Source organism: Aquila chrysaetos, chromosome 24 (genome assembly GCF_900496995.4).
Source record: "Aquila chrysaetos chrysaetos chromosome 24, bAquChr1.4, whole genome shotgun sequence".
Classification (NCBI taxonomy): domain Eukaryota; kingdom Metazoa; phylum Chordata; class Aves; order Accipitriformes; family Accipitridae; genus Aquila; species Aquila chrysaetos.
This window is the reverse complement of record NC_044027.1, coordinates 9,938,151-11,087,103: the sequence shown is the minus strand read 5'-3', so window position 1 is coordinate 11,087,103 and position 1,148,953 is coordinate 9,938,151. Positions and strand designations below refer to the sequence as shown.

The 1,148,953-nt window shown below is 47.8% G+C and overlaps 15 protein-coding genes and 2 long non-coding RNA genes across 77 annotated transcripts; 8 read left to right on the top strand and 9 right to left on the bottom strand.

Annotated features, from left to right (window-relative positions):
• The first annotated feature begins 82,495 nt into the window (after nt 1-82,495).
• Nucleotides 82,496-157,393, top strand: TNC (tenascin C). 4 transcript variants are annotated; one of them, XM_030000373.1, is made up of 27 exons: nt 82,496-82,720; nt 108,534-109,126; nt 110,092-111,405; nt 113,182-113,445; nt 114,301-114,416; nt 114,509-114,665; nt 115,249-115,518; nt 116,662-116,847; nt 117,592-117,681; nt 118,400-118,663; nt 128,354-128,626; nt 130,670-130,942; nt 132,046-132,318; nt 134,655-134,930; nt 137,220-137,492; nt 138,965-139,237; nt 144,749-144,871; nt 146,123-146,266; nt 147,449-147,568; nt 148,015-148,158; nt 149,002-149,132; nt 150,113-150,245; nt 152,108-152,259; nt 153,169-153,265; nt 153,964-154,125; nt 155,414-155,577; nt 156,091-157,393. In XM_030000373.1, the coding sequence occupies exons 2-27, from the start codon at nt 108,664-108,666 to the stop codon at nt 156,199-156,201; spliced, it is 6,246 nt and encodes a 2,081-aa protein (XP_029856233.1). In that variant the 5' UTR covers nt 82,496-82,720; nt 108,534-108,663; the 3' UTR covers nt 156,202-157,393. The 4 variants fall into 4 exon arrangements, with proteins under 4 accessions (XP_029856233.1, XP_029856230.1, XP_029856232.1 ...); XM_030000370.1 differs by lacking the exons at nt 132,046-132,318; nt 134,655-134,930; nt 137,220-137,492; XM_030000371.1 differs by lacking the exons at nt 82,496-82,720; nt 132,046-132,318; nt 134,655-134,930; nt 137,220-137,492 and adding an exon at nt 84,667-84,685.
• A 29,586-nt stretch (nt 157,394-186,979) lies between these two features.
• LOC115335148 (tumor necrosis factor ligand superfamily member 8-like) lies at nt 186,980-205,052 on the top strand. Its single transcript, XM_030000427.2, has 4 exons — nt 186,980-187,339; nt 194,061-194,106; nt 202,396-202,467; nt 203,023-205,052. Exons 1-4 carry the CDS (start codon nt 187,145-187,147, stop codon nt 203,418-203,420), a joined length of 711 nt encoding a protein of 236 aa, XP_029856287.1. The 5' UTR covers nt 186,980-187,144; the 3' UTR covers nt 203,421-205,052.
• A 33,766-nt stretch (nt 205,053-238,818) lies between these two features.
• Nucleotides 238,819-261,007, top strand: TNFSF15 (TNF superfamily member 15). The gene is made up of 4 exons (XM_030001036.2): nt 238,819-239,256; nt 245,990-246,041; nt 246,658-246,705; nt 252,689-261,007. The coding sequence occupies exons 1-4, from the start codon at nt 239,059-239,061 to the stop codon at nt 253,114-253,116; spliced, it is 726 nt and encodes a 241-aa protein (XP_029856896.1). The 5' UTR covers nt 238,819-239,058; the 3' UTR covers nt 253,117-261,007.
• Nucleotides 261,008-314,022: 53,015 nt separating this feature from the next.
• LOC115335472 lies at nt 314,023-317,456 on the top strand. Its single transcript, XR_003921439.1, has 3 exons — nt 314,023-314,251; nt 314,616-314,717; nt 316,666-317,456. It is a non-coding gene; the product is annotated as an uncharacterized LOC115335472 (long non-coding RNA).
• Nucleotides 317,457-318,928: 1,472 nt separating this feature from the next.
• On the bottom strand, nt 318,929-332,900 carry TMEM268 (transmembrane protein 268). 11 transcript variants are annotated; one of them, XM_030000094.2, is made up of 11 exons: nt 330,912-332,898; nt 330,481-330,639; nt 328,180-328,512; nt 327,288-327,393; nt 326,215-326,324; nt 325,548-325,655; nt 324,171-324,320; nt 322,963-323,073; nt 321,197-321,277; nt 320,099-320,284; nt 318,929-319,269 (listed from the first exon to the last, which is right to left on the bottom strand). In XM_030000094.2, the coding sequence occupies exons 4-11, from the start codon at nt 327,325-327,327 to the stop codon at nt 319,090-319,092; spliced, it is 966 nt and encodes a 321-aa protein (XP_029855954.1). In that variant the 5' UTR covers nt 327,328-327,393; nt 328,180-328,512; nt 330,481-330,639; nt 330,912-332,898; the 3' UTR covers nt 318,929-319,089. The 11 variants fall into 11 exon arrangements, with proteins under 11 accessions (XP_029855954.1, XP_040975718.1, XP_040975719.1 ...); XM_041119784.1 differs by lacking the exon at nt 327,288-327,393 and adding an exon at nt 329,008-329,463 and having other exon boundaries at nt 330,912-332,897; XM_041119785.1 differs by lacking the exon at nt 327,288-327,393 and adding an exon at nt 329,008-329,171 and having other exon boundaries at nt 330,912-332,897.
• Nucleotides 332,901-339,334: 6,434 nt separating this feature from the next.
• ATP6V1G1 (ATPase H+ transporting V1 subunit G1) lies at nt 339,335-343,238 on the bottom strand. Its single transcript, XM_030000098.1, has 3 exons — nt 343,073-343,238; nt 341,542-341,642; nt 339,335-340,109 (listed from the first exon to the last, which is right to left on the bottom strand). Exons 1-3 carry the CDS (start codon nt 343,152-343,154, stop codon nt 339,936-339,938), a joined length of 357 nt encoding a protein of 118 aa, XP_029855958.1. The 5' UTR covers nt 343,155-343,238; the 3' UTR covers nt 339,335-339,935.
• Nucleotides 343,239-369,095: 25,857 nt separating this feature from the next.
• WHRN (whirlin) lies at nt 369,096-427,580 on the top strand. Of its 6 annotated transcripts, none has more exons than XM_030000664.2 (14): nt 369,096-369,139; nt 369,195-369,867; nt 387,402-387,617; nt 399,993-400,118; nt 412,052-412,254; nt 412,654-412,690; nt 414,031-414,243; nt 414,579-414,791; nt 416,656-416,688; nt 422,394-422,465; nt 422,872-423,469; nt 425,102-425,280; nt 425,955-426,077; nt 426,830-427,580. In XM_030000664.2, exons 2-14 carry the CDS (start codon nt 369,268-369,270, stop codon nt 427,010-427,012), a joined length of 2,796 nt encoding a protein of 931 aa, XP_029856524.1. In that variant the 5' UTR covers nt 369,096-369,139; nt 369,195-369,267; the 3' UTR covers nt 427,013-427,580. The 6 variants fall into 6 exon arrangements, with proteins under 6 accessions (XP_029856524.1, XP_029856526.1, XP_029856525.1 ...); XM_030000666.2 differs by having other exon boundaries at nt 369,099-369,218; nt 369,264-369,867; XM_030000665.2 differs by having other exon boundaries at nt 369,106-369,211; nt 369,257-369,867.
• Nucleotides 427,581-431,738: 4,158 nt separating this feature from the next.
• Nucleotides 431,739-444,571, top strand: AKNA (AT-hook transcription factor). Its single transcript, XM_041119927.1, has 22 exons — nt 431,739-433,166; nt 433,972-434,241; nt 434,386-435,359; nt 435,942-436,016; nt 436,582-436,741; nt 436,901-437,058; nt 437,141-437,200; nt 437,315-437,415; nt 437,536-437,698; nt 437,870-437,934; nt 438,022-438,195; nt 438,390-438,597; nt 438,704-438,810; nt 439,040-439,272; nt 439,511-439,697; nt 440,076-440,237; nt 440,483-440,586; nt 440,786-440,890; nt 440,980-441,081; nt 441,626-441,751; nt 442,020-442,182; nt 442,497-444,571. Exons 1-22 carry the CDS (start codon nt 432,947-432,949, stop codon nt 442,777-442,779), a joined length of 4,200 nt encoding a protein of 1,399 aa, XP_040975861.1. The 5' UTR covers nt 431,739-432,946; the 3' UTR covers nt 442,780-444,571.
• Nucleotides 444,572-444,734: 163 nt separating this feature from the next.
• On the bottom strand, nt 444,735-468,374 carry STXBP1 (syntaxin binding protein 1). 2 transcript variants are annotated; one of them, XM_029999598.1, is made up of 20 exons: nt 468,218-468,374; nt 456,408-456,457; nt 456,154-456,235; nt 455,320-455,396; nt 454,976-455,054; nt 454,757-454,860; nt 453,767-453,915; nt 453,268-453,352; nt 452,939-453,069; nt 452,420-452,527; nt 452,246-452,306; nt 451,543-451,608; nt 451,255-451,335; nt 450,983-451,121; nt 450,659-450,768; nt 450,379-450,480; nt 449,216-449,301; nt 448,759-448,913; nt 447,687-447,810; nt 444,735-446,385 (listed from the first exon to the last, which is right to left on the bottom strand). In XM_029999598.1, exons 1-19 carry the CDS (start codon nt 468,252-468,254, stop codon nt 447,701-447,703), a joined length of 1,812 nt encoding a protein of 603 aa, XP_029855458.1. In that variant the 5' UTR covers nt 468,255-468,374; the 3' UTR covers nt 444,735-446,385; nt 447,687-447,700. The 2 variants fall into 2 exon arrangements, with proteins under 2 accessions (XP_029855458.1, XP_040975988.1); XM_041120054.1 differs by lacking the exons at nt 447,687-447,810; nt 468,218-468,374.
• A 10,780-nt stretch (nt 468,375-479,154) lies between these two features.
• Nucleotides 479,155-510,943, top strand: NIBAN2 (niban apoptosis regulator 2). 2 transcript variants are annotated; one of them, XM_041120053.1, is made up of 14 exons: nt 479,155-479,349; nt 495,696-495,826; nt 499,306-499,434; nt 499,553-499,658; nt 500,515-500,682; nt 504,347-504,462; nt 504,542-504,646; nt 505,705-505,867; nt 506,302-506,489; nt 506,690-506,845; nt 507,448-507,564; nt 508,022-508,129; nt 508,248-508,359; nt 508,794-510,943. In XM_041120053.1, the coding sequence occupies exons 1-14, from the start codon at nt 479,295-479,297 to the stop codon at nt 509,666-509,668; spliced, it is 2,529 nt and encodes an 842-aa protein (XP_040975987.1). In that variant the 5' UTR covers nt 479,155-479,294; the 3' UTR covers nt 509,669-510,943. The 2 variants fall into 2 exon arrangements, with proteins under 2 accessions (XP_040975987.1, XP_029855456.1); XM_029999596.2 differs by lacking the exon at nt 479,155-479,349 and adding an exon at nt 487,280-487,453.
• Nucleotides 510,944-511,092: 149 nt separating this feature from the next.
• SLC31A2 (solute carrier family 31 member 2) lies at nt 511,093-516,167 on the bottom strand. Its single transcript, XM_029999600.2, has 4 exons — nt 516,038-516,167; nt 513,464-513,530; nt 512,484-512,652; nt 511,093-511,892 (listed from the first exon to the last, which is right to left on the bottom strand). The coding sequence occupies exons 1-4, from the start codon at nt 516,041-516,043 to the stop codon at nt 511,724-511,726; spliced, it is 411 nt and encodes a 136-aa protein (XP_029855460.1). The 5' UTR covers nt 516,044-516,167; the 3' UTR covers nt 511,093-511,723.
• On the top strand, nt 514,483-515,118 carry LOC115334861. Its single transcript, XR_003921277.1, has 2 exons — nt 514,483-514,538; nt 514,622-515,118. It is a non-coding gene; the product is annotated as an uncharacterized LOC115334861 (long non-coding RNA).
• Nucleotides 516,168-518,904: 2,737 nt separating the features above from the next.
• Nucleotides 518,905-617,176, bottom strand: LOC115335340 (collagen alpha-1(I) chain-like). 4 transcript variants are annotated; one of them, XM_030000835.2, is made up of 69 exons: nt 617,045-617,176; nt 580,690-580,837; nt 579,756-579,914; nt 578,996-579,191; nt 577,181-577,324; nt 575,331-575,372; nt 560,384-560,651; nt 559,890-560,299; nt 555,671-555,715; nt 554,688-554,807; nt 549,801-549,839; nt 549,621-549,674; nt 548,741-548,794; nt 544,823-544,930; nt 544,031-544,084; nt 542,884-542,937; nt 542,710-542,754; nt 542,376-542,429; nt 541,578-541,622; nt 541,139-541,192; nt 541,008-541,052; nt 540,589-540,642; nt 540,128-540,172; nt 539,820-539,873; nt 538,968-539,012; nt 538,303-538,356; nt 537,748-537,855; nt 535,956-536,009; nt 535,570-535,623; nt 535,332-535,376; nt 534,645-534,698; nt 534,348-534,392; nt 533,561-533,614; nt 532,764-532,817; nt 532,503-532,556; nt 532,219-532,272; nt 531,808-531,861; nt 531,577-531,621; nt 531,219-531,263; nt 530,753-530,860; nt 530,420-530,473; nt 530,050-530,103; nt 529,776-529,829; nt 529,389-529,496; nt 528,911-528,964; nt 528,493-528,600; nt 528,105-528,158; nt 527,925-527,978; nt 527,609-527,662; nt 527,132-527,185; nt 526,264-526,371; nt 525,996-526,049; nt 525,792-525,845; nt 525,445-525,498; nt 524,895-524,948; nt 524,640-524,693; nt 524,278-524,331; nt 523,526-523,579; nt 522,362-522,415; nt 522,229-522,282; nt 522,008-522,061; nt 521,869-521,886; nt 521,650-521,703; nt 521,398-521,460; nt 520,937-521,102; nt 520,532-520,638; nt 520,165-520,245; nt 519,707-519,895; nt 518,905-519,284 (listed from the first exon to the last, which is right to left on the bottom strand). In XM_030000835.2, the coding sequence occupies exons 1-69, from the start codon at nt 617,139-617,141 to the stop codon at nt 519,135-519,137; spliced, it is 5,439 nt and encodes a 1,812-aa protein (XP_029856695.1). In that variant the 5' UTR covers nt 617,142-617,176; the 3' UTR covers nt 518,905-519,134. The 4 variants fall into 4 exon arrangements, with proteins under 4 accessions (XP_029856695.1, XP_029856696.1, XP_029856699.1 ...); XM_030000836.2 differs by lacking the exon at nt 531,219-531,263; XM_030000839.2 differs by lacking the exons at nt 575,331-575,372; nt 577,181-577,324; nt 578,996-579,191; ... (1 more) ...; nt 580,690-580,837; nt 617,045-617,176 and adding an exon at nt 574,808-574,885.
• A 1,431-nt stretch (nt 617,177-618,607) lies between these two features.
• Nucleotides 618,608-932,824, bottom strand: CACNA1B (calcium voltage-gated channel subunit alpha1 B). 25 transcript variants are annotated; one of them, XM_030000172.1, is made up of 52 exons: nt 932,131-932,824; nt 929,783-929,888; nt 923,110-923,249; nt 824,003-824,094; nt 821,728-821,880; nt 816,662-816,849; nt 791,072-791,175; nt 776,539-776,654; nt 767,716-767,772; nt 766,903-766,977; nt 764,900-764,989; nt 760,802-761,011; nt 751,414-751,526; nt 747,898-748,010; nt 743,713-743,844; nt 742,716-742,788; nt 737,806-737,923; nt 730,881-730,948; nt 724,995-725,101; nt 721,365-721,392; nt 717,858-717,877; nt 707,199-708,020; nt 705,751-705,965; nt 703,431-703,551; nt 699,834-699,963; nt 697,640-697,699; nt 696,249-696,355; nt 692,475-692,486; nt 687,594-687,690; nt 685,443-685,603; nt 684,146-684,283; nt 683,043-683,244; nt 681,317-681,481; nt 680,342-680,452; nt 680,100-680,183; nt 675,389-675,394; nt 669,852-669,968; nt 665,343-665,408; nt 664,577-664,668; nt 662,528-662,678; nt 658,897-659,024; nt 651,510-651,606; nt 641,755-641,863; nt 639,693-639,800; nt 638,289-638,401; nt 637,245-637,372; nt 635,987-636,113; nt 635,291-635,401; nt 633,420-633,455; nt 630,830-631,037; nt 630,453-630,664; nt 618,608-626,424 (listed from the first exon to the last, which is right to left on the bottom strand). In XM_030000172.1, the coding sequence occupies exons 1-52, from the start codon at nt 932,388-932,390 to the stop codon at nt 625,888-625,890; spliced, it is 7,134 nt and encodes a 2,377-aa protein (XP_029856032.1). In that variant the 5' UTR covers nt 932,391-932,824; the 3' UTR covers nt 618,608-625,887. The 25 variants fall into 25 exon arrangements, with proteins under 25 accessions (XP_029856032.1, XP_029856029.1, XP_029856028.1 ...); XM_030000169.1 differs by lacking the exons at nt 651,510-651,606; nt 721,365-721,392 and adding an exon at nt 654,023-654,119 and having other exon boundaries at nt 717,815-717,877; XM_030000168.1 differs by lacking the exon at nt 721,365-721,392 and having other exon boundaries at nt 717,815-717,877.
• Nucleotides 932,825-958,662: 25,838 nt separating this feature from the next.
• On the bottom strand, nt 958,663-1,082,174 carry EHMT1 (euchromatic histone lysine methyltransferase 1). 14 transcript variants are annotated; one of them, XM_030000060.2, is made up of 28 exons: nt 1,082,104-1,082,174; nt 1,021,792-1,021,879; nt 1,009,473-1,010,029; nt 1,006,772-1,006,813; nt 999,318-999,495; nt 997,766-997,902; nt 996,678-996,866; nt 995,911-995,991; nt 993,746-993,866; nt 991,927-992,058; nt 989,848-989,993; nt 986,993-987,136; nt 985,202-985,428; nt 984,339-984,503; nt 983,746-983,828; nt 982,323-982,429; nt 980,233-980,355; nt 977,736-977,837; nt 976,844-976,948; nt 974,003-974,157; nt 973,024-973,191; nt 972,493-972,637; nt 971,417-971,494; nt 970,131-970,246; nt 967,195-967,281; nt 962,671-962,749; nt 959,560-959,735; nt 958,663-959,272 (listed from the first exon to the last, which is right to left on the bottom strand). In XM_030000060.2, the coding sequence occupies exons 1-28, from the start codon at nt 1,082,122-1,082,124 to the stop codon at nt 959,089-959,091; spliced, it is 3,936 nt and encodes a 1,311-aa protein (XP_029855920.1). In that variant the 5' UTR covers nt 1,082,125-1,082,174; the 3' UTR covers nt 958,663-959,088. The 14 variants fall into 14 exon arrangements, with proteins under 14 accessions (XP_029855920.1, XP_029855929.1, XP_029855926.1 ...); XM_030000069.2 differs by lacking the exon at nt 1,082,104-1,082,174 and adding an exon at nt 1,060,704-1,060,727; XM_030000066.2 differs by lacking the exon at nt 1,082,104-1,082,174 and adding an exon at nt 1,060,446-1,060,555.
• Nucleotides 1,082,175-1,085,598: 3,424 nt separating this feature from the next.
• Nucleotides 1,085,599-1,126,418, bottom strand: ARRDC1 (arrestin domain containing 1). Its single transcript, XM_030000605.2, has 8 exons — nt 1,126,187-1,126,418; nt 1,107,790-1,107,900; nt 1,093,993-1,094,043; nt 1,093,272-1,093,426; nt 1,092,586-1,092,768; nt 1,092,031-1,092,207; nt 1,091,436-1,091,847; nt 1,085,599-1,090,465 (listed from the first exon to the last, which is right to left on the bottom strand). The coding sequence occupies exons 1-8, from the start codon at nt 1,126,302-1,126,304 to the stop codon at nt 1,090,401-1,090,403; spliced, it is 1,272 nt and encodes a 423-aa protein (XP_029856465.1). The 5' UTR covers nt 1,126,305-1,126,418; the 3' UTR covers nt 1,085,599-1,090,400.
• Nucleotides 1,126,419-1,141,455: 15,037 nt separating this feature from the next.
• On the bottom strand, nt 1,141,456-1,147,811 carry LOC115335342 (glutamine synthetase). Its single transcript, XM_030000847.2, has 6 exons — nt 1,147,480-1,147,811; nt 1,146,750-1,146,911; nt 1,144,843-1,144,989; nt 1,143,829-1,143,956; nt 1,142,496-1,142,695; nt 1,141,456-1,142,210 (listed from the first exon to the last, which is right to left on the bottom strand). The coding sequence occupies exons 1-6, from the start codon at nt 1,147,670-1,147,672 to the stop codon at nt 1,141,889-1,141,891; spliced, it is 1,152 nt and encodes a 383-aa protein (XP_029856707.1). The 5' UTR covers nt 1,147,673-1,147,811; the 3' UTR covers nt 1,141,456-1,141,888.
• Between the last annotated feature and the right edge of the window lie 1,142 nt (nt 1,147,812-1,148,953).

Sequence of the window (1,148,953 nt, the reverse complement as noted above, 5' to 3'; positions counted from 1 at the left end):
TGAAGATTGACTCAGCTCTAGGCAGTTTCACTGGCAGTAGGACTTCAGGTTCAGTCACCCACACTTGGAACACTTGCCCAAAGTTTCTGATAGATTCTGGGAATATTTGTTCTTGAAAGAAGAACTTCCATGGTACTGTTACCTCCATGCATGTTTCTGCTGTGCTCTGGGCCTATTTTTTGAAGAAAAATCTGTCTTGTCAACTGCAGTAAGGAAAAGGGTTGTTCTTAAAAACTAAAACCAAATGTAAGATTTCTTCCATGTGCCAGCAGTACTAAGCGTGTCAGAATTCAAGGAGTGTATGGGTGACATTCTTAGTCATATGGCTTAGTTTTACGCAGTCCTGCAAGGAGCAGGCAGTTGGACTTGATGATCCTTATAGGTCCCTTCCAACTCAAGATATTCTATGATTCTGTTCTACGATAATGTCTCCCCTGAGCCAAAGGAGGTCTTTGCAACTACCAGTAATAAAAGGTATGTCTACAGCATGGTCTAAGGTAGAAGTATGCAGTAATTCTAAGTACTGGAATCAGCTGGGCTGTGAAGCTCTGTCCAAGGTAACTTTCTTGCAAGAGAGTACACTAACTGCTCTTATCTGTTGCAGGCATGATTGATGTAAGACTCTGAGATTATGTGTTTCAAGCAAGCTTGAAGAAGTTGTCTCTGCAGCTGTGCTTCATTCTGCCACATATGTTTAGGCCACAGAGGGTAGCCCTTGTCTCTGAGCAGAAAACTGGACTTCTGTTTATTCTCAGAGCAGGTATAGCACAAGTGTCCATGTGCTATTCTGAAATGGAAAAGCCATGTAGTTTTGAGAAGAGAAAGCAAGTCCCGTTGCCCACCTTGAGTGAATGAAGAAGCAACATCTTGTCTATGGGCTGAAAGCGATAAGAGACAAAAGGAAGGAAAAAAGTAATCAAGTAGGTGAATACTAACTGCTAACTAATTTAAAAATGCACATAGAACAACTGTGACTGGGATAGTCTGGCTACACAGGGTTCAAGGGTGGCAGCTCCTGTTCTGAAGCAGATTGAACACGGCGGTAACTTGGCTTGTATTGACAAGTTCTGCCTCTTGTAAATGGTGACAAATCCTGGATTAACAAAGCTACAAGAGGTAAGGCCAGGTGTCCCTTTTTATTCTTGTTAGCTCAGAGTGAGCAGAACTTACAAGACCTGTGCAGACGGTCAAAGGTGTTTGTTATGCAGTGAAGTGTAATGCATAGATGGTTGGTTTAGGTATATTGTGTGGGGCTCTGGAACTGGTGACAATAAAACTCCATCAGCTTTCTGGTGTCACAGAGCTGTGTTGTGTTCCTGAGTGCTATGCAGCTCAGAGGGCTATAGCTAGTATTTCTTTGTTACTCTAGGATGCTCACTCAGAACATCTCAAGATAATTTTAACATCTGAAGTCAAGTTTAGGCACCTGTGTCTATATAACATCTAAATTTGGCTCAAGGGAATGTTATCTTTTTTCATTTTCCTAGGATTTTAGGAGGCCAGACCAAAGAATGCTACATGAATGAACAAACTGTACTATTGTAATTCAGCTTTATTGCTACTCTTCAACTTTGAAGCTGAGCAGTGAACTTCTTTCCTGTCCCTCTGATTTCTCTGGAAACATGCTTGCCATTTGTGGGTATGCTGGAAATTATATGTGGGTGTGGACTTCTGAACCAAACTGATGTGCAGAGTGTGTACAGAACTGTACAGCTGGAAGCCTGGTCAGCAAGGCAAATATGAGAATTGCTGATTGCTGTTGAAATGGAAATGCCAGTGAGAAGGCTATCATTAAGTCATGGCTGGCAAGAGAAATGGCGTCAGACAACTGGGTGGCTTTGGGAGCTGCCCATGGAGAACACACTGATGATTAAGGAAGCATAAAATGGCTAGCAAAGCCCAAGGAGGTGGACTAATGCATAGTCTGGCCTTCCAAAGCTGACCAAATCCTCAAGAAAACCGTAATTGCCACTGAGCACCAAGGAATAGTTCTTTAGATTGGCCAGACTCATGTTTGTTCAAATTAGCAAAACTATGACACTAGTGTAGAGTGACTCTACACTGTTCTTGTCAAGGCTTTTCATTCCAGAGGCAAATGCCTGAGCCTGAAAGGAAGACAGTAGAGAGACTTCACAGAGCTTAAGCTACAGGGAGATCTTGTAAGAGGTCACACAGAGATGGTACATGTTGCAGGCTATACGTTTCCCTGTTTCTCCTGTTTGGAACCACATAACTACTTTTGTTAAAGCATTATTTCTGAAGGCACCCAATCTCTAGATATTGAGGGAGAGATGCTGACCTCACCTGCTAGAGTATTGAGGGGGTGATCCTGCCCCTTGTTTGGATGTTGTATTCTGAAGTTTATTCACCATCTCTGCTAAGAAATTGAGCCCTCTTTTAAACATTTCTTTTTCTGGCTTAATATTTAGCTGTCAGTTCGTAATAAACTTTTGCCTTGTAGTAGCTTAAAAGCCATTTAACACCTGGTAGCTTTAGTTCCTAAAGGTACTGGCTTTCAGTAATTAGAAGGACCCCAGTGCAGAGTCAATGCTATTAGAGAAGAGGTTTATTTCAAAGGCAGGATCTGAGGAAAAATTCTGCTTCTGTATTCAGTTCACGAGTCTCAGTGTTTGGTGCAGGTCTGGGCTTGGGAGGGACAGGGTATGGCAAGAATGCATTTGTGCTATGTTTCTTTGCAAAATTGAGTGGAATAGGTGAAGAATTTGTTCCGAGGAGTTTGGATATTTCCTACTACTCTGAATTGTTGTGGAAAAATACCTACGGCTGCTAAACAGCTACCGCCCTAACAACAGGGGAACAGAGAACTTGTTCTGCATTCAAGCAGTATCATGTAGTGATTTAAAGGGATATGGCCAAATAGTTGTCTTAATGTACTCTTGTTACTTTCCATTTACTTGTTACTGATTTTACATAGTACGTTATTGTTGCATTGAGTCTCTTTTTCCAAGTGTTTTACAATTTACTTTAATGACTATGGTTTAGCAATAGTACTTTAAATTGTGAACATTTTGTGGAAGCACTGGCATTATGCAAGAATTTGCCTTTCAATACTGTATTCCGCTTCATAGTAAGTGGTTGTGTGTGCATAAAGGAAGAGGTGCTTTGGCCTTGATGGTTTTGCTGAGGAGGTGAATATTCAAGTTATTACAAATTAAGCAATGTGCTTGCACCAGGGAAATGCTGATCTACAAAGACAATAGGTGTTTATTACTAGCAATGTGTGCTGCTAAAGCAGAAGGAAGATTTAGCTAGTAAAAATACTGTAAGAAAGTGCTGAAACAGCACTGCAAAAGCATAGAAGAGACTGAGTGGCCTTGTAGTGACAACGAGTTGACCTACTTTGCACTTTTCTTGCATCAGGCTGCACATCTCTCAGTACCCTGACAAGTCACCTGGGTATGCCTTCTTCCCTCTTTGTGCTCTTTTTTGGAGCTCCTATAAGTTGTGATAATCACTAGATCATACTCATGTGTTGCTATGAACTGATCATGCTTGCATGATCATTGGGTGATAATTAATTTGCATTATGTTGTTACACATAGCTCCTTTCTCTCCATGCCTCTCGCTTTCATTTCTTGCTGCAACTCTACTTTTTGAATGTAGATGTGGTGGGTTGACCCTGGCTGGATGCCAGGTGCCCACCAAAGCCGCTCTATCACTCCCCCCTTCTCAGCTGGACAGGGGGGAGAAAATATAACAAAAGGCTCGTGGGTCAAGATAAGGACAGTTTAATAAAGTGAAAGCAAAGGTCGCGCGCGAAAAAAATGAAAAACAAATGATGTTATCCTCTACTTCCCATCAGCAGGCAATGTCTAGCCACTTCCTGGGAAGCAGGGCTTCAGTACGCATAGAGGTTGCTCCGGAAGACAAAAATGCTCCCCTTCCGTCTCCCTTTACTTAGCTTTTATATCTGAGCTGACGTCATATGGTATGGAATATCTGTTTGGTTAGTTTAGGTCAGCTGTCCTGGTTATGTCCCCTCCCAAGATCTTGCCCTGCCCCAGCTTGCCATTGAGGGGGGGACAAAAATGTTGGAGAGACAGCCTTGATGCTGTGCCAGCACTGCTCAGCAGTAGCCAAAACACTGGTGTGTTATCAACACCTTTCTAGCTACTGATGCAGAGCACAGCGCTATGAGGGCTGCTATGGGGAGTATTAACTCCATCTCAGCCAGACCCAATACAGTAGATCAGTGTGCCCTGCACTGTCTGTGAGGTGAGATGAGCCGAAGTTAGGCCTAGTACACCAGTCTAAGAAAGTTATGGGAAGTATTTCCAAATTTGATGAATCTAGGAATTGTAAGACTAGATTTTGTGTGTGTGCATAGAATAGCTGGATCCGAATTTGCCTTAAAGCAGTTTCAATACTTCAGGTTAGAATTGTGGATGGGAGTCTATGAGAGTGGGAAAAAGGATAGATGTGGGTTTGTTGATGCTGTCTGTTAGAGAGCCCTGTGTGGGTTAGTTCCAGAAACTTTCTGCCACTATTTCCTTAATGTTACTTGCTCTGACTTAGGTGACATTTAACATGACTATGTAACACTGAGAACCCTTTTTTCCTGCTTTGCCATCTTTTCAGACCTAGACAGCTTGTCCTAAGAAGAGCTCTAGGGGACGGAGCTTCAGTTCCACTTGTTTGGAACAAACCAGTATTTGGCATTGACAATGACACCCAGTAAAGGTTTTCTTGAGAGCCAGGCCTCTGAGAAACTAGGCTTTTGTGGAATTCACCATTTCTGTTCAGTGCAGGTATCTGTCTGTGCTGTACACACTGATGCAGAGTAGATGCAAACTGCTCCTGCCTGCTACTGAGTACTCAATGCAACAAGAACCAAATCATTATGATAATTCACCAGTACCCTCGTGTTCACAGCCAGTTGTTTTCTTGGAGTGCACATCTTGGAAACTAGCCTGGGTTTCTTTTGGGTTTTGTTTTTTCCTTTTGGGGTGAAAAATGAGGAAGAGGGACCTTGTTTAGGGACAGCAGGCTCTTTAAAATAAGTCCAATAGCTTCTTTTTGGTGCACTTTCACTTCTGTAGTGTTTAAACAGTGTCATTGCATTACATGACTAACAACTCTGAAATGGCTTGCTTTTTCATCTTCTTTCCAGTGATAGCACTATGTACACAGTGGAATGTGTATTTTGGGAGTGTTTCCTGCTCTGTTTGCATTATTTAAATATAAATATGGTGCTAAAAAGAGAAGGCTACAGAAGAAGGTGATGAGGTCTTTGCTTACTTTCTGAGTATGCATAACAGCATCAGGCTAGTCCTGGGGCTAGTAATGTCTTCTGTACAGGACAGTTTTACCCTTCTAGCAAAACTTTAGGTTTGCACTTTGTCATATGCACACATCTGCCATAACAGCAGCCCTATCATTATGCCTAAAGCTTCACCTTTTCCTTCTATCATCTTGCTATCTTCATCTACATTGATTGTAAATCAGAAACTAGTACTATAGTAAGTGGAGTAACATCATAGCCCTCTAGCTTTCTTTAGTGTTCCTACAAAGGAATAAGAAACTAATTTGTTTTGTAAAATTCTGTGGATGTGCTCTTCCTAAGCAGGTTTTCTCTGATCATTACTTAAGTGAGAAATTTGGCAAAATTCAGTCACTGTTTCTTAATTCATGTCTAAAAGCTTGAGATTAGAAACATCAAACCTGATCTATGCAAAACAAGAAGAAATTATAATCTAGTTAGGAGAGCCAGTCAGCAGAAGGGGGACCACTTGTCACTGGTCTTTCATAATTGCTTTGCTTTGTGGCTATGAGTTTGGCTTGAGTTTTTAGCCTTTGCTGTACTGAGAAGAAATTAAAAACTCTGCACCCAGAAATGGAAGAAGTCTTCATGTAAGGTGTGGCTCTGTTCTCTAATGGTGCGCACTTATCTTATGTGAATGGCATGTGGTCAGAGTTAGGACATTGGATTTCATCCCAAAAGACATGCCGTTTCCCCCTCTCTGTGCACGTAACCTCACTGTATGATAGTGCCCCAATGACTGTGGTTCCCATGCTTTGACTAGTTTAAGATTGAAGAGGACTGTTCTCATCTCCTGAAGTCCATTCTGTTGCTACGCTCAGCCTTCCGGTGACCACGGACTCCAGCAGTAAACAAATGCAAAAATAGTACCATCAAGTATAACCAGCTACAGGGCAGAAAATGATTTAATGAAGCACATTCCTATGCAACCCCATCTTAGATACTATAGTATCCTGAAAGAAGGTGAAGTGCTTTAGGAAATGTGCAGCTCCTTGTGAGCCCTGGCCTTTTCAACACAGGTGCACGCTGTTGGTTATGATGTCTCAGAACTAATCTGAAGCGCAATTGTCCCCTAACTGGAGCTGATGTAGGTATATTTTTCAGTTGGAGCTCACAAGTAGTTTGTTCTTGCCTAGCCTCAGATATGGGGAGCTGCTGCATAAGAGTGCCAACAGGGTAAAAATAATTACCTTTTTTGCAGCTCCCCTTTTGCACTGTAAAACTCTTGTATTTTGTGGGGCAAATAAGGCTTTCTTGTTTTTTCCTTTAGGCAAACTCAGATGGTCTGATCTTAAACAGCATCCCATCAAAGAATAACACCTGCATATTACAGTGGCATCGTGGGAGGAGAGGTGGCAAGGCAGAATGAGGGAGAACAGTGTTCAAAGAACATTAGCTTCATTTCAGAGGAGGAAACAACCCATGTAATATGCAAAAGTAATGAGTTTTAATAGCTTTTAATATGTTTTTAAACATTTCCATCACCCCTCTACATTTTCAGACGTGGTTTGGCAATAAATCAAAGTAAAAGCAAACACATGCATCTGAGCTAGCCATTAGGCTGAAATAGAAATTAAACACTGAAGGGGGTGGGGGGGGAAAGTACAGAGTTTACATCAGTGAGGTTAAGGAACAGGCAGACAAAACATTCAGCAGCAGGGGAATACATCCTGCTTTCATTTTGGCCTGATCACAAGTCAGCACTAGAAATGGAAGCTTGTTGATTGCAGTAGCCAGCTTCAGGCAAGTGAGCTGCATAGCTTGGCTGTATTGCTTCATGGGTGAGAGATCTATTGGGGAAGTCATGGTGCTTAGACTAGGTTTTTAATGTCAACCTTCTCAAAGCTACTGCAGAAGCCACTTGCTGACTGAGGCTTACTTCAGCCCCTCATTTGAGGGAGCAAGTATCAGTGCATTTCTCCTTTGCTGTTTCTGCTTATTGCTTTGCTAGACCTCAACTCATGCTAATCAGAGCTTAACACTATAGGGATATTATCTCCTTTGCATTGCTTTAGAGGAGGATTTTAGGCGTACACTTGTCCCCTGTTCTAGTTTAGTGTAGATCATCAGTTGTATATGGCCCTTTAGGATCAGCTACAATACTGCAAGACAGAGAAACCATGAAAATTTAAGTTACCAAGTGCATTCAGAAGGTTGAAATGTCACTCACTGTTAACTTTTTGTGCACTGTCCTTGTGCTGAAAGCCTAGTTTTTCTTTGATAGTCACCTTAAACTCAGCCCATCTTCATGATTTTAATTAATAGCTTCTGGGTCTTCAGTAGCCTAATGGTGCTTTCTGTTCCCGAGAAACTCTTCCCCAAGCATAGATCCATGAATCAGTTGGATGCACTTTCTCTGCTTAGAAAAGCTGGTAAGAGGTAGTGAAGAGGAACAGCCCAATCATTGATACTTTTATGATTTTCTTTCAGCTGTCTTATCAACCCCATGTGATAGTCTCCACTTTTAGAAGCATTTTGAGAACAGTGTAATGAGACAGTCCTGGTCACAATGTCCTTATAACCTAGGCAGGATGTACAGTACAAGAAACTTCAGTGACCTACTAAAGGCAATTCATCAGGCTAAAACTGGCCTAAGCCAGGTCATCAGAGCTCCTGTTCAATATGGTCCTTAATATACGCTGTTAGTTTGAGACTCCACCTTTATATATTCTTATATAGCAGATTGAGCTCTAGTAGGGTCAACAATGTTGTTTTGCTCATGCTTTCTCTAGTCATCCCTTAGCCAAAGGAGGTGTCTTGCCTTTCAAGGGCAGCTGAATGGGATGTCTTTGTCCTTGCTGTCACAGTTAATAGACCAGCATATTCATGCAAAACTGTCTTCAGTAGGCTCAAAAGCCCTTCAGATTCCCTCCTGCTAACAAAGCTGTGGATCTCCTTTAAAGTTTTCATCTGTAAGTGTCTGTGCTGAATCTTTACTGCTCAGCACTACCTGAGGCATTAGTGGTAAGTTAAGTGAAAGGCACTCCCTTGTTTTATTAGAACTGGAGTTTCAGGCTGATGAAAGCTTTATTTCCTAGATTGGAAAAAAAACAAAACCCTAACTCATGGGGTTTTCAGCCACAGCCTCTACTATATTTAGAATGTCTTAAATCACTCTAAGCTCTAGATTTGAAGGGGTTATTATAGAGTGTGTGTATGTATTTATATGTGTGTGTTTGTTTTTTATTGTGGAAGACTAGTCAACAGGGATTTTGTGGTTCTGTTTGGAAATGATGAAGTAATTAAAGTGCATTTTGAGGAATGGTGGGGAAAGAAATGATGAGAGCCAAGAGGGGAAGAAATGGAGGAGGTTAGGGAGTTATTGAGAATAACTTACTAATCCTTCTTCCCCTACTGCTCTTGCAAACCTCAGCCTTTACCTCACAAAGGTGGAAGGCTGCCAAGGGAAAGAGAATCATTAAGATTAGAGCAAACCCTACAGTCCTTACTGAAATACATTAAAAACCAGAAGAATACCCAGACCGCCCTGGAAGGTTCCAAGCAGCTCCTGTAGTGACTCATCCAGAAAGATTCCCCCATTGTCCTATATTTTCCAGCCCGCCAGACAAATAAGTACTCTGCAGGATATAAGTGTGTATATCTACTTATGTATGTATGCCATAGCAACAAAATTCATAATGGTTTAAGGATTTCCATGTCAGGCATCTAGATTAAGTGCAGTACTCCGTAATGACAAAGAAATACCAGAGATATTCACAGCACTGTCAGCTCTCAATATTCAGTTTTAATTCCCACAATTTTGGAAACTTAGTTTCCTTTTCTGAAGTCTTGGAATTTGGCTTCATGTAATTAGGTGAGATGGTGAGAATTTATTTTTCCTTCCAGTCTTACAATTTTTCAGCCAGGTTCCCTCCTTTGGGGATAAGGAGCATGAAGTGACTTCCCCTTCTGCCAGTTCCAGATATTTGAGAGTGTACAATTCCAGATTAGCATATGCTTGTATTGTATGTGTATTTACAGTCTGTCTGATTAACTTGTCAACTGGACGTAAATACACTGCTAATACACATCTGTAAGCAGGCATGCAGTGTCCCTTGCAAGCCCTGCCAAGGGTAGAGTGGAACATCAGGTCACTGAGGAAGAACACGTGCTGCCCTGGAGATTTGCAGTTGTTGGACATGGTGGAGCAGCACGTAGGTGTTTGGGGAAATACGGTTTTCCAGCAACAGGGAGGGTTGTAGGAAAACCGAGCGGAGTTCAAAATTCAGTTTGGATCTGACTCTGTGGTGTGATTAATTTACTACAAAAGTCACTGCTGGGGGTAGAGAGAATGGAGGAATTCTGTGCCAAGCTGTTCCTTTTTCATTTCCATCAGGGAACTGATTTCATTTGAAAGTGCTTCTCTTTGCTTTCTGTTACCAGCCCAGTGCCAGTGCAGGACAGCCAATTTTGAAGAACACCTTCTGTCGGTAGTACATGAGTAATAAGGGCACTTCATGCACTGCTGTGGGTGCAGAAGTTCTGCAGAGAATTTACAGACTGCTCACTATGCAGCTTAAGCTTTGAGCATACTGCAGTAAATATGACTGAGGAGAAGAATGAACATATAATTAAAAGAAAGCTCCTCTTTTGATGTATGGTAGGCAAGGCCTATGTCCAAATATTAGTTTCAGTTTTTGAATTTTTGTGTTCTTGCTTGCAGGTCTTGCTGTAATACCCCAGATATTTCATATGTATTGCTACTGAGCTTGGCTTCTTGCATGGAAAACTGTGATAAACTCTTGCCTCAGACATACATAGTTAGACAATTAGTAGAAAGAAAGAGGGAGGGGAAGGTGGGGAAAGAAATAGGTGTGCTGAGCCCTGGAGCTTTCCCGTACTGTGTGTATAATGTCTCCTTTCCGTAGCAACGGAGGAATTTACACACATACATCCTTTTGAAATCTCCTTGTATTTGTTAAGGTATCACCTCTGTCGAAGGGTTGTTTTTTAAATTAATAATTTGTTACTTTCTGTTTATTCTGTGCATGCCAAGGGTTTGAGTCAGAGCTGTGCAGTCAGGTTCCCCTCAACTGGTTCTGATTAGAGGCTGAGTGATGGAGCAGAGACTCTGGAATGGCTCCAACTGGATTCCATGATGTCTCGACTTTAATGTAGTTAAAAATCCCAGACCTGGTGGTGTAGTTTATTGCAGTGGACTTTCACCTTGGCTTTGGAGCTGTAGAAAGCACAGCTTTCTACATGCTTTTGCTACTATAAGTATATATATATATATACTTATATATACTATACAAGGTAAAAGGTAAAATTTCTATGATTCTTGTCAAAGCTGATTGCATTCTTTATCAGGAATACTATTACTAATTACAGTAGCACCACAGACTACTTCTATTCATAAAGCCATGATTTGTATTAGTTCATTAATGGACACTGTCTACTCTTTCATCCTTAAGATTATCCTTCCTCTAAGATAGCTGGTTTCATATCAGATGTTACCACTATTCCCAGCAGTAAAATGATCTGTTCTAGGAGGAAGTTGGTATGTATTGAATAAACTGATTCCACCTAATTTCTCCTGTAAAATCACATGTTTATTCTTGTGACTCTGCTTTTTATGCAACTCCAGCGTGGCTGCAGACTGAAGTTTATAAAAGGAAAACCAGCAAAAAAAAAGAAAGAAAGTCCTCTGTACTTGTTCTGCCTTGAAGGTTATATCCTCCTATTTGTATGTTTAAACTATATTTAATGTAAGTAAACTCAGGAACCTCTCAAATTCTGAAAAAGCATTTTAGCATAGGGGTTCATTTGTGTAAACAAATCCTTAAGATTCAGATGGACTTCATATTTTTAGGAGTTTAAAACTGTCTCACTGTTGGAGGTAAACCAGAAGCTGTGTTTAAAACAAAACTACAGAGCAGATCATGACAATTTGAGATCAAAATTTTTCTTACTGATACTATTAACCAGTTAAATCTTTTGGTTTTACTGTTCAGCCAGTGCTGGTCTCCTTTTTGGATGTAATTAAGGAAAGCACTTTTGCACATTCCCAGTTTTCAGCCTTTCAGTTGAATTACTTGCATACTTAACTTAGACACTTGTTTAAAAGTCTTGCTGATTTAGGACTCAAATCTTAACTTTTATCTTTTCATACCAAAACTTTTCACTTCTGTGAAAGTTTGTATGCTGGCAAACTTTAGCTTGAAGGAATGGGCTACATGTTAATGCACATGCTGATGACTTGGGAGAATTCATATGTGCCTGCACAGGACCAAAGGCAGTGTGTGGGATGTGCCAGATGTGAATGTCACATAGAGTGAGGCTGTTTGTCTGAAAGTTCTGGACATCTGATTGCTTCAGCTGCCGAAAATCTAGAAGCCTAGAATTCTGTCCAAAGGGTTTAAGTTGGTGAACTTAATTCAAGATTTTACTTCACCTGACTTCAACTCCCTTGGAGGGAATCACTGAGGCTCAATTTTTTTATTTTTTTTAAGTATTGATATGCACAGTTTTTTAAAGTGGAGATGCATGTATTTGTAAAGCTAAGCAAGATCTTAATTTCCATCCCAGGTAGTGTCTTGAAACACAAAAATCTTTGTTTTATAACAAAGATTGCCATGGCAGAACAAATTTGAGTCTTCCTCCATAGGTCCATATAGACATGTGTAAGGGCTGACCAGAAGACTAGGACCTCATAGTATTAAAGACATTTAGCGTTGAAATAACACAGGTGGGTAGCTTATGGTATGTATGTATTCTGATAGTGCTTATGCTGCACGTTTGAATGATTGTATCGATAATGTCTGCTAGATGGATTAGAGAGCCAGTACATTTTGGTGACAGTTTATATATTCCTCAAGAGAACTTTCAGTGCTTGGACATTGGTAATTCACCTTGGCCTGGGTTTCTAGAGAAATATATGGTATAGTTCTTTGTATTTTATTTCTTGGCACACAGCATTGATTTGAGGGCCTTTTTAATGCAGGAAACTGCACAAGGTATTTCAATGACATCTGGGGAGGAGCCATACTTATGTTTTTTAAGCAGTGGTTTTGTTGGTTTTAATATTTCTCCCCATAGTCTCTGTATTTTGGTCCAGCTGTAGGACTTTTCATATGGTATCTGGCCCAAAGCCTCTTGAAGTTGATAAAAAGACTCCTACTTATTTAAGAAGGCTTTGGACAAGCCCCATCTTTTAGGAGAGAGTCTCCTTGTATTGGTTGTCATTCTCTCCTCTTATTTCTCACTGCGTAAATTACAAGGTCATTTGGAGTATCTGTGTTTTGTTGGAGGATGTGCTTAACATATGGAACTCTACTCAGCCAGTTCACTGGCTCCCTTTTCCATGCTAAAACACTTTAGAGAAGTAGTATTCTCTGCTGAACGTTACTGAAAAGGTGACGTGTGTAGGACCCAGTGGTTGATGTCTGATTTCTCTGGGTTTAAAAGTTAGCCAGACTTTGCAGTGGAAACTTTTATACAATCACGAATGGAGGAGCAGTGTACACTACCTTTAATAATCTGCTAATGCTCCAAGGGATTCTCTCCTCTGTAGAGTGAATGACATTGAATTATGTTGAATTGCTATAAAGAAATCTTTCATATATCTCTAAGATGTTGAGATTAAAAGGATGAAATTCTATTGAACTGTATTCAGAATCTTTGCTTGTGACTTTGGGCTAGAATTTCACCTTGAAAATAGACAAATTTCTTTAATCCCTGTATGCTTTGTCTCAACAGTCACAGCATTAAATTTTGATAGGCCAAGTGGTGGCCCTGTTTGGTGTTCTCATATAGATATAGCCTACTCAAACCAGTGAATCACTAGAGATATGCTATCCAGTAAGGGTATGTCTAAGGATTTTAGATATTTAGAAGTTAGATGTATCTGTTTTCCTTCCTGCTTTATGGAAGTGGTTTGGAGCCTGCTTTTCATCAGAAGGTGTGTGGAAAGTAGACATTCTGCTGTAGAAAAGGAAGTACAGATATGCAGTCTTCTGTCACAGAAGTTCATGGTGGTATAAAATGCAGAGATAGCAAGCTTTAGCAATTTAAACCTAAATCATGGGAGCTCAGCACTGCTGAACTCCAGTCTGCAGTCTTGCAAGATCAGGGTTACTGAGTTCTTGATTCTCTTTGTCAGTGAGCTGACAACTAGTGCAGAACTGCATGGAATTTCTTCTATAGTTGGTAAAATTAGTCTCCTTTAATAACTAATAACTCAAAATAGTAGGAGTTAAAATAGACAATAAAATGAATTTTCCCAATTCTGCATGTCCCATTGATATTTTTTTTTTTTTTTTTTAAGAAAAAGGCAGTTTGTTTTAGAACTGAATGTAGTGAATATATCTGAGTATGAAGCTCTTTGCTATTTACAGCCATGAAAATAAGTCCACAGCCTTTTCACTGGAGCAAAAGAAGGTAGAACAAATAATCAGGGTCATTCAACCATTGTGGATTAAAAAAAACAGCTAAAGAATTATCTCCATGAAGTTGCCATTCTCAAAAGTAAAAAGTAGTTCAGAGGCTAGAAGTTAGAGTCAACTTCAGTGAAGTTGATGAATTTCCAAGATTTTCGGCCTATGTAAATATGTGCTGTTGTAATAATGTCAGTGAGTCTATCACTCCCTACCAAGTGCGTGACTGCATTTATGTATATGTTATCACAGTAATACCAGCATTAGTTTCAAAACTTGACTTCTGTAACCTTAAGCTGTGTGGTTTTACTGTCCTGACAAACTGGAAAATGTGTTCTCCAGAGCCTGAATGCATTGACACAATTGCCAACTGCTAAATATTTTGTAACGCTTAAAAATTTGCCCCAGGCAGCAAATATTTGGTGGATTCTTGATTTTTTTTTTTGACCTTTTTTAGGCCAGTCAGGCGTTGTTTGGTTCATCAGGATAAAGTGCCATTTTGCCAAACGATAACAAGTTTTCTCGCTCTACAGAATTTACAGTGTGACTGAAAGCCCTGCATGGAACTTGCTAGGAATTACTTACTAGCCATGACTGTTTCCACTTCTTTTTAATTCCCCTGTCATCTTTTGTGGCTTACATCAGCATACATATCAAGGCCATCAAGCCTGGTCACCATAATGGATCTTTAATTAGGCAGTGTTCTAGTGAGATGCACTTCCAAGAAGCCGGGATGAAAGTCATCATTAACTGGGTTCTGGGAGCTGTGGCCTGTATCTGGCTTCCAAGCAGCCATTGGGTTTAGCAGAAAAATGAACACCAAGTGTTGGTCATACAGAGATGTCTTATCGCAACTAGAGGCAGAGAGATAAAAGTAGAAGTTTGGGAGAGGGAGATGAGGTGGGGAGAAGAGGTCATAAAAAGCTAGGGTTTTTTTTACAATGGGGAGAGATCAGCTTTTTGAATCCCTGTGTAGTTTAGTCTGAAGCTGCTGTTGTATAATAAATACAGATGTGCAGTTTCCAAGGGGAGTTGTGACAGTGGAAGATCTTAGTCTGGAGTTAGATGCTGTGGGGTCTTGCCCTAGATACTACAGGGTTTTTTTTCTCTAGGGAAAACAACAGCAAAAAAGCAAAACACACACACACTCCCAAACAGGAATAGCTATTTATAGCTTTTTCTACCACCAGATTATTTATATGGCCATGTCTTGAGATGTCCTTAAGCTTTGAAGGCCTGTGGAAAGCACACAATATCAAGCTGATCATAGTTTTTAACAGGCAATGTTGTTTGGCTATTTTGTAGCCCTTTTGGCAAATGCAGCTTTTGCTGCCTGAGCAACATAAATACTGCCCAAGTTAGGAGTTATGTTGAGGACACTTATTTAAAGGAAGCCACAAGAACTTTGTATGTGTGAGGTCCCAGGGAGTATGTGGTTATGACCACAAATGTTATCTCTAAAGGATTAATTTTCTCAGTCAAAACTAATTTGGAATAAAGTAAATTGAGTGATTTGTGGTAGTGTAGATAAAGTCCCATAGAACTCCTCACTTCTGGGTGAGAAGCTACTGATGCTTATCAGAAAATAACTGGCTTGGTTTCTAGTTGATATCTTTCCTGTGGAAAAACAATTATTATTGTTGGCTTTCCAGCTTCTCTCTTGCTGTGGGGTAGCACACCCAGGATATAGCCTAGGAATTTGTTTGCCAGATTATCTGCTGAGTAATTAAAGTATTGTGGAAAACTGAACCAACAAGAGGATGAAGGGGTTGATTATTTAGAGAAAATAAACAAATATCTGTGTTTAGGGACAGGGTAACACCTGAGAGGTATTGAAAAGCCTAATCAAAAAAACAAGGTATAGAAACTATTTAGGTGGTGTACAGGGAGGTAGCTACTAGTAGTGCTATGAAGGAAAGTAAACATACACAGGAAAAAAAAATCTGAAACAATAGGATTTCTTTGTGGAAAAGATTCATAGGGCTAATTTTGGAAATCCCATCCATTGCAATGCAGAAAACCAGGCTCAGCCAGTAGTAGCAACTGGCTCTAGTGACCATTTAAGACAGGGCAAAGTGCTGGTTTAAACATGAGTAAGGTCTTAAGTTTTTCTCAAGCAAACGTTTTGGGGTACAGTCAGATGTGCTGCTGAAGATGATCTAAAGTAACCTGGTTAACCACATTGAAAGCAGCTTGTTCATGTTCAGTCTGTTAAGGTGTCTTACTTGTACATGCAGACAAATGACAGAAAATAAAGTGCAATTAGGGACAATAACTTAAGACTACAGCAAAACCTGCAGGTCTTCAGACTATATTCTTAATGAAAAGTCTCATTTCTATTTTACAAATGGGAGACTAAAGCACAGAGATGAAATGACTTGGTATAAAATGTCAGTCAAGTCAGTGGCACACTGGGATAAAAACCATCCTGTTGACTCCATGTACCACACCATCTTCAATGGGGCTTTGTTTCTTTACAACATCTACAGTTCTAACCTCCAAGCCTGAACAGAAATTATTGTCTAACACTATGTATAGCTTTCTGTATCCTTTGCTGCAAGAATTCTCAACCATTCAAAGTGTGTGGGATTGTCTAGGGTCTAGTGAGTTTGGTTACTCTTCTTAAGAACTCTCTTCCTCATCTCTAGGACCCTGATTCTAGTCCTAAAGTTCAAATAAAAAAAAAAATTCTCTACAGATTTAAAAATATGCCACATCACTAGCATGTCTGACGTGCCATAATCACTTGTCATTTATTCTTCTTGATCTGCGTGTATATATATATGACTAGAAATACTGTTTTGCACCCAAGAAGACTTTGCTTTACAAAATGGTGTGTTCTTGGAGAGGGAGAAGAGTGTTTCAATGGCATTTCATAAGGAATTTTTGTATCTTGAAATGCTTCTGGCAAGCTCTGTATGATGCTAGGAAATTTTGTTATTGCCCCTTTTTCATGGCATTGCATGGATTAATTCTGTGGAGACAGGTGTTCAGGTAGTACAGTAATGAGAAGATAAAACTGTTGGAGAAAGAATTTAATAAAAGTAGGTGCAAATGTAGTCTGTCAGATAACAGATGTCTTCATCAGTTCTTAGCAAGTGGTTACCACAGCAGGAGATCAAGCTCCATTCTCTTTGGAGAGGAAAAAATAATTAGAATACCTATTCTGTTTCTTCAGAGATTCAGATTTCAGTGGCTTAAGTCTTTCAAGGAGTTGCTGTCTTCCAAGATCTACTTGTTGTATTTAAAACTCCTGTAAGCAGTGCCAAAGAACCATGAGAACGGGCAAAAGAAAAGGGGATCCTGTTCTGTTAAGTTGATGGAACTATGTGATCATGTCATGGTTAAAGCTCTTCTCAGGTTTCTCTTGCTTGTGGGCTCTTCTGCTATCAGCAGTGTGCATAGGCCGGTATATATACTCAACTGGTTAAGTTAAACCATATTGAAAACAGGCTCTTAGTACTTGTGATATAAGAATATATACAATCCAGCTTAAAAGCAGAGTTCTGAGAAGTTATTTGAACTACAGAGGGTTTGGCTGGCAAACGGTAAAAGAATTAAGAACAAGCTGTTTCTTGCCTTTCTATTTTTATCACTGTTAGCAGATGTGAATTTTCCATGAACAGTTTCAATGAATCTTTTTCTTAAATTACAGCTGCTGCAGTGTCAAGTGCTTGTGCTTTCTCAGCCTCTTGGTGCTTTCACTGTAGTGAATACAAGTACATTTTTAAACTGCATAGTATATCTGTTTGATCTGTTTTTTCCATCCTTATTTTTTGAGTTTTGCTCATGTTTAGTCCAGCAGATGTTCCAACTGTAGAGCAAAACTTTAAATGTTTGTCCCAAGCTGGAATGAAAACAACTTAGGGTTTTAGGCCAATTAATATAAATGCCTTTTTTTTAGTTAAGTCTAGATGCTTGTGATAAGATTCATTAAGACCTTTGGTAAATTGGGTAGCATATCCATGACTTCTACCACTAGTGTTACAGTGTGAACTGTAGTTGAAAAGATGGACTGATTCCTTGGAGTTTCTGCTTTTCTCATGTTAAAGATGTCTCAAGACAAATAGACTGTTTCATTCCTTTACTGATACTCATATGGCCCTTAAAGCTTCATCTCAAGTGTCAACTGTTAAGGCTGACATAGATAACTTTCATACTGAATGTACATTGTGATGTCGTGACTGGTTCTCTGCTCTCAAAAAAGGTGCAGGACTGGGGCAAAATGGGAGTTTCAGACACACCAGACAGTTCAGGATACAGAGGAAGCTTACGATGTGCAGGTGTTTACTTCTGGGGATGATTCACAGGAATCCTTTTCTAGTTACGACAGAAAAAAAAAAAAAAAAAAGGACCTTGTCTCCTCTCAGCAGCTTCCTTTGCAGAAAAGTACATGCTTGCGCTGCAGCTATTTTTAAACCGTGGCGAGTAAACTGGACACCAGGCTCTGGTAACTCGGGAGGTCCCCGTGCGTTGCAGAAGCACCAGGGGAAGCCACCGCTCCCTGACTCTCCGTAGACGGGTTCCCGTCTCACGGCTCCGGCTCCCTCAGCCCCGTCCCGCCCCGGTTTCAGCACCGCGGCGGCGGACAGCGCCCGGGCCCGCCGCCGCGCTCCGGCCCGCCCCCGCGGGGCTCGCTCTCGCCGGCGGCTCTGCAGCCTTTGCTCCAGCCGATTCCGCCAACGAGCTCGAATCCCTGTGCTCTCGGCAAGACTTAGGGATGCTGCGGCCACAGTCGCAACGTGAAGCTCTCGCACGGCTGGCGGAACCCGGTTCTTGTTTCTTCTCCCGGTGAAGCCTTGTCCTTGTCATCAGTTTTGCACTGGAAGCAGACACGCAAGGATAGCAGGTTTCTTTTGGAGTCTTGTGTAACGTAGGTGGAAGGATGGACGTTCTTCAGGGTATAAAATCTTATTTTTAAAAAGTTAACCTGTGGGGACAGTTTATTAAGTACAGTCGGTTAATATATGCATGGACTGACATGCAGAGCTTGTCTTCAATTGAATTAAACTAGGCTACACTAGCTGTTTCAAAGAACTGTGTGTAGGCGGCTGTGGAGTAATTTGAGGTTGTTCCTAACTCAGCATTCGCTGGCTATTTCTGAATTGGTTTATGAGAAATTTAAACTCCTTGTTTAAAAAATGCTGGCCCTCAGGCAAACTCCCTCATTATAGCTCTGAACATTCTTAGTATACACAAGTCCAGCTCTTTCTTTGAAGCTCTTACTTTGAATGGGAAAAATAAAGGACTTCTGTAAGGAAAAAAAAGACGGGGATGTGTAAAACTGTTTTGGTAGGGGGTGGAGGGACTTCAGCTTGCTCTTAAGATAAATCCTTGTAGCATTCTGTGGTAAAATTCTACTGCTCACTGGCCTTGGGTAAAGTTTGATCACCTGTGTTGAAATGCAGACATGTCTGAGGGTTGAGGAAGCAGTGCCTTCCATTAAGCAAGGGATGTTTCCACAATCACCTGGAGTTTGTCGTAATTCTGTTGTTAATTATGCTAACTATGCATTACCTTTTTTTTATGTGCTTCCCAATTTATTAAGGGCCTGATACTACAAATAGGACCATATATTGTTACATTTTGGAGTTCACCGGGCCCAGCTGCAGAGGCAGCGTGGTGTTCAGTATTTTTGTCTCAATGAAAAGTTCCAGCCCTCTTCCATGTCTCACTCTTTCAATGCATCCACTTCCTGCAGCACTGCAGTCCCAGCTTTCATGTGGTTGCTTCATGTGTGGCCTCTTTTGCATAACAACTCAGCCAAAAGGTTGTAATTCACCTTTAGGTATCATCCATGTCCCTATTTTGTACTGAAGTTGTGGGCTTCAGCTTATTTTTCATTAAAGTTGCTATTTTCTTTTTGTCATCTTTGGCAAAAAATGGGAAATACTTGCTGTGAAAATTAATCTTGATTTTAGTTCTAAATTTTCTCTTGCATTCCCAGGACACTCTGTTCCAAAATGATGAGGTTTTGGTTCTCTTTCATTAATGTTAATCCCCAACACATGTCACTTTTTTCATAAAATTACAATAAAACATTGTAATAGGCTTGTTTTCCCATTTGATGGGGAAAGAAAGTAAACACAGCTATTAGTTTCAACTGGCAACCTGATGAAGATAGATACTATATTTCTATTGACTGTTCCCTGTTACTGTAACATCTGCAAACTTCTTAACTCTTAATAATTTTATAGATAAGCTAATGAAGCACACCTCTAAAACAGTATAGGAATAGCCTATAACTCTGTGTCTCAGAGATGTTTCCTGAGCATTACCCTTGGTTTAGCCTCCTAAAGGTTAGGAAGCTGTACGTGAGAAGAGAGAACATTACCTCTTTCTCTGCTTATCTTTTAAGATACTTAGGGTTGTTAGTCTATTCTGTTAGAGACTTTTTTGTATTATGACTCCTGAACATACCATAACTGGTCAAACAGGAGGGTTATGCAGAACTTGGATCTCATTCAAACACAGCCAGAGCATAGGCAGTTAGCAACTCAATACCAAGACTGAAGCGTTTTGGTAATGCACAGAAGTACAGGTAAAGCTAAAGCATATGTAGAATTTTGAAGTGGTAAACTGAGGCATTGACGGGGGATTTCAGCAACAGCCAATGGCGATATTCAAGACTACAGTTTTTCAAAGAGGTCACATAAGGATTTTTTTCCTTAAACTTCTGAATACAAGTTTCTGGATTCCCATTCCTTTCTGCACCTCCGTTGATAGTGCTTATATGCATTGACAATGGTGAATACAGCCTAACTTTTTTGTCTGCTTTGGCCCAAGTCTCACTAGCAACCAGCTCTCTCACCCTTTCTAGTTTGACACATTCCTGTGTTTCATGTCTGCAGTTCTTGGCTCTGCAGATGTGTTGCAAGCCAAATAATGGGTCCAGTGCTAACACAGTGCAGCTGTAGAAAGGCAGCTTTAATTAAAAAGCCTGAAGCAAAAATACTTTGCTCCTGGAGGCTGGCAAGTGGGAAGGGAAGTGAAATTTAGCTTGGGTTCCGTGTGGCTTCTTGTTTTTCGTATATGAAGATACATTCACGCCACTGAGCGGTGCACTGGCATGGGGATTTGCTGCCAGGTAAGATGACCTGTGTCTGTCTAGCTGCATGCCAAGGAAGCCATCTGTGCTGCATTTAGTCACAGCAGCAGAAAATACAGCGTGCTCGAGGCAAAAAAAGGCTGACCAAATATCTTTTGGTGTAAGTTGATTGAAATCACTGGTGTTAGGCACAGGATGAACCTGAGGCAAATTTAGAATACGTGAATTATTTAAGCTAGAACTTTTTGAACACTGAGCAAATGTTAATGTGTCAGCCCAATTCCCTCTTAGGGTAGGCAAGTATTATTTACTGTCTTCATTCCACTGACTGGAAAATTGAAATTTCAAGGGCTTCAACCTCAGTAATCTTGATAGAAGCTGGAACGAATTCTGTTTTTGTGGTGTTACTCCTCATTGGTGCTGATGTAGGTGAAATTTGAAAGCAGCTTTTCCTTTTTGCCAGAGAGAACTGGGACAGCTTACACAAGCAGATGAATCTCCAAGAAACAATGGTCTGCTACCTGTTGATATTGGCAAATGTGCTCAAGTTTCATTGAAAATACGGAGTCTTTTTCATTGTTGCTGTGCTTATTCTGCTGATGCAACCTCTGCCTCGGTGATTACTGTTTGCTGGCTTCAAAAGTTAGCAGGTCTACAAAAGCATCTGTCAGCAAATAAAAAGCTAGGCTCTAAGGAAAGTGTTTTAAAACTACATCTGAAGCTGGCTGGAATTTGCATTAGATTCTTTTTTAGTTGCATCAGCTGGGACTATATTGTGACTGCTTGACACTTACCATTTACTAATGCTGAATGGAATACTAATTGAGAGAGGTTTTAATAGAAATGTCAACTATTCAAAGGACAGCATTTGACAAATGCTGGCAAGTATTTTTACAACAATTATTCTATATGAAGCTCTTCATGTAGACAAATCCCAAGGTGCTTTACATTAATCTTTTTGGGGGAGGGAGAAAACTTTGTGATTTGTTCTTGCCTTTAATCGTTTGAAACCCTCTGACGTTCCGTCTGTCATGATAAAAGTCCACTTATGAGGTCTGCCAGGAGAAAGAAAAGCTCATCTTCTATGTGCAGGGTATTATGGAACAATCACTTATTCCATAATGCAGCCAGTTAGTTTCTGTTGAGTTCTTTTTGCCTCTGTCATTGATTAATATATTCTGTTTGTATTTAGAATTAACAGTGGATAGGGGATACGTGAATTTCTTTCAGAAGGTGTTACATGAAATGACATTTAAGGTACAACACATACTGTCCTGCTTAAATACAGAATGCATCAAACACTAAAATCAATTTAACAAACAGCTAATTGGAAATGGCTATAAAAATAAAACAGGAAACAAAACAACAGCATGCACCACCCCCTGAAATTCAAATGTCACTTCTAATGAGAAACATACTTAGAGCCTTGTAAGTTTGCACTCTTCAACAACAATAAGTTAGCAAGTTTTTCTATATATAGCTGTGACTTGACCCATAAAAACCCCAGTTAACCCAGAGGGAATAGTGGTCTCAGTTGAATAAGGTGTTGCTGAGTCCCTCTCTCTGAACGCAGGTCGAGGACTCTGAAGACATTTAGGGGCTTTAACTTGCTGCTTTGAACGGTAAAAGGGTGCTTAAGAACTCTTTCAGCTTTGGTTGTTGTTGCTTTGGAGGAAAGCTTAGCGGCATTGTGCTGATGAAGACCTCAGTGAAGAAAGGAACAAAGGCTCAGATGTGATCAGAGAGGAGAAACTCAAGTAGTTTTTTACCTGCTTGCTCTAATCTATCCAGTGGTTCTTGCAGATACTTGATGTCCTTTTTACCGTACTTAACATAGTTCTATCAGAGGACTTTAGTAGTAGTAGATCCCTACTTCCTACAGAGACAAGTAGAGAAAAGTAAAACCTACTCTGTGAAATCAGTGTTTTGAAGAAAACCTCACGTTATGAAAATTAATGTTTTATTAGCATTGGCAGGAAGCTGACTGTTTCTATCCTCTCCTGTGGGGAAAGAAAGGGTTAATGCATTGGTACACAGGGGTTTTTTAACACTTTAACTGTTATATGTAAGCAAAGCCTTAATTTTGTAAGGTGCTGTTTATCCAACATGCTCTAAGACATCAAATCATGCCAATTTGTTGGACATAATTACTTTAAACAACAACTCCTCCCCTGTGTGGTGAGCTTTCTCCTATAGTGATAATCCAAAGCTCTTTCAGCACAGAAGAATTGCTAGCTCAACATCTTCTGTGTCTTGCCAGTTGAATACATGTAATACTTTGGTCTTAATTTGTCTCAATTTTAGGATAAGTTTTTTTTCTCAGGTGTACCAAGGAAGTTTGGAAGATGGGTTCCTAAAACTTACATTTTGTGTTTAAATTAGTATTCCAGTGCTTTATAATTAAAGGATTTATTTTGTAGTTGGTGTATATACAACCACTTTGGGCTCACATTTGATGTTTGCACAGTCTCTATTCTCCCAGTGTGTTCAGATCTAGTTGTGTTAAATTAGTGCAAAATCAGCTTAACTGACATGATGTTGCAAGATTAGCTGAGATGATGTGAATCTGTCTTATGATTTCAGTAAGAAAGTGATCTAATAAAGGCAGCTGGAGGGCTGATACAATAAACTACTAGAAACTGTTGTAGCTGATGAGTCTGCTGGCCTCAAACACAAGAAAAGACAGAATGTCACTTAAAAGGAAGCATAGTTAAAACACTAGAAGAGACACTCTAGAGCTGCATCCTCTGTTGGCGGGGAGAGAAGGTCGAGCAAATCTTTTGTCATTAGCATTTGATCCTATAAATATTTAAATGTCAGCCCTCCTGGGAGGAATGCAGTACTAATTTCTGAAATGGAGTTATGCTAGAAAGATGCTATTTAAATTTTTGCTAATGCTGTACTGCAATTTGATCTTTTTATGCCTCACCGATTACATTGACTTTTTCTAAGAAAAATAAAAATTCATCCCACATCACCCAAAGATCAAGTTTTTATGACAACATTAAAAAAAAAATCGAAACTAAATACTAGTGATTGAAAGCTGTGGGTTTTTTTCAGTAGCAACTCCAGTGTCACACAATTACACCATCTTTGCAGCTACAGAACTTTTTTTAGTGTATGGAAAAATGTGTTTTCTGATCATCTTGGCTCCTCATTTCAGTGCTGCTTTATTTTAATGAGCACAGAATCTTCTTTCCCTGCTTATCTGTTCAGATGGGGAGAGTCAAAGATATTCATGTAACTTGTGTTTTAGAAAACACCAGTTGCTTTCAAAATAATGGTTTAAAACTTCATTTTATAATACAGTTTCAAATATAAAACTACACATTCTGAAAGAAAAAACTTATGAGATACTGATGAAACCAAGTCTTTGTAGTTAAATAAATTATTGTGATTTAATACACTCTGTGCATTTTGACCTCTGGACTCCAAAGTCTATCCTCAAAAATGCTTTAGTTGAGAAGACATTTTTTTCCTGCATTCTCTCACTCTGAAAGTTCAGAGGATCAAATAAAAAGTTTACTGAAGTCTGTTTCTCAGGAAGTTGATTGGTATTTTGTTTGTTCAACTTCAGTTCTTTGCCAATTATTGTTGCCCTTTTTTTTTTTTTTTTTTTTTTTTTTATTCTTTCTAGAAATGCAGAGGATATAGTTGTGCTGAAATAGCATCACAATAAAATAAAAGTTGTCTTGGACAACTCCCTCTTCACATGGTTAAAAGTCCTTTTCCTCCTTTCCTTATGGCCATATTTGGCCTGGAAGAACACAATTACTTTTTGTTTTGCTGACTTGGGGGTTTCTTGGATGTTGTGTTTGACCTTGTTTACTCAGAAAGAGGAAGAAGTCCTCAGTAACTCTCCTCATTTCTGATGGACAATAGCTTCTGTGTGTCAGGAATTCCAGCTGAGGAGGACTGGCTGCGTTGCTGACCTTCATACACTGTTGTAATCTTGTGAATTGCTGCCTATACAGCATTGAAGCAACAGGGCTTTTCTTATTCCATTGTTTGAATTTGGGAATGGAGGACTTAAAGGCTTTTATGCCTTCTGCAGAAAAGTTTCCAACCAATTTCATTTTCTCAGTGACGTGGGATATAATATAAGAAGCAAAAGCAAGTCTGAACTGGTTTTAAAAGAACAGAGATGGATACACTAGGGGAAGTGGGGAATGAAGTCATGAGGCTGAGGAAGCTCAAGGACTCCACTATGGAAGAGGCTAGGAATTCATTCATGGTCAAAATGTTAAAACTTCCAGGAATATGCACCATCATAAATGAAGGAGGGAGAGAGATAAAGGGAACTAGTTAAATAAATAAACAATTCCAGAATGTAACTGGCGATGGTAGAGCCATCTTCAATGACTTCAAGTGCGGAGTCCGAAAGGAGTGGAGAAAAGCTGTGGCAGAGGTCAAGAAATGTAACTGGAAAAGGACAAATGTGAAAAAGTGAAGCTTCAACAAAGCTTGAAAGAAAGGAGGGAGGGAAAAAAAAAAAAAAGCAAAATATGAGAACAGAAATTCTGATAATTATGCAATGAAGACTAGGCACATGACCTGAAAATGTGAACTTAATTAGCTTAATATTGAGAAGTAGACCCAAATTGTTGCTAAGGCATCATCAATACTTGTTACTAGCAGGAAATCCCAAGCGCTTTGTAGATGCAGAGGGAGAGTCACAAAGACTATCAATAGAGTATGCTTGTTAAAATACTTATTCCCATTCAAGTTGGGGAAATCTCCTTAGTACTGATTTGCAACATGTCTGTGACTTGCCAATACAGCTGCTGATCTGCAAATACACTAATAATGGAGCTTTAAGAGTATCTTAATTATAAGAGAGCATCCCACTGCTGCTTATGCTATCAGGGATGTCTGATGACTTTACGAAGATGGTGGTTTCCATTCTCTTAATTTATGGACTAGGATGCAGAAGCAAAGGGCAAAGCATTTGCAAAATGATTACTGATTTTTAATGTCTTCAGTTTAGATGTTTATTTTTAAGGTGAGTTTTCAAATTCGGTCATTTCTACTGAAGATGCTAAGCCAAGCAAATAGCCTGAAATTACTTCAGGCAGTGAGAGCTGAAAGGATACAATTCAGACCTCCCGCTTGCTGTACCCTGCTCCAGTGGGGCTTCATGGTGCTATTATATACTGTACTGCTTAAAATGCTTCCCAGGCTTTTAATGTTCCTCAAGAAATACCAATCTGTCTCCAGCACTGCACTTCCCTGGGGCCTCTGGCTGATGGAAGTGTCATATTTAGCAAGAAGTTTAGTGTTTATCTCTGATGTTATTCAGCTAGTTTCCTTTCACTCTTTAACTTGTTTTCTTAACTGCTTTCCAACTACTCCACTTAACCCTTAGAAGGGTTAATACTTCTCAGTGATAGAGCCTTTCTTTCCTTTGGATTGTGTGCAATTAAAAATACACGGTCAAGAGAAAGGGTGGTCTTTATTGCTTAGACTATGGGATTAGGTATTTGAAACAAAAGGTATTGTGTGACAAGTAACTTAGTCCCTTTGTTCCCCATCTATGAATTCTGGATAATTATTCCCCTTCCCAGCCCTTTCTTGGCCTACCTTGTCTGCTTAGACTTTGAGTTCCTGGGAAGAGGTAATCACTTCCAATGTGTTTAAAAGATCTTGAGAGGGACCTGTCATTCCAACAGTACTGGCTACTACTTCTGCAGGAAACATTGAACGCCACTAGCTCTGTGTTTTCTGTCTTTTTTTTTTGTTTGTTTTTTTTGTTCTTTTCCTCTTCCCTTTGCCTTCATATTTAGGGAAACACATAGGTCTTCCCACACACACCTGTTGTGCCTGGCAGATATCAAGCAATTTCAGCATGCCATAAGCCATTTCTCCAAAATGGTTTTCCTTAGCTTTGCTGCATTCATCAATTTGTTACCTCTTCTTTTTTTGAAGTGTTTTCATCATAGGAAAACTGCCTTTCCCACTGTGATTGATATCTTCCTATTTTGGAACAACTTTTCCTTTATGATAATTTTTACAAACTTTGATTACAGCAGGGATTTTTGAGGTGGCAGTGGCTTTTGTCCATTTTTCTCATCAATTTGCACCTTTATTTTAGATGCTTACTCCAATAGATCCAGGCTGAGATTCTGAACCAGGCTTATTTGTTTGGGTTTTTTTGTCAGCACCTTTACCAAAATAGTCACGATTGGATTAGCAATGTTTAATTCTCCACAAGTGCAGGCAAATGTTCTTCGCATGTCTTCTACTCTGTTTGACTTGGCTAAAAGCTGTTCAGCTTTTTGATGGCAAAAGGCATTAAATTGAGTAAGCTTTTATGTGTATTTGAAATACAGAAACTGCAAAGCCATTGTACTGAAAAGGTTATCCAGTACTGTAAGTATTTCACACAGTATTCATGATTGGGGACTACACTGAGAATGCCATATGTTTAAAGTAAAGAGAGTCTCCAGCAGTATGTTAAATTTCTTAGAAGAGCTGTGGAGGTCCTTTTTCCATTACAGCCCAGACGTGAAGGGAATAGATTATACAAGACCTCTAATTACCTTTCCTTAAGCTTCAGAAAGACCTGTAACGCTGCCCTGTGGCAAAAAGCTTTCTCTTTCTCATACTCAATGGGTTATTGTGCTGTTTCCCTCCAGCTGCTTGTCATTCTGGAGAAGTGCTGACTAGAAGGCGGCGGGTTTCCATTTGATAACCGACACTTATTGCTTGAGACAGACAAGGGTATAAATTCTCTCTCCCTTGGGAAAGGTGATGTTTGTGAAAAAACACAGGCCAAGCTCCTGTCTGTCACTGAAAGATGAGCTAATCTTTTCCCTTGACATCGTGTGAAGCTGCAGGCTGTGGCACAACACCCCCGTTCTCTTGCCACCCAAAGTCAGAACAGAACAACTGCAAAGATTGCTTTGGCAACCATCCTCCCATCGTTTGCACTAATTTGCTCTGGTTCTTAGAGTGCTTTGGGCTGGTTTCTGAAGCTATGCTCTGTTTCACTCCGCGGTCTCATGATACTGAGCTAATGGGATTCGTACCCCAGGACAAGCTCAGGGCAAGGGAAAGTTCTTCACTGAACCCTCGGCTGCTGGATGTGGGTTGAAATCACTGCTTAACTTCTTGATGTTCTCCTGCTGACTGGCCTCTGGTTTCCATAGATCTGAAGCAAGCTGAATAGTTGCATGAAGTTTTTTAAAAACAAAACAAAACCCCAAACTTAACTCATGCTGTTTGATTAGTTATGTTTTGCCTGTTTCTTTGGAGCAAGGTTCCTGGCTCCTGATCTAAAACCTGTTACTCAGCCAGTGCTGTACAATGCATATCAATTTATTGTGATACAGGACAACAGGCTTGGGTGTGTTAAGCTTTGTTTTACTTCACTTCAAATGAAATTAACTAAAGATATGAATGGTGCAGGTAATATTAGGCATTGTCTTAAGTCCAAAATGTGGTGGCTGGGAGGTGTTCCCTTGTTCTTGTGATTTTTTTTTTTTTTTAATAGGAAATAAGGCAAGTAAAAACTTATTTTTCAGTGTGTACCCTTAATGAATCTATTCGTGGAATGGTAAGGGTAGACATTAATGAGCAGCTGTCTACAAAACCTCCTGATAAAAGTAAAAAGGGTCTTCAGAGATACTTCTTCCCGTGCATCATCAGCATAGCAACAAGTACTGCTGTCAGATCTCTTGATCTATCTAAAGATAGTATGCTTTCTGTGGGTTTTTTTTGTGCATACATTGCTATTGCATCTGTCACAAGATCATGGTTATAAGGTGCTCTGGATGGCAGATGTGGCATTTTTTTAATGGCAGATTGTGTAATTACTAGCACTAGTCAGATATTTTTTCCACTGAAACTTTTCTCTCAAATAATTGAAAAGCACTGAAAATACTTCTCTAGGAAGACCTGTATATTTTGAGGTAGAACTTAAAATTAAGAATTTTGGTTAAAAGTTTTCAGCTCTCTAATTGAAGTTTCAACTTTTCTGAGGAAAGCAGACACCTTATTTTTAGAGAAAATTATGAACATTTTGTACTCTGAGGTTGGATTAATTGCTGCATTTCTCAAAATGTTTCTGCTAAGTAGTCAAAGCATAAGTACTCATTCTTATTTCTCTGCCTTCTTAATGAGGAATAAGTAATTACTTATTTTGTGTGCCCACAACCCAGGACATAATACATCCCCATGAAACCTCTCGAAGTGACTCAGAACTTAAGGATAATTTCAAATTAATGATTTGCTGCTATAATTCCTCTCATAGGAAAGCTCACGATAAAAACAGTTCCCAGCTCCACACACTGTCACCCTGCTAAATTTGTCCTTACTTATACTGAATAACTTTTTGGGAGCAGAGGTTTTCTAAACTAGGTCAGCAAAACAATGCAGGGGGTGGGGGGGAGCAGGGGGGAAGGGAATTACAAAGAGAAGTGGTATGGATTTATGCACTGGTATGTATATTAGATTAGTTAATTGCAGATCACTTCACAGGCCTAGTTTAAAGTGCTGTCTAATGAAGAATTACATTGCTGCAACTGAAGGTAAAAACCCCAAACTCTGCCCAGGACATTAGAAACAATTTATTGAGGGGGAAAGGGGGCAATCTCAAACTGAATTTGTCAATGAAGAAATTGAATGCAGAGCTGCTCTCAAGGACTTCCTTCTGCTGATGAAAAATAGATGGCCCACGAATAAAATTTGTTAGAACAAAATTATGCATAAGGACTGTACAGTTTCTGATGCGATGATGCTGTGGTGGAGTAGAGACATCGCAGAATGTTTCCTGCTGGGAGAATTTTAGAAATCTGTTTTAGCTCCCAGTGGGGGAAAAATGGCCCAGGAAAAAATGTAGTCCATGTGGATCTCATACTGAGATTTATTTTTACAAAATGGGAGAATTGGCTCATGCAATGTTTTTTCTGTATTTCACAGCAAACTTGGAATTAAAAAGATTTTTCAGGCCAGAGCTTACAGGCATATTTTTCTTGTAAAATATAGGACAAAACTTTAGAAAGCACTCATCTCCTGATAGAAATGCCCTCTAGTGTGGCACTCTTCATTGTAGTTACCTAAAGAGGTTAGCACCATTATCCACACTTTGCATAGGAGACACTGAGACACCCACAGGCTCCTTGATTTGTTTGTTTCCCCTCAACAGGCTGCTGGAAAGCTGGGAAAAGCTGGAAAGCTGCTGGACTGGTGGGAAAGCTGAGGGTAAAGGGAGCTTACAGTTCTAGGTGGACACGCAAACATAATGGGAAGAATTAGAACCATCTAACTTCTTGGGAATGACTTTGACCCTAGCTATGAGTGAAGATGCAGGTGACACCTGCTTTTGGACTCGAAATGTTTCATAACATTCCCATTCCAGAGCTCCAGAAGGTGTGCCCATTCTCATGCCATCCACAGTCAATGTTTAACCCTGCTGGGCTCTTTTCAATTACATGTGATCCACTTGTTGGTAAGTTTTGGGGTTTATGCCATGAAACAGGCTTAAGGATACCTTTTAGAGCAATTTGACAGTCTCTTTTTCCAACTGGAGTGACTGAGGCTAAGAAGAATAAGCCTTTTTATGCAGCACATGGATTAGGCCAACTTGAAGATCTAATTACAAAGCAAAGGAAACAGCTTTTGCTGTTCCCAGAGTACAAATGTTGTCTTTCCAATTGCCACATGTTCAAGCTGACATCAGTCCTGTAAAAAAATACTGTGATGTCTAGTGAAATGGGAGGTTTCTGCTGCTTAAATTCTGCATTGCTTCAAGGAAGCCAGCAGGTCAAGGTTTTGCATGAGTCCAGTAGATCCATGACGGTACCCTGAGTTAACAGCACAGCAATTTGCATCAAAGCGGGGAGGACAGCCCATCGTTGCCAGCTGCAATAGCCTGGCCCAGCTCCCTGGGGAGGAAGCTGAAAGAATGAGGAGATCAGGAGGGAACTGGGAGAAGGGTGTGGAGAAAGAAACTGGGTTGGAAGTAGAAGAAAAAAACAAGATGCTTTAATTGGGAACAAGAAGTATTAAATAGGTGGATTGTCTGAGCAATTGTTTGCTTATTTATTCTTGGCCCAGATTTAGATACCTAGTTGAATCAAATTATATTTTCAATATTTCCCTTTTCTCTCTGGAAACCATCCCTCCAAAAACTTATTTTACTGCATATATTGTTGGGCTTGAGGTCTAAGTAAAGAAAAGCAGAGAGTCATAATGGTGGTATTCCTACCTTTTTTCTAGGCAGGCTATAGGTTGGGGCATTCAGTTACTTGTAAGATTCTGGCTCATTTTTCTCTTTTTCCTGAAAAGATTCAAATCTGTATTTCCTGCATCCAAGCAGGTACTTTAATTGTCAAGCTATAAGTTATTTAAGCAAAAGAACACCATTTCTTCCTGCTGGAACATGGAAGATTTCCAAGTGGAAGATCTGTTAGGCATTTGAGTATAGAGGCATTCCTGGGTGGTTACGACGACTGCCTTAAACACAGGCTTTTGGAACCTGGACAGAGAAGGGTGTTGAACCCCAATTGCTTGCCTTGTGTGTTTGCTTTCCCTTGAGCTGGCTGTGTACAAATATAAAAGGGGAACAGACACTATTATGTCCATGGGGGTATTTGTGTTTTTTCCCCTCAGCTGGTGTTATTTGGTTAAGCTGACTAAATCCTGGGATCATAAAACTGAAGTTTTCAGTAGATCTTATGTTCACTAGGAATACAGCTTGCTATTTTTTACTTGCAGAAAGGAAAGAATAATTAAAGGCAGGTGGTGTCCAAATGGGAGAAAGTCAAAGAAGGCATTTCTGTAAGAAATTGGGACTTGGCATGAAAGGATCTGACTCTAGCTTTAGCAGACTATGCAGCTTTGCTGTTGGCCCAGTACTTGATCCACCTGATCATATAGTACATGCCTGATGGTGCATATTTACTTATAAGAAGCCACAGTACCAGACTATCTTCTGCATGGATTTTGATATATCCTTAGGTACAACTGCTCTCAGGTTTGAGTGTGTGCCATGTAGTACTCACTGGCAGATCAACAGACCAGGCAATTGGCTGTATGTGACAGCTGGGGTCATGGCACCGCACGTCAGACCCTTATGATAGAGCAGCAGGCTGTATCAGCACATGACTGAATCCAAAGTCCACATCTTAAAGCAGCTACAGTATGGGTGGATGCAAGGATATGCATTTAGAACAGTTACCATTATCCAAACTAAGAGGTAAAACTCACAAGCGCAAGACTGAACAAAGAATTGAGGAAGCAAGCAAAGTGTTTTCTAGGTCATCACAGTTTATATGGTTGTGTGCATGTCCTCTACTGGTGTTTGGAAACGGGAGTTGTTTAAAATCAGTGAAACTTCTTTTTGAAGGTGTGACACTTGCAGTGATGCCCTGCTAGAATTACCTTTCGGTTCTCATCTCCAGGAGGGACTGACTGATATCCTGCGATTTAAAAAAAACCAAAACATAAACAAAGCTGTTGATGGTGATTTATTGGTCATGCAAGGGATGGATGTGGAAATTGTGCAACTATTTCCAAATTTTCTTCTTTCAGTTGTTCTGAATGTTTTTCTTTATTTTGAGATGGTAGTTTGGGAGAAGGTATCAGAGAGCATAGATGCCTTAAAGGGAGCAAGAAACTCAGAGTTTAGCTGTTACTATCAAAATGTCTTACAGAATTTATCAAGGATGAAAATAACAGGATCTGAACAGTTGTAAAACCTAAACACAGTAAGGTGTGTATGTGTGTGGTTTCTTGAAAAAAGTCCCAGCAGTCTGCAGCAGGATTATCCATTTCTGTCAAATTCTCCTTAAAGGTGAACACATCTAATAGAGCCTTTACGCTTCTGTTATTCTCCAATTTCACTGAAATAAGATCTGAAAAAAATAAAAGGAATTGAACCGGTGTAGAAGTACAGTTATGTTTTGGGAAATTGGGCTCTGAAATGCTAGGAAAGATAAAACATTTTCTTTGAAGAGGTTGGCAGAGTGATTTACCTGCATACAGCCTTTCTTAGGACAGAGGTGACAGCAGATCAGAAAACAAATGAAAGTTTAGCTTCCTGCCTGGCACAGGCTGAGCCTGTCAGACTGAGAAAATGGAGGGGTGCTCAGGGCCACCGGTTATCCAGGCCCATTCACAGCTACAACTGGAATGTACATAGTCTGAGCTCCTAAATGAAAATGTTGCCTTGCCTTGAATTTAAATCCTCTGTTTCAACCTTCGAAGCCCTTAAACTTCTGGTGTATTTTTTTGCCACTGCAGCCCATGGGGAAATCTATTTTGCTGTTATTCCCTTCTGTCTTTCAGCCCTCTGAAATGTTTCTCCCCTCGTACCCTGCCCTCTGCCTCCTTTCCAGCCTCCGCAAGCAGCCCCGGGAAGAATAGGAGACTATTAAAGAAACCATTACAAAGAGCTTACTGTGCAAACTCCCTCCAACAATGTCCAATTACAAAACACAGCACTGCATCTACAAAGCAAGAATTGCTGCATCTGCTCTGCAGAGCCCCGTCAAAGGTCAGCTTCTAAGTGGGGTGATCTCTTCTTCACTGGCCCTTTTCTTTCTGTGTTTCTAGCATTTCCTTCTGTCACTGTTACCCAACACCTTTTCTTCCACCTCCACTGCCACACACCATAAAATTATTTTGTGCGCAGTCCCAATTCGTTCATCTTCCTATAGGGAATATACTTCCCCATGGATTCTCTGGAAATCTGCAGTAGAGCTTTGGTGTCTTTAAAACACTTTCTCTTCTCCCCCCCCCGCCCTCTTCCTCTCCTCTTAGAGTCCATTGAAAAGAGTTACATATATATTCCAGCCGTTTGAATTAAGTGTATGGCACAGTTTAGTTTTTACTTAATCCAGAATTTATTAAATCATTCGCTGGACCCTTTGTTTTTTGAAAACTGCTTTTGCATTGAAACAGACAAAGAAAAAAAAGGGGCAGAGGAGGGGATCTGAAGGGCTTCCAAGAGAACAAATTCTCTCTCTTGTAGCTGTAGGTGTCAATGGGGATGTTAACTGGTCCTTGCAGAGGTTTTGCAGTACTCCTGAGTCCAAAGACCAGACTCAGGACTGTGTCTGAGGCTGTAACAGGAAGATCTGTGGTGGGCAGGGGAACAGACAAGAGAGGAGTGGGCAGCAGTTAACAGAAGACAGCTTAGACTTCTCTTGCATTTCTCAAAATAATGTTGACCTTGGCTTTGAAACTCTTCTTTCATCTGCCCAGCTTGCATTTCATCTCTTCACTTTGAATCCTTTGGTATAATTTATCTGGATTTTTTTTTTTTTTTTAAAGCCATTGCTCAGGGTCAGATAAATTCAGTGAAAATTGAATAACATGTAATTTGATTGTTCTTCAAATAATAAACAGGAGTTGTGTTTGTTTTGGCAGCAAGAAGGAAAGGTCTTAAATGGGCAAAAAGCCATAAAGAACATTTGTAAACATAGGAATGATATATTTTCTGCTTTTCCCCAAGGGTTTACGAACTGAATTTGAATATGCTGTAGCAAAGCTCTGCTTGTTGTACATACTGTAGCCCATTCAGCATGACAGAATGGCTGAAGGAAGAAGTAGGTATTAGGGTGCCTAGCTTTTTCCTAATCCCCACTGATTAAACTCCAGATGTCACAGAGCAGGTGTTACCTTTAACTTACTCATTATAAAGTTCAAGTTCAATTATAATTTTTGCTCTTCCCTAGCTGCAATAAGGTTCAGTTTGGTGTGTTGACATAATTCAGCTGTACAGCTTAGTACAGTAAGAGATGTGTAGTTGTAGGGACAAAACTGAAATAGTGTTGTAAATCGAAATAGTGTTGTAGGGACAAAACTGAAACAGAGTTGGCTTGTTTATGCAGCTAATGGCCTGGTTTAGTCTCATCTACTATATAAAAACATCAGCTGAATAATATGCTTGCAAATAAAATATCTTTGTAATGTCTGGATATTTAGAGCTTCCCTTGGGTATTTATATCCCTGAGAGAGGACCAGCCTTGAACAGTCAGATGGAAATTACAGAATGCTGCAATGAAGAGGGGGAAAAAAAGTGTTTTCTTGTTGTTTCAGCTTGAACTTTCTGACATGTCCTTATTTAAACATTTGAAAAGAACCCATAAAGCTGTCTTTCAATTTTAGCTAGTCCAACAGAGAGGAGAACCCCCTTTCTTTACAGTGGCAGCCAAATATTTTGGTGGCACTTTAACGACTTACCAGGAAACAAACTTCATCAGAACTTGTTTCAAATGGGATTGTATTGTGTTTATGTATTGTATTTCCAGGCTGGAAACAAAATCCAAACAAGTCTGGAATTTAATCAGTTATGAAGGGCATAACTGAAACCATGTGCTTGGGGCCAGCTAAGAGACACCCAAGTGGTAGCTTCTATCTTTATCCAAATCAGGTAAATTCTACCTCGGGGTGGGGAGGGCACAACGCCTTGCTAAAGAATTAAGGCTCTATTTTGGGACCAAGATTTGTCACTACATCTAGCTTTTAACACCTCCATACAATCCTGATGAATAAAGTTGTGTAAAAATGCATCATTATTTATGTGCTGCCTCATTAACTACTGTTTACATCCAAATGCTCTGCTCCCCTCTGATGGTGCTGTTTTCCTGTAACCTGTCTCAACTGAGAGTGCAAAGCACAGCCTAGTTTTGCTTCTTATAAAGCTATGTCATTTGTACCTTGGCAGCCTCCATATGGATCATATCCTATATGAGCGTATCTGCTGTCTTGTGTGCGGCTGATGTTGTGCTGTTGCAATTGAGGGACCCCCATGGAAAGCCCACTGCAGATGGGCTGGTAGAGACATAGATGTTTCTGATGAGACATGTGATCTTGCAAAGGCTAGCACAGTAGTTTTTTTAGAAGTTGTCAAAAAAGCCAATTTTAAACCATTTTTGCTACTGCCTTTAGCAATAAATTCTGCCTTGCTGACTTTGCTAGCCCTGTTTTGGGTTTTGTCTATACACAGACTTGTGCCCTTTTGTTAAATCTGTAAACAACTTTTGCTAAACTCCCTTGTGGCCATGCCTGATATGCCGTAATTTACTGATGCTGAGTATGACCATGGATGGTTACAGTGCAGCTCTGTAGGATATTTTGGTGTTTTTTTCTGTGCATGCTTTGGCTTAATTCACAGTGGATGTCTTAGGGAAGATTTTCATTTCCACTGAATAGGAGGCATTCTTTCAAAGCCTTTCACTATGTTAAAAATCCTCTAGCTTTAATATTATGTTTAGCTTCAGCTGTTAACAATAAACAATATTTTGATTTGAGAGGACTAGTTGCTCACCTCTAACCACTGATTGCGAGCTGAGGGAAAACGTGCAACTGTTGAATACAGCCACGTTTGCTAAACGCTCAAATGACGTGTGGGATTATAGCCCTTAAAGAGAAAAATTGCAGGGGTCTATATAAGGGCTACTTCCTTTCTCCCCCTTGGTGAGATTTTGAAACAGAGAAATAGATCTGTCTGAAGAAATGCAGAGCCTGGCTCTATGGTTTTATGCATGTATTTAAGTGCCTTCTTAAGCCACCTGTGTATGAATTGGCCTCTGTCTTGAAGCTGTGCAGCCATGCTGATGTGATGACAAGCCTGGGGCTTTGAGGGATGTGTAAAAGGGCCCATATGACTATTAGCTTGAAGTAGGCTCATGTCTAGCCACCCTCAAATACGGCCAGAGACATGTGGCTGCTTGCAAAGAGTGTTTAGATGAGCCTTCAGTGAACACTGGCAAAGAGGATGTCCACTGCTCCCGTACGTGGAGTAAGAGTCACAGTGCCTCTCTGACTGCCTTTGCTGCGCTGTGCTTTACCAGCTGGGGAGAAACAAGACTCAGATAGCTGCTGAAGACACAGCTAAAGAGACCAAAGAAAATCCTTTTGCTGTGCTTTGATTGCAACCCTACTGGGATTAAAAGAGGAAAGAAAGTAGTGGATCCCAGGTTTCAGCTATCCATTAGTGAGGAAGAGTCACAATCTTGGCTTAGGGTTTTAACTCAAGTTTTAACTGCCTGTGTTTTCAGCTCTGGAAGCTGTGGGTTTGCTCTCTGGAGGAATGATTTAGTTGGTGTTTTTTCAAGCAGCTGGTTGTGGGGAACTGACCCCCCCGCAAAGGTGGAAACATGAACATGGCAAATACCAAATACCAGGCCCTGCTGTAAAGAAATCGGGTACCACTGTTTGCCCTCTGTTCCTCCACCCATGGCCCTGTGAGTGAAGGTCCCTGGCTCCCATATTGATAGCTCAGACAGAAATGCCCCTGATTAACAGCTGACTAATGTTTGGCTGATAAAATCATTTAAACATAATCCCAAATGATGAAGCTTATAAATGATGGGTTCACATTTTTGATTCAAGTGTAAAGAGGGGGCGGAAGGGGAGTTGTTTTGATTCCGTTCCTCTCATTTGCTTTTAATCTCAAAAACAGTTGGCATGGAAAAAGAATTCTCCAAAGACTATGAAAATAGCAAACGTGAATAAGCAGAATATTTTGCAAATGAGATAGCAGAAGTACACACGGTATCCCAGCAGTAATGCTTAAAGAGGAGGAACTTCAGCAGTTGCTGAGGAATGAAGGCATTAATCTCAGGAGCAGAAAACAATGAGGAAACATTGAAGCAGACACCTAACCATGAATCATTACACTATTTGTCTCAATTAACATATTGAGACAATGGACTGATTATCTCAGTAACATTGGGTCATGTTATACCCAACAGCATGTGTTGAGGAGGAATTAGGCCCTCATCACGAAGTAATACATAATGCCCTCCTTAGACAGTAGCTGAGTCATCAGTCATGAAAGAAGAAATAAATCCTGAAGAGGAAAAGTGGTTAATTGATTAGAGCAAAGGAGCAAGAGCTCCCAGTCCAACTTCTGGCTTTAGAATGACTCACTGAAGCCCTGGGCAAGACATCTAACCTTTGTGTGCCTCTGTTTCACAAGAAGGGCTGTCTTTTGACTCTTTTGTTACTGAACCCCGTGTCTCATAGTCACTACTAGATATGTATCTCCTCATTCCTATGAGGATCCAAAATTTCTGACTTAAAGCTGCAAAACTGACAGAGAAGTTAGATGACTGCCCTAAGGTGCAAAGAAGGGAGGTGAAAAGAAGGCACAAATGACTTGAACAGGAGAGAGGGGAGGGAGTACTGAAAACAGGGAGGTAATGAGAGTTTTACCATTAGGGGCTTTTTTCTTTTTTTCACAGTGATAGATACAAAGAATGTTAAATGTGTTCTGCATGAGAACAAATGTTTCTTTTAATCAATGAGCCGTTGATGTTGCAATACAATAATTAATGTTTTTGACTTGTGATTTTTATAAGGAAATTTTTCATTTCCAATTCCTGTTCTGTATCCTAGAAACTGTAGGGGCAGGGATTTATGAGCTTTACTGTTTTTGTATGTAGTGGAGATTGATTTTTCTTGATGGAGGAGATTGAAAAGGGGACTTGGCCTTACTTCTTAAGCCGAGAAGTGAGATGAGGCTTCTCTGGCTTGCTCTAATTCTGTATAGCTAGAAAAAAATAGGTAAATGTGTTTCAGCTGAGGCCAACGCTGCTTTGGGAAAGGATTTTATTAGTGAAACAGATTTGCAGAGATAGCAAGGTGGCAGAAAGCATCTTTGTTTTAGTACTTAATGAAGGTGGGGCAGCTGTTTGCAGTGTTGCTTCTCTAGTGTAGACTTTTAAAAAATCTGGTTTATCCTCTTTTTCTGTATCTGTTCTCAGGCTACTTTGGACTGTGTTATCTTCAAGAGCTGGCATAAACTTGCAGACTGACTTATGTTACAGTGGATGGGATGAAGTGTTTTAAATTACAAGTTAGTTACTGGTGTTGGCATCAAAATGATCTCTCCACAAAAGTTTACATTTGTTTGCCGGATGTGTGGTGCAGTTACAGATCTTGATGGGAGTTGCAATGTTGTATGGAGAAGAGGGCCAGCTCTCCTGAAGCCCAGTCCTACCAACACACCAGAAGAAAGGAACTAAGTGTGAATAGAAATGCTAAAAGGTTAATGCAGCATCCCATTTCACATTGCACTGCTTTTTCCCTTTGAGTATTTTTCACATGTAAATTACCTAAGAACAGATTTAAGAGTAAAGATTTGCTGTTGGCCTTTATGCCATCTCTGTGCTTCACCTCTTGAATCATTTTACTTCTGTTTTTCAGTGAGGAATGGTGACTGCCCCTCAGACTCTGCTATGCTGTCTTACTAATGTCTGTTTATAACACCTCAGCTCTCGCTTCTGAATTTCTCCTCTTTCCTTCTATGGTCCAGAATGTTTCCTTTTCCCTTGAAGACTCTCCAGAAACCCTCTGTGACTGCTTGGTTACCTGAGCCTTTGCCAGATGTCCCCTCAAGATGCCAACCTGTCCATTAAGATGCCACCATCTAGAATCAGGCCTGTCAGAAACAGCTCTCCAATTACATTTTCAGACTATGAATGCTCTTATGGAGTCTTACATCAGACCCAGATGTCAGCCTCCTTGTATATTTTACTTACTTCTCGATAAAGCTTGTGTCTCCTCTGTTTCTTCCCTGTCTTTGCCCCAGTCTGTTCCTTCCTCTGTCTTGCCTTCCTTACACCTGAGAATGCTTCTCCTTTACAAAGGCGTAATAGCTTGTCATAGCCTAAATGGCAGAGTAAAAAAATTCTCTATAAGCAGTGTGGAGTCAAGGGCATGTTTTCAATGACAGTGCAGACAGACCTTATTTGCACTTCTTGTGCTCCAAGAAAACCTGACAAGAGCCAGTTCAGATCCATATGCACAGAGAGGCAGGGCATAGTAACTTGTGCTCTGTGTTCTGTTAAAACAGTTGCTACATGTCTGACCCACTCAGAGTATGAGTTGGAAACTGCCTCAGTCCATGCAGATATGACCTAGTTCAACTGTAAGGCAAGATTTTTAAACAGGGTTTGCTACACAGATACTATAAGATCAGTAATGCACTTGCATTTCCCATTTCTGTGGTATATCCATAAAATTCTGGGCAAATGATCGAAAGCAAAAAAATCGAGTGATCTGCCATCTTATTTCTTATAAAAATGGTGAAGTTGGCATATACTGACAAGTACATATGACAAAATAAATTATGTTTGAACATCTGGATGAATGAATATTCATAGAAGCTTTTGGATCCATCTCTGAAGTCTAGTCTGGTTTTTAGAATCTTGCCTACTTCGTTCTGTGTAGGAAACATAATTGAGTCGGTTACAGACTGTGATACTGTTATTGATGTGAAGCTGCATCTTGCTCTGAATATGTTCTCTACCGCTCCCTGCCAAAAAGCAACTTAGGTAAGGAGGGAAAGTAAAACAATGTTGGTAAAGACTGGCTGCACAGGGAACATATGTGAAACACACTGCTGCGATGCTGTACAGGGTTCCACATGTGCTTGCAGGCTTCCTTTGTGGCTTCCTTTGGTTAATGTTTGGATACCACTAACTATTTCTTTTCCTGCTGGGAAGGGGGGAATTTCATTCCTTACGGCACAAACCCAAAGCAGCTTTCTGAATGAAATGGAGATGTTAGCAGGTAATCCAAAGGAATGGGTCACAAAATGCTCTGATTTCCTAGGTAGTTGCCTGAAATGAAGGAGCCCTTTATTCAGTGCTATTTTTAAAAGAAACAAGGCAGTTCTAGTGTGTTTACATTTTCCAGCCTATGCCAGAGGGGGTGTCTCTGTGTGGTCAGTACATGAATAGGGTACCTTGCCTCTATAAACAGGTAATGATCATCCCAGCTTAGGCATAATTTTGAATTTCACTTTTGATAGCAATGTGAACGAAAAGTATGAGGTAGGTAGTGTATGCATGGAAGGTAACGATTTCCTCTGAGACAGTAATGTCTTTAACAGAAGAATATTTCAGGAGGGAGCAGGATCACTGCAGATAGTTGATAGCTTTTGCAGGCGTTAGTGTTGTTAAAGCAAACACCTCAGAGTGTTCCTTGGAAAAGTAACTTCATGGTTGAAATAGTGCATTGTGTACAAACTAATTACGGGTACAACAATGCCGAGCACTTCCAGAAACTCCTGACTAATTTTTCCTTAAGGGGGAGGGAATTGCTTAACATCCAGATGTGACAAAGGGTAGGAAAGCCTAAACACATTTGCAGGGAATGTAATTGTAGCAAAAAGCCAGCATGGCATGGCAAAGCTGAAGAGAAACCCACTGGTTCCTGAGTTTCAGGCCATTGCTCTGGAAAGCAGGTGACGGTGAAACTCTGGTCTCCCTGACTGGATTTGTTAGCTCTCTTCAGATTGTTTTAACCCAGGCACAGCAGGCAGGACAAGGCAAATAGGGAGCTGCTGCCTGGCCATAGCTTTTTCACCATAGTTATAGAGCAAACAGAAAACCAGACAGCTAAGGACTTTCACCATCTGTCACAAGGAGGTAGAAGACACTGTAAAGTTAATTACCCCCTGAGTTTACTAGGAAAAACCTCTCCTATCTAGCAACACCTTAGATTTTGGCATTTAGTAGGAAAGTTGTGGTTTCTTGCCTGTCTGCTCAGAGGGCAAGTGAGCTGTGGGTTAAAGAGCTGCTTTCCTTGAAAGCTGCCCCTTGCATGCCTGGGTTGGTTGCCGCCTTCTTATTGTAAGTGATCAGCTGAAGAGGAGACAGTGCTGAAGACTGTGAGTTCCTGTCTTCTCTGCTCTTCCAGTTCATCCCCACCCAAACCCAGAGCTACAGGTTCTGAAATCAGTCACCACCTGCAACATTGCCTGCCTCAGAGCCTCTTCCCTGGAGTCCTTGATTAACTGTAATGGGGAAATAGCTGAGAAATAATAAGAAAAATACTGTGTGCTGATCAAGTTCCCCTCTCTTCCTCACAAGTCTTCAAACAGCAGCTGCCATGGCCTTTTGAAAAAGGTCAGTAAAGCCTTTAGAAAGGCAATGAGTTTGTGGTTTTCCCAGGGGCGCCTCTGTGAGCATGGTGCATGAGTTGGGCAAGCAAAATTGTGCTTTTGATTGTCACCGCCACTGCAGACCATCTTTAAAAGAAGTAGCAGAAAACCAGCAGCATTAGTGATGAGTGAGATTTGGGAAGACATAATGCTCTACCATATTCTAGGGTATTTTGCAACTTAGTATGCTAAAGCAGTGGATCTTCTAGATAAGTCATCTGTTAAAGGCACCTAGGTAGGGCTTAGCAGTTCTTGTTGTGATAAGGATCAAAGCCTAAAATGTGAACCTTCTCCAATAACATTTGTGCCTACAAGTGTTTGCTGATAGAAATATAAAGGGCAGAGAGCTTAGCTTTGCTGAGTTCCCCTGTTCTTGTTGTTTATCCAGTGAAGCCCAAAGGGTAAATATAGATCTGTTTACATTTTTAGCAGTTTGTTTTGCAGCAGATGAATATGCATTGAAGCATTCATTTCTTCAACTGTAGTGCAGACAACTACAGTCTGAACTTGTTTACAAATCAAAATGTTTGGATAGCAGACTTTCCTGGGGAGACACTCGAAATCCAAGGAGTGAAAAATATTGTGGTCTCAAGTTTCCTCTTTTCATGAAAAATAAGAAAATGAAACAAATCTGATAGCATCCTGTGTCAGAGCTTGTAGCTGGTTTAGACATTTGGATCAACTTTGCTCTTGAGTACAAGATGAGACTCTTATTTCCTTCTCCCCTAGTGAAGAAAAATGGTGATCAATGTAAAATGGTAATTAAGAGCACTGAATTCCCAGGGGAAGATGCTGTACAAATGGCTTTTGATTGCTTGTTGATGTATTTTTTTTATTTTTGTAATGAACTGTTTCACAAAGACTTTAATCCATTTTATATATTTATTATGTGACAAATGAGGCTTGATTCTTTTAAAGACACTAAAATAAAATAAACCTGAAATCATAATAAAAGCAGCTTGATAGTCTTCAGATGTGAAGCTTGCAACAATTACTTTTTGGCCTTCTGAAACTACATTTCTCCAAGTGGTGAGGTTTGCTGGACAGTCTGATCTGCATTGTTGGTGTGACAGCTGCCCATTCTGCAGGCACACACTGAAGACCTTCAGAGGAAAGAGCAGCTGTATTCCAGTAGCTGGTTCTTGATTTTTACAAAGGTATTTTAAAAACAAACACCCCAAACAAAAAAACCCCTCCAAACCACCTCCAAACAAAAAAACCCAAAGCAAAAAAAGGGAAATCATAAGAAAAACAGGGCTTCTATTAATCTTCAGATGTGAAAATGGCCACAGTTCTTCTTTGGCCTCCTGAAATGGGATTTTCCAAGGGGTTTGTTTTGCTTGACAGTTTCTTCCTATTGACAGTAACATCTTCAAAAATTCCCAGTTATCCACTGCTGATGGTGTTTGCAGGAAGTGCCAGTGCTCAGTTTCTCAGAGTCAAGCTGCAAATACTGTGTGGACTTCTCCTCTAACAAGCTGCACGCTCAACTTCATGGAGAGAGTCATTTTACCAACAGAAAAAGGCTGAGTGGATGATTGGGAATTTTTTAAAAACTTGCTGCCAGTAGATTTCCAAAGCTGTTCTTGGAAATCGAACAGTTTTGATTAAACTTATGTGGAAGAGTTCTCTCTCCCTAACTGGAATTGGTGGTGAAAGTCAGAGGAAGGGAAGTGTTTCAGGCTAGCCAGCGGCTAAGTGGATGAAGTCAGATTCAAGTCATCCTCTTTTTGCAGACGTGAACTGTGGTAACTCAGTCCTGTTTAGGAGGCTGACCAGGTCATCAAAACCTGTGTTCGTTTACTTATCTAAAAGTGGTGCAGTTCTGATAGGAAAGACCTAACTGTCTTGCTGATTAAGATGCTTTCCTGAGATGTGACACTTTGAGCAGTAACTTGAACCTACTTTAGCACAATTCTTGGGAGGGCAATGGACACTAATTTCTTAGCTATTTCTTGGGTTTTATATTTTGTTATCTGAATAGAATGAAAATGTTTTGATTTCATCCTGATGTGGCATGAAAAAAACTTTGAAGTTTTACCTTTTCTATAAAATGGATTTTTAATTCTTTTTTCCAGTCAGCTTTTGTAATGAGGTGTTCTGATGTTGCTGCAAGTTGCAGAACATGCTACAGAGCACATGTGAGCATATAAGATACTGTGAATATGGTGACTAGTGTCCTGTTGCCTGAATCAATATCTTCATAACAGTCTGACATTCACTGCATTGACTGCAGTGGTAGTTCTCATCATGTTACCCTTGATTTAGTTACTGGAATGCAAGATCTCATGCTTCATTTTCATCTGTGTTGGGATTGCCTCATATTATTGGTTTGAAAGTAGATGGCAGACATGAGTTACCCTCCTTCTAACGTCCCTCTTGCACTCCCAGAGAAGTTTTAAATGTCAGTGAGATTCATGTCCTAACTGCCATAAGCAGCCTGCTGTCCTATGCAGATGCGGCGCTGCCTTGTTTTGGCCCTGATGCTGTAATATGTTAAGCATCTTCATGTTGGCCTGACTTTAGAACTGAGTAGGACTCTCAGAAATCTGCAGTGACGTATACTGCCACTGCAAATCATTTTTGTATGCCTCATATGGAAGAATGGCCCAAAGCCTTGCTCTGCAATAGAAATGAGCAGAACATTTTGGAGAATAACATTGGACTGATTTGTTTTAAATATTTGTAAGTTTTGAGGTATTTTGCAGAATAATTTTTAAGTGTTGCAACAGTATTGTTGGTTTTATCACCATTATTATGAAACAGGAAAAATTCTCAAGTATCTCACAGAAAGGAAGTCAAAATAAATTGAGGATTTCTGCTCAGAATTTTGCTTCTAGAATACAATCTTAAAAAACACTAGTGAAGAAGGAAAAAATAGGCTGTAAGGAGATGAAAACTCAGAAGGAGCAGGATTCTTCCAGAAGTCAAAACCCCATCAGGTCTGAGGCATGGTTTGAGGTGAAAGATGATCTTTTTGAAAGTATGGATCCAATTAAAATTGAGATGGACTGTGCATCTCTTGCTGGAAAGTTGCATATACCTATTTGACTAATGATAGAAATGAGGGTGAATAGTTAAGGCAAGACTTTTTTTGCTTTGATAACCAAGAACATTCCATTTAGGAGAAGAGGGTATGGTGCACAGGCACGCCAGACCATCCCTGCACTTTCATTCTTGTGTAAAAACAAAATTCAGAGGAGGATTAGCAATCACATGGGACAATATGGGGAAAGATGAAGTAATGCTATCCCTTCTAAAAATATGTGGATAAAAAAGAAAATCTTATTTGAGAAAAGTTTTATGATTGTTCCCCTCATACCAAAACAAGCCCATTATTTACAATCACTATAAATGTAAATAGTCTATGAGTTCTTGAATAGTATCAGCAATGAATAAGAAGAAAGATGAGTTCTGCTTTTCTGAGTTCGAATGGAGCCATTGTATAGGCATGAACCAACACCAGACAGACCTCAGGCTCTTGAAAAGCTGCACTGCAAGTCGTGGTAGGGGCAGCCTTTGCTTAATCTTCACAAAAGTGACTTTGATAACGAGCTCTTTTAAAGTAAAATGTTACTGGAAGTAATTTTTTCCATTTTTGTGAGAACAGAAATCTGGCTTAATGTGCATGCTTGCTACACCACTTGGGCTCAGAGTTTAATTTATGAGTGATAAAGATCACTTTGTCTTTCTGTTTCCTGAAATGCATGTTTTCCTACATGTCTTTTCTCCATTCCCTCCAGTAGTTTGTTCTGCTTAATTACACTGAGTGTCACAGCAGGAGCAGGTGGCAAGTGCTGCAAAGAGGAGTGCTATCCATTTTCCCAACCAGAAGCTGCCTCTAGTGTCACTAAGGTTTCCATAAGGCTTGTTTTGCAACTTGTTCTTTTTTTCAGAGCGAACATTTTCTCCAGAATACTCTGATTTGTCTTTCTGTTGGCCTTTCAGTTCAACTATAATAGAAGTTTACAAGAAACAAAACTAGTTCTCACTGTCCCTCAAGATGTTTTGCTGAGCCTACTACACAATTTGCAGATTCATGTGCTTTACGTTATAAATTACTTGGTTTAGTGCTTCTAACTGCTGAAGGCAGCTAGCTGTATATGCCTCGTTATAGACTTTCACGGTATATCTTGCTTGCATCTTTGAGCAGTTTTCTAGTTCTGCTGCAGCTCAGTCTTTCAGCTATGCATGTTCTTCAGGCAGCAGAGCCAGTACCAATGGAGAAAAAACAGTAGCAGGTTCTGAATAAGTCACTGTTGCTACTTGAAACATAATGCTGTTTTCTCCATGAAATAAGGATTGGTGGCTGACGCTAGGAAAGTGCCTGATCTAGTTGTTACTCATTTTTTCTCTAACTGTGGAAGCAAGCATAAGTCTGTGCAGCTTTCCTTATTTGACTAACATTTGTTGTTCGCGAGTGTGGAACTAGTTTGAGTAACATAACAGGTTCGAAAAGAATCACCTCTTTATAGTTGTCCTAGATTCAAATGAAATCTTGGCTTTTTATTTTTCTGAAGTACATATCGTGTGCATTTTATTTATATGTTCTTGGCACACTTGTCATATGCTGGGGCAAAAAACTCCCCCAACCCTTAGACAAAACAACTTTCTTCTAAATTAAAGAGGATCTCCTCTTCTTGGTAAGCAAGCCACTGTTTAATTTTCTGCATCTGATGTTTGAGTGGCACATAAAAGGAGATTGCACAACAAACTGTGTTCTTAATTTACAAATGAATCAACATCTTATTAAGAAATAAACCTCATAAAAATCCAGCTAGCATACTGATATACACCAGCTTTTATTGTTGCTTTGTTGTTTCTGAGGAGGCGCCCAGACTGAAAACTTAAAGGAAGTTCACTGTCCTTTTCTAGCTATGAGGAGCAACATAAAAGAGGAGGCTTCATGATAGGAGAACTTTTCTGTTCCTTTTTTACCTGCTTTGTCTTGGATGGCATCAAAGACACGCTTTTCACACTTAGATTCTCATGTGAAATAAGAATTAAAAATGTCTACTAGATGGATATTTCTTAGAACCTTGGTATGCTTAAAAGTAGGATAGATCATTCCTCTACTCTTACAACACATGTAATCTTGAGAAAGCTGACTTTGCACATCCAAGAGAACTTGATCTTACATTTCCAGGCAGGCAGGAAAGGAAGATTGACTATAGGACCTTGGGTACCCTGCTGTCCCTCTGAGCATGTAAATCCACTGCATAGGTACTGCAGTTATTCTTTATGCTCTCGCTCAGCTGCCAGCTTGCCCTGGTTTACCCCAAATCTCTGAACCTTAATTTTTACTCCTAAAATCAACAGTAACTGAATTTCTGCTAATTTATGTTGATCCAAACAACACTAATGAAGCTGGCAGGTCTTTCACAGCTAAGCCCTAGTACTTTTCACAACCTAGATATTGCCTTCTCTAGCTTGTGTGTCTGATTCAGCATCTGGACTTAGAGAGTGCTTTGACCTGCTGGGAAAAGACTTCAGGTGAAAGTGTTCCCCATTGTAGCCAGTAGCTCTGTAGTAAATTCTTCTGCCTGGCTTAAAGACTTGGATACAGTCTTCTCTAGCAGCTCATCTGGGGCGAGTTGCTCTCCCACTCCAAATGCTCCACTTGATATGGAATATGATACAAACGTGGGAACAGCTTCCTGTCCTTGCTCCAAGAAATATTTAGCTAGTGACACAAAGCAAAGCAAGTTCATGAGGAGAAGCTGAGAGGCTTCCAGAGTCAGTAATTAGTGACTGCTGTGGGAGCTTTGACTCAAGGGTTCCCATCCTTGCTCCAAATTCAACAAAGCTGGGTCTTGGTCCTAAGTGTCCTTCATCCTAAATGGCTTTGGCTGTTGACTTTGAGTTGGAGAGGATAGTACTATCTGTTGTCTTTTTGGTTTTGTGTGAGATGGGATTCATCTGCATTGGTGCTGTCTAGGAGACTGCTCTGGAGATAAGCATCTCCTTTCAGTCCAGAATGAAACACTGGATTTTCTTCAGATTCCACCAATCTCCTAGTTGTTTTTAATATCTTAGTGAACTGCTGTTTGATATACTGGCTTCTTGCAAAACCTTTTGAGAGACCTCCTTTGTTACTGTGATAAATAATGAAGTGTTTGCATTTCTCAGTAATCCCAAATGGCAGGGCATAGGATCAAGAACCTGTCCTTATTTACCTAGTTCTTTGAAGATTTTTATTCTAAATGTGAAGGTTCTCACCTCAGTTGCAGCTAGAGACTTGAATAGATTAAGGGTAAATGAAGTGTTGACATAAATGGAATTGAAAAAGTATAAATGAGACAGAAGTGGAATTCAAAGTGATATTTTTCAGCTTGCTCAGAAGTTAGCCTGCTTTTCATGCTCTGAATTCAAGGTGTAAATCCCACTGGGTTTGATGTTAAACCAGCATCTCCTAATCTTGAAAGCATTTTGCTTTGTGACACCCCTGTAAGGTAGGATTGATGTTGGGGTTTTCCAGGTGAGGAAGAGTGGCGTGAAAGGACTGTGCATCACCTGAAATCACACAGGATTTCTAGTGGGGCAGAAAGTGTTGAATACACATCTTTAGCTAGTACCTTAATCTCTAACCCCTTCATTTCTCGAGTGAAGTCTCTATATATGGGAGAAAAGTAATAAATGAAGGTTAAGCAAAGCTGAATCCTATGCTGTTAATGTCTTTCTCAGCTAAAGTTTTCCACCATTCCTATAGTCATCTTTAAGTATTTCAAGTTGTTGGGGTTTTTTTGTTTTGTCTTTTTTTTTCACTGTAATATATTTGTTAGCAACTGGGATATCACTGAACTGATGACAAATACAAAGTGTGCTCAGCAAGAAAGACGTGACCAAGGCTGACATTGAAATTCCATCTACCTCTACCCTTGTAAAAGAAGGGTGGGAAAGGTCCCCCTATGTCTTCAAATGTGCTTCATTGCAATGAAGTGAGGTAGTCTTCTCTGACCTTGAGGGAAAACCTCAATCATGTGCATCCGGGCAGTATCCCTGGGTCAGAGCTAGTATATTCGCCCAGGCAGGATTACTCAGAAAGCCTATGTGATTTATGGAGGCACAAGAGATTGCACTATTCCAAAAACCATGTGCCACAAACTTACTACCGGATGCACAGTCACATGAAAACAATTGTTTAAATGCTAAATGTAACCTCGTAACAAGGCCCAAAGCTCCCCATTTGTGGTCTGACTGGAGCCCCAGCTGCATTTGTGAGTGATTTCCCTGACTTCATGGTCCAGAAAGAGAAGCTCCAGCTGTGTTTCTGGGAGAACGGTGTCCCGTGTTGCCCCAGGAGCACCGTGCGGAGGTGGCAGAGGAGGAGGAAGCCAGCCCAGCCTGGAGCACGAGGGACGTGCAGAGGAAGTGACTGCGTACTGTGTTCGAGGGGATAAATTCAGAGGAGGAGTTGGCTAAAGCCCTGCAAATATGATTTGGCCTAGGGCCACGCAGAAGCTAGGAATGACCTTAAATAGTAGTCTAACTTGTGTTAGCATGTGCTGCCTGAACGGCAGCTAGGGACGTCCCGGCCTGCTGACTCACCGGCTGCTGGGGTGAGAGCTGGCGATGCCGCGGCTTGCTCAATGTGGAAGATGAATGCTGTGTTATTCATCACCGTCCGGGATGGGATCTTGTCCATAACTCTTGCAGGAATTGACACGTTCTAATTTCCTTTGCATCAGAGCAGGGAGTTGGTGTTTCTGTGGAATAGATGCCACTGGCTACAAACTTTGGCAAAAGCCAAATTCAGCTGAAATCTGGATCAGACTCTGGATGTGCTGCTCAGGTGTTTGATCTGCAGCATGGATGTTGTCCTGCCATTTTAACGAGGAAGCTTCTTGGGCATTTCTATTTGTGCAGAACGGTTGTGCTGCAGGGGCAAATGCTCATCTGTTAAAAAAAAAAAAAAAAAAAAAGCCTCCCATTTTGAATAAAGTTTATAAAAGTGTGTACTGGGTGTAGGTGGCAAGGTTTTGGCAGCGGGGAGGCTGCGGGGGCCTCTGTGAGGAGAGGCCAGGGCTGCCCCATGCTGGACACAGCAGCTTGCAGCCGGCTCCAGCAGCCTCACTGCAGGGCACAGCTGGGCCTGCTAGCTACACTGGTGGTGCCTCTGTGAAAAACTTATTTTTAAAAGGGGCAAAAAGGCATACAGGAAGTGAAGTTGAGGAAAAAATTGTGAGGAAAAAGCCCTGCGAACACCCAGGTCAGTGAAGGAGGAGAGGGAGCAGGTATTTCCCTGCAGCCTGCAGAGGGGACCACACGGGAGCAGACATCCACACTGTAGCCCCTGGAGGACCCCGTGCTGGAGCAGGGGGATATTTCGTGACAGGAGCCATGGCCTGGGGAGGACCCACGCTGGATCAGGTGAAAAGCGTGAGGAGGAAAGAGTGCTGGAGAGGAGTTGTTATGAACTGACTGTAACCCTCCATTGATTATCTCCCTGCCCTGCTCAGGGCTGGTGGGGAAGTAGAGGAGTCAGGAGTGAAGTTGAGCCTGTGAAGAAGGGGGTGCGGTGGAGGAAAGGTGTTTTAATTTGTTTCTCACTTTCCAAACCTACTTTAATTGGCAATATGTTAAATTACTTGTTAAAAAAAGTCTGTTTTGCCCATGGCTGTAGTTGGTAAGTGATCTCCTTGTCTTTATCTCAGCCCACAAGTTTTCCATCTTGTTTTCTTCCCCTGCCCTGTTGGGGAAGAGGGAGTTTTCTTAGTCTTCTCACATTTAACCAAAATCTTTTCAGGAGGAAGCAATGCCTCAGCATCAGCAGCTCCATCAGAACAGCCACCAGTGCCCACGGCCTTGGCAGCTGCTGCACCTCCCTGAGAGCCTGGGAGGTCTGCAAGAAGTGCAGGAGGTACCGTACAGCTGGAAGCTTGGTAAGCATAATTTACAAACACTTACTAATTCTAGATGGGAATATAATGTTACCTTGGGCTAATCTTTTTAAAATAAATCATCTGAATCAGACACCTGCCTAGGTAATCACCATAGCAATTTCAAAACAAACAATAGTAACCTTAAAATTATCAAGACAGCCTAAGGAAAATGAGGACCTGGGTTGCAGTTTTGGAGAGTATTTAAGATTATGCCTACGTGGTCTTCTGCAGGCAGACATGACCTTGTTTATCACGTGCACTGCACTGACCGAAAGACACGTGTCTGTGTAAGACTCTATGCCTGAATTAGTACATGCCACATCTGTGCAGACCTCATTAACTTGGGCAAAAGTATGCACCTGCAAAAGCTATACCATGCTAGGTTCAAAGGGGCTTCTGGCTGTCTGGACCTGAACATAGGTATAACAAACTCCTGCCTGTCTTCTGGATACTGTGTCAACAAATCCAAAATGAATCAACAGCTAAAGCTTATGGCCTGTCAGTGCATCATCATTGCCTGAGCTGCCCTGGTATCCACACTGTTAAGTGGTTGTTCAGCCCTCAAGCTAGTCAGGGAACATCCTCCTAACTGTGTGTATACTTATCTTTCCCTCAAAAAGTCATGCATACAGCTGACTGAGCTGCTTGAAATCATCGTTTGGACTAAAGAGAAAAATGATAAACATGATTAAATGAGTATTAAAAGGAGTCTGAAGGAAGGAAAAGGGCACAGGCACCCGTATATCTCACTCTGGGGTATCTGCGTCAACATAGCCAGAAAAGCAGCTGTTGGGATTGTTAGCAGAGAGCTCTTAAGTGATGATGTCTTTACATGAAAATGTGCAGTTATCATCCTGCTGTGATAGTATCAGCAGCTGCTTCTAGCTTCAGCCATGCTCTGGAGTTCAGGCTCCACATGCAAACCAGCTGAACTCTGTCTGTCCACATCCAGGGGGGAATACTAGGCAGTTGGACTGGCTTCCCTGCTCTAATCTTGAAGAATCAACGAGTTCACAGTTCAGGAATGCTCCTAAGAAACCACAACAAGGGAATATGAGCAACTGCAGACGTGGAAAGTCTGTGCACCACAGACAGACCCAACTTCCCTGTTGAGAAGGGGAAAAAGGAGAGGGAGGTGGGGATGACCCAAAGAAGGAAAAGCTCTGGGATTTCTGAGTCATCTCCCTTAAGGGCTCTTAAAGCAGCCCATCATGTTGCTTCATATGGAGAACATGGGATTTCCTGGTGGCAGCTGTAATAGGCTGGGGCGTATCTTGCCCCACTAGCCCTCCCCTTGGTACTTGTGAGCTATGCTGAGTGTAATGCACATGTGCCTGCAGCACTGTAACAGCTCTTGTAGCTGCAACTCCTGGAGGAAGAGCATTGAATAAGGAAGTGGCTCTCGGATGACTGGTAATCTTCAAAGACACATGGCAAAAAGGATTGTATGCTGCAGACCTGCAATTTTGCAAAGAACTGGACCTTCATTGTGTGATTTATTTAAAAAAAAAAAAAAAAGAATAGAGAGAAGAGGAAAAAACCTCCATTAGGACTGTTGGATGCTAATATAACCTAGTTTTAATGGCATCTCTCCTTCATCTGTCTTACAAAACAGATGGGTGTTATTTTGCACATGAGAAGATATAAGCTATAAATGGCAATTAGAAGAATGTTTCTGGTTTTACAGATCCTAGAGATGTGCTAGCTCTACATGTTGATTATGGTTTTTCAGTTACTCTAGGTTTTTTTCAAAAATGGCCAGTGACTTTGGACACCCAAAACTGGAATTGTTGTTACATGTGTGTGGGTATATACAGACAAAATGCATACTGTGGGTGTGTTTAAAAAAGAAAAGAAAAGGAAAAAAAAAAACCCAGATGTTTATACATAATGGGAATGGTGTTATTTCTCCAATATGTTAACAGATAAAGGACAGGCCAAACAACAAAAGGAGCACCATAAAAGATTTTAAGAGATTTTTTTTAATACTAGCCTCACTTATGTCTTTGATTATTTTTTTTTTCAGTCAGATGTTCCTAATGGAAAGTTACAACGTAGCATCAAACAACTCAGAGTTAATGAATGTGAACAGTAATTCTGAGGTGACAAACACGTGTCTATAAAGCATGATAATTACTGACAATTGTAAAAATTGTTGTGGAAATACTTTTTACTCTTTTCAGCGTAGTGGTGTAGGTACCTACAAAGGACAAAATCTTTCAGCTGGGTTATGGGGAAAAATTCTCACTTGGGACCAAATACCATTTTGGCTTTGGGTTATAAAATAGCAAAATCTCATTTCATGGACTGTTTTGTTTACATCATAGCTTTTGACAAGGGCTGTCCCAGCTCTCACAATATTCTTTTCATAGCCCTCTTTCCCCAGCGTACTGAACAGCCCTGTATGCTTCCCAGAGCAACTGTATCTGCAAAACTTCTCTGAGACCGATAACCTTGCTGACTTCCTGTCTACAAAATAAAACATGCAGGAGGTTGCTGCTCCTGCTAAAGAAGTCATGTTAGCTTAACAATTTCACGTGGCTGTATATCTAGACACTGATGCCCTAAAAGCCTGATTCTTCTGAAGAAATGCATACTGCACATACTTGATTGTCTGACTCATAACAGTGGTGCCAAGAATTCAGCTTTTCATTTCTATTTATTCACCACAGGAAACCTAAGTACAAATACATTGGATGAAAGCCTGGCTCCAGTGAAGTCAAGGACAAACTTCTCATTGGTTCTGTAGGCAGAGAACTTCACTTCTGTGCTTTTGGTTGTACTTTACTGTTCCTGGCTTAGGGCTAAAGTGACATTTGAAAAGGCTCTGTTACCCATAGTGATGATGAATTCCAGTGGCACTTCCAAACACAGTCCATGTGTACAAGAAGCATCTGTTTCTATCCTGAAGAGCTTGTAGCTTATGAAGTAAGCCAAATTCAAAGGAGAGCACAGTAAAGGTTTTTTCACCGCAACACATACTTGGACCTTGAGTCTGATTGAAGCTCCCTTATGCCAGGCCATAGCGGGGAAAAAAAAGTAAATGTGGCTGACCTAGGTGTTGATTAGCTTTTAGCAGCACGCAGAAGTTTGGTAACAAGCAGTCTTCATGTGATTAAAGTTGTGCCCACTTGAGCCACAAGGAGAGGCCATGTCCAAACAGCCCAGATTTTGAGGTCCTTTCGGTGCTAAAACAGCCCCTTGCTTGTGTAAGCTGCCCAGCACACGTTGCAGCAGCACTACTGCTACTCTAATTTGTGCTGCGTTACCTAGTTTTGCTATTTCTCTACAGAAGTGAAAAGAATTATTTTGGATTATACTGTAGTTAGGGAGCTAGACTTGGCTGTAGCCTTCTTATTAAACACATTGCAAGGGTTCACTGTCTTCTCATGTGCTTTGTCAAGTACAAATTCTGATAAAGAATCTTTAAACAAAAAACCCCCATCCCCACCCCCCAAACCAAATTAAAAAAAAAAACCCAAACCCAAACCAAACCATGCACTTAGGAACATAAAATTTCAAGGAAAAAACCCCAAATATCTTAAAGTGCTTAGCATCTGAGTTGAGAAAAGTCCATTGGTTAAAAAAAAATAGTACTGACAGCTCCCCAGTGCCCAATTAATCATTTGCTTCTAACAACAGTGTCTCACAGGCAGACACAAAAGTGGAACAGGAAAGCAGGAGAAATGAAATGGTCCTTTGTCTTGTGGCTGAACTTGTTGCCCTTGCCGGGACACAAACAGTTCATCTGGGGAGAGAAACCCACTGGCCCACTTGGCATCCTGCAGCTCCTGGCATGTGTTAAACAGGTCGGTAGGTGGTCTGGCACAGACCTCTTGGACGTGCTTTCTCACAAGGTTCCTTGCTTTGCAGGGGGAAAAACAGTTCAACAGAAAGATGTTTTCCATAGGGTACATAAACTGTTTCATGGTACTTAGCTACATATTTAATAGAGTACTCCAAACTTTAAAAATGTAGGTAAATTCTGTAAGACTGTAAAGTTATTTCAGTGCTACCCCATATAATTTTTATGGAAATCTGTTTTGTCTCTATGATCTATACAACCATTTTAGTAGAGAAATTGTAGATAAAACAGAATTTGTGCATTCAGAAATCATTAAAATTATTGGGTGAAATAATCTGGCTGAAACTTTCAGCTAGTCTAATTAAGAATCACAGTGCTGCTGCTTTGCCTTAAAAATCTGTCAGTGTGTTTTGGCTATGAAGGCTGTGACACATTTCACTTGCTTGCTTCAAATCTACTGGGGAGTTGATTAAGCTGGTATTTAAAGTGTCTTTTACTGCTTTATTATTTTTATTATTATATTATTATTGCAGGAGTATATTAATCTTTATATAAAGTATGCCTGATTTACACTAAACTCTTGGAAAACCTTTCAGGTTTTAAGTGGGGAGTCAGATGGAAAAAAGGAGGAAGGATGTGGAAAATTCAGGACATACTAGCCTGATTTGACACACCTATTCACCTATTTTCTATCAGCTTAGTGTCATCTCTTAGTGTGCTTCTTTCTTCAGAGGTTGTTAGTAACAACTGACTGTTACTTGAATGGTAACAATTTTCCTCTATAACCTTTCACTTATGTGCAGTGGTGGGGACCCCAGGCCATGACTTTCTGAGGCTGAGGCTATGAGATATTACTGAAGTTGACATTTACAGCCTCAGCAGTGTTACTGCTTATCAGCTGGATCAGCAAAAAAAATGACCCAAGGTGGAAGATTGTTTGTCTTTCATTGGTGTTTAATCTGGCATGCTTTTGCTCATTTTCTTTCAGCAGCTTAATTTGGTGCATGTTGCATGTAATACAGAGGGATTATGGGTGCTGATGACCTCGTGAGTGGGTTACTTCTTAAGCAGATGCAATTCTATTTCATTTGATAGAATTGTCCAAAATTTTTGTTTTACATATTTGAATTTACTTTAATTACTGTTTAATATAAAGTGCATAAGCTATGTACACCCTTGCTCTGTCAACTCGGTGACTGTTTGATTCTTTTCTATGAACTGGCTTTAGATGGATTGTTCTTCATCAGTGGAAAGGTGGCAAAGTGGCCCATGGTTAAGAAAAGCCCTTCTCAGTAAATGAGCTAACTGAACTATTATGTCAAATGAAGAAACAGGGATTTAGATATCAAGGGAGATTTACTGGGAAAAGTGTCAATAACAACAAAGTTAAGGGGGCTTTTGAAGCTGTTTGAGATGCCCAAATTCTGTCAAGATCCCACTTCAAAATATCTAGACCTTAGTTTTTCTGTGTCTCATATCTTTAGTGAAGGCAATAAGTTGCCTTCTTTCACAAGGACCATTATGAGTCTACACTCTTGGAAGCTGTCAGGCAAGTGGGTAGTGCAGGAAAGGGATTCCTAAAATCTATATGAACAACAGCTTTTCATTCAGAGTCTATTTGTCTTCTAAATCAAGAAATAGAATGCGCTGCAGAGTTGAAAAAATTTAATAAGATACTTTTTTAATAGAAGGGGGTGCAGAGAATCAGCTTTGTGTCCCACTGTCAAGCATAATCATTTCCATGAAATCTGAAGGCCCAGACATTGCCACAGCTACCTTTAAACCATTGAAGATTTCATGAGTTCCACCAGCAGACATGAAGTCAAGTCAGCAGAATATTTTTGGGAGATGTTCCCACTTCCTTTCCAGCCAAATGTACCCACTTTGTTGGTCAGGATTGGCCTCCTGAATCATAAAATATTTGCATCTGCTTCCCATTACTGCCTCCTCCTTCATTGTGAATTCCGTAAAGTCAGCGATGTTTCTGCCTGACTGGTTTTCGTACAAGTAGATAACACACTTTATTCCTTAAGAATCTGTTCGTAGGGAGAAAAGAAGTCACTCTTTTCCAAACAATTGTCAAGAGCTCCTAAGCCTTCTGGAGCATCACACAAAAGCAACTTAATCCTGCTCTCTGCAAATGTCATGTTGCCTTGATCTCTCTTAACAGGAATTTGTTAAGTTGTTGCTACAACATTTGCAACAATCATGCCCTGTGTCATTGCCGCGTGCCACAAATCACATGCAGAGAGCTGTCTGGAGTAACAATAACATATCAAGGATGAAATGGCTTAAGTCCTGTGTGAAAGATACAGTGCCATAATTCCAGATTGTTCATTGGTTTTTCTCTGTGTGCTTCTACTGGATCCTTTGAGACTGAATTAGGTCATGGATCTGTAGGGGGGGTGGAATTTGCTGTGTAGAGCAAAAAAAATATCAAAGTTTAGTGTAGCTGGTGCTTGATGCCTTCATAAGGATTTACTGAAAGTAGTTTTGCAGTGTAACCTAGTCTATAGCTGCAGAGTCAGCACAAGGAAAAGGGACTTTGTTACTGCCTTGCTGTTGGGGCAGAGCAGAGAACAAACTAACTCAAGACTTGTCTATCAGGGGATAACTACTGCCATTAAAGTTCATTCTCTTACTTTTTTTTGCAGTAAATCCTCCTATGGACATTCCTCTGCGTGCCTGCATGCAGTTTCAGCTCATCTGCTTCCAAACTGGATTAAGGTAAGCCTTATAATGGCAACACAGACAGGAGTAGACAATCACATACTTGTACAGCATGACCTCTAAGCTGGCAGATGTACACCAGCTCTGGTTAAGGAACTCCATGTTAAAATGGCATTGAAATCCCAGGTGGTGCTGAGAAGGATGTATGTTTAGTGCTGGGCTCTCATAGCTGTGGATTTGCTGGCTTGTGACCTGCCAGCATGAGTTGCAGGTGGAGGAGGCATGCAATTTGCTTGCACATGCCCTTGTACATGAACGGTTAGTACAGCACAGGCACTTCTTTGGGAGACTAAAAGCAAATTAAGTAGTCCACAGTAGTTTTTGTGAACTTTTTGTTCCTCAAGGCCAGAGGTCCCATCTCTTCCTTTGCTCAAAATGGCTAGCAGCTTACTTCCAAATTCTCTGCAGCAAACCTCCCTTTTCCCCTCTGTGTACTAGCCAGTTAGAAAGAGGAGTGACTGAGAAACCACTTCTGTCCCTGGCACCTGCATATCAATGTGATGATAAACGTGATTTTTCTTGTAGTTAGCTGTAGTGGTGTAGACCTAGCTGAGCAGCTCTGATTAGTAGGTTTATCTGAAGGTTCAGGTACTGTTCAAGTTATTAAAGATATTTTTAGTATAGTTGTACCACACTGCCAAGCTATTTACCTTCCCATGGAAGTTCTAGGTAATGCCTTGTTTCATACAAATCTTAAAATTTCTTTATTGAGCAGACTAAAATAGTACAGCTGAGATTAGCTGTGTTGAAAATAAGCAAACAATAAAGGATTCCAAGCTGCCTCATCTTTTTTATTGATTCTATTTTTAGCATGTTTTCCTAGGGAAATGAGGTTTATACAACATACATATTTGTGAATTTTACCATCAAGCCTGCCTGGCATGTCTCCTCCCCCTGCACTCCACATATGCCTTTAACTTGAACATATTGCAAGAGTCTGATCAGATGTTTGAGGTGTGAAAGTCTTGATGTTAGTAAAACTGTACACATTCACAAAGCCAGTGAATATGCAGACCAGAAGAGCCAAACTGGTGTGCCCACTAATGGAAAGGCAGGAAGAATTCAGCTGTGATGTGGCTTCATCACAGTCGGCTGGCCAGTCAGCACGTATGTACTGACTAGCCAGTTCCAGCTCTGTAGGTCTTAAATAGGAACAGAATATGACGTCTTCTGCTTGGTAGAAGTATTGTGGCAGGGAAGCGCAGAGGGGGAATTTCAGGAGCAAAGGACGCAAATTGACAGGAACTCAGTTTGTTCCGCTGCTTCTGGAACAACTTGTTTTGTAAACAGTGCAGTTGGGAACTGTGTGTACGTATTTGGAAGGGTAAGGTACAAGACAGGATGAAGATTGAAGTTGTGGTTCTAGTTTGAAATAAAGCCTGTTCATACTGAATTGGTGCCGTAAAGAGGCTTTAAGTCATTAATTTCACTTGCTCTCCCTCCAGGGCAGGCAACTCAAGTGGGCAATTGGGAATCTTCAGTTTGTATAGTCATGTTTTATTCTCTTCCTGTGCAAGGGAAGAGATTTGTTTGTATAAATTCAGTGGGTTTTTAATATGCAAAAATAAAGTGAGAAGAACCAAATATTCATCTTTATAGAATGTTAGGGTATTCACAGGTGTGGGATGATGGTAAGAGAGAGCTAGTATGATCCATTGAAGATGACCATCATCTTAAGATTATATGAAAACTTTTACTAATGCATTTTGACACATATTTATCCTTTGTCACCAATAATTTCAAATGGTTTACAATTAAGCATTACACTTGCATCTCTACACCTGCTAAAACTACGTGATATAGGCCCCGGTTCAGCAAAACTCTTAAGAATACACTGAACTTCAAAATTCATTTGATGTCTATGGATTTGAAGATTTTGGATTGCAGTGTTTTTTTGAGTAAATACAAGCACAAACCTGAAGTTCAACATGTCATATGGCAGGGTTTGGTGTACCACAGGGACATTTCCAGCTGTAATTTGTCTGCTTTCCAAATGTCTTTGCATCACCCTTTTGAGGAGAACCACTTTTTTGTCTCTGGTGTATTAGAAGCCACTGATTCTCTCATCATTCAAATGAAGTCTATGATGTATGAGGGGGAGGCTTTTTTTTCCCTTAGCAGATGCTATATGTATTTCTTTTGATTGTGGGTATACTGTTTTTGTGTTCTTATATAGGTGTATGTTTTCTGGTGCCAGTTTGTATTTTAAGTCAGGATTTAAATCTGAGTATTTTTCTAACAAGCACCTGGTAAAGATATGGGTACATCTTGAAACAATACGTTGGTCTAAAGGGTCAGAAACCCTCCCAGAAGTGTTTTCTCTACTTTTACACATAGGCTGTACTCTGTGTCTCAGGTCTTTGTGATAATTTTTCTGCTATAAAACATTTTTATTCTTTCTTCTAACAGTATCTTTGAAGTCCTCACCCATTCCTACTCTAAATGTGGCTATCCCAATGGTCTCCACACAGAAATCTGTTTCAGTTAGAGAAGAAAATCCTCTGGAATTAATTTTCCAAACTGATTTCACCTCCTTTGTAATTTCCAGTAGTAAAATGAGACTTTACAGCTTTTTTTTTTTGGGGGGGGGGGGGGGCAGGAAGTGGGAAGAGGCCGACACCTGAAGCAGGGCCTCTGTTTAGGTTGTGAGCATCAAAATCCTTTATTGGCTCTAACCCTAGAGCCTTGGCCATAGGTAATGAAGTGAAATAATAGGATAAACAGCTTACCCCAGTACTCAACTGAATTTTTGCAGATTTACCCTCCTAGAGTGAGAACACTACTGAATACGTAAGCCTTCGCCCTACAGCTCTTTTATTTAAGAAAGTGTTTTTCATACAGGAATTCCATTCACTTGTCAATGGTGACTCTGTGACACCAGCTGTGTGACAGTACGCATCCTATGGAGGGGACAATTGACAGTGGATGTAGAAGAAAGCACTGGAGTTAGGTAGGCAAGCGGGCTTTGTACATGCACAGTTACAGATCATTAGTTGCTGCTTGGTGAGTTTATTCTGGTGGTCTAACTTCTCCAGTGGAAGATACACAAAAGATGCAAGAAAAGCCTTCATCTCTGTGTCCTGATGAAAGCATTCTTCATTCCTGGAAGAGTAAGTGGTAAAGGAAATGCATACTTATTTTATTATGTTGCTGGGATGAAGTGGGAGAAGATCCAGTTCTTCTAACGGGGCATTGAAAAAATTTGTCAAAGTGATTGCTCTGTCCATCCTGCCCATTGAGGACCTCTGGGATTCACAGAGAACCTGAGTCTTCTGTCAGAGGGGTCTGGACTTCTGCAGAGAATTAATAATATTACTGACTTCCAGATATACCTGCTAGATGCAACAGCCCACCATCACTGTGGAAAAAAGAAATTAAATTCTAGTTTCTAGAGAGGATTAAAAGAAAGCAGTTTCTCCTTTCTCTTATAAAGTAACTGCTAATCAACACTTTAAAGAAAGCTTTGTAGAGAAGGAATTCCCCATCTGGAGGAAAGATGTGTGTGGATTCAGGTTTTCTGTTATAATAACAAAACCGTATAGTCTTCTAGCTGATTTTAGCAGCTGAATCACTGAGCCAACTGGTTTGAACCTGAGCTGTGTGAGGGGAAGGCTGATTAAGAATGGTGCATAATGTTCTTACAAAATTTTCTCAAGGGCTTGCAATTAGACATTATTGTGTCATCACAGAGAAAGGGCAGCCTGGAGGTCATATCTGGTATGGGAAACCCCAGGCAGGTCTTTTAAAATAGCAAGGGCAAATCAAAATGATGAACTAATGAGAGAAGGCCAGCTTGTTACTCAGCATGACTTCACCAAAATCAGCTGTGCTGTATCAGAGTAGAGGTCTGGCCCCAAATACAAATACATTTGCAGCGTACTTGGACTATAGGATGTCATATCCTTATAAAGTATAAATCCAAGCAGAGTTTCTTCTGTAGACCTTCCTCATATAAACAGTCTATAAACACATGACTTGTCAATCTAATTATTCATGTCAGTAAAGATTAAGATCTGCCCCACAATTTCATGCCTCTGCAATTCACAGTAGGGCTATGAGACATGAAAAGAGTAAATCTGCTGATGTGTTTGGAGGCTGGAGTGTCTGTGGCTGAGGCAGCAGCAGATGTTTCTGTGTGGATACCCACACAGTTTGGGAGAATTGTGTGTCCACTCCATTTGTCTCTGTTCTGTGTACAACATCAAACTGACATTAAAGAAATGATTCCTTCATTCTCCATGAGGCCAGAATATGCATCAAGTCAGCAGTGCTAGATTAGCAGCATCTGGCATGCAGGGTGGTGTGTGATGTTTCAAGAAAAGCAGGACAGAAGGACACTTTAAAGCAAACAAAAGGTTGAAACAATCTGGCTCCAGGGAGCTAGAAGAAGGAGGACTTAGGTTCACGGTATGGAAACACAGCCAACACATGCTCTAACCCCAGGCTGCGTGACGTTTCACAGCAGCTATGTAAAACAAGAACTCTTTCACACTTCAGTCCCCCCACAGCTATGGGGTGTTGCACTGGGCTAAGTGTTACCTGACTTTGATGTTCTCCAGACTGACCCCATATTTGTTCATGTTTACACATTTTGACAGGGAAGGAACAGCTCTGCTTAATATCCCCTGGGTTTCCTTGCAGCAGTTTTAAACACCGCAGTGCAAGTAACAAACTCAGCAGGTCCTACAACAACTCGATTCTCACTAGGCAGAGTTTGTGTCTGGCAAGGCAGTGGGCGAGAGTGCAGATTGCTGACGCAGATTTCAGGCCTACAGCCTCTCCTTCATGCAGATATTTGGAAAGATCCCGTTCCTTCCAAATAGGGATAGGAAAGTGATGGAGAAGCTGCAATAGGCCAATCAATTAGCTCCCTCCTCCTCCCTTCCTTTTTAATCCATCTGAGCATGCTTCATAAATACTTTTCACAGTAGCTGGACATTGAGGAGCTATTCCAACATACCAGTTGCAGGAATATACTGGAATCGCATGTTCGGTCAGTAGTATCCTGCCTTTAATATCATATGTGAAGATGTCACTAAATCCCAGGTTTGTGGAAAATTTGGTTTTATGTAGTTGATGCTTTCTTTTTGACACTGAACTTAATTCTGATTTGAGCCTTTATATATAATAACTGGGATGGGGCTAATGTCCTGAACACCCTTGGTCAAATTTTGTCCTCAATTGCATTGATTTTACTCAGTCTTACTGCAGGCCCTGTTTTAATCTGTTGTGTTACATGCAGAGGACCTGGAAAGTAAGGTAGTTCCTGCCCTGAAAAGTTGGAAGAAATAAAGGACTTACACATATCACTGGATTTCTGATGAGGAAACTCAGACACAAAGAATATTAAATGATCTGTCTATGTCTTGGGGGTAATCAGTGCATTTACTGCAAGACTGTCTTTCCTCATCCTTCTGAACTTTGATCATATTTAACATCTTCTTTTTTTGATGATTTTTCAGTTTGAGTTAACAAGGAGAAGCAACAAAGAAACCAAAAGTAAACCTGAAATGCATAAAATCTATATACTGAAGATATAGCATGCCTTCCTCTGAAGTACCTTTCGTCTAAATCCTAGGAAGCTGTATTATCACTACAGGGAATAACAAAGAATTACTGTTACCTGAAAGACAAGATAAAGCAGGAAGGCAGGCAAGGAATATATACACATGAAAATGAGTGGCCCGTATTGGGGTGAAGCTTTCCTCTTTGCAAACAAGCAACAAACAGGCATACTTTGTTCAGTGAATTCCAGCACTGGTCTTCTCTTGATTTTTCAAGAACTTGGGCTTTTCTTGATTTCTCCACACCTCCCCCCCCCCCGCCCCCAACCTGCCGCATATTGTGAATTAGAACATTGTGTCACGGTTTAAACTGGAAGTTGAAACTTTATTTACATTCAGGATCAATGAGGTTAAATGCAGCAAGCCAAAACCTTCATTAAAAGGCAATTTCAGTGTCCAGGGTTCAGGAATGCAAAGAATCAGCAACTAGAAATAATGAATACACTGCAGAGCTGTTGAAATTACATGAGTCTATTTATATCTAATAGCTGTATTCAAAAAAAGGCAACCCAGTCTTACTAGTAATTAGAAATACAGGACAAAACTAAGAAGGGTAAAGCCTCATTGTCTCTAAAGAGATATTGTAAGAAAACAAACTGACCTGCTGCTACTGCAGTAGAATCAGTGTTTGGCTTTAAGGCCTGGGTTTTTTGCTGTGAGGAAAATGAAATGAGAGTAGATTTCCTTCCTTCCTCTTTCCATCCCAAAGTTTCCTCAGGCTGTAAATAAACTGTGGAAAAAAACAAAGCCCTGGGCCAAAAAGCCAAATCCAGTGCTTGTGGTGTTCTCTACTTGAACTGTTCATTTGGAGAAAGCACCAATCTACTAGTTCATACAAACATAATGGATAAAGAGCTGTCAGACGGCTGAAACTCGTTACAGTTCATAGCTGGGGCTGAATTTGACATGCACTGGGCTGGGCAAGAATGGACTAAGTAGCCTAACCCCGTTCTTACGTGTGAGATCGGACAATCAGCATCAATCTTTCACAAGACACAGAAAGCTTAGCGAGGCTAAGGTCTTTTGGGGAGCAGTGCGAGGAGGGTGGCTAAGGCTATGTGTGTGAAGCTTCTGAAGTTCAGAAGGGACTTCTCAACTAAACCATGAGAAACCATAGCAACCAGAGTAGACAAAACAGATAGTCCGGGTATCTCATAGTATACCAAGGAAACAAGTGATGTTATGAGGTCCTAAATGTAATCTATGTACAAAACTAGATCTGCAGCTGATGAAAATTGGCTGAACTCTATTTGAGCAAAGTTGAACTGTTTTGCTTTATATTTCATGAAGTTCTCTGTATTTGGCAGTGTAATAGTTTAGGCTTTCTGACACACTTAAGTGTAGATGGGTGGATGGAACAAAGTATGATTTCATTCAGTCAGTTGTTGTAAATATTTATGAACATAGCCATCATTGGCAGGGAATGAGTTGTTACTCGGCATTAATAAGAATGAAAAGGGCAAATATGACTGAAGCTCATGAGGGCAGAACTGGGGCCAGTGAAATTTATATAAGGATCTGTTCTTTGCCAGATTTTAGATATCCTTCTGAAGCTCTAGACAGGTAGGTAAATAGCTATGCAGAGGTGTAGATGCCCGTTTCAAGCTAAGAATATTAGAGGAAGTATTTTGGTTTGTTGAGGGAATAAGTGTGGTTTCAGCGATGTGTTTGTTCCCTGCTAGCTCTAATAGCCCATAAGCTTCATTCTCCCTTGTGCTTGGGGTTCCAGTGAGCCAGTATGACACTAAAGAAACAGATTTCGTGGTGTGGGTTGCAGTCAGCTGAATGTGTAAGTGTCTACAAGTTCAGGATCTGACAGTTATCATGAGTCATTAGGAAAAAGTATCCTTTAACTTAAAGGTTGTGAAAGGGTTGTTGGTTTTTTTCCGTTTTGAAAAGCTGAAACAGTTTTTTCCCCAGATATGTCCATTCCAAAGAAAGTTTCCTTCTAGTTCTGCCTTGCCCAGAAGCTACACATTCCATTGCAGACTTGCAAAGTGATGAAGGATTTGGTTTGGCTGAGGCATCCTCCTGGGTGCAAGGAGAGCTGGCTGCTTCTGGTTCTGTCACAAACACTGTATGTAACCTTATCTATGTCATTTGGCCTTTACCTTTTTTCTCCCTGTAACTATATGTAACTATACAAAATGCAATGTGGGTTTCAGGTGGAGGATTTTGGAAAGGCAAAGAATAGTACTAATGTACTAGGAAAAAACTACCACAATAATCTGAAGTAGATAAAGCTCAAACTAAACATCTTTACTTGCACAGTTCTAGCCTGACACCTTAGGCACCTGTCTTGTAGACACAGATCCATTTGTTCAGACTCTTCTGGCTAACACCTCTGCAAAACCAGATGTGTTTAGCTCTTTGGCTTGCTGTCCTCTGGCTTCCAAACTTGATTCTTCGAGTGAGAGTCAGGAAAGAATGTCATTCCCCCTACCCACCCACCCCTGCCTCTGTCACCTTTTCCACAGTTGTCTTCTAGCTTCCAGCCTGCCTTGCCGGCACCTGCCTTAGCAGAATGTGATGCCTGGAAGTCTCTACTCACTGCTTATGTTTGAAGATGACGGGCTTGGCCAGATCCTGGCCTGTGGAACTCAGTGATAAACATTCTCACGAAGGCTTACTGTCTGTCACAATAATTTGCTAATCTGTTTATAGCTGGGATTCTTACAGAATGAAATCAGTCCCCCACATAGCCTTGTCATCCAAATATCTCCAAGAAAGAGACTTGATGCCTTTGATGACATCACTTTGCTTGCTGCTGCTTAGCTCAGTGACATTGAGCAATAGGTCTCCAGTATTTTTCCTACTTTGGAGCTCACAAGGCATAAGAACAATTAAAATGGTTCTTGCATCCCCCTTCCTTATCACAAGGGAACCCTGAATTGAAGATGGTTCAAGATTGTCTGCCAGAAACTTGTTTGTAGTAAATGTTGGCCAGACAGTGTGAATGGGAGCCAAAACCATGTTTATCAAGTACATTTGAAACTTCAGTGAGTTAGAGAGTCATTAAAGGGTGACTATTAGCCACTTAAATGATTGGGTTATTTCTGTTATCCTGCGTTACAAGTTCGTGAAAACTCTGTAGCTAGACAGCTTATGAATGTCATTTATGCCATAACTGTGGGGCTGTTCCAGCTGCTTTGAAAGGAGCCCACATAGAATTTGTTCAGAGTCCACCTGTCTTTTCTGTCCTCACATATTGCCAGCAAAACAAAGAGCTAATTGTACTATATGTGAGCATAGCTTTCAAGTGAGCTTCAAACTGGGTGGCATGAATAGTAAGGACTATTAAAATACATGACAGATTTTAGTACTGGAGAGATGCCACATTATATACCTACAGTCTCCAGTTGACTCTCAAAGCTAACTTCAGTTACAGACAAGTCCCCCACTGCCACCTCCTTATTACAGCCATTATCTGTGTTGCTAAGGTGAAAGCAATACAGCAAGTTGCACCTACATGTTGCTGTGCAGACGCATCCCAAGAATACATTAGGGTGTGTGAACAGTAACCTCTCCAGCAGAGATCATACAGCTGCAAGGCCAAAGATCACTGTTATTCTAGGGCAGGGCTAACCTAGAAGCCTCTATAAAGAAGCTGATGTTATAGATCTCAAAAGAACACAGTAACTGTCAATACAGAGAGTTTCCCCGTCTTCACTGTGGAAAAATTTGCAAAGATTCTTAGCAAAATTATGCTACTCTTTCATTTACATTCTTCTCTTAACTGATATAAAGGGATGAGTTTTGCAGATCCGTGCACAGGTTTTTAAATAGACATATTTATTAGCAGTCCCCAATTCAGCTGCTGTGTTCCTTTCTTTTGTGCTTAAAGTGTATTTGAAAGTGCTCAGTAACTTGAGGGAAGTCACTACAGCCAGTCAGGAATGATCACGGGAAATGGAAAATCCGTAGCTGTCTTGCTGAGGAAACTCAGACAGGTCTGTGTAATCAGTGTAGGGCTGTCCTGCCTGCTCTGTGAAGGGACCCACACAGAACTGTCATATCTGGCGCAGGTGCAGCCCAAACCCCTGGCAAAAGGGGAAAGCACAGGCCAAAAGTCAGTTCAGAAAATATTTCATTTTCTAGGAGTTTCTGGTATTTGGCAAGTATCTTTATCTTTTATTTTCTCTTTCTATTTGAAAGAGCCAGACAGTTATATGGAGCCTTTGGGTATGTCTGTACTGCAGGCCAATGGTATGTATGACAGTTTAACCTTGGCTCACTTATATGCGTATAAATTCCCTAGTTCTGGTAGTAGGACCACAGTAGTGCTCAAAGAGGGCTTCAGAACTCCCCTGGGATTCTGAAACACACCTTCAGTGACGTCTATGTTGTGAGGCAACCTGTTACCAAATAGGCTGTATGGAAATTTCATTTTCTATGCCTTCACATTCATCGCTCCCTTTGCAATCTAGTCTAGCACTAGCTGCCATAAGCTGCTTTCACAACTTTTAAATTGCAGTTTGTCTAGATATCAAATCCATGTTGCATGTTTTTTAAAGGAGATACTTGAGAGGCTGCAGCTGTTTGCAAGAGCTCTGTGTGATACAGGGATAGTTTATGAAGCAGCAGAAAGCATCTTTACCAGCTGTTTCTGAGCCTTCCCCTGGATCCTGAATTCAGGTAGAATGAGGAGACATATGGCTTCACAGTGCCTGGCTGGTGGAACAGAAGGTACTGAGGGCCTGCTCCTGTACCTGTCATTTCCACTGCAGGTATGAGGAATGAAAGCATTTTGACTGTGCAAAGAGTGCAAAATGAATGAGGTAGGATGTTTCTCCAAAGAGATTTTGGCAGCAGTCTAGTGTCAGTTGCACATGCTGGACAAGCTTATCCTGGGCATAAGGCTCCAGGGTTTGCTGAGTGTCCTATGGGTCCTGAGGATAAGAGAAACATTGAGTTGATTTCTAAAGCTTCCTTCCCTCCTTAATATTGCCATTTTGAATGTAAGCCTTTGCTCCCAGTAAACGTTGTTTCTTTGGTTGTCTCTCTGGCTAATACCTGTCACGAACTGGTGAGAGGGACAGCTAGTTAAGCCACAATATGATACTTGAAGATTATCCAGGACTGGAAGGTCATAGTAAGAGCCAAGTGCCTTTCTAATGTGGTGGTGTACATGGTCTCGGGCTTGCATGGCATAGGTGGTGTCATTTCATATCCTTTGACCAGCTGTTGCAATTGACTTCAGGTTGGGTCTGTGATCAGGAACTTTCATCAACAAACTTCTTGGAAAACTAAATGAGTTATAGTCATTTTTATTAAGTCCTCAAAACTTCCTGTGCAGCTTGCATTTAGCAAGCAAAGGAAACCATTCAAATTATGCCTAGCAAGCCCCATAGTTCTCTGAGGAGAGCTGGATCTCATGCTGTGCTCAGCCTAGTTTCCAAGCCAAATTGACACAGGCGCATTTGGAGAAAGCTTTGTAGAAGTGTCCAGATTGTTGATGTTTTCTCCAAATAGACCTATTAACCTGTAAAGGAATTTGAGATTTGCACACCCTGAGTTGTGAGGGTCCCTGAGCCACATTTTCAATGATCGCATTGTTCATATTCTTGAGGTAAAAAAATATTCCATTGACGTATTATGTCTTGTCTTGTGTTTCCTGATACTATATGGGAGGCTGCACCTATGCATTTCTGATGTAAAATTTGACCACATTTAGAAACTTTCTTTCTCTAGGTGGAATATAGTCTATTGACACAGTTGGCTTTTTATGGTGCAGTGAAACATTAACCGCTTCCTCTCCTCCAGTCTAGAACATCAAACTTTTGACCTGTCATCTAGGAGGCAAGCTCATTTACACCAATAAAAACCTGAAGTAATGTCATTTTGGGGGGGGGAAGCTATTTTGGATTTACACCCCTTTAAGAGCAGAATTTGCTCTTGAGTGCTCTCCTTTCTCTCAACCTCTTCCTGCCTAGTAAAAACATTAAAGTTTTTGTAGGCTCCCACATTAAATCCACAGCAGCCTGGAGGTCAGGCAGTCCTATGTCATTGTGGTAAATACATCAACTCGCTCTGAAATAGATTTGCCTTTCATCAGATTCTTCTTTAATGAAGTAAGAGATTTAATTTCATGGTTAAAAAAATAAAATTAAATAAAAGATATGATACATGAGCAACTCCATTAGACTCTGTAGGAAAATGGGAATTGCCAGACCAGGTCCAGACAGCAGTCCAGGCAGTCCAGTAGCTTGTCTCTGAAATGGTTGATTATGGAACAAATAGCTTACTTTCAATGCTGCCTTGAGAAAAGGTCTGACTATCAGATAGTCCAGAACCTGGAGAGAAAATTCCCTTCGTATTAAGTGCATCTGGTACATTCTCACCTTGGCAAAGTGCATTGTCCTTAAACGAAACAGAAGTATAAGGACTGGAAACAAAAAGGGAAAGGGAAGAGCAGATGTCTTTGTGCAAAGTAAGCAGGTATATACATACATGTGTGTATAAGCCTGAACCACCACCATCCTGTGCTGAACCTTCTGGCCAGCCCACAGGCACCGGCCAGGTCAGTTCTTTGCTGGTGGTGGGAGAAGAGAGCGCAGCACAGTGTAACGCCTGCTGTGTACCAGGCTGTAAAGTGGCCACAATAAGGGGGGGCCGGATTTGACCCTAGGAAATGTTGTTCACAGGGACTCTCAGGCCTCTGCAAGCAAATCCCGTAGCTTTTAATCATCTGAGTCTTTTATGTACAAGAGTTTTTTGGTGTTTTTTTGTTTTGTTTTTTTTATACGCAGTACAAGAAGTATTAATTCCCTGGACTGCTTTCAGAAGAGAAAACCTGAAAGACGTCTGTTGTTCCCCTCAATATAGCTCTTATACCAACTGTATCCTTTGCAGTCAGCGTCTGGAAAGGAAACAAGTTAAGTTAAAAAACTCAGAACATTTTGTATGTTCCTTGCCCTTGTTACTGGGCTGTTTGCTTTTGTCTGTCAGTAGATGTAAAAAATGTAAAATAATTTTTTCCTCTTTTACTGAGGTTTAATTTATTCATCTGTACCACAGTGTTGGAACAGGCGCAGGTGCCAAGAGCCGCTTCCAAGATTATATCTTAATAACTTCCCCAAGTGTCCATTAGCCTGGAGATGCAAATTGTTTTACTGAGGTATTGCTTGTTATTCTCTCTGTACCTCCCCCCTCCCCGCCTCGGTCTGAGACCCCCTGAATCCATGTCTCTGGTGTCTGAGCCAGCTGCCGAAAGGAGTAAAATCTGTTGTACTATCCTTCCTGAATTGTAATGTGTCTTTAAACATATGCAGCTCATAGTAGAGGGCCCCATAGAATAAAAAGGGCATTTCTCCCTAGTTCTCTTGCTATCATTGCCTGGCTGCCTGCTCAGGGGCTTCTTACATTATTGTTTTTCAGTACTGTAGGGCTGTGACACCTCCACTAAATAGGACATAGGCTTGCTTATACCTGCTCACACTCTTGACTGGTTAGAAATGCCTATTAAGCCACCTAAATGTGAGTATTGAAATGAGTCATGTTGCATTCACATTGTTAGCATGGGGCTCTGTGCTGGTAGGAAAGTCAATGCCTCAAGGGTTAATATCCCCCTTGCAGCCCTGACTTGAGTGCCTGACATCTGGGAGCATGGATGGGGAGGTGACACAAACAGGAAAGATGCTTTCTGGCTTCATGAAGCCTTTCTGTGCTGCCTCAGCTAAAGGAAGAGCAGTCAGTGTTTTAATGGGGGCTCAGTGTCATTTTGTGGTAGTCTCTCAATGGGGGCTGAGCATCCTCTGCCTACAGAGGACAGTTTACTCACGTTGTGGCTGCTCACAAGAACCGAGATGCTCCAGCTCACTTTTTCAGCTACCTTATGGGATATTCTGAATGCAAAGGAAGTTATTTGACACCTTGTTTCAGCAGACAATATCATTGTTATTGCCAAATGCTTTCATCCTGGCGTGCCTTGGGGGTGGGCAGGCTGGGGAACACCCGCAGCTAATTAGAAACAGGTATTTGTCTGCAGGTAACACTGCCAGACAGAAGGCCTTTTGCGTCTTGCAGAGTCCATGCAATCTGCAACATCTGAACAAGCCCCGTGGGGAAAGAGATGAATTTTAATAATAATAAAAAATTCCATGGAAGCTCAAGAAGGCAACATTCCAGTAACATTTTGCTTTTACTGACTGAAATTTCCCGTAAGATGGGCCTCTGGCTATAGAACGGAAAATCTGTCCTCACTCACTTCCCCCTCAGTACTGGGCGGACGTATAGAGTCTGGTTGCTTTTTTATTCTTGCCAGGGCTGCTGCAGTAGCTCAGTGCTTGTTAGTCCCGGGTGCCATGAAGTCAGAGCCACGAGTCTCCCAGTTGCAGTAGGCGGTGGGGGTTGGTAGTTTGTTCCAGGGGACGTTCCTAAGCCCTGTGTCACGTCATTACGCAGCAAATTGGGAACAGACACTAGTAATGTAGACAGAAGAAAAAAAAGAAAAGAAAAAGAGGAGTCATAATGCTATCGGAGAAATATGTGCGAAGTCCGTAAGTGCTTCTGCACCTTGGCCAAATGCCAAGTTGAAAACCAAGATGATTGATGTGTTGAATTCCGAGTTTCCCACCACACTGCTCTTTTTTATATTCTTTTTTTATTCAGCAACAGGTAGTGAGATACAAACTTTACCATGTAGCAGTTACCATGTTGAGCTTGTGGAAAACCACAGTAGGAGGACATGGGCTGAATTTGGCTATAATTGACTGGAATTCATGACATGGAGTATCTTTTATTGGCTTTACAAAATGGAATCACTTCCTAACTGTAATGAGAAATCTTGGACATGATCGTTTTGGGATACTAAAGCACTGGCTGTTACATGAGTACTTCTAATCCTCATTGCATAATGGTGTCTGTAAAAAGCTTTTAAAGAAGAAATAAAATGTTTGGAATCTGATACCCATATAGGTTCTGAGTCCTCCCTCTGTTCTCTAGGCATCAGTTTTAGAATTCAGCCTTGTGGGAGGCACTGCCTTTGCCAGAATAAATGCAGTTTAAAACAACAACAGTAGAAAGAACTCTCATAATGCAAATGTTTGCCCTACAAATTGCTTTAGATGAGAGAAACCTAATTGCACTCTAACAAAATCAGGGCTGTTCTTGAGATGACAGATTAAAGCAGAAGAACTCTTTTTTTTTTGTGGTTAGATCCCCATTTTAGTTGTGTGCTTCTGTGCATTCCTTATTATAGACAGCAACTGCCATTTGTTTGGGATAATAAAAAAGTTAAAAAACTATTGTTTTGAAAACATAGTTATTATTAAATTATTGATACTGATAGTGCAAAAAAAGAAATGTCTGTTCTTTTGTGAATTGAACTTGTGCATTGGATTAACTTCAATTTTGTAAATGAAGTTTTAGAGGCGTATTTGCACAATACTGTCATACAATTTGCACTCCAGAAGTATGGGGATAAAAAAAATTGTATTCAGACTAAAAGCAGCACACATGATTTCTGTTGTTGTGCTGTCATATAAATAAGTTGCAAGCAACCTTATTTCAATGTGGAATGATTTGGATTATTCTGTTGTGGAAGGTTTACCTTGTTTGCTAGCTCTGAAAGGAAGATAATCTTAAATCTAAGCTGAGAAAGATGGTTATGAGCAAGAGAGAAGGTTTAAACTGAATTTGCTCTTCTGTCGTTGATGTTAAGAGAGCCTCAAACTTATGAGGAGATAACGGGGTGCTCCTGGGTTTTAGAGAATGCAGGAAAGGCACTTGGTATAAGGAGTAGTCAGTTTTGCATTATCCTGTCTTACTCTAGCATGTATTTTGCTTCTGCTGTGTTATTTGATGGACTCTAGTCTCGGTCCAGGGTCAACTACACTGCCCTATTAAAGATGTGAAGAACTTGGAAATAAGAAAGGATTGGTTAGGGCTCAATTACAAACTTGCATTTTTTTTTTTGTTAAATTCATGACTTAGATGCTTCTGACAAGTTCACTCTGGTTTGGTTTTGGGTTTTTTTTTTTTTTTTTGGCTCAAAATTATTGCTAAGCCTGGATTTCTAAGATACAGAAGCAATGTAAGAAGTGAGCTAACCCATTTGAAGAAGTCTGGGATTACAGCTGTGTTTAATAAAATCTGAGTTAGCTATAGAGAATGTAAGTAAGCTAAATCCCATCTGCTTTGAGGTTTCCCTTTGGTCCCAGAAGAAGCCAAATGCAGGATATGAGTAGAGGTGTATGGGCTCCTACCGGAAATGCTGGGAAAAAGGCAAGGAAAAAAGGCCTCCCTCTGCTCCTTTGGTCTGCTTTTATGATGTGACCTCGCTAGCGACACAGTGCAGTGCGTTGAGCAATACACAAGGAGAGCGTAGAAGGAGCTTGTGTTCCCCCTCACTGCCATATAAATGGTATCAGAGCTCTATGAAGATCCAGCATCACCTCATCCCATTGCTTTGCTGTGTCCGTAGACACCTCAGGTAAAATGGGCAGCGCCAGGAATTGGGCTGGTAGGACTATGCTGCTGTCTCTTCATGCCTGGGTGCAAACGGGAGATGAACTGCTAGATCAGGCAGGACATTTCTGAGGACTCTTGTGAGTGATGTGGGATTAATCGTGCAGTGGGTCCTTGCCAGTCTTTGACAACTTGGATATGATATCCCATCTGGTCAGGGGGCAATTCTGAGAAAAAACAGAAGAGGGAGACACCAATTAGCACTTTTCACTAAAAATCGGCAAGATTGGAGCTGGGGAGTCAAGTGGAAATTCTCACAAGTCTGCTTTTCCTTGGCCATGTTTCTTGTTAGATTACCAAGAAGTGAGGCAATAATTAGGCAAAAGTGACTGTAAAAGACACTTTGTTAGTACTCGAGAAAGCCAGAATTATATTTCAAGGATATGCACCTATTGTACCTACCAGCTCCCCCTCCTCTGCTCCTGGGATATTGCTCTTGAACCTGAGGTTCAACATCCAAAGTTAGTTCTTCCTTGAAAATGAACAGATTAGTTCCAACTCTCACACTAAACCGCTTGGCTGGTCTGTACAAATACTGTGCAGGTCAAACAGCTCTGCTGTCCAGCTTCTATCTCCGCTCTTTCAGTGAACCTTTTACCTCTTTAGCTGATTGCAGAGGCTAAGAATTGCAAAGCAAATGATCCTTTCTCCATCAGCCAGTTTCTTGACTTTCTCTAATGACTTGATCTTCTGCTTATCCCCAAAAGCTGGATGGAGAGGTTAAATATCCCTATTTGTTAATCTGTGACCATGATTTATTAGTTTAAAACAATTTTAGGATATGCTTTGGAGTCTAGAGACATAAGTGTCTGGGGCCAGCACAAACAGGTAGTTTTTAGTTGTTTTAGACATTTCCTGTCTTCTCAACCACAGCTCAAGATTTCTGGTACTTGGATAGACAGCTTTCCTCTAAGGTTTGGGGGTTTGGGAGAGATTTTTTTTTTTTTGACTCAAAGTACAAACAGGGCTCTTCCTCTCTTATAGGGGTGCTTTGAATAGAAATGGTTTTTTTCTTCTCTCTTTTATGTCAGTGGACCAGAACTGTCTTCATAAAAGCTAGTCAAACTGTGCTAGGTGGACACAGTGTGTTTGCTTATCCTCAAGTGGGTCTTTTATGGATGCTGTTGATAGAACATTGATTGGAATACTTATCTTAAATACTAATTTGACTATATGCTTCCTTACCTTCATTCACAGGAATGCCAGTGATGGTATGCATGATACGATGTTTATAAATGTGGCTAAACAGCAGCTTTTACTTAATTTCCAGAGGGTATATAATTGAAGGTCCTTCTGCCACATTTTTCTACAGTGTCTTCCTGTGTCAGGGTTTTGCTTTAGGATTAAGACAGCCGTTGCAACCAGGTTTCTACTTTAAAGGTTGGACATGGTTACCTTGACAGCCAGGGGGTCTCGTCTCTCCAGTTAGCAAAAATTAATCACTGGACAGTGATTATCAAACCCACCACCTTCAACTCCATGGATGCAAATCTTTGTAAAACTTCTCTTCTGTTATGTTGGGGTGGGGTTGCATGTGTACATTTGTTATGGGTTACCTGTTAAATAGCTAACCAGGCCGGGTACAGCTTTTGGACTAATTGACAGCATTGCCTGAAGCTTGAGTGACTAAACTGAGCTGTAATCTCTTTTCTCTTTTCTCTTTTCCCCTTCCCTTCCCCTTCCCCTAGGAAAGAATTTTTCACTGTTGTCCCCAGAATAGAAGCCTTCATCCAAAGGCAGGAATTATAATGGAATCAGGGTGTTGTGTATTTGGGTATGGATAGCTGAAAAATGTCAAATTTGTCATGTAGGCTTCTGGCTGAGTATTAGAAAGCCTCGAACCCTGTCTTTGATATCTTATTCTGCTGCTGACATCATGTTTAATTTTGGTGTAGTTCCCCCCCTGCCCCGCGCCAAAGTGCTATACTCTTTGCCAAGCCTGTTTTACTAAACTGTATTGGTTTTGGTATAACTTATTGTGCCCTAGAGAAAGACTATATTACCTTTAAGGTCCCACCTCATTCTTTTTCTGTGTAAGTGCTTTGATATTTTTGGATGAAACGTGCAGTCAGGACGAAATATTGCTTAAACTCATTAAACCATTTCTCTATCTTTTAGTTACAGCACAGCATGGCTCACGCTAATTAGAATCGTTTAAGGAAGTAGTTAGCCACCAAAGGATCTTCTTGTTAATTTGTCATTCTCCTTTTTCCTAAGAAAGTAGACTTTATATTTAGTAGCAGCAAACAAAGGTATGTCTATGTGATAGGTGTACGTTCCTGCAGAGGAGTAGTGTCATGCTTACGCTAGGCAATTGGTCCATTTCTGGTGACCAGTTGGCATGTCTCTTAGTGACAGAACATGTTTTCTGGGAGCAACATCTCACTCGGAGAAGCGCTTCTTTCAGACACCTTTTACTGCAGGGCCCTTCAGGGCCATCACTTCGTCCAGGAGGGCATTAAAGATTATGGAGTGTCCATGGTTTTTTTGCTGGGGTGTGGAGGAGGTATACGGGAGGTGTTAATGTGGCATAAATGAGGACATTTGGGTAGCAAATGCCATCAAATTCCTACCAAAAATTAAGACAGATTCTTATTAAACAAACCATACTTGATATACCAAGGTAGAGACCAAGGGAACATTGCTATCACTGTCTGTGGAGAGCTACATTCTTCAACTACGATGTTCATTAGATGCCCCCGTCTCTATCTAAGGGAGTGCTTATGTAGAGCAATCCTGTGGGTAATGTAGGCTACCTTCCTCCCAGGCCAACCCCCTTGTGATGATAGTTGGGTGAAATTGCGTCATGTTTTCTAACAAAAGGGTACTTAGGTGTGCTCATGTCTTTTTGTGTTGTATAACTATCCACCCTTCAGTCTTTATTAGCATTAGTAATCCTCATCACTGTAGGGCGTATACTGATAATGGCTATTGTTATATTTGAACACGTTTCATATAGAATGGATAAGCACTACGGACTTTCGCTTTGCTGGTTTTCTTACTTAAGCTTCAGTAGGGAAACAGTTCCTGCTAAACATTTAAGGATGTGTTTAATGTGATTAGCTGTAATTTTGACATCAATAATCTTAAAAATGTGATTATAGTAAAGTGCATGTAAGTATTTAGGGATGGATAGAAGCCTGTGTTTAAGTATTTTATGAACCCAAGCCTTTAGAGGATACAAATTGATGTGGCAGGGTATAAAACCTTTACAGCAGTTGTTACTTTCCCTGTGTCACCTATGGATTAACCACTTATGAGTAAAGCTAACATGCTGATAAAAGCTTTACACCATCCCACATAGTGTTACAATACAAAAATCAGTTTTGTACTTACAAGTTAAAATTGTAACTACAGGGAATTGTGTTAGGCACAATGAATCATGATAGGTATAACCATAGAAAACATGTATTTTCTATCGAATTTTGTGTTTAAGAACTAACATTATGATTGAAACAATAGACAAAAGTGTAGTCAGGGGACTAGCTAATAGAGGTAATTACAGAAGTGTAGTTAAGTGATTAACTAGTATTTACTCATAAGTTTTTGCAGTTCTTTGCTCTTATGACTAGATGTTCCTGTATGCTAGATGAGAACAATGTTGAAATTGATCACATGTGACTGAAATTGCACTAAGCTTTAAGATTAAAGAACAAGGACAAGAACAAGGACTTAAAGGACAGCCAACAGAATCTCAAGTGGGTCAGTGGTCGTGGAAGCAGCCCTTCGACTCAAATGAATTCATCATTGCGCGTGATCGGATGTAGACAGTACTATGATAATCACTAATAATAATTTTTATGCATATATATATTAATCTGATTAATATGTAATTATTACTCCATATAACCTGTTTGTGCTGAAGCTGTGGCATGCACGCTACGTGGAACTATCCCCCGTGCATCCAGCGCTGCAATAAATGAAGTGCCTGCTTCGTAACATCACATTGGTGTTAAGGAATTTTATTCCGGATTTCGGTAACAGTAGCAAGCTTTACGTTCTCACTCAGTCCTCAGCAACTTGGTATAGTCTTCCTTGTCACTCTTCCTACCTTGATATATAGTGAAAGCCACATTTTGTCTCATAAACTTCTAATATAATAAAAGCCAAAGATACTTATGAACTTTAGAAGTCACTCTGTGTCACAGAGTTGACATCAGCAGTTTGGATGGAAAATATTTATGTACTGGCATAGTTATTATTGTTTATTTATTTTTTTTTTTTAGTGAAGCTTTGATTTTTCTTGAGTGAATTTTGCACAGATTATCTTTGTAAATATTTGTGTTATCACTAACAACAAATTCTTGTCTAGTGTATATTATTAGTGTGTTGATGTCTACCTTGCAAAGGACATTTATTTTATTGATCAGGGAAAGAGTTGATCAAGGTCATCTTTTCAGAACATGGCAGACCTTGCATTAGCACGCAAGTCATCTGGCTCCACTCTCATGTATACCTTAACAGGCACATAGCTTCTTTTCACTGATGTGATAGGAGAGTTTGAAATAACTTTATTAAATACGAACATTTGCTCAATTACCTCTTGTTTGTGATTAAGCCTGTCATCTTTCCAGGTCATGCAAATAGTGCCAAGACATACTTAGATCTTAAAAGAACAGTTAAAGAAAGGTTAAATGCATATCTGTCACAACTGTCTTCCTGTGTACAGGCAGTACACAAGCCCAGTGGGTCTGACCTCAAACAGCTGCTTCCTATTTCTTCATTTAGGGAATGAATGCAACCCTTGGGAAATGTCCTGATGATAATAATGGTAATAAATTCAAATAATAGAGGAAATTTCCTTTTCCTTTTTGGGGATCATCTCTTAAAAATTCCAAAATCGACAAGTATGCATTTGTAATTTAGCGTTTGGTGTGATATTTAATGTTTTAATGGTCATCATGGGGCCTCAACTTTACTGTCTTTACATGTGCAGTTGGTTCCACTGAAGTTCTCAGTAGTGCTCATCTGTGCAGTAATTGCAAACTTGTACCTTCAGTTTCTGCATTTGTCTATTTAGGTCAGACTTCCCCTGGGTTAAGAATGAGCTTCTGCATTCTCTGATGCCGAAACAGTGGACACTTTTCCTGCATTTTAACATGTGTTGCAATTATCACGATCAATCCAGCCTCAAAGCAGTGTTGTCTTCAGCATGGTTGAACATGGTCATACCAGTGTTCATAACATTTGGGAAAGGGTGGTCTATGTATAACCATATAAATTAGTGTTCTCACCTAAATATAAGCACTGGACAAGTAGCCAAAAGTCTGCAGTGCTTGAAAGCCCTTATTCTTTTTGTGAGTAATCGCATCAGGGAAGGGAGAATATTAGTGTAGAGGCAACATGAATTGCTGCAAATAGCAGATATTTAAAGCAATAGTTTAGATATTTTCTGGGGAAATGAGTGATTCTATATAACAAATGCTCTTATAGAAATCGAAGTCTGTTTGCAAATGATTGTCAAGTAAGAAGCAGTGAATGCACTGGGACAATGGTTTGCTGCAAATTAGCGGGAAATCAACTGAAAAGCTGCAGATAAGATGGTAGCCCAAGAGTCAAAGTTTTAGCAAGATTGCAAGAATAGTACTCAATGTGAACTGACGTGTATTTGGCTACAGTCATAAAGGAATCAAAGAAATGCAGACGTAAAGACAAAAGTACTACAAACTTGATTCTGTGCCAGTGAAATCTTGTGCATATGGTCTCAAAAGACAGAAAATGTAGGGAAAGGATATTCAGTGAAGAAGTATCAGAATGTCTCTGGAAATTACTTGACCTAAAAGTATCAGTTGGAAGAATGGAGCACCTTTACAGTCATGTCCCCTGAAGGATCAACCCTGTGATATTATAGTCTCTCTATAAATCTTGATTTTTTCATCTTTGTCTTAACATTAAATAAGATAAGCTGTCTTCAGCAGGATGCATTTCATTGTGACTAAATTGGTACTGTTTTTCAAGCAGGCTGGCTTGGCTGTCTCCATGACGTGCTCTTGCGTGCTGCTTTTGATCATTGTTCTACTCTAACATTAGTTTTCTATGAGAAATACACTTCCTTCCAGCCACAGGCACTGAATGCTTCTCCTGGCTCCCAAAATTGTTCAAATCAAGTATCTGTTTCCCTGCCCCAAAGCAATATCATCTGGCCATTTATGTTTCGTAAGTTATATTCCAGTGGCTCACTGCATTCCCAACTGCGTGTTACTGAAATGGGCTGCACTATGTGCGTGGCAAAAGACCTCTCAGGCTACACTAACAGTAACGTTAATTCGCCCATGTTCATGTCTTCATATTCAGGGCACTCTTTCACTCTCTCAAATATGCTGCTACAAAGTAGATTGTTCCTAGCACTGGGTGAACCGACACAGGTATTAAATTGGAACAGTCTAATTACCTATGTTGTAACAATTCTGTCCCAAGGTAATAATGAGCATATTTTTGCAATTTACTAATATTTTCCAAAAAATTAGTTTGTCTCTTTTATGCTTTCATAAATATCACGATATTCCTAGATTTGTCTATCTGTTATGATCTTCTGTACATGTTTGAAATTAATCTGTAATATGAGCTTGTAAATGCATAAAAACACAGCAGTTCAGTGTTCATTTGATTTCTCCCTGTTCGTTTCATTTAAAAAAAATCTCCATTGCTATCAATATTTATCTAATGAAAGAAAATACCACAGGGCACAGAATTCAGTTTTAGTCCTGCTTGTTAGAGATCACAACCTAAAGCTGTCTTTCTGATTAAAATACATTTTCCCTGTTCTGTCATGTTATCATTTGCTTCTGACTCAGTATATCATTCAATGTTTGCAACAGAGTATGATTGAGGATGGGTGAGCCCAAAAAGATAAAACAAAAACAGGCCTGAACTGTTACCTGGAACTCATGTCATGGCATATTTTTTTGAAATCAGGTAAGTGGGTGGAGAATTATTGGAGAAAAATTTAGTTTAAATTTTGATTCAACAACTGTTGGCAGAAAAACTAGTATTAGCAAATGCTCCAAAACCAAATCCTGCAAGTTTCTTTCCACAGTTTACACACAAGCTTTAACTACCTTGTTTAGGCTTCTGGGTGTGGACAATGAAATACAGTGTTTTGCGAATATATGTGAAAGGACTACTGAAGTAAGAGACAGTGAATGGTTAATTGTATGGGGAACCATCTTTTTCTGAGTCCCCATCAGATTTTATTGGAAAAATTGTGTTACATCTCACATTCAGTTTTTGGCCTTGAGTACACATTTTAATTGAATTTCCCAGGACTACGTGGTTGGGAGAGAGCTAACGTGGGCAGGTACCAGGACCATCATGAGAATATTCTGAGAAGAATTACACACAAAAATTGGAGACTTACTAGTGGCTGTATACAGTAACCCTATTGCCTTTCATACCAGTAGAGATGTCCAGAGCAAGATTTACTTTTATGAAATCAGCGGTCAAAGAGGATCCGATGCCTTCACCAGGGATTAGTCAACATTTCTGACCCTCCCTTCAATAAAGCCTCTTTTCTTCTCTTAGGGAATGACTACTATGAAACACAGCACGTCAAAAAATTAACGCAGAAATTGGAAATGTGTGCTCATAAATGGTTGATACAGATACATCACTGATTTACCAAAACTTTTGATCTCAGTGGTTTTTGAACACTTCTGCAATTGGTTGGAGAAGCGGCATGTGTTAGCTGGAAAAAGAATTTGTAAGAACTTCTAAGAGGTTTTTTTTAGGTTGGAGGGTTTTTTTTTCCTTGATTTTTCATCAGCATCTATTTGGAAAGGACTAAAATTTGTGCCATGTGCTGAGGAAGGGAGCTTGGCGTGAGCTCAGCGATATTATTAGACACAAGAGAATACACACATGGGGTCAATGTTATGTATGAAAGCCACAGCAAAGAAAATTTAAGTAGTTCAGTGAGCAAAAGAACTCTACTATTTATGGTCTCCAAAAATAATGATTCTAAAATGGTGATTCAGAATTTCAGGGTCAGGAATTCTCCCATCCTTTCCTAAATATGTAGGATGGGCCAAATCTTCCTGGTAGTGCTGTGGTTGTGAAGCAGCAAAAAGGAAAAAATCCTGAAAGTGATGCGTGAGTCCATGGAGCCTGAGAAAGGCCAGCTGGGAGTAGATACGTTCAGAAAGAAACATGATCAGAGAGGCCCAGGCAATCAATTTTTATCCTTATGAATATCCTTGTTCCTGAGTAGAATCCCACTACTTTCCTAGTGGGCTGCCCCATAGCCTGTTGAAATTGGTGAGTAGTGCTTTGTGTTTTCATTGTCTTCAGAGGTGTTTGGGTAAGTCTTGCTTTCTAAATCATCAAAGAGAAAAGTGATTTCATCCTTTATACTAGAAGATAGACCTGAAAGTTAAAGATTAATCTTCCTCTCTCCCCCTGTGCCAGCGGCCTCCCCTCCTCCCAGAAAAAAGCCCAACCCTAAACCCAAAAGAAAACCAACATTGGGCTGGGGTGTAGGCAAAGGAGAAGCAGATTTTTAGTATCAGGTAGGAGGGACATGAGTGTTAATGAGAATCCCTTAACTGTGATCTTTACTTTTCGCCACAAGCTTGAGGTTCAAGGGTAGTCAGAGATAACAAACACCCCTGAAAAGGTCCCGGACGAGCACTCTGTGTGTGATAGCTCTGGGGTGGGAAGCAGAGAGAATGCAATGACTGAGAAACCATAAACCTCACAAAAGTGGCTGGATTATCTTCACACACACAGCCATGCAATCTCTTTTTATCAGATCTGAGAAGAAAGGGAATCCCTCCTGTGTCATTCTCTTTGGGCTTTTATCTTTTTTTTTTTTTTTTCATACGATGAATCCAGCTAGGACTCTGCTTACTGGACTTTTCTCTTGATTTCTCCACTCTTCTCCCAATGGCTCTTGAGAGCAGGAGTGCAAAAGGACGCAAAGGAGATCACAATCTTGAAAATGTGGGGATTTGCCAGATACTCAGCTTGTGTGAATCTGAGTATTTCAGTTGATTCCAGTGGAGTGGGGTCGATTTATGCTAGCTGCACATTACACCCATTATGTTCTGTAGGAGTTTCTGGAATTGAAATCCTGCTTGTGATTCCTCTGATTTTATTTAAATTTGCTACTCTTTCACAATGTTAAAATAATGGGGATGAGGGGATTAAAACTCCTGATAATGTACTCTGCTGATGCTGTAAGGAAAATATTCTGCTTTCTGAGTCATTTGCCCTGAGCTGACTTTCTTTTTTAATGGTTCAGGGGTTTCCTTCTTTAGCCATAAATTGCATGCAAATTCTTTTTTGTGTGTGTGCCTGTGTATGACAGTGTGTGTATGTGAGTGTGCGTGTGTGTCTTTCAGAAGCTAAGCCAAAGAGAGAGGCTGTTCCTTTAAAGCAAAACTGAAAAAAAAAATGCCTTCAGGCGTCCTATTACAGTGGAATGAGCCAAGGATCAGGATTTGCAGCTCAGCTATATAAACCCAGCAGAATCTGGCTGATCTGACCAGTTTGCCTTACTGTCAAACGTTTCTGTCTTTCACACATTCACACGCAAAATTAGACAACGCAAGTTCTCTTGAGTTTTGACAGGACGGCAACAAAGTCAGAAGCCGATAGCTGACTTTAACATCATATTTATTTCATGGAGACTGCTCACAGCGGGATCTAATCTCTGTCAGAGTCTGTAAGGTAAGTCTGCTTCCTTCCTGAATTAAAAAATCAGGAGTTCTTCTCCCACACAAGTTTGCAATGACACAGTGTTCTGTCATGACCCTCATAGTTATGATTATCAGTCTGAATAGTCAGGGATCTTATTAGGGAATGTTTTTGAATTGGAGCATGCCTGTCTTTAGTTTGTCTTTATTGTCTGGTGTAGTAATAATGTAAGAAATGTCTCAATGACATCAATCTGATCCAATGAATGAAGGAAGGATGAGTTAGTTGAATGCTGGACATCTACAGAAATATAGACAGAAACCTAATTAGAAACCTAATTGGCAGGAAGGGTAGAAAATCAGATCTGGGATTTCCTCTTGGCTACTGAAGTAATATGTTTCCCCCATCCTCACCTCATGTACCAGCCTAAATCCACTTACAGTTCTTAAACGTCCCAGGTAACTCCTCTTCCTATGCTATTATGTATGACTTGAAAAGAGTCAGGCCCTTTTCCTTTTTAATTTGCTGTCTGCACACTTATTCGCACCGAAGCCTTTGTCACCTTCCTCCCCACCCCCACTGGGCTCCAGTTTCTTTTAAAAGTGTGGTAACATTAGTCTGCAGTGGGGAGCAAAAGACAAAGGAAGATTCAGCTGGTATCTTATTACCAGTACTTAAATGGGTGGGTTCTGGGGAGTGGGAGGGTGAAATTCTCCATCATCATGGAAAAATGGAGACACTTGCTTTACAGTGTGTCTTAACTACTTGCTCCCTTGTGCACTGAGATTTTCTGCATGACTGTGTCTGCACTTGCCAGTTAGGCTCAAACTGGGTTAAAATACAGAAGCTGACTGGGAGAAGGTGACCGCACTTAGCTTCACTTAGGAGTTAAGCCCACTTACTCAAAACTTTGTGTTACATCACCTTTGCAGAGCTTTCCCTGCTTGATTTGCTCTTTGACTACTAGGAGATAGTTTTTGGCAGTTACTCTAAACTTCTGAAAAGTCTGTGTCAGACTATGCAGGAGAAAGTTATGTTCAGATTGAAGTGATGGTGACATCCTCTTGCACAGTGGAGACATTATAAAATTAAAAAGCATAATAAAGATATTTATCAGATTTTCTTTAATGAAAAAAATAGAAACCAATAAGGTGCATGCAATTCTATGGACTGGATAAAAGCCTTATTGTCAAGCTGTTGTGTTTGGTTTTCCTCTCCCAGTTTATTTAAAAAAAAAAAAAAAAAGGGAATTAATCTTACATGCTTCCTGATTAATGTTATATGTGTTTTTTGTCTTATTATGCTGGGGTTGTTCATTTGCCTTTTAAAACTGTGACATCTTAAGTGTGCTGTAGTCCGAGAATGAATTGGACAGTGGGGGCTAGCGGCAGTCCTTTGAATTCTAGAAGACTTGCAGAAAAACGTTATGATGCCTTTTGGGTTTTTTCTTACTGCTATTAGGAACTCAGGAGCAAATGTTTGATCAAATCAAATTGTTTAGTCAAAAGAAGAGAATCAGTTTATCTGCAGTTCACCTTCCCTGGGAGTGGATTTTGAAAGTACTTGAAAGTGTAACCAGGGTGTTGGCAGTGCATCCCCTTTGCAGCTGCTACACCTCTGCACCATTGCTCAGGAGAGGATGCGCCTCTGCACGGAGCAGGGTGAGTAGCAGCTGAAAAGGGGCAGAGTGAGAGGGATGCTGTACAGTGGACTGCTTGCCCTCACTGTCACTGACCCTATCACAGTCACTATCCTCAGGAAATTGCTATTCATTTCCCATATTTTTTTCTCATTAATTTTATCCTCTGGCTCCTTTCAGCCCAGAGAAAATTCTTTGCAAGTTCCAGTCTTTAATCCTATAACTACAGTTACTTTATCAGTGTTTCCAAAGCTGTAGAAGAGCCAAAGGATCTGCTGAAAAGTGTACAGCCTGCAGATTAGAATGTCATGTCTCATTTGGAGAGGAAGCTGATATTCTGCTGAAGAAATCTCATCCAGGTACACTGTGGTGATAGGCATAAGAAAAGAGAACCAACCAGATCCAATTGTCCCATTGAAATGATGCTTAATGATGCCAAACTTACCGGGAATATCCCTAAACTCAGGCTAAAAAGTGCTCCACAAAATTATGAGTAACTGTGTTAGCTGGAGATCTTTTGTTAATGGAAATCTATTCTTTTTTCTTTTGATCTCAACTCTTTAAGACTGGATGATTTCTCCTCGGTATTCACTTGAACTTAAATACCCTGTTGCTAGAACATAATTTCTAAAGGTGTTTGAAGTTCAGATCAGGTGGCTTATTTTTCATGTTACTGCTTTTTATAAAATATCTAAAAAAAGCCAAAGACTATTCATGTATGAAGATGTTCTGACTTGCTGTAAAGAGACTGTCAAAAGTTTGTTCTTGAGTATTGTTTCACTTTTTGATAAAAAAATGAGATTAGATGGCAGAGTCTGTGCTTCTCAGGACTTTTTCATCCTTCTCAAGAGTGAAGCAGAACTGAGAAGCAAGTGTGCATTTGAAACAGTGATGTTGCTTTGGAGCCAGAGCTTTAACCCTTTCATCCCCTCTGGCAAAACCATTTGAAATACTAGACCTGCTTGTGCAATTCTCTGCCATTTTCCTCCTACAGCACAACAGTACATCTGTACATCTAGCTTTGTAGGATGTGTTCAGAGGTTTGAGTGGTGCTAAATGGCAATGAAGTGTACTGGATTATTTAATAGTTGTCTGGTGTAAATGGATGTCCCGTATCGGCAAATCCGTAAGGGAGAAACAGTGTTCTTTCAGTTGGCTGTTTCCATTAGTGAACCCTGGTATCTGTCTAGGTTGAATATTACATTTGGAAGTAAGAGTAAATGCAGAGGGTGGTGTCTGCTTCATTATCAGCTACACATTTACCTGTCCTACCTGTGTAACATATATTGAAACTTGAGAAATTCAGAGTGGTTAAAAATTACTCTAATTTGAAGCCTGTGACTTGATATATTCATCTTTGGACGCATGCCATCACAGTCTGCTAAGCTGAAGGGCCATTGACAGTTTTAAGCTCCAGTGTCTCATAAAGCTCTAGGCTTAGAAAAGGATGATTTATATCACTAGAAAGTTAGAAATCTCAGCTTTCCAATAATTAAAAGGCATTCGTTTTAAACTGTGACAGTTTGAGATACTGGGCTTTAAAATGGTCCTCTGATTTACCAACATGCACTTCCTCAGACTTAATTTCTGGTGTCAATTTAGCACATCTATCTCAAAGACTGATCTCTGTTATCAAAACCAGTAGTTATAAACTACAGAAGTCTGAAACTACTGTAGAATGTAATAGCCACCTGTAGTAGTTTTAAGGAAGTCGCTGATGCAATATTGCAGAAAAATCATTGTTACTGAAGTAGGAAACTAAGGAAGATAGCAATCAGAGTGTATTAAGTTAATGAGTAAATATTTTATCATCACGCAGGCTCAGAAATAAGCAAAACTAGTGCAAGAAATTTTTAGGACTAGTAACTAGTAAGTTCTGGAGAGGAAACATCATAACTTAAGCTCAAGAGCTGAAAAATAAGGGATACGTACAGATCACTTCTGAGTTTATAAGATCTAATTTAATTCATTAAACTGCTTGATACCAAAGTGTACTTGCTGTCTATGGCTTCTATTGGTTTTGTGTTGGAGTTTATTAGAAGTTGATGATGTTGTTACTACTGCTACAGCATTTTAGGGCTTCATTGTATTGGAAAGAGTGAATAGACATAATAAGCAATGTTCTCTGCCACAAAGAACTTACAATTGCCATTATTAACTGTTCAAAAAAGTTCTTTGTGTAGTGAAAGAAAAAAGAAGGAAGAAGGCAGTTCTTTGAGGAATGGGACTACCGGAAAGAAGGAAAATGAACAACCCCGAGAGACAATCTTGAGCTGTCTCAGTTTCCACCGAGCTCTGGGGTTTATACAAGTGTGAAACTTCCCCTAACTCAGTGCTTACTGTCCACTCGTGCGTTCGACCCTCTGTCCAATCTGAGCTGAAGTTAAATGCCTTCCACATGTGGGAAAAGTTAAAAACTGGGCATTCTTCCAGCTAGTGAAATCTTTCAATGTATGATGTAACTAAACTGTGCGGAATGGGCAGACTGGGGAGGAGGAGTCAGAATGGGATTCTGCCTGACAGGAGATGTCTCTTGATCCAGCAAAAAGTGTTCAGGCATTGAAAGAAGGAATATAATAGCGATCCTTCTGCTAAAAGGACAAAGTCTGAATAACTTAGTGTCTGTTTTTAACATTTACTGGAATGATATACATGCCCTTATAACTAGACATGGCCTTAATGTAATGTTTTACTGGATTTCTATATGCATAATTTCTTTCTCTCTCTCCTATATACTGCATTTCCTGTTGCTGACAACAACAACAACAACAAACCCCTATAGCTTCAGTGAGTATATCTGGATGTAGACTTTAAAGTATACTAGTTAATACACATTATATCCCATAAAGTATCCCTCACAAACAAATGTGAGATTTTGCCGCTCAGGTTGTGGAATCAATGAGAATAACTCTCCATTTATGTTTTTGTTTGGCTTATACATGAGTCAATCACCAAAGATAAATTCATCCTGAGTTGATCTTGTTGCAAGAACTTTCTCCAAATTCACATCCTTAATTGTCTTGCCACTGTAGTTTCAATTAAATTAAGGTGGGATGTTGCCAAGTTTTCAGAACTTCCAACTAGAGAGTCCCTGTGTACGAATAGCCTGTGGCATTTTGTATTCTTTGGGTAGCGGGGAACAACGTTGCCAAGTTTGCATTCAGTCATCCATCACATATTAGCCTACTGGAGGTCCATTCTTCCCTAGCAATAGGGGAGCTCTGCTTCCTACTTAGAAAGATTACTCACACAGAAAGCTCTTTCCCCATAACCAGAACTGCACAGGGAAGAGAAAGGAAGCTTTCTTCAATTCATATAAGTGCTCGGTTTCCAAACTGTTGACAAAAATGATATTGTTTCATGCTTAGAAAACATATTCTTTTTAGTAATTGAGTAGAAAGTACAGGGTGGTAGAACAGAAATCTTTAATACAGATTTTAAAAACAATTGTTTGAATCATAGGCACAACAAAGGTCTACTGTAGCAGCGTGCCTCTTCCCCATGCCAGGCTGTAGCATTGACTGTATGTGTATAGACATTGGCCAAGATACTCAAAGGAGTCTGAAATTGGGTGCCTGAGGAAATTCCACTGTAATGATTTTCTTCAACTAAGTACTTGAGCATTTGTCTGTGCCTTATCCCAAGATGCACCAGAACATAAGCTCATAAACCTAAAATTACAAATGCTAATTTTCTTATGGGATTAGGATATTAACCATAATATTAATCTAAAATGTCTTGATTCTTCTTTAAATTTATGCTCTTTTACACCATTCTGGCAGCACAAAGCTAAAAGGGGATGTAAATATCTTCTTCTGAGTATACATGAAAATTAAACTGTGAGATTGTTTCGCTGTGTGCCCATCAGAACTGGCTAAACAGTTATTTCCACCGTTAAGGAACTCCTGCTGGAAGGGCATTAAAAAAAAGATTTATTTCCAAGAAAAGAGTTCACTTTTCATTCCCAAGAAATTAAAAGAACTGGAAACAGACATTTTTTGTCAATCAGTTTTGGGCTTGTCTCAAAGGCAGGATGCAGGGTTAGCAGGTGAGAGAGCCAACTGTGAGCTGAACACTCTTGTGACTGTGGTTTTCTGCCTCTTTGGTCTGATGAAAAGCCTTTATTTGGACAGGAAAGGTTCACTTTCAGTATGTGTTGTACACTTCAGTACAAGATTTTAGTGGTCATCTTCTTTCTTGGCCCAGCATTATCTCATTTTGTCAGAAGTCAGTTTGTTAGGCTTTCAAAAGGAGCTCAGTGTCCACTTTGCACTGGTTCTTTGTTTTTACTGGTTCTTTTGGAAAGCCAGCCTCTCTTGGATATGCTGAATCCTCCTAAATAGTTTCTCTGTGCTGTGTGACAAAGGTCTATGCCAAGAAAGATATAAAGGTAGCTTGTGATGTGTAGGCAATCCATTCCTCTTAGTGAGACACAGTGTAATGCATATTTTTCCTTTACTTGTGGCTTGTACTTCCCTTCTGCATTGCTTGTACTACAGTAATTCAAGTCTGACTCAGAATGAATGCTGCACACTGTAGACTACAAGTCAAATGAGAACAGGATGCATATTAAGGGAAAGGTCTCAGATCATTTTTCTTATTGAAGTATTTTGGCAATGTAGATAGTTTCCAGGAAAAAATGCTGGCATTTCCCATGGTGAGCACTCCTTATGAATGTCCTATCTATTTTTCCAGTTTGGTGGCCAAGTGAAGTGTTTATAGGAGGATATACCATCTATAAGCCAGGGAATTTATATTTCCACTGCCAAGTGTTAATTATGATGTAGACTTATACACTTTACAGGTTAGCAAGTCAATCACAGTGATCCAGCACTACAGGTGCTCCAGTTCCAGGTTTGATGGAAAGAATGCAGGACCTAGAGAGCGTCATTCTCAAATGTATTAACACTATTTGTACTTTATCTGTCATTCTCAGGCCATTATTTCATACACTGTTTTTTTGCCTTAGTAGTACTACTCTGGGATTTGACAGGGTCTCTGGCAGAAGCAAGGAAATATGGTTTACTACCATCCAGCCATGTGTGCCTGTCCATGCCCTCCCTATCACCAGACATGGTGCCTAGGCTCTTGCATTTCTGGGAACTCAGTGTCACTGCCCCATCTGTGTTCTCAGAAGCCCCATGCTCCTGGTATCATAATGCCATGTCAGTGCTGAGGAAGGTAATTTTGGACACCGAGTTCATTTGCTTTGATTTGGTTGGGATCCCTCTAGGTTTTGGTGTGATTACATTTCCACATTACTAATGGTCCCACTGGCACCATTCGAATGGGTGAAGTCTCATCTGTAAGAAAAGAGAACAGATCCTGAGTTAAAATAGTGCTTTCCAGGTTGTGGCCTGACTGTCTTTTGTACTATTTATGTTGCTCAGAACATGTGCAGGAACCCTTAAAGTCTCTTTATTTCTGTGTATATACATAAAACTCACACTTGATGTAAGAAAAGTGCAATTCCTATAAATAGAAATATGCCTTATATATCCTATAATCCTGTGTCCTAATATCCTATTAATATGCCCTACTACACTGACAAAAAGGGGGCCTTAGTCTAAATAAAAATGGAGTCTACACCGTCTAACTTCAGTGGTTTCACCTAGCGAGAGAGCTTTTTCTGCTAACATGAGCAATTATTATTTCACTTTAATATGGGGTGTTGGATATGCATATAGTATACCTGCTTGACATTGTCTTTATTACAGAGTAGAGAAATTTCTTTTTGCAGGTGATGCCTTGGCCTGATCTGATTTGGTTTGTGCTCATATAGGTTAGGACTACTGCTCATGGAGTAACATGGGGATAAAACTAGTCTGACAGAGAGGAAATTAGAATCCACCAAGCATTTTTCATGCATAGAGTGGCACTTCATTGTCTGCATTATTCCTTGTCCGCTTCGCTTCAGCTTGCATTTCTGAGGGGATGGTTTTCTCCTATGCAGACTTCAGAGGCTGCCAGCCAAATTCTCATGTGACACAATTGCATTGATTTCACTGGAGATCTGTTGCTGCATAATTGAGCTCCACATCCCTTCTTTTATTCCACAGCTCAAATTGCTGTCAGCTAAGACTTTAGCACAGACAGGTCTCAAGTCACTGTGGGTTAAGAGAACAAGGTCAGATGTTGTTGGTAGAGGTCTCTCAAGTCTCCCATTAGTGTAACAGTGCCCAATTTGTTGACTTTTGAAGCAGCAGCACAGATTTTTGTCCACGTTCAGTCACCATTGTGACTATTCACTTGCTCAGGGCTGTGTATATGGCTGTATTTTCCGTTACATTACATACGTGCTTCTGCTTTACATCAGAGCACTGAGGAACATCTGTAGACTGGACTTTTTAGAAACAGTCTCCTCTCTTTTTCCAAATGCCTTGCACTCAATTTGTTTCATATTTTGTGAATCTAATATATATTCTATTTTGTCTTGCCAAGCCATGGTTGATTTCACTCCATCTTCACTCTTCATTATATATTTTGTTCTACTAAGAGCTTGCTACCCTCCCCTCGGTTGCCAAAGATGCAAATTCTTGATGCTACCACATCTGACAGAACTAGGCCAAGCAGATATCTAGCCTGGGGGCTATTACTGGAAGTCAGATTTCAAGGAACTCCTTCTGTGGTCTTGTGAGTTAGAAAAATGTGCGCATTCCTGCACATTTCGGATGCTAGTACCAAGGACAGAGGAGCTCTGGCGGGAAGGAAAAGCTGCCCAAGTAAACTAATAATTGGTTTAAAAGCAAAGAATTGTCTGGGGAAGGGTTACCCATATATTTCCCCAGCTTCTTTTAAGATGACGACCAAAGTCTGCTAATGACAGGAGGCAAGTAATAATATTTCTGGTAGCCAAGAACAGTACAGGCTTTTAAGATTGAGTTCTGAGACATTTTTAGAGATGTCATTTGCAGTGCTTGAATAAGTATATGGTTAAATCAAAGTAAAATTACAAACTGCCTGCAAATAACCACAACGAATTCTGAAAGTATCCTGCTGCCTGCTGACCAATATCGTCTGTAGCAATTCATACTATTTAAACACTTTTTGTTATTCCAGACCAATATACATGTAGATTATTTGTGCTCTTAGTTACAGCAAAGTCATTAAAATAAAAGAATTCCACATCACTTGCCTCTGTATGTGACATTTCTTCAGCTAAGATCACTTTTAATATGGAAAAGTGTGATGCTGGGTGTATGGAGTGGAATTTTAGCTAACCTCTTCCTTTTGACCTCCAGGAGAAATTTAAAAAACAGCTTCATCGGAGATGCTGTACAAAGCAATGTTGTCTCAGTGTGCTTAGCCTGTTCACTTGTACACTATGTGAGTATTTGTTGAATAGGTCAATGGTTTATGATTCTTATAAATGCAAAGATCCTATTTTCTACTGCATAGTTTTCACTAATATTTTTTGTAAATTTATTAATTTGGCATCTGCTTTTTATAGCAGATCACCTATTTATTCACCTATTCATATTATATTTATCAAGAGTATTGATAGTTAATTTCCTACCTCTGTGGAAAAGCTGATGTTTGATGCCTGAGTTGTGAAATTTAGAGACAAATGAGACTGTCCAAGCTCCTAGTTCCAGAATTGGCTGCTGCTTTGTTCTTAGAAACTCTTGCTCAGCGTGAAAGGAGTGGGAAGAAAATTCAGAAGTCCTGAATTTCTGCTGTTCCCATCTCATCACAAAACCATCTAGAACTTTGTGAAATAAGCTCTGGAAAACCTATAGGTGGTTTTGGAAGAAACACTGTGGAGAAGGGTCTGGAAATGAAGCGGGGCTTTGTATGTGGAATGAACGTAAGTTGCTGTGATTCATGCAGAAAAGCACACAAACCTCATAGTTTGAAACTGCATCAGCAAAGCCCTCAAAATAATTCAAAGTGAAGTCTCCAGTGTCTACCCAGAAAATAATGAGCTCCTGACAAAGTGTAACTTGGCAAAGAAACTTTCCAAAGACAAGTTTAGAAAACCATAGATCTTTTCCAGCTCTGTGTCTTTGCTATGAGGAGGAAAAAGCCAAGAGACCAAGCAAATGCTTTTGCTATTAGGAAAGGATTTATTAAAAGGTACAGTACATACTTAGGAGGCAAGAATGATTTCTGCTGTGAGATTATGCGCAAAAGTTGCTTTTGCTGTGAAAGGGGGTTTTTATATTGGAAAAGGCACTAATCTAGGCCTCAGTGTCTGTGGCAGCTCTGCTATGGATCTAATTCAATTCCACATTTAACAGTCCAGACTTCTACATGTGTCTTCAGAGACTAATGGGTAAAACTCACTTCTGTGCTGTAAGTGCAAACGGGGGTTTCAGTGGGAAACTAAGCAAAAGGAAGGTGCAAATACATCCCTTCTGCTTTCCATGGAGGCCTTCTGAGATGACCCATTTCTGTAGTTCTGCTTCTGGTTTTAGAACAGTGACATTTTTTCTGAATCCATTGTCTTTGTTGCTGTTCACATCACTGATGTGTCCTGCTGTTTCTAATCCACAGTTTTTGTCTGGGCTGTATCTGCTAGTGGCTTTATTCTTCTTCTTTTGAAAGCTCCAGTAAGAACAGAGATTACTTTGCAGATGGGAGAAAAAGTATTTAGCAGATGCATAGTCCTGTCTTTTTCCTTCTTTTTTTTTTTTTTTTTCTTTCTCTCTCTCAAGTTTGTAGCAAATTGCTCTACTTGGCTGATTGCTGTGCACCCTGCCATGAGTCTGAATGCAGCTCAAAAGCACCCCACTGACCTGCTTGTTTTGTTTCTCTTTTCTGAGTTCTCATTTCCAGAAATCGATGCTCAAGTGTCCGAGCTCTTAACAAAAAACCAAGCTCCAAGGACACACTGAATTCCCTGTTAACTTGTGCCTCATCTCAGTCACTGAGAGCTAGACTAGATGGGGTTAGTGCTAGTTCTCCCATAGTTACCTCGTCTAATTCTGTTTCTCTTTTTTAGTTTATATGTAACACATTTGAATAATCTGCCCCATAAAATAACTAGTTTGTTTCCTGTGGCTTATAAAAATCCTTCTGTGGTTTGAGCTGGATGTAGTATTCTTCTTTACTTCCTGTCTGAAAGCATGAATCACTTCAGTTGTTTAACAGCAGAAGACGTTGCTACACAACGGTGGATACAGCTCATCATGGAGGAATATTGTGTGTACATGTGTGTATGAATGATTGCTCTGACTTCATAAAATGTCTGGAGACTGTTATAGATGAAAGGGCATTCTGTAGATACAAGAATCTTCGCTGGACCCCATGTATTTTGTTTCAGTTGCAGATTTTTCTAAAATTTTCTGGTGTGTTTCTCTGTGGGTTTTGTTAACCTTATAATTTATTTCCATGGATTCATCTTCTTATTCTGGTAATTGGCTTGGCACATCCTATGTTTTGGCTTCAGAATAAGTCTTCAATTTTCTGTTGTTACCCTGGAATTTCAAGCGGTCATGTAGCTGTCTGCATATTTGCTACACATCTCTGGTCAGACTTTCTTCTTCAGTGCAAAAGACATTTCCCTATCTGTGATTGTCTCTCCCTTTCATTGCAGGGGATAACACTCCAGTTCTTTGCTTTTAATTTATGTATATTCTGGCAATTTTATAGCATTCTTCAGCAAGTTGTTTAATTATGGAAATGGGGATTTGACAGTACCTTTCCTGTGAGGTCCTTGGAATAGTTAATTCACTGAGGCATACATTCCCCCTGTGAGGTTTTACCAGTGGATAAACTGAGACACACCAGATGATTTATAAAATAATTTCAGTGCAGGATGCCTGAGTTTTAGTCCTCAGTTCTAACCACAAGACCACACTATTAATCCCTAGATTGTGAGCACTTCTGGAGTCTCTGCCGAGAGCACGTGGTTCTGTGGGAACTCCACATGTCCAGCCCTAACAAGCCAGCTTTGTTTAGCTTTATTTCTCTCGTTACAGTTCAGAAGACTCAGAGATGGTAGACCCTTGGTTGGGAAGCTTTTGCCTCGACTACTGTTGATATATAGTTTTTCAGGGCCTGGGGAATCCATTCAGTGGGAGACCCATTCATTTCTCACTTTGCAATGATCCTATAAGGTAACAGTCTATGCCTCACCATTCCATTGAACTATAACTCCCAGTTGAACATATTCTTTGGCTGCCCTATATATTGGTTCATCTCAAACTTTATTTCCATTTTGATTTTCCCATCAGTCAGCAGCAGACTCCCTAGTAAGTCCATCTGGCAGTTTGTATTCCCAGTTTTCATAAAAGGAGAGTCTCTTCTCTCCAGAAAGATCCATCCTCACAGCACCACAAACCAAGACTGCGGTAGAACAGAAGTGAGCTGCATTCTCCCTTGCCTGCCATCATCTTCCACATGTCCCTGCAGGACAAATCCAGAAGATATTCGCTCCTTTTCTTAGGCTGCCTGAATAGCAGGACCCAAATCACACCAACATACAAGCCACTGTTGTAAATGTCAGCTGAGATATATTTAAAAAAAATATTACTCCAAATGAACATTTGTTTGGCTTTTTCAGCTCAGCATTCAGAGTTTCACCTCTTCACATCATAAAGGGAATAAACTTAATTTGTAAAAAAAGCCTGGGCATTTTATAGATGCAGCATTTTAATTTCCTGGGCTTTGCACCTCTAAGGCAGAAAGAAGCAGCAGCATAAACCATGTGAGACATTACTTCAGTCAACCTACTGCAGTTTGCATTATTCCCTTGAACTCATTCGACGGCATTGTTTTTACATGGTCTTATCCTTATTTTGCCTCAGACAAAAACTGTATTTAAAAAAAAAATCATACAGAGACATATTTTTAGCTGCTGTGAATCACTGGAGTGCCACAGGTCAAATTCACCAGCTGGTCTAACATGCTTTGTAGGAAAAGAGAAAGTGGAGTTGGCTAATACACCAGAACAGTACAATCAAATTAGAAAACTGAGAAATCTTAGTATATGTCTCCTCTGCTCCCCCTCCCTGCCCCCTCCCCAGCTCTTCTTTCTTCTCTTTTTCCCAGTCTTTCAAGCTGTTTGTTTCACATCTTGAGCCAAGATGGTTTCCAGCCAAACATGCTTGGGGGTGCACGGGGAGCGTTATTTATCTGTAGTTACGACACTTTTTTGTATAATAAGCAGAACTTGCCTTGGAAACTGAAGAATCAGTGCCCTCAAAGATGGTAAGAAACAGGAAGGTAATTTGGACAATGAGTCAGCCATCAAGAAAAAGCTCTTTGCTCTTGGACAACTGTTTTTGAAGTATTTTGCTACCTGAAAATTCAGTTTGGTGTGTAATGGTGTTTTAAAATGCACTGATATGTCCTACTTCCAGGTGGGCACATCTCTATACTTCTAGAGGTGTAAATGAATACAAGATTAATTCTCTTTCTCCTCCTGTCCTGGGATGAAGGAGAGCATGAGCACTGTAGTTTCACTTTCATAATACTTTTCATTTAGTAATTGAAGTTCAGGCTGCTCTGTTTTATTAGAAAAAGGAGGTTTAAGAAATGATTGAGGTGGTTATTCTTTCAAAAAGGCCATTTTGTTCAAAGCAAGTCATAGCAGAAAAATTACTGGTTTCAAAGAAAGGTTTTTCAGGGTAGGATGGAATTTTTTCTTGAGAAAGGAAACTCCAGAAATGCTGCTGACTATATTTTAGTTTTCTTCTTGCTGAGTTTTCAGAATTGAATGAAAAATGGCATCTTTCAATGGCAAAATATGTGTTGTGAAAAAACTTTCAACCACTTGTACCTGTTACTTTATCATCACTTGGTCACAGTTCTTTAATAGTGCTGTTTTTATAAAGCCAACTTTCATACATCTGTCTGGTTGCTGAGATATCCAATGGAGAGGACAGGGAAATACTGAATGAAATAATCCAGAATAAGAGGAACTGAGTTAATTTTTTTCTAATATAGAGGATCAATGATTCCACAAAATAACTAATCTGAAATAATGTAATTCTAATAAGTACAAGTATTTAACAGGAGATGCCTTACCATTTATAAGCATCTTTGAGTGCTTACAGATAAATCAGAGCAAAACAACTTGAGCTTTGCTCTTCTTCACAATCTAAGCTGACCTTGGGTGTGTGTCCTGCAAGGGAAATTTGTAAAGATTTGTAACTCACTCTTTCCCTGCTGTCAGAGCTGAGCTGGTGTTCCTGCCACTACAAAGCATTACAAAAGTTGTCTGAGCTGCAGGACAAAAAATATTCTCATCCAAAGGGTTAAGTCTTTCTTCAAGTCAAATAAAAATTGGGGGCACATTTTAGTTTACCTCCCCCATAATGGAACAAAAGCCCAGTGTTTTGGTAAAGGATTTCCATACTGCAGAAGGTGGGTGCTGTGTCACTCCAGTGGTGAGAGGCATAGGATGGCTTCTAGGAGGCTTGTGCTATTTGGATAGTCCACTATGACCCTTCAAGGTGAAAGTTGCCACATGGATGTGTATAACTAGTATCTGCCACAGGGTTGGGCTCTGTGGAAAATTTGAAAATAGATTAAGACCTTTGTTCTGTCATCTGAGAACAATGAATCCCTTTCTTGTTCCCCTTTCCCATCTTATTCCTCTCTCCTTTTCCTGTCAGATAAAATGAAAAGAAAAACCCACCAATTTATTTATTCACTTCTCAATTCTGCCTGAGACTGTTTTTTAAAGACCCTTCTTTTGTGAATTTAATCAGATGCTTGATAACAGAAAAAGCGTTGCTAACTAACCCGGGTTACAAAGAAGCCCCTTCAGAGGAACACATGACCTCATCGACAGGATTACTCTATCACATGAATTCAGACTCCATCGCACACCCAAAATAAATGTTAGGCTCTTTTTGCAGCAAAGTGCTTTATTCGCCTCCATTCGGCAGGGCATATGCTTTGCCAATGTCTTCCTCAGTCACTGGGATTAAACGTGTATGGAAATTCAGCACAAGAAGCAGATCTTCCTGGTCACAAATAGCCGGCCGTGCACTCAAAAGCTGCTGGCTGGACCGTGCCTTTGGGCCGTTGCCCTCCTGGAACCAGCAAGCTCTGGCACAGGTTTGCAGTCGTGGAGCAAGTCTGGTTTTCGCTCACAGCTCCCATTGTCTGCCTTGGTTTTGTTGGGTGCTCAGAGCCTTGGCAGCCAGGAGCTGACTCTGGGAACACTTGTGGGGTCACACGCAGTGCTCCCCAAATGAACCCTTTGCCAGAAGGTGGCACACATCCCTCCCTAATACATAAGAAGTGACACTATTGTATTGCTTCGATGCTCTCAGGGTGTCTAGCACCTAATATTGGACAGCATCGATATCCTTAGGATATCCTTTTTGTAGGCACTTCTCAGGAAGTATGTGGATTTCTAGCCAGGTGCTTTGAAACCCCAGTCTGGCTGTAAAGCTTGTATTGCCCCTGTGAATGAAGAGGAGGACACAGAGAGCAGTGCAGCCTCCCACCGTGGCATGCTTTTGCTGGACAAGGTATTGCAGCAGAGACTTTAGGGTCTCCAAGAAACGTCAGGAAAGGCTTCTGCAGTTGTTGAAGTAAAATTAACTAAAAAGGCAAGATCCTGCAAAGTCACAAGCTGGAGGCGTATTTGGTATAAGCCACATTATCCATAGGCAGGAGCCCATGAGCATGGTGGAAGGCAGCACATCTGCAGCTCGAACTGTGATGTACCATTTATTTGTTTCTAATTACGCACATTTAACAGTGTATTACACGAGAGATTAAACATCAAGTTATGAGCATGGTATGATTAATTCTGCATTATGCATCTAAGTCACTCAGCAGTTATCTTCATTCATTTTGAACTCAGATAATTTTATTAATTCTGGTGGTACCAAAAATGAGTTTAAGAGCTTTAGATTCCTGTGTTTAGTATGGGTCTCTTCCTGTTTCTGGTTGGCTATATATAACTATTACGTAATGCCACGTTGGATGCTTCTCATGTAAACCACTGTGTTTAAATAGTTATAAGGCTCTTGCACAAGCCAAGAGAAGCTGGGATATTCTAGGATTCAGCAGATGCCATTTCCTTAGGGTCTGATCCTGTAAATGTGAATTCCGTGTAACACTTGTTATACCTGTTGGTGGGACAACAGATCTTGCAGACCCTTGTTCTTGAGGTTTTCCAGTTGATATTCATGATCATTTTGATGAAGTGAGGGTTCAAGCCATTATGAGAGCATCATGTAACAATACATGCTGTGCCTTTACATTTCTTTAAGGGACAGCAGACTGCTTTTTAGCATGACAGCCCGAACCTACCACTTTGAAATTGTCTGCAGGAGGCAACGGTCAGGGTTAGTGGCCCCTCAGACATCCTGCAGGAGCTGTGCCTGGGCAGTAAGCAGAGCAGGAGGTGGGCATGTTCTGCCACATTGTTTGCTGCCCTGCACTGCTGGCTGTGCAAACTACAGCAGGGGCCATTGCTGCACCCCCCACCAACATACTTGAAATGGAAATCTCCTTATAGTAACACAAAGCATTTCTGTAAGACTAATCTTCTTTTAATAATGTTAAACACAGGTTTGTTATTTAATTTCCTCCAATGGTGTCTGGTCTCTGGAATGGCTCCAAAGGAAGCATTGAGTTTATTCTATAAATAATTGCATAGGCATGGCCTTAACAAGAGTATCTTATACCCAGCAGCCCTAAAAACCATGGTAGTTGTTTCAGAGCAGCTCTGTTCTAGCCAGATTGTATAATTTCTAAAGGCATCTAGTTTGCCTTTTTCACCATTGATCTTGTCTCCTGTCTGTGGCCTATTTAGAAGATGACTGTGATTAAACCTTATTAAGAACTGTAGCCACTTGGCTACTATTGTTTAACATACGTGGGGCTTCGTCTAATATAGGTAGTATATAAAAGCATTAAGAGATAACTTGTAGCATGAAGATCATAGAACTTAGGCAGAAAAATTGAGATCACAGAAAGTCTTTTCATATTGGGTAAACAGAAGAATGTCTCTAGAGGAATAATTGGAAACATAAAAAGAATTAAGCAATTTAGTTTAGTTATTTGCACTTTGTTTAGGGTGCAAATCTCCCAAGACTTATTAGAAATCAGGATGATAACTGACTTGGCTAAACTCATGCCAGAAATTAGGAATGATCTCAGATCTCACAAGTCCCAGCACAGTGCCATTTCCACACGCCTGATTCTCCTCTGAGTTCTTGCTCCTTTTCTCTCGATGGAATAGCAATAGCAGCAGTAGTATGTTCAGGCAGAATTTCTTTGCTTTTCTCATCATCAGCCAGGTAATTCCTAAGAAACATAAATCAAAAAAGTCTTTAGGACTATGAAACTGGAAGGCACCTCTTGGTTGTTGAGTTCAATATCCTGTTATTGCAGGCACCTCATCACATAATCTGTTTTTCACTTCTGTTTAATTATTGCATGTTTTCAGCAGTCATTTTCTCCCAGCTGTATCTTTGCCAGCTGACTTAATTTTTAATTTAATTCACGAGACTTGCTCATTATATTTAATACTTTACTGATCAAAGGTGTTACTGATACTGGAAGAAGACCACCTCTGATCTCTGAACTTTTGCTCTGCTTTGAAAAACAGCCAAACTCATTGTTTAGTTTGGGAAGGTCTGTTCTCTCTCTGAGATCCTGAACAAGGATAGACCTAGAGAGATTTTCCATGGCTAAGAGTACAAAACTTTTGAAACAAAGTAGTTTATAATGGAATAATCATGCTAATTTAACTCAAAATAGTCACTGTATGACAGAAGGTTTAGTCTCTCATGGGGCTCCTTTTATGCTTATCATTCAGAATTTACCATAGCTCTTTCACATTTTTATGGATGTTGGCCTCAGTGGGTTATTTTTCCTTCCCCTTTTGTGGCACTGTCATGCTGATGGCTTTGAAATATGAGCCTTTGCTAAATTCTAAATTGTACACTGTTGTGGTTTAAGCCCAGCCAACAACTGAACACCGCACAGCCGCTTGCTCACTCCTCCCCGCTCCCAGTGGGATGGGGAGGAGAATCAAAAAAAAAGAAGCAAAACTTGTGGGCTGAGATAAGAACAGTTTAATAACTAAAGTAAAATAAAATATAATAAAAAAAAAAATAATAATGATAAAATATAGTAGTAGCAGTAACAACAACAACAACAATAATAATAAAGGAAGATAACAAAAAGAGAGAGAGATAAAACCCAAGAAAGACAAGTGATGCACAATGCAATTGCTCACAACCCTCTGACCGATGCCCAGCCAGTCCCCTAGCAGCAATTGGCCCCTCCCAGCCAACTCCCCCCAGTTATATACCGAGCATGGCATCCTATGGTATGGAATATCCCTTTGGCTAGTTCGAGTCAGCTGTCCTGGCCATGCTCCCTCCCACCTTCTTGCGCACCTGCTCGCTGGCAGAGCATGGGAAACTGAAAAATCCTTAACTTAGGATAAGCGCTACTTAACAACTAAAACATCAGTGTGTTATCAACATATTCTCACACTAAATCCAATACACGCTGTACCAGCTACTAAGAAGAAAATTAACTCTATCCCAGCCGAAACCAGGACATACACAAAGCAATTAATTACAATTCCTTCCAAAATAGCCTTGGCAAAGCCCTGTCTATATGCTGCTTTTAAGCCAAGGTAGAATGGGTGGAGGCTAAAATGAATCCAAATGGTTTTATTTAAAGATTATGTATGGTAGGAGCTGTGAACCAGAAACTACACAGCTTCCCCAAAGTAGAAATGTCATCTTAGAGCTGAAGCCAAAGATGAAAAATTAACTGGAGTGAAGAGTTCATGCTTAGCTGAGCGATGTTTAATGCAGGACCTCAGGGGCTGGATGGGGCAAAAAATATCTGTGTATTTGTTTTAATTGCTGTTCTTTGAAACAGCCTGAGGTATAAATCTGATTGCAATTCTAGTGATCACCTGGATCTACTGTAGGGTTCATTTGTTTTGTTTTTATTAGTAATTCCAGTGGCATGGGCAAGGCCCTCAGAACGTATGATAGATGCATTCTGCACATGAAAACTCTAATGTATGAGAGCTCAGAAATCAATCATGAATTAACTGTGCAAATCAGTTCCCACCTCTGCATTCAAAGTGCCCTTATCTGTAAGAGTTCTCAGCCCCATGAAGGGGGCTGCTCTTAAATGTGCGGTGCCAGCACTAGATGAAACAAACACAGGTGGCTTCAGGGTGTATCCAGAGCTCTGAGTTGTGGATGCTTACCCACATCAAACACAAACTGCCAGTTTGCTCTTAAATAAAAAGGATTTAAGTCACAAAGGCAAACTTGTGAACAGGAAAGTATGGTATTAGGGTCTGGTGCTATAAGGTGCTATAAATGCCTTCTGGGAGGTGCTTGTGTTTGAACTACTGTGATGGGACTCAGCAAAGCTGGATCAGCTTCCTCAGTCTTGCAGTGGGTAAAATACATAGGAGCTCAGGTGTCTCAGTGCCACCCTCTCTGTGTCTGTTTTCCATATCTAAAGTGGAGGAATGACACTTTGTTTGTCCACTATAATTACAAAACCTTTTGGAGAAAAGGCTTTCTGTCACACCTACAGCAGACATGGATGCCATGGGGCCCTTGTTGTGGAGCTATGGGCGTCACTGGATCACTTCTGTAACAGAAAGTGGATTTTAGTACCTATACCACCTTGTATCTTTATACTACATACTTCCTTAGTTAAAAAAAAGTAGTTTAAAATTTCCTTCCCAGTTGTTTCTTCTCTGCCTCTTTCTCCATGCAATTGTTCCAAAGGGTGATTTCTTCCTCTTTTTCACTATTGTTGGACATCCACAGACAGCAAGATCTTTTTGGTTAATGGTTTTCTTTCCTTTTAACTTCCAGAAATAGGTTCAATCTGCAAATCTGGAGCAGGGTGGGGTGGCAAAGGTTTTCAAATCACTGCCTTTGCATTTTGTTATTTATAAAAGGGGGGTGGGGGGTGGGGGGCAGATCACTGAGTCCAGGTCCATAGTTGTTTACAGGTTTTCCAGATGTAGTATTTCTTGTACAGAAAACTGTAGAGTATATGCAGGCTGTTTTTTCTTCATGAACTGGCCATGGAGGTAGAAATGAAGTTGTTTGAACATAGATTAGAGTTAAGTCTTCACAGTGAAACTTGGAAACTGGATGGATTACAGCTTATCACACTGCATTTTATCTGTTAGAACTTTTAAGAATGGGGGAATCAGCTTCTTTCTTCTTCTTCAGTAGTTATGATCCTCTTCTCTTCATGCAGTCAGTCTAAGACTTTGAAGAAAATTTCTGAATTATGTTTCTCTCCCTTTGGAGCTTCACATCCTAGGGACCTATTCATACCTGTGATGTCTAATTGGTGTTGAAACAGTTGCAACATTTCTTTGCACACACCTTCTCTGTGAGCCTTGGGGAATACAAGGGATTTTGTGAATTACTCTAGATTTGGCTGCCTTAAAATTCTTCTCCTTAGAATGAATGTAATGTAAATAAAGAGGGAAAAAAAAAAAAAAAAGCAACAATTTGGCTTTGATCATTTCTGCTGGAAAGATTCAGTACTGATGGTTTAGGACTGTTATGAATTTCTGCTCTCCACTGTGATTTAATGTAGTTTGACCTACACTAAGTATCCTGCTGATTCCTTTGCCTTGTTGGAATTGGGAATGGAAAGAAAATGATTTTCTCTAGTTACGAATGTATGGAAACAGCAGTGAACGATGATGAAGTCAGAACTGTTCGTGTTTTGGCCTGCCATGTCAAAACTTTCAGCCCCCACCCCCAGTCTCTTTCTTTGAGAACATTTCAATTTACTTCAGACTTAATCCATTTGTGTTTGAGAAGATGCCTGGAGCCTCAAGAGTCACATGCTCTTGGCAAAGCTACATTAGCACTTTTTCTTTAAAAGGTTGCATCTTTTGAAGCCTTGGCTTGTAAAAATGCACTCTGGCAGACAGTTTCAATTTATGAATCCTCTGTAATAGCACTGCTTGTATTCCTTGTAGAAAATACACAAATTCCCAGTGTCTGCAAAGAGAGAGTATTCCAGGTCAGATCAAATTCCTAATGTGGCTCTTTTGTCCGTATGGCAATAGATAAAGAGGAGAACACCATGATATCATGATGCCAGTGCCTACACACGTGCACTGCTGGATACCCCAGTCTTGAGGGAACAGATGGCCAGATTACGCCTTGATGGAAATTCTTGAAACATGAAGTTTCTTCAGTTAACAGATCACAGAAAACTATTTTGGGGTTAGCAATTAACAAACCTAAAAAATGCACTGTTTTGTGTTTTCTGTAGAGGGCTATGGCTCTTCTCCAACTGAGTCTTCCTCTCTGTCAGGATCTAGCCCATTGCTACTTCTATGCAGATTTTAACAAGATGTTCTTGAATCCAATATATGCTGACAATATTTGATCCCCTCCTGCTGTAATGTTGGCTGTATCTGTTTAGAGAGGAATTGTTTCCTTTTTTCTCTCTTTTTTTTCCTGCCTTTTTTATGTCTAATTTCCAAGTCATGACATGTGGAGGGTGTCTGAGTAAATCTAATCAGCCTTCTGCCTCCTTTAAGAAGGACAGCTGAGATACTTTTTAACACTTCCATTTCTTCATTGCTGCAATCTGTTTTGATTAAAATTGCATGCGGTTCTTATTTGCATATTTATCGCTCCACATACCCACAAATCATCTCACAACTCTGCCACTCCTGAATTTGCAAGAGAGACTAGAGTGGTACACTAGAACTTCAAACTATGCAAACATTAATTTAGTTTCTCACACCTGCTGGTTTCCAGCAAATATCTCTTTGGGGAAGGAAAATATTCATACATTACCTTTGCTTAGTATTCCCCAGGAGTCAGGATTCCTGGGGTTTTTTCAAGATTGATTGAAAATTTCCTATTAAGAAACAAATTTCTAATTAAATTGAAAGGTCCTGAAAAAGTTGGGGGGGGGGGGGGGCAGAATATCTAAACAAAAAAATAATCCTAAATTTTTTCAGCTGTCAACAGCCAGACTATGATGTGCTTTCAGATCCTCAGATGAAAGGGCTCCAGTGGAAATGAAAATTATTCCTTTCCTTTGTGCTATTGACAGTCCATCTTACTTCCACCACATACTATTAAGAGCATTACTAGCTAGTGATCAAGTTTTTAAGGAGTGTTTTTCTAGAAACAGCCTTTTTTTCCTCTTTGGATAACATCTAACTTTTACAGTTAGAGTTTATACAAAACAAGGAAAATTTTTTTCCTGAATTTCTTTCTGCATCAGCTGGTACTGCATAGATGCCATGATTAGCTTCTCAATTCATAGTCTCTATTTTTTTAATAGGCCAAAAAAACTCTAACGTGAATATTAACATGCTCTTAGCAGCCAAGATCGAGGAGAGGAGACAGCAACTTTAGCCTGTGGATGGCGTGAAAAAAATGTGTATTACCTTCTTACTCTTCTGACTTGAACTTGAACCCAACTCTCCTTGCAGAGATTCCAAAATTTCAACACCACTAATGCCATGGTGGCTGAGCCATTGCCAAATGCTCTCTTCCCATGTCGCATTGATACGGACAGCACATTTATGGGAGAGAGACTGATCTCTATCCTGGGCATCTAGACCAATAATTTCAGATATACCACTCCTTAAGTTTATGTGCTCTAAAAATCTTGCACAATTTAAGAAAATAAAAAAGTACTCTTATGACGATAGCTGGTTTATCCAGTGTTAGTGATCCAAGGTTTCATGGCTCAGCCTGTACCTGCACAAGCTGTACTCAGATGTACCTAAGTGTTCTTGGAACCAAAGATGTGCACAGAAGGTCTCAGATGACTCCAAGAGATACACTCTTGGATCTATTTTTTATCTGGTGACAGTATGCAACTCCTTAAGTGACAGGACTGCAAAATTCAATCCTTCAGGAAGTCACTCCAGATCAAGGAAATTTAAGACATGTGTGAGAGGCCACAGCACCTTTTGTTATTATTTATATTGTGGTCGTGCCTAAGGGAACAGGAGAGAAGTAAAAGGTAACTCTTGCCCAATGAGGGTGATGGCTGTGGGAAGATGCCGGTGATCAGATTGGGACAACATGAGCTCTAGACTTTATGGTTCTGCATGACAAGCAGAATATTTTGCAGACCAACTGCATAATCATTGCCAAGATTTTTGAAGCAGTTGTGTTGTAGTTAGGACAGCATGAAGACATGAGCAGCACAGTTCATTAGGATGAGTAATATTCCATATTAGACAAACTGCTTGTAAAAAATGGACACATTCTTGGTCATACAAGCCTCTCAACATACCTGAGAGATATGCTACAAACATCACCCAGCTCCTTTTATATGCATTACAGCAAGGCCAAACTCCTGATGGGAAGGGTCATCTTTTGCAAACTCTTGGTGCAACACTTTTAGGTGCCTGTAAATAATCCAGCAGCTGATGTCTGCAAAGAAAATACAGAGAGGATATCTCCAAGAGGTAGATTTAAAATGCAATCTACATGAACCATTCTGCAGGGAAGAAAATGGGGAAAAATGAAGGAACAACAGAGCCTGACAGTTGCTGTGGCTTCCATTTCTCTCTAGAGCGGCCTGCTCCTGGGTGGTCCATTGTGGTCTGAGCTGTTTAGATATGTTTGAGGAATGGGAGTTGGAGAGAAGGATGTCATCTTTGTTCTTCCAGCCAAAAATATGACTAATGTATAAATAATTGTATAAAGGTGTCTTGTTTTGTAGATCTCGGTTCTAGGAGTGGAGCTCAGCTAATCATGCTGGGTCCTTGACAGATCAGATGAGAAACACCTGAACTGAATTAGCTCAGATATCACACTAGGTGTCAAAACACAGAGGTCGCAGATCAGACACTGGGGAATGCTTCTTCTAGATCACCACAATGCTTCTTCATAAACTTCAAAAGTATGTCAGCCAAGATGCATTAAGTCTCCCAGTATCATCTGTAGGCTGAGAGGTTTGGCTGACTCTAATGCAATGAGTATCCAGTAAAACTAATGGTGTTCATGTGGCTTTCATCAATAGCGAACGTGACAGTGGCTCTTGTCAGAAGCAGGTTTTTCATTTTCCAGGCATATTAAAAAAAATCACAGTTTGTACCATCATAAAATAATATGTAAACTCACGTCAGTCATCATAAAAACTACAATCAATTTTCTTGGTTTGGGCAAGGCCCATATTCTTGTAGGTTGGGATTTACAAAAGCCATAAGGAAATTGATGCTCGACTTTTACTAAAATTCAGTGAGAATTAGTTACAGAGCTGCTTCCAGTTTGTTCCATTTTCCATTGGTGATGCATCTGTCAAGTAGCCTGTCCCTTAAATAACTACTTGAGGATTAGGTACCAATTTTAGCTATATGACCTTGTCTCAGGGCAAAAAGTATATAGCACAGGGAATCTCATAGCATGGAAAGCAATTTGCAAACTGCAAGTGGGAGTGCTTGAGAGTAAAATCCCACTTCACATACTGTCCTGAACATGTTTCATGAACTGGCAACCCAATTTAGGGATTGGCCCGAGTCACAAATGAGATCTGGATCATGTCTGTCTCTGTTATTCTTTATTAGCTACCTTGTGATCTCTTCTGGTGCAGACAGGGGTTGCAGACATATTTGAACAAATGGGGTAAGTGTTAGAAATGGCTTAAAGCGGAATGCTTTTTCATTACAAGAAAAAAGCCTCCACTGCTGCTTGTTTACTTCTGATTTATTCCCCAATAAAAAGGGGTGAAGTTCACTCTCTGTGAGCTCAACATTGTCTACAAAAACCCTAACTTCAGTAAAGTGTCTGATGTATTATTGTCATTCTTTCACAAAAGCAGCTGGGATAGCATGGGGAAAAAAATGATCTCTACACTTCGGGAAAGCAGGAGGGTGGAATAAGCTAGCCTCTCATCTGACAAATGAATTATCATCAAAACAGTAGTGTTTAGAGAACAAATTGCTGTTTCCTCCACTACTGGCATTTCACTAGCTTACAACTAGTGAAAGCACAGTCACTGACCTAACCATTTAACCAAGCTTTTCTGGGAGTAGAAAGAAAAAACAAATGCTAAGATGACATTTATTAGGTGCGCTTGTTTAGTGAGTCCATTAGGTGCTTTTGGTTCTCACTCTCCATGCTGAAGGGTTGATTCTGCATGGAAGTCAATAGATGTCTTTCAGCTCCCCTGGTTCATATCATTTGAAAGGAACTGGTACAGACTGAGGAGGAAGAGGAAATATTGAAGCTAATTGAAAAGGATGAGTTTCAGGAAGAGCTAGTACAGCCCAGCCAGGTGCTTGTAATCATAGCTAAGCTATTGTATTATAGTTGATGAAAGATCAGACAGTGGGAAATGTTGCCTAGTGAAAAGGTGTATTGGTTGCTAAAAAGATGGTTTTACACCTGTATTGATGTAAAGCTTTCTCTCTTTCTTGAAGGACCTCAATCATCAAAGGATTTCTTTTCCTTCTCTTCCTCTCCCTTTTTTGTGCGCATGTGTGCGCACACGTGTATTTTTATTGCTGTTTCTTACTGTGTGTCTCCCTTGTTGGAGTCTCATCTTCTGTTGTGCCTCACTACTTCTATGCTAAAATATTGCTAGCTATGATATAAGCACTGACACCAGAACCTTCAACCTGCAGGGTTCTCCAGAGAGCTCCGTTTATCTTCATGCTGTAGACAAATCATCAGTATAGTGAAACCCACTATTGGGCTACAAGCCCTGGAGTTCAGATTCCCAAGCAATTAGAATAATTTAAAGCATATGGAAAAGGGCTGTCATGAGCTTAGTAGTGTTGATACACCTTTTGACAATGCCTTGAGTTTCTTACATGATCCAGCCTTCAGTAACCTTCAAGCAGTGGACTGATGGGTGAAGGAAATAGAGACTTTTAACATTAGTTGAATCATAACACAACATATATTTATTTTACCTATCTCTGTCTGAAAGTAGTATTTTCAGCTGAGATGAGAATCAGCAGGCTTCTTTGCCCTGGTCTTCTGCTTGAGGCAGTTAAACCTTCCATACTCCACTATACTTGCTCTAAATCAGAAATTATGGTAGCTTCCTTCAAGATTCGTGTCTTGTGACATTTTGTTCACAAACACACTGAGATCCTGGAAAACAAGGTAATGCAATGTTATTATATATAAGAGCAAGCTCAGCAGCTTGGGTGAAGTGAGGTTGTACATTGAGTGGCACCCCAGCCATGTTCTTTAAGGGTGCCAGCATGCATTCAGTGCCATAGGCCTTTTTTTGGGTGGTGTACCTGCAGTTCATCCCTTACACCGCTCCTTCATCTTTCAGGTAATAAGTGTGCCAGGAAAGGAAAGGACATCCAACTTGGTTTGAACTGGCTCTCCAATTTCTGCCCCAGACTACGAAGGCCAAACTTATATAAGACTCCATCAGCTTTGAAAAGGACCTGAGCGCAGCAATGGGACTCCCCACCCAGGTTTTGGCCTGTGCGATCTTAGCTTTGCTGTACCAGCATGTCAATGGTGGACTCATCAAGCGAATTATCCGGCACAAGCGGGAGACTGGGCTAAACGTGACCTTGCCAGAGGATAATCAGCCTGTGGTTTTTAACCATGTCTACAACATTAAGTTGCCTGTTGGCTCCCTTTGCTCGGTGGACCTGGATACAGCGAGCGGTGATGCAGACCTGAAGGCAGAAATTGAGCCCATCAAGAATTACGAGGAGCACACGGTGAATGAGGAGAACCAGATTGTCTTCACGCACCGTATTAACATTCCCCGCCGGGCCTGTGGCTGTGCAGCTGCCCCAGATATTAAGGATCTGCTGAGCAGACTAGAGGAACTGGAGGGGCTGGTATCCTCCCTACGGGAGCAGTGTGCCAGCGGGGCTGGATGCTGTCCTAATTCCCAGGCAGTAGAAGGTAAGGCAGACTGGGGAACCGCTCTTGGGGAAATTCTTGTGCTGGCTGTAGATCTTGTTTAAAGTAGATACTCAAGTCTGTTTCAAGAATGAGCAAAAGTCAACCTGTTGAATTTGAAATGTAATCAAAACTGGGAATGTATTTGGCCAGCTTGCAAGATACATTCATTCACAGTTTTGCAGTTTTATGAATCTGTGGGTCGGAAGTCTGCCTCGGACGCCTTATAGCTGTGGCATTGAGCATATATGGCACTTGAGCATGGTGACAATCTGTGTTGGAGTTAAGATTAAAACTCATACAGTCCAAGCTCTTGGCTCCACATTTTGTCCCCTTGAGTAAGCTGCCAATGTAACTGTTCGTTACTGTTTTCGTTTCCAGGTTTTCTTTAATAGAAACCAATAAAAATACAGCAGGACATAAAGCAATAGACAAGCACAAATAGTTAGGGAAGGGGAGAAAAAGGTATCCTTCCTGCTGTTTTTTAAACTGAGGTAAGGGACTGGTCATACAAGAGAGAAAACACAGGTCTTCTCAGTAGTCATCTGTCCCTCCAAGCACAGAGCCGGTCTCACAGTTGATGATATAGCATGCTGCCTGGCTTTTTCTGTTCTGCAGTGAATTGGTGAATAATGCTTCATGGTGCATGCCTTAATGAAGCAGTCAGAAAAGCTGCTCAGTCAGTGGAAGAGGGATTTTGAGAAGGGCAGAGGAATCCAGCATGCTCATTTACCAAGTAGTTGGCAGGGGCTCTTCCCTGATATTAGTGCAAATTAAAGCGTTCCTGGTAAACTAAATCTCACTGGAGAAAGAAGGAAGTATTCTCATTTAAAAGCTTTGGTGATTCTGGAAATTATGTCCTGCAGGGAGCTAGGAAAATCGGACCCCTTTTGAGTCGTGTGTGCCACACTGGCCTAACGCATCCCAGAGCCAAGGGGAGTAATGAGTTTTTTGGATCATTGATACAGGTCGCCTGGACACAACACCCTATTGCAGTGGACATGGCAACTACAGCATCGAGATCTGCGGCTGCGTTTGCGAGCCTGGCTGGAAAGGCGCCAACTGCTCTGAACCGGACTGCCCACGTAACTGCTTCAACCGGGGCCTCTGCGTCCAGGGCAAATGCATCTGCAATGAAGGCTTCACTGGTGAGGACTGCAGCCAGGCCACCTGCCCTTCTGACTGTAACGACCAAGGCAAGTGCATGGATGGGGTTTGCGTGTGCTTTGAGGGGTACACAGGCACAGACTGCAGTGAAGAGCTCTGCTCCCAGGGGTGCAGCGTGCATGGGAGATGCGTGAGCGGGCGGTGCGTGTGCCACGAGGGCTTCACCGGCGAGGACTGCAGCGAGCCCCTCTGCCCCAACAACTGCCGCAACCGCGGGCGCTGTGTGGACAACGAGTGTGTCTGCGACGAGGGCTACACCGGCGAGGACTGCAGCGAGCTCATCTGCCCCAATGACTGCTTCGACCGCGGGCGCTGCGTCAACGGGACCTGCTTCTGCGAGGAGGGCTTCACTGGGGAGGACTGCGGGGAGCTGACCTGCCCAAACAACTGCAACGGCAACGGGCGCTGTGAGAACGGGCTGTGCGTCTGCTACGAGGGCTTCATTGGGGATGACTGCAGTGAGAAGAGGTGCCCGAAGGACTGCCACAGCCGTGGGCGCTGTGTGGGCGGGCGCTGCGTCTGCCAGGAGGGGTACCTGGGCGAGGACTGCAGGGAGCTGCGGTGCCCCAACGACTGTCACAACCGCGGGCGCTGCGTCAACGGGCAGTGTGTGTGCCACGAAGGATTCATCGGGGAGGACTGTGGGGAGCTGCGGTGCCCCAGCGACTGCAACAACCGTGGGCGTTGTGTCAACGGGCGGTGTGTGTGCCACGAGGGATTCATCGGGGACGACTGCGGCGAGCTGAGGTGCCCCAACGATTGCAACAACCGTGGACTTTGTGTCAATGGGCGGTGCGTGTGTGACGAAGGGTACACAGGGGAGGACTGTGCGGAGCTGCGGTGCCCCGAAGACTGCCACAACCGTGGGCGCTGTGTGGAAGGGCGCTGTGAGTGTGACAACGGCTTCACGGGGGAGGACTGTGGCGAGCTGTCCTGCCCCAACGACTGCCACCAGCGCGGGCGCTGCATCGATGGGCGCTGCGTGTGCCATGAGGGCTTCACGGGGGAGGACTGCCGTGAACGGTCCTGCCCCAACGACTGCAACAATGTGGGCCGCTGCGTCGACGGACGGTGTGTCTGTGAGGATGGTTACATGGGGGATGACTGCTCCGACGGTAGGTTGCAATGTCCCTTTTGAACTGCTTCCCCTGGGTAATTCCCTGTGTCCATCCAGCAGGCTTGGAGGTTCTGTGAACCTTTCCCTTAGCTGGGCCCTGTTGTCACTCTTCTTTATAATAGTCCAAACAGCTGAATCAGAGAAGTAACACCACCAGTAGCAAGCTCTTGGGCTCCCTTACTTTTCAGGGCTATATAGTGTAGCGGTTGCTGGTCACTTCTGGTAGTCAGCAACCCAACAGGCTGATAATGGTGATGCAATCCATTTGTTATCTCCAGTTTTGCTCCCACCACAATGTCACTGGGGCTGTAGGTAGCACTGGCTGGGATTTGTCACCATGATCTTTCAGTTTCTTATAGTATCTGAAAAAAACTGTTCTAGCTATGGAGAAGAGGGAGATGTATGCTGAATCTTCTTACTGGGTATTCAGCAGGATTAGTCTAAAGAATATGGACCAAATTTTGACGAAAGAATGAGGCTTTGCAGAAATGAGATAATGTAGATAATGAATGCCCATGAATCAAGAGCCTGGGTATCAAATGTTTCTTACAGCCAGGTTCTGGTTTCCAGTCTCAGGCTGGATCAATAAGAAAGGGGGTTGCATTTACAATGCCATCACTATTGTAGGAGATGAAAATGAAACACACAGCACTGACAATATACAATGACAGACCCCAAGGGCTCAGCGACTTTGCTTTGAAGGTAGATCTCTGAGCTGGAGCCCTCGTGTAGGCAGAGGGTGTAGCGGAGGCAAGGCACACACAGAAAATAACATTGTTCTATCTGAGTGATCTGTATGAGACAACTGTCACAATGGAAATGCCAGATGTTGCAAATATTGCAGTGCAAGATTTCAGGATTATTACAGGGGCCTTGGCTATCTCTCAATAGATTAGAGATTAGATTAGATTCGAATAGATTTTTTCTAACTAAAGTAAAACTTGATTTTATATTTACATATATATATATCTGTATATGTGTATGTATATGTGTGTGTGTATGTTAGATCTGACAAAAGCTTAGAGTAGAATCATGGAATCAGCTGGAGTGGAAACAGCTATAAAGCCACATGCTTAGTTTCCCAGTACCACTGACTCTATGGAAATTGATAGAAAATTTTGGCAGCTAGATAATGACAGGGATTACGCTATAAATGAGGCAGTTTTCTTTAGTAGGTCCCAGGGGAGAAATTTTGGAACTAAGATCTTTGTAGAGTAATCAAAGAGTACTTTGGGGTTGGGAACATTATAAAGGACAATGAATACCCTTGAAAAGAAATTCCCATTTTTCATCTCCTCCTTCTGGAAGACTCCTAAGCCACATTTTGTGCTCTTGCATGTGCAAATGTGGAGTAATCTATTGAAAGTATTCACAAAAATAATCATGTTTTATTTTACTTTGGAAAATCTGTGCAAACCCCAGGACTTCCAGCTATAAAATCATGTGTTGCTGGCAGTTGAATTAAACATCTGAACCCCTAGGGACCCAGCTATAGTAGTCTTGTGCAGTAGCCATGAGAGGAGGAGCTGGAACACAGGTTGTGTGCAAGTGTGAGAGTAGAAGTTGGCCCGTGACTTTTGGAAATGTCTGTAGTCTTCATCAGCTGAACATTCCTTTCTTCAAGTGGCTAATTGTGTGACATGGCTTCCCCATTCCCTGTTTCTTAGATGATTCTTATAAACTGCTTCTGGGAAAATGTGAAACTGGGCAAGTCGTTATTTTCTGAGCCTTGAAAACTTCTTATAAGTGTGTTTTGGTTTTTTCCCTTTCCTAGTGTCTCCTCCAGCTGAGCTGACTGTGACAAACGTAACAGATAAAACTGTAAATCTGGAATGGAAGCATGAGAATCTCGTCAATGAGTACCTCATCACCTATGTCCCTACCAGCAGTGGTGGCTTAGATATGCAGTTCACCGTGCCAGGAAACCAGACAGTTGCCACTATTCATGAACTGGAGCCAGGTGTAGAATACTTTATCCGTGTCTTTGCAATCCTTAAAAACAAGAAGAGTATTCCAGTCAGTGCCAGAGTAGCAACATGTGAGTTTAATACTCCCTGTATTCATTCTTTTGTCTGCTCTGTAGTATGTATTTATTTGCATCCCTTTTTGGGGGTATTATTTCTTATGTATTTTCTATTTTCAACTAATCTTCTGTTCTGGACAAAGACAGCCTTCTGCACTTTCATTTTCTATTCTTTTCCACTACCAGTGACTCTGTTAAAAGTACAGTTCACTAGCTCTTCTGCTCTCTGCAGTGCCTCCCAGTGAATATCATGGGGTCTTTGTAAATTAAGACCCTTGCCTTCTTCATAATAAGGTACATTTTCAAAATCTGGTAATGCTTCCTGAAAGAAAAAAAAAATGTAGCAGCATGTAAAAAAGCAATATGAAATCACTGGGATTCAAACTGTTTTGACTAAAATGGAGGTTGTATTTGTTTTGAATCTTCAGTGTGTTTTACCACAACTTACTTTCTATCTGCCTGTCTGTTCATTTGTTGTTCATCTTCCTTTTTGTATTGTGCACACCACAGTTACATCTAAACATCCCAGCTTCAAAAGATGTTCTTTGACTTCTGTCGTTGTGCTCATTTTTAGAGACCTGGGGCAGGATTCATGTCATAACTTCAAATGTCCATACTAGGCTTCTTTCAAGAGGGAAAAAAAACAGATTTCTAGGGCAAAATTCGTTTTACTCTAAGGTGACATCTAAAACAGGTCAGAAGAATGTCTCTCCAAAAACAGAATAACTGGCTGTGGTGAAGCTTTAAACATCCCAGATGCAGATACCTACATGGTAGATATTTATAGTGGTGGAAAGATGTCCCAGCCCCAGTGCCCTCTTTATAGGAACTTGTTGCTTATGTAATGATATCCTTTTTTTTCTGTCACAGATCTGCCTGCTCCAGAAGGTCTGAAATTCAAATCTGTTAGAGAAACATCCGTCCAGGTGGAGTGGGATCCTCTGAACTTTTCATTTGATGGCTGGGAGCTAGTCTTCCGTAATATGGTAAGGAAGCAGTGTTTCTTGTATAGAGGCCATATATAAGTGAAAGATCCTGGATTTTTTGTTTCTACTAACTGATTGTTCATGTGTTACAGAAAAAGGATGATAATGGAGATATAACTAGCAGCTTGAAAAGGCCAGAGACATCTTATATGCAGCCAGGTTTGGCACCAGGACAACAGTATAATGTATCCCTTCATATAGTGAAAAACAATACCAGAGGACCAGGACTATCCAGAGTGATAACCACAAGTAAGCACAACCTGTATTTGGTGTAGTGCCACCAATAAAACAACTGCTGTTTGGTGTAGCCTAGGGAGTTTTTAAACAAAGAGAAAGCCAAGCTCTATACTGTGAATTGGTAGGGGGGTAGTGGAGCTGCTAATGAAGAATACATGAGGAGAAATTAATTCCTTTCCAAATTACCTGTTCGAAAAAGAAAAGGAAATTTATGTTTAGCTAGGAGGTAGCAAAAATGTACAACAGCAGGAAATAGAATTTCTTTCACTGTGGTGATATTTGCATGAAGAAATGATTTAAAGGAGAGTTTCTATTGTGCAGGTGGAGAACCTCTTAGGGTTCCTGCTTGTCTTTCTTTTGGCAGCTTCTGATGTTAATGAATTTTGATGAATTTGCTTCTGACGAATTGACTCCATTTGGCACTTTCTTCTACAGCTATAGAAAGTAAAGGAAGAAAGTGAATGAAGATAAGCTTCAGTTGGTAGAAGCCACTCATTTTAATTTTGCTCTGAATCAGCAATTAAAAGCACAGGAATGTGTATGAGCTTTCTGGCAAGGTTTCTTTAAAAAACACCGTCTTCTCTTTTTGTAACAGAGCTTGATGCCCCTAGCCAGATCGAGGCAAAAGATGTCACAGACACCACAGCTCTTATCACGTGGTCCAAACCCTTGGCTGAAATTGAAGGCATAGAGCTCACTTATGGCCCTAAGGATATTCCAGGGGACAGGACAACCATTGACCTCTCTGAAGATGAAAACCAATATTCTATTGGAAACCTGAGGCCTCACACAGAGTATGAAGTGACGCTCATCTCTCGTCGAGGTGACATGGAAAGCGATCCCATGAAAGAAGTCTTTGTCACAGGTAAGAGGCTTGGATACCAATCCAAACTTCTGGGAAGGTAATGCAATCACCATCAATCTTCCCGTACTATTTGCCTCATGTTGCTTGAGTTGACAGTTACTGCATCAACACAGAATCAGCACTGTTACAGAGATACATGAAAGTGGAGAATGTTTTTCTGTGCCTTATATACCTTACTGGCTCAACAAAATATTTAGACACCCCCCAAGTATCTAAATGTATTTTGAAAATGGGAATGATATTATTAAGTCCCTCAGAAGCTTTTGCTCATGATACCCTAAATCTCTACTTCAGGAAAAAAATTCTTCTGGATTACTTGTCTGTCTGCTGAGATGAATATCTTCCATGGTTCCTGTTTCATCTAAGACCTTATTTCTGTTTGTCTAAATGCATAACAGATTAGCAGAGAACTGCTTTTTTTCCTTCTTCAGTTCTGCAAATGTTTTCTGTCATGCTTTTACAAATTACTTTGCTCCTTAGTGATCCTGGGAATGCTTTAAGAAAAGTGTGGGTCCTTTAGCATGTTATGAAGGTTTAATGCATTAAGGGATCTGAGTAAATGGTACATAGAGAATTATCTCCCTTTTCCTCCTAAAATGTAGTTGTTCATTCAGAGCAGGATCTGAGTCTGCTATAGGTGTGAACAGTAAAAGCCCATTGAATTTCTACATAATACGCACTTTTTGTTTTGAGACTTATGAGTTACTTTCAGCCGTGAATACAAGATATTTACTGAACAGGAATTCTAGAGATGATCAATTCTTTTTTCTTAGCAGCCTTTTTGCTTTTGAAAGCTGAGGTACTTATAAAGGAAAACCAATATTTTTATCAAAATACGTTTTTCCAGAAGCCTATTTTGTAATAAAAAATAACTATTAAAATTGAAAATTTTATTTTGTCTCAGGAGATGAAAGTTGAATTTCTTCCATTGATGTTTACCCCAAAGCTAGCGAACTCTCCATTTCATGCTAAAAGAAATCTGCTTGATGTAGTTAAGAACATAGTGGTGTCATGTGAAAGGAAACTTAACTTCAGCTGTATGGATCATTTCATCTTCCAAAAAGTACTGTTATAAGAGACTGCTGTCAGAAGAGAATGATTCCTATTTATTTATTTATTTATTTATTGGTTGATTGATTACAGACTTGGATGCTCCAAGAAACCTGAAGCGGGTGTCACAGACGGACAATAGCATTACTTTGGAGTGGAAGAACAGCCATGCAAATATTGATAACTATCGAATTAAGTTTGCTCCCATCTCTGGTGGAGACCATGCTGAGATCACAGTGCCAAAGGGCAACCAGGCAACAACCAGAGCTACACTCACAGGTAGGGGAATGGAGAGATTGTTGTTAATGTCATGCCACTGCCATCACCCTAGAGCACAGTAGCATAGTGAAAAAATGCTCTTCTGGTCACTATACATAAGAGGTACAAGCAGAGGTTGTGCATTTTGGGTACAAGCAATTAAATTAAAATAGATGTGATATATATTTACACGCCTGCAGATGGATAACTAGCTAACAGAAGGTATGTAGCCATTTCACTTTCATGTGCATCTCCAAATCCTGTTAGTCTGTTCCCTGAGTGCTAGGTAGCTACATGTCTTTGTGGAGATGACTTCACATGCCTGAGTTCAAAAGGCTTTTGCATGTGCTAGGGATGGTATCTACTGATGCCAGTCTGCAACTTTCCTGTGTACCTGCAAGCTGCCTTACAAGCCTGCAAGGCTAGATAATGGTACTTTCTCCATGTCACAGGGATGTTTTCCTGCTTTTCTTTGGCATAAGTACCTATATTGCATTCTCTTGAAAGTAGAAGCTATCTCTGGTTATGCATTTGCAGTGTCCAAAATGCAATCTCAGTCAGCTACAATCTTTATCCTTTGGCATGTACATGTAAAAAGGTTTATTAACATCAGGTCAGCTGGAGGGTCAACTGAAACCTTGATTCTCTGCATACACAAGAAAGCATATATCTTACCTTGCATATATTCAGGCTTCCTTATTTAAACAAATGCCTGCTGACACATTCCATGGACAGGAACTCATACTTCTATTCCTCATCTCTTAGGTTTGAGGCCTGGAACTGAATATGGCATTGGAGTGACAGCAGTGAGACAGGACAGGGAAAGTGCTCCTGCTACCATTAATGCTGGCACTGGTGAGTATCTTGATCCCTCTTTGTGCTCTGGAGGAAGCAGCAAGTCAGGTGGAGCCACTCTGATGTTTCTGTCATTTCCAAGTAATGCTGTAAGAAATACTTTAGAAAGTTCTTGATTTCATTTTGGTACCAATGGGACATTTCCCCTCAAGTGAAATTAAAAACATTTCGCCAAAGATCTTGACCTCTGAATCTGGCTTCCTTTTCCTGTATGAGGAACTCTTAGTGTTCTGGGAATTTCATCTCCAGGTGAGCTCCTTAATGGTAATTATGCTTACACTGATTACTCTGGCCATCCTCTAATTGTAAGGGTTTCTGGCAGGAATGGTAGTTATGGCCAAAAGGTTTATCTGACAAAGCAAGCAACCTCAGTGGTTGCAATAGTCCTGACTGCCCTTCAAATCCAGGATTTTTCTCACAATATCCCCCTTTTCCTAGGTAAATTCTCTGAAGGCTTAAATTCTGCCTCTCCTCCATGCAGTGCCTGCTGAAGTGAGTGTAAGTGGGGGAAATCTGTTCTAGTGTGCTTCGTCTGTAAAAGAGAACTTCATCATCCTCTATCTATATCAAGCAACGGGGCTTCAAAAGCTCCAAAAGGTGGATGAGATTCTGATCTGTTGCTAGACACCCAGTATAGATGTTACTCTGTCTACAGATGTCTGAAGAACTGTCCCAGGGCAGTTCAGAGACACCTCAACTTTGCTTTTTTAACCTGTAGATCTTGATAACCCCAAGGACTTGGAAGTCAGTGACCCCACTGAAACCACCTTATCCCTTCGCTGGAGAAGACCAGTGGCCAAGTTTGATCGTTATCGCCTCATTTACGTTAGCCCCTCTGGAAGGAGGAATGAAGTGGAGATCCCCGTGGACAGCACCTCTTTTATCCTGCGAGGATTGGATGCAGGGACAGAATACACCATTAGTCTGGTGGCGGAGAAAGGCCGACACAAAAGCAAACCCACAACTGTCAAGGGTTCGACTGGTGAGTAACAGCTTTTGATAAGTGCCGTGCACCAGGTCATTGGGCAATGACTACCCCAAGTACAACTTCCCTGGTTTTGTAAGCCATGTCTGGGGAACTGCTTTAAAACATCAACTGCCTGCAGAGCAGACTTAGCTCTGTCTAGCATGATAGACTTAACTGAGGGATAGCTGTGTATTTCGCTACCTACTGTGTTTAGCTCCATGTTCTCAATGATTTCTTGCTTATCCTTTGAGAAGACTCACAAAGAACGCAGCTATTTGTCCTGCAGGAAATGCAGACCTCATCTTTTGTTTTAAATGAGGTTGCTTTTTTGTGCATTACATCTTGTTTTGTTTTCTACAGCCAAAAACTAAGAGGAAGAGCAACAAGAATGTGTTTAACATTGCTTGTTTCTGCCTAATGAATTCTCTTCACAGCATGCTGCCACCCATCATGTTTCAGCAGGGTCAACAGGGCTCTGATGTTGCCCTTTTTCAGTTTTCTCATCCAAAAGCGAGAAAGGCTACCGCCACAAATCTGGTCACAGTCACCGTTTCCATTGGATACCGTGACTGTTATGTTTGTCTACAAAGAAGGGGTCCATTTCTGCCATCTATTTTTGTACAAACCACTCCAATTAACCAGTATCGGTGGACTACTTATTGAACAAGATTTTATTCTTTGTGAGACGTTTTGACTCAAAGCTTGTTGCATACAGAATTATATCTCGGTATAGAGCACAAAGAAGTCCTGAATCTTTGCATGCCTTCAGGCTGAATCCTGTGATGTAAAGCCTTAACTGCTATAAGTAAGCAGAGACATTGAAATCAGAATCAGCTGGGCTACAATTATTGTCCTTAGCAGATAGAAAGGTGTTTATCCTTTTCTCCCAAAAGACCATCTGTGAGGTAAACGCATGCAAGAAGTTCTGGATTTTACAAATTAATAACTATGTAGCTTAACTGATCAAAACTGGTTTCATATTCCTTGGTAGTGTTCATGCCAGCAGAACCTCTGAATGCTTTATAGAGTCAAGTAATCCAGGACAGCAGAGAGTTATATGGTATGGTGTAAACTACAGAAAACCATCAGTACTGAATTATTTGTTTGATGCATAAGTCAGGCCTGTGACCAATATAGGGAAAAATGAGGAAGCCTTGAGGCACACACATACAAAATGAAGCTGAAGGTTTATGTGGCAGGAGTGAGCAGGCTTTGATTTTTCCAAAGTTATCTGTTTCCCCATCTGTCTGAAAACTGAGTGGTCTCAAAAGAAGTATGCATAGACGGTGAAAAGGCAGAAACAACATGCTGTGGAATTTCACAGTCTGGTCTTTCCAGCACCAGCTTCCAAAGTCTCAAAAGGTGGCTTCTTTTTCCTGGTTTGGTTTTGGGGTTTTTTTTATAAATACATTCATCTGGCCGGTATATTTGTTTTAAGTCTTTACTTGGAGCAGCCAGTAAACAAAGAGTTCTCTGCAGTGGGCTCCTTAGAAGCAACAGCAGTAGTTGACATAACCTGTCTCTGTGACCTTCCTCCTGTGTAGGGATGGACAAATCCAAACACATAAGCATGGGGATGCAGAAATGCTCTGTAAGCCTGTGGGGTATAAGACAAGAGGTCTCTTCTTCAGTTTACTTTTGCATCCACCCTGAAGTCAGTCCTCTTTATCCCTGTTCCCAGTACTTGGGAGGTCCTGAAGTCCTCAGGCTAAGCCAGACAAACTTGTTGTTTTACCCTCTCTTGCAGAGCTATGGGGGACCTCAGGTCCATTGCACTGCTGGGGAGAGTACTTGGAGCAAGCAGGGAGAGAGGAATGACTGAACTGGAAAATGCCAGTAGCACAGCTAGGACTGGACTAGCTCTTCTTGGTGGGTGGAGAAGGCAGTCCTGCTGTTTAGAGGGGCATGTGCCATCCCTGATGAACAAGGGAGCCAGGGACTGCAGAAGGGCTGAGAGTTTTTCTTTTCAGAGTTTCCTTTGCTTCTCCAGATTGCCAGTTTTTCATCTTATATTCTTCCCAGCCTCTTGATGGTTCAGTCAGGCTTCTCTGCCGGCAGGTAGAGATGTCACAAAATCTTCCATCACATAGGATGGCAGCCTTCTGTTGCATCTGTCTCTTCATATGGATGAAGTGCAGCTCAAGTTTTTTTTAACTGATACCCATGATTCTGCATTCAAGAGATGGTAAAGTTTATAAAGTGAACAGTTTGCTAAATGTTATTTTGTTTTGCTGAAAAGGAAAGACTAAATATTTCACACTGCCATTTGCTTGTTTGTTTCTTTGTAGCTCTATATAGTCTAACCCTAATGCAGGCAATGACTCCTGACCCAGAGGAGCTTTCTGGCTCTGGGAGCTTTCTTGCTCCAGAGGCCTCAGGGATGCAGGAAGATGCACTGAGGGACCTTGTAGTCTCAAGGGTAACAGACCACAGCTTTAGTGTCTCATGGTATGAAAATACAGGCGTCTACAGTAGTTTTGTGGTGGAGTACGAGGAAGTGAAATTGGCAGCTGGGCCCCCTGCAGAAATCTTCCTGCCCAGAGAATCCCTAGGTGCTGTGATTGACGGCCTCCAAGCTAACACTTCCTATAAAATCAAGGTGTATGGATTGGCTGGAGAACAGCGCTCTTCTCCTCTGGAAGCTGTGGCTACAACAGGTACCTCCTTTCTGTTATTAACGAAGGTATCACAAACTAGGGTGCTACTGATTTGTTAGGGGTCTCACCCAGCATCGCACAAAGGTTGTGGTTTAGAACCACTTCAGAAATAAAAGAAAATGAGCCATTTTACTAGTTGGAGGGACCTTTCTGGCAGCATGTCTTGAGAATGTTACATCAGATTAACAACTAGTCTGTAGGGTGAGCACGTAAACCAGCTCTGAGGAAGTTGAGCAGTCAGACTGCAGCTTTGTTCTTTCTTGCTCTGGTTCTGGAACCCTGCCTGCATAGCACAATGTGGGTCCTGGAGGAGGACAGATGGTAATACATCAGGCACGAGAGGCCTCTGGAGATAAAAGAGTGGACATTAGAGAAACCAAGCGCCACCTTCAAATTCCTCTGCTGAAGGACCCAGATTGTGCAGCAACTGTTGATGAATTGTGGATGTGATACTGTCTTGCCTCTGGAATTGAGTTGCACATAGGAGCATGGCTTGGAGAAGTAACTTTTCCATTCTGTTGAATGTTTTTAAGAAGATTTATGCTGTTTACCAAAGACCCTTGTCTGTGTTGTGTGTCAATCCCTCTTCCTCTCCTGGCTTCTCCCGTCTTAGATTGCACCACCCTTTTTTATACAAACTCAAAGAAACATTAGGAAGAATGATTAGGTGAACTAGTTCGTTGGAAAAAAGCAGTGCTGACCACTGGGAAACTAAATTTGCCAGTACAGATTGTCCATTTCTTCAGCTGATTCCTCTGCTGGGAGTACCTGGACTTCAATGTGAGGATTTTTAGTGGTAACTACTGTAGTATTTCTGGCTTGTGATATATTGCAATGCTTTCTTTATGAAATTCAGAGGGGCACAGGCACTGTAAGCCCAGTTGAATCAGCTGGTTTGGGAGAGGGGAAAGCCATTTAGCCAAAGGGGTCTGAAAAGATTGCAAATACCTTGATAGGCCATCATGTCTTACAGTGTGCTCAAGCTGATGAGAGACTCCGCAGTTAAACTGGCTGGTAGCCCCTCTTGGCAAATCATATATAAAATCCAAGAGACAGAAGCAAGAAATAATACAGAATACTGTTTGCTCCATCCCACGGAACTGGGGAAATGTCCTGGCAGGACATTAACATTCTTTTTAGTAAAATCGCCAATGAAGCATTACAATGGAATTCCTCAAAAGGCTAGCAACAGCAGTATAGACATATTTAGGCCATATTCAGCCTGAAGATTTTACTAAGAGAATGATATTGAGAAGTGTTCCAGTCTGAGAAAGAGCGTGTGTTTGCTGTCCATCCAGTTTCCCTTCTACATATCTTTCAGCTCTTTGGCATCTACTATTCATTCATCTTGCCACCACGAATCATTCTATCTGGCTGTCATCCACCCACCTAGGGCTCCTAGAGCTCTCTTTCTCTTCTCCCCATCTATTCCCCTCATTGCTAAGTCAAGTGTCTGAACTCCATTGGTCTTGTTATCCTACAGTTTGATTGTTTTCCAAATTTTCCTTTTTCTGTTATAGTATTCTGTTAAACAATGAACACTGATACCGTCTGTGGTATGAGAGTATTTTCCATGTATTCATATAATTTTCATTTTTCTATCTGTTGTTTGTTCACAAAGCCACATATTACTCTATGACACATGAACTTAATGTGGGGTATATGTGTGTTTATATCTGTGTGTAGAGGGTGGACCACTCTTTCTCATCCACAAATTCATTTGTGGAGTCAAGTCATTAAACCCAAGGTAATATTCAGAATTAGGTCTGAAAAAAAATCAGAGGTAATGTAACTACATATAATTACATGTGCCCCACGAGACAATCTGTGCACGGCAGCCTCCCATGTAGTTGTCAAAATTGGCACAATAAAATTAATCCACTTGTGACAGCAAAATTCTGAATTAAAATGCCACTTAGGTGGTTGGTCCCTCAGTTTTTGTATAATACAGTTGAACTGCTGCTGTATTTCCCATTCAGATTAGAGTAACCAAGTCCTTGTGTGGTTATACTATTACTGGCAGGAATCTGGGAGAAATGTCAGTAGGGCTGGTCAAGTAAAATGAGAGAAAATTAGAAGCCAGTTTTGACTACTATTACACAGGGTTTTCTCACGGATCTTTGGTATATAAGGACCATAATGCCAGCCCTGTTTTTTTCTTTTTCCCTTGTATTTTTGGATGTTTTTTCCTCAGTTTCCAATTCAGAGTGCATGGCAGTTTCCCAGTGGGACCATCCACAGCATGGAGCTGTACCTGTGTAATGTGCTGCTGCCCTTTCCTCCCTGCTGGTCTGTTCATTCTATCTGTGCTTGTCTTCTGCAGAAATACTCCACAGTAAAGCCCAGCTATCACTACGCATGTTAAACAGGCAACCTTAAGGCTGAACAAATACCAGTGCACTTGCTTGATGCCATAGTTTTTTGCCCGTTCCCAGAATAGGAAAGAGCTGGTTGGCATCTAATTGTGCACAAGCAGCCGAGAGTTGCAGAAGGCTAAGGATTCCATACTGCATGCCTTCCTGCTTTGTTACATGAGCTCTGTAAGTCTGGTGCAGTCAGATAATGGTTCTGACAGTTGGTTTACTAAGAAAGAGGGAATTATGCTAGTTGTTACCATTGCAGGTATGCTGGTGCGATGGCAACATGGCTGTCTTCAGGTTGCAGCATATGTAGGGCCTGGTTATTTAAGGGGGGCCCTTACCTAAGTCAAGAATATCAATGATATATGTAAATAAATATAAATCACTGTTTGCCTCACAGGCTTCTCTCCTTCCTGGAGGTGAGCAGAAAACAATGTTATTACATTTGTGTTTGTCCTGAGAGTGTACTTCCAAGATAACATTTCTGCATTTATTTGAAAATATTTTTAATTGATCTTTCTCCTCTGAAAACTTGCTTTTTCTGATACATGTGTGAATTTGGAGACAGACACTGAATCCTGAATACGTATTTGTGCTGATCTGATTGATGGTGGTAGATGACTTGCTCTCCCTTAATTGAATGCAAGTGGAGCATGAAAGCAAGGAAGTCATTGAGGGGTGAAATGATGTGGGTTTCCACTAATGAGGAGATAATTCTGCATGTCAGAAAAATCACCTGCCTGTTGCCTTGCAGCTGTGATCAGAAACACATTCTCTGTGATCTCCACAGTTCTCAGATTTTCAGAATCTGACTGTGCTACAGGATATATTCACAGATCATTCAGCATGTTGAAGGCCAAGTCCTTTTCCCTTCTGTTCCTTTGGATCTCTTTAAAGAAAGATTGCTCAAGTTCTTTCTGTCCTAGTTTTTAGGTAAGGATGTCTCTGTGTGTCTCCCCCTTTCTTGAAAATTCTGCATGTATCCAGATGGATAACTCCTCCACGCCTATTTTTGATTGGATAGGATGAGATTTAGCATGCTTCTGCTGTGGCTGATTTCTCAGTCTGGATTTGGATATGTTTGCGATATTTGGCATGCATTCCGCTTATGGTTTGTATCAGAAGCAACAACTGATGTGCTGTAGCAAAGATAAAAGGCATGTTTGAGAGACTTAGGGCTCAAATCCTCACCAGTGTAAATTAGCAAAGTTCTTTGGAGGGAATCAAAGTGTACTGATTTACATCTACTGAGGATGTGCCCGTTTCTCTGCTGGAAGCATTTCAGCTCATCTCTGTGCTTAATGGTTGTTGCTCTGGATCTGCTAGTAAGCGTGGTTGCGTAAGAACCATGTTGTACTTGATGATGCTACCTTTGCTTGTGGCCTGGATTCAGTCTCCAAAAAAGAAGTACCCATCTGTTTTCTCTGTTCTTAGAGCTCTTTAATGCAAAGCACACAAACTGTTTTGTAGCAGATGTTAGCTGTCTGTTGGTATATTTGGGGGTTTATTATCAGGAAATTTTAACTTGTAATTTACCTCTGTTTAGCACATCTAGTCACAACACCCGGAGAATCAATCAATGAAACGTCATTTAATCCTACCAGTCCTGCACCTACAGAGCTAAGTTATTTAACAAACCCTGGCACTGATTCTCATGCTCTGCTTTTGGTGCCCACTGACCTTCCCATCTCAGAAGCCACTGGTGCTCTTCATGACCTTAATATAACACACAGGACTTTCAGTAGTTTCACCCTATCTTGGGCAGCACAGGATGAGGTATTTGATCAGTTCTTTATCACTCTGAAAGACCTGTCCAGTTTAAACAGAACACAGGAAATCTTTTTGCCGGGAAACCATCGAGAAACAGAGATTACCAATCTCTCAGCTGGCACACAATACCAGATTAACCTCCATGGAAGCATTCAAGGTCAGCTCTCTTGGTCCCTGGAAGCCCTAGCTACTACAGGTATTTTCTATGGATTCATTAGCCATATGTTCCTTTTCTGCTTTGAAATACAGAACTTCATTTTCGTACTGCTGTTCCACTGCAGAAATGCTAGGCTTTGTGAGTGATGCATTTCTTCTTAGTTGTTTATTTTCTTTCTTCCTTTTGCACGGGATAAAACTCTTATTGCTATGGAATGAGACCCTTGAGTGGTACAGCATGGACAATGCCCCGTGCAGCTTTCAAGGTGATGTAGCATCAATTCTCTCTTTTCAAATTGCATGCAAAGAGAGACATTGATGCATCTGCTATTTACAAGGCACATGAAAATAGCAAGATGCTACAGGTTTTTATCTGGATTGTGGTTCAAACACAAGAAAGATTGCAAGGAGGTTGCAGTTTGCAGCATTGGCATGGAAGTGGTGATGTCAGAGGAAAAAAAAGATTGTAACACATTGGGAGCATACCTTTCTGAAAACTTCCACCTCTTATCCCTATTACATGAATTTCCTGAGGAAACAGGCCTATAGCCACAGGGCTCAGTTCAATAATGATCGAAGTACCAGTGTGTAAGTTCATACCTGGAGAACCTAGCTGGAGACTAATGATTGTACCTATCCATCACCCAAAACGAAATTCACAACATGAGATAAAATATTTGCATAGAAACATACAGATTCTTTCATACCTACTACAAGGCTAGAGCAGTCTTATCTCTCAATGGTTTGTTCTCTCTTTTTTTTTTTTAAGTAAGAAGCATCATCCCTTGTTATCATTTGCCATGACATTGTCATTGTTTTGTCATGTATGTTGGATGCTTTATGGATGAGGCTTTTGGAGGTCTCCAACAGTCCAAGTTGGTGCATGATTTTGTATGAGAATCCCTTGGTCCCTAGAAAGCATGATGGGGTTGTGTGCGCTACCATCTCAGACATGCATGAGAAACAAATGGGAGGAAAAGGGACTCTGCATCTTGGAGGCGAATGAAACCAAGCACTCTTCAGAGAAATCCGAATTGCTTTTAAGCTGTGATGATTACTGCATTACATATTATAATCAAGCTTTTGCTTAAAAGATTTTATCTTATTGTAACTTTTGGTTTAGTTTCATTTTAAGGAAATGTGTTTGTTTTGTTTGTTTCTGTTGCCACCAAAAGATCATTATTTCTGATACAACCAGTTCCTTTTCTGTCCTGCTCTCTCTTTTTCAGCTAAACAGTGCTGTTTTGACAGGATTCATATTTTGCCTCAATGAGTCTCATTTCTGTTCCTCATAAAGCAAAACAGCTCTGGATTCATGCATTTTTTTTTTGTTGAACATCATTGTGTTATTTCATAAACAATCTCTTCCTTTCTAACAGGATGGGGAAAGCTTGTAAAAACTTTTGTGTTCCCTAGTAGCAATTTACTATACATTAGTGAATCCCACTGAAAATAATTGTCTGTGATCTATGAGTGCTCAAACTCTGAAAATGCAACCCCAGCTACCTATATAAGGCTATGCAGCAGTCATACAATAAACACTCTGCTTTTACAGGGGGAAAATTTATATGAGTAATGTTGCTGAGCCTAATTTTCATTTATTCCAGGATCACTTTATCTACTGCCTTAAAATATGCATAAAGCTTAAAGTTGAAGTTTACAACTGACAAATCAGATCCATTCCCCTTCATGCATTATCTCTCATATAAATTCCCAGTCTCAGAAGATTGGGATTATTCAGATAGACTCTGTTTTTATTATAACGCTGATGTGTCAACAATGCAAATAAATAAGAAAAGTGCTAGAAAGTCACCGCAGTCCACAGGCCAATGATAGATCATATAGCAAGATTTTCCATGTAGAAAAAAACCAGGTATTACTCTGTTATTTTCCCAAATGACTGCTGATTTTAAGGAATTAGTTGTATTTCCTCTGTAACAGAGGAGTTCTATTCTTGCTGAGAAAATGACCTAAACTTTCAGATTTAACAGCATTAGAGAGTTAGCTCTGATGGTTGCCAACTTCCTTGACCACCCCTGTGATGGCTTACGAGAATGTTAATTTCTATGAATGCAGATTTCAATTTTAGATTAATATCAGTAACTCTGAAAATCCAAGTTTCTCAGCCCCCAGGAAGGTTTTGTAGACGGAATAATGTAATATAATGAAGACAAATCCATTAAACTGAAGACATGCAGACATGGAGGAATTTTCCCCTTCTTTATTGTTTCGGATTAGAAATTGTTTAGAAGAATAAATAGCATCCTTCATGTGGACACAATTAAAAGCATAAACATCTGATTCCCAGCTACTCTAAACTCAGTGTCTTCCTACCCTTACAGCAGTATTCACAGTATTATTGCAGTACTCGCAGTGACTTCATAATGGCAAACACTGAGTTGTTAATAGTGCAGTGAAGTGGTTACAGTAATACTTGCTTGTCTCACAGGGACTTGTAATTAACGTTGGCAAAACACTCGCAGCTATAAGATAGTCTATATGCTGCTTTCTGTAAGCAGTCTTGGCATTAATGTGGTTATTATTTATTATGACAGTCCTTTTCTTCCTGTTCTGTCTTGCCATGTCTCTGAAGAGCTTTTACAAGTTATCTGGGGCAGCTGAGAATGTAAATGTGTGTGTGTGAGTGCATCTCCGTGTCACTGATTACAAGTGAATTCATTAACATGGAACATCATTAAATAGTACGTCATCACCACTAGTCCGTAATCTGAGTAACTGATTGACTCTCTGTCCTTATTCAGAGGAGGAACCTGAGCTTGGAAAATTATCAGTATCAGAGACTGGCTGGGATGGTTTCCAGCTCACCTGGACAGCAGCCGACGGGGCCTATGAGCACTTTATCATTCAGGTGCAGGAGTCTGACAATCCTGAAGAAACCTGGAATATCACAGTCCCAGGCGGTCTGCGCTTTGTGAATGTTACAGGTCTCAAGGCCAACACACCTTATAACATCACACTTCGTGGTGTGATTCAAGGCTACAGGACCAAACCCCTTTCTGTTGAAACCATGACAGGTACCTTTTCAAGTCACTCATTCAGTCTCATGGCTCCCTTTCTTTGCAGACGGGGATGTGAGCCAGAGCTATTGCAACTGCTCGGCAAAGCTTGCTCACTTGGTTGGCTTTGCATGGGGTGCACTGAACTCATTAAAGCTTGGCTGAACATCTCTGGCATGGAAATGTCTCATGATCAGACTTTCCAATAAGAGTCTCAGTGCCCCCATGGAGCCCTTCTCTTGTAGGAATGCTTTTTTCCCCCCACCTCAGAATGGCTTGTTTTGTTCCCTTTACTCACTTTTCTGCTGGTTAACACTAACAGCAAAACCCAACTGGCTGTTGTACATGCTCAGGAAAGCTCACGTTGCCTTGTAAAATTATTAAAAAAATCTGTTCTTCATAGCCCAGATAATCAAAGCCTGAGAGTATGTTTAGTTTTTAGCCTTCAGAAGCTACCTCTGAAATTAAGCACTAGCTTCTGTGTAAATACAAACTCAGGGGTATATTGTGTGCATCTGACTCAAAGGCAAGGACAGACACCTTCTATATGTTCTCATATAGAAAAGAACACAAATTATTTCCTAGCAAGAGTAGTATCATATATTAAGCCACATAAATTTGTTAAACAGTTTGATTGGTCTAAAAAAGATTTAATACAAGAAAACCAAATTCAGCAGAACTACCCTGGCATAAAACTGACCTGAAAGAAGGAAAGTAAGGTCTGCATTATCAGAAAGTTGCATGAAACTCATCAACAGCCACAAAAAAAATTTTCTGGCCAATGTTGTGGAAGATGGCAGTTTTAAATGAGAGCTTATCAAGAGCTTTGTATGCCTCACTGATTCTTCCAGGTGTCGTGATCGTTGGTAATCAGGTGTTATGATCATTGGTAATGAACAGGGCATGAATTAATTGACAATAAAGGGGCACCAGTGGCTCTTCCTTCAGATAATTTCTTGTAGACAGTATCTCCTGCCTATGGGTTTCCTTACAGACCTTTGCAACCTCCTGTGATTGTGAGATAGCCAGAGCTTGCTCATATTTGATTTCCCCAAGCACATATTACCCAGCACAGAAGGGGATAAAAGTACACATAAGAACTCAACAGAATTAAAACATGAAACGCAGTAGAGCTAACTTGTTTCAATAATGCTTTAAGCAGCCTGGCTTAGGTAGAAGCGTGTCTGGCACAAGGTACTTGCCTTGGGCTGTGTCCCACTGCAGCTAGAAGTCCTGTGCTTTGACAGTCCCCAGTGTGAGCTGGTAGCAGATTGCTCATTGAAAATAGAGAAATGCGGCTAGACAAAGGAGGCTGGACAGGGACAAACAAGAAAACAGACATCATGGGTGTCCTGCCTAAATATGCAATGTTCTCTCTTTTTGTTAACTTAATGAAAACAGGAGAAGATGCCCTGCTGAGGATTTCCCTTCCCTTTCTGGGTCATGCTCAGCACTCAGCTTTTCAAAATTTTCCCTTCTGGGGACTTCCAATTGTCAGATTTTTCTGAGCCTTCCTGTAACGCATCAGGGATGTCTACAGAGAGGAAGAAACCCCAAGGCAGCTATCACTTTTGCATTTTGGCTCTAGCTCCAAAATTACATGCCAGCTTTCATAGGCTTAAGCTGAAAGGGAAAGTAGAAGAGCAAAGAAAACATAACCTTTTCCTTTGGATAAAGCAATAGCTCTAGTTTTAGCTTTTCCTAAAACTGGAAGCTAACTTTTCCCAATGCCCCTGGGGGCATTGGGAAAAGTTCTTTTGCATCTGCTTTCATGCTCAGACCTCAAAGACGCATGGCTGCTCATGGAGGTAAAAGGAAATAGCCATAGCTTTAAAGCTTATTTTTCTTTTTCTTTCTTTCTTTCTTAATTAACATTTTGAGATGCTTTCATTTGATTTCTTCCCCTTAGTACCTGTCTGCTTGTAGCAAGCTTTTATGCAAACCCTTTTCTCCAGTGGCAGCTTGGAGCACTGCCAGCATGAGCAGAGAGAAGCAGGGCATTTCTGAACAGGAGGAGGTACAGGGCTGTCCCCTTCTGACCAATGTTGTTTCCCTCCTCAGGAGTGCACCCAGAAGTTGGTGAGCTAACCGTTTCCGACATTACTCCTGAAAGCTTCAACCTTTCTTGGACAACCACCAGTGGGGACTTCGACATCTTTACTATTGAAATTATTGATTCTAACAGGTTGCTGGAGCCCATGGAGTTCAACATCTCAGGCAATTCAAGAACTGCTCATATCTCAGGGCTTTCCCCCAGCACTGATTTTATTGTCTACCTCTATGGGATCTCTCATGGTTTCCGCACACAGGCAATAAGTGCTGCAGCTACAACAGGTATATAAAACCTACCTCAATGCTAACTCTCCTTTCTTCTAACTCTTCCTTACAGGTTGTGCCCCTTTCCCTGCCCTCAGCTAGCCCACCAGTGTACCAAATCCGCTACCTCATTCTTTAACACTTTCTAAGGAAGACCTGCCGGAGACATTTTGAACTGTGAATGTTAATCCACCATCCCATCCAGCAAAGTCAGTCAATCACATTGTGATGTGATTTCGTTCACACAATAAGTTTGCTCTTGTTCAAACATTAAGGTTGGGGCAACCTCTGACACAGACGAGAAGCAAAACAAATTTCCCAAGAACGAAGTGGGAGATGATTCATTATGTTAGCCTTGCAACATGTGTTTGCATCTGTCACACAGTACAGAGAAGATACTATTTCTCTCAGATAAGCTGATTTTTAGATACAGTTTTTATCCTGATTCTCTAAATAGATTTCAGGCACATTTCAGTCTGACAGCAGACTCCTACAAGGCAGATGCATTGCTTGAATTCAACTTCAGAAGTTAGTTTACCTTGCACGAGAGATTGAAATAGTCCATTTGACTTGATGTTGGTGAATGAAATAGGTAGGCATTTAGTTGTTGGCACATTGCACATCTTGAGGTTTTACAGTTGATGTTTTCTCCAGAAAAGACAGGGAAGTCAAATGTTCGATGAGCTCTAGCCAATTACAGTATGAAAGTGGAAGGAGAGGACTAGACTACAGAAGCGGAAGGTGCATTCTCGTAGTAGGCAGATGATAGCTCACATTGTGATCATTTAATATCTCTACCAAATTTTGCCTGCTGACATGATCTTAGAGGGAAATTTGTCATAGCAATAGATTAACATGGTCAATGACACTAAGCAGAATAGCAAATATCAGTGATCAGATAATACAGAGTTGCAGTTTCTAGCATCAGCAGATTGTGAATATCCTCACTGAATCATGGATAACATGGGCAGAGTGACTGCAAGGGTGCTGGTATGAAAAACGTTGAGAAACACAATGCTAGATGATCTTTGTGACCTGTGGCTCATGTGAATTCAAACTTTATTTTGTTGCTTTGGGTCTTAATAATTGCAATACATTTCCATTTGTTTTTCTTCCCATAGTACAGGAACCTCTCCTTAGCAAACTCACTGTATCAAATGCTACCTCAAACAGCATGTCACTCACGTGGGAAGCACAGGACAATGCCTTTGACCATTTTATTCTAGAAGTCAGAAACTCTGACTTCCCTTTGGACTCCCTGGTGCACACAGTGCCAGGGGCCTCCCGGCACTATGTAGTCACCAACCTCAAAGCTGCCACTAATTACACCGTCCAGCTCCATGGTGTAATTGATGGGCAAGGTGGTCAGACCTTGACAGCACTGGCAACCACAGGTATTTCACTGTTTCACCCTCCAGGTTTGCTTTTTTCTCTTCTTTCTTTTGCTCTCCACCGAACTGCTCTAAAACATGGCTCCAACTCATCGTTCCTTTGGTAAATTATAGGGAGATCACTATGAGGGGAGGCTGAAATGCACTGGGCTTGAGAGCGCTTGCAAAAAGAGATCTGAGACAATGGAAGAGGCTGAAAAAGTGCCCCCAGCATTAAGGGAGCCAGTAGTAAACCGTGATTGGTTTCCTTATATATACACACTTATCTGCAAGTTCTGTGTATATATAATTGACTTGCTCCAGATGGTTAATATTTTCCACAGAGTATCTTTGCACTTGATCTGGAATAAAGTTCTTGTTTGTCCCATCCTCACTTGCTTTATTGTGGGTGGGAAGCCTTCATGTCTTTATGAGCCTGGAGAGGCACCTGCATGCCATTTTGGTTCTTCATTCTTAAAACCAAATGTCTTCCAAGACATTTGGATCTCTTGTGGAAGTTTCATGCAGCATGCTAAATGACCAACCAAAACTGCATGGACTGGTCTGGCCCCTTGTGCTGGTTCTGATGTTCTTTTCTATCCAGTATTTTTATGTGTTCCCAGCAAAGAGCAGGGCTCAAAAAGCAAGTTCACCCTTTCTTGATGGTCTGTCCACCACTCTGTCACTTGCATTGCTACCTTTGAGTCTCTAAGACCTGACTGGATGTCAGAGCTTTTCCTATGGTCATGGTGATTCCAGGATGGCGGGAGATCACTAAGACTTGCCTGAGGAGATAATTTCAACCTATTTTGCATGTAGTGTTCTTTGGAGTCTGGATGTCATGATGTGAACGTGCCTGACTGGATGCAAGTGGCATGTGAAGGAATGTGGCCATTTCAGAATGAGATTGGAAAGGATCGGTTTGTCCTCTCTGACCTGCATGCGGGGCTGATGGCTCCATGTTCGGTTTCACTGGGTTCTTCACCCAAGCCTGTTTGCTCTGCGGATATTTTCTCATCTCCTCCCCTGTCTTCAGAAGTACCATGCTTACATGGTGACATCTTCACTGTCAGTCATGAAGGCATTGATGGTCACTGGTTGACAGCATGACAACAGCATGTGTCCTTAATTGGGGCCACTTAGCTTCACCTGTTCCTAGACAATTCCAGAGAAGAAGGTGGACTATTATTTAAAAGTCTTGCAATGAGGGACGGGAGTAAAAGTTGGAACATCTTGAAGCAGTTCATGTTTTAGTTAAGAAAAGGATTTCATTCTTTCACTATTCTCTTTGTCAGTGGGATACATCTTTCTTACTTTTCTCCCAGCATGAATCACTTACGTAGTTATTTTCCTGTATCTCACTGGCTGCATTTCCCAAGGTGTTCTTGGTTTATACTCAATTGGCAAGAGAAAAAATAGAAAATCAGCCCTGACAGCAGACACAGGATTCTCTGACCACCTGACTGCTGGGTCATGTTTGTGCTCTCTCTGTGCTCTAATGAATCTTTAATGATTTTATGCTAAATGGAATAGCTTTAAAACAGGATGGGTAAGGAGCTCTCCCGCTCCTATAGCCTGAAGGCCAAGTTTCTCCCCTGGCAGGGGAGAGATGTGGTTTTTAATTTCCTTTAGCAGAAAAGGAAAGTCTTTACTTCTTAAGTAAGTGCCCTGACCACCGAACAGTCAGAAAGGAGAGCAACAGCAGTGTTGTGGGTTTTTTTGATTCAGTCTATTAGATATTCTCTGATTGTGCCTAATCAGAGGATAAGGAACACCTTATCTGTGGAGTCCAGGGAGGTTTTGGCATGAGATTAGTGTTGAAATAATCACTGTTAGGATTGAAACCCCTCATAAACTTCAGGGTCTAAAAGGAAAAGTATCTACAACTCCAGGCAACAGAAACACTAAACAGAAGCTGAACTGGGATTTCAAGGACGTCTGTTCTGGACTCACCTAATTCCTGCCTGAATCCTACTTTATCTACTTTGGAGTTGCTGTGGGTTTGTATTCCCATCAAATTCCCAGTGGGAGTTCCTGCAGTTTCTATGGTTTTACCACAGGACTGTATGCTGTTGGTGCTTCTGTAAATCAGGCCCACATTTCATTAGGAAAATTGAGTTTATTTAAGAAAATTGAATGAAAAAATAAATTAAAAGTCAGCACTAATTTCAGTGGTTTCTTTCCAAAACCTTACAAAATAGCTTTTGCAATGCTCCTTTTTTTTTTTTTTTCCTTCAACCACTGCAAAACAAGGCTAAAACATTCAGCCTTATCTTTAAGCATCTATAAACCTCCACTGCTAATTCTCCCAGCCCCGCGGAGTAATGCTGTCTCTTCACCTGTGTTCCTTTCTCCTTCAGAGGCTGAGCCACAGCTGGGCACGCTCACACTCACAAACGTTACCCCTGACAGCTTCAACCTCTCATGGACCACAAGAGATGGGCCTTTTGCCAAGTTTGTTATACACATTAGAGATTCCTATGCAGCACATGAACCCCAGGAGCTTACGGTGTCGGGAGGTGCTCGCAGCGCTCACATCTCAGGCCTGCTAGATTACACTGGCTATGACATTAACATTAAGGGGACCACCAATGCAGGTGTTCACACAGAGCCCCTCACTGCTTTTGTCATGACAGGTACCTGCTTGAAGGTTTGGAGTCTATTTATTGGCTTATAAAAATACATATTCCCGTATGGATAAAAAAAAAGGCTCTCTACGGCACTGAATATCTCGTCCAGCAACAATGGTTTTGTTTGCAAATTTAGTGCAAGGATGGGTCAGACCAGTCATGTTGACCTTAAAAAAAATTTCTAGGAGGAGTACTAGTTTAAAGTGAGTTAAGAGCCCTCTGGAGTCTTTCTCCCATGTCTAATAATCTTTTTTAACTCCTGAAGTTTGAGGGGGAAATTTGCCTAATACTCAGTAGTTGCATCTGAAGGATCCAAAGAGGACTGGATTTTAGAATGCCTCCTGTCCTGTGATGTCCCCTCAACACATCCCTTATGTCTGAATATTCTGGCCAGACTTTGACTGAAATTGATTGTATATCACATGCCTCCTAGATGATCAAATAAATGCCACAGAGTTCACCTTCTATGTATTATGCGGCCAGGGTGTGCTACCAGGGCTTGTCACATAGACATGTGGATGCCCTAAATAGGATTAATGGAGAAAGTGAGGCCTTTTCCTTTTTCTCCTCTCTTCATTAGCATGCAGTGGGCACACCAGTTGCAGTAGCAGCATCCCTCACAGCATCTGGGCTGTCAGCTTCTCTGAAAGGCAATGTCCATGATCATTTTCCTTAAGGCAAATCATTGCATTTTGCACCAGCTCTGGTCTGCCCCCTGATGACATTCAGTCACACAGTCAGAATTGAGCAACTCTCCTTTCAAAACCCCTGCTCTTTTGCTCCACCAGAGCACAAATGCTTCCTTTTTGAAAATAAACCATGGACATTGGTATTTTGAGAGGAAGCTTCCCACAGCTAGGTAAACATGTGGCGCACTCTACACAGCAGAAGGATGTGCCAGCAGTTCACATAAACCTGCTGGGTTTAGAGTGTTGGTGTCACTCAACAACTATCCCAGGAAAACAATTTCAGCATTTTGGGCTCTTAATTTGTTTACCCACCCTCCCAGAGACCAAACCAAAATGTGAATCTTTGGGGTTGCTTGATTAGAAGCAAGTAAACTACAAAAATGTCTCCAAATTGAGTAAATTAGAGCTGAATCTCTGGCACCCATACGTGTAAACATTAAAACATAAGGACTTCCAAATTATAAAACTTTAGGAGGGAATTTTTATGCCAAATTCTAACAACATCAATTTCAGCAGTTGTGAAATGTCAAAACCAAACCCAAAACCCTTTCCCAGAAAAAGTTCTGTGTTTAACTAACTGGTGTTTTCTTAAGTGAGTGGAATTTGAGTGATTGGAAGATCAGATGAGTTAGCTCCTGAGCCAACATAGCAAGGTTGGTCAAATAACTTAGAGAAATACCAGCAATGCCTGGGATCCAGGATCAAGGCCAGGGCTTAGCAGAGCCAGTTATCTTTCTATTTGACTTGTCAGATTTTGAGTGAGCAAAATACACTGAGAAACTCTCTTGTGAAAGTTTGGCCTTTTTTTTTTCAGAGACTTGGTGAGAGTTTTGAGGAGTTGATGCACAGCCTCTAGACTTTGACAGATGTCATGCTGATGTGAAAAAAAAGATCCCTCACTGGAATTTCTTTAAGTTGTCAACATACCACACTAGAGCTGCCTATGAAGCAATTTGGACAGATTATTGCTCTGTTCTGCAGTCATTAGCCCCAGCCCTTAGCCAGTGCAAACTCTGGCTTCTCTCCTATCCCCCTCAAAAAACAATCTTGCAAGTATTTAGTACTTGCACTGGCTATGACCTCACTGATCAGTGTCCTGCTTCTGGCAGTCCTTCTGGCATCTCTGACCCCTCCACCACTGAAAAGAAAAGCTGGAGATATTCACGTGAAGTAGAAAGGTAAAGAAGCAAGATAGAGGAATTGTGAATGCCAAAGTTGAGGCTTGTCCTTAAAGCACGGATGGTGGACAAAAGTGGAAGGAAATTAAAGCTTTACGCATAGCATTTCTAAACCAGTTTTGGTTATAACTGTCTTACAGTGCATGTGTAACAGAAGAAATGTGCTTACACAATGAGCTTGGAAGGAATTTCAATGGAGTTTTTGAGATGAGGTGCTGAGACACCCTTGATGAAAATTAAGAATTGAGCATCTAGCTTCTGGAGGCTCCGTTGAAAATCCTAGTCTTGTGGTCCTGGCTATGCACTTCTATTAGATCCATACTTTGGGGAAAAATGTGATTTATGTTTGGTGGAATCTGTGAAACTTTCTAATTTGCAATGTTTTTTGCTTCTTTTTTTGTGTGTTTTTGCACCTTCCCTTCTTTTAGAGGCCATGCCCCCACTGGAAAACCTAACTGTCTCTGATATTAACCCTTATGGGTTCACAGTGTCGTGGATGGCATCGGAGAATGCCTTTGACAACTTTCTAGTAGTCGTGGTGGATTCTGGCAAGCTGCTGGACCCACAGGAGTTCCTCCTTACGGGAGCCCAGCGGCAACTGAAGCTTAAAGGCCTTATTACTGGCATTGGCTATGAGGTTATGCTTTATGGTTTTGCCAAGGGGCACCAAACAAAGCCCCTAAGCACTGTGGCAGTTACAGGTATTTTAATGTGAACAAACTGTTCTCTTCCACCCTTTCTTTCTTGCTTTTCCTCTCACATGGAAGATGTTTTATGCAATCCATTTGCAAAGCAGACCTTGGCTTTTGCATCCTTTTCTGCATCGTGGCTACACATAACTCATCCTGATTTATGATAGGTTCACCAATGAAATTCTGTTCCTTTTAACTTGATGTTTCCCTTTTGTCTTTATGAGGGATCCTGTAGAGGCGCATGATGTGGGTTGAAAGTCTCTGGTATGGTCATGCAGGTACTTCTAACCGAAATCTTTAAAGAAAAATGGCTGCATGCAGGAGCTCCTCTTGTTAACAACTGCTGGGCACATCAGCATTCCCCAACTTGCCAACCAACAGGACCTTCAGGAAGAGTCATACTGGATTTCTTGGCCATGGCCTCCTTTCTTTCACTCTCTGTGTGGGTTCCACCTACAGACCATCGAGTGCTATCATTGCCACCCATAAAGTTGGCATCTCTCTCCAGAAAGCCTTAGCTCATGTTTTCAACCTCATCATAGCTGCTGTTTTCCACCAGCATTTGAGCTTTCTTGAAAAATCATTGCAGACTGATTCTCTAGCCCCATAACCATCAAGTCTCATTTGCATGTTGTTGACTATGCAGCAGTAAAGCTGGGGGTTACCTGATCAGAGGTTCGCAAGAAAATAAGTGGTAATGTCTTTCTGTGGAAGAAAGAAGTGCATTGGAGATGCTGTAAGATAGTAACCACTCCACTAGCATTTCTGTAGGTAATGATGCCTGACCATACTGAGCTAAAGATATTTTGCAGGTAAACTTACAGCTCCTGGGATCCTCTTGAATGGGTTCTTTCACTAAAGACAGTAGGTCTTGCATTTGGATTTAAGTATGTTGTTTAAGGCATATGAATTTTCATGATTCCCCTTCGATGCTTCAACATTTGTTTAATATCAAAGTAAAGAATTCATCTGATCAGAAGCATCACAGATGCCAGAAGTGCATGAAATAAGGGTTTTGCATGAAGAAAAGGACTCTTTCAAGTGGCTTCTATGTTGTCCTCCTAACAGAGAGAGACCTGACAATACTACAGGCATGCCTGCAGTTCTATAACAAGAGCTTGTTTTTATTGTACATAAAGGTTTCCCATAGGTAGCAAGGGAGAAATGCACATGAAACTTACTATTAGCATGTGTAACTTTGCATGTCAGAGGCAAATGGTGTATGTCCATGCAGTGGATTTGCTATTAAGGAGTGAAAGTTTGAATGGGCCTGCACACACTCACATATGTCTTCTTCAGTATGTGTATAATGCTAATACTCTTTTTTTTTTTTTTTTTTTCAATAGCTGACAGATTGTTTCCCTTTCTTTGAACTGTGGTTGGATTCTTGCAGTATGCTATATCCAGACCTCAGGCAGGTCTCTAATGAACTGATTAAAAAAATCATTTCTGTTCCCTACTGCTATCTTCTCCTTTTTTAGAAGCAGAACCCGAGGTCGACAACCTTCTGGTTTCAGATGCTACTCCAGATGGCTTCCGTCTGTCCTGGACTGCAGATGATGGGGTTTTCGACAGTTTTGTTCTAAAAATCAGGGATACCAAAAGGAAATCTGATCCACTGGAACTAATAGTACCAGGCCATGAGCGCACCCAGGATATAACAGGGCTGAAAGAGGGTACTGAATATGAAATTGAGCTCTATGGAGTTAGCAGTGGACGGCGTTCCCAACCCGTAAATGCGGTAGCAACCACAGGTATTGTCTTTGCAGTAGGAAAAGCGTAACATGTTCATGCCTGTTTCTTTCAGCATCTCTCCTTTTCATAGCCAGCTTGAGCTGTTACTGAGCTGTTCAAACTGTCTCCTGTATGTCCCTTATCCTAGTTACTGATTCAGTGGGGTGTAGTTATTTATAATCAATCATCTCACATTCCTTAGCTTCATCACTGTCTATTTAATATGGTTTTTATTTAATTACTTTCATGATCTGGAATTAGGCAGCAGAGTCTAGCAATTAAAGCACTGTCTTTGAGACCCAAGAAATATTGTTTCTGTAGCAGCCTTTTTCAGTGATTTCCTGGAACTAATTACATATCACAACTCTACAACAATTTACCTCCCTAGAAAAGAGGTATGACAAAATGAATTTACCAGAGCTATTGAGAAGTTTATTTATGGCTTGATCAGCAAAGGACTAAGCACAATTAACTTAGACTTACCAGGATCTTACCAGGAGCAACGTGTGCTCGATAATTCAAAATAAACTTGAGTTTCTTACAAAATCAAAGCTTTGAACTCCCTCAGCAGAAGTTGCTTTATATTCTCATTCTTGTGTATCAAAAATTCTGATGTAAATTAGCTTAGTGACTTACCCAGGTAAAATAATCCAGAAGAAAACATGCAGGTATGATTGCCAATTCATGCCATTTTGTTTTAAAAATACCAGAGCCTTAATCCTCAGTTGCAGCATGCCATTTCTACAAAGTTGGAGTTCTTGCATTTCATAGTCTCACACTAATGAAGAAACATTGTAAACATAGCTGCAAAGGTCTGCTGTCTGAAGTTCGCCTAAACCTATATACGTTTCTGAAAAATTTCCACCAGAACAGAGCCTCATTTTCTCAGTGCCAGGGAGAAGAAAGAAATTTTTGCGATTTGTAACTGGAATATTTTTTCTTATATTATTTTTCTGTGAAAATAAGCAGATATTAGTCAGGTAAAAAGTTCTCAAGGCTTAGGTTGAATTCCTGAGATTAATTTAAACAAAAAATATTTATAATTTGAAGCATTTCATTTTGGCACTTTTGAATGAAGATTTTCTATTTTTTTTCCACCAAAATCATGGTTTCATTTTGAAATGTATTTAAATCTAAAGCAAATGAAGCAATGTCCTGTGACCCAAAGTCTCTCTTAAAAATTTTGAGCTTGCTGATATGAAAACATAGTAATTTCAAATCAGTCTAATTCTGGGAGGAGGGGTATTAGAAGGGGACAGTTAAGTTCAGTGTGTGAGGAAGCCAACAGAAATTCATAAAAGAGGTATTTGCTCAGCTGTAGCAGTGTACTCCAGACAACACACAGAAAAGGGACAACAATAACTCAGTATTGAACAGCTTCTCCTAAAAGAGCACGGCCTCATGATTCACCTTAATGTCTGTGGTGCCAGTTGTTAGCATGGGAAGGCACATTTCTGACCTGCTCCACTGACTGCCATCGCATCCCTTGAATAAACAGCAAGGGCATATATACACTCACCCAGACATTTACGTGAAGCAGAACATGCACCCATCACACACCACCTTTCCCATGCGGGTTGACTCATAGCGGAGAGGGATGTTTAAAGTCAACTGCACTTGTTAGCGGCATGTCTCCATTTTCACTGACTTCCAGGATATTTATGCTAAACCACGAAGAGTTATCATTTTCCTCATGACTACATTCTTATTCAGTTCTTTCAAGATTTAGCACATTACCTATTGAAGCAAATAGCCCAAAAGATGTTTGTCAGATGTAAATAGCCCATGGATAATTGATAATAGAGCTGGAGCCACAAAAATCCAGCAAAATAATTCGGGCTGCAGGTTACACTACATTGGGTAGCTGGGGCCACCAAAGCATGTCACTAGATTCTTAATTTGGGAGTTGATTATTAGACAAACATATGTATATTTACAGCATTTCCAGTATGGTTGCAAAGAAACATTTCTATCCCTGAAGGGGGTAGCTCAGGCTTATATTCAGCCTTGCTTTATTCTGGCATGTGTACGAGATACAAGTGAGCAAGGAATAAATTAGCTAGGCAGTCTTTAGCTTTAGTAGAGAAGACAGTAAAATAACAGTTGGAACAAAGCTAGCAAACAGACCAGCAAACAAACCAAACCTTACCATGGAAATGAAGGCAGGAAAATAATTTAGACTAGAAATCCTTCTCTGTATTTATCACTCCATTATCCATTATCTATTATCCATTATCCAAGCTTTCCCCTTCTTCCCTCCCTGGGCCCATACCCATGTATACACAAATAAGTCTTCAAGGATCAGGTCCACAAATGGTGTAATTGGTGCAGCTGAAGGAATCTGGTTTGAGCATTGCCAAGCAATCCCCTCTGAGGGTCTGACCTCTTATCTTTGTACAGCAAACCACCCACCTGCTGTGAGGAAGGATCTTGCAGTGTTCACCTTTTGCTGCCTCATCCTCCTCTGTGGTTTCCTTTCCTCCTTTCTCTTTTAAGAAGTCAGCAAGGCAGTTGATCTAGTGACAGCCATGGGCTTTGGATGAGGAAAGGCTGAGTAGGGCAGGACTGGCATTTGCCATTTTCTCCATGTAGCTTGTGTTGGTCCTGCAGCTGGTAACTTGCCCGGAGGCTGAGATGATCTTCCTTGCTCCCATCACACCAGGAATGTGGTGTGAAACTGCTGGGCATGGGAGCTGGCAATGAAGTTGTATCTTCCCACACCCATCATAAGTAGTTCTTCCTCCATCATTTACTTGTATATACAAGTGAACAGCAATAGGTTTTCCCCAGAACCACTGATGATAATGCTGTTAAAAGGTTATCCTATTTGGGGTGATGATGGTACCCTCTCTCCCTACTCTCTGTATTTGTCTGTTTGTCGTTTCACCATCAATTCTGCTGTGATAGAAAACATTAACAGTAAAATCACTGTAATGCGAGGCAGCATCGTACAGACCTGCAGTGTCTAATGAAGCTGGCACAAGGGAGTTTGTCCACTGCTGCTTTCAGAGGGACAGTTGGTGTCTTTCAGAAATTAATCTGTAGAATGTCTGCTAAGGTGCAATTCAGCTCTCGCTGGGGGACCACAACACAGCTGTGTGCCACCTAATACACTTAATCGGAAGTGTGGGTCTCATGCTGCTACTTTCCTCTTCTTCTAATGGTGTTTTGCCACACTGTGACAGCATTTTCCATCTGAGAAGATCACAAAACACTTCACATGCTCTTTATACATGATAAATGCAACTTGATGCTTCCTGTTGCTTAGAAAAAGAAAGCCAGTGAACATATTCCTATAGTCTGTTAGTAATGAAAGTACAATTTTTTAGCAAAAAAATCCCCAAAGAATAGCAGCTACTCAGGTATCATGGGTGCTTTAGCAACCTCACATGGAAGTTCTCTGTCTCCCATACAACTAATGGGGAATAATGCTGGAGGATAATGCTAATTACCTGTATCGGCCTAACAGATGAACTAAGGCTTTTTATGAATGACAGGACAGAAACATGCTGGCTGTTTTTTATGCCTGCTTAATTTTGGCTTTCAGGTAGCTCAAGAAGATGATTTCATTTGCTCCTTTTTCATTTCCCTGTGCTCAAAGGTACCACTCTCTTACATCTCTGGGACTCATTTCAGGACTGATGCTTGCTCTGATGGTCTGTTATACTTTCTTTGCCAGGTTTGCTCCCACGAAAGTAGCTGCAGTTGGGGTAGTTGGGGATGGGGAACTCTTACGTAGTCAAGGCTCTTTTTACTACTGTTTGTTATGCAGCAGTTCACCTGGTACAGAAAACAAGCATGAAGCCCATGGCAGTGTGCACAGCAGAGTCCAAGTGGGATGGATTGGGTGATTTATTTTCTGGGAAAGGCTGAAATTCCCTGTGTGTATGAAAACCGAGTGCTGGTCCACCTCTTTGGTCTCTAGAGTCATCACCAGCACTTTTCACCAGTCACTGAGAGCACCTGCAATATGAAACAAAAGCAATGTGATTTTCACTTTTCTCTCTTTCCCAAGTTTTCTTTATGCTCTATCTGTTTCCTACAGACTGTACCTAAATCAGTGGCAACTTTGTGTACAATGTAGCTTTACTAACCCCACCTTGCTTTCTCCATTATCTTTAATTCTTTTCTTTCCTTCTTTGGCTTTTTCATGTGAGCAAACCCCACAAACCCAACATGTCTAGTGAGCTCCAGAGAAATAATTTACATTTCTCTTGAGAGCTCAGTTGTTTTTCTTTCCTTGCCTTTCAGTTGATTTAGTGCATTGCTGCTAGAGCTTTGGGGACACATGGAACAAACAGCCCTCTGACTTCTTTCCTGCAGACGCGTTCTTTCCAAGCTATTTCAAGCACGGTCACTTTTTTTCTTCTCTTGCCCCCCTTCCCCTACCCTCAGCCTGTCTCCACCACTCTTAATGTGGCTGATGTTTGGTATCTCTCCCATTTCTGCTAATGGCCTACTCTGTGTGGGCTGTTTATTTTTTTAACGTGTCAGGGTTGTTTTGGTTACAGTCAAAAAAGAAAATTGGAAGTGAGATGCTCAATGTAAACTTTGAAGTGGCAGGTCTCTTTACTATGTCCTCCTAGAAGTCCTTTCCATGCTTGTTTTGCAGTACCTTAATTAGGCCTTAAACTGGAATGTTTGGGTCACATGTTGGTTTGCATCTTAAGATTGTGTGATTTTGGCAAAACTTGGGCTTTGTTTGCCTAGCTTACTGATCTAACTTATATGGGCAAATGTAGTGCTCAGGTTTATACAGGGAAAGGCTGGATTGTATGACAAAGAGCTGCAGCAGAACCACAACTGCCTTCCTCATGATGGTTGTATTTGGATGTCCTCTGGGTGGATGTGCTTGAATATACCTAATAAAAACCATCGTCTCAGATAGATTCCAAGAAGAAAATCTTGTCACTTCTAGTTTGAAGCCAAGAGCAGTTACAGGCAATCAGTGCTTGAGAGGATGGACCCTTGATGAACTCAGGCAACTGAGTCCAGGTCTTTCTTAGGCATCCTCTAGTAGAAACTTTATGCTCGGGAAGAGACATTTCTCCATTGCTAAGGGCTGCTGTTGCTGTGTGTCACCGATAGGGCTCCGAGACTCAATGGAAAGACTAAAAGTCATCCAAGTGGAACTGGGGTAGAAAAAATGATAAATACAATGACTCCTGGGTAATAGAATAGTATTCCTGTAAATAGTCCTCCATACTTTTCTGTAACACTGAAACCTCTGTTACTTCTGTGTACATGATATGTAGATATATGTCTCAGGTATTTTTTAAGCTATGCGCTGCTGTAAAGTTACTGAAAAGGGAAAATATAGACCAAATAGAATGTTGCTGTCAGTATGTAATAAAACCATTAACTGTTTGGTACTCTCTGCGTTAGTGTTGTTTAGGACAGAATATTGATAACATCAGCTCTTGGGATAAGAGGGATAAGACAAATCAGTGTTCCAGCACTAAGGACTGATAGACAAATTACTTATCTTTTCTTTCTATGTCGTGTGTTTGTTCTCTATTCTCCACCAACAGTTGTTGGATCTCCCAAGGGAATTTCTTTCTCTGACATCACGGAAAACTCCGCTACAGTCAGCTGGACACCCCCTCGCACCCGCGTGGAGAGCTACCGGATCTCCTATGTCCCTGTCACAGGAGGTGAATAACTGCAAGGAGGGACGGGGAGGAAGATAGTAAAAGGGAGAGCAGAAAGAGTTTGTTGTGTTGATATCCATCTCTCAGTGCATCTCCCAGATGATCCTACATTAGATCATCTCTTTTTTCTTCAAACTGCTGACCAGGAATGTGGGTGTGCATACATGGTCCCGGTAGCGAACCTCTGTCTGAGCATAGTGTCCCACATCCCACGGACAAGACTTGTAAGGGAGCTCAGAGCTAGATGCTGGAATGGTTGTACCCCTAATAGGGCCACATTCACAAAAATCTCTGTTCCCACTGAGCCTCCTAAGCAAGGATTTATTTCCAAACCGTCACATTATTTTGTAGGCATTTTATGAGCTAAGCATATTTGAAAAGATGACCCTTGGAAATAATAATCATAATCCATGGTGGTAATAGTTTTCCAAGACAGTGATTTTTCTTAATACTCCCCAATGTTGTTTCATTCCATCCATTATATCTCTGTTTCAGTGTTCAGCTTAAAAACTTCCTATACTTAAACAGATTTTTATCATAACTTAGGGACACCTCTGAAAGGAAACAGCTAAAGAGCAAAACCTACAGATGTCAGGACCATAAAAGACATGCTATTGACTAAGACAAGTAAAGATATAGGCCTATAGACAATATAGTATGTAAGAACACATGCAACTTTAAATCTACAGTGATCCTACAGAAGAAAGGGAGCAATTCACAGTCATAAAGTTAGGCACTTGTCTAAGTGCTTTCCTGGAATAAACGCAGAATTTGAAACAAGTATGGGTACTACGTCCTCACCCACACATGCAGCACCTCTTAAAATAATATATACTATATATTTATTTGAAATGAGATTGGTGAAGGAGAAACTTCCAGCCCTTACCAGAAACAAAGTGCATCTAGACTGCGTCCTCACAGGTGTATGAACTTCCATGTAGAGAGTGCTGTGTTTTCACCTTACAACTCATTTGTAAAATTATATTTTTTCTGAACAGAAATGTTAATTTTTTCTTACTGTTGGCATACCACTAGGAACGAATACAAACCAATGTCTTAGATTTAGGTGTCATGGCAGCCGTATTTTTTCCTGAGGCTGCCCTTTGACATCGGTGATTGTAACTAACTGGGGAAAATTCACCTCCTCCTGTACAAGTATGTCCTTGTTGGTCATGTCTTTAACTTGAAACACATCCTCCAAGCCTTTACTGGAGTATTGTGTCACTAATCTTTTGGCATTTGGCTTCATCCTAGGTACTCCAAATGTTGTTACAGTCGATGGAAGCAAGACAAGGACCAAGTTGGTGAAGTTAGTCCCAGGTGTAACCTACAATGTTAGTATAATCTCTGTGAAAGGCTTTGAAGAAAGTGAACCTGTCTCTGGCACTCTGAAAACAGGTAATATATAAAGAGGAAATAGCAGGTTTTCAAATGCATTGTCTGTGCTGTAGGAGAGACTCGGGATCTGGAGCTGAAGACCCACTGAGATCCCGTTTTTGCTGTCTGCACAAACTGTAGGAAGTTTTTTGCCACTCTTTCTTTGTATCTTTGTATTTCCGATGAGTATAGAACTTGTAAGTTTGATCAGGCTCCCATTTGCTAAGTGCTGAACCAACCTGCAGTGAGACAGAGACAAATTCATGTATTTACAGTGCTAATACATCAGAAAAAACCAGAAGTTTAATTAATACCATTTCACAGATGAGGAAGCAAGTGGCCAGCTCAGCTGAACAGTTCAGACCAGTTTCTGTGGTGGACTCAGACTCGACATCTCCCAAGTTCAGACTGTGCCCTAAGTAGAAAAGCATTCTCTGTCCTGGTATTTCTTCAATACAGCTTTAAATACCCCTGTAGGAAATGAGGGTCCACTATGCTCTTCTGAGCCCACCCTGCAGCCAGTCTCAATTGATTCATTTTTTTGGGGGGGGGGCCTGGCAAGCAGTCAGAGAACTGAGGCAAGGAACAAGATGATGAGTGCTGGATAATAGAATGAAATTTATAACCCATTCCAGCTGTACTGGAGACAGATATCTATCCCAATTCAGGGAGAGCATAAAACTATGTGCAAAATAGACTCCCATGAGGAAGCAAGACAGGACATGTGGGGATGTTGACTGGTTGGCTGGCTGTTTGATTGGTTTATTTTTAAACATGCAGGGCAAGCTGGTGGAAGGTCACAGTGGCTATCAGTTGCCGTCACATTAGTTATTTTTCCCAGCTCTGTCTCCTGAGTTTGCTCCAAAAAGCAGTCCAGATTTGAGGGTGTTGAGAGAAATATGTCAGCTCTGACAGAGCCGTTAAGATTGATGATATCAAAACTGATCTGAGAACGTACTTAGTTATGTCTGTTCCCAGTGTTTAATCTTTTCACGCATTGACCTCCCTTTCCAGCGGAGGCATTTGATGTCTCTTTATGGGCACTGATGTCTTCTGCAGAGCTCCACTATTCCAAAGGGGACCATAAAAGCTGTATCAAGCAGCAGTGTTTGTGCATTTTATATCATATATTTACAAAAGAGCATTGCACAGAGCTGAGAATGTTTGTCAGATTCCTTCAATCTGTTATTCTCTTTCTTTCAGCTCTGGACAGCCCGTCAGGCCTAGTAGTGGTGAACATCACAGACTCTGAGGCTCTGGCGACCTGGCAGCCAGCAATTGCTGCTGTGGATAATTACATTGTCTCCTACGCTTCTGAGGATGGTGAGAAGAATTAGTGATGGGTCAGGGAGCTGACAGTGTTACAGCTCTTGAGAGATGCTCAGAAATGGGTGCAGCAGCGTGACTCCAGGAGGATGGCGGGGGGCTGTTATCTGAAGGAGATGCCTCACTAGAAGCATTTTTAAAATGATCATTTTAGTCAAGCATTCCCAATTCAGACATGAACAGAGATAACTGAGATTCTTGAAAAGAAAAGATGGTGTTATAATTCATATGAACACTAGAGAGTGCTAAAACTTTTAGATAAAGGACTCTGGTGTTCATTCAGATTCAGCATAGGTGTAAGCAGAGATGGGGTCTGGGCTTTTACTATTTTGTGCTTGCTCCCAGCTAGTAAAAAAATATCACTGAGTGGAGCATGGAGTTGAGTACATCATGACATGTCTGAATAATGCAGGGACCTGTTCTCTTCTGTGTTTTCTTCTTAGAACCAGAAGTTACTCAGATGGTATCAGGAAACACTGTGGAGTATGACCTGAAGGGCCTTCGACCTGCAACTGAGTATACGCTGAGTGTCCATGCACTGAAGGACACGCAGAAGAGCGAGACCCTCTCCACCCAGTTTACTACAGGTGCTATGTCCCACCACACGGCAGGGAGAGCTGCCATCTCTTCTCGTCCCACCTGGTTTACATTTCTCTAATAGCATAAAGTCAGCCAGCACATTGTGCTTTTTTTACTAGAAACCTGAATTTTGATAATGTTTGCACCAAATTTTCTCTGGTGGAAGGCTGCTGTGACTGACCCAGCAGGTGGTTTTCTGTCACCAATTCTACAGATTCTCACACAAAGCAGGATCAGGAACTCTTCTTTGGGGGCTGATGTCAGGGTACCAATGCTGAAGGTATCCAGTTGGTTTCATAGTTATGACTTACCATTAGCATCAATGAAATCATGGATGTTTCTCATTTTCCTGACTATTACTTGACTTCTCAAGGGTGATAACTAGAGGCAACTGGACATACAAGAGCTGAGTCATACAAATTCAGTGTCACAATTACAGTGGAGAAGGGAAGCTGTAGCCAGGCCAAGTATGAAAAGTTTTCCTATTCAAAAGAGGCATCATTGGAACCAAAGTTTTTTTTCCTGGGAATATGTAAATACCAATCTGTCTTCTTGTGTGAAATAATGAAAGGCACAATTTTGTTTGAAAAGACATTTCAATGCAACTGCTTATAAATTAAAGTGCCTAAGACAAGCCAATATTTTAACTTAGATAGAATAAATACCCGTATTATAAAATTTCCAATGGGAAAATTACTTTTTAATCACAAAATTTAGGTTGAAATATTTTTTAATTTCAAATTTCTGGGGAGAATTTTGTTTTTCTGTCCTGTTTTAATATACTGCCCATAAGGTAGCCTGTACTAAACTCCATATAGATGTGATTGTAATTGATCTGTTGTCTCCTTCAGGACTGGATGCTCCAAGAGATTTAAGTGCCACTGAGGTTCAGTCAGAAACAGCTGTGATAACGTGGAGGCCTCCACGTGCTCCTGTCACTGGTTATCTCCTGATCTACGAGTCCATTGATGGCAGAGTCAAGGTATAGCACTTGTAACCAAAACAAAAGGTGCCTCAAAACTGGGCAGTAGAGGTGCTCTGAAGTGTCCACGAATGGAACATGATCATGTGCCTTAAGTTAACATGGTAAAATACTAAGTAACTGTTTCGGTGCTAGCTTGAACACAAGTGCCTTTAAAACCTGCTTAAGTACTTTCCTGTGTTATACCCTGACACAGAAGCTCAACTGCAGCCTGAATTTTGACAGTCATCTCTCCACAATATGGATAAAAGCACAAGCAACTATTTTACCTCATTCCAAACCTGTATCATGAAATAAACTCACACATCCTAAAGAACGGGATTCTCCTTTCTAAACTCAGGAGAATCCATCCCTGTGCAAGTGAGGTGTCTAAAGCAAGATGAATTGCCTTTGAAAGTGCCTCTTGCTCTCCAATAATTTTATTATGTTCCTACATAACTAGATTGCACTAGATGCTTTAATATGAATGAGGTGAATCCCAGCAAAAATGACAAAGAAGTTTGGATGCCGAGCCTGGTACATCAGAAAGGGTTCTGGTTTTCAAGAAGGCAAATTCCCTAAGCATACTGAAAATCAGTCTTTTAAAGTTACAGAAAAACAGCCTTTTGGAGACTGGAGTACGACATTTCCTTGTCCTAAAGGGTGATTCTTCTCAATTTTTTATGAGTTTCACAGAGACATCTATACAATGCGTATGTTCAAGGCATGTAAACTTTTATGCTGACTTGCTTTTAAACCACATAGCTTATACATTATGATGGTAAACATTCATTTCCAGGCAACTTTTCTCAAACTTCTAAAGAAAGTTAGCTTGATAAAAATCTTAGAGGGATAGAAGTTTTGTATTAAATAATTTAGTTGGTTAAAAATACCATAAATAATTACCACAAAAAATAATGTGACAAACTAAAATATGTAACAGTTCTGGTCATTATGACTTTCTCACTGAGATTTCCCTGTATTATTTCTCCTCCCCATAGGAAGTCATCCTAAACCCCGAGACAACTTCCTACGGCCTGACAGAGCTGAGCCCATCTACCCAGTACACGGTGAAACTCCAGGCACTGAACAGGTCCCTGAAGAGCAAAATGATCCTGACTATTTTCACCACAAGTAAGGACTTTAGAGCATATGCGCAGCTGTAATAACATATAAGTTACTGCTCTCAGGACAGAGCTGAGCTCTGCAATAAGCAGACACAGACCTCATAGAAGATTTTTAATCCAATTGTCAGTACGCACTTCATTTGCTTGCAGTGTTGGTGCAAAAGTCCCTGTTCCCCCTGAGCTGTAGTGTCATCTGCTTTCCCCAGACTGGCAGGATGAAATTCTTTTCTTTTTATCCATCAGCATCACCTCTATAGTCTTCTCTCTGATGAAACAACCTGCCTTTCCTGTGTAAAATATCGAAAGGAACATTACTCTTTAAAATCCAAACTGACACCCTGATTTACCTCTATATTGATGCATAGCAAGCTGTTAAAACAAGTCAGTGTTTTAAGTTGAAATGAAGCAAACCACATACACACACACACACACACACACACAGATCAGTTCAGTGGTCCGAGGAGATGAATTTCTGGGCAGGTTTTTTTTCTCCTCTTTCTGAGATTGGTTCTCGCAATGCCACACAGCATGTCTGTTCCAGCTCTAAGAGGACAGCTCTCCAGTGAGCTGAATACAAGAATATATTGGGTTCTCTGAAGGTCACTTCAGAGCTGACATTAAAAAAAAAGTTGTTGTTCAGTATTAACTGTGAAACCTTGCCTGTCATTTGTCTCACTTTTCACAGTTTCCAGCCTTTCAGACCCAGCAGGACCTTCAGCCGTTTCCATTCTCCCTTCCACTGCTCATACCAACTTCAGCCCAAGGACTCACAGAAGTGCTAATAAAAGTCACACAATCCCGAGCCTGCTCACAGTCACTCCTCGTGTAGAGCAGGATGAACTCCACCAACAGGCGACAATCCACAACCAGAAATAGGAGAAGAATTAAATCGGAGTGTATTTAAGTGATATTTGGCAAATTGATATTTGGCAGGGACTGAATGGGGTGCCTTCACCCATATGAATGCAGTGTCAGCCTCGTTCAAGCAGATGCTTAAGCCTGGCCTTAACTCTAAAAATACATTTGTGTGCTATTTAGTGAGAGGGAAACACTGAAGTAGCTCCCCGCAGAGCACCGCTTTTCTCCAAATCCCAAAGCTGATGCAAATTCTCTGTAGCTGAGGCACAGGCAGGGATGTGCAACACACTGGAAAGGGAGCAACAGCCACTCTGTGAGCAGCCACATTTAAAAACTCTCCTATGGACACACCTAGAACATCACTTAATTAGACCATTGGCTGAAAAAGTTAATGGCCTAAGTGAATTGAAAAAGAAAAAATGAAAAGCTTTTTGGGGGGTTAGAAATTGTTCTGACTGCAATGATGCTATTAGCTCGTTGTCAGAAAGAAATGACATTTCCCTGTAGTTTCAACCATTATTGTTTGCGTTGTTTTTTGAAAGCCTAGTTTTATAACATATTTAAATTGTACTTGCTAGCAAAATATTCCCAATCTATTTATTTTTGGTTGTAGTCCTGTCTTTGTATTTCCCCTTCTCTTTTGTGTCACATAATCAGAGATTGGTAGATTTGGTTTTACACAGAAGCTGCTGTAAACACAGCTCATGCCATTTAAATATTTAGCTGGAGGATACACTCCCATCATAGCAGGGAGTAAGTTATCTGGCATCCACAGCACTTGCAAAAGTGTAAACAGATGTGCAAAAGCATACTGAAAAGAAAAAATTTACATCATCTGCTGTTTACTGTGAATCTTTTGTACGTAGGGTAGCAATTACAAACCTGTTCCTGGGCTCTGTACCTGGCTGTGCCATTGACCCACAACTGATTTTCATGAGTCATCTCTATTCAACAAGTTCCTTGTAATTGCTGATTTCTTAAGGACTGCTTTCTCTTTTTTTGTGTGTGCAGCTGGTCTTCTCTATCCTTACCCTAAAGACTGCTCCCAGGCTCTCCTGAATGGAGAAACCACCTCTGGGCTCTACACAGTTTACCTGAATGGTGACAAGGCTCAGCCTCTGCAAGTCTTCTGCGACATGAGCGAGGACGGGGGCGGATGGATTGTGAGTAAGAAGGAGAGCCCCCGCATCACCCGCACACACATCTGCCTGTGCTAAGAGCAGGGGTAGCAAATCCCATCCCTGCTCATCTATGGCACCCCTCATAGCGCTCTATTATCAGAGTAGGACTGACTTGTCTATAAATTTGGGGAATTTTATCTCGAGTAGGACACCTAGGTGCCTAGAACAAGGTTACCAGCTCTTTCTGTAGTTGGAGGAGAGAGAGGTGTCTCCAAAGGATGGGTTGTGGTTTCAGCACCTAAGAAAAGCACTGATCTCTCTCCACATCTTAGATCAGATACATACCTTCTAAACAGCTAATGAGGTGGGAGGGGGGTGGACTGACTCTATTTGAATGAGAGACACAGTGAAAGAGGTTAAAGCATAGGCCAGAGAAAGCATGCGTTCAGCAGCCACATGGTATGGTGGCTGCCCGGGCTTCCCAGGCCATTATGCAAGGGACACATCCCACCCAGACAACAAATGAATGGCAATAAAACCGCCAGCTCTCTCTACTGACATCCTCAAATCTGAACATGCCAGAGGGACCCAGGGCACAGAAAGGAAGAAGGAGCTGGAGAAACGCACGGCTAGGAGTCTAGGGGGTGTAGAAAGTCTTGGCTGAGAAATACAGAACTGCAAGGGGCTGTTAAAAAAGCAGAGAGCAGGAGCTAAAAGACCACATCATGCAGGGGAGCCTGGGAACCCAAAAGAGAAACTAGAGGCTTAAAAAAAGCAAGGAGCATTCAACAGTCTTGGTACAATGCCATAATTGCAGTGAGACTGCTGCTTTGGATGGTAAAGGCAGGGGAGGAGCAATGCCAAGCTCTGCATTTGTAAAAGCCACATTGCTAGTGCCCTTTCTGTCAAAGGTGGTCTGTCGATAACACTTCTTGCATGCGGTGGTTGTAGGTGTTCCTGAGGCGTCAAAATGGAAAGGAAGATTTCTACAAGAACTGGAAGACTTATGTGGCTGGTTTTGGAGATCTTAAGGATGAATTCTGGATAGGTAAGTGGCAAGAATTTTCTTTTTTCAAACAAAAACACGAGCACAGCCCAAAAGACTAGGAGCTACTTTGAAGCCTCCATTTAGCTGGCAAGAGTATTTGTAAAGGGGAGCATAACAGGAGCGAAGGAGGCTAGGGGCAGCATGCTGCGAGGGAGATTGAAATTGCCAGGTCCAAGCCAGTCCCTCCAGTTGCAGTTCATAGATGTCACGCTTCTTGGGTCACCGAACGTACCAAACCAATGCTCACTGGTGCTCTCTAAGAAGTCAGAAGGTAACCTGAGAAGCAACTGCAAACCTTCTTCTTCCTGTACTCCTAGGACACCCTCAGCAAAAAAAGCGTATGACTCGAAGAAGCAAAGTGGGGAAAATAGAAGTAAAAAGCAAATTTTCAAAGGTTGTGTTGCATTTTATTTGGTTTTAAATGAAAGCCAATGATGATCACACAGCACAACTTTGATTGCTTTTCCCAAAAGGCTACCTGCTACTGTGATTTGAAGGGAAGAGGTCTCTCAGTCAGCCTGTTTTTATCTATTTGTTTTTGTGCTATCATTACCCTACAGCTGAAATAGCTCACTTTCCTCACCAGTGTTTTTGCCCTGGTATATCTATGCAAGCTGCTATGACCCCATTTATGGGATAACTTGATGGTAGACAAATAAAAATGGGAAGACAAATGAATTGTTCATTTATGTCCACAGGTCTGGAGAACCTCCACAAAATCACTTCTCAGGGCCAGTACGAACTGCGTGTGGATCTGCGGGACAAAGGGGAGACAGCTTACGCTGTCTACGACAAGTTCAGCGTTGGAGACGCAAAGAGCAGATACCGGCTAAGAGTGGATGGGTACAGTGGCACAGCAGGTGAGCTGAAATCTATTTTTTTCTTCTGATTTGCAATTTCCTCCCAGTTGGCTCAAGGTAACTGTGTGAATGTTGCAGATCAGCGTCACAGCAGGTACCTCTTGTACGTTAGGTGTTTGAAAATATGAATATATCAATATATTTTATGTTTCTGTTTTAAATCTTCCAGTCATTTAGGTGTCACATTTTATGGCATGCTTATGACAGAATACAAACAAGTATATTAAACAGCCATATATCTCATTTGGCCAATGCTTGACTGTCATTTATACAGCTAATAATTGCTTGGCACAGCTTCATCTCTTGTCAGTGGAATATGCAGCAAAGTCCTGCTATAACTTGATTTGTAATTTTGCTGAACAAATCATCTGCCTTTTGTAATCTTACTGGATCAAACCCTGCAGCCCTTATTGAGTCCTCTTCAGGGCTTCAGAGGATTAAGAGATACATCCAGCTCCACAGGATGTCTTACAAGGAGATAATTTTATACTGCTAGGTGCATAAAACAGACCACAGAGATGTGTGTGTATGGACTCTGCCCTGTGACCATCACATGAACTTTGTGCACAGCCTACAGGGATACAAAGGATATGCAGCAGTAGTAGAATCAATGTCTATTTAAGGCAAACACGCTTGTGCAGAGCAGTAGTAGCTGCTACAGCTAGTAGGATTCAATCCTACTACTTCCTCTTCCTAAGCATTCAGGTCTAAGACTAATGGATGGAGCAACACAGATACTAAGGCACGAATGGGAACTCTGCTTCAGGCATACACTGAAGGCTGCTCCTATTGCACCCATCTTTAAACGGGCACCCGCACCCTGGGAGTGGGAAGTCAACCGCAGGCAGACATCTCTCTGTCTGTGTTTCCAGCTAAAGAAGATGACTAGCTTTACTGCATGGACTAGCTAAGTTTGGAGACTCCTTTGGTCTTGATTCACTCCCTGTGGAGGTCTCTTTGGACTTGGTTTGTCCACACTGCCTTCTGTACAGGGCCAAAATCCAACTTTCAGCGAGAAGTGCAGAAACTGAGCTACGTAAAAAAACACTTAATAAGTTTGGGATTAGAGACAACCTGGAAAAAAAGTGTTTTGACTTGCCTCCAACAACAAAAATTGTGTACTTCCTTCTGTATTAAACAAGTCAATTTCTAAGAACTTAGACACACAGCCAGGCTTTACAGACTGGGCATGGCAGAGGCCAAACATTTTCTGCAGAATGGTCACTCCCATGTAATCTAAACTAGGCAAACCACCGACCTTGTTCTTTTTTTTGTGTCCCCCATCCAGGTGACTCCATGACATACCATAACGGAAGGTCCTTCTCCACCTTTGACAAGGACAACGATTCTGCCATCACCAACTGTGCTTTGTCATACAAGGGTGCATTCTGGTACAAGAATTGTCACCGAGTCAATCTGATGGGCAGATATGGTGACAACAGCCACAGTCAGGTGAGTTTGGTGTTTGAAGGCTTCTGTAATGCATCAGAAGAAGGGGAATTGCTATTATGGATCTGTCTGGTGGTTCAGGTAGCCAGCCATCAGACCACCAACCAAAGCCCACTCTTTAGGCCAAAGGGTCATAGGGAAAGATATGGGCAGTTGCTCACAAAACAAGAATTTAATGTCAGCTGGTAAAATACTGATAGTTTTGTATGATTTTCCAAGGCAGTATCCCAAGCGTGCAGGGAACAACTGCAATTTTCAACATGTGAAACAAAATGTTCTTCTTGCCATGAAAGCTAGGCAGAGAGTGACAGCTCTGGGGGTCAGCACGTGGGTTGGTTCGTACAGGTTGTGCATGCTCGCGGCCAGAGCCCTGTGCTTCCCAAAGCCCCTCTACTTTGTTGTGCCTCTGCTCCCAAGTTAGAAAACAGCCTGCAATCTGAAACGAGAGCAGTGAAGGCTGACAACAGGAGAAGAAGTGAATGTGTGACCTCCCACACTTCATCTTTGTCTTTGCAGGGTGTTAACTGGTTCCACTGGAAGGGCCACGAATATTCCATCCAGTTTGCAGAGATGAAGCTGAGACCCTCCAGCTTCCGAAATCTGGAAGGAAGACGAAAGCGAGCGTAAAGCCCCAGCGGTGGCAAAGGGGCTACGGGCAGGGTGATGGGGGGGGAGGGATATAGAATGGGGGTGTGGGGAGATCCTCTGGCATCACTGGGGTGGTGGGGTGTGAGGAGCTGGTAGTTGTACCAAAGCATTGGTGACCCTTGGCCCAACAGAGGCTTTGCAGCAGTCCAAACAACAAGCCTTAAGTGTCCCAGCATTTTCAGCAGAGCAGCTCCGGCTGCGCACCAGAAATGTCCTCCACACCAAAGACAACGATCTCAAGGGTTGTTTGTTGTTTTATTAATTTTTGTTTTCTCAGAAAGCCTCTGGGATAAAGTTCTTCCACAGTCTGACTGTCTCTTGGGTGGCCCAGGGTAGGGGAGGGAGAACAGCTTTGTACATTGGTAGTTTGTTTTAGAACCAGCCATATTTTACACACAGAAATGTGTACGATTAATTATCATTATTATTATTATTATTATTAGTTATAATTGAAATTCATTGGTCATTGGAAAGCCTTTTTTTATATATATCAAGTACCACAGAGAAGGAGGGGATGGGGAAGGGGAAAGCAGTATGTTTTTAAACTTAAGCATAAGATTAATATTATTAATATAATGACAAAGTAATAATAATAATGATAATAATAAGCTAAGTTTTTGTCATTTTTAAGAGAAACATGCTTTCAGAAACACAGCAGGACAGTGTCTGATTGTAAATTTTTTTTATAAATAAAAGCACAATTACTTTTAAATAAATTTCTACCATTCTTCATACATGTTGAGTTTTTGCATGTCCGGGGTATATTTACTTAGGTGGGGAACTAAAAGAAAGGCTGAGAATGATTTGGCTGCTGAGCCCGTACTGAAAACTGTTCCTTTTGTCAGTGATTGGTTGTAAGTATTCTGGTGGGTTTGTTACAGTGAAATGCCCGTAAGGATTTGGTTTCTTTTAGAACACATTTCTTCTTTTTCCTGCCCAAAAGCTTCTTACATGTTTTTTCTAAGTGTTACTGACCAATGCTTGCTCCATCTAGATGGAAATAACTAACAAAAGAATACAAAGAAAATACAGAGTTGTTGTTAGGTACCATTGGCAACATTGAACACTTGTGTAAATAAAGGGCGCTCTTTTTTTATATGAATGAAACCCATGTGTAGTTCCTCTGTATCATACACTTCAGTTGAAGACAATAAAAGATCTTTTGTTTTAATCCAGTCTCTCTGCCCTACTTCAAGGTTGCACTTTTCAAACAGAGTGAATGTTTCTGCCTTCTTGGCAGTCACTGGAAGGTGGCTGGGAAAGAAGATGCTTTCAGTCAGAGAGGATATGATCAGATCTGTGAATAAGACTTACTATGAAGTGCTAGCTGTTAGGTAAGGTCAGATACTGTTGATTTGACACAGGCTGTAAAAAGTGTGCATGCATGGGAAATATCGCTAAAAAACTTTAAAATCAGGAGGGAGGAAAGAAAGGAGGGAGAGAATCACTTCCCTTCACCCTTAAGTCGCATCTTCCTAATTTATATATTTTTTTCTTTTAATATTGTTATTATTTTTATTGCAATTCTTCGATCATTGCATTTCTGAGCTTTACCTGAGCATTAGCCCTTGGGAATGGTTATGTGCCAGGGGCAACTTCTTCACAGTCTTGACTGAAACTTTGGCAATGCCCCAGAGGGGAGAGCCTCACAGGGACACACCATGCTGGAGTGTGCGCTGGGACCAGCTTTACTGAGCGAGATCCCTGGAACAGCAGGAACTGCTGTATGGAGACACAGAAGGTGCCGCAGACAGGAGCATCAAAGCCTGCGTGCTGAGCTTTATTAATAGTCAGTCCCAGCAACTACATTTCAGAAATGTCCAATTTCTGTAGATATTTATAACGCATCTCCCAGGAACCACCTCACGCAGAGTGCAGCTATTCATTGCTGGGCAGACTCTAGGACCACAGACTAAGAGAATGCACGGGGATGGAGTCGAGGATTTACCAGCTGGGAAAAGGCAATGCCTGGCTGGGGAAGTGTGAGAAGTTCCTGACAGAATTAGTAAAACGTTGGAGGAGAACCTTCTTCTGTTCATATAGTTTCTACTCCAGCATCTCTTGGCAGCTCTGCTCACCCTTCTCGTCCATTTTAAGCCTGGCTACCTGCAGATGGCACACGGAGTCTGTCTGTCTTGGTCTGTGCCTCCTCTGCTTGGCAGCACTGGGAAATCCTGCAGGAATCCAGCATCGGTCCAGACGCTGTTGTTCTTCATTGTTGTCTTCTCGTGTGGTGACATCCAGCCCTCCGAGGTACCAAGCTGTTGCTGGTGTCTCTGCAGCAGTCGCCTTTGTTAGGAAAACTAACTGCATGTAGTAAAGCATTGCCCTATGGCCACACAGCAGGAACATTGCAAGGACACCTGCGAGAAAAAGTTTATTTTTGGCTTGCAAGAGCAGGAGCTAGGTCACAGCAAAAGCACGTGTCAAAGAGAAACTTCCTTCATGAATATTATTTCATGTACTTTGAATTTCTCCCCCCTCCCCACCCCCCCCTTGAAGTTATACTAGCAAATATTGTTTGTTTTGCACAGGGAATGCAAGTCTCCTTTGACCTTCCAGAGCACTGGTAAGGGGCTGAGCTGCAGCACTATATTAAATTCATTCTCTGTAATTAATAGCCCTTCTTTGGTGTTTGTCAGAGCAAATGATTGGCAGTATAAAAAAGAACAAATCCAGTAATGAAGAAATATGCTCCACTCTCAAGATGCTTTTCAAGTTAGTAGGAAATGGCACTAAATCTGTATAACTGGGGACTTGAAAGATCTTGCAGTCTGTTTGCAGACATTCAGAGGAAGAATTTACATTTATGAAATTATTTCCTCATTTCTAGTAACATCACAAAGCTGACTGTATCTGGCTGTGATGTCATTTATCTTGGCAGATTCCAGAGAGGGCTGCTGGAGATGGGCTCAGATTTGTACCTCGCTCCAGAAATGACGCAAACACACTGCACATAAGAAAGATGATATTTCCTGTAATTACTCACTGACAGATGCCCTGCTTGGTATTTTTCGTGATTACTACTGTGAGAGAGAAACTGGCAAATCCTTGAAGTAACACGTGCCAAAACACCCTCCAGAGCTGTCACAGGCTTGATTCGGTACCGAGCAGCTCCACCATGGGCTGTTGTAAGGGATATTTGTTTTCAGGTTTTTCTCTCCCCTCTTTCCTGATTGTAACTTGGAAGAATAGCTTAAAAACACCCTCAGTTTTGAAATCTATTTATAAACCCACCAAGGGTGCACCAAATTGCTGTCTGGTTGGTTTGTCAACTTAAAAACCCATAAACCACCTTAGTGCTGGTGTTAATATTTAACGTGATGAAGCAATTTAGGAGCCTCAAGGGGGCAGGAGAGGAAGGGCTTCAAAAACACGTAGGCCGCAAGATCCAAGGTCTCAAAGGGACTGAAGGAGATATTTGGGGAAGTGAGTGGGATTTATGGGCTTAGGACTGTATCCATAAGGGATATTTTTGAGACATGTAGATGGAAAGCATCTTTTCCAGTGCCACTGTGCCTATCCTCCCTCCTTCAGTCCATGTGCATGCCCAGCCCTGAAGAGACCCTTATTCATACTGCAGTCCTAACAAGATCTCAGACTTGGATTTCTTACTTAAGTTTGGGTGAGGTGAGCGCTTCAAGCCAGTTGGGCAAAAGACAGCTGGATAGATAATTTTGGGGGACTGAGGCAGCTTGATGTTGATGGCAGCTATTAGGTTATTAAATCCACTGGCTTTCCATGGGACTCAGACTACTAAATGATGGGGTTTTTCTGAATCCAAGCATGAGTGTGCAGCCACACTGACCGAGTGGCTAGGGTGCTCTGCTGTGATGTGGGAGATGACAGATACTTTAAATTCCTCCATCTGCCTGAATCAGAGTAAGACCTTGATGTCGGTTCCGTTTGACCCCAGGAGAGCACCCTCCTCTGCTGCACCATCTCTGGGTGCAGCTCCCTTACCTCTTCTGATGCTATTCCATTTTGTTCATTAATCAGGGGAATTGATCTCACCTGTTGCTGGGCTAAATGTAACCACTAATCCAGGGCATCTTGCCCTAGCCTACATTAGTGAATAAGTAGCCCAAACTATTGCAGTGATCTGTAACAGAAGACACCTTCTATTTCCCATCTTTCTTGTGCAAGCATGTCACTTCATTCAAAATTACAAGTTTGACTTGCTTTGCTTTAAGAAGAGTAAGTCATAATTGGGGGTTAAAGAGCATGTAATACTAGGAATTGAGTATAGAGTGATCCAGTGGCTTCCCCCACTACCCGTTTGGTCTCAGCCTTCACTTCCTGAATCCAAAACTGCAGCCTTGAAAAACCTTCTCACAGCTGCCACATGAACTCTGCAGGAGCAGTATCTTTTTCTTTTTTTTTTTTTTTCTCTTCTCTTAAGCATTCTTTGTGCTTAACCTAATGAACCTTCTCTGTCAGGCCTTGATTAGTAGAAAGGAAAGCTGAATAGAAATGTTTAGGTGTCATGAATGAGTGGCAGCTTGATCCTTCACTCAGAAAACAGCAAGGTGGTGGCATCAGTCTCATGGGTACCTTGCCACTTCATATTTCTGCCTTCCAGGGATGTGGACAACATGATACAGGCCTCTGGAATAGAGCTGGGATTGCTGAGACAGTTCTCTGCACTCCATCAGGAGCTACAGGCAGACTGGAAGTAATGAGCAGATACGAGACACCTTCATATAATATTAGAAATACAGGATCTTGACAAAATGATCAGGCAAAATGATAAAATGAATTTTATGGGAAGTGGGGGGAAAAAAATGGGTAAAATTAAAAAAAAAAAAAAAAAGAAGAAGACATGAACCCTTCAGCTTTAGAGCTCCAGGTGGGGATATCCCCTGCTCAGGATTGCCTTATCATTTTCTTTGAAAAAAAAAAAGTCTGCTCAGAAACCCTCCTGACTCTAGTCTTTGTTCATATGCCTTTTTCTTGGGTGTTTCCCCAGCAGCCTCACCAGGTAAAGAAATCTCAGCCTGTAGTGCCATAGCAGCTTTGTGTGAGTACAACATATGTTTGTCTTGATAAACAAGGTGTGGTTTGTCACCAAGAGACTGCAAGCAAATATCAGCAAAAGCTGCACATATGGTCTTTGTTCTTGGAAGGCTGACAGCCTCACTGTAAAAAAACACATCTTAATCAGACCTTCAATCTAGAGAATAACATGACCTCCCTGGTGAAGAAGCTGGTTTAGGTGAGAGGGAAAGACAATTCTCAGAAAAAAAAGAATAAAAAGACAATGTAAGAACAGCTCTGGTTTTCTGGGTCATCCTCAGCTGCTCACAAGCTGCTCCTGGCTCCAGCCCAAGAAGTTTAGGAGTAGCACAACCCTGATGGTTGTACGGTGAAGAGGTTTTCACTTGACTAGCAACCTTGATGAGGAATTTCCACAGGGTTGAGAATGAGTCTCCATCCGGGCTTGTATCAATCATGTTCCTTCTGCAAAATGAATCAGTCCCATTTCATTTTGCAGTGGAGATTACATCCCGAGTGGAGGATGGAGCAATATGGAGAAAATATAACCACATGCAAGCATTTTCAACACCTCTGTAATTTAAAGGAAGGTTTTCTGGAAGTAGTAGGAGTTGGAAAAGAAAGATAGAGGAAGTTATTGCATTATAGTTAAAGAGGCTGATGTTCTACCCAAGTATACAGTCTTTGCCTGTCTTTCATCCCTTCTACTCCTACATTTAGACACATGCACACTGAAAAACCCACTTCAGTTTTAGTCACTTTTAAAGTGTGGGGAACTCATGGTCTCATTGAGATGATATCTGAAGAGTTACTCACTTGTGCCCTTTTAGGTGACATTGAGGATAAGAGGGTTTTTTTTTTAAGGTGAAAGTCCATCTTCAGGAACTCTGAAGTATCAAAAGTTTGGGCTGAGCTTTTCAAAGGGGTCTTGCAATGTAGGAGGCCCGTCATATTCCATAGTGCTGATGTTTTGCTTCCCCAACTTGGCTTCTCAGAAGACTGCCGAGAGGAATAGAAGGGACAGATTTGAAATGGTAGCTGTGGTTATGCCATACAGACAGGAGCTTGCAAACTGCCTCCCCTTGCCCAGTACCCCCATTGCAGCTCCCAGGAACCAGACTGGCAGCCTCACACTTTTCAGTCTCTGGATATGGAGAGGAGCCTCCAAAGCCACTGGTCACGGTGTGTTAATGGTTAAGAGGGTTTTTTGGTGTACAACAGGCAATGTAACTAATAGCTGCTGTTATTCACAAATTCAGGACTCCTTGTGCTTGGATTGCCACAGGGAAAAATTCAAGCCTCCTGTACCTCCTGCCTGCCAGGCACTGTCAAAACCACTTCAAAGGCATCTCGTTGCAAGATAGCATCTCTGCCTGAAGCCATTGAGGATACATGGGTAGTGATGAAGTCAAAGGGCCTGATGATTTTAGTCGTTCACCTCTTTGTCAGGTACTTTCCTCAGAGGAAATCATTCAGCTTCCTGTGTTTTTACTGTAAATTATATGCTGCAAAGAGGAAAGAGAGAAAGAGAGCAAGAGAGATAGACAGATTGGGAGGGAAAAAAACAACACACGGTTGGTTTCAGTACAGATAATCCCTTTCACTGCCGCTTTTGTGGCTCCCTTTGTCTAAGGCATCCCCCTTCTTTATAGTTGTGCGGAAAGGGTTAAAAACAACAGCTAACCTGAAATTTTGTCCACTGCTTAAACTGAAACTACTTTCAGGACTGAAAGTGTTCATTTCCTCCCCGCCCTTCCCCTTCCTCTTTACTTTTACTTTACTTAGTGCCTTGTCCTTCTATTTCTGTAACTGGCAAAAGAAGAGGAGAAATAATGTGGAAAAGACTGTTTCTTGTCCAAGTGGAAGAAAAAAAAATTCCTGGCTATGTCACTAGAGAGCACAATCATTCAGATGATTTATTCTCAAAGATAATTTCCACTTTTTCATCAAACCAATTGTAGAAGTCTCAGCTTTAGGACCAGTTGGGACTTTTTTACTAACAACATGTTCTAGGTTTCTGTGCAAATAGGATGCTGCTTGCAAAGAAGGTACTTAGCCAAAAAAAAAAAAAAAAGCTATCTTCCCTAGAAAAAGGTTTTGAAGGGAAATTTTGAAGTAGCCCCCCCGACATGTTTCAAGTCCATTATGACAGACCCAAGAAGTGTAACTGGCTGAGATAAACTGAAAAGAAAAAAAAAAAAAATCCATCATATTCTGAGTATGCATATACCCTGAACCATTTGACTTTTCCCTAGAAAATAATTAGTAAAAACGATCTTAGACCTCCAAGATGCCAATTTTTATGTTTTAAGTACAAGCTATGTGCATCCTCTACCTTACAGTAACCAGAAATAACACACCCCACTGCAGTGCTGGCAAATCAGTCTAACTGCAGATGCTTTTTTAATATGAAGTTCATCAGACCAATGATACAGGCAGCAGCTCTGTGTTTTGGCAGGCTCACATCAGTCCAAAGGAGTCCTTCTGAAGCCCTGTGTCTGAATATATTCCAGCTATGGTTATACTTGGATACATGGATACCTGGGGGAGGCCTTAAGGGAGAGGATACCCTGATTTCACATTTGTGATTGCCTCTGACCAGCCTCATCTTTGCTTTCCAAAAGGCTTTCCAAGCACTCACAGCTGCAGCTACTGCTCTGAACTCTTCTCACTGAAATGGGTTAAGGTCTCACAGGTACCAAAATTTCAGTGCCCCTCAGCAAAACCTCGATTCTAAGCCCTGCTTCACCCCAAACCATTTCCTCCACCCCAAACCCTTGTCATCTTACTTGGCTATGGAGCTGAAAAACAGCTCTTTGTTGAGGAGCTGCTTCCACACCATAGCAGGACAGCCTCTCTTTGCTGCAAAGGGAAACGGGATTGCTCTGCGTACACAGTGCAACACTCACATACCAGTGCAGATGGAAGTGTGTGTGCGCGTGTGGGCTGTGCCGGTGCCCTTTAGCTGTGTTGCCTTACAACTGCCATCATGCCATCAGACCAAGGGAAGCATTCAGACAGGAAACTCCCCTGGCAAAAAAATCTCATGTGCTGGAGGATGTAATAAGTCACTTTAGGTGACACATTCCTGGTCACTTCTGCACTACCCCACACTGCAGTGCTAGAGAGTCCAGTCCCTTTAGCTGGTTTTCTGTCCTGTTTGCCTTGCACAGGCTAGTGTGGGCTGTTGTGGGTTTGTAGAGGCCCTTGGGCTATGTCTCTGCGAGGGCAAAGGCTCTCCTCAGCAGCTTTTGGGGCTGGGTTAACGTCCTGCACCCTGTCTTCTTCTAGCAGTTTAAATGATGCACCAAGTGCAGGGGGAGCATTGCTGTGAGCTGCCAAATAGTTTCAGCGAGTGAGCTGTACTTCACCAGGTGATGTGTATGTATCAACCCCACGCAGCGCTACGGCCTTGGGGAAGAGTGGCTGGAAAGCTGCCCGGCGGAGAAAGTCCTGGGGGTGCTGGTTGACAGCCGGCTGAAGATGAGCCGGCAGGGTGCCCAGGAGGCCAAGAAGGCCAACGGCAACCTGGCCTGTATCAGAAATAGTGTGGCCAGCAGGAGCAGGGAGGTGATTGTTCCCCTGTACTCGGCACTGGTGAGGCCGCACCTCGAGTACTGTGTTCAGTTTTGGGCCCCTCACTACAGGAAAGACGTGGAGGTGCTGGAGCGTGTCCAGAGAAGGGCAGCCGAGTTGGTGAGGGGCCTGGAGCACAAGTCTTATGAGGAGCGGCTGAGGGAGCTGGGGCTGTTTAGTCTGGAGAAGAGGAGGCTGAGGGGAGACCTTATCGCTCTCTACAACCACCTGAAGGGGGGTTGTAGTAAGGTGGGTGCTGGTCTCTTCTGTCAGGTGGCTGGAGATAGGACAAGACGAAATGGCCTCAAGTTGTGGCAGGGGAGGTTTGGGTTGGATATTAGGAAAAATTTCTTTACTGACAGGGTTGTCAGGCATTGGAACAGGCTGCCCAGGGAAGTGGTGGAGTCACCATCCCTGGAGGTGTTCAAAAAGCACGTAGATGTGGCACTTCAGGACATGGTTTAGTGGGCATGGTGGTGTTGGGTTAACGGTCGGCCTCAGTCATCTTAAAGGTCTTTTCCAACCTGAACGATTCTATATGTATGCATATATGTGTATACCTATGCATATGTAGAAGCTATCCATGTCTGTATATGCGTTTGCCCACAAGTACCCACCTGTACTAGGGTGTATTCATTGTGCACGAGAGAGGGTATACACATGAACAGCATGTGCACACACACAAACACACATATATACATATTTTTATATATAAAATCATTGCAAGGCTGGGAGTATCACTGGTATAGAGACCCCAAAGTGCTACCAGCTCAGTGTAAAAGTCAGTATTTCTTGCAGCTTAGAGAGTGAGCAGAAACCACTGAGGTTTCAGGCAGCAGCAGGTACCAGGATCTCAGCATCGGCCCTGGTGAGCTGACAGCAACTGCCTGTGGCTGCTGAGTCCCACCAGCCCCACACTACATGCAAGCAGAAATCACCAATACTCCAAAACATTTTGATGGATACCCCCTTCTACTCCTCTGTTGGTGTGTGATAAAAGCATGTTTATCTTTCTTGTTATAGTGTGTTTATGAATAGGAGTTCTCTGATTTCTGTAGCAATCAGTTCATTCACTTATGTATATGCTTCAAAGTACGTTACAGAAAAAAAAAAAAAAAGAAAGGAAGAAAAGAAGAGCTATCTCTGTTCTGGGAGGGATTCATCCCAGATCAGAGCTTGCTTCATGTGCCTAAGGCCTGAGCAGGTGGGGAACGTAATGAAAGTAAAGGAACAGTAATTGTGTACTTCTAGCTTTGTTTAATGCTCCTGGATGGAAAGTTTTGCTTCTCCCAGGGAAGGATTTTAACAAGCTGTGCCTTTAGGGCTTCTCTCCTTACTACAGTTTGGCAATTCTCATAAAACTTCCCATCTCAAAGCATTGATTTGGGAGGCTTTGCAACACACTGCGTTCTGGAGAAGTCTGTTTTCTTCATCTTAGTTGAACACTGAATAAGCACCACCTGATCATGTTACCGATGTGGATACGCAGAGAACTTTACAGTACAGCAAAAATGGAGACACATGGCACCTCTGAGACAAGAGACCAACTTTTCATCTAAATGGGAGGCAGTAAAAATGAGGCTATTCCCTCGGCTCTATCGCAAAGGCAACAAAACCAAAGGCAGCTGCAACCAATGGCTTGTCTGGAGTTAGAACATAGCAAGAAAGCGCATCATCGGCATGCTCAGCTGTCTGAACAGTTAGTAAAAAGTGGAAAACTTGTGCATACACTTTATTTGACCGTGGATCTGGAGAAGAAATAGCAGAAAGGATACAGATGGGTGACAAGTGACTTTTATTCCAGCTGCAAAGCAAACAACACATTATAAGAATTAAAGGTTTCTGTAACAAAAAAACTCTGAGCTTTGCATATGATGCTGTGCAAAGAAACATCAGCTGCTTTATTTTTCAGTTGAAGGTTGCATATTTAGCTGCAAAACCAGAACCTACTGTGAGGGCTTTACTCCTTCCCGTGTTGTCAGATTTTTAAAGTGCTGAAGGTACAGCAGATTTTGGTGGGGCTGTTCTGCACTTAGCATTTCTGGAACTAAGAGCATCTTGATAAGCAGCCATCTAGAGATTTTAAAACCCTCACTGAGAATCTTATTTTATGTTAGTTTAGTCCTGAGATAGGTATGCATGTGCACACAGATTAGGAATCAGACTAAGAGTGAATATATGATAATAGTGTTTGCTGTTCCTGCTAAGAAATCACTTCTATTTCAGAAAAGTGGGTGTATAATCATAGTTTATAAATCTTTTATTGATGATCTGCAAATATGAATATGTGTGGGTATACGTATTTTTAATATATATATATCTATCTCACAGAAAGATGTTATCTATCTCCTGTAAACAGCATGGCAAGAAATGTCCCATCAGCACAAATGTATTGTGCGTGATCCTTCAGAGTTAACAACAGCGTCTAAAAGCAAGAATATTCCGTGGAGTTTCAGTGCAAACATTTCACAGAAGGCTTCAGTTATTATTATTGTTATTTGCAGTGCAGTACTTCCTAGAAACTCCAAAGAAGATGTAGCTTTTTAGGGGGACTGTTGTGTGAGCATCTAGCGTCCTGCCTGGCATTTAGCCCAGCTACCTTCTTCTTGGAATGGCACCTTCGGAAAATGAAGGCAGTGTATCCTGAGTACGCCATCCCTTAGCGCACAAGGGCATCTGTGTTCAGATGTTTTTCCACTGACAAATCAACCAAATGCCTAGGCTGGTACAGCACTGCCACATTTCTTTGAAAAACAACCTCTCCTTCCTATGAAGACAACTGATGTTAGCGGTCAAACATACCAAACAGGCCAACTGGCCAAGGGTGTTTGCAGAATCTGCAGCGGTGGCAAGGAGCGGAGCTACCTTTTGTGGTCATCGCAGCTCACCCCGGGAGACCTCAACAGAGAAGCTGGCAGGCGTTGGCGTCTGCAATGGGCAAAGTGAGAAAATAATAAAAGAAGGCAGGCTGTCAAAGAGGATTTTTAGCAACCAGTACTCATGTTAATCTTCTGACCTAGTTTCTGAAAGGCCTATATAAGGAAGAATATTCTCCACTGAGCAAGCAGCTAATAAGCAGTGCCAGCATTTAAGAGTTTGGAGTGCACCAGTTCTGAGATTCAGCTATCTCTTCCTGGAAAAAAATAAAGCACAGAAAACAAATACTCTTCAAAAATAATCTACCCCTTCCATCAATTTCTAACAAAAGCTTTGCACCTTAACAATGTTGTGAGTTGGGAATAATGGCCCAAAACACATTGCTGTGTTTGCCTACTTGTGGGTAAGCTGCCAGGTGGACTTCACTGGAAAGAAAAATTCCTCCCCTCAAATTACCACAGCTTATTTAATGGAGTTACTGCAAACATACATCCCTTTTAACCACATGTATATACAAGCAGCCATTAGTGCAGTCTTGGCACCATACTCTTAAATTTCCCTTGTGGACTCTTTCCTTTTTTTATGGTGTAAAGCTGTTGACAGCCTTAAGCCTACAACGTGTGTAGGTAGGTCCAAGTTGGGCAGAAAGGCCTCTTACTTCAGCCAGCGTGACCACTCTTTGGAAGTCACCTGTGACTTTGGGAGCCTTCATTTCCACTTAGCCAATGTGAGATGTTTCAAGGCTTCTTTCTTCAGCCAGGCTTAGCTGCAGGACTTTCCCTTTGACTTCCAGTGGGGCTGAAGGTACTCAGCAAATTAGTATGAATTTTATCAAGTTGGACTTCAAAAAGCAGGAAACCTAGAGCTATTGTCTGAATCTGATCATTTTTGGCCAGTTATCACATCTGGCAGCTCTTACTTCACTGCTTATATTGGTTCTAGTTGGCACTGGTGTTATTTCTAATTTACTAAGTTGAAGGTTACACAGTTAGGCCTTGTAAGAGTCATGAGATTATTTTTCATGTCATTGCCTTTCAAGAGGTGCTTCATATGTTCTAGTGTAAGAGACATGATAGTGTTTCAATGCTTCTTACCCATCTATCAAGAAAGAGGTATAGCAGAAATTATACAGAAATGCCTTCCCTTCTGAGAGCCCCAGTCCCTTTCTATAGACTGAGGTGCAGAAACATGAGCTCAAAACAGCCCGCTCCTCAGAATGAGGATGTTTTCAAGGCCATTGGGAGAAAGTGAAAACCCATTGTGCGGTGCTGTGGTTGGGGGAAGAGAGATGGTTTGGTTCATTATCATCTAGTATCATTGATTCTATAACTTTCTTGCTTTCTTCTTAGGTGAACACTTATGGAAGAAGGAATTCCTTATATCTTTGCTTGGATAATTGCAAAAAAGCATAGCTGGATACAGGTGTTCTCCAGGGACATGTGGGCATGGGGAAGAATGTAAAATAAGAGCTACTTACTGCCATTCTGTACTTTAAATGTTTTCCTAATCTTTCTTCTTCTTACATTAAATTTTTCTTCTCACAGAGAAATCTGCTACAAAAACTTTTTCTATTGGAACCTCTCAAACACGCCAAGAGACAGCAGCCCCACAACAGACCTCCTCGATCCTGGGGGCTTCCATTTTAGTTGTGTCAAAACCCAAGCACAGAGGCACTAAATGCCCAGTTCAATACATACTGCAAATCACTGCCAGAGCCAAAAGCATCATCACCTTCCTCCCTCAACTGCCACCCCCGTTGTTTCAACCATGTGAGTGTCTGCTCTTGTCCTCGGCTCTCTCCTCCTTGAGGCACAGGGATTGGGATGAGCTCAGCACGCAGACGGAGGCTGCCTGGCTCCTTTCTATGATGCCGCTGTAATAATTTCCACTGAATGTCCCCTGTGAATGAAAAAAAATAAAAGAACTCTAAAGATTTTTTTTTTTATTTTTTATTTTTCCAAAATAAAATAACGAGCCCCAGGGGAACATATGACACAATCATCTTGCTCCTCCTGTTCTTTCTGCATCATCTTGTACAACACACACTGCCTTGTGGGAGGACCTCTGAGAGGAATTTGCCACAGGTGCTAGTAAAACTAACCACATTTTTCTTGCAGCTTCATAACCATCCGCCTCATTGGTATGTCAAAAATCTCTCGGCGTGGCGTGCTCGCTGCAGCTGCAAATAACCTCAAAGGAGGTTTGCTGCGAGGGGCTAGCAGACGAGCCGACCGTGGCAGTGCTACAATTTTTTGCCCCTCTCTAACCTTTCACAACACCTACCTGTTTATTAGGTCTTTAAAGTACATAGGCATACTTGCGGGTTTCTGTAAAACTGCAAAACAAGAAATGTCCCCCGATTCTCAGGAAACCATACAAAACCACACCAGAAATCTGTCAGCTAGTCTGAAGTGTGTTCTCACTGTGCCTGCCTCTATAGGGATGGGGGAACTAATACAGATCAAAAGAAAAACTGACCTGGCATTAGCTGAAATGAAAACAAACCTAAAAGAACCTGCCTCAGCTCTTTTAACAAGTAAATATTGTTTCATTTTAGTTTTTTCTTCATAATTTTGACCAGCTTGGGATTTCCTGCTCTTGGATAAACCTCTTATGGCAAAGCAGAGATGCTCAGCTCTTCCCTGCCGGGTGCAGGGCTCAGTCCCTGGGAAGGGCTGCATCCCTCCTGGCTCTTTGTGCAGAGCATGGGGCATGCAGTCTGCCCCTGCCCATGGGGACAGTCCTGCCTATGCCGCTTCTTCCCAGAAACCCACAGTGACACCTTCCCCTTTCACCGTGCTCATTTTTAATGCCTTTTTCTCCAAGCCAAAACAGCGGCACACAAGTCCTTTTGCTTGTTGTCTCATGGGGTTTCATTAGCAGCTGCCAGGGGCTGCTCCTGGGGGTCACAGCCGTTCAGGTCTGGCTGCCCTGCAGGGTTCATATTAAAGAGCATACCTTGCTTTTGATTTTCCTTATTCTTTCCCATGGTCTGAGACTTCAGGCAGCTTCTCCCCTGTACAGCCGGGCTCTCTGTTTGCCCAGACATTCACGTGTCCCAGAGACAGAGCCCTCTTAGCAAAAGCAGACAGCAGCTGAGTCACTGGATAGAGGTGGCTACTGCCAGAGCATGAATCATGCCGTCCCAAAGCAGATACATAAAAAAAGATAGACAAACCCCTTCTGAAAAACGTCTATCTCCCTCTTGATTGCAAAGTAAAGAGTGCAATATGCAGGCAAGTCCCATTGCAGAGGTCTAAAGCTGGGTGAAAGTAACTCTCATGTCCTCCAAAGCCAGCAGCTGCCAAATAAAAAGGCTCTCAGTGCTCTCCCAGCTCAGTTTGGATGCCATAAAAACTGGAGCACAGCTCTAGGGCTCCTTTTGGTTAAGGGACAGCTCCTCACCGACGTCCATCTCCTGTACCCAGAGGGCTGCAGCTGTGATTTGTTTGGGACACCCTCTGGTACCAAGGTGGAAAGCCTTGCACAACGGGGATGATGCTCTTGGCTGTTTTTTTGCCAACAAGTGTTTGGGCAATATTATCATGTACTGGAAAAGGCACTTTTTGGTGCTGTAGCTGCCATCTCAACCCATGGAGAGCTGGAAGGGGACCAGACAGAGGGGACAGTACAGGGAGGGTTAGAGGGTGCAATGGATTCAAGGCTTCACCACCATCCCTAAGAGAGGAGGTATGAAGAAGCACTATGACATATTGAATGCATGGAGGCAGCGAGCCAGAGATGAATCCAGTTCTTTATCTAACAAGGCTAAGGGGCACCCCAGGAAAATAAACCCTTCAAAACATTTAAAATACATGAAAAGAACATTTGCTTTATACATTGAATGATTAAATTATGGATCTCATTATCACAGTGTGTAACTGGACTCAAATAGGAATTAGATAACTCAGGTGAATGCCCACTATACTTTGCCTGCTGCTTATACTCTCTCCCAAAGCATCTTACACTTAATTACTGTGCTTGCAGATGGTGTATCAGGCTAGATGGGTATTTGGTCTAACTCAGTACAGTGCTCTGATTCATTGCAGTGACCAAAGACAGAGGGTGGTGACCTATTTGACATCTCGTTAAGTGGCTCTTGGCAATCCGCATCCGCTGGCTCCAGAGTGGTTTTATTGTATGTATGGAGCATACATACCTTTCTAGTGCCTATTGCTGCTGCTGCTGCTCCTGGCAATAAAAGTAAAATTACGGCTCTCTCCTTATCCAACTAATATTGAAAGGGTGGTTGATCTCCAGGTCATAAGTGGTTGAATTCACAGACTTATCTAATAGGTACTCTTCCTATAAAAGTGAGTCCCAGGAAGGGAATTCTAACTTGCAGTTTTCAGGAAATTATTAACAGGTATTTTCCTACCCTTTCATTCAGCTTATGGTATTCTGATTTGTGCATGCTATTTAATAACAATGATTTCTTGAGGGTGGGAGAAGATTGCTCAAATCTGTGGTCTGAATTACTCAGAGAGGGAGATCATATCTACAGTTATTACGGTGTGCATCGGTACCTTAATCAAGCCAGTTAATGGATGAGGAACAATGTCTCCATCACCTTGCTCAAGTTTTGGCAAGAACCAAACCTGTCAGAAGTGTAAAAGCAATTATCTTGGATCTGTCTAAATCACTGTTTAATCTTGTCTAATTCCAGTGTTTCAGCACTTCTGAAAGTTTTCAGCACTTGTGGTCTCACCTCAACCATTCAGCAAAATTCAACTCAAATTCATGAACGGGCTTAGCCAACCTGAAAGTGCCTTTTCCAATGAAATGATGATTCAGAGAACCATTTTCTCCCAGCTTTAGAGCCACAGCCTTTCATGGAAGCCAGTTCTTTGCTCAGAGAGATGGCTATCACAACCGATTCCACCGTAGGAGTGTTGAAAGAGCAGGCTGTGGGCTGTGCAACCGTCTAGGACTATCTTCTGTGGTAACTTAAACGCTTGTGGTACCTCCTCTTCTACCTTCTTTCAATTAATCTAACAGATTTATTGTCATTAAACCACTGCATTCTATTTATCAGGGTTAAACTTATCAGACTTTGCAGTCTCCTTATGATTGGGATGTGCTTTGATTTGTGGGTCCATCGTGTTCTCTGTCATTTTGCTTTCCACCTGGCTGGTGTCCCTTCCTTTATGCTGCACAGTCAGCTGTAGGTCAGGCTAAATATTTAGATTTTAACATTATAAAAAAAGAGGGGTAAAAAGTCTCAAAGGTGGCCTATAGAAAATTCCCCTTCATGTGGAGAACCGCTGTCCCAACCGCTGGTTTCAATTGGAAAAATGGTCCCCAAACCAAAAATTTCCCAATGAAATAAAGCACAGTCATCAGTGTCTGTCTGCTGCTCTGCTGGTGTACTCACCGGAGGAGCTGCCTGACCTCTGCCTGTCTCCATCCCCAGCGGCAGTTGCCTGCAAGGACGGGCACCTGCTTCTCGTGCCCAGGTCCCGTGAAGCCTGGCCAAGCTGTGCCCTCAGCCGTCTCCCCCCGCTGCTGCTCACTCTTCTCCAAAGCAGAGGGGTGAGCAGCAGCGGTGGGGCTGGGTCTTCCCCGCTCCTTCGAGCCGTGCACCACATCCTCTGCCTACATAGTGACTCATCACCAGTTGTGCGCTCACCATCCAGTGCCTGTGCATCACCCCCGGCGTCAGCTCAGGGCACACAGCCTCTGCTGTCCCCACTGTGCTGCCTTCAGCCCCAATCACTTCTTATTCTCTGTTCCTCTTCAGTCCCCCAATCATATGTGTAAATGTCCTGTCCAGTTCTGGACCATATCCATAGTCTCTTCACCCTTGGTTTGCCCCCACACCCTACCTTGACGCTCATCCCGGGCACCCCATGGCTATCCCATCACCCCAGCTCCCTCCTCCAGCCCTGTGCCATTCTCAAGTGTTTCATCGAGAAGGGCAGAAAGCTGCTCCCTTGCTAGCAAGACAGCCCAGTCTCTTGCTGCTTTAACAGAGTCACTGACAGATCAGCAGTTCATCTGTGATGTGTGGCTGCACTGTGAATAGTCATGACCCTTCGGTGGCCCTACGCTCCTTTTCCAGTGCGTTTGACAATGTTCCCAAGTGAGATGTAGTGGTGGCAGAAGTAGGGAGCCCTGGCTCTAAACCATATCATGGCAGACTTGTCTTCATTAAAAACATCCTTTCCATTCCTGTGGACCCAAAAACTTAATCTTTCAGCCACCTAGTCCCTCAACTGTTGCTACAGCTCCTTACTTCTCCAGCTCCTCCTATATTCCGCCTACCTTGCCTGTCTGCTAGTCCCTGACCCCACTTCCCATGTCTTTGTGCGCCATCATCCAAACCTTACTGCACTGAGGTGTCTCTTTGGGAAGCAAAGCAAACCTATCATTTTTCAAAGTGTTATGAAATTCATTAGATATCGGCAGTAAGGGAAGTCTTCCTGAATTACTGAATAAAAGTGCTGACAGAGCTTGCTATCACTGGAGAACTACTGGTCATGCAAACATCTCATCAGGAACTAGCTTTTGTATTTGGGTTCTAATGCTGCAATTTGAGAATAGCTTCTATTCAGAAAAAAAAAAAAAATCCTAGAAATGTATCACAAAGAAAAAGTCCCTCTCTCCACCACCAAAGTGTGGCAGAGATCAAAGGGCTTAATTTTTCCCATAGTTTCCAGCTGAATAAATACATTGAATAAATAAAATAATATCAAGTGTTCCAAAACAAAACATCATTTTTATAGGAAAATGAAATCATTCCAGTCCCAAAATGCTGAACTTGTGTCTTTCAAGCTTATTAAAATGTAAAAGTTTCTTTACATTTCTTAAGTTTTATCAGAATGGCCATCTTTCTGAAAAGGGGTTTTGCTTTTAATGAAACAGCATTTTTGAGAGGAGGGGAATCCACTGCAATATTTCCAACTGGTTGCACACCATTTTGGACTGAGACTCAGAAGACCAGAGCCCCGGTGTGGGATCTGACACAGACCTGAAGTATGACTGTCACAGGTCACTTCCTTCAGGCTAGCGCTACCCTGATAGTTAAGGTTGCCCTGAAGGTCACTCTAAAGCCTGCACCGGCCAGATATATCCACAGTAAACCCCAAATATGCCATGGCACCCATAGGATTAAATTTACCTTGGGTTTGCTGAACCTACCGGCACGTATCTACCAGCTATCACTTGGCGAGACTCTCCCTTGTGCCTGCAGCCCACCTGGACATGCAGAAATGCCTGTGGGTGCCCCAGAACCCCATCTCCAAAGTCCCTGCTCCTGTTGGTCCTCCCTTTCCCCCTCCCCCAAACCAGACCTGCTCCCTGCAGGACCATCCTTCATGCACCAGCACTGAAGGGCTTTGCTTCCCGTCCCTGAGGATGCTCCAGGCAAGCAAGAGCAGCTCATGCACTTCAGGCTGGAAGACAGAGCCTTAAAGACCAGATAACCAGCACTCTGTGCTTTTGCTTCCTATCAGACTTTTCATCGCCTGTTCAGACTGCGAATTTACAAGACTGCCTTGTAATGCGTTTGTACCAACCAATACCACATGTTTCCATTGCTAGCTGTTACCACGACACAAGCAAGGCTTTGTCAAGGCTAAAAAGCTTTCTTATACAAGTGCACTGATAACCCTGTCTAGCTGCTTATCGATACTTTTATGTCTCATTGCTAGTTTTTAGACTTTAAGGTGTTTGTGTCTCTGCCTAAATTGTCTTTTGGCAAGAAAAATGCTTATAGGAATATAGATGGTATCGCAAAACAACAATAATCACAGCCACAGATTAACGGTCCGGCTGTGCTGTCCCCCCCTTCACCGCAGGCGAGTGAATGACCTATATTTGGCTTGTGGCTAGCCCATACCCGGTACATCACAGCCTCAGCCCCTGCCCTCCTGTTCCTCATATTGACTAATAATAACAACAACTTCTTTGCAAGCTGTTTACCACCCACATATACCTACCCCCCAAAAAACCCCAGAGGAAATAACATGAGGTAACATGCTTTTTCTATTTATAAACAGAAAAAGATTCCCAGTAATAAAACAGATAGATAGATGTTTATCTGCTATGGCAGAAATGTTGAGTCGATTTTTTGAAATTCCAAACATGAAGTTTCCTTTGCTTGTGTCAAAGCTGTTTCATCTTCTCTCACAGCCTACACCACCACCTCCTCTTTCTCATTATCTTCACCAAAATCCTTCCCTCATTCCCTGCCTTGCCCGGCTGCATGTGAAGAGACTGCTTGGGCTCAGCCGGGACGGCAGGGACAACCCACTGTCACGAGTGTTTGTGGAGCTTTTCTTTGGCCCATGATCCTGTTTCTGCAAACTGTTTGAGTTCAGGGTAGAAACCCACTGCAGCTCCATGCATCTCACTTGTCCAATGCATCTGGCAAAGGCTTTGGAAAGATGCAGGGTTTCTCTGCTCTGTTATTCATTTCTCCATCCTCTACTTTAATTTTCCTGTCTGTAAAATGGCAGAAATCAGGTAGATCTTTGTTGTAAAAGGGTTTGAGCTTTGGGGTGGAAAAGGCTGGACTTAGGTATATTGCAATAGACCCAAGGCATTAGCAGGTCCTTCTGCTCAGTGCTGGGTTCAAACATTTCTCTTCCCCAAGTGTTCACAGAAGAAGCAGACAAGTGCAGAGCATGTGTTGGTGACTTTTCTTGCGGAGTGGTCATTCGCTCCCCTCCCACCCTGTTCCCTTGGGCTTTTGGCCTAAGAAACTCCAGGCAGTCATTACTATCTTGTCTAAAATTATCCTCCAGTTCCAAGGGATGCTGACAGATGGCGAGGCTGTACATTTGGCCAGCTTGCACCTGGGTGAGTGTGCTGCTTTTCTCCCAGAGCCACTGGGGAAAGTGGGACGTAGCAGGTGACATGGCACCGGTCAGGCAGGATGGCTGTGGCAGAGACCAGACATGAAACCAGATTTCCTTTCAGTCTGAGTTTTACCCATGGACCAAGCTCCTCTAGAAAATAGCTAAAACCAAACCAAAACAAAACAAAACAGCTTGTCAAGACACATCCTGAAACTGCCTCATTAGATTTAACAGTGGCCACAGTGAAATGGGATTTTTTTTGCATATGAGTGAGTGCCTCTAACTTTCAATTGTTTGCTGTGTTTTTTTTTCATTCAAAGCACTGTTTGAAGCTGCAGTTTGCAGTTTCCCATCCTGCATGTTCTGAGAAACATACTCTGTCACAGATTTTCCCTGCTAAACAGTTGCAGTGGCAGGAGTGAGCAAATGATTCGGGGTCTAGAAAATACCTTTACTGAGAGAAATTTCATCAGTTTGGTTTATTTATTTATTCAAACTGAGGAAAGAAGGAAATTTGAACCTGGGTCCATGTGATTTTAAGTTAAGAAAAGCAAAGTTTTGACCACTGGAAATGAGAGTTAATGACAGACAAGGTGACACCCCCCCCCCCCCCCCCCCCCCCCCCCAAGGCTTTCCTCTTTTCTATTTTTCTGTCTGACTCTCTGTCAATCCAATAGAAAAGAGAAGCAAATCTGTGAGACTGAAGTTAGTTAAACACTGGCATGACTCCTTGAAACAAATGGCAGGTCCATCATGACTTGAAGTCTTTGAAATGAAAGCTAGCTGTCTTTAAAAATTAAATCTTCCAGTCTAGCTGAGTTTCCTGGTTCATTTGTGTTCAGTAAGGTAATTTCTAAGGAATTCAGCAAAAGAATTAGTACTGATGTATCCTGGATGACAGAATTGGCTCAGTAGGTGAGACACAGCCTTTGGAAATGTATCCAGTAAAAATACACACATTTGCTTATATATCACTAAAAATGCGTTATATTTCAAGACAAATTTTCTACAGTATAATATATCTCTACTACTGCCCATCCTTCATCTCGCTCCTATTTTCATCTACTATTTGACTGTCATGAACTCAAGACTGAAGCTATCTTCTATGTGCACAGCCCTTGCTGCACCACACTCACATGCATGTGAGCAGCCTGAGCTACCAAGTGCTTGATGAGTTCCCTGGCCTGACTTAGAAATGATCCAGGTTTTATCTTCTGCTGGAAGAAGCCACTGTTAATCGATAAGAGAGAACACTAGAGTCTTAGTATTTTCCCAGTCTCTTTAAACCCTGAGACCTAAAGGATGTAGACTTGTCTAAGCCATGCCTGCACCATCCATAGATTTCCCACCATGACAAAGAGAATCCTTGATTTTTGTCTTCCAGGTATGTATTCAAGGCTGAAACTATACTAACAAGACCAATACAAAGGCCAAAATCAAGTCCAAAGGACAGGAGCCGAGGAGGGCCAATAAACCAATCTATTTTCACTTAAAACAAACTGGGGGTTCACACGGTGCAGAGAACTGTCTCTTTGCAATCAGACATCTGATAGCAAAGACTTGCATTGTCAACTATTATATTCCCAGTAGACAAAAGTGTATAGATAGCAATTCGAAGTGCTTAAACATCATGCTTATTTTTTTTTCAGACTCCATGAAACTTTCATAATGAAACCCCTAAAAACTAGGTGAAATGTATGGTTTGGTCTGGAAACCATGAGCAATTCTGTGGTTTTGCTTAGGTTTGTACTGAAACTAGTCCAGACTAGGTAGTTTCTTCTAGCTGATTTTTACCTAACGATTTTCAATTCATTCATACCTGAAACTGAGAGCGAAATTTAGGGGGCATGAACCCATATAGTCTAAAAGAAGGAAAAAGGGTTTGCATGAAACCGCAGGTCAGGTTTGTTAACTGAATTTAGCACAACTTCGACTTGCTCTGGGTGGTGTTTGCTGCTGCCTCATGGAACCATGGCTCTGGGTGGTGGACCCCCTGACTCTTTGGCTACTTTTGAATTGTCAGGTTGCTGTGGGAACACACAGGTACCCAAGTGGGGCTGGTTTCATGGTAGCACCTTTGAAGACATGGCTGAGCCTCACGTTGTGGCATTCCTTCTGCTTTGCTCTAATCAGCTAGAAATCCACGTGTAGGCTGGCAAGCCTCCAGTGTGGAAAAGTCTGGGGAAAAAGTATGGAGAAGTAGTATTGCCAGAGAAACACTTGCTATTTGGTATAGTGGTTCGTGTTGATGGGTTTTCTTGATTGTCCTTCGGGCATCTCAGCATCCGATTCTTCTGGGCAGGGTGAAAAACCTGCTTTTCCATCAGCAAAACCTGCTGTGTGTTGTACACCCAAGAAAGTACTAAGACATTTGTATAAAGGCATCAAAGAAAGAAATAAAGGAAATCCAGGGGGTCGGGGATTCAAGAACGGACAAGATTAAATTTTTCAGCATAAGCCTGCATAAGTTGAGACTGACATTGCTAAAGTTCCTGGGTTACACTAATTCAAGAGAAGCTGAAGTAGAAATGATATGAATATCAATGGGAATACACACAGCTTTTGTACACTGTGATTGGAATCAAAGATGGAAACACCAAATTTAATTCCAAAGAGGGCAAACAAACAGGATCCATGGTGGATATGTCCTTCTTTTGGATAAGAAATACAACTTTGATAAAAACCTTGGGTATTTCTAGGGTAACTGTTCTAGTGAAAATACTGGCAGACGCAGTATTTTGCCTGACAATTACCTTTGTAGGGAGAAAGAGGGACTGTCACTCAAGGCTGAATATTTTGATTTTGCTTTTTCATTCTCCTGTGACTTAGACATTTTCTCTGGCTTACATAAATGAACAGCCAGTTTCTCCAGAGGTGATCATGCCCTGGCAGTCATGGCTGTTGTGTGACACAGTGATGCCTCAATTCCGTTATCCTGCTGTTACTGCTCCTCCCTGGATGCACCAAACTGAGACAGCTCTCAGTCCCTGGGTCATCTCTGCTTGATGATGGTCTTTTATCATTTCATTCCCAGGCACGGTGCATTATGCTTATTTGGTGGCTGTCACCCTCAGAATGGTGATATCAAAAGGTGGGTGTGATTTTTCACAAGAACCGCAATGATTAACCTCCCAGCCCTCTGCCTGCTAATGAGGCTCATGCTCCTAAATCGTAAGCACCCCCAGTCTTTTTCCCTGCCTTTAGCTATCTGAAAGATATCTAGACCAAACAACTTGTCTAGGCTGTTTCTATGATCCCTCTGTGATATGAGCTGGGGACATAAACATTACCAAACTGATTCACGCACCTAACTCAACTATTTTAAGCCAGCGTAAGTCACTTACCAAGAAAGCATAGTCTAGCATACACTGATGCTTGCCTTCAGAATTGGCCTGGGGAGCTGAGAAGTATTTCATCCAACACATTTGTGAAAATCTTGCCCCTTGTCAATGAGTAGAGCTTGTGAGAAGCCAGGCAACTCCAAAAATTCACTGCAGAAAAATGCAGAGCTGTAAATTAGCACAACTGTAAATTAACATAATTGTAAATTGCATATGGCTGGGTTCTGAACAGCTCTGTTTAGAGACGTTGATTGCAGCCAAGTGCTACACTGCTCCAAGGAGGGAACTTGCAGATTTTCTTATGGTGCTTTTTGTCTTTAACTATGGTTATGGGAGACTAGAAAGCAGCTACTGCTTGCAGGTGTCCTAGGCCCAGCTCATAACCAAAAGCTACCAGTAGCTTCAAGCTGACCTTGTGCTAATTGCCATGAATAAAAAACTCCAGATGATATTCATTATACAAGGCTTTTGGAAACCTCCTTGCCTCATTCTTAGGATTTCTACCAATTCCACATCTGGAGAGAAAGCTCCGATCTCCCTGAGGAGATAGGGTTTATTTCATCATCTTACCATCGATTTTTTGTGTGGACTTTGACAAGTCACTTCAGCTAAGATGCCCTTGGCTACAGCTTTTCTGTGTGTGCTCAGGCTCCTGAGCCATGTCACATCAACTCTGTAGAGGCCTGGGGACCTCCTCAGGGAGCCTTAGTGGGCACCAACACCTGAAGAGTGTCCCCAGACTTGAGTGCACAGCTGTATTTAACCACCAAGCCTGTATAGTGGCACTTTCAGCTTCTGATGCTTCGTTACTTGTCTTTAACAGGGAGGTAGAGGAGAAACACCGACACTGACCCACCTTAAATAGGTGCTGTGAGGATAAACCCACCTCAGACTGTGAGGTGATGTAAGGCAGCTCTGGTACCTAAGGCAGCTGCCTCTATCACGTACGCTACAGTGGAAATTTTGCAAGGTCTTTCTTTCCTTGCACTGTAGGGATGGAAAAAATAAACAACTTCACAGTTTCTTCCCTGAGAAGAAGAGTGATGAAGTTTTATTACTTTGAGAAAGGTGAACTACTGAAGCCTTTCAACTTGCCAGAATTATAAATATACTTTCACCCTACATTCCTGCTCTTCCCATGATGTATATACTGCATTTCAAGCTAGTTGCAACTTCGGCTTTTCGCTGGTTCTCGTATTATTTCCTGGTATGGTTTAGTGTACGAATGCCACACTGAGCAGGCTGTATATTTCCCTCTTTATAAGACACAGGGAGATTTAGTAACTGCCAAATGTAGAATGCCATCTTTTTGTGTGGTGTTTATTTCTAATCTGGGTACATTATACTGCCAGCTAAATTCAGTCGTGCTGTAATTCTGCTCTTGTAGCGAAGTTTAACCAGAGGTGATGTTGTCCCTATGAAGGTTTCATTATTTTCCATCTGACCGCCAGATCGCTCATGTCTCTTCAGTCAAAAGCTTTCAACATACTTCTTATGCACAGGGAACACAAATAATAGCTTTTGACATAAATCAGATCAACTAGTCTTTAGTTCAGGATTCCACTTCTTACCATGGCCAATTATTAAAAGTTTCATATTCACACATGGGAAAATTCTTATTATTACAGCCTGACACTTCCAGAGCAATGCCTTTCCTAACCTAGGCCCTTATATCTATGTCTCCAAAGACACCTGAGTTCCCCTTTCCATCTAAGAGGCACTGTCATCATTTCCAAAACCATTGCTCATCTGCATCCCCAGGTGTCTAGATGCCTCATACTCTTCGTTAGGTGAGGTGGGAGGGCCACATGCAGATGAAAAATGCTGCTCAAGCCTGATCCTGTCCCACAACTCAGATCCCACCTGATGGTTCTTTGCCTGGCTCATCAGCGTTATTATTTTCAAGGTTTTCCGGGTAAAACCGTATGCCCTTTTCCTGAATAGCATGTCAGATTATATGATCTAAAGGCCCCTTTCTGACTTAAGATCTGTGAATCTCTTACACATGTTAAATGTAAGATCCTTGTCTATGATGCTTTGATTGCCATGCTGCATTTCTCTGCCAGCCCTGGATATAGCTGGATACAGCTGGTTTCAGTGCCACTTCCCCTCATACAACACATGGTTACAGTGTGTTCTCTGCAAACCTCATCCAAAGTCCAGCACGATGAAATGGAGCCGTTCCCTTCATTTCAGTGGGTTTCAGTGCTTACGGTTATTTCTTCCTGCTACCCAAATCCATTTATTAGAACTTCCTCCTGCTGACCCAAGTCGCCTCATGGATTTGCTCAGGCCAAGATTTTCAGGTGTGTCCAGAGACTTTAAGAACTATACTCAGCCAGCAAGTGTGAATGTCCTTTTTCTCTCTCTTAATGAACTTGAAATTGATACTCTTTCTTTTGAATTTAGACCCCAGAGTAGGCACCAGAGTCTTAATATACTTCTGGGTGGCTCAATTTTTTATTATGCTGCTTGAATCACACAGAAATAGCCTGGTTTTCAGGAAATTATGAGAACCATGCTGGAAATGAAGATCCTTCTGATGTTTTGTAGCAGAATAACTGGAATTTCAGGTATCTGAAATCTCTAGACATGCATGAAAATCACATTCTAAATAACTCTGCATTTTTTTTTTAATTTAAGCTATGTTATTAATTATCCAATTTCTTCCAGCTTTACGATTCATGCATTATCTTCTTCATCTTACTCCCAATTCATTAATCGGAATACAGAGGCATTTAATACCCAGAAAAGAGCTTTCCCACTTGGATTGACTCTTACCAGCAAATGCTGCTGAAAGATACCAAAGATTTTCCAGCAAAGCAGGCAGCTCCCTTCTTTGGAGAGGACACTACATGGGAAGAACTGTTACTTACTGTTTGGGCAGACAGTTACTCCTACAGAGCAAATGCGTTCTCTGACAAATCTGTGGAAGTTATTGCAGTTTTATAACTGTTCCATTTGTACTGCTTTATTATTGCATTTTATTATCTATCCTAATGCCTCTGGTTTCTACCTGCACTTCAAAAGAGATGGATGGTGTGTATCACCTATAGTATAAAAAGGTGTTTTTCCCCCTGTAGCCAATTTTCAGCTAATTTAATGTACCTGGTTTTTTATTGCCTTACAAGGCTGAGTGATATAATTCTTTTGAACAAGGAAGACAGTTGCACAGCACGAATAAATGCTATGCAGCTTCCCAAGGAGATAATACTGTGCAATGGCAGCTCTAACCTTTCTTTTTTTCTCTTATTTTCCTCCTGTCTGATGTCTATTTTTATTCAGTAACTTTATTTGAGAAAGAAAATGAGAAAAGAACATTGCTATTCTTGGAAACCTTCCAATATGTTGCAGGAGCAGAAGGCTTGGATGAGAGATATGCAGCATCTCCCTCAAAAGACCATTTTATGGTGCCAGCCAACAATATCTTCGCAACGGTGTTAGAAATGTGATATTGGAGTGTCATTTACTTCTTTCTGCGACCAACCTTGTATTAGGACCACATGAATGGACACAGATTCTAATAAATACAATTAAAAAAACCCCACCAAACAACTTTGTCAACCCAGGCCCAGGCACCCATTTCTCTTGGCTTGGGCTGAAATGTGGAGTGCAAACATAACGCCAAAGTGCAATACAAGAGAGTGATTCACCAGAGGAAACATAAAAACCTCCGACAAGAAGGTGATTCATACCCTGAGTGCTAATGGCATTTTGCAGTAACCTCAATTTACTGATCTGGCATTTCCATATCAAATGATTTACAAGTGTCCACATGTGCTCACATGTTTATATGTATGCACTCAAGTGCAACTCAGCTGAAGTTAAATAACCCTATATTTAATGGGGTCTCTCTTTGAAAATAAGAAGCCCAACAGCATCTTTGGGTACTAGGGATGACTCAGGGTAATAAAATACACATTATGGTGCATCTTCTCTGAGCTTTCTTAGACCTTGAAAAGCTAAGGACAAGGTTCTGGTAGCACACTACATGGATGTAAACATGAATGACGGTTTTGATGAGAAATGGACCCAGTTCCCATCGAGGATAAAACCAGAAACTTCTAAATGCACCTATACACCTCACTCCCCTGGATTTCAGTGACACCTGGGTAGCTATGCATCTTTGAAGGATTGGCCATTAATGTCTTTTAGAAAGGTTTTCAGTTCTCACAGAATTCAGTCAAGGGTGAATTTCCATTGACCATGTGGATGGGTTTTCAGTTCTCAGCAAGTTTATTTCCTTTCAGCGGAGCAGTAGATAAATAAATATTAACAAGGGGCTGGGATATTTTGTATTTTTCTGCTGAAAAGAGTAATTTGCAATATCTACAAAGAAATAATTAGAACTGTTGGTTTTGTGGTTTACTTGTTTTCTCCCTCTTTGTTCTTTTGCTCAAAGCTCTTTGCTGCAGAGGATGCAGCACATGCGAATGCAAATACAGCAGAAGCACCTGCTATTTAGCGTCTTGAACTGGAGCTTGGGAGAATTGGTGTAACATTGGTCAGAAGGCATGAAAGCAGTGAACTGTGCTCTGGAAGTCAGGCATAATCAGGCAGATGATAGTGTGACAGGGTTTGTAGAGTGATGTTATTAGGAACTGGAGGGTAACAGAGCATTGCACTGAAGTTATGTTTGAAAGTGCATCACCACCTACAAGCCAGGATATACAGCCACAGTACCCCAACCAAGAACACCTATTTAACGGGGAGGTGCAGTGGTTTATTTACTGCCTAAGATAAACGTACAGAAGTATCCACTCATTCTGCAGTGTTATCCTGTTTAAAAATTACTGGCTGCCTTAACAGTATAGCGGTCTTAGCTGAGCAGTATTTCACTTCTACATTTCAAGACATTTCACCCATCACAAAAGGAGACTCATTCATAGATCCTGCTGTTACCTGGGGCAATCTTAGGTGTTTGCCTTTGTTGTCTTGAAACACTGTATAGCATGATATCACTGCATGAGTGGATGCTCCATGCTCCTATATATTATTATGTGACCTTCGCAGCAGATTTCAGCATTTCCAACTCGCTGACCGCTGGTGGGTTTCCAATACTGTACTAGTGGGCTAACCAAATTTAGCTTAGAAAGTAACAGGCCAAATTTAATCTGGATCGCACTTGTTTACACAAAAGATTAATTTGTCCTGTTTTCCCTCACTGGCTTTCACTGATAGCTTTTTCTTTTGTAGTCATCACCACTACAGTATCTGGTTGTCTACTTGTAAGTTTAGCACAAGTGTTTTACAGTTTGAAGAGCTGACCGTGCACATCCATGTGCAACCATAAAAGCCTACAAGCTCACAGAGCACCGTGCCCTCCTCATGACACCAAACATGCTGTGACATCCTTAAAACTACACCACCATTATTCGCTTGAAATCATCTTCCTTGGTGAGGTATGTATCTACTCAGCCATGAGCAAGAGATGCTGAACTGCCTTTTCAAGAATAGTAGCTGCTGCCAGTCATTGCAAGATCTTTGTAATTTGGATTTTCCCACATTTCAGAACTGTCACATTGTTGAGGAGGGTTGATGTTAGGGGGTCTCCATGTTCTGCTTCTCAAAGGGTGGGTTTGCTGCTCTGCAGGACTGGCTGCTTTAAGGGGTTGAATGAACTTTCACAGGCAACACTGTGTATATCTTTCCCTTGCAAATCAAGATTAATTTCCACTACAAACCAGGGTGAGTGAGAACAACTGCTGCTAGCAGCTATCCAGAAATTTTGCATCCACTAGGCAGGACCCAGTGGGTGAGGATCCACCTCATTCAACCTGTCAGGCCTGAGCGACAGATTTCCTGAGGAATGCCTGACCAAGTGAAACTATTGTCTCATCCTTAAGGAGAGGAGGCTGCTTCCCTTTGTCTCTGCTTATAATGGATTGTGCCTGTTTCCACAGTGATAAGAGATGCTCTGAAAAACACTACTTTGGAAATCTATAGAAGCCTTTGGAGTGCTGTGCTTCAGTGATTTTATTAAAGATAGTAGTAATAATAGTAAGATGCCAGGACTCTATAATGCCAGGGGTGTAAAGAAGAATTGGATCAAAATAGAAAGGTACTACCTCCGGTTTGGGAGTCCCACAAGCCCAAATCAGAGGAAACTGGAGAATTATACTCAATAAATAACTCCTTTTTCTGTTCTGATATTCTTCCCAGGGCATCCCTTGTTGCCCTCTGCTGAAGGCAAGATGTTGAGCTAGATGGATCATTGGTAAGATCCTGTTTGGCCTCTCTGATGTCCTTGTATTACTGAACTGGAAATAGCTGAGAAATAACACTCCTAGTCTTTTTGATCATGTTACACGAGTTAACTGGCTTGCATAGATACAAATCAAAAGAGGACACACATCTAACTGTGAAAATTTTCAGAAACACCCAAGTGTCTTTCGAGTTGGACTGGCCAGAAAGCAAGGAGTCATCTCACACAGAAAATGCAGGGTGAGAAATGACTGGTCCTTCCACACTGGAATGAAGTAAGAATGTTTCCCATTAAAGAAATCTCATTTGAGTTCTGTGAGAAGCCCCATGGCTGGGTGATAGTCCCAGGCTAGGTCAGAGGAGAGGCTTGTGGACAGGGTAGAAATGAACATTAATTCACTAGCTGCAAATAAGCCAGGGCAGGGAGGTGAATACAGACACCCTCCATGGGCACATCCTAACATCATGCTTTCAGCTGCTTTGGTGTGATTGCTTTCTTTCTATGCCTCTGCCTAGAACTTTTATCCTGCATCAAAGATGTCTTCCTGACACATTGAATATTTCAATGAAGATCTCACCCAACATCTCCAGACCTTCACAGGCAAAAGCAACAGTCATCAAGCTCCAAGCTTAGGTCAGCTCTGAACACAGAGCTCTGGAGATCGCAGCTCTGGGATGCTACTGAGAACAAGAAGAGGTTACTCTGTGCAACAGGAAGGCAGAGCTCTGGGGTGATTTACTGTACCAAACTGTAGCTGCACTGCGTATAAAATGAAACAGAATTTGCATAGCTCTCCATTTCACAGAAAGCCAGTGGCGGGGGGGGTGGAGGGGGGGACTGATCTTGGTAACTATTCACTTTCTGACATCAGAAACCTCTGATACAGCATACAAGACTGTCGTCGCGAAATCCCTGATCAAGAACATGAAGCTCCTTCCCCTCTTCACAGCTGCGTCCTGCTTCACGCCCCCAGGTCCCTTTTTCTTTGTACTACAAGTGATGAAGTTTTTTTTCCAGATCACATGAGCCAGGATGAAGGGGGAAAATCCTGCCAGGAACAGAGATGGGCTGCAGCTTGAACCTGATCAAGCGGAGATACAGAGCAGTACCCTGAGAGCTATATAAGAATGTGCTCAGCACAAGAGCAAACACTTTTTCAGGTGAAGGACTCTCATGAATCAGCCATGCATGAGAATGAAGACACCGTTTCAAGGAGGCTTGGAGCCACTAACAAAACAAGTTTGTATTTCACCATCGCTACCCTTGTTGTGTTACTCGTCTTTGCATTAGCCACCATCATGGTCTTAGTTGTTCAGAGGACGGTAAGAAATTTCTTACTTTATTAATTGGCTCTTTTCTTTCTTTCTTTCTTTCTTTCTTTCTTTTTTTAACCTACTGCTTTTCAAAAATTATTCTGTGGCCAGAAAAACAGTCGCTGCCTCCTGTTATAAATGCACCCACATGAATTGGGGGAGAGAAAGATGAAACAAAAAGGGAGAGAAAAGAACTTTCAAAAAAAGAAGACCTTTCTCCATGGGCAGCATTAATTTCTAGCATGCAATTTCTACTCTGTAAATGGAAGGGGAAAACTCATAACCCAAGACGCAAGCCACCCTCTGTCCTGCCTAGTTAGGAGGAGAGGTGGAGAGAAGATAGATCAGTGCCTCAGTGTCTGCTACCTGGTTTTACATGTGTCTCCTGTTGCTTCTTTGGAGAGTGACCACTGTCTGAGATGGTCTGGTAGTGCCTACATGTGTTCCTCTGAAATAATGATAAATTTCAGTAATGGATGTAACACAAGACATCTCTATGTGTGACACAGTGTGGTGCTGTCTGTTGGGATGCACCGTGATGTGGTGAAGCAGAGCTCTCTCAAACTACCTAGAGCAGTGGATGGGGGCAAAGCAGCTCACTGCTGCTCTCTTTTGTGTCAGTCCTGTTCTTGGCTGTGATTGTTAATGCAAAAGTAGAGCTATAGCAAGGATGACTGAGGGTGTGAGTGAGGTGAGGTCTCATAAAAACAACTGTTCCCTCTGCCTACAGACATTTTTTTCTTCTTAAAATAAAGCTCATTGCTCTCAAGTGAATCTGGGGTTGAATGGGGAATCAGTGAGCCAGGGCAGAGGTACAGGTGGTTGTGAATATAAAAAGTGCATTTCTAATCTGACCAGGAACATTGCCATGAATTTCACCAGGGTAAAATGCCAGGTTAGAATTTTTACAGGCTTTGAAATCTTATTGCAAAAATCTAAGTGCTGAAGTACCTCTACCACTATTCATAGAACGAAAGCACCAGTGCGGGGCAGCTGGAGGAAGTTGGCCGTGGAAAACCAGATATGATCTTTCAGCTCAGTATTTTCTCTTACTAAATTTACCCCATGCAATTTGTGTGTCTGTGTATGCACATTACCCAGAAATTAAACCATGAAGGCTTGACTGATACTCCTTTAAGTTGCACCAGAGAGGAGTCATTTACCTGAAATCAGCATTCTTCCAAAAGAGGAGCAGTTTGGGCACAGTTAGAATGAGACATGGGGGTTTTCAAGTGATAAATAGTGGGACATTAAGGGGGATCTTTAAAATAACAGCCTGGGTAATTACAGAATTGCCACAGCTTTCCTATATAATGAGGCTTTCATTTGTACTTATTATGAAAGTAAGCATTAAATTACCTCTCCATGAGGATAAACGCAGTTACACTAGTTGCCAGAGGAACAATATTACTGAAAGAGTCAAGGTTTTCATTTAAAAGAGTAATGACATTATTGCAGCTGCTTTGGAAATGAGCTTGGCTGAAGGAGAAAGTAGGAAGCTGAGGTGTGTGAGAAACACAAATAAAATCGAGCAGCAATTTTATGCTGTGAGAGGAATTTGGCAGTAAAAGTGTAACTTGTGTTCTTCCTCTCAGGGACCTGAAAGACCCCAAGTTCAGAAGCAGCATAGTCATTCTCCACCCCTGACTGGTCGTGAATTTCTAGACCAGGGAACAAGTGCTGATTCTGTGAGAGAGGTTCCTCAAGAAACTCCAGGGCTTGTTCCAAAAACACTTTAGCTCATGGTCACACTGTCAGCGTAAGGCTAGGCACAAACTCCTTTGGTAAATACAGTTATGGTTGGGATGAGCATCTTGTAATGTTGACTTCAGCAGCTCCAGGACAGGGGGTCTGGGGGGTTCTTGGAGTTCTGTGGATATTGAGTCCTGTTGCTGTAAGGATTAGAGCATCATCAATTGGCTTAATTATTTTCTTTGTAACTTCTGAAGAGATGACCAACATTTTGTGTGATCAGCCTCTTGGGAAGATCTGGTTTTCTCTCCAGATGTTGTCAGCTGGATTATGTGAGTAGTCCTTGACCACAGGGGCAATGGTGGCAACTTTATGCCCTCCCTATGCTGAGCTGGGATTGAAACTTCTATTTTCCTCTGTTCAAAGGAGTGTTAGAGGGACAATGCAGGCCTTCTGACCTATGCCTCGGGTACCACTGCATTAAGAGGAGGCTTCTGGTGGCAAGCAGATCCCACAGTCCCCTAGCCCCATTGCAGGTACATGGAAGTTGGCTGCTTGTCTTTGTTTTGATGAATTTACACTTGCCTGGTTTAAGATGAAGGACGATGAATTGGAAAGGGAAAATCAAACTGTGTAGAAACAAGGCATCCACATCACCCAAAATCTAGATGCTATAGAAATCCAACAAGAAAACCAAAACAAAAAAGCAACTATGATTCCAAAGCCACTTCTCCGAATCTAACAGCACTTCTAATACTCATTATCCCCCTGCCCCGTATTTTCCAACACCCCAAGAAATTTCCTTTATGCCTTGTTTTCAAGAAGGGTGGCACAGCACATTAGCGTCAGACCTGGGAAGTGTCGGTTTTTTGGAACTAGCTACGTGCAGTGCTAAAGTCAGTTTATTTCTTGAGCTTTCATCTGCAGAAGTGCTTGGCTTCAGGCTATTCACTTGTCTCGATCTTTCACAAGTGACTTTATTTTCCTCTGGAATAAGAATACTCGCTGGATGGTGGTCTGTAGCCTTAATTTTTCTTAACACTGTTATACAAGTGCTAAAATCTCTACCCTTCTGCCTGCTGCATTTCACTGCTGATGGTTATATGTATAAATACACGTCTTTGTAGGTATTAATGTATACGGAGATATATATGTAAAATCAGTGAAAGAGTATGGGACAGAAAGGACTAGACAAATGTAATTTTAAGACACACAGACCCTAGCAAATCTTACATTATACTGCAAGGTATGCTGTATCAGACACCTAGGCCACCTAGCTTTGTGAACAAATTCTGTGTGAATGTCCTAAGTCTGTAATCTGTGACAGTCCGTCACTGCTCTGGATTTTGTAGACTTCACATTTTTAACCTAGAAATTGTGTGGGCAAATCTTTTCACCACCATTAAGGCACCAGGGTGACAAATGCTAAAAGTCAGTGCAGTTATTTATATTTGCTGATCTAGTCTTCAAGGCTGCTGGAGTGAAAAATGTAAAACCCCTTTAGCAGTGGGACTGCTGTAACCAAAAATTGCTCCTGCAGCACCTAGCACATTCCTGCACTATCTATTTGGTGGTTTATGCCTGCTTAAAAATAATCTTGCTACAAACTGACCCAATCGGTGCCTATTGGCCCCCTCTGGTGGACAATCCTGACAATAATTAAAAGAAAAAAAACCAAAAACCCAACACTGAAAATTTTCCCTGAAAGCAGATTTCCCACTTGTTGAACACCACAGGAAAACCACTGAGGCATTTTAAAAGAAAACTGCACTGTTCCAATTCTTGCCATCGGTATTCTGTCCAGTAACGTTCACCTGCTGTCTAGAGGTGTCACTTTAACAGGTTTTTGTCAGTACCGGAAAAACTGAATTTCACACGGGGCTCTGTTTCCTGTGATGCTCATTATCAGATCAGCTGTGGAGATGGCACTCCGCTTTCTGGAGTCTTCATGTCTCATTTCTACCTTTGCCCCTCGGCATCTCAGGGCCACCTACCTAAAGTGCCATGGCCTTCCTTCCCCTCAGCCAGAGACAGATAACGATGGTTTGAGGCTGAGCAGAAACACGGGAGAGCCTTGAGGCTTTTTTTCAAATGGCAAAACTTCCTTCAAGGACAGCAGGCTGAAGAGCTTGTCCCTGCAGAGCTGCTGTGTGGACATGCTCTTGGAAGAGCCCTGGACCTAGTTAAGCTGACCCCAGGCCAATTTCTGGGGGACCGTGGTTTGGAGGTGTGTTCTCTTGGACTTTCTAGAGGCAGATAACACACTTCAGAGACCTCTGGTTAAATGAATAGTCAGTTCTGACACATTAGAGTGACCCGCTAGCAGCACCAGTCTGTCTTAGCTTGGGAAAAATTCTTGTAAAATGATTAAGGGAAAGAAAGCAATGAATTTCACTGGCACCTCATTATCATTTTCTCTAATGAAGCAAACCCAAATTATTCTGCTTGCTGAGTAGAGACTGAGATCCTTCATCATCAGCACCCAGATCACTCCAGACAGGGTGAAATTCATTGTCATGAATACTTCCTGAGCTGGCACTGTAGAATTTAATCTGTTTGGGCTCCTACTGTGTTGCTCTTTGCATTCCAAATTACAGCATTACGTGCAATATTTTTGCTATTAGAAAAGAAAGAAGTAATGCCAGTAATATTTCAAAGCAAGCTCTGAAGTTTTATTTGAATATCTACTCAATTGTCACTAAAATAGATTGCATTAGTATCTGCTGTTTTCACCCACTGGGAGACTTCCCAGGTGAGAACACAATACATTAGTACATTTTAATTTTGTTTCTGTTGCCCTGACTGCAAAGGAAGCTGCTAGCCATCAGCCTTGTCCTGCATGCCATCTTCAAGGGAGGGCTGCAAGCTGAACCCCTCACTGATGAAAATGTCTCAGTCACTTTACAAAATACTTCTCTACAGGTGGCAGTGGATCTGCTGCCTGATTTCATTTAGCATAATCTAGTTGGGGACAGAGCATCCCCTTTGTCTCATGCAAAAATGCCTTTAATTCTCCACCGAGGGCAGAAACAGTCATATATTGCATTGAAAAGTAATGCTTCCCTGTGCCCTGAGTGCATGTGAGAGGAACAGCCAGGGCAAGGGTCCAAGATGGGAGCTGAGAGGGTCTGGCAGGTGGTCCTTGGGAGGGTTTTCAGCCGAGACTGTTCTCAGTCCCACATTTTATAATATGGGTGCATAGGATCCATGAGAGTTTGCAAGGGAGGGTGTTGTGTAGGGGACCAAAAAGCTTGGAAATGCCTGGTTTTTCAAACTACAGCTCTACGTTCTTCTTCTAACCCAGCAGCCTTTCTGTACAGCTTGGGAAGATCACCTGGAGAAATACTGTCTCGACAGAGAACTTCTGCCCTGTTTTACATAGGTGTGGGGAGAGAAAATGAACAAATCATATATTACAGATACCCAAATTATGAAGCACCTGTGCCATCTGTGTGCAGGACACAGCATTTGGCATTAGACCAAAGCATAACATTGCTTTGCCGGGAGCAGATGCAGTTCTGCACTTTAGCCATGGTTGAAAACATGGTCTCATTAGGCCAAAGTCTAATTAAAAGTATTCTTAAACATTTAAGGCTAGAACATTAAGTACCACAAACAGATACAACATAACTTCTCTCACTGTCCAACAATCTTCCTTCTCCCCACAGCACACATTATCCTATTTACACACAGAAATAAAGTGTTTATGTTTTAATTCCACTGTGGATGGAGTTGTCTCTCACCATACACGTGGTATGCCTCATTTCTCGCAGGAAATATTAGATGTTCTGCTAAAGCTGGTACCAGCTTCCCAACTTTCTTCTTCTTGGACATCCTGGTTGGTCACTGGAACAGGCTCCCCAGGGAAGTGGTCACAGCAGCCTGTCAGAGTTCAAGGAGCATCTGGACGATGCTCTTAGTCATATAGTTGAGTTTTAGGTAGTCCTGTGAGGAGCAGGGAGTTGGACTTGGTGAACCTTATGGGACCCTTCTAATTCCAGATATTCTATGATTCTATGCTAAATTGGGTCTGGCCTGGCTAGCCTGCACAATTAGCCCAGATAATTGGCATCCAGCTAAGAGGAGCTGGTTTAGGCTAGCCTGAGCAAAACCTACTCCCTGATACTGAAATCATTGCGGGACTGCCCGGTGTGTGTAGGTGAAGGGACATGACACAGAGTTTCAAGAACTGAGGCACTCTCAGTGTCTTTCCTCAGCTGTTGGGAGAATTTCTTTGCTCCTTGAGGGCATTGCTGGATGTTTATGAGCTGTCAGTGACTTTACTTGTGTGGAAGTAATCTACAAGCAAGCACAGGCTTCAGGGCTGTGTGTTTGGATGGCAGAGAGGTGTGATAAAACAGAAGCAAGATGAAGCCTACCATATTTCACACTTGAAGTTTGTTTCCTGAGAAATTCTCAGGCCATGCTAATTGAGGACCATTTCTCATGCCATTTTGACCCTTGGGCTTACATCCCAGCAAGAAGTAGGAGGAGAGGTGAAGCAGGACAACACTGTCACTCTCAGACCTGTGTTGGGGCTCTACAGCTTTTATTTTCATCCAGCTACTGGCCTCCCCAGGTCAGACACTGGCTCTCAAGGATGTCCAGTCCCACTCTGTCCTACTGTCTCCAAGCTTTGCAAGCCACCGAGTGAGGTTTTCAGGGCTTGTCCTTCCAAAACAGCCCCAACAAAACCCACACACATTTCTTACCACACTGAGAGGATTCCTGGCTGTGTCAGAAATGTAGATTTTTCTATGTTAGAAAAAACAGGCTGTGATGAAGGATGACTGAGGATGGTATCTGGATGATTGCAGAGAGCTATTTGCTCCACAGCAATCTCTCACTGACCTCTGAGGCTCTATAGGAGCCGTACGCTCTGTAGCACCTGGCACTGGCTCCCTGCACAACAGGCTCTGTATTGCCTTCACAGCATGCAACAGAAACTTTTAAGATACACTTTTAAAGCAGGGTTGTACTTGAACATGTATATGCCCTGCTGCCAGAATAACCATCCCTTCTCTTGCTTCTCTTTCAGGCAGCTGATCCTGCCATGGAGGGCATTGCAAAACCTATCACGACAGGTAAGACACCTAAATAATACATGTGATTTGTTTCAACTGTAATGCAAATATTGCCCAGGATCACAAATAAGCCAATTGTGCACATCTTAACATTTCCCATAAAGTCTCTTCTTGGTGAAAAGCTAAGGTAGTGGGAAAACAGAAAAAAAAAAGAAGAAAAAAGCTTTCAAATTACTCGGTTACACCTCCGGAAACCAGCGCATGGCTAAGGAAATAACAAGTATGTCTGAATGTGCCCGGAGGTGTCTTTGCAAGAGAGCCGTTTTGCCAGAGGATGTGAACATCAGTCTATTAGGTCTTATTTTAAGGGTTGGCTCTTGCATGTGTGGGCGTAATATCCCCATCTTCACAAGGCATGGGTGCAAATGTGTTGGTACATATTTCAAAACAACTGAAACTCCTCCTGTACTCCTCTGGCCTGGAGCAGTCATGTGTTTTCCTACTGGTTTGTGGGGAAAAGGGAGGAGGGAATGGGTAGGTCTAAAAGGCACAAGTGGAGAACAGCAGCAAGAGGCACAAGGCAAGGAATTAAAACAGGCAGAGTATGAGCACAGGGAACCCAAAATAGGAAAAACTGTCCAGCTAGACTAGCAGAGACAGTGTACCAAGATTCTGCTTTTCCTTAGTGTAAATCAGGAGAAGCACTGTTTATTTCATTGACATTGCCCCCCTGGTTATACAGCCCTTAGCACCAAGTATTTTGACTTCTTGCAAATACAAGTTCATACTCAGTTGCGGAGGATAGGCGATACCATTGCCTCTCACTCTACAGATGGGAAAAACGAAGCACAGTGTTCATCTAGAAGCTACGGCAGAATGGGAAATAGAAGTAATTGAAGTTCAAGGTCCAGAGAGTCCTAATCATGTAACCATCTTTGCTGCAGCTGTGTTTTTGCACACAGGTGACATAATGCAGCATTTGGGCAATGCATACTCTACCTTAGATAAGTTTTGAATCCAGGACTCTTCCATATTGGGCTTGTTTCATAGCCCACAGATCTCAAAGTAGTCCCTGCATCCTGAGAACTTCACATCTTGCCTGACCATCATTTTTTATGTTTTCAAATTCCTGTAACCTGGAGGGATTTTCTTTTCCCTTTAGGATGTCCCTAGGACATCCTAAGCACATATTTCTTTCTCTCTATCAACCTAAGTAGCTCCTTAAGTATTTTTAAGTCTTTCTTAAGTCTTACAGTATTTTATTTTGTACCTGAAGTTCCTCAGAAACAAAGCAGGGTCTGAACATACAAGGCAGATTTGAATAAGGGCATTTGGACAGTCACATCACAGCCCCACTCCAGTGCATCCCAAAAGGTGCCCAAAAAGGAGCTTTGCAAACCCAGTGGGCTGGAAAACATCAGCCTTGCTGCCCACAATCCCCAGTGACAATATAGAGTCCCCAGCGGCTGCAAGGTGGTGGGGCCCCAGAGCAGAACCTCTGCGCTTGTAAACCACCATAACCTCAGAGAAATCATCACAACTGTGCTGGTTTTCATGGCTGAGTTTTACCACCAGTTAGGAAGAGGTAGTGAATGCTGTCAGTGTGGGGTCTAGTGACTGACAGAGGAGAAACCACAGAGACTGTATCTGTAGGTCAGCATTTTTCAAAGCAAAGCACAAGCGATACTGGCATTCCCCGTGCAGGGAGGAGAAGTGTCACTAATTCACAAGTGCATTGCAATATATATATATGTATTTATTTATTTCATCTCAGGCAACCTGTGCCAATTGCTTTTTCTCCTCATCACTAACTGGGAGGTGCCAGGCAGGAGGAAAGCGGTGTCTCCAGGAATGTACAAGATGCCGTTTCATTAGCCAGAAACCTTTCTGTCTTTGGGTCAATATCAATTACAGGCTCTTGCTCTCTTGCTCTGAATTCTGCTGCTAAATCTGAGATGATGCCATTAGTGAAAGACAAAGGAGGGAATGATAGAGAAACCCCACAAGGCAGGAGGACTTGTTGAAAGCTGTTTGCGATGGGTGTAAGTGCTCTATCAGCCTACCCCTCATTGCCTATCAGTCTCTATTGTATGTCTCTGGCAGGGTAATAGAGCATTAAAGTGTGAGCGAATTACAATGGCCTTTTATTTTTCTCTTAAAATGCATAAAGCAGGGCTAATTGATTAATATATCCCAGTGGGTAATTTACTGAGGCCCCCTCTGCAGGGAGTTCTCTCATATGCTGCCAGGCATCGCTTGCTGACTTCTAAGCAGGGACTTGTGGCGACCGCTGCAAGGTCCCATCCAGCAGCTGCAGAGCAGCAAGAAACCGAAGAGTAAGAAACATTGCCAGATGGGGACTGTGGTGAGGCTGAAGTTGCTGTGGATTTAGATTTGGATCCACGTCTGCCTCTCAGGCAGCCCAGAAGTTGATACTGTAATTTGGATGTATTTTGTACCCACCTTGTTCAAACCAGGGTTTGAAGCCCTGCATTTTAAAAGTGGGCAGGCAAGCAAAAAATTAGCATTGCCAAGTTGCCAGGCGGGTGCTCAGCCTTGCTCCAGCCCTCTATCGGTACCTACTTGTACAAAACATCTTGAAGATGCCAGTGGGGGATGCAGGACTGTGCTAGTGCGAACAGCTGGGGTTCACTCAGGCAGATACTGTATTGTAATGCAAATGGACAGTGCTCCAGACACGGCTGCATTTCAGAATTAATTTTGTAATATTAAAGCAGGAAAACCACGATGATTTCATTTAGATTTCCAATGAGATTATGTTCTATTATTAGCTAAACAACAGTGGGCACTAAAGCAGATTTATAGAAGGTTTATGTCCCTGACTCAGCTGTCAGTCTTCAATGGATGGGTTTGCAGGAATCCACAAGCAGTAGCTGAGAGCGATGCGATGTCAGCTAATTAAATGTTTGTGTGAAAAACGATATCAATCTCCTCAAATCCTCTGTGCCATTGTCAGTGGAGTACCTGAGCAACAGGGGGAAAGAATTACATTCATCATGAACTAAATGTTTATGAAATAGTCTTTCTGTAGAAGTATTTCTCTGTGGAAACTCATCCACATTTCATAAATATCAAATCATATATATTAATATGGGCCAGAGAGGTATTATTGTTAAGTTCATTTTTTTAGAGGGAAAACTAAGTCACAGAGAAATTTATGACCTGCCAACGTCTGGAAAGGTTCAGCCCTCATCATCTCCTTGCTGTCCTCTCCGAGCCTTGTTTCCCCATAAATGTTTGTAATACTGGACTGATGGCTTTTGTTGTTATTTTGAACTGCAAAGACATGATACCAAAATCTCTTCTCATTTATAAAAGGAAAAACCTGCAGATACATACGCATGCACACTATTTATAGATATTTTTGTCTGGCAGTAAGATCCATTAGCAGTTGATGGACAGACCAGGAGAGGAAATCTAGCACCCCATTCACAGTTTCAATGGGAAATAGGTTCCCAAATAAAAACCTGGCTCCGATAAATTAATATAATACAGGTGACATACACATCCTTGCTACCCTAGAGCAAATCAGGCTGAAGCCAGTGAAGCAAACAGGTTTGCTTCCAGATTTGGGGCAATATCTCTAAGTGCAATTTGGCCTTCTGCAACTACATCTGGTCTCTTTCAGCCTGGAACTGTCCCAGTGCAACACTAATGAAATTGCTTATGAAATTGCTAATGAAAATTCGTTAGTCACAAATCCCATGACGGTGGATTCTTCAGAAATGGATATTTCACATTTAGACGGTGTAGACTTTTTCCTTCTCAGCTTCAGTACATGTACGTGTCTGTGTGCATATATGTGAAACTGTGTAAGGTGCTGTCCGCTCTTGGGAGGTCAGGGCACATGAGCTGTGTTTCTCAGGTCGAAAAATTTTGACAAGCCTGGGCTTGCAAATGCTAGAAAGAGTGCACAGGCATCATCCTAGGCAAGCATCCGGAGGAAACTGCAGCTAGACAGATTCCAGTTAGTCATAATGGGGGATGGTTGCTTATTTAATAAATAATGAGATGATTGGTATTGCTACAAAATGTTGAATGTTAGGTCTTCCAATACTTAAAATGTAAGTTATAGATGAATATATGTATATATATATATATATATATATGAATAGCTCATGAAATTATGTGACCTATGCTATACTGATGAGCAGGCTAGAGACTTGAATAGTTTTGGCCTTAAACTCTCCAAGTTTTGCAGTAGTCAGGTATGCAGTGATGAGTTTGTAAGAGGTTCTTCTAAACTTGGAGGAAAAAAAGGGATGCTTCTAAAGTTTACGTTTTTGGAAGGAGGTGAAATTGGCAGCTGAGTTCAGTCCCCTTTCAATGCACAGGAGCAGAGTGACAGTCCTTGGGCTCTTGAGGACCAAAGGCACTCGGTGCATGTGTGACAGGCACAGCCACGAGCAGAGCCCAGCTCCACGTCGCCCAGCTGGCACTTGTCACAGCATCACTCAGTGGGGACAGTCCATCAGTGCCAGCTGGCAGCTGTTTGCGGGACACTTAACTGGAAGGAGAGAGTTAAAGATAGCTGCGGGGACTTCAGATGGCAGCTTCTGAGGAATAAAATTAGGCAAGTTCTGCTAACTCTAGCATGCTGACAGAAATGTGTGAAATCACCTTGCCTAATTTTTTAAGCACTTAAATTGGTGGGGGGTATCGAGGAACTGAAAGCTGTTTGTTGCCTGCCCGTACTTCTTTACTTTGTAAAGTAAGTTCAGGTTTTTGACCTGCTCTTGTGCCTGTCCACACTCAGCCTCCAGCTAGCTGCAATGCCATACGCACTGGAGAGGAATCTCACTCTAAGAGGTGACCAGTACTAGGTCAAGCTTCAGAGACCCCATTTGAGGGGCATTTTGTGTCTGAGTAGCAATACTTTGCATTCTGGCATGCCACTTTCAGCCCTTGGTTTCACTGCCCTTTGTCCGTGCTCCCGTTAAACCCATCTCAGAGGTGGGGAAACTGAGGCAGCCAGCAGTGAGGAGAGCTCCCCGGGCAGAGCCACATCTCCTTGGACCTGGCTGGCAGCAGCCCGTATTTTCCACGTGTCCCACAGCCCTTGGGTTCCTCCTGGCTGGAGAGGGGCCTCTTGTGTTTTGATGAGATTCTTTCTGTTTTGCACCGCAGGTGGAAATCATGGGAGTGTCAGGGAGGCTGCAGCTCCTCTGAGTCCCATGTCACAGTCCTGTGGTGCGTCCCCTTTGGCTCGGTAGGGAAAAGCTGCATTAAGCTCATGGAAAGCTCTGGCCCTTTTCCTCAGGGCTGCACCCTCTGGATGCTCATCCTATGGTAAAAAGGGCCAGGAAAACAAAAGTGAATTGTCTCCTCATAGCTTCTTTAGGACAAAATAGCCTAAATGGCCTCCTGCTAAGGCTCCTTCCTTATCAGCAGGCTTCCTTAAAGCAGCCTGATCTACAGCATCCATGCATCAGAGCAGATGATGAAACCAGTGTGGTCTCCTTGGTACTTAGTCCCAAATGTGGCTTTGCTTTTCCTCCTTCTCACAGTATTTTTAAACTCATATAATCCTATTGACTTCAGTGGGATTACTTCTGATTTACACTGTTACTAGTGCAAAGCCAATTAGGCGATGTGATTGAACATATCCATCGATCAGTCCTGAAACTCTAGTAATTTCAGTCTATCCTGGCTTGTGCTGAAATGTTTCAGATAAAAGAATTAACTTGAGAAATAAAACTAGAAAAGAGTTATAAGCTGCCTCAGCAGACTGAGAACCGGAAATGTCTCTATAAAACAATCTTTTTTCCATAACTTGCCTTCTCAGAAACACAGCTGATGTCACCAAATAAATGGTGTAAAACAAAACTTGCTGACATCAATAAAAGTACAGCTTTGGAAATGCAAAGTACAGCTAGGTCAGTGAGGGGTAGATCCTGAGAGATGCCATGAATAACCTGAGACAGCTTGTGGCTGATCGGGCTCCTGGCAGCACCAGGCTGTTTGTGTGCAGGTACAGCATTTTGCTTGCTTAGTAGATGTTGCAGGGCTGCAGTTTCCAAAGTCAGCTTGAGGAGCAGGGGATTTTCTGCTTTATAAGGTAAACCCCCTAAATGCCACCGAGTTTCTGTAAACATACTCTCCCTTTTTGCAGGACACTTGTAATGCGAGTGGGCTCAGGGTAATGACTGCATTACCCAGAGACTGTTGCTACCACTGTTAACAGCTTTAGTTTGGCGTAAGGGCCAGAAGGGTTTTCTCCTATCCTATGCCGTATCTCCACATCTCTGTAGTGTCTGTTCACTCACTAAAACACTATATTGACATGACTAACACCAGGAAAGCAGGCTTTGGTTTTTCTTTGGGGATTTCCAGTGCGGCCAAGGGACTTTGATACATGACTGACTTACTCATTCTTGGAGCATAGTGAGCACCTGCTTCCCTCAAAACTGTTTAAACTACTAAAATCAGAGAAAGATTGTGATTCTTTTAGGATAGTCACAGCCTCCTTCTCCAACAGTGAGTGCGAAGGGTGCAATGTTACAAACCGCCAACCAGGAGGACTTGTGTGTGGGACCAGCTTCTCCCTGATTTATCCATCCTTCTGACCAAGTACCTCTTAGAAATCAGGCCGTGCAGATACTGCAAGGGTCTGGAGATTCGAATCTCTTTTTTGCACCCTTAGTTTCAGGAACCCTATGAAACTTAAGGTCCTTGTCTCACTCTGCATTTAGTAGACACCTTCTTGTTCATGTAAGGAACAAGAAATACATCATCTGATGTCATGGAGTAGCATCAAGATTTAGTAGAAATTAGTTTTGTTTATTAACTGGTCCCTCAGAGACCCTTGTAGGGTGGGTGACTCTTACACCAATTTTATAAACCAAGTCACAGGAAAACTTAGGTGATTTGTGTACCCTGGGAGAAGGGAGTATAATTTGGTAAGGCTTTACTGAAACTCCTTCATACTTTTTTTCCTGGTATTCAGCTGTAGAATAAAACACAGGAAATTCCCAGCCTCCCATCTGAGCTCCTGTGCACATCCCTTCCACAGCTGCAGCAGGGCCACTGTTTTCCCAAATCTGTATCTTGTCTGTGTATCTGTGCACCAGTGGGCTGCACAGGGCAGTACAAACTCTGCTCTATACAATCACAAACTAAAGGAGGAATAATCAGTGCCATTCACTGAATGCCCAGCAAGGTGAGAGGAGAAAAGGCTTACACAGAGCAGATGGGAAGCTGAAATGTGGATGGAAGGAGGTGAAATTCAAGGGTAAGCAGTGGGGTGCAGGGTCCAGGATGCAGGAGCTGGGATGCAGGGTCCGGGATGCAGGAGCTGGGACACCAGGATGCGGTGCCAGCATGCGGGAGCTGGGATGCCGGGATGCAGGGTCCGGGATGCAGGAGTTGGGATGCCGGGATGCCGGAGCTGGGACGCCGGGACGCAGGGTCCGGGATGCCGGAGCTGGGACACCGGGATGCCGTGCCGGGATGCCGGAGCTGGGACGCCGGGACGCAGGAGCCGGGACGCCGGGACGCCGGAGCTGGGACACCGGGGTGCGGTGCCGGGACGCCGGAGCCGGGACACCGGGACGCCGGGGCTGGGAGAGCGGGATGCGGTGCCGGGACGGCGGAGCCGGGGCGCGGAGCCCCGCAGCTCCCCGCCGCCCGCAGTCCCGGCGGCGGCCGCGGGAGGGAGCCGGCCGCCCCCGCGCCGCCGCCGCCGCCGGGCGCTCCGCGGCGGGGCAGCCCCGGCGCCTCCCCGGCCCGGCCCTTCGGGTGCGGGGACGTTCCCGGGCGCGCCGCCGCCTCCCGCTCCGAGCCGCGGGCCGGGCCCCGCGGGCAGGCGGCTGTCGGGCCTGGATAGCCGGCCACCTCCCCTGAAGTCCTGGCGACGCTCGCGTTTGAGCCGTGAGAGAACAGAGCGACGTTTCGAAAGCACCCGAAGAGCCTTCTTCGGAAACTGTGTTCCAGTGAAATGTTCAAAAGCTTCTTTCTGTAATTGCCCCATACAGATAATTTGCTTAAGTTAAGCTTACCCGCATATAATTTCTATTCGTAGGAGGGAGAATAAGAAATACAATTTTTTGGACCGATAGCTGCCATCTACCAGAGCTTTAGACTGTTAGAAATTTACCAGTCGAGTTACACTGCTATGAATTCCCCTTGCAGATCAGATACTGTCAGCCAAGGCGTTAGAACCAGCTCTCCTACGTGCGGTTCTAGCTGCTGCTGCTTTTTGCTTTGGAGCTGCTGCTGTGGAGTTTGTCCATGGCGCAGGTCTAGCAAATAAGCGAGGTGCCAAATGCTGACAGCATTTTACAGTATGAAAAAATCAGGACTGGTCACTTAATTTGTTGTTTCCTTCAGGGAACACCTCCGAAGACTATTTAAGAATCCTACAGAATGTCCCGACCAAGAGAGCCGCTGCGTACATGAGAGGTCAGTGGGGAGCTCAGTGGAGGGCAAGAGTTGGCAAAAAGAGATTGCAGAGCTGGGTGAAGAGCAGGCTGTTCATGTTATTCAAACTGGTTTTAGTGGCAAATAGTTTTTTTGACCAAATGGGCCTTTTACAGGAAAAAAATCCTTAGCTTTCCTAAAATGTGGGTGTGTATGGTAAACCCTCTATCTGATCACATATAAACTTTTTTTTTTTTTAACTCGATAAGAAAAAATAAATAGAGATACCTTCTGCACACAAACATATGAATATACATCTCCATTATTTCCCTTCAAATATTGCAGAAGGACATTTTCACTGTATCTCCCTGTCTTGGGTTTCCCAAGGGCTGTGTAAGTCCTTGGAACTTTTTCACACCCCACTTCCATGCGGGAACTCCCAGCCACCTGGCCAGGGCCTTGGAACTTCCTGCAGGAAAACCACAGAACAGGTATCTCCATTTACCATGAAATACATTGCTGCAAGTCACATAGAGCTGAATTCAGGTCACTAGAGCTCAGCGGCTCATTTTAAAATTTGTTTGCTTTCCTTTCTAGTGTCCAATCCAGTAAACAGTTCAAAACTGAGCTTGGTCGAGAAGGGTATTTGTGAAGACATCCAGTGCAAGAGCGAAGAGCTGGTGATAAGGAAACAAGGCCTCTACTTGATCTATTGCCACTTGAACTTTCATTTTCCCAACTGTTCAAACAGCCCTACCGACCTCAAGATAGAGCTCCTTGTAAATGACAAAGTCCACAGGCAAACATTATCCACATGGTGCGCATCAGAAACATGCCAAGAAAAGACTTTTAAGACCTTGTTCCAGCTCCATTTGACTTACCTGAATGTGAAGGACCGAATATCAGTAACACTTAATCATCCTAAATTCTTGAATGAAATCTCTCTTCCCAATGAAAACGTTCTTGGGGTCTTGAGGTACAGCGATGAAATGTGAGCAGCTCTCTGACTTCCCACTGCTGCCCAGACTTAACTTTCTCTGAACAACAGTAGCCTGCTTTTACTAGGCAATATCTTATTTTAAATTTCCTATCTTACCTCATCACTAGGGTAAACAAGGAACTTTGTGAGTGTCCCAGAACGAAACCTAAAACACTGCAAGACCCACACCTGACAGATTCCTCTGGTTTGGCTCAGGGTAGGATTGTTGTTGGATTATCCAGAATATAACCCACAGATCTGCCAATGGTTCCTCTAAACGATACTATGTAAGCACAGATTAAAAGGTAACCAGATTATGGGAAGAATACGCAATATCGAGACTTTTTGGCTAATGGACTGCTGGCAAGGTGCCTGTGCTCAGGAGATGGGGAAATCTTTTTAACTGAATTTTATGGAGTAGTATTTTGATGTGGTCTTTCCAAAAAACTGACAGTCAGAGCTTGTAATCAAGGCTTTCTTTACAACTGGAGCACGCAACCACAACTCTGGAGTAGGTTTATGGATAGATCATACGAAAGCAAAGATGATGAAATTATTGACTCTCAGGCTGGTAGCTAAAACTCTGGGACAGGACATAGGAGATGTGGAACTTACGGGATATTTCTGTGCTGCATTCTGCTATGGACTTTATGCAATTTACTTCCAAGTGTCTTCCTTTTCACTATTTATCTATCTTTTCTATTTAAATATTAAGCCTTTTGGGGAAGAGACTTTGTGTATGCACAGTGCTCAGCCTCTGTTCTCACCTGGGGTTTCTAGACCTTTTCATAACAAATATTAAAATAGTAATCTAGTTGCAAATCTGGCCACATAGCAAAGTTCATTATGACACATTTTCCTCAATTCCTGTCCTGCCCATTTAACAGTACCCTGCATGACACCAGACCACCCTGGTGTGTAAATACACCTCTAACGCCTGCACTTTCTGAAAACCCAAGATTTAGATTTGAGGTCCAGACTTTCCCAAAGACAATTTCAGACCTGGCCCTCAGCTGAGAGCTGTGGTCTTTGAGCAGTCCAGAGGATAGATGTTATTTGAGCTTCTTTGGCTTACTGGAAAGCTTAGATAAAGACAGATAAAGGAGTACTCTCAGGCCCTCTTATTCTATGAATTGCAGTAACACAGGCATTTATTTGAAATTTTATTCTTACAGTGTGGGGAGGGAAGGGATCAAAAAGTTACAAAAACTGGTACCAGTTCACTCTTTCCTCTTTTCCCTTCATCCCTGAGATGCCACCAAGGTCTACTTTCACTGGTATTTGAGTTTTTCCCCTTGCATACCTATACCTTCTTTCTTTTACATGACTAGATCTTGGTGAACTGTTCACATCAAAACATTTAGTCACAGATTTAGTTTCTGCCTTCAGAAATCCAGTGTTTTATTATTCAAGCTTACTTTATGTTGTCAGCTGATGTAGCTTAGTTTGTGTGAGCACACTCAAAATACTCCTAATAGTAGTAATTTGCTACTTGCGTTATGTCACCAGAAACTCATGGTACGTATTGGTGAGGTTTCGTCCTATTGACCAGGTGACTTCAAAATACACAAGAAACTTTCAAAAGGTGATAAGCAATTGATATGAGTCACTGCTAGAGATACCTGCTTTCTGTCTTGATAAACGTTGACAAAACCAAAAAATTCCTTTTGCTATTAATGGTTGGGGAAAAAAAAAAAAGAAAAGAAGAAAACTAAATCCATGTTTTCTTTCTTTCTTTTCCCCTTAAAGAAATGTATTTTTGTAAGAGTCAGCTTACCCTGCCTATGGCTTTGTAACCTCCACTGGGATCTCCTCACCCCTCTGGACCCTATAAATCTCTCATGTCTCTGAACAGGGTTTTTAACTTCTATCTGCCTCCACCTCAATACACACAACTAATGCCCAGAGAAGTTTAAGCAAGCCTGGCAGTCAGAAATCATAGCTCCTGAATAGAGAAAAGGCAACTAATGAATGAAAATATGCATTTACTCACACATACTACCTCCCCTGCACCTTTTCCTGAAGGCTTTGAATTGAAAGAGAAAGACCATTCTTTCAAAAAATAAAGCAGCTCTCTGCATAGGATGATTTTATTCTATCATTTTGCCAGATGGAGAAAATCCTGACAAAGCAGTGCTAAGCTTCTCAGCCCCAGGCTTTTTAATACCACAGGATAAAGCAATCTGGCCTCTACTCTGTTGCCTCTGAGAAATAAGAATAAATTATAGCCATAAAAAGAGCCCATTCATAGTGTGCAATTTTGCCATCAGTTATAAAAATGTTAAACAGCTTTCACTGAAACAAGGCCCTGAGCCAAGCAGCAGCCTCCATGCTTTCTGGCAGACTCGAAGTCCCTTCACTGTTTCATCCTTTCTCCTTTTATTTCGTAGTTTTTTGAAGCCGGTCATTTTTGACAACAATCCTGTACTAAAGAAAAAAAGTCCAGGCTGATCCTTTGCACAATGCTGATTCTTTTCAGCAGCATCAACAGCAACAGACTTCGGGGAACAACCCATTCCCACGGTCTCAGCATCACCGTTTGCAGCAGACGAGCTTTTCTGCAGGAGGGTCCTCACTCTTCTGAGGAGCACCTCGGACCTACAGACCCTGCTCTGGTTCCCCACCATAGGGCTCAATCCATGAGAAAGGGGGGGGACTACTGAAAGCAGTGAAGTCACGGAGAAATTTTGAAAATTCTTCCCCTTGTTCTCAGATGTGGCAAACGTGTGGCTTTCTGTGCATATGCTCTGTTGCTAACTTGACCAGAAACAGGAAGCATCAGCAATCTCACAAGCAAGTCTGCTCTGTTGAGGTTTCTTGGCCCTTCTCAGACACCGAAAAAGTTGAACTCTTAAACTGCTTTCTGCTTAGCTGAGGAGCATCTATGGGAGTTAATAAATGCCTTTATTCGTAATCTTGGTTGATAGGAAAAAAGGCGTGTTATTGGTTTAATTCTGGCTGTTGTTAATAGCTATAGAAAATTTTAATAGGGACTTAAATAGAAGTCAAGTCAATGCAATACACTTCCATCCAAGCTCACCCGGGGGCAGTAAACCAAAATCAGATCAAGTTTAATATCAGAGATTACAGAGTTGGATCTCAACTTCACCAAGGCTGTGAAGACTTTGAATCCAGGATTGCAAGTAGACTTTACCTCCCGTGAAATTGGCCTGAACCCAAACTCCTCAAAGCCCAGATCTGAAAATTAGGTCACAGCTTATCTGACGGGGATTCATTATTTAGGCTACACAAGTGCTTACTGAGGGGCTTGGGAGTTTTGCATTCACTTCGCTTCTGGTTTTGTTTCATTTTCTTTTCTTCAGCACTTCCCAGAGGGAGGAAATGTGATAGTCACTTAGAGAGAAATCCTTTACTGTGCCATGGGCCAGCCAGGGGCCGTGTGCTACCTAAAAATGCACGGCAGTCCTATGATCCCACTTGGATCAATAGTGCACTGATCTTCTGCACTCCTGCACCCCTCTTATGCACCCAGATTTCTCTGGAGAGCAAACAGCATTCTGCAAAAGCCTCAGCCACTTGCTCATGCTCTTACAAAAATTACAAGCAGCTCTATTTGTTTTCAAGCATGCTATCCTGCAGTTAAAGTAAGAAAGGGACCACTCAACTCAAATAACCAATGAAAAAGCAAAATCAATAAGAAGCCTTTGCTTTCTGAGACCTCTAACTGACCCATGCTGACAGGACTTTAAAAAATGGAAGTGATACAACTTGTATTTGGTGCAGATAGCAAGGGAAACCTCAAAGCAAAGGCAGCTTCTGGAGGAGGAATAACTGTGAAAATGCAAATTCTGATGAGCAACACTTGTGACAGCCCGAGCTGCACTCAGTGACCTCAAAACCTCTTCCAGCCTCGCCTTTTTTGTGGTTATAATAGGCTCAATTTCAAGAAAGTATGATGGACTGTGAGGATACAGAGTCTTGGAAAAATGTTTTGGAAGAGTGCATTCTGCAGCAGTGCCCCACCCCCCCAGGGGAGCTCAGCTAAAGTGATTTAAATTCCTGATTCCTTTTTTAAGTACTGATCCCAGGAGCCCGAAGATTTGGGGTGGAGGAGGATAGAGACCAAAGAAGGACAGCACGGCACATTCTGAAATGCTGGTGCTTCCAAGGAGAGTGAAGGCGGAGAGCCCCCAGAGCCTTCGACCCCTCCACGCTCAGCATCCCCTCTGGGCTGCAGAGGGCTCGCTGCGGGCAGCAGCCACCTTCCTCTGTTGTAAAATGAGGATGTTTTACACCATAGGTGACATCATCAGTTTTTCCTGAGATACCATATCCTGCAGTATTGGCACACCATTTCCATTCAGTCATGTCCACAGTATCTAAATTTAGGATCCCTGTTTCCCTCTATAGCCAGCATGAAGCAGGGGGTGAGTCAGAGCACCCAAAATAGCTGCCTAAATAAGACATCCTCAACCGCTGAGTGAGTCTTTACTCAGTTCCGTCACCTGGTCCTCAGTCTCAACAGCTTCATTCAATTCAACATAAATCAAAGATTTTTTAATCTGTGGATATATAATTTATGGACACTTCCTACTGATAATTTATGGACACTTTCTTCAGCTTCCCACAGAGTGCTGCTGTGCTTTGAGGCTGTGTGAGCCTCATGGAAAGCCCACAGCTCTCCAGCAGAATACATCTGTAAGGTAAAACACAGATGCCAACTGAGCAAGTTGTTAGATATATGGACACAAAAGAATAAGATTTGCCTGCTTAGGTTATTTTCATTCCCACCAGCACCTATTGCTTGGAGTTGTCCATAACTGATGGAAGGAGAGCAACATTCTGGAATTAAGCACCAAGTCAGTACTTAGGTTTTGAAGTGACTGTTTTCTCATCTAAAACTGTTTAGCAAATATTTGAAATTTTTTTCATTTCTTCAGTTTACATATTTCTATTTTTTCTATTGTTTTTCTATTATTCTGCTTCTTCCTCTCTTTGCTTCTATTTTTCAGTCTCTACTTCCGCATAAAAAAGGATGGGAAAAAGCAAATAAAATATAAAGTAAAGGGGAAAAAAGGAAGGAAACCAAACAAGTGTGAAGAATTGGGGAAAAAAAACCCCACCTGTTTTAACAGTTAAATGAGCTCTACAGAAAGCTCTAACTTCAAGGATGTGAGTGAATATTGGTATATGCAACAATCTGAAAATAGGTATTTCTAAAGCTTATGCTTTAGAGGAAGAATAAGTTTAATGTTTAAAAATGAGAATTTTATGCAATTTTTTAATACTTTATAGGAATGTAATTCCAGGGGCTTCAACCAAGTTCCTTAAGCTTGACAGTGGTAGAAGAGCAGAACTTTTGCCTCTGGCAAGCAGAATTGTGTGCAGTATAGCAGAGCCTTTATATGTAAAGGGTATTTTTTTCATGTATAAACCCGACTGTGTTGTGAGACAGTTCATTGGGGGCTTTAGCAATAGACACATTTGAAATGTCAAAATAATTATATCATGTAAAATGAAATTGTTCTATGTTAATTATTGCAGTTTAAATATTTGGGGCATGGGTGTTTTCCTGAATAAACACATCTGATTCATAAGACAGTGGTGAGCGTGTCTTTAATCATCTTCAGATACATCACAGAGCACGTCTCCAGACCTGATCCTGCAGCCTAGCCAAACCCAAACCTATTCCTTACGGGTGAGTTCACCTGATGCTGGCCCACAGCAGCCCTTCGGCAGGGCAGGGGGCTGCAGCGCGCATCTGCCCCTCTCCAGGTGCATGGACCCCTGTAGTAACATTCACGCATGGGGCCACTTGGCCTTTTACTAACTAAGGTCCTAAGGCTAGGGAAGGGCTTCTGAAATTTGGGCTGGTTGAAATATGTTGTGAGCTTGAAATATGGCTTAGAGCGAATGGGGGCTGGTTGGCTGGTCCCCTGATGCACAGTTCATACTTGCAGCAGTGGGATGGGGTTGTGCAGCGATTACTGGAGCAAGACGCTGGGTCTGACTCTGTGCTCGTCTTGAGTCAGTGGCATCTGAGTAAAGACAACTGAAAATATCACAGTGCTCTTGGACGGTGATGAGAGGGAGATCTGGCCCTGAAAATGTAAGAGCTCTGCATTTCACAGATGCAGAGAAGTCTGCAGAAAGTTAGCAGGATTTTTCAGTGCTTGGCAGGTTTTTGTTTTTCTCAGATGAGAATAAAACGTCTGTATGAAGATTTAATGATTTAAACATTTTAGTTGAATGCTAATTAAAGTTTTGGAATTCAGACTTGGGAAGTGCTCAGTACTTTTGGTCTGACTCAGAGAAACACTTCAGTGTAGACCTCACTTCAAGCAGGTGTTTAATTGCAACCAAGAGGCTCTAAAAATATGTGGCCACTTAAATACTTGAGTGTTTTTAAGCAGGAACAGATACAGTGCATGAGTTTAGTTGCCTAAGTAATCCCGGCTCATGGCATTAAATGAACAATTCAGGAATGTACGTTACTCTAGTGTCAATATTTTTAACGATTCACTTGAGATTTTCCTTAGAATTTGATCCTTCATTATGATACAGATTAGGGGGTTTTTAAGCGCCAAATAACTTCAATTTAATCTAAAGGTTGTAAAACTCAGTAAGCAACAAGGACTTCAGCATGCATTTTGTTTAGGTATTACATCAAGTCACTCAAAGGATAACAGGAATTGAAGAGCCAAAGATCAAAAAAATTCTTGAGCTGTTTTTTTTTTTTCAAATTTTAAATAAAACTAATAAAGAAAACCATAGCAACTCTAAGTTTGCATAAGAAAACACAATAGATGACTCATTCTACAAGTCCTCTTATATTAAATTCTGTGCAGGTAAGACAAAGTCACTTCCTTATTATAAAAGATAAAGAAATTCAAAAATAGCTTTATAAATAATCTACCCCATGAGGTACATGCCGTGTACAATTCAAAAGGTAATTTTTTTTGGTTTACTGAAGTCTGAGATTTACCACCAGTAGGACTGTAATGAAACAAAAATATGATTTATTGTAGCAGATTCACTAGGATGTTATTAATTGTCAAGGATATACTTCATTAGCAGCACTGCCAGCTAGAAGACTGATCCTTTTAAAAGGTGAAGTAAAGCCAGTTTATGTATTGCAGAGGAAAGCAAAACTTGCTGGCCTGAGTTAAAACCAAGAGCCGCTATCCTGGCATCCGCAGAAGCCAGCACGGCTACGCCAGGTAAAAGGGCAAGACCGTGTCCCCATGTACCATGCCGTCCCACCAGCAACTGCTGGAGATCACCCAGACCTCTGACATGGGATTTTTCAGTTATTCTTAGCATGCTGTATGTGTATCAATACCCCATCACTCTTAAAGGTCACATTAAAATCTTGTAACTCACATACTTCCTGAAGTGCAATAACCACAGACTAATTATTCAGAAATGTGAGGTGGAAAAAATCGGTCTTTTTGCTGTTTTTTAATTTATGCCCTTTATATCAGACACACTGTTGCTTGGTTTTCCTTATTGTGTTCCCAAAGCAGAAATGACTCACGCGTCGCTCACTTGAGGTGTCATAGCTGATTTTGTTCAATGTGCACTCCATTTCACGTTTTGTCTCCTGCTGATATCTTAGCCACCCACAAAAACAAAGGAAAGTGGGTAAATACAGGGATCTGTAACTAAACTGCACACAGAGGAAACTAAACAATGAAAGAGAAAACAGTGAAACTCGGTGTGAAAAAAAGCCAAGTTGTATACTCCCCTATTTAACTTGTGAGATAATTCAGCTAATCTGGTTTTATACATCGTAAATGTTTCTTAGAAACTATCTGTTTTTACCATATGACCCAAATCCTGTCAAATGGACAAAATGAATGCATTGAACAACAGTAACTACAACACATAATCCAGGAAATAAAACTCAAATCCACTCCTGCTCATTAGCAAAAATTCTAGCTTCTAAAAGCAAGGAAGTTTTTTCCTTAATAGTTTTTAGAAGTTCATATGCTACAGTTGATTTATCCTCCAGGATTCTAAAATATTCTTAGCCTACTCAGATCAAATATGCATCCCTGTTTGATGGGGACCTGTATTACTGAATACATAAACTCATATCATTCATAATGCTATTTTTTTTCTGAAAGAACAGGCTCCAAAGGGGAAGAAAAAGATCTGTTTCTCAACGCTACATTAGCGGTTGCCCACCAGAGAATGAAAATGAATAGATTATGTTAAAGGCAAAAGGGAATATTGCATAAAAGAAACTGAAATAAACTTTTTTTTTTTTTCTCCAAAGCTTGCAGGGCTCAGCCCCGCAAGGAAAACCAATGTCCCAGAAAGTGCAAGCCACGAATTTTTCAACAAAGCCTCAATTTTTTCTCACTTTCTCTGGAAAGTACCAGTTTTACTGAAATGCATATCAACAGAAATTGCTAAGACGAGGCTGGAATTTCTGGTCAAAACCACAGAAAGACCAAGCCACTAACACAAAATATCCAGGGGATCTGGCTCTTCCCAGAGGCAGGAGGATGTGGCTGTAAAGCCTTACACCAGGTCCCCTCTGATGGAGGAGTGCCCCAGCAGACAGCCCCAATCCCCAATGCTACGCTTCCTCTTACCACCACCAACACAGTCCCACCGCTCAAATTTCTGGTAGTTAATACAAGAAATTGATTGTGGCTAATAACAGCCTGTTGGGGTCTCTCTCTCCTTGGCTGCAGAGTAGATGCTTCCTTGCTAATAACAGGTTATTTCTGAAAATCCCCAAAGCACTATGCAAGGAGCTATGTGCTGAAGACCGAATCTGGGAGCCGCTGCTCAGGATGGCCCGATACAACTCCTCTGCCAGAAGAGTTGGATGCTTAGTACTGATTTCACTCAAGGGAACCAGATTGTCTTATCCTTGTATCAGAGGGCTAATAAATGGGTTTCAGTTATTTGGTTTGGGGTTTTGAAGGTGACGGGAGAAGCTCTGAAGAGAGTCCTGGAGAGCTGCAAATACTTAGAATCATAGAATCATTTAGGTTGGAAAAGAACCTTAAGATCATTGAGTCCAACCGTCAACCCAACACCACCATGCCCACTAAACCATGTCCTGAAGTGCCACATCTATGTGTTTTTTGAACACCTCCAGGGATGGTGACTCCACCACTTCCCTGGGTAGCCCGTTCCAATGCCTGACAACCCTTTCAGTAAAGAAATTTTTTCTAATATCCAATCTAAACCTCCCCTGGCACAACTTGAGGCCATTTGCAACATGCAGGAGCAATCTTCAACCCAGATTCAGCACTTACAGTCTGTAGTTGTTGGAGTCCTCTGGAAAATCCATCACTGTGTAAATCCCCAGAGGAGGTGGTACCCGTCCCTTCCAAATTTTGCAAATCATCCCCTTGGAAGAGTGCCTGGAACAGCATCAGTCAGCTAAGCAGCACTGAGAGTACTCACCCTCACTCACGTACGTATTTTCCAGCTATGTCTCACTGCCCTCTTGACATCAGGCTCTTACTCCTCTCTTAAAAACAAAGCAAGCCCTGGAAAATGTGTTAGGCCTTTTCATTGCTGTTTTCTTTCACCACACAGAAAGGCAGAAAGTGCAAGGTATTGATGGGCCAGTACTTCCTCTTTCCATTTCCTCCTGTACGTTTCTCTCCTACGCTGATTTGCTTTGTGCCAGTTACAGGCTCTGCCACCTTCCTCTCCGGCTTCTCGGGGAGTGTCATGCAACTGAGAGGTACCCTGTCTCGAAAATGGAGGCAGACAGAAACTCTTTAGTAGAAGGGCACTGGGACACAGCCACCTGCTTCCTCTTCTTAAGAGAAACTCTTGTGGGAGTTAAAGAAAGAAGAAAATTGTTTTGCAAGTTGAAAAGAATAATCTTTTAACTCGCCAGAGCTCAGGATGGATTTTGGCTGGGGTTTTCCAAGAAGTCTAAACCAGTGAATGTACAGCTTTCTTAGAAATTGACTGACATTTGAACAGCAGCTTTTTAAAAATATCATATTCCTGTTCATTCCCAGCTCTGCCACTGACTCAGTATGACTGTGCCTACACCAACGTGAGGGCAGGGTTTGTCCTGGTCATGCTGCTGGCATCAGGCAGTCACAGTGTTGGATGCCGGTGGTACAAAACCCGCAGCGGGGTCAGGGTATGACAAATCCCACACCTGGCGCAAGGCTGGGGCCATCCTAAAAAGGATTCTGGGACCAGTGATGCTGCTACAAGGCAAGCCGTGTGGCTGGCCAGGCTCACCTGTAGGCAGATGTTTTCCTGGCCCGTGTTAAGGCTCACTTTTCCTTCCTACCCCTTACCAAATCTCACATTGTATCCTGCTGCTTGTTTCTGTTTTTTTCTCAGACCATGCACTGATGGCACACGACAGCAAAGGGACACCAAAGCTGGACTCAGGATACAGTCAAAATCCACATTCAGCATGTAAATGCATCCTCTCCAAGCTCTGGCAAGTCAAGGACAACCATTTTAGGCTGTCTCCATTTCCACAAGCCCTGCTTGAGGTGCATCCTTGCCCTCACCATCCTCCAAAAGCACTTGCACATAATGAGCTACCATCTATGAAAACATTTGCCCATATCCTGCCTGAGGTTTATGTTTCCTGATCCACAATAAAAAGTACCTAACACTCCTTTAGTTCTGCATCATCAGATAGACCCTCCAAAATTACGGCAATGACGTCAACAGAGGAACTTATAACAACGACAGATGCATTTGTAGAAGACACAAAAGGCTTTAAAAGGCAAGTTTTCTCTATTGCATATGCACAAACCACCGCCGTGGGATGCAGACCCTGGGACTAAAGTGGTATAAGGCAGTTCCCACAGTATCATTTATCAGGATCCAGATACTATACTATGAAAGTAGAACCAATCCAGCATGGCAGCTTAGACTTAAGATAGTTTGGAGACATTTCAGCTGTACATTATGTATTGGATTATGCACTTCATCCACAAATAAAGAGATGTCTTCCAAGGAACAAATCATAAGGAAAAGTTTTGTAAAGAAAGAAGTTTAATTCTGCTAATATCTATTGTTCTTCTTAGGCTGAAAGTTAAATTGCAGTCCATTCCTCTGTTCCAAGTGTTGCTATTTAATCATGATTTCTGATATTCAGAATATTTCAGTTTACTTGAAATAATTTAATCTTGACAAGCAGGGTATCAGAAGTTAGGGCTCAATATAAGGAGATATAAGGAATGGTAAAAAAAAATTTAACCTTATGCTTGAAAATAATTATCTGTATCATATAATGGAAAGTCTTTCAATCCTCTTCTAATTATTTTCTAGAAAATATTAAGAAAAATTAGTCACAGGTCTTAAGCAATCATAAGCACTGAAAACACTCTCATCAACTTCCCCTGGAACTGCTGAATGCCCTAAACCTTGCAAACAACATTTATGCATTTATTCATATGCTTCATTACAAGCATTACTCTCATTACTTTCCTTGCTCTTTGGTTTTCCTTTTTATTACGAAAAAGGAAAAGCACACCTTCCTTCACAGTTACCAGACATCGAGCACTGTTTCCCAGCCCAAGAACCGTTTGGATTTTTACAGTCCGTCACACAAAGTCCCCAGCCTCGCTGAGCTGGTGCCGCAGCAGCAGAGCTGCCACGGCGTCGTGTGAAGCCATCCCAACCCAGGCTGCGGTCAAATCTGGAAGAGCAACTTTCCTAGCCCATTCTCTGCTGCTACACAAGCTCAGCACATCGTTTGCTTCTGGCAAGGCACTAATGAAGTCATACAGCCTGATTTTCATTACAGCCAGGCCTGGACATACCAAGGCCATGGTGAGGAGGGGAAAACCCCTAGAACTGTGCCTTTCCCTTCCCCTGATGAGCCAGATGCCACCGCCCAGGGAATTTCTTTGGGACCGCTGGCATTTCTCCTATCACTGTTGTGGTTCTCCACAGTGGCAAGGAAAGAGCTTTTTGCACCCCGTCCCCTGTCCACGCTGACAGATGCAGTGGGTCAAATGGAGCCACAAGATTAAGTGGCAAATCTTTACTTACCAATGCAAGGCTCTGAAAAAGACTCTGTAGGCTTCCAGATAAACCAACAAAAAACCCAGGCTCTGATTCATACAGCAAATCATTTGGGTGAGGAATGGGAGGAAATCACTCAAGGCAGACCACTGAGCAGTGATTTTATAGACATTTTATCAGGCATCGAAGTGGTTGGAGCCTACCACAATTCAACAGCAAGGCTTTCGTGGCAACCTGCACACCATACAGGAAAGGATCCTGTGAATCTGTCCAAATTCTCTGATCATCTCGGTGATGGAAAGAGGCCTATGACCAAGTTTTGTGCAAGTGGCAGATGGGTTTGAATGCAGGCAATGAAGAACCCTATAGTAACATTTGACATTACCAAGTACTACTCCGCTTAAAGAAAAAGTGACTAGAAAATGAATGTATCGTATGAGACATGAGCCAGCAATTGCTATTCAGTCTGCTAATAGGTTGGTTAAATGTGTTCACTCTTCTTCAGGCTTTATTCTGTGACGGAAGAGGCAATGATACCACCTTTGCCACTTTCTTCGGAAACTGAGCAAGCAGCTCTGTTACAAAGAAAGGGGGGTGAGAAGCCCCAGGGGGAAGATCACAAGCCCAGGAGCTAAAACAATTTGCCTTACATTTTCCACACTCCCCTTTTATGCCTGGCTTCTTGCTCAGGATCAAACAGATCAACTTACATAATCTCCTAACTGCACAGTGACGTCTTCACTGTGCTGATCTTGCTCATTACCATTTCACATGTGTTTAGACATGCCTGTGAGGTGCAGCATCTAACTTCTGCTGCCTTCCACCACAACCACAGTGCCCTGAAGCAGCTCCTCCTCTTTTCAAAGGGCTTGAAATATTAAATAAAGAAGAATTTTAACTTTAATCAAAGATGTAGAGGAATAGCCAACAACCCACTTGACATTGCTTTACGTTAATATTTTCATTAACATCAGTGCAAGACCTCAAGGTCCTATTGCATTTCCCATCATAGTTTCTTTCATTTGTGCCTAAATCTGCACTGTGCACATTAAAGAGCCCTGTACATGCTTTCTACTGCTCTTGGTCTCTTACTGCAACACACAGATGTGGGTGTCTCTAATCAGAAAGATGACATTTGACCAGGCACTACCAGACATTGCAAAATGAATGGGTTCTTGCCAGGGATCTGAATGACTCCAGGACTTGGGCCAATCCAGCAAACAATTAGCCTGGTTTTGGCAGGAAGGGAAGATTGGCTTTGGGGAGAAAAACTTTAAGAAAAGAAAGGCTGAACATAGTTTAAGTTATTTGGTACAGCCCTTGGGTCCAGGTCCATCCTAAGCAGTGTGACATAGCTCAGCATGCCCTCACACTGCACCCACCAAAAAGGAGGGGGAGAAAGCAAAAGGGTATTTCACCCCTGGAGACATGGTTTTGCTGCCTCACCTGACCCTAGTGCCCCTGCTGAGCTGCAAAAAATGGCCAGCCTTTTCCACGCTTGCTTTCCTGCTGAAGCGACCTTGCTTTGCGGGCAACCATAGATCTGGATGCACTGTGGGAAGGACTGGGCTTCCCCTGCCCCAGAGAATGCCCCTCTCCTACAGCTCCACTGTGCTGTTGCTGACAAGTCATTCCCACATCTTTCCTGGGATCCTTCCAGGTCCTTCTCATGTGCCTGGGCTGCTGCCAGCCATATCTGGTATGTGGGCTCCTACGGCAGGGAAGTCCAATTGCCATCACACCATCCGCATGTTAGGTGAATCCTCCCGCCTCCCTGGACCTGTACCATCCCTGGGGAAGGCTGAGTGTGCTCTACATGTAGCTCAGTATCCAGACGGTGAATATCTCCCTTGATCCAAAAGAGGTCAAAAAGGAGGTTGAGGTACCCCCTGCCTTCTCAGCAGCTCTGCCCAAAACACACTACCAAAGGCAGAGAAACCTCACTTGGTCTCTGGAGGTCCTCTGCATGTAGCAATGGGTCTCTGCAGGTCTGCTAGCTGTGCAGGCAGGGCTCCACTAAACCCATGTTTCTGGTGACTCACGGCAGCTGCTGTTACTCTTCCTTCTGCTTTCTCCATCTCCGCTTATGGTCGTCATTTCAGAATTAGAAAAATGAAACAATGACGTATATAAAGTTGCGTGTTGCTGCCTACCCTGCCGACCAGTATTGCTTCATTCTCATCCTCGCTCTCTCTTAATGGCATGTGGCCATCTCTCCTCTTACACTGAGCAATCATTATCATTGCAGCTTTATCTCAAAGACACCAAAACATCTCCCCAGAAAATCTCAGATAAAGCAAATTATCTGGTATATAAACTTTTACGCAGTGCTAACTGGACCCATCACAAATCAATAAACAGAACTATGTGTTGAAAAAGTGTTGTTTTGCTGGTCACTTCTCACAGTTAAGCTAAGCAAAGCTGGAGGAAGTTAGCTTAGGAAATAGCAGGAATTTGGCTACACAACCAAGGATTGTTTTTCACTTTGCACAATATCTGAGACATGAGCAACTTGGTACTACAACAATGCTATTTAAGTGATTATTAATAACATTCTCCTCTTTAATTAATCTGAGTCCTTGGCTGAAAGAGTTATATATGTATCTGTATACTGGCTGAACCAGATCTTTGGGGATCTCTAGCCCACGCTCCTGCTCAAAGCGTGACTGCCACTGACACTGTGTCATGTTGGCCATGGCTTTCTCTGGCCAAGTCTTGTCAGCTTCCCAGGGAAGTGATTCAGGCACCTCTCCCATGGCCTATTGCTGTGCTGTATCACCCACTGAGCTAAAAAGGTCATCTTAACATCCATCATCAATTTCCTAAAATGCAGTTGATGGCTATGAATAGCCCCTGGATATATTATCTGGCATTACCAAGGCTTTTTGGCTTCCCTTTGCCGAACTAAACCAGACCAGCTTCCTTAACCTCTCCTCGCAGGTCGTGCTGCTTAGGACCCTGAGCCTCTTCGTAGTCCCCATAGGAAGTGGAGAGGGAGGTGGTGTTGTATTCTCCCTGGTATGCAGTGATAGAACACGTGGGAATGGTTCAAAGCTGTGTTGGGGGAGATTTAGACTTGACATTAGGAAGCATTTCTTAACAGAGGGTGTGGTCAAACACTGGAACAGGCTTCCTAGAGAGGTAATTGATGCCCCATGCCTGTCAGTGTTTAAGAGGCAATGCCCTTACCAATTTGTTTTAACTTTTGGTCAGTCCTGAAGTGGTCAGGCCGTTGGACTAGATGATCCTTGTAGGTCCCTTCCAATATTCCCCTAAAATATTCTATTCTATTCTATTCTATTCTATTCTATTCTATTCTATTCTATTCTATTCTCCTGAGCCAAAAATGGACACCATTTTCCAGATACAGTGTCTCTCTCACCAAATGGGGGGGTCTAACAACACCCCTTGGTCTGCTGGCCACTCTCCTCCTGACTTTTATGAAGATATAAAGAAAATGTCTTGTCATCCACACCTAATTTCGTGTAAAGAGGCCTGAGTCAAATCTTCATCAAAAGCTGTAGAACACCCTCCACTTATTTCACTGGATTGGGATCAGGCGCTCATACTTTACTGGCATTACCACAAACCGGGTGACACTGCCACCTGCCCACGGAGCATAAGTCTGAATTCCTCTTCCCTGGATATTGGTGTTTTCCCCTCCCTGGGCCAAATGAACAGTGTCACCCTGCTGGGATTATGGAGAACGTTATCTCTCACTGCATCCCTTTCAAGTACAGGTATGTGGAAAGAAGTTTATTTTAAATCCCTTTTTCCTTTGGCAGCTACGAAGCTCCCTGCAGCTGCAACACCCACATCATTCCTCGGTGCCATGTTTGTCAAGGAGATGCAGAGCAGTTTCTCTGCATGGAGGTGGCCTTTTCGGCCACCCCCAGACATGGTGGAGGGGAGGAAACACTTCGCAGAGGGTGTGTTGAGGCAAGCCACAGGACTTTCATCCCATGTGGTCACGTGCGTGGACTTCCAGATTTTTACTATTTTCTTTTTTTTTTTTCCCTGCTGCATCTTTGCACAAACCGTATGTAGAGATGGAAGCAGGTATTTTTTCACTGGAAAGGTGAATAATAGTGAAAGAACATAAAGCTTTCCCATATTTCTGGAACTTTCCTCTCCTCCTCGGGAATTTTTCCATCATGGCTGAAGACCTTTTATGAATTAAACAGGGTTGCCCCTCCTTCCTAGGCTCTGCTCCATCAGCAAAGTAAGCAAACTGAATGTAGTCTTTCAACCAAAAGAAAAAATAAAATTTCAATTTTTCTTAAACATTTTCTGACTTAACCAATTCTCTGATACATGTTAACCATGGACCACGTCCTCACTAGGGGCCAGATGAAGTCCTAGCGCCCTGTGCTCATCAGCTTTTTCCCCAGAGTGTTCCCTTCAGGAAATGTGCAACGGGTGGCTGTCATGAAGTGTCCTCCCTGTAAAGTTCAAGTTGCTCAAAGTGACCACAGGGACATTTCTGAAGCACTAAAGTTTCTGATTCAGCTCAGACATAACCCACCCTTCAGACGGTGCTGAATGGTGGGGGAGGAGTGTTGACGTGAACTCATGGCACCTGTACAGAGACAGTTGAAGGGTGCTGTGATGCTGACTTGAAACACCAAACCAAAGCCTCAAATGGTCTCAACGCCGGAGTGACCAGATGTGACTTGCTTCAACGCAAGACTGCAACCAAGAGGTCTTGGCACTCCTGGGCTCCCTTAGGAGCAGCACAGGCTGCCAGCAGTGAAAGAAGGGAGTCAATACCACATACAAGCAGAAAAAGACAGTTTTGTCTCTTAGATTTCTCAGCAAAAGCCCTGTTGAGGACCACTACACAAAGACCAACTCCTGTTGGTATCAGAGGCACTGGGAGAGCAAGTTGTGTGGCTCTCAGAGTGCAGACCTCAGGTCAGGAGGTTGTCCCCAGCTTTGTTTGCTGCAAACATATACTGGAGGAGCCTTTGTGCTGTTATAGCTTGCCAAGGAGAGCAGATCTGCTTGAAATGGTAAGGGGGAAGTAACAAAAGGTAAAGCAATCTACCTCTGCAAAATCTGACGTGTGTGAAGAATGCCTTAAGCCTGATCCCAGACCCAAGCTTTCACATTTCTGCATTTAGTCATTTCTAATCTAGGCTTTTCTGGAAGAAGCAAATGGAAAGCCAGATGAGAAGTGGTTAATGATTAGAAGTTAAGGTGTTCACTGGGGTCTAATCCAGCTCCCTCTGGTAACCTCAGAGGACATCTGGAATAGCTCAGAATGACAAATATGAACTAAGATCCATAGAAAGAACAGCAACGTAGACAGAACTGTACCACTGGGTTCATCTCAAACATTCTGCTGATTGCACCATATTCATACCAAATTTATCATGAAACAACTTAAAATTCTGCTTCTATTTTTAGCACATCCCTTTTTGAAATAAATAAGATAAATAAAGATACTGCACAGGAAAATAATACAACTGTTTCTGACCAGTGAAATCAAGGCATAGTAGACAACTCTGGAAATGTGCTTGTGCATATTGTGCACAAAATACTGTTTGTATTACAAAAGCCACTCTTTTTCTCATGGGAACAGTCTCATGCTATGACAGCCATAGTTTTATTTTGTCACTGCTAAACTGAGACGATACTTGGAATTTCCTTTGTGTGGGCAGTGTTCAGAAGTTTCACTTTGTTTTCTTCCAGTACAGAAAGAAAAGCTGAAAACTTTTTCCTGAATAGAATTTATTAATTTGTCGAAGATTTAACTTCAGAAGAGTCGAGGTACTTCTTTATAATTTTGACGAAGACAGAGAAAAAAAACTTGATTAGAATAGTTTGAAATTAAGTCAAATTAAGTTGAAACGGGACAAACAAGCATCATTGAAATGAAACCTATGGATGATTATTCTTGACAAAGGCAGTGCCATTCCTCCAAGAGTTTTCAGTTCAAGCAAAATTTCCTTCCAGAGGAAAAATATTTTTATCAGAAATATTCTGGTCAGATCTGACATGGCTCAAAGTGCAGTGTCAAGGGATGGATGCGCCCTGGGCTTGAAGTTTTGCATCTCACCTTCTTTACACTAATCTCGTTTAGCTCTCCGAACTATGTAACAGCAGGCTGTGCTGTGCCTCAGTCTATGGTGTTCGTTTTCCTGCCATTTCATGTTTTTCAATTGAGTGCCAGATGAGCTGATCATTCCAGCACATGGCAAAGGCAGCAAGTGGCCTGCCTGAGACTAGGCAGATTTGTCTATTAACTCCAGTGATGGGGTTTCCATCACACCAGTAGAAGAGACCCATGAGCTAATTGATCTTTAGTTGCAAGAAATTTCCCTTAGCATTGCCAGGCCAAGTTTCCTTTCAGTTACTACCACCCCTCTGTCCTAGACAATCCTCCTTCCTGGCGCATTTTGTTATTTTCACATTATAATTGCACCGATCGTGGTATAACCCTTTGGTGCTGCATAATTTGTGTGCACAGCATGAAACAACCTCCATTCAAGTGGTCTTGCAATGGACCTGAGAGGTGACATATGAATTTTTCAAAGCTGAGCATTGAGGCAGAGACCATTGTGTGGCAGCTAGATTTTTAACAGTATTTCAGCACCTATTTCACTGACAGGAATCAAGCATAATTTCCAAAAGCAACTAAAAATGCTACATAAGAACCATTCCAGATGAGTGTCACTGCATTAGCACCAAGGAGCAGTATCACGTTACATCATGTTAACATGGCTGGTTTCCCAATAACGTGAAACAACGGTACAAAAAAAAAAAAAAAAAAAAAAGTCCTCTCAAAAAAGGTGTGTTGGTTCCCTTCTCCCCAGTCATTATGGTAGACAGCATAAATTTTGTGTTACATGACCTGGGAAGACTTAGAAAGTATTTCCACGCTACAGCTGCAACCCTAGACAGTACAGAGATTAATGTAAACAACATTGATATTACAGGTGAAAACATTATTAGCATTTAAGAAATGCCTGTTACTGAAGAAGTCTACTTTAATAATAATAACAACAATAATAACAATAGGAATACTAGCAATAATAGTGATAACAATTTCTGATTAAATCCTCACAACTAAGAAGCCCAGTATCATAGCCCATATTTTCCTATTGTAAATTCAAAGCCCAGACAAGCAAAGCTACTGGCCAGTGCAGAATGCACATTTTTAAGCTGTAGGTCAGTGCTCTGTCCTTTTCCTCCTCTCGAGGGCATTTTACGTAGTAACAGTAAGCAGCTCTCAAAGAAGCCTTTAATAATCTTTTAGGCACACACTTCATCTGTGTTTATGCCTTATGCTGCTTGCATTCTCCACACCACTAGTAATCCTCACTGAGTTTTCCTGGAAACCCTTCAATTGGACATGCTGCTACAGAGATGCTAGAGACATACATACACGACAGCACTTTATTCTATTCTTTCAGACAGTCTTCTCCACGGGAGCTCAGTAAAAATCCTTTGAGACCAAGTGCTCAGCAGCCTTGAAACACACAGAGCTGTCTAACCACTTCTGAAAGTTTTTTGCAAAGATGGTGGAAATGACCATGCCCCAGTGTGGAGGTGAATTTTGGACCCCAAGTGCCAGCGTTGGGCCAGCTGGGGAGCCACAGCCATCCCGGCGTGGGAGGGCTGCCCTCAGCTTCCAGACTTGCTGAATAGCTGTGTCCTGGCACTTCAGCAAGAGGTGGCTCATGGCACATCATTACGCGCTGTGGGTGCCAGGGATTGTGCAAGCAGTGGTGGTGATTTCCAGGAGCAAGATGACTTCCCTGCCATGAGAACAGCCACTACAATGAGAGCTAGTCACCCTGTTTATATTAGCTGGCTGCTGTGAGCAGTCAAGCACAGTTCAAACCCATGAATGAGGAAAGGGATGGATTATTTGGTACCCACAAGAAGCCCACTTCGTACTGCAGTGTTGGGACATGCAGCCAAGCAGAGTCAGAGTAGAGGTGCTGTAGCCTCCTGGATCATGCTTGTGGCAGCACAGTCTGAGAAAGGCATGGAGGAAAATGAAAGAACAAACCAGACCTAGATATGGAAGAAGCCTTTCTATCTTGACTTACTAGGTTTTTGTCTACCAAAGGTCTGTGATATCCATTAAAGACAGTAGTTACTCTTTCCTTGTACTGATAGCTTTTGACCCCTAATGCCCTTTCATTACTCATTCTAAAAACCAGTCCTAGATGATTCATCAAGGCAGATTTTTCCCTTGAATCCCCCCAAGCTACCATAGTTTAGGTAGCTCCTGCAAAATCCAGAGGGCACAGTGGTGAGACATCACCCTGGGATTTTGGGATTGTCGACTGAAGGATAGAGGAAGAATGTTCAGTGGTGTAAAAATATGTTACTGGAATGACCCAGAGGACAAGAAAGGAGGGAGGAATTTGGGAAGACAAGGGAAATGGTGTGATTCAAAAAACTAGGGGAAAGTTCAATGGAGAAGTGAAATAGAGGAGTCTGCTAGCCTAGGCAGGGAGACAGGAATAGCTTCATGATTTGAGCTCATTCCTTTACTCCCATGAGGTTGGGAAGGCTGCTTTGCTAAAGGCTCAATGGAATAGGATAAAGGAAACACAAGGGCAACTTTTGTCCAGCATCTGCACAAAATGAATGCACACAGAAAATTTATTTCTATTGATCAAGGTTGTTTTGCTGAAAACTGTAGAAGTCGCTACAATGACCCTCCTTTGGTTTTCTACAGCTTCATTACCTTAAGACTATTTCTTTTCTCAACAAATGAGATGATTTAGGATGTTTTTCCCCAGTTGCTATATTTCACAATTTTAGATAACAGGTAAAGTTTCTGGGAATGACGTGGCAGCCTGCATGGTATTTTTGCAGATGGAAGAGTTTTATTACACATTACAGACAGATGTTAAAGTTTTCCACAATAATTCATGTTCCAGCAACTAAAGAAGAGAGTTTAATCAACAATAATTAGAAATAAATGGGCATTAGTCCTTTAGCTACAGCCAATACCACGCAACTTGTACATGACAAAGAGACTAGAACACGGGGCAAGATTATTTTGCAGATTTGGGAGAAGCCATATTATTCTTGCTTGATCCACCTGTGACAGCATAAGGGAGGGAGAGAGGGTGTGATTTGTGCCAGTTCTCTCATTCAAAGTGGTTTAGTAAGTCTTACACAACAAATCCTTTCCAAGTACTTCAAACTGACGCCCTAAACCCGCATCGTTCAGATTCTCCAGGTATTTCTGAAAGTCCTGGTCCACATTCTTCAACTTGGTAGTAGTGAGACTTAAGGATAGAAAAGAGGCTAAGGAAAAGAGGCTAAAATCCTTCTGCCTCCATCTTGTTTAATTTACCATGGCATATCTACAGCCCATGGCATGTCTACAGCCCATTAGCAATCCATCTGCACTTCCCTCCAACCTTCCCTGTACCTGTTCCCTTCCCATTTGTGGAGCTAGATGTTAACAGGGCCCACTATGCAGCTGGAAGGGAAATATATGCCCTTGAGAAGTCACTTCTGTGTCTGGAAGAGCAGGACATGCTTGGGTCTCAGGTGCCTTCTGGAAGGCCACATCACTGCTGTCTTATAATATGGCCAGAACACTAAAGTATTGGTGCATAAGTTACAAGTTGTATGTAGCAAGGTGAAATTAGATGAGGAACATAAAATATTTCTATCGTTTCTTCCCTCGCACCCCAGGATATTTTGTCTAATAGAATTATTATTTCCCCCAGCCTACAGTCCCACCTTGCTTCTATTTTTAGATTACTAAGGCCAGAACTTTATTGATCAATGTGAAACCAGAATTGATTTGCCTTTAACAATTGAATGGGTGAGAGTATCAGGGAACAGCCTTTCTTTATAAGACACCTGCATGCTACCCATGTCATATCCACCTACCCTCTGGCATGCCACCTGCAAGCCTTCTTTCTCTACACTTATAAGACTCAAAAATAAAAAATTCTTCCTATTATCAACGGTAGTGTGTTAATTTATAGGCTTCAAATCCCATCATATCAGCTAATAAAACATTCCAAAGGCTGAACATTTTGGCAACCATTATGGCATGACATCTATATGTAAGTAACAATGACTTTAGATGAAAGTATAAAAACAAGCTGATGTTTAACCTGGGAAATGAGATGCACTTACAGATAGGAGCTATATGACTAGGTATAATTTTGTGATAATGCACAGACTGTGTCATTTGGTTGAGCAGCTGTTTCTCAGCATATTCCCCATATAATACCTTTAACATCAACTACTGTCCTTTTGCTTTGCCATACCAGAGGCGTTGCAAGTGGGAAAAACTAACAAGCTGTTAGTGAATTTTGCTTTTTCAAATAATTCTTTGATCCCAGTTTTTAAAAAATGTAACTTTTACTGCTTGATTTCTGTATAGGTTAACCTATAACTTCTAGCAACTATAGCCCAGAGTTCAGCTCTCCAAAAGTAATGAACTTTAATTAGATCCAATCAGTCTTATCAGGTAGTCAAAAAGTCAAAGTTCTGATTGTGGCATAGTCACATCCTGTGTCAAGAGATAGTGATCCTTCTAAGAGCCACCACTGTACTCCAGTAACCCTACTATTTCATCCACCGGAAATCTCGGCTCCAATGCTCAGTGCAAATCATTTCTACTCTTTCCCAGAGGCTGTTGACTCACTGGCTTTGCCCACGCAACAGAACTGGGAGAAGTGGCTGTTGCATCACTCTTCCAGGCTCATGGACATACTGGAGCACATGATGGCTCTATCTGCCCATTTGCATGCCCACAATTGCACATCCCTGAGCGTTCAGAGGATGGTGCGGTCCCAGCTCTTGCTCTGGCCTGCAATGTGGTCATGGACTGAAAGCACACCCACAAACCAGGAATGGTGCGTATAGCAGAGGGCTCCTCATCCTACAGATGAGATTCTGCCAAGAGAGCCCAGGGGGAGATATGAGGGATACAGATCTGTTGACAAGTTTCAGGAATTGACTCATTGACTTCCTTGGCACTTGAGAAAGGCCCAATTAAGAAGCAGCAAACTTCTGACCTCAGAAAGCAGCCAGAAACATTAGCCCCACAGAGAGAGCCTGCATCTGGCTGTTCCAACAAGTCTCCTTCGTCACCCACTCAAGATGTAATTCAATGACAGAGTAATAATGCCTTTCAGTCAATTGCCTCATTAACCACACCCCGGCAGCCTTCGCTTGTGCTGAGACAACTCCTTTCAACGCTCTTCCACCATCCCAAACAGGTAGGTTTCAGAGGTGCAACTTCATCCTAATTACACCACTACTTTTACCAAAACCTGTGCAGTATCACAGCACACTTTATCTGGGTGCATTCAAGCCTGCTGTAAGCCAGTTTCTCGGATGTGACAGACTCACTTTCCCATCTCAGGCCTCCTAAACCTAGATCCTAGTAGCTAACTAGTTACCAGCCTCCACCAGGTCCTTCTGCACAGATTGACCATGAGATTTGGCCATCATGTCTTCCACAGATCTAGTCTTCCCAGACTGCTCTCTTGTCCTTCTGCCACATCTACCCACAATGCCAGACGCATTCATAGTTCAAGCCTGTCTCCTGTCCACCTTAAGCACTCTCCTCTTGTAATGGGAACCTCACTGATCAATTTGTACCAGCCCCAGGCTCTTATAGCCCCTCTACATAGTGTCCCGGGAGTCAGGCACTTCCCTTGAGATGTCCCATCTTATTATTACTCACTTTTTGGTAGTCTGCAGTCAGGTTTGGCGCAGACAGTTATTTTCTCCCTGGTGAGTATTTGGGCAGTCAGCCCCGTGCAAGTGCCATGAGGTTGCAGCTGTATGTTGTCCCAGGTTAATACCTAGCCAGTGTAAGCTGCAGGTGTATTCTTGCAGCTTGATATACTCTTCCAAACAATCATGGAGGGAACTAATTCCCAGTTCCCCAAACAATTCCGTTTATGAGTCTCAAATCAAAATCTTAAATAAAAATATGAATCTCAAAGAAAAAACTCAAAGCAATTGCATTGGAAGACATGTATGCAAACAAATAACTGTCCTGATAGGAGACTTCCCTCCGCACAAATGTCACCTCAAAAAACCAGAAGGAATTTCCCAGCTTTACTGCAGTCCAAATGGTGCATCTCAGGAATGCACTGTTTTTTCTTTTTGGGGAAGCTACAGTTTTGCTCAACACTTTTGAGCATCAGTCCAAGAAATATAGGCCTAATCTGTCAAAGAAAAGCAGATCTCAGGAATTGTTCATATGATACCTGCATTTCACAGATGTTGAGAGGCCCGTTGAGTTTATACTGACAGAGCACTTAAGAGTCCTTCACAGTGAGAAGCCACATAAACACCTGTCGTGGTTTAACGCCAGCCAGAAACTAAGCACCACGCAGCCACTCACTCGCTCCCCTCCCACCCAGTGGGATGGGGGAGAGAATTGGAAAAAGAAGTAAAACTCATGGGTTGAGATAAGAACAGTTTAATAGAAAAGAAGAAACTAATAATGAAAATAATAACAATAATAAATGACAATAATAATAATTATAAAAGGATTGGAATATACGAGTGATGCACAATGCAATTGCTCACCACCCACTGACTGACACCCAGTTAGTGCCCGAGCAGCGATCCCCCCAGTCCCACTCCCCCCAGTTTATATACTAGACATGATGTCAGATGGTATGGAATATCCCTTTGGCCAGTTTGGGTCAGCTGTCCTGGCTGTGTCCCCTCCCAACTTGTCGTGCCCCTCCAGCCTTCTTGCTGGCTGGGCATGAGAAGCTGAAAAATCCTTGACTTTAGACTAAACATTACTTAGCAACAACTGAAAATATCAGTGTGTTATCAACATTCTTCTCATACTGAACTCAAAACATAGCATTATACCAGCTACTAGGGAGACAATTAACTCTATCCCAGCCAAAACCAGGACAACACTCAAGAGGAATGCTGCATAGAGCTAATCTTATTCTTCTGGTAATTCTATAAAATTCAGATGATTTTGCTCTTCTGTTCAGATCTTCATAGCTGTTTATATCATCCCTGAAATGTGAATCTGTTCAGCATTAAATATAGCAAAGCTTAAGTGAGTGAAGGCTTGAGTCAGTCCTTCCTTGTTCACATTTGTGTCACTTCTGCATTTGAAGCCATGACAACATATTTTGTGCAACATGAAAATAGTATCCTCTCCCCCCTTGTAATTTTCTTTCCCTAGTCCCATCTCGCCTGTCATCATAGTATGAGGTCGTGGTTTTCTTTGCTCACCGTAAGTAGCATTTGTCCACTGACAGTAGAGGCTCATGACTGACACCTTACAGACCTTACATAGTGTCTCTTGTTTTGATTTGCATGTCTTGTATTCTGGGCTGAACCACCCTTATGAATCACAATGAACTTTATCATATATTAATTCAACAGAGCAGCTTATACGTTGCAATTTCCAGGGACAAAAATCAAGGTCAGCCCTTTATGGATAGATGGAAAACAACCTTAATGCTGGCTGACAGCTAGTCTCAAATCATACACCAGGTCATATAGGCTAAATTTAAGGATAGTTTTGCAAAAGGGAAACATCATCCTCCGTGCATCCAAATATATATCTACATACCTATCAAAAGGCTGACCCTGAGAGGTCACTGTCCCCCCAGCAAGAGTTGAACATCTCCTGTATGCCTGGCAACACTCCCAGTGTATATTAATTGCTCTTCAGAAAAAAGAGGGAGAGACAGAAAGCTCTCAAGCACAAAGAAATTTACTGCGCTTTGTTGTACACCTAACAGTCTGGTGTTTCTCATCTTTACAAAGCAATATTTGGGCTCCACTACCATGAAAGACTTGCTTTCGTTAACAAATACCAATATTTTTTACAGGAGGAGAATCAATAGACAATGAGCAATTAACCTACTGCAAGGTAAACTATATGAGCTCAAGCCTGGCTGATATTAGTGCCTGCATCTTTTTTCAGTGTTAGAATAGTAAACTACAATTGCTTATCTGTACTTCACATTCAACAAAAAAGTACCTGTGGTGGGTTTGTAATCTCTGTGTCAATAGAAGTAAAATCCCTTTGTATTAATGAAAAGACCATAAGATCATGCAGTCTCACACATGGCCTCTAAGAGAGGGGGGCTGAAACACTAAGATCAGCCTAACAACAATGCTATGTACAATTTTCGTGCCTTTTTCAGGCTGCTTTGTTTCTGAAATGTGTATTTGCTTCACAGATTTAGAAACGTAAAACTGGTCTTGGAGAACTTTCCCATGCTATTTCCACCTGGAACCCTGAAATTTCTCATGATACATCATGTTTCTGAGAACATCGGTTTGAAGATCAGCTCCTGAAGAACAGACATGCAGAAGCTTTAGAAAACTGACTCTCTGAACTCTCTTGAAGTGCACTTATTTCTTAATCCCTAATTTAATTTGAGGTAGGGTAAGAGTTTTGTGTGGGCAAGCAGGTTGTTCAGAATTGCATCCAACAGAAAGGGTGTGTTGGAGGGAGGTGAAGAGTGATATGAGTGAGGAATTTCCCACGCCAAGTGCACAAGACAGCTGCCAGCAACTCCTTGGGGATACTCTTCCACAACCCACCTGGGGAAACCATAGAGGTATTACTCAAATGACCAGGTTTCAGGAAAGGACAAATAAGTGGGCTGAAACGCTCAGATCAGGAAATGTGTGATTAATACTGATCAAAAGAAGGAAGCAGACTGAGCATCGCCTCCTTCAGTGTGGGCACCCATCCTCTGCTGGTCATAAAGGTGTAGCCACACCACTCTGCAGCTATAGCCTGAAGACCTGGCACAGTAACTCCATCTATTTCCTCCTGTTGGAGCTGTGACAAATCGCCAGTATCAGGGAGCCACAGTGGAGTCATTTCCAGAAGTGTCCCAGCACTGCCTGCTGTCTGCTGCCTGCAGCTGGAGATCTACCACGAGGGCATTTCCACAGGCATGTCCCAAATCTCCCCAGCCCTGGTGCAGATGAAGATGTACAGGGCAAACACATACAATGCTTCCCCAAAACATTCCCTCAGCTTCCAGCAATAGGAGGCCCAAGGACTTCCTGAGACATACAAATTCTGAGTATTTAGTTCCCACAGAGAACTCCTCTTCTACAAACATATCCAGTATGTGCTTGAACCAATGTAGATTTTCAGCATCCACAATATCCTAGAGAAAGGAATACTACAGCTTAGTTGGGGGGGATGTTGGGTTTTTTTGACCTCTCTCTTGGTGGTTTAGATTTTCAGTAAGTGGTAGAACCCATCCTAGCATTAATTTAATTGGTTTAGGTGATGGTGGCCATAAAGACCTGGCAGTGAAGGCTGATCATAAAATTTATGTGCAGGTTCCTGTGATGTTCACAGAACCCAGGGTGAACCAAGCTGTAGATGTTCACACCAGTAATATCACTTGTAAAATTTTGGTCTGCTGAAGATTGGGCATCCTGCCCAAAACCAGAGAGAGAAGGATCTCACTGGGGTTTCTTCTTGTACAGTTATGAATTACGTTCTCTCCAATCAAAGAAGTGCTTTCTCGGTATCACGATGCTTGCTAACAACTTCCATATAGTGACAGGCCACGGGTCAACGCATCTCAAAACTCACAGGAGGTCAACTGCTTCCCCTGGGCGAGGAGAAACTCTGCTGGCTTTGGCAGAGTCCTTCCAACCTCCCGGCACTGAGACACATGCAGGCGGCTTTCCCCTCACCTCCTCTCCACCAGCCCTACAAAGCAGTGCTGCAGCCCCTGAGCCCTGGTGAGCCCACGCCACCTTCCAGCCGAGCTCCCAGCACCTCTCCAGTGGGGCCCCAAGGTGGCTGAGCTGTGCCAAAGGCAAGTCCTGCCACCGAGGTCAATGCTAAGGAGTGATGGTTCCATCGCATGTCTAATGTAAGGCTCTAATTGCTTCTCTTTTGCTCTCACACATATCCTAGTACAGCAGGGTCTGGCTTACTGGCTGGGGAAGGAGAGCTCTCAAATAAGTGCAAGTGAAGGGTACTGGCCCTGTGTTTGTTTATTTACCTGATGGGAAATGATCCAAAAAGACTGCCAAAGTGAGCCATAAAGCTATTGGGGAATGGCACGAAGGGCAAAATATTTAATAACGTAAGTGTGGCAGGAGGTGTGTTAATGACGAATAAATATATTCCAGTGTTTATTTCAGGAGAAAACCAGGGTCAAATCAGCACCAGGAAATTGTCAGCACATGGAGAGACATTAATTACTCTCAGATGCAAAAGCTAAAGTTCTATCCTACCACATGCACAGAAGGATATAGAGATCCTGAGGTCAGTTTGTGCCGACTTCTCTTTCCTGTCTCTGCCCTTGGCCGGGGCCTGATGCCTGGGATGAGGTTAAGTGTGACCATACTGACCTATGCAATGTGATACAATATCCCAAGCAGAGTGATCCTTCCTTTTCATCACAGATAATGATCTGATCCCCAAAGCATAAGGTTTAACAGTCTGGATTTAATTTTCTCTGCACTTGCTCAGCCAGAGGGCTCTATCTTTTGCAGAGTTATTCCCTCTGTGACTCTACAGCCATCTCTCTGTTTGCTGTACCACTGAGACAAGTCCGACATCAGAACCTTTTCCTTTGTGAATAGGTTTTTCAGCACTGGAGAAAGGCTGCAGCTAAATCAGAAATGCGGTGGAAAAGATTTGGATCTGACACAAAACTTCCATTACAAAATTCCTTAGAGCACATCTAGAAGAGACCTCCCTAAATTCCTGCTTCATCATGCAAACAACTCTTTCTCACTGAGCTTTGTCTGAAACCGTCTGGGGTTTGCTTCCTAATTTTTCTCTCCTGTGAGTGCTCCTGCACGCTTTGGTGATGCCCTGTGGTTCGGAGGAGCAGGAGCAAGGGCAGTAGTGCAAATGGCACCCTGGCTCTGCTCAGCTCTGGCTCCATTTGCCTGGCTGGCACACAGGCATGCCGCTTGGCACACCAGCAGCATCCTGCCCCAGCATTTCAGCCATGCCTGGGGCTATTTTGGCAGACTTGCTGTCTATGGGAGCAGCAGGCCTTGTCTGAGGAAACATGGGTCATCCCTACCCAGAAAGAAGACACCTCCTACTTCCCAGGTTTTTACGGCATGCACTTCATGTGTCGATGGCAGCCTAAAACTTGAAGCCCTGTCTTAAGACTGAAACAGGAATCACTCAAAAGCATGCCTTGGCAGTCTGAGCCTCAAGGGTTTGAGAGCATATTAGGGCAATACGGGCCAAGACCTTAAGCTGAGACTATGTCACCATTGCCCTGCTTAGGGAAATCTGGAGTTTGGAGCAAGTGAGCTGCAAGACCCCCTGATCACATTGCTCACACTTGACAGTTTCTGGGCTGCATTGTTCCCAGAGAAGGCAATAGGAAAGGGAAAGTGTAAGTTCTGTGCCCAGCTGTGACGTATGAGAGGAAGGTAATGGCAAAGTCATTATTCCCCAATCCATGCCATATAATCCTTTCTACAAAATAACCAGGAACTGCACTGTATAATCAGATTTTCTTCATTTGTTTGCATTTGCCACATAGAAACATGCATCGCTGATGCTGTATCCTCAGCAACCTCTCGATGTTCAGACAACAATAGCTAGCTGTGGTTTGCTTCTGATTGATAGACTAACAGGCATGTAGAGCAGGGAGGCTGGTGCAGAGCAAAGAGCTCTGCTTCATTGGACCATTTGCTAGGGACTGTCAACAGCAAGGAGAAAAACAAAGCCCTGGATCATGAAGAGAATACTTTACAGAGCCAGCTTCCTTGTATGCACTGAAACAGATGGGAAAATGTCCAACTAATGTGTCCCTGACAATACAAATGCATTCTTGCAAAACCTGAGTAAGATGCCACTCCAGCAACAGATGGGAATGAGCAGTGTATCTGTAAATCTATCTTGTAGTCAGTCCAGGAGAAAAACCTTATACATCTGATGATTATATTATTTCCTGCTGATACTGTCTGCTCCCTAAACAACCTCATGAATGAGGAACAGGGTTCAGACCTCGCACCCATGCACAGGTACGTGCATGAACCTCACCTGAACAACAGTGGGGAAGTCCACCCTCAACTGATGTGCACTGGTTTCACTGACTGATTTCAACTTACCTGTACCCATGTGGTCAGAAATAGAGCATCTTCCCCACAGTATCTTTTTGAAAACCTTGCCTGGAGTTTGGCTAAGAATACTTTTCTCAGCTCTGTAATCAGTTGGGCCTGAGCTATTGCAAATGTAAATGGTAAATGATCTTTTTGCTTGACAGAACAATGTTTTGCACTGTTGTTTTTTTTTTATCATGAACTTTCCTCCTTATCTCTGACTATTTTCTGACCCTGGGAAACTCATTGGGAGAAAAAGTATAAGGAAAAGCAGAGAGTGTTATGCCTAGGAAGGCATGAAGACAGTGAAAGGGTTTCAGATCACCAGAAATTAACTTCCATGTGAATAAACCACCTTGTGTTGCTGAGCTGCAACAACTCCTAAGTACGTGCTGGAAGCAAAAGACCTTGGTCAAATGCAGAGAGTTCTCCTAGGTGAGACCTAGGGCACCCTGCACCTGGCCTCTTCTGGCTTCAAGAGAGATTTGAAGAGAGAGACTAAAGTGCTCCTGGTCTCTTGAAGACTAAGGTGCTCTTCCCTTGTTGCATTGGTTCTTCCCTGTGTTATGCCACAATCTTATCCCTCAGTCATCTAAAAGCTGCACATGTTAGTCCCTCCTGTGCTCCAGTCTTGGGCAAACCAAGTAGTCTTCCTGGTGAGAAATCTATCCACAGGACAGAGGATGAGTTCTTCCAGGGTCTATGTCCCACAGGGACCATGCTGGATTTTGGTCTCTTTGCTCAATACATTGCATCTAAGTTATTCTAGGAGATCTTGTGTCCTTACACTCCGCTTATGCCATCCCACTTTGCCCCAGTGCACTCAATACAAGAAGTCTGGTACAGCACAAAGCATTCTCTGTATTATTTGCCTTTCTCTCCTTGAAGTAAAGGCAGAGGGGTGAAGAAAGGTTACTTGTGCACCAGAAGAGACCATAGCTCTGGTCTGTCTGTGTCTCACCTGGGGTCTTGCTGCTGGGAAAAAATCTCCTTGCAGCAGCAGTAGAAGGTGAAGCAGTTCATCACGACAACAAATGCGGTGCCCAGTGCAGCTACTTTAAATTCAAGAAATTCCAGGTTGCCTACATCATGCTGACAAGCACTGTGGTTTGCCACAGCACACACAAGGGGATAGACCAGGATTTGCCCTGAAAGAGTCTCACGGGGTCCCTGGCATTGTGCAGCTCCCATCCCTCAGCCCCTGCCTCCTCCACAGCCATGGGCTGGAGCCAAGGACACAGGAGCAGCATCCCCTTGGGCCATGACCTTCCCACAGCTTCTGACACCACAGGAGTACCGCCCAGCTGATCGTCTCACTTAGCGTGCGTGGGAGGGAAATGTGCTTACAGGACGTGCACCGTAGGGCAGAAGGAGGATTGCAGCAGCAAAGAGGTGGGAGGTCGTGGCAGGGACACAGCGGCTGGAGGTGGGGAACCATCCTGCACCCTCCCACTCCTTCCCGTCACATGTCATCCCCTAGCAAGGGGCAGCTCAAGGAGCTGGTCCCCATCTCCTGTCTGGTGACAAACTCAGTCTAACAGGGTAACATTTCCACAGAGTGCTCAGCTATGTCCTACTTCTGCTTATCGGTGGTCAGGAGTTGTGTAAGAATAATGACTGACCTGAAAACCCCTCCTGACACATATCCATACCTGATCATGATTATGGCAAAACCCTCCCACAACTCTTGTGCACAAGGGAGGACACAATTCCTCTTCTAAAGCGGTGCTGGTCATGCTAAGATGAACACCCACCCTTCTGCCTTCCCTCCAGTCCTGCTGTCCTCAGCAATCGCAAGCAGCAGCGCTTACATTTATTGGATGTCCATGGGTTGACCTTGGTGTAGCAGAAATTTCCGCACCACTAGCACTCCCTGCTTTCACCGTTCCCCTTGCCTGGCCCAGGCCATGAGCTGGCAGAAGCAGGCATTGCCCGTTGCTCCCCATGCAGCCCCAATGCTCAGCTGCAGCGAGCCGAGCGCTGGAGGGTGCAGGTCAGCCACAGCAAAGCACAACGGGGAACCACCACTGAGTATGTGCCAACAGCCACAGCAAAAGGGAAGGATGAAATACCAACCCGGGAAGTCATGACCGGTGCGGGGAGTGCTCAGCACCAGGTAGAGTCTATCCATGCTGCATTTCTGTACAGGATGTCTCTGGTGGGAGACTCCAGACGACCTAGCAAAACACTGAATAGGAAGGATATGACAAGATCAAGAGAAGCAAGTATCATGAGCTGATTCCTCCTCTCCTCCCAGCTGAAGGATGCTCTGTGCTTTGTCTTTCTAAGAGGAATCTCGCAGAATTCAGCTGGAAATGGTGCAGATAAAACATTAACCATTCTGAACATAGTGAACAAAAAGCACTTTGAAAACCCTTAGAAAATGTGTGAAATGGTCTTTGAATGCTCAATTACTCTTTCTCCATACTCACTGCAAGCTTAAAAACTAACAACACAGCCATTACCCGAGGAAGACAAAGAATGAATAAAGATGCAATATGCTAAGTATCTTCCGTGCTAAAGACAGAAATACCTGTAATACCATCCTTGTGTATACTACTTTATCCTCACTATATATATGATTTAGCTTACTTGTCTTCAGACAAAATGCCCTCATACATGTCATGCACAGGCATGCAGAAAGAACAAAAAGCACTATAGGAAGAAGAGAAAACTCAGCAGCACAGAGGTGGCATACCCCAGTGACAGGCTGTTTCTTTGGATGCCTAAATCCTTTCATGCTTTTTCTTCTCTTTAAAAACATTTATATGTCCCTTACGTGTAACTCTACAGTAAAACATCTGCCCTCTTTAAAGCCTGTTAAACTACAGAGGTGAGCTGGATTGGTAACCCCTGCAGATCCCTCTGATCACTAGAAACTAGTCAAGGATCACAGGCTGGAACACATCTGAGATGAGCAGGAGAATTCACCCAACAGTCAGGGCTGAGAGCTCAGCTGGTGTCAAAGAGGGAGCAGCAGGAGAAATTTGAAGATTGCCATGACGGATGGCCAAGCAGGACTGCCCCTGTCCGCATTCTGCCTGCACCAGCCCAGCTCCGTTCACGGGAAAGAGAAGACCATCGTGGTCACCAAAGGTCCCCATTCCCTGTTCTGCAGCCGGCGGATGGCCGGGAAAGGCTCCAGGTCCACGGTGCAGCACAGCTGACATCTGCAGACCTGGGTTTGTTCTGGCTGCTCTAAGGCTGCCTCGCAGAGCCGCCTTGGGCAAATGACCTCCTGGCAAATAAAAGGCATGCCGTGTGCCAGCCACACTTGTGGTCTGGACAAGAAAAAGAAGTTTCTCCCTCCTTTCTTGGGTTTTTAAAGAACTAATTCTCAGCTTTGCTTCATGAGCCGGGTGCAGAGCATGAACCTGTTCCTGTCTCATCTCAAGAGCCCAGCCCTCGCTCTCCAGGGCTGTGGCTACACATCCTCTTCCAGCCGGCAGTTTGCAGGTCACACACCACTGCAAGAAGTGTCAGGCCAATAAAAGCTCTTACGAGCTGTTTTAACTCAGAACTGACTCCACTGGAATTCCTTAGAAAATAAAAAAAAAGTCCAGGGGGTTTGCTGGCTTACAGATTGGGGATATCTGTGGCTGTCTGCTTGTAAGGAATATGCTTTTAATACATATTAAGCATTTTGTGGCACTCACAATGAAGAGAAAATTAACTCTGACACTCATGGCCAAAATATTAGTGTTAGTTTTCCAATACTCTGCCCTAGAATAAGCAACTGGGACCCCAGCGGAAAAAAAATCAAATCACATGTCTACACAGCACTTCCACAGAAAAATGAGTTTTCTTTCTACTGAACTTAGCAGCACCTTCCCACCCATTCTCTTTTTAAAATTTATGATAAATAGAGCCACGCCTGCCCTGAAATCAGTTCTGGGTGCTGTAAAAACAGAGTAGTCCTTGTCCTCAAGGTTTAACAGCCTAAATGAAAACAAACAATGAATTAAAGAAGGAAACAAAGTCAGTCACTAGCCTAAGGTCACAGAGGAATTATGTGGCTTGGCTCGGATTCGAGCACACGTCCCTTGGTGCTTTACCAGCTCTCTTGTCCCGTCTCCCTAACCCATACTGGGTTTCACTATTTCTTGCTTTCTCCTTCACATTTTCTCTTTCCCTGGCCTATTCCCTGTCCAGTCTGCTGGCAAGGATCCCCTTCCCCGCTGCTGACAGCTTCAGTCATCCTCGCTAAATTATACATTCTGCTCAAAGCATGACTTTTAGCTTTCTAGCACATCAAGAGGTGCACTGGACTATTGCAATAAGAAGATTTCTAGCAGTGTTATTGAAGTGCAAGTGATAAAAGCTGGCTGAATTTTTATTGGGTCGGGTGGGGTTGCAGACAGACTGGGACATGACAAAATATTTTTCATTCTTTGGTATTATTTTGTAATAACACAAATCTGAAATGTTTTTCATGGGGAGGTGGGGAAAACCAAACTTTGTTGTGCTCTCACTAAAACATAAGTAAGCTTCTATCCTGTTTCTTTACCCAGGGAAAAAGGAGAAGTTTCTGCACATCAGTGTGTGTGCATGTATAAATCAAAGAAAGTTTCAGTTTTGATGAGAACCATGTTTTCCCAGGAAAAAAATTTCCAATTTCAACAATCTGGATAAGTCTACATGGCAACATCTCCACTGACGGCTCCTGCCAAGCTCTTCCTAAACCCCGCCAAGGCCAGTGGATGGAGGGTAGGCTGCTGCTGTGTGGCAGGGAGCAAGCATGCAGCTAGCCTTCCCCAGGAGAAGGGAGCCCCATCAGTTGCTGTCTGAGCTTGTTTCTCCTAAATCAGTTGCTGAGCAGCTCCTGAGGTTGCCAATAGGCAGCAGACCCTCTTAATCAGAGATAGCACCTATCAATAAAGTAAGATGACATAAATTTTTAGCAAGTGCAATAAAGTCACAGCTTTTCCAAGTAAGGATAACATGCTCTTGTGAAAGCACAATTAAAATGAGTCTGGAGAAGACGAACCCCACGGCAGCTAAACACCCTATTTTAGGCCTGACCCTGGACTGTTTGGTGCAAAAGGTACATTGAGCAACCTGCAGCCCGCTGCAAATTCTGCTAAAACGTAGGAATGAAGCAACCTTTCAGAGAAACAGACCCCTTCTTGGGGTCATTTGCGATACCCTCGCCTTCCCTGAAAGACTCTTCCCTTTTCTCCCAGGGCTGCGTTGAAACTGCTGGGCTCCGGGACACCGCACGTTGTGCGCTTGTCTCTGCCTCTCGCTCTTGCTCTCCCCCTGCTTCTCACTTTCACTCCCATTGGTTTCATGTTCCCTTTACCACGCGGAAAACCTTTCAAGCTTATCCAGCCCAGCAGCAGGGTTTATCCTGGTTCCACCCACTGGGACTTTCCTAGCTTCCTTCTGCACAGCGAGGGGGAAAAAAAGCCAGACAGAGGCAAGCAGTAGGCACCTCGGGGAGCTCGGGGAGCCGCGGTGCTCTCTTTCCCTAAGCTAGGTTTCTATTGTAGGCGGTGCATTCCTTGGGAGGGAGGGTGTGTGTGTGTCGGTGCCTTCCCACACTCGGGGCAGCTCTTATTTAATGGGGGTCTCCATGCAGGGCAGACGCCAGAAGAGATTTTGCCGTTCCCAGGTCCCATCCAGGAACAGCAGCAGCTCGCATACCAGGTGCCAGCATGGACCGCGTGGCCGAGATAACCCTGGAGGAGTTGGCTCCCAGGACCAACCAAGCCTCCAGGATGCACCTCAGGGAGGATCTGAGGAGGATGCGGTGCGCGGTGCTGCTCTGCCTGCTCTCCGTGCTGGTCCTGGCGCTGCCCACTGCCTACCTGTTGGTTGGAAACCTCAGAGCCCCCAGCTCCTGCAACGGCCAGGTAAGAGGCTGACGGCCAATTTCTGTCCTGCCACGCTGCGAGGAGGAGAGTGCCGCGTCCCGCGTCTCCAGGGTTGGATTTGTTTGGTTCTTTTATTCTCTTTCTGACTTTCTCATGTTTAAGGGAATGTGAGAAACTCGCTGTTGCATTCCTTCTCCTTTACGCAGCGCAAATCTGCCTAGGATAAATCTTTTTATTGTTTGGTCTTTTTAACTAACCGTTTCTGTTCCTTTTGTTTTAATTTCACTAAGGTCACAGTACCATGCACAACTTTGAAACTTTTATTGACATGCCGCAGGAAATGCTTAGGAAAAATTGCTACTTGATGGAAATCAAGAATCAGTGTCTGCACTGATTTCACCCATATTTTGGCACTATGGCTCATTTTCTGCCCTTCTTTCGGGTTAACTCTGAGACTTCCCTTGCCAGTGTCCTATTTCAGCAAACATCTGCTGACCATGCTGCTGAATGTCAGTGGGTCAGTGCCTATCATCCACCACTGGGCAGACAGCTGCAGCTCTCATATATTATTAACGCAAACTCCTGCAAAGATATGATTTGAGACAATTAAGGAGTAGTCTGACCCTAAATTTCACATCCCATTTTTTACTCCCCATCAAAACTTTCTCTGGATCCAGGGATCTTCTCAGCTCTTCTCCTTTGACAGACAGCTAAACTCACTTTCTTCTAGAAAGACAAGCTTGCTGGTGTGGCTGCTTCTAATGCTCTTCCGTGCCGCCCCACTCCTTCTTGTGCCAGACTGCAAACAAGTGCCTATATTTCCACTCTAGACTATGAATTCAACAGGACTGCCCCATGCTAGAAGGATGCATATATGCATATAGGTCTGAAGATTTAAGGTTTTAATTTTAGCTTCAGGTATGAAATTCCCCAACTAATTAGCCTGCTTGTTATATGCTCACTTAGGAACAGCAAGAGAAAGCAGTGTTAGTAAGTGGCCTCGAAGGCAGATTTCTAACCCGCCACACATTTAGTCTATGGATGTTGAGAGAGTGTGACAGCCGTACCCATGGCTGCACACGGGCACGCTTTTGGCTGCACAGAGACGTGCTAGCCCCTGTTTGACCTCAAGTCTGCACAGCCGGTGTCTCGCGCCTAAGCAATGCCAGCTTCTGGGTGCAGCATCTTCAGCGTTATCAGCTTCTACCTTTGTGCACTGCTGAAAAGGTGCAGCAGCCCTGTGCGGTACCTCAGGCTGTTAAATCTGCCAATTTCTTGCACACGTGAAAGTGCATGTTACTGTGCTGACCCTGTTACTGCTATTTAGGCCAGCTAGAGCGGATGCACACGGAGTGAAGGGGCTCTTTGGACAGTCTCAGCTGCATTGCTCTTTTTTTTGCGTCCTGTGAGGTTGTACAGAGCAGAACAGTTCGGTTCTTGAAATGAGCTTAGAGTGAAATAATAATGTTAGCCTGTTTGATTGGAGTAATGTGTTCCTGGCTCTTGACCCTGTTGGCAGAGTTAGAGGAGAAAAGTATTTTTGTGAGTGGGTTTGGCTTCTTAAGAGAAAAAGCTCAGTGTAAACCATTAGATTTGCAATAGCCTGGGCTATGCTAGTGTGTATTTCCATGCATATGCACTGAATTATTAGCGTGTAGTATTCCCACAATGATGTAATGAGGTGATCAGATGAGTTACAGCCTCTGCAAGTCTCAGTGAGGAAGAGAAAAATCATCGGGCTGGCCGGCTGCCCACTGCCTCATGCCAAGCTCAGTGGGTGGAGCGGCCAGCTACAGTTCAGCTGGATCCTGCATTTTCTGATTTTTTCATTCACTCTGCTGGTGACTGACTGTATCGCCAAGGTTATCCAGCAACAGAGCGCCGATGGGTGGTTTTGTCTGCCTGTGTAACTTGCTGTTAATTCCCCAGAGCCATGTCACAGGCTAAACGCAGGCGCTCAGCCCTGCAGCTCGGCATGGCCGTAGGCTGTTTCAGTCCGTAGGAACGTTTCTGGGCATAAAGGCTCTCGGAGAAAATGTCTTTTTGCATTTCCTTCTGCATTTGAAGTGTTAGAACTGAATTGCTAAACGATGCCTTCCTCGTGTGCCCCATTGATAGCCCAAACCAGGAGGACTAGGCTGGGACCAGACGTGTGTGCCAGAGCTCTCTGTGGCACTGGTTTTGGGGCATGAATGCCCTGGGCATACTGGGAGCAAGGGGGCCGACCCAAGTTTGCACCAGATGCATATTCGCTTGCTGACCCTTGCAGCAGCGAGCCCATGGGAGGAGTCCTTTCGTTGCCTCAGGACCAACGCTCAGCCCACACATGCCAGATTATCAGCTTCTGGTGCATTGGGGACAGTCCTGGGAGGAGGGAGGGACTTGACAGCTGAGCAGGTGAGGCAGATGGAGTAAATTCCTGAGCTCGTCCTTCCTGGAGCAAGGAGGAGGAGAAGGGGAGACGGGGAAGGTTTGCGCAACAGGGGTGTGCCTCTTTGATTTGCCTGCGGGGTGAGGAAGTTTATTCATCTCTGCTTCTGTGTGGGCGCACATGGTGTCACATTCTGCCTCTGAAGGGATACAAACTCACCTTTTCCTCTAGAAATGTCCCTTTCAGGAGAAAGCAGGGCAAGTTATGTCATTACAGCAACATGTGTGAGCCACTGGTTGTCTGTCATGGTATAACATGTCTTGCATGAATAGTTCAAGTCTGGTGATGGTTTCCCTGGACACCTTCCAGGCTCACTACCCTGCTTCCCTTTTGGAAATAGAAATCACTTTCTTTTGTTCTTCAAGACAGTGTGAGGTGAGGAAATAGGGTTCTTTAAGCAGTAACACATGGCTTGTGTTCTTAGCAGGAAATAGAAAAGGCTCTAGTGGTGCCCTTCCAGAGGAAGGGCCAGGACTGCTGTGCATCATTCCCCAAAAGAAGCCAAGTTTCTGTCTGAGTGTGCAAATCTAGCAAGGAAATGGCACAGCAGCCAGGAGAGCATCTCTGGCTACCTTAGCAACCCACTCAGCTAGCCCAATACAGCAGACCGTCAAGTCCTGTGGCCTGGAGATGTTGGTACTTGGGCTTATTTTCGTGGCATCCTTGGCATGGCAGGACCACAAGCAGCACAAGGGAAATTCCAAAACCTGTCCAAAGGATTGCACGTGAACCTGTGTGCCATGTCAGCCTTGCAATGGAGAAGGGAGCTGCTACAGTACAGGAGGGACTTTAAAGTCCTAGCAGCTCCACCTGGATCCTGTGTGAAAGGATGAAGCCAGAAAGCTAGCAACAAAGCTCAGATAAGGACTGCCAGAACATGCAGACATACAGAGCCAGAAGCCCTAATGGCCTGCCCAAACGGGAAGGAGACCCTGAAATGGCTTCCCCATCTGTAGGGAAGGAGAAATGCCTGGGGAGGAGCACTGAGCATTGCACCTAGGTCCACATGTGTGGGATTCCCCTTCCAAAAGCCAGCAGCAGTAAAAGTCCTGACTGGCCATTGCTGCTTGATGCCTATAGTCCTCATGGGCAAAGAAGCTAGTGAGCACATGCCCTGGGTACATGCTTACACTGGGCACTATAGTCCAGCCAAAATACTCCCCTTGAGGCCAGTTTTTACTGGCACAGGACAGGCCTCTACCAAAAATGCCCAGTCCAGGCCATGCAGCATCTCTGGAGCTAGCAAAATTGTAGGTGTGTGAACCGTGTATGACCTGCAGAGACCCTGCCCATAAAATAGTGTCTTGTGCTAAAGATGGAGTGGATGGAGGTGCTGGGGATATTTTGCTCATTAATCTCTCTGCCTGCAGTGCCAGGCTGCTTTTCCTATGCAGTTCTTTGTCAGATACCCCTGGCCCTTCCTGCAGGTGCAAGAGGCAAAGCATGTGACAGGGGATGTTCAGGCCTTCTTCTTGGCTTTAGCAATATATGGATATAAATGCAGTTGAACATTCTTGTTAACAAAACAAAATAGAAGTGTTTTGCATACTGCAGTATTCAGGGTAATTAGAGCTGGGTGTCTGAGACGTCATTTGTCTGCAAGTCAGCTGTGAGGTGGGATTTTCAACATGACTCAGTGCTGGTTACAGTCTCTCCACCGTAACCAAAGGGAAAATTGAAGCCATGCTGTGAACTTTTCAGAATCACAGCTAAGCATGAAAGGAAAAGAGAGAAAAACACTAATTGTGTAAATGATCTCTCTATTGTCTCATGCTGCTCAGCTCTCCCTCGCCACCTCATCTACACCGTCAATGTACAACATCTGTGCCTATTTAGGACAAATATTACTAATAACTGGCCATTATGTAGCTTTGACTAGTACTGAAATATTTTCTATGGAAGGTTTAGATTCGTATCCTTATCAAACAGCACAATTATGGGAAAAAAAGATCTCTTACCTTTGCCAAGCAACAGAATAATTTCACACCTTGCAGCACCCTGCTCTATCTACCACACCATGTTGTCCTTTAGCATCTATGAATGCAGCTCCTGCACCTGGAGTTTCCATCTGGCCTTCTTTGGAAACAAGTAAATTGAGGTTGCATAAAAAGCTTCTTCCCAGTTTTTAGTCAAAGTCATTTTGTTATTTTTTATAAAGAAGCAGAATTCTTCTTGATATCTTTCCCACTTTCCCATCACCTCTGTATTGCAACATCTGAGTTTATATGAAGTAGTTCAGCAGAAGTTAGAAGTTACATGATTAAATGTAGGTTTGTGATTGATTTGTAGCTCATTGCAGTACTTAGCATCGTTAGAAAATATGTCACTTGATAAATATATAGGAAGTGTCACATAAATAATGGTGTAAAACATACTCCCATGCATATACATCTGGCCAAAAGCAAGGGCAGTGTTTGAGGGAAATCCTCCACACCTATTTTTGCTTCCCACCAGGGGAAGGACAAAGTCACCTGGCTATGACTCTGTCACATCAAAAAGTATAGTCATGTTTAGACACCACAGCAAGCAGATGGGACCTTGGAGAAAGTCATTAGTCATAATGAAAGGCCCAGACATCTCATTGACAGCGCAACACCATTTCTCTCTGTCAGCCACATACTGAGCTTTCGCACCACCGTCTCTTCTAGATGACATTTCCTGCAGAGCAGCAGACTGCTATGGCTGAGCTATATATATGTGTATACAGGTGGGGAAGGGAGAAAAAAAAAAAAAAAGAGAGAAACTTCCTTGCAGTTTTCCTTCTCCATTTTTTTTCCATCATGCTGGAGCAACTATTTTAGAAATCAGGTTTTCTGCAGGAGCACATGGATGTTTGCTGCTAGTAAAACATTAAAATATCTTTGGGCTTACTAGAGTAGCTAGCAGTCCCCAAACCCAGGCAGCCTGACTCTTCCCCCCCAAACACTCTCCTTCCCCAGGCCAATATAAAGTATCTATTTTCTACTTCTCCTGCAGTATTTGAAGTGAGTATTTGTGAAACACAGCCACCAGGAGATAGCTTCAGCATCTACGTGCTAATACTATTTCAGCCTGTTTATTGAGCAGTGTGTATCAAATCCTTAGCTGCAAGCTGATCAGTGGCAGTTTATTCAATGTATTTATTGTAGCTGTCCATAAAACACACCATACCACACCAGCACGCTCCTGACAAACATTGCATGATAGGGGTTCCTGACAGCCCTGACAGTCCACCCTGAGCTGGCTGGTGCCCTGGGGAAAGCATAAGGGATGCTCCTCACACCCCAGGGAGGCTGGATCCAGAGTCAGCATCCCGCAGCATCCTCCAGTTAGGACCCACGCTGCTTTGCAGGCTGCTGTAAGAGGACCGGCACCTGGCGAGAAGCCACCGGCCGTGCCCAGGCATGAGTCAGAAGGACCAGCCCTGGTAGACGTGTGGCAGGCAGACAGCAGCTTCCTTTTGAACTGCTCAACCTAAATGTGAGAACCACTTGGTATGGCCCAGGGCCATGCCCTGCTGCCATGCAATGCATGTTGGCGCAGGGATGTGTTATGAGCGTGCTGGTGTTCGGCTCTAGAACAAAACATAAGAGGTAAGCAAACGTGAATCACCCTGCCTTCCCTTGGTGGAGTGTCGGTGAGCCACAGAGCTCACCCTCTGCCAGCAGCACTCTGACCTGCTCAGCTCCTTTCCATCTTCCAATGAGGCAACCCAACATTCAAGACAGACCTAAGCAACAGACTAACAGTCTGAAATAACACAGATGCAGAAAGAAAAGCAGGTGAAACAGCAGTTCTGTAGCTGATACACGTCAGTTAGTCTTTTCTCTGGCATTATGGATTCATTGAGCGCCTGCAAAGGCTAAGACCTGCTAAGTCTTGAGACAAGGAAGAATCACTCGCATCGCTCCGCTTGCTCTGTTTGCTCTGCACAGACTGAGGGACAGGAGCATCTCTAAGCAGCAGAGGTACTCCAGCAGTGCTGGATAGAGGCACCGCCACAAAGAAGGGTTATCAAAGGCTAATTCACATTGGCCACTCCACCAGTCCTCCCCCAGTTGTGCCAAGGGCTTGTCCAGCCTCTGAACAATACTGGAGTTTAACGCAACCACCACCACAGGATCCCAGGTTCTGTCCCTAGCACCTTTTCTGAGATGCAGGCTGTTTCAAACAAACAGCAGAAAACTCTTGCAATGAAGCAAAGCCCTGTCAGGGCTTGTCCTTCTACATAAAAGCTCTAGCTGAGGTTGATAATATTACTGTGGCATATTCCATTTTCTGGGATAATGCAAACCAGACCCTGTGTGGAGGTAGTGTACACCCCGGAGCCCTGAGCTTACCGCTTGCAAATCTCTCCTGCAGGTCACAGAAGAGAGGGGCTCTCGCTTTCTGAAGCAACGGGCATTACATACTGGTAAGTTTGCCAGTCCTTTCCCCCATCCCAAACACCTTTGTTTACTGAGGTTTTGCAATAGCTGCCGCAGCATGCTGCTGGCAGATGCCTCCCCACCTGCCCTCCGCTCTCACCACCCAAATCTTTCCCAAGCCAGATGAGCCAGGGCAGACAGAGGCAAACCTGGGCAACAAGATGCAGCGAGATAACTGGGACCATAGCAAAAGTGCGAGCATTTCTAACCCCAGGGCTGTGCAAGCTCGCTCCTTCTAGTGCAGGCACAGACCTCCCCAGCAGCTCTCTGAGATCGGTATAACTCCCTGAACATGCAAAAGCATGGACTCTGGAGCCCGTGCACACCACACCTCTCTTCTGTTCACCCTCCAGCAATTTAAGACACAGCCATGATGTGTCCTGTCGACACCGCAGCAGGCCTGACAAACTCAGTCATTTGCAAAGGGATTTTATTACCTCAACGGTGTCAATAAACAATCACAGCGAATAACTCCCAACTCAAACATATGCAGAAATGGAAAGGGGCTGCACACGTTTCCTCAGTGGCATTGATCACCACTCACATCTCATTGACTTGAATAGCAAACACCCTTACACACTGTTTTTTCTTTTTCCTCCTCAGGTACAGATACACTTTCCAGTACAGAAAAGCCAAGAGCGCACCTGACAGGTAATGCTTGTTCAAAAATGAAGCGTTTCCCACGGGTATTACAGCAGATGTCGTGGTGCAATAATCTTGGTTTCTGTGGGCCTGATAGGATCAGGTGTTGCAGGAAACATGGGGAAAATAATCACAGCTTTGCCTTGTTGACCACAACATATTTACTGCAGCCTGTGTTTGTAGAAGAGGGCGCACAAAGGAGATAGTTGACAGAAACTTTTCTTCTTGCCACTTTTCCAAGCCATTTATTTCATTGAATGAGCAGCTCTTGTAACCAAACTTAAATAGGTGCCTGGTATCTTAGTGATCTGCTGAATCCCGTAGAAAAGACAGTGGAAAGAGCCCAAGTGAGCTCTCACGGAGCAGTGAGTTGGGAAAACTACCAGCTTTGGAGCAAAATCATGTCAAATAAGACCAGTTTTAGAACCCTTATTTTTGTGCAAGTTCTGACTTGGGCCACACATACCATATTGCCATCAAATAGCCTCCTGTTCTTACTGAGATCACCTCTGACTCACCTTGGAGAAAGCAAGGGAAGAGTTTTGTCCAGCTGAACCCCTCCAAGCCCTTATCTTGTGTTGGGAGGGTGCTATCACAAAGCACTGTTGCAGGGTGGGCTGCCATACATTTCTGAGGGGCTGCCAGCATTTGCAAGGCCACCATCTCACCACCTCAGCCTTAAGTTGTAACTGTCATCACACCAAGGACACTGTCCCGAGCCTTCCCCCATCCTCGCCAACTCTAACCACCTGGAAAACTGAGGTATTATCAGAGAAAAGGAAAAAGTTCATGTCTGGTTTCCATGTGGATGGAGCTGAGTGCTGAAAGGCTCTCCAGCTGCTCTGACCTAAGGCAATTTTTACCTCTCAAAAATGCAGCTCACTGCAGAGGCTTCCCCAACACCCTGTGTGTTGTCCCAGGGGAGCACTTTAGTAACTTGAAGCATGCAAGAAGTGGCATGATGCTTCACGCAAATTCACATACAGGGTTAAACAGGTTAAATGTACAGTATTTCAGGGCTGATTTCTTTCCCAGCATAGTTTGCTTTCCCTAATCCACAAGCTCCTTCTGAATGCACATCCTTGGTCCCATCCCCTTTTGCACACAGGTTGCTAGAGCTCCAAAACTGACCTGTCGTTGTTCAAAATCACATATTCGCTTAAGTGCAAGTTTGCAAGAGCAAAAGAACCACGTCTGCTAGTGTAAGTCTCTCTGTTTCCCCTGAATCCTTCCATGGCAGAGAGACCCAGAGGCTCCCAGTGCAGCTGACTCAGAAGAGCAGCCGAAGCACAGCTCTGCTGATGGGAATTTCCCTGGGTTGCACAAAAGTCCATTTGCCACAGGGAAGCACCCAACAGTTTTCTTCAAATTTCCTCAGGCCCCCCATTTGCAAAAATTCCTTCGCTGTCATTCCTGGGCAGTCTCCCTGGGATGGTGCCCATCCTCTTCAACCTGCTGGTTTGGGCCAGTCACTGCTGGCCATAGCAAGGAGGATGAAGATGAAAAAGCCAAGGGGATTTTACTGCTCCTTTTCTGTGCAAAAAGGCTACACCCAGGCTGCTGTGCTATGTAGCCATCAGGGAACCTAATTTCCATGAACTTACCTTTGACCTTTTTTTTAGCCCAAGCATATTTTTGGTGCTGTACCCTGTGGCAAGGAATTCCCAAGCTTAACAGTACATCACAGTCAGAAAATATTTCCTGTTATTTTAAACTTGCTGCATAATAATTTCTTGGGTGCCAGCCTGGTCTTCTCACAAACCGTGACTTGTGCATAGAAAGTGAAAAAGGAATAATTATTCTTCAGATTTTTGTTACATTCCCCCATCTCAGGTACCTTTTTCAAAGTGAAGTTGGTAGACTACAAACTCGCACTTGTAGGAAATCCCTTCCAGATCTCTATTCTCTCTGTCTTTTTCTAGTTTTAGGCACATATACTCTGAAGGTGAGAGCAGAGGAGTGAGAGGAATAACTAGCCACAGTACTTTCACAGGAATGCACCACTGAATTAGCAGTAGCAGAATGACTCAATGTTTTGGTCCCTGTTCCTTTATGATGAATTTTCCACCTGCTCTTGGCCTTTTTAACATATAGTGAGCATTTTGAACTTATCCAAACCGGCATCAAGATCTCCTCTCTCAAGGTGGCTATAGCTAGTGAAGAATGGGACAATCCATGGGAATACCTAGCTAGGACTTTTCTCCATCCCCAGTCTCTCCTGTGCACTACTGTATATTTGGTGCTGACTGCACCATGCCATCATCCCCTCTTTGAGGTATTTGGTTGCACTTTGGGTCAAGACGCAGACCAATGCCTATTCCTTCTTGTCACCAGCCTGCAACACAGCTGGATGAACTGTGTTGCAGAAACCCCATCAAATACCTGGCTCGCACTTATTGTGCTGCAATGGTACCTGAGCCCCCCACTAAATGTGGGTAAAACATCACTTTCTGGTTCCACTTGATTGTTGGAAGTTCCCAGGGCACAATCTTGAGCAACAGAGACCCTGCAGCCACGGGACTTTGCAGTGCATGCTGTACAAGGGCTTTACTACAACAGGAGATTCAGGCTCTACTCACTTGCTGAGATCAGGAGTCTGGCATCCAAGTACAGTGTTCAGTATCAGGCTCTCACACTGGTGAGGGCTAAGAGTTGCAGAAACCCCACAAGTTCAGCAACATGCCACAAAATGTACCCCAAAACTGCCAAGCAACAGGGATTCTCCAGCAAGGGACTAAACCAAAAGAGATTTTGCGAAAGGAGAAGTAATTTCACATGTAAGGGATGCCGAAAATTTATAGTGGATGCGAAAGTTGAAGGAACTGTAGCAATGAATCCCTTATTAAAAGCAGATTTTATTTACTTCAAGAGTTAGCATATGTCACAGTTTAACCCCAGCCAGCAACTAAGTACCACACAGCCACTCACTCACTCCCCCCCCACCCAGTGGGATGGGGGAGAGAATCGGGAAAAAAAGAAAGGGTAAAACTCTTGGGTTGAGATTGTAACAGTTTAGTAGAACAGAAAGGAAGAAACTAATAATGATAATAACAACAATAATAAAATGACAATAAGAGTAATAAAAGGATTGGAATATACAAAACAAGTAATGCACAATGCAATTGCTCACCACTCGCCAACTGATGCCCAGTTAGTTCCCGAGGTCCCCCCTCAGGGCAACTCCTGCCGGTTTATATACTGGGCATGACGTCACATGGTATGGAATACCCCATTGGCCAGTTTGGGTCAGCTGTCCCAGCTGTGTCCCCTCCCAACTTCTTGTGCCCCTCCAGCCTTCTTGCTGGCTGGGCATCAGAAGCTGAAAAATCCTTGACTTAGTCTAAACACTACCTGGCAACAACTGAAAACATCAGTGTGTTACCAACATTCTTCTCATACCAAACCCAAAACATAGCACTATACCAGCTACTAGGAAGACAATTAACTCTATCCCAGCTGAAACCAGGACAGCATAATAGGTATATTTGCAGGAAGTATAGCTCCATGTATTTATGAAATAAATAAATGACAAGTACAAAGTACAAATGCTGCTAGAAAAGGAGCCGTACTGTATTCAAAGGCACTTGAACATGCATTTTTCCTCTTGTCTGGTATTGAAAGCATGGGAAAAATTAATTAACTTGAAAATAGAGACCATCAATAGAGTGAACTTTATCCGAAAAGGGACATTATAGCTGTAAAACTTGGAGTTGCCTAATTCTAGAAGTTATGAAATCATGTACTTCATTTGAGATGCCTGTTAGTTACAAAAAACATTTAAGAATCGAGTGTCCTTGACATTTTAAATGCGTCATTGTACACAGAAGAAAATATTTCACATGCAGCTTCTCTTCAATTTTCCCCCAAAATTCCCAAGATGGAAAAGAGCCCAGGACATTTTCTGGAAATATTCTGATCTTTTCTGATCCTTCCCATCTCAAACAAGGTTTCGTCTGCTACCAGCTGATCTCTGAGAGATATTACTCCAAGCTCTTGTAAGCCTCAGAGTGACCCAAATGCTACTTTAGTTTTTGCCAGGACTAAGGCCAATCCCTAGACACCCAAGAGGTAGATGAGGATGAAGGCAGACCATGAGTACTTTAATTTTCTTTTATCCCTCTCTCTCTGTATCAGGCAAAGCTCCATTGGCTCTAAGCCTCGTAGTCCTTATAAGACTTCTATAATTTAGCTTGGCTTGCTATCACAATCCCTGTCTACTGTTCTCCCACACAGAAATACTCTCCTCATGTACTTTGCCTCCTGGAGAAAGATCAGAAAGATTTGATACTTCAAGCAGCACTGACAGGCAGGCTGAAAAAAAACCCCGTTATTTTGTTGTGCTACTCAGAGAATGTGCAAGAAATTGCACTCCTAACACCTTCTTGTCTCCTTACGGATTATTTATTGCTAGAAAAGAGAGGGAAATGGATGCCACTGGGAGCTGAGCACATTAGTTTTTCTGAATCTTATTTCGCCCAGGATAAACCTAACGGTTATTGCCAAGAGAATTTCAAAGCTTTCCTTTACCTGCATTCCGTTTGCCTCCCTGCCCATGCACACACAGCCCTTCCCCAAATATTGAGTCAAAATCAACTTTAAACATTAACTCAAGCTCATGAAAAAGGTCTGCTTTCCTGGAAATCAGTTGCCTCAGTCTTTCTCAGCATTTAACATGAACTTTCCAGGTTCATTTTAATACCTGACAGAACCTTAATGGTTTTTATCCGCTTCCTTTTCACTGCATCAGCTGCTGTTTTACCAGAACAATTTTATGTGGCAGTCAGTAAAGAGCAGAGAAACTCTTTTGCTTCCCTGCATAAAAATGAGTAAGTGCTAGGGCTTATTCTCCTGGCTGGTGTGTATGTGAGAGAAATTAAAATGGTGGAGGAGAGGCGAAGGGAACAGGGCAACAGTTCCACCATCCTTCCCCTGAGACCTCTGCAGCCTGGGGATCATCCTTAGCTTGGATCAGACTGATGTTGGGGTCTGGATTAGAGCTCTGCTTGCAATCAGCTAACCACAAGACTGGGAAAAAGTCTGGAGGAAGGTGGAGGCTAACACCAAGCTTAGTGTTTTGTTCTAGCAGAGCATTTATATTAAAAAAAAAAAAAAAAAGAGAGAGATAAAAATGGTTTTAAATATAACGTGTTGCTTTGGAATTGGGCATCCTGAAGCACAGTGGGGTCTTTTGAGGTTTTGGTAGAATCAAATGACACTGGTAAACCAAAAGCAATTCTACAGCCAAAGATTTCATTGTGAACACGCAGGAAGAAAAGCTTGACACAGGGGCTAACAAACCGTAACATCCTTCAGAAGCAACTTGGCAGGAAGAGAAGTTCAAGTGTCTCAGTTCTTGGTGATAGATCATGCTGATCATTGTGAAACTTTTGCAAGCCCAATAGTGTCTGTCTAAGAAACCTAACTGCAATCCATCGCTGCTGAAGAAAATGATGCTTTAGTATTATTACTGTCCTGAACCATCAGGTACAGGCATGGTACACATGTGTATACTGTCCCAGCACTGGCTTCATTTCAGGACAAGATTTTTACTCTGTAAATAGGTAAGATAGCACCCCGGACCTGCAGGGTAAAACCATCTGTATTGCTCCACAGGGCCATGAGACTCAGTCTTTAGGAAGGACAGTCTCATCATTCGGGATCTGGCCCACGACGAGGCCATCCAGTCACAGCATACCCCTTCAGGCAGCCTGCGCTGGCCAAGCTCTTCCAAAAACATCCTTGGCTTTCACTCCTGATTGCTCAGATCTGGACACGCTATGGACACCCTTTAAAAATATCACTGGACAGTTGGCCTGCAGCCAATTCACCTCCGTTTTCAAACTGTAAAATAAGAACATTTCTGTCCTAGCATTTTGATTACCCTGTTTAAATTGCTTGTCCTTAGGAGTAGAGAACTCACATTATGTTCAGCAACATATCCCCAGCTGTAGCAAACTAACCCATCTCTTCTCCCTCTCTCTTCCTCCCACAGTGAAGAAACAAGATCTCGCTGACACCGTGGGAAACCATCTGCCCATCCTGCAGTGGGAAGACAAGCGAGGCTTGGCTTTTACCAAGAACAACCTGAGTTATTCCAGCAACGCACTGGTGATACCTGTGTCTGGGGACTACTATGTCTATGCTCAGGTCACTTTCCGAGGGCCCATTGAAAGATACAGTAAAACAAATTCTGTCACTGAGATCATCACCAAAGTCACTGACAGTTACCCTGAGCCCACCCAGCTGCTGACTGGCACCAAGACCCTCAGTGAAAAGGGAAACAGCTGGTTCCAGCCGATTTATCTGGGCGCCGTGGTCTCCTTAGAAGTGGGAGACAAGCTAATGGTCAACGTTAGTGACATCAAGCTGGTGGATTACACTAAGGAGCACAAAACCTTCTTTGGTGCCTTTTTACTGTAGGTCCCTGGCAGCAGCTGGTGGGGGCTTCCCTTCAGGGCCCTGGTGTGACCTTGCAGGACTTTGGCTTTGTGGGCGTGCGTCAGGGTGCAATCTCTGTGCTGTTATCCTTCTTCTGTACTGTCACCCCCTACAGCTCCCTACAGCCTTAAATTAAGGGGTAGGGAAAGCTGAAGCCACAGGCTGAATTGAACACCCCCCCCCCCCCCCCCCAAAAAAAAAAACAAAAAAAACCAGAGAATGAAGGTCAGATTGGAGAAAAAAATATATTCTTGAAAGTAAAAACTGAGAGCTCTTCAAAATTTTTTAAGCTAGGGAGGAACAGTTTATACCTGTGGGTAAGAATATTGATCTTGAATATTGCAGCTAAGCTACATCACTAATTCCTCCTCCAATGTACAGTTTCCTCAACCCAAAAAAGTTCTGAACTTTCTCCAGTGCTTCCAGTATAGTTTTGCATGACCCTTCTTCAGATTCTCAGTTCTAAAAGGTAATTACTTTTCATCATTTCCTTACAAATAGATTTGCTCAGTACTTTGCACTAACATAAAGCTCAGATTAATCATTAACTGCTTAACTAACCCCTTCCAACTTTCCTGTAAAATAGATTAAAATTATATCTTGTGTTTTGTAGAAGCTACCTGAATTTTTTTTTTCCCTCAAGAAATTGTTTACAGTTCTTTAAGTCAATATACAGCCTCAAAACTTTATGTAGAATTTCTAGGGAACACACACAAACACTTTCTGTTTCAGCATGAAAGTGAAATCTCCCCCCTAGGTCGTAACATTAGGAAAACAGAAAAGACAAGGCAGAGAGAGACATGCAGCAAAATTTTCCACAATTTAAATCAGCCACTGAAATTTTGAGAGAAAACCTCTGCAATGTTTTGCTTTCCATTATGTTTAATGCAAAGCAAGCGCAACTAAAGAAATCACTGTCTTGGTGCTCCCCCTTGCATCCATTGCCAATGCTGCAGCGGTCCCCTAACCACAAGGGACTCCCCAGCCTTTCCCTTGGTGAAGGCTGGCAAGCAGTAGTCCCTACACAAGGTCAAAAGATCCAAAGACACGATCATGGCATGCCACGACCAGGTGCGGAGCTCAGGAATGTTTAGCTTCCCACCTTGCACTTTGCTATTTTCATTGACCTTACTGTCTCTCAGGGATATTCCCCAGCTTTCCTTCTCCTCCCACAATAAATACATCACTGACAATGACTCAAGTCATGTTCTCGTAGATTTGGACTTCACACTCTTAACTACCAGGAGGTCTCACAGCTGAGCACCTACCATCCAGCCATTCTGCAACAACCAGGCTTCACTCTCTGCAACTCCTTCCTGCCTCACCTCATTGGATTTCCTCCATTTTCCACTTCTTGGCCACAAGTGACAGAAAAGCTTGATTGCCTAGTTAACGTTTCCACTCAAAGCCATGGTGGGGCCCAAAAGCACGCTGTTAGTGTCAGGGAGGTACTGACGTTGGGGAATACGTAGCACTGGGATGGGAGGTTGTAGCTGAAGAGCTCAAATGGGCAGAGAAGTTCTCTGGTGGAGACAGCCCAACTACAAAAGACCGTGTGTGATATTGCAGCCCAACCAGCAGGGAGACCAGGCTGCTTTGTCCACAGCGAGCCTATTCCTAGCAGGAGACAATTTAGTGCTGTATAAAGATCTGTTTGAACTAACATGGAAAAGTCAGTAGCACAGCTGAAGCGTAGAGCATAGAGGAAGGCCAAGGCAGATTGGGGGTAAAGGGAGGAGAGGAGCAGAGTAGGAGGTGGAAGATCCAGGCAACACCAGGATCTCTGCCTCTTCATGGCTTGGTGTCTTCATGCTGACAGCATGACTATACCTCTTAAACCTAGCAGGTCTTTTATGTAGTAAATCACCTCAGAAAAGAAGGCTTTTTGACTATCCTTCCCTCTTCTGCAGTGCCTGGGTCCCATAGTAGGTCTCAGTCCTTCACTGTTTTATCCACACTGAGACAGCATTAAACACATCCCAAAAGCTAGGAGATTGCTATCTTGCTCTGCCCTTCTTTCCTCAGCAGGTGTCTGTCTTGCTTCCAGATTCTCCTTGAGTCTAGTCATTGAGTGTTGGTCCACTATACAACACTATACAACAACATCTGGGAGATGTTGACAATGTCCCTGCATCAAAACCTCATGACAGTTTGGCTTCCCATCCTTTCTTTGACTTGTCCTTCATTTTCCCCACATCCACATCTCAACTGTCCTCTTGATCCCCTTCTCCCACAGGCACCTTCCTGCCAGTCACCCCAGTGCACAGAGAAAACTTGACATCTGAAAATAGGTTAGGATGGCAGAAACTAAAGGTAATGATCCTGCTAGAAGGTGCAAACACTCTTGGCCAAAACATCCTCCGATGTCTTTATTAGCTAGATTCACTGCCGTCTTTAAGTCCTTTCTCCTATGTTTCATCCACCTGTTCAGCCTTTTCTTTTAAGCTGAAACTGGCTGAGACAGGAGCAGTTATTCCCCATGTATCTGTTCAGCACCCAGCACAGGCGACCCGGCCTCATTACTTCTCAGAAAGGGTGTCTGGTCATTCAGTTCCTTGGCAGCGCTGTTCTTACTGCTCAGACCCACCCCACACCATGGTAAAATCTGGGGAAATCTCACTCTTTTGGCAGTCCAAGACAAGGTTATTCTCTGAGAAACCCTAAGACTTCCCATATCTTAGATTTTCTAAAGTGTTCTCTCAACACCCCATGCTAAGTTCTCCTGAGCTTCTGATCCCTTAGTTGTGTGCCCAAAATAGGAACTGAACTCATGAAAAGATGAAATTTGCAGCTCTTGCAGACCACCATGTAAAGCACTTTAGGTGACTAGCACATGAAACAACATGGTAAATCTTATAAAGGGAAGACTTAAAAGTGACCTGTCCGGGACAGGTGATTCTCAGCGACTAGGTAGGAATGCTTCTGTGAAGTGTTATATAGGATGAATTTGGTTTATCCTTGGAGAAAATTGCAGTGCAAACTCTAGCTGTTTTGAGACAGTTACAGAAGTTCAGAAAGCTCTTTATTTCTACAAATGACATGATGTAGCATTCTTTCGAGGCCATAACACAATCCTGATTCATAGGCTTGTACAGCAGATTTCCATAAAAACTGTATCTAAAATCATCATCACTTAATGTCTGGTGTGCTGAATGATGGCAAATATGAGATCTGGGGGAGAGGAGTGGTGAACGCAGTGTTTGGCATACAATGGAAGAGCCTTCTATGGGATATATACATATATATACATAGACATACATATATATTTGTGTATATTTCATAAGTTCTAGGAAGCCCATTGGCAGTAATGAGCCTTCTCTACCACAAGGCACATAATTTGTGTCCACTGTGCACAAACGATAAATTTGACAAGCAAAAGATTTCCTGCTGCAGCTCCATTACAGGTGTGACTCTCTTGATCAATGGCACAAAAATATTTATTTTAGTCCAGTTGGAGCAAGCTTTTGCATCCCATTACACACACCAGCTTTTAGCACATTTAGCGAACTAGCACATAAAGTGCTAGTGACATATGACATAAAGAAATATATCTGGCATTACTTGTTTTAAAGTGGTGCAGGCATATTAATCCACACATCTACCCTAGTGGAAATTCTTTCCCCCTTTTTTCCCCCTCTCAGTGCTAATGTTTCTGTGACAGTGACCAGCAAATATAGTAAGTTTGCAGGGGCTGATTCTGACCCTGCTGTATATCAGATATTCCTCCACAGAAGTCAACGGCATGAAGTCAGAGTAAAGCCACTTAAGCGAGAGAGAGGTCAAGCTTAAAGGGAAATATCTCAAACAGACTGAACCCAAGCTGTGGATTCTTAGATTTTTCCAAAGCTAAATAAGGACAGAAGTATTCTCAGAAATTTGTGTTTATTGAATTAGAAAATTTTCTTTAATGTAAATAATTTCTGGAGATGTGAAAATGCATATGTATCAGCATTTTTCAGTTGAATGAGAAGATGATGAAATCTGGCCATGTGAACAAGTGACCTTTCAGTCTATGGTCAAACTGAAAATATGTTTTGGTTTGGGTGGATGTGAAACTAAAACAATTATAAGAAAAAATCCAAGCTTGAGAAAAAGGGTAAAATAGGCAGCTCATGCTAAATGAGTTAAAAATACATGATTTCAGGTTTTGACCCTTACATTTCTTAAGGGAAAAAAAAAAGCACTTGAAAAAAAAAGCCATTGAAAGAAAAAGTAACAGATTATTATTTAAGAGATTATTATTTTTTTTAATATAAAGTCTGATCAAAATATTTTAGTTCTTAGGAATTCTATTCTCTAATCTCTTTGATCCTCAAAAAACTAACACTAAATAGTACCCAAATGCCTAAAAAGATTCACTTACCTACTGCTTCCTTTCCCCTTAAAAGCTAAGTATTGGTAAATAAGCATTAACTCCATATACATACAGAAGTAATTTAAATCAAGCTATAAGGATCACAGCTCCAATCTTACCAACATATACTTGTGGTGTACTTAGTCCTGAGCATGTGGCTAAAAGGGTATTGTTGTAAAAGCGAGCTCAGTTTTCTTATTTGGTGTATGGGAGAAGTAAAATCTACATTTCTCAGACTAAAAGCAGATAAAATGTTTTACCTGTCAACTACATCATTATAGGAACAACCCTCCAAATCAAGGAGCACTTACATGGAACATCTCCAGCACATGTATGTTGGCAGGATTGGGGTCTAGAGGTGAAAAGCTGAAGGTCACGTTCCTTCCTTAGCAAAACATAACCCAAATGACGAAAAGGATGCTGCTGAGATGATTTTGGACATAACAGTTCAGTGGATATCAGGATAAGCAGAACCCTGGTACTAAGGGACACTACTAGGCTATGCTGAACTGCAGCACAGACTGGAATGGATTAAAGTACTCACTTGTGATTTTCAACATGGATATTTCAGAATTTTGAAGGAATCTCATTTTTCACCTCTGTAAGGTATAACTGACCACACTGTGCTTTGTTTTATTAATCTCCTGAGTGGCCCATCATTTCAGATGAGAAATGAGGAGAAAATTCATTCTTTAGAAGAATCAGAAAATGTGAAGAATTTTTGCCCAGATCTGGGTATTAGACACCAGTATAGCATTTTGCTATTGTAAGGAATTTTATATAAGTGATTGTATATTGTCTTGTGCTTCAGTACTGATGTGTGTCTTTACCAGAAGAACTGACTTAGCTTCTTGTTTCCAAGTTTTATGGTAATAAAAATGCAAGTTAACTAATGTGACAACTTCTGATCCTGGTCCCCTTCCAAAACCACTAACCAAATAGCATGCTTAAGAGCCATCAGCTAATACAGCCAGATAATGCTGATGTATAAGTAACCTATTTTGTTGTGTGTTAACATGTGAATGATTGTTATTTTATGCATGGTTAGAGGTCCCTCACCAGAGTGAGCTCGGATTCAGACTTTCCCCCGAGGGCTTATAGAGACTTGCATTTCAAAAGGCAAAAACATAAAGGTTGAGCAGATTTTCTTTCTCAGTCCCTTTTCCCCTTTGCAGAGTAAGGAACAGCTGGTTCCCTCTTTTTGTTATTTCTTAGTCTATTTTGAAAAAGCAAGTCCTATGGAAAAGCAGTGTTCATCAGAAACTGCATCATAGCTGTACTTGCAGCCTGCTGAGTCAGGGACTGATACTCCCCGCTGAGCACCCAAGGGAGACGGGAACCACGGTACCACCACCTGGCCAAAAAGCCAGGTTTGCCCTGGCTACAGCCATACCTAAGAACACCTTGGCAGCTTGGGAATTGAATGTTTACAATTGCTCAGCTCCTGGCTGCTAGGCACAACCTAGCTAGGAAATTTTGGCCAGATGAGGGTCAAAGTCTTGTTTGAATGTAGCAGAGCTCTGGGCACCCTTAGCCATGTTCTAGCTTGAGCTTTGCCGTCCTTACACTTTCAGCATAATACCAGCATCTACTGGATATGTATTTCTTACCCTGGGTGGTGTTATCTTCAATTCCTCTGCTGTCAAGAATGCAAATTCTTTCTTTCCACTAGCAGAATTGAGAAACATTCTCCCATTGGGCATATTATTTTGTATTTCCAAAATTTCTTTTGTTTTCCTGGCTTGAACTCAGAGTATTGTATTTAAATTCCTTCAGAAGAGGTTTCTGGTTAGGGGCTCTATGCTCTGGCTCAAGGAAGGTTTTCACTTGAAAACTCTGATGGAGGACATATGTTTACCCTGGTTTCCATCCACTTGCAAATACCCGAGATGCTTTGTTAGCAGTCTCTGTAGAAGAGCCAAGAGTTGATTAGACAGTAGGAATCAGACCGCTTTCTCCTGTAACACCAAAAAGATGTTTTGGTTGGTTTTGTTTTTTTTTTTAAATCCAATAGCTACCTCACGTTTACAAGAATAGCAATAGCGAATTATAATATTATTATTATTATTATTATTATTATTATTATTATTATTATTATTATCTGTTTTAACTTGAGCCAAGCAGAATTCACTTCTTCTATTGCCATTTTACTCCATGCTTTGCACATACAGGGTAATAGCTTGAGTTAACATCTTCTTTGTGGTCTAAATACACTGGCACATACAGTCCCTACCTGCGAGCATTGTGCTTAATTTTGCCTACCTTTAATCATACAGAAGGTGTCTATTCTCAATAAATTTCTAAGTTTCCTCTCTAGCAAGGTGAAGGGGAAGAGATCCACATTTCTGAAAGGCTGAACATGCTAGGGAAGGTGGGGATAATGGAGGTGCTTCTCTCCCAGGGCTGCAGAGGGATGTATATAGTATTTTTGTAGCTAAATGCAAGTAAGATGACAGCAGCACTCAGTGAAAGTGATAACTGCATTGCACTCACTTTCTCAGACAGCTGGATAAATCTGCGCAGCTACTGCCTGGGCATAATCCCCATAGGGTTTAGTGTTAACAAATACATACGTGGATGTGAATCTTGAGGGAACGGAGAACACCACTTTCATGCAATGAAGTTGTTACTCTGTGAAATTCATCCTGCAGAGTAGGACACTACCCATGAGAGTTTAACAGTCCCCACTCTCATCTGTTGGCCAAGATGCCCAACCACAGCTGGATCTGCTACTTGCCAGCTTTGTTCTTGAATGAAGACTCCTTTTCCAAGCTGGGGACAAGTTCAATGTCACAGTTAATATGTCCAGCTTTTGGGAAGAGCTTCGAGTTCACTCTGGCAGGGCATGGAGACTTTGTCTCCTTAGCATCTCGCAGGATGGAGCATAAGCTGAGATGAAGTGGACGTGGTCTGCACTCACAGGAAGGTCCTATGCTATAAAACTTTCAGCTCATGGACAGGCAGCTGAATAAGGGATGTGTTTTCTAACACACTCAGCATCTGTCAGACAGGTTCTCAAAGGAAATGAGGACTCTTTTTGAGACCTGGTGCCAAAGCTAGGTACGATTCTCTTCAAAAATGCAAAAACAGGAGCCAGGTTTGTCAACAGTCACAGCTCCAAATTCATTTTGCCTTATAATTGCTAAATCCTTTGGAAAAGCATGAAAGACATTGCCTGAGAAGTTATAACCTGGTTTATTAAGCACCATAAGTCAGGAGCATTTGGGGGTTTTGCTGAATTACGAGCTAAACCAGCTTTCCAAATGCTCTCATTCTTGCACAGATCAAGGTATGTTCTTTCATTGATTGTGGAGTTTTATATTAAAATGACAAAAAGGCACTGAAGGTGTTTGCTGCATATTTATTGGTACTGTACATATAGATGTCTTAATTTTATGTAAGAGAAATTGTAAAAATCATGGTATAAAGTTTAGATCTCTTTCGTTAACAGCTATTTCTTTTAGAAAATAGCTTTGACACCTTCTGACAATGAAGTTTATAAATAGTTCGTTAAAACGTGCTTTGTGTCTTAAACAAAAAAATAAAAGCATTTCATTTGATTCATATTTATTCCTGAGTCTTTCTTTATTCTAATAAGCACCCACCAAGTGCTCATATTTACAGGTGGGAAGGGCAAACATTTACCCATGCCAAAGTGGTTGAAGTGTGCTGCGTGTTGTGTGTTACACATGTTTTCTCAGATGTGCAGGGGTTTTTTTTATATAAGCTATTAATCACATACAGAATACACATGCAGAAAATTATTAATCCTAACATTTCTAGAACAGTGAAATTAAGCCCTATTCATCTGAGGACAAGTTTCAGACATTTTCATGAACCTTTATTTTAAGGGCTTTAATTAGAGAATTTTGATCCAGTGGCATATGATTAAGTACTGAGACTGTAATTTTCAGTCCCACACAGATTTAATTTTTTTTCTCTAGACAAAGCTGAATCTCACCTTCATTTTTAAGAGTGCCTAACTCTCACTGACAACACCCCCCCCCAAAAAAGAAAAAAAAGAGATCAGTGCATCCCAAAGATTACACACCTTGCTTTAGAATGAAAAACTCCAATTTAACTGCTTTCTGCTCAACAATAAGATTATTTTGTGAAACCTCACTGTGTTCTGAGATTTCTTTAGAATTTCAGAATGTTGGAGCAGAACAGCATTTATTATTCAGAAAACAGGACTTTGTGTGAATTAACTAAATTCCTAATTCTCGCAATAGGATCCCTTTGACCACCCCCATAAATTGCTATTTCTGTAAAAACACCAAAAGGAAAAAATAATTCTGTTTTCTACACTAATGAATTTTGCTCATGGGTGTCAGCTAACATTACAAGGGGTGGCTCCAAACTGCGGTCTGCAAGTCAGGTGTTAGTCTGGCTTCTTCTAAAGTCTGACAGAGGTGGGTTGACTCTTTCTCAGGGGCCATCTCCCTTTAGCTGTTCATTCCAGAGAGCTTAGAAACATTTCAGCACAGCCGAGGTTAAGAAGTAGGAATCACACTCTGAACATCATTTCTGAGCTAAACGAGTGCCTGTTTGGGTGGGCAGCTCTGGGGCCCTCAGAAAAGGCAGCTCAGCATTTCCCAGCATCAGAGCGTGAAGGTTGGCTGCTGCACCAGCTCCTGTGGCTGTTCTTCAGCAATCAACATGACAGCAAAGCACCTGGCTTTCTACCTTCTCTCTCTGCCTTATTTGGTGAGAACAAACTTGGTAGTTACATATGAGAGCACTGTCCTGTATGGCAGGAGCGGAAAGGTTCAGCATTCCCTGCCGATGGTCCAGCCAATCGATGACTGTAAAGGCACACCAACAGTTCCCCGAGTTTTTAGTTAATCTTTGCAGACAGGATAGAGGCACATTTCTGCATGCAGAGACCAAAGAGGAAGAGATCCATTAAAACATCATCAAGCAAAAAGCTGCCAGGGCATGGTTATCTGTGAAATCACACAAAATAGATGTCTGCTCACTACATTTCCCTTCTCTCATCAGTGCCTGAAAGCAAAGGATGAAAAATGACATCCTTTCAAAGAGATGTTAGCAGCGAGCGCTGCCCATGCCCTAGCCCTTAGCAAGACGACTTCACTTTTTGAAGAAAAGGAAGTGGGACATCTGTATGTAAATCAGGGGAATCTCTAGAACAAAAACAAGGAGATATGAAACAGCTTTTTGCTATAGCAGTGGGACTGTTCCTCTTTGCTACTGAATTATCTGGTGAGAAGGTAGGAAAGATATTACAGCATATGGAAAATGCCGATATCTGTGTACAAATATGTAGATTCACTGAAACTAGACAGTCCCTAGGGCTCTGCTACCACTACCTTATGCATGGCGGCATCTCATTAGTTTACTTTCAGAGGGCATCCCTTTATACTTCTTTAATAGAGGAGGTGAGGTAAGGAGGATTGAAAAGGACCTTTTCTTTACCCATCGGCCGCAGCTAATTCTCACGTGGGCTACAAGCACAGTACTGATCTCCTGCATATCACACTATTACTGACCCTCTACAGTCATAAACTAGACTTTGATGCTTATTTATTAGGCACATTCTGTTAAGCAAATCTGCTCTTCCTTACCCAGCTTCTAAAGTACAATCCCAATTTCAAGAAGGCGTTTATGCACCCATTCAAAGCCAAGTGCGTAACCACAAACCATTTTTTTGGCAAGTATAGCTTGCTATGGGAGTATTTTTTTGCCTCAGCAGGGCACCATGGGGTCATGTTTTCGGGTTGTAATTTTAGCAATGACAACATAGTTCTTTAAAGAGGTTTTACTTTTACTTATTTATTCTTGTGGAAAGTTCCCAAGACATAGCTGAGCAAAGCCCCACTATTTTTAGGGCAACTATATTGGGTAAAGAAGAGTGTTGCCACAAGGAATTTTCATGTCACTTCTTCCCAGAAAAGTCTTCCTGCATCACAGGGTGGATCTCCTAAGTGATCAGGCAAACTATCATGCTACACCAGCACCTGCTCTATACTTTCTGGACAATCCCAGAGGAAGACACGCACGCTATGAGCACGGCTGGAGCGAGCTGGCTGTGGCAGCAGTGCCACCAATACCCTGCAGATAGGCAGCAAGGACTGCTTCCACCTGCACTGTCTTTCTGTAACCCAAGCCAGGCCACCACATGCCCAGGGCAGGGGAAAGGGGACACTGGGCAGGTTCCTGGGCCACCCCAAGCCCAGCGGTTCTGACCTATGTCATTTCTCCACCCTCCCTTTAAGTATGTACATTACCAGGGCGCAAAGCTTCAAGTGCTAAAGCTAACTGTCTTGATTTCATAATTAATGGGTTTATGGCCACCTTCTGGTGGGCTAAGAAGCTAATTGGTAACTTCCTATGCTGGGGCTGTGGCACCTGAAGATGGTCTCTGCTTTCTACCCCCTCTACTATCCTTTCAGAAGGAACTGCATCCCCCAACTCCAAAGGTTCCCATGGTCCCTCTGCTCCCACACAGGACACCTTTCCCTTTGCAGTAGACGATACAAATTAGACTATTTTACCTTCCTTGTACATTAAGGTTTATCTAATGTCAGAACTGGTGGAACCAAACCAAGGCTCATTCATTTACTTTTATGTTTACACAGCTTAGAAATCAGCAGAAGACTAACAACTTCAGCTCATGCTTCACAAAACACTCTCCTAGTCCTCTCTGAAGGGCTCCGATAGCCTTTTTTGACCTCAGGAATTACTACCCCAGCATCTGGGAATATCCCACCTTCAGTGGCTTTCTCCAAGTGCTGGGTAAGCAACCCTCTGCCCCTCAGAGGCGGCACCCCCCCCCCCCCCCCCCCCAAGAATATTTTAATCTTAGTTACAAGTACAGTACTGGTAGCGTGCAGTGCACTTCATTCAGTTTAGGGCTCATCTCCAGAAATACCGCTTTGACAAAATAAGGGGTTTGTGTGAGGAGATAGCAGCTTCAGTGGAAGGTCTTGGAATTCAAACACTCAACAGCACTCAAATGTGAGATTTGTTTCCAACATCCCTGGGGACAGACAGGGTCCTCACGGTGCTGGTTCTTATGGCACAAGGATCCCCTCCCAAAAGGCCTAACCATGCTCCAGAGAGGCTCTCAGAGCCCCTGACCCTTCCTCCAAGGGTCGTGCCACTAGAAAGTGATTCTTCTGAGCTGGAGGTTTTCTACGTGACAGGAACTGCAGGAGCCAAGAGCATTGCTAAGTCTACAGACAACTGGTGAGCACCAGAGAGCACACATCAGAGTAAGACCCAGGAAAGAACAATTTCACAGACCCGTCTCACCTCTCCCTTGGTCTCCAGGGGAAGGAAGTACATGCCAAGGGCACAGACAGGATCCACAGGGTGCTCTGCCCAGGCTCCCAAAGGGTGCACCATGTCTCCCTTTACCAAGCAGTGCAGATAGAGCCCATGCCTCCCAATAGACCCATTTGGATTGATACAAGCCATGCTGCCAGTCAGTAACCCGGACAGAGCATTCTCCCAATAAATCAAAGACTGAAGACCCTTCAAGACATAGGGAACATCCTAAAATATCAGACCATCAGTCAAGTGACGACCGTTCTTGAACAACAGTGGCAGAAGATGCTCCTTAGGGAGAAGATGGGCATGTTTCTTTTCCCTCCTATCCTGTTGCATCCACACTCACATCTGCCATAGCAGTGGTTTCAGAGGGTACATCCATACCTATTCCCTTTATTATTAAACTCATGAGTAACAGGTCCATGAACAGACTAATCACTTTCTAAACTATTCGGTATTATTTGTTCCTTCAGTTTCCTGTGGCAGATTCCTTAAATTCTTTGCCCGCTGCGTAAGAGCACTCTTACCCGTTTCAACCTGAAGATGAGAACAGCCCTTGAGCCTGCGGCTGTGGCACTCACCTGGAGCACAGGAGACATGAGATCAGTCTAGTCTGGGACAGGTTCTCCTTTTTGGCCGAAGCTTTGCAACATGACAGTTGTGTGTCAGCATTCATGTTTCCAGTTGTTTATCATACAGCAACCTGTACCACATGAAAGAAACCTCATCAGAAGCCACAATCACACCCTCTCTCCCTCCCATATGGATACAGTGGCCAACCTGTGTGTCTTCTTGGCTACCAGACCAGTCCTGGAGCCACAGGAATTAGCATGGATGCTAATAACTCGCAGACCGGTTGCCTTATTGCACCATGTGAGGCCATCCTCCAGCGAGCAGAGAGCTCCCTACCAGGGCCCTGTGTCAAGGGGGCTACCAGGACATCTTTTGCCAAAGAGGTCGTGGCCAAGTGATAGCATCAGCTAGCTTCCAGAGTCCAATAAAAAAACACTACTGAGCAAGTGCTATTTGTTTTTACCATGCCATCCCCGCATTCTTATATGTCATTAATCTCTGATCTGTGAGGCAGAGAGAAAATGGAGATCAGCCAGGCCATAGCTGGCTTGTCACTATTTTCCCCTTTATGGGTTTTCCCATCTGGCTCTTCAGCAAAACCAAATATTTCTTATTTTATTTCCCTTTTCCCCCCCATTCACTTTGGGACAGGCAGTTACAGAACCAGGGAGAGCTGGGACCCCACCCTGCAGTTCTTTGAGAGCCACGCTCCAGGCATTAGAGAGGAGTGTGGCAGAAGGCTTCTATCTGCCACAGCAGCCTTCCGACACAGCAGGGATTTACAAGGAATTTTAGAAATCACACCAATAATCTCAGGCAGTAGAATGACATCTCCTCACTCACCCTGTAGTCATCACTGTTGGTTACTTATGTGGATAGGGATCCAAGAAAGTCTTTGGCTGAAGAAGTAAAGCACTAACTCAACTCAGAGTCATATGCCACAGGAAACATCAGATAAGCATGAGCCTGAACTATTGTGTTACTTGAGTGTTTTTCACTTGGGTACTTAAAGGAGTCCAAACCAACTAGGCAGCTAAAATAAATAAACACAACCATAAGCATTTGGGCTCCCTCAGCTTCCCTTACAACCACCCCAAATAATACATTATGCCTCAGTTTCCCTCCATACCCTCAGAGATCAGCACATCCAGACACCTGAGCCCCACTACACACCAAAGCACCTGCTGCAAACCTCTCTCCTAGTCTGCACAGACCACCCCCAAAATAACCACCTTTCTTTCCCACTCCCCCTTTCATCTTCCTCTCCAAAGCACACACCTGCAGGAGCAGAGCAAGGCGGAGGCTATTGGAGTCAATTAGGTCTCATTAACACCTTCTTGACCAAAGCAGGTGTTAGCCACGCTGTTAGCCCACCTTCATGTGTCACTGCCCTGGGAGGAATTTTCCAACTCAACACAGGTTCTGTCTGCATCTCTGTACTGCACTCTTCAGGAAAATACAACAGTTGACAAAACCACACCAAAATGCTTAAGCACTGCCTTGGTGCTTTCCATAGCCTTCTGAGATGTCTAGGATCCCTCTCCCCCCCAGCCTCCAAGCCACGGCAGGTTCCTATTCCCATAATTACTTTTCTGCCTGCACGTTTGCTCTGATTTGGAGGTGGTGAAGAAGAACCTGCCATTAGACTTCTGCACCCTTCTTGTAAATGACGCCCTGATCCCCATCCACAGATATCAAAAGTCTCTCACTTCACAAGTGAACTCCTTGCTCTCAACAAGAATATTTACTGCTTGCATCAGAGAACATATTACTTGCAATTTACTCTTTGTTTTCTCTGTATTTACAGCCTTCCCTTTTTGCATTCAAGAACTTAAAACAACACCCTGTAAAACAGCCAAACTACAATGTCCTATAAGTGACAAATGAAATTAGTTATCAAGGATGACTTCCAAACACCACCATGTGCTCTGATGCAGCCACTCAAAATATTACTTGTTTTCTTAGGAATAACTGATGCATTCCCAGAAAATCAGGACCTTTTCTAGCAGTTAACTCAGAGGAGGTACTGATTTAACTGGACTCAGTTGGTCTACATCAAGAGAGTATCCAAGGCTCATTAGCATACTTATCCTTGTATCATTCCTATGAGATAGGGAAAGTCCGTTTTTGCAAATGGGGAACCATGGAGACATTGAATGACTCGACCGGAGTCACACAGGAAATCTGTGGTGGGGAAAGAAAAGGGAATCGGATAGGTCTTCCAAGGTCCCCCACTTGTCCCCTAACCTCTCCCCTGTCCCCTGGCACCCGGTGTGGGGTTGTCAGTCAGGGGGTAGTGAGAGCCCCTGCCCATGTAGCCGGTTTTGCAGACACTCCGCAGACCTCCCTCTCCTATACAGGCTGAGTCAGTGGCGGACACTGCTGTCACCCTGCTCTGCAGCACGGGCTGCGCATCCACCCACCTCTGGTCACCAAAAAGCATCGCTTGAGTGAGAAGCAGGAGCAGGGGAAGGAGCCCAGGAAAACCAAGCCCAGCCTCCTGCAGGGCCAGCACAGAGCCTGGACCTTCACTTGGGTTCCCCGATAGTCGGTTATCAGCAGTGGTAATACATTTGTAAATACAGAGCGGGAAATCTCCAGCCCAGCTCCCAGGCACCAGGATGGGGCTGGGACCAGCTGGCTCTGCAGCATGCACGGTCCTTACGCCAAGTACCCTTGGGATTGCCTGTTGTCACTGGAAAATACTCTCTGCTGGGGGGAATACGCTGCACTCAGGAAAGCTGTCATACACGTCCCCACACTCCTGCCTGGTTTGTTGGCTGTCTCCGTGGGGAAACTGGGGACGATGTTGGCAATGTTCCTCTCTGGAGGAATGAATCCATCCCCTGCTGGAAACGTTGCATTAGAGGAAGAAAAAAAGGAAACAAATGAGTTTTCAAAAGCAATTTTTGCTAGCCACTAAATTCAGAGTCTAGAGGGTTTTACTTTGAATTAATATGGGCTGCCTCTGCTCTAGGGTTAAAGTTATTGATCCAGTTCTTGATTACTGTCATCCGTCTTTGTTCCTGGACTTATTATCATCCGTGCAGGGCAAAAGTCTCTAATTAGGGACTGCAATTTACAGTCTTACTCCAGAGAGTCACCAGCAAGGAAGCCATCGGCATGCCAGCTGGCTGCAATGTCTTTGGGCCAGCTCGAGTTAACAGGGAGCAGTACCGCTCAGGAGCCCTCAGGTGGGGGGCACATGGAGCCCGGCAGCCACCCAACGCCTGCAGGGAGGGAGAGCCTTTCAGAGGTCAGGGCTTCCCCGGCATTTCCTCTGGGATTCCGCAAAACCACTGGGGTCACAGGGGCAGCAATAAATTCCAGTTGCAGTTTCTCGGAGTAACAAATATCTGTCCCAGCTTCGAGATTTGTTGTGATGCGAGTGAACTTTTAAGAAGTATTTATTATCGAGCAACGTGGCTTGATTTACTTTTAGCAATCCACATTTACTCCTGGTTATCCACTGCCAGTCCCCGGGGCTGAGCCGGGAGTAGCACAGGGCCAAGGAGACATCAGACCACGTTGCCGTGCCATGGCAGGGCCTCCAAGGAGAAAACTACTGGCATGAACTACCTTCAACAACCGTTGTAACAAGTGGGAGAGATGTGCGCCAGTGAGTAATTACCGGGGGTGTTCAGAAAAGCCGTGTAAAGTCCCCTAAATAACATTCCTATGAGTATTGCGGGTGCCTGCACGTCACTGACCCTTACCCAGAAGGGACAGGCTGCCGGAGCCCGCCCACACGCGTGGCCATCATGCAGGGAGAAGCCCCGATCCTCTCCCAGACCTCATGCAATCCCGCTGGCGTCAGAAGAGGCTTTCACACTGATGCAGACGACTTCATGTCAGCCTGTAGCTCCCCTCACCCGGCCCAGTAGGAAATGCAAAGTCCAGCTGTTGCTGCTGTCTGTCCTGAGCATCCAGATAGATACCTCATCCGAGGAAACCACAGTGCTTTTGAGACAGTATTTATTCTTAGCTGGACTTCACGTGGCTATGATCTCAAGGCATGACTGGGTTACATCCTTGGACCCATTAATTAGACACAGCTTATGGGACAAGAAATGCTGTCATGCAGCAAAAGAACACTTCAAGTAAATATTCTGATGTAAGGGATGACTTGGCAACTGCTGCACTCAAGAGATCTGGGAGAAAAGCTGAATTAACACCCCAACTTCTGCAGTCTGCCAAACCAAACAGAAAAATCTGTGCTTAACTGTGCTTGCTCATAAACACTATGCTCTTGCTCCCAGGAGAGCAGCCCCTGCAACAGGAGCCCCTGCAGCACCTCTGCTCCCGATATGCCATGGCCAGAAGAAGCATTTGCCTTCTTGGAGCACCTTCAGAGAGAGGAGAGGGAAAATCATTACAGAGGAGCCTGGTTTCAGGGCTGGGGCTTGTGGCAGGACAGACTGACCTCCTGTCCCCTGGGACGTGCAGACTATGCTCTGAATTTTCTAAGTAATTTTTTTTTTTTTTTATGGGAAGCTTCAGGATTAAGTGTCTGAAGTATTTTTTTCCTTGGTGATCTTCTTTTATTTGCCCAATCTCCCTTAAAATAGAAAATATCTGAACAATGTCTGGCAGGGCCATAAATCCTGCACATATTCAGTATGATATTAAGGTTGTTATTCTTTTGGGAGTCTTGGTCGTTGGACTGAAGCTCTATTTCTGGCAAGATTTGCATCAGAACAGACTGTCTAATGCAGTGAGTAAAGCCTGGATGACTGCTGGAGGGCTGGCTGCACAACAGCATGACTGGTGGCTCTGGACCATGTAAAAAGCCACCTGCACTTTAGCATCTGCCCTGACCGCTGCACCACTGGCAGCTGGGGGAGATAGATACAAAATGGACCAACAGAGAAGGTCTATCCACTGAACACTGCTCTGAGGAGAACATTGCTGAGCCTCGGCAGTAAAAATGACATGCAAAAAGTGGCAGGCAATTGACAGGCTCAGCAGAGCACTGATCATGCTATGAGACATGAGGATGCAGGAAAGATTCCCATTTTCCATCTGCTTTTAGCCTAAACTGACCAAGTGTTCACACACAGGGTTCTTATATAAGATCTCTTCTTGAGCAGCTCCTTGCTATCAATTTTGTCCTCAATTTTTTTTCTTTATAGGATAAAATATTTCAAGGCATGCATCCGTAGGATGTTAGGTTTTTGACTCAGAGCCGTTAAATAAACAAAGCATGCTGAGAAAACTCAAAAAACCAAGGATGTGAAAATTCTGGGGCCCTGTCTGTCCATCTCCTATGCACAGACAGCCAGGCTCCCTGCAGTTACCCCAAAGACTGAGCACCGTAGACATCCCCAGGACCTCTCATCCAGGACCCCCGTGCATCCTTTCAAACACTCCCTTCCCTAAAGTGTCTTAAGCAAAATTAAGGACTTGTTTGTTAAAGTTGGAGCCAAGACAACTACACAAAGGGATGTGTTGACCATGCCAAAGAAGGAGGAGAGATGAGGTTAAGCACAGCACAGAAATGCATGGAAATGAGTGGGAGAAAGGAAATGGGGCACCCCATGGGGAGGATATGGGTGCTGAAGTACAGAGAGATTAAAGCTGCTTCCACTCTACAAAATAAACACGAAGCAAAACCAGGAGTTGAATCTGAGTTCATGCTTCTCCTTCAAGACCAGTGTCCCTGAGCAAAGTGTGATTTTCATTTTGGTATGTTTGTTTTGGGGTTTGTTGGGGTTTTTCATAGAATCATAGAATGGTTTGGGTTGGAAGGGACTTTAAAGATCCTCTAGTTCCAACCCTCCTGCCATGGGCAGGGACACCTTCCACTAGACCAGGTTGCTCAAAGCCGCATCAACCTGGCCCTGAACACTGCCGGGGATGGGGCATCCACAACCTCTCTGGGAAACCTGTTCCAGTGCCTCACCACCCTCACAGTGAAGAACTTCCTTACATCTAATCTAAATCTGACCTCTTTCAGTTTAAAGCCATTACCCCTTGTCCTGTCACTACATGCCCATGTAAAAAGTCCCTCTCCAGCTTTCTTGAAGGCCCCTTTAGGTACTGCTTGTCCTCTTTCAAACCCAATTTTGCAAAATACATGGGAAAAAAAAATCTAAAGTATATACTTCTTTCTGTATTTACTCCTCAGGTAAAAGTCCTGACAGCTTTGAAATGTTTAACCTTCAAACATGCTAAACTATTTAAGCAAGGAGGGAATGACAGGCTGAATTCTTACGAAGTAAGGTTTTTTTCCTAAGCAAGTTTAATGATGGGGACACCAAGAAACTTGTGGCGTCAAAGTCCTGATCTATCACATTCGAAAACACATCTTGCACCCCAGGGTAATTTCTGACATTTGGTTTATCTACCTTAAAGTGGGATGAAAAATAATAATATAGAAGTTCACTGAATAAAGACACCCTATAATTTTTTCTTTGAAAAAGGTGAAACAAAAACTTCTGTAATTTCTGAAGAAATATATTTCCTTTCCAATGTTGATGTTTCAAAATGCCTCCCCCACAAATATTTCCTTATCTTAAAATGAGAAGTTTTACTCTGAAACATGATGCTTCCATGAAAAATACCCAATTCAGTGTATTACAATGTTTCATCAGGATTATTGTTCTAGGTGAAAAGGTTTTATTCAACACAGAATTCAACATTAGATCCTGAACCCTAGTTGGTGGATTTCTTTTAATACACATTTTCAAACCACTGCACAGAAGCACCTAACATGCCACAGAGAAATAAAATTTATAATTATGATGAATTTAGGACCCTCAAAACATGTCTGTATTTTGGTACCACCCCATCCAGTGCATACTGAATGACAACACACAAACATTGCAAACCTCGAAGGAAAAGGTATTACATCGTGTAGGAGGTATTCGTTAGCTTTACGCATACTTTTGCCACTGACAAGAAGCCAGAAAATGACTCACATCATTATTTGTCAGAGGAAGAAGCGTACAACCGAGAGCCCTGAATGTATACAAAATGAAGTGAGAAAATGAGAAAGAATTGGGAAATATATCAGCAAACAAACAAATTTTTAAAAAGACAAAACCTTTTGAATTTTACAAGGTAGTTTCCCCCAGAATATATTTTAGGTCATCAAAAAGGAAAAAAAAAGGTAGAGAAACCTTTGGAAGCACAAAGGTGAATGGGCAGAGGGGAAAGCCACACACAAAATTACCTATTTTCTCTTTCTGGTTGTTTTGCATTAAGCAACATACAAACTCACAACTGTAAATATACCACAGTTTGAAAATTTCATTAAAGCAATGAGGCAAGCATAGCCAAAACGTGCAAAAACTGACAATTGGATCAATTCCAACCTCAGCAAATTATTGACATTGACTGTAAAGTTGGGAGCGTTTTCCCCCACTTTTTGAACAATAATATTAATGTCTGCTTTGACCTTTAACAAATAACATCTCCAGCAGCCTGCTAATCTGCAGGGACCACCAAGTGTCACAACCAGATTTATCTTCTTTCTTTACTCTGTTCATTTGAAGCCTGTAAGATAGAGCTACTCCCTGTCCTGAAGCCTCTACACAACCATAAGTAATTCCCTTGTCTCATGTTGCATTTACCAAACCTAAATGTCTTCAGCTTGCAAAGGACATGATGTTTATTTCATTATTCCTGGTTGAGTTTTTTTGCTCAGTGTGTTGCTGCGAGATGTTTCTGTGGAAACACTGCTGTAGGAAAGGAAACCTTTGGGGAAACCTGGGAAGATTGGGGGTTTTTGCTATTTACTCTTACCCTTGTCTTACATCATCAATGAAAAGGAGCAGGATGGTGTATTTATAGTGCATGAAGACAAGAAAACAGCTCTGAGATGGTTTTCACCAGTGGGTTTGCCTAGCAGACACACAGGAGTCTGGCAGACTCCTCCAGCCACTGATGGGTGTCACACGATGTCAGAACACACCAGGGAAGCCCTGCATCAGTAGGAGCTGAAGTCAAGGCCACATGCAGAAATGGAGAAGTGGGATGTCTCAGCCAGCAACGGGCAGGATACCAGCCAGCACAAGGCAGTGGAAGTGCCGAGCTGAAACCTCACGGTTGGTAGACAGAGGAGAACAGTGTCACCACAGACTACTTCTTTAAAAAGAAGAGTTGCATTAAAAAAAAAATAATCATGAGATTACAAATTTGGCTCATAATGTTAACCAGAGATAAGACATGAAGTGTTTTTATTTTTTTTACTTTCTTTTTTTTCCCCCTCTGTTTCAGTGAAAGCAAAGACTAAGGCATGCAGTACATGATCTGAGTCCTGCCAAGGACGCGTATCCCCCCACGTGCCCTGCAGCACCCTCACCACGCAGGTGTAGCTCCAGCACAGGGACTTGGAGGCACAGGGCTGTGAGCAACCCTGGACACATGCTCGGCTTGGGTTTGCTCCTGCAGCTTCACCCAGTGAGACAGCAGCTTCAGTGATACAACACCAGGCAGGGTCCTGAGCCACGGAGTAGCACCAGCAAGCTCCCCAAGGACCGTCAGAAGAAAGCTGACGGGGATATTTGCCCAGACACTGCATTTCTCGGGAGGCACGGCCAGAGGAATACAGACCTGTCTTTTGCCCTGTAGAACCCTAAGGAGGGCTGAGAGGTGGACCTGCCTGCTCTCCCTCGGGGTGAGTCACTGGAGACTGAGCACATGCTTTCACTGTGCGAACAACAGAGAAAAGGTGTTGGTTGGTTTTTTAATTATTATTACTGTTGTTTACAGCAGCTCTTGCAGGTTTCCACTGAGTTCAATGCTACAACAAATACCAGAGAGATGATTACCCTTAAGAGCTTGGAAAACCAACCCACAACTTAAGATTCTGCCAGTGCTGCATGCCAAATCTGTGGCACCTCTGTAGACATCTGGTTTTAAGAAGCTAAACATCCAACTCTTGCTTAACTTCAGCCACTTTTACAGGGCCTGGCAAGCTCCTTCACTAATTGCTAGTGACTTGTTCACAGCCTCAGAAGTCAAAAAGGTAAGAAACAACCAAACCAGAAGCAAAGCAGATGGTCACAGAATGCACCCATGCCAAAGCTGGATTAGCAATGAGGGCTCATGACTTGCAGGTTTAGTTTCCAGTGCCACTTTCCATTTCTTCAACCCTTATAATATCCCTTATGCTGCCTTTCTGCAGCTGGTCCTGAACTCCACCATCCTCAGCAGCGAGCCATGCTTCCTAAAGCGGATGCTGTCATGAAAAAGCAGCGCAAAAGCCTCCCAGGAAGACCTGACAGAGATGAGTAAGAGCAAGCAGCTTTGACCAGCTTCAGGAAGCTTTATTGCTTCAGGAGTGTTGCAAAATATGAGCAGCTTTGGCCTAGAGCGAGAAAATCACATGTACACATGGAAACATGACAACCCGTAAAGCAAATATCTCTCTCTCAGGAGTGTAGAAAACAAACACAAATGTCTTCTTGGCTAGAAGAAGCCAAAACAACTCTGCAACAGCCCTTCCGGAACAGTTCATAACACTGTATTAAGAGAGTCACGCAAACCTGTTGTTACACTGGCAGCGCTTAGAAGTAAACAGGAGGATGCTGACTGTGGTTTAGGTCAAAATCTTCCCAGAACAAAACTGAGTCTACCAAGAGAGCATGAAGTGCCTCTTAACGTCTGTCCTGGTTTCAGCTGGGATAGTTAATTGTCTTCCTAGTAGCTGGTACAGTGCTATGTTTTGAGTTCAGTATGAGAAGAATGTTGATAACACACTGATGTTTTCAGTTGTTGCTAAGTAATGTTTAGTCTAAAGTCAAGGATTTTTCAGCTCCTCATGCCCAGCCAGCAAGAAGGCTGGAGGGGCACGACAAGTTGGGAGGGGACACAGCCAGGGCAGCTGACCCAAACTGGCCAAAGGGATATTCCATACCATCTGACATCATGTCCAGTATATAAACTGGGGGGAGTGGGGCTGGGGGGATCGCCACTTAGGGACTAACTGGGTGTCGGTCAGCAGGTGGTGAGCAGTTGCATAGTATATCACTAGTATATTCCAATCTTTTTATTATTACTATTGTCATTTTATTATTGTTGTTATTATCATTATTATTTTCTTCCTTTCTGTTCTATTAAACTGTTCTTATCTCAACCCACAAGTTTTACTTTTTTTTTTTTCCCAGTTCTCTCCCCCATCCCACTGGGTGAGAGGGAGCAAGTGAGCGGCTGCATGGTGCTTAGTTGCTGGCTGGGCTTAAACCACAACAACGTCGTAGTGTTTGTGCCTTTGACTGGGGCTACTGAAGGATGCCAGAGCCGGAACGACCCACTCTCCTGTCCACCAGACAGAGCCCCTGGATGCACAGGAGTATGACAGTCCCCAGCGCCTGTTGTCATTCCATTTCTACTGAGAGGCTCCCTGTCAGGCACAGAACAATGTTTTCAAGGAGCCAAGTGCTTGGTCGGTCCAATCTGATTCTTAGGGAGGTTGGACTGAGTTGAATCTTCCAGCCATGGAGTTCAGGCTGCCTGAGAAAGCTAACCAAAAGAGCCATGGTCTTCTGTGACACAATGAGAAAAATCTTTCTTAGATAGCATATTGCCTTTCATTTCTCGTAGATGCCACCAAGTGATCACCAGAGGCTGTTCTTATCTTTGGTCAGAGGCCAGCGATGGATGATGCGCAATGTTCCTCCATGAGTTCCAGGAAGAGACTGGTTTTCCCTCAAGTGTTCTGTTAAAAACTAGACAGGAGTAGGTGACCCAATGTTCTAATTGCTAAGAAACCTAATGCAATTTCCAGTTTAAATGCCAGGAAAATCAATCGCTTTCCCTCGTGATTCAAAGGTCTTACCTATCTTCAAAATGACCATCTTGCACTTCTGGTTACTGAGTATTCTCCTGCAGAACAAACAACGTGATTTCAGAGACACACTGACCAGCTTCAGAAACAAAAAAAAATATAGTGTCATTTATACATTGCTTATTTAAATGACTCCACTATAAATACTGTTGTGTAGGTAGCAGCAAGCACACCTTGCCCTGTGGGCCATCCTGTTTCCTCAACAATGTAAACGATTTCAGACAAATTACACACAGAAACTTTAAAATGAAACTTGCCCTATTCAACAGTACAATGTTTGCAGTCAATAGACTACATAGCCTCTCCCTTCCTGTTGCAAGCAGCATCCCACATAGGGATTAATCATTCCTCAGAAATAGTACAACCAATTGCAGAGTTATTGGCACCTCTCCCATCTCATCAAAAACAGGGCTCTTGACATAGCTTGAGTCATCTTCCTAGTAGTTCTTTTCAAGCCTATACTCATCGGCTTCTAGGTGAGCGGACTTCTGATTTTCAGCTAACTATGACTTTGACCTCTCCAGTTTTGGCCAAATCAAGTAGCCTGCAAAGGAGGAAAATAGCTGGCTGTAATTTAGTGCGAGCCTCACCCCACACCAGTCAGCACAGCTGATCAGGGCACAGCAAAACAAATTAATTTGCCTTGATTTGCTTTAATAGAAGATTTTATTTGTTTTCATATTCTCTGGAATTTAGCAGTATTATTCAGCATTTAAGAGTAAGAATACTAAAACCAGAAACAGAATAAACAACAAAATCAGATCACTGGTTGAACTGACATTCATTTTTTAGCACAAAATCTCCTTTCTGAGAACTCACCTATTAAAGCAAATAATTTTCTGGCCTCTCTGTCCATTTTGGATATGCACTTACAAGGAGGGAAGTAGCAAAATGCCACAGCTGAAGCAATGGCACTGTCATGGTCCTTGACCAGGAGCTGCATTCCACGCTTCTCAGATGCAAGGCAGGTCAGGCCAAAAATTATTTAAAAAACAACACATTTACAATGAAAAGGGCATAACTTCACTACCTATTTGCTTTTTCCAGTTGCAAAATTGCGTTTTTACTTGCATCCTACCAAGATTTGGCTTTGTGCAAAAGAAAGGAAACCATAGTCAAATGAAAGGGAGGAATAAGAGAATGAAATAGGGTTTCAGCAGTGCATTGAGCTACCTGACCATAAATACATGACTGCTAAAAACACTCTCTTGAGCAGAATTCTATCGGGAACTGAGATCTAAACCAAGCCTAAACCCAAATATCACACAGTTGTGTATGTCCTGTTCAAAAAATAAGGATGGATGGGCAGATGGACATACCTTTGCTCAATAACTTATACCCCAGCCTTACACAAGCTAGATATTCCCAACAGCCTCTTGCAGCAAGCTAAATGCCCTTACAAGTCTCCAGATCAATTGCACTAAAACAAAACGTGTGGGACTTTTCCATCAGGGTCAAGTAAAAGCAACTGCACAGTCAAAATTAGATCCAGAGCATCTGTGAACATGAAGTTGAGGTGAGAATACAAATTTGAATGCTGTTCTCAATGAAGCTCTGTCAATGATTCACCTATGAAAGGGAGTCAAAGGCACAAAGACCAGAAACAGGGATTCAGGTCAGGGACCCAAAGCCAAGTTCTGCTCACATCCATAACAAAAATCAGGATTTATCATAAAGAAAGCTCTTGCTGATGCCGTTTTTCATTTCCAAGAGAGGTGGTAATTTGGAAAACTATGTTGTACAAGCGAGAATTTCTCAAAACAAGTTTGTGTCTAATCCCTAGTGTTCACTTAGATTAAGTAAGCAGTTTCCCTTGGCTTGGTCTGGCTCTTGCATTACTGCTATTACACATGAGGCAACAGCTTGAATCACTTCCAGATGAAATTACAGAAAGCTGTGTATAATGAAATTTCTACCAACACTGAAGCAAAGGATTTAGTTTTTATTATACCTGCAGTGACTTGAAGTTCTTTACTGAAACTTTGAGAAGGGACAGAGATGGGTAGAAAAAACTTCTGATCAACTTGAATATGTTTCTACTCAGTGTGGAAAAATGCTTGTGTGCTACTCTAGAACACACCAAATAAAGTTCACCATTCTGAAGTAATAAAGACTTTTCTTTTAGAGCATAAGTTTACAGTTCAGCAGCATATATGATCTCATCAGGATTTCCATCTATTCTTGCCTGCACAAGGTCCCGTCATTTGCTTGACTCCACAATTCTAGCAGGGCTCTGCAGCACTGCTTGAGTCTGACGTGTTTTAGGATGAGGATGTCTCAGAAGATCAGTACATGCAGTTTTCCAATCCCAAACTGAGAGGTTTTGTGGTTTCTTTAATGGTAAGTATATTACTAATAACGGGATTTTCACACATGTAATAACCAAAAAAAAGGATGCCAGTTTATGGGACCAGAGGATTTCTACCCTATTATATGCCTTTAGGTCTAACATCAGACACTCTGTGGCACACATTTCTTTTTAAATTCAGTGCCAAAGGCATGTTTAATTTTCCTAAAGCTATTCATTACAATTGCACAGATTTAAAATATCCTACAATGATATAATGGTGGACTACAACAAATGAGCAATTAAAATGTACAGCATTGTATGTTACAGCATTAGTTGTTCCAACATCATTAAAGACCTGCACTGTGCTTTTAAAGGGGTAAAGATTTCCAATGGCAGATGGAAGAATTGAAACAATTCTATACTCTCTTAAAAAGTTATTGGGCTTTGAAAATCCAATGAATTAAGTGCTGATTTAGAATTTTTTTTCAACTTTTGTTACTTTTAAATCTTGCAACTATTAATTCCACCCTGCTGGAGAATTTCAAAGAAATCTGCTTTTCTTCTGTGGAAATTTGCATGTAGCCAGTGGGTTTTCTTTAACAGAAACTAGGAAAACTCTGCATGCAGTAAGTGAAATTCACTCAAAAGAAGTCTAACACCCACCCCAGGATGGACCAGGTAGAAGACCACTGGCTCATGGACTCGATTCCTTGGGGCACTGCCCTGTGGCTATTCCTCCCTGTGCTGGTTATGGGCTCAAACTCGGTCCTGCTTTGGCATAAAGGTGGAAAATCACATTTCTCGTACTCCTTAGGGAACTTCTCCATAATTAAATGAAAAGAAGCACCAAATAACCAAGCAAGTGTCTTGTATCAGTTCTTTTATCATTAAGACAGCTGTTCCTCTTTCAGTCCTGTAGTAAAAAGGAAGTCAAGCTCCACTCAGTTATTGTTCTCTAAATGCTTTACAAATGCCAACAGATGTCAATGAAAAGCTTTACAGATCCTTCCTTGGGGTCCCCTTTCTAAACAGCTTCTGGGAGGAATTCGGACATGAGAAAAGCAGCGCTGCTGGGAATCCCTATATCAGATGAAGCCCAGTGGCTCTTCCCCAGCAGAGCGGAGATGTAGGAAGGAAGGAGGGACATGTGCCTTTGGGCTGATAGGAAGCCAGGTCCACCTTCCCAGAAACGCTTTCCACAGAGGGACAATACGGGGAAGGGGAGGCAGAGAGGCAGGTCCAGGGAGGAAAGAGAGGTGCAAAGGGTGAACAGAGAAGCCTGCATTGGTGAGAGAGCTGACTATGTTGTAATTAAAAAGCTGCCTTGCCCCTTACCTTGCCCCAGTGACATCCATACCCAGTGGTATAATTTCCATATTCCTTTCAAATCAAGCAGTGACTTAGATCCCCAGGGTTGAGTTTGCAGGAGAAAGCTCATGGAAAATTTTAGATTCTTGCCCATAAGTAAAAAACCAGACTTGTTTAGGGAAGGCGGGTGGGAACCAGGTAAGCATGCCCAAAGCAATAAGTGATAAAGAGAATATGAAGAGACAAATATTTTGAGCTTCTCAAACAGGAAAAACAGAAGAAAGTCTGAAGGAAAATGATATATTTAAAATTAGGAGGCGTTCTAGTGTGCCATTTAAATTATTTTCACATGATATATAATGCACTGAAGTGATATTCTCTGAAGTGATATGGTAAGTCAGAAATTGTATGTTTTGTTCCATCTGCCATAGAGAAACTATGAAACAACAGTATATGTCCAGGTCTCAGCCTTTGTTTGTTGCCATGTGGAATCAGGGTCCATTATCAAAAGTGATGAAGAGATATGAAAACACTGAGAAGATGCAAAATCGGTGCCTTCTAAACCACAATCATTAAAGACAGTGTGGTGCTGGGCCGGAGCCACAGGCCGTCTCTCTAGAATAACGCCTTTCCATCCTTTGGGGCCAAGGACCCCAGATTTGCGTGTGGGATGGGAAGACCTGGCTGAGTGTGGCCCCCGTCAACCAGACCCAGTCTCTCCTGCCCCCTCTGCTCTAACTGCACAAGTATATCCACAGAACAAGCACCACACCTTTGGTGCAAAAGATGAATATACCATGGGAAAAGAACAGGTGAGATCAAGGACATCTCTAACACTCGGTCCCCAAGTGACTTGTGCAGATCTCTCAGGAAGACTGAGCTTTTGAGACCCATCTAGTGCCTTAATCCTCAAAACAGTGTCCCTCTAAGTACTGATGTCTGCACTGATGTTGGATACGTGACAATAGCTTGCATTACCAGTATGGCCAAACATCCACTGCTACACAGAGCCTGGGAAGCCGGGGTTTGTAGGCACCGTGGCCACATGCCTGCCGGTCTCTGGAGTGCCCAGGCAGCAGGACGTGGGCTGGTCCTTTCCCAGGGGTGTATGCCAAAACGTCAAATGTGCCCTCTACAACTAGTGAAGTCCAGGCTCCTGAGCTGTCCACCAGACCAGTGAATGAAGTATCGTCCTGGTTTCAGCTGGGACAGAGTTAATTTTCTTCCTAGCAGCTGGTACAGTGCTGTATTTTGGATTTAGTATGAGAATAATGTTGATAACACACTGATGTTTTAGTGGTTGCTAAGTAGTTCTTACCCTAAGTCAAGGATTTTTCAGTTTCCCATGCTCTGCATCAAGGAGGTGCACAAGAAGGTGAGAGGGATCATGGCCAGGACAGCTGACCCGAACTAGCCATACCACAGAACATCATGCTCAGCGTATAACTGGGGGGAGTTGGCCAGGAGGGGCTGATCGCTGCTCAGGGACTGGCTGGGATTGTGCATCACTTGTCTTTCTTGGGTTTTATCTCTCTCTCTTTTTGTTATCTTCCTTTTCATTACAATTATTATTATTATTATATTTTATTTTAATTATTAAACTGTTCTTATCTCAACGCGCAGGGGAGGGAGGAGTGAGCAAGCAGCTGTGGGGTGCTTAGTCGCCGGTTGGGGTTAAACACCATCAAAGAACTTCGAGTAAACATTCAGTGAATCAGCACTTCCCAAGAAAAATCAACAATTTTCTTTCCTCTTCACTCAAATTAACTGCATGGTCTCTGGCCTTTTGAATTAACAATTGATAGCAGAAGAATTTTTGTGTGAGCCATTGGTCAAAGATCCCTCAGGTTTCCCATGAACAATCCTGAAGGAAACACAGTCCTGGGAGATGTAGCTGTGCTCCTGACACAGGAAGGTCACCTGTCCATGCTGACTGCAGAGCAAAGCAAAGCTGGACACCTGGAAATCTGTGATACAGATCTAGGTCATGGCACGATCTTATCTGCTCTCCTGTTAATCCTTCCAGCCATGGTCTTGCTTTGGAGCTGAGGTGGGAAGACTTTAACAGGCATCCAGCTGCTGCAATGTCTCTGAGTAATAGAAGCTGCAATTTTACATGTCCCAGGCAGAGCATCTGGACACAACAGAGGTTCCTCTGAAGAAACTTGGGAAAAGAGGAAGCACAGTACGATAGAAGTGATAATTCTTGTAATGGGGTCATTACTATAACAAGATTACAAAAGAACCCATCTGGTTCTTAGCCTTTAATCCTAGCTGAAGGAGGAAGGCAGACCATGATGTTTGCCTGTAGCCATGCATGTTCTGGGTTTGTGCTAAGGCCCTGCCATCTGGGAAGAGACGTGCCAGAAGATGCAGGGCTGGCCACGGTCCATTCTCCCTCGGTACAAGGGTTCCCAGGCTCACAGCACAGCCTGGGGTAAGAGGAGGGCGAATTGCTACTGCCTGACACAACGCTGACTTGCCAGCAGCAGGCGGCTGTCACCTTCTTCTTTACGGGATGGAAGCATCAGGAGACCAGAAAGGTCCCCAACCTTTGGTGTGATTCATTCCCAGCGTGGAGACACCACCTTGCCTTGGCTTGGAAGTGTCAGATCAGAAGTATCCTGAAGGTTCCAGGTATTGTTTTTGCATATGTGGCAAACCCAGGCAGCCACAGCCATGTTAGCGAGTTGTCTCAGACTGGGAACGCTTGAGTGTGTTTAACAGACACCAAGACTTGTCAAATAACTGGTATTGGACCTGGTCCACGGATTGACAAGGGGGTGAATTTCCCAGACCTGCTCAGGCACGATGGACAGCATGCAAGCGAGGAGGTGCTCCGTCACCATCTGGGCTCTGGGGAAACACCACAACAGTGGCACTGACCTCGTCCCAGGCATCTCTGAGAGGCATTGGCAGCAGCGTTGGCAGGACACGCACAGAGGGGCTCAGGCCCCTTTCAACATTTCCAAGGGGATGCTTTGTTCCCCTTCTGAATTTCAGTTAACTTTGGTCTGGACCTCACGAGGCACTATTCAGCCATGTTTACATAGTTCTCCCTGAGATGTCAACATCACCTCTGATATTTCCACTGTTATTAGCCCTCTGAAGCACTGAGTTCTCCCACCATTTGTCACAAATGTCAAGGAAATTGAAGAGTGTTAAGCCATGACTGCTGGAAACAATATTCCTTGCTTAGCTGAACTCAATTGCAACATCTTTCAGGAGATCAGAACAAACCAAACAAAAGTAGCATGTAATGTTTTCTGCTTTTCTAGTACTGAAGATGAAGAGAGAGCTCCCACTGCAAAAGCTAAAGAAAAACCCTGGCATCTTAAGGCCAAGACTCCGACATGCTGCAGGTGACTGAAGAATGCAAAAAAATGGTACTTTCAGAATAACATTTTAAAAACGCTTAGGGAACCTGCATGCTTAACTCCTTCCTGTCTCCCTTGAAAATCCCAAGCACACTGTTTCCAACTTACCCGTTGCTGCACCAGCCTGCTCCCAATAAACAGACTGCCGGCTCGCAGCATCAGGACCGCTGCTGGGGAATAAGCTGTCCTCCCAAGCAGGTCCATGCTCCATGCACAGCTGAGCTGGTGATTTCACAGAGCCACATATTCGCATCATGTTACTCTTGTGGTAAGAGCAAGAATGTTGCATGAGGAGCCATTGGTAACCGGTGGCTGGGAGGAAATGCCAGGCAGGGTACTGGGACCTGAGCAGTGTGCCTGGGATGGCAGTCTGGGGTAGCATGGCATTAGTACCTCTTACCACAAATGTATGGCATGGCTTATAGAGTCACAGGTACAGCTTCCTGTGTCTTCAGCCCTGGAATAATTATATGAGAAAGACTGGAGTTTGGTTAATTGACACTGGGATTCAGAGCAGGCGGGGTGGAACTTGCTCAAAGCTCCTGTTCCCTGACACCACTCTAAAGAGCTTCAAGACTTCATTTTGATTTTGCTAAATGTTTGTTTCAAAATAAGGATGGAAAGAGAGGACATCTTTTAGCAATGCCTACAACTTTATGTAACCCATTTGCTAAAGGGAGTGATCGCCTGTACATCCTGCCAGGGAAATTTCCTGCAGCCCAGTGCCAGAAATGATGTGTGGACAAGAGCTATAATGTAAATAAGGGCTTACAGACAAGGATGGTGCCAGCCATGCTTGTGGCCAGTGCTCTCACAGCAGCTGTATCTTGTCCCAGTCTGCAGGAAGGAAAGACGAGAAGTAGCTGCAACAGCTGTAAGGAGCAGCTGTAAGGAGTCAGAGTTGCAAAACCTCCAAAACAGAACTGCTCACTTCCCGAATGCATCTGCCAGGCAGTCGGCATGGAAAGGGGAACCTGGCTGCAGAGCAGAGACCTGGCAAACTCAGAAATGCTACAAAGAGAGGGAGGAGGTAAAGCTGAGCCACAGCCATCCTTACCATAATCGTCTCTGCAGGGTGCTGGGGGGGGGGGGGGGGGGGGGACATGGATGAGGAAGAATAACATAGCCTGAAAGACTTTGCAGTCAAGGAGTAGGTTAGTCTGGCCAGGACTGATCTGAGTTTTACTGGACTGGTCCAACACGTGATTGAAATGTGGGAAACACAGTGCCCTCACTGTTACCCACGGCCAAGGGACGTGTCGTTACAGAGGAAGAGGTATGGCAGTAGGTGCAACTCAGCCATCCATCAGCTCTAGGGCTAAGAGAAAGCTGATGGAGCTGGATGCCCTGCAGACTAAGGAAAATTAAATTAAGTCATCTTCTACATGTGAAATTACTTCCTCAGCCCTGCAGGACAGGCTGGATGTTACAGCAGTTTTGACCTGAACCAGGGGAAGTTGCTAGCAAGAGGAAACTGCTAGGAAAAGGCTGAATAAAACCGTCCCCACAGCTAAAACACAGGTCAGGCATTTTAAGGGAGTGGCTTTCCAGCTGAGCTATGAAATATTTGAAATGTTAATGGCAAGGGTGTTGCTCAGTGCCCTCTCTATTTGTCACACCTAGTCGGTGCCACTTGCCTGCAGACAGGTGACCAAGCACAGAGGCCATCTAGCCAAGGGCACATCCCAAGGGGAGAGCAGACCATCCTCAGACACCGTCTCAAAGAAGCCCCGCCTGCTTAGGTGAAAAGAACATAGAAAAGCAAACTTTGTAGTAACCAGCAATGCAAACCCTATTGGTTTTCAACAGTTGCCTGGTAACATCCAGGCAGAACAACACTATGCATGGGGATAAAGTTACAAACAACTTGGGTTTCCCTCACGCGTGAGTGACTCTCTAGACAAACAGATGCCTTCGGTGGGAAGGAAAGGAGCAGAAGGGAACGTTGTGGTTGTTTGTTGGGGATCAAATTATACTGTATCGATTGAGTCATTTTTATCTGAAATCACATTACAGCCTTTTCCTTCAGAGCTTCATTATGCACAAAGGAATTGAACAACAGCAGCTCTCCCTCCCTGGCACATCCCCCAGAACAAAGGTGCACACGCAAGGGAGACCCTCACAGCTCAAAAGACTGCAAAAGGGCAGAGGAATGAGAGGCCAAGCAGAGCAGCTGAAGCAGCACTGACAACATGGCCCTGGCAGAGAGAGGGAGTTTTGGGGCTGAGGGAGACTGGCAACAGTGAGCCAAGAAGCTATTAGCCCTTCTTTGTCTCCTTGTAGGCTCAGAAAATCAGGTTTTGATGAACAATCACCTCTTCCTCTTAGAAGGGAGCTGGGCCATGCAGGCGGAGGAGGACATGCATCACCCTAACTGCCGCAGCTGTACCCACTGCTGCTGTGATCACCTTCACCTCTCTTGGTCCAGGCACCATCCAGCTTTGGAAACCTGCCCGCAGTTTCCAGTCAAACACTACAGGGAGAGCCGCACTGAAGTACTCTGGACTGTATAAATCCTGGAGCCCTTTACCTATCCCTCCCTCTTCACAGTCATTTGTGATGCTCCAGTCAACCTCAGCTCAGCGTGGGGCACATCCCTCTCAGCTGGTATAATACTTTATTTCATTTCTTCACTGATTTAACACCAGCACGTATCTTTGAAATAACTCAGGTGGCCAAAGAAAAGCAGAGGGCTGCTGCAACTCTTTCTTCTGCTCCTGCTCATCTCAGCTCATAAATTGGCTGCAATAATGTTTTAGTTATAAAAAATGAAAATATAGCTTTGCCATTGATCTCAGTACTATTTTGCTGAGCAACAAACCTACTGCCTGCCACTGAGCAAAAAGGAAAAAGCAATTACAAGAGATGCCTGGATGAATCTCCCTATCTGTCAATATTTTTGATGAAGATAAATTTTGTTGGTAAAGGCAAAGTTCCAGGCCTGAGAAAAAGGAGCCCAAGGCCATTAATACCGATAGAAATCGGACCACCAGACTCATGCAAGGGAAGGCATATTCAGGAGCGGGGAAGGATGGCAAGTGAAGAGGCTAAAAGAGAAGCTCCATAGGTCTGTAGAAGAAATCAAAAGAAAGTGTAGGAAGGGAGGAGGAAACTGCATTCAAGGGAAGCATTTAGTAGGGCACTCCTCTGGGGATCAGCCCTACATCAGGGACCTGAAAAGGAACTGAGTTAATAAAGAGCAGCTGTCAGAGTTTGAAAATCAGCCCTTCTTTGGGTCAGTAACTGGCATGCAGAGGCTAGGTCTTACATTAAAGGCTCTAGGGCCAGGTAACTGCCAGCTCAGCCCAGCCCAGCAGCAGTGTGGAACCATGCTGGAGCCCAGACTCTGAGATGTTCCTGCCCTTTGGGAAAGAGAGCAAATAAAGCCAAGCTGTGCAATGTGGGCTCACTCCTAAGTTCATGCAGCTCACAACAGTGAGCACAGGAGATGACTTCAGATCTCACTCCTCTGGCATGTCAGACCATCACTCTTATGGTGTGATTCCCCTGGTCTGGTTCCTTACTGAATATTTTTTGCTGTTGTTCCTGGGAGTTTTGCCATTAATACCAAGTGAAAACCTGTCCCATGGCATGCAGACCTTGCTCATCGTATCTCCTTGGGATGTGCCAGAGAGAAACAGGTTAAACTCTAACAAGAAAGAGGTGTGAGCTGGGCATTAGAAAATGTCCTGGTGGTAAGAATGGGGACGTGCTGGTACTGATTGTTAGGGCAGAGTGGAGCCTCCTCCGGGCAGGCTTTGAGACCAGGACTTACAAACTTCCTTCAGGAATACATTGGTTTATTGAACCTACCTGAAGAAGGGATAGCTGCATTTCCAAATCCATTTTCTGTGATTCTCTGACCCCTAAGGGTTGATTCTGAGCACCTGGGTCCAGGCAGAGTCTACCCTGCCTCTTACCCTTGCTAGAGGAAGGGGTCAGGGGAGAGTCCCCTCACCCAGGTTTGCTCTAGTTCAAGTCTTTTTGCTTTCCCCTGCAGAGAAGCTCTCAAAGCTCCCCCCAGCTAGGCAGACTCCAAAACCAGACGGGACACAGCAGGGACGTGGTGGGGACGGTGGAATTATTTTCTCATAAACACCCCACCGCTGGCCTCTCCAGGAAAACCTTACCTGTAGGATCCAACTGGAGGTGTCTAGCAGCTGTGCTCCTGCTTACCAGAAGAGCAGAATGGACAAGGGCAGCGTGGTTTGAAGCTCTGCGGCTCTTTGCATAGCGCATTCAAATCCTGTGGCTGACTGGGAGGTGGATGGCTTCTTTCTGAAGGCCCTTAACAAGTGTGAGTTAGCTCTTGAAGGTGATCTACATTGGAGACAACTCTGGGTCTCTGTCCTAAATTACTTGTGTATAGCCGCTAATGAACACTCAGCTCCTTTCCAAGTTCCTCCTGGTTCTGCTGTGTTAGCCCGCAGAGGCGGTCACCTTTTCTCTGGTCTGTTGACAGTGGGATGAGCACCATTAAGAATTTTAGACAAACTAGGTTTTGAGAAGTCCAGTGCATGGTGCTTCCTACAAATATGGTGCAGATACACAGTGATTTCACAGCACAGAAGTGCAAAAATTTTGCAAAAAGTAGCAGGAGACTGTAGCAAAACTTGGGAGAGTTTTGTCTGAAGCTGACTGAAGGCTGTGTCTATATGCTTGTTACGGTGAAGGGACTAAGATGGTTTCTCAGATCTAATTGTACCAAGGAAAAGAGGATCCATTTGCTTTTCTCTGTTTTCCTCCCCAACAAAGCCACTTTGGTGACCTGAACACCGCTCTGCTCCCTGCCTTGCAAGGTTGACACCGGACACAGGCTTGGACAGGCACAGACGCCTGCAACCTCCAAACTGGGTCCGCTCCACCCGCTCCAGCAAACAGCTCTTTCCCTCCCGCCCATGATGGCAGCGGGAGCGTCGGGGCACCCCTGTCCCTGCAGCGGCAGCTGGACTGCACCGGGGCAGGGAGGCTGCACCGTGCCGGGATCCCCTCCTTCCCCTGCCCCTCCACGAGCCAGTGCTGGAGGTTTAGCCAGAATTACAAAAATCTGAGACAAATCTCTGGGTTTGCACCTGACTGTACTTTATTTTGCAGGTGCAGGGATCCAGCTTTACATTGTGGCGCTGGGAAACAACTGTATTTGTGACTCAGTTAAAAAATTTATTTTTTCCATCTGTTGTAAAATTAAGGTTAAATCCATTAGAAACTTCTTTTCTTTGTAAACACAGAATAGAAAATTTGGGGAGGGGGTGTCAAATTAAATGCTCTCATGGGAACTAAACTTTTAACCTTTTTTTAAAATCAAAAGGTATCTAAATTTAACATTGCAGCCTCATTTTGAAATATAATATTGAAACATTTTATATTGAAAAATGTTGAAAGGTAACACTTTGGTTTCAAAAGAAAAAAAATCAATGCAGAATTCGACAGATTGTTTTGTTTGACCTAAATTTGAAATTTCAATGGATAAGCTATTCATAAAAAAATCTTGCCCAGTTCTAATTAGCACTAAGTGTTAACCATCAGTCAGGTGAAATAATTGCAGTCTTGAGCTTTGAACAAAATGCAACAGTGGCATAACCGCTAATGCAAACAACTTTAAAGTCTGACAGAAGTCTCCTTGCCAGGATGCTGCAGTTTCATTAATTCTCCATCAGTTTTCACATTCCCAGAGTAAAAGAGAAGGCTGCTACAACAGTCAAGGACAACACAAGTTTTTTAAAATCCCTTTCAGACCTGATAAAGAAGCAAGAAAGGGCACAAGTCCTCAGGCTTTCCCTTGTGTTGGCTTTTTAATGTCCTTAGAAGTGCTGATGGAGTTAGAAAACCACCAATGAACAATAAGAAACTTAAAGGAAAAGCCCAGCATTTTAGCAACTGCTTACATATGCACATGCAATCGCACGTAGATCTCTCAGAAGATAGTGCGAGTGGAAATATCACAGCTCACTTGGGTGAACTGGCTCTGCTGCAGATTCAGGGTACCCACCTAGACAAGGTGTCTGCACTGTGGTTCCAAAAATGCTGTACCTGTTGGTGCCTGCCTGGGTACGGCAGGCATTTTACCCAGGGAGGAATGGGAGCAGAGTGCAGGCTGAAAGCAAGCCCCTAGCTGCAGAACCTCAGGGCAAGGGTTGTGCTGGTCTCACTTTGGCGTTCGTCGTCAGCTGAAAAGTAGTCACAAGAGCTAGTGTGGATGCTCTTTTTAATCAGACTTATGCTGCTTTAGTTTAAGTAAATTTAATTAAGCCTCAGCTAAATTAATCAAGCCCAAGCAAGCCATATGCCAGTTTGAAACAGGAGGGGGAACTGACTCCATTGAAGCAGCTGGAAATTTAAATGTCTGGAAATGTTTGGAGCACCTGTAAAGGTTTCTGTAGGGGCTGCTTAACAAACTCATCTGAAGAAAACAAGTGCAAGTTCAGGAGGGACACACTGAGTGGGGCATCATGAGAAGGCAGTACCAACTCCTGAGAGAAATCCCATACTAGACAGGCAGGACTAGAGAGCAGGGTGCTCCCGAGAGGCAAGGAGGAGATGTTCCTTACCAAAGTGAAGCTTTCCAGTTTCCATCCTCTCTCCAAACCAATTAATCTGGACACAGATACACTATGGTAGCTATATGGGGCTATTATTTCCCACAGTACTTTGCACTGGTGTATCTGGTGCTTGCTCCTGGCTTATGTGAGATGAAGTTATTTAGATCAGACCTGTGCCAGTCCCAAAAGTCCCTCTGTGTTTCTCCCAAGCCATTGCCAAGTCTTCCCACAGTTGCTCAAGAGAAGACAGCAATAGGAGCCCACCAATCTTTGCATCTGCTCAGCCTCCTGCGGAGAGGATGATCTTAGATCAAAGACTGATCCTTATAGACAGGACATCTGGGAACAGATAGGCAACGAACCAGTTCGGATTTCCTCTAAGGAAGACCGGTGGGGATGGCTGGGAATGAAAGAGGGGAATCACATGCAGCCCTGGAAACATTTAGGTTCATTCCTCAAATGCCAGAAAATGCATGAACCCATCCCATCCACATTGCAGACTGTTGAGGGGATGTGTGCAGACAGGAGGAATGTGTTCAGGTGAAATATGCCTGAATTTATATCAGTTTTACTCTCTGCAAACATGCCAGGGGCAGCTGTTTGGCTTGTTCTTGTGCAAGGCAATGTGCCACGTGAAGGAAACCCCCAGTGCTCCTTGCCAACCATTCACAAATCTTTCAGTTTGGTTTTCTCAAAGTGTTTCCCTAAATGACCCTTTGGGGAACTTAGCCTTATTATCTTAAATAGGTAATATCATGTCATAAAGGAGGAGAATAACCTCAGCTAACGGCCATCTACTTGTGTGAGAGTAAATCTTTGTCCTTGATGATATTGTTATTAGCAATGGTATCTCTCTAGTCTTGACAGTCCTAGCACTAACATTAGCTTTCCAGCATGACAGCAAGGTGGGCAAACACCTCGCACAAGCTCACTTTAAAAATTCTTTTTTAAAAGAAAAAAAAAAAAAAATCCATTATTTGCTCAGCTGTCCAGTTCCCTGGTGGAAGAAAACCTTTTCTGTTTCTGCTTAGACAATCAAAACAGTCTGGCTCACAGTCCTTTTTAAACAGTAAAAATATAAAAGGAAGCCTGAATGTGGAGTGCAAAGTCCAGCCTGCAGACACCAAACACCTGAAACGCTGACCTGAGACACTGAGAAAATCTGCTTCACTCCTTGTTCAAGCTGGCAAATCCAGACACTGAGCTTAAAAGTGAAAGAATCGGCACTCACACTTGGTTTTGTGTGGGAGAAGGGAAAACAAAGCAGTTAACCATACCGACCATGCAGTGGCCTTAGGAGCTCACGCTCCAGCACCTGCTGCCGTGTGAATAGTCTCCCCATCTGCACCCGTCCTCACCACAGAGCAAGAAACCACCGTGCAAAGATCTCCCAAGCCTGACTGAAAGCCTCGCTGGGTTTCCTGCCATCGCTTCATTCACCGCTGATTGAGTGAGAAGGTGGTGGGAAGCTTCATGAGAAGACAGATCTGCTCATTTACCAGCCTGGAGGGAGAAGTGGAGATAACCTCTGAAGAAACATCTTTGGAAAGGAAGGTAAGGTGCTGAAAGATTGGTTATAGAAATGGAGATCCAGTCCTGAAGAGCTTCACTCTGTCTACACAGCACCAGGGGAAACCATGCAAGGAGACAGCAGTGGTATTTCTGTTCTCATTTAATAATGGGTGTTATGGAAGCAGGGCTGGCTAAACTTTTTACTGTCAAGAGCTGAGGCTGGTTTTGCACCACTGCATACCCTTTGGAAGAAATGCATCTGTGCAAAACAAGTGTGAAATGGTACCAAATCAGAGCTTTCCACTTCCACTGGTGGGAGTGTTTCACATTCACTTTCTGCCAGTACCATTCATGGCAGATGGGCAAAGTGCTGAAGTCAGGCTTAATTTTCACTTTGGGATCAGTAAGTCACCTCTAAATCTGTCTAGATCTCAGCTAGCCTGTTCCCAACGGAGACCTGGTATTTGTGATGTGGATGGCTGTGTGAATAAGTGTTTCTGCTCCCTGAATGACTGAAACCATGTAAGAAAGCTACACTGAAATAGATGAGAAAATAGTTACTTGTGCTAATATTTGTAAAGTGTTTCCAATCTGCAGGAGCCACAGCTGTACTGCAGGAATCCATATGCCCTATCACAGGAAACTTGTGTTTTCATTTCTGACAAGGCAGGTAGAGTTTGTGCAGTTGAAGATTATTGCATGTTCTTTCTAAGCATGGAAAGGAGACTAGTGTGGGACCCGAGAAATTCACTTGGTGTTATTCTGTGCAGAAAAGTGTATTTCAAGGGAAGGCATCAGCAAACTTTCCCTCCACCCTCCTGTTCTACAGCTTGGGCATAGCAAAGCGTGAGCTATTCAGTGTAACTATTTGAGGGGGTTGTCTTCCCTTCAGAAGAAAATCGAAATACATATTTCTATGTATTCCAGAGAGACAGAGCACCCAATAGGTGGAAACAGAGAGAGATGTCTTTCCTTGGAGATATATAGGTATATCCCAGTAAATGGAAACAATAAGAATAGGGAATCTTGTGAAAGCTGGACAATGCAGCCTAGGGCTTTGTAGTTTTATATTTTGCTTAGGCTGCAAATTGCATTTCCAAATGCCTGTTTCCACTCAATAGCTAAGATCTCCTTTGCCCATCTGAGATAGTTGTGTCTACTGGGGATCAACCTCAACAGCTTTCCGTGTGCCAGCTGGCAAGGAAGATCAACTGTAGGATGGCAAATCCTTTACATGAAACATCACCAGAAGCATCCTGAGACAGGCAGGGAAAGCTTTGTCAGGAGCACCCACAGCTGCTTTTTTGAAGCTACCACCCTCTGTGTGCACAACTGCCTGCACAGAGCAGCCACACCAGCAGCTTTGTTTTCAGTTGCCGGGACTGCAGAGAGGTTACCACCAACTGTACTTCTCGGAGTGACTTTGAAGTTGTTTTTACAAAGAAAAGAAAAAACAAACCAGCTTCACTGGGAACAGGCACAGAGAGATGTGACAGTGTGGGAGGCCAAAGGCAAACCCAGCAGAGCGGGCAGCACTGGCACCACACAGCTCTCCACGGGACTTGGCTGGTGCCATCACCTTGCAACTGAGGGCAATACCAGCAAACAACCTCGGTCTTCTTCTCCAGGCTGGGAGAGGTTCTGTCCTCAGCACCTTCTGCCCAGGGTCTGCAGAGATCAGCTAACAGCAGGGCTTACAGAAGATGGGGGAGAAGAAATGGTTAAAATATGGGAAGAAAATGCAGGTAGGGCTGGTTGGCTAAAGCCGGCAACACTGGGCTTTAGAGCTGAAGGGGAGGGTGAGAAGGGGAACCATCAGAAAATGTTTAGCCAAAGTTCAGAGTAATGAAGCTGAATGTTGGGCTGGGAGCTTTATCCCAGCATAACCCCAGTTCCCTTTCAGATGGCCACCACAGAGGTAGCACAGGAACATAACTGGTGACTTTGGAGCCGTACAGCAAGAAAGCAGCATCTCGCCCTCAAGCAAGTCCACCAGCATGTGGAGGAGGGTGTCCCCAGGACAGTCTAGCACAGAGGATGGAAAAAGCTGTTACCCTTGCAGAGATGTAGCAGAAGGAGCAGGTAGGGGAAAGAAACCAAGAGAACTACGGGTTTGATCCTGCTTCTGTTGGTATTGGTGTAAATCAGGGGCAGGCCCATGGTGCAAGAGCAGCAGAAGACCAACAAGCTCTGAATCGTGATGGAGATCTCAAAAAAAAAAAAAAAAAAGAAAGAAAAAAAAAAGAAAAATTCAAGAACTTAATAAAAAGTTTTGAGACTTATTAGGATGGGCTTTTTTCTTTGAATCCTGCTACGTGGTACCACCTGGATCATCACAGCAAAAGAGGCAGTGGTTGACAGGGATGCTCACTGAAGCAGCAAACACCCAAGCTAGTCACTGCCAGATCTGGTTGCAAACCACCAAAGTCAGCAGAAGACCAAAGCAGCCTTGTTGCTGCCCACAAACAGCATCCCAACTGACATTTCACTGCCTGCAGCCTCTGGGCATCTCAGGTCCAAAATTCCTTAGCGGATGTTTGCGAAGTGGGGCACAGCCACTTGGATTAAGAGAGTTCTGAGTCAAGTGAACGGTGAGTGCATCTTGTAATGGAAAGGATATTTCTCTAATTGAGAGAGTTTCCTGGCTCTGACGTAACTGGGAGAATTATTTCTCAATGTGTCAGCTTTACTGTCAAGCCACAGCCACATGCTCGCTGTAAAGGCTCAAACTTGTCTTGCTTACGCCATAAGCATAAGCATGACAGTTATTTATAGCTGGCATTTACACAGCCGCCACTCCCAGAGTACCTGAGACCTTCCCAATTTGAGGGTGTTCCTGCATCCTCCATCAGGGATGCAGCCGAGGGATGGAGGGACGTGGGGGCTCAGACTCAGCCCTTTGCCCAGACTGTGGCAAATTAGTTATTTCCATGCCAGCCACCTAAATTCCAAATGACTGCCTTAGCCATTCATCTCTATTTGCTGTGGCTAAAGGTAGACAGAGGTGATGGGAAATGATGAAGTGCAACATTTTGGACACTTTGCATGTCTACCTGAGCAGCAGAATCCTCTAGAGTTTGCAAAACGAGTCCGGAAATTGCTCAATTACAAAATTTCTATTGCTTTCTACTTCCAGTCAGGCTAAAAATAAAATAAAACCTTGTGCCAGGCTCATTTCTGCTGCAACCACACTTGTCTCAGCAGAGTTAAATGGGGGCGAGCATGGGCCTTTACCATGTTGTTTTTCTGTAGCGCAATTTCCAGTCACAGCCAGAACAGGGAAACGGAAACCAGTGGTGAGCCAGCCGGCCCCAGCACCACTCCTCCATGCTCCTCACCGGCAGGTCTCCACGTCCCCAAAACTTGCCCCATCTCCTTCTGCTCAGCACCAACACCATGGTGTCTTCAAGGCAGCTATTAGCAATGTGTGTTTGAAAGACCTGAGGGAAAACTCAGTTCCATCCCACTCCTATCTATAATGTGCCACCCTTGTGTTTAGGCAATGGCTGGATGCAGCTTAAGGAGGTTTGAAGCTGTCTTGTTTTTGCAGGGCGCTTTCGTACAGCCTTGCCTTTCCTAGTCTTCTACAAAATTGGCATATTATTTTGGTTTTGTTTGCTTGGAGATGATTCATTTCTCCTGGAAGTCCCATGCAGCGTGTGCTGCAATGGGGAAGAAACTCTATTGTTTCACCAAGGGCGAGAGGCAGTGTTGATCAACCTGCTGGACAAATTGCATGTATTTCTGCCTCCCCACAGGGTTATGACTGTAGGTGTGACACAGCTAATGCTACTCGTGGTATTCCTGACCATCATGAGTGTGGTGCTAGGAGTTAGGAACGTGGGATACCAGCCAAGATACAGGGCTTCTGGCTGGACGCTCTTTTTCCAGGTATTTCTCCATTCCAATACAATGACCTGCCCCACAGTGGTATTTTTTGCACGTGGGATACCCATCCCAGCAGCGTCCCTCAGGAGAGCTCAGAGCAAAGGGCAAAGCCTACAGCATGGGGCTGTTTTGCTGCAGCAGGTCCCACAAATAGTGATAGGAAGGGGACCTTCAACTCTGGTAACCCTAACTTCTGCTGAGAACAAAACACAAGCAGCACTGGGAAAGGCTGGCTGTCCCACGTGGCAGCTGTGTACATTACAGAAGCCACAGAAGGCCCTTAAGTGTCTCCTAAGAGAGTTTCTGTTGTGCTGAGAGCTGGCTGCATCACTGATGTAAGGGGAGAAGGGAACAGGTCCCATCTTGGGGGTTTTAGAAACCAGTGAGTCAAGTATCTTTGCGGAACTGCTTGGGTATGGCCGTGAGCCAGGGCATGGCTCTTCATTTGGAACATCCTGTGGACTTCTTCCTACTCCCACACTGCCTCCCCATCCTTCAAAGATGTATCCATACATCTAAGGGATGTCAGAGAGCTATGCTCAAACGCACACATTCATACACACAGAACCTTAGAGTTACTTCAAAACAAACCTTTGGGAGCCCTCATGCTCTTGCTGCATGCAGTAGGAGATGCTCCCATGGAGAAGCCACTCCACTCCGGCACCATTTGACATCCGCAGGCCATCTCTGCAGCCACCACCACGCTCACGGAAACATCTCTGAGCACTGCAAAAGACAAACCTGTACCAGCATTGTACACCTCCAGCCTGGTTTGGCCTGTTTTGTACCCAATCCTCTCCACCCACCGCCAGGTGAGGGATGGGTTCAGCCAAGTGGAGAGGGTTTGGGGCTCCCTTTCCCAGCTGCTCCATATCAGCACGGCTCTGCCCAGGGCCAGCTGATGGGGCAGCTCAGGCAATCACCTATGGACCTCGCTGTGTTCCTAGAGGCTGTGTGCTGAGTCTTTCCCAGAGCCAAGGGCAAATGTCTAATGTGACTTGGTCCAGCAAAAGGAATCAGCTGTTCAAAGTGGCAACCTATTGCTATAAACCTTAAATAACTGTGACATAAATCTTCCTGAGCTTGGTGGAGTCACCTACCTTCCCTCTGCTTTTAAAATAAGGTGAAACCACCGATATTCTGGTATTGGGGCTCAGAGCTTCAGCCAAGAGGTTTAATGGTTTGTCTGGTCCCAAAGCCACAGTCAAGCTCAGAAATAAGAGTAGTCCCACCAGACTGAGTGTAGCCTAGTTTCTATTAAGGGTGTGGACTTTCTGCTCTAAGTTTAGACCAAACAAAAGAGATGTGCCTAAACAGAATTGGACTTACGCTCTGTAACGAGCATTTTGCTGAGAGGTTATTGCTCTGCACTGTGTGACAGGAGAGCGAGAACTGAGTTAATTAAGTGACAAGCAAATTCCTAACAAATAAACGGGAACAAGTCTATGTGGGCTGTGTTATCAGCACACTGGAGGGGATAAGGCTCAGCTCCCACTGCAGAGACTTCATGAGAACTGATACTTTTTTAAACCCTCATCACACCTCGGATGAATAGAAAAGATTCTGCAATATCTTATGCTCTCTCTGGCAGGGTGAATACAGAGTTGTGCATTGCCCTGGGAGGGACAGGAGGACCTGCAGGTCACCAGTAGGGAAAATATTGGATAAGGTTAGAATGACATGCAGATGCTGAAATTTCTCCAACTTTTACTTATTTTTCTAACCAGTTCTGAGCTGGGGAGGGGAAAAAAAAAATCAATCATTTGAAACAATAGGCTGGAAATCTTCCAAAATCAAAGCAAGCTGAAGTCAGGCTCTTGCCTATGCTTTACTGAGAGCGTTCTGCTGCCGGGATGATTTTTGCAGCCCTTTGGGAAGTACCTCCGCCGGCCAGTTGGCAGCAGGGCTGAGGTCTCTATCCTTCCCCCAGCTGCGGATGCTGCGCCTCTGCTTTCAGCAGCCATGCCGTTGCTGCTTTGAGACTTGCTGACATGAAGAGCAGAGAGTTCGTGCCAGGCCCAGAATTTCTTGTGTTTAGTCTCATAGCCACTTGCCAGCAGACAGCTCTGTGCACATGCAATGGTCAAGGCTTTACAGGTGGCACCGCGGGTATCGGTGCAAGGACACTTAATTTATGCATCCGAAACGATAGCGTCAGGACCTTGGGAGAGTCACATAATTGGATAGTTTCCGAGTCTGACGTCTCTTATTGTTTACCACAAATGACTTCAGCAGCCACCCATTAAATCATTTCAGAAAACACATGGAAATATTAAGCAACAGAAAAATTCCACCCCATCTTTCCATTCAGTCAGATATACATATATAAACATATTTTGGCAGAAAAAAAGCAAACAGCAATGAGTTAAAACGTCATTTGTAGCTTTGCGGTCCCAGTAAAAGTCCCCCATCCCTTCCTCGGCGCTCTCGGTTGCAAGTTCACAGAGAACAGGTACAAGGGCCGAAGCTTAATCAGGAAATAAAAACTTAGGTAGAATGGAAATTCAACAAACAATGTATGATTGTTGTTCTGAGGTTAGGTTCATCGCCGAGCCTTGGGACTGCTTCCCAGCACATTGTGCCATTGTGACCTTCAAGATAACCACACGAGAAAGGGCTTTTCAGCACTCTGAATCCTGAAATGACTGACTCTGCTTACTCAGGCAGCATCCTCCTGGGCAAATTACTCACTTTGTCACTTGTTCTGGTTTCTTTGCTTTCTTGTTCTCTCTGCAGCGTGACACTGGAAGGCACCTCTGGGTCAGGCCCTGCCGTATCTTCATCACCATCATGCTGCTGTCTGCTCAAAGGGCATGTTAGTCACTTGGGTACAGAAAAGATTAAGCCCAAGACTCTGCAGGACAGTTTTGTGCATCCCGGTCTGTGTTTGCTCATACGGGGGATTTCTGTAAAGATGCTTTATTTTCCTGGCTATTCTTAGCAACTTGTACTATTCGTCCTTTCCCAGAAATCCACCTGATCAGAGAAATACCCACTAGCCTTGCAATAAATGTTAATAAATTTGTCTCACACTGTAAAGTGTGAATATCTCTGACATGGAAGAGGAAGACCGGAGTTTAGTGGCAGTGGAGTGGTGTCAAAGAGCAGAAATTAGTCTTTTACCAGACATCCCACCCAGACCTCCCTTGGCATTGACCCAAAACCACCCAAAACAGTGCAGGGAGGCTCCCCTGCCACAGCCTGAAGTGAACTCCCGGATTTTGGGCACATCTGGATTTTGACACCGATGTTGCTCTCATGCCACTGGGAGCCCCAGAGCTTCAGGGCACAGACATCTCCTGCTTGAGAGGGTCAAAGAAGTCTCCTGCCACCGAGCTCCCTTACCATGGGAGCTCCCAGCGCTGTTCCTTGCTGTGGCACACTCAGTGCTCTGCTGGCCCATCCCTAGAGCCCTTTCCCTTCTCCCAACACCTCCCTTCCACATGACCACTGTTCAGCCTGGGGATGCTTCCAGCAGGCACCTTTGTTCCAGGAAGGTGAGCAACAGTTTCCAATCAACCAGCTGTGATGACATCATTAAATGATTCTTATCCCCTCAAAAACAGCAGAAGTGAACCTTTTCTTTGGGTTCTTGTTTTCCCTCCTGCCACTGGTCTGCTATGACCGAGCCTTCTGCTGAAAGGGTTTCAAAAAGGTTGAAAAGCATTTTTGAAGATATATCCAAAAAGCTGTGTTCCCAAGAGGTGCCCCATGATAACCTCTTGGCAACATTATGTACAAACCTGTAGTGAATTTATGCTGCCCTTGAGCCAGCACTGCAGTGAGAGTCCTGCAGCCCTCAATTTTCCTCTCAATTTTTAGGCTCTGAAAGGAATTGTCTGAATTCAGCACTGAGCACAACAGGCATCCTGTCTCCCAAAACAGCATCTCTGAGGGAATGCATCCCCTGAAGAGTTCTGCAGACCCCTCTCCACCAGCCCTCCCCACTCCTCTGCCTAGGCAGGGCTGCCTGGAGGAGGCTCCTGCCCCACACCTGGGCAGGGGGGGTGAGCTCAGCCCCCCATGGTCATGGTGGGGAAATACCTATTTCCTAACAGGTATTTCAGGTCCATCCCTAGTCCATGTTATCACCATGCTGGCACTAACATCACATCAAAACCCTATCAGCCTGCACCAAACAGGTTAAATCTACCTTGAATCTTGACTTTCCTCAAGTGCCTCTCATAGCCAAGGCTGCAGGGAGGGACCTGCACAAAATCTGTCCATTCAAGCTCAGCAGCACCCATAAAAACCTTGTGCTCTCTTCCCTCTTTTACAGCAATACAGTTTTGCAAGTAGAAAGGGCTGGTCAGGATGATCTAGTCAGTTTACCTCATCAGCCACAAGATTTTCCTAATTTTGCCGAGATTTGGAACCACCCCAAGAAAGTTGATATCCTTTTTTGTTTGGCTTTCGGTGCTGGCTCAGATTCTTTAATCAACCTTCTGCTTTAACATGAGCCAGAGATGTCTGAATGTTTGCACATGAGATACCTGAAAGGTTGATACACAAACAATTACTAATCTCAACTGCGAGACATAAATCACCCCTGTGTTCTTTGTTACTTGATAGTGGCAACTCTATTCATCAGCTGATCAATTATGCTAATAATGCTCATAAATAACTTTCCTGTTTATTATAATTAGATATTGGTGTGAATGTGACTTGTCTAACATGCTGTTGTGCAAGATCATTCATCCAGTATGAACCTGAGTAGAGTTCTTAAACCAGATTTTTAACCTTGAGCTGGTATAAATCAGGGATAATTCCCTGATAATTCCACCCAAGAAAATTTTTTCATCCATTTGCCTTTATTGTCCTGCATCCGTTGTAAGTTTTGAGACACTTTATGACTGCCCTTCCTTTCCTGTCCATTTTGGTCTTTTCCCCATCCCCAAATACTGCCACATCATGTGGGACCTGCATGAACACCACTTGTTTGCCCCCAGGAAACCTGCTGTTTGAAAAACATGGTTGGTCTAAAATACTACATCTCACTGAGGACCAGGACTGACCTGCTTTCATCACCGATTTCCTCCATGCGCATAAACCCATCGCTCACTCTTGGTACACCTTGCTTTACACATAGCTGTGAGAAGGAGATGATGTGTTTTTCTCACTTTGGTGATTCACATGTGATGAACCCTCTTGGGCCAGGGACCTCTGCTTGCTGACAGGGCACCGAGGACTCATCCAGCCCAGCCTGCAACCTACGTGCCCGCAATGGGAAGCACGGTTGCCCGCACTCCCTCCCAATTCACAGAATCATAGAATCATTTAGGTTGGAAAAGACCTTTAAGATCAAGTCCAACCGTCAACCATGTCCACTAGATTCATAGGGTCTTTCACCACCTCTGGTGGGTGAATGGGGTTGCAGAGGACCCGACTCACCCCTCTCTCTGCCCTGCAACCCGGGAGGGCTACCGTCCTGCCGTTGACTTCCCCGTTAGTGCTAAGTGTTCAGGAAATGGGAAGTCGATCAGCCCACAAAAAGGAAAGACCCTATTAATAGCATAGGCTGGCTAATTGAAGTTGATTGACTTGTGAGCAAACAGCACTGAGGAGAAGGCAGGCTGAGTTTTAATCTGAGTCAGCATCACCAAACCAACCCATGGGAGACATAGAACCTGCAGTGCCCGGAGCAGCAGGACCAGGGCTCCAGTCAGGGGCACCGGGTACTCCCAGAAGACCTGGAGCAGTGCCTCCAGGCAAAAAGCTTTTCTGTGCTTGGAGTACATCCCAGCAGCTGTACATAAAAAAAAGAAGAAAAGGCACATCCTCCTTTTTAATTTTAAAGGTGTCAAATGGTCTGTTTGGAAGTGCTGGTCTCTCTCCTCACCCCTGCTCTCAGTCATGAAATAAATATCACCAGCACCACCAGGCAGCCCTTGTGCTAAAATCTGAAGTTAACCCCCTGGGATGGAGGCAAGTCTCTGCTCTTAACTGTAGCCTTGCAGATACACATCTGGCCACTTTGCTAAGAATGTTTTTCAGCAGCATTCGTATGGTGACTCACAAAGTTTGATAGGATCCGCTGGCACCCCGTACCGGTGATATATTGTGTGACACCTTTGCACAGAGCTGACATGCCATTCTGCCAGTGTACCAACAGTACTTGTCATTTCCCTGAATCCCCCCCACCTCCTGTCTTTTCCTGAACAGGCTGATTTTCTGCATACCCATGGATGAGCACTATAGATCTGTGCGGAGAAGGGCTGTTTCCCTTCTCCAGCCTCCTGGCAGTGCAGCCTTATCAGCACTGTCTTACAGTAGTCCTGACCTGTATAATATACCCAGACACGAATGCGTTGGCAATGCTGAGTGCACTAACGATAAGGCTAATAATAGATACCTCGTGGGCTAAACACACAGGGATGCATTTATCACCCATTTCCTACAGATAAGGACTTGAAACACAGATAAACCTGGTGTGCGCTGGAAGTCCCACGTGCATCACCTGCCACCGCAAGCATGGCTTGCTCTGTTTGAGGAGTGACTCTGCATGGCAACTTTTACTTTTTTAAAAGCATCTGTATGACTCACTGAGAGCATCCCTGAGCATTATGCCCAGTGAAGCATCAGCGATCCCTGGAGGCACATTTTTTTTTGAATCATCCCTCACAGCCAAGGCCTGAGGAAAAAACTGTTAAAAAGGATGGCTTTGCCCTTGGCGTGCTGAAAGATGGGTGCCTCATCTCTGATGCAGGGCATGCAGCCTGCTTACCTGAGCAGATCTGGAACAGACCTCTGCTCCCGCAGCACTTGTTTTGCCGTCAGCCCTCTCCCCTGGCTGTGCCGTTAACCTGGCATTTCCGCCGGAGCACGGGAGCTACATGAAAGCCAGCTTGTTTGCTTTTCAATTTAATAAATAAACCTCATTTCGCAGATTGCTGTTTTGATTAGTGGAAGCTGCTGTTTGAACAGTAAGGTGCTTATCTGAAAATGTAAAGCTTTTGAATAAACTGTTCCAGAGTGGTGAGCTCAGATCCGGTAGCTTGGGCTATTTTTAAGTCTTTGTTTTATTTAATGCAGCTAAATTTTCATGCTAGTCCAGGAACTCAGTGTTGGATCTGGGATATAAATAGAAATTAGTCTAACAGGCTGCAAAAATAAACTAGTTTGAGATGCCTGGTTCCAGCTATCTGTCTACAGCCTTTGCTTTTGGCACCTGCACGAGCAGCCAGGTGAGAGGAAGGTCCCGAAAGTCACAGCTAACGTGACCATCCATTCTGCCGCTTGGCCTTGCTCACCATAAGCAAACTGGCTCTGATGAGGTCACCTGATTATATAAGGAAAAAATGTCTTACCCAGCTCAAAAAGAGGCTTGGAATCTCATCCCCCACATAGCCTGGCAGCCTCTTTGGGAAGAAAAGGCCCGTGCTTATACCAGTCTGCTCCATTTCTGCTGCAAGCTGCTTTGGTTTCCCGATATCCCCATGAGAGGGACTGGGCACCTCTGGGTGCTAAAAACTCCCCGCCTCCCCCAGGTCAGGTATACACAGAGAAAAGGATGGTGGGAGAAAATAAAATCCAAAAGCTAGTGCCAGGCATAGGGAGAAAATATTATATGAGCGTGGGGCCAATGGCTACAAGAGAATCGCCAAATTTCATCAGCTTCTCAAAAGGCCTGGCTATTTCAGCAAACGTGGCTGCTCAGAGGATTTGTTTCCCTTTTCCAAAATAAGAGTGAACAAGGATGCTGTCAGCTGGCAACCAGGGAAAAGTCTCCACAGGGATACATCCACCCAGCAGCGTTCTCCAAAAAAAACCTGTTTTCTGGAGTGCATCATGGGAAATCACCATGTCATGCATGCTCTGGGCGCATCTCACCAACAGCCGCCAAGCACATCTGCACCAGCCCTCGCCTGTGCTTCCCCAGAGCTCCCACCCTGCCCCACGAAGGTGCTTTTGGGTGGGTTTGTACTAACAGCGGTCGGGTGCTCCTGGGTCACCTCCTCCCGCTGTGCCAGGCTTCAGAGGTCTGGCGGACAAAAGTGGCTCTGCTCCCTGCAGAAGGCACACAGCGTCCATCGCTGCTTTGGTTTTACTGCTTCTGGAACAAAATATTTGTGCTTCCCTGTTCCTTCTTTGAACCAGCATCTCCCAGCCCAGCCACGATGAGCTTTTGGCAAGGGGTTGCACAGAGAAGTAGTTAAAAAAGGGGGTCACTGCCTTAAATGCTTTGCCGGCGGGATACAGTACGGGAGGCAGCGTGCATGCTTCCATTTCAGAAACGGCAAATGGAGAAGAAGAAATTGTAGCTGTGTCCCTGCAATCACCGCAGGCAGAATACCAAAGCCCCAGCTCCCATGCAGTCCCAAAACACAGCGAGGGTTTTGAGAGCAACTGGCTCCCGGTCACGGAGAAAGCCTGCGATAAAGCCTGTATGGAGCCCAAATTGCCCAAACCCCTGTAGCCACAGGTCTCTGAACTCCCTGACATCAGCGGCTTCAGATCTGCAGAGGGAAACCACACTGATGAGTTTTCTCTGCCTTTCAAGCATGTTGCAGTAGCTTCTTGCCACAGTAATTTGTAATACAAATTTTCAATACTATCTAGGAGTTAATGCGGCCCTGTCTCTAGTGCCAATGGATGCGATACAGCAGAGCTGCTGGAATGGATTAGGTACAGAGCTTTTTACCAACAGAAATATGGATGAATGCAAATTTATGAAAACCCTCTATCTAGCAGCCTATCATAGGAAATGAATTCTAAAGCATCCTCCAGGAAAATACAGTGTTGGCAAAATTCATCAGAACAACATTTAATCTCCTTGGTGCTTTGTCATTTTTTTATCCCATTTCTCAATTTTTATGTTGGGTTCTTACAAAAGAAGAATAAGAACAATAATAGTGTAAGGTGGCCAAGGAAAAAAATGAGATAGCTGGAGTTATTTCTATGAACAACTATAGTAATGGGCTTGAACATACAGTGAAAGCAAATGAGACCGTAATTCTTAATAGGTATATATTTAATAATGCAAAGTCTGGAAGGAGATGATTAATTGCCTTTGTAGGGAATTATTTATTAAGATTTATACAAAGGAGGAAATAACATTTTCCTGGAATCAATGCATCTTTACTAGTATGTTAAAAAAAAAAAAAAAATTAATAATTTTTTGAGACCTCTCTTGACAAAACCTACAACAGCCCAAGCCACATCAGCCTTTTAACTCCCAGCTGTGCCCTCTTTCCCTCTCCCATCTGAGTCCTGCCCTACCCGTTGTCTCTTGCTAGCACCCAGGACCCAGGAAGGGGGTTACAGAGAGCAGCAGCACCCCAGGGCCTCCGAGCCCCTGGTGCTTGGGATCCTGCGCAGGCACAGATGAAGACCCGCAGCGGGGTCCGTGCCTTAGGGCAGTGCGAGGCCACGTGCCCTGGGAGTGAGCTGCTCCTTGCACAACTGCCCAGGGCGAGAGCTGCGACGTGCTGTGTTTTTTTATCCCATCAGCTTCCTCCAGCCTCTCTCACGGGGGGTGCTTTGCCCAAACAAAATAAAGCGCCGTCCCTGCCCAGAAAAAGGCCTTAGCTAATCAGATGTGAAGGAAATGGAGAAATGAAGCCGTTTGCGTAAAAGCACAGCGAGAACAGAGTCAGGAGTGGAGCTGGCATCTCCCGCCCTACCCCGGGCACCCGAAGTGTTGTGCCTGTTTAGGAAACCTCCCACACAATTTGTCACATCCTCCATGTCTGGCTTGTCTCGTGGTGAAGGAGAAGAGCGAGGATTAAAAAGGAGGGTCGGCTCTGCAGGGGTGCTGCGTGGCTCCACGCGGAATTGCTGAGCACGGCTGGCAGGACAGCCTCAGGTTACCTGCAGAGCACCGGTCCTGCACCGACCGGTGCAATCGCCAGAGCGTGCCAGGTGGCAGAGGCCTTTTGGCATTTCTTTACCCCAGGAGACAACATCTATCCCTTATAGGGGTGACTCCTGAAGATCTTTTATCCCTGAATTCCCTCACTCCTGTCTGGGGAAACTGGTTCTGGAGAAATTTTCTTTGCCATGGAAATCAAATAGCAGAGAGGAGAGGCTGGATGAAAAACTTTGCTTGGGAAGCAGAATGTACAGGCAGCAAGAGGAGTTATCCCGTGATGATAAAGCACAGACCTGGGACAGACCAAGTGCTGCCCAGCCTCAAACAGGACAGCACAGGCACATCTCACAACACAGATCTCAGTCTTTTCACTCATCTTGCCACAACTAACTCTAGAGGTGAGATTTCATCTGTGCCTATTAGACTGTTAGCTGGACTGGACCTACGGAGACAGCATCTGCTGTTCAGCATGGGAATCTCTGCTTAATTTTTTCTCATTACCCCTCAATAGTTATTAATCCATTTTTCCTAGGAACACTTTACTCGGAGACACCGGGGGTAGATTTCAGGGTCAGGCAGAAAGTCCTGGCTCTATCACCCCAGCCCAGAAACTGCTGCACAGGTAGGACAGGCACCATCGACTGCTGTTACCTGCAAAGGAACTTTTCCTGCTGTGCAACAAGGAGCGCAATAGCAGACTCGAGCTGGCCCACGCACCAGCGGCTTTGACTCAGCAGCTGCTCCTCAGTGATCTGGAGCGGAGGCACTGCATTCCCTGTGCCCGCAACCAAGCACGACCGATGCATGCCTTGGGGTCTCACTTAATGCTGATTTTCTGCCCAGGCTCAGATAAGCAGAGCATAACTCTTGCTCAGCCCAACTTTTCTCAGGTAGCAACAAGAGATCCTGTTTTCTCCGAGTGGGGTCAATCTCACACCGCAAAGCTTCAGCTGAGACAAGCATCACAAGCCGTTTTGACCACCCTTTTTGGAAGACCCATTGTCACCTCCACGCGCAGCATTGCACTCTTAGCATCTGCAAAGAGGCGAGTGACTGCACACAGCATGGAGCAGGCAAGCATCAGGTCTCATCTCCGTGGTCACGCTCAGCGTCATCGCTGCTTATCTGAGGTCTGCCTGAAATCTCTGCAAAACCTCTGAGCTGTGACTTCTTTAGCAAATTTTCAGCACTTCCCAATTCCAGTCAGGCAGAACATCTGACGAGAAGCAGCTTTCCTGCAGTCAGCCTTTTGGTTTCAGGCACCGCGGGATCCCCTGTGGTGGGGACTAAGGGCCTGAGGGTGCTCCTGTGCCCTGGTCCGCTCCGTGGTGCCACGTGCTGAATGCGTACCCAGGTGGAAGCAGTTTCTGCCCCACCACTTCGCTCATGGACCCACCTCCTACTGCCACGTCCCTGGCAAAAAGAGATGCTGATTTAGCCAACCTAATTTAGAAAGTGGTTTAATCGACTTAACCTCCCTGTGCTAAGGCTAATGAGTCACTTGAAAGCAGCTTGCCTTAGAGGGGCTAGTCAGGCTTTTTTTCTGGGATTTTCAGAGCCTCACAACCCACAATGTGAGTCCCACTGGAAGTCTGTTAGGTGGTTCTGAAAATCTCACTCTCAATCCGCTCTGAGATTCCAGTATTGCAGAAGCTTTGGCTGGCTGGGCTTTTTGCAAAGACATCGATTTCACCCTCTAATAGGCACAGAAAACTTGATTTCAGCCCCACTTAGTGTGCTGTAAATCCAGGCTAACCATATTAGAGTCAAGGGAGCTGACGCTGGAGACTTAAAACTACTATGAGTAAAAGTCACATCAGGTCTATGCAGTTAACAGCCTGGCCTACAGCCACCACGGGCTGATTTGCAAAGCAGTCCAGAGAATTTTTCTATAAATGTTCCATTAATATTAACAGCTAAATCCCTGGCCTGCTCTAAAAACCTCACCCTCATCTAAGTTAGTAGCAACTGTTCTTATTTAATTTTCTCCCGAAGCTGACAGGCCACACCATCAGTGGTTGCAAGCTGATGTAGTTCCCTTGAAGTCAATCACATTTATTACTGTCACTAGCAGAGGTATAGTTAGTACACTGGCTAAGGACCAAGTTTTTCCACCATCCCCTTTCAAGGTACTGGACAAAATCTAATCAGAAACCACCAAAGACCTCAGTACTATGACTTCTCCCTCAATTTTTCATCTAAACTTCACCTAGTGGGAAATTCCCCATGAGTATGAATTCTAGTGGGTTATTTTCTCCTTCAAGAAATGACTTTTGAGGCTTTCTAGTATTCGCCCACCATGAGAAAGAGTTTTAAGTAAAACACACCACGAAGCTGATGCATCGGTCCTTGCGTTATGCCCAGCACATGAGGTATGCTGGGCAATATTCACCAAATGATGTGGCTTATTAATAGGAAGAGAGTAGCCCTTTTTTTTCCTGAGATAAAAGCAGCAACTGAGCCAACAGCCAAGCACAGCCCTGGTTCATCCTGCACCTAATAAATCCTCTGGCACCAATTTCCCCGCAGCTCCCTGTGATGGTGAAGCAGGGCTCAGCAAGGCACAGTTCACCCTGCACCACTTAAACTTTCCCTGGTCCCTGACTAACAACGTCCCAAACCTGACTAACACCCAAAGCAGCAGTTTCACTCAGGTGAGAAGGAGGGATTAAATACTATTTCACATAAATAATAACTGGCTATTTAAACACAACAGCCCGACCCAGAGGTAATTTCTTGCCTTGGCAAGAATGCCCTGGCATTTCCTATTTGCAGCCTAGAGCATCCTCATCTCCTGTCTTACCTGCCCTGTGCCCTAACCACCAGACCGCATGGCCCCAGGCATAAAAAAAAAAAAAAACAGGAGCTTCAAATACTCAAAGGAAGAGTGCAGCCATTCATTACTTCTCCTGATGCAGCTTTCTTATTATTTCAGCCTGAAAAAAAAAATAAATCTGTGGTCCAAGCACATAACAACACCCAGTGTTGTCAGGTGAGACACTTCCTTTTCCATCCTGCTGCTGTCGTCTCCCTTTTATTACTGGAAGCTCTGCTGTGCATTATGAGCCATGGTTTATCACTGGAAATTAATCTGGGGTCACAAAAAAACATAAAGTCAGAATACTCAGTCATGAGCCAAACATCCTTCCTCACTTGGCTGTCCTGTAGCATTGTAGCATGATTTAACCATCAATGTGATTCTTTCCCAATAAAAAATTGCATCACATAAGACCCATTGCAAACATAGTGGTAACATCCAAAGCTTGTGGATAAATACTTTCTGCTTGAATATTTAAGGATCCCAATGCTACTTTTGGCTTCAGTCAAAATAGTTGATCTCTTGAAGTCAGGAGCTCTCATTCTTGGTGATAGGTGAACCCAAATGCTGGAAGGGAGGGAAGAAGAGCGTCTGCATCACACTCTGCTATGGTGTGCTCCAGGCAGCACCTGCCAACCCAGGTGACGGAGGGACGGAGGGCTCCCTCGATCTCCCATGTCCTATTAAATCAAGCCTAGGGACTGGCGCATACTGGTGTGGTTGTACTGATGCCCACGCCAAGTGAAAAACACAACCACAGCTTTTAGAGAGAAGGCAAATTTACTCTTCTAAATTGTTTCAGATCATGTGAACAGTCAGTTTTAGTTTTAGTTCATAACATGAACTGATTGAAAATCTGAAACCAGAAAGTAATCAAAGAGAAGCAGAAGAGTGGGCAGCTCATAAAAGAAAAATAAAGGCACAATAGCAAACCCTCTCCATGCAGAAAAATAGAAAGTGTTACGAAGAACCAGCATAGTTGCAACAAGACTTTCAGAAAATCAGAATGAGCAATACAACACCTAGAAATGAAGATATATGGGTAAATACCGTCTAAGAGTGGCACAAGTATTTAGTGATAAACTCAAATGCTGAGATCCAAACTGAGATATGGAAAGAAAGGGTTAAGAAAGACACCAAAAAAAGGTTTTCTGCATTCATGGGAACTAAGAGGAGAAGAAAAGGAAACACCGAGAGACACAGGGAAATCTACTTATTAGATACCCTTACTGTTTCAGTCTTCAGAGAAAAAAACCAAGCTTAATTCTCACCAGCTGCCCAGCAATGAAGCAGGAATACAGCACAAAATAAAGACTGTATACTTTAAAAAAAAATGCATCAAGTATTTGGTGTTATTGAATACTCTGGTATTTAATGGGTGAAAGACTCTGAAGTGCTAACGGCCATCCCAAAATCGCCTTGAAGACAGTGATTACCTGGGGGCCAGAGGAAGGGGAGAGACAAGCCAGTTGCCCAGAAAGGCAAAGTGGAGCGTGGATGGTCAGGAACATGCAACATCAAAAGGCTGAACAGCCTCCACGCGAGCCCTCCAAGGACACCACAATGCCAAGAGACAACCAAATAGCATTTCTCAAGAGCAAACTGGATCACATAACAGCTTTTCTGACAGTCATCTGGCTGTGTGCATAAGAAGGAAGCAGGTATGTCCAGTTTCAGCAGGGCTTTGAGCATTGTTTTACATGTATGTCTTTATTGTATGGGTTTTTAAGGCTGCCCTACCTGACAGCAGGCTGCTGAAGAAGACACACACGGGTCCTTGCAGCTCTGACTTGCATCTTTACTCATTTATGTGCATCCAGAGAAGATGTAGGGGACAGTGATCTTTATCCTGTGCTTTGTGGGCAAATTACCTCAAAATACTGTTCCTTCAGAGGTTGCCAGTAATTGCTAGAAATGCCCAGCCAAGAATGATAACTGCAGCAAGGCCAGGCCAGATGATGGCTCCCATGCCATTAAAATGATTAGCAAACCGCAGGAGATGAAATACACCCCGAGGGATCTCCTCTCTTGGCTCTGCTGCCGGTACTTGCTCAGAGTGCCTGGGGATGAGCCAAGCCAGGCTGGCATTGCTGCCACCCATCTGCCCTTGCTCCACGGGGGACAAACCAATCCACCGTCTCTCCCTGGGGCTCTTACAAGCCCCCATCCTCCTGAAACCCTTCCCATGATGGCTGAGAACTTTTCATGTCATGGTTATCAATTTTTCACTTGTATTGGTGTTTCTCTTCCCTCTCAGCAAGGATGTCGCCTTGCCAAGGGCTGGGAAAGGCATAGGTAAAAAATTTTGGGGGTGTTTTGCCATGAAAGGCTTGCAGTCACCTTCATCTCTCCTCAGACTTGCAAATGCCAGGACCAATTATTCAGAAATATGCTTTTTGCAATGACTGCATTCAGGCTGGAGAGGAAGAGCTGGGCTGGGCCAGTGGCAAGGGCCTGCCAGAAGAAATGAGCACCATGCCACAGCAAAGACTTCATCAAGGTGAGAAGAGCCAGTCCCACCTGAGGAACATTTGATTCAACAGGAATTCCCCACCATCGATGCCAAGAACAAAGCATCCGGAAAAACACGATGCCAGCTTTGGGTCCAAAAAAGCTTTTCCCTGTCTTGTTATCCATAGTCACGAATAATTGCTGTCGCAAGAGTCTCACCAGCTCCTGCATACCAAGACCCCTCCATCCCTGCATGCTGGACCTCTGAAGGAAAATCTTGTTTGGACTTGCTGACATTTTGCTTATGCCTTGACTCCTCCTGACGCCAATGAGGTTTTCCGACATAGCGCATCAGTCTGCCTGTGGTTGTTTTTCAGCATTTAAGTAAACAGCAGCAGCACCGTGTTTACAGAAGTGCATTTTTCCTCCTTGCTGCCCTGCAGCCCACTGACCTGCTCCAGAGCAGCAGCCACGATGCTCAGCCAGTTTGCAGTGACACAGCCCCCTGGGCAATAAATGTCACCCTTCCTTTCTTCTGAACTGGGCCAGACCCCTAAATCCATCTCGCCCAGCTTATTTCCTCCTAAGCAAGCAGGTACTCAAAGAAAGGTACAACCGTGGAGCTAAGCTGAAGTACTGGGAGAAGGGCAGGTGTAGCAATGCTGAGGGTAAAATCCACCAACAAAATGGGGAAAATAGTGGGCGTTTAGCTGTGACCACATCGCTTCTTGTAACAGCTCTAGATTCATTCACACTAAAGGTATCTCCAGGTCTAGCTGCAGAACCCACAGGTCACAGAGATGGCTACGGCAGAGATGCTCTGAAATGGAGTCAGACTGATGGCTGGAGATGAGCTCCCTCATTAACTTCACAGGTTAATGTTCCGTGGTCATGGGCAATATCAGAGGTTTTAATGGATGGTAGGTGGCCTGCAGCCCATGGATTAATTTGACGAGTAATTTTTTAGAGGTTCTTGCACTTCTTGAGGAGGAGAATCAAGAGGCTGAGGAGTCTCATCTTCAGAAAAGCTCAGGTCTCATGTTAGCACTCAGATAACAGCCCTGCTTTTCCCAAAATCCTGGAGTGCTGGGTGCTGTGCTTTACAGAAAACATGGCCTCGAGTAGCCTGACATAAACTGCAAAGTGCTGAGCGCTTATGACCATAATTTGCTGCTTACAAAGGGACTGAGCTGTTCTGAAAGCCAAGCCCAGATTATGGGTTTCAAATACTAGAAAATCTGTCCCTGAGCTCTTAATCCAGTTTATGGACTCATCACGAATGGAGCTGAGCCATTCTTGGAAGGAGAAGTTGGCAAAAGCAGTCTTTCTCCGCTGTATCAGTAGAAATCACATTCAAAGCTCAGGCCAACAAATCTAGATTGGGGAGTAATTAAAACCTGTAACAGCCTCTCTCCATGACTGAGAGAAGCGGTGATGTTGGGGCAGCAGCCAGAGCTAATTGCACAGGAACAGGACCCACACCAAAACTCACTTCTCAGGTTGCTCTCTAGGTCACGCACCTGGATGGGAGCTGGATGCTCCTTGGCCCCAGTCGAGCTAAGCCTGCTTGTGCCAAAGAGCTGTCTTCTGCAGCCCTACCAAAAACAGCAGGTTGTGCCTTGATACTATCGGCGCATACGCACATCTTTTCCCTCTGCAGAACGAGGCATGGGGAGAGGAGCTCGATTCTCCTCTCCCTGCACCATTGCATCAGTACAGTGCTATTGAGGTTAATAGAGTTGTTCTCCCCCTACTTATACTTAGTGGGAGGAAAAACAGACCCAAATGTGGCTATTCTTTTTAAAAAGTCTCTTCTAACAATAGCTCTCTTTCAATAGCTTATTTACTGCCCATCTGTGACTCCAAAGTAAAATCTGTTCAGCTGCTGATCTAAAAGACCTCCCCTTCACAGCTAATCCCCAATGATCCTTGCTGTTCTCCGGCAGCAGGCTGAATACTCTCTACATCAATAAACCATACATTATCTATGGTTGAATTTGGTTAAGATTCTGGCTAATGATGCATGAGATAGAAGAGGACTCAGATGATGTAGTCTTAGTTGTGCTGCTCAGTAAAACTGGTTGAAGTGGAAAAAAATAGCTAAGATGGATTTTTGCTGTTAAAAAAATCAACTTGTCTGATTTAGTGCATGGATAGGAGCAGATGCACTAATTAAAATCGTGATACGTTTGTGGAGCCTCACACATCAGCAAGGGAAATATGAAAGTGGAAGAAGGGCCTGAGAAGTATTTACTGCAAATAGACACAATGAGCGTCATGGGAGAGCACCTGTGCAAATGGATGGGCGCCTTGCTGGGAGCAAGCAGAGAGAGGAGATGTTCTGCCAGTCCAGGAGACCTCAGGCAGTGCCAGATGTGCAGAGACGGTGCACCACAGGACAACCTCTCCTCCAAGGCCTCTCACCACCCGCCTTTTCTCTTTAGCTTAGCACCATCTAGAGGGATGCATCTGCAAACCCAAGGCGTCAGCTCTGCAGTGCACGTTTGGCAGATAACACCCATCTGAAACATGCTGGATTTGGAGTCAGGGAAAACCAAACAATTGAAAGCAAAGCCTCAAAAGAGCAGTTTACTCTTCCAGCCGCCTTCACTATTTGTTAAAGCACAAGGCTGTGGTGCAATCATTCCCCTCGTCCTGGTGAGCTCTTCTGTGAAATGGAAGATGGGTCCTCCAGAGAGGATTGGAGGATAGGGGGTTTAGAGGGGAAGGCCTGGAGGGGGATGCTCAGGGTTTGGGTGGTTTTTTCTTCAATTTTTTTTTTGTCTTAAACACCTACAGATCTTGCATCTGCAGGCTTCGAACACATCTGATGATGTGATGGGGAGTCCTCTATGGTTTAGAGCAGGGGTCGTTCTTCATGTCCGTTCAACCTTTTCCCTTTCACTAACACCACACAGCAGCATGACAGGACGCCAGCTGAAATAAAGGTTTCTATACTGCATTTTACAGTTTTCAGCCCAGTGCATCAGAGCTTACTCAAATCTTCCGACATGGAACACCAGAACAAAACCGAGGGTAGGGTGGAGTGACATTAGCTCCTCTCTATCTCACACACAGATCTTGCACTTTCTTCTGCAGCAGCCCAGGCTGCTGACTTGCAGTGCCGTGAGTTGCAGTACCTGCACTCCATCAACCATGTCTCTGGCCAACCTTATATAATCCCAAGGCAAGGCCATCGAAACCAAAGTCCGACCTGCCTGAATCAGGGAGTGATTGGTTTGGAGATAGGAAGCACATTGCCCTGGTCAAAGGGCAAAGCAGAAGCTTTCAGAATTCACCTGACTTTGAGATTAAGGAACACACACCAAGCATAAACAACCACAGTTTTGCAAAGGATGCACAAAACCTGCATTTCTTTAGTAACTAGCTGCAGTGACCCCAAGGACAAAAATCAAGCAGTGCTCTGGAGATGGTACAGGGCAACGACCGCAGAGAAACCAAGGCCAATGCTACTGCCTACATCTTGTCTGCTAGGGATGTCACCCTTACCTTCCCCTGTGTACGTGCTATAAGAGGGTTTGAAGGTCTGGAAGGGGCAGGGAGGACGTTCTTATCCCTGCAGTGTTCAGACAGCAGCAGAAAAGGAGAAGAAACATCCTTTTCTTCACCCCCGCTCCACACAAGCGAAGCGTATGCTGCAGCAATCCTCTCCAGCTCAGCTTAGAGATCACAGCACAAGGTTTGCCTCCCATACCTCAAACCCAGGTCCTCCATCAGCCACAAAGCACAAACAGCAGCTCCTCCAGCCGAGGCCAAGCCATCTTTCCGGCACGGTAGGCTCAAACCTCGGTCCCACCGCCGGCAGCCGATGCTCAGAGCGCTTTCTCCTTTTGGGGAGGTGCAGGGATCCCATGCCTGGCACGGCACAGCCCTGCCCGGAGGCAGCACCAGGCTGAGCCTGCCTCCCCGTGTGTCACCGGGTGTTACTGGAGCAACATCCCCGCGGGAGGGAAGGAAGGAGGAAGCTGGGCTGTAAAGAAATAAAACCACTGCAGAGCTGACTGCGAGAGAAGAGAGAGGAAGAGACAGGCTGGCTGGAAAGGACAGCTTTGCTGAGCCCAGGAGAAAATGGTCTGAGTAATTATCAATGGTAAGGAAACCTCTCGTTTGAGGCAAGAGAGCTTAGAGGGATTTCTGCACAGTAAATACTCTGCATATTTTATAGCCTTGGCTTGTGGGGGGAGAAAGGCTGGTGCTGGAGTGGTTTGAAACACAGCCAGGACACCAGACACGGTAACTCCCTTTTAGCCCGCTAAATCCAGTCCTCTCCATTTCCTCTGTTATTTTCAGCCATAACCCACCATGGGTCCAGCACAACCCCCGGCCGATCCTCCTCTGCGAGGATCCGCAGCTCACAAAGACGTCCCGCTCTGGGCTCTCTGGGGAGGGTTTTTTGGGGTAGCTGGTGTTTTGCATTGCTGCAGCGAGCAGACAGGTCTCCCCTTTTCCGCCAGCCTGCCGCTATGTGGCCAGGAAGATGGGGACCCTGTGCCACCGGGAGCACCGGGAGCCACCACCCTGCCCACTGCAGGCAGCCCCCCACCGCCACCACCAAAGTAAGTCTGCAGCTCGCTGGGGACGGGGACATCCACACGCCTCGGCCCCGACCACGCTGGGGACGGAGGGGCCAGGGCTTGCCTGGGCTCACGGGGTGGGATGGGGAGGGGGGCACCTCCTGTTGCTGCCTGCTGACCCAGGCAAGCCGCTGCCCTGCAGCAGGAGAGATGCGCTGGGTCCCTATCCCTCCCTGCCTCTGCTCCAGAGACCATCGTCTTCCTCAGAGCCGGGCACTTTGTCTGAGGAAGAACCGTAACAGGTATAAGTCACAAAAGTTTATCTTCTTTCCTGCTTTATCTTCCCTTGCTGCGTTTTGCCTTTAAATGTCATGGCTGCCTCCCAGCCCCTGACAGAGAGGATGAGCAAATCGCAGCCTTTAGAAGGGAGGACAGACTTACTCTGGGCGTAATTAGAGGGGTGAGCGGATGTAACCTGCTGAAGCACCACTTCCCCAGAGCTACGTCTCCCTGGGGCAATTTTTGTTATTTCAGGCACCCTGCTAACACCAAAATGCATCACCACGCACCCCAGCTGGCAGTGAGAGGTTTCTGTCCTTGCTGCCAATCCTCCCCAGCCCCTTTCTGGCCCATTTAAAACACAGAAATCGCTATGACTTTGCAGATCGCTCATGCGATGTCCCCAAGAGCAGCTGCTTCTCCTGGCCGCCCCCGATTCAGCACAACGGGTACGGCAAAGACCTTCCCGGCTCCTCACCCCTGCTCCAGCCGCAGGGGCTGCTCCCGGCGAGGAGGGCTCACAGGGGAGCTGCTCCTGCATCGCCCGGCCGTGCTGCTCAAGCGTTAAAGCTTGCTGTCAAAATGAAATCATTTCTGAACAGCAGACAAAAGAATCTGAGCATGGGAAAGACCTGCCCCACCAATACCAGTTTCACTGGTTCAGCTGAGTCACTCCTGGTTGCTCTTGTGCAAACATGCCCGGAGCTGCACTTAGGCACAAGCACATTCCCGGGCAGCTGCCACGGCGGTCAGGTCGTGCCCCGTGGTCTCCTACCTCTGCCAAGAGCTCAGGGCTGTCACAGGAGACTCGCAGGGAAGATGTCGGGCTGAGTTATTCCCTTTCTGCTGCTCCCATGTGCTGTGCACGAGGGGAGGAAAGGGAACTGTTTGCTGAGGGGGTCCTGTGAAATCTCCAGAATACTGCCTTTCCCCTAAAATAACAGCTGGAGCCTTAAAGCGGGGATGAGGTGAGGGAAAGGGGATGTCTCGCTTCACTAATGCCTTAATTAAGTGCATATGGAGGAAAAGCAGAGGGAGTGGAGCCAGGACTTTGCAGAGGCCCCGAATGGGAAGATCAAGGCAGGCGCTTGGGTGTATTAGCGAGAGGAATCAAACTCCTCCTCTGGGCAAAGAAGTTAAGCTCCTTCTCTGCAGTTAATTCCTGGGTGTTTAATGGCAATCGGGGGAGCTGCCCAGTTGGCACTAGCAGGGGGTCTGGCCCCGTCACTTGCTGGCAGGTTGGGCCCACCAGCCCCTCAGCGGCTGTGGATGCAGGGGGCTGCACCAGTGCGAAGGGCAGTGGTGGTCTGCGCCGCTCTTTGGCACGGAGCAGCCCACAGCTTTGAGCTCTGCGGCACCCCAGGGAAAGCTGGCCCCGGACAGGGCGCGAGGAGCGTACAGCTCAGCAGAGATCAGATCTGGCTGGGAAATGGGGATGATCTGGAGGCACCGGTGGTGTCCAGGTCACAGCTTGGAAACTGCGGAACTGTATTCCCCTCCTTGCAGCAAGGTGGGCTCTGCTGGGGGGTTATCTGTGTCGTAAACCTGGCCTGACTCCCTCGCACTAAGCTAATGCTGCTTACAGTTCCCGTCAGGAGGTTTTTCTGAGCAACTTGCCAGTTCACACCCCAGCCTCATCCCTTCAGCAATAATCTTTCCCCTTGGCTAATCCTGAATCCCCCTCTTTTCTCTGATGCTTGTGCATTTGCAGATGTAAAGGCAGAGGTATCAGCAGCCCCCCAAGCACGAGCCTCGCTTCCCAGGAACAGCAACCCCATCCAAGACCAGCCCTGCAGGTCCTGAGGGTAAAAGTGCTCGTGGTCCTGCCCTGAAGGCCACGAGCTTTCCTCCCACCAGATTTCCCAGAGAATGCGTTTGCTGGGAATCCTGCAGCCCAGGGATTGGAAAATATCAGCAAATCCCTCCTGTATCTGCTCTCAACACAGAAGCACAATGACAGAAAATGTCCTGATCAGTCTCTCGTTACCAGAATTTTCCAGCTGGCAGAAAAAAAAGATTGCCAATGTGTATCAGATGCTCCCAGCACTTTTGGGCTGTGGACCGTCAGGGGAAGAGCATGAGCCATTGCATCCTAGCAGCGAATCGGATTTTTATACTGTGAAACCAAATTATGCCCCTAATGATATTGGTATACATTCAGACAATTTCCATGAAGGTAAAATCAGCTCCTGAGCTAGAGTAAGGAGTCTTAGAGCTTAGGTCTGTGGAAATCCCATGATGTTTTGTACGACCCCCTTCCCCATGCCCAGTAAGCTGGTTAAGCTGTCTTTACTGGGCAGCCAGCACCCCAGTGTGATGCACAGCACCCACAGAGCAGAGGGCTGCAGGGACCACAGTCGGATCCCCCCTCTAGCAAACGCTACACCGTCACAGAGAGCAATGACAGCAGAATCGCAAACTCCGCCTGTGCGGGGAGGAATCTGCCCGACCCCTTCCTGTGACAGCCCAAGTTGAACCAGAAATAAAGACAGATGAAAAGAGGCTGTTTGGGAGCGTGGTGGTTTTTCTCCTGGAAGGGGTTTGCTGTCATTATGGTGTTTGAATAGACTGATGCTTTGGATTGTACATTGGCAGCACTTGGGCTTGCTGCTGAGGCTTGCCTTGCTGCTTGTATAGGAAGAGATGGATCTTGTCTCACCATTGCTTGTGATACAGACAGCAGGGGAGGGAGCAGAGTCATCCTGCACCCCTGGGGAGAGCTGGCTGTAAGCTCCTGGGTCTCCAGGGCTCAGCCTCTTGCTGCCACTCTGCACGATGGTTTGGCCTTCGGTACCAAAACTTTTCTGGCACAATATCACACAAAGGGGAGATGCTCAGTGGCAGGATGGGATACACACAATGGAAGGATGTGCACAAACTAGTGACCTTAACTTTAAAACCCTCCTGGCTTTGTGCAGGACAAGTATCCCATGCTGAGCTTCATTAAGGTGGGAGAGGCACAAACCCTGCCCGGGGGATTGCAGGGCTCTGCCCGAGATGGGGAGGGACGGAGGGCGGGAAGGCTGGAAGGTGAAAAGCAGACCTGTACCTCCCATGCACACTCAGCCACAGCAAGGCTGGAAAACACAGACCTTAGGACTCTTTATTCTGACCATTGCCACTTCCTAGAACAGCTATTGCCACCAAACCGTGTGGTTAGGTGGTTGGGTAAACATCAGTGGATGGAGTCACCTGAAGTTCATGGAAATGCCTGGCTCTGGGGACAGAGGAGGACATGAGCAGTTCCTGGGCCATACAGCAATTCTCCATTCATGGACACCACCTGAGCACACCACCTCTTGTAGGCTTACAGCGCTTCATTTCCCATGGACTCCACGCAAATGCTGAAGTCTCCTGCTCACCACTGACTCCTCTTATGTGCTGGGTGTATACGCAGTGGGGAGAAAGGAGGAAGGGAAAAACAAAGGAAATCAGCCTGTCCCAAAATGGAGCAGGAAGGGGAGTCTGAAAAGAGCTGTGCTCCAGGATGCCCTACCCAGTGCCCAGTGCCTTCTTCAAGGCTTAATCCCATGGATCATCAAGACGTCCATCACCATCCTCCCAGGGGACGCAGCAGAAGCGGCAGTTACCGAGCACCATCCCGAGCTAGTTCTTAACTGGAAAGTTTGCCAACTCATCAGCTGAGACGCTGCCCATGTCTGTCACAGGACAAAGCTCACTGTCACTGGCAACTACGTGACACAAACATAATCCAGAGCAAATATCACATTTGCAACACTGCTATGCACAGAGTTCCCTGTCTTCCTTGTATTAAAAACCCCCCACGTACTTCATTTCGAAGGTGTGGGGCTGGCACCTGCAGGTATTCCCCATGGCTCTCCGAGGCCCCCAAGTAAGAGCAGTGGGAAATTTCCCAAGGGAGCTCCAGGCTGTCCTTGGATTGTTTCTGACCCCCAGAGCAACTCCTTCACACCAAGCCTGTGGGCAGGCAGAAGGTCTCAAAGGTAAGCAGCTTTCTGGTGAGCGTCTTGCATGTTTTATTAGAGTTATATTTCCACTCATTCATCTGGATAAGTCCAGGATGCACAGTTATAGCCCTCTCCTCTGCCCCATGGCTTCTTCACACTGTTGTGGATGGGCAGCTTTTATTTCAGTGTTTTCCAGCCCCCTCTGGTCACCTGCCCATGAACCAGCTCTGGTGTGTGTTGAGCGCGGTGGTCTTGATGAACTGGCAGAGACAGGGCACGCTGCTGTGCTCCAGGTGCCCCCCTGCCACGGCCCGAGGGAGACGGCCGGTGACCAGGAGCCGGACGTAGCATCCGCTGAAGATAACCAGGAGCTGCTGGGCCATCACCTGGAACAAGCAAGAGAGGTGTCAGAGTAGAGAATCTACCTGCAGGAAGAGTGGATGATACATGAAATACCATTTGCTCCCTCGTTCAAGGACTGTCCTTGTCTGAAGGAAACAGGACAGAAGCCAATGGCATATATAACTGTCCCAGATCCCCTTCTGGTCAGCAGTGCTGGCACACTGTCCCCACGGGGGAGTGACATGAAATGACCGCTCGCCAGTGGGTGGCCAAGGAGCCAGGCTTCTTGGGGACCTGCCTGCTCCGTCACTGCCTCCGGTTGCTTTTTTTTGCCTGTAGATGGCCAGAGAGCTTCAATCTGCAGGGATGTCACCTGCACCAAATTCGCTTAGTAACCCCGAGAGGAAAACTGTAAAATAAATCAAAATCATCCCTTTTGAAACTTCTTGCTGGGCAGGAATGAGGACACATTTGTTGCTCAGCATGGCACAAGTCTTTGAAGGCACACTCCATGGAGGAGACAAAGGCTGAGCACATCCGTGCCTCACCCCCAGCCCAGACACAGGTGCTGGGTCTGTGCATGGACCCTGGGAGACGTTGTCTTCCAAAAGAGGACCCCTGGCCACCAGCAAGGAAAAGCCCAATCCATGAATTCCTCAAGGATTAAGCACTAGCTGCTCAGTAAGCATTAACTGCTCAGCAGTGTCAGGGCTGGAGAAGGTGTGTGTGGACCTCCAGGCTTCCAGGTGCTCCTACTGGTGAAAAAGGAGGTGTCCCCCATGGCTGGCAGCTGCTGAGGGGAGTTTTGGAGCCGAGGTGCCTGGGGAGGTGATTTGGTGCCTCTGTCCGTCAGGGAGGGATATTTCTCATTACCTCTGGTGGGCCCTTGGGAACGAGGTGGAGCAGCTCGTTGCATGTCACGGGCTCTTTATTTGGATTCACTCCACTGGATAAAAGAGGGGACTCTTCACGCGAAGCCTCCTCCTCCGTCCCCAGGTCAGGCCGAACCACCGCCTCCATAACCACACAGAGCTGGTCCAGGCTGTGCTGCAAGCCTGACTGGAAGAGAAAGAGATTTTGGGGGGCCTCCAAAGGCAGCAGCGGTGTCCTGAGGACAGCCTTTAAAGAGCACGATTTCCTCCTGCACATTTTTTACTCCTAGGAGTTATCATTCCAAGAGTCAAAAACAGCATTGGCCAAGAGCCGTGCCCAGCACTTGGAGCTGAGTGTCTTCATCCCACAGCCCTGCTGCTATCATCAGCTGTGTCTTGTGCCAGCAACTGTTCCCAGCATGATGGTCAGAGCCTGGCATGGAGAATCTTGTCTTTAAAAACCATATGAGTTATATCAGCCAATATATGAATTGATGTGTTACTGTCCATCCCCCAATCTGCATTTGTCGGTTCATCCAGGGAGATGAGCAGCTTTGGGATTTTCGGAGGGTTATACTCCCTCACCTCTCATCCTGCAGCCATGGTCAGCAAGGGCAATTCAGTGCAGGAGAGTGCGGTGTTCGTATATTTCTACAAGCGCATAGAGGAAAACATTTTCTTAAGGCCAAGAGGACAAAAATTTTATACAGTTAGCCCAGTACAGTGTTTACTTATTCCTCAGGCTATCCCATTTATTTCAGAAGGACAGCTCAAGGTGTCCACTATTTCAAGTTGTGACACATGCTTTCAAAATTTACCCTTGATTCTTGATGACTTTCCTTTATTAAAGTTGTACAGTTAATTATCCAGACATGCACGTACCACAGGACCTAAACCAATTCCTGCTGAACTGGGCACCGACAGATGCAGTTTATCCACCTCCCAGTCTGTCCAGCTCCCAGTTCACAGCAGGGGATGCCCAGGAGGACACTCAAACACTCGGTTCTCCTTGCCCACCTCCATCCCACCAAAGCCGGGGGCTAGGGGTGGACCTGCACGTGTCCCTGCAGGAGCTCGGGCTGTGCCCACCATCATTTACCTCTCGCGTCCTCTGCAGGTCCGTGATGTGGGCTGCCAAGGACTGGAGGCAGCGCTCCGGGCTGAAGTGCACGAACCACAGCTGGGATGGGCAGGGTTAAGGAAGGGGTCTTTCCACGCTTGCCCCTCCGCAGCCCTCCACCTCTGTGCGGCTCTTGGTACCAACCTTGCAGGAAGCAGAGCAAAGGCAGGTGGTGCCCATGGGGTGCTCAGGACACGGGAACCAAATAACACATCACAGGGCTAATTTTAAGCCAAGAGGGTCTGGGCTAATGCAAAACCTCAAGGGAAAGAGGAAAAGAAGAGGGGTGGCAGGGAATGGGGACATTGCCCCAGAGGGCAGCCAGTCCTCCTGGCACACCTCCTGCATCCTGGTGGGGTGAAAACTGGGATAATCCAGGGCCATTGCCCATCACTCACTCAGTTGCCTTACATCTAAATAAACTGGTGGGTCACCTTGACTTAGCTCCCCTAAACTCCTTCCTGCTTTCTTTCCTTTGTTTCTAGGGATTCATTCCGTTTATTTTTTACAAAATTTACTGTACTTCGTGCTTGTCTTCAGGACGGAGGCACTGTTTGCAAAGAGTCTACCAAGAGCAACATGTTGGGGTTGTTAGTTGTGCCAGCTTTGAGAGCACCAGCCCCCGAGAAGGCAGCCAAAGGTCTTTCCTTGTATATCTACTCAAGCTGCCATTATCAAGGGGATTCAGGAACAGCATAAAAGCTAGAGGGTTAAAACGGATATGACTTTGGAGCAGACTGAGAAATCATAAATCCTTGGGTTGTTTTCTGCTCTCAGGCAGTTCTGGGACACATAGGTAGAGGTGAAGGCTCCTTGGATTAGTCCTCACTTACTGAGGTGCAAAATTATGCTGGTCTGAACAAATGTCTAATTCAGGTTCTTACGTGTTTTCTCCTCATTCTGCGTGACTTCACCCCTGCTGGCCCTCCTGTGGTATTCGCTGCCCCCTTCTCTGACCCTGTGTTTCAGCCTTGGCTCCCCCTCCATTTCTCTTTCATACCTCTGTATATATGGAGGGGAGTGAGGTCCACCAGCAAATCTAGGAGACCATCTCTCTCACCTTCCTTTAACAGTTTCATGCTGTCTTAGAACTCTCTTTTTTCCCCTAAATCTTTGGCTAGTCCAGAAAAGGTATCTCTAAAAAGCAGCAAATGAGCCTCCCTCTACCTAGTTTCTTCAACCCACACTTTTAAAAGGCCATGAAGGTCAGAAGTGCTTGGCAGCTACAGACCTGCCTGCCAGACACACGCACGGTGAAATCAAGTTCTCTAACGTGCCTGAAGGAGGGAGCCCAGGGTTACAAATCACCCGGAGAGCAAAGGCACTTGGATGCTGTTGGCTTAGTTTGTCTCTGCAAGGCAGAACATGAGCTCCCAGGGACAGGCACTCTGGTTTTCTCTGTGTTGGTTTTTTTTTGCCATAGGCATATTGCTGTCACTCTGCTTATAATAAGAATCATTACTGTCATGTAAGTATAATACACTTTCAGGAATAATTGCCTGCCGAAAGGACTAATCCCACTTCAATCTTTTAGACTCATTATTTCCAATTGCCTTTGGGCATATCTCAATCCTCACTTATAGGAGAAGAAAAGATACCCAATCCCTCATGCCATCCAATAGGAGAAAAAATGAATCCTAGAAATCCCACCCACTGGAGATCCTCATGGATCATAACATCAGTGAATACCTCCATATCATTAGCTACCCAGAAGGGGTACAAATGATTCCCTACAGAAAGGATACTTGTAGGATGTTATGTGGTCCATCCAGGGCATCTGTAATCCCTACTATTAAATGGTGTTTGATAAAGATTTCATTGACAGCTGCTAGCCTCACATCTGTATTCACGTTTATCTATTAAAGAATGCAGGAAAAATTAACACACTCTACAGCAAAAGTTGAGCCAGCCTAATGCTACAAACTGCAGCTGGATAATCCCAAATACCACATCTCTGAAAGGAAAGCAGTGACAGGAGCAGTCTGCAGTCAGGCAGGACTGTCACCAGCCGTCAGTATCGGCCTAGCCACCGCTGGTGGATGTCTGTGGAGCCAGAAATCTCACTAAGGATTATTTCTCTTACAGACAAGATGTCTGAAGTGGAATCGACTTCCAGTATCATGTTCTCTTTTCCTTCCCCAGCAGTCCCTGGGTGAAGGACTGCTTTCCTGAACCTCTGTGCACCTGCATGTTTGCCAGGTTTCCCTTTGGAAGAATCATTGCACAGCTGTCATTAGAGGCTTGCTCCTAAACCCGTGCAATTAAAATCAGTGCAAAGACCCCTCTGGATTTTGAATCAAGCCTTTCCAATATTACTTTTCAGATCACTTAGTAATTTCCATACTCCTGTGATTCCTACAAACAAAAGTTGACAACAACCAAGCACTGGATGCTGCAGGCTGGTTGCCTCTCATGCTAACATCATCTCCCTACTTCCTTCCACTGCCCAGTCTACCTCGGTTTTATAATTTTATTGCAATTTCCATGGGTTAGGAGCTGCCTTTTTGTTCTGGACCTGTTGCAAAGTCCAGAGCACCACAGCAACACAAGTAAACGATGCTATTAATGGCTGCACACAGCCGAGACTGCAAGGACCATCGTCAGAAGCAGGGCAGGAGCCAGCTCTGCTGGCGAGCCCCCGTGGCTTCTCACCAGCCGTGGGAGTGCGAACCGCACTCTGCAACAGTTGCTTTATCTCCAGTGACAGCAGGCGCTTGGAGCCAGCCTGCCGGGCTCCAACACCTACTTTTGAGGCATTTTGACACCTAACTTGGCTGTAAAGCATCCCTTGCCTGAACCTGATCTCTGAGCCTGCTGTAAAAATATTCCTTCCTCCCTGGGTAATTCTGTTCTTCGTATGCATCTAGGAGATGACCTGGGTCCCAGCACTTTGGTGGGAGAGAGACCTGCTCCCCACGCACTGCGTGCCTGCACACAAGCGGCCTCCTCTTACCTTCCTCTGGCGACAATCGATAACCAGTATCACAACTACAGTGACTGCTACAGCAGCCAGGGTCACCAGCACGCTGGCCTCCCAGTAGCGTCCGAAGGAACACAGCTGGACTGTGGAGTAAATGTTTGTCCAGAGAGACATGTAGAAAACCTGTAAAAACCCAGAGAGACTGATGATAGCCACAAAACTATGAAAGTGAGATAAGTCACAGGAAGAAGAAAACTACCAGTCCCTTCTCCCAGGGTAATACTTTACCATAAATCAAGTCACACAAGATTTTCAGAGGGTGAGGAAGGACAGAAGTTCTTTCCAATAATAAATAGGGGAAAGAAAGGACTAGAAGGACTGAGTGAGCCCTGGTTTATTATAAATAATTACTAGTCATCAAAGACAGAGAGTGAATTATTAATGATGATTCATACCTAGAGAGGATTTCGACCGAGTTCTTCCATTTAGATAAGAAATGCACTCACTGAGGCATATTGATAATACTTCTAATAGTCCCTGTATTTAGAAAGCTCCTATGTCAAAGCACTCAAGGTGGTGCAGAGACTACTCAATTACAATAACGCTGAAATAGTGGACACTGACACTGGACTCAAGGACTACGCTAAGGACTGACAAACCTGGCCTTTGCATAAAGACAGGCAAAACTGAAATAATTTGGCCTTTACTTTAGATAGCAGACATTTGAGCAGCAGATTGCCTAGAAGCAAATAAGATGTGTACAGCACAGCGTGTCACAGCATCATCTTGCAATAATAAAACTCATTTGCACTAAACAGGCACCAAAACCCTCAAAACACTGAGCACCAATTCCTACAATATTAGTGAAAGGCGAGAAGACATGTATAATTGCTATCCAAAAAAATAAATGCAACTAAAACAAAGGAATCAGATTTTATCACACCCTCAGCACGCTGCATCTTGCTGTAGATGCTAATGATCGGGGTCTCCAGAGAAGCTTCTCTCACCAGAAGACAACAAGCAAGACTAGACAATCACCTCAGTAACCAAAGTTGACTGGTCCATTAGTCTAAATTAGCATCAGAACCAGAATATCTACAGATTTTTAAAATCAAGTTAAAAAATGTCTGATGTAGGTAGTACTACTTCCACATATGCTGGTTATCCAGCCATGGACAGCCTGCTTCGGTGGGACTACCAGCAAGGGGTTGGAGAAGGTGCTTTGCCCTCCATCTACAGAAACTCTGTGAACTGGGATTTCCAAAGGAACCCACTAGGATGTGTAAAAACCAGTATCTCCTCCCCACTCAAACCCCTCTCCCTCCCTGGCCACAAGAATCCCAGGTATAGGTCTTGATGCATCTCAGCGAGCGCATGTCTATGGCAAGCAAGAGACCCCACCGTCCTTACCACGGCGATGGCTATCTGGAATGCTCTGGAGTTGTAGAACAGGTACCGTCTCACTTCAGGCTTCAGGACAGCATCCTGGATTAACCTTCTCCACTGATCCTCTGCCACCTGCTCAGGGAGCAAACAGAAAACTAGGTCCACCCTCCAGTTTTGGGCTCCTAGTCCCATCAGAACTAGCCTGGGCAGTCACCGAGGGGCCAGGCTGGCGCTGTGACTGAAAGTTCTGTCCCAGAGCACCCTCCCGCAGAGTGCACCTCCAATCTCATCCATACAGCTGTCACAGACCAAAAACTTGTGTTCTTGCCTCATTTGCAGTGAGTAATATCTCCCTGGAAAGTGCAGGGAAAATCACAAGAGAAAACCACCTTTTTATGACAAAGGACAAGACAAGACAGATTGTCCCAGGGATGCTCCATCCCATCAGAGTGACTTTCAAGCAATTCAATAGAACCTATGTTGAATGGGTTTCTTCATGGAGGTTTAAGTCGAGATCATTACAGTTGATTTGCAGTCCATGGGGAATAGACTGAAGTTGAACTGAAACAAGCGACTCTCAAACCAAAAAAGAGAAAAGCTGTCTGTGATGTGGGTGCAAATGCAAATGATGCTAATGCAGCTAGCATTCACTCCTACAGGGTCCCCGGGGGAGATAAGACGAGGAGCTTACCTGAACCCCAAGGGACTTCAATTTCTCTGCACAAAGCTCCATGTCAAAGGAGGTGGCTGAGCAGTTGTTGTCCACGCTGAGCACCATGAGCACCTGGCCATTGGGGCGTTCTGCAAGAGCCCAAAGGAGTCATGAGCACAGCTCTGGTATGGGTTTTCCTCCCAGCAGCTAAGTAGCATGTGGCAAAGGGAAGGCTGAGGAATGCAGACCACCCTGACATGTTTTAAATGGATCCAGAATACCCCCTTGGACATTTCTAAGAACATCACAAGGAACTTTGGAAGCAGCCTGATGTCCCCTGTAAGGCAACAACCTACAAAAAGGGAGGAAACCCCAAACACATTCCAGGAGTGAGCAGTCACAGATAAGATGATGCTCTGATCTTCAGCAGGATAATGTCTTGTCTCACTGATCCCTGACAGAAAGGACAATGGACTCAAGCTCCTCCGTGTTGCTAAGGCTATCTACCTCTTAGAGAGAGATCCCCCATTGCCTACCCACCCCAAGAAAAAGCTTGAGCCATCAAATTAAAGTGCTTTCCACTAATCACATTGTCTGCGATGTGGCAGGGCTGTCCTGGAGCATGAGCCCCATAGGTCCTCCAGCACCCAGTTCCCATCTCCAGCAGTGCTCCTGGGCAGCATGGCTCTGCTCAAGGGTCTCAGCTTCCCAGTTTCAGCTAGGGCTAGGATCAGAGATGTAATCTAGAGACACAAGTTGCAGTCAGGAGCCTAGAAAGTGTGAGGACAGCCTGTCCTAGATTTGAGGAGCAGGCTGCTCCGAGCTGAGGCACAGCAGCCTTGGAGCAGCACAGGAGAGCTGTGATCTCCAGGCATCCCATCTGGCATTCATCTAGAGTTTACACAAGCTGTGCTACGTCAAGGGGAAGAGATCGAGTCTAAGGAAGTGGCTTGTTCAGATGAGATCCTGTTTCACTGAAACATTTCACCCTGCTTTCCTTCCCATTTGCAGATCCGGGGTCAGCCAGGTGTCCCCTGGGGCTGCTCCTGCTGACACTGCCACTTAGTGCTCTCCCAGACTGCTGTGCTGGCTGAAACGCAGCATGCACTCACCTTCCCCTTCTCTCCCACCTATGTCCTTCATCCTCATCATCTCTTCACTGCTCAGGAACAGGAGATGCCAAGTGAAATGAGTCAATTACATTACAATAGGGCGTGACTTCATCGAGTAAAAAAGGGAAGAGTAGATGCATCTGAAACCTCCAGGATAACAAGGTCCTGCTTGTTTGCTGAGGTTTATCTCCTCCTGACACAGAGCAGTGGAGGCGGTGAGTATAAAGCAAGAATAAAAACAAATGGCCCCAGCCTTGGGCTTGGCTGTCCTGTTCTCCATGGCTTTGGTCAAGTTGCTTGGCACAAAGTCTAGCAAGTTCGGTGCCAAGCTGAGATCCCCGAGATTTGCAGAGGGGCTCAGCTCCTTGACGCCTGCTGGAGTGACAAGAGCTGCTTCGCCCCTGCAAAAACTGAGCACTAAGGAGGTGCCATGAACTGACCAAGCAAAAAGGATGCCCTGCTGAATGGTGCGTGGAGGTCTCAGTGAGAACAGCCAACCATGGCACTGCCTTCTGTCTCTGCACAGCACCTCAGGTGGTTTTGGAAGTAGTGCTGCAGAGAGGGAGCAAATTGTTACTGGGGAAGGGAGTCACTCAGAAAGCACAGGTCAAGTTTCCCAAAGATTTCTTGACTTTTGAAGGCTAAGAGAAGAGGACTTCCAGGGTCCTGGTTTTCAATAGGTGGATGTCCATTCATTCCTATATATCAGGCTTTCCAAAAAAGTCAGTGTCTCCATCCCCTCCCCAAAATGCTGAAACATCCATAACATTTAGTCACTTTTGCAAATGAGTTGCTGTTAATGAGCATCTTTGAAAAATCTGTCTTCTGTTATTTTAAGGGCACTGTAATCAGTACTGCCTTTCTCCTTATCATCAACAAATTGCTCGCTTACCTTTCGCCCACTGCATGGATCCGTCCTTTAAATCACTCTTACAGTAGAGGATGGAGGAAAGCGACCTGTTTTTCTCAATCCCACCAGCTTGGCTTTTATGGGCCATGCTGAAGGTGCCTCTCCTTGAGGGACTCCATGTCGTATTGTCAGAAATCCAGCACTTTGTATATCTGCCTTATCTTTCACTGCTAAGAAACACCGGTTCAGCCCCAAGGCAGCAGGCAGCCGGCTTGCTCTCCTCTTGGGCAGCAGATTGTGAAATCCTCATTCACATTCCCTCCGACGACTTCTTCGAGATCCTGCTTTCCATGAGCAAGGAGGCATTTTCTAGCCCTGAAAAGAGGAAAAGTAAATCCCAAATCTTGCAGAGACAGCAAAAAAAAGGGTAACAGCACAGACTACTTGGGTGTACTCTGCTCTTTGAACCCCGCTCCCTGTGGATGTTATCACCAGTAGGTGTTAGCCAGCTGTGAGTGGAGTACGCACAGGCTCACCTTTTGCTGCAATTACCCTTTTTCTTTCATTAATAGGTGGAAAAGTTATCCTTAAATATTCCTTAAATTATCCTGACATCCTTAATTATTCATATTTTGTAAACAATTAGTCAAGAAATAGGCAGGATTTCTCCTTGCGAAGCCAACAGGCTTTTTGCTATTGCTTTCAGCAGGCACTTTCAGAAGAAAGTGGAGACGGTGTAAATGCCCCTCCCTGGAAGCGATGCACCCCACTCACTGACGCCGTGGGTAATTCCCCACCACACGAAGGAAGCAGTGCAGATAAGGAAGAAAAATGCATCCACTGAAGGCAGAGGCAAGCAGGAGCTCTCACCCAGCAGGAGCAAAGCCTTTGAGGGTCTCTGCTTTCCTCTCCCCTCTCCTCTCCACCGCGGGCAGTGCAAGAAGCCGACGGGGCACGTCCCCGCAGCAGGCACCATGCCCCCCATTTTTCCAGGCAAATGCTGCTGACGTAGGTCTCTAACCTACTGCCAGGACCTGTGGGTGGTTATTAAAGCAAATGCTTGGAAGACTCTGAAGTTTACTTTTCAATTATCTTCCACTCACGTGGGTCAGCTGCATCCACACTGGCTCTCCAAAACTACCATTTACTTTTTAACCTCCGCTTGGTCTTACTTTTGCACCAGGAGCCTGTTGCTGTCTCTTGGTGTAAGAGTACCTCACAGAGCTCATCCGTTCTTCTTCCAAAGAGGATTGCTTTATTTTTGATTGATGGTTGTTGCTGCAATTACCCCCTTACACAAAGCCAGGATAGTCACCAGTTGAAGGACTGTCGAAAAGGAAGTTGAGGCAAGAGAAACAACATGAAAGGTTCTTCTGATTGCAGAAAAAACCTGCAGAGGGCTGGAAACTCACACTTAAAGGAATCAAGCCATGGTACACATTGCACAAGAGATGTGCAGTGTGTGTGTGCATACACAGGATGGGCACAGCACCCACTTTTCACCAGCGCAGCTGTGGAGCAGTTCTGCTGTACGTTGAGTGTGGCTCTCCTCTGCAATTTCTTTGCCAAGCATGGGCAGCCACGTGTTACACAGCACATCTCCCAGCACCAAAAGGTGGATTCAGACAGTGAATTTTCTCACTCCTTTCCCCCTTTTGCCTTCAATCCCTTTGGGTTAGCATCAAACAGAAGGGAAAATGAAAAACAAGACAGAAAAGCCCACACAGAACAGCAGCAAAGCAAAGAGTCAAAAAACAGAGGAAACAAAAGGAAAACCTAATTAAAACCTACCACCCTGTTGTTGCTGCTGTCACGTTAAGTTAGAGGTGAATCAAGGCTCTCTGACTTAGATGTTGAGAATTTTGAATCTCTGGAGGACAGTCCCCAGGAGACAACAGCAAATGGTGCAGCAGGGTGAGGGCAGCTCAGCCTTCCCCAGCCCGTCAGGGAGCTGCAGGAGGGGAACAGCCTTCCCCAGCCAGGATGAGCTTGTCAGCAAAAGCAGCTTTGCTTTTACCTCTTTGTGCAGCATAGACCTCGTTTGGCTCCATTGCCTTTTGCTGCAGAACAACTGCCCGTTTTTGGAGATGGGTCCCCCCCAAATCTTCCCCTGCCGCCTCCTGTGCTAACACCAGGGGCATCCTCTCATCTCCTGCACTCCCCAGGCTCTGTGTCTCTCTACATCTCTTCTTATTCTTTATGCAACGCCGACATCTCTCTGGTGACTGCCTCCTTCAGGCTATGAACCTTCTTTTTAGGACACCTCCAAGCCCTAGCTAAACATTATAGAAACATTCAGCAAGTCCTTCTGCTTCATTTCCACAGCAGCTGGCAGAGGCTTACCTGGTCCAGCTCGCTTCGTGGTCCTGGGGAGCCAGCTCAGGTCCCTCCTCCTCCTCCTCACTGTCCTTTATCTGCCACCATCCCACTCCACACTGCCCAGATGCTGGGCTGTCCCACCCAGGGACTGTGCAGGGATGTCTCCGGTCCCGCAGCCCCAACCTGCGTGGAGAAGGTCACTCTCTTCCCTGCATCTCCCGGGGACCACGGACTAACCAGGCACAGCTCACCCAAGGCAAAAAGCCTGTGCCCCCGTGCTCCCTCCCATTACCCTAAGCTGCAAGCACCAACTTGCAAAATCTCCCTTGTGCATGTGACTTTTCCCCTAGGCTGGTTTCAGAAACATGGTTTTAACCCTCTAGAGTTCCTCAAAAGTGCTTCCGCACTGAAGACACAGCCATGGGAGGAGATTCTGCCACAGGAGTTATCCTCACCTTTTGCAGGGTGGGGGTCCAGAGCTGGAGCTGGACCCTAAAGGCTGTGAAGAGCTGAAGAGTGGCACAGACGGAAGGCTGTCCTCCTCCTCCTCAATCAGCTGGGCAGGACTCACGAAGTACAAATCCCAAGGTTGCGTGAGATTAATTGCCGTGAATATATTAATGAAAGCTAAGCATCGACGATGGGGCTGGAGAAATCAGAAGAGCTGAACGAAGATCAAGGCTGAGAACGGGTCACTGTATATTTAGCAAAAGGTCATGTTAAAGCACAGAGAAACAGGAATAAGGTGCAGAAGGGGGAACCGTAACCCTCCTCAAAACAGGAGGCTGCGCTGGTATGACACGTGGGTGCGAGTTTCCTCTCCAGCTGCTGTACTCCGAAGAAAAGCAGTAGGCTCTAACACACAGTCGGACAGACCCCCCAGAAGAGCTTCACGTGCTGGGGAAGTCATTCACTTTCATGCAAAGAGATAATGCTGAGAGACGCCACAGAGGAGAAGACTCCTTTGCCTGGGAATTACAGTTTCACGGCTCACCAAAAGCTAGAGGATCCATGGAGGCTAGGAACAGAGTGAATCAAGTATCTTAGTGACTGTTAGTCTTAGTGAATGGTTTAAAAAAAAAAAAAAAAAAAAAAGCAGCTTTATTGCAGTGCCTGTGTACACTTCCTGGAGAAAATGTCGTTCTCTTGGAGGGATGAATTTCTGCAGCCCTGCTTGCTCCAGACATTGCTGAGCAATGCGTTCATTACATCACGTGGCTGCATGGGCAACAGACTCCAAAGCTGCTTAACTACATGGGATCTTGTTACACTGGAAACAGGCAACTCGCATAGTAACATTGTCCAGGTATTGAGAAAAATCAGATAAATCTCTTGCTGTTGTCACTAGCTCAAGGCCCAGCTCAAATCCCCACCCAAGATAGGGCCATGCAAAGCTTTAGGTTCTTTTGCAAACAATTCTCATCAAAAGCTTTGGCTTCGTTTCCTCCTCTTTTCACCCACGTAAAGATCCTGCCAGAGAGAGGATATGACAACCAAAGTGCTTAGAAAGAGCACTGTCAGCTCACTGCAAAGAAATGCCCGAGGCAAAACTCTGTGTGGGCAATAAACTTCAAAGCAATGTTCATTACCTGCACCACGTACACCGTACACCTCTTGTTTAGCAAGACGTGCATGTATGGGCTGATCTTGGCATCAACACCTCATCCCACCAGCACAAGCAGAAAAATCCTGCTCATATAAAAGGCCACACACTATTAAATCTTTAGGAATTTTTAGACTGACAGGCTTTGTCTCTGAAGGTTTTCAAAGCATCTGTTTCACACCTATCTAAGGAACCAAGGAGGAAGATCCACAGAAGCTTAAACAAACCTAAATGGAAGGCAAGGTTTTCCAGTTATTTTTCTGAGATAGTTTTCCACCCAACCACCTCCCTGAACTTGCAGCTCTGGCCCAAAGGAGATGATGGATCTGCAGGTTGCATTGTAAGGAGTCAGGGTCTCCTAGCCCGACTCTTCCTGACTTCAGCAGTCATCAAGCCACATGCTCAGAAACCTTTTGCAGGTGTTAATTTTCTGATCACCTTATTTGGGGCACATTTTTTATGCTTTTGTTAGGCAAGTGAGATCCTACCAAGTATCTTCTCAATCCAAGCAGGTATCCTGTAGTCACAGGTCCCACAGAATAGTCTATAAAATATTCAGTGATTAATATATTCCAGTAAACACACATTTTAGATTCTAGCTGGACAATAAGCTGCTGTTGTATTTGCACATATGCCTTTATATCTGGGCTTCTGATACACAAAGATGTGTCTGTAACATTCCTACCTGACCTATTAATAGCCCTACCAAAACTTTAACATTAGAAATTTAACCCTTTTAAAGCCAAGAGGGAAAGCTGTAATTAACAGCAAATGCAAAGTCAATCAGTAAACTAGAAAGGACTTTGGAGAGAGTCAGGCAAAGGCTCACAAGAAATAGGGAACTATTTGACTGTAAAACAGAGAGAGGACGCTGGCAGGATCCCAACGCAGACTGGAGGTGCTTCTGTTTCGCGGAGCCCAGTTGACACCCTTTGAAAGTGGCCCCATTTAAAAATGAAAGTCTGCAAATTAAGGTCTTCCAAAAACTGAAATGAGAATGAATGAAATGAATGAAAATGAATGAAAATGCAGAATTCTCTGCTCCAGGAAGCATCGTGTCGGCTCTATGTTCAGCTTGTGCTGGCTGGCAGGAGATTTGGGGATTTGTTTTATGCAAATCAGTGTTAAGGCAGCTTGAGGTTTGTCTTGAGCTTTACTCACTTGTATTTATGAAGAAGCATGTCCTGACTTACATTAACCCACAACAAAGCTATTTGCAAAGTCTCCCTCTATCACTTCACTTGCTTTTTGCCTATTTTCTGCTTCCTGGTCTCAACTCTCCCATAATTAAGTGATGACCTCCCACTGCAGCCTTCTCACGAAGGGACACTTTCACCCTGCTGTCAAATGAGACCTCACCCTTCTTTCCAACGTGACTGAAACCAGCTGCCAGGGCCAACAGTTATTAGGGGACAAAACCCAACCGCACAGCCGCAGGACATGGGGTCAGCAGGACTCCAGCGGTGGCGATGCTGGAGCCTCCACAGCCATCCGCCCCACAACCTTCCTGGTAAAAAGCACTTCTAAACTAAATCCTTCCCATTTCAAATGAAGCTGGTTACTTCTTCTAGCCTCAGTGAATCTGGTGAAGAATTCAATGTCTGTCCACTCTGAAACAACCTCTAATTTTTTTCGAGACTTCTCTACTCTCCACTGTCATGGAGTCTTTAGACAAAATAATCCCTTACCTCCCCATCATCATCATCACTCTGAGCCGCATTTGCCAAAGCTCCCCGGGCTCCTTGATGCTCTATTCAAAGAGCAATTTATTTTCATCTTTTTCAGAGCCCAGTGTCCAAACAGGACACCGAGACCTCACCACATTCATGAGCGTTAACAACTCTCTCTTTCTCACTTCCATCTTATGTAGGACACTTGAATCAATATGCTGTACAGTGGTGACTTCATTTCAAAACCAAAACATTTGCTGAGTCTGGGGGAGTTCACCCTCATTTTCACAATTTCAGCTGTACAGCTGGTTATTGATTGCTTGGGTTTTGTGTATTTGATTTCACCTTTCTCAGTTCAGCGTTACACTTCTTTTCAGGGAGTCTCATGCTATTGGTTTCAGATCATTTCTCCCATTTATCAAGATCATTTTGAATTATAATTCAGTCCTCTGTACTGTTTGTGTCTCTTCCCAGCTTGATGCCCTGGACATATATTATAACTGTACTCCTTATTCCATCATGCTGCATTAATGAATATATGGCAGGGAACCTGATTCCAGGAAAAAAATATCTGCCATTTGAAGTGCTTTCCCAGACTGACAGTAACCACCGATACCTCCTGTCCTCAGGGATAACCTCATCCTTTATCATGTTCTTAATATCATTTCCAAGATCACTTTTCACTACTTCAAGTCCCACTGCTTTAAATGCTGAAACATATACTCTTTAGTCTCCTTCTTCCTATTCCGACTCCTAAGACCATATTCTCTCTATATTTACTACATGGTTTGAAACACTTAACTTTTTTGCAATATTTGAAAGGCCGATAATGCATCACTTATTCCTGCTTTATTTGCCATAGTCTGCACACGACTGCAGTTTCTCCCTACATAAGCCTTGTCTGTGGCTGTGCACACTGCAGCGGTGAGCAGCAGCCAACATGGGCAGATCTCATTCTCTTTTGATGAAACTGCATTTTCAGTGACTAACTGTTCCATCTTTTTTTTTTTTTCCCAGTGAGCCTTAATTAGGAGAACAATGTTGTTGAAAGCCTTGTCTTGCCCTTCCCCTCTCTTCCTGCACACAAAGTCTTCTTTCACGGACTCTGAGTTGGGGTTTTTTTTGTCAAACAGCTCAGCAAAGCTGACAGATTGACAGTCATAAAATATAAAAACTTTATTTCACAATATCCCTAAATTACATGTTTCAAATGAAAAATGACACTTGCTTAAGGCATAAAGTGTAGTTCTTGGTTTTTTTCCCTAGTTCTGCCTTTTTCCTATGAAGACTTAAAGTATTATTCTTTTTATTATGGTAATGTAAAAACCTCTCTCTTGTATCTCAAATTAGGAGGGAAAGCTTGCTATGTGCCTTGGATAATGATTCAGCTATTGATCCAGAAGATGCTTTATTAGATTATTTTGAGACAGCTGAATGTAATTTAATACCTATTTATTTTCTATTCCTATGCCAGTCCGAGATACAATCTTTTCTGCATGAAATTAGTACTTTCTCCTTTCAACCTCAAAGAAAGATTACACTATGCTCCTTTCTTGGATTAGTTTGGGGAACTTTTTCAACGAAACATTAATCTTGAGGGTTCTTGACAGTCTTTTAATACTTTGAAGCCAAAACCTCAGCTGGGATCAGTGGGTTCTATGCTTGTCTTTCTTATTATGCATTAATGCAAGAACTAGTGATGTCAGATAAAAGGGAAAGAGTCCAAATGAGGAAAATAGATACAAAGAGGAAAAATGAGCAGGTTTCATACAGGCAGAGAGAAGGAAGAGGAATGGCATTCTTTTTACATAGTTATTTGTAACCTACAGATAGGAGTGCGTGACGGTACACCAGAACGGCAAGAAAGTACAAGAGTATTTAGGTCAGTCAAAATGAGGGTGTGCTTTTATAAGACTGAGCCCAGCTACTCTACATGCAGCTATTGCTGCGTCAACCGCATCTCCCACGAGCTGCCTCACAGGCCAGAAACTGCTGGTTTTTCTGCAGGGTTACTTATTGCCAACTAATTCTGCTCACTCGGGTCAGATGGGCACCAGTGCAGGAGAAAACAGCAGGAGCCCAAAGCTGTGGATAGAAGGGAGGGGAGAAGGACTGCCAGCACCTTGATGGGCTTATATCTAGCATTAAAAAAGAGCTCCAACTTTAATAAAGATCATCAGGAATTGTGTAGGGACCTCACAAAAGCAGAAGAATGAGGAATTTAAGGTTGCCAAATTTTGGCTTACACATTGGAATACCTTTAATGATTCGTTTATGTTACCATCTAGCAGCCAGCCTGTCACTACAAGGCAGAACGAGGAACAGCTCATCGATCTTCAACAGTAGCCACAGCACTGGGAAAATTTAGGGTCCTCTCTGATGTTTCTGAAACTGTCCAAATGAAGATTCCAGGGGAGTTTCTGATAAAGCACTGGAAGTCAAAATTGCTCCCCTCTTAATGAAAGTTCTCTCAAACTCCTGGACTCCAGATACGGGGTTATGGGTGACTTCCCCTCCTTTATTTCTCTGTTTGGACCCTGGAAAGGGAGGAACGGAAAAGAGCAGGGGGGATCTTTAGAGGGGAAAATTACTTTCTCTGAAACAAACAAAAAAAAATTACAAGTTAAATATCACACAAAATGCTCCTACAAAAATAATTAAATGATGATTTCTCTTATGTCACAGGAAGCACCATGAACCAAATGCAAAGGAGCATGCTCCCCTGCCATTCCACACTGTCTGAATGCATCTTCCAGCAGTGGCACCACCTTGCCCTTCGCCTGCTTTCTGCAGCCCCTGGTGGGATCACCCAGGCTGTGAATGACTGGTGAGGGACCTCCCTGCCGCCACTGCACACACGTTTCATCCTTCCTGTTCATTACCAGACCTTTCTCTCATGTTTTTGGATTTAACTGCAACAAACGCACAGGGGATCGAACCCATACTGGCTCTGAACTGACCAAAAAAACCCCAAGCATCATTAGACAGAGCAGAGGTGGCGGACCTGAGTGGGATCAGGGCCTTTGACTTCCCCTCTGCCTCCCCTGCCAGAGGGGTGCTGAGCTCTTTAACTGCTCTTTATTAACTCCTTGCTTGAACAGTGAGAAGGAGATGCTGACCTTCAGACCAAACAGCGCAAGCTGCGTGGGAAGCAAGCTCTGTCAACACAGACGTGCCTTAAAAATTGAACTCTGGCTTCAAGCAGCACAAATGCATGTCCTAATTATACCTCGTACTGCACGTTAAGCCATCCAGATGACACTCATATTCTGGTGTTAATAAGCCATTTGTCCATCTGGTGCTTGTACAGATGACACACCTTCTCAATGGCATTTTAAAAGCAAAAAGTATTAACTCTATAAATAGATGTCCGAAAAGAAATTCCACAAAAATCAACTCCAAACTGTTGTTGCTGAACATGGATGTGACTGGAGCCAAACTGCACTGTGTAAATCCTAATATGCCTGCGCTGATCCCAGAAAAGTGCTTATTTGCAAGCAGTTTTAACTGGGAGACACCAACAGCAGTAGCCACTCACTTGACATTGCACAAACAAGACACGAGTGCTGACCACTTCTTACCTCCATACAGCACCAGGACTCTGACCATCCTGGCAGTTGGGTGGCATTTCCAGGGATGAAAGCTCAAACTAAGGGAATCAGACAGCGACGTATGTACCCAAAGCTGCTTCTGGCCCTTTCTGTGGCACAAGAGCAAGCTATGGCTCATATACATGGGGCCACATCTGCAAGGGATTATGGAGGCAGATGAGCAGCAGGGAGAATTTGGAGAGAGATTTGTACTAGCAGCTGGGGTAGGTTTTACTCTTACTAACCAAACTTGCTGCAAAAAGTCTAGAAAATCAGATTTCAGAGGCAAGGAGTTGTATGCCCAACTCCATACCTCTGTCAGTAGAAAACTGCTCCCTGCAGAGTATTCTTCTGGCACAGACCTGACTTGGGCACGAAGACAGCAGTAGATCTCCCTTTCCCAGAGCATCACAGTGCAAGATGAGAGAATCTCAATTTAAAACAAAGTATCTACACTGCAAACAAAGCCAGCCTTCCTGGAAAGCAGTAATTGGAAATACTCGCTTCTGTGCAAAGTTAGAGTCTGGTAATTCTAACTAGTTAAGTTTCAGGGAAATATTACAGAAAATTTTTATTCTTGCAGCACAGTGTTCTAAAGGGAGCATCTTCACACCACCTTTTGCCAAGAGGAAATAATCAGGGAAGTGTTTTTCTTTTTCGCCTGCCTCTTACTATTCTAGAGAGCAAGGACAGAAAGTCTTCATCAACAAAAGGAAACTTACGAACCATCATGAGAAACTGGGGCATGCGCTGTATTTTTTCTGGACAGAGTAGCAGTCTTTTACCGATAAACAAACGGGATGAAAGTGCTAATTACAGCCCGGAGCTAGGAGGACTTTTATTAGGACTAACATGCTGGAGTCTGAGCACCTGTTCTCAACAGGAAGAAATGTTTCATCTCCAAAGGACAGACTAGAATTAGCATGGCTGCAACCTTTTATGAGGCCATAGTACCTCTCCAGTCATTAGACCAGACTGATTAAAACTGCCTTGATCCTGTTCTCCTTGTACTGACCTGGCTTTTTCCCCAGCCTGGCACATTTACCTTTGCAGGAGGCTTTTGTTTCAATTTTACAACCCGTTTAATAGCTTGAATTCCTAAAGAGATCCTTTCAGAACTACAACACACTATCATAAAATATTACAACAGAAGACACCATAGCAGTCTACGCTTTCATTGCCCTGTGTGACTGCAGGCAGGCATTCGTTCCTTTGTTATGACTTTCATCCATCCTGCTTTCCTCCCTCCCAATCACAATCAAACTCTTAGAAGTCTGAGAGGCTTTTCAATGCTATGCTGAGGGTCTGTAGAAATATAGGACGTTCTGTCTGAGGAACAGCATCAGTAAGGTTTCTTGCTTAGATCCCCAACTGCATGACTCTTGGGTCTGATCAGGTATGTGCTCATCAAGGTCTCTTTTCTGCAAAAAGCCTTAAACTGAACTCAATAAAAAAGCAAAGCTACATTTAATATTCTGCTGGTGAGAGAGGGAGAGGAAGAAACTGCTGAAACATGAAACCTCTTGATATATTCGTGTGTACTTTTGATTAAAGAGCTAGAAAGCGATGCACACATAACACGAACACACTTACTTACTTTACACTGTTCCCGGCTATAGCAGGATGCTGCAGGATACAGTATGACCTTGGCATAAACAAGCAGTGACCGGTACTTGACTAAAGAAAGGATAATTACTGCACAGCGCCTGGCTATCAAACTATTCTAGTGAACTGGCAACATTTTATTTCCCCTAATGGTCACAAGAACATTTGTTCCTGAAGGTTTTCGGAATGATCTGGCAGGTAAAGCATCAGACTGGAGCCAAGAGGAGGAGCTCTATAATGGGTTTTTAACTTAACCTGCTGCGACCTTCAGACATTTGCTGTATCTCTTACTCTTTTTTTTTATCAATACTTGATACTCATTCTTCAGAGTCCGGACTCCCACACAACACAGTGAGACCTGTCAGTACTCTCAGAACAAGTTAGCAGGAACAACAAGACTGACTAGAGACTTTGGAGTTAAATAAGTGTTTTTACTTTCAAATGTCATAGTGCCAGACGTAACTCAAGCTAACAGCAGAATATACAGAGGATATTCAATACAGAGAAACTCAAGCACCTGAAAATTATCGGCCAACACTGTACAGCCAAAGAATTCTTCTTACAAGGTTTAACCCCCTGTACAAAGGTTAACACCACACTGAAAATTGCATTTTGGTCAACAAGAATACAGTTACACAAGTCTAACAATTACTGACACAGACTCTCCATTTAAACCTGGCTAGCATCTCTCTTCCCTTCCTACTTTGCAGAGGAAAGCCTCTCACTGAATACTATCGAGATAAAAAGGGAGCACTAATGTGCCAACTTGAATATGTATTTAATTACTTAACACATATTTGAGACATGGTCTTTTAATGTTTGAATAAGCTCTGAATCTGTGTCAAGAGAGAAACTAACAGATATCCAACAAGACATTGATGACCTAAAACTCACTGAAATAATTTAACACGTTTACAAGAACAGTTAAGGTATGGCTAAGAGCTGTACATTCCACCTGAAGCTCAGACGTTACTACCAGCATTTCCAGTATGCTCATTCCTTCTTCCACTACTAGCCATTGATGCGGTAATTCACATGGATTTCAGGTTTGATGTCACACACTAGTGACAACAGCTGGGAGAGGACCACCTCACGGTTCTTCTGGAAGTTCTGCTGGATTACGCTCATCTTTTCCTGGGTCTCTTTCTCAACTTCAGTGGTGCAGCTGCCATGAGATCCAAGTGCCTACAAATTGCAAAGGAAAAAGAAAGCTCACATGCGAGTAGTTTGACAAAGAAAACACTATGCCTACCTCTGTATTTTGTTATTCTGGACTGCCTCAGTGCATCTCAACCATTAATCTTTGCTGAGGAAAGAACTGCTCTTAAAAAAAAAAAGGTACTGTTGGATTCTCTGCTCAGATTTCCCACTAAACTTGCCCAAGTTTGTATTTCATCCACAACCTATGCCTTTTATCCTCTTTTATTCATTATCTACGTTTAGAGCATGAGCTTCTAAAGAATACCTGAAATAAAGGTCCTGCTGCTCTGGTGACTGGAACCAGGAGCCCCTGGGCACTACTGTAGTAGATAGTGTAAGAAAAGTAACACCCATGATTTAGCTTAAGCCCAGTCTTCACATCACCCCATTGCTTCTACCCCTTGCAGAATCTTTATAAAAATCTCTGCCTTCCTAACAGGACCGTGGGCCATGTGATACACACAGCAAGGAGTCTTCCACAGCTTGCAATGCCCTTCTTGCCCCATAAGCAAGCGCAGAGAGAGCAAACTCCCATTATAGGGGGAGGGAGGTGCAGAAGGCACAGAAAAAATAAGCTGAAAGAGACTAGCACCCTGGGACTCAAATTCAAAGAGCTTCTCTCTCTGGAGAAGGATAAATAAAACAAAACCAGCTGACAGGCAGTGAAGTCCACTTTATTAGCCTGGAATTGCCTGGTATCATATGCCTAGTGACCCAAGCTAACAAGCGATTGTAAAAAATTAATCTTGACCTACTGACATGAAGGCTATTGTGCAGGAGAACAGAGGACGTGTTATTGTGCTAACCAGAAGATGGACAGAGGGGAGGGTTGCCAGGTCATTTTCTGAAGATTACAGATCTGACAGGGGCACACAGGCAGTGGAAACGACCTCAGCTGGTGAAGGGCCTCAGTTCTGCGCCTTTTGGGAATACTTTCCTTGCTCAGAAGGAATGCAAAACACACCCCTTGGGACAGAGCAGGCAACAATGCTAAGGAGAATACAAGCCTCACAACTGCTTCAGGAAGAGAGCAGCATCTACAAGGCAAGCGGTCTCTACCACGTTCGCATCGTAGAAACCAGTGTGTCACAAGAGGAATGAGCTTGGTCTTTTCTTGACACCGCTACATACAGGAGGTTTTGGGAGGCTGCCATGCATCAGGGCACCAGCCAATACATGAGCTTATTTAGCGAATTCACTGCCAGTCAATAGTTCTGCCTGTTGAGATGCAATACAGCATGTTCTGATTCACTTCCACTGTTTTTTCCGAAACACGTGGCTGTGCATCAGAGGAAGGCAGTTAGGGAAGTACTGCTCCAGCAACATGTTCCACCCCGAGGGCTGCTCTCGGGGCAAGTAACCCCAAACACAAGGCTAGGGGCTGGGTAGGTAACAGTGAATGATCTAGAAAACAAACCGCTGCTTCCTTGGCTTTGAACTCCTTCTCCCTCTGCAGGCGGTACTGCTCAATCTCTGCCTGGGCTTCTTCTTTCGCCTGCTTCAACCTCCGATTCTTTCCTGTTTCCAAAGAACATACCAAATGAAATAAAGACGAGAAAGTATTGAGAGCATATTTCCCCACACCTCTCCAGCTACCCAATGCAAACAATCACTATAGCATTTGCTGTTGCAGCAGATCCTTCTGTAGGAGGCATCAGCAGGGCACCGCACACCCTCCCAGCCCCTCCAGCTTTGCTGTGTTAGCTGACCTAAGGAGCACGAAGTCGCCTTGTGTGCCACCAAACCATCGCCAAGCTCACCACGCAGTGAGCTTCCACCAGCAAGAACTGGAGAGGTTCTGAGCCAGTGGATGCATTAGACAACCTGCAGGTCTGGCCTTGCTCACGTGAGCATGCAACATCCCTGAGTGATTCCCAAAGATCACAGCCAAAAGAACATTAAGTCTTAGTTTTGCCTCAGGCCAATTGTGCAACTGATGGAAAGACTGACTATGGCATCAACTTCCCCTCTTGGACTTTCCACCACACCCTCCTCTCCAAGGTTGTCCTCAGAGTGAGCGACAACAATCTACTTCTTACAAAACTATGAGGGGGTAGAACCACAACACAGTGTGGCTTCATTAAAAAAAAACAGAAAATGCTTGAAGCAGGAAAAATGTGTAAAGGTGGGGATGTTCGTAACCAGAATTTCTCTTGCTTAACAGGAAATGCTAACCTGGCTCCTCAAGGAGTGGCGCTCTCAGCTCTACAAAATGTCTAATCACCAACATGGAAATACACTGTTTTCACCCAGAAAAAAAAAAATTAAAGAGTGGGAAAGATGCAGATAAGCACAAGCATCCCCCAGCTGAAGACCCTGCTGCCACAAAGGACAGGCTTTGTTGGTGGTTGCCTCCTAAGGAGCAGTCGCAGTGGGCCAGGAGCCACTGAGCTCCTCTCAGACCTGTGCAGGCCTCTCCAGCTACAGGTAGGAAGGTTCCCCACAGCTGCCAGGGTGCATCCGACTCCGCTTTCCCCACCTTCTTCACACAGGAGACAGGGTTCCGCAGGAGCAGACCAGCGCTGCGCTCCCACAGCACCCACCCCGGCCCCGAGCGGCCCTTCGGCCCTGCTCTCACCGGCGACCCCCACCGCGCTGCCGGCGTCCCTCACGGTCCGCGAGCAAGGGGGGCCCTGCATCCCCTCCCCGGGGGCACGGGGGGGTTCGGGGATCCCCGCTGGCACAGCGGCCCCGCAGACCCCGCTCCTCCGCCCCCTGCGATGCCCAGCGGCCCTCGGCGGCAGCACGGCCGGGGGGGGCCATCGGCCTTCCCCCGCCGATCGGGCTCCCGCACCCCGGCGGCACCTCCGCGCTCGGCGGGGCCGCACCGGCAGCTCCCCGCCTCCCCCGAGGCGGCCGGGCCTGACAGGCCTGAGGCGGCCGCGCCAGGATAGGCCAGGCCGGGCCGGGCCGCCGCGGCGGGGCGGGGCCGGGCGGGCCGTACTCACGCTTGCGGGCCTCGGCCACCTTCTCGGCGGCGCGCTTCTCGGCCTGCAGCAGCTGCTGGATGCCCTGCGACTGGCTCGCCATGGCGGCGGCGGCAGCAGCCCCCTTCCCGTGCCTTCCCTTCCCGTGCCTTCCCTTCCTCCCCTTCGCCGCCGCCAACGTCACTGCGTCAGGCCAGGCCCCGCCTCCACCGCCCAGGTCCCGCCTCCAACTGTCAGGCCCCGCCCTAACCCCGCCTCCGCCGCCCCGGCCACGCCCCCTCCGGTAGGGGCGGGGCCAGGGCCCTCGCCCCGTTCCCGGCCGCCGGGTCAGGGCAGAGGCGAGTGCCTGCTGCCCTTTACAGAGGTTTCCGAGGGCTTGCTTCGCCCCCTGCCAGAAAATAAGCTCAAAATGCGAAGGGAGCCTCCCTTAGCACCCTTCAGGAAGGCCACGGAGGGGGTTTATTTTTATTTATTTCATGTTCCTTAATCGTTGGCCTTGCAGCAAACACAGAATGCGCAGTGCCGTTAGCACCGGGCTGCCCCACGGGAAGCTTTGGTCTCTCCGGGCAGCAGCATCTCCTCCCAGCTGCACAGGGAGCGCGGTCTCACCCGCAAGCATGGAGCCACCGATGCACGGGAGAATTGATAATCGTCCAGGACCATCTTCTGTGGGGGCTCCCAGGGCAGCCAGGCCCCTCTGCTCCAAAGACACACCCCTACTTCACCCCAACCCTTGGCCATCACGTCCCAGCGATGATTTAAAGTCCTGAACGCGGCTCCCCCAACACTTTCGAAGCATAAATTACAATTATTGCCGAATAATACTGCTCTGATGAAGCATCAGAGCCACGACAGTGACTCACATCACTGCAGGGAGGAATGGGGGGCTGCTGGTACGCCTCTTCTGTCCCCTGTGCTGGAAGGGACAGGAGACGATGAATCAAATGCGTATTTATAGCACTGAATAGGAATTATGAGTGTTTGGCAGGGTGACCTTCATCTGGGCCCAGGATTAACTAAATGGGCTTAGCGGGCCTGCCCATCGAGTGTTATATTTGCTTCAATAAAAGAAAGATAAAAGGAAAGATGGGGAGAAGAGCTCTGATCGTAAATCTGTGTTTTGAAGCAAGCCTGGGACCCGGCCGTTCGTGTGACCGGGGAGCAGCAGCAGCCACTGGGTACGAAGGAGCGAGCAGGCACCCACCGTGGCACCGGCTGCTCCCGTCGGGCACGGGACTGTGCTGGCAGAAGGGAAACCCAGCAAATCTGGTCCCAAGTCATCTGTCACAAACGGGGCAGGTTGGGCCAAGGGGATGCGGCTCAGGTGCCGCGCTGCAGATCGGTGAGCACAGAAAGGACAGAAAATGAGGGTCCAATTCAAAATATGCCACAGCACCTTGAGAGGCAGTGGAGTTCAGCTGGGCTCCAACTCTGAGTAGCCCCCTGCTCAATGATAACGGTGCCCTTTTCTGCCCCCAGAAATATCCTGGCTATGATCGCACTAAGTTTTCAGACAAAAATCCCTCCCAAAGTACAGCTTTAGGTTGACCAGAAACAATGGATGAGGTTTTGGCAATTTCATTTTGATGGTTAACAAATGAGGCAATAATAGTTTGTATTTAAAACAATCTTTTGGTTGTGTTGCATTTTAGTTTAAGATTGCTCAAAAGCTAATTGAAACCTCATGGTGTATGTCACATGAAACACGTGTGAATCTAAAAGCTGTTTGATCACCTTTTCAATCACTTAAAATTTTGAAAAATAGCTTCTCACTTGTTGCAAAAAAAATGTGTTTCCAATCCTCAAACTTGCCCTTGCATGAATAAGAGAGCTGCTTGTACAGCTTTAATTCTATCAGCAATGGATTTATAATTAATTAGCATCACAAGTACTTCTGAACTTGGCTTTTATTCCCCCAGATTCATTGTACATGAGCTTACGAAGTAAGTGGCTATTGCTAAAACTGATACTAGCATCCTGTTATTTATCCAGCGCTGATTTCTTAATACCGTAAACCTGACTAATCCTAAATTTCATGTACCTCACATTCAACAAAGACTGGAGGAAGAACATCTTTAGAAGACTAAGGCTAGTTGTGCTCCCTACCATGGGAAAATAAATTGCTAAAAATCTTTCTGCCCCAAAGCCACTTCCCTTTGTGCTGCTCTGCCTGGGCTGGCGGACAACTCAAAGCACGTGAATCCTGCCTGCTCTCTGCCTTCCCCCTCCCTGCTCGTCCTGCCACGCCGAGACTCCAGCCTCTTCGGCTAGATGTACGCTAGGATATTTAAGCAACATGAAAAGTTTAGTATTTTAGAAATGTCATCTCGCTATCTGGAGTCTGTCGGGATCTGAAACGTGCCAATGCCCAAGGAGCGAGGAGGAGCGCTGGGCCAGGGGTTGGCTCACGGCTCACGTGCTGGCTCTTGCCAGAAAGGGAGGACTGTCCTGCAGAGCTTGAAGGAAACAAAAGCATTTTGTTTGTCATTGGCTGTTCCCAGAGATCACATTAATGAAAGTGAAATTAAACACATTTCTTAATTTTCTTTCTTTTTCCCAAAGCTTTTTTATTTTCTTGCAAGTGCTGAAGACCGAGTTTAATTTCGGAGTGGTGTCTTTCATCTTTCTGCTTTTGTTCTACACTGGGTCATAACTTCATGCATGTGTTACACTGGTTTCTGAAATATCAGAGGATGTTTCTAGAATCAGGAAGAAAAAAAAATAAATACAGTTTTCCTTTGTTTTTCTTTTAGTTTCCAAGCACACAAAACATGTGCCATGTCTTCTGATCCTGCAGTCATTAAGGATTCTGAGACACATTTCCTAAGAATGAGATTTTAAACATTGTGTCTGGCTTCTTTCCAGATCAGGTAATTACATTTTTCCTCTCTAAATTCCCCTGCACTTTCAATTGGATACGTTATTATTCTCCATTCCCCAACTTAAACTGTTACGCTGTGCAATTGTCTACTCTTTTAAAAAGGTTTTGTGTTGAATGCCTGGGAACCTAACTGGTTTCTCTCTTCTGAGGTTTAATTCATTAACACAAATCACTCCAAGGCATTGAGATGATGCAGCTGTTGGTTGTTGATAAATGATCATTGGTTGATTGTTAAAAGACTACCAATGAATAATTATTAATTAGAATTCATAGTTTGGAGGGATATTTTAAATTTATAAACTGAGTGTTAGAAATCTAAGCACAACATAGCAGTAAAATTTACGTAGAAAAATCAACAAAACCTTCAACTGCACACATCAGTACCGCTTGACTGTGTCTGACCTACTTCAAGACTTTGGCCCAAATATCCCAAAATAAGAAGGAATTTTTCATTTGGAGTTTCTTCATTATCCAGGGCAATTTAAAGCCAGGCATAACCTGATTGCACTGATGGAATTACACCAGAAGAATGGACTTAAGTTTATATTGTAAGAATTGATTTTTTTAAAAGCGGTTCAAGAAGCCGTAGTTCTGGTGTCAACTCTTACCATCTTTCTTTGGGAAAAACATGCTGCTTTGTGGTGCTGCGAGGCTTGTTTCAATGGTTTGCCAGGCAGCCTGGAGGCTCCCCGAGCTTCACCCACCGAGCAGGGTGCTCTCCCGGGTTACTCTCTCCCACAGCCACATCTTCATTGCACCAAGCTGCGCTGCAGCCCCTTCTGCTGGGCTCCCACGTACCGACCGTGCTGATGAACACGTTCCCCCAGCACTAGCCAGCTGCTTTTGGAGTGTGGTACCAAGGACCAGGTCACAGCAGTGGCACTGGGCTGTAGCACAGCCCTGCTGCAAGGCTCCATCTCCTGTAGGGCCCCATCCCTGGTACCTGTCACAAACCCACCCTTGCCTCACCACCTATAGCAACAAGCTGAGGCCTCGGTTTCATATAAATCAGCATCTTTTCATAAGAGTCAGGGAAGCTGGCAACTCTGTTTATGTATTCTTCTGTTGTGATGAAATGTCAGTAGACCTTATTAATTCCTTGTGTACCAGAAGAAATCTCCATTCATATTTCCTTGACATTTACTGGTGTCCATTCTTAATCAGAGGTCAAGTGTCCTTCGCAAGGGATGTGACTGCAAAGTTTAATCCGTTGTTTGAGGAGCAACTGAACGCTCCCCATGAGGCTGTTGCCTCCGAGTTACCAGCTGCCGATGCATCTGATGTCTGTGAAGCCATTGGGGGTGCCGGCATTAGGGAGCACAACTGTGTTGGCCATCACGGACTCAGCCGCATCCACACAGCATAGAGGCTGTCTGGACCAGGATTTTTAGATATGACTGCAAAACAAAGCAGGTCCTGTTATACACTAATAAGTAGCTTCTCCTGGAATGGGTAGCACCAAAGCTTTGGCTGCTGAAGGCAACTACCAGTTCTTCATCAGCTTCTGCAAGAGCAAGAGCATTACTCCTGCTCCACTGGGAAGAAACACAGAGTCCAATGTTGTTTTCCCTACCATAAAAGACCTCTTGGCTTTTCAGTTCAGCTTTTTCTGCCCCAAACCACTGAGTAATGTCATTGTGTGCCATGGTACAACCACTGCTTTCAGGTGGCTGACTTTCAGTGATGGATGAAATAATCCCTGCATACGTAGATTGTTTGGTGCTTTGAGACATGTTAGAATAAATGAATCACCGCAGTATAAGACTCATTATCAATATTGCTTGGAAATATCAAAAATGTCAGAGGCCTCAGTTTAATTTGGATGTTTATCATAGGCTCCAGAGAAACGGGAAAATGTGACAGTAACAAAACACTGCAGCAGTGATGCCAACCAGCTTCAAGCAGTGGTGGAGAGCTGGTGTATTTCTAGGCCATGAGGGAAGAAGACATGGGTGCTGGGGGATCCTTCTCAAACATTTGTTCAAACAAAAGTGATGCTGGAGAGCATCCAAGTGACAGCATCTGGGGCTCTAGCAAATATCCTGCTTGCCTCTGGGGCTTGATGAGATGTATAACAAGAGTTGCTGATGTGCCCGTTCCTCACAGGACTGCTCACATCAGTCAGCTGCAGGACTCCTGCCTGCTAAATGAAGCAGAATTTCTCCATAAAGAGTCAGTGGAGCAATAGACCCTTCACTGCAGAAGTTCAACCAAATGCTCTGAATTGCCCCAGGAAGGGGAACTTTCCTCACTCCCAGCTCAGCAGAGTTTGGAGCCTGAAGTCAGATAACAAATAGCTCCTCAAGTAAGGTTTTTCAGAGGTGTATGAGCACCTATGCATGCAGATAGCTACCTAGTGGAACTAATTTGTTTACAACATTCATGGAAAAATCTTAATAACCAATTTCTATATTAAGTCTAAATGCCTTTGAAAATCTGAGCTTTATATCCCTGTGCTTACTGGCCCCATCCAGTCATGTGGGGCTATGAGAAAGGGCCAGAAATAAACTGACAGCCAGCACAACCCTCCCGTGGTCCTGATGTTTCTGCTGAACAAGACCCAAAGGCTGCTGGTCTGCTTTGGCAATGCTCTATACCTATTTTTGACTCTTAATTATCCAAGGCACAGTTCATCGCAAAATCAAGTCTCCCCAGTTTACCTGAATTACCCTTTTGTTCTCTTACTGCTCTTCCCTCCCCAGATCAAAACCCTACTCCATCCCACTTGTTTCCATTGCAATTTGCCAGACAGCTCTAAGCTGCAGGGAAAAATAAAATCAATCTACTTTTCCACCACCTCATCCATCAGCTTCATGCTTCACCCAGCATCAAGCCTTCTGTTGCCAAGACGAGTTCTCCAGCAGCTGGCCACCACCAAAGAAGCCCAAGGCCATTTGGTTTGCTGTATTACAGAGCTGCTAGTGCAGAGGCTGCAATTATCTGCCTGATTGTGTTACGGGCAGGGGCATGGGAGCTGAGTTTGGGCTCTGTGTAATGAAATTGCAGTTCAGTAGGTTTCAGAACATTAATAGTGTGATTAACCTGAAACAACCACGGTAACAAATTGATTATCAAGAACAATAAATCATCTCCTTAGACATACAGGTAGCCTGGGGTTTTTTTGCATTGGAGAGCCGTGAGTCTGTCTACAGGACCATAACAACCTCCAGCACAGAGCAATACCCAGGAAAAGGCCAAACAACACTTGATTAAACTATTTGGGGAATGCAGAAGAAAGGAGAAGACTGCTGGTTTTTACATCTTTAAGATTTGGACACAAGTAATGTGACAGCTTTCATCCTAATCTCCTGCCCCTCCCCACCCCCGTCTACTGGCCAGTCCTTTCCAGAAGACTTCGGGACTGACTTTACAGGGCTTGGAGCCAGGACAAGGTGTTGCTGGTCTGCACGTGGACATGGGCAGGAGTGTGGCTACTCCAGCATCAAGCAATCCAGAGCCCGCAAGATACACTGAGCTGCTGAGTGATGGGCTGGGCCCCCCCTGCATCCCAAAGCCCTGAGCTCCCTGGATTTGCTCATGCAGTTTTCCATATACAACCCTTTGTATGCAGACTGGGGTATTGCTAAAGGCTTAACCCAGCCGGATCCAGGTGCCTTCCCACGAGCAGTAACAGGGGTCCAACAAGTCTCACCGTGCTGCAATGTTTGAAGAACCTTGAAGCATCAGATACCCAAATCTCACTCAATGTAAGCCGCAGCTGGAAACCGAACTCATTTCCTTTGAGGCACAAGTGACTGTCTTCTGCACATGGAATATAAGTCGTCTGCTCGCATCTCCTGATCCAGAAAGGAAACATTGAGTGAGCCCCGAGAAGGGCCCTGCTCGCACACAGGGAAGATGAGTTACTGTCTTGCCTTGGTGATTGCACCTTTTGTCCAGAGAGGTTCATTAACCATCTGCCGTTGCATTGCAGTGCACATATCTACATCCAAGGAGCTGGAGATGAGCGTGGCTAAGAGGGAACAAGTATGTGCCTCTGATGCATGCTATTTATAACATCAAGGAACATTTCAAGTGATAATTTGCAAATGCTATCCACAAGCACAGAAACAGCAGCAGAGAAATAGCCATTTGACCTGAGGTTAGCACACAGAGTCCTCTGCTACACCCAGTCACTGTCAGCATGCAGAGAGGTATCAGGAGGGCTTACATTACACCAGTCCCAGGGCAGACCAGGGCTTATTTTACTTCCAAGTATCTCCTGGATGCTCTCAAGTGTACTTCAACCATAGCACCTCTGTAGGAGAGTGCTCAGGTATTGCTGTAGCTCATAACCCCCCGTCCATGTCTCTTCCATCAACTCTGATCTGGACTGGGAAACAGCAGATAACAGACGCCTTCATAGCCTTCTTGCCCTGGGAGGCTCTCTGGCGTGTAAGGAGTTACGCAGCTGCTCCGTGCTCCTTGTACCGAGGCTAAGAGTTGAGCAGGAGTCTTCATATAGACAGATGGGACAAGAAGTGCCAACTGCTGCTGTTAATAAGTCAAAGCAAGTCCAGCCATCCAATTCAAATTGCTGGGCCACAGCTCACTGCTTTCATTTGACAATAATTTGCAGCTGGTGACAAAAATTAGATCCAAGCCAAGGAGATCACTAAGACATCCAGGGACTGAGCCAGAGTAAGTTGGTACCATGCTGTCTGTTGACCTGTATTAATATTGGCAGTAGATGAAAGACAGCCTGTGACCCATTTGGGCTTTGAGACCCATTGGGAACTGCAGCAAAGCTCCCCTGCACCACATTCGCTACCTCCTTCTTCCCAGAAGGAGACTTTCATAGAGACATTTCTGGTCCAGGAGGAATCCAGAAAGAGATTAGCAGATTGGGTATCTCAAAGCCTGTCGCACACTGCAGTGGTGATCGAGCCGGGACATGGAAAGACTGAGATGGCAGGTGGGAGAACTTGCCCTCGTCCAGCCTTGGCAGCAATGCTCCCAGAGAGGTGAGGGTCACCTCTGGAAGAAGGACCAATCACTCCTTCCCATAGCATCTTCTAGCAGAATAGCTTCCAGTTCCTTAATTCAGCTCTGCTGCAATCCCCAGAGCCACTGAGTCAGTGCAGCACTCTTCTCCCATCAAGGAACTCAGAGGTTAAATGGACAAAATGTCTTGCTGCTTCTTGGACATGTGTGATGTAAAGGCCATAGCCTTGGATCCAGTTTCCCCACCCTGCCCTGGGAGCCTTTCCCTACAGACAGGGCTCCCTGCAGCCTCCCTTTGGCTGCCAGGAACTGAGGATGGAGGTGGAGGGAAGAATGATCTGTTATTTTAGTCTGCCAGGGATGAGACATGGGATCCCGAGAGAGACATTACAAATTAATCTTGCAGATAATAACATGATATATGAACGCAGGCAGTTTCTTAGAGAAGGATGCAATCTGTTAGAGCAACACTGGGCCATTGGCATGACAAGCAGAATCCCTGTAGCTGTGCTGTAGCTCTGTATTCACCCTCAACCTGATCCAAGCCCTGACAGCATGGATCAACAAAACCTATTGATTTCAGGGGGGTTTCATGGCAGTCCTAATGCCTGAGGCAAAACAATGCTCCTATAAAGACTTCTTTGCTTCGGGCTTTAAAAGCATCACTTGGGTTTTGCCAGTATGCATGAGCTTGCTCTTTCCCCGTGTAAGGCTCTTCGGTTGGATTGATCTTTTCACTCCTTTTGCAATCAATACATCTAGGCTTAGAAAGAAGTTAGTTATGGAGTTCAGTGGCTAGCTCTGATGGCAGTGCGGGAATACTGCTGTTTGGTTTGTATCCACCTCCGTTTGTGAAGGAGCAGACCCCAAGGGTTTGCATGAGTGGGAGTTTAAATGGCTTTACAAGGGTCTCCCACTTAGCCAAAGGGATTCAGTAGTATTAGATGCCTTTGATAATTCCACATTATCTTCACAAATAGATGTTGAAATATTCAAACAATGCAAGATCAGGCTTTTAAAAACATTTATGCATCTACAGATGACACTAAGTGCCACTTAGTGAGAAACCCACTTCTGGGACTCTCAGAATAAAGTTCCTAACTCCTAATCACATACAAAGAGGTGAGAGCCTAAACCCCTTAGGTCTTGCCCATGCACCAGAGCTGTGCAGACTTAACCATGCCTAAATCAACACCCACTCTTACTAGTACAAATACAGCCGAGATTGCTCATTCTGCTCTAGCTACTGCCACAGAGAAGGGAATCTCTGACAGTGAAGGCATCTTCATACAAGTAAAATTGCATTCACTCAAGAATGGTACCTTATATCAGCATCACTAAACAAACAATCAGGACAATCCTCAGGTGATGAACACATGAAATGAACCCTGAGGTACAGAACTGGAGCAGTGTGCATCCCAGCAGCTGCCTACAAATGAGGAGGTTGTGCCTGGGCATCCAGAGGCAGGCATTAGAAAGAAAAAAAAAAAAAAAAGTGCAGTTGATTCATCCAGGGATAAATTTGCCACTCCTTGTGTACAGATCCATCATTTTTAGACTTGCACTACACCTGCTCACATATCTGCAGCATTTTGAAATGGTGACAGCTTACTTTGCCACATGTTAATCCATGGTCCAAGTGACATCTGTATACAAGCAAAGTCTGAAACACCTACACTTTGTACCTTGCCAAAAATCAGCCTTTGCAGCCTTTTACTTCTGTGCTTAGTAACCTTTATGCCCCAGACACAATATTGGCAAGTCACCAGTGTGACAAGACAAGTCTCAGCATGGTAAGACTGCACTGATACTTGTATTATTAGGCAAGGATGGATAGTTGAGTTATCCACATCTGTTTCAGTGGGAGCTTCTAGTTGATTTATGTAGCAAAATAGCACAATCAAGTGGAGGTCAAACATACATAGAAATAAAAACTCTTCCCAGATCGTTCACATCTTCATTGCATAAATGAAGCATTAAATAAGGACCGATCCCCCACTAGGACCTTTGGGTGCTGCTGTAGCTTTAACAGGCAAAGTTATTTACTTCTGGTACCTGGCTGCAACTTTTACACGTTAATTCTCATGAGACTTCCATGGATCTATTTTTGTGTAGAAAGAAATTGCTTATTAGCATCTAGCACTGCTAGAACTAACATCCTTCTAGGTCTAACTCTGTGCAAACTGCACATGCCCCTTCCCTTCTGATTCCTGCAATGAACTAAACATTCAACTGATCTACACAGCTGCCATCCTACAATCTTCACACTCCCCACATTTCTGGGGAGCAGCAGACATAAGATAACAGTGGACAAACCCCTGCTTTCTCAGGTCACACACTCTGTAATTCAGCAATTCAGCCTGGGCAGTAAATTAGGTCCAGTTCTTCACTGCAGAGCCATACCCCAGACTGAAGTTGAAGTGAGCCTTGAGTGGTGTAGGAACCTTGAATTCCTTCCTAGTGATAAACAGAGGCAGAGCACATGAATATCCTCTGCTATACAGCCTCCGTCTCTTTATATCCAAATCACATTGTTTTCATGACCCACCTCTTGATGTAGCCTAATGTAGTCCCTTTGGAGCAGTATATATCAAGCCTACCTGGCACCAGCAGCACAGCTCCTGCTGTGCTACTTGTTAGTTTGGTTGTTCTGCCCAACATAAAATACAATAAGGTGAATTTGCAATAAAAAGAAAAAAAAAACAACATGGGGAGTTTCTCTTTGCAATCTCATTCCGCTCTTGGGTAGGACTCTGGCAGACTCCAAACTCCAGCTCCGTTTCAGCCAGCCCAGCAAGGGGGATTGGATCAAAGTTTTGCTTGTTCCTACCACAGACACCCTGTCCATAGCTCTAGGAAACCTGGTCTTGCTACTGCTATTGGTACCAAAAAATACATTTGTGATGGATAAAACCACCCCTTCAGTTCTGGCCCAAGTTTATTGGTATAGGAGGCCTAAATCCTGGGATTTTGGTCAAGAAGAATGCAGTTTGTCTGTCTACAGTGCTCCAGCAGATGAGATTCCAAGTGACAGGTACACACCTATCTGCAGCATCCACACCTAGAATTCTGTTTAATGATGGACAACTTACACTCCCTGGTGATCCTCATTTCAGGTGGAGGCAACGTGCTGGCATGGAAGGAGGGGTTAGCTCCCACTGGTGTCTGTTTTCTATGTGATTGCCACCATTTTTAATAAAAACATTTGTTATCAACCCCAAACATTTCATATACATGTAAAATGTTTAGATACACACATCCCTTTCCTCCTCTCCCCCTAATTTAGAGGGCATGCGTAATTTGGGGCTGACACTCTGAATGAATTGCATCTAGCAAAGTGAGATACCTTATGCAGTCAGCTACATATTTCATTAAAAAATGCTCAGAATTTCCTGTTTAAATCCCTTTCCCATGAATGATGACTGGTATTTAAACAACCACATAGCATTTTCTAAAGCATTTTATCCACTTTAATTAAAAACTAATATTTATAGAGTAAGGCAGATGTGCCATACACCAAAAGAAAATAACAGTCCCCCTTCTGGATTGCTAGTGACTTTCTGCAGTAACTAGCATATAATCATTGTTAAACTGGAATAAGTACTATTGATTGTTATCTCTATTAGAGAATATGATTTTAAAGAACTTGCAGCACTGGACTGTTCAAGCTCATTGTATTTATTGATTGAGACTATGAAGACTGTAATAACATATGAAAACACAAGGGTTATTTGTCATACATTGGCTGTTCAAAAGGAGCATGTTATACTGCCTAAATTAAATAATACAAGTGCAACTGCTGCTGTGGAAGGACTTTGTCACCATCCCATGACTACAAACTGGAGTGGCAGAGAGTCCATGTCCTGCTGCAGGCATTAGCCACCAGACAGAGCTAGCTTCTGACCTCTTCTGGGAAAACAGAACAGCAAAAGTGAAACCCCATGCCTCACACAAAACACCTTGCCACTAGAAACAAGAGGAGAGGCAGCATCTGTCTTCTGGTGCCTGTAGAGAGATGCAGCAAACTCAGCTAACAGGTTGCTAGGTAGCATTTCACCCAACATCAAAAGTCCAGAGTTACTTCTTCAAAACTGAATCTGGCTGTGGAACTGGCTGCAGGCAAACAATGAGAATAGGGGCTTCCCATAAAGGAGCTATATGTTCAGCACTAGGATAAGAAGGAAAATTGTGGAGCAAATCCACATTTTTTTTTATGCAATCTTTCAGCTTGCCCCTTTTTGTCTAGTAACTACTACTGTTACCCTGTCCAGCCTCCAGAGTCTTCCACACAACAACACAATTTATTGGTCATTACTCATTAGCCTTTTTTGCAATATCATACTGCATACATGACCATAGAAACTGGCCACAGCTTCACAGAGCATAAGGTTGCTGCTATAGCTTTAATAGCAACTGCTAAGAAACAGCAAAAGGGGGCTGTTGTACAAGGGAAGGGGAACAGAGAACAAGGGATAGCATCCTCACCAAGGAGGACAAAGTGCCACAGTACCTATGCAAGAAGAAAAGAGGAGCTCTAGGTTGGCTAGCAACCCATCAATCTCCAGCCAAGTCCATAAACAACCAGTCAAGAAACCAAGGCACAAAACCACGCACACCACACAACTTGAGTAAAGGACGGAGCTTAAATACATCTCCTGAGCCAACAAGTGAAAGCCAGTGGGTGGAGACGCCAGAGGGGGCTGCCCAGGGCAATCAGAGCCAGGTGGAGCACAGGGAGAAGGAGTACCAAAGCGAGGGAGGACACTTCATCTGCACAGTCCTACTCTTTTGCCAGAGTAATTAAAGACTTAGTAAGCAAAATCAGTCCTTAAAGGAACTCCATCCCTGTACTCCTTGCCATCAGGAGTATCAGTGACCCCTTGTCAGTGACTGTTGCCATCTCTTCTTTCACCAGATCCTCTCTCTGTTTTCCTCCTTGTCTCCGTTTGCTCCAACTTCACTAAAAATTTCCCACCACAGCCACATTACAGATGCTTTTACCGAAGAGCACCTACACGATTTAATGCCTTTCTGGTGCCTATTAAATCAAGTGTCCTACTTAAAGAAGTACTAAATTAGCCTTGTGTGTTCCTTGTCAGATCATTAGCCGTGTTGACTTTTATGCTATTTTCCACTTAAATCTAGGCTTCAAGTGTTTTCCCTCTCCAATCTGTTCTAAAGCATTGTATGCTATATATCAAATGTCCTCTTTGCTGTTCTTGTGCCACAATGCCAGGGATTTCCTCCTGCACTGTCCTGAAGTGACAACTTAGAGGTGAGCTCCTGTCTGCTGTGGATTGCTGTTTATAGCAACAGCAAGCACTCAGCCTATTGCAATGCTGGGCTTCCTATCTATGCCTTCAGGAGAAAGAGGTGAGAAGAGTCTGGTGCTTGGGGAAAACAGAAGATCTCTGGTGCAGGAGGTTGGTAGTTAAGTATGCAACACTACAGACAATCCTTATTTTGGAGGATGTGTCCTTGATCCATATGACCTGAATCAGGGAAATGATTTGGTTCTTGGAAGTTCAACAGTGTTTGCAATGATGGTTTTGAACAAAAACAGTCCTCTACAACTTGCTGCTGGCTCGGAAAGGCATACTCACCCATGTTAGAACAAGACACAGACAACTCTGATAGTGTGAAAGATTTCTTTTTGCCTTTCTGTTTCTAGCATTTCTTATTATAATCCTTGCAAAGTCCCGTGTCTGCAGCAAAATAAATGGTAGTTCAGAACTTCCAATGTTAACAACGGTAACAGCCGCCTGGCCTATCTGTCTGCATTTTTATACGTATCCCAAATGGATCTAATATACCTCTTAAATGCTCTGGTTTGTAGCAGGAAAAAAAAAAAAATCCTGCCTATATCAAACACTGGGAAGTATCTCCTAACACACAGTGCTAAAATGCTGTGGAACAGGGCTCATTCTGCAGGGAGTGCAGCTCCTGGAGTTGCAGGATACTGCGTTACCCAGCCTGCCAAAGCTGCAGCCTCAGCTACAGCACTGACCGCTCTCCGAGACAAATTAATTTAAATGGAGCAGTGGCCATCCAGCTACACTGACAGCTCATTTACATGGAATGTTTTGTTCAAAGATTTGACAGCCCTCAAGACACAGCACCTTCTCCCATGGAAATCCTAGGAGGGAAAGCAAGAAGCAGCTCAGGCAGTGGAAGACTTCAAAACCTGATGCGTATTTATTGGTAGAAGGAGAGCACCTGGGAAAGACAGCCTGGAGGTTATAAGAGGGGAGGGCAGTAGCCAGTTACTCCTGGTAGAGCTCAGGTAGGAGAGTGGTGGCTGTAGCTGCCTTGGGTTTTGTTGGCTGGAAGAGTCAGAGTTCTCTAGGGAGCTCCAGTTTAAGAGCAATATCTTTTCAAAGTAGTGAGAAAATGCAGCTAGTGAAAATGCACTGTTGCGTTCTTAACTTTAACGGTCTCTTATCTGTACTGGCTTGTGTGCAAAGTGTTGGAGTTGAGGACAAGCAAGCTCCTGAGTGACTGTAGAGCCCAAGGAGGTGAGCTGGGACCTGGGGCAAGCACACCGCAGGAAGGCTGGGGAGAGCAGGAACCAAGTGTTAACACAGACCCTCTTTGAGCTGTGGGAAGCTTAAGGAGATGTGAATTTGGTTCACGAGGGCTGCTGGAGCCCCAGTGTGGCAGTGTGGTTGCCTTTGCAACCCTCCTGCTTGTGCCCAAGGGAAAGAAGGGTGTCAGGCAATGTCTGTCTCTCTCCCTGCCTGTCCATCAGTTGGCAGCTCTCCTCTTTTATCACCCTTGCAAGTTTTATTGCCAAGTTTTTATGCAAAGTAGAAAAGCCTCATTAAGTGATGCTGAAAGTACTCCTCTGTTGATGTTAAATGTGACAACCATGTAAGTGAGCAAAATGTTCTGGTTGGGTTAACACTTTGTACAGGTACAAAATGATTCTGCAAGGTGCAGAGTGGGGAGAAATCAGGCCTGGAGAGGAAGGTGAACTGACGGAGTTCTGAAACTGTGTCAGTCTCAAAGTTGGGAAACAAGCCCAGACATCCTCATTGTAAGTTTAATATCCAGCTACACATGCCAAATGTCCTCTGACCTCTCTTGCAGAGCTCCAGAGAGCAAATCCAGAAGGACAGTTATGTCCTCTCTGGTATGTCAGCATTTCTTGCAGTCATGGATGTGCAGAGCTTGGTTTCATGAGGTCTTGGGAGTTGCACTGTTGCAATCCTTTGGGGTCTGGTCCAGATCATCAGCTGGTGTAAATCAGGCAGCTTTGTTGCAGCCAAGGGTGCTGTTGTGATTTATACCAGCTGAGATTGTCCTACACTTCCTCATGGCTGGAAGTCCCTCTGTCCATCACCTCCAGGAGCATCTGACCCATAAAGCATCAGCTCAGAGCAGGGTTTTTTAAGATCAGGGCAGCATGTGTGCACCTCCAGGGCAGTCCTCACTAGCTGGGTAGTTACAGAGAGCGGGAACATCTTGAACCGCTAGCAGCCTCCGTGGGGGTGGGATTTGCAAATTCTGATTCTTAAGCTCCAGATATTAGGAAAATAAAAAGCACTGAGATGGGGAATCACAAATTAAAGCCATATAAGGCTCTGGGCCCTGCAGTGGTGCTTTTTCGGGGCAGGGAAGGGTGCGGAGGGGTTGTAACACCATTGTGCACAGAGAGCCCTGGGTTCCACTGCTGAAAGCCAGGACCCTTTCAGCTGCTTTGCATGGGAAGGGATTCTGCTGGGCTGGTGCCTGAATGAATCCCCAACATCTCGGAGCAGCTGCTGCCCCAAAAGTGGGGTTGGACAAGGATTATATCTTCATTTTTTTGTAATTCCTTTATTATGAAGGTCTCCAAAGGTTACAGAAATGGCACCTCTGCAGTTGAGTCTTGTACTGGGAGCAAGGATTTGATTGCTTCTCTTCTGCTTATGCCATGTAAAAATTGTTTTCATCTGTCTGCTGATGGGCTGCGGTGGAAAGCAGAGCACAGGATGTATAACTGCAGAATTTGTTGTCAGATAAACCAGCGCTTAAAATATCCTTCCTCACTGCATCACATTACATCTCTTCTCCCTGTTGCTTGTCTCATTCAGGATACTATTAACTCAATTGCTTTAGTTGTAGCTCTGCTTACAGCATGGCATTAAGTCAAAATAGAGCAACAGCTGCTTGAGAAGCAGCAAAATTCATCTCTGCTTTCTATTAGCTGGAGGCTGTGGGCCCACACCGGGAAGAAGGTAAAAAGCAATTCATATAGGAAAGCTGGAAAATTAAATCTGTTGTACCAAAGAGGAAGATTTAGACCACATTAGAATCCATTTACTCCAGTAGTCCTTGCTGTCATTCCTGATTTCCAGCAAGGACATGATGACAGAGGGGATGTTGGCTTGGAGGAGGGAATCTTCATTCAACCGCCCAGGTGAGCAGCTTACTATGAACTTACTATGAATTCAAAACTTACTATGAATTCAAATCTTACTATGAATTCAGTTATCTTAATATATCTTAGGCTGAATGAAGATATTTTTATTCCAGGCTAAATGAGATGGTTTTAATGTCAGCTACTAAATTATCTCATGTACTCTAGTTGCTGCCTCCTGCTGAAGCAATAACTATCTGTGCTTGGGAGAGACATAATAATTTCCCTATTAATGTCTTCAGAGCAGCATGATAGTGACCTTACTCTGAGACTTATTGCAAAGGTGCTGCGTAGCTATCGGGAGCAGAAATCTCTTCCCCAGCACAGGGTAGACTCCAAGAGGTAGAAGAGTGCAGGTGAGGGACTGGGATGTTGGCCTGAGACCTGTTGCTGGCTCTGCCACCAATCTGTGGAGGGATCCTTTCCTCACTCACCCACTTAGCTTTTGTCTAGCTCTTGCCAGCTTTTATTTAGATGGGAATCTCATTAATAGTATTTAGGGGCAGAAACTAGGTGGGGTGGGCAGTTCTAGCTCAGGTTCAGACTGGTAATTCAGGAAATGGTCACTAACTGTGCCCATGGACTGAGGCCAGCTTCCACCTTCAGTGTGTTTGGCTCTTGATGGCAGAGGGAGAGAGGATGCTGTATTAGGAGCAAGCTTGAGGCTGAGCCTCCTTTTCTCCCCTTCCCAGATGGCAGCATTTCCCTCTTAGAGCAAGTCACTGTGAAATGTTTCATGTGCAAGTGAGCAGTGATACCTGCAAGCTCTCCATCCACACCTGCCTCTCTGAGCAGTGGGCAGGTCCTCCGGCTGCTTGTGCATCGGTGCTGCAAAGTCCATGGCTGCTTTTTTTGTGTCTTCAGCTGGTATCACAGGGCTGTCCGTGTCCTCGCAGGGAGCAGCTGGGAAAAGGGGCTTGAGCTTGCAGTTGGGTTTGGCATATCTGTGCCATGTCTTAGGCTCTGCAGCAGAGCCGGAGTGTCCTCACATGCCTGAGTGGCTGTTGCGGTAGTGCCGTGTTCAGGGTGCGTGATTTGTATCTGCTGGATTAACCACGTTATGGCTCTGTAGCATCTTTGGCTGTCAACACCAAGTTAAATCGGTGACGGACAGAGCCCCTCTAACTTCCTCTGCTTCCACAGAGTGAGGTTGTTCTTCAGGTTAGAGGAAGCCTGGCTGGCAAGTTGCTGAAAAAAGACTGGGCACACTTTAGCCTTTGAAAGTGGCTGTTAGAAAGCAGCTTGGGCTGAGCAAACCCAGCTACTCCAGCATCTTGAAAGAGATTCAGACTGGAATTATGCAAAGGGTGTTTAACATTCACAGCAGTGTGCTGGCTGCTGGGCTAGCTGCACTTTGTGCATTACTGCTGCTGCAAGCTCAGGGAGGGCCACAAAGCCAGCTCCTAGTAAAAGAATAACATCATTAGGTATAATAATGCTGGTGGCTTTACTCTTTGCATCTAAAATGATGAGATCAGGTGCCATCTAGTGTAAACGCATTCTCTTAATGCAGATGTGACTCCGTCCAGGTTTCTGTTATTTCTTCCTTTCCATGCTTTGATATACAAGATCTAAAATCCACAACTGCTGTAACAAAAGCAATTCAACCCTTCCCCTGAGAGATCCTGCAGTAAAAACCTCACCAAGTGCCTGCTGGTGCTGCCTGCAGTGCTCAAGGGAGGATAGCAGAAGTGCAGAGGTCTCGGACCTACACCACCATCTATTCTACAGCCCAGCTGGGGAAACAAAGCAGAAGTATGATGGGATAGATGTGCTGTGGGGTTGAATCTATGGCTGGGAGCTAGCAAGGGTGCCCTGGGCTGTCCCTCCTGCTCTTGGCCAGGTCTCCTCCCCCTGCAAAATGGAAATAGCTTGCTCCTAGGAAGAGTGAATGGGCCTGATCCAGCCTGCATTGAACTTAGTGGGAGACATTCCTTCCCCTGGGACAGGAGCAGGTGTGCCTGAGACTAGTGCTGTAATGTCGTGCTCTGCCCCAGGGTTGCAAAGCATGAAGACTTATTTCACATCGCTCCCCACCCCTGCTGCTCTCTCGGGGGACACTGCCTCTGAGTAGCCACTGGGTACCGGCTGGCCAGGACCCGTCCAGCCACCCCATCACCAACAGGTCACTAGGCAATGAGGGCAGGAAAGACTCAGGAGGGCAGAAGCCTGAAACCACCCTCTGGGAATAAGGAGGGTTGGTATAAATACAGCTGCTATTGATTAGTGAGGGATGTGTCCATAAATGTTTATTCTTTTCATTCCTGCTAGTTGACTTACAGGAAAAATTGACTGCTTGTGCCTGCAAAAGTGTTTTATGTTTATTTAACTGGAGCGTGACTGTTCATACACCGAGATGCACAGCCACATACTCGCATGTCTTCTGGTGCGGTTCTCCCTCCTCATGCAAAGGCACCTAGAAAATACTCAGTTTAACTCTAGTCTGAGATATAAAGTCATGTTGAAAATTAGGGAAGGATGAGCTGATACCCTGAAAGCTTGTACCAGGGGAACTCTGCTTTCCTTAGGACACAGGGAAGGGGAGGGCTGGGGATCAGTTCATCGCTGCTGTGTGTGGGAGCTTTGCTTGGAGCAAATCTGCTGGGTTCAGAGCTTCCAGGGCAAGCCAATCCTGCCTCAGGGGAGGAGAATAAATATTTAAAAATGTAATCAGAGTCATTGGGGAAATGTGACAGGATTTAAACGATGACATAACATGCTTGTTTTGTCTCTGCTGCCTGTGCTAATGAGCATGAATTGAGAGCATTAGAGATCTATCCGTGGGCATTAGTGTGTGTGAGTCAGGGGATCACAGCCTTAATTAGTCTTATCCTCTACTGCCAGCCGAGCCACTTGCCCGTCCGTCCAGTGCAGTCAGAAAGGCCCTCCAATGCTCTGGAGTTACACAGGCTTCAGCATAGTACCGTGCTGCCGTCCATCATGTCTTGAGGCCAGAGCAGGCAGTGCCTACACCTGGCTGTAGGGAGTTTCTCTCACTTTTGTGTCCCTAAGAGAAATCTGAGCACTTTTCCCTCTCTTCCGGGGAGTGTCAGAAATGCGATGACAACTCTGAGACTTTTTTTTTTTTGATCTGTTTTCTGTTGGCCATTTCTCACTTTATGAGAATTTTCAGCATTTGGAACAGCTTTTTTGTCCTAAACCCAGTATTTGTTCTCCCAAATGCTTAATTTCTACAGGAAAATGGGGTTTGGGGCTGGAGGCAAACAAGTAAAAGCCTGCAGAGAAAGAATCCAGGATTCAAGCTTGTCCTGGCTTTTCTTCCTATCCCTCCATGCTCCTAATTCCTCACCATGGCCTTTTCAGTGAAACCTCATGGAGTCCCATCAGCAAGATTTGGCACAGTAGTGGTGTGGGTGCTGGGAGGGAATTGAGGCTGTAGCTGCTCAGCCAGCCGTGCTCCTTGGGCTAGAGATCGGTCCTCTGGCATCTCTCAGCATTTCCCTGATGGCATGAAATTAATTTTGAAAAAGAAAATCAAATGGCTGATGTGATTGATTAGATGCCTTTGCCCTGCTACATTTAATCGATGGCAGCGGGTATTTATTGCATTATATACTACAAATCAACAGTGATTAGTAACTCATTAACCTTTTCTTTTCTTTTGATTGTTGTCTTGCAGTGTTGTAATAACAGAGCATCCCTCTCCAGCCTGGCAGAGATGGGTTTGCAGGCTGGAGAAGATGAGTGCTGATGCTTTTGACGAGCAGTGTGACCCTGCAGCCCTGTTGCTTCTCTGAGTAAGTGGAGGAAACACAGTGTAAATCATCCCCTACCAGGAGAGAGATGCTCATGGGAAGGTTTGCTCACCTCTAGTCTCCCACAGCATAAGCTGGCAAACATCTCAACCCCATAACTGTGGCAATGGTTGAATAGGGAGCAAAACTCTCAGCAGCGCAAAACCGCTGGTAAGGTGAATAGCCCTGAGGAGGAGAGAACTGCCTGGTGCTCTGGTGGTATGTCAGGGTTGCCACGGCAGGAGTGAGCTGCTCCCTGGTGACTTTTTTGTTGCACTTGCCCCTAGGACACAGGACAGTCACTGTTATGGTAGATGCACAGAAAAGCAGAGAGCCTCAGTGAGCAGCTGTAAGGAGTAACCTCCCTTTTTCCCCAGATATGTTTGTTCCCCTACATCTGTGCAATCAGACCTTGAAGCTGAGTTATCCTGCTTGCTGGGCTGAGTTGTGCTCCTGATGCAAACCTGCAGGGATAGTGTGTATCACTGCAGTCAGCTGGATTTCCACTGCTGCAGAAAATGTGGTCAGGAGGTCAGCCCATAAATCCTGCTAGACTGACAGGCTTCCACAAGTAGTAGACTTAGATAAATTTATTTGAATTAGATAAATGTCTTCAAATTAGATAAATATCTTCAAATTAGATTAGCTCTGTGTGAGTTTGTCAGATTCCAGTGTAAGTGAAGCCCCCTGAATTTCCTATCTGCTGGGAGGCTGAACTTGTGCAAATGAGCTCTGCAATGCTCAGGCTTGTTCTGAAATTGTTGGATATATTAAGAGAGCTCTTCAGAAAGGGACTGTACTTCCCTCAAATTCACTCAGTAATCTCCAGCCACAGTGACTGCTGTAAGGCTGCACTGCCTTGGGTGCCCTAACTGTAGCTCCTGGAGTAGTCAAGGCTCTGGTGTGCAGACACCCAGTACAGGGCAGTCCTTGCCTGAAGGATGGACACTAATTAGGCCGTTGGGCTGGGGAAGTGGTGTACCCAGCAGGAGAATAATTCAGGGTTGGAGGCGTAAATTTGTACCATGGCAGCCCCTGCATGCAAGGTAGACCCCAAATCATGCATAAAGGCAACACCAAGGATAAAGAGTCTGTGCTCTCCCCTCTGTCAAAGCATCCTGCAACTTCACATGCAAATCTATCTAGTGGTCCTCTGCCACCCAGCTCATCTAGATGAGGATATTGGACTTGCCTGACAATTTTCACAGTTAATATAAATAAGCCCAGTCCTGTGGAGCGAGTTACTTGCACCCCTAAGGCTGGCTCCTTCTGCATGTGTTGCCGTTGCCCTCCGCCTCCGCTCTGGAGACTTCACCTCTCACAGTCAACCCTTGTGAACAGACTCCGTGTCCTTTATCCACCAAGAAGTTTAACAGCCAAGGCGCCCAAATCGGAGATCAGGCAGTAACAAAGACTGATCCTCAGCAAGTCTCTGCTTTGCCTGTCCGTAACACCCAATCCCACATCATGACTTACAGATGATTTGTGCTGGGCTTTAAAAAAAAAAAAAAAAAAAAAAAAAAAAAGCCAGTGACGCAAATGGCTTTTTCTTTCAGGCATTTCAAAAAGGACTCGAGAGAGTGTAAGTGCAAGAAATTGTTGGAGAGGGGAGGAGGATTGCAGCTTTTAAATCACCTGGCACTGTGATGCAGGGTTGCGCTCAGTGGTGTTGGCACAGTGGAGAGATCACTGCAGGCAAATCTGGGTGAAACTTCTTTTAGTTGGAAGGGTTTTTTCCCCAGAAAATGTAGCTTTATATAAAGCAAATGCTTTCCCAAAATGTGGTTTTGTTTTAATTTGAATTGCTTTGACTTTGGGTTTTAGTAAGTGTCAAAGCATTCCAATGGCATTAAAACAAAATATTTCTGGTAATATAGATGAAACTATTGCTCTCTGATTTGGTTTACTTTTTAATCCAGGCAGTATCTAAATGAGTGATAAACTGTAATCCTGTGGTGTCCACTCTGTGGAAACAGTATGTCTCAGTGGTTTGGAGCTAAAATTCTCATCTTTGTTCTTCTCTTGCACAATGGAAAACAACAAATTCTCACCCAACTGAACCTGTTTCAGGCTGGCTTTGCTCAGTAACAGTCTCAGTGTGGCACTGAGCAATATGAGCATAAAGATTTGTAGATATGCAGATACAGAAGGATTTAAGTGTCCAAGTTCCCTACCTCCTCTGCCTGCCTGAACCTTGCTCTTAAGCATCTACCCCTGGCTGTTGCCTGGGCTGTGTCAAGTTGGGCTTGGCCTGATTACGCATGGCAGGGCCCATAAATTGGAAACTTTCCTGTTGCAAGTGGATTACATTTATGCTTATAACTCAGAGCTTAGAAAATCCTTCCTGAAATGATGATTTCTCACTGCTCCTAGGGCTTTTCTTTAAATCCGACTTCTGCCTGTTATACCTGGAGCTGAAGAGATGCAGCATGCAACTCCGCTGTTTGTGCAGCTCCCAGCACAGTGGGGAACTTGCGTCTGAATTGTGCTGGATTCAGCTTTATGGCAAGACAAATGGTGAGGTGGTGCTGAAACCCACGGTACCCAGGAGTTCTGTTAGAAAACCCTCATGACGCTTTTTCTTCTGCATTCGCTATTTCTGTAGACCACTTAACTGCAGCACTCAGCTGATTCTTGTCCATGCTGAGGAAAGAACATGTTCAAGCTGCACAAACCAGTCCAGCCGGCCAGGGACAGAGGATTGGGAGCCAATCTGCTAAACAGGGATTTAGCCAAGAGGCAGCCCCGAGTGCCAGCCATCTCCTAATACTCTCTTAAGGAGCCTAGCAGCACAGGCAGCTGCTGCTTCCTCCCTGGCCCTCCTCGCAGTTCAGCTCAGTCCACCAACTCTACAGCAAGGCATTTCCAACCAGAATTACGTTTCGTTGTCTTCTTGCTACAGTGCCTTTTAATTAGAAGCACAGCTGCTCTGGAAACATGGAGCTCACTTTTCAGAGTGCTCTGGAAAGTGATTACAATGGATTAAAGCAGAAAGGTTAGGCAATTTATTCATCTGGCACTTAGCAAATGCATTGGATTATTTTGTGCTGCAAGGATGATTTAAAAAAGAAAATGAATAACAACTTTTCAGCTCTTGCTAGCCTTAAGGCACTCTGCTGTGCAAGCTAGGTGTTGGAGCTGAAATGTTGTTTGAGAGCTAAGCTGCAGTGTCCGACTGCTTCAACTCAGCTCCCAGCTGCGTCTGAGGGTGCTGGGGTTTCACTGCCAGTGTCTGTGTAGCCGCTCTGGTTGACAAAGGTCCAGTTCAGCCAAGAGTTGCCCCAGGAGTTAATGTGGACTCTCAGCATTCACTAATTTCGGCTCCAAACGACCACTTACCTGGATGTTTGCAGAGTGATGCCATTTGTACCGGGCATTGACTTTCCATCCTGAGCGCTGGCTGCCAACTCCCCAGCTGGCAGAGCTCTCTTTCTGAAAGGATTATTTGTATTTACAGTAGTGAGAATCTGGCCCATGGAGCCACACAGCTCTACACAGGTATGGCAAGCTGCTGTGAGGCATTTGTTCAGCGGTGTTACTTGTGCTGAGAAAGCTTTGAGAGGTTTTACTCGGGTGTGGGAACGCTCCTGTGCCCAAGAGCTGGATGAACTTCCTCTTTCCCCTCTGGCCCAAGGCCATGTGCTGCTCGCTCTCAACTGCATGGCTTAAGTGCTTAAAGCAGTGGCAAGGATAAAGCCCCTAGAAATTAATCAGCTTCACTTCAAAGCTGAGATTCTATGAGAAGATCTCAATCCCATTCTTCTCCAAAGGAAAAGCAGTGGGGGTCCCTGGCTGGACAGTATGTGATGAAGATCTAACTTGCACAATGGGTGAACAATCTAAATCTGTAAAATATCTGGGGATCAAAACTTTGTATGTGTTCTGTGAGCAGAAACTAGAACAAGCATCACATCCAGCCCTGTTCCAAAGGGGTGCCTCGGAGTTGTCCTATGGCAAGTAGCAGCTGGATGGGGCATCCCAAGAATGAACAGCCTCCGCTGGCAGGGCTGTAGTAGCAGCAAGAAAACAGAATTATTTCCAAATGCAGCTACTTGTGTGGATGTTGTGTGTGTTTCTGCCAGGTAGCACTGGAATGAACTTGTCTTAGGCTTGGGAAACTGGCTTTGTGATAGTTTCTGGAGTCATATCAAAGTATCAGGGACCAAATGCCACCGCTGGGCAACTTTGGTCATTGAATACCTGTGGTGGCTGTGGTTTGGGCATTGCTGTGCTCTGCCGAACTGGGAAGAACTGGATGTGCTGCTGCAGTCTGGAGCTAGCGCAGTGCGGGGGCAGCTCTTTCTGCATCTGCTTGTGTTAACATACTTCGTGTCTTCTTGTAGGATTAAAAAAGTTTGGAGATGCTCAGATACTGTGCTTGTGGGAATAGTAGTACTTTAAATAGAAGAGCCTTTGAGCGGGGTACTAAGCATTAAAATTGTGTTTGAGTGCAATTCAAAGACATGCAATACCTTGTTTGCCCTTCTCTTTGTTTGCTGATGTAGGCGTATTTTTGTTTTTACCCACTTTTCTGGTTTATATTGTCCCTTTTTTCCAGTAATGTTGACTCTTCCGTCTGCTTATTTATCACCCATAGTTAGAACCCGAATTTCAATTAGCAATCTGCTTTGCTTTGTTTTGTTTTAAACAAGGCATTGAAAGCTCCAACAAAGCTTTAATACATAAAACTATTTGTAATGCAGCTGTTAAAGCTCTTCCATCATATCCACGAACAAAATGAATTCTATTGCTATCAAGATGCATCTGATAAATTAGGTTTAATCCTCTACTGCAGCAGACAAAAGGCACTTCAGAGTAGACAGAAAGATTTCAAATGACTTGAGATGGAAAATGGTCTTTGCTCAGTGCTCCAGAGATGTAAAAGAAACTAAAACCTCACGTAGAGAGAAACAGTTCATCCAGCAACTGGAAAAGCAGTCCATGGATTTCTGCACTGACTTCCAATCCTGATGCTTCACTTTTGGATCTGAAGTCACAAGTCAGGGCTGTGGAAGCAGAAAAGAGGGTGGCTAGGCATCCCTAGGTACCGTCAGGTACTCCCCTGAATCCCACTGATCCATGCTGTGGTTTGCAATTCTGAATCTAGATCCCCAGGATCCCTCGTAGGAAGGGCTTCTCTGGAGCAGCTGTAGTTGCTAAATGAAGAGGGGTTAATTGCAGTGAGTTTGGGTTTGACTCCAAGCCTGACATCATAAATTGCTTCAACACCCTGCCAGTAATGCACGTGCCTAAATCCCATTGACTTGTGATTAAAAGGAAGCCTGCGCTGAGGTTCTCTGCTGAATCACGGCTGAATGGATGAATTACCCGTACACTAACTTACCAGTTATAACTAATTACCAGTACCATAACCTAATGACAACCCGCTGTCTGGCACACTGGGCAATGGGAAAACAGCCATACGGGTCACGTAACGGGTTCTGTGTGCCCCGGGCAGGCTGTTCTCCTGGGGTGCAAGCTGATTCCTCCCGCTCGCCAGCGTGGCTTTCCTGAGTGTCTTCTTCCAGTATGCTGTGCTGATGTGCCGGGTGGGACGGCAGGCCCCGGGTGGGTGTGGAAGCCGCCCAGCGGGACGGACGGGCCTGGGAAAAGCGATCTTCTCCTGTGCCGGGCCTGAGGAAGAGTGGATGGGTTTTCTGTTGCCGCTGCCCACCCTGACCTGCCGTTCCTCCAGCCAGGCAGCTCCCGCCCGCGCCACCACCCCCGGGACCGGCTCCCTGACCGAGGTGGCCGCAGTTACCGCGCGGCTCACTCCTGCGATGAGCTGCGCGCAGGCCTCAGCCCGGGCGGCGGGCGGTCCCGGGGCAGGGCTGGTACCGCCCCGGACAACCGGTACCTCCTCCTCGTCGTCCTCATCCTCCTCCCCCGCGCCGGCGGTAATGAGCGGCGGCGCTAATTGCCACTCCCGGGGGGGCGGGGCGCTGGGGCGGGGCGGGGGCGCGGTCCCGCCGGCGGGGCCGCTCTGTATAACCCGTCTCCCGGCAACGGCGGGCACGTCACTTCCTGGGGAGCCTCCGCGAGGCGCCGGCGAGCGCGCGGCCAGGTGGAGTGGCGCGTGCGGCGCCGGCCGGGGCGGCGGGTGCGGTCCGGTCCGGTCCGGTTCGAGCCGGTCCGAGCCGGCGGGGTCCGGTTCGGTTCGAGCCGGTCCGAGCCGGCGGGGTCCGGTTCGGTTCGAGCCGGTCCGAGCCGGCGGGGTCCGGTCCGGCGCGGCGCGATGAGCGCGGAGCTGGACGGCGTGTCGGTGCACTCCTCCTCCTCCTCGTCGGGCTCGCTGGGCTCGGCGGCGGGGCCGGCGCCGCGGCCGCTGTCGGCCAACGTGCGGCGGCTGCACCAGGCGCTGACGGCGCTGCTGAGCGAGGCGGAGCGGGAGCGCTTCATCCTCTGCCTCAACGCCTACCACGGCCGCCGCAACGTCTGCGACCTGGTGCGCTCCCTCCGCGCCCTCCTCGACGGGCCCCGCCGCCGGCAGCTCCTGCCGCTGCTCCGCCTCGTCCTGCCGCGCTCCGACCAGCTCCTCTTCGACCAGTACACCGCCGAGGGGCCCTACCTGCCGCCGCCCGGCCGCCCCCCGCCGGCCCCCGCCCCGCCGCCGGTGCTCCCCGGCGAGCTGCGGCAGGTGACCCTGCGGCGGAGCAAGGCCCACGAGGGCCTGGGCTTCAGCATCCGCGGCGGGGCCGAGCACGGCGTCGGCATCTACGTGTCCCTGGTGGAACCGGGCTCCCTGGCCGAGCGGGAGGGGTTGCGCGTCGGCGACCAGATCCTGGGTGTCAACGGCAAGTCCTTGGACAGGGTCACCCACGCCGAGGCTGTCAAGGTAAGCCGGCGCCGGACCGGGCTCCTCCGCCTGCCGCGCCCCCCGCCCCGGCCCGGCCCGGCCCGGCGCTCGGCCGCCGTGCGCCCCGTCCCGCCGCCTCCGCCCGCTCCCGGGCTCCGCTTCATCCCCGTCCCGCCGCCTCCGCCCGCTCCCGGGCTCCGCTTCATCCCCGTCCCGCCGCCTCCGCCCGCTCCCGGGCTCCGCTTCATCCCCGTCCCGCCGCCTCCGCCCGCTCCCGGGCTCCGCTTCATCCCCGTCCCGCCGCCTCCGCCCGCTCCCGGGCTCCGCTTCATCCCCGTCCCGCGCTTCGCCCGCCGTGCGCCCCGTCGCGCTCTGGGCGTGTTGTGTGTGTCCCGGCTGCCTCCCCGGGTGTTGTCGCTGTGCGCCCCGTCCGGCTGCACCCCCGTCCGGCTTTGGTCGCTGCTCCGTCCCGCTTCAGCCCCGGGGTCCCCCGCTCCGGGACGCGGCGGTGCAAACCCGCAGCCCCTTTGCGGAGCGAAGCGGCCCCGGGTTTGCATCGTACCGGCAAGATCGGGCTGGTCCCGCCGGCGTACGGGGCGCCAGCAGTGCGTGAAGCCGAGCCGGAAAGTTTACGGTGAAAATAACGACGCCTGCTGATGGCACGGGCAGTGACGGGCTGCCGGGGCTCAGAGCGGCGGCGTCCGCAGCTCCTCACGCGGCAGGGTCGTCCCCTCAGGGCTAGGCGGTATTTTTTTATCGCAACGGCTCTGAAACGTAGCGGTGCTGCTTGTGTCTTCCTTTCAGTCTGGGAGGCTTGTGGGAGTTGGAAAGCTGCTTGAGCCGGGTTTTAAGGCATGTAGTAGCTCTCCCAAAGGTGGAGAAACTGAGGCACGGAGAAGCAGAACGACGCCCCCCCCCCAGGACTGCACAGAGCCCAAAGCAGGAGCAGATCCCTTCTGACTGTGTCAGGGGGAGAAAGAGAACAGTTACACAACTGAAGTGCCCCGGGCTATTCCCGCAGCACAGCATGTTTCCATATGCCCCAGAGACCTGTTGTAGTACGTAACGGCAGGGGTGCTGTCGATAAAAGCTTTCATGTAAGGCTGGGTGGGGGGCCTCCATAAACTGTGGGATTTTCACCTGAAGCTCAGTGCTTTGAGGCAAAGTCCGTGTTTGAGTGACCCAAACCGTTCACAGAGATGATCCTGTGGCTGGTGGGCTCAGCTCGGAGCTTTCCCATGGCACAGCGGTGCCAGGCACAAACCCATTGAGCTGGAGAAGCTACTTTTAGGGCAGCAATTTGTAGGCAGCAGCGTGGAGAGCTGGGACCTGGGGTGACAAGACTGTTTTGCAGCTGTTTGTGCTTTAATTCTTCCATAATAAGCTAAAGCGCTTCTCTTCGCAGCCTGCTTCATATGGTACGTTCCTCCGACAGTGCATTAATCTTGTACAGCTTTGAACAGCGTCTTCACAGTCAACCTGCATGTTCCCTGCCCCATCTTTAAATCTGTGCCCCAAGCAAGGGCATGTCTTCCAGGCTGGAAATGAGTCCCTGGTAATCTTGAGACCAGAGGAAAGATTTGTAGGAATTCCTTTTTTTTTTTCCGTCCTAATCATAGGACAGCCACAGTGTAAGGTTTCAGAAGTTAGTCTGCGATTTTGTGCCCTGAAGATTGCAAAAAAAAAACCCCATATTTTGACTATGGCGTTGGGGTGGGTAGAAACCAGGTGTCAGGAATGCTCTGGTCTGTTAAATGACTTCATCTCTAATTCAACCCACTCTGCTGGGTAATTCACATCACTTTCTGTTTGTTCTCTAATATAATGTACGTGATGTGTTTTAGACAGTATTAATATTGAGTGAAACTAAGTGCTTCCTGCACAGAAATAATTCCTGTAGGATGCAGTTTGTCAAGGGGTTGTTCTGTGACAAGAGCTATATTTTGTTAAGGTGATCCTGATAAGGAAAGAGAAGCTTAGAAATTGTCTGCTTGTGAGCTGAACTTCTTTAAGCAACGGTTTCATCAAGCACCCAGTTGTGCTGGCATCTGCTAGAGCTCCTCCACTCTGGTGACATCTGAGAGGGGTTTATGACCCACGTAGTGGTGGTACAAACCCTTCCCTTGGGAAGAGTTGCAGAATGATTTACAGTACAGCTCTAATAGTTCCTTTGGAGATTTTAAAATTAAGCAAGTGTTAATTTGTCCTTGCTTGCTGCATTTGGGAGGGGGGGGAAGTGAAGAGTAGATCGCATTCAGCAATGCTAAAAGGCAGTCTTGGTAAGATTTTCCTGGGGTTGAGACACAAATATCTCAGTCTAATGTTTTGGAAAAGGGTGCAAGAGCGTCAGAGCTGCAGGGACGTGAGGTGGTGATGTACAGGGTGGCTTGACCCCATGTTCTCTTCTTCCCCTTGAAACCTGGGATCTTGGGCTCAGTCTTGATGTAAGTGTTAACAGCTCTGCAAAGGTCTCTGGCTGTGGTCTGGTCTCCTCGAGCAGAGCACACCTCACCGTGTCCTGACATCCTCACTGGTGGCTGTTGGTCTGCTCTGTAGTGGATCAGTGGAGAGAGAAACGTTGGAGAAACAGGCTTGTAACAGAGCTGGGTTTGGTCCTGGCATTTATGCGTACACTGTACTCGGGATCAAATACAGAGAAGGGAAGAAGGTGAGCAGAGAGAGGCTTTCTTAATACAAACCCACAGCTGTGTAGCTCGATCTCCGAAATGCTGTCTGTCTGCTTTAGAGGAGTAGCTGTGGTGAACTCACTCTCTGTCAGAAGCTGTCTGATTAAAGCACAGCTCCCGTTTTTGTGTGTGGAGTGATGGTCTGGTTCTCCATCTGTCTGAGGAGGAGCACGTTCCCGTGCTGCACTCCCATCTTGACTGTCCTGCAGCAAGAAACTGTCTGTCTAGGACAGTGTTATTATTCATAATATGCAGAACGTGTTGTTGTGAAAGAAGTTGTCAAAGCTTGTTCTTCAGGGCATAAGACGATTGCAGAGATCAGGAAGGCTCTTCCACTGCTGGCCTGGCCTGCTCCCAGGCACATTGCTCTCTCTGGCGTAGCATGACGAACATACTGAAGCAAAAATCAACTTTCTCTCTGTCAGGGTGATCAGAGATGCCCAGCTGTGAATACAGACAGTGAGGCAGCTGTTCAGACAGAGCAGTGAATAAATATGTAGTCTTAACTTATTTGTGCAATCTTGTAAGAGCATTCACACAGTTGTTACTGCATTCATTTTACAAGTCGTGATAGCTCAGTTGCCTTCTTTTTGTGCAAGTCTGGCCACGCAGGAGTACCCCAGCCGTTTCCAGCACTCTTCTCTAGGAGGAGAGGCACTGACTGTGGGGTAGGAGCAATTTCTGTTTTCTGCCTTGTTTCTTCAGGCATCGCTCAGAGCCATGAGGTACCAAAAGTGGAATTGTGGCACCAAATGTAAACTGCCCCAACACTGGGCAAAGAAGACAAAAGTAATGAGCTGCATGCTGTCCTAGCTGAAAACTGACTGGTGGCCTGTGACCAGTGCAATGGGGTTTGTAGATATTTTAGTGTAAATTAGATTAAAAAGTGGAATTCTGACTTAAATGACAAGATTACCTAAGCACTACAAATCAATTCACTTAATGACCCGCTTCTGAACCTTTACGTGAATAGTGGAGTTTTATTTCTTGTCTGTTTCATGCTTGCTGTTTCATCCAAATCAAAATTAAATGACTCCATTACAATTATAGCTCTATCATTCCAGCATTCAAGAGTGCACTTTAGCAAAAGATCACTGTAATTTGAATTATGGTGTAGGTGAAGAAGTTTGTATTGTCTGTCATATTTTTTAGAGCTTGCCTGGCTTTCATCAGCCTTGCTATGTAGTGCACAGTTTATATTGTAGCAGTCCTGCTGAAAGTTTGTATTGATAAGCTGAAATATTTTGTCCAGAGTAGTTAAAATTGAGGTGCTTGCAGGTTTAGACCATCAAAACTAAACAATTACACAGGGAGGTATTTCTCCTCTACTCAGAGGTTTGTATTACACTCGCACTCACTTTCTCCCCCACCCCTTACTTCTGTTGCTTTGCAGTAGGTTTTTATGTCCTTTAAATCGTTTAGGGAAGAATGGAACAAGGGAAGGTGTAAAGTACCATGACTCTGATGGATCATTCCTGATTGAGGATTTGGGGTAACGAGCTACACCAACCTCAAAAGAGCTGCACTGATACCATTTGCCCTGCTGTGTCTTTCTGTTCATGCTGACAGCTTGATCACCAAAACTAGACTAATTTGTATGCATCGGTCTTAGTGACCATGATTCTTTCATCTTGCTGTAAATCTGTGGTAGCTTTGCCAAAGTCAGTGGGCTCGCATCGAGTTTATTTTGAAGGAACTGGGGTAGTTCAAGTCCACGGTCTTGGGTTCTTCCAAGTGTCTTTGGAGAGAAGCTGTGGGTTTTGCTGCAGTTATGGTGGGGCCAGGGGAGGGCTTGTGATGAGGCAGAGCTGTTACTGGCAAGGCAAAGGTCTCCAGAACGCAGCGCCGTGCTCTGGTCCCTGCTCCAGCCCTGCCTGGGAAGGCTCGCCTGCGACGGAGGGGGATCGCATCGGCAGCTGCCACAAGCTCTCTGCTCAGGCAGAGGTTTTCACTGCTTCCAAACCAGCCTTTCCGTCTCCTGCTCTGGTAGTGTCAAGTGGGCATTTAAAAATAATTAAAAGGATATTAAAATTCTCTTTATGTTCTATTCATTTGGACTTTCATGATGGCAAACAAGGTGATCTCTTCAGAGACCATAATATTTCATATGAGGTAGAAAGGGCTCCGGCTGCTTCTGGTAAAGGCACTTGTGGTATTGCTAAAAGACCGCTGAGAAGTGACAGAAGAGACGTGCAGCCCTGAGCCTTGGAAGCATATTTAGAGCAATTCTACTTTCCAGGCAGCTTACAAGAAAGCAAATCTCATTTCGTTGTTTCTTGTGATGCCCAATTAATTGATTATCATTATCTGAGACTGCTTATTTGCTGTAGTCAGTAATCACCACTGTACTATACAGGCATTGTAATAGCTAGTAGGAGTGAATGCAGCTTGGTTTCTTTGGTTGGTTTTTAACCCTTCCAAGTACTTGGAGTTGTGGACCATCACACACAGTCATGGTTGGGAATAATGAGGAGTGAAAGCAGTACATCGATCCCCTGATTCTGTAAAGACGTCAGCCTTGTTTCTTTAAATGACTGCTTGCTTGTCTCTGTATTTTTAGAAGTCACTGACTGATCGAGACACTAGAAACCTCTCCCCTTCCCAAGAGATCTCAGGTAGCTGGAGCATGGAAAAGAAGGATGTGACTAGCATCTACCCCAATAGTTAGAGCAGTAACCTATTCCTTGGTCTCTGGGTCTGCGTAGAAACAGCAAAAAAACCCCAAGAACTGCACGCAAAAAAGCACCTACAGCTTAAAACGCAGGTGCTGTGCAATGCCACAGGCTTCTGCTCTGCTTTTCTGTCCTGCAGACGGTTTCCATTTTAACTTCCGTAGCCAGCTGAGCTGAGAGGGAGAGGGTGGGAAGTATAAAGTCACCAGGATCTCCCTCTAGGAAAAAGAGGGAGGGAAAAAGGTCACTCTTGACCTTGGAGGCATCTGCATGTTAAATTAGTTTTAATGCTTCTTAAAGGGAATGGCTCATGGCATTGACAGAGTGTAGATCTGGCAAGTGATGTTCTTGGTTTCACAGGCAGATCTGATGACATGCAGTGGAGCAGGCTCGAGCACTGGACCTCACCTAGTACTGAGGGCCTGACTGCGGGGCTGAGAGGCGATGCTCCATCGTCACTGTGAGCTAATCTGAGCTGATCAAATTAATATCATGTGTAACTTGGAGCGCGGTGAACTTGCACTTACAGAGAGCATCTCTGGGAATGTGGGTTTAGCTGTTGCACTGGAGTTAGGAGTAGGTTATATTTGCTGCTCTGCCACTGATTTCCCTCAGTGGGCAAGTTACTTAGTCATATGTTTCCCTTCATTACACCAGCAAATCACAATCAGCCCTAATGAAATCAAATTAGATTATACTGATGTGAAAGATTAGAATGAGGTCCTTAATCTCTCCTCTCCTCATAATGCAAAGATGATAGTACTTGGCGTTGGTATTGGCTTGTTCATCAGGGTTAGTGTTGTTAGGGCATCCTTGAGTTCTTGGAGAATAAATGTTATTTAGTGGGCTCCTTGTAAATAAAAAGTTTTACCTCAGTAGAGAAATTGATAAGATAACCCAAAGGGTAAAAGCCTGTCTTTCCTTCTAGTGTCCATTAGAAGAAAACAAAAGCGTTAGTGTGCAGTATAGATGGCGAGTTAAAATATCTTTTACTCGGTTCCTCTGTCCTGAGGGAAGATGATGGATTTTCTTGACACTTTCCTCAATGCCACAGCCACGTCTGCTTGGAGAATTATTCGGCTCTAAATCCTCTCGCCTGAACTGACAATGCATCTGCTAAAATGATTTGGCTTAGTTTCTTTTGACTGGACGCTCTGTGAATTCTCCCTGTCACGGACCACCAAGTGCTTAGTAAATACAGGTGAAGCAGGGATCTGGGCAGGCTGGAGGAACTCTGTTCCTGCCAGCTTCTTGTTGCTGGACTCAGAAACTGCATCTGAGCCTCTCGGGGTAGGATGTGCTGGCAGGGAAGGCTGGAAGGGCCTCTGCTTTGTGCAGGCACTGACTGGGTATCCTTGGTGGTTAGTCAAGTGTCTTGCTCATTTCCCCCCATCGATTCTTTCAAAGTTAGTTTTTCTACCAACTAACTAACCATATCTAGACAACATGGGTTCGTTGGTGGTTCTCATGGTATTTTTCAGCATTGTTTGGTGTGGAGTAGAAAGAGAAGACAAGAGGAAGCCAGCAGCGGGGGGCGCTTTGACCTAGATCTCCCTCATGCACACACCCCACCCCAGAAAGCACCTAAACAGCTTTCTAGGCTTGCATTGAAATAAAGCTTTCTGGAGTTTTCTGCTCTTGTTAAAACTGTGCTGAATTTGCCTGAGGGATACACTGGGCAGTGACCAGCTTTGAGGGGGTGGGAGGTTACGGAGCTGTTGTGCTGAAGCAGGGATGGGGGATGTCAGCCCTCGGAAGGGTTAGGGAGAGGGCGCTGGAGCTAGGATTTCATTTGACCTTTCCAGGTGAAAGGGACATGGGCTTCCTGATGCCTTGGGGCTAAATGTATGCAATCACCATAATTATGCATCAATTTGCATACATTTGCATAAGTGCCACTACTTGAAAGCCAAACTGCTGTCGCCTTTGCCTTGGTAGAGGGGGGGAGGTTGGACTGTGGCTCCTGCAAATTCCCATTTGTCTTCCTGACAGGGAGGCCATTTCACACCCCCCATCCCCTATGCTGTGTTACCCACTGCTTTCCTCTCTGGTTCCACTCATCCAGCACTCCATCTGGAGTGCCTCCGCTTCCCTTCATCCCTCCTTCTATTTATTTCTCTCTCCACCTGCCTCTGTCACCTTTTTCTTGTACCAGTTTTCTTCGTTCCTGCCTGCCCCAGCCACACGTCCTCCCCACACAGGGACAAGCTGTTCGCATACGTCAGTGCAGATGAGTCTCCTGGTTCCTCTGCACAGAAGCAGTTCCCTGGTCTTTGTCAAGCCAGGTGGGGAGGGGATACACTTGATCCAAAGCATCTTATTTGTGGCTGCAGACTGCAGTCTGGGGCAGGGGACAATCTCTCCCTATGCATTTGTATGGCACCTGGCAAACTTGACCTTAACCAAGGTGTGTAGTGGGAGCTGTCGTAGTCTTATTTGTCCTGCCTGCAGAGGATCCCTGGAGTGAGCTTTTGGGGGCAGGCAGGCGGGTAGTACCTCTGCCTGCTGCCTTCTGCTCTGTCCTTTCTGCCAGCGGAGGAACCATTTAGCTGATAGGGCTCAATCAATCTCTCTGTAAAAGGTCTCACGGTCCTGCCCCTGCAGCCCCCTCCCCGCCATAGCAGACACAGGGAGCCTCATCATTCCCACTGGCACTGAGATGGTTTTGCTCAGTCTAGCTGAGCCCACGAGCTTAAAACTACCCGAGCCCACCTGGGTCCAGCAGGAACACCCCAGGATAGCGCAGGAAATAGTGGTTAGACAAACTTCTGCAAATTGTTCCCTCCATGGTGCTGGAGCGTGCTGCAAAAGCTCCCTCTGCCTCCCTCCTGTGGCATCTCTGCATTTCTTTCCCCTTTGCAGCTTTTTTTCAAGTCTCTGCCTTATTTTTTGGGGACTTGGTGCAAAATTGCGTGGTACTTCAATGATTGATAACCTCCGCACTGACCTTTGCAGCTTGCAAATGGAGCGAGTGCTTGGATGCCCATTATCTGTGCAGCCCAAGAAGCCAAACAGCTCTGGAGAGTCTATTATTGCCGGAAGAAAGCAGCTTGTGTCTGTAGCAAGGGGGAGGATGGCTCATAGTTAATGCTTCTTGTATCAAACTGTGATCTACCCACTAACAGAATGAATTGGAATAGATTGCTCATTTCATTAGCGGCGAAGGTAAGTGAGTGGGCTGTATCCGTATGAGACGCATATTTTATTCAGGCTGCCAGAAGAATACTGGTGATTAATTGCCATTGATTTCTGACATCTGTGTTCCTACTGGGGGAATTTTTGAAGGCCTGGAAGATGCTTTTACACAGCCTTCAACATTTTGGTGCCCTCGAGAAGTGGAAAGAACAAGGGGAAAATTCTGAAGGCGGGTGTGGGAAGCCTTCAGTAATGCAAGATGTGCTGGGCAAGAATGGCCTGTTACAGGTGGGTTTCAGGTAGAGTGGCAGCTGCCAGTGTTGGTCTTAGGAAAGAACACGCTGCATTGTGTGTTGCTTTGGGTTTTGTTTTTTTTAAAAGGTAATAACTGTGGGAACAGGAGATGTGTGTTTCCTTTTTTGACTATTTTAAGCAATCTACTTCACTCTCAAAGGACTTGATAATTAAATAGAGTGTTGTCAGGGGATCAGTGGCCTTATGGAATCAATCTGCCCTTCCTTCTGGCACTTGCTTCTTCTAATAACATTTCTAGGCAATTGGTGACTTGTTTCCCTGCTAAATGTTTTGGCACTCATCCCCAGATTCAACTAAATTATTTCCTTAAGCTTGTCTTCTAGCAGGTGTGCTTGCACACTGTGGTGCCAGTGTTAAACCTTTCATACCATGGTCTTCAAATACATTATAGATGGGGCAAAGCCAGATTTTATCTCATTCTGGAGCGAAACACAGCAACACTGAACAACATGTAGCAAGTCCCTGAAATGGCTTGAGAAAGGAAATGGAGATGCAGTCTGCACTGTCTGATTCTGCAGAGGGGATTAAGGAGGTTGAATTATTTTATTTAATGGTCCACTGCAAATGAGTTAGGTTCAGTATGCCTGTCAAATAACACGCTTTTCCAAAGAGCTTGCAGGTGAATTACGCTGTTGCTTTTGTGGTGTTATCTCTGCAGTCACTGGACACAAGACAACTTGCGTGTCTGTGAGGAAAGAAGTTCTCCCTTGTAGTATTCCCATCCAGAGCCTATCCTTTCTCTCCATGGGCCCAAAATGCTTTTCCTTTTGTCCCAGGGAGTTGGGGTGACCTGCTTCATGGGAATGAAGCACCCATATTTGTGTGGGCAGGTGCTGGCCCTCTCGCTTGCTGTTGTTGCTTTATAAGTAGGGCTGACAGCAAAATTGAGGTCAGTGGACTTGTGCCAGCTTGCTGGCACTGTGGCATCTCCCTGGGAGTGGGGAAGGGCAAAGTGCTGAATGTTCCAGCAGTAGCTAGGCTGCCGGGCACAGGGACCAGGGTTTACAAGGGAGGAGGGTACAGTGGTGGAAACCTGTCATAAACCTCCCCCTCCACCAAGGGGCCAATGCAGCTGGCCAAAATCCTGTGCTCAGCTGGGTTGTTGGGACCCTCTGCAAACACATTTCAGGAGGCCAGGGTGGATGCATGGTGTGGGAGAAGCCAATGTGATAGGGCTGGAAAATAATTCCTGCCAAGTGCTTGATGTTCAGGGAGATCAGCTGGAAAATGGGTCCTGCCCTTTGTCGTAGATATGGTCCCTGCTGGCCAAAATGCTTGTGCAATGGCAGGGAAAGATGTGTTGAAGAAGCTGCCTGTGGTCCTTGGTCTATCAGTAATTAGCACCTCTGATTCCCAGATTGTCAGTCAGCCCCCTCTAACCAGCCCTAAGAAATTAAATTAAAATGAAACAGAGGAGAGAATAATCCTGCTTGCTGGGACAGCTGGGTAAAGATGTTTTAGGGCTGGATCTGCCCCTGGATACTGGTCTGAACCTGCCCATCCAGGACTGGCTCTACCCATGTCCTGGGTCTCCCAGCTGGCTTAGCAGAACCAGCACCAGCTACTCCTCATGGGAGAGGGAAGTGAAGCCCATGGCAATGGTCCCGGCAGTGCAGAGCTCCAGCCAGAGGCTGTATCTGGGCTCTGTCCCTCAGCACAGTCTGCCCAGGCTGCTGGCTGCTCCCATGGATGCCAGGACTCCTCTCCACACCGTGTCCCTGGAGAACAAGGCTCTCTGCTCTTGCTGAGGAGGGAGCTAAGGTGAGCAGAGCTGGCTCTGGTGAGCAGCAGTGGCTGTTGTGCTCTCTGATGCCCTGACAATCGCCGCCTCCTCTCCCTGTGATGAACGGCTTTGGTGCCGCATCCTTGGCTCAAAAACGTTCCATCCTGACTGCGCTGCTGAGTCGCCTGTTTGTAATGCAGTTGCCATCGTCCCCTAGCACTGGCGTGTCCCCGAGGTCTTTCATGAACACCCATTGCCTCTCCAGCTCAGCCCATTAGCCTTTGCTCTTGCCTCCTTGGATGGCTATTAATGATTTCCATTTTTGCAGCACCTCTACACCCAAAGCACTTTCTTTTATTAGAGGCAAGACTTCCACCTCCATTCTCATTCTGAATTGGTTTCCTTGGGTACTCTAACACCCAGCCACAGCTGCATACTGAATTGGAGAGGAGCGGTGCTGCATGAAGCACTCTGCAGCCCTCTGGCTTACCCAGGCCTGGCCTTGCTTTGATTGTAAAGCGAGCGGTAAGATCCTGGCCCGGTGGTAGTGCGGCAGTAGGCTGCACTTCATTACCTCAGTAGCAGGCATAAATGGCCCCATTAAATCTACTCTGTATCCCAGTGCTGTAGCAATAAAAATTGTCGGGACCAAGATGGTATTAAGAAATTTAAGGCAAATGCTCCACTATGGTGGTCGCTTGGATTCCTCATAGGAGCCAGTGTTGGGGCTAGAGCATCCTTTAGAGGGAGGCTTCTCCCAAAGCACTTCATAATGACCTGAAGAACAGCTGGCAGGAGAGAGTCATTATCGTGTGCTGCTAACTTTCCAAAGATTCTGGATAATCATGCTCAGTGGATGAGAAAATTACCTGCAAACTTCTTTGGGATGTCAAATCAACCTTGTTTCCTCCAGACTGAAAGCTGCCAAGAGCCTGGTGGAAATGTATACTAGCAGAACTGATGGGATGAAAAGGGGTGGAGCAGGGGAGGAGCAGCTGAGGGCACATGTCTCTCCTGTGCCCCAAGCTTGGTGAGAAAGCCTTCCTGGGTCTGCCTTCTGGGTGGAAAATCCAGATGAACCTGCTTGCAGGGCACTCGCTGTTGGGGTTGCCTCAGCATTCTTTCCAAAAGCAGATGATTTGTCAGCCTCAATACAGGGAAACTAAGGCAGTGAAAAATGGGAAGCTACTTACTATGGCAGGAGTCAGTGGCAGGATCTGTAATGCCTGGAGGTTTTTTGGCTCCTGCTCCAAAGGCTACACCCTGTCAAAGCACGGGGGTGGTAAATAGAAAAAGCCGGTGGAGGCTGTTGGCTGTGCTGGCATGGCAGCTGTGCTGGGGATCCCAATGGCAGACTTGTAGGCTTCTGGGAGCTAGGCGGAGATGGGTTAAGCCCCGCAGGTCAGCATGGGGTTGATTTTGTATGTCGGATGGGAACAGGCCTCAACGGCACAGGTGAGTCAAAGGCTATGCAATGCAGAGACGGTCCCTGTCCAGGGGCTGCTGACCCACAAGACCATGGCACCTCTTCCAGGGACCTGCCTCCTCTCAGCAGGTCCTGTTCCAGAGGTCTCTTCTATACCACTGTGTTGTGGTTTAACCCCAGCCAGCAACTAAGCACCACACAGCCCCCCCCACAGCTCACTGCCCCCCACCCAGTGAGATGGGGGAGAGAATCAGAGAAAAAAAAAAGTAAAACTCATGGGTTGAGATAAGAACAGTTTAATAGAACAGAAAAGAAGAAACTAATAGTGATAATAAAATGACAATAATAATAATAAAAGGATTGAAAGGGTTGGCATATACAAGCGATGCACAATGCAATTGCTCACCAACTGATGCCCAATAAGTTCCCGAAGCAGCAATCCGCCCCCACCCTGGCCAACTCCCCCCAGTTTATATACTGGGCATGATGTTACATGGTATGGAATACCCCGTTGGCCAGTTTGGGTCAGCTGCCCTGGCTGTGTCCCCTCCCAACTTGTCGTGCCCCTCCAGCCTTCTTGCTGGCTGGGCATGAGAAGCTGAAAAATCCTTGAATTTAGACTAAACATTACTTAGCAACAACTGAAAACATCAGTGTGTTATCAACATTCTTCTCATACTGAACCCAAAACATAGCACTGTACCAGCTACTAGGAAGACAATTAACTCTATCCCAGCTGAAACCAGGACACACTGGGACCATTGTTTTTCCTCTCTTACCCCCAAGGGTAACAGACCTCATCTCCCCAGGCACCAGGAGGGGCACTCTTAAAACCAGAAGAGGAACAGATGCACCAGCCTTGGTAAAGCCAGAAAAAACAACCAGAGGGGGAAGTGTAGAGTTTCTTCCTGTGCAGGGAAGTGGATAGTAGCTCTGCTCACTTGGAGCTCACCAAAGCAGCTGATAGTGATTTCTGTCTCTGTTTGGATGTACGATGGAAGCTTCTCCCCTTTGGCTCACCTGATGCCTCATCACTTTGCAGCTCTGCATGCCAAGTGCTTTGTTAAAGTCTAGTTCAGTGTGTGGATGTACACATGTTTTATAGGCCTGTGCCAGATCTCGTTCGTGTGCCTGCTGTGCTTCATTATGGAGCGCATGCAGTGCTGTTACCTGAGGGAAAACACTGTTTCCCTTCTCATCTCCTCTCATAGCCATGGGAGCTTTAGTTGAATAGCTGGTGGCTGCATAATGAACAAAAAGCTTCCTGGAAGCTCGAATGTTCAAACAAAATTGACTTTAGTGGTCACCGGGATGGGGAAGTGGTTTGCACTGACCATCCTGTGATTTTTGACAAGACTGTGGTGGCCAGAGGGAGGACGTGGGTGGTGCTGAGCAAGCTTTATGCTCCTCAACCTCCAGCTCTCATGCTAGGCCTCTTCCTCAGACAGGAGCTGTACTTTGGCTTACTGGAGCAGATGTTCTTCTAGTGGAGGTTAAAAGCAGGGATTCCTCAGGCTATTTGTGCTTGTGGTTGAAGAAGGATTTACCCCCCCCCCCCCGAGCTGATACAAACCTAAAACTAATTTATCCTAAAATTAATAAAAGTTATCTATTCAAATTGATGCAAGCTCATGAGTCAAAAATCTATTAAAAAATCAGATTACAAATAGATTGAGTTTACAAATGGGCTTCGCTGGCTGAATTTCAGACCTGTACTTAAGCATGTTCTAGGCAGAGTCTTCAATGCTTGCTCATTTAAAAGTGCATGCCTGAAGGCCTGTTGAATCTGGGCTGTGGGAGACCATCTTCTAGGGAAAAACATCAGCTGTTTAACTCCAGCTCTCTTAAATGGTCTGATAGTGTTGCTGTGTCCTGTTAGAGAGCTACTGCTTTTTACCTATGTGTGTGTATGTCAGTGGTGCCTGCAATGCTGTGTTATACATCTGCATACAGTATATACACCTGCATGCATATACAGGCAAGTTCTGCATGGTTTGGGGATGCCCAATGGCCTACCGCTCTCCTACCACCTTGTAGCTGGGTGAAGGGTTTGCTCGTGTCATGGCCCTTCGTTATAAAGCTGAGGAAGAGTGAGTTTAAGCGGAGAGGGTGGGAGCCGTACGGAAGCCGCATGTGATGGCAGGGGCCATCTGCTGCAGGCTGTGAATCAGGTGGGGCAGGGTGGGAGCAGACGGGGGCTGAGGTGTAGCCTGACGCGTAGAAGGCAGTGCTGGAAAGCAGGTCAGGGTTGCAGTGGGAGGCATGGAGACAGCCACGCGCAGGGGCAGCGTCGCCGAGTGGATGTGACACCGTGACAAGAGAGTGGGGCTCTCGCCGACTTTCTCAGGGCTTTGTGGGGTCACCTTGGACAAGGTGTTTCCTGCATTGCTTCTCCTCTTTCTGCTTGTTCTTTCTCACTTGCGTTTCTTGAGGCAAGCGCCATTCCTTTGTGTTTAGCACCTAGCACAAGGACAGGTAACTGGAATCCCCAGCCACTGAGGTCAATATCAGTGGCTTACCATCGTTGAGCCGCATGGATGGTCCCACTCTGCCTCACAGCAGTAAGGTAAGTTCTTTGTGGGTGTCACTGTCCTCCCCCACCTGTGATCACCCAAAAGGTGCGGGTCACTTGCCAGTGTGAGTGTCTAGGAGGCCAGCAGAGCTGTGTCCTGAAGGGCTCCTCAGTGTAGGGAAGGCCTCTGTTGGGGTACCGTTACAGTCCTGCACTAGCTCGTCAATAGGTGTTAGCAGTGGGAGTGTGTTGGGGGAGAAACACTGTGCTGGGCAGGAAACTGCTTCACTCACCGAGTACTTGAGAGGCCTCAGTAAATGCATAAAGGACTACGCAGAGTGTCACCAGACTGCCTGCTGCAGCCCTGCCTTCTGCTGGGAGAGACTGTCACCAGCAATGTCCTGATGGGCACCGCCAGCTTCTGTTATTCCCTCCTCGTGTCTCCTCTTGTACTGAGGCTGCTGGGGAGCCCTGGCCCAGCCTGGTGCCTCGAGCCAGACGGCTGCTCTCCTCGCCTCCCTGCTCTCTGCTGTCACCTTCATGCATAAAACATCTCCCTGCTGACTGAGATCCCATCTCCTGGTGGCTTTGTCAAGGGAGCTGCAGGGGGACATAAAAAGTCCCTTGTAAATCTCTGGCCTCTCATCCCTGGAAACTTTACTGTGCCTCCAGAGAGCAGCTCTGCTGCTGTTCTGCTCTTTCAGGGGATGACATTTAGCTGAGGCAGGACAGGAGCAGCCAGGGCTCTGCCTGCCGCCAGCCTTCAGTGACCACCACTGCCCTGTCCTCAGGGCAGGCTGTGAACGCTCCCTGGTGCCCAGCGCGGAACCAGGGGCTCTGCCTGCGTGTGGTCACTTCTCCTGCGCCTGGTATCTCTCCTGTGTGGTAGAAACCCCACAGGGTTATCTTCGGTGTCGTCCCCCCTGCCAGGATGGATGCTCTGAGGAAGGGAGGAAACAGGATCCCTGCATCAGTCCCGGAGACCTGCATGGGAACAGGGTGGCAGTGAATGTGGGGAGAAAGGAGAGAGAGCTGCTTGTGGAGGGCCCTGTGTGTGCTCCTGACCTGGCCTCAGCTCTGAGGTTTTTTTTTGTGTTCCTTCCTTAAATTACAGTGACATTCAGCAGCTGGCTTTGAGGCATTGTATGAACATATGCAGGTGAGGAATGCCCAGGATCAATGCAAATGGAGAGCCTGCTCTTTCATTTAGGGGGGAAAAAGCATGGGAGTGTGTCAGTTGGGATCATATGGCATTTCTGTGGTAGAGGGAGGACTGTAACCCTGTACAGTTGGACTAATCACTGATTATCCTCATCATTTGCCTGTGCTTGATGAGGAAGGAGTTGCATCCTCATTCAGAGATGAGTATTTGCTCATGGGACTGTCAGTGCTGTTTGCTGTCTCGGTACCTAGGTAAGTAAATGACGTCATGCAGGCTTAAAAGATGTTTTCATAGAGATGGTTCTAGTTTGAATGAGTGGAGAATGTTTGTGTGGGGGCTGTACCCCATCTCATAGGGGTCACTCTGCACCAGTAGCTCTAGGGTAGGTGAGAAACCTCCCTGCCACCCCCAACCCATTGCAGTGGAGTTCAGATCATCCTGAGCCTGTCTGCGTGGCAGCTTATGAAGGCGCTTTGGGTCAGGAAGCTAAACTGTGCCCTGAAGCACAGATGGACCCCTATGCCATGGTGCCTGTTTGAGAGTGGTACCCTGGGGTGGACAGTGGGCTCAGAAATAGCTCCTTTGTCCCAGTGAGACTTGGGCTGATGCCAGCAAGACTGGAGTGTGGTGAGCACCTCTGCCTGTCTGGCAGCCAGGCTGGGCTCCATGTGCTCGCAGGGAGAGAAGAGATCGTGGCAGGCAATGTGTTTGAGGGCCCAGGGGAGCTAAGGGGACAGGGGCCGGAGTTAGTGAGCGGCCCAGGATGTTGAAGTGCTCTGCAGTTGTTCTGATGGGGCTGTTGGTTTTGCAATCCTTGTTTAAGCTCTCCAGGCACGTGATGACCTTGGTAGCATGTGACAAATTTGCAGCCAAATTGCTATATGTGATGGAGATGCTGAACTGGGAATTGGTGAGCTGGATTCTCTCTAGCCCTGGCAGGGAGGGACAGGAGTGTTGCCAGGTCAGAGCTGGGATCCAGCCAGCCCAGTATTACTGATGATATTATTCTTTACCGAAGAGCTGCTGGTATTAGTTCTTCCTGGTCACGAGCTTTGCTCGGCAGCTTCTCTGCTCAGTGGGGAGAGGAGACCTTGCAGGAGCGGCTCATAAAAAGGATGTATATATGGAAGAAAAACCCAAAGCACGTCCTTTCTGAGAGCAGATCCAGAGCATTGATGTTCCTCAGGCCTCAGAAGGGATCAGGACTTACAGCTGTCCCCAGGGAGAACTCCTATATGTTAATTTTACTATAAAGCCTATGTCAGCTTCTCACGGTGGAAGCTGGGGGAGCAGAGGAGCGAATGCAGATCACCTTATCTGGGTCCCAAGGTCATCTCTGTGCATGCTGTTTTAAATATATGTATAAATTTAATAATTATTGTACTCACTAATTGACTGCTTGTGCTGAGGAAGGCAGCTGGTAATGAAATGGCAACAGAGGCTGAATTTCTGGGAGCGTTGTCAATGTCCCCTGAAGGCATCAGGAGCTTTTCCAATGACAGAGTTTGGGGCTGAGCTGTGGGGACCAGCAATGCTGCTCTCCTCCAGCATTGATCCCTGTCCTGCTCTGACTCCTCTCCAAAGCTGCAGAAACTGCTCAGTCTCAGGTTCAGCCCATACTGGGGTTCCTCCTGGCACATCACTACCCACCTTACCTCCCATACTCTGCTTCACTCTGTTCTTTCCCTGGCTGATGGGGACAGTATATTTGCTCTGTCAGCAGCAGCAGCTTTGCCTTAACACAGTTGCAGTTCAGGAGAGAACAGAAATATCCCAGCTTTTTCACTAGCTTTTTATGGAGCTCAGTCATTCAGTTGGTGGTTGCAGAGTAGCTTGAGATCTTTCAACCTCAAGGAAGAGCAAAGCCATGTCACCCTAGAGTGTTAAGACAGATTGTCCTTCCCCTTATTAACTCTCTCCTCTCCTTGGCTTGTCTTCCAGGTACTGAAAGGCTGCAAGAAGCTGAACCTCTCTGTACATTCGGTTGGACGCATCCCAGGGGGCTATGTCACCAACCACATCTACACCTGGGTGGACCCGCAGGGCCGGAGCGTGTCCCCACCGATGGGCCTGCCGCACCACCAGAACAGCTCCCTCCGCAAGGACAGCGAGAAAAGGAGCCACCTCCAGCTCCTGCAAGAGGGAGATGAGAAAAAGGTGAGCAAGGGGGATCAGCCACAGCCCTGGGGGCATGTAGGTGCCAACCTTCTTCATTCCCCTTATGCTTTTCATTCATTGATTCTGGCCTCCATTGGGATAGCCTGTCTCTCCTTTAGGATACACTAGATCCTGGTTTTCTCCCTTGGTCTGTAGCTTTCCCTCTGCCTCCCCTGAGGAGACCTGTAGGACATGATGGATTAACTTTGTTCCCATTTGACACACGTAAAACCTGAGCTGAAGACAAGGCATTGTCCAGATGCAGACTTGTCTGGCGGTGAGGGTCCTGCCAGGAACAGCGGTCAAACCAGGAGTTGCTTTTAAGGCTTTTCCTGAACAGGTTGTTGTTTTGGCTGGAGGCCTGCTGCCAACATGGTCATTGAGAGGCTGACATAGGTGTTATGTTCAGGAGGGCTTGTGGATTTGGAGGGCTAGATCTCAGAGTGCATTACTGCCCTTCTTCCTGCTTTTCAGGTTTTTTCAGGTGTTTCCTTGAGGCTTTCTTGGGTCTCGTTGCAGTTTTGTCTAAGTGAAAAGAAAAAAAAAAAAAGCCCAGACAATTTTTCTCTTCCAAGAATGCTATAAAATAAAACAGATGATTTTCCTTTTCCATTTGGGGAGAGGCAGGCTGAGCCAAGAGGGGCCTGAGCAGTGCCTGTGTAAAAAGCCCTGGCAAGTGAAAAAGGAGTGGGGAAGGGAATGGCTTTCATAACAGTACCCAGGGGAGCTGGTGGTGTCTGGCCAGTGCTGGCCACTGCAGCAGGGCCTGGATCTTGGGCCTTTGAAAGAAAGGAAAGTATATCAGCACATCTAATTCCCAGTCCTCTTCTCTTACTGTGAGCCTGCCCTCCTTTGAAATAGACCTTATTACAAGCAAAGCCAGCAGAGAATACGTTGAAGCTGCAATATCTGATCTTGAGGATTTAGTGTTTCTTCTCCCTCATGCTTCCCTTGCCCAAACAGGCCTAGAGACTTGTAGATGTGGAGGAACAGTGCTCAGATGCCCTTGCACTGAGACATAGGCTGGAGGAGCAGACTCTGCTCGCTCTCTCGGTGGTGATGGATAGGGAACATCTTCATCCTGTACAAGCAGGACATGGTGTTGCCTCACTGGTGTTCGTGGAATATCAAATTACTGTCATATGAGTGAGCAGGGCACTTGCTTCCCAAACACACAGAGTTGCTTGGAGCCTTGACATATTTCCATCCTGTTATCCTGAGATCACTCTGGCTGTCCCCAGCACTTTGACTGTATGCCCAAAATGTCCTCAGCTCCACCTGGAAAGGCTGTGGAGGGATCTGTAAACTGGAACCTCCCATCTCAGCCAGAGGGGGAAAAAAATCTAATACAGGATGAGGCAGTTTGCTGATGAAATATTCATGTGGGCCACGAGGGAGAAGGGCCCATTATTTTTACTTTAAGGAGAAGAGAAAAGCAACTGCTGCTGGCTTGCTGGTGTCCCCCACCCCCTACCACTCAGTGTCACCTTGATACAGCAGGCAGTGACTCTTTGAAGCTGTAGGTAGGAGTGTTTCTCTGCACATTGTTCCTTTAGTCCTTGCTGTGTATTGACATGAAATGCTTAGAAGCCTGCAGCTGTATGCATCCCTGCCCAGTGCCTGAGCCTCACATGGCCCCAGACAGCCCCTTCCCATCAGTCCCTAGGGAGATGTGAATGCAGGTGCCCTAGCTGTCTCTGGGCAGCTTGGCTGCTGCATGGGCCAGTCATCAGACCAAAACACCCTCCTCTGTGCTGCTCCTGGTCCCGAGCTCGTCAGGGCTGGCTCCCAGGGGGTGCACAGGAAAATAAATCCAACTGAACTTTGCAAGTTAAAAGAGCTTTAATTACCGTAGCTTAATCTGCTTTGGAAGGGAATGAAGCCAAGTTGAATGAGGGCCACATTAAACTTCGAAGAGCATCCGTGCTGGGCTTGGGAGTAAGTGTATCCAACAGCAGCCAAGGTGTGAGGGGGGGCCCCCAGCTCTGAGTCTCCCACTGTGGCACCATTCTAGCTGAGCCAGGCTGCGGGACCTTGGCTCACAGAATTGGCTGCCCTTGTTCTGAGCTGCGCTTTTGTGGTGCCATTGCTTGTGATGCCTCTTTGTGGCAGTGCAGCACTTGCAGAGAACTGGGAAGATTTGCCAGCCTTTGGTGAGGTGCCCAGTCTTCATGGTGCTACCAGCTTGCGGCTTTGCTGGCTTCAGGACCTTTTACCCAGGTATGAGGAGTGGTGAAGAACCTCTCACTCCACCTGGCTCTTCCAAAATCTGAGCTTGGTCTTCCATTCCTTGGTGCAGCTTCACTCAGTCAGACAGCCACTTGACTTCTTGTAGTGGAGGATCATGCTTTGACTCTAGGGTCGGGGGGTGAAGGCCCCTCTATTAACCTGGCAAGAGTCAATGTCAGTTGCAGGAAATATTTGAAGCTCGCAGAAATGGGTGTGCAAAGATCTGATGCAGGGGGCAGTGCTGCTGGCATCATGAGAACAGGCAGCATTCAACCTTCTCCTGGCACTACTCCTCTGTGGCATATCAGCAGTGACATCGGTCACACTGCTATTCCCATCCTGCCCCTCTGTGCCACGCTGGCCGTGTACTGCATTTCTAACAGAAGCTATCAGCTCTGTGTTGTTTCAGTCCTGGGATCCCCACACAGCTCTGGTGATGGCCCTTGGCTCCCTCTGCTACTCCAGACTTGACTTCTTGTGTCACTCCAGCGTGCCTCCTGCTCCGCTGTAGCGCAGCTCTAGGCACTGCCTGGAGGCCTTCTCCTTGCTCTGTTAATGGGCCTTCGTCCTTTCTGACCACAAGTATGATGCACCTTTCTCCCTAGCTTGCTGGGTCAGTGGTTCAGAAGTGCTTGCAGTGGTAGCTGTTAGCACTGGTGGGACCTGAGGTTGCTCAGAACAGCACCCTGACCCCTCCGCTCCTTGCACTGCCTTGAGCCTGCCTCCAGACCCAGCTCCTCCTGACAGTCCTGCTCATTGGTGTCAATGGTTGCAATAACCTCCACTCCTGAATTCCGATCTCTGACTGGCAAAAGAATACTACTGGATGCTACAGCTTTTAAATGACCAAGGCTGCCCAGACACTTCTGTATCCAGAGGTGCCAGCTGACAGTGAAAGAAAGCCCCACCATGATCAAAGACTGGCTGGCAGTGAGGAGAGCCTGAGCTGGCCGGTGGATTTGAGAGGGGTTATTTGGTGTGACTGCCTGTGTCATTTGTCTGAACACATGCTTCAGGGCATGAATTAGCTGACTCGCTTTGTCCTGACTTACTGTGCACCATTGACAGATAAAAACATGTCCCAGCACATGGGAACAGCCTGCCTGTAGTTTTTTCTGGTTTTATTTGTATGTGTAGATATAGATATATTTAACTGTTGAAAGGGGGGTTATTCTGTTCACAAATATCATGTAAATAAATGCAACATATCCCTGGTTAATTCAGCCCGGTCAACCGGAATTGACAGGTACCCCCGAGGGCTATTTGATTTCTGGATGGTTTTACATTCTGAGGGAAGGGGTGGGGATTAGTTGGTTATTTTTTCCCCCCTTCTCCCTCCTATTTCTAATCGATCTGAATGTTCTGGAATACATATGCAAAAGCTTTCAAACAGGCATCATTTGGGAAAGTACAGAAGAGATCAGACTTCAGCCCTACAGCAGGAGGCTAAAGTGATGTAAACCAGCAAGTTTGTTAATGCATTGCTACAGTTCAGTAAGCCTGCAATGCTACTGTAGTTAAGGTGATATTTCCAGCTTTTGCAAGGTTAAATTCAAGGTTGGTGGAGGCATCCTACATTCATCAGGCAATAGAGATATCCCTGTCTGGCTACCTTTCCCTCCAGCGCATCTGTTCTGTATGCCTGAAAGGATGGGGTTTGTAGCATAGTTTAACAAGTTTGCTTATCTGTAGGCAGAAGCATTCATTATCAAAAGGCTTGAAATGGAAACCGCTGCTGTTGGCGTGTGTGTGATAGGGTAACCGATCCGTCTGGTGGAGGAGGGATCTGGTGCATGGCTGTGTACCTTCCTGGAGCAGGCACCCAGACAGTGGGATGGTGCTGTGGAGCAGATGGGCTGGTGTGCAGCCAGGGTGGTTGGGCTTTCAGCTGGCGGGTCAGTCTGACCTCCTTGGGTAGCTCTGCTGTAGCACAGGTTCAGTGCAGAAGGCAGCCCATGTTGCTGGCCCAGGGCTGGCACATTCCTTGCCCTTGGCTTTCTGTTATATTTTTGTGTGGACACTGGGATTCCTTCGTTGTCAGCTGCGAAGAAGCTGTTATGGGGCTTTGGGAAGTTACTGGTGGACTGTCAGCTGTCCGCTGGCTTTGCTTTCACCATCCTGTTCCAGTCAGTGGTTCTGGGCCAAACTCCAGCTTGCACCAAGCTTGGGTCAGAGGCTGTTCTGTGTGGATGAGCAGGAGGTGAATGCTGAGATCTGGGCCAATTATTCAGTGTAGGCCTGACCTAATCTGCATGATATCTCATGAGAAGGCACAAGAAGGGGTGTGAGAATTAAAGGGAATGGAGGGAAGAAGGAGGTGCTGGTGTGTATGCACCTGTAGTTGTGCAAGTTATTGCAAATCTTTACACTTTCCATGTCTGTGTTGTCTGTGGCAGAGATGTGTCTGTTGAAGAGGTGGCCATATTTCCCAAGTTTTGCTATTATATTGCTGCAGTAAGGGCAGCCTTCCCTGTAGTTGTAGTTAGTGGATCCAGTGTTTCGTCAGAGCCCTGTGCCCTTCTTCCCCATAGGTAAAGTAGCCAGTGATGGTGGTCAGTAATAAGCATGAAATGAAGGGCTTGCACTAGTGCACAGCTCTGGTAAAACACTGTTAGAGCCACCTGTCTCCAGCAGACACAGCAGCAGGTCACAGTCCCACAGCCCCATCCCAACAGAGGATGTAGCCTGCTTGATGGAAAGATGGGACCTGCTTCCAGTGGTCACCTTGTGCTTCAGAGCGGTTTGGTTTTTATGATCTGTCCAGGCTTAAGTCCTCTGGATTTTTCACAAGAGCAAGGACCATTTGTGGCGTGAGTTGTCATTGATGTACTTCTGGGATCAACAGCTTATTTCATTAAAAGCACTTTGGAAACCATCAGCCAGCAGAAACTCGTAGGTGCTGCTGAGCTGGGAGGAAGATGAACTGTGCAAAATGCTCTGCAAGTGTTGGATTGCTAATTCTCTGAGAAACGCCATTTCATCAGCTGAATCGTTGCTCTAATGTGCTTATTGCCAGGGGAGCTGCTTATTCCTTTAAGCTTTTGGTGCAGCAGAAAAAAGAAAATATACATAAAGAAGAGAGTGTGAACGTCTCCTTGCCTTCAGGCAGTTCTGTATCCAGAAGTAGCTGTAATTATTATAAAAAAACAGAAAGAAAAAATATATCTGTGATAACGTTGCGTGGCTTGAATGTTTGAGATGCTAATGGTGACTACTTGAGCATGAAGGATAAGAGATGCAGGAGAGATAAGGAAGGATTTCTTCCTATTAGATTGTAATGACATTTTTAGTGTGAAGTGATAGAGCTCCCTGCATCTCTTACTTTGCTTGCTCTGACCTTGCTGGGTTTTGCTTTGGCTTACAGCTAGAAGCATATCCAGGCTACTCGGGGGTATGTGGTTAGTTCCCTGTCATGACTGGAGTATGTGACACGAGCCACTGGCTCCCCAGTTCCCTGGGTGTCGTGGTTTAATCCCAGCCAGCAACTAAGCAGCATGCAGCCGCTCACTCACTTCCCCCCCACCCAGTGGGATGGGGGAGAAAATCGGGAAAAGAAGTAAAACTCACAGGTTGAGATAAGAACAGTTTAATAGAACAGAAAAGAAGAAACTAATAATGATAACTCTAATAAACAGCAGTAACAGCAGTTGTTACAGCAGTAACAACAAAAGGATTGGAATATACAAATGATGCACAGTGCAATTGCTCACCACCTGCCAATCGACGCCCAGTGAATCACCGAGCAGTGATCCCCCCAGCCCCACTCCCCCCAGTTCCTATACTAGACGTGACATCACATGGTATGGAATATCCCTTTGGCCAGTTTGGGTCAGCTGTCCTGGCTGTGTCCCCTCCCAAGTTCTTGTGCCCCTCCAGCCTTCTCGCAGGCTGGGCATGAGAAGCTGAAAAATCCTTGACTTTAGACTAAACATTACTTAGCAACAACTGAAAATATCAGTGTGTTATCAACATTCTTCTCATACTGAACTCAAAACATAGCACTGTACCAGCTACTAGGAAGACAATTAACTCTATCCCAGCTGAAACCAGGACGCTGGGGATTAAAGGTATCCTTCTGCCTTGGGTGGTCTGTAGCACTGTCCCAGCAGACTTACTCCAAAATGTCCCTTGGTTCAGACCTCGGCTCACCTCACCCCGTGCTGGTGGGCAGCAGTGCCATCTCTTTGTTTTTTCAGGCACTTTAAGCAGAAAAAAGCACCCAAAAGTGGTAATTGTGCTGCATGAGTTGAGCACTGCCCAGTGGAGAGGCAGCCGCTGGGCTCAATAGCAGTGTGGCCAAGAGCTGGGCAGCACGGCTGGGCTGAGACTTGGGATCAGGCCCCGTGGCAGAGGACTTGGTTTAGAGACTGTCCTGCACTGCTTCTGTTGTTGCCTGCCTGTCCCTCTGCTCTGAGTGTCACCTCTCAGCTGTGGGAGATGCTCGCTGCCCTGGCACACACCTCGTACAAGAACCTGTTTGCACGCCAGTGCCCCACATGTGCCTCTTGTGTGGCCAGGGGCAGTGCTGTAGCTGTGCTAATATTAAACACACTTGGAGGTGGGTGCCAGTGCCACTGTGGCAGCAAAGCCCTCAGCATGGCCTTACAAAGCCTGCCCTGGAAGGGTGGGCTGGTGTTGAGGCAGCTCTGGTGGATCCAGCACCCCTAGCAGCTGTGACTGTGCTGCTCCCAGTACCTCAGTTAATGGGTCGTGAGCTGGCTTTGCCTTCCTGTGAGCTGTGCTCGCACGTTTGCAGGTTGTCTAGACATAAGCCAGTGGGGTTTCCTTGGTAAGCAGGAGGAGGATGAGCCCTGCGAGCCTCCTTAAGTGTTGTTTTTGTTGTATGGTAGCAGTAATGGCAGGGAAATAGCTGTCAGCATGGGTGAAACCTTCTCAGCCACTCATGCAGCTGTGTGCTGAATCGTACTGATGCAGAGTAATTCTTGTCTGAAAGTGCTTTTTCTAATGGTAAAATCGAATCTGTCAACAGGTAATTTCATAAACCCAGAGAAAAGAAATCCCATGCAAGAATCAACTTGGAGCAAATGCCTTACTGATGATGGCATTTTTTTCCTTCATTTCCTGCTACAGGAGGCGGCAGATGTTTCAGCGTTGAAATTGAAATTAAAATTGTGACCTTGATCTTCCAAATGCATCTGCGTTGTACACGCAGGAGTTGCCTGGGGCTGGACACAGCCCTGGTATGGCAAGGGGAGGAGGTGGGGACTCCACAGCATCTGTGCTACCATGAGCCTGGGAATACCTGGTCCTCCTCAGCAAGGTGCAGGGGGGTTACCTTGCCTCGATGTCCTCACTTTCCTCACCCAGAATAACTGCCCTTCTGCACAGCCTTGCTTGCTGCCTCTGTTTTAGGATGGTGTTAGGACAGCTGTGCATTTAGCAGCTTGGAGTGATCCCAGCTCTCCCTGATATTAGCCCCTGAGGTATCTTACAGCTTCTCACTCTGAGCTTCAGCCTGGCAGCAGAACAGGGGGAGAGTTGAGGAGGGAGGAAACATAAAGTGGAAATGTAACCAAAATGCGCTCTTCTGGGACGACTTGCACAGAAGTGTTAATCGTATGTGTACAAACCTGCTTAGCTGAGTGGAAAAGCCCAAGCAGAAGGGCTTGGTCCAGGAAACGGTGTGTTGGGGGTCTGTTCCCAGTGGGGCCCAGGATCGGCACTTTCTATCATGGCAGGATGAAGCCACAGTGGTGGGAACCACTGGAAACAACAGCCTGGTCACAGTGAACATGTTTAGCTTCCTCTTTGGACAGCACAGCTTGGCTTGTGCTTCACTGTCATCCTGCAGTCTCCCTCCCACCCCACAGCTGTGTCTGGAGCGTGGGCTTACGGCGTGGAAGAGGTGCCCTCAAGAGGATGGCAGCGGGTGCGGACAACGCCGTGCTTGGGGCAGCTGGCATGATGGTGCCAACCTCACCCAACACCACCTCTGCGGTGTGCCCCGTCACGGGAGGCAGGAGGCCCTTGGGAAATAGTGTGCAAAATAGTCTCCCCTCTTATCCCTAAGCCCTTAACATGGAGTGACTCAGCCTTTGCTTCATCCTGGCAAGCAGCTTATTGCTCTGTTTGGCTCCTGAACGCTTTCTCTCCGCTCCTCCTTCCTGCCTCCCTCATCGCTCCCCAGTCTGATCAAACTGAGCCCCCTGCCTGTGAGCACTCGCTTTATTTCTCAGCTATTCCCTAAATCTGCAATTTGTCAATAAGCCAAATGCTCCAAGAGTGGTTATTTCTCTGGCCCCTGCTGCTGCCACACTTTTCCCAGCAGCCTAAGTTTCTATTGCGATTTCCGCAGGGTTTATTCAGAGAGGCGTAGGTATTAGTTGATTAAGAAATGCAATTAAGCCCTCAACAACCCAACTTTCTGGGATTGCCAGCAGCGACATATTTTTTAAGTAGTGCTTAGGTTTTTCACACAGCTTGTGTTTGTGGGAAGGTCTTTCAGACTTTTACTGCTTGGGGCTGTATTCATTGCTTTCTGCTCCTTGAAGACTAGGTTTGCCTGGTACGTGTGTAAACAAACCAGCTGACACAGCAGCATGTCAGGTTTATAGGGAGAGGGAGTATCTCTTACTCGATCTGATGATATCGGGGTGGGCAGAGCAGCTTCTCAGCTTACCAGCCCATCGAGATAGTGTTAAAGGGAAATGTAAACGTCTTGATATAGAGCTACCCCTTGTGTTGCTAACTCCAGTGAAGTGCTGGCACCTACATTTGTTGTTTAGGGACTTGTGGGGAGAGAGGGTTGCCATTAGCAGTGTATTTTGACCCTGATCTGTGATTGCATGCACTTGCTGCATTTATGCTACTCGTATTTTTCCCAAAGTTGGGGAATTTTTGAAAGATACGGCCGTGGTGTGGTGAAGAAGTTGCAGTAGAAGGGAAGCCCTGAATGTCGTTAGACAAATGGGGAGAAAAGAGAAGGACTTAGGAAAAGTTTAATATTTTTCTTGTTCTAATAAAACCCAGTGAAATGTTCTATAAAGTAATTGTTCTATGTCCAGAACAATGTTTTCACGTAAAGAAAAAGTTAAACTGCCCTTGATTTTGACAGGCGAACGTTCTGTTGGACGGGTACAATGCCCGCTCTCCTCTCCAGCCTGAAGCGTGAAGGTCTCTTTATGGTTCCTTTACAATGCTTCAATCCTAGAATTGTTTCCAGCGCTTTGTGCACTTCAAAGCAGGGCAGGGACTAACCCAGGGAACATCAGTTTTGTGCAGCCCTAGACAAGGACGCTGATACAGGTAGTTAATGTCTTACAGTTCTCACTCTCTGGCTTTCCACAGTACAGCTGTTTCTGGAGTGCGGGGAGCAGAGGGCAGCAGCGCCGTGCTGAGAGCCTGCCTGTGTTGTAGCACATTCGTGGGATCACCCCAGCTTTAGCCTGCAGATCCATAAAACACATGCAGCTGATGAGGCATTAATGCAGTTGCCAGCCAGCTGTGATACAGGTATAGAAAAGTAGGAGCTGTTTTGGCATACATTTCTTAAAGTACAAAACTTTGCAGTGTATTGTCCTTAGGTAGATTTATGTCCTGCTGCTTATTTCTGTCTTGCTGCTGCACCACCACCAAGATAGAAAATGGGTTTTCAATACCAGCCCCTCTAAGGCTGGGCTGAACTCCCTGTGTGATGCTGTGTCCTCTAGAAAGGCAGGTTAATTAGTGACTTGAAGCTGGAAATGACTTTTCCATCCAGATAAATGTGCAAGCTTTTGATTTGACTGCGATGAAGAGTTTTAAATATAAAAGCCATTCACAAACAGTCTGTTTCTGGTTGTTTCTATCAGTGTGAAACACATTTTGGCTTTTGCCATTTGTTTTTATTCCTGCTGTCTGCTTTTCTCCAGAATTGACTTAAAACTTGGGACAAAAGCAAAAAAAAACCTGGAGTTATTCATTTAGGAAATGTCATGCAGTGAGTGAACAAAGGCCATTTTAAATTGAGAGTCTTCAAGGGAGCTAAACACAGGCTTGCTCATTCACTCTAAATTCTCACCTGAACTTTCATATATCATCAGGCCCTCTGAGTAGGAGAGGTTGGAAGGAGGCAGATGGGAAGCTGGCTAATAGCTTCGGCGTACCTTGCAAAATCAGCCCCGCAGCCAGCATTTGGTGGGGAAGACAGCTGTCCAGGTGCTGTGTGGTACTTCAGCCCGTCAGATGTTTGTGGAAAATATTAAACATCTGTTGCAGTATGTGCTGGCTGTTCTGGGCAGGATAGATGGAAAACCTGTCCTAGCGTTATTAATTAGAGATAACAAGGCGCATGGCTGCATGGAGGAGTCCTGAGTGCCTTCTGTGCCTTGCGCAGGCAGGGTGCCTGGGTAGGGTGTCCTGCGAAGCTGCTGTCTGCACAGAGCAGTGACCGCCGCAGGGGCGATGGCTGGGCTGGTGGAGCTGTGCGAGGACCAGCCTGGGCTGTGTCGGGGTCTTTCCTGCTGCAGCCTGTGCCTCTGTGTCGCTTGTCTTGTTGCTTGTTCTCTGTACCCTCTCCTGAGGGGAGTGTGCCTGGAGTGGCCCCTTGCAGTCACCGCTGCGTAAAAGAAGGGCAGAGAAATGGAGCTGGGCTGTTTCCCAGTCTGGGTGGATGTGGGTCACTGCTGTGTAGTCACGTTTGCACAGGGCACGGGCAGGCAGAGGGGAAATGCGCAGGCAGTGCTGACTGGCACTGCTCTGTCAGTGGTGCTTTGGGGATTTCTCTTGGCTAAGTAACTAGCCCAGAGATGCACCTGTAAAAGGAGAGCACTGAAAACTGCCGCAGGTCAACTCTTCCTCTGGTTTATGGTTGTAATCGTCCCAGGCCACGCATGCTGCCCCTCACATAGCTGAACCCTCTCGGTCCTCCAGAGCTGGCATTTTCTTCTCGTATTCCCCACTGCCTCCCCTGTCCCACAGGAGCTGCCCTGTCTGGCCAAGGGACACGGCGGGGGTACAGCTATCCTGCATTCCAGCTGGCCGTGTATCTTACCTCTCCCTTCACCTGCACATTTTCCTCTTTGTGTTTCTGAGGATTGCAGAACAGGAACAGAAGGGCCCCTTTGGTGCTGCTGTGTCACCCTGTGTCCTGTGACACCTGGAGCTGGTGTCACGGGAGGTGTAGTGGTCCTGAGCAGCCTGGCCTTCTGCCAAAGAGTTTACAGCAGCTCTGTCTGACCCTGAGGGTGTTTGCCATAAACTGGAGTGAAACCTGTAGCTTGCTTTATTAGTTGATGTTGGTAGTTGCTCATACTGGAGGCTAGGTTTCTGTAGGACAGACAGGAGGAGAAGGGCAGTATCCAGCAGAGCTCTGGCAGTCCCTTGTCTGGCTGACACCTTAGCTGGACTCCAGCCTGATGGTTTCTCAGACCTTGTCTAAGCTGTGTCTCCTTTCCTGAGGCCCAGACCCCTCCTGAAATAACATTACTTGCTCCACTTGAGGCATTAACCTCCTTCCATGCCAGTGCTTTACTTCCGGATTTGTCACGTGGGTCCTGGATGTCATTCCATCATCTTTCTCTCTTCTTTCAAGTTTTCCTTTGGAAGAGCCAGACTTCCACACCTTCTGCACGTGATCTGTCCTCTCACTCTATTTGAACCTCTGAATTATTGAAAAACAGGAAAAGACAAAACAAACCCAAATCATGGATGTTGCATGTTCTCCGTGTTTCACTGGAAAATGCCCCCCTTGGTAGAATCACCCTGTCTGTCCCTGCCGTGCCTGTGGTTAGCTATGCTGCTCTCTGGGCATGTGCAGGGCATTGCCCACCTTGCAGGCCATGTACCCCTAAAGCATCCTTTGAGCCACAGCCAGCCCTGACCATTTGTCCAGGCACAGGGAGACAGACAAGCCTACGGAGCCACAGGAGCAGCTAAACCTGCTCTCCCCCCTCCTCTGCATTGCTACAGGAGCCAGCTGCTGCAGGGAGGGGATATCCCTGGTTTAGAGCTCCGTCTGGGGCTGCAGTTTTCTGGAGGCATCTACAGAAGGGGCTCTGTTCCCGGCATGTGCGCTGCTCACTAGGGCACCGGTGGGAGAGCTGGTGGCAGCAGTGGGGACGTGGCTGTTGTCAGAAGCATGGATCTGAGACTGCTTTTGTGCAGTACTCAGACACCACGTCAATGACTGTTCCTATTCCTCTGCAGGTGAATCTGGTCCTGAATGAAGGGAAGTCCCTGGGCCTGATGATCCGAGGAGGGGCCGAATATTCTCTGGGCATCTACATCACCGGTGTAGATAAAGGCTCTGAAGCAGAGAGCACTGGCTTGAAGGTAAGAGTGACCCCAGAGTGGGCTGGGGCAGGAGGTAGAGCTTCACATGCTGTGGCTGCAGAGTCACATCAGCACATAACTGCTGCTGTTCCTACCCCTCTGCCCCCAGCAAAGCAGGGCTCTCAATGGAGAGGTGAGAGTTGCATTTCTGGAGATGGCTTTTCAGGGCAGGTTCTTTGGATGTTTTGGATACTAAGCCTAGAGGGAGCAAGGTGGTTGTGCAGAGACAGATGCAGCCTTAAAACTTCTGGAGTAGGTTGTACTTGCCTTCTGCCTTAGCACACCTCTACACCTGATTTCTCCCCTTTGAGATAGCCTGGGGATGGTTTTGGTGTAGATATCTAAGAGTGCAGCCCAGACCTGGCAGGTGAAGAAAGTCACTCTCATGTCCCTGAGCTAGCAGGGAAGAGTTTTCTATTAAAGATCCTGGTCCCGTGCCCTCTTCCTGCATCACGTATCCAAACCCATTATGTTTGGAGCTAATGTTTTGCACAAGGTGCTCTTAGCCTGCCTGCAGGGAATGTGTTTAGCTGCTGCGATGAGAGGAGGCCAGGCTTGCTGCGGTGGGAGCAGGTGTGTGCTAGTTTCCTCCTGCAGGACTGGCATTCACAAGGATCATGTCTTAACAAGCAGAAACAGCAGGATCACCCTCGGGGATAGAGTAGAGCTGATCTATCAGCAGCCTAACTTGGTGCGACCTCCAGCTACATCAGGCTTCCTCCATAGTCAAACAGGTTCCTAGAGGATGCTCTGTGGTTTGGCTGGGCCCTCCTGAGGCTGCACTGGTCCAGAGCTGGCTACAGTTTTGCTGCGGACCTCTTGTAAAGTGACATCCTGCATCTCTTTTATCTCACCATGTACACATGCACACACATCACCTCCGAGCTCCTCCAGCTTTCCCACTGTACCAGGTCTCAGAACAGGACGGGACATCTGGGGACCTCAGCTGTTCCTGGAAGGGGCATTGGGGTTTGTCGTGGTTTAACCCCAGCCAGTAACTAAGTGCCACACAGCTCACTCACTCCCCACCCCAGCCAGTGGGATGGGGGAGAGAATCAGGAAAAAGAAGTAAAACTCGTGGGTTGAGATAAGAACAGTTTAATAGAACAGAAGGGAAGAAACTAATAATGATAATAATAACAATAATAAAATGACAATAATAATAAAAGGATTGGAATATGCAAAACAAGTGATGCACAATGCAATTGCTCACCAGCCGCCAACCAATGCCCAGTTAGTTCCCAAGCAGCGATCCCACCAGGCCAACTCCCCCCAGTTTATATATTGGGCATGACATCATGTGGTCTGGAATACCCCTTGGGTCAGTTGGGTCAGCTGTCCTGGCTGTGTCCCCTCCCAACTGCTTGTGCCGCCCCAGCCTGCTCACTGGTGGGATGGGGTGAGGAGCAGAAAAGGCCTTGGCTCTGTGTAAGCACTGCTCAGCAGTAATGAAAACATCCCTGTATTATCAACACTGTATCCAGCACAAACCCAAAACATAGCCCCATACTAGCTACTGTGAAGAAAATTAACTCTATCCCAGCCAAAACCAGCACAGGGTCAAAATTTTATATGTTCTAGGATGTTCACCAGTACAATAAGTTCAAAAGGGAGCCATTGGACTTCAGGTGTATCTCTGTGCTGCTCATGAATGGGGCATGTTTGAAACTCAAACTCCTCAGGCTGTAGCATTTTACTTCATCACTCAGGGTTTCTTTTCTGGTGTGTTTTTTCTCTGCAATCTCTGCAAAGGGCTCTGCAACCACATTGTGCCCTTTTTGCTTCCTCCAGAGCAATCCCCTGGGCCCTGAGAGACAGTTCTTTCCCTGCTCCTTGTGTCAGTCAAGACTCAATGGATGTTAAACTCCATAACATTCTCTCAATCCCTTGAAATGGTGCTGGACTGCTGAGGATCGAGGGGTAATCCATTCTGATCCCTCTCTGTATTGTGAAGAGATACGTTTCTCCCTTGATCAGCCCTGGAGAGTTTAGGGCTAAGCCTTCAGCTTTGCTCCAGTGGCCCTATAAAGTCACTTAAATCTGTCAAGGCTGGTACCGTGAAGTGGGTGGACAGTCTGGTGGAGAGGGCTGTGATTTGGGCTGGGACAGATACCATCCCATCCCTCGAGTTGCTTTGGCACAAAACTCTGGGCCCATCTAGCTGGGCACTGAGGTCACCAGGGTTCCTTTTATAGACAGAGGAGAAAGAGGGAGACACTTTCAGGGGTAATGCAGCCACTTCTGAACTTAGCTGTCTGCTGCAGGCTCCTGTTTCTCTCTGCTGACTCATTTTGACACAGAACAAAAATGCCAAACTTGGAGGTTTGGATCAATCAGAGCCTTAATCTCTCTCTCGGTCCCTAGCAGGGAAATGGGGTTTTGGACCCTGCCCTGTGAGAGGGTCACTTGGGCACTAGGGACAAGGAGCTGTGGGAGCATCCTAGGGAGATGGCTGAGTGTTTCTCAGGGCAGCAAGCAGTGAAAGCTGCTGCTGGAAACTCGCTGCAGACCATCCTTCTCTCCCAGAACATATGTTACTCCTCTGGGCTGGCCACCTTGCAGCTGCTGTGCCTGCACACTCGACCAGGGTACATAGCTGTCTCCCAGGGATGTCAGCATGTGCTTGTTCATTAGCACAAGGTTGTGGTGAGGGGCAGCAGGGACAGTGCTCTGGGACATGAGGATATCAAGACGGAGATGATAAGAGGCACAGGACAATTTGTTTCTGCCTAATAGAGCTGGAAAGAGAGGGACAGGCTCGAGCTGCCCCGGGCGTCACACGGGTGACTTTACTGAGTCAGAGGACCCGCCATCTGAAGCAAGCCTGTTTGTCCTCAGCGCCGGCTGACCCTGTGCCAGAGTGTCAGACTCTATCTCATAAACACCAGAAGCCTGAAAGATTAAAGGCAGGAAAAGAAAAAGAAGTTGCATTGTTTTCCTAAGGTTCTTTCTGCTTGATTCATGTTTAGTGCTTCCACACTGCTCCAAATCCCTCTCTCCACTGCATGGGGAAAATTGCTGCTTTTCTTGGTTCAGTCTACCTGCCAGTGAGCTCAGCACAGCTAATGTCGCACTGCAAACTCACACATGCAGGAACAGTCACAGCAGCATAACACACGGCTTTATCCCTCCACCTCTCATTTCATGCCTGCTAGGAAGGCAAGAAAATAATCACATGCACACTGCAGTCAAAGCACATGGAACAGTGCGTGCTGCTCCCCTCCGTCCCTGCCAAGCAAGGTCCCTGCGCCATGGCAATTGTTTGCACACCAGAGTCTCTGCTTATTGATTCTTTATATCTCTCGCCTTGCTGTTCTGTTTTCTAGTAACTGATTTGTACGTGCCAGCAGGCTGATGCTTTTCTGAATGTTGGGCTTTATGTGATTTCAGATACGCACAGACACTTCCCACCCTGATTTGTGTCTGCTGCAGGCCATAAATTTAGAACTGCTTGGAGGTTTGGAGATAAAGAAAGGCCTTTTATGTTCTGCTGTTAGACATGGTTGGGTGTAGACTGCATCCACACGCTTCCTACACTGCTCCAGGTGTTGGTGGAAGGGATATGATACCATGAGGAGGGATGAACTGGTGGGTAAATGTGATTTCCACATAATTTGTTGCTCTCTGCAGTACAAAAATTGTGGGTTTGTTCAATGTGGGCTCAACCCAATCTTGCTGGAGTCGATGGGAAGGTTCCTGTTGACTTCCCAGGCTGTGAATTCTTCTATGGGTTTTGCTGCTTCCACTGCATTTGTTACCAGAATTGTTTATAAGTTGATTCTGCCAGCCTTTTCATTTTAGGGAAAACCTTCTTGCATCCACAACACCGAATCAGAACTTTCGAATGTTTTATTAAAATGTTTTGCATTTCCCTTAAATTTTGATTAAAGAATGAACAGTGTGGTGTTGAAAGCCAGTCAAAACCAAGGAAGTTTCTTCAGGCCTGAAAGCTGAGATGGCTTTTGCCTGCTACAGAAACAGGGGCCGTGGTCCTGAGAAGTGGGTCCCCGAGGAGATCTAGCTCTGCTGATGCCAGCTTGGGTACTGCTGCTCTGCTCCCTGCAGCTTCATGGCCACAAGGCAGAGCGCTCTGCAGGTGCCAACAGAAAACAGGCTGGATCACTGCAGTCAGTCAATAATTAAATATTCATACTCTTGGCCTTGGCCTTCTTTATGTTTATTCATTCATGAAACTTGTGACAGTGTGTTCTTTGGGCATGTTTTAAAATACGCTGCCTCGGTGTAAGTTCTCAGACTGAGAAAGTGCAGGTTAGCAGAGGACTGCAAAGGAGGAATGTGAGCCAGTCTTGTTTGCTTTTGGCTTCTGTCCTTCCTGCCTCCTTTGTGATGTTTGCAGCGATGCCGTGCAGGAGCTGAGCTGCTTGTGCTGGCATTCATGGCTCTGCTCGTCCGGATCTCTTCCTCGTTCATTTTTTCTTGGTGGTGTATTTTGTCAGGATTTTTTTTTAAGCCAATTTTTTGTCCTTTCCTTGACCTTTACATCAGAAATAGCAGATTTTAAGTAGCTTTCTTTGAACAAACAACTCAATATTGAGTTCCCAGCACAAAGGCTGGAACACAAAGGCTGGGGTAAAAAGAGGCTACCACGATCCATGTATATCCATATACAAGAGAAGGAGAGAAAAAGAAAGACTGTAAATGGGAAGAGGTGAATGATTTTACATCATTGGTGACAGTCATGAAGCTGCCTCTTGAAAACTGGCTTGTATTTTGAGGTCTGCAAAAGGCAAAGATACTGAAAAAGAGAAGATAAAAAAAGAGCCTTATGCTGCCTTGGAGTCTGGGGAATAAGCTGTATAGTGAGAAATTCAATGAGGAGGTGCATGGTTGTGGTACGCAAGATGTAACCTTTCCACTGGAGGCAGTGTGGAGTGGTCCTCCCAACAATGTCACCTTTATGGGGACAGACATTGCTTAAATTGTTCCTCTTCTGGGAGGCTAGCAGAAACCTCCCCACAGCAGTGCCAAAACCACTGCCTACCCCAAGAGACAATCTTCTCTCCTTGTATGCTTTCATTTTCAGTCTGTATCTGCTTTGTTCCTTGTATTTGTTTTGCAAGGTGTTTGGGGAAAAGAACATGTTTTCAGACGGCACTTGGCACCTGCTGTTCCCTTGCCTTGCTCCCAAATCTGTCTCTGATCCTTCCAACAAGCTGTGCTGGCCTCATTGGACGTAGATCATCTGCCCCAACCTGCTTCCCTCCTGGGGAAGCTGAATACCTCCTTATTTTTCTGCGAGTCTTAATTTGGTCATTTCCAAATTGATTCATACTTTTTCCTGCCCATATTTTTAATTTGTTAAGGTCTGCTTTTGCTAATTATTTGTGCTAGAGAGAGACTCGTTCTACTTTAGTGGTATCTGCAAGTGTAATTTAACCTCTCTTCTAGCACATTAGTGGCATTAAATAAGACTAGTACTAGTGCCAAACCATTTGGCATCCTATTAGCCCTGTTATTCTCAGCTCAATTTGGTGTCATTTAACATTAACTTATGTTTAAAATCTCTCACCTATTTTTCTGTCTGTGTGACTGAATTTCTCCCAGAGCCAATTTTGATTATTTTTAAGAGACTTTAGGTGCTCAGAACCCTTGTCTTAAGTCCATTAAGTTTCTCTTGACTGCACTTCCCTTTCCCATGTTATTCTCTCTGTCTCCAGAAAGAGAAGGAGCCAAGCTTGTCATCGAGCTGTGTTATTTCTGAACTCTGCTTCTTGACTGCAGTCTATCACCTTTTACATGTCATGTTCAGTCCCTGCATTTCAGGGTAGATTTTCCCCTAGGAAATGAGAATAGTCCCATTTTCAGAAGTGGTCAGGTACTCAGCAGGTCCTATTGTGTCCACCCACCATTAGCTGAGCACAACTGAAAACTTGCTCCTGAAATATCCAGGACAATAATTTTTCTGTGTTTTACTATAACTTTTTTGTGTCTTATTATTACTTCTTTTATTCTGTGCTGGTTTGGAGCTGTGCATACAGCAAATAATTTGCCAGGGTCAACGTTTACTGTAATCAATGATTCTTTTGCATCTCTGCAGTCTTTTGTTACCTTTCCAGTTGTCCTTGACTTTGGGGAAAAAAAATAATTATTATCTATGTTAATTAGCAAAAAATCCTCTCCAGCTCTAACAGGAGCCTATCACCAAGATAGGCTGATTTGCAGGCATTTGGGCTGTCCAACAATTCCCTTATCTGACCTTCACCAGCAATTATTTTTGCAAGGTCTTTTTTTTCCCCCTGCATGAGGTGCTCAAACTTATCCAAGTATTTTTTGCCTGGTTGTTCTCGCCTGGTGTTAATATTCTGGCAGCACCAGACAGGCGTGGTCTTTTGCTGGGCACTATACTAACAGACCACAAGAGACCAGAGACCCGTGAAGGACTTTGAATAAACGTTGAGGCAGCGATGAAGGACAGACACAGACAGAGAAGTAGCTTGTCCAGGGCCCCTCTGGTCTTCCTGACACTCCGAGGGCTTGCCAGGTTCCTTTTGGTTCACTCTTGAAAGGAGAAACTAAAGAAAGGTTATTAAATCTGTATAACTGTCTTGAACAAAAAACCACGGAAGTTCAATCCCTGATATGGAAAACTGTTAAAGATTCATAATTGCAATAAAACTGTCTAATTGAATTTGGATTTTCATTGTTTCAGTGCTGCAGTGAGCTCGCTGCTCCTTATTTTAGCAGCAAAATCCACTCCAGTGGATTGCCCAGTGAATTAGAAAGACCCGAGAGATGATACTCATTACACCTGAATGTGTGTTTCTCTTGGCAGTTTAGACACTTTCATAATTTTCCCTCCCTGTTATGTTGGTGGTCAGCAATTTTCCGATTGTTGGTTTAAAGCTGACAGCTTGAAGAGAGCCTGAGATATTTGTGGAGTGTGATGGTCGGGAACGTGGTCATTTGTGTCATTTGCCTTCCCTTGGGCTGCCTTCCTCCCTCCCTCCCTCCCTTCCCATTTTTTCGTCTCTGTGGATGAGCTCAGGTGGAGCTGGCTGCCTCTGGCTCTCTTTCTGCAGCTGCTTCACAGAGGTGAGGTTGGCTCCAGGCTGTCTTTCTTTCAAACCAGGGAAGTTTCACATCCCTAGCATATGATTTTGGCAACCAATCTGTGCTCCGCAGCCTGCTGGGGTAGGTGTGTATCCCACCCTGACACAGCTCTGCTCTGTGCTCTCGCCTCTCCAGCCAGCCGGTGCAAAGAGCCACCATCCCCTGGTCATGACCTGCCAAGTCCGACCCGTGCCCAGTGCTGTCTCTCGTCCTTCCACAGGGAAAGTCAGAGAAAGGGAAGGCCAGCCAAGAGCAGGCAGCTCTCTTTGCAGGATCTGCTGCTTTGAGCATCTTACTGGAGCCAAAGCAAAAGATGGTGCAGCAGGACCTGGCCCGTGCCAACACCAGGGCCTTGTAGTGGCTGTTGCAATGCATCTGTCACGTCCTCCCTCTTCCCTTTCAGCTGCAGGCTTGCATCAGCCCAGCTTGAAGGCATTGGCTCCCTTCTTGGCTGGCCATAGGACTGTGGGTTTATCTCTTACCTGCGTCATCTCTTTTGCCTTATTAGCTGTGCAGCCGCCCTGTTAACAGCAGTTATAAAGACAGCAAGCAGAGGGCATCAGCTGACCCATGTGAGGACAAAACTTAGGGGCCCTGCCTGACAGTCGTGTTGGTAGGGACTGGGCTCTCCTGTGCTGCCACAGTCCTTGCTATGCACCAGCCCCTCTGTGTGTCACAGAGGAAGGAACTGTCCCCAGAAGAATGAGGCAAATGTGCTCGAGGTCACTGGATGGAGCTGAACACAGAACCGAGCTCTGCTGCAGCCAAGCTGTGTCTGGACTCATTGATCTTAAAGGACTTTTCCAAACTAAACAATTCTGTGATTCTGTGGTGCTCTTGCTCCAGGTCCTTTTCTCCTATCAATGCCACTCAGAGCATCCTTCCAGCCTCACTGAGCATGCTCTGTCCTTTCATCAGAGGGAAGGGTAAATAGGAGCCCTTCTCTGGCTTCTCATTATTGCCAGCATTGTTTTGTATAGCTCCATCAAGCTCCCCACACATTATCTCTTCTCTAAATTTAACAGACCTAATCTTTTTGATCTGTCCTTTCACAGGCATCTTCATCTGCTCTAATCATTTTTGCTTCCCTTCTCTAGAACTGTTCTCTCTGCATCCCCTTGCTGGGCAGGCAGAGATGTAACCAGGGAATGCACTCACAGCAAGGTCACGCATTCACTTGGATATTGCCATTACACTAGTTTTAGAGCTATTCTATATGGTTTTTACCACGGTTTCCCATCACATGTTTTTATTGCAGGCTTACTTGATGATTCTCACAGCTGCACCCTCAGCAAAGTGGTCCATGAGTTGTTGATTATAGACTTTTGCCTGTGTCCTCTCTGGTCATTCAAGAGGCATCAGTCGCATCTCGGCCAGTGGCAAAGTGCTGCCTGGTTCTTCAAAGCACCTTCACCAGCCCCTTCTGCCACCTTTCTGCCACCTCTAGTCTGAACTAACCCAAATAGTTGAGTGTTGCTGGTAGATCTTGACTCCCTCCTGGGCCCACCCTCACACTGCTGCTGCAGGCATCTTAGGATTTTCTCCCCCACCTTCCGGATGTTCAATAACCCTCAGGTTCTCCTATTTCTTTGCATCTCTTTATTGCTTCTCAGGGAGATCCTGTGCCATCTCTCCCTCTGCATCCATTTTTGCAAGGCCAGAGGAACACACAGGTCTCCATGGCCCTGCAGTGGACAGGGAGGGAAGCTGCTATGCCTCCTTGGCACTTGGAAACTCTGCCACTGTAATCCCTTAAATAGCCCGAGCAATACCTGTTTGCACAAGTGCCATGCAGTGGATTTGGGGGATTTCTTCTGCCCTCCTCTGGAAAGCAGGCTGGAGCAAGTGAAGTGCTCCTGGCGCTTGGTGCTGCTCTGAGGCCATGCCACCTCTCTGCATCATGGTGGCCACCCACCAGTCCAGCACAGTCCTGGGGCTTCCTGCCACCCCACAGCAGCTGCCTGATCCTGTAGCCATGTGGGTAGTCAGATGAGAGAGCTGAACCAGCTGAAAGCTGACCCTGCAAAAAGCAGCCGTGAGTTTCACTCAGATTCATTAACTGAGCCAGGTCACTACTGTGGGACAAGTGAAGGGAGGGATGCTTGTGAGTGCTGAGCTGGATAAGAAGAGCCAGACCCTCCCTCTTGGAAACAGCCTTGTGTTGATCAGCTGACGCTTTGACAGTCTTCACCTGCACGAAGGGGAGTCCCCAGTGCTCTGCAGCCTCTCTGCGCAGATCATGGGTCTAAGAGTTTCTCCAGGCTTCTGCGTCCTGGCTTGGATTTGCAGTGGGGCCGGAGTGCCTGGTGCCTGGCACCACTTGGGTGTGCAGGTCCAGGGCCCCTGTAAATGGCACCTGGAATTTTCTTTAAGACTTATTTCAAAACAAAACAAAATGCAATAGGTAATAAAACTGCTGCAGTCTCCCTTTGAAGGCTGGGAGGAGCGTAATTCAAGGTAATGGTGTTTTTCTTTGCTATTGAGCCAACTTTGCTCTACAGCAGTCTGTCTGTGAGGTGCCCTCATGCCACAGGAATATAAAAAACCTGGCAAAAATGGGATGCTGAGACCACGGCACTGCAGAGTATGAGAGGGGCCCAGGGGGCTGGACTGTGGTGTCTGCTTTGATGGTAGCTCCCAGGCTAAAACCCTCTGTCTGAAATGGTCAGTCATGCTGCTGTTGAGGTGCTGGCTTATGCTCCCAGTTGCACCCTGCACCCTTGGCTGGTTACACTGCAGCTGGGACAGCTTCTCAGCACTGGGTAACTGTCCCTGAATGTGGCTGCTGGCAGGGTCAGACCCTGCTCACAAAACACCCTCGCCCAAGTAGGACTCTCAGGACTGGGATTAGCATCAGTTTCAGACAGACAGAGGCAGGTCAGTGGCTCCTGAGATGAGCACAGAGCCAGGGTCCTGCTGCCCCTGTTGCCTCTGATAGCGCTGGGCTAAGTTCTGTTCACTTCTGCCACCCAGGGACTCTCCACCAGCTCACTCTTCTCCTTCGCTCTACTTGATTCTCATAAAGATCACTTCTCAGGTGGTCTGAACAGTGTCTGTCACACCACGGACCTCAAGACAGCCAGGGTTGTGATCAGGGATCTCTTCTGGCCCAAGCAGCAGGAATTCTGTCTTTTCTTTGCCATTCTTGTGCTCGCTCTGCTGAGGATGTCCTCACAGGGATGCTGGGAGAAGCCATGGTCGGGTTTTATCAACGCTGTATCTGACACTGTGGTATGGCCACTCTGCCCTCGGTTCCCACCAGCCCTTCACTGGATGCACTAGTGGAAGGGAAACATTGTCCTGGGAAGACAACGTGAGAGCAGTGGATGCCTTGACAGGGGTCCTGTTAGCCTTGAAGCCTCGATGGTTGTAGGATCGACCATCTGGATGCCACAGGCATAGGAGCACAGGCTAGCAGAAATCGAGTGGGAGTGTGCACGGACGTTGCCCATATGTGTGGCAGTCCTGCTGCCACAGCCCCCGGCCTTCTTCCATCTCAGCTGGCAGCGCTGTGCCTGGAGAGTAGCTGATGCAAGCTCTGGCCCTGTGCTCTTGTGAGCTTCAGCATGGCTGTAGCATAAAACAGAGGCAATGTCCAAGTGCAGGGGCTGTACTGTGGTTTCTGGATCAGCTGCTGCCTCCTCGGACCAGCAACTGGCTTCCCTTCCTCACTGGAGCAGTCGACAGATCTCGCATGCTTTACGCTGAGATGAGCATTGCTGGTGGTAGTCCTCATGTCTGCTTTCACCCCAGCAAAGTTCTGGGTAGCACTGGGGGAAACTTGGGTGACAGCAGAGTCACAGCCCACCCCACAGACTTGGCAGTGGTTAATCATGGCTTCTCACTGGAGTAAGAGTCTGGAGAATTAATCCCAGTCCTCTGAGGCTTCCTTAACCCAGTGACAGAATGAGATGGGCTGAACTGAAAGGATCATATTGACTCTCCATGTTATTATCTTAAATTTAGAAATTCTCCCCCCTCCCTCTTTTCTCCTCTTCTCCTTCAACATGGAGGTGAGTTATTTAAAGGAACATCTCATTCTGCTTGCATTGCAGCATAAACAAACTAAGACTGTGTTTTGACAGAGCTGAACAGAAGCCTATGGTTAAGCAAAGATATGAATGAGCAGTTTCAAAGACGTGGCTTATCAGAAACAAGGTGAATTGTAATACGGGAGTGAGGAGGAGTGGCACTGAATGCCCTAGAAGCAAAGAGAAAGAGGACCTGGGATGAAGGGGGAAATGCCAGACGAGTGCTGTGTCTTGAACATGGCCGCGCTGTCAGGGAAGCTCCTGATTACAGCAAAGGCCCTGGCCACAAAATGAAAGCTCTCGGGAGCAGCAGGGGAGGAAATAGAAGGAGAGGAGAGATGAAATCTAGCTGTCTCAGATCCTACAGTTTACAGAGCGTTGGAGACTGTGGTGAGACACTCGAGTTGAACCCTCCCTGCTGCACGCAGAGATCTGAGGTTTGGGGTTTCTGCAGATGGTTCTTGGCCTCCCAGCTCAGTGGGAGGGATTGGGGCTGGAGGTCTTAATATTCTTTGGGGGCTGTTTTAACCAAGTTGGTCTGCAGATCTAGTTAATGGAGGAGACTGGGCAGATTAGTCTGAGTTGGGGATCCTAATCACGCTCCTTTAGGCTTCACAGCCAGGTCCTGACCTGGCTGTCAGCTTGAGTGCTTGGTCTCCAGCCACCGGCACTTGGCCCTTCTCCCTCATTTTTCTTGGTCCCTCCAGTTGCCGTGTCCCTAGTTTTGTGGTGGGTTAGACTGAGTAGCTCCTCCCTGGCGGGAGAGGAAGGCATATTCCTAACAGGAAAGCCCCTAGGGCCTGCCAGGCTCACCCCATCCTGACTCTGCAGGTAGGAGACCAGATCCTGGAGGTGAACGGCAGGAGCTTCCTCAGCATCCCCCACGACGAGGCGGTGAAGCTGCTCAAGTCTTCCCGCCACCTCATCATGACGGTGAAGGACATCGGGAGGCTGCCCCATGCCCGCACCACTGTGGACGAGACCAGGTGGATAGCAAGCTCCCAGATCGGAGAGACCCTTGTCAACTCAGCAGGGTATGTGCTTGGTACACCCCGTGCAAGCTTGCTGTGTAGGTCTGTCGACTCAGAGCTCCTGTAGGGTGCACGCAGTCACCCAGGGTGGGTGTGGAGCCCCAGCACGTGAAATGGCAGCCTGATGCACTGCAATGTGCACGGGCAACCTGTTGATGGGAGCACCCCTGGTGCTCAGGTGTGTGGCCCCCATATCCAGTGCTTAGAAGACAGCATCTCTGGCCTGTGAGATGGATCAGGTCTGGACAACATGCTGCTGCCCCTTCCTTGTTCTCTCAGGTTAGAAGCTTTTAGCTTACAGGCACAGAGAGGAGAGTACATAACAGATCTTATGCCAGGCCTCAGGTGATGAGTGATGGGCATATGGCACCGGGTGCTCACTGATCTTCTCCCTCCTCGCAGGGCAGTGGGAGACCATGCTGCGGAGGCGACAGCCAGGGTAAGAGATACCAGGCCTTCCTGATGCCTTGTGAAAAAATCACCACTGTTGTCTCTTATTTTCCATGGGAGGGAGGGCTTTGTGCTCCTGATTATAAAAGGGATGCTAGTTTTATGAGGACTCTAGCGTTACTCCTCCCCACCTCATGTTGTCAGCTGTTTCTACAAACAGTGACATAATGCGTACGCCCTCTCCTGTGCTGCTGGTGAGTTAGTTCTGCAGCACATCTGGTGCCTCCTACCCTGGGAGCGATCACATTAATGGGCAAGGGGCAATGATCACACACAGGCAAGGACTGTGGGGACCTCCTCTACCCTGCAGAGACCATGTTGTCTTCCACATGGTGGCTGTCTCTGGGTCCTGACAGTTCCTGGGATCTTTCCCACCCCAAAGCAGAGCTGAGCCAGCCCTCTCCAGCACACTAGCCAGTGGCAGGGCTGCAGCAGTGGCAGGGACTTAGCCAGTGCTGTGACTGCAGCTCTGTGCCAGCATGTCTTCTCCAAACACCTCTTTGCAAAGTGCATTTCTTTTAAATGGAAATGAAGCAGCAAGGTTTCACAGGTGGCTCTCACTGATAATGGCTTTGTGCTGTTCGCTGGCAAGACATGCTCCCCAGCCTCAGCTCTTGTCAGTGTCTCTGGGATAGTCAGGGTCTTGTCTGGCTCCATATCCCTGCGCTGACTGTGCCAACACTGCCTGGGAAGGGAACAGCAAGGACCTCCTCTTAGAAATCCCTTTCAAAGAAAGCCTTTCATCTGCAGCCAGACATGTCTCTCCCTGGGACTCCTTTGGTTGCCCGTGGCTCTTTCTTCACCAGGGTCTGCTTCAAGCTTGCAGCGGCGGCAAATCTGCCTTTTACACAAGATGGGAAGCTTGCCTCTCTCGTGTGGCCCCAGTTCCCCCAGGTCTGCCAGGAAAGAACACGGGCTGCTGTTAAATCAATAGTTGGTCAAGGGACAGCATCCATGCTTGCTGAACAGAGCTGGGAAGCCGTTTTGTTTATTCAACTGGTGCTGCATAAACTCATGGCTCTGGAGTTACCCAGACAAGTAGTGACACTAAGTGAGCGGCCGTGCTGGTGAATCCTTGGGGGTACCTGTCTCCAGTCATTCTTGGCATCCCCCTTCCAGTCCCGCTTTCCAGCTTTGCCACAGGTGGTTGGGTGAGAGCAGTGATCTGAAACGCAGGCAGCTTGGGCTGGTGGGCAGAGCCCAGAGCAAGGGGACAGTTCTCGGTCCTGCCTATGTTGCCCAGCTGTCTCAGCAGAGAGACAGCTGCCTTCCTTTCAGCAGCTGATTTCTTGGCATCCCAGGCCAAAGCCTATCTCCTGTCTTCTGCAGCCTGTGTTTTACCGGGGCCTGGCCGGCTCCCAGGTAACGCTGAGCAGCATGGTGAACCAGACCCGAGTCATGCTGGAGGAACAGGCACGGCACCTGCTGAATGAACAGGAGCGGGCGACCATGGGGTATTACCTTGATGAGTATAAGGAAGGCAACATCTCCGTGGATGCTCTGGTCATGGCGCTCTTCGAGCTACTCAACACACATGCTAAGGTGAGGCCCACACCAGGATCAGGGCCAGTTTCTTGTACGCGGTGGACTGAGCAGAGCCATTGTCACAGTGTGGCTCAGTGCCTCCAAGGTTATCTGCTCAGGGTCAAGGGTGAGGGTATGAAAGCAAAATCCAGTTGTGGGATATTGTGGGGGATACAGGCTGGTGTTCAGTGGCAGAGGAGGTTCTGGTAAAGTTTAGGACCAAACCTCCTCGTGTGTTACCTGCCAGTACGTCTCATTACCACTGTTGAACAGTGTGGGAGGATGGGTCTTCACCTACCCAGGAATATGGTTGTGCTCCAACCTCTCTTTGGTTGTCTGTCTGCCTGGCCCAGTTCTCACTGCTTTCAGAGGTGCGGGGTGTGATCTCCCCGCAAGACCTCGACCGCTTCGACAACCTGGTGCTGAAGAGAGAGATTGAGTCCATGAAGGCACGTCAGCCCTCAGGGCCCAGCATCGGCACCGACTCCTACTCTATGATGTCCTACAGCGACACCGTCTCTTCCTCCAGCAGCCACTTCACTGCCACAACTGTCAGCTCAGCCCGGGTGAGTCTCTCCTGGCTGTTCCTTTTTCTTTCAACACCTGCTCCTGGCAGGCCTACAACAAACTCATTTCCCTGGAGTGCTATAAAGGCATTTCACCCTGCAGGAAACCCTGTTCGGTCTGCTTCCCCGATGGATTCCCCCAAAGCTTTTTTTTCCCTTGCAGGCAGGGTGCAATAGTGTGATTTGTAGGAGCAATGAGGTGATGCAGTGACATGTGCTTGGTATCTCTGTGCCCCCGAGACTGAGATGCTATTGTCCTCTGCATGGGGGCTGGCCCTGCTGCTAAGTGTCACTTTGTCCCCAGCAAGGGAGGAACTCTGCCTCCCTTCCAGGACCTCCGCTGTGCAGCATCAGCTGCATCCATGCAGAAATCTCCGCGACTTGTCACTGCCACACCATGCCTGCTGCTATTCACCAGCTATGGCTGTCGCTTTTAAATCACATCCTTAAAGACACTAGCTGCCTGCTCCCTGTCCCAGCAGGGACTGCAGCAGCCAGGCCAGCTGCATCCTGTCCCAGCCCCTGCCCACTCCCCAGCATTAAGCGGCAGCGCTCCCACGTCTCTCTGCCAGGCCTTCATTGCATGCACCATCTAATTAAGTTATCGTAATCACCTCAGAGTGTGCAGGCACACAGCCCCAAAATTAATTTCCTAGCCATAAAATGCCTTTCATCATAAATGCATTAGCAACCTTGGAAATTAAAACCTTCATGAAAAGAGCAGATGACAATGGGCTTTCTGCTAGTTCAACAGCAAGCAAACCAGCCCACAGCCAGGACACGTGGGATTGTGCTGTGAAGGGCCCAGGCAACACAGCCGGCAGGGGGGAGAGGCGGGGGGCTTTCCTGGGACTGTGCCTGCCTATGCAGTTTGGTCCTGCCTACGCAGTTTGGTCCAGCTTCCCAAGAGGCCTCAGAGAGTTTCAGAGTATGAGCAGTGTTTTTGTCCCGTTGACTTCACAAATACCCATAGGAAAGCCATCTGCTCTGTTCGGGATGGATTACGGTGAGATCCTTTCTGGATCAGGATAAACAAAGCGAGTTTTGCTCTGCTCTCTGAAGGCCTGCTGGGAACATCTTTCCAAAGTATCAGAGGGCTAACACAGGTCTGCCAGGACTTGGGGTCTGAGTGCGACACCCTGTTCCCATGCTATCTCCGTGCCTGGGGCTGTACCACTTGCTTTGGGTGCACTGTGCTCTCCCTCCTGCTGCATGACACCATGTGCCAAGCGTGGCTGCTTGGCCTGGTGTGCGAGCGATGGCCCAGCCCCAGCTGGCACACGAGCCCTGAGGCTGGGGAGGGAGGCCGGGGTGCTGCTCTGGCACAGAGAAGAGAGTGGGCACCACTGTTGTAAGAGCTTCCTTCAAAAACATGTGTCCGTTGGTCACACTGCAGGTCCTCCCTGGCAGTGTGGCACCTCTTCCCATGGGTGTGAGAACATACACCCCTCCGAGCTCTGCCTCGGGTGTTGGGAGCACTAACACTTGAGATGGTTGTCACCACTGCTTGCTGAAACAGCTGCCAAGACAAGCGCAGCAGCTCTTGTGGATGGGTGCTTATCTTGGCTAGCAGGAGAGAAAGAAGAGGGGCAGAGCTCCCAAACAGTTTCCTCTGCCCTCTTCTGCCCTAAGCCCCTGCTGCTGTTGCCCTCCCCAGCACCTCTCGCAGGAGGGGCTCATTTCAGCCTTCACATTCAGCACTGGATGCAGCTGGATGTGGATTCTGCAGGGTGGGTTTTGGGGGGGGGAGGGATGCATTGTGCCGGGATTTGCTTGTTTCGCTCATTTGTTCTGCATCCTCCCTGATGTTATGTTTTCGCTTTTATGCTTGTTTTAATCTGCTTTTCCCCTCGCACGTCCCCAGGAGCGGCTCTTGTGGCTAATAGACCTGATGGAGGTAGGGGCTGTCAGCGAGACGGGGAGCTCGAGTACTGCGGTTGCCATAGTAGATGGGTTGAGAGTGCGTGTGAATGTGCGTCGGGCGGGAGGCGGGGTACAGGCCGTCCAGGGGCCAGCATGTGGCTCAGCCACGTGAAGAGCCGCCTCGTTTCACCAGTCTCTGCCTTTTCTTCCTGTGGCTCTGCTGAGCCATTCCAGAGTTCCTTTCCCCAGCTCAGCAGCACGGCTGCAGGCCTTGGTGCTGCAGTGCAGAAGACTCAGCCTTGAAGCAAACCCAGCTGGTACCAGTGTCCTGCTTGCACTAAAGCCCTGAGTGCCACTGACAGCTCAGGGCTGGGGTTTTAGAAGGACCAGCAGCCTTGATGCCCGGTGGACCCCATACTGCCCTTCCTGCCTTGTTGCCTGCTCTACCTGCTGCTGTGCTGTCTTGCTGGATGGGCACCCTGACTAAATACCAGTAGGCTGGTCACATCCCGTCATGCATCCTCAGGGATGGGGGAGAACTTTCCTTACGGGCTTTGCATCTGCAAAAATCTGTGCCCCAGTGCAGGAGGGTTCAGTGTAGTCACGTTGTGCATGTTCAGCCTTGGAGAAATCCTCACACAGACTTTAGAAAGGTTAGACGTGGATGTGGGGAGAGCCTCAAAAATCCCATTGTCATGACAGAGCTCTAGGTTGGGAGGAAGCCGAGAAGAGCTGCAGGCTTGTCCCTGGCAGCACAGCTCTGTGGTGTGGAGTCCATTCCCTTCTCCTTGTCTGGGAGGAAATCACGGGCATCAGTGGGTTAAGCACACACAGCAAGTGGTGGAGCTGAGAGCTGCTAGTACGGCTTTGGGACAGAGGACCTCTGGTAGCTGTGAACCCAGCCCAAAAGCCACATCCCTCTGGGAATGGCACTGATCTGGAAGAGGATAGCTGTACTGTTCGCAGACTGAATTTATCACAGGCACCCTGACCTGTGGGATGCGTATTTCTTTGGCTTCATGACCAAAGGCAGTGACACTAGACCAGGCCCCCTGTCCCATCAGTTCTCCAGGGGTCAGCCAAAAATAACCAGTGTGAGGCTGATCAGGACCTGCCATGCGAAAAGTGATTCCATTATGGGATGCTTGTAGGATACTCAGAGATGAGACAAAGCCATGTTTGATGGTGCTACCCACAGATAATGTGTGTCTGCCAATCTCAGTGTCACTATCACCTCCTGTAAATCTTGGATCTCAAGGTGAGTCCTGCAAAGCAGAGGTTAATTGTAGACTGCAATAATTGGATGCAGCTTGTCTGATCAGAGCAGTATGAATTTCTAATTGCTTACAAGCAAGGCAGTCCAGCATTTTCTTTGTCCCTGCCTTCTGCCCCAGCCCTCATTGTTAGGGTTAAGGAACTGAAATCCCCATTGATTTAGTTTTTCTTCTCCACTGCCTCCTAGCAAAGACGCTGCCATCCAAAGGTGCCTTATTCTCCTAGGGCCTGATTCCACAGGTGCTGACTTGCTCCCAGCTCCCTGAAGCTGCAGGATTGGGCCCAGTGCAGTGACCCAGTTGAGTTGCTAGCCCATCTGTCTTTGGTCTCTGTTTCACAAGTAAGGAGAGGATGGCACTGAGCTGTTCCTCTCTCTGGAAAGTGAATCTCAAGCACAAGAGCCCACAGGCTCTTTGGCAGCTGACAGATGATCTCTGTGTCCCCAGAGGGAGAGCAGAACGAGAGCAGAGAAACAGGGGACATCTTCCTCACCTATGTCCCCCTTACAGAGCTGCTCCAGCTTCTAGCTGTCCTCTGACCTCCTCCAGGACAGGCACAGACATCTCATATGGAGGGTTCCCATGCTTGGCATGATCCTTTCAGGTGATGAGGATAGAGACAGAGTGAAGTCACCATGTGGGTCATTGCATCACCCTCAGAGCCTCCGAAGTCAGAGAGGTCTGTGCTCAGGATGGGGCAGAGCCAGGGGCTCTGGGGCTCCTCCAGCCCCGCGGGTGCGTTCTGGGGTGGGAAAGGGAAGGGGAGAGGACGAAAGCTGGGTTTATTCTCAGACTGGTGCCATTGTTCAAAATTTAAACCCTGCGGGACTCAGGCTGAGTAGCTTTGCAAAGCTCTCGTTAGCAGTAACTGGAAAATAAGGGACTCATTTGGACCTGTGAGGTTAATTAAAGGTTGGGTTGTATTCCCCAGGGAGGTGACAGTTTCTCCACCACTTAATCTGCAAATGGAAACTGGCTGCTTGTCTGAAAGATGCTCTCCAGCTCCATCGCTCCTGCCGTGGACCCCATGCAGGATAGGAAGGACAAAAGTTTTCCAGCTGTACCCTGCAGAGGGGCTGGAAGGGCCTCGCCTGGCCTCCAGTTTCTATAAATAACTAGAAAATAGATGGGGCAAAGGAGCAGAGAGTCAGTAGGAGGGAGCAGCCTCCTCAATAAATACTCATTTTTCAGAGCAGTGGCACGTGGCTTCGACGGGTCTTTCAAGGGAAATCCAGGAAAGCACAGTCTTAAAATAGCCAATTGCTGAAAGCAAATGTGCTCAGCTTAAAAGCCATTACATTTTATAGCCCAGAGCAATTTCTATTTAATTGCTTTTGCCCCAAAAGTACTAAGCTGGGGAAAGGCAAATCTCCTGCTTGCACACTTCAGCAGAAGAAAGTGCCCTGAAGAAGATGAGCAGTATTAGTGTCCCTGGCTGTTCAGGGAGAGCAGAGCCGGGGCAGCAGGATTAGGGCCATCTCGCTGGGCTGGCGGGGAGGGCACGGGGTGCAGCTGGCCTCTGTTTGCCAGAAGGATTCATGTCTGCGTGCAGACTGGTCCTAGCTATGTGGCTCGGGGCTGGGACACGACATGTGATGTGCTCTGGGTTGGGCTTGATGTCATGGTGATGGGCACAGAGTTCAGTGGCAGGACTGGGGGAGGTGGCACTGGCAGATTTTAGCGGGGCATCAGGCAGACTCTCCTCTTTTTAGCAGCGATGTGACTATGACTATTTGATGGCAGTCTGCTCCTGGTCGTATTGCAGGGATCTGGTCCTCACGCATTTGCCAAGAGCTCAGTGAACCCCTGGAGGCACGTTGAGGCTGGCAGAGGCAGGGCTGGAGAGAGAAGGGTTAGGGACACAGCTGAGATCCTCTCAAATGCGGCCAGGCTGGTGCTGAAATGCCACCATCTCCGCCTTGGCTCCTTTCCTTGTGCATGCAGCCATTTGGCTGGATTAGAGGCTCTGGGCAGCATCTGGAGGGGGGCTGGAGCAGGGGGAAGGTGATACTTGGGCAGCTTTCTGCAGAACAGCTTTCTCATTAGAGGAAACGACTGCAAATGGAGGGAGCTCTGTGGTGAGTACACTGGTGCAGCTCGGTGCAGTTTACCCAGTGCTGCGTTTTGTCCAGCTGAGCATTTCTGCTCCTTGGTGTTATGCAGGGACATGACGGCACTCGAGCTTTTGAACCCATTGGTACTTCAATTAAAGTTGCTATTGCTAATGCATGCACAGCACAGAGAAGTTCATGATCATTTTAATCAATATGAAGGCAGGTTGCTTTTGAAATAGCCCTACCTGTGTCTTCCTCCAGCCTCAGACATACGGTATCCCCCCATCCTTCATGCCAGCGCTTGGATTTGCACAGTCCTGTGGTGTGTCAGGTCTGGCTGAAGCCTGATCTTTCTGTTGCTGCTGCCATGTGTTTCAGCCAAATCTGTCTTCTGCCCTGGCTTGGCCGCATGGTCAGTAACTCAAGAAGGGGTAGGGGATGTTTCTCTTTCAACAGCCACCTGCCTTTACATAGATTAATTGATGAAGAAATCAACCTTTATCAGAGGAAGGAGTTGTTTCCCAAGCTAATACTTTACCTGTCACTCTAAACAAGCCATTTCTTTTAGTTCTCATTTTCTAGAGTTCCTTCTGAAGCCACAGAGATAAAAGCACTTTCCATCAATGTTTTTGCTGCTTCTCTAATGCTCTTAATTGTCTCCCATGTCTATTTTGGGACACTAACATCTTACAGGCACAACAGCAGCCTCCAGCAGATGGGGGAAATGCAGATGCACACCAGCATTTCAACTAATCAGTTGTTTACCCTGCAATAAATAACACACAGTTAAACACAAACTGTACCCTGCCCATTCCAGCACAAATGAACAAACATCCCTGTGAACGTGACAGAAACGAAGTACACTGTTTCTGAGCAGCAGCAGCACCTCTCCAGATCAGGAGTTACTGCGGGAAGGGGTTGCTGAGTCTGGTTTTGCTCTTACAGGGCCTTGCAGGGGAACCAGACGGAGCTGGGGCTGTGCACCACTGGCAGAGCATCCCCCAGGAGAGTACTTGGTGCCTGCCTGGGGCAAAGCCAGCAGCAGAGCCATGGCTCTGGGCTAGACTCAGGACCAGCTGGGTTCAGGCCCGTCCAGTGCCAGGCCAGGCATGGCTTGCCAGGGCAGAGCTCCACACCCAGCCTCCACTGCACACCCTGTCGTGGTTTAACCCCAGCCAGCAACTAAGCACCACGCAGCCGCTCACTCACTCCCCCCCCACCCAGTGGGGAAAAAGAAGCAAAACCCACGGGTTGAGATAAGAACAGTTTAATAGAACAGAAAAGAAGAAACTAATAATGATAATGATAACACTAATAAAATGACAACAGCAATAATAAAAGGATTGGCATGTACAAATGATGTGCAGTGCAATTGCTCACCACCCGCTGATCGACACCCCGCTAGCGGCGATTCTCCGCCCCCACTTCCCAGTTCCTATACTAGATGGGACGTCCCATGGTATGGAATACCCTGTTGGCCAGTTTGGGTCAGGTGCCCTGGCTGTGTCCTGTGCCAACTTCTTGTGCCCCTCCAGCTTTCTTGCTGGCTGGGCATGAGAAGCTGAAAAATCCTTGACATTAGTCTAAACACTACTAGCAACAACTGAAAACATCAGTGTTATAAACATTCTTCTCATACTGAACTCAAAACATAGCACCGTACCAGCTACTAGGAAGACAATTAACTCTATCCCAGCTGAAACCAGGACACACCCCCAGTTCTGCCATCCCTGCTGTTAGCCAGGGCGCCTGTTTGCTCTGCTTGACTGTATCCGCATCCTCTCCTTGGGTCCATCCCGACTGACAGCTGTCCCTGCGCAGACAGACTGACAGATTCCCAAAGCCCTTCTTGATTTCTGGAGCTGTGATGTGTTCAGAGCTGTGTTGTGCCATTTTCTAATGACATTTTGACTCATAAAGGGAAGGCAGTGGCAGTGGCTTCTATTTGCATCTGAGACCGACTGCTCTGGTTTGCAGGGAGGGGAAGTTTTAAACTTTTTCATTGCACTTCTCCCGGAAAAGATCCAGGTGTTGAACCTGCAGCCCTCAGAGCTGGTTCCTCCCTCCCTCCAAATTAAACAGCAGGAGCTGGGATTTGAGTTAAGAGGAGCATGCTCCTCTGCTACAGAGGAAATTGCCCTGGTAGGTCAGGTTCACAGCATGCTTTGAGCATGCTTCTTAGCTTGGGAGAGTCGGTTTCCCAAGTTGCTTTGCTCATACGTGTGAGTCTCTAGGGAACTTCCCAGGAAACCAAAACCTTTGGGTGAAAGACTGGCCTTTGGGGGGGGGGGGGGGGGGGGGGGTGTTGGGCAATCCTCTGTATCACTCTGCATGTTCCCTGTCATGCTGGTACTGTGGTGGTTGCTCCTTGCTGCTGTGACCTGGTTTTCTCTCCTTCTTTGCTCTATCAGAACACGTCAGAATTGGAGGAAGGTGGAGACGGCCACCAAAGTAGCGTCAACACCCTGCCGGACATCTCCCTGGTAAGACACTGCACCGTGCTGCTGCACCTCGGTGGGGAGCTGGAGGCAAAGGGATGATACCAAGTTTTGCCTCAACTTCTGTAGCTCTTTGCTACATCACCTGGCCATGGATGTCACTGCAGTCACTGAAGCGAATTAATCAGACCAGTTGGGAAGAAGGATTCTGGCTGTCTGAATAGGAGTAGCATCTGTGCAAACCAGAGCAAAAGTTGGGTAGTTTGTTCTCTAATTGTCCTCATTTGTGAGTCATATTCTTATTGCCAGTAAGGTCAGAAAGGCGTTTCTATGAAAATCGGCTCGTCTTGCCATGGTCACTGTGAGAAGGCAGATGCAGATGACTGTGAGCCTGGGGAAGTTCTCGCAGCTGGGCATGGTGTCCTAAAGGCTTCTGTTCTTGGTCCGGCAGGATGATATCTCCTCCTTCCCAGATGAACCACCCAACTTCAAGCCTCCGCCTCCTCCTTCAGCCCCTCAGATGCTGGACCCCTCTGCTGCCCAGCACAGGAACCCAGGGAAAGACAAGCCCAAGCGCCCTTCCTCTGAGTCGTCTCAGTCAGGCCTTTTCTTCGTGGCCCCCCGAAACCCCAGTCCCCCTCCTGGCCACCCCGAGAAGGACACGGTCAGCATGACCTCCACTGCTACCACATCCACCGAGGAGTCTGCCCCGAGCGCTATCTATGCTACCATTTCCCCGGCCCTGCACAGCTCCAGGAGGCAAATGGATGCCCAGCTCTCCTTGGTCAGCCAACACCCCATCGGTCCCTTCCCCAGGGTCCAGTCCCCAACGAGGCTGAAGAGCCCACCCCCAGACGGCCCTGCAGCCGGTGGGCTTCAGAGCCCCCCTTCCCCGTCCCCTCCTCCGCCCCCACCCCACCCGGCACCCCCTCCACCGGACAAGGGCAGCCCGCAGGCCATGGCCAACCAGCATTTCATCATGGTGGAGGTGCACCAACCCAACAGCGAGCCCGACGTCAACGAAGTGAGGCCCTTGCCCCAGGCCAGAGGTGGGTGTCACGTTATCAGCCGTGGGGTGAAAAAAACCCTCTCTGCGGTGTTCCGAGAGAGAGAAACGGGCAAAGAGACAGCCCTCAAGGGCAGGAACCGGAGGAGTTGGAAGAGGGAGAACTGCATCAGGCTGTAGGTCCCTGCCTGAGCAGCAGGCTTGGTTGCAGGGCTTCCCCCTTCCAGGTGGGGATGTGGGCTGGCAGCGCCTGCCAGGGAGGGGCCGCAAGGGCAAACGTTGTGATTTCGGTTCAAACTCCAGGTCAGTAGGGTAGGGTAAAAGCCACAGAGCGTGCATTGGTGTGGCAACGTTTGGTAGCTGTGTGTTGGTTTGCTTTTTTCCGAGGTGAATTTTCAATTGCAGAAAAGTTTGACAGCTCATGGCAAAAAAAGTGAAAATCCAGGAAACACATAAAGCCCTCCACAGTGTTATCAGCAGTAGCGGTGTTAATCTCTGAAACAGGGCAGCCACCTCCCCATCGGCTTTCAGCACGCTCTTCAAAGCTTCCCTGGGTTTCCAGTGCAATTCAGGCTGACCTTTGCTTAAAGACCAAGCTCTGTTAGGCACTTGATTGCAACTTCTCTCTTGTGTGGGCTTTGCTGTATTAGTTAATAAAATCTGCTTCAAGTGGAGTTTTAAAAGAAAAAAAGAAATTCTGGGATTTTCACATTAACTCCAGATTGGGGGAAAAAAGAATTTTGATGGTGGCCACACAGAGCTTGGGGGTCAGATTTATCCTGAGCATATCCCAGGAAAAAGGAGTGGAAGCGAGGGAGGAGCATGCTGGGCCCCACAGGTCCCTCAGCAAATGGCTCTGGTCCAGCGGGAGTGGGAAGGGTGGTCCTGGAGCCCTGAGGGTGCCCAGGAGGGTGGGCTCTGCTTTCGGCTGAGACCCATTGGGGCTGGGGGTACCCACAGCATCCCCGAGCCCCTGTGAGCCCCCTTCGAAATCCCCTGTTTGCGTCCGGGCTCCGTGGGACCCCGTGTGAGTGGCGTTGTCGCCCTCCTGTGGCACCGTCCTCCCGCTGCAATTAGTTCATTAATCTCAGGGTAATGAGTGAGGGGCTGGAGGGCCTGCCTCTGACACTGAACGGAGGCCGGATCCTGCCCGAGGGGTGTCAGCAGTGTGACCCCCAAGTCCCAGAGCCGATTTCCTGGAACTTCAGCCCTCTCTGCAGGTGCTGTCATACCCTTGTTCCTGACACTCATTTCCAGGGGCAGAGTCTCGATCTGCTCTCAGAGTCATCATCCTTGAAGTGGAGAAGGCTTCTGCCTGGTAGCTCTTTGCTCAGGTCTGTCCCATCTCCTCCCAGACCCTGGTGTTGAGCATGGGCTGGCTCAAACTGGCCTCCAGCAGGTTCCCTGAACTCGTTACCCTCTCCCTCCATCCCAGTTCGGGATCTGGGTTGGAAGCTGGACCTGGGTTTGAGGCCACTTGTTCCTGTGCACAACTCTGCTCTTCAGCAGGGGTCCACCTGGGAAACCCCCTCTGAAGTCCAGGTCTAAATCCCAGGGAACCTGCCCAGCCCTGGGAGCGGGTGAGATGTCCTCCCTCTGGTACGTGGCCCTGTGGGTGCTCGGCTGGCCGCAGAGCTGTGCTGCCTGACCTCTAACAGCCCTCATCTTTCCCCAGCCTCCACGCTCTCCCAGCTGTCGGACAGCGGGCAGACCCTCAGCGAGGACAGCGGGGTGGACATCGGGGAGGTCGAGATGAGCGGCAAGGACAAGAACCGGCAGCCGGTCCCTGGGAAAAGCCGAAGCCTCAAGGAGGCCGTGAGGAGCGAGGGGGCGGCAGAAGGGGCCGCCAAGCCGGTGAGGCTGGGTGCCCAGGGGCCTCGGGCTGCTGCCGTTCGCGGGAGGTGGACATATGGGGCTGCCAAGGGGCAGTGCTGCTTTCTGCTGCCTCGTCCAGCCATCTGCTGGTTCTGCTCCCTCTGCCTGTGGGCAGCAACCCCTCTTTTGTGCTTTGATGGGTCATCGATCCTCTTGTTTGATAAGCTGAGTGAGCTTGCTGGTGGGCTGAGCTGTGGGGAAGGGAGCCAGGAGCAGCTGAGAGGGGCACTGTAGGGCTGATTCACTCCATCCTGGGTAAATCCGGTCCCTCCCAGCTCCAGCAAGCAGCTACTTGGGACATGGCAGAGTTCCTGGCTCTGAGGGGACGTCCGCAGGACACAGTGTCCCGTGAGTAAAGTCACCTGTCACCTAGAAAGGAAGATGGCATCAGGTATCAGAAGTAAATTGGAGGGTTTCTGGTGGTGGCAAAGTTGACGGGCTTAGGCAGGCAGTCGGAGAGCTGCTCTGCTCCTTCCCAAGCCCTTCCAGACCTGTACATGGTTGTGATCTTGGATGTCAGGAGTCAGAGAGCAACCACAGGCAGCGTGTCTGTCCCTTTCGCATGGAAGCCTGCTGTGGGGCCCCGGCCGAGGGAGCGGGACAGGCAAATGGTGCCTGGCCTCCCTCAGCAGCGCTGCCATCTCTCCCTGCAGCCAGGGCTCCTGGAGCCCACGTCGTGTCTGATCCGAGTGTCCAAGAGCGCACCAACCTTGGGGATCGCCATCGAAGGTGGAGCAAACACGCGGCAGCCGCTGCCCCGCATTGTCACCATCCAGGTAGGGCAGGCTGAGAATGGGAAGAACTTGATACACATCCCATCCCTCTCCTCCCTGGACAGACTCAGGAAAGCCCTTCAGCCACGGCCAGAGCGCAGTGCCAGCCCTGCCCCAGGGGGGATTCTGGAGGTGTGCTTTCCCCCTCCTATAGCCCTGCATCTCCCCAGACATCAGAGGCATCATTCTGCTGGGAGGCCATTCCCAAGGATTCCATTTGTGTCCCGTGGATGATCCCATACTATAAGGCATGTCCTGGGAGCCAAGGATTCGCTGCAGACATTTCAGAGGGGGTCTGGGCAGCCCTGAAAGCTTGGCTGGTGTCTCCAGATGTCTGGAAACTCCCTTTTTCTGCTCATATAGAGGATTGGGGAGGGGGAATGGTTGACGATAGCTGGGGAACTGAGCCCTTGGGAGCTGTCTCCCCGCACCGTTTCCTCTGCTGTTTACTTGGGGCAAAATTCAAATTATTTACAGCAAAAGAAAAGCAGAGCTGACTGCGCCTTGGTTATTCTTGGCCATCCCAGCTGGCGCTGCGCTCCAGGAGCAAGCAAGAGCGAAGCCAAATTCATCCCCTCTTTCTGAAATGTGAAATGTTTAATTTCCATCATGTTCACCCTGACCTGGCAAACACCAGGTCAGGGTGAACATGATGGAAATGAAATACTTCCTATTTTTCCCAAACCATCTGTATTTCATCCCTGGGTTGAGCCGGGAGGTGGCGGGAGCATGAGCTGACCACCTTTCTCCTGCAGCGTGGGGGCTCAGCACACAACTGCGGGAAGCTGAAGGTGGGCCACGTCATTTTGGAGGTGAATGGCACGGGGCTGCGGGGCAAAGAGCATCGGGAAGCTGCCCGTATCATCGCTGAAGCCTTTAAGCTGAAGGAAAAGGACTACATTGATTTCTTGGTCACAGAATTCAACGTTGCCCTTTAGGAACCCGAATGGGTTTTGGGAGCGTGGCTTGGGACGGGGAGCACCTGAACGGGGATGAAAGGCAGCGCCGAGGTGTGAAGGCAGCATCCCACCACGCAGAGCCCTCGCCCGCTGCGCCACCCCGCACGCGCAGACACCCCCAGCTTGTCCCCAAATGTCCCCTCACCCACCGCAGACTCTCACTGCCTGGGTAGGGCAGGCTGAGAACGGGCAGAAATCAGTGCACATCCCTTAAAGTCTCCATACCTGTCCTCTCGGGTGGGGGGGGGGGCTCCCCTTTGGGAACACCCTCTCCCCCTCGGCGAGGCTGGGGAGCAGGGCAGGAGGATGGCAGAGGTCTGGCTGTCCCCACTGTCATTTGACTGCCAGCCGCAGAGCAAGGTGGGCCTGTGGCTCAGGCTGGTGGGTTTTTCAGGTGGTCATTGCTCCCTCGGGTGCGCACCGGGCCACAGGTGGGGATGCAAAGAGAGCAACTGGAGGCCTTGTACATTGCTGGCAACATCGTCCTATTTATATATACAGAGCTTGTGCTTTTAATTTTTCAATAAATCTATCAGGTTAGAAAAAGGCCGGCTCTGTGGGGGCTTCTTTGGGGCCGGGACATGGGGGATAGGAAGGTAAGGGGCTGGGGTGCCAACGGGGCACCCTGGCACCGGCAGGGCAGGTCGGAGTGTGGTGGTGGTGGGTGTCACAGCTGGGCAAAACGGCCCCGTCCCTGGGGGAGGGGATGCTCCATCCCCTGCCAGGGCCATCCCCATTCCCATCCCGTCCCCTGCCAGGGCCATCCCCATCCCCATCCCCATCCCATCCTGTCCCCTGCCAGGGCCATCCCCATCCCCATCCTATCCCATCCCATCCCATCCCCTGCCAGGGCCATCCCCATCCCCATCCCCATCCCATCCCATCACATCCCATCCCCTGCCAGGGTCATCTCCATCCCCATCCCCATCCCCATTCCCATTCCCATTCCCATTCCCATTCCCTGCCAAGGGCCGCACCCGGGGATGGGGCAGGCCCCGGCCCCGGCCCCGGCCCCGCTCCGCCCGGGCTGCCCCCCACCAGGGGGTGCCCGCGCTGCATAAATTATGACAATGAGAGCCATCCACCGCGGCTCTGATAGGCTGCCCGCCGCGGGCTATGCAAATATAGAGGAGGGCGGGGTTTGTGCTAACGGATCCCCGGTCCCCTCTCGGCGGCGCGCGCGGATTGGCGGGAAGCGGCAGGGATGCTAATGAAGGCGCGGACCCCGCCCCCCGCCGCCGGCGGGCCGCGCTATTGTCCGGCGGGGCCGGGCCGGGAGGAGGCGGCGGCGGCCGGGGCCGGGACCGGGGCCGGGGCCGGGGCCGGGGCCGCCGTGCGGAGCCGCCCAGCGCCGGGCGAGGAGGGGCCGGCCGGGCCGCCCCTGCAGGTGAGCAGCCGCGGGGCAGCTGTTGCATGCGCGGGGCGGGGGGTGCTGCTCCAGCGGTGCCCCCGGGCCAGATGTGTTCCCCCTCCCCAGCTGTGCCCCGGGGGGGGGGCTGGGGCGGCGCTCAGGGAGCGGGGCCGGCGCTGCGCGGAGCGGCTGTTCCCGGCGAGCCGCCTGCTGCAGCTGGAGGGGAGGAGACGGCCCCGGGGGCACCGCGGGGGGGGCACAGCTGGAGGCACAGCTGGGGGCCCGCGGGGCTGGCCCCATCCGGGGGGCCGCATCCAGCACCCCCTCCGAGCCCGGCTCTGCCGAGCCCGGCTTTGGCAGGGCTGGCTCACAGCTGGGAGCCGGTTGGGGTCCCTGGGCGGATGGGGGGGGTGAACCCCCGGCCCCGCCGGGGTCCCTTCGGCCGAGGAGATGCGCCGGGAGGATGCGGGACAGGCCGCTGCGCCGCTTCTCGCCAACACGTGTCCTGCCCACGCCGCCCCACGCCATCAGAGCTTTTGTGGCCCTGGGGAAACTTGTCATAACTTTTCTTATTCCAGTGCTTCCTTCCCGCCTGGGGCCGAATCTGCCACCCGGCTTGTGCACGGGTGGTGTGGCCGGAGGATTTCGGGAGGGTTTCATCAGGCTGGCGTGGCCGGGGCCGCGAAGGACGGCACGAAGCCAAACGCGGAGGTTGCGGGACTCGAGGCCATGCCGCTGCCTCCTCCGACCGAGGAAGTTGCAAGGGCTGCCTTCAACTTCAGTTCCTTGTTTTATTTAAAGGGCGGCTGCGAGCGCACTCGGTTCCTTAAAGTCAGGTCGTGGGTGCCAGCCGGGTGTCGCGGGTTTCCCTTGCTCTGCAGCACCCTTTCGAAACGGTCCAGGCGGGGACGTTTTAAGGACTCTCCGGAGAGCGTAGCGGTTGATGCACTGTTTACCCAAATCCAGCCCGTTGCTGCTTAACCCCACCACATGCTCCCGGCTGCTGGAGACCGGCTGCCCTCCCGTGTCCCCCGCCACCTCCCCCTTACCCTGCGCTAATAAGGGATCTCTCTGCCACCGGCTCTGCCGCAGCGGCAGCTCTCTCCAGACGGGGATTAAGGCCGCCCTTCGCAGGCATTATGGCCATCGGCAGCCCCCAGCTCACCCCGGCTCCCGCAGGTACGTTGGGGTTTGTCCCGGTGTGTACACCCGCAGCTTTCCTGGCAGGCCCTGGGGACGATGCTGTCCCCAGGGAGGACAGAGCCCTGCGTCGGGGACAGGAAGGTTCGTGTGCCGGGGAGGAGGTAGGAAAGCGGCCGTGGGAGCAGCTCCCATCCCGCTGTAGGGCTTCGCTTCAGTGCAAGTGACGGAGAGATGGCGTTTCCGCAGGGTTTCGGTGCCTCTCCATGGGGATGTGCCGGCAAGGGGGAGCTGAGGGGGACATGGCCCCTCAAGGCAGGGGAACTGGGGGGACTTAGGGGCTTTAGAGCGATGGTGTAGTAACAGGCATGTGTGCTTTCAGAGGACGAGGAGGGTTTGTCAGGCTCTTCCTCACTGCGATGGTTTCTCCCTTGTTTTAATGGGAAATAGTGCAAACTAAAAAAGCAGCATTTCCGCTTCTCTGCCTTCTTTCATGCTCATAAAACAGGACTCTGTGGGCTTAAAAAAAGAGTTTATAAACCAGGAATTCCTCCCTCCTGGAGTGCAGTCGCCCCTTGCCAAGTTTCAGCCTGAGGCTGTTCTTCTGGCCTCCTTCAACCCCCCCCCCCCCCCCCCCCCCCAAAAAAAGATGCTTTGGATGGCAGTGCTGATGTGCCGCTCCTGCTAGGGGCTCGGACAAAAAGGCGAGCTGAGGGGGGGAAGGGGAATGCGGGGAGGCTTCGAGAGACCCACGCTCCCAAAAACCAGCCCTCCCCTGCAGGTCGCCGGGACCAGTCGTCAGCCCCTGCTTGCTTTTAACCTCTCTTTTTAGACACTCAAGCAGAAAAAATGTGTATTTTTATGCAGTGCATGCAGGAGCAGTACCCCCCCTGCAGAGCCCTGGGTTGCAGAGCTTTTTAGCCAAAAAAACCTGCGGTCAGAGGTTCCTGGCTGCAGGCAGGGCTGCTGGCATTGCCTGCTTGCCATCTTGGGGTGCTGAGGTGTAGATCCCTCGGGGGATGTGGGTGCCGGGCACCTCTGGGAGATTGGGTGCTCTCTGGAACTGAGTTTGGGTTTGGAGCTGGTGGTTTAGGAAAATAAAATATCCATCCCTCACCCGTGAGGGGGGTTAAAGCCCCCCCTGCGTCCCAGCCGGGCACATTTATGGGGGTTTAACCCCCCTCCCGGGCGAGGGATGGATATTTTATTTTGGGGCCCAGGGAGGGTTATTCCCCATCACTCGGGGGCCATCGCCTTCATGCCACAGGGATGGGGGTGGGGGGGTCAGAGCCCCCCCAACCCACCTGCTCTGCCCAGGGTTGACAAAGCAGTGAAGGCAAAGTGACAGCAGCCCTGTCGCCCCCCCCGCCATGTCACCGAGCAAGCCCTGGGGCCGGGGATGCGACGTCTCCTCCGCTGTCACCACCGGTAAAGCCAGGAGCAGTGACAGGGCCACGCGCTGCTTGGTGTTGGCCTTGACTGCGCTGCTGTTGCTCTGCTTCACACGTGCAATGAGTTGGGCAGTCTCAGCCTTGCACCTCCATCTGTCCCCCGGGGGTTTGCAGGGCAGGGAGCAGGACAGGGACAGGCGGAGGGTGAAGCTGCCTGCGGAGTGGATCAGAGATTAGGAGCTGAGGGCAGGGCCAGGCAGAGGCAACCCCTTCTGCCTGCTGGCCAGGCAGAGACCTGGCAGTACTCATCACTGCCCTGAGGATCGCCTCCCTCGTCCGAGCACCTCCAGCCCCGAGGCACAATTTGGGACAGCCCTGGCTGAGAGGTGGAGGGTAGGAGAGGGGCTGAGGGTCTCAGGCAGAGCAGAGTTCAGGGGTACAAGACATTTTCTAGCTGAGGCTTCTAAATTTCTTTTTAGCTCTTTCTCTGATTACCCTGTTGCAAAATCCCAGCTTTCAAAGAGCAAGATTAAAAAACAAAATACACACACACACACACTTGGGCTTGTTTGCATTTGCTTTGTGGTTCCTAAGTACGTAGCCACATCATTTTTCAAGCTTTTCTGTGTTACCATAACAGCGAGCAACTCACTTAAAGGGGAAAAAATCCAAGATTCTTCTCTCTTACCACCATGACCATTGGTGGAGGGACTTTCTGGGAAAGCAAGAAATGTGGCTGGATTTGCAAGCAGATCCTGCAGACTGTGGCTGCTGTGGGCAGTGCAGCTGGGGGGGCTGCTACTCAGAAATGGGGTGACAGCCGATGGTATATGGGTTAGGCATGATCCGAGCTGCAGCCTGCCAAAACTGGGTAGGACACATTTTAACCCTCTTTGCCCCAAGACAACAGGACCCACAGTCTCCTTTCACTCCCACCCTCGCCCGCTGGGACCCCCCCCAGGGCTGGTGTTTGGGGCTCCTCATCTCTTGGGGGTGCTGCAGGGCTCAAGGCGGGTCAGGGGGCACTTTGGTGTGCAACTTCTCCAGGCCAGGATGTGGGCAAATGCTCAGGGCTGGAAATGTACCAGCTCAGAGAGGGGCTGAAGCCAAAATCGCTCTTTAGCTGCACTGAGCAGCCGCAGAGCCTGAAGCATCCCATGGGCAACCCCCCTCCTCCCTGGTGGCTGCACCCCGGAGGCAGGAGAAGCTATGGAGCATCTCCAGGTGCAGAAAGTGGAGTTGCCCAGCAAGTGTACAGGGAAAAACCTCCTGCAAGCTCCCCGGGAGGTTTACAAGACCCTAAGGGATGCTTTGGGGCTTGCTCCCTGCCCGTAAAGCCCCAAGGATGCAGGCAGGACTGGGAGCGCGCTGCTGCTGGTGCAGGGACAAAGCCCGAGGACCTTGATGCTGGGTGGCACCAGAAAATAACCCCCAAAACCCCATTAACAGCAGGATTTAAGCCAGGGAATTTGCAGATCTGAGACTTCGGAGTGGGTTACAGGACTTTTCCCGGAGCATGTGGGTGCCATAGCTTTGTTGCTCATCACCACCATCCCCAAGCCAGCAGCACCCCAAAATCACCACAGCACCCTCCGGCTAAATACACCCACCCCAGGGACCGTGCTGTGGTTTCGTTAGCAGCCGGGAGCTCATGCGAGCTCTCCTCCGCGTGCCACTAATTACACAGTAACGAGCTGAATTAATTGCCTGCCTGCAAGTGTGCCAGGATGCGCCCTGATGTCTGGTTATGGCCGTGGCGTCCCTGGGGCTGTGAGCAGCATCTCGGGGTGGGGGCCAGGCAGACCCCCCCCTTGGAAATCCCTTATCCCGGATTTCCAAGGGGGGGGTCTGCCTAGCCAAATTTTGGGGCTGTATGGCTGAATTTTGGGGTTGCTTGGCCTCCTGAAAGACCCTCATCCTGATTTCTTTTGGAAGCTGCAGCTGCTGATGGTCCCAGGCATCCCCCCCGCCCACCCCCGCCATTGTGCTTCAGCATTTTGCTCTGAATAGAATGAAAAAATAAAGTTTTTGATGAAAAGTGACGTGGGAGGAGGGTACAGCCCCTGCCATGCAGGGCCTGATGGGGTTAAAAAATTTGCGGCCGCCTGCAAACTTGCAGGAAGCACCGAGCATCGTTTCCTACTTCTGCAAAAGCCCAGCAGGAAGGTTTTGGGGTGCTCGGGGGGATGCTGCTTTGGGGACCCCCAATGGGGTCATGGTGATGGGGATGTCCCGGCAATGCTGGCACGGGGTGAGTGTACCTGGCGTGGGGTCAGTTGCTCCTCCATGCTCTGGCATTGGGTTGGAGATTCTGCGGGGTGACCGCTGGTGATGCCGGCACGGTGCTCGGTACCAGCCACCGGCACGGGGGCAGCTGCCGCCTCCAGCACCCCATGGCCAAAATTGGGTTGAGGGGGGCTCAAATCTAGCGAGGGGATGTTGCCGGGAAAACCCTGTGGCTTTTCTTGCTACCCGCCCAGCGGTTGGGTTTTTGGCATCCGGCATCTCTCGAGCTGCCGCTGCGGCTCTGGGAACCCTGGCACACCGAGGAGCGGGGCGAGGGCGAGCTCCTGCTTTTAGGTCATTTGTGGAGCGAGTGTGCCAGGCCTCTGCTGTGATCCCTCTTGCTGTCAGCCCTCCAGAGCCGGAGGGGCCTCGGGGTGCTCCTGCCTCCCCGGCACTGTCCTGCGCTGTGGTGGCACCGCTGACGGTCCCCAGGCTGTGGCTGCTCGGCCAGGGTGATGTCTGGCGGGTGCCAACATGGGCAGGGTGTCCCCCAGTGCCCACCCCGGAGGGGGAAAAGCCTTTTGGGGTGGCCCTGGGGGGCTCCATCCCCATGGGGAGCTCTGGGGACCGTCATGGCCATGGGAGAAGCGTCAGCTCCGGGTTCATGCAGGGTGGGGGGCTGGCCCGCGAGCGTCACCCCCTGTCACGGGAGGTTGCTCTTGTCCCCGGGGTCTGGGGGACAGGGGAAGCCCTGGCAGCGGGGGGAACACCTCAAACAGAGCCCACTGTGTCCTGCTGAGCATCCGTCCCTCTCCCTCGGCCCCCGCCAGGACGCAGTGGCGATGATGTGACCTACATTCGTGGCAAGGAGGTCCCCAGCCTGCCGCCGCCGCTGGGCCATGAAGCGGCACAAGTGACGGGGACGCCGTGCCCGCGGGCCATGGCCAGCCCGGCACCATGGCTGCGCTGGACACAAACAGAGCTGACGCGCTGGGAGGGAGAGGAGGAGGAGGAGGAGGAGGAGGAAGACGACTTTGAAAGGCGGATGGACGAGGATGGGGTCATCGGCCTGGGGGAGGATGCCAGGAGCCCACCGTGGGGTGAGTTGTCCCCTCCCCGCTGCCCAAAGACCCTCACTGGGGGGTCCCGGGGGTCCCAGGAGCTGCTGGAGCCGAGGGGGGCTGCGAGGGGACCGGGGGGCACCGGCTGGCTGGCAGCAGCCCCGCGGCGCTGGTGTTTTGCAGGCGACGGCGAGGACCTGGAGGAGGGGTCCCCGGCGGAGGAGGGTCGCTGGCACCCGCGGCGGGACCTGGCGGAGGAGGATGAGGAGCGGGGCAGCTCCAGGGGGGACGAGGAGCCCTGGGGGGCAGAGAGTGACGGGGAGCCCTACCCCGAGCTCTCCTACGAGGGCCGGTGGGGCTCAGGATCCAGCGGCAGCCCCGTGGCGTCGCGGGACGGCCGGGCTCTCTGCCAGCCCCGCGGCTGCAGCTCGGACGGTGGTGACACCTCAGGGCTGTCGGACACCAGCCCTGACCCCGCCACCCCATCCCGCCGGGGCTGGGGCACAGCCGGGGACGCCGGCGGGGGGCACGGGCAGGGCTGGACCCCGAGCCGGAGCCGCCTGCTGCCCCTCTCCACCGACGACCTCTGCGACGCCACCGGCATCGAGCCCGTCCCCGAGCCCCAGCCGGCTAGGACGGGGCTGCCGGCCCCCGGCACCGCTGGCTTGGCACCCACCGGGGAGCCCTGGGGCGCCGGCACCCCCCCCGCACCCCAGCCGCACGACAGGTCCCAGGTGCCCAAGAAAGCGGCACCCACGGTGCTGCCCCCCAAACCCGGCCGGCCGTCGCGGTCCCTGAGCCCCCGCCGGCGGCACGCGGGCGGCAAGGAGGCGAGGGATCCCTCGGGAGCGGGCGCCGGCACGGCCGAGGGCGCCCAGTACGGCCGAGGGCGGCTCAACCACCCCCTGCCCGACCTCTCCAAGGTGGAGGCACGGGTGAAGTTCGACCAGAGCTACCGGCCGCCGCGGGGCCGAGCCCTGCCCGCCCACCCCAGGGCCCCGGGCGGCCCCATCGGCTTCAAGTCCCCAGCCGAAATCGTCCGGGAGGTGCTGCTGAGCAGCGGGGAGGGGGTCCCCCCGCAGCCCCCCACCGCCGCCGGGTTGCCGCAGGAGTTCAGGTCCCCCAGGCAAGCCACCGAGCTGGTGCAACAGCTCCAGGTAACACCCAGCTCCCCCAGTTCAGCCAGAGAGGCCTTACTGGGAGGGTCCCTAGGGTGGGGGGGACCAGGCAGTGCAGGTGAGATGGAGATGTCACCAGTCCCGTGAGCCGGCCCTGTGTCACCGGTGGGGGTGTTGGCGCCGGTCACCTCTTCCCAGTCCTGCATGAGGGCTGGCGAGGAGGGAAGGACCAGGCAGGGATGCGGGCAGCACTCAGGGCTGGAGGCAGGGAGGCTTGTGTCCCCCCCAGGACGCTTGTACACCCCCCCCCAGTGCTCTTTACCCCCAGGGTGCTTGTCCCCGGCGATGCCCTCCTGTCCCCTGGGAGGAGAGGGCGGCTCTCCCCCACGCAGAGAAATGGGGGCCACACCTGCACTAGAGGGGCCGGGTGCTCTGGGGGGTGGGTTTCTGCACCCCAGGGTGTCCCCCACCCATGGGAGCCCCCCCCCAGCCCTGTCATCCCCACACGGGGGTGCCTCCCTCCGTGTTGCATCCCCCTTTTGCCACCCACCCCTCGGGCATCCTCCGAGCCCCCGTCCCCGTGCCGGGTGCCGTCACCCACTGCGCGTCCCCTCCCCGCAGGACGACTACCACAAGCTGCTGACGAAGTACGCCGAGGCCGAGAACACCATCGACCAGCTGCGCCTGGGTGCCAGGGTGGGTGCCAGGGCAGGGATGGCTGCGGGGGGGGGCAGGAGGTGGGACTCCCGGCTCTGCTTCCCCCTCCCTGGGGTTATTCGGGGTGTCTTCCTCCCCCGGCCCCCCCCCCGTGCTCTTCCTCTTCCCGGGGAGCTGCGGTTGAGCTGAGCCCAGCCCGGGGAGCGGGAGTCGCGGCCACCGCAGAGCCCACAGCAAAACCGGGGGTCGCTTCCCCCCCCCCCCCTCCCGCCTGGCAGGCTCCCCTCCGCGCCAGGGAGGTGGCTGAGCTGAAACGGCCCCGAAATGGCGGGGGCGGCTGCGGGGCACGTCACCGAAATGGCAGGGCAGCGGGCGGAAGCGCGTCCCCGCGTCACCCTCGCCGCCTCCCGCCCCGCGCCGCTGCGCGGGTGGGGAAACTGAGGCAGGGCTGGTGCCCGGCGGTGCCCCCCGCCCACGCCGTGCGCCCACCTTCGCCCCTGCCTGCCTGCTGTCCCCACGGGGGGACCCGGGGGGCACGTCGGGCGGGCAATGCCAGGGTCGGGGTGCAGGGTGGGTACCCAAACCCCCCCCTCCCTGCCCCCAGGTGAGCCTGTACGCCGACCCGCCACGGCCCAGCCGCAGCCTCGCCGTGGGCACCGTGGGCACCGGCTGCCGGGTGACGGCCCTCAGCATCCCGCAGGCCAGGACGGCGGCTTTCGGCACGACCCCGGCCCCGGCCCCGCCGGCCTCGCCGGGTGGTGGAGGTGGGTTGAACTGTGGTTTCCCCGTCCTGCTCATCGCCCTCCCGCTCTGGTTTTGGGGGCAGGGGGGGGCTGTTGAGCCGAGACCCCCCATACCCACGGCTTCCCCACGGTGGGGTGGGGGGGACCGGTGCATCACCTCGTCCTCGTGTTTTCTCGCAGCTCCAGCACCGGGACCGTCAGACCGGGAGGGATCGCCCCAACCTCCTTCCCCCCCTCCACCCGGGGGGGGCTGCCCAGCCTGCCCGGGGCCGTGCCGCTGCCCGGGCACCCAGCTGACGAGGACGCTGGCGGGACAGACCCACAAGCTGCAGGCCCAGGCAAGCTCCGGGGGGGGGGGCGGCTGCAGCGGGGAGAGGGGGCTGCAGCGGGGCTGGGCTCAGCCCTTTCTCCCCCGGGCAGGTGGAATCCTTCGAAGGCCGGATCCGGGCTGGGAGCCCCGCGCCCCAGGAGCAGCTCCAGGTGCGTCAGCCCCGTCCCGGCCCCCCAGCCCGGGGGTGCCCGGCGGGGCCGGGGGGGTGGCGGGGACCAGGGGCCGAGGCGGCAGACTCGGACGTCGCCGCCGTTGTGCCGCAGAGGTTTAGGAAGCTGAGGGATGCGCAGGATGCGCTGGAGCGGGCGTACCTGCGAGCCCGGCAGCAGCACCCAGGGGCCTCGGGGGAGTTCGATCCCGACCGGTAAGCGCTTGACCCCCACCGCCCTCTCCCCACCCGCAAAGCCCCAGGGACCCGTGCCGCCGGCCCCCCCGGGCCGCCGGGTTCCGTGTCTCCCCGACACTGATGGTTGCTGTCTTGCAGCGAGGTGGAAGGGGAGATTTTCCGCCTGGGGCTGCACTTGGAGGAGCTGAAGGAGCGGCTGGAGCCTGGGGCCAGGCGGCAGCTCCCCCCGCAATGCCCGAACCAGCCCCGCTCCCCTCCGGCCCCTTCCCCGCCGCCGGCCGCCTGCTCCCCGCGCCCCGAGGTGAGCTGGGCAAGGCTTCAGGGGGAGCGGACGGGGCTGGGGGGTGCAAAGAAAGATGCTGGGGTGGGGGTCGTGCTTCTCTGACCCCCTTTTGCTGTGCCCTGCAGAGCCCCGCGCTGATGGAGGGTCCCCGGGGGACAGCGGGGGACGGCGAGGTGGTGACGGGGGGGGTTGCCCCGGCCCCTCTGGCACAAGCAGCTCCGAGTGGAGGAGGATTTCGGTGACCTGCTGGAGCAGTGAGTGCCCTCGCAGTGGGGCAGGGGGGGGATGCGGGCAGGGAGCGGCTCCCCAAAACCACCAACTCCTGCCTGCGGTCCCCCCAGGTACAAGCACTTCAAGTCCTTGCCAGAGTCGCTGAGCCTGGAGCAGCTGAGTCTGGCAGAGACTGGGTCCCAAGAGGAGGCGGATAGACCTGCAGCAGGGGACGGTGGCCCCAGCAAGGTCGCCTGCAGGACACGGTCACTAGAGGAGGGGGTCGACCTCGAGACCTCCCCTTTGTAAGTGTTGCGGGAGGACAAGTGCCCCATGCTGGGCGAGTGGGAGGTTTTATGTCAGGTCTCAGGTTTTACATCACTGACATTGATAGGCTTCAGAGTTAACAGCCTCCATGGGAGAGCTGGCTGCACTAGGGCATTTCCCCACATCTGGGGTTGCTCTGCCCCATTGCTCATGCTCCGTCCTCTCCCTGCAGGCACCCCGCGGAGAGGAGAGCTGCGCCGCTGCCCCCCAGGGAGCCTCCATGGCCAGGGAGGACACGGGGCCACCTGTCCCCTGCCACCGCTGAGGAGCCACCGGCCACAGCCAAGCCCCCCCTGGGGCTCCCCGAGCCACCGCGGGTGCTCCTGTCCCGCCGCAGCAGCAGGGCGGGCAGCGCTGTCGCCCAGCACCAGCCCCGCAAGGTGAGTCCCCTGGGACTGCAGGCCCCATCTGCCAGCACCCCCAGACCGTGCTGGGGGCTCCTGGGGGCGCTTGGCACCAATCCTGCTCTCCTCGATGCATCTGCAGGAGCATCGCATTGTGTCACCGGAGACGGACAGCGGCTTTGTGGGCTCGGAGGCCAGCAGGGTGTCACCCCCCGTGCACACCCCTGAGCACCAGCCTCCCGGCACCGGGTATGGCTCGGGGTCCCTGCCCTCACCCCAGTGTGGGGATTCGGGGACACGGGCTGTTGGCTCTGTCTGGGGGGATTTGGGGCGCTGAAGGGGAGCAGGGATGGGGGGAGAGGCGGTGAGGACGCAGGGAGCAGGGAGGGGTTGCCAGGGTGGGTTGGAGGTGTGCAGGGTGGCCCATGGCTGGGGCGTGAGCCATGGCGGCTGCCTGCATGACCCGTCCCGTCCCCAGGACCCCTGGCTTGCTGGGACCCTCCATCCCCATCCCTGCAACCCTCTGTCCTCCACGGAAGAGAGAGGCGATCCCGCTTCCCTCCGAGACGGCGCTGATGGACATCTACCCCGTGGGCGAGCAGGGTGGCACCGGGGGGCCCCGCCTGCCCCCCAGCACCCCCTCGCAGGGCAGGTCCCCCCCGCGCTGGGCCGAGAGCGCGGGCAGCGAGGCAGGACCCGACGGTGACGGCAGTGAGTAGGCAGCGTTTCAGGGAGGGATGTGTCCCCGGGGAGAGAGATTTGGGGGGGGGGGCCCTGGCTCTGCGGGTGGAAGAGGGTCTGGTTTATGGTGTTCCCCCAAGCCCCTTGGTGTGCTGGCCTGGGGGTGCCTTCTGCCTGCTGGTTCTGCTCCCCCAGGTCTCTCCTGGGAGGGGGACAGCCCCACGTCCCACGCTGCCAACCTCGGCTCACTGGTCTCCCCCCTCCCCAGCTCACACGGACTCGGAGGCAGAAGGCAGGAGTTGCGCCAGCGCCGGCGGCCACCCCTCCAGCGTGGCCAGGGGCCCGGCCAGCCCCCCGCCATCCCCCGAAACACCGTCCCCCACCCCGCTGTCCCCTGACCTGCCATCCCTCGACCCGGCTCGCTGCGACCTGCTGGGCTCCCGTCTGGAGCGTGAGTGAGTGTCTATGTACCCCCCCAAACCGGGCCAACCCCCCCGGGTGACACAGGGACCCTGCCAAGCAAAGCCCCCAAAGGCACCAGCATCTTCTGCTGGGCAGCAGCAGGTTTTCCCTTCTTGGAGAGCCAGGACGTAGCTGGGGCTGAGTCCTCCAAACTCGTGACATGTGTGGGCTGGCTGAGACAAGCCCCAGGCTTGGTTTTGGGGAGCATCATAGCATGAGCTACTGGGTCCGGGCCGGTGGGGATGGGGTCAGGTGTGGGGTCCGGGGAGGATGGGACTGCTCCCACCCCGGGGCACCCAGGAGCAGCCAGGACTGTCGGGAGCCTCGCTGTACTGCAGGCGCCCCTCACCGTGGTATCTGTCCTGCGGCAGCCAGGCCATCCGGGCGCTGCGGGACGAGGTGTGGCGGCTGCAGCGGAGGCTGGAGGAGAGCCTGCGCCGCTCCCGCAGGTATCCCGAGGGAAAAGCCGCCCCGGCCAGGAGGCAGCTGGTGGCCAGCGGACCATCGTCCCCCAAGGACGCAGCACCCTCGGGGTAGGTGGCAGGAGGGACCTGGGGGGCGGTGGGGGGGTGGCAGCAGCCACCCCTGGTTGGGGGCAGCACTGTGTCCCACGGGCCTGGGGACACCCCCAGCCCGTCCCATTTCTGCTGCAACTGGGGAGAGGTTGGGCTCGGGGAGGGGGACCGGCAGCCTGGCTGTGCAGGGTGGTGGGTCGGGGGGATGCCTGCGGGGACGCTGAGGGGTCTGGGTGGTGACAGCAGCACCGTCCCCTCCGCAGGGAGCCAAGCCCCCCGGTGCGGGGCAGGGTGGCCCCTGGGGTCGCACTGACGAAGAGACGGAGGTCGGCATCGCTGCCGCGGGATGGGCCAGAGGTGGACCTCAGTAAGTGGGACCCCACTGGGGTTGGGGCAACGGGGACGGTGGGGACACGCTCCTCCCTGCGTGCCATTTCCCCTTCCCCAAACGGAGTGGGGTGCTGGTGGGGCTGCGGGACCCAGCAGCGCTCAGCCCAGGGCTAGATCCTGCGGACCTGGGGTCGGACCCACTGGATCCCACCCCGCTTCCCTCTCCTCCACCGCAGCCTCCGAGTCGGACCCCTCACCCGCCGGGCCCCGGGCCACCCCCTCCCCACAGAAGAGCCCTGGGAGCACCTCAGGTGTGGTGACGTTTCGGGGACAGTACACAGGTGGGTGCCAGCAGCGGTCGGTGCCTGGGGCTGAGGGCGGCTGCCCCCGTGTTGGGGTTCCCGGCCGCGCTCACGCTGGGTTTCGGCAGGGACACAGTACCAGGCGGGGATGCCACGGGCCACCCCAGCACCCCGAGAAGAGCCGGGCACCCCAGGGTGCCCTCGGTGCCACGGGAGCAGGACATCATCAGGTGAGTGACCCCGGGAGCAGCCCCCAGCCCCTTCTGGGCTTCACAAACGAAGCTGCTAATGACTTTAATTCATTAACTAGAGGCTTGGGGAGGGGGGAGATATGAGCCCACTCCCCGCAGCCTGGGGCTCACCCCAGTGCCCCTCGGCTGGACCCCCCTGCCCTGGGGTACCCTCCTCGCTGCCGGCTGCAGCCGCTGGTGTCCCCGGAGCAGTGGGAACGTGTCCCCAGCCCTGTCCTTTAGCTAAACGTTAACCCGGCCCATTCCCATCGCCGGGTAACGGCGCAGAGCTGGGCTCCGCTGTGTCCTGTGCCTGCCTGGAACGGAGCTGGACGCATGCAGAATGCTTTGCAGACCCCCCATTTTGCAGACCCTCCCCCAATTTGAAGAGCCCCCCCTTTGCAGCCCCCCCACCCCATCCTTGCAGGGAAAGGCCTTCGCCTCCTGTCCCAGCCGCTCCCCCAAACCGCTCTGCTTTTTCCAAACCGCCCTTGCTTGGTCAGTGCGGGGATGTGCCCAGACACGCTCACTCTTCTCTCCATAGCTGGATTCGGGGCGGGTGATGCCGCGAGACAGCCCCAGCACAGCACCCCGAGGAGAACGCGCTGCCCGGCTTGCCGAGCACCCGTGGGTCCCCCCGCGCCCGGCAGCAGGGACGGAGCCACACACGGTGGGTGACGGATGGCACGTGCTTGGCGTGGCTCATCCCTGCATGGGGGCTGGGGCGGGGGGACGGGAAACAACCCTCGGACCCCTGGCACAGCGCTGGCACACTGCTTGGGGACAGAAGTGACAGCCAGCGGTGCCACCACCCGCTCCCCCCGGGCATGGCTGTTCCCACTGTGGCACGGGTGGGCTCACCTGGGGCTGCCGCTCGCTGCACCCCCACAGGGACATCTGACCCCCTTGGGGACATCTAACCACCTTTCTCCCCGCAGCAGAGCATGGCCCCGGTGGCACGTCCCCCCCAGGCTCCCGCGTTGGTCCCCGAGCCGAGAAACCGGAGCGGCCCGGACTTTGGTACTTGGCCAGCCCCGGTGCCACCGCTGCCATCGGCTGCCTTGCACCCGTCCCCCTCGTGCCTTACGTTCCCTCCGTGCTGTAAGGATGCTCTGCGTTGGGGGGGACCGGGGGGGAGGTCAGCATCTCCCGGGGGAGGAGGGTGAACCCGGGAGGGGCTGTGCCCACCCCGGGGACCTGCTGGTTTGCCCACGGAGCCCAGGCACCCGGGTGGCAGCTGGCTGGGAGCGGGGTCTGCGTCGGGGTGAGCGTAGGGAGATGGGTGCTGGGGATTGGAGATGGATGAGGTGGGGGAGAGGGGTGAAAACCAAGGCAGAGTGGAGGCACAGAGCCCCGGGGGGGGGGGGCACATCCTACGGGGCAAAGCCGAGCCCGTGTCCCCTTCTTCTTCCCAGCTACTGCTCCCCAGCGGTACCTACCTCAGCCCCAGCCATGGCCGGGGTCCCCCTCCAACACGCTGCGGGGCACCGGCTGGCAGAGCATCCCCCCGGGCCGCGTGCCGCCGGCCACCACCGCTGCCTCACCCTGGACCTGGATGAGTTGGAGGAGCTGAACCGCTCGCTGAGCCGGGCCGTGGAGGCTGCCCAGAGCGTGAGGCTCACCACCACCCGCATGAGCCGGGCGCTAGCCGATGAGCTGAGCCGAGCACGGGACCTGCGGGGCTCCTGCCTCTTCTGAGGGTCCTGCCGGCCCCTGCCAAACCCTCCCTGCCCTCGCAGGGGGCAGCAGGAGGAGGAAGATGGTACCCCCATCAGCATCCCTTCACTGGATGCTCCCTGCCAGATCTGGGGGCACCGGGTCTGGAGGCATCTCCATGGGGTCCTGCACCGGCTCCCATCCCGCTTGCCCTAGACCTCCTGCATCGCTTGTCCATCTGTCTGTCCATTTTCAGGACCACCCAAGGTGCAGGAGCGGGGCAAGACGTGGACAGAAGTCTCCCCAGACCTGCATCATCCCGTGGCACGCCGGGCTGCGAGCACAGCCCCGGCAGGAGGGCACCGTCCCCTGGGACCAGCGGGGTGGCCCTGTGTCCCCCAAGGCAGACGCCACCCGGAGCCGAGCGCTTCTGGGGATGCTCTGACTTTGTGTAGGTCCTACTGCAACACAGGTCGAGCCCCCGTTGGCAGCTGCGTTTACCTCCGTGCCTGTGAGGGCAGAAGTACCCGCAATTCCCTATTCAACCCTTTTCCCAGCCTTTAGGCATCCTGCGGGAGCTCGGTGCCCCCCTCCGCCCTCTGCTCTGCCCTTGGACTTCAGCCGAGCCAGGTCCTCCCTGGAAAAGCTCTTCTTTTTGTCATTTTATGTGAATTTTTTTTCTCCGAGGTAGCTAGTAAGCAGCTAAATCACTCTTTTAGGGTTGATTGATGATATACAATGTGTGTGTGTATGTATATATATGTATCTATATAGAGGTACATATATATGTTCTGGTTTTAATTTCCAGTATAATCCTTAGGGCATTTGTGGGTTTTTTTGGCCATCCCTGGGTGTGGCCACCCACAGTGTTATCCAGGCAGAAAAAAAGAAGGATTTGGGGTTTTCCTTGGGATTCCCAGGGGATCTGGGCTGGTAGAGGAAAAATTGCCCCGTGAGACCAAGGCAGGGGCAGGATCTGGCCCTGAGGGGGGTCTGCGGAGCTCCTGTCCCTCCAGGGTGGTTTTGTAATGAGTTAACGCCTATTTTTTAGCGAAATGGATGCGGTCGGAGCAGCCCTCAGAGAGGGGACAGTGCCTTGGAGGTGGGTGCTCCGCACCCTACAAACCCTGGGGGAACCCTCCAGCTGCACCCGCCAGCACCCATGTGGAACCTGCACCCTGTGCCCCAGCTTGTCCATCTGTCTGTCCATTTTCAAATGGGTCCAGCCAAACCGCCCCCCCATCCCTGAGCATCTCAGCCTGCAGTGCCCCCGGCTGTGTTTATGTGTAGGACCTACCTAAAGTGCCCGTGTCAAATTTATTTATTTTTGAATTTTTTTTGTTGTACAAAGACCCACGTTTTTTGGGGGGCAAAATCACTAATGCCCCCTGTGAGTTACTCAGGTCTAGAGCCTCCCCAAGCGCTTGCAAAACCACTGAGCCCGGATCCTGCAACCAGCCCGGGGGGGCCAGGGAGGGGCTGCCCCTGATGCTGCCCTTTGGGGGGAGAGGGGTGGGTTGGGGGCATGCAGGGGGGATTTTAAAGAGGATTTATGTGTCTCTGGTTGCATCTGCTTGTACCTGTGTCCCAAGCGAGCCGACGGGCTAGGTCGCAGCCGCACTGGAAGCTGTGACCCCCCCAGCCCAGCTGGGGCGTGCGGGGAGCATGCAGGGAACACGCAGCTGTATTTAACTATCCCAAATGCAATAGCCAGGAGCAAAGATGAAGTTTTTTTCCGTATCTCCTATTTTGTAATGACCAGCAGAGCCATTTGGATGGTATTTTGTACTAAGATAATCACCTATTTTTGAACAAAATAAATGCTGTTGGTTGGCTTGTGGGTTTTTCTTCCTTTTCAAAGCCATTTCTCGGGTGAGTTTTGGCATCACCACACCAGGATCTCTCCCTTGGGGGCATTTGGGGTTTGCTGAGACTATTTCCCCAAGCCTTTCCCCTGCCTGCCTGGCCCCCGAGCAAGCGGCACGGCACAGCCCTGGTTGCACTAGGGATGGAGATCGCTTTTATTTAGTCACTCAAGTGCTTTAGTACAGAAGAACAGATATACAGAGATGATACATGTTTGTGCTTCAACACTTTCAAACATTTAGATTCCAGTAATTTCAAGGTAAACAATTTCCAAGACAGACTAGATTATTTTTTTTTTTAAGTTTTCCTTTTTGATAAATTATTTTTTATATAAATAACTGTAACAGAAAAAAAATAGTAATGTCCAACATACAAGATCCTGAAGCATTTGCATTGCTAAACCAAGAAGGAACTCAAACGGGGTGGGAGGACCAAGGAGGAACCAACAAATATCAGTGCAATGATACAGCCTTTGCCCTAAAAATATATATTTAACTTTATGGGCAAGGAACAGACGGGGAGGGAAAGGGGGGCTAACCACCAACGAGGCAAGAAAGAGATTTGGGGGAAGGAAAAGGGGGTCACAGCCTTCAGAGGGAGAGAACAAAATGATGGACCCCAAAATATTGCAGTGCATCTAATGGCAGGGGAGGGCGGGGGCAATCCTTGGGTGTAAAATAAAAAACCAACTAAAATCAGAGGTTTGGTTAAATCACTATACACCAAGCTTGTAAGAACGTCACAAGACACAGTCATTAATATACACAGAGTCCGGAGGGGGGGGCCCGGAGAGTGGCGGGGCCGTGGGGCGACGGCACGCTCAGGAACGCTTCACCACGGGATGACACGAGTGGAGCCGGGCGCAGGGGCACCGAGCTTCCGTGGGGATGGAGGGAGAGAGAGATATATATATAAAAAAATTGAATTTTTATTATATATATATATGCATTTTAAGGAATACCCAGAGAAGGGGGAGGCCGGGCTGCAGCAGGGCAGAGGAGCGGCCGTGCAAGCAAACGGGCCCCGTCTCCAGGTTTTGACCGTTTTGGTCCCTTTCCACATGGGAATTGCCGCAGCGTGAAGCATCCCGGGTGCACTCCCCCACATCCCCGCCGCCAAACCCCCGTGCCAGATGTTGGTGTGCACATCTGGCGGGAACACCCACCACCCCGAACAGACAAGGGACAGGAGATGGCAGTGGGGACCCCCCGGCCGAGAGCGAGCAGCGACACGAGAGCCGAGCCCAGCCCGCGGCGCCTGCCTGAGCAGAGGCTGGAGTGATGGTGGTGTGTCCGTCCGTCCACACAAGACCCCAACGAGGAGCGAAACTTTTGGAGAAAGGTTTTTTCTGTTGGTTTTTGTCGTCATCATTCGCTAGCAATGGGCAGATGGGTTACTCAGCAACGAGCTCCTGGGTGCTTCGGATAGCTGCAGCTACAAATATATAATTTTTTTTTTTTCTTTTCCTCTTTTAAACACAATGCATCGGTTTTCTTAGTATATTTTTTTTCGGCTGTTGTCCCCTCCCTGTGGATAAAATGAGATGGGGAAGGCGGCGGGAGGGGAGGGGGGGTCAACACAAGAACAAGAGAGAAAGCTGGGCCGGGCCGGGGCCGGGGCTGGGTGCAGGATCGCACCCCGGGCCGGGCGCCCGGCGGGGAAGGTGAATTCGGCATCGAGTCGGTGGCGGCGTTTCCTTTTAACTGCTGCTTTCTTCCTCTGTTTTATTGAGTTTCTTCAGCGTGTCCAGCAGTTTCTGTGGGGTGAGGATGTGCGTGGACCCTGCGGGGGCAGAGGAAAAGGCGGGGGGGCATCAGTGATGGTTTCGGGACCCCCTCCCGTTGCACCCCGGCCACCGGCCCCGCTGTCCCCAGTCTCCCCCCCGGCGAGGCCTTACCTGGCGGCGACGGCCCCGCACGCCAGTGCAAATGCTTGCGAGAAAATGTACGTCTATGGGGGGCGGGGGGGGGAAGGTTGTGGGGACACGGATAATGGGAAAGGAACGGAAAAGGAGAAATGAAGGAGATGTATGGAGCTGGGCGGGATGAGGAGGGGGCCGGGAGGTGCCCGTGCAGCGGGGTCGTGGCCAGTGGGGTCACTCCTGGACCCTTTGGGGACGCAGGAGGCACTGGCCAAAAAGCCACCGGGGCGCACGGGGCGGGGGGTGCGGGCAGGCGGCAGCCGGGCACGGAGGGACCTTCCGCAGGTCGCCCGGCTCTCCCCCTGCCCGCACCGAGCATCGCTGGGTCAAAGGGGTGGTCGGGAGGGGAACGGGGTGGGAGGGGAGGAAGAAAAGGGCTCTCGCCTTCTGCTGCCCCTGGCTCGGGGGTTCGCCGGCACGGTGCCAGCGGCAGCTCCCCGCCGCGCCGCCCTCGCAGCCTCCCCGGCTCCACGCGGACCAACACGTGGCAGCGGTGGCTCGGGGGGGATGCCGTGACGGGTCTCACCAGTAAAACCGCCGGCAGCTAAACCCCGGCACGGGGTTCGGGGGTCTGCAACGCCAGGGGGCTCCTGCCCATCCAAGGGCACCAAGTGCCGCAAGAGCAAACCTGAGCTTTCCCGTCGATTCGGGATTTCAGCCCCATCACACCCCAGAGCTGGCGGGGGGGGGGTCACGGCAGCGCCCAGCCTTCGCTGTGGGTGACGAGAGGGGCTGGAGCTGGGACAAGCGCTGGGGTCCGCCCCGCATGCCTGCCGCTGCCCCAGGCACCGAACCCCCGGCCCCGCTCCGGCTGCCCGCTGCGGGCAGCATCCCGGGATGCTCCGTCCTCTGTCCGGCCCCGGGACGGCTCTGCTGGGCAGGCAGGACCCCGACCCGCCGCCCCCAGCCCCTCCGGCCCCGGCGAGGGGGAACTCATGGCATGAAGGAGCCGGCCAGGTCCGGCCAAGAGACATGGCAAAGGGATGATGGAAGCGGCGCTGGATGCTTTTCCACCTGGAAGGAGGAACTGCAAGCATTTTCTTATCGGAGAACCCAACGGAAATGAAACCCAAAATAATAATTAAAGAAAGGAGGAACGGAAGAATCAAAGAAAACCCTTCGGGGAGGAAGAGTTTCTTTTTCGTTAGTAAGCTGCCTTTACTTGGTTTCTTTGGCTCACTCCATTGCTGGAGCCTGATCCTCAAATGATACCCTAGTAGAGTCCCTGAAGTCGGGGTGCCTCAGGTCCATGAGAAATTTGGTGGGAGTGAGAATGTGAGTAGAACCTGCAGGAGAACAGAGCGGGGCTGACGGCTGCGCCAAGACCCCTCCCACCCCCATTTTTTGGGGCGAGGAAGGACGCGGTTGCCACCCGGAGCATCGTAGGCGCATGCAGGGGATGGACCCCGGAGAGACGCGGGATGAGATGGGCGAGAGGCGGGATGGAGCTGGGCAGTGGTGGTGGGTCCAGTGGCGGGGGGACACAGCCGGGGGCTGTAGGAGCTGATGGGGAGGGGGCTGCTGCTCCCAGGGGAATAGAAGGAGCAGATAAGATGCTGGCAAGAGGCTCTACCAGGCACCCCGGGCAAGAATCCAGGGACCAGATGAGACGGTGAGGGGCTCCTGCCCCTGCCCTACGACGTGTGTATCCAGCCGTGCTTCCCCAGGGGAATTTTGGGGGACCTAAAAACTCCTTGCTAACATCTCGCAGGGCTTCCATCGTGTCCTCCACACCTGACCCATGGCTCCTCCAGGAGCACAGCTGGGGTGCTGAGACTGAGCACGCAATGCATGTCTTGTTACACGCATGCTGCCTGTGTGCAACAGGAAAATGCATCTCCTGTTGCATGCACAGTGCACATCATGGTCGGCGTGCAGCGTTGCACGCCTCTTCATTGTTTTTTCTCCCTGTAATGACCCTGAGAATGAGTGTGCAACACAGGGGCGACAGGAGCAATTCAAGTTGCAAAACCCCCTTCCCTTTCACCCAGATCCTCTTGAACAAAACCAGCCAGGGAGAGGAAAAATGGGAGGAAAACTGGGGATGGGTGGAGGAACATATCCTGTCCCTGGGGAGGGGAGACACAGGGGTGACAGCAGGCGGCAGAAGACCTTTCCGCAGAGTTCCAGCTCCCGCAGTCATCTGGAGCCGGGAATTTGCGGGGTGGTGCAGGGAGCGTGGGATGAGCAGCCAGCGCGACGGGGCGCAGGGTCCGGCCCCGGCTCCCACTCACCTATTAGCACTTCCCACTTGCCGCTGGCTTGTGTCACCTCATAGGCGCAGCGCATCTCGTTCATGCTGACACCGCCCAGGATGAAGATGATGAGGCGGGGGCCGCTTCGGTACTCGCCGGGGGCCTTGTTCTTGTGCCAGTGGCCATAGCGGGCACTAGAGAGGGAGAGGAGAGGGATGAAGCATAGGCGGGATGCAACAAACTGCATCGAGTTCACATCTTAACTAAATCACACATTAATTAGCTCCCAAACTTCTGCTAGAGCAGGTAAAGGTCCATCTTTCCAGCCACAAGCGCTGCTCGCTGTTACAGGTAGGGAAACTGAGGCACGGGATGCCTGAATGACGGCAGAGCAGCTCACAGACCTGCTCATGGATACGGCCCCTCCGGGCAGGTGAGGGACGGATGCTAATGGTGATATACGTGCCAATGTATAGGGGGAGCGCAGGAGACCCACCTGACGGCAGTGGTGCTGAAGGAGGCGGAGGAGCGGGTGGAGATGTACGGGTAGTGCTTGGTGTCCAGCTTGTCATCGATGGCATCCTGCGGGCAGAGAGCCCCGGGGGGGGTCAGCAAGGGGCCGGGCACGGCCCTTGGCGCGATAGCCCCTCTGTAGGGCTGTGCCCAGGAGGATTGGCCCAGCTGGGTCAGGATACATTTGCATATATTTGCATAGCCTTACTTTTTGGAACAATTTGGCTGTTTTCCTGTAATAGGGTGCACTCAGCAGGAGTGCTTGGCTGCTGTGGGGCAGGGACAGCACAGGGGGGATTAAGGTTATCTGTGAGATGTTGCCCTCTATAGTCTCCTCTGGTCCTGGGGATGAGGTTTAGGGGTGCCCTGGGCAGGGGAGGGTTTGCATGGATTGTGGTAGAGGAAGGCAAGAGCTGTGCGATTTTGGAAATGGAGGGAGCTGTGGCTCTGCTTGTCATGGGTGCCTGGGAGCAGAGGTGGCACTGAACTGCGGTGATATCCCCCTCCCCAAAATGTGGCTGCAGGGTCTGTCTGTCTGTCTGAGCATGTGGGAAATGTCTGTGCTGGGGAGCAGTTTTGGTGCCTGGGATTCCCCCGGCTCTGGGCAAACCCCGGGAATTTGCTCTGAGAGGTTGCTCTGATTCAGGAGGTTGCTCTGATTCGAGGGGTGGTTGGGAGGGAGCGGGTCAGGAGGAAGGCAGCGCCTGGAAAAAAAATCACTTCTTGGCTCTGCCCGGTGCTACCCAAGCGCAGAGCTCATGGGGTACCTCCCATGGGTACAGGTATGGCCGTGCCCGTCCCCTGGCTCAGCTGGGACGTGGACAATGCTGTGACGAGGCCACCCAGCTGTGCCTGTCGTGGCACATGGTGCAGCACAAGGAGCAACTAGTTTGTTATGGCATTTCGTATCGCAGGGATGCCGTGCAAGTCTGGCCAGGGCTGTGCATCCCGCCTGAGGCCAGCATGCACGTGGGGGCCAGAAACATCCCAAACTTGTTGCAGTTGCAGGCAGGGAGCAGCCTGGAGGGCACGTATCTGGGAGAGGTGTCAGGGTTTGGGCTGGGAGCAGCCAGCTCTCTGCAGGTCCCTTCCCGGGCGGTCCTGAGGTCCCTGCTCTGTCCCCCGTCCCTGTCCTTGCTGGCTCACCTCCATGATGTCCTTAATTACGGGGGTCCATCGGGAGAGCTGGTAGGTCTGCTCGCTGATCCGCTCCTTCCGCTCCGGCTTGCTCCGGCGGCGCAGGGTGGACTGGGCAGAAAGAGCACAGGGACACCCTGAGACACGGGGGCTCCGGCGGTGGGATCGGGGCCACCCCAGAGGGGTGCTGGGGGTATCCCGGGGGGTACGCGGTTCCCACAGCAGAGCGGGCGCCACGGTCCTTCCGAGGGGCAACGAGAGCCACGGGGAGCGGGAGGTGGACACTCACATCTGTGATGATGGGCACCCCGAGGTGGGCCATGTTGGTGATGATCTCGCTGTCCTCTGCTGGGATCTGAGCGTGCTGGATCAGCTTGTTCAGGTTCTCCTCGGTGATACCTGGAAATGCAACGGGGAGATGGCGTCCTCTTGAGAAATGCCTCCCGGTGGGGACACAGCCCCTCCACTGTCACCTTAGGACACCTGGCCTGGTGGTGGTTGGGGAGACAGGGCTGAGCTTTTCCATCTGGCTTATCTTGGCCAAACCCTGAGCTGATTGCCACCCGGAGCTGCCTGCACGTCTTGCCCACCCCTGCCCAGGTGCCCTCCTCACCGTTCTTCAGGAAGATGTAGAGCAAGATGATACGGATCTTGTCATAGGTGCTGACATTCCCATCCAGCAGGATTGGGACAATGGCCCTCATGGGGTCCTTGATCTTCTCGCCTTCAGCATCGGTGCCCATGGCCAGGTCCTGCAGAGAACGCACATGCTCATCACACCTCAACCCACGGCTCAGTGCTGAGTTGTGGGGCAGGAGTTGCTGGCCCCAGTCATCCCCATGGGGATGGGGGGGGGGGGTGATGTGGGGCTGGGGAAGCTGGTACCTGTTCAACTCGGCAGAGCTTGTCCACTGTACCCTGGTAGTGCTTCATGCAGTCCTCAGCCAGGTGCAGGTGGGTCGAGTACTGGGAAGACACAAGCGGTGCAGTCACCCTTGCGGTGCTGGCTGCAGCCGAAGGTCCCCGTGCCACCACCCCGGCCTCAGCCCCTGCCTGCGGCCGGGTACCCTCCAGGGATACCCTCCAGGGAGAGCTGCCATCGCCCGCTCCCCGGGGGGGGCTCAGCGCCAGCTGCTCTGCACAGACATCTCCATCTCCCCCCACTCCTTGTACCTTGCTGAGCTCCTTCTGGTACTGCGGCATCTTCTTCAGCATCTGGGACAGGTCTCTCATGGTGGTCTGCGAGGGAAAGGGACATGGTCACTCGCCCTCGGGGACTTGCGGCTGGGTGCGAGACCGTAAGCAGGGAGCGGATGACCCTGCCAAGGACTTCTGTCCCCATGCGAGCCCCTCGCAGGGGTTTGGGGATGCCTGCCGTGGCATTGCCGGGTCTCCTCCACTGCGGCTGAGGGGCAGGAAGGGGGTCTGCAGCTCTGCAAACTGGAATGCGGGGGGGGAGGAAGCCCCCCAGGACCTTTCTCTGGGACCACCATGCGCTTGGCTGAGGCTGAGATGGTGCTTTCAGCTTCTGGCCACTTTCACACCCTATTTCCACTGGGGTCCCCTCACTGCCACCGATTCAGCATCTCGGGAAGAGAACCGGCTGGGGACAGAGGCAGCCGCTGCAGGACGGGAACGGACCCTGTGCTGGGGGCAAACTGACCCCCGTGGCGTGGCGCTCGACCAAGGTGCCCCATTTCCCCAGCCCCAGGCGTAGGGCCAGCACCCCACAGCCATCTCCCCCCATCAGGGACCCGAGCACCCTTGGCCCTTTGCAGAGGTCCCCATCGGGTGTCCCCAGGAAACTCCGCCATTTGCCAGCCTGTACCAAGTCCCCCAGGTGCCCGTTCCTGCTTGGTGGGCGCAGTCAGGTCACCTTATCGCCTGTGTTCATCCTCTTGCTTGAAGAAAACTCCTTCAGGGACCGGGTCACCTCCCTGGGGAGAGGAGGGCAGAGCCATCAGCGGGGAGGGGACCCTTGCAGTGGGGTGGGTGGCAATGCTGAGCCGACGTCCCACCCAGCTGGCGAACCACCCACAGGGACACTCACTGGGACACCTCGGCGATGTGTTTGTGGCGCAAGGTGACCCACAGGTCGTCATCCTCGTCCAGGAGAACCTCCTTAATCCGGGCTTCCCCGATGCCGCTCGTCTCGTACCTGGGAAGAGGGCAGGGAGCGTCACGGCAGGGACGGGGCTGGGGGGCACGTGGTCCCCTTGCTGCCAGGGGGGATGTGCAGCTCTAGGGGGGTGTGGGGAGATGGGGGGGCATGGGGGCTCTTCTTGGCTCTTATTTCAAGTTGGTTTCGCATCTTGCCTTCTTGTACCCCTTCAGCTGCTGAATGGTGGGAAGGGATAAAGGGCTGAAAGCTAGAAAAGCCCCTTTGGCATCAATTCTGCTCATCATGCCTGCCAGACTGCAGGCAGGAATGGTTTTTCTCCCAACTGATGGCTTGTGATGGATGGAGGGATGCTGAGGCTCAGACTTCATGGCTGAGCTTCCAACTCCCACTCAGGGGGTGGACTCATGAGGGCCATGGGGGTCACGGGGACAGCAGTGCTGCACTCACTTGTAGACATCATTCTCGATGGGCAGGAGGTCGTAGCTCATTGCCTGGAAGGTCAGCTCATGCAGCACTGGGGAAGCAGGGTCAAAGCCGCGGTCCAGGATGAGGAGCTGGGAGCGAGCCTTGTCCGGACCCTGCAGAGCCAGGGGAAGCCGTCAGCAGCGGGGCTGGGGGCTCCTCCAGCCCCGCAGGCGGTCAGGGGAAGCTGGGGCCATTTCGGGGTCCCCGCTTGGGGTCTGCGACTGCTGCATGGCAGAGCTCGAGTGGAACTTTAGGAGTGAAGCATCACCCGAGCATCTTCCCCCGGTGCTTCTGGCACCGTCGCCGCTCACCTCGCCCATGGTGGGGTCATCAGCCTTGTAGGCATCCAGCTTGTCCTGGATGAGCTGTGCCAGCATGGCGTTGTCCTTGTAATCCCTGGGGGAGGCAGAAGGAGAGGTCAGCTCCCTGGGGCGGGTGGCTCTTGCCAGCATGGGATGGGGAGGAGCTGCTCGTTTCCCTGTGCAATGTCCTTGGCTCGTGGGAGAGGAGGGACCTGAGCAGGTTTTGTTGCCCATTTCCACCTCTCCTTGGGGTGCTCACTTGGTGCCACTTGGATTTTAGGGCCCTAACCCCCTCCCCACTCTCCAAAGCATCTTCAAGTCTGAGCCTATTTTTACACTGAGCACGGGTGTCTGTCCATCCCACCACCTCCTCTGTCCCCACGCCCTCACCAGCACCGGACCCAGCGTGGCCTCATCCGTGCCCCGTGCTCGGCACGGCCCCAGCTTCACTGCGCTGCTGGGGGAGAGGGCAGGTCCCTGGGGGGGGTACCGACCTCGCTGCCCTTACCCCCTGTACCGCACGGCCGGGTACTCCTTCAGCGTGGCGCACAGCGTGGCGATCTGCTCGGCCAGGCGCTCCAGGATCGGGTTCTTCATCTGGGCCTTGTGGGGGCTGTAAAAGCTTTGGAAGGAGTCGGCCGAATCCAGGGAGTAAACCTGGGAGGTGCAGCAGGAGGGAGGTGAGAGGGGATGTGCTGCGGGGGACGTCCGGAGGAGAGCAGCCCCGCAGGACAACCCAGTGGGTTTGGAAACCAGATTCAACCCCAGTCGAAGGTCCCCAGCCGAGCCTGGGACTGGGCAGCCAGAGCTCAGTGATGCTCGGGGCATCCTTTGGGCTTTCGGCTGCCAGCTCTGGACCCTGCTGCCTTCCCCAGATCCGGTTCCACGGCACGGTCCCTACCCACGTGTAGCCCCCCAGGGTGAGCAGAGGAGGCAGGAGACCCCCTGCCCACAGCAGTCACCTGCTCCCAGGCAGGAAACCAGGGACCTGGGGACAAGTGGGGACACGCCGCTCCCTGGCCATGACACCAGTAAGGACCAGAAGCCAATTTGGCTGCGTGTGGGGATACCAAGAGGTCATCTTCCACCTGTCTGTCTCCCCAGAAATGCTGAGGCTTGAAGGGTTAAATGGCAGCAAGGAGGTCCAGCACCATCTGTCCCTCCCTGTCCCCCTCGTCCCCATGTCCCCAGCAGGGGCAGATGGCACAGGGCCGGTGCCCTTGGCTGGGGAGCGTGCCTGCAGCGCACAGAGCTGGCCACTGCGGCCGCCGGCACAGGGCCAAAGCGCGGCGCCCGCTAAATCCCCTGCAGCGGATCAGCCCCGAGAAGTAATCAAAGGAGACAGGGAGGCAGAGCCGAGCAGGGGGCGAGGAGCTGGCCGAGAGGGATGCAAGGCTGTTACACAAACCCTGACGGGCTGGAGAAGGACCCAGAGCATCCCCCAGCTGTCCCATCCCCTGGACCACCTCGGCGGGGACGGTCCCCAGCCCGGCCTCACCTGCGACTCGGAGGGGAGGAAGGCAATGTTGATCTCCGTCAGGGTTTTGATGACCTTGGCGGCACGCGATTTCACCAGCTCATTGAAGAGGGCATCAGGGCAAGCTGCAAGGGGAGGAAGAGGAGGAAGAGGATGAGGGTAGCGCTCAGCATCCCTCCATCCCCACTTGCTTGCATGCGTTTTAGTGACAGGGACTTTCCCTCCCCTCCGGGTACTCACAGTCAGTGAAGAAGACGTGGGCAGCTCTGTACTTGGAGGTGGGGGGATCCTTGAAGTCGTTGATGAGGGAGTGGACGGACTGCAAGAGAGAAGGGACCAGCTGGGCTGGGCACGGTGGCACCGCGGGCATCTCGGCAGGGTCACCCAGGGTCCTCCCTCCTGGCACGGGGGGAAGGTCTGCACCTCTGGCCCACCCCCCCGGCAGCACTGCCGGCCTCGCCGGAGCCAAGATGCTTCCCATGGCCATGGCTGCCTGTCCCAATGTGGGCATCCCCCTGCTTCCCCCAGGCAAAGGCCGTGCCCCCCCGGCCCGTCCCTCCCCATGCCCCACACTGTGTATTCACCTTCTCGGAGGGGGTGATGAGATAGACGGCCTCCAGGCTGGGCAGCGGCTCCCGGCGCTTGTTGATGTCTTCCACAACTGGGGGGAAAAACAAGGGCCATGGCAGGGCCGGGTGCGGGCAGCGGCACTCAGCTAGGCAGGGCTGTTGGATATCCCACGGCAGCACAGGACCAGCCCTGCCAACTCCCCTGTGTCCAAAATGTCCCCAGCCGCTCGCCCCTGCCCACCCAGGCCTGGGGCAGGGGCTGTGCCCACCCTGTCCCAGCCCCGCGGTGCCCCACTGGGGCTGCACGCGTGGGTGCCTGGCAAGGTCCCGGGGGAGCGGTGGATTCGTCTGTGTGCTCCCGTGCTGCTGTTGCCTTGGTTTATTCTCACATCCCTCCGCTGGAGGGGACTGCCTGGGGGCGATGCTCTGGTGGTACCCGGGCTGGGGCAAACCCCCGCTGCCCCGAACACCTCCCGATGCACAGCCTGGGATTGCCTTCTCCTTTCCAAGTGCTGCAGGGAGCTATTTATAGGGCTGACATAAAATAACACCTGGTCTTCTCCTCGGACCGAGATCCTGCCAGGACAGAAGGTGTTCAGGCTCCTCCAGTCCCAGCAGGCAAGGAGGAAGGCTGTGAAACATTGAGCCTGGCACCAAGACAGTCGTCTATGAGCAATGGGAGGTAGCGTGTCTCCATCCCAAGTGGGATGGGGCCGGGTGAGGGCCGTGCCACCACCTCGACTGGCTTGTGCCAGCCTGGAGATGCCTTTGCGGGTGCCCTGGTTCAGAGGGAGGTTTTGCCCTTCCTACAATGAGGTTTGCGAGAGACAGCTGTGACCCGGTACTCACTCGTTATGCCCTCCGTCATGATGTCGGTCATCTTGCAGCAGGAGGAGAGCATACGCATGCTGAGCTGGTCCACCACCAGCACCTGGGGAGAGGGGCTGTGAGCTGGGGGCACGGCAGGCAGCCAGGGAACTGCCCTTCCCACCCCTCCACCCGCCCCTGGGGCTCCCTGCCCGCACCTACCCCCTTCCCTGCTTCCTCCTCCCCACCCTCCTCCTCTTCCTCCTCTCCCGGCCCCCCTGGGGTTTGGCACTCACCTTCCATTCGCCCTTCTTCTTCACTTTCCGGATCACATCATGCATAATCTCTGCAAGAGAGGGAGCGCAGGAGGGGGGTGAGCACCCCAAGTCCCCCCCTGTAGCACCCCTGGGTCTGTCGGCAGCAGCGGGGTCTGCGCTAGGGCCACCGAAACCCGCACCCATGTGCGGGGCCGCGGCGAGCCCCGCTCCCCCGGTGCCTTTCCTGGGGACGTGGGGAGGAGATGGGGGGTAGTTTTGGGGTACCCAAGGAGAGGCGGTCACCCCCCAGCCCTGTTTTTCTCTCGTGCTTGGCACTAACAGATGGAGCCCACTCCGGTGGGGAGCCGCGGGCTGGCAGAGGGTTGGGGGGTCCCTTGGGGGAGCCTGGGGGCCACCCCATACATCTCGGCCCTAATCCGAAGCACCGGGAAAACAACAGCGGCTTAAGAGCTCCTTTTAGAAACAAGAATCAAGCAGCCTGAGCCTGTTCCTTGTAATCCCCCACAATCTCATTTTGTCTCCCGTGGCCGCCAGGCTTACACAACCAGCCAGGACGGCAGCACCCGCGGGTCCCCCTGCACCCCAGGGACCCCTCGGGGCTGGGGCCAGCCCATGCCCATATTCCCGGGCACAGATACCGCGGGCCAGCCTGCAGGGCTGCTCCCCGTGGGGTGCAGGTTAAGGCCATCCGAGGAGGTGGCCCTGGCAGTGGGACGGGGATGTCACCTTTCAGGGCTGGGTTGCAGGAAGGGGGTTTCAAGCCTTGCCAGAATAAGTACTTGCCCTCCTGCCAGACACATGTGCTGCCTGAACATCTGTGTTGGGGGCCATGAGGTGCCCCCAAAACCCTGAAGGTCCTTTTTTTACCCTTGTGTATGAACCATCACCCCTTGCAGAGCAGGGACATGCCAGGGAAAAGAGTCTGTGTCTGAGCGGCTGCGCCATGTCCTCTGCATGGTGCTTCTCCCTGGCTTTGTCCCCTGGAGGGTTTTGCTCTGACCCTCTGGTCACAGGGAAAGGGATGGAAATGCCGAATTAAAACCCAATTAGGAAATGTTTCTAAACTAGAAAACATGCTAAGTGTGGGGAGCCCACTGTTGAGGGTGTCACCCTGCCAGCCTCAGCCTTGGGACCCTTCCCCTGTGTGACTGACCCCAATGGTGCCAGTCCCCTGGGTAAAGTTCAATTTGGGTTTATATGGGGCAGTTTGGGGCCTAAATTTGCCCCTTTTTTAGAATAAGGCTTGAGAGACGTATGCAGAGGGGACTGCTCTGGGAGCACCCACCCCTAGAAACTCCTGCTTTTGGGTGATGCTGAATTTGGACAAAACACCCCATCTTCCCAGCCCCCAGCCCCACTGGGGATTTGCACAGGTACAAGCGGCTTGGGGCCGGCTGGTGCCTCAGAGCCGCCCTGCGCTGCACGGAGCATCCTCACCGGGAGAGCAGAGGGTCCCTGCCAGGCTCAGCTCGGCCCCGGCCCCCCAGGGTGATGCTCCCTGTGGTTTCCCCACACTGTTGGGCTCATTCACTGTGCTACCATCCAAACACTCCATGGTGATTTCACAGGCTCAGCGAGGCTGTAAAACTGACTGGGCTGCCTGCAAGGCTCGGAGCCGCGGCACTGGGATGAGAACTGGTGCCAGCAGGGATAAAATGGGAGCCTCTGAGCGCTGCTGGTGTCTGTCCTGCTATAAAACTCAGAGGCAGCAGTTCCTACCACCGCACATCCATGTCCTTCCCAGTAACATCTGCCTCAGGGGAGCCCCAGAAGGGTGCTGGCCATGAACTCGGGGTCCTGCCTGCCCTTGGTCACATCCTTTAGCCTTGCCATCGGTACAGGGGGTGCAGGGCACCTCTAGACCAGGGAAGAGGGGATGGAGGGTAACTGGGTACAGATGGTCTGCACCCCTGAGCTGGACACTGCTTGGGGGGGAAAAGCTGCTGCCTGCACCCATGTGCACTGCCCACCCGCATCCAGGTCACCCACGCAGCAAAAAAGTGAACCAGGAATTGTCCTCTGCCGTGGGCAGGAGCTGGCAGGGAGGGCTGCCCGTGTGTCCCCGGTCCTGCCCTCTGGTCCTCTGCTGGCGCAGGAGCGGAGCCGAGAAGGAGGGATGCCAGCGCATCCCTCCTCTTCCTTTCATTACTCACGTTTGGCTCCTTCCCCGGAGCAAGGATCCAGGAATAACAGTGCTGTTTACAAGGCAGTACGCACGCGCTCTCCATCCCACACCAACAACTCAATCACAAATGACGGGGAGTAAAACACGGAGGGCCGTGGCAGTGCACCACGTGCCAGGCGGCGATACTGGCTAGGAAGTGGCCAGGGTCTGGCTGTGAGCAGCCAGAAAGAAATCCTGCACCTATGATGAAAATACCGCTTTGCTCCGGGACCAGGAAGGGAAGGAAGGAAGGAGGCTGGGAAGGAGCGTCCTGGGGCCCAGGGGAAGGTGCTGTCAGTGCAAAGGTTCTCGTGGCTCGGCTGGGTCGGTGCTCCTGGCACCCTCCATTTGCTGCAGCAAGGCGGGTGGACGGGAATCCAGGGCAGGAAAGCCCAAAAAGGGCTCCCCAAAGAGCTGCCTCAGCCACCCCTGAGCTTGTCCTCGCTGTGGCAGCTGCTGCAGAGGACATTTCGTCTTCAGCACCCGGCTTTGTGGGAACTCTCTCTCTCTTTTGCATGTGTATGGGTTGAGCTGGATGTGTGCGATGGGGGGAGCATCTGCCTGGCTGTGCACCTCCCGGTGCAAAGTGCTGTCATGTCCCCTGGCCTGATCCTGGCACCAAGATGGGCCTCCCAGAGCAGAAATTGGGCACCTCTGAGGGTGATTGCTCTGAGCTTTGTTGTTTTAGGGCATCCATGCCCTGGTCAGAGGTGGGCCCCCATCAGCACCGGGGGCCAGCCCTCCTCCCAGCCTGCTGCAGAGCTGCCCTGTGCCTGGGCTGCAGACAGGCACAGCCATTCCCTAAACCGACGTCCTCTCCTGCCTTTGACCATGGGTCAGATCTGCCTCCAAAGGTCTGCTCTTCCACCGGCTGCCAAAGCCAGCTCAGAGCCTGGGCAAGGCTGGGAAAGAGGCAGATCCACAGAGCACCCTCCAAAGAGGCGCCGGGGCCCTGCCAAAGCTCGGGAGGGTACAAGACACAAACCTGAGCAAAAGCCTGAGATCACAGTGTCACATTTGGAGGAGACGTGGCCATGACCTGCACCTCCTGGGTGTCCTCGCAGCAGCCACTAAACCCTCAGGTTAGGGAAGAGTGGTCTGTTAGCTCTTGGGTGGACCAAGAGGGCAACACTAAATGCTGGGGGTGGCCAGGTCTGGCACGGAAAGTGGGAAGAGGTGGGAATTTTGAGGTGAAAAGCTGCAGATGTACGAGGATACAGCTGCTCCGTGGGGCTGTTTTGGCTAATGTGGCTGCTAGCAGTGGAGCTGGATGCTGTTTGTGTTGCTGTGGCTGGGAAGCTGGGCAGGACGTGAGCACTGCCTACACCCCTGGGAGGAGCAGGGAGGTCCCCAGGCATCTCTGAACAAGGACCTTGCCTTTGCTGTGGGGCACCAGCAGTGTGTCACCTCTGGGTGGGTAAGAACAGCTCTGGGTGACACCATCTGCTTCCCAGTTAGCCCAATGTACCACCCTTCCTGACCAGCATCCCACCAGTGGAAGGGCTCCTGGGGCACTGCTCACTGCGGTGCTGGGGCTGCCAGGTGGGAGGTGAGCACATGGGGATGGACGAGGCACCGAGGGCTTGGCCAACGCCGGAGCTGAGAAAACACCCGGACCTGTCCTCGGAGCAGGGCAATTTCTAAGCAGCCTCTGGCAAAGGCACATCTAACCAGGAGAAGGGATGCCAGCGCATACGAGCTATCCAAAATGAGCAACACCAGGGAAGGCATCCTAGAGCCAATTCTACACTCAGGGGAAGTTACAGGCTCAGCAAAAGACTCCCAGGGAAATGGCAGCTCCTCCACTCCCCAAGGTCCTCAAGTCAAGCCAGGCCACCTCCCAGGAAGCAGTGCTCTCACATCCCCACATTAGCAGGTCAGATGTTGCCGCCTGTGTCCCCAAATGGTCTGGCCAGCCAGAGCTTTTAGGCTCTAACGTCAGTTGGTGACGCTCACAGTCAAGCTTTTCATCTTGGAGATAAACCAGGTTTCAGGGGAAAAAAAACGCATATGCTTATCTCATCCAGTGCCTCCAACACTTGGCTTGTCTGGACCTACCACGTTGCATCTGTTTCCTTCAGGCTGGAAGAATTTTAATTACCATTTCTACCAAGAATGGACAATACAGACAGCTCTGGACTTATCCTCCAATGTAGAGACAACATCAGTGCCTATGGACAATGAAGCGCATCTCACCTGCGAATGGAAGACCTCCAGGGCTCTTGAGTAATATGGTCTTAAAAGTGCAATCATGGAGATGACATGCTTGAGAGCAACCTCCTCCCCCAAGCCCATCACCTGCAGTTAGGCTTGTTCTCGTGGTGATGCGTGGCATGAAAATGACCCACTGCATTGTTTTCAAGCAGGGCCAGAAGCTGGTGACACGGTGGCCTAGTAGGACTTGAGCCCATACGTCACTCCAAGAGGCTTAGCCCACATTATTTATACCAAGCTGGCTGGGCAGCCTTTCTCCAGGCCTGCCTTGCCTCGCTTGCTCATGGCAACAAGCAACCAGCCCTGTGTCTCCAACTGGTTCTGGGGGAAGAGGGACCAACCCTGTCACCGCTTGTGCCCACACCAACAAAGCTGTGACCAAGCACAACCTGTGCTGAGACGGACTCATTTTGGGATGCCCCAAGCCCACTATCCTGCTTCAGAACAAGCCTGAAACCTAACGAGCAGCCCTGACCTCCACCGGTCGGTGGAAGCAGTAAAACCTTGTCCTGGCCACCACCCTGCCCTGGAGCACCAGGACGGGTGAGGGATGCCGCAGCACTGACCCAAGCCTGGCCTGTGCCAGCAGCCATGGCCAAGCCCTCCCCTCCTGGAGCAATGCAGGAGGCCAAACCCAGCTGCTCAGAAATGCTCCTGTGCTGCCACGTCCCAGGACTCCATGGGCTGCACACCTTGCCCTGACGTGGTAAGGGAAGATGGAGTTGCTGTATGGATGGGCAACAGGCTGTAGGAATTGCCCAAGGAGACGAGTGGTCCTAACCATAGGGGGCTTTTCCCTGTCACAGGCAGGGCTCAGTCCTTTCACTCTCCTCAAGCATCCTCTGTTTTGGGATACAAAATCCCAGAGCAGCTCTGGAGAGCCGGATCGCAGAAATCCATGGTGAGGTTTGCTCAAGACCCACTTCTCTTAAAAAGCTGTCACGCTGCATCTCCAAGACAAACATGTTTGGCTTTGGGTTGGCCTGGCAACTGCTTTTTTGCTGGTTCATTAACAAATTGCTTAAGACAGTGTGAATGTTACATAGATACAACCATGTTTGAATGTAGTGGAGCACGTATCTGCCTCTGAACATCCTCAGTTGGGGATCTCTAGGTGCCAGTGTACCATCCCCCATAAAACAGGCTTCAGGGACCAGAGGACGGCAGGAAGGGCATCAACCCCATTCAGGACATAGAGAATAACTTCATTTACAGAAGGCAAAGCCCAGCTGATGTCCTTCAGTGTGGCTAAGAGCCATCTCAGGCATGATTTGAGTCTGGAGACCACTGTGTCCATAAACCAAGAAAGTCTCAAACATCTCTCCTCCAGCAGTCTATGTCCTGAACACCTATTTTTCTCACTGGATTATTTCTGGTGCCCACCTGGAAGACCTCAGCCTTTCTGGAGGACACATGCCTCATGTAGGAACACGCTGGTGGTGCAGCCCAGGTGCCGTCCAGCTGCAGCAAGTCCTGCATGGGCAGAATTGCCCAGGCTCAGCTTCATCCTTTCCTCCCCAACCCCGAATGAGGTGAACTTTGATATTTTCACATCCAGAGCAGCACCACACATCTCCCTCATGGCCACTGGTGAAACATGCCACGTGTTGAAGCCACACCGAGCAGTATTTGTGCTACTCTGGGGAGCCGTGCAGTGCTGCTTTGCTGCTGGGGCTCTAGCTTCAAGGATTAGTCACTGTAATCATCATAGTAACCTGTGATTAATTCCTCCTTTTCCTATTTGCGCTGTTCTCATGAAGGATGTACGTATTTATACCTGCCAGCCAAAGCCATGGGAAACATGCAGAGCCCAGAGAGGAGGACAGAGCCCTGGAGGTCTTGAACTCTTTAGAAATTGAATAACACACCTAAAAGGAAATAAGGGAAATGAAATGTATGATCGCACCCACGAATCACTCTCACTGACTGCACTGGAGAAACGGTAAAATTCACAAGGATTTTCACTGCAGGATCACTCCAGGCACAGTTTCCTCGGGTCTGCACAAGGATCTGGGAGTTGAGCAGAGCTTCTTCATCTGGGTAGAGTCAATGGGCCACAGACCACATCAGATCCCTTTTGAAGGCATCACCTTTCACTAACGCTTGTCCTCTTCCACCAGGTGTTTCCATCCCCAGCAGAGATCCTGTACCTGGCTGTCGGCGGCTGTAGGTGCTGTTGGTGTAGCCAATGTTGGCAGTGCTTCAGTGCCAAGAGGAGCCAAGAGCTTTCCTGCAGCAGGAAGGCACACACGGCATGTCACAGCATCCCGGAGGGGAGGTGACCCTCTCCCAGGGGTAAGTCATGCTCTCCTGTGTGTGCAGCCATGACTTTCTGAGCTGGTTCTTCTCTGCCTTGAACCAAGAGGGAGCAAAACACCAATAAATTGGGGATCTTCAGGCTCGGCTCGGTGGGAATCCAGGCTGGGCTAGTCTCCTGTGCCCACATGGACAGCAGGGACAGGCTGGAGGGCAGCTGATGTGTGCCTGAGCTGGTCCAGCTCTGAGTGGTCATTGCTGCTCCCTTAGCGGCACAACGTCAAACCATCTGATGGGCTCCATAAATGACCCTATAGCACATGTGTCAATGCATGTGGGCGTGCACATTCATGCGTTTGTGCGTGTACGTGGGCAATGTGGAAGCCCATAAATTAATGCACCTTCAGCTTGATCTATTTTTGCACTCTCCAAAACACAAGAGCCAAGTTCCTTCCTGCACCGTGAGTTGGTGGACGCAGCATCTGCTTCTCAGCATGCAACTAAAAGCCATGTGATGATGATTCTCTTTTTAAATGTGTTGATTTTGTGGGAAGAGGGAAGGAATCTCTCCTGGGACATTTTTCCTGGGAGGTGAATGGGAATTAGACCCAGACCTTACTTTTCTTTTTAAGAGGGAAAGAGTCCAAGTCCTCTATATTGGTGGCTTTTTTCAACCATCTTGCACATGCAGACACTGGTGGGTGGATGTAGACCTGCCAAAGTGAGGTTTGTCATTCTTGGTAACCTTCCATGGTCACGTACAGGCAAGTATTTCTCAGCCCCTGGAGTAGACCATGGTTTAGAGACTGAAATTGCTCTACCCTGTGAAGGTGAGCCCTGAATTTTGCATATATTTTTTCAAGCTTCTCCAACTTGGAGCCAATGTCGGAGGCTAGAGAGACCCTGGTGACAGGGCTAAAGGCCCGAGCAGAGGCTTTGCCAGGTGCCCGTTCCTATACCGACACATGGGGCAGGCGGCACCATGCCGCCCTCGGGACTCCCCAGCATTGGGGATTGGAAGAGTGGGCTGCCCAGGAAGCGACTGGCTTCAGGGTCTGCTCCCACCCATGGGGGACAGGGCGCAGAGACCCTCTCCTCCTCACCCATCCACTTCACCATCACACTGAGACCAGGCTCTGCCCCCGTGCAGGCAGGAGGATGCAACGTGCATCCCTGCAACGGTCCCACCAGGACCAGCCAGCCCTGTGCCCTTCGCTGCCTCCTCTTCCTCTGCTTGGCAGAGACCTTGCCAGACCTGGCTCTGGGGCAGCACGCAAGCCTCACACCCTGGGCCCCGAGATGAGCTCGGAGCATCCTCAAGGAGCAGCATCTGGCCCCTGAAGTCTCCCTGTGCCCTCGGCAAAGGGGTGGTGGGAGCAGTGAGGTGCCCCAAGCAGCCTGGGTGAGTCACGCACCAGCAACCCGGCAGCAGGTCCCCAGGGCCCCTGGCTGTGCCCCGAGGCTGGCAGCAGCCGGCAGCCCTGCCCCTGCCTCCTCCCTGTACCTGGAGGTGCAGCACAGCAAGTGCAGCTCAGCGCGAGCCTGCGTCCCTGAGTCATCACGTCGCAGCGCTGGCCAGGCAGGGATGGACCCTTGAGAAGTACAGATGGGGACACCGAGGGACACGGTACGGCAGGGAGTGCTGTACGTGGGTGCTGAGGGCCCATGAGACCCCGTCTAGGCAGGATTTAAGCGTGGGGCTCCTCAGTGCGGCTCCGGCAGGCAGGCACCCGGGCACAGGTCAGCTCTGCGGGAGGCTGTATAGGCAAGGATGCTCCGTGGGAGGATCAGCTGGTGTCCTGGGGGAAAGGTGTTTTCTTGCTGTCTCTGGAAGTGAGCAGGATGCTCCCTTATCCCGGGGCTGCTCTGCTTCTCCCATGTCTTGCTGTCCATGACAGCAACATGAGCAAACAGCAACAAGAGCAAAAGGAAGCCCCTCGGGGAGGTTTCTCTCCTCTTCCAGGTGAAGGGGTCCAGGGGTTTTCAGATCCAGCATGGGCATCACCTCTGTATGCTCTGGCTACGTGTCTTGCACCAGCCCACCATGGTGGCAGGCGCTGCACAGGTGTCACCCCTGCAGCACGGCCCGTCTTCCCTCACTGGTGATGGTTTAATGAAGTAAACCCAGTCTCCTCCTCCTCTCCACTGCAGGGTGCTGCAGGAGAGCGGGGACCGGGCTGTGCAGGAGAAGCTCGGGGCAGGCTGCCCTGAGAAGATCCAAGGAGGCCCTGGGGCAAGAGAGGATGGGAGGAATGTTCATGTGGTGGGAATTAGATGAAGATTTGGGGATGGGTGTCCTCAGAGGTGGAACCAGCTGCCACACTTGGGTGAGATTTTTCTAACCAGCACCAGAGCAAAGCGACTGGTTCTCCAGTGGGGCTCCCTGGGAGGTGGCCGCAGAGCGAACAGAAGACACACCAGGAGGACCTGCTCCTCAGGCAACACCTTCGGGGCTGAGCACACTCAGCTCCAACCCCAGCCAGATGAAAGCAAATCCTGGAGGGATGCAGCCATGGCTGCTGGATACTGCAGGGAGGCACAGGGACAGTCCCCCTAGCACGCACCCCACGGCTCTGGGGGGCGACAATCCAGTTCTGCCGATCTCCTGCAACACTCACCCACCTCGTCCCCCTGCCCACCTCCTCCCAGCTCGCCAAGGGCCTTCAAAACCCATCTTGTTATGGCACCAGCTGGTCAGAAGAATAATCCGCGTCTGGAGGGAAGCCAGGGCAGAATGCAGCTCCAGAGGGGGGGCCTGCTGGAGCAAGCCATGGCAACACGGCAGCATCCTTCTTCCTCGGGAGGGAGCCCAGCAGGGATACCCTGCCCTGGGGTCAGCCCCAGGTTTGGACCTCTTGCTCCTTACGAGCAAGCATCTTCTGCAGGTAAACCTTTGGGGAATCCCTGCCCGAAAGCAGGCTGGCGCAGTGAGGGAGAGCCAGGGAAATCTTGTGCTAGCCGCATTGGTGCCCAGGGAAGGGGGAGGTCTGGGTACCCTGCAGACTGGTCCTGACTTGGGGGGAGCAGCTCCAGCTGAAAACAGCACCTCAAGGCAGGAACTGACCCACCAAGACCAGGAGCTTCCCGTGGCAGCCTGAGGAGCACCTCGAGCCCTGTGGGAGGAGAGAGCTGAACCCCACAGGGTGCTCCTCCAAGGGCCCCGTCCCTTGCTCCTATGCAGCATTTTGCCTGCACAAACCCTGCTCTCTCCTTCCAAACACCCACGCTCCGCCGATAGCCCCGCTATAGCACCGATGCCCAGCTACCAGTTATCATTTTCAGTCTGGAATGATATTTTTCAGGGAAGAACAGAGCAGTTTGTTACTAAACCCTAAAGGGAAGGACTGAGCCAGATTTCCATGATGCTGCCTTGAACCTCCGTGTGTGTGTCTGCGTGTGTGTGCTCTCTCCCAGCCTATTTCAACGCAGAGCCAATGAATGAAAATAAGGGACGCGCTGTGGCACTGGTCTCTGTCCCCTCTTTAGCCAGGGCACTGGATGAGCTGGATGGGGCCCTGCCTGGGGGTGTGTGGGTGGCTGGACCAGCTTCAGCCCCCCCCCCACGCCCGGCTGGGCTGGGAGCAGCCCCTCTCCCCACCCCGAAGGCGAGGAGACCAACCCCTCCAAAAGAAAACCCAGCAAAGCAGAAGAGCCAACCTCCCCCCTCCCCAAAGCTGATCCTGCAGCAGAGAAACAACGGGGCATTTCCCTGCCTTTTCCCTTTCATTTTGCAGCTGCCTGGGCTCTAACCCCCAATGCAGCACCCCAGGGCTGGGGGGGGGGGGGGGATTATGGCGCAGCCCCCCATCCCCGGGGCAGGTGACGACTGGGAACAAAGCAGGAACATCAATCCAGGGGGATATCCCCCCCCCCCTTCAGATCACCACCCACCCGATCACACCACCAGCCCCGGCCGCACCATCTGCAGCCTGCGCGGGAGGGTTTCGCTGCACAACGCGGCGGCTGCCGGAGCCACCCCACCCGCGGGGATTTCACCCACGTACACACCCCCCCCACACACACACACACCCCCCACCGCCCCCCAGATTACACACCAACCCCCCCCCCCCAAAAAAAAAAAAAGAAAGGAGACCCGGCCCCGGCTGGCCACGATGCCCACGGAAATAAATCCTGCAAGAGGAGCGGGGAGGGACGAGACGGGCTTTTCATGGCTGCGGGGAGCCCGGGGGAAGTTTCCACCGGTTCCTGCCGTTTCTGCTCTTGATTTAGTTATTTTTTTAATGCGGAGTTTTTCGCTTTAATTTTGCTAAGGGGAAAGGAGCCGCAACCCGCCCCCCCGCCCCAGCCTCGGGCGTTTTGGAGAACACCCCCCCCCCCCCCCTCCGCCATCAAGACGTTGAAAATATCATCTTGCAACAGCCGGGGGAAGGAGGAAGCAAACCCGGGGTTGCTCCGTTCCCACCCGCCTTCCCCCCCCCCACCCCGGAGCTCGGCCGCCCAAAATAGCATGGTGGATCGCGACCCCAAAGGGCGCAGAAATGCCCGAGGGGGGTGGGTTTGGGGGGGGGGGGCACGGCCGCCCCGAGATCAGGGAAGCGAAGTCACGTCCGGGAAAATGAAAAAAAAAATCACCATTAAAGCGGGATTTGCTGCAGACAAAGCCGAGAGGCGCCCGGCCTGTCACCGCGGCGGCGCTGGGGGGGGGTTCTGCACAGCCGGACATCCCTGTGCCCCCCCCCAGCCTCCCTCCCCGGGCTCAGACCCCCCCATGGAGGGGGGTGATTGGGCTTTCCTGATTATATTCTGATGAGGCGATCGCCCCCCGGCCATTTAGGAACCAGAGGCGGGGGGGGGGGGGAAGACTCGAAAGCCTCTCGCTTCCTTTTTCCACCGCCCCCCCTTCTCCTCCCCTCCCCTCAGCACTGCAGAAAAATCCCAACAGCCTCAACATCCCCCCCCCCCCCGCAAATTAAATAAATAAAACCCGGAGGAAGACAGCAAGCCCCGACCCCCCCAACCCACCGGGCCGGCTTGTCCCCACGTCCTGCCGGCTGCCCCATGGGGGTGTCCCATCGCCCCCCCCGCTCCCCCCCGCCGCCCCGAGGGTCCGTATTGCGCATCCGCAGCATCCCCCCACCCGCGGAAAAGGGGAGCCGGAGCCTGGTCCGTTTCACGCCGCCCCCGCCCCCCCCCCGCGGGGTGCTCAAGTAGCGCGGCCGGACGCGGATCTTACTTTCTCCCACCACAGCCTTGAGTCCGATGGGGGCCATGTCTCCGTGCCGGGGGGGGTCCGCAGCGGCTGGGGAAGGATATTGGGGGGGGGGGGGGGGCACCCACACGCACACACAGCCGGAGGAGGCTGCGGGTGGCGGGCGCAGCGCCGGGCGGCGCAAGGATGCGGAGGGAGGGAAAGGGGGGGGAGAACGGGGGGGGGGGAGAACGGGCGGGCCGGGGCGGGGGGGGGGGGGGCAGCGGGCTCCGGCGGCCGCGGCGGGGCTCAGCTGACTGCGCGGAGGGGAGGGGCGGCGGGGGGGCGGGACGCGCGTCACTCCGCCCCGCCCCCCGCCCCGCCCCGCGCCGCAGCGGAGCGCCCGCCCGCCGCCGCGGAGCGCCCCCTGGCACCCGGCATCCCCCCCGCACCCGGCATCCCCCCCCCCGCAACCGGCATCACCCCCGCACCCGGCATCCCCCCCGCACCCGGCATCCCCCCCCCGCAACCGGCATCACCCCCGCACCCGGCATCCCCCCCGCACCCGGCATCCACCCCCGCAACCGGCATCACCCCCGCACCCGGCATCCCCCCCGCACCCGGCATCCCCCCCCGCAACCGGCATCACCCCCGCACCCGGCATCCCTCCCGCAACCGGCATCCCTCCCGCAACCGGCATCGCCCCCGCAACCGGCATCCCTCCCGCACCCGGCATCCACCTCCGCACCCGGCATCCCCCCCCGCAACCGGCATCCCCCCCCGCACCCAGCATCCACCCCCGCATCCAGCATCCCCCCCCGCACCCGGCATCCCCCCCGCAACCGGCATCACCCCCGCACCCGGCATCCCTCCCGCACCCGGCATCCCCCCCGCACCCAGCATCCACCCCCGCATCCAGCATCCCCCCCGCACCCGGCATCCCCCCCCGCAACCGGCATCACCCCCGCACCCGGCATCCCTCCCGCACCCGGCATCCCCCCCGCACCCGGCATCCACCCCCGCAACCGGCATCCCCCCCCGCACCCGGCATCCCTCCCGCAACCGGCATCGCCCCCGCACCCGGCATCCCCCCCCGCACCCGGCATCCCCCCCCGCAACCGGCATCACCCCCGCACCCGGCATCCCCCCCCGCACCCGGCATCCACCCCCGCAACCGGCATCACCCCCGCACCCGGCATCCCCCCCCCGCAACCGGCATCCCCCCCCGCACCCGGCATCCCTCCCGCAACCGGCATCCCTCCCGCAACCGGCATCGCCCCCGCAACCGGCATCCCTCCCGCACCCGGCATCCCCCCCGCACCCAGCATCCACCCCCGCATCCAGCATCCCCCCCGCACCCGGCATCCCCCCCCGCAACCGGCATCACCCCCGCACCCGGCATCCCTCCCGCACCCGGCATCCCCCCCGCACCCAGCATCCACCCCCGCATCCAGCATCCCCCCCGCACCCGGCATCCCCCCCCCGCAACCGGCATCACCCCCGCACCCGGCATCCCCCCCGCACCCGGCATCCCCCCCGCACCCAGGATCAACCACCTTGCACCCAGCATACCCCTTCGCGCCCGGCATCCCCCGCCGCAACCGGCATCACCCCCCGCCTCCAGCATACCCCCGCACCCAGCATACTGCCCCCCACAACCAGCATCCCCCCCTGCACCCGGTATCCCCCCTCCGCACCCAGTATACCCCCCCGCACCCTGCATACCGCCCCCCGCCCCCCAGCATATTCCTGCAACCAGCATCCCCCCCCCGTACTCAGCATCCCCCCCCCATGCCCCCCAGGGCTCAGCTCTGCACCTTCGGGTCTGTTTTGCCAGCACCGAAGCAAAGCGCTCCCCCCCCCCCCCCCCCGCCATAGGGCTGTAGGAAACCTGCCCCCCCCCTCCAGGGCTGCAGCATCTTCTTGGGGGGAGAGGCCCTGCCCGGGACAGCGGAGATGGCAGTGGGCAGGGGTCCCTATGGTGTCTCGCGCTTATTTTCCAGCAAAATATCCCCCCCCCCCCGCCCCACACAGGGGATGCAGACACCCCGTGGCCACCCCCAGGCGCTGGGCACGGCCAGGGCTGTAAATCTCGGGGCAAAGGCTGGGCGCTCGCCCGGCACCCGGCACGGCAGCTCCTCACACCCGGGTGCCGCTGCAGGAGGGTGCCTTCTCCTCTGAGCTGGGGTGCGGGGTGCGTACCGGGGGTGCCAGCCGCTGCGGTTGGCCCCAAGCTGGCTCCCGGGGTCGTGCTGAGGGGATTTGAGTGTTTCTGTGCGTCTCCCTTCCAAACCTGGGCAGGGTGTGATGGGATGAAGAGGGAAAAATGGGAAAGGAGGTGGGAAACAGTGCGATGCTCGCACAGAGCCTGAGCTAACGGCAGAGTGCTCCAGAAACAGGCTGTGCCTGCAGGTATAGAGAGAGAGATATATATACATATGTATATGTACAGCTGTAAAAATATTCACCCCGTCACCCAGAGGCGATGCAGGACAGGGGGTGCCTGGGGACACAGGACAGCAAAGGAGAGTCTGGAGGGATGGTGGGGTGATGAGGGCCCGTGCTCTGGCCCAGCCGCGTGGGTTCCCAGCAGCCCCGGGTCAGGCAGATATGTGGCTTGATCCTCTGCTTTAAAACATGTTCTCTTCACTGCTTCCTTAAAAATAAGCTGGAGTTGAGTTTGTCAGAGCCACCGGACTCTCTGCCAACCACAGGCTATAAATACCAGCAGGCTATTTAAGAGCGAGGTGTTTATATTGCTTTCCCATCTTGCTGTCAATCTTCCCGGTGAGGCCAAGCATCGCTTGTCTGTAGGCAAAAATACAGCACGTGTACAGAGCTGCAGGTGAGCCGGCACCCATCTGCTGTGGGTCCCTGCGGTGTCCCCCCTCTCTGCTCTCAGGGATACTCGGCTCCCTGGCAGCCGGGTGGTTCTCTTGGATCCATCACATTTGGTGGAAAAAAATGAAGAAAGAAAGAGTGACGCTTGCTTCATTTGAAAAATCAGCAACCAAACCTTGACCGTCCCGATCCGCAGGCTGCATGGGCAAAGGCAGCGGGGATGCCAGGCTGGGGATGGAGGCCTTGGAGGTGAGTGCTGGGAGGGCAGGGACAGAAAAGTCCTGCCGATGGTGGGGTGGAGAGAGGGCTGCTTGCGGAAAGGATGCTTTGGCATTGCCTTCCTGACAGCAGGGGCTCAGCCCCATCAAATATGGGGAGCCCAAGTCCTGACATCCAGAAGCCTGCTGGCTTCGGGGCTGGAGGCTGGTTCCCACTCAAAGGCATTTGCTGGGGTGCAAAATGCCTTGGGATGGTGGGTCCTCCAAGCAGGGACTGTGGGCTGTTGGCCACAGACCTTAGACCCTTGGAGACCACCAGAATCATTTCCATCCTCTGCAAGGGGCTCCAGGTGGGGAACCCGAGCCACGAAGCCCGGACCCCCCCAGCACAGCCGAGCTGCAGCAAGTGTGGTCCTGACGCACGTGAGACACCACGCACAGGTAAGGGAAGGGGAGCAGCATTTCCTCACCCCCCTTTCCACCGTAGGGCTGAGAAGGAACATCAGGGTGGATGGGGAGAGGTGGTGGCTGCTCCCCTAGCTCCCTCCTGTGCTGCTTTGGTCCAAGTGATGAGAATTGGGGTGGCCGGGTCAGGGGGCTGGGACCTCCGCAGCAAGCGGTGACCATTGGCATGGGATTTAACCCTGCCTAAATAACGGACAGAGCTGGGAGGCAAGATGAGGGACTGGTCTCAGGGTCAGGAAATCAGAGGGAGCTGGCTGAAGCTGGTTTTCCTGAATGACAAGTTTGAGGATGTCTGTGGCACCGAGGGGGAGTTGATGTGGGAAACGCTTTCCTGAGCAGCCCTGCGGCCACATCCTGATCCTTCCTTGCTGGTCCTCTGGGCTTTTTCAAACCCAAAAGTTCAGCTGAAAACTATCGAGATGCTGGAAATGTGTTTAACTGGGAGAAATGGAGATGTCCCGCAACCCGCTGAGTCCTGGGGCTGGGGCTTAGGGGAAACACCAGCAGCTCCTGCTGACCTGCCAACCGGCCCTGGGGACCAGGCACTCTCCGGGTGCATTTGGGAGCCCAGGGGCACCCACAGGGCAGCTGTGCGAGAGCATGAGCATATCTCTGAGCCCTCTCTGATCCCCCTGGGGCCACTGGCTCGCAGGCAGGGTGAGTCTATGCAAAACTGCCTCAGCCCTGGGGATGTCCTCTCCTCCACAGCCCCAGGGAGGGGGAAACCCCCCAGGCTTTGTCCCGCTGGGGGATGCATCCATCATCAGGGGGTACAGAAACAGGGAGGCTGCTTCCCCCCCACCCTCAGTGCAGGCAGAGACAAACTGGTGACGATGAAGCCAAATGACTTGCCCCAGGCTGGGAATGTGTCCCAAGGGAAGGTGGCTGCAGAGACAGGGAGGGCACAGCGTCACCCCTTGCTTTCGTCCCCATGAGCTGCCTGGGGCCAAGCTGCTTGGGGTTAATAATGTCCAAGTGCCTGTTGTTTTTGCTGGAGGCAGCGAGGGGTGATGGCTGAGCAGAGACGCTTGCTCTGGGTGCAAGCAGGGCCCAGGCTTTGTGCTTTGGGTTTTCCCTGCTGTTTCCAGCTGTCTGTCATTGCTCAAACATAGTTTTTTTTCCTTTCCCCAGAGCAGTGGCTGCCATGCCCCAGCACCCAGGCCTTGCATGATGCGGTGCCCCATCCCTGCCCAGGGTTTGGAAGTGGCGCAGAACCCACAGGTCAGAAAACCACTCTTCACAGTATCCTACAGCAAGGGGCAGAGCCAGGGCCTCATCCTGGCCTGATACACACTGGGAATAGGCACTGGAGCCAAAGGGGCTGAGACCATCATTCCCATGTTTCTTGGTGTCCAGTGCCCATCAGTGTGGGCTCCTTGGGAAAGCCGGGCAGCTGGCAGAGCCCGCAGCCCCTCCTGGGTCCCTGCAGCAGCCTGCAAGCAGCTGGAGGGCCTGGGGAGGCACTGCCCGTGCCCATGCTGTGCCCCATGCTCTTGCCAGTGCCCATGCCCCATTCCCATCCCCATGCCCCATGCCTGTATTCTGTGCCCCCGCCTTGTACCTACAAACATGCCCTATGCCCATGCTGGTGCCCGTTCCCACGTCCCATGCCATGCTGGTGCCCATGCCCATACCCTGTGCTCATCCCAGTGGCCATGCTGGTGCCAGTACCCTATGCCCATGCTAGTACTGGTGCCCATGCCCATGCCTATGCCCATGCCAGTGCCACTGTCTGTTCCCACACCCCCTGCCCACCTTGGTGCCACTGTCTGAGGCAGATTGTCTGCTATGTTGATGCCATGCCGGTGATCACGCCCGTGCTGGTGCCCGTTCCCACATCCCATGCCATGCCGGTGCCCATGCCTGTGCTGGTGCCCATGCCATGCTGGTGCCCATTCCATGCCAGTGCCCATGCCATGCTGGTGCCCATGCCATGCTGGTGCCCATTCCATGCCAGTGCCCATTCCATGCCAGTGCCCGTGCCATGCCGGTGCCCATGCCCATGCTGGTGCCAGTGCCCATGCCATGCCGGTGCCCGCTCCCACACGCCATGCCATGCCATGCCATGCCCGTGCCGGGGCAGCCGGGCTGTCGCACCCTCCGCAGGCTGCACCCGGCCCGGCCCAGGCTCCCCGCCAAGGCCTGGCTGGCGGCGACCAGTTATCCCAGTCCCGACCAGCAGAGGGGAATGGTGGTCCACATGAGCCACCCTCCTCCACCCGTGCCCTCTGCAAGCCCCGGGGGGCCGCTCTCCCCCGGCCCTGCCGGTCCCCTCCCTGCAGCGGGACGCTCGCCGGCGGGCTGGGTGCTCACCCACGGGGGTGCGTGGGTGGGGGTGACCCTCCGGGGCACACCCCGACCCCTGTGCTGCCTGCCACAGCCCCGTGGGACTGGCTTGTGGGTTTTTGCAGGGTCCCGGGTGGCTCCCCGGCCGAGGCCAGGCTTGGAGCTGGACCTCTCCATCCCTCTGCGCAGAGGCTCTGTGCCCAGGCTGGAGCTGGAGGTTATTGATCCTGCCCCGGCTCCAGCCCTGATTCAGCAAAAGCCGGGGTGGCGGCAGGCCTGATTCAGCACTGCTTAATCACCTTGTTATCTCGGAGTGTTGCTCCGGCACACCATATCCCGCTGGAGTCAGTGGGACCGAGGGTGCAGCTACCCACGGGGCTCGTCCTCGGAGCCACGGGCACGGCACTGCTGCTCCGTGGGGCCGGGCGGAGCTGCCCTCGGCTTTGTCAGCAGAAGGAAGTTTTACTGCTGCAATTATACAGCTGTTAATTGCGCCAAGACGAGTTCCCATGAAGGTGAGCAGCCCCCAGCCTGCGAGCAGGAGGACGTGTTCACACCCTTGTTTGCCGGGAGCTTTTCCCTCCTGCCCAACCTTGGCTTGCTCAGACCCCACACCGCAGCAGAGTCCCTTAGCAAGGACATGCCTTATTCACCTCTGAGGCCTTAGAGGTGACCCTGGGTGTGTTTGCATGTGGCCGTCCCCCCACGGATGGGGACCTGAGCCCGGCTGCGCTGGCTGCCAGGGCCACCAGAGAAATGCATGCAGCTCTATTTGTAAGGGCCACCCTGAACACGCCCCCGCCCCGGGCTGCACCTCCTGCCTGCAAGCACCCCCAGGCTCTTCCCCCAAAGCGATCAGGTTTCCCGGTGATCTGGCCAAGGTGGAAACAGATCCTCGTCCCAGGGTCAAAGAGGGTGAAAGGTAAACTCCGCTGATTGCTCCTTATATCACAGAAAGGGAAATAAATACTTACTGGGCTGAAAGCTTGATCCTGCAATATACTCTTGCATTTAGCGGTTGCAGGAATTCAGCAGGTCCTGGAGGCAGCAAGTGATGGGGAACAGGCTGTTCTGGGCGCTCTGCAGGTGCAGCAAAAACCTTTGCTGCTGAGAGGTCAGATTTTACACGGTAGTAATGACTGCATGGAAAATCCAAGGGGAGCAAGGCGGGGGTGATCCTCCCCGTGGGTACCGAATCCAGGGGGACCAGCTGAAGGGGCAGGAGGGGCAGGGAGCGGAGCACACAGACCCTGGCAGGCTTGGTTTGACTGCTGTGAGCATAAAAATATCCCAAGTAATCAACTTTTTTTAATTTAAATACTCCCTCATGGATATGGATCGGGGAGTCAGGACCATTCAGGAGATGTGCTGGGTCCCTGGGAGGGTGAAGGAGAGGTCTGGAGTACTTTGCTCATCATGGTGGACTTCTGCACCAGCCTCAGGCTTCAGACATGCTTTGAGGGCTTTGCCAATTCGGGGACTATCTCAGATAGCTGCTGCTGCCATCGCCGTGGTCCCAGGCAACTGCTTGAAACCGCAAGAGTGTTTATTCTCCTAGGCTGTATTCAGAGGGAAATCCTTCATTTCGAAGCTAGGATTATTCAGCCAGCTCCAGGCAGATAAGCATTATTTCCATCTGTTTAGTGAGATGTAATTAGCTGGGATGATTAGACTTTATCACGGTGTAATTTTTTAAAACTCCGTATCTGCACAGTCTCTAACGGGAGGGATGTCTGTGCTGGGTCCACTTGCAGCCCCAGCACGTGGGGCAGACACTGGGCCAGGCTTAATAAACCCATTTGAGCATCACCTGCAGTGCAGGAGCTGCTGCGCTTGGCTTCCCCCTGCTCAGGGCTGCCGAGGGCTCCTGAACCCTGCGGGGCTCAGCTCCAGCCTCGGCAGCGGTGTCACCCGGAGCAGGTGCCTTTGCAGAGGGATGTGGGGAAGGAGAGCGGGGCGATGCTTGAGCCGGCGCTGCTGCCCATCTCTGTGCCAAAGGAATGAGCCTCCCTTGCACACAGGCAGTGCAGAGTGCGCTGAATTTAAAGATAGCTCAGGGAGGACGGGGCCAGGAGGGGAGGCAGGAAAGCAGTGGGGGGCTGTGTCTGCAGTCCTTGCCCTGTGCTGCTGCCAGAAACTGGCAGGAGGAGGGGAAGGACAAACCATCCACATTCCCATCCTGGTCCCCATCCTCCTTGGACACCCAGCGGGGCAGCGGGGATGGAGGAAACCCTGACCAGGACCACGTCGGGGACAATCTGCTCTGCACGTGGCCATGTGGGAATACATGGAGAAGTGCTCAATGTGATGCCACTGCTGAGCTCTGAGCTTCCAAATGCCTCCTCTCACTACAAAACCCTTCAGATAACTCCTTTACTTTCCCTCTCCCAAGCTTTAGCAGCTGAGCCTGTCTCTGCCACCAGCCAGCGTGTGGCAAAAGCTCTGCGCTGTGTCACCGCACAGCGCTGACTAACGATGCCGGGATGTCGTGCTCATCTTCAGGTGGTTTTTCAAGCCCCAGAAACAGCCTCTGTGTCTGCATTACGGACTCCAGTCTCTGTTGACATGCTATTTCTGCAGGCCACAAATATAACCTTCCTGTTTGCAAATCAACAATATCAATGGTCTCTATTTTTTGCCTTTTAATGAGGTTGGGGTTTTTTATTTATTTATTTAAGAAATACGTCAGTGGGCAAAAGAGACAGGTAATGGCTCAGTATGTAGTGCTCCAGTGCTTACGTGGACTGACTTTTCAAAAAGAAGGGTTTTATACCGCTTACTTGGTCTATTTAGCAGGACTCTGTGTGCACTGCCTAAATCATATTCCATACATTGTTGCTTCTGAAGGAATGCAGCTTGGTTTCATTATTAAATGGAGTTATTACCATGGGTAGATATTCACATTTTTTTTTCAATTTGAGGGAGGTGGATGCATTTTCCCCACCTTTTACATACCATCACCCCACTAAGGCAGACTTTCAAATGAATTCAGAGCCAGACTCCTCGGGGATCAGCACTGGGGAAAGTGTTTAAAAGCCTCCAGTGGAACAATTTTCTATTGGAAATGAGATTTTGCTGTAGCTAAATTTCCCACGAGAACCCCTTGATTTCAACAGCGTTTTGGCCAGGCAAACTGCAAACAAGCCCGCTGCTAAGGGTAAAGCCTTCTTACAGGGCATTGCAAAGAGAAAAAGGTAAATATTTCAGCTTTGAAACGATTTTCCCTTTGAAATGACTTGCAGGGGTAAGGAATGTGTCAAGATGGAAAGGGCTGATGTGTGGTGGGCATCCTCGGGGGGTGAGCCCAGGCCAGGGGATACCCCAGCCCCAGCAGCCCCCAGCTGCAGCCCAGCCCCAGCCACCCTCGCTCCCGCGGGTGCTGGGGCAGATGCATGGTGGCATCTGGATGCCATTTGAAGTCCTGATGTTCTTTGGCCTCGTGCTGAGTGTTTGGCTTTAGGAGAGCCCGGCCTGGCATGGGAGCACCCGCATCCCTCCCCCTCAGGAGGATGCTTGGCCCCAGGGTGGCAGCATCCTGGCTCGGCAGGGGGGGAAGAAGCCCGTGGTCATCATTCCTGTGTGTGTCCCCCCACGGGTGTGCCAGGCAGGTGTTGGGCACCATTTCAGGGCAGGGCCAGTGGCAACTGGCAGGGAGAGGTGCGAGCAGCCTCTCGTCCCCCTCCCCAGCCCAGCAGCCTGCGGCTGGCCGAGAAGAGCTATTTAAGGCAGGATAAACAGGATGCCTTGCTCCACGGCTGGCCACCTCCATCCACTCCTCCCTCCCGCCGCCGGGTAAACAGTCCAGCCCGGGAAAAGACTCATGGCACAACCTCAGAGTCCTTTCCACGCCGGCTGGCCTGGACCTAGCCAAGCAACCTGGCCGCGGTTGAGCCGAGCTTTGCCCAGCCCAGCCCAGGCTCCCAGTGGCCTGGAAGCATCCGGGGACCGGAGCGATCCCAAGGCATGGATCCACCTCGGCAGCGACTCCCCGGAGCCGCCCTGCAGCTGGGAACAGCCTGAACTTTCTGGCCACACCGCCACGTCCTCCCCCTTCCTCCTCCTCCTCTTCCTCCCTTGGTCACACCCCGGCTGCTCGCTGTGCCCAGGGGTCTGGGAACGATGCAGTCAAGGCTTTTCCTCCGGCCGGATCCTGCCCAGGCAGCGTGCGGAGGATCCTGCGAGGGCTGTTTCCGCCTGTTGCTCTCGACAGAGGAGCTGCAGCTACAGCAGAGGAAGGAGGAGCTTTTCCACGGCTTCCTCCAGCTCCCCAGCCCCGGCTGCTTCCCTCCCTGGGTGAGCAGCTCCGGGCCTGGGAGCTCGCCCACCGCCCAGCAGCACCCCTTGGATCCGGCCAGGCAATTTTCAGGCCCGGCGGAGCGTGTGCGAGGGGATTTTGCTGGACTGGTGGAGCGCTTCTGGTTCCAGTATCCCACTCGGAGCGTGTCCTCCAGCTCCCCAGTGACGGTGGTTGATCTGGGAGATGCCAGCCCCCTCCTGGTTTCCCCCACCCCGGGAGAGCGGGGCCAAACAGCTCTTGGTCCAAACCCTGTGGCTGGAGAACGTTTTAAGGCAACTTGAGTTTTTCCATCCCGTTCTCCCGCACCATGAGAGCTGCCCGGACGGTGGGGAAGGGAGAGGGTCCCCTCGCCCGCCTCCCGCTCCGTGCCGCTGCCCGGCCGGCTCCCCCGGCCGCCCTCCGCCTTGGCGTCGAGAGGAGCCGAGGGCTGAGGCTGCGGAGGAGCTGGCGTGAGCCCGCAGGTAGAAAGGGAGGAGCGGGTGTTGCAACGGCCCCGTGAAGCAACGGCAGGAGCGGAGGAGGCCGGTGCCAAGACAGAGCTGGTTTGCCTGGCGCCGGCGGCCGCGGGAGCTGCCGGGGGTCCCCGCAGCGTGTGCGGTGGGGGGCACGGCGATGCCGTGCGGGGATGAACAGCGGGCGGAGGTGCTTCCCAGCGCACCCCGGGGCGGGGGGCAGCCCGATGGGGCGGCACAACCCTTCTCTTTGAGCCTGCCCCATCCCCCAGCGAGCAAATTAGAGCGGCTAATTACAAGGAGGAGGGACACACACAGACGCACACACAGACACACAGACACACACACGCTCCCCGGGGCGCTGGCGCGGCTGGCGGGGGGCGGCGCGGGGGGAGTGGCCGGGGAGGCCGGCGGGGCTGGGGCTGCCATGGGGCGCCGCGCTGCCTGACCGCCCCGGGCTCTGCCTTCCTCCTCCTCCTCCTCCTCCTCCTCCTTCTTCTCCTCCTGCTCCTCCTCCTCCTCCTCCCGCCGCCGCCGCCCGCCCCGGCCCGGCTCCGCTCGCCATGGGAGATGTGGTCTCCACGCACCTGGACGAGGGTCGCCGCCAGCACATCGCGGGTGAGCTCCCGGCGCGCTTCCCCCTCTCCCCTTAGCCCAGGCGGGCTCTCCCCATCCCTCTCTTCAGTCCGGGGAGGGGGACACACGCCACCCCCGCCCCCTCCCCGTGTTCCCGGGAGCCCCCCCCCCAGCTCTTCCCCTCTTTCCCGGAGTTTAAACTTCTTGGGTTTTTTCTTTCCACCACGTTGCAGTTTCCCTGTGCTATTGCCTGTCCCCTTGGCTGGGCGCAGCCGGGGGCGGGGGGGCACCCGAAGTGCCTGTCTGCCTCCCAAATGAAAGGCTGGGTTGTGCCGGGGGTGTTTGTGTTGGCTCCGGGGACCGGGGAGCTTGTTCATGCGCTGAGCTTCTCCGGGCTGTGGGGAGGGAAAGGGGGGAAGCTGGGCTCCGGAGAGATGCTGGCAAGCCGGGTCCTGCGCAGGGAAACCACTGTCAACATGGGGTTTGCTGGGGCTGGGCCGGCAGATGAACTTTCTCCCCCTTAGCAGTGCTGGGGGATCCCTAGAGAAGCCTCCCCAAGGGCTCTGGGGTGGGGGGGGGAAAGACTGGCCGCACCCCTGGGATGCCCCAGGCCTGCCGCAGCACAGGCGGGACACAGCAGTCCCCCCGCCACCGCTATGGGACGGGGAAGGGTGACAATGTGGTCATTGAGAGCCCGGCCGTCCCGGGGCGACTGCCCGGCAGTGCCTCTGCCCCCCGGCGCAGGATGTCTGGTCAGTGCCGCCTGGGAATTGCTGAACGTGGGATTACGGCTTCTGTACAGGCACGGGTTTGTGCCAAGCGATGGCTGGGAGGGCGGTGGCGGGGGGGCAGGGCTGCTAATTGGTGCCTGTGGTGACTTGCTTGACCCCTGTAAGTGGGGTCACTCCTCTGTCGGGGTGCTGTGCCCCCCCCCCGAGCCACCTTGCGTCACTTGTGATGCGGGCGCTTCGCTCCCCGGAGCTCCCGAGGAGGCAGGACTTGACCTCCAAGCCCTTTCGTGCTCCGGCTTCGGTTTCAGCTCCCCAGGCTGAAAAACCCTCCTCTCCGCCAGGTTAAGCAACCCCCCCGCGAAGCTGCACCTAGTCGGGTGGCACGGAGGAGCGTGGCTTCACGCTGGACCTTGTGCGCCTTGTGGGGAGCTCAAGGGCTCGGGGAGTGCTGGGGTTTTGGAAGTGGCTCTGCCGTATCTTTCCTCCATCTCTGCCATAAAGCCACGGGAGTGGCTCTGACGTCCTTTTTCCCCAACGGCTTTGGGCGAAAAAGCTGTTGCGGGTCCGGCACCGATGGAGCAGCATGGTACAGCTGCTGCGATACCGGCACGTGGACTCGATCGCGGTGTATGGTAAAGCCCATCCACCTTGCCAGGCCCCACCGTCCTGGGCCGGCTGGCAGGAATGCTTACGTGGTATGCGGCTCAGCACGACGCCAGCAGGTTTTCGAGCTTTGAAGGAGAGCTTGTAACGCACTGTGGGGTTTTCGTGTTGCATAGTTAAAGCTCGACGCGGCTGATCCATGAGGCTGTACCGGCTCGGGTCTGCGCGCGGCTGCTCACCGCAGCACGTTCGGGTCCAAAGCACGTCCCAAATCTCCATTTAACTTCCTGGTTCTCCGTACAGAGATGGCTCCCTGTCCAAGCCCTGTGGTTTTAATCCTGAAGAATAACAAGGAAAAGCCTGGTTGGGTTTGCTATGCAGGAATCTGTCTCTGCTGGGCCAGAAATTAGGTGTTTGCAAGGCCAGGCTGGATGGTTGCATCCTAGCAAGGACCGAGCTGTTACGCCAGGGGGTTTCAGCCCATGGTCGGGGGGCCGGGGGCTGCAGACGAGTTTTCATGGGGAAAATAGGATTCCTGTGAAATAGGATTATGGAGATTGGGCTGGTACATGTCCTGTGCCATGCTGCAGCTCTGGAGGTGCAGAGTTAGTAGGGGGGACCTGCACCTGTACTGGGACACCTCCCTGGGAGAGACTGGAGCCCACTGGATTCACTAAGCACCTTTCCGCTTTCCGCCCGGTCTCCTCGCTGGGTGAAAAGCCCCCAGAGCTGGGAGGGGCCGTAACCCAACAGGCAAGGCACGACTTGCTGTCAGGCATGCAAAGCAACGCGTTGGGGAAAACTCCGGGTTTTCCTGCCTAGCTCGGCCTGTTCTCTGCTGCCGCTGCTCCTGCCGGCGCCCAGGGAGGGATTCATCCCCTCTCCAGGCAACTTTTCCCAGCTGTCCTCCCAACTTTGGGGAGTTTGGAGGAGCTACCCAGGCTGATGTGACCCCTGATTGCAGCAGGGAGGGGAGCTCTCTGGGCTTGGCAATGCTCCCCGTGGCTTCAGCCCCCATACACCAGCAGAACTGTGCCGGCTAGGCACGCAGCAAGCCCTGGGGCCGTGGGGAGATGGAGAGAGCCTGGGCCAGATCCTTCCCCCCTGCTGGGAGCAGAGCTCTGAGCACTGCAGGTGGGTTAAAGGCAGGAGGGAGGTAGCAAAAAGCCTTTCCATGTCATGCATGGTGTGGTCCCCTCTGCATTGGGACCTCTGCCATCAAAGCTGTGCTGCGAAGGTCCCGTGCCATGTCGAGTCCACGCGGTGAGGCTGATGCCAACATCTCCAGGAGGTCACGAGCCACACATGCGTGACTTATGTGTTGGTAGCTCAGGACCAGGGTCTTTCCTCCCACTGGTGGTGCTGGTGGGACTGGACCTCTCTCCTGCTGCCTGAGCAGGCGTGCAGGCAGCATCCCTGCCAGCACTGGCGATGCTCCGCTGTGCTGGGGTTGAAAGGGCAGCCCAGGGGGTGTGATCTACACTGGGGTGGTTTTCAGGCCATGCTGCTTGCTGCTCCTGCATCCCTTTCTCCAGAGTCTCTACAACTAGTAAGTGCTTCCTTCTGCCGCCCTACTTTGGACATCATCCTGGCCTGAGTCACCCAGCTTGTTTGTCAACATCCTTTGGCTGCCCTCCTCCTCTTCCTCCCAAATGTGGGTTGGGAGCTACTCCCGACCTGCTCCACGGGCTGGAGCAGGGACTGGCTCCCCCTCCTTGCGCAAGGATGCCCAGCATGGGCACCATTGCCTGGGGACAGGAGGGTGGCAGGCATGGGATGTCCTGCCAGGGCTCCCGGGAAAGCCAAGACATCACTGGGTGCCTTGGGTTTTCGCACAGTGTCCCCTCCTGTCCAGGGCAATAGGTGCCCTCAGCAAGGGGCTGGATGAAGCTCTTCCCTCGTGCTGGAATAACTCCTTCCCTAGTGCGTCCCCGCCCCATGGACCCCTTCTCTAGTGGGATGAGGTAGAGCGTGGCCGGCAGGAACTGGGTGGCTTTGCCCCACGGGGCTGGTGGTCCTGGGCACCCGGCGGGTGGGAGAGCCCAGGGATGCAGCGGGAGCTGCCGGGTGACTCTGTGGCGAGAGGGATGGGGAGGTGGGTGGCAGCGCAGGGAGGGTCCCTGGGAGCTCACACCTTGTTCTGGCATCTCCAGGGAGTCGCCAGCTCGTTAATTGCTGAATAAACTAGCTGTTAAGATGGGGTGGGACCTTCTACAGACACCAGCCCACACAACGGTGGGTGGCAGAAGTGACACTGAGCCTCACCCCTGGTGCCAGATCCACAGCCTTTCCTCTCCAACGAGCCTTGTCGGGCATCGGTGGCTGCATATCCCGATGCCGCCGAGGAGCATCCTTCTCCTGCCGGGAGGCTGGGTGCCGATGGGACGGGCTGCGGGGTCGGGTCCGGAGGTTCCCGGCAAATGCCGAAAGGTGCCTGGCTGCGGTGTGCCGCAGAGGGGGAGGTTGCCGGCAGCGGGAAGAGGTTTGCCGTGGCTTCCTTAAGCGCGACGCTCATTTCCTAGCCTTGGCCGCAGATCAGCTCCAGCCAGCGCGGGAGGCGGTGGCTGCTGGTGATGGGCTCTGGGGTTGGTCTTGAGGCTGAAACCCTCACCCTGCCCCGGGGCGCGGGAACGATGCAGGGAGGCTCTGAGGGATCGACGCTGCAATGTGCTGGAGATGTGGAGTAGTTTCTTGTAACGAAGTGTGTGTCTTCTTTCATCGTGAAATAAATAACTCCGCTGGCATGTCAGGGCTCCCTGCCAGCGGGGAAGGGCTGGTTCTGGCAAGCCAGGGCTTACCCGCAGCCGTCATGTCGGGGCACAGGGCTCGCTCGGAGCCAGCGTGTTGGGGCAGGGGACGTCACCGGCTGCAGGGGCCTCTTGTGCTGGTGGCATTCCCACGTGGGCAGGAGGTGGGAGCCCTCCTGGCCCTGCCTGTGCTCAGCCCCGGGACAGAGCCTGCCTTCCCTCCTGGGGGGGGCTTTCCCTGCCTCCCCCAGCAGGGCCTTAGCCAAAGGCCTTGCCTTGAGCAAGCTGGGGCACGCATGGAGGGCATCCCTGCTCTGCCTGGGAGCAGGAGGGCTGGGGACAGGAGGAGCAGAGGTGGCATCGCAGCTGAGAGCTCTCCTTGGCCCCTCAGGTCAGCCCAGGGAGAGAAAAGCACCCTGCAGACCAGGATTCCCCCCACACTGCAGTATCAGACACCCCTAAACCCATTGCAGGGACCCAGCAAGGGAAGCACAGCCAAGAGCTGGGATTTCCCAAGCCTTTGCCTCCCTCCTGCCCCCAGATTGCTGCAGAGGCTAGCTCTGAGCCCAGGGAGGCTTGGCACCTCTTGGCACATCCCCTGTCAGCCCTATCCCACCCTCCTGGGGACTGACGGGCTCCCGTCCCTCTGTCCGAGCCCCGTGGCAGGTTGCAACAAGCCACTGGCTCCCGCCCCTGGCTTCGCCACAGCTACGGCACTGCCGGTTTGGCCCCATGCTGGGAACAGCAAAGGTGCCACGTGGGCATGGGGACAGTCACCGAAACAGCCAGTGAAAGAGCCCGGGGTTAGGTGTGCGGACAGCCCTGGTCCATGGGGATGCAATGGGTGGTGCGTCCCATGGACAGACCCTGCAGTCGGCCTCGTGGGCAGGAACCTGGTCCCAGCCCATGGAGAAGGAGTGGTGTCAGACCCAGCCATCCCATTTCCATCCCTCTTACAGCAGCATCCCACAACCAGACTTTATTTCACAACCCAGCCGGCAGCTGCCCTGCCCTTGCTCCCAGCGAGCAGGGAGATGGGGGGAAGCTGGAAAGCTGTCTGCTTGCAGGATGGGGCTCTTGCCTCCCACATTGCCAGGACCCTGGGCTCCACGTCTTAGAGATTTTTGGCAGGCAGAAGGGCTGGAGAGATCCAGGGATGCTTATCCACAGGAGCTTGCCGGGCGAGGTTTGAAGGCAGGCGAGCACCAGCTCTCCAGCAGGAAGCTGAGCACGCACTTTGCCCCTGCAGGACCCAGGTTTGGTCCCACCACCCAGTTTGCAGAAGGTGTCACTGCACCCTTGGGCTGCAGCACCCGGAGCCTGGCTGGTGTCTGGCCGTGAGGTCCCCAAGCAGCAGCTGTGCTCCCTGGCTGGCCCCTGAGCCTTGCCCCATGCCTGGATGTGCCCGCACCAGCTCGATGGAGAGCCCGGTGTCAGGGGGGCCAGGAGGGGAGGAAGGGGCAGAGCAGAGCTGCTCGTTGCAAGCAGACTTCCTCCCAGCCTCCTGGGCCGGAGGGGGAGGAAGGAGTAAAACTCCACCTTTTCCCCCTTTTCAAAGGGAAAGGGCAGTGGTGTTCGGTGCAGGTCCTGGCTCCGGCTGGTAGAGCACGGTGCCCTTCTCCGTGCCCTCCTGCCCTTCCCCAGCAGGGATCTGTCCCTGCCTGCAGATGGACTCCCAGCCCTGCTCTGGGGGGGCTTGGACCCCTCTATGGGAGTCCCCAGGATGGGACGTCCCCATGCAGCAGGGATTGATGGGATGCTCTGCCCTGGAGCTGGCTGGGGACCCTGGCCAGGACCTCCCTTCCCTCCTGGTCGGTGGCTCCTAGCGCACGGGACGCTTGTCCTGGCTTCCTCTCTCCTTCTGCCAGCTCTGCTCAGCGCTAGGTGTGATGCCCCTTGGGGGGTTTCCCTGCACGAAGGGATGTGTCCCAAAGCTGGGGTGACCTCAGTGCCACCGTGTGGGGCAGGAGAGCGGGGCTGCCAGCTCCCAGGCACCCAAAGCAGTGGTGGCTCAGCCATGGGAAGCACCCTGAGCCCCTTCCTCTGCTCCCAACTCATGGAGGGCATCAGCTGAGACCAGGACAGAACCTTGCCTTGGGAACATCCCCACATTGGGAACATCCCTGCCTTGGGAACATCCCTGCCTTGCCTCTGCCTAGGACCCGCTTTGCGCTGCTGGCTGCCGCCCACCCTCCTGCAGCAAGGAAGATGCTGGTGATGCTCTGTGCTGCCAGGCACTGGCTGCCAGCCCCATGGGGCAGGTGCCCACCAGCCCGGGGTGTCCATGGCTCACCAGGGGCTGTGCTGCTTCTGGAGCATCCTTGGCCATGGGAGACACTGAGCCCGTGGCCACCCTCAGCGAGGGCATCACCCTTTATCAGGAGGAGGGAGCAGGCATGGAGGGCATGGCGTGGGACGGGCACTGCGGGGCTGGTGGGGACCCTCTGTCCTCCCCCGGCCTCACGGAGGAGCTGGGCACAGGAACCCCCCCCCCAGCAGGGCCTGCGTCAGAGCCCAGAACAGGCTCAGGGCTGTTTTGTTCAAGTAGCTCTTGGGTTTTCTTTTGGATGTACATAAAAGTCTTTGTTTGGTCTCCTCCTGGGGTGCTGGATTGGGTTTCCCACTGGCACTGGCCAGCTCGGTGGTGGAAGAGCGTGCCAGGTTCAGCCTCTCTCCCTGGGACTGGGCAGGGAGGAGGCACGAGGGGACTGGCTGCTCGTCCCCTGCCGGGCACAGAAGCATTTGCTGCGACATCCCGGAGCAAGGACCACCCACGCCCTGCTGACCCCAGCACCCGGAGCATGAGAGACCCGGAGGTACCCAAGTTTGATCTGTCCCCTTCGCCATGGGGACCCCCCCTGGTGCCGCAGCTCCCAGGTGCTACGGGGCCCCACGTGGGTGCCCAAAGGACGCCGCTGCCAGTGCAGCACCCCACAGCGGCACTGCCTGCGACCCGGCGTTGACTCGGCCGTGGTGGCGGTTGTGCCACGCCGGAGCGGATGCAATGCTGCCGGGCCGGTGCTGGTGGATGAGCGGAGCCTTATCTGGGGAGGGATGATGCTGGGTCCCACCGTGCTGCAGGGCAGCACCCGCTATGGGGTGAGCACCAAAGGGTTGGTGGCTCTTCCCCAGCCTGGCCAGGTGCTGGTGGGACCCTGGGGGACAAGGGACATGTGGGGCGATGTGACTGCAGCCAGGATGAGGGCAGTGGGTCCTGGTCCAGCACAGGGTTTGGGGGATGGTATCCAGCTTGAGCTGAGCTGGTCCCCGGGGATGCTTCAGCTCCCCACAGCCACCTCCCTGCCCATGGGACGTATCCTGACTGTCCTGCGAGTGCAATCACCTCTTCTGGTGGGCTTGAACCTAATCCCTGTGCCACTGGGCAGGTGGCACTTTGGGCTGGGGTGGGTTTAGTCCAGCTGGGGTGCCTGTGTGGGCACCTCCGCCCTGTGGCTTTGGAGCATCACCCCTGAAGGCAAGGCTGCTCAAAGGGGAAGGGATGGGGCAGGAGGGTCTTGCCCGGATCAGGCAGGACTGGGTGGCCAGGAGGGCATCTCCTCCTGCCCCCATCCCTCCGAGGCTGTTTGGGCAGGGAGGTTCAGGGCAGACATCTCGCGCTGGGCTCAGTCCAGCCCTGACCAGCTTCTCCAGAGATATTCAAAGGCCCCGAACGCTGTTTATTATTCACACGCACATTCCTCGCATGCAGCCCCACAGCAGCCTGTTCCCAGGGAGCAGCAGGAGACCGGCATCCATGTCGCGGGAAAACACCCGCCGGCACGTAACCGGACGCTAATCCCTCGTCTGCTGGGCTGGATGCGGCCCCGAGCCGCGGGAGCGGGGCTGAGGCAGGGGACTGAGTCTGGCTTCGCATTTGGGATTGGGGAGCAGGAGCAGCGGGTGAAGGGTGTCCAAAGCGTGGTGAGAGCACCGTTGAGGGGGTTTTGGCAGTTCCTAGGTTGAGGAGCTGCTGCTGAATGTGCTGCTTCATTTTTGGCCCCTTGGATTTCGTGGTCTGCTTTAGGTCCTCCTGCGGCCGTGCCGGGCACGGCTCTGCTTCGGCAGGTTTGTTTGCTCTGGGCTGGGAGGGGAGCGGCGTTGTGCAACCGCTGCGGCTGGGCGCGGTGCTGGGAGACGGGGTGGGTGCTGCCGCGGTGGGGACAGAGCCCCCGGGGAGCATCTCTGGGGACATCCCCGGGGACACGGGGTGCTGCCAGCAGTTGGGATGGGGGATGCGGCGGAGTGCTGGGTGCCGGCGAAGGGTGCACCTTGCAGGCGGCGAAGCAGAGAGCCACGTCCCTGATGGGTGCCCCAGCCCTGAGCTGGCACTATGGGCGCTTCTGACTCATCCGGGGGCAGAGCCCTGCACAGCAAAGGCAGGGCGAGAGAGGATGAACCGGTTCAGGCCAGGGCCCATCTGGTTTCTGCTCTGAGGCTGCCTCATCCCTTCCTGCCGCGCAGCCCCCGTCCTGCCCACCCTTCCCCACAACGGCGTGAGTCAGAGGGCAGCCGGCCGCTCGGCTCATCCCCGGGGCTGCTGGCAAGGGGGCGGCAGGATGCGTTCCCTTTCAACCCGGACCCTGCCTCTGAGCTGATTCGTAGCTGAAAATATTCCCGATGGATTTTGGAGTAGTGCCGGAGCCAGGCAGCAATCCCTGTCCTGCCGGGTCCCCGGTGCTGAGCTGTGCCCTGGGTGCAGGCATCAGAGGGGTGCAGAAAAAGCCAGGGCAGGCACTGGGAGCAGCCTCCGCTTCCAGTTCGTTCCAGATAAGCTCAGTCTAAATCCTGATAGCAGCCTGAAGCAGAAATGCCCTGGGCTGGTTTTGGGTGGATTTGTGTGAAGGGTGCATTTGGGTGCAGGGAGGTAAGAAGGGAAACTGTCCCTGGTCTTTGCTCTTCCTCCCCTGTTTTTCCCTGTTTCACTCTTTGTGAGAGGGGAAAATACAAAGTGCTACCGGGTCAGCCCCTGGGTTTTGCTGTTATCAGGAGCAACCCCTCCTTCAGCTCCCTTTTCTGCCACGGTGTCCCTCCAGGTGGGGAGCCAGTGCCTGACCCCCCCCCCAGCCCCAGCATCGCCCTGGGAGCCGCACTGGAAACCCCCTCCCAGGGGGATGCTCAGGGAATGCTCAGCTGGGCTGAGTCAGGCCCTTATGAAGGAGTTTGTGTTTCTGGGTGGAAATGAACTCAGCTTCAAATTCCCAAAACCCTAAACTGCCAGCCGGGCCTTAACCCTTTGGGTGCATCCGGCGGTGCTGTGGGATGCTTGCCCGGCTCCCTGCAGGGAGGTGCAGCGGCTCTCGGTTCTTCTTGGTGCCCCCTTGACAGTGGCACCTCTTGCACAGTCCCTTCTGCTGGTTGTTGTGTTGCTGATGCTCAGCCTGCCCGGAGCTATCGCGTGCTGTCACGCTGCCTTTCCTAAAATCTTGTAGGGACAAGCCTGCGCTGAGGTGGGCCCAGCACTGCGGTGGGGGGAGCCGGCGGGCAGGGCGGGTGGCACAGCAGCGGGGCTCTGTGCCCGGTGGGCACAGCCTGTGTCCGTGGGCCGTTCCCAGCTCAGCAGCTGCAGGCGGTGCGCAGGGCTCGTAGGGTGCTGCTGGTTTGAAGTCTGGCTCAGCACCCCGTCCCTGGGATGCTGTGCACCCCGTCCCTGGCGTGCTGTGCATCCCTTCCTTGGCACGCTGTGCACCCCATCCCTGGCGTGCCGTGCACCCTCGGTGGGGCATGTCCAGACACACTGTCTGCATAATGCCAGGATCTGGGGCACGCGAGGGCAGCTGAGGGGCAGCGAGCAAACCCCCCCCAGGTGCATTTAGGCCAGGCAGTGGCGCAGGATTGCTGTGAGGGATGACCCGGGCACCCTTCACCCAGCCGGTGGCATCAACATCCCTGTGGTGGCCTTGTCCTTGGTTTCCCTTGCTGGAAGAGCCACCCTCATTGTCCTCCCGGGCCGCCGGGAGGAACCGGAGCAGCCCGAGGCAGGGAGTCGGCAAAGTCGGCACTTGGGTGACTTTCCAGGCGGTGCGTGCACCACGGTGGCGCCCGTCCTTCCCGGCTCCCCTGCTGCCGGTTGGGTGCAGGCAGGACGCCGGCGGCTCCGCTACCCTCCTCGCACACCGGCGATGGGAACCACGGGGCAGGCGGCCGCTCCCTGGTATGCTGGGGACAGCCGGGGATGCCGCGGGGCTGTCCCGGTGAGCGGTGGCCTCACCGCCTTGCACCAGGAGCCGGTGGCCGGGCGAGGAGGGGCCTTTTGGTTTCGCTGCCTTTATCTGGGTGGAAATCAGCTTCCGTTCATTCTTGCCTCCCCGAGGTGCGAGCTGGCCGGGTTGGTGGCACCGTGGCCACGGGTGCCAGCCCATGGATGTCCCTGTCGGTGCCACCAGTTCTGGGGCTGCTGGGAGACTGCGCTCCCCACAGCAACCCGCCCCCGCTCGCTAATCATTTACTGGCTAAATTAGTGATTAACTCCTTCGCCCGCAGCCTTGGCAAGCCTGGCTAGGCCAGCACACGCTGCTTACGGGTCCCCTGCCAGCGGGACGTCCTATGGGCCATTGCCACCGTGGCACGGGCCATCACCACCACAGCACAGAGGGACCTTCACCAGGGTAGGGATACCCAGCAAAGGGACATGGTGGCACGGCCCCCCGGGTGTCCGCTCCTCCGTTGCTCTGCAAACACATCCCGGTGCCATCACCCCCTTGCTGAGCTGGCAGCGAGGGGACACGGGATGCCTGCGTGGAGGCAGGGAGAGCTGGGGCTTTCCTGCGGCCCCGCTGAGTCAGGCTGTCCCGCGGGGGCCGGGGAAATGAGCCAGGCGAGGTTTCGTCACGAGTGCGGGGGCCATGGCTCAGCCAGCCCAGGGGTCTGCTTCAAAGAGCTTTTTTGTCCTTTTTTTTTTTTTTTTTTTTTTTTTTTTTGACCAGAGGGAAAATTCCCTGCCTCCGGTGAGGCATCCCTGCTCCCAGCTGCTGCTCCTGCTCCCACTCATCTCAGCTACGTAAACCCAGGGGGGCTTCTGGGGAAGGTTGGGATTTCAAAGGCACCCTCACCCCCTCTGATTATATTTAAGTAGCAGCAGAGGGATGACAGGGTCTCTCATCTGAGGGTGTGTCTGGCGCGAGGGACGCGGGGCTTTGGGCTTGCAAAACGGGATGTGGGCTGAAGGGAGGTTGCAGATGACTGTTCTGCTCGGATTTGTCAGATGCTGGCCTCCAGCCTCTTCTGCAGGGGGTGTGCGTGTGTGTCTGCGCGTGTGTGAGTGCGTGAATGTGCATGGGTGTGCGTGGGTGCATGCGTGTCTGGGTGTGCATGACTCTGGGTGTGCGTGGGTATGCATGACTGTGCGTGGGGGTGTGTGCATGGGTGTGCATGTGCGTGTGCATGTTTGTTCATGTGTGTGCATGTGTGTGTGCATATTTGTGCATGCATGTGCATGTTTGTGCCTGGGTGTGTGCATGTTTGTGCCTGGGTGTGTGTGGATACATGTGCTGCTTTGGGCATGAGCAGCTCAGCCGCAGAGCACCCCGTGCCCTTGGTCCCCACACCGCCCCGTGGGGTGCGTTTGGGAGAGCCCCGGGGTGCCCCCCCCCGGCCGTGCATGTTTGCAGCGATGCCGCCCCGCTCAGCACTCGGGGACCCGCTCCCTGTCCCTCGGGGGGCCGTGAGCGTGGTGGCCATGCCCTGGTGGCCAGCCTGGAGGGAGCCGGGGAGCAGGAGGCTGCTCTGCGTCCCCAGAGGCATGGCTGCCAGGACCTTGCCCTGGCTACTGCCAGGACACTGGGCACGGAGGGGTGAAGGCTGTTTTGGGTGCAGAGGAGCAGTGCACCCTCCCCTACCTTTTCCCTTCCAGCTTTAACCCTTTGCTGCCCACCCAAGATCCTGCCACGTCAGGAAGGGGGAAAGGACTTCTCCAACCTCAGCTTATCAGGTATCTTTGAAGGGGCATGGCGGGGATGCTTGTCTGAAGAGCAGCTTTGCCGAGCATCCCCAGCAGAGCCTGCCTGGCGGTGTGCAGCTCAGCCCAGTGCTGGGGGAAGCCGAGCTGGTTCCCAGTCCCAGGGAGCCACCTGGGCTGAGCCACATCCCTGTCCCTGCCCCTACCAGGCTCTGTCCCACCTGGGACGTGCTGTGATGCTGTGGCAGCCCTGATCCTGCAGATACCTCCGTCGGTCCTGGATGCATCCTCTCCTCCTCCATCCTCAGCAAGCAAGAAGGGCACCGCTGTTGGATGGGGAACCAAGCAAACTGTGCAGCAAAACCTGTGCAGGATCTGACCTCCCCGCTGTCAGATCTGCTGACTCTGCTGGCCACAGCCTGCGCTATTTAAAGCATCACTCTCATTTTCACATGATTTCAAGGGTAATGAGGAAAACGAGCTCTGGCCACACACTCGTGCCAGCAGGTCTCTCTGCAAGCCAGGGGCTGCCAGGATGGTGTTTCTGGAGCCTTGGTCTCCCTGCCACGGTGAAACGAACTGCAGGCAGCAAATACAAGCAGCTAGAGGGAAGGATACAGTCAAGCTGTCCATGCTGTTCTCTGGGTGATAAGGTTTCTGGGCTACACCTGGAGCCCATGGCTCGTTTTTTCCCCTTGGCTTTGCTCTAAGAGGTGCCGGAGCTGGGGCTGGCCCTGGTCATATGGGAGGTCAGAGTAAGAGCTGGCTTCTGCCTTGGTCTGTGCACGTGTGGGGCTGCTGCTGCTGCTGGAGATGCTTCCAAGGGAAGGACGCAGCCAGTCCAGGCTGCTGGACCAGCTTGGGCAGCTTGCCATGGTTTTTGGAGTCCTTCTGAGGGCGAGATCCACCTCCTGCCCTGGTTCAAAGAGACTAAAACTGGACCAGGGCTGCTCTGGCCGGGCCGTGACCTCTCAATACGCAAGGGCTGCCCATGCCTTTGGGGGTGCAACCTGCATGGCCAGCGGCACCGGCTGTTCTGGGGTTGTTGCCTTCCTGGCCAGCCTGTGCCATCGTGCCGGCGCTGCTTTGGGCTTGGTGACGGCTGTGGTGGCATGACCGGTCGGGGGGGTGGGCAGGAGCAGGAGCCACCTCTCCCGGCCGGTTTCGCCCAGACGAGCCTCAGGCTCCGCGGTCCTCGGGTGTCATCCGGGACAAGGGCAAACCTGTGTTGCCTGTTCCGTCCCCTTGCCAGGGTGTCCTCATGGGAGCTGCTTGCCCTGCTGTGCCCGTGGTGGCAGTGCTGGCTGGGTGGGTGATGGGGAGGCTGTGTGGGTCCCCGGGGACGGGGCTGGAGCGTGGCTGGGGCTGCGGAGCTGTTGTGACATAGCCGGACCCTACTTCTTGCTCCCCGCATCCCGCCCAGCCCCATGTCCAGCCTGGCCTCGGGGGTTCCCCGTGCACAGCCAGCTGCTGCAGAGCCCCTTTATCTCCTCCTGCAGCCGCCACGTGCGGCTTAGTCATGGGGACGGCTGGGGAGGGAAGGAGGGGAACCCGGAGGCGAAGGAACAGATGAAGTCTGTGATCAGAGGTGCCGGCGCTGGGGCTCCTGCTGAGCCAGGCATTGGTGGGTGCTGTTGGCACCCCTCTGCGACCACAAAGCTGGTGACTTCGCCCTGCCCTTGCCAGAAACCAGAGGGACGTGCCGGAGCCTGTGCCAGCCCAGTAACCCCGGCCGCTTGGGGACTGGTGCCTCTGCAGGGTGCTGTTTGCGGTGTGCGGGGCTCGGTGTGATGGGGACCGGGGTGGTGGCACCCGGAGCGTGTCAGTGCCGGGAGCTCAGTGGTCCCAAAGCAAACACCAGGCTTGGGAAAACACCGTCAGTAGGTGGCTGGGGACAGCCGGCACCGCCCTGCGAGGTCCCTGCGTGTGCATCCAGCTCGCCGAAGCGCTTTGCCGTGGGTGTCTGAGCCCACACCCAGGACGGGGCGGTGACTGGGTGGGAGCCAGCCGAGCCCCATCCCTCCCTCACCCTGCCATGACTGGGGGGGGGGAAGCTCAGGTGAGAGGCTGGGGGGAGGCAGGGGACACAGCTCCCTGGACTGCCACCCGTCCCCAAACCCCGCCAGCTCTTGGCTGGATGTGCAGCCAAAGCTGCTCGTAGAGGGACGGCCGCTCCTGGGTGGCCTTGGTCATGCAGCCGGACGGGGGGGGGGATGCTCTCTGTAGCCCCCAGCGCTGCTGGGAGGTTTTGTTCAGCCTGGTGAAGGAGGCAGTGGGTGGCTTTGCTGATTCCCATGTGGGATACATGAGCCCCACGCAGGGTGCGACTGGCGTGGGGGGGGGGTTGGGGCACCCACTGGCATCATCAGCGTGGGCTTCCCATCCTCCGCTCTCAAGCAAAGCCTGGCAGTACCACCGCTAGTGGTCCACATCTTGCCAAATCTGGTGTCACCTTGTGTCACCTCCTTGCCACGCTGCTGGCCACCTCCTCCTGACCCCCCATGGGTCCCTGCTCCTCTCGCTTCCCTGGGGCTGAGCATGGTGGCTGGTAGGGCAGCCAGGGACACTGGGCAGGGAGCATCAGTGGCCCCCCAGCATCCCCGAGGGGCTTGCTGGGCTGGGGGAGATTTAGTCACCTTGGATATTTGACTGCAAATCTTTTGTTTCGATGTCTGCAAGTAATCGACTTTTGCTTTTCCATTTACTTAAGACCTCCTAATTGGCCGTTGTTAATCAGGGAAGAATGAGTGACTAAGCCGTCTCGCCTGCCCGGGACCAAGGGCTCTTTTTTTCCCATGAACTGAAAGGAAATGAAACCTCAAAATGTCCTTTTAAATCTCAGCTGTCAGCATCGCAGCCCAGAGCCCTGGCCAAAATCATAGTTGTGTAGACGGGAGTTGCAACAGAGGTGCGGCGCGGACGCAAGCGCGGCATGACTGCGAGCTCTTTCTTTTCCAGGAGAAAATGCCAAAATCGGGGGTGAGGAATTTCTCTGCTGGGACGAGCAGGCGTCTCGTTCTTTGCCGCGAGAAAAGGTTGCTTAAATTTAAAGGGATTTTCAGCCCCGGCACGGCAGGATGCTGGCCCACGATATCTGCTCCCGTCACGGTGCTGGCAGTGCCAGCATCTCCTCGGGGATGGGTTTATCTGCCCCCAGCCTCCATCCTCAGGTGGCATTTTCCTCTGGAGCTGCTCATTCCACAGGGATTTGCAGCACCCTGGAGCAAGCTGCTCCTTCGTGCCGGCTTGGCTGTGAGCGCGGCTCTGGGGCGGCTGCTGCCGGAGATTTTGGCTCCCGCCGAGCTGTGCCGGGCCTGGCGCGAGGGTCTGTTTTGTCTGGGTTCGTGCCCCCAGCATCGTGCTGGCTTCTGCACTGGGGATGCATAGCCAGCATCGCTCCTCCCCGCGCCCATCGCCAGCGCTCTGGCAGAGGCTGAGCCGTCAGAAATAGTTGGAGGCGACTCAAATTCTTTCCTTTTCACAGGCTCTGGGGCAAAGTTGAGAGTGAAATTCAAAGTAGAGGCTCCGTATGCCAAAGGCAGCTCCGGGGAAGTTGTCTCCCTGGACCTGATTCTTTGTGATGGTTTTTTTGGTGTAGGAGCCCCACGTGGGGTTGAGCTGGGGTGGGGAGGGGAGAGGGCAGGGTGCTGTGTGGGACAGGGTGCCGTGTGGAGCGGGGCGCACGTGGGTCAGGGTGCTGCGTGGGGCAGGGTGCTGCCTTGGGACTGCCTGGGGGATGGAGGGGATCTCCTCCGATGTGGGGTGCCGGGGGGCACCTGGCAGCTCAAGCTCTCCCAGCACCTGGGGCTTACCCCAGTCTGGAGGTGGGGGTCCTGGTGGGGGTCCCTGCCTCACACGGGAGGGTGACCTGGGGAGCGTGGTGGGAGCCGGGCTGTCCTTTCCCCTTCGAATCTCCCTGCTGCCAGCATCGCCAGCTGCAGAGCCTGGAGCCACCCAGCCCCTCTGTAGGGTGGCCCTTGTGGAGTCGGGTGGGTGTGAGTGATGCTTGGGGCTGGGGAATGGGGGGTTGCCCCCTCATCTCAGCCATCTGAGGCGGTCGGAGCGGGATCGGAGAGCTGCATAAGGCAGGGGAAGCCGTCAGCATCACCGGAATCAGCTTAATGTCAGGAATTTCCTGCTGGAGAGAGGAATCCATGGCATTAACGTGAAAGGCCAAAAAAAGATCATCCTGACCCCAAATTAGTCCCTGGGCTGGATGGGGAGGGCAGAGGGCAGCAGGCTCAGCCATGGCCCTGCACTGAAGGCTGCTCCGGCAGGCGGGAGGGTGACGGGAGGTGTTGGGTGGGTGGGAGGGTGGGGGGAAGGTGTCCGAGCAGGGTGCCGGGGGGGTCTGCAGCAAGGAGACCCCCGAATCCAACCCCTGCCTAACGCGGCTCTGCTCTCCCCTTGCAGAGAAGACGGGGAAGGTGCTGGGGGAGTTTTGCCGGTGCTACAAGGAGCAGTATGGCGTAGCGCTCTTCAACAGCGTCCGCTATGAGATCGAAGGCAACGGAGGGCCGCAGGCCCAGCTGCTCCACCGCAAGGTAAGAGCCCAGCTCCGTATGAGGAGCCTGGAGCTGTCGGGGAGCTTCATCCCTGTGCCCGGTGAGCCCGCACCGATGTCCTCCCCAAAGCCCGGACACATCCCCTCTCCCTGCTGGCGTGGGATGTAGCCCCTGTGCCACTGGTCCAGCCCATCCCCGTGGCATCGTGCACCATCTGTGCAGCACGTGGGGCTCCCCAGGAAGGTTTTCTATGCCATCCCATGCAACGAGCACATGTAGCAAGCAGGGGCAAGGCTGGCTTTTGGCTGCAGTCCCCATGGATGAGTGTGCTTGATGCCAGGGCTGGCAGGAGCTCCCCGGACCCCCTTGTGCCCAGGGAAGCCCCGAGCGGGACATGCCGGGCTGTCGTCCTCCTGCTCCTGGGTGCAAGCGATGCTCCAGCCTGGGCAAATGCCCAGGGAGGGGTGGGAAACTCCTGGCAGGCATCCCTGACCCCGCGGGGGAAGAGGAGGTGGGTCCGAGTCTGATCTCCAGCAGCCGCCTTTTCCTGCTTGGCAAAAGGACCCCCGTGGGTCTTGTCGCCTGCGGCTTCGGCACCTGGGGACGGATCCTGGCCTCCCCTCCTGCCTTTGCTAAAGGAGATGCCCACCAGCCGGGGCTTCTCGCCAGTCAGGGTTTGGGGTTCCTCCCCGGCCGGATCAGTGGAGCTGCTGCCCTGTGGGTGCTCCTTGAAAGCAGGAGGGGATGTGATTGCACACGGGGATGGGCTTCTGCTTTTGTCTGGGTCTTAACGGGGTGTTTTTTTAAGAAATCTAGAAATTGCATTCATGAGATCAGACTCAAGCCCTGGGTGCTCACAGTAGCTGTCTCCCTGGCCCACCCACGAGGGTGACACCTTGCCCAGGCACCTGCACGTGCCCCATCTCCTCTGAAAGCTGCCTGGGTGCTGGGTGTCTTGAGCAAAATAAAGGTGTGGAGGTTCCTGGGCAGGAACAGGGCGCTCGGCATCCTCGGCAAGACATCCCTTGGGTTCCTCGCAATTTGGCAGATGCCTTCAGCCCCACTGGGAGGTACCTTCATCCCAAACTTGGTTGCTTCATTAAAAAACTCCAGCAAGCAGCCCAGGAATGTCTGAGGAATGACAGTGAGGCGGGGAGGTCAGGGACTCCTTGCAAATCTTTTAAAACACCAGTGTATAAATAGGACATTTCTCTTGTGCAATGTCCCATCTGCTGCCTGTCCTCTGCCGGGGTCCTGGCAGTGCTGCCGGGATGTGCAGGGGCTCCAAACACCACAGTGACCTGCGTGTCTGTGGGCTGGCTCTGCAAGGAGCTGGGGAAAGCATCTCTTCCAGCTGGGCTCTGCGCTTCCTAAATATGCCCAAGGAGTTGTGGATGTTAAGAAGATGCAGGGTAGTGTCCTCCCTGTCCTCAGGCAGGTCCAGCTGGGATGTGGCATTTGGTTTTTAAAAATTTTATTTATTTATTACCTTTTTTTTGGTGATCTCTGTGGGGATGCAGTGCTCAGAGGCAGCTCCTGCAGTGATACCAGGGGCTGGTGGCCCTCCTGGGCAGAGGGGGACAGCTGGACTGGGGTCTGAAGCATGGCTCAGTCACCTGAAATGCCAGCAATAAGCGACAGCGATGAGAATAAGGAATAAATGTTTCTGTCTTTGGTCTCTCCTCCCAGGTGTCCCCAGCCAGTGCCCCTGAAAACCTGTCCCCGAGCATCCTCTCTCCTCCTGCCTCTCCCGGCCGAGCCCCAAAGCTGACATATCCGGACCCTGATCTCACTCCCCATCACTCCCCGTCCCCGTGGCAGGGATGCAGACAGCGCAGGGCCCTCCACCTGCGCGCTCCCCGGCCCCCTCCCTGCCCAGCCTAGCAATTTGGTGCATACCTACCTGTCCCAAATATTTGCCGGGGTTGGGTGGTGCTGCCTCGGTGCCTCCCCCGGCGAGGAAGGTGTGCGAGGAGGGGACGGCTGTGCCGGGGCTCCCAGGATGCTGGTGGCCATGAGCAGCTGTTCCCTGGCCGAGGGTCCCCTGGAGCCATGTCAGAGCTCAGCCTGGATTTTATTTCATTAGTAGCTGGTCTGTACGGCTTCGTCTGCCTTGGGCAGTGGTTTCAAAGCTAGTTTATAAGGGCTGATTCTCCTCGGATGAGCCAGCCCGGTGAGATGCTGATGGGGAGTCCCGGAGCTGGCACCACCTTTCTGTCCCCATCCCTGCTGGTGGCCTTGGGGTTCAGGCTCTCATCCCTCCCTCTGTCCCCCAGCCCTGCAGGGCTTGCTTCTTGCTTTCTTCTCCCCCTTCCAAGGCCTTTGGAAAGCAGTAAGGAGCAGGGAGGTGCTGTCAGCCTGTTTGCTGAGCCAAGCTGCTCTCAGACCTCCCTACCACCCAAGGGGGTGTGGGGTCGGGGAGTGGTGGCGGGCTTGGGGAAGGCAATAGGGTTCTTGTGAACCAGGAGATGGACAGAGCAGGGAGAGGAGAGAGAAAGGTCCTGCAGAAGGGTCCCGGTGCTGGGGCATGGTGGGACCCAAGCCCTGGCTGGTCCCTCCTGACGGCCACCGTGGTGGATGGTGGGTGGCCATGGCAGGAGAGGCGGCTGCCGCACGCTCCCGCCCTCACGAGAGCTCTTGGCTGTTGTTTATGTTCCTGGGATCATAAAAATTCTTGGGACAAATTCTTGGCTTGCTCAGCCAGCCTGTGTTTGAGATGGCGTAAATGCTGCCAGTGTGCAGGCCAAAAGGTGCTGGAGAGCTGGCGAGGGGCTGCTTAGCCTCAGGGGGGGACTTGGGGGCGCGGGATGTCTTCAGCCTGTTCCCATCGCTGGTCCTCCATGAAGTCCAGAGCATTTAAGGATCGCCTGGTGCTGGGCTCTACGGGGTGGCTTCTTGCTTTTCCTCTTCCATGTCCATCTGGAGACCATGCTAGGGCAGGCCTTGGTTCCTGCCATCTGCAGCTTGCCTCTGACCTGCACCCTGGCAGGACCTTCTGGTTGATGGCCGCTACTGAGCAGTACCATGCATGCTCCCGCCTGCCCCAAGCCAGGGAAATCACAGTAGTTGAGGTTGGGAAGAGCTGCTGGAGGGCTCTGCTCCAACCTGCCTCTCGGCCAAGTGAGCTCGTGTCACTCAGCTGAGCTTGGTCTATATCCCAGGAAGGAGATGCCAGGGACAGAGGTGTGACCACCACCATGGTGAACACCACCACGTGCAACTTCGCTGCTGTATGAGCAGCCCCTCTGAGGTTTTCTAGGGCTATGCATGTGGTACCCCTCAAAGGTGTCACCCAGATGCACGTATTCAGGCTCCAAAATTTGCACTGCTGTAGGAGATAATCCAGTGGTGAACTTGGAGACCCTCAACACAGCCCTAGCGCAGAAAACCCCAACCAGACCACCACGAACAGACCTTGCTGCGCTCCCCGAGCCAGGCTGCGGCCGTGGGATGGAGGGGTACCCAGCTGCCCCCCTCCCTGCCCTCCCCATGCCACCGACCGCATCTCCTCCCCACAGGTCCCGCTGGAGGACCATGTCATCTACTCGGGCAACCTCTTCCAGTACATCGAGGAGAACAAGAAGTGGAGGAACCGCTTCTGCGTGGTCCCGCACAACTACGGCTTGGTCCTCTATGAGAACAAACTGGTGAGGGGCATCACCCTTTCGCCCTTCTCTGGTGGGCGCAGCTCCAAAGGGGGACACCCCATCGCTGCGGTGCTGTGGCCATGCTCCCCATCATCCATGACCATCTTTTTCTGCTCAGGCCTATGAGCGGGACCTGTCACCCCGCGTGCTGGTCAACAGCGCTGGCTACAAGATCCTCACCTCTGTGGACCAGTACCTGGAGCTGGTGAACAACAGCCTGCCTGGTGAGTGGTCCTGGTGGCTGCGGGGTCGGGAGGGATGCTCGGGGTCCCCTGCACCCTGGTGCTGCTGGGCATCCCTTAGGCATCTTTGGGAAGGGGTGGTTTTGGGACGTGGGCATCCTTGTGGACCTTATGGAAGGGGTGGTTTTGGGGTGTAGCATCCCTGGGCACCTTTGAGAAGGGGTGGTTTCGGGGTGTGGGGCTGTAGGAAAGGAGAACAGCCCCATTCCCCTGTGGGGTGTAGGGTGCAGTGTGAGGTGTTTGCTGCTCACATCCTGCCGCAGCCACTGGGGAAGGAAGGAAAATGTGTCTGTGGCTCTGTGAGAGCTGCCCCAAGCTGCCACCATCTCCCTTTCCCAGCAGCGCTGGGCAAAGGCAGTGGCTCCTGCTTCTCCATCCAGACCTCCAGGAGGACTGGCCACCACCCTGCTCACTGTCCTCCTGCCCCAGGTCCCTAAGGGCCAGGGCAGCTCCCAGGGAGCGGGGCAGGAGCTGCTGGAACAGCTTGCGTAGGGCAGCCAGCCTTTTGCCAGTTTGGGGCATGTGCACAATGGCAGCGGGGTCAGGCTGGCAGCTCTGGGGAGGGTTTCATGCTGGAAATAATTTTTTTTTTTTTTTTTTTTTCCAATTTTCACTTCTCATTTCCTTTTTGGAAGAACGAGGCTCTTTTTGCACTATTTTTGCCCCATGTTTTTGGTAGAACTCACAGCAAAGGCACTGGGAAGGAGCTGAGGGGTCTTGTGTTCCCCTGCTGCACCCCCAGCCCTGAATGCTGGGGGAGATGGACATCTCCAGCCCTGCATCCCCATCCCTGCCCTGCCCCATCTGCTCCTCAAAGTATCCTTCCCCCCCTCTGCAGGTGTGACACCCAAATCAGGGCAGTCCCCCATCTTGAAGTGCCCCACGGATTTCCCCCTCATCCTCTGGCACCCCTACGCCCGGCACTATTACTTCTGCGTGATGACGGGCAAGGAGCAGGAGAAGTGGCGGGCAGTTTTCCAGGACTGCGTACGGCACTGCAACAATGGTGAGCGATGCTGGGGGGGGGACACGGACACGGGGCCTCCGGGGTGGGGAGAGCATCGTCCTCCTGCTCCGGAGAGGGTGTTGGGGACCCTGTGGTGGTTGGGTTGGGTTTTGGGCCGAAGGGGATGATTTGGAGGTCAAGAGGAGGAATTGGCTGGGAGTTGTTGAGCATCTCATCCTCTCTCTGAGTGAGGGTGGGGAGCGGGAGGGATCCAGCCGCCCGGGGCATCCCTGTGCCCAGCTTCATCCCGCTGCCCATAAGGAATGCGATGCCTGCACCAGGCCAGGCAGCATTTGCAGGAGCCAGCATGAAGCCTGGCTCAAGAGACGCCTTGATGCCTATTTTCCACCCTGAGGTAGAAAATATTTGGTAATTAAAGTCATCAAAACTCCAAGCCCCACCGTCCTGCTCCCCGCCTCGCCGGCACCACCCGGGCAGAGGGGGTGCCGGGCCACGAAGGGCCGGGGCGGAGGCAGGACCTGCCTCCCACGTCAGCGATACTCTGGCAGGAAAACACGATTTTCCTGCTTGGCTGTGGCCTGTGCGCTCCTGGGCTGAGACCCAGGTCCCGGTGGTGCCTTGGATGGCGAGAAGTTTCCTGGGGAAGGAGGTGCCAGCACTGAAACCTGCTCAAAATCGGGTCTTTTAGTGGACAAAGAGTGATGCTGCCTATTTTTTAAGTGCTTCTTTCACTCCTGGGAGCTCTGTGGAGCCTGGATTTTGCTGGAGCTGCTGTTTAGGGAGTGGAGTAAAGGGGTTGGATCTGGATCCTGGGTTTCAGTGGGGGTTTCCATCCTCCCATGTTAGATTAAATCTTCTGAAAGCTTTGCTCTTTCCCTTCCTTTTGGCGTTCCTCACTGCAAAACACATCCATGCACTGTTGGTGAGCTGGGGGTGTCCGAGCTCATCGGGATGAGCGTGTCCCCGCAGCCCACCCAGGCCCTGGGCTTCTTTGCGGGGGGCTGGGTGCAGTGACCCCTCCGCTGCTCATCCCCAGGGATGCTGCCACAGCACCATTGCTGCATGCAGTTCAGCACCCCAGGACCCCCCCGTGCTTGCTGGCTGGACCCACAAAGCCGGGGCACTGCGAGCAAAACCAGCTCCTGATAAAAAAAGGAATAGATCTCTCCTACTAATAAAAAGCCAATTTATTTCTCTTTAATTTCCCCCCTCCCTAGCTGCCAGGTGCTGCTGCTCTGCCATCCCCACTGCCAGCCAGGGTTGTGCCATTAAATCCTCTCATCCCTCTCCTCCTCCTCCTCAGCATGTGACGAAAAAAACTTACAGGGGTAGGCAGTGGCCCAGGGAAGGCTCAGTGCTGGTGGGTTTCTGCATTTCTACAGCCTGGATTTCTCTGTGAGATGGTTCTTCCCTCACGAGCACCATTTCTGCCCCTCACTGCTCCTGCAAGGTCTGAGATACTGTTTCAAATTCCATGAAAGCTCTTTTGTTGTTGTTGAGCAATTTTTTTTTTTTTTTTCCTAAATTAGAGGCTCTGTTTCTGCCTCCGGTTGTGATTAGTGTGGGAATTTTCACCTCCCTTTTTAAGACTGTATTTTTGTAATACTAGGTCTTCTATAAGGACTGGGGATGTGCAACATCGTTCCTAATGCAGGAGGTGTCCAGCCTGGTTTCCCTGGAGCCTGGGTGCCCTTGGCTGCTCCGAGAATGTCCCTTGCCTTGTATGGTGGCACGTGGGGCTGGAGCAGTGCCCACCCTGCTGGCTTTTACCCCTTGTTGCGGGCAGGCTGCCCCGTTCAGCTCTGTTTTGGGCAAAAAGCAGCTTCAAACTCACATTTGTCCTTCAGCACCATTCCCCTGGCAAGAGGAGATTATCCTGTGCCATCAGCAGGGTGGACTAAAAAAAGTCAAGGCGTAGCATCGCTCTCCAGTGTTGGGTACTCCCATCCCACGGTGCACCATCACCCCAGGAGCCTTTCTAGGATAGGGTCCAGGCTTGGGTATTTGCTTCCCATCCCCAACAAGGCAAGATCACATCAGTGCTTAATTAGCCGCAAATTAATGAAGCAAACACATTAAATTTGCCCTGTGAGGTGGTACAGTGGCTTCTTGCAACCAGCCCTGTCTGCTTGTCCCTGGAATGGGTCCCTACAGCCGGAGCCCGCTGCCCCCCTGAGCTCTGCCAGGGACAAGTGACCCTGGTGGGGCAGATCCAGGTGGCTTCTCGGGGGGCGAATCCTGCCCCGCTCTCTGCATGGTTCGGAGGATGAGGTTTGGCTGCAGCGGCTCTGGCAGGGGACTGAAGCCCGTACCAGGCTGTCCCACCCAGGAGGTGATGCTGAGCTGCAAGGAGCCGTGGATGGAGAAGCACCGGTCCCTGAAAGCTCAGCCCTGCTCTGGCTCCCACCGAGCACTGAGAAAGGGTCAGACTTGACTTTCTCAGTGTTTTTTTCCCCCTGTATACTAAGCTGCCCCTTAGGAAAAGCTGCTTAGGCTTGGAGTTAAATGTAATCATCTTAGAAAAATCTGTGTGCGTTGGAAAAGATCTGCTCACTACCCCGGGCTGTCCCTCCTGGGAAGGGAGAAACCACCCCTGGCTGCATCTCCCCAGCACGCCGGCTTGCTGGGCGGTCCAGGGATGTGCCGTGACCCTCCGCAGTCATCGCTGCGGGGACGCTCTCTGGGAGCATCCGAGCAGGGCGGGGACCCTTCGCCACGGGGCCACCCTGGGCTCGGTCCCATCCTGCTTCCCTCCTGCCAGGGGACTGGGCATGGGAGTTGGGGTGCTGGGGGGGTTCGCTCCCAGGAGTGTTTCTCTCTGGCTGGCAGGTACCTCTGCAGCTGGAGCCCAGAGAGACTGGGACGAGGCAGGGACATGCGTGTGCCAGCGGGCTCCCGGGCTGTCCTGCCAGTCCGCTGCCTCCATCCCCTCCTCCTCCTCCTCCCTGTGGGACATGGCCACGGGCTCCCAGCACCCTGCACCTCCTCCTGATGGGTGCTGCGGGAGGGTGGGGGTGACATCCGAGCCCCCTTGTGCTGGTGGCCCGACAAGCCGTGCTGCAGTGACTCGTGGCGGTGACATGTTGGGGACAGCCCAACCGGCCGGACCCCAGCGTCCCTCCCGCGGGGCTGGCTCGGGGACGGGGCCCTGACTCAGCCCCGACGCCGCTTTCCTCTTCCTCCCAAGCTGCGCCGCTCCCTGCAGGGCCCCCCCTTCTTCCACAACCCCCCCGGCTGCCCCATCCTGGTGGGCTCACTGGGCCCCGTGCAGTGTCGGGGGTCACTGAGCCCCCCCAGACTGCCGAGCCCCTGCTTCTGCTGTCCCTTTAGGGCTCACCGAGCCCTAAAGGGTCCCCGTGCACCATCGGGGGTCACTGAGCCCCCCAGCCTGCCAAGCCCCTGCTCCTGGGTGCCTCCCTGCCCTTGGTCTGGCTCTGGAGGGGACCAGTCTGTGGACAGAGTGGAAGTCCCCCCAGCCACTGGTGTGTCGGGGAGACTGCTGCCCCCCCCCCCAGTCAGAGACAGCGGCTTGGGATGGGATCCCCCGGTCCTGGTGACAGCCGTGGGCTACTTGCGTGGGTCCGAGGATGTGGGGGGACGGAGGGACCCCCTGTGAAGGTGGGCTGGGGATGCTGCAAGGAGCTGGGCTGCCCCTCGCTCCCCGTGCCAGGCTGCTCACTCGTCCCCCCCGTCCCCTCCCCAGGGATCTCCGAGGACTCCAAAGTGGAGGCTCCAGCCTTCACGGATGCCGTCCGCATGTACCGCCAGTCGAAGGAGCAGTACGGCACCTGGGACATGCTGTGCGGCAACGAAACCCAGGTGAGGACCTGTCCCTCCCAGGCTGGGGTGGGGGGGCGTGTGGGCTGAGCAGGGTCCCCAAAGCCTCCTGCCTTCGCAGGTCCTGAGCAACCTGGTGATGGAGGAGCTGCTCCCCGAGCTGAGGACCACCATCGGCCCCCGGCTGAAGGGCAAGGCCCAGGAGCGCCAGCGGACCTGGATCCAGGTGTGGGGCTGGGGCTGCCGGGGGGGGGGGTCATCGTCCTCTGCCATCCCCCTGCCTGCGCTGCCTCTGCTTTGGGGGCCACGCCGCCACCTCCCTTCCCTGCCGGGCTCGGTGCCCACCGGCTTTCCTGCCTGTCAGAGCCAGCGCAACCCCCCCCCAGCATCGCCCCCTCTCCCGGCCCCCGCCAAAGAAGCTGTCCTTATTCTCCGCTGTGGCTTTTTAAAGCTCCTTGTTGTGCCCCTGCAAGCAGCCCTGCCCATCCCTGCCTGCGCTGCCTCGTCCCTGGGGCGCGGGAAGCAAACAGGAGGAAGCCCAGCCCTGGAGCAAAGCCCGTCCTGGCTATATTTAGCAAGACATTTTTAGAGCAGCCCAGGCTAAATCCAGCCCAAACCCTTGCGAAAGACCGAGGGCTCTTCAAAACTGCCTGTTAAAACCTTAAAAACTGATAGATAATTACCACCAGGCTCATAATGTGCCACTGGAGCAGCCTAAAAACACACAAATGCTACTTTTTCAGTTGCTGCGGTCTTAGCTGCAAGGCTGGGAAGCCCAAGGAGGGGGTGGGCCGGACGGCTCTGCCTCCTGCCGGCCCCAAAATCATGGTGTTTGGCTGCAAAGTGAGTGTGAAGCCTCAGCTCCATCCCGCTCATGGGCTTGGCTCCTGAGACCCCAGGCAGGCTGAGCGGAGCAGGGCAACAGCTTTCAAACAGGGTCAGGGGCCCGTCCGCCCAGACCGCCAGCATCCCTAGGCCACCAGCATCCCTGGACATGCAGCATCCCCGGAGCTGCCTGGGGCACGTTGGCTGATGGAGGCAGTGCTCGGCTCTGTGCCCCCCCAGGCACTGCTTCGAAGCAGATTCTGCACCATGGGAGCTTCATCTCACCCAGCTAGGGGGTTCCTGGTGTGGAAAACCTACTGCCAGGCTGTGAGGAGGAGTCCGGTCAGGGCATAGGTGAAGGCTTGGCAGGTCCTGCAGGCATCTGGTGATGGAGGCGATGGTTAGTGGGGGCAGCAGGAGACGTGGGGGCAGCTGACCACCCTATCTCTCTCTTGCCAGATCTCAGATGCCGTCTATAGGATGGTCTATGAGCAGACCAAGGCCCAGTACGATGCAGCGACGGCCAAGTGCGAACAGGAGCGGCCGCAGATGGAGAGCACCATCCGCACGGACATGGACCAGATCATCACTTCAAAGGAGCACTTGGCCAGCAAGATCCGAGGTACAGCCCTGCGGGGACACGCGTGGCCATGGATGTATGTAGCTGTGTCCATGACGGGCTCCTGGCGTGGCATCACCACTGTTTCACCAAGGTGTGGCTGATCCTGGGGTGCAGCATGGCTCCTGCCAGCGTGGCCTGGAACCCTTGGGGAGATGCCAGGGTGCACGTCCTCATTGGCATTGTCCCAGGAGGTGGGGGATAAGGTGGGCAGTGACCCCCCGCCAAGCAAGGCAGTGGGGAGGAACAGGTTCAATACAGACAGAGGGCTTCCTGCAAGAACCCCTTGTATTGTCCTGCAAGTCTGGGAGACCTCTCCTGGAGGAGCTTGGGGAGAGGGGCAGGTCCCCCTCCCTCGGGTGGGTTTAGGACCTGATTTGCAGAGCTGGAAGGGCAGAGGAGGAGCCTCACCATGCTTACCCCCGTTCTCTGCCCAGCGTTCGTCCTCCCCAAAGCGGAGATCTGCGTCCGTAACCATGTCCAGCCCTACATCTCCTCCATCCTGGAGGCCCTGATGACCCCCACAAGCCAGGGCTTTGCTGAGGTGCGGGAGGTGTTCTTCAAGGAGGTGACGGACATGAACATGAACATCGTCAATGAAGGTGGCCTGGAGAAGCTGGTGGAGGTGAGACTTGGTGATGCTCCTTGCTAGCCGGTGAGCTTGGGGGTGGCAGGGCCAGTCCTGCTGCTGTCTTTGTGTGGACAGCGCTGGGGGACCCCAGGCTGAGAAAATACATGGGCATGAAGCCCTTGTGGGGTGGCATGTCCCAGCCCCGAGTGCACAGAGAGGCTGTCCTGCCCTGCTGAGCTTGGCTTTATCCCCAGTACATGGAGAAGCTTTCCCACCTGGCCTTCCACCCCGTCAAGATGCAGTCATGCTATGAGAAGATGGACCAGCTGAAATTGGAGGGCCTTCAGCAGCGGTTTGATGTCTCCAGCACGTCCGTCTTCAAGCAGAGGGCCCAGATCCACATGAGACAGGTGGGACAGGGACTGGGGTTCTCCTGTGCCCCCCCCAGGCTGAGCACAGAGGGCTGGGGAGCGGAGGCAGAGCAGGGAGCCCAGGCTGGTCCAGCCCAGGCAGGGATTTGGCCGGGATGTCTCTCCTGTCTTGAGGACCTTCATGTCATTGGCACCCAGCTCAGGGTGCGTGATGGATCTGACCATCCCCTTTGGTCTGGAGCCTGAGCAGGGAGGGAGCCCACGGGTGGGCGGCAGCATGGAGCACCCTTCCAGTGCGGACTCAGCACCTACAGTTGGGCATCATGGCACGGCTGTCCCTTTGCCACCAAGCCCACTGACAGCAGCAAGGCCAGTAGCCCAATTCTGGGGTCTGATCCAGCCAAACCTGGAGCAGGGCGTAGAAGTGAGGGTGCAAACTGGCTTTGGGCACCCTCCTCCCCAGCACCCTTGGTCCTCAGGGTGGAGTCTGTGGATGCCATGCTGGGGACCGTGTTAATGCGAAGACTCATCTCGGTGTCCCCTGAGTGCTCCAGAAGTGTCCCCTGCCCACCCCCATGGTTGGTCCCTTTGGGTGCCCTCCCACCCCACCCCCGGTGCTGACTGTCTGCCTCTGCTCACAGCAAATGGACGACGCCGTGTACACGTTTGAGACGCTGCTCCATCAGGAGCTGGGGAAGCTGCAGGGCAAAGATGACTTGTGCAAGTCCATCCAGCGCATCCTCGAGAGGGTGCTCAAGGTGAGGGCTGGTGGGTCAGGGCCTTCCCAGTTCCAAGGGGCAGTAGCCCAAGGAAGAGGCCAGGAGTGACCTTACCAATTTTAACAGAAGTCTTCTGGGGAAATACAAAATATTGAGATTTTTTCATGCATTTTGCTGGGATGTGGGACAGATGAGTGGGAAACCACCTGGAGGAACCAGGTCCCCTCTGACTACATGCATCACTGTAAAAGCCACCTGGGTTTCAGACGGCCCCAAAAACCCTTCTGCAGACAGCAGTGGAGGAGCTGGCTCTTACCTGGGCTCAGACACCATAGGAACTGGCTGGAGAGAAAGATGCGAGGGGCAGAGGAACCTACTCAGACCCATGCAAATGGGTTGGAGGGGGGCAAACCGCAGGGGGTTGTGCCCGTCGGCAGGGGAGCTGCCAGCCCCCAGCCCTCATTGACCCGGGGCTGCCCTCTCTCTCTCCCTGCAGAAATACGACTACGACAGCAGCACCGTGCGGAAGAAGTTCTTCAGGGAGGCCCTGCTGCAGATCACCATCCCCTTCCTGCTGAAAAAGCTGGCGCCGACCTGCAAGGGGGTAAGAGGGTAAAGTCTGGGGTGGGCGGGGGGGGGGAAGGACCACCCATCCCATGGAGAGGCTGGAGCATCCCTCCCTCCCGTCCTCCCCGGGCTGAGCAGCCTCTCCCCTGCGGCAGGAATTAGCCAAGTTTCAGGAGCTGATCTTCGAGGACTTTGCCAGCTTCATCCTGGTGGAGAACACTTACGAGGAGGTCGTGCTCCAGTCGGTGATGAAAGACATCATGCAAGGTAGGGTCCCGCGGTGCCGCGGAGCCTGGACCCGCGCAGCTCTGAGCCCCGGGGGGGGGCTCCAGCACCCTGGGGCGGGTGGTGGGTGCTGGGTGGAGTCAGTGTAAGCCGAGCCTGGGCTCAGCAGCACCTTGAGGGCCGGTGATGGGTGCTGGGGATCATAGGAGGAGGGGGTGATCCCGAGCAGAATGCTGGGGGCTGTACGAGGAGGGGTGACCCCGTGCGGGGTGCCGGGGGCTGTACCAGGAGCAGCTTTCCCACCTGGCCTTCTCGCTGGCAGGGCTGAGTGGTGGGTGGGATGCTGAACCCTCTGCCCAGCTTCAGACACCCCTCCCTACAGTCCTCCCCCGTGGGAAGACTGGGAGAGGTGCCCAAGCCCGGTGGGCGCTGCCCCGTGCTCGCAGCCCATCTGACATCTCTCTCGGTGCCCCCAGCTGTGAAGGAAGCAGCCGTGCAGCGGAAGCACAACCTGTACCGTGACAGCATGGTCATGCACAACAGCGATCCCAACCTGCACCTCCTGGGCGAGGGCATCCCCATCGACTGGGGTGAGGAGTACAGCGGGCAGCCCGAGGCCGAGCCGGACACCGACAAGCGCCGCAGGGCCAAGCAAGTGGTGTCGGTGATCCAAGACGACGAGGGGGTCCTGCCCTACGAAGTGGGCGCCGAGGCACTGCTGCAGCCCGGCTCCCCGGAGCCACGGGAGCCAGACCCCGGGGCACCGCCGAGCTCCCCGGATGGGGTGGAGGAGATCCGGGAGGCGCTGGCGAAGGAGAGCCTCGGGGATGGCGTCGAGGCGGAGGAGCGGCTGATGAATGGTACCGACGCCACACAGAAGAGCGGTGCCACCGAGGAGGTGGCGGTGGCGGCAGGGTCTGTCCCAGGTGATGTCCCCCCGCAAGGTCCGGCCAGTGAGGGGGACGGGGTGCACCGCGCCACACCGGCATCTCCTACGCCTGGAGCTGAAGTCCCGTCAGGGGCTGGGGTGCAACGTGCCGCACCAGCATCATCCATGCCGGCATCACCCGTGCCCGGAGCTGATGTCCCATCAGAGTCCAGAGTGCAACACGCCGCACCGGCATCACCCAAACCCAGAGCCGATGTCCCATCTGAGGCCAAGGTGCCCCACGACACACCAGCATCACCTGCACCCGGAGCCGAGACCTCATCACCGTCTGCCGGGCCGGCTTGCCACCAGCCCAGTGACAAGGAGACAGGCGAGGAGGTGGCCCCCCCGGGTGGCGAGTGCAGCCCCCCGCAGCCCATGAGCACGACAGAGAGCGGTGAGGGGGTGCAGACTGAGTTCTAGCCCCAGGCCCCCCTCACCATGGACTGGCCCCGGTGACCCCGGGGGTTGGGGTAGGGGGAATAAGACCCGCTGCGCTGCCGGGGATGGAGAGCGGCACCGCGGGAGAGGGAGGGGATGGGAAACACCGAGACCTTATTGCCTAGCCGGGGGGGGGTCCCTGCTGCTACACGGGGCTGGCCACAGCCAAGTGGTCCTACTGGGTCGGACTGGGGAGGCCCCTGGCCTGGCATGGGGCAACCCCTGCACTCTGCTCTGTCCTTCTTCTGCCTTATTTTCTTCTTTTCTACTGAAGAGATGCTTTATCTGCCCCCAGCACAAGTGCCTGGGGCTGCCGGGGGGGGGGCTGGCGCTATCCCCGCTGTGGATGGGTGTGTGGGATGGTCCCGGCTGCTCCGGGGGTCATCCCCTGCCCCAATCCGGGGGGTTTCCTGGGAGCCTGCCCACCACCATCCCACCCAGCCGGCTCCAGGAGTGCCAGCGGGAACAGGGGCCATGGAGGATGATGGAAAAACATGATGGCAGCCAGGGGCACGGCAGGGGTACAGCAATGCTGGGTGGCTTGAACTGCTGCCGATGCAGCAAGGAGTGGGGCAGGTGTGGGCTCACAGCACCCAGGCTGGGCTCACAACGCCCAACACCTACCCCCAGCCACCCTCACCCCGGGGTCTTCTAGCAGCTATTTAAGTTCAGAGTAAAAACTTAAGAGGGGAGGGTGGCACTCACATGATGCCTCCAGCTTTGCCTGGCAGGACTGGGCTGCCTCCAGGCTCGGGCTCACTGTGCAGTGGAGGGATCCCAGCTCTTGCCCTCCAGAGCTCCCCAGCACCATACATGGATGATTTCTCCAGCTCTTGGGCTTTGCAGGTTTTGGCAACTGCAGTGACGGTCGAGCAAAGAGCTGGTGCCTCAGCAGCGGTTTGCTGGCACCCCCAGCAGCCCTGCCTGCCGTGGGGAGGGGGACGGGACTGGCACAGCCCCCGTGCAGAGATGCTAAAAGCCCCTGAGCTGGTGGGGGTTGGCAGGACTCATGAGCGTGAGACGTGTGTGCGTGCATGGAGCAGGGACCAGCACCCCAACACTCACCTGTATTTTAGGTGCCGCTGTTTCTGCCTCTGAAGGGGGGTGCCCAGCCTAACCCACTCGGGGAGGCCCCCCAAAGTGCCTTGCTTTGGGAACTTAAAACCTGTCTCTTCCAGGATATTTTATTGAGAAAGTTATACAAATGTTTAAAAATATGCTTATAATAATTAATAAAATGGAAAAGCTTTATTTAAAGCCAGAGGAGACTGTCCTTATTCCTGAACCGCCCCCCCTGGGGCTGTGCTGGAGGGGTAGGGCTGGGGCTGGGGATCGGCACTCCCACTGTGACTGGGGGATGTCACATCCTGAGACCACCCAGCAGCAACACAAGCCAGGAGACAAACGACTTAGACGATTTTATTAAAAGGGGCGTCCCAAGGAAGCAGCAAGAGGCACCCACAGCAGCAGCTTCCCCTCGGCACGGCCACACTGACGGCTCGGGGGCTGGTCCGACCCCATCCCTGAAGCACTGCGCAGGAGTAGGGGGCGAGGAGGGGGGCAGCAGGACCCCCGTTATCCCCAGAAGGCACTGTGTGAAGAGGGGCTTGGTGCAGGTCAGCTCTGGGCAGGAGGGCAAGGGTGCCTGTCCCCATCAAGTCCCCTTCCCCAGCAGGTCACTGGACCATTCCCATTCCAGCCAGGATGAACCCCCCCGAAAAGTATGCGTGGGGGGAACGAAATGCCCAGCACCCCGCAGCCATCATCACCCAGCCAAAGCTCCCTGAGAGCTGGGGGACAGCCACCAGCCGAGGACGGTGGCGATGGCAGCGTGGCAGAGCACTGCCCACGGGGCTCCCCTTCCCCAGCGCCTGCCCACCTGAGTCGGGCCAGCACTGAGGGTCCCCGCAGCAAGTCCCTGGGGTGCTGTGTCCCTCAGCACGGGGACGAGGACAGACCCAGCAGAAGTGACAGCAGCTATTCCAGACAAAGTAGCAGGAGGTGCGGAGCACATCGCTCACCGTCCCGGGGGGTTGCCTAGCCCCGACCGAGCAGGGGGTACACCATGAAATAGCCTAGCGTGGAGCCCGCGATGGCCCCGAGGAAAATCCAGGCGTTGTAGGACATGACGGCCAGCATCACCATGTAGCCCAGCACCACCTGCACCACGTGAAACAGCGTCTGGCCGACATGGTACCGAAACCACCTACGGAAGAAGATGGGAAACCTTGTCAGCGAGGCGCCGGGGCAGCCAGCATCTCCCCCACCGCCAGCATCCCAGAGCAGGTTTGGGGAGCGGGATGGGGGCTGCAAACAGCAGTGCAGAGGGAAATCCTGCTCCAAAGGAACAGGGAGAATATTATTAAGAGGCTGGCAGTAAGAGCAGCCTTGGGCATGGTCTGGGATTAAATACAAGAGGAAACACGCAGGGCTTGGCTCCAATGGCTTGTGCTGGGAAGGAAATGCCCAGGCCAGCCTTGCTGGGGTGCCCAAGCCGCTACTTGTGCCCATCCCCAAACCACCAGGATGCTCCTGCACCCACGGTGGCTCCTGGGGGGGGAACGTGAGCATTTAAGAGAGCTGAAAAACACCCTGGACGTCTCCCAAAGTACGTGGAGGGGCTGGAAAGCCCCCGGGACCACCTCCCGAGGCTGTACACATACCCCTTTCCTGGCAGCCTATTACTCCACAGCTGCCTCTTTACAGCCTTTCTCCCCTCCTGCGCTGGCCCAGGGGCCATACACCCGTCCCTGAGCCCCCCCCCCGCCGGGTGGGTGCAAGGGGGACCCTGCGGTACCTGCCCTGCGCAGGGCCGGTGCCCCCCTCCTCCGGCTCCACCAGTGACTCCTGGCTGAGGCTGCGGGGCAGAGCCAGCAGCGCCCGCCGCAGCAGCACGGCCTTGCCCATCTTGATGGCTTCGTAAAACATCGACAGCAACAGGATCACCAGCACCGAGAGCACCATCCCTGCACGAGAAACACCCTGCCGCTGCCCATTGCCGCACACCGGCGGGAGAAGGGGGGTGATGGTGAGGGGGGGGTGGCGGGTGCCAGCACAGAGCGCTTGGGCATATCCATGGGATAAGGTGGAGGGAACGGAGGGCTCCTGGGATCGGGGTTGGGCTGGAGCAACAGGCAGCAGTTTCGCGAAGTGTTGGGAAATGGTGTATTTAGCCCAATCCCCCCCTTATATTCCTAGGGAGTATTTTTTGGAGGCGGTTGCTCTGAAAAAAATAAGCATCTTTGCATCGACTCGACAAAAATGTGGGGGTTAAAATACGGTGCTGGGACAGTAATTTAAAAAAAAAGAGTGTAAAAGAAAATGGGAAGCTGAGCCATCGGTGACTGACCTGGAGGGGTTGGCAGGCATGGGGGGAGGGATGCTTCCCACACCTCCCTGCCTGCTGCTCTCAGCTTGGGAGGATTGACCCCTGCCTGGGGCATTACCAGGGCACGGCACTGCTCGTCAGAGTAGGAGAGGGTCAGCCAAAAAAAACCAGGCAGTGCCCTCCGAGCTCTGGGTGTGAGTGGTGTGTGGAGCCCATCACGGCTCTGCCCCGACCCCCCCCATGCAGTATGTGCCCCAGCGTTAGTGCTGGGCAGGGGCCCGGCTCTCCCCCCTCCCAGCCCATCACTAACACTGCCCCTGCCAGAAATGCAAAGCCACTGTGCGTTTCTCTGCCCCGCATCCTTTTCCCCGGGTGGAGAGCACAGCTGGTGGCGGATGGACAGACGGACAGATGGGTATCTCGGGGCTGGGCTGGGGCTGGCAGCCTACCGGTGGGCGTGTGGACGCTCCAGAAGTCAAAGAGCAGCACTGCCGTGTCCGAGAAGTAGAAGGACATCTGGAAAAGAGGCCAAGGAAAGGGCAGCGCTAGGAACTGGCTCGGGGTGATGGGGCAGACAGGGGCTGGGGCGCCTGCATCTTCAGTGGGTCCATGCACCCCCCACCCCGAAGGGCTGAGCCCCGATGCCGATGCTCAGCTGGGATTTTACCAAATGGTGCAATTTTTTTCCCACTGACTCCTGAAACGGGAAGAGGAACTTGCCCTGAAAATCACAGTCACGCTGACTGGGCTTAAGTCTTCCCTTGACTTCTAGCAGGACAATTTTCACCTCTAGCAGCAGCTCCCGTGTGTGTCTGGGCTTGCGAGAAAAAGCCAGAGTTTACCCCTGCGATAAAGAGAGATGAGCCCAGGACTTCATTAGCCTGGATTTGAGAAGGGAAGGTCCATGGGAGACAGACGGAGGCTGGTGGACACTATCCACAGCCTGAAGCGAAGCCGGCTGGCAGAGCCCAGCCACCCTCTGCTTTCCTCTGCCTCCCAGGGGTTTCTCTTGCATCGCTGGGACTGGCCAAGGCACCCAGAGCCAGAAGCACGACCGCCTGACGATGGGTGCCAGGGTGGCTGGTCCAGGGATGCCTCCCTGGCAGAGGAGCATTGTCCCAAGCACTGCCCATCTGTCTGACCTGGGGCTGCTGGGACCTACAAGGGCATCAAACGCCCTTCTTCATCACGCTGAAACAGGAGAAGCAAGTATTGCTCATATGTAACGAACCCACCTACAGAGCCAATACCGCAGCTGCCAAGGCTTGCTTGTTTTACCACAAAAAAATGAAAATTTTTTTTTTCTCCTTCCTTTGGTGAATCTCTCTAGATAATGTTCGTGGGGCTCACGTCCTCTCCTCTGCCGCACCGACCTGGCTTTGGCCACATGTACACGCCGTTATTGACACAGGCAGATGCGGCCAACAGGACCGGCCTTGGCCAGAAATACCATCCAATAACTGGGCTTCCACACCGCAGACAGGCTCTAATTACACCCTTCGGCCGCTCGTTACATTAGCACATGTAATTGGCTCATGTTTTTAAGCTTCCTTTGGCATCAGATTAATGATAATTAGCCTTTAAATGAAGATATTTCTCCTTTGCAGGTTTCACCTACATGTCTGCAGTGCTGTGTAAGGAGGAGGTAACTATTTTAGGGCCAGGGGAACAGAAGTGACTGGCAGAAGATCCCCTCGCTGCACCAGGTCTCCCAGTTTGGGGTGAAGCCACGTCTTTGGGTACCCAGCGCAGCCGTGAGGCCAAAATGATGCTCTTTGGGCCAATGACCTCTCGCTCCTCTCCTATAGCGATGCTATAGCGTGATTTCTCTGGAGACAGCATCTTGCTGGGTAAGATGTGGTGTGTGACGGTCAAGAGGGCAAGTCCTAATGGTCAAGAGGGCAATTCCGCTCTTTGCAAGAGGGGAATTACGCTGCCGGGGCGAGGCAACAGGCCCCAGAATATTGGATGGAGGGACACAGTGCTGTCCTCACCCACCTGCCCACGCAGCAGTGATTCAGCAGGCGCCCGGATAAGGCTGCGCCCAGCTCCTCCTCTGCACCTTACAGGTATTTGCACACGCAAATAAAGCTGCTGAAAAATATCCTGCGCTGCCTCTGCTCATCTGTGTTTAGTGGCTTAATCCGCTCCAGTTTTGGGGTAGCTCTTTGCCGTTAAGTGAAAAACCAGCGGTGCCTGCACGGAGCAGTGTCAGGCTGCCCGGCGCATCCCGACCTGCTGCTCCAGTCCGACTGGGACACCCAGCCCCGCACGTCGGGATGAGCCTGCCTTCCTGCAGCAGACCGAATCCTGGTTTGCAAAACAGCATGACAAGCAGGACACCGTCCCAGCCAGCCCAAGCCGCAGCCCCCACTGGGGACACAGTGCCCCAGGGAGGTGTCCCACACCGGGACGCTCCTTGGAGCCGGTGTGACCCACCCTCTGGACCTCACAGGGATGCTGTGCCAGCAAATCGGGGGACCTGGTAGCCTGAAACATCACGTCTGAGTTTAGAGCACGAAGCAGACCCGCTTCAGGGTGGTGGTTGAAGGCCCGTACCGTGACTCGAGCTCCCACCGCGAGTGCCTGGTTTAGCCTGCGCCCCTGACAGCCGCTCCGTGGGCGACGGGAGAGCGGGTGACGGGACGGTGTTTGGGGTGAGGACGCGGTGGCACAGGGGTGCGAGGAGCAGCCGGCCAGCCCGCCCTGTGCACGGCTCGCCGGAGCCACCGCTGCTGGCGGGCTCTGCCCCTGCCCCGGCTGAGGCACGGGGTGAAGCCCGGGGCGAATGAACGGGGAACCGGGGCGAAGCTCTGGCAGGAGGACGCGGTGCCGGAGGGCGAATGGCGGTACCGCAGCCACTAAATACCGCTTGTCCGCAGGGAGGTGCGGGGTTTCAGGGTTGATTTACGGCACCAGCCGGGCTGCGCCCGGCCCCACACCGGAGAAGGCTGCGGGGCCGTGCCCGGGGCGCACACCCAGCCTGGGACCCCCCCGGCTCGGCTCGGCTCGGCTCGGCTTACCTGCATGGCGGCGGTGCGGAGCCCGGCCCGGTGCAGCTCGTCCCGTCCCGGTGCAGCCCAGCCCCGCCGGTCCCGGCCCGGCCCGTCCCGTCCCGTCCCGGTGCAGCCCAGCCCCGCCGGTCCCGTCCCGTCCCGGTGCAGCCCAGCCCCGCCGGTCCCGGCCCGTCCCGTCCCGTCCCGGTGCAGCCCAGCCCCGCCGGTCCCGGCCCGGCCCGTCCCGTCCCGGTGCAGCCCAGCCCCGCCGGTCCCGGCCCGGCCCGTCGCGGGCGCTGACGCGCGGCGCGGGGCTCCCCGGGAGTTGTAGTGCGGCGGGGCCGGGCCGGGAGCACGGCGTGGCGTGGGGCGGGCCGGGCCGTGGGTGTCTCTCTGCGTGGGGTGGGTGGGCGGGTGGGTGTGCGTGGGGGTGTCTGTGTGTCCCCCCGCACCCCCCTCCCCGGGTCAGCCCCGGCGCCTGAGCCCGCTGGGGCTTCGCTTGCCCCTCGCCGCCTCCCGAGCGCGGTCGCAGCTCACGCTGCCAGCACCAGCACAGGGGCCCCTCAAAGCCTTCACGGGTGTTTCTGCGGGGTTTTCCCCACGGCAGCGGGAGAGCGGGGTGGCACCGAGTGTTTGCAATCCCAGCTGCCCTGCAGCTGCAAAATACGGAAGGGTTGGTTTGGTTTTTTTTTCCCCCAGCCTTTCCCGGAGAGAGGCACGACAGACCGAAGGGGAACTTGCTTCCCAGCTGCGGCTTTATCCAGAGCACACAGGCGCTCGCTCCTTGTTGGCACATTCTGGCCATCTCCGTTACACCGAGGAGCAGGAGGAAGGAGCGCTGGAGCTGCCCCTGACTCTGTTTCCCCAAATCCAAATGGGTGCCGATGCCCACAGAGGCACCCAGTGCCTGCCAGGGGATTGATGTGTAACTCCCTGCTTGGGAAGGAAATACGGGGGTGCAGGCAAAACACCGCTTTTGGCAGTGAGTGTATTTTTCCTTGTGGCCAGAGAGGTGGAAGTGGAGTTACTCAGGATGCGTTTGGTGCTTCAATTAAGAAAAAACTATTGGATAAACCCACCAACATGCTACTTCTTGTTAAAATCTTTCCTCAAAAGTTTCCATCAAAAATGGACACACAATTTTTTTGGCAGCTGAAGCACCTCTGGGTTGCGGCCAGAATGGCTGGCCAGTGAGGTGTGTTCTTCCTCTGCAAAAACACAGCAGAAAATGCTGCTAAAATGAGCAATTTGGTTGGGGGGGGTGGAATTCTGCCCTGAAATAATGTTGTGTCTGCTGTCATAAAACAGTCTGCTCTGCTTCTCTCCCCAGGATCTAACACGTACCTTGAGTTGGAATTTAATTTTCCCTTTGTAACCCGCTGCACAGGGTCTTTCTCAGCCGTACTCAGCACCCCTGGGATGTGCCAGACCCTCAGCGCTGCCTGACCCCTCTGCCTGCGCTGCCAGCTGGGCAGGGAGCAGGAACCGCCTGCACCCCGGCCGCAAACGGCTTCTCTTCCCCTTTCACCTCCCACGGAGAAGGGAAGTCTCTGCACGGCAGGGAGTGGGGTTTCGGCTGCACCCGTGACGATGCGCCCGCACGTCTCCATGGCTGGCTGCAGGCAAGGGGCCATGGCCGGGGGGTTCTCGCAGGGCTGGGGGCAGCTCCAGGGCGAAGAAAGGCCAGGACTGGCATCACACCCTCGCAGAGCAGAGCTGGGGCTGGTTTAACGGAGGGGTGGCCCCACAACAACCAGCATATGCAGCAAACAGAAATTAAATGCCAGAGCGGAAAAACCCTTTTCAAGGTGCTCAGTCCCTGCCTGAGAGTGGCTGTTGGCCGAGTGCTGCCCCGTGTCCCCCTTGGCACAGCAGGGACGGCTGCTACACCCAGAGCAGTGCGACTTGCACACACAATTTGGCATTGTTTAAACCACTCTCTAGGGACTGTGCCCCTCAGAAAACTTCACCTGCTGCTCTCCTTGACCCCTGGGTGCAGGGTACGGCCCGGCTGCCTCACTGTTCCACTGGCATTGGCATCAATGCCCACCCGTACCTGGACACGACGTGGGCAGCAGGGCCACGCAGGGCAAGGCGGGCAAGCTCTGCATTAGGGCCTGAACGATGAAGGGTGCTGAGAAAACCAGGGGTGCAGCACAAAGCCAGCTGAGATCTGGGGGTTTTTGGGCTGTGCACCAGAGAAATGGGGGTGCTGCTAATACAGCTATGGCTCAGGTGCCACGTGTAAAGCCCTCTGCCCTCAGGATTCACCCGTACCTGCCTGGGGCCAAGCAGCCCAGTCATAGCACGACGGTTAGAGGCAAGGGAAACACTGCTGGGAACAGCAAAAATAAAGTGATAAGTAACAGTGCTGCAGCATGGGAGCCAAACGGCTTCAATTCCTGCCCCTGCCTGATCAGAGCAACAGTGCCTTGTAGCATGGTCTTGCTATAGCACCTGGCTCCACACCACTAAAGGCTCTCTGACCCCAATGTGAGTTGCAGACCCAAAACAGAGCCAGGACTTGGGGGGTTTTGCATTCTTCACTCCTCAGTCCCTGATGCTTGCCTGGGCTGGAGCTGCTGGGGCTCGCAGAGGCTGAGGGCAGCAGCCTGCAGGCGCTTTGCCCTGCGGAGAGCAGGCAGCACAGCACGGACCTGCCCGCCGGGGCTGCCAGGGCTCTCCAGGGCTGCTTCTCAGCCCAGTCCCAGGGGGATGAGGCTCCGAGCATTTGTGCACTTGACCAAGGCAAAGAAAAGCCCCTTTCCTTCCCCTTCTCTCACGCTGGCAGGATTTTTGCTTGTTGTTTTTTTTTCTTTAGCAGACAGTTCCTGGTAGTTATAATTATACGAGCCTCCCCAATCAGTCATTAAATTAGCACCTCCTCTCATATATATATATAATATATATAATTTATAGAGAAATTACTTTTGTAAACAATATTCTTCTACTCCAGAAGGAAGTGTAGTCCATGGCATAATGCAGCTACAAACACGTATCTCAAAAAGAGGACTGGCAGCTCCGGGGAGCGGGTGGGAGCTCCGTGCCACCCTCAGCCTCCGCCCTTGTCCCCAGTTCTTGTGTGGGGAGGGAACCAGCCTGCTCGGTTTGGGTGTCACCAGTTTCAGCTGAAGCAAACTGGTCCGACTGTGAAACCAAACTGGTGCAAGGCGTCACCATTGTGAAAGACAGCCAGGTCCCGCAGGGGCAGCAGGGAGAGCTCCTCTGTGGTGAACTGGAAGATGGTGTCGGTGATGGAAGACTCATTGTCCAGCTGAAACGAGCACCGGGGACAGCTGAGTGGCACCGAAACGCTCAGCTGGTGGGCCTGAAGGACCCTCTCGGAGCACCCACTGTCCCCCTCGCTGCTCCAGTTGCTCCTTGATGCACCCAGCAGCCCTGAGGGCATGGCCCGGTCTCCATCCCCAGCCCCTTCACGACTTCTCCAGGGAGGTGGCCTCCCCCATGTCCCCTGGAGCCCACCCTGTCCCCTGCCACATCCCAGCCCGCTCCCCAAGACTGGGGCAGCTCCTTGGGCCCAGGGAGAGGATGCTCTCCATCCCCATTCCACTGCGTGTAGCCTCATCCACCAGGTCTATCCCAAACCCTAGGGGTGCAAACACGTGCCAAGGGGTTCTGCAAATGTCAGGGGGCTTTTCCAACCATAGAAAAGGGTCCGGCCATGGCCAGGCTTACCACGCAGCCTTGCAGGCTGGCTGCATAGCTCTGCTCCCGGGAGTCAGCCAGGAAGCGGATTTCCTTCTCTGGCTGGGGCTGGTCCTGCTCGGGGGCCGGTCTGCAGGAGTAGGAGATCTTCTGGGTGGCCAGGCGGCTGTGCAGGCGGAGGAAGCGGAGCTGCACCGGGCTGGCCCCCGCGTACTCCAGCTGCGGGGGCAACGAGAGAGAAAACTGGGTAGCGGGGGCTGCTTGGAGGGGTCTGTGCTCTCCCCGGTTGAAAACTGGGCAGGATTCAGCTCTCTGCTAAAGCACTGGTTTGGATTTTCCTGCAGAAGGAGGTGCCGCATCCCACCGTGCACAGCCAGGGGGACCCTGTGCCTGGGCACTGCCCCACCACAGCGGGACAGGCACTAGGAGACCCCCAACCCCATGAGATGGGCTTCACGTCCCCTCATCTGTCCTGGCTGGGCACTCACCAGGAAGCCCCCAGGCAGGGCACTGAACCACTCAAAGGTGTCCTCGGAGGTGTAGGCACTCAGCCAAGCCTTGATGGGGACCTGCAGGGAGTGGGGACTATGTCACGCTGTCCCAGCAGGGGACAGTGGCACTGCCAGGACAAGGAGGCAGCTATACCAACCCACGCGTGTGACCTGTCCCTGCAGTCTGGTCACACACCGTGACCAGGATCCTCACCCCAAACTGTGCCAACAGCTCTCTGCGATGGCAGCGGTCACCACGGCAAGGGACCGGCCACACTATCCCTCTCCAGCCCCACCAACCCGTCCTCACCTGCCCCGAGGGGTAACACAGGGCTGAAGCTGCCCCATGAAAGCCACCCCATACCTGGTTGTGGACGGGGGCTATGCAGGTCTCACCCCCCGCTGTGAAGTTGCAGAAGGCCACCAGTGCGTCCTGGGGGCTGCCCTGGTTGGGGTCAATGTAGTATTGCCCTGGAGGGAGGCAGAGGGGAGCTCCTGGCACCCGTTTTTTGGCACAGGGAGGATGCCATGTGGTGCCATCCCACCTCAGCTTATGGCACATCCCTGGCTGCAACCTCCATCCTCCTGGGATGCAGCCTGGCTGCCGTCCCATTTCTCCAAGGATGCCCATGAAACCCAGCTGAGCTCATCCCCCAAATCCTCATCCCCTCCTAATTGCAAGTTGCTGCCCGTCCCCCCACGCTGGCCAGCAGGGAGGGCTGGCTGGATCCAGGGCCAACGTGGGGGCACCCCATGTGCACCCCAGTACCATCGGGCAGGCTGGGGTGAGCCAGCAAAAGCTCCTTGCAGGTGGCTGCTGGGTTGGTTTTGGTGCCGTTGGGATGCTCGACGAGGGCTTGCAGCTCCTGGCTCAGGGTGTCTAGCAACACCCAGACCGCTGTGTAATTCAGGTGGTTGGAGGGATAAATGAGGTGCTAAAAGAAAAAGAGGGGGATATAACCAAGCTGACATTTAGCCCCCCCCCTCTTATTTTGGCCAGGAGCATCATCAGCTGCTCAGGGAGGGGTTGGGACATGCAGAGGACAAGGACAAGCATGGTGGGAGAGGGATTAACCATATCTGCTTGCTCTTTGTGCGAGGACCTTGGTCCTTGTGCACAGAGGACCTCAGCAGCAGTGGAACATGGGACAGCATCGCTGTCAGTCCCACCCCTCCTGGGGTGGCACCCACCAAAGTGGGGATGGGAAGCCCTTGCCCCCATGCACTCACCCGCAGCTCCTCCCTGGACAGCATCAGCGCGGGTCCGCTGGGACCAGGGGGGCCAACGAGACCCTGGGTGACAATGACAACGCTGGTGACGCCGGCTGCTGCCCATGAGCCTCCCGCCACACTCGCAGATCCTCTGATGGTGCTAGTGGCCGGCCATCCGCATGGCATGACACGGCACAGCGTGGTGGGACCTCGCTGCCAAATTTGGGGGACCCAAATTTTGGCACGAAGGACATTAGCAGCTCCACTTACCGGCAGGCCCGGCGTGCCCCTGGGTCCTGGCAGCCCTGGGAAGCCTTTCAGCCCCTGCCGAAGGACGAGGCAGAAGAGGGAAGAAAAGCAGGGTGGCGAGATGCTGCTGTGCTGAGCTGCACCCCAGGGTGTCCCATGGGGTGACCCTGCATCCCGGGGAGAGGGGAGGGTGCCCCGCAGCAGGGCTGAGCCTGGCTCCAGGCACTCCCCCCTACTTACTTTGGGTCCCGACAAGCCCTGGGAGAGAAGGATAAGACCCAGCTAAGAAGAAGGCAGGTAGGATCGAAGCCCCATCCCAGCATAACCCCCGCAGGGCCAGGAGCGAACACCAAACCTGCCAGGAGGGCGAAGGACTCACCGGCGTTCCGGGGATGCCAGGGTGTCCCCGCGGGCCGGGGGGGCCAGCGTCACCCTGCAAAGACACCAGAGGAGGTCAGGGCACTGCACAGGGCATACCCCAGCCTTCTGTCCTTCTACAACCCAGGTGTCCTTCCCCAGGTGTATTTTGCGTGGAAAAATGAGGAATTCACCCCAAATACTCATCTTGGTTCCTGCCATCCCCCTCCACCCTGCCCTTACCTGCTGTCCCTTGGGTCCCGGCCTCCCAGGGACACCATGGGGTCCTGGCTTGCCCTAGGAGATGTGGCAGGGTGTCACACAGGGTGACAAGGGACCAAGGGGAGGGAGGAAAAGAGCAAAACCCTTCACACACCTTGAAGCCATCGTCCCCTTGCTGGCCCAGGTCACCCACGCTGCCCTTCTCGCCCTAGGAGAGAGTCAGGGAGAACTTTGGTGGCAAAGAGAAGGGTAGAAACCCCCTGGGACACCAGCCCAGGCGAAGGGCTCTGTCCCGGAGGGTGGGCGTCAGGAACCCTGCTCTAGTTACTCTCTTGGTGGTATTTCATCGGGTAGGCAATGGAGGTTTTGCTTGCTGCCTGACCCTGGCAGGAGATACCTACGTGGGGACATTGCCCAAGGCCAAACATCTCCTGGCCTCCAGCAAGTGGCTGAAAATGGGAAATTCCCAGTTATGTCTGGCTGCAAAATTTCTGAAAAAAAAACCCCCATCCTTTTGATTTGGTAAAATTAACTGTACCCACATTGCTGGGGAAGGAGGTGGCGTGATGGAGCGTCTGCCTCCTGTCAGCTGCAAAGGCAAAACTGAAAGTATTTTATCCCACACTAAAATATCATTCAGGAAAACCTCAGAAGTTCCCAGGAAACACTGAGAAAATAAAGAAAATTTCTTGCATGCTGAAATCTGGTGGAGCAGCAGAAGAAACCCCAGCACAGCAGCTGCCCGCAGCCTCCCCTCCGCCTGATCTCCCAGGCTCTGGCCTTGCTGAACACCCTGGACTTTAGCTTCTGCCATGGCTCATTTAGCTCGCAATAAATTTAAAGCTTTATTTATTACCAGGGTTTCATTTTCCTGAAGGCTGTGAGCAACTACCCGCCACCAGGGACTGCTTGTCACTCTTATTTATAGCCTTGCGGCTGACGGATGGGACTGTGAGGATGTGCTTGGCTTCTCGGGCCAAGGTTGGATCCATCAGCTCATCAGTAACGGCACAGAGGAGGTACATGCTCGTGCTGCGTCAGCATCAATGCTGAAAGCAGGGGATTTAAAGACTGTATGCTGCTGCTTGCAACTCCAGGAGACTGGAGAGCCTGGAAAAGGACCTGGTTTTGGAGAAAGTCTAAAGATCCCATCTCCCAGCACCTGGGGACACAGTGGTCAACCCCCCAAAGAAGGATGCTGCAATGATCAGGGTTCAAGAAGAGGGGAATAAGTGATTGCATCCAGCAAATTAAATGCTAGCTGTGCCTGGAGTCCCCGCTGTGCCCAGGGCTCAAGTGCCCGGTGCATGTCACCTACCTTGTGTCCTTTTGGTCCGGGGTCTCCTTTCATGCCCTTCAGCCCTGGGATGCCCTAAGAGAGAAACAACGCAGTACCACATTACTCTGCAGCTGAGCTGCTCCCGTCAGCTCCCTGGCAAGGAGAGCCTTGCCACAGCCGAGTGCCGCCAGGATTCTGAGAATTTCAGGCAGTTTTAGAAACTTTGAGGAATATTCTCATCGTATCTTTGATTTTTGCTCTCAGGAGGATTCCCTCAGCAAACCCCGTTATAAATGCAGTTCAGGTTGCAGAACATCCCGGCTTGCTTTTGTGAAGTTCCCAAAGCCGGGATTTTTGTTTTAAATAGAGAAAAAATTTCCAGTAATTAAAAAAAATAATTGAGTAGGGTTTTTTTGGCCAATGCTGGCTGCTGCAGCACAGCTGGTCCCTCCAGCCACGGCAGTTCTCTAGGAACGTGGGCACAGTCCTCTACAAGCGCTCGGCACTGCCAAGCATCAGACACTTAACTGGAAGGGACGTATTTGGCCTCTAGAAAAACATATTGGAAATTATGGGATTTGCCTGACTGCACACACACTGCTGGGATGCTAATTTGGGAGGAGAAGGCAAGATGAGGTGGATGAACGATGGATGGATGAAACACCTAGAAACTTCACTTGTTTTAAATGGGTCCCTGTTTCGGCTGTCCGCAGAGCTGGGTTGCACAGTGGTACCTGCGGGGGCCAAACAGCGAGCAGCTGGCACCCCAAAACTTCCAAGCTAATACTCACGTAGGGTCCTTGGGGGCCCTGGGGTCCTTCCAACCCCTCATCACCTGGGTAGCCCTGAAATGCAAAAGCAAGAGACTGGCTGGTGTGCCCAGCGGTGCGGTGCGAGAGCAAGGCAGGAGCAATGCCCCGGTGCCTCTTGCAGGGAGAACAGCCCACAGGGGCTGGGAGTGCAGGAGACCCCCTCCTTGGGCTGGAAGGGACTGGGGACACAGAGCTCTTCAGCTACGCGATACCCCTATATTGGCTTATCCTATTCTAAGCCGGGGGCTCAGGCAGGTGGGAGCACCCCCCGGCTCCGGAGCACCCCTGAGCTGCCAGGGTGCCAAAGCAGCCCTCACCCCAGCAGGGCAAAGCCAACCTACCTTGGGTCCCCGGGGACCTCTTGGGGGCCGGTGGCCCACCTTGCCTCGCTTGCCCTGGGAACAACAGATTAAAGACTCACGAGCAATTGAACCCCGTTAAAAGCACTAAGCCAGCCGCCCCACATCCCCCTCGCTGCCCCTCCCAGGGATGCTGAGCCCCCAGCAACCCCGGGCCCCTCTGCAAGAGCTCCATGGGCTCCAAGCAGCAGCCCCATGCCTCCCACCACTCTCCATGGGGAAAACGCTACCATTTACCCGTCTGCCAGCTTCTCCGGGGACCCCTTCTTCTCCTTCATGCCCCACATCGCCCTGGGGGAGGAAGAGATGGAAGATGTGGGTCACCAGCAGCCCAGCCACATCCCGGACCAGGACTGGGGAAAAGGGGCTGCTGCCTGCATGGAGATGGGGACAGAGCTCACCAGGCACGGTGGGACCCTGGGCATGGACACCAAGGCCATGGTGCAGAGCTGGCCAGTGAAGGGGAGGTCCCTTGTCCCCCCTCAAGGGGGCCTGAGCCAGGATAGAGGCGGCCCTGTGGGGCTGGGGGGGCCTGAGCTGGGGACACCTGCCAGCCCCTCACCCAAAAACCAGCCAAGGCAGCCCAAGGGCATCTAAGGGCTCTGTGTTTGCCAAGCACCAAGGAGCGGTTGCCTTTACAGCAGGGAGAAACAGGTCCCCCCAGGGCGATTCCCCCTGGTTTCTCTCCATGGACCACAATGGGGTTGACCAGCTCAGGCTTGGCCACCCCATGGCTGGTGGCTGGTCCCCTTCAGGTGCCATCTGCAGAGGAGGATTTCAGAGGTACCTTTTCTCCTTTGTGACCTTTCCGCCCTTTAGAACCAGCTTGTCCTGGAGACCCCTAAAATCCCAAAGGAGAAGGAAACCCCTCTGTAAGGATGCTGCACCAGGGATGTCCCCTCCTGGCCTCCCTCCCGGCTCTTGCCACGGTGTGCACAGGAGGAGGCTCTAAGCTGAAGTCTTCATTTGAGATTTTGCTCCCTCTCTGGAGCAGACTGGGCAGAGCGGGGCCATGGGGGTGTTTCAGCAGGAGCAGGAGATGCTGCCCATGAGGGACCTCACTGCACCTGGGAAATCCCAGCATCCCACTGCCTGTGCCAGGGAGAACCAGTGGGGCTCCATCCCACTCCTCACCGTTTGCCCTGGTTTTCCTGGCTTGCCTGGCTCCCCTTTTGCACCTGCCAGGCCCTAGGAAGGAAAACAAAAATCAACCCAACTCTGAAAAATAAGCTCCAGGGTTATTCACCCAAATCCCAGGCAGGCTGTCAGAGCGGTGCAGACCCGGGCTGTGAGAAAAGCCAGAGACAGAGAAGTGGGGCAGCAGAGGAACCCACTCACCTCGGTGCCGCTCAGCCCCATGGCTCCAGCTTCGCCCGGTGGCCCGAGAGGACCCTGAGTTCATTTGGGGACAAAACATGAGGCTGGCATCACCTCCAGCTTATTTGGGGGAAGGCAGGAGGGCGAGTACGAAGCCAGCTGCCTTGCCCTGGGGTCTGGACTGGGGTTGTCCCCCCCAGGGACCTCTCGTGCCAGAGCTGTGCCGAGGAGAGTCACCCCGCAGGGATGTCCCCTGCCTGTCCCCTTCCCCGTGGCAGAGAGGAGTTACCTGCCGGCCTGGCTCTCCCTTGGCGCCCGCCACTCCTCTGGCTCCTTCGTGCCCAGTGTAGCCCCAGAGCCCAGGGGCACCCACCGGCCCCCGGGCACCCGCTGCGCCCTGCGGTGCACAGAGACAGGGGCACTGGTTACATCCCAGCCCAACCCCATCTGGAGCAGGGTCCGAGCAGCCGCCCCTTGAGGGGCTGCAACTACACCGAGCGTCGGCTCTCACTGTCTGCTTTGCAAATCTAACTGGAGTTTATTCCGCATCCCGCCTTCTCCCAGCAAAGGCAATCGCCTGAGTTAAGGACGTCTTGCCTGCGCAGAGTGGGACTGCAACGTGGGAAAACTGGGATGCAAATGGAGTTTATCCTGCAGCTGAGTGCAGGGCATCAGTAACACATCTGTGGCTCTGTGCATGTCAGGACCATGACCACAAAATGCATCTCAGGGCAGCGCCACTGCTCCTGAGCACAGGGTGGTTCCTGAAGCACTCTGACCTTACAGACACCTGCAGACTTGCTCCATGAAAGCAGAGGAATGGAAAATAAATGCCCTGGACCTGCCTCAGGCAGACTCTGACAGCTGAGTGTTAATTGCACAACCGCTGTGGCTCTTTTGCACAGTTTATAATAGCTGTATTAAAATGCCTTTATGGAGCTTTGGCTCTCGGGAAACCAAGGAAATGATGACTCAGTTACAAAGCCATCGCAGGCAGGACCCAGGAGACACGGCTCAGCGCTCGGGCTGGCAGAGCTCACTTTGTGGCCACCCCACGGGTGAGACACAGCCCCAGCCCCAGGCTCTGCTGCTCCATCACAAGATGCCACCAAACCTCTTTCCCAGGGAAGTCTTGCAGGGGCAGGGCTGGTACTCACCGCTGGACCGGGCTTGCCACGATCTCCCTTGACTCCATCATCTCCAGCGAGTCCCTGAGGTGACGTTGGGGATTTAGAATAAGCCCGTCATCACCATGTGCTTCGCGCTCAGGCCCTCTGCAGGTATTTTAAGCATCCTCTCCCTCGTACCATGTTCAGCTGACCAAGGCACGTGCCTAGGTAGCACCAGGTACCACATGGGAGTGGACATGATGCGATAGCAGGAGCAGATCTTCTACAAGGCATTCCTGGGTGCCAGACTGAAATGGTCTGCTTTTTGGGGTGGGGGCATGTAAGTACCTCCTGGGAGTCAGTGCCAAGATGTGAGGTGTTAAAAACCCCTCCTCACTCCTGAGCCCCCCGGCCTGGGCAGTTAAGGGGCAATAAATCCTTTGGCTTTGGTTTGTATTGGAAATGGTGAAGCACTGGGGAAGCCTTTGGCAGCTCCCGGCTCTACAAGATCCCAGGCATCAGTACCTCTAATCCAGCAGCACCAGTGAGTCCGTCCATGCCTCTTGGCCCTGGATCTCCCTGGGGAAGAAGGTGAAACAGCTCTGTCCCCAGAAAACCCCTTCCTTGCCTTGTTGACTTTGGATCTCAGGCAACAAGGCAGGGAGTCTCTCATGGCAGGTCCCCCAGGTCACCAGCCTGCCCAGGTCTGACCCAGCTCCTCCACCACAGCCAACACCACGCCATCCCCCATCAGCCAGAGGCAAAAAGCAGAGCTTGGGAAAAGACCAGAAAAGGGCATTTCACACAGAAATGAAAGGTTGGAGCCATCACCCCACCGTACCTTCGCTCCCTCGGGACCATCGAGCCCAGGAGGACCTCGGAGACCCGTCCCACCCTGTTCAGGGCACAAGCAAAGGAGCCCCATTGATTCAACCCTGCCCAGTACTCCCAGTCACACAACACATCCCCCCGCCAGGTCCGTGATCAGCCAAAATGGGAGGAGGGACATGATCTGACTTACAAACCGCCCTCTGGCTCCAGCAGGTCCCGCAGCTCCAGTGACACCAACCTGACCCTGGGACACAAAGGGAGATGTGCTCAGCAGGGTCCCAGCCTGGCCAGGGGACAGGAGGCTGGAGTTTGGCCAGAGGCACCATTAACCCAGACTGCGCTGCCAGTCCAAACTGTCCTTTTGTGCCAAACAAGACCAATTTTGTAGTCATGCCCATGAGACATAAAACTCTCTAATTGTGGGGATTTGCCAATTTCTAGTATTTTCTGCAGCTCCTGGAGCCCAAGGTTTCCTGCGGGGGGTGGTGAGCCCCCCTCCTCGGCACCCAGCACCCAACTGCCAGCCTGGGGGGATGCTGGGAGCCTGGTGGGCTGAGGCAGCCCCTCTCTGTACTTGCCAGCAAACCTTCTTGGCCCTTCTCTCCTTTATGGCCTTTTTCTCCAATTTCCCCTGTAGCAGCTCCCGGGCCAGGCGCTCCAGGAAGGCCCCTGGGGCCAGCATCACCCTGCTCAGGGATGGAGGCACAGGTGTCACCACAAAGAAGAAGAAAAAGGAATAGCAATTAAATGAGCTTCTGCACGGACACAACGTGTTTCACCCTCTCACTGGGTGCCGCAGACAGAAGTTCACCCTAGGGTGCTCAGGAAGGGTGGTGATGCCAGGTCAGAGCCCTGCATCTCCAGTGGTCCTCAGCCATGGGGACACCCCTGTCCTGCTTCTGCCCCCACCACGGCAAACGGAGCAGCAGAGGCTGAGCAGGCTATGGGTGTTCCTGAGGTGCTGCAAGGAGGGACAAAGTTAGAGGCACTCCTCACCTTCTGTCCCTGCAATCCTGGCTCGCCTGGGTCTCCAGCATCACCAGCATCACCCTGCCCAAAGGGGAAATACTGGCATCAGGTGCAGTGGCTGCTCCCCAGCCCCATCCTAGGGTGGGTTAAAAGCTGAGCTCTGACTTCCACAGGCTTCTCCACCCTCCTCTGGCTGGGATTTTGGTGCTGGGTAAGAGATGGCTCTGCAGCTTCGCCTGTGCTGGGAGGTTACCCCCAGCTGTGACCCATGCTAGCCCAAAAGCAAGCGAGGACAAAATGCTGAGCACAGCCAAACAGCACCTCACCCAGCAAGGGGACTCCAAAGCATCAGCCCCCTCCTTCCCCAGGGGCACCTCAGCCTGTCTGTTGTCCAGAGCCAGTGCACCGGGCGGCACACCTTTCCCATCCCCATCTTGTCCCCATCCCCTGGCAGAGTATGCCGGTGGGCAGCAGTGACCGCCGTGGTGTCAGCCAGCACACGTACCTCCTTTCCTTGCTCCCCGGGCCTCCCCAGCAGTCCCTCTGGCCCATCGTCCCCTGGCTCCCCAGGATCCCCTCTGATGCCCGGAGCTCCACAGGTTCCTGCCTCTCCCTGGACAGGATGAAGACAACCAGGATTATTCTTGGCTGTCTTTTCCAGCTGACCCTGGCTCTGCCCTCCATCATTTCTCACCACACAGCCACCCTAGTTTTCCTTGTACCAGGTACCCAAGCTTTGAGGGGACCTGAACACCCCAACCATGCCCAGCAACATGAATCCCCCAGGCATGAGCGTGCTGGGGGATGATTTAAAAAAGCCCCAGGTGGATTTAGGGGCAGGCAAACCCAGCGCGGCCGGCGGTATCACCCCCAGCACCCAGCAGGAACTGACCTGCTCGCCTTTAGGCCCCAGCTGACCCTCTGCTCCCGGCGGTCCCGGTGGTCCCTGGGGAGAAAACACACAGCCCAGCCCTAGTACAGCTCATTTACCCCACATTGCACAAAGCCTTTGGCTCAGCTAATGCAGACACAGCTTTAACCTTCTGGTTTAGTTGAGGATCAGCAACTTCCTCCCTTCATTTCCCATTCCTGGAGAAGGCACGTGGGGAGAGGCAGGCTGGAGCAGCCCCAGCCGAGGGAAGGACAGGGTTCCCCAGCTGACATACCTGCTCACCATCCAGCCCGCTGATGCCAGCTTCCCCGGGATCACCCACATCACCCTGCCAGAGGACACAGACATTAGGACAGGCAGCCATGGTGGTCCTCCATGCGGGTTCCCCGCAGACCCCACTGCCCCGGACACCCAGCGTTTGCAGGAGGGCTTGCAAAGCTCTTCTCACATCTCGCACCAGACACATAAATCCCTATCTCACTGGCCAAAGCCAGTGGCCAAACTGGGAGGAGTCCTTGTCCCTACAGCCCTGGGGAGGAAACCCCACTTTGGGCAAGCGGAGCGAGCCCAAGGCTCTGCCTGCCTGGGCAGCGCCTGACTCACGGGGCTGGCAAGGGGAACGAAATCACCTTCTCTGTCCTTACCTTCTCTCCTCTCATCCCTGAAGGCCCTTCAGGTCCATTTGGACCTTCCCGGCCCTGAAAACAAACAACCCTTATCAGTAGCAATGCTTTGCCTTAACTCAGGAGGCCTTTGCAGCTCCTGAGTGGGGGTCTGGGATGCCCCTGCATGCCACATCCCCACGGGCAGAGAAGCCACGCACCAGCTTCTCAAGCCCCTTGCACCAGCTTCTCTTTTCCTTCCCTTCCTGCAGGTGCTTTAGGGAGCTCCCCAAAAGTGTTGCACCAGGAAAATTGTTGCACCCTGTCCTGCTGGCTGTGTTGGGCATTGATTGAAGGAACCCCATCTGCACTCACCGGGTACCCCGATGGGCCAGCAGCACCAGCCGCTCCAGGAGCCCCTCTTTCTCCTGCCGACCCAGGCTTCCCAGGGATGCCGTCCAGCCCTCGCGTGCCAGGAATGCCCTGCAAGGCCAAAAGGCCACTTAGGCATCCCAAAACATAGTGCAGGGTGCAGCTCCGGGGAGGGCAATGCCAGTGGGAGCCCCGTGCCTGAAGCTGTTGGGCCACCACAGGGTCTGCAAGGTACCACCTGCACCTGGTGGGTACCGGTGCCTCATCACTGCAGGTGCAGGAGGGCACTGCACCCCGTACCCAACTTGTCACCACCCAGCCACCCATGCAGGGTTTGGGTCATTCTCTGCCCCACAATGAGCCAGGGGACAAAGCTGCCTCCAGAGTAGGCACCTATCTTTCATCCCATCAGACATCACCCAGCTTCAGCCTACAGAGCATCTCTGTAGGCTGCAGTTCTCCCACTTACAGGCAGCCCTGGAAGCCCTCGAGGACCTGGGTCTCCCACTCTGCCCTGAAACAAGAAGGATCTCAGCAGCGTGGTCATGGCAAGAAGGCACAGGGGACCCCGAGCAGGGCGAGGCTTTGCTTGGACAAACGCTGTGTGCCTGGGCCACCTCAATGGTGTCCATACAGCATCAGGACAAAATCAAGCCAGCAACAAACAGGACCAGGGTCCTGCCTGCTCACGCAAAAGGGTCCAGGATTCATGCTGCTAACGCTGTAGATAGCACATGGTATATATTGCGGAGGATTGCATATCTGCAGGGGACCACAGCAGAGGGAGCAGACCAAGCCAGGCACACGGGGAGCACGGGGAGCCCTACCTGGGAGCCGGGAGCACCTCGTGGACCAGGGGGACCTGGCAGGGCCTGGGGGGGAGAGCACCATCAGAGCCCCACACTGCAGCCCTCACTGCTCTCCTCTCCCCAGTTTAGCCCCTTGATGCCAATGGAAAAGATTTCCCATTTTCCCATACCCAGCCCAGCAAAGGTGACTTGCTCAGTGCTTCTCCGGTGGGGCTGGAGCTGCCCAGGATGGCAGCAAACAGCACTCACCTTGGGACCAGCTTTTCCTGGAAATCCCGGTGGGCCTTGGGCTCCCATTTCTCCCTGTTAGGAGGCAAGAAATATTTCCTTTCCTCTATATGTTTTAATGCAATAACCTCTTAAGGGGGAAAAAAAGCCCCAAAACTCCAAAACAACAGCTGCCTGGCATCTCACAAGCCACAGGAGTTTGGGCAGATGAAGTGCTGGAGAACCATCAGTTTGCCCAATGTGAGAGCCAGCTCTAGCTGTTCTCCTCCTGCCAGCCCTGCAACCTCCCTGGCATGGCTGATGGAGACCATTCGCAGACACCACCCAAACCCATCCATTGGGTTCAACAGCCCAACCCAAAAATGTTTCCAAAGCCTGGATTTCCCACCCCAGCGCATCCCCTAACTGCTGTGCCAGATTTCCCAGCCCTACCTTGTCTCCCCTGCGCCCCGGCCTCCCGCGGTCACCGGCAGGTCCTGGGTAGCCCTGAGGAGAGCACAGCGTTAGGAGGCAGCTGGGGCTGCCCAACATCTCCGGGGTTTTGGGAGAAGGCAGCTGCTGAGGCTGAGCTCTTGCCCAAGGAGAGGCAGGACCCTGGGCACCGCAGGAGCCCTGGCAGGACTGTGAGTGCCCGGCTGGAGGCAGCTGGGATAGCCGCTGCCTACAGGCGGGCAGGCAGCACCGTACCCCCCTCCGCAGGCAGGTCTATCACTTACATAGGTGCCAACAGGTCCTTGCGGCCCCTCCGAGCCAGGCTTCCCAGGCAGCCCCTGCCAGGCAAGACGAGGGCATTAACAAACCTCTGCTCCTGGGATGCGGGCAGGCATCTTCCCATCCTTTGTGTCCACATCTGAAACCACGGGGATCCCCCCAGGTCTGCCCATGGCAGCCAAGAGCCTCTCAGGGCTGTTCACCACCACCACTGCTCCAACCAGCCCCCCGGCATGCTTATGGGCCCCCCAAGCCCCAGCTCTCACCTTTGGGCCCAGGGAACCCGGGTCTCCGTCAGGTCCAGGTTTTCCCAGAGACCCCTTTGGAAATATTTGGGGAGGAGGTGTCAGTCAAAAGGCTGAGATGAGACAAGCCCTGCCGAGCCACTGCTGCTGCCTGTGTGCTTATGGACAGGCATCGCCTGGTCCAAACTGGGCTGGTGGGGACAAACTCTGCCACTGTGGCCCATCCTGGTGGCTCCTGCTCACCAGCACCCCAAGGCTGGCTCTGTGGCAGGGCTGTCACTGGGGAAGGTGACGATACTTGCTCTCGGGGTCATCACCAAGCCCAGCTGCGAGCAGGTCCTCAGGGAGGAGCTCTTCCAGCTGCAGGAGCTGCTCTGGGTCTCCATCCCAGTAGGCAAGGACATGGGACTGTCCTCTCTGAACCTGTACCACCCATTTCCACCTGGGGTGGAGCAAACACTTCGATCTCCTCCCAGGACCATGCTGCTATTCAGCCACCCAGGTGTGAAGGGTTTCCATGGGCTGCCATCCCCACAGAGACCCCACTAGGGTCAGGGAAGCTGCAAAGTCCCTTGGGCAGGCCAGTTCCTTGGGGAAATTATTCTGCTCTTCCCTAGTCCCAGCTATTTCTGCCACTGAGGCTTTTTTAATGTTTTTTAACAATAAGTTAAGATCAGGTCCTACAGACGCCCTGATCCCCTGCCAGTTCCCAAGGTGGGAAACTCACATATCCCCCACTAGTGGGGCCAGCCCTGCTGACTTCCCACCTAAGAAAATGCAGAGTTCATGCAGAAGGAACATTTTTCTTTTTTCCTTACTATCGATCCAGGAGGTCCTGTGTGCCCGCGGCCCCCCTGCAAGCCAGCAAAACCCTGGAGAAAAGGGCAGAAGATGAGCAATGGAGGGAAGGCAGAAGTAGGAGGCATGGAGAGGCTCTCCCCTGGCAGCGCGTGGTCCGAGACCAACCCAAACCAGAGTGCAGCGCCTGGGGCCAGGCGCAGACGAATGGCTCAGTCTGCTGAAGGTAGCGCTGGTGCTTTCCACTTCAAACCAGCTCTTTGGTTTCTCGTTGTTGAAGCACTGCAGCTGTGTGTGTACACGCACACAACACCCACACTGCATCTAGACAGTGCTGTGCAATGCTAACAGTAAATTCAGAGGTGCGTCTCTTTGACCCAGAGCAGAATATTTTTCATATTTTGTTTTGAGGGAAGTGCCAGATTTATTTTTTTTTTCTTTTGCATTTCAGAGCAAAGGTAAACAAATATTAGAAATCCTGCAGAAGGGAAAGCTTGCTGCCAGCCCAGGACTTGCTCCTGGACCTGTTTTGGATAGCAGTGCCGGGGATGAGAAATCATTTTGCAATAGCCAGTTCTTAAATGCACTGCCCCATTCCCTGTCCTTCACCCTTCAGCATGATTCTCAGCAGATCCCTGCCTGCAGCTGCACCCGGAGGAGCACCCTCTGGCTGGTCTCGCTCCATCAGGGCCACCCACCACCTATGCCCCATCCCATGGACATGCTTTTGAGGCACATCCCCAAGGGTAGAGAGGCAAGCAGAGGGGAAGAAAGACAGAAATTGGACAGCTGTGCAGCTCTACTCACCGGTGGTCCCCTCCTGCCCGGGTTGCCCATGGTCCCCGGGGAACCCTGCAGGACAAGGCAGGTGATGATGAGGATGGGGAGGCAGAGGCAGCCTCTCCCAGTCCCACCATGCCAGCCCAGAGCCAGCTGATGCACATCATGGCAAGGCCCAATATGGTGTCAAGGTCTTGACCCACATGGCCATGGGGGTGGTGAGGTTGGGAAGTCCCCCCCTCCATGGGGCTCAGCTCCCCTTCTCGATACAACCCACCGCCCCAGCCCTCACCCGCAGTCAAGTACAGAGTGTAGGATGGGAACCTGTGTACCAGGCTTTCCTTCTGCGCCTTCTGCTCCCGGGATGCCCCGTGAGCCCTGGAAGGAGAGTCTCATCTCAGGAAAGCAGAGCCTGGTGGCAGGGTGCCCCCATCAAGGGCTCATCCAGCCCCAGAGCCTCCCTCCAGTATTAAAAGGTGGCAAATCAGCGGTGGCACGGTCCCCAGGGTGCTCGTTTGGTCTGTATCGAGCCATGGGTTTGTTAGTGCACAGCTCATCCCTGCACAGCTCCTGCAGCTCCTCCCTGCTCCATCCCACCTTTGGATGCAATTGCTGGGAAATAACATGACTGTGGGAGGAAACCCATTCCCACCGTGAACACCTCGACCATGTTTTTTCCCCCTCTTCCCCAGCTATTTATTCTTGGCTCCTTCACCAAACACGACTCTGAATAACAGAGTTTTCTTAAAAAGTTGTTATTTCCTGAATTTTCTCTGCTCAGGGTTAAGAGGGAAGTTGTCATGTTGGGCAGGTGGTTTGTCAAAACACTTCACGCAACGTGCAAAAGCCTGAGCTGCTCATCCCCAACTTATCCTGTGCAAATTCCCAAGCAGAGCCCAACCCTCCGATCTGGCTGCATCCCGGGATGCTGCTCCCCAAGAGCTGGCTTCCCCGTCCCAGTGCTGACGGCACCATGCACCAGCACAGGGACACAGGTCATCTGCTACTTACGGGCAGCCCAGGGACTCCGACCAGCCCACGCTGACCCACGCGGCCCTGGAAAACAGCAAGCATTAAGAAAAGCATCCTTCTGCCAGGAATAAAGTGGCAGATTTGGAGGCAAAGCTGGTGCTTGAAGATGCCACCGCTCAGCCCCAGCACATCCAAAGCCACCCAGCGAGGGGTCTCCAGGGTTGTTTCAATCTCCCACGGCCAAAGATGCTACAAGTACCAGCACCCCATTAGTTACCCGGGCTCCCCGTGGTCCTGGGGTTCCCTTCAGGCCATCAGGTCCTCGGCCTCCCTAAAATTCACACAAAGGGAAACAGAGTCATTTTAGGCAACCCTGCAGGTCTCCCCAGCCCCTCCATCCTGGCGAGCACTGAGGGGACTCATCCAGCCGCTGCCACGTTGGCAGGTCAGTGCACGGCCGTAGCGGGTGCAGGGATGCCATGGACGGGGAGGGGGGCCAAGATGCTGGGGACCCTCCCCAGGGGGGCATTGCGATGCTGTCCCTTGGGTGCTGGGACACGTGCTGGAGCTCGCAGGCAGGGTGGCCGCATCCCTGCCCTCCACGCGAGGATGAGGGCAGCCCGTAGGAAACCAGGGGACGCAGCAGAAAATGCTGGTGCTGACCTTGGGTCCCTCGCTGCTGTTCAGCCCTGCTGGGCCGATCTGGCCTTCTTCCCCCTGCCAGGAGAGAGGAGAGGAGTCGGCCAGGGCAAATGCAGCCTCTGATCCTCCGCCTTGCTCCCCCAGCCGCGGCAGCCACCATCCCCCTGCCTCACGTAGGGGAGAAACGCAGGGACCATGGCCGGAGGTGACGTTAATTAAATGGCAATGTGACCTGGGGCACCAGTCGAGCTTCGGGGTGGGGATGGAGACTTTCCCCGTCCCCCAGGATTATAAAATCGGCCAGAAAAATAAAAGCTCGACGGGTTCAGTGTTGGCCCAAAACAGCACAGTTGAATATTTCTGTTTCCTGCTGATCAAATTAAAGGCAATTCAAAGGACTGATGTGCCGAGGCTCCTGCCTGCTCAGTTACAGCCCCAGCAGGGCAGGCACAGCCTGGACCCCTGCTCCAGACCGATGTGTGTGACGGCAGCACTGCTTGGCTGGGTGGAAAAGGCACCGCCTGGCAGCGAGATGAGTCGTTCTGCGTCTCCATCTCTTGGAGAGGTGGGAGGATGCGTTTCTCATCCTGAAAAGCAAATGTGAGAGCAAATCCAGGCAGGCATCCCAAAAGCCCTCCGAGGGGGAGGGCATCACACTCAGGGAGATGCTGCAGAGCAGAAAGGTGGGTGGGAAAATATAATCCTGTCTCCCAAGAAGCTGGAAGCCACTAGAGATAAGCAGCCAGCCTGGCTTCAGTTCCCAGGTTGAAATATCGATCTGCAGCTGGGTTCGTCCATCCTGACAGCTCGCTCAGATCCCACACTGCAGGAAAAAGCCCTTTAAAAATTGTGCCCTGTTTCTGTGGCTCCTTGAGCGCTGCTGTGCTTGGCTCTTGGGAGCTGGCGAGGGTCGGGGCCGGGCAGCGTAGCGGGTGAGAAGCAGGGCAGCTGGCTGGGCAACCGCAGCCCTCCGGAGCTGCCAGCACAGGCTCCAGGAGGCAGAGAGCCCAGTTCAAGAGAGTGATCTGTGAGCCTGCGAAGGGTGCCGACCTGGTGCAGGGACTCAGCAGGAACCCTGCAAAGATGCTTGGGCAGAGGCAGCTGGGGAGCGCTACCCTCGGACCTGCTGGAAACCCCCTGCCTAAACCCTCTCTCTCCTCGCATCGCTGAACCCACCAGCTAATTTCGGGTCATTGATGGGGGCACAGCCGGAGCGGTTTGCGGCAGCTGAGTCAAAGCTCTGTTGGTGCCAAGTGCTGCGGTGCTGGGGGCACCTGTGACCCCGAGGATGGGGGCTTTGAGCAAAGCTCCCCGCAGCCGAGCAGGGGCCAGCGGAGCCCGAGCAGCGCAGAGGGAGATGCCGTTAGAGGGCTCCCTGAGCCCGCACCAGTTCCCACCGCCCCAAGGAGCGAGGAAATACCAGTACTGCTGCCAGGTGGGCTTTTGGCTGGGGACAGCCCAGTGCCTTCAGCCCGCAGGAGGAGGAGGCAGCACAGGTGGCAGAGATGCCTGGGATGCTGGAGGGGAGCTGGGATTACGCAGTGGGAGAGAGGGAACCTGGAAATCTGCGGTGCCTGCGCCAGCGACACTGCAACGCGTGGCTCTCGGGCAGGCACCAAGGGATGCTGCCCATCGCCCTGGCTCAGGAGCGGGCACGAGTGCTCACCCTGGGCAGGGCTGGAGCAAGACAGCACTGCCCACACTGCCTGCATCCCTCAGGGCTGTCCCTTCCCCACACCACCCACCTCATGGCATAACACTGGGCGCACAGGTATCCCACCACACGACACCCCGGACCAGCAGCGGCACTTACATCTGGTCCTCGGGGCCCTGCTGCTCCTCGGGGGCCGGGAAAGCCCTGCAAGCCGACCTGGCCCCGAGTCCCTGGGGGCCCTTTTGCTCCTTGTGCTCCACGTGGACCCTTGGAGGAATAAGACGTCACAGCAGGGGTTGCAAACAGGAGGGACAGCCAGTGCCTGGGGCTTCCCGACCCGCGGGCAAGAACCCCCTGGAGAGCCCATCGCTTGCTGCCCCGGCTCTCTGCACACCCAGCCTTTGGCATGGGGCCACTCTGGGTGAACACCCCACGACCCCCTCTCTGAGAGCATCCCTGGGGCACCAACAATGGGGCAATATAACATTTTTAAACAGCCAAAGCAAGACGGAGCAGGGAAGGATGGATCAAGGGCGGCAGCGTGGTGGGATCAAGCACAGCCTGAGCTGCCCAGCTGTCACAGTCCCTGAAAGCAAATGCCCCTGGGACCCTGGACATCCACACCACCCATCCACCAGCTGGAAAATAGCACATTTGAACAACAGAAGAGGAAGGAGCTCGATGAATCTTCCCGCAAGCCCGGGTACATGGTACCTTGTCTCCCTTGGTTCCCAGGTCTCCCTTGGCTCCATCTGGACCTCGACAGCCCTGCAAGGACAGCAGAGGTGGAGGGTACACTCAGAAAAACACGTTATGCCACTCTACAACCAAAGCATGCTATGATCCGATTTTGGCATCAAAGAAAGTTAGTTTTGCCCAATTTTGATCAGGGCTTTCCTCCCAATGGGCCTTTTGGAGCTGGGAGCAGGTATATGCTGGATCTGCTCCTCATGGCAAGGGGGCTCCAGAGCTTCTGGGTTCAACCACCACCAAACCATTAGTGCCCCAGCTCCCTGGCAGGTAGGATGCCTGCAGCAGCCGGTGGTGGCACCCCAGCTGCACTGTACTGATAGCAGCACAATGATAATCGGCACCTTGTCCTCATTACTGTGTTCCTTAACACAGGCTAAAGCATTCCCACTTCCCTTGTGCCTCCCCAAAGCAGATGATATCTTAGGTCACGCTGCCATGTCTGAAAGCTCCTCTTATTACAGCAAGGTGAGCCCAAGTGCAGCTCTGCCTTCCCAAACAACTGCAGTTGCCACCTATTCAAATGTCAAGTCCAAACACAGGCAAAGAACATAAAGCTGGTGCTCTGGGCTGCTCTAACGCGGCTCTCCTGCATCCCAAGCAGGGATGGCATGGGTGCCATCACTCACCCACTCTCCTTGGGTGCCTTTTGAACCTGGCAGGCCAATAAACCCCTTCAGAGAGACAGACAAAATGCAAGTTAAAAAAAAAAAAAAAACCACAAAGGAAAATATCACATGCACTCATGGAGGCTGATGACCCTCCCACGCTACAGGGACAGGAAGATGCTGATAAATGGGAGACACCAGTTTAGCTCTACAGAGTTGATGATGGTGATGATGCCATGGTGGGATTTGCTCCCCAACAGGGACCAGGGGATGCCTAAGCCCTCCCAAGGCTGCCCCTACCCACACAGCAGCCCCCAGCACAAGGACGAGATCCTTCTTAGCTTCCAAAATGCACCACCCACATCCCACCCTGCATCCATCATCCCTTTTGCAAGCACCAGTTTTCAGCTCTGCATGTCAGGGTTTCAGCACGAGAAGCAAATGCGCCAAGGGCTGTGCTCAGGTGGGACACTGTCGGTCAGGCAGGAGGAAGGCCAGGCTGCCTCGGCCTCCTTACCCTTTGGAAAGGGCAGCTCAGCACCCAAACCCCTTGGGAAAAGGGGTGCACCTAGTTGTGCACCAGGGAAGGGATAGGCAGGGTTGGGGCATCTCTGCTGACAAATCCATAGGAAAAAAAATAAATAAAATCAAGGTCCCTGCAAGCAGCAGAGTCAGAGGAGCTTTGGAGTTTGGAGATGATAAGCATGGCCACAGGGACGTGGCCATCATCCCCACCAGCCCTTGTGCCACAAACCCCGCGGGAAGCTGGGGGTGGCAGGGGGGAGCAGGGCATTCCCCTGCAGTGCTTTGGGGGGGCTGTGAGGGTAAGGATGAGAGCACCTCGCACTCAGCCACCCGCTCCCATGGACTTACCCCAGGGCCCTCCTGTCCTGGCTGTCCCCTCAGCCCGGGGACACCGTCTGCGCCCTGCAAGAGGAGTGCTGGCATCGGTTCGTGCCACGCTGGGCAGAGAGCACCCAGCCCCACCGCGTCCCCTCCCCGGGGCTGCCAGGGACCTCCAGGCTTCATTTGTGAGGTCTGCTGCAAGCACTGCCCCCATCTCCCCTCCGAAAGCAGGGGCAGGGACTCGTCACCCCACCTCTCAGGTCCCTCCAGGGAAAGCCCTCAAGCCCGGGCTTCATCCCCACCAAGGTCAAAGCGAGCCAGCAAGAAGCTCTTACGGTGTCTCCTTTGGGACCAGCAGATCCCTCCATCCCAGCTGGACCCTGGGGAAAAGCAAAGGTGGGAGGAGGTTTGGGAGAAGAGGGATGCTGCTCACTGTCTTGCTCTGCGGATGAGACCCCAGCCCATAGGAACCCTGCCCAGCCCCCCAGGAGCTGCCTGTCACATCCCAGGGACGGTGTCCCCATCAGCTCACCCTTCCCTTTGCCCCCCCCGCCTGCACGTCCTGCCCAGAGCAGGGGCTGCAGCCAGCAGCCTGCCCACGGGACACGGCCCTTCCCACCCACCAGCTCCCGGGTGGCCATAAAGACCTGCAGGGTCAAGGACATCGCAACCATTTGCAAAGCACACGGGGGATGAGTCCCAGCAGCTCCTTCCTCGCTCGGCAAGCGCATGGAGGGGGGGGACACCCACCCCTTGGAGACATGGTGGGCTCTGAGCCAGGACGGCACCCGCTTACCTGCATGCCCCTGGGGCCAGGGGGGCCGCGTCTCCCCTGCAAGCCCTGCGGTCCCTGCAAAGCAGCGGGGGATGAGGAGCTGCTGTTAGAATCAAATCCCTGCACACATCGTGCAAAGCCTGCAGTGCAAAACCTCTCCTGGGAAATACAGCACTGCTGAGGAGCTCCAGGGCTCCCAGCTGGCCGGTGCGATGGGACCCCCCTGCCACTGCAAGGGACACAGAAAGGATTCCCACCCCCGTCTCAGCCTCTTTGCAGACTTTGGGGTGGGTTGAGATCACAGCCCAGCTGCAGGAGACCCCTCTGGGCTGGGTGACCCTCGGGACACCCTCCCCTCCCGGCACCCCCACCAGCTCTCCCAAGACACCCCATGACCATGAGGTTCGCTCATCCCCCGGTGCGGGTGCCTACCAACGTACCTTGGGGCCCTGGGGCCCGGGCAAGCCAGGAGGGCCCATTTCTCCCTGGGGAGAGAGCAGGGAGGGGACAGGGTGAGTGCAGTGGCCAGAAAATCCCAAATAGCAAAGGAGGGGAACCGGGGCAGACCCACCTGAGAGCCGTTGACGCCTCGGCATCCGACAGATCCCGGCTGGCCTGGCTCTCCCTGCAATGTGAGAGTGTGCTCAGCCCTACGGCCACATGCACCATGCAGGAGATGGGACGGGGTCCCCCTGGCATCTCCCATGGCAGCAGAGGCAGCCCTGGGCTAGTGGGGATCCTGGGGAGGGCTTTACTGGTGTGCATGAGTTTTAACACTTGTCCTTTTGCATTTTTTCGCCGCTACCAAGGAGGCTGCATTGTAAGCTGACACATCCTTTTCAGGTGTAAATCAGCACAAGGGATGAAACTAGGCAGGACATCATGGCATGTCCCAGCCTGCCCATGGTGGTCCTGCTCTGCTCTTGCTGCAAGCCAGACGGCAGCAGCTCGCCCAGCCCAGCCACCGCCTGTGTTTTAGCAGCGGTTTGAACCGAAAAGCTGCAACTTACCATAGGGCCAGCAGGGCCTGGGGGACCCACTGAGCCACCTTCTCCCTGGAGCAGGAGAGAAAGGATGCCGTTTTTCTAGCTTGTTTTGCTTTGATTCTTTCCTTTTAGTCTTCACAACCCAAATTCCCCCTTTTCTTCACATCAAGCATCAGCTACTTGATGTCTCCTTGAAGAGCTACCTGGCCAGCCCCAGCTACCCCGCTCCCTTCATGTTGGAGCATGCTTCCATGCACCACCACCAAACCACTTCAATTTTCCTTTTAAATCCTCTGCAAACCTTTCCCTGGGTGGGATGCCTCCCAAAGATGTGGCAGCAGTTAAGCTATCAGTGTGCTGAGAGCAGTATGGAAAAACCCAGGTGCTGTCAGCCTGGGATTCATCTCAAGTGAAGGTGGTCACCTAAAATAAACCTCGACGCAATGTGCTCTGCAAAGGCTTATTTCTCTTCATCACCAGCCAGGAGAATGAGCTGGGATGCAAACATTCACGTGGGAGATGTTGGAGGTGAGCGGAGGCTCCTGTCCCCAACATGCAGAGGGACAATGTGACTGGTTGTTCTGGGGCAGTATCCCCATTAACAAGAGCCACCTGCAGGACAAAGGCACAGTTGTAGTTTAGGTCCAGCTCTCAGAAAAAAAAAAAATTAAACAAGGATTTTGTAAGTGAACCACAAAGCGGTGCCAGTGACCTGCAAAGCCCAACTCCTTCCTCCTTGGACCCATCTTTCCAGTGGGGAGGAGCACGCTCCTGCACCTCTCCAGGGAGGGCTGGTGACACAGAGAAAGCAAAACCACTCACCTCCGGCCCCACGGGACCCTGGAAGCCTGTCACACCCTTCAGACCCGACATCCCCTGGGAGAGAAGCCAGGAGCGGTGTGTCAGCGAGGTGCCCGCCCCGAGGTGCTCACCCCAAAGTGGCAGCAGCCTTTGTCCCTTCCCTTGCAGGAGGATCGGGGAAAACACAGAGACCATGAGGGCTTTGCCCAAAGCCAGGAGAACGTGGGCTGGAGCCAGGGATGGAGCTCAGGGCCATTGCAGAGAAGCAAAGGGGTTTGCCCAGGAAAGGGGATGGAGGGAAGGAACAATCCCAGCATGGCAGGGCGAGACACCCCCGTCTTCCCAGTTAACTCACGTGAAGCCCAGCAGGACCTGGCAGGCCATTTTCTCCCTTCACCCCCTGGAAAAGCCAAGAGCAGCCTGAGCGATGGAAGAGAACATGATCTGGGGCTGGGGGCCGTGGCAGGGAAGGAGCAACCCCCTGCCCGACGCAGGCAGGTCTGCGAAGAGCAAGGACAGACACCCTCACCTTCGCTCCCTTCTCTCCTTTCTCCCCAACTGGTCCAGGGTCACCCAAGAAACCCTGAAATGGGAACAACAAGGACTTGTGAGTCCCAGCTGGGCCATCAGGAGTTGAAACGTGGCTGCTGCGCCCCAAAGGACTGTTGGTGTGGTGCAGGGGGATGGGGACCCTCAAGCTCATGCTGAATGAGGCAGCCCCAGAAGAAAAGCCTGGCTGCTTGTCCCCAGCACAGTGCCACCCCATTGTGGCTACTCTGCTCCTGTGTCCCAAACTAGTGTTGCACCATGCCACATGCAACGGTGACACGGAGGTGTCCCAGCGCCCGCAGGGCTGGGACGGGACTCTCCACGGCAGTGCTGCACCGGGTGGCAGGGCCATGCCCATCGCCTGTGCCTTGGAGGACACCATGGTGCCCTGAGCTGCACAGCGAGGCAGTGAGGAAGGAAAAAAAAAGCTTTGTGGGCCCATGCGAGCGGTGCAAATCTTCACATGTCCGCAGCTGCCGAGTGCTCAAGCACATCTGTCTGGATGCTGGGACGATGCTCACAGGCAAGAGGGAACAAATATGGGCCAGAAAAGATATATGATAAACCATATAGGATTGCTGTTTCAAAAAGAATAAATTTGGTTTCAAACACCCCAGTATGATCAGACCTCAGAGGATCCCAAAATCTCCTGGGCAGCTCTAAAAATTTTAGCTAACACTGGCCTTAAAAAGACTGGGTGGGAAGAAAAAAAAAAAAAAGGTGACAAACCACTAGCATTTGCTTTTTATGTACATTTTGTATCTTGGCTGTCCAACCCCTGGAACAGCCTGGAGAAGAACCACAGTGACATGACTAGCAGCCCCCCCTGCCCCTGGGCTGGGCAGCTCGGAGCACAGGGCACTTGCATAGCTGGAAGCTGAGCGGGCACAGCGGTAAGGGCAGCCTCCAGCCGGATCCCGCACAGCTGGAGGGTGACAACAGGGCATCCCACACCGTAACGCAACCTCAGCCTGGGGGGGGACATGGGTACCAGATGCTGCTGGTGCTATACCAGTGAAACCAGTAACGAAAAGCTCTTACTGCTTTGGCGTTAAGTGTACGTGCTGGGACTGGCACCAAATCGTGCCCACAGCACTGAGCTGCTAAGTAAGTGAGAGCCAGCTTACCTCTTCTCCCTTCTCGCCAGCCAGCCCCCGGTCACCCTGGAAGCCCTGCAGTCCCTGGGGAGAGGGAAGAAGGAGCAAAGCAGACAGTGAGGGGCTGCCCAACACTTCCCACCCGTCTCCAGCTCCAGCCCCGCTCCCCACTCCCCACCACACCGGCAGCTGCTGCCTCCTGCCCACAGCCACCCCAGTGCAGACTCCCGGGGGGCTACTGAGAGCCCCAAACCTCTCAGCATGGTCCAGTCCCTGTCACCATCCTCCAAAAGCCCCCTGAGAAAGCTTCCAAGCTCAGGTGCGTTGCCTGTATTCCCCAGGGATTGCTGCCAGGGGACTGGAAAAGGGCAGGGACCGTCACACCAACAAGTGACCAGCTTCATAGCTTGAATGCTATCCAGGCAGTCCATAATTGCTTTCATTTCTTTCTCTGCCCCCCCAGTTATTTTATTCTGTAAAAGCAACTAGGAGGTTCAGATGCAGAATTGCAGCCCAGCCCTCGTGCTCAGGCCCACCACAATGCAGGATCTGCAGCACTCAGGTTATCCCAGCTGCACCTTAACACACACATGTGATGTTCTAAAGCCCTTTTATTTGGGAAACATGAACCTTGAGGCACTAATCCAGGACTGCCTGGGTTTGTAGACTTAGGAGGAATATTTTAGTTAAAGGATGCAAGTGAACATAAAGAGCAGCGGCATTAGAAGCCCCTTGTCTCCTGCCCGGGGCTTGGGGCTGCAGCTTCCCCACCCCAACACTGGCCGTGCCATGGCCCTGCCTGCCTGCTTGCCCGTGGCTCACCTGCTCTCCGGGCAGCCCCCACGGCCCAGGTTTGCCATCCAGGCCAGGGAAGCCATCCGACCCGGGGTAGCCTGGACGTCCCGGCAAGCCCTGGAGCCCGGGTTCACCCTGGGGAGAAAAAAGGCAAGCATGGAAAATTAAAAAATCCACATCATTATGAAACCAAAAAATTAAACGCTGAGCTCTGCCTGCCTTGTACTTTTGCAGCAACACCTGCTAAACACCAAGTACCTCGCAAGGATACGGGGAAGGCTGGCGGGGAGAAGCTTCGTGTGTCCAGGCGCTGCAAGCATTGGGCATGTGGGTCTGCCCAGGCTCTCCAACTGAAACTGCGGGACAGTCGCAACCAGCGGCCATCCAGCAAAAAACAAAGCGGAAGGCAGGGAAGAAGCAGTGCATTAAGAGAAGGTCAAGCAAAAGCCCTCTGCATGTTCTTCTTGATGCTGGGGCTTACGCGCAAAGCCGTTTCTGATGCTTTCCCACATGCAAGAGCCTGAGCAGATCCTCTGGATTGGGCATCACCAGCTAAAGCTTAGGGGCAGCTTTTTTTATGCCTTAGCTCACCGGCAATTCTGAATTAAGGCAGGATAAAGAGCAGTCTGGAACAAAGACATTTCCCTTCAAATCGCTTTGATTGATCGGATTTCTCAAAAATTTTGGAAGTTCAAAAACTGGACTATGTTTTAGTTTGTAAAGTCAGAGTCTGAAGGAAGGGCAGAATGAAGCATCTACCTCACTTACTTCTCAAGTGAAGAATCAGGTTGCAAAAATAGAAAAGCTTGTTTTGGGGAGCTGTGCTTTTCCATCTCCCTCCCCCAAGGGCTTCAGGATCGCACAGCCAGCCACACACATCCCCCATGCTCATTAGTGGCCATGTATGCTTGGGGCACTGTTTTGGGGTTGTGTGGTGGGGTTTTGGTAGCAGGGGAGGGGCTGCAGGGGTGGCTCCTGTGAAAAGCTGCTAGAAGCTTCCCCAGCTAAGGAGGGGAACCTGCAGTGGGTGAGGAGATTGGAATGTGAGAGAAACCCCTCTGCAGGCACCGAGGTCAGTGAAGAAGGAGGGGAGGAGGTGCGCCGGAGGAGGGGATGCCCCTGCAGCCCGTGGGGAAGACCATGGTGAGGCAGGCTGTCCCCCTGCAGCCCACGGAGCTCCACGGTGGAGCAGATATCCACCTGCAGCCCGTGGAGGACTCCACGCTGGAGCAGGGGGATGCCCCCAAAGATGGCTGTGACTCTGTGGGAAAGCCCGCGCTGGAGCAGTCTGTGACTGAAGAACTGCAGCCCATGGAAAGGACCCACATTGGAGAAGTTTGTGGAGAACTGTCTCCCATGGGAGGGACCCCACGGTGGAGCAGGGGAAGAGCGCGGAGTCCTCCTCCCCCTGAGGAGGAAGGAGCGGCAGAGACAAGGGGTGAGGAACCGCCCCCAATCCCCATCCCCTGTTCCCCTGTGCCTCTGGAGGGAGGAGGTGGAGAAATTGGGAGTGGAGTTGAGCCGGGAAGGAGGGAGGGGTGAGGGGAAGGTGTTCCAAGGCTTGGTTTTACTTCCTCATATCGTTGTTTTGATTTGATTTGTAGTAAATTAAATTGATTTTGTTTCTTCCCCAAGTTGAGTCTGTCTTTTGCCCATGACCGTAAGTGGGGAGTGATCCCTCCCAGTCCTTGTCTCGACCAACGAGCCTGCCTTTATATTTTCTTCTCATCCCACCGGGGCTGTAGCGGGGAGGAGTGAGCGAGTGGCTTCGTGGTGCTTTGTTACCAGCTGGGCTTAAAACTACGACAGGCACGCACCCCAAAAGTCAGCATTTTTGCCCCATTCTACATCCAAGTCCCAGCTTTGGGGAATATTTATTATTATTTGCAATTTTGCAAGAAAGAGACCTGGGCTGTGATGTACCTCTGGCTGTGCTCTGTGGCAGGCAAGCCAGAGCAGATGAGCCAAATGCAAAACAGATCATGGGCAAACCCAACACAACCATGTGCTCAGGGGCTGTTGCAGGTGGATGAACTCCCTCCTCTTCTTCCTCACCCCTGCTGTCATCCAGTCAGCCTCCGCAGGCAGTGAGAGAAGGGAGCGGAGACCTGCTGGAACCTGAACAGGCATCAAAGACCTCTTGGGCCAAGGTCTAGCCGAAACATGAACCTTAACAAAAACCACCCCAGGCTGGTCAAGAGCTGAGTCCAAAATTGAGTTGGGTTTCCCTGGTGGAAACCTGCCACACAAAGCCTTTGGCAGATGCCAAAGCAAGAGCAGGAGAGCAGGGGGCCGGGGTCTGGGCTGCGGCCATGACACAGCCCCCCAAACTGAAGACATCAGGCTTGCAGATGGACTTGTGATGGGTGGAAAAAAATTGCTCCTTTCCATTTCTGTGCTCACCTCCCCCCCTCTCCCCGAACTTCTCACTCCCCTCACAGTTCCTGTTTATGTGAAGATAGAGAATAACTTTGGCACCTTTTGGCTAAGCTACGCTGACAGAGTCCAGTGTTTACACTCATCTGGCTTAATACAGTCAGTGACACCTTCCAGATGTTGGCAGCTGGTAAAACACTATCCCTGGGGTGAATCCTTGCTGCAAGGGAGTGGGGCCAGGGTGACAGGACACCTTGCAGCAGGACATGTGATGGAGAGCAGATACACAGCGCCTGATGATGTAGCTGTGTTTCTTGCCCAAGATACTGACTCTAACTTTTGCCATGAGCTTTTGGGACTCAGAGGTTCAACACAGCTGCCAGGAACCAGTCTGTGTCCTGCTGGCCAGCCCATCCAAATCCTCCTTCAGCATCGATCCATGTAAGCCCAGCCTGTCCGTGGCTCCTCTTCTCAAGCCAGAGGGAAAGCCACCCCAGTTTTGGAGAGGAAGACACAATGACAAAGAAGATGGCAGGAGGAAAGAAAGGTCATTGCTGAGAGGGTGCCAAGGGGACCACGATGCTGTGGTTAAGGTCTCTGGGGAGAGATGCTATGCAGGGTGGGAAACACTGGAGGGCTGAAGGAAGACGATTGCTCCCGTAGATGGGTGAACAGGGAGATGAGGAGCAGCAGGGGTGGGCGCTGCTGTCCCTTTGGAGCAGCCCAGCAGCAACCAGGACAAACGAGCAAAAGGCAGGGAGGTGCTGGGGGACAGCTGTGCATTGGCTCTGTTGACAGGGACAAGATTTGGGATGCACCAGCTCTTCCCATGAGGGCTGGGTACCAGCGAGCACGGTTGGGAGAGCAGGTGGTAAGCTCCAGCAATGCTGGGAGATGGGGACGTCTGCTGTCCTTTTACCCACGGGGCATCCAAACCCCACAGGCAGCTGTGCTTGCTTGGTCCCAGGGGAGGTGGCTGGGTCCCACGAGGACACACACAGCAGATCCTATTGCGAAGCACAGGCAGAGCTCACACATCCCGTCAGCCAGAGCTGCGGGGAAGGAGGTGGGTGGTTTCCAGAAGGTCACAAAAGGACAGAACCATGCCAACTTGTGTCCACCTGCCTGGGAGGGCATCGGGTGACACACGGCAGAGTCCAGCACCCAAAGGGACTGTGCTGAGCAGTCACTGAGCCCATGCACCTGCCGGAGCAGGGTGCTGCAAGCACAGGGCAAGAGGACGTGCAGCATGGACTCAGTCAAGGGAACGAGCCTGTTGTGGAGAGCCACCCCTGCCAGCCACAGCAAGGTCCCCAGAGAGAGAACTGGGGTGTCACCTCCCATGACCCTTCAAACCAGGCACGCATTTCCTTGCACTTTCCCAAACGGGCAAACCTGACACCGTTCTCCCTCACCCAGCGCTCCAGGGTTTGATCCAAGAGGGGCAGGGTCTTCAAGGGTCCCCAGAACAGTCCCAAGGGCACACTTAACCTCTCCAAACTGGGCTCTCCCCACAGCCAAGCCCCCCACCCTCCCCAGGCAGGCATCCCCGCCAGAACCCCCACTCACCATGTACCCCCGCTGGCCTTTCTCACCCGGCTCCCCCGGATCTCCGCAGGGTCCCTGCACACAAACAGGGATTGAGTCAACAAACATGTTGCCCCATCCTGAGAGCAGCCCGAGCCTTGCAGAGGCTGTCCTGGGCCGGACAACGAGCAATGCACAGAGGCAGCCTCGGGAAGGGCAGAGCAGGAGGATTCACACCCCTCGGCACACGTGCCACCCTGCCCGCCTTCGCAGGGTCAGCGGCCAGGGCAGGTTTGGAGGCAGCAACAGATCTGGTTCCCCATTGCTTTGGCATCCTACAGGAGGTCAGGATGAGGCCTTTAGCCTTTGTTTCTTTTGCCTCATGGCGCTGCCCTGTTTGCAGAGGCCAGCCAGGGCGGGAAGCATCACCCAGCAATCCCAGGGGCTGTGTGGGCACGGGGCTGCAGACCCACCAGCCTGGGGCTGGCCCCACACAAGTACTACATCAGCTGTTCTCTGGCTTGGTTTTGTGCCTCTGGGAGGGATCCACATGGTCCCTAGCCAAACACGGGGGCAGGAACCCGATGCCCTGGGGAAGATAAGCCAGCATTGTTCAGCTGGCAGAGACAGAGGGGCAGGGGCTGTGTCTGCCAGTGAAACCCAGGGAGTCAGATATCAAACATCACCCGGGTTTCGGTGGGAAGCAGACAAGCAAACCATTAGGCTTCTTTGAAATCCAATCCCAAGGCCCTTAATTACAGCATGCCAGAAGCCACCAGGCAGCAGATACTTTTTGAGCAGCCCAGGACTGTGCAAGTGATTGGGGACATCAATTCTGCAAGCTGCCCCAGGCCAACCGGCGTGGCAGCGGGGCCAAGCAGCAGCCATCCGCGGAGGGGACACCAGGGCTTTTCTTACTTACAGGTGCTCCTGTTTTCCCTGGATGCCCTGGGGGCCCGGGGGCTCCGGGTTTTCTCTGGATTAAAAAGAGAAACATTGGTAAAACAAATCTCACTGACTAAGTGCTTGGAGAGAGGAAAACCCAGTTGACCAAGCCGAGGAAAAACCAAACCACAGAAAGTTGCTTAACAGCAATACTCACCGGCCAGCCTGCATGTAGAAGCTGGTAAAAAGATGATTGCTGAAAGGAGAATGGGAAGAGGGAAGCAAAATGTTAAAAAAAACCTAAATCCCTTTTTGCTGACTTCAAAGTCTTTTTCCTGTTGCTTGGGAAGACACAGGAATGAACCAGCCTGCCAATTAATTATTTTTTTTTTATAGTATGTGTATGCAAGTCAGAGGACAAGGCTTAATCTGAGGACAACATGCAGGAGATAAGGAACTGCTGTCCTCATTATCAAATGAAGACAGAGACCCCATTTCTGAAGTTTGCTGAAATTCAGCTCCCCCATGGATGCCCTAGCAGCCTTGGGACACCAGAAACATTTTGCATGTGGAGAGGTTGGAAATATGTTCTTGGTGAGCTCAGGTACCGTCATATTTAGCCCAGGTTGAACTAAAACCAGCTGTTTCAACACTGCAGTTTGCCCCAGGTGGGAAACCTCATCCTGACCAGCCCCATCTGAAACCCCAGATGAGGAGATCCTCCAGCAGTCATGGCCGGCAGGCTTTCTCCTTGCTGCCTCTAGCAGCCACATCTTTTATGCACCTCCAATTTTTTAGAAGACCAGATGACCACAAAGAGGGAAAAAAACCCACCCAAAAGCCACAGGGTGGGCTAATCCCATTGTAGCCACAGCTAATCCCACGGTATTTCAAAGCCAGCATAAAGGTCCTAAAAACTCACGGCTCAGCCTCCTCTCCGCACACGTCCAAGCCACGTTTCGCCAAGTTTTGGGAGATGCCCAGGAAACAAAACAATGTCTATCTTCAGCTACCGGCCATCCTCCTGGCCTCCCAGCAGCACAAACCACAGACACTCAGGAGGCAAGACCCACCTTTCCTCCTCCTCTTCCTTCCCATGGTGAGCCCAGACATATGGTCCAGGCAGCTCCTCCGAATCCTGCTTTGCATCAAAGGCTAAGAAAAGCTCCCCCCTTGTTCATCACCCCAATCCCAAGCAGCTGGAGGGGCAGGATTCCCACATGCTCCCCAGCTTCAGCCTCGGAGGTGCCAGGAAACCCCCTCCTGTTCCCCACTCCAAAGATCTATCCTCCGATACCAGAGGAGAGAGAAGGGAAAAAGCCAAGGAACTCATTAACGAAAATAAACACAGACCTTTCAACATATGGAAATATTTCTAATAATGAGCAGGGCTCTCAGGGGCAGATGATGGATGGATGCATTTAACTAGCTCTAACGCTGCACCAGGCATCTCGGTTCCTTTCAAGTTGATCCCAAATTGATTACCGTGAGTGAACGGGTGCAGTCCCTGCCAGCCTGCCAGGGTCAGGCCATCGTCCTCTTATCCAGCCAGTTCTTATTTCCCTCAAAAGCTGCTCACAAAAACTTTTTTGGGCTGTTGGAGCATGGCCAATGCTTTTGCCTTGTCTTGGGAATTAGTGAACTCAGATTCACTTGGGACAGGATATTATTTCATTAGGCTTCCAAAAAAAAAAAAAAAAAAAAATCCAACCTTTTAAAAAGGGTGGGGGGGAATCTCATAAGAGACGTGAACTCGTATTTCGGAGCACCAGATGCCAAGGGGAGGGGAGAGAAATTAATTGCCTTCTGCAATTTCAGCAGGAAATAGTTGGCGCTTTGCTCGCTGCAGCTCTGGTCAGCAGGGAGCTGCGTGACGGGTACAGGGATTGTAAGCAAACGGAGGGGATGGAGGATGGGGAGTGATTGCCGTATGGATCTGCCCTCCTGTAAAACTCCAGCCTGAGAGCAGGGCAGAGAAAACCCTTTGGACAGCTCTGCAGGGAGCAGGTCATGCCCTGCAACACGGTCTTGGCCACCCTCCCCAGGGTGTTGCAAAATGGTGTGTACATTTCATCCAGGTATTAAGTAATAGAGTGAACCTTGCCATTGAATTCTGTGAAGTCGTGCTTTTATATAAATTCCTATTAAATAATTTTTCTTTTGCTAACACCATTGGAAGTGATTCTTTAAGTGTTCCAAACCACTCCATTTCGCGACACAGGGCCATAAAGCCACGCAGTCACAGAACTGCATTAGCTGCTGACCTTTCAGTAGCAGGAAATCCCTAAAGGTTGCCTCCTTTTTGCATGGAACAATATTTTCTTTTGCTCTAATGTTACCAGCCCTCATTTCCCAGCCTGACCTCTTGCTTTTAAAGGTATTGGGAGAGATAAAGAGAAAGGACTCTAGCACTGCAGATTGAGCTCCCTAATAACTGAGGGAGCTCCGGTTCTCCTTCCTCCTTCCCTGGCTTCTGGGACTCCACCACTACCAAAGTCAGCACTACCAGAACAAGACACCAACGGTTCCTATCCCTTGAGTTACACCAAGACAACTTCTTGGCAAACCCAATGTCTGTCAACATGTCATGAACAAAAACGTGGGACAGGGGCTTGGGGCAGAATCACCCAGCTGCTCTGGGACAGTCACTGATGTCCCTTGCTTTCCCGGTCCATCATTCTGCATTGCATCCCCTGGCCTGGGAGGTGGCTTCTCTAACTTGCATTTCCAAAAGCTGAGCCAACAACAAACCCCAGCAGGCCAGGATGTCCCCCCGCAGCCCCCAAATCACAAGCACTCGGTTCACAAGAGCAGCACTGTGCCAAGCCACAGCATTTCTCCAGCCCCCAAGCAAGTTGTAGGAGGCTGCAGAAGCAGACAGCCCCCCCATTCTCACAGCAGCCAGCACTCCGCTTTTCACCCCTGTGCTATCTCAACAAAGATTAGCAAAACCCAGCCCACGGCTTTGCACTCCCGTTTCCTGCTGCCGAGCAAAACGCCGGCACTGCTGGGGTCATACAGCCACAGACACAATAGCCCAGCAAGGCTTTTGGGTGCCCCACGTCATCCTTGCTAGACACTGCCTTCCCCTCGAGATCGGCACTTTGCCAAAAGCACCGGGCCAAGTGCCAGGACGCAAACCCCCTGGGAGCCTGTGGCCAGGGCCCCGGCAGCCCTCCAGCTTCGGCTTCCCAAACGCAGACGAGACTCTCTGCTCCCTCCAGTGTTCCCAATGCTTAAGCACCGAAGGTGGTGGTACCCCAAAGAAATCATGGTCTACGGCAACATCCATAGGCATGAACGTTTCTGCCTGCAGAAGAACAAAGCCTATGGTCCCTTTCCAAATGCAAGGCAGGCAAAAAAAATGCAATTCTGACTGAGCGTGCAGAGCAAAGAGCGTCAGCAGCCCTGCAAAGTGCTGTGGCTATGCCCTGACACGACAGGAATTGATTATGCAGATGTCTACCCCAAACACCCTGGGAGGAAGGCAATTGCCCTGGCGCAGACATGGAGATGCTCTCTGCCACTGCAGGCTTCTTCCAGCCAGCACTTCCAGCTCGCTATCCTATCCCCATTTACTCTGGTCTCACAGTGTTTGCCTGCAATGGGTCCTGTGAGCATTGATAACAGCAGAGCACCTGCTCTAGAGCAGCAGGAGGACAGGAGAACATGGAGGTCCTCCACGTCAGCCAAGATCAGCTCTGCTGCATTTCCCAGGAGGAATCTGATCTCCTCTAAGGCAGGTATTTATCTTCTGCAGCTGCTTTGATCCATTCCAACACAAAACTGCAAGGGACAGGTCTGGGCCAAGGACTTCTGGTCAGTCAATCCAAGCTCAGAGCCAGACCAGCACAGGGCCACTCTCCACCTCGTACCTCCTGCCAGCATCGTCCCTTCCTCAGGGTGTGCTGTGCTGGCAGAGCAGAGGTCCTCCTCACTGTATTGTCTTGCCAGCATTAAAGGCATTTGCCCTGGAGCAGAAGGTGCCATCACCCCTCTTCACAAATGAATGAGTTGGAGATAAGTCAAATGTCCTGCCCAAGGTCATGAAAGCTTTTAGAGAGCCTGAGCATTGAGCCTGGCCTCTCACCGGCCCATTACTCTGCCTGTTGCACCAACTTGCCTTGCAAGCCACCCTGCCCAGCATCTGCTTTGAGCAGCTGATATCCAGACAGGTTGCAGTCCCATCAGAGGGACATTACAGATGCAAAACGCAGAAAGCATCCCTGCGCTCCAGGGAGCTCCAGCCCCAGGTTGGTAAGGTGCCCAAGACAATTAGAAACCCAATGCCTTCAGCTATTGCCCTGCCTGGCTCAGGCAAGGCTGGAGAGGGAGTTTGAAATTAAGCTTAATCACAGCAGTGACTGTGCTGTCAGGAGTCAGGGAACCTGGACGAGGCCGGCTGGGTCGTTGCAGTGATTGCTCCCACGGTGCATGGAGTTTTGCAGCCAGCTACACAGCAGCTGAAGCACTCCTGCTTCCCTGCAGGTCCTGTCCCCACTCCTGTGCTCCCCACAGCAGCAGGGTTTGGGTGAGAAAATATCTCGTCTTGGCAAGAAGCCTGACGGGCACAAACCCCGCGAGCCAAAGCCACAGCACACAGCTGGGGCATGGCAGAAAACTGGGATATGGTGGAAAACAGAAGCAATGCTTTGTAACTGCGCAATGCAGAGCAGGAGAAGGGCTTTTTTCCGCATGGCTTGGATCTTCTTTGGCCCCTATCCTACAGGGGTAGGGCATGAACCACCCTTGGGAAGTCATGGATGTGTGTGGACCATGGGGACCCAAGATCTCGCAGTCAGTCACAGGGAAAAGAGGGATAGCTGTGTGAGCACAGCTGTAAATTGGGCGCACGCTGATCCCATTTCACCCAAGGACAGCTACCCACAGAGCCATCCCCAGCAAGCTGCACCTCTCTCCTTGGCATCCTCCCTCTGCCACCACCTGCCTACCCTGCCTCTGTCCTCCCACCCAACAGATTAGGAATTTCAAACCCTTCTTCCCAGCTCTCATCCCAGCAGAGCAGAGAGGTGCCTGCACGGGAGCTGGTGGGGAGGTGTAAGTGGAGCCCCCCGAGCATTTCCCCGCTGTGGCTGTAACTCACCGTGAACGTCTGCCAGTCCTCCCTGGAGTTCCTCCAGAGAACGATGGTGGGGACACCAGGGATGCCCACAGGGCCTGGGTCACCTGGGGGGCCTGTCCGCCCCATGGCTCCAGGGTACCCCTAGGAAGACAAGGGCAGCTCCTTAAAACCAGCCGGGGGTTTAACAGTCAACACAGGCTGGACACAGGCTCTGGTTCACATCAACCTCTGAGTGGAGTCTGGGTCTAGGCACATTCCTGGGTTCAAACCAGCTCTTAAGATCTAAATAACCCTGACAACAGGGAAAGCAAAACAAATGAGCTTCATATGCACATTCCTGTGCCCAGACCCATCTAAATGTCACAGATACTGAAGCTAACGCACGCAGACTTGTGGGGCAACGAGTTTGCCCCTCTACAGCTTGGGAAATATGGAAACTGCTGCGCAAAGGTGGTTAGGAGCACACTCGTCGTTTTACTGATGGGGAAACTGAGGCACCACCCTTAATCCGGAGCATCTCCAAGCATCTGTCAGTGCACTAGGCAATGCTGTGTGCAGCACGAGACTGAGCTGTGCCATGCAGGCTGCTGCATGCCGGGTTCCTGGAGCAGAAAGGGCAGCTGTGGGTCTGACCAACGCAGTGCTGGAGAACAGATGTCCCTCCAAGATAAGCTGGTGGATATTGTATGGGGCTGGACTTTGGGACACACCAGCATCCCTCCTCCAGGTGACCTGAGCTAAAACTGCTTCATCTCCCTGCTCTGCTGTGCCATTAAGTGGCTCAGAGGAAAGACAGCAGCTTGTCCTGAGCCTGGGCTTAAAAAACCCAGCAAAAGCAGTTCTTTCCTCTTCCAGACACACATAAAGGGCCACCAGACTGCAGCTTCAGCAGCTCACACTACCCTCTTGATGCAAAACACCAAAACCAACTCAAACCATCTGTAGTATTTGCCCCAGACCCTACACCTCATCCCGTACCTTCCCATGTTTTCCTGCATACTCACTTTGTCTCCTTTGGGTCCCACCAGTCCACGTCTCCCAGGACAGCCCTGAAAGGCAAAGGAGGAGAGCTATGTCACCCCGAAGGAGGACCCCCCGCAACCAGGGGAGATCCCACGGTGGCTGGGTGACCAGTGCCACGGCCAGGGCCATCCCTGCCCCAGGGAAGCAAGAACTGAAACGGCTTAGTCAGAGCCAACTAGCAGCACCAAGTCCCAAAGAAACACCCCAAAGATGGGTGGGGTGGAAAGTGCACCCTATTTTATGCTTCTCCCTTCCCACTCTCCTGCCCTGGCATCAGAAAGCAGCTCTGCTCGGCCAGCTGAGCGGCATAATCCTGCGGCATCCATCACAGAAACGCCCCAGACCATATGGCTGGGGAGCAGAAGCACATTTCCTGACACCTGGTGAGGAAAGGCAGTGTGTTAGGAAAAACTCCCATAAAGCTGGATCATGGCCACACACTCAAACAGTAGTTTGGATGAGGATGCAAACATCTGTGGCTTCTAACTTGTGTGAGAACCAATCTAGCTGATCTCTAGTCAAAAGTACACATTTTGGCCAAGCGGCGACCCCACTTCAGGGCTTACCGAAGCATCTGTCCAGACAGAAACAAAGTCAGATGGGAGATCCCGGCTTTTCTCAATGAAAGAAATCTACTTGGAAGATCTCAGCAGAGACTGATAACATGCCAGGCTGCAGCAGAGCGTCTACCTGCATGTCTGCTGCAGAGCTGCAGCTCTGATGGCTTCAATTACAGCTGCCGTTTTGGTTCTGAGCTTGCAAACAGCCTCGTCCGAGCCCAGTAGCAAGCCTGGGAATCCACACTGAATTAACACAACCCCGGCACAGACATGGCTGCATCCCTGTGACCACCGAGGCAGTCCCACTCGGGTAGCAGCCAGCCCCGACCGCACTGCCTTGTGTCAACAGGATGGGTAAAAAGGCCAAGATGTATGTCCAGAAACAGCTTTGGCACCGAGGGATGCTTCACCAAAGAGACTTTGATCACCTAAAGTGCCTAGATCTGAAGCCCATGGGGCTCCATGGCTCAGTTCCCCCTCCCTGGGGGCTGGGGGCTGTGCCCCCCGTGCCTGGTTTGTGTACGGCACGTGTTTGTGCCAAATGGCACACACAGCGGCAGTGATGCTGGCAACTCTGGTCTGATTTTCAAACCTTGGGTATAGAACCATAGAATCATTGAGGTTGGAAAAGACTTTAAGACCTCTCTTAAGAGTAAACCTAACACTGCCAAGTCCACTATTGCTGAAGGAGGTAAAATTCCTGCCCGCTGCACCCAATATTAAAACACACACCAGAATGGGCACAGACCCCTCCCAGTGCCAGGCAGCCCCTCTATTTATCCACCCAGCACACCTCCTTTAAGGCGCTGTATGTGTGCTGCTGAGAGACCACTTCTGCAGGAAGGTACCCAGTTTGGAGTCAGTGGGATTTTACTGCGAGCACCATGTACCTGTTGCAAGGTGCCTGGGGACAGGCTCATCCCCTCTGCCCTGGGTGCAGATATAAATTAGATCCTTCAATAAGTCCTGCCTCCCCCCCAATCTCCCTCAAAAGAGCTATGGGGTCCAGTCACTTCTTCTGGGTGCAGCCCCTAGCTTAGCTGCTGCGTGGACACCCGCTGCCCTCGGTCCGCAGCTGAGATACACCAGCAGCTGATGGGGTGCCCAACAAACCCTTCCTCCAACGTGGTCATCAGTGGGTCACGGTGCTCCACTGAGGACCCTTAAATGCACCAGGACCCTCTCTGAGATGGCCAGAGCCATGCCTCCTCCTGCTCCTCGGCTCTTGCCACAGCCACCCCCAGCACAAACACCAGCGTTGCAAAGCCAACACGTGCAGTCCTAGTGCAGGGTGGAGGGACAGGACCACGACATGGTCACAACAGCACCCTCTGAAATTTGATGGCATCTATTTCTCTCCCTTAAGCAGCTCCCAAGCTGATACCATTTTGTGCAAACCAAAAAGAACAATTCAGAAATCCAGGAACAATGAACCCAAGGGCTGTAACATTTCAGGAAAGAAAAATGAAAATCAATCCAAGAGATCTCATCCAGAAAGCAGCGGGTGTTTTGCCCTGCAAACTGCATGCAGCACCTCTCTGCAGCACCATCCCTCCTCCTGCAGCGTGACCCAACGGCTGCGGCCCGGGGTGCTGTGAAACAGCGGATGGCTCCTGCGAGGAAAGCACAGAGAAGGCTTTGCTTTTGCCTGTCGCCCAAGTTCACGCCATCCCTGACACCAGATGCCTCCAGCAGGATTCAATTTAAGCCTATGAATAGGAACCACACCTCTGCTCCTAAACAGCCAGTGCTAAGTTTGAGTAACAGAAACCAAAAAAGAAAAAAGAAAAGCCTGTGGGGACGTACTGACAGCTGGGAACCCCCATGAAACACTGTCTATGAAAGCCAAGCAGCTTTTGAATACTGACAACACAATGAAATCCCTGCAAGGAGGATTAGCAAGATCATAAAAATCAGCAGCTTTTAAAGAAACACTTTCCACTTCTTGTAACGTGTTGGTTTTTTTCCCCACCGATCTCCAATGCCTTTACAGTGGAGGATGACTGGGATGGGAGCTGAGGGCATGTGGTCTGTGGGGTCTACAGTCCATAAATGCCCTGAACAGCATTAGGGCATGATCAGGACTTGGCAGGATGATAAATAAACCTCCATCCGCACCTCCTGACTTGAACAGCTACTCAAAGTGTTTTTGCAAAGGCATAAAAATCTCTGAGGGTGGCAAACCAGATGTATGTGAACCTGCACCAAGGGAGAGGACCATCATGTGGTGGGGCAGGGCGGGAAGTCTGTGCTCCACTGATTTCTCTGATTGACACTGCCAGTGAAAGAGGAGGAGAAAAACCTCACAGGTGAAAAGGTTAATGCTAAAACTCCGTTATTTCCAAACCTTTCCTCTAAGAACAATGAGAGATGTCATCTTCAGACACCCACACTGCCTTGTGCTCAGGTCTCCTAAGCCGGGTTGGAGCTGCTTGTACCTGTGTTTCCACCCAGGATGCTCATGACCAAGAAGAAAAACCATCTCAATGCTTTCTACAGGAGGGAAAAGCAATTCCCTCCTTGCTGGGTCCCCTTCTTGTGCTCCCTCCCCTCCTGCTGGCTGACAGCAGGGCTGTCAAACGCCGTGACGTTTCCTCCACTCCCGGGATTTTTTCATCCTTCAGCATCTGTTCCTTTTGCCATTTTCTTCTATTTTTGCAGGCAATAGCTGCAGCAGCAAGGAGAAGGCTCGAGGGGGAAGCTAGCAGTCCTAAATTTAACTGTTATCCTACGAAGCCTGGCTCATCGATGACGAATTTAGCGCCAGGTCCCTCAAACACAACTGTAAAAACAGCCGTGTGTGGAGTCCTGCCCCGCAGCATCCAGATGAACTCCCAGGGCAGCCCCGAGCTCAGGGCGTCCCAGACGGCTTTCACGTGGGGGTCTGCCCAGGGGGGAGGAGAAGGTTCCCATGGCCGCTTCTGGCAGTGGCACTGGGTAAATGAAATGCAAGTTAATTTTAACTGTTAAGAAAATTTAACCAAATTAGGGAAATCATTTGGGGAGAAGAAATAAATGTGGGAAAATATGTAAAAACATTTTTCAGCTACTTCCTAATGAAGACTGATGACTTCTCTAAAGATTTATCTATTCTAAGTTTACCATTTTTTTTAATTTCCCTTTTTTTTATCTGCTACGATGGATCAATAATCTGAAAAATAATCAAAACTTATTTCAAGACAAATTCAATGCTCTGCTTTGAACTACCACAAATTTTGGGGTGTCACAGTGGTAGAGAAGCAAAGGACAGGGGTGCCAGCAAGGGCCACGGGCTGATACCTGGGGTTTGCTGTGGGGCAGGGGCTAGAGGAGATGGCTTGGCCTCACTCTGAGCCCCTCAGCCTGCCTCTGGGCAGGACCAGGGTGAAATGAAAACAACAATGTGGTTACATGACTTGAGACCATCTCTAGAGCAGGGGAGAGTTGCCAGTGAAGTTTCTTCAGGGACATCAAAAAACCACCTTGCAGGACCAGGCTGGTGCACAGGCCCATGCTGCTGAACCGAGGTTTCCCTGCCCAGTTTCCCACGGCGAGCTGCTGGAACTGCAGCTCAACAGCCTGCGCCCGCCACCCACTCCGGAGGGGAAGATGCACCACCACCCATCCCTCCTCTCCCGCCGCCATCACCTCCGCCACTCACCGGCAGCCCCGGTGGTCCCGGCAGCCCCGGTGGTCCCGGTTTCATGTGACCCTGCTGTCTGTGTGCCACCGGTGAGATGGGGTGCTCCGGGCGGGCAGCACCGTCCCCGAGCCCTGGGACGGTGGGGCTGGCTGCTACCAGAGGATGCTCTGGGACATTCACCGCTGACCCTGTCCCCGGGGGACCTTTGGGCACATTTCCTTTGGGGGCAGCTGCCTGACGTGCCAACGGGGAGACCTTGGTGAAGGTGGCAGGCGCGTCCAGGTCAGTGATGGCATTGCTGGGTTTGCCGGGCGAGAGCTGCCGCCGGGTGCCCGCATCACCCGTCAGCTTCTCCGTGGTGACGTTCTCCTCCTGGGGGTCGGAGGCACGCTCCTTCTTGGCTGCTCTGTGTGTTTTGATGGAGGGTCCTGGGTGGATAAAAGCACCATCAGGTACCCAGGCATTGCGACGGTGCGCAGGAGAAAGGGAGGAAACCACGTCTATGGACTCACCGGAGCTACCAGCGACCCACGGGCTGCTCCTGGCGAGCCCTGGCCTGCCGGGGCCAGTAATTTTATTATAGGTGGAGTTCAACAGCTCAAAGCCTTCATCCTCAATAGAAAGGCTGCCCTCCTCCTCCTCCTCCTCAGCCGACGGCATGTCAGTAGCAGAGAGTGAAGTCAGGGCGCTCCCATCAGGCTGGAGGTGGAGGGTCTCCTGGGCATCCTCCCACGTCCAAGGTGGCCCCAGTGTCAAATCTGAATTGGTGAGTCTGGAGTCCTGAAAAGGACGAAGAAAAAAAAAAAAAAAAGAAAGTTGAAGTTTTCACTTTTTTTCCCCCCTTCCCTGCTCAAGACACTTGTGCTTCTTAATTTCCCCCGTGCATGAATGCTGCTGTGGGGACGAGGCAGCTCACGGCTTGCGAGCTCCAGGCAGGAGCCCCTGAGCTCCAGGGCAGCTCGTCAGCAACAGGCAGGTCAGTTCATCCACCTACAAAACAAAACTCACCCTCCACAAGGGACACAAGCCAGCTGCTGGCATGGGCCATTCTAACATGAACCTCCCTCTCACAGCTGCGCTTCAATGATCCCCCCTGCAATTTGCTATGTTGGAGGGGCATCGAGAGAAGGGCCCATAGCCTAATGACAGAAATCCAAGCTTGAGAGCATTACTAGAACAATGAAAGCAAATGTATAGAGTTACACTGGGGATCAGTCTGCCCTGTAGGCCTTTGATTTTGCTGCTTCTGCGTATTTTGAGGCTCCGGGTGGTCTGGGAGGACCGGTACAGGCAGGTTGGAGGGGAGCTCGCAGCCCCCACCACACATCTTCCCAATCAAGCAGCTGCAATAGCACTGCTGGCAAACCTCCGAGGGTCGGGAAGGGAAGGCAGACACAAGCCCAAGTGGAGCCTCCTGGACACTTGTGGCAAATTGATTTAAGGCAGTGGCTTGCAAGAGACTCGCTCTGTCTTCAGCTGCCATGTTAAATGGTCCCTGCAGGACAGTGCAGGTCACAATGGCTCTTTCAGCCCTACAACCACCAGAGGAGCCCAGGCATCACCCATGGATGGAGGAAAACTGAAATGTTGATAGAAATATCTACACTCAAGACAAAAGCACTGAATGTGAAAAGGGAGTTAAACTTTAGAGAGCTACCTGCATTTAAAATGCACATCAGTCTTACATCCAGCACCAGTGTGTCTCAGACTTGCACGCTGAGCCACATGTGCACAGACCCATGGTTGGGTTGGTTGGTGGCTGTGAAGGACCTTCACCTCTCCCGGAACAGCTGGCAGCATTTCCATCAGCCCCCGCATGCCCACCAGCCCCTGCTCAGAGATTGCTCCGTGCTCCCACTCAGCTCCACGGGGCACGGACAACCTGGCACATGGCACCGAGAAGAGCTGCGTGGGACCTCAGCCCTGGCTGGTGGCTCCTTGGGGCTGGTGCTGTGCAGCTGATGAAGAGATAGTCTGCGAGAAGTCACTAGAGGGAGATGCAGGCCCACGCTTGCCTTGGCGGGGCTGCAGAAGGGGAGTACAGAGGTACAAGGAGATATGGAGCATCCTTCCCATCATCCTTCCCATCCTACCTTCTGTTGATTGAACCCATTACTTGGCTCTGATTCTGCTCTGCGCCACAGACCGAAGATGCATGCATGCTTGGGAGCACCAAGGTGGATTTGCATGAACAGCAAGTAGAAAAAACCCAACAGTTTTGCTGCCAGAACTGGTGATTCTGCAGGTAAGGACTCCATGGTATTGGTGGGTCAGGGGAGCACTCTCCAGCCAAGCCCCACTTCTGGATGGCCCTAGGAGGTAGAGGAGCTCCAAAGGCAGCAGGAGCTGCTGAAGTCTTTGTTGGATGCTGCTGGATGCCACGTCACCAGGTTGGAGAGTTCCAAACTCTTCCCATCCAAGTGGGGAGGAAAAGTGAAAATTTTCATTTTTCAATTTTCAAATGTCAAGTTTGAAGAGTATCTTTTAAAAAGAGCTGAAATGCTTTGCTCTTAGCTGTGAAAACTTTTTTTTGGGGGGGGTCCTGTCTTTGTTTGCTATATATAATTTGTTATAATTTACTTTGATTTCAAGCTTTCATGCACAAGTGATTTTATAAGCTAAACCCCATCTCAAATCAGAAAAAAATGTAGGTTTTTTTTTTTAAATAGCAAAATAAGTATTTTGACAACCTTTTTTCCTTTCCAAAACCTACCCCAAACAGACCGTTTCCCCACAAGATGTTCTAACTAGGGCAAATAAGCATCCTCCTAAAAAAATTAGGAGTGCCAAAAACTACTGCCGATACCAGCCACGGACACAACCCCTGGACACCTCCACAGAGCATCTCCACCCTCACACCCACAGGAAGAGGATGGCTAGGCCCACAACGCACCCGTTTTCATTGGTCCCTCTGATGCTGCAGTAGGTAAATACACGAGGGATGTATGTAAGACTACGGGTAGATACCAGATGAACCCACCCTGGGTCACATCCAGGTCTCGCGTTACCTGACCCCTGTTGCTCTCTAATCCCTGCAGCTGCAACTGAGAGGGGCCTGGGGCCAACCACCCCTGACTCCCCCTAAAGCCATAATACTCACACAAAGAAACAATATATTTCTGAGCCAAGACAGTCTCTGTGTATAGGGTTTTTTTGAAAAACAGGAATATTCTTTCTCAGCCCTTAACCGATATTTTTCACCCCACGCGCAGACAGAGACTTGACCCCCACAAAGGGAGAGGCAATGGCGATCTCAGTGTGTCAGTGTTACTCTGCTCCTCTGGCCAGCGCCATGTCCCAAGCCAAAGGGCCATCATTCCTCTATCACGAGGATTTTTATGCCCCAAATGGCATCGATAGCATATTTTAAAAGAATGGTGCCTACAGTAGATGTTAAGTAGGCAAATGGCAACTTAACACCAAGGAGGAAGGGTTGAGAAAGGTCAGGATGAGGCAGAAAAGACAAAAAGCAAAGGAAACCAAGATGGCAAGTGGAAAAGCAAAGACCAGGGGTGACCAGCCAGCCCCTATTTCCCCAGAGACCTCTAACGAGGACCCGTGGTCCTGCCTTACAGACTGGCAAAACCACTGGATGCAACTGAAGGTTTACCCTTCAGGAGAGAAAGGAGAAGTGATTTAGAAAAGGAAAAGACAACCCTAATTCATCTCCAGCGAGCTCCTTTTAGATGGCTTTAGCAATTAGATGCTCTTGGATTTTCCCTTGGGCATTACCCAGCCTGCAGTTCAATCTCTAGGCGAGCTCGTTACCATCACAGCCCTGAAGAGCAAAGGAAGATAAAGACTCCGTTTCCTAAACAGCATGCAGTGTCTGGGTAAAATTCAGGGAGATTGAGGAAAGTAAGCAGCAAAAGCACTGCACAAAGTCATCAGAGCAAAGCACCTGAAGGGGACAGGCTGCAGCGAAGCTGTTTTCATTGAGAGAAACGCTAATGTACAACGAATGAGCCTGCAGAGTTTGGAACAAATTAAAACATGCTGCCAATTAAATCACAGCGGTTTTGCTGCCTTCGAGGTGGAGGGAAATCAGGCTTCAAATCATGAGAGCAGGGAAGCAGCCGGGGCTGCTCCTCCGCAGCACAGGCAGGCTGGACTTGGAGCATCACAGCAAGCTCTCAAGTGTGGCCAGCTGGCATGTCCCTGCCCTCATCCAAGTGTCCTGGCCAGCCCGTGCCCTCTGCTCAGAGACACGGGAGCCTGGGAAGCTGCTGGCAGCAGCTGGTCCGAGGAAGCACTTGCAAGCTGGGCAAAGCTCACCACATGGACACACTCTGCAGCGTGTTAGAATTGCACTGATTTTTTGGTGTGTGTGTGCTAGAGTAGTTTTCGGGCAGATCAGGGAGCTGCACTGACCTCCCCTGTGGTTCACAGAGCACAGCGCTGAGTGGGGGACTGCTGGGAACGGGACCTCAGGGCAGGACAAGCCCTTTCCCTGCTACCCTTAGATCAGCATCAGCTAATCAGAAGTTCCATCCGGAACATAGCACCTTTCCAGCAGAAGGTCCTGTGGTTTAGGTTAAGCCATTCAAGAATGTTAGAAAATAACCAAGGAAAGAGCATTCCTCCCCTGCAATACCATCCACACAGCCCAGAGAGCAAACCAGCTTAGCCCTGCCAGCCACATTCTCCTCTAACTCTACAGCCTTTCTCATGGAGGTAAGATTCAAATCCCAAGGAAACCAGAGACATCAGCTTATCAACCGCTTGGGCATTTTTTTGAACCCCAAAAGGTTGCTGGAATAGAGATTGAAGCCACGTAGCATGTGGGGAGGGCAAGGACAGAGCTGCCAGGCATCAGCTTTACCCAGTGCAAGGTGGATTTGCAGTCCCCTACGGCAGTACAGCCTCTCAGGAGGACAAGGTAGGATCCTTTGGTGCTTTCCCATCATGCACATTATCAGGCATATGCCTTCCCTCTCCTTGCACTTGGGTCCAAGGCAAAACAGGGCTGTGAAACTAGAGTTAAGGAAGGCAGAAATCTGCCCTCGCTACCACAGGCTTTCTCCCTCTATCTCCATTTTGCAACCCCTTTGCACACAGTGTAGTCATTTTTTTCCTTTTTCCTTGCCGCACAGCACTACTGACTGCCAGGGAGAGGGAGCCCCAAGAGATTAATGACAGTTTGTATTAAAAGCAGACACTATTCGTCCAGGCTGACCGCTACATAGCCACACATTGCCCAGCTGATGCAGAGACCCTGAATTAAATTAGTCTTCCCAAATACATCAGAATCAATGGATTCAATTACATGAGGGTAAAACCCTTCAGAGGCTCCTTCAATGTAGCATATAAGCCAGATTTCAAATCTGGTTAAGAGCCCTCCTGTCATTAGCATTACTAACTTCGTTTGTGGTCCTGTTTCTGTTTAAGCAGGACGACTGTGAGCTGACAGCAGTCAGTAAAGAGCTGTAACACACAGACTCTAAAGCAGCACTTTCTTTTTGTTTTGTTTTGTTTTTTTTTTCCTAAACTAATACCATTAACTGCCCCCCCCCCCCCCCCCGTTTATTTCACAAAGCCCTTTCGGGCAAGAAATCAAATAGAGAGCTGCAGAAAAAGTGTTCTGGCTAAAACCCGACTCCATAATTTGTACATCTTAAAAACGGTTCAGCCATTAACTACAAGCAACCACATTCCCTGCAAGGTCACCTTCCCACAGAGGATGCAATAGAAGCCAAAGGGGAACTGAAGGGACCTGCAGGCAGCTGGTCCACCCCCCTCAGCCCTGCCTAGCCCTGAGGGGCTGATTCCTTGCCCACCCCCAGCAAGGAGACCCACGTCCACCTTGGGAAGGGAACCGCAGAGCCTGGGGCAGACGTGGAGGCTCTGCAGACGCACAGTTGAGGTGCCCTTGGCTCTCCCCACAAAGCTCATGATTGGCATGAGTGAAGGCCCCATGCTTGGCGTGAGAATACCACTGCTGTCCACCTTCCCAGCACCTGGCTCCTATGGGTTGCCCAGGAGGAGTTTCTGGGCAGTCTCAGATGCTAATTACTCCTATTAATGCACTATAATTATCAGCCACTGGCTCACTTTCCTCCCTGAACGATGCAGTCCACAGCCTGCATAATTTTTTAGCAAACCACAGCAAAACTTGCGGCTGCTCCATACCACACACCAACATCTGCCCAGCAAAAATATTTAGCATTATTTGTAAACCTCCAACTCCAACAGCTGGGATTCTGGAAAAGAGCATCTGAAATACAAAAGGGGCTGAAAATTCATCTCAGGGGGAGGCAGAAGGAGTTCATTTACCTCCCCACGCTCCTCCTGGCACAAAGGAGGCTTGGAGGTGAGGACCAGGCTTTAGATGCTCCTCCACAAGCCTCTTCCTGCAGCCGTGCAGCCACACATGGTAATTAAACCCTCTGCAATCTCAGCTGCATGATTCAATTTTGGGTTTGGCACATAGTTAATCCAACAAGAAACAAGAGCTGGTGGGGGCAGGGACTTGGCCTATCTGTAAGTTCCAGTTAAAGTAGTTTTAAAAATTTACTCATTCCTGGTTAGCTTTGGGTTTTGCTATTTCTAGTCCTATTTGGCGGGGGAGGGGGGTGGGCAGAGAGGACCTCTTCAGCCACCCCCAAAGAAAATTTATTGGCTTTTTATTTTGTAACCAAACTTTTTGTTCATGAACAGACCTGCAGCAATGCAGAACATTAAGAAAGGGCTTTTCAACGTGAAAATGAAAGTATTTCATTTGAGATGAAACAAAAGCAGTGCTGAACCTTGCCTCAGGCTGCTGTGACCTGGGTACCAGGATCTCCTATTGGCTCCCATCTCCGCAGCACCTGAGCCACCCAAAGATGCAGGAAACTCCACAACAAGCATTTTCTCGTTTCACATTTAATGAGGCACTGACATGTTTTGGGGGAATTTAGGGGCCTTTCGCTTCCAAGCTCCATCTTGGAGACCATGGACATCATCACCATCTCCCAACCTAAACCCCCAAGCAGGGCACACGGCCCCACCTGAGCCAAGCAGGCACCCACCAAGACCTGGGCTTGCAGGAGACCCACTGGGTTCACAACAGCCCTGCTCTCACCTGGAGCTTCCTTGTAGCCAAGGCCTTTGCTAATAATCAACAGTAAGTCAAGGAAATAAAAGTGCCCAACAGAGCCATAAAAGGGAGGATTTTGGCACTAGATCAAAAGCGTGCACTGGCTCAGAGAGCTGGGGGAAAGCGCAGAGGGCAGGAACAGCTCAAGGCTTTCCCACTGCAGGGATTCACCACTTTCACAAAGGACAAGGACGGACAAGTTCAAGGCACAAGCTGCTACGGCAAGAGAAAAACCTTGCTGGCTGATTTCACATTCCCTGCTGACACGCCGAAGAGGTCACGCGCAGAGCCAGCCGCACGCGTCCACCTCTAAAAGGAGCACCGAGGCACAGTACCCGGGTGTTCGCTGCACGAGGAACGCCTCGGGGGCGAGCAGGGGTCCGTCCTGGTCTCCAGGGCCCACCAGCGAGGAGGTGCTGGCAGGTGTGCCAGGGCATTTTCTCATCTGCAGCACCGGCTGCTGCCATGGAGACTGGGCTCGGGTTTCCACGGGCTGCCATGTGAACGCCTGTAGCAAGAACGCTCTTAGAATCAATGGGCTGTTACATGGGAGTCTTTTTTTTAATTTTGCTGTTAAACCGCTAAAGAAGAGAAGCCACCCGATGCCTAGATATATCTTGAAGTCCCAGGCAAAGAGGCTGCAAGGGTCTCATCAAACTCGTTAAAATAAATCGGCAGAGGCATTGCTCCACTCAGGGAACCAGTCCCTTCACCCCACCCCACCCCACCAGTAGCAGACACCCTCGCACTGTCCCCCCCAAAAGATGCTGGCATGTGCTTGTAAAAGCTTGCCTGAAGGTACAATAAAATTGGGTCTCTGATGCAACCAAGCCTGCCCTGACATCACCTGCCATCCTACAAGCCAAGGCTTCCACCCCACCCCAGCTTCATTTAGCTGGAAGGAGGTTTTGCTCAGGGTTTGGAGCCCGCATCCATGCAGGTGCTCACAAGAACCACCATGGTCCTCCCTGCTCGGCTGTGGTGGTGTGACCAGTGCTCAGCATCGCAGAGGAAGCCCTGCTGTCAAGGTCTCCTGCAAAGCCTGAGGAACCCCTTTGGAGAGAACCAAAACAGCTCTCTTCCTCATTTATACACCCCAGACAAGCTCTTAAGAGGGGGACAAATGTTATCAGAGGTACATAACCACCTGGGTGACTGTCACCACAGGACAGCAGCTCCCTCAAGGGGAGCAAGGTGAATATTTTTTTTCCTCTGTGCAGCAGTCCCTGGAGGGGATAGAAACCACAGCCATCTCTTTGAGTTGAAATAAGGAATTTAGTTATTTCTTCCAAAAATTAAATTGCAAAGTAGTGTGGTTTTGATATTACATTTTTGTTGCTTTTGGGGGGTTTTCTGATTAAAAACAGTCTTGAAATATCACCTGGGGGGGGGGGGGGGGGGGGGAAGTACTTCAGCTTTCCAACATGCCTTGTATTTCTCCCTCCAACCAAATTATCAAAATTATAAAACACATTTTGCAACAAATGAAACCACAGTATTGAAAAGTTTCAGCTATGGCGCTTGTAAGAGAACTTGGTGCCTCATACTGTACATCTTGAAGAGGAAAATTAATGAAAGATATCAGCACCTCTCTGCTCCACAGGGCATTGTGGTGGCTGGATGATTAAGCCCACAGGCATCAATAGCCAGAAATCATTTGACAGCAGAGGACAAAGGGAGGCCTGGCTTAAGGAGATGCTGGAGACCCTGCCTCGTGAAAACAACTCTGCAAAACCAAAGATTTAAAAGCCAGTTCTTCAAAGGAAAGTCACCTGTGGATAAGACATCTGGGCACAGCTAGCAGAAGGCATCAGGTGAGGAAAAGAACTGCGGAAAGCCAGGGCTTACAGCCTGAGCTCAGTCCCCACTTTCCTAAAACACCAGGTTTAAATGTTACGTTACCAGATGCCCAGATCTTATTAATCACGAGCTGTGAGGCACTGCAGGGGCAGGAGCTGAAGCATTCAGGTATTCAATAGGTGAAGTCAGTGTAGACCAAATCCATAGGACACACACCAGCCAGGGGATGCTGACTCCCAGCAGGAAGCTGTGGTCCAGCCCTGGCACCCTGCACTAACACAGCGTTGAATTCCTACACATTGCAGACGAGCATTTTTTAATTCAACTTCAACGTCCAGCATGGGAAAGGTCTATACTGGAAACTCTCATCTGGTGAGCTCAGGGGAAACGGGTCTCTAAGCTAAGAGTTACTGGTCTCTTAGGCACAAGTAATCATGACTGAATTATATTGGTTCTGTGTAAACAGAACAAAAAGCCAAAATCAATAGCATACATGCTTGCTCCTTTAAATAGGCCAAATTTCGAGAAGAACCAGCTGAGAAAGACAAATTGGGAATTGCTTTAAACAGCTCAGGAGTTGTCCAAAAGCATGAGAGTTGAGGAGGAAGGCATGCAGGTTTAAAACCCCCAGAAATTAGATATGGGAAGAGGGGAATGAGCACAAATTGAAAGCAGCTATTAAGGATGATAAAAGAGAAGAAAAAAGGAATTGGCATGTGAGAAGCAATGCAGAGTCTATGATTTGTAGAAAATCAGCTCAGACAAGGAAAATAAAGATAGGAGAAATCTCTGACCCGGCCATCCCTCATTGCAACACAGGTTCCCCATCGTGGCCCCCCGCCACGTGGAAGCAGCCGAACCACCAGCAGCAGCGTGGGAAGACAGAGCTGGAGAAGCCGCATTTCTGTCCACGTTTCGGAAAAGCCAGATGACATAACCAGATGACAATGAAATACTTTCCATTCCAGAAGTGACAAGGAGGAGGGGTTTCTCAATCCCGTCCTGATAATTCAAACTAAAAAACATTAAAATATCAGGCTCTCCCAAACACAAGCACCGATTTTTCAGTTTGGCTCAGAAAGCTGGGGAAGCTCCAAGGGACTGGGAAAAGGCTTTATGTTGTGCCAGTATGAAAAAAAGAAAAAAAAAAAAGAAAACAGGAGGCCTTGAGTAATTACAGACCTCTTCCCTCAAGCCAAGCCCAAGCAAAATAAGAGAGCAACTGATATGGGGCTCATTAATAAAGAAACCACAGATAATGTAATTAATGCCATGGTTTTGAAAAGAGTTGCCATGTAACTAACGTGGTATCTTGCCTGAGGAGATTAAGAGTGTTTTGTTGACAAAGATAACAGTGTTGATGTAATGATCCTAGACTTCTGTAGGGCTTTTCAGTTAGTACAGCTTGACGCCATGATCCAAAAACTCAACTGACTTCGTAAATGGCAAACAGGTTAAGACCCAGCTTGGAGCACATCTGTCTACAGGAGCCCAGACAACTAGCGTAACGTGCTGCCCTAGTTTTCAGCTAGGTCAGGCTAGGTAAAATGTATTTCAAAGCTTAGTGTCTTCTCTCAGGAAACACGTTTGTTAATAAAAGCCTCTTTTATCCAACAGACCAAAGTACAATATTATTTACAAGCTCAAGATCAGAGAAAGAAAATTTTAAACTGTTTTCTTCCAGTACATTCTAGCATCAAGCCCCTGGAAGACAGTCAGTCATGGGAAAGTTGAAAACCAAGGCTGGACTCCTTGCTAAGCAAGCTGCACTGATTTAAAGGAGGAATAACTGCCAGGAAAACCTATGGGCTGTGTTCAGCAGTAGATAGGTCAGACATAATTATACCTTTGATCTGCAGCATCCACAGCAGGAACGTGGGGAAAAGAAACCCCTTCTGGTGCTCAGCACAGCCTCCCTCTGCTCTGCACCAGCCCTTGTTTCCTCAGAGAGGTGCACAGGGCTGCAGCCCTCAGCTGGGGCATCACTCTGTCCTCCTCCAGTTGTTTTGGGCCAGAACTGCAGGAGCTTGTGTGCAGGAGACATTTGCTCAATCGAAACAGGAATAGCTCAGCCCAGTGATCCCCACATCACTGCTTTGTGTAACCAAGGGCAGAAATTTTTACTCACAAGTTTCATATATGGCACCCGGGTGCTGGATTTCAGAAGTGAATACGTTCTAAGCCTAAATGATTTCTTTTGGAGGTCCATGTGAGATGCCTTAGCGATGCCCTGTGTTCACAGGGGGGTGTTCAGGGCTCCCTAGTATCCTACCCAGGCACTCAAACTGAAACAACCCAAAAGGCTGAACCCTGCAAGCTCCACATCCAGGGGCCACATTCAGACTGGAAAGACTCTGAAGGACTCCCCGTGCTCCCTGCCACACTCTCAAACAGCACAAGTGCCTCTCCTCCAACAGCCTTTTCCAAAGCAAAAGCAAACAAAAAACCGTTTCTAATAGACCCTCGGGCAGAGAGCGGCCTTGCTGGCATTGCACGCAGGAGATGTGGCCGCCCCGAGCACACAGTCATGAACCTGCAGCAGGACATGAGACAGTGGTGGGAAGCGCGATGCCCCGTGAAGTTGCTTGAGCAGGAGCAGAGAAGCTGCCGATCAAGCCAAGCTCTTGCTGCAATACTTCTGGCACATGGCAAGCCATAAAAGTCAGCAAGGGCACAAAAACTGAACCGAGGCAGAAGGTCAGATCATAAAGTGTTGAAGGGTAGCTGTAATTCTCACTAGAGGATGCCTTATGGCTTGGTTAGGTGGTATAGCACTTTATTTCTTTGACATGGGGTGGTGGTTAAAAACCACTGCAGTTCAGATTAACATACTCCTTTCATTACATTTATCACACAATGGATTTGAGGTGCAATAAATTATCCATAGACACCTTATCCTACCTGAGAAACTGGTTTCAGAGGTCTCAGATGGCTGAGATATTAAAGCTAACAGAAACAAGAACAACCATCTCCAGATAACACCCGAGAGCAGTGGAGATGTTGCTGGGCTCAAGCCGGTCACACTTCCCCCGCCAGCCTTCGCTACAAACCCACAGGGGTATTTGGTATTAGCCCAGGAGATGCAAGAAGTCAGCAGCCCAAAAGGTCAAGGAGACCAGTGGGGTGGTGGAGTGACCCTTCCCCCATGAGGGCTTGTCTTTATTAAGCAGGATGGACCAAGCACAAGCTTTCTGTGAGAGGTATTTTAAAGACCAGCATCCAGAGTATGTACATCTGATTTACACAGGCTTCAGACTGCTCTGATTTTAAAGAAAGGATGCTCTGGTAGTACTTCAACATTAAGCAAAAGGTGCTAACAAGAAATTAGCAACTAAATCTCCATTTACTGCTTTCAAAAATTATCTTTGAGATGGACCTTCCTCCTAAATTTTAAGTAAAGCCAGTATTTGTCTCTTTGCCATAAAACCCCCAAGCTTTTCTCCTCTTCTTTGCATATGAATTCTCTTAATCATCAAGAACACCACATTGTGATTTGCTTTATTCAACTGGAATGTTTCTTGGTATGATCAAAAACTAGCAAGAAAGTCCTGTAAAGTAAGCTCTTTTACTCTGTATATTGCATATTCAAATTCCTCAACAACAAAAAAAGAATTTTTAGTTAAAACTCAGACTTGGTAATAAAAAACAAAACCTCACAAAAAATAATTTTTTTTTTTTTTTGCCATCCAGGTCATATTAATGTCCAAGCTCATTTTGCTCCATGTTCTCTGCTGCCACCAAGCATCACCTGACCCAGGAGAAGTACGCACTCATGAATCGTGCCACAGAGGACCATCTCCTCCTGCTTAAGCAGGTACAAAAGCAGGAGCAGAGACAAGCGTTTGCCCAGCACACGCTTCTGGTTCATTTGGCTTCCTGCTCCCTGGAAGTGTTTCTGAAAAATTACTTGCATGGAGCTCCCTGGCTGCTGGGTTACACACACCATAAAGCTTGAACAGTAATACCAGCCTCACCCCACAATTTCCCTTTCAGGCTGAAGGACAGCCTGAAGTCTACTCAGGCTTCCCGCCCAGCCCATCACCATGGATTCAGGCCACCCGCTAACTGGAAAGATGCCACGCTGCAAAATAAGGCTCTCCCCAAGCTCTAATAGCAGAGTCCAGGCTGAAAATTTTAAATCCTTGCAGAAATGCTCAGATGTTAACAAGAGACCTACCTTGGGTTTTGTAGTTATGAAGACCAAAGAGAATGGCAAGGAGGAGGAAGCAGCAGTCCCCACTGCTGAAATGCTGTATTTGTACGCACAGTGACCAGGTTGGACTACTAGTGAGCTATTACTATTTAGGGAGCTACCAGCAGTTTTAGGATAAAATGAGACCGAACAAGTGATTGCAACACCAATTTTGTTCAATAACAAATCTGAGCATGAAAGAAGAGACATGCCATGAACAAACTGAGCATTTGCATAGAGCTTTCACATTTTGAGCATTTTTTGAATCAAGAAGAAATATCAGAAGTAGTTTGAACTGTCCAGATAATTAAACCTGTGAAATTTTGTCTCTTGGGACATCAGTGGAATTTAAGCTTTATCTGACTTTTGGTTGAATGGCTTTAGGATCCCGGATTAAATTGCTTTATAAGAAGCCATGCGGTTTAGTAATGAGCTCAGCCCTCCTGCTCACATACAGTACAGGCAGACAAAGAAAAGACAAAAGATAGAAGTGGCTCAATAACATCCATGTCTCAAAGATTATTCATAAATTACAATCTACCCCTCAAAAAAAAAAAAAAAAAAAATCACAAAAGGAACAGACTGCAGTTCAGGTACAATTTAGGCTTCCAGTAACAAACAACTAATCTATTGCCTTCATCCACTTACATCTTCCTCCACTGTCACCCTAGCCCTCCATAATTATTTAGCTCTAAGTAGCAATTAAGGAATTCACCAATATACTAATATACTTCTATACTAATGTACTTCTAAGCGAACAAAGGCACAGAAAGTATAACTACAAAGTATAACTTTGGATCGTCCCTGCAGCAGAACTGATCTGGTCTTCATTATTTTCAAACTGTAACACATTAGTAGTGCATTTTTTTCTTTTAATAAATCCAAACGTCAAGGATCCTGAGGCGTCTCTGGTCCTGATTAAGTGCTTGAAAAATAAACTTGTCCCAAATCCAGAATATAGTTAGTCTTCCCCTGTAGACCTATGAATTTCACCACTTTTCTTATTATGGCAACATCTCACCAATTCACAGCAGTCACTGGGAGAACCGCTGCCAGCGAAGCTGGCTGGCAAATGAGCATCAGATGGGGGAGCACATCCTAAATAGGATCCATCAGGACTTGAGGACTAATTGTAGGGAGGTAGAGATCACCTTTCAGACATGCTCAGGAAGAGTACCACCTCAGTTCATGACAAACCCAACCCCTAAGCACCCTCATCAGGAAACCAGCAGTATGCTCACCTGTAAGCCTGCCTGCTGCTGCAACACTTGTGTCCTGATCAAACCCCAGAGCAGATGGTCTGAACCCAGCTGCAAAAGGCCACTTGGCCATACATGAAGCATAGTTTTCATGAAGGAGTTAGCAAGGTGTAGCCAGACAGTTTAAGCCAGGCATGAGAACAGAGACTATCCCCAAATGGTTAACAGCAATGCCTGGGAGGGTGAGGGGAATACAGAAAGGAGTCTACTGCTCAGTCACACACGCAAAAAAATCTCAATTTACATTTGCTGGCAGGTTTCCCCCTCAGGATGCCTGTTTGCATGAACTCAAACAACAAACCTTGGCTAGAAATCCCAAATAAAGCAGAAACACAAAGGACTTGCAGCCTGCCTCGCTCAGCCCAATCGCTCGTCTCCTCTGATGCATGCAGAGGAGCTGGAGACATGCTCCGAGCTCCTGCTGGGTGAGAGCAGCTCCGACAAGGAAGAGGCAGCCCCAGCACCATGAGCACCCGTGGGACTTGGGAGCAGCCACCCCTCTCCCACTGCCAGACTCCCCGGGGAGCCATGCCAAGGAAGCACGATGCTTTGTAACCCCCAGAATCACAACTGCATCCTCCCACTGCAGAGCTTCAGCCCTTCCCACCTCCTCAACGATGGCAAGCAGCGGCAGCAAGTCCTCCCCAGGCAGGCATCACATCCCACGCGTGGGCAGAAGCAGCAATCATCCAGCCTCCTCCTTTTTCCTGTACCATGCAGAGACCTGCCACCCTGCTAACATCACCGTTTCCTTCCCTCCAAGAAAATCCAGCTGCAGCCAGGCTTACAGGCAGATCCACAAATACCTCTGGGCATGCAGTGGCCTGATCCATCTCATCACCACCTTCACCAAACCACCCCTCTTGGGCTCAATGCAAATGCTCAGGAAGGTCACCTAAACTCACCTTGGCCTCCATCAGTTCTGAGATGTGTCAAATTACATTCAAACCATTAAAGAGAGGTATTGCAATAAAGAAAATAATAAATAGTAGCCTTGCCTGGGTATTTTGGCTTTTTACCCAATTGCTCATTAGAGCAACTCATTTCCCCAGGAGATATTATGGTGGTGAGACATACCAGAGGGACATGGGGAGGGGAGTACCTACTGCAGCAATGCAGGAGAGTCATACCTGAGCAGAGGAGTCCTGGATTTCATTGGTTTCTTTTGGCACCTAGACAGTTGGAGAGAGAAAGAGGAAAAATATCACTGCCCAAGGACCTGCACTGGCTTAAGCCTGTGCTTACTGTTGCCTCCAGGATTGAAAAGTGCACTGCCTCTGACTGCACAGGGAGCATCCAGGGAATGAATGCACACTGGGAACCAGTCATTCATAGCAATGTGAGGGAATAACTTTTAATTAAACCTCTCAAGTTTGGGGTGGGTTTTGCAGTTTCTCTTGTTTTTGAAGCTAACCAGTCCTGAGGAGGGCCAGCAAGGGACGGAAACAGGTGCGATGTGGGGCAGAATTATCCTGTGGGTTCCAAATTGCAGTCAACTTACTGATGCTTAAAATAAAACCTCCTCCCTTCTGGGTAAGCCACTGGAGCCATTCAGGTGAGTGCTCCAGGCCTACAGAGCACAGGATAATACAGATATTAAGAGCAGGTTAAGAGGAACCCATCACCTTGCAGTCTCAGAGGACACATCCTGTAGCTTTTAAGTCAGAGATTTGTTCTTCTTAGCTCTAGGGAGCGAGTCCAACTTATCTCAGAGCTACAGCCAGTACCTAAGGGCTGTCAGCACGAGACATGCCAGCTATCATTTTGGGGATGACCATGGGTTACTCTTGCTAGGAACTCAGACACACCAATCTCCCTTAGAGCAGGCAGACAGCCAGCGTGACCCGCTTTGCATTACATACTCTGCCTTCTCTGCATTTACTCCCTGGCAAAGCCAGCTCCTAGTTAATTCCTCATCATGAGGGCTTTTCCTAAAATCCTCCTCTTAAAATAATACAGAAATTGATGCAGCCCATCCTGGGGAGTGGAGAAATTACTGCCGGGCTGCTCCAGGAGCAGGGAGAGGCAGGGGCAGCAGCACCAGCTGGGTGTCACCACTCCCTCTTTGCTGCCTGGGCACGCCAGCACCAGGGTGCCGGAGGAAGGAAACATTGGGCAGGACCCAGACAGGGCAGATGCCCCATCCCACACCCAGTTCCCTCCCCTGACACTACCCTTTCCCAAAAGCTCTCCCAGCTCCTCACTAAACCATCAGAAAAGGGTATTACACATGGGACGTTCGTGCCAAATGCTGACATTAGGCACTTGCCTCTTCAGCAAGCCTTTTCCAGGCAGCTACAAAGCCCTTCTAGATACCCGGCCTAGAGAGATGAGGTGTCTCCCTGGGCCAACTCCAGCTCCTGAGGAAAGCCTGGGTGCTTCACGGCTTTGGGGATTTACTATGTGATCTGGGCCTTTTGGTGCAGATGAAATATTGCTGAACACTGTAATAAGGGTGAAATCCACAAAACTTCCATTTTCCAGCAATGCTGACAAAACAGAGGAGACAACCTTTGAAAGGACAATGCACCAAAGGGTGCAATGCGGCAATCTTGCTGGGAGCGAGCAAGGGTTTCAAAGTGATGTACAATTCCCAAGCACAGCTTTCACCCCCTCCCAAAAGCAAAGCTCCAGCTGCAGCATTACTCAAAAGCTACTCAAAACTTTCCTGTCTTAAACATATGAGCACATAGAGTCATACACACACCCAGGCTTTCTTTGGCTCAGAAACTCTCCCTTTAACTCATTCTCCCTTTGCACCAAACCCATCTATGATTTGAAGGGAGGGTTTGGATGGTGAAAGAACCACCACCCCGTGGGCTGACCACCATCGCCTCCTTGCATCTCAACTCAAACTGGAGACCCAAGTACTTCCAGGCTGCATTAATGCCCTGGGGTGGTCCTTTCATTTGAATCGTGTTACACCAAAGCAAAGCATGGGCCAGCAATGCCCAAATTTGTCAGCTGCCCTCAGCCACACCTCTGGCCAGGCTGGTGAAAGCTCCCGTGGGGAACTGAAGCGGTTGAGGTTGAAGGAGTGCATGCACGTTGAGTTGTAGCTGTGGCAGTGCTCGCTGGCGGCTGCTGGGTCTCCCATCATGAAGGTCAGTTGCTGTAGAGCACCCTGGGGAGGAAGAGACACAGAAACCGTAGTTTACCCACATGATTCCTCCAGAGGAGAGGAAAAGGTCTGGGAGGCAGGGAACAGGGTGGGGGGTGTCTCTAGCCTCTCAATATGCAGGGACTTCTTTACAGAACGGTTTAGGCAATCAACATTCACTCCACATCTTCAAGAGCTGGATACAAAGATCCTCGGAACAAAGACTAAGGGCCAGCAAGGTGCAAGCTATTCTTGAGTTAAATAACAGTGTGGATTCCAGAGGTGATAAGCATGCTGCAGGATCAGACCCTTACTATTCACCTCCAAAAGACCATCCTCCCCAGCCCAGCCTGAGCAGTACCCCAGCGCAAGGGCAGTACCAAAAGGGAACCCTCAAAGGGCTGACAACTGTGTGCCTGCAGGCAGCAAAGGCTTGCAACTCCACATCACCTCCCTGCATACCTAGGCCCTCCAGGTCTCAGCAAGGCAGCAAGGACTGCTTGGCTGGGTGCCGCATGGCAGCAGGGAGCTGCTCTTGTACTGCAAAGACCCTGCTGAAAACAAGGGTGCATGAGGAGAGAGACCAAAGGGAAAATACTGTGTATGGGAGAGGACTTAGAAGAAGAGAATAAAGCATGATATTGGACTCCCAGCATAGACCACCAGACAGAGGAGGGAGGGAGGTAGATATACAGAGATGCCTGTTTGTCTCCATAATGCAAAATGTCAACCTCCAAGGTTCTGCAGTTGGCAAAAATCAAAACTGATTCAAAAAGGGCTTCCCTGCCTTACTAGGCTGCCTTCACACTTCCTCCATTAAGCTCAGGGTGACTGAAATAATTAGTTAGCAACACAGTACCACTGATGCTTGGGCAGCTTTTCTGCATGACCCAACTATCCAGAGGGAACATCTGAGCCAGCTCTGTCCACCCAGTGGTCCTCTGCTACCTCCCAGCAGCAGCAAATGCAGAGAGGAGCATGTCTGACCTGCCAGCTGATCTCTTCACTAAATGAGCTGAAATCTTCCTCCCTAGGCTGGAGGTGCAGCTGGGCAGCCCACTATAAACCAGGGACAAGGAGAGAGCTACACCACAGAAATGGAGAAGAGCTTCAGGTTGATGACACAAACCAGGGGCTGCTCTCAGAAATGTCACTTGGGCTTTTTCTGTAAGAGCTAGATCTGTTTGATGCCCTCAGTTTCTGTGTATGAGTTTAACCATCAGATATGTTTCAACACAAAGCCTGACAGCCTTTGAATTTATCAGGCATTTTAATAAGGAATCTACTTTGACCCGCTGGGAATCCTTTGCTGGTATAGTCCTCAGAGCAGGGACTTTATCTTCAACACATGCATGGGACAAGCTCCCTGGCCAAATGCTTTGCATGCTGACTGCACAGATGACTTCTGTACACAGTACAAGTCATGGTCAACAAGAGAGGATGAGTGTACATCTGTAACCTAGAGGTCTACTGCTGACCTGACTGCTGGCACTTGTGTTGTCCTGACCCAACAGCAAGCACTTTGCACAATTCAAAGCCTTTGCAAAGCTCACCCTCCCCAACTGTAAAAATACATGGTGTGTTTTAGGAAGAGAAGGCAACGGACTCCTTCAGAGGGAGTTGCAACCTCACTTCATGCAACCAGAGCGGATCATGTCCTCAAATACAGCCCTGCCAGGTCTGCCCAGCTCTCACCTTAAAGGGGATCTCAAAGGACTCGATCAGGCCTCCGACGATGATCAGCCCCTCAGTGTTCACTCCCATCCCAAAATAATTGGACCAGCTCACTCTGTCCACCAGCCGGCAGTCCACATGCAACTCCAGCCTCTCCAAGGAGATGCCGAGAGCAACTTGGTGCCAGTGCCCATCGCCGAGAAAGGAAACTGGAAACCTGCATGCCCCAGAGGGGGAAAGGGAAGAGGCACAACATGAAACTTAGGTCCCACACCTTATGCAGGACCAGGCTTCACCCTTACCAGCTCCCAGGATCCCTCATATATCCACCCTTAGTGCAGATGCAAAGGACAGTACTAGAGAAATTAAGTCTACCTTATTGTCACAAGTAAGCACCATCACTTCTCTTCCAGCATGGGAATGCTATTTCTATCCAATGGATTTGGGCACATCTACAACCAGTTGAGGTGTTTGGGAAATTATTGGTATTTGTGTGTCTCCCCACTTGATTTATCCCCAGGTATTTGAACCTTTTTGTTCTTTGCTTTGTTTTCCAGATCTGCATCATTTTGAAAGAGGAGTTAGACAGTGACTACCTGTGCAGTCATGCTACCAGGTCTGAGGGACCATCACCCAGGTGGGGGGACACAACCTTGATTCAGCTGAGGTGGGGTCAGAGCAGCACTGCTCAAAACCCATAGCAGGAAACCCTAACTCTGGCCTTGGGAGCAGAAAAGGAAGCATGAAAAGGCATAAAAAAAGCACCTGAGCTGGAACTTACTCATAGTGTCTCCTCCTTGCGGTGACAAAGACCAAGGCGTATGGGTTAATCCTGATCTGGAAGAGCACGTGGCTCCGATGGCTCAGGATGGTCACTAGGCTGGTGTCCTCCTTCAGCGAGTACCTGAGCTTCATCAGCACACTCAGCTCATCTGCAAACCTAGCAGAAAGAAGCTACACATGGCATCCTACAGCAGCTGCTGTATCACCATGAACTGCCCTCTTAGGACAAAAAAAGCAAGTCACAGAACAAATGAACTGAGTGAGAACAAAAAAAATAGAAAACCAAGAGCAAACAATCATTCAGGTTGTAAGGTCAGGTACTCAAAAAGAAGCAGCCAGGCCAAAATTAGCCATGCCCATATAACTTTCTGCACCTGAGAGGGATGCATATCTCAGCACATGCTTATGTGGCTGTGCATGATTTTCCATGGGACTCCTGCGCTACCCACTGCTGAGATTGGATAGTAACCTTGTCACAAGCAGCTCTTCAATGCTGCCTTCTCTCACCATGTCCAGTGTTCTTGTCCACAGCAAGCTACAGCCCCATATCAAGTACAGCAAAGGCCCAGCTTGGTCTATGCCTCCACAGACCAGTGCTTTAGTATCAAGCAATGCTGATGGATATGGCTGTGCCTTCTCTCTCTTGCTCTCTCCAGTTATGTGCTGGAGCAGAGAGGTCTTCCTGATGGGAACACCAAGAAAACACATTCCTGGAAATGGTCAGTCAAGCACTGTGTCAATGTGTCTTCCCTGCACACAACCAAGAAAGATGGAAGAAAGGGAAGAAGCACTGAGCTCAGACTACAGAGTGGATGTGCTATCTTTGTGTCATTATGGAATGGGGTCTTAAAGTAACCCCTCAACCCAACAAGCATGCATGAGATGATTTTGGGCACCACCATCCCAATCCCACCCCCCCGAAGGCAGCCTACCTGTCCCCAAACGCCTCCCTTGTAGGGATGTTGAGCGTAGCATACTGCCCAATCTCCAGGATGCTGCAGTTGGCTTCATCATAGCCAAAGGAAATATTGCTGAGGTCCTGCGCATGGGAAGTAATTTTGTCCAGCAAGTTCACTTCATCTGCATTGCAGGAGAAGAAAGAGATGCTCAAAAGCTGAAATACCTTCACTACAGGGCTCTGTTCTTTTTGTTCTTCCTATTAGACAACAGACAAAACCCCCCAGGAAGAAGAGCATACAGTTTGGGGAAATGAAAATAATTCACAAATTCAGTAAACTCAGACCAAAACAAACATTCAGATAACCTCAGAAGCAGCCAGGTGATATTTTTGAAACAGAATACATGTTTCAAGGCCAGCGTCCCAAAGACATGAAGGGCCATTCCTACCCCAGCAGTGGTGGTACCTTTATGACCATATAGTTGGGATGCTCAGGACTGTAAAGCAGAAGATGGGACACAACTGTTCTAAACCACAAGTCCTGAATCAGCAGCATACAGAAAATCCTGCTCAGTCCTTTCCCAAGCTTCCTTGTTGATGTTTGTCCAATGTCACCAAAGAATTGGACCAAGGAGGGGCGTCCTTCACTGAGGCGGGTGTCCTGACCAGACCACGGGGACACTCCCCTCTGCCCAAAGCAAGGTTCATCACTATGACAAGGTCAGGAGCTCCATCGGGAGCCGTGCTTCACACAATAACCCTTTCCTAGCAGGTGAAAGGCTCACTTTCAGAACTCTGCTGTGAACATGCAAGATGGTTTGAATTGGGTGAAAGCCCCTGGTGTGGGCTATTTGGCAGCACTATCACTTCAGTCTGATGAGATTTTAACCTCCTTGGTGAACAGAGACATTCCCTTTCCAAGTTCATTCTTTAACTAAAGAATCCTTCAACTACAGAAATACCTGAACAAAAATTTGTTTAAAACCACAAGGTTTCTTGTTCCCCTCCATTAGCAAAAAAAAATTGCAGACATCTGGCTCTACTCAGGCACACTGTTTCTACCTCCAAGACATCTACAACCAGGTTCCTCCTTTCTTGTCCTCCCTTTATGCTGCTGGGCAGTGTGGCAATAACCCTGCCACCTGCAAGGGGTAGGGACAAAGGATAGAATCCAGGGCAGCACCCCATGGGCCCAGCCTTGCAGGAGGGGTCTGGATCACTCCGGACCCACAGCCCCCTTGACTTGGAGGGCCTGGACAATCCCACCTGATGACTTGTCAACAGGAATCCTGCCATCTGCACTAGCAGCTGCCATCACTTGGAAGGCATCTGGCCTCTGCATTCACCCTAATTCCCACTGTCGATGAGGTGCAAGATTTATTTGAGGGCAGATGAACAGCCTCAGGCATGCTGCAGCCTGACAGGAGATATACACACCATATAGATCCGCTGCTCTGGAAAATAACAAATCAATTGAGCAGAAAGCCGCTTTGATCCCGTTCAGATGCTAACACAGCAGTCCTGCCACCACCTCCTCAGAAGATTTTGCAAGGGAAAGAGCTCTGTGCTGGGAAGGAGGGGAGGGAATGGGGTCCTGCAGAAGATGCAGCCATTTGTGGTCACTTGGGATTTCACCTGGTATTTCCCCAGCTCCCCACACGGTCACAGCATTGACATGTTCCCAGGCTACTCTCAGCTCAGCAACATGAACATGCAACAGCCTTCAGCAGCAGGAGCATTGCAAAAATGGTACCAAGCCAGATAGGGTGCAGGGCTGAGCCCCTCGGAGACTTGAACAGTCATAAACCCTGAAATGGTATTGAGTCAGCAGAGTTTATCAGCCTTGCAAGTGTTGTGCATGCACGACATGGTGAATTAATCTGAGACCAAACACAGCTGACAGGGGAAAAAGTATCAGGAATGTTTGTCCCTTCTCATTCCCAAGCGGTTTTGGAAGGTGATTTCCCAGCTGTGGACACCAACGTATGTGCCAAAACCCGCACGTTCCATCTCCAGGGGCTGCAGCCCTAATCACCAATCAGCTTTGCTGGTCATTACAGGCAGACAAGTGTGAATTCAGTGGATTCTATCAGGTGAAGGGCCTTCCTACACAACCTGCAGCTGGGCACTTGGTACTAGAAATAACATGCCTACATGGAAGTTTTCCTGGGCAGAGTATGGCCTGAACACACAACTTGAGCATTTGCTGAAAGTTAAAACCATGGTCCATGACAACATGTACATCTAGGGTTAAAGTTCAGCATGTGCTTGGTGCTTTCCTAAATAAAGTAGCAGAGACTCCTCTCTCCCCTTGGCCTAAGAACTGGAGGTAGCTGGAAAGCGATCCCAGGGGCAGGGCTACACCAGCAGTTTTAAACAGCCAGGGTTGGCGTTTGCCTCTAGACCCCTCACCAACGCCCAGATAAGAATTTGGCATAAAAGAAAAACAGAATTAGGAGTAAAATTAATGAGATCTCCTAAGGCCCAGGCAAGGGGACAGGTAGGAAGCACAACCCGTCAAAGCCAAGGGAGCAGGTGTCCACAGCATGGAGCACCAGCAGACATTGCACCTACCAGCCAAGCAAGAGACAAACTGATCCCACTGTATGCCCGGAGCAACCCCAGCTCTGACAGAGGAGCTATGCACTACTGCAGCCATCAGAGCCTGAACATCACAGGAAGGATTTAATTGTGTTCCCATCTCTATGAACACCTCTCCACATGTTTGCATGCACACTGGGAACAGCAGAGCGAGAGCTGAGCACAGCCACCCCACGGCCCCCGCACGAGGCAGGCAGTTCAGAGGATGATGCCAAAGTTCTACTGGAGACAAGCAAGGACAACCAAACAACAACAGGTCATTTCAATCTCCAGAGAGGGTCAGCACTCAAACCCCAGCAATCAGCTGCGCAGTTATATCCCTGGCTGATCAGCCACTACAAACACCAGTCTCCTCTCTCTGACTTCCCCTATAAGCCAAAAGAGAAATGTTGATATAAATGATGTGCCTCTCCAACACCAGCTTTCACTCAGAGCTGGGGAAGCTGGAAAGCAGATGCCCTGCTGTTTTACCAGCTCCAGACTGCAGCTCTGCACTGCATTTTCTTCCCACTCCCTGTTCTCCAGAAGCAGCTTTCCATGTATTTATTTTAGCCAGATCTGGCTAGTTTTTGTGCCGTTGGGATAAGCCAGTGGGGCCTCAGAAACGCCTGCAGCAGAAACCCATGCTGCACGAGCCAGCAAAGCAACAGAAGGGATTGATCTACTACAGACACTTTGAAGAGCATCTTGCTGCGGTAGCTGTGGGCTCATGGCACTGCACTCTCATCCTGGGGCAGAAGCTGTTGCACAGCAAGGGTGTTTACGACACTGGATTTAGTGCTCAACCAGCCTCAAGACCAAAGCTTTTGTTTGCAACTTCTCCCCAGGATTAACCAAGGGTCAGCTCTCCATCCCGACACTGCTGGGTTTCTGGTTGTTTACAAGAACATCATGGATTTACTTTAAATTTCAAAGCAGGTTTATTTTCTCTCTTTGCTTTAACCTCTGGGAGCAGACTTGCTGCTTCTCAAGGACACAGATTACCTGTGGAAGTGAATCTCAGCTGCAGGATGTGAGTCACCAGCTATCAGAGATCAGGGTCAGAGCCTTCCTGGGAGCAGATTAATGCCAGGCAGGTGGGTGCTAAGGATGCAGTGAGTGCAGTCACTGCAGCAGCCAGAGTCAGGGATGGGACAGACCATACATGTGGTACTGTAATTCTATGTTTCCTTTACAAAAAATCGTGTTTCCTCATGACCTTTCAGCTTTCCTAGGGCTCAGGTGCCTAATCCCCACAGGCATTCACCCCACTGCCTTGCTTCACAGCCAGGCTTCCCCATCTCCTTCCAGTGGCCACCAGTGAGCAGCTCTGCTCACGAACACTCTTTCTACCACTGCTGAGCAATATTCACCACCAGCATGCTCCTACCTCCACCCTGGAGGCAATGCTGCCCAGGACCGCAGAGGCAGGGCTCACACCAAGCTGTGCTCACAGTCCAGCTGTGTTCGCATTGGGCTCTAGACGCAAGTTCTTCCTTGCCCATCTGCAGAAAAGCCAGGCAAGACTGCCCACAGTGCACATTCAGGATATTCAGCATACCAAACTAACATTTTTGTTATTCAACCTCAAACCAAAAGCCTGCAGAATGGCTATTTCTATGCTGGAAAGGAGATTCCTGGAGTTCAACAGCTGCTGCCAAATTCAGCTTGCCTCCAGGCTCCTAAAGCAGCACAGGAATCTTCCCAGGCAGCCCAGTGCCAGGGAGACTTGTGCATGGGCCAACCCCAGCAAGGACAAGCACCGGCCAGTGGAGCCAGAGCCAAGAACGCGGCATCCCAAGCTGAAGTTAACCACAAGCTGAAGTTAACCAGCAGTCCTTAAGGTGCCAGCCATGTTTAGGGAGAAACGCTTTCAAGGACGGGAAGCACAGCAGTCAGTGCAAAGTGGGACACCTATAAAAAGCTACTAGAGATAGAACATGGAACTGTTGAATCACACCCCACAAACCCACTGTGGTCCTTGGTGTTATGTCAGGAACTCTCTGCCTCCAAGAGCCCAGAAACTGTACCAAGAGAAACAGCTAGACTGACCTTGTGTTTTAGCACAGGTGTCCCAGCAATCCTAAGCTCAGGCTAGAGGAGAAAACCAGCAGAGCCTTGCAAAGTTCAGCAAGAGAAGATGCATTCTCCAATTATCAGCAGTGTGCCCTGGACCGTCATTTGCCTCCACTGCCTTGGTCTGAACACACCAGTGCACTTTAAGACATGGTTATGAGTTCTTGTTTGTTTCTTTTGTAGAAAAGCTAAACAGCAAATAAAAAAAAATTACGCATCACTTTTTCAAAATGAAGTCACTTAGAAAAACAGACGGAAAGAGGGATTAAAGACTTTACCCCACCACTCTGAGAAGTTATAAACAGATTCCAGCTCAAATATTAAGCACACAAAAAGCACCAGCATGTCTAGGATAAAGGAGAAATGAAGGCAGAGGGGTCTGCATGTGCCCCTGCACTGTTCGGTGTTGGGGACTTTGTCAATGTACCTGCATCAGACCATAAGCTCCATGTTTTCAGTACAGGGTTTTCCTGCCCTCATCAGTCTTTTGGCCCCACACAGAGTTAAAATTCCCAAGGAACAAGAGGAGAAACAGGAAACACAGACAATGCTCTGGTCAGACTGGGGACCTAGAGGACAACCCCAAAGGTAAATCCATCCTTCAAGGAGGAGGATAGGCAGATAGGGAACCTTGCAGAGAGGGATTGTGGTCACCCTGCAAGGCCAACTGGGAACATGCCTGGTGTACAGGCGTCCACCAGCCTGGCTTGGGCAGTGGAGAGGGAAGGTGGCAGGGAGCACCAAGGGCCAGCAGGCAGTGCCTTGCTTACAGGCACAGTCCCAGCGGTGGCAAACACAACAGGCAGAGCTAGCCACTGGTAACAGGGTCCACAGGCAGCCCCAGGCAAAGCTAGCCATCAACCAAGTCCAGGGTCCTCCATGGAGGACAGTCAAGTGCAAAGGGAGACACAGGCAGAAGCTGGTCTGGAAACAAGGCTACGGTGCGGGTGTGACGTCCATCCAAGAGACAAACATACAAGGCCTCCTACCAGGAGAAAAGCTACATCCAGCACAGGTCCGCGGTCCATCCAGGAGACAAAGCCAGAGGCAGGACTAGAAGCAAGCACCCTACACCACAGCTTAGGGAAGAGCTAAGGCTACAGGGCTGAACTTAAATGGGGCTCCTGGGATGAGGGCGTGGGTTGAGGTCCCAGGTGAGGCTGGTCAAGGTCATTAAGGCCCATTAGTGTTCTCAGGGACCAGATAGGGTTCAGTAGTGGTCCTCCACCACCCCACCTGATCCCTGGGGCTTCATCCCAGAGGAAGGTGTTCTGTAGGAGGGCACCCCAGGTTGCAGATACAGAAAAGTGACTATGTGTGCTTTCCTCTGGCTTGTACACACATGTGAAGCTTATACTCAGCTTTACGTTCTCCCCAAAGGAGGGAAATGAGGGAAAAGGAAATTATATTCAACAACGTAAAACATAATTGGAGCCCTAGGAGAGCTCGTAGCAGGATCTGTCAGACTGAGTCACTTCCCCTGGATGCAGCATCACTGGTTGGGACCTGAAATAACTGGGCTTGGCAAGCCCTGAGGACAACCCCAGAGGACAGCCCTGGTGCTTGCTGGCTGGGGAATAGAACATATGACCTAACGGGTCTTTTCTCCCTCTAATTTCTGAGTGCCTTATGAAAATGTCCTGCCAGAAGTCTGCTTAGAATCACAGGCCATGCACTTCAAACTCTGAATTAGAGAGGCTTGTGCATCACAGATAGAATTTAATAATAGGCTGTCTGCATTAAGTGATGGAAAAAGAGGACTTTATACTGGGGAAAGGGTTTCCTGGCACCTCACACCACTACATTAGCACAGGCATGGTCCGTAGCCAAGCACTCAAAACAAGACAGCCCTTCCAAAACACTGATGCCCCTTCACTCCCCTCTTGACGTCTCACACTCCTCCACCCTTTGCCTCTTGAAAGACATTCTCAGGCTTGGAGGTTGTGCCTGACCTTCTCTAAACCAAGGGGACCCAAGATGGCAGCTTCATATTTATTTGGACTTGCCTGATGACTCTGCACGTTGGGTGGACAAAGTCAAAGACACCTCGGTAGTGTTGTGTTTGCAGGACATCAACCCTCCAGCAGCTCTTCCTGCTTCTCTTTCTATCCTAGCATTGCCTGTAACTTAAATAATGTCCATGGCAGCCAACCATGTCACCTCCTGTGCCACGTTTGTTTCCTACTGTTCCCATTTCCCTTGTCACCTAATAATTTCTTTTTAAGAGTAACACCACAAGCCACACGAGACGAGGTTTAAGCCAAAGCGCACACAGCTCGCAGTGATGGACCTGCATTCAGAGGGTTATGCAACAGGATTTCAACCTTTGCCTCCCTGCTCCGGAGAGCAGAGATAATTTGGTTTTGACCCAGTGGCTGCAAGTTGATGGGGACAGAGCCAAAGCAGGAAGAAAAAGAAAAAGCACATTTTTCACGGAGAACGTTGTACCTATTAGTGGAAGACTGAATGCAACCACCGACCCACAGAGAGGACAGAAAATTTCAGGGAAGCGAAACCTTTTCAGAAGAAAGAGCTAGCGGTACACATTGTTTAGACAGGAAAAATGCGAGTGCAGGCTTCTTTTCAAGCTCATTACGCAGATCTGCAGGTGTGCTGCCGCTCCTTTGTACAGGCCCAGCATGGGGGGCTCTGCCGGGATGGGGATGGGGCTTTTGGGGACAAAGTCTGGGGAGGAGGAAGGGCTGCTGGAAGTCAAGGACGACCCTGAATAAGGATACGTTGGCTACAAAAAAAAGTAGGCCAAGTGACAGAAAAAGAAGAGAGCCTGAGAAAGAGCTTTCGGGAGAAGAGCAATGGGATCAGGAAAGCAAAGAGTTTACGAGTTGCTAAACCCACAACGGGGATGATGAAACCAGAACGGCCACAGGAGTGGGGAAGTGGGCTTGGCGGCATTTCAGCCTTCAGCTTCATCGTCCTCATCGGGTCTTCTCTCTGCAAATCCTAACTGCCCAAGCCATGAGATGGTGTGAAAATCTCATCCCATTAACTGAAAGAGTATGTTTCCTGCCCTCTGCGGACAGGGAAAGGCTTTGCAAACATGGAGCAAATCAATATCCTGACAGCTGAGAAACGAGAGTCCGAAGACCCTTTTGAAGGAGGTGCTGGGAGGGGCTGGAAGGAAAGCGCACAATGGCTAGCTGCTCTGCCAGATTTGGTGGCCTCAGCTGTGTTGGTTTGGTTTTGTTTTTCATAAGAAGAAAACAAAAAAGAAGCCACTTCTAACATTCCCAAGACATGTACTGAGACATCGTGCAGAGCTCCTCAACCATCTCCTCCCTGAGCAACCAAGAGAGTTAACCTTAACCCAAAGCTCCCGGTCTCTAGGAAAATGCTGTAGGGTGCTACAATTCAGCCCAGCCTTGCACACCCCTCACCCCTGGGCCAAACGCACACCCTGGTGTGTCTCCTATCCCTTGTTCTCCACGTATCCTCCCCAGTTCCTCCTTTCTCTGCTCTGTGCATGCATGTCCTGTCCCCTCCTGGACCACTGACAGCAAATGCTTTTGGGTTGAGCTCAAACCCTCACTTTACTCAAGCCAAACACTGTGGAACTGATGTTTTATCTATATTCGGGGCTTAATAGGTTTAGCTAGAGGGGTATTTTTAAATGGATTTCATTTAAACCTGTGCAAATCCCTGCACAGCCACTCTTCAATCTGTTCAAGTCTGCCTCACAGCAATTAAACTTAATTACTGAATTACAGTGAATCAGCATAAACCAGATTTGAATTGGTCTACAATGCCTATACAGCGGATTCTGTGGGATTAATTTAAAAACAACTAAAAAACATACTGGTAAAACTTGTGTGACGCTGAGTGGGGACAAGTCCCAAAAACATCGGCCGTCACTGTCGTTAGTAAATAAGCTTCTCTTTGTTGCTCCATTGTCAAAGTAAATTAATGGCAAATTCTACAAACTATCACACTCCAGGGGCTTGTTTCCAGCATCAGCTTTCCAAGAGCCTCCCTCTCTGTTGTTTTGTTTTATAGGGTTGGAAGACACACACGTAAATACGCACAAAGCCACTGGAGAAAAGCAACGAAGGGATGATCGTGAAAACCTCCTCTGGGTGGGATGGTCAGCGCCAAGCAGGGCAGCCCAGGGCACAGCCAGAGTTTGTACCCCTGATTTTCAGCATCCTCTCGTGCTGATGGAGACCACATGCACGTTGGTGTGCACACACAGCCCACCCCCAGCCCCATCCCCCACCCCAAGCTCCCATGGACGAGGCTTGTCTGGATTTGACAGACTTCAAGGTCAGGACCACAGGGAGGTCCCTCCGGCCCCCATCCCTGGCTCCAACAGCAGATGCTTGCAGGGGAGGAGAGGAAAAGGGCAGGAACAGAGCAAGTCTTTCCTGCTGTTTCCTCCCTGCAGCGTAAGGGTATGCTGAGCCAAAGGCAGCGTCCGTGTTAGCAGCCACTGGCAGGGACTTGAGCTCAAGTCTCTCCTGTTCTGGGGAGCACTGGAGGATACTTCTGCTCAGCTGGCTGTGCTACCCAAGAGATCCCTGGGCACACAGAGCTTTCATTCTCTCCCTTTTGAGCTTTCATGGTGTTTTGTGAAGTCTTTAACTCCTCCTAAGGCAGAATGGGATGATTTTTAAAATCTCAGCAACGTGTTGTGGGGGTAGGAAAGCTAGCTGTAGCACAGCAGTGCACAAGCAGCCCCTTTGCAGGCTACGCTCTCCAAGCAGGGGTAGGAAGGGAAGGAGGTGGAAGGGTTTGGTTTACCTCCTAACTCCCCTTTCTTCACCAAATGGCAGGGGGATCAGCAAAATATACACCAGAAGCTACAAAACTGAAGTGAAGAGGTAGAGGTGAGTAAGGCAGAAAGATTTCTTACAAAAGGAAATGCAATTTCAGAGTTTTGGAATGAAGCAACAGTTTGATGGGAAATGTCTACTTTTGAAATACCTTGGTCCCCTTCTTCTCTATTACAAGTTGATCTTCACTAATGTTTCTCCAGCTTACCCTCCCATTGTCTTAGAGTAGTTATTTTAAAGTCTGGCAGAGGCTCAGTCTGAGCTATTATTTCAACAATGTTGAAAGTGTCTTGAGTAACAAGGGAAACGGTCGGGTTAGTATTATCTTCTGCTGCAGACACACACATCTGGGAGACATTACAGCCTGAGAAAATAAAAATAAATATGTCCAGGGAGCCCGTCCTGGGAATTCCTCTTGTTTCAGCAAATAAGGGCTTGGTGCACCCAAAACAAAATCCTTCCTCCAAACTCCCTGCTCCTGCTCCTTCCACTACTGATGAATAGGTTCATTTGGTTTAGTCTAACAGCGTTTTTAAACTGTACGTGTAACGTCATCCAAGGCTGAAAAACTGAAGCTTAAACCTGATATCACTGGCGACGTGCAAGGCAAGCCATATCTAAGGCGAGATGCCCAGATGTTAGTCACTGGTGAAAGGCAACCAGAAAGAGTCTGATCGTGTGCCAGCAGCCATCTGTCACACTGCGAAAAAGCACACGTTGGCTCAGGATCTCCGCGACTCCTGTTTTCCAAGTCATAATCAAATTATCAAAAAACTGCGGGAAAGTAGCAGCAGTAAAGCAGTGAAAGGTCCTTTGTGCTTTCAGACCCAGGGGACCTGATGTTCAAACACCAGAGCTGTCCTGTCTGGTCAGACACCAGCACCTGCAAGTGCAGCTTCATTTCTGGTAGTGGTCACAGCTGGAGGGAGCAACAGCACATCTGCCCAGCTGGCATAAGAAAGAGTCTCAGGTTAACTTAAACCTGTGCAGACTGCACCGATGAGCATCCGCACACCATCCATGCGGGAGCAGGGCTTGTGCTGTCCCCAGCTATATACACGAGTCCTTGCCAGCTGAGATCCCCAGGAAAATGTACACAATGTATTTCCTTAAGCGTCCAAACAGATGCTACTTCACAACCTGCTTTGCTCAAGCAGATCTACCTATGTAGTGGCTCACCCTGATGATTCAACATGTTACCCAAGTTTCCACTTCCATTTCCACATGATCATGCGTAAATCGATTTTTCTTTTGTACAAGTGGAGAAATGAAGCAGAGCTAATCTTAGGCACTGTGAGGATATGTGTGTTGAGATAAGTAGGATGTACATGTGCATATGCTAGCCAAAAGGAATCAGAGAATTAGCTGCCCTGGAAGCTCTTGCCTGTCTTCTCCTGTGTCTATCCTCCCTGCTCCCTCGAGACCTCATGTGTCAAGCAGTGATCTGTTACACCCCAGCTAAAGCAATAAATGCTGCAGCTTTTAACCACAACAACCCCACCATTCAGTCCTTGCATTGACCAAACTCACTGCTATTTTCTTCACTGCAGCCAAAAAAATCAAAGCGTGTTTTCCCTAACTTGGCTGATTTTCACCTCTCAAACTCTGCTGCCAGCAGACCTGAGGGGCAGGAGTCTTTGGCAGAGCGAGAGAGGCACAGGCAAAAGGGCAACCTCCATATGAGCCAGAGATATCCAGAGAGCATCCTTCCAAAGCTTTCACCCTTCGTGTGCTCGGAGCTCCTTTGCAGAGCTGCCTGCTCTGCTCCTAACATCAAGCTCTGGCAATTGCAACCCTCTTCCTCTGCTGGGTCTCAGTGTGTTCATGACAAACGTGTTTTATCAACCTCCCTGCAGTGGCCCAGAAGACTAATTGGCTGGGGGAACATGAGGGAGTCAGATAGCTTCATTTTCCAAGCTTGATAAGAGTCGATGACTTCACTCAGGGAGAAATCATACAATGCAACTGTAAAGGTCTGGCTCAGGTCACTCTCACTTCGCTCACCTAGGAAATACCTTGTTATTGCATCCCTGTAAAGACGAGCTGGAGAATGGGCAAAGATCCTACCCAGAATTTACCGTGCCCTTGGCCTCATGCCCTCCAGCCCATGACACTCAATGTACCATCACATGCATACACATGCATGGAGCTGGCAAATTCACACTCAGAACCATTTTGACTCATACGAATTCGCAAGTTCAGGGGTGACAAGAGGCTGGAGCAGGAAACCGCAGAGACTTTGCAACAAACTTCTCTGCAGTGAGCACAAGACTCCAGTGTTTGTGATGGTGGATTGTGCCCCAGCCAGAAACCCCTCGGGGTGGGGGGCCAGGATGCTCATCGGCATCTGCTTTCACATTTAAAGCTCTGTTTCCAGCATGCCAGTCTGCAGAGAAAACCTTAAAAACATCACCCCAGAGTAATCAATGGTCCCGAAAGCACAGGACAAACATGACAGCTACATCCACAAAACTGGATGCACACCAGTGCTGCCCATCCCGCGGGCCTGGCTTTGGAGAGAAGTTGGCACTCAGGGAAGAGAGCTTGAGGGCAAAAGCCAGGGGACACGCAGGGGACATGGGGCCGGACACAAGGCTGCCAGGGACATGCTCCCGCACTGTGCCAAGCACGGTAGGCAGAGAGCCAGGGCCCCAGCCTCGTCCGGGCTCCTGGGCATGGTCTGCTGCCTGCCAGGCTCCTCCAGCCACCCGTCTGGCAGCGATGGGACCGGGGATGCTTCATGGGAGCTTGTGGGAGACTCGAGGTCTCAACTGCTGGCAGGGAAAGGCAACTCCTGTCTGCTTTTCTCAAGAGCATGGGGTCTATTTCAGGAGACTCCCTGCACAAGCATCTGGCAAACCTCTTGCCTCTGTCCAAACCCATCCTAACTCAGGAAAACTCTTAGCCATTCCTTCATTCAGCAGGGCCAATTTTCCCCTTTAAAGAATGGCTACAGGTCAGTGCATGGTTTACCTTAGCTAAAATACAGCCACTTCATGCTGCAATTAATCACTTTGGAGATACTGGCATTTCCCGTAAAGCAGCAAGGGTCCCATGTCAAGGCAGAGGGGACAGACAGACGCTGCTCCCGTGAGCCTATGCCTGCCACCGCCCCGGGCTGTGGGAGCTGGATCTGCCTGAGCTGAGCCTTGCCATGGTGCCTTGCAAGTGCCTTTACCAGCTCCTGTTACTCAGCGTATGACTAATGCCCAAACCGAAATTAGTACTGGGCACTTAATGAAAGGGAACGTTTTCCACTGCGGGCAAGTGAAGTGCACAGTGCTTTGCAGGGATCTATTTCTGCTTCCTTTGCTTTTAGATATGCTGTTGCAAGGGTCAGTGCTCAGGGTCTGACCTGGCGTTAAAATTCATTTGATCGGGAACAACGTTCTGGAGGCTGTATCTAGCTACCACGCATTGTCTGCCCTGGCGGATCTGCAGAAACGGAGCAGGAATGGGAGAGAGAAAGAAGCACAAGAGCCTTATGCACCAGCAACAGCACAGCCTGGGGCAAAGCAGGGCAGGGGCAACAGTCCCGACCTTTCCCTCATGCTCCCTTCAACACAGCTCACAAGAATAAAGAAAAAATTAAAAACGAGTGTTTCCCAGACTAACAAGCTGACACTTCACAGCCAAAAAGCACTCTGATTTTCACCTCAGGCAAAACATGTGCACATTTGTGATTCATTCCACACTCGCGGCTGCCAATTTTCCTGCACAAACTATTGAATTGTTGCGGTTTCAACCTTTAGTCAACTCCTGAATGCTCCTCCAAGGTCTTTATGCTCGGCGTTTCGCACAGCTACTCACCTCTCCCCCTCCACTGGTATTTTTAAACCCAAAGTATCTTTGGGTCCCCATGAGCCTTCAAATTTCATGGCAAGCTGGTCGATGCCATGAGCTGCTGCTTTCCCAGGCATTGGGGCCACCTGCAGGGCCAGAGACCCTGAGACCTCCAAGCAAAAAAATCTCTTCTTGTTTCACCAAAGCCTCATGGGTCAGGTTGAGTCCATAATGCTTGAACCACAGTTCAGAAGGCTCTGGGCAAACAAACATAAACCAGGATTTCCTTCACATGGAAAGAAGTTGTCAAACCCCAAACTGTGCTGGAGGCACCACTTTACCACCCCCCAGGAGGGGTTGACCCTCTCAGAGCTCCCTCAGCAGACATTCATCCACCACAGTTCCCCAAGCCCCAAGGCTGAGCCCTGGCTCACCATGGCCAGATCCTGGGCAGAGGAGGCTCGGCAGGCGCTGAGCTTGGCTGAGGATGGGCATGGGTGCTCCACTGGGACTGAAGATGCCTCCTGCAACTTCATTTAGGGATGAGGTCCCAAGGAGGACACACTCAGCACATGGGCATAGGTTAACCTCTACAGTTGTCAGCCTTTACGCAAAAGCCCATTGCTGGATGTGGAGATCTCCATCCATTTTCTCCCCAGCATTCAAAATCCTCTTCCTCCCTGTGAAAAGCATCCTGTCCAAAGGCTGCTTCATGCCCACTCCTGTATCTTCTACTTCTAAAGCTGCATTGGATCATCCTTCCCACTAATAATGTCTTCCCAGCTCAAATTAAGTTTTCCCTTCTCTCCATTTCTTTATTAACCTAGAAAATTTCCCAGGGAGAAAAACAGAGTTTCTTATGCAGAAGAAGCCAGAGGAAAATCTCTCTTTTCCCACCAAAAAAACCAGTTTTCAAGCCTTTCTTATTCATCATAAGCAAAGCTGAGAAAGGCAGAGGTCACACACGCTCACCCATGCACGCTGCCTCTGCACAGCCCATCTCAGATAAGCGTGCAGATTTTGGGAGAGCCCCAGACACAGAGTTGACAAGTCTTGGTTTAACAGCAGGGATGTATCTGCCTTGCGAAAAAAATGTGCTCTTCATTCCTCCTGCTGCCTTTGTGCGGGAAAAACACATTCATTAAAGATGCACTACTTCTCTGAACAGATGACACTGAGAAAATGCTGGATTTGGGATGTGGGGGAGGTCTCAGGGTTAAACAAAATTGCTGGAAAGAAATCAGTGTCAAACAGAAAACTTTCCCAATATTTGAGTTAAAAAAAAAAAAAAAAAAAAAAGGAAAATGAGTCATTTTGAGTCAGCCTAGAAATGAAGGGTTTCATCTTAGTCTGTGGATGAGTTACCTCTTTCTTATTTTATTCAGTGCAAGTTACCTTTAGTCAACTAAAACACAGACAGCTGTTTTGAAAATGAAAATGAAATCTTGTTTTTAAACTCCTGAGATGCCAGGACATTTCCAAAAAAAACCCAAACCACCCAAAAGCTTTCTTTACAAAACACAGGAAAACCAACTGTTTTAATGGTTTTGAATTTCACTCCCACTTCTCGATTTGAAATTATTCACACAACTAGACCCAGTTTCAGTAGCTGCTCCATCCACCCCCTTTCTCACCACATGCACCAAGTCACTGAGACACACCTCTCTACTAGCAGCTCAGCTTCAGGCTCCACCAAGTCCATCAAGGTCCATCAAAGCAGATCCCTAAGCCCACCCTCCCTCAACTTCACTGTTCCTTTACCTGGAAGCAGACAACCTGAAAACATCCCCAAATATAGTCGTCTTCTGTGTAGACATATCTTCTGTTTCAGTGCCTCAGCACCATGTCTGGTAACCTCTATGGCAAATACTTTGCTACAAGTCTATTCTACCTCACTTTCAAATCACCTCTAGTTCAACGTACTCTGGAGTGGTGAAGAGGACCACTCAAATTAACATCTTTATAGATGCACACAGGTTGGAAGACACCAGAACTCCTCTAGTCCTCTACTATGAACTTCACCCATAACCCACGCTGGTATCTCTCCAGCTTCACTGAAGTGAGCAGTACATTACACTAACACTACTGCCCTGCCACCCCTGTGTAATGATTAAAAAGAAGAAGAAAAGCTAGACCCATGAGCTAACTTTCCAGAATGAAAAAGAAGGGTTTGCTAAACTAAAACAATATATCTCATAGTGCTCCGAAAGTGCCAGGAATTATTTTTTAAGCCATATACTGTATCCAGTATCACAGTGGGAGAAATCCTTCTGGTGGAAGTTTTCAAGGTTTCTTTTTCCAAGACATTAAAGCATTCCCAGCTTGTGAAAAACAATCCTTGCCACCTGGCCTTGCATCTTACTGCTGGCAAGTGAGATGATAGCCACAACAAATTGCAGATCAGGGGGGTTTTACATGGTTCCTGGGAGTGACCTTGCAAAGGGTCTGGGCTTTGCAAGCTGCTGAAGAGATGCCCATCCTCGGCAACGTGGAGCTAGCAGCAGTGAGGCTCAAGGTCTCAGCCAATACGGACCAGCCTTTGTGGGAAAACTGGGAGCAGGGTGAGGATGGTGTTCAAGGCCAGGTTGGATGGGGCTTTGAGCAACCTGGTCTAGTGGAAGGTGTCCCTGCCCATGGCAGGGGGGGTTGGATCTACATGATCATTAAGGTCCCTTCCAAGCCAAACCATTCTATGATCCTGTGATAGGGAGGGAAAAGCTTTCTTGCTGGAACGGGGCTGGTCAGGGCAGTCTGCTGGACCCATCTACACCGGCACATCTGTCTAGGTACTGTGTGGAGAAGCTGGAGTGGCAGGACACCTTCAGGCACCTGCACAGCATCCCCGTGGGACAGGCAAACCCCTACGTCTTTGCACAGCTCCTGGGCCAGGGAGGGTCAATGTCGATGTCCAGCATCTGCAGCTGACTCGGGAAAGGCAACCCCCTGTTTCCTAACCCTAGGCTCCACCACTTTTTCTTCCGAAGGATGTGCTGAGGAAGCCCAGATCTCCCCAGAACACATGTCCAGCACAGGCACAAGCAGCCAAAGTATCTGACAACAGTGCCTTTGCAGAGAGCATGGTCCCAAGGGAGGAGAGGATTTAAGAAACTGGGATCCCATAGGACCTAAATGGCCTACACTTCCAAAAACGTTCTCCACACCTCACTTGTGAGTTCCTTAGACATGGACAACACTCTGCCACAGCACAGCTCTGCTCCTCTAGGCTCTCCCAAAAGCATCCCTAACAAGGAGCAACTCTACAAAGGTACAACAAATACTTCCCTGAGGCTGGTGTGCTGCAGACACCACGGGATGGTTGCTCTTGCTCTCCACACCTGTATTTCCTAAGGGCAGAGAACATTACTTCCCTGTCAGCAATACCTGGTAGATTTATTCACCGAGCAACGTGCAGATTGCTGTAAGCACAACTCTCGCAGGGCTTCTCCAAACTAACTGGGGTGAGTGTGTTTTCAAGCCATCAGATTAAATGTCCTAGAGATTGTTGTAGCAGTCTCTCATGCTGGGCTTGCAGCAGTGCTTCCAGCCTTTGCAGCACATTGCAGTGCTCTGTGAGCAGCAGGACTACATGAAGAAGTGACTTTGCTTCTTTTTTTTCTAGTTTGGAAGCGAAGCAAACAAAAAAATAATGTAAAAACTGGAATTGGCTTGAACTGCTGTACCTTTCCCACCAAACCTCCAGCAAAATAAATACTTTAAGGAATCAGCTTAGCCCTAAATACTTAATTATATTTATTCACTATAAAATCTGAAAAACATAGAGCCAAATCACAGGCCTACAAAGTCAACGGAGCTGTTCCAGCTGCAGCCCAGGGACCAGGACACTGCCTTAAGGTGTGGGACAACCAGCGTCAAATACCTCATCTCCCTAAAATATTTGATTCCTACATTTCAAGAGCCTGCCCTACCCTCCTGTTATCACTGCCTTAAGGTACAGTGAGACAGACTGCATACAGCTACGACTGCACAGTGACATGCAGTCAGGACCTGCAAGAGCTGGGCTGTCACTGGAGAAGGGATTGGCCAGCGCTGGGCAGCTCTGTGGACGCTAATCCCTCCTGGAGAAGGAGCAATGGGCAGTTACTTTCTACAGAAAACCACAGAGGAAGGGCACAGGGAAGGAGACACGACTGCCAGTCCTGGTCGAGGTCTAGGGAGACCCGTGTCATGGTGTTCAGCAGCAAGCTGTCAATCAAGCTAAAAAGAAACCCTGGCTGGGGTCTGGGGGTCCTTGAGGAGCTACAGATGAAGCTTTGCTCTGCTCAGCTGCAGAAGGAGCTACAAAAGCGACAAATCCAGGGCATCACTTCAAACGCAACAGCAACCATCACCCAGAGATGTCAGTAATCTCCTGATTATTGCAGTTCTTGTGCTCTCTTTGATATGGCAACTGTTGATGCTACAGGCTTCGAAAAAGACAACTACTCTCCTACAAGCTTACCCACTTTCAGGTTTGAGATTAGAAGAAAAATCTACTCATTTATCCAAGCAGAGCAACATGCATCTCTTTATGCTGTGGAAAACCTTGATGCCCATCCCTTTCTCCTTGGCAGTCAACTCTCCTCTAGAGGCAGGGGTGTAAAGCAGCAGTAATGGACCAAGACCTCACCGTGCACAACAGGGGGGCCTTCTTCAGGCTGCTTACGAGCCAGGGCTTGAGCTGCATTAACCCCTGCTCTCTGCAGCAATGTTTGTACACTGGTATTAAGAAAGAGAGGAAGAAAAAAAGGGGGGGGGGGGGAAGCAATTAATAGGAGTGAGCCGGTTCCTGGTTGGCTCAAGCCCTCTGCAAGCAGGGAGGAAGGGGCAAGGACAGTCCCACGCTGGTTCTGCACATCAGCCAGGCTCTGGCTGTTTTATCAGGCCATTTATCTCAGTTACTTCCAGTCCTATTCTGTTTCCAATCAGCATCCCCTACCCACATGGCCTGGGCCCTGTGGGAATTCCAGTAAAAGCCTGAAAGGAATATAAAAATGAAACAAAAACACATTCAGGGACATTAAAGCAGAGGAAAGGCAACTGTGTGCTGTGAAAAGGAGCAGGGTTCATTTTCTCGCATCTCGCTGGGTGGAGAGAGCCTGGGGGAGTGCTCGGGGAGGCTCAGCCCGGGGATGGGGCTCCTGATGGCCAGCACCAGCCAGGAGGGCACCTCGATGCTGCAGCCAGATTTGAGTGAAGGAGTTATTCCACTGCTCAGGGAGACGTGAGTGTGCTGCACGTGTACTCCACAAGCACAGAGCACGCCTACAAGCCAGAGCACGTCTGCCACCGTACCGTGAGTCACAGTCACATGCAGGAGGGAGCCCAGGGCCAGGGGCCTCTCTGTCATTTAAGATTCACAAGTCGGGAGCAAATCTTAATGCAGATTATGAGAGGTTGCTTGAAAATTAGCTCTGCCGTCCTTGCACCTCTTTAAAGACAGAAGTGTGCAGTGGGGACCTCCATGCTTCCTGTCTCCTTCAGAGAGGAAGGCTGAAAAGGGCTCCCTTGGGACAACATTAGCCCGTACTCTACCGAGCTGCAGCAGAGACGTGTTCACAACATGCTTCTGCAGACTGTTTCCGAAGGGGGAAAATAAACATAGCAAACAAAAAAAAGCAACGCACAAGTTATTTTAATTAGGATCAGGAAGGCATTTCAGGGTGAACGCCCCAAACATCCCCACTTACTGTGCTTTAGCTTTCACTGCAGAGCAGTCTTGGACCGCACAAGCAGACGCCTTTCTGGTGACACTAAGCCAGAAGAAATGCTGTGGAGGACATTTCATGTTCTCCAACATGGAAAGTATCCTGTGGACTGAAAATCCAGGACCAGTCCAAGGTAAAAACCACAGAGCCCATATAGAGTGGATATAGGGGCCTTGGACCTGCTGCTCTGTGGATCTGCTTTTGGTAGAGCACGCTACTTGCTGATGCAGACAAAGACTTAACGCTCCAGCTGCCGGACTCATTAACAGCTCTGAATCTCTCTTTAATTAACCTTCCTGAGCCTCACAGCTCTAGAGAAAAGCTTGGAAAACCTGACTGCTAATGGTTCAAGCACAAAAAGTTGAATGCAAAGGTTCAGAGGTGATTTTTATTTATTCTTCTAAAACCTAATTTTTAATTTTTTTTTTCTTTTTTAAAGCCAGGAGTTTATTATCCCACCCAGAAAACCATCCAGGTTACCTCTACCCCCGGGAGGAAGCTGTTGTCCATCCACCACGTCCCAGCCCTGATGAAACCTCCATCTCCCCACAACACTACGACCAGGGTTGGTCTGGCCAGCCCCGCAGCAACTCCTGTGCCAGTCCCTGCTTGCTCCTGCCCAGCCCCAAGACCTCCTCTCTGACAGTAGCAAACACACTCACAGGTTGGCCCCACAGATGAAGATGTGGGAACTCACATCTGCAGTGAACCGTCCTAGAGAGAAACATCGCCTCCCCCTGCAGAGACACCTCCAGAGAGTGGTTCTGGGTGAGGAACAGCCCCGGGCAGACCCCCCCAGCTCACAGCAATTGCTGAGATCATGATCCAACCTCTCGCTGCCCAAAGCACCTCTGCTGCCGTGCTACAAAGCACAGGGGTGCCTCGGCTCCCAGCTGCCCCTTGTCCAGCGCTGGCCATTGGAAGCATCTCAGGGACCTCCCGGCTCTGTGGATGGATGAATCATCCCCAACACCCCAGAATCACCCAGGGACAAGGGGGAACCTCTTTTCCCCTTCCCCCTGCATTGGCAGGAGACAACCACACCATGGCCAGGGGATGAGACATCTGGGTATCTTTGTGTTGGTCTGAAGCTCAGACCACACAACATCATGGCTGCTGGAGGCATCAGGAAGGGATTAACTAGAACTAGGTGGTTCCCTCTTCAAAATGACCCCTAAAAAGAGCTCCCGTTGAGCTCCCAGGCTGGGACCCAGAAGTACACAGGAACCAAGAGGAGATCTGGCTCACTTTTCACAGGTTGGAGTCATTCTGGATCACTCCTTGCCCTGTGACAGTCAAACCCTTGATAACTTCCAAGGCAGCCACCAAACCCTTTCACTGGAGGAAACTTTTCCTGAGCAACGTGAAAGGAGGAGGGATGCACAAGCCACCCCTCTTCTTGGGGATCACTTTTAGAGGCAGGGTCTCCCCACCACCAGCCACCATGCCCAGAGCAGGCACCACTCCGGGGCTGCAGAGCAAACACGTCCCAAAAGGGCGAGTGGGGCAAGGGAGCCTGGAGACAAGCCACAGCCTGTGTAACATCACTGCAGCTCCACCAAGGAGCCAGGCAGCACATGCCTGCCAGATGCTTCACATTTTGGGAGGAGGGGAGGAGAGGTTCAGAGGTCAAGGTCACAAGCGATTCTTGACTCCATTTTTTGTGAAGGGGCCATGCAGGGGGAGAGGGAGCTGGGAGGAAATACCAGCCTGTGTGTGTAAAAACCATCCAGGGTGGGATTCACGGTCACGTTTGCACATGTTTGGCTGAGGAGAGGCAGGAAGCTGCAAGGCATGGGGGTCCCTCGGCTGAAGTGAAGGGCTGGGGAGGAGGCAGAGCCGCACAACGTGCCGGGACAGCCTGGGATGCTCCTTCCTGCACCGCTTTAATGCCTCCGAGAGAGCTGCAACCACCCAGTTCAGGATCAGCCTCCAGCTATCGATGTTCCCCCTCTCCTCCTTCCCTTCTTTGTGGGAATGAAATGCTGCGCTGGGAGCTGCAATTCCCACATCAACAAGGCTTGGAGCTCCCTCCATACCCTGGGACTTCCTGGAGTGTGTCAGCCCTGTCTCCCCTTCCCCTCGAACGGGCGTTCGAGTATCACTTGGCTCCTTGTACTTGAAATGAGAAAGCTGCAGTCTCTGACGTAACCCCGGACACTTCTTTCCAAGGCTCAAGACCAAGTTAAACTAAACCAGACCTCACATATCAGAAATACGAGCCCAGACACAAAGGAACAGTTTTGGAAATGCCACTCTTGCCTCTGCAGGAAAATGCTCACCCAGCAGCGGTCATCTCCACGTGGCCCTTTCAATGGCCTGGATTTAGATGGACCTGCCTCGAGCAGGCCCTGCACTCCATGATCCCCAGAAGTCTCTTCCAATGTGAATTATGCTATGACAATCTCCCACTCCTGGATGTGGGTGATATACCTCCTCTACACCTCCTGCCGCTGCATGTGATGTTAAACAGACTTGTAATATCTCAACAGCTATAAAACTTGATTTCTCACCAGCCCAGCTCTTCCAGAGAGCAGCAAGCAAGCAACTACCCCAACAACATCAGTAGTGCTTCTGGGGCAGTCACACCCTGCCCACCCAGAACCGTGACTGCCTTGTATATTTAAGACAGAAAAATATAAAATCTAAATCATTAAACCACAAGAACTAAAGATATAACTTCTAAGCACTGCCTTCTAAAGCAGGCATGCCTGGGATAAACAGTGAGGCACAGCATTTTTACTGCTTTAATTTAATTTTGGGTCACTTTTGCTCAATCAGCATCCATCAAATGGTATGAGACTGGTCACTGAGCACAGGATCTGCTCCTATTTAAGCATTTTCAAGCCAGAAAAAAACCACCAAAACACTGTGATCTGGTGTCCTACAAAGAATATACCAAACAAGATCTCCAGCTTAATTCCTACTTTAAGACCAACAGCAGTGGCTGAATTTGCAAAAACATCTTTCCTTGAGGAAAAACTTCTAATCTGGATTTAAAGTCCTCCTGGCAACTAAAACTCTACCACAACCCAACCTTGAGGTAGGCCAGCAGCAAATTAAATAACATATACAATCAACATATGGGTTGTTACAGCTAACATGGGAGGTTACAATTAAAACCAGCAGAACTGTGGAAGAAAATTAACAGCACTTTTACTGTAGAAGGTATAGGATTCCCAAAAGTCCGCTCACTTGGAGAGGAAAACCACGAGCGAGGCATTATAAAATAAACCCACTAATAAGTATTCAGAAAACTGCCTACCCTCGGCAGGCGCCTGATCTCCTCCTTAGAAAGACCCACCAAAAGAAGTTTTTGCTCAAAGCAAGTTTAGCAGCTTAAAGGCTTACCCTGCAAAGGAAAGAAACAATGTGGACCTCTGCCATTAAAGCACGGTACGTGGTTTTGCAAGACCTGCTCAGTCCGAGCAGGATGACTTTTGCTTCCCACAAGCCACAGGCAGACGGGGAGATGGGCACCACTTTGGTTCATCCTCAGCAAGCCAGGGAAGCGGCTCTCCCCCCGGGGGCTGGGAGCAGGTCAGGGGTGGGCAGCCAGCCCGGGAGCCCCCACCTTTCGTCCAGGTTCAAGCCAGCCCGAGGGAGCAGGGGCAAGCGCTGACCCACCCGGCAACGGCAGCCTCCGATTTACAGCCATCAAAGCTGACTTCAGTCCCAAGGGATTTGATGCCAAGAGCTGGTGCAAACTGTATTGGCAACTAGAAAGTACCTGGCCATCAGCTACGGCTTGGGGGGATTAAATACATGCTCACCCCCCTGTAGTTCCTACTGGCAAGTGGGAAAGGAGGATTTTCCTCCTCTGTACCAGCCCCAAGAGCAGGTCTGAGGCAGTTCTGACCTGCTTTGCTTTTGTCCCTGCAATGCATCCATCCCTGCAACGGAGCACATCTGTGGGAAGGCTGGGGGTAATTTCCAGCTGCCTTTTTTTGCTGCCTATGGAGCATAGGAGGGCTCGGCATGGGACCTGCAATCTGCCCCAGTCTGAAGTCTTGTTCAAACACTCCTGTGTGAGGAACTCAGGCCCTTCTCTCCTCCCAAATGAGTACAAAACCTTGCAGTTATTGACATGAAACAGGAACAAATTGTGCAATTTTTCATTTAGGTTGTGGTAGGGAGCTTGGGGCTTGGTTTCCCAGGTTTGCTCTAAGGCCACAAGGCAGAAACATGATCTTTGTGAAATGAAAACAAACCTCTTCACATGCTGCCAGGAATGAAGGTCCCTACACCAACAGCCCTGCCCTGGAAGAAAGCAAGACCCTGCAATCAGCTGATTGCAGCCACTGAGTTCCTGCAAAATCTCTGGCAGCCACACCACAAAGCATCTCTGTGCCACGATGCTGGCTGTGTTCAAACCTCTGTTAGAGAATTTGTGGGGAAAACAGCAGAGAGGCACTGAGGAGCTGGCTGGATGCAGGCACAGGCAGGAGTTTCCAAGTGATCTAGGACAGTGAAGCCACCCGGCCAAAAAGCTGTTCTTTAAGTCACTCAAACTCTACGTACAGAGCACGCATCCACTGGTTTTCTCTCTTTCTCCCTCTTTCTTTGCAGGTCACTTTAAACTCCGCACCCCATGTCCTCTAGTTACTGGCCAGGGCGAGGAGGACCATGTGGCACGACGGAGACTAGGTCCTCTGTCTCCTCAGCTCTCTCACCCACATCTTCCAGTTTGCCACCCTCAGAATTAAAACATTCAAAATGCTCCATTAAGGGGAAAAAAAAAAAAGAAAAAAAAAGAGAGCGCAGGAGTTGTTTAAAATCTGCTCACACAAAGCTCGCTGCCAACTTCAAAACCCTCTGCATCGCTAATGACCTTTTAATAGCTCTCATTACAGAACATCTCTCTCAGCCCTGGTACATCACCACCTGCCAAAACAAAGACCAGCATTTCCACAGGCAAAACCCAGCTGTTTAATTGATCCATTCAAGGACTTCAGAAAAGTATTAATAATGCAACTCTGTCAAACTAAGGGTTTCACTCCTGTGTGGCAGATGCCTTCATTGGATGGCAACTCATTTAACCTGCCTCTTTAATCAAGTATTTCCCACTCCCAGTGGAAGCTGCCACTGAAAACGTGGCTTAGAAACAAAGGCTCAGCAGCAGGAAAGCAGAAAAAGTAATAATAAAATTTACCTCTTTCACTCTGAACAGCCATACTTAACCTGTAGCATGTACTTATACTCAAGTATACATACACTTAATTGTTAGTACAGAGGTATACAAGCACCCCAAAACACATCAGGTCTGGGTCCCACATGGTGCTGTACACATAGAGAATACCCCAATAAATTCTCCTTCCTCGTCCTATGACCCTATAGTCTTCGTGCCTGGCGTTACTTTGAATATCTCTTCTGATTTACACCTTTCAGGGATGAGTCGTGTCGTCCTCACCTATTACACTGCAACATGGCATTTTTCCCCAGCTGGTGGGATCTGCTCCCAGCAAGCCCATCAACTCCCACATTTCTCCATTACAATCCAGAGTGCTCTGCTGAAACTGCAATGGCATAAATGTTGGCACTCAAAGGGGAAGGGAGAGAGGGAATGGATAAGCATAAGACAGAGCAAGCTGGCAAAATAACAGCACGTCTTCAAAACATCATGTCTAGCAGGTTTAAAAAAAAAAAGAGAGAAAGTGAGGAGCTAATGGAACATAATCTACTGCCTGGCTGCATTTTGTCTTGCAAAGAGATCTCAGCTCAGAGCCATTACAGAAAGAGCAAAGGCACGCATCTGTCTAGCATCACGCCCTGCTTTACAGACAGAAAGCACAGGCAGAGAAACAGCAGCTAGTGCAGGGCCATGGCAGAGCAAAAAATCAGGGAGTGCCAGCCCTGCTCTGTGTCACGGCCACTCGATCCCACTGCTTCCTGGTTCAGTCCTGACTTCAAAGGACGTTTCATTTCCCAGGAATCACCCATCATAAAGTTAGTTATTGCGCACATGTGTGTGGAGCCCCTCCACCAGCGAGCTCTTGCACGGGAAGAGCGCTCGGTCCTTAGCTCAGTCCCAGCCATCTGCTGCCAGACACTCTCCAGGTCAGGGCACTGGGCATCTAGCAACTAGACCTTTCCCCACCCCAAAAAAAAGGCAGGGATACTGGACTAGCTTCTCCCATCAAAACCACCCAGATGAGCTGGTGTGAAAGATCCCAGACCCTTCTCTGCATTAAACCATCCTACCCCCCAGCCCCCCATGTTCTCCTGGTTTTCATTACCAGCTCTAAACACTTGGGACTGGCTGCTGCGGTAAGCATCAGCTGCATCCTCCACAGCTGCCTGCAGTATAGCAGCACAAGAGATTATCCTTGCATCTGTCATGGATGAGTTTGGGGCTGAAGTGCTTTAAGATGTCTCTGCAATATATTACCTACCTGCTTCTCCTATTTCTCCAAGTCCCGCTGGAAATATTTGATGTCTTATCAAATGTATCAACTTAGAATGCATCCATCTTCTGCAAGTGGCGAAGTGCACCTCTGCATAATGTTAGTTGTGAGGGTAGTCAGCTTTCCACAAAAAGTTAATTACCTTTCTGTAGGGTTTTTTTTTTCCTTTAAGAAATAGAAACTGCTATTTGAGTGATTTTAAAAGACAAAAAAAAAAAAAAAAATTGACCTTCATTTGCACTCTGGTGAAAGCAACAAAAATCAACTGTTTTCCCTGGGCTAAATCTGTTTGACCTGTGCCCAACCCCTATAATTTCCCCTCAGCACGTTTGGAAGGCGATGAACTCTGCACACCTTCCATATGGAGTCATTAAACACAACAAGGAACACCAGGTGTTGCAGCAGCAGGTCCCATCCCCAGTGCTGGGTGCCCACCGCCGAGCAGACCTCTCAAGTGAACATAAATGCAGATTATGGGACTCCTTAGAGCAGGAAAAAAGGCTATATGCACACGCAAAGATTCACAGCACCCTGGGAATGGGCTTAAACCCCGTGGGAACGTGCTTCAGCCTCACGCCATGACTCTGCTCTCGGCAGCAGTATCTCCTGCCCACATTTTTTTGGTGGCAGGAAGGTTACTGTGCCATTGAATGGCAAATGCCCAGCCTCTGGGAAAAGCACCCACGTTAACTCCCCAAAGTGGTGCCAGAAGCTGCGAGTTACATGAGCTACAGGAGGTTTGGCCCTTCCTTTCCATGAGATGCATTGCCCCCACTCATCACCAGCACCAAATCTGCACATCAGCTCTTTGCTACCCAGCAAGACTGGCCAGGGAAATGCATGAAGCACCCTACACAAGCGGCTGCAGCAATATTTTAAAGCTCACCCTTCAGGGCAGCTGGGGCCAGCGAGGGTTCAGCCCTCCCCAGCCTGGCACGAGCCCCCGATGCTCAACAAACTGCAGCAAACATGAGAAATCCCAGCCTAGGGGAGATGCCAGCATTTACACCCTTGCCTCGATGCCCGGTTGCGATCAGACACTGAAATATCCCTGCCCCATTCGTCTTGTTTCAGAGCAGAGAAAACCTGCTGCCAAAAAAAAAAAAAGGGGGGGGGGGGGGTGGAGATGGATGTTTTAAAATAGCCTGACAGTTCACTGAGGCATTTTGGATAAAACAGAAGAAATTCTGACATTCTTCCCAAGTGAAACAATTTGAATGAGATCTGTGGAAATGGACCATCATATTCCATTCGGAGGGAGCTCAGTATTGACCTTCATCGCCGTGTGGAGCTGTGTTAGTTCCTGGGATTAATGGACCCACTCTCCTCCCTGCTCACCCTGCTTGACTGGGATAGGGAGGGAGAAGCAGAGCAGGGCAAGACAGCCCCCAAGGAGAGGCAATTTGGTATCTCCTGGGCTGTACAGTGAGTTCTCCAGGCTGGAAAGGGTTTTACTGGGGTTGAACTGGCCTGAGTGAAATATTCTATTTCTGTTTTCTCAATGAAAAAGCTACATATTTTTCTAAGGGAAAATTTTATGTAGGAAAATCTTAGCATCTCAGCTGCAGAAAGTGCATTTTCGTGTTGAAAACACACCAGAAAGATGTGGGGGGAAATGTTTCCAGCTAGCTCTGATGTTTGAGGCTAGATTCCCTTCCCAATACATCTCCGTTTTCTGCCAATTTGTTTACTAATCACTCCCATCTTTCAAATAAAGAACTAATTTACAAAGAACTTGACTGTGTCAAAAAAAAAAAAAAAAAGCAGCGATGCCTTTGCAGGCTGAACTGCCATGGGAGATGCCATGCACACTCGGATCAGCACAGGCATTTTTCAGATACAGCCCAGTGCAAGCATCTTTCCAATTTTCAGGTACATCTCACATCCCAAAGGGCTTTATGCCTCTAGAAAACCCCAGCTGCTTCCCTCTGCCTGGGCAGCCGCAAAGCCGCGCGGTCTACACTAACATCTTCCCTTTCTTAAAAAAAAGAAAAGGAGTCAGATCTTGGTAAGCCTAAAAAGAAAACCGTATGTGTCTAGAAAGGGGCAATCACTTTTTGCTCCTCATCACGGATGCTGAGGGGGACCTGGAGGAGAAGCATCCGAGGATGAACCTGCTCTGGGAAGGACAGTGCAATGTTAACAGAGGGATATTTGTGTTAATGCCAGTGTTAAGCTTCTGAGAAAGTCTTGTGTGGATTATCTGCTTGGCAAAGTCTTTAATGAGCTTGGTTATTCAATAAAGTTACAGCAGCTCAAGCAAGCTGGTGTGCATCACCTGGTGAATGCTGGCACGATAGCTGGAGCTTTCCCTGAGCCCCAGTTCTGGGAGTCATGGGAATTAGGCAGAAACTCCCATTCTGCTCTAAAAAGAGGATTTGTGAACCTGCTTCCTGTGGAAATAAGCACAGAAGTGTGTATCTGTGTCTCGATATTCCGGAAATAAATATTGGGTCCCTTGACAAACTCTTGAAATGTTTTGGACTGGCAACACTGACAGAAAGACTTGACAACCTCCAAGCATCGAAAAGGACACTTGGGTGAAGAGCAATTTTGGCATAGCTATCACTATTCACACGATGCCCATGGTAATTCGGAACCAGCCAGGACAACTACTCCAGCACAGTGCTCTGCACAGCTTGGCTGAACAGCCTCAGAAACCCTCCCAAAACCCTGAGCAGACCAGCCCTGGCTGAAACCTCATTAATTAACCACCCCATTAACCTCTCCTCCCCGGAGTGGACACCCATGGAAAGGCAGGAGGGGGGAAATCCACAGGCAGCTCCCTGTTTGCCTTCCCCAACAAAAACTCCTGCAGCAAGAATTCCCCACCGCAGCTCCCATGAGCTTTAGGGGAGGAACCAAGCCGCGTTTTAGGGCTTGCAACAGGGCAATGGCCTCGGCAGGCTGCAGCGGAGCACATCATCCAGCCCTGGCCACCAAGCAGCGGATGGGAGGAGAGGCAGAAAATAGAGAGGGGCTTTGATGATCAAAGGGCTGGAGAACCTGCCCTGTGAGGAAAGACTGAAGGAGTTAGGTCTATCCTCCCTGGAGAAGGCTCAAAGGGACCTTGTCGCAGTATTCCAGTACTTAAGGGGTAGCTACAAAGAGGACAGAGGCTCTTTCTTCACAAGGAGCCACATGGAGAAGACAAGGGGCAACAGGTACGAGTTGCACCAGGACAGGTTTCATCCTGATACAAGAAAGATTTTTTTTGCAGTGAGAACAATCAGTCACTGGAACAACCTCCCCAGGGATGTGGTGGAGTCCCCATCGCTGGAGGTTTTCAACGTACAATTGGACAGGGTGCTAGAGAATCTCATCTAGGCTCCCTTACTCACAAAAGGTTGGACCAGATGATCTTCTGAGGTCCCTTCCAACGTGGGTTGTGCTGTGATTCTGTGATTTGATGGGGGTGGGGGTCAAGCTGCTGAGCACCCTGGGTGGCAAGGGTCTCCTTGCCCCCTCCCAGAAACGCTGCCCCCCAGCAGGCACCACAGGCAGGGAGGAGAGGGAAAAGAAATCAGGAAAAAGAAATCCACCTTATCACAGCAAATCTGGCACTCCTTCCCGCAGAGCTGCTGCAACCCGTCTATGAAACCACTGCGGCAAACCCGATGAAACAGAGACTCGTGGCCGCAGGGCGAGGGGCTGCTGCGTCCCTCCGTCCCGCTGCCTGCCTCCCATCTACCCAGCCAGCACCAGCGGCCGCGCGCCGGGGCACCCTCGTCCCCGGCAGCACCGGGATCGGTGCGACGTGACCTCAGGTGGCCTTTAACCCCGCAGGAATTACACTGCCGGGAGGGCTGGGGGAGCTAGGCCAAGTTCCACGTGGGTAATTAGTGCTGCACTAATTGCCATCATTGTGGGACAGAGATGCACTGTCAAGGTTGATGTGCCCTAAACAGAAGCTGATTTTTGTCACCATGTTGCTCTCTTGAGTTCTTGAAGTGGGAAAGGCAGGGAAGGAGGGTGCTTAAGTCTTAGAGAGGTTTTTTTTCTTAATTGATGACCACAAGAGAGCAAAGCTTTTCAGCCGACTGCTCTGTCACAGGGGCTGCAGGTTGAATTAAGCCTTTGCACAATGAAGGAACAAGAGGGACAAGGAATCCCTTTGCCACCAGCTGGCATTCAGGAAACACTTTGCTCTGCCAACGTCACCGTCTGCCCCCAGCGAAGCAGAGCCCACGGCAGCACCAGGTCTCACTGCGCTGCTACACCCCACGGTGCAACTGGCAGAGCCAAGGATGCTTGGCCTCTTGCTGAACTCTCCCACGCTCGCTGTGTGATGTGAAGGAAGGAGACAGACCCAGCCTTGCCAGCCTGGTTTGTTTAAAAATAGGGAGCAAAGCACAAAAAAAAAAAAAAAATCTTGCTATGCAATGGTGGGTTGGGACGAACAACCATCCGCTCTCTTTTTAGCTGAAGGAAACGAGGTTTCTGCGCTTACATCTGTCCCCCGAAATGCTGCTGGGGCCGACAGGCAGGAGCAGGGAGAGGCCCTTTCCCCACCTGCCTGGGTAAGAGCTGCGACGCCAGCACAGCCCCTCGCAGATGCCAGAGCACCCTGCGGAGGAGGGCCCCTTCCTCGCACCCGGCGGAGCCGAGCCCCGAGCCCGCACCCAGCTGGGGCCACGAGGAGCGAGCCCCCAGCACCCAAGAGTCCCCACCAGCCACGCGATATCCGCCACCTCTCCAAAGGGCCTCCTGAGCTTTCCTCCCCAAACGAGCCTCAAACAAAACCAAATCCCAGAGGAACAAACGATCCCATACGCCACAGCGATCAGGGGAGCAGGCTGCTCTCCTCGGAGGCTGAGCCGTAACCATTCCCAGCTACTGACAGTGGTACCGCAGCCAGCATCGCTTGCCCACACAGGCTTAACACCAGCCCCACGGCCCCGCGATGACTACGAGGCTTGTGAGAGCGAAGATTAATGTTATGTATATATATAGCTCATACTGAACATACACAAAGAGCTCTGGCTTCCTCGGCCGGGGGTGGAACGACGTTACATCAGCCCCCGTGGCGCAGCCGGGACCTCAACCGGGAGCAGATGGCGGCTCCCCCTGCAAGAAATGAGGAGACTTTTGGGAGCCTGCCCCAAAGCAAGGGGTAGGGACAGCCACCCCGAGCTGCTTCTCACACCAAACCCTGCGTCCGCCCCCCCGACCCCTGCACCTCACTGGAGGCAAACCTGAAACCAGCGTGGCTGAGCTTGGGCTTGAGGCCTGGGAGCAGGAGCTGCTTGCCAGCACCAGGCTTTGCCTGGGAGAGCAGTGAGGCTTCTGTCAATATTTCGACAAGGGCAGACACCAGTTTAGGCGTAACAGCGCACAGCCCAGTTCAAACTGTTTATTTTTCCACGGGTGTGATGAATGTATCATCTAGCTCAACTCCCTGGTAAGTTTATATGATCGTAAACCTGCAGCGTGCAGGCTATCCATTACGCTTCTCCTCTAGAAAAATCTTCCCCTAAGGAACAGCACTTATTCACCCTTGAAACCCTTTCACAGCACACTGGAATTTAAATGTAATGATTTCCACCTATCACATGCAAAAAATAGAGGTGCAAGCTAGCATCCTTGGCTGCAGGGCAGGCAGGAGCACCTCGGTCCTTATTTGCTCTGCCCGGTGGCACGCGTGGGGACATGGGCCGTCAACTGCTGGAGTCGGCCCAGGGCAGGATCCAGACCTGCTGACACAGAGAGAGTGGGCACTTTAAAAAAAATCAACAGCGAGAGAGAGTTTTTAGGAAATGAGGCTCCGTATGGCCCATTGCTCATGGAAAGGTTTAAGATTTTATAACTTGGTCTAATCTGGAAGGATTTCTCATGGGGATGCTGCCAAACTTCAAGTCTGCGCTCCAGCTTACAGGAATACAAATACGCACTGAAGACAGGGATCCTGGGAACTGCTGGACAGTTTTGGCTGAAATTTTTCAAATAATTCAGCATGAGACAGACGTATAACAGACTTTTCAATCCAAAGAGCTCAAGTTCGGCGAAGTTAAACACCACAGCAAAAAACCACCATCACAGCAGCTGTCTGGATACAGCAGCCCCAGGAGCGGTACCAGCTCCGTGCATGCACACCCCCCCCCCAGTGTCCCTGCACCCCAGTGTACCCATCCCTTACGACTTTGCCATAAGCATTGTGTGTCTCCCATCACCTCGGGAAGAAAGCGGTGGCAGGTGGGATGGCAGCGTTTCGGGGGGCAGTGTGAAAACATCCAGCACATGCCACATCCTGAAATGCAGTGTCACGTCCTGGGTCAGTGCCTTCTCCTCCAGACATGTCAGAGGAAATTGGGGCCACATCCAGTCTGGGGTTCCCAAAACACCCAAGCAAGCAGGCACCCGACTGCACTGAGTTTGGTGCAAGTGGGGATACAACCAAGCAACCAAAAGTTATTAAGTGCAAGTGATGGCATTTGTGCCATGTGCGTTTTGTCCAAGGGAAAGCAACAAGGGCCCCTGCCTCTACCCACCTCCTCCCAATTCCCGGACAAAGGAACCAAAGGATTTTAGGGTGGAAAAGGGCTCTTTCATCTAGCAGATAATGGCTGGAAACTGATGCTCAGCGAACTCAGACTACAGATAAGGGGGATGTTTTTCAGCTGCGAGGGCAATGGCTCACTGCAGCCCACCCAGGAACGGGCCAGCTTCACCATTGTTCCAAGTCTTCATGCTATGACGGGACGTCTTTCACATCATGTAGGAAAATGGATACACTCCTTCAGGCCCGGCACAGAAATCACTGCACCGAGTTCTCCAGGTTTTGATTCTTCTTTTTGCAGGGGAGCAGAGCTGACCGACCCGCCAGCTGGCCATCTCAGCCCCCTGGGAAGTAGCGCAGCCCTGCGGCAACCCCGCATCCATCCTTCCAGCCCCTTTCGAATGGACCCAAAGCACGACAAACCTGGGCTGGCTCTCCCCTCCATCCTCTGGTGCAAAAAAAATCAGCTAAGAGGAGTGCATGAAGGACCTCTGAGATAAAAGCTGCATTGTAAAAATATACTGGCGGGCTCTGTCTGGCGGCTCACGCAACTTCTGCAAGCCCTGAAGTTTTAATCGTTTGTTCTCTGCCTTCACAGGGGCAAACAGCCACAGGGGAAGGCTGCACAGATGCTCTCTGTGATGGGGATAGAGGCAGTGACCCCTGTATTTATGCTACTTTAAATACACAATTTAGGGTCTTGTGAGGGGAAAAAAAACCCAAAACAACCATATAATTGCCTAATTGAGGACTCCATAGTAACGTGCATGCACCGGAAGGTCAAATGGAGATGACATGAAGAGTCCAAATCTGGTATTTCTGGATTTTTAAGCAATCTGACTTGAAACTAGTTAAGATTACCATCATTTTGTAAGCTTTATATACACACACATGCGCACATACAAATGTGATCTATATCATATAAAACATATGCTATCGTACATACACAAATAGTACTAACACATCACAATTTATGTATCATTTTGCATATTTACATTAGGTTAAATGTTTAGTTTACAAAGTCCACATACACATCCTACACATACAAGCACACGATCGCATAAGACATCAGATTTGAGGAGCCTTGCTGCACAACATTCTATTCAACATTTTGGAGTACCAGACCTCCAGGAGGATAATTTACTGAAAGACTACTTTCACCAACCCTCAAGCAAGAAATACCATCTGCAGGAGCCAAGCGTTGCATTTTCAGATGCATCCCTTAATTAAGCAGATTTTAATTGGGCGACTCTAAGCTTTAATTAATGGCAAATTGTTCGTGCGCATTCATTTTTGGGTCATGTTCCCAGACAGGATTTTTCCGGATTGGTTTGGAGAGTTTTGTGTTTTGTGGGGCCAGGTCGCAATTATGGTTATTGCACTTTACAGGAAAAAAACAGCTCCCAGGAGCCCCGGAGCCACTGGGCTCCCACTACACCGAGGAGGTTTCCCACTTTCCCCTCTTTCTTAACCAGAGCATCCCCTGAACGGTGGGGTGAGCTCAGCAAAGCCCCCAGAAACACTCATGTTGTGCCCACTGGCGCCGGCACATCTGTGCACTGGGACACGGAGGGGGGATGCTCAGAGGCAGCTGGGGCTTGTGCAACCCCACAGCACCCCAAATACAGAGAAACGCTGCCAGTGCCACCTTTCCCCCACCATCACAGACCCACAGCACTGTGAGGGGTCTCACTCAGGAATCGTTACAGCTCAAACCATGAAAAATAGGTGCAAGTTCAATAATTCAGCCTTGGGAAGGAGGCACCTGGGGCTTTGCCTACCGCACACAACGTGCCATGCACATCAGCTTACACACAGCTCCACAGCAGCAGTGATCACAGGGAGATCAGCTCCCACCCGCTGCCTTATAATGCTCCCCTAAAAATCAACCTCTCTGCCATTTCCAGGCCAGCTTGCTGCTCCAGGTACTGTGTGGATTAGGGCTCAAGGGACGGATTTGATTCAGTGCAAACACTGTTTGCTTAAAGGGCTTGGGTGTGCTCTGACGGAGCAGTGCTCACAGAGGACAGGACACCGGGCATCCCCATTCCCAGCACGCTGGAGTCAATTCCCACCCATTTCTGGCACCCTCGGCCCTCCTGAGATCATCAGCGAGCATCCTTTTGGTAACAGCTACAAACACAACAAATGGCAACAGCCTAGTTTCCCTCCCAGATGGATTCACCTCCTGCTTTTACAACCCAAAGCCCCAGCTGGGGCTTATGAACTTAGAAACTGACTTCTCCCAAGCATGAGCCATGCAAACCACTACTCCAGCTTGACACAAGGGAGGAGATGGTGCCATTCTGTGACAGCAAGACTGCAGAAATACCAACTGCTTGCTACCCCAACCCAAGCAGAGAACCAGGAGACATCAACAAATCACCTAATCCTGACTGAGCTGGAGTGAGAAAAGAAGACAGGGATCCTCATTTCCTAATGGATCCATCTAAGAAACGGATCCTAATTTCCTTTCAACCCTAAGGTGCCACAGATGCCGCACGCCATGCCCTCTCTGCTGCTGCATGGAGCAGAGGGAATGCGCAACCTCAACAAGGTCCCACCAGCTTCAAATACCAACTCCCGGCTCAAGTCATTAGCTGCTCTCCTCTGGCACTCACTCCCCGCTTCAATTATTCCCCACTTGACTCGGGCTTAGTGTGCAAAGCACCCGGCCAGCCGCAGGAGTGCCACGGGTCACTGCTCCAGCTTGCAAAGCCAAGCCCAGCTCCAAGGTCGGGAAGGCTAGCCAAGCTCTGCAGCCGACTGCCCCTCGCTCCCCATCCCTCTCCTTGAGCATAGTTATTGCAGCTGAGCTGCACAGGCCTTCCTCGGAGTAGAACTGCACCATCAGTAGGGACTGGCTGAAAAACAAGAGCCTCAACCCCAAAGAACTGTCTTGTTTTATGCCAAATCCTGAGAAACCCACACTTTTGGAGGACTGCGCCCCATTCACCAGCAGGATCTACAATAAAACCTGAACACCCGCCTGAGCTCGTGACCTTTACCAGCCTGGGCAGCAGCGATCAAAGGGTAAAGGCACACATCTGCACGATGCTCAGCCAAATCCTCCTCAGGGCAGCCCCATGACCCAAAGGAAATAAGAACATATAATGAGCATGAAGCTTCCTAATGCTGCTACAGCCAAATAGGACTTCCAGCTCTTCCCTTCCCTGCTGTGCCCAGGGAAACACTGGGCTGCAGACACCCCTCTCTGCCCTCTCCCTTCCTCCCCACACAGCCCAATACCTTCACTGGAGTATTATTGCCTCCCAAGTTCCTCAGTTCAACCCCAGTCCCCTCACACCTTATCCCCACTTGGATTTTGCTCCAGTTCCATCCCCTGGAATGCAATTCCCAGCTCAGTTTCCCAGGCTGTGAACTGCATCGCTCCATCCTTGTTGCCGAGCCAAGGTTCAAGCGGAGTTAAGCGCTACTGAGATAAATCAGTGGTTTCCCTCTCAGAAACACATTCCCACCAATGTGGCTGTATTGAAGCCTCTGGCATGCTGAAACATGCATGTTTTTGGGCAGGGGTTCACACAGTGAACAGGAGCATGAGGTCACTGCTTCTGACTGGGACCCATACGTGTTAGCACAATGCAAATGCAGCAACAAGTGTCTTTTAGAAACAGTCAGTCCTTCCTTCAAAATAAACATCCTTTTTATAGTCACTTTATTCAAGTGTTCGCCATCCCCTGCACAGCCTGTCACTTCCCAGTGAAAAGTCCCAGCCCCACGCACCAAACTTTGGAAACGACTGGCTTGGAGTTTTCATGAGGCAAACCAGTCCTGTGCCCCATTTTATGGGGTGAGGGGCCTGGACCCCGCTGTGTCTGTCCCAGGCGGGAGCCGGGCAGGGCCTCCTGCCCCGGGGAGGGACAGGACTCAGCGTTCCCAAAAGTTTCATGAAAAGTTTCAGAAGAGTGACTCGGTGACCAGCCGCAGAGGGGAAAGACGAGGGACATGGAGACATGCTGCAGTGCCCCAGATACAAGAATAGCTCCAGCTGTGGCACGCACAAGCCCATTATGTTATATTATACCTCAGAGAAGCCATTCGCAGACCCCGGCAAGCCCGGCTGCTCCGCTCCTGCAGGGAGAGGGACCCCGTGCCCTCCTCCGGAGACCCTTCCGCCACACCGAGACCCCCCAAAGACAGCCCTTCCCCGCCCGCCCGGCCCCAGCAGCCCACGGGGGATGCCATTCGCAGCGGGAGAAGCCTTTCAGCCCTCAAAGCAAGCGTGGCTGCCCCGCGGCCCGGCCGCCGGGGCGCCAGGGGGTTGTGCGGTGTGTGTGTGTGCGTGCGTGTCCGTGTCCCGACCCCGGCCACGGCCGCCCCATCCCCGCAGAAGCCCGGCTGCCGGCGGGGGCCGGACCCGCTCCGAGCGGCGCTCCCCGCTCCGGCGGACACCCGGCCGTCCCCGGGCTAACAGTGCATCCTAGCGGGGACCGCCGCGCCGAGCACCCCGGCCCGGGGTGCCCCGACCGACCGCACGCCCCTCCAGCATCTCCCCGGGGGCGCTCCCAGGCTCTCCCCCGCCCCGGTGAGCTCCTACCTGCCTGCAGCCCGGAGCCCGGCTCGGGGGGCTCCAGCCCCTCCGGGTACAGGGGCAGGGCGCAGAGCAGCGCCAGCGCCAGCGCCCCGCAGCGCATCGTGCGCCCGGTCCCGGCCCCGCCGCATCCCGGAGCCCGGCCCCGCCGCCGCCGCCGCCGGGGCAGGCACGGCCCCGCCGCCCCCGCCCCCGGCCCGCTCCGCCCCGGCCCGCCCGGCGCTGCGGGGACCCCCCGCACCCCCCGCGGGGGCACCCCCCTTCCCTCCGCCCCCTTCCCCACCCGCACCTCTGCGGGGCTTAACCCACAGGCCTGCGGGCCCAGCGTTGCAGGGGTTAATGTGACCCGTCGTGGTCCCCCCCCACCCCAAATGGGACGCTCTTCCAACGCCGCCCGGCGCTGCAGGGCTTGGGGGGGGGATCCCCCCCCCCCCTTGGTGTGCAGATCCGCACAGGGTAACACGCAGACACACACGCTTGTTCCTCAACCGGGTGCTGCGGGGGTTAACGACACCCCCCCCCCCCCCCCGCTGGTTTGGCCTCCATAGGTAAAGGAGGCACCCCGCCCCCCCAAATAAAAGTTGCTGCAAGCATTTTTCGGGGTGCTTTACTCCCAGAGCTGTGTCCCAGCCTGCTGCCTTCTCCAGTGGGCAGTGGGAACACAGCAGCCTCCTGCCCTGGCATTCTGGGGCTGGTGGGGGACCCCAACTCTCCTGCGAGAGCTGTGCTGGTCCTCTGCTTTTAACACTGCTCTTCTTACCCAGAGTCTGGGCCAGTTCACCCCCTTCTTGGCATTACATGGGTTACATCTCACCTCACTCAGGTCCTGCCCAGCCCTCACACCACTGCGGGCTCCTCCCGACGGGGCACTGTCACCCTCCCAACTGCTCCTTAGCACCAGCCACAGCAGCATCACAGTGGAAGGTATTTGCAGACAGACACCCCAAAAGTGAGTTTCCCCAGTCACCACCCCAGCCAGCCCCACGTCCGCGGAGAGCCCTGCTCGAGTGCTGCCCCACGGCAGACCCTGCTCTGTGCTACACATTAAGCTCTCTGGTAGCACCAGTGGAACAGACCCTGACGCTGTAGCCACACCGCTTCCCAGGACTGCTCCGCCCTGTGTGACAAACCCCTGGACGCTCACAGAAGCCCTTTGGGGGTTTTAGCTCAGGCCCACAGAGGAGGCAGGCTCGCTCCCAGTCCGTGCTAGTATTTTCTCTGCAGCAATCACCCAGAGACCCCCAAAAACATGGGAACCCTCAGCGAGGGGCAGCCAGACCTGCCTGCCTCCGGGTGGATGTCCCTTGCCAAAGCGCAGGAGGTGATCGAGTGTCCGGTGGTGTCACCTGGCCGTCATTTTGCTCAGACGAACACTGCACCATGGCAGCACAAAGTTAGGCTTCTGTAACCTCGTCTCTTAAGTCCCGATTGCTGCTTGATCTTGGGGAGACGTGAGCCCAGCTGGGTGCAAAATGTTGCTGCGCTCACCCCTCTCTGCCCTTCCCCTGGCACGCACCGACTCAGCTTGTCAAGGAAACGAAGGTCAGAGACACTCAAGGAGTCATTTGCTTTGCCGTGTAGAGGACTTTATTTGTCAGGAACATGTGACACAGGTTTGGCTTTCCTTTCTCAGGTGCTGCTGAATCCCTTTGATTTCCACAGCTGTGACCTTCTGTCCCAGCAGCACATCTCTTGGCTCTGTCCTGCAGCTAGTCTCTGCTGTGGGACGTGCAACCGCCTCGCAGTGCAGAGGCTCTGCCCTCCGCTCCTTTCACATACCACCATCCTGCTGCAGGAGGAGGGTTTTGGGGTGGATCACCTGCAGAACCAGGTCTTTTAAATGCTCTCCACTCCATGAGGAGGAAAAAAAACTTGTAAAAGGCATGCATTTATTCTGCCACAGTCCTGTCAGCTCAGCTCAGCATCATCTTTTTAAACACGCTATCATTTTGCTGAATCCAGTAACACAACACAAAGCACATCCTCCTCAGCCTCCTGCAAGAAAATGGGGGTTTATACCCTGTGGGTATTTCAGACTTTTGTGCAGGAGTAGCTGGGCAAGGACCGTGCCTCCTCCTCCTCCTCCTCTCTTTGTGCTGTGCTGGGCAGAGAAAAGGCTGCCAGAAACAGAGAAATAATAAAAACAGACACAGACAAAGCCAGTGCTGGGATATTCTGTTTCAGAGCAATGACAGAAAGTGGAGATGAGGATAAAATGAATAAACTATGGTTATTGATACTGTTTTCTTTGAATTAACACAGCTCCATCAGCATGTCCCAGGCTTCCTGAACGGGTGAAGGGCTCTATTCTGGTGTTTCCATCAGTTTGCTAGGGAGTTGGCTTGCTCAGACCTCCCTTCCCAAACAGCCTCAGCAGCTCCTTCGTGCTGACTCACCCACCTCAGGACTTCACCCCCACAAATATTTGCACAGCCTTATCAGAGCCACCCTCCTCCATCACCGTGCAGAGCTCCTCACAGCTATCGCCATAAATCTGTCCCCAACCTTTCATCATTTTTGTTATTGCTCCTTTTCTTTGAATTCCCTCCAATGAACCAACATGTCCGCTAGTGAGATGCCAAATTCCCAGTGTCACCTCACTAGCACCCTACTAGGAGCTTGTGTATGTAAAAAAATCATGCACACATCAGTGATTTAAAACACCAAGACATGAAGGAGGCAGAGTAACCTGCAGGAGCTCAGGAGACCTTGTCCTCGCTTCTGCACTGGCTTGCTGGGTGACCCTGGGCAATTTAGTCCCCTTGCGGTGCCTCAGTTTACCTTTTTTTAATCGCATGAAGATGCAAAACTAGCCTCTTTTGCTCTCCTGCAAAATAGTTTGGAATGTGCTGAGGGACAGCGTTGAGTCGAAGCTCGTTATTATGATCAGGCACTTTCTGAAAATGGTGCTTTCTACAGCCCAGAAAATATCAGGAGATCTACTTAGGGTTGATCAAGAGGGATGAATTCCACTGGGATGAGTAATTCATCACCTTGGAGGGCACACAGTCTGCGAATGTGGCTGGAATGGGGAATCAGCTGGATGACATTGGGTTTTCATGCTCTGGGGAGTACAAAAGGCCAAATTACCTGAGCACATTGGACTCAGGTGTGTTCAGTGTCTCACCCTGAGTTTTCTGCATCCTAAGACAAATATTTCAGGGAATGACACTCAAAGAGTGGCAAGGGGAGATGAATCAGCCTTTTTCCATTTTTTGTTTCGCTAGAAAGTAGAAAAAGCCTGAAAACGCTACCCCCAATGGTAAAACAAGGCATGGAGGTGCTGTCCTTGGAAATACTGATCCAGATTTTATCTGTAGGTCTGGGAGTGGAGATAAAGGGAACAGAAATGTAGTGGTCTCTGTCAGCAAGATATGCCCCTGATGGGGAAAGACCTCATGCAAACCCACTCACAGCAGCTTTGCATGAACGGTGTTACACTGGTCATGAGAACCAGGTGGCACCAAGGACGAGGTACAAAAATAGGGCCATTTTGTGGAGTTCAGCTGAACTCAAAGGGGAGTGAAGCAAAACTGGGAGTTTCAGCTCCAGTGTCTTGGACGTGGGAAATGCTTTGAGTCTGGTAGCAGGGATCCCACCTGCTCCAGCTCTTTCACCCTAGAACTCAGGCAGTCCCTGGAGAAGCTGTTGGGTGCATTGCTGCCTTGGTCTCAGGGACCAAAAGAATACAACTGAAATAAGGAGAAATAAAGAAAAAAAAAGGAAAAAAAAAAAAAGGCAGAAAGCTGCCAAAAGGCTTTTAGGATTTGAAAACACATATGGGATTGTAAACTGGTTTCGGAGGTCCTCTGTGATACACATCTGGAGGGGAGAGGTTGCTCATCTGGTCCTCCAGGCAGATTCCAGCTCCCCAGATGGTTGAGGTGGAGCGAATGCCACGGGTGTCTCGGCTGAAGTCGGGATGTACGCTGATTCTCAAATCTTGCGCTGTTTTTCAGACCTTCCCTTGTACACTGCTCAGACACATTCAGAAAGCTCCGTTTCTCAAGTTTACTTGGGATAGCTCAAAAATGTAATAAAAATCCTACTCTTCTCCTCTATGCTCCACTGTCCTCCCACCCAAGAACCCCAAACCCTGCACAGACCAGACTACAAGCCAAGAAGTTCTTCTGCTCCAAACTTTGCTAATAACATACCGTGTGACCTCAAGCAAAACCATTTTCTTCCCATGCTACAGCCTGGCCTGGTGATCAGGATTTCCTTGCATTTCACACGATACCCTAATCTCAAGTGGGACCTTGGGTGGTCTCATCACAGAAAAGATGCAACAAGAGAGAATAAGAAGAGTTGAATGCTAAAATAGACCTTGTGCTCTGAAGAGTACTGAAAAATGCAAAAATGCGATGGTCCTCCCTTCAGCAGTGCTCTACAGCTGCTATTAATTTTTCTCAATAATTTTTTGGAGAGTCCTTGGCATTGTCAGAAGTGTCACGCCAGCAGACCCTGATGCAGGAGATGCACGCAGTGGATTTCTCCCCCTGGTAGGGAATGAGAGCAGTTCTCCAGTTATGCAAAGAAATGAAAACTTCCTTCCTTATTTCCAAAAGCCCTTGGGTTTTTCTTCTGCTCAGTGCAAGCCTTGGGAGTAGGAACTTCGAGGTACACTCAGCAAGTATTATTATTATTATTTTTTTTTTTTTTTCTACAAGTGCTATGGCACATCCTGGACACGTGGCAGACTGACACCAATTCAACCCCACATGCTACTGATTTCCATGCCCATGCCTACCTGAGGTAGCACCAAGAACACTTGCTGGGAGTGGGTTTAAGGTTTAATAAGGGTTAACGCTAAAGGGAGCCCCACGCCCAACATTTTTGCACATCAACAAGAGAAACATCTGTTAAAAACCTCAAAGGAATCAATCACTGCTAGGGTTTTTCTTGTAACCCTCAACTTAAATTATGCAATTTTGCTGCCTGTTGGACTCCAGGAACTGTAATCTCCACACTGCAAAGGCAAATTTACAAACAGCTCCCTACTCAGACCGAGCATCTGTGGAGCCTGTACAGAAACAGACACAGATGTGGCCAATTTCTTACAGCATCCCAATTTGGGCTGAACTAAATCCGGTTTCACACCGGATCTCACGGGCTGTCACTCAACGTGGTGGTCAAGCCAAGCTGCCTCCCGCGGCTCTCTCCTAGCCAGCCCGCCGGGGGGGAGGCTGCTCTCAGGATGGCGGTCTCCCGGTCACTAGGCACACTGCACACACCATCTTTGAATTTGTAAGGTTTTTTGCTAAGTTTTTATTTTAATTCAAGGACTTTGCTTCATACAAAATGTAATTGTAGAAACAACTGCAGAATTCAAAGTTTGGCTGATAAATATTACTCAGGCAGCAAACTAGGCAATCACAGAACCTTTTTTTTTTCTTTTTTTTCCCCTTTTTTTTTTGGGTAAAGTTCCGCTTGTGTTGCATGGTTGGAACTTTTATAATTTTTAACACTGTTTTTTTAAATATAAAGTTTTGCAACAAACCCCCAATTTATATCAAATATAATTAAAAATTAACAACTGATGAATACATTGTATCAAAAAAGTACGAAGATAAACATTTTCCATGCACATACTTTTTATATATATGTATATATGTATATATTTTACATGCAAACATTACTTATTCAAAGTACAGCCACTACGAGACTGGTTCTGGATGCAGAAAACTGATCGGTGCAATTCAAGTTTGGCAACTCACTATGAGGATTCTTGGAAATATCATGTATGCATTGAAGAGACAGCAGAGAGGCTGTAAAAAAAGGTAGGAAAAGGGTTATGAACAATTGTGGTCAGGCTTGTCTGTCACTGGCATCGACCCCTACGAGGCGGGTGGAGGATTAGACAACTTGAGATTCTTCTTCGTGTTCTGCCTAGGAATTGGAGTGACCCAAGGCCATAGTTTGGCTGTGCGCTTCCAGATGGTGTGTTAGTGCGGGGCTGTGGGTTTGAGGATCTAAAATGGTAGAAGGGGAAAGGCGGAGTGGAGAAAAAGACAAAATTATTCAGTACAGAAAGACATCTCTTTTGCTTTCCAGTGTGGGTACAATGTTTGCATGCACTGTCAGAGAGATTGCGTTTTCCCTCTCCTTTACTTCCTGGAGTAAAATAGTAACGTTTTCTTTAAAATTTCAAATAAAGTGTTTGTGCCTTCATATAAGGAAAATGTATAAAACATTTGGTCACAATCATGCTGAAGCCCGAAACAGGAAAATCCAGCAGATAAAGCTACAGAACGGATGAAGGTCTTTCTGACTGTTGGTGGTTTGGATGTGTTTCTGAACGTGTCATCTTGTTGCATAGCCCTCCGTTTGCAAATTACAGCTGTTACTCATGGTGGACCTCCGGCTACCGCACTTCTTTTATTCAAAGTGCACATAAATGCAGAGACAGAGTTATAGACAGGAGTTATCCTTTAGCAGAATCCAGGGATGAGATTGGCCAAAGATTATTCTTTAGTAACAGGACAAAAAAACCCACAGAAGGAAACAAAAACAGGTTGAATTTCCTCAACAGAAAAGCTACAGGAGATGTGAAGAGCCACCCTACAGCAGACTGCTCCCTGCCTGAGGCTGAATTACTTTTGCTGAGAGCACACGAGACCTCCTGAAAGTTTTGGCAGCATCCAATACCCTCCAACCACCCCAGCGACAAAACGAAACACCAGGGTCCAGCAGGATCTCTACCTGTCCTAAGCGACCTGGAGAAGTTTCACAGTTCTGGGGCTTGGTAGATCCTCTGAAAAAATTCATCTGTCCAACCCTCTGTTCTTTCCTATCAGCATTTTTAGCGATGCGCTCGTCTGGCACCTCCCACTCTTCCTCCTTTAACCTTTTGTCAATGTACTACGTGTCCTCTGGCCGCCCTGTGCCCCAAATTAGCCCTACGACGGTTCGTCAGACCACAGACACAAGGTCCTGCCCAGGCTTTTCTTTCAGTGCTCCCTCCCCACCAGCACATCGTGGTTGCCTCTTTCTCAGGCTCAGAGTGCAGAAATCCACACATGCACAAAAGAAAAAAATTGTCCAATGCAAGAGTCATTACAAGAACACAGAAATCTCATCCCTGAGAATCAGAGTTAGAGGTTTTGCTTATTATTTTTTTTAACCTTCTCTTAACAGGCAATAAAAACAAGACTCTCTCCAACTGCCCTCAACACAAATTATGCACCGTGGAACATAGCCAGAGCTCTCGCAGCTCGACTGTGACTTGACATGCAGTGTGAAAGACGCTGCGTCTCCTGCAAGAGCATCTCTGCAGATGCTGTACTTTTCCACCTGCATCTCTCCCGCAGGACCTAAACACTAGTCAAAGAGAAAAGGCCAGTTTTGTTTGCTGCAATCACTCCCCTCCCACCAATAAAAGTATATATAAAAAAAAAAAAAAAAGAAGAAAAAAAAAAAAAGGCCAAAAAAACCCAAACCAACCCCAAAGCATGTCTGCCTTCCCCACTGTAAGCTTCCAACCTGGTACTCGAATACACTGTCCAGTAATGCGACGCGGGGCGTTGGGTGCACCACGGAACCTTTGAGACGAGCGGCTCCTCCCGGCTCTGCCCTCCCTCCCCTCCTGCCCCTCCCCATGCTCGCCCAAGGTCTGATGCATCGAAGCAAGAGGTTGCATCGTCGCTGTGAAAGATTTCAAAGGTTAGGCACTTAGTAGTGAACAACTGGAGCATTCGGTAGAAACGGTGGGACCTGGAATGACAATTGGACTAATTCTCTACATAAAGAGTATTTTTTTCTTTTTTTTTTTACTGTACAATTTACAAAAATGCACACAATGAAAAGTTAAAGTTCTATCTAATAGCTTGATATAAAACCAATAACATTTCTTCTTCTCACCCCTACGCTTTTTCCTCTTTTTTTTTTTTCTGGATTTTTTTTTTTTAGTTGTTTTTTGCTAAATCAAGCTTATATTGTAAACAAGACAAAACAGTGAGGGCGTGTTGCGGTCGACAGGAGAGAGGGACGGAAGGAAAAGTCTCAGCAGCAAGGAAACAGTCCTTACAAAGTAGCTCTGTTGTGGCTTTATCATGTGTCAGTGTGAAGGACCCGACGTGGTGAGTAAAATAAAAGAGATCCACACGGCAGCGGTGTCAGAGCAGAGTCCCGGCTGCCGGAGCACTCGGTCAGCTCGGGGGGGTGTCACTGGCTCCGCCGAAAAGGATTGCTGTGGCTGAACATCAAGTCCCAGTGGACTGTCCTTTGTTCTGGTCTGTGTTTCTCCACTCCCAGTTTCTTGGGTAGATCTCTTCCTTCTTAGCGGTGAATGAGATAAAACACGGATGAGATCTTTGTTCATGTGTGTCTGTTTGCAACCCCCAACTCCCACCCTGACCAGGGAAAAAAAAAAATATAATAATAAATTAAGAAATAGCCCAACAAAAACTGCGCCAATCTCGAAAAGGATCGACAGTCCGCTTTTTCTGCCGTCAAAGGTGAGGACCGCTCTTCTCTTGGCTTCTCGCGGGTGTCACGGATTTGGCATCTGGAGCATGTCTTTGAACTAGACAAGGCAGTAGGGAGGTGGGAGAGGGGGAGAGAGAGATGTGCTCCCCCCGCTGCCTTCCCCCTAAGGAGGGAGCCTTCTTCCTCGATTTGTCTAGTGGAAAAAAAAAAAAAAAAAAAGAAAAAGAAAAAAATAAAGAAAAAGAGAGGAGAGGGGCTGCAGGAGTGTCTCCGGACCTGGGAGCAGAGCAGTTCTCGCGGCGGAGGCTGCCCCGCGGGCCCCCTCTGGCCCCAGGCACCGCGCGCATTGGAGCGCGCAGCCTTCCAGATGATAAAACTCATCGATTTTAAACACGCACACCTTGAAGGGTTTTGCCATGCCGCTAGCACCAGTCATCCTCATCGGCTTCGTGGTAGTAACTACGTCCTCTGGTGCCAGTCCCGGGGCCCGTGTTGAGACCCAGCGTGTAGTGGTAGCCGTTGGGCACCCTGCGGATTTGGTGAGACTGGGAGGTCAAGGAGGAGACGTAAGAAGTCCTTGAGGACCGTCCCGAGTTGGTGGCCACCGCCTCCTCGAAGGTGAGCGTGTCCTCTGGCACCGCGCGGTAGGGGCTGTCGGCGTCATCGCGGTGGCCCAGGTAGGGGTCGGAGCCGATGCGGGCCACCGCCGGGGGGGGCGGCTGCTGGTCCCCGCGCAGCAGCGCGTTGTGCTCGGACAAGCCGCGGCTCAGGCGTCCCGGGGAGAAAGTGGGCAGTCCGGTTTGGAAACTGGTGAAGTGCACGGGCGAGGAGTTAGCGGTCTTGTAAGTGATGCTGGGACGTGGGGTCAGTGGAGTCTGTGGGAGCTGCCTCCGACCCCGGCATGGGGTACTAGCACCAGATGTCGACAGCAAGGGGCTCCCATTAACTGAACCACTACCCTACATAAAAATTGGAACAAAGCAAATCAAAAAATAAAAAAGGGAAACACCAGACAAACACAAAGGCAGGCAGGTATAAAACAGAAGGAGAAGCAACAGAAGGGAGAGACAAGTCACAAGAGGAAAGAAAAGCAAAAAAGAGAGAGTTTAGACAAGCACAGTTAGGGGGAGGAGGTTCTCGAGAAATAATTCAACACGAGATGTAAAGAGCTGGAGAACTAAAGTTCTGCGAGCGGTAAATAAGAACAGAAACGATCAGAGCATCGGTAGGACGCAAACTGGCAGACGGCTCCAACAGAAGGGGACACTGTCCGGAGGGAAGGCATCCACATCATACACAGGCTTGACATGCGCCTTACCTGAACTAGGCGGGAGGAGCTCAAAAACCTATGGGTTGGGTTTTTTTGCAAATAAAATTTTGCAAAATAGCACTCTGCTTTCAGGCAGATTTTTGCAGAACTTCACCTGACGGTTGTGAATGCTGATGTTGGGGATCACTTCTGTGGTCAAAATTGGATTATGTAGGAGGAGGATTTGGGGGCAGACTATTTTTTTATAGTTTTGGGAACGAAATGCATTTTGATTAAATAGCTACTTTCTGAAAAAACAACAAAAAGCTTTTTGGACAGGCTTTAACTAACAAGTTCCTTAAACAAAAATGTGTTCACCTTCTCCTCTTTAACATTACACATTTGATTTTTGAGTGATAGAAGAGTCTGGCAGCTTTCTGGGTTACTAATAGCGACACGTGGGAGTGAACTAAGCTACAGTAAGTTAAAAAAAAAATGCCATGAGTGAGAGGAACGGGCCCTTGTTTTGGTATTTCTGTTTACATTCTCCCAAGGCAGTACATGAATAGCCCTGCGAGCACATTTTAAAAATCCCTTGGCCTTTCGTGACCTAACATTTTGAGACCAGACCTTTAATTTTTAAAGAGCAGCTTTTCCTTCCTATAAAAACATCAGGTTGTTGCTTGTTGGGCTATCAATCAATGCTTGTCCTGCTCTGCCTGGGTTTCCAGCACAGTTTTCAGGGCAAGCCCGGCAGTGCTGGAGGCTATCAGCCCCGCAGCTGGATGTCGAGGCTATTTCAGCCGCTGTTGGCATGAGTCGTGCCATGTCTATCAGAAGAAGAGGCAATACCCGCATTATCTGGGGGTGCGGAGCAGCGTGGGTGCCGCTCACTGCAGCCCTGCTCTCCGCAGGCATTGGGGACTGATATGGCATTTGCTGCTCATGCTGCTGGGCCAATGACTCACACCTTTCACAGCCTGGAAACAGAGTCTTTGCCTTTCTCTTCTTTCATTTTCACCCTCTCTCTTCTCTGGCTTCCCCACATTTCAGCCTTACGCTCTGCTACAGACACATATTTCAATCCCAGGTACCTGCCCCCCCGGCCGAGGTGCCTCCCCGTGGTGACGGGGGAGATGGTGACCACCACCCAGTGACCTACAACATTCCAACATCCAGGGGAAGACGCTCAGCTTTTTCCAAGGGCCTGAAGCTGAGCACCTCAAAATTACAATACTTAAGAAAGCAGAACTAAATTGTTTTGGTAAGTATTGAGCTGTCTAAAAATGTTTTTTTTTGGTGAGATTTTCAAACTGCTTTTATGCAGGACCAATTTGGGAAATGAGCTTGATTGTAAAAAAATGGTGAGGTCTTTTTTCCAAAATGTCCAAGCAGCTCCTTCCTGCTGAAACATTTCAAAATTCCAAGCAGTTTCCTCTCATTTAAAAAAATGGTTTTCCCAGATTCATCATGAAATGGGATTTATATTTAACAATTCACCTGCACTGAAAAGGAAACAGTGAAATAATTCACAGACGATATGTAGCATTTCTGTGTGAGTCAAAGAAAGCATTGTGAGTTGACCCAAAATGAAATGTTCATGGCTTGGTTTTCTTGTCTCCTTTTTTTGCGTTAAGAAAAACTCCAAAGAACTTCTCTTTGAACCAAACCTGTCCTGATTTTTGGCTTGGCTCTAGCTGGAACGAAGCCACCTTGTTGGCAGAGTGAAGCCTAAGCCAGCTTCTCTTTCTGGTTTACGCAGGGGCCTCCAGGGACTTGGTGAAACATGCTGGGCCAGGGCTCCTGGGAAAAGCTACGTCTCCCAAGGAGAGGGACAGACTAACAAAGAAAATGCTTGAGAGTTAACAAGCACCTTGTTACCGAGCCAAAATAACACAGGAAATGGACTGACAGAGCTTCTTGCAGACACCTTATTGAGACAAGGCGTCTTCAGCTCATTGGGACAGAAGTGTCCTGCTGGCTTGGCTATTTTCTTAATCTGTTTTTTTTCCCAGAACAACCAGGTGATGTATTAGCAGCTCCACTCAAAGTGGGTAACATGTGAGTGGATCAAATACATGGACACCAAAACAACAGGCTTTCTCCTCCCTGCCTTACTAAACCTCTACGGGACGTGGGGGACAATACAGACTTCACTGGAACTGGGGGAACAGGTTTATAAAAGGCAGCCGATGCTCTAACGCTGAATGTCTATGAACTATGGGAAGATTTCAGGTTTTTAATTAAAACATATGTGATATTTAAAGTTCTGGTAAACTGAGCCTGCAAGAAAGGAGAGGCATCATGCTAAAAATCAGTGCCATCTTCCTGTCTCTCAAACCAGAGGGAGAAATTAAGAAGTGGAAAGAAAAACTCATCTGAAAAATCAGGTGAAGGCCAGTCAGGGACTGCAGCAACTGGAAGCAGAAAAGACCTGTTAGGCTGCAGCTCCCTCTTGCTATGGCCACACATAGTCCTGGGTACATCAGACCTTACACCGATGTCAGATCCCCTCCCAGCTGAGAATGACTGTGCAAAGCGTGTCCCATGCCCTGGGTGTCTCCAGAGCTGCAGGACAGCAGCCCCTGAGCACTCACTGCAGCACACAGCCTCTGATGCTGCAGCCTGGATGCTGCTAAGGACCACGCAGGGAGAGAGAAAGGCACAGGACAGGGTAAGGAGACAAAAAGCTCCTTCATTTTGCAGCTACTGGGACACTTTGAAGCCTCTTCATTTAAATCCTTCCCCCGGGCTCTAACTGATGCTGAACACAGGATTTCCTCCTGCTCCCCACGAGTTGATGATGCTGCAGGGGCTCACGGCTGACAGCCTCGCTCAGCCCCTCCTGAGACACCCGGCCGGTCACACACCACCAGCAGGCTGCAAATTTAGGGAGATTTTGGAGAGTGGCCAGAGCCTCCCTCTCGGCACAGTGGCTGTGCATTACTTGGAGATGTTTGCAGGGATCATGCTGGCCAGGACTGAGCTCTCTCCCCTTCCAGCCAGGTCCTGCCTTCTCCTACATTCCTCCTCTCCCTCAACGTGATATCTCCTCCCTGCTAGAGAGCAGATTTGAAGATTGATTTGACACTAGGGAAAAAGGACTTTTTACTTGATTTTCAGAAGATTAACCTGTTCCATAATACAGGACAGCTCTGAACCCCATGCAACTGCAGTTGGAAAATCCTGTTAATATGAGCAAACCCTGCTGAAACCACAGCTCTGGCTGTCTGGAGTCCCTATACGGTTTTACACTGGCTTGTACTGCGATGGCAAGGATTTCTTTGGCAACCACCAAATGTTTGTGCACGGGGCAGCAGTAGGTGCTGGATTAACACAGCTGGCAGGGGAACGGTTCAGCTCAGCTGCCCAGGTCCCACGCCACGCTACCAGCCTGCCTTGACTCAGATACACTGTCTCCACCAGCATCAAGAGCTGCCAGTTCTCAGGTCTCCTAGGCTGCTCTGCTAAAACCACAAGCAAGGGTATTCTTGGCAGTGGGGTCTCTGTGAGATGCCTTGAGTCACTCACTCTGTAGGTGGCTACTAAAGAGCCATCAAGTGACATTTCCATCCCTGTTTTGGATGTGAAGCACCAAGCAGGACCTCAATAGCTTTATCTCCTACTGCCTGGCCTTCCTTCCCCATTCTGTCTCCTTTATTTTAAGCAAAACATGGAAAAGGTGTGTACATCCCTGGAAGAGCTTAGGGCTTTTCCCCCCCCCCCGCATCTCCTCACCTGTCTGTGTGGACCTTGCTCTGGCCCTCCGTTGGGTGAGGTGGGCCTGCTCTGATCGGCAGACTTGGGCTGAGAACGGTCCCGGCTGCCGTAGCGGTCGCAGGAGTAGAAGCGCTGCTTTTCGGAGGAGGAGGAAGAGTGCTGCTTCCTCTCTTGGGACCGGCCGCGTTCCTGCTTCTTGTCCTTGGAAGAAGACTCACCAGACTGGGCCACTGAAAGAAGAGCGTTGGTTGGGGGTCACCAACACAGGGGGAACTCCCAAGTGTGGAGCAAGGAGGTCCTTCCATGCAGATGGGACCCCAAATCACATCAGATGACTGCTCAACATCCTGAAGGGAGGAGGACAAGGGACAAATCCTTGTTTGCGAAGCACTTACCAGCTTCTCCATCGGCCAGCTGATGGGGGGACCTGTCCAAGGACTTCTGCTTCTTCTCTTTCCGCCGGTGGCAGCGGTGGTGATGGTGGTGATGCCCTTGCTCCGGCGGCATGCGCTCCAAGGAGTACTCGTAGAGGTGCATGGCGTGAGGGCGCTGTGGGGTCAGCGTGGAGACGGAGCGCTTCATGGGGCTCGTGTCGGGGATGGGCTGCAAGGCAGACGGAGGGACACGGAGCAGGGTGAGGGCAGGCACTGCACCATGCTCAGCTGCTTGGTTCCCAGCATGGGGAGAGTTATACAGTAAGAGAAAGGGGCAAGGAGGGGAAGGAGAAAAATGGTTAATTGGATATAACTGGAATGGGCAGAAGGACTTGTGGAATGGTAGATTGAGTGCTAAATTTGAGGAGCAAATGTGATCTCCGTTTGCTGAAATGGACTTTTTTTTTAGCAGAGTGCCAATCCACAGGTACCATGGGCGCAGAGCGATACGCAGCACTTCACACCAAACACAGCATCACAGGAGTCAACAGTAGAATAGCAGGGGCATAGGGCAGCACAGTAGCCAAGCGTCTCACAAAGATATTTCTCCAAGACTAGTTTCACCCAAAGCTGCTTCAGGGCATGTGGTCATCCCAAAGCAACTCCTAAGAGGAAAGCATGAAAGCGTTGCTGGGCATCACATGGAGAGGAAGAAAAATCAGGAGTAAGTGGGCAAGGTACAGGCCAAGCCACTGAGAAACTACTTCTATCTCCCTGCAGCTGAAGATGACTCCCATCAAACATTTAAAACTCTTATTCCACCATCATTCCTTGAAGCCCTTGTGGCTTGGACAAGCAGGATAGCATGTATGTCCTGCAATTCTACCAGGACATCTCCAGAAATGACTACTTGGGTTTGCTCAGATCATTTGTGGCCAGACATCTGGACACTGAGCGCAGTAACACAGCCTCCCACGGGCATTGCTGGACCCTGTCCCTGTGCCAGTGGCAGCTCCAGACTCTGCTCCCTTCCCTTTAGGTTCAAAACCTGACAAAGATGCTCTGCAGAAACCAAGACAAGTGGACTGCGGCACAGCTATTCTCACAGCCTTTCCCTTCTCTACTGCCCAATCACCAGGTATAAAGCTCGGAAAATGAGAACAATTCCCATGTGTCCCTCTCTTTCACTCTGCTGGCCTCCAGCTGGCTCAGTGGTGGAGACAGGGCTTCATCCATCCTCTGGAGGCTTCCCCGGGTCTCTACCACTGCATCAAAGCTGCATGGCAGAGGAAAGACCTTGGAGCACGGTGGTCCAGCCTGATGGGGAAGGAGCTCAGGGTGTCCTCCGGTCCCCCAGCTCTTACTCTTGTTTGAGTTCACAATCCAATATGTGCCTCCAATGACAGTTCTCACAGAACATTTACTTTGTTCACTGTAACCTTTCCAAAGAACCCTCTATTATTTTTACTGTCTATGCTATTTTGTTTGCTTATCCTGAAATTCAGATCTCTGCTGCCCCGTGATATTTACACAATGCAAAGCCAGTTTTTTCACAGCTCTGCTCGTTATTTTGAGTGGAAAGAACCACTCTCCCTCCCAGCGGGCTGTCGCAGGTGGATTACCTTGCGTGCAAAGGTGCAGCCTGTGTTGAATTTTTGTTTGGTGCTCTCTCTTTTGCTAGGCAGTTACCCCAATTTTGGTGCTTCTTACTGGAGGGCAAAGTGGAGCGCTAGAGCTGGAAGGTTTGTCAGAGGCACAAGGAAGACACTGCTGGGGTGGGGGAGCACAGCATAGCCTGCGGCACCGGTGCATCCTCGGGGTCTGCACCAGTGCAGTTAGCAGGACCATGTTGTGCTGCGTTTGTCTCCTCTTGTGGCCCCTGCTGTGTGGGCAAGAAATTATACTGAAGAGCCTCATGTTTGTCCTCCTTGCTTACTGTTGAGCCTGAAGATGGAAGAAGGCAGAGAGGTCTGTAAACTGGATGGTCTGATGGGCAGAAAAGTGAAAAGTGAAAATACTTCCCACTAAAAACACCTATCCAGATATCCAAAATCCATACAGGAGCTGCCAGGAAGAAGATAACAGAAATTTCCCAACAAAAAACCAGCCAAATTGATAAGAAATGAACATTTCTCTTTGGACTTTGGACCTGATTCTGTGCTTATTCCACGGACGGAAGTCCCTGCTGACACTAATGGGAAGTGGCAAAGCAATGAATACACTTTCCATAAATCCTGACAATGCTCTCGTTACGTTAACGGGGCATGCACAGACTCCCCACAAGCCTCGGGAGACTATACCATAACCCTTCTGAGAGTTACTAATTGCTTCTTCATTACCAAACCGATTGTTTTCACTTCCTAAATTCCTGTGCAACAAGGCATACAAAAACAAACAAATAAGCAAAACAAACAAACAAAAAATCCCTGCTATTACAGCGTGCGGCGTGCAATTGTGGATCGAGGGAACTGCAGCAAAGTGGAAGGAGATAGCAGCTGCGTCGGTGCAACATTGGACTCCAAATGAGAAGGGAAAAAAGTAAAGGGTTAAGGAAGGTTAATTATTTCTTAACATGAATTTAATAGGATACAACTTAGTGCAAACTACATACTGCTAGGTAACTTCCAGGTGACCGTGCTTTGCTCCTCTGCAAACAATTCGGACAAGATGAGAGACATTATTTGAAGCAGCCCCACAGTACAGCCATTGTCAGACATCACGGCAGATGTGCAGCAGACACGATGACGACAAGGGAGGGGAGGTGATGGGGGAGGAGGACAGCAAAGAGGGAGGGAGGAGGCGAGATTGAAAGGATACGAAGATTTTTTTTTTTTTTTTTTTTTTTTTTTAAAGTGGAACATAAAAAGACAGAGGAATGACAGGCAAACAGAAAGGGAGACACCCAGAAACAGAAAGCATTGTAAATAAGAGTTAAAAAGAACTCAAAGTTTAGGGGGAGCAGAAGCAGCACGTGAGAGGGAGGGTGGAGGGCATGGAGGGGGAAGACACACACAGAAAGTACATCAGTTATTCAGCTAAAGCTACAACAACCAAAACATTGTATCATTAAATGGGGTTAGATCTGCTCAGATATTATGGGCCTGATTCATAACGAGATTAGACAGCTTTCACGTGGGACAGCTGTGCCCTGGGGAACACGTACCATGCTTCTGCAAGAGACATTCACTTCTGCAAATATCTGACTGCAATGGAGAGGAGTTTCCCAAAGAAAGGCTCATGCTGCTGGCATTGCTGCTGCCAACTGCATTGCCTTGGAAGGAAAGATACTACCTGTGGTCTAGAATAAAGGACAACTTTGTTCTGGGAAGGGGGAAGGGAGGGAGTATGGGTTTGCTTTGGGGTCTGTTTCTTTTATTAAGCATGTTGAGTAGTGTTCCTGATAACACAGAGAATCTCAGCTCTCATACAAAGACTGCAGTTTCTGAAGTCAGCTGGGAAATTTGCTAGCCGATGAAGTATAGCTTGTGCCAGCCTGAGCACGTTAGCAAAAAGATTATATCTGTTGGAGCTATTGCTGTGTATGCAATACACAGGCTTTTAGTTTCAGGGTGCAGTGTATCTTTCATGTTCTGCTTCCCGTGGAGGGCAATGGAAGCAGCCCATAGCCATGGGCTGCTCACTCCTGACTGCATGAATCAGGCCCTTTGAATGAGAGATATGACTATGAGTGGTAAGACATTCTGACACACAGGAGGCAGGACGGTGGCTGGAGAACATCCAGGACAACAAGCTAGCAATGAACATGTGAAATGCCCCAAAATGATCTGTGAAGACCATGACATCCTACAGACTAAGTAGTGTCCATAAGTTGCTGTAAAAGTCAACTCTAATGACGAGATTTCTTTACAAGAAGTAAAAGGCAGCAAATGCTCAACATTTTACTGACCAAAGTCACAATACAGTATATGCTAAATAGTGTGGGAAGAGGGAAAAAAACAGGGAGGATGCTTAGTGTCTCAACGCAGCCTTCCAGGCACAGGCTCCCTGTTTTTTTTCTGTACCTAGTACATTAATCAAAGAGAATCACAGCACTTCTCCAGCTTTCTTTAAGGCTACGGCACAGGAGCATGCCTTGGCTGCCTGTCTGGATAGATGGCATGCAACTGTCAATGGGAAACATATGCCTTCCAGGAATACAGGCTGGCAAACAGCATTGTCCCCAGTTAATCAGAATAGACACTCTTGCGTAGGTAGTCATCAGTTAGCTACCCAGACAGAGGGATTTCTCTGGGTTGCTTTTTGCTGCAACCAGGGATGAATAAAACTGGGGACAGTGCTGTGTCTGCACATGAATACCTGCCATCCAAGCACAAAGGCTGGTTACCTGTCTCCAGGTTCAGCAAACATCTTTTAAAACAAATATTCCCAAGCAACTTCCAACAACATGGTAAGCAGAGAGAAGACACTGAATTCTTGACCCGCCCTCAGTCTCCCACTGCCAGTAAAGTCTCCCTCGCTCACCTGAGTTTCGGCTGCCAGGCGCGGCATGGAAGCTGCCCGCCCCTGGCTCTCCAGGCCTGGTTGGTGCTCTCCGTTGGCAAGTGTAGGGCTGATTTCCCTCATTTCTACCACCTGATCAAAACAAGAAATGGTTTCAGTAGCAAGAACGTGAACATCAGCTTTGAAGCCATCATCTGAGCAGGCTTCTACTAAGTTTGATTTAATGTGAAGAAATGCTAGTATGGGAAAGAGAGTAAATTAAGAGCTGTGGAGTGCCCATGTTACTCTATCTACAATGCTGTCTTCAACAAGGACAACAGTGGGCCAAGCTCTTCCACCAGCCATGGCAATGAGCTCCAGCCGTGACCTGTGAAACCCCTCATCTGAGTTTGTACACTGATGACAATGGGATTGGGACAATGGGACAACTAGGAAGAGAGAACCTTAAGTAACCTATCACAGCAGACACATAATTCCATGAAAAGAGTGTCTACATGTACAGCTATCAGACTGTAGAAGCTACCAGATCTGTTTTTTCTCCATAATGTTCAAGCAAACTTGGGGTTGTAACAGACAGAACAATGCTCGTCTCAAGGGACAGATCTAGTTTACTGCATTTCACCCTGTCTTCACCTGTTTTCTTCTAAACATTTTCTAAAATTTCGAAAAATCTACTGCATTTCTAAAATCTACTGCATCTTCACCCTGTTTGCTCACCCGTTCAATGGGGATTTCTTCTGAGTGGCCTCGTTCAAAAGCTGGTGTCCTGGTTTCATAAAACATGTCCTGGGTGCGTTGGGTTCCCCAAGAACTGGACTCTTTGATCCCACCCTCTGGGGCTGGCCTGTCAGAAGGAAAAGAGGAAAAAAGATTAACTCTTTTGCAAAGAGATTTTCCTGACCTTTTTGTGATGAAGGTAAACCACTCAGATACCTTTTGAGGTTTCACTTGTGAAACTAGTTGCAGGATAGGCACAGCTGCTGGTGAAGCTATAAGGTCCCCTGGATTTTGCCAGGGCCACTTCCTATACAGCCTGAAGATCCCATGAGCAACAAGGAAATCAAACCAGCCATCACATTTTTTTCAGTAACTAAGGAAAACAACTTCTGCAGCTTAAGTTCTGATGAAGAAGAATGAAGAATTTTGGAGTTCAGGCAAATTATGTATGAAAGACCAGTTAGACATTGGTCAAACACATCTGTGGCCATGCTAAAGTACATTCACTGAATGTACAGTGGTACAGGTGGCCCTAGGTTTCACTGCTGAGTCTGATGTTGGTTTCCCCATTGGGCTTATTTGGGACATTCAAACTTCAGGTGTCTATCACTAAAAATCCATAGTGCTTGTGACCCAGAGGAAAGTCACCTGAAGAAGAACAGGAAATGGAGAATTGATTAGGGATCACTATTACTACAACTGCTTGGTAAGCTCTCTGCAGAGGTGTTATTTTGCCCAAAGAGAAAGAGCCAGATTCTGTCCTGGAAAGTCTCAAGGAGCTCTTGCTGTTACCAAGTGCCATGAGCTCTAGGGACGACTTTGTTCCCAAGGACCTTTTGACTCCCAAGAACTCACTGCAGTGGTGGTTGGTGGGTTGGCATTTGTTTGGTTGTTTTGCAATGATCCCAAATTCCTGTAAGCAAACTCACACTTACAACCAGCCACAACAGAAAGCTCTCCAATTAAGATTCAGAGGAGACCATTAAGAAAACATGCCACTCTGGAGAACCCAACACTACTACTGCACGGATAACTGCACCTGAGGCGGCAGTGGGAAGCAGAGCCACATGGAGGCATTTTGGTAGCCACCGGTGGGGAATTGTCCCAGCCATGAAGGGGCTGCTGGTCTTGGTTATCACCAGCTGTGCTGCCCCACCTCTTAGAGCAACTGAACCAGCAGTGGTCAGGGTTGATGCATACACCCAGCATGCCCCTTCTCTGCATTACAGCTTTGGCGGGGACGTCACAGGATACTCACAATGCACCCCCATTGTTGAGTGAAGCTGAGCTTTTCTGGCGAAGGAACGCCTTTGCGTTGTTGAATGCTGAGGGCTGGGTTTGCTCCAAAGTAGCCTTCAGGGGGTGGAAGAGCGATACTGGTCCAGGCTGCAAAGCACAAGGAAAGGTTGTCAGAGACAGCTGCGTATGGAGAGCATGGGCTGCAGTGCTTTTCCTAGGTACTAAAAAGGCCACTTTGTCACCCTGAGAGATCAGCCCAGCAGAAAGCACACCCCAGCCTTCCCATAGCTGTAAAAGGCTCTGAAGGACACTTGTTGCCCTCAGCTTCGCACATGCCAAAGTTGTGCTGCAATCCCCCTTCCCTCTAACAAAGTATTCCCCTGGTCACCAGAGCGCAGCAGGGATTTCATACACTGATGTGACCAAAGGGGCTGTGCAATTCAGGTGGCTCGTTGTGACACTGGGTCAGCTGTGGCCTCCCACCTGTGAGACAGACAGACAGGCCATGCTGGAGATCAGCTGGATGATCATCCTGAAATCAATAGGTATTTATCCTATTGGAAACCATTGGGGTTTCAATCCCAAGCCAGTTGTGTGGAAATATTTTCGAGAAATGGTAAAAATCTTCAAATCTATTAGAGCCAAAATGATTTTGAATAATTCCCATTTTTCAAAAGTAACTTAAACATTCTATAGCCAAACTATCATCAGCTTTCAATAATTCTTTGGTGTCCCAAAGAAATCTTTTGGTGTTCCCTACTCCCTAGGCCACTTCTGAAAATAGGACTTAGACTGTCAAATGTCACTTGACATTTTTTGGAAAAGATCTTTCCAGACCTACTGGAAAAGGAAACTGCAACAATTTTTTTTATTTATGTTTTTTGAGAGAGAGAAACTTTCAGGAGAGATTTCCGTTTTTGAGACAGCATTTTCAAACCCTGCCTGGAGAAGCGTCCAGACTTTCTGGATGAAACGTGCCAGTGACTCTTGTGGGAGCTGCCCAACACTGGCGAAGAGGCTGCCCAAGAGGGAGGACCAAGAAGGACACCTTTTGGCTGAGTACCTGGCACAGGCCTCCAGGCGGCTGGTGGACTTGTTCCCTGCTGTTCTTATTCTGCTTGTAGAAGTCAAATATCATCAGCGCTGCATAGACCTTCCCCACAGTCATCTCGTCAGCTGTCAGAGGATGGTGAAACGCAGCAGAGACATTCAGGTGAGGAATGGGAAAGGATCAGGAGAAGAGAAAAATAAGTCGATGAGCACAAGAAATAACAACAAATGGGCATGAAAAACAAGGAGAAAGAACAGGCAACATTAGAATAATGAGGCAAAACAGACACAGGAAAGTGGGGGAAAGAAAAAAAGACCAAGAAAAGCTTACAACAGAATTCTTCAGATCTTTGCCTGTTGCTGCCTTTCACATCTGAGGAGGATGGCCCCTGTGTCTAGCTTTCTGTGGCAAACATTCACAGAGACCATGTAGAAAAAAACCAGGCAGGAAAACTCTGTGGCATTGTAAGCATTGCCAACCAAAGAATTGCTAAATTAATACCAGATCCACAGCCAGCTTTTTATCAACAAAGAAGCCTTATTCCTATTTCTCTGAATTACAGTCAACCAGGGCATAATGGACTAATATACATTTAAAGAGTATTTCATTTTTCCAGATGTCTTTTTTCACCCTCATAGATGTGCTACCAGCCCTTCCCTGCACAGCAATGGAGCACTTACCATACAGCAAATAGTTAAAGCAGCAGATATATACGCATCAAGAGAGGAGGGGAGGAAAAGACTTCAGCAGTCACTGATTTGCACCTCCTCAGCTCCCTCATTTTTCTTAATTAACAATGCCTTTATTGCTTTGCACTGTTTCTCATTATCAGGAATCCTGGCCCTTGACTGGGCCAATCAAGATAACGGCAAACCTTCCATTTTCTCAGCACATTTGCCCAGGCCTTCATCAGGTAACACAAAGGCCTTTAGCCCCAAAATACCTCACTTCTGATTCTGTAAGTTCTCAGCAAACTTTAATTTTCTTCTCCCAGTTTTCTGGAGGTCAGATGGTAGAAATGGCTCTCCTGTCCTGTAAGGCACAGGCTGGAGGCAGACAAAGCTATGAAAAAGCTCTGGAAGAGGCCACACAGGGCATCGGTCCCTTCTTGGCAAAGTGGTTTGTTGGGGCTTTTTTTCCCCTAAGTACAGGAATTTTACTGTAGCATAATGAAATATGTGCCAAATATGACTTCAGCTTTCCTGCTCCTTGTGTGACCATGGCATGGAGGTGCAGGCTGTGAACCCTGCAGAGACGATACCTAGAAGCTGAACAGCACTCAGTTTCTTTGCTGCATCCTCTAGATGACTGTACACCTAGATGGGGCTAGGGACAGAGCAGGCAAGGAGGGAGAAACCTGCTCTGGGCTTCTTAGGTGGCTGGGATGCATTGGGTGCTTGCTGATGAACCACTTACGTTTGTGAGGAGGCACCAGCAAATCCAGGGTCTTCTGGGACAGATTGGGCCAAACCAGTGAGATCTCCTTTCTCAACTCAGCATCACACTGGTGCTGTTTAACACCCCCTGCAGAAAGGGAGAGGAGAGAAAGAGGCACGTGAAGAAGAGCGAAAATCCTTGTCCTTTCAGCGCATACCACTATTTACACAGCAAGCACAGAAGGCATTTCCCTCAGTCCCATTTCTTGACAGCACCAAGCCAGCACCAGCTGCAGCAGCTTTCGCAAAGGGAGTCGGTGACCTCCTCTGTGACAAGAGTGAACTCAGCAGGACCATCATTGCTTCAACCCACTGACCCTCTGCTGTTACTTGGGGCTTAAACTTAAGCTCAGACTTACTCTACCCAAAAGCTCATTTGGGGTGCTGGATAGAGTCAGCAGAAAGCAGCAGCACCTCCTGGGTGCAATGCAAAGGACCTGGTCTGAGGTGCTGGACTATGAGCAATGCCATGATTGATTATAAACCCTCTCCACCAACTCTTTCTGAAGTTTTTGGCAATGAGACATAAGCACGCTGTTCTGTATCAGCAGCATCAAACAACAGCTATATCACAATGTAGAACAGAAAGAGCCAAACACAGCGGCATTATTCAAATGGCCAAAGTGAGGTCTCAATACACAAGTGGAAAGTGATTAAAGTATATGTAAGCCAACAGGCCAGCTCCCAAATGAATGCACCGCACAGTAGGCAATTAAGTAGTTCATCTGAATGACAGAGATTATTTTTCTAAGAGAAAAGTAATGGGAGGAGGCTCTGGGTACTCTGTTACATGGTGGTTTGAACTCCCACACCAAAACTCATTAGGGAGGGTTTATTAAGGGCCTGTTAGTCCCACTAGAGACTCAATTAAATGTAGCACACAAAACCTATTCAAATGAAGCACATAACAACAAAATGGGTCAAAAACTCACAACCCACAGCAGATATAAACCTTAGAAAGAATCCAGCACTATCAACTGAGCTCTCTTCTCTAGTTCCCTTCCAGTATGCGGCCAAAAAAAGGGTGGAGGGAGCCTTTTTTCAGTTGAAAAAGGACGTTTGAATTACCATTGCTGACAGGTAACTAGAATCCTAAAATATAAACTCTAAGCATCCTTATCTAGAGGTTATTACTAAAATACAGTGCTGGCCCCTAAAATCCTGGGCAGTCCTAAATGCATCCTTAGAAATGAGTGTCTGATACTCACTGTCACTCCCTAAGGGAGTCCCAGTGACCTCAAAATTTTGTCTTCTTCCAGCATTGCCTACCCAAAGCTACAAAGACAAAGTTTAAGCAACATATGAGGGAAGTAATTAATACAGAGAGGTTGAACGGCTGGCCTAAAACCACTTAGGAAAAGCACAACACCCTAACCCTGCCCTGCCCTTTGCTTGTAAGAGCATTGTTACCTCCTGTTAGCTTTTAAATTAGGTATAAAAGTGCTTTGGCCAGTCATGCCTTGATTCTGACCCCAGACAGCCTGATTAAATAGTGTAATGACCCAGAGAAAAGGCCAGTGTATTTTATTACATTGAAATGTTTAATTGGGAAGTCAAGTAACTGCCTGATTAAACACTTAAATAATTAAATTTTATCTCAAGGCAGAATGTGGTTCATGGCACTTGGTGTCACTGCTTTGCTGCCAGCAGACAGCAATTGGAGAGGAAGGGCTGTTTTTTCCCCTCGTGCTGGAGCAGTTTAGAAAACAGGTGTGGAAACTCTCGTTTCTGTTATACAGCAACGAGCACATGCACAGGGCTTCCTGGAGATGTCCCAGCTGGGATGGTCAAAGCTGTCCACGTCTTATCAACAGGGATGCCAGGATGAGGCCACCCCAAAGGCAGAGTGATGCTCAGGACCCCTCTCTGTTGCCTGTCCCCAAAGCTCCCTTGTCCTTGGGCGCTGGCAGAGCGCAGGCAGGCAATAGGAAAACAGGATTTCCACCTGGGGCAGAATTTCTGTGGTTTTGGGAGGACACCAAGCCAACAGAAAAGTTGGGGTTTGAGCCCACGCATGCTGTCAGACATCACCTCCCTCTCACCTGAGGCCAGTTTGATTTCTAGGGCAGTGCGGATCAAGGCCATCAGCGTGGATGTGAAGTGGACGGTTAAATCTTCAGGCGAGATCGGCATGTTCATCCGCACCAGGCGCTGGAGAGAAAAACGTGGTGGCTGTGAGCGTGGGTCAGGATTCCTCCCCCCCGCCACCCTTCCCTCTCACCTGCCAGCCCTTAGAAATAGCCAGATTACAAATGTGTGTTCACCTTTTGTGCACTGAGCTAAAATGCATCTTCTCCATACAGACATCAACTACTTTTCAGGAGCAGGTTTGAGCTATAACAGTGACTTTAGTGGTTAAACAGTTGACTTGCCAGCATTTCTACTGTAATCCTACAAAGAGAGTTCTTCCAAAAAAAGTCAGTTGAATGCTTTCATCCCATTTCAGAGCCTGGTACCCTGCTGATGAAAGTCTCCAACTATGTCTGCAGCCTCCAGACATGTGGCTGGTACCCATCACGCCTGCCAAAACAACATGCTCAGGAGATATAAAACAGGAAGCCACCTCTGCCATCCTTTCCTACATCTGTTACCTTCACCTATATTCTTGTTCTACAACAGGACCAACAGCAACAAATGGGACTCTCGAATGAAGTGAGGTGATGGAGGATTTGCATCCACCATCCGAGGACGCGGCTCCACACAGAAAGTGACTGTGCTTCTTCCAGCTGTGCAGGGGCCTTGCCAGTGAGCGGGATGCCAGGAAGACACTTCTGGTGGCAATGACAACAGGAGGTGAATGCTTTGTACAGGAGCTGTGCAGACTCAGGAGTGGTCCTGTGATGATGCATTTTGTACAGAGCCAGAAGCACACTGGAAAATAAGGCTGGTGAGCCCTGTGGTGTGGCTCAAGTACTCTGGGACAGTTTGGGACTGGCTGCTAATAACTAAAGGTGTGCAATATCCTTTTTATTGGAGACTGGTTCTGTCTCTTGCCTTCTTTCTCTGTGGGCATCCCAAGAGCTCTGAAGGTCTACTCTGTTCCTTCCAGCCAACAAGCTGCACAGCTCCATCTGGACCTTACCCATAGGGGAAGAGGCTGGATTAACACAAGCAAGGCTATAATTTCCCCCAGTTATGTTCTTTCAGTCCAAACATGGAACAGTTCCCCAGGATCAGTATCTTCCAAGATCTTCAGACCTGGTAGCAACTCCTTCCCCATCACCAGTTAGGAACACCTCTGATACGGCAAATTCATCATTCTTGTAAGCAGTGAAGTACCAGAGGTTGCTTTTTAAAGCTGTGGCTCCCTTAACACTGCTGGCAGCAGAGCACGTAAATGCAGATGGGGAGAAGCACTCTCCAAGCCTTGCTGATAACCTTAGCAATGCATTTAAAGGATGGATTTCTTCTCCTTCGGCAACCTAATGATTTCTCAGCTCCTCGGCTTTCACAAGCTCTTTAGAAACTTCCTTGGCCGGAGCCATATCAGACAAGCCTCTGTGGTTCCGTTCTCCAAGGGTACATGCAACCTGAGGAAGTCACTGGACATTAATTTGTCTGAGCAGAGCCTCGCAGCAGCCTGTAAAACCAAGCGTTAGCTTGGCCTGGGCCCCTTGCTCGGGAGGGAATTTCATTCACATCTGAAAGCTGCTCAGGCTGTTATTTTGATCCCTATCGCTGTACAGAAACCTTCTCTTTGTTTAACAACAGCCCAACATGCTGCTAAAGAAATTTAAGCGCAGTCAGCAGCGGGCTGCAGACTCGCCGAGGCAGTAAGCTGCTGTGGCAGAGAGTACACAGAGGGGGCCAGATCCCACTTTGGCTCTGTACACTATAATACTATGCAATGTTAAGGGCTGCGAATATTTTTCAGAGATGCAGCTTTGCTGGTGCAATCCTCCCTTCAGATGCGCCTGCAGTGGCTCAGGGGTGCCTCATGCAACCCTGCTCACCCTCCTTGCTGGCCTGGGGAAGCTGTGCAGTAGAAGCACCACTGTTAACGGCAGGTTTTGCTGGTGAAGGGAAACACGGCGCAACTGAGAGCAGGGACCTGCCTGGAGTCTCAGGCAAGGCGAGAGGCAGAGAGGGGCGGAGGGCTCACTATGAGCCCTGACTCCTACTCCTATGCTTTAGCGGAAACCAAGCCAAGACTGGTGAATGAAGACTTGGTCCCCCTTCCATCAGTGGGTTAGCCTCCCTGCTTAGAGAAATCCCTGAAACAGTTTCCCAGTGGTATGAACTGAGCTCCCTTAGGTATTTTGGTGTCCTGAGAGAGGACAGACTCCAGCCCTGGTACCTTCTGCCAGCCAAAGAGAAAACATCGCTCCCAGGGGGAACATGTACTGGTGCTGATGGAGGGCACAGGGCACTGGTCCAGTGCAAAACAACTGCTTCTGAAGTGAGCTGACATTCAGAGGAGCCGAGACCTCCTTATTTATCTTATTACACGTCTTCAGATCTTGTTGCATGCAGCAGGGACAAGAGACTCATGTAACAACCTACCCTGTCTCCTAAAGTCTGAGACAAACCATTGTAATCTCAAAGAGCTTTCTTAAAGCATGACCAGAGGTTATCTTCCATGTCTGACAAGCTTCAGAGATAGGGAAATCAAAGCCAAGACTCTCCTTCCTTTATAATTCAACGACAGTATCAAATGCTGGCAATGCCACAACAATTTTTTCTGTTCACTTGTGTCAAATGAAACAGGATTTTAGTTCAGACTTCTGCCCTCAGCACACAAAAAGTCGCAATACAATTATTATATCCATGTAAGCCCATAGTTACCACTTACAGAGTCTCACTGAATCCCAGTTCAGTGGGAGAGAGAGTTAAGGGATGGAGAGAGAAAGAAGATGCATGGAAGTGAAGAACAAGCAGATGAGAAATAAATCCTCCCAGGAGAGCTCTATCCTCACAAAAACTAGCGCCAAGAAACATTTTGGCACCGAGATGTCCCAGGTCCCCACAACTGACTTTCTAGAACAAATTCCCAAAGGGAATGGATGCAGAATCCAGGCCACATGACAATGCTATATGAAAGTCTTTCCTCCTAAATTTTAATCAAGGACAAAGGATTTAGAGGGAGATTTTCAAAGGGAATGCACGCTTGCAATTGCACACTTGCAGGAAGGCTGGCTGAGCAAAACTCACGTGCAAGTGCTGAGCAGGAGTGCTGCAAACAGCCACCTCAAGAGTCTCTCCCTAGACTAGGTCCCTTCCTTCCTCCCCACACTACCCTCAGCACTGCCTGGTCTACAGCATTTTTTTCCATCCCAATATGAAAACTGGTCAAACGGGTTAACCCAGACACCTGTAGGTCATTGCAATTTCTGATCTGATAAACCATCAGCCAACAGAGAGTGTGGTTGTTGTGGAGGTCCTTGCGCATCTTGCAGCCCCGGGCTGGGGGCCACTGGCTCCAGAGGTCACGTCAGGAGAGGGGAGGCTTGGTCTGGCTTGGGTGGGATGTCTCCCTCTCTCCTCTCTATTGGGGTGGCAAACAGAGATGCATCTCCCTGTCCTCCCCTGGGGCAGGTTGTTGGCAGCCAGTTGAGGAGCACTTGCATTGCAAGGTGGGTTGCAAGTTGCACTTACCAGGGCAGAGAAGCTGCCCATTTCTTAGCCAAAAAAGCCATTAAATAGGACAGAAGTGCCTTATAACCTGCTGCAGCTAAGCCCGACAGGTTTCGGCTACAAGCCACCCCGGATCCCTCCCAACATCAGTGAAAACTTTCTTGGAAGAGCAAATTGAGAAAATATGTTGCTCAAAAAGATACACCACATTTCTAGGAGAGCTCCTGCTGAAGATGAAGCAGCTGGGGGAAAGAAATTGATTCATCTTTGATTAAAAATAGCTTTGCCACCACACCATGTGGGGGAGGCAAGGGAGAAGGCAGTTTGGTGAGACATGCTCACACCATGTCCCCGCACCACCACTGACACCCAGAGGAGCCAAGGAGTCAGCCAGATATTGGCACAGCCATCCCAGAGGAGGGACTCAGCATCTGAACTTGCCTGCACATTGTCTGGTGCCTTTTCCTAGTGCCAGAAATGCAACTGAAAGACTGAAACTGCAAACAAAAAGAAATCTTCATTTCCCCCCCAATACTATAAAACAACCTTAACAAAAAAGTATTTCCTTCCAACATGTGCAGAGCAAGAAATTTCAATCCTTTCAAAGCTACTTTCTAATTTTGCCTATATTTTAATTCATTTACCTTTCTCTAGGAACTCAATTGAAAATGGTAAAATTTCTCAAAGTCAAATATTCTGATTGACCCAAAATTTCTCTTTGAAAAATTAATCAAGAACTTTTGATTTTCATCCTTAATCAGGATAGAAGAGAAAAGTCTCTATGTTTTTCATACAGCATGGGCAACAACATGGTTAAAAGAACCCGAACCATTTGTTTAGCCCGTACACAGTTTAAAGTAAAATTAACATCTCCCCGCATATTTGCTGTTTCTCCTGGCTGAAGTTGCACTTCAAGACCACGTCTTACCAGCTCCTCATGCTTTGGAATACGACACAAAAATTTGATTAAAAAAAAATAAAATCTGATTTGGATAGTTTTCCATCTTTCTAGAGCCCAGAAGGAAAACATACAAGCCTGCTGATGCAGATGGTAGAGGACCCAATGCTTCCCTGCACTAGTAAAAAGCTTGCATCACTTGAGGTGCCCTGGGAATTGCCAGCCACAAATGAGAGATGTTCAGGTCAATTAATAACTAGGGAGCAGGAAAAAAAAAGATTAAAATCCCTCCCAGGTGCCCAGACCTGGCAGGAAAGGTCTTCCCTGCTCCCCATGCTTCTCCTCTTCCCCTCCTCATCCCCAATTTCCTCCAAGAGCATTTGAGGAAAAGCAGCCAGCAGCAGATGGAGTCCCCGCTCCTATTTCCCAACTGCGCTTGGGGAACCCTCCTCCAGCCCTTGATTTTAATTAGGTGGTTTCAGAGACATCCCCCTCCCGAGCAAGTGAGGGCGAGGGGAGCTCGTTAATGTTTCTGCAGGAAAAGGCCCCAGAGGCAGGAGCTGCAATATTGTCTCTAGACTAGTCTCCTAATTAACTCTGTGCAGATAACGAGGTAGTAACCGATTACAGCCAGGGTTAGGGAGGCAACGCTTTTTGCTCCTATTACTTGTGTGGTCACGAGGGGTGCAGACACCCCTCAGCTTCTACTAGTGATTTAATTGCAAATAAACAAAGACATCGCTAATGAGAAACCAAACCTTTGTGTCAAGCAGAATTGACAGAATTTATGCCCTTTCTGCAGATCTTCTGCTTAGTAACTTCTTGGACCATGTCCCAATAGGCAGGGAACATGTTAGAGAAATGGGGGAAAATTCATCCCAGTGTCAAAAGCAGGCATAAAAGGTCTCCTGCTGGTTCCCAGCCTGACCCAGAAAGTGAGCACTGAACAGAAATATCTGCACCATAAATTTTATTCACCGACACATTTGTCCAAACATTAGCAGGAAGAGGAGCATACTGAGCTATGAATGCCAGGAAAACTAGCTGGCACCCCAATGGATTTGAATTATTAAGAGCATCCCATCAGCAGCTCTCGCACGGCCTCTGGGACAAGAACTGCTCTGGGAATAATCCCCAAACGTGAATAAATTCGGGACAATGGAGCGTTGCTTGTGGAAAACGAGGCTGAGTTTGGTGAATAAATTATTTGCTATGAATAATTCACCCTGACCTAGTTGTAATTATTCTACTCTCATTTAACTCTTCTGCTGGCTTCAGAGAGGCTGGCCATGGCCTTCCTCCCTCTCACAGCCAACAGAGGAGCCAGGTCTGTGCCATGAAACGTGGGCTCTGTCTCTGGCACACAACTGGACCTGTTGCATGGAGTGGTCATCCTACCTTCAGGACGTGTAATCTTGCTCCTTGACCAGCAAAAGTGACGCATGATGCTAGCTCCATGCAGAAGAGGTAGCAAGGCTGGGCAGCTAGCAAATAGACCGTTCAAACTCTTGTTTAGCCTTCAGGGACCTAATCCAGATTTTAAAATCCACCTGGCTGTGACGGTCAAGGTGAGGTGCAGCCCTGGCGCGGATGGGGAGCCAGCTCAGCTCTGAGATCACCCCCCATCACATATCCAGGAGCCTTGGCCATGTCAGGAGGTGCTAAAGGGAGAGCCAGAGCCCTCCTAATTCCTGCAGTAAATCACCCTTGAAATATGGTGTGCAAAGCTGTGCTTGGCAGCACCAACAGAACCACAAAATAAAGTCAAGAGCCCCCTCCAGCTGCCAGCACCGCCCCGCAGACTCCATGCAGGGCTTCACCTAGAGCTAGACTTGGACAGAGGTGGAGATGTGCCTGCTGGCAATGCTGTCTTCTCCTGTCCCCAGAGAGGGAAGTAAAAAGATGACGCTGAAGAACGGTGGGGAAAGGCTTGGGTTATTGCCTCTCGTAGCACCACACCGCTCCTAAGAATTACGCCCTCAGGCTCTCAAAAAACCCCTTCTCCAACCCCACTATTGCAGAAACCTGCAAGATATCTTGATGGCACTGTAGTGCCAGAAAGATTTAGCAGCGTCATGGGCATTTCCTTCTCCCATTTTCTCCAAAGATGCACACAAAGCTCTGTGGTGCAAAGGACAGACTGACTCCAGCCGCCAGCAAAACTGGCTGCCACTCTGCCCTTATTGCTACTACTGAATAGCATATAAAATCCCAGGACCCTTCGCTATAGACAAGCTGAGGCTGTTTAAAAGGCCTCAAAGTCTCAATACATGACTGTAAATGGAGGAAAAAACCCACTACCACCCTTGTCTGAAAATGGACAAGTGATCAAATCTCAAGACACCAGAATGAAGTCAAAGTGGTTTTCTTCCCTCTTTTCATCTGACTGGGTAGAAGAGATTCTAAAATTCAGTTCCTTCACCCTTTTCTCCCCCCCAGCGCAGGATAGAGCTCTCCTGGTGCCCAAGGAATGCGACCAGAGGACCCCACACATGCACCTCCGGGCAAGCAGCAAGCCACGCACACGAAACTGCAGAGGCTGGTCACACCAACCAAGGAGAACAGTTGAGAAAGGGGAACCAGAAAACAGCAGAAAGGAAGGACAGCAGCCAAAGAGGCTGCAAAGAGGGAAAAATCCAAACAAAATGACAGTGTGCACATACTGAGAAGGCAACACAGACGAAGACGGGGGAAAACACACAAAAATTTTGCAGAGAGAACTGGGAAAAACATATATGGAAAGAAAAGGGGTGGACATGTGGGGCAAAAGAGTTTCTGCCGGACAGAACAGTAAGGTTTTTAAGAAATCATTTGGTTCAGAGGGAGAGAGCATAAACAGCACAGAGGCAAAGCCCTGGCTGCTGTCAGCACTGACTCAGCTACAGCTGCAGGACAAGGGGGTCGTTGTCCCTCTGCACGCTGGCTCTGCGTGGAGGTGTGGGTGGCTGGGTGGGCTGCACCGTCCTTACCAAGTCTCCCATCAACTGTGGGAGGACAGAAAGAGTGACACCGGGCGGGGGGGGGCACCCGGCAGGTGTAGGGCAGGGGGATGCCGCGACCTACACACAGCCATCCTCTGCGGGAAGATGCTCAGCTCCAATCTGTCTCCGTGGTCATGCTGTTCCTAGTGCTGCACATAGAAGTGGAGGAGGGAGGAAGCAGAAACTGGTACTGCCTCCCCATGAGGGTTTAGTTTTATCACCAGCCATAGCTGGGAGTGAGGGTCAGCCCAAGCTGCAGGCTTACACCATGGGAAAAAATTCAGATCTGGAGAAATCTGATGTTCAGTCTAGATTTGAGCTATTTGACTTGAACCCATCTCTATGTATGGTTCAGTCATACACAGACACCTTTTAGAGGTTTCTCAGTAGATGGGTAAAAATTAAAGACGTCTTTAAAAAAATCAGGAGTCTGTATTTTAAAAAGAAACCATTCACATGTACCTAAGTTCTGTGGATTTGTTCTGTAAAGACAGACAGACAAATTAAATGAGATACCAGCTAACTCGCAGGGAAAAGACAGACTAGGGAAGGCACAGCTGCAGTACCTCTGCCTGGGGAAAGTCTGCTGCAACAGTTGAGAACAATCACATAGAGGCACAGAGACGCCACACTATGAAAATCAGCCAAAAGTCTTGTTTAAAATGCCTATTTTAACACGTGATCTTTTTCTCCCCTTTCATTTTCTTCCTTTTTTAACTGTACAAGATTTGGGGGAAAAAAAAAAAAAAAAAAGGAGAGCTTTATGCTTCTGGTACGCATGTGTGACCACAGGGCGGATCTGGTAGCCCAGCTGCTAACACCTAATGCCAGACTTTCAGCAGGACACAGCTCCATTTTAAGTCAATGGAAACTCAGAGCTGCTAAAAGGAGACATTGATTACTTTAAAATCATTGGGTTTCTGTGTATAATTGGTACCTCTATATAGATGTTTATCTGTCTACTCATCTGTCTGAAATAGCTGAGACCTGGGATTGGGCATTTTGACATAGCTGGGTTTCTCAAGCTTAGTTCTGGTATGGTGGGTATGAATTGCTCATAATAGAGATGCTCTTTTAAAGCAGCTACCAAAGTGGCCAGAAACAAATCAAAAGGTATGCAGAAAAGTTATCAAACTGGCTAGCCTTAAGGTTAAGTTTAATTTTCTTTTTATTTTAAATCCTAACACACCGAGGAAGGGATCTTGTAGGAAGCTGTATCTGAACCTCTTCTTGCTGCTAAGTGCCCTACATGAAGGCAGGCCCAGGTATGGGTTTAGCTTGAGCCTCTTCACAAAATCTTGCTTTTGTAGGGCCTCAGTGAAAAAACAAGCACTATTGGAGGGGCTGTTGTGATCTGGATCCATTGCACCAATCATGGTGGGGTGCAGTAATTAGGCTTGGTGGTGGCCAAAATGACGTCACCAGCAAAAAAAACCCTGTTGAGTTTGATGGATGCTCAATTACACCAATGCTAAATGCCTATGACAAACCTCTCCCTCCAAAACCGTGAGGTTCAATGTTAAAAACTTCCAAGGAATCACCCCTGCAAACACAAATTTCCAAGTGCCATGCGAGCTGTTGGGAGAGCAGCGTGACTTTCACTGGCAGAGTCTGGGTCTGCTCTGTAATTTCAGCTCTGTGTCTCTCTGATTTTCCACTGCGTTCATCCTGGCAGCATCTGAAAGGCAGCAGCTAGCAGCCTTTTGGGTACAATGCACTTTTGTGGTTCAATTAAAAAGTTTTTCAGAATAACCAATAAGTTTGAGTGATTTCTTCATCTTACTGTCTTAAATGTTTTCTGTTAAAATAATTTCTTTCACGCGGGTATTTAAGGAGCCCTTCTGGTGTTGCCTCTGTTTAATAGCTTGCTAACTCCTACAGTACTGCCTACTCTAATTACTCCAATCTAATTAAGAGGGGAAAAAACCAACATACTACTGAAGGGCTAGTGAGAACGGATAGTCGAAGAGCTGTAGGAAGACAAATGGGGATCATATTGGCGGGGTAGTTCGCTCATTAGCACCTTCCCTCCCCAAATTAGGCTAAATGGAAGCAGAATGAGATAGGAAAGATAGAAACACTGATAGAGATAGCAGAGACATACTTAGAAAGACAAATTGATGTGCCATAGTTTCAAAGACCAAAAAAGGGTTACCAAAAAAAAAAAAAAGAAAAAAAAAAAAGAAAAATGCAGAAGATCCCAAATCCAGTCTGCTTGGAAAGCAGAGAAAGCACCAGAAAAGTCCAGGAGAACAACACTAATGCCACAGAAAACCGGCACCCACTTCAGCCACGGCACAAAAAGCTGGTGGTTTGGCAGGAGTTTCTAGGGAGGTTGGTCTACCTTATAGGCAACACGAGCAGGGCATTTCTTTCCAAGGCCTAGAGGTGGGGACATGTGTCTCAGCATCTCATACATGTCTGTGTAACTGATGCGCCCGCTTGGAATCAAAGGGAGGGAGGCAAAAGCAAGAGGACACAGAAATCAAACCAGACCGGGTCGGAGCGGGGGAAGGAAGGGGATGGGGAAAAAGGCAACACAATGGAGCAAATGAAAAGGAGGAGAGAGAAGAGAAAGCAGACAAGAAAACAGAGATCCGGTTAATCAGATTTCTCAGGAAAAAAAAAAACAAAATAAGGAGGTAGGTAAATAGAAAGGTTTCTCCGCTTCCGTTGCTGTGTTTCAATGCCCAACGTCTCCTCCTCACGGCAGGGAAATCCCGTGGCCGGAGCTGTGCCTTGGCACGTGGGTCCCTGTGGGGAATGATTGATGTCTCTGCTTGGGGTGGAGAAGGTGTGGGGAGGGCTCGGGTTTGGCTGGCTCTTTGCGGGGGTGGAGGGATGCTTCCCCTTCTCACCCCCCCAACCCAGTCAATCAAGAGGCTGTATTCACCATGCCAGGGAGAGCTGGTAGGCAGAGTTATGGGACAGGGAGAGATAGGGCTTAGAGAAAATACTCAGCTTTCCTTCAGTGAATAAAAAGTTTAGGTTTCAGGTTAGCCTGTGGGCTACGAGACAAGCAAAAAGCCAATCCTGGTGTGTTCGCTCAGGGGGCAGACTGGGACTGTTCTGATGCCAAGCCAAGGGTGCAACTTTGCAAAACCTCAGCCAGGCTGAATTCCTCCAGCCTAAATTCAGGTTTGATGAAACCAGAGCCCAGCACTCAGTTTGCAGGAAGGTGGTGGAAAGGGGACCTGTTTCTCCCTTACATTTGGTGGGGCCCCTCTTTCATCAAGACAACATTAGCTGGTTGTCTCCACCACCACAGGCAGGTGGCTGTCCTGCACGTTAGAGGGAACTGGGAATTGCAGAGACTTGGGAAAAGGCCCTTAGACCAGCTGATGGCACACTGATGGCATCTACCTTCAGCGCACATTGTTGGTAAATAAAATCCTGCCCTGAAAAGCAAGGGATGCAGAAACAGCAAGGAGTTCTCCTGCTTTGCCTTTTTCTGACTACTGAAACTGGGAGCATGACTGTGACAATCTCATTTTGTTTTCCCAGCAAGCTGCCTGCTTATTATATTGTGCAAATCTGTGCTGCCTGTCAACTGAGGAGACCTAAGTATATTGCAGCATGTTATTAATTAATGCTTAACCCCTGGAAAAGCAGGACAGTATTATCATCTCCTTTATACTAGGAGGGAAACCAACACCTAAGCACCCATTTGAAACCTCTTTCTCAAGCAGGACAGCTACAGAAGCAGGCACTCGCACACCAGCATGCTCCCCTGACATGGATCTCAATTCCTATGCAAAGCATTGATGCAGGAGGGGGTGGAAGGGAGAACTTACCAAGCCAAAAAGATCTATTCCTGTCCTTTGTAACTAATGCAGTTAAAATACCACCCAGGTTTTATAGCCCAGAGCTAATTTAAAAGCTGCTGAGAGACACAAATTGTAATTACAGCCAATGGCCTCTCTCTTCAGCCCCTGCTCCCTGGCTGGAGGTGCAGGGTCTCACGTCTTCTCTGCAATGCTTGTTAACTCTCAATCCCCAATCAGGTGTGGAAAACACCTGGGCTGGAGTGAGAGAGAAGAGTAAGCTCCATGCTGGCTGCTTCCACTTCTCTCTCCTTCATCTTCTGCTCTCCACGCACTGACTGCAAGAAAATCACTGCCTGTAACTGGGACCCCACTGAAGTCCAGTGTCATCCTGTGCTGATTTCTTGGCAAGATCTGTCCTTAATTACCCACCTCAGCTCCCAAGCACGGTATACTTTTCCTGTGCCATGAGGCAGGAGGTTTCACTGGATGTCCATCATAGCTTATGATCTCAGAGATGTAATTTTGTTCCTAAGGCAATCTCTGGCTGTTGCTGTTCTATTCTGAAAAGCTCGTCCCTTCATCTCTCCCCAGCCTAGGTAACCATGCCACTCTGCTGCCCAGTTAACCAGTGCTCAGATCAAATGTCTTTTCAGCTCAGGAAAGGGAAGGGTTCAAATGCTGGTCATTCAACTGGCGTGACAATGCTATGAAGCCCAAATAAAATGGACTTGCTACTCCCTAGAAATCTTGGGATGACATTTCTCTCCAGTATGCATATATAGAGAGAAAGTGCTCAGATGCTGTGCTGCTTTTCCCCAACACTTCCCACCTAGACCCGGCAGGAGAGAAGCTGGAGGGTTCACTGTCTCATAAAGCTGCCTGTCTCCAGCCAGCTGGGGTGTGGGAGTAGACAGGGAAGAGATGCATCCAGGGAAAAGGAGGCAGTCAGTCAATCATTCCTTTTTTCAGGCAAGGGGTTAGTTTCGTTACAGTTTCTTTTCTGTACTGTTTGCGTTTGCACTTGGGGGTGGGTAAAAAAGAAACAAAACCAGAACTGAAAATGCTGGAGGGAGTCTCTGAAGTTCCAAACCTTGTATGCCACCCTATGAGGGCACTTCTTTCCTAAGCCCAGGGGTGGAGCAATTACACGTAACAAATTGTACATATCCTTATAATGAATCCGGCAACTGGAAAGAAAACATCAGATGTTACGACAGCAAAAACCACGAGGAATCAGATTCTTCCCCAGGCAAACAGGAGAAGTTGGAAGGGCAAAACACGCTGAAAAGCAAGGTTAGTCTGACAGCAACTGGGCTTGCAATGAAGGAGGCACTTTAACAGAGAGAGAGAGAGAAAGAGAACTTCCAACTGCTCAACAAAATCTCTGTCCTTGGATTTTCTTCTGTGAAACCTTCAGTGCCATGCGCAAGGCTTTCCAACCATTGCATTTGGTTACCTTTATCACTAATGTTTTAATTCCCTGTGCCTGAGCATCTGCCTACAGACAGCCCCTACCCACCACTCAGGTGCTGTAGCAGCCCAACAAAACCAGAGCCTGCAGCACACAAATAGCCTATTTAATGGATTATTACTGAGATTCAAATTAGCTGGTTCAAAAGAGCTTGGGAACTTTTACCTTCCACTGTTACCACCTACATAACCCCAGCAGGGCTGTACTTTGCTTCACGGGCAATAAGCAATTCGCTGGAAGTCCTGAAACTGCCATCTCGAGAGCCGTCTTGGCCATTGGCACTGGGAAAATCCAGCCTTTGTTACCAGTAGGTGAAATCAGATGCCTTGAGGTAGCTTTATGGTCAGTCTCACTAACTCCCAACAATATTTTCAGTTAATTTAACAGCAGGATTGGATTTCTTAATCTTTCGTAAGTAACCAAATCATGTACAAAAAGAGCTGTACTGAACTTCAGAGTGACCTCTAAAGAAAAAACGAGATGATTTGGCTTCACTATGTTTATTTTGGTACATTATATAAAGAAGTCTGGAATCTTTTAGAATATCTCCTTCAATATTACTGCTTTTTTGGATGTGAAAAAATAAGGACTATTCAAAACCTTCACAATCAACTCAAAACTATTAATTCAGAAACAGATCAAATGGAACTGTGCAAATCTTGGCTGCAGGCCTAATCGTGGTTATAAAAAGTATATTGGTTTAACTGAGTCAAGAAGTTTACCGAAATTTTAGAATGGTTTTGTAAAACAGCGTGTAGTAAATACGTATAAGCAGTTCCCTGAGGTCTCTAAGAATCCATGGAAGGCTTGAAAACCAGCAGATGTATTGCATCAGAAGGTCATGGAAGCAAATCATGACAAATCATGACAAACAGGGATTCTTTCCCAGGTTGTTTAAATCTACTTGAGTTTTGTTTATTTTCATCAGCATCCCTTTGTCTCAGATAGCTAAGAAAAAGCTCTCCCTTGGGAGCACCTGCCTCCTCCCAGCCGCTGAAGGTGCTGCCAGTCGCATCTTCCTCTGCTCTTGGGAGCAACTAATGCAAATGGGATGGCAAGACCAACATTTCCAGTATCTCTAAGGGCTATGCACTGGGAAGGGTGGTATAAGAGAGATAAAGCACTCACTTTATACACCTTGAACAAATAAAACCTCATAGAAATCCAATTTTCTTTTCTTTCCCAGTTCATCCTTAAATTCAGTGTTTTCACTTCTTTCCTGACTAACTTCCAGCCCCAGACCAAACCGCTGTGTACACCCCATTTCTCTCGCGCTCTCTTTTTCTGTGAGCCCAAGGCTTCTGCCACCCCTAAATCCAACAGTTTCCCCATACTTACCCCTACTGAGTGTGACACATATCTAGAACAACAGCTGCTAGCTGCATTTTTTACTTCCTTTTGAATGTTTTTCCCCAGAAAAGTTTACAGAAAGTTGGATTTTGTAACAAAAACAAAGGTGATATTGGAAATATGTATGTAAATGCACACACATTAAGCCCACATTTAAAATATTATCTATATAACAAAAGCATAACAACACTTGTACTTTTTACCCATGCAGCATCTTTCATCGAGGGTCTCAAGCTACAAAAAGTGGACAAGCACTGTAATTCCCTTTTCCTTGGGACAATCAAAGAAGAGACCTTGAGAGAGGCAATCAATTAGTGACAGATGGAAGCAGGAACCAGCTCACCTGCATCTAAGTATAAGATAACACTGTCTGGGAGTCGTCTTTCTTGAAAATTATGCTGTGGTGATTATTTATCATTTCCCTACGCATGTCTATACTGGGAGCTGAAATGCTAAAAGGAGATGGCTGACATGGAAAACAAAAATGGGATCAACTTTTTCTTTCAGTGAGTTTGACCAGCTAGTGGAAAAAACAGCTAAATAAAAAATGGGTCCTCTAAAGCTCTGTGTCTTCAGATCAAAATGGGGTGTACTGCTGGGAGCAGTACCTTAAAAGGCAGGTTATTAAGCTCAGTCCATGGATAGCTATTGTGAAATGCCATGTCCAGAGCTATTGTGAAATGCCATGTCCAGAGCTTCACAAAAGTTCAGCCCAAATAATCACAAGATCTGTTCTGGCCTTAAACTGTGAATGGATTTCAGACTACTTTTAAATTGCGGAAATGTTAGTCCCACTTACAAAAACATAAGTGATTTCAGTGGAACTATTCACACACGGAAAATCCAGAACATGCACATGTTTTAGGATCAAGGCTCGAGCATCATGTCCTGGCTGTCCTTTGATTTGCAATTCTGCCCCTGGTCACTCTGCCAACATCAATAGCTTCACACCAGAGCAAAACAGGAACAAGGTTAGAGAAAAACAGAATTAGGATCTTAATATATGACATATTCTGTATTAACAGCTCTAGAAGCGAAAAGGTTTGGCCCCTAAGTGACTCTCAAAATGTAATGTCTGCTCTCAGAATTAATAGAGCGAGCAAATCTTTCTGTAAACTTAATGCTTGTGCTTCTTATGGGTGGAAAGTTCCTGAACACATAAACATTAAAAAACCACATTGATACTAACTTTTTCCCTTGCAGGTGTGTTACTCCTCCCACAGATGCTAATCAGAGCCAAGACTATTTTTCAAGGAGAGAACGGGCACTCCCAAGTTTTCAGTCTCATTGAGATTTTCTAGTGGTAAGAGATAGGACTGGATTTGAAAAAAGAAAAAAAGCTATTTACTGCCTGCCAAATACCCACAAAGGATTTATCTCTGTTACAGAGCACCTTGTAATGAAAATCTGCTTGGAGATTACAGGCTGCTAGTATGTGTGCAGTATATATGCAGGCTTGTAGTAAGGATGGCTTTGAGCTAGTTAAAATCACACACAGTTCAGAGAAATGCAGTCATTTTGGAATAGGTTTACATTTAAAGTTAACCTAAATCAATTTAACTGAGATTTTAAAGCAGCTTAATTGCATCCTAGCAGGGAGTTTGAGATGCTGATTATACAAACACTTTCTGCGTCTGTCTCTACTGAAGGGAAACAAAAAAGAGTGGAAAGACTGGAAGAGCTGGAGGCAGCTTCATTACAAATACAGAGGAGATTCATTGCAGAGTAACTCATGGAAGGAAAATGGATACAAAATCAGTAGGGCTTAAATAAAAAAAAGTCTCCCAACAGGCAAATTCCCAAGCTGCAGAACATCAAGGAAATTACTGTGACCTCTATCTCAGAGCATCTAGAAATGAAAATAACACAGTCACCAGGACTGTTGTGCAGTAGCTTCCTGTGGGCAATGGAGAAAAGCAATATAGTCAGTCTTGCTCTAGAAGTGATCACTGGTCAGAGCCATTCCCTCATTTTAAAAAAATTCCTTAAAACACTTCAGCAGTGGCTCTTGGGTCTGCCACAGGACAGTGCCACGCCTCCACTGCCGTGGTATCTAAGCCCAGGTGTGCAGCTTTCCCTGCAAGTGTCTTTGAATAAGAAAAACAAAGAGATAAAACCATAAAACCAAACACCTCACCGTCTGGCTGTGAGAAAACCATTTCTTCCTTTAACACACTCATATATCAGGAACATTTTATCAGAGACTCACTGAGAACTGAAATGCTTCCAGTTAGGCTTATTGCATTTTCTTCTTATTATTTTGCATGTCTTATATTTCAACTGCAAGCCCAAAAGCTAAAATATTATTTAGAAGAACAAAATTCCCTTCTACAATTTGATGTCATTAGAAGGAGGCTTCCAAGATCAAAACATGGGGTTTGATGAGAAGTGTCTGTTTAAAAAACACGTTTTCAGCAAACCACTGTTACATTGAAAAACATCATGTCACTCCCTGCTGCCTCACAGGTGGGTGAAAGCAAATGATGAAGTCTGAGCCTGTAGCACTTGACTCAGATGCAAAGCAATGGAGTACATCATCTCCTTTTAAGGGAGAGAGAGCACCTTGAAAACTTGAAATTTTTTTGTGTGTGGCCTCAGCTCTCTGCACAGGATTTGTGAAACCATTAAGGTGGTTCTCAACTAGGAGAGAAATGCTGCACAAATGAGGTATAACAAGGCCTAGCCTCCCAAGTTTCCTAAAGTACTGCCAATAGCAAGAGATTTTGCGTATTTTTTATCTCCAAAGTGGATGCCAAAACCAAAGGCAATCAAAGCTCTTTTGGAAAAGCTAAACAGCTTTTCTACTTGGCCATTTAGCCAAGATAATTTGAATTTACCCTATTAATTTTTGCCCCGGGATGGGGGAGGGAGGACGGTGTGTTTTGCTTTCTTGATTTGTTGGTTTATGTCTATCTTGTGTCTATTTGAAGGAAATGCCCTTGTAATGACATCAGGTTTGTTCATCTCCAGTGCACAGTGAACTGAAGTTTGAGCATTTACCACCAATGTTACCTCAAGCTTTGAAGTCATTTTCCTTCTGGAGCCGTACTCCCATTCAAACAGGCTGTATGTGTGTATAGGTATGGTATTTATACACAGTGTATATCCTTTTTCTCCACATATAATTGTTACAGCGTACATACCAGGCAGCTGGGTCATATTCAGCCCAGACACGAACAAACTCATCCAAATGATGGGGCCCAAGGATGGAGGAGTCTCTTGTCAGGTATTCAAAATTGTCCATAATCACAGCCACAAACAGGTTTAACATCTGCAGAGAGGAAGCAATAATGCAGTTAGAGAGAAAAGAGAGAAAGAAGAAAAAGAAAGAGAAAGAAGAGAGAAAAAGAAGAAAAAGAAAGAGAAGAGAGAGAAAAAAGAAAAAAAGAAAAAAGAAGAGGAAGAGGAAAAGCTGGAAGGGGAGCAGGTGTGATTCCCTTAGCAGGGTGTGTGGTTTCTACAAGAAGCAGCCACACCCTAGAGAATAAATTCTACAAACTTAGCCCTGGGTCCCTGGGGACCCTGCTGCCACCTCCTCCTCCCCTGCATGCCGCAAGCCACTTCCAGCTCTGCATTATGCGGCAGGTTTGCCACAGCTTTTGACCGCAGACAGTTTGGCCACATCCCCATCACTGGTGATGCCCTACAGCATGACCCATCCCAGAGCCCGACTGGCTCTTGCCCCTTCTTCACCCCATGCCAGCACACACCAGCCCACGAGTGCAGCAGCTGCTTCACCAAGCGGGTGATGTGAACTTTTCCAGCACTTTCATATCAAGGCACATCGAGACAAGAACAGCTAGAAGAAAAACCATTCTTCAGCCTGAATGTCCTATTTTAGGTTCACAACAATTCAAACCTTCAAAGATCCCCAGAAAGACGAGAGGCAGGACACACAAAAGGCTCCTGTCCCTAACGGCCATTAACACAGAGTGCGGCAAATGCTTCTGGCATATAAAGATTCTCCTCTTATTAAAGCCAATGGAAGAGTCACGAGGATTTCAATGGAAAAAGATCAAGCTGCAGCCAGCAGAATGGAAGAGCAGGAGGGCAGGCGGGAATGGATGCTCCTGTGCCAGTTAAAGACCTGACTGGCACAAGGCTCCTTTCTACCTTCGTTGTGCCTTTTGTAGGGAGGCTGGGAGGCTGAGCTGCTGCTGTGAGTGCTGCTCCTCTGCACCACGCTGAGCAAGGAAGACTGCGGCGAAGCAGCCTGCGAGCTCTCACGTGGGGATGAGCAGAATTAAACTGAATATGAATGTCCTCAGCTAGTCTGCTGGTCGTTAAAAGAATATCAGGCAGTGGAGTTTGGTGTTTGTGCAGTTTTAAAGAATTCCTATTCCTGTGTGATCTGGAGGGAGGAGGGGGTCTTGGCTCTTGCTGGGACACATGATCCATGAGTACAGACAAGCACAGTCCACAACAAATCACCATATCACCACCAAATGCTAATCAGGGACTTCTCAGACCTTTAGTCCATCTATTTTTTGGAACCCACCCCAACGGAAAGCCGGGAACAGAACCCAGCCCCCAATGTATCAGTGTCTTACACTGGGGCACGGAGGTGTCTTACACCACCCAAAGGTCTTCTTCAGGCCACGCCGTAGAGCGCAGAGCTGAGCACATGCTAGCCCTGCTAATGCCTCAGCTGCAAACAAGGCTTCTGCCTCTCCAGCAACATGTGTGAATTCACTCCTGTGGCTGAGAGTTAGGGCTTGTCAGCTCGAACAACCAGCAGTGCTACATCAAACAACTCTGCTGGGTTTGGGGAATCAAGCCAGTACTTTGTGCCACCCCGGTTCCTAGATGCTCGCAGGGTCTCTGTGCAACGCAGCCTAGACAAGCCCTAGGATCTCACTGCAGTGCACTATGCAGTACTGGACAGGGATGTCCAAACCAGCTGTCAATAAGCTGCTCAAAGGCTGCAAGCACTATACCCGTGTCAGCAGGGCTCACTCACGTGCTGCAGGTACCCCACATGTAACTCAGTGCCCCCAGAGCATCAAGAGACAGCAAAACTTTTGAGAGTTTTCCCCTTGATCCCAAGTCCCTTTCCCTTGCTCCCAGCTCCAGCCATGGCTCGGTACAGTTTTCCTTTGTTTGTGTACAGCTGTTTCTAAAGTTCTGTATATTTTTAAATTTCAATTTATATTTTTCAACAGTGTAAATTACAGGAGGAAAATTATGGCAAGCTGGACATCCACAAAGAGCCAGAAACAACGTTTAAAAACAAATACATTATCTAATTCCAGCCTCAGTCTATGGTGTAACAACATAGAACAAACCATAAAAACATGCCCTCCCGGCAAGGCTGTGGCTCTGTAATGCTTTAATCGCTTGTGGGGAACCACATGTTTCATTGCAATGAAGTGCTGAACACATTTTAAGAAATTAGTTACAGTCCTGTCCCATAGCAGTTCAGCTGCTTGGCTTTCCGCTGCCTATTTTTGGAGCCTGCCCTCCCTGCCTTTGCTCTTTGCGAGGGCTCTCCCCTCTCTCTGCCAGCAAGCCCAGGGTGCGGTTTCACGGGGTTTTCCAGGAGCGCTGACTCAGGGACAAAGCTCACGCAAAGCTGTATTTTGCACAGATGTGCTCCAGCCTCCAATTCTGCTACTACATTTCGAGTGGGACGGCTGATATGAGACAGGAAGGGGGGGGGGGGGGGGGGGGGGGGGGGGGGGGGGGGGGGGGGGGGGGTGGGGCTGGTTTTTTTTTTTAAAGAAAAAGCTTTAGGAACAATAATGCACTGGAAAATAACAATGAGAATGTCTGAGGTTGGGTTAGGGATTTGTACAAGGGAAAAAATTTGCTTTAAAATATAGAGTGCTGAAGGAATCAGTAAATGGAGCATTAACTTTGTATAAGCTTTCAGGGCTCCATGTTTTTTTAATGCAGAAGAAATAAACCACAGGATGTCAAAGGAGCAACAGCAGTTGGACAAAGGATCTCAGTAGGGGCCACTGAAGTTGGTCTATCTATACCCAGCATCAAACTGCCACGTGTACCTCTTTTTCCTGGTTAAAGGTTTCTGATGATAGCAGGGATTAGCTGCACAAAGCATCAAATCTTATATTTTAAAGCAAACCCATGGAACTGAACGTAGGCTTGATACGTTGCTTTTTGGTACATTTCAGAGCTGTGACTTTTATCTCTTCCTGCTTGAAGTTTAATTGGGTCCCTGTCCCTGGTTTTCCATTCCTCTGTCCCAGTGGTACAGGAAAGTGAACCAAACCTATTAAAGCTTAGACCCAGCCTCGTATGATGGCCACAGGCACAAATCAAGTATAACAGCTCTGTGTACTTTCATGTCTAAAGCTTTCCTGGCACCATTGCAGAAGAAAATATCATTGCATTTATTTGACAAACAAAACAAAACACAAGGCATCAAATAAGTGTGATGCTCCCAATTGCCTGCTGCAAGCACTTCTGAACCAATGTTATCTTGCCTATTCTCACTCTGCCCTCCCCAATCCCCTTCTTCAAAGTACCGTGTTACAAATCAGGACAAAACAGATTAATTCTTAATTCCAAATATTAGGCCCCCCTATGAGAAAAAGATAAAAACCTTCCTTTTAAAGTCATGACTAAATGGTCTCTTTGGGGATTAAAGGGGTTTTATCACCAGGGTGATAAATGGGTTTTAGTGAAGTTGTCTTGTAATGTTGTATAAATCATAATTAGGGAGAACGAGGAAGCAAGGGGGTGGGGAGGGAAGGATTTGCGGGGGGAACCACACCGGCACCTCCACTTTGGGAGAGATTGGGACCGACTTACCAGGAAGGAGCACAGGAAGATGAACGACACAAAGTAGAAGTAGGCAAAATCGCTGCCACATTCATTTTTGGTGAGGCCAGAGAGCGGGTCGCAGGCTCTGTTACTCAGGCACGACAGCATGATCTCGTGCCAGGCTTCCCCTGTGGCACTCCTGCAGACAGAGAGGGCAGAGGTGAGCTTATCCAACCCCCTCCCCACTACAGACCCAGGGGGGCATCCACCTTGCAGTATTACTGTGCCCAATTAACTAAATTAATTAGGTAGAAGGTTGTGTCCAAGTAGAGAGACTATACTTACATCAGGAATTTGAACTACCAGCCTGCTGACACGAAAAAGAAAGGAGAAACAACTTTTCCCTCTGTCACAGGGGAGTAAAAGAAACCGAACAGGCTCAGGTAGCCTAAGCGTTATTGGCTTTATGGAGAATAAAACCAGATTGATTTAAACATGTCCAGTGCAAATGTAAGTAAACACAGTTTAGATTGTTCCCTTTTGAAGCAACTAACATTTCTGTCCTAGTGCTGGCTGTAAACCCAATGGAGATGATGGGAAATGAAACTAGGCTTCTCCACTCGAATCTCTTATTTCCTTTATCAGGCAGCTACAGAAATACCAGGATGGTCTGGTTGGTCATAATGACTTGGGTCCCTTTTTCATGACAGTCTCCTGGCTTTTCTTCATCATTTCCCTCCTCCCCCTCTAACTTCTACTTCTACTATAGGGAGAAAAATAGCCAAAAGGAAAAACTTTGGAGTCCCAGAGGGTCTGTCCTCAAAATAAACCACCCCCTGCAACATGCACACCTGGATTGGAAGCTGGGAGATCCCCATGTTCGCTTCCTCTGACTTCCTACATAACCTCAGATTTTCCTTCTATAATTTCTGCACCACACTCAGAGGTGCTTTGAGGGACATCCCTCCACAGCACCACAAACAGCCCGTCTTGTTGCAGTGTTGTTCACAGCCATGCTAATTTGTACACAGAGCCAGCTCACAAGCCTTCCTCCCGGTCTTTGAGAAAACTTGATGGTCAATGTGAACTGAAATAGCTTCCAGGCTACTCTGAATTATACAGCAGATTCCCCCACTGGTTACGTCGAATCCTGAAGGCCCATTCCCTTGTCAGAAACCTGCTCTCCCATCGTGGTGCTGCTGCCTCTGCCCCTTCTGTCCCACTGCAGCTGACGCGTGGGTCTGGAAAGGGACCAAGAGGTCTGGACATGAGACTGAATAATTATCCAGTTTTATTAAAATTCAGAGTTTTGTGTCAAGTGATTATTCTGAGCTAGAGAGGGCTAATTTCGTTTCCGTCTGGCTTCACAGAAACTATGCAAACCAAATCCCAGGCAAGATATCCAGTTACAAGTGCCACATAATCTGCAGAACTGAGCCTCCGCATGGCTGGCAGCTGCTTGTGGGCCAGAGCAGTTATTAACCACTGTCTCTCCACACAACACAGCGCACATCCAGATAAGTGAAATCTTCCCCAAGCTGCCCTGATTTGGAGCAGGGCCTGCACTTCATTTCTGCCGGGTCTGAAAATGAAAATCTGTCATTTCATTGATTTTTTTTTTTTTTCATTAGAAAAAGCTTAGTTTCCAGGCAGAATGAACCCAGATGGAAACACTTTCACTCTGAAGCAGAGGTGGCGTTGATGTATGAAGTGTTAACTTGTTGGTAATGCAAAAATGACCAATGAAAGGAATTCCCACTTTAAAAAAAAAAAAAAAAGTAAGCTTCGTGACAGGAAGCACATCGATCTGTTAAACCAGGCGGGTTCTGTCTCATGTTAAGCTTCTGCCTGACTTGAAGTGGAGTGCCACAGCACTGGGTGTCACTTTGTGGAGACGCTGGTGTGTTGAATCAGATCTGTCATACTGGGAGATGTGCCAGGCCAACCCTTAATGCCGAGGAGGAGGAAGCAGGAACGGATGCTTTACTCCAAATACCTTGCTTAAAGATGCCTAATTCTCAGCAGCTAAACTAGCATATACAAAACTAAAGGCTTATTTATTTTTCACGTGCGAGTTGTATGGTATTTTATACTCACCTGAACAGAAGCATCAGGGCTTGGAGGAAGGTACGGAAGTTATTGTGTCGATTAATGGAGGTTTCATCATCTAGCGCAATGTTTCCGAATACCTGCCACAGAAAACAAGCGATTCAGGCCAAACACATCCTCATGTGGACATTGTCAATAAAGGTAGATCAAGTGGAGTTGGAAGAAGAGGCAGGAAAAGAATTTGTCCTGGTTTAAGGAATCACAAAAGCTAGACTAATTTCTGTGCTGAACGGGGAGATAAAAATGTGTTGTGGAGATCAAATGGGGAAAAAACAAGGTTAATGTTCTTTGTCTTCACACAGACCCAACACCCAAGTTCAGCTCTGTCCCAGGCCAAGAAAAATTTCTCATTTCTTTTCAGAACGGTGCAGCGCCTGAGCTGCTCCCTGCTCTCAGCCTCTTGACGTGCCCGTACCCAGAGGAAGGGACATGCCCTGCCTGCGGGAGACACGGCTGCCCACCACCACGGCCTCCAGAGATGCTGTGCTGCAGGCTGGTCACCCGCAGCTGGTTTGCCTGCCCACCCTCTCCCTTTGTACACCCAGGGCCACATTCAACACAAGACCAGGCAATAACGGTAGAACAAGCGGCCTTTTTTTGCACTTCTAATTTACCTGACACCAGATAAGAAGAGCCTTTCGCCTCATCCTAGTCAGTTGTTGATCCTGCTGCGGAGGCAATAACCCATTTGCACCCTGAACCAGCAGGACAAAAGCAAACTACTTAGGGTCAGTATTAAAGCTAAAATTTTTACCTGCATGCCAATAATGGCATAGATGAAGAAGAGCATTGCAATGAGGAGACATACATAAGGCAAGGCCTGTGGAAAAAGAGAAGGTGGTATTAATGACAGCAAATGCATATGTCAGCCGGTAGCATTTAATTCCTGGGCAACACTGTATTTTGTGGCGTTTGTCCTTCAGATGAAGGAACTGGGAAGAGAATATGAACAATTCTGGCAGCCTTCAGAAGACAAACCCCTGGAGCCAGATATTCATTGATCACAAAAGAGTCTGGGCTTTCCAAGGGCTCTCTATACATCCTTGCAAGCAGATAAGCAGTAAGCAGGGGAAACACAATAAGAAGCTCTGCAGCAAACACTGGAGCCACCGGCAGGCACTGGCACTTTCTATGCATAATTGTACGACTATTAATTTTTAATGAACTTGCTGTAAATTTAGTACAAGAAAAAAATATACATCCAAGAAACAAATTCCTGCTCTGAAACAAGCACAGACTGCAATTCCAGGAGGACAAAAAGATTCTGAGTTTTAGCAAGAAATCAGTGAAGGCTACAATGTAATTATGTCACCCAAGCTGAAAGTAATAGCTACTTTCCACTCAAGCTAAACGAACAGGTAATTAACGCCTCTTAATTAGTAATAGCTGAAAAAATGAGAAGTCTTGCCCTAAAACTAGACCATGTGATGCTCGGGGCAGGAGAGGGGTTATGCAGCCCATGGGGAGCCCAATAGGAAACACGGGGCAAAGGACTGATATGGTTTCTGCTGGATACCTTTGCACAAGGGACAAGGACCCAGAGCTCAATGCTGGGGGGAAAGAGAGACAAGCAGCTCCCCATGCAGCCCAGGAACAGTCCTGGCTCTGCTTCAGGGGCAGCACTCTGCACACACACTTCGGAAAGGGTCGGGTTTATACTGAAAAGGGCCTTGGCTGAGCCCCTCCCCCAAGATCCAGCCAAGACTACACAGTCCAAGGACAGTCTCCTGAGTGGGAGCATCTTACACGTGCAGACCCCACGTCTCAGCCTCTGGTAGAGGCTGTCCTGGCTGCAGGATTCCTCATGAGTTACAAGGTGAGATCAGCAGCCACACCACCTCCATCCACCCTCAAGGAAAACACGACCTAACAAATCTAAGGCACTGCAACCCCCCAGATCGCAGTCCCTTTCCATTAGCTGCTTGACAGCTGGGTGAAAGCATAATACAGAAGTTGAATGCGAGAGCACCAGCTGCCTGTCTGGTGTCTCCCAAAGGGACATACAGTGTAATACAACACTCACTCCAACCCCTGGCTGTGGGGTAACAGCACAGATGCCTGCAGTTCTTCTCCAGGTTGCTTGTAGAAAGAAGCAATTGCTATGTTCCCAGCTTCACCCTCCAAAAAGGTTTTGCCTCTATACCCTAAAAGGTCTAATAGAAACTTCCCTCCCAATCAGCTCCGGTGCAGAGCAATAGCCGCATTCATGCTCTGCTGACACCAGTTCTGAATCCCAGTTCTCTCGCAGCCAGCATGGGGCTGGCCAGCACTCCCAGGCCGATGTGGGCAGAGCCACCCGGCATCTCTCTCCACTGCAGGAGAGAAATGCCTTTCTTCTCTTAAAAAGTCTTCTATTTTTGGAGAGAGCACACTCCTCCACGCAGTTTTATCACCTAAAATAACCTCTCTGGATCATTTTGACTCAGACACCGTATTTGAAAGCGCAGCTAAAGCAAAAGAAACCGGTTGCTCTGCATCCCACCGCACTCTGCATCATTTAATACCAGTTGCCACCTTAACGCCTTCCAGAAAGCACCATGCAAAATACCCTGACATTGCACCAACCTGCAGGCAAGCTCCCCTGAACTTGTGACAGCACCCAGGACATAAGCTATCACCCACAGACCTCAGAGCTCAGCCCAGAAGAAGGTGAGACACTGTGCAAAGCCAGAGGTATGGTCCCTAGGCTCGCCAAGCCACCCACCACATGCACAGGCAATGCTCAGGAGCGTGGCACCCTGCCAGCAAGCAGGAGATGAAGTTTGCTGGCTGCGGTCGTGAGCTAGTGAACAGATCTGTCTTCGGCCGCTCCCTGACCTCATTGTGCTTTGCTTTCCTGCATCACGTCTCTACTTATATTTCTCTGAAAGTCCTGCGAGATGTCCAGAGCCAGGGAGGTCAAGTGCTTTCTGGGAGAGGGCCCACGTCCGAATGGACTGGGGGTCTGCACCCTGCAGCTGCACAGTCAATAAATACTGGTGCATTAGAGCTCAGTGTCAGTGCTACAAATCCTGATTTCAGATTAGATGATCTCCTCTCTGCACTGCAGCATGTGAACGTGCCCCATAACCAGGGTTAAAACACAACAACCTGTTGAAATGGGCTGCAAACCAGCTGAGAGCTGTTAAAAATAACCAGCTTTGGGGTATGTGGGCTCCTATTTAGATCTGGAAAACAGCTAACTTGAAGCTAAGCACATGTTGAGAACGAAACTGCTGTAAGACAGTTGAGAGTCACTTAGTTCAGAAGAGCCATATCCAGCTGCTGTGGCCAGTTGCCCCTGCGCCACAATGGACCAGCTGCCATGATGTGCTGAGGCTTGCTCGGAGGGAAGGGCAGGGGTAAAAGAAACCGGGCAAAGCAACTGTCTCAACTGTCAGCCTGACCTCGGTACCAGGGAAGATTGTGGGAACAGTTTGTCTTGAGAGCGCTCACATGGCATGTGCAGGACAAACAGGGGATCAGGCCAGTCAGCATGGGTTTATGAAAGGCAGGTCTTGCTTGACCAACCTGATCTCCTTCTATGACCGGGTGACCCACCTAGTGGATGAGGGAAAGGCTGTGGATGTTGTCTACCTCGACTTCAGCAAGGCCTTTGACACTGTCTCTCATGGCACACTCCTTGAGAAGCTGGCGTCTCATGGCTTGGACAAGTGTACTCTTCGATGGGTGAAAAACTGGCTGGATGGACGAGCCCAGAGGGTTGTGGTGAATGGGGTGAAATCCAGTTGGTGGCAGGTCACAAGTGGTGTTCCCCAGGGCTCGGTGCTGGGCCCCGTTCTGTTTAATCTTTATCAATGATCTGGATGAGGGGATCAAGTGCACCCTCAGCAAGTTTGCAGATGACACCAAGTTGGGAGGGAGGGTAAGAAGGCTCTACAGAGGGATCCGGACAGGCTGGATCGATAGGCTGAGGCCAATTGTATGAGGTTCAACAAGGCCAAGTGCCGGGTCCTGCACTTGGGTCACAACAACCCCACGCAGCGCTACAGGCTTGGGGAAGAGTGGCTGGAAAGCTGCCCGGCGGAAAAAGCCCTGGGGGTGCTGGTTGACAGCCGGCTGAAGATGAGCCGGCAGGGTGCCCAGGAGGCCAAGAAGGCCAACGGCATCCTGGCCTGTATCAGAAATAGTGTGGTCAGCAGGAGCAGGGAGGTGATTGTTCCCCTGTACTCGGCACTGGTGAGGCCGCACCTCGAGTGCTGTGTTCAGTTTTGGGCCCCTCACTACAGGAAAGACGTGGAGGTGCTGGAGCGTGTCCAGAGAAGGGCAGCCGAGTTGGTGAGGGGCCTGGAGCACAAGTCTTATGAGGAGCGGCTGAGGGAGCTGGGGCTGTTTAGTCTGGAGAAGAGGAGGCTGAGGGGAGACCTTATCGCTCTCTACAACCACCTGAAGGGGGGTTGCAGTGAGGTGGGTGCTGGTCTCGTCTGTCAGGTGGCTGGAGATAGGACGAGAGGAAATGGCCTCAAGTTGCGGCAGAGGGGGTTTAGATTGGATATTAGGAAAAATTTCCTTACTGAGAGGGTTGTCAGTCATTGGAATAGGCTGCCCAGGGAAGTGGTTGAGTCACCATCCCTGGAGGTATTCAAAAAGTGTGTAGACAAGGTACTCCAGAACATGGTTTAGTGGGCATGGATGATGGTTGGACTCGACGATCTTGAAGGTCTTTTCCAACCTAAATGATTCTATGATTCTATGATTCTAGAACAAAAGCTTGTTTTTGTAATCCTCCACGACATAAAAACACAGCCCTGTGTTATACAGCTTCACAGTTTGTATTACCAAAATGCAGTGGTTTGGGTCTCACCTCAAGGTTCTACCAAGACTGAAACCTGGTGAAAGCAATTTAACCATACACTTGCTGCAGACAAATAGGCAAATAGCGGGCATGAAGGCACTTACTAGTCAGACTACTGTTTCCTTATGCGAATACCCGAGTCTCAAGACTTTGCCATAGGGATTCTGTAGTAGTTTCAAGGGCAACATGAGCTTTGCACACTTGCTGCAAGCCTGTATCAGTAGCCATCCGGCTTCCAGACTCATCTTCCAAAACATTCAGGACATGCAGTGTTCAGGGGATGTTCAGTGCAAATCAGTTAGCTTTTCTGCAGAATTAATATTCCTGTAATTGCTTTGTAGAGGTGCAGAGAGGCTGTTCCCTTGGCAAGAGGAAGCTCTTTGATACTCAATGGAGGATGCTACAGACGTACCAAGCATTACCATCTCCCCGTGTCTCTTCCCTGCCTCCCACCTGCCTAACACTCACCTTAAAAGACTGCACAAATGTCCAGAGCAAGATGCGGATAGTGTAACCCTGGCGAAGGAGCTTGATAAGTCTCGCTGCCCTGAAGAGCCGCAGGAAGCTGAGGTTGATGAAGTTGTCCTGCGGAAAGTAAAGGTTTTGTGTCCTTCAGAAATTAACGCGATTAGAAACCACAGCCCGCAAAAAAGAAATTAAAATTACCAGCTTCACGATCTAAGCAGCAAATCGGCCACCAGAAAACCTTCCAAAAGAAACATTCGTCAGTGCAGATCACTCCACATGCAGCAAGTATGAGAAAATCCCTCTCCACAAGAGCCCTCCCCTCTGCCACTGGGTCAATGATAGAAAAGGAAAAGGCCCTTTCACGCTGTCCATGGAGGTCTTGTTTTCTTTGAGTCAGGCAGATTTTCTCCCCCTAAAGACTCAGGGAGAGGTAATGGTGCCACATTATCATTTTGTAAAGAATGAGGTTGTTTTGAAGTCTTGGTCAGCTCACTTTCTACAATCAATTGAACTTAAGCCAAGACAGTTGCAAGGGACTGCGTACATAGCCTCTACCGAAACAAAGAAAGGCATTGTCCAGTGAAGAATAAAACATCCTTGAAAGAAAGAGGATGTTTGCTAACCTGGAGATTTTAAATGTTTATACAACATGTGACTGGACAGGCTTGTCAAGGAGAAATTGCACCAGCAAGACTGTTTGGAAGATGGATCAATGGCAGCAAATCAATTGGGGAGGCTGAGTGTTCAACAGCAGGAGGGTGCCTTAGGAACCTGCTGCTTTTTTTAATTATTATTAAACGTGCCTTTGCAGGTGGATCAAAGAACTGCTGGAGACAGATTCTGATTTCCATTTGTTTTGTATGATTCTCCCCACCCCACACCCCATTTTTTCTTTCCTTCAGGGAAAAGAGGTTTCTTGCCCCAATGAGCTAATCTAGAGAGGGTTCTTTCCAAAACAAAACATGCAAAAGCCAGATCCCTCTTGCCCTCCTATTTTAAGGAGATGAAATATATCCCCCCCCCTTTCCGTACTGATTCCAATTCACTTGTGAATCTCTGTTCACAGCCACTTATTTGACTGAGTTAGCTAAAGAGAGAAAGCATCCCACTTCAAACTATCAAGCAGTGGAGTGGAAAATATAATTATAAGGAGCTCTTGTTGGTAAAGATGAGCAAAAATAGTCTTTCCCTTGTATCACTGTTTTACCAGAAGACATCCAGTCATATTGAACTGACCCATGTTTCTTGCTCATTTGGCTACAGAGCTCATGCTGAATTTGGGGGGCTTGTTGGATCTATTCATTTATTTAAATGCCAGCTCAGTTTTGGGGCCATTAGCATCGCATTCCACCAATCCCATCAAAGAGTTCAAGAAATCAGTCTCAGGCATGCATTCGGTTTCTCTCATGTTAAAAATGCAAGCAGCTCAGAGTTAGGCACAGACCATATATCAGACTCAATCCTCAAATAAAGAGAAAAGAGAAAAGCACAGGTATGTTCAATGAAAGAGCAGACAACACTGAGCTCATTCAAGTCAGCAACAGAAATCAGCTCTGGCAGGCAAAACACAAGCGAGGATTCCCCTGGGTTGTTCAAGGTCCATAAAACAGGCGCTAAAAATTCAGTGCTTGTCTCTTGGCCTCAGCTCCTTACATCACTTATGTTCCTTTCACAAAATACTGGCTGGACTCACCTTAGCAGGTAAGGGCCATATAAGACCGAGGGGGCAGAGACGGATAACTGGGTGCCATCACTAATCTGGTCCCTAGTAGCCTGTTCCCCCCGTGCTGGCTGTGGTGCCAGCTGATACACCTCCGCAGAGCAGCTGCAATGGTTTCAGCGCGGGGCAAAGGTTTAACCCAGAGCCCGTTTTAATCATGGAATGTCTCCCCACCAGTGGGAACTGGAGCAGACCTTATGTGTAACGTTCGTGGCACTTGGGCATCAGGCCTGCAAGTCTTTATTCGCTTCAGAGCAATGCTCAAGCCAGGTCTTTCCTGTGCACAAGCTTAACCCTCCTCCAAGGAGCACGTGCACGGGCAGCGCCTGCAGCATCCCTCTCTGCATATGAACCTGTCTTACTTCCCTCTTCTCACATTACTGCAGCTTAACAGCAATAACATTGTTTTGCTCAGACTTTGCTATAATCTTATAATCACAGCTGACATCATGCTTAACATCTGCTTTGGTCTGGGCTGACTGCAAGGTCACACTTAGCACAGGCTATCCCTATGCTACATGAGGCTTTATACAGGATAGTCTGTATACATGCAATACGAAACAGGGGGCTCAAAACTGTGCAGTTATGTCTATAACCCCCCACTCCCTGGGATTTGGAGGGACAAACAGTCCATAGCCCTTTTTTTTTTTTTTTTTTCCAGCCCCAAACCCTCCCTGTTTGACTCATGCACTGCCATTTCCTAAAGCGCAGCGAAAGTCTCAGCTCTGCAGGGAATCACTCACAACCCAGGAAAATCCACCATCACCAACATTCGCAGACCATTCGAAGGACCGTTCTCTGCGCTGTTTGTAGCAGGGCAAAATTACACACGCTCGTGATGGATGGAAGGGTTCCGCGTGTGTAACCCTCAGCACACCACGTAGAAAACCTGTCCTTCAACACCTCAACTGTCCAGGCAGGTATTAGAATTGCATGCAGTTAAAGGGGAAACTCCACATTGCAATATTTCTTGTGTATAACAGTGGTTTGCATCAATTCTCCTCCCACTTAGCCACCTTTGTAACATGACACGCATATGATCATCTTCTGGGTTATCAAGGCCTTTCTTTCCAGGTTTTTTTTTTGCTTTTCTGTTGCAGAGATGCTAAAGGCTGACTGGTGCTCACAAGAGCACCATAGCTTTATGATTTTACGATCCACCTGAGGACTAGCAAATTATGTTTGAAAAACATTTCCCCCAGCCTGTCACTATTTTCCTACAAGAGGGAGCTCTGGTAATGAAGACACCCACCACCCGCCAGGCCCTGGGGGGTCTGGGCACAGCTGGGCACAGCCACCGCTTCCCATGACAGGAGCATGATGGAAGCCCAGCCGAGAGATGCATCCCTGGAGCAAACTGCAAAGCAGGAGGAAAACAGAGAGAACATATACCACAGGTAGAGAACTGCCCTTGATTGCTGTCCCACCACAGGCATCCTACTCTTTTACCCTTTCTTAGGGTGTTTTCCATTCTGAAAAGTAGAAAATCCATGAACAGGGCATACAGCCATTGCCTGGATCTGTTCCTCCAGCGTCTTCAGCAGCAGAGTGGTTTCCTCCCCAACGCAGGAGCTCTGCCCACTGTCTGCAGGGATGCAGAATGAGCTCCATTCTGTACACCAGTGGCAAAGCACCAGCTCAGTGGATTTTTAAGCTTGCAGTGAGAATATGAGGTTTTTATGCCATGGCTGGACGTACTCTGCAGGATTCAGTGAAGGAGGTAACGTTATGCTGCCACAAAGCAATAAATCTAGCAGAAGTTGAGCTGTTCATCCCTGCTTCTTCCTGCAGCCCAGTTGCAGAACACAACAAACCCCTGGATCTGAAACTTCAGATTTCTGTCCTCAAAATGAAGGGCTCACCGAAAGCTGCAAAGAGCTGTGGGAAGAAGAATCCAACCAAGCCAAGAATGGAATCACTCAGGAAGCTTTGACAGTTCTTCTCATCTGGCATCAACAAGAATTAACCTATTCTGCTAAGGAACTACTGTCGAGGAAATGGCTGTGTTCCCATTTAAATGTCTGTGGCATTGCCAGTACTGAAGAAGAGTTCCTGAATCTTGCATACGGTCTTGGCTTCCTCTGAAGCTTGGGGAAAACCCTTGCTGATTTCTAGAAGGCAAAGATTTTTGCCACACTTGTCCGTGTCTTGGGGAATCTGCCATTACAGGCATATTGTATCATATATCATATCATATCATATCTCCTTTCGTCCTGAGCCAGAAACACTGGAAAAATGATTTTATGTATGTGATGCCCAGATCTCTCCTCATTCCCTACTACCTTTCCACTTTGGTGCTTCTGCTGTAGTCACTGTAGGATCCCATCACCAGCAGTGGAAGGAAGATGGCAGCTCCAGGGGACAACTTGGTGCTCCAGAGGTGTAACTTGGATGCCGAGTGATGGAAGGAGCCTGGACCTGCACATATGACCATAGAGACTGCAATCCTAACAAACTGCAGGATGAGCATTTAAATCTTTAACCTGCAACATGGACAGCAACAAGGCCAAAATTTGGCCAAACAGAGATCAGCTGACTTTTTTTCAGTATATTTTGATGTGCACAGCTGATGCCAGAGCACACACCTGTGCTGCCTGGGCCGGGGTGCAGAAGGCAAAGTCTCCAGAGACATCCTCACAGCTCATTTGTAATGGTTCCAGCCACCGCAGCACACACAGAGAATTCCCTTCTCAGATTGTACTAGGCAAACTTTTAACTTATACATTGTTGTTTTCTTCTTTGCTGTCTCCTAGCAGAAAATTCCCTCCTGTGCCCCTCAGTGAAGGATGCATGGAGCCTATTTGCAGCCTGTCATGAAGATTCACTCTGATTTGTTTCTTAACAGCAACTGTGCAACAGGAAGTCCAGACGTCAACACAGATCCAAGAGCTGCTGTCAGGTGGCCAAGCAAGTATTTTTTATAAGCTTATGGTCTCATTTGTGTTATTAACCATAGCCAAGATAATTAAGAATGGAAGAATACATGTATGTTTTAGATTGTATTTTTCTTTATTCATCTTCTTTTGCTTAATTTATGATTTTCAAAGATGAAGACCAGTATTTCCGAAGGCATCTTTGGAATCAGGCGCTAAATTCCCAGTGGGACCTGGTTCAGCCCTGTTCATAACATGGCTTATGCATTTTACTTGAGATAGTTGCTTCTGCATCCAGGAACTCTGTGTCCACTGTGGTGGCAAAATGCTTCTATCTGCTGGTATCACAAAGAATTTTCAAAGTTGAATCACTCTTTCCTATGACTTCTCTTTTGATTTGAGGGAAGCAAGTCTGTAATCACTTCAATAATTTTTTTGCCTTACAATACAGTGTAAACCATGGGCTTAAAATACCTCTAAGGCAGTTCTCTTAAATGTACTGCTTCCCTTTGCAGAAAGCTCAATGCATCTCATCATAAAAGAAAACAAAACCAGTTTCTGAGAACTGAATTTGGTACCACCACTTACACAATGAAGGGTTCCCCAGCCAGCCAATCTTCTCTACTCCAGGTCATCCAGAAGCATCCTTCCCTCCTATTCTCATTCAATTTTCCACCAAAATAAAGCAAGTGTCAGTCTCCCCTTTATCATTGTCAGGTGTAACAAACAGCGGAGAACAGGCTATTGGTAACTGCATTTGCCTCACGTCACCAATTAGCCAAGGGGAAGAAGATGCAGAACAGAAGCCAGTTTTGAGGCACGCTGCAGTGAGGCTTTTTCACCAGTGCAATCGGAAATCTCATCAAAACGAATTAAATTAAAGAAAAACGAGAGAAAATAAAAGCAGAGAATTTAAATAATTGTTTAAATTCAATGAAACCAACCGTGTCCTATATGTGATGTTTTCATGGATGGATATTTGCAAGTTTATTTACAAATTTATTTTTTTGAGCAGCAGGTGCACAACATACAGACGGAGACATGGTTTTCGCATTGTATGTTGATTGGATGGCGTGATTCAGCAGGTAGATAAGGAAAATAAAGAACAAAACAGGAAACAAAAGAGAAAATGAGTAATCAGGACAAGCAAAAAAGGAAACTCTGAAAATTTCACTGGAAAAAAACTGTTGGGCTTTTGGGGGTGTTATTTTATGATAATTATATAAATAAAAATGCTTCAAACCAAAACAGATTCTGAGATCCTAAAGGTAACACAGACAGTGCAGTAGTTATTTGCATTTCATTTTGTAATGCAAATCGGGAGACAATTCACAAACACTTCTCAGCATGTTTTTTATATTTCCAGGCATAGAAATGGATGTCAGTTTGCCATACACCCATTTGGCCTCCTGAGGCCAGCTGTGTCAGCAAGGACACCTTCTCCTTAATGTCACCTATTTTACCTCAATTACTGAGAGGGTAAAAAACTGACATACGTGTTTTTGCCTAAGGAAATAAAAAAATATATATATTCCACTGCATTCACAAAGTAAATTACATATGACATGACTAGAAAATTAAAATAAAGCAATTAATCAACACATTTCTTTTCCTTTTATCTTTACTTTTCATTGGTTTAAAAGTACCGATGCAGCAAGGCTGGTGGAAGCTCAGTCTCTCAAGATGAGACCGCCCAGGTGAGCAGGTTTATGTACCTTGGAGAACACTTATAGCTGGAAAATACAGTCATGGAGAAAAGTGGTGCTCCTGCAACTAGTCGTGAGCCTGATCTCTAAGTCATACCCGGCAAGCATCCCCTCTCCACAGGGAGCTGGAGGGCTTCGTGGGTGGTTGTTAAGGGGACAGATGCAGACTGACAGTTGAGTTCACGCTGTGGCTGTCACCTGGGCTTCTCAGCCTGAGAACCCCCCCCGTGTGAACGGGTAGTAACCGGGCTGAATGCACATGGAAGGACTAACGGGGGCTACCACCCAACTATCCCCACGGCTGCCCGTCAGCCAAGGAGAGGCTGGAGCTGAGGAAGGCAGATGGAGAAGAGATCATCCTCCGTTGGGGACACAGCTCAGAGTCATGATGAGTAAGACCTGCTCTCCTCTTTGGTTATTCTCAGCTCCGTAATGCGGTGCAGAAAGCTGCTGCACCCCTTGTCATGCACACAGCCAGAAAGTTGAAGTGGGGTTCAGCATCAGCTACAGCATTTTGTGCAGAGTGGATGTTCATCCTGAGCCTTAGATACTACTCTACCCTACCTGGAAATATAAAGGGTAAAGAGTGGTTGGGCAGAAGCAGCGGGATTAAAGACTCCAACCTATATGCCTGATCTGTACTCTGCGAATGAGGCACCCACCAGTCCTCGCCTTGGTCCCTGCTGTTTGCAGACAGCATGCTCACTATCACTGCCTCAGGTTTTTCAGCCTTTTTCTACATTTTTTAATTGGTTCTAAATACCAGAAGTATTTAAGTGACTTGGGTGTGACTCCAGTTTAACAAAACAGCAGGTTATATATTACAAAGATGGTTTAAAGTGTAACTCTTCCAGGATATACATGCATTATGCCACTTTCCAGGCAGCCAAACAGTCCTGGCATTTCCCAGGCAGCTTTGGGACCCCTTGGGTTTCCCCTGATGTGCTGTGGATCAGAATAACACGTGCTGCAACCTCTCGCAGAGCCAACAAAACGGGACCAGAGCAGAGTGCCGGATCCTTCTGCTTGTTTTCCACCCCACATGCCACAGACTGTCCTCAGGACTGGAAGGGGAGGAAGGCTTGTAGTGGCAGTGGAGATCCTGGTACAAGACTACCTCCACCACATGCCACTGGATGAAGCAGAATGAACTGCTCCATGAAAGGCATCCTGAAAGCTGCCATTAACAATTCTGTTATAAATGTAATCTTTGGGGCACCACTGCAAACTCCCACTCAGGTAATTAAGCAGTAATTCTGAGACCTGTGCATCACTGTCACCTTTAAGCAAACTAAGCTCCTAACGCTTCTTTAGCAAGCTGTGCACGATGCCTTTGAACTCTCCGCCCATCGTCCGTGTCTGAGGCTGAGATGGATGTGAGCGGCTTAAGGAAATGTACACCAGTGGCTATAAAAGCTGTTCAGCGTGCATGAGTGTGCTGCTGCAGATGGACGCAGGCTGGAGAGAGATCAGAGAGGAGCTCTGTGAAAGAAGTTTTGAAAAACAAGTCTAACAAGAAGGTGGGGAGGGACCTCTGGGCACACTCTGTCTGCAGGGGAAAGAATGTGGAAAGGAGACATGATGGCTATACAGAAACGCTGCAGAAGAGGCAGATTTAGAGAGCAGAGCTCAAATAGGTCTATGGACTGAGACAGAAGACCAAGAGGTCAGGGGCTGGAGTAGTACTGGGGGACACAGGGCTTTTATATTAAAGACATGTTTGTGAGCAGCTTTGTATTGGACACACTGCCAGGGGAACTACATTAGAAAGTCCTCTCTAAGGTTTGACTTACTGGATCTAGTTAATCATAAACCAAAAACCTCTCCATTACCACCTGGGAGGATAATGGAAAGGTGTATAGGTGCTTGGGAGCTTAACTGTATTGGAGTTTACTGACTGTTTTTAGAGGTAACTCATACTGCTCTTCAAAGGCATCCACAAATTGCTGCTATCTTTGATGCTGGAAACCAGAGAAATTACTGCAGAGTGGAAGGGTGATGCCATCACTTCCAGCACCCTCGAGGTTATTGCACCAGTGCCTGCCAACTCACACAAGGGTATTTGGGAGCACATTTGCTCTCCAGCCCAAAGAGCAGGAGATGGGTGGGGAACCTCTGCCTACACAGTAACTCTCCTACCCTTAATAGTTGGTCAGCAGAGCCAAGGGACAGCTGCTGCTTCCAAAAAGCTGGGGGCATGCATATACAACCCCAGCCGTGCTGTGGCTTTGCCTTAAATTCAGTGACATATCACAGCCCAACCTGATCAGTCCGTATCCAATTCTCCAGGTGCCAGACAGCCTGCCGAGGCTGGGCCACCCCCGTCGGTGCTGGAGGGAGAGGCAGTGGCCTGTTAACTGAGCAGGGACTGCTACCTGCCAAGCAGGGAACAGGCAACACTGATGGCTGCTCTCTGCCTGCAAAATAGCTGTACAAAGAAGGATTTTAATAAGAAGTGTGTGGGCTGGGTGTTGTGAAGGAGACACCTTCCTGAAGGAGAAGATGCAAATCTCAGGGATACCACAGCCTCCCTTACCACGCCTGAGTTGGCTGTGCTGCTTTCTCCCAGTAAAAGTGGCTGAAGGAAGGGTGGAAAAGAAGCATCAGTCTGTTTGTGGCTGACTTGCAAATGTTTGCACACATTTTCAAACCAAGGCAAAAGTTTGGGTGCCTGAGTCTGGCAAGAAAGCGTGTCCCACAACAGAGAGAGTGGAGGCAAGCATCCAGTGCCTGCCCACGGTGCGATAAATCTCATAAGCACTTAAGAGAAATGGTAGTCAGACCTTGTGTTTGATCTGAGTAACTTTACCCTGGCTGTAAGCCGTGCATTGAAAACAAAAGGTTATCCAAAGTCTATGAGATAGGATTCACCAACTGTTAAATGAACACCATTTGTATGGGGAGTAAAACTTTAGAGTTTTGGTGCTTTTTTGTTCCAAGGAGGTTAGGTAATAACGTATTTTATTAGAAACGGTAATGTAGTCTTCAACACCAGCTGAATGTCCTGTAAAGAAGTCTGGGGAGCATAGTTCTTAGCGCACATACAACACAGATCTATAAGCAAATCCCAGGGACTGAGAAAACAAATTATGGTAGAGTTCAAATTCATCACATACAGATACAGCATCATCAGCTAAAACATGCATTGGGAGAGGAGAGGAGCAATTTGTAAATTGGATAATATCAGGCTGTCAAGGCTTGAGTTAGACATTTGCTGCCCTTATGGAAAAATCCTCTAGAATTTAATGGCAAGTTTGTACACTTCATGTAATCTACAGGACTCATTAGCAGGGAAACAGCAGTCATTGTAGGGATGGCCAACAAATCCTATGGTAAAGTTGTTTGTTGTATCAATTGCCCCACAAAGCTTTTGTACACATAATGGAAATGCACCATGTTCCCCCAACCCAGACTGTGCAGGCTGATAAGTTTCTGGCTGTTTCTACGTTCCCATCACCTCTCCCCTTCTCACTCCTCTCATCACCTTCACTCTGCCCTGTGACCAAGATTGGGTAGGAGCCCCAAGGGACAGACGTGTGTGTGTGCCCTGCAAAGCACCTCACACTATAAAACAGCAGTCTTCAACAGAATTCTTTTGATCTTTTCCCTCTATTAAATTCAACAGGATTTTTCCATTAATAGGCAAAAACGGCTCGGGGTTAGAGCCATTTGCTGAATGAGACAGAGAGAGTGTTTCCTGGCAGAGTCACTAGCACTGTCGTTCTCATCACAGCTTTTTGCATGAAAGTCTTTGGAGCAGACAGCTGTGCTCATCTCCATGGAAAGAGCAGAGCTACTGGAAACAAGCTGCCAGGTCACCAAAGGACATCATCACATGATGAGTCCCAGAGGCTGCTCTAGGGAATAAGGCTGGTAGGGAGAAGGTGCAGTATCTTGACTGGGTACAGCTTTGTTGGTAAATGAAGCAAATTGAGCAAACTGTACTTACCGCAATCTCTGTTACTAAAATATCAGTAATACTTCCCAACACTGTTACAAAATCAAAGACATTCCAGGCATCTCGGAAATAATTCTGCCAAATGAAAACACAAGGGGGATAGAGGGATCCAGGGGTTATTTTTTTTTTTTTGCAACACAGGCTTTTTTTGTTTGTTTTTAAATGCACATCATGAAATACAAGCATTTCATGTAGAGAGGAAACAGTTGTAAGTAAACGAGGAAGGCACATACCAGCACACCAAAGGCAATGATCTTCAGCACACATTCCATTGAAAACATGGATGTAAACACAATATTCAGGCATTTCAACATTTCTTCATATGCTTCTGGAGCATCATAGAACTAAACCAGGATGGAAGAAAGGCTGTTACTGGAAGATCACTTACAGAATAAAACCTTCCCAGCTGAATTGCCTGACTGCAAGACTCCTGCTCATTTTAGTGCCAGATTTTGTGCTCACTTTAAGCAAGACTGGGGGTTACAACACAGTTATTCAGTGCCACTCCAGAAGCACACTGTTGCCTACATGCTATCCTAATGCGACAGCTGGAGATAACCCCAGGACTAGGAGACTGTTGCTGGTGCACATCTCCCTGTAAGCACAACATGGACGAGGAGAGAGGAAGGGCATTTTCAAAACTAGAGGACAAGCGCGGAACTGTGTTTCATTCCAGCAGACCCTAGGAATATGGTGATGCCTTGACTGTGAAAATACTTTAAGCTAGGCAAGGGATAGGAGGGGATATCATCCACAACATCGAGCCACCTGCATCTCTTCCTCCTAAGCACTGTGGATCACGTCCCAGAAGCTTGACGCTGCTGCAAATCTGAGTAATTTCCCTGGCACGGCTGGATTTCGAGCATCCCAAAGAAGTGACCCTGCTCTGCAGCAGGAAGCCGAGCTGGGAGCTCAGGACCCGAGAAGCCCAGTTCCCATCCCACTGGCCATATGCTGAAGGGGCTATGAGCCAAACCAGCGCTGTGCAGGGGAATCCCATTTGCAGTATCTCATCACAACTAAACCACCTCCCTTTGGGGAATAAAGGAATCCCACAAGACATCTAAAAACGACAACAGGCAAACAAGAAGTGGTGGTTGCTCCTGCCTATCCCCCTCCCAGCTCTCAGGTCGAGAGTACAAAGCCTCTCCAGCAAATGCTGCATTAGCAAGCCCGAAATTGCAAAGATTCAGTAACAGCCCACTAACCTTCATCATTAGGACAATGGTATTGAGTGCAATCATGACCATGATAAAATACTCAAAGGGAGGGGACACCACAAATTTCCACATCTTGTACTGAAAAGATTGCTTGTTCTGAGGCATGTAGCGGGTCAGTGGCTTGGCACTTATGGCGAAGTCTATGCAGGCCCTCTACAAAACAAAAATGGGATGAAAAGAATACAAAAAAAAGGGCTGGCAGTCTCTATCACTCAGGATATTGTTGGGAGGGTGAGTGGAGCATTTAGTGGAGGATGGTATTTCTAAGTGTTTCTCACACATGGTGCAAGTACTGGCTACCCCTGTAAAATGCAGCACAGGATCCCCAAATTGTGATCACTTTTGGACACTCGCTGAAATATTAAACTCCACAACATGCCTGTGGTCCCCTGCAATCCTAGGAGGCAGCCCTCCAGCCCAGCCCAGCTCCCAGGAGGTCCCAATCCCTTCCCATGTAGGGAAGGGAGTTATAAATCCACAGGCTCTCTTCAGAAAATACTCTGCCAATTCCTCCTGATAAGGAAGTGCAGAAACTGGAGGATTGGTAAAGATGTTATCTGCATTTAAAAAAAAGTATTGTGAAACTCAGATAAGTTCTCACACACAGCAAAACCTGTACAGCTAATAACATTTCATAAAATGTGAACTGAACTCAACCAATAAATTATCCAACAAATATTACTGGGTAAACTCTCAAAGACCCCCTTTACTTGGCTATTTCTGTTCACATTATTATAAGTATAAAAGTGCATTAAAAATTGGTTTCTACCCACAAGAAGTTTTGATTCTGGAGCATTTTCTCATCTTGGATTTAGATAAGAATTCAAAGTCTTAATTACTGCAAAAATACTTTCTGCTCAGTTGAAAAATAAAGTGGGTAAATCATCTCTAAATATACTGCTTTATTTTGGACTTTTTGTTCATATAGACAAACAATGCATTAATTAATAATTGATTAAGAACTCATCTCTTTTCATCAAAAATCACCTTCCAGTTTCAAAATAAATGAAAAGAAATGGTTCTTGCACAACAGGTCATTGAGGCTGTGGGACCCCAGACAAAGGATGTTGCAGATGCTAAAAATCTGCATGGGTTCAGGAGGAAGCTGGATACATCCATGGAAGAAAGATACACAGATGCCACGAACTAAAGAAAAACCATGTCCAACTCAGGAGGTCCCTGAGCTGAAAACGATGGAACTTGCTAGGGCATTAAAGAAAAGCCTCATACCTGCTTGTACTGGTCTTACACTCTTCCCAAGGCATCTACTTTCCACTGCTGTCAGGAGGACATCATCTCAGCCAGGCATAAAACCAGCCTAGTGAGAGGACCTTTCCTTTAGAGAGCTGTAGCAATTGTAGTTCAGTTTGATTTCTGATGACTGGCCTCTAAAAGGCCAAAGATTCGTCTCCTTTCACACCTACATGCTTGAGCTAACGTGCAAGCCTATCTTCACTTTGAAGCGGAGCTGTGGTCCACAGGAACGTGTGACAGTGCTTACTAACATGTAGCATTTCGGGGGCTTTCCCTGTTTTTGTTTTTATGCAAAAGCTGAAACAGTCTGTAATTTGCTTGGTCTCTATACTACACACCCTCAGGTAGCGACTGCTCTAAAGCACCCCATGGCATGGGAGGGACGAGGAGTGGGCTTCCACCAGTATTGAGGTGCTCTGAGCCCCCAGGTGCTAAGTCCAGATTCAGAAGACACAGGTACCTCGTTTTTCTCAAGGCTGCATTCTGACATCACTTTATCTCCTTGCTCTTGGAAGGTGATGATGATTAACGCCACAAAGATGTTCACAAAGAAAAAAGGGAAGACAACAAAATACACCACGTAAAAGATAGACATTTCCATTCGGTAGCCAGGGCTGGGACCCTGTTCCTCGTAGGTTGCATCCACTGAGTGCTTCAGCACACTGCAATCAAGCGCAAAGAGAGAAGAAAAGTCAATGAAATCAGTGTGAAGCACCAATGACACCCTGATAGTCACTCACTGGCCTTCACTCATGTGGAGGGTTTTCCACATATGCTCAGGTCAAACTCTCTCCCATCTCTATGGCTGGGAAGAAGTTTTCCTTGAGGATATTTTTAGGGAAACCCTTGCTGTTTTCACCATTCTGCAGAATGATGGAGATTTGCTACGTACAGATCCACTTATCCCCCTGGCCAAGGGGAGAGGATACAGTTAGATCTGGCTTCTCTTCTCTGGTCAACAGGGATGAAGTAAGGATGGGAAAAGAAAGGTGTTGATGACCTCCAAGTAGGGGAACACAGTGAGGGACTGGAGAAGGGAGATAGATGCTGTATGTTTTATTCTTTATTTTATGAAATAGCTGAACACGGAGGACAGGGAAGGCCTGCCATAGAGAAACCCTGACCATGAATTGTACTCCATGTGTCCCAGCAGAAAAATGTGCCAAAATAAAGTTGTATGCTGAACAGTAAATATAATTTTGGGACTGTCATACCCACCACACTTTCAGCATAGGTCACAATACCTTTTGCCCTCATTTTCTTACATTCCCATTATCAATTTTACACCTGGGAAAGGCGTGCAAGTCCAAAAGACTGGAGCAAGCAAGCTATTAAGTACTGAAAACTGCTTAAGCATCCCTGTGCAAGCTCAGAAGAACAAGGAGTAAAATGAAGAGCCCTGCCTGCTGATTTACCCAATAATAACACAAGGGAAAGTAAAAGCTTAGCTGATAAAAGACTATTCTTATTTCACAGTTCACCTGCCATTTACATGTCCCTCAGAGCTGTGGAAAGCTGCCATTACCTCCGCGATCACTGACCCCGCCAGTCCCGTGTACTCACGTTGGCCACCCTTCGCCTGTGGAGACAGTGAAGAGCGTGAGCAGAGCCCAGAGCACGTTGTCATAGTGGAACTCGTATTTTTTCCATTCCCTCGGCTGCGCCTCCACCTCATTTTTTTCATAATCGAGGTACTGACCCCTAGGAAAAACAGAGATTCAAACCAAATGAGAGAATTAAACCAAATCAGCCATTTCATGAGTCACTGAGGAGCATCAAAAATCCCCAGTAGCCGAGTCCGACTGTGCTATGTATTAAAGACAAATAAAGAGACAGCCCCTAGGTTTGTTAACAGAAGTAAAGGCCATTCTTTGAGCCGTTTTGAGCCACAGGAACTGGACCTGAGGTCTAGAAATGAAAGAAACTGTAATCAGGACATTCATCCATTAGGCAAAGCCAGCAATTAACAGCATGCTGGCCCCTAGATTGTCTGACCCCACAGAAAACTGTGCTGCTTGATGGGAAAAAGTCTCTGGCTCCTACTTCAGAATTGGATCTAACTTCTAACTGGGTCCTGCTTTGAGGGGCCGAGGGACCTGGCATCTGGAGAGTTTCCCTCCAACCTACATTTTTCTATAATTACACATTTCTTTCTGTAATATATCTGCTTTATTGCAAGGAAGAACTGCAGTGACAGCCTCCGTGGCTGCAGTGTGCACGTGGTCCCACCAGGGATGTGCCCTGCGTTTGCAAGGTGGCAGGAGAGGGCTAACGTGGGCAGACCTGGACAGTGCTGAGAATGTGATTTGGGTGCCAAGAAAAAGGGCAAGTGAGGAAGACACACGTTGTGGTGAGTAAAGCACCTTGACAGTCCGCTGTAAAAGACAAAGCAGGACAGGGTTTTTAAGATATTCAAATACTGACCCCTTTTCTAGCTAATTAGGAGCTCTTTAACTTCCTACTGACTCACTTCTGATTATTTATTCATTATGTTTTCCTAATTCATACAAGCCCTAAGAATAAAGGCAGCAGGTAGAAAAAGGAGTCACACCATCTCTTCAAATACCCTCTACCTTAAAATCATACTTAGCCCTCCCTGGGAAAAGGAACCTGCTCCCCCGTATCATTAAGCATTTGGGTAAGCATTTGCTAGATCAGACCCAAGAATGATGCAGCTCTTAAAACAACAAAAGGGAAAATTCATCTCTAGGGTAAATGTGCTGAAGCATTGCTCTTCCTTAGAGGAGACTCATCAAGCTCAGCAGATACCTGACTGATGCAGCTCTGGGACAGTCAAGCAAGCTGCTGCTGCCAGACGAAAGTCGGGCTCCCCACCAACAGCCCCTGCCCCCAGCCATACCTGCAGTCCTTCTCCAGCTCCTTCGACTCATCGGTGCAGTAGAAGAATCTGCCTTTGAAGAGCTGCACAGCAATGACGGCAAAAATGAACATGAAGAGCATGTAAACTATGAGGATATTGAGGACGTTCTTCAGGGAATTCACCACGCAGTCAAAGACAGCCTGGGGATGGAGTAGAACAATGTTAAGGGGTTGAAAGAAAAGAAAAATGCATCTAACATCTTGGCATCTAGCATCTAACTACACTTGGAAGTAATTACCCAACCTACAACCCATGGATGGTTTCATGGACTTGCACACCAAGTGTTGGACCAAGAGTCATGCTCCAGCTGTGAGAGATAACGCCGACTTCCTACATCTCCTGCTTTCTCAATGAGTTTGGCTGTGCCACTGAATTTTCTGGTGCTGTCCGTAACATTTATAAAGATAATTGCAGCTCGTTGAGATAAATAGTAGTCCTCAGCAAATATTTCCATGGCCAATTATGAAATGAAAAACGTACTTGTGTTTAATTTATTCCCAGTGGATAGGTAAAAACTCATCAAATATGTTACTCATTGACCATTATTTGAACTGTTTGAATAATAAGAAAAATATACCAGACACAAAACAACCAAATGCTTCAAATAATATTTTTCTAATGAACTGTCTATCAAAAGTAAGTGTGACTAATCTAGTCAGCATATGTCAGTTCTGAACTCCCTGCAAAGAACTTCTCAGATACGTTTATTATTTGGTTATTAGTCACTGATTCATTGTTACAAGTAATTTGCAGTTTAATTTTAGTCTAAGTTTGTCATAATAATATAAATTGAACAGTCCTACTGCTGAAGCGTGGGGTTTGTACAATACTGTTTCTGTTTCTCTGAATGGAAGTGAATAATTCACAAAATTACACTCATGATGCAACCCAGAAATCCTGAATTAAAACACTGGAAATATCTCTAATCACCCCATTAATCTTGCTGATTGTTGCACACAACATCACATCCAGGAAAAAAATAATTGAAAGAACTTTGAAGACAAACCATATGAATATGACTTCTGCTTCACATAAAGAGTTCTGAATACTTCTTTAGAGGTGGTAAAATTACTCTGTAAAATGGCTTGAAAATAAGGAAGACATTCAATAAAAAGCAAGCATTCAGCGTCCTGCTGTAGGACTGAGCTACTGTTGTCTGTTTTATGACCTAAGAGCTGTACATTTCAAATTTCTAAACAAATAAAGACCATTTTCTACATTGTTTAACATAACTCTTCCTTATCATTTGAGGTAAATTTAGTATGCATAAAAATGCATAAAATCAAAATTATTTAAGCATGAATTATGGGGAAGGACAAAAGCAAGACTATGTAACAGCTGACCCTGATTTTTACATGCCACTATGTGAAAACAGGAATTGTTATAGTTTCACCATTGCAAAAGCACCCATCGCTTCTTTTTCCCCATCTCTCACAGAAAAGACCCTGCAAGCAGTGATGCCACATGAAGACGTCTACAATAAGTGTTCAAGAGTTCCCAAAACTCAGAAATTATTAAATTTTGTAACTCCTTCCATTCTCTGTTTCCAGGGGCTGGCTGTATCTCAAAGCGTTTGTGAAATGGTGTTGAATAAGTAACCACAGGCCATTATATTTATTTTACTTTGTAACTTAGTATTCTAGAGATGAAAGGGTACTGCTCTAAAACCCTGCACTATATATTCTTTAATAGAAAAGATGAACAGATTAAAAGTCCTCATACAGCAATGACATTTCTCTTTAGACAGACTGCGGAAAATCTTGCAATATTCATGTTAAATTCTCTAGGGAAAGTCAAACACTCCAAAACCTATTTTCTCTTATATCATTTCTAAGAGCATCACACTTATGAACTGTAATTTATTTGCATTTTTTTCTTCTCTTTTTTTAGAAGTGTGATTTTAATATGGATTCAAAATAATTCATAATATTGCATACAATGTTTGCAAAAGAAACAAGTGTTTGACATTTGCTAAACATCTGCACAGCTATTTTTATAAATCTGGCAAAGAGATTAATTGCAACAAAATAAAAGGAACACAAATAACTTGGATTAAGTTTAGTCCATCAACTTCCACTCAGATCAGTTGCAAACCTCCAGAGAAGGAAAGATTTGTGGTTATTCTCTAACCTTTAGTTTTGGCAGCCGTTTAATGGTCTTCAGTGGTCTTAGGACCCGCAGAACTCGCAGGGACTTGATTGTGTTGATGTCCTTGCCTTTGGTTCCTCTGCAAAGGATAAAAGGCACAAGAACAACAGAGGGAATAGTTTGGTCCTGAGGTCACTAACTGGAATATCTATAGGTACCCAGTGTGGTTTTGGCTGTGGAATAATTTGGGGTTTTTACAGGTTTTGGGTGCCATCCTCACCACGGATGCAGACAGTACTAGTGAGGACTGCAGATGAATGCCCACTTGAGACGTGTTAATCACCACACAGGAGGAAGGCTGTGGGCAGGACATGGTCCTTGCAGCATTCAGCCACACATGCTCTCCAGCCTTCGCTCACTTCCCAGCTACTCACCAAGCATCAGCCAGGAACCGGTGACCTTCCTGCCCCAACTCCCCCCCCAGGCAACGGTCCAAGCCAGGGCAGCAGCACACCTCGGCTGCAGCCACCAGGAGAGGAGGCTCCGTACATTCATCCCAGCCCCAGGCAGGAGAAGTGAGAAAGTCAGACTTGGCTCTCCTCCCTCCCAGGCACCGGGGTGAGACAGGAGGATGTTTCTCTGCGTGCTTCTTGCACTTCTCTGGCAGGGACGTTGTGTCTAGACAAGCAGACAGTGACCAGAGGGAACTGGAGCCTTCATGGTGAGGGACAGAGCTCCCCTGGGGACCAGAGCGGCTCCATGCCCACAACCTCATCCTCGAGTCTCTCTTGGAAGACATGCTACCAAACCCATGCGGGAACATGTAATATGACAGCATATTACATGCCTGGAACAGTGCTAGGGCAACTTCCCACTTACACATGCAGGTGCTGTAAGTCACATTTTGGTTTTAGTTTTTGTTAAAACTGAGTGCAAGACTTGAGACCGTTCCTCTTGCTACCATTAAGAGGTTTTTAGGGGAAGGACAGAGTTCCTTTCCTCGTGCACTTCCAAAATAAATAAAAAAAAGACACGGTTACATCTTCTTCCAACCCAACAGCAAAACAATGACATTCCCCTTCATTTCATATGAAGTGAAAAATGGGATGAAAATCTTTAACAGAGTTTTATTCATGACTATAGGTTTGGGTCTGAGACTGTATTGAAGTAACACAGGTGTGAATGAGTAACACATTGAACAGATGCTGATATACCTATTCTATGCTCTTCCAGTTCGCTAAACATTTCTCTTCTCCAACAGGAAAACAATAGAAATACAAGTAACGCGAGAGACCCACAAGAGGTATGTGCAGGTAGTGGATTGCAAAGCTTCCCCCACCCTGCTAGCAGCCAGCTCTATGCACTATGCTAAGGGAGAAGCACCAAGAGCAGAGGAAACCACCCAGTTTCGTGGCTGGCTGACCTTGCTCAGCCCTGGAAGGTGTCTTTTTGCAATCTATCCACTTCTAAAAGACTAATAACTCAGTACTAATACTGTACTACTCAATACTAACACTGGACTGGAATCTGCAACCTAGAACATGCATTCCTGTCTCATCTCCGGTCTCTTTCTCCAATTACCAGTCACTGCGCTTGTCCTGAAATGCAATAAGCAGTGAGGCACAAGGAATTTTTGGAAGGCCATGGGTTGTATCCCAATGACTTACACATTGAACACAAGTTGCCTTTGCACATGATTTAATAGAAATGGAGGAGAGGGGGAACAGGATGGACGCTTACCTGTCCTCTCCCTATCTCATCTTTCAGGGCTGCTTCAGGGCCATTTTAATCAGCTGCAGATGGATCCTGACTGCTGGCATGGCTGTAAATCCAGGTGACTGAGCTAATACTCATGCAGTTACAGGACTGATTTAATGCCACAAAATAACTATTATATATTTAAAAGAAATTATTTTTTTATTCTCATTAGAGACTCTTTAATCTGGTTAAGAAGAAGCAGACACTGCCAACATAGCTTTTACTGGCTTTCTCTTCAGGTTTTAGCATAACTGAAGATCTGGCCCATGTTTGGCTTTGCATTCTTGCTTTCAAATCACCAACTCTTAGCAAGCAACAATCCTGCCACGGTCACTGCAGCTGTCTCCTTGTCACCATAGCCTCCAGCTGAGCCATCCAAACTGGAGCTCACCTACTCCCCAGGCAGCTTTGTCTGATCCTTAGCAATGCCTGGCTGTACAACAATTTGTTCAGCCTCTTGAGGAGGACAGTCAGTGGCAGGAGGGAAGTAGAAGGGGAAATAGGTTACCGGGACGGAGGTACACCTGGCTTGGCCAGCCAGCCTGTCCCCACGGCTGATGGGCACCCAGCACATGCCCATCACCTTGGCTGCCCCTGCTTCTCCCTTGACCCTCTCCCCTCTGGAAGGCCAAGCAAATCACTCGGGTTGCTCCATGTTGCCCAGCCATTTGGGGTTTAACTAGATGAGGAAGCCAGAGCAGAGAGGGTGAAGAGGTAGGAGCTGAGGAAAGTAGAGGTGAGAGGAGAGTGAAGGTGAGGGGTTAAGGGACATGTGGTTGGGGCAGTAGGAGGAAAAAAGAGGCGGGATACCTTGGCCCAGAACTATATTCAATTCTCGATCATTTGTGGCCACGTTTCTGGTTTGCAGATTAACACGCACAGCCCAGCTTAGCGGCACAGCCACTGGCAGGTAGCAGCTGAGCTAATAAATCTCAACAGCCCTCACCTGGGTTCAAGCAGAACCACAGAATATTTCTGCATGATGTCTTCCAGTGTTCCTGATTCCAGGAGACCTAACCTCCTATTTACTACACTGCCATGCATTTCCACTAAATAACAACTGTACTAATAAGGCCTCCTGGAAGGAAAGTTCAAGACGAGAACAGAGAAACTTCTTGGCTCTGAAGGAGCCAGCTCAGGTCTCACAAGCCTGAAGCAACAACCTCTGTGGACTTAATATTTCTAGGAATGTTAAACAGACCTACTGGGGACTAGTGAATAGGTGGGGCAGAGCAAATCCTTCCTCCTGGGTCTGAGAGAAGCAGCTGTTTTTCCCTTGCACGGGGAGGTGTGTGGATGACTGCACTGAGAGCTTGGAGGTGAAGGGCAGACAGCTCCAGTCCTACAAAATTCCTTCTGCTTGAATGAAGGACACTAAGAAGCATTGATTTTTATTTTTTTTTCCTTTCAGGCACCTAAGCAAACAAAGAGTATGAGCCAATTAAATGTTAATGGGATTTATGATCTAAGTCATATAGAGAATCTTGAAAAATCATACTTATTTCTTGTCACAGTAAGGTTCCTGCTATAGGAGAAAGCTTTTTCAACAGACTGGTACTCCAAACTAGAATGATGTAAATTTTAATTTACATTTTAATTAAATGGACCTTCTGCAACTATTTCAGCCTGTCAAATAAAACCTTAAGGGTTGTTTTCGGTGTTTTTAAGAACCCCCTCTGAAATACTGGTTTTTACATCACTAATACAAAGTGAGATGTCCCACAAAATAAAAGGTCCAGATGGAACGAGGATTCAGTCAAAAGGTGTATACAAGCACACATTTGACCAGAGTATTTCTCACAACAAAAATAAATTGCTATGGAAGGATAAGATCTTAGGTGACTGCAGAATAACAACTATAAAATTCAGAAGAAGTACAGAAGAGCAAGCAGGATAAAAACAGACAGTGAACAGAAGCCCAATGACTTAAAAAAAAGAACACCACAAAGAAAAAATTGTATTAGGTCAATTCTGGTTGCATTAGGACAATTCTGGTTGCATTAGGCCAGTTCTGTTTTTCTGGGGGAGTTTGCTGCTCATTTATTTGAAATATTAAAAATATTTTAAAAGAGCTTTGCATGGTCTTTTTTCCTTTAATAAATAAAAGATCCTTTAAAAAATTAATAGTTCTTTATAATGGAAGCTTCTTGTTTCTGTTGCTTCTGCCAGCAGCTCTGATATCACGTAACATGGGCCTCTTAGAGTCATGTCATCAAATATTCAGAGTAGGGTGGAGTCACTGCCTTCCGCAATTGCCTGAAAGTCCCCAAGGCAGAAAGTGAATTCCTCCACCAAAGAGTAAATGAGCTCACGCAACTCTGCCCAAGCACAAAGCCACCCTCTCCCAGGATCTACATGATCTGGCTTCTTAGACAGAAGAAACAAATACCCAATTTCCTGGACCACATCAAAGACCTTTCTTTACATCCTTTTCATTGCACCTCTGGGTTATCTGCTGTGGAGAATTCCACCTGAGCTCCCGCCCTGCTTGAAACTGTGGTGTGAGATGATGCAGCTCTGCCTCCCCTCTGTCCCAGAAGCAAAGCTGTGCTGTACCGCACTGATGACAAAACTGTCACCTCCTTGCAGATGGTTAAATGCAACTTTTGCTACCTCCTTCTTTAAAAATTGCCCCTGCCAACCTCTCAAAAGGTCTCTACACCCTGTTTTCGTGTCAAAGACTTTTCACCAATGTCAGAGGCTGACAGCCTGAATCCCAGCTGGGTTGTGTTGTCCAGACTGCACAAAATTAGTCCTGAAGCTTCCAGCACCGCCAATGCTGTTTAGAAGTGCAATCCTCTGAATAAGAATAAACCTGCTTCTTTAAAGCTAGTTATTAAGATTTTCATGAATTGCAACTCACACATTAATGATGTACCTACTAAGTCATCCCCTCAAATCTTTTTGGTACATATATATCTGCTTATCATGGTTTCTGACTCTCTGGTCTACCCGGCTTTCTAGTCTGCTTCTATCCTCTGCTTAAACAAAATTAGGATGAATGAGGATTGTTAAGGGAAAATACATTTCACTGAATAATGAGTAATAAAGGGACAAAGAAGTCGATGCAATGGGTGTAACATGGTTCGTTTCCACAGTGGCAAGTGTGTGTACACACATTTGACAGGCATAACAGTGCAGCAAGAGACAGGAATAACATATTACCCCATGAAACTCCTAGAGAGAGATTCCAGCAAGAAGAAGACAAAGAAAGAGCAGAGTCAATGACAAACAGAAACATAAGGCTATACAGTGCACCCCATGCACATACAGATATGTGCTGGCAGATAATCCCATCCCCTGTCCCACACCCACCAACTCAATGGTCATAAAAATAAACAAGCAAGGAAGCAACAGACTGGCTATACAGCATATACCCACACATCCCCCCAGGGTGCCTCAGCCCTTTCGACTGACAAGCAGACAGGGCAAATATACCTTCATCCTCCTGACACTTAGGGAGATAATAACCTTGATTGTTTGGCAAATGCTGTTTGCTTTTTCAAAGAGCAGTGTGAAATTCTGTGCATCTCAGCCACCTTTCTGTTGTTGAAAATTTTAAAATGCAATCTCTTTGCTGCTATTCATCAGCTATTTCTATTGAACAAGTACATTTTACACCTGGGGCTGATAAATTTTGATGACAAATTTGCTAGCTTGCTTTAAGCTCCTCTACTTCTATTTCCCTAAAGACTAAAACATGTCTGTATGTTTGTGGCATGTTTATCTCTAGAAAAAGCAAGGAATTTCTCTTTGAAATACATTGCTAAATGGAAGACATTATTTTATTATCATCACCATCAGTATTACTAAAGTTTCTAGCATCTCACTGGGAGCCTTGTTTTAAAAAATTATTTTTTTTTAAACTACAGTCAAGCACAGAATAGCTTCTAAAGAGCTACAGGCAGAAAGTAGACTGATAGCTAGTTTGAGAGGCTGAGATGGATTTTATGAACCTTGCAGCAATGACTGATACCATCTCGTATGCCTAAACAAACATAGGCTGTTGCAATATTCCAGATGGAAGCGTTTCAGGGAGCTCTGTTTTTCCTAGGGTTTCAGTGATATGTCTATTCAGCAAGAAGTTGATTCACATCACCTTCACTGGACACCAATGAGGTTAAGAACATGCATGAATTAAATCACACCTACTGAGTGGCAATCGCGTATTCTTGCAAACAGAAAAACTGGTAACAGCCACATTAAATACATTTTTACAGTGACACTGATGAGTGACAGGACTGTAGTGTTTGCTAGAAAAAACCTACTAACAAAACAACAAAGATTACCGAGTTTATTCTCCAAAAGCTTATTTTCAGGATTATCAAAATTCAGCAGGCTTAGTGCGTCCATCTGGTTTAACCAAACAACGCAGTTGAGCTAAGGTCATGACTATCTACCCAACTGTCATATGAGCAGTCTGAGACTTGTTAGCATTCATAACTGGACTAGCGGGAACAGAGAGCAAGTCATCTCGTACAAATGACTGGATTTCCTGCTCTCGGGTTAGACCAGAGATACTGCAAGTATTCTCTGAATTGGACGTCAACACTCACTGCCTGCTGAAACATAGACACGTAGCAGAGGTTAAAGTCATAAGAAAAATCGCAGAAGAAATTCAGATTTTTCCAGGTCTCAGAAATAGGTTTGACTCACTTTAATCTGGGAGACAATAAATAGGCAGGCAGGTTTTTTGCATTCAATTTCTGTAAATCCCCGCTCAATACTTACTCAAAGAGCATGTAAAATAGAAGCAGCTTGGGGCACACTATTATGAAGCACAGTCAGGGGATGTACAAGTAATTTATTTAGAGGCTGATGAGGTGCTGTTAGATATTCATGGCCCAATGTGAGCAATAGAAAACCTGAGCACAGACTCAGAAAGATTAAAAATTATTCATTTCAATCCATAACTTGTCCAAAGGAAAAATCTTGTTCAAAGAGAAGATGTTTTAAAGGCAAACCCTAATGTTTGTCCTCACAGCACACAGAGTTGCTCTGAAGGGCTCACAAAATGCCCCTTCTCCCAGTCTGCCTTGAAAGTTTGAATTCTTAATGGAAAAGGGAAATTCTCAGTGAACCACAGGCTTGGGTAACATTGTTTTGCAAACTAATACTTGTGACTAATATTATTTTACTTTTATACCTCTCTTCAATTCAGAGGAGCTCTGTTTACTCGATAAACCTTTTTATTAGTCAGTTTTTGCTTAACTCAGTCTGTCCACATCCAGTTCTGCAAGATGTTATGCTAATATATTTCATGTGTGAAACTAAGCCACACATATGTCTAGTCAAGCTTAAAAAGCAGCCTCGTTTTGGATGTCAAATTTTAGGTAAGCAAGACATCCACCAGACCAGACCAGCAATTCCATTTCAAGGCAACCTTGCTTACAACAGAGCACTCAGCTACTCTGAAAAACAAATTTCTAATGAATAGGGACAAAGTCTTTAAAGAGGGCAGGACAGCGTCCCTTTGAAAAATTTATCTTGGACATGACTTGCTCCAAGATCTAAACAATTCTTTGGTGTAGGATTGGGCACAGAAAGCCCAGACCCCAATATCGCCAAGTGTCACTCCTCAACTGGCTCAAAAAATCCTACCAACAATGTCAATCCCACCTCCTTCGTTCCATCCACTCCTTGGTCAAATTAGCTTAGACATTTTTATCCAGCATTTACTATGAAGAATAGAAGATCTAAAATACAAATCTCACAGGCTGAACGTGAAAGGAGTTTTGACACCTCAGAAAATGAAAAAATCCCGAGAAATAATCCAAGCCAATGTTACCAGAAAGGTCCCAGTAACTTTTTGTGCTGCAAGGGACGTGGCAGTATTTTTCATCAGTAGTGCACGTAAGAGGAGCAACGGATATGGCCATCTGCCTAAAAATTACTGCCAGTCTAAAATATACAAGACACGCTTCCCCAGTTCCTTGACAAAGGTGAATGCTTTTTCTCATTAGCAAGTAAAACACTGCTAATTTCTTCACCTTCTCTAATCATCATGTCAACAAACAGGTGAATGGAGTTTGGGCATGAGCTGCTAAATGTTCACTGTAATTACTCAAGGCTAATTTAGCAGAAGATTAAACTGGCCAAGTCCTGTAGCCTGTTTCCAGGTCATCTCCTAGAATTTCTCAGGAAAACATTTGTAAGACAATTATTCTGTGGCCCAGAGCTACACATGGAAATTTTCTTTCCATCATCCAACTCTGAGCTCCCCAAGTTCTGAAGAACCCGCATTGCTCTTCCTCTGGTCTCTTTTGAGAAAAATGCTCAAACAAAAAGCTAATAATTTCATTTTTAAAAAGCAGTTCCTCTGTGTCTCTTGCTCAAAATTCTCCATGACATTAAAGAAGCACATGGAACATTATTTAATGTCATAAATAGAGAGCTGTGATTGAGGGAGGGAGCAATTAGCCTTAGAAGTTAAACTCTCTGGAAATGCAAGTACCCTGAATGAGAGAGGAGGAGGAGAGAGAAATACCAAAGGTATCGGAACTAGAAATATCCATCACTGTAGAAATAATCTTTTGTAAAGAGTTCACTGAGTTATCAGCTGATTTCATTAACTGTTTTTTCATAGGAAGAGCAATTTTTAAAACAATTGCCTGAAGACACTGGACTGCCACAAACTGTTACAATGTGTCCTTGAAAAGAAGTTGGCCAAATGATCACAAAAATCTTGGCTTAATCTTTGACTGAACAGTGAACAGACTCTCCCTAAAGCTGGGAGAATTTTCAAGAGATTCTACAACACAAATTTAGGGAACTTCCCCGCCCCCCCCCCCCAGCTATAAGATGATAAAGGGCAGAAATTGAACATTTTGCTGAGAAATGGAGCCATAAAAACTATGCTTCAACTAGCTCTGTGCCAGGGTCCTGCCTCCTCTGCAACTTACTTCCTAGAAATTGGGATGTTAAGGAAAATGTACTTACGAGAAGGCAAACGCCACCAAGGCCCCACTGACCACAATGAAGTCCAGGATATTCCACAGGTCACGGAAGTAGGAGCCAGGGTGGAGTAACAGCCCCAAGTCAATCATCTTCAGATGAAACACGTGAAAAGAAAGAGTTTTAATAAAACAAGTACCAAATCAACACGACCAAAGTACAGAGGAATGTCCTTGATAAATGACCCTTCACAAATTCTTCTTCAGGGCTTCACAGCAGCAAGGCAACATCTAGATACTTAGTCAAGCTGCTCATCTCTAATAGGCACAGAGAGCTCTGTCAAAACTGAAGCTGAAGTCAATAAACCGTAACCAAAAGCATGAGAGACAAGAGTACTAGCTGCTACATAGGATTCTTTGCACAGACATGCATTAATTTATGGCAACAGCAATCTGTGTGTGAAACATCCAAATAGTTTACCTTCATTCTACTCCAATCCTACCAGATTAGTAGGAATTAACAACTGGCATAGGATATTACACAATAAAACACAAAGAGAGGATGGGAAGACCCACAGCAAAATGCAACAGTCAAAGAAATACACCTGCTCTGGAGCACTTGCTGAAAGATGCTGCTCAGTGTAGCAGCCTGGCTTGCTTCTGCACGAGACTGAGCCTCTCCTTGCAATGCTGCTAAAGATCTTCTACAGTTGGGTCTCAATGTGCATGCTAGACATTTTGTCTGTTTTTCTGAGAGCCTACAACTGCCCATGTAAGGTTGCTTTCCTCACATAGCTTCAAATCCTTCTACTGAACAAACAAGGGGAAATCTGTTTTTTATTCTGCACCTCTTTTGCATCTTGCTCTGACAGTAAAAAATAACTCCATCATTTCCCCAAGAATAAATCCTGACTTTATTAGAACTGTGCTTTCTGGAAAGTTACTGCCCCACAGTCTTAGCAAAACCTGTCATCCTACTGAGTAAAGTAAAAAGATAACTCCTCAACTTTTTGAAACACGACAGACCAAGAATCAGTTGCTATTAATATTCCTGATCAGCATCAAAGGAAAAGGGAAGAACCGGATGTGTTTCAGTAAGGTCTATCAGCTCCTGTGTCCTTAGTTATGCACAGACATTTTTGCATCAGGGACTCACATTTCTTATCCTCTTACACAACCACAGCTACTAAAGATATCCTTATTTTCCTCCATAAAATGAGAGATTAAAGAAACCAGGAGAGCTGCTACAGAAAGGCATCTGTTGTGCACTGGCTACTTCTGAGTGCTGCTCCTGAGTTAAAGCTTTCCATCACCACCACCTTTCCAGGCACCCTGGGAGCTCTGTCATGCTCCAACCCTCTTCCTCCAGCTTCCCAGAAGTAGATGAGTGTAAATCTGAAAGAGGAGGTGAACCTTTCCGCTTGGAAAAATTCTTACCTTGATCACCATCTCAAAGGTAAAGACACCCGTAAATATATAATCCAAGTATTTCAGAGCCTAAATGGGAAAGAGAAATGCATATTAGGGGAGAGTATACACTGAAACAATCTGCACATGAGCAAAGAGTAAAAAGTCTTTTCTAGCAATGGTCTATTTGCTACAACGGGTAAGTATCATCTGATGGGAGGCTTTCAAATAGTTCAGCCACAAGCTTGAATCATCTGATTTAAAGAGCAACTTTTTTTCCAGTCCTTGCCAGACTGCAGTATGCAGGCCCATGCGTTGCTTCAGTGCACCTGCATATATGGCAGGTTTAATAAGGCAAAATGTATATTTCAAATTGAAATATTTGAATAACCTTTCCTAAAGAGCTTATTTGCCAGCATCTGTGTAGCAGCCTGGGTTTCTCTTCTGCTGTAGCTGATGATAGTATTATTAAAGACCTTGGGAGAGTAAGAGAGTGATAAAATCCTTTTTGTAAAACTGATTCCACAGTTATTAAAGGAAGAGGAAGAGAGATTGCTCGTAGCTACTTCAGCTCATTACTGATATAAGGATTCGTGGATCCTCCTCTGGAAAAAGCTAATACTGACCAGGTTCAGAAGCAGAAGGCCAGGCCAGGCAATTCCTGCTCTAACCTGGTCTGCCGACTTGTGCTCTGAAGCAATTCAGTTCCTTAATCTGTTTAAGGGGTGGATGAACACAGATGCCTCAGTACATGTCCTGGTAAATGCAATACCAGTCCATTCAAATATCTATAGATCTCCTAAATTTTAACATAATTCTGTGGATGGGATTCACCTATTCACAGTCAGATTCATATGATTATACATAGCGAATGAATATTAAGATAATATATATATCACATGATATCCACATAGTGCAACTATCTACACTGAAGACTCCAAAATTAGGCAACTGCATCTTGCAATTTCTATATGTAATCTTCAGTTCTGTAGACTCCCTGTTGTCCACGTAACTGTAACCAGCTCTGTGCCAATGTCCTCAAGTGAATATGCTTGAAAATAGACACCCGGCTATCTGCTTCATGAACTCTCCTGGGCTGCATGCTTTCACGTAAAAGGTGGCGCACTCCTACTTCTGCTCATAACAGCACCCATCTATAAAGTCTGAGTTTGGTTTGACAGCCATAGATGAGTAGATTTGCTACTAATTCTAAGAGATTGCTACCATGCCCCACCAAGATAAAAAGCCTGGTTTTAGCTCCTCAGGCTCTGCTCTAGCAGGAGCAGGAGATCTTAGGACAATGTCAGCCCTGGCTTGTGACTGGGGAAGCCTTTCCCACTGCTGAATGGTGTGTAAGCTTTGCAGGCTTCTTCCACATAAGTCACACCAGCCAAACAACCAGTGATTTCCACGTTCTCAAACTTGGATGTGGTTGAAGCACAAAAAAGGGGCAGGAATTGTGAGCATTTTAATAGTGGTTTTTGCTGGTTTTGGCTGGCATAGAGTTAATTTTCTTCACAGTAGCTTGTATGGGGCTATGTTTTGGATTTGTGCTTGTGTTGATAATGCAGGGATGTTTTTGGTACTGCTGAGCAGTGCTTACACAGAGTCAAGGCCTTTTCTGCTCCTCCCCCCACCCCACCAGTGAGCAGGCTGGGGGGGCACAAGGAGTTGGGAGGGGACACAGCCGGGACAGCTGACCCCGACTGACCCGAGGGATATTCCAGACCATAGGACGTCATGCTCAGCATATAGAGCTGGGGGAAGAAGGAAGGGGGACATTCAGAGTGATGGTGTTCGTCTTCCCAAGTAAGCATTACACATGATGGAGCCCTGCTTTCCTGGAGATGGCTGAACACCTGCCTGCTGATGGGAGGTGGTGAATCAATTCCTTGTTTTGCTTTGCTTGCATGTGCAGCTTTTGCTTTACCTATTAAACTGTCTTTATCTCAACCCACCAGCTTTCTCACTTTTACTCTTCTGATTGTCTCCCCCATCCCATAGTGGGGGAGTCAGTGAGCAGCTGTGTGTGGCTTAGTTGCCAGCTGGGGTTAAACCATGACACAGTAAACCAGCTAATTTGAGGATGTTATTAAAGAAAGCTCCCGTTTTGCACTTGCCAGTGCACCGTGTTATCCTTTGGAGATGAGAACTGACATGCCATGTGCATAACTTCTGGGAGAAGTAGTACAACTTTATTCTAGCCATGTTGGTTGGTACTCACATCGTTCCTCGGTGACTCGGCTTGGACAGGGTCTTCTGCAGCCAGGGCAATGCTGCTGAGGGCTATAACTATGAGGATGACCATCTCGAAATAGCGCAGGTTGACAATGTAGTGGAACAGACGCCGAATCCTGCAAACAACATAAGCACATAGGAGGGCTATTGCAGGTCCTGTAAGTCAAGTGCAGTGGTATGAAAGACTGGCAGAAGAACAACTTTCATCAGGAATATCACCTTTAGGATTCCTATTACAATAACGGTAAGAAAATAAGAACCAGGATCAATGGCTTTAAACTCCAGTTTGCAACAGATCTGTGGTGAGATTTAAAGACATTTAACATCTCTGCAGTGGTCTCTATCCCCTCTGCAAAGCAATGACATATATTTATCTGTCAAAAGGGCATTGAGAGCTTTCAAGCATTCAGACTCCATTCTACAAATTATGTTTATATACTCCCCCATCCTTTTCACTTTGAACTCACAGGCTGGAGTCCTGTGAGTTCAAAACTAGGTTTGAAATCCTTTTAATATCAACTAATCCCTTTAAAATTGAGATATATGCTATGCACTTTGAGACTCTTAGCTGAAACTGGCTTCATAACTATGAGTATTACTTCTACCAGTCTCTCTCTTGCCAAGTACCTCTGCCTGCACTTTATTCTAAGATATGCTTTATAAGCTGCACAAATACTTTACAGTAATATATTTGATTACTTTAACCTAATCTTTTTCTTCACAAATTGTGTCCAAAAAAAGTGACAAATGCTTCAATTCCTAAGCAATGCAAAACTATTCAGAAATTTCAGCTAGTAACTGTATCTGACCACAATTCACGAGTACTTAACTGCACAGAGAACTCTACATTTGCACCATATTTGTCAGCTGAATAAAAGACTTAGGTTCTGCCTGAGAATCAAATTATATGTGTAACTTGCCAACAACCTTGTTATCTCAGAACGTAATTCAGTTACTATATCGCATTTTCTCTAAGCAAATATCTGAACAGTTAGAATCAAAATTTATTTTTCACATCTACTTATATATTCTTTTTCTCTGGATTGCTAATGGATTCAGAATGAAAAAGAGTTACAAATACCAAGGAAACAGATTTGATACAAAATAAGATGAAGAAAACTGCTTTTGTGCATCCCTTAACTCTGGTTATCAATCTGACAGAAGAATATTATCATCTATGTGCTCCATGAATCCCTAGAAGTGAAAGGCAACATTTTCAGTAACATTTGTAACTGTAATTCTTGCATCAAACTCAATTCATCAAAGAAATAAGTCCCTATTTTTAACTCTTCATCATTCATAACCAGCAGTGAGATGTGGGAGCATTTGTAAACTGCCAGTAGTACTTGAGAAATCATTTTAAATGCATGTCTGCTTTAAGAGGGTGATGGCCCTTGGAAAGTAATACATTTCATTTATGCTTCTCAGAACTGTTTTGCCCACTAGCAGCACCCGGGTCATGCATCCCCAGCAGGGCTTGGAAGGGAGATAGTTGGCAACAGATGTGGTGAAAACCTTCATACCCCAGAAAGCAGAAAGACCTCTCTTGAGAATTAGCACCAGCCAAAACACCTGAGGGGATCCAGCTGGGTCTGCATCTTGCCCAGAGGAAGAAAAACAAGTTGCTGACATTCCTAGAGTTTGGTCTTTGTCTTGTTATTTCCCCTTGGCCCTGTGTTATAATACATCTCTCCCAGTGAACTTTGTTTTTTCAATGGTCTTTTAGTACAGTTTGGGGGGGAGGAGGGAGCGTGCTGGAGAAAACTGTAAGATGACTGAAACAACATAGCAAATCCTGGACTGTGAGCCTCAGAAGGTCATAACTGTAGGATGAGGTGAGAGAAGACAAGCATACGTATGAAAAAAAGAAAAGTCTTGCTGCTTCTCTGTCTGCCCAGTCCACTCCTCAGCTCAGACCCTTCTGGGCTTGGGACCATCTAGCTTTCCACTCTGCAATACTGCCTTTAGCAGACATTTTGCAGCTAACACTCATTTTTGGTGATCACTCCACAACAAAAAAGACTTGAGCTACCAAATATTAGGGAAATACTGTTTCCTTATCAACCAGACGGGGTCCAAGCCCCATAATTCAAATTTGACCCAGAAAGTATAATTACATTATAAGCGCACCTCATCTAATGCTCTGCCCTTGCCTTAGCTGCCTTTTACATGAATCCAAAGGACATGTTGCCTTATTTGAAATAGCACAATCCTATCACAGTATTCTGAAAAGGGGAAACTTTCTGGGCTTTTGGCTCAGTTATCCTAAAGCATCCTGAGGTCTACCTGGCAGCTGGCTGCAGAAGGCAAAGGGGAAACACAAGTGCCTCTCTTGTGGGTTTGAGACAGAAGAGGCATGTTTTGAGTCTTCAGTTAATTTCCTTTGGAGATGGGATTAGATGAGCAGTAGTTTGGGGTCATTCTCCCTCACAGCTGGCATTGAGAGATAGTCTCTACCTTCTCCCACTGATGAATTCCTTCTGTGCTCATAGCTGTATCATCTTGGAGCATGCAGGGCTGTAGCCTGAACTACACAGCTGGCACCTGTGTTTAAAGAAAGTATTCAGCCTGCCTACTGTCCCAGGGTGCCAGACCATGGCTTCCATCACAGATGTATTTTTGATATCAAAGATGAGTACACGGAGCAGACCATTTTGTTCCACCGACTGCATAGGCAGCCATGACGTCACAGTCCTGAGTAGCAGGACATGTAGGAGCACTCATTCTTCTCTTCAATCAAGTTGCCAAAGGAAGGGCCTGAGTTCACCTTAGGAATCTGAGCATGCAGAGTACAACCTGAGAGAGTAAAATCTAGGATCTACAACAAGCCTACCTGAGCCAGAGAGAAATGATCACATCTGCTCCTAGCAGATCTCTGGGTTGGCAGAAGTTTCAAACACCCTCCGTTGCCCTAAGTTATTGCTTAAAATGACTCACAGGCCTTCATGCTACAATTATTACAACGCCTGCTGCTCTTGTCTAGTCCTGCAGCCCTTCAGAGCGACACATTCAGTATTTACAGGCTTTGAGTACAAAGCTCCCCATGAGGCAGAGATGCCTGAAGCGGAAGAAATGCCGTAATCCCAACAGATCCCACAAGCTGTACTCTCAGCCTTAGCAAATGAAAAATATTCACTTTTTCCCAGAAATTCTAAGTTTTCAGTGATGCGACGGTACTAGTAAAGAAAGAGCACGAATTCCAGCCGAGGAACCTGCAAGTATTTGCTGACATCAAAAACAGCCCCCAACCTGTGTCTCCTGATAATGTCTTCTCCCAGCGATAGTCCCTACTCCCAGCCTTTATTGATCTATGACTGAGCAAAAAACTGCCCACCTGACTGTCAGCAGGGCAGTTAGGAAGGGTCTGCCTAAAGCATCATCTTTTCCCTGTCCTGGCGATCTATTCCGCCAGAAAAGCCCGGCTGAAAGGCAGCATCTGGTCCACAGCCTACCTAAGCTTTTATTTAATTTCTCAATGTGTTTGACTGGCAGAGTTGAAGATCAAGCTAATGTTATTGCTTTGAATACCCATGCGTGAAGTACCTGTAACCCATAAGTGGTATTATAGAGTCAGAGGACTTACGGATTTGTAGGACTTAAGATAAACATGGAACTGTAAGGCAAGATTGGTTTAGGCCCATTTTTCGTCAAGTCATCAACGTCTTTCTTCTCCTCTGCTTTACTTTCAAATTCAACGTTGTTCACTGAAATGTGAATTTAAGGAAACAGAAATGAGAGAGTTAAAAATGTATCTGCATCCTTCACACAGCAGGCTGCCTGCAACAGCTGGATATGCAAACAATGCAGCTGGGATAGCAAACAGCCTTTGAATATGTTGATCAAATGTGATGAACAATCATTTGATTATTATCACTGCTATTTACTACAGTATGTTATACACCGCAATTATACTCCTTAACTGCTGCACTGATGAGCAATATATCAGAAATGGCCAGGAAATGAAGATGCCCAATGCAGTCAAACAAAGAAACCTTACACTTATTTATACAAGAGCTGCCAAACTGGGGAAGGAAATCCCATTCCAAATATCATAGATTATTAAGGAGACAGGATCAGCTAGGGATCCTTGGAAAGAAAAAAAGACAGTAAGTCTAACCAACTGCATAATTCTGTATCTTCTCCCATAGATCAGTAGCACAATTGGCTTTGGAATGTGTAAAAGAGCAAATTCATAAATAAGCTTTAATAATTTGGGGGCTAAGACTGCTGAACTTCCCAGCATTAGGAACAGAAACTTGGAAGGGACTTCTTGGACCCCTTAGCTCTGTGCCTGCATAGTGCATCCCAGTTTTGGCAGGGCTCCCCATGTATAAAATTGTCGCACTCCATCTCACATCAGGTTTTCAACTCACGTGATCCCCTTGTAGAAGATCGTTCTGAACCTCACTCCCAAAGGTTAGAAATACATTCTCTAATTTCCATCATAAGTTTACTTGCAGTGGGTTTAGAGGATAATGTACTTAAGATAATTTCCACTATATGAACTGGAAAACATTTTATGCTGCAAATTCTTAGACAGATATATAAACTTGTCTATTAATTCACAGAACCTAGAATCCAAAAACCCCACCCACTTATAATGTGTTAGGTGCAGGGGTTTTATTACTTTTTGGTTTATTTTGTAATAAAATGACATTATTTTGTGAGTGACATGTTCAATAAAGTCCTTATTTTATCTCAAGCCAGATAACACAGGAAATGGTCAGGAAAGAGAGAGGCTGATAAATTGTGATTGACAGGAATTCAGTATTGCAATATAGTAAAACTACGATTTAAGAAAAAAGAAGAAAGAAGAAAAGAAAAAAAACCACCCAACCAAGTCTTGTGTGACTGACAACACAGTGAAAAAGCATGCAGAGAAACCCCTAGTTTTTGCCTGTGCCTCTTGGAAAGCAGAGTCCTGACAGCCTGCAATCTAATGTGGACCTTTTAGATTTCACACTGCAATCCCCATTGGCACCCCCATCTCTCAAGACTTCTCGAGGCTGTGCCAACACTGCCAGGGATGAGCCACAAGCTGGTCAGAACAGGCTGGTGTCCGGGTGGCTGCAGAGCAAACCATGGGCACTATGAGCTTGGGACTGTCTGCAAAACAGTGTAAATCTATGCTGATAGACCCAAGGCACAGAGCTCTGGAAAAGGACTAACTGGGGTGGATCTGCTGAAACTGAGATGCAGAGGATTGCAAGAAGCTCTAAAATTACATGGCCTGCAGGAACCCAAAGCAGCAGGGTTACATGATGGATGCTGTGATGGCTGTGCAGCCATGAAAGACCTGCTGCTCCACAGTGGGGTCAGCTAATAAGCCAAGAAGCGTGAATTCAGACTGTGGGCTTGAATGCAATACCACTGTCTCCCCTGTCCTTTGCTGAAGGGTCTGTGGCCAGTCAGGCCCCTGAGACACCAGAGTAACCATAGCACAGGACTGCTGGAGCAGGAGCTTGAAGCATGGCAGCAGAGGAAGGTGATAAAACAGAGGACATACTCCCATGCTCACAACAAGGTCTTGACCGGTTTGCTGCAGAAGTTGCTTATTTTGCTGCGCAGCTCTCAGTTACTACATTTTGCTGTTTTTCTTGCTCCTTCATCTTTCTCTTTTGCAAAGATACATGGATGTGTTCTGGGTAAGCCATCTCCAGGGAACTTTACGTGGTGTTTTCCAGAGCCACGTGGTGACCCAGGTGGCCCAGGAACCCATTTTGGATTCCTGCAGGCTGCATGAATTGTAGAGCCTATATCAACAAGTTCTCCTGTCCACCTATTGCAAGAATGCTGGTGGCCTGGAGAACCCCCATCATGCAGTGGGGGCTGCTAGCTCCTTGGAAAGTTAGCTCCTTCCTGGCAATTTCATAACAAAAAAGCAGGGGGACAAAGGCACTCACTTGGTATGACAGTGGTTTCCCCCGGTGGGGCAGTGATAGTGACAGGGATGTTCACAGTGGTGGTTTTGTCCAGAGGTGGCTGAATCATCCGTGTCACGTTCTTCTGGTTGTCAGCATCTTCTGGCTGCTCTGGCACTTTCTGCAGATAGGTGCTGGGAAGGGTGTGCACAGGGACACTCACACTTCCACTAGCCTCAATCTCACACTGATTCTCCCTAAGGTAGAAAAGCATATTTTATTAAACACGGCCCAAGAAGGATTCAGAGAACATATGTACCCTGATGCTGCGCCTCTTGCTAGGTTTCATAGACTGTTTTCTTCATGGAAGTCCTTTGCAGAAAAGTCACAGACTGCAGGACAACTTACTGATAGCACAGCATGTGACCTTTTCCTCTGTGACCTTCTGAACCAACATCCAAGCACAACATGAAGAACAACTGTGCTACTGAACATCACTCTATTCAATTTAACAAGACTCGGACCTGAGGTTCGTAAGCAAGGACGACATGGCACTTGCGTGTAACAGTGACATTAGCTTTGCAGCATCAGCTGGTTTCTGAATGAAGTCTGACATTTTGTTCCTTAATGTCCTCCTGAGGCCTTATTGAAATTTGATGATTCTCTTTTCCAGTCCTAAACCACTCTGTAATGTTGCTGTAAGCAGCTAAATAGCTTCTGCATTCCTCTGCAGCAGTGGCTATATTTCAGTGAAGAGGAAAGTGGGCTTGTGCACATGATCAAACTAAACAGTATGCAAAGTGTTTTGAAATCCATCTGAAAGGAAGATAATATAGGCAGGAAAATTATTATCTCAGTGCCACTCACAGCTCTCCATGGTGACATGAACTCTATTCTAAAGAATCCCAGTGAAATTTCTTTTCCATCAGACTAATAAAGCTGAAAAGGCAATCTATCCTTCTTTATTAACTACTCTAAATGCTTCACGAGTACTATTTTTCTCACTTGACTTACATAAGAATTAAACCAAATGGGGTGCATGATTGTTCTTAATGGAAGAAGCCACGTGCTGTAACAACTGGTGATGCAGCTGACAGGCTCCCCATAAAAAAAGAAAACCAAAGGGCTGTAAGCAAGACTGGATGCCATTTAAAAATATGTCCCTCAGAAACTTCCTTCAGAGGCTGTGAAATTCTCTGCTCCATGTTATATCCTAGAAGGTCTGTTGGTATTTACAACAAGGATATTTCCTTCCTTAAACCTGAGCTATTCTATGGGCCATCATGGACCGAAATCATCTTTGGGACCCTCTGTCATTACTGATTTAAGCAAAATGGAACTGCAAGTTATAGTGGTAGCTGGTGTGAGTGCAGGAAGAACAGCAGGGAACACCATGGGGAGGGGAATAAGTAATTTCCTGAAATGTGTCTGGGGTCTCATGCCTGCCGAGCTGTCCCAGGGACGAGTCCGGCCACACAGCGCTCACTTACTTGGGCTGATGATTCCGGTGCTCCTTCTCGCCAGCCTCCCCCTCCTTCTCCCCGTTCTCCTTCTCCACCGAATCGTACGTTGACAGCGCCCTGTTCCTGAACCTGTGCCGTCTGTGAGGCTCTTCTCCATTCTCACCCTTAGACCCAGGCTCTCCTTCCCGGTTCCCAGACCTTGACCCTCCCCGGTGTCGGGAACGTCGCTCGCTCCTGGCCCCGTTGATTGTCCCGTTGCCTTCCTTGCCTTGCCGTTCAGCAGAGTGCCGGTGAGTCCGATGCCTACGGTGCTCCTTCTCAGCACCTTCTTCCACTGACCCTCGGCGATGGTGCCTCTTTCCCCCTTCCTGACTCCTGTTGCGATCGCTTTTCCCTTCCTTACTCCCCCCTTCCACCTCCTTGCTGCGGCTCCTGTGCTGCCGGTGCCGCTCCTCCTTATTGTTGGCACCAGATTCCCCATTCTCATCCTTGGTCACATCACCCTTTTCTTGCTCTCCCAGTTTGTCCTTATCCCGATGCCGGTGGTGCTTTCGTGGAGCTTCTGCCCCATCAGTAGAGCTGACTTTGGTCTGCTCCACCTCCTGCACGTCCACAGGGCTCAACTTGCTAATGTTGTTCCTCCCTTCGCCCCTCGGCTCTACCACCAGCGGCCGATCCAAATGAGTCTTCATGTCTGGCCTGATGTGAAGGGTGGTAGCGTAACGCACCCGCTCCTCCGGATCCAGCTCATTGTACAGTGCCTCGCAGCTGGCTCGGAAATTGTGCATCCGGATCTGGCTGGTCCTCTGCTCCCAAACAGACTTGGATTTGGAGGAGTTCTGCTGCTTGCTAAGGAGGGGAGGAAGGTGAAAAGTTAGTATCCAACTTTGCACCACTTCCCTAAAAAAGCAACCAAAAAAAAAAAAAAAAAGGAGGAAATTTTCAGCTGAGACGGGGGATTAGAGGGTTGAGCCAAAGAAATTATAGGAATGAAGAGAGAATGGCTGGCGGAGAACATGAGCAGGGAAAGCCAGCAGGATCATCAGTGTTAGTTTGCGCCCACACGCGTTAGGCACTATGAAACAGGCCCCCTGGAAAGGAGTTATCTTGATTTCTAAAATGCGGCCATCCCCTTTGGAAGCCTCAGGTACAGTCTGAAGGGTTAAAGTCTCTGCGCACAAAAATCATATAGCACAGCCAGAGCTTTTAAACAGCCTACAAGGCTTCCCCACAATTAACAGCACTTTTCTCCCCACCTGGAAACATCTGGATGAGCAAATTAGCAGTGAGCAAGAGAAGTTAGATTGGCAGGAGAAGTGAGGGGAAATGAAATCTGCCCCTGAGGATCCAAGCCTGAGCACCCTGCCACCAGCCCCTTCCCCTTACAGCCAGCCAGAGGGGTCACTTTCCAGGCTGCACTGCCTCGTCGGCTAATGGCACAGGAGAGCCGTTGCTCTAAACCCGCAGCATCCTTCCAAGGTGAGGATGGACCATCCAGCCCAAGCATCACCGGAGTCTGGAAAAGTACAAGTAAGAAAGGAAAACTGTTCTGTGTACCGTGAAAAGACCCTAGGGACTGGAAGAGTCACATGTAGATGCAGATGTGATGAGAGCACCTTTATCCCCTGGAGAGACCTGCTCTTCTCTGTCTCTGTCATCTATCGTGGTGAGGATACCTCCATTGGCATTGCCTTAATGCTTTGATTTTTCAGCACAGCACTTCGTTTCTGACCACCACGTGCAAATGGGTCACCTACCTAGCCAATGCAGGAAGGGAAAGCTTTTTTAATTTCCTCCTAAAGATTGCAAGTCAAATTCTGCTTTTGCATAAAATCAAAGTAAACCCACTGGCTTCCAGGGTGGAATTCTGGATTTAGCCTGGTGGAGGATCAGCACCCGCTTTCTTCCTTAATGAAACTTCTTCTAACAAGGAGAGGAAAATCACTTTCCTTCCACCAGCCTGCTCAGATGTCTCCATTTGCCACACATTAGTCTGACCTCTGCAGCTGGAGGGGCCGCGTGGGGCTCACTGACCTCCAGCACTTAACACACAGCTCACAAGGGAGGCAGACGCATTTTCCTTACATACTTTCTGGGCTCCCCCGACAATAGAAGAAAGAAGCTTTTGCGTGTGTATCTGCTGATATGGACTGTCAGGGTCTGTTGCCGTGCGCAGACCCTCGGGGGGACAGCATTCGGATGGGCTCATGTAGCACAGTGGGAGCTGTCGGAAAGGCTTTGCATCTCTGAGCTCTGCTGGGGGATCAGTTCCTTACGGAGGATGCTGCTGCCTGGTTCTGCTAAAGAGGCAAAAACCTACCTAAACACTCACTGCAGATGAGATGAGGGCACCCAGGCAGATGTGAAGGAATCTGATTTAATCCAGAAATCAGAGTGAGCAGTGCTAATCACCAAAACAAAAAATCTACATCCCCCATTCCCAAAGAGGCACATTCTGGACTAATTTTCAGCACCTGAGTGCCCCATTTACACCACAGCAGAAGAATGGGTGACAAAAATCACAGTTCTAAATGTAAATGATACCAGAAGGTACTGGGGACACAGCTTAGAGCCCCACTCACCAAAAATCCCACATGAAAGGGAGAGCAGGCTCCTCCTTAGCGGAGAGCACTCAGCAAGCTGCCCTAGTGATCCCTGGCACAAGGATGAACAGCCTCATCATAGCAAGCAATAACTTGCCATATCTTTTTAGTTCAACATTACAAAAGACTGTAATGCTATCACTCATCAGCAGATTTACTTGGTTTTAGAAGGAATTAATGAGTAACATGCAAAGCCTCTGACTGCCCACACCTGCCGCCCCATACAAGGATTTCCCATAACAAGCCATGTGCTCCGCATTTGCAGCCTTCCACAGTCAGCAGAGATGGGCACAGAGAGATGGAGCTGCCTGGGGCAGGCATCCCGGGATGTCCTGCGCGTTGTCTGGGATGGATGGGGTGCTTTGCTCTGCAGTGTTCCCGATTTAGCTCTGCTAAACTGAACTGGGCTACAGAAATGAAGCTCCTCTTTAGCACACAGGCTCAGGGAAACAAGACAGCTTAGGGATGTGTACGTGCATGTCCGAGCTCCCCAAGTGCTGCCTTGGTGCAGATCACCAAATGCATTTGTTCTTAGGGAACACTTCTCACTTCATAATGAAAGTCCTCGGGGCGGGGACCGGCTTCTGCTTTGTGCTTTGAACAGCCAGAGCAAGCTGTCAACACTGAAGTCATAACTAGTAATAATGAGTTAAGAGTTGGGAAACTGCCCTTATGCTGACTGAAGCCTTCAATTTATCTACAAACCAAGAGCACAGAGAAGAGCTCAACCACCTACGCCCCATGCACCATCCTGTGCTCCATTTCCATGGGACTGGCACTGCACCAGGGGTGGAACGCAAAGCCCAAGCCTCCCTACACTCTCCAAAGTAAAACACACAATAAATCATCAGGCAACTTTCATGGACACAGCCTCTCCGTTAGTGCCTGTGCTGAGCCCATCAAAGTCAAGATATAAAGAAAATTTCCTAAATCAGACTGGATGTGGTAAGGAGGAAGGTTGAGGATGCAGGGCTGGTACTCATTGCACAGTGCAGGGGAGACACTCAGAACCTGCTAGCTCTGACACAAGATATATCACTTCAGGAGGTGTTTTTGTAGTAGTTGTGTTTCAGTTAACGCCATGAACATAAATCAGCCTTTAAATTTAGCACCCTGAGGTGCTAAAGCTTCCACTGTACCCCACTCATGGCTAACTGAAACATGCTGCCAGGTACAAACACCATAGAGAATCCGGAGAAACCAAGTAATGCACATATTAACTAGGACTATTTTGCTAAAATCCCTTCCTTAAAACAGACACTGACATTACAGACTCGAATTTCTCAGCATCTAGAAATGAGATGTATCCTTAACATTGACACAAGTAGCGAAGGTGACTGCCAAAAGACTACAACACTCAGCCACCCACTGGCTTTGGTTACTAACAAGTCAAAGAGCAGGAGTTTCAGAAGTAATGACTACATCCTTTCTTCTTTCTACATGAAAAGACACACACACACAAAAAAAAAGTAAAATCAGAAATCATATGAAGCACAGTAAAAACCCAGTCAGGAAAATGTGAAACCTGCCTGCAAGCTCATTATCATATTCAAACCAGTCAAGAACATCAGGGACAAGTGACAGTGCGCCTAAGGTCTGCTGTAGGAAATGGAAGTAAAGCAACCAAGCAGGTTGGTCCCTCTGGGGACAGTGTTTAGGGTTTTCAGAGCCAAAGTGGCAGCAACTGGAGGGAATGCATCATCTGCTTCTCCAGTTAAATTTATCTGACTCTTGTTTTCTACAAGTTCCCACAGCAACTGAACATGGACATACGTGACAGCTTCTCCTCTCCTGTTGCTCTGCTGTACTTCTTCACAGAGGAGAGCTTTTGGACTTATTTATGGCACAACAGGAATGTCACCTTAAAACAAAACACAGTTTCATTACAACTGCCTGCCTATGAGGATATGGTGCCTCTGCACACAACACAAAGTATTGCAAAAGAGATGGGAAAACATAGACAGGGCAAAAATCATTTCCTCTGCTTCCTCCAGCATTTGGTCCAGTTAATTATTGAGGGCTGCATGAATTGGGGCAGACACAAACCATCTACAGTACAAGCACGACATGCCATAGCATAGCATGACTTGTCCAAACTGATAAAAATGAGCCTTTGTGATAAGAAATATTTTTTCCACAAGTGAAAACTATCTATTTATGAAGCCAACTCCTTATCTGAAATCCTGTTCACTGTTTGCTTCTTAAAATCCTTCTGAATACATTAAGAAAATTGCAATATTCACTTCTGATTTACAGACATAGTACAAAGATTAATGTCAACTCACTTTCTTTACTTCCCATCCGTATTTTCTGTCTACAGAATATTTCAAACTCTTTGAAGGGTACTGGCAATATACTCAGTTTTCAGGTCCTCTAAGCTTGAAATGTTGCAGTAGATATTATTATTGCTAATACGCTTCTCTGAGTAGCTCCACTGGTTTTGCTTGGATTAAGAAACCAGCAGTCAAACAACTGCCTGTGGCTAGAAAGAAAACCGTACAATTCATGTAGAATCAAATAAAATTCATATTAATGAATCAGTGACTAATATTGGTATAAATAAAAAATGCCACCAGTCACTGTGTAAAATGTTCAAGAAAGGAAAGCATATTTTTAGTCATATTCTAATCTTAGGATATTCCTTAATGATTAAAGATTTTGTTATCATAACCTCTTAAAACACTGCTTCAGTTAACGGCACTTTGCTTCCCAGAACTACTAGTTTAATCAGCTACATAAATGCAATCCTTAAAATTTTGCTTTAGTAAATAGTGAATGAAAGCTATGAACATAATAATTTGATGTTAAAAATACCTACATATGAGATTGTGGCTATGAAAGAATATGTTCTGATTACAGATGAAAGGGAATTTCTTGTTAAAATACAGTTTCAACAAAAAATGCAATGCAAAAAACCTCTCCACTAAAATCATATTTTCTGTTCATAAACTTGGAGAAGCTCTCTCCATGTTTCAATTTTCCACTTGGAAAATACAAGGAAGCATTTTAGTTTGGGCTAGGCATGCACAAAGCAGAATGTTTTATCTCTGGCTTCATAAAACAATTTTCTTTCAGATGAACTCACCACTAGTGTTTAAATTTGCTTTGCCAGTGACCCCAGGAGTTGCCGCTTGGATGCTTTAGCACCTTTTCTTCTTTATGAGCTACATCTCCCGCCTGAGCTCTCTTGCGAGATGCACTGTGCTCTCCCACCAAGCTGGTGCAACGGTGTGCATCACAGAAACGCCATTACCAAGGACTATTGCAGAAAATGCTGCCCAGTCTCTTCCAATATTATTCCTGAATTTGATTTTGGTTTTATATATTAAAATTTTTGATATTGCAGTTTGTCAGGAAAAAAAAACAAACAACATTTTCTTTTGTAACATTTCTCCTATGTCTGTTAGCTAGAAACTCTAAATTTTGAATGCGGTCTAAGCCTAATACAACACCAGCCATATATATCGCACCCTTATGTTCAGAAACTTGCTACTGAAATTTGAAATGCCTTTCAAACTATCATAGATGCCAACTTCTTGGATCAAGAAAGTTCACTAAATGCAACATTTTGATTTTCTTCAATATTATCATCCTCAGATTGAATTTCCACTCCCTTTACCTGCCCTTTTAGACAATTTGGAGAACTGCAGATACGGGACGTGCTGACCACAGGAGGAGGAAGCTGAGGTGCCAGAGGGGGACAGAGCTGAGCACCACTGCAGGTCTTTTGGGAGCCGCTGAGCGCATGGGCATGCACAGTTCGGCAGCTGCAAGCCCTTCAGCTGGTGCCTTTGGCCAGTGTAGAGGCAGAAAGTTTCCAAGGTATGTATCAAAACAAAATTCAGGAAAGATCTAGCACTTTGCTACCACTCCCATGAGGTGTCCATGGCCACGATTTCCTACGAGGAGCAGAAATCATTATATGCTGCTGCTTAGAGTTTGAAGACAGCTGCTCCACTTGGTTTTGTGCAGCTCTGCAGTGATGCAAAGTTCATCCAAGCCAAAGCTTCCTGGTGCTAACATAGCAAAAGTTTTACTGCTTTCAGCTTCAGTTTTTTCATAACAGAATGATTTCGCTCAACCATAACTCACCATCCTGCATGCTGCTCCCTATTGCTTTAATAAGAAGAATTTTTCTAATTGTTTTTGGTAAAACTACATCACATACTAATCCCAGAAGTATGAGGCTTAGCTTTATGCACATTCTGATCTTAAGAAAATGCCAGAAAATATTTATTCTGTCTCAAGTTATACTGCTATCATTAGGCACAAGATCCCTTTTCAGACCTCGACTTGTTTGGTATTTCAGTTATGAATTCTGATCAAATAATTGCATCCTCAGTAACAGATAGCAGGGTGAGAGAGTCAAAAGTAAAACAAAACAAAAAATGCAAGTTAAAAGCCACATCACTATGGTCTGATTTAATAAAAAACACACTGAGGTTAAATATGTGGAACCATTAAGTTCTCCTAAAATCCAGTCAAATTACGTTTACTTTAAATTATTTTTTTTCCTCTGAAGTGTTCAAGCCATACTCTCATGAAGACATTCTGGCAAATACACTACCATGGCCCAGACCAGAATCTTATGGCCAAAATCCAACCATGAGCTCCATGCTTTTGATAAAAACCAAGACAAAACACATCAGGGAACAAAGTCACAGCCCCCTTTTTTTTGCACTATGAGGATGGAAATAAAGCAGATGGCCCAGACAGTGAATATACAAAAAGCAAGTGATAGAGATCAAGAACAATTTGGGTTCTTGGATGGCAAATGACAAATTCATCCCAGTAGAAGATATTTAAGCTTCATTTCCCTCTGTACGCTATCAGCTTGTCTACAGCTGGATGGATGCAGCAGAGACATGCTGTGATGGTTGGGGTGGGAAAGAAAGAGCTGCTCAAAGAAAACCAAGTTTTGTTCTAGAAAAAATAATATCTGTGGCAGGTGCGGGTGTTCAGCACTTCTGGAAAGAAAATCCCCAACTTGTGAAGCACCGGCTTTTGCTTTATTTACCATTCTAGAAAATGCCTTAAGAACATGCCATTTTTCATGTCCAAGCAATGACTGACACCTCTGAATCCTATTAGAAATAAATGATAAACAATACCAATACAAAGAAAACCTAAAGTTACTAACTGCACTATTTTGGATTTCATCAGCCATTGCAATGTAAGGATTCATATGAAAGTTCAACATGCCATCACTCTTGAATACATACCATTGGAAAAATACAACATAATTATTCACTTAGCTGTATGTTGTTGCATATGTACACATAAAGTAGTTGCCAATTTCAGTATGTATTTTAGATAAATGTTGATCTACTTAAAGAAATAGAGCATATCTGTATTTAATTACCTCTCCTCAGTGAATTAAAAATGTATTTCGTACTGCTTGCATTGCTTGTATCATAAATTTGTTATAACACAAAAGGCTGGAATTAGCACAAGAAAATGACTCACCTTGATTTTTTTTAATTTTTTTTTTTTAAGAAACTAGGTCCAGTATTTTGTCTTTAGTTTCTCACCAATTTAGATTATTTTTTTTAAATAGTCAAAGAAAGAACATGGGAAAAACCCATCTGTATCTCAAAAGATTGTTAAATAAGTTTTGTTCTTTCAGAACAGATGACGATGGTTTTGCAGATCCTGGTTCTTACTGATATTAAAGGCACATGGTATTTTATGCTGTTTGAGTAACCTAAGGGAGAAAAAGGAACAGGGATTTTTTTGCACCTTTTAAAAGCTCTTTTCGATTAGTAGATTACTGTTCAACTTCCATCTGTGCACAAAAATCAGACCACTTATCTATTCAGTATAATTACAGGAACAGCACTCACAGTGGGTAGAAACAAAGTGATATAAAGGCATCCTGAACATATACTAATATTCACCCAGGGAATGGGAGTCCACAGCACCTGCATGGCCCTAAAAAGAGTTGTTCCAGTTTATCTATGTGAATGCAAAATAAAAAAACACATTTCTAACCATGACATTTATACTGAGTAAATAAGACCTTCAGATGTCTTTACACTTCGGGGGGGCTCTACTGATGCTCTGTAATGGCTGGTACATTTATACATTGCACACTGTTATGGGGTCTAGTCATTTATTTAATCAAAACAAGGGGTTTTGCTGGGGAAATGCTCTTCAGATACCCACAGAGAAGAAAATGCACACTCAGCTCATCTGTCAAAAACGGCCCTGGTTTGCATAGGAAATTACAAATTACTGCTCAGACGGTGCATAGAAATGTTAAAGAGGATGAGAATCCTCAGTCACAGCTCTTTGCAGTAAAAATCTATTCTGTTCAGAGAACAGCTGTGAGTCATATCAGAAAAAGAAGCCTCTATTATACTGTCTGTATTGCTGGTAGGGAGTTAGCAACAGACCTCAATGGCAAACGCCTCCAAATGTGGGCAAATTCTCCTTCGAAGGGGATTCTAGTACCTACAGTTTGATTTCATCTTTTTAAAAGGCAGCTCTGTCTTTATAAGTTTGGAGAAGTGGCCAAATTCTTCATTCTTTCGAGTCTTTACTCCTAATTGTGCAAACCTTGCCTCGGACCAGTTTGGTACAACTTCTACTGGAGCAAATTCAAGTGTTGGGGAGAAGGCATCTCAGCAGCACCTCTCCTCCATCACCACCTTTAACCATCTCCTGCCAGGTGTAAGGCAGGGTGAGAGACCCAAAGGGCAGCAGACCTCTCTCTGCACCTTTCTGCCCATCAAGACTCCCAGCAGCCAGGGAAGAAATGAGCCAAAATCTGCCTTGGTCTATTTTATTCCCCTAATTTTGACTGTCCCAACCCTGTGAGATCTCAGACCTTAGCACAGACATGTCACACTACTTTTGCTAGTTGCAAAAGTTCAGTCTTGGTCACAGAAGCTAAACTCACACATCATATCAACATATTTTTAATACACACATGTCTAAGATCCACCAGTGGACAAGGACCCCCAAAACACCCAGGGGGGAAGGAAGATGTCAGGAAGCTGGTGGAGATCCTCCTTTGCTTCACTGTGCCTTTGATACCTGCTATGGTGCACATAAGGACAAACCCACGCCTGTTTGAATTGCACTTACTTGTCTCTCCAAAAGCATTAAAGAAGAAAGATAACATCAAACAGTAAAAGTATAACCCAAAGCAAAGACACGAAGATGGGCTGATGAGAAGCTGATGATGAATTTTATTGTATTAGTCGGCAGGGAACAATGGTATTTTCTACAAACCTGCATAGGTGTCAAAGCGCACCCGTGATTCACAGCAAAGCCAGCAAGATTTGTTTGTTAGGAAGTGCGTGGAGTGAATGGAAGGTCTACCACTGTGTTCGCTCAGCCACGGGTACATAGGAGCTTGACGAGTGCCTTATTTTTACAATATCTGTAGCTTTAAGCTCCAGCTCGAGAAGATTAGAGAGCACAGGCATAACCAATGCTCTCATGAGTGTAAGTTTCCCAAGGATATTTAGGCAGAGTTTTCCAATTTGGTCTCACTTGGGACTCATTTCCAGAAGTTTGTTTTAAAGTCCTCTTCCAACTTTCATTTAAAGAGCGCACTCACAGTGGGCCCCCGTTCTCCTATTGAACGTAAGTGCAAACACTGGTGGAAGATCAAAGCCATCAGCCCAGTGCATAATGAACACAGAGAACAAAAATACAAGTGAGAACAAGACAAACCATCAAATGACGGCAGACAGGAGAAAAGGGAAAATAGTTAAGGAAGAAACAAAGGAAAATAATTAAGGGTATGGAGAAAAATGAAGGAAGGAAGGGGGGAAAATAATCACAGTTAATGTATGAAACACTACAGAGTTGCTCACGATCAAATCACAAGCATTATATGGCAATGTCGCACACCTTCCAGTCCTTCCACCGTACGTTGGTCTGGAGGCTTTCCACAATGATGGGAATGATTTTTGGAAAAAACAAGGGGGGAGTGAAGGCATCAGGAGAAGGGGAAAGAGGGAGGTTTATAAATATAGCGAGATATATCATAAATCCATTTACTGAATATTGTAACAGAGAGCAACTCACGGTGAATTTACGCTGGAGACTGACGAGCTGCGAGATACAGTACCTCGAGTTTGCTTTACAAAACTGCACATGCAAAAACAAAACAAACAAAGAAAACAAAAAGTGAGAAAAGAAAAAAAAAAAAAAAAGAAGATAAGAGAAACCATAAAAGACATCGGGAGGAGACTCATACAGGCTGTGTCCTATCGAATGCAGACTGCAGCGTGCATCTTGGTAGGAGACCAGGCAAGCTTCAGAAAGTGTGGAAGCCACAGACACACCACCTTCTAGTTAACAGGGAAAGAACCAAAGAATCAAAAACGTAACCAAAAGGGAAAAAAATTAAAAGGTGAACCAAAAGCCACATGATGATATTAGGACTTTACGCCTCCATATGCTATACTCACACAATGAAAGTCCTCCACAGAAGTCATCTTTAGGACCTCAGGGTAGAGGTCTTTGTAGAAACAGGTGGTGATTGCTTTTACAGCTGTGTTGCAAATAAGTATTTCGTAGTGGGAGCAGGATACTAATTCCCACTCTGGCCCCATGACACAAGGAAGAAGCCTTAGCATGGAGAAGAGCATGGGCTGGAGGGAGAACCCTGGGCCACATCCAGAGAACCAAAATCCACCGGAGCCCCAGCAGCTGATGCCAGGCTGCTTCTCCTTGGTCCCTGCCTTGGATTTGCTCTTCAGAGGCACCTACCTCTCTTGTCTGACAGGCGCGGGGATGTGCCTGAGCTCAGACTGTCCGAAAATAGCTCACCGTGTCTAAAAACCACAGGTCTGCTGCAGCTTAGGCAGGGCATTACACATCATTGAAAGGAGTTTGCTTCAGTTCACAAATAATTTTGTAGATTCTCCTCCATCCAGTGTTTCTATAAACACCGTTATATGTGGGGGTTCTAAATATGGAAACCGCCGAGTTACACAGAAAAAGAGTATATTCTTCCTTTGGCAGGGAATCTACAGAAAAACAGGATTCTAAATACCTTGATAGATCTTGGCTTGAGGAGCTGATTTTTTCAGTTATGAACAATAATTTTTATAAATCTACATCATCCAAAGAACTCTCCCCAAGAGTGAAAATAAATCCCTTCACCTCCTGAATTTGCCTTTTCAGCTGCAGCATTTTTTCTCCTGCTTCCATGAGAGTTTTAATCTGTTAACAATCAATACTAGCAAACCAGAAGGTCCAGTTAAAATCTAATGTTCTTTGGATATCATATAAGTAGAGTTTTAAATATACATTTACTTAAAATTAATGGATTATTCTGAACAGAAATGTTGGCCCAGGTAAAGTATATAATACAACAATCCAGAGGTCAAGAAACCTGGAACGAATATAAAAGAAATTATGAAAGGCATCTTAAAAGTTTTGCTTGGAACAATAATCTGCTGAACAGTCAGGTAAAGTATTTTGCCTAAACTTCAGTATTTCTACATTTGTACTGTGCCAAATGAAATGGGAACAGGAGTCAAAGTGGGGTTGGCATGCCCTGCTTGCTTGCCAAGAAAATTATTGTTTCCAGGTTACTCAAGCTGGGGACCCCTTTACTCTTTGGCTGGGTGCCGAATCCCCAGGACGTCAGCTAAAACCTGCAGAGAACAAGCCCTGCATGAATGCCTGAAGCGCAGGTAAGAAATTTCTTGCGCAAAACAGGTAGAAAACTCATGATGGAGGAGAATGTACTGGGCTGCTCTGAAAGTCAGCACCAACACTGTGCAATACCTGTGGAAATTTTGCTTCTCATTGCTGAAAGCAGATCTCGACATCCCTCAGTGTGAGACTTCAACAAACCTTTGCATTTATCCCTGCCTCGTTTGGTGCAGTGCAGGATGGAGGCCATGCTCTGAACCTGCCAAGTATCCTTGTAACCTGGCCAGCCAGCATTATGCAAGTCCTGCAGCATTCCAGGTTCACTCCTCTGCTCCCATTGCTGGAGTCCGCTTTTTTGAAACCATAAATTTGACTAAATTTGTGCTGGAACTGCAGGGTGTAAAGCCATGAAGCAAAGACAGCCTCCTTTTCCAAATCAAAGTAACAGAAGTACTTGAGCCTTGCTCAATGCTACTTACCATCCGTGAGGGACAGAGTACAAGTGAGAGGCTTTAGGTGTAGCTGAGTCACTGTTACACCAATAACAGGGGCAAAAAGGTAAGCTAACAGGAGGAATCACAGTACCTCACACATCAACACACTTCAGGGGAGAAAAGAAAGGGAGGAAATCACAAGCCAGCAAGAGAAAAAGAACACCTCTCCTAGTCTACACATCACCCAGCACAGGACATTTTATGGGCTGGGTGTTCAGGCACGCTTCTTGCTGAGTCCTGTTGGGTACCGACAACCCAACAGTGATTTGGAAACAGACCACAGTATTCCCAAGACAAAAGGAAAATAGGGAACCTATGAGATGGAAAATGTCCTGGAGAAACAGAGCAACATCCCACCCTTCATCCCCAGACCTGTACAAAAGGGACAGACAACTCTGAGAAATCACTGTGAAATGATGTGCCACCTGTATTTGCTCTTGGCACTTTTCTAATGAGTAGTCAACTTGCTCACATTAACAGGCAGTATCCACCTGTGGGTGTGCAATTAAAATGTAAACTGCTTTGAACAACCATGTGAGGGACCAGCAGAAACCAGTCAGAGCCTGGAGAGAGGAAGAGGTCTTTAGAGGTTGGCAGGCTGTCCTGGGAAGCATGTGTAACTTTGAAAAACAGTAGTGGGCAATTTTATAGCTCGTGTTTTGGTCTGGTACCCACACCGCATGAGTGTCTCTGCCACCGTCAGCAAAGTTTCATCCACTGCATCTGGGAAGTTCTCCTCCCATCCAGAACTCACACCCTATACCTGTGCTTAAATAATTTCCTTGGATCTGGCTACAATTGTAACCCATTACCACACGGAATCAAAAAAACCCTGTAAGTAACAAAATGCAAAAAGTTTCACTCAGCATGACTTCAGCATAACTACCTAGCAGGTTCCTAAAAATTTAGCATTTGCTTGCTGTTGTGATTGCTATTTTAAGACTTTTCCCAAGAAAAGGTGAAGAGAGGCCATTGGAAAATACATGGGCTCTGGGTGCCACGTGAGCCACAGCATGTCCTCTCCGGCTGGTCTGCTGGCCCGCGCCGGGCTGGGTGTGCTTAATCACAGCCCCTTTTGTACGTGCCATTGGTGCACCTCTGGCTGGAATAGAAAAGGTGGAGGAGGAACACAAATGCAGGGAGTTCAGGATTCAGGTTAGGCAAATACAGAAAATAAAACCATGTTTGCATTGGGGTCTTCATGTGACCCACAGGAATGAGCCTGATGGTTCTCCCTTCCACTGGCATCTTTACAGTGGCATCACAAAGTGCTTTGCACATCCACTGCCTGCGTAATTGCTCCCTTTTCCTCCTCCTCCATTCTGGCCACCAAGGAAACTGCACCAATGGTTTGCTCTAGAGACCCATCGGTCTGTACAGTCGCTCAGTTCAAGAGGCTGAGTGGTTTAAGTGTTGTACTAAACAGAGGATCTTAAAGACAATGCTGGGCAAACTGAACAAACCCAGAAACTCACCTCCAGAAACAACAAAGCAAGGAAAATGCTAAACAGAAAACAAAACAAAACAAACAAAAAAAAATCACAAAAATAAGAATGAAACAATGGGCTCAAATTAAAACACAATAACACGTTAAACAGATATTCTGTTTTAAACCAAACATTGCAACAATGACAAAAACAATGTACCATCCTAGCTTTTAATCCTGAAAAAACACAAAACAAAAAGGCCCATTCACGATAGAGTTCACCAGGTGAAAAAACAAACTGCAGTCAGACAAATCTGTTCATGTTAAGTCCCTTTGGTGGAGCAGAAGACAAACCACAGAAATCCTGGGAGATCGATGAAGCAGGAGCTACAAACCAAGTGCAGGTAGAATATGGGAATAAAGCACTTTGAGTAAGTTGCAAGAGAGACGGTATCTCGGCGCCACTGTAATATAATGAGTATATTATTAAAACAGATCCCCACGACACTGTAGTGCTTCACCATCTATCAACCACAATTCGTGGCTCACACAGCAGCCTACTGCATGTGTAAAGGTGAAGGTACCTCTTTGGACCCTCCAAGCAGGCTGACGTGCTAAATAAGCAACCAGTTTCTTATGTGTAGGAAATGACATTTTGCAACTGGTGCAATAAATTGAACATTTCTTGGAGCTCAGTTATGAAGAGAGGCTTGAATGGCAGGGGAGAGCAGAAGAACTGGTGCAGATAAACTGCAGGCAAAGGAGCAGACAAACCACGAGTGCACACTGTGTTTGCACAGGAAAAATGCCAGAGGTGGTGGAGCAGATACAACACTACGGAGTAGGGAATGGCCTGGAAGGAGGCTTAGGGGAAGACAAACACTCTCAGTCCTTGATGTAGGAGTGACAAGGGAAAGAAGTAAAACAGCAAGCACAGCAACTTGCTGGTGAAACAACAGAACCACCAATATGACTTTTCATCAGACTCATCCCCAGGATGGATTTATCACCTCCGTGGGAGGTGGACAAGCACACTGGGAACATAAACATCATGGCTAAGGAAATACAAGCCATAGAGCCCTCTACTAACACCTGAGAGACCTGTGTTGATTGATGCAGGTAGAGAAAATGTTGACGTTTTCAGAACATTGATCCATGCTATAGATACCTGTTGTTATAGAAATTCATTTTTATATGTTATAAAAATAAAATCAAATTATAAAACTAAAAAATTATTCTTTAGGAGAAAATAAAATTATAAACTGATAGCGTAGACCCACCTCTGCAGCAGGCCTTTGGTAGTTCAGTCCCAGTTTTTCCCAGCCCCTGCTCACCACCCACTTAGTGGTACCCAAGCTCTACAGGTGTTTGTGTTTTGCGGTGATATTTCCATACACCAAAAATCCCATTTCCAAGCACACCCAGCACTTTTTCATTCTCATCATGTCCAGCTCTGAATTGCATCAGAGGCTTGATCTGACAAGTCTTGCCACCAACACGTCATCTGCTCCATCTTCAGGACCACTAAGTACCTTAAGAGCATAAGAAATGAAGCAATGGGGTACACTTTGCTGTCAACCATGGGTCCCTATCATGAGCCCCACTGTATTGGATAGAGATATCTAAGGGATAGGTGCTGCAAACCTGAAAGCTGTAGCTGCTAAGCCCCTTTGGAGTTCACGATGGATGTATTTATGGATTAAACAAACTGCTTTGGCATGCATTCACTAAATATCTTTTGGATCATGAGCCAGCAATCCATCCATACACCTATTTCTGTCTCACAAAACACCTAATTTCTCCCTTGCCTTCTCCTCTACATCATTATCCATTTGGTCATCAACCTATTGACTTTAATGCATTTTTTTTTCCCAAACTAAAGCCCTTTGAGTTTTGTGAGTGGCTTTGTAAGCATCTCACTGGCACTAAAGCAGAGATAATGAGAAGTCACGCGACGGTTGCTAGATGATGGCTCCCACACAGCATGCACGATGTTGCCGTGGTTAGTAGATGTAGAAGCAATCGACTGCACTTTCAAATGTGCTCATTTGTAAGCCTAATTACCTGCCTGTACATATGTGGCAGGTAGGGATCTGGGCAGATACAATTCGAGGCAAAATAAGCAGAAATCCACAATTTTGTACTCACTTTCAATTGTGGTCACAAAACTGGCCCTGTGATATTGAAAACCAGGTGAAAGCCTGGTGAAAAATCATGGAATAAGGTTATTTTAAGCAACTAACAATGTGGTGTGAAATCTTAGCTCCTTTAAAGTGGGTTTGGGGTTTTTTTCTGATTTCTAAGAAATCTTCACATGCACTATACTTTTGATTAAAGAAGAAGAAAATAAGCAGCAGCATCTTGCATTTTAAAATAACAGTACCAGGAAATTCATCAAAGAACAAGAGCAAATACCCTCATTTGACTTCTTTTCAAGACTGGACAGGAAATCATTGTAAGAAAAAGATTAAATTTAAAACCAACAAACAGACACAGCATAAATAGAAGCTGATTAAAGCAGTAATAGCAAAATAAAATGGTAAGAAGAATAAAATAGTCAAATTAAATAATATTCTTTTCCTTCACATATAATGAACTGGCTCTGTTTAGCCTATTGACTTTGATGAAGTGGATTAAACTCCCAGTAACAGGGTTCTCAAGAGATTTACACTGAAGGAACAAACAGGAATCCTGCTGCGTTTCAGATACTTTGCAATAAAATTTAACAGGAAATTTCTTTTTCTATGCTTGAACTTCTCCAGCCTTTGGAGGTCTCCCCTGCAAAAGGGGTCTGGAAAACATCAGGAGCTCTGAGTAAAATGCATGACCAATTTTTTTCATGCTGGTAGCCCTGATGCTAAAATTCCAGAAGAGGTAAATGAACCTTTAAGAAGAACATACTTTTCAGTAAATCCATGCAAGGTAGGCACGTCTCAAACACAAGCCCATAATCCCATGCAGGCAGAACTCTGCACTGACCTCAGCAACATCTGGACAAGTATTTCCACCTACATATAGTTTTTTCACTTCCCTTTAGATCAGTATATATGAAAAGGTGGGCCCCAAGGCAACGTTTTCTAAGGATTCTGGTATCACAGAATCTGTGCGTATGTCCACATTCATGCAGAAAAGCCTGCACCTGAAAATGCAAATTGATGTTTCTAGCTACAAAGCACTAACTGTTCACGTACATTATCTTATTCAACCCAGCACTCTTTCAAACAGCAAAGAAAGAGCATTCAAGCATATGTTTCTGTCTGATATTTAGGAGGATGCCTTTACACTTAAATTCTTGAAGCAGAGATCATTAAAGAACAGTTAATAAGTTATGTGCACACACACCTCTTGTAATTAAAAATCCGAAGTGAAACGTTAACACTTCACCTGGTGAAATCTATCCTAGTACAGCTTAAAAAAATCCTTCTAAAATACAGTTATTTATAACAAGGCAAAAGATGAGGCATTACAAAGAAAAACAAACTAAAAGAAATACTTAATTAAATTCATGGTTAAGTGATCAGCACTGAAATATTCAGTCAACCTAAAGCCCTGTCAGTAACAGAGATGGCATAAAAGGGCTCACAGAGCACTGTGGGATGCTCCACTTGAACAGACATATATCAACACTGAAAAACAGAAACCAAATTATAAAGTTTCCAAATAATAAAATAGTGCTTACGCGGCTATGGAAATGTTAGCTGCAGACATAGGGCTGACTTCTGCCACTTCCTTGGCCTTTTGCAGGGCAAGCTTTTGATTGGTGGCTTCCTCCATCTCCTCCTCGTCCTGGTGCAGAAAATCAAGAGAAATCAGAGCATGCATCATGTAACGACAATAACCAGAGCTCCCCAAGGCACAAGTCATATGTGACTGTCACCGCCACACTGTGAGAACAGTGGAAACTCGTTAAAATAAGGCAGAATTTCACAACTTCTTGCAAAGATACCTGGGTAGGGTCTTGGTGCCAACAACAGCTGGTCAAGATGAGAAATGCAAGGTTTAGTCAAGCGCTCAGTGGATTTTTACCAAGATTACATCTCTCTCACAAACCTTTCTTACCTCTCTTGGGTCTCCTGTTATCGGTTAGCATTCGGATAAGAGACTATGGCAGGGCAGGGAGAGACCTGACCACGAGTGTGACGTTTCTGGGGTGAAGTGAGCCCCTTGTATGTCAGACCTGCACGTGTAAAAACACTCTAAAGCCTACATCCTACTGAAATGGATGAGAGGGACTCCTAAATCCTTCAAGACTTCTTGCCAATGTGACTTTCCTGAAACAATAAGTCCTATAAACAACACTGGATTTGACTGGTCCTGCTCACACCAGTTTTACTCCAGATATTTCCACTTATTTCAGTTGAATCACTGCAGACTTACAGGGTGAAAACAGAAAGGAGGAGCTATATTAAAGCACAGTCTGTAGATTCATGCATAGATCAGAAAGATACTTTCTGTACACCTCCCAGATCATGTGGATTGTTAACCTCTACTGGCATTGCAAGTTCCCGCAGAGCATAACTGATTTATTTCCTCCTACCTGGTGTAATGACAAGAGAAATACTGCTCAAATTCAAACTACAGGATCTTAAGCAATGAGATGAAGGCAAAAGGCAAAGAAACAGCCTGATTCATTTTCAATGGTCATCTAGGTTAAACTTCCTTTGAACTTTCTAGCCAGTCAATTTAGATAGCAAAATCATGGCAGGATAAACACAGACCCTCTGATGGCAATGTCAGCATCACACATATTCAGGGAATAACCACACGTCAAATGAGAGCAGTCACAGGCTCTTCTGTCAAACTTTATGAAATGCCACGGGTTTACCTCTGCTCTTCAAAGGTAATGCTGTGAAAGAGCTATGCTTAAAATAATGAGAGCAGACAGTAATACACCTAGCTTTGAAATAGGAAGCCATATAGATTTATCCATTCTGAATACCATATGCATAAGCAATTCCTTGCTCTGACTTTGGTGTTATTTGCTTAAACTGAATTAATTTTGAAACTGTTTTCCTTTTCTCCTTTAGAAGGAAAAAGAAATGATGGAAAATTTATGAAAAAAATTTGCTACCATTAAAGTTTCAAATTTTTTTTCCTTTCTGAATATTAGCAAATCTCTAATAAGTAAATTCTTACTGTAGTGATTGAGGAACCTGAGACAGGCCATGAAAAAAGCCCTGCTGAAAGATTATAAAAAGCCAGTATTTCTCAACTGCCAACTTCAAGTGAATTTATCAGTGGTTTGAAAGCTTGTTGTAAATCAAGGGTATCTGCAGAATATGAATCTTTGGAGGAATAAGACCCCCAAATAAGAAGGCTTTTAAGGTTTTCCTTTCATTCCACAGATATCTTCCAGTTGTTTCTTCTCTTGAGGACTCTCTAACAGTGTTAAAATCACATACATTCAAAGGCTCTTAATTTTTCTTTCTGTGCGCCTAAAGCACCAGGTGCAGGTTTGACTATCTCTTTAAAATTTGTAGTTTCAACTACATTCTCCCTGGTGCATCAGTAATTCTGCTGGATTCTATATCTCAAGGTAACAGCAGAAAATATCCATTGTCACTATAAACACAGCTGTCCCTTACTCAGAACAAGCACACTCTTTAGCAGATGACTGCTTAATAATATTTCTGTAGCATCTTCCACCCACAGATTGCAGATCACTATAAAAATTAATTAATTTTTTGCCTGATACTTACACTGCCAGGTCTCACTGGGGCACAGGCTCATCTTGCTCTGCTTGAAGCATGCAGAGGTGTGACAGTGCATGACAAGCCAGCTCTGAGCTGTGTTGGCAACATCTGTCCATCCCACCTCCCACCAACAGCCCAGACTGTCACCATCATTATATTGGGCAAGTGCATGTAAAGGCCCTGCCTCTAAGGACATCTATCTTTTATGTTTCCTTTCTGTTTTCTAGAGCTCTACATTTTCATTTAAACCACTGTCCTGGTTACAATTGGCACAGAGTTAATTTTCTTTCTAGTAGCTGGTATAGTGTTATGTTTTGGGTTCAGTATGAGAAGAATGTTGATAACACACTGATGTTTCCAGTTGTTGCCAAGTAGTGTTAATACCAAGTCAAGGATTTCTCAGCTTCTGATGCCCAGCCAGCAAGAAGGCTGGAAGGGCACAAGAATTTGGGAGGGGACACAGCCAGGACAGCTGACCCAAACTGGCCAAAGGGGTATTCCATACCATGTAACATCATGCCCAGTATATAAACTGGGGGGAGTTGGCCAAGGGGGGCAGATCGCTGCTCAGGAACTAACTGGGCATTGGCCAGTGGCTAGTGAGCAATTGCATTGTGCATCACTTGTTTTGTATATTCCAATCCTTTTTTTATTATTATTATTATTGTAATTTTATTATTGTTATTACTATCATTATTATTTTCTTCCTTTCTATTCTATTAAACTGTTCTTATCTCAAACCACGAGTTTTACTTTTTTCTCCCTGATTGTCTCCCCCATCCCACTGGGTGGGGTGGGTAAGTGAGCAGCTGTGTGGTGCTTAGTTGCTGGCTGGGGTTAAACCACAACAACCACACAATTTATCACATGGTAAACCCCATTTTCGGTGCTACCCATAATGATGTGCATAGTTAACATTGACTGTTCTTTATTGAGTTCACCCAATTAAAGCCCTCTCCATTGGGAAGGAGGAGGACAGGTCTTCATGGCTGTTAGACTCTTGGTTTCGCCGCTCACTTCAGCCCATTGTTTCTGGGGATTTCTCAACTACTTTTATGTATTTTTATATATATTTATATATTTTTATGTAAAATTCACACATCCCTCCTACCTCACATTGCATGTTTTTATACTGCTTTCTCAGAGATTGCTGACAGTGCACAGAGATCAGAGAACACACTTTGTACTTCAGGATATTTAGGAAAATAAAGGCTTACTTGTGGCAGCTTTACATGTCAGTTTAATGAGGATGAAGAACGAACTGCTGTGTGTCACCGGAGACATTGTGGTATGGTCAGCGGAAAGAAGATTTTTAAAAGCAAATTTTCGGGGCAATTTTAGATTCCACCCTGAATAAGTGAACAGGAAGAAAAACTTCCCAGTATATGGGAAAAACTGGAGGGTAGGCAACCCAAAGAGATTCAGGACAGCTCTGAGAAATCACTAGAAATTAAGTTGGCAGAGTTTAAGTCAGTAGTAAGGGAGAGCCAGCACAGGAAGAGGAGGAAAGAGACCTGGGGAGGGAGAGGCGGAGGCTAGAGAACAGATTCTTTACATATTCAAAGCAAAGAAGGTGATTCTTTTTTTTTCCCCCCAAATGAGTCATTCCAAAGCACTGGTGAGTTTTGTAACAGACATAGGATGATCAAGCTTAAGTTAAATATAGTTACAATTCGGATAACTTCTGTTACAGGTCATAAGGCCCAGCTAAGGCTACCAAGAAATGTTAAAATGCCATGATAAAAGAAGTCCAAACTGGCATCCAGAAGTGGAAATGTTGGTTCAAATGTTTCAGTCCTGAAGGTTAGCTGGGAAGCTTTCTGTCTTTCCAGAACAGAGGTAGTTGCAAACTGCTTATGGTTTTCCCACGTTATATGCAGCACTGATCTCAATTCGTTTTACAGTGTAAATGTCAAGAAAGTCTCCTGAGATCAACTGACTCCTGAGTAACTTAATTATATCTCCAGGCCATTTTTGGTTTTGAACGATCATATTTACTTAGCAATAAATCACTCATTCTCCAGGTATACTATATAATTGAATTACTTTTATCTTTTTCCTCTTCTTTTGAAAGCCCTAGTGATTTGGGGGGATCATAAATAAAATTAAAGCAAAGAAGAGTTTCTCAAGAAGCTTTATGATTTGGCAATGCTGCTGAATCCATCAATATTTAATTATACTTTATAAACATCAACAAAGTCAGGCTTCTAACCATCCCAGTCAGCTGCTGAAATATTCACAAGAAAGCACTAAAAGGATTAAGAAGTAGGATGAGCTTCATTATCCAAGAATTGTGCTGGGCTTGATCCTCTCTCTTAGCACATGCAAGGGATGCCCGTAAATCTGCTGAACAGGCTGGGAGGATGCATGCCTCTCGGCTGGAGATTTCTGTGGGCTTTAGAAAGAATAGAAACAGCTGAGCTGCTGTAAGGGAAGAACTTCCCAGAAAAAAAAACACTGAGAGCCATTAAACACAGCCCTGAGCAGCATTATAAGAGAGGAGAGATGCAGAACATGGTCTCAGAGACACAGGAACATTTATTATACACCTGAGAGCCACCAGCCTTCTTGTATGGTCTGCACTGGATATCAGTTTTCAGAAAACAAGGCTCCAGTCAAAGCTGGAAGATGAAGCCAGTCACGCAGCTCCACAGCAGAAAAGGAGAGCTGGTAAAGACAAGCTCAGCTGCAACAGAGATGTGGATTTTAACTGGGAATGGTTGGCTGCTTTGGTCTTCAGCAGCTGGAGTGCAGTAGTAAACTCCTAGAAATCTCTGTGTCCCCGAACTGTGGAGTTGCATCGTGTATCCATGAACTACTGCACCTTTCTACAACTCTAAAAAGAGAAAACATCCTTGCCCGCTGCTGCATAAGCACATGGTTAGTGATCCTTATACCCTGTAAGGAGTATGTAAGCTAAAACTTGTAAAATACAACTGCTAAGGTGGGTACAGTGCTGCTTTTGCCACTGGCAGGTCACTGTGACTTATGGTGGTGGCAGCAGCACAGCAATAAGGTGTGCATGTTTTTATCCACTCGGCAAGAACAAGCTAGAAACATGCAAAAAAAAATCTAATGCTGCCTCATAAATACAACTGAGTATGCTACAATGAGAAATCAAAAGTATGTAATAATACAAATACAAACTACAGCACTTGCAATCCTTCCTACTCAATACTGAGGCTGTAAGTTTTTCTCCACAGGAAATGCTCCAATATAAATCTGTGCATAGAGTAAAGTTACATCAGTGTCATTTCCATCTCTTGCCAGGACCTGGCTTTCTGCCTGCACTTGGGCTGGTGTCTCAGATTTCTGATTTCTCTTGCACCCAGTGAGAGGCAGTAAGATTATAACATCTTCACTGAGTATTCACAATAGCCTCTGCAAGTTGTTTTCCAGGGACTTGATCGGAGAACATTATTTCTTTGATTCATCCCAAAACTCAGCAAGGTATGAAACATTAGTATGAGACAGCAAAAGCAGCAATACACCACCTGCGTTTCTCCATGTCTCAGCTTCAAGTCAGCCAAAACCCGGTAATTGCTTTGCCTCTGCTCTTGAAAACAGCAAATGCTACGAATGCCTGTGCACCTCCATGCAGCAGCGAGATGAGCAATGCCCACTGCCCACTCTGTGATAAAACGAAACTAAAGAACATGAAATAGTTCACTGAAACAAGCCTGAAATGAAACAAACCTAAACAAGAATAAACCTCCAGGTCCGTCTCTGCAATGCAAACTGCTAACAGAGATACCGCACAAACAGGCTCTAGAGGAAATCTCAGGGTGTCTAGAAGGGTCAGTAACATGTGCTTTAGATCCAGCAGCTGTGGTCTAAGTTTGAAGAAACAGAAACAGAAATTTCATACATACCTTGGTCAGCTCTTGGGCATTTGCCAGATTGTCAACAGCAATAGCCAAGAAGACATTCAGGAGCGTATCTTTTGGGGAGCTAAGGAAAAAATCTTCACGCAGCAGATACAGCAAACTGTTCCCCTTCTGCTGCCACTACCCCTCTTTCCCCACTTACAATCACCAGTATATTATGGATTGACCCCTTGCACCACTGTTTTGTCTTCATTTCTAACTCACCCACTTCTGCTGGGAGCCAGCTCTGCAGCACAGCAGGTGCTGGACACCTGTTTGTCTCTTGCCCAGCACACATCCCTGGTGAGGATACACACACGAGCTGAGCAGGGGGGCTTTACAACACTATAGGTGCAACTGGTATGGGACCACAGGGTGGTCCTAGAGACACAACAGCCCCTGTTTTTTCATTCCAGAAAACCCACACCTACACTCCTGCCCATACACACACAGAGGATTTCACCTTCAATTTTTCCATCTTGTTTAAAAGGACAACTGGTAGAGCTCCTGGAAATCTGTCATTTGAAAGCCAACATTTGCATAATATATACATAGAGCTATATAAAGGTATTCGGTACCATGAAAAAGTTAAGCTTAGATCACTGCTGCATTACATACTGGTGGGAGGAAACTATCATGACTTATCACACTGAAGTCGATATGACAATTAGACCGCCTCGGACATCCTCTATCCTGAATGCTGCAGCATCACGCAGAGCACAGCTACAGAAGAGCCTGTTAGCAGGACACCCAGCCCGAGGTAATGAGCTCTGCCGGGAAATGGGCCGTTAGTCCAGGCCAAATTGTGTGTAGCCCAGCTAAAAAACCACCAGTGCCCACGCTAGCCTGGGTCTCTCTGAAGAGCACTGCATTATATCACTAAGACATAATATTTCCCTATAATTATTTATTCATATTTTATTTTTGTTTTTCCACTTAATGATTTCGGCTATTACTTCTCCCTTCATATATTTTATTGCTGTTATTCCAGCTATGCGTCTGCAAAACAGCCCCGAAACAACTGTAAATCAGATACCTTTGCATATGAAAGGAGAGCAAGCAAAGCAAAACCAAGTCTAAACTACTCTCAAAGAAGAAAATGCACTCTGTTCTTGCACATTACCTGGTGACAGGACAGTCGCTCACTCCATAGCTGTGTAAAGCTATGATTGCTCCTCTAAATATGAATGTACATGAGAATGAAGTTGATCTCATGAGTATTTACCCTCTGGAGATTCACCAAGGCTTTAACAGCAACGCACTGCTGCTGTGTTTGTATTGTGTTGTATACTGCCCTCACCAGAGCCAAATACGATCCTGGGACCAGATGCAGGTCCCCATAAGCTGAATGAAATGACTGCAGCAGTTTTAGACAACTAATCCAGTTATTTTCTGTTGGGTTAATGGGTACCCTGTTTTGGACTTTTGAGTTGGAAGCAATGCCCAAAGCAATGGCACAGCGAAGGCAGGACTGAGGGATGAGGGCAGCGTGCTGGGGGGAGCGAGGCAATCGCTCTAGCCAGGGGAGGAGAGGTGAGGCATGGGCTCCCAGGGTGCTGGCAAACCTGCAATGAGATTTTGGGAAACCCTGGCCTCTGTGCCCCTCTGATTGCTTTCCACTCCTCACAAGGATGCCTTGAGGAGGCATCTGAGGTTTCTCTATAAACAGAGGAGCCAGGAGCGGTGCAAGGCTGATTCATCGGCCACAGTCATCTCTGCTGAACACCAGTGTGCCCAGAAATCCCTGTACTCCAGCAGTCGCTGGGCAGCACGCTGGCTGCAGGCACTGCCGGCTGTGGAGCCATTGCCCCATGTTGGCGTTGCATCAGGAGACTTCCCAGGGCAGCCAGGGACCAAAGTTGGCCCAAACAACCAGCTCAAAGCCTCTTTGCTTTCCCTCTCAAGAGCTTTTACCAAACATAATTCCGGCAAGACTTCAGAAGCTCACATCTAATTCCCATTGAGATGAGTGTCTCCAGAGCCTGAATGCCTAGCAAAACTGGAGCCTCTGCTTGTGCTGGTGGAAAGCAGGAGTAGTATTTAATCTCTCAGATGCATTTGCATCCTGACTGCCAAACCCTGCAAGGGATGGGACACAGAGGCCTGGGGTTTCTCCAGGTGAAGGCCAGGTCATCCATCAGGTTTTCTCCATGTCATGTAACACGGGATGGAGGATTTTATCATGTGAAGATGATTCCTCTGGGACAGACAGAGGTTTGAAATGTGATGCCCATCAATTTCTCCTTCCTCTGTTCCAGCAGGACAGTGAGGAGCGTGGGGTGGGAGCACCTCAATCCCCGTGAGCCCAGCAGATAAAGAACAAGAAAAAGGGAAAGATGATGCTGAAATGATCACCTCCCTCCCACACTGAAGCCAGAACTCAATCAACTTTTCACTTGCAAAGATACTAATTTCCCCATTTCCTTTTAACTGAGGGTTGGCAAGAGGAGGCAAGCCTGTCACTTGCAGGCTGGGAGTGCAGGCAGAGAGGCTGGGGGTGCAGGCAGGGAGGCTGAGGCATTGCTGCCTGAGGCACCGCTGCCCACGGCACTGCCGGGGTGCCAGCTGTTTGGGTTTCTTCCTCTGGGGTGCTTCCAACACTTCGGAAATGCTTCCAAGCCTCCTGCTCTGGGAATAAGTGTCTCGGTAATAAAACTGTCTTCCTACCCCTGCCTCCTACACACACATGCTGAAAATGTCTCATGTAACATAATCAACCACTGGAAATATAATTAATTTTTTTTTTTTTTTTTTTTTACAGATCAGGCTGTTCTGATCCATCTCCAAGCAGACACAATCTGGCAGACTTGGGTGTTTCTGCCCCCAAAAAGGTCCCTCAGCCCTTTCTGCAGAGCTTGGGGATTCCCAAATATTACCCAAACTCCAGCCTGTGGTCCTGGCTGTATAACCTGGGCAGACCCATGGACCTCGCTGGCCAGCTGACCCAGCAGCTGGTGCCGAGTACAGCCCTCCTGCATGGAAGCTAAGGGCAAGGGGAAAGGGCAGCATGCTCCAGGCATTTGCTGCTTTTCATTTCACGCTCCTCTGCAGTTTTTCACGGGGTTTTTTTCGTATTTTTTTTCCTAACAGATGCATCAATTTATCAATTAACTGGATAACAATGAATACAGGCATGGTGTAATTTCCTAGAAAATGGGCCAAATCCTGCTGTTATATTAACCATACTACTTTCATTAAACCATATCAGACGCGGAGGTCTGGCTCCACACAGGCTTTCTGGAACTGGGAAAGTAACGTGAGAGACTTCTGACTTACTAAAACAGTTTCTGGATCTTTTCCTTGCAATAGTCCCTTGAAAACGTAAATGGATTCAAAGAAACAACTGAGCTGCAGTAAGAAGCAGGGGAAGCCGGCACCCATCCGTCTTTCTTCTTCATGAAAAAGAGTAATCACAATGCCCTGAGCAGCTCTGGGAGAAGAAAGGAGTCCCTCATGTTTAAAAAGAGCAGGTTTTGCAAGCTGACTCAAAATTGCCAATGCCAATTCTCTAACAAGATTTGATCCAGTCTGCCTAAACTCTTAAAAATGGACTCACCAAATGTCAATGTTCAAAAACCGAAAATAAAACCCCTCCCAGCAGAGGAACCAAAGTGCCTTTTGCTGATCAGCATCCAGAAGGGCTTAGACTGATTTCAATGGAGTGATACAAGAAAATAAAAACAAAAAGTCCCACTTAAGAAATTCAGTCACAGTGAACGTCTGTGTGGGGAGGGCTGGTGGCAAATCCACACTTGACAAATGAAAAAAATCCACTACATAAAAGAAGTACATTTTTAAAGCTTTTTGGAGGGAGTTCTGTAAGGCAGAGAGGGGAGATCTTTGTAAAGTCCCAAGTTAGAGCAGAAAAGACAGCTCACATTAATCTATAAGTAAGCTAATCAACAGCTTGGACTGCTCTCTACAGGGTGTCCTCGTGGTGTTTGCTGGGCTGTGGGGATCTCCTTGGGAAGGTGAACCTGAGGCTCAGACATGTACCTCACTACCTCACCCTGTACACTTGCCTGTCCTTAACATCGCTGGGGCACTGCAGCACCACTGACTTTAGTGACTATCTTACTTCCCACAAAAATGTAGGACTGTTCTTTTCTGGCAAACTAAACTTTATTTTCAGATGTTCCTGGTTATGTTTTGACAGTTAATGATAACTTAAGTCCCTGGTAAGTCATACAGTTCAGCTTTCCCTCAGAGATAAATGACTGCCTGCTGCTTGCTCTCAGCATCAAAACTGTAGCTAGTGAAAAGCAAGGGTAGCACTGACCTTACAGAACTACTGTTTGAAATATCAGTGCAAGCATTAGTGGGCTTACTGCTGCAATTCCCACAGTAAACAGACAAGGAAAAGATTTAACCCCTCATCCTCCACCACACACTCCAGCCTAGTTCTCCCCTCCTGCACACAGTGCTTAAAGGCAAACAGGTCTGTGTGCAATGCAGAAAGGCTCTTACAAGCTCTCTGTGAAAGCAGCTGATGCTCTCAGACTAAGTTTCTACAGAGACAATCTGGGCCAGGTCTCTAATTCTCCAACAGCAATGTAAATCTCCATAGAAATTAATAGATTCACTTCAGGTTTATAACTCTGATCAGTAGAAGCTGGTGAAAGAAGTCTTCTAGAACATTATAAAAGGGTTTCTGAGTATTGTTACTCTTTGTCAGCCAACTCTCCCCTCTCTATGTACTTTGTGCTCATAGAAACTCATCTACAGCAAACTCATCCCCATCTGCAGGACTCATGGAGAATTAAAGAATCACTCCTGACATACCCTCCTTGCTATATGCACAGAGAGTGCCCCGAGGAGCGCTCTGGCTGCACTAAAGGTGTGCCACCAGCATGCGACTGTGGGCAAAGGTGATGAGAGAGGCACTGAAGATGGTCCCAGGGAGGCAGCCAGGAAAGCCATCTCCTGGATCTTCTCAGCAGGACAACAGAAGGGAAAGCAAGACAGCTGCCCTCTGCCAGGATGATATCTGGTGAAAATGTGGGCAAGGTTTCAACTCACCGTTCTGCCAGGGCAAGCAGAGGCAAATACCAAATTCACGGCAGTGGCAATAGGTGAACCAGGTCCTTATTCCCTCCTCTTGAACATCCCCTGCTCTTTCCCTTTTAATGAAAAGTAAAGGACAAGGGAGAAGCCCCCTCTGAATTAAAGGTGCAAGAAGGGAATTTATATTCTGTTCCTCAAAAATGCTGGATCTTAGCTGCTCTAAGGTTAAAGGTCTCTCTCTCAGCTCTGCTGTCAAGCCTGATTATAGCTTAATCTCATTTTCAAATGCCAAGCCCTGAGGATTTAGAGATCTCCCTCCCTCCCAGCTCTCCATTGACCCAGTTTTCCAAAGCCTTGTGTTTCTGGAAGGGGGCATGTTGCCCGCCACGAGGCGGATGTCTGAGCATAGCTGCCGAGCCAGCCCAGGCATCACGGCTGCTCCGGCTCTGACAGCGCACGTTAATGGGATAAATCCCACAGAGACACACTTGTGTGACAAGCACAGCTCGCATGCCGTCTGCTCCACTGTTCCCTGTCTCGGTTCCTCATGCTAATGGAGAGATTTCAGACAAAGCAAAGGGCCAGAGCCCTGCCACGCAGTCCATGGGTGCTGATGTCTCATCTCTTGTCATCTTGACCACCAGCTGAAGGGGCCTATGTCTATAACAGCTGTACGTCTTTAGCACAAGTATTGCCCCACATGTACCCTTCCCTTTTTCCTAGGTACTCAGCTGATGATGCCAGCCCAAACAGGACTCCTAGGAAAAGACAAAAGCTGGGACTGTAACTAGCAAGAAGGTCCATACTGCTGGGAAACCCTCCAGAGAGCTCTCAAGCAGAGCGGCGATGCTCAGTGCTATTATCCCTATTTTGCAGAGGAAACAAACCAGCCAGGCTGCATCATATATGCAACAGTTTTTAGTTTCCATTTTTAAGGATGTTTTGTTTGATTCCACACAGCTTGTCGCTGCAGCCAGCAAATATCTCGCACCAACAGTTTTGTACCTAGCTAATGTGAGCAATGCTATGCAACATCAGCCCATCAGCAGCCTCCATCGTGAAGCAGGGGCAGAGCCATCACAGCTACTATGCTCTGCAGGCTCTCCTAATCACACCCAGCCATTAGATCAGAGAATCTCTTTACTCATTTCTGTATAAAATACAACCTCCCTTTCCAAATCCTGTCTCCATGTGACTGCTATGTTCTTGCCTCCTTAGACCTCTCTGGAGGCGTAACACACATCAGAGTGCTGCTGGTTCCCCAGCAGACACCCTGGGACATTTTGGGGGGATGCAAGCTCCCAGTTTCCTGTTGCCCTCAAGATATTCTCATGATTAAGCAGAACAAAATATCCTCAGAGACTTCATGTGTCAGGCCTTGGAACATGACCGAATATTCCCAGAGCCTGAAACCCAAGATCGGGACTTAAGTTCTAAGCATTACGTGGAGACAAGACAATTTCAAGCATTTGGAATAGCATAGTTCGTTAAGCTGCCATGTAGACAAAGGCACCAAGAGACTGGAGCCTGATCTATGCACCAAACCAATTTCAACTCTTCCTTCCCCTGACCTAGTGCAAACTATCTGTGAAGATATTCAAGGTACAGAGGTCCTGCTCTGACTTGACTTCAATCATTCTTCCCACAATATAAATTAACTCATAATAGGACATTCTTAAGTTAAAACATGAAAATTAAAATGAATGAAGACAATGCTCACATTGTCGTCAGAAAAGTGACACCAACATGGACAACTTAGCTACGCTTCTTACCCCAGGTGCTGTAAGGAACAAAGTTATAGCAATGATTTGATTTTAAAAACTCTAAGTGAGGGTGTGAGAATTTAAACAAAACTAGGTATTTCTAGCACCCCAGGAAGGGTGCATGGCACACTGTGCCATGAACACAAGGCAATGTGTAAGGATACAGTTACCAAACAACGTCAGGACGATGAAGTAAATGGAGGAGAACATCCCCGAGCGGACACCACCCTGCGACTCTATCCCGTGGTACATCACTGCGTTCCAGTCTTCCCCCGTCAGGATCTGCCCAGCGAAATTCAAGAAAGAAGAAGAAAGGGTGACTCAAAGGAAAGACATAGTAGGTAAGGTCTGGGGGAGTGAGGCAGCTTGATGCAATCCAGGACTGGTCTCTGGGGGTAAAATGGATGAGCACATTAGTGTGGCAGACTGCAGTGTTAGACATCAACCCCCCAGCCCTGGATGGTCTCACCCTGGGCTGGATGCAGCTTTCTCCTCTGGCACAGGAGGCGGAGGAGTGAGGACCGCTAGTGAGGGAGGACTGTCGCCCCATTCCTGTCCCCTCTTGGTTATGTGCCTGCTGCCCACCTCTGACCGAAGGCTCTCATGCAGGCAGAGGCAGTAAAAGCCACATTCCAATGCTTCACCCCCAGCAAAATTTCTCCCCCCTCTCCATTTTTAACTCTTGCAGAGATACCAGCTTTCAACAGCTCCCTGCATGGCATTTCCCACAGACCTAAGAAAACCCTGACCTCTAAGCCCAGTGCCCTGAGCTGGACCTCTGCCAGCATCAACTCCTTTCGTTCACTTCATACGGAAAGAGTTTGCTCATCTCCCCGCCAACCCACACACACTGTACACACCGAGTGACTGCGTAACAGGAGGAGAAATTCTTGCAACCCCCTTCCCACTGTTCCTCTCTTCCTCAGGACTCCGGACAGCTTTGCTGCAGCTGGTGCATGCACGAACATTACTCCAAATGCCAGGCACCGGGCAGCACAACCACTGGAAGGTTTGCCAGGGGGCTGCACTGCAACAGGTTCTTCTCCAGGTTTCCTGCTTGCCAAGGCCACCAGGACCCTCAGCCACCCAGATGGAGACAAACCACAAAAAAAACCCCTAAGCAGAAGCAATAACCAAATGTCTAAGAGTGAGAACAGATGAGGGCAGCTTGAAGAGGAATCTGTTCCTCCTCTGTCCTTGTACAAGGCGAGCACAACTGCAGCCTGGCTCTGCAGAGCTGTGCTGCCTGCAGGCTCTGGATACTGACCTGAGGCTAATTAGCAAACCCATGAATAAAAGAAAAACTAATCACAATAACTGAAAACACCTAAGACTCAAATAAGCCTTGTCATGCTAGATGCTAATTTTGCACCAGTCTGAATTGTCTGCCATTCCTTTTCTCCACCAATGACTGTAACATAGCAACATTTTGTGCAGATCAGCACTTCCTCTGCCTGCCATGGCAGAGTCGAACAATAGTTACTTTTAGTACATTAAAACATGTCCACTGGGATGTGAAGCTCAAATTCCTAAATTGGAAGTTGACTTTGTGTTTAGTAGAAGAAAAAACTAAAAAAAGCCCAAAGCATGATCCATGTTGTAGTAATCAAGTCCCATGTGCATACAGTATGCTCAAAACAATTGCAAATTCCAGACTAGTGGTCAGCTGCCAATAGACAGAAAATTTCTTGCTGCAGGGTTGATGCTGATGACAGCAATATGCTAAGAGCGAGTATAGACACAAGGACATACAGCACATACACAAACTTGTTTCCTCAGTGCAGAATCTGTTCTCAATTCAGAGGCCAGAATTCAGAGCCCAAGCCTAACCCACACCATTGGAGTTACTCTGAATTTACACCAGAGAACATGAACCAGGGCATTGGGCTTTCAACTCTGGCACTCAATTATGCAAAGCACTGTTCACATTCATCATTTCCATGAATTCACAACTGTTCCTGCTTTCTGGGAATAACCATAAAGTGATTTCTGTTCACACAAACATTCGCGGAAAGGGAAACCAGTGGGAACACTTCTCTGCCCTGCAGAAGACCAGGAGTCGCAGGCATCACAAATTACAGGCTGCACGTAAACAAGTCCAGCAGGTTGGGGTCTGGGTTCAAAAATCCAACTGGATTATTTTAGAAGTGGAACAAAAACTTAAAGGAAAAAAAAAATGGTTTATGGAACTTTTAGAGAGAGATAAAAGTCTAAAATAACCAGCCTGCCTGGGCAGAGCTGAGGATGCTCTCTGAGGCCCTGGCAGGAGGACAGACACTTTGACCTGGTGTTCTTCCCACTGTTTGTGCCATCACCCATCACCTGGAGGAGCTTACGCAGCTAGGTAGCAGTCCTCAAGGAGCAGAGTACATGCAGTAAATACAAGTCTGTCTGCTCTATAAAGTGTCTGTTTACGGATGCTATAAGAAATTCTTGCTACAGGAGAGAAAAGGACAGCATTGCAGAGGGAGGGGCACAAGCAATGAGGACTTTGGAGTAAGGGGAAGCCCAAACATTTTGGTTTTCCCTGGGCCCAAAACTGCTTTTGGCTGCCCCAAATGAACATTTTGTCCAGTGCATCTCAGCATTTAATACTTAGGCTTGGCTGAGGAGCCATCAGGTGAAGGAGGAATAAAAACAGCTATCAAGAGCTGTTGTGAAGTCTTAATGGACTAATGAGCACCTTAACAGTGGGAGACACTCAGCTGCAGAGGAACAGTACCGCAGCATTTCAAAGGGCTGTCCTAAAAGTGAGATGCTTTCCTGAAGAAGGGCCTGAGTAAATGCAAAATCACGTCAGCTCACTGTCATATCTCGCAGGCAGGTCAGCGAGGGCGTCAAACCGAATCCAGCTCTGCTTCCCAAGCCTCAGCACAGCACCCATCAGCAGAGCTAAGGTTTGGTCCCATCCTGCCACTGCAACTCCTCATCTCCTCCAGTGGTCAGCAGTGCTCTGCTTCTTAGCAGCCAGCAGCATGTAATTATTTACGTAGCAGGTCTCAGGGAGCAGAGCATGTATAGTTAACACATGTCTTTCTGCTTTATAGAGTCTCTCTGCTTATGGATGTTGTACACACTTCCAACTCAATGATTGCTGGAATAGGGAGACACAATTAGTTATTTTTCATGTGTATATAGATATATACGAATATATATAGATATAGTTTGTGTTTGTATTTTGTATATATACAGCTTGGCATTCAGCTCACGAAGACCTTCTTGGGAGCCAGGAGCTGGAGAAAAACACGTGATACTCTTCAAAGGGAATTTAGGGAGAGCGGGCCTCAGTTGCACCCAAGACAGAGTTCAGCCAGCTGCCACAACGATGAAATAGGTCCTGGGAGTCGCATGACAGAGGACCATGCCCAGCCAGATCTGCTGAAATAAAATGGACTAAGGCAGGCTGCAGAAGACTTTGTTTGAGACCTCTTCTTAAACAAAGAATTTCCAAAGGGGTTAGGGATGGACAGGGTGTATCTGGCTTTATTCTATTTGTTCAACACATCAAATGCATTCACTGAATAATGCTACTCTGCTCATTAGAGCAGCAACGAAACAAGCCTGCTGGCTTGCCTGAGTTTATGGAAGACGAAGTTAGAAGAGAATCCAAAGCCCATATTGAAGAAACATTGACCCAGTATTTGCAATTCAGGGGAGAAGAGGGGACTGACTGGGAGCAGAGGTTATCAAAATGCCTCTGCGAGGCTGCACTGAGTTAACTCATTGCTGATGGGTTTTGTTGGTTTTAATTCGGTCTGACGTCCTAGACAAATGTCATAAAATCAACAGTGTTTTCCTTCATCCCACAGCCGCTATGTTACAGGGATATTTATCTCAGGAATAGAAAGAAAATATTTCAGCTAAGTATTCTCAAGAGACAGCTATAGTCCCAAAGAAAATAACATCAAAATTTCCAGATGCTCATATCCGGAGCCTGACTCGGGCTCAGTTCCGGCTCTGTAGCAATACCTTTACGTTTCTTTAAGCCCTTTCTTTGATGAGTACTAAAATACTATGCAAATATTAATCTACCATGATTTGCAATATCCTGCGAGGTAAGTACTACTGAACCTGCTTCACATCTGGAGACAAGCAATACCCATACAAAGCTGCTTATGCAGAGGTTACAGGACATATTTTCTTTTAGACTCTTTTTCTGTTTTAATCCGAAAATTGTCATCAACGCTTCCCCCCCCTCCCTTTTTGGGACATGACACTGAAATACATAAGCCAAGCCTTGCTGAGATCTACAGAAGTTCAGATCCAGGGTCAAGTCTCAGCTCGAGCCCACATCAACAATTTGTGTAGGGCAACACTAAATGCAGGGCAGTCTTCCACAGACCTGTGAGTGCTACCTGCACATGGGGCAGGGTGCAGCATCCCCAGCTCTCTACTGAAACACCTGAAAAAAGTGTTTTAAAAATGCATGCAGAGAACAGCTGCAAAATTAGGCTCTTAAATCTGAGCATTGCATCTTCTAGAACTGTGACTTCTTCCTGCCATCACACGAACTTGCCCAAGGCTGACGCCTCTTCCTATGCTCCCCCATCAATTGTAATTCTTATCCAGCATTATCTTGGTCTTGAGCTACTACCATGCAAAATGCAACATTACTTCCTTACTGCCTGGAGCTAGCTCAGGCCTCTCTCCTCATTAAATTATGGCAACCACAGGAGAAAGTGAAACAGGTCAACCACTCGCTGTCTAGGATTTCAGACAGGACTATTCATGCAGCGGGGCATGTGCAAGTTCTGCCATCGCAGGGTGCAACCCTGGGCAGAGGCCTCAGAAGAAGAGAGCTTGGGCACGCACAGACTTTAAACTTGTCACAGAAATGCCTATTTTATCAATATTTTTTTCCTAGCAAAAAATCTTTTGTTCTAGTTTTCCTTAATTCCATAGCATTGATTTTTAATGATGCATTGATTGGTCATTGTGGCAAAATACGAGAAGGAAGGACTTCCCCTTCCCTAAATTCCACAGATTTGGGGGGACCTCTTTGCACCCCATAAACAGGATGAGATGACCAGGAATTTATCTTCTAATGCTCACCCAGGACAAGGTATGGCTTTACCTGGAATACTGTGAGTATGGCGGCAGGGAAGGTATCGAAATTCGTGGTTGGTGTTTCATCTTGGAAATTGAATCTAGAGAGAAGTAAGAATAAAAACAAGAGCAGTAAGGGACAAGCAGCTCTCATGCAGTCTCACAATACGCTGTAACCCAAGTCAGAGAGCAACATCTGTTCCACCTGGCAATAACACCCCAGGTAACCACAGCAGGCAACCAACACAGCATCTCTGAGGAGATGCTTAACAGAACTATTAGCAGAAACTCAGTTTTATTCCTGGAGAAAATTCTGATGCTTTGAAATTAATTTTCACCCACAATTAAAATGAACAATCAAAATCTCAAATCATTTTGTGGAACAAACCATTCCAAGAAGTTTTTGTCCTCAAGTGTAAATTGTCAACATGGAAATTGACCTCTTAGTACGTCATTTCATTTCAATATTTTAAAGATAAAGTAGTGATTGATTGGAAAAACAAACAAACAAACAAACCACCAAACCCATGTTATTTCATTTCAAAATTTATGCTGGAGTTTAAATGGTAATATTGTGATATTTCTTGCTGCAAAATTCATCACAACTGGCATTTCTAATGAGAAAAATAAGATTCAACAAAACCATGTTTTCCAGCAGAAAAATACTCCAAGTGAATAAATAGACTGTCACCCTGACTACTGGGGAAAGAATTTGCCTTTCCCCTAAGAGCAGAAAAAGTGCTGCCCCCCCTAGTCCTATTTCAGAGGTCTGGGTATACATAGGGACCACAGAATGACAAAGGAGCTTTGAATTAGGGTAATTAGAAAGAATTCAGCTCCAGGTAAAACACCAGAACTGGAACTATTTTCCTATAAACCAGAGACCACTTTTCAGCAGCCCAGAAAGACTGACATCCACACCCACGATGTGCACCTTTCAAGCCCTGCAGCCCCTCTCTCCCTTAGGTATTCCAGGTGACTCCTTTCAGATTACCCCTGAAAGGACAATGATTAATTAGACTTACTGCCCTCCAAAGAGCTGCATCCCCAGCAAAGCAAACACCACAATGAACAGGAACAGCAGGAAGAGCAAACTGATGATGGACTTCATGGAGTTCAGCAGGGAGACCACCAGATTCCTCAGGGAATTCCAGTACCTGCATTGGAGATCAGAGCAGCCAAGAGAGAACATGAGTGGGAGAAGAGCCTTTGGTGAGAAACTAATATGATCTATTTTCTTATTATAAAGAAGGAAAAGAATGGCAAGGAATATCAGCATCTTTGAACTCCCTTTTGTGATTAGAAAATACAGCTCACTGAGCGGCAGAATCTCTCGTAGCCTCGTGAGGGCAGAGATGGTCACCTCGGTGCATGTGTACCCATGCAGAGCAGTCATCTGCAGCGAAAGCGTTCCATTTAGTTTCTCAGCAACCCTTTTCCTGGTATAGATTTCAACCTTTCTGCACCTTCTCATCTGGCATGGCAGTCAGCAGGGGTGTCAAAAACAGGGATGTGTCAGTATCACCAAGGCGACACTGAACATGGGGACAGTGAAGCCCTCTCTTCGTAAGACACGAATGAGGAATAAACAGCTCATTTCCACCAGGAAGTCTTTGTGGTGTGTCCTTCCAACTCACCAAATGCCAGTATCCACAAGTGGACTTAAACTCCCACATTTAAACATTTCTGTAGACATTTAACACACACATTCATGCACAGTGATGCCTTCAGTGTGGGGTGATTCAGCCACACAGTTTAAGCATCCAGGACCGAGCAACCGCCTCAGAGGATGAAAACAAATCTGGGACATTAACTCCAACACGGCAAGAGGGAATGGCTCAGCCCAAATCCTGACTGACCCATCCAAGTCGCATCTGGCCAGATACTGAATTTAGTTTGCTATTATCTCCCCAGTCCCCTGAGATGGCTCCTGGCACACTCGCAGGCAGGCATGTCGAGTGACAGCGTGCCAGGGAGGGTGCTCGGAAACAGCTCTCTTTCCTGGCTTTATTGCCCTGCTGAGAACAGGCAGGGAGCATTTATATTAGGAAAACTAATGAATCAGAAAATGCAGAAAGAGCTATTAAGCAGAGGAGCTCTTTGACAATCTCCTTTTGGACAGATCAGCATGTGGAACAACGGGGCTGGAGCAGGCAGTAGGAAAGGAGTGATTTAGAGCCATTTCACGTGTCCTCTGTTAAAAGTTCTGAGTCTGAGATCATGGGGAGAATTTTTTCTCTCGTTTTCTCCAGTGACTTCTCTCATTTCCACTGCCTGGCAGTGACTCTCCACAGCAGCATGCTCTCCCATCCTGCCATGTATGTCCTCTAGCTGCAGTTTTGGGGACAGATCCATGCACTGAGCTCCTTCCTGCAGTGCAGCTGTGGGTATCCAGCAGAAGGAAGCCCACGGATTTTTCTGATCTGCTGGTGGGGAGAGAAGCTCAGAGCTTGAGTCAGAAGAGCAGAAACATCATCCTTTCTCTTCTCTTTGTCTTCATTTTCCTCCTCTTCCTTCCCCCACGTGTAGCTGGGAGGACTGAACCAGCCCATGTTTCTCTGTACTGAGGATGATACAGGCACATCCATCCCAGGAGAAGCAGGATCTTGCTCTCCCATTGCACCCATTCCAAGAAAAGTTTTGCCCATAATACAGCAACAGAGGTTTCAGGGGAAACTTTGAGCTCTTGGGACAATATCTTCAATTGAAAAGTTGGTACCAAACCTACTCAGAGTTAGCCCCTAAGCAAAAGGGGCTGAGCTGCTCTCTTTGGAGAAGGAGGAAGGGTTTGCTGATCGCATGGCTCTCCCCTGCTCAACACAATGGCTTCAGGCAATATCTGCCACAAGCACGGGGTTCGCACCTCTCAACTGGACACAAAATACATGTGGAAGCTCTGTCTTGTCCTGAAATAGCTCAGCACCAAACCCTCCCTGACTACAGAGCACCAAGGTATAATGAGGAGTTGCATTTCTATAGATGTCAGTCCCCATCCAGTTTTGTTACGACAAAGAGGAAAACATGTGAAGCTGTTTTCCCCTTGTCCTCCTTGCTGAATTTTAGCCCCTCTTAGGCTGCTTCTCCTCGTAGCGCATCCTGCTGTCACCTTTCACGCCAGCTGTAATTTAACTTTTTAACTATTGCATCACTCTGCTCTCTACAGTCACACTGATTTGGGACATATGAATCAAAAGGTCTTACACCATTGATTATTCAAAGCAGGTGGACTGCAACTGGCTTCTGTTAAACACAGAGGCAAAAAAAAAAAAAACCAAACAGGGCAGGGAGCTTCAGAGGAAAACTGCTATGAAGGAAATGGAAAAAGAGGAAAAAAGAAAACTACTGAGGGTCAGGATGTTTGCACAGTAAAGACTGTAATGAGAGCGGGTGGGTAGCAATCTGTGCCCGGTGCCATCGCTTTGGTTCCTCTCCACGAGTTATGCTAGGACTGAGCTGTGCAGCTCCAGCAATGGGATAATGTGGCCCAGCACACTTGAGATCCCCCCATGTGAGCTGGGGGGGACCTGGCTTCTGGTAATGCAATTAATGCATTTCCGTCATGTCAGGTGAAAAATCCACGTAATTAGGTCAAGGCAACTTCAGCATCAGTAGGGTGAGAATTTCACTCGCTGTCCTGAGAAGGGGGAGAGCACTCTGCTTGCTCCACGGTATGCTTTGTTAAGTTAAATCTCAGGCTTCATCCCTTTATTGTGTTGGCTAAAATCCTGAATAGTCAAAACTCACAAAAGATCATTCTAACTTGCAAAAATGTCCAAAATTTTTCAAAAGTGCAACACACAATCAGATACACTAAATCTCAGTAGCTCTGGATAAAATTAACTGCTGACAATTAATTGCTATGGATTTGCTACAAAACCTGGAGGTTTCCATAAATAAGATTAGTGCAAAGGTAGACTATAGTGACATTTTCTGGGGCAGGCACCCACCTATTTTGCTGGATGTTTTCAGAACTTAATGTTTCCAACCCCTTTGTCCCACAATACAACAAACGACACAGTATCACACACGAATCTTGGATGTGCATAATGATTAGCAGATACAAATCAGCAAACCCTACAGTGCTAACAAAACCTGTGTGTTTGAATAGCTGCAAAAGTACCTGGTTACTTCAACTGACTGTTTTGCTCAAATGTGACAACCTGTGCTTTATCTATTTGAGGTGGTTGGGTGTTTTTTGGAGGGAGGTGCTATTCCTTCTGTTTTTTCCTTCAAGCCAAGCACAAGTAAGAGAGTGATGGGAAGAGAGGAGATCTGAGGAGGTAATGGTGTAAAAAAAAAAAGTGGAAAACAACAGCAGGAGCACCTAAATGTGTCATCAATTTCCACACCACAATTTTGAAATCCTGCAGAAATTGCTCTAGATGGATTTACAAGTTGCACAGTAGCTGTTTGCTAATGCCAGCACACATTAATGCAACGCATGAGCATGAAAACAACGGAAAAGCTGTGGCAACCCAACTCTGGTGAAAATTCACCTTCGTAGGTCAAGACTGAAAACCTCAGACATTCCCAGACAACACACAGCACAGGCAGCAGCAACACACTTTATGTGTGTGTCAGCACAGTGGTTCAGGCACCAGGATTTAGTATCTAACAATAACCAGGGAAGCTCAGTTTTCCAGTTCCTAAATACTTAAAGAACTATCACCAGAGCAACAGCAGATAAGGACAGTGGGCAGTTGATGGTGCTTAGAAAGTAAATAAGAAACTTTTTTCTCTTACCACAAGAAATAAGGGATCACCCTGCAAGATTTTTGTTTTAAGCAAGCTTAAAAACAAAGAAAAGAAGGATGCTCTCATGCAGCCTCATGGAGACCTCTGCACAAGGGTAGACAAACCTGCACATGAGGCTGGGGAAAGGGCTGTTTAAAGTCCTTGTGGATGCTCAGGAACTCCCTAAACTTTCAACTGCCAGAAACTCTGATTGCCCAGCCAAGGAAAGGGCAATTCTGCATCTGCAGTTCTCTTCCACTCCTGTACCCCATTAGGGTCAGTGCAGACACAAGATGTTAGGACAGACAAGACCTTTGTGCCAGCTAGTACTGGTTTTTGGGGGTTGTTTTTTGTTTTTAAACTCTTTTTTTTGTTTTAACAAGTGTGGAGGGCACTACTACTTGCTGTGGGGCTGGTGATACAGATTTCATATGGTGCTAAAAGAATAATGTGAGCAGAAAGGGAGCTGGACTTACTTTGTTACTTTGAAAATCCTCAGCAGTCGAAGTGCTCTCAATACGCTGATGCCAAATGAGGTACCTGGTTTCACTGCAGCCCAAATAACTTCAAAAATACTTCCCACGATGACCTGCAAGAAGAGTCCATTTTACATAAGGCAAAACTTCTGCTTAGTTCTTTGTGGTGCTTCTAGAGAGGCTGAGGACAGAACAAGAATCAGAGCTTGGGCTGTGATGGTTTTCTTATGAAGGCTTCAGCAAAATCATGAATTAGCTAACAGCACTAAAAAAACTTGTTCCAACTTTCTGCAGTCCAGTCTAAAACAGGACAATACCTAGAAGTGGGAGACACGCATCGGAGATCACAGATAGGAACATGTTGCTTTCTTCTCTAGCAAGCAAACTATATTAAAATAACCTGTTTTGAAAGACACTGTATTTTTTTTTTTTTTTTTACACTGGCTCAACTGCAAATGCCTACACTTCATTTTCCCACCTCATGCAGTTGGTCTGCACAGCCTGCAAAGATTTAGGGGAACACTGCTCCATCATCCCCTTCCCATCAGAAGCACCAAAAGTCTTCACCCACAGCACTGCGGAACAGTGAAGCATCAGCTCTGGGCAAGATCCACCAGAAACTTGTGGCAACTGACAGTCTTTAGGAGAGCCATTAAGGTAATAGCTATTAAGAGATCCTGCAAAGCCTCTAGCGTGCACATCCAGTAGTCTGCCAGGCCCTCAGCCTCAGGTTATTGAAAAATTATCCCCAATCAAGGTGTTTTTTTAAGTTTTGTTTTGTCTGTTTGTTTGCTTTAAGGTTGGAAGAGAATTAATCTCAAGTGATAGAGAAATCTTCTCTGTGATCCTGTATTATAAAATGAGCAAAATAGTAATGGGTTAAGCACAATTGGAAAGGGCAATTATATCCACACAGGTTACTGCACAGTTAATAGGAGAAGACAGGCATTTCACTGCCAATTGCTGTTATTACTTGCATTAACCTAGCATTTCAGAGCTCCCATGGACCATGGTCCCTGGTTGTGCGAAGCACGCCATAAACACATTATCACTGGACCCCAGCGAGCAGTTGTTTCGTGTTGTGAGAGGGAGTGTTAATGGGAAGTCAGGGCCAGCAGAGCTGTGTCTGAGTACCTGAGCAGTGCTGGGAGACTCAACAGCTTGGAAACCCATTTCATAAATAGAAACCTGGATGTCTTTTGAAAACTACAGCAATGCTTACAGCTGCTCTGCAAGAAATGCTGCACCCTGAGCTTCAAGAAAATGCAGTGGGAAAGGGAGATACACAACAGTTGCTCATCCAGTTTCTCCCATCAGGAAAAGAAGGAACTAAAACTTCTCTCCCACAGTCTATCACTCTTGGGAATCCCTCATGAATCAGCAAAAACATTTCCTTAGACCCTCCACATGTTACATTGATAATTAATTTTCCTGGCATCTCAGCATGGCCTCCTGGGAGCTTGTTTCACATGAGACCCCACTGGACTGTTTCTCCCAAGACTGATGTTGCTCTGATTTGTTGTTTCACTTTTTGCATTTCATCTTGATGGTTTGTCAAACTAAACTGACTACAGATCTGTGCGATGTTCCAGTGGGGGTGAAGTGGCTGAATTATTTCTGGGGGCTGAAAGGTGGGTGAGGAGGAAAAAACATAGACAGAAGTAGGATCCCTGTGGATTCTCTAAAGAAGGAAGAATTAGAAACAGATCAACAGCTTTACCTCCTGGGAAACACTCAGCAAATCTTATAGCCAGTGCTGCACTCACCATAGCATGACACAAAGCAGAGACACCCGGTAGGTTTATCTCTTGCTTAGTGCAAGCTCCTAAATCACCTGTCCCTGATCATCAGGTACAAGTTCTTCTTGTTGTGGAAGGAGCATCCTGGATACAATGATCCAGTGAAATTGGCAGCCAGCATGGGGGCAAGCTGGCTGCAGCTCTGAACCCACCAAATCCATTGGTGAAGGACATCGATCTACTGTCTGTCACTAGACAATGCAAACAAAGCAATGACACCCTTAGAAGACTAATTAGGCAATATTGCTTGGCCACCAAATGTCTTTGACTCAGCTTACAGAAGCTGGGGTCTTTGGGCATGCACTGAACTTAATGAAAGCCGAGTGTCAGTCCCCTTGTATTCTGTGTGCACACTCTTCATCCCAGCCTTTGCAGGACATCTTGCCAGTAGTTAAACCTTGCCAAGGGTCGGCTGCCTTCAGCTGAGGGGACCCTCTCTGCCCCTCAGATTAGGCACCAACTCTGAATATGCAGACATCCAGTTATCTTACATTATCTGTGTTATTTGTGCTCTGGTTTGCTCTCATGACAGTTAGAGTCTGTGCAATATCCTTTGCGCTATGCAGCCAGAAAGAGCGGCACAATGCATTTCAAAGCTCTGAGCCACCACCAGCTCTGATGAACACCCCAGAAGGGGGACCCCTACACTTAGTGCAGCCTGATGGAACCCCTCAGTCTGGTGATTCTTGGGCTGGATGGCTTAATCTCAAAGTCTATTTAGCTCTGAGCTTTCCTGCTGACACTGCCAAAAAGAGAAGTTGGCTCTACCTGTAGTCTTGGATTTATGAGTGGTCACTTACCAAAGGTAAGAATACCTCCTCCTCCCTTGCAGGAGCACAGCTGAAAGCAGGGAATTTTGCTCCACAGGGGAGAAGAAACTCCCAGCATTTTGGCAGATAAAGACTAGAAACAACAGACTGAATCTTGGAGAGAAGGGCTGGATGATGTGTACAATGACCTGGATTGCTTTCCCCTTGCCCGTGGCTGTATCATAAGCTTCATATCTGGTTTGTTAAAGAAACCTTACAGACCAACTCTGCCTCTGGGATGCAGTGCTCAGCCCACACTAAAGGTAAGAGAAGCTGAGTTAAACTCTGTGAGGACAGATTACAGCCTAATAGCTTCTAATGAATAAATTAACATCTGCATGCATCGTTCTTTGTTAGACAGAGTCAAAACTGGCCCCACTATTCACATTTCAAAGCTATAGTTTTAGCACGAAGGGGAGAGCCTGTACCTCTGCAATAAAAGGATGTGAGCTATTGCCTTTCTGTCACCTAATCATGTGTTTAGACTTCTACTTCTGGGCACTCATGTCTGAAAAGTGCTGCCGATGTATCTTGAGGTAAAGGCCATTAAATGGATGATAGGGGAGACGAGCAATAAGATGTGTGGGGTTTTTGTCTTTCAATCACCTCATTTAAATGGGAGAGAGAATCTCGCAGTAATCAGAGCATTTACTGGTGCTGATGCTGCGAACACCCTGTAGCTTGCTGAGGAAATGAAATCCCCAGCTGTCACATTTCTTTGAAAAGGATGATAACTAGGGGAAGCTTAATGTGTTTCACTGCAGCTAATTTATACAATGACTACTCCCCACAGAAGACACACTTACAGCACCATTTCCCATGGATTCCCATACTCACCCTTAAACACCGAACCCCGCTGAATAACGGCAGAGCCACACACTTCATCCACACAGCTGAAGCCTACTCACCCCAAAGTCAAAGCAGTTGAATGAAGAGTGGAAGTAATTTCTTGGCCCTAGTCCATACATCTTCAAAGACATCTCAGTAAGGAACAGACCCAGAAAAACAAACTCTGCAAAGTCTGGAAACAGGAAAAGAGATTAAATTAGTCCACAAGACCTTGGTAGGCAGATCTCTTCATGTGGGGAACAACAGTAAGTTTTTGCAACAGAGACTGCCTTCTGCCAGAAGGAAATCCCTTTGCAATGGCAAACAAGACCCCGATGACAGTTTCACATAATTATTTCTATATGTACATGAGCTGTATTCAACCTTCAGGAACTACGAAGGCAATGTTTCATGTGTACTGTGGGAAGGTTGGTATGAGCATTAAATAATATTCTCATCACCTCTGTAAAGGAATTTCAAAAGAAAGCTCTGGATCTAATATTTCTAAAGGTCTAATTTCATTGCACAGATAATGTTTTGCAAATGTATGTTTGGGACTTCTGTACCTACACGAGACGGGTACTTTTGGGAGTGGAGTGTAAGCTTTTGTAACATCCTCTCATGATAAAAATACCTTCATACCCAACAGAACTGCTGCCTCGGAGAGCTTATATTCAGAGGTGTTGTGTCTACTGTTAGCACATAGTCACATTTATTTTTATTATGCCTGTATAACCATATAATTATGGAAGAGCAAGTTCTGTTTCCTCCTGTGTCACATATCACAGGCAAATAGGCTGTGAAGCTTTTGATGGGAAAATTTATCACCTATGATGAAACAAAGGGCAGAAAGAACATAGCTGGAGACTTCAATTTGCAGACCAAGTTTTTAGGACTTGAAGCTACAGAAAACACTGCCTTTGGCATTTTAAGTCACGCAAGTTTAGATTTGGAAGCCAGTAAGCAAGAGCAACAATGGAATGTTAAAAACAAACATAAAAAGGGCAAAAAACCTCTACACTACCAAAACAAACCAAATAGTATAAGGCAAACTTCTCCCTCTAGAGAGAAGATGAGGAAAAGAATCAAACTTCAAAGGGTGGAGATTAATCACATTGCTTAGTGCAGTACAGAAGGTTCTCTGATGCTGTAGCAGCGCAGATGCAATAGGAAAGTCGTCTTCTGTAATTTCACTTTTATGATTCTGGGAATGATAAAGACAAGATGGTGCCAAACTTTTCTCAAAGGTGCACAGGGACAGACAAGGGGCAACAGATACAAGTTGCAACAAGGAAAATTTCAGCTGGATAATCCTGAACCCCAGGTGCTTTGTACACCTCCTGTAATATGGGGCTTCAGCTAACAAACGTGGGCAAAGAGAGAGGAGGGAATGAGGGTGTCCTAGTTTCAGCTGGGATAGAGTTAACTGTCTTCCTAGTAGCTGGTACGGTGCTATGTTTTGAGTTCAGTATGTGAAGAATGTTGATAACACTGATGTTTTCAGTTGCTGCTAGTAGTGTTTAGACTAATGTCAAGGATTTTTCAGCTTCTCATGCCCAGCCAGCGAGAAAAAGCTGGAGGGGCACAAGAAGTTGGCACAGGACACAGCCAGGGCACCTGACCCAAACTGGCCAACAGGGTATTCCATACCATGGGACATCCCATCTAGTATAGGAACTGGGAAGTGGGGGAGGGGAATCGCCGCTCGGGGACTAGCTGGGTGCCAGTTGGCGGGTGGTGAGCAATTGCACTGTGCATCATTTGTACATTCCAATCCTTTCATTATTGCTGTTGTCATTTTATTAGTGTTATCATTATCATTATTTGTTTCTTCTTTTCTGTTCTATTAAACTGTTCTTATCTCAACCCGTGGGTTTTGCTTCTTTTTCCCGATTTTCTCCCCCATCCCACTGGGTGGGGGGGGAGTGAGTGAGCGGCTGCATGGTGCTTAGCTGCTGGCAGGGGTTAAACCACGACAGAGGGTCCTTTCAAATCGCATGGCTTTCACTCCATTCACTGCCTTGCACATTCATACTGAGTGAGTGCAGTTGGCCCAGGTCCATCTCACATTGCTGATTGTCTTTTGAAATTGCTTGAAAAATACAGCCTCAATTATCAAAAAATAAAAAGGGGTTTTAAGTTTTAAATGAAAGACAGTCATGAAATATCATGGGCATCATGTTAACTGAAATCCAGGAAGCATTAACCAGATGAGAAAGGTTTTATTAACACTTCTGTGAGGAGCCTACAAGGACATTTCTGCCAACATTTGCAGTAGGGGAGGAAATACCAGGAGCGTATTAATTATACCATGTAACCTACTCTCCTTGAAAATAAGAGCAATATCATTAAAGGAGACTATCAAAGGCAAAGTGTTCACATTTGAGGAATAAGATGACAAAGAATGAGGTCTGCAGACTTCTCAGCCTTTTTCCTACCAAGAGGTAGGCTCCACCCACTGGATCTCAGTGCTCAGGGGAAAGCTTGGTCACAAGGAGGAGCAGCACACCTCCATCTCCCTTTGAGGCTGGAACTTGCTAGGAGAAGCTTGTTCACACCTGCACCATGCTACAACTTTTCTCTCCTTTCTGACATCAGACACAACAGCTCAGTGAGCAAACAGTTGTTTCCAACACCAGGGACGCCAGAGTAGGGAGTTATCCACAGTTACACTGGCAATCCATCTGACTATACGAGTGCAGAGGGTGCAAGAAAGGTACCAGGTGAACCAATGTCAGGCATAAAATGAGATGGCTGAGAAGTCCAATGATATAAAAATACAGAATTTTTAGAAACCACGTGTTCAGTGGTATTGAATTTCCTTGCACATAATTAAAAAGATCACAATTGTGAATTAGCAAGAATGTTAAAATCCTTAATTATTAATAGCTGGCCCTGTAAATCAGAAGTTTAAACTAGCTTCCAGGCCAGATCCTGAACTTCCATTCTGCACCCTACATACTTTGGAAGTGGTAAGAAACAGAAGGTAAAATTCCCCCAATAAAGCAGATGCATCTTCTCTGGGTGTGGAAGAATTTGTGCTGCTCCTGTCACCTATTTCAGTCCTTAGCCCAGAGGGAAACCTTGCACCAGCGTTTGTGCTGACAAGAGTCTCTCCCTTGCTGGGCAGTTACCACTCCCATCTTCAGTTTCACACTCAGCAGAGCTCAGCAAGCCTGGCAGTGCTTATTGGAATGCCTTCAATATAAAGTCTCCCTATCACAAGGATTGATATCAAACCAATGCTTTGAAACTGGTGGCCTTGCTCAGTTAGCAGACAAAACTTAAAATCGTAGGGAAGGGTTGTAGATCAGACCTACAGAAAGCATTGCACAGCCTCCACCTGCTTCATATCTCATGCTGGCAGGGAGATTCTTATCCTCTTCTCTGTCCACCAGACTCACCTTTAAGAGTTACATTTCAGGTACACCCCGTATTCTTTCACAGAATAAGAATAATACTAGGTGGGGGGGGTTTACTGTAATTTTCACCAACAGATCTCAGTACACTTTGCCAAGACAATTACCATCATTTCAAAAGAAGAAAAAGGAGAAAAGAAACAAAGATTAATGTTCAGTCACTCATCCAGCACAAGCATGAAAAAACCCCAGGTATCAACCAGTTCAATGTTCCATCATTGGACTGACACATCCTGCAAACACACATGCAAAACCAGAATATCATAGGAGGAAAAAAAGCTAGCAAATGCTGTCTCTAAGTAAAATAGAATCAAGAAATATTTTATTAAAAAGAAAAATAAATTTTAAAAAAACCAGGAAACATTAGAAACTCAGAACATCCAAGAAACCACTTCCTTCTGCTGTTCTTGAAAGAACCACCCAACTTGTCCTTTCACAGCTGATGACTTCCATCTAGGTGGAGTTCAAAACAGGCAGCAATAGCTATATTTCAGCAGATACCAGGTGCTACAGATCATAGTGCTATGAGGTCAGGGGACGGAGGGAAGGAAAATATGAACATAGTGAACTCCTTGGGCAGAAGGAATTGACTCAAAAGTGAATCAGCTTCTCCAGTGGATGGATCAGGAACACGATTTCTTCTGACATAGCCCTGCCCGTATAATTGAAAATGCAATTTCATTGTTTGGACCTCCTGGTATTCAGATCCCACATGTAATTTAATCTGTGTTAAGCAGAAGCATTTTGTAATGTGATTTAAGGAAAAAAAGTTTGATACAAATACTCTTATTTAATTTCAAATTTGTGCTATTGGCAAAGGCCTTGCTAGCATCTTTTTGCCCCATAAGTTTGAATTAGATAGTTAGCAGCTCTTTTTTGTCAATCACCCATGGATTAATTCCATTTCTGCCCCGTCTCCAAGTCCGATGTCATTAGGAGCAGGTGCCAAGCCTGCCGCTTTGGTTTCCTCTGCTCATCCTCCTTGTACATTACACCAACCAGCAAAGTACAACTTCCTCCTCTTTGACAAAGCAGTTATGAAATGTTCAGCAGACATAAACAAATATGCTCACTTCAGAAAGCCTTTTCCTCACAATTGCAAATGCTGTATATTTATATCTGGAGGGAACTGGCTATCTACTTCAAAGGCAAACACAACATCATCAAAAAAAGCCTAATTGCACCAGACACATGGTTCAGCATCATGTAGCACACAGGGAAGATGTTCTCAGGCCATAATGGCTAAAATACTGTTTTCAAATATAGTATTTATCAGAAAGGAGACATTCTGGATCTTGTTTTTAAACAGATACAAATTTAGGAGCAAGTTAAGGATCACTGTAGTGGTAGCTGGAGAAACATGGAGAGAGCTGCTTCGTGAAGGGCAGCCACAGGGGAATGGAAGCCTGATGAGAGGGCTCCCAAGTGAAACCTTACTGATCCAACCCCAAAACCTTCTCACCATGGTCCTTAAAGCCTGCCCCAGGGAAGCCAGAGAGCTATGGTTCCAGCCTTCTTCCACAGCTTTAGCCAGAGGAAGAGGAGATCACCACCACCATCTCTGCTGGCCTCCTGCACAGCACAGGGCATGGAAATACATTCACCTGTTTCCACATCGGGCTTGCAACTTCCGCTCAAGCTACAGCATATATTTTTAAAAGGCACAGTCCTGACTGAAAAACCCTTAACACTGCACCTGTGTGCCCACAGTATGGAGTTTGTTGGTTTGTTGCCCTCACAGTTGAAGATGCATCTTTGCTGCTACTAGATGTCAGCGATGATTTTCTAGGCTAGATTACAGAGTTTTCTTCTGACAGAAGTCTCTTTTTTTCTGAGAATGCCAGCAATGGTGCAAATTACCACAAACTGATGACAATCATGGGTGGCTGCATGAAATATATACTTTTATAGGGAACTGCAACTTATTTAATTGAAGGTCCATGCTTCGGTAAGCAGAACATGCCATGTGTCCATGTGCAGTATGAGAAAAGTCCTGTTGCTATGCGGCACTGGAACCCTTTCCATGCAGAGAGAGAAAACCTCTGATCTAATTTGGGGATAATTACAGGGGCATAAAGTATGTCCTGTTCTTCACCATACCCCAAGAATTCAAAGAATTTCTCATCAGCTCTTTCAATAAGACTAAAGAAATCCCAAGCCCCTTTCTAAAGCTCCTACAGTTCCTTTTTCAAAGCAGTTGCAGCAATATGGAATATCAAGTGGAGAAAGCTAATCAGAACAATTCAACAGCAGGAAAGTTAAAAGAAAAGACCAAGGGAAAAATAAATCAGTGCAGACCCATAGGCTTTTACCAACTGTTCTTTAAGTAAAATTAATTTGTAATGTAATTATACTTTTCCCCGGAGGGACAGGTATAATTGAATTAGAGGTGCCTCGTAGAGTTTCAGGGTTTAGCGGATCCTCCCAGACTTTAGCACACTCCTCTCCCACTGCTACAGTTCACAAAACTCCTCACCAGTTCATTTCTAAGCACCTTTCATGAAACAACATAATTAGAATTGGCTACTTCTCTCTTGCTATACATCAGACTAGCCAAGTCCTGCTCCTCTGTAGTGAAGTTCACTCATCACGGATAAACTTTAAAGCCATTTTTAAACTCTGTCACTCTTACAGTTAAAGGATTTTGCCAAGTATTTCCAGGAGCTGTTTAAAATTCCCTGGTCTTGTGATACCGTGTTCTGCCTATAGCTAATGATTTGCGCACAATTCTTGGTCAGAACAGGGCTTTCAAGGAGCACTCCTCAAGGGCTAAACCACATCTGGGTTCGTTCACAAATGTGTTTGCTGCAGGGTTAACCAGGCTGGCTGCAGTTTAGTGCACGCAGGAGTGAGGGGGCCAAGCCCAGTCTTACCGTGATTGCAGTAACAAACAACCAGTTAGTCCACGCAAAGTCCCACATACCGTAAGGTGTAAAATATTCCCTGCATTCAATGTTAAACTTCGGATTAGTAGGAAAAATTATGGTAGGAAAACTATACCATCCCCCAGGAAAGCAGGCAGAAACCTTTAGGTCACTACCATTCCAAAGACAGGCATGAATATAATACTACAGCTCATCATCCTGAAAAGCTGGGAGCGTTTGGAGGTACAGGACTTTTATAATTTAAGAGGCTGAACTTGTAAGCCTTTTCAGTGGACAATTCTCAGACGCTCTTTGTTCTAAAATCATGTTAAAAAAGATTTCTTCCCAGAGCTTCCATTACACTGTGCCATAAGACAGACCAGAGACAATCCTCCCCAGAATGAACCCATGGCACCTCTGCTTCTCGTCTTGGAGAAAACTATCTTTGGGAGGAAAAAACAAAACAAAACAAAAAACAAACAAACAAAAAAAAACCCAAGATAAAATTACCTAGAGTATCTTAGAATTTCCACGACAACCATTCATTCTGGCTTTTATTCTCTATGTCGTGGTGGCTAATCTTGTACCACTCCACTTAAAGACCCAATGCTTATACCTGTACAAGAACATCCACAAAACCTATGATTCCTCAGATATTCTGGTTTTGTCTGTGACCCAGCTCTGTGTTGCCCTCACCAATTACAGTGTTGTTTCTAACACTAGTGGCTACAAATAAACACTATGTCTTTTAGTGAACCCAAGAGATTGATTTGTGAAACACCTGATCAGGTGTTTCTTTATTGACAAAGGACATACTCAAGTCTTACAGTAAATGGCAGTGCAATGATGCAAAGATATATAAAGGGCAGATGAGACACAGGAAAGCACCTCTGGCTGGGAGGATGCTGAGGATTTAACTCCCAAGAAGACATTGTTCATTGGTGTTTTTCTGACTTTTCCATTAAAAATAACTCAATGGAATCACTTGTTCTTAGCTAGGTAGTACCTTAGCACCAAGAAATTAAAATATGCTACCCAAGTTTTTTGGAAACTAATTCACAATACTGGGTGTCATGGACACATCCAAAGCTTCTGAAAGAAGGATCCACCCCAATCCCAGGCACAACACAATTTCAACCTTCCCTATTTTTTGTCTTCAGCTAAGGCAGGTTGGGAACCTAATTTATGGCCTCTGTCCCAGATATGTTTCCCACACAGAGGTGAACCTTTAATTCTAATTAACAGAAACATCCCTTCCAGCTTTCATATGAATACTAAGTAGAAGTTGCTGGCTCATGGATTTCTTAATGTTCTCTTAGAAAAGTTATTGCATAAGGTGTTCCCAAAACTGAGTTTGGAAATCTAAGCCTTCTTCTTTGAGTTGAAAGACTTAAAGTGGTTGTTTTTTTTCTAGACATTTATTCTTAATTCAAGAGGAAATCCTAAGCCTCAAACTTTTAATTACTCTGCCAATCTAGCTTATTATTTATGTTAAATTTAGGAAATGAATAAGCAAGACTGACTTCTCTGTGTAGTCTCTCTCTCTTTTCAGTCTAAATCTTGAAAAAAAAACAAACAAAAAAAAGAGTTGAAAGAAGTTTCTGTCCTTCTTATACAATTCTCATTATAGCTCCAGTTACCTGGTGGTATTAAATATTTCAGCAACCATTAATAGAGAGTTTTTTTGAAGTCAGAGCAGCTAGTATTCTTGACCTTTTAGGTCTATAAAAAAAAACTTCAAAAGTTTGCTTTCTTATAATAAGGTAAGAGCTGAGGATCTGGGCATAGAAATATTTAAGTATTTAATTTATATAGAAATCAATGAAAATTAGGTAGATAAGTATCTTTAATGATCTAAGCCACAGTTATTAAGTCAGACTGTTTGAAATATTTTAGGTTTTTTTCCTAGTCTTCTGTTCTCTTGCTTCAGAAGTTTTACTTAGCAAATTCTGAACTAGCCGCATCTGAACATCAAGTACTGAACAAAAGATTTGTTCCTGGCCATTTTATAGATTCAGAAGTGACCAATGCAATGGCTCTGTCTCCCAGAAACAAGCTCTCCATCCCTTCCCTTCAGAAGGAAAAACTTGCAGTGTCCCATTTTCAGTGTCACCATATACCTACACGTTTTCGAGCTCTAGGAGTCATAGCCTACAACCTTCATTAAAATAAATGAAAAAAAGCGCTCTCCTTTACATTCCACATTTTTTTAAAACAGGCTTTGTGAGCAAGTCTGCAACCTCCATTTAACGCTGTGCTGTGTAAAGGTACCAATTGCAGAAAGCTGTCTCCATTGATTATTCCATCATAGGACAGAACAATATGCAATTTAAAAAAAAAAAAACAAAAACAAAACCATACTTCAAAAGCACTTATAGACTATCTGAAGCCTAAACTGATAGGTGACCACAGGAACTAAGCTAAAATAAAAGCTTTTGCACAAATATAGTATAATCTTCTGTACGGTATTATTTCTGTCACCACTGCACATATTTTCACAGAAGGGCATCATGACATTTATCCCATCTGATCACACACCGTTACTAAGGAAGACACGATTATCAAAAAAGACCTTCTGTAGAGTTGCAACCTTTTAAAGAATATGACAATAATAGCTACAACTGTAGTGAATTACTGTATGATTCTATAAGCACAGATCGACATTTTTATCTCCCAGGTAGCATCGGCCATTGCACGTGCTGCTATCCCTGGGACATCAGTGCTGGCAGAGCTTTAAGTATGTGCACAACAGAAAAATCACCCATGCAGATCAGCTGCAAAGTGGCATGAATTCTGCAGTTCTCAGGGCAGATGCTGATTAGACAGAGAAAACTGCCTTTACCCAAGTAGCAAGTCATTCCCCCTCCTTTCATAAAGCCTCCTACAGAACAAATCCTCCTGCAGTGTTACGAGATGTAAATGTGTTTGAATCTGAAGTTTCAGATAATATTTAGGATCACATTCCCACCTCAAAACAGTATCATGTCCTGATGGATTTTTTTTTTAATTGTATGACTTGGCTACTCCTGAGTTACTAGAACCACTCATTAATGAATTTCTGACCCTCCTCTAAGGGAGGTATAGGAAGCCTAAAGACCAGACCTCACGGTGATGTGACAGCAGTGCTCAGAGTGATCAAAAACGCAAGACCTCGTTAGAGGAAAGGTGCAGTCCCCGGTACTCACACAGCGCAGTGGTGAGCTTCTCCGGCTGGTCATAGTGCACCATCGCAACGCAGAGTGTGTTGAGGGCGACCACACAGAGGACAATCCAGTAGAAGCTCTGAGCTTTCACCATCCGCCGGATGAAGAACCGGAACATTTTCTCTTTCCTCCTGAAGTAGGACGAGCTCTCATTCTTCCCACTCTTCAAACTGGCGCGGGCAAAAGGAGACCCTGAGACAGAAAGAAGAGTCACCACACCACATTCCGGCAGGTGAAAGGCCGGAGGACGTTGCCAGGCACACAGACCCTCTCCCAAGCACCAGAAACACAGCTGAGCAGAAAGCTGGGCACATTGACTATGGGCTGAGCAAGGGCATTTCACTTGCGATGACATAGTGAGGGATGAAGGCTGGGATTTTAAAACTTCATGAATGAACGCCCAGCACCATCTAAAGAAACTGGGTTTCCAACCCTTTGAAGCAATCTTGATTGTCTCAGTTTAACTCATAATTTTTGGGTTCCCAGTTGACTGGAGGGACAGAAAGTACCAGGGACAGTAGTATTTCTGCCTGTGGTGTGGAGCACATCCTCTTGGAGCTGGGTAGCTGGCAACAGGAAAGCTGGTCGCTATTTCCCCTGCTCCAAGGACAAGGCAAAGACCCAGACCTTACGACTGAATTGAGTGAAGTCTCCTTATTTTACTCTCTGACTTCATGTATTTCTACAGCAGAGGGCTCAATCTGCCTCCGTGCATCATATTTTGGGCTCAGCTACTCATTTGTGTCAATTCTGCCTATATCAGCTACATTTCAACTCTGGTTTGAAACCCTGGAAAACAGTCAAATGTTTTAACAATAGGAAGCTGACGGAAGAAATGATTTCTAATGTAAGCTCTCCCCATGTGGTAGCAGGCACTGTTCAAACGAATGATGAAAAGGCAATCTCTGGCCAGTGCTGAGGCAGGAGAAATCAGCACACGTTAGTAATAAACACATGCATCTGTTGGAGTTCCTCTGCAACAGCCACAGACGCTGTTGCAAGCAGGGAAAATCGTGATTGCTGCAGGCTGTCCACTACCTGTTTCATGCTGTGCTGGCACCCCTCAGAAACTGCTAGCAAACCTTGTTTCAAGATGGTTTGTAGCAAGATAATATGCTATCGCCCTTCCCCATCATGGGACAGAGCTTCCCTGCGGGTAGGGCTGACCAGGATACAGGACACACATTGTCCTGTCTTGGACCAAGCACCTTGAGAGCAAATGACTTGCATGGGCTGTTGTTGGAGATGGCTGAGTTACATGAACAAAGTGTTCTGACTGCAGCAGCCAAATTTTTGAGTGTGCTCACTCACATTTCAACACTTAGAAGGGGTGGGAATCTCACCCTGTTTCATCCTGCAATAACATCAAACACAGCACCCATAGAAAGGATGAAACATCCAGATGTGACAGCAATGGGTTCTCCAAGCCTCACAGCTACACAAGAGCATATTGCGCCATCTCCCCAATAGAAGGCAAGCTCTCTGCTTCATTTCACATTTCTGGCCATCCACCAACATGCCAAATGCAGAGCTGGCCCTGGCCAGGCTTTGAACAAACTCCTCGTGGGAAAGTTTGGTGTGCTGTCGTTCTGCTAGTTTGATACTCCTCCCTTTGCCAGTTTTAAAAAAAATGAAAATAATAGTGCTTATCTATTGCTTTAAGACAACAAAATGAACTACAGGTTAAGATATAGGCTGCACCATATCATAATACTGTTTAGCAGGTAAAGACCTTCCAGATATTCAAGCCAGTCTATACTTTCAGATTTGCATGGGAGTAGTCTGCTGCCCTTTCGTCTCCTCTCTACTGATCTTCCAGAAAAGAAAAGCAGCAGTATTTAGACTGATCTAACATAGAAAACATCCACTTCTCCAGGCTTTGCTGTCTGGCAATCAAGACAGTGTCCTGTGTCTGGTACAGAGTAGAGGGTAGGAAGCCAGAAGGAGCCAGCATCTACTGCTGCATGCTTATTAGTGCAGAAAGAAAGGCTGAGAGTTAGGAGGAAAGAACAGAATAAACGTTAAGAACAACTCCAGAGAACACATTGGGAAGTGTTTACCACTATAGAGCTTTATAATGCAATTATAAGGCTCATTGAGGTACTTGTGTTTGAATTAAAGCGCAACATATTCAGTCAACGGCCAGCAAGAGACCTGTCAATGTCTCTACCACTTTGGTCTGCATCTTCATGTTGCAGTCAGTAATTATATTGTTAGTTCTTCCACGCTCCTTATGCTCCCATCAGCAAGACATTATAGAAAACCATCCAAAAAACCCTTTTCTCAAAAACATATTCTTTATGCATAATTGCCCATATGATCTGATTGTTTATGTTATGCAGAGTTTCAGCCTTTTCAGGAGCCTGCAGAAGTATCTGCTTTATCCATTTCTTCTTTTCTGCCTTGTTCCATGAATCAGAATCAAAAACACTTTTCCCAAGTGGGTGAACCACTTGCAGAAGGTGGAAAGCACTGCTGTTATTTTCCCTGCCATATGCTCCCGAGACAGTTCCCAGCTCTGCATCAGATTATCCACGAGTCCAGATGCTCCGTCATCCGTTGCCACCTGAAACGCTGAATTCAAAGATCTGTTTGCATGGCATGGGTGCCCAGAGCCTGGAGGGACTTGGATGTGAATGCAAAGATCTCATAATTATTGCAACCATGAACAAATGTCCTAAAAATGACCATTCCTTGTTATCCATGCAGGGATCCGAGCTGCTCAGAATAAAACAAAACAAAACAAAAATGCACACAGTCGCCGCATTTTTGCCCTTTTTCAGCAACAAACCTCTCATACAAGTGTCAGCAGTTTAGCCACAAAACCTGCAGCCCACTCAGCCTGGGGGATTGTGGCAGTTCAACAGTGGGTGATGGTGTCAGTAACATGCTGAGCAACGTTCATTTCCTGCAACCAGGTCTTCATTTAAAGGGGAAAAAACCCCAGCCGCAGCTGTAATCTCTTAAAACGTTAATGCCAGATTTCCAAAGAGCATTTGAGGCACTCATGCTTGCAAGCATATATGGACATGTACTCTCAAATGTACTCTTTGTGCTGCTACTCTTATGCATCCAGGATTTACTGCTTTGTGGTAACTGGGGTGCCAAGACATTTCTTTGGAAGATAATGAGAACATCTGCTGCTTCAGCAGCAAAACAAAATACAGACTCAAACAACAGGGACAGGAATAAGCAAAATAGCTAACTCCAAAGCAGTCAGGAAGATGTCTCCCCAGCCAGCATGTAAAATCCCACGACTGAAAGGCCTTTCTGCTGATGTCCAAACAGTTCCCCTTAGACAGGGTGCTGTATGCTCAGAGCCTGCTTCCCCTTGCAAACCCTAGACCTGCCTCCTGCCTCTCCACCTGGCAATGTCTCAGGAGGGAACTAGCTCTCTGTTATACTGCAGAACAAGCAGTACCTCTGTAGCCTGACAGTGTCGTATTCTCCAGAGCTGAAGATACCAAACTTGTACCATGAATGCTACACTATTCAGGATGCCACGCTCTACATTGGAGGTATGTGGGCAACTGCGTGCACACAGGTGTGTATCTCCATATCCAGCTTTAAAAACGTGGAGAACTGCTTTAAGACCTTCTTTTAAGGCAAGAATGAGAACTGGGGCTGCTGCCCAGCACTTCCCAGTAACAATTTGTATGGTAAAAGCTGCAAAACTATACACTGTGCATTAGTGTCCAATGCGAGTAAGTGTCCACTTCCTCTGCTCCCCACAACAGATGAGGCTTAGTAGCATCATTTGATGTATTTGGGCTTCATTAGCATGAATGAGCATGTTCCAAGAAGAATCACAGTATGGCCAACACCACACAGATTCTCCAAGCGTTTTGGCAGGGCTCTTTTAAAGGGTGCAGCATGCAATAGCTGAGCAGGGCAGCGTCAGGGAGAGGGTGAAGCCACGAAGCCATTTGCTTTGCTAAGTTGAGTGCTGCTGCAGGAGCAGTGATAATTCTCCTTCTTGAAACTGCAGCTTCTGGAGCAAAGGAGCAGCTCGGAGGAAACATGACAAGAACTCGTTTAGGTGGAGATCTAAACCTCGGGGAATGCGAAGCCAGTACTCACCAACGGAGCAAATGTCTGTGAAATGGTCCTCACCTTCTTCAGCATGAATCAGGTCATTTTTGCTCTTCTTTATTGCAGCTCGTTTCAACACTGTGTGCAAATTAAAGAGAAAATGCCCTGTGAGCATTCAGAGTGGATTCTCTCTCCCCCTCCCTTCACTCTTCAGGGCCAGCATTTACTTCTCAATGCCAGCTTAAAGCTCTCACCCAAGGGTAAGCTGGAGCAAATCAGACAACCTACAACCTTGCAGGGCCTCCATGTGCTTTGATGCCAGGGTCATTTATTTATTTAACCTTCTAGATCTTGAAGGTTTGCCAGGCACAGGTCTGCACTTACACTGCACCCCAGCAGATGCAGGAGGGTGTGGGAGTCACTGCAGCTGCTGGACCTTTTAGCATAGCAGAAAGGCTGGGCAGGGTCACTGAATCTTTCTGAGCCTCAGTGGGTTATAAGATGAGTGCTTCTATCCATTAAAAACATTAATGCTGTTTACAGTGTGCACCATTAAGAAGTTAGCATTTACAGTGCTCGGATACAGTTTACCACAGAGCAATGCCTTAAGGAGCAGAAATACTATGTTGAAAGCAACTGCCACAAATCAGTGAGCATACTCTTAATAGCACCCACTGTACAATTCCTTCCCTCTGGGGATGTCATAACTGTTTGAAAACACACTTTGTCCAACAGCATCTTTTGCAGGGAGGGCAAACATTGCTACACCGTTTTACTCGACAGGGAAAGAGAACTGCAGCCTAAGGCTCGGAGAGGTCTGCACTGTTCACCCAGTGCACGAGGGGTAATGCAGCAACAGCGTGGACGCTGGTCCCATGACCACCTACCTGCAAAACCTTGAGAACTAGCAGAAAAAAATATGTTGATACAGTTTTGTAACAGGTTCAAGACATACAGTAACTAAGCACCATTTTCTATCAGCAGTAAGACACCCCACGGTGTGGTGATACATACTGTTCAGTAGGCACACACAGCAAAACCACTCACTCTGTAGTGACTATCCTGGGGGTAGGTTCGTATGAGAAGATCCCCTCACTCTACACAGATTTCCCTGCCTTCACAGATAAACGGATGCGATTCTTCCTCCGCAGCTAAGGCAAGCGTGCTTCACAGAAACACACAGAACATCACCCAGGTTCGGAGAGCCTCCAAGAGGAAAGGACACTCCAAACCTGTGACCTGGATTCAATTTTTTGCAAATAACTGCTTTTGCTCTTTTCTTCCCCACCCAGCAGTAGACTGAATCCTCAGTCCCAGCAATACCAGCTCTGGGGTCTTTCAGGCTGCCTCTGTCCTAGTACACTCCAGCATGTCCAGGGCCATCCCCAGCACTGGAACATAACCAGCCCTGGGAGCAAAGTTTTACAACACTCCCTGGCATGAATTGAGCACCTTCTTCTTTATCTTCTCCCCCACATAACTTCTCCATGTGTGTAGCAATTAGGTCGTGCCATCTCTACAGGCACCTTGGATGCAATGTCCCTCTGTTTTGGAGACTAGGCTGGGAACATTGCTGGGCTCCTTTAGCTTAACAGTATAGAGGGAGCCTTAGTATACGTGGGTGTTTACTCCATGGCCTGTACTCACCTCTAGTTTGCTTACATCACTCAGCTTTTCAGACTACTCTTCCAGACACTCATTTCGGCTCGAGCCTAACAGCCCTGGCTGCACCCATGTGCTGGACAAACTTCCCCAGCGCACGCACACCCACGCACCCGCACACACGCACGAAGATTTGCCAAGCACACCTCAGCCCTGACCTCCTTCAGCCCCAGCTCTTCCGACCCCGAGTCCTTCCCGAGCACAGGTCACCAGGTTGGCCAAAGTGGGCTAGCAGCCGGGCGCCTGATGCCCCAAGGAGCTGCATGGCTCGGAGCAAGGTGCAAAACCACCCAGGAAACATTGCCAGTGACCTGGGCACGTGGGGCTGCGGGGGAGAAGCACTGCCCCACTGTGCCGCCTAAGCCCCTGGTGATTTGCAATCCACTCACTGTTGTAGCTGCTGCCGCTGCTAGTCTCTGCCGGTGCCGTGCCTTGTTGAATCGGCCCTTCCGAGGCGGCCCTCCCTGACAGTGAATGGGAGGAGAAAAAAAAAGAGGAGGGAAAGGGAGGGGAGGGGAAAGGAGGAGACATGGGAGGACGAAAGATGGTCAGAAAAGGGAGAGGGAAGAATCTTTAACTGAACTTTGACTGGCTGTCGCATCCTAAGAGCTCATCGGTCTGGAGGCACAGGGAGAGCAGTCCCCGTAGCCTCACTGCACCTGCATCCGAAGCTCGGTACCTCCAGCCATCCTGCAATGCTAGGGTCACACGTCGGAATATAGGATCACCACACCCTGTTATGTCTTACTGCTTACAAGTAACAGGGGTCTTAGTCTCTTTGTCAAATCCATTTGGAAACCTCAGTTTAGAGCCCTGCCTTCTCTCAGTCAATGCATTTCTCTTCTGGCATCCGCTCTGCAGCCTACCCCCACCACAACCTGCGCATAGACACAGCCAGCCATGCTCGGCAGAGGCTGACAGGTGTCCCCGTCACGCTGTGGTCCCACAGGCACCGTAGGAACTGACCGACCCCAAGGGCAGATCCCATCCCAGAGTGACGTGTCACATAACTGCTCATCATCCACCTGCAACCTCAAAAAGACCCGATACAGGAAAAGGGACTCTTTAGCCCAACTTCTGCCAAATGCATGCAAGAGTGTGTTCCTCACACCCTCCTGGTTACAACGGAAAGCCACGTCAGCATACAGCAGGTGAACCTCTCACGTATCACAGGAGGAAAACTGCTCAGCAAAATGACCTACCGTCCAGAGGAGATTTCTCTTCTGCATTCTTGTCTTCCTCTGCCAGCATGACCTCCTCTGTAAAAGGAAAAACAGCAAGGTTCAACCTCAGATTTATCACATCCCTGCTCTAAAACCAGCTGCCACCAACCTTACCCCATTGTATCACGCAGTTACACCAAGTCTGCGGAGGAAAGGATGGCTCAGAGAGCTGTGTTTCTTACCCTGTGCCCCTCTTGCACAGGGGGAGGAGGCCAGACAAACCACTGGAAGACTGTAGCACTCCTCCATGATTTCCCTCTTCACAATCAACCACCCACTCCAGTTTCTTTATCCAGCTATCACCCACAAGGGACTTCGGGAGATCAAAAACCTTCCTTCAGACCCAAGCAGGACCACACATCTCCACAAGCCAGAGGATGGTCCCTCATGCCCAGCCACATTGGAGACACTGTTTGAGAAGTGAAAGATGCTCTACACCCATTGCTGTTCTTCTGTTTCCATCACTAAGACCAGGACTCAGCCCATGGAAAACAGATCTCTGTCTCACAGCACAGGGTAACAGAAGCAGGGCTGGCTGCTGCATGTCAGCTGTGCCACATCGCAGGAGACCAAATGTCACCAAGTAGCCATTGCATCAAATCTTTGTCCAAATAAAATCCACAGCAAAGTTTCCATGGGGGAGTTCTGGCAAGCACAGTTAAAGTTGTGCAGTAAGTGTAAGAACACCACTGTTGGTTTTCCATTCCTGTGTAACTCATCTCCAAAATACAAGTTTATACTTTCCTACAGTAAAAAAATTCAGAAAACACTGAAAAAAACAGCCTCCCAAAACTGACTCATTTTTATCTGCATGAAGGACAACCAAATTTCCCGAGGTTTCACAATGCAAATATCATCACTCAAGTCAATTTGCAGTACACACCACACTGTGCCAACACTTGAAACCATACAGTTCATACAGTCTGAACCACAGAGTTTAGCTTGCTGCTGTAAAATTATGTGAGGATTTTCTGAAGAACAATCTAAAGCAAACAAAATACTGAGTTGGCAGCTGGTAAACTGTACGCTTCCTTGTATTATTATAAATGACAAATTCTTTCACATGCTTGGCATAAATGTAATTTGCAATCTTACTAAAACATCTGACACTGTGTTCCCACAAAATTTTGCTTTAAGGACCATTTAAGTGAGCCTAGATGGAAGGCTGACTAAAAATAAAAAAAATAAAAAACAAACCAACCAAACAAACCACAGGCCATACACCAAAGTGTGTAGCTGAAAGCCATCTTGAAGAATACTAGAGGGATCAGCACTACTACACAAACCTTATATAATCTCTTTATTAATCATCTGGGAGAGAGAGTGAATGATACATACTAGCTCCTAGTACCACTAGAGTCTAGCTCCTAGTACCAGTAGTGCCACACAGATGTTTCTGCACTCTTTTGGATCTGGGGATTAGTTCAGCCATCAGTACTTTGGGGTTCTCCATTTTGTGCTCCTCTGAACAGGCAGATGTGGTTTTTTTCATATGCTACATACCAGCAAATTGCAGTGAAAATCCAAAACCATTTGGAGCAGAGAGTGTGTTTAGGTCTTGCGACAAAAAGCAAGCACGTCCCAGAGGAACTCTTCTGCCACTCCCAGAAAGAAAAGCTGACTTTTAGGCAGCATTTGGTAATTAAATAGACTAATACAAGCTACTGCAGGGAGCAGACACACTGCCATGCAGGTGGTGAGCACAAAAAAATAATGAGCTAGCAAAGGTCAGAAGACAGGCAGCTGTTCTTCAGGGGCTACACCCAGGTGAGTGCAATGCAAGAGAGCTGTGTCTGCAGAAGGAAAATCTCAGCAAGAGCCAGCACACTTACTGGTCAATGCTCTGAGGGTTGTTGGTTTCAGACACGTCTTGTTAAAAAAAACTAAAACACTCCGGGAAAGAAAGAGCCTATTTACTTAGCTGGAAGCTCAGTTCTGCACTTGATTCATATCAGTGCAGGAGGAAAAACATTGTACTGGTTCCTTTCAAAGATCTCTGAGTAGGAAAAAGAAATTCTTCTTTTCCCCTGTTTCTGAGTGGCCTCTTGTTTGGCACGTTCCTGTAAAAATTTGTCATGGCTCTCCACTGTCCTTTGGGCAGCAGGGGACGAACAATCCTGAGTCCTCATATCACCTCTAGGGACTGTGAACTGTACGGATACATAATCATTGTTATGTGCAATGGTGTACTGATGCCGTCTGCTGTTCCAGTGTCCCCTGTGTCCCCACAGTCAGACTGATGAGAGCTTTAGCCATACTGAGGTTTCAGAAATCAGATTGATAAATGCCAGTGGGACCTCTGAATTTGTAAGGTGTGACAATTTGGTATCAACGTATTTTCACCTACAAAGTACCTGCTCTTTTCAAGACAACTCTGCAAACCACCTGAGCTTTTGCTCCAAATTCAGGGCCCTGAGTTGGTGCCCAAACACATCTCCATCCATAGACATATCTCACCCAGGGCTCAGTTTTACTGTTCCCTTAAAATAAACAAAACCCAGGTTTCACCTATGTAATTTCCTCAATCCTGACTCTCCTCCACCATTGGTCCCCAGTTCTCTCCCTTGATAGTCATTCCTGTCCATCTTGTATCCTCTGGGAAACAAAAGGACCACATCTACCCTAGTGGGGCTTTACATGGTTTTTCAAGCTGCTAAAAAGTTAGCTCAGCCGGCTAGTCTTCATTGCTAGGGTGTGGTTTTTTTAACCATACAGCATCCTAAGCAGAGGATCAGAAGTTGCATTGCCTTTAGTCATCACTGTAACACAGAGCCTTGAAGATAATTAGGACGCCAGAAAAACCTCCAAACAACAGTGCCTCTACATTAGAGGAAATATTCAACAAAGAGGCGGTATCGGATCAGCAACTTCTAGCCTCTAAAGGCACAGGGGCTTCGCTAGGATATCAGTGAGAGGTGTCTCAGCAGTAAGATTAATTGCTGGTCATTAAGCACTGACAACACACAGCATGTTACAGGACTGGAAATAAAGGCAAACCTTATACTGGGGAATTGGCAAGCTGAACAATACAGGCAAAGCAGCAGAGAAACATGGTGCCCCTTCTCTTATCCTTTGACATGGGCAGATAGGACATTGTGGGCTCAAAAGAAGAGTGGATTACAGGAAATAACTCACATTCAACAGGCAACAGAAGTTAGAAAAAAGGAAGAACAACTGAATTTAACTGTTGAAGCTTCAGACTTGTTAAATAGAAAAGTGAATAAAAATGCATTCCTTAGAAGAAGCCGTCACACTCTCATGGGGAACTCTAATTTGTCTTTCTGGCAATTATCCTCCCCTGCCATCTCACACACGCTGCTGCCCCTTTTCATTGATGTAGGTGTCTTTTCCCAGCTGTATCAAGGGGCTTTGTTGCTCTGTTTCTTCTACAGAAAGCTGACACCTGAGGTTCATAAAGCTTTGTTGTGCCAAGGAATGGCATTCAAGTTACAGTGAGCTGGAAGAGAGTCGTTAAACCCATTCCCAAAGCCTGCTTACTCCAGAAGAAAAGAAACACTCAGAATCAGTGCTGTGTGAAAGAGATGGACTTGGAAAGAATTAAAATGCAAAAGACATGCAACTTCATTAGCTCTGAACTGAAAGACTTCCAGTCTCTGAGCAAAGTGTTTTCAAAACGATGCATGTCCTTGTAAGATAAGAGAAACATCTTCAAAAGAATATTTGTGGGCTTATAAGCACTTTACTCAGTGCAGAGAACTTCTACTTCTCCGCTCCCCATTGGAAATGCAGCATGACAACCTAATAGTTGCTACAGTTTCGAGGAGTTCAATGGAGAAAGCAGCAGTGGCAAAATCATTTGCATGGATTACATTGCTTGGTTTCACTACTTTTTAATTCCTCTGAAAGACACAATTTCAAATTGACTTGCTACTGCCTTTGCACAGAGCCCAACAAAAACATGAAACAAAGAGCAGAGCCTGTCCCGGCACGCAGCAGGTGGAACAGGACAGGATTTGCTCATCACCAACAAGACTTTGTTTAATACTGGTTGAACTGAAGAAGAGGCATTTGGGGAAGAGAACTGTTGTCTCCTGCCTAGAGGAGCAACACAATGCGAAACATTGCTTTTTACACCTACATTCAGCTGACTTCCAGTGGTGGGAAGAGGTGGTCCCTTTAAAGAATTTACTAAAAACCAGGCAGTTGACTTTATTCTTCAAGATTAAATTTAAGATTACAGGTTTGTTTCTAACTGATCCATACAGTTCACTTCTAAATGATACAGAGTCATTGTTTATGAGCTTGACATGGCAATTACCATATGAATTTTTGGCCTAAATGCTGTGAGATGCAACAAATGGTAGGATTTGATCATTGCTTCTGGCCTGTAACTCGCACTAGTTTTATAAGACTGAAAATCTTACAGATTTGAAGACACAGATTTATAAGTCATTTAAGGTGGCACTACATTTCTTCTTGACATCCTCAAACAGACTCTACTGAGTTACAATTTTCCTTGCTTAGTCTTGGCCTCACGATATGGGAATTTTACATGAAATAATCTGTTATTTCATTTGAAAACATTTAAACCCTCCTGACTACCCTATGTATTCATTCTTGTACATGCACCTGAGAAATAAGGAAAGCTAGAAACTTCGTACCTGGCCTCTGTATAATCCTAAGTGAAGAAAGTAAATTCAAACTCTAAGAAATTGGTCAGACCATAGGCTGATTTTTTTCTTTCAAGTCATGCATGTCTAAATTCAGCACTTCAGCACATTATCTGTGTTACAATTTTCACTTTCCTTCCCCAAACCTTTGTTAAGAAGGCATTTGTCAAGCACTTCTTCAATTAAGGCTTCCTGTATTAAGGATAACTCACACAAGTATTTGCACATAAAGGCTGTCACTGTTTAAAACACCTTGGTGTAGATCCCTCAAGCAGCTATACTGCTGACTGTATTAAACAATCCACATTTAAACCAGCCTGAGCTATGTTTGCTTCAGTTTCAATCACAGCTGCACTTCTGGTGATTTATCAATAGTGAGCTGACACCAAAATCTTTCAGCTGTGCCAAGGTACCTCCCTGAAAACTTCACAAGCACCCTTTATTAATGTTTTCTTCCTTTTTCTACTTATTTTACCACTGGAAAAAACTTTAAAAGTACCACTAGAAAAAAAAAATAACATAAAAGTCAGTTACTCAAGAGCCAGGCTATTAAAGAAGTTTCATTCTTACAACACAAATGTTAGACAAGTCATTAGACCAGGTCTGGAACATGCTTGAGTCAGACAGCACTTAAGAGGTAGAAAAGAAAGACCCATTCTTTTCTTTTGGAGGACTAAACAGTCTACAATTTCAGTATAATAAAGGGTTGATAGTAAACAACCCCCAAATTTTATCTGAACCACTTTTTTAATGCAATATGTACAGCAAGAGATAATATAACATCATTCAGATTACAAACAGAGAAGGCTGTAAGAAACATTAAAGACACTCAAGAGCAGTCAGTAAATGATGAGCACAATGTTAAATTAAAACCATTGTTGACAAATGGGAGGTAGTGTACAGATTAAGGAGTGATTTTAGTCACTCAGATACTTTCCTTGGTCCTAAACCAGTTACAGCCCTTGAGGTAAAAACTTCAGTGCTACCAAGAACAAGGAAACCTCCTTTCCAGCTCCAGCAAGTACTCAGAACATGTAAAACATTATAGAGCAAAACCAATCAAATTAAGTATTAAGATGCCACTTTATGAATCACTGGAATGCAGCGTTCCACTCTTCCTACCTTGCATCAAAAATAAATGAGAAAAAACAAACAAACAAAATGCTCAGGGAGGATACTATAAATATTAGAAGCCTGCAGAGCTTTCCATGGGAAGAGAGGGGATTGAGCAGATTTGTTCTGCATGTTTTAGAGCAGAAAAAATAAGATGAAACAAGGTACAGAGAGATCAGAGAAAGAAAAGTAATAAAAAGAAATATGAAGTGCACTCCTGAGCTCTTCCTCTCACTGCAGAAAGGCAACATTTAAAACCAAGGACAGGACATACTGTTTGGTGGGTTGGTTTGGTTTTTAAAATCAAACGAACTGTTAACATGTGGAACTCCCTGAGACAAGATTCAATGAGGTCAAGGATGCCAGGAGGATTTTAAAAACAATTAGATATTAACATGAATAACAAAATCCTCCAGAGTTACATTAGAGTGAAATACCAACAGCTTTTGCTCTTTCTTTTATGCAAACAGATTATTACATCTCACTGCCTGGGGCCGTTGCAAGAGAATTCTGTACAGGCTGGACTGTCTGTGACTGTCCTCCCTGACTGTTTTCTTCCCTCTACCCAAGTAGTTTGCTTTGGCCAGTGACCCACACACGGTCCTGGACAAGTAAGACTGATTATCTAGTTTGGAAATTCATGATCATTTCATAGCTGAAATCCTGGCCTCTAAAACAGAAATGGGAAATCCCCATTGACAGCACAGTCCCAAATTTCAGCGCCTGAATGCTAAACACTCGATTCTCTGTTTTGGTTAGCCTTCAAGCTACCTTTTGTATTCAAAGATTTACTAACACTACTAAGTTGATTTTAATTATTGTTCTTATTCAGCTGTACTAGGAAGCTTTTTCATATTCCTATTGTATTTTCAACAATGCCTTTACAGAATATTTTTATTATTCCCTGATTCAGCTATTTTGCATACACTTTCCTGTTCTAGAAAACCTTCTGGATCTGGTGTTATTAGACAAAATAAAAAGATGGGCATTTTACAGCAGTTTCACTCTATACTGATGTGGCATTTATTCAGCACTGGCAACACAGAAATAGAACAGCCAGCCATTCCCACAGGGATGCAAAGTTGGAGCAGAGATTTTATAACTTCTCCGCCTCAACTTTCAGACAAGTTCAGCTAATGTCCTCTGCATAGCTCTTCTTGGCAGAACAGTTGCCAAAATGAAACGAAGCAACCCACATCCCTACAAGTGAATTCTCATCTTTATTCTACTGATGGGGAGACCAGGATTTAGAGACTGAGAAATCACAAGAGCCTTAAAAGCAAGATGGCACTAGAGCAAAGGGAGAACCATGGTGCAGTCTGCTCCAGCCACTGGATAAACCATTAATTAATTTGAATTTGAGGTAGCACAAAACATGTATACAAATGGGAAGACAAATTATAAATGGAAAGGGAAGGGAATGATTCTTTTTTTGAATCCTACAGAACCACAGAATGAAGCGTGGTTACCTAATTGAGGACAGTTGCTGTTGAACAGTCACAGTGAATAAAAGTCCGTCAATACAACTGGCACTCAGTTGTCACTCTGTACAGTGCGATGGCAAATAATGGGTTCAAGCCACCATATAAACTGCTGCTACTTCTTCCTATTTCACATTTCGATGCTTCAGTCTTTTTCCTCTCTGGCCAGGTTGTCAAAACTCATGCCCAGACCACAGCCCTCTGGGGAGGTACCGCAGCTGCCCCCCCAGTGCTCCCAGGGGACCTGCAGCAGGGCAGAGCCCCACTCCTCTGGGCACACAGGCTGGCAAAGAGCTTCAGAGGAGGAAGCAGAAGCAGAGCAGTGGAAGCCATCTGAAAGTGGTCTTCCAAATACTGGCACCCAGGTTGTGCACATAAAACAGAGGCTGTAAATCCAGACAAAGAGCCACTTACATGCAGAATAGTACCAGGATGCTCTGGCCCCTGGCTTGTACACACCTTATGCACATGCAATGCTGCAATAAGTCACTGTGACCATACAATTACTTGTTTGCACAAGCACATTTTAGCACATCAGGCCCCAAGCTTCAGTATGGCTTTCAAAACAAGGAATGATGACATGGCTTTTCATATGGTGCCAGCCCACAGTATAGGAGCACCACAGAGTGGCAGTTCTGCCACCAGTCTCGGATGACGTCAGGCAAGTCACTATATAACGTTGGACCTCAGTTTCCCCATTTTTGAAGGGCAAGGATGAAGCTGACTGGCCTAAAAAGGCACCTGAAATTCTGGTTGAGACACCACCACTTCTTTTTCTCCTCATCATTGTTTTAAAAGGCATTTTTACTTTATTCAGATGTTTCAGCTTCTCAGAAAAGCAAGCAAGGAAGCAAACTAGCCCCAGAAGTTTTCTTGATGCTATGTGAATGAATTACACTGTGGTTATATCTATATATAGAGAGAGATATCAGCTACTCTATAACACAGCAAGGTTATTGGTAATCTTTACTGTTCGATAAAAAGGAAAAGAAAAGCATGCTATTTTTTGTTAAATTAGCGTGTCTGGGTCCTTGTTAACGTTGCTCACAGCTTGCAATAAAGTGCGATGTTCAGTTATAATAGTTATAAAGCAATGTTAATATGTTCTGGGGTGAGTTTCATGCAAGTGATCTCTGTAGCTCATAAAAATGACACTCCAGTGTATTTTACCATCATAGCAAGAGAGGCTTATAAAACAGCTGTGGTGGAAAGTAAATAAAATATAAATGACTCATATAAGGGAACAGTTTCCCCACTGTGGAGACTTTGGGCACTGTATCACATTTTATATTATACTGTATTAAGACAATTGCTTTGATCTCAGCAATAAAGAAAGTTGGCCCAGCTCCTTTATTTTTGCTTAACCAAACTGAGATCTTTTGTAATAACTTTAGTGTGACTGCCCAGAAACAAGGCCAACAAAAACAACAAGTGCTGGTTGGGCCCTCTCTAGTCCTGGTTTACCTCAATGGCCAGCAACACTGAGGACTAGTTTTGGGGCCCTTGTCCTCTGTCATCACCAGACTCTACTTGCCACAAAACATATCGAACCAAGATCAGGAGATCTCTTGCCTTACCTGCTTTGAAGATCCACTCCAAGTATCCATTTAGTTCCCGCTCAATTTGCTGCTGCCTACGGAGTTTCAGGAAAGCTCGACGATTTTCTACCCTCTCTCGTTCTTTTGCAAATTCTCTATGGAGAGAGAAGAGTAAGAAAGCACATGTCAAAAGTGGTCACAGAAAATACGCAGCCCTTCTTTTGTCTTTCAGACTGTATTCACGAAGCTTGTGAAGACAATGACAGCAATAGTGAGTGGAAACCACAACATGCTACATGTTGTTGTCCAACAAACTAGTACTTTGTAGCTCAGCTGTTTCTCTGCCTCTCTCATCCTGACAGAGAACTGCAAACTGCCATGTGTACCCACTTCTTTTGTTCTCGGGCCACACCATATCCATTACAACAAGATCCTGATGCACAACCACATATACCTCTTCAGTCATGCAATACAAATTATCATCCCCAACACTAAAAACTGTCTTCCATCTCTCTCCACACCACTCACTCCACAGCAGAATTTCCTCTAAAGCACAGTATTTTGTCACAGAGACACAAGCACTCTTTTGGGTTTGGAAGGGATCTATTCTTCCCTGTTAGACTTTCTTTGAGTTTTCCCAGGCTTAAGATGACTTCGACAAACACAAGTCAAACAAGAGCTACAAGTGAGGATGGGTACTCTGGGGTCAAGGTGAAATAGCCCAGATGCTCTGCGTTGACGGTAACAATGATCCTGTTATTTGCTAAAATCACACGGAAAGCAAGTATCTTGAGATCAAATCACTAGAACAGGACTGTACAGGGGGGTCAGAAAGTAAGATCCGAGTACATCCTACTGCCTAGTTCAAAATCATGCTGAGACAATAGTGCAGGCACCACCCTAAGACACCCACGCTGGGGTTTTCCCCAGGCTAATTCGTATTACCTCTGGGAAGTTTCTGATGCCCCACCTGGAGATGCGCATGCCCATCTACCATTTATGGAGCTCTGAACCAGCCTCTGCAACCCCTCGCTTTGAGCACACGCTGGAGTGACTCCCACAATAGCTTAATCTATACGGTTAAATGTGGGACCGGGCTTTTGTCCCTTGTGTACACCAGCACTTCACTCATGCTCTCATTTGACATCTTAACTCTGCTGTGTCCTTCAAATCTTCAGTTAACAGTTAATTGTTGCAAACCTGTAGTTAACCACTGTTCTTGACTAAAATCTCACCTGATCACCTGTTCATTACCCGCACATGCTCCTCGAAAGCCAGCAAGGAGCAGGAGATGGGAGGAAAGTGGAAGAATGGGGGGAAAAGGAGCTGTAAAGTGCCAGAGGCAGCTTTATATTCACAGTCTACACTTTACCCTTCAAAGCTGACACTTTTGCTTCATTTGTCAGGGCTGTCTGACCCACAGAGAAGGGACTGCAGGGAGAACTTGGTGCAGCACTGCGACGCACACCGGTACCAGCCACTGATGTGAGAGCTGCCATCAGCTGAGCCGTTATCTTGATTTTGGCAGTGCATTCTAGTCTTCTGACTCCCCTCTCCTGTCCCTTACCTGACAGCACAGCCCATGACCCCATCCCTGAAATGGAGGAAGCCGAAACATCACTCTGAACCAACAGCTTCTCCTTGGCATTCAGCACGTGTTTGCTGGGTGATTCAGGATCCTGGATGTGTCAGCTGGATCTCCAATTTTCTCCCTCTTCCTTTTTAATATTCTCATTTCTGGTTCAGTGCCTGCTGGTTGGGGCCACAGACCTCCTCTCAGTTTTGATTTCTCTCTGGAGCGGAGGAATGAGATCAGACAGCCCAGGGTGACAACATGCATTTAAATTGCCAGACTTGGAGGGGCCACACTTCCCATGTTACAGGCTCATGTCACCACAAATTTCCCAGAGCTGGGCTGCACCGGATGGGAGCAGGAGGCAACACCCAGTGGGGAGTTTCATGAAAGACTGCAGCGGGCAGGAAGGACAGCAGATGAGCCGCGGCACTGCTCCCTCTACCCTCGGGAGTCGGCAGGGGAGAAATCTCCTTGCAAAGCTTTTCATCTTCTGCCAGCTCCTATCTGGCCTAAGGAAAGTAAAAGCTACCTAGGACTTGTCCCTTTAATCTCAACTTTAAACATGGAAAAAAATGAGGGAGAAACTGTGCTAAGTTGCCAACCTTCCACAGTTTCTGTACAGCCATGCATGCTTTTCACAAGACACCAGTAAGGAATGTTGCTGAGGTTAAAGCCACCTGCACCCTTCTGTTCCCTCGAGCTGGCAGGTTTGGCACTGCCGTTGAAGGTGGGAAGGTAACTTCCAGGAGAAGACAGTACCTTGGGTCTCACTGAATGCCTTCTGAGTGCTACAGAGCTCTAGCAAAATCATCCAGATTGAAGACTGGAGGGTCTTGATGTATGGTCTTCCTGACAGAGGAATGCATCACTTGCTCTTTCTCCTATCTCCAGGAGATAGGAGAGGTTTGATGAAGCTGGAACTTGTCAAAAGACTGTGTTTTTCTTTATGAAATGTATTAATAAAAGTATGTGTCTCTTCCACTACATTCATCACCACCATTCAGGACCTGCAATATTCCCCATTTGCAGCAACTGGAAAACTCCCAGAATTTCTGTTTGAGAGCTTTTCAACAAAATTTCAGAACATATTCAAAGAAAAAGAGGGGAAATTATATCAAAATGCCATATTTCATCTAAAAATATTTCAGCTAGAGTTTTCCTGCCAGTTCTAAATGAAAACACAGAAAGTCCCATAGGAATGTTTGGTAGCAGTAAATAAGTTTCCTCTTTTATTCAGCATAATTGCTATTTATGCCACTGACTTGCAAAAATCTCAAAAATCACCAGAAAGGAAACCTGAGCAGGAAATATGCTGCCTCCTGCCCAGCTTTACCTCCAGCACTTTCTTCATAGCTGGTCCTCCACGCTTTGGCCAATTCTGGAATGAGCAATAACAGTCACCCATTCTCATCCTTGACTCTCGTCAACCACCATGTGCCACAAAAGCCTTCCAAAATATTAATCTTTCAGCACTGTCCAGAGAGGCATTAGGAGGACGAAAGCTGAAAGGTCAGTACTCCTACACATAGCACAGCAACAGGAGACACTTCTTTGGAGGAAGCCGAGACTTGCCTGGGTGGATAACTACAACGCATTTTAGTTACGACGTGACAGTTATTCACAACTGGTTCTGTAGAGACAGCAGGAACAAACAGAAATCAAAGAAAGGACATTCATCATGGAAACCACATGCCATCCAGTCAAGCTCAATGTGTCACATTTTTCTTCTCAAGAGTGGTAGCTGCTTAAAGTCACCAGGAAAATGGATGATTGCTGCTTATCACCTTGGTGGGTGGAAAAGTAAAATAAATCTTGGTGTAAATATGCCCTGGAATAGCCACTTCAGGGAAATTCAAGACACACACCCCAGCCACAAGAGGCAAGGTCAACTTATGAGTAACCACCAGGTTCAGTAAAAGATTATAAACCAACGAAATTCTTACAAGTACTTTATCCATGCTGGTCTTAAATTAAAAATACTGTCACAGAAACCAAAAAGGAAAAAAATAAACGAACCACAACCTTCATCCCCTGAGTCTCTGATTAACTTTCCTGTATGACAGCAGAGAGCTGAGATGGAGCATCATGTAATGTACCTCCTGGTCTTGGGTTTCATGGCACACTCCCAGGGCCAGCAACAGCAGGCCTGCTGCAAGACTAATCACAACATTAAACCTCTGCAATTCAGGTTTTTCGCTTAGAAAGCAGACAGAAATGCTTCCCACTCACAGGGAAGAGGCAGAGAGAGATCATATAGCATCACTGTCATTGCTACCACTAATAGTGCTGATGATTAGCGATTCATAATAACAACATAGGTAATGAGCTCCTCCTTCAGAATAATACCACTGAGCTACACATGATCTCATGAAATCTCAGATCTTAAAATGGAGAACAGCCTTCATCTACTGAATCTAAAGCACTGTTCAGACTGAGCAGAAAGAAGCACAGATCTCAGAAGGACTCTACCAGGGACTCCTGGAAAGCAGCTGTAAAGAACTTCTAGAATTTAAGTCTAAAATGAAAAAAACAATCAGTTTTAGGATTGGCTTCATGTCCAGTACAAGTACATCAAAGGAATGAGTAAAGTTGAGCCTGGATGGCATATGACATCTAGGGACAGAGTCCTGCCTAGAGAAATGCAGCCCTCAAGAATGGAGACGAGCCAGATAATTCAAGTGGGTGAGCTGCTGGTGAAGGAACCAGTCAGGACTGCAGATGTTTGACTGAGTTACTCACAGGCCAAAAGGAATTCTCCAGGTAGAGAAACAAAATTGGCCAAGACAGGAGGCTTAATTTGTAAGCTTTGTTGCTTGAACGTTGAGCAGTGCCCCAAATCAGATTTGATACTTGTCAGCAGCCTGCTAAGCAGCCCACATCACTCAGGAGCAGGGAGGGATAGGCTGGAGGTAGAAGATGAAAAACAGCAACTCCTCTGGCTGCCTGACATGCAAGTCAGAGGAGCATCACAACACATGCTGGAAGAGTAGCAGTGGTACCAAATCAGGCATGTTGTGCTACTTGGGGGCTGCCTAGATGAGGAGAGGTGAAGCATAAAAATTCCTCTCTGTTTCAGTCCACCCCTTTTACAATCAGCAAGGAAGGAACCTCAAAAGCAACCTGGTGCCAATTATCCACCTAACTTTCAGTAAGCTTTCAGCAAGAGCAACGTTGAGGTAGGAATTTCCGTAAGAGGCTGCAAAGGGACTGCAGCGATAAGAACATGCACTTGTGGTACCCTAGACGTGAACATGCTGGATGATAAGAGAGGTAAGATGAACATAATACTATTTGCATTTTTCAGTAAAACCAAATCTCTTGTGCTCTTGGCAGGCTGCAACCACTTGCTCAGGGGCTATACATCACTTATGAGATCCTCCAGAGTGCCTTAGGGTAACTTGTCAGCACAAGGGACTGCACACACCTCCAAGCCTCCCAGCATCCTGAGAGCATCCACATGCAAGCAGAAACAGTTAATTGCATTTTAAGGGTAGAAGTCCATTTCCTACCATTTATTTTGGTTAATCAACTGTGAGAAGGAAATAGAGAAAGAGCCTTCAGTTAATTTTTCCTTTCCCTCTCAGGCCTGTTTCTGACACTGGGGTTTGCCACCTTGTCCTAATCCAATCAAATCCCGACTGCTTGGGTGACATGAGTTACAATAACATGGTAGGCAGATTCCTGCTGAGCCAACCCTCCTTGAGTTCCTGCCATTCTGTAGGTCCTGCTATACTTGTGTGATTGAGTCTGTTACCTCATACACACAGACCTGCAAAGCGCCTTGCAGCTTGCTTCACCAGGGTCTGATCCAGTTAACACTCCTAACATTTCATTCACTAACTGCATCAGCATCCACATGTTTATAGAAAAGCAGATTCTTGCTCCAGGGAAAGAATTTGTTCTGCAGGTTCATATCTCTGTCTTTTGTCTTCCTGGAGAACAGTAAATCCTTTATAAGGGAAGTCTCTGCTGGATGCAACAAAAAAGCACACCTTTATGACTGTAACTGTTTATACAACTAAGGACACAAAGTCTTGGCTGTGCTAAACATTTATTTTACCTTCTGCAAACCTGTTCTTTGAGAGACAGAGGCAGTGAGGGAGTCCTAGCAGAAAGAGAGTGAGTCCATGGAGAGTGAGCAGGAGCAAGATGGACAGTGGGGAGTGGAAAGAGAGAAAAGCAGATGCTCAGTGTCCTGGATGCAGATGCAAGAAAAGCCTGGGGACCTGCTGAGCATCCTCACCCCTCCTGTGGGTGCTGTGGTGACTTAGGGCAGTGCAGAGGGAGGCAGGCAGGACACCAGGTAGGAAGGGGGCGGGATCTGAAGCAGAACAGCAAACCTCGGGATCTAAGCAGGGACAGCGGACACCATCTACCTCAATTCCTGAAGCATTTTGCTTCAGCGGGGTGCAGTGTCACTAGGGAACCAGCAGCAGCACCGGTGACTCTTTGAACTCTCTTAGAGATTAAAGGACCCACCTCAGCCCACAACAGGGCTCTGAGAGCCTGAAAGGGGCTGCCAGGGAGGCAGCAGCAGGAGAACAGCAATCCTGCAGGGACGATGCCCTGCAGGCCAGCCACCTCAAAGGCACCAACCTTTGGTGTTTCTCACAAAAGCTCCTCTAGGAGAGGAGGAAAAGCAGCCACAGCAGGGGCTGAATTATTCACAGCAGCACACAGGAGGCAAGGGGCGAAAGGAAGGGACGGGGGAGAGGAAAGAGAGCATCATTCCCTTCAGTGCACTAACCTGGGTGGATGCTGGTGACTTAGAAATATAGGTGGAGGGTAGAATCAAATTTGGTTTAGGAAAGAAAAATATTATATAAATCCAGGAGTAAATAGACAAGCAGTGCAATTTCCAGCTGCCTGGACATGAGGCATCATGGCCCGTAGCTGGGAAGATGCAAACCCAAGAGGACATGGCTCAGCTGTGTCCATAGCCAGCACTTTGCACCCATAAGGGCTGCAAACAAAATGAGAGATCAGCAAAGACATCAGTTTCTTTACCTTAGCATCAGATATCTCTACCACAGTAAGCCCCAGGAAGACTTCAGGAAGAGCCAAGGTATGGTTATTCTTATTCACAGACAAAATCCTGAAATGCATGGTAAACCTGCAGGCAAAACTAAAAATAATTGGATGCCTCTGACTTACTGATTTGAAAACGTGAATAGAAATGCAGGTAGAGTATTGTTAAATACCCCTAAAAATCAGGCCCAGGTCACCACTGAACATAGGCAAAGCATATTGATTAGAAAGCCCATCTGGAACAAGAAGAAAAGGCATGGAAATGCACCTCATTTGGGCAAGAAGAAAATCTGAGGGAGGTGAAAGAAAGCACATCCCAGGGGCACAGAGAGATCACACTGGAAAGTGCTGGAACGAGATGAAACTAAGCAACGGATTCACCTGGAAAACCATCAGTAAGAATTTCTTTATGCTGGTGACATTTGGTACCTCTAAGATATTGTTTTCCTGCCCATAAAGGTGGTTTGCTGAGAAGTCAGAATTTTGAACCTTGTTATTAAACAAGCAAAGCCCAGAGGAGGACTGAGATTTCTTAGTGCTGAAGATGACAAACCTCTGTGGCTCATCATCTGCCCCAGGTTGTCCCATCAGCTGCATGAAATCCCACAAGACAGACATACAGTGTTTTATGTTTCTATCTCACCTGGAGCTACAGCCAGCCAAGATCACACTAGGCATGGTCTGAGGAGGCATGTCCGTCTCTCCCAGACTGAGCCCAAACATACAGACCCAGCTGGGCGAGTTGCTTAACCCATCCTAATACCCACTGCTTAGCACTAAGGACTGGCTCAATCAATCCTGCACAGCTAGAGCTGCTTCTGCTTCCTCCTCATTGCTCTAAAGAGGGGGAAAATAGAGCTCTCAACCAGCTGATGAAAGATGAAAGTATCACTGAGATTGATCTCTCAGCACCGAGCCAGGCTTCACAGTCACTTTTATCACTGAACATAGCAGGAAGATGCTTCAAATGCAAGCTAGATATGGGATACATCTTGTATTTCTAGAAAGAGAAGAGGAACAACAGAGGTGAAGCTTTCAATGCATCTTCCTTCCTTTTGTCTTTACATTCAGCTTGTGCCGATTTCACTTTGATTCCACCTAATCCGATTTGAAATGCTGTGAGTGCCACAGCTGGGCAAACCTGGCTCGAAGGAGGCAACAACAAAGAGAGAAAAAGGAATTAAAAAGCACCATTTATCTCATAGTATCAGCCTACTGCAATTGCTGGATGAACCTCTGGCTCTGTTCATCAAGTCTCCACCCCAGAGTCAAAGCAGAGGCCCCAGGAAATTCAAATTTAGGTCTCCTACGTATCATTCCTATATTACAGGCTTTAATTTCCATTGTGGCTTAACAGAAGGGCAAATAAAGGTAGTCCATCTCTCCCATACTAACCAAAAACACAAACGGAGCAAAGGATCCACATTAGATAGGACATTTAGCTTGGCGAGATGAAGCTCACGTGGCAAGTCCTTGCTCCCCAACCCCTTCTGCAAAAAACACACATGCTTCTCCCACATTTCTTGTTTGCAATGATGGCTTTGTTAGACAGGGTGATGAGCAAGGAACAACAGGAAAGCAAATATTTTTTTTTGCCCTGTCCTTTCTCTCCTTTTTAAGCACAGGCTAGGGAAAGACTAAAAGTAATGAGAAACCAAGAAGAATCTCATATCTTTTCATGATGCAGCTCTTCTGCTGCAAATAATTAACACCAGCCAAAGTCAGATCACAGCGGGTAACAGTGAACTTGAAACAAATGCACAGGGAAAATGAATGATTGTCTCTGTAATGAGGGAGAAAGAGGACAGAAGAACGCTTTGCCATTATGACAAATTAATCAGCCTGATTCTTCTCCAGCCTCTGCACATCTTGCAGGCTGAAGTTTTATGATCTCAATCTGGCAAAAATCCTCAGGATGGGAAAACGTCATGAAAGCAGAGCAAGTCACCGAGACAGTCGGTTCAGTGAGGTCTGGATGGGGCTGTGCTTCCTCCCAGGGAGCTGCTCTAACAGCACAAAAGCCTCACTGACTCGAGGTACAACAGTCAGAAACAGAAACAGATATCCCCTAGGGAGACTGGAGCACACAACAGGGAGAGTGTTTAATGGGACTCTGCCCAGAGAGCATCACCCCATGCTGCAGACTGCTCAAAACAGGGTGCAGCAGTGAAGAAATAAAGCACCATTTGCCCTGACCCTTGTTCGCCTGCAAGGTGCCAGCATGGTCTGTAGCTGTATCCCTTGCCAGGCTCCTGCTGTCACAAAGATACTGCATCCATTCAAAATGTCTCCCTGCCGTTCTTGCACCAGGTGATCTCATGTAAAGAGAGGCAGGTGTTGCACATCTCAGGACAGAGCATGTCTGGACCATGTTCTGGTAACACCCAAGGAGCGAAGATGCAAACTGGCCCCTGCAGTGCCTCTCCACACTTGGTTATTGCAGCCAGATGAGTAAACCTCAGCAAAGATCATTACTCTTTACTGGCTGGTCTGGGGATACCTCAGGCTTCACCATAAATATCTGAGGACATGACAAGCAGCATTTTTCACACTCAAGAGACACAGACTCTCAGTATTCAAATGCATCATTCACAGTGCGCTGCCCTCTCTGGCCAGCACTCCTGCTGTCTCGCCACCCTCACCACTCCCCACTGCTGCATGAAATGGTGCCAAAAAGCACTTAGCCTTGAAATAAGTTAAATCATCTTCCTCGCAGCATCCCATGATAACATTTATCCTCTTTGCTTTGTGTAATCCAAAGCATCAAAACAGCCACAAATGTATTGTACAGAATCATCCAGCTCATTACCAGGCAAAATTAATATCCAACTCAACACCCAAGCAGTAGAAAACTCCATGGTTCTACCAGCCCACAGAAGAAAGCTGCTAGCTGGGCTGAGAGGAGGCTGAGGGCTGGGAGGGGAACAGCAGCAGGATGAGAAAACAGCATTGGAAATCACTGTTAAGGGAGGGAACACCAGGAAGCTAAGGTGTGTATGGAGATGGGTGCCAATCTCTTGGGTGGCGACAACTGCCAGAGCGGGATGGCAGAGGGCTGAAGCCTGCTAGCAAGAAAACAATACAAAGTCAGAAAAAGAATGAGCATTCGTCAGGACTTCTCAATTCAATTAGGGGTATTTTTTCCCCTCACTGTATACTGCAGAACCATGTGCAGAGCTCAGGATCATCATAGGGCATTTTCTGGTCAGAATAGAAGCCAAATCCCATGACATCCCAAGCAGCAAACAACCCTGCGTTTAGGGAAAACTGAAAGGCATCTGGGGTCAACCCTTCTTGGCACAACTTGGAGCCAGAACATTCCCGTGATGCCACCAGAGGCGGCCAGTCTCTTTTTCTATGGAAAGGTTGTATTGCCTGTGATGGATGCCTTTATTGCTACCTAAGTCACAAAGAGTTTACAAATAATGTAGTAAGTAAGAAAAACCACCCACCACAGTCAACGTAAAAAGATGTTTCAAGAGAAATATATTATGGATACAAATTCCTAAACATTTTCACTACTGCCGTTGTTCCACTCTGCACTGGAAACCTTACAAAATGCTACCCCAATTTCTGGGAACCAAGGTACCCCAGCTTCCTGGAACAAGGTTAGCACAGCTGGAATGGCTTCTCATGGTTAAAACAGATAAATAAAGTCAAGGGCAGCTCTCTAGTATGAACAGAACCTGGTTCATCCTTTGGGTGGATGGATGGTTCATCAGAACTTCAACCAGGTGTATAATCTCCTTTTTTTTTTTTTTTTTTTAAATTTCTCTTTTCCCTTTTTTTGTGTCTGTGATTAGGGAAGTATCAGGCTTGGGCAGTCACCCCAACATGCTTCCCAGCACATGGATGGGCAGAACACATCCTGCATCTGTCCATTCTGATCAAGTGGGCAGACCTCTACAGTTCACATGCAGAAGGAAATGAGCCTACCAAATGTCTTAATGCTATCAAATGGGAGACAAATGTCTCCTTCCACTTCTGCTCTCCTGGCCCTATACAGTCCTGATCTTCTCTTGAATCAGCTATGGCACTCAATAAAAGCTCCTCCAGAAGAAAATAATCTGTTTTTCTGCTCTATTGGTTTCTGCAGGACTGTTGAGTTTTATCAGCTCACAGAGGGATCAAACACCAGAGAGGGAAAACTGAAAGCAGGGGGAATACATAGTGAGGAGTAGAGAGGAAGATCCCCAACAAGGGACAAAAACCTGCATTACCACCACTCCACAGCAAACGGGGTGCTGGGTTCCTGCTGGAGAGCCCCATATCTTCTGCAAACAAGCAAAGGTAGTTCCTGGATTTTAGGAGCTGTTTCAATTGCAGTTCACTTCTGTACCTATGACAACTGCAGTACACCACGAAAACTCTAAATCCTACCGTATTCACAGCTAGAGAACAGCACAGTCTGTCTTTGCTTCTGATGTGCAATCTGGCAAGAGGGACCTGCTACCCATTTCCCCAGTCAGAGACCCAACTTTAGCACTGTGGTGAGCAGGTATGGCACAGCATCCACTGCAACATGCATCTTTTGTAAAGACATAGAAGAGCCCAACATCCCTACTGCACCATCAGAAATAAGATATTTGCATTAACTCCACACCACATGTCCTAGGATCATTGGGAAAATCGGGATGTTCAGTGGCACAAGCAGAGCCGAGCTCTGCTGGCAGTCTGGCCCCCAGTGCTTGCATCAGAGAGGGGAAAGGAACAGAATGCAGAGCATGCCATTTGCAGAGGGTATTTAAATATTAACCGACTACAAGAGCACTGGCAGTACTTTGATTAGCACACATGAGGAAGACATACTGTACAGCAGGCAGAGTCTCATTTAATCTGAATTAGGGAGTCAACATGCTTTTAATTACATCCTTAGCCAGGTACTCAGAGGGTTTTGTCATATCAGCTGTGGCCGAAGATTGTAGGATATTTTTATACCAAGTTTTTACCAACACTTACAGATTTCCCCAGCTCCCTGTCACTTCCCTGCCTTTAGTTTTATTATAATTCCAGAAGAATCAGCAGAGGGGAAAGGTTGTTTGCTCTTTATTTTAAAACAGCTATCATCTCTTCTATAGCATTTGCAATGCAAATGCTTCCACATTTTGCTAGCAGATGAGACTCAGGATCCTAACCGGGTCAATCTATCTACACTGCTCAAACAGATAAACCCAGAAGCTAAGCCCACTCATATTAGGTATCTGTCCAGCGTTGACATGGGTTCACAAATAACTACAGAAAGGCAGAGAATTCCATTAAGAGTTATGGCAAAACTCTGTATAACCTAGTGTCAGTAGGAAGCTCAACAACTTGTTGTCAGTTCAGATTATTTATATTGCCATAATCTGTGATAGCATCTGCATACCTACTTCAGAAATTTGTAGCTTCCTTATTGCCCACTGAGGAACACAAATATGTGAGAGGAAATAGCTCAAAACTAACAGCAATGAAAAATACTCAGGTAAAAGCTTTTTCTGTGGCTTTCCAAGGTACAGACAGTGGCATGCTGAAGCTTAACCCCCTAATGCTGATGATGCATATGGCAAAGTTTTGGAAAATAAAATACAACCTGACCAACAGGGGTTTTGTGAAAAAGAACAGTAATGAAGATGGCACACAAGCCTAGGAAACTGGTGACCTAACCTCAGCTTTGCAATTGTTTCCTGGGGGCATTACATCCCTTCTTTCTACCCCACTGTTCCCTCTCTGTAACATGCAGAGAAGGAGAGCAGAGCACTACACCACCCCTAGGATACAGCAAGGATAATATTAAAGGCTATGAGGCACACAGATCATGAAAATAAGAAGCAGGTGACTGATTGCTGAGTTAACCCTGTTCATGGGCTATTTGTAGAACCCCTAACACTAAATCAACTTTATTTTATTGAAACAGGAATGTGGGATATTGCCAATAGTCTCTGTTGCAGAAGCCGCTAGCTGACACTGTCACTGGGATGTGGATGCCATAATGTCCTTGAGTGAAACTGTACCCTATGGAAGTCAACATGCATTTGCCAATGACCCTTTCTCCATGCAGAAACGCAAGCAAAGAATAACCTCCAGCAGAAATTTCTGGGTTTTTTCTACAGTGCTGTCTGGGGCTTTTGGCTAGAGAATATTATGACAACAGTCTCTGCCTTCAGAGGGTCTTTCCATCTCTCTGGTGTCTTCTCATCACCAGTCCACTCAGATATACCCAGTTTCCTTCATTGCTCAATAGCTGCAAGCCCACCAGCAGCCTGCTGAGCAGTGTGGTCAACACCTGTGCTATGAGGTTTATTCTCTTCAGCCTCTCCCCAGGAATTATTCCAGTCAAGGACGTCAAACCACTACACAAAATAGAATTTAAAAGCTTCCCTCTGTGAAGAAGGTATTACCATCCTTATCACTAACAAAGGAAAATCTGATGCACAGAACTGCATTTTTAATAGAAGACATACATTTATATAATATTCATATTTTGCCCCAAGCAACAAGAAGCTTTCAGGAGAGCCAGACAGAGGTCTCCATCTTTTGGTCACCAGACACGTTTGAATCCAGCACAAAGGAACAGCAGCCTGCAGGCTTCTGAGTTTTGTATTACATCACGAGTATCATTTCAGCCAACGTGGGCTGACCCCACTGTGGAACGAGGAAGATGAACTACCTAATGAACCGCACTCAGTCCTGGCTCTGGTGCTCACTTTAAATCATATGTCAGACAAGTATGGTCACGAAGCTCTCCTTTACAAAACCTCTGATAAAACAGGATGTCCAATGAATGGCTTTGATCGGTTATTGATCATGACCATTATTCCTGGACTGAAGGAACAGCAAAGTGCACAATGAAGCCTTCCCCATGACCCTCTCTTGTAGCAGCATGTCTCCCAGTCCTCAAACAAAACTGCACTGCTGCCTCCCTCCTCCTGCCCCCAGCAGGTGCTTTGAGGACAAGGATCCTTAACAAAATAATAAAATTGAGCATGAATCTGTTCTTTGGAAAACATTTTTCTTTCTCTAGTAACTTAAAGAGAAAGAGCAAAGGTGCAGCACTGAATGGCTTTTACCACTCAGCAGCATTAACTCATTTCTCTTTTCCTGTGCTGCCAAGAGCCAGAAATAAATCTACATCTATACAGATCTATATAATCTAGATCACCTGGATGGGCTAAGAAGAAACTGTGTGCAAAATGAGGTGCCAAAGTCTAAGAGCTTGAAAACCATTAAGATGAGTCAGGTTGTTAATTCCAGATCAAATTTCCACAGACGCTGTGGACATTCCAGCTAGGCTTCAAACTTGGCAGCTTGATCTCTACAATGTCCCAAACCTGAAACTCATATGCAACAAACACCAAATCCTTGGCTGACCCCCGGGGTTTGAACATCAAGAGACCCGTGTGTCCCCAAAATCCAGATATTATCTTAAACAGATAGAGATTTAAAAAAAAAAACAAAAAAAAAAACCAAACACAAAAGCAAACTACCACTACCAAAAAAACCCAACCCCTAAACAACAAAACAAAACAAAACCCTGAGATCTTTTAATTGCCTTTTGTTTGATCTTCCCCTTTCTCCATGCTGCAGTTACACCAAATGCATTATGAACACTTGATGTCCAGCTCCAGGACTTAAGTATACTGGCATCAGTGGTTCCTGATGGGTTTTCAAGACAATGCAGGGGTAAGTGCTGGGTGCAGAGGCCCAAGTCAGTATAATTACAGGGAGCTCACTCAACTCTTGTGTCTGTATTCAGAATCACCTCAATTAATGACTTTCCACCAGCCTATCCCCTATCCTATTGCTCTGTAGCCTTACAGAAATACCCCACTGCAAGGAAAGTACGGGGTAGGAAATGTGTGAAGGGGAACAACGTACAGTGTGATGTACCACCCCACCTTCTCTTTTTCAGCTACATCCTCCCACATTGCTAAAACCAATGTCCTCCCTTTTCATGTCCAGGCAGAGACAAATAGGTGATTAGTGTCTTACCCTGATAAGACACCCAGCACCAAGTTGAGCATGAAGAAAGAGCCAATGATGATGAGAGGGATGAAATAAAGCCAGTTCCAGGTATTTCCTGCAGCATCATTTGTCTGTAAGCAAAGAAAAAGGGAGAGAGAAAAACAAGTATTAATTCACCACAGAAACAAAATACCATACAGAAACTTCAGGGCAGAGGGCAGGGGAGATTCCCCTCAGATTTCCATACAGCTGTCCACCACTGATGTACTGGTTAGTTCTGTTATGTTCACCAGTTGAAATGCCAGGAGAAAGAACTGATGAACCAACCTGATTGTCCCACCGTCCACACCATGATTTGTCATCAGCTCCACTGAGAAGATTCATCTAATTCCACAGCTCCAGGCTGACCCTGCTGCAGGGCCAAAACATGCTTTTAAGTGACCTACCTCTGTGCAGGCTTTCTACACCAGCCTCCTCCTTCCTCACCTCAACTCTGACTTCTCATGTGCTGAGCATCAGTGTCATATTTACATCTGAATTGAGACACACACAACAACGGGAGGGAACCACAGCCTTCCGTTAATCTGTGCTGCAATTAAGGCAGAGCGTGGCACCATGCCCAGAATCTGTGCGTACACACAGAGCAGGAGAAGACAAGAAGTCTGCAAGAAAACGAGGCATCTTCAGAGTGATTGCAATTCCACATCTGCTTACTCAGCACTTTGGGCTTCTGTCATCAAAACCTGTCTGAAGCTCCCTGAGTAAGCAGCAGTCTAGATTAAGGGGAGGGAAGGGTGGTTTTAGTTTATGACAAAGTTTCTGCATTCATCAACCACAAGGGAGCTCTTTAAGGAACTGCTGAAAAGTAAAATGCCACATGGCCATTTACTGAAGCCAAGTGCTGAGAAAAATGCAAACTCTTCTTTTGTGAGTGAAGAATGCAGCAATTTGAGAATCTGATGTCAGGTGTAAGGGAGGGGAAAAAGGAAGCAAAAAGAAAAGACAAGACCCAAAGACATTCTCCTCCTCTTCCCTCCTCCTGCAGAGGGTAAAGAATAACATCAACACAGAGCTCACCTACCTGCCCAACCACAGAGGCTGGCAGAGAGACCACAGAGAAGTGCTCTCAAACACCAACTTGCAAAAAATGCATTCATTCTAACTGATATTGCTGCCTTTTATTTACTATCTGTGGTTGGTCACTATTCCCAATCATATTTGCAAGTGTAATTTTGCTTGCAGAAGGATTCATAGAAAGAAGTGCTTTAAATGTGCTTTATTTCAGCCATGCATGCACTTGATGCCACCTCGAAATGTCTCTGTGTAAGTAGAAGTCACCCAATAAACAAGCAAAACCAATGTGTGATGTGGGTGACCGATGTCATAACATTTCTTACAGGTAATAACATTTATAGCATTAATGCAAGTAAATACCTTCTGAGACATTTTTAATATGGTGCATATCTGCGCAAATTCTTCCCCAAGTAACATGCTCCGGATCAAACACATGACAAGCATTTCTCCAAATAGCAAATATCTTCAGAAATATCTATGTCAGTTGATCAGTGACTCACCCAAGAGGAACAGGGACTAACTAACCTCGCCACAAACCACACCTGCTAAAGGCAAAACCAGTGCGTGACAGACAAATGAAGCTGAAGAGAAAACAGGCTGGGAAAATGAGAGCAGAAAGACAGGGAAAACACTGTGCAGCCCAATCTCTCATTAGGGTTTTTTAATGCCTTTTGCAATACCTGTCATCCCATCCCAGCAGCGCCACTTCTTCGTTCACTGTTTTGTCTTTCCATTCCTCTCTCTCTACTTTTAGCTATTTCCTTTCCCTGTTCTGCACCGCATCCGTACAGACGGGTTCGGAGGAAATGAAGCACTGAGGACAAGTGCTTTTCCCCAACACTTAGGGAAAGTGCCTGGTACAGCCCCAGCCTGCTCTCCTGGGATTACCAGAGCGAAACCCATGTTTTTATATTTAGAGGCTGTTCTTCAATTCTCCTTTTGTCAACCGACTCATGCCTATGGCTGGAGCAAGCGTGTCCCATTCAGCAAGGCTGGGGACTGCCGTCAGCCAGGCAAGGGGGGCTGGAGAGCCAGCCCACAAGGAAGAGCTGGAGGAAGGGAACAGATGGAAGAAGGGAAACCACATAAACATGCAAAGAGAGTGCAGCAGGTTCATTGCTGCCAAATGATCGTTTATCATTTATTTATTCATTTGAAGCCCAAACTTGGCGACAGATCCACAATTCCATGCCACGATCAAAGCCCTTAAAAATGAAATGTGCTGAAATACGACTAATTAACCACCCTCCTCTCAGCATTTGCTAGACTACCTTATGCTCAGGGCAGGGCAGGGACTCGCTCTGTTTGCTCTGCCTCGCACACAGAGATCCAGGACAAACTAGAGGGCAAAACGCCGGGCAAAAGGGTCAACAGAAAACCTCTCCCAAGAAAGCAGAGCCTTCACAGACGTGCAACATCTTTCTCAGTGCTCCCAAGCGTGCTTGAACCCAATCACAGTTTATGGCACCGGCTCTGCCATGCTGAGATGCTTTAATGAATCAAACCTGTTTGCTGCCAGGAAAACCGAACTCCTGTCCTCCAGGGAGAGCCCCCAGAGTCCCGCAGGCACCCCTGCCTGCGCTGAGCAGAGGAGGCAGCCCTCCGCCCATACAGCCACTGGGGCTTGGGCTGTGGCTCAGCTCCAGCCTTGCTCATTAAGCAGGATGAGCCAAGAGATCAAATCAATTTTTATGTTCCAGCTAAAACATTTCACTGGTGTAATGCCTGGCTGACTGTCAGTGCTACTTGATCCTAACCACAGGTCTAACACGACAGGGAAGAAGGAGAAATGAAATACTTGTCACGATGTGCCAGAATTACATCCAAATACAGTAAGGGCTTACAGGAGGGCTCCCTCACTGCTCAGGAGCCAAGGAACCCACTGGTTCGCAACAGCTGCAGGGCTCTTCACAAGCACCCCCTGAACAGTGCCCACACGAAGCTGAAGCCTTGCTCCAAGAATGCCTGGGCACCAGCATCAGACAGCTCATGTGTCTTAAACTTGACAGCACAAGACTCCTACAGGCAAGGTGCTGCACAGCGGGAAACTGAGGCACGGGAAATCTAAGGGACACTTTCAGGGTCACAGTGGAGAACCAGAGATCTGTACCTCAGGCGTCTAAAGCCCATACAAACTGTCCAGCCCCTGGAGTGCTCTTCCCAACAAGCCCAGCTGCCATGGCTCCCTCTGCCTAACCTCTGCTTAGCTCCAAGCTGCTTCCACCCCCTGATCTGGCACTTGTATCAAGAGGTACCCACCATGCCTATTCACAGCTGGTGCCTCCTTTTCCCTTTTTCTTTTTTCTTTTTTTTTTTTTTTCACCTTTCTTTCTGAAAGTCTAACCTAAATCCCCAACAGCATCCTTCTAGCCTCTTTCATGTGACTCTGCTTCATCATCCACCCCGGAGCCTGATGCCACTGCTCAGCAGGAGAGCCCAGGTTGCAGCTGAATGCCAAAGGACAACATTTATATGTTGAGTCTCTGCACAGTTGGCTTTAAGCACCTAGGGGCTCTCTCCTCCCTTTCACGCAGCACTGAGCATATTGCCAGCATCCCCAAGCAGTGCCAGCACGGCCACCTCTCTACAGAGATAGGTGGGTGAATACTCTCATCTATAACAAATGCAGAAGCTAAACGGCTTCTGTCATGCAGGGAGATTAATGTCCTGAGCTCCCAATAAAGCCAAAGAGAACGGAGTGTCCTCCAGCAAAGCACAAGATACTTCCCATAACCAAGCCTTTTGTGACTTGTCCAACACCAGAGAAAGGCCAGTATTAACACTCACTTTTGTCTCAGACACAGAGAGCCATTAGGCCACTGCTTCATTATGTTAACAAGATGGCAGCTGCATCTGATTATTAATTCATTTAAAGATATGTTTTGAAACAATTGACTTGAAAGCAGCCTACTGCTGCTTGCAATGTGCTGCAGAGACCAAAAATGCTTTTCTATTACCTTTCATCTTCCTTTCTGCAGCCCTAGCCATGGCCCATGTTCCTAGTGCACATGGGGAGGCAGAGCCCTTGTGCCTGGCTGCCCTGAGATGAGTTTCTCATGTTGCTGGAGCTTCTTGCTGCTGCAAGACCAGAAGCAGCTTTGCTCCAGCCAGTCCCATCCCATCACCATGAAATGGTCAGCAAAGCCCTGCTTGCTCCGACATCCTTCTCCCAGCCCATCCCCATCCCAGCAGCACAACGCCAGCATCCTGGGAACCCTGCCTACTTTCAGCTCGGTGCTCCCTGTGGCTGGGGCATCACCAGAGGAGTCTTGCAGCCTGCCAGCCTCACGGCCGAATCCCACATGCTGCTGCCTTCACACAGGGCTGATCAAAGGGAGCAGGAGCTGGTTTGGTAGGGGAAGGAGCATGTAAATACTCCACAGCGCTTCCTTGACAGCAAGGCTTCCATCAGCAGTGGGGAGTTATTGGGAAAACTATGACAGCCCCTGCAGAAAAAAGACCCAGCAGCCCCCAAGGAAGGGAAACCTGAGCAGTTTCTACCAGGGTTGCTTGATCACAGTTTGCATCAGTGATGAGATCCTGGTTCTGCAATCCCAACATAACAAACACACAATTAAGTGAAATTTGGTTTACACGCAGCCTCATGAACAGGCAAGTGACTGCCTCTGTTCAACGGGTGGCAAATCTTAGGTTTTGGGAGGTTTACAGACTGCAAATTAGACCAAGTCAAACACAGAATAATCCCCAAAACCCTGCCCCTCTCTTTTCTCTAAGCAGACAGCACAGCTGCTCACAAACTCCCACTCTCCTCCAGCTTCTGCAACACAATCTAAATCTATATTTCATGTGGCGAGAGGGATAGGGGATTTCCATGTACCTAGGCGTGTGTGCCACTGACCAGCAGCCAGCAAATTGGCATACTAAGGCCGTGCCCCAAGCGTCAATCTGAGACCTGATGGATCTGCAACCCAAAGCTGACAGCTTCTCCTAGCTGGTGCAAACAGATGACCTGCCACCACTCTGCACTGCCCACAACCCCATTCAGCGCATGCCAAGGACCAAGCGAGCCAGGTAGTAATAGCACATGTTTAAATAACTTATTCAAATAACCTATTAAACATGGCTGAACCTGATTAAATCCTCTTGGACAACACAAAAGCAGCAGAAGAACAAAGACCTTTGCCATAGGAAAGTGCTGGCTAGTGCATGGCAGGGACTGGATACCCTGATTGGAGACTGTTGTGCTGCAATGAACTTAAGCAAAAAAAAAATCTCGCATTTCAGCTCCTGATTTCCAAGTTTCTAATCAAAACACCATCATTCTCTTTGCCCTTCTCCCAAAATCATTTCTGTCTCCACTTGCAGTCCCTTTATTGCTGTACTGGGAGGAAGAGAGAGAGATCAGGAATGTCCACACACAAGGCTACACCAGGACAACTCTTATCAGCACAGACCCACATGTGAACACACTGACTTTATGGTAAGCCTATAATTAATATAAATTATACAGACTTCCTGATGACTTTGACTTGCACAGGGAGCTGCTGCACACGGTAGGATGTCAGTGCAGGCCAGCTGCCGGGCACTGCCCATGCAGGGGGGACTAACCCTCCATGGCAGACCCCCTTCTGCACCTGCACCTCCGTGGGTACAGTCACCACAATGCAAACTCACTCCTGCTCACAGCTGGAGCTAAGGAAACACACTCCAAGCTTCATGGCTCAGGGTCGAATTCCCTTTTGCTACTACTGTGGTTGGCAGGCACCTCTCGAAGAGAGTAGCTGTGCAGCAGCCTTCCCCAGAGCTTCTCTGCCAGCACCTAAAGGCAGCCAAAATGCCTTTATAGGTGTTCTTCTGTTGATTTTGGAGCTTTAAATGAGACCTTAAGGGCAGCATCTGCAGAAATGTAAAGTCACAGACCATCCTCCCATGTACCAGCACCAATCTGAGTAACAAATCCCAGAACAAGGTCTAGGCTGGTCCTGCCAGCAGATCTCCAGCTAGTGTTCCCTGGCTGCACAAAGATGCTGCTTTGGGCTCTCAAGCTGTTAGAAACCCATTTAGATTTAACAGTTACTCCGCTTTTTTACCAGTAGAGCAACAAAACAACGCTGTTTGCCTCTGAAGAAGGAGCCATTCTGCTGCTTACACTTAAAGTTTCTTCTTTCAGCCACTTTTGACAGGAGCAGCAACCCTGAGGCGATTGCCCCGGATTTCCAAGGAAGAAATTCTGCCACCACTTTGCTCAGCACATTGTCCATCGATGTGAAAAACAAGCAATTAATGGGCTAACATGTAATCCTTTTGAAATGTTTCCAGAGTGGGTTTCAATAAAGAAGGGATCTAATTTGACAGATACAGCCAAAGCTGAAACACCACAGACCATTAGTTCTTTACTATGTTTTTAATCAAAATGTATAGTACACCTAGAGTTTACTCACTTTAATCTAATCAATGGCAGAGCCTGACTTATTTGGGGCAATTAAAGTGTAATCTTCCCTCGGATAAGTGCTTTTGCATTGAAGAGTACTCTCAGCTGTCTTCAAGAGATGAACTCTTTTACCCTTCATCTGATTTTTCACAATTCACTCCTCGCTACTTCTGTTAATTAGTGACGCTATTTATGGTTGATTTATTTCTATCTGTTCCTATTCTTAGGATTAGGTGAACACAGAAATTACTAAGAACAAAATAAAAAATATTAAAAGCATGTACAATGAGCACATGGAGCCCCACTTTACCCAGCACATTTTCTCTAGGCACTAAGTAACTCTCTGTCATGGTTTAACCCCCGCTGGCAATTAAGCATCACACAGCCGCTTGCTCGCTCCCCCCCCACAGTGGCATGGAGAAGAGAATCGGGGGCGGGGGGGGGAGGAAAAAAAAAGTAAAACTCATGGGCTGAGATAAAGACAGTTTAATAAGACAGAAAAGGAAGGGAAAATAATAATAATAAAAATAATAATAAGAGAATATACAAAGCAAGTGATGCACAATACAATTGCTCACCACCTGCTGACCTGGTGCCCAGCCAATCCTTGAGCCGTGGTGTCCCCCGGACAACTTTCCCAGTTTATATACTGGGCATGATGTCATATGGTATGGAATATCCCTTTGGCTCATTTGGGTCAGCTGTCCTGGCTGTGTCCCCTCCCAGCTTCTTGTGCACCCCCAGCCTCTGCTGGCAGGGCAATATAAGAAGCTGATAAGTCCTTGACTTAGTATAAACACGGCTTAGCAACAACTAAAGCATCAGTGTGTTACCAACATTCTTCTCATCCTAAATCCAAAATACAGCACTATACCAACTACTAGGAAGAAAATTAAATTTATTCCAGGACACTCGCACTGAGCTCTTCATCAGAGACAGACAGACCTTGCACAAGAAAGTATGATGGCAGGGAACCCAAATTTGCTGAGAAAAGCCATTTTGAGCTCAATCTGTGGAGTCAGTGATGACCTACTCTATTCACAAAATAGTCACAGACTCAAATTTAAACCAGTCACTTCTCTGAGATTCTACATAGTCCACATTACCATAATATCCCAAAGTGTCAATCTTCAATTCTGGTAAGTGCAAAGTGCTTTCACAGATGGAGAATGAGGTATACAGGCTTCACATGAACTTAATAGGTTCAAGACCAAATCTAAGTTGCATCTGAAGTCCCTGAATGCATAGCTGTGCTCAAGCATAAGCTTTGCCTATTCTAGTTAAGAAATATTCGTTATTACGTGCACTGTATTTGTAAGCAAAATCCCTCGTGGAAAGTCTGGACCCCATTCTGCTGAAAACCCTGGAGAATGTACCTCTGCCCCAAAATCCAACCTGGTGGAGTGTAGGCCAATATATTTGTCAGATTAGAGCACGAGACACTTGGCTTCCCCCTTAAAAAGATATTCTCAAGCCTAGAATCTAGCAGGACATTGAATAACTTTATTGTATTTCAGGTTTTATTTTAAACAAAAATGACCACAAAAGGGCACTGGAGGGATTTGCATAAACTTCTTAAAATATTGCAACCTTCAGAAATAAGTCCAGGGGTCTAGGAGATAAAGAAGGGGCCTCAGTCTCCCATCAATAACATATTGGGAATTGCTGAGGAGGACTACAGCATCTTCCTCACCTTCCCGAGAAAGTCATACCTTAACATCTCATTCAGTAGAGCTGTGAAATATTTTTTCTCTATTTCATTTATTCAGTTACCAAAAAGGTATTAAAATTTATTACTTTTCAAAAATATTCATTTTTCTTCTTTTTTTCCTACCTTTTTTCCCCAACATCTCTTTGGATCAATTGAAAACAGAACAAGAAGAAAAAAAGAAATACATTTTTTTAAAAGGCTTTCATGTTTTAAGTCTCACATAGCCTTTTTCACACAGAAACACCACCAGGCCCTGCACTGAGGAAGTCTATTGCTATCCCCAGCTTTACAGAAGGTGAAATTGGGTCACAGCCAGGTGAAAGGAGAGCTGCTTCCACACTTCCCAGCAGACCAGCAAGAGAAGTCCCATCTCTCAAGTCCTGACCCAGTGTGCTGGCTTATACGAAATACCAGAATCTGAAAAAAAGCCCCCCCCCGCCCAGTTCCAGTTTAAATACAACCTTGGCACAAATTCAGTCCAATAACTTTGGTTACTGACTTTCAGATGTTATGGTCCATTTGCACAGAGCATCTGGTGTTCAGCTCTGCAGGGACATGACAGCCGGCGATGGGGGAGTGCTGGCAATTGACCCTTCTGAGCAAAATTAAATTGGCAGAGAGGTGCATTTCCGATTGATGCTTAGGGGTTGTACCAGCCACGGGAGGGAGATGACAGAGCACCTGCCTGGTGTGCTCATCTGTGTGAAGAATAAAACTAGAATGGGTTGGTTAATGAAATTAGTGGTCAGCCCAAATCACACTCCCACACGTGCTGCGTACTGCGTGACAGGGTTGGATTGGGGTTCAAATACCCGCCTTGAACTTCCCTCCATCTGGGCTCAGTGAGTTCAGGTCATTCAGAGCAGGTGCCCTTGTATGTAGAGGGGGTGAATTAAAATACAAGAGCCCCAGCGCAGCAAGTTGCAGGGAAATTTGGGGTCAGGCTTAAACACTGCTTCTTGTGGTTTTATCTGCTTATGTGTGCTTTGAGGAAAACTCCTTAGCTGGAGGTTTCCACAGGTGGCCATATGATGGCCAGGATCTCAGGAAGCCCTAAGGTCCATATGAGGTCCACTTAACAACTCAAGATTGGAGGATCTCCTGATGTCCTCCTACAGCATGTTATAATTGTGCCTCCTGTGCCTTTATGCTAGGTCCCAAGCACATTTTGGACACCAGGAAAGATTTCATGGTAGAGGATGTGTTTTATGGGGGCCCTTTTGGATGGGGTATACTGTTGTCTTGAGGACCAGCAGTTGTAAGAAAAGCATTCAGAGTGCCCACTGGCCTCTGCACTCCTTTTCACATCGAACCTTGGCCAAAGGCAATCAAGTCCTGGGTTTACACCTGCTCAGACTGAACTCTCTGGGAAGAGGCACTCTAAACTCCTGGCACATTTACACTCAAATCAGTGTTTCTGAGAAGATCCTCTCTCTTCACAAAAGGTCTTTGAGTTACTCCGCTCTCCCTTTTTACCTTCGGGATAGAGGTCAGTCCACTGCTGTAATAACAATCCACCTCGTTCAAATCCCCCAGTTACTCCTCAGATCCATCCATAACTCCTGGTTCCCAAGTGGACATCAGATGAAAAATACCTGAAAATCCTTTGAGTCCCATGACACTAAAATTGATGATGTTTTGAAACAAAGATAATCCTTCTGCTCCCAAAAGCAAAGTCACTTGCAACCAGCCCCACAGCCACTTGCTGTTTAGAGAAGCAGAACACAGAGCTGCTCACTACCAGAATCAAAATCAAATCCAGAGTATCTCACATCCTGCAAACCAAAAACAAACTACTCCTGGCCTGAGACCACACACAACCAACCTCTACCACAGACTCCAAAAGCCTTGGCAGCACCAGCTATGGATACGGGGTGAGACACCAGGACTGGCATTAGCTCTTATCCCCTTGGACCAAGAGCCCAGCTGAATCTGCAACAAGCTTGGGGTGCTAAAGATAAAGCATCCGTTTGGTGGTGTTGGCATAAGAGCCTATCCGGGGCAGGAGAACGCAAAAGGCAACACCGTTCAATGCAGTGGCAACTCATACCTGAGCAGAAGGCAAGGGGGGGGGGGAGTTTGATTTCAGAAAATCACCCTGAAAGCATAACTTAATTTGCATTCATTTATCACTTTATATTCTCAGAAGCCGCTGTCTTACTGTCACTGCCTTTAACATCACACCAGTCCCAATAATTGGGAAAGGTGCTTTTTTTACCCCTCTAAACACACCTAAAGCAGGAAATGCTGTAGCAGTCCTGCCTGCCCTGTGCTTTCACACCAGACAGCGGTGCCTATCCATGCCATGCAGCAGCACAGCTCTGAGGAAGTCCTGCCCGATGTTCTGCTAGAGAAAACACTGTTTTCCAGACTGAGCCAGTGCTCTGCAGAGTTGATAATGCAGATCTTGTTGCTTCTCCATAGGGCTGGTTATCCTTTGCACTGACATGGCCGTTCTGCTTCCATCCAGCCCCAGAGCTATCCCCCTCTACCTGCTCGTCCCCGCACCCTGCGGGGCTGCCCTGACACCCAGAGGTCCCAAAACAACAGCCACAGCACGTTTGAAAATCAAATGCACAGCACTCAGGCAACAAGTGTGATACATGTGCCTTATGCTTCCCCAGTGGAGATACAGGTACCCTCAACATAAGGTGAACGACTCTACCCAAATCACAAACCAGAATGATGTGCATCCTCTGTTCCAGGAAGAGAAATACCTTTCACATAGTGGGCAGTAAAAAGAGAGAGGGAAAGGCAGCTCAAGAGATATCTTCACAACATCAAACAAGAGAGCAAAGCTCCTATCATTTTCTGTGGGGCAGGAAATACAGGTGGAAGCCTCAAGCAGAGGAGATCATTGTTTAAAAAAGGAAAAATAAATACATACAAAACGAAAAATAAATACATACACCTAGAATATTAGCCCTTGGTTTTTGATACTTTAGGATTCAAATTTTCTAGCTTTTGTTTCCAATGACAAGAGTTAGTCCCAAATAATAGAGGAAGGGAGCTATAATTCTCTTGAACACATAAATCCAGGAGCTGGGCTTTCAGAGGAAAGCATCCAAACACGTAAAATCAACCCAAATACCAGAAGAGTCTCAGTATAATCCTAGAAGCTGGCAGCATTTTAATTTTGCAATACTGCTAGCCATGTATGAACATGTTTTAACTATAGTCGTTGCATGCAGTAATAATGTTAATTCAGCCAAGCTTAAACAGAAGCAAATCCTTCCCTTTGTTTCTCCCCTTCTCCAGCCTTACAGAGCTGGGGAGACTGAAAAAGCAAAAATGCTGATGTTTTATGCCTTGATCTGAAGGCTTATGGCACCAATAAATCAATATGTAAATATGCTAACAGGATTTCTTGATAAAAAATTCATTCTTTCCCAGCTAGTGTGGACTTATTCAGCTGCTTTATTCATGAGCGTGCTTGCCTGCCTGGCACTGGGAAAGCTCTTTCACTGTCAAAAATTACAGGCTGGCCAAGGGACTCTACCCATTTTTTTAATAATCTCTCCTCCCCTTTCTTTTATTTTTAAACAGCTGCGGACTTTAATTACGGATGTAAACTTGGTCTAGGCAATTCCTATTGGGAACAGGTAATGCACATTCACCATAAGGAAGGTCAGACCTATAAGTGGAGGTACTTGGGAGAAAGCATTATCCCAGCAAACACACAACCAGCCACCCCATGAACTCCACTGGGCAGTTATGGCACTGAAGCTGTCTGGAACATGCATTTCACATACGTGAGCACCTTCTGTAAGGTCGCACAGCAAGTTAAAGGCACAAAGATGAACAGAGTCCAGAAAGACCAAAGCTGTAACCAGAGGCATCCACATGCATCTCATGGGCTAGCTGCAACCCCAAAACCTTTTGTTTGGCTAGGAGTCTTTAGCTGTGACAGCAGACCAAGGCACTGCCTTGCTGATGACCACAGTGCTCAGCCCACAGGTCACCCAGCAGTGCCATAGGGGCATCTGCACCAGGCCAGACCCATTTATCTCAGCACCCTCAAAAGCAATGTCTAACAAAGAGCAAACCTTCCCTACCTGCATTCAATATTCATCATAAATCTAAAAGCGAAATAGCTAGCAAGACCAAGTAATTCAAATAGTTTCACCTAAATGTAACTCAAACTGAGATGCTAAGGGGGCAGCCAACTCATCCAGCAAAACTCCAAGATACTCTAAGATTCAAACCAGCACTACAGGTGCCTCACATATTTATCTTCAAGTTTCTTTTCTCTGAGCACACAACCAAGTTCTGTTTTCTGCAAAGGCAGAGAGAGCACTGCAGGTCCCCGCACAAGGTTAGCACAGAGGCTGTTGGGGTTGGGTTGTGCAGAGTTTGAGGAAGGGTCACGCCTGAAAAACAGGCACTGCTTTTAAGTTTGAAATTCTTGGAAAGCCAGAGTGCTTTACATGTCATTCATTGCTTGAGAAGACTCATGTGTAAGTCAAGTTACACTTAGAATAAATTCAGTGCTCTCTTGATGTTTTTTCTTATACTGCAAAGCTAACCAACAAGGCTTCACATATCTGCTATCTTTCACTGAAGAGCCAAAGCTGTCCCCAGGTGAACTCCTAAAGTCAAAAGGAGGGAGAAATACACTTATGTATACACATAGACACACATATTTAGAGCTCTGTTCAGTTTGGTTGCTCATGGATACATGTGATATTTAGATAAGGATTAGGATGCATTCAGACCAAAACATAGGTTTTGTTGTTCTAGTGAGTAGATGCAGAATAAACTTTTACTCCCACTCAGCAGCCCCTGTGGCCTGCAGCCCCTAAGTCAGCAAGACAGAGCCAGTCACATGGACCGATTCCCAGAACACTGAAACAATCCAATACTCAATTTTCTGACTTTGAACATAGGAAATTGTGGGTCAGTGCCCAAAATCATTGTAGATAATAACAATCCTAAGAATAACGCGCAGGCTTCCTCATCATCTTAAATGCAGATCTGGATCCTTCCTGATTTTCCCTCTAAACATTGCCGGCAAAAGCTTCCCAAGAAATTCTCAATAGCAGAAAACTGTTTAAATTAATTACAGTCTTGATTCCATTGTATAAAATTACAACAATGGCTATTACATGCATGCTTTCTTCAGCAGAGGATTGGGATTGAGCAGAGTATTGATCTATTTAGGTTAGGCCACCCTCTCATTTTGTCTTCTAATGAGACTACCTCCAGGAGTACAGCTTCTCTAGTTAATTATAAGCAGAAAATATCATTTTAGATACATCTACAGCTCACAGAACTAGCTGGAGCTAGTCGCACAAACTTCAGAGCACGGCAAAGCTCCCAAGTCCAACAGTCCTTTGTCAATGCAAACCCTACTTCTCAGGCCTGGAGTCCAAAGCTATTTTATCACTACCATTTTCCTGTTTCAGACAAAACAAAAAACAGTTGGTCATGATCCTCTCAGCTCCATCTAAAGGTATTTCACAAGATTTCATGAAGACATTTTAAATAGAAAAGGACTGTCTGCTACGGGGCAGGGGGGGGGGCCGAAGAGATTTTTCTTAACCACAAGCCTTGCACAATTGTTCCAAATTTGAATGAAAACTGCCTGTGAAATTCCAAATTTAAGTGTGAAAATATTTACTATAGTGTAAATTCATTAAGTCTGCAGAAAATTGTGAGACTAGCCAGAGCTGCTCTTCTCCAAATTCCAAGAGTCTTTGCTGGGAGGGACAGTGCCGAACAATAAAAGGTTTTGCCACAAACCAAGCTAATAAACAAACTAACCCTAAAATAAGCAGGTATACCCAGCTTTTTGTGTTGTGTTGATGAGCAGGTGACTTAACTGTTATTAAAACACAGTATCAAATGCTTCAAGTTGCACCTGCACTGTTAAGGAAACATGTGGTCCAAAAAATGGGAACTATCCACTTTTTTCTCTTGGCTTCCTCTCATGCCATATGGAGCAGCTGTGCAAGCGCTGGTCTCTACTACTGGAAGATTTCACCATGTTGCAGTCTGTGTCTATAATTACTCCCTGACCCTGTGAGGAGCTGACCTCTGGCCAGCGAGCTCGATGGCTGCTATCAGCATGGCTACAGCACTACAAGCTCTGCACAGGATAATGGCTCCAAATTTACCTGCTTCTCTGTTCACAAATAAACAAGCAAATATTTTTAATCCAGCTAGATGACAAGTGGTACTTCCACCATAACAGCCAATGCAAGTTCTCCAGCTGCTTGGGCTGTACCCTGAGCTCCTACATGGCTACAAACCCATGCAGATGAACTCTTTCACTTTTGCATGACTTTTCAGTCTGGACACTAGGCAAGGTGACTTTGACCTAGAGTTTCTCTTGTTTCATGAGCAGTTATCCTGCTTTACACAGTTACTGGGCAATTTTCTTCCTGCAAGGGATTTGCAGAGCGTTTGCTGGATTTTGGCACAAAGGACACAAGAAAGAATAAGAAGATGTTGCTGGAAAAAAATATCTGGATTAAAAATTTCCTATGAAAGTCTCTACAGCACTGGGAATTTTATCTGTTGGAGGAAAGGCAGGTTGCCCAGAGAGGCTATGGATGCCCCATCCCTGGAAACATTCGAGGCCAGGTTGGATGGGGCTCTGAGCAACCTGATCTAGCGGAAGATGTCCCTGCTCACTGCAGGGAGGTTGGACTAGATGACCTTTAAAGGTGCCTTCCAACACAAGCCATCCCGTAATTCTATAAAAGGAAGGAAGGAGGCTTGAATGTCACCAGTGCTGACCCTGAAGGCAGGCAAAAGAGAACGATGGCACCTTCTGCCAAAGAGCAGCTTCAACTTGCACCTTGTTGTAGGACCTTCATGACACATGCCAACACACTGACCACAGACGGACCTCTACCCAAGCAGACTGTTCCCTGTCTTCTCTGCTGTTGACACAACCCAGAAAACAGCCCTGATGGCACCCACCTGTGGAGTCCCTTAGCCCAGCACCGCCTGAGCTGCCTTGCACCCACACACAAAGCATCCCACTCATCCCACCACCAAGTTGCCCAGATACAACACCACACCAATACACCAACAATGTACCCGTTAAAGCAGCTTGCCTTTGCTCCTCCCATGTACCCCAGGGCACGTGGTCTGTAGATTAAAGGGCAAAGACTTTCTCCCAGAGCCCACACGCAGCCAGTCTCTTCTGTCAGAGAACAGAAGGTTCTACCTACAGCCGCAGGTATTTTGGGTTGCCGTAGGAACTACAAGAGCAAAAAAAGTCTTCACTTTTGGTTTTCTTAGAAGTGTTCTGTTATTCTTTTCCACTCCAACCCCCAGGTGCAGCAGTCATGGCATAAGCAGACTGGCATACTTCTGAAAGCATGCAGCTGCCTTTTTCATCCTGTGTAGGAAAGCAATTGCTGGGCATGTAAGAGAGCTGCTTGTACCCTCGATGCTATAATGTTGTCAAGCTGCAAGTTAATTTTTTCAGCTGGAGTTTTTACTTCTTGGCAAGCACTGATGATTAAGCTGTTGTTTGGAGAGATTTTCATTTCTTTTCAGAGAGCAATTGCTCTGTTGAAGGGGCTTTTTAAGTTTGTATGATATATGTCACTCTCCTGCTGTATATCTTAAATGTCTCCTATTAAACCTGGAGGTGGCCGCCCCACAGTCATTTTGAGTATACCTTTACTGAGACATTAAATAAAATGCAGAAGATTCAGCGAGGCACTTAAACTCTTGCTCAGCTTTACACATTTGCTCAAGTACTTTTCCGAACAGGGTAATTTGCTGAATCAGGGCTGAAATGTTCCAACCCTTTTAGCCTTAAAGAGAATGTCCATGCGGGCACAGGGTCAAACAGTCTGTGTTTCGAGACAGATGGAGACCCAGGCATGGTCAGAGACATGCATCGCACCCATCTTGGCACCTAAATATTTCAAAGCCATTTTAGCCTTAGACATGCTCCACATATTCTATTACAGTATCTTTGGATTTCTGCAAAACCTTCCAGATGAGGAAGTATACGAAGCCTGCCATGCAGTAACACTGCATCCCTAAAAGATCTGGGAGTTGAGCCCTTTGGCAAATGGGCCCAATGGCCCTCCAAAATCCAGAAGGAAAGCATGAATAAATGGATATCAGCCAAGGCAGAATTTAGACTGGTATAAGATTGTTGTACTGACAGCTCATCATTCCACACAGGATCCATCAGTTGTACAGATTCCTCCATTTACCACGTGCTTTTCTCTCACAGGGGCCAGCAGAGCAGTTCAGCTAGGCAGGAGAAACTTGTGATGCTTGTTCAGTGATCTCCAAGGGATTTTTCAGCTGAACTACAAGTCTGCTGAACACACCAATTTATTATACTGCTATATTATATATATCTGACATGGTCTCATTAGTAGCAAATATGTTACTGCAAACCCTGTTGTGAGGCTTCTCTCTGGGGAAAAAGGAGATGAAAAATCCAGTCCACCTTCCACTCAAGAGCGAGATGCTCAGGACAGTTTGGGCATGGAGCTCTAGGGAGGGTTTTGAGGCATGGAGAAGTTTGGTTATTTTTATGCTGCTAGAATTCTGCCTGGCAGCAGGGCACAAGTCGTAGGCAATTCTGTTTACACAAGAATTTTTGAAACTTAGGAAAGATGCTGAGAGCTACATGACTGTCACACACAAGTGATAATGATAATCTAAATGAATGAACTTTGACCTAAAAGACTCCTTTTTCTACATAATAATAAACCTCCCTGCCACTCAAGCAAAATACATGTCATAACAACACAGTGGGATGGAGCAGGCCTAAAACCAGCAGGAAAAAAGAGTGAAATCCACACCTCTATAACCAGCTGGAAGAAGGTCTACACATCAACCCATTCAAGACATCAGAAGAGGTATAAATGGAACATGGGCAGTGCACAGGCCACATGCAGGCTCTCTCTGTTGGGATGGGTTTCACATATGGCGAGGCTCCAGCCAGAACTTCCAACATAGTTTTGTGCTCAAGTTAATAGTTTGGCTGATATGTTCTGTGCTTTTCTTGCAAGGGCTTTGTCATCCCTAAGTCAGTCCCTGTCTTCTGCAGACTTCCAGTACCAGTTCTGCAGAAGCACCAATCCATAGTCTAGGCTCTTCACGTCTCGCCCAGCTATTCACTGTCGCACCGATCCTGCACTCAGAGCTGCTGCTAGGCTCTTGGCTGCCTGCTCCTAATCCTGCCATTGCTGCCCAACTTTCCTGTAAGTGATTAGTGATACTGAAACACAAGAAATCAACATTAGCCCCACAGCAGCAGCAAGAGACTGGGAATTATCTATCACCTTTGTGTGCATATATAAGATGGCTGATTCCTATTAGCAAATTAAAGTCATCCTAACTCAATAGTGAATACAATTTAACACTAATAACATTAGGGCATTTTCTCTTCTTTATGAAACTGCAGGGAGAAAGAGAACACAATTACATCCATGCAGCACCTAACACAGCATGGGAGCTCAGCTCCCATCTCCATCATGAGTGCACGACACCAGCGCATTACACGTGCACTGCTGGCTCCGTAACGCAGCGCCTGGTCCCAGGCATCTCCCTTGGCACTCTGCATTTCCAAGAGCAAACACACAGTGACAAGAAAAGTTCAGCACTGGTGAACATCAGGTCCCAAGGGTAATCTCTCCCCAAGGCAAGGCTGTGGGAAATTTTACACTATATGTGTAACCCAGCTGTTAGGCAGATGCTGTGTGTTCTTGGCTCTGAGATGCTCTAAAAAGCTGAGAAGTCAGAACAGGCTCTTTGCTATGGACAAGACTGTGGTGGCACATTTCTTCACACACCTCTAAGCATTGCTTGCTTTATCATTGTTAAATTTTTTCATCTGTTTGCTCCTCGCTTCCCACAGTGTGCTGCATTATTAGATCTCCAACAGGGCTATGTCCACCTCTTTGACGACCCAGGTAAATCTTGAGGCCCTGGCCACATACTGTGTTCCCAGAGAGCATTTCAGCTCATGCAACACAATATCAGAAAGCCCAAGTAAAAGCAGAGCACCCTTGTTTTCATGCTGCTCTTGTGCAGCTGTTAATGCCAAGCGTGGCACCAGTCCCCCGGTCTGTTTTGCTGATACTGCTCTCTTCCAGCCCTGGGTCCTGACACCCCACATTCAACTGTAGCAAAGCTTGCCCCTTGGACACAACAAAGGATGCAGTGTAAAAGAAAGAAATGAGATCAGAAATGTGTTGTGTCATTCAGAGTGGCAAAACAAAACCTTTCCTTGTGCTCATTCTTCCTGTTAATGTAATGTAAGGAAAGCATTTCAGCTAATTTTTTCCCCCTTTTCCTGTCTGCTCACACTTTTGCTGGCTAAACAGTTTTATTCCTCAATATGTTAATTCAGAACAAGGAGAGCTGATACACATGCACACGCACAAAGAGTAATCATAGGAGACTGAACCCATCATAAACCACCTCAGCCACTAACACTGCAGGCTGCCAGCCCCAGGACACACAAACATCACTGTAAACAAAACCTCATTTATTCTCATCCATCTCAGTATCCAGCAATTATAGATTTGTGCTTTAGTGGACTGGCTTCAGGTCATTTCTAACAGACAGCAGACAACAGCACATTAGATGTATTAGGAGAGAAGAGCAATTTCAAAGCCACCTTCACAGAGTCCCACAGGATCTGCTATTGCATTTACTGCTACACCAAAGTGGGCGTGACAGTCACACATTAGGAAAGCCAAGTGCATAACCTCACAGGAAACCACAATCATGAGCAAAGGGCCAGCAAAAAGCCACTTAAGTCACCTTTAAGCCTTAACTGGCAGGTTTAAGAGGTGCTTTAAAGTGTGGGGGCTCTTGAGCCCAGGACGAATCTCACAAGCAGGCAGCAAGCCAAGAGGAACCTTAATCCAAGTCATCCAAGATGAAGGGATGCTGCTTTTATGTTATTTATTTCCCTTCTGCTTTCTGTTGCACATTCACCTGCACCCTTCCTCCCTCTTCCTGGTGGGCTTTGCACAGGAAACCATCTCACAGTCCAGGCAGCCAGTGCTAGTCACATCCAAACTCCTCCTGAGGAACATCACCTTTGATTCCTCAACTCACAGTTGTCACTGATGAAGACCAAGTGGCAATGGTTCAATCTTTATAGATAAATGCCCCCAGAAAGGCAAATGTGAGCTCTCCAAACAACTGGATCAAACAGATTCTCTTCTGCCCCTACAAGCCCCAACATATCCACCATCCCACCAACAAAACCATCTCGGGGTTGGACTGGAAATGGAACAATAATTATATCCCAAACTTCTATTTCTGTGTCTTTATAGAAATCAAGAAATCAAAGACATAAAGCGGAATGAAAAATACCAAGTGAATCATAAGCTATTCTAAATTCAGTGAGGGTAAAGTTCTAGTTGGGATCCAATTTAGGGTAGACTTATATTTTATTTGAACTGTTCATTCCTACTTACAAGCATATTAGGTTAGGCCCAGTCCACAGTCTTGAAATACCCACTGGACACTAATATTTGTCAGTAGAAAACAGAAGAAACATGAAAATCTCTTGCCATTAAGATCAAAAGAGAGTGAGTGTACACTTTGACATTTCTCCTTTCCTGCAAGGAGTCCCTATTTTGCAAAGCAAATTCCACCATGTAGCTTTGAACTCCTGCAGAGGAAAGATAAAAGGTGAAAACCCAGCTCTTTGAAAGTCAACATCAAGACTTCTGCCAACTTCAGATGAATCAGGTTTGACCTGTGGTTTGCTGTAGGAGAACTGGAACCACAAACCACACTCCTCAGCTCCTTGGAAGCTCATCATGCACCTCCACTGCAAAGGCATGACTACACCTCACTGAGGGGTATAGACCAGCTAGCTCAAACAGTGCTGGCTGTGTAACCACCATAGCAAGGAGCTTAAAAACCTTGCTAATCCACTGAGTATACAACGGAAAGCATTGCCCTCCAAGCTAACCACAGCTGCAGTGCTAGGTCTACCCTAGCTATCTCATTGAAGGCCACCAGTGTGTCTCTTCTCTGGTTACAGGCTTTGTAATGATGCTTCTACTTAGCATAGTAAAAGAATTGTTTTAATTGGGGAATTCATGGGCAGGCACAAGACTTTTCAGGCTTTTCTCACTTTGCAAAACAAGGTGAGCTTCCCATCAGGAATCAGGATCAATGGCAGGAGAGTGTTTCACAATGGAAAATAAGGTTCTTGCATGGGAAAAAATGAGAATTACTGCTATAAGAAGAGGAAACAAGGAGTTATATTATTGCCTCTTTAAAAAGTTTTACACCTCCAAATAGCCTATATTAGCAAAATGCAATAGATGAATCACTGTCATTCACAAACACTAAGCATGTAAACAAGATGATCTAAAATACCATTGTTTAATTTGAAAACTAGATCTGGAGGAAGATCAGGACTCAGAAGGAGTCAGATCCCAGGGCACCACAGTTTCTCTTGCTGAGCATCTGCATTATTTCCTCCCACCTCTGTATTTGTCCCCAATACTCAGCCCCAGTTTTCTTTACCCAGACTCTGCACCTTAGTTTGACAAGAACTTGGAGGCCATCACTGGAAACACTCTCCTCACCCAGCAATGCTAACATACTCAAGCTCCAGCAGCCACTGGTTATTGTCAGACAGCGATGCTTAAAGCATGGTAACAAGTGCAGCATGGTAATACTTAAACATATTAAAATACTTTATGAGAACTAATGAATAAATTTACAAATTGGTCCCAAGAGATAATCTGATCACCAGTTACCACTTTACCTCAGTAATGGCTCCCTCAGGCACAAGCAAAGCGGACGCAGCAACCCTTGCTGTCTCACATCACCCTCAACCCCAGTGTGATGCTCCAGGTGAACACTACTGCGAGCAGAAAGTGCCTACCCTGAGCAACAGAGCCCACAGCAGAGCCTGTGTCAGCATCACCAAACTAGGATGCAGAATGGTTGCATCAGCCCAGTGCAGGGGCTGGTCCACATTGCTGAGAGGCACAACTCCCGTCTCTGGACCTGCCTGGGACTAAACTAGTCCCAGCTGCAGAAAAAGAAGTCAGGTTTGCTACTCTAGGGCATGTTGTACTTGAGCAGCATTGCTGCCTGCAGTGAGCTGGTGCTCTAGGTAGGTTTTTCCCCTAAGTTCACAGTCCATAAGATGCTCTCCCTGTACTTCAGGGATCTCTGATCTGTCTGCACTGGATTAGACAGAAAAACTATTCACAACACTGGACGGTGACACTGAGTCCTCCCACAGTGAGGAAAACAGTTTAGTCACTCTATTTTAATGCATTCCCAGATCACTTTGTAGCCTTGAATTAGCAGGAGGTAAGAGCACTCCATTGACTGGAGAAAAGGTTCTTCCTTGTCCTCAGGACACAGCAACTTTCCTAAATCACCTGTTGCTCCTTGGACCTTTTTGAGCAGAAACAGGCCACAGCTGACACATCTCCAGCTCACAGAAGTGCTTGTCTGGGGCAATTGCTCTGATGCTATTGTACTGCTGATTCAGGAAGGAGTTTTCCCCAGCTTATTCTTAAAGCATTTCACCCAATTGATGATTCAGTCTTTTTGCTTCAAGCATAAATCACCTTCCAGATAAAGTCTTGCTAGAAAGATTTCATTGGCCCTAATTAAAATGAAACTCTGTGAAAGTATAAACAGTGGATCAGCAAGGAAATATTGGGCTGAGATTTGTGAACTTGCATTCTCCCTGCCCTCCTAATTCCTCAATTTATCACAGGAGAAGTGGTGAATATTTCCAAGGTAGATTACTTACTGCAAAGCCTAGCCTTTAATGCTATTTTTCTCTAAATCTGTAGGAAGGCTGCATCTGGACCACATATAAAGTCATCTCAATCCTTTGGAAATGACTGAATAACCCTCCTTTCTTTGGAAAGACCTGAGCCAAACCATCAAACTCAAGCCCAAGCTCCCTCTTTCCTGAACACCACTTTACACCAAACTCTTCAGCTTGCCTGATGCCACCACAGACCAACTTTTCAGTCTCAAAGCTGCTTTCAGGACAGAGCAAACTCTCCCCTTGGTTAAATTAATGCTGAACTGGTAAAGCACGTCTCACCCTGCGACTGACCCCAGCCATCACCACTGCAAACTAAAAAAACTAACTCTTCTGAACACCCCACAACAAATGCAGTAGCAGGAAAAGAGGAGCAATAACAAAGCCTTATTGATGCAGGGCAATAAATCAATCACCATTTTCCAGAAGGAAATGAATGGCCCATTAAGGAAGCAGTCATAACCTCAACTTCTCCATAATGGGTCTTGGTCCTAGACTGCCTGGCATCAAAGGGATTTCAGCCCTAAGAATGGACCCCACGTGGGGCTGTCTGCTTTAACAGCAGGAAGGGAGAGTGTTTGTACAAGCAAGGCAACAAACCTACCCCAACCAAACCTAACATGTGGCAGTGGGCACACAAAGGCAAGGGTGAAGGAAGAGCATGAGGAACAGCAGCTTTCCCTGCTTTCTACTTAGTTAGTGGGAGAAAAAGCACTAGCCATTTTTCTTACTAATGCATAATCACTGTTTACACAGACTGCATCTTGCCTCTTGTGGTCCCACAGCCTTTTGCAAATCTTAATTAAGCAAAACATTGAAAGTAGGTTCACAGCTCAGCTCTGATGCATCAGGGGAATGCTGGTTTCCTTAAGCAGACCAGAGGCTGGGGCTGGCAGGGAAACTAGCTCCACCATTGCAAAATTTTCCTAGCCAAAAACATTCTCCCTAGCAGCAGAGAACCCAAATGGTGAATCAAAGCTCCCTGAGCAAGTAACCTCTGACACTCACCCGCTGTCTGACCCTAAATATGCTGGCTTACTTCCTGTCCTCCACAAACCGAGAAGGACCATGACACATGTTCACTTACCCCACCGTTCAAGTTTTGGATGCAAGAGGCAACATCTTCCAGCTTCTTCCCATATCAACCCAGTATGGGTCCAGTAGGGATCCAGCTGATTCAGGCAGCATTAATATGCAGTTGCTGAACTGCCTGGTGCTGGATGGACGGACTGGTTGCATTGCTGTTAACCTCTGCACAGTCTGACACCCACAAACACCCACCATGCCAGGTTTTCAGTCATTGCTGCAGCGTGGTTTGGGCTTTTGTTTTGTTTTTAAATCTGATGAACTTAAGAGTAGGCACAGAAGAAACCAAAATGAAAGCCAAGCGGCCAGAAAACAGCAGATGACTGAAGCTGTGAAAAAGTTAAGGGCTGCACAGAGTGGATCTTCTCCACCCACATCTTTTCTCAGCTACTAACCTGCAAAAGCACAGCCAGCTCCTCAGCAAGCAGAGCAGCGCAGGGAGGGGTTGACACAGCATGCAGGGCAGAGCCAAGGGAGAGGGGGCAGAGATGGCTGCTGGCACTAGTTACATGAATGCCATCTGCCGAGTAGTCCCATGGCACAACACACACCACTCGTCCTCCACCCAACAAGCAGACCATCCAGAGACCCTCACATCTGTCAGAGACATGAACCCACCAAGCATTAAAACCTAAGCTGGGGTCTCAGACAAGGCTTGATACTATACAACAAATACTCAACTGCATCTCATCCAGGCATCTGTTTCCAATTAGATTAATGGGTATCTAGAATGATACTATAATAGTTTTCAAAGCAACCCCCAAAATCAATACCCCAATAGTAAGCCTGGTTTTTGCATGTGGTACAAAAGGCAGTTTGGGAGAAGATGATCTAATATACCACATATTGATTAATCAATTCCAGCCAGGATACTAATGGGCTTTTCTTACAACAGTTGGCACTACAAGTAAGGAGTGGGATTGCTGAATGAGAATGGGAGAAACTGGTTGTGTGATGAAGTTTCAGGGTGAGGGGAGGGCATGCAGTGGCGAAATGGGCCCTTCTAGACATCACTCTAAGTGGGCAGAGACTGGGAAGAAATGGAGGAACTGAGCAATGAATGGAGAAGGTAATAAATCAGATATATCGGCTTCAAACACAGCAGAATTGTACCTTGCAATTTACTGTGGTTGATATTAATAATACTTTCCTGTTGCTACAGAAACCCTCACAGGAAGGTCTGCAAAAGAGCCCAGCATGGGTCTAGAGTCTATAATGAAGTAGACTGAACACTTTTTAGTCCTACCAGCCAGTGAAATAGTCTGGAGGCATTATTAATTCCTACCTTAGTTATTTTTCCACATTAGCACTTCTGGCTAGGACAGCGTGGGGCAATTCAGATCATCTATGCACAGCTGTCAGATTGTCCTTCCTTCTACAGTCAACGGAAGAAAGCAGCCAGTGTAGCCATACATTGCTAATCATCACCACTCGCTCCCTCCTTCCTGCTCCTATACTTGATAAAGTCCATAGAAAATGGAAGTACAAAACAGCTGGACCACCCTCCAGACCCAAACCATAGCACTTTACACCCACTGTAGAAGAATGTGAAGACCTAAGCAAATCACAAAGCTGGGGAGAACAGGTATGCAACAGATACACAGGTCCCTTTCAGTTCCCAAAGGGCAGCTCTCACACTTTGCAAGAAAATATGATCCAGATGCTTGAAACCAGCTGAAGGGCTCTACTCCCAGCCTGTTACCAAGGGTTAGATGCTTGCCTCTCAAGACATGACACCTCAAAAGGGTAGGTATAAATTACAGACACCAATGAGAGCATTACACTGCCTGAAAGGCAGCGGAGTCATTCAGTTGTTGCTCATTGGGTGAGGTTGCCTTACTCTTTGTAAACTTGGAAATAGTAAAACTGACCAAGAGGTTTTGACCTTGAGTTGCTGTGACAGTCATGGTCCTGGCAGGCAGGAGGCACAGCCAGCAAAAACCCTAGCGAGAAAATTCAGCCTGGTATATCTTCTCTACAGCCAACAGAGTCATGCCAGGTGTGAAGGTGACTCATAGGGCTTTGTAAAATTGGATTGGAGTTGCCAAAACTAGTACTGGATCTTGGTGCTAACATCCAGTTGATGCTGTTCATTGATGTAGGTTACAAGTTTGATCACGAAGGCTAGACCCAGTCAAGAGAAGAAACCTCTAGGTACAAAATACTAATGAGTCACTGGTTTTGCCACCCTATATTGTGCAATTTGGTAACTGATTTTCTATGGGATGTCGTGAGAACATGCTCCTACTCACCCCAACCCATCCTACAACAGAGCACACCAGCATCTTGGAGCAATACACACCAATTCTTACACATGGCAACACCACACTGACACAAGACAGCATGTTGCAGGTAAGAAATTCTGTAGCCTCAAATGACCACAGGCCATGATAGTGGTTCAAATGCTCTTACAGGATCAGCAGAACAACCCCCGAGAAAATAGGAATAATCCTCTTAAAAAACAGGTTGGGGTGCTAATCAATAGGGGGGGGAAATGCACAAACTAAATTACTTTTTTTCCAGAACAACCTTTTCCAAACTAACACAATGCATAACAGCACCCCAGGAGTCCTACAGCCCTATCAGTGGACTCACATTGTAGAGGATGTCGGTCCATCCCTCCATGGTGATGCACTGGAAGACGGTGAGCACAGCAAAGAGGATATTGTCAAAGTTGGTGATGCCGTAGTTGGGCCCTTGCCAGTACTCCCTGCAGGTGGTCCCACTCTCACACTGCCTGGCAGGAGGCTCCTCTCCACAAGGAAAATCTCCCACCTCATCACCTGCAGAGAAGAAGAGTGGGGAGAAAAGTTACCGACTGAAGCCAGTCAAGCAGTTGGTGCTGCTGCATCCTCTTTTCGCCACTGCATGAATATAATTTACATTTCAGGCTTCCTTGTGCCCCTGTGGGCATGTAAAAGACATTATGCCTATGTAGTCATTTATATACTGCTATGTTGTAAGAGATGGTTTAGTTGCAGGGTGGAGCAAAGCCATCCCTGAAGTCCTCATAATTTATAGTTTGCCCCAGCGTTCAGCCATCTCATATATGAGAAACACCACAAAAAAAAACCCTGTGCGGTAAAAGCAAGGGCTTGGGAATGGTGTATACTTCAAACACTGGGAGCCAACAATACACCCTCTTAGAGCATAGCTAAGCGCTAAATATTGGCACTATAACATTAAAGCAAAAGGGCAGGTTCTTCACCAGTGGCTTAAGCAAGAGCTGCTCATGGATAGTCCCAAAATTGTCCAGATACAGATGTTAAACCACAGCTGCATGAGGAGTCCCGGCTTCATCACAGGGCAGTACCACCACAGCAGCCTGCGAGGTGGACTAACAGCTCCAGCCCCTCCATAAGCTTCATATTTCTGCCCTAAAGGGCAATGCCATGGAACATAGGCACACATGGCAGGGAAAGCATCTAGCTGTCAGCTTGTCTGCAGCAGGGATGGAGTTTCTCTGCTGAGTTTCCTTTTGGACCCAGAGAAGACAAAGGAGGATGAGTCTGTCATAGTTAAGGACCACAAAGGATGGCCAGAAGGGTGGCCAGCATCTTCCAGGGTCAGCTGTGAAGTCTGAAGTGTTGCAGCCCTCCAGAGACGTTGCAAGCACCACCACAGAGCAGTTTGGAAAACTAAAGTGCTCGGTTTTCAAAGTAAATAAGTATACTAGGTAATACTCCTATTTACACAGAGACACAATTCAGGAAATATTAAAGGGTTTTAAAAGTGACACATTATGGTAATGGAGCAGCAAACTGCACAAAATCAAATTCACCAGGGGGAAAACAAGATCAGCACTAATAATTAGGAATAATCATTCCATAGAGCAAAGCCTGCACGAGGAAAACAAGATTGTCACTGTGGGTCCAGAGCGGGGGGGGGGGGCTAATGAGGAGGTGGGGGTGGGTGTGACGCATTTTCCTGTTGACTCAACACCTTAATGCAGGGCATCTCTCTCCAGTTCCCATATGGGTCACCACAGGCTTTCACAAGGGAAAAAAGACAAGTCTGCAAAAAGAAAATACCAAATCTGGCTCTTGCAGACCATTTCTGAGTGTGCTTTAAAAGAGAATCCCATTTTATCTCTGTTTGGCCTTTTGCTGCGGGATAATGCTCTGAAAATGCAATGCACATCTACTACAAAGTGTCCTGGTTTCAGCTGGGATAGAGTTAATTACCTTCCAAGTAGCTGGTACTGTGCTATGTTTTGAATTCAGTATGCAAAGAATGTTGATAACACTGATGCTTTCAGTTGTTGCTAAGTAGTGTTTAGTCTGAAGTCAAGGATTTTTCAGCTTCTCATGCCCAGCCAGCGAGAAAGCTGGAGGGGCACAAGAAGTTGGGAGGGGACACAGCCAGGGCAGCTGACCCAAACTGGCCAAAAGGGTATTCCATACCATGTGATGTCACGTCTAGTATATAAACTGGGGGGAGTGGGGATGGGGGATCGCTGCTCGGGGACTAGCTGGGTGTCGATCGGTGGGTGGTGAGCAATTGCACTGTGCATCATTTGTACATTCCAATCCTTTTATTATTACTGTTGTCATTTTATTAGTGTTATCATTATCATTATTAGTTTCTTCTTTTCTGTTCTATTAAATCGTTCTTATCTCAACCCAAGAGTTTTACTTCTTTTACCGGTTTTCTCCCCCATCCCACTGCAGGGTGCGGGGGGAGCGAGTGAGTGGCTGGGTGGTGCTTAGTTGCTGGCTGGGGTTAAACCACGACAAAAGGGTTGGGGTTCTTTCCTTTTTAAAAAAGGGACCAGAACTGGTCCCTACTCCCATGGCTGGGGAAGACAGAGAAAAGTGGAGTCTCAAGGAAAAATGGGAAACAAATGTGATGCCCTTCTCTGCTGGAGCAGCTTCAGGGCACTTGGGCTGGGCCAGCTGTGGAGGGTGGCTGCTTAAAATAATCCTGTGTCAGCAGAACAGGAGAGCATGGAGGATGCAGGGAGAGGAAAACAAGTCAGACATCCACCGGAACACGTGCTGCCATTAATTTTTACCCATTTTTCATTAAAATAGAGAAGTGTTTCCACTAGCTCAGAACAGTCAGTCAGGCTGAGTGGCAAAGGCCTTGAATAACCCTTTTGCCATATTTTGGTCCCCAGCAACCCTCTGTTGCAGTATATTACTGACCTACCCAGGGCTACTGGATTAGCAGGGCTACAGCAACATTTGCTGTTGACACCTCTACTCGATTACCTCCATGATGTGCTGAAGTAACAGCTGGTACCTCTCACATGGCTCCTGATTCCAGGAAAAATCCCAGGAGTTTGCTCACTTTGGGAATTTGGAACAGAAACAAGCATGAGCAACTCCTCCTCCTCCAATCTGCTACCCTCTGACAGAGACATCTCTTTAATGAGGTTCACATTTCCACACTCAAGCCAGCTTTTGGAGCCCGTGGTATCAGGCCTGGGTTTGTTAATGCACCTCTTTGGAGATGATAAGCACTTAGGTTTTAAAAGGCTCAGCTGATGGCTTTGTGGGATGCTCTGCTGCTCTGCTCACAGGGGACCGCAGCGCCAGGAAACCTCACCACACTCTGCCTTTCCAGAAACACCATCGCGCCATTTCCCGCCGAGAAAGTGGAATCGATCCCCGTAATTCATCCGACAACCAGCTTGTTAGCCCTTGACAAAAGAAGGGGTCGGTGCCTGTAAACACAGGCGCCTTCCCACACCACCCGGCCAGTGGATTCAGGGGGAGGTGAGCCCGGCCACGCCACGTCCTCCCACTGAGATGCCAGGTGCTGCAATGCAGAGATATGCAACGCACACAACAGTTTTTCGGCTGCACTCCCAATTCCTAGCTGGGAGCCACCCAGCAAGCAAGAGTCACTTACACACGACATTACACGTGACAAAAATCTGTTCTTGGTCCCCAAGCCTGGCACAGAGATCTCTCAGTCATCACTGATGTCAGAGAGTTGTCACAAGAGAACACAATGAGCTTTGGGGTTTATTTTTCCCTTTTACGTTAACTAGTTTCTGGGGAAAAAAGCCAGAACAAAACAAAACAAAACACTCTTCTCTTTAGCCCACCGGCCAAAGTCAGCCCATTAGGAAGACAGCCTCAGAGCTCAGCCTGCAGCTGCTACCTGCAAACAAAGGATGCAAACATCACCCACCTTGTTTGCAATTTAACAGACCTGAAAAGGCTCCTAGAAAATGCAAACCTGCTCATAACTGCTTTCTCCCTGCCATCTCACCAAGAATGCTTCTGCTTCCTACACACCTATATTGTCACCATTGTTATTATTCCTCTGTAATTGCTGCAATAGCCCCAGAGACCTTGCAGTGGGCTGAGACCTGTTTTACTTGGCATGAACACACACACCCCGCAAAAAGATTTTCCTCTCCAACAAATCCAGTCCAGAAAATCATTTCTTCCAGGAATCCTCATGCTTTGCTCACAGGTCACAACACCTGACTGTCCTTTACAAGTTGTGTTATGTTTTTCTAACATTACATAGGAACATAAGCAAGAAAACAGTTTTACCCTGCTTTTGCAAAGCTCTGTATAAACTGAATATATTAAACTATTTCCATGTTGTTGTTAGAAAGCACTGTGAAGGATGCCCAGAGATTTGGCAAGGATGTTGTTTTATTACCATTTGAATGCATATAAATAAATCAATATTAAGACCTATTAGTGATAATCACTAAAAATACAAGACTCTGTTCTAAAGATAGTCAATTGTACCTTAAATTGCAATCTTTTGGAGACAAGAACAATATTTTCATCTGTGGATAGCCCAGATAACCAACACATTAGCACTACTATAAAGGAATATTAAAAAATTACATGGAAAAAATTGGCTTTTTTTTTTTTTTTTTTTTTTTAATGGGAATGAGTTCTGAGCCATGGACAAGCAGCTGGCTCTGACATGGCAGCCAGTCCCAGCCAAGGGTCTCTGAGCATTACTCCCTTCTACCTCCATCTTCCAGAGTTTATCACTCATTCACATGCAGACACATCATTTACTCTGCAGTACCCAATTTCCCTTGCCCTTCTCTGTTTGAAGGATATTTTTATCCTTTCTCCATCAAAGGGCTCCTTGCCTTCTGTCTATTGTCCTTTTTTATTTTTTTGGTTGCTCCCAGTCTTTCCAATCTTACTATTTCATACTGAAGTTTTCTCATACCCATGCAACTTGCCCCAGAAACCTTGCAAGGATATTCAACATTCAGCAGCTGTTCATAGCGCTAAACCCAATGAAAATGTAAACAGAGACCAACAAATAAAAAAAAATAAAAATAAATTTAAAAAAAACCCAAAAACCACCCTTCAACAAGCTGGAGCAACAGGAATTTGGTTCTGTATTTCTACTATGAAAAAATTCTCCCATGAGAGGAGGCCCTAAGCACCTTTGTCTCCCTCTTGTGTAAACTGAAAGCAACCCGCTAGCATCAGGGGTGCCACAGTGGTGTAACAGAGAGAGGGGAATCTGTCCCAGTGCATGTAGGGTGAGCACAAAAGTCTATTAACTCTTAGAGTAGGTGGGTAAAGAGGGAGAGAATGCAGTGAATGTGGAAAAGGAGAAAGGAAAAGCAACATAAGAGCAGGATAGAAAGCATCCTGATGAGATGAAGGGGACTAGAAGCATCGTGACAATATGCTGGGAGGGGAGCGAAGCTCAAAGCTCACCCGTCTCGTTAGAGAAGCAGGTTTTATGAAACTTCCCCATGTAAAACTCCAGCCCGATGATGGCAAACATCACGATGGCGAAGAAAAGGAGCAGCCCAATCTGAAGCAAGGGCACCATCGCCTTCATGATGGACTTGAGGACAACCTGCAAGCCTGTGGGGACAAGGAAAAACACATAATCAGTGAGGGAAGGAAAACAAGGGCTTGGGGGTGGGGGCAAGGTAGGACAGAGGGGTTGTCTAAGGGATAGCTTAGGACTGGCAATATCAAGCAATGCTGCTTTTCCCAGGATGCTATGAAAAAGATGCTACAGCCATAATGCACCCAAGATGCGAGAGAGACAATGAGGAGAGTTATCTTTTTCTGACCCCTTTTCTTCAGATCACAAATTCAAAGGTCTCTTAAGCTTCAGAGACACAAAAATGACTTTTCCTGAAGCCAGTGGAGTCCCAAGACTCAGCTTGGAGCTGGAGCAGGTCCTTAAGGCAGATCCTGCAGCAGTGTGGATGCAGCAGCAGAGCTGGGCATGGCTGTGGTACCTCCTGTGCCAGGGAGGGCAGGGAGCGCTGGGTTGTAGAGAGGCTGCCTCTCCCTCTGTGACACACAGAATAGCTGTGATGTTGCTGTGCCTATCACACCCTGCTTCTGGAGAAACAAATCCCTGTCTCCAGGGTTATCCCTCCATAGCTTTTTCGCTGGCACTAAAACTCATTTTCAATTAAAACCAGGGGAGATAAGGCAAGAGAGGTTGAAGAGATGGAGGTGTCAGATAACATCATACAGACGCACATAACAAAAAAACTTCAGCGATAAGCAGCAGCTGAAAGCCACCTTGGTGGCCTGTCCTAAGGTACGGAGCATGAAGGATCATCATGGTCTTGCCACCTTGTACAACACTACTGAGGTCAATATGGGTGCATGCAGAAAAAAAAGCATGAAGATCTGTTGGATGGGAAAAATACTGAGAGTGTAGAAGAAAAGCATATACCATCCTTCTGTATGAATGCACCTCAAGATTGTATGTATGTTTAATACAGGGGAAAAAAACCCACAGCACGCAGCTTTCATAGCAACACTAAAAACAGGGGAGCACATAATGTTCTGTTGGAAAATACTATGCTGGTCCAGGACATATCACTGGGCGGGAGAGCACATCCTCCTGGAGGGAACATGCAACCCACACCAGGACAGGGATAGCCCTGAGGGGCCACCTTACTTCTCAGACATCCTTAGACTGTCACTACCACAACACCATATTACCTTGCACAGGCAAGAAGTCCACGAAAAAACAGCCAGCATCATCTCCATATCAGAGATCCTGTTAATATATGACACCTTTCCCAAGCCCAGCCAAGGACCTCTCTTTCATGGAAATTCAGATTCAAGCCCTGCCCATGAAAGGATGCTGATTTCAGGAAATTTTGGTGCTGTTATTGCAAAGCATAACCCCTTGCTGGATTTCTACAGCACCAACATTTCAGTCCTGAAGCAGCCAGGGAGGTGGCAGAGCTGATGCCCCAACCCACCGCCCAGGAGGAGAGGGGGCTGCCTGCCTCCCAAGGGGTTAATGCAAAGAAGAGCAGAGCATCCCATAGAGCAGTGGTTCCCTTTCACTGGCTCTTGCTACAGGGAAAAATCTCTCTGTTCCACATTCAGAAATGAAATCCACTCCTGACAGCGATCCCCCACTAGCGGGCAGAGCAGCTGGTGAACAGCAACAAATAAAAAGGCAGTAAGCAACGGTGTGGGGACTTTGATGGTTTCAGGGCATCAGCAAGGCATGATGCAGCTCCTCACTGGAGCATTCAGACCCTTTACGTTAGCATGCAAGATATATCAAGTTGCCCAATGAGTAAGCAAGACCAAGTCTTATCTGCTCTTTCCCTTTGTTTTTTTCCCCTTATTAAAGGGGTAAAATCCCCAGTGCAAGATGCTCAGCTGGTAAAAACTGTCAGAAGATCCAAGTTCAGGGCTGGGGGCCTGAAAGCTGCAAAATTTGCGTCTCACGTCTTCACACCCCAGGGAGTTAATTCAACCCCAAAGGCAAAGGAGCCCTAGGACAAATCCCTGCTGCTCACCTGCAAATTTGGGAGCGCAGTGCTGAAATCGGCTGGCTGTACACAAAACGGGATGACAGAAAATCAGAACCTAGCAAGGGCAGGAGCCACAGACCGTGGAGAAGCAGGGGAAGAAAATATTGCTCGGAAAAGCATGTAACACCCCAAAAGCTATAGAGCACCTTTGACTGTGAAGACAACGTTATCATGACACTCACTTGGGATTCCTGACACAAGCTTCAGGGGTCGTAACACTCGGACAGCCCGCAGGGTCCGCAGGTCAAAATCAGTCCCAGCAGTTGCTAGAATCCTAATTGTAAAAGGGGAGAGAGGGGAAAAATTGAGATTAAATGCAAATTCCTCTTTCTAAAGCATGGATAAATGTTGTGTAAAACCAGCAAATAATCAAGCTGCTCTAAACTTTATACCTGTGATCCCATTGCAAATTGTGTCCACTGAAAACCATCAATTCACACACTCCTCCAGAGCTGCTGAGCCTTGCTCAGACTATAAGAAAATCTGTAATATCTGCCTGCTTATGAGGCCGTTTACAGATAGTGAGCAGGCGTGGCTCTGGCCCTTAAAGAGCAGCACCCTGTGCTTCTAGGAAAGCATACACCATTTTTCAGAAGGAGACAGTGAGGGGAAAATAAATCCCTCAGTTATGCTAGAAATTACCAGCCAGAGCTTTTACCTATAATAAATCCAGAATTCCCTCAAGTACTGATGTCTGCTATTTCCTAATATCTAAAGCAGTTTCTAGTTATACAGTATACTCTGTGCATGCAAAATTAATTTTTGTTCAGAGCATCTTATTTGAGGAGAATATCCAGAGAGCACAGTGCAAGTATTTCTTCTGATATGCTGCAGTAACTCTGGTAAGAAATACAGCCCCCAAACCAGAATGATTCTTAAAAATTTAAGTGCTCTGCACAGAAAATGAAATGGCTTCACTGGTTTAGGGCACAGCAAAGGAATAAGTATTGTCACAGTGTCCACAAGCCACAATGATGCAAACTCCTTAAGCAAAGACCCTGCAAGGCACACTACCCCACAGAGAGTATGGCAAAACTGTGTTCATTAATTACTGCAGCACTTCCTATGATGCCTCAACCAAAACATTCTTGATTTGAGACAGGGTTCCACTAATACAAGCCAACACACAGTTAGTTCAGAGCAAAAACCCTCACACCAGCTCCCCATTGACTGCACCATTTAAAGTGGTTATAAGCAATTGCCATTAGCTTTTGCTAGTTTCTCCTCAGGCTGTTCTGCCAAGGTGGAAGTGGGTGAGCAACCAGCCCACCAGCGGGGTCTGCAAGCCCCTAACCACCTGGTACCAAATGTATGACATGCCACCACTTTGTTAACCACAACTGCTGAAAGTGCTGCCCATGGGGACCCAACCTTGCCCATAATCTGACACTGCCCATAATCTGACACTTTGCCAACCCTTCCTCAACAGCTACAGCAGCAAGAGACTTGCAAACCTGGCTGAAAAGTGGGATTCCAGAGCTACCATAAGCCACAGGCAGAGCTGGAAGGAGGCTGCCAGACTTGGGCAGTGAATCCCAGGCAGTCCCCTGGGGATTAAGCACCCAGGCACAGCAAGTATCCCATGCCGGAGCACAGAGATGCTCTGAGAGGTGCAGAGCACCCACAGTGTGTACTCGCGATTTATCTGCACCTGCCCAGGAGCCTTTTTTCTTGGTTCCTGATAATAGGCTGCTGCAAAGTGGCCAGCTACCATTAAAAAAAAAACATAAGAAAAAGCAGAGTTTTTCAAAACAAGACATAGTTTTACTATGTAATATGTATTATGCAGGATGTCTGGCAAACTCAGCAGTGGAGGATGTGGCTGTGTAGGGAGCACTCAAAGCACAGCTACACTTAGATAAAAACCCTGTCCTTGACTTACTGACTGACTTAGCACTGCCGCCAAGCATGGGCCAGGGAAGAGCAGGATCAGCATTGCTGTGCGGAAAGGGCCAGACTCAATCAGCAGGAGGTGCTGGAGTTCAGGAAAAAAGCATGCTGAGACGTTGGATGGCAAGAGAGGCAGCAGCAAGCCAGGACCTGAGGAGCAGAGTATCTATTCTATAGGACACCTGTTCCTACATTTTCTTCACCAGAAAATTCACATTACATCAGCTCTATCGATGCAGTTTGAGCATAAGCAACAGGAGACAATTTAAACTAAGAACCATCACATGCAGAGACTTCTAATTTAATCTTCTGCACCCATGCCAATGATTTAATTCCTTTTCTCCCTTCCCTCCATCCTCACAACTTAATTGCTCGCTTATAAACCTCTGCAGTCTGGGAATAGCACACACTTCAAGTCAAAAGATAATCTTTAACATCCACCTTGGATGTTGCTACTAACAGCACAATTAGTCTCCAGTGAGCTAAGATGGATTTGTGCTGTCATCAGGCACAGCCCTGGTTCCTGGTACAAGCTGAGAGAAGGGGTGCTTGATATGCTCATCATTTTGTTTCTAAATTCAAAGAGAAAAGTGGAGTGAATGGGGGACACCATCAATTAGTCCCATGGTGCCCGTAAATGTTCCAGTGGCTGGAGGTCTTCATTCCAGGCTTGTCTTCCTAATAGGCTTGATGCTAAACACAGCCTGCTCAAACTATGCCAACACCCTCCCCCCACCACCCCCAGTCAAAACCCCTAATCATTCATTAATTCGCACATCACTAGCACTGTGATCCCCTAGCTAACCTACACAGCGCACCCAACAGCCCACCATCTCCCATGGCTGGAGAGTTGGTCCATGGATCATATCAAACCACAGTTGAATCGTGCAAACCATCCATGCCTGTAGAGCTGAGCTGTCACTGCTACATCTGCCCATGAAGGAGCCACTCTTGAAAAGCAATACAACCCTGGCCAGATTTTGCCTAGAGAGAAAAAAAAAAAATACATCTGCACCCTAAACAAAGCCACTTTTGGTGGAAGAAACAGAAGACCGAGAGGATGAGGCCATAGCTGTAGGTCTAAAAAATACGCATTTGTGCCCTGCGGGTAAATGAGGCAGGTGGTAAGAAAACCCAGCTGGTCATCCAACATGTTTCCTGCGCTAGTCAAAGCGGGGAGGGCTGGATGCTGCACCCTCCTCACACTGTGTGCTCACAGCCATGGCTCGGCAGCCCCAGGCAGGCTGTCCAAAGACTGGAACTGGGCAAAGAGGGCCCTGGGCCTTTCAGAAGGGTTACGTGCTCAGGGTCCATCCCAGGAGCCCTGGCACATGGGGTGTGCTGTGGTTTCAGCCCAGCCGGTAACAAAGCACCAGGCAGCCGCTCGCTCACTTCCCCGCTCCCGGCCACGGTGGGATGAGGAGAAATATAAAGGCAGGCTCATGGGTCGAGACAAGGACTGGGAGGGATCGCTCCCCACTTATGGTCAAGGGCAAAAGACAGGCTCAACGTGGGGAAGAAACAAAATCAATTTAATTGACTACCAATCAAACCAAAACAAGGCTAATGGGAAGTAAACCCAACCTTAGCACACCTTCCCCCCAGCCCTCCCGCCTTCCCGCCTCAGCCCCACTCCCGGTTCTCTCTCCCCAGGGGAGCAGGGGCCGGGGGCCGGGGTCGGTTCCTCGCCCCTTGTCTCTGCCGCTCCTTCCTCCTCGGGGGCAGGAGGACTCCGCGCTCGGCCCCTGCTCCGCTCCGGCGTGGGCTCCTCTCTGCCCGGGCTGCAGGCGGGCCTCTGCTCCCCCGCTCCCCTCCACGGGCTGGGGGACACAGCCTGCCGCCTACCGCGGGCTGCGGGGGCATCCCCTCCTGCCCCGCTCCTCCTGCCCTCCTCCCTCACTGACCTCGGTACCCGCAGAGGGGTTCCTCTCCCATCCCAACCCCTACTCACCGCAGGTTCCCCTTCTTCGATCTGCTCTCCCAGAGGCGCGACCGCCGTCGCTGAGGGGCTCGGCCTGGGCCAGAGGCGGGTCCGGCTTGGAGCCGAGCAGCTTCTCTCACAGGAGCCACCCCTGCGGCCCCCTCCCCCGCTACCAAAAAACCCCTCCACACAAACCCATAACAGGGTCTTACCGCTCCAAAGGACCCACTGGCAGAAACCTGGTGCCCGGTAATTGCGAGGGAAGAGCCGAGCAGCAGCTTTCAGCAGTTGGAGCCCAGCAAAGCAGCTCGGCAAGGGGACGTTGTGCCAGGGTGGAGATGGTGCCTTTTCTCCCTACAAAACCAAAGCTAATTTACAGCTGCTCAGCAGTCCATTCCCCTGAACTGTTCACAGACATGCGTGGAAAAATGCCCCAGTGAGGCAAAGGCCTTCATTAACTTTGTGGCATTTGCCTAAGTGCCATGTTTCTGGTTTACTTTTTCCCCCACTGCAGTTGAAAGCTCACAGAAGCCACCGTGAGTTAGGCCAGAACAAGTTGGAAATTATCGTTAAAAATAAGAGAAACAGAGAGATCAAAGATGCCGGCTGACAAGCGCGTCCTGACAATTCTGCCAAAGCCTCCCTGGCTGCACAGCGAACAGCTGAGAACAAGGCAGAGGTGACGGGCGAGCCAGTGCCGCAAGAGAAAATCAGCTGTGAAAGGTAAAAAAAAAAATAGTAAAAGAGAAGATTTTAGGAGATACCTCACAAAGAAGAATAAATGGCTTGCTCTGCAGCCCTTTTTGTATCTTAACAGGTTGTACAGAAACACCGAGATTTGATAGGCTTAGGATATTGCCTCTGATAGCACTTCAGGTGCTTAAGTGCAACAAAATCTCATTAAATAAGTTCCTCTGTGTAATTTGCCTTTTTTACAAGCAGGATGGCCGACCATCAAACCTTTCTTGCTCATATGCTGCTGTGGAGGATCTGGGCACACGTCCTGCCAGCCCAGCAGTGCTCAGGAGCACTGCGCTCGCTCCTCACTTTCATGATAACTTGGTTAAATGCTGCTTTCTGTATCACCACCTCCACTAATGAGCTTTGACTGACATCTGTTCCCAGAGACAGAGGCCAAATTTGTGATAAATACTTGATAACTTTTGTTCTAGCAAAGCCTGGAATAAATTATAAAAGCAGCTTATTCCTTTGGGCATAAAAGAAAGCAAAGAATGAAGGGAAAGTTCCTTTCCTGAACATTATGCTAACATAAATAATTGGCAATCCATTTCTTAAAGTACCTCAGAGCTCAGGATTTCTGTGTACTGGTTCAGCGAGACACACGCTTGTCATATAATACTGCACTTTTCAGAGCTACCCAATAATAAATCTCCTTACTGGAGCCCTGACTAAAGAAAATGCCTCGAAACTCCTTCAAGCTTAGGCCCAGATCTCTACATTCTGAGGAACAAAGTGGCAAAAAGCTAACCCTGCTCCTCAAGATCATGCCCACCTTGTCCTCCTCCTGCCTTAATGGCCTTTCAGTGGATTTATTTCAGTTTTTCCAGGTGATCTCTGGGGGAGCAGGTGACAGAGGTGCTTTGCCTCTCCCACAAGGCAGGAAGAGGAGGAAGAACAGAAACACAGGAGATGTCCCGAGTGAGAGCCAAGAATAGATGGTCAAAAACACAGGGTTTTCTATACATGTTTCTGCTTATAGGAGCTACAACACCTTGGGTCCAGCCTCAGCAAAAAGCAGCCAGCGAGGCCATGCTCAACACACACATATCTGCAGGTGACGGAGTGTGTTTTCTGCCCGGTCTCCTAGCATCACTGTCTATAAATCACAAGGGAGGCTGCAGGAGAGAGCAGGAGAGAACTGGAACTGGCTGCAAGTCCAGCAGCTTCAGCGTGTCTGCTTGTGAGCAGATAACATACAGCTACAGCAAAAAGCAGCCAGATTAATAACTGAGAATGATTAACACTTCCAAGAGGATCTCACCACTGGACAACACTGGTGCCAGGGCAGGTTCTGCTAGAGGAGCAATTGCTGGCATAAGCTGTAGGCATTTTTAATGTAACCTTGCTATTTATTATAAACTCTAGTCCTAGAAAGTAAGTGGAAACAGCATTTTTTTCAGAGACCTTATCCCAAACACCTGTTCCTAAGAACCAAATCAATCTCTTCAGTGGGATTAGGAGAAAGACTAAATACCGACCAGACAGCTTCCCTCAAAAAAAGATAAAACTAGCCAGCAGTACAGCAGCTGTCTTATGAAAAGAAATAGCAACCATCACTTCTTACGCACAGATTCAACCCCATCTAACGCAGACACCTTGGCAGCATCAACTCCAAAATCTCTGACAGAAGCAGGAGCACAGAAAACTCCAGCAAATCACCCCCATCCCCAGAGCCTGACACAGGCTGCTGACATTTAACAAGCCCCAGTGACCCCCAGGAAATGGAAACCAATGGGAAAAATAAATAAAATAAATATCTTCATAAATACTGGCTAACTAGTTTAAAGACGGTTCCTCCATCTGTGGGTGGTCTGTGGGCGGACCGTTGCCACTATCTGTGCTACCTGCTAGCTGTGACCCTCACCCACCCGCTCCTTCCCGATTCCTCCTCTGCTGCCTGGGGGGTGGAGAAGGTCCCCAACCCCACAGGAGTTGTCACCCCCACCAGGATCATTGTCGCCGTGTTCATGGTAGCTAGTGACCCACGGGGAGAACCTGCAAGGTCTTTCCGGTCCCTTGCCATTGTGGGAACACTTAGGAATTTTACAGTAAAAATCAAGTGAAAAGAAGTAATGCTTTCGAAATGAGAGATTCTCCAGAAAGGATTCATTTCCCTCAAAAAAGGCCCATAAAATTCATCTTAAGTACCTGGCTTTTTAACTGGTGTTTTCCCTTCAAAAGCATACGCAGAGCATTAAAAATTTACAAAAAAAATATATTCTCCATTTCTTTTGAAACCATTTGCCATGGAAGGCTGCTCTGCCTGCTGCTTTCCTGAATGACTGAAGCATTTTAACCCCAAACTGGCACACAGCATGCTTCTGGCTGGAGCTGGCAAGACTTTCCAGGATCAGGAATACCAGCAGCGCACGAACCAGCCCAGGACAGCCACTGGCCTCGCCATGCACATCCCAGCCTTTGAATTAATGGTCTTTATTTGGAAACACCAACTTCTCCAGTGTCTGTCCTGCACAACAGCCAGGAACCATCTACCTAGCCAGGGGAGCCTAGGACAAGTGGAGGTGGTCACCAAGACAGAGCTTCCTATAAGGAAAGCTGCTGCCCAAGTGAAGGTCTGCGAGGGCTGTACCCCACACTCCTGGCTGGAGAAGGGTGCAAGCTCCACCTATGCAAGGTGAGCTCCGGAGGAGTCACTCAGGCAGTGGGAGGAGGAGCTGCAGGAGGAAAGCAGCAAGTCATGATGGATTAGGGACGGGGAACAAGAAATAGAGTATTATTGGAGGCATCGCAAGAAGAAGTATTAGATCCTGATGGCACTGACCTCCGAGGACTACCAGAGCATCAACAGCAAACAGGCAGCACCATGGAGATCACCATGCCATGATCTCTGGCAACTTGTGGCAACAGGGCATCATTTGCCCCCGTTTCCTTGTATGTACCAACCAGCAACAGATAACGAAGCCTTGGCAGCGGGCAAAGCCAACGAGCAAGACTCGCAGGAAGAAACCACACCAGTTGCACACAGTAAAAGCTGCAAAGGGATGCAGCGAGTGTTAGTAGTAGGTGTTTGTCTGCTGAGAGGCACCTCAGCTGCAGTGCAAATCAAAATGAGTATTTTTCACCTTCTTAACTCCAGAGTGCACACTGAAGGCATTGCTCAGTCTTACACTGGTGACGTGGTCTGGCTGATTTCCTTGCCCGGGACTTGAGGGCAGGTCAGCAGAGGCAACCAGCCAAGGGGTGCCCATGAGCCAGCCCCTGATGCCGGCAGCCGTTTTGTTCAGCACAGCAAGCCTGGCTTGTGTTTGGACTGCAGTGACATGGCTGTCAGTCCCGCTGCTCCCTTGTTCTCCCAGTCACAGCACAAATCTGCATGCAAGCAGTGACTAGAGCATTTGGAAAGATGCCCCTTTTCACTCAGTTTGATTTCATGGTGTGTGAGCTTTATCTTGACTACCAAAGACACAGAGTCGACACCAGGTCTGAGCCGATAAGTAGATCTGGCATGCTAATTGCACCGTTTAATTTATGGCATTACCGGGTTCATCTGTTGGCTCCATCACTCCACATTGGTGACTTCTCCACCAGCTGTCCATAGTCCCTCCTGCATGAAAGGGCCCAGCTTGCCAGCTCTCTGCCTGTCCTTTGGATGACCAACACCAAGTTTAAGCATCCAAGCCGATACCTGCATATTTCACCTAAGCCTATTCCTTCCCATCAAAGTGCATGTATAACACAGTGTACCGGGTCCCAATCCTTTCCTTAACACCAGCCTATTCAGAGCCACTCAGGCTGGTGCCCTTGCTCAGATAAACATGTTTGTCCCAAAACTGACTGTATCCATCAAAACGGCCTCACTCTGATGAAGGATAGACCTCTCTTTAGCTATAACATGAAGGGAACAGAGGACAAAATAAAATACACTGAGGAAATAACATTCAACAGTACAGGTTGCTCTGCTTCAGAGGCACAAACAGCCAATTCATTCCTTGGTCTCACACCAAACGGGGGCATTTCTGAGCCTTTTGTAGCCAGCATTAAATTTGCCACTAGCCTTCAGCATACAGAGCTGCTCAGATATGAATGCAAACTCTCTCCTCCTCTTTTTATGGCAGAAATGCTCCAGAGTCCTGGGAGGAGACATAGAAAAATGAGAGCAGAATCCCCCACCCCTCCCCAAACCACCTGCAACCTACTTTCCTAACTGTAATTCCTGAGCCAGGCTCCAGGGAGAAGACAGGGAGAGGAGCATCTGTAGACACATACTCCTCCACTACAGCAAGACACACAGCAACCAAACGGTGCGCGACACTCAAACAAAACAAATGAGGTTTTGCAGAGCGCAGAGAGCTGAGGGCTTGGCTTCTGCCCAGGATGAAGGAAGATATTCTGGTTATGAGGCAATTGCTCAAATAAGTTGTTGCTTCTAAGCAGGAGAGGCATGAACATACCACACAACAGAGTAGAAAAGGAGGCTCATTTGCAATAAGCAATGACAGCTGGCAGAAAAATGCACATGTCCAAAACATTTTAGTTAGCTCACGCTGGGGAAACTGAGCACAGAGGAGTTAAAACCATCTCGCACTTCGTTGTAGCTGGAAAGTAGGTCATACCTTGAGTCTCACTACATTAACATTACAAAGGAGAGACTGCTGCTTTCTGTCCTTGGAAATGGGCATCCCAGAATTTTGTTCCTGGCATCAGAGGATGTGGAGAGCAGGAGCTGAGACCCCAAAGTGCTTTCCTGGAGACTTCTGGTGTCACGCACCCCACCCCATGGTCTCTTGTGTATGGGCAAGCTATGGAGGGTTTTAGCTCCATAGCAAACAAGATTCTTAAAGAGGGGAATTTCAGGGTCAGCAAAACATTTCAAGTATTTTTACTTTGTGGGGGCAGGGGGGGGGGAAGAGGGGAAGAGAGAGCAATGAAACACCATTTGGGATTGTTTCATTTGTCAAGTTCTAAAATGAAGTATTCTGACTTTTAATGTGTTTTCCTTTCTAGTGAAAGCAATTCATGTCAAGTTTGCAAATATCTTTTACTTGATTTAAAGCTGCCATTTGCTGAAAAATACAACCCCCCAGGTTCTGTGTGCGTGAAAAACGCCACCCAAACTAGACAGTACATTTCATTGCTGTGCCAGAAAGTCCGGAGGAGCATGACTCTGCTCTCTACTAGCTGGCGGTTGGAAGTTGGGCAAAGGGCACAGGACAGCTGGTAGGTGGATAGGGGACGTATTTTTCTGCCAGGTGGGCTAGCAGGGCAGCACAGGCAGTACAGGAGGTAAGAGGTCTGAGTCACTAAAAGCACACCTCGACCCTCCTTCCTTATAGTACCCACCAAACGAGAGCCTCCTTGCCAGACTGCCCTGGGAGCAGTGACAAAGTCTGTGGTATTTGGAACCAGAACCACATCACCCTCTGCATTTGGCCAGTCCCCAGAAGTAGTTGTTCATGAGTTGAGCAGAAAATGTCATCACTATCAAATGACGCTAGTGTTTAAAAAGCAAAACAAAACAGTTCACAATAATAAGACCTCAGCCTTGCCTCCTGGGGTGGGGAACTGGTGCTGCTGGAACTGGCAGGAGAGGGACGGGAAGCAGCAGCCAACGAGGGACTGGTGCAAAGGAGAAGGAAAAATATCTGTCAATGCTGGGCACATCAGTCAGGATGGAAAGGAGACCTTTTGTTAGGTTACTGTCTTCTGGGCCTTTCTCCACTGCAGGCTTTTCTTTTCCAGCAAGCCACCAGCTGAACCACGCACTAGCTTCTAGAGGGAGTGCTTGGAGGGATGGCCTTTCTCTGAGTCCATCCCCTCCACCTTGCCACTGCATCACTGAATCCTTTAACAATCTAGAGATGGGCAGATAATAAGCAAAGATAACACATCATGCAAAATGGTAGCCAAGAACATTCATATAAACGGGAAGGTAGAGAGTGGGGAGTTAGTTAATTCATGCTGCCACACTTTTTACATTCACTCTCCAGCACTCAGCCAGCTAAGCCTCACTGGCACAGCCAGGTGGATGAGAACTGGCAAAAACAGATCATCAGCATCATCCACGCCTGGATGTACTTGTGCACTTGACCAATGAGAAACCCCAAAACATCCACAAACTGAACCAAGCCATCCAAGCTAGAGAGCTTTACCAGAATTTCAAGCGTTCCTGTTCTTTTTTTTCCCCACAATATAGCAAAATATTGAGAAACAACAGGTTCCTGCTGCCATAACCGTGCCACTGCACCTCTCCTCCTGCCTGCACTCTCATTGCGTTCATCCTCCCAGCACCAGCATGTGAGGAGTCATGCTACATCCAAGGAGTGACACTCAGGACATGCTGCCACTTGCATACTGGGGAGGAATACCATCCAGGTGGTATAACCCAATATGTCAAAGAAGCATCAAAAGTGGTTAGTGGGTGTACAAGCACTCACCACTCCTTTGGTACTTCCTTACAGTGACCAGAAGGAACAACCACAGTCCCTCCATGCAGGGGAAGACCCTCACTCCTCTGCCTGCTCCATCAGCTGGGAAGGTCTTCTGCCAGTGAAACTCAGCCTCCTTCAATCTGCAGGCCTGGGGCTAGCTAATTTAATGACCTGGTTTTGGCATTGTGCTCATGACTTCCAGTTTAAGTCCGTCACAAGCAGATGATACATTGAGCATTTAGTTCACAGCTAACTACTTAAGCCATGGATGAAAGCCAATACTAACTCCAGAGAGGCTGGGGCAGAAACTGAATTTGTTTTTATTCCCCAGGTGCATATTGAATGGCTCTGACTGCTTCTCAGGGCCATGGGCTCCAAGCAACTACCAGGTTACACCACCTCGTTACACCCTTAGGGGCAGTGCTGACTCCCTTACCTATGCCTGCCTCCCTGTGTCTTCCCAGACAACAGCTTGAATCAAGCTAGGTGATGTTGGAGTTGAGTTCAACAAGACAAGAAAACTGCACCTTATCCATCTCTGGCAAATGTCCCTACAGGAAATTTCTCTGACAGCTCAATTTTTGGAGAAGGACAAAGACTGGAAAGCTATCAGGTACCTCTACAAGCAGGCACAGAGCTTGGTTTCTTCCCTTTGGAGGGAAGCTGGCCAGGGAGCTCATTCCTAGCCATGTTGCAGATAGTCACGGGACCATTCGTCACCAAGGTCAGTGGTCTCTGAGGGAGGTTTTGCCCCTGAATGCTCTGAGCAAGCAGAGAGATGCATACGTTCATCATACACCTCCTGTCCAAATCTGCTGCCTCAAAGGACCCAAACCCCAAGCATTTTTCCACCTGCAGCAGGTGCCCCTTACTCAAGAGGTGCAGTATTGCCAGTGGTCACACAAGTAGGCAGCCCCAAAATCAACAAGGCTAGATTAAAAGTCATAAGACCATTGAAAAAAAAAAAAAAAATTAGGACTCTCTATTTGTCTTGTGATTCCTCAGCTTTTGTAGGCAGCTGGGGTCATGTTTTCAAGCTTTAGTCTATGAGCCACACTTTCAAATAAAAGCTGAAATTCTCCTCTTGTCACAGGGATTAATATAAGGCATCAGATATCATAAGACTTGCAATATAGTATCTCTTCTTTAATGCATACCTCATTGTCACTCCCAAAAGAGATCATTCTCCCTCTTTCTTAGATATTTTTTTTTTTTTTTTTTTTTGGCCAGAGCTATAACAGCAAACATGCAATGTTGTTCTAAGGAAAACACAGTTTGCCAAGACATCTAAAATATTGTGTATTCCCTCCATCTGCTTCTGCTAAATAAACCCAGGGCCTTATCTAATATAATGAGTAGATGTTGGCAATAATCACATAGCCATCTGTACTGTGCTTTAAACCTGTTGCAAGCTGGGCTGTGGACACAAGAAAGTCAGAATTTATTCCTTTCATACTGAAAACAGAAATTGTAACTTCCCCCTTCTGTTTTTTAGGATAATTTAGCCGTATCAGCTCCTATGCTTGATGCTCAGGGAACAGTATTTCATGAATGTGACAGATAAACCCCCTCTTTTCCCTATTTTGTATAGATAAAGCTCAAGTTCTCAGCTGACAAGGTTCACAGCAGTCCCAGGTGAGTGCTGTTTGCAGCACAGCAGCCTCAAACAGCTGTTTCTGCCCAGCACAGCGCAACCACAACACAATATGTTTCAGCAATGACTACACAACACCAGTGCTCTGCCTGTGCACAAGCCCTGCTGAGGATGACCATCCCAGAGGAGACTTCCCAGAAACTTTAAGGCTTACTTTAGAAAGTCTCTTCTGGCTGCACTCAGCTGCTAGAACCACAGCATGCAAGTTACCATCACCCAAATTTGCTGGGGAGTTACTCACCTGATCATCCCCACTCAAACTGAGCCCATACCAATTCAACAGTTCAAACGAGTCTTTTTTTTTTTTTTTTTTTAAACTTTGTTCTTGCCCTCTTTGAGTCAAATGGAGATATCACACCAGCTCCTCACTGGCAAAGCTGGGGAAATAGGGATCCAGCTGCAGCATACAGGACCACACAGCAGCAGGCTGACAGATGTGCAGCCAGAGGAGGATGTTTGGGTGAATTTACCCTCTGTAGGACATGACTGAAAGTGTCCATCAGAGAGCAGTAGCTCAGCTACTTTGCACAGGAGTCAAAAACCACCAAGGTCCTTGGATGAAAGGAACTGGAGAAAAAACAACTTGTTGCCTATGAAATCTGATTAACTAGATGCACCCAGGTACACATTGGCCTGGAATCAAGATGTTCAGAGAACACAGCACAGCTGCTGCACGCTCAGGAGGCAACATTTAATGACTGCAAGGATCACCTCAAATCCAATACAAAACATGCCCATGACCACGCTCTCTCTAAGCATTGGTGTGCCAGTCCTGCTTTGCTCCTCCTCCTCCTCCCCACACTGCAGATGCCCACTCTTTCCCCACTTTGCCCATCCCTTTTCACCCACCACAGCATGATAATCCTCTTCCCAAAACCAACACGGGTGGACAGACGCCTACTAGTCAGCAATGCAAGTGGGCAGTGCAGCCAGGTCCCATTGAGCAGAGCTTGCAGGACCTCAGAGGCCAGAGCAATGTCACTGGTGCAGGGAAGTGACATCTTTATAACAGGATAGGGGAATGTGCTTAAATTAATTGGCAGTTCAGATAACAGAGGCTTTCGCTCTCCACTGGGCTGTTAAGAACGCTGGAATTGCTGCAGATAAAAGTCTGGCAGCATTTTCATCATAAGCTCAACATTTCTGGGCTGTATAATCCAGCCATTAAAAAATATATCCTCTGGGCTGAAACCTGACATACCAGGTCCCAGCACAGCAGCAAATGTTTGTGTTTTCCACATTTCCAGAGCAGTCCCTTTGGGCCCATCGGGCAGTTACAAGCCAGCAGAGCGGAGATGGAAGTTGCAGTTTTCCAGGGGAGGCTGCATTTGCATCAGTCGTGGGTTTTGGAGCTCGATTTCACTCCGCTGACCAAGCAGGCAAGTTTGTCTGCATGCTGCAGCCATCTGAAATACAAGCAGACAGCAGCATCCAACAGAGAAGACTGTATGTTCTTTGGCGCCACTGATTTGCTGCGGCAAGTTTTCCCTGTGACATGAAAACAGACCTGAATTATGGGGCAGGAGACTGAGATCTGTGGGGAATTTCTTAGACAGCTGCAGGAAACATGAGAAGTACCCTGTGGTCCACAGCAGCTTTCTGACAAGGCAGCACATGAGAATACAGCACCAAGAACTTTGGGATGTAGGCCAACAGCATCAGATGCTTTTTGTTGATGCAGCCTATTGCTGTGAAATGGTCCAGAAATCCCCCCTAGCTTTTCAGCACCAGAGTTAAGTGTTTCGTTAGGAGCTAAATCATCTCAGGCTTACCTCTACAGCCAATGGAGAAAAGCACAAGCGGAGAAAAAGAAACCAAAAGCAGCACTGGCAATCTCTGGTGTGCAAAATGCATGAGTCAGGTTCAACAAGGAGTAGCAGGAATGGCTTTGAGACCTGACAAGTTTAATCATTGAGTAAGAACACAAGTCACTGTTTCACTCCATGCTGCTGTTTTCTCTTTATAATATACCTCTCTCGCTTAAGCTGTGATTTTTAGGAAGGAGATGCTTTGCATTTGACTGGGTTTAAATCTTAGGGTGCAGGTAGTACCCAGCTCTAGTCTCTGCCCACTCAGTTCCTCTCCTGGCCATGACACCCCTCTCCATTAAATCACCCAACTCACTGCTCTCCAAGCAGAAAAAAGCCCCAGAAAGGCAGCTCTGGGGCTGCATCCACCAGTGCCAAGGCAGGGAAGGACCTCTGAGTACTTTTCCAGTCTATCAGCATTACATTAATTGAGAGTTTGCACAGAGCAGACCATTGTCTAGACAGCGTTAAGCTCAACCAGGGAAGGTGTGAGGAGGATGCTGCGTGGTTTCCAGAGTAAGCATTTCTGACATTTGCTTAGTCATCGCCTTTCCTCCAGTTTGGTATCCTGAGCAATTGGTTCCTCCAGTAGCCCTGGAAACAGCACGAGGAGGCAGCTCCAGATGTGTACGTGGCAGCTAGAGGTGTGGGCTGCTGCTGCAAGGTGGCACTGGGGGCCATCTGGGCTTTGTCCCCCCTGGCCATCCTCGCCACCACCCAGTCCATCTTCCCACAGCACACAGGTGATGACTTTGTCGGTAATTCCTGCATCAAACCTCAAGGCAAGGTACTGGGATAATGATAGAGGACTGGGGATGAAATGCACCCATGGTACGGAGGTCTGGGGAGACGCCAGAAGTGAGAAGCACCTAAAAAAATTCAAGTCCTCCTCCCATCAGTTCCCCAGCTTGTTTTGGGGCCTTCAGCAACTTGGTCTGCTTTCTTCCTGCTCCAATTCTTCTTTCCCCAGCTTTGCTGGTCCAGTCCATAGCTCAGGCCAGACGCTGCCAACAGCTCCGCAGCACCCCAGCACAATGACATTACCATCATGTTTCAGGGCTCTAAGCACTACCTCAGATAAGAGAAACAGCAGAAGAAAGCACAAAACGCTGCATTGTGTAACTCCTACATTAAAAGCAGCCCCAGCAAAATGCAAATAGGTGGCATCTTAGTGGCAATACCTCGAGCAAATCAAGAAGTATTACTAGTTCTTAGAAAAAGCACTCAGCAAAGGTTTTTGTGCTGAAGAATGCCTTTTTTCCACCAAAAATATTTGTTTTCAGGGAAACATCAATTTCAGTTTTCCAGTGGGAAAGAACAAAACATTTTAGTTTCATTTTGACTTCAAATATGACTTCAGATTTTATTTTTATTTGGTTGGTTTTAACTGCAATGATATTGTAAAGCCAGCTGAAAGCAGGCATTTTCACTTAAAATCAGGTTGAAACCTCCCAGGGGAAACTCTACCTTTTGAAACAAAAACTTTTGGAACGAGGAGTTTTCCTCCACTATTTCTCATTGGGGAAAAATCTGGATTTCTGGGCAGCCATCCTTCTAACCTGGAGGGAGACTGCCAAGTTAATTCATACCACCTTCCTATCGGGATACTGTGTGGGGTCTGAACATTGGAGATGGAGACAGTTGTTTGGCTGCATCACCCCCACGGTCAGTTCACCTTCAGAGCCACGTGGGCCCCAGGAGAGCGGGGAGCAGCAGGTCTCCCCCATGACGCAGCCCATGTGCCAGAAGTGCTCGTGCACAACCACCATTCCCAGCTTGAATTCTCAGGGCTGAGGGAAACCCACTCACCTCTTCAGCTGCTGATGGCTCAGATGACTTTGATTTTTATATGAGCGTGCTGCTTGTCACAGCAGTCTTCAGTAGACCACATTTTTGGCAGGCAAGGAAACTCCTTTGGTTCCTTGCAACTCATGGAGAAGCAATGGATTTATGTTGGCCCTTTTCTTTTGTTGTCATATTCTCCAGTAGCCTGGCATGGTATGGAGGTGAGGCAGGAAAGCTCAGTCAAACACAAATACAGGTTGCTGAGAAAGAGCAGGGGTTCAAGATGGGTTTTGCACCATCGGATCAAGGAGAAGGTGGGGAGTGAATGCAATGCTGAGGGCAAGCAACATCTACCTCAGAAGGTGCAAGCTTGGCAAGACGTGTCCTTCTCCTGGAGGACAGGTCTTGGGGCCATGCAGGACACAGATCTCCAGCAAATGAGGACAAGTCAGGTTGTGGGAGGGAGAGAAAAGGAGGGGAGCAGAGAAGGAGGCTGGAGGATGCCAAGCAACATCAATTGTATGGCTTTGCCAAAAGCATCTGGGTTTTGCAAATGACAAAAATCTATAGGCTGAGGTAGAGTCAGGATTTGGAATTTATCCCAGGCCCTGGTCTTCTTCAGGAAAAAAAAAAAAAAAAGGAACATTTTAGCCTGGACATTCCCAAAATCAACAATGGACATGCTCAGATGAAATCATCAGGCAGCTTTCTGAGGGACACAGCTACAACCTCTCCATTTACACATCCTGCTTTAGAAAGGAGACCAGGGCTCCTCTTGGATAGATCTGCTCACTACTGGCAATAGCTTTTTCACTGTGATTTGAGCGTGGAGGTAAAGATATACAAGTTTGATCACATCTCCTGCAGCTCTTGCAAAGCCCAACTCAGCCACGGTTTGGTCACTGCTTCCACTGCAGTTGTTTCATGGCAGTGGGTCAGCCCGTTAATGCACGTTACTGTTGTCCCACCGTGTTTCATGCAGCTCTATTGCCCCTTTCAGAAGCAACGCTGAATGCACGTGTATCCTGGCCATTGCTGTCCCAGTCCTCAGCACGTCTGCCTGAGCCAGCAACTCATCCTCACATCATGTTATTCCAGCTTAAATCATGTCAAACTGACCTGCCAGGATTGATGTCTCCCCATCCCCAACACCTCCCAGATTCTGAGCATAAGGTCTGCCAAAGAGCAAGGTGGTGAACCCAAAACGAGGAGAAAGCTGAGATCACCGAATTCATTACACTAGTGACTGTTCCTGGAGCAAGATTTTTAACTCCTCTGCACAGAAATGAGAGGCTGGACCTGCATATGCAGCTACCTCACCCCCCTGGAAGCCACAGCTAAGTACAAGAGTTAAACTTGCACCGTTTCCATTTCCCTGACCCAACTGCAGGAGGGAAGACTTTTTTACCTTTTTCATTTTCCTCTTGTTACAATTTTCTCCCTTGTTATATGAATGAGACAGCAGAATTTTAATGCCTCTTATGTTCTGTGAAAGATAACAGCAAAGAGTACCACTCTGACCTTTTCAGTGTTTTATAATTCGATCAGCTGTCCAGACCCACTCTTCCCTTCTCCACGCTCAGCCAGGGAGAGCAGGGTGGAGGGGACAGTTGGCAAGAGCATCACCGTTGCTCAGAGTAAAACAGCGATGGGGCTGTCCTGGTGAAAGAGGACTGAGGAGCTGTCTTCTATAGCATCAGCCCGCTCTATGGGATCAGCCAAGGGGCAGAGGGTTGGAAGCAGGAGGCTGACACTGGTCCCTGCCACCCATCCCATAGCAGATGGCACCAGGGTGGGGAGGAGAGCGCAGTGTCCCAGGGAGGTCCCAGGGATATAGTTTTGTCTTTCAAAAGCCTGAGGAAGAGACAGCAATGGAAAAGCACTTCTGTGCTGCTAAAGGGTAGAGGGCGGTTAGCTCCTCCTGCAGCACAGAAAACGGATTCCCTTGATCTCACCAGCTGGGAAATGAAGATGCGGTGAAGTCCCATGCCTTACTCAGCACCACAAAGACCAGCCAAGACCCAAACCCATAACCCCGGGCTATTTCCCAAACGCTAAAGCGGGTGCTGTCACCCAGCTGGGGAGGGGGACAGGGATCCCTGCCTTCTGCTTTGCTGCTCTAACACGGGGGCTTGCCGCCTCCTCCTCCCCATCCGAGCAGGGACCTGCCGTTCCCATCCGTACACCTCCAGCAGTTGCAGAAGGGACTGCTCAAAGAAGAGCACTAACAGGCCGGGACACACAACAGCCTCGACAAGGAAATTGCTCACAGCACACATCAATCAGACCAGACCTTCTCTGTGCTCCAGATCCACAGCCCGATTCACATCAGACCATGGCACCTCGGCTGTGGATGGGACCATCTCCAAACACAAGCTCACACACAGCACAGTGCATCTCCCTCCAAGCTGCTTAAACAGCACCATTTCTCCCCCTGCTCCTTCCTGTTCCAAAATCATCTTCTTCCCCAAACGTTTAACCTGAAATCTCCTCTAACAAACTCCTCCCCACTGTGGGGAGAAAATGGCTCTGGCTGCCATAGGTGAGTGATAACCTAGTAAATTTTAATCCTTGCCTGTTATTGTATTACCACCAGAAGTACACGGATTGAGATAAAAGGCTCACCAGCCCAGCCATAATTATATTAGAAAGGTAATTATCTCCTCTTCCACCCAACACTGTGCTTTCTTTCTATAACGAAGTTTCCAGCTAATGTTTGCAGCGACGGGGCCAGCCACCACAAAATCACTGGGAAATGTAAAAGCTAATTGTCTGTTCGGCATGTGAGAACCAGTGGATCAAGGCTGCGGAAAAGAAGAAATGAGCAGGGGAGCCCTGAGCTGGGAGCAAATCAGAGCTCCTGGCTGCTGCTGATGACTGTGCCCCACCACAGAGCTGGTCCTGGAGGCACCCTCAGGCTTTCAGCTATAGACAGGAGCATCCCAAGTCACAGCAGCATGCTCTCAAATACACATCTGCTTCAAGGCACCTGCCCCACAGATCCTGCTCTTTCAGACTGTTTCCAAACCACCAAGAAGGCTAAAGGGATATTAAAGTAAAACGACATTTTCACTTTTCGAGCCCACTGATTAATGCAGTAAGGAAAGTGCCATCCCATCATCACCAAACCAGATCATTGTGTTGCTGGGTGTAGATGGCAGGTTACAAATGAAAAGGGAAACTGAGGCACAGAGCAGGAGAGGCACTTCAGTGCAAGACTGTGGGTGTCCCCAACCCTCACCCACGTTCAACTCTACCCAAATGGTCTCTCTGCATGAATTTGGACCAAAGCTGCTTTTGGCCTGTGAGCAATCCTCACTTGTGTTTCTAAACATAGAAGCAACACAAGGGTCCTTGTCCAGCAGACAATAAATTATCCAGAACTGAATGAGCTAAATATAATTTTAAACAAGCACACATTGTACAGATCACAACACGAAAATGTTGGCTTACATATGTTGAGTGCATTGTTTCATAGAGGGGTTTTTTGTACTTTGTACTATTACTGAGTAGAATAAAATTACCATTCAAGACACTTAATTGTACTAATTATAATCTTTTGGGAAACATTTTGAAAAATTACTGTCTTTTACCAATGCATAACTGACCATATGATGTCCTCTATAGCATTGCCACCGGAGTTTCTTCTACCTTTCCAAATTAAGAGGTAAGACAGTACTTTGTAAAAGCTCCCAGAAGGGTCAATTGCCAGCCAGCACAGCAGCTTGCACTGTTTGGCTCATGCCATTGCAGAAGAGGATGGTTTTTCCCTTAATGATAAGTGATGCTCTAATGATTTGGAAAGGTATCCTAAAAAGCCAAAAGTGAAAACACATTTCAGCTGAGTTTCCTCAACATCAAAATTTGAACTAATGTTACTAGGACTGAAAGTTTGGTGTCTGTGCACCACTGCTCCCCACTTCCGGTGCTTTCCATTTTAAGATGGACGTAAACTATCCCAGGACTTTGGTCCCAGCCCTCAGAAACCATCCAGCACCCAACCTCTCCAGACACCACAGAAGAACCAGCATGGACATTGGCCTACACCTCCACCAGTGCTCTGCTGGGCATCAGCAGATGACCCTTCCCTGTCTCTTCCCACTCAATAGCACTCATGACCTACCCAGCAACACAGGGCTTAATTTTCCCCTTGTGCTATTTATTATACATCTCAGCACCTCGTACTGCTCTGTCCCTGCATCTTCACAGTGATACACAGAGTCCTCACACAGCATGAGAGCTTTTCTGTGCTTGGCACCGACCCTCCCAACTCCTTCAAGGACATAGTGCCCATACCAAACAACTTATAACATCCTCCCTGTGCACTGATGACCCTTCTGAGGACACCTGATGCAGTGAGGCGGGCATTTGGGGGAGTTCCTGCTCCCTGATGAACAATTGTGCGAAAGCTGCAGGTTTCAAGCAGCATCACCAGGGCAGGGCAGAGGGAAGGAGGATGATTGCATTGTGGGAGGAGGCAGCAGGAAGCAAGCGCCTGCTGCATCCCACACCTGCCCTTCCAGCAGCATCTCCTGACAGCACACCACTCCAGCAGCAGCGTTTTACGACTTTGCAGGATGCGCTTCCCAAAACCCAGCCAGCTCATTCCAGAAACTGCCTGGAAAGGAGTCTGCCACCAGCTACGCCTAGAGATGGGGCAACAGGGAGAAGGGATTTGGCTGGAGGTAGTGTTTTATTAGGTTTAAAACTTTCTGTCTGTAAACAGCTCTCCCCAGGTAGTTGCTGGGTGCAGCTGGATGAATCTGGATGAAGCAGAGGGGAAGAAGTAAAGGAAGATAAAATCAGTTGTGCAATCTGACACGATGTTTCTTCCACCTGCCCTCACTGCTCCCCTCTGCTTTCAAATGTCCCTGTTTAGAGAGCTCCATGTGCTTACAGAAATACCTTTCTAATCCTTCATTTATCTGAGAGATCTGTCCAACTCATCATTTCCAAGGGGGCACTGGTAGTAGCACAGGAATTGCAGAAGAGCAGAATTTATCTGCTCCTCATCTGGGGCAATGCAGAGCCCCTGGGCTCGCCTGGAGCTGCGCACAGGGCAGCATGACCCTGCCAGCTCCAGCCTCCCCGCTGGCACTGCCATCTCACAGGCGCAATCTCATCAAGCTCTGCACTGACACCAGAGCCAGGGCCAGACACTTGAAAGGCCCAGGGCTACAGAGCTGATGAGAGTTCTATGAGAATCCTTATCCCCCAGCTCAACACCCAGGCAAAAGCTACAAGGGAGTCAGCGCTTCCCTGCAGCACAGCCAGTTTCAGTACCTCCACCACAACCACACAACAAGCAATTTTGGAAGGGCAAACAAGTGGCAACCTCTCGCTGCCCCATTTCTCCTGGGACAGGCTTTCCTCTCCCATCGCCGGCCCTGCAAGGTGCTCCCCTCCAGACAGGTCAAGCTGCAGCAGCGCTTTTCCATGCTCCCCACCTCCATGACAGATCATCTTCCATCGCAATATCCAGCCTCTCGGTAGGGTGCAAGGTCAGCAAATCCTCCTCCGCAGCTCAGCCTGTATTCGCCTGCAGCCCGGATAATTGACTCATCTGTAGGCTTTCATCTCCTCCCCGGGCTGGGAAGATGAAGTCAAATTGCGCCTTCAAAATTCAAGCTGCCTTGTGCCACCCTTGCCAGTCAATAAATCCCTACCACCCTCACCCCGTGGTTTTCACTGCAGCTGTGAAAAGATCAGGCCAAAGCACTTGTGGAAATCTCCCCTCTCGTCTGTCACACAGTTTGCTCTGAAACATGAGTATCCTTTAACCTGCTTTTACTTATTTATTTAAGCAGAAAAGGAAGGAGAAAAACATCCCAGGCCAGCCTGTGTCAGCAATTAGGAGCATGAAATATCTGGCAGGAGCAACTTTATAGTTGGAGCTTTACTCTGTCCTTCTCTTCTCCCCCTGCCAGAAAGAAATCACTGAAGACCAGCCACATCTTCAAGGTTGTGCTGCTCCCAGGGAGCCTTGGAGGACGAATGGGCTGAGGCACCAAACCTGCTGGCTTCATGCTCCCATCAGGCAGGAGAGTTGTGTGTGCAGGGAGCACAAGGACTGCAGGCAGCACCCTGACCAAGAGGAATTCTGTCCCGAGGGATCTCTCTTTTGGCTGACCTGGAGCATTTTACCCCTCCAAGGTGGGACATCCTGCTGCTTCATTCCCTCAACTTATAAGCACACCCTTCCTGTGCCCTAATGCACACCAGTACCAGCACTCAAGTTATTCACACCTTCCCCATTGCCTTCAAACAATGCACACCTCCAGCCCTACGCTATGTACCACATTGCCCCCCAACCCTTTCAAAAACATTCATCCAAAAACACATGCACACCTGCATCAGCAGCCTGCCCACGCTCCACATCTACAGTCACTGCCCATGTAACTTTAAGCCTTTCTTTCCACACACCTGGCTATTTCCATCTTGCTCCATATCAGGTATCTCTGATCTGTCTTTTAATTCTGAAATCATAAACTGCAATTTCTACAGTACTCTGACATCATATGTTCTCAGGCTGGAATAAATAAACTGACCCTAACATCTATTTATTAGTGAGATTAGCCCCTTATAACTAGAGCCTGTGGGATTACCGGTGACAATAAAAAATTAATAACTAAATACGGTATAAACTTCCAAACATCCTGAAGGCAGAATACAACAGCTGTGTAGCAGAGCTGTGCCATCCCTGGGCAACATGCATTGATATCTACCAGGGCAGGCCAGCATCCACAGACCATCCTAGCTCCCGTGTCCCAGGACCACGGTGGCTGGAGCCACCCCCTCCCTGCAGGGCTCTTTTATTCCAGTAAGTCTGGTGAATTGGAGAGACCAGCTCTGCAATGACCCATCCTGGCCCCAAGGGACCTCCTTTTCCCCCTAGAATGGATCCGGAAAGATTACAATAATTGTGCTACCAAAGATTTTAAGAGCCCCAGGCATACAAAGGCTGTAAGAGCATGAAAGGTCCCTGCCTATAGCCTGTAGTGTGAGTTGGGATTTTGCTTTATGAAACAGTGGCAGTGGGGCAGATGACCTGCAAAAGGTGGGCTACTGAACTGCAAAGCTCCTTGCTTTCAGGTCTGAAGGAGCACCCCGGGATGGAGGCGGTGCAGAGAGGGCTGACGGTGCTGTGCAGCCAATGCAGCCCATCCCTGGCACAAGAAACAACCCAAGCTCAGACTCATCACTGCACCGGAGCTCCTCAGGGCAAAGACTGTCACTCCCTGTATGCAGGATTCATTTCAGCGAGCCTTAAAGATCCTCAAAGCTCACAAAATTCAGATTAATCCTTTAGGGTCCCTCTACAGACATCCCTCAAAGGCCATGCACTGAGAAGAGGAGTGCCCAGGAAGGGTGGGGTGAAGCATCATGGAAAGCAGGTCCTCTTCCTCAGCAAGGCAAGGTGGACACCTCACCCAGACTTGGGCAATGGACTTCCAAAGCCTGAAATGCATGCCGCAGAGGCAGCCTTCCATCACTAACATAACATCAATAGTAAGAAATAGCAATAATTACACAGCATAAGAGCACTGCTAGCTGTTTTACTCAGCGGATGAAAAGGGGCAATGCAGGGGGTCTTACACTGAATGAGGTTACCTTCATGGCCCATACCAGGCTTTTCCATTAGGAGCCATGTGCCGGTCTCTCCCCTCCAGGCTGTAAGTGCCAATGCCCCATATAAATTATATTACCCCAGTTTGAGCAGTTTCCTTTGCTCCAAAGCTTCCAGCTCCAGATATTAATGGCATTTAATGAGGAGCAGCTCATGCCTGTTCATATTTCACTTCCAAGCAGTACATCGCAATAGGGCTCTGGGCTTGGCAGGGACCTGCTCACCACGAGGAGCCAAGGCTCCTCTGCTTCCCCCTGCCTGCCCCACAGCAGAGGTTCTCTCCTGGCCACCACGGAGGAGGTTGTTAGCATGCAAAGGTGATCCCCATGGCCCATTCTTCAGGCACTGGATGTTAAGAAGAGGCATGAAGCAATCTGAGGAGAGGTAGACTGGTATTGCCATCTCTTCTAGTCAATCGCAAACATTTCTAAGAAGATTGCCCCATAGATGCCATTTCCCTGCTTCATCTGGGAGAAACCCTTAAACGTACAACTCACTTTTGTTCCCTCTAATCTCCAGGGCATGCCATCCTTCCCTCTGCACACCCAATGCCTGCACCCACAAGAGAGCTTCACCATCCCCAGACACAGCCCAGCTTCACACAAGTCCTATCACCGCCCTGAGCACCTCCAAATTCTCTTGCAAAAGCAATGTGTAACCCAGCAGGATAAAGGCTTTCAAGACATGCCCTCAAACCCTGCATGTCAAGTCAGCAACATCACACATTTCCCCTCGCCAAACCCTTTGCTTGCCCGAATTGCAGATTGGCACACAGCTGCGGAGATCCAAGAGAGCTTTTTCATCTTTAAAAGGCATAAAGGAGAACAAAAGGCAGATATACGTACAGAGCACACACATATATAACAGGGCTAATAAGAACTCCAGCTGCTGGGCTTGCAAGCCAGCACAACATTATGGAAATCGCTGTGTAATTTGTTACCCCTAAGCAAGCCAACATGTTTCAGGAGCAGCTGGATTCATGTGCAGCATCAGGGCCCTGTGGCTGACCTGCAAAGAAACCCCATGGACTGAGAAAGGGACCTGGGGAACTACAGAGCACGAGGGAAAAGGGCTGCTGCACACCCCACAGCACATCCACTCTCCCCAGCACTTCTCCCTGCTGGCAGAAACCACGGCAGCAAGGGCTGGGCAATGCAATGGGGACCCACATCAGGGTGTTTGCAGGCTGCAATGAATGAGATTGCATTCCTCTGAGAGGAGCATAGAAGATGCCAGAATTGTCTACACCTGCCTCAGCTGTGTATGAGCACTGACAAGTGGCAAATCAATTCTTTAGCAGGGCTAATCAAGGCAACCCAAGAATATTTCTGCTGAATATTCAGACAGGAGAACAGGTCTGGCTGCCCGAAGTGCAGAAATATCCTAGCCAAGACCAAAACCCCTGCTCACCCCAGAGACAGGTAACGGCTTAACACACAGTTTTCTACCTTGCACAAAAAAAAAAAAAAAAAAAAAAAAAAAAAAAAAAAAAAAATCTGCACAGAGGCTAGTAACGGCTAGCATCTTTGGAGACTTGTAGTATTTGTGTGGTAAGTGGATTTCAGTTAAAGCCATCCATAAAGAGAGAGGGCCTCTCTTTCTGTCTAAATCACAGCAGCACATCAGGAGGAGAGGAAAATGTATTTTTAAACGACATACCTCAGATGGTGGAGAGCACCTTCCTCTTACACTGAGGGGAAAAACAATTAATTGATACAGGTCAAACCAGAGCAAGACTCTCAATTATTCTACAGTAATTACCCTAATAAAAGTTTAAACACACATAAGCTAACTTGGTAAGGTTTAGCCTCAATATTAGCAACACAAGAAACTCATCTTCTACAGCTGCCCAAGGGAAAATTAAGAGTCAGCTACTGATATCCAGACTGCCAGACAGGTCTCCTTCAGACATTTGGAGCACACATGAAAATATGTTGCCAGCACACACACGTGCAAATTCCTAGCTTGTGTGTGAACACAGCTATCGCTTGAGGAAAACAAAATCTGTGTACAATACTTTACAGCATCTTCAATCCACACACACAGTTTCCCTTACAAAAGCACTGGTGTGCACCCTAAATAACACGAGTTTCCCATTCAACACCCTCTAAGGATGAGAAATATTATTTTCATTCTCATTTTAAACACTGGGAATGGAAAAGAGCTGAACAAACTCCTTCTGGAAAATACTTTATCAAAGAAAAATGCATGTGGAGTGAAACCAAAAGTGCTGGCTAATTTGGGCTGAATGCAGTAAATAGCCTCAGCCAGGAAAAACGAAGAGCTGAAGGAGTAATCAAACATTTCCTTTTGGTGTTTGCTAAATTAGGTGGTTCAAAATTGTGTTTTAACTTCAGTAATTCTCCATATGTCAGCATAGATGAGCTTTAAAATATATATATAAAAACAGTAAGACAGAGCAGCACATCTTATTTTCACATCTTGTGAGAAAAAACAGTGAGAAAAGTACCTAGGGACCACCAAGCATGCTGGAGCTTATTTTTCTCAGATTGTTCAACAGAAATGGAAAAAAAACAGACCAAGCTCTGGAGATCAGGCTCAGAGGGATGCCCTGAAGCCCCTGGACTGCTCGGTCTACCCCTGTGCCAGCCCATGCCTGGACCTCTACCGCCAGGTGAGCGGTACCGTGGTGGCAGGGGCTCCAAGGTGACAGATACCCTGAGGAAGGTGCCTTTGCTGCCACCTAGAGCAGGAGCTGGTCTTACCTAAGGTGGCAGAGGTTCCCCATGGCCAAAACAATGGGATCAGCCTGCAAAGTCGCTCCCTGCTCCATCGGCTACTCTGTAACCAGAGCTACCAACACGTCTCTCTGTCTCTCCCAAAACCCAGGGCTTTCATCACGCAGGCAGTAAGCCTGTCCTAATGGTTCTGCTCTTCCCAGGGGTGAGCAGAGCTGCAAAGGCTCAGAGAGGAGGAAAAGGTGTTTCAGGAGTTACTAGCCACACCTCATCCATCCCTTTTCACTTGTTCTTTATAGACCTGGTTCCTCTCACCTGTTGTGTGGCTGCAGTTCATCAGGAGCTAATGTTTTAATAGGGAAAATATGTGTGTAGAACAAGTCTTCAGCAGATTTGGGTGATGGGTTTAGGGGTACCTTTGCCTAGAAGAATGCATCCCTAATAACCTCCCAATTAGGTTCAGTTGTGTTTGCTGACTCATATCAGATATTGTGGTGCTAGGGGAAAAGGTGGGATTGGGAAGAAGGGGGCTAAATTCAGAACCACACCAGACAAGGATGAAGCACTGATGCCCGCCCTTTCCCCCCAAGATCTCAAGGCTGGCATGCTTGCTCAGGGCACGGGAGGCCACGTCGTCCCCCCAGTGAATAGATCTGGGCTCATTTCTGCCAAAACAGGGTCCTTGTTCCTAGGATATGAGAGCAGGGATGAGTGGTTCTCAATGCCTCCTCTTGAAGCCCCTTCACTCAGTGCAGATGAACCTGGTGCCAGGCAGGAAGCGGAAGGCAGATGGCCAACATCAGCGTGGGTGCCCAAAGCACCCGCTGAGGGATCCTCCCCGCTCCCTGCCTCAACAGCTACTTACATCTTTTCTGTAGAGTAGAAGAGCTACTCCACCAGAAGGGATTCAAAATGCCCAGCAGCCTGATGATTAGAGTACTCTTTAAAAATGCAACACTGCTTTCGGTTCATGTCCTAAAAATCAAGCAGAGCTTAGCTCTGAAGTTTGCTCTCCTGAATCCAAATGCTCTGAGCATGATGCTGCAAGGAGCTCTTGGCAAGTTATGCCTCTTCACTGGGAGCTGTTCCACGTGATGTAAATAGCCTTAAACCATCAGGGAGGCTATCTAAGTGAGCAGCTACTGTTTCACCCCTGCAGCAGGACACCTATATTCCTGTTTACCAGACATACCATTTGATTAAACACCAAACCAGATCAGGTCAAGAAGAGTCTTAAAACAGGACAAGATGTTCTTATTTAGTTCCTCCAAGACACAAAACCTTCAGCTGTCCATTCTGGTTGCCCAAACCAGAAACTACTCCTGATCTCCAAGCTGGTCCCAGACTGGGGAAAGGTCATTCTGCTCCATTGTTCCTCCCACCAGCAACAACCCTGGAGATAGTTAGAGGGTGCATCCTGCAGAGGCATGCTGCAGCACACAAGCATACTACTCCAATAGCTACCCAGTTGCATACTGGTGCCTAAACAGCTGCACTGGGATCACTCTTATAAAAGGGAAATGAGATGAGCATTAGCACAGCAGTGATGCATCTTTCCACCTTAGCTGATGGAAGGTGAGCATGTGCAGACTGGGAGTGCTACTTGTGGATTGATGGCTCCTGGGAAGCCACAGCCCAGAGATTTCATGCGTGTTGGAAGCTCTGCCTGTGCAAGGTGAAGACTGTGCTGTCACACAAGCAGTAGCGTGCACCGCTCACAGGTGAGCCGGCTTTGCTGTTCTCAGTAAAAACACTGCTGCCCTTAGGCAGTTCAGTTCCCTCTGGTACATACGTAATTCCCCAGTGTGTGTTTTATACCTCTCCTCAGTACCTGAACCAGGGGTCAGGAGTCTGTTAAGGCCACAATTAAAATGGCAAACTTGGGTATTTTTCCTGTTAGAGAACTCTTGAATTCCTGACAGACGATGGGTAGGAGCGACAGGGCTGGTGGGAGAGGTAATGTTTCTTATTAGCCCCTCTGGGAAAACAGAGCAGCTTTCAGGATTTCATTCGCCATTAGATGATTGCTAAAAAAAAAAAAAAAAAAAAGTCATGTGTGTTTTCTTGCAGCTGTATCATTTGGTCTAACAGAAGACTACACCTCCCAAAACATCTGCCCCCCCCCCCACTGCTTAAGCAGCCCCCACTGCTCAGCTCCACCCCTGGAAATGGGTCCTTTTAGCTCAGGAGGTCACCCGGCTCAGGTTTTATATTTCAGGCAAAACAGCAGACGTCAAGTAAGAATTACTCAAACCTCATCCCCTTTCTAGGTCACTCTGTACCCCATCACCACCCTGAAGAGATGCTCCCCCCAACCCCAGCAGCCCACGGAACCCCGTGATGCCAGCAATTATTTGGGGCTTATTTCACACCAACCCTTTGAGATCTCATGTGTTGCTGGACATCCCAACATGCATAGGCAAGTTTGTTCCCTGCAGAAGGACCTGGGGACTGAAATGGCTTTAAGGTCTGCTGCTAGCAGAGATGCACAGCCTGCCTGTCCCTGCCTATGTATCTCAGGGCTTGAGCCAGCCACTCTCCCAGCACCATCAGCCGAGGACGGAGGCAGGCAGGCAGCCGGTGTAACCCCTCTTGCTGTGCATCGCCTGCTGGGATTTCCCAGCTTGGTTTCCAGCAGCACAGGGCAGAGGCAGAGCTGGACTCCAGATGCCTGTAACTGGGCCAGGGTGTTCACGCTGCCAGGCCGGCATCAAAAACCCTCTCTGGAATTATGGATCAAAGACAGGAAGGGAATTTAGCGAGCACAAAACTTCCCATTGACTCCTGCAACTGCTTCCACATGCAAAGAGCCAAGCCTGGCTCCCACTTGAATCCTCTGCTCTTTAGCAAAGCTACAGCTTTTCAGCGCAGCCCCATGCAGAGAGATGCTGGTGCAAGCTTTGCTGGCCAGCACAAACCTTTTGCTGCCCTTTCCTCGCGTTGCCAGGCGCTGCCATCACCACGACGGGCAGCACCCAGCCTGCAAACCTGCCAACCACGTGCAACACAATTGCTCTAAGCTGCTACAGGGTCTTTGCATAGATTACCAGGAGGGATGCATTAAAAGATTTGAGTCCAGGCATGGAGCAGCAATTCTGCTGAGCTTGGCAGGCTGCAGAGGAGGTGGCTTGGAGGCAGGAAGGGGCTTATAAAGCTTCCTCTGTCTCCAGGTGCAATTTAGCTAAATTATGTCACAAAGAGTAGGAAAAACATCACAATGAACTGCACCAGGACATTCATTTCCAAGGATGCCCAGGGCACAAGAAAGGAAAATATTGATTACAACTGGCTGCAAATTTTCTGGAAGAACAGTTTTCTGACAGAAAATGACAATTCGATCATATCAAAATTCCCTGCCAGAACGGGTCAAACTCATAAAAACTTCATTTAGAAAAACAGTCACAATCTGTCTTATCATTGGGTTGAATGTGTTTGTTCTTATTCTGAAACCACATTTACTTTCATTTTATTAAGACCCATGCCAAAAATAAATTCTAAAACCAAAATAAACATATTTTTATTTCCCCCCAAACAAACCATTTTCATTGTACAGGAAGATTCATATTTCAGCTTTCCAAATGTGGATTTTGACATTGCAAAATATTTTTGCACTGTGGAAACTCCAGGTTCTGCCCTGACTTTGAACTGGTATAAGTACTTTTGCCTACGAGGGTTAATAAGATGAACTAATTCTACAGAGTATTTGTAATATTTGTTTTAATTCTTAAAGTGAAATCAACTGTAATCATACCTCTCAATGAGAATGGGTGAGGCTGAGGCTAGCTTAGGTGTGCTTTTGTGGAAATAGTTTCTCATTTGGTAGCTTGGGGGTTTGGTGAGGTTTTTTCTTTGTTGGGCGGTGTTTCTTTAAGTTATTTGCTACAAATCATGGCAAGATCCTGTTCCAGAAGACTGGAGATCCACTGGCAGAATCCCTCCGTCTCCAGCAGACCCAGGTGGGGATGCAGAGTATGACCTGTCCCCATGGATGGGTGGCAGTGAGCCCCCCCAACTCTTCTGAGCAGGAACATGCCATGGGAGCACTGGGGTCTCGGTTTTCCAGATGTTGTCAAAAATAGAGCAAAAAACTGCAGTGTTAATAGTAACAAAAATTAAGCAAAATACCTGAGGACCAGAGTCACAACAGTATTTGTGCCTCTAACTCCTACTGATTTCAAAGCAAGCCAGGAACCAAACCTTTTGTGAATCCAGGCCGGGGATATTATTTCTCACACCTGCTCTGTCCTCTCTGTTCTTTTCCCTGTTTTTCTTTTTTTTTTTTTCTCCTCTTTCCTGTCATCACACCATTTATTTCATTCACCATCGCCTTTGCCTTGTTCCCTCTGGTACTCTGAAGGCATTCATTTCATTTCCATTTTTCAGACATTAAAAGCATTTATTTTGAATTCTGGTGCCTTCAGCACGTGAAGTCAGCCTCAGCTGCACTTAGAAAACAGCAGCCTGATCTCATTATACACCTGTTCTTCACACAGTATTAAGACAGAGGGGGAAACCTAGCTGCCTTTCAAATAACCCTGTTCATTAACCACACTCCACGTTCAAAAGCTGAATGCAGAGGACACACCACCGGGTCCAAACCCCACTGCTCACACTGCATCCCTTCTGCTACCTGGGTTTTAGACATGGCCAGGATTGGAAATTTTTCTAGCACTCTGTTTTAAAAGTGGCCATGGAGTGACCGACAAGAAGGATGGAGCCAAGGGCTTCCAGAGCAGAGGGGACAGGGTGTGCCCGTATCTTGACCTGGTGCCACAGAGCCACCTTGTCTCCCCAGAAGAGACATGTTCTCGTGGATCTCGCTGGGACAAGGTAGGAAATTCCTGCCCCGGTTGGAGGCAATCATCCCACCTCAGGGATGTGGCTCTTAATGCGGCTCAGCTCAAACTGCCATTGAGACAGAACTAAGCCAGCCTGCTCTGCTTTGCCTGCAGCGAGCCAGGAGCAAGCTTTGGATCTGGGTTTAGGTGACCTTATTTCACCTCCCTCCATTTCCCCTTAAAGATGCGGTGCATTTTCCTATGGTTTTCCCTAATGTTACCTCCTAAAGGGGAATGGGAACCTGCAGTTGAGGGTAGTAATTTCTCATGCCAACCCTCCCCGATCAGCAAAAACATGTCTGCAAGACTTTGCACAAAGCACCACGCCATACGCATGCAGCCTCAGCAGCTCATCCTATCTCGCAGAATAAACATATCCACCACCATCTCAATAAGCTTATGCCATAGAGCCAGGCTCCACAGGGAGTAAATCCCATGGAGCCGTGCCCCAGGCAGAGCCAGCAATGGATCTCACCCCACTCCTCAGAGGCTCACCACCGCAGGGACTTGCACGCCGAGCATCATAAGCAGTTTATAATCTGGCTAATGTAAGCACCACCACGCTAAACCCACAGAGCGTTCCCTGCTTTGTTCACCAGTGCTGAGTGCGAATTCCACAGCAATGTAAGCAGCGGCGTGAGTAAGACCCAACTTAGCATGGCTCCAGGGAAGCAGACGGCACCTATGTTATACATACAATAAACTCAGCCAGCTTTTGCGGGCTTTGCCATTCAGATTGCTCAGCACTGGTATTTCCCTTGTGCGTGCACTAACACACACAAGCTGCACAGGCCTTTGGTCCTTGCTTATCCCAGCAGCTTTACAGGTTGATTAGGATTTGAGGTATTTTTAGCCTTTATCCTAAAGTGAAAAAGCACCCAACCAAAAAAACAAAACCCAAAATCATTAGACTGAGAACTATCAGTAGTGATTAACAAAGAGAAAAACAACAAATGAACTCCCAAAACACAGGAGCCGGGAACAATATAGGGTAGCTCTTTGAAAAGAAAGCTTTTCATCAGCCTCAGCATGGCATCGAGCCATTCCTCTGATACATCATTTCCCTTGTCTGGCACAAAAAACACCCTGATATAAGGTCTATTTCCCCTAACAACCAACAAACTTTCATCATTAAAAATAAAGCAGGATAATCTACTGTTAATATGGTGTGAATGGAGACCAGCAGACGCTGCCAGGGCCTCGGGGTCATACCCAGGTCCCCCCCAGGTGCCAATCCAAGCACCCAGTTGCAGTTTCACCAACAGCTCCCACAGCACTTCGCATCGCTGCCGGTGGATTGCTGTTAGCTCCTCTCTCCCAGCCAGGCAGACAACCTGGAGAGACACTAATTGCCTTGCCCAGCATCCTGTAACAAAGCCACTGGAAACCTGGGAGAAGGAGCCCAGGGACACCTGACTCCTTTCCCTATATTTTTCCCCACTGGATCAGAGTGCCTCATTCACTCCCAGCCCACGCTGCATCCACTTGTGTCGTCTCCCCTGGGCTCCCTCTCCTCCCCAGAAGGGACTTGGGAGAGGAGCCCTGCTCTGCGAAGCTCTTCAGCACATGCTCAGAGTTGAGCTTGTACAACAGGGACGTACTGAAGGAGTTGATCAAGTGCAACGGCTTCCCAGAATAATGAGGAGACAAAGGCTAATGCAGTATATAACCACTGGAGAGTCTGTGAGGTCTCACGCACCCTAAGAGCGATAAGGGTCTGCTCAGCTCCTGTGTCCCTTCCCGCCCTGGGCTCATGGGTGAAGCTGTCCGGGCATGGGAGAGCTCACCGGCTCCAGCTGGAGCCTTCAAACCAGACAAAGATCAAATCCCCCAGCCTGGATCCTGCACCCATCTCCAAGCTCCCTCTACTGTTCCCAAGTGCATGTTACAGTCCCCGATTCCTCTCTTTTCCGTCGCAGCAAGACCACAGCAGAAATGATGTCCTGCTGCCACCAAAAGAGACTTCCACCTAGGTGGGTCTGTCAGCAAGATCAGTGGCAGCTGCACCAGAAGTAGGAAACTGAGCAGCAAGTACTTTCGGAGGCTTTATCTGGGATGAAGGTAATGAAATGTGAAAAAGCAGAAACACTTGGGATGAAATAAGGAGGGGGGGAGGAAGAAATCACCCTGCTGCAAAGGGGTCAGATGTTCTGCTGAAAAGCAGGGAAAGCAACAACATTAAATAAGTGACTGAGCTGCAAATAACTGTCCCAGTCAGGGTTCCTCTGTGTCTCAGTTTCCCACAAGGCGCTGCCCAATTCTTCTACTGTAGCAGTTATATTGCCATCCGCAAAACCCTCCAGCAAATGCCCAGGGCATGTCTCAGGATTAGCATGAACTCTAGTTCTTTTCCTGCAGGTCCTCGATCTCAAACCCATCTCAGTGACTTGCAGTGACCCGCCTGTCCCCAGTTCAGAGACACAGCAAAGGAGGATGACCAGCACTGCTGTCTGTATCCCAGGTGAGGAGCAGTGCTTCCACCTGCCTCTGCCCTGGCCACCTCAAAGCATGGCCCCAACTAGGCTTCCTCCTGCCCATGGGGGAAGACACCACGCACCCCAGAAGAGTAGCAGGGACCGGCCTGACTAATAGCAGGAGCAACAATAACCTTCCAAGGTCCACTGCAGCCTTCAGCAAAGACTTAGCAGAAAAGGAGTTATATTGGAATATCCTGAATTCCTGTGGTTTTCCAGACTCTTTAGAGTTGATTTCATGCACACTCAACCCAAATGACACTCATTGTCCCTAAGCAGTTTACAATCCACCATGCACTTGGACCAGCCTCATAAATTTCAATATGTTTTTCAGAGGAAATGAAAGAATGCAGCTACTATAGCTCAAAGATAAATAGATGTTTACTTGGATCATTTGTTGCCTGAGTGGGTTGCAACTGCATCTTCCTATGTGGAGCGGCACAAAAGGAAGCCACAGGTTCTTATTATTGAGGAGACTAAAGACAGCACACCCCTGCTGCACGGCATCCCCCGGCTACGCAGACTTCTACCAGTGCCTGCCTCGACTGGTAAATGATTCATCTCAATCTCCGGAGGATTTTTCTGGTAACTGCTGCAGATCCACCTTGGGATGACAGAGCAAAACTAACAGAAAACCAATCTCGCCACTTCTTTTTTTTTCCCACCGAAAAGACATAATTTCAGAATTAGGATATCAGAATCAAAGCTAAGGACGATCTGGCTCCTTATGCAGAGATTTTTTTTAAACCTGTTTTCAGCTGACAATGTTAAAGTTGCTGCCCATAGATTTATTGGTGAAATTTATGAGCCAGTGAGAAAAGCCACCAAAAGAGGAGGAAGCAGAATCAATTCCAAATCTCAGGACAAGAAACATGTTTCAGTGGGATTCAGAGGTCTTAAAGTCAGTAAGCCAGAAAGAAAGAAGCATGAAATAAATACATATACCCTCTAATCCCTAAGATACTTTGGAGGACACCAAGCACTGTGCTGCAAACTATAAGCAATAACTCCTAAAGGACAATAAGACCCTGTTACCAGACAGATAAGAAATGAAGATGAAAGCAAGAAAGAATCATGACAAGTTAAACAAATACAAAAACATGTGTCATGGCATTTATAAGGGGAAAAGATAGGAAGAACAGTTTTCCTTCACCAGAGCTTTATTTACAATTGACCCAAACGAAAGAGGCTGTTCCCCAAGTCCCCCCAGGTGATGGCTATGCTGCCTGCACGACTGGAGCCGAGGATCCCAGCCATCACATCGACCCCACTGCCTCCTCAGCACACCTACAAGGTGCCCAGCACATCCCCAGCCTCTCCCAAAGGAGCCTGCTGGCTTTTCAGCTCAACCTTCACTCATGGTGCTACTGGGACAGTTTAAGGCACCTGGAAGAGGACTCGGCTGGGCACGCACAGCCACAGCTGTTCATTCCCACCACCATGTTCCAATGTTCAACAACATACACATATCTAGCAAGGTTTCATGCCCTAACATGGACCACACAAGCTTTTCTGGTTTAGACATGGCACTAAAGGGGCCATCCTCAAAGTCCACCTCCAAAGCAGGAATGACGAACGCATGAAGCATCATATGTCCACGTGTGAAGAAAAGGGCAGTGGTTGCCACCACCTTTGCCTAGACCTGCCTCCCTTTTGCCCAGCAGCTAACTCTGGAGAAAACATCCTCCTGCAGCTGTGACGAGGGATACGCACACTGCTGTCCTCCCACGGCCATCTGAGAGGCAAACCCCTGCCTCCAAACTCACCTTGGCAGGGCCACAGACCAATGACAAAGAGAAAAGAGAGGAAGATGACTCCAAAATTGTTTCTAAGTTCAAGAGGCATATTTCCAGTTTCTTGGAATTTATATGTATGTGTGTGTGCATGTGTATATAGCTCGCTCTCTCTCTCACACACACACATCATTTTTTACACCAGCTTCTTGTCATTCAGCACCTGGGGAAAACAGGAGGTTTATTCTTTATTCTGAGTCATTTCTCTCTTCAGCACGAACACGAAGCTCAGCAAGACCTGGTCTGCCAGATATGCCGAGCTATGCACAGACAGCACTGCCTCTGCAAAGGCCGCCTCCTCCTCCTGAAAATCCATTTAGAAATTCCTAAAAAGAATCATTTACTAAAGAAAAAGGAAATCTGAGGTCACAGTGAGAGAGCCATGATTATCAGAAAGGCAATGAAGGGCCAGGGCAGACATCCTGCTCCGGGTAGAGAGCACAAGGACTAAGCAAACATCACCTGAGCCACCGACTACACATTATCAAGGAAACCATGCCAGCACTGCTTTGATAATCCAAACCATTTACCCTAGTCCATGAGAACAGAGCACTGATGGGAGAAGCTGGCAGGAGGCAGAGTCAGGGCCAAGTGAGAAATAAGAACCAGAACACCTGGCTGCAGAAATGGTCTAAAACATCCCAAAATAATTAGCTCCTCAGCATACTTCATTTATCCCTTGCAGCAGGAATGAATGAAAATGAATCAGTATTTAACCAGCAACTTGGAGCCTTTAATACAGAAATATTTTCAGGCTGGTAAGGGGGGGAGCATAGCTCCAAATTTCCACCAAGTTCTCAGGGGCTGGATTAACACAGCAGTAAAAATAAAAATTTTAAAAAAAAAAAAAAAAGGATTGAACTTGGAACACCAAATCAAGAGAATTTATGGGATTTTTTTTAACATTCAGCTCAGGTTTGGTTCCAGCAATGGGCAATGCAGGGAGGTTATTGCTTCCGGCCTGGCCCTCAGGTGAAAAATAACCCAAGAGGTCACAGCCTGGCAGGGTGGCTCAGAGCAGGGACAGACAGCGGCTGAGCAGGGCTGGAGACAAGGAAGGATGGCCAGTGCTGAGCAGAGACTGTGACAAAGGCTGTACCGGACTCACTCAGCCCTGCTCGATGGGGCCAGATGCACAAACCTCATACACAAAGAGATCACGATGGTGAGGGACATCACAGACAGCCAAGCAGAGTACAGCTTTCTCTTGTAGCGCTGTGCTGGTCCTGTCAGATTTGCACCTGGCAGCATGCAAAGCTCAAATTCATTTTGGAAACGCTTCCAGAAGTTCTCCAAACCAGTCTGAGTTCTTCAGCTACTTGCCCTTCATGTTGTCTGCCTCTATCAGAAGGAAATTGCCCACAGCTATCTCTGCAAAAGCATTCTTCAAGTGAACCCTCAAATTTTCCTCTATCCTAGGAAGCCACCTGTGGAAGAGTCCTCCAATATCCACCACCAAGGCATCCCTCACCAGAGCATCCTCATCCTCACCTGGAGCAAGCTGGCTGGGACAGGACCACTCAAACTACAGCTGAGGTTAAAAACCCCAAACAAATGGAGAGGAAAGACCAGGGGGCAATTAATAGGGAGGAATTAGTTCCTTTAGCGGTTCCAGCTCCATCAGGCATGAAAGTTTAGGATGCTTTCAGGGAAGGGAAGATTCTTGTCTCAAGGCAAACTGGCCTACTCACTCTATTTATAGACAAGAGGCAGCTTTTTAGCCCTGCTGCGGCTCAGCAGAGCCCACTTAGATGTTCTGCACGTTACACAAGTGCTCCAAAGCCAGGCTGGTCCCCCGGCCCAGCTACAGGGGGTGGCTACCAGGAGCACAAGGAGATGTCCCATGCAGGGCAGGAGTGCCCATCTGGCATAAGGGTGGCAGAGCCAATCCCCCACTGCAGGCACCATGCCACAATGTGGGGACAACAGGGAGAAAGACTGAAGCACAAGACATGCCTCTTCTCCACTGGCATAAATTGGGCTCGGAAAAGCAACGTAGTGCAGAAAACCAGGAGCCCCAGCTTTCCCTAAACCCCTCATCTGGGAAGCATGTGGAACTGCAAGGAAAAGGAGGCAGAAAATGGGATTATTTGAAACCGCCTATACTGAAAGGAATGGCAACAAATTCTGATCTTTGGCCTAAATACCACTGGCTGGCTGTTCACCATGGGGCTGCTCAGGGACAGGATGGGACCATCTCCTCCTCCCTGGTCAGCTGATGTCCAGCGAGCAGAGCAGAGGCTGCTGCAAGCAGGACTTTGGCCTTCAAGGTGGTGTCTCTGCTTTTGGGACAAAACAGCCACTTTGGTCGCGAGACCTGAAGCTGCACAGGAGGCAGATGTCAAGTAGCCACCATGAGGCAGCCAAATTAACTAATACTCATCTTCCTTCTCCTTATCTTTCCAAAGCAAATTTAGCCTTCTAAAGAGCTCTTTGCATGTCTCCTATCTCAGCTATTAACAACAAGAGTAACAAAGGGAGCCATCAACAGGAATTTAATCCTGGTCTTTTAGAACAGGGTCGCAGGCATTTGTAAGCATAAGTCTCAGGAATCCAGCCTGCTCCTCATTCACAGTCAACCAGCACAAGAAAGGCACGCTTAAAAACAAAATCTTATCAATCTCATGCTAGTAGAAGCCCTCAAGACTGAAAATCTATGTTTTTATAAGCAAACCCCAAACCTAGGTACAGTATACATATATAAACACCGAGCCCTTCCTTACATCCATCAGCCCTGCCTTTGGGAGCTTGCCATGGGAGTGAAAGGGGATGAGTTCAAACTGAAGGGCCTTGAGGGTAAGCTGGTGCCCAGCAGTGAAATGGGAATGATCTGTCTTTCCACAGCATCTGCCACCTTGCCCAGTGCAAGGGACTGAAATAAAGCCACCAGAGAAAAACATTTAAATCTCAACAAGATAAATTACCAGCCAGTGTCAACTCCTGCAGAGACAGGGGCACTTAACACACCGAGCAGTGGTTAGAACTGGGCTTGCTAAACACAACGTGGTATAATGCTTTCTAGGGATAATTCACCAAGACCCAGGTATTTCCTGGACATCTCTCATCACCCCACCAGTGTGCCTTATTACTTATTTATCATCCTTGCTTAATTAACCTTTGAGAAACTGGTTAATACTCCAAATCCAAATGCCACAAGAATTCATCCTGTGATAATCATAACCTTTGGGCCAGAGGGGACAATCAAGACACATCACTCAGGAGCTTGTTGTTAACCTTGACCTTCAGCACAAACAGAGCGAGATTTGTAGTTGCATCAAGCAGCTACTGGATGGATCTGCAAGGAGTCAGCCTTCTCCAGCATGGCTCATAATACCTGCAGAGACACCTTAAAATTTACCTTCTAGACATGTCCCTAGCTAAATTTCTCCAACATCACCACGGTGTGTCCTGTGGCATAGGATGCCAGGAGGCAAGAGGACATCTATGCTTGCTGGGGCTGAACGATGCCATGCCATGCCGCAATATCCAGCATAACTCCAGAGCCAAAACCACCAGCAGCACATGAGCACAGCCCTTTGCCTGAACCAGTGTCGTGGTTTAACCCCAGCCAGCAACTAAGCACCACGCAGCCGCTCACTCACTCCCCCCCCACCCAGTGGGATGGGGGAGAAAATCGGGAAAAAGAAGCAAAACCCACGGGTTGAGATAAGAACAGTTTAATAGAACAGAAAAGAAGAAACAAATAATGATAATGATAACACTAATAAAATGACAACAGCAATAATGAAAGGATTGGAATGTACAAATGATGCGCAGTGCAATTGCTCACCACCCGCCGACTGGCACCCAGCTAGTCCCCCGAGCGGCGATTCCCCGCCCCCACTTCCCAGTTCCTATACTAGATGGGACGTCATATGGTATGGAATAACCTGTTGGCCAGGCCCTGGCTGTGTCCTGTGCCAACTTCTTGTGCCCCTCCAGCTTTCTCACTGGCTGGGCATGAGAAGCTGAAAAATCCTTGACATTAGTCTAAACACTACTAGCAACAACTGAAAACATCAGTGTTATCAACATTCTTCTCATACTGAACTCAAAACATAGCACCGTACCAGCTACTAGGAAGACAGTTAACTCTATCCCAGCTGAAACTAGGACAACCAGTCATCTTTGCTGGGAGCAGGAGCAACTCAGCCAGGGCAGAATGGTCCCTGCAGGTGACACCCAGGCTATTGCCCCTGGAGGGTGTCACACTGGTGTGGTCATACACGGCTCACACCATGCCAGCTCGGGTCCCTCTGGCACAGCATTGCATCCCGCAAGTCAAAACTTCCCCTCTCTGGCACCTTGGGCTGTGCTTCCAGACCCTCCAGCTGAACAAACAGCCCCGATGCCTCCTACACATAGTTAGCCTAATTAAAGGGGGAAAAGTGCTATACTGCTGCTCACTACAGACACACAAAGAGAGAAACATCAGACGGCACCATGGGAGACCTCCTGCCGTCAGCTGGTCTGATGCAGCAGGAGAGAAGGAGAGGCTGCAGCAAAGGGAACGGCCGGGATCAGACACAAATAACCCGAGGCACAGAGGGACTGACCCAGGCTGAAATGGAACCAGCAATTAACACATGCTCTTCACTATTCATCATTAAACTAATCTTCCAGTGGTTACTAGAGACAGTGAAACGAGCTTTTAGTCTTTGCTGAAAGCCAAGAAATGGTTGAAGTAGGCATCGGACTAGCATTTCAGGCTGCACCAGAGGGAAGCAGTGGTCTGGGGTTTGCCAAGCTGCCTTGGACCCACGTTGCAAGTCCTCACAGCAAAACCTGCAGGCAGGCTGGTGAATGCGATGGGTTGTAGGAGACACCTGGGAACTGTCCATGCACAAAAGCGTGGGTCTGCTGCAGTAGCCCAGCTGCTTTTGCTCTGGCCTTGGGGTGGGAGATTCAAAGAAAACACAAGCACGAGCATCCGCTCTGGGTGTGGGAAGGGGTACAGATGGCTGAGACTGACACTTCAGGGAGGAATGTGGGATCTTAGCAGGTTCCTGAAATATTACCTTTGTCTGTCTAACAAGAACTGTGTGAGAGCTGAGCGTCTCCCAAAACAAATGCTCCTAATGAGAGTGCTAGCAGAGTCAGGGAAAGCTCTAATGTACCAGGTAAAGACTGAAAAGGAAATGAGGACCCTAGTTTGCAAACACATGTGCACACCAAGGTAAGAGTCACAGGTCAAATTTTAATATTTGACAATTCATTGCCTCCGTGTCAGGCTCCATCACAGCAATGCAATGAACATGGCATCAGTCCTTACATGGGGATGACACCAAGTGACAACCAGCCATTATTTACCATCTCCCAGAGTGCAAAATCCACTATCGACTTCAGGGCGGAGAGGAAGAAGAAAGGAAATCTGATAGCAGTTCAGTGACTTAGAGTAAGGGGCTCCACACATGGGCTCTTGAAGGCATTTAGCCAGCATGTGCCTCAATTTCCCCATGGGTACAAACAGGGATTAGTAACAGCAGTCTTCCAACTTCCAGGGATTCTTGCAAGGCTGAGTTAGTATCTTCAGATATTCCACTAAAGGAAGTTAAAAGCCTGTAGCATTGTTCAATTAACACTTGAATATATTTGCCATGTAACTACAGTGTCCTAAGAAGAGCTATTTTGTAGGAAACAAAGCTGTCCTTCTCCAGGTCTAGAGAGAAATAACCCTCTGTTGGATGGTGAGACGTAGCAAAGCAGCAGTATCAGTGTCTGTCCTTACTCCTCCTTCCTACACAAGGGCAATAGCTTTTAATGTGAAAAATTAATAGAACAATGCTGAATATCAAGGATAATGCCAAGTACGTTGTCTATAAGATACTGGCAATGCAGCTGCCTTCTCAGCAGTGCCCTGAGTTGCTCCAACAAGAAATAACCAGATTTCCACTGCACCAGTGTTATCCACCAGTGGATTAAACACACCTTGGGTAGAAGGCAAGGTAACTGCCACTTCCATCTGGGAAAGCTGAGTACAGGTCAGCTGCCACAGCCCAGGAAAGGCTTCCTCCATCCATCCCCTTACCCCTTCTCCCGAGGCTTGCTGAAGTGTTTCACATCTCAGCTGGGAAGGCAGCAATGTCCACACACAAACATGGGCTGCACTGCCCGGTCAAAGCTATGGTGAGAGAGTCTCATTGTCTTATGGTTACAGGGGGAAGATACTGCCAAGAAAGCAAGCAAAATAAACCATTTCTTTTTTGTTCTCTTAAAGATCAACTGCTTTGGGTGAGGACATGACAGTTTCCCTAAAGCTCTAAATGCATTTGATTCCTTTTAGATATTAAAAGAGAGGATCCCTCAGAGACTGACCGAACCCAGTTTTTCCAGGCCAGTCAAGTGGTTTCTCCACACCAGCTCTGCCCTAGCATGTCCACTGGCAGCACACGCCTTGGGGGTTTGGAAGAGAACATTTGCCAGTAAGCCTGTGCCAATAATTAGGCTGTTTCTCACAGTCTTCCCTGTCTGGGATCTACCATACAAACCAGCTTCTGGCCAAGACAACTCAGTTTGTGATTCTTCCCTCCTCATTTCAAGGGCTTTAAGCTACCTTAAATCACTTCCAGCCTGCTATCAGGGACTTTATTCACTGTCATTTGCTAGGTGGTGCTAATGAGCTCAGCATCGTTCACAACATCCTCCTGTGTTCCTGCTACCTGTAACAACCCTTACAAACCTCAGGGCTCAACAGCCAGGACCTCAGAAAAGCTTCAACTCCAAACACGAAGCCTTCCTTGGTCTCCATGCCCCATCTAATGATGCCCAGTAGAGAAAGAAATATAATTTAGTGCCTTTTCTGCAATGGGTTGCATATGCACAGAGATACCATGCTTATCCAGCATCCAGGAGAGCCAGAAGGTCTCTATGTTCCCCGATGGCCATCAGTTCCAGGACCAACGTCTAAGGTTACTAAGCAGTGTCTCTTGGGAACACAGGTCAGCCACAGGCCCTGTTCCCTTCCAGAAAACCCAATTATTCACCTAATGGGCAATTTGCTGCCATCTGGACATTCAGAGCTCAATTTGCAATATGCCAGACATCCCAATGAAGTCAGTATTTGGCACCAACAGGGTGCTACCACTGCCTGACACTACTGGAGAAGTGGATGCTGACGAGCATGACAGCACAAATCAAATGAGCGTCAGAGTTTTCAGATGGATATTCTCAGTCTGCTTAGCAAGCGCTCATCCTCTTCCCTTCAAGATGAATGTAGTTTGAGATACAGGTGTCGGGCAGAGCAGAGCGTGGGAGGCCAGCCTATATTCCGTTCCTTTCTCTCCAGAGTTAGCATCAGCTCCTAACTTTCATGGGCAACCAATTTACACAGCTAAATGTCATTTTGCAATCCTGCAGGCTGAACAGAGCACAAAGCTTTTGGTCCCGAGCAGTTCTTTGGGAGAGTCAGTCCTTGGCACATGTGCAGGATTTTCACCAGCAATAGAACACCTCAAGATTGTCCAGCAAAGATCAGGTCTACTTCAGCATCAAGTGTTAGTCACCGAGAATATCAAGGAAAGGAGATGGCTGTGAAAGCACCATTGCCAACAAATCCTCCCCTCCTTTGGCTGCTTGAGTTACACCTGTAAGATCACAATCAGGATTCGCTGCAAAGAATCAGGACTCTGAATCAAAACTCCCTGCCAAGGCCCAGCAACCAAAGACAGAAGCACTGCTCTAATAAAGGAGCACAAAACATGCTGCTGATTTGATTTTATTAGCTCTCAGAGAAGCACAGAGTCCCACTAACCTCTTTCCCTTTCAGTAGCTGACCAGTGACAACGTGCTTCCATACGAAGGTACGCTAATATAAGGACTGTAGAGAGGCATGAAAGTTATGGGGATTTAATTATCCTGCTTTTTGACACTGAGGTGGAGCTGAGGACTCGGCAAAGGACGTGAATGAATGTGTGCATGCAAGCTTGGATGACTGAGCCCAGTGCCGGTAACCATGTGGATGAGCGAGTACGTCTGAGCGAACAAGTGGGTTAGAGACGTGTGTGCTACGACAGAAGCGCTATGCATACCTAACTGCTCCCTGCTAATCTTTCATCCCAAATTCAACACAGGCTCATTTTCAAGTTCTGAATTGCAAAGGGCCCACAATCACACTCAAGCAGGAAAAAAAAAAAAAAGGAAAAAAAAAAGAAATCAGACATGGGAAAGGAGGACCAGGGAACAGGAAGCCAAACAGAACTATTTCCAGGAGGAATAACAGCCATATGGAAAAAGTTACCAAGATGATGAATTCTGCCTTCAATATGTTCAAGAAAGAAAATCCATCAGACCAAGTCTGGGGGTGGCCAGATCCTTCAAGAGGGGGAAAAAAAAAAAGCTGCCACCCCAGCTTGAACTTGAACATTTGGTGTTTCATTTGCATCTTGGAATGAGGCAACTGTTACCATTCAAACTTTGCATTCTCCTCTTGGATCTCTGCCTTCCCGGGTCACATTTGTGGCTCTCACATAACCAGGAATCCCCCCGCTACAATATGCTTCTCCTGGCTCAGCCCTGAAACCAAATTCCAGAGCAGCTGACATGGAAATTTACCATCAAACAACTATTAAAGTTTTACCTCAGGCTGTAAAAACTGGTTTATGTGCTCTGCATAAAAAAATTTAAATATGCACTCATCTCACGTGCTCTGTGGCATGCTGCCACAGAGCTTCACACTGCAGTCTCCTCAGATTTCGGAAACCAGGCTGGGGAAGCGTAGGGATGGTAATTGAAGCCCCAACTCGACAAGTCTGCAACTCTCTGCATATGGCCGAAGACTTGCCAGCTGCATTGCAAATTGCAAAATCCACCTGAACAAGCCAAGGCTATTTTCAACCATTATTTAATTTAGCTTCGTGATTTCCGTCTCACCCAGGCCTCTCCCTCTACTGCCACATCCAGTTTCATTACCCCACTTGAAGGACTGGGGGAAAGCAAAGCACAACAGAGCCGTGGAGGGTTTGCACAAAGACAAATCAGGGCAGAGTAACCCAGTAGCACACAAGCTGCCCCCACACACTCTTATTTCTCTCTCCCCAATGCACAGAGGTGCCCCCCGCTGAGGCAATTCCACAATGTGGAACTGCCCCGTGGAGACGCTTCTCTCTGATGCCTAATCTTCTAATGCAGGTACATCACTCAAGTACTTAAAGTTAACTGGGATGAATCCAGGCTTTCCTCTAATTAATGGCAATTTCTTTTTCTATTTTTCATCCCAACTTCATCTTCTTTCTTCCTTTCCATGCAAATCACCACCCACTTGCCTCCAAGGGTGGACAGCCTTTGCCAATAAAAGTACCCAGCAGAGAATTAAAGCTAGAAACTATTAACCATCATTGGGTTTTTTCCATCACCATCAAGCTCAAAATCCTCTTCTATTCAAGCTACAAGTGGGCTGATGTATATCTTCTGCAGATGTCTGTGTTCAAGGGAAAAAAAATCAACTGCAACAAAATCCTCTTTTGGCTAATAAACAGAAAGTAATTGCAGTTTGTTTCTTTGCTGCAAAAGGAATTGTGCTATTGATGGCATTGGCTGAGAGTGCCTAATTTGTATCGGCAACTTGTATCATCAGCTTTACATTCTGCTGCTAAACCCTACCCACAGCATAACCACATCTCCCTTGGTCACCTGTTTTGTCCACCTGACACCTAGACAATGATGGCAGAGATTGTTATTCTTTCCCATTCCTTAGTATATCACACAACACAATGAGATCAAGCTTCTTTTTTCTAATCCCTACTCACTACATAACACAAAAAATAAGCGTAATTAGACATTCTCCAGTGCAGCAATAGTCACAACTGTGTGCTAGACTATGAGTCCCATGTATGAAATGTAAGGGAAGTTATTTTGCCCAAGATGCAGAAATGATTTTGCAGTAATGAGGAATCCAAAGAGATTTTGCCACAAGCAAGGTTAAACAACGGCTTCTTCCTTTCTCCTCTATAAAGAAACGCGCTGATTAATTCGGAAGCAAGGTAAACAATAAACAGTGATTATGTGCATAGGGGTGATGATTCAGCCAAAGAAGCAGATCAGCATTTGAGTAACAGGCTACAAACATGTGGTTCATTTTCTCAATGACAATTCTCCAGTAAGCAATGGAACAAGATATCTTAGATAGCCACCAGGCAACAGCATGGTCCCAGTGTCAAGAGCTAACCACATGACCATCAACCCAAAGGACCGATGTGAAAGTTTAAAAAAAAAAAAAAAAAAAAAATCAGCCCCATAGGGCATCACACATTCTAGGGCAGCAGTAAACATGGACCAGCTGGGACATTTCAACTAGCAATAGCATGGCAGTGCCTAGGAGAACGTACTGTGTCAAAAAGATCTTCTGGAAAAGTGAAAATGTATCGGGACACCTGCAAAACAGCTACTTTTTGCCTGCATAACCAAGCTTTGCAAAATGTAAATGGGTAATGCAAGAAAAACATGCTGGGGAAAGTTCTCCTATAAAGCCATAAAACCCTGAGCCACTGAGGGGAAGAAGGAAATAATGAAGGAAAGCACTTGTGCTTCTGTTTTATGCCTCATATTTTCATTTTGCCTCATCACAACCCTGATTTGATCATGTCTGTTACTTGGATAAAGAGAAGATGGAAATGCTTTCTGTTGCATCAACAAAAACCAGCATGAAAGATAACTGCAAAGGCAGCGAGCCAGCTCCGAGGTAGCTGTAGGTCAATGTTGTTCTGCAGCACTCAACAAAACTGCATGGACTTGCAAAGAGTGAGATTTTGACCTCCTCAGATCTGTGATCGGAGTGATCTGTACTTAAAGCAGTTAGCTTGCGAGCCCATAATATTACTTTCAAATGCAATTACCTGTATGTGGATGGGGAAAGAGACAATGGCTGCATCTGGTCCTTTGAGACTGTTGCTGGGCAGCTGCGAGTTGTACGAGGACGTCACTAGAATTGAAGGCACGTGAAGATGAGTCTGGTAAATTCACCTCCACGTCCATGGCTTGTTCCCTACCTGAGCGTACCTGGCCCATCCAGCAGCACCACTTGGCAGGCCCACTTAAACTCACCTGCCACCAACACAGCAGGTGTCTTCTAATAACACCTGCAAGTTTTATTATATTAGCAGCAACCAAGTGGTTAACTAATCTAAGAAATATATCCACTCTACTTAAGCAAAGCAGAAAGGGGGCCCCATGGTGTTGACAACTCTAACAGCAAATTAAGAAGCTAAAATAAAATGCACCATCAAGCAAGCAGCTGGAGTGAGGCCAGAAATCGGAAATAGATGTAAAGAAAACTGTATCAAGAAATCAGCTCCAAACAGGCTCATTGAGCTCAATTACTAGAAATTAGAAAAGGAAATGGAAAAATTTATATTGTAAGGACACGATGCATTATGTGGCATCAATGATGGCTGCTCTGTTTATTGTCTCTCTCCTAATCATGTTTTTATAGCATGGGATTTGCAACACCAGATCAGAATTATATTGATACAGGAGGACAGCTTGCCACTTCCAGGCAGAAATTCACAGCTTACATTTAAGACATCAAACTAGAAGTCAAATTCAGCGGCCGCGGTCTGTGTCCGTAACCCCACTGACATTGCCATGTGCTCGCATCTCAGCACTCAGCCCCAACTCACAAGGCTAGAGACAGGCTGAGAAAGCCAAAGAGTTTTCCAAAAGAGTTCCAAAAAGGATTCTTCTTCTAGATTTTGAGCCAGTACAGTCCTGCTTTGAAACTCTACTGCAGCCAAGAGCACTAAGAGAGAAGAAACATTTATTTAAAAAGAAAAGAAAACCAAACAAACAACTCGTGGGCAGCCATGCAAGTCCAAACAAAACAACGGGAAGGGAAAAGTACAGAAAGTTTGAGCAGCCAGAGTTATAAGAGCTGGCAATGCTGCAACCAGTGAGCAGACAGAAGCTGAGTATCAATGCCCACACTGAAGAGATTTGGGGTCCTGTTATCCAGAAGCATTCAGACCTCCAAGCACAGCTCACAGCAGCTTCACCTCCCTGCCCGTGGTGCCAGCTCAGGGCTCTACTTTCTCAGGACCTCTCCTGAGCCTGCCCATCTCCTCCCTCCTCCTCTGGACCAGGGAAAATCACTTGCTCTCTCAGCAGTGTCATAGGAGTGACCTGTAATGATGATTACCCATCTTGAGCTCTTGGAGGATGGGAACGGGGTAGGCACAGATTTATTTTTACATCCCTACCTTCCCCTTGTAACCAGACCGAGTTACTGCACCTGGCCAGCCAAACTTCACAACCTCCCGCTCAGGCAGGGTCAGGACTGGGAACCAGTCCACGTCTCGCTCCGAGCTGTCACACTGCAGCACAATATGGCAAACCAAATACGTGCTACGCTGAAAACCAGCCAGGATCATGTGGCGGCGAGTACCAAATCAAACATAACCCATGGCTAGCTCAATTCATCACTGCCTCAGTGCAAAGTGCTACCCATCTGATTCTGTAACATTTTCCTTTCCTTTGAACTACAGTAAATGACTCTTCAAGTCACAGGAATAGGCACAAACTATCAGCTTAGGCTGCTCAGCATAACCTGAGAATATTTTAAGAGAACAAATCCTCTTTGGCTGCAGTCAGTGGGACCCAGAAAGATGCCACTAATCAGACAGAAAACCCATGTTCTCTTGTAGAAAGTTGCTGGCAACACTTCGAGTTTGGTTGACAAGATGCAGAAACATGTGGACAAAGAAAGAAAAAAAGCCCATGATGTCCATATATCACCAGACTCACTCACCTGGCTCAGCAGAGCACTGGAGCAGCCAAATCTTGCTCAATCTGCCTTTGTGACACATGGACCTTTCTCTCCAGATGTCCCAGAGACAGGAAGGTTGGGAACATCACTGAAGTCTGAAGGTCTTTGTGTTTCCAGCACAACGCAGCACTGCCGGCAGTGTCCCACCCTTCCCCTCACCTGCCATAGACCTCCCAGAAAGGTCTCTGGTTTATTTCTAAAGGGGGCTACAAGAGATGTAAAAACAAAGTTTATTATATTGGAAATTCAGAAGCCTGTATCCCCAGAAGTCCGCAGAAGTCTGCGGAGCTAGGAGCTAAAAGACACTGAAAACAACTGCCTTGACCTGGTAAGTGCCATGAGTCCACATAAAACCACTTGCTATGGCTCAAGGTCTCCTTAGTGTTTGGGAGACTTTGTCCTCAATTCCTGAAATCCTTTGCCCAAAACCAAACCTCTTCCAGGAGGGCTTTGGCTTTGTAATTGCTCATTCACAGTTTCCCTTCAACCCTCCTGCTGCAGCTCTGCTTCTGTTCCTTGTGTCCGTTTCCCACTCTTATTCCTTGTGCTCAGAGGCTGCAGGTAAAGAAATTCATCTACACAAGAGAAAGTGCTCCTGAAACAAAGCAGGACCACAGAGCGTCCCCAGAAGGAGGGCGGCTCAGATGTGTCACCAGGTCTGAGCAATCCCCATCCCATATCGCAGTGCATGACAGCGCTCAAAACAGGTACTACCTTCACCCCAACTTAGGGAGCAGTCCTAGAGGCCACCCTGAGCAGGACACCAGCCTTGTTCTCACTTCATCTCACTATAACTTTCATTCAGCTTTCCCATATCAGAGATGGAGATGGACTGGGGAGCTGTAGGAAGAGCTCTATCCAACTCACTGTTTAGATTAACTTGATTTCTTGAAAATGTTTTCTTTTATTAGATTCCAGGGGAGAAAAAAAAAAAAAACTTATGTGCAGTCACAAAAGCAAAAGTAAAGAGACTGATCCCTGGGTTTGCTTATTTAGAGGACTTATTGGTGTATGCGTCTAGAAGTTTACTCCTCCGAAGCAGTCTGTTCATTGGGGTCATATTCTTCCAACAAAATTCATCTATTCCTCCTAACTGCACTTGGAGGCCTCCAGTGCACTCAGCAGCTGTCTAAAAAGCCTAGAAAATAACTCTGTCCTCCAAGGATCTTTAGTCTCACATTAGGCATTTGTTTGAGTTTTATAGTATTGACATTCCCTATCCCTAAGGAAGGGCAAGGCCAAAAATATCACCTTGATGCTTTTGTGCTGTACAGGTCCGCATGCAGCTGTCCAGCACGAGTCTACCCGCACGTCCCCAGCATCCCTGGTAGCTCGGGGGCTACTGCAGCCTGGCAGGTATTTGCCCAGCCCACAAGCTGCTGGTCCGAGTCCAGCCTAGAGCAGCAGGGATGCAGAACCACCATCTGACGGCTGGTTGGTGGCTTGCGTGAAGCAAGTGGGTTTGGTCCAGGTCCTGGCGGGCAGGTATCCACGTGTCTCAGACCCACCACCTGCGAGGAGAAGCCTGGGTGGATGCCAGGCACGAGAAGGATGGGGTCCTCTGAGGTCTGCTGGCAGCGAGGCGCATGGGCAACTACCCCATGGTCAGATGCTGTGCTCCAAGTCTGGCACCTTGCGCTGAGAAAGCCACAGCTTTGCATCCCTTTGCGGTGACTCAGTTTCTCTGTTGCCTCCCTTTTCCGTGCTCACCAGGCCCATAAGACACCCAAGCTGCAAAGCAAAGAGCCCCAAAGCTGCAGCGGATCCCAGCTCCCTTCCTACGCGCAATTCAGGAAGGTCATGGAGGGCTCACAAGCAAAGCAGGCAGCTGGGACTTACACAACTATTTTTCTTAAGCAAAGGGAAGGGTTTTTTTTTCTCAGGAAGGCCATAGCATGGAAGAGAAAGTAAGAAGGTGGTGTAGGCCTGAAGCACCAAGGAAGGCATTGGGGTCCATCAGGAACAGGAGAGAAGCTGTCAAGGAGAAGGGGGTGATGAACACTCCAGCAAAGGAGACTGCAGGCAAGCAGGGGTGGGTGCTGGAGATGCTGGGGAAGCTGCTGAAGGGCTGGAGTAATGGAAAAAAATATAAGCAAGAAGAGATTCTGAGTGCACAACTTGGGACTTAGTAAAGCAGCCCTGATTTTCAGAATGAAAAGGGGGGTAAATGCCTTTGGACAATCAACCTGGGGCACAAAAATCCCAGCCTGCCCAGGCCAGATTCACCTGACAACACCAGGGGAGGAGACCTTCAGAGGGAGAGAGAAGAGCGTGTCAAGCACAGAGGGGAGGCAGCTGGGTCCATCTAACGAAGCCCAAAGCAGCTCTGCACGCAGCCTGCATGAGAACCAGAGTCCCAAGAGGCACCTCAGCAATGTGGGGCAGTAGGTTTTGTCCATACCCAGCAGAAAGCCTTATCAGCTTGACCAGCTGCCTGCAGAGAGTGGGCACCTCTGTGCAGGAATTTGAGCTTTGATGCTTGCAGCAGCACAGGATGACAGCATCGCTCCTGAGTGGGCGGTGCAGCCTCATCCTTCATGAATGAAAATTTTAAAAAGAAAAAAAAACAAAAAAAAAACCCAAGAAAGAATCACACCACCCACCAGCAGGTATGCTATAAATATCATGGCAGGGGGTGTCTGCAGAGGAACTGGAGGTATTGACTTCATGGCGTACTTACAGAGCTGCATATGCAACTTAATTACCATGTAGAGCACTTTGCTGAAGACGTTAAGCCGTGCTGCATAGGTCTGAGCTAACAGAATCAGTCCGGCTGTTCTGCTATGGCCATGTAGTCCCACAGCAGGGCAGAAAAACTACCAACAAGCCCAATTCCTTTTCCTAGAGGACAGGCAAATAGTTGCATTTATACTACAGTGGCACCTACAGGCATCCAAACCCCAGAGAGACTTTGCAGCACTGCAAACTCTGCTTGTAAGATCCTGGACAAAAACACAACACCCCAAATCCTTCCTCAAGCATCTGAGATCTAAGTTGAGCTGAAGAAAGTTGATGCAGCTAGATGCTGACCTTCGCTTCAGTATGGAACGTGCTGAGCTTTGCAACAGCTAGAGTAGGGCAAAATCAAAGTATTTGGCAAGCTTCAGCTGAGCTCATCTACCTGATGTGCTCACTAGGCAAAGAGAAAAGAGGAATCCCAGCAGAACCCTTCATAGGAATCAATTTAGGGTAGCAAGTCATTGCTCTGTGGCTCAATCAATGCCAGTCAGGGTCCAAATCTAGTCTGAGCTGCACATGAATCACAAGACTGGCTCATTTCTGGATCAACATACCCTATACAACAGTGATCAGACCCCAATCCTTTAATTCTCAAAATTCCCCCCCCAAAACCTTCCATAACACAGATTTCAGCCATGTTCATTTACAAAGAAAAACAAACAAAAAAATCACATAATAGCACAAAGAGACCTGTCTTAAGAAAAATGTTTGGGTTTACTGTTGCAGAGAAAGAACATTGTTACCTGGAGAATGAGCCTAGAGGAAGAGCTGAAATAATGGGAGCTGCTGGCAGAGGGAGGGGAAGCACACACTGGATAGCTCACAGAAGGCAAAACAGTCTTGGGCACAGGCAGAACCTCCTTGCAAGGGGCCCTGGAGTCACTTTTACCAATATCCTTTAAATAATAAAAGAGAGCTTTGTGGACTCTGCCGTGGCAGTGTCTGTGTGCAGCAAGTCTCAGCTTTGTCCTGCAACAGCAAAGCAAAGGGAGCAAGGAAACATGGTCCCTCTCCCAGGAGGATGTGTGGATGTTCATCAGCCTTGCATTTAGCCTGCAGGTGCCCCAGAAGTACAAAAGAGCTCTGCTTCTCTGGCACATAAGGTAAAACAACCTCAAGTTACCAAGCAGAATAACAAGCTGGTTCACAGCGAGCAACTGTGGCACAACCAGAAGCAAAAGGCTGACCAGGGAGCAGGGGACCACAGGGGATCAAGACTAGCTGAGCCCAAACCAGTGCCGGGAGCCACCAGAGAGTTTTTCTCACCATCTGGCTTGATGGTAAGAGCTGGAGCTGGGAGCCCCATAGATATTAGCCCCATAGATATTACCTCAGTGCTCTGCAAACAAAGCTATTTCATGGTATTACGTGACTTACAAGAATCTTACTTATGGGCTTATACGCTCAGCCCAGCCAAAGCTTTAGCAAGTCCCCAGACTGCTTTAAAGGGAAACAATTAAACAGCTCTAAACCTACCTGTAGAAATGTATCTCTTCTGCATTGTCTTCAAGTTTTAACTTGCATTATTAAGATGCTTATATATTTTACCTTAGCTTACTGTTGAGCGCTAATGGGATGTAACTTGTGATTTAGTCCTTTCTGAGCACACCACACCTTGCAATCACAGCTGCTCAATCCTCCAACCACCTACAAAGAAAGGCTCATGTTCCCCATTTCTCAGTGGATGTGTTTGAAAAGAGAAAGCAAGCACTTTACCACAGCAACCGTGGTGCCAAGTGCCAAAAACACAGCCGGTGGAAGAGTTGAACCCAATACGCCGCTCCTCCAAACATGCCCTTCCAAGAGAGAGTTGAATATGGTAAAACCTATTAAAAAGAGATGTACACAAAATTTCCCACCATTAAGCAGGCCAGTGCTTATACTCTCACTGGAGTTATATGACTCGAGATCTTTATTCTTGTCACTCAACGTCTTTTATCAAGAATGCTACTTCAGCAAGAACCTTTGCATACAGTAAAATAATAATACCCCAAAATATTTTTTCCACATCTTTTTGGAAAAATGTACATTCCAGAAGGAGGCAGAGGTCAACCATGAAGCCTGGGTGGTTCACACAGGAACAACCAAGTCCTCAGTATCAGCCCATGGAGCCAAGCTCCAAAGCCAGCTCTCAAGACAATCAAATACTTTAGGTATGAAAAATAAACCAGAGCTAGAGCTGTTTAGCAGCTAAGACCCAGCGCTAAGAGTTTTGATTTTCTCTCACCCCTGCTCTGTGTTATGGAGACAATGGACTCAAATATTGCACTACTGGCTGTAAAAAAACAGGATAATAATAATTACCAGACTCTGACCCACGGTCTGAGCACCATTAAATTCATTATCCCCCAGTGAGACAGCACCCACAACATTTCCCCTCTTAGTGCATCTTGTCAGGGCTGGACATACCAATGCACGGAAATGTGGGGCAAGAGCAAAGCCCTCCCAGCGGGCAGCACTGCCTTTGCCCCAGGGCTGACAGCAGGCAGGACCTGCCCTCCCCAGAACTCCTCCTCTTTGCTTTTACCACCTCTGGAGAGTGCCAGGACCTGGCACCCTCTCCCTGCGCAGGGACACCTGTCCCATCCCCAGCCCTGCCAGAGCAGGGTTCCTGGAGGCAGGACCTTCCCTTGCAGACCTCCATGGGTTTGTCTTTGTAAGGACAGAAGAGGTGGGGTCTGTGATTATTGCCCTGGGGCAGTGGGGAGAAGCCACCCAAGAGGTTACCCAGCTCCTTGGGGCACACAGCCCCACACATGCAGCCATCATGAAGCCTCTCTCTGCTCTGGGCTCTCAGCCCCACAGCCCTGCCTATCATCCCCCTCCCTTTCCTCTGACCAACATTTCAGGCATGTTTATCTCATAAAATCTAAGCAATAAAAGCACTTTTAAACACTTTCTTACCATTCAATCATTTAACAGGGTGGATGCTTAGGACCACAACATCAGGAGATCCAGGCCATAACTATGGTTGGGGCCAGCCTCAGCTGCTTTTGGTGCTTGTGGAAGTTGTCTTTTTGCACAATTATACCTTGGATTAATTCCCACACTAGCTCTCCATGTGCCTCATATCATGGGAAAGGTTGCAGCTCCATCATCCCTACGGAAAGCTTATAGCTTAATCCGGCACTGGCTGCATCAGGCAGGGATGCATGGCTAAAATGCCAGTGACCAACATACCTGGGTCTGAACTAGGGACTTTCAGAGCAAAACATGAGACCTCTGTAATTGCTTTGTAATTCACATCCTCCATGGACTGAGCACAAAAAGGGACAAACATAACTAACCAGTTATCAAGAGCAACATTTTGATGATGCCAGAACCAAAGGATAGCATCGCAGTCTCACTTTTCCGACATAAATTATTGCCTAAAGAGCAACAAGGTAGAGAATGAGGTTCCTCTTGGAGACCAAAACAAACAAACCTTGCCTTAAATTTGCAGTCTGGCCCAGCTCAAACTGCCTTTCTAGATCATCTTTCTCTAACTGAAAAAGAAAGGAAGGGAAAAAAAAAAAATTGCTTACCAAGATGATTAAATAAAATGTTAGCTATTCCAGCTACCCACTGGCTCTGGGTTTGACGTCAGTGCTGAATGCATTAACTATATTTGTCGCTCAAGATCTAAAAATATCTGAGGCATTAAAAAAAAAATAGGGCAGTGCTGGGAGAACTGTAGGTCCTTAAGAGGCACAAAGCCTCTCCAAGCCTTCATGGGGTTCACTGTGCCCCAGTAACTGCCCACATTGTTGCACAGCCCATAGGATTAGGATGTTACAGAAAAGCTACTGCTGATGAACAGCCAAAGTGAAGGAAACGGGATGCTGCTATGCATCTGCTGTTAAGACTGTTGAATTGCCAAGAATGCCCTAGGTGTTTGAGACATTCTCCCTCTTATCCAGCTTCCCAAACCAATGAACAATGTAGCTGGTATGTTGGAACTAATAATCCATATTTTTAGGGGTAACTAGAGGAAAGAAAATTCTCTTTAAATGATGTAACAGAACTCTGTGTTGAGTTCGGGAGCCAGCCTTGTTCTTTTCCACTTCCTTCGAACTTTTTTCTTCTTTCAGCAAGCTCAGTCAGCTCACAAAGGATACTATAGACACTATAGGTGCCATTTCTAAAAGAAAGCAGTCAAAGCAGAACAAACATCTTTATTGGTGACATGGACAGTGGGATCAAGTGTACCCTCAGCAAGTTTGTCGACAACACCAAGCTGAGTGGTGCGGTCAACACACTGGAGGGAAGGCATGCCGTCCAGAGGAAGATTGTGTCACAGTTTAAGACCAGCCGGTAACAAAGCACCAGGCAGCCGCTCGCTCACTCACCCCACCACCACCCCCCCCCCCAGCGGGATGAGGAGAAATATAAAGGCAGGCTCATGGGTCGAGACAAGGACTGGGAGGGATCGCTCCCCACTTATGGTCAAGGGCAAAAGACAGGCTCAACGCGGGGAAGAAACAAAATCAATTTAATTGACTACCAATCAAACCAAAACAAGGCTAATGGGAAGTAAACCCAACCTTAGCACACCTTCCCCCCAGCCCTCCCGCCTTCCCGCCTCAGCCCCACTCCCGGTTCTCTCTCCCCAGGGGAGCAGGGGCCGGGGTCGGTTCCTCGCCCCTTGTCTCTGCCGCTCCTTCCTCCTCGGGGGCAGGAGGACTCCGCGCTCGGCCCCTGCTCCGCTCCGGCGTGGGCTCCTCTCTGCCCGGGCTGCAGGCGGGCCTCTGCTCCCCCGCTCCCCTCCACGGGCTGGGGGGCACAGCCTGCCGCCTACCGCGGGCTGCGGGGGCATCCCCTCCTGCCCCGCTCCTCCTGCCCTCCTCCCTCACTGACCTCGGTACCCGCAGAGGGGTTCCTCTCCCATCCCAACCCCTACTCACCGCAGGTTCCCCTTCTTCGATCTGCTCTCCCAGAGGCGCGACCGCCGTCGCTGAGGGGCTCGGCCTGGGCCAGAGGCGGGTCCGGCTTGGAGCCGAGCAGCTTCTCTCACAGGAGCCACCCCTGCGGCCCCCTCCCCCGCTACCAAAAAACCCCTCCACACAAACCCATAACACCTTGACAGTCTGGAGAGGTGGGCCCGTGCGAACCTCATGAAGTTCAACGAGGCCAAGTGCAAGGTCCTGTGCATGGGTCAGGGCAATTCCAGCACAAATACAGGCTGGGCAATGAGTGAATCGAGAGCAGCCCTGCAGAGAAGGACTTGGGGGTTTTAGTGGATGAAAAACTGAACATGAGCCAGCAATGTGCACTCGCAGCCCAGAAAGCCAACCGTATCCTGGGCTGCATCAAAAGAAGCGTGACCAGCAGGTCGAGGGAGGGGATTTCCCCCCCTCTACTCTGCTCTCGTGAGATCCCACCTGTAGTACTGTGTCCATATCTGGGGCCCCCAACATAAGAAGGACATGGACTTGTTGGAACGAGTCCAGAGGAGGGCCACAAAGACGATGAGAGGGCTGGAGCACCTCTCCTATGAAGACAGGCTGAGAGAGTTGGGGTTGTTCAGCCTGGAGAAGAGAAGGCTCCAGGGAGACCTTATAGCAGCCTTCCAGTACCTAAAGGGGCCTACCAGAAAGCTGGAGAGGGACTTTTTACAAGGGCATGTAGTGACAGGACAAGGGGTAATGGTTTTAAACTGAAAGAGGGTAGATGTAGATTAGATATAAGGAAGAAGCTCTTCACTGTGAGGGTGGTGAGGCACTGGAACAGGCTGCCTGGAGAAGTTGTGGGTGCCCCATCCCCGGCAGTGTTCAGGGCCAGGTTGATGGGGCTTTGAGCAACCTGGTCTAGTGGAAGGTGTCCCTGCCCATGGCAGGGGGGTTGGAACTAGATGATCTTTAAGGTCCCTTCCAACCCAAACCATTCTATGAAACACTAGAGTAAAGCCTAAAGAAGCTATTTACTTCTGCTCCTTGTCAGAGAGAGCACCTGGCAAATCAGATATTCTTCACCCCCTCTTCACGGATTGCTAAGAGTCAGGCTGCTACTTAAACAAAGAATTCCTATAGGGGTTGTTGCAAGGCAGTAAATATCTAAGCAGGGAAATCAGCTGCAGAGAGTCTGGGCTGTTGCGAGTTGCTCCAGGGTAGATGCAATAGAACAAAGAAAAAGGGCCAGAAAACTTTGGCTACAAGACAAAACCAAGAGGAAATAAGTCTGGGTTTTGTTTAAAGTTATGGAAAGCAGTCTACATCGACAACTTTCATTTTTACTGTTACTATTTGCGCAGGCCCTGATCCAACGAAGCCTGTAAGCATGCATTTAACCACAAGAATAAATCCCGCTGGCTTAAGTATGTTACTAATGTTTCACTGATTAGGGATGGAGTCAAGCATGTGCTTTGGACTTGTTACAGAAACCTTGCTTGGTGCATAGTGAATAACGATAAAGAGGAGCTCAGGTTACCTGCAGTCCCTTCCTGTTGCTGTTTCTGTGGCATCTGAAGAGGAAGGTTTGCTTCACTAGTATTTTACAACAGGTTTACTTCTTACTCTGCCAGAATTTGCATGGGAAAAATAGCAGCAGGAAACAAAAACCAGTGCATTTGACCCCTGCATGTGGGGGCACCATTATAATAGCATTTCTGGATACTAAAAGAACACGCAAACACAGTGATTCTGCAAACTTTCATAGCCAAAGTCCTAGTAATACAGCAAGGGACGGTGAGGAACAGCTGATCCATGCGCATGGATGCTGTGGGGAAATGTCTTCCCCTGTGGGGCTGGAAAAGGCACAGAGACTTAGGAGATTTTCCCCTCCATGGAACCGCTGCTGGCTCTGCAGCCTGAGTCACAGGGGTTTGTGCATCTACAGCCAGAGGTTCTAGGTACAGGCTCCAGGGAGAAGTAAATCAGATGTGTTATTAAGCACACATACCTGATGAATGACATGAAGCAGAGACCAGTAAGTCAAAATCAATTTCCTGGCCCTGTAAGCTAGCGTGCAGTTCGTGCAATGAGAAACACACCACCCATCTCTGGCCCTTGTATTACAACGCTTCAAATTTTGCCCAGGGGAATACAAGCCCCTGTTGCTTCAAATGTGGTGTAGTGCATGCACATGCAAAACCCCATGGGGTTGTCTCTGGGAGACAAGGTGTCCTCCTACAATATAGTTTCCCCAGCATATCAGACACAAACCAGTCAAGAAGCAGAAACATCACAGGTCTTAAGCGACTGATTAGTCCGCAGTAACAGAGAACAAACGTAACTGGGTTGAAATGCCAACAGCAACAAGATGGAGAGGAAAATCTATTTCCACAAAACCATGGATGATTCAAGGTTGCAAACTGCCTAACGTGGAAAGCTTTAATGGAAGGATAGGTGGATAAAAGATATTTATACTACCATCTGCAATATTTAATTTTGTAACAGCAGCTGTGAGCCTGCAAACTGCTGAATCCCCTACCTGAGCCCTAGTAGAGCTGTGGTTACCTCCTCCAGCAGAACTGCAGCTCGTTCACCTACTTCTGATACTTTTTCTTCTCTATTGTGTAAGATTAACATATGTCCAATCTGTTGAGGGTTATGGAAGGAATTTCTCACTAAGAAAGGTTAATAAACAAAGAAGTCCTGCAGTAACAATACAACCACTGTGTGAAAACTTAATTGGATCAGCAATATATCAAATATGCCAACACAGGGACAAACCAGCAAAATGATTGTTTAATCTCGGCCCTAGGTCATGGTTTCAGTGAATGCCTTGCAACAGAGACCACTTTTAACTGTGCTGAGAAGTAGGTTACAACATGTTGGAAATAAAAGCTGTTGGTAGCTGTCTCTTTTTTTTTTTTTTTTTAAGCAAAAAGTTATTTCTTTAGAGATTTAAATAACCCAGACAAATATCAACTGTAATCTTCTTTAAAACAATGCATTTTAGTGAAGAAAGGCTTTTTTAAAAACCAAAACCAATACTTATTCAGTCTGTTTGCAATCAGATTAGACTGGTGGGTACAGGAATAAATCCACTAAACCAGGGACAGCAGGGAGAAGCTCTTGAGATCACCCACCTAAATCTCCATCATCCTGCCACAAGATAATGGGGGACATTCAACACACAGAGTCAACATTAAAAATTTTGCATTTTCAAAACAATTGTGAATTAGCTGATTTTTCTTGGAAGTGTCACAGCAAACCAATGTATGCCAGGAAATCTGTCAGCATTGTCCAGTGAAGCTGCACTAGTGTTTAACTTAAAAGTAAAATTTCAATCCACAGCTCTCATTTGATGCAAGCAGCCCCTGTGGTACTCAATTTACAGCATTACTTACAAGAACCCAACCTCACTTTGAAGCATAATAGGTCATCCTCATCAAAGCAATTAATTTCAACAAAGAGGAGAAGCTGCTAAAAAAGTGTTTCTGGGTGTCTCGATTGTAATTAGGAAAATCTTAAAAGTAAAGTGGAGCTGACACCAACAACCTGATGATGTACCATGGCCACATCTGCTTTAGTTAAATAGATGCCACGCTGTATTTACTAAAAGGGTCAAAGTCATATAACCAGCTCAAGCAAAGGACACTTTAAAATAAGTGACCACAGGAAAAAAAAAAAAAGCACAGGAAATGTCATTCCCCTCCTGAATATATGGAGAAGTATAAATCTCATAGTGACTAGGAAGGAGTCTTTTTCTATTTTTTTTTTTTTTTTTTTTTTTTTTTTTTTTTTTTTTTTTTTTTTTTGCTATTTCTGTGGTTTACTGTGTATCTGGGAAAGAAATCCATTTTGATGCGGTATTAGCAAAATGGCAGCTTCCCCTGGGAGAAACCATTCATTGTTACAAATACCAGAGCGGTGGCATTTCTCATCAAATCACTCCTCTGAGAGTTGAGAATAGGAATAATGAGTTGCAATAGGAAGAAGCCAGTGAAATCTTGTGCATTGAGCGTGCTCAGTGGGCCAGACGCTGTTCCCAGGTACACCTGTGCAGAACGGGCACAGCTCCCTGAACACTAGGGCAAATCCTTAATCACCAGTATAGATATTCAAGGATAAGAAGCGTGGTGTAAGCGTGACTTCTGCATGGGTATATATCCATGCACAACATGGCTTAAATGTTTTCATTGTCCCAGGGCATCATGAAATGCCAGCAGGAACCCAGTCCATAGCCTCACGCACCAGAGGACCACCCCACAGCCATCAGAGCCTCCATATGTCCATGACTCGGGTCCTGCAGCAACGTCAGTTTGGGTCTCTCTTCTACCAGCCTTGCCCCATTCAGAAACACCAGATCGTTTTCCATGTGCTGGAGGGATGTCAGCAAGACCCCAGTGCACAAGATTCAAGATCCAGGTTTGTTAAAGCTGCAAAAGGTCAGGAGTTTGGAAGCCTGAAGGTGCGCTACTTTGGGGCAGGGTTGGGTATGGTACTAAGACTGCAGTGCTACAAGCATCCGATGCTGCTGTGAGCAGACAGACAGATCCCACTGTCCCCAATGCTTTCTGCCTGGCACACGCATACTCTGTCCCAAAGGGGATGATGTCATTGTCCCACAGATTCCCTCTGTTGTGTGGCTTTTCATTATTTAACCCTCTCAAAAGGCTTGTCCAGACTAATTCCTAAGCTCACCCTCATCTGTTTGCTCTGGTTCAGAGCAAACCCCACCTGGACATGGCAAGGTCCCATTGGAACCCCACCCTGCACACCAGGGTTTCTTCCACCGGCCCGTCCCAGCACACGTGATCCATCAGGGCTGCGGCATTTCACCGGCTAGCCCCACTGCTGCCTCTTCTGCACAAACACTACCTGGTGTTCCCTCATCCCATCCTGCCCTGGGAGGGTTTACCCAGGACAGTCCTCTTAGGGGACAGACCTTTAAAGACATTCAGGGCACAAATTCCTGAAAGTCCAGCTGACTATTAAGCAACACAGTCCAAACACAACTAACATTGAAAAGAAAAGACAGAGCAGGAGCCGCAGGTTGGGTGCAGAAGGGAAAATGAGGTGGGAAATGCCTGGTCCTGGCTGCAATTTAAGGCCAAGTCAGGGAGAACCAGAGTCGATGAGAATTTTTTCCCATGTGGGGTGTTGTGTGCCCAAACACTGCCAAGCACAACCAGCCCCTCTCTGCACCACCCACCCCTTTCTCTACAGCATGTCCCCTGCATCCTCTGGCTGAGGAGAGGCGATCCAGTTCCCTCCAGGGACAGCACTGCCCTCTCTTTTGGGTCTGTAAAAGTGGATATGCCCCCACCGACACACACACTGCTGCCCAGCCCCTTCCCTTCCCTGGTCCATGGCTGTTGCAGGATTGTTACCGCTCCCCTCTTCCCACCATCTCCCTTCTCCCAGCCATGGGAGCACTCGTCCTCCCTCTTCCATCTTTCAGCCTGAATTATTCATCAATGTCAGCAGCAGTGCAGAAGTACAGACAGAGAAGAAACCTGGCGCAGAGACTCTTTGGGAAGCTGTCGCCCCGCTCCCGGCTGCGCAGCCACTGCCAGTCCCCCAGGGCTGGGCTCCATCCGCTGTAATGAGCTCCGGAGGCCACGGCAGCATTCAGCCCCCAGCCCCAGGCACCAGCCCCAGGAGGAAAGGAAACAGCACAAGAGCAGCTCTCTAATGGTGCAACACACAGGCAGTGATCAAAAACTCCTGCTGAATAAGAAGGAGAGGAGATATACGCTCGCACATAAAACATAAATGCTGTCACGCATCAATATTGATGTTTCCTTGCTCCCACAGACCCAGACCAAGGATAATTACATGCAATTTTTATGCTGCCTCTGACATACTTCAGTCTCTGAACATCAAAGCGCTGGTAGGTAATGCTACAAGTTGCCAGGAGTAGCGTGGATCAAAATGGAGCTTGCGGAGAGAAGCAATGGGTGGCAAGGTGGGTAATTGCAGCAGCCTTTCAATGCTGCAGATGCTACCTGTGGTTACAAAGGGAATAAAGTAGGTGATCACAGGCTGGGCCCAATTATTTGCCGTGTACAACCCCAGCACCCTTGTTGAAGCCTGGAAGGGCAGGGCAAGCTGGCTGAGCACCTGGTGGGATATCAGCAAAGCTGTGCGTGGCTCCAGAGCTAAGCAGAGGGAAACACCTTCAGAAAACACCAAAGTGCCAGGGAGAAGGTGCAGGATGCCTGACCTGGCATGGAGGGGTTAAGAGTGGAATGAGCTGGAGGCCACATCCCTTCTCAGCCTCCCATCCCCAGCACGGGGGAGCAGGTTGCTGCACTGCCTCCAGGGAGCCCCACTGAAAGCTTTTTCTGGGCTGATTTGTTTCCACACCACCTCCATCCTGGAGAGAGGCACACCCCCATCTTCAGACCATAAATGCCTCCAAATCAGACACTGGGAAGCATTCTCCACAGCCTCGTGAGGCAAAAGTAGACTACTCTTGTCAAAACTGCTGATAAACAAGCCCTTGCTTTCTTCAGGCCACGAGAGCATCTTTACCTGTGGCTGCATAAAAGCAGGTATCACGCAAAACGCTGCTCTGGCCCACCACGTCCTGCTCCGTGCAGCTAACTCTACCACACGACAGCTTTTTGGGGAGCACTGAGGAATGTAATCTGGCACAGCTTGGACCAACTGCCTCCTCCAGCTGCTTCTGTTGGCCCCTGTCTTCCTTTCAAGACGGGGCGAATTCACAACCAGCAACATCCAAATTTCTCCATCCCGGAGACATGGACATGAGCTGCATCCGTAGTTGCCTCACGTGGTGAAACTGAACGCACAATTTAACATTTTTTTCTTGAATGACAGTTTTAATGAAAGACATTTCAGTGCTTAGAAAATCAGCATAAATGATCAGTTGCTAATCTTGTTCTCCCAGTAACTCTGGGAAGTCAAAAATAGACTAGGCAGAATAAACTGGGGGCTGAAAACGGAGGTGGGGATGGAAGTGGGGGTATGTTTTGCTCCTTTTTCTGAGGAATCACAGAGCAATTGCCACTGATTAAAAAACCCACTTTTTTTTACAGAAGACACAATTTGCTGTGCCACCAGTGTTGTGCAATAGTCAAGGCTGCCTCTGGGCTCAGCAGAGGGAACTGGATAAGCCATTTTTTGTGTATCTCCCCAGTCTTTAACCTTTTACACCCCTAGCACAGCTTGCAGACCCTGTACGTCCCTGCTATCACACATAACTGAATGCACAGAGTGGACAACACAGCCTTTATCACAACCTAGGACACCACCCATGCTCAGGAGCCATAGCTCTGGAAATCCTTGGACCAGAAACTTTGCAGGATGTGAACAGTTAGGAACAGGGACAGATGAGTGGATGACACAGATTTTCTACCTCGAAATAAGCGCAAAGCCACAAGATGCCCAGTTCAACACAAATACCAAGAGGACACCTTTGCCTTCGCTGGACAGAGCTTTTGTGTGCATACATAAGCACGGGGGTTACAGCACTACATGTACTCTGTTCATTAATGCTTCAGGCTAAAGACCAGTAATTGTGCTCACTTTGGCCCCAGATGGCACAGGGGTGGATGGCAGGTATGTAATGAAGAGCTGCGCGGAGGCCCAGTGGGAACCAATTCACTCCAGGAGCCCAGGGCACTGCTCTGGTCCAGGCTGATACAGCAGGTGACATTCCTCACTTTACCAGGTTGACAAGGCATGCTTTGCTTTGACTTTGCTCTTTCCATCTGTCCTGTTCTACTCAAAGTCTTACCCTGGTCCTGTCACCATGGTACCTGAGCTCCCAATGGCAAAATATTAATCTTTACAGCATAAGAAGGGACAATTTTGACATCAATATATGACTTGTAACAGCTGCTATCTTCGTGATAGTGCCTTTTTAGTAATTCTTTTCATTTCTATACTTTTTTATGAGGCTATTTTCTTTATTAGTGCACTTTTATAGCTTGTGCAACACCTTAAGCACCTCCAAGAAGGTACTTTATAAATAAAATTGTTAATAAGATTAAGGACTTAACTTCAAGAAAAAACACAGTTTGCAAAGTTATGAATCCCATGGCCACTGTTACATGCCCTTCTTGTTTGTGCAGGTCCTCGTATAGCCAGCAGGTTATTAGTTTTGGTGCCTATACTTCTGGCAAAGCAGTTGGAGTCTCAGCAGATCTCTGCATTTCAGATATATAACTAACAGGGCTTTTGGAGATATTATATTTCTTGTTTCCTCTGTAATTCAGATATCAGTTCCAGAACTATAACAGGCTTTTTTTTTTTTTTCTTTTTATATCACTTTCTTAGAGGCTTTTTAAAATTTTAATGGTACCTGAGCCACCAATTATCTGCAGCCAACAGGACAAAGAAATATAGCCCATCATGCCAGAAGGTCCTGGGATATACAAATGTGCTGCTCCTGTGGCTACTTCATTTTCACGTGCAGCAGACAAACAAGAAAATTGGGAAAACTAGGGCTGGATGACCCTAGATCACTAAGTTATCATTACACATGCAGCTATAATGTAAATCAAGAAGTACCAGACACAGATCTGAGCCTGCTCTCCCTTCTCCAACATGCACTCTCAAATTATGGGGGACTTGAGGCCTGGCTCAAGTGAAACTCCGGTTCTATAAGGAAATACAGCTCTTATCTGGTTTCACCAAGGAGACAAGGTCTTTAACAGTGAAGTCTCAAACTCAGCCACCTTCTTAAGCAGGCAGGCTTGGCACTTCTGCTGTCTTCCCTGTATCCCGTAGCATGCAGCTTTCATGGCCCACCATTAAGGATAACAGCAGAGCCTTTGTTCTCTTTCCAAAGGGGCTTCATAAGCTTTATCTACCAAATGAATAGTCATACCTGTGTCACTACAGGAAAATAACAGGCAGTTTCAATCAAAGTGATGCTACAGCACAGGAAAAGCAGCCTGAGGATCAGAAACCAGCCACCTTCCAATAGGGTATCATGCAACACCACAACAGCCCTAGCAAACTCAGCTTGGCCAACACCCACCACACCTCATACAAACACTGAGTTTTACATACAAAAGACACATACCTAGCCCCAAGAAACCTGCATTCTCAAGAGATGCAACAGTCAAAGACCTAGACCAGACACATACTGTTACCCTCTTTTCACAGAGAGGAGGAATTCAGGAGCAAGTACGTCTTCAGCCCCAAAGGTGATGCCAGAGCCCAGATCTCACCTCATCTGCCTTCTGTGCCCAAGCCTCAGCCAGCATCAACCTCTCTCTTTGGCCCCAGGGGAGAAGCTGGTCATCCTCCGCCTTTTTAAACCTTCCCCACCCACCTGGTCCCAGGACTACAATTAGGGTTTGAGCCACCTGACAAAGATCAGCTCCAGTCTATTACCCACCTGGTAGCTGGGCTGAAGGTGGCTCAAGGCCTTCAAACAAAATGTCTCCTACTAAACTCAGTGATGTTTCATTTTTCCCATCAGTGTTCCCAATACTCTCAAGTATTTACCTAATGAAGGGGATCTTTCACCAGAATCCCTGGGGAAATGGGGCAAGTGCTGCATTGACAAAATAAATTCTTCTCTGAAACCATTTCTGCATTTGGAGTCTGCTTGTTGAGCTGAGAGAAAGTGTGTTACAGCACCACAGGGGCCAAGTTTTCAGGACAAATCTATCACTTGGGTTTCACAGGTTGCCATACGGAAAGTGTGGCCAGGGCAGCAGCATCCCATGGGTGGTGGCACCCTGGGAACAGCTCAGTGCCTGAATGGAGGCAGCGTATTCCTTCTCCACAAACACTTTTAGCTCCTCTGTACTATTCTGCTGTGAAGTCCTACTTCAGCTCTGAATCCAAAAGTCTCCCAGAGCCTGAAGATAAAGTTCCTTTGCTTCTCAGAATCCATCTTCCAAGCCCCCTGAAGCGAGCCATCAACGTATCACAAGCAAAGACCTTTGGCCCATGGAGTCCATTTCCAGCGGTAACCCATAACTGCTTGTTGGAAAAAACCACCGTCAACCCACATTGCATTAATCAGTGCTATTCACAAAAGAAAAACAATTTCGTCCTGATCCCTTCAGGTAATTATATTTTGCCCTGAAGCATGAGATTTTATTATGTTTAGTCCCATTTTATTTAGAGCCTGAAGAGAAACCATGAAGTCTTAGATAGGAGTGATAAAAGGAGATGATGCTCAAGCCCAGCCTTTTGCAAGTGAGCATCTGACCTAAGTTAAAATCATTCAAGCACGATAGGGGGAAAAAAAGTCCTTCAGATTTTAATCTGTTTGAAGAGGGTAGAAATGCTGGCTGAATCATGAACTCTGGGGAATATGAATGCCTCCCAAAGGAAAGAGGGCTTTCTTGTCAATGTTCTTTAAAAAGAAAAGAATGTTTCATGTGGGTGTGTGCTGTTGTTTTTTTCCACTGTAGAGCAAGTGTCCCATCTTATTTCTCAAATGGTCTTTTCTTTGTTGATGCCTCATCTATTAATAATCCTACACTGGAAGGGGAAAAGAAAAAGCAAGCTTCTGTCAGACATACAAGCTGTTAGTCTGAGATGGACAAAAATAAACCAAAGCAGCACAATTAGCTGCAACACAGGTCAGTTGTCTGCAGCTGCTGAGTGGCTATAACTATAACCTCACTAAACTTTCCTTATAAAACATGGAGTTGGACAGTGCCCTGGATCCATAAGTGTCCTGGAGACTTGGAGTAAATTTAGAAGGTTTCCTGAACTGTCCAACCCCACCCACTACATCAATATCCTCTATTTGGGTCCAAGAAAACATTTTGTTCTTAAAAACTTAGAGAAACGAGATCATGCCTGTACTCCCTATGGAGCCAGGACATTCAGGGAGCTGCCCCAGGTCCGTGTGCTTCTTAGAGGTGTGCTGTGGTTTTTCCATAACGTTCATTGCAAGTGGGCCCTGGGCCCTTCAGAAACAGTGGTGATTTTCCCCAAAACCCTTCTCCAGCTTGGGGCAGGATTACCTCCTCCCTTTCACAGAGAGGGTCCCTGGCTCCCAAAGTTGGCCAAGGAGCTGAGGGTTGATCACGAGTGGTGGGAGCTGAGCCCATGCTTTGACAATGCTCCACCCTCAGTCACCTCAACTGCAGGAGGTGGGCAGTGTCTTCGGGGGGAGCCTGGGATAAGATTAAATTTGCAACTTACTAAGTGAAATCTTAATTTGTTTTCACAGGTCTTCTCTAAACTGCGGCCCTTTGAAAAGGAACAGAATTTGCTGGAAACGTCAGCCCAGAGCTTTGGTGGTGGGTATGTTAAAATGCCACTGGTGAGATCAGTCATACTTCTGAGAGGTGTGAAGTGTATCAGGGAAGCAGCCAACTACCTGCGTCACATTGCAGGAGACTTGATGGTGCCACCACATTTCCTGTGAAGGCACAGATGCCGTCTGAGCCCACAACAGACCTGCTTTCTTGCCTGCTCACACAGCAACTGTGGGAAGAGTCAGCATTACTGAGACTCCAAGACACTTCTCAAGATGGCAGCCCTCAAAACAGGCTTTAGCCTGGGGACACAGAGGTGAAGAAGTGAGAATGAGAAAGACATGAGCTGAGAGTCCAACGATCACCAGGACAAAGTGAGGTTGTTTTCAAGATATTATCACTTTACAAGATCTCAGCTGCATTGCCAGCTCCATGATGTCCTGCAGGGTCCCTGGTCCCCAAGGCGCAGCCCCAGCATTTGGGACTGCCTGTCCTCTTTTTCCTGCTGGACAGGAGTATTCCTGCTCAGATCAAAACCATGATCATCAGCATCACTCTTTGCCATGAGCTCTGCTGCAATATTCCTAGTCTTCCTCTCCCACCCAGGTTACCCACCTGCAGGAAATCATATTAAATCATTAAAATATTTGTCTGTACTTTTCAGGTCCTTTCAAAGGTCACAGTCTGGCTTGCTGGGTTGGGGGTTTCCATTTTCTCCCCAAGTCTATTTTCCTTCCTTCTGCAGCAAACATGCCAGCATGATGCGGGTAGGTGAGCCTCAGTAAACACGTCAAGTTGTCTGGCAGGAACAAACCACTACACACAGCAAAAGGGAGGGACTACTCCTGTCACCGCAACAGTGCTGGGGCAAAGGCAAATTTGGAACCATATTTTCTTTGGAGAAGGCTAAAGTGAACATCCCGATCCCCAAATAGCACCACAGTCAAAGCTAAGCTGCTGCACAAGCCTCTGCAGCACTTGGTGCACCAAGCAGTGGGCGAGCCTTCTTCTCTGGGGTACAAGTGAAGGACAGGGTCCTCGGGGATCTCCGTGACTGACAGTTTCTATGGGGTTGGATGAGCTGTAGCCCTGTGAGCCAACATAAGGGAAGGTGCCCAGCGAGCAGCCTGGACTGGGACTGCACCAGCCCCAAGAGTAGCAAGAAAGTAATCCCCATCATCCCCCTTGCACATGGGGAGACATTCATCACCTTCCCTTGCCAGCACCCAAAGCCTTCAGGCCACGTTGGAGAAAAACGCAGGTGGGCCTACTCCCAAGACCTTCTAGGTGGAGCGGGGATGGGAACTGCAGCAACTCCTTCATGGAGGGAAAGTGTGTGAATTACTCACCTGGAGTCAACACAGATCTAACCAGCCTGAACATCCCTAGCACAGCCCCTTTCCCACTGCTTCCAACACCCTTCTCTCACACATTTTTCCTCCCACATCATGCACTGTAATTCAGCCTTCACCAAGCCAGAGCTGGCGGTCCCTGAGCTTTCTGCACCAGGGAGCACAGAGGAAGAACGTGAGAATGCACATTTCCCTGTGCTTCCCGGCCTTCCAGCTTAGGGTGTCAAACAGCAGCAATAAACAATCAAAATATTATTTTACGAGATAATGCCAGCTATTGCCAAAGCCAGCGTGAAATACGTTCTACCTAGAGCCATTTAATTTCAGTGGTACAAACCCTGGGCTTGTTGCCAAGATATAGAGCCCAGGCTGCGGTATATTAGCATAGGCTGCCTTATCTGCAGGGAAATAAACTCAGACCTGCTGAAAACAGTTGAGTGGAATATCACCATAGAAACTAGGCGAGGAAATGGGTGAAGTGTCTCTCCCCAGCTAATTTCAACGTGACAGCAACCAGAGAGACCAACCACTTTGGACTGAGGTGGGGTAGGCGAGAAGGATGCTTGGAGCAACTCCAGCCCGAGAGCAGATGTGTGCCAGTGGGGAGATCCCCCACCCGCCCCCTGGGCTTTATTTTTAGCCGCAGGCAGGCTTCCTCCCCAGCCGCCCACCACCCCTCTGCGACGCAGCATCCCCCGTGATGCTGCCGTTGTGCGCTGCCCGGTCCTGCACACCTCCGCCGTGCACGCGCACACCCACCGCAGTTGCGGAGCACGCGGCAGGGCCGAAGCACCCTTTTCCTTTTCATCCGCACATTTCAATAGTGGAGGAACGGAATGATCTTGGAGCAGATCACAGAGCTCCTGAACCTTCTACCTACAGCACAAATTTAAATCCGTCCCCAGCCTGGAGGCAATCTTGTACACAACAAGGCTTTTTCTGGAGAGAGAGATGTCTCAGAGAATCCATCTTTGGCTGCATCCTGGACCAAATGCTTTGGAGAAAAAGCAGGAAAGCCCAGAGTGTTTCCCACTCACCTCCTTCCCCCACTTCCAGCCTTGCAGGTGCCGTGAAACCCAACCATAACACCATGGCTTTAATGCAGCACCAGCAACGCTGAACTGTCTTGAGATGCCACGTACACAGGTCCTCAGCCTTAATAATATCTAGAGACTAAGCTCCCCAGCTTGTGTCCTCTGCAAAAAGTACAAACATCATGCTTGCTTACATGTCTTTTTTTATTGTTACTATTTTCAATAGTTACATGCAATTTCTACTTGTGCTTCCTAAGTAAGAAAAGGAGCTGCTGATTCACTGGCCTATCATTTCTTATCTTTTACATCTCTCATGTCCCCGTTTAGTCATCTCTTTACATTAAATGACCCTAGACTTTTCATTAATATTGCTTTACTTCTCTTGTTTTTCATCTTGACAACTTCTATTTCTACTCCGTATACTCCATTAGATGCAAGGATCAGAGTAGCAGCTCAGGAAAGGGTCTTTCACTGATATTATGACACACTTTTTTTTTTTTGTCCCACTGTAATCCTAACACATTTATTGCTATTTTCACTACTGCCATGCATTGAGTAGATTTTCCACTCGCTTTCCACAGCATCACCTGGATCTACCTCACCCTCTCTTCCCCACAGCTACCACTCACTTAGGGTGCAGTTATCATGCCAGAAGCTCAGATTATCCCTTCCATGGCGTAAGCTGTCTTTCTGCGGCTGTCAGTACTGACTTCCACCAGCTATCATCCTGCCCATCCTGCCAGCTTGGTCCCTGCTTCCTGAAATCCTTCAGTCTTGGCTAATCTCACTAATTACATGAGACTTTGACCCTTGCATCTTCACAACCCACTTTTCTGGACCATTAACAAATATATTACACATCAGTGCTAAAACAGATGCTGCTGGTGTTTCCTGCTAGTGGGGATGCAACAATTATGGCCTTACATGCAAGCTTAATTTCTTCTGAATCCCATTCCCAAAATATAGATGTGTAGCTATTGTACTGGAGAAAGTAGCTATATTGTCTGGCAAACCAGAGATTAATGACTGACCTACATGTTGAAATTGAGCCTCTAATTGGTTTCAGATCCAATTCATATTTGTATAGGACCTAGTATAATGCAGTCCTGGATCATCTATGGGCTCTTTGCAAATGTGGATAAATAGGTTAATAAAATTAAATGGCATGTAATAATTTCTTAAATTAAAATATTTTTGACATGGTGATTGGAAGCTAAGATTATCCATGATTGAGCTCCGCTTCTGTTGAAAAACTGTAACAAGAAATTCACTTAAATTAAAAGCACTTCTTTTCAGCTACTTTGAATTTAGGAACGCTGGAAGAAAGCACTTCAGTTCAAAGATATCGGTATGTGCGGGGAGGGGGGGGGTATTGCATGTATAGATATAGATACATATATAAAAAAACATATAGAAAAACATACTTTTCCACCTTAACAGCTCTAGAAATGGCTCCTCTTTGGAAGATCCAATGTGAATGAAAGAATGGGGTATACAACTGACTAATCCCTGAAAAAAGAACCACTGAAAAAAATTCTCAACAAGATTTTAGGTTCCTCCTCCTAAATTAGATGAAACCTGCCCTGGTGTTTCCCAAGCTGAGGAGTGAAACTGGTGGGACAAGCTTCAGGAGATAGGAGACCCTGAGAAATAGGGTATGAATGTATCAAACCTCCCAGCTCAAAACAAAAAGAAAAGGTATGTAAACATATATATATGAGCACACACTTGAGGGCAGAAGAAATCCCAGGTAGAGAAGTGTTTGGAAAAGGATGGACAACCCAGCTGCTCCTCTCCTGCCTGAGTGCCTCCAGGACTGGCCTACAACTGGACCAGGGCCATCTCGAGCAAATTGTTTTATAGACGAGTGTACAAACAGGCTGTAAGACAATCCTGTCGCTGCACAGCTCAGATCCTAAAAAAGACCAGACAAAAGGAGACAAGCATACGGCACGTTTGGGGCGGTGATTGGCAGATGACACACTCGATCCAGGAATTTGTTTTGAAAACTGTGTGATCATTTTTCACTCAGCTTCAGCTCCTTTTCCCTCTCAGGGAGAGGCAGAGGGGACACGTGAATCCTTCGTTTGAGAGAGGGGGTGGTTATTGAGTGTTTTGTTGCCTCGAAGATTGTTCCTTCCCTTCCTCACCAGAGCCTCGTTTTATGAGCACGCAGCTTGTCACAAACAGCATTAAACTTTCAAAGCATTTTGTGAAAAATAAAATGAAGAGAAGGCTGCTTTCTTATGACATCGTTGAAATCCAGAGAAAACTGGGGACCCTTCCATGCCTCCCCCCTCTCCCCCCAATACAGAGGCTGAAGACAATGAAGGAAAAACAAAATGGAATGAAATCTTCAAGTAGCTCTTCAGCAATTCATCTATCCTGGGAGGAATAGGGAAGTCTGATGATATAAAGTGGCCTTCTTCTAAATCTCTTAGACTTGAAATAATCAGTGCAGGGTTTTGGTGTTTTTAAACATTTTCCCAATGAAAACAGAGAAAATAAAAGGCTTTTCTCCCTACAGGACAAGAGCCACCTATGCTTTCATCAAGGAACTTTGCTTAGAGATGCATCTTTCTGACTCTTGCCTGGATTTAGTACACCTTCTACTTGACTGCAGCCCTTTCTGACTGCCACTGTTTGAGGACTGTTCAACCTTCTCTTTGTTATACAAAAGCACCTGTAACATTCCATGTTTTGCAGGAAAATGCTGGTAGGAGATTCTTAACCTTTCAGCATTTCTTTTTTGTTTCCTTCTAAGGTCTGAACTGTTTCAGTAGACCCTTCAGAAGTTTTAAACTGAATTTAACAGCCAAGACCTGCCACCAGCAATGCCTAAATGCTACACTGAGGAATCACTTTTCTTCCATGTATTTCTTCCGGCATTACAGACTACAGAAGATGAGAGACATGCTGCTGCTTTGTGTAACAGGATATTCTTCCTATCAACATGCTTCCTCACAGAGGTTTCAAAACAGTCCAGATAAACAGAATAAAAGCATCTTCTTTTTCACATCATGCTAGACCCCTTTCTTTCTACAGAATACCTTTTCAGGGCTTGATGAAAGGGAGCTATCAGAAACATTATCTTAGTTTCCTTATTCTCCTGTATTTCATTTGTTCTGTTTCCCTGTCAGATTTAAGTACTTCCCATGCCAGCAGGCAGGTCCTTCTAATTCAAGAGGAGTGCATTTCACAGGAGACTAGCAATGGAAAATCCTGATTGCAGACACTTCCCTGGGGGGAAATCATACTTCTGAGTGTAGAAACAACAGAAAAAAATAATTATTGCCACCTGGAGTTGGACAAGGGAACTTTTCAGTTTGATGATCCAAATGAAGAACTTGAGAAAAAAGTTTAGGGAAAAAGCATCTAAGAGAAGCCATGTTAGGTCAACAAAATATTTAGTTTGACCAGAAGGCAACAGATTTATGATGTCCCAGTCATTTAATTAATTTTTATTTACAGTTTAGATCAGTGCTATCTGAAAGCATAAATTCAAAGAGTTTCAAATACATAAAAGCAATATATTTAGGGGCATCCAAAATGAAACACTTTAAATTTTCTTCCTTCCCCATTTTTGGGTTGAAGCTTCCATCTTTCAAAAAATGTATTAACAGATTAAAAAAGGAAATCTCATGTCTTCCTCCCTGTCGTGGTTTAACCCCAGCCAGCAACTAAGCACCACACAGCCGCTCACTCACTTCCCCCCCCACTCAGTGGGATGCAGGAGAGAATTGGAAAAAGAAATAAAACTCGTGGGTTGAGATAAGAATGGTTTAATAGAACAGAAAAGAAGAAACTAATAATGATAATGATAACACTAATAAAATGACAATAGTAATAATAAAAGGATTGGAATATACAAGCGATGCACAGTGCAATTGCTCACCACCCACCGATCGACGCCCAGTTAGCCCCCTAGCAACCCCCCCAGCCCCACTCCCCCCAGTTTATATACTAGACATGACGTGACATGGTATGGAATACCCCTTTGGCCACTTTGGGTCAGCTGTCCTGGCTGTGTCCCCTCCCAACTTCTTGTGCCCCTCCAGCCTTCTCGCAGGCTGGGCATCAGAAGCTGAGAAATTCTTGACTTCAGACTAAACATTACTTAGCAACAACTGAAAATATCAGTGTGTTATCAACATTCTTCTCATACCTAACTCAAAACATAGCACTGTACCAGCTACTAGGAAGACAATTAACTCTATCCCAACTGAAACCAGGACACTCCCTTATGGTATTGCTTCTTTTCCTGTGTAAGCTCTTAACTGTCTCTTTGGCCTTCCGGAGAGCCCTTTGTTCAGCACAACAGGTGAACGTTGCTTGCACTGGAACAAATTTGAAACAGCTCTTAAAAACATGTCAGAACCAGAGTTCAGAAAATAAGGATGAAGGAGACCTTCTGTGCCCCAGCCCCTGAAGCATGGTTAAACCACAGCCAAGAGGCTTTGTGCTGCCTTTCCTATATAATAGTCCAGGTGGCAAACAGCCTTATAACAACCTCTTGTCAAACTCAGCAAGCAACCAAACCTATAAACTATCATCACTTGCAAAAATAGCTCTTTTCGTACCAAATTTTGCTGAAGCTGGCGAAGACAATATCTTCTTTCTCTGTGCAGCCCCTGTTTTTACAAGATACTTTAGCTGAGAAAGCTCAGCAGAGAGCCTTGCCCACCCACTTTTATCCAGCACTATGAACACATGAAAGGATGGTAACGCTGCCCATAAGAAGAGGTCCTGTTATTTTTTCAGTTGTGCCATCTCCAGCCACCAGAACCATCTGAATAATCTATCTGACATCAAAAGCAATTCTGATATCCAGTTTCCATCCCTTCCCTTCCAGCCTGTCTGGATGAACCAGACTGCAGAGCTCTCCACCAGGCTCCATGGCATTGAGGAAAAAGTGTTGGTCCCAACCATCTTGAGCCTTTCGGAGCAAGCCCTGAGCATCTCTGCATGCCTTTCTGTGTCCCACACACCAAGTTGCCATGCCCTTTTGTTGCTTCAGATCAGCATTTTCCCCTTCGACTCACAAAGATTTTTCTGAGGGTTTGTCAGACATCTTGTCTGTGCAAAGAGCCGGAAAGTACCACCTAGGCTGAAAGGAAAACTGCTTACAGCCTAAAATCTGAATGAAGAAGCTTGTAGAGCTCATTTAGAACAATCTCAGGGAGATCTCTGACTTCCTTTGAAGGAAAGGATCATTAAGTATTTGATCCAAACTAACTGAAATAAATTGGAATACAGGAAAACGAGGTTCTCTGTGACTCTCATCTCATCCAGGTGGGTGACAAGATGACAATGGCTTCCACCAGGGAACAAGACCAGAATCACATCTGATATTTCTGCCTGACTAGGAGTGCACTCAAGGCTCAAGAAAATAGCATCATCCAGGAGGAATAAATGAATCAACTGATTGTGGAAGAAACAGTCACTTCCAGGAAGGCAGACATAAAATCTCTAACACTGATACAAAAGAACGCCATTGGTATTTGCTGTTGTCATCTATCCATTTTAAGTGTGCTTTTTTTGTCTCCCCCCCCCCCCCCCCCCCCCTTTTTACAGGCTGGAAGGGGGTCAGCAAGCTCATTCAGGAAATGTCAGAGATGCTTTCTGCTGTGTTTGAGGCCCCCCCCCACACACACACAGATAACAGTATTGTTCAAATACACAATGACTGTAAAGAAATAAAGTAGTTTTCTATCAGAAACCACATTTCCACTTCTAGATTTACATAACAAGAAGCTCCCAGTGACAACGCTGAGCTTTTATAAGAGCCAGGGATTCTTCATCCAGCCTACAATGGGTCATTTTTCTCATCATTCAGATAGTAATTGGTTTTATGTAAAACCAAACTGTGCAGGTAAGACACCCTGGACTTAATAATCATGATCCTAAATACGTACAGCACCTCTCTTAGCAAATGATCCTGGGACGCTTTACTAGCTATAACAATCACTTCACACAGCACACGGATGCAACTGCTGGGATGGATGGCAGGGAGCTATTTCATAATGCACAACGGTGCTCTGAAGATCCGGCCAGGAAGCTGAGAAGAAACCATATGCAATTAAAGGTGCAAGGAAGGCTTACGGAGGCAGATGCTAAGATGTGTCATTGCCAGGATGCTAGGACTAAAAAAAACCACTTCAGCTAGAAGTGCCGTGTGGGCTCAGTGACCTTGCTGGGTTGGGGCCTCACTTTTATATCTGCACTAGGAAGATCTGCAATGAACTTCACACCGAGCTCTAGAGGAGGAGAAATTTAGCATGCTCTGTACCAGCTCCCCTTCCTGGTCTTAAAAAGGCAGGCAGCTGCCTCAATCAAACATCAAGATGACTGCATTTTTGTTCTCTGTTGCTTTATTACTATTCTACTACCTCCCTCTTTCATTTCCTCTCCTAGAAGACGGGTAATAGTTATGCTTCTCTCTCATCTTTCATGAGATATTCGATAATTGTCTGCTTGCCAGCTGCTGCAAGCTCCTCAATGAAAGATGCACGGAAGCTGGAAGCATGACCGTCTCCATCAGGCCTCATGAAGACTTGCTTAGGGGACATCTTTGTGAAGCCACTTTGACTTGGTACATGGCTCACTCAAAGGATTTCAGTCTAAAGGAAAAACCTGCCTCATGCCTTAGCCCGTTATATGAAAGTTTCTAGTAAATATCATTAGTAGTGCAGAAATATTGGGGTAGATGCTATGAACAGAAAGGTGATCTCTGCCCTCCAGAGCAAGCTGGTTTATAAGGCACTAACTTCAACCTTAACTCATGATGCAATAGATTTCCATTTTTACAAGATAGGGAAGATAGAGGAAATTTGGCCTGAGGTCAGCTGTTATAATGGAGGAGTTCTTGCCTTGCAGCACCTCATTCATCCCATTTCATCAGCTACTTAATCATCATTTAATCCAAGGATACTCATTCATTCTGGATTCTCACAGCCCTGCGGGGAGTCTTTCACAGTGTCATCTGAGATATTTAAAGCTGGGCGACTGGCAAGGACAGCTCGGAGGATGGCATCAATTGTCTGCATCAAGTTCCTTGACACTTACTTTGAAGAGCTCCCTTGCACCAGCGGAAAAAATAGAAGAGTGCTAAATGGCCCTTATGAAGATGAAATGGCCCAACAGCAGCACATTCATTTACTTAGATCATCAGGGCCATCTCACTTGTGATCCTAAGCATGAGAGAGAGAAGTTAAATCTTTTTTGAATACTTCTCTTAGAAGACCCAACGCAGATCTGCAGCCTCCTGAGATGCATGCAGAGACAGACACCCAAGAGATTGTATTTAAATTTTTAAATAGCTCTGGTTGATTGGGTCAGTCCCTGTTTAATGACACAGACTGATGGTCATTCAGGTTGGGGGTGATTTTTCCTGCAGCTTCTGGCATCAATTAGTCATTATGAAATGAGGTCATTATGGAGCAGATTCATTAGCCCACAAACAGGTTCAAGTCTCTCCAATTCTTTGCCCAGCCTTTCACGTCCTTAGAGGCTCTGGGGTGGGATAGAGAGAACTTGTCTGCATGGCTTTCTGCTCATGATCTTTCCATTTCAAATTATAAGAAGGTGCAAAAAGGCCAATCACAGGGTTCAGATTTATACAGAATAGATTGAATAATACTATAAAAATTGACAAACTGAAAACATAACTGTGCAAACCACAAAAGAAGAAACAGGGGAAAATCTGATTGCTAGCCTGTAAGACAGAGTAATCATCCCAAAAATTGTGGAAATACATTCATGTTGCTACAGCTCCTTTGAGACACTGGACTCAGTTCTTCATCTATAACCAAGAGAGCAATTTTAGAATTCAGCAAGATCAATCACAAAGCGCTGGTGAAGTAGGAGAAAAGATTTTCTTGGAAAAGAGTGGATTGAAATTTCCAGATGCTCAGTGACACCAGTTGTTTCTCAGTTGCACATGAAATAACTGGGGTCAGATTCTTCTTCATTGTGCCGTGGGCACTGAGAAACAGAACCAAACCTGACACACAGAAGAACATGAGTTACGTTAGCCTATACCTACCTGCTACGTTTTGAGTTTTTCCTCTCTTTTCATCAGCAAAAATCCTATGATGAGATGTTCCTAGAAGCATCTCTTCACAGCCATAAGAACAGGGTAGAACATATTTGCAACAAAAGATGACTGCAACAATTTGTTATTTGCTCCAAAAGGGTCAAGAATGAGCTGCAAAATTGGCATGCTGTTCAGAGACCTAAAAAGCAACAGGGCTATTGTAAATCACACTGGTGTCCAGGACAAAGTCATCCAGAGATGTGCTCCAGCCACATTCCCAGCCTCAAACAGTTCTACAAAACCGATTAAAGGGCTGAAAAATTATCAGGCCTGGAGTGTATGTACATTTTTGGCTCAGACCAGCTTGAAAGGGACAGTTTGAAGGACTTTGTGGCATGAGGGTCTAGAAAGCCTTATTCAAAGGTACAAAGGATTAGTTTATGGGACAGTAATTACTCTGCAGTAAAGGACATTAATTTGAAGGTACTAGGGTTCAAGATATTTCATTATTCATCCTGCACCCCATTTGCAATGATATCATTTCAAAGTGATGGATTCAAATTTACGCAAGTGATGCTGGAATAGGACAGAGAATATACTTTCTATGTTTTATGAGCATAAAGAGATCCATAAATTTTGAGTGAAAAAAGTCATTACAAAGAGAAAAAATATTTTAGCTGTCAATCTGACTTTCTTTATTGCTGAGGGAATAATTCAGCAGGATACAGGAACCCTGCAGACTCAACCATCCTTGCTGGCTGCCCTGCAAGCAGCAGCCAGCAGGGCCCACCAGCAATGTTGTGCCTTCCCACCTCCTGCCCACGGGGTGTACGAATGGCACAGCCATGCCCCGACCTGTCAGCATCAGTCTGTGACAACGGGGAAGGACAAGGTGAGGGCGAGCTGTGGGACAGGAGAGCCCATCTCTTTGCACTGTACAAATTCAACACCCTTCTACCTTCACCCCCTTGAACTGACTGTGGACCCATGAGAAGACAATGGGACCTCTGCCAGCAACTGCACCAACGAAGCCAGTCCCAAGCTGGGACATGGTCAAAAAATTTGGGGACTGATCTGAAACCCACTGAAGTCAGCAACAAGAGCGTTAAGGGTTTACCACCTACAGCCTACTGCTAAAACCTAAACACAAAACCTCTGCCTTTCCTACTGGCAAAAGGAAAGGCCCTTTCCAAAGTTGCGTGTGACTCACCTGAAAAAGCAGCTATGCAGTGTGTTAGAAGGGGTCTCAGCCAGCGTACCATCACAAGAGACTGCAGTAAGGTTGAACATGATGAAAAACTTCTTTTGTACACAAGAGGAACATTTTTGAGCTGGGAAAGAGAGCAATCACTGGGAGTTCCCTCCACCTTCCCATCGCACTCTCATCTTTGTGCAGAACTCGACACACCAAAATCCTTGGGGCTGTAGGTCCTGGCAACACGTGCACAGAGCCCATGCTACAGGAACAGCAGCACCACACAACTATAGACCCCAAACCTTTATAACACCTTTAGAAGGACTGAGTAAAGGGAAGGAAGAACAAAACCTGTGCTTAGATTTGCACCAGAACTGAATTCATCTGTCAATCACACAAATCAGCCCAAGTCAGCTGGGGTTTGCATCTCCCCTTTGGAGCAAGAAGCATCCAAGCATTAACATAAAACAACCGCAGTTTGCATGATCACATGGCTGAGAATGTGTTGCCTCTCCAAAAAAGGTCTCAAAAATAGCATTAGACTTGCTATTAAAACAACTTAGAGAGCATGATCCCACCTCAGCAAGAAAAAAAAAAGAGTAGCTATTTACTCCTAATGATTTCATTCCAAGAAAACTAGTTTGAATATATGCTTAATGTTTCAGACAGCTTTTCCTATGCCTGCTAAGCACTTCTGCTTGAAACAAATATAATCGTAATTTAATTTTATATGTACCAACAAAATGCAAATTACAAAAGCAATAGTCTGGAGTCTTCATCTTTTATCTCATCTGTATCCCAGTCTCCCCACTTGCAAACTATGAATGTCTACTCATGGATTTTCTTTTTTTTTTTTTTCCAAGCATGCAGCCAAATAACTTATGCCACATTGTGTTTCTTTCCTCCAATATAAATAATGTTCGCTTAACAGTGAATGCATTAGAGAACTACGTTTCCATTGAGTTGTCATTTCCAGAAATATTCTTCTTTCAGATAGAAATTTTCCATTCTTAGTCTCAGCTGAAGGGCAATTTTTCTCCCCACTTATTTCCATCCTTTCAGTATATCTTGCTCTTATTTTTAATTTTAAAATAACAGCAATATCTTCCAGTAAGAAATGCAGCGAAAGCACAGACTTCTTCCTGACCTGTAGCTATGGCTTAATTTGGAGACTATTTACAACCCGTCTGACAAATAGTTGACTTTCTGTGTGCAGGTCAGTAATGTTAAGGTGCGTCTTTCACTGTAACCAGTGCAAAGTGCCAGGAATGGCACAGGGGAGAGGTGGGGAGAGGAAAGTGCCACAAAACTCCCAAGATTTTCATATTGTGGCAGCTGGGAAAGCAAGGAAGTGATGACTGCCCAAGGAAACAGGTATCACGTATTTTATCTTTGAACAGTTTTGCCTTGTTTCCCCAGATGAATGTGTGGCAGAGGGTGGTGGCAGGCTGGGTTAATTTTCAGAGCCACTCTATTCACAGATTAATCTCCCCTCCTTCTTGTTGCCAACTGGTCAAAAGGGTAAACTTCTAAGGCAGCAACTATAACCACTAATGTGCTTAGCCAGTTGGGGGTTACAACCAACCTTGCAGAGCTGTTGGCTCAAACCCACATTGGACCATCTGGCCCATATAGCACCTGGCACCAATGAGGCTGAGGTCCCCACACCACTGCAATAACACCGAGGAAGATCAGCATCTCTCAGTGCAGGTTTGCAGACAGCAGGGACCATCAGCAGGGAAGTGGCAATGCCAGCCCACCCCATCCCCTATCACATGTGGGCACCAGCCGATTCCCTGTGTTATGCCATGCAACATTTCCATTTTTGTCCTGTTGAAACTAAAAGGCGCACAGTGGCCTTTGAGATCCAGGGCACGATCCCTTCTACAACAGCTCTGGCCCAAATAGGACTCTAGGAGGCTCGTTGACCAGGCAGCTCAGAGCTCCTGATCAGGGGTATAACCCAGGGTTGAATGGGAGAAGAGGTGGAGAGAGGGAGAATGTCTTCCCTTACTTTATTTACATTTTTGTTGTTGTTGTTTTAAAGTATATTTAGTACAGACAATTTTCAGTTTGGACAACTGAAGTGAAATCAGTTTCAAAAAGAGGGAAGAGATTTCATTCAAAGTTTCCACGAGTCCTTTCTTACTTTTTCCCTCCACAACTGAAACAATTCAACATGAACACCAACTGCTTTTGTCAGCTTAAATTAACATGAGAATTCCTCCCCATCACACAAAGACACACTCTGCTTATGATTGTTTTCTCCCTTGCTCCTCCTGGAAGGAGTACATGATCTAGGCCAGCAGCTTCATCCATTTTCCAGTCCTAAAAATAAACAGTGTTTGTTCCTTGCCCCTTTTGCTTCACAAGATCTCGGATGTTAAATATTCAAAAAATCCACGTATAGAAAACTGATTCATCTCAATTATTCTTGGACTTTTTCCTCCTAAAGTACATATATACCAAGTAAAGAAATAATACCACTAAGTTTTTTTCCTCCCCAGTGCAGCTATACAGCTATATCACCAACAACTTTAAAAATCACTTTTCACTAACAGATGGCAAACAGGGCTAAATGATGGGATGAGTGGTAGAAGGTTTCAGATGAGCATTCAGTACAAGTTGCATAAACTGTCATCTTTAAGCTAAAACGTCCACTAAGACGTTCTTTACCACCATCACCTACGTGATTTTTTTCTTCCTGTATGCGTCTATGCATCATGAGACAAGAAGTACACGAAGTTACCAACAGACTCAAAGCCAAACACTCCCACCCCTTTTTATTGTTTATAGTTTTCTACTTTTAGGTGAAGTTTCCTAGGTGTCTGAGCATTCTTCAGCAACTGATGAAGTGGCAGAGCCCCTTCCTAAATTGAGGAGGACTGTACGAAAACTCCAGTGACTTTATGAGAAGCCCTAGAAATCTTTCATTTTGGATTGGTGCCCTGAAACTTGACAGGGAATGAGCCCATATACAGGGGAAACGAGCCTATCGCTGTTCCCAAAAATATGCTTTGAAAGTATTAAGTGAAAATTAATGGTTACTTTTGTCTTTCGTATTTGTATACCTCCCTTTCCACTGTAAAATAAGAAATATCAAAGTCTATCTCACAAGGGTGTTGTGAAAGTGAATTAATGTTTGTGTGAAGCACTCATACTATAGCAATGAGGTCCATTAAAAATGGCCTAGAAGGAAATGAAGATTCCCATCTTCAGCCCACGGTTTGAATAGTGAGCTGTAAATAAGACCCAGGGCTGTGCACTGAACAATAAAGATGGCAGATGATCCCTTCTGCAGCCTCAAACAAAGCTGGAGCCCAGCAGAGAAGCATGGGGGTGATCAAAGACCAGCACGGTGCAGACACGCTGCCAGACAGGGTTAATTCCAGCATTTCCCCATTTCCAATAGATTGGACACTGAGCAGAAAATGGTTTTGGGGCATTGAATCTGCTTTGCAACAGGACAAGTCAGCCTGGAGATGGAGCAGGTCCTGGTGGGATGTCCGTGCTCCTAGGAGCATCCCCACAGAGCATTTCTGTGCTCTCAGGAAGGCCATCTCCTCCCCGTTTATCACCCAGGTGCAGGCAGGATGAGGCAGACCAGAAGCCTTCCTCCCTACCATGCTGCACCCCACAGGGGCAAAGCACTGAGAGCAAACAGAGCTGTGACACCACCCACCATGTGTGTGCTGCACGCAGGGGTTGTAAAAGGCTCCACGGGCAGGTGTGCTCTAGAGATGAAAGTTAATATTCAACAGAGCGGGGAGATCACCTGTGCCCCGGCAGCACGGCATGTCCCATCTCACCGGCCGCCTGGGCTGATGCTCACCTGCTCGGTGCACTCCATCACAGGTGTCTTACACCCCTCCGCGGCTGAGCGCAAGTGATGGCTTTCCATGAGGGGTGGGCAGAGCAGGGTGGCTCAGAGCAGCCCGGCTCCTCGGGAGATGGAGACCCGTAATACATCAAAACAACTCCGAGGACCACAGCTTTGGTGTGCAAACCTAAAATTAGCCTAAGCGGCTTGAAGTTCAGCTTCTATGGGCTGGGCCATCACTTCACGCCAGCAAGCACAGAGCAATCAGGGAGACTCATTAACAGAGAAGACATTTCAGCAAAAGACTGCATGTTTAAGAATGCTCCGACATCTGCTGGCCCCCATCTGCCCAGGAACTGCATATAACAGCAGCATGAGAGAAATTTACTGCATGATTTTTGTTGAATCCCCCTCTCCCCCCCCCCCCCCCCCCCCCGCCCCGCCTCATTCCCCCTAGATTTAGGTCAACCACAACACTTCAGTAATTCAAGCCAAATTTGCCAAAATGTTTCCTTGAAGGAAGGGAACATGGAGAACATTTTGTATGTCAACATTGTTAAATTGAAACCTTTAGAGTTTGGCCTTTCTACTTAGAATAATGTTACATTTTAATTTACCAAATAAAATTTAAGTTATTGAGAACATTAACAGCTCGAAAGACTTTCTTAATCCAGATTAGACAAAAACGTTACTCCTCATTTTACCCAATTGTCTTGCCTTTTTAATCTGCTTTTCATCAGAAACTTGGTTCTTTCAGTGCTTGTGCATGGCATGAAACAATTTTCTTGATTTTCCAGAGCTACAAGCAAGACAAGTAACAGTTATTTGCACAACCAAAGCAGTTGGGCAACATGCATTTCCATACCTATCAGACAGCTAAATTTAACTGCTTAATTATGGGGGAGAAGAGGGGAACAGTAAGAAAGGCTGCACCTGGCAGCAGCCAACCACCTCTCCTTGCTTTGGGAGCAGCACTGGAGCCCTCTGAATAGTCTCTTCACCCTTTCATTCACCTGCTCAATGCTGGAACAGGATGTCAGATCTCAGCTTGTACATTTTGTCCCCATCTTAAATCTACATTTGAAGAACTACAGTAAGCCTAAAAAGAAGAAAGCTGAGAGGTTTAATTACTTTTTTCCATGTCTAAGAGGCGCTCTCAGGTATAGCCAGGGTTCTTGGAATTGCAGCCCCAGTGCCAGGGAGAAAATGAACAGCAAGAAGCAGGCTAAAAAAATCCCCAGCTCCCAGATATTTGCCTGAAATACAGCTTGTTTCCAAGAAAGCTGCACTGTTGGTCTGGCTGGGGCTAGTCTCAAGCAATGCCCTTTCCATCTCTCTGCTACAAGGTTACATTTGTATTAAACTCATGAATTTAGCAATCCTCCTTGCACACCCACACAAACCAGACTTGGGGCCGGATGAGGTGGGAAGTGGCAAGAGGTGGGTTTTGCACTGCTGAATTTGCTTTAATCAAAGCACAAAGAAAGAGGCTCTGCATCCTGCACAGACTGCAGCTTAGCTCCACGCACTGCAGGAGCCAGCTACCTAACACCTGAGCTTCAGCAACACCCGTTTGTGTCTCATGAAAGGCACGCCACAGTTATCCAGCCTCAAGTTGCAAAAGCAAAGCCTGAACATCGGTAAGTCATTTCCATTGAGTCACCTTCCCGGGGTCTGCAGCATCTAATGTACGCCGAGGCCCAGCTGATCCGCAGGCTGCACGGGGTGGCAGGCAGCCGTGCCAAGGGAGGGGAGGGAGCCGGAGGAGCTCACATGCCGTCTTAGATTTCAGCCCTGAGATACGAAGGGTGATAACACACTGACTGGAGCCCTTGTACAGGATGCAGCTCTGTTGAAGGTACCAAATCAGCAGTTTTCTACCTGTCGCCCTACGTCAATGCTTTAGCTAAGGCAATGGATGGCTCTTTTTAGCTGCACCTTGTAAGTCCTTCAATCAAGGCACACAGAGCAATCATGTGGCTCCTCACCCCATTTCTGCCAGTGTTTTAAAGGTTTTATTGGTTGTTTTGGTTTTGCTCAAGTCCCTCATTCCTAAAGAGGAAAGCAGACATAAGCATGACCCACAGTTCCTGGTGAAGATGAGCACCCGCTAACAGCCACAAGTTTCTTACGGACAAGAGGCAGTACTCAAGACTTGTAGGCTTTCCCTGCACCTCACACAGACACCCATACACTGCCTAACACTTGGCTGCAAACACCACAGGGCTCTGCTTCATGTCTGAGTCCCTCGGACCACTTGCCTGCAGCTGAGCTGCCCACACACCGTTTGGAAATGCTGGCACGAAGCAGCTGGATTTCACAGATCTCTTCCCTTCCTACAAGCATTCCTGCAAAAAAAGGCAGGAGTCTCAAAGTGTGATGGAGAGTGCCCAGCAGGGACATCCACCAAGGCCTTGTCTCTTGTCCTGGTGAAGAAGCTCTGTCCCACTCCTGTGCTTTCTTCACCCCAAGTCACTGTGGCTACTGGAGACTCCTTCCCAGCCCCACCTCAATCCATCCATCCTAGTGCCATAAGGCTCCAGGTAGAGAGTTTTCCGCAGCATATTCACTGTAATCCCAGCTTCAGTCAAGCTTCCTACACCAGCAGCAGGGCCAAAGCAATGCCACCACTGCCAGAAATGAGCTATGTGGGGAGGCAAGTGGCTCTCTGCCACCTCCAGCACAACCCTGAGCACAGTGTGGGCACCCATTAAATCACACCTCATGGAAGTGGCAGCGGAGGTTGTCCTCTCAGTCCCTCCATTATACAAGGTCCTGACCAGCCGCACAAGAAGGTGCCTATGTGGTTCACCTTTCCATGCCATATGCACTGCCTGCAACGCTCCTGCAAGGACGTGAAGCCTCACTCTGTCGCAGTCTTCTTTCCAGGGGTAAGGATCCTCTTTCACAAACCACATTACAGTTATTTTAACAACCCAGCCAGAAGGTTGTTTCTCTCAATCCTCTCATACCTCTGGAGCAGCAGGCTGGGGAGATACCATCTCCCGATATCTGAGAGAGCTTGTTCACCAGCCTCTCAGAGCTCTCAGAAGTTGTTTTCAGTTTTTAAACAAAAAGATCCACTGGCCAGTAAAAAAAACCAGGCTTTTTAAAAGGAGGAATAGGCACATAACCTATGCTTCACATGTTTTCCATGTGAAAAGTAGTAGCTCACAGTTGTGCATAAAATGAGATTTGAGAGGATGGTGAATTGCAAACTAGGAATTAGAGGTGAAGACATTGTTCAGTGCAGGCAGGATGGGGACAGCATTACTTACCTGGCCATTTCAGAAATCCACACAGCCTCCCTTACTAGAGGATGCAATTATTAAAGATGCTCCAACGCATTCATTCTCTGAACACCCTTACATACTTGAGCAGTGCTGTTATTTTCCAGGTGGGGCAAAGTGACCCAACCTGTGCTGGCCATCATGCACGAAAGCTGATCTCCATTCACCGAGGCTGGGGTCCAGCTAATGGAGAGTCCTTCTGTTTGGGACCAGAGGGAGAACATGGACCATGATAAGTTCATGGATGTACTACAATGGCAGCTGCAAGGAGTACCAGACATCTCTAAGGTAGCAGATCTGCTGTGCAGTCAGAGTTGGATGACCAAGGCCTGAAAGAGCTCCTAGAGCTGACAATGATGCTGGAGTAATTTCAGGCAAGCAGCCCAACTGTATTGTTGGGGCACCATCTATAACAGGGCAAGAGAATTATTCCCTCCTAACCCCACTGGCAATGGGTTTACACCATGGTGCATGACATTTACCGCTTGCTCCTGAACAGCTAGGTCAGCTTCTGCAGAGCTGAAAAAAACCAAAGATCAGGTTTGGTCCATATATATGACTGGGAAGATCAAACAGAGCAAATATCTGTAGCACCAAGGGCCGTGTTTTGCAAAGTCACTTTTCTTGATCTTATCCATATTTCAGAACATCTCCAACTGAGCCCCATTAATGTAATTGATTTTTAATGGCATTCTCACAGAAACGATGTGAAGATTTTAACAGGCTATTAGACAGAAATTAAGCCTCACCCAAACCTTCCTCCCTAGGAACAAAGGTTTCCAAAGACGCAGGGAAGCTATTCCATTCCTGCTAATGGGCAAGGAGGTACTACAGTGACCTGGGGAAAAGGGACACTAATTCCCCATATTCCACCCCACATGGCATTGATCCCACCACTGCTAGAGATCAGAGGTTTGTAATTACAAGGGAAGGTTTTCTCATCCTTCCCACACAAGCAAGACCAGAGGGCAGCCCTAGAGGGATCAGAAGCGGAAATACTATTTGATGAGCTGGAGGTCTTCCAGGTTTCAAAAAGAAGAAAAAGAATATACATGTCCTGCTTGCTTTTGTTCTCTGGGCTCCTTCATGCCAAACAGGCATTGGCTGATTTCTCAGATCAGGCCTTTGAAACCCAAACATCTGAACCTGGCAAGCGGTTATAGTCGATGGCTTCAGCAGTGCTGCTTTCCCGGTGAGGCTTGTGCTGCAGTAAACTATTACAGCCTCTGTCCTTCTCCTGTGGAAAGAGGCACTAGGCAAGGGCTTTCAACTTGTCCCTTTTATTCATTCCCTGTACGCACCATGAGCCATATCTTTTCAAAATCTACCTGTGGTTCAAGCAATTTAAAGCCAGGACATTATCCTGAAGACTGACCTTGCCGTGGATGACATTCCTCTTTCTCTATTCAGTCACTTCTGCTCCAGCAGAAGTGGAGCCACTCCTTTTTTTTTATTCTCTAGCAAACCAGTGACAATACTTCTGGACATTTTGACTCAAAGCATGTCACCTCCCCCAAAGGTCCAATCTTTCCTCAGGTTAAAATCTGACAGACACCCACATTTGCAATTTCCCTTGTGTGGCACGCCATCGTTTTAACACATTCCCCATGGTACACGAACACTGAGCTCCATGCAAGATTCTCCCACTCACTGTGAGTGAGCATCTGCATTTCTAGAAGATTATGCTGTTACCATCTATTTTACTTCTGATTCAAATTCTCCTCACTCGATTTCAACATTTTTAAAGACTTATTTTTACTTCTTTTGAGACATTTTAAACTCGCTTCTTTACAATACTGTCAAGCAGCCTTTTTCACTAGTACATTACGAATTCAGGTACCATTATTATCATCTTCATTTTTAAAGAGGTAGAAATGTGGACACAAAAAGAAAAGCAATGGCCTCAAGTCCTTTATTAGCCAATGACATGGGCAGCAAAGAAACACAGGACACCCAAAAATCCCACTCCATTGCTCAATCTGCTAAGCAAGAGAATTGAAACTGTTTTATCCTCGATCTGTCTCAGACACAGCATTATCTGCTGCTATAGTCTCATGTTCTTTCATGCCTTCCAATTAAAGCAAGGAAATTGGATCATGCTGAGCTTCCTTTGTCCTTTTCACCTCTTGTGAAAGTCAGGGGTTACCATAATTTTATACCTGTTATAATTAGCTTTAATGTTGTAACCTGGGAGGGAAAAAAAAGTAGTGTTCTTTTAATAATAGACTTAGTGAATCATGGAGTGGTCTTATCTTTTCTACAACTGGTAGCCAAGGTTAGTATTTCCAAATCCTCTTAACATTGTACCTAACCAATTTAAATACTTTACTGATTCCTATAAGAAAAAGAAGTTGAAACTGTGCGACAAGCTCAGGATTCACCCAGCCAGTCCAGGCTGGGAGATAAGTTTGATCACAGAACTTCAGGACTTTGTAGTGCTTCTGCCCAGGAAGTGGGTAAACAAGGCTGGGATTTGGCATCAGAAGACAAGGTAAAATTTTTCATTTCAGCACATGTTTCTCAGGGTAGAAATATTCTGCATAGATCAGTAATGAGGATATGGATGTTATCAGCTAAATGTTTTTGGACTGATACAGCATCACTTACTTGGAGCACATGGTTATGAGCTTTTGAAAAGAATGGGATTAAAAAGACATTTAAGGAGTTTGCTGGACTTCAGTCTTTGTCCTGTAACCATAGCACCCAGGATACAGTGGTTCACATCTTTATCTTGGCTTTCATCTCATCTTTTCCCCAGACCAACTTCTGATGACCATCAAGAGAGGTGCTACCCATCTACCACCAAATGCACCAGCCAAAACTGCATATTTCTTCACAGTGCAGGAATAACTTACTGCCGCTTTACACAGCTTTTGGCTACTACCCTTCACCAAACACTGGAGGCCAGAAAAGCAGCAGAGATTTGTCTTTGGCATCGGGAGGGAGGTTTGTTAACACTCCTACTCAGCGTGAGAGCTTTGGTGCCCAACTTCTAGCAGCTGGATGTGTTTTCAGATCTGACTGAAGTCTCATTCAGGACAGGGCCACCCTCTGACAAGGTAACTTCACCTGCCAGAATCTTCTTCCACATTCCAAATCCTGCAAAGGTTGGAGACCGCAGCCAAGGAGAGCCCTCTCCTCCCAAAGCAAGGTCAAGGCGATGTTCCACCATGGAAGGGGAGCAGTAACAATTCTTTAGCACCTGACCTGATGGTGCCAGACCTCACTCCTCTACAAAACCAAAACACCTTTATCAAAGTGGCATCTATGTTATTAGAAACCACCTTGGATTCATTCTAAATGAGTAACAATTCTCAAACCCAGATCTTTCCCTGAAGCTTAGGCTTGCAGGTTTTGAGGGCACACTTAACTCAGCACTGAAGTATTGAAGTTTCTTCCTAAGCTGTAGCACAGCTTGCAAAAAGATGTTTGATCTTTAAATCAGACATTAAGTGATGGAATACCACTACTCCTATTGATATTGTTTCATGTATAAAAAGACAAAGTTTAGCCTTGACATATACTGCTGTATTTCACAGGTCATGCTGTAACAGACTGGATTGCTGCTCTGGAGTCATGTCTCCAGCATGATTCAGAAGAAATTACAAGATAAAAAAAAGGACAATTACAAAACAGCCCTTTCTCATTTCCACCTAACTTATTTCAGGGAGCACAAGGAAAAGGCCCTAATCATCCTCCTTCAAAAAATCCATTTCCTCTCTGGTGAATCTATAGATGGTCTCTAGGCTCCTTTGGTCTCAAGACCCAAAACAGACCATTTCAGCTGAAGCAAATTCTTGTGATGAGTTCCACGAGTTAATTAAATTTCCATTAGTAAGGAAGTTCTAAAACTTCAATTTCTTTACTGATGCTTTTTGAATCCTGCCAGAATAGATAGGGAAACATGATTTCCTCTCTTTTTTTCTTTATCTCTCTCACCCTTATGAGAATTTCCTCTTAATTTTAACTCCCTCAGCCTTTTCATTTCTCCTTAAATGGACACTTCATCAACCCCTTAATCATCTTCACAGCCTTCCTCCTAAACTCGTATGCCCAAACTTTATTCAAGGATGTTGGTTCAGATGTTTGAGATGGGGAACTAAGCCAAAAAACAGTTCAATCTTGCAGTCTTCCTTTTTATTCCTTTTTTTTTTTTTTTTTTAAACTGGAAAATAAGCTGGGAGCTCCAATTTAGGTTCTTTTAAGTCCTCTTTGAACCAGAACCAAGCTATATCCAACTAAGTATTTCTGATTATCAGTTTAGTTTGAGAGCTCTTCAGCACAGGGACATTATGTAGCTGAAAAAGTCTTAGTCTCCTCCAAGCAACTCATCTCTGTCCTTCTCTCCTTTACCTCTGCATCACCCCGTGGACCATCAACACTCTTCTAAACCCTTAGCCTGACACTGGGTACTTCCTGTTTTGCAGACCCTTACAGGGAATTTTTACATGTTTAATAAGGCAAAGGCAGGGAGTCAACTTTAGCCTCTCTCCAGAAACATCCATACGGAACCTTCACAGCATCTGCAAAGAGATTTATGGCATAAGTGTGACACACTGAGAGCAGCCCTCTCCTCTTTTGAGAGCCCCAAGTACAATTTCTATTCCCAGCGAAGCACGGCACCGCTCCAATCTCTTCTTCTGATCTTCCTTCCTTCTTACACAGCCCAACACGAACTGACTTGAGCTGAGCCAACAGCTAAACCCATTATTGGCTAAAATCTGGGGTTTTACTCAGGAGTGACCTGAACTTATTGCTCCAGAGGGATGCTTTTAAAAGTCTACAGCTGATCACGAGAACCACCTACACATACACACCCACCCCTGTAGCCAGCTCTTGAAACCAAGACATCTTCTCCAGCACTGACAGAATAAGAATATCCACTGGAAAAACCTGACCAGTTTCCTCAATATTCCACCCCAAGGTCACTGAGCAAATAAGTTCATTTTATTTATTAATCAAAAAACAATGAAAGGTGATTTTCCTGACCACCAGCGTACAGGAAAATGGAGGAGAGGGGAGGCACAAGGCCTTGTATTTATTGTCAGCCATTGATTTAGCTAATGCTGACCATGCCAGGAAGGAAAGATTTCTCATATGTATTTGAAGAGCACTGTTTAGGCGGTCATGCTCCTTTGTGAGGATCAGGCAACTTTCCAAATCCTCTAGCTCACGCTACAGGTTTGACATGTGCCACACATAGAAAGCACAACTTCTTTCTCAGCCTAAGCTGCCAAGCTTCCCCATGGCACAAAAGTGGCCTTCCCATGCAGCCAGGAGTTCATGCAATGTACACTCTGCCCCATTCATCCTGCAGCCACTGGTATTACTGAACTCAGTCACAGAGGATCCCTTCCCTCCATCCCAATTCAGTCAGATCCTTCAGCACAGAGAAGATCCAAGATAGCTGAAGTTAAGCAAAGAGCCTAACCTTGGTGTCGAAAAGCATCTCCAGGTACCCAAACACCAGGTGCTGACCCTAGAGCTTGGGTTACCTATACAGAGACCTGGAGCTGCTCATCCTCCTGGATCCAGCATTGAAGCCTTGCCCTGGCCAGAACGTCCCACACACCTTGTTAGTGGTTCAGCAAGAACAAAATGGAAGATCAGTTTTCCACCTCCACTAAGTTTCCCTGATGTTTTCAGGGAGCCCTGAGGAAGGCAATGGTCCCAGAGCACCCAAAACCTTTGGGGCGAGTTGTGAATCCAAGGATGCACGTGCAAATGCGATGCGGCTGCTCCGGGCACTCAGGATTAGATTACAATTAAAACTAGGCTGATTTTCTAAATCCTCGTTCTTTTCAACAATCACAGCCAGGTTCTTATTATCTCAGATGAGCAGGCACTTTGCTATCAAAAGCTGGCCACTTGGGAACTGGGACACAGCAGCAGAAGCAACATTTGAGGAACAGGAGCCTGAGAAATCCTGCACACTCCTCCTCATCTAATCATGAGACAGCGCTCAACACCACACAGAGGACTTGGGTGTTTTGGGGTTGGGGTTTGGGTTTTTTTGTTTTTAAACTGGGAAGCATTAAGAAAATGAACATCAGAGCACTTCATAGTTGCAGTTTTGTTTGTTGTTTTGGTTTTGAATTCCTAGTATTCGTACCCAGCTATAATAGCAGCTAGCTATACAGTACTTTCCACCTATAGAGGAGAGCAAGCAGTCAAGCAGATGCCCACACTACATGATTGCTAGAGCAGGATCAGACATTAGGAGCAGATCACAAGGTCCAGAGTCCTCTTCCCACCTGCAGTCTCCACAGTTGCCTTTGCATGGTACAGCTGGTGCCCTCACAAAAGACAATACTTCCCTGCCACCAGCTCCCTTTGGGAGCCATAAAAAGCTAAAAATGCTGTCTGGACTCTGGACTAATGGTCCTGCCTGGCTTTCATAAAGCTCTGGCTGTGATGAGAAAGCATACCTCCCTTTCACTTAGGATGGCCACTTTTACTTTACAGCTGCCCAACTTCAGGGCCCACGAGGCAGAAAGGTGCAAGAACCCTCAGATGGTGTCTAACACTCCCCTCTTTGTGAACAAAAAGCTTCGGAGAAGGACAAACAGGCACAAAACATGGAATGCAGCACAAGATGGGAATTGGAAGAAATGCTTTTATTTCCTCTCTCTTTGGAGAAAAGGTATTTGTCTGTGCCTCAACTTTCTGGCTTCTTGTTGTGTGGTACCATCACTTATCAGTTCACATACCAGATATTCAATACCTTGCAGTGACTTCTAATAAAGTAAGAGAGAAGCACGTCAATCTCATCATCTATTTGCCCTTGAGAAGTAATCTGACCTGAAACATTCAGTTTGCTGCAACCAGACCAGAGCTATGCTTCAAGAATAACTTCTGCCAGGGAAGGGCTGTCCCCACCTGCAGGTCCTCTGAGGGTCTGTGACCATCTGTAGTCTTCCTTTAAGCACAGCCCTGAGTCCTCCTCTGCTCAGGAAAGTTTCCTTCTAATTTAGCAGCCAGCCACACAATTACACACCCACCTGCTTAACTCAACCTGCCTCTACCCACCCCACCAAAATCAATGCACAAAAGCCACTATAAGGAACAAAAAAAGGCATAAGCCCTAATTAACACTCCAACAGGCTCAGCATGGCCTGGGACCCCCTTTGCTAGGTGAAACAAGCCCAGATGGAAAGCAAGCTCCAATCCCAAGGAACCTGCTGCCCCACTGGGCAAAACTGGCTGTAATAGTGCATAAAAGGAAACGGACATTTGCCAAGGTGGGTTTAGAGCCCACAAATCCTTCCTCCCTGTCCAGCATCTTCTCCTTTGAAGGAAAGTGCTTCTTCAGCTCCCCAAGAGCCCAGATGGCCAAGGGACAGAAAAGAGAAGAACTTCAAACTATTTTTGACTGTTCAAACTGAGACCTCACATGCCCTCTTCCCTTCCAGTTACTCACCACTCATTTTCTCTGCCTCAAAAAAAAAAATTTGGTTACTTGCCCTCCTCCATTACTGCCCCCATACACCAGGCAGATCACCAGTTAACACCTTGCATTCAGGAATACAGGTAAATTCCCTTTGCCTTGTCAATTTTTTTATCTGATTTAATTTCAGAAGGTACCCTTAGCTCTTCTGAGCCAGCAAGTATCCATCCATCACTGGAGCATTAAAGAAATTGAAAACAAAGATCAGCTCCATTAAAATCTATAGAGGCTTTGCTCTTAGCATGACTCATGCACAATGCTCATAGCAGTCAGCCTTAGTCCATCACCACCCATACTCTATAACCATGCAAAGAAGCTTACTCGTTTTCCTTGTGACAACTAATCAAGAGGAAGCTTGTCCCTGTTAAAGTATCCATTTTCCCAACTCCTGTTGCTGCTCAGCTTTGCTTTCTAGCACAGAAGTGCCAAAAGTTCCATGTCAGAAAAGCAGAGAGAAATCTGCATTTCCCTCCTCCTAACCCCTTTATTCCTTAGGTGTCTAGATCTAAAGCTTATAAACAAAGTACTGAGCATACTGTCTAAAGTGATGCTGGCAAGGCATCCAAGGGTTTTTATTTCATTTTAGTTTTGCTTTGCAAATTATTATGTTCTATGGTTATTTGCAGGTGGCAAGACTGAGGTGTTTGGGGAAGTACACAAGAGCCAGTCACATAAGGCTCCATAATTCAGACATCCTAGTCTAAGGGCTTTTGAATGCACAGGAACATGCCCTCAACCAGCCATCCACTTCTCAAATACTTTTGCGGTCACATCTCACCCCATACCCTGTCTAGGAGGTACATCCACCTCAAATTGAAAGATCAGAGGTTCATAGCCTGCTGCACAGACCAGGCTGGATGGTTCCTATGCCTCCCCCTTTGACAGCCATCACTGCAACCAAGGCTGCTGCTGCTCCTCATACACTGCACCAGGAATAGCATCTCAGACTGCCCACATACTAAGATGATCCTGGTAACTAGCAAAGCTAACATCAAGGATGAACAGGTCTTTATTATGCTACTAAATGAGTTACCTTCCAAATTATTAGCATCACCAGGAGCTAGGAGCACATTTCTCAGTCATCCAGACAATTAAGATAATTCTAGCTTTTGTAATTTGTTCCCGACAGCCTGAGACATCAGTAACAGCACAGAGACTTTGTGCACATCATTTGGCAGCTCCAGGCCTGGCACACTCTGTCTCTGCCAGTCCCACCCAGAGATCCAGGCAGCCGATCCAACTGGCTCAAGAAGCTACCAGGACTCTTCAAGAGTGTTTAATCCAGGCTGATTGAAAGCCAAAAAAATTAACTCTGCCCGTAAAGGACAGAGCATGATCCTTTCAAGCGTTCCATTTATTTATACCAGCTTGTGGTCACTGCCTCCAAGAAGATATGCTAGAACTAGGAAAGGACCAGAGCAACAGCATAGGTCAGTGGTGCACAGAAAAGCTCTCAAGTCAAGGGAGGCTGGGCAACAAAAATCTCTGACCAGGGAAATGCTGGAGATTCATAAAACTATAAGCATGCAGAAAAAGGAATGATTATTCTCCAGATATTACTATACAAAATCTAGGAGGCACCAAAGGAAATCTCAGGTAGCTAGCGATGAAAAAAGGGATAATCAGCACCTTTTCTCGTGGTATACAATTAAACCATGAGACCCATTACCCAGGATACGATGAAGCCAAAAATATAAACATGTTCCAAAACACAACCAAGGAGGACAGTCCTCTTGGACCACAGTTTAAAAGCCATCAGACCCATATTTTTTCTCAAAAATCCCTAGACATCTGAATTTTTGGAATCAAGAAGATAAGGATCATTTTATTCATGCCTTGTTCTCCATTCTTCCCCTCAGCAGCCACCCCATTACACCAGCTCCAGCTAGAGAGGATGTCTGCAGTTTAACCCAGTACAGCAGTTCTTCGGGCTATTGTATTCAAAGTCTGGGACACCAGGAGAAATCTTCCCGTGAGCTCCAACGGGAACAGGTCTGAACCCTCAAGGCCCTGAATCCAGGCTCATAGCTTCATCCACTGCCATCTGAGGGGCTTGTATGTAGGGAGGACTTTGTTCCCAAGACAACTGTGGATTTCTGCGGTTTCCACCCCAAGACAGGTTGCAGCAATAAAGTAAAAAGTCCCTTCACTCCTACCTTGGGAAAAGTGCATTAAGATCATATAGTCCCAGGCTAGTTGAGAAATTGCATTTTTGTGTGATTTAGAGCTGCTAATGGGTGATGTCATCACTGGAACGAATGCAATCCCACAAAAATGTGAAAATAAAATGAGCAGAAGCTATAAAATATAAGTGTCTCTCTCCACAGTGGCAACAGGCACATCACAGCAGGGCAGCTTTCCTCAATACTCATCTACAACTGGAGGAGTTTACAAGAAATAACTAAAAAAATTACAAAGGAAACAAAATCCTTCAAGGAGCAGCAATCTATTATTTTTCCAGGCCTTTATTAACAGCAAATCAGCATGCTTCCTTGAAAGTAAGTGAGAAAAAGGCACCACAGCATTGCTGTGGAAAGAAACTGAGGGAGTGTTTTCTGGAACAACAAACCAAGCCATTTTGGGCCACTATCTGTTAGACTCCAGTTAGCTCAATAGGATATTGATCCTGGCTGTATATAACACAGCCCTAATTTATTTTCTGATTAACAAGTTCTACTGTCTGATTTTGACAAAATGTCCATCATTGCAGGCAAATAAAAAAAAAATATGTTTTTACCAGTAATGGCAGTGTGCAGGCATTAAGTAGCAAAAAGTGGGTTTGGAAAAAACAGGTGGAAAGGGTTACTGCATGATCACTGTAATATTTACATAAGGGTAAGTTCAATAAATGCAGAGCCTTCCCCCACAGCCTCCTCCAAAACACACCCAGACACTGGCTGGCCTTCTTCCTACGGAAACAGCTAACAAGAGCAAAGCTGCTCTTTGCTTTTATGGGTTTTAGCTAAAAGCTGAAAGTGAGATCAGATTTTCTGACATTCACCATTTACCTTAATAAAAATGTGCACTCAACAGGATTAGCAAGTATACAACTCTGCATGTGGTATCATGAAATGCATTTTCTTGACCATTCGTGCTTACACAGAAAAAAAGAGAAATCAAAATCCCTCTATAATATTGAAGATCAATGTGAAACTGAGCTTAGGAACTGAATGCTGATCACTGCCTGGGAAACATGAATTAACATTTTCAAGTAGAAATCTTGCACATATGGCAAAGGAAAGCTTTTGATAGAGTAGTAAAATGATATTTCAAAACCTGATGTCCTACCTATCTATATTTATAAGAACACATTAAATACGAGTTTAGTGCTGTCCTTTTCTATTATTCTCAAATAGGTTACAGAACCTGCTTGATTATTTTTTGAAACACCCAGATCGGAGACTACCTTCCACAGAAATGAAAATTAAGGTCCCACTTGTGTCACCACCTCACAGCCCCTCCCTGGAGAAACAGCCAGGTTTGTCAGTAGTAAATGTTCTTCCTCAGCAACCTGCCTTTAAAGTCTCGATACAGAAATGCCAGGATGATGTCCACCTCCAATAAATGGCCTTGCTCAGACTTCCCCTCGCTAGCCAAGCTAGGGTAGGTGACGGGCAGATGAAAGGGTTTCTGGACAGTGAAGGAAGCCCAAGGAAGAGGAGCTCCTGCTTTCTAGCACAGACCCATGCCAACGCAGGAGTGAGCTAAGAACATAATAAGGATCTAGGAAATTCAGAGCAAAACACAACAGGCTACAGAGAAAACACTAATTCAATCCCCTGTGTGAAGCTGCAGATCTTTCAACAGTATTTCTCTACTGTAGGTCCCTCCACCTCATGAACTGGGTTTGGAAATACAACCCCATGTTCAGGAAAGCATTTATCTAACCAAGCACATGAGTAACCCTGTTATTTTCAGTAGGGCCCCCCCTAGACACCAAAAATTTGGCATGAGCACAGGCGCCTTGCTAAATGCAGCCCTTGAATTACAGGATTAGAGGTCTGTGGATTTCCTCAGTGGAGATGACTCTTGGACTTAATGTCAGTCAGTTTACACTTTGCCTTCCCTCCATTGCCTGCCTGGTGGGAAGTCCATGTACAAGACAATTTCAATACAACCCAGCTAGTATCACCATTGGAAACCAGCAGCTTTGACGTTAACAGGATGGTACTTCAAAAGAATACGCGTGTTTGCAGATGGCAACAGGATTCCTTATTACAGCTGTCTAATCAAGGCGATATTCCGCAATTATGCTCAGAGATCAAACAGCACTGCAAATAGCACTCACAATAAAACCGGCACCAGTAAGATGTTGGTGTCACACCTATAGCATCGCGCATTCAGTTGCGATTCCACAAGCACGGCACACACACGCGATGTTTCAGCTACTGTTGCAAAACTTTGAATGTCTCAGTCACAGCTAGTTACAGTTTAAAAAAAAAAAAAAAAAAAAAAAACTATTTTGATTCTCGGCCTGTGTTTATGAAAAAAAAACCCAAATCTAAAACATGCCTAAACAAATAACAATATGGCTGTAATTCAGGAAAGCTTTTATGTATAGCCTTAACTTTAAGTACAGAACCACTGAAGTCAGCTGAATTCAAACATGTACTTGAATGCTTTGCTGAAGGATAAATTAAAGCACTTGCCAAAGTCCTTTCCAGAATCAGGGCCGATTTTTTTTTTTTTTACAAACACACAAAAGGGCATAGTGCTAACTAGGAATCAGAACATAACATCGGTGTGAATAATTGTAGCATCTGTGCTAATTCTCTTTTCAGCCTGGTACCCCCTATGCTTCCAAGTATGTAAATCTGATTCTCCTTGTGGCTCCACTGAAGTTTCTATTGATTAAATACGCAGCCCCAGCAGCAGGAGAATCAAGCCCTGCATATTTATTTTCTTCCTCTCAATACATAAAGAATTCCCTTTGGCCTCTCAATTGCTATATCACATGGTGCACTGAATGCAAATAGAATTACAGTGATAATGTATCTAATGAATACATCTGTATATGTATGCAAGCATTTTCCTAACAGCATCCTACTCTATGCCACTAATCAGACCAAAGAATATATATGTTCGTCACACACAGTAGCAGAGAAGGTGTGTGAAATGAGTGCATATTAATAACAAGAGTCAGACTGCAGTTTTCAGGGGGAAAAACTAACTGAAATCCTTCCAAGATGAAAGCTGCAAGATCAGGACCTCAAGCAGACCTTTGGAACATTTCCTTTGGAGCTTTAAAGCACCATTTGTAGACCGTGTTACTTAATGTTTGTATTTTCATTATTCACTAGCATTACACTACATTTATATAAATAGATATAGAAACTGTTGCAACGTGTAACATAAAAACATTGTAAGCGTTTCCAAGAAAGAAATTAGTGATATCATTTCAAACCAGGGTACAAAATGCAGAGGTAACATTTTCAGCTCTGTCCTCTATAAAACATGCACCCTCTTTGAATTATTTTTAGGAAAGTTATTTTATAGCAGACCAAATTCATTCCTGCAGAAACTTCACTGGTTTCAGAGTTGCAATAGCTTAAAAATGGGATGCATTTAATTTGTTAGCTCACTCCATGTTGACTTTTAAAGTTATCCTGTAATGTCAGAAGATAGATAGATTTAAATCAGGTTCAAGTACCTAGTGGCAATTAGAACCTGCAGAGTCTGAGAAACGTCTGGATAAGACACATGCCAGCATATATACAAATAAATACCCTCAAAACCTCTTTTTAGTTGGTTCAAACAATGCTTTGGAAGTGACTCATTCAGCACAATAGCCATTATTTAAAGACAGTAAGTTCAGAAATGCAGGGTTTTAGTACTATTTCACTAAAAATCACTCCCACCCCAATCCACAGTTAAAAACCAACACAAATCAGAGCAGGAGTTCCCCTTAAACTTAGGGCCAGAGGAGGTCACTTACCCTGTGAGGACCACGACAAAATCCATCACGTTCCAACCATTTCGGAGGTAAGAGCCTTTATGAAAAACAAACCCTAGAGCGATGATTTTTATACCAGCTTCAAAACAAAATATTCCAATAAAGTACGGCTCAGTGTCATCCTGAAAAAGAATAAAAATCAAAGGTGTCAAGGAGATACCTATGCTTATGCACTGACAGTAAGAGTCATACAAACAACTACACGCACCAACTTCATGCCCTTTTCAGCTCTCTGAGCAGAGTTGAAACCAAAGGTTTAAGTTTACTGGAACTAAGCATAGAGAAGAATTTCATTATTATTTCTCTGAAGGCAAATCCTTTTCACATTGGAAATTCTGTTTACCTTTATTCTGATCATTTCACCCCACGCTTTCCACCTTTACTCAATACTCTGGAGGGAATCTTAAATACTGAAATTTTGCTCTAAGGGTATATTTAAACTTGAGATCACATATTTCTGTAATTATTGACATGGAAGAAAACATGTGCTTTACAATTCATCCAGGAAACTGAAACAAGATGATATCTTGGGGAGTAACAGTCAGCACAGCAAGCTTGCAAACACTGGCAGGAAATTATTTATCATTTATTCCATCAGTTCTTCCTTCATACTTTCTCCTCCATCTTCTCAATTTCCACAGCTGCAGACTCATTTGTTTTTCTTTCATTGTGTATCTGATTCAGGGAGAAATCCCCACTCCCTTCCATTAACAGCAGAAGCAGTAAGGTTTGTGCCTCAGGCCCAGGGTGCAGACTAAAGCACACCATGGGATCACAGCTTCCTGCCCTAGCTCAGAAGAGAGAAAAATCAAGCTTAGTCTCCACAGTTTTACTAAACCTTTTTTTCATCTATGGCACCAGATCCCTCAGTATTATACTTTATTGATAAGAGTTTCAACACAAATTCAATGCCAAATGGAAGCATTCGCATTTGGAAGAAAGATGTGGGCAAGTAATGGGAACAAAGCAAGAGGTGAAAGCAATGGGCATCAATTTCAAGAACATGTTAATTAGCTTTGGCACCTGTAACCAATTTTCAAATGTGCCTTAGATCCCTGATTTCAGCTGAAGTCAATGGAGGCAGAGCAGCCCTACCCAAAAGGGAAGTGAACTCACAAATTAAGAGATTAGAAATGTTTGTTCCAGTGTCTTTGGCATTTCTGACCATCAGAGCTGAAGAGATGAGTTGCTGTTCGATGCACAGTTGTTTACATTTTGCAATTCTACTAATGACAAAAGGTGATTTTAGTTCTCTTATACAGAAAGAACATGAATGTCAAGTCTTGTGGCCACAGAACAAGAAGAAGCAGTTTTGATACAAGAATTTATTTTACAGGCATGGCAACTCTTGCTCAACTCTGACCCAGCACTGGCACACAGACCCATGCTTTAGGCACAGTACTTGTTACAGAAACGCGGGTTTTTCACACCTAGAAGACCAGTATAACAGCATACCCCTCCCAAAGAGGCTTACACAGTTAGCACATCAATGTATACCCAACTCAGCAAGTCAGTCACAAAGCACTAATCACTGAAGATGCTTCCAAGCTGCTGGAAACTACTACTTCTGGACAGGCTTTTCCATCAGTGGCTGAATTAAAGTTTTGTTTCCTACAAAGGAACACCCCGCATCCTTACACAGCTCAGTGATCCAAGCTCCTCCATATACTTCATCCTTCACCCTATGTCATGTCTACTCCCCTCTACCTTTCCTAACCTCACAGCCCCAGCAACTCCATCTCCCGTTCCTCTACAGCCAGGCAAGATGACCAGTCATAAGCAGATCACACACACACTAACTGGCCAGACAGCAAAACAGAGCAGGAGACTGTTGAGCTCACACTGCAGGCCCTTAGCTGAAATGGAGGGGAAAAAAAGCAAACCCAAAAGTAGCTTCTCCTTGAAAATGCTGTTTCCACAAACAGCAGCACCTCCAAGCCTTCTGCTCCTTCACAGAGCCTCACTGACACTGCTCAAAGGATACAGAAGCTGTCACCGGCAGACTGAGAAGCTCCAGCTGCCCATCTCAGTGCTATTTACCCACAGAGAAGCAGGAACAAGCAAGACCATCAGACCTTTTATGACCTTCAACAGAAATCCTACAGTAAGATTCTCCTTCCAGCAGTTTCTCCACAGCAAGAGCTAGAGGCATCCCAGGACTCCAACCCAGTACAGAAAATAAGGAAGAAGGAAGACAGGGTCAGAAATCATCACATGTGATTTCAGGAGAAGTTACCTTACTGCTCCCCTGCTTTCCCTTATGCACACAGGAGCACCCTAACAGCTTCATCTGCCTGCTCTTCAACCCCACAACACCTTCTAGTTCAACAAGTATACAAAATCTTTGCAAGCAAAGACCTTCTAGTCCATCCTATATTTCCATCCCACAACTACTAGCATGCCTCTAAAAATAGCTCTTCTAACACACACAAAGACTATACCTTTACCCACATACACTCCCCCTCATTATTCCCTCACTTCCTGGAAGCCTTATAACTACTCTGCTACCAGCTGTTTGCTCAATCTAGGTCAGGTGCCTTGTGATTACAGTACAGCTCCCAGCTTTAAAGACCCAGGCGTCAGGTACTCAAGGGTTTGATAGAATATGCTCTTCCCAAAGCTAGGACTACACAGAGCTCTTAGGAATTGGGTCAAAGAAGTTCTTGTCAGCTTCTAGGGAAGCAGGAAGACTCACAGATGGGCTTGGGTATTTATTACAAAGAAAAACTGTGATCTGTAGGATTGGCAGGGAGTAGCTGTGGAAATAAGAGGGGATAGAAAGAGGGTCTTTTCTAAAGCCTGTCTAAATTTACACTGATTTAGCCTAAGAATCAGGGCAGTAACAACAGGATGAAAAATAAAATTTATGCCCCATTAGGTAGTGGGGCCTGCTGCTGAAAAAAAGGATTCACATGACTGTGTGTAATGGAAGGAGCTGGAGGGCAAGGACATGAGTGACATGCCCTGTGCAGCGCTGAAATGGCACTGCTGTTGACTCAGAAATCCTGCTGCTGGGGCACCCTGCAGCCCCCTTCAGACAGAAGGCTGTGTTGCTGCTTGGGTTCAAGAGTGGGAAAGCAGGTGATAATGAGTATCAGTGTGCCTGCTTGGAAGGAGGGTGGAGAATTTGGGCAGCAGCCAGAGCTGTGCCAGGAGGTTGTTTGCTGTGGACACAGCAAAGCTTGAGACTGGGCCAAACACGCATTTAATCAATATGTTTCAGATCAGAAACAACTTCTGAGTCTGGAAAGTCATTACTATTCCTAGTCCATGTCCTAGTGGCTTTCCTTGGCCTTTGGATGTGACAGCCTTAATAGGTTTGGGTGTGTAAGGCTTTGTTCATGCAAAGGTTAATATGAACAGCTCGCATATGACTGCACGAAGTGCCTGTGGATAGGATAAAGAATTAAATCCATTAGTAAAGTGCAAGAGCTGTCATGCTGTATTCTGCCCTCACATCAAAAACATGCAGGGGAGCCACACACTCAGAGCCCTACAGTGGCATGCAGACAAACATCCTACAGACCCACTGGAGTCCTCAAACAGGGTGTGCCCCAGAACAGGGCAGAAAATAAATTTCCTGTCCTGCAAGTTCTGATATCGTCACTGTCAGGCTGGGACAAACCTATGGTCTACTGAAGCTTCTCATGAAGAACTGAGAAATTAGGAAGGAGACAGGGAGAGAACAAGTGTGCCTCGGTCTGGACAGCCAAAAGCATCACGAGCAGGGCATCTACCTGCAAGGCCATTCAGGGCTCAGATGTGAAGTTCACATTCCTACATTTGGAGCTCTCACCACCAGGCTCTGGGCCACTCAGTACAACTCCCTCAGCATCTTTTCAGTTGGCATCACTCCAGTGTGTACAAACAATGCAATATTTATTGGGACAGAGAGAGACTGACTCTACAACCTATTGGCTAAGGTACTCAGCTGAGATGGACAGTAGCAAGTTTGTAGCATCTCTGTTTCAGTGGATAATTACTGATGTGAAATAAACACTTCCAGCAGCCAAAGCATGAGAGACTCCCAGCTCAGAGCAGGCAAGAACCTAGGGTGTAGGTCATTCTGCTGCTAGTGGAAGAATGAGCTTATTTCTCTTGTCTAAAGAGCAAGGACTTGAAGCCAATGCTCCAGTTCACCACTAAATGCTTTGACCACCAAACTGGTGGTTTTTTCAGAGCCCTGGTTTTGATCAGAATTTCTATCCTAGAGTCAAGTAATGTTTTTCTGTGCTACAAACTACATGCAGAAAATTGACAGAGAAAGATTATTCATAACTCAGCCATTCCAATTCTTGAAACATTGCATATACTGACACATCACTTGCTCTTCCCATGTGCTTAATTAACCCTGCTTGACAAGTAACACGAGCACAGAAAACAACCAAGTGAGATTGCACTGCAGGTTCATATCTTGGGTCTCTGGGGAGATACATAGAAGAAAATTTTGATTAGAAGAGAAAAATCATGAAAATATTTGTATGGACTCCTCCCTCTTTTTCTCAGCTTTAACAAACAGACAATCTTAAAATTTTGTCTTTGTATCTGTGGCACAAAGTATCCGGGCCGCTTTGGTTTTCCTTCAACAACTCTGCCTACAGTTCCTGGTCATAAAAGGCTTGTGATGTGTATCTCATACCCTTAAGATCTGATTCACTCTTCAGTGATGAGCCCTCACTCCAATTTGGAGACTTTAATAAACCCAGGAGAAGGAAAGGTATATCCATAAATTATTAACCAAAAAAAAGCAAATTCCATTCCTGCCAAACACAGCAATAAAGCACCTGTTGTTCTGCATGGACTTATAATTTGGCTCAACAAGCCTGTAAATGTATGGGAATGTTCGCCTGCTCTGGTTTAGCACAGATTTTTAACATTTTCAAGGGAACAACTTACAGTTTGTGGTAGCGGCAGGAGCATTCTAAAGAGGTTTCACTTGGAAAACCAGAAGACAGTTTTTCTTATTTACAATGCTTAATCTTTCCAGCATATGTTGAAAATAGAAAATATTTCATGGCTTGTAAAGATTCTCAGTGTTATTCTATGATAAAACCCTTTATATTTCAGTGTTACAAATGTGTAATAATTAAAATGACTTCAGAATGTCTGGATCAAAGACAATGCTGCACAATGGTGTTTGGGACAAAAATCATGGGTTAATTCTTCCTTCATCATCAAGGCAGAGCTGACAAGGTGGAGACTGTGCTCTTAACTCATACCGTTATCTTACAATATTCAGTGGTAATGCCAGTGCCCCCCTTGGGAATGATTTGGGCAGGAACTGAAGTTGTGTGTGCGGTACTGGGTGCTGTAAAATGAAATTAATACAATGGGGAAAAGGACCAATAAAAAGCCTCTAGGATCCCCTTACAAATCTAGGGATATAGAAGAACATAGAAACAGTGTGCTAACCATACCTACCAAGCCAGAACATCCACAAAACTAATTTTCCCCTTCACTAGTCCATATGTTCTTAACTATGGAAGGTATTTCCTCGGCTCAATCATTACCCTGGGTCTAAACCTGTACTTTGCTCACAAACCCAGGCTTGCCTTGCTAGCCAATCCCAAAACATACAAAGACATGTTTAATGACAGAAAGATCAACATACATGCATGTTCTTAAATTTTTCCCTCACCTCTTCCTAAGTAGAAATAATTCAAACAGAAAGGGACTAAGCAAACGCAATGTAGGTGGATCCATTTCCAAACAGGCAATATCAACTAGCTGACCCTGAAGCTGTTTCTAGATCTGTCACTTATACACTTTTTCCTGTTTCTGAAGAATGAGACTGAGAGTTGCCCACTGGTATGGACCACCTTCGAAACTGTAGCAACCAGCATTCAGAGGCTCTAGCTTTTGGCAGCAAGCCTAATATTATCTTTGTTTGCATAATTTAATATCTACATGTAAAACACATATGGATCCATATTTATTCATCCTTTGAACAGGCACCGCGATTAATGCATGAAAGGCATGAAAGATGTTCCAGATCATTAACAGCAGGAGAAAAATCAAACCAAATATTACCCATTTTTCCTACAGTGATGATAAATGGAAGAATGATTTTAAAGCTATTCTTATATTTTCTTTTGAAATAAGGTAATTGGGCTCATTACCATAAAGCCTGCAGGTAAATTATTTTCCTCTGTAAGTTGGTTTCTTTTTTTGGAAGGGAAGTGTAATCATCTAAACCCAAAGTTTCCTTTGTAGGGTCCTTGATATATGCTGTAGCAGGAAGATAGCTGAAAGACATACGAACCTAAAAGGTTACTCTGTTCTACCACTTCCTGGGAAAATATCACAGAAGTTCATTTGATTCTACAGATAATTCTGAGCATTTGGCAGTCCCTTCCTGTCTTGGTTTATAGACAACCTAAGTTTGCTGCTCTTCTGATCATAATGTAAGGTCCATCTCTTCTCCTGCAATTGGGCAGGGCTGGCTAGAGTGATGAAGCATTCTTGTGAAGATGGGATTGGGAGGTTAGAGTTATACTTGTTGTCACTGACTTATTTTTTTCTGATTATCAGGTCAATGCCCATTTGTTTACATGTGGATCTTTAAAATAGATACAAGCACTCACAACACTGAGTGGCTGACTGCTTTTTGCATCAGACTGAATACAAAAAATGTAAATAAGTGTATATAACTCACCAATCTCTCTGACATAGGTGTCTTGTCTCCATCCGGCAAATGTTGTTCCAGGGCCAGCACAATACAATTGGCTATGATTGTAGCTAAAATCATGTATTCAAATGGAGTGGAGACCAGAAGTTAAAGAAAACACGAGACCACACAAGGAGAACCTTATCCAAATCCCATTTCTACTTAAGCGGTTACATTAGTTGAGCATTCTAAGATGTCTCATCTTTTTTAAAGCTGTTTAGTCTCTTTGACTTCCTCAGTTCTTTCTGGGGTGTCTTTGGAAGAAAAGTAGGAAATTGGCTCTCTTCTTTGAGAGTTAATGACTTACACAGGATCTGAGCTGCTCAAGGAATTTGGGAGCAAGAAAGCAAAAGGTCCAAAGGGAACAAAAAGCAATTAATAATTATTGTTTTTAAATGAGATTGATAAGCTAAACTGCCCCAAAATAGATTATACAGCTGAATGACATCTGCTGAACTGTTCTTCAGAAATTCCCTGTCATTTAACTTGAGCGCATAGTGTAAATAAGCGATGGGCTAGAAAAGTTCTATTTAGAGTGTCTACGCAGGTCCAAAACATGAACTACTGCTAGATTGCAATGCCTACTCCCGGTGAGACTAAAATCGCCAGCACCCTACCGGGAAGTACGAGTGAAGACATCTCAAGGTAAAGAAGGCAAACCCGACACTAGGTACCCCCTTGCCTTTCGCCGTCGTCTCTAGCCCAGAGCCGTGCCGAGCCCCTGCACTCCCAGGGCGGAGCAGCGCCGCGGGCGGCGGCGGGGCCCCAGGGCGGCAACGAGCTCCGCTCAGCACCGCGGACAGCTCCGCTCGTTCAGCACCGCGGACGGCTCCGCTCGTTCAGCACCGCGGACGGCTCCGCTCGTTCAGCACCGCGGACAGCGTCCTGCCCCGCCCGCCCGCCCGGGCACCTCGCCCCGCAGCTCCGGCGTGGGGAAGGGCTGGTGGCTCCGCTGAATCCGCTGACTCCGCAGAGCTGTGGGTCCCCTCCCCACACTTCACGAGAAAGACGCAGGCGAGTCACCCAAGAGATGGGAGAGGGCTAGACTGCGTCTAGCCTTGCAGGAAATGCGATGCTCTGCCTGCCACCGGAGCTTTGGAGCTTGTTTATTCAGACTTGAATGCAGGGAAGGATAAATGGGTGAGGAAGGACAGCAATCCCTGTGATTTTGTAATAGGGACAGAAAGATCAATATGGGTGTGTGTTCAGGGGCACGGGAAGTGCATTCACTCTACTGGTGTATTTTTTTCCTGTTAGCCCCTCAGGAAGTGAAAACTGGGGAAGCCTGAAGGAGAGCTGGCCTCTGTGGCAATTGAAAGTGTTGCTAGGAGGCTGGGAGGAGGCCTTGCTTCTGTTAGCTGAGGATTAATAGGTGTGTGATAGCAAATGAAAAGAAAACAACGAGCTCCCGTGAAGTCACCAGTGTAATGCACTCCTGTACACACATGCACGCACACACACACACACTATATCTACTCCCTGGTAACCTCAAATAGTCTGCTTCCCTTTTCTCATGGCTTACAACCCCACTGTGACCATCACTAGAAGCAAAGCCCCCTTCTGAAGATCTCTGCAGCTCACTTGGCCCGGGAGCTGGTTCTGAGACAGAAAGCATCTGCCCCTTTCCCAATACAGCAGATGATCCTTCTCTCCACTTACTGCCTCCCTCTGCCACAGAGCTTTTCTTTTTTATTTTTCCTTTTTTTTTTTTTTAGTACAGCCTAAGCACCTAATCAAAGTGACAAGATTCATGTTGATTCTAATGGATTCAGGAGGTGATGTACTAAAAACCTAGCTGCAATGATTGTATTAATGGGATTCACAAGGTACCTTGGCTATCAACGTCCCTACTATGAATGCAGCTTTAATGCTAAGGTGTCACCATTTTTTATCCCACGTTTCTCCTTCTGTTCAGAGTGAGAAAGAAGAGTTGAAAGGCTCTAAGATGGAAATAAGACTCAGGATTCATTAGCATGACTCTCACAGAACCCTTTGCATTTGCCTTAAATTGTAGGTAATGTAAATCTGTGCAACTGTATATCTCACAGCTTAAACACACACTGAAATGCACATATGTCTTTTACACACATCCCTGGCATAGTCAAAAGCACACTCCACCATTCCCACAGAAGCAATTTCCTATGATACCCAGCTACACAGCCGTACATTATGTCGGACACACGGATCCATGTCACACACCCATTACACACACTGGATCGCACATGCACGTCTACATTAGCACCAGACACTCATCCTTAGCTGCCTCAGGGATCTCTTCCCCCCAGTCTTCCTCTCCCCCTCCCCACCGTGCCCACACACCCTCCCTGAAAGGATATGGCCATTCTGTTATTCTCTTGGCGTATTTCCGTATAACATTATCTTCACTGAAGATGAAGAGGGATCTGTTGACTGTGAAGCAGTTCTGTTTGACAGGGATGGGGTTGTAGAGAGCCATAGTCCTGGCCCTCTGAGCCATCGACTGTTTATACATCCTTTGGCCGGCTTGGGGGCCACCTTGCCGGCTGCTCCCTCTTCCAGCCCCGGCCGGCCCTCCACCTCCATAGCGGGTTGGCAGATCATCCCCAAACCGAGCCATTCTCTCAGTGCACGGAGCCGGGCGCTACAATCCAAACTGGCAGCCGAGGCGAGAGGAAGACGCATCACAGCGCGCAGCACTTCTCCCTCCGGGGGCTTCAGTTGCGGGATCGGAATTGATCGCAGTAAAATATATAGGTATATTTAAAAAAAAAAAAAAGTGTATATATATATATATCCCTTTCCCTTCCTCCACCCCTTCCTCTTCCCTGCCGCTGTGGCTGCCCGGGGGAAGAGGAAGGCTCCGGGGCTCCGCTCACCTCCCCGCACAGGTGCCGTCTCTCCGGCCCGACCTCATGGCCGGGGCGGGCGGGGTGGCCGGCAGGGCGGGCGCGGCCCCTTCCGCGCTGACCGGGGGGGCTCCGGGCTGGGAAGTGGCTGCGCTGCTGCCGTGCCCGCCGCGGGAGAGCTCCGCCGTGCCCAGCCCAGCCCAGCCCAGCCCAGCCCGGCTCCGGCTCCGGCTCCGGCTCCGGCTCCGGCCCGGCCCGGCCCCGCCGCATGTGATGCCCGGAGCCAATCGGCCGCCGCGGCTCCGCCCGCTCCAGTCACCGGCACCGGGAGGCGGGCAGGGATGGAGGGATGGAGGGAGGGAGGGAGGGATGGAGGGAGGGAGGATGGAGCCGGCCCGGCCCGGCCCGGCCGCCGCCGCCCACCCCGATAAATACGGCGGAGCCGCGGCCACTCCCCGGGGCCGCGGGGAAGGAGGGATCGAGCCCCCCCACCACCACCTCCCCCTCCGCGCAGGGCTCCGCGGGCGCGCAAAGCTCCGGCCGGGGGTGCCGCCGTCTGGGGGCGGGGGGCAACGGGGGGAACGGGCCCCCGCGCCTGCGCGCCGCTGCCCAGATGTGCATTGCCCAGCTGCTGCACCCATGGGTGCCCCCAGCCGCGGCGGGGGGCTCCGGAGCGCCCGTCCCCCCTGACTGTGCCATCAGAAGCCCCGGGGAAGGCTGGGGGCAATGGGGGGCGGGGGGTGCAGTGTGAAATGGGGGCGCAAGGAGGGGGGACTGGGGGTGCGGGGCAGTGGGGGTGCTCATTCAGATCCAGCCCCTGGGACCACGGGGCCGGCGGGCACCGCCGTGGGAGGGACAGATGCGGGGCGGGGCGGGGGGCGATGTAACCCCCGCAGCAGCACACACGGATAAGGTGGTGCAGGGATGTGTGCGCACAGGCCGGCTTGAAACAGAGCTGTGCCCTTCTGGACAACTTACTTTGTTTCTCCTTGGTTTGAATGACTCCTGCAGAGCGCTGGATACCTTTAATCCTGTATTTATGGACGAAATCCTTTAATCCTGTTTATTCCAACACCCTCTGTTGCTCCCTTCCACCGCAAGTCAGAAAGCTAACTCCTCCTTGTGACTGGAGTGCCTAACATCAACGGTCACTGCAGTAGCTGGTGAGGATATGCTTTTGCATTTAGGCTAAATCTGGGATGCAAACTATTAACTTTTAGAAGGGACCCCCCAGAGAAGTCAGGGCTGTCGACAGGGGGACATTTTCACTCCCCCCCACAGTAAGGAAACCCTGCACTCTGCTGCTAATGTGTTTTTTGCCTTAGTCATCCAAGCTGTCTCAGTTCAAAACCAACCCACCAACTAGGCAAGTCTGTAGCAATAACATCTGCTCGCTTCAGGAGACAGCAAGAGGGCTGGCAAAATCCACAAATGGCACAAATAAGGGCTGGCACTATCCAAAGGGTGACTTCCTGGAAGAAACCAGCTTCTTACCCAGGGCTTTGGTATCTGAAGGGCTTTCTCACACTGCAGCAGAGCCAGAAGATACCCTCAGAGGCAGCACTATTCCTGAGGTGAGCCAGTAGCAGCACGAACTCAAGGAGCCGTAGAGGGAAGCAGCGAGGGAGGAAGGTGCATCACATCCTGCTGCCTCGAGGGTCAGACACAGCAACAGCCACCAACCACCCTGAGAGGGACATGGCCAGCCAGCGTCTGCAAGCCCTGGGGAGCAGGTCAGCAAGAAGCAGCTCCAGTCTGTAGGTTGCCTTCCCATGCACGTGCTGGGAATGTGATAAAGGAGGACTTTCCGCCAACCTGTTTTGGATAATTTGCAGATTAAACTGAATGCTGGAGTCTTTGGGAAAAACTTTGCCTGGAGAAGGAAACTGAAGGCTTTGGGAAACGAGGCCTCGTGCTTGGGCTGCCACCAGGTTGCTTCAGCTCCCACTGGCTCAGGATCCCTGTTATGCTCAAACAGACCCTGGGCCAAGAGTAAAATCAGAGCGCTTCCTCGTGCGACTCTTCACCCCTGAGCACTGCTGAGCTGATCCACACAACTGGGTCATCAGGGAAAGTGTCTTTATTTTATAGAGGGAGAAGAAGGGTACAGGGAGCTCACAGCTCATAGGCTGAACAGGGCTGGAGAATGCTCTTTTCTCTTTAAAGTTTCCCCTAAAAACATTTGCATTTTGGTCCTCACTGCATTTTTTTTTTTAATAATGAATTTATCTTTTCATCTAAAAATCAGGTTTCCCCCAGCTGATTTATTTGGTTGTCTAAATTTTTCACTTCTCTGCTTCTGGTCACTAAATCTAATATATTCTGTGGTCTTATGTTTTACAGTGGAAAAACCTGGCTCTTTTTATCAATAGCCACTAGAAGGGGAAATGCCATTTTCAATAATCCCCCACCTCTTCTGACAGAAATCAGAATCTTGAAAAAAGAAATACATTGGTTTCCACAAATCTTCATGTCTGCATCCTCCTGTGCTTACAAGTTGGGGGGGGAAGACAGATGAACAACATGACAGCTCTGAAAAGTCAAAAAAAATTGCTGTCTTTTGCATCAGGTGGTATTGAGAATCAGGTAAAACTCTGACCCCCACATCCCCTTCTCTCTTCCCAGAGCTACCAAACCATCCTGCCTCTCCCAGGAACAAACTCCCTACAACAGCACTGCAGTGAAGTCAGCAGACGGGGTGGTGGGGGTGTTTGTGACGGCGAGAAAATGATGCGAGCATGTCATGGGGATGTTCTATTAAACCACGGTTTGCCCTTTTCTCAATCTGCATGCTCAGGGCCTTCTTTTTTTTTTTTTTTTTTTCCCACACCATAGGGAAGATCACACAGATCTTAAGCATTGAAAGCCTTAAAGACGAGAAAGAGATTGCAATTGCAAGGATTATTTAGATTTGAGAGGGGAAGCATCAGGATTTAGTTGGGCTTTTTAAGATTATGAAAAGAGCAGGGGAATTAAGAGAAAGCAAAAAATTTAGAGCACTGAAACAGGTCAGACATCTATAATCTACCATTACAGGAGGGCAAAGAGCATTTCATGGCAAATTCTAAAAATGGATTCAGTCATGAGTAACTCCTCCTCGTAAGCCCCAAAGACAGAGGTGAGCAAATCACACTGCTCTCCAGCACTGGCTGTCTTGGCTTCAGCAAGGAGCCTTCCTCCTTCCCGAGCAGCTTTGCCAGGCAAGGAAGCATTTCCCTGGACTTTCACCTCCATCCCAAGCACCAAGCCTGAGGCAGGTGACTGCGCTTAATGGAGCAGCACTTCCATCTGGAAAGGCGAAGCCTGCCTTGCTGAGACAGGGCAGACAAAATGGTACAATACTGCAGAGCTTTTGCACGTCAGATGACTGGGACACTTGGATCACGGCAAGCACCAGTGGCACTATTTATTTGCCCTGGCAAAGCAGCTCATGGGGACTCCCGGGATGGTCTGGATCCACCTCTGGGGAGGTTTCCGATGGAACCACAAAGAAGTGGACTTCCAGTTTGCTATGCTCCAGAGACATGAGCACAGGTGTCCTTTATGAGGGACAGTGGCTAAAATTTAGGGACACAATCCCAACATCCCCTTGACTGGCATCCACCACTGAGCAGGTTAGGGGAGACATGCTTGCAGAAACAACAGCAGGGAAGCAAAAGATTTCTTCCTTTAAGAGAGGAAGAGAGTCCCACTGTGCCCTGACTCCCTTGGGTCCTGGCCTACACCCTGAGCAGCTCAGAGAGAGGGTCAAGGTTTCCTGGCACACCTTGTGTCCAGGTGAGCTCAGGGGTCAGAGAACTGTAGGTAGGTTGTTATTTGCTCTCAGAATTTGCAAGACTGAGGAACAGAGCAGCCACTTCAATCCCATACATCCTAAAGCTCTGGACCCAGGCTATTGCCAAACAGAGCAGCTCCCAAGAGCATATTTCCTTTAAAAAATAAATAAACAACACAGACTGCACATCACCTTCCAGCCCACAGAAAGGTCCACAGCTCCAGGCCAAGAAAACCAGCTTACCGAGGCGTTCCTGGCCAGCAGTTTCTGCTCTCCTCACTTGCGTGCATGCATTTTGCGCCAGCTGTGCTAGGGGAAAATCCTGCTGTGATGCAGGTAGAGAAAATAGTTAAAGATCGTGCTTGAGTCTGCCAGACAATGCAGAATGGCATTATGCAAAAGACAGCAAGGGGAGGGCAATGAGAAACGTGTTCTGTTACTTTTTAATCAAGAATAAAAGGATAAAAGAGTGAACAAAGGGAAAGAGAGGCCTCATGAAGGTACAGCTCCTCTTACACACATATCGTAATCATGGTATCATCTGTAATACAAACAGTGTCCTAAACCACTGGGGCCAATTACCCTTAGCTGCTGTACAAACGCAGAGTAAGAGAGACCTTGCCCCTGAGAGCTCATCAGTTGGGCTGGGAGTATTGATGGCAGAGCCCGCAGGTTTTATCTGGCTGGCACAGCAATTTTGTCTCTGCACGAAGGGGTGCACAAACCTCCAAGCTAGCACCATCCCAAGTCCACAGCACCACACAGGTCTTCCAGCCCAAGAGATCAGATCAAGCTTAATATTTACAAGAGCTTAGTCTAAACAGTCAAAATGAAGGAAAGGGAAACTGAGGCACAGCACAGTCACCTGTGCCTCACAGCAGGTCAGGGAGGGAAATCGGGCACCATGAGTCCCAGCTCAGCACCTTCTCCCCATCATGTCTCCACCTTGAGTGAACCTCAGGAGACCAAGAGCAGTTGCACTCATTCTGTTTCTCTTGAACTTAATTCCTTTGTAGATAGACCATGACATGAAACCCAGCAGCCATTCCTTGACTGTGGGAGAAGTTAGCTGAATTAAGTCTGCTGGCATCTTTGCTTTATGTCCCAGGTAGCTGAATAACCAGGCAGTCAGCTCAGAAAGTACTTCAACAAGCAGGACCAAAGTCTATATAACAACGCACTAGAAAATTCACAGCAAGGGGTAACTACCAAATCAGAGGACACAGTGAAGCAAGGCTGTCCGCATGTGGAAGCAAGACAAGAAACCTGTCTGGTGCCCAGTGTCCCACTTACAGTGTTACTGCACCACATCTGAGCCCCAGCAACACCATAACAGTGTTTGCTCTGTGGAAAAGCAACCTGCTTGCACACACCCAGTGCTTGTGGCAGGGGAACTGAGATAAGATGATGGATAAAAGGTACTAATTCATTTTATATCAGGCTTCATATTTTTACTCTTCTTGGCATTTCTAAGATCATTTCTACACCATTGGTCTCCAAGACTGACAGGCCAGCAGGCAAAGGCAACAAGTTCACACCTTCTCTTCCATTGTTTTGGACCTCAGTTCAACTGAGGACTTGATCATCAGAGAGGGGGATCTGGTGAGCCTTAGCCTGTCTTTCAGTATGTATCTGTCTGTGGTCCAAAAATGATAAGACATCTAATCCTCTTTAAGATTCAGGTCTGTCCTCTCCTTAGGCTCTTCTGAAAATCTGCCTAGATGCTTCTCAACATCCAGATGTCAAAACAGCTTTTCAAATCTGACTTTAGACAAACTAGAGTAATAGTTTGGCTATTAGGCTCAGCTCTGCATTAGCATCACTCTTGAAATCCAAGAGCAAGGAGCATCATAAGAACTGATAGAGCACCAGGACTCTGCTGGTCCAGATCAGGAGCTAGACGAGTTGGCAAAGGGAAGTTAGAGAAGTTTGGGAATTCCATCAGTCACTTGCCCAAAGATTAATGCAAGTTGAAGACAGCCTCCTCCCAGATTCCTTTCCACATAAACCTAGCAGTGTCTGTACTTGTCCCCCGCAGACGTCTGCAGTATATTATGCAAAGCTCCCAGCATGTCAGGTGCATGTCAAATCACACTGCAAAAGGAATCACACTTTGCCTGGATTATTTTCAGCATTATTATTGAATACAGATTGATCAAGGGCCAAGAGCTTGTTGTCTTCTCAGTGAAGTGCAAGAGAAGCTATTCAGGCATAGAGAAAAATACAGAAAAATGAACATACAAGGAAATGGCTCCATGTTTACAGCTGCCAAGTTTTGGGTTGAGATGCCCAATTACAAGGTGTAGGAGGGTCCAGATTCCCAAGGGCCCAGATTCCCAAGGTCCTCTAAGGTTTTGAAGAACTTGGGGACTGAAGAACAATATTACACAAGGAAAGTAACACACTGCAAAGCTGCCTTCTTCCTCAGTTGTAGGATGGCTGTTGCTGTGAAAGTTCGTATTCTAAAACTAAGGAAGATGATGGCTTTCTTTCTAGGCACCCGCAGCTTCCATGGGTATTTCTGCACCTAACATCTGCAAAAATTTGGCACTTGTGTATGCAACATCAGTAATTAGGCACTTGTGTATGCAACGTGTCTGAGGGAGGGCATGTAGGAGGAACAGATAACCTCTACAGTATTTTCATGTACTGAAAAAAGAGCCTTTGTTCTGGAATAGCTGGAAACAGCTGTCTGGGCAAGCTTATCTCCCAGAAGGCATCACTCTGGAGCAAAGAAGCAATATGGAGTAATGACAGTATCTGAAGTGCTGCAGTTGCAATAAGTGAGAGTTCACCTTCATGCTTCAATACAGACTTAGGAAATCCTGGTGAAGCTAGAACCAGGTTAGTGGCACTCACCTTACACATCACACCCTCTTGCAGAACACTGTTCCAGGGAAATGTTCCTCCTAGTATCTTTGAATCCTTTCACCAGCACATTCCAAGTCTTCCCAGTTTCAAGATGGTTTTGGTCCTTTTAACCTAGGAAAAGGAATAGGTTTTAGTGACATGTGGTCAGATGATAGAAAACAAGGAACAGTTTCCTATGTGGGGTCTTCAGTTCATATGGCACAAAATAAAAGAGATAATGCATATGAAAAGGTGGACAGAGTTGTCCTAAAAATCAGGCAATTTGACTGAATGAGATTGCAGATACATTCAGGCACACACCAAATACCCAGGCAGAAGCAAAGCCAGTGCAGTGGTAACTTCTCCTTCTTCCCAAAACCCTGAAGTTGCAGGAGTTATTTTGGCCAACATGCAATGAGTGCTATTCTCTGCTGGCAAAGTGCTGAACCAGAGCTGGGAGACATGGGGTCCACCAAGGCTTTGCTACGAGCACTCTCAATGGTCCTGGCCATGTGGACACACCTAAGGCCTTTAAATCACTATTTCCCCCATCTTGAAACAGACATCAAGATGTCCTCTACTTACCTTTTCCCTGTTTCAGTTATTACCTCCATGATCCTGGAATGCTCTTTCCTCTGCAGTGTGCTCAGCTCAGCGAAGCTTCAAACCCACTCGGGACCTCCAATCCACCTAATACATAAATTTAAGAGACAGACTGAAGGTCTGATGAAGTGCTCAATGAGCTACAGTTAATGGGTGGATGTGCTGTTACCCTGTCTAGGACCAGATCAGGAACCATGCAGCAAGCAAGAATAATAGGAATTAAAAAAAGCAATGCACACTCCACAGCCTTCTAAGATCTGAAAGGTTAATGCACACAGAAAGGGAGAAACACAATAAAAAGCTCTGGAGCTACAGATTAACTTTCACTTCTCAGAATCTATTATTGTTATTAAGGAAGATACTGAAAGGCAGAAAAATGAGCTAGATGCCCTACTTCCACCACCTTGCACTGGGAGTTGGGGTTTTGTTTTCTTTTACGCCTTTCACTATCTTCCCCATTTTTTTTTCCAACCTGCAGCAAAATGCAAAGGACGACGACTTTGATAAGCAGCCTGAAAGCCTGGGAATCCCCCAGGCTTAAGGCAGGTTGGTGCATTGTAAAGCAGCTCCCCCTTACAAAAAAAATGCTCTTTTGTATCTGCTGGCTAGCCTGAGCGAGGCAGAGAGCAGCCAAACGCCTGCACCAGGAGATAGCTCCATTTATAATGGTACACCTATTAGGCAACCAATCCATTTAGCTTGGGTGCTTATTGTTTATTCAGCTAATGGTGAAAGTTATGTCCACATTCTAGTGTAAATTAAGTATTCAGCTATTTTACAAGGCACAGTAAGTCGGTCAGCCTTAGCGTCAGTAATTAGGGCTTACTGTTTAATTAATCTCTTGCGGTCACACGCACGATACGGCAATCTCTATCGCGCTCTCTCTGTTGGCTTACATGGCAAAGCGAAGAGAGGCTAAGGAAAAGGAGGAGTTAATCCTTTAAGCATATCGCTTATCCCCATTGCACAAACATTAAATGAAGCGGGGGAGCTGCTCGCTTTCGCTGGTGAGAGAACATTTGGGTTACGAGCCAGCAAAGCCACTCAGGACATCATTAGCTCATTGCCCAGGAGACCCGTCACACCTACAGACAGGTGACAAAGCAAAACCCACGGGGCCTTGCTCCTCGTAAACGGGAAGGCGAGAGCTGCTACACCTTTGGCTTGAGAGAGGCTGAGCTACCAGGCTACGGTTCCTCCTCGCCACAAGCCTGCGGCCTCCGAGCCGCTGGCTCCGGCAGCTGCCGCCCCCGGTCGATGCCCACGGACCGCGGCAGCGGGGGGGGACACCTGGGAAACCCCATCCCTGGCAGTGCCACGTCCTTGCCGTGCCATGTCCTTGCCAGGAGCAGCAGCAGCCCAAGGCACAGCCAGGGGTCACGTTTCCACTCGCTGCCGATGGGAAAGTGTGAAGGAGTCAGAGTCCCCATGAAGATGGCGGGGGCGGGGGAGCGCAGCGTGCAGCCAAACAGAAATGTGGTAAAGCCTGAAAATCAACCCCCAGGGTCACAGGACAGGGCAAAAAACAGTCATTGGACCAAGTTTACTGCAGTGAAGAAGTACATAAGCAACCTGAAGGTTTTCTTCAGGTAATAGAGCCAGCACAGAGGGCTTAAGAGGGTGCAAACTGGTGTCAATCCCAAATACAAAAACGGGTGATCACCAGCACTTTAAGGTGCTTCTCCCTTTGGCAAGAAGTACCAGCCGCCCGGAGCTAATTCGGGATGCCAAGGACGGGAGGCTGGAAACCCCATGGAGCAAGGGTCCCCGCGGGGGGACGGGGGCACAGGCTGCGCCTGAGCGGGTGGCCGAGGGACAGAAACCCCAGCAAGGGACTGCCCAGAGCTGCTGGGAAGAAGGTGGGAAGCTGTTTCGGAGGAAAACCATTCACCCGCAGCCTCAGCTTCTTCCCCCACGCTTCCGAGACAGCTATCAATCAATCAGCCAGCCTTTGCGAAGCGGGAAATTGCCCATCACCGGTCACAAACCTCGACGAGAAGATTAACCCTCCAGAAGCCGCCCTGCAGCTGCGGGACAGCGGTGGCTAAACCAAACCAGCATCCCGGGGGTTCCCCACCCCCGAGGGGTCGCTCGGCCCCGGCGTGGGCGGCAGCGGGAGCCGGGGGGATCGGCCAGCCGAGGGGATCGGGCAGCCGTTCGCTGCGGCTTCGGGCCTTTTCTGGGGCTCCAGCGCCCTCTGCTCCAGCACGGCCAGAACTGAACCTCTTCTCAGCCCTCCCCGCAGCCCACGCGGGGCTCTGGGTACCACCGCCCCGCACCCACGGCCGGGGGAGGGCTTCCCACGCCTCTGCCGTGGGGTATCGCCCCCTTTTCGGCTCCCGCCGTGCTCCCCAGCCAGCACAAGCCCTGGCACTCCGCAGGGTAGCCTTATAAACGAAGCGGGTTTCTGGTTTCTGCAATACTTTGAAAGACTAATGATTTGCGAGGGAAATGGCGGGGGGAGGTTTACAACCACCTGCCCAGCCCAGGGACATCGGCTCTTCTGGGCATCAGGAGCATCTCTGCAGTCAGTTCTGCTCATGGCTCCTGCGGGAGAGTAAGACACAGCCTCAGGACTGTTGCTGGATTTTAGGCAGCCACCAGTGCCACACTACACAGCTCCTCTGTCCTCAGCATGGGCACACGCAGCTTCTTCAGATATTTATACAGGTACTTGGCCACTCCTTGTCGATTCCCGCAAGCTCTGGGAGCAGGCAGGGGCAGAGCACCCACTGCCCACCACGAGATCTTCCTCCTGCGATGCTGATCTTGGGAAGCCAGAGCCCTGCTGGGGCTCTTGTCCCCACGGAGGAATCCATTTTCCTCACCATGACCAGGGAGATCCTTCTCCTCCTTCCTTGCAGTCAGGCACTGTAAGAAGCTGGTCTACATGACAGAGATGCTCCTGGAGCACAGAGCAGCTCCTGCAGCTCCTTTCCACGCTCACATGCCAGGCTCCGTAAATGGGCCAGACTAAACAAGCCAGTCTGTCTCAGCGGAGGGAAGCTGCTAGCATCCCTTCAGAGAAGCTTACAGCCGAGCCTCCCAAAGCAACAAGTCACCCCTGCTCCACACAAGAGTTTTCCTCTCAAAAGAGGAGATCAGCGACCTTGTCCCACTGTGGGTCCATTCAGTCACTCACACGGATGAAGGGAGGATTTTCATCCATGTGCTGGTTTCCAGTACCAGAACCTGCTGTAGGGAAGCAGGACATCATGTGCAAAATGAGACATCTCTGAAATTTTTAAGGAAAGAGTCTGGCTCTTTTTGGAGCAGTTCTCAGAAATGCACATGTGTAAAGCTACTTACTCAGGGATGCCTGCTCTGCCCCTTGCTGTTGTAGAGGTGGGCATCTCCACCCACCTTGGGGGCACCTCAAGTCTTTGAAGCCCTGAGTTTCCACCAGAAACTTTTCCTATGTCTCTAAACACCCACCTCGGGTCATACCTGAAGTTCTCCAAGCCTTTGCAATGCCAAGTGAATAACGCACATGTTTACACTTACAACCAGCAAGTGTCATGCATCAGGCACTTCCCTTCTAATGTGATGCACCCTGACGGGAGCTCCTGATGCTCTCATTGCTGGGGGACCGTGTAACAGAGGCACCACCACCTCCTCCGACCCAGAAAGTCTTCTGAGAAGACATACTATGAGACAGCATGCAAGCTACGACTCGAGGAATAAGCATGATGGAAACAGTTCAGAATCCAACAGCTATGTCCTGTTGGGTAGTTAGTGGAAAAATTGCTCCTTTCTCCATGATATTTCCCCCAGTTGCCCTTTGGGAATCCCTTTCTTAGGCACTTGTCTCTTCTCTTATACCTGGTATGTGCCCAGATGCTCAGTATGAGCCCCCAAAGCTCTAACAACAACAAAAGAAACAAACAAACAAACAAACAAAAAATCAAATGTTGCTATCTACATAGATATATATCTTAAAAACCATACGTATAAAAATGTGTATATATATGTTTATAGCATAGCACTGCATTCTGTCAGGCTAGGTCTTGTATGCTTCTACCTCTGTACAGATGGAGGGATGGCAGCATTTCTCTCCACAATGGAGCTATTTGGAGGAGACAGTCAAAAATCCTGAGATGCTTCATTCCTGTTACAAAGGGGTTACATAAAATAATAACAGGTCACAACCAGGCATCAGGGACACCATAGCATCACCAGACTCTTCAGGCAGTGATATTACAGGTGGCATTAGGGGCCAGCGGGTGATCTGTATACAACACGTGATAAAACCCTGCCATAATCATTCAGCATCAGGACACAAGGAGGTAGCATCTCAGGGACACAACTCTGATGATTTATGATGCACTCAGGACTCTCCGAAGGCATTATTTATTTGCATTACTGAGAGGACTTAATTATTCCTCCTCACATTAGAGGAGATACTGAGAGCTTCTATTACCGAGAAAATAATTTTAATCAGCAGACAGAGCACATGCCACAACCAAACATTTACCGCAAGGAAAGTCAGATGGCTGAAGAGTTCGTATTTCAAACCTTTGCTGTATACCACTGCGTGTGCTTGTACTGCACAGGCTGACCCATAAATGAGAGAAACTGCCTAAACGTAGTAAAGCTGAGCAAGCTTTTTGGTGGGTAGTGCTGCAGAAGAGGCCCAGCAATGCCAGAAAGGGGGAAATCAGAGGAAGAAACTGCAGCTAACAATTCCACATTGCAAGAAATAACAAGAACAGGGGTTAAAAAGTAAGAAATAAAATAAAGCAAAGCAGATTCAGGACCACAAGGCCCATTTTCTTGTCTGAGTTTTGGCAGCAAGAGGAGTCCAGTGGTCAGAAGAGGGGCCTCAAAGGTATATGGCAGATTTTCACAAGCACTAAACCTATTGCTAGTTTCTGGAAAACAAGCACACTGTAAACATCTCTAAAGCATTTCCATTTTTTAAAATTAAAGTTTCAAAAAGTGTTTATAGCCCAGTGGGATTCTCATAAGCACCTCAGCAATAGGCACCCAGTTCCTGAAGAAGTCAGCACTTAACCTACTGCAGCATGTTCTTCATCTCTAAGAAGAACTGAAAGCGTAGTGGGGCACGCCTGCTGATGGTGCTGTAGTTCCCAAAGGTGACAGTGACACCAAAGACACAGTGATGGGCACCATCCAACTTGCACAGGGACCATGTCTGCTATTTCCAGGCTGGGGCAGTCCAGAAGGTGATGTCCCATCACCAAACACACAACACAGCACCCAGAGGTGAAAACAGCCCCTCAAGTGCTGCTGGTTGCTTCCTTCCCTAGGACCTCACCAGTTAGACTAATGTGGAGCTCCAAGTCTTTTTTCCCCTGACTGCAGTTAAAGTTTTTTGCAAGACGAAACCTAATGTCACTAAGAAAACCTGTGGGAATCCAAAGGGAGGTCACATATATTTTTAAAAATTTGATTCAACCCCATGGTTGCATTATTCCTAGCGAGACAACACTCTTGTGCCATCACTTGGTTTTCTGGGGTCAGAGAAATTGCCTATGGTCTTAAAATAACAGAAAATCTTTCATGATCTGAACCAAAAAACTCCAAACCCCACAGTCTCTCACTCCTTGGAAGTTACCCCATCTCAATCTGCTGCAGGACTTTGACCTTTCATGGAGAAAGGAAACCGCAAAACTCAGGAACAACTAGTACCCAACACCCAGCTGAGGAAGGTGGGCTGGGTGCAGGCAAGGCCATCTAGCATGAGCAGTCTGCCTTTCATGTCCAGCTGTTTGATGTTTTCTTTAGCATCTAAGAAGCCTGCGTGATCATCAGATCAAATGCTTCTTCAGTTAACTAATCCAGGACCTTTAGATGCAACCAGGACTGCTCCTCTCCCCAGGTCAGTTTTCTTCCATGAGCTCAGCAACGCACTGGCCTCTTCCCCCACCCTCCCAGAGAAGAGGCAAGTCCCCATGTTCCTGTCAAATGATGGTGTTCATTATTCAAGTTACCCCTTGGCAAAATACAAACGTACAGCCAGTGTTCTAAATACTGGCATCTCTACAAGTTAAACATAGTGATTACAGCTCGCAAGCATTCAGGGGAGGGACACGTTTCTCTGCCAGTGAATGGGGCATTCAGTATTGGCTTGACATCTCCTGTAATGTGAAAATCAGAGGGATCATCACTTGGGTGGAATAATGTGCATTAATGCCAGTGAGCAGGGTGGTCAGCTCAGCTCCCAGCACTGTTGCCGTCCTGCCTCCCCACGGGGTCATTTGCTTGAAGCTGCAGAGCAGCCCAGTGAGGGCTGAAGGCCAAGACCACCAGGACCAGGACTCAGTCAATCACCAGATGGGCTTGGTGTGCAGTAGACCAAGCTCTTTACACTTTTGAGCAATAAGGACAGAGTTAAGAGCAACGGGAGCTACTGTGGGAGCAGGACTTGACTTGTTGGGTATTTGAGCTGAGCAAGGTTGATGCTACCTCCTGTATGGGCAGCAATGTTGTGGCAGTAGCTTCGAAACATCCCTGACAAGGTCACCGCTTGGTTTTGTGGCCTGAGCTAAGTGGGAACAAAGGGGAATGGTACCTCCTTGTGCTCAGAAAGCTGCCAGGACCACTGCCTGCTCTAAACAGCCCCCTAGCCATCATGGGTAGCAGGGCTGGAGGGGACAACAGCCCAGATGAGCCCCATTGAACCACCCTCCTCAACACTGCAGATGGGTCTGCCAGACATTTCTGGGGAAGAAGAGTGGACCAAATCACTTAAGCAGGTAACCATGGCCACACAGGTTGATACTTGTATCCAAAAGCCACTCAGAGGAACACTACACTTTGTAGAAAGGGTGGTTCTCAAAACCAAGGAGAGCCTAGAGGCATGTTAATGAAGCCTGCCTTTCTGCTCAGATACTAACAGTAGCAGAGGGCAGGAACAGAGGGAAAGTCACAAATGAAACTAGTCATGTATAAATCAGCAAGCCTCGCTGTGACTGATTTATGCTATCTGGGAAGAGAAAGTCTGGGAGGAGCATGACTATTTTGCTCACTTTGAGGTCTCACCTTCCTGCCAGGGTGGAGGAACAGGGTGGCTCGCAGGGTAGTTGCCTACAGCTCTGCTCTTCACTTTAGTCCCAGTAACATCAGCCTCCCTGCCAAAGCCTGCAAACACCAGGTCCAGCACCACGCTCACACTGCCAGGCATGGTCTTTAACCATCCACTTTCCAATCTTTCCAAGCACCTTGTTCATTTTATATGTAACCAGGACAAAAATTCAGTAATTTAATCAGAAAGAGGTTGCTTGCTTTAGTCCTAAAACATTCGATAACACACAATAACTGAGTAGCCCAGTTCATTGTTTAGTGTATTTCTCTTTACTGATGTCTTTACTGTTCCTATTTCAGATAGTTTAATAAAGGATTAGTTCTTGGGAACAGCTGCATTTTTCACTTCACTGAGAAATAAACACATTAGGCTCATTTTGCTTTCAAGTGGCATAAAAGCAAAAGAGCTCAATACTTTCCAAGAGAAGTGTTATGCACTCTTGGTGTTCCCTCCTCATCCCATCTTGGAGCCCTATAAACCCTCTCCTCGCTCAGAGGGTGATCCTCTCCCTGCACAAAGCCTGCAAAAAAACACATACAAGAGTTGGGGATTGCACAGACTAACCCCAAATATCTGTGCAACTCTGAGCAGTAGCTCCCAAAGCTGGAGGACCATTAGACTGCATCCTTGTTTCTTCCCTCCTTGCCTTCTCCTCTTATCTACTGAACACACAGCTGAAAATAACATTTAATAAGGCTGCTGGGTTGTCAGTGGCCTGCAGGACACAGCCTGTGTGAGACTGCAATCCAGCAAGTGTTTGGCATCTCTGATCTTGGGGCCTTTCTCTTGGGATGTGAATAAAACCAGCTTCTTAATTAAGTCCTGGGTATTGATTTCATTTTCATCCTATTAACTGCTTTGCCCTACATGTGTTTGCTACACTCGGTAGGATTCCCCTTACCCCCACTCTGTGTACATACAAATGGCAAAGATAAAACAGCTTCATTAGTCCTATCTACTCTTCAGGCACCAATTTCATTTTTTGCTTTAAAGTGCTCATAAAAGAGCCTCCTTGACAGCTTCCAGGCCTGCATCTCTCCAGCAGAGTGAAGATGCATGAACCAACATCAGGAGCTCTACTACTTTTGAAAGAGAAGGAGAAAAATCTCTGCACAGCCCAGAAAGAAACCCATCTTCGGTGTAGCCTCACACATGTAGCGTGGGGTAGGTAATGGCAGCTAGAGGGGTCAGAAAAGCAACATCCCTAGAGCTAATGCCACGTGTTGATTTTTTTTTTTTTTTTGGTAAAACAGTAGCAACAGTTTGTCCTTAAACACTGAAGCCCCAGCAGAGCCTGAGCAGCATAAGGTCATGTCACCCTGTGTGGGAGCTGCTTTCCTGCTAAGAGGAAAATCAAAACTTTGTTTCCCCCTACATAAACAGATAGGTCAGAAAGCCTCATCAGGGAGAGAAGGGAGACAAATATCAAGTTAGAGAATGAAAATATGGAAAAGTGGAAAAGACTAGTAAAGGCAATAGATTGAGGAGAGCAAGCAGAAAAACAGCATTTTCCACAATGCTAGAAATGAAAGGCACTGAAAGATTTGAGATTTTTATACTGCATCCTCCGACATTATTTGCATCAGTAACCACACAGTTTATGAACTTATACAATCACATGGTCTTTGACCCAAAGAATTCATAATCAAAGTTAAGACTTCACACAAGAAAGGAAAACAACCAGAGGGAATACATATTTAGACAAGTGAATAGGGGAGGCACGTAAACTTTTTTTTTTTTGGGGGGGGGGGGGGCTATTTTCAACTTTTCATTGTCCTTTTTTTTAGGATGTCAGAGAAGGGGACTGAAGAAATGAGTTGGCTGGGAAGCTCAGGGAAGACATTCCCTGCAGAAATTCAAGCTGGCAGAGATATGGTGAGGATAAAGCCCAGCACAAGCCCAGACAAGTTGGTCAGGGCTTTATAGCACTTCCCAAACCTCCAAGTGTTTGAGCTTCCTTTGATTTTGAGCCAAAAATCTCAGGAATTTCCAGCACTCAACCATGAGTAAATACTTCTGTCATCCAAATCTGGGAATTGGCCTGAAATGCAGCTGGGTAAGGCAAACAGCCCAACACTTGTTGGTCTTTTAGTACCAAGGGCAACTACTTAAAAGGTCAATGAAGAATAATCAATAATCTGAACAGTGAATTTAACTTTCTCTAGCATGAATATCTGCTAGCTTTCAAAAGCATGGTTGATCGCCAAAGACTTCTGGTAAAGCTTCACATTTGAATCTGGGGTGTTTTTTCCAAAGCAGAATTGAGTTAGATAATTGCCTAGGTCTAGGCAGTACTTGGATATTTATACTGATTTAAGAATTAGCTTGAAAATTGTCATATGTGCCAAGTTAAGTGGCAGCAAGGACTGACTACATAAGAGATATCTGAGCTCTATTTCACAGTCAAGATTTTTCTTTCTCTGTTTTCCTTCAAGAAATAAGGCTCAATAACATCAAAACAACATGTCCTTAGGTCCAGCCCTCAGCTGGAAGAAGTCATCGTAGATGTCGTCGAAGCTGCATTCACCAATGCTGCGCGAGGATCTCAGTTCCGCAGATCTGTAGACCAGGCAGCACTTATTTCAACTTAATTAGCAAGAAAGGTCTGGAATGGTTAATTGAAATTATTTAGCCATAATGTTTTGCCCTTCTGCTCCTCTCCCTGGCATAATGTTTTCTAAATTGAATTCCTTTAACAGAAGCCAATATGCAGCAAAATTGTTGTTCCAGAGAAATGTAACATTTTGAGTCTGGCAGCAGCTCCAGCGACCCCTTTTCTGTCCCCATCCTCTGCCCAGCATCAGCAGGAGCCAGGCACCGCAGAAGTGAGTTTCCTTCGGACCAGGTCCATGGGGCAGTGATGACACCGGGATGACGCAGGCAGCACGGCTGCAAGGAAGGCTCAGCAAGCACCAGGAGCTCCCCTTGGGCAATGACATCTTCCTTCCCATGCTGGAAGGCTGGGGAAAATCCATGCTTAACCAAGCCTCAAGTCCCTTGTCTGACTTTTTTTTTCTGCATGCGGTTTATGAAGAATTATGGAGACATTGCAAATAACTGGAAAAAAATTATTTTACGTAGGCCAGTAGACCTTGAGATCCAGGCACCGTCTGAAACAATGGGCATTTTTACCCACAGGGGAAGTTTCTGCACATAGTCAGGGTAAATGCAGCGGCAGCAAAGAGCACGTTCGTGCAACCGTAGAGGGTCTGGCAAGCACTTTTCCAAGAAGCAGATCTGCAATGCCAGCAAGCAGCTCCCAGTGATGGCACAGGGATGGTCACCTTCCAGGCATACAGAAGCACAACCCTCAAAGAGAGATGCATTGTTCTGCACAAAGCTGAATTTTTCACAGAGAAGCCATTTAAAGTATCGTGCCCCAAAGCTGAGGTCACTGTATTTGGGGAGATGGCTCATCTGTAATAGCAGATGCCATGCTGCTGGGTCTCTTGCTATAGGAGAGCTGGAGAGCTGTACTGGGAGGTCTCTGGGTCCTGGGAGGTGCCCAGCACAGCAGCATGTGAGGCTGTTAATTATATCAGAGATACATGTATTGAGCAGCCAGACCACTGAATTCAGAGCACACTCAGCCTGTCGGTTTAACACCACCTTTACCAGCAGATACATTGCATGGAGAGACAAGGATGGAAAGTTTGCAGGTCATTTGGTATTCTTTTCCCTTCTCTGCAATAGGTTAAAGAAATTTGCAATAGTACTTTCACAGAAAAAAAAAATTTAACTAAAAATATGTAACTGCTCAAACAATCGAGTATGTTTTCCAGGCTAGTTTTACAGAGGAAGCTTCATCCTCTTAAAAACCAGTATTATACCAGACTCTTTCTTTATCTCCCCCAATGTCTTCACGTGTTTGGCCCCAAATCACTGGCTTTCTATTCTATTTGTCTTCAAATGATAGAGGGAGGGTCTCCTCTCACAGGCTTACATAGACCCTGCACAGCAGCACCCTCCGTAGTTGTTAACGGCGGGGGGGTGAGATTTTCAAGTGCCCGCAGACAAGTCAGGAGCATAAAGGACCACACAATCCACTGGGAAGTTTTATTCTCATTTTAACGATGGGAAACTGAGGCGAAGAGATATCATCCAGCTACTGAGCAGATGCACTGCGTAGAGGGTTGGGTGGGAGGATCCACACCACTACCTAAATTGTACAGAGCCTTCACATGGGGTAAGAGGCAAGGCAGGGGATTGCTCATCCACCAGCAAATGCAACCAACCCCGGGGCAGAGCAGGGCACATTCACGTCTCATAGCTGAGCAATTTAGCAACATTTGAGTTCAAGAAGAGGATTTATACCCAAATGAAATGCAGGGATAGCTTAGGCAGAAAGTGCATCAGCACAAAGTTGCCTAAATTAGTTTTTGCCTCCCATTTAAAACCAGCAGCTTGGCACTTCCCCACTCCAGTCCCTGTGTGGACATTGGGTGCTGATGCTGAGCATCACGAATCTGCCCACAGAGCAGGAGTTGATGACTCATTCTCCACCCTGAGGTGTACAGCTCCAGCATCCCATCAGGTACCTAACCTGACCCACTCTCCCCAGAAGAGCTGCAGCTGCTCCGGGAGATTTGCACCGTGGGCAGAAAAGTGGCTCCCTGCCACAGCAGGAGGGAAAATGCAAACTATCATCAGCAAAACAAAATGCTTTTACGCCACAAAAGTTCCTGAACTTCCTCCAATTCAAGTCTGTGTCAAAGGGATGTTCATGATATAAATGAGAATATTCTCCCCAATCCTTTTTTACTCATTTATACAGTCATTTTGCTAATGTTGCAGGCCATGTTTGCTGTTCACAAATTCCCAAGCAATTTATTCCAGCTATTTTCCTCCAACAGCTGCACAACTAGAGAAAAATTCTCTTCCCAGCAGAGGCAGAAGAAAAGGATATTCTTCTTATTATGTCTGGGTAAAGCTTATCTGCTGTTCAGAATTATATTTACAGAGCACAACAAAGACAAAGCCAAGTGCACTAATTGCTGTTGCTCAGGTGGAATATTTTCTGCCCACCCTGAGCCCTGCATCAGTGGGGCTTTATGCTTATCTTGTACAAGTGAGCCACACAGAAGGCTTTTACTATTTACCCATCACTGCTATTTCATTGCCGCTGTATTTTCTGAAAGAAGGAAGAAAAACCTCAATGATTTCTTGCATGTTGTTCTGCTTTTCAAACAAGGATTGCTGATTTTTTTTTTTAAGCTTATTACACATCACAGACAAATACATCACCATTTAAATCAACCTCGTTCTGAAAACACAGATGGAGGATCCTTCAGAGGACAGGGGAAGCGCTCAATAATCAGGTGCTTTACATCCTCAACATGGTGGGCTCCAGACCCCCACCTTCCTGGGCTCTCAAGGGATAAGCATGATGCAGTAAACACCCCCCCCCCAGCAGAAAGAACTTCTAGACCAAAAAATCTTTATATTTTCCATCTTATCAACACCACAAATCCTCATCTTACCTCTGATTCCAGCTTATTTAGCTACAGAGCATCCCAGTAACCCTCTGTTCATACAGCAGAGCCCAGGGCAGGCACCAGCACACAGCTCCCCAGCACTGGCATTTTAAAACATCCCCAGAAGGGCGGCAGCAGCATGGGATGGGAATTAATTGTTCTGTAAAGAAGGTCAGCTGCTAAAGCTTACCCTTTACCCCCTTTCTTTGGGGAAGGGAAAAACATTACAAATGCAAAATGCAGCTAGAGCTCCTCTGATGTCCCTACAGTTCCCTGTCCCTGCTCCCCAGTCACCTCCTTAAAATTAACTCAGTCCAAAATCCACTTGGCTCTGCCCGGGCTTAGAGACATTTTTATGCCTTTTGCAAACCCACCCTCAGTGGTTAACTGGGTGCATAGGATCCATATGTGTCCAATGCTTTCTATTCCTGCAGCAGTACTAAAGACTTCTGCAGCCAGGAAAGTTGGCAAATGGATCCTTCTTAAAATAGCCAGCCCTTTCCCTAATGTAATCTCTTGTCATTCTTGTTAGATAGCAGAGCTCCAAGTATTTAAACAAAGTCTTGGCTTACTGTACTGATGCCCTGCTCCTACCAGGTCAGCTGGGGAAGTTTGCTGTAATGGTGAATTTAATCCCAGCCAAACATCAGGCTGTGATGGCTTAATAAGAGAATTGGCAATCCTGGGGCATAAACCCCCTGGTCCTAGCAGGTCTGGGGCCTGGGCCTTCATCTTAGGTACCTGCAAACCCTTCAGGCCTCCAAGAGAAAGGATGGCGAAGAGCTGCTTAACAATCCCCAACTGTTTTGGCCACCTTTGGTAGTGCTGAGCGTGTGCTCATCAGGGTGTAACGTGCTCAGGACTCTCTCATTGCCTGGGTTTCCTTCCTTGCAGTTCCCCACCCATCCCAGAGGGGCTGGGGAGCATTTATTCATTATAAATACAAACTTTCTGGGCACGGGAGCATTTCCTTGCTGCAAGGGCTGCTGAGGTCCCTTTGATGCTGCGGTAAGAGCAAAGGTAACCGAAGGGCTCGGCTCTGCCCGAGCTCTGGGAAAAGCGAGGCTCACCAGGCTGGGTACCAAGCCCTTGGTAGCTGGGGCCGGGCGTCAGCGGGGTGAGCCGCATCCTGCGCAGGAGCGGTGGATTGCGCCGCGTGCTCCTTGGCACAGGGCCGGGGGCTTTGGTTTCTCTTGGCACCGTGCTGCCGTTCCCCAGCAGGGCTGACGGGTGCTGCCACCTTCCACGGCACGCAGGTACGTCCAGCGAGACGTCGTCCCCTCATGTCTTCTGCCCAGCACCACCAGCAACGTCGGAGGCCCAGCAGTTGCTTAACGCGGTCGTCAGGTGCCGAGTCCTCTTTAATGACTCTCGCATTGGTTAAATAGAAACTAAAAGGCAGAGTTGAGCAGGAAAACTCGGGCATGGGGCTGACCCTGTTCAACCTCCCCATCCCAATTAAAACAGCAGCATCACGCCTCTGCTTGCAGGCAGTGTTAAGCAATATTTGCTTTTTCTGGGCATTTAGTCCATTTGTACTATTGCCTGGGGAAGGGACAAGGGGGCTGACCCTGACCTCACCTGGCATCGACACCTCTCTCCTCCCTTGCTTCATCGCTCCCATCCTGTCTGCAGGCTTTCAGCTTGAACCTCAGCCTGATGCGAAGCTCTCGTAGCTGGCAGCCAGGACATCAAGGCCTTTCCCTGCCAACAGCGATAGCGCCCGAGCCTTTTCATCCTGCCCTGTAGCACTAGAAAGGAAATTAAAAGGGCGATAAGGGAGCTCTTTCGGCAGACGAGGGAATATTCTGTGCTATCGGCGAGATAAACTAATATTTCTTTCGGCTCTGGCAAAGGCTCAGGAATAAGACGTGGGGTGAAATTGTACATTTATACAGATTTTATAACTCTTACCTGCTGCTCCCAGCCTGCAGGATAACCATTGCTCTCGCTCACATTTCCTCGGCAAGGGAGGTCAGCACTGCAGGATGAAGGGAGAGACAGAGTTTATGAAAATGAGAAGCCGGATCAGCTCCAGTATTTCAGGGTAATTTTATGGCTTCGCTGGGCCAGTTCAGGTGCAGGGCAAGGAACCCTGCCTTTCAGGTGCCTTTCTAACACCCCCCATGTCCAGCAGTCCTCAGAGAGATGAGCCACATGAGCTCACCAGCTCCACGACCTGCTCGGTGCACAGCGGCTTTGCATGGGGAAATGCCATGTGATCCCATGCAGCTGGATTTGATCCATCCACATCTTGTCTGCTGGCCCCAGAGCAGGTGACCGGCCCCTGTACAATGCTCCCCTATAAATACCGGGGGGCTGATGCCCACTGGGAGCAGGGTGCAGGAGGGAGGTGTGCATGAAGGAGCCCGGCTCAGTGCCACAACCCAGCCCCCTGACAAGGCACCCCAGATTGCCCAGCCCTGCTCCTGTAGGGAACCAGCACATCCCCCTGCAATGAGCCCCGAGATGTGAGTGCAGGGCAGCACCTCAAAAAGGGCCATTGCACCCTGTCCTGCAGACAGGACCCAGGTCGGTGCAGACCCACCGCGCACCCCCACCTTGGCCTGGGGGTCCCCAACCTTCCCTCGGGGGGATCCAGTGGGAAGAAGAAAGGGAGCAGGGATGTCCCACGCATGGAAGGAGACCGGTGTCTCCTCCGGCTCCGTGAAATCAGGGGTTTTGCCCTGTAACCTTCCTCCTAGCCACATGGGCAAGGGTGGGATGCTGCGGGATGCACAAGATCCCCCCACCTGATCAGCTCAGCCCCACACCCCACCTGAGCTCAGCACCCAAATCCAGAATCCAGCCTCGGTCCCACTCCCCAGGGCGGCTGCGTGACCATGGGGATGTCCCAAAGCATCGCACACGGAGTGCCAAAATCCCCAGGAAAAGGCCAATGAATGGAGGTTTCTTTGCGTCTTTGGCAGAGCCGAGGGGAGGCTCCCGGCCCCGCGCAGGGCGGCTGTGAGGCCTCACGTCTCACTTGGTGGTGGCTGAAAAGGAAAAGAAATCCTCCAGTGCTGGTTACTGCCACAAGCAAAGTGACTACCAGCTGCTTGAGAGCAAAGCCTGGAGCAGATGCTCTCGCTGCATTAAAAGACAAGACATCTCTCTCTCAAACAAAAGCAAAATCAGGGTTACAGACACCTCCTCGCGCCGCCTGGGGTGTGCACGGCAAAGGCTTGGCACCAGCAGTTCATAAGGAGCCATCGATTAGCGACAGAGCAGCTTAGCTTCAGGGAAAATATTAACATTAGAATTGTTGCATCCCTTGAAACGAAACATCTCAACAAGCCACTGCCTGCAGTCGAGTGGGGTTGGCAGAGCGGCTGAGGAGGATTTGCTCACATACCCCGACCCCAGAGCGCCCGGCTCCATGCCAGCTGTTTCGGGAGAGCACGGAGCAGCGACAGCCCTTTCGCCTCCCCTATCCTGGAGCAGCCACCAAGCCGAGGCCCGCTGGCCTTGCAGGAATTCCTATTAAAATTGACAGCCCTTCTCTGGCTCATCCTCACCTGGGGAAATGTGGTGGGGCATTGAATGTGTATATTTAATTTGCAGTTATTTGCACAGAAAAGCAAAGGCATCGCCCAACGGTGCTGGGCATTACCTGGGACTATGTGCAAGCCGGCAGTGCTCAACCTCCACCTGTCTCCGCCGGGTGCAAATCCTGTCTGCACCCAGGATCAGCATCGTGTGACCCCACACACCGCCAAAACCATGTCTATTTCCCACCTCGACCCCAGGAAAATAACTGATTTCAGGAAAGTTACATTCAGAGATTAGATTTCTCTGGGGTTTTTCCACTTCTCACCTTCAATTAAAGCATATTATTTTCATTATAATGTTTAATTATACAATATTGGAATGTATTATTATAATTAGCATTAGCCCATAGTTAAATGGTCTCGACATGCAGGGGCATGGGGGTGTCGTCAAGGGTCTTGCTCACTTTCCCCGACAGCTCTGGCTGTTCCTACTGGCACTCTTTGCAGTTCTAGCGGCAAAACCCATCATTTCTCGTCAAACAAAGCCAACCTAAAGACATCGTATTTCATTGACCAACTGCCCTCAAGCCGCCCGACTTGTGAGTGGGGATGGTGAGGACGTCTCTGGGACTCTGTGGGTGACGAAGGCTCCTGCCAGGTGGGCGAGCGTGCGAGGCAGCGGCCGAAGCCCTCCCCGCTCCTCCCATCCTCGGCTGGCATCAGGCCTGGCTTTTCCTACCATTTATGAATATTTTTATGAGCTATCGACTGGCAGTGACTCAGAGAGTTGCTTGTTTTCCCGACGCAGGTTGACAGCAAGGGCGCGTGGTGGCTGTGCTTAGTCACGCAGCCTCGGCAGCCCCCACCCACACCCGGCACCCCGGGGCTCGGGGGGGACCCCGGCACCGCTCCGCCGGGACGCGCACCCCGCAGCAGCCCCCGAACCCAGCCCCTGCCCCGGTCAGTGCTGCCAGCCCAGCCAAAAGCCCGCAGAGCCCCGCACCCTCCCCACCGCCTCCTCCACGTGACAGAAAATATCCCTGGGATTTGCTCGCAAGCAGGAGATTCTCCCCCTCGCCCCTTTCCTTGGCCTTTTTTATTTAATTTTATTTAATTGCCTCCATGCAGGTGATGGGGAGCCATCACGGGTCCCTCAAAGCCTGCGCTGAGCTCTGCACGGCGGTGGGTACCGGCACCGCCCGCCCCGCTGCCCGAGTCCAGGCTCCCAAATAGGATGACTTTAAGACTGAAGGATTATACAAAATTTAAAAAACAACCCCAAAACCCCCCAGAACAAAAAGCAAACAGACAGACCGACGCTTCTTTTTCCTTGCTTGGAATTATGCAGAGTTTGGGGGTTTTTTTATACTTTCATTTTCCTTTCAAGCCCAAGGATAAGAAGCTCAGCCCCGGCTGGAAGTGCCAGTACCAGCCCCCGCCGCCCCAGTCCCACACGGTGCCATCCCCACCAGCCCAGCGGCATCGCCGCAGGCAGACAAAAAGGCCAAACTCCTTTTAAAGCACTTTTTTTTTCCTTTTTTTTATTGATTTCATTGAAAACAGAACAAGAAAATGATCAGAGCCAAAAGACTGCTCCTTTAAAACTGTCAAAAACATTAACAGAAAAAAAATAATAATAATAAACATGACGGCATTATGAATGTTCTAGAAGAGATGAACAAAAAAACCTGTTACTGCACTAATTACAGTATTTAAAGATATATGCAAAAAAAAAAAAAAATTAAGATAATGACCTGCCCAGCCACCACACAAAAGGTGATGGCAAATTTATTCACACTACAATACTAACAATTTAAAAAAAGTTTTGTTTTTTTCCTGCATTTTTATACTAAAATCACTTTGTTCTTTTTATACAATTGATAGTTTATATTCACGTGGTGAGCAAAAATCACACCAGAATCAGCACCGTTTTGTTTTGTGGTTTCTTTTTGTTGTCGTTTTGTGGGGTTTTTTTGTTTTGGTTTTTTTTTTTGTGTGTTTTTTTTTTCTTTTTAATGCTAGTCCCCAATGTTTCGGTAATGGTAAAAAATAAATCAGTTTATCGAAACCTCATAGCGTGTGGCTTAAAAATTAATCGAAGGTGCCCAGCGTTGAGAAAGTGATGGGAACAGGCGAGCTGGTGGCATCTGGGATCTTCTTGCTGTGACAAGTCCTGTCTGCTGTTTGCCCCAGCCGGTGGACGCAAGTCGAGGTTCTCTATAATATATATATCATTCACTTTATTTTTAAAAAAAGAAAAAACTGATTTTCTTAAGAAGTTAGTGTCTTGTACAATCCCCTTCAACCTTCGCTCTCTAAAACCGCTAATGCGACGGGGCGAGGGAAATCCTTCCACGGATGAACCGAACACTGAGACAGTAACACGGCCAAGCGGCGCAGACGACAGCTGGTTTGTAACGGAGGAAGCCCGGGAGGGAGCGGGGTCTTAGGGGAAGTGTCTCTGGTTGGCTCGGGAGAGAGCCAGGGACCACAGGGATTGTAAGGACTGTGGGTTTCTTCTCATCAGAAGAGAAAAAAGCCAGTGGATTTGGTAATACGGAGGGTATTTGTTAGAAACGCCCTCTAGCTCCTACGGAAAGGCCCCACCGCAACGTCCTGTGAGACGTGGGAGAAATTCATGGTTGTTAAAAAAAAAAAAAAAAAAACCAACCAAAAAACCAAACAAGAAACCAACAAAACCAACCAGCAGAACCTGCCCCAGGGCTGTGCCAAGCAAACCCAAACGCCAGCACCTCCCTCCCCCTCCCCGCTCCCCCCGGCTTTTAGAAAGAAAGTCCCATCAAGTATTCAAAGTTTATTACAAGTGAACTGGAGATGACTTGGCATGAGCGATCCATTCAATTAACAATAGTCGGAGGACGGGCGGCTCTCCCTTGGCTCTGACAACACTTAGCACATTAAGAGACGGAGGCCAGGACAGCTCGCATGGAAAAAAACCGCAACAGCCACCCCTCCACACACAACTGTGAAAACCAGCAGCTTTCCAGGACCAGGGAGGGGAGAACAACACCACGAAGGTGGGATTTGCTTTTACTTATTCCTCAAGTAACAGTCGGTGGCACAGCCCTAAGTGTCATGAACCCTTGGCTTTCCTTGAGCGGGGTTTGGTTTTTTTTTTCCGTATTTTTTTTTTTCTCTTTAAATGGAAATTCAGACAGTATGTGAATCTATAGGGTTAAAACAAGTCAGTCTCTGGGGAGCGGAGCCTCAAAAGGGGCCGGCTGCCGTGGCAGAGCTGGTGTCGGGGAGCCCGTTTTCCTGCGTGTCCTGGGACGAGGTGCTCGCCTGCCGCTGGGCCAGCGCTGAGCTCGAGTGTTTGCACTTGGGTGAACCGCACTGACAGCTGAAGTATTTGCCTTTGATGTCCCAGAACCTATCTCCGTAGTCAAAGCTGCAAGAGAGAGACACAGATGGGGTCACTGCAAAGCAGAAGCGGGCAGAGCAAGGCGCCAGGGTCAGCAATCCTCGGTGCTGCCACAATTTGGGTTTTTGCAAAGCTTCAGGGGATGGAGTGTGTTTGCAGGATTCCTGGGGGACTCTGGGGACACGGCCCAGAGAGCAAAGAGACGGAGTGAACCAGCTCGGGAGCAGCAGAGCTTTTGTCCCTCTGCAATCCATCCTTCCCCGAGGGAGGCAGTGGCTCCCCGTGGGAAGGGCAGCCCTGGGGACAGCACCTACCCGATTTCTTCTCCGGCTTCTATATGCCTCGTGCTGAAGAAGGCGATCCTGGGAAAGCGGAGGTCCTGATGCGACATGAAGACTCGCACCGGGATGAGGTTTGGCTCACAGAGGTGGTTTATAAAGCGGCTGATGTTGCCATAGAAACGGGCATCTATGCAGTACACCTCTCCATCCTAGAGGAGAAATGTTGCATCTTTCATTAGATGAGGTTGGGTTTAGTATTATTACTGCTACTTGTTTAAATAAAACAAATGAGAAAACTATTGGTCGTTGCACTAATACTCTGGAGAGTTTCAAGAACAACAACCAGGGCAGGACACCCACTGCGCGTTTAAAAGGACTAAACAGACACATACTTCTCTATTCAACAGTACCCTGAAAATAGAGTTTTCTGCACAGCACTCTGCCCCCACAAGCCCAAAGACCTTTTAAAATGTCCTTGACGCTGGCTGGCACATCAGCTCTCCCCAGTCCTGCTCTGCTAAAGCACCAGTTTGGCGTAGTGGGATTGATGTTTGGTGCAGACAGACACCTTATGGGTAAAAGCCACTGGATAGCGGAACAGGCATCTGTTCTGTCCTCTAATTGAACATGACAGCTAAGAAATGCAAAGCCAGAGCCTCGAGAAAACACTGGTTTTTGCAGATAAAAGTGAAAGTGAGAACACAGAAATTCCCTTTCCAGAGAGCCCAGAGAGCAGTAATATTTTGTTTTCCTTGAAAATAAAAGAACCCCCCTCAGGGCTTTTTTATTCCAGCAGAGAATGACTGTGCAAAGCAGAGACTTTAATTACAGAAGCTAATTTCAGTTGCAAGGAGGCCAAAAGCAAAAGGATCCATTAGCGGTGCTCAAACTCCCTTTTGGGCAAGCACCTTGCAATCGTTAATGGATGAGCTGTGCCAGATCACACCACCCGACTGATGCAGGAGCCCAGGGAAGATGTCCCAACAACTGGGGGAGGTGTCAGCCCACATGGTCCCATTTCACACACGGTGTTACCAGCTCTAATTTCAATTGTAAGTAATTCCCATCACCCCCTCACTTTCATCCATGGAAATGCCATGGTTGGTGAGGACAACATCACCCACTACCACATCTAGTGACCATCTGGAAAGATCCGAGCTCTCCACCATGCAAGTCAAGAGGTGTTTCTCGAGAAAGGAGCCTGCTGCCTTGACCGACACAGGCAGCGTCCTCACTGTGAAGCTGCTGAGGAGGAGAAGTCCCACGGCAAACTGCTTCCCACCTTGCTATGGAGGGTTTTGGGAACTAAGAGTCACACAGTGGCAACTGGGGAGAAAGGGGAGAAACTGTGAACCTGCTCTGGGATGAGATGAGTCTCCTTCTCAAGAGTGGGAAGGCACTGGGGTTTCTTAGAAGGGAAGATGCCCAGAGAAAGCCCTTCTTGCCTGCAGGCAGGCAGGGGTCACACAGATGCAGCAGCACGCAGCCAACCGCTGCCTCTCCTTGATGGAGCGCAGCAGGGCTGGCCAAGTGTGTGAGCAAGGGCTGCAGAGGACGGGCTCGCGTGTGGGAAAGGGGTGGCTTGACATGAACAGAAAGCAATCACACCAGCTAAAACTCAACCTTGTCCTTCCCAGAAATAGTGTGGTTTTTTCCAGCTCTCTAGTACAGAGACAACAAAACTATCCCTTTAACCAGTGGAAGCTCAGAGAGCATCTATTGTGCTATGTCTTCCTCCTGGAAACCCAGCAATGGCAGTTAAGTTTTGGCTGTTTGATGTTTGCCCTCTTTCAGATCTGGAATGGGATATGACTACGGGACCTGTCACACTGAACGATTCACCATGCACATGGCCTTGAGTGACAACTCAAGGAACAGGGACAACAGAAATGACCACCCAACAACTCTCACTACAGCACAAGCCCATTCAGGCCACTCCTTTGAGGCACACCAGGACCCAAGGATGCCTCTCCCAGGGTTGAGGTTCACGCTCTTAGTAATCTCCCATCACTCAGAAGGCCACAGGACCCAGCTGGCTCTGCCCTGCCCTCCTCCGCCTGGCCCGATGAGCTTCTTTTAATAATACCTCCATGACTTGGTGCCTGGTTTTCTACAGATGCTCCACTTTGAAGATAACCCTGAAAAAAGATGATGCTTATGCCTGTACTTAGGTCTCCCTCCTTGCTTCACTGAAGGCTTTGTAAGAGCAAACGCAGAGGTTCTCCCTCAAGGCAGGCAGCCAGGGGCTAACCTAAAGGCAAGGCAAGGCCCAGGTGGGCTCTTGCTCATAAACGCACAAACCAGGTTGAAGTCCCTGCTGCTTTTTAACTTCTTAATTACAGTTTGACCCCGCTGTTTTCACACTGACTACAAGACTGATTACTTATCTTTTTTTCAGCTGTTGAATGTGTGTTGCTTTAAAAAAAAAGAAAACAGGGCAAAAAAATAAAGCAAAGCTTCTTTGTCACTAGCTGATGACAGAAACAAGACAGAGACTGTTTTACAGCCTTCCTTGGAAGCCACCCCACTCCTCTGAGTCCCCAGCTCACCTTTCTCCTCTTCTCCTTTCCCAAGGGAAGTCTGAAGTGATGGCCTTGCTTAAAAGCTTTAGATCGCACTTTTAAAAGCAAGATTTCTGCTCTGAGACAGCCCTCCACAGAGCAGTGCAGGATAACTACCAGCAGAACAAGCCTAAAGTCCCTGCCAGGGTATCTGATGGATCCCTTTATAAGCAAACAGGGAGGGGGGGTGTCAGTCTTCCAGCTCACCTTTTTATGAAGAGCTTACAGAGCTGCCAATCAACACAGCTGCAAGCCTGCACATACACACTTGAGTATCAAAAACTGAGCAACTGAACTCAGGATGCCCAAACAGTTTTGACATAAGAGCATCTCGCATCAAAACTGGTGTGGGCAGCACGTACTGCGGCGGCCCAGTGCTGCTGGGCTCTGTTACCATTTTAACAAGCCCTAAGCCTTACCTCAACCACTCTATATTTTGACTAGAATGCAGAGAGGATGCAGTTCTCCTCTTTGCAGGCTTTCAGATTGTGCTGTACAACAAGATGGAGACAAATATTCTCTTTGCTGTTTTGGAGAGGCAAGACCTTGGGTTTGTCTCATTAGATACCTTCAGATACAGTACCTTGTTGTCAAGGTCGAAGAGGTAAGAGTCCTCTTCACGGACGTCTGCCTCGGAATCAGATATCAGCTCACCAACGTACCTGTGGACAAACAGGAAAGGCAGAAATAAGATGCTCATGCAATCACAAGCTTGGGTTTAAACATTTCTTTCTGGGAAGAGGGAAAGAAAGGGATCCAGCCCAGCCACAGATGACAACCCACAGCCTTAGCAGTGCAGGTCATCTTAGAGCCACCTGGGCAAACTGAGCTTTGCCAACTTACAGCAGCTAAAATCTGGCTCCAAACTCTGTCTTTTCAGGGCAACGCTTTTAATATTAAAAACAGAGTCTTACTTCCAACAAAATTTACTTTTTCCCGAGGACTATGTTTTCTTTTGCAAACCTCTTTGTTGGCCAAGATCAACACGTTAATCCAGTTCTCCTTATGTTCATGGTTAGACTCACGCCCTGGCTCTGCTATAAACCACTGCAGTGCTTGTGCTGTTTACATCCCAAAACAAAATGTTTGTGTCTATCCTTTCTGTATTTTCCAGGGTATTTTGACTGATTACATAGGCTACATACCTTAAAAGTTTTGTTTTAAAAGTCTCAGGCGTAACCTAACCTGGAAGGATCCCTGGAAGGATCTAGGCTTCTTTCGCAATCCCTCTTGAACCAGAATAAATCAGAACCGTGATCCCAGTAACAAACCAGGTGCAAGGCAGATTACAACCAGGTTCTCCAAGCACCGCAAAGCACGTGCATGCTTGGCCTGGCTTGCTAGAGAAGGTCTAAATACACACACCACCTTTCACACCCCAGACAGATGCTGGTTTTGATGCAAACCCCCTTGTTGCAGGAGTCCCTGCTGCACTAGCGTTCCCACATTTGTCTCCCTGTCTCCATCTTGAACAGTTTTGGACTGTCAAGGTTCAACATTTCCTGCCTTGCTTGTAATCAGAGAGACACAAGAGGAGAGACACAAGAGCCAGAGGGAGGATACAAGAAAGAAGCAACAGCACAGTAGATTCTGATGTGTAAGTCTTCCTGGTCTGCAATGCAATGCTAATTAATTATAAGCAAAGGATTCACAATACGAATAAATATTCTTCGCAGCATCAACAGAGACTTCCATGATCAGCAGCCATTAACACAGCATTCCTCTGCAGCTCTCAAGGCATTTTTGAAGTGTTAACCAACCGTATCCATTTCCCCCTGTGGCTCAAGGCAGCATTTAACTCCAGGGCTGGGGAAGAGGAGAGCCACAAAACATTAACCTGGAGAGGACCCACGCACTCTGTGACAAGGGATCGTTTGGCTGCAGTTCCCAAATCTGAGAGATCTGGCCAAGCTGCTCTGCCTGAACAGGAGGCTGCCGCCGCGTGTGATCCTCCTGTTTGCCCCTGCTGCATCCTGTTATTTATTAAGCGCTCCCGTAAGGCTGCGGCATTACTGGAAATCACACGCTTGTTGGTGACCTAAAGCAATAGGAAGATGATGGCCAGAGAGGGAGAGAAATTGCTGTAGCATGGCACAGTAGCCAGCGGCAGCTGAGAAACAGCTGAATAATGCTGCACAGAGAGGCACTCTGCTCAGGGACAGCCACTTCAGGTTTACAGCTCAGTGAAACAAAAAACCTCAATCTAATTAAAAAAAATGTTGTTTTGATGTTCCTTTAAAGACTATTCCTGCAACTCATTTCCTTTCCAGGACTGCTCACAGATACAAGTGTTTCCCTAATTTCCCAGGTCCAAAGTTATGGAAGGATGTGCAAGAGGTACATATTGCTACCCAAAAAAGAGCGGAACCATCAGCCCCTTCATTGAAGGGCTCCTCAAGTCAGGACAGTATCTTTCTTCTCAGCAAAATGTTCAGCACGCTGATGGCAAGTAACTACATCTCAGAGGTCTACACTGCCACTCATCACCACAAGATCAGTGTGCACTCCATGAAAAATCAAGAGCAACAAGAAGTCCCTAGCACAGGCTCCAGCATTTTCCAAGGAGTGTGGGAGACGGGACGTCTAGGGCTTCTCTGGCTGAAGGTGTGGCTAAAATGCCTGGCTCACTGCAGATGGTATCTCAGTAGAGCATCACTGCTTTGTACAGAAATGAAATATTTGGAAACCGTGTAATGGACGTGCACCGAAAGGAACAGACCAGATCCTCACAAACGTCTGGTTTCCGCATTACACTACTTCACAGCCTCTCCAATAAAAGCCTTTAACCAGCTGTGCCATTTCCAGAATGAGCAGTTACACCATCTAACAACCAAGCATGAACACAGCAGATTCAAAACAACCCACAGCAATGTCAGCACAGGGTGAGCAACAGCAACTTCTGAGCAGTGACAAATTTGGAGGTCAGAGAGAAACCTGCACCGAGCACACCAGTCTCCTGAGCATCTGCCAGTGGCAGAGCCTAAAAACTCCCTGGAAGCTTGGCAGGGCAGGGAGGACGATGCTGCTGCATCTCCCCTCACTAAGCTGCTGCTTCCAGGACCGTGCTGAAGGTACTGGAGGCTGTTAGTAGGAGGGTCTGGAGTAGCCAAAGGCTCTGGAGCAACTGGGGTCTGGGGAGCCCTGGAGATGACGGTGGGAGAGCTGGCTGGCCACCTCTCTAGCCGGGCCTTGCTCCCAGCTGCCAAACTGCTCTGAGCACTGCTAAACGCTCCCTACAGAAGCTGCTGCGGGCTGCCAGAGGGACAGCCTGCAGGCAGAAACAGAAAGGGAAACCATTTTTGGAGTGATTACAGAGAAAAGTTGAACGGTATTTGAAGTACAGAGCAGGCTGAAAAGCAGTATGTGTGTAAGGCAGGCATTTACCCACAGAAACAGTCGGGACCAGCAGAGTTTTGCAAAATAAAAGCACTGTGACAATATTCCACATTTGCATCCCATGCAGGCATACGTGAAAAATTATGGAATAAAAGTCATCTTACACCAATACAATTATCCTCCTTCCAAAGCAGAGTACCCACTCAGGACTCTAATCCAAACGTTTAATGCAAAATGCTCTTCCACAAGAGCCAATCCTTGAAGATGCTATGTGCAAGCAGCCTCCAAGCACTGCCAGCACAGGGGCTTCTTTGCCAGAGATGAGGAAACCAAATATATAGGTGGCACACAAAGACTCACAGGAAGGACATCAGTGCAGCTGGCTTGAGGAGGAGAGAAGGACTGGAGCTGGTGAGTTGAGTAAATAACGTGTGTGTGTGTGTGTGTGTGTGTGTGTGTGTGTGAGAGTGTGACGGGGACAAGGAGGAACATGCACAGGCAAGACATAAATTAGCTCAGCTTTTTAGTATGTGGCTCATTTAGATAATGAAGAAGACAGCGCCTACCACTGAAACAGTGTCAGCAGCTCCTGGCAAGGGTGGAGGGAAGAGTTAAGCATGGTTGTGGTATCTGAACCCCATCAGCTCTGATCTGTGCTCGTCTGTGTTAATTACACGCATTACACGCAGGGCTGCCCCGCTTCCTTGGGCTGCCTATTCACCACTGCTTAGTCCTCTCACATATTAGCATTCCAGTAGGATTTGGTTTAGTCAGTGCCTTTTTTGTCTGGGAGCAGTTTGCTTGCAGGCTCTGGCTCATCTCTGGGCCCTGAACCAGGACACAGAGGCCGCTGGTACTTAACAGGAAGCCCCACCTGAAGACAGACTTGAGACGCTCCCCACAAAAAGCAGTTTTAAGCTTTACCTCCGAAAAAACATTCTATCGTCTGGCAGCTCCTAACATGGAAGAAATACTTGGCTGACTCAGTGCAGATTTTTCTTTTCCTTTTTTTAAAATTCTGCAATGATTTTCCTCAATCCCCCACCCCAATTCTATAAAACATCGAAAACTAGTTCTAAAAAACCCCAGCACCTATCTCCGTGAAGGGCACGAGTCAAGCGTTATTTAGAAGGCCTTAACTCACTGTAGTATTGCAATGAAGAAAATACTTTCCGAATATTTAATAAAGTACATATACCACTTCAAAGCCTAAAAACCGTGGGGTTCAACCCCAGTTTCTTCACGTGACATAAATGTGACCATTTTTGATCTTAAGTACTTTATTGAATCAGGGCTGAAACATGTGCTTAACGCCAAGTGCTTTACTGTTTTGCTGAATCAGACTAAAGCCAGAGCTGTGACACTGGAAAACCTCTTGAGAAGTCAGTATTGAAACAGAAAAAGGTCCAATATAAAAAAGTTGTTCCAAATTGCCTTGGCCTTAAGTGTCCCACATCCAGGGTGAACATGTGAGTTGAGCACATTTGCAGCCCAACTCAAATCCGTTTTTCCCCTGTTGCTTGTGTTTCAGAGGGGTAAGAGAGCTGAGCACAGATCCCAGCAAGACAGAGAGGGGTGGAGAAAGCTCCATGCTATGAGGAAAAGGACAAACAGAGCAGGAAATGGAGTCAGGAAACCTCTGACTGAGGGCAAGCAGCTCAGCTCAATGCCAATTTGATTTGCATGAAAACCTCTCCTTAAAGAGGAGAGACCATCCCAGCCCTCGGGAAGCAATGCATTTGCTTGAGCTAATGAAAGCTGAATAACTTACTCGCACACAAAGGTTCCCAGTGGAATGTCTTGCATTGTTCGCACACCCCAGCCCATCTTTTGTGTCCGATAAAGCTGCAATCGAGTCCTGGAAAAGAGGAAAGGAAGCCACGTTAATGGCAGCACTCTGCAGAAAGACAATGAATTTTCATAGAGAGATGAGCAAAAAAGCCAGCAACCTTCCATCACCACAAACTCAAAGATGATTTCAATATTCAATCCCCCAGTTCTCACGCTGGCACCATTGCGGGTACTCTCCACTCCCACCACTGCTCTGAGCGTGTGGGCAGATGCTCAATGGAAACTGCCTGGGGACAAGGGACAGGTGTCCACCAACCCCTTCTCCCTGCCCAGCTGCACCTTGCAAGCTGCACACCTAGGGACTGGGGAAGAGATTATGGGACTGGATGCTCTCTGTGGTTACACCGTTCATGATTTACACATGGGATACCAGAATCCCACCACCAGCATTTCTTTTCCCTTTCATGAACACACCCCGCACTTGGGGGAAGGCAGGGAAGGTGGAAGGGGACTCAAGGCAATATAGCTCTGCAGGGAGGGGTGCTGCAGGGGGAAGGCAGGGAGCTTACAGTGAATTAAGAACACCTTCAGCTAAGTGCTCTGATCCCTTTGCCCTCTGCTGAGGCCAGTGCATTTAGCAACTCCATCATATCCAGCTCCCTGGCTGAAAGACAAGGAAGAAACGCTGCAACTTGAAACTTCTTGGTGTAATAGCTGCTCTGTGGAATTTTACTGATGGAGTTTATAGGCAGAGAAACAATCCTGTAAGTCATTCTGCCTCCTGCTCAGCCAGAACTTGAGTTAAGTGCAGGATGAACAGTCTCCAGGGCTAGGGAAGGCTTGCTCTGTCCCCGAGGGAACCAAAATCCACTCTCAGCAACACTGTTATCGGAATAAAGAGAAATCCGATGCTCACCTTAACTTCACCCTGTTGCTTTTTCCAGTACTTCTCTCCTCTTCCCCCCACTCATTCCCTCCTTGCACTGTCAGCTCAAACTAGGGGCTGTGCATTTCTTCATATTTGCTCACAGCTCCTGGAGCCTTCACCAGGGCAAAACATGACTTCATGAGAACGATCACTCTCAGAGAAACCGGTTATAACATTGTATTTCAGGCTTGAGGAAGCTCCCCCATGTTTTGCCTCGTCCATCGTAGCAAAAGCAGAGCGCCAAGCTCAGGTTCAGGCTCTGCCGTTGGGGCTGACACCGGCAGCAGCGGGACTGCAGCTCCGATCTCAGCCTCCCAGCTGAGCTGGGTCAGCCTGCCAGATGGAAATGCATGTGCTGCCGAGCAGAGTTAATTTGGAGCAAATCTGATAAACGAAGCACTGAAAACAGAGTGGGAGCACCCATGTGTCACGCTGCAGCCCAAACGCAGGAGGTTTCCTCCGCTGCCTCCCCAGGGACCTCAAGCATAGCTCTGCCAAGCACCTGACCTCACCTCCAGCTTCCCAACAGAGTCACTCTCCCAGGCTCATGGTTGGGTTTCCAACTCTTCCCACCTTTCAGAAAACCACTTTAGCAAGGAAAAAATGCAAAAGCAACAGCTCTAGCTGTACAGCTCCTAAATAAACACCCACGTAGACACCGGAGCTCTGGAGCTTGGCAGGGAAAACCAGAGAGAGGTAAAGTTCTGTGGAAACACATCGAGCTTTTTCCTTACTTATTTTTAACATTGCAAAATGTCATTGAAACTACAAAGCTTGCAAAAAAAGTGTTGTCAGTACTACAAAAAATTTACAAAAGTCTTTTTTCCAGTGGGATTCCTTCGAAGTTAGTGCAGTGGCAAATTTCTCCATAGCAGAGGTCCAAAACTAAACATTTATGGGTTTAGCCCGGCATCAAAATCCTAACAGCCTAATCTGCAGCACCGAGGCCAACAGGTATTCAGGTATCCAATTCAGGGGGAGTCATGCCAATAACTTGGAAACTTTAAGCAGCCAAGTTTGGGCATGCTGGCCTATATTTCTAATACATAGAATCATAGAATCATTTAGGTTGGAAAAGACCTTCAAGATCATCGAGTCCAACCACCATCCATGCCCACTAAACCATGTTCTGGAGTACCTTGTCTACGTGCTTTTTGAATACCTCCAGGGATGGTGACCCAACCACTTCCCTGGGCAGCCTATTCCAATGACTGACAACCCTCTCAGTAAAGAAATTTTTCCTAATATCCAACCTAAATCTCCCTTGCCGCAACTTGAGGCCATTTCGTCTCGTCCTATCTCCAGCCACCTGACAGAAGAGACCAGCACCCACCTCACTGCAACCCCCCTTCAGGTGGTTGTAGAGAGCGATAAGGTCTCCCCTCAGCCTCCTCTTCTCCAGACTAAACAGCCCCAGCTCCCTCAGCCGCTCCTCATAAGACTTGTGCTCCAGGCCCCTCACCAACTTGGCTGCCCTTCTCTGGACACGCTCCAGCACCTCCACGTCTTTCCTGTAGTGAGGGGCCCAAAACTGAACACAGCACTCGAGGTGCGGCCTAATACAGACTGCTAACTTACAAGATCTTCTAAATTAAGGCTCTACAGTTTCTGTTGCTGTTATTTTCCTCACAGATCTCCACCTGAGAAGTTACATCTAGGCTGTTCATGCAAGCCCACAAACCATTTATATATTTTATGGTCAGGCTGATGATAGAACACAACAGTTCCCACGTGACGGTGATGGGGGCAGGGTGCAAATATTAATTGAGCTCATCAACCCGCTGCTGTTTCATTCCCACTGGCAGCACACAGGAACCCACTTGCATCCCACCACTGTGTGGTGGCACCTGCCCCAGCTTCTGTCTTATCTCGGGAAGTCCTGGGGTTTTGTGGGTTTATGGGTGAGCTGTGTGAATAGAGAGCTAGAAAGCTCAGGAGTTTGGTGTTGGTCTTGCCAAGATAAGCTGCTTTTGGATCCTCCTTCTCACCTGAGCCCATTCTGCACCACCCGGTTCCTACAGGTTCGCCAGCACGAGCACGCGTGATTACACTCAAAGATCAGTGGTGGCTCAGCCATGTTGAATTCAGGCAGGAGTCGGCCATCCTGAAGAGGAGAGGCATTCAAGACTGGGTTAGTTGTCTGTTCCTGTGACCCCTCCAAATCAGAGGCAGGCCAAGAGCAGAAATTTGCCTGAGTGTAAAAACAGGCCAGAGAACCCCAAGGTGGAGGCATGCCGCAACCTCCCCAAAACCAGCATCAGACCTCAACTTCTCCAGCAGTTTTGCTCCACCCTGACAGTGGCACACTTGCCACTATCACTGACAGCTGACAAGCAGCAAGAGGCTATCCAGATTTTTGCTGCCTGCCATCACCCTACACACCACCAAAAGAAATATCTTACAGTGCCGTGCAAAAAAACGAATGTGCATCATCATTATTATCATTTTGCAGTGCTGGAGAGGAGAAGCGGATGCTTAGTCTGTCTCTGGAATAAAGCCTAAACTTGCAGAGTACAAGGCCAGTATACCCAAGTTCTGAGAACCACATTATCCTCCCAAATAACACTCCCAAAAAAGATACAACCCAATTATTTACCAACTATATAGGATTAAGGAAGCAATAGATGCAGTTCATTATATTTAACAAATTTGGCTTTTAAGGCTTGAAAGATGTAATCACCTATTAATGTGTAAATAAAATGGCTACAAAGCAAAGAAAGATGCCAATATTCCCCCTGGGAGAAACTTGCAGGGATTCACAGAACTTCTGATCTTAGCAGAACCTGTCCAAATATTAACCTCAAAACCTCCCCGGAGGACTGAAGCATACTTACCCAAAACAAACCCGGCTTCTGGCAATGTTGCGTCTTTACTTTGCCTTCATCCGGAAGGATCACAATAAATACAAGCAGGCAAAAAAAATATCTCTACTACCCTCCCCTTGTTTACATATTACAGCATTTTCTGTGTTGCTCTGAAATGGAAGCTGATTTCACGCATGGATTATTAAATGCTCTCTATCACCTGCGTATAACTAATGGCTCAGTTGGCATGACAGTAACACAAATAAATAAAACTAGAAAAGCTTCCCCGAGCACGCATTTTGTTATTATCACATTCATCTCAAAGCTGAGACTACAACTTCAGGCTTCAAAACAAAAAGTAGAGGAGCTGTGCAAGGAATTGTTTTTAAGGTATTACTATAAACCCTGATATGTGTGAAGTTCAGCTTGCAAACGCTGGTCTAACCCAACAGGAGGTTCTGTGTCCTCACCTTATCATACCAGCAGCGCATACTGAGCTGGCCACACATGCAGTTACTGGAGGAGCAGTCATCTATACATACACAATACTGGAAGAGAAGAAGAGGTGTTAACTCCACGCCACTCACACATAACCGAAAGAGCAACTTCTGTGACCGGGTCAGAGAGGAAATGACAAGTCTGCACCTTCTCCTGCTGCAGCTTATTAGCCAGAAAGATAACCAGCCTCATCAGTGGCCTTTTTACTCCATTATTTATTTCTGTGTGCAATGAACGTCAAAGGACCCCAGCTTTCAGGAAAGGATCTCATACTGAGCCATCTTCATTTCTCATGAGAGGATGTCCCCCTGTGTTACTAATCTTCCTCCATGCCCTATGAGCTGTACTCCACATCTGAGGACAATGAAAGCTCCAAGAAGGGACCAGAGCTGGGAGATGATGCAACATGATGTCTCAGTCCTCCCCTGCTGCTTGCTTCTTCCCACACGGGTGCTCCAGCTGGCTGCTTCCCCAGCACTCCCCAAGCCAACAGAGTCCCACCACCAGCTGCTGCACAACAGGGCTTGGGCATGGGAAGTTCACTTCAGCCACCCGAGAGACCACCTACCCACCAACTCAGCCACCCCCAGAGAGGGGTCACCTTCACCCTATGCTTCCCCACCTCTGCTTTCACAACCCAGTCTTTTGAGGAGTTCCAGTATCACAATGAAGACCTTGTCCTGGATACTGCAGTCAGTAGGAAGACAGCATGAGGAAGGTCTCCCAACAACTCACTAATTCTCCAGATACAGAACAGAGGAACAGGATAAATGGGAGCCACATCAGCCAGCACCAGATGGCTGATCCTACAGCACACAGCTGACACAGAGGTTAGCTTAAGACTCAGAAATGAAGAAAAGCAGAATCCCATCTCCTACAGCAAGAGCTGGAGTTAAGGACTACAGCCTTAGCTGAAATTTCATGGCAATATTAGGACTAGACAATCCCATTTTGAATGCAAAACCTGTTCTGAGGTGCAGTGCACTGCAACATCTCTGAATGCACACAGCAGGACAGGAAAAATATGTGGATATACATGATCCCTCACCTGTAAATGAGTGATGTTTCTATCAATGTCCATCGGGGAGGTGACGCAGTTTTGCGAAACATATTTGTAGTTGCTAGGACAAGGCTCGCTGTCCACTGAATTGACGCAGGGAATCGGGATCCGCTCATAACCCCGGGCGATGTCTCTGTCAGTGGGAGAAAGAGAATAGTCACAGAAGAAAAGCTCCTCCAAACAAGGGGCCATTCAAATGCCATCCTGGGGCAGAATTACTGCCTTTGATCACTGAGCATTCAAAGCCTGAAAGCAATTCAGGCTAGAACAGAGTTCATTTTTTTCCACCCTGCCTTACAGATTGTTCTTTGTGCTTGCAAATACTTCCATTTGGAGGATGAATTTACAAACCACGTCTGAATCAGCACGTGCTTAGCTCTTGCTAAGCTCACACTGACCTTCACACCACTTTAAAAAGCTAAGCATGCACTTGAAGTCCTTTCTTAAACCAGGCTCCCCGCCTCCCCTGTGCAAGGGCTCTATTTCATGACCCACAAGCAGAGCCAGACTTATTCTCACCTGCTCACAACCTTCTCTATCTGGGCAGGCTTGTCAGTAGATGATTCTTTCAGAGTCTTGTTCATCTGTAGGGCCACCCAGACCTGAGAGTTAAGGCTGGAGCACTGGAGTGGAGTCTCACCCTCCTTGTTCTTTAAAGTGACATCCGAGCCACGGGAAAGAAAGAGACTGCAAAACAGCAAGAAATTATAAGCATCCCCCGAGAGAAAGTGCGCAAGGGGAAAATGAGCTGAATCACATCCTCCAGCCAGCCCTTAAGGGACAAGGAAGAATCTGTAGTAGTGAATAATCACCTGAGTTTTCTTTATTAAGCATGGTTCAGTGAATCCTTCTACGTGAAGGCGCTGGCAGAAGCCACAGACTGGAGCTCTAGGCACTCACGAGAGCTCTGGGCAAACCTCGCCTTGCTTCAGGCATGACAGGTACCTTGCTGGTACCAGCCTAACTTCAGACAGGCTTGAAACTCTCTGGCGGGGAAAGATATGGGGTGGGAAGAGTAGGCTGGAAATGGAAGAGTCCCACAGGAAACTGGTATTGGACTTGGCCCTTGTTTATACTCACCAGCTTCTGGTGAGTACACATGATGACTTTATTCATAGCAGTGATGAAGCAAAGGAAAAGCCCTGTTATCATATTATGCCACGCTAGTTGTGGAAAAAAAAAAAAGCTTTAATCGAGGACGCCTGACACCTTTCTGCTGGGAAGCCCAGGCTGAGCCCCTCAAGCCCTCTGCCCAAGACTCCAGGACCACTCTACGTTTTCTGATCTTTTTTACACCAGCTCTGGCAGCAGCTAGTATTTCAGACCCACCGCCCCTACGAGCAGGGCAATGGAGAAACAAGCCCTCCATCCCAATTTTGGTTTGTGCTTCAATGCCAAAGGCATTTCAAAGGATCTCCCAAGCTTGCCAGCCAGCACCCAGGTAGAAAGGAGTGACCAGGGGAAGGGAGAGAAGTGGCAGGGCTGGAGCCGTACTTACACGACACACTCGTAGCGGTTCTCTCTGGCTGCAATATGCAGGGGCGAGTCCCCGTGAATATTCACTGCATGTAAATCACACTTAGCAGCCAGCAGTATCTCTGCTATGTCAACACAGCCAGAAAAAGCAGCCCAGTGCAAACAAATATTTTCCTCCTGGAAGGAAAGGAAACAGAGTAGACGCTGTTTAGTGCATTAAAACCCTATCACTTTGGGACTTCACCATCCTCAGCTCTACACCTGCAGCATGCTACATGTGGCTTGCAGTCTCCTCCCCTACACTGTTCTTTCTGGCTGGGACTGCCAGGGCAGGCAGGGAAATCTCCGCACAGACGAGCAGGGAGTTCTCACTCCAGCCGCCTCCGCACACCAATGACGGGGAGGCTGCACACAAAGCGGTCCATCGCCTTCTTTATACTCGCAGGCAAATCGTCTGTCTCTAAGCCACAAAACAATCTGGATCAATCCACGAGAGAGGTGACAGACATGAACAAACATGCTGGAAAAGGCTAGAAGCTGAGCTTCCCAGCCCAGACAGGAAAGCTAGCATGTCTCCCAGTGCTACAAAATTAAAGAGAAAAAGGCACAGCACAAGCTACAGGGTATATGAAGGTGCTAGAATGCGAACCACGAGCCACAGGGAAAGCAATCAATCCGACTTCAGGCATCTCTTAAATACTGTATGTACTCATCTCTCACTAGCAGCACTAGAAATAGCTGAACACTCATCTTTTTGATGGAGATATTTTAAGCGATGATACTCTGTTTTCTGTTACAGTGCAATTTGCAGCACACTTCGAACCCTTTCCCATGACAAGCTCTAAAGACGTCAGTTACAACAGTGCAATGATAGTAATGATCACCTAACTTTTCTCTCTCTCTTTTCTTTTTTTTTTTAAAAGCAAAAATAAAGCGGATCTCTTAGTCATTGCAACTTAACTTAGATCCTTCCTTAAATGGGGAGGCTATTGACATACACAAGGGAGTGGGGAGACCTTTTTCTACATGGCTTCTGCCTCCCATTATGGTAACATCCAGAAAAAAACCCTAATCACGTCACATACCAATCTACAGAAAAAATTAATCTTGTCAATTGCACACCACATGCTGCTGCAGACAGGTTACAGACACCTAGACTCACTACTTTGCCTTGCATCGGCTACTGCCTAACAGCAGCATAATTATAATCAAAAGCATTTCTCCCAGAATATGATGCTTCCCAGCACAAGTGACACTGCTTCTTAATGACTGCAATCAGGACACACTGAATGTAGGTACAGTAACGGATATGCGATACATACATCTGCTAAGAGGGTATTTTTCTTTCAAGTAAATTGTTGACTGATCTGATTTTCATCATTTAATGTGTGATCTTGTAACTGGTAGCCAAAAGGCTTCTGTGACAGATCAAACAAGTCAGTTTTGTTCAAAGTCAGCACTAGGGCTCTGAAGCAATGCAACAACCCAAAAAGCCCCCTTCTCTTGCCTTGACTTTTGCTTTTAGGAACAGTATCAGATCTGGACCTGCCTGGGAACTATCTAAGCTACCATGGAAATAGAGGCTCCTACAGAGAAGGGGCTTTCAGACTGGGGACAGCAACTCCTCAGGAACAGCTGGAGCCTTTCTGAGCCCCGTGAGACAAGTGTGCCAGCACCTACCCCTGCTAGCACCCAAGACAAAAAACAAGGCATTTAGGGAGACAAATACAAACCAGCTGCTTATATACCTTGGATTAAAAAAGCACTAGGAGCCTCAGACAAAAAAATACACTGTCATGAGGTATGCTAGAGTGTGAACTGATGGTGGGGTAGATACTTCACTATAACAACTCTGTGCAGAAAGCAGTGAAGCCAGTTACCCTTCATTTATCAACCTATCTCACATCTACAGGCCAAAGCCTGGAGCAGCGCATCACACCCCAGTTCACACCCAAGCTTGCATTGCAGGTACTTCTGGGGGGGTTTCAATATCCTTAGAGACAGAAAGGAAAAAACAAGAAATATACTACTGAGAAAAAAAGAGGAGGAGCAGTGCTATAATGAGTCTCCTGAACAAAAACCTGGATGACTGGGGAAAAAAGGAGACAGCACCTCCCTTGTAACTTCTCTGTTTACTTGAAAGCCCCTGTGAAACCGGCTGGCACAGCCCAACACACAGCACTGCTGGGCCCACAGAGCTCCCAGGCACTCAAATACAGAGTACATCCCACTCAAGCAGGATTTACGGAGGTGAAGAGCAGGCCAAGAGCCAGCTCCAGCACACTGAGCCACCAGCCTGGGCACGCTCTGTCCACGTTGGTGGCTATGTGCCTGTTATGCCTAGGAAAAGCCAGGCTTGTGATACTTGCTGGCAGAGTGTCTGCTCAATCCATTCAGAAAACACAAGTACAAACTTATGCCCCTCAAATGGCACGCAGGATGCCCCTAACCCTAACCCATGCCCAGTGCATACTAGCCTGTGACCAACATGGAGCTGCTAAGTCTGGACTCAAGGAGGATCTGCTTGGTGCAGCATCCAAGTGGCAGTACAGTGGGCCCAGGTGGATTAGAAGCAGTGAGGAACAGAGCTGACTACAGCCTGCACCATTATGTACAGCATCCTTATGGGCTATGTCACAAAGAGCTGGAGGAAAAGGACTTCTCGCCAGCTTGTAAACTTCTTCCCAGAATATGGAGGAAATTTCTCCCACCAAACACTGTTCACTCACTGCCCCAAACCACCTGTGTCAAGGGACCACTGGACCTCCCTGCATTGAACCCAAAATCAGCTTCCTCGGGCTTGTTTGGTTTTTCAACAGAGATCGTTGTTAATTTCTGAAACAGATTCCAGGAAGAACCTTACATTGTCGCGGATGTTGATGTCTGACCCCTTCGCAAGCAGCAGCTTCACCAGCTCAATATGCTTGTACTCGGTGGCCCAGATCATCGGCGTCCAGCCTCCATCATCCTATGGGAGGAAAAGGAAAGGGTGAGACATGCAGAATGGGCAAGATGGTCTCCTGCTGGCTTCACAAGCCGCTTGGCAGCCACAGCAGGGTGCACTTTGCCTGGGAGCCACAGACCCCCTTCCCTCCTCAGGTCTGTCTCATCACTCTCCTTTGGTCTACACTGCTGCAGGGAGAGGTCCCTCAGTGTCCTGCAGAGCCCAGTGTGATTTGAACCAACACGCCTCAGCAGGCCAGAGTTTATTGGCAGCTCAGCACACTGGCAATTGATATCCAGGTCATTCAAATACAGCTGACTGTCCAAAAGGCATAACGAACCTCCAGCTCGTGTAAAAGCTCTTACAAAAGCTCCCTGAGAAGCCTGGGGGAGCTGGCCTTCCCCCAGAACGAGGAACCCCAATGCAGCACTGCCTCACCCCACGGCAGTGGATAAGCTCTGTGATGGCAAGTGCCAGGCTCAACCCATCCCACAGCATGTCCATGATCCCACCACGCCCTGCTAGGAGGAGCCCAGTGACACCCTCGAGCAACAGGCCCCACCAGCTAATTCAGGGTCAAGGAGAAACTGCAAATCAAGGCTCATGGAAGAGAAGTTTCCATGAGGTCAGTGGAGGGGATTGCCTTCTTTGGCAGACCAGGATGCCCATCGCACCGTCATCCTATGATGTTTTTCAGCTGCCCCCCAGCAGCAGGACTGTATTTGAGTAACCACTGCACAGACAGCACGGTGCTGAGACTTGGGTCGTGACCTGAGAAGAGCAGCTTCTGCCCCTTGCAGAAAGGCCTTACCTGGCAGTTGACATCCATCTTGCCATTGGAGAGGAGGTACTGAACAATGTCGTAGTGCCCCTTCTTGGCAGCCAAGTGCAGACACGTGGAGCCCTCCGCATCCTGGACACAACCACAGAACAAGCACTCAGGGGACATCTCTTCCCAGTGCTTCCCATGTCTGCATGACACCAGTGATGCTTAGGAACACCAGAGAAGTTCACAGACGGAGCAGAGGACTCCAAAAGCCCCCAGCCTGCTGCCAGGAGGGGAGAGAGCAGCAGCAACCAATGCCAGCACTGAGCAGAGGGAGCTTTACACAAAGCTCCGAGGTGCAACCCATACAGAATAGGAGGCTGAGAGAGCAAAGGCTATGGGAAGAGACGCCTTTGTGAAGCACAGGGAAGGTACCAACCCGAAACCCTGGCAGACTGATGCTCCCCTTCCTCAGCAGACCCCCTCCAACTCCTCTCCGTGCGCTGAAGAGCCAAGGGGAGCCAGAAATCCCTTACAGAGGCAGAGCTTGCACTTTACAACAGAAAAGTAGCCTTGTCTCAACCTGAAATGCTCCATTTATACAGGGTTTTTTTGCTGTGTTTTATTAGCACAAGGCCTTATCCCAGCACCTGGCAGCAGGGCAAAGGGGTGTCCTGCACAGGGGCTAGGAGCCTCCCTAGATACCAAATCCCCAACGTGCCCACCGCTGAGAATGGAGATAAAAAACAACTGCGAAGGTTGAAAGGAAAAATGCCTTTGGGAGCTGAGAGTACAGGGTCTGGTGGAGATGGACAGGCTGTGAGTCATGACGGAGACACTCCCACACTAACACCAAAGATCTCCGAGGCTGGAGCCTGATTTTTATCAGGTGTTTATATCCCAAGAGCTTAGCACATAGCAAGGCCCAGAGACCAGGAAATAAGGAGGAGGAAATGAAAGACTGAAAACCAAAATGACTCCTTCCAGCTAAGCCCCTGGAAGCAACTTCAGAGGCAAGAGCTTTTGGACAGAGCTGAGCGGAGAGCACATCGCAGGGCTAGGGAGCAACCCTCCGAGCAAGGATGGGCTGTCTCCGGCCAGGGATTACATTGTGTGGGCTTCTTGGAGTAAAGAAGGGGTTTCTACACCCCCATAAATGCCTGCCACATCTGAATAATGCCACAGCTTTCCCCTTAGATAAGCATAAGCCAAGTGCAGCTTCTCAACCCTATGGAGAGCAGGCATATTTTAATATAAAGTTTCTGTAGGTTTTGAGTGGGGCTTTGACGTCCTATTAACAGGATCAACAGCTTTGCCCTGGGGGCACCCAGCCCACCACTGTCCTCAGCATCCCCTCCACCCAGCAGTCCTGCAGGGCCAGGCTGGGCAGGCTCAGCATACACCCGCAGCAGTTACTGTCCGGATTTCGCATTGAAATGGCTGGAGCTGATTTTAAACTGTGATGTTGCTGCTTTCAAAAAGATGACTAATTTCGTGCAAGAAGCTAATTAACATAATAAACTAGTCTAGACTTCAGACGTGATCTCAGGCTTCTAATTTGCTTTTGCAAGCTCAGGATCTTTTTCCTTCCCTTTACCTTTAGAAGCAAAAAAACCCTTCTTTTCTCTTCTACAGGAATAAATCAGGTGAGAGATGTCTGGATTGCTCCAAGACACTTGGGACAGTGGCCAGCATAAACCCACATGTGCCTGTCCTGTCCTTTCCCCCTACCCAGCTCAGAACCAGGCTCCTAAGGATCCGTTTAAGGCTCGGGGTGGGCAGCACTTGACATCTTGTGCAATCCCCCTGGCCCTGCCAGCTTCTTCGCGAAAAGAACACGCCGGCTCAGCCATACTCCCCAGCAATAGCAGAGGAGTGCGCCAACAGCAGCAGGTTGTAACAATAAGAAGTTCACATGGGGAGGGTTCCTGTGCTCCAAATAGCATCTGATTTATGGGACTAATAAACTATCTGTATATTTTCCAAGATTGCAAAGCAACCAGAGCATGCTAAAGGCAAACAGACAGCTGCATTTTATTGTATTTGTTTAAATTAAAGGGGTCCAATTTTGCCACTGCAGCGTGACTGCAAGAAACCACACATCGGTCCTTTGGAAAGCAAAGCTTCCTCTGTCATTTTTGCTGGCTTGGCAAGCACCAGCCCATTTTAAAATGTCACCCCAAAATTCCCATTATTAGAGTCTATGAAGAAGGAAAGTCTGCAATCAAACTCCAAATTCACTGCAATGGATTTGTGACACTAATACTTAGTGGCCCCATATGAAATCAAATACCCCCTACATTTGGTGCCACAAACTAACGTAGCAAGTGGCAGCACTTGCCCCAAACTGATCACAGCCAGGACACTGCACCATTAAAATGATACTACCGACAACCACAGCCTTGCCAAGCCTTCACTCCCAAGACAAGCAAGTCCATTTCCCCTCTGCCTGTGCACTCCACCCAAGACTTAAAACCTTATCAGGAAAGAAATGGTGGACAGAGGCTTCTTCAGGAAAAAAAGATAAGGCATAAACTGTTACCTTAGGATCTACTAGTGCTCCAGCCTTGATAAGGTATTTCACAGTTTCCAGATGGTTGTTTTCTGCTGCTTCCATCAGTGGGGTCCTCTGGTCTTCAGAGCAGGTGTCTATATTAGCACCAGCCTGTTAAGAGGCAAAGGCAAATACAAGGACAGTTATAATCATTACTGGTTAGCAGAGGAAGGATGTGGGAGTAGAGATTTGGTAGCAAGTTTTTTCCTGAAATTTAGCCATATTAAGCAGGGGAAAAAAAAAAAAAAAAAAAGAAATAAAAACAGGAAAGAAAGCAGTCCAACTTCACCTGTTTTGGAAAGCAGCACACACTGCCTGCCCTCTCTCCTGCCTTCTATGGCCAGTAACCAGGGCATAAGGAAGCCAACGGCTGGTACTAAATAACTGTTGTTATTAATGGATTTTGTACTGCTACTTTCTACATATTGTTTATGTAACAGTTTGGAAAAATCAGCTTCCTCCTTTTTCCAGCAGCTTTGTTTTCCCTGGTCTATCATTTCTATGGACACAAACAAAAACCAGCTCTTCCCAATGTAACAAGCAGTAGGAACAACTTGCTGATTGCAACAGAGGTAGGAGCTGTAAAAAAAGTCCTGGAGATTAGCTAACTATTCCTGTTGAAGTCAACGGTAACATTTCTAGAGGTCTCTGAGCATATGTTCAGTTCAACATGGAGTGCCTTGGACCAAAATCTTACTCTTTCCCAAAACACTACTGTGTCATCTATCTTGCCTGCTTTAACTCTTTGGCTTAGCTCAGTAACCCACCCAATACTTAAAACCAAAATAAAATCTCAGAGACAGCACAATTCTTGGCAAGCCACGCATGCATATATATGCGTGAAGCACAGACCTGTTTACAGCAGCGACACGCTGACTCAGGTTCACCTGGTACAAGAAGTTGGCCCCATTTCTTCCAGGTGCCTCCCACTGAATGCATTTGTTTTGACTACTTTTAAATAGCTAGAGCTATTTAAACCAGACCAGAGAAGAGGCATTTCAAGTTTAACAAGCTGGGGACATTCCCAGCCAAATACTGTGCTACTGCAATAGCCAGACATCAGGGAAGAGACAAGAAGATGAAGGATTTTGGAAACAAACCAACCCCACTGATACTCAATTCAAATTGTTTGTAATATCTCACAAATTTTGCTCCTTTTACTCATACGAGTCATTACGTTGTCTTCACATGCAGTAATTTAAGTGAGTGAGGGCAGCTGGGTAGGCCCATAGCTGCATCTTCAAACAGCACTACTTTGAAAGCCTCTGACTCCAGATGCTGAAATTGAAAATGAGCCTGCTGGCATGTTACAAGATGTGGCATTGTTGCTTTCCCAAAAGCCCTTTAAGGTTTCCCAGTCACACAGGGTAAAGAAAACATACTTCCAGTCACTCCAGACAATGTATGGCAGTACAAAAAAGAAAAACTCTAACTTTTAAAATCCTTTTTTCTTCACATCATTTTGGAGCAGGTTCAACAAGAGCACCCCTATGTCTTTGACCATCTTCCCTCAATTAGAATCCAAATCTCAGACATTAAGCCAAACTTGCATGTTTCCTTCTCTCCTTTTCAAATGCAGGACATTTACACTGCAGAGGAAAATCCTGCTGGAGCTTCTCAGGTTTTGACAGAAGGGAAGACAGAGTCTGCTAGCTTCCAGGCTCCAGAGCCTACCTGCCTTCGTTACAAAGAACAACTTGGCAGCAGCTTGCAGATCACCTGCAGTCTGCCAGCGGTCAGCCTGTGCTGGCACATCTGGCAGTGCACTGCTCTGCTGGGCGTGCTTAGGCATATAGGTTTCCACATGCTCCACAGTGCCCTACATCGAAGCTTCACATGCTCATTGCCCAGACAGTGAAGCTTGCTTGGAGAACAGCCTAGAAAGACAGCTTCAGTCATGTCCTCTAAGACCTCACGTTACTCTCCACCACTCTTCCCTTAGTAAACCCTGAGAACGAGGAGGTTTTTTATAGGAGGGATGTTTCACTGCTGATTTCCAAGTGAGCTTTAGCCATGTGGGGCAGTAGACCAAAAACCACAGAAAATTGCTTGTACAGAAGAATGTAGTGGAGACAGACCTGAATCAGCATATGGCAGATGTCCACATGGCCAGACTCGGCGGCAGCATGGAGAGGGGTTCTCTTACTCTGATGCTCCATTTTAAAATTAGGGTCAATTCCATCCACTGAAAAACAGAGCAGAGATGCTTTCAACCACAATTCAGAGATTAGAGAAAAGCATAACAGGAGAACCAGGTCTCAGCTAAAGGCTTTTAAAGGACAGTTTCCCAGCCCATCCTCAGCCCTTCTCACGAATCACTCACTACACATTCAAGCCAGAAACCTCTCAGGGTAGTCCCATGGACATTCGATATGCAACAGCCCTCAAACCAAGAGCTTCAGAAACACCATGGAATTTAATACCTTTAAGGCATTACAATTTCTACATAGGCCATCTCTCTCAGATTCACAATTCACCATCTCTCAGTGCAGCAAAACCAACAAACACTATACAAAGATAAAAAGAAAAAAAAATGCTGCTTTGTTTAAAGCAACACAGAAGTTGGAAACAACAACAGGTCAGTACTACCTGGCCTTTTTGTCTCACCACTATTAACTGCAGTTAATATTAGTGATCCTCATTGCTTTCCTGCAAACACAGGGCTACAAAGTGGATGGAGCCTCTCCAGCTAACACAAGCTCGGGATCTGGCCAGAGATTCTCACAGCTGTGCAAAGACTGACAGATGATGATGACAGCCAGACAAAGATGTCTGGGCATGATAACATGTTGCATATGATGAGGCCATAGTTAAATATCAATGAATAACATTTTTGTGCTATTGAAGACACGAACAATGAAGCCAACGCTTGCTAGAAGAAAAAAGAAGAATCTGATAAATGAAAAGAACATAAAGCGTCCAAAAATGTACTGCAAAGTACTGGAGTGGAAAGGAAATGATCCCAAGGAAACACTGTGTCCTTCAAAGGGGGAGATTCCTCAAGAATATTTGCTGGTAAAAACAAGCTCAGCAGCTCAAAGTCACCTGGTGACAGACAACCATGTACCCCCAAAACAAACCCTGTGTATTGAAGGGCTTTTCCTTTCTGTTCTCTTGCTGATGGGTCTCGGCTTCAGCCAACTCCCATCTTTTTACCTCTCTACTGGATGCAAATACCTAACTATCCCATTGCACGGAGAGGAAAAGTTCTGTCGGACTGGAAAAATCACATGTAGGTCACGTGGGGACAGAAACAGCTTCTCTGGATAAAACCATGCCCAAACGCAGAAACAAGTTGGGAGCAGGTCCACATTTCACAGAAAGATGAAGCCATTTCCAATGACACATCACTTGCAAAAGTGGCTTTCTCCTCCAACTCCACTCACAAGGGGCAGTGGGGAATATGACGTGCCGCCATGCTGGGAACTGGACTCTGGCAGCTGCCTGGCAGGAGCTGGGAGTACTGCCAGACATGCAATGTCCTGGGAAGGAGCCACCTACCTAACATAAGCAGGACTTTTTGCAGCTCTCCTTGCCTCGCAGAGAAGTACAACTGCTTTGGATGGAACCGCAACTTCTTGGGTCTGCAGGAGTGGGGAAAAAAGGCATGATTAATACTCACCGAGGAACACTCCCAGCATTTCACCCCACCCCACTGCTACCCTGTGTGCATGACAAAGTCTGTTCCTATGGTACACCTCCAGAGTGCCAGCAAAACACAAGAACAACAAGTCTCCAGAAGGAGGTCTTACAACTTCCAGCTCTAACCACAGACAACCTTGTTCTAATGAGGGCCGTATCTATCCAGTGCCACTCATTAACAAATTCTGGGTCTTACTACTGTAAACAGGAACTCTAGTAGTTACAGCTGCAGTCAGAGGGCCAGTGAAAAACTAAATCGTCCAGACAAATCAATAAGACATTTAGAGCTATAACTGTCCTCTTGAATCAGTAATCTGTTGGGGGTGACATATGACTGAAGTGAACAAAGAAATGTCTGAGTGGGGCCAAAATCCAGAGAAGCTAAATCTCAGTTTCCTCTAGGTTAAGCAACTTTGCTGGGAGCCGGAGAGACCCAGCAGTCTTTTTCTTACTTTTCGGAGTCCAGGGCAATCAGGGCACTTTCCAGAGTTTCTTTAACTGGTCCCTGGGTCAGACTAGTAGTAGGCTTTGGAAAAACTGAAGACCCAGCCATGTCAAACCCTTCAGCAGCCGAACTTTCTGGCTTGTCTTCCTCTGACAACCGCGTCCCAGTGCCACTGGAGAGAAAAAATGAGAGACAGCCAAAGCACAACCATTAAAAATACACAACAGTGTGTATCTTATGCCAAAGAAGGAAAGGAAATGGATTTTAAATACAGATAAGCATAAGTGAAATCAAAACACAAACCAATATATTCTACAGCCTTTTCAGTAAGAACTTGCCCCAAAAAGGAGTTGCACTGCCCTATGATTACATTTTAATGTACTCTGTGCTACAGGAAACCCAGGAACATGGAGCAAGTTGTAAAAGCCACCAGAACAAGATCAGATCAGACGGGAAGTCGGAGCACTGTTCAATGCAGGGATGGCTTGATTTGCGTTTTCCTCTGCGTTTTCATCCTCTCTTTATACTTGTGCCCATTGGTGCAAGTCAGGAGCTACAGCTAGGTACTGCATGAAGTTCCCTGTCACTTAGCAGACCTGGCAACATCAACTCGTTCCACTATTATTCCATTCCTAACAATAAGAGGAAGGAATGGTTTTAAATCCTGAACCCCTCCTATCTTCATAGCTCACCCTGTGGCTGCTGCGCTCTTCTCCAACAAAGCAAGCAACACAAAACACACTTGCAGATTCCTGCAGCTTTCAGAGCTGGACCAGAAAGCACTTTGCTCCATCAGGAAGAGAACAAGCATTCAAGTGCAAAGCAAGGTCTGGCATGAGGTTTGAGATCACCACGTGCTCCCAAGCTCACCTCCCCGTCGTGGTGTCGGCCCTTCCCTCCACAGCTGCTGGTTTCTGCTGCTCGTAGGTCAGCGACACCGTTGAGGTTGTGTCTGCTTTTGCTATTGTCACCTCCTTTGCCTTGGAGGCCTCTTCCCCGCAGTGTGGGCAGTAGCTCATGTCGTTAACCTGGGAGGCACAGTTCTTGTGGAAACGGTGGGAGATGCTGCTCTCCGGCTGACACTCCATGAAAGTGCCCTAAAAAAACCACATAGAAGAAATTCACACCTTGGTCACTACGTGCCTTACCCCTTCTACATGCTTCATCCGCAGATCTCTTAAATACTTCATTGACCACCACTCTTGTCCCTGGCGCTTCCAATACAGTAAGCAAGCACTGCCACTTCTTTAGAAGAGAACAAAAACCAAGGTAACAGGGAAAAAACTCACTTGGTTAGGGACTGCAAAGCAAGTTTTTTAATTGTGTTTGGGAAACAGAACCAAGAAGTCCCAATTTCCAGCTCTTTCCTCTAACGCTTGAAGTTCTTGCTTATGTTTCTAGAAGTGCCAGTGTACTGTAAGGACGCCCCCAAAACTGGAAAAGAAAACTTCAGACCTGTGTGCTGAGCGAGCGTTAGAACTACCTAACAAAGCTGCGCACAAACCATCCAAGGACCTATATGAATATAATTAAATCAGCTGTTAACCCCGATGTAACCTAAAGTATGCGACTTCTCTGCTTGGACCAGCCCCATATGCTCTTTAACCCCAATAAAGTGGCTGACTGCTGATTCAACAAACTTGGGCAACTTTTCTTACAATTATTTTCCCTTTCCAGCAAAGTCCTTCGAACTGAACTGAAGGTACCCCAGAATTCATTGCCCTGTGATATCAGTGCTACCTGAAGCCCTACTGTGCTCTGTGTTACTAGTGACGGATAGCACAGACAAACACTCCCAGGTTCACCTGTGTGAACTACGACACATCCCTGAGAGATGTACGAGCATGTAAGGAAAGGCTAGTTAAAACCCACTCTTCTCCTGAATTCACGGTCCTCCCAAGCAATCTAATTAACTCTGTTTCAGCTTTGCAAAAATGCCTTTAAGTGTTTTGAGGATTTTATCTTTTAAATGATCTTTGACTCAGCATGAAAGCCCAGGATGGCTCCATTTATTACAATAATGCTTGAGACTACTGTAGCATCTGTCATTGAGTCATCTTGAAGAACACTAGCATCAGACAATTAAGCCTCCTCATCACCCCGTGAGGCCCTCAATTGGTGTTTTTCAGCTTTACCAACAGGGAAATTAGGACGCTGATGACTTAAAGGACTGGACCAACGCTATTAAAAGCCTCCATGGCAGAGGTGGAAGAAGCAGCAGGAGATCTCAAACACTGCCTTGTTCCAGTGCCATCACTCAGGTTTCCCATCTAAACCATCATGAACCGGTGGGGCAACACAGATGTGCGTACACAGATTCATTTACAAACCAGCTAATACAATTTTTGATGCGATTGATCTGTACAGAGAAAGAAAAAAAAACCCCTTGTTCCAAAGAAATTCCTACGGCAAGACTTCCACCGTGTGAAATCCCAGAGAAAACCCTTCAGTAACACCCCTTGGGGTCTCCAGGAAGATAAAGGTGACGATTGCAGCTACCCTCACACACATTCGTGTTGAAAACACCACCTGATGTGCTGTGGAACGAGGTGGAGCTGATGCCAGGAAGTCAGTAAACCCCTTTAGGTACCATCTCCACCTTCAGCTCTTCCAGCTACTGCAACAGGTACCCCCTTCCCTAGATTGAGAGCACGGACTTACTGCAGTGCAAAAGTATCCACAGCCAGGGCAACACTGGTGTTTCACCATCCTCCCTCTATGGTCCTCACACAGCACCAAAAGCTGGACTTTGTTAGACGGGCGCATCAGTTCATACTTAACCACACTGTTTGTGCATCGGCCCAGCTGGAACAGGAGAAATTAAAGGAAATGAAATTACTGGAGACCAAAACACTCTCTGTGCTTGTGCGGAGGAAGATTTTGCACACTGCCTTGATGAGCCCTGGCTTTTTCACAGCAATTCAGATGTGTGCCAGATAGCATTAGCAGTGCAGCAGGAAGCTGTGAAAGCTGCTCTCACAGGAAGAAACGCATCATTTACTAACTAACATGCATGTGGACCCCGAGTCGTTTGTTCCTTGCAAGAAAAAAAATCGTAACTGGAAATACGCAACAGCCAAGCAGCGGCAGAAGGGGCAGTCCCATGGGCCTGACTCACACAACATACGCTCTCCTTTTGCCAGGAAGAGCGGGTGTCGGTGACCAAGAGAACAAGACCATGCGCACTAAATCTTGTTACTGTTCAAAAGTATAAGTCACAGGAAGATAAAGGGAAAAATAATTGCTCTTCACTGCCAGCAAAGTTATCGTCTGTACTGGTTCCAGCACTGGCCCCTGCCCAGACCACAGGGATGAAGAGCCAGGCTTTCACGAGAGCTCAGCTAAAGTCACATTTTGAGCACATTTTCTGAAGGATTTCACCAATGTACAGCTCTGGGCTTAAAAAGCTATCTTCTCATGCACCACCTTGTTCTGTTAATGACAGCAGGCTCCGTAATTGGGGTTCACTTTTCCCGATCAGTGTTACTCGTTCTGCTGCATCAGAAAGATCAGCGCTTCCTTCTGCTGCCCCCATTCATACATCTATGACATTCTCACATCCCAGTTGCCACCTGCTAGCATGACGCAACGCTCTTTGGGTTCTGTAAGTTCCTCTTGATAATAACCTTGCTTTTCCCAGATGCTTGGCAAAAGACATTTATAAACTAGAAATATAAACGTGAAAGGCTGCTACAAGGAAACATCCCTACCGAAATCTGTGCATGGTTTACTGTGCGCTGCCACCATGAGCAGAGGAGTCAGTCAGGAACACGGTGCCTGCTCATCACCAACAGGCTGTCCCTCTGGTCTAGCTAAGGTTTGATTTGCTGCTTTTTCTCAACAAAACTAGACTTTCTCTCTAATTTTTTTGAACTCCACTTCTGCAGAATCAACACCCCTACAGAAAAAGAGAATGGATTTTAACCTAGGCTAATCATTCACCCCTAGCATCTCTGATTCAACTTACCCAAATTCCAGCTGCAAAGTCTACCTGTGGTTGTGACGCCTTGGCTAGACTGATCACCGTTAACACACAGAGCCCAGAGGCTGCAGGGCTGGCAGGAGAGGACCATTGCATTGATTTTTACTTATGAGCTGAGGAAATTTGATTAACACCTGAAAAGCTGCACTGTCCGTGTGAGGAAGTCCCTGCATTATTACGTCACACTATATTATTTGTTAGAAACTCTAAAAAAAGTACGAAATGATTAATTGCTATTTTCCAACCATTAGAGAGTGCAGCACAGTGCTCATAACTATTTATAACATCCTCCAAGGACATGACAGTCTGGAGAACCCACTATTCACATGTATAATATTCTTATAACATCTATGAGTCACTTATCCCGTTATGAAAAAGTATCTAACATAAAGCATGGCCTTTGCTACTCCTTTCTCTGATTTATCCAGGGACAGAACTGTCAAACCACCGTCTACATGAGAAGGAACTCTTTCAAATACCTTTTGTTTATTTAGAAGCCCTGGGGTCCCCCTCTCTCCTACAAGGCTCCAGGGCATTCTCTCTTTAATGAATCAATTTTGCCATGCTTTGGAAATTCCTTTCTCTATAGGTACCAGCATGTACTGACAGAAGCAGAGCTGGGCTGCAAATCTGATTATCTCTTTCTCCCTCCATCCACCCTTCTCCTGGGATCCTACAGGAAAACTAGGGATATTCTCACTCCTTGTCCTACCACCAGCAAGTGTCAGAGCGCTGCAGTGTGACTGCGGCTGAGCTGAAGCTTAAAAGAAACCCAAGTGCCTCCCAGTAAAAGGAGAGTCTACTGAGTGTGTTCCTGTCCCACAGTCTCACCTTCCAGACTCTGGGAAGGAGTCACTTCTGCCACTTACTTCCACACTTCTGGAACCAGGAGAGCCCAACTAGCCCAGCTGCGATCGACTGAAAGGCATCGAGTGCAACTGTTTTCAGTCAGCCAGACCTGGAGGCTGCGCAGGGTTGCCAGGACATAGGAAGCTTTGTAACAGAAGCCTCTTGGGGGAGGAGGAGAGAGGAAGACTGGGGCAGACTGAGCCGGCGGAGGGCATGCCAAGTTCCCGAAATTCAAGAGCTGGCTACAGAAAGGTTTGCATCAGCTCCTTCGTAGTCAAGCAAAACCAGCTCCAAGCTTCCTCTGACTGGATTTTCTCACTTTGATGCATGCTAATGTGTTTTAGCCCACTTGGCCTGAAGTGTGTCTGTTACATCAACTTGATCCAGCTGCACAGGCCAGGACAATCGGGAGAGATCCACCCAGCACCTCTCCAACTGCAGACCACACCACCGCCTCCTTTCCCAGTGGCTTCAACACGACTGTGCAATACACGCAGAGTGCTGGGGCCCTCAGCTTAGCGAGCAAGGTGTTTGCCCTGCCATTCCCGCACATCAGTGGGTTCCCAGTCTAGCAGGCTGCAGAGCCCCTGTGTGACCCGACACATGTTCCCGGCACAGCTTTTTGTTCTTTGTGTCTTTGTCCTCAGCAGAAAGGTCTGTGAGAAGCTGAAAGACAGGCTCCTACCTCGTTATCAACACTCTCCGTGGCCATGCACTGGTTGTTGGCTAGCGTGGTGATCTCTCTGCTTTTGGGGGTTTCCATTCGACAGCTACAGAGGGGGACTTCCTGGAGACCATCTACTTCCATTGCTTCAGGACCATTGGAAAGACCTGGAGTACAGAAGACCAGTAAATCAATTCTGAAACTCTCTTCCAGGAGAAAGGATGCAGTCCACCAACACCACCCATGTCCTCTGGCATCTTCCCATTCCATGTCCTGAAACGCTTTCAAGGCATTATCTAAACCTGGCGAAAAAGACCCCTTTCTTACATCAGATGGAGTTTGCAAAAGCATCCTGTACTTTCCTAAGTCCAGCCACATTACAGATGACTGTGCTGAAATCAAGAACAGCAAGTTAAGAACAGTTTACTCTGAGAAAACCTCAACAAGGAAAAGCAACAATGAGGTACCGATTTTTTATCAGCCTGTCTCTCCGCCCCACCTGCCCCACAACACTGTGCTCTGGCACCAGAAAATTTGTAGGAAACCACCCAGAGTTGGAAATTTGAATAGTTAGTGGAGTGATAAATAGAGAAGATCAGGAAAGCGCAAATTTCTATTTGCAGAGGCTTATTACACAGATGGGAAAACAAAATTCCTGGGACTGTTTGGTCTCAGCCAACCAAGAATTATTTATTTTGGAAAGAGAACAAACCAGGGAAAAGAAAGCAGCAAGATGCTCAGATGTTCTTGCCTTCTCCTCATCTCTTTCTCTCAGATTTTGAACATTTTCAAATCTATTTAAAGGTGGATAAAGGCCTTTGAGGGGGCTCACTGCCAGGTATGGGGGCACAGCGTGAATGCTCCTCTGGATTCAACTCAATCACTAGGTTACCCATAATTGCAAAACACTGGGCTAACGACAAAGGGGTTGCTTCTAGTCCTACACTCCTATTCTAATCCTACACAGTCATAACATTTCTCTGCAATGTTTTCAATACAGAAGCAAGCCTTCACACATTTGCCTTTGGATTGGTTCACCCTGAAGTGTTCCAAGCTTTCCCTACCCAAGCCTGCTATGGGATTGAGTCTCAGTGAGAGGGAAGCATGCTGCTATTTTTTAAGCTTTTGAAAGGAGAGTTATTTTGCTGCAAAGTTTCAAAGATTAACTTAATTGCTAAGGGAGATTCCTCTTTAGCTGCCCTGGCAATGGCAGCACTCCCCCCTGCAGCATCCTGCCCATGCCTACGACCCTATCAGCCGAAGCACAAGCCCCTTTCATCTTGTAAGGAGTTTCCTTTAGCCAACAGGTTGCAAGACCAAGCCTAGAGGAGGGTTGGGATATTTCAAGACATACAAGCAGAGGGAAAGTCCTTGCAGTTTTCATGTAAAATCCTGTCAAGATCTTAAAGGTTTAAGAGCTTTCTCTAGGACGGCAAATCACAAAGCTCATTCCTCGCCTTCTGAGCTGTCACTTTCATAATCTTTTTGACATCCAGAGGCTCTGGTGAAAGCATCCCTCGTCCATCCTGACCCTCCCTCGGTGGCGAACACTCCCACCCGCTCTTTGATGTGCCTCTATCGAAAGAGCCAGACAACCTTTGAAAGTGAAAGAGCAACGGGGGACAGACAGATCCAGGTTAGCCAGGAGACGCTGGATCTGAGGCAAGTTCAGCACTGGGAACAGCAGCCGGGGGTGAGCACCCAGGAACCACCACCGGTCCCCCCTCTTCCCGGGGCTGAACAAGAGGATCCTGGGGGGCAGTGGCAGCGATGTGGGGAGACGCTACATCAGCATCCTTCAGGGAACGGAGGGGAGCTGCCGAGCGGGCCGGGCCGGCACCTCGGACCCCTCGCTGGGCATCCTCCCGAGCCACCGCCCTCCACCCGAGCCGGGCTCCCCATCCCCGGCCCCGGCCCCGGCGCCGAGGCTCCCGGCGCCGGGCGGGCGCTCCGCGGCCGGGCCGGCCCCCGCAGCCGCCAGGGGGCAGCCGGGCCCCCGCACGCCGCCCCGGCTGCGCCCGGCGGAACAAAGCCCCGGCCCCGGGCCCCGGGCCCCGGGCCCCGGGCCCGGGCGGGCTCGGCCAGCCGGCTGCCACTCACCTCCCGCCGGCGAGGAGAGGATTCCCTTCACCCGGAGATCCAGGGAATCCAGGGACACCTCCATGTACTCCATGCTGTTCTCCTGGCCGGGGCCCTCCCTGCCTCCCAAAGATGGTTTATAGGCTTCGGCACCTAGATGGAAACACACGCGTATTTACACAGCTGGAAAAAAAAATAAATAATAATAAAACAAATAAATCGTGCGCAAGCACGTGCGGGTGTAAGGGCCATAGTTAAGCGAGCAGGCTGTATGCAGGCTCCTCAGAGAGGCCATGAGTACAGATGCACGTAGAATTACAAAAATGCAACATCTGGGCATCTATGGCACGACTGATCTCTTCTTTCCTTCCCTGTCTGATCAGACAGATTTTCCGCTTCCACTCAGGTAGGTAACAACAACAACAAAAAAGAATAAGTGAGACAAGTTCTGCCTCTGAAAGGCACACCCGCCTGCTGCCGTACTGCATCGGCAGCACAAGCTTCAATGGCACAAGGAAGGGATGAAACCAGGGCTCAGCGCATCCTCCTGACTCCAACCTGCTGCAAAGGGCTCCAGGTACACTCCGGCCAGGCAGAGCGAACCCGCTAATCATGTACATCATGAAGAGGATGAGGCAGGTGACATTCAGCTTAATGGGAGGGGAAAAAACATAAAAGCCAAGTTCTGGCTCTAAGTGAACAAAGCTGCTGCTGGGAAGAGATTGCATGGGGACCCCTCGCTGGGAAGAGATTGCATGGGGACCCCTCGGAGCCTTCATGGGAATTGGCAATCTCTTCACACTCCCTTGGCTCCGCTTTCTCTCCTGGTTTGCTTCTCCCACTCTGGCTTGGCCAAGAGACTTTTGTTAGCCTGGAAGACTGGCTGCCACCTTTATTGAAGGGGCAGAAAACTAGTCTGCATCTGAAGTGAAGAAACAGCTATTTGCTCTGAAAGTGATCAATGGCCCCCACTTTGTCTTGAGAAAGGGGCTGCCTTGGGAGGAAGAGGAGCAAGCCAGATGACTGACAAACCCCAGGCACAGACCAAAGGCTCAAACGTGGTCATTTAGCTCAGAACTAGCCACAAATCGGCTGATAAGAAAATGGCCTGCTTGCAAATTAGCAAGCACAGAAGAATAAACCCTTTGATGGCAATGGATGTGTGAAACCTTAATAACAAAGCTGAAGGCACAGCTTCACTTCAGAAACTACCCACTTTTTTTTACCCATGTTGTTACCTTTCCTGCACTCCTGACTCTCCCCAACCCACAGCTTTCAGAAGACATCTTCTCTTGACTGCTGGGTAACTCAGGTCAAACAAGAGTGACCACCTGAACGACATCCACACCATGAGATGGGCCAGAGGTAGCTCATTACAAACATTGCAGTGCTTTCAGAATAAGCAAAGACAACCTGAACATTCCATTCAGCTGTACAAACATCCATACAAAAGCAACTGAGCATCACTCTGGGGTGGTTCTTCCTTTCCCTTCTGCACCTCACCACACTCCCTGAGCTCATGGGACATGAGTCCACATGGACATGAGTCCACAAAGTCTTTTTTGGATACTCGAAAAGAAAGGGAGTTCAGGAACAAAAAAATATTCCTCCAGCATGCCAAGGATAAAGCCACCTCATACGTATTTTGCTGTTAAAGTGTGCACACCAGCAGCTACTGTCAGTGAGATGCAAGTTCACACCCTGGTTTATCATACAGCCCATCCTTGTAAAGGAAGAGTGAGCCCTGCAGACAGCCACTGCCTTATGGGCCTCAGGTCCTTACCCCTCCACCTGGAAGGCTAATTTCTGTGTAGTTAAGGAACAAAACACAATTAGTTACCTAGCACACTGGCTTGTTTCTTTTTATTCCTCCGTCTCCTCTTGCGGGTGGGTTTCAGCCATGGACTGTCTGTCTTTCCTTTCCTCTTCAGCAGCTTCTTCTTGACACTGGACTCTGAGCTCTGAATAACCAGAGAGGCCACGTGCATGTAAGGCATGTTGGCATCAGCGTCCCCGCAGTCCTTTGCGCCCATGCGAAAGAGCCTTCTCACAGCTTGAGTTATGCAAGAAGGCCTTAAGGACTGGGGGTTTGAAATCAAGTGGTGCTAAGATGTCTTTATAGTGCCAAAAAGGAAACACAAGCACACGTGTGGGTGTATTTCCTGTCATTTCAATAGTGCATGCTTCACTTTCTCTTCCATGTAGGCTCTTATACCATGCTCACTGCAGTAGTAGCCGAGCACCTCCACGCAGCAATGCAAGCATGCAGGCACACACACAGTTTTAGCTTCTCCCCAGAAAAACTGTGGGTTTTTTCAAACTAAAATATTCACATTACTTCACAGTCATGCTAGAAAATGCCAACAAACACCTGCCTTGCACCTGAAGAGCCACCTGACAGGGTTGAGAGGGACCCAGGGGAATTGACTCTACAGTAGCAGACCAGCCGCCTCCCCAAGCAAGGTACAGGGTAGCAGGGACTAATCATGCAGCAAATATTCAGACACATATATGAATCTAAACAGGGTTTGGGTTTTGGTTTAAAAAAAATACAGTTGTCTGGGGTGGGTTTTCAAAGCCAACATCAGAACGGGGAATCAGGCACTCCAACCCTGTAAGGCAGTCTTCAACGCATCAATCATAAAATTCACATTCAAACTGAAACTGTCAGCTCCTGATGCTTATCCATCTCCCACCAAAGCCTATGAAAAACCTCCTGCTACCATTAACAGCGGCTGGATCAGGCCCTACCTTCATAGGAAGCCGATGCTGCACCATGCCCTGTTATCAAAGTGAGCGAAGCCGGGCAAAGGTGGCGCTGAGCCCTGGCTCTCCGGGGCAGCTCTACGGCGTGTCTACACTGCCCCTGATAACCGTCCCTGAGTGTGGGCTCGGTTGTGCCCCGCCACGTGGCTTACACCAATTGCATCACACTGCTTGTGGGGGAGAGGTTTGTGTTTGAGCCAGTCCCTGTCTGGGGAACCGACTGACTCACCAGATATGAGCCGAGCAAAAACCAGTCTCTAGGATGTGGAGATATGACTTGGGAGTTTGGACTTGACTGCAAGCTCAACCCTTGGTTTGAGCTAATGCTACAGACTGGCCTCAGCTACCCATAGAAAGGGGCAGGCTACACAGCCCCTGCTGCTTGGTCCTCTTTCGCTCCTGTAGTGCCAGAGCACAAGGAACAAGACCCTAAAGAGCTTCAATGATTCACTTTGTATAATCATTTCTACCTTCAGCTCAAAACATCAAGAAAATGAAGCCAAGCATTTTCTCAAGGTGACTGAAGAGTTGGGGTGCCTTAAAAGTTGGCTCCTCAACTTGAGATGCTGTTGAAAGGGAGCAAAATTTTTAAGTAAAGGGGAGTGTGGGGGACAATCAATGAACAACAATTTAAATAAAAAAAATAAAAAATCAGGTTCTCTTCACCAGCCATCTAAAAATAAAAAGTAAAAATCATCAGCAGCTGGTGAAAGTCTTGTCCTAGCACTATACGGACAAGCCCCTAGGGAGAGTGTCTGTCTGTCTGTGTGCTATTTGTTTGTCTCCCTGATAAGAGCTGTTCATCTGGTACCATGAGGTGGCATGTCAGATCAATGTGAATTCAGGCTGTGGGCTTGGCCAAGGGATTAGTGAACAACTCCACCTGAGCTCCGAAAAGCTGTGCAGAGCTTCAGGTTGTTCAGAAAACATTGCTGGCTCCTATAAGCACCCTTAAATATTTCTACTAACATTCAAATGATTAAAAGTAGTCAACACCTTGTTGAAAACAACAAACAAAAGCCCATTAGTTAGCATCAGAAAGCAATTAATTGTATCACAGATCAGGGTTAAGCACCTTGTGGAAAACAATACTCTGTGTGTGGGTGGTTTCAGAGTGAGTTTTGTCAAAGAGACATGAAACTACACGGCTTAGCTCTCTCTCTTTCTGGCAGCAGTGCAAAGGGGAAATTATTATCAATAGGACAACAGCTGAAAGACACATTTAGCAGCCAGGCTTACCAAGTCAGACTCATCTCCATCTTCCTCCTCCTCCCCAGACTCTCCAGACTCTTGTTCCTCCTCAGACTCACCATCATCAATCTGCAGCCACCATTTGCCCAAGAACAGAAAGAGTCAGTCAGGTCAGGTCTCTGAAAGCCGGGCATCCCCCCATCATCCTGCTGCGCCTCTCACCCAGCAGAGCGTCCCCCCCTCATTCTGCTGTGCCCAGCCCCAGCCTGCACATGCACTAACAGAATTTCCTCTCCAGGACAAGAACTCTAAGGCTGTTAGCACCTGCCATGGTACATCCATGGGGATGGTACAGGGAAGAAAAAATTTGACCCCAGAAGAAAGCTTTGCAACCAAACCTTAACTTCCTTGATTATCTGAAAACAAGCCTCATGTCTACACTATGTACCATGATTTGGGGAAAAAATTAACTAAACCAGTTTTAGTGCTTTCCCAGACTGACAAGCAAGATTAGGAAGACATCTCTTACTGGTTCAGTGAATCCCATAGCTAAATGCGGTGGGGATTCTGCATGTATAGTGGACCACAGACTTATGTAGCAAGGCTGAAACTGGGGGGTAAGTGGGGAGACTCTCACGGGTGCAATGGGGAGCATGAAATGGTCATAAAAATGCCTCACTACTACTGCTGCGCTTTCTGCCATCTGTCAGGCTAAGAAAAACCTAGATATTGTCTCAACTCGTGCCACTCCTATCCCACATGTACAAGCACATCCCATCCCACTCCTTCAAGTCCTGCACAGGGCATGCAAATACCTTTCTGGCATTGTCTGCATCGGATGCGCTGTCTTTAGAGGTCCTGTTATCATCCGCAGGAAACACAGCTGCCTGCTCTGCTCCATGATCATCCTCTTCTTCCAACTCATCTGAGTCTTCCTCTTCAGAGTCTACATCTATGCTTTCCCCATTCACATGAGGGCTGGCATCACCCAGGTCCTTTTCACTCTGAAAGTCGTCCGAGCACATGAGCCACAAAGACAACATCAATCCACAGGACAGAACAGCTGAATCCATGCCCCTGTGCTAGGAGCCTTAAAGCTGCCAGAGGAAAGCTGGCTATACAACCCTCCAGAGTTCTTCAATGCTGCCAGCAAAGCTAGCCTGAGAGCCTGCCATGTCTCACCTAACCCTGTCAATCTGGGGACCAAGGAGCCACGAGGAGTCATTCCAGACTCACATGGTTGTACAAGGCATTAAGGGGAGGAGGGCTGCTGGGCAGAAGCCTTCAGACAGACCCCTGCAGTCTAATTCAAACACGGAAGGGCAGCTCCACCAAGGGTGCAAGAAGGTTTGTAGGGAATGGAAAGGAAAGTTAAATCACAGAGTGATTTTCACTCCACTCTATGAAGACCTAGCACTGTTCTCCTTGAATTCAAAGACCAAAACTTCAGGGCATGGGTTGCAGCAAAAGCAGAATTTGATCAGGAGTGAATCCCTGTCTAAATCTTTTTAAGTAACCAGCTGTTTTGCTGTACAGCCTCAAGCAGTCACTAGTCACACTAGACAGTCACCTTGAGGACACTGGAACAAAAAGGTTACCACGCAAGCTATGCTTGAAATCTCTCCAGTTCCCAGGACTCGTGGGACAGAAGGGGAACATTCACTGGAAAACATTTGTTTAAGAGCTGGTATCTGAACAGCCACTCTCAAAAAGCCATTTTCAAGGCAGCAAGGCTGCTACGGGCAGGATGCTGTTGCCAGAGAGAAGACATAGACTCAGAACAGAAGATGCTGACCACAAAAAGCCAGCACATTCCTGCACCTATACATGGGGTTGGTGTGCCAGAACAAGGGACGTGTATGGTGACAGTAAATATGTCCAGTGGGGTCAGCGCTCCCCTTACCTTGGCACCCGCAGAGGAATGAGTTATGCTCTTAAACATCTCAATCATTGTTCTCTGTTTTAACACTTTGGTCTTTTTCTTGGGAACCAGGCTATAGGTTCCCATTCTCCGTTTTTTCTTCCGAGATACTGCAGCAGCTGGAAAAGAGAAGCAAAAGAAACCCAAAGTTTGCTCAGGAATGAAAAGAAGAACAGATAGAGAATAGAGGCTGTACTGGGGGAAAATCACACTTGAGGGCATGATCTGAGAAGGCTTCCCACTCCAACTAATTTATTTGCAAGTCAACCAAAAGATCACACACACACACACACACACACGTGCAAACACACAAAGAGCTTTCTGCCAGTGTTGCAAACCCACTCAAATTCTGAGTGTCCTCTCCATGCTCCTTCTGGTCCCTACATCACCATACACAATATCAAATTTTTAAATTAGCCTGTGTTTGGCAGTATTGCTGATGCCGAAGGAGGCTGAATATAATCCAACTTGCTCAAATAGGTATTGCAAGGCTAGTAATACCGACTTACAATGAAAGCAGTTGCACAATGACTGAAGAACACACAGGGAAAAGGTACCTTAAATAAAGAGCCATTTGCCATTTAACCTCATTTCACACCTACTATGGAAGTTTGTTTGATTCCTTTCACTACTTTGATCAGGTCTTAATTTGTTAAGTCTCCCTCCTGGCCTTGTAATCAAATCAGTCATCACACCTCACTGCCTGATGCTGTCTTTGGTGAATGCACATTAGAAGGATGCTTAGTGCAGGCTCTTTTAAGAATAGCATAGAGCAGGGAACAACCAGCCTCAGCACTAGTATTACCATTTGCAGCTGTACAGCCTGTTCCTTGAAAGCATTCCTTCATCTTCCACTATGATGAAATTTCACCAAAAATCTATGAAGAGACCTCTCCAAAAATCTGTTAACACAATTAAAATCATTTACAAGGATGTAGTATATGGTAACCAGTTGTTGTGGTGATATACAAAGTCCCTCAGAATTGATAGAAACATCTTCAGAGTATCACATAAGAAGATGGGGTGAAAGTGTCTCCTCTCATACCAAGTTTTAGCAGAAGAGTGATCCTCAGTGTGGTGGTGCCTGACGGAGCACACCTACCTGCCCACGCCACCTGGGAGGGACCTGCACCCTATGAAACAAGGTGGTGCGGGAAGGACTGCATGGCAGGTGCTCCCTGCAGAGCAGAAAACTGGTGAACTTCACTTGGGAGGCTATTTCAACAGGGGACTGCAAGAATGTACCCTGTACAACATCCAGAGGTGACCAGGAAGGAGTCCAGAGGACACAAGCACCGGTACGACAGCCACTTGCAGAGAAGTGGCTAGATGAAACGGTGTCTGTCAAACAAAGTCTATGGCAGCAGCCCTACTGATGCCAGCAGGAAAGGAAACCCTGAAGGAGATTCAGTGGGAAAAAGGTACTAACAAAGGTTTCAGTCCTTGTTAACCCGCCTCATCTCCCACTCAACCACACATACACACACGCCTGGGAGGTGGGTGCTGCTAGGGATTTTAACTCAGTTCTTTTTACCTGTCTGCGACTTCGTGGTGGCCACATAGCTCTGGTTCTGAGGTAGTGACTGGTGAAGGCCCGGGAGAGAGGGCAACGGCAACGGCTTCCCAAACTCCAGGATGTTTTTGTTGCCTTCCTCCTTGGATTCTTTTTGATCTCTGCTGTCTCTCCCATCTTTGGGGTCTTTACTTGCATGCTGGAAAACAAAATGCAGTTAAATTGAGCCTCTGCATTAAAAAAAAATAAATCAGAAAATAAATTTAATTCCTTTCTCTCAAGCATAATCACTTTCATTTGAAGACAGGACCACACATTCAAAGCAAAAGCACACAGCCCCTCCTCTAGCACATAACATTACTTTGCCTAAAGACTGCAAAACAATCCCAGCCTGCTGCTACTTCACTTGTTAAAGGCTGCTGCCTTTGAAGGTGAAAGGCTACCTTGCAAAGGCAGAGCAGCAAATCCAAAGCAACTGCAGATAATAAAAAGGATCAGACACTATTTACACAGGCATTTGGTTGGCTCTGGAGAAGACGAACAAATGCAACAAATACACCTATTCCCTGAAACACGCCTCGAGTGTGGCTGTCCCATCAAGCATGGATGAGAACAGAGTCTTGCAGAGACATTTCGGAAGAGCAGGCAGCAACAGGAAGGGATCCTTCCTTTCAGGGAGCATTTGGCACAATCAAGTCTTAGCAAACTCTCCCACCTCCCACCTAGCACACAACAAAACATGGGCAAAGAAGGTATTTGCTTGACATTGCAGGTTCATCTACAGTGCTGCCACTGCTGCAGCAAAGACCTGTCCAAGCTTACTTTAAACCAGCTAGCGCAGGTACTCCCAACCTAGCTGTTGCTATGCCAAACACAGGGCAAGCTACAAGCTCCTACTGAAAACCAAGAGAATTTTGTAGTTGCTACTGCACTCGCTGTCGCTGGAGCCAGGTTCCCAGGCACCAAGGCAGCTTGAACCCGCTGGTTTGAGCGTATAGTCAATGCAAAGTCTCATCCAGCACCTTTGGTCATGAAAGCAGGATTCCTACAGCTCCATGTCCCACAGCGCTGCACCTTTTGTGGCAAGGCAACCACTGTTATTAACAGAGAGTGGGGTAAATGCTGCCGCTCTGATTTCACATTTTACACCGGATTTGCCCTCTTATGTATTCAACAGATGACCTAGCTGCATCCACACCTCTCCATACATCTGTCCACTCAACTGTCAAGTAGGAGGCAGGTTTGGCAGAGATGCTCCAGAAAACCAAGAGCACAGTTAGCAGATTACAAGCTCTGTGGTGGCAATGTTTTAGTGCTGCTCCACTTGCAGGAAAATACTTCTTATGGGACTTCTGAAGCAACAGCTGAAATATCAAAACAGAAAGAGGAATCCAGGCAAAAGAAAGAAAGGAATAAAAAGCAGCAAGCAATAAAAACACTCTTTAAAGTCCAGGTTCAGACAGGCACTCTTAGACACTGCTTTCAAGTAATATGACCTTGTGAACAAATGGGGAAGCAACCAATTCTCCTAATTACAGCTCTGCCATGTGCACACTGCTGGCAGAAAGCAAGGACTCGGTCACAGACAGAAAAGCTGTAATGATAATAAAAAATGACCTGCATAAAAAGGCCATCAAATTGCCAATGATTCCTGCATCAGGCCCATAACTTATGGCTGAATTGCCACATCTTTTCTTAAAAGGCATCTAGCCTTGGATTAACAATTTCAAAGACGACAAATCTACCATATCCTTTGATATGTTGTTCCAATACTTAATTGCTCTTACTGTCAAATAATTAAATGCATTATGCTTTTTCAACTAAATTAAAAAGCCCTGTATCATAAGAAACTCTCACTCCAAGTAGATACTTATGGACTATGACCAACTACTTTTTTTTTTTTTAATCTTCTCTTCAATAGGTTTAATAGAATGAGCAAATTAAGTGTCCATAGGTTCATTTTCTGGACATTGGATCACTCTTGAGACTGCTCCCAGTTGTTCTACCCCTCAAAAAATGTACGTCAGGAGTGCTGGGCACAGTATGCCAATAATAGTCTCAACAATACTATTTATACCTCTTAAAGTCCCTAGTTTATAGATCTAAAGGTTAACGGTAACTCTTGGCTACAGGATTATTCTGAGAATTTCCAAGTCCCCTGGAACATCTACTGCTTTCCATTTTTAACTTAAAATTAGAAAAGTGAGCTCTGGAGAGGCAGATCTGACGCAGAGCTGCCTGCAACAAGTGTACATAAGGGCTGCATTTTTTGTTCTTTAAGTATAGGTTCTTGCAACTGGTCTCTGACAAAACGTGCTGTTACTCCCAAACATCAAGAATTCACATTCAGACCATGCCAAACTGTTTGGAAGAACATAATCAAATTTTAAATGAAAAAGTAGTATGTTATTAGCTTGGGGTTTTTCTCTCCCCCTGTAATTACAATATGGAAATAAATTAAAAATCTTCAATAGGGCTGCATGACAACTGTTAAATGTGACTTTTTCATGGCAATTCCAGTAAAACATTTTTTTAAATCAAATTAAGCTTTGTGAGATCTGGATTATTACTTGGAGGCATATACGGCAATGCTAAAGAACAAGCATTCCCACAGAGAGGTGACCAGATCTCTCAGGAAGCCCAATGGCATGGGAACCTGAGCAGGCCAGCAGTAAAACTTATATATCTCTCATACATGTGTGTGTACATATATAAAAAATAGTAAATCTAAGAATTGTAATAAAAAGTATGAGCAAAGATTTGAAAGCACTTATACTCAGTTTTCTCACCATCTTTCTTCATTCTTAGCTAGATAAAAGTTACGTCTTTGCTGTTATTAAATTTTAGTCTTCCAGCAAGTAGAGTGTTTGGTGGATGAAACTTTATTCTTTTCCCATTCTAACGTCTCTGAATTCTGCCAGTTCCATAACTTGAGCCTGTAGGTACAGCCCATCCTGGTCTCCTACACTGAGCTTTTATGCTCTGCTCTATCTGCTCCAAATTTAAACACTCCCAGAAAAGAGGCTTTGCTAATCTAGCACACTGGTCTGCTGGGAAATTTCTTCCTTGAAATCCCATCACGCTGCCTAAGACCTGGTTCAAGCATACCTGGGCCCTTCCTCGCAAAGATATTCTGCATCCTTCGCTGCCTAGATTACAACCGGCACATGACACCTCTCAGCAGAGGAAGGTGGGCAGGTTCAAATAAAAGAAGCAAAGGCAAAAGACAGACTGTGCATTTGGGAGTGGGGCAAGTGGGTGCTATACTATTTGGGGCACAACAGACTCCTATCAAAGCAAAAAAGGGCAACAAAAAATTACAGCAATCCATTTAAACACAAAGCTCACAGATCCACCTGCAAGCCCCCAGTGCCATCAGAGGACTCCTCAGAACGCTGCACATCTATTCAGCTCCAGCGAGTTTCCTGCTAGGGAAAAGGCTGTCCAAGGAAAACCTCAGACGAAGGTTTCTCCTGCAGAACAGGCAGAGCAGCTACCTCCAGCCCTGCCACCCCATGCCCCAGCTCTAAGTCACCTCTGTGGGCTATATGGTCACTGGCACAGCTGAGAGCAATTAATGCTCCCATCACATGCCACCTTTTTCCAGTTTCATAATGGATGGGTTCCTCCTGCCCTCCCTGTTCCTAGCACAAGGCACAGCATCAAGCAGGTATCTACGAAACTGCTTGCAGCTCAGTATCCACCCAAGCACACTCTTGCTTCTCGGCTTAGGGCCTCTCTTACCTTTTCCCAACAGAGGACACACGTGCTGGTAAAGCACGAAGGGGGCTGCAAAGAGCAGGCGCTTCAACGAACCCAATGGAGCTGACTGCTAGTCAACATCTACTCATCCAGTCTGCCGTGACAAATCCTAACATGTCTCTGCTTTGTTTCCTGAAGATCCAGAGTCCTCCGCTACAGGTAGAAAATGCCAGACTGGCAACGCTGGAGCCTGCACCAGAAGCAACCATGCCAGGAAAGCAAGGCACGGCTTTCAGTGATCTGCTGGGCATGGACTGATCTGCCAAGAATACTAACGAGGGCATGCACACTTTGAGTTGCCTGCAATTTTAACTGAGCAGACTCCTATGCTCAGAAATTGGATGAAGATCATCCTCCTTCACTTAAACCAGCAAAAATTCAAGAGAGCAGAGGTGCTTTCACCTAACACGGGCTCCACTGCAAACAGCAAAATTAGAGGCGAGAAGCACTATTCCTGACCCTAAATAAACTCCATTGCTGCATGTTATCCTTGTCCAAAACAGCCACAGTCTTTTCTTTTTTCCCCAATTATATTTAACAGTCAAGCACAGTTTTCATCTACAGTTTTAGAGAAGTACAGTAAGGAGAATCCCGTGCAAAGGCAACTCCAGGACACAGTTTGAGCTCCCTGTGTTTGCATGTCCTAACCACCACACATGTGGGCCACTGGCAGCCAAGAAAGGACCAAAATTGATAGAGAAAGAAACTGCGTCACTCAAGTCTTCATTTCTTGCAGCTTCTCATTGGTATCAGCTCACCCTACACAAAAGGTTGTAAAGTCACTATTTCATGTTGGGCATTGCAAGCAATAGTCAAGAAACTGAAGAGATGCTTGTGTCTGGAAACAGCAAAAATGGGACCACAACTATGTCCGACACCATTGTGAGAAAAATAGTCAAGAAAACTACTTACACTGGGACAAGAACACAGTATTTTATGTGTTTATAAAAATTAAACTCAAGTGCTTTCTACATTTTAATGGGAGCAACAATGTTTCTATTATTGGCACAGAAGTCCCCTACAGCAGCAGGGAGAAGTTACTAAAAAACAGCAAAAGACAGAATATCCTCCCCCTTTTTTTTTTTTTCCCCCCAAAAGCAAAAATATGGAACAAACAAACCTTACTAATTAAACCGACGTTGGTTCAACAGACCGTACACAGCATTCTTCCCACAGCCCAGCAATTAAGAGGTCTTTCCATTACCAAAGCAAGCAAGCTAGCAATAACCAAAGAGAAACCAGACCAGAACTCCATCTGTGTGTTGGTGCAAGGACACTGGCAAAGGTCCTGCAGGTCCTGCCTCGGAGCCAGGCAGCTTTGAAGAGCACCACAGAAGGACTGCCATTCGCTCCCAACACCTGAAATCATCTCCAGCTTAGACATACGAGCCGTTTTATTTCTCTTCTTTTAAGGACCTTCATCTCCGGCACAGTATGAGCTTGAAACCAAAGCCAACTAGATAGGAGGACTAAACTAACCGCCACTGCCACCAGGCAACACGGCAGCTGTCACGGAGCAACCCCCTTCTCTCCATCCATCATGCAAAGGGGTAACAAGATTTGTCCCAAGGCGCTGCCTTTGAACAGCACAAAGCAGCAGCTCCCAGGGGTATCTGCCTCTAACAACTGGTGAATGATATTTAAGCAAGAAATATCAGTCCGCTATAAAAAATTTATCACAAGCAGATGACAGTGCCTGTAGGAGCTGTAGTGGTGCTACTCTCCCTTTCCTCCACTGTTGCAGAATTATACTTTTCACTACCAAATTTCAGCACAGCTGCCGGGGGATCCTGACCACTGCCTAAGCCTTACCTTGGAGCAACAAAAAGAAACCTGCATGGCTTTGGTCTTAATCTAGATCAGAAAAGCTGCAAGGCTGATCCACCTATTAATGCCCTTTTATCTGCAGATTAACACGTGCCCTTTAGAAGAGGGATTCCGGTGTGACTTGATTACAACTGCACTGATTTGTGTGCGGTCACGTATCTGCATAAAATCATAGTGGTTTAGGCTGCCAGGCAGACTGTGTTTAAGTGTAGGTGTTCCTAAACCAAGCTACAAACCTGCATTTAATGGGTTTCTGAACCAGCATCATTCAGAGGTGTGGACTCTGCTGGGTCTGCAGGAGAGACCCCACTCCTTGTCCTTCTCCCCTCCTAGATCGAGCAGCTCCAGGGGAAGGGGGTGTCACACACCCATCAGAATGAAGCAGGGTAGCTCAAACCAGTTTCAATAGCAAGCCTCCTGACAGAAACAGGTCTGCTGGGGACCTGGGACTGGGACTATTTCTGCAGGCTGCGGTCAGCAGCTGGGGCAGCCACCTTCAGCTGGCGCCGCTGTGCCAGCAGTGCGAGCACAACCAGTTAAACATGAAATGAAAAGTACAGCACAATACACATTCATTTTTCTACCTCCCTCTGCAGTAACTCCTCTATTTAAGAAGTCCAATGGTAGTTTACGATCTCATCACTCCTGAAGGAGATTTTCCATAGAGGATATTTAACTGTGGCCAAGCTCACTCACATGGATTTCACATTTCCAGTCCGCCCATGCACACCTGGGTACCTCTCTGGAGAGGGTCCTTGATGGGTGCACCTTCTAGGTTCAGACAAGCTGACAGCAGCACTTGTGATCAGATGAGGATCTCTATTTCACTGTGCCATGTACTCTTCTTTTTATCCCCCTCCCCCCTCAGGAGACAATATCCCCATCCCCATCTCCATCTCCATTAGGACCTGCCCTTTGTTTTGAGTTTTCTGCATATTAGAGGGTCTGAGCCTGCTGAGCAATCCCAGATGCTTGCAAACCACCGACTGCCACCTGCCTGGCCCCGAGAGATGAACACAAGATGTTCTTAGGCCAGGAGCTTCTGCAGAGCAACCCACAGACCACGTCAGCACACTGCCACAATACTGCTGGGCACTGACACGGAAAATAATACTTTGCAGCAGCAGCAACACCTGTGTGCACACAGAAAGAAAGCAGCTTACCGGACCTGGGATCAGATATTTAGTGGCAACGCTGCTTAAAGGTATAGTTTGATGAATATTGGTAGAAACACCACATACATAAGCAAAGCATCTCCTGCTCCAAGCGCCTCCTTCCTGCCCAGGCTTTGTCTCCCCCAGTTAAATTGGTACTCTACGTTTTGGGCTCACACTGTGAACCAGGCTTAGATACTAATTTCACAGATTTTTGCGCTATTTCTTCTGACAGTTCAGTTCCCCTGACCCAGTCTTCTGCACAGCATAAAAAAATACTACCAGAGACACACACCTCAAACTATAGCCTCGTGGTCACCAAGTAATGAATGGAAACATAACTTGGGATTCCCAATTCAGCCATCTGCTCCTCCTATCTCAAGAGATAACTATGGAATGCTTTCACTACCTTTATCATCCTTTATCCCTTCCAGACACAGCTTAGTGATATTAAGCTCAGAAACTGGAGTTTCCAAGCAGGAGGGGCCTTCTCCAAGCACAGGACACAGAAACACACTTGCCTTTCAGTCTGTTGCCTGGCCCTGGAAACTTTTGGGTTCTTAATAGGGTTGTAAATGGATTAGGAAGGAAAGAAAGATTCTTCCAAAAGGTGCAACGCTTGTGTTACTGCACTATTCAGAAGGGGAGCAGAAACAATGCTGTCAACAACTCTTCTGAGGTCTCTGTTCAAAAACCACCTTAACATGCGACAACATCAATTAAAATTGTCACCTGTTTCAGATTCAGCTTCGATCCCAATTCAGGAAGCAAATCCTAAACAGAGAAAAAGCTGGTTAAATTTGTGAGAAAATTATCTTCTTCCTTTCAAAGACCAATCCACGTGTGCAGGAAAAGACTACCAGAGTCCCCTGACAGCTATTGGGTTACAGAAAATAATTTTTTGGCCCCAGTGGGTTTCTGCAGGAGCCGAGAGGAACAAATGATTACACTTTGCAGGCAACAACATACCTTCCTCCCCTCCTCCCAGGCAGCACAGGTCTGCAAGAACAGTCTACCAAGAAAACAAAAATGCTCTAAAAAATATTAGCAAAAAACCCTACTGTGTCCTGTAACATCAACTGCTGGGTGATTTCCACAATTTATTTACTGGAATACAGCACCTGCTATCATGGTGTTTTTGAAGGAGAAAAGGTGTGAACGTGGAGGCTGGTACATGAAAAGTTACTGCAATGCTGTGCTGATGAGCCTCTTATAAGCAGCTCAACAAAGAAATAATCAGGACAGAAAAAAGACAACTAGCAAGGATTCTGCTACTCAAAAGAAAATAGCATGTAAATTCGAAAGACAATGGGGAAAAATTAGGTAGTAATTATCAGGAAGGCTGAACAAAACAGATGTTTTATTGTCTTGCAGAAATGAGATCAAGTCTTGGGTTCACATTCAGATGCAGAGGCTTGAGCGGAGAACATGGGAACAGCCTCTTCTCACCAGCCTTCTTGTGAATTTTGTTTCTCTCTCTCTCTATTTTAAGCCCAAGGAAAATGGCCAGAGGTGCTGAGGACAAGCTATGTACTTTCTGGAGTGGCCCAACAACTGCAGGCTTTGGTTTTTGAAGCCGCTGTTACTGCGTAAGCAAATAACGATCAACAGCACCATCACAGCAACTTGTGTAACGGAGCGCTGCAAGCATTCACAAAGGTTGCACACAGCTTTCTAGAGACAAACCTTGAAGCCCAAGGGGTTGCATAAAAATATTCTTCTGATGTATCATAAAATATGAATGAGGAAAACAGTCCCTCCTAACCTAGCAGTCATCTTTTAGAAGGGAATTGCCTCTTTCAATTGCTCAGCCCCAAGGGATCTCTCCCTGTCAAATTCCACATGGGTCTGGGGGTTTGCCCGACCTAATTTAAGTGCGCAACAGGCTGCTGGAGGAAAGCTGCGAGGCAGTTTCAGTTGCGAAGCCTTGTTTGGGTAAGAGACAGCCTTATGCGAGATTTTCATCAGGCTGCATGTATTGCATCTGGGCTTCCCCCGCTTGCTAGCCAGAAAACACAGCAGGGGTGCGAGAGCGAGAGAATTCAAATGCAATCAGGGGAAGACAGAGGGGAAATTAGCGGTTTGGGAGAATGGTTGGGAAATCGTGGCAGGCGTGGTTTCTGCCCTACTATTGAGGCTGGGTGCCCACGAGGTTTGTAATCTTGATGTGCTCTTTGGACTCCCACCTGCTTCCGGAGGCACAGGTGGTGCCGCAGCCAAGGGCACCTTTCCCCATCTGTGGCTGGCTAGGTGCCACCCATCTTTTTTTTTTTCTCTCTTCCCCTGCTCCAGACCACAGCAATTCACAGCTTTGAGACCTTCGCATCATATTATTGCTGTGCTGCAACACATGGGTGACATCTGAGGATCACTTTGCATCTGCTTGGTCCATAATATGCTGGTAACTAACAGCAATCCATTGCACCAACATTTACAAAGCTGCAGCAGCTTCCCATATATTTCTGGGTGTGACTCACACTGCCAAGCAGGGGTCTCAATCCTTTCCTTGACCGAGGTGCAGGATACCTAAAAGCCAGTCTCTCTCCATCATTAGACATAGCACAATGAGAGGATCTAGCTCATTGTAGCTAAATAGAAAGCATCACAAGGCTGGAGACCAAGTGCTCGTAGTGGAGATCTGCCTGTTCCAGTATCTATTCCTTACCTTTGGAAAAAGGACCAAAAAAATAACCAAAAGAACCAAACTTGGCCAATAACAAAGAAAGGCCCATTACTGTTCACCCCACTATGAACACACCAGATGACTTCACATCTCCTTTTCCCTCCTAAAAAAAAGGCAGAGCTCTGTTTTATTAAGTGATGGTAGATCCAACCCTAAGGATTCTGGAGTGAAGACTTCTGAACAAGCTGCATTACTACAGGCAACATACAGAGAGAGAGAAAACATCATCTGGTTTACTACTATAATGATACAGCAATGCAATCAAGTTGCCTAACATATCAGTTTCTTGACAGCTTCCAAGCTTAGGAGAAGCCTCAAGTTAACATGCTATGCTTAATTTCCTTTGGGTCGAACTTATAAGAAATCTAATTTGTTTCACAAGCAGCTCTGGATTTCAGCAGACGGCTGACGAGCAATACAGCCAAGAGAGAAAGGCCATTTAGTGTCTCACATACATCTGCTGGAGAAGGTAATTGATCAATTATATATTTAGAAACACATTGGGGAAAAGAGCTGATGGTGGCCATGTGACTCTATTTTTAACACCTCTGTCGCTCTGTAGGAAGAGAAAAAATAAAAATAAATATATATATGTATTAAAAAAAAAAAAATCAATCCACTCAGTGGGACACCTCTGAATTACACGTGTTCCCATGCAGCAAGGTATCCCTCTCATGCACTCAAAGAAAGCCAAGAGCAATCGCAGCAGCAGCAGCAGCAGCAGCACTGACTGCTGGGCATATACATTACCAGGCTAGGGGTGGGTTTAGGCATTGTCTTCCGTGCTCTGTGGACCTTGACTTCAGCGTTAGCAGCGGTGGCTTTTTTAGCATCCATGTCCTTACTGCCCTCCCCAAGCTTGGTTGGCATCGTGGCTTGCATCTGAGAAAAGGAGCCCACAGTTCTCCCTTTGCTTGCTCCTCCTGGAAGGGTTTTTGCAGCATGGCCGGTGAGAGAAGCAAAGGTGCTGGTAGTCCTTAGAGGTTGCTCCTGTGCCATCTGCTTGGTTAGAATATATCCATTGCTCCCTGTTACAGAAGTCTGTGTGAAGTCATTAGCTTTCATATGGTTTTGCTTCCCAGTCTCACCATCTCGTTCAGAAATACCATTTTCTGCTATCCTATTTAATTTAGTACTAGAGTCCTGCTGGCTCACTTTCGTATTGTCCTGAGTGTTTTTAGCTGGGTTTGGGTGGCTACCAGCTTCACTGTGCTCACAGGAACCGTTGGTTTCACCGTCTACTGCCATTTTTGGTTCCCCTGCTTGCTTTTCTGTAGCACTTTCATCTGCAGCCATGGCATTAAACCCTGGAGAAAGAGGGAGGATAAGGAGGAAGAGAGGAGAAAGAAAAGGGTCACAAGCAGTATCAAAACTCCAAAGAGAAGGTACAGCTACTTACAGTAGCTAACGAAGAGCAAACTTCTCCTCCAGAAAACTGCTTGCTATATATATATCCATTTAGGTTGCTCACTCACCTACCTGACCTGCTTGTCTGGATCGTCAGATGGTGAAAATTGGGGTGGGTGGCTCACTTGAAAGCAGTGCACTCATTCTTACTCGTCTCAGCTGCAGATGTGGCCATTTATTCCCAACTATGGACTTTTCAAGGTAAATATTACCTTTAGCTTTTCCAATAACTACATTTATTGGACCATATGTCAACACCTCACATGTCAAACAAAACGCTACCCAATCTTGCATTCAGATCTCTGGCAAAGCCCTTCACAATGCCAGATTGACACAAGAAAACCTTGCTGGTAGGGCTGTATGGGTGAGCTTTTGTGGCACAGACACAGCTCAGCAGCCAAATGTCTACATAAGGGCTCTCCCACTACATGAAACATCACAAGGAATAACTCTCTGGCAACCACAGCTCTCCTGGCAATGTTGTCCAGTGGAGACCGGCTCTTTTGCAGGGACGAAGCAAGCACAGGAGCAGGATTCACAGCGTCATTTCAGAGGCAATAGCCAGAGTAAACACAGGGGTGAATGCAATTCACAAGTTAAATGTAATTCTAGACTAAAATAATTACATGATTCAAATGCAGCAAGATTTTTGCAGACTGACTAAAAGCTCACACACAGATAAAACAGGAGTGTCCATGTAAAAAAATTTTTTTCCTCTCTTCCAAACATTTCCATGCTCCCCCCATCAATGAATTTGTCCCATTAGAGATTTCAGACCCGAGCTGAAAAAAAATCCAAATATGAACGCCACGTACTTGCAGAAATGTTTCCGACATGACAAACTAGCAGCTCCCCAGACAACTAGGAGTGATAACAATTCACTGGCGCGATCAGTAAAACGATTAAATCAACCTGCTGTTAGGGATTCCTTGTATTGTTTTCCTTCCAGAGGCCAGACAGTTATGAAAAGCATCACAAGGAGTACCAGCAAAAGCTTTGTCCAAGTGGGCTGTCAAAGCAGGTAGGACTGATTTACAACCTGCTTGAATCAAAGCAATTTTCACCTACAGTATTCAGAAGGGCCCAGAGTCAAACTGGAGACAACTTTGCAAGCCAAACCAGCATGCTGGGTATCAGCATCTCATTTCACACTGCTCTTGAAGCCCAAACACTCAAGGAAAACAATATTCTGAGTGTCTCTGCTGACCTGACAAAAACCTGATGCAAAGCTAAAGCATGAAGAAGAACCAAGATCCTGGATCCTAGAACTTCAAGTCCAATATCCCTGGGCTGACTGTTCAAAGCTGTGCTCTGCAGGGCTTTGCTGCATGATCCCAAGGACAGGCAGCTCAGTGCAAACGTCAGCAGGTAAGCACAGCTTACCAGAACAGCTCTTCCCAAAAAGCACCAAATTCCCTTTCCAGTTAGTGGCAACTGGGAAAATAATCTCTCCCCAACTATTTGAGGGCCTACCCACCTTCCCTTCTTTCTACCCCTTTTTAATGCATTCATTCAGTCCATCTCCTTACCATTGGGTTGACCTAAAAGATCTTGATACAGATTTCTGCACAAACAGCACCTGCAGTACTAGACTCTAAAAGCAACGCATTCTAGTACCTGAAACAACCGCATTATTCCCCAAACTTCCTGGGTTTTGGTGCTCATCTTAGATTTAAAGACAAATATTTCCAGCATCAAACTGAAAGCCCTCTTAGAACTGGTGAATACCCTTAGACCATCCAATCCAACCCCAGCTTGAAGCATGGTCAATGCTGAATTCAAACCAGGCTGGTCAGGGCTCTGTCCAGGTGGGTCTCAAAGACCTGATGCAGCGCTTGACTTGCTCCAGCCTAGTCCTACTCATAAATTACAAGGGGGACAGTCCTAGTCCTGCTCCTTATTTCCAACTGAAAGCCACAGATGTTGGACACAAAGCATCTTACTGGAAAGTGTCTTCAAACCCTGATGACAAGTGGTAACTCTTCCCTAGGGTTCAATTCTGGCCTTTTTTCCTGATGAGACACCTGCATTAAGCAGTCCATTCCCCCCAAACACAGGCACTGTGATTGCCTCCCGCTTGGACTCTGCTGGCTCAGAGCCCTCAAAAAGAGCTCCAAAACCTCTAAAAAGAGCCCACCGGTGCTTGCTGGAGCACATGCAGGGGGGCAGAGGCAGAAACCCCATCTCCAGTAGGCAGTAACTGAGTGGCTCTCCAAGCACGATTCAAAGTCATCACCTCCATCTGCTGCCCTCTCGCCACCCAAACCACCTTCTGTGTACTGAAAGCTCTGGTAAGACACACAAGGGTTTGTTTTGGATAGCAACGACTCTGGGAGAAGATGAAGTGCTAGTTTTTTCACTGTTATTTAACTATTTGAAAAGTCTTGGGCACAGGGAGCCAACAGATATGCATTTATTCTTTCAATCCTTGTTTCTCTTTCTGCATTTGGTGTCTTTTTTAAAGACTGTGCTGTGGCCATTTAAACAATTATTTCAGCAAAGTCAGTGCCAGAAGAAAACAAAAAATGAGCTCCCTAACCACAGATGGTGGTATCCAGTGCTCAGCACTAGGCACCTGGCCGAATGAAGCCTTCAATATTTGTTGATTTAAATAGTCCACACTCCCACCAGAGCAGTCAAATAACTTCAGTGGCTGACTATTAGATAAACTGAATAAGCAGAGGGCAAAAATTGCTCTACCTGCCATGAAGGTAACCAAAACAAGGTAAATTAGACCACTGCCCTAGGGGAAAGATTAACTGCATTACTCCAGAAAGCATCATGGACTTTATGAAAAATCCATGAGGCTAAAATTAAAATCCCACATACAGTTCACACACACACACTCTCATTAAGTGTGGAAAATGCAATCTGATTGACTATGGAAGTGCCATCAAATCCCTATAAACAGGCACCAGACTTCCAAATCTGTGTGACTAGAGATTTGACAAAACAGATGAAATTTCACTGTCCCTGAAGTTGCACAGAACTGGAGAACTTGACAGCAGTTGTCAGGGGTATGGTTTTGATTTAACAGGATTATACACCTCCTCTGCCCTGTCGTAAATGCACACGTTGCAGAGCAAAGGAAAGTCCTAGGGCTTCCAGCTCCAGCCCCAACCATCAGTGTTGCCACCGCTCAGCAGGCCAAGCAAAATGCATTGCAGTGTCACAATTCAGTGCTTAACGGACATGCATCCACACGACAAAAGCTGTTACGGCAACTGTCATCACACGGCTTGCCGGCTGGCAAGAATCAGCGGAGGCCAAGGACTTAATGGGAAGAGACACTAGGTCCCTCTCCAGCCTTCCACAGGTCTGAGACACCGCAGGCGAGACTGTCCTGAGCTGCTGGGATGGGCTTCTTTGGGGAAAGATCATCTTCATCCTCCTGCTCCCTTTTCTGGCAGCACTAAAACAAATTCATAAATACTTTGGAATAGCACTGTTTTCTACAAACTGAGTTCCTGTACAGCACAAAGCTCCTGCAAGAAGCACCACAGCCAAAACACCAGCTGCAGAGATCATCATCCCCAGGGCCCTACCTGAACATCGAATTAAAGAGGCCCCTACCAAGAACTAGTTTATGTCAGGAGCTACGTTGCTTAATAAGATGTGGTAACCCAAGTAAGTTAGTACGGTATTCACAACTGAAACACCTGATCTGGTAATAGGAAAATGGGAGTTGTCCTCCCAGGCTAGGCTACTGCTCTACTTGCCATGATGCTCTGCCTTTAACTCAGCGCTCCACCCTCACGTCTGCAAGCCTGACCACATTCAACAAGTCTTAGGTACACACTTACAGTACTGCACATTTACAAGCATTGCTGAATAGACAGAATTCAATATATATTTACACTTTTTCTGAAATATGGCCTACAGATGGGGATGGGAACAGAAACTAGAGACAGCAGGAACCTCACAATGGAGAAATACTGAATAAAACAGCCTACAGAAGCTCTTCAACAGCACCAGACAGCTAAAGAAACACTTGTTCCTGACATGACCTGTTCATCTCCCCTTTTTCATTATCAAAAAAAAAAAAAAAAGTTTCACTGTAAACCTGCTAAAATCTTGATTTCAAATACACCTTGTGGCAATGAATTCTCATCTTGAAAATGCTGTTCAACAGCTTTTCTGCTCTTGTGCTGCAAGTGCAAGTGAATAAAAACCTAAAATCGGTATTTCTCTAAAACTTAACAACTTGATAGTACTCGTTCCTTCTAAATAGAGCAAAACTATGTTTTCTTCCACATTCACTTTTCTCTCCAACTCCCTCATTGTTCCTTAATCTACAATCATTCTTTCTTTAATTAAAAAAACGAAAGGTAGAAAGATATAGCCTATGTCCACAGAAGTGTAACCTCATTTACTAGAAGCATCCTAGTATTTTCAGAACTCCCTTATGCATTTCCTACAGCATATGCAGCAGTAAAAGCTTGTCACATTTACCACAACGCTGCCTGTATCCCCGATCCAAGCATTCAGTATTAATTTAAAATCCAGCAACGTGTAGGATAGATAATTTACCTATGAGATTTATTTTCTGTTATGGTGCCAGTTCTCCCAGGCAGGTATCTGAAGTTGATACCAAGTTGAAACAAACTTCAGTAAAGGTGTATCTTCTAGGAGCTGGCTACATTTTAGTAACACAAGAAACTTTAAGACTCAGAAAATTATGCAGATATATTATCCTTGCGACTCCACATAGCAAAGAATAATCAGTAGTATATTTAAATCACTTTGCTGAATTAACAATTCATTGAGAGTAATGCAGAGTTCCCACCCCTCCCCAGGATTAAGCAGACCCTCTGCAGCAGTTTTGGTCTTAAGTCTTCTTCTCAGTACTAAACACAGTTATTCAAAATTGAATTAAAATTCCCATGAAGAGAACAGAATCTTAGGAAAGGAGGGGAGAAGCTAAGTCAGACAGGATGAGGACACTTCATCTAATTTTAGGTGTCTAAAAGGTATCTCAAACCCCAGGGTGCCCCTAAGCCACCACTGCAACCAACGGAGAGGAGATGACAGCTCAAAAAGCACAGTCTGACTTTAGACATCTATCTTTGGATAAACTAATCACCGCCTGGACACACCTACCACATTTAAGCAGAAATGAGCTGGACTAGTTCAGAATTAGAATGATAACTAAAAAAAAAACCCCCACCCTAAATTAGGCAAAACGAAACCCACCTCTGCTCTCCCAGCTCAGACTCCTGCAATGCCGGTTCCTCTCCACTGCCTTTGCCTGTTGGGTTTCCAGCCCTTCCAGCAGAGCCAGACCTGGCTCCAGTCCTGCCCCGGAGCTTGCCAGAGCTCGGTTCAGCCTGCCAAAACCTGCCTGTGGGCAGAGCCTGTCTAACAGATGTGCTATGGTCCCCACCAGCCATCCCGGCCACAGCCAGAGGGAACCGAATCGCCTCTGCAGAGACCAAAGGGGATGAGTAGCCACCAGAAACTTTCCATATGCAGGCAGCCAGATGATCAGCTCAAAACTCTGTATTACTTTGAGAATGCTCGGGAAAAAAAATAAAGTCTTAAATATATTTTTTAAATTCAGATCTCACTGCTCAGTGAAACAAAGTTAAGAAAAAATATGCAAGTGTTACGAGCCCTTATACTCCAGGCCAAACTGCAATCATCACTAGGTCTGAGAAAAAAAAAAAGAAAAAAGAAAAAAAGAAAAAAATATATCCTAAAAGAAAATGCACTATTACCTGATCTGGAACTTTTACACGTTTTTCTGAACATCTTTGTGCTGTGCACTGGTAGAGGCGAGACACCCAACTGCCGATGTCTTGCATGATATTTTCCATGCATTTCGAGTGGTCCCAGCAGAGAGCACAGGGCAGCTCCATACCTGCAGCTGAGCCACAAGGCTTTAGCTGCTGCAGGAGAAACATCAAACTCGGAACTAAGCAAAGACGCAGCTTAAATCAAAAGCTCATGATTTTGAACAGCAGTACAAGTACTGCATATTTATATTTATATACACACACATTTCACAGATTTTTTACCTTAAGCACTTTGCAGATCATCTTTAAAACACCACAGATGCCACAGTCATTTATTCAATACCCAACTGTCCTGCTGGATAAACTTTTAAAAGTGAGAAATGCACCTGCTTATAATCCTTGTCTTACAACAGTTCCATCCCCCCTTCCTCCTCAAAGTGAAAAAAAAGAAAATTGTAAAGCAGAGAGAAGCACAGCTGACATAAAAAGGATGACAAAGGGATGGGGGCTGAAACCATACAGATGAAGGAGAACTGGTGGCTGGAGATCCTGTATTAATTGGAAAGGAAAGCACCACTTCTATCATTAAAGCCAAAAAGCGGAGCATTTTGAAGCCAAAAAATGAAGAGAATTAAGTGTTTCAGGCCAAATTCCTCTCTAGGGTGAGTTATTGATGGTCTCTTCTTCCCCCCACCCCCTTTTAAATCCATGAAGGCGGGTGATATCCATCCAAGAGCCTGCCCTGTATTTCCAAAATACAAATGCCACCCCTCCCAGTGCCCTGGAGCACTGTCACCCTGCAGCAGTGTCACTGCTTCCCATCTCCCATCAGACATGCCAAGAGTCAAAATAGGAAAAGAAAAGTAAAAGAAAAACAACTTCTGCTGTGAATGCTCAATACTGAGATTACAGAGGTTGGCTAAATGGGATTCAGCATCTTGCCGGTGGGCTGCCTGTGAATACTGGCAGTGACTCAAAGCACTTGAACAGCCTGCGTGAAATTAATTCATTCCTTTGCCATGCGATCAGGTCCACGGTGTTACAGCACTGGCCACAAGGCCCCAGGCCCATCTGTGACCAAGGAATGCTCCTGCTCTGGGACTGCCAGGCTCTGAGCGCATTTCTGCTGCTGCAGCCTGTCTGCCACAGGGCACAGCCTCCCTGGAGCAGGGGTCTTGAACATGGGGAGCACCTGGGTGCACATCTGGGCGAACATCTAAAATGCCTAAGCATCATTTTGCTCTGTCTCATCTCCTGGCTGTCAGTCTCAGCAGGGGATCCCATGCTGAGTAAGTCAAGGCAAAGAGATTATTCTTTTTCTCCTTTTAAAGCAGCCATCTCTGCACCTGGGAATGCAAAGGTTGCAGCTGCTCAGTGGAAAGCAGCACTTTCCTCACTCACGGCAGCTTCCTATCTGCACTAAGAGGGAGAAAAAGAAACAAACAAAAAAAAAACAAAAAAAAGAAAAAAGGCCCCTCCAGGAATTTAAAAGCCCGACACTCTCTAAAAGCAGTTTTAAGTTTATTTGAGAGCAAAGTGACTGTGCACGTCTCATCCAGCACTACGCTCCAGCACCGTGGCTCTTGTAAAACAGTTGCCCCGGGTGAAGTCTCAGAAACACTGAGGCTAGTGGAGAACTTGGTTACCAATTCCCCTTCCTGCTCCTTTGTACCGCTGCTTTAGTGGAACTTTCCATCTCTGGGGCTGGGGAATCAGAAAAGGAGCAGTTCGCTTTGAAAGGTCAAGCAAGATACAGCATGGAGTTAGGAGCCATGTACATTAGGAGGGGAACTGAAATCACTTGCAATTCTTGCAATGACACCACTTTTTACTTAGTTTCTCTCTGAGTCAGACTAAAGACAATATGGCCTAATAAAACAGAGAGCAACTTTTTTCCACTTATCTCTTCCATCTCCCTGCCCCTTTCCCCTCCCTGTCAAAGGCAAAGATGGACCTAAGCCCACTCCCACATATAAAACTGAACTGGAACATTTCCCCATGGACAACAAAACAGTTTCATCCACAGCTTTTTTTCTACCTGTATTGAGTAATTTTACACAGAAGGGGACACTGAGCCTAGTGAGCAACTTACACGGGGCTTTACACAGGCTGGGACTCAACACCAGAATTGGAAATGAAAGTGCTGGGAACACACAAAGATCTTGTTCCTACAGAACTATGTTAAATTTATAGTTCAATTATTTCTCTTTATCAGTGCCAGGATGAAGCCAGAAGAGGACATCCCAGCTGGTAACAACAGTGCATTTCTGCAATACCTTCCACTCAAGGAACAAAGAACAAAACACCATGACTGCCCACCCAAGGACCCCCTACCTCCAGGCTGCTCCCCGAGAGCACCCACCCAGCTCCCTGCCCCAGCCAGATCGCACCGACAACTGATCCCCTGGGGCAGCAGGTACTGCGTTGTCACAAATGACAGGCTAGCATGCTGAGGACAACCAAGAAAGGGGATGCACTGCCTTAAAACAGCAGATTATAAACTGGGGCAGCTCAGCTACTGCCCCACAGGAGTATGAGCCTTCCCTGCAACAGGAGATCTTCATGGAGATCTCCAACATGATGATCCTCATCAGTGGTGACACGAGACAGCAGTCGCAGGCACTACTGCAGCAGTGCTGATGTGCCTTGCTTGGGGGACAGACCCCTCAATCTCATTCAAGGCTACAAGCTACCCTAATTTCCTGGCTCATCTTGGACACAGAGAAAGCACAAGTTTGTACACAGAGGTGTAACTCATAAAAGGCCATTCAGAGAGGCAGCAGCGGAGCTATGGTATGTGCTAACACAGTTCAAATGGGGATCTGATATTGACCTCAGCATCAGTACCCTTCTGAGTCAAGGGGGAGTAAAAAGAGGGAAAAATACAGTAATCCACACTAAGTCTTTAGCCCAAACAGCACCTTTAGTCAGTCTTTGGATCTGCAAGTTCAAGTCTCTGAAAGTTTTAGATCCCAGGTTCAATACTGACACATAACCTGCCAAGGGGATTTTCCCAAAGGGAACAAAATCCAGAACAGATCTAGTCTTACGTTGCAGGCCATGGCTCCCATCAAACACACGATCAGTCTGCTGCAGCAGCTCAACCTAAACTAGAACCCAGAAGCACCAGCAGACTTGTGCAGATTCCCATTCTCACGCATCACAGAATCATAGAATTATGGAATGGTTTGGGTTGGAAGGGATCTTTAAAGGTCATCTAGTCCACCCCCCCTGGAATGAGCAGGGACATCTTCAACTAGATCAGGTTGCTCAGAGCCCCGTCCAACCTGACCTTGGATGTTTCCAGGGTTGGGGCATCTACCACCTCTCTGGGCAACCCGTGCCAGTGTTTCACCACTCTCGTAAAAAATTTCTTCCTTATATCTAGTCGATATCTACCCTCTTTTAGTTTAAAACCATTCATTACGTCTTGTCCTATCGCAACAGGCCATGCTAAAAAGTTTGTCCCCATGTTTCTTATAGGCCCCCTTTAAGTACTGGAAGGCTGCAGTAGGTCTCCCCAGAGCCTTCTCTTCTCCAGGCTGAACAACCCCAACTCTCAGCCTGTTGTCACAGGATGGGTGTTCCAGCCCTCTGATCATCTTTGCGGCCCTCCTCTAGACCCACTCCAACAGGTCCATGTCCTTCTTATGTTGGGGACCCCAGATATGGACACAGTACTGTAGGTGGGGTCTCACCAGAGCAGAGCAGAGCAGAGGGGCAGAATCCCCTCCCTTGACCTGCCCGTCATGCTTCTTTTGATGCAACCCAGGATACGGTTGGCTTTCTGGGCTGTGAGCGCACATTGCCGGGTCATGTCCAGTTTTTCATCCACCAGTACTCCCAAGTCCCTCTCCGCAGGGCTGCTCTCAATCCCGTCATCCCCCAGCCTGTATTGATACTGGGGGTTGCCCCGACCCAAGTGCAGCACCCCGCACTTGGCCTTGTTGAACCTCATGAGGTTCACACAGGCCCACTTCTCGAGCTTGTCCAGGTCCCTCTGGATGGCATCCTGTCCCTCAGGTGTGTCAACCGCACCACTCAGCTTGGCGTCATCTGCAAATTTGCTGAGGGTGCACTTGATCCCACTGTCTATGTCACTGATGAAGATACTAAACCGTACTGGTCCCATCCTCCTCACTAAAGGAAAATGACTGTTCAAGTAAACTCGAAGAGAGAAATCTCAGACTTCAGGGTGCTTTCCCAGTCCACACATCCCAGTCCCATATGTTGCCACCCATCCCTGAGTCAGGAAACAGGGCTCAAAGAAACTATTTCATTTTGCAAGTCTGCTGTAATGATTTCATGTTCACGCAACGCTCAAAAATGTAAATTCTTTGCCAGCACTAAACACTGTTATTAACAGACTTTAGGGACATTAACTAATTGAACTCCTATGACGATCACAGCTGGGTAATGAAGGTCAGCGAAGAACAATGCATATAGCACAATGACCACGCAAACCATTGTCTTTTACAGACATGGTATGCTTGGGAAGAGAAGGATACAATCTGAACATTACCACAAGAATGGAGGCTATGCAAGTCACATTTTAGGACCCTTCTTTTCCCAGTAACAGAACTGGACAATAAGCTGAAGCAGTTGGAATCTGAGCACCTTGTGAAGCCTTGAGACTGTTCCTGCACAGGGAGGGTCCTCAGCTTCCTTTTGATACACAGCATTTGCTTTAAGTCAAAATCAGTCAAGACATACAAGCACAGAAATGTCTCTCTTCCCGCTCTCCTTCTGGATTTTTACCTCCATAGACTTTTGACACTTACCTTAAGATCAATCAAGAACTAAATAAACTAGCTTTATAGTCCTGAGCCAAGCAAGACAAGGGATCAAAGCGAGAGTCTCCTCCCAGGGCAACACAACCTCCTACTGACACCTCAGACTTTGTCTCTGGTCTGCCCAGACAGAGGTCCATACGCAACCAGCAGCAGCAGCAGCAGTCACGTGCTTCCAGTTAATATGCAAGCACCATGGCCACACCTGACAAAGCATTCAATATTTTGCCTGTTCTGAGCTTTACTTTCTAACTAGAGCAGCTTGACAAAACATTATGCTGGACCAAAAAGAAAGAAAAAGCAATGCTGTACTTGCACACATCTGAATTAAGTCCACAATTTTGGTTCTAGCTAAGACTGGGTATTTTGATAGGGCCAGTTCAGTGCTTTTCTAATGCTCTGTTACGGAAAGGAGAACATCAAATCCCTGCAGACCAATGAGAAGTAACTAGTCAAGGAATAATAAAGGCATGGAAAGAGGGCAGGGGGTGGGGAGATAAAGGGCAGTGGGGTTTTTTTTCCTAATCCCACTGACACATTTATTAAGCTCTTGGATTTGTGTGCATGCAACTCACAGACAACCACGCAGGAAAGACTTTGTCAAATTAATACGTGTGCCGCATCCTGCAAAGTAAGAGCAAGCAGAAACAATGCAGAAGCCACGAAGCATCCCACAACAGCACGAGGTGTGGAGTGTCTAACCCCACTGGCCATCCTGCAGCGATCGGTGCCTGTTCTGGAGCAACAGAGAAACTCACAGGAAAACAGAAAGTTAACTTTAATAGAGGGAGGAAAAGGGCTAGGTCATCATGTGGTGGGGATCAGAGTTCAGTTAAAACCAGTCACACTGAGGAGGTTCAAAGTAACTCCTTCGCGCTTCACAGCCACACCAAAGCAGAAGTGAAAATTAGATATCGTTCTTTAGGTGGGTGGCAATGGATAAACTGAAAAGCAAATTTACGTCTTCTGGGGAAGAGCCCTGCTCAGAATAAACACAGGAGAACAGAGCCACTCTGTTCATGGGAGCACACCTGAGACCCTTGGGGAACAGAGCACATCTCCAAGACCCCAGTTTTGCTCCCATCACATGCTGACCTCACGAGCAAGGTCTGGCCCTCAACCAAGGCAGATGCTCACCTTCCTCTTTGTTGTTGGTGATATCTTTCAGCAGCTCAGTCTTCATGCAGGCGTCTTTCCTTGTCTCTCCCTTACTCAGCACTGTTCGCTAGGGGTGGGGAGAGAAGGGACAGGGAGGGGGGGAAAAAGAAACATCATGGTTTAGCTCAATGTTCATACACACGTTGCATCTAAAAGAAGAGACAATCATGGACACATCCTGTTTACATCATGGGCAAACCTCGTTCTGCAAAATAACGCTGCCAGGAAACTGCCACCAAGGCACAGGTCAAAGATAAAAAACAGCAAGGCTGGCCCCAGCTGACAGCTCGTCTCGCCCAAGAAGCAGAGGGGCTTTGAGCTGTGCCCAGGGCTTTGACCTCACAGATCTTCGGTTAAGATGCAGCCAGTTTTTCTGAGTGTAACATGCTTTGGAATCCAGCTGAGTATGTCTGTACAGGAACAGATTAAAATTGTCATGAAATGTGTCTTGAGGAGGTGACCCTTATTCCCCCCAAACTTCTTAGGTTTTGGGTGGGGGGAAGCAGATCTATCAAACTTCTCATTACACGATTTACCAACATTTATAGCCCAAGTATGCTTTTCGTGGTTTGGGGTTTGTTTTTTTTAGTTCATTCAAATGTAACTTACAAAATGCAAACCCTCAGTGAGCTACAGCTAACTCATCATTCATAACATCCATGTTTATTAAAGTTAATGAGCTCTATTTTTAATTCTATAGAAAGTAATTTTCCTTTTCCCCCCTCTCTTTTTTTTTTTTGTTTAATTTTTTTGGAAAAAGGGAACACCTGCTCGTCTTCTCTGCCTTTCACATGCCTGGAGTCACGTTGCTAGATCAGGTTTGCAGCCTTAATACCTTCTCTTTCTCTTTTTTTTTTTTTTAAGTGGCAAGGCAAAAAAAGGTAACAAAACAAAACAAAAAAAAAAGGAAAAAAGTATTAAAAAAATCCCCAACACACAGAGAAGAGAAGGGGTCCTTTGACGCAGCTCTGTGTTTAAGGAGACAAGCTGGTCTGAAAGGTAAAGATGGCGACTGCCTTGCAAAGCTGCAAAGCGTGATCGGGGAGGCAGCGATGTCCGCCTTCGGGGCTGGGGCCAGGCCGGGTGAAGGGTTCACCACACGCTGCCTGCGTCGCAGGAGAAGAATAAGCCCAGGTCAAGCCAACTGTTGTAGGCCAGCACGGAGAGCAGATGGTGCCTGCAGCATGCAAATCACAAGGTTTAAAGCGCACTGAGTGATAAAGAAAGAAAAAAAACAACCTGCCCATCTCCCATAAAGCAAGCAAAAGAGGTAAGTAGCACATGCGAAGCCTGGCATATCAGCTCCAAAACCATTTCCAGCAGCAGCTCGCCCTTCCCCACGCCGCTTTCTGTCTGAAGCTAGCAGGGGAGATGAGCTTTGACGTTACTATTACCAGCCACCCTGTGATTTTTGTTTCCATGTGAACTCAGCTGCAATGCCAGGTGCCGGCAGGTACTGCGGCGTGGGGTCTTCCTTCACCCCGATTTCAGCAGCCCCCCGCCCCATGCAGCCAGCAAAGGGCTCATCCAGCACAGGGTCCCCGCCCCTTGGTGGCTGCAGGACCACCTGCCCTGCACCTAAATGCCACTATCTGCAAAGCAACACACAGCTGGTGGGAAGGAGGAAACTCAAGGGATGCTGGCTGGGCACAAGTTCTTGGGAAAGCCTCCACCACGTGCCAGGCCCGCCTGCGCAGAGCTAAGGGCACCTTCAATGACTGCTCCTCTATGGAGGAGGAAGGTGGTTGTGGGTGGCTGCCTGCCCCCGAGCGCAAGCAAACAGCAAACATGGCCACATCTAGATGCTCTCAGCAAGAGGGAACTCATGCCCCAAGCGCACCACCTTCAGATTTTCAGACACAGACCAAAAAGCAAGCTGTAAGGATTTGAAACCTCAGCTCAGCCAACCGATCAGATAGCCTGAAACAGAACATACCTCCAGCAGACACTGGCGAACAGCTTCCATCAAGAAACGATCATAAAAACACAGCCCAAAGTTTGAACACAGATCAGCTTTTTTTTTTTTTTTTTTTTTATTTGCTAAGCCAATAATATATATCCTTGCCACAAACATCCGCTTGTAAACTCTACCCCTCCTCTAGCCGGACTCCTTGTAGACTGGGAATAACTTCATTTTTCTCATGGACTTACCCTGCTGCAAGACTAATGCAAAAAGAACTGCAGAGAGCCAGGGCTCAAGCACAGCACCACAGCTCCCACCCATTGGAAGGGGCATCCAGGCCCTCGCCACAGACACCAGCAGCAAATAAAGAGCCTCAGTCTGTCTAACAGGGACCAGCTTGTTTCCCCAACCTTTGTTGCAACAAGGAAAGGTCTTGATATTCCTGCAATTAAACTGACTCATACTGGAAGCCCCACGATTTCCAGCAGGTCATTCTTAGCCATCCAATTCTAGGTTTTAATTATTTTATAAGCAGTACCCCCACTCCACAAATCATCCACACTCTCCCTTCCAGAGAGGCGTTGCTGTTGCTCAGCCCATGATGCCTGAAGAAAAGCCACTGCAGGAACCCTGGAGTCAATCAGACCTCGGCAGCTAACGACCACCCTCTCTCTTCGTTGCGATTACCAGGAGCTCCGGGCTGCTCCGGGTCCTGGCCAGCGGCAAGAGCTCTCAAAGCAGAATTTCCAACGCCAAGAGAGGCAAGAGAGAAACCATCACTTTTTCCTGTGAGAGTAAAAAAGCTGAGTGCCAAGGCAAGGCTAACCAAGGCGGCACCTAACGGGCTCTCCTGGTTCCTATCTGAGAGACAAATCCCTCGCTAGCAGCGGCGGCAGCTTTACAACTTCCATGCCTTGCTCTGAAACAAACAAAAACTCAGCATCAAGGTAGAAAATAAAATAATAATTTAAAAAAGCCAACTGTGAATTTTGAAGCATTTTGATCAAAAGGAAGTTACAGGAAACCCCTGCAAAGCGCTCGAAGGCTCTTCGCCCCAGGCCAGCGCTCTCCCCTCCTTGCTCCATCACCACCCGGCAGATGCAGCACCCAGCACCGAGGGGCACCCACCGGGCACCCACCGCCAGCCGGGCAGCACTGCCCATTCATTCCCACCGGCCCACGCCTCCACCCAGCCAACTTAGCAGCAACTCCACCGCAAGTGTCAATACCTCCATTTTTGTGTGTGTGTTGGGTTTTTTTTTTCCCTCCCCTCTCTCAAATTCAGAGCAAACTTCCCTTTCTGCTCACACTCCCCATGCCCCAATCCGTCGGCTCCCGATTGGCAGGGAAATCCTATACCCACCCTCCCCGCCGAGAAATGTCTGCTCTTGCAGCAGTCCCAACAAAAGCCAACTGCCAAGCACAAGCTGCTTCACAATAAAAGTCTCACTCGCTCCATTTTTTTTTTTCTCCTTCCCCCCTTTCCCGCAGCCGTCCGCCTCCATTCCCTCACCGACCCCGGACTGATTATTAACCTTCAGTGGCTGGAGAGCCTCCATAAAGAGTACATGCCACCAGCAATGAAGCATTATCTCCACACAACATATCCCACCCCCCCCTTTTATTTTTAAGTTTCAAGGGGAAGAAAAAAATATTGCATCTTAAGAAAGACTGATTAGGTCTTTGAAAGGGCTTTAAAAGCCATGAGGATCCAAGGAGAAGAACTAGTACTGGTTTAGTTTTTCCCCTCCACCTCTGTTTACAAGAAAACAGGCTTCCTCTCCTCCGCGAGGTCTTTGGAGGGGATGGAAGACGGGTCAGACCAGCCAAGGAAAGGCTCTGCAGCATTTCCAAACAGACGACGACTAGAAACTACAGTGGTGCCTTTAAAACAAAAAAAAGCCCACAAAAAAAAAAAAAAAAAAGAAGAGAAAAAGAACAAAGCTGGGAACACAGAAAGAGCTTTCTCAGCCTCCTCCTTGGCATTTTCATCAGCCATCCGGGTGCCCTTTGCAAAGGTCCAAACAGGTTTTATAGGCAAAGACAATACATGCACAGCAAAACTCCAACATATTGCAGCTTACCAAGCCCAAGAGACCAGTGAGTTACATCATGAACCAGAGCTCTCTCCAGGCAGACCAGGAAGGAGCGGAGGTTGATGTGCTAAGATGTCTACCTTCACCAGGGTCTCTTTTTTTTTTTTTTTTTTTGTCTTAAAAATCAACCGTCTAGGAACCTGAGGCTTTGCAGCAGCATTATTCTGATCAGAGCCATGCAGCTAAAGTCGATCTGAAAGAGGGCTGGGAGCAGGAGGACCCCTCTGAAAGTCTGCTTGCTCCCATTCGGGGCAGCAGCTGCACCAACACATTTGCCTGCAGACCCGGTGGGACGGGCAGGACTGATCCTGCCCGGCCTGCGAAGCCTCCAGCTGGGAGGTGGACACCAACCCCTCAGAGGTGACACCACCGGGCACTGCTCCCCATGAGCGGTTGAGGCATGCGTCCCAACGCCAGCTCCCCGGCGGAGCCAGGGCTCAGGCAAAGCTCTCACCAGCCCTTCAGCAGGGCAGGATTTCACCTCCTGTGCAAGGCAGCGGTGAGGTTTGCAATACATACTGTAGCAAGGCAGAGAGGCAAAGCTCTCAATAAATGATGCAACCCCAGCAGCAGCAGATTCTCATTCACTCATTTTTTTCCTCCCTTTTTCTCCTAAAAAAAACCACAACTCAAACCAACTTGCTTGTAATAACCTTTGCCTTAAAGAGAAGACAAACATTTTGTACTTAATTATATAGGAAGTAATGATTAAGAAAATGCTTGTAGAAAGAGAGTGTTTCTTTTGTAGGCACATGAAGGCTGCTCATTTCAGATCTCAGCACCGCTCAGGTCCTGCTGTGCATGGGCAAGGTCTGGGATCACTGCTCGTGGGGACGCTGACCACGGGCCTGTCATTAGAAGCAGCAGCAGCATTTGATCTGGGGAAGGAAGGAAACGTAACCACCAGCATACCTGGCCTACAAAGCAGTCACCAGTCTCAAAGCTCCTTTTTTTTTTAGGTTAAGGCCACTTCCTTGTAAGCCTCATGCAATCATGTGAACATGGAATTTTATCTGTAGCTCACAACAAGCACTGCCCTCAGCCTGAAGTTTGTCCCCAAATCAAATTCTTTGCAATTCTTTTGTCTCCTGAATTCCTTTCAATCAGACTCTTCCTAAAAGAAAAGAAACATTTCCTTCTCGATCCCCATGTCCTCTCTCCTATTCCAGCCACACAAATCAACTCCCGAAACAGGGGGAAGGGTAGAAACGAGGCGCAAGTCCCTGCATGCAACAGCTGGGAACAAGGAGACACGTGCATGAAACACAACAGGACTTAAAATGACTTCTCGTAAGACAACGCGGTCCACAATGGCGTGCAGGCTTCAGGCAAGGGGGGTTTGCAGAGCCCATGCCCTCCTGTAAAGGGGAGATCGATTTACGCTTCCTCACTGCTTCCATGCTGCGAAGCGTCGTATCCATCTAGCTGTGTCCCAGTAGAGTTAAAGCCAGTGCAACTTGTATGTGCAGGCAAGTGTAAATGAAGAGCAGACAAAGGCATCTACCTCCTCCTTCCACAGGCTGAGGTTAGCAAGGAGTACAGCTGCTGCCTGCCTTCTCCTAGCACCCATGAGGGGAGGGGGGGAAGAATGGAGACCAAGATTCATCACTATCTCTAGCAAAAGCAAACCAGCCATTTCAGAAACACCCAGTCCCCACGAAGGCTTAGCCAGGGTAAAACCGTAGCACCAAGAGGAGCCTGCAGCAAGCAGGTTGCAGCAGCCCAGGGCCAGGGAGCTGGAAAGCAGCTCGCCCCCATCGACGGGGCTCAGGCACCTCTTCAGCCTCCGCGCTCCTCTTCCTCCCACCCCCAAACCACCGCAGCCGGCGGAGCAGCTCCCTCTCCCCCTGCCCGTCCCGCCGGTGCCCGGTGGAAGGGCTTGTCGGGTCGGCGGCGAAGGGAAAGCCCCGAGTGGGCTTCCCTCGGGAGCTGGAGGACCTCGCTCAGATGCCCACACCACCTCCGTCTGGGTCACCTCCAGCCATCGAGAGACCAGCAGCAAGACGGCGACGCCTGCAAGCCGGAAAAGCAGTCAGGGAGAAGGGGGGAAAAAAAGACATAAAAAAAGAAAGAAAAAGTAAAACTTGCACCCTCGGGCCTGTCCCTCTAATAACTACAGCAAAACCTCACCAAGGCTTTACTCTCCTGGAGGGTGAGAAAGCGACACAGCGCTGCCCAGCACCCGAAGTCCTAGAGGTGGGAGATCCTCACACCCTCTCCTCCATGGCCTACGGGCTTCGTCCCCGGCGTGGGGCCTTTTTTTTCTGCTCTGTCATTAAGAGTGGAGCCTGGTCTTTTCCTTCAATCCCAAGAATTGCACTGAATTAGATCATCTTTCTCGGCTCACCTCCCCCTACAGGCTGCTCCCGAGCATGCTCAGCTCGGCCTGGCGCTGCCATTTCATAACTGCATTGTTTACAGACACACACTGACCTGCCATTTTTTGACAGGAGGAGAGGAGCAGGCGTTTGCCTCCCGACCACTCGCGGCCCCCCAGCCCCTCACAATAAAAATCCGCTTTGGAGAAGGGAAATTGCAAAAGCGTGGAAAGTAGCAGGCTGTGGGTTTGTGGTGGTGGTTTTGTTGTTTTTTGTTGTTGTTTGGTTTTGTTTTTTTTTTTCTTCCTTTTCTCTCCTTGATTTAGGTCAAAATCCACCTGTTTTGGAGGGAGAAGTTAACCCCTTTGGGGGTTGGAGGTAGTGGGGAGGAGAGGTCTTGCAGAGCTCGATGCAAAATGCCAGCCATGATTTTTAGCTTCTTCAAATCACAACTGTGCTTCGATGTCACCTAAAAATACAATACCCAGCCCAGTCTGCCATCCTCCGTCAAGCCTTCCTCTGCGAGAGAAAGGGTTGGAAATATGGTATTTCCCTTGAATAAACAAGTTGGCTTAGTCCCAGCACATACAGTTTTCTCCTTTAAATGCAAACCAGAGTATTTTTGCAGGCACACAGGAAAATGAGGAGAGGAGGAGGGGAAAAGTTCCTCATTTAACACCAAGAGCTCCATGAAAAGCCTTGCAAGGTTGCTCTGAGCCCCCTCTCCTTTCCAGTCCTCTCCCCATCCGTGCTGATCATACTTTACAGGTGAAAGCAGCTCTGACTTATGACGGAGAGAAAATGCCAGAAGAGCTGGAGGTTTCCTCATCCTTGGAACAAGGACAAGTTGTGAAAATCTTCCTCTGCAAGAGGCACTGTGCTGCTCTGACACAGTATGGCAGCGTTGCAGGGAAGATGCTTGCATATCAGATCTTCTTAACCCCCACTGCCTCAACCCTTCTCCACCACGTCCACCAGCCTTCCCCCTCCTGATGGGGACTGAAGGAAAAAGATAAATAAATTACCTGGTTTGGGGGAAGCAAGCTGTGATGTTGGATCCCAGAATATTTTTTTTTAAAAAGCTTCCTCTACATTTTTTCCCTCTAATTTTTTTTCTTTTTTTAAGGACACTTTCCAAGTAGCTTGTACAGTTTGTGAGCTTTGCTCCTGCTGCTTTCCTGACTACTGTAAATCCTGGTAGACAGTGCTGCCCGCTGCCTGTCCTCCTCCTCTGCCCCCCTCCAGGACCAATGCCACCATACAGCAAAGCCAGACATTTCCTCCTCCACCTAAGAGACCAAGGAGCTCACACAGGCACAGGGAGGGACGGATCCCACGGGACCAAGGGAAACACGAAGGGGCCTAAGGGTCTCCTCTGCAAAGAGGGGTTGGTGTCAAAACTAAATTCACAGGAGTTAGAAATAACTGGCTGAAAATGGTAGTTAAGGGTTATAAATTCAAGACTCGTTTCCAAATCACTGACATTACATGTCACTGCAGGAACATATGGTCCTCCAAGCCTCGCAAGCAGGGAGCGTGCGCGCTGTCAGAGCCCCGAGCCTTTCGGCTGCACCAAAAGCAAGGTAACCCTCCTGCTGCGGCGATTCCTTGACCACTCTCAGCTCCAGGAGCGGGAATGGGAGAAGGAAAAACTTCAGGGAAAACCAGCAAAAGGACAACAAAGAGGAGCAGCAGGAGTCAAGCCAGCCCTTCCCCAAACCAGCTGGCCAGGAGGGCAAAGTTCCTTAAAACTCCTTGTTCACCTGAATAAAATAGCTCCCTGCCATTGCACGAGATGCATGCAATCCTCTTTAATTAGGAGATGGCACCGCATGGGAGAGGTCAGGGAAGCCAGGGTCCAGTGCTGGCCCCAGGACAACCACCACAGCCCAAGCCCCCAAGGTCATGGGCCTGATCCTGCCCCCTGCACCCCTGTTGCCAGGCCCAGGGTTTGTCTAACAGGGGCTGATCAGCAGAAAATATGCCCCGTGTGTGCTGCAGAGCCCAGCTGTCTCCAAACCTGTTCTTGGGAAGAGGGGAAGAGCTCGTGCTGGCCCTTAAAGGTCAGTTAAATACGTGAAGGGGAAAAACCCCAAGGCCTCACTTTGGGGCTCTTAACCCTTGCTGAACAGCAGCGCGAAGTCCAGACCTTGGGTTTCTCTCTTCCCTCCAAAGTAGGTCAGGCTTTTCAGCGTCTCTCTGCAGATGCTTGCAAAGGGCATCAGCCGGCAGGGATGGAGCATTAGGGTTTTTTGGCCGGCTGTCACACCGGTGTCATCATGGTCACCACGACACAGGAGCACACGTTGCACACCTCATTGGTTTTTTGGTTGCTTGTTTCCTCAGCCTTCATCAAACACAAAGCACATTTTTTCCCCTGGATGGGAGCTGATCAGGCAGCACATGAAGGCCTCTGCTCTTCACTGTTAAAAAGGAATCTCGTTTCTTTCCTCGTGACTTCTTCTGATGCCTTTTCCTTTCGCACACATCTTCTAGATGACGAACAATGAGCATATTTATAGTCCAGTGGAGACACGATGGATATTTAGATTAAGTATCACAGATCGTCCTGTAAGCTCCCTAATCTTTTAAATGCCATCTTCATGTCTCACTCCTAGATTGAAAATTCAATATTGTGTCTGCATGGCAGCTTCAGGGGTATCCCTCGAGCATGGCAAGCTCAGGCCAGTGTTTTGCCCCCTGGCAGGGGTGCCCAGATCCCCCATGGCTCTGGGACCTTCGGTATCTGCCCCAAGTCCCACCGAGGTCTGTGGCAGCCTGTCTGCATATAACACAAATGACAGCAAAAAAAACCCCAAGAGCATGGCAGGGCCAGGGGTCTGAATTTTAGGCAACTTTTAAAATAAGCTGCAGACATGCCTCCTGCCATGAAATCAACCATGGATGTTCCGTTTTAATCAGCTGTTCCCTTGGATTGCAAGCTACTATTTAAAAAAAAGAAAAGAAGAGAGAGGGGAGGAAGCCACCCCAAAATAAAAAGGATTCTTTCTTCCTGGTAAAATAATGTTCGCTCTTGCCTCCACCCCAAGAAGTGAGCTGTAGGCTTGCTTGATGCAAGCAGAGGCTGTCAAAGGAGACCTAGTGAGGAGGTGCCATGTGGCCACAGGCCCTCTCCTCCCCTTTGGGAGTTCAGTCTTCAAGCAGCTCGGACACCCCAGCGTTTGCTCTTCTTGCTTACAAGAAGAGAGGGCTCCTGAGAGAATTTTCCAGAAACTTCACACTTTAAAAAATAATAATTAAAAAAAAAGCCGCCACCACCCCCCCCGCCCCCAAAAAAAAACCCCAAAGCCCAACGCCAAACAAACCTCCCCACCCCACAAGACAAATAAAAGACCACCCGGACGCAAGAAAACAAAGCCCGAGCCTCCCCGGAGCAGGCGACATCGGATGCAGAAGTACTTGCAAGCCCATGGCACAGCACAAGGCAACAATCATCACAGCACAGACAGAGCCTGGCCAGCCTCCTCCAGCCAGCTCCCCAGCGCGCCCCGCCTGCCCGCCCGCGCACGGGGCAAGAAAATAAATGTATATAGAAACAAATAAATAAATAACCCCCAGCCATGATTCCCCGAACTGTCTTCCTCCTCTCCAAGGCTTCTCCTTCCCCAGCAGGAGACAGCCTGCCTGTGGCCAGGGCCAGCGGGAAGCCGCTCTTTGCGAGGCATGGGAGGTGGACCCTGCGGTACCTGCAGACATCTGTTGTCTTCTTCTGGTGAAGACTCAAAGAGTTGCATATTCCAGATCCTCATGAGCAGTGATTCAGTTTCTGCTCATGTGATAAAAGCTCCCTCTACAGAGTGAGCATGCCCAGAGGAGACCATTTCACTGCTCCCTCCAAGCTGCAGCCATTTCACAGAGAACCTGCCGGCTCCAGGGCGTCCATTGGAGCGCGATTATCCAGGGCATCCCGGGGACGCACCGGTAATGCAGATCATCTGTCAACTTTCTGACAGGGTGCCAGGCCTCAAAACTGATCGCTCGCCTGAGAAAAAAAAAAAGCCTTTTAAACCATAGAGCGAGGTGTTCTGTCTCGGTGGCCTTCAAGAGTAGCCCTTGCCCGCAAGAAAAGGAGAGGCAGGAGGGACAGGGAGGGATGCTGCGTGGCTTGGGGATGCTCCCGTGCCGATTTTGTTCTGCTTAATAAAGCGCCCAACCTCTGAGCACTGGGATGAAGGCACACGGGTTAAACTGGTTCAGTGTGCAGTGTCCAACTGCAAGTGCATTCGAGATCCGATCTGCTGAGCTGAAGGGGAGCTATTTTTTACTTTGGGGATTAATAAGACAACCTGACCTGGTACAACCAACCTTAAAAAGGTATCACAAAACACGTCATTAAGAAGGGGGGGGGGGGGGGGGAATGGAATGAGGGGGGAAAACCCTAATGAAGTGATAGTGCACTACTAGGTGCAGAAGCTCTGAGCTCAGCCTATGTCAAACCATATGATGTAGCTGGCCTAGCCAGCAAGCTAAAAGAAGAAATTTTAGCTTCAAAATAAAAGTAGTTTGTCTCTGTTCCACTCAACAATTAAGCATAAACTCTTGGCAACCTTTGTATCTGCTCAAGCTCCCAGTAAAACTGCCAGAGCAACTCTCAGGAACATCTGTAAGCAGAGATCGGCTGGAAGGGATTCAAGCGCAAGACTGGCATTTATCGGAGGCAGGAGCAGGAGACTGCTGGAGCTGGGTGTCGTGCTCGAGAACCTCCCACCCGAGCAGGGGGAGGGCGACCAGCAACCCCCGAGAAGAGGCCAGAAGGAAGAGGAAGCTCAGAAATGGACTGTGGCACCACCCGCTTGTTCTTGGCCAAAGAAAAAACAGTTTTCAAAAAAATAAGAGCACAGAAGATAGTTCTCTTAAAGAGCAGAAATTAAAATTAAGACGAGCTGAGTGTAATGTGTTACAGTGGGCTGGGGGCGGCAGGGAGCAGCCTGCACTGTAGGGAGAAAAAAAGCCAATCGAAATCCATAGTGAGGTTTTGAAGAGCCCAAGGATTTTGTTTGCCTTACACCTTGTACCAAAAGCAGGCATGCAAATTCAGGCCTGCAGCACAAGCACGAAGCCATCACCTGCTCTGCTCTACCCATCCCCTCCTCTCCTCTCTATCCCAGGAGCGTGTCCTGCCATTGCATTATCACAGGCTGGAAACATCAACAAGCCACATTTTCTCCAGCCCAAGCAGCTAATTCACCACTGTGTCCAAGCACATTTGCAAAGCAGCAATAGTTAAAGCAGCAGAAGAGCCTGCCACAGATCTGCCTCAACTACAAGGATGTTATTTTTCTCTCCACACTCTGGAGAAGTTTCACTACTAAACAGTTAAAACACACAAGGCTAAATCGAGATGACTGAAATTCATAGAGAAGGAATATTTGAGGTGACAGTACAAAGCAAGATCTCTCTTTCACCCACTGGGTTTTTGTTTGATGTAAATCTTAAGTTTTAATATACACAAAATGAGATTTTCCTGGCCTTTCTATCAGTTGCTGAGAGGTGTAGAGGTAACTCATTTAAGACAAACTCAAAAATCCCCAAACAAAAGCAACAAAACCCGACTACACAGAGAGAAGTTGTATTATCCACCGCATCAAAAGATTACTGTAGTTCAAACCAAAGATGGCTTTAAAACAGTTGACATGTTGCCCTTCCTTGCAGCATGAAATTACCAAGCTTTCATTAAAAACCCAGAAATAGAAACAAAGATATTAACAAAGGCAGTATCAATTGAACTACCACAGTCAACATCCCCTTTCAGAGATAAAATAATGACGAAGAACCACACCGCAGCCTCAGCCTTCCCGCGCACACAGAAGGGCAGCACTCCCCATTGCATCTCAGCACTAGACATGTTTTTACTGCTGAAGTTAAATATACACTGACAGCAGAAGCTACCAGAGATGCTTTTCACATCTCACGGCCATCCTTGAAAGCACTAAACACTGTTTAAAAAAAACAAAAAAAAAACAACAAAAAAAAGCACAGCTGATCAGGGTATTGCAGATGGTTCAACAACCACCTCGAGCGAAACGATTGATTGGCATCTTACCAGCATTTCTGCATAGCGTCGCGTTCATGGGGGATGCTTGTGCATTGATTAATAAGACCTTAAATTTATGCCATCCAAAAGGAGAGAGAAGCTTCCAGACCACCACGGCATTGCTCAGTCTGGCACCACTACCTCTGTGCCCAGGCAGGGTCCGGCGGCTGGCAGAGCGGTGCCTTCTGCCCCAGGACCCCCATCTCCCCCATTCTGCAGAGGTCCGGTGCTACACAGGCTCTTTTCTAACCAGCTGGTTAGAGACCCATCTCCAGACTGGCAGAGGAAGCGGTTTTTCTAATGATGTAGGATAAGAACGAGCCTGTGCCCCACGAAGCTTTCCCCTTTATTTAACCCAAGTACTCTCCAGCAATTTCCCCACCAAGCTGGTATGAGACAGCATAGCACCCCTCTTTCAAAACATCTTCTGCCAGGTATAAAACTACAACGTATTTTTATACCAAGGCTCTCTGGCCTCCGTTCCCCGATTCAAGGCTCGAATATCCCTTTCATAAATCTCACATTTTCAGGAGCAAGGCAGCAGCACAACCACCTCCCTTCACAAAGGACACCGGGTTCCTCAGGGCTTTTGCTTAATTACACCATTATGTACGGCATTTTCACAGCTCCCTTGCAGAGGAAGCGCAAGTGGGAGGCAAGGGGAGATTTTTCTTTCTATAGGAAGAACAATATTTAGCTCTGCAAAATACAGGGGTTTTTCCTTATTTCCATTAGGCTGCTCTTCTTCCAGACCCTTCAGTTGCTTAAATCTGAAGCTCCTTTTCAGCCTCCTCAGAAGCAATCCCAAAAGCACAATAAGCTGAAGGGACTTCCAATACAAGAGGAGCGTTTCTGCTGGAATCCTGATTTGCTTCTGCACTGCTAAGAACTGCTCCCCAGCTCTGCCGCAAGCTGTTAAAATGCCTCCTTCCCTCCTCACCCATTATGTAGGACATTTCCTAGCCAGAATGCCCATTCCCAGGACACACTGTGCTCAGCATCCTCCAAGGGAGCCCAAACATCCACCTCCATGCTCAGGTAAAAGCCTTGAAGGAGCAGACAGTCATTAATGCACGCTTATGGAACCACAGCTTTCTCCAGCTTTCAAAACCTGTTTTTTTTCCCCCAAAGTTTCCAAGCCATCTCCCTCCCTCCCTCTCTTTCCCCAGCAAAGTTGAAAACTGCTTTTAGTTAATAGGAAACATGAAATGTTCCCTGGGACGCTGCATTGAGTACATTACACACACCAAGAAGAAGATTTAAAAAAAAAAAAAGGAGAAAAAAGAGGAAAAAAGATGCTGTTGCGACAGATGTTGAGATGTAAGCTCTCTGGGAGATGTTGCTATGTTTTGATAAGAATATGCGTTGAGTATTTCATTTATAGGGCAATCCTAGAACTTTATTTAGAAGCATATTGGCCAGACAGCTGTAATTTAGAACATACTGTATTCCTAACAGTTCCCAATTATAAACTCCTTCAGCTTTAACTTATAGTAACCACAGCTCCTTCTATTTTGGAAATCTAAAAACACCATTTCTCCCTTTCATTCAGCTATCACATATCAAGAGCTTCTACCGTACAAACACAGCCTTGCTCAAGAAGGGTCCTAAATACAGCATCCCTTGCATATCCCATCTCAGTAACAGTAAGCAAGCTCATTGCTTTAACCACACTCACCGTTTGCTCCACAGACAAATGTTTTATTGTTTTATTTGGGGGACGGTAGATGGGGTGGGAATCAGACCCATGTCAGTGCAAAGCCATCCTGCTTATTAGTAGTCTTCTGCCAGCAAAGCCGGCTGTAAAAATGGCTGCTCACATTCAATCTCGCTTCTGCTGCAACACTTCACTGAAACAAACGCTGGAGCTCGGGTGTAGATCCTGCCGATGAGCCTCATGTGTTCAACGTGTCCCTGTTCTTTGACCTCACACCTATTTTTTTTTAAGGATTAGGGCATTCACGTGAAAATAAGCAAGTTCTTCACTGGAGGAGAATCAGTGCTTCATGATGCTTTTATATCTCCCCAAATCATGAACTCGCCTATGAAATATTGCAGTTGATGGCTCTACAAGCAATTCCGCTGACATTATAAATTTCTGCAAGGAACAGAAGGAGCAGATGAACTCTTTAAAAACAAAGCTCCTGCCTTCATGCAAATACCACTAGTTAAGGAGAGCAGAGAAATAAAGCAAGCATGATGTGTATACAGAATTGGCTCTAAAGAAGCTGCTTTTCAGCAACTGCCATAAGGTGGCAGTGGGTCTTTAAGGCTACCTAACACCTTTCACACAAGCACAATAGGAAATTATCACACGAGTGGTTTTCCAGCATCTGAAACTGTTTAAGTCAAATTTCCTCATCAAGGGAGCCAGACCATACATGAAAACTTGGTGCTGAGATCACCTCAACGCCAGAGTAGCACAAGCAGAAAAAGCCACCAGCATCAATTCTGAAAAGCCATAAACGCAGCCCCCATCTGAGCCAAAGAAAATCAAAACTTTTTCCTTTCAGTGTACAATTACAATGCCGTTTATTTTACATAAACGCTATTCTTTGTGCATTCATCCAACCATAAACAAGCCAGTGTCCATTAAAGAGTAAGAGAAGTTCTGCATGGCCAGCAAGCTGGGGCTCCAGCAGACTTTTATGCAGGGACCGTAAAAGCAACACTAGTAAGCAAGCTGGTCACCAACTTAGGGCAGGGCTGACATTATCAAAAAAGGCTCAGAAAACGCCGAGGAAGCATTGGGTACGCAAGCAATGCAGAACCAGGCAATAAATATGCAAGTTACTTTAGGTGATGATGTGACTCATCATGCAGATTGACCCAAGTGTGTGAGACCATCACCTGGGACACAGCAATAAAATAAAAATCTATGTTTTGCTCTTTATCAATCGCCCCCTGAACTGTGCTATGAAAAGCAGCCAGAGTTGCCCTGAAGAAAGAGCCAGTCTCTTACTGAACATAGGCTAAAGACAGACCATGATCACAGAGATTTCTGTTAATAAAGTTAAACACAATAACTTTGTAAAACCAAAGTATTCACAATGCCCTAAGTAGAGCAAACCACTTGCCTTACCTTTACTTACAGCCAGGCTGAAACAAGCGTAGACACTCAATACCACACCTCCCATAGGAGACAGGATCTGCGAGGGCTGAGGCTCGCGGCCGATGTCTCCCCCCCTGCTCCACACAAAGTCAGATCTTCCCTACACCTCACTAATACAAACATCAAGAGCCAATGTAAATGTTTTATTGGCACTTTACCACGCAGCTTGCTTGTACAACGACTGGAGTCAATCGGCTCATGCAGCACATACCTGCTGGTGCTTACACATTCCTTGTAAAAAGCTGGCAACTACAGACGAAATCCAAGAGCCCAACCTAGCACAACTCAAGAGAGTCCCCTTCCTTCCCCCAAACCCACTTGCCAACACATTAAACCCCTGCAAGAAGCACAGAAAATCTCTCAGGCAAAGGAATAAACATATCTATATTCCTTCCTCTCCTTGCCAGTTTGGAGGCCCTGATGTGGCAAGGTTTGTTTGCAATCCTTGGAACGTAAAATAAGCCCAAAAAAGGGAGTTTGGGTTTTACATTCTTTCGCCCTCCCACAATCACAGATGGATCTAGATTTAAACTGCAGAGCAGGTCTGCGCCCTGCAAGGCTTCCCATTAATAATAATTAGCGACCGAGCCACGCAGCCCACAACTGAGACGTGATCACATGCCTTCCAATACGAAGGCACAACCCAGCAAGTCCCTGCAGCCCTCGCTGCCAGCCCCTGCCTGCTGTCGCTTTATGTCACCACCCTAACATTAGACAGGTTCGTTCTTTACATAGGTTCGCCAGTCAGTAAAGGTCAGTATTTTAAAACCCCTCCCCGCTGATCCGCAGGAAGCGGTTTGAAGCCATCTCGTGTCAGTGGTTAACTATGCTGCTTTTGAATCAATTCCAACAGTTCTTACTTCATCCGGTCTCCTCGCTCCCCCAGCCCGGGGGCACGGGAAGGAATTGGCCGGATTTGCCCTACCTCCATCCCGTCTGCAGGGAGCTGCTTGGTCCTTCCAGATCCTGACTCCAGGCCTATCACTCCTCCAGCCACAAATCCATCTCACTCTATGGGTGCAGCCTCCACCCTGGAGCATGCTCAGTACCGGCTGATCTTCAGCCATTTCAGAGCTTTAATGAAATGTAAGCATAAGGAAGTGTCATTAGCAAAAAAAAAAAAAAGAAAAGAAAAAAAAAGTGCAGGATTAATCCCGATCCGGCCAACCTTCCTGTTTCCATCCTCTATCAAGGAGGTAAAGCTCTTGCTGCAGGAATCGCAGGCGTTTTTAGGCAGCAAGCATCTCGGTTTAGAACAAAAGCAAGGAAAATCCTGTCTCAGGCAAGCCTTGTGCAAAAAGGAGCATTTCCTAGTGACACTCAAACCAGCAGGTTTTTCACACTGGGCCTTCCACAAATTACAATATTTTCATGAAATGCCATTAATATTTTTTTTTCCCCCAACAGGCTTCAACAGAGGCTTTTAGCTTACAATGCAAATAGTGCTTCCCATCCATCTTAAAGCTAAACCTACCCCAGTCTACCCTCTATCACCTTGAAGATTATTTTAACACCATCTGCAAGAAAGTTAAAAAGCAGGAAGAAAGAGGGGGGAAAAGAGGCTACAGTACAATAAACTTCATGCTATGTTTTCCTAAGGACCTGAATTTTAAGACAGGTTTGTTTTTCACTAGTCAGCCCTGAAATTACTCCATCGTTACCTTGTCTCCTCAATGCAGTAAGACCATTTCAAAGAAGAATTAATAGAGGATTTTTTTTTAATTTTTTTAAACCTTTCCAGCTTTCCAAACAACCAAATATGCAAAGACACACAATGCTGAAGTCCACCAGGCATTTTCACTGCCAGAGGACAACAGACCTGCACACTGCAAGCAATCTGCACATGGAACTTGACTGTTCCTTAAAAACTTGTATTTCCCTATATATCCTTTGCATATCCTGTACAGACCCCTACCAGCTCACAGAACTACTCCAGAAAGCAAAGATAGTTGTTGCAGAAGTAAAGCTTTGCAGGCCAGGGCAAAAATTGGTTATTTAATCCCAACAAAGTTTTAATGTATACCCTATTCCTCATATTGGGCCCAAGCCAAAAGAAACTCTGGATGTTCAAATCCGTTAATTGTGTGTGCACTCTGCCGAGCAATGCTCGTTTCCCCTGCACGCATGGCTAATATTTCTGCCATGTATGTACAGTGTCTGCTTCAATGCTGAAGTTTTGATTCTTCAAAGGAAGATTTAAAAAAAAAAAAAAAAAATCAAGTTGCTTTACACAACACAAGTTGCTTTACACAGCATTTCAGAAAAAATCAGGGTGACAGATGAATGCCAAAACCCAGCTTTTTTCCTGAACCAAACTTCCAAGGTAATGACAAAAATACTAAGAGACTTTCTGTACAATGCAATAAACCAAGTTAAAGTCAAGATTTTCATCAGTCCACAGCAAATTCACGTCAGATGCACTACGCAAACAACTCATAATATTGTTCTCTCATCTATTCCCTGAATTCAGCCCAGTCCTCAACATCAAGCTACAGCTTTTTAGCACATCATGTGGGATAGTATTTGCATCTGACTTCTGAACGCCAGGCAGCCTTTCACGCCAGGCAGCCTTTCACGCCAAGTGCTGGCGAGTTGCATTTTACTAAAATATTTTTAGAGCACAGAACGTTTGGTAAAGTGACCCAGGATAAACCATAATAATTTGGCACAGAGAGTGCGTGCTTAGCTCCCCTCAGACCTCTATTTCTGCTGAAGGATTTCACCAAAGCCCCGGGACCAGCGCCCTGTGGTAGCCATTTGGCCCCAGGCTGCTCCTTCTCCAGGGACATTCATTAGGGACCTCCGTTTTCAGCACAGGATGCAATTCTCTCTACAGCACATTAGGCAACTCTAAGATACCGCACAGTGCTTTCATTAAGCACAGATTGGTAAACCCTGCCGAAAAATTCTATTCTCGTCCTCTTCCCTGCCTTTAAATTGGAGGTAGTTTAAAAATAATATTCAGACCATATAATCCCGAGGCATGTCTGCTGAATCTAGCAGTGTTTGCATCTAGCACAGCTCAAGCATGTCAAGTTTGTTTCCTTGGAAACAAAGACCAATTTGCAAGCATTGCTTGCTTTTTTTTTTCCCTTTTTTTAATGTAACGAAGACATACATACCTGCAGCTCTTGTTGATACAAAGGAATTAAAGCAGATTCACTTACCAACAAGGTTCATAAGGGAATTATTAATATATTTCACTAATGAACAATTGGCTTGCTGCACTAAGAGAAAACCACAGTTCATCACTACTTAAAAATCCCTTTTTCCCTCAATAGATAGACACTCGAGGCATGGCATTTATATTGTCTCCTTGGGGACAGGCAGAAAAAAAAAGCAAAGCCAGAGTCATTTGCTTACCCTAGGCTAGGTACGCTGGTTCCAGTGGAGGAACAATCTAAGAGGGAAATCCTGTATTGCTCCTACCACATAGCTCCAAAAGATACAGTAGTACAGCTCAAAACACACCTGCTTTCAACACAGACTGAAGAGTCAACACAAGCTTAATAAAAAAGAAAGCGATAACATCTTCTAGATATGCTTTGCCAGTTCTAAGCCCAACTTTTTCCCATCGAGGGCATGCATTAGGGCTTAAGCTGGAAGCCAGCCTTTCTATGCAGCCGTAACTCTTCTCCTAGAGCCTGCTCACATCAAAGGTCCTCATGCTGAAGGCAGTAAATCCTACGGTGATGACACGCAATGCTCTCTGTGCGGGCAAGAAAGAGGAGGGAGGGCAAAAAGTGTCAGAGCCAAGTTATCCATAGCCTCATTTGCAAAGGCAGTCAGTACCTCCACCCTCCAGAGCCTTCGTCAGGAATTACAAGAGCTCAGCACCTTTCAAAAATCTGTCAGATATGGCGTAAAATGGACACACATGAGAACAGCAAATAAAATTACAGCTCCTTAAACATGCCCTACCAGAGGCTGACTCAGCACTGAGTTCATTTCCCGACATGCTTGGGCTGAGGCCGGGTTGCAATCTCTACTTGAGAAGACTACCTTCATATCTAAGGGAGCAGAGCCCAAAACTTCTCTTGTTCCCATTAGCATCACCACATTCTAGAGAGCTGCACGAACAGAAGCTGACAGGAGCAAAAAAAGACTCCTTCCTCCCCATAAAGGACAAAGCCTTGCGATTCCCTGCCCCTGGAGAATTCCAGAGTCATTGCTAGAGCCAGTGTCCAGCTCTAAAGCTGACATGAACCCTGGATGCTTCACACTTCTGCAAGTCAGGCCTTGGACTCCAATGCACCAGATACTCCAAAGAGGTTCAGAGCTTGCAAATGCCACTTCACTGACAGAGCAGCCTTGCTGTCCTCTTGAACTGGTAAACTGTAAACAAAAAGCACCAAAAAAACCCCAAACCCTGCAAATGTCCAGCAGAACTGCCAGAGGGTCTCACCCTAGAGCTTGAAAAATTAATCACTTTTCAGTACACTGACTTTTCAAACGTGGCTGAAGAGCATTCAACACGACTAACACAGGTTTCCATTTCTGCTGCAGTCAAGTAATCCTGGAAGCAAATCCCCCAGCCTACACTCTGCAACCGTGTGCACCCTTTACCAAGTATTGTAATTACGAAGTTTTATTCCAACCAATGCCACAGTCTTAAGGGGTTTTGGAGGCTGTTCCAGCCACCATGAATTCTGGGGGAAGAGCAAGGAAAACAATCTAGTTCTTCCTGATCAAAAGTAGAGCATATACTGAAAAAAGCTTCTAAACATCGCCATGTAAAAAAGAACCAGAGAGATAACATTGTGATTTGCTTAAATGCACTGCAACAATAAAAATACTTAGGACTTTTTGTAAAGCAATTTATAATAAGAGATGGGAATAGTAGGGAATAGTAACGTCTCCATTTTACAGATGAGAAAATCAAGGCTTGGAGAATTAACTGCGAAAAATTTCTGGAGTGGTCCTTCACAAATGTATGGAGCAGAGGAACGAGAGATAGGAGACCTAGACGTGAAGTCATGCTCTATTGCTGATTTACTGAGTCACCTCAGCTGGCCAGGTTGCGGCAGCAAAGAATGTGTTGGGACAGCCCGTTTGGGATGACCAGACTTTGAATCTCAGTGAAGTTTGAGCACTTTAAGCTCCCTTGAAAAAAATCTCATCCTCCATGATTTAAAAACAACCAGAAAAACCCAAAACACATCAATGTACATAACAAACATATCAGTATTTTCTCCCTCTGTATAATATTCCCTGTAACTAACATGTTTTTGGAGGGGAGGGGAAATATTTATCCAAAACAGTAAACTTGCAATCACTAAGGAGGCTTTTTATGCCCATTGCCAAGTTTGAAAGCGGGCGGATGCCATGTGGGTGAATCTGTGACACCAGGACACAGTCCAGACTCTTACAACAAGTCAGTCGCATCTGAATCAACCAACAGGAGCAATAAATTCAGGGAAGTTACTTTGAATTTTTTTGTCGGATAACTGGGCTGCAAGTCATAGCCCCTGGGGCAAGGGCAATGAGCTCCGTTACAGTTTTTTAATGCAGATGCATTAAACACCTGGCAAATGCTTAGGTGAAAATATGGTATCAAAACAAAAGCAAATGTGGAAATAAAGAGAGATTACACCACTTACTAACAAATTTAACTATTGCTTCCCTTCCCTTTCTTTCCCCCCTCCAGCCCAGCAGCCACTTCAGCGTGCTGCTTGCAGGTATCAGAGGAACAAAGAGCTGATGGATGCTGTGAGCCCCAAGTATGTCTAGAGACTTCTGAACACAGATTTCAATTTGGGATGATAGTCATGGGATTTATTTGAATGCCCAAATCATTTAACCGTCTTATTTGCTTGGGTTCCCAGAGATACAATGCTAAAGACTTGCTGTATTATGGAGGACAAACGCGAGGATGGTACTTAGAGCTCAAGTCTAAGACTGACGAACTAATTCTGATGCTTTCCCACATGTAAGCTCTGCAGAAAAAAAAACCAACAAATTTCAAATCAAGAATCACATGCCGATTTTGGGTGGCCACTTCAGAAAGAGTTTTTCAAACCTGCTGAGAGCCTGTATCTCCTAGGGATGTAGAGACACTACAGAAAGATGCAAATGGTCAGTACACTTGAAAATTAAGCACTGGTTTCACAGAAAAAATTAAACCACTATTTCAAAAAAATGACTTCCCTCAAATTCTCCTACCTTTCACCCCGCCCCATGTATAGTACGCACTTAGTTGTCTCACAAGGAGGCATAGAGCTTAATTTTGTTAATATTTTAAACCGAAGGATTCAAAATACAGCAAAACACTAGGAAAAAAACCCCACAAAATGCTGCAATAATGTAACCAGCTCTCAGATAGGTGAACCAGAAAGGAGGGAAAGATGAACCTTGCAGAATGTCTGCAATTGAGCACAGCAACCCTTCTTGTTTGCCTGGTCTTCGCCACAGTGACCAAGACCTGTTTTGGAGGCAAAGCAAGGGAAGGCAGGAGTCTACTGGGGAGAAGTTTTGCACACTGAAAAAAGACCATTTGCACTATTTTTATTACACAAGGAATAGGAAAGGGCTTCACCCTTCCAGTGCTCTGTGCAGAGCCCAGACTCTCCCTCCTGGTACTGATCTTCTTAATTCAAATGTGCATCAAAAGCATCATGGACCTTTGGAAGCTTCTCCTCCACTCTCATGCAGCCTTAACCCAGAGAAAAGGCAAGCAGAAGTGGTTGGTTCTGGTTCAGTAATACTACCAAAAATAAAAGTGCACAGGCTATACAAAGAAAAAAAAATCCTGAGTATTTTTTTTTCTGCGACAGGAAGCCAAACGCTGGCCTTCAGCAGCCACTTGATCACTCTCGGGCTTCAATTAAACAAACTCAAGGACTGCCGAAGTCAGCTTCCTTTCCTCAAGCAGTTTTGTAAGACATTAGCTTGATAGCCGAAAGCTCTGGAGTTTCACATGAAACTTATTAGTGGCTGGATCATCCCTGTCACTGACTTCAAAACCCAGAACCAGAGCATTGCACCAAGACAGCTCATTCCCATTTGCCTTTGATTAATGACTCCTGCACTTGGGGAACTGAATTTCGGCATTGTTTTCACGCACAAGCCAAGAAAAAACAGCCAGCCAGGCAGAATATGGCCCTCCAAGAAAGATTTCCAGGATTCCCTGCTAGTCAGCAGCTGACAATATACAGCCAGACACCATCAGCGGAGGGAGGGTGTTGCGCAGCATTACCACAGCACGTTCGTTAACGCCTCGCACAGTCTGCGGGATGATCCTTCCCCAGACAGGCGAGTCAAGCGAAGAGCTGCTGCATCACCTGGCAAACATCACCTAGCTTTTTTATTGCCTCCTCAGCACGATTCGCTCTCGCAACAGACCGACGTCAATGTGGAAGCTGTGGCTCTGGTCTGGCAAAGCACCTGGGAGCTGCAGGTACGGGGCTTGCCCCCAGTGCCCATCCTCCCTGCACGGACTGCTTCAAAATAAATGTGCCCTTGGTTAGGCTTAGTGATATATTGGTTCAAAGCAAAAACCCTGAGAGGAAGTAAAATCGTTTGCAATCTTTTGCATGCATACGTACCCTGCACCACCCTTCTGCCCACGATATAATTACAGCCCAAACAGTACAGACTTCAAGCAAGGTCCCGAGCCTGCAAGAGAGGGATCTTCCCAGCCAGTCCGGAGCACCATCAGTCTGCAACCTGCTTTGGAGACAGCTGTCCTGTCTTCTCCTTGCCAGATCAGGTGTAAGGTATCAGCAGACACCCAATATAAACACAAATCCTTCTAAGCCTTGACTGTGGGTAGACAATATTCTCATCCTAGCAGGAAGATTGCTCAGTGGTTTTTCTCCCTCCTTTAACAAAGGGGGAGGGAAAGGCCCACTCAGATCATGATAATAATGACATTAGCCCAGATGGTTATAATGGGAACATCCCTTGGGTACTGCCATCATCACAGTAATATTTTTGATATTCCCCTTTCCTGACATGCCTCACATGTTGGTGTGAAAATCTGCAAAGGTGGATATTTACAGGTCGATATGCTGTGACATGCCTGGAGCACCAATTTTATTTTTTTTTAAGTCCTTCTTTAGAAGGAACAGAGTAAAGGATCGGCTGTAAAGGAACCCAAAATGCCTGTCATTTTAAACTGCATTTAACACTCTTCTCCCTCTCCATACTGAAAAAAGCGTTGCAGAAGTTCCTGTAAAGCCCTGCATATCCCACTGCTAATCTAAATATGCCCCATTCCGAAGGAGATTGAATGGATGTCATAAAGTTTGACTTTAAACTATAAAAACTCGAGGCTGCATCCGCTGCAGTGCACACGCAAACAAAAGAAAAGTGGTTCATAGGTAAAACAAGTACATACAAATTTTCCTGCAACAGCGTAGTTCGTACACACCAGTCTAAATAAATGCCAGTCTCGTGTGTTTATACAGCAAGACTAAATCTGCAGGGAGGGATGCTAGTAAATGGGACCTTCTGTTCAGATCTAAGTGATGGAGGAAAAGACACAAAGCTGTATATAAAGTCACTGAGTCCAGTAATTTGAGGGATTCTCATCCATTTATTTTTACCAGGTTCTTATACCTCATTTCTAATCCCTGTAATGCTGCCTTGCACTTATCGGTTAACTTCACCTTCAGGAGTCTTATCAATCTGCTTGGGAAGAAAGAAGGCTGCTGCCATCATTTTGTTTTAAAGAGCTACATCCCAATGGATCCAGCTGTGTTGATTTGCACAGCTGCATTACAACAAGCTCCTTACAGAATTAAGGTCAACTCAGCTTGTATCTCATCATAAAAATTCACCAAATATTTTGTCAGGTACATATTATGCACTTCTAGAGGTGAAAGCCAAAATTCTCAGTAAGAAGCAAACTCCACCGAGCTCATGCCTTTCAGACTCGCAATGTCTATCAGTGACACAATTAATTTCTTTCTTGCCACATAATTGACAATTAAACGGAGGATCTATCTTCACTGCAAAAGCCAATGCATGTCTGTGTTAAAAGGGCTACTTGAAGATATGTTACATGAAGGTTAAAATTATATTCGCTTGCCTTTGCTAGTAAGGATACATAGGACGAAATTGCAAATTAACTTAAACTAGCTACGGAGGTCAAAAAAACCTTTGTTTTGTCTTCACTGGGCTGCAGTGCTGAAACAGTCAACTGTCCTGATGCAAACATGGCGCTTTCGGCATTGTGGACAGCGCGAGACTGTGACACAACCATAAGACAGATGTGGGAAATGTGACTTACACGATTTCTTCACTCATTAGCCAGGTACAGTTGTGCTCAATTTCCTCTCCTTCAACCATTCACGGGCTTTGTGGGAAGACCTTCAGAATCAGAAGGTTTCTCAGCCTGGTAGAGCACTGCCTTCTCCAGCCTCTCCTAAACAATGGGAACCAGAGACCCTCTGAGATGCTGCCAGTGAAGAACGGAAGGGTCAGTCCTTCCCATTCATCACTCCATCCATATTCAGGGCTCCAGGGACTTTTTTGTATCACTTAGTCACTGGCATAAAGGACAATTAAAACAAATATGCTGCAGCCTGCTGCAGAGACAATGATCAGTACTTGCCTCCCAATTCCTCATTTTGTTTGCCATCTTCACCTGTTTCCCATCTTCCTACCTACATATTCAGGTGCCTTTTCTTTAACCTTGCTTTGGGATCAGAGTTTCTTCTGTTTGCACTTGTTCACATGCACAGATGCCCAATCCCTCATCTTTCAAAGCTTTTGTTGTCCATACCATTTTTTCTCTTCCCCTATTTTTAATTCCTGTATTTTCTTTCTCTTCCGTTTCTAATTTATTCTCTCCATCCCACTTCTGTCTTTCTAATCCTTTCTTACTATCCTCTTGGGGCAGGTTTTAAAACAAAGATCCTGCTGCTGCTCACCTCAAGGTGCAGGGAGCAATGAGGCTTAACTGCTTTATTCTGCAGACTCTGAAAGTGAGCAAACCCATGTGGAAACAACCAAAACCCATAAAACCCTGCCAAGATCCCTGCTCTAGTCTCAAAACCCACCAAATTCACTCCAAAGATATATATGCACTCCACTGACCCAGTGGATACGAAGGTACTGCTGCCGCCAAGAACAGTCTCTGGTATCCTAATATAACCTAAGGATAAATCTAAATACTCTTCCCTATTAACGCCTGACCAATGAAAAGTGATAATGTGTATAACTGAACACATATGTGCACACATCCACGTATGTGGAAATAGAAGGAAGAGTTTTCTTGCTTCTCTGTCCTTTATTTAAGATTTTTTCTACAAGTTTGGCCTGCCTTGTCCTGCGGCTCTATTAAATGCATATCAGATCGTGTCTGAAAATTCAGGTTTTAAACAGCTGTCCCTATCCCACTTGTAAGGTGAACTGTTAAGCAAGTATTAGTGCAGCAAAAATATGAACCCAGTCCAACAATGAAGAGCAACATCCCCTTGCAAATAGAACTGGTGAGTGAAACAAGTGGTGGAACTGAAGGCTCCCCTCGCACACCACAGCCCGCTGGGAGCCCTGGCCACCCATCCTCCCGCACCGCTGCAGCTTTGCTAGACCACAGTTCTTAGCCAAAGGCTCAGGCAATATCAGATAACCCTTCTGATAAAACACTCATACTTGCAGGTAACCCAGGCTTTACTGCTTCATCAAACGTCCCAAAGTTCATGCTTACTATGAAGAAGTGAGGACCCTGTAGGTGAAGAAGATCTGTGCAAGGCAGCTGGCACTGTCACCTTGGGAAAGGGGGTCTTGACCAGCCCTGCACAGCTAACACACAAATCAGGGGGAAGAGCGTGCCTCTGAGCCTCTCCCATGTATCATAGCCTTGACTCTGCAAGCTCCAAGGCACTTTAGTCCAAGTTAGCAACACATTTTAAGCATAAAAAAACCTGCTTAAATAAATTAAGCATCTGCTTGAAGTTAGTTTGTGCTACGGGGTGCCCACAGCGAAGCTGACAAAGCCAAGAGAGGGACAACGGGATGAGCAATCAAACAAGGAAGCATGATGATCAAGCCATCAGACCTCCTCCTAAGGACCTTGTTGGGGCTTGGACCCTCTACTTGATGCATTTCACAGCCACAAAAACTAGCCAAAAGAAGGGTTGATGCTGATGTCTCTTCTGACTCTGGACTTCTGCCTCCCCTCCCCAGCATGCCCGTTTGCTTTTGCAGAAGACATTTACAGCGATGACCTCCATTCCATTATGCCTTATATTTTTCACTTGCTTTCTTCCATCATTAATGATTAACAATCCCCGTTTAGCATCATACACTTATTCTTTAAATTAAAATAATAAAGAAAATTGTGCTGAAGCTTCAGTGTTGGGTTTTTTTTTTTAAAAAATCAAACTATCCCACAGAAAAGTATGCACTTTATACTAAAGAGGAAAAGAAAAAAAGAAAAAGTAAAGCATGGCTGAATTTTGAGCCCACCAACCTTCTACACTGCCCTTTTGGTGTCTGACAACAAAGAGGCATGAATGCTATCAAGTCACACACAGGTACTGGTAACACAATCCTGCTTTGTACCACTTTCCAGCTAGGTGTTCATTTTAATACAACACAAGCTGCTATGCAATTAAAAAGGCCCCAAAACAAAAGGCTGTAGAAAAAACTGCTAATATACCCAACTACCCTCATTTTTAACCTTAAACAATGAACAAGGCACCAATATAGAACTACTTTTGCAATGTGTCAAATTTAAAAAGAAACAGTCCCCCACACCCCATTAAAAACCCGCCCAGCAGTGATATTTTCTACATACTATATATTATGAATGTGTCCCAAGGCACTGTAGACTGCGAGCAGCGTTTCATGGCTCCCTTTGCCATCCGCTCCGACATTCACAACAGCGAAGCCCTTCCTCGGCACAGCTGCATTTAAAGCAGAAAAAAAGGGGGCCTGCCTTACCATGAGGCAATTAACAATTGGGGGAAAAAAAATAAAATAAAAATAAATAAATACTTGGCAAGACGAAGCGCCTTTGCAATCCATGGCCTTACCTGCCGGGGAGGGAGAGGCGCAGAGGGAGCCCTCCCAGCAGCAGCACCCTCGGCGCGACCCTTTGCAGAGCACAGCTGGCAAGCGCAGAGGCTCCATGCTGCCGGAGCCTCCGGCGCAGGGGATAAACTAGCCAGGAGACAACCCGTTGCTATGTGCCGCTGAGCCATTTTAGAGGCATTTTGTCCGAGGCAATCTTTAGGAAACCCCAATGGAGTGAAGAATCAGCAGTAAAAACCTCTTACGGAAAGCCTGGCGGGATGCATACCTCTGTTTGGCCGTGCTGGCGTTTTAGATTCCCGTCAAGGATTTTAGAGGCCTACACCGGCACGTCCACGCGCTCCGCACCACGGGAGATGGCGAGGAGCATGCTCAAAGGGAGCAGCATCCTCCCGGCACGCCACAGCTCCATCCCATCGTGGCCCCGCGCTGGAAGGGGAAGCGAGGAGCCAGGATGCTGCGCCGCTCCCGGAGCCTGGCGGGGGGAAGGAGGCGAATCGAGGAGAGCAGGGACAGTTTTTAAGCACTCTCGATCATTCCTCGGAATAAAATAAAAAAAATTACTCATCGAGCGATTAAAATGTGCAAACATTTTGCTTGGTGTTCCGACTGCCACATTTAATATTTCAAACAACATCCAGGCCAATATTGTTGCTTAATTTAACATAACTGGATCCCGAATGCATTTCTAACAGATTAAACCACAGAAATATCCACATGTTTTAATGAGGATTTGGCACTGCTCGGAGCCAAACAGATTTTAGCAATATTTTTGGACTACAAATTCTTTCATAAGAAAAGCAAGCCCAGTGATAATGGATCTGCATTCCCTACATTTCAAGCTTTTTTGGATTTAAGTGCAAATTGAAAAACCTAAATATTTAGTGCCATTATAATTCGAGCAACATCTGGACAATTTTCTTTGCCTCGTAAAAGATTTTAGCCAGCTTTGCAGAGGCTCAGTCCATGTTGCTCAGGCAGAATGGCTCCTTTTACATTTGCATGCTTCACTCAGATTCTGTAGTTTCTATGCCAACAAGCATTTGTAACTCTTTAAAAAGCACATTTGGAAGTGGGGGGAGATGGAAGATTTGAAATGTGATAAAGATTTGTTTGTTTTGTTGTTGTTCCCCCAAATCTAAATCATCCATTCCTCATTTTTTTCTGAGCCTTGGAAACCTCAAAAAGGCCCAATAACCATCATCTCAGCCATGGCAAGTCTTCCACCTGCTTCAAAATGCAGCAGTGACTCAGTAAGAGAAAAGTTTGCTCAGTCAATCTGATGTATAAAATATACATACACACACATACTCGCCTAAATATATATATATATATATGTACATATTACTCTAGTTCTCTCTCCGGACAAAGAATCAATAGCAAACGTCTATCGGCATCTCTTCAGACAATAGCTCTGTGAGGAAAGCAACAAATCTGCAGTGCTGAGAAATGAGCCCTCCAGATGTACCCCACCCCAACCCCAACAGGCTAGTGAAACTTCGTGCAGAGTTACGCGTCCATCTACTACTGCAGTGTACAGGGCCTGCGCGAGTTTTCAAATCCCGAGGAAAAGTAAACAGAGACAAGCAGCTACTATTTAACTGTCACTGAAAATCCAGCAGTTTGATTTTTAACCAGATTTTTGGAAGCAACACCTCCCCTTCCTCCCCACCCCCAGTCCCAGACCTCACAGATGGCTCTAATTTTATAGTTAACACTTGTGCTCAGCGCTGTGATGTTATAGGTGCATAGAGACAAAGAAACCCACAACGACGAAAAAGCAAAATAAAACATTCAAAGCAAACAATACTACCAATCTTACAAAAATAAGAGAAGAAGTTTTTTTTTTTTACACAGATGCAGCCTACTAGACACATGATCATTGTGAATTCCTCTTCCACCTGAACTTCACACACAGGACCTAGCGATGCCCTTGGAGCTACCATCTCAGGAACACCAGCTCATCACGAAGGTGCCCACCAGAAAAACCAGTCAGCCCAGGCCGCTTCACAGCAAGGACAGCTGAAACAAGTTGTTCCCACCAAAAGGCAGGACTACAAGGGTGTTTCTTGGGGGAGTTCCTCACCAGGAGGAGCTGAACAGGCAGCACAAGCAGGGTAGCACCTACCATTGCCTGCTTCGCATAATTTTCTTGTCCATCAGCTCCGGAGGATGAAAGACCAGAACATACAGTGACACTGCTGGCACTAAACATTCATTTACAGGCTCATCGTTAACAATGGAGATCTGTTAGCTCCTTCGATCCACCTCCTGCGCATATGTAATATATAACCTGATGTGCTGGGAGGGGAGAGGAAGGAAAGACCGTTGATGCCATGCAATAATCATTCCTAACCACAAGACCAAGAGAAAATACTCTTGAGGACCCGAATATGATAAACTTTTCTTACTTCAGCTAGACAGGGGATACAGACAAAGGAAGACTGGATGACCTTAGCCAAAGCAAAACATTTAATGCGCTGCTATTCTGGCAGGGCACCAGTTCCTTCCCTCCCTGCACAATCATAGATGATGCAGTGCATCAGACAACCAATTTCATAAGCAACCCGGGATTTGTTTTCGCAAGCAGGGACCAGGATGAGATCCAGGAAGGGCAGAAACTCCCTCGGGGAACAGGAGACAAAAGGACAAGATTATCTATATAGTAGTGGCGACTAAAAAAAATTATTAATTTTCAAAAGCAGTATTGTCTCACGGGACTAGTAACAGCCCCCAGCAAACAAACACAGTTACTCCTGCAAAGAACCATCAAAAGATCAGGAGAAAAGGCTATGTCTATAAAACTCATTTGAAAAAGGCCTACAGGTCACTGCCTAGCACACAAAATGCCTGGAGCATGAGGAAGGTGCCTTGCAAAATATAGCCATTAACACCCACTTTTCCAGTCTTTGCTGTGCTGTAGGAAGAGGCCATGTCCTCCTCTAGCCCAGCTCCCCTCCTCTGACGTTCCCTGCCAGGATTTCACAACCTTTGCCATTTCAAAAGCCCTTCTGGCAACCACGCCAGCAAGCATGGAGCTATTTTACACAAGACTCTGCGTGACTGATAAATTCAGGCTTCTCCCTCCACATCATGCATATGTAGCTTACGCTGCCTACGGATCAGGACCATAACTGCTGTAAATTAGAGTATTTTCACCTACTTCAGTAACTTTATGGGTTTGTACTAGCTGGAAATACAGCTCCATCTGTGATTTAAGAGACTGAGCCTAAAATACTGAAATCAGCGGCAGCTCTCGACAGACAGGAGGTGGCCACCTGAGCATTCTCTGTCTGGGATAACTTCCTCCATGCTATGCGCAACAAGCCAAGTGCACTGACAGCAAGAAATAGGAATCCATACCAGCTACAGAATGAACAAAACTGGGTGGTTTTATGCTGCAGCCTACACCTACACCCCCCTGGGAACTCTGAGACCCCTACTAAGAGTAGGGAGAGTGATTTGAAATCAACCTTTGGCAAAATCAAAGTCTGTCAAGACTCGGGTTAATGAATTCCCCTGCCAGGTTTATGAACTTTAACAGATAACCAAAGATTGAGGTGAGACCCGAAGAGGATATTCACACACCCGGTTTTATGTTCCCTAAGCTCACTCTAACCAGGAGAGAGTCTCCCTCCCTCCCCTGTGCTAAGGGACATTTGGGCGATGAACCGCTATCTCACCTGGGTACGGTAGTCTCCTGGAGTTGGGTACTATTAAGATACCTCCACTGTCCTTCTGCTTGAGATGGCAGCACAAAACTCTGGCTGTAAATGCAACAGATGATCACATGTGCTCTTTGGCTAATGGAAATACCCAGGGGCCATGGGTCCTTTGTGCCCAGCCTTCTCCCAGTGGGTCCCTTATGAGACTACTGCAGCAGCCAAGTAAGACAAATTACTGTTAGCTGGACTAAGTGCTATGGAAAGATCATGAAAATGAATTAACTCCTACCCCTCTCTCTTCTGTGATGGATTACATTCTGCTCCTTTGGAGCAATTTCACATACGGGGAGAGGGAAACATACGACAGATATGAGGAATTTATTGCCATGTGGTTTCTTGTGTTGAAACACAGCACTGAAACTGTCCCCAACGCCTCTGGTCATGCTCTGAGATGAGGAAAGAGCCAGGGCCACATCCAGGTCTGGTGCCAGCACCTTCTCCCTGAATACAGTGGAGATGAGCTCCACCTCCACTGTCCCTACACCTGGGAGCCCACACCTGGATGTGCAACGCTTATGGGGACATGAATGACTGGGCAACAAACCCGTTTCATTACGCAAGACTCTTGTTTTTAAACACATTGTGCTGCTTCTCTCGCCCTCCCTCAGCATAATCCCCCACTGGAAGCACGGCCATCCCTAGCTTCAAGTTTTTATGTATTTCTCAAAGCTTATTGGAATAAAACTGGAAAGCAAAGTGGAGGGCAGATTCACCGCTCCCCTGATGCTGGTCTAGATCTGGAGCTGTGTCACTGCTTCCACACCGGCTTCACCAGTGTGCCCAGCTAGTCAGGAGCCCTGAATGCGTAGCCTGGTATAAAAAACTAAATGTGTTAGGTGATAAAATATGAAACTCCCTTCCTCAACTAACGCACCCACAAAAGCTCTAATTTAGCTCTGAGATTCATCACTGAATATTACATCACTTTTGAGCCTTTTAAGGAAGCATTCCAGCATTTTCCCAAATTAATCAGGTAACTTTTTTTTTCAGCCAGACAAAGTTAAAAATAACCAAGAGTTGGGTAAGTGTCAGTGAAAAGCTCTTGTAGGGAAAATCTTGTCCCATCACACCTGTAAGGAAGTAAGTCCTTGCCCATCTCCAGGCACTGAAATGCAGCAAAGCCACCTTCCCAGCAAACAAAAACAACGAAGCCCAAGGACAACGCTGCCCATTAATGCTGGATAATTTTAGGGCTTCAATTGCAGGCAGTCCATATTGCTAGCAAAATCCTACATAAGACTTGCAGTATCTACCACAGCAGGCTTGACCCCATTTTCATATGCAGAAGCAAAAAAAAAGCCCTCATAATCCTACAGAACACAGAGCAAATAGCACTCTCTGGGACTACTTGAATACCACCCTATTAAAATACAAACATGTTCCTACAGTAGCTCAATGATTTTAAACATTCACCATCTTTTCATTTCAGGTTTTAAGCACTTTGCCTGGCAACTGTCTGAAGGGCAAATCATTATGGAAATAGGAAGACAATTAATTTTCCTTTATTCTGGAAGAGAGGATTATTGGAATAAATAAAATAATCAGCTTAGACATGAGCACAATTCATAACTTATGAAAAACAGAGGACTTTTTTTCATTTTTCTTTCCAAAGAAAAGATCTTCTTGGACGGAGTTTGCAAGGCAAGTGCAGAAGTTTTGGAGTTAAATAACCTTGGACTGCTAACTCACAAATAACTCCCTATATGCCATCAATAGGAGGAAAGCTGTCATTTCAGACACTCTTAGAACCACTTTTTTTATTTATTTAATATAGCAACTTAGAACACCCCCAAAAAAAGATACAACGGCTACTTCCCAATCTCATTTTGTACAGAGGTAAATCTGAAGCAGCCCCAGGCTAGATGCAGTCCTAGTCCAAGTGGGAAAGGTGTCACGGGAGTAAGAGTAGCCACGGCACTGCACACTGACAACAGCAGGTCACTGCTTTTTAGGGTCTCCTCCTCATCCAAGGCTCTGCCCCCAGTAAATCCACATTGAGTCTGTTGAGATTAATGAATTTATCTGGATTTCAAGCACTGTAGAAGATACTGGAACCAGTTTCAAATCAAGCAAAGGAAGGTTATATGCTAATACTTGCTGATGAATGCAAAGGAGAAGAGCAACTGTCTAATCAATGCCACTATTTGACGCCAGCCTGTAGCACTAGATGCTCAGCATCATGATTAATATGGTTAAAGGAGTATCCAATACACTGTGACATGCATGTATACCTACATATATGAATTAAATTAAAGGTAAGGCTTTTAACTCCCAAACACCAGTGGGAGAAGTCAACAAGAGGAAAAGGGGAGCCTTCCAAGTTCATATTAGCAAGAGATGAAGTTATTATTTACTCAGAAAATTTGGGGCTATCTTGGTAAGAACTGTACAGTTATTTCTGAAGGACTCCTCTAATAAGCAGCGTGAGTTATAAAAATAGTATGGAAACTGTGGTTCAAGGTTGCTACAGCCTCAAAAAAGAAAGAGAGATAATTGATGGAGGCACAGATTCCCGGGAACACTAAGGACTGTAAAAGTACTGAGAAATCAAATTGATGATCTGGAAAATAAGATGAGATTAAGAATGATCAGGTTAGTGGGGGCTCCTGAAGGAGCAGAAGCAGGAGAAAGCAGACTTTTAGTTTGCAGTGGATTATTAAGGAGGTTAGGGATGAATAATTTCTACTGTTAGTATCGTGTCCTGGTGAGCCGTGTCCCCAGACAGGCCAGTTATGTAGTGCCCCGCACCCCTCCAGGGAAGGAGCTCACTCGTGCATCAAGGAGCCCACGTGTTTAAGCCAGCTCATAAATCTGAGCCTGGTTCCAGGATCCGGCACTGTCTCCCTCCACTGCTGTGACACCAGAGGGAAATGCATGGCTCAGAGCTGCTCCCTTTGCTTTCTCTAGCAGTGGCTCTACAAACTCAAGGTGCCCAGGCACGGCCGTGTTGCAGCAGCTGAAGAAAGCACCACTGGAAAGAGCTCCCGCACATACCAGCACCCCTGCCCTTCCCACAGGGAGCAGCCATTTCTTCTGTTTGCTTCTCTAGCTGCAAATCACTGTGCCAGCAAGTAGGTCACAGACTAGACGGCGCTTAAAGAATCACCTGCAGTTCCTTTCCTCTTCTTTTTTTTTTTTTTTTTTATTTTCTAGGAGCCACCAAGTCACTTCACCACCACCTTCAAAACCAGCCTCCTCCAGCACAGCCCCTCCATCCATCCCTCCTGGTCCTCTCCTCCTCCGACTGCCATGCTCACAGCCCTGTCTCCTACGTTTCTGCTCTCTCCCTGCTCTGTTTAATTCCATCTTTCCCCTGCAGGTGGATGCAGGTCTTCAAAGCAGGATTTTTCTTCCATCTTCCCTTTCACCACAGACCATAATTTTCCAAGCATAACATACTGCATTGTATTGCTTCTCTAACACTCAGAATCCCAAACATATGTCTTCCATGCTGATCAATTCATTAAGCCTCATCCACCACGGGAATGTAGTTATTTTACTAATTTCACAGCCAGGTTAAAAAAACGCAGCTCCTTCGCCTGTGCCCGTAACTTCACTTATTAATCCTCAGGGAGAAGGGGGGTAGGGAGTCCCCTTTGCCAGCTGCTGCTTTCAGGCTTATTCCAGTCCCCTCTCAAGCAGGGCTTCAGCAGCCTCCCAGGAGCACAGGGCTCCCATGCAGTCTGCTGGGAGATGCCGCAAGGCCCTTCCCTGCTTCACCCAGGACATGCAGAAGACCCAGCAGCCCGTCCGGAGGGCTCAGGGCAGAGGGAGAGCACTGTGAAAGGGCACGAAGCAAGGCTGTAGCAGCAAGGAGCTAGTTCAGGGTGTTAAGGAAGCTGAAATGCAGCCATAAATTGGATTTCAAAATGGCCAGGAAGGCAGGAGAGAAGGAGATAAAACTTCTGCTCTGAAGTGAGCTTCAGTAAGGCATGAAGGTGGAAAAATGCTGCGAGTTACAGAAAACCCTTCCACACAGCTTCACAGCAGAAAGAGGATTCATCACAGCAAATAATTACAAGGCTTATATCATAATGTCTGGTTTTAAAGTCATTGCCAATTGACTAAAGGTTGGCTGAAGCAGTTAGAAGGGAGAGAAGCAAAGACACCAGGCTTTGAAGTGGTCATCATTTGATTATGAAAGACTGGGACTTTGATGCAATGTATTACCACAGTAACTTTCTCCTCCCTGTGATTGCCAGGGTTGCATACAGTTTCTTTAGATACACCTGTAAGATTCAGTTCCATTTTGTTCTTTCTGTTTTGAATACAGTCCTTGGCTGCTACAATACCAAAGAGGTGAGCAAGTCCCAAATTCAGGTTTCAGTTTCTCCACCAAACAAAGTTATGCTGATGTGGAAAGAGACAAAACTGGCCACACAGGCAGAATTTTTCACAGAAATCTAAAGAGGAGAGCCTTTAAATTCAGGCAGTGAATCCTCCTGAAAAGCCCAAGCTATCCGTCTCAATAAAAGCACCCAGAAGTCCCCTGCACTGCATTCCCTGCAAGCATCGCAGTCCGCACGGCCCCATCCACGCTGACCCGCGGGACACGTGAGTTAAACACCTGGGGTAACGTTTTCGGGTGGGATGAAACCTCTGCTCTCGCCAGATGACTCCAGCCTGAGCACTGGCTGTTGCCTCCCCCTGTTCCCTGTAAGCTGCTGCTCCTACAGCCAGAGCAGCAGAAGCAGACATGCCCCAGCCCCTCAGCTGCTGGGGTTCACAGCCTGCCACGCAGCAAAAATTGCACCCATTTCAGCGGGCTGTGAGCTGCCCAAGCTGAAGAACCGACCTCTGCTTGGTTTGGCCATACCGGAGGGCTGGGGGACTCGCACAGAGAGCGAGGTGCCCACTCCGTGGGATCACCCCAGCAGGTATCTGCAGAGATCCTGCAGCAGAGCCCAGGAACACATCTGCAAACTTTAAACCAAACAGAAATTCAGTTTGGATGTAGTTATCTTTTCCTTTCAGACTTATCAGTTCCAGGGCTTGCTGGAGAGGAGCTGAATGCCTTCTCGGCAGAGAAGAGCCTGCGCAGGAGGGAAGCGGTTGTGGGCTGAGGCTCTCACAAAAGCTGCTCCAATCCAGAGGCACAAAGTCCCCAAGCCACCAAAGGCTTCGTAAGGCTGAAGCACAGTGCTCCATGCTAGGGAGCTCTCCTCAGCCACTGAAAACCCCCTAAAACAAGACGAGGAGGAGGGCTTTACTCTTTGGCTTTGAGCCAAAAGGCATGGCACTGAGGAAAACAGTGTCACCTTTGTCCTTCTGTTGAGCCTTTCTCCCGCTTTCTAGTGCCAGAGATGCCCGCCCTGGTACTGGAGACCGAAGGAAAAAGTTTAAAGCTGGTCCAAACTTCTTTAGGAATCACTTGATTTTCTTTCCCAGTGAGGTTGCACTAAAGAATGACATGATGGATCCAGGCTCCCTAAAGTCACCTACTGCAAAAGGGAAAGACAGCGATGACCTGCACTGGGGGAGAGCCAGCGACAAGCACCTCGTTTCAGCGTATGGACCAGTCCTGGTACCACAGGACCTCTGGGTCCTGTACTGGTAAAGCAGCTCCCCAACTACACACTTTAGGTTAAAGATGTATTTTTGTTACACTCTGATCATAAATTTTAAGGCTTATTTTAACTTTCTTGCTTTCACCTTTGTTTTTCAAAAAAACTATTTCCCAGCCCTTCAACCAAGTGCACTTGAAATAGAATTTGATGTGTTTTCCTCTGAACTGAAAAACCCCTGTCGTGGTGACAGATATGTTGCTGGCATAAGATAAAAATCTGAAATAGAAAACACTCATCCACCACTGAGAAACATGCAACACGCTGGATCCCGACAGAACCACGGTCCTCCAAGAGACAAGTCTTTGTCCTCACGATTTCCAAAACAGTATTCTGAAAACAATGTCCCTCCCTATATAGATTTATATTGCTATATCTCTATCATTTTCCTTACACCCATCAAAATGAAGATATAATTAACCCATCCTCAATAGAAATTACAATGATTTTGAAATAGCAAGAAACAATCTATTTGCATTTGGTAGCTAATTATTCCCCCTACGCACACAGCCATCAATGTTCCCTAAAACCATTCACGGAACAGACAATCTGTGCTAGCCAGAGCTTCTGGAAAGGAGGGGAAAAGGAGGGACTAAGTGAAAAACCTCAACATTGGGGTGGCAAAATTTTCTTCAAACACGCAGCACCTCGAGCTCAGCCAAGTCTGTAATAGAATTGCCCTTCTGAACTCATCTGACAGCATTAGCATCCACCTGTGTATCGCATGTAAGCTGACAGCTACCACAGGACAAATCTAGTGGGAGCCACTGACATTTGCAAAATTATTGAATTACTAGTCCCTTCTTCACACCACTCCAAGGAAATACGAAGCCATTTTCCAATACACAACATCACAAACAGATCCTGCTGCCGTTGGACATAAATTTAACACCAGGTAACACCAGGACTACTGTCATAGCCATGCAACACATGAATTTTCAGTGGCATAGGCAGAGGTGCATCTGTTATTATTCACTCCTCGAAGGAGGAAGGGTGTGCCCTTCTTCCACTCATACACAGTCCTGAGGACTTGCTGAGGAGTGATCTCTAACAACGTGAGCTCGAGGGGAGCGATTTATTCCAGTTAGGTACATAACACTCAAAATTATGCCCTTCCCCGCCCCCACCCCCCGCCAGGCAAGTTCTGCTGACAGTTCACCTCTATTTCCTCATCATTCAGAAGGATTAGCTAGATGTTTTTAAGAGGTAAAGACGCAAGCCGTGGTTAGTGAGCACTGCCTCTCCCAGCTCAAGCACTGAGCTGAAGCAGCCTGAGAAAAATCAAGCCACCCAGGTATTTCTGCTTGACGTCCCGGGAGCCCCCAGGTTGGCCCTCCATCGCTTGTGCTGTAAGTATTTGGAGGAAGCTGATATAAAGCATCAAGGGCGGTAAATCACATCCTCCTTCACCCTCGCTTTCTGGAGGCAAGTAGATAAAACGCTGTTCACTCACTAGGAACTAACAGAGGTTTTCCTTCCTCCAGGATGCACCCGCAAAGCAGCGACTGGGAAGGAAGGAGCTCGGCTTCACCTTGACGCAATCCGTGTGCCTGCAACACTTACCTCGCTGGCAAGGCATTCTCTCCTCAACATGCGAAAAGTGATCATCCTTTAAAGCAAAGCCAAAATATCTCAACGATTATTTTTCTTCCCCCATCTGACACAGGTTTGCAGCTCCTCAGGCATGGGGAGGAGGGGGAGCAAAATAAAAAAAAGAGACTATTATTCTGTAGGCAATCAAAGCTAATCCCTTTACACATTTTCTTTCCAACAGAAGCATGAAATATCAAGTCCCACTGGGTTCTGATCACAACTAAACAGGACTAGGTGTTTTCAGTTCCCTTCTGCCAACACAGCTCAATGTGCAGCAGGCCTCACCTCGTATAATCATTTAACTCAACACGAAGTCACCCTGGTGCTCTACCCCAGCTCTAGAAAGTCAGCCCGTGCCTCAGTATGGCCTTGCAAGGAAATAGGATTACTTTGGCCTGGAGGAAAAAAAGAAACCACAACATGAAGGTCACCCATAAAATCATTACACAGATCCCTCTTCCCCAGCTCTTAGAGAAAAACCTTTATCAAACCCTCAACCTTAAAGTAGAAACACAAAAAGATATGTACATTAATCCCATATACCTCCGTCAATTTTTTTCCTCGTGTCTTTAGAGCAGTTGTTTACTGCAGCCAACTGCAGAGAAATTACAGTAGCTTAACTCTCCAACTCCCTCTAAAGGATTAATCTTCCAGTGAGCATGCTCACGCGAGATCTTTTTTCAGCAGTTGCATCCATTTCATGAAGTGAGGGCTGCTGCAGACATGAGGAAATGCCATTTCAGGACTACAGGCAAAGCTAAACAGCCCCCAAAATAAGGGCTAATCCCTTCCTAGAGCTCTAGAAAGGATCTCTGCCCAACCCTCTACCTCCAACGAGGTTTAAAGATTTCACGTTAGTGTGCCCTTTCAGGAAGAGGGGGGGCTAGTGGTTTCCCTGCAACACGTTTTAAATGTCTGATCTTGGCTTTTCTCTACAAGCTGATGGACAGTTCATCCACCGAATCTTAAGTCAAAAATAGCTTCTTCTCACTGGCAGATTTTTCTTTTGTATCACTTGTTGGCTCATCTTTGCCTTTAAAAAAATCAGGAAGATAACTGGGGGGGGGAACATTCAAATAAAAAGGAACAGCTTTAAAAATCTAGTTCTCAACTCTGCATCACAGTAGATAACAGATCCTGAGACACATTTAACTCCACAGATTAAGGACCCATGCAAATGAGGATTTGCTAGTAGACAACAAATCCAGTATCTAAACAAGGCTGTTCAAGTAATCTTGTCCATTCTCTCCTAGACAACTGTAGATTAAACTGCTCTATTTGAGGTATTTCTCCCTCACCCCAAACGGCGCACCTTGAATCAGAGCTTTCCTGGTGAAAATAAAGCTCCAAAATTAAGGACAAATATTTACACTTTAGAAATAGATTCTTCCATTTTCATCTCCCCATATTACCAGGGTACTGCCGGACCCCTTCCCATTTATCTATTTTATGTCTTGTTGCTTAATTGCTCTTTGTAGCGCCGATAAGAGATCCAAGCCTCCCCCTCCCCCACGAAAGGCTCTTATTTCAAGTTTTAAACCCTGCTTGAGTCTAGGACACATAGAGACCAGACTGTAACCCCTGAGTGCTGGGGAAAATCCGGAGTGGGCTACAGCCAAAGGTGTGAGATTGCTTCACAGATCCAGTCGCCAGACTTCACCCCAGCCATTACAAAGATCCAAACTTTTTTTTTTTTCTGAGAAGTCTTGAATGCCTTTGATGCCATGAAGCCCCTTTTATGTTTTAAGCCCTACATGTGAATCCACAAAAAAGGCAACATGTCATGATAGTGTTAAATAAGGGCTATGTCTGCTTTTTAAAATGAACGCTCACCATAGCGACAGTCTCAGTAAGGAATGATAAAACGTATGGTGACACTGGATATTTTGTTCTGTTGTCACCTAAATAGAATCACCCACAGAAAGGAAATCTCTGTTACCATGCATTAAAATAGACGCTTTGTTTTATTTATAAAGCATCCAAACTGGTTGGTTTGGATGTGTCATAGCACAGGCTGTTCATCCACCCCTCCCTGCTCTATCCTTTGGGGACCTAATGAATGATGCCTGCACTCATCCTGCCCTCGCGTCCCAGTGATCTCAGGTGGTGCTGAGGCTGCTCCAACTTCTCGGAGGAAGGTCTGGAGCCAGGGTGGGATCTGTCCCTGAAAATCCCTGCAAAGAAAAATCCCAGACTTAAGAGCAGGCAGATGTGAAAGCCTTGATGCGGGAAGATCATGTCCTGCGCTTCCTCCTCCGTTGCAGGATTACACCCAAACATGAAGTTGGCATATCAGATATGGAGTTATCCTGACCTGTCATTCCCAATTTGGAAACCAGTCATACTCTCTGAGAGTTTAGACTTTGAAGATTGACTGCTATTGATTCTTCTTCAAGCAAACAGCCCAAGCTGGCAATCAGTCAATAATAAGCAATTACTTGACAGCTTCTTATCTCCAGATGCCAGCCCAGACAGCTCGATTCATAGAGGCAGCAGGTCAATAAATCAAAGCTGTTCTCAAATTCTAAAATATCATCATTTAAAAACCCACCCAGCCTTCAACCTGGCTGAAAAAGCATCCAGGACAGAGAGATTCCTGCGGAACAGTATGGTGGCGTATTACTAATTTACCAAACAGGAGATATAGTACGTGATGTGGTGAAATCCACCTCTGACACTCCTCATTTGTCATGAGTAGTATGAAAGTTGCAGCTGGATGAAGACGATGAGAGAGAGAAGAAGAAGCAAAACCCTTCTCCTTCGAACAATTACTTGTAGGGAAGAAGCAGAGCAGGGCAGCCTTCCTTAAACACTCGCCGTTCCTGGCTGGGTCACTTTGACCCACCTCGCTGTTCACTGGGAGCCTCAGAAATACCAATGGACACATGTTTAACAATACCGTGACAGCAAATTGATGGCACCTTTCTAATATCCCCACTGTGACCTCTATACCCTGGATATAGAATTAATCATTTCTTCCTAGGAAATGCACTTTGCTCTTTCATGGACTAAACATGATGCAAGTATGTGAGCCAAAGGCTCCTCTTGTGCATTTCAGTGTGACCCAGAGGCAATGCTGTTAAATCCAGTGGTGCCAACACAGTGCAGCAGAGAGGAAAATCTACCTTGCCAAAAACTCATGTAGGCATTTTATGCTCTCAGTGCAGGCTCCTTTTAAAGACTCACTTGTATGAAAAGAGCTAAGAGTTGCCTATATAATTTGCAGGAGACCACACAGCTGGAATACAAGCCTAGTGCAATGGCAACCTTCTATCTAGTCCTGCAGAACCCAGAAATTGGTACCTTCACTGTTTGTCCATGGGTTCTCGCATAAGTCATGGAAACAGCCTAAGAGTACCAAAAGAACAGAGCAATACTTGATAAATAATTCTGCTTCTGCTGCTAGAGGGTGCAGGTGGCCTACAGGATGCTGTATTCTCCATGTCAGGTGTTAACCACTGGCACAGAAAGAGGTAAAAAAAGTACCAACAAGCTGCACAAGCACAGTAAATCCAAGACCCTTGGAGCCCGTGAAGCTTTCTGCTTATGCTGCAGAAGTGTCCCAGATTCATCAAGCTTGGGGCAGCTCCACCACCATACAGCAGTGTAGTTGTGACCCCGTCTAGGCGGGTTGCTAGGGGTCTAAACAGTGCCAAATACATCAGAGAAGGTGGCGGCATGAGGTGGGAACATCCCACCAGCAGCTCCCAAAGAACAGAGCATGGAGGCTTCTTGCTTCATTTCACATGACCTCTGGTTCCAGGAAGAAATATATTTGTATAATGATGACCGAATCTTGCAGACTGAGCATCTCCAATCACACTAGCTTGAAAAAACAAGATTTTGAGCCCGGTATCTAAACAAAAAGGGGTGACCCACTGGAAGCAGGGTCAACCCCACGGCTGGTACTCACTCTTCACACTCCATTTGCCACAAAATGCAGGTATTTGAGGACATGGTCTAAATGTCCTCAGTCTTCAACACCTTTCAGAGGTCTGGAGGAAAGGTCAGGTGAAAGGCAGCAGATTATGAATTACTTCAGTTGTACTTGCCAGCTGGGTCAGACTTCTTGTGGAGGAGCCTACTGAGGTTTTCACCTCGAGCTACACACAGTGCACTTGGGTCTTTATTTTGTCAGTGGCTGGGCCAGCAGGAAACTGTGGGAATGTATGCCCAAAATCTGAAAAGGATTTCTTCTCTTCTTACCCACAGAGCATCTACAGGTGGCTTTTACACTGTCAATCTAGTCTGCAACATCATGGCAAAGCATGGAAGAGCACTCATGAGAAAAAAAAAAAGCGTTAACACATAATATTGTATCACTATCACCATTTATAGTAAAGCCACAAAACGCCAAACCAGCTGACAGGATCCCACAAACCACACTACAGAGCAACAGCGGGCTCCAGAGTTTTGCAGCCTACCGGAATTATTTTCACACAATACCTGCATTTTTCTGGTATAAAATACAGTGCCCTTTCCTCTCCCCCTCCAGACATACAGATGAATGGCAGGTCAGCCCATCCATACTGCAAGGACAGTCTAGTGGTAGCACAGCTCTCAGAGGAGCCTGCACAACTGCTGGAGTTGCTGACCACCACTGAAACAGTTATTTATTTCCCCACAAAGGAAAGCAACCATGCTGCCTGCTATTGGCCTGCTTTCAGGGGATATACAGCCTCAGTCTAATCTGTGTTGTCATCATCCCCACTCCGCAAAAGGAAAATAATATAGCATAAATGCAGCAGTAACACAAGACTATTTCTTATCTTTTATGATGAAAACAATGGCAGTTGCAAGACAACGAGATATCACAACCTGCCATTCATCCTTCCCATCTCAAGGCATGACCATTTCATACAAAAGCTGGTCATCACCTGTTGTGCTCTGCGTCCTTCTTTTAAACCATAGCGTTGTGTTAGCACCAGGACCCTGCTGCTTTGGGTCTGAAAGTGTTGCTAGAGCAGCAAATGCTAGAAACTGGAGCAGAGAACAAAACGGCTCCACAGCCCCACTGAGGATGTTATCAAGAAGATAGCAAGAATGTAAAATGGGACCAAGACACCTCTCTTAGAGGAGGGAACTGCCATCTCCAATACTTTTGGTGAGCAGAATGATAATTTAGGAAGTCCATCATCTCAGTAAGAAATTACAGCAGCTCAGCCCCATGTCTACTTCTTATCAGGAGCCCCATGACCAAGGCATTGCTCCTCTTCACGATCCATTATTTCACGCCCAGCATGAACGTCCCATTGCAGTCAGACACCTCACAGCTGACTTTGGTGCAGAGAGGCAGGAATTAGGGACAGACTTTTCTGTAAAGGCAAAGTAAATTCCTGCTTGCAAGTCTAGCAGGTTGGCTTTGCAGGAGGAGACCTGGTCAGAGTACCTCTCACTGGACAAATCCAGTTTAGGTTAAATTCCAGAAGTTCATTGAGCAGAGTAGACAAAATTAGTCTCTTAATGGGGTCTCACTGTATTCCAGACACCTTTCAGGGCTCATCAGAGTAGCCCACGTGGTTGCGATGAGTACGGATGCTTTAGAAAATAATCCTCAAAGCAGACTGATTCAGGGAGTTTCCTTTGGCCCTTCTAGCACCTTCAGCATGGAGACACTACACCAAAGATGTGTGCACGGTGCCCTAATTGAAGTATTACTCACTGGAGTGTGGGGAGGAAGCAAGTTTCTGTGTAACTGCAGCCCACTGTCAAAATCAATCCATGGTGGTTTGTGTTCGCTGTATCACGCTGTCTGCATGTGCTGGCATAGAGTTAATTTTCTTCATAGTAGCTAGTATGGGGCTATGTTTTGGGTTTGTGCTGAAAACAGTGTTGATAATGCCGAGATGTTTTTGGTACTGCTGAGCAGTGCTTACACAGAGTCAAGGCCTTTTCTGCTCCTCACCCCACCAGTGAGCAGGCTGGGGGGGCACAAGGAGTTGGGAGGGGACACAGCCGGGACAGCTGACCCCAACTGACCCAAGGGACATTCCAGACCATAGGACGTCATGCTCAGCATATAGAGCTGGGGGAAGAAGAAGGGGGGACATTCGGAGTGATGGTGTTTGTCTTCCCAACTAGCCATTACACGTGATGGAGCCCTGCTTTCCTGGAGATGGCTGAACACCTGCCTGCCCATGGGAAGTGGTGAATTAATTCCTTCTTTTGCTTTGCTTGCGTCTGCGGCTTTTGCTTTGCCTATTAAACTGCCTTTATCTCAACCCACGAGTTTTCTCACTTTTACCCTTCCGATTCTCTCCCCCATCCCGCTGGAGGGGAGTGGGCGAGTCGCTGTGTGGGGCTTACTTGCCAGCTGGGGTTAAACCATGACACTGCAGCACCAGTTTTGGTACTGGAGAACTCTGGAAGACCTCAGAGGATCCTCGTACTTCACATGCACATGGATTCATTTCACCCCACGCTGATTCCAAGGATCTGACTAACTCTGATTTGTCTCTCGAGATGGACAAAAACTGTTTGAGGGGGGCCTTTTTTGATTAGCAGAAACTGCCCCTCTGCACCTGGTCTTCCTATCATACACCAGTGGCTTTCAACCTTCGCTCTGCCACCTATTTCCAGAAGGCTCCATGAGGTAGCTAAGAAAAGCAAGCCACTTGCAGTAGTCATATTTGCTATACAGACATTTACACCCTACTGGCATGGGATTAAAAACCACTCAGACAAACTAAGCAGAAGTATCAGAGGGGAAGTCCTGGAGGTGTCTGGCTTTACATATGAAAGCCAAATTTTTTTCAAAGCTTAAGCAAATGGTTTAGTGAAGCTGACAAAGACAAAAATTCTCATGGTGGCTTATGAAAATGAGTATGATGGCTAGCAAAGGCAGTACCAGCTTCAAGGAAGTAAGGCTCAAAGCCTGGCTCTGAGCTGGCCTTGCCTCCGGCTTGTAACACCTGTACAGGTTACAAACCAAGCAGCGAAGAGGATGAACATTATTTATCCACCCTCTGGATTAAAATTCAAAGGTGGAGAAGTTACATGAGCCGCTGAGGATCACAGCACTGAGAGACTGCCTTGCTCTGGGAACAGATGGCCAAGCCCCACGCTCTGAAGCCTGACATAGCGCACAGTGAGAATCCAGACCTCAGGAAAACTGAAGGGTTTTGCTGCAACTTGATCCAAAGGCCCTGATAGCACAAGAGTCTGACTGCGACCTTCCAAAACAGGCAGGTATCAATGCTCAGATGTCTCCTAGTGTGCCTGCTCACAACTCTGGGACAATCATTGCCTCCTCCACACTCTGAGCCTTACTCTGTTTTGCTCAACAACATACCTTTCACACGGCATGCAAAGCAAATGACCAGTGGGATATGGTCCAGCCTCACCTCAACTGGCATCTATGCTCCAGCTTTTCATCTGTATGTTTCCCAAATAGCTTGTTCCCTATTTGACGCATTAAAAAAAAGAAAAAAAGAAAACCCAACACAGAGAAATACAAACACATGGAATGACAAACACTGAAATAGTGTAATGTAGAAAAAATTAAATTAATTCACGGACCTGATTACTGGTCCATCCACAGTTTTTGCATCTTTTTAGCTATCCCTGATAAGGCATCCTCTACAGCATGCTAGTTCTGTTGAGACAATTCAAAGCATATTCAAAGTTATACTGACGTAATAAATGCACTCCTATGAACATGACTTTGGTCAACACACTTACATGATGTGCAGCACAGCCACATTTATACCAGCGTAAACATGCTTATATTGACATGGCTAAGCCCTGTGTCTTCACACAAATTAGCTATACCAATACAGAAGTGCCAACTTTAATTGTCTGTAAATCAGGATTTGTAGAGGTTCAGTCTGTATATGCTAAGAGCTGTATGTAAATGAGCTCTCACAGTACAATCTTCATTAACAGTCATAGCTTTCAACATGCAAAGGAACTGCCATGATCATCCTGTCAATGGTGATTTCTACAAATCCAGTGGCCCATGTCTGAAAACCTGCAACTGCTGTTTAAAACATGCCGCCATCATCTCCTGCTTCCTGACTTCTCTGCTCTGCTGAGGAGGGCTGTGAGGAAAACACCTCTGCAGGAGCCCTTAGCCAAGAGGTTTTTATGCCATGGAAGTAGCTTGCTTCACTCAGGAGGGCTTATTTTGCCAGCAAAACTGCACCCACACTCAACAAGAAACCTGCATAGCCTTACCAAGGAAGCATTCCTAGATGGAAGCATGGCTCACGCCTACCCACACATCTAGGGCTTAGACGTGCAACCCTATATCCAAGGTGCAGCCAGCATCTGAGCCATTACGTCACCGCTGAACAGCTCTCCCTGTAACGCTGAATACTATGGCATATTAGTAATTATTACTCAGATGCGTAAATGTTTGCAAGATCAAAACCTACCTGTCTAGCCGCGTTATGTAATTACAGAGCAGAGCACTCAGCAGCACACAGTTGCGCTCCTCTTCTGCCTGATTTGGATCTGCAATGTACCACTACGAGAGGCACCATGGGCTCATTCCCACACCGAGTTGTGTTCATATAAATAACCTATGCCACAGGTAGACCACTTGGCATGCTCAAGGGGGGCTGTCAGGAGAGGAAAGGTTTTTTATCTGATTTTGGGCACCACATCCCTGGAGAAGCTGATGCTGTCACACAAGCAACTCCTAGAATCTAGTAGAAAAGATAGAGATTTTAACTAGTCCTCCCATATGCTGCCCAGCCCAGAAGGCAGCAACGCGATACAGCATTCTTGTGTCAAGAGAGGCAGATGTGCTTAATACCACAGTGCAGCTGGTGAGTTAAGGGGAGGAGACACATCACCAAGATAATGGCAGCGTCTGCGTGAAGATTAGCTCTAAAAGTAAGCTTGGGAAAACAGCCCCTGAATTTATATGGAGAATAACAAAAATTTTGATTCATGTATTCCTGTAGAAAGAAATGGGGAAATTACTGTATTCTTGGAAATTCATTTGCAGAGGTGGCCTGTGTCTAACAGCCCCCGGACAACAATGCTGAGAGAGGAATCTGTTGAGACACACGTGGCTGGAAACCCACGTACCCAAAGAACAGGTAATGTCTTCTGGCATAGGCAGGAAACCCTTTCCTCCTGCCTTTATTCCTCTGGTGATGTAACACACAGGGATACCTACAGTTAACAGAAACCGTAGCCTGCATTGGCCAAACCTTCACAAAGCTCTGATAATGCAGTGAAAAAACAATACCGGTTGATTTTCCTTCCATGCAATTTAACTTCTAGTACTCAATATAACACACTTCTTCCCACTCTTGTGCCCAGAGCCAAACAAAGTGGATCTGCTGGAGAGTGAGGTTTAAGTAGGATTTAAGATATGGCTTGAACTTCTGATGGCAGTCCATGAAGCAATGGATCCTACCCAGGCTGAGCAAGAGACTGTAACCACATGGTTTTGTCACGCACAGAATAAAGGAAAGCATTGTGAATTCATGCCAAAATATTAAGGGCTTTTTCTCATTCAAAAAAATAAAACAGCTGAATCAACCAGCAGAGCAGAGCTTTTCCCAGTGCTTTTGCAAGGTCAGATGCAGCCGTAGCCAGACTGTGGCTGGGAGGAACCTGCACTGGCAACAGGCACTCCTGGACTGCATGGCTGTAACACAGCCCGCGGCAGAGGATGCTGATGGGGGGCTCCAGCCCTTTTAGTCCCCTCCCTGCTTTTCTCCGCTCACCTGCGCTGTGAAACTTGGCCTGAACTTCCAGCTGCAACAGCTATGCTCTTGTAAAACCACGTAAAAAAACCCAGATTAAAAAAAAAAAAGAAAGTTCACTAAAGTGACACTTTTCTACCCAACTTTTTGCTTTAGAAAAGTCAGTGACAGGTTGTCAAAGTGGATTTGTTTATTAAAAGTGGATTTTTCCTAGCAAGGAGCACAAAATGACCGTACAATAGATGCCATAATTCCATAGGTTTGTTAATAATTACATAGGCTGGAACAGGATACATTAGCCTAATTTAAGAATGGAATAAGAGAACATGTGAAAGATTACAGATCACATTTTCAAGATAAAGTCCAATGCTGCTATCAGAAGTCCAAAGAAGAGTGCTGGACATTTGGAGTCATACTGGCTTTCATCACAAATAGTTCATGTGTTACAAAGTGCTTCTAGAAGTTTTCCATTTCTCTTAATCAGGCCCACCCATGATCTCAAGGAATGAAGCCAGAAACCAGAGCACATAAACCAGAGCATATAAAATAGTGAACATTTTGACTTATGTAACTTGCTCTCTCTTAGCCAGTGAAGATAACCTGAACATTTAAAAATTAACATTCCGTATTTCTACAACACTTCCAGTTAAAGGCTTCTAACACCAAGACAAGCTTATAACTTTGTAAAAATACTACCTCTGTTTTACAGATGGGAAAAGCATCACAGGTAGCAAAACATCAAACAACCTGTCCCAGGGACAAAGCCTGGAGAGCAGCACAGGCTGCAGAACCCAGCCACAGTGTTCAACCAGGACAATTCAAGAGTGGGAGCCTCTGCTCATCACCAGGGAAACTACCAGCACAAAAGGGACTGAGGGATGTGTTAGGATGAAGAGGCCACCTCGCAGACCTCACAAGAGAGGAACCCATACAGATCCAAACACCTAATCTCAGCAGACTCGAGGGACTTCCAAACACACAGATCCCAAACTGATCTGCAATAGCAAATTCAGAGATGACAGCGCATGCTTTCCCCCGCAGATACGCTGTCACCGGCAGCACATGGCTGCACCTTTAAGGCATGCAGGCTGCTGACAGCAAGGACCCTGCATTTGCAGTAAACAAAGCACCACAATGGCAACGCCAGGCCAATTAGCAGAATTTCAATTCATTGGCATTTAACAAGACTACGAAGTCATCTTGGGCACGGTGGCCTTTCAGCAGGGACAAATTCTAAATCTCATAATCAGACTCCGTCAACCAGCCTTGCTTAGACAGTTCTTTAACTTCTTTTGTTTAAATTGCTGACTGCCCCATTGCTTGGGTACACTGCAAGTAGCCTGCTTTCACTGAAGCTAATGGCAAATCCCTCCCCGATTTCTGTGTTTTTGGATCAGGTCCCAAGACTCTTTTTAATGTAATACTCTAGTCTATGTAATCTTCTGTCTCATGGAGGGTCAATGCTGCAAACTCTCCTTGCTCTTAAGTCCTATGATCTGTCTGCACTAATTCTGCATACAGGGCATTTACAGGTCCTTAGCTCTCTGCTCATATAGCTCCACATTCACCAGCCCCAGTCAACCATGAAGCCAGGCATCTGCTAAGTAAGAGGGGAAAAAAGAAAACAAAACCCAGAGATTTACCTTACTTCAGTATTCAACCGCACAGTCAGTTTTTCCAATACTCTCATTTTGCACGTGGTACCACACATTCTTCAGAAACTCTGGGAAACAAGCAGGTTATGTTCTGTGCTTGCAAAGCACCATCTATACTTACAGGGCAATAAAAATTAGCTTAATTAATAATACATCAGCAAGAAAATGTTAATGAGCACCCAGCAAGGAAAAGGACTGTTGTCTTATCTCCTTGTGTGGACTCCTTGCTTTGGCAGCAATCAGCAACTGCATCAGCATTACCATCCCAGTGCAAGCTAAGATACCTGACTCATCAGGGAACACATGCAGGAACCAGGGGGCCGCATGTCACCATTTACATTTCTCTTTGAAAGCAGACACTGTTGCATCAGGAGCAGCTCTTGGCAGCTCCACACCAACTTCCACTTGTGGAGTTTTTGTCATTTAAAGAAGAATTTAGAATATCCCTGGGCATCCAATGTATAAATACACATAGACGACGGGGCCTCCTGCAGTCAGCTCTTTGGCCACGTCTGCAAAATATACAGCTCTGCTGACAGAGCCTGCATCGGCTTCAAGCTGCTGACACAACTGTGCTGCTGGATCACAAGCACGTTGGGAGGGAACTGTATCAAACCTCCCTACTCCTGGGAGCTCACCGAGAATATCCGAGCCGTTTCCTTGGGGCCTGCCTGCCCTCGCCAAGCAAAGAGGCACCACAGGCTCAAACCGGTGTGCCACCAGATGTCTCGGCGAGGTGTGTTTCAAGGCAGGTAACGGAAATCCCCTCTCCCAGCTGTTTTTTCTCCATGCTGCCTCCCCATTGCAGGAGGCTGTTTTGGCAGGAGCCAGCACCCCACGAGTAAGAGCCCGGGGCTCGCAGCTGCCAACGCAGCTCTGACACTGGAGCGCATCCACACTGGCACTCGGCCGCAGCGCGTGTTCGTCAAGGGCTCGTGCCGCATGGGGAGGTGGTTTCCTGCAGCCAATGGAGGAGCTGCCGTTTCTGCCTTTCATCAGAAGCGTGGCTGGAAACAAAGGCCCAGTGAAGAAAGGCAAGTTGGCTGGTAAAACTTCCTAGCACTAGCCAAGCCTCAGACCTGAGAAATCGCCCTCATTCCTCATCACCTCCTGACCTTCTCCTTCGCAGCCAGGCTGCCTCTGGGATCACACCAGGAGCTGTATTTAAGCCCAAATGCTGGCTGGGGGCGAGGAGGATCTTTGTGTCATATGTCATTGCTGACAGCCTCGAGCCACGACACCAGGACAAACAGCAGCAACAGCAATGTAACATGCATCTTGTAATTGCATAAAGCACCAGCATTTGCATCTGCAGCAGTAGGTAAAATTTTAGTCTGCTGTCACACAGGGGCAGAAGATAAATTATGTCTATAAAACAGCCTCAATGCGGATAGTCTAGAGGTGTGGATCTGAGAAGACATCAAACCAATCAGTTTTTAATAAAAGCCATAAATGATTAAGACCAATGTGCCATCAACATAGAGCTGCATGAGAAAAGGTGCTAAACTCTTGGAAACCCAAGAACGTAACCGTATCACCAGCGCGAAGGGTACTTTCAGTAGGGAAGGAGACTATAAAACTCGCAGACAAAGAAATCCCAAAAATGCGGGACTTAGGCTCGGAGTACACTCTGTGTGACAGATACCTGGTCTAAATCTCAAAAAAAGATGGGAAATACAACTTGCAGTGACTGGAAAACAAAGTGGAAATAACCAAGACAGAATATGATCCCCCCTCGCTGGCCTTTTCAAACGATGCAAGCTGGAGGCTGTGCTAACCTCTCCCCACTGTAAATTGTCAAAAGTCAAAGCAGACGAATCTTCAGCAAATGTGCTCAGTAGCAGTTTGTTTGCTCACTGGTGGTGTCTCCCTGGTACAGGGGGATGTTGATTAAAAGACAGCATGGCTCTTCACCTCCCCTCTCCACACACGCTCTGAAAGCTACAGGATCTGGCACTACAGCAAGAGTAAATATTACATCTCATCCGAAAGCCATCTTTAAAGGAACATTCGTTGTTTTTCCTCAAAGTGTGGCAAAAAAAGATTAAATATTCCAGATGTCATCTCCAGGTCCTATAGGACATCTGCTTATAAACAATCATCTTTGCATATTAAGAAGGCATTAAAGCACCAAGTTGAAACAATGCAACCTAGCAGTACTAAAAAATGCTCTTCCTGATCCAAAGAACAAAAGGATTTCTAATGTATGGAATTCACAGCTCCTTAACATTTAAAACATAGAGTTGACAAAAGCTATTACAAACAAGTTTGCAATTAAAACCCCCTAATGTCTCGGTTACCAGTTCAGCAGCAGTGCTTTTTGCAAAGCCTTCTGGGTGTTGATTTAATCTATCAAATATTAATAATGCTCCTCAATTAATAAAATATTTAGACTCATGCTTTATGTTCTCATAATCTTAAGTTTTATGTTCAAACTTGCAGGCCAACAGCATACTAGATGGAATCATATAAACCAGCTCGCAGCCTGATTATTAATCTCCCGAATACATACTCTCTTCTTTACACTGATAAAACCACATTTGATGGGGTGTAAATTTGCTACCTACCCTTTTGGACATAAGAAATGCATCAAAAAACCTAAGTTAATTTCTCAGGTCCCAAAAATGCAAGTGACTTAAACCCCCATCTCCCATTTAGTGCAGGTCCTGATGACCTCCAAGCTGGAGGCACTGCTTCTCCAGCCCCCAAATCCTCCCCTCCACCCTGCGCTAGCACAGATATGGCTGGCGATTCGCAGGGCATGCGGAGCCGACATGAGCTGCACAGCGCTGCCAGCCTCCAGCACCTTCCAGCAAGTCCCTTCCACGTGCCTAAAGCAAAACTCATAGGGAATGAACTTCAGTCAAGGGCAGCATAAAAACATGCCTTGGGTAACACTCCAGGAACTGAGATAATCAAGAGAGGATAAATTAAACTACAGGGAAGAAATAGTAAAATATATATGGCTTTGCTGTCCAGCTGCTCACACCTGGGCTGAGCTAATGCAGCATCAAAAACTGTAGTCAGTTTGGAGCAGGGCACAGCTTTGAAGTCAAAGGCCTTTGGGCATTTGCATTCACTAGACACCAATGAACGTCACGTTTCAATAACTACCTCCTGATATTGCAACAGGCATACTTTCAATTCCCAAATCAACAGCTGGATGAAGCATGTAATTTTGAAACCCATTAATCCTTTCTAAGTCTTCTACCATGCGCATGTTTAATTTCCCACTTCTTGAAACAATGTTATGATTTTTGAGAGAACCTGACTATAGCTTCTGAATGCTCTGGGTCAGCAGTATGAAACCTCCCCAATTACCACTGAAGTTGGATAAAACATTTGGGTAATTTGCCTTCTGGCTTTGAGCCTTTGGGAGAAATTACCTATTAAAACTTTCTCTGAAGCTGCAAGGACTAGAAATGTGTGACTGAAGAAGGTAGATGAGATTCCCCAGAATCCAGGAGCTCATGCTTAAAAAGGAAAAGGGTGGCGGGGGGGGGGGGGGAGCGGAATATATTTCACTGCTGTATTCAAATGCATCAAGAGGTCATGGCCAATAGTCCTGGGGAGACCAGGGTTGCCTTTTGCCAATTAACATGCTAAAATACATCTGTCCACATCTATACTTGAGTTCTAAAATTAATTCAAAATCTGAAGTAGCACTCTGAACAATGCATGGACTTTTCCTCTTAACGTAACCAAGGCCAAAGCACAGCATATTTCAGTTCAGACACCTGGACTGCAATTCTCTTTCCAGAGGTGCCTGTGCTCTCGTGCTGTGTTCCCTTTGGCTCTAACGATGGCTCAAGCCATCAGATTCCTCCTGGCTGCCCTCCATTCTCAGAAGCAATAAACACCACATTCCTCTTCTCTTTAGCAATGAGACAAGCACAAGCAGGTATGTTTTTCTGCAGCATCTCAAGCCTCCTGGACTTGGCTGAAATACTTTGCCCCAAATCACAAGTAATGGGCCTGCTGTGTAGTCTTTGGGCACCACTATTATCTCCACTCACCTCAATTTGCTCAGTTCCCCAGCTCTCTGCTATTGGTTTTGAATGCTGTAGCCACAGCAAGCTCATAACCATCTCCTGGGTCATGTACTGGCCTAGCTGACCCGAGAAGCTATAATCACTTCGATTATTTTTATCCCTGTTTGCATAATTTTACATTTCCCTGTAGCAAATGGGATAAGTCACTTACCTGGCTTTATTTTGAGTTTATCCATGTCAGCCTGGTTATCTTGCTCCGTATTTACTTCCTCCCCAGCTGCGCCACCTGCAAATTTCCTCCCTCTCCTGTGTGCTGTCTCTGCAGGATGATTAGCCGTATGCAAACAGAAGTGGACCTGAATTTTCTGTTCTACCAGTCCATCCCAGTCACTGTCTCCCTGTCCTAAATTGACACTGCTCACCACTGCCTCTGAGAGCTCTCCCTTGAGAAGGAGATATGACACTGAAAAGGATGGATTTAATATTTAATAGCCCACCTCCACCCCCAAGCCAGTCCCTTGTACAGGCAAGCAGCTCAGCCCTACACCATGTCGGCTCACCTTGCTCAGCAGCTGTCCGCAGTGTATGTCAGGCAGTGTGTTTGAATGGTGACTCCTCCGTGGAGCCAAACTATCTTAAATGTAAACTCGGGCAAAACAAGCTGGTACAGAGGCAGACGGCAAGACAATGGTGGGGATCAGGCTGGGCATTAAGGAAACAGGAATCCTCTTGGAAGAACATTTCCTACTTGAAAAGAGGATACGCTGGATGTCCTTGATACTTGGCCTATGCTAGAAATTTTTAATTAAAAGCAGGAAAGCCTTTCTATTTTAGACACAGCGATACCAGCATCAACTGCTTTTATAAGTACAGTTTATTCTGGGTTTATATGCATTTCACAGAGCTTGGCAGCCAAGCTAAGCCAGGAAGGCTACAGCTTCCACTCCCTGTCGGATTTACTTTACCACTTCAACCAGTCACCAGCCATCACCAACAGGATGTGCCTGCCCACGCACTGAGGGAGGACAGACACACAACTTCTCCCTGATCTACCTGAGACACAGACAGCTAGATGAGCCTTTCAGTGGCGACCTTTGGCTTCCACGATGGTCAAGGAGGGGGAAATCTCCAGCAAAACATGTCTTGAAGCACTCAAACAGACCCGTTGAACCTCTCGCAGTCCTGCACAAAACACAACCACCTTTGACCTCCTCCTTTTCTGGGACCCAATGACCCAAACCACAGGCACCAGCTGTGGTCTGCTCCAAGCACTTTGCCAGGGAAAAGCAAGAGGAATGCAGCCTGCTGCCATCCCCTCCACAGCCACACGTGTGGCGCAGAGAGGCCACATAGGCGGCACTGCCCCAGCTTCAGGAGGGGATCACAAAAGACAGATCACAAAATGCCAGGGAAGCTGACAAAGAGCAAGGCCGCAGACTAGCATTTCAGATCAGTGGCAACGCAACAGTATCAGTCCCTAATCATTTCGATATCAGCTGCTCTCATGCACATTTGGAAGTGCGATACCCCAGGGTACCGGCACATCACTCTCTGCTAGCGGCAATGAACCGCTAAGGGATGCTAATGCCTTCATCAGCTGGCACAGCTGTTAGCAAGGTGAGTGCCCATCCAGCTCTATCTGCCAGCACAGCTCTAATCAGCTCCCTCCACGGAAGAGCTGTTTGTTTGTTCTTCTTGTTGTTGTTGGGGTTTTTGCTGGTAATTGCATCTCTACCAGGACTTCTGCTGACACAGCTATGGTGGAGGGGAGAGCAATTTCTTCGCATTCATGGGCAGATAACTAAGTCGGCAAAACTTCTCAAATGTAGACCAACCCTCTGCTTTGGAAAGCAAAATATAAGCTACCTTGGTCTAAAAAACAACTCTAAACTAATACAGCAACATCCACAGCAAGGACTTTTATTCGTATGACTATTTCAGCAAGGAAAAATGAAAAATCATCCTCTCCAGCCAGCATAATTATATTGGAAGAGCTTTTTTTAAAGTGTAAACCAGGCCTTTGATTCTGCCTTGACTGACAAAAAAGGTTCTTCGGATGCTTTCTTCAGTCACGTTGGCTCAGCCATGTTAGCTTAATGCAACTGAAGGGCACTTTTAAGGCTTTCTTAAAACTTCAGAAGTCGTATTTGCCCGTTCTATTATTATTTAAAGTTTCTCCACGTGGAAGAAAAAGATGAGCTCCCAAAGGGCCTTTGCTAGCCCACAGCTTGCTCCACATGCGAGAATTCATGTTGGGAAAGTAGATGTTAGCATCCATTCGACACAGGGTAAAATTTCGTCATGGACAGGACAGCGTGTAATTTTAACACGTTAACAAAGTAACCCTTGTGTGAAAGTCCCTAACTGATAAAGTTATAAACTCTCCTCACGAGGTGTTCAGTATCAGAGAGAGGAAAAAAACTTCTTTCTTCATACAAAGACACAGCTAAGATGTTGCAAACCATATTAACCCTGGTACTCCAGAAGAAATGTAACAAAAGTGGAAACACATATTTTGTCCATGTTCACAGTCTCATGTCAATGTAGTATCAACATCCCTCACTGCGCTAAGGAGACTGAGGAAAACAGCTGTCCTGCAGCCATCGAAACATGCAGGCTTCCAGACAGCTCACAAAGGAGAAAAGATGACGGGGTTTAAAATGCACCAAGTTTTCCTGATGTAGCTTACTGAAACAGACTTCGTATTAAAAGCAACAGCCCTGGGAAAGCAAAGCCCTCTCCTCACTTGCGATACCAGCTGGCAGGAGTAAATGAGAGAGGAGGAAGGGCAGGGCAGGGCAGGCCTGAAAGAAGCACTGGATTTCGCATCACCTGCAAAACAGAAAGTGGGAAACTGAAGAAATCATCTACGTGCTCACTGCTCAAAGGCACTGCTCATTAGGTCCTGGCTTTTCCTATTATCACTCCTGCACTCGGTGGCCTATTACAGCAACCTCCTTCCAGCCAGGGACCCGTGAATAGGAAGCGCTTTGACATGAGTGAATGTTGCCCCTTAATCCAGTAGGGAGTTCATTGAACAGGCGGAGGGCTGCCTACAGAGCTCCCGGCACCAGCTGGCTGAGGGGATGAGAGCAAGGATCAAAGCCAGGGCAAAGCCATAGCACCGCAAGCCTGATTTGCGAAACTGCTCAGCCTGTTGAGTCCTCGCCTTTAAAAGGTGGGGAGCTGCTGGGTGCTGAACTCGTCGGAGATCCGGCCTCAGCTGAGGGTGCTGAGCAGTGGGGAAATCTGTCCTCTATGTGGCTTGCATGCCATCTCTTCACTTTAAAGATCAAAGCTGCATCTCCAGAAAAAAAGGTGTTACAGATCAGAACAGATAGGAGGAAAAAAAAATGATGAAAAATGCAGTGTGACTTCTGAAGAGAACCACTTCATTCAAAGCCACACACACACCTTACTTCCTGCTTAGCATGCAGGCACCAGCCTTCCTGAGGTTAGCACGAGCCTGAGGAAAAACATCGTGGCTTGAAACCTCCCTTTTCAAGCTCACACCAAACGATCATTTTAGGAAACACACAAACACAAGGTCAGCTGATTCTGTGTGCTAAACTGATGCAAACTGGAGTAGCAGCATCAAATTCTATGAATCTGCACTACCATAAAACTGGCTGAGCAAGACAAACTCAATTCCTTAAACTTTACTCTTCAGTGCTGTATTCACAGTAGGTCTAAAATATGTAAAAGCCCCAAACCAGACTGGATATAAGACACCTGCTAAAAAGCACCAACAGCAAAACCAGGCTTCTCTGCAGCAATATGTTTATTGCACCTAATGACTGCAGCACAGCTACCTACCTGGCAGCTCAACAGTTTCCTGAAGCACAGAGATTACTTGGGGCAGCCTCCGAGTAAGGCATCCAGAAGAGAATAACCACCGAAGTTTACAACTCAGAACTTATGAAGAACTTGGTGCTCGGAGAGATTCTCCCTCACCCATCAACACTAAGATCTGGCAAGAAGCTATTCTATACTGGAAGCTTTTGTCTTGAGTTAGCTGACTGCCAACAACTTTGTCTGCAGCACTCTTCTGACCGGCCCACTCCCATCCAGCTCTTTGCTCAGAGCAAATATCTCCTCCCAGGAACACACCTCTGCACCTCTCTTGACCAAGTGAAATAATCCCTTGTTTCTGCTCCATCTGGCACGTGGCAGAACACCACAGCTGTGGGATGTTGGTCCTTGCTCTCCCCCGCCAGCACCAGGGAAGCAAAGAGCATCTCCTCCGGTCTCTAAATTCCAGCCTGATTTATACCAACTTCCTCCCCTCTGGCCTCAGAGGGGTATAAGCAAAGGCAGATCTGGCCTCAGATTTAACTGAGTGTATGGGGGAGGGGAAGAATTAAACTCCAAATGAGTCACTGTTCCCTCCACGGCAACATCTGTGGATATTAAGCCTGATTCTAAGAGCAATGTTTCTTAAAGCTCTGCATACAGAGCAGACCCAGCCAGGACTCCTGGGAGATGCTTCCCAAAATAAAAGGTGTGCATCTGTAGTGTTACAACTAACCTGTGCATTAAGAGTTGATGGGTTATGAGCCAAGTCCTGCCCCGGTTACAGCGATGCCATTCTTCTGAAAGCAATCACACCGAGGTAGCCGAAGGCAAAACTGGACCATGGAGTCACAAAAGCACCCGAGGGCTGATTCCTCTATCACATGGCAAGATAAACACCTGATCCTCTTCAAAAGCACAAAGGAAGGGCAGCAGGATCAGGCCTTGAGATGCAGTTGTGATGGAACAGGAAGTATAAGGAAAGCCTTGGACAAAACTCCCATCAAAGATGACGGGAATCTTGTCTGAGTGATAAATTCGAGCTGTCTTTGCAGCACTTTGCAAAGAACTGCTGTTGCCACCTGCGTGGCCGTGCTACAGACTTCATCCTGCACCGGGCAGAAGTTCCCTGCCGCAGCACAACCCTCTGAACACAGTATTTCATGGAGAAAGCTGGGGAAGCCTGCAGCACTGCCTGCCACACCTGAACGGTAAGGTGTAACCCAGCTGTCGGGAGATGCTGATCGGTAAGTAACTACATCCGGCTACAGTTACGGAGCATCCACTCATCTCCAGCTCTTATGCAGTTTGCACATGAACGTACACCTCTATTATTAACTCGTTGCTCTCTTTGTGCATGTGAAGGCTCAGCAGCCAGCACGCTGCAATCTAGTGTTCACCTGAGGGCAAACAGACTTATAAAAAGAGTTTATATTCTCTCACAAAAGCGAGGGAAAAGTTTCAGTCTGGCGTAAAGCAACACAGCAAGCGCAGCCAATGTTTCAGCTCCCTGTGCCACTCGCGTAATTTTATGGGGTAGTCGAGCTGCGTGCTGCACTCTTTGGGGACGCTTACAGATCTGGCTAATCACGGCTAATTGTCATTACATGGCAAACTTCATTTCCTTTGGGGATTTTTGGATGCGATTCCGGTATCTCCTCGAGCCTCGCGCTCAGGGCGTTTCAAAGCCCCGCACCGGTAACGGCGGTCACAGCCCTGCGGAGGCCGGCACCGCGGCAGCCCGGGCTGGCCGGCCGTCGAACCGCAAGGAGGCCGCTGCGCCCCCCGGGCACGTCGCGGCCCTCCCTTCCCCTCTCGCCCTCCGACAGCCGGGGGAGGGAGGCTTTTTCCGCCCGGCTGACGGCCAGGGGCGGTTCTGGGCCTGCTTCGGCGCGCCGCCCCGAGGGGGAGAGCCGGCCCGGGCTCCGCAACGGGGAGCTGAGCCGCCGCGCCGGGCCGGGCCGCGCCGCTCGGCCTCTGAGGAAACTCGGAGAGTTTTCTGAGGAAAAACTCCGGGTCCTCCTCTCCGAAGGCAGCTCCGCAGCCCTCCCGGGCCCCGGTTCCTAGAAAGCCGGAGGCCGCGGCCGCCCCCCCGGGAGGCGGCCGGAGGCACTACAGCCCGCCTGACGGCGCGCTTCCCCTTCCCGCCCGGCGCGGCGGGGGGGGGGGGGGGGGGGGGGGTCCGGCCGCCCCTCCGGCGGGCGGCGGGGCCGGGCCGGCAGGCTCCTCCCGCCGCGCGCGCGGGGCCGGGCTGCCGGGGGCGGGCCGGGGGCCGGGGGCCGGGCCGGGGCCGGGGCCCGCCCCGCCGCCGCGCGGGCCCGGGGCCCTGCATGCCTCATGCCTGCCCCCGCGCGGGCGCGCGCGCGCCCGCCGCCCGGGACCCTGCATGGCTCATAGCGGCGGCCCGGCCGCCGCCGCGCCCCGCCGGCCCTGGACTCTGGATGGAGCCGCGCCAGCGCCGCCCGGCGCCGCCGCCGCATGGGGCGGCCCCGGAACATGGATGGCGCCCTCGCCGCTCCAACCCCCCCCCCCCCCTCCGCCCCCGCCTCCGCCAGACGCACTCGCTCCCATTGGGGGGGAACCCCGGAACCTGTATGGCCCATACCACTGACTCACCGCGGAGGGGTGTTACTTATACAGAGTCCCGGGCCCCCCTACACACAATGGCAGCAGCTCCCACATTCTTCCCCTCAGAGGAGTTGGACTGAACCATGGGGCGGCGGGGGCACGGCCCCCCTCCCGGCCTCCGACAGAACCCGCCTGGCCCTGGGCGATACCACTCCACGCTCCCCCATCTTCCTTCCCCCCGCCCGGGTAGATGGACGCCGCCGCTCTCACTCACCTCGGCATCCACTGTGGCCATGGCCGGAGCCCCGGAGCGTAGCCCCGCCCCCTCGGCGGCTCCTCACGCCTTGGCTCCGCCCCTTTCCCCTCATTCTTCTCAATGGAGACGCTCCGCCGGCCACCGCGCATGCGCGCGGCAGCATGGCGGCCCCCGCGGGGCTCCTCTGCCCGTGCGGCGTCATGGCGGCGCCCGTCGGGCGGCTGCCGTACGGCTGGAGCGGGGCTGGGGGTGGGCTGAGGATGGGGTGAGACGGGGACAGCGCAGCCGTGGGGACAGGGCCCCTCGCTCCCCACGCACGGCCTCGCCGGCCCCCCCAAACCACGGACGCTTCACTGTTGGCACCGAGAGCTCCCGAGACGGTGGCTTTGGCCCCTCGCACCGCGGGTTTTATCCCCCACCCGCGGCCGCAGCTCGCCCCCCCCCCCCCCCCCGTCCGGCGCTGCTGGGGGGCAAGAGCACAGCCGTTCCTAACGGAGAGATGACGAGTTGCCCGAAGCGTCAGGAGAACCCCGCCGTGACAGTGCCCAGCGGCAGCGCTTGCCCCAAATCCGAAACAAAACCCGTGCAGGAAGATCCCAGCAAGAGTAGGAGTCCCTCCATCCTCCTGCCAAAAAACTACCCTTTGAAAAGCACCTCCTGGTGGAACTTCTCCCACTTTTGTGTTATTTTGATGCGTGCAAGCTCTCAGGAGTCCGTCTTAGCTAAAGACGGGGATGGACGTGCCAGGGAGGAGGAAGCCGCTCTCCCCAGTCCTGCCCCAGAGGGTCCCGTGGGGGGGGGTTGGGGGGTCATTTCCAGCCACTTCACTCCCTTTCCCACACTCCTAGCACCCACAATAGCTGCTTTCACCTTCCCAAATCCCACAGGGCCCCTCCTAATGCCCAGGCCCCTAAATCCATGATTCCAAAACAATTAGCTCTTTTACAGCTCTTCGGTAAAGCAGAAGATACCGCAAGGGGGGAGATAAACACCTCCAAGGGCTCCTTAGCCCCACAGCTGCTTCGGCTGCCTCCCAGGGAAATCACACCAGCACCGGGGAGACGCAGGAACAGGCAGATGCCGCTGTACCCGCCTCCCCGGGCAGGGGAGCGCTTGTTTCTTGGAGGGAAAGGGGAACTTTCGAGCGCCCCGACGTCAATTTACACATGTATTATCAGTAGGAACGACGCTCCCTCCCTTGGCCTGCAGCCCCACGCCAACACGGAGGGCAGACGGCTGCGAGGTTTCATTTGCTTTGCGGTGAGACTCTCGCCCTCCAGCACCCCAAGTCGTGCGGGCAGCGGCCGTGAGGGGCCCTGGGCACCATCTGCTTCTGGAGACTTTCTCCAGAAACCCTGGCCCGCTGCCGGGGTCACATCTGGGGTTACCACCGCCCCCGTCCCGACACCTTTGCTGCACGGGTGCTGCTCCATTAGCACCCGCGGGGCGGAAGGCCATCGCTGCATCAAAAGATGCACTTATTGAAACCAGGAGGATGTGGGATGGCAGAGCGCGCCGGTGCCCGCACGAACCCGCGTGACTCAGGATTTGGCCCCAGTTCTGACAACGAAGCGACCTCGGCGCTGCCAGACCCGCACCGGGGAGCCCAGCACGGGCCACGCGCTGCCCTAACTCCTCCGTCGAGCCCTGGCCCTCGGCCGCCCCGCCGGGCTGACAGCCCCGAGCCCCAGCCCGGGGCCGATCCCCGCTCCTGCTCCTGCAGAGCCTCCCCCGCGGCAAACCACCAGCCTCGGGGTGTGGAGGAGGGGTTGGGGGGGGGGCGGGTGAAGACCCCTCAGGCGAGGCCCCAAAACACAGCGAGAGGCGAAAGCCGGCGGCCCCGCTCCCCCGGGCGCTGCGGGACACAGCGAGGCCGGCCCGCGGCCCGCCGGCAGCCGGGCGCTGCCGCCCTCGGGCGGGGAAGGGCCCGCCGGCCCCCGCGGCCTCCCGGCGGCCCCAGAGCGCGGCCCGGCGGCGGCGGCGGCGGCTGGTGCCCCCGCCCGGCCGCGCCGCGGTCAAAATAAGAGTCCCCGGGCCTGAGGCGGGACCCGCCGCCGCCGGGGGAGGCCCTGCCCGGCCACCACCTCGCCCCCCGGCCTGCTTCATCCCATCAGAGCAGCGCCTACCCCAGTTTAGCAGCAGCTAATTAATTAAGCCCCCAGAGAACCCCACTCTGCAGTGGCAGCTCCGGCAGGGCCAAGGCAGCATCCCCGCGGAGCCCCCACCGTGGCCCCTCCGGTGCCTGCCGCTGCGTGGGGACCCCCGGGGGTCCCACGGCTCCCTGCCTCAGGCAGGCGAAGGAGCTGAGCCAGCTGAGGATGGTGCTGGCAGCGACGGGCGTCCTTCCCCCTTCGCTCCCCCCCCAGGACGGAGCGACCGTTCCCCGCACAAACTAAAACCCCCAGCACCTCGAAACGGCGCGTCAGGAAAGCCTCGGCTCCAGCGAGGGCCAGCGTCGCCCTGGAGCATCACCACCATCCTGCACTGGGGATGCTCAACTTGACGTGGGAGGACGGGAAGGAGGGAATCGCCCGCCTTCATCCCTGCTCCTACAAACCACCATGCACCCAGGTCCCAGCACCCGCAGGGGCCCTCGCGCCTTCGGGACGGGGGCGAGGGGGAGGGCGGTAGGGCAGGACGGCCGATCAGGCCCGTGGGTCTGGTGGCACTTCTCCCCTTCCATTTGCTGGGGCTCCGTCTTTCCCAGCTGGAGCCGGGGACGCTGCAGCCACTGGGACAAACCTCCCTGGGCCATCAGGAAGGGCAGAGGCTCCCGCAAGAAGCAGGAATAACCGGGAACCCGTAGAGCCCTCGCAGCCCATGGTCGCCTGCCACGGCTCTCGTCCCACCTCAAACCCTGCAGCTCCACCGGTGTAGCCTCACGTGCTAATTAACGCGAGAGGGGCGAGGACGAGCTCTGTTTCGCCACGAACTCCCCATTTTCCTGAAGCAGCTGCTGCGAGCCCCAGAGAGGAGCCGCGGAGCCCGGGGCAGGGGCTCAGCCCCAGGCAGCGTGGGGCCAGCAAACAGCTTGGCCATGGCGGCTCCGGCTCCGGCTCCGGCTCCGGCTCCGGCTCCGGCTCCGGCTGCGGCTCGGCCCTCCAGCCGGGCTGACATCGCCCTCTCCCGCACCGAGCGGGGCGAGCAGGGACGGACCTCCACATCCTGGGATTCCTGCCGGCAGGAAGAGAACAACCCCACCGGCCCAGTGCTTCCTCCGGCTGGGAGTCCGAGTGCTTCCAGCTGGACCTTTCTCCATCGTGGGAGCAAGGGACAGTTTAGATCACCCCGCCTGTGTTTTCCCACCCCAACGGTGCCCCCACTACGTTGGAGGAGACGTGGCTTTGCTTTAGCGTGCAAAAGCTAGAAATCGGCTTTTGAGCTTCAGCTGTAGACGCGGATGCCTCCTCTGAAAGCCAGGAACCACTTCTCGCTGGCTCTGCCAGGCCGTCCCAGCAGGTCTCGGCGCGCAGACGGCGCTCATCACACATTTACCCCGAGCAAAAGCACACGTGACCTTAAAAAAGGAGATCTTTATTTACGTTTTTCAGTTCTTTACATTTGGTGGTTTAAAACCCAGGACAAAAATACTCCCCAGAAGCCACGGTAAACATGTAAAACTGATAGTTTACATTTTAAAATCCAGTAATAAATTGCACAGAAGTCTTAGGTTGTACAGAGCCATCACAAATGTTGTCGTATAAAACCCCAAAATCTGTAAAGAGAACCACAGGAATAAAGAATTACAGCCACGAGTATTGGTACAAGAAAGGGCACAAGTTTTGAGGGCTTTACCCCACCAGCCTCTCTTGGGGAGGAAGGATGGGACATTCCTGTTGCAGATAGTTGGAAATATTTTAAAATACAGCATTAAAAACCCAATGGACCCCAGAACACCCTTTATCTCCTCTCTTGTGCTGGCTCAACAGGAAAGCTTCCTAGGAGAAAATACTTAACTTTTACAAAACTACTGGAAGTTCAGTGGAAAACTAAAAAAGAATCACCATCCAACAAAAAGAAGAGCCTTTGCATCCCCCATCTTCTCTTTCCCCATCTCCTGCAGGCAGCGGGACAACAGGTGCCAAACCAGAGTTTAGTAGGACACAAACAACACTGAAAAAGCCAAAAATACGGAGGTGGCACATGTGGAGAGCGGGACAAGGACAAAGCCATGAAGGACAAAAAAGCAGCAGCAGGGAAAAAAAACGACGGAAGATAATTTTGGTATTTTCCATTGAATGCTGAGTTTGGAAACAATTAGTTCACAAGCTTCACTCACGCTCCATCACTTCCCCTCCCCATTTTAAACAAAACCAAAACCAATTGCGTAAAAAATTTGAGCCCTGTGCACTGAAGTTTTTTACCCAGAGCTGGGTTTGGAAAAAAAAAAATGGGCTTTTTTCCTCTTTATTCCAGAGTTCAGAAAGAGGAGAGAGGGATAACCTGGCGCCTACAGGAGCTGTTGAAAGAGGTTGAAGCCAGAGAGGCTGCTGCAGAGAAGAGACAGCAGCGAGGCAGAGGAGAGGGATTGTCCACTCGCCCTCTCCAGAGGGGACCATACTCAGACCCAAACATTGGTTTTAGCCCCATCGTGCTCATCCAAAGTACTCGTATACCCTGAGGACCTTGCTGCTATAGCACCCTGAGGCTACAGCTGCGGGTAGGTTTAAGAAGAGCTGGACTAACTCCTCCATCCTGCAGTCCTGGACCGTTTCAAAGGGGTCTGTGAATCATGAACAAGGCTCTTTGTGTCAGGCTTCGATTCCCTGCCGCAGCGCTGGGGAACAGGCAAAGCCGGGCAGGAAGGTTGAAAACCACAGTGCTTTGCCAGTTATTTCTGTCTGCTTGCACAACAGCGAGGTTGCTCAGAGACAAACTTAGGGTGATGCCCTGCTGCATCCTGGCCAGAGCTGCCTCACAGGTCTGAGCGAGGCCTCTCTCTGCAGGACCTGTGTGTGCCCAGCCCTAGCATCCAAAAGAACAAGGACCACCATGAGGTCTAGCTCCAGCTCCTTCCTGCTCCCTCCACAGCAGCCAGCGGAGATGGACACTCCTCACCAGTGAAGAAGAATGTGCCCATTTGCTCCTTGCTTTGCAAAGGGGACACCATGTACAGCAAGAGGTGAACGACCGGTCTCTAGCAAATACAATCTGGGAGAGCAAGCTCAGGTGCACAGGAGCACTTGCAGAGACACAGGGCACAACACAGGAACTGTGAGAGATACAGCTGGCCTCTCCTCTCCACAGCCTCCACCATGAACAGTGCATTCCCAGCTGTAAAGGTTAAACGAGGAGGACAGATGCTGGCTGGGGGTATAGAAGGGCATCCCAGGGGCTCTGGCCACAGTAACCAAACAGCATTCCAGTTTTCCAGCCAAGGAACATGAGCTGGACACATCACCAGCAGCTCAGCTTCAGGGATGGAGAACAAGGAACCGGGAATCCAGTCCCAGCCCAGGCTGCCTCTCCCACACCCCGGCTGGATCAGGAGCCTGTAGCCCAACCCAGCACTTCCAGAAGGACTGACAGCTCATAGGAATTTTTCCAGAGGTGTGAAAGGGATTTGGGTTGAGGGCTGAAAGAAGGGATAGGTACTGCCAACAGCAAGGAAGGCCACAGGAGCTACGGGCTGAGCTAGGCAAAGCAGGTTCAACTAACTGGGAGGAAGAGCACTGGGGAAGAGACATACTGTTATGAACAAACAAGCACCTGCCTTTGACCCCCTGCATATCAAGGATACTTTTCATGGCAGGCACAGACCACCAGGCAAGGGAGAGAGTCTTGAATAATAAAAGCTGGATAGAAGCATAAGTTGAGCAGAGGGTGAAGAAGGATCCTCGTGTCTGAGACACAGATCACACCTAAGGCTACTCACAATGACAACATTTAGGCAACACCTATATGCTTCAGACATGGTATCACCAAACTGTGGGTGTGGGGAGGAACCTTCTTCCATTTTTAGTAAGTTTATTCCAAATGGCTCTTTAGGAGAGGGCATGGGCTGGTGGTCTCCAGCCCTTCCAGCCAGACCTTGGCTGTTCCATCTCTGTTCTCCTGAAGGGAGATTCCACTCTCCCCTTCCTCCCCACCAGCCCACCTCTCCAGTGAGACACCAGAGAGCACTGCCCAACACCCATGGGCCACTTGGACAAACCATGGCTTCGGGACCCAGGGCCGGGGAAGCAGCAGTGCAGTGGCTGCTCTCTCCAGAGCTGAGCCCACATAGTGCCAAACTCCCTCCAACCATCTGGAACTATGAGCCCAGCATCACAGTCAGGCTGCACCATGCTTGTTGCCCCCGAGCTGCCTTGGCAGAAGTCACCAGCCTTCCTGGTGAGAGCAAAAAACTTGCTTCATTTTGTAAGAAGTCAGCAAGGTGCATTCCTGGATTTGGCATGAACAGGCACATGGGTAAGCATCAGAAATGGATAAAAAAGCACAGCATTTCTCTTAGAATAATTTATTAAATACAGCATTAAAATTTGTATTTCTGAATTCAATCATTAAAAACAAAACTTCATCTCATATATATATATATATATATATATATTCAGGAACAATGACAATCATCCTATCAACATTGGTGCATGTTGTGCCAGCACTGCTCAGAACGGCACCTTCTCTACACTATACTTAAAGCAGTTCAACACTTAAAAAAAAATAAAATAAGATAAAAAGCATTTGCAAAGAAAGAGTGCAAAGCAGGGTGTGTCCCTAGCTGCCTGCCAGGGGTGTGCAGAGGCAGGCTAAAATGAGGAGGCAGAGGCTGTAGTGCTCCTAACAGGTTTGTTAAATATTGCCTGCCCAGCGTGAGGCAGCATGGAGACCAATTCTCAGAGGTGCCAAAGTTCTGCAGTCCATAGTTTCAGCCATGGCTGGATGCCAGCGGCTCTTAAGTATCTGGTTTGTGGTTTCCTCAGCTTGGGCAGTCAATACTAAAAAAGCTAAACAAGTGGGGGGGAAAAGCACAAAAGAAAAGTGTTGTTTTACATCCACCAGCTTCTTCCCCCGACCTGCCAGGTCCAGCGGAGGCTGCAAATGAGGTGTAGCACTTTGTGTTCCCACTCACTCATTTTCACATCCTGCTGTGGCTCGAGAGGCGGCTCAGGAGACAAGCGGTAAACCAGTACCAGCTCACAGAGAGAACAGTCCCCAGGCCAAGCACCCTCGCGCACTGGCTTGGCAGCGTTGACTGCTCCTGCGAGAGACCCCAGGCTGAGCCTCGAGGGAGTGTCATCCCAGAAGGAAGGGCTTCCATGGACAGGGTCCTTGGGCAGACTCAGAGGTAGCATCGGACAGACTTTTGTAACTTGATTGTCATGTAATTCTCGCCTGCCGAAGGCAGTGGCAGCTGAGATGGAGAGAGCACCCTGCAGGGGTGGGAGATGGGACACGGGGGATCTGGTCCCCCCCACTTGCAGACTCACTAGCGCTGTTCGTCCTGGGTGCTGCAGTCTAGCAGCAAGCAAGGATGGACTCTCTCCTACAGGGCTTTTCAGAGAAGAGTCACCCTTGCTGAAAAAGGCCAGAAGCTGGCTGATGGGCACCCCATGGTAACACCGGGCTCTCCCTCCACAGCTCACCAGGGCCTCTTGGGTTATGAGCAAGTGCCCCAGCAAGCTCCCTGCTGCCAGAGCCTGCTCTCCTCTCGCTGCATGCAGGCAGTGGTGCAGCCCACTGCGAGAGGACCAAAGGCTGCCGGTCACTCACCCCACAACACAAGTATAGCAAGGGCTTGTGCTTTTGGCTTTTTAAGAGTCCCTGACCTTCCAAACCTGCTTACTCCAAGAAACCTCCTGTTTCAGCTACCCTTAGGACCTATGAGGACAAGGAGGAAGGGCTGTCAAAACCATTTCTGGAGAGCACATGGCCCCTAAAAGAGAAGAAAAAGTCCACACAGCCCAGCCTTCACCTACAGTGGAGACATGCCAAGTCAGGAGCATTTCAGATAAGGCATCGCAGGTGCTTTGATAGTAAAGCAGTTAGTGTTGACTACAGTACTTTAAACACAGGCTGCTGCAGAGGGCATCCCTGGGGCAAAACTGGTTCTCCAGCACTCAGTGCAGCAGAAGGAGACGGTTCAGTTTCCCAGACCTCTCCTACACACACACACGCAAGCTGCTCTGGCTGCCCTTTTTGTTTTCTCCCCACTCCTAGAAAGAGACTTAAAAAGCCCAGGCTGGGATGTGCCATTTACCCCACCAAGCAGCCAGAGAGCTAAAAAGACGCCTTGTGCTGTACCAGACTTTGCAGTAGGCAGGTGAACCGTGGCGCCTGGGGGTGGGCAGCGCCAGCGGGACTCGAAGCAGGGGAGGCTAGTTGCCGTTGCTGATGCTGGAGTTGGCACTGCTGCAGCTCTGCTCATAGGATGGAGGCGCCTCTGCGGGGGAAAGAAAGAGCAAGAGCAGTTATGGTGGGTGTTTCGGAGGTTCCCTTCACCCCAGGCTATGTAACTCGGTGCAGAGTAAAGCAAACTGCCAACATGTACACATCATGCATGCAGGCACTCTCTCTCCAGGACCCTATAACCTGCCCCGCTGAAATACATGGGGTTCGTGTGTGCACACACAGAATTTGAGCCAGCCAGTCCCACCCCTGTCCTGATGCCTACAGGGGTTAAAATCAGCACCTCGAAGTCCTGTTCTGTTCTTCTCCTTTTTTCACAAGCATTCTCGTGTACTCCAACACGTCCAGATCACAGGTGACCTGTGCTCCATGTGCCCCAGCCAGGGCTGAAGCAACACATCAAGTGTCTCATTACCCCAGTGCTAACAAAGGGGTTTATTTGGGTAGGACCGTGCTAACAGTCTGTCTGTGCTAACGGACACCGCTGGTCTCTGCCAGCCCAGCCGCCTGGGACAAGCACGGCCCCGGGAATCCAGCAGGCTAGGATATCCCCAAGCTTTTCCACCCTGGACAGTCTCTCAGCTCCCACCCCCACAGCCTGTGTCTTCAGACCAGCTGCAGGCCCACTCCAAGTCAGACAGAAGATTTCAGTTACATCATTTCCCTGGCTCTGCTCCCACCAGCCTCACCACAAGCCAAGAAGTTTTTCTATCAGTGGGAGGCTGAAAGCTCATTAAGAACAGGGAGATCCTCTCACGACGAGCCCAGGGCAGGCACGGGTATAGACGTGGGAATGGACAGCCAGCTTTTACAGCTGTAAGAGGGGACTCCTCTGGAGGCTAAAGCAGGCAGAGAGATCTCATGATCCCCTCTGACATCAGCCCCTGGCAGGCTGACATCCCTATACTCCCACCCAATTCACAGCTAGTGAAGAGACTCTTGTGGTAGGAAACATCTACCACCACACTGCCAGCCCATTTAGATCTCAGGAAGGGGCTGCTCACCGTATGGGTAGCCCCACGTGCTGTACTCCGGAGGCAAAATGAGCGAGCTGGCCGTGGGGACGGGCACCACGTTCCCCTCAGCATAGTAAGGGACAGTGGCTCCCGTCGACAGGCAGAGTGTGGGATGGTTTGGGGAGCCTGTCTGCTCCGAGTCCACCCTTATCTCCTGGAAGCTCAGTCCTGGGGCATAGCTAAATGGCTGCTGCTGGGAATGGCTTTTGGTGGGGATCGAGACATTGTCCATTGGGTGATAACCACTGGCAGCCTCCTCTTCCTCCGGGGGGGCACTGGGTACCACTGCAGACGGTATGTGCTGGATGGACCGGGAGGGGCTCAGAGGCACCCTGTTCACAGCAATGTTACCAATATAAATGGGGAGAGTAACTGAAACCTCTGGCGACTTGAGGGAAACCTGGAAGAGAAGGAAAAATAGTGGCATCCTTTTCATTATACATTGCACTGGGAAGGTTCACCTGATGCGAGGGCCACCCGCACCACACAGCTACAGAGTTCGGCAATTGAGCTCAACCCAGAAGGGAGCACAGAAGTTGCAGCACAGCCCACTGCCGCTCCCCAAGAGCATCAAGGTACTCACTTGGATGTAGTAGTCAATATGTATGAGGCTACAGCCCTGCAGAATAGACTGGGGCAGTGCCGGAACGAGGATCTGCTCCTTCCATTCTGCATGTTTCCAGGCTTTCACTCCCGAGCCTTCCACCTCCGCAATGGTCCTCAGGTCATAAATCCAGCGCTTGGATTTATAAGCCACTTTCTGTACAGACAGGAGAAAATACAGCTAGCAGAAAGATTGCAGGTGATCTTCTGTCTCCCACAAATATAAGTCAGGACACAAAATCACCCAACTGCTTTGTCAAAGAAGCACAAACACAAACCTAACGTGCATATTACAGAGCAGAAATACCCATTATTATATGATAGACTGAGTTGGTATAAGCAAGACAAGTTCTACCACCTCTTTCCTCAGGAAGGTAGAGAGAAACGGCATTAGCCAGAGGTCTGGACTCTTCGCTGCCACCTCCCAGCCACACACAGCGAGATGCACAATGGTGAGAACTCCCCCAGTTTCACAGAGGCCTCAGGGGGGTGGAGTACTGGTACAAGCCAAAGAATCACCCTTTTGGATGCTTACCTGGAGCAGACTGGCTACCACAGCCCCGGTGTCCCGGCCCGATTTGTTCTCTATGTCCGTGCGGAGCTGGATTGCTTGCCCCACGATGTACCCTTTCAGATCCGAGGTGGCAGTCAAGATAATGTTGCCACTTTTCACAAGCTTGTAGTTGAACTTCTTGGTGATTGACATAGTGTTGGGCTGCTGCAGGACAGCAGAGAGACAGAGAGGTTGGCTCAAGAGAGTCAGAGAGCCTCCAGGAAAACACTCAAGAGATTCAAAACAAGCAAATAGAAATATCTGGTCTAAGAGGATGCAAAGAACCAGCAACACAGCACTACCCAGACAACAGGTCTCACTTCTCCATCCCCCCAGTTTTGCTGTCCTATTAGTTGCTCTTCCTTCCAAAGCAAGTTCCCCAAACCCAGGTCTCTACAAGCACCTGATGGTATTGGCCAACACCTCTCTCTACATGCTGAAAATTCACCTACGTCTTTCAAAGCAACATGCAGAAGAGTCAAAAATCACTTGGAACAGGGACTGATGGCAAGGCAGGACAGATCAGGAGTCCTTGTCCTGCTCTTGCACAGTCAGGGCATGCAGTCAGAGAGTTGTCCAACCACACAATTATTCCCCAGACAGCGCACAGGACAAGGACAAGTGCTGAAGCCTTGGCACTTCCCAGCCACACTGCTTCTTGCTCTTACCTCAATGTCAGGGATGTCGTTCAAGTTGAGAGGGCAGAGAATGTAGAAGATCTTGTTGCACTTGTAGTCCTTGGAGAAGCGAGGTGTGTCTATCACAGCTTTCACCTGATGGAGGACCTTGCCAAAAGGGCCTTCAAATGATGTAGGAGCAGAGGCTGGAATCGAGAGAGAAAGAAAATTATCATAAAGCTGAGTCAGGCCAAGTGTTTCTGAACTGGAAGTATAATCCCTTTAAACAGCTTTCCTCTTTACCTGAGGAGTTCTGCAAGTACCTGAGAGATAGAGCACATGGGGATTCCCCCAAAAAAGACCTGGGGCTGAACACTTAGGTCACTTGAGACCTTGCTGCCAGCTCCTTACAGAAGGGATCCTCTGCAGCCACAGGTGCAAGAGCAGAGATCTTCTCTCTGAGCACACTGTGTGCGGGACAACTGCCTAGTCACAGGCCAGGACCCCTGCGCATGCCCAGAGAGCTCACAGGGTCATGCCTGGAGAGGCATCAGTGACAGTTCAGACCTGGCTTTGCACCAACGCAGAAGGTACCTGCTTGTCTAAGCTTCTCTGCTGTCTGTGGCTGACCTTACACTCCCTAGAGTGTCTCCGGGCCAAGATGCCAGCCTGCCTCTGCCATCCAGCCCAAGTCCTGCTCAGCACAGCTTGACAGGCTGCAAAAGCCAAGGCTTACACAGAAGTGCCTTTTAGCCATTTATCTGCATCATACCTGGCAGCAGGAACTGGAAGGGGAAGTTGTGCTCTCCAGCTGTCAGGACCCCTGCAGGAAACAAGAGTAAAAGGTAAGTGGGAGAGGCCATTGCCTTGGAATGGTGTGATCTAGGGAGCGTGATCTTCTGGAGAGGGAGGCTACCACCTGGGGAACATCACACAACTTGTTCAGCTGCCTACAGCCCACTGGACAACTCCAGATCCAATGAGCAGTGCTTGAGTCAAGAGGAACATCTGCTGCCACCCACCTCTCCTCGGGCCAGGAAATGTCTCCATTCCCCACGACTGGTTCTATGTTAAGATACCCTGGAAATAAGGCAGTTTGGGGCAGGGTTTAAGGGATCCCAGTGCCATAGCAAGTGGTTAGCCCCAGACTAATGACACAGGGCATGGAGAAGGGATGCTGTGTGTTTATCTTTCCTCAAGTAGGCTACAGCCAGTCAGGGAAGGCAAGAAAGCACAGGCACTGTCTGAGGATGGTAAGGTCTAGTGGGCATCAAGCCGCTATAGCCTTAGCCACACACCAAGCTCCACGCAGACTGCACAGTGTTCAGGAGCTAGAACCAGAGGTCCATCTCCCAGGCCTAAATCCACCCCCCGGTGCCAAGAAGGGACCTGCAATACCTCAGCCTTGCTGCTTAGACAACAGGAGCTGAGGAAAAGATTTCTACAACGTTAAAACCTCAACACTGGTTTTCTTCAGCCATATCCCGCTCTGCATCGGTGGCCTTGAGGGCACAGACCAGAGCCAAGACTCAGCGCACAGCTAAAACAACAGCTACAGACTCAGACTCCCCAACCGTATCCACCCTCTGGCACTCCCATCCAGATTCCGGATTCCCTCCCAGGGCAGTGCGATGGCTGAACTGGACCCGCAGTGTGATCCAGTAAAACAGGCAGCTCCCAAAGTTGCCTTCAGTAAGAAAAGCAGTAAAGTTAATCCACATTTGTTAAATACGTGAAAACATGAGAGGTTTTGTTTTTAAAGTGGCAGTGCTAAGAGGAGACCTGTATACCTATTAAATCAAGCTATGTTTATTCTGTTTTGTAGGAGCATTGCTGAAGGTACAAAGACTCTAAATTCGGCTAGTTCTTTTGTTGATGCAAGACAGAGAAGACAGCTTGCCCGTTAGCAATATTGGCTCCACAGAGCTGACAGTAATAGAGTCCTATTGTCAGGGGATTAAGTGGATTACGTGACAGGGGGAGGTGGGGAAGAGAGAAGGGTAAATCCCCCCCACTAACTCTGCGATCCAGGTAGGAGGCAGGGGAGGTTGGCGTTTGACTCGGTGCACCCTTCACGTTATGAAAAACTGCACCTCTGCCCCTCCGCTCGCTCAGCCACCCCACAGGGACCTAAGGACACCCCAGTTAGCGTGCATCCTGCCTGCAGTGCAAAGGCAGGCAGAATAAATATGACAAGCATCCCATAACGTATCACTACAAAGGCAAGCAAGGAGAAAACTAAGAGGTGTCTATTTATACACTTTTTCCTTAAAAAGAGTAGCAAGATTTGCTCATTCCCATCACCCCACCCAGAACACCTCCCCGGTGATTTCTCTCCCTGTCCCCCAAATAAAACCGAATTATGTAGGCTAAAATGCAACACCCGGTCTTGTCACCAGGTGGAGGCACAAAGCCAGTCACTGCCTTCGCTGCCAGGCCTGATGCCTTGCAGAGCTGGGACAGGAACATGTACATGTTGGGCAGCTTCTCCTATTCCCTTCTTGGGAAGCCTCACTCGGTTAATGGCAGTAGCTTGAGATGTAGCAGGTGCCTTTACTTGTTGGTTACGGGGTAAAGCCTGGTTAATATGAATGACTCAACTAACCCAGTGCTTGTTTGCTGCTCCAAGGGTTTCTGCCTTTTATTGGGCACCATTCAATGTTGATCTTATACCCATTATCCTTACTTTTGGAAAGCAAATTGATGAACTGGAATACATGAACTCTCCCATGCAGCTTCTGCATTGCAGTAAGGGGACTTGCTACATCTGAAAGGGAGAGGGAGCAAATCCTGTTACTGCAATGCAGAAGGAAGGGAGATGGGAGTCCCAGAGGGTAGTGGCCACTGAGTTTCCACCAAGACCTGGAGACTTTCCAGCTGTCTGACCTGCAGAGCCCCAGATGAACAGGCAGCCAGTGATTTCCAGTCTCCCACTAGAAGCATGAAACTTCACAACCTTTCCAGGACTCTTAGGAAGAGCTCACAGACTTCACAAAGTGCAAGTCTCTCCTCTGCATTACAGGCGGCATGATCCAATAAGTCATTTACGTCAAGCTCCTGCCCAGCTCACGTGCACCAACAGGAAGCCAGGCTGGAAGTGAACCTGCGAGCACTTCATGTTCACAGTTTCTATCCCCCTGCAGAAAACCAGGGGTCCTGAAGGTTGCTCCCAACAGCAGCACCAAGCAAGGCAATACACTCTCCCAGCAATGCACATGGCCAGCATCACTCGCAGAGGATGTCATTCGGCTGTCAGAGCCATCGCATGACTTGGTGGCACTGATGCAGTTTCTACATGGGTAGTCCCGCCTCCCAGTAAGTCACCAGATGAGAACTGCCCACAGGTCAGCGTACACCACCCTGACAGCTCAGACCAAGCCCGAGCGCCCAGAGACCTGTTGGCTCACAGCATACTCAGACTTGCTGTGACCCCACCTGGGGCAGGGAGCAGCCTGCAAATCCCTCCTGCAGCTCCTGCCTGCAACAAGCTGCCCACAAGGGCTGGAAAAGACCGTTCCTGCCCTTCATAGTGATGACTTCCAAGACCAGCTACCCCAGACTGAAGTCATGCCCTGTTGCAGCTCACACAGACCGAGGGCATCGCGGCAGTGCTTGGCTCACAGCCAGGAGAGCCCAGACCTCAGCCCTGCACCGAGCAGGAAGCCAGGGAAATGCAGCGAGCTCTATTCTCCACTCCATAAAGCAGAGAGATGCTGCAGGCAGTTAGCAGTGGCTCTTGTTTTCAGACCTGCTCCTTCCAGCCCACACTGTCCTTCCCCCAAAGGGAGAGAAGCATCTTTATGCCAGCCCTGAGATCCTCCATGTACAGGGAATTTTCCAGCAGGCTGGACCAAGCACCCAGGTCCTACCCACAGGTGCAGATGCCACTGCATGCAGCTTCATTTGCTAGCACAGCTAATGAACAGCTGGCTGCTCACAGAGCCCCATCTTCCAGCTGAACACCTGCATTTCTTGTCCTTACTGCAAGTACAGAAGCTGTTTGGGCAGGTTGCTGGTGGAGGGGCTACAACAGGCAGCAGCACCCTCAGCCCTGCATCTGGCTGGGGACCCCCAATCCCGGCTGCAGGCACCCTCGGCAGCCCGGAGTGGGCATTTCACGAAGCCCGCTGGCACGGAAAGCAGAAGTGGTGTTGGAGTTCAGTGCCAGAGCTATTTTAGAGACATGGGTTAATAAAAATAAGATGAAGAAAAACAGATGATCCTTACCAAGACGGAAGACTCCTGTGAAAGCATGAGCACGATCCAGAGCGCCTGGCAGAGCAACGAGGCAGCAGAGACCGAAGGCAAGCTCGGGTCCTGCCTGCCTCCTGCTGCAGGCAGGAGGAGAGGCAGATATTTAGCAGTAACCCCACACTGAGTTGCTCCCCAGGCTCCTGCTTGCCTCTCCTGGTAGAAGCTCCTCTGGCACGAACACAGCGGAAGCTCCATGTCCAACTTGCCTGGGATTACAAAGCCATTTTGGTCTTTTGCCACGTGTCTGGTGCCTTTGGCAGGTGGAAAGTTGGCAAGTCGTGAGTAAAGCCCCCCTTACAGTGGGAAGGGAGGTGGCAACTACTTTTAAATTCTCCAGCTGGCAACTCTGCTCCTAAAGGCTGAGCTTCCATTTCCAAATGCTGACAAGTTTTGCTATAAAGGGGAAAATCTGCAACTTCCCTTGTCCCAGCCACCCCGTGAGCACAGGCAGGGCACAGTCTGATCTTGCGCCAACACCCAGGTACCTCTTGCGTGGAAAAGAGCAGCAAAAGCCACCTCAGCTCCCTTCAAGAGACACTTGCAGTGCTCACCCATCCCACACAGCCACCACGACAGCAGGACAGGGCAACGCGTGCCCCGCTAGCCACACACATGCCTTGGATAGATCCCCAGATCACTGCAGGTAAGATGCAGCATCGTACACAGCATGCAGAGCTGATCCACCTGCCCAGCTGCATCTGCTGTGCAACTCCAGCATCCAAGCAGCAAAGGGGACACAAAGCTCATGGGAAGCCACTCATTGCCCCTGTCCCCCCAGCCCTGAGAGCTTCAAGTAAAGATCCAAGACATTTAGTGCACTAATTTCGCTTGCAAGTTGACGGCAACAGAGATAGTCGTTGGCAGCAGGCAGAGATGAGATGGTTTCCTCTGACAGCCACCCCTACGTGCAGAAACCCAGGAGGAGCAGCCCTTTCTGAAAGCTCCTTTCCGAGCTGCTCCTGAACCAGAAGCTTTGCCAAAGCAAGCTGCAGACTCTGCACAGGCGAGAGTAGGTCAGCAGGATTTCAGCATTGCTCAAGGGGTCTCCGACAGCCCCACGCAGCAAGCTGCAATGCTCCTGAGCGGCTTGCAAACACACTGCAAGGGAAAAGGGCTATGCAAGCCACTGCAGCCGCACCAAGCCATTACCTCCCCGTTCCCAGCAGTCCGAACAAAGGCCACAGTGTGCTCGGCCACAAAAAAGCTTTTCCTGAAGTTTACGTGCAGCTAAAAATACCTTGAGAAAGTCATTAGGCAGCAGAGGCAGCTGGATTAGCAGGGTTCTGCTGTGGGGCCATACCTGCAGCAGCCTTTCCTTCTAGTGGGAGCTGAGCCAGCAGAGATCAGCTGCCCCCGCACAGCCTTTGGAAACATCCTCCCTAATAATTCCTGGAGGGAAAGGAGCTGCTGCCCCAGACAGCCTGGAAAAAAACCAAACCCAGACAGCAGGAGCAGCAACAACATGCGAACAGTGCAGAAGAGCCATCTTACAGTGCAAAGCGGAGAGTGACCTTGGAGATTTCCCTGAATCCAGTTGAAATTTGTCTAGAAGCAAATGGACTCTCCCCTTCACAGCTCAGCCTCTCCCCTCTGCTCCACACTGGGATGGGGGGTTGTTCACTTGTACCAGCCGATGGGGAGGAGGCCTGGGAGGACTCATCAAGTGCAAAAAGAAAACACCTTGATCCAGAGGGCTGATGTGGAATCCTCTGCCAGGTCCCTGGGGAGGTAACCTGGTGACACAGCCAGGCCCAGGTGGGGCTCCCCTGTGTGATCAGAGCCTGCAGAGCATCACCAGCAACAGGGAGCACAGTCCCGAGCCCAGCCCTGCATGACACAACAGACCTTGGTGCTGCAGCACCGTCCCACAGCACTCGGGGCATCTGTGGTCACACTGAAGTGCAGCGGAGGGACAGAAATCAATGGGTTTTCCCCAGGGTTATATGGGGTTCCCATGCAAAGCTTGAGCCGACCATGCCCCTGAGCCCTCCCAGCCACTGGATGCACCGTCCTCTCCCCACAGACAGCTCTGCTTTGATCCACAAAGGTTTCCCCACGCTCACTGCAAACCAGCATGCGGCTGCACAACCGCATGGGAAAACATGACACCACCGTAACTGCATGTGGGTGAAATGACCACATGTCTGTATTTACACTGTTAAACAAATGATCCAAGTGGAGCTTACTCTGCCACAGCTCAGGTGCTGAAAGGGTTTGGACTCTTCTGAGCAGTGCAGCTTCCCTGGCCGGTGCTGCCGGACCCCTGCCCAGGCGGAGCCAGCAGCCAGAGGAAGTCACCAGTCCTTCAAAGCCATCATCCCTCTGAGACTGAGGGGAAGCTGCCTGCCCACACCCTGCCCTGCCTGCAGCCAGCTGAGGGCTGCGAAAGGTCCTCCGGCAGCCTCTGCTACAGCACGAGAGCAGGGCAGGGCTGGGGTTCAGGAGGAACCAGCCACACACGAACAAGGACGCTGAGCCCTACCTGCTGCATGCTGCCTGGGCTTCCCAGGGCTGTTCTGCAGCTTTCTCAGTCAGTGGCCCATGCAAACAGGCCAGTCTCACAGTACCGGTGGGGCCAGATCTGCCTGGGCTGCACATTCAAACCAATGCCACCGCAGGAACATCTGCCGACCGCCTCCTCCCAGGTTGGCTCCTCCAGCCCCAGTGTCTCCATCCCGGGGGAGCTGGAAGCCACAGGCGGTCACAGCCATCTCTCCACCAGGCTGACCGCCACCACAACAAAGCCAGGACCTCCAGGTTGGTGCCAGTGGGGGAAGGCATTGGAGAAAAGCCAGAAGAGGGTTGGGAGATGCCTTGGTCACTGAGGCACAAACACGACAGACTCAGCCAAGCCTTATTACTCACCTCTGTGAAATCTCACGCTCTGGTGCGTTGGGAGAGACAGCCCAGACGTCTGAGCACACAGCAGGCTGCAGGGCCAGGCAACCGCAGTGTGCAGTAAAACACACCTCTGCCTTGCCAGGCTTTATCCATGGCTAGACTAGGGCGAAGAATATGAATATTCTGTGTATGGCTCCCTCCATCCCCCAAAGAGGAGGATGCTATTTGCTCCGTAGCCACAACGAGGAGCCTGGAAGGTGTCCCTGCACCCCAGATGCAGGAGCTGGGGAGCGGCCGAAACGGGGCTCCTGCCCCAACCTCAGGCTCTCCCAGCCAGTACCTGCCAAGCAGATGGCAGTGGCTCTGCTCCCTCCTGCTGCACACACAGATGCTAGAGTGGGAACAAGCTGCGCCTTTGGAGTACACATATTTTTTGGTTCTTCTAGTAGAGGAACAGCAGGCCGGGCCATATGGCAGTTTCTCTCTGGCTACTTAGCGAGTGATGCATTAACCGTGCTGGCCAAATCATGTAGTACAGAAAAGTACCTGGTGCCTGCTGGTTCCCCTGCCATTGCTTGTAGCAATATAGTCTTCCTGCTGCCTAAAATCAGCCCTCCCTCTCCCCCGGGGAAGGCGAGCTCCTCCAAAGGTGCTGAGTTAGACTGATACCAGTGCTGCTGATGCCGCTTGGGTAGTCTCCTCTCGAGGCTCTCCAGGCAGAGAGCAGGAAAGCAGCAGGTTCGTGTTTTGCACTTTCAGGTAGAGAAACAGGCAGCCCTGCCTCTGTGCTGTGTTACAGGATACCAATTCCCCAGCTACTGAGAGAACTGTCACTCTCACTGCAGTCCTGACAGCCAGCACCCTGCTCACCCCTGCCTTCCTCTGTCTCTCCTCGTCCACCTTTGCAGCCCAGAAAATGGAATATTAGATGTAAGCAAGAAGGTCAGAGCTCTTCTAGCTCGCAGGAGGCTGTATGAGAGATGTCAGGTGGGAAGCATTAATTTTGTCAGTGCCAGGGCACTCCAGGCAATGCCGGGCCACTGCAGCTTGAGGACTCCCAACTCAGTCTCTGGTGGATTAAGCTAATACATGGGATTACAAACTGCAGCAAATGAGGGTAAACGCACACATTTGCTCATGCCATCCCTGCAGCAGACACAGGTGCCTCAGAGGGAGTAGCCAACAGCCAGAGGAGCCACCTGCCAGCATGCACAGACAGACCTGCCGGGGAACAACTTGGCATTTAGCTCAGCTTAGTTTTGCTCAAACGAGAACTCTCCTGCTACCAAGCAGCACTTCAGCCAAGCAGAGCTGCCGTACAGTAGCAAAGGAGCACAGTCCCCAGCAGGCTCCAAGCTCCCCTTCAAAGCAGCAACTCACTCACGCCAGATTTGCATGCATGCAAACACAGCAGGAACAACTTCCAGTGCTCTGATATGGTTAATGCTGCCAAGATAAACCTTTCTGTAACACAGAAGGTATAGAGAGAGGAAGAAAACACACCAGAAAGCCCAGCACTGAGGCTAGGGCTCCACCACTCACAAATCTCTGTGTCAGCAGTTTTCAGTGCCATTTTCAATGAATTAGCAGGATCTGGTGGTATGGCAATGCTGCAAAAAAACTCTGAGGATTAACAGTGATCTATTGAGGCAAGAAATTGGGAAGTGCTGAGGAAGCTGCTGTGACCCAAGGCAATTGCAGCTCCTTCCATGTGGTTTTCCTGGGCTGAACCTGCAGTTACGGCTCCTGAACCCAGCAGCACAGTGTGGCCAGGAGCCGTCACCAGCACATCCTCAATGGCTCACTGCTGCCCACAGGCACCCTCCTGCTCTCACCTGGCCAGGGGCTGTCCAGGAGCATCACCTGCTGCTTCGCTACCTCCTGCTTGCACAGTGATTCCTGAGCACAGAACAAGAGACCTAAGTCTCTCAATGCCTGCTTAGTCAGGTCACTAAGCTTTTTAAATTCAGTTGGAAGACAAGATCATCATCCTGTGCCAACTGTTGGCCGTGAAGGTGTTGTGCCAGGCCGGCAGAGAACCACCCCAGGGAAGAGGTGATGCACAGCTGCCCCTTTTTAGCACTTTGTGCAAGAAATCTGCCAGCAGAGGAAGCACGTGGAGCAGCCAGGAATTCCCCGCAGCGTCTTCTAGATAACTAACAAGCTGCCAAAAGTAAGGTCAGCTGGAAATTACAGCCAGCTCCCTACATGGGTTCAGCTCAGGTACAAGTAGGATTTAAAGGGAATGAAAAAACCAAAAGTCTACCTTTGCAGGCACAAACCATCCGCAGGGCAAGAGCTGTGTGTGCAGAGATACAGGGTGTTCAAAGAAAACAGCCCCATGTGGGTACAGGCACACAATGGACCTGCTCCTCTCTGGCTGAATAAGGCCAGAACTGCAGCAGGGGAGGGGGAGAGAGCAGGAGGCCTCCACAGAGCTGAATTGCTCCATTATATTGGATCAAGAGAAGCATCTCTCTGTCTGAGAGCAGCCGGTACAAGCAGTGCTATTTTGTACTCACTGCAACTGGTATACTTGATCTTCTGCACTGTGGACACCTAGAGAAACCCAACAACCCCCCACTTGCAAGGTTCCTCCCAGCCCTATTGCATTTCTTTGCAAAAAGAGAAGCCAAGAAAAAACACCACCAGGAAGCAAGTGTCCAAGTCAAACCCAGGCCAAGTGGGAAAAGCAAATCCTGCCTTGGCCTCCCGTCTGGGAGGCAAATAATGAACCTCCCCCAAGAGCCACATGTGGGCTGAGCAAACTCCCCGGCACTGCACTGTATCCTCCAGCAAACAGAGCAGCAAGAGGCTCCAGACCAGCTGGTACACTCAGCACTTTACAGCAGGTTTTATGTAAAAAGCCTGAGTTCATTAAACCGCTGGCCTGTGTGTTATTGCCAAGGCTACAGCACCGACCCTGCGCAATCCCCCAGCTCCCCCAGCAGCTCACAGGTGCCTGCTGCCTCCAGCTTGCTGCTCGGCCTTGGCCAGTCCCAGCGAGAGGCTTTCCCAGAGCACGGACACTGCACTGCTCGAGCGGGGACAAGCACTGCACCAGCACAGACACAAGCAGGGTCCTCTGCAGCAAAAACACCAGTCACCAACCTGCAGATGCTCCAGCAGCAAGGCTGAGCCCTCCACACCCTGGATGCTGCTCTGAGGCAGGGCAAGAAGGGAAATTAAGGATGAGGCCAAGTGCCTTCAATAAGTGCCTTACATTGCAAAGCAGGTACCTAGGTTATCTCAGGACCTGCCTCTTTTCTCATACAACATACACCCTTAAAAAAAAAAAAGCATGTAATACAAGCAACAGCTGATGCTACAAAGGACAAGCTGCCCCCTCACTTAGTTCAATGCAAAGGTGTGAGGGCGGAGAAGTGCAGAGTTGCTCTTAGATGCTTAAAGGGCAATCCAAGCGCCAGTAGTTTTACAAACCTCCCCTTCCCCCCATGTACCCTCAAAGAGCACAGCTCGCTGTTTTTCAAAGTTACTGCTCAGGATGTGGGAAGGGAGAGAGCGAGGTGGGTTGTTTTTCAGGCTGAGCCTGCCTCCCCACACCATCCCCCAGGTGCCAGCACTGCCACCACCCCGCTGGAGCACAAGCCGCTCACCAGGGCCAAGATGGAGACACACTGGCTGTGCGGCCTTGGGGACACCTGGGATCCCCCCTCAACCCGAGCTGACGCTATAGGGCTGGATGAGCCCTCTGCAAGAGCGCTAGGGATGATGCCAGCGGGGAGCCTGGCATCACCCTCTCCTCTGGCCCAGTCCCAGGGCACAGCCTGGCTGCTGCCTCCCCCCAGTACCGCAGGGACACGCTGCTCTCCCTTGCTTTGGTTTTTTTAACACACAGGTTCAAAAAGGAGAGGTAACAGCATTGCTGTAAGGGGAGGGGAACACAGGAACAGAAGAGTCCTCCGCAGCAGAAGCAAATTCCCCCCCTTCCTCCATTCATTTTCCATTTGTGCTGCTAGAAGGTGACATCCCCCTTTGTGGGTAAGATGCTCTTCCAGCACTGCAGAAAGGCAGCTCCCCCACCTGAACCACGGGGCCTCCCATGGTCCCTACCCTCCCTCCTGCTGTTTGCTTTTCAGGGTGTGAGAAGGAAGGGTGGGCACAGCCAGCCCTCACCTGAAGCAATAGGCATGTATGCACCTTTACATACATGGCAGGACCGTCCCATACGCCACTGCAGTATTTGTCTGCAGCCGCAGTAACCTTTGCTCACGGCGCTCGCTGCTTTTTGCCAGCAGCTATCCAACACTGGCCAGGGAAGGAGTCTTGCACCGGCAGTGCAGGCTGGCCCCGTGCTCCTTTGGGGGTCGCTCAGAACACTTCGACTCCCTTAATTCACCTGCACCCTGGGCTCCTGCCATCCATCACCCATCGGAGAGCATGGCCCAGCTCAACGCCCTGCGTCCCAAGAGCGCAAGACTGCCTCAGTTTCCCCTCCCAGTCAGGTGTCAGACCTAGAGGGAGGCACCCCAGGGAGCACCCACGAGCACTGTGTGCGGCTCCCCAGAGGCAGCTGCACCTCAAACCGCTTTTCTGCCGGACACCGGAGCAGCCCGTCCCTGCTGAACACTCTTGGCTAGAGCTGCAGGGAAAGGGACAGCTCTGCTTTGAGCAGAGCTGGCACCAAGGGTCCATCTATCTGAAGCTCCTTCACGGTCTGTTCAGGAAAGGCCGTGGCAGCTGAGAGCTGTTCCTGGAGAGCCTAAAAACACCGTGGCTGAGTCTGCACCAAGGCCCTGCCCTGCCGCTCATGTCCAAAAGGCCACTGCACAACTCCCCTAGCAAACTGCAGCCGCTGCCTTGCTGCAGGGCTGTGCCATGCCAGGACGCCGCCCTGCCAGCGGCCCCATCAAAGGAGGCAGACAGACAGACAGGCAAAGACAGGCACGCGTGGGGGCAGAGTCACAGAGAAGCAGCCTGGCTTCTCTGCTGCTCTGCCAGCCCGGACATGCATCACTGTCACAGCAAAGGCTGCGAGAGCAGACAGCTATCTCGCTTCCCCGCGCCGAAGGCTGGAGCGGTGCCAGCCCCCAGGGCTTTTGTTTCCATATCCGCACGGGCCAGCACAGCAATTGCAAGGGACAGTTTCAAAGCTGTCTCTGGTGGAGGACTCGGGTCTAAAGGCAGCATCGATACTGCCCTCTCCCACCCACGTTCCATCGCTTGCTCCCCTGCATCCTTGGGGCACAGGAAGAAGGGCATGGGACAAACACGGCAAGTCCAGGATGATAACTCCTCAGCTCGTACCAGTCACATAAAGCGCAAATGCCCCACAGGTGCTGCCCTTGGCTGCGATCTCACACACAGGGACTGCCTGCCCTCTCCGTATCTGCTTCGCTGCAGCTGGGAGCCGGAGGCTGAGAGCTCCCAGCAGTTGTGTCCACTTTGACACAAAAAGCAGAATAGCACAGGTCAGTGACTGTAACGACCTGGCACGCTGCTCCAGACTGACTGCTGGTAGCTGGGACCAGGCTTTTCCCCGTAATTGCACTGTAGCTTTGCAAGACAGGACAGTAACGACACTACAACAGAACTCAGCTTTCGAGCGCAGGACTCTACAGTCCTACAGGACAGATTTTCCCTTCAGTTCACTACGTCTCTGACAAGTTATGCACTACCATTTCTCACCTCACTTGCCTGGAGCTGCAGTAGCTCTGGAAGACGTCAGCTGGCCTGTTTTGTCCCGATCACACCGCAGGCACGCAGCTGGGCACCTGCCAGCTCCACCACTGGCTCCATCACAGAGCGAGCAGCCCAGCCCTGCCGCCCCTGCCTCGGACACCCACTCAAGTCTCAGGCTGGCAGAGTTTGCAATACCAGCAGTTGACAGATAGCAGCACTGCGCTGAGCAAGATACAAGAGTCTGGGTCCCAGAAAATGAAGTGCCAAAAGACTAGGGCTTTCCATGAACAGTTTAAGAGCTGGGAAACCAAATTTTGGGTTTCTTTGGAATTCAGGCCTTCAAAGGAGACACATCAGAGCCATGAAAGCGTGCAGTCATCAATGCATTTTACTCCCATCCTTCCCAGTCCACACTGGTCCTAGTTGTCAAGGGGATGGCTCCCAAGGGCAATCTCACAAGAGCTGACTGCCGAAGCGGCTATCAAAATCTCCCAGGGGCCGCAAAACCAATGAACAGCACACCCACCTCTTTCCACTCCTATCTCCTGGTTGGCTTTTGCTACTGGTCAGCTTCACTAGGACAGACCGACCACAATATCACAGCTCTCCCTTGAATCATTAAATATTAGAAACAAAAGTTGGAAGGTGCATTTTTCAGTGCAGTTGCAGGTTTAAACCTCTCCAGAAGTCCACAATCATTCGCAGCCTCCAGCTCCCAACTCATCTAAGCTCAATGGCCTGCAGCACCTTATAAAGCCACTGGGATTTTGCCACCCCAACATTCACAGCTGGGCTTGCTGGCTGTGCTCAGCGTTGCATCCAAAATCAGGCAGGAACATTTCTCGTTGCCCTCCCAGGCAGTTTACCTCCAACTGCAGCCCCTGGGCTATGAGCCAAGCCAAGAGGCAAGACAGCCAGCTGTCTCCCTTCTCTGGGACCTGAGAGCAAGCAGCACTCTTGCCAGTTGCTGTGAGGATGAGGTCAGTCTCCCCTCAATGCTAAAAGCTCTGCTTGAAAAATTGCTGAGCTAGCAGAAACTGCCACTTCAGTTTTACCCATTTCCTGTTATTAGCTAAAACAGCATCAGAGGGCTGAGCTCCTGCTACCCTGGGCTTTTGCCACATTACAGTTACTGCTACAGCCACTGCCTTCAGCAGGTGAATACTGGCACATCTTGATTTCAACAGGAGCCAGGGCACAGCATGAATTATTTGTGGTAAGGCTGACCTATTTAACAGCAGAAAGACAGCATTCATTCGAGCCCAGATTCCCCAGAGGCTGCTGGTGTCACTTTACTCTGCAGTATAATACAAACCCGTCGCTATCTCTAGGCATCTTGGCTTGCAGGGGGTGTGGTGGTAACTGTCCTAGGCTGTGCCTGCCAGGCTCTCAACATTTCTCTTGGAGGACGAGTGACACCTCCACATCCCTTTCAGTGCAAACTACTCCCAGCCTGCAACTGGCTTCTGTTGACCAGCTTTGATCAGCGTTTTGTGACCACCATAGACAACACACATAGGAAGTGGAGCAGAGTGAACCCACAGGGCCTTGAAACAGCAGAGAAGTCGCTGCTGGCAGCTCTGTTTCAGGAGCTTGGATGCAAGCAGTGTTTGCAGGGTGGCTGCCAAGTTCTGGAGCTATTCAGGATGCCTCTCTGCGCAGCTCCTTCTAAGCTCTTGTAGTCTCTAATATTGGCTCCCATCCTCTGTGCACAGGCCAAGGCAGCCTGTGAAGGGGTTTTTCACATCGAGAAGATGCTGAAGTCTTGGTGATACATTTCTGTGGACCATCTCAGAATCACAGATCTCCACCATGCCTTTGTGGACCTTACCTTTGTCTGCCAGAGACAGCGTGCTGTTAAAATATTGCTCCTCCACGGTCCATGCTGTATCATTGATCTTGTTAGACACCCCACAGGATCCAATGCAGCTCACTTTGATGGCTGTTGAGAGAAAGTACACACGTAAGCACTGGGAGAAAGCAAAACCTCAGGTTCAGACTTGCTTCAGGTACTGTATATGGACTTGTGCAGGAGCAGTGCCTGATGAAAACACACACAGGGTGGAAAAATGCAACAAAGGAATCGGGTCACGCTTTCATTTCAGAAGCATGTTTTCCCCTTACTCTCAGCGCTATTGCACACTCCCTGCTACCCCAGTGCTACTCCCCAGATGTTATCACACTTGAAGTCCTCAAGCTGGCCTCCTTGCATTGTGAAAGCCCCTAACAGCAGGGATTTCAGCTCCCTGAGATGTAACCTTCTCTCTAGTTTTCTCCCAAATGAAGAAATATCCCCTCCCAATATGTGCATCAACCTTGCCACTCAGGCTGACAGCAGAGGCCTTTGTGGCAACGATGCTCTCCGATACACTCAGGCGTTCCTGTCCAGACAGGGATGAATGGCAGAGGGCTCTGCTGCCTCTCATCCCATAAGGAGCCAGGCATCCCGCCAAGCATCCATCCCACCATCCCTGGGAGGAGAGAGATGTTTGGCACAAGCCTGTTAGCCAGCTAAACAAGGTGTATAGCCCTGTCTGCAGGAGCAGCAGAGAGCTGGACCCCACAGTGCAGCCTGAACAAGCTCAGCTGCTGCTTGAGTTTACAGCCCATCCACCCTCACAGGACATCCCCAGTCCCTGGAAGCCTGCTCCCGTGTCCTGGCGTCCATCTCTACTTCCAAGGATTGCAGCAGAAGCACTTTGCCCTACATCAGGACCTCTGACCACGTTGATAAGCACGTTGCTTCTCAGCAGCCAGACACCACTTCAAGTGAGTGGCTTCCTCTTCCTGTTAGAGACACAGAGCTCACAGTAAAGCCACACAGCAAGGTCTGGAAGCATCTGAGATGCCATCTGACCCTCCCAAAGCAAGGAGAGTAATTTGAGCTATGTTTGTGCCTTACCTTGGGAAAGTCACCCCAGAGCTCACCCTGTAGCATGGCTTTCAGAAGAGCTATGTGGCTTTCAGAAGAGCTACCCACAAGACATTTTCAGTTAGTCTTGGCCAATTCACAGCAGGTTGAAATCAAGCTCCAATGTCGACACTGGACCACTGACACAGACAAACACAACAGTATGGCCTTGTTACACAGCAGGAGATGATCTGCGGCACTACCCCCACACAGGGAGGATACAGGCAGACCTATCACAGCACAAACTGGGCCTTCAGGCTACCCCAACCTGAACATCTCCTGTCCTGATTCTCACCAGATTTTGCAACAGCTTTAATGGATCCCACAGAACTCCCTCACCAGATTTGCCAGGTGAATAGTTCTGCTGGCAAGAAGGTGGCAGGAACTACCAGACAGACTCCTTTCCCATTTCACCCATCTGCTCCCCTGTATTCAAGCTGCATCTCACAGGAAGCATTTACCTGGGAGGCGGGTGGCCAATTTGCATTGGCTTAAGAGCTCTCCCCCTCCCCACTCCACAAGCCTTCTCAGCCATGCTAATCTCGCCACCTCTACCCACCTACCCAAACACTGAGGGGTGCAGGCGATGCTGCTTGCAACCACCTCAAAGAGCTCTTCAGAGCACCTGCCTGGCGAGTGTGACCTTGTCCTCCACACTGACTCAAGACAGGGTGGAAAGAAACCCAAATCCAGCCCCCTCTGCAAGGGGAATGCATAGTTCTTACCCCAGTCCCCTTACCGGTGCTTTGCTACGTGCATTCACATAGAAGGGGCTCCTCAGGACTTAAAGTCTCTAATCCCACAACGAAGAACAGCCTCCCCCCATCAGATCTCCTGCTATACCTTCAAAGCCTGATCATGACTTTGAGCACCAGAGCCTGTTACAGTCGAAGTGCTGTTTTATACTCAAGGGCGAAGGATAAGCAGCTCCAGATGACAACTCTCATTAACCAAGCATCAATACAGCAGCAAGGCTGACACATCAGCTTGCTTGTTTGTGTCTGTGATGTGCATCGGCACTTCCAAGGCAGGGAAGAACAGGAGAGCATGGCCCAAAACAGGAGCTGCCCACACCATGGCACACAGCACACATGGTCTGAGCAGACACAGGTCCCATCCCGAAGCAAACCATCACACCGAACCCCCTGCACACCCCCAGGTGACATCCAATCCTCTCTCTTCCCAGATGGCAGAGCCAAAACCACATAGGGCTTTTAGCATTAGAAGGAGCAGGGAGCGGTTTTAGCAGGGTGGCACCCTGCCTACCCACACGTTGGTACCAGCTCTCAGGCTCCCACCTCAGACATACTGCCACTTCCCTGGGCTCATGACGAGCCTGTCCTGCTCCGAGTTAGCCCAAATAACTTGGATGGCTCAAGTCAAATCAAGCCCAGACTCAACCACTCTACTCCCACATTTTCACATGGAAGATACAAGCAAGAAAAGCCCAACCAAGGACTGGAGAACATTCACATCCTTCAGGAGCAACAGCCCCTGAACAGGCTCCCCCTCAGCCTCCCTTCGCCACAGAAGTTTACAGATCACCACCATCTGTTGCAATGCCCAGATAAGGGGATGACGGTCTTTAATTCAAGCCTGCTTGCTGCATTGCGGTGCTGAGGCACTCCTGTTCCTGGGAGGCAGGTGGGTGGGCATGTTCAAGCACATACACGTCATGGCCCATCTCCCTTCCCACGGCAGACAGAGACTCAGGAACCAAAGGCAGTGGGTTTGCAGCCTGATACTCAGAGCCAACCCTTGGCTGGTGGTCCCTGCTGCAATGATGGACCCCCCTATAACCCACCATTAAGGCTAAAGTCAGACCATGTCTAAAAGTCTCACTGCAACTAGCTAACGAGTTCTCCATCGCAGGCACAGGAGCTGTCAGCTCCAAGACTTCTCAATTAACGAACATCCCAAACTGGTGTGGTCACAGCCAGCCTGTGCCTGCAGAGGAGGGACGGTTCCTGGAGGGAGAGCTCCAGGGCTCTCAGGGGTCCCAGTCCTGCACCCCCACCCAGGGCAGCCCTCTCCAGCCACGTTCCTGGCCATCACCCACCCTGGAGCTGCCATTCCAGGTGCCTGAGGGCAACCAAAGGGGCAGAAAGCAACATTTTAAGCTGAAAAGCTTGAAGGCAATGTCACAGCAATGGAGAAACTCTCCCCTTTTCCTCTACGCTCTCCAAAGCCCCCAGTGTACTGTTACCAGGCACACCAAGTCACTGGATGTAGGACAAGCCTCAGAGCAGTTCAGGTGGCAGAGGATTTGTTATGGAGCATCTTCTCCAACCTACTCCAGAAACATGAGCTTCCCCCCGCCTCACTGGGGGAGAAACAGGACGGATGACAGCTCTGAGCAGATGCATTGCCCTGTGGCTGGGAGCAGGGCTGTGGCTAAATATGGGGATTGCATGTCCCAGCTCATCCCCCCGGCTCTTGGAGGAGCCAGCAGTCCCCAGGCCCCCACAGCGTGGGCAATGCTGGGGGCAGTGGGTCCAGGGCAGCCAGAGGACCCCCCCCTCCCATTTCACCCCCACAGCCACATCCCCACAGGGCTCTCATTCCCCTCAGGTTATCCAAGAGGTTTGAGGCACACAGTGCAACAGGTCAAACCATTTATCTTATTCCTAACCAGGTTTTGGACCAGCTAACCATGAAATCAGCCTCTCCACGAGCATCCCATGGGCAGAGGAAGATACTGGGGACTTGCCCAGCTGTCGTGTACAGGCTCCAGCCCACAAGCAGGAGGAGGTACACGGGGCAGCTGACAGGCACAACTTGGGCACGTGGTGCTGGGGGCAGCTGCAAGCTAAAAACGGTGTCGGCGGGACAGGTCTGGCAAACTGGCACCATCAGAGCTGCTGCAACTAGAGCCACCTGAGGTGCAAAGCTTGTCAGCCTGACTGTCAGGAAGCGAAATGCGCAGTCTGAGCCTTTCCAAGGCCTCCCTTCCAGGCGATCTCTGTGACAAGCTGCAGATACAGCAAATAAGAAAAGTTTTTACATCAGAACAGGCCAGTTTCAGTTATTAGAAACCCATTAAAAATGCTTCTGGAATCCAGTGCTACCAGTGGCCCCAGTTACCATGCTCCTGCTCCCTGTTTACCCAGGCTGCTTTGAATACAGAAAAAAAAAAAAAAGTCAAAAAACCTGCAAGGGAAGTGGAAGGGGGAGGCAAAGAGCAAGCAGACGAGAAGTGAATTACAAAGCCATGCAAAAGACAAGGGCCCTTCACCCCTGCAGTCCCCTGGGGATTCAGGGAAGCAGGCAGCTTCGCATCCAGCCAGACACATCTTTAGCAATGCACTACAGCATGCGCCAAATGCTGGAAATAAAAGGAGACAGCTCAGCCATATCCATCTCTGCACAAAGTAAAAATAGAGATGCCAGGAGCTGGGCACGTCTGCCTTCTTCCAAGGTGATTTAAGGAGAGCAGCCGTAGACTTCAAATTACTTTTTCTGGTGACCCAGTGAGCTGCCTTCCTTGGGTGAGCTGGCATTGCACCTTGGGCAAAAGGAAAGCAGAGGACACGCATCCCCCTTTCCCCTGCCAGCAGCAGGTTGTATGCACACATCCCCACTTCCAAAATCCAGTCATGTACTGAGCAGAGTCACCAGCCACCCTGCGCTTTGCAGCAGGGCCAGCCCCAGTCCCAAGTGTCCCCCTCCAGCTTCAAGACCCATCTATGTCACAAACCTGCTACAACAGGTACAGGCAACAGACAGCGGTGGAGGGAAGGAGATGTTGACAGCTTGGTTGGTTTAGGTTTTCTAGGGTGGGGAGGGGAAGCAGCAAAAAGCTACAACAGTCTGGGGTGGCGGCTGTTGCATTTGGCAGCAGCTTACACAAGACAAACAGACTGTCCTGTCGTTCACCTTCCTCGACAAGGACAGCCGAAGGGCTGGCGACCAAGGTCTGAAACGGCACTTACGAATAGCCCTGGGTTTTTGCCAGCTGAAGCCTACTCAAGTCAGCACATGGGCTCGGCGATGTCTGTTGGACCCAGAGGCTCCAGCCATCCCTGCTGCAGGGAACGGGGTGCCCAGCCCTGTGAGCATGGGATGAGACGGATGGCAAAGCCACCCTGTGCGTCTGCAGTGACGGCATGCAGCACAAGGGACCAGGGCGCACATTCGTAATGGGCTTAGAGGGTACCTGGGGACTGAGTTACCCTTTGGAAAACTTGTGCACACCTAGATCCAGAAAACAGGGGAGCAGAGGGGGAGAAAGTGCTGTGGGACATGAGCGAGTCTGCATCAGAAAAGTCTTCGTTTCATGGAAACCAACCACGGGAAGCCAGAGCCCCCTTTCCTCATGCCTCTCCATCACAGCCGCAGCAGGCAGCTATCACCACGTTTTAATTAGATTCCCTCAAACTGCCATCTGTACGCCCAGAGCTACAGGGACGAAGAGCATCCCATGAGCTGGGAATGAGCCACCTTCCCCCCTACCTGGCCCCGCATGCCCCAGGGGCCAGAAACGGCCCTGGGAGAAGGGCGAGATGGGTCGCCCTGAGCCCTGACCACTCCCCGACCGATTGCAGTGGGGACCTGCCCTCGACAGACTGATGGGCTGTCGCAGCAGCAGGAGGAGACCACCTCACCACACAGCACCACAGCTTCACCTTGGCGTGAAACCTCGGGGTTCAACAACGATCACAAGTTTTGATACGCTCTGAGATCTTCTGGACCTGTAAAGCCCCTGCCCTGGATCTGGATGAAGATGATGGGTTTGGAGTTACCCACACTGCCCACAAAGTGGGACCAGATGGTGCTGGGAAAATGGAAAGCCTGGGAGACAGCAAGACCCACAGATCGAGCAAGTTACTCTCAACCAGTTTGTAGAGATGGGGTAATTGCTAGAAAAGCTCCATGAAAACTGGACACTTAGGAAGCTAAGACCCCAAAGAGGGGCAGGATGAGGCCTTTGTACTGATGGCCTTTACACAGAAACGCACCAGTACAACCTCAGACACAAAGGGCTCATGTCCTCTAAGCAGGAAGGCTGGAAGCTCACAAGATATGCTACCCCCTCAGCATCCAGCCCTCATGCATGAATATACTGAGACACTACTAATTAAACCAACAGCTCCTAATTAATTGTCAGGTGTCCCCATCCTTCTGGGTCCATCCTGTCAGTTCTTGAGACACAGTCTCAGGCATTTCACAAGCCAGTGAGGAAAGAGTAGAGCTTACACCAAATGCTGGAGGCAGTGGCAGGTTTGGCACACAGTTAAGGATTGTCTGGGGAGGTTTTTATCTTCTTCCTTCCCAAGAGCCCAGCACAGGGGCAGGAAGGGGATTCGGCCTCTAATGTGGAAGGAGAGGAATTGTCTAGAAGAGTAGTTCATGCTTTCCATCTCAACTCAAACCCAAGCCCGTAGCCAGGCTCCAGGAGATGCCTTGTCTGGAGCTGACACACGTCGAGCAGCATCTCCCATGCCACCAGCAGCCTCCAGCACACGGAGGACTTGGCTGCTGCTGCCCACGACCCAAGGGGACACCCCACCTTCCGCAGCCTGCCAGCCCATCACACAAGTCACACCCAATACAGCTCTCTGCTCAGAGGCTGTGGACAGGCTCCCAGTGAAATATTAAGATGTCGCTACAGTTTGACCCATCTTTGTCCCTGTGCTGCTGCCTGCAGGCAGTGGTCCTGCCACATACAAGCCCAGCTGGGGCTCAGGACCACCCTGCAGCCCCCTCTGCAGTGGCACAAGCTTTAGCATCATTTAGCCTCCAGGAGCAAGATCTGCTGCTCAGCCATTCCTTCCCCAGGTTGGCACTTGCCCTCTGCACCCTTCAAGAGGCTGGACCAGCCAAATCACTCACAGCGGTGGAAGGGACGGTCCCTCCCTTCCTGGCCCTGACCTTTCAGAGGGTTGATTTCCAGGACAGCAGAGCCAGCCCTGCAAGCCCAAGCTCAGCAAAAACCATCCGAAGGGCCAGAAGTGCCTGTTCTCCCTGGCTGTAGCAACAGGGCTGTATTTGCCTGCTGTCAGACTAAGGCAGGAGGATCCAGCTGGGTCTCCCACACAACTTGCAGGAAGCCCAGACCCACCCAATACAGCCCCGCGCTGCGGGAAGGCCAGATGAGCTCCTCAATGCAGCCTGTAAAAACTCCACCTGTAGCAACAACAGGGGAGTGACAGCTCTGGTACATGGGCAAAGTGACCCACAGCCATTATTATGGCTACACACAAGTTATTTTAGCCAAGAGTCCAACCCAGCGTGAGGAGGGTCACATCCATGCAAGTAGTATCAATACACAGAGGATGTCCTCATTCTAGCAAACACAGAAGTCTCCAAAGTGAGACTAGGCAGGTGTGTGCCTGTAGAAAAGCAGAGTAGCAAACCTTCTCCGAGTCCTTTCCCAGGCAGATCAATCCTCTCCCCTCTGCAAGCACTTTTTTCCATCAGGTTGAGAGCAACAGGGAAACCTACATTTTCCAGCTCTTCCCCAAAATCAGGGGTCAACATACATCCCAAGAGAAGAAAGCAAACTCTTGGGCTCCTGTTAGAACAAACTCCTGTTCAATCCGAAGGCTCTTCTCCCTTGTAGAGCTGACAGGTTTATTTATAGCATCACAGTGTTTTATCAGCATGCTGGCTGCCCTCAGAGAAAGGGGGTCATCTCGAACATCTGGAATCAAATCCCCAGTTGAGCATGTTTAACAAGCCGGTCTTTGCACACGTTGGGCTGCAGGTGGAAAACTCACCAGCGAACAAGGCCACACGGGCTGCAGGAAGGGGATAACCACACGCCACGAAGTCTGTGCCTTGGATCTGCCAGTCCTGCTGCCAAAGGCAACCGCAGCTCCTTAGCAACAGGCACGAAACATTGCAGCATCTGCACGCAGGGCCCAACTGATGGGCTGCACCCCATCTAGCCCGTCACCCCAATCCCCACCACACTACTACTGCCATGACCACCTCACTGCTCACCAAACACGCTCCAGAAAGGAATTCCTCAGCATCCCTTTTCTCCAAAACTGCCTCTTGCAAAAAAAGGGTGAGTTTGGAGGTCTTTTTAAGCTTCAGATTGATGTAGGTCCCAGTGCTGTGCCACCCAAACAGCCTGGGAAGAGAGGTGGGGAGGAATGGGATTACTCTGCCTTGAGAGCCCACAAAGGCAGAACTGGTTGCACTGTTAACAGCCAAGCAGCACAGAGCCCATACACGCAGCCTGGCAGGGGCGTATGGCTGCACAACTATTGCCGCCCACACCGTGCCACCTACCCCAGCCTCCCTGCTGGAGGCACTGGGGCCAGGCTGCCAACCAACACACCCACGGGCTTCCTGCAGGAACAGCCCAGGCTGAGCCTGGGACAGGCAATATCCCTTGATAGTGGTTATGGAGGAAGCAGGGAAGGAGAAAGTTGTACCTCAGACCAGTTTGGGGAGCCCAGTCTCTTGCCCCATCCTAAACAGGTAGCATGGCTCAGCAGAACTGCTCCACACACCGCCTGCTGCCGCACACGGAGCAGGGGTTGGCGATGCCAGCCCTCGGGTCCTCGTGCAAGGGGAGCGACCATGTACCACCATAGCGTACTGAGGGACTGGCCTCTTTCTCCCAAGCCAGTACGGCAGATGCAAATGCCCCTGTGTGCTGGGAACAGCCAGATCAGACAGCAGTACAGGAGGCACTGCAGGAAACTTAAGTATTTGGCAGAGAAAGGCAGACCTCACAGCTCTCTATGAATATCTCCATGCCAGCCACCCACCTCAGCCGCACTGCCAGCATTCACAGCCTCCTGTCCTAATATCTACCCCTCTCAGTATCAGACGGGGAATGCAAAGAGGTTGCAGAGGAGCAGAAGGCTGGAGGAGACAGCAGCAGCGTTTCACGTGGATCTTCAACCACTTTGGTATGTGAAGCCAACTTTCAGTTTCAAGAAACTTCTTTCCTTTCTACTTCTCTGGACAGAAATTCAGAGGGGGAAATTCTGACCTGTTTGGAAACTAGTGTGCCTGCCCTCCTTTAGAGCTATGCTTGAGACTCGCTTCTGTGCACCCCATCCACGAGGGAGCCGTCTGTGCTTTTACTAGGATGGGACCAAGCTCCAGGCAGGGCTTGCAGCAAGAGTCACACACCGGCTAAGAGCAGCTCAGCTTACTACCCAGCACATCTCAGCAAATAACATGACCCCTGTCACTACCTGTGCTCCCTCCTCCTCGCCCTCCTTTCTGCACAAAGCTCAGTACAGCTTTGTATAGCCCAGGTGCAGCCCAGCCCCTCATCTCACCCTTGCCCTGCTGCCCAGAGCATTACACCCAGCTCTGCGGGGCTGCAGGCTGCTGCCTGCCAGCACCAGCACCTCCAAGCGGCAGATACTGCCAGCTTGGTACAGAAACAGCTCATATTTAGGATCTCAGTGAGGTCTAGGAGAGTTTTACTCACGATCCCCTAAACAAGACAGATCCTAATTTAGTGCCATCCTTCTCAGGGGACCTGGGCAACTTAAACTTGCTTTTGTGAGCCCTGGGCAACCTGAATTTAAGCAAGCTATGCTCTTCAAAGCAAAACAAGGCTGTACATACAGAAACAGTCAGAGCATCTTAATCTTCAGTGTTTGGCCCCTAGAACAGCCCTGTGGGAGGGGAATGCAAGTCCCAGATGCCCAACGTGCAGCCAGACAAGTGGAGCAGAGCCAGCAGCTTGCCCTGGCTCACAAGAATGCTGATAGACGCCAGGACCTGCCAGCACTCAACACTTCGGCCAGCCAGGGACCACAGCCACCTTTCCTCGGGCTAGGCAGCACTGAAACAGAAGAGAGGAACCTCTTTTTTTATAGCTTGCCCAAATTGAAATAGGTTTCCACCCAGCACTTAGCCACTTTCGGCCAAAGCAGTTAAGATATTCCGGTACACTTGACTTGGCTGTCTAAAAAAAGGAAGAACCAGGCAGGAAACCCCACTGCAGTTTACCACACAGTGCTGCAGGACCCAAGAGGCAGTTGCTGGGTGCTTTAAGGCCATGCTGTAACAAACTGCCCCTTTAAAATCATTAACAAACTCAATCATTCTTTCCCAGCAAGTGCAAAGCCAGGCACCCTCTCTCACCTCACTGGCAGAACAAGCCAGCGATTCACCTGACACAAGGAGCAGCTAGAGAGGCTGAGCTCTCTGATGTCCTGGGAACACAACTCTGTTTGTGACCACCACCAGCTCCGCTCTGTTCTTCCCACACCCCGGAGCAGGTTCAACGAGCTCTCCCCCCCTCCAAGAGCCCCTCTGTCCCCACAGCAGGAGCATCACCCCTCCGCACTGGGTGCAAAAGTCACTGCAGGCAGATAAACAGCCAACTGATCAGGTTTCTCTACTTACCACAGAGAGGTTGGTTCACCAAAGCCTACTCCCTTTTCAGGCTCTTTCTAAATAAAAGCTTCAAAGAGTTCTGGAAATTCATGCTTAACAGGCTTACTGTAATGCCAGAGCGCAAGGGCTCCTGTGGGCCAGACTCTGCTGCGGGACTGAGTCACGCTCATTTTCTTCTGAGACTCTCAGATACACTTGTCTAGGAGTTAAGGCTAGAAAAAGTCCTGCTGGCTGATGCTCATTTTGGCAGATCCTCACTGCCACCCACAACACAGCCTGACACAGCTCTCACGGTCTTCTCAGCAGTGGCCAGCCTTGCAGATGCAATGCAGATGCTCAGGAGAGTAGGTGATGCTCCTCCATCCCCTCCTGGGGCTCAAGGGATGCTCCTGGGCATGAACTCCCCAGCACCCACTCGCTGTCCTCAGAGAGGAGCACTCGCAAAGTCAGCTCAGCACCCAGTCGACCAGGAGAAGGCCTGTTACAGGGTGGACACCCATCATCACATGCACCTGGGGCTGAAAGGACTCAGCACAGACAGTATTGCCATAACCAGGTGTCCTGAGCAAGCCTCTGCCTCCAAGGCACTGAGAAGACTAAAGCAGCAGGTTCAGGACTGCTCAGCCGTCCTGGAAACAACAGTTTCAGTATGTGGCGTTGGAGCCCGCATACAAGAGAAGACAAGAGCACAGGGGACAAGCAACCGTGCGTAACTGCACTAAGGCCTGTCCGCCCTGCCACTCCACTCCCGGCGCTGAACTTGCAAGTCAGCAGCTAGAATTTGCTGAGATACCTCCCAATGATTTAGTGCTGCTGCAGCTCCCAAGCATAAACCCAGAGCCAGCTCACCTCCTCCTAGCAGGAGGAGGTTTCAAGTGCCTTTTCCTGAAGAGCCTTATTTATAAGCAGTAAAGCAACATACCATTTATTGACTCCTCATTTCACCCGGGTACCAGCACAGGCAGGTGCTCCGGTGGGGAGGCAGGAAGGCACAATGTGGGACGGCACGATGGGAGAACCCAGCTGCCTCACCTCACCTGCTCCCTGCTGAAGATTTCACATGCCACACCAAGCTCTCAAGCATTGTTTTTGCATACCTCGGTTGTCACGAAATCCCCCTGCCCCAGCATCTTTGGAGAAAGCAGCCAGAATCCACTTCATTCTGCATAAGAGCTCCTCCTGTGATTTTCTTTGATGCCATTCAATGCAAGCAGCTGGATTCTCTATTTATAGCAAGATCATCAGTTTGGAAAGACAACTTATGTTCTTGTTATTACCATAACACCAGATACATAACAAATCCCCACTATGCCAGGAGTGCTACAAGTTGGTAAGACAGTTCTCATGGTCAGGCTGGACACCTGCAGAGGTCCAAGCAGACAGAAAACAGAGCACTCGGGACTGAGAGCTAAACCCCTGGATCTGACATTCAGTCCTGTGCTGGCACGCCCCATCAAAAAGGCACCAACTCAAACCCACACATTAAGCTTTCCTCCCTGGAGATGTTGCCTTCCGAGCCAGTTTTATTCAAGTCTTATTGCAGGGAGTATTTGGGATTCAGGCGGGTGCGTTCGGAAGGGATGGCAGCATTGTTACCTCTGGCCTGAGCTGCTGGAGTCAGAACGACCGGGAACATGGTTCTGTCAGCAAGAACAAAGGATTGGAAGTTATAAGCATTAGTGCTCCAGAAATGATTCATGCTTCTTGGAAACAGCCTTTTTGCTAGAGATATCTGATAAGCTCTGGTTTTTAATCAAGATTAAGGTACTCGGAGATCAGAGTGTTTTTAAAATAGGTCTCCAAATAATTCCAGGCTGGCACTAGCTTGCCACCCTCATCTTTTCGAGTGGGTCAAAAGCAGCGTCCATCCTTACCTCAGGACATCCCTATATCCTCTCTGCTACCATCATCCAGCATCTCAAGGCCCCAATACACCTGTGGGATTTTGCTCAAGCCATTCAATTAAACCACATGGCACTGACCACCCCTCTGAACACAGTACCTCATGCTGGACAAAGCGGTACCCGGCCACAGCTACTCACTTTCTGGTGAAAGGCCTCCACCCACAAGCTTATTCACAGCAAAACACCCAGCTCATACTTGACGCTGGCACCCCAGCAGCTAGTTTTAACTGGCCATCAATGAGAGCTGGGGGATGCGGAGTTGCTGTTTAAAAGCCATCACAAGGAGACAGAAGCATGCACATCTTTGTGGTCTGAAGCCATTTCACCCCTCTTTTCAGATCCTGGACGTGACCCAGGGACTCGGAGCACATGCAGGCACAACTGTGCACAAGACAAAAATCCGCTGACTGGCAGCAGTCTGGTCCTTTGCTCATTTTCTCCTCTCCTAAGCAGTTTGCACTTCTACACAAGAGATTTGAAGAGCGACAGATTTTAATAGCAGCACAAAGAGGTAATTAACTTCCACAGCAATCCCTGTTGCCAGACTTCAGAGGTCACAACAGTAGCCTAAAGGCTGTACGTTGGATATCTTGGCAATCACCCCTCAAGAAAAGAGGCACCAAACCAAAACCCCGTCCCTGGCATGCTTGCCGGGCTGTTTCAGGAGCAGCTGCCCTGAGCAGGAGGAAGACTCGCCCCAATGCCTGGCAGAGCGCCTTTCTCTACGCTTTTGCACAGGTCAGGTCCACAGCAGCTTTGCAGCACAACCCAGCCACCCCATTGCCCTCCTTCTCTTGGGAGAGCCCGAGCATCCCCTTCTCCAGACAAGCAGAGGATGGTCTGCATGTCCATCCTACTCTTCCTGGCTGTAAGAGCCTCTAGCAAGACTTCACCAAGACAAGTGACAGCTATGTGTCTTCTACAGACGTACTTCTTCCTCCTCCCTGAGGATGACTTTCAGCAAAAGGTATTCTACAACATGCTACAAGTGGAGCATGCCCGTCCATGCACCCGCACCTCCTTTGCCAGAGGGGCTGGCCCGACCCATCACCCTCCCTGGCTGCTCCTCCTCCCCCGACCCTGCCTGTGGGGCCGTGCTAGGGATGAGAGCTGCCTCTGGAGGAGAGGGATCAAAACCCACAGACTTCTTTCCTCCCAGCCAGGGAGCCTCCCTGCTGCCTACCTGATTCCAGCCCTGAAAGACAAGCTACATCTCTGCCAGCTCTGCACTGCTCCAGGGAAGGAATAAGCACTCACACCCCGGTTGTCACACTTGGAAGCAAATCAGACAGACAGAACTCCGCTCCACTTGTTCTCCCATTTTGTTAAACAAGAGATGGGAGGCCGCAGAATGTCTCCTCGCCAAGGAAAGCAGCAAACAGAGTTTTTCAGATGAGCACAAGTGGTGTGCGGGCGGGGCAGGCAGCGGAGAGAGACACACACTGCAGTGACAAGAGACACAAAACCATCTCATGATTAGTTATTGACTCCAGAGGAGTTGGAGCTCTAACAGCAAGCCAGCCAGGAGAGCAAAAATCCCTCTTTTGTTCCACAGCCTCAGACAGACTTGACCACACAGCTCCCTGCTGTCTCACTCCAGACAATGAGAAAAGAAAGTTAATCCACTTCTCCTATAGCAGGAGCCATCCAGCCTGCTGGAGCGATGCTGCAGAACGATATATGAGCATTCCTGCCTGCGCATCAGTGCCAGCCTCGCCTCGTCCTGGCGCCCACTGCTGCTAGCGGATGCCAGATGGCTTGAGGACCTCACCGGGCACTGCCAGTATTGCCAGGGCTAGTGACAGCTTTGGATCCGCTCCTGCCTTCCAAACCCACCGGGCCCTTGCTCAGCTCTGCACTGTCGGCACTGCACTCCTTGCCACGCTGCATCCCAAAGCAGAGACCAGCCGTGGGGTCCCTCCCACCCCAATGATGTATAGGTGACCTATGCTGCCAAGCACAGAAATTTCAAATCCACCTTTATAAAAGACAAACTTCTGATTCAGGATAGAGCAAGCTTCAGACTACTAACCAGGGACTGAATCCATCCTTTCACCATCACTTTCCTAAGCAGCTCAAGCCACAGCCCTTCTGCAGGAACAATGTTCTCCTCTGTATCAGAGGTCAAGTGGTAGAGAGGATCATGGCCAACAGAGTCCTTCGGTGTCACCTCTTCCCCTCAGGAAGGGCACAGATTACACGCACGTCAGGACCACCTTACATGTTAGCCAGACCCAAACTTCTTCCTACTGCCTTTCTAGGGAAACAGAAGTCATCTTTTAGTTTGGACACATGACTTAGGATTCGAGTGACCTGCTTTTCAACTCCTTTCTTCACCACCAGCTTTCTCGGTTCTCCACATGAGAAGTGAGAATAATTACTACATTTAAGATTAGAAAAGGAAATTATGATTCACTGGCTCTCTGCTCTGCAGAAATGGGAATTATGTACCTTGGTACTTCTAGAGAATGAACAGACATAGGTACTTGTGTCTGGAGCTTTGTAGTTCAAGGGAGTGATTTTTAAGTCAAGTCATCACTGCATAAACCTGGACAGCTAAATAATAGAGTAGAGAATAGCAAAGTGCTGAAATATGCTCCGGAAAGCACTTGCAGTTTCTTTACTCTTAGTGACCCAGGAGAGAGGGCTGTTATTTTAACATTACACTTCTGCCTGCAAGAAGCCTCGCTGAATGGCAGGCAGCAGGACCAAAATAATCTGCATAGCCCCTGGAAGCCGCCGAGTCGAGAGGAAAGTGCTCCAGCATCCCCGAGCAGCACAAGCCTTTGTTCCAGCGTGCTCCTGCCAGCAACCGGGGCTGCCTGCCCTGCTCTGAACGAACTTATTTCCCTCCTTCCTTCCCCCAAATTAACTCCATCTCCAGCTGTCCCAGCACCAGCTTCCTGTTAAGATTAATTATTCTTTGTACACCCATGTTTGATGATTTACCCAGCAAGCCAGGCACAATGATTAGGAATTCTGCATTCCCATTAGTGCTCTCCCCTGAGGCTCAGAAGTTTTCAGGGAAGGACCTTCACCCTGGCACAGCCACGGGGAGAAGTGTGCCTCTCCAGAAGGTCTGCGTGGGTCACCGAAGGCCAGTCGTCATTTGTGACTATGCCGCAGGGTCAGCTGAAGATGATGTGCTACTGAACAGCCTTTATTGCTAGTCAGCAGGGCTGGCACAGAAGCCAGTGTAGGTGGGAGCATTTATGATCCCAAAAGGTGTGTCTCCAGTTACGCTCTCCTATGACCCAAGACTTCTAGTGTGTTTTGCAAGGCAGAACGAGCTTTGTTTGTTTGTATTGTCCACCTTTCAGAAGGTGCAATTTTCAAGAGCCATAACAAGTTACCATGTGGAGTAGTCATCTACAGTATTGTTTGCATTTGTGATCTCAAAAACCACAACACTGAGAGAAGCCACCACACCAGACTAGTCCGGCTCAGGAAATGGAAAGCACAAAGCCTCGGTGCTGTGGGCCAGACCTGCAATGGGCACAGACTTTGTGTCTTCTCCTGGGAGCTGTTTGTTAGTCTGAAAAGTCATAGCTGGTCACAGAAGTTGTCCTACAACTAGTTGTATGTACTATGTAAGACAAGGTGATGCTACCCACCTCTCCCCACGCCCCAGCAGAAAGCCATAGCATGTCAGAGGTTGTCTGATCCCTCTGCTGCTGAGCCTGTCCCTTTAACACCTCTTTCCTGTAGGTAGTTCCCTGCTGTCATGCCAAGAAGGATGTTTCAGTAGCTATATAAGCCGCCTCCTCCTCTGAGGGCAAGACATTTTCTTCAGCCAGAAGGAAAGAGAGGGTGCCCATCCGAGAGATCCCCAGCCCCAATGTGGAGGGTTTAAACACCAGAGACCGTAAGATATAGAGCAGCAGGGAGGACACACAGCAAAGAGTCACCTTGCACTCTGCAGATGTTGGTGTCACATCCCAATGTGACTTATGTGGGCAGGTTCAGACACCAGTTATGGAAAGTTTCCACCCCAGCTGGTGAAGCCAATGTGCAGGGACATCAGCCCAAAAGAGCTGCTCAGGTCACCTCTGCACAGAAGCACTAGGAACAGCCACACACAGTCCACCTCAGATTTTGGCTTGATGCTTCTGCCAGCTTTCCTAGAGCCCTGCTCAGCTCCCCCAGCTTCTTACCAAAATCCCTGCGCTGGCATCAAACACCAGATCCAACAGCAAAACCCCTCCTGGCTTCAGGACCAATACTTACACTGGACCTCGAAGTTTCAGAGAGTCAAAGCAATAAGGAAGCAGAAAGAAGGTCTAGAACAAAGAGACACCTTTCTCTTTCCCCACAACAACCAGCTGCAGCACACCGGGAAGCAAAGGAGATCTGGTGTAGAGAAGAACCTGGCAGTTCCTCTCCAAGATGGGAGTTGTAGAGGCAACAGTAAGGTGTAACCGTGGCCAGCTGGCAGTGCAAGGGGCCAGCACAACCGAGCCCTTTGAGGCCAAACACTCTCATCTCGCCCAAGAGGCACCTTCAGGAACAGGAAGTCAATGGGATGGGCCGAGGATGGAAGTCAGCCACACTTCGTTAAGAACGTCTTTGCTGGCAGAAGTACATCGGGGAATACCCTCCAAGGAGATAAATGCTGGATGTGCAACTGTTTTGCTCCAACAGGAGTTAAACAGGCTACAAGTCTGCACTTGTCCTAGACACTTTTTTCCTCAGGAAGCTTCCAAAAAGCTATTGCAAACAACTGGGAGAGGTGCTTGCAAAAGCAAGACAGTCAAGCATAGGCACCATCATCCAGGCTGACATCTCTGTTCAAGAGACTTTGCATTTTACATTCTTCAGTCTTTTTTTCCCCCCAATAATTTGTTATAAAGGAAGAAGTGTGCACATAGGAGAAGCAAGCAAGACAACCTCAGGGAAAACAGCAAATCAGTTTGCATTTCCATGGCACTGAGCACAAAACTAACTTGTAAATGCGAATGACTTATCTAGGGTGGGGGAGCAAGTTCCCAGTTTGGAAGACCTGAATCCAGCAGCTCGCCTCCCCCATCCCTCCACCCCGATGGACTGCACCAACCAAGGGGCCTGGGTCTCACTTGGAGGAGCAGCCGCCCACATACCCCTGATACCTCCTGCACCACAAACACAGCAGAGACCACTGCTGCCTGCAGCTGCCTGCCCCACAGGCAGGCACCCTCTCCCCCGGCACACACAGGACCAGGTACTCAGCCCGGACATCTCCCAGACTGGTACTTCCACAACTCAAAACGTTCAAGTTCATTCGAGATGTTACAAAACGGTTGCTCGCCATGGATCGTGCTTGCAAATGGGCGGGCACCCCTCCTGCTGCAGCAGGGACAGCCACCAGCCGGGACATCACATCGCCTATCTCCTCCTGGCCTCTTCCCATCACCATGCCATAAAAAATACGCATTTTGGCGCTTTCTCAGACCCAGGAGTGCAAGGGCCCGGTGCTGAGGGGCTGCTGCCACGGCGATGCCGGCAGCCCTGGGAGGCCGCAGGGCTCCGGGAAAGGCTGGACACGGGGGCCAAGCTCCTCCGGCCACCTCCCGGTGCCACCGCCCTGGGCACCCGCCAGCTGCAGAGGCTCCTGTGAAACAAGCCTGTGCTGGTTTTTGGGTTGTTGGGGTTTTTTTGGTTTGGTTGTTTTGGGGGGGGGGGGGGGGGCCGGGGAGGCGGGTTGGTTTGGTTTTTTATGGGATGGGAGGAAAAAGTAAGGGGAAGCAGAGAAGGAAATAATTCAGCAGGTTGCTCCCATCAGCCCCGCCGCTCCCGTCCGCGCACCGCCTCATGGCGGGAGGGGGAGAAGCGAGGTGCAAGCCCCGAAGCACCCGGTCCCCAGCGCCGGGGCGGGGGGGGACGACGGACGGACGGACGGGACCCGGCTCCTCGCCGCGGCCCCCCGCCCCGGCTCCAGCCCCACGGGCGAGGGACGTCCGCGCCCCCCACGGTCCCCGGGGCACCCGCACCGTCCCTGGTCCCCGCGGGCTGCGGGCACCGCCGCGGCGGGGACCCGACCCGTCCCGGCCCCGCCGCCCGGGGGAGGCGGGCAGGGGGCTTCCCCAGCCCGGGAGGCGGCGGGCAGGCCGCGGGCTCACCTCGGTACTGCAGCGAGCCCGAGAGGCGCACGGTGACGGTGCCGGCCAGCGGCTCGCCGGGGCTGTAGACGACGCGGCTCTCGCCTAGGCGGATCTCGAAGAGCTGCACCTTCCCCATGGCCGCGCCGCGCCGTCCCGACCGGCCCGGCCCGCTCCGCTCCGCTCCGCCGGCAGCGCTACCTGCCGCCCCACGCCGCGCCGCGCCGGCCCGCGACGTCCCTGCCCCGGCGGGCCGCCTCCGTCCCGCCCCGCCCCGCCTCCTCCCGGCCGCGCTGGGGGGCCGGGGCGGGCCCTGAGGCAACGGCCGAACGCTGGGGAAAGGCCGCGCTGGGGGGCCGGGGCGGGCCCTGAGGGAAGGGGCAGCTTGTGGGGCCGGGCTGTGAGGGAGGGAGCCGGCTGTAGGGCCAGGGTGTGAGGGAAGGAGCCGGTTGTGGGGCCGAGCTGCGAGGGAAGTGACAGCTTGTGGGTCCGGGCTGTGCTATGAGGAAAGGAGCCGGTTGTGGGGCCGAGCTGCGAGGGAAGTGACAGCTTGTGGGTCCGGGCTGTGCTATGAGGAAAGGAGCCGGTTGTGGGGCCGAGCTGCGAGGGAAGTGACAGCTTGTGGGTCCGGGCTGTGCTATGAGGAAAGGAGCCGGTTGTGGGGCCGAGCTGCGAGGGAAGTGACAGCTTGTGGGTCCGGGCTGTGCTATGAGGAAAGGAGCTGGTTGTGGGGCCGGGCTGCGAGGGAAGGAGCCGGTTGTGGGGACAGGCTGTGAGGGAAGGAGCTGGCTGCCCCAGCATGGGACCATCTTGCCTCCCGCTGCTCCCTGCTCCCTCTAATCTGATCTCCTCCCTGTAAGTCTTCCGGCCCAGCTGTCACCTCTCCCCCCTCCTATTTTTATAACCCCAGTCGCTTTAAGCGTCCAAGCAAGAGGCAAATACCGGGGTCCCGACGGCAACCTGGGCCAGGGCTGAGGGGTAAACGACGGCCCCGTGCTCCCCTTGGATCCGCGGGGTGAAGGTGTCCGACCCAGCCACGGCATCCCAGGAAGCTGGGGGTGAGCAGCGGGCTTCCCCCCATCACACTTGCCGTGCCCCCCCTCAGCGCTGCACGATTGAATAAAAACCATCTGTAAAACCCACACCGAAGGCAGTGCTGGGGAGAGACACCTCCCGGCGAGGCCTCCCGGCCACTGGCAAGCAGGCTGCGTACACAGGCGGAATGAGTAAGTATAAAACCGGCTGTTTATCTGCAGAGCACACCCGGCCCGGACCTGGCCAGACAGACAGACGTCCGCCCGTGGACCTGCGCTGACGCCAGCCCGGGCACGCGGGGCTGCGGGACCCTCCGTGCTGCCGTGTGGTGGGTGTCACCATGTAAAACCCCTCGTAAAGCACCGAAGGAGTTTGTGTACTCCCAGCGCACAGGGCTCCTGCTGGGAAACCCTTCCAGTCCCTCCCTCCTCCGGTGTTTAAAAGCTACCTCTTGTTTCCAGCCTGCATGTAGTCACAGGCAGCGTACACCCCTACGGTCGTGTGCCAAGGCTTTCAGCAGCTCATCTCCTCCCGCAGGGCATACCCTGGGATGCATCCATACACCACTCTCCTTGTGCTGCCCTTAGCTTTTGTTTTGCCAGGCTACGCACGCCGATTTTCTCCAGTCTCTTTTTTTGTGAGACAAGCCTGCAGCCTCTTTCATCAGTCTCTGCAGCCCCTGTTTAGCTCTGCCAGCAAAACCAAACAAATTGAAGGGGGGGCGAAAGCACTCTGTGCTACAGCAGATTTTACTGAACCACCTCTCCCCATGGAAAGCGGCCGAAGACTCAGGGCTTTGTGCACTGTTGGGGCCACCCCATCGCTGGGGCAGCACCGGCACCCTCACTCCAGAGGGACACCGCACGTGTGACAGCTCAGGGTGAAAAAAACCCTTTGCCAAAACCAAACCCCTCATGCCGCGTTGCAGCTCTCCTGACGTAAAGAGATTCACGCGCCTTGTTTGCAGAAAAGTTAATTTTAAGCGAAGTTCCTCGCCCAAGGTCACAACACGAATAAAAAGGATTCCTGCACCAGGAGCTGAACAAAGGCACCCGGGCTCAGGCCGCGGCTGTGCACGCTGTGGCACAGCTACAGTACTGCAAGACAGGCGCCGTGTGCTTAGACACAAATACGGGAGCCCTTCTTGTGACATGGCCGGCAGCGATGCCACAGCATTAATCCATCCCCCAGACCATGGCTACAGATTGCATAGCAGTTTGTAAGACGTAACTGGATGGGTATATATCAATATATTCGATGCCTGTGGTGCCAGGGCACCCAACATTCCCCCATTCCCCGTACAGGGCCCAGCAGTGCTGGGTTCAGGAGGGTTTTTCTCACCGGAGTCAAATGTGTATTTGCGTTCCTGCCTCCCTGCTCATCTGCACGTGCCCTGGAGTCACCCCTCTTATCTAATTGCATGCAGAGTCATCAGCACTGAAATTCAGGGCAGGTAAAAAAAAAGCTAAGGATGTTTGGTAAACTACAAAAGATTCGCTTTCCTCACTTTCCTGCTATTTTGGACTATTTTGCTTTAAAAAAATTGTTTGAAGGGTTTGTTGTGGTGGTGGGAAATCTCACTTCCTCTGGGTTCTGCCTGCTCTCCCTTCCTCCTTTTTCCCTTATTAAACGGGAAATTTAAAAAGAAAGAAAAGAAAAACAAACATCAAACCCACCTTTAGAATAAAATTTTCCTTTCAGGTGTCATCACATTCCCCTAACTTCAAGGAACATGAAATTTCTTGACAAAGAACATAATACTTATTAAAAAAACCATTTATCAATAAAACACCCACACTGGCACCTGAGCTGTGCTCTGCCCGCAGCACAGATGAGCTTTGACCATGGGCCCTGGGAGAGCGGCTGTGAGTGCTCTCACGCGTGGGCAAAATACACCCACAAAGGGATCAGCTGTAACTTCAGGTCTTGTACTACCTATATCTGTATTCTTATATATCAGCAAAAGACTTTATGATTAAGTCATAGGCATTGTCTTGTGACTTAAATCTGTTCTTCTCTTAGCCTTCCAGATGTTGTCCCGCAGCTGTGCCCAGTGACACGGACGAGGCACAGCCCCACCTGACTGTGCCTCAGTTTCCCCCGTGCTGGACATGATCATCTCACCCGGCGGGGCTGAGCTGAGCAAGGGACCCAGGACTCCTCAGGGAGAGGCACCACGGAAATGCTCGAGAATACCTGAGCCATGACTGATGCAGGCTTTGATGATGTGAATGCTTCTGGGTGAGGCAGCAGCACGATACCCTGGGGCAATCTGTAGTTTGCTAGGTCATTTCCACCCGCTCCGTCACTTCGGGGTACGTGGCTGCTTGGGAGACAGGCCAGCCTCGCAGCATGCTGCCTGGCACTCTAGGGATGCTCCTGGCCTCTCCTGCTCTCTAGCCGCTCTGTTACAAGGGGATGAGGAGTCTTTCTCTCAACCTTGAAGTTTTCTCGCTTTTGCTTTTCCAACCTCTCCCCTGTCCTGCTGTGGGGAGCAAGCGAGCGACTGGGTGGGTGAGACAAGGGGCTTCACTGCTGGCAGGGTCAGCCCACCACACCCGCTAAGGTCAGGCACCGGAGCAGCTATGATGGAGAAAGAGATAAAGCAGCAAATCCTGGCCAAGGAAGTTGGTCATTAGGTTTCTTAAGCTTCCCTTGGACTAAAATTCACACATGTGAACAGTGAGCCTACAGAGGGCTCGCTGCTGTTAGAGTTATACTATATACACCAGCGATAACTATTTTATATAACTATGTACATATATGAAATCCACAATACCAATATATTTATATTACACTTATGTTTATTACCTTTCCAAATCACTTCCCTGCTTCACTCAGTACCTCACCACTTCTCAGCTGATCAGTCAACCACGTCATCTGATAATAACAGCAACAACAATTACTCATTTGTGTCAGGCTGACACCTTTCACCAGTTCACATGTACATAGTATTGTTCAGCCACACCTTCCTGCACACCCCCTCCTCTCCTTGGCAGGAGGCCATGGCCAAGGTCCCCCATCTCCTTGGCTGTGGGCTGGCGAGGCAGCGAGGCAGCTCGCAGGCAGCTTCTCCAAGGGCACATGGTGGCGTTGGAGCTAAGCATCCCACTGTTAGTGTATGAGGCTCTGGGATCTCAATGTCTTGGGGCTCTGCAGCAGCTCCCGGCCTCTCCTGGAACTGCACCTCCCCTGATGGTTGCACCAAGCTTCCCAGATGTGAGGGCCACCAGCCCGACCACAGCCCCACTCTTGGGGTCAATGAGAAGAGACCAGTAAGTGATCAGGGGCTCTGCGAGGGAGCCAGGCAGCAGCTTTGGGCTCCATCCCATGGATGCTTCATGACCCTGTATCCTGAGACAATGTCCCAGGCTTCATTCAGGGAGTGAGGGAAAAAAAAAAAAAAAAATCTAAGTGGCTGTAATAGCTTAATAAATATCATCTGCTTACCCTCATACCATGTGCCTGATTAAAGAATATATTGGCTGAGGCACCTTTACCAGAGAGACAAAACTACCCTTCACCATGGCACAAAAACCCCCTTCCATGTCCCTTGGCAGTTTGCTTCTGCTGCTCATCCCTTTTGCTGCTAATGTGCACGCCTGCTCTTTAGTCCGACTTTGGCAGGCTTCGGCTTCAGCCGCTGGTTCTTGTTCTGTCTTTCTCTGACATTAAAGAGTCCTTTAGTGCCAAGTAATTTCTCCTTGTGATGGTACTTACACACCAAAATCAAGACACCTCTCAATTTCCTTGATAAACTGAGCAATCTGAGCTCTTCAAGTCTCTCCCTGTAAAGCATTTTCTCCAGCCTTCGTGTTATTGTGCTGGCTCGTGTCTACGCAAGCCCACGTACTGGCATTTCTGTGTCAATGGAAATCTGTGTGCAGGAGCAGCCTCCCGTGTACAGACACGCACATACAGGAATTGATACATTAGAGTGTATTTAACCCTAAACGCACACAGAGGTATGCGCAAGCTCTTTAGCTCACATCACTGGAGACCAGGCGAGCGTCCATGGGTAAACACATAGGTGCTCCTGGCCTGTTTCCCCCCCATAAATTAACCCTCTCCCCTGGGGGAAGAGGCCTGATTCAGGGCCATCCCCCCCAAGCCAGGGAGAAAGATGAGGGCAAGGAGAGTGAGCCCCCTGCTGAGCCGCTGGGGTCCCATGACCCAGCTGGCACCCATCCCCTTCACGTGGGTGCTATTGCTTTAATTAGTTAATGCCCAGCCAGCACCTGGCAAGCCTCACTAGAAAATCCTTAGAGAGAGGCACGGCATTAATTACTATTATTATAATTCTAATTGCACTGCCTGGATTTCTGATCTCCTCCTTTGCTAGAAGAGCTTCTGTTGCTCAGTGTGGGACTGGGGAGGAGGATCGGATGGTGGGACGCCTGTCCTCCCTTCCCCACGGGGTTCAGCATCCGCACGCAGGCAGAGCGGGGATGGCGGTTGTTTGCGCTCGCCTACAGGCTCTGGGAACAGGAGGATTCACCTCACCTGAGAAAAAGGCCAAACTGAAACCAAGGGCTGGGCTGTCATACCCACAGCACTATGCAGTATTTTGCATTTCTCCCTCACTGCAACAGTACGTGTATTTGGGCTTGGGTTTGCACAATGCCAGGGAAAGGCAGTAGTCACTGTTTAACATATGAACAGGCTGAGGGCAAGGCTCATGGGGATCCCTTCAGGGAAACGCTGTGCTGCTGGAGCAGGGCAGCCCCATACCTGGCTGTCTGCCATCCCGAGAGACGTCCTAAGCAGGCAGAGGATCCAACAGCAGTGAGATCACTAACCCTGCCTGATCACCACCTGATCCTGTATTTGACCTGGCTTTCATGTCTCCCTTCCCTTCAGTGCCCAGTTCTTCCACTTCCCTTTTCCCCTGTAACAGGTTCCTCTAGCATAGCTGGCTGGGAGAGCAACCCACTACGGCCCCAACCAACAGCTCTTTCCACACTCCTGATGTTTGGTACTGTCCCTCTTGGTGGAGGTCACTGCCCCTCCACAGACTCACCATCAGGGATGTGACATCTCATCAGCCACTCCCATGCAAAGTCCATGCTCACACCTCCTGCAGCACTTTCACCTAAATCCACTGAATTCCCCCCAGAAATGGCTGAGGAGCACTCCCACATTGTTGGCTGTGGTGGAAATAGCCTCCAGCAGAGGCACTGACAAATATCCAGGGACAGAAGGCAGCAATGGTGATATCTGAGATCACCACAGCCACCAAGCAGAGGAGCAGATGGATCTCTGTGTAGCTGAGCAGCCCCCTGGTAGGATTATTTTGCTCAACCAGCCCAGATGTCCCCCTTCCAGCTGATAAAAAGCTGTGGGATGGACCCTGGCCTAGATGCCAGGGACAAAAATCACCAAGAACCCCCCGAACCCTCCACACAGCCAGAAGGAGGTGTGTGGGGAGAGGAGATCGTGCACCAAGGGTCATGTCAGCAACCCAGCTTGAGAGCCCTGGGGGAGGGCACCCTGCAACACCCGTGTTCCTCTCCCACACCTGGCCTTTGCCAGCTCCTGGAGAATCCCACTCCCTCTCTCAGCACGCATCTCCCACTGCTGCTGAGAAGCACTTCATTTTCCTGCTCGTCATCAGTCACTCCATGTGTCCAGAGCAAAAAATATGAATCCCCAGCATGGAGAAACATGTCCCGGCAGCTGCTCACACAGGAATGCAAAAAGCAACCCTCTTAGAACACGCTGGAGTGGGATGTCTGAGCCAAACCATGGCTTGGTGCAGGGGCAGACACATCCGGAGGACCAAGGCTCAGTGTGACACTGACACCACCACTACCCCCAACGTACTGCCGCAAGCAGCTCCAGTGGACTGAGCAGCCCAACACCCAGGGACACAGCTCAGCGTCCCCTTCTGAACAAAACCACACCTCCATAGCATAAGGCTAGCCTACGTGCAGAGCCCTTTCCTCATCACCCAGGGCCTGGGTAAGGGACAGGACAGCACACCAGCAGTGCTGACCCCAACGACACCCCATCGGGTGGACCAGAAAGCCACCCAGACCCAGACGTGCAGGGGAAGGAGTTAATCTCTCAGCCCAAGCTACTGCTAGAGCAGCGCTCTGCCTGAGGGCACCGGCACTGTCAGCAGCTGAACATTTTTCTTTGTGAAGTAATGCTTTCCAAAAGAGTTTTCTGGCTGGCTGCATCATGGGTGGATGCTGGGTGGAAAAGCAGGGGGGCATGGGCGTCCCCTACCACTGCACCTTGCTGTTCCTGCCCCTGCTTATCCCGGTTCCTTAGCCCCTGCCCACAGCAAGGCTGTACCGGGATTGTCCCTTCTCAGATATTTCCCTTTCCTCAGTCATTGTTGATTTGTGTTTCCATGAACTAATACGCAGGACTCAAAGGTCGCTGCTCTGAGACCAGCCAGACTTGTCACGCAGCAGGTGAGTCACATCTGACAAACCTGCCTTGGCCAGAGCAGGAGGCATCATTAAAAAGTCCTCCACTGCCACGACACGAGCGATGCCTGCCCCAGCCACGCATCAGCACAGTGCTGCTCACAGGAGCGAGCTGACGGAGGCTCTGCCCATGCTAGAACCGTGTGCTGGACATCTCCTACCAGCCCCTGACAGTGCCAGCTGAGCTGGGGGCAAGTAAAGCAGTTGAAGGTGGGTCTACAACCCATTTTCACCAAGTGACAAGGCAACAATGATGCTTGTGCAGCCAGTTGCTTTGTGGCCCTTGTATTGGGCCAGTTGGCAAAATCAAACCCACTGTCCCCAGGGGCACACAAGCAGAGCAGCTCGTGACAGGTTCTGGGAGCAACTCCTGGGACGGTGCTCCTGCCAGCAACCCCCAGCTCTCTGCACAGAGGATAACTGCCCAGCCCACCTACACAGGAGGTGCAGGGTAGTGACAGAAAAAAAAATACACGATTTTGGTGTGGCCCAGGGCTGGACCTGGGTGCAAAACTGCCCTGGGGAAGCAGCCAGCACCTGCCACCATGAGGTAAGTGAAGGCAAAAAGCTGTTGGTACATCCTCACTGCTATGTCTGCCTCCACACCTCTCATGCTGGTAGGAGCTGAGCATGATGAGCTTCTGCATGTCCGTGTCCGCTCCCCCCACACTCCCTTTGTGGGGGAAACCTGCCAAGCTACAGTCACCCAGTTTACCCGCTGGGACCGTCTGAGCTGAAGCCACTGTGCCACCCCAGGAACCTGTCCTGGCACAGGCTCTCAAAGGGGCTGAGGCAAGCAGCACATCAGAGGCAGTGGCAAGAGCCTCCAGCACCCAGGGGAGGTACAAGGGTGCAGCCTGGCAGGAAGGAGGCAGAGAAACGTCCAGCGGGTGCAGCCGGGAGGGCAGAGCACACGCCTTGGAGAGCCTCGCATGGGGATCTAAGAGTTTCACCCATTAAACTGAAAGCCAAGAGCAGATCAGTGTGTCACAACAGCACAACTAGTCAGAAAGCACAGAAAGGCAGCTCAGGGCAGACCAGCAGTAAGCTATGTGTGAGACCTGATAGCCTTTCACTCCCCTAAAAGGCTGGGGAGATGGAAGGACATGAAGAGCTGGTGTAACAAGCCATGAGACTTGTCTGAGGACAAGGAGGGAAAAGACACGGTATGCCTGATTTAATACAGCCAGGATGACTGTTAACAGCGTGCTTCAGTTCTCTGTGAACATGTGGGTGAGGTGGAAACATCCCAGTCACAGTGTGGGTCCATGTCCTGGATTAAACTCCATGGAGAAGACAGTCATCCTAGCTAAATCTCCCCAGACTGATCTTATTTCACCATTCTTCTTGGGGCTGGAGTTTGCCTTACAGATCAGCTGCTGCCAAATCTGTCAAAACTGCTCTTACTTTCCCTGAACTACACCACCACAGTTCTATTTCCCCATCCTCCCTGTATCCTGTGAGCTTGAGATGGTTTGGGATGAAACCAGTTCTTTCGCTAGCAGCTCTGTTTCCCAACAGCACCCATCACCTTTGCACACTCCTCCCACGGGCAAATATTCCAAGCCCAGCCCTATCTACAGCTATTTTTACAGAGTCCTCCTAAAACCTGCCTTGCATTGACGTTTCAGCCACTGCAAACACCTACTGTGATGCAAATCAAGGCCAACAAATGCATTCAATTTATGTTATCACAGTTATCAGGCTAGAGCAGCACCAGAAGAAAACGCTTCATTTGGGTTTAAATCATCTCTCCACCAGACACCTGCCTGACTACAGCACAGCTACAGCTCAACCTGTCCCTCGTTCTCTAAGCAAGCTCTGCTGTTATAATTTCACCGCTCGCCTTCCTTGCTGCAACCCATGCACCTGCAGGAGGTGCAAAGAGTTTAAATGAAATGGGCTTGAAAATGAGAAAGACATTACGGCAATTGCATCTCATGGTCCTCTGCAGGTATGCTCCTGCTCATGGTGTCCCAGCACCAGCATTGCTTCTCAGTGGCTGCAGGAAGTAAGGATTGAAGAAGAAACTAAATTCCCCAGACGCAGGTTGCCACTGCCTGTCCCCATGCAGTCAGGGGATTTCTCTGGTGTGAACACTCTGTGGCATCCAAGTTTCTGGTTTCCCAGCTCCTCACACAGGTGCCTGTGCCTGAGGTATCATGATGGGGATCTGATCCCGTGCTGGAAACCTGGCCATCTTGGTGTCACAACAGAGCCCTGCAGGGACTGTCACTGTGGCAATGCAGAGCACGTGTCCTCCCCCCTCGAGAGCAGCCAGAAGAAATTTAAGGCTATTGTCCCTCTCTCTTAAGCCTGGCAAATGCCAAGGCCGCATCCTAGCAGCCTTTAACCAAACAGATGCACAGTGATCTTTCAAAAGGCAGCACGACAGAGACAGATACCAGTGAGGAATCTGGTCCTGCACCCACAAGTACAAAGTCCGCATCCCCCCACCAGCACTGCCTGAGAAATCAGCTGCAGCTTCACAGCTCAACCACTCCTGCACAGCTTAACGTGTCACCTCCCCCCTCTACCCCAGGCACCCCAGTTGTGGGTACCACCAGGCTCCGAGGACCTTGCACTGAAGAAGCATTGGCAAGCACTGCAAGGGACATCACAGAGGAGATCATCCTACCCCATCCTAGCAGACACAGCCCTGTGACACCTATACCCCATAGCCCCCCACAGCTCCCCTCTCCCAACACTGTATTTTCTCCTCTAGCCCTTTGTACAACCCCCCCCCCACCCATCAGGGCACAGCAAGGGCCAGGGGCTCCCAAAGGTCCGGGAAGCCAGAAGAGACACCACAGCTACGGGGCAGAGTCTCACCAGCAAGAGCCCTGTGCCTCTGCTCCCAGGCACGGTAGATCCAGAGACGGTAGAAATGTTCAACAAGGAGTCCAGACCATCAGGAAAGTTCCCCGCAATGAGGCAGGTCTAAAAATCAAGCCAGAAAAATCAACCTGCAGTTCAGGATCAGGCTCAATGTGGGTAATTAGGGTGAAACACAGCCTGATGATCTTCTGGCAGGCCTACAGTGATAAGACAGATCAAGCTGGGAAATCAATCTATGGGTTAAGATCTGAATGACCAGCACTGGAAACCAATTGATGGCCCTGGCAGAGCTTAAATGGACCCCCCACAGGGCCCATGGGCTGGGGCTCTAGGTGATGCTGGTTAGGGCCATTTAAAGCCTGTTAGTGCCCTGACACCCTGTGCAGCTCCTGTCCCCCATCCAGCTCCTATGCAGCCCCCCAGCCTGCAGCTGGTAGGGTGCTTTTGATAGGTTATCTGACCCTGTTCACCCATTACTAGAACTGGGTGCTCAGGCGGGGTGCTGGGTGCTGGGGTAGCTGCTGCAGGTCATTAAGGACTTGTTTGTGGAGGCTGTTCTAGGGACACCTGGGGAAGCTGGCTTCTTTGCAGACCTTTCTCAAGCCAACCATCAAACTGCTGCTGTGGGCTTCACGGCACTGCTCTACAAAAAATTCTTGTCCATGCAAAGCAGCAGCCCTTGCTGCAGCAGGGAGCACCAAGGCAGACCCTGCCTCATTCTCACCAGGGCACTGGGGACTCTCTGCCCGTCCCAGTGTGGCTGAGACAAGCAGGGACGGTGCAGCTGGGGGGGGGGCTGGTGGCGACATGGGGCTGAGCTGTTCTGCACTGTTACAGCCTCTGCTGCCTTCTCTCCCAGGAGCAGGAGGGCAGATTCATTAGCTCCTCTTACACCCAGGTGCAAGCTCCAAGTTACCCCCCAACAACTCACCACGAAGTCATTCATCCCCAGTGCCCCTACAAACAACCCCCCAGACTGTGGGTGCTGCCACAGGGCATGACATCGCTTATGATTGCTCGGCTTTGCACCAGCCAGACACAAAGTAGGTGGGAGGTGTAATTGCAGCTGCCGGGCCCATCTAACCCCCCCTGCCCCACTAAATCCTCCTTGTTTTGTGGATGAGGTGAATGACCGTCTGCTCCCAGTGCCCTGCCATGGTAACAGGCTTTCCTGGAAAGTTTAATTGCTGTATCTTCCCAGCAGTGAGCAAGCAGCAGGTCTCCAGCAGCCAGCATGACCCCTTTCCTGCTCAGCACCTGTGACCGAGTCCCACGCTCGGATGCGGAGAGGGTTTTTTAGCAGCGGCGATGCCGTGCGGGTTGGTCACATAGATGAGAAAACCCGTTGTGCCTTGCCAGGTTACCGGCTGCATCACCCTCTTAGCAAGACACTGCTGTCACCGGGGGTGCCCCCGGGGACTCCCTGAACAGCCACCTGCAGCTAAGGTGGGGCTCTTTCATCCCATACTTTTAGGGACCAAACTGAGCTGAAAGCAGCTGGCTGCAAACCCAGCACTAGCCTGGTGGAGGCTGACAACCTACCTGCCAGCCGGGCTCCCTGGGAGCGACGCTCGGTCCAGGGGAGCCACGCAGGGCTAGTGGGGGGCCAGGACCAAGCACTCCCCGGCCAAACCTCTCCCTAATTCTTCTCCTGGCACGTTGGGTGCCGCTGCATGATGCTTGTTCCTCTCCAGTTGCGGCTGCATTTCAACAGCAGCAAATTGCTGGTAATGAGCTGTATCGCTCTATGAGCTGAGAGCCTTTGAGATCAAAGATGCTCTTACACAAAACCAAAATATGATCACTGGCCTTTAAAGGCCAGCCTAAGCGTCTGAGGGAAAAAAAAAAATCTATTTTCTGTAGATCTAATTTGAAACCATTTTAATGCTCATTAAGATAGAGACACCCAAGCAGATTGTGCAGGCTGGAAGACAGGGAGAAGAAAAAGGAAGTTATTATTGACATTTTAGTTTAGGTCTTTATTCTACCCAGAGCTCCCCACTTCTGGCCAGCGGCTTTGAGTAATGCTATTGTTAGCACCAGAATTGTAATTCTAATGCCCTTTTTATAACCAGCTTGGAAAAAAAAAATCCTGAAGGCCTTGACTGAATTCAAAGTAATGGAATTTATAGTGATAAAAAGAGATCTGAAGACAGAGAAACCTGCAAGCCCCCACGCTCTCGCTCCCTATCACAGGGTGGTCACAATGCTCACCCACGCTGGGTGTCCCCCTCTGCAGTGCCTTCCCGGGGTGCTCAGTGATGGGCGATGAAGGAAGGGACCACAGTGAACGCCTGCTCCTCGCGTGTCCCAGCTCGGCAGCCCACTGGAGCCCACTGCCAGAGCCACTCGTCTGTCTGCTGGGTCACAGCCCCGGGGACAACTGTCCCCAGGGGTAACGCACCCCTCGGCAGCACCCTCTCCATGCCTCCAGCCGAGGGGTGGGATGGATATGGGAAAGAGCCCAAAGGGGTATTTGCCACGGTCTGTGAGTGCTTGTGTGGAAATGCAAGATTTGGTAAAGGCGGGTGCATCTGTCCGGCGAGCGAGGGCGTGGGGTGCTCCTGGGCACGGGTGGGCATGGTCAGAGCCTAAAAAAAGGAGCTTGCATTGAAGAGCTTCCCGGCACGGCCCACCCAACGCTCTTTTAGAAACAAGGCTTTTGTCAACCATCTCCTCCCCACTCTCCCAGCAAAACCCCCGGGGGAAGCGGGGAAAGCCGGGGCTGCAGAGCCGGCCCGGCCCGAGCCCCCCCCCGCCGCTGCCGGGCTGGCGGCGAGCGCTGCTCCGTGTTATTTGTGTCTGCGCCTGCGGAGGGCAGCAAACCCCCAAGAAGAGCCTCCGGACCCCAACTAACCCTCCTGCTCCCCAGTCCCAGGATCTGCCAGCCCCGCAAACTGCGCAGGATGCGGCCCGGCCCCAGGCGAGAGCACCAGCGAGGGGCCGCGGGGGGTCATCCCTCCCCCCAGCACAAATCTCCTTGGGGTGCTCCGTCGGGAAAGCCCTGGCTAACGATTACCCAAATTGCAGCACCCCGCATCCCCGGCAGCCCGGTTCTGCGGTGGATTCCACCGGGGGTCCCGGCACTGCTTGCTCCCATCCCGGTCTGGCGCGGAGCACCGGGTAATGCTGGGGGCATCTCCTCCTGGCACTGTCCAGCCCTTGGATGGGGACAGGGATGCTGTCCTCCAGCCCCTGCTCTGCTGGCTGAACCCAACAACCCACCTCTGACAGAAGCAGGCACACCAAAATGATAAGAAAAGCTCGTGCGGGAATTTGCCGGTGTCCTCGTTTCCCCTGTGCTGCAGGCCCCACGGGTGGGAATCACTCCTGCTTTAGGAAACACCCCCCCCCCCGACATATGGTTTCTGGCCCGTTTTGACCTCAAAAAGTACGAGCAAGAAGATCTGTATTTTAGCAAAGGATAGCATGAAAGTGTCCAAACATGCAGCAGCTCCAGCTGCGTGGGGACCGGCAGGCAGCGTCCCCAGTGAACGGTGGCTGGGGCTGATCCCAGCTCAGGCAAAAGCCCCGGCCGTGGCTTTGGCCGAGTCCCTCGAGCTTCACTGTCCTCCCCTGAAGAGGAGGGTCCTCCATCAGAGGGGAATTGCAGGGTGTGACCCAGGAACAGGTACAAAGTGTTTGGATATACCACGGTGCTGTGCCCGGCCAAAGATGTTTGCGTGTTGGCAATGCAGATTCACACGATTCCCAAATTTAGCAGGGGCTGTACAGCACAGTATGATGAAAGTTGAAGTACTTAAAGCCACTGGTACAGTCAGGGCAACAAACATGAGTCCTCCTGCTCCAGATTTAGCTCTTTATTGATTTTCCGGCTGCGTCGATCAGTCACTGTCCCAGTGCTCAAATTACCCATTAAAGACAGAAATGAGAGGGAAACAAGACAGCATTGTGGTTTTGATGAAAAATGTTAAATATCCCAAACAGCAATTTCTGGAAGGAAAATTTGTCCTTCTTAGGCTGGGGACCAGGTTACATTTATTCTTGAACGGCTCAGAGACACCGAGGGCTCCTGGCTGCTCGTGGTCCAGGACACGGCCACCTCCCTGCCTCCCACTGCCCTTGCTCCCTGCTCCGCTGGCAGCACCGTGACCTGCAGGAGGGACTTGGGGTCCTCCCTTGTGGCTTGTCACCTGCATCGTCTTCAAAGGTAAAGGTAAAACCGGTTTCAAAATCCCCATGACTGCACTGGAATGGACATGATGTCCCCTGTCCGCTCATGTTGCTGGTTCCTCTTGCCTCCAGGTAACCCCCTCATTGGTGATTGCAGCTGGGACGCATCCTGCAGGTCTGTCCCAGGGACCTGGCGTGCCTGTTCAAGGTGTCCCTGTGACCAGAGAGCTGCCCCTGTGCTTGCATCCAACTCCTCCCCACAGTCACAGCATAGAGGGACCTCAAGGGCCTGGCCGTTGGGGGTGCTATTGATACCCCATCTACATGGAAATGCCCTACCTGGGGGTTTTACTCTGTGACTAGAATCTATGACCCCCCGTCTTGTAAAGAGACTCCAACCCAAGGAGCTGCACCATGTCCCTGTGGTTCAGCAAGGCATCACCCAGGGGTGCAGCAGGGGGATGTCCCCAGGCTCCCCTCCCTCACCCAAAGGCGGCCCTGGAGGGGAGGGCTGCTGCTCGCTGTGCCCAGCGCCGGGCCAGCTTTGCTGACTCAGCGGCTCACACCCTGTGTAAACGCCCGCCAGCTGCTGCCCTGGCCGCTGTTTGCTCAGCCTGCGCCGCTCTGTTTGCCTTTCGGGGGATCACGATGGAAGGAGATGGCCTTTCGGCCACCGGCAAATGGGGCAAGGCAGCTCCAGGCACCTGTCCCAAGGATCCTCCAGCATTGCCGCTCCTCCAGCCCCTGCCCAGGGCCAGTGCAGGCTGCTCAGTAGCTGCAACCCATCAGCAAGACCCAAATTAAATCCTCCAGGGAGCTCTAGGAGCTACAGAAAAATGCATCCACTGCAGCATAACCCAGCTGCCATGCAGCCAGGAAAATTATTTATTATCATTTCCTTGCAACAGAGATATGGAAAAAAGCACCCGCCCTCCCCAGGTGCAAACAGCAGCAGCTGCAGCTTCCACGTAGGGATCTATGTACATCACAGTGTAAAGTCCATCGGGGAAAAAAATTCAATCCAAGTTTTAAAAAAACTCTCCATGTATGACCTAAAACCAGGAACCAGAAAAAAAGTGGTTGAGAAAATAAGTTGGGCCCCTCCCTCTTACTATAAAATATATATATATATATATATATATATTTCTAAGGCGACGTTTCACAAAACCAGAAGCGAGGTTCCTAAAGAGTCTGAGCTTGCAGCCAAGGACACCGCACAGGCACAAATCCCACGTGAGAAGCTAGTGTAGAAACAAAAACCTCCACCCACCCCACAGCCTCAGTGGTCAGCATAGTCCTTGGTCTCTACCCCGGTCTCGTTGAGCACTGTCGTCCTCATGATGGCCTCAGTGACCGCGTAGGGGTCGCAGTTGGCCGCTGGCCGCCGATCCTCGAAGTAGCCGTAGCCATCTTGGCCGACCTGCCGTGGAATGCGGATGCTGGCACCTCGGTTGGCCACGCCGGCAGAGAACTCGAAGATGTTGGATGTCTCGTGGTGGCCGGTGAGCCGCCGAGAGTTGTCCCTGCCACCCCGCGGGTCGTAGACACAGATGTGGTAGTCATGCCGCTTGCTCAGCTTCTCAATGGCAGCTTCGATGTGTCTGTGGGAGAGGAGAATGGCGTTGGGTTTGTCAGTAGGTCCATTTGGGTGGTGTTCCCATGGCCAGGAAGGCTGTCACTCCCTCCCTTCCGTGCAGGGATGAGGACAGCCCAGGGGACACTCTCATATGACCAGCTGCTTTCAAAATAAAATGAGCTGGGACAGCCCCAGCCCTGCCCAGTGCAGCCACCCACGTACAGAGACACACGCACTATGGGGAGCTGCCACATGGCCAAGGACACCCCAAACCTCCCAGGTACCTCCCAGGGAACCCCCCAGGACTCACTTGAGACCCCCTTCTCTCCGCATCTCTTCGGTGCTGTAGTTAGTGTGACACCCGGCGCCGTTCCAGTTGCCTGTCATTGGTTTGGGGTCCAGAGTAGCCACAACCCCAAAGTCCTCGCAGACACGGTGGAGGATGAACCGAGCCATCCAGAGGTGATCCCCCATCTCAATGCCTTCACACGGGCCCACCTGGAATTCCCACTGGAAGGGGCAAGCAGATGTGCCAGTGAGGATGGGCAGGTTCGTGCCCCCCTGGCCATCTCATCCCTGCCACCCCTCAAGCGAGGGCTGCCAGCCTGGGGTATGGCTGAGCTTTACCCCTTGGGAATCAGCAACAGGGATGGGGAGCATCGAGTTAAGCAACTGGACTGCTTTGGCATGCAAAAAATTGGGAATAAACTGCTCATGACTAAATAGAGCAAATCAGAGGGGGTTTAATCAAAATGGAGGTAAATAAGCAGCATGCCTGCCTTCGAGGCTGGTGCTGGTGCTGCTGGCATGCAGGATCCCCCAACCCACACTGCAAACAAGGCAGGGGAGTAACAAGGAGCCTGTTAGTCCTTCCCAGGGCTGCTCCCTCCCGGGACGGAGCCGGGGTTGCGCCACCCACAGTGACTAAGCAGAGGGTGATGCATTTACGGCTGCTGGCATGGCCTGGCTGAGACGGAGCCCAGGATGCAGAAAGCAGCCAAGAAGGACCCTGAAAAGACAGGGCAAACAGCAGGATCGTTAAAAGTCCTGCCTCAGCTACACTGCAGATAAGCCCCCTGCTTATCACCGCCACATCAGCAGCAGGAGAGTCAGCGATTCACAGGCTGCAGGGCCAAATCGCCGTCGGTCAGTCTGGCCACCTGCCTAATGCAATCAGGGACTCCCTCTGGCTAACTCCTAAATAAACTCAAATCCCCCCCAGCCGCTCCCCAAGGCCATGTCCCACCCGAGCTTCCCGGCTCCCAGGTAGAGGAACAGGATCCAGACACCCGTTGCTCCACATGCTGCTCCCACAGCCCATCCCAGCTCAAACTGTCCCCCACATCCCTGCTTCGTGGGGGAAGGAAAGCACAGGGGAGCACCCAGCTCCACATGGGCTGCCAGAGCTCAGGCTGATTTCGCTTGCCTGCCCCAAAAAGCAGGGATTTGTACACCAGGGTGAGTTAGGAGAAAATCAAACGTGTACATATTCATCCTAGCAGTGCAGCTGCTCCCATCTGGACAAAACCGATGTGGGGAGTCACTGGATTTGGCATCCCAGAGGAGCTGGGAATTGCTGGGTTATTCCAGCCTCATGGTAACATCACTGGAAACAGGGGCTGCGCAGGGCCATCCACACGTACCTGGGAGGGCATCACCTCTGCATTGGTGCCACAGATCTTCACCCCTGCGTAGAGACATGCCTTGTAGTGGGACTCCACGATATCACGTCCGTACACCTTATCTGCTCCAACCCCACAGTAATAGGGGCCTGGAAAGGAAAAAGCAGTCACCACCCAAGTAAAGCTTTTGGGAGCAAGAGCAGCACTGCAGCATAGTCCCACCACTCCCAGGTACCAGCCATCATCTGCAGAGGATTTATGGGAATTAAATGGTGTTGCCCTCCATGGTTCATTGAGCCACCGACCCCTACTCCAGGACCAGCAGCGTGAGCAGTTCATCTGTCCAACCTCAGTCTTATCTAGGCAGTTAAACAGGACTTGTAATGCATCAACTGGGAGGTGGCCAGGAGATAAGGAAAGCTTGGCTTGGTCTCCCCTGCGGCACCTCACTGACCCTCAGAGCACATCAAGCGTCCGAGATTGTTCTGACAACAGTCGACATTGTTCATGGCTAGAAAATTCAACTCGCCGCAGTTTTGTAAGGTTCTTCCTCATTCAAGCAGATCAGACGAAGATCTTCTACCCGCCTGGGGGAAGGGAGATGTTGAAAGTGGCCTGTCCCCACAAAAGGCTGATTAAGTCAGGTTGGGAAACCCCTGGCACTCTCCCAGGAGGCAGCTGAGGCACTGGCGCTTGCTTGCCGCTGCAGGAGGGCATGATGTGCCGGCCCTTTCCGGAACAGCGGTGGGGAGGAGGTTTTTCTAGCCCTTGCCAAACAAGTTGTGCAGCTGAGCTGTTTGTGCAACCAGGGTCCGGCAGGAGCAGCACTGCCAGCCAGCTCACATGAGCCGCGGGGCACCTGACGCTTTCGGCAAACAGCTCCTAACCTCATCCTGGCTCCTTCCAGGTGTCAGACGCGATGGGAAAACTGCACCTGAGGTTGGGGCCGGGATGCCTGCCGCTGGGCAGCACCCCCAAGCAGCAGGGTGGGAGCCGAGGGGAGCATTTGGGTTGGGGAAGGGAGGGAGCACTTACCCTGTGGGCCAGGGAAGCCGTTGTCGGGCCAGCCATAGGGGTGGCCGTTGATGCCCAGCAGCGTGTACTCCTGCTCCATCCCGAACCAGGGGTGGCTGTCCTTAACCAAGTCCATGACCTTCTTGCACGTGTGTCTCAGGTTGGTCTCTGGGATGCAGAGACGTCTGGGTTAGACTCGTGCTATGGGCAGGTGCCCACCACACTCTGCTCCATCCCACTCAGGGATTGAGACTCCACCACTGCCAAGCGCTTCCCACAGAAGCCTTAAGGAAACCAGTGAGCGAATCCCCCCTTCCTGCAATGCTCCCTGCTCACTGGTTTCCTCCTCACAGAGCTATTCCCTTGCCACAGCATCAGGCCACAGGCCAAGAGGGTTTAATTAGCCTACTTCCCAAATCACCACTGATGGTCCATGAACATCCTCCTCCTCATTTTACACAGCGAGAGACCAGAAGCCGTACCCCAGCCCTATCCTACAGGCATCCCACAGATCTGGGAACAGGGACGATACATCTCCCATCCTCACCCCCATCCTCCTTCTACCAGCCTCAGCTTAATTATCCTTATCTTTCTCCAGCTCTGTGTTTTTGGTTAGCATCCAGGCTGGCTGGCCCTGCCTTGGCCCTTCGCTCAGGGTAACTGGGGCTTTGCCAGGAAGATAGAGATATCAGAGAACCATTCTGACATGGGACAATGTGCCAGGCGAGGGGAGTGAGAGGTTGGACCCAAAGAGCAGGGGGAAAGAAGCTGAAAAACTGTTGCCACAGGGACAGGCAGCCTCCAGGCTGCAAATTCTGCCTTTAAATTGCAATAGAAGACCCCGGAGCAGCTATGACATACGCCCAGAGCGTGAGGCTGGAGAGAAACGGTGACATCTCCCTTGCACTGATGGGAGAAGGGGGAAGGCAATTCCTCCCTCCCAGAACCCACACAGCCCTTAACGTCCACGGACACCCACCCTGGGAAGAGCTGGAGGCTGCACCCCTCTCATCTGTGGGGCTCTGGGCTGAGCTCCCTACCCTGGCTCCAGTCCCAGGAGCTCCAGGGCCAGGAGCTCTCATTACAAATTGCTCTGGCAGAGGAGCTGCCAGGCAAGAATCTCAATCAAGACACTTCCCCTGTGGCTGAAAGGCATGACGATGTTTGAAGAGGAACCAGCCCCGTCTTTCACCATCGCTGCCCACAGCCTCTCCTCTCCCAGGGAGATGCGTGCATCACCCCACAGATGCTGTCTCCCTCCTCCGCACCCAGCAGGGACATGACCCTGCTTTTCCAGCAAATAACCAGTTATTTGCTTGCAAATGACCCCTCTGGCAGCCCCTCGGCATGTCCCTGCAAACCAGCTCCACCTCCTCCATCTGGGGCTTTATCAGACAGACAGGACAGACGCTGGGACTACAGACTTCTGCCTCTGGTTGTAAGACCAAGAGCCGGTGTGCTCTGGGGCCACAAGCAAAAGGTCACCCCGAGCCAGCCCGTGGCTCCCCAGCACCTTCTCCCTCTTTTTCTGCAGCTTCCCATCAACGACTAGAGTGGCCACAGACCCGGCACATTAAACCCCCCCTGCCGCTTCCAGCTCCGGCTCCCCCGTAGTAACCCTGCAGCCCTGGGGGCTGGGTGTGCTCGGGCTCAAAAACCAGGTGACGCCTTTGGCGTGCTGGAGTTGGCGAGCGCCGCGAGCTCCACGTCTCACTGCTCTTCTCCTCACCCTGCGCTGCTAAAACAGGTTCCTGCAAACAACCGCCACCACCAGTGCTTGAATTCTGGAGCCTCGGGCCAAGTGCTCGGTGCCAAGCTGCTCCCCAGTGCCAGCAGATCCAGAGCAAGCAGCCCCTCAGAGAGACGGCACCCTAAATAATAAGGGGGTGACCCTCAGGAGCTGGGGGGTGCACACTGGAGGGGCTCACCTGCAGGTTTCCTGTTGTACTTCAGCACTTCGCAGAGCACCAGCTTGTTGGGGTCCAGGCAAAAAGGGTCCCTGAACATGCGGACGGGCACCAGGAACATGTCACTGTTGGAGCCCTCTGCCTGCGCCGTACTGGAGCCATCGAAATTCCACTCGGGGACGTCTGCAAGGCAGGAGGGGGACAGAGAGGGAAGTGGGATTGGGAAAAGGTATCCCTCATGGATCGTGCCAAGTGCTGGTGGCTCAGACCCAGGACGGAGTGCCCAGAGGGCACCGAGTGCCATGGGATGACAGCCACAAAGGTTTTCTTGCACATCCCCAGAGCCCAGCAGTGCTCCCTGAGCATCAGTGTGTTCACCCCCCACCAGCATCATCAGGGTACAGGCAGGATCAGCCCTGGCCACTTCACCTCCGTCTGCCAAACCCCATCCGGATGCCAACAGGTCTCCATGCCTGTTTGCCTGGTGGAAAGGGGCGAGGATCTCGTCCTCCCCAGCGCTAATGACAGAGATTACAGATTAAGCAAACCGCAGTGATGCAGGCTGGATATTTACCCTGCCGCTTGATATAACCCAAAGACAGAACTGCAGCGGGTATCACCGGTGCCGCGCAACCAGGGAGAGCCAAGTGCCAACTCCCACCACACAAAGCACCCCAGAAATTTTCCCTGGCCAGGCTCGGGGCCCTCCACCATGTCACCCATCGTCCAGAGGGATAAGCAGCGGTGTTACCTTCGATGCTCTTGGGCTCCTTATCGAGGGTCCTGCTCTTGCATCGCACGCCCTCGCCGCTGCCGTCGATCCAGACGTAGGTGACCTGTACCAGCCCATCCTGGGGCAGCCTCATGTACTGCTCCCGCACCAGCTTGTTCAGCCTGGAGCTGTGCGACACCGACATGGCGACGGCCCTGCGAGAGCGCGGCATCACCCCCTGCCCATTTCCCCCCGTGTATTTGCAACGCACGCCCACCCCACCCCCAAAAATAAGCCACCCCCAACCTCCTGCCCGGCTGCTCGGCGCTGCACAGGCAGACCCGGCCCGGCTGCCCCCTCCCCACCGCGAAGCGGAGTGTCCCCCCGCGGGACTCGAACCCGCGGCCCCACCGCTCACCGGCCCCAGCGCTGCCCGCGCCCGCTCCCGCTGCGCTTTATACGCGCCCGCGGCCGCCCCGCGCGGCGGGTTGGGGGGGTGGGGCGGCGCGGAGGCGGCTCCGCCCCGGGGCGGCTGCGGCAGCGCGCCGGGCTGCGGCCCCCCGGGGTTACGGATAACCAGTTCCGTATGGTTTTTCTTTCTTATTAAAATAGTACGTATGAAAACCAGTAAGTATCACATTGTTAAAATACCGCTTTATTAAAAAATGACAAGTTATTTGCTGTTATTTACCACCGCCTGCCCCCATACTGCACGTGTCCTCCCTTTTTGCACGGTTGTCCTCTTACATGCGAGAGGGTGTTTTGCCCCCAGCCCTGCCAGAGCCCGTGAGGCCGGTGTGGCGTGCCCCCCCCTGCCCCGGGCACCCCAAAAACCTTGCTGGGACCGTGCCCTGCGGAGAGGCCATTCCTGGGAACGGGTCAGGGTGCCTGGCTGGCCCCGGGGCCACAAGCAACCGGATCCCTGGGGACAGGGGCAACCAGATCCCTGGCAGCCCTACCACCACCCCTGTCCCCCCCCATCCTGCCCTGGACACCCCAGGGACGACTCCTGCCCACCCGTCTGTGGCTGTGTTTGCCTCCCAGGTGTCGGTGCTCTGAAGGAACGAAAGACTGAGGGCTGCAGGGCGAGCTACTGGGAAACCACTGAAATCACCCACTTTAGCCTCTCACATCTATAAACCCTCAAGCTAAAGTACATTTTTTCACATTTTTAAGCACCAGAGCATAGTCAAGTACGTTTAAAACCCCAAACTATCCACACACAGCAATGGCTCTGATCTGATTTACAGTCAGCTAAAAAACCTAAGCCAACAGGTATGAATTTGAGTACATTATTTCAATGTAGCAGCAATTTTCAGCTATTGAGCCAAACCCAAATCTCAATTATACTAATTAAACAGGCCATTGCCTTTTTTGTTTTCCATAGGTACAGCGTTACAGGGTTCACGTTTGGTAGAGCAGACAGATCCAAAAACGTGCCAGCACACAACCGGGCACGAACGGGGACGCAGAAAAAGCTCGCGCTGGCACCTCCCGGGTGTTATCTCAAATA

Coding starts and splice junctions, on each gene's coding strand:
- TNC (XM_030000373.1), top strand. CDS start 108,664: ATGGGACTCCCCACCCAGGTTTTGGCCTGTGCGATCTTAGCTTTGCTG. Junction 150,246..152,107: donor CCTGACTATTTTCACCACAA/GTAAGGACTTTA, acceptor TTGTGTGTGCAG/CTGGTCTTCTCTATCCTTAC. Junction 154,126..155,413: donor TGGGTACAGTGGCACAGCAG/GTGAGCTGAAAT, acceptor TCCCCCATCCAG/GTGACTCCATGACATACCAT.
- TMEM268 (XM_041119784.1), bottom strand. CDS start 328,285: ATGGCCCATAAAAGCCAAGCTGGTGGGATTGAGAAAAACAGGTCGCTT. Junction 326,325..328,179: donor ATCCATGCAGTGGGCGAAAG/GTAAGCGAGCAA, acceptor GGGCTCTTGCAG/AACGCCCCAATGGCCAGGTG. Junction 324,321..325,547: donor TCCAGATAGCCATCGCCGTG/GTAAGGACGGTG, acceptor GGGTTTTTACAG/GTTTTCTACATGTCTCTCTG.
- ATP6V1G1 (XM_030000098.1), bottom strand. CDS start 343,154: ATGGCGAGCCAGTCGCAGGGCATCCAGCAGCTGCTGCAGGCCGAGAAG. Junction 341,643..343,072: donor GGTGGCCGAGGCCCGCAAGC/GTGAGTACGGCC, acceptor CTTTGGAAACAG/GAAAGAATCGGAGGTTGAAG. Junction 340,110..341,541: donor TCAAAGCCAAGGAAGCAGCG/GTTTGTTTTCTA, acceptor TGCAATTTGTAG/GCACTTGGATCTCATGGCAG.
- AKNA (XM_041119927.1), top strand. CDS start 432,947: ATGAAAAGTGACGTGGGAGGAGGGTACAGCCCCTGCCATGCAGGGCCT. Junction 434,242..434,385: donor TGCCAGGAGCCCACCGTGGG/GTGAGTTGTCCC, acceptor GGTGTTTTGCAG/GCGACGGCGAGGACCTGGAG. Junction 438,811..439,039: donor CACCAGCCTCCCGGCACCGG/GTATGGCTCGGG, acceptor TCCCGTCCCCAG/GACCCCTGGCTTGCTGGGAC.
- ARRDC1 (XM_030000605.2), bottom strand. CDS start 1,126,304: ATGGGGAAGGTGCAGCTCTTCGAGATCCGCCTAGGCGAGAGCCGCGTC. Junction 1,093,427..1,093,992: donor CTTCCAGTTCCTGCTGCCAG/GTATGATGCAGA, acceptor TCTCGATTCCAG/CCTCTGCTCCTACATCATTT. Junction 1,092,769..1,093,271: donor ACGACATCCCTGACATTGAG/GTAAGAGCAAGA, acceptor GCTGTCCTGCAG/CAGCCCAACACTATGTCAAT.
- LOC115335342 (XM_030000847.2), bottom strand. CDS start 1,147,672: ATGCCGCGCTCTCGCAGGGCCGTCGCCATGTCGGTGTCGCACAGCTCC. Junction 1,143,957..1,144,842: donor CGGCTTCCCTGGCCCACAGG/GTAAGTGCTCCC, acceptor TTTCCTTTCCAG/GCCCCTATTACTGTGGGGTT. Junction 1,142,696..1,143,828: donor CAGAGGTGATGCCCTCCCAG/GTACGTGTGGAT, acceptor TGCCCCTTCCAG/TGGGAATTCCAGGTGGGCCC.
- CACNA1B (XM_030000169.1), bottom strand. CDS start 932,390: ATGGCTCGGTTTGGGGATGATCTGCCAACCCGCTATGGAGGTGGAGGG. Junction 824,095..923,109: donor TTTGTCGTGGTCCTCACAGG/GTAAGTGACCTC, acceptor TTTTACAATTAG/GATTCTAGCAACTGCTGGGA. Junction 633,456..635,290: donor GCCTGGCAGCCGAAACTCAG/GTGAGCGAGGGA, acceptor AATTGTTTGCAG/AGGAGCAAAGCACGGTCACC.
- STXBP1 (XM_029999598.1), bottom strand. CDS start 468,254: ATGGCCCCCATCGGACTCAAGGCTGTGGTGGGAGAAA. Junction 454,861..454,975: donor CCACGTCTTCTTCACTGACT/GTGAGTACCCGG, acceptor CTCCCCTTGCAG/CTTGCCCTGATGCCCTCTTC. Junction 449,302..450,378: donor TAATTAAGGACATCATGGAG/GTGAGCCAGCAA, acceptor CTCTGCCCGCAG/GATGCCATCGATGACAAGCT.
- LOC115335340 (XM_030000835.2), bottom strand. CDS start 617,141: ATGCGCTGCGGGGCGCTGGCGCTGGCGCTGCTCTGCGCCCTGCCCCTG. Junction 535,377..535,569: donor CAGGACCACGGGGAGCCCGG/GTAACTAATGGG, acceptor GCTGTTTTCCAG/GGCCGCGTGGGTCAGCGTGG. Junction 520,639..520,936: donor TCACCCCAGCCTGCCCGATG/GTACTGGGGTGC, acceptor GCCTCCCTCCAG/GGCAATACTACATTGACCCC.
- EHMT1 (XM_030000059.2), bottom strand. CDS start 1,031,899: ATGAGGATCTGGAATATGCAACTCTTTGAGTCTTCACCAGAAGAAGAC. Junction 1,010,030..1,021,791: donor CACCAACAACAAAGAGGAAG/GTGAGCATCTGC, acceptor CTCTTTCTCCAG/GGTTTAATGCCATGGCTGCA. Junction 983,829..984,338: donor ATTGCCCTGGACTCCGAAAA/GTAAGAAAAAGA, acceptor CCACTCCTGCAG/ACCCAAGAAGTTGCGGTTCC.
- LOC115335148 (XM_030000427.2), top strand. CDS start 187,145: ATGTGCTCAGCACAAGAGCAAACACTTTTTCAGGTGAAGGACTCTCAT. Junction 187,340..194,060: donor TCTTAGTTGTTCAGAGGACG/GTAAGAAATTTC, acceptor CTTCTCTTTCAG/GCAGCTGATCCTGCCATGGA. Junction 194,107..202,395: donor TGCAAAACCTATCACGACAG/GTAAGACACCTA, acceptor TGTTTCCTTCAG/GGAACACCTCCGAAGACTAT.
- WHRN (XM_030000664.2), top strand. CDS start 369,268: ATGAGCGCGGAGCTGGACGGCGTGTCGGTGCACTCCTCCTCCTCCTCG. Junction 400,119..412,051: donor CAGAGAGCACTGGCTTGAAG/GTAAGAGTGACC, acceptor CTGACTCTGCAG/GTAGGAGACCAGATCCTGGA. Junction 412,691..414,030: donor CTGCGGAGGCGACAGCCAGG/GTAAGAGATACC, acceptor TGTCTTCTGCAG/CCTGTGTTTTACCGGGGCCT.
- SLC31A2 (XM_029999600.2), bottom strand. Junction 512,653..513,463: donor GAGCGTCCACACGCCCACCG/GTAGGCTGCCAG, acceptor TTTCTCGTGCAG/GGATGGTGCTCTCGGTGCTG. Junction 511,893..512,483: donor ACCGGCCCTGCGCAGGGCAG/GTACCGCAGGGT, acceptor CTTCTTCCGTAG/GTGGTTTCGGTACCATGTCG.
- TNFSF15 (XM_030001036.2), top strand. CDS start 239,059: ATGGACCGCGTGGCCGAGATAACCCTGGAGGAGTTGGCTCCCAGGACC. Junction 246,042..246,657: donor GCAACGGGCATTACATACTG/GTAAGTTTGCCA, acceptor TTTCCTCCTCAG/GTACAGATACACTTTCCAGT. Junction 246,706..252,688: donor GCCAAGAGCGCACCTGACAG/GTAATGCTTGTT, acceptor TTCCTCCCACAG/TGAAGAAACAAGATCTCGCT.
- NIBAN2 (XM_029999596.2), top strand. CDS start 487,366: ATGTGCTGCTTCATTTTTGGCCCCTTGGATTTCGTGGTCTGCTTTAGG. Junction 499,435..499,552: donor TCCTCTATGAGAACAAACTG/GTGAGGGGCATC, acceptor TTTTCTGCTCAG/GCCTATGAGCGGGACCTGTC. Junction 506,846..507,447: donor CCCAGATCCACATGAGACAG/GTGGGACAGGGA, acceptor CTCTGCTCACAG/CAAATGGACGACGCCGTGTA.